The 1,064,465-nt window shown below is 39.0% G+C and overlaps 4 protein-coding genes across 14 annotated transcripts; 1 reads left to right on the forward strand and 3 right to left on the reverse strand.

The window, feature by feature from the left end:
* Window positions 1-195,601: 195,601 nt before the first annotated feature.
* Window positions 195,602-781,381, reverse strand: LOC136857937 (zinc finger protein ZFP2). 7 transcript variants are annotated; one of them, XM_067137039.2, is made up of 4 exons: window positions 781,177-781,381; window positions 726,488-726,667; window positions 710,492-710,871; window positions 195,602-196,755 (listed from the first exon to the last, which is right to left on the reverse strand). In XM_067137039.2, exons 1-4 carry the CDS (start codon window positions 781,306-781,308, stop codon window positions 195,603-195,605), a joined length of 1,845 nt encoding a protein of 614 aa, XP_066993140.2. In that variant the 5' UTR covers window positions 781,309-781,381; the 3' UTR covers window position 195,602. The 7 variants fall into 7 exon arrangements, with proteins under 7 accessions (XP_066993140.2, XP_066993142.2, XP_066993141.2 ...); XM_067137041.2 differs by lacking the exon at window positions 195,602-196,755 and adding an exon at window positions 220,219-221,644; XM_067137040.2 differs by lacking the exon at window positions 195,602-196,755 and adding an exon at window positions 266,666-268,413.
* On the reverse strand, window positions 464,305-465,346 carry LOC136858824 (zinc finger protein 300-like). Its single transcript, XM_067138635.2, has one exon. It carries the CDS (start codon window positions 465,344-465,346, stop codon window positions 464,351-464,353), a length of 996 nt encoding a protein of 331 aa, XP_066994736.2. The 3' UTR covers window positions 464,305-464,350.
* Window positions 598,375-668,833, reverse strand: LOC137497007 (endothelial zinc finger protein induced by tumor necrosis factor alpha-like). 3 transcript variants are annotated; one of them, XM_068225351.1, is made up of 3 exons: window positions 668,635-668,833; window positions 646,525-646,691; window positions 598,375-600,677 (listed from the first exon to the last, which is right to left on the reverse strand). In XM_068225351.1, exons 2-3 carry the CDS (start codon window positions 646,530-646,532, stop codon window positions 599,612-599,614), a joined length of 1,074 nt encoding a protein of 357 aa, XP_068081452.1. In that variant the 5' UTR covers window positions 646,533-646,691; window positions 668,635-668,833; the 3' UTR covers window positions 598,375-599,611. The 3 variants fall into 3 exon arrangements, with proteins under 3 accessions (XP_068081452.1, XP_068081454.1, XP_068081453.1); XM_068225353.1 differs by lacking the exons at window positions 646,525-646,691; window positions 668,635-668,833 and adding an exon at window positions 623,692-623,742; XM_068225352.1 differs by lacking the exons at window positions 646,525-646,691; window positions 668,635-668,833 and adding an exon at window positions 623,629-623,713.
* Window positions 781,382-863,851: 82,470 nt separating the features above from the next.
* On the forward strand, window positions 863,852-1,064,108 carry LOC136875934 (BRCA1-associated RING domain protein 1). Of its 3 annotated transcripts, none has more exons than XM_068225354.1 (9): window positions 863,852-864,146; window positions 889,983-890,177; window positions 890,282-890,729; window positions 905,832-905,912; window positions 934,780-934,976; window positions 955,863-956,054; window positions 988,263-988,369; window positions 1,040,427-1,040,548; window positions 1,063,678-1,064,108. In XM_068225354.1, exons 1-9 carry the CDS (start codon window positions 864,052-864,054, stop codon window positions 1,064,014-1,064,016), a joined length of 1,776 nt encoding a protein of 591 aa, XP_068081455.1. In that variant the 5' UTR covers window positions 863,852-864,051; the 3' UTR covers window positions 1,064,017-1,064,108. The 3 variants fall into 3 exon arrangements, with proteins under 3 accessions (XP_068081455.1, XP_067005657.2, XP_067005663.2); XM_067149556.2 differs by lacking the exon at window positions 863,852-864,146 and adding an exon at window positions 864,598-865,030; XM_067149562.2 differs by lacking the exon at window positions 863,852-864,146 and adding an exon at window positions 886,851-886,870.
* Window positions 1,064,109-1,064,465: the final 357 nt, after the last annotated feature.

A 1,064,465-nucleotide genomic window follows, 5' to 3' on the forward strand; every position in this document is an offset into this window, starting at 1 on the left:
AATCAATCAATCAATCAATCAATCAATCAATCAGTCAGTCAGTCAGTCAGTCAATCAATCAAACATCAATGATCTGCATTTAGGGCAGTTGCCCAGATGGCAGATTCTCTATACAATGTTTACTTCATATTTGCATTTACCTAGCTTTTCCTTAAATATTTTCAATGAACTTGGAAATTTATCGAACATTTCCCTTGATAATGTATTCCAATTCCCTTCTCCTCATCCTACAAATGAATATTTGCCCCAATTTGTCCTCTTGAATTCCAACTTTATCTTCACATTATGATCTTTCCTACTTTTAAAAGCTCCAGTTAAGCTTATTCACCTACTTTGTCATTCCAAGCCAACGCACCACTGACAGCTCAAAACATAGCACATAGCCGAGCATCTCATCTCTTTACTCCCAAGTCTTCCCAGCTGAAAGTTTGCAACATTTTAGTAACATTACTCCTTTGTCAGAAATCACCCAGAACAAATCGTGATTTCTTTTGAATTTTTTCATTTCTCATATCAAGTAGTCCTGGTGAGAGTTCCATACACTGGAGGCATACTCTAACTGCGGTCTTACCAGGGACTTATACGCCCTCTCCTTTACATCTGTATGAAAACCCCTAAATACTCTCATAACCATGTGAAGAGATCTGTAACCTTTTTTGACTACTGCATTAATATGATTACCCCAATGAAGATCAACACCTAGGTACTTACAGTGTTCCCCATGAGAAACACAATAATTAAAATCAGAACCAATGAGAGGGAAGAATATTCTAGACATGGCAATGATAAAACAAAATGAGCTCTATAAAGAAACTGAAGTGACAGATCGTATAATAGTGATCACGAAACTGTTTTTAGTCATGATAGAAAAGAAGGTTATCAAAGTAGGATTGTTAAGCAGTACCATATGGTTAATAAGAGAAGGAAGGACAAGGGAGTTTTTAAATCCCTGAATTCATTGTGTACAAAGACACAGTAGCAGTGAACGAGCAGTACATCACCAGCTATGAATTTCATTATGGTCCGTATTGACAACTGATCACTATCAAAGGGTAGAGAAGGGTCCACCTATTCAATACCATTAGCTTGTATAGTGCCCTATATAAGTGGGACTAGTTTCGACCCCATATACACTAGGTCATGGTACTGAATAGTATTGGTATAGTACTGAATAGTTGGACCCTTCTCTACCCTTTGATAGACATCCCCAGCAGCGGATCCATCAACAGCACAAGTCCGAGCAGAATGTCGGGTCATAGACAAATCAGCCACTTGCATAACGATGCAGCCATTTGCAGGAAGTGGGAAGGAAGCGGCTGTGGCCTTAATCAAGGTACATCACACCGACACAGCTTATGCTGACGATGGGATAGGACAAGGTGAGGAGAAGAAAGGAAGTGACCATAGCCTTAATTAAGGTACAGTCCCAGCATTTGCGTGGTGTGACAACTGGAAACCACAGAAAACCATCCTCAAGGCTGTCAACAGTGGGGTTCTTTCCTTCCCACTCCTTCCCTCCCACTCCTAGCCCTTTCCTATCCCATCATTGCCATAAAACCTATCTGTGCTGGTGTGGCGTGAAGTCACTTGTAAAAAAAAAAAAAAATTGACCTTGACAGTGTTGTGAAATGGGTAGCAGACAATGGTTGATGGTATGATGGTAAATGGGGTGAAAAGTCAGCTTGCAATTTTCACCAAGCAGAAAAGTTCTTATCAGTTTTAATTGGTGTGTTCATTGGCTGAAGGTACCTCAGGTGTTAATATAAATAAAGATCTTCATTGGGGCAGTAACATAAATGGGACTGTAAACAAGGGTTTCAAATCTCTTCATATATGGTTATGAGGGTATTCAGGAGTTGTAGTGAAAGGATGTAAAGGAGAGGGTCTAAAAGTCATTGGTAAGACCCCAATCAGAGAATGGTTCCAGTATATGAGACCCTCTCCAGGATTACTTGATTCGAGAACTGGAAAAGATCCAAAGGAAATCAGCATGATTTGTTCTGGGTGATTTCCAACAAAAGAGTAATATGTTGCTAACCTTGGGCTGGAAAGATTTGGGAGTAAGACGACGAGCTGCTCAATGAAGTATGTTCCAAGCTGTCAGTGCAGAGATGGCATGGAATCAGCTTGAGTGGAGCTTTCAAATGCAGGAAAGATCACAATGTGAAGATAATGTTGGAATTCAAGAGGACAAATTTAGGCAAATATTAATTTACAGGAAGAGGAATTAGGGATTGGAATAATTCACCAAGGGAGATGTTGAATAAATTTCCTTCTTTGAAACTATTTAAGAAAAAGCCAGAAATAATTGATAGGGAATCTGCCATCTGGGTGACAGCCCTAAATGCATATCAGTGGTAAATAAAATGCACCTCACACATATTTTTCAGGCTGAAGACTGGTTGGATCTCCAACAGCTCCTTGATCAGCTGCTACACATACCCTACGTGTACTAAGGATGTGAGAAGTGTTTTTTGTTGCTTTCCTCACACAGCCAAGAGAAACTATTACATATCAGTCTGCTAAGTCCACTGAAGTGTACACATCAAATGACCCTAAAAGGGACACTCTCAGATCATTCATCACAGGAACTGACTGTATAAGGAACGGCATTACTAGCATCGCTTATATCTCAGTCGCTTTCATATTGTCAAAGGCAAGGATGAGACTGAGACAACTCAATGAAAATAACAAATATATCTTTGCCTATCCCATAAAGCATATGAACTGCACATACTCTCTTATCAGGAACTGAAATATTGAAATATGGACAATAACTGATGCAAAAAAAAAAAAAAAGAAGCCTATGAAACATGATGTTACAGTATGATGCTGAAGGTACATTGAATCTTCATATAAGGATGGGAATAAGGTGACAATAACAAGATATGAACCGTTATCTTCTAGTACAGTCTGTGAAGTGCTATAAATGGAAAAATTGTTTTGAAGAAAAGAAATATGTCTAAATTGTACCATAAAGCAAAAGTTTACAGAAGGAAAGAATTTCTTAAAATGATCACTTATAAACTCTAAATTTCAAAGCACTTTCCTCAGAGAATAAGGAGGATCTAAGGTTGCTACTTTCAAAGTAAATAAACATTAGGATAATATATTCCAAAAATACAACTTCTTCTTCTTCAGTAAAATTATATTGTAAATTAATACATCTTAATTTTATAGCAGAGATATTGTTCCAGATTACATTCCTTTTAGATTAACTTCCATATCATATGATATAAATAATAATCAGAACGATGGCACATCAGTTACATTATCACAGTATAATATCCCAAATTAGGCTTTTTCAGTTCCTCATTAAATTCCACGGAAGTATCATTATTCATAATTTATAATTAATTTTGGGTAGTCTATTCATTTCTGAATGGCTTAAAATTAATGCAGAATAAACTTTGAATGGCTGGGCTGAGTGGCTCAGATGGTTAAGGTGCTGGCCTTCTAACCCCAACTTGGCAGGTTTGATTCTGGCTCAGTCCATGAAAATTCGAGCCCTTAAAATAAAATATAAAACCTATGAATAACTTGACATAAATTTAATTACAGCTGGTAGAAGTAATGCAGTATAGTGTCAAGTTATATGAACGAAAAGATTATTCATTATTGTAAGATAATATCTGCCTCCGTAGCGTAATGGTTAGCACTGTTAGCTGCCGTCCTCAGGGTCCAGGTTCGATTTCCAGTACTGCCAGAAATTTAAAATTGGCAGTAGGGCTGGTATGTGGTTAAAAAGGTACATGCAGCTCACCTCCAATGGGGATGTGCCTGAAAAGAGCTGCACCACCTCCCGAAGAGGACACTGTTGTAGTGTCCTCCGCCTTGCAGTTATGCAACCCGCTCTCGCTTCGAAACTCTGGAATGTGCGTGTGTGTCTAGCTAGCGCGCTCACTCATGACTTGTGACGTCAGCCAGCCGGTATAAACTGGAACCCTGATTCCGCTGCTGTAGACTAAACTCTGATCGAGAGGTCTCACCTGCAGACTAACTACTGCCTCAAGATTCCTGCCTTCCTTATAACTTAGCCTACACGATTATAACCTACACAATTATAACATTCTGCTAGGAAGAACTTTGCATTGCATTCAAGCCAGACTTCCAGACATTAGATAGCCATCAGCTATCAGAGAAAATCATATGTTAGTGACATTCTACATTGTCAGTATAAATCCAATTGTACATAATAGGACAAAATTGTATAAATGTAAATATGTTTTATTCAAACAGCAACCTTACTCACTGTTTTATTAGTGTGTGCTCCAAATAAGAAGCAAGCCTCAAGTTCATTTATTTTGTGTATTGTGCAAAAGATTTCAAGAAAATAAACGTTTGTGTTATGTATATTGTGCTTCTTGTATACAACAGGCACAAATTTATTTTATTATTATTGTAAGATAAAAAAATGATGTTTATGTGCTTTTATTTGACTGCCTCCGTGGTTTAATGGCTGAGATGTTGAACTGCCAACCATGAACTACTTAGATGTTCATACTTAACTTTAATTGGTTTCATTTTTCAGGTACTATAGAACTATACTCTATAACTAATACCAAAGTCTCCGTTATAATAATTTATTTCATTACAACACATAAAAAATATACAAACAAAATTAAATAAAAAACTGTTCAAGTAAAGTTTTAAAAATATCAAACCGTACAACTGATAAGACCATTATTAACTTCACGTAAAGAGAGCTCGTTCAAAACTGAGTTAAGTGGTTGCTATTACTATATAAACTGGTTACTGCTATTACTATATAAACTGCTTACTGGCGTTATATGCTGTTGTTGAATAAATGTGTGACAAAGCTAATTTACTTGCAAAATTTGTACAAAATACGATCCCAGGTGTACTGCACATCAAGAATGTATCATTTCTTAACTAAAATATGATATTTTGGTATCAATTTTTATTCCTGTAATTATTTTAAAATAATTTGGTTCAGGTCTGTTTGGAGGAGCATGTTGCGGTGTTGCTAGACACTGTTTACAGCTGTGCTCTGTTACTCTCATCAGAATGAATTGCTGCTAGATGCAATCAAGTGGTAATTTCTTTATGTACAAATTTAAAAAATTCTGATCCTACAAAACACCCATGCAGAGTGACATTACGCTAGATATACATACTTATTTTTAAGATGAATCTGTGGAGCCTCGTAAAGACCTGCATTTCAGGCTCCGCAGGCCTTATCATTACACCCTTTTGGCCACTGTATGCAGATACCAAGTATGTAGATTAGAAACTGGCTTCCCAACAAGCCTGGAGAAAGGTTATCAGTGTAGTGGAACTGTTTGCTTACAAGCAAGCTTATAGTTCATTGTAGTTGTTGATATTTAGATCATAGCCATAGGACCTCAACGTTTGCACCAAATCACATAAATGTTACTTTTTAGTTAAAAATTCCCTCGTACATATATCAACATTTTTTACATAATTTGAAATTACACTACTATTAGTATTACATTACTACTAATACAAGGTGATCCATTTGGGATATCATAAAAATAAAATATATGTATGTGGAACAGAAACCAATGTATTTATAACTTCGTAACTTGGTAATTTTATGTGACTGTTGAAGTTGTGATCAGACCCACAGGACTCAAGTTTTATGTCAAATCCAAACCATAGGGATGTAACTTTTCATTAAAAAATTCTCACATGCATTTGTTGGGATTCAAACTGCAGTCAACTTGGTAAGTGCCAGTGACAATGCAACTCTGCTATCAAAACTCTCTGACTAATAAGACAACCCTTTGAAATCTAATGATCTGAGAAGTAATTTCCATAGTGTTATGGCTATAATTGTCAAAGATCAGATCCAAACAAATGGTGTCAATTGAAATTCTTTTGAATCTGTAAAGTGCTTGGAAAGCCTTTGCTAGCAAGATGTAGTGTTTACAGTGCACTATGTCTTACGGTATGGGCTAAAATAAAATTGTTACTTTCATTGACATGTCTCAGTCGTATACTTGGCTTTGACAATATGAAAGTGGCTGAGGTATGAGTGACGCTAGTAATGCCATTCCTGATGCAGCCAGTCCCTGCTATGAATGCTGTGAAAATGTCACTCATAGGGTCGGTTGGTGTATGCATTTCAGTGGACTTGGCAGACTGATGTGCAATAGCAACATCTGGCTCAATGAGGAAAGCAACGGGAAACTACCTCACTCCTCATTTCCCTAGTATGCATCTTCAGTGACACTTAGGCCATCTATGACAGCTAATGGTGAACCTGTTGAGGATCCAACCAGCCTTCGGGCTGAATACCCAACATACATACAAGTGCTTGGAAAAAAACAGAACATAAGTTAGATAAAAGAAAAAATACACAAATGCAAAAAAAAAAAAAGCTAAACTACCAGTCCCATGACTAGAAATTAATTTAAAGTTTGTAATGATATATGTGATTAAGCTAAATCAATTTGGCAACAAATTCATATCAAATAAAAAAAATTGGAATTTTGTCTTTGACTTCACTTCTCAAGACTTTCACATTGGTCAGACCTGGGTGAAGGCTCCTCTGGTCTTCTTTACCCTATTTTTGACATCTTCAGTCACCTGGTTTCTAGTTACAAAGCTTCCTATGTAACAGAGGTGGTAAAATTGTTCTATCTCATTTTCTAATGAAAGTGAGTTCAAGTTTCTGGACTTTACCGTTAGCTCCCTGGTTCTAACAACATTCTTTTGAGTCTCACTTTTTGTGCTTCCATTTCAAAGTCTTCTCCAACATTTGTCTAAATGAATGGGATAACAGGCATATATCATCCACAAAGTTCAAATCTTCAGGTATTCTGTCAGCCCCACTGTATTTCCTTTGTCATCCTCATGACCTGATCTACTGGCAACAGGAATATCATTGTACACAGAAAGTTCACCATGATTCATCAGAAATAAGGAAGGCACTGGAGTGGAAAGGTTATTTTATGACTGATTCAGTACCATCACAAATTATTTCCTCTCCTTTAACCTGAAGCACAGTAATCATTCATGGGGAGGGCAAATCTATCTTGTCCTGAAGACTACAGACAGGAAATTGGTAAATTCTGGAAATAATCCTTCTAGTTATGAATTTCATTGGTTCCGTATTGAAGTGGGATTACAACAAAATTAAATTCTTTTCAAGGTCCACCTATTCAATACAATGACGTTTTATTGTGATTTAATCACATGTCAAATAGTCAAATGGTACCAGTTTCGGCATCTATGTGCCATCATCAGCCTTGGGTACAAATTAAAACAAGATATACATTCCTAAAACATCTAAAACACATTTTAACACATTATAAAATAACATACAATTAATGTGGTGATACATGAAATACGATAAAATTATGATACAATTGGTATGATATAAAATTCTTAAAATTCCGGCTGTTCGTTACATAATTCAGTCTGTGTGCATCCGCGTGAATTTTTACAGTTGTATGCTGTCTATGTGAATGACATTTGTTCCTTTAGATATTAGGTGGTTCCAGGGAAGTTTACTTTGATCATGTAAGATCGCGATGTATTTAGAGATGACTTCCCACTTCAATTTGAACCTGAAGAAGAAATTAGCTAAGTTAGATGTTGGAAGCAATGTATGGAAGTTACTGGAAACATTAGAATCGTTAAATGATGATTGACTCACCTTGAGCAGCATGTGAACGTGTTGTTACACAGACGGAGCCGGACGAAGTGTGTGAGCAACGGTAAAGGAGGCTAGGGGAAGGCGAGGGGAAGGAAGGAGGCGGAGCGCTTGCGGGGGAATGGAACTAAGGCGGGGCGGAAGGATGGGGTAGTGGGGGTAATTGACGGGAGTGTGTATTCCGGATTACTTGGAAAATCGAACTGTTTTTCGATAGTTTGGTATTTTTAAGCCAATCGATTAAAAGATCAAAAAGAATATTGGGTTTCTCGTAAATCTCATTTAAATTATAATTGGGGTTAAAATATTGGTCGCAGTTGATGTAACAACTTTCAATGATATTCATTGTGGGTCCCTTGTTTACTGTTTGAAGAACTTCCATATCTTGTTCAATGTCGGTAAATTTGTGATTAGTGTCGTGCATATGTACACCCATGGCGGAGAACTTATTGTGTCTCATCGCGTTGACGTGTTCCGAATATCTAATCATAAAATTGCGTCCTGTTTGACCTATGTAGGAGCTGCTGCATTCATTGCATTTTAGTCTATATATTCCAGATTTGGAGTAGATACTGGGGGTATTGATTGATGCAGAGTTGTGTAAAATTTCGGAAGTTCTATTGTTAGTTTTGAATAAAATTCTTACGTTATGTTTTCTGAAAAGGTTGGTGATTTTGTGGACGTCATTATTATAAGTGAAGGTGGTTGAAATATGAGTTTTTTCTTTTTCTTTTATGAGTTTAGTTTTAGGCCGGTACCTATATTTGTTTATTATTTGTTCTATAAACTGCCTGTTGTACCCATTGAACTTAGCAATTGCCCTTATGGTATTAAGTTCATTATTAAGATCTTTCTTTGCCATGGGTATGGCGAAAGCTCGATATACCATACATCCCATAATGCACAAACGTGCAGCATACAATAGCATGGTATATCGAGCGTTAATAGAGCAAACGCCGGACAAGCCATCCATCTAATTTTTGATCTGATTTTTGATATGCTCTATTGGTGGAAAAGAATCTAATTCCCTCCATGGGAACTTAGAATTTCCATTTGGAATTGCTAGGCGGGCATTAATTCCATTGTGGAGTTTTATCTCCCGTATGCAGTTATCAGACTGTGCTTCATAAATAAGCTTCTGATAAGTTCACCTGCATACTCTCAACACACTTCGTCGCGCCCAACTTTTTGCGGCTGGGTGGCTCTTTCCTCATCGTCGCCTCAGCCGGGCCAATCAATAATAATTAGGCAGACGCCTCGTTGGCAGTCGCCTCCCTCCTCAACATGTATGCCTATCTTGTTAAGGGCGTGGACACATCTATTCCAGACTCCTACATTTACGAGAGAATTGCTGGTGGCCCCAATGACCCTCTCAGCTCGTCGCTCTCCGAAGTTATCCGGCTTCAAGACCGTCTTTCGGGTCAACCTTCACCGGATGTTCTGCTTCTATACCGAGACTCGTATGAAGGATACTGCCTGACAACCAATCGTCTCTTTCTCAAGAATCGTCACCACGAAGTGGTCACCGCTCCCGAGCATCTCTTGCGAGATCTGAGTCATCTTCCAGACCCTCCTGTCACTATTCTATCCCGTTACCCGCATAAACCAGCGCAAACCTCTGCTCCCACTACCACAACTACTACTATTACTACTACCACTACTACCCCGTCCACCACCACTGCTTCCCCTTCCATCGTTCTTACTACCTCCAGTCATCATTCTCCCATCATGTCTGCCCCATTCACATCCCTCCCTCGTTCTAATTTGCCTCCAGATCCTTCCATTGCGGTTACAGTCGCCGACCATTCAACTGGTGCTCCCACTTCGCCACCCTTCCCTCTTTCGACTAGTACTGTCTGCGACACTGACCCACTCCTTCCCGCCTTGGATCCGTCTTTCAGCCGTTCTCCGGATACCGTCAACACGGCTCCAACACACCTCACTGGCAACGCAGATGTTTCCCGACCAGCGCGCCAACTGTCTTCCCCTCCAAGCTGTGTCATCCGGGGGATTGATCCTGCTATCACCGAACGGGACCTACTTCACGAACTGCAACGGACAGGCATCCCAGCTCGCCGGGCGATTCGGATTTTTAACGATGAAGGCCCGACCTTCATGATGCGTCTACAACTGTCATCTGCTGCTGACGTTGATCATCTCATTGCGACTGGAATCCGTTTTCGCCGTCGAGCGTATAGAGTGGAACCTTCCCGCTCCCCATCTCGTGCCGGCCCCCTGTTCTCTCCCACCCCTCCTCTTCGTTCTCCTCCCATCACGCCACCCTCCCCACCGTCGCCCACAGTCAACCTCCCTGTTACACAACCACCTTTTGTCCTACCCCCTCACCAGATTTTGGACCTCCTCCGTCTCTATGCCACTTCCGTCACGAATATGACCACTATCCTCTACTACCTCCTCTTACAATACTATCCCATTCCGTACTCCCACTTCCTTCCGCAACCCCCTCTCCCACCCACTAATTTGATGTAAATATATGTAACACTTTTCTTGTATACTGCTTTCTCATGCATTTTGTTCTTTTCTGCTATTGCGCGCCCGAGATATACCAACTCCTCCCTCAATAAACATGTCCCCAGTTGGGGTCCGCCCCGGTGTGTGTGGTGTGGGTCTGCCCTGTGGGCCCCTTTGCGGATCACGGCCCCCTGCGCCACAGCTATAACCTGCTCTTTTACGTATGTACGATACATACTCTCTTAGCTATGTCTTTCAGTACTATTTCCTTCCTTCTCATGGCCGAAGAGCTGCTTTGTTCAGCTGATGGCCCGCCTCCCCTTTGGGAGGAATGAAATGACCTCATGGACGACGACGTTCACCTGCATACACCCCAGCGTCAGTGGGTAGGGTCTGACACATCCCACTCTGAAGAGTCTAGTGTCAGACCTAAGACGAAACGCTGGTTAATAGAGCAAACGCCGGACAAGCCATCCATCTAATTTTTGATCTGATTTTTGATATGCTCTATTGGTGGAAAAGAATCTAATTCCCTCCATGGGAACTTAGAATTTCCATTTGGAATTGCTAGGCGGGCATTAATTCCATTGTGGAGTTTTATCTCCCGTATGCAGTTATCAGACTGTGCTTCATAAATAAGCTTCTGATAAGTTCACCTGCATACACCCCAGCGTCAGTGGGTAGGGTCTGACACATCCCACTCTGAAGAGTCTAGTGTCAGACCTAAGACGAAACGCTGGTTAATAGAGCAAACGCCGGACAAGCCATCCATCTAATTTTTGATCTGATTTTTGATATGCTCTATTGGTGGAAAAGAATCTAATTCCCTCCATGGGAACTTAGAATTTCCATTTGGAATTGCTAGGCGGGCATTAATTCCATTGTGGAGTTTTATCTCCCGTATGCAGTTATCAGACTGTGCTTCATAAATAAGCTTCTGATAAGTTCACCTGCATACACCCCAGCGTCAGTGGGTAGGGTCTGACACATCCCACTCTGAAGAGTCTAGTGTCAGACCTAAGACGAAACGCTGGTTAATAGAGCAAACGCCGGACAAGCCATCCATCTAATTTTTGATCTGATTTTTAATTGGTATGTTCCGAGCTGTCAGTGGAGAGGTGGCATGGAATGACATTAGGAGACAATAAGCTTGAGCCAAGCTTTTAAAAGTAGGAAAGATCATAATATGAAGATAAAGTTGGAATTCAAGGGGATTGATTAGGATAAATATTCATTTATAGGACAAGGACTAATGGACTGAAATAATTTATCAAGGAAAATGTTTGATACATTTCCAAGTTCTTTGAGCCAATGGCTGTAGCCGTGTTGAAACACCGGATCCCGTGAGATCTCCAAAGTTAAGCAACATTGGGCATGGTTAAGATTTGGATGGGTTGCTACACACTGTTGGTGGAGAGGGGGTAAGGGAATGGAGGAGCGGAAAGGAACTGGCCACCCTACCGTATGTAAACTCTGGCTAGGCACACCTCTGCGGAGGTTCGCACCTGCCTTCGGGCAGAATACACCCTGACCTTACAAGTTCTTCAAAAATGTTTAAGAAAAGGCTAAGTAAACAATTTATAGGGAATCTACCATTTGGGCAACAGCCTTAAATTCAGATGATTGATTGATTGATTGATTGATTGATTGATTGATTGATTGATTGATTGATTGATTGATTGATTGATTTGAGGTAGATGTTGCTATCTTGTGTAGATGAGGTTTGTTATCATTCACATTTTACATAAAAATCACAGTCTGATAGGTTACATTGCAAAACAGCACTGTTCTTCTTCAGTGAATATTCAAAAATAATATTTGACTAAATCATTATATTTCAGATCCCTCAGTGGCTTTACTGACAGGTTATTGTTATTGTAGTGAAGAGGACCAATAGAAGCACTCAGTAGCTATGATTTTTTTTTAGTAGTGTCAGTGATAATTATCACTGCGAGATATTCATTGGATCTTCCCATGTAGCAGGAAAATTGTTCATATTTAGTATCATAGTTCTTGAAAGGCACAATATTAGAACCTGATTTCATAACACGTGCCGCCCTTGAAGTTGTTCAAACAATCTCGTGTCGTGACCTACCTGTCCTGTGAGACGATCTCGTAGGTTGGTCACCAGGCCGTTGGATGTTGAAGTATTACCTGTCCTGCCGAGCGGAATGAAGGGAGGTAATTGTAGGTAGGACTCGTCCCGCAACTCCCGAAATAAGAGATGAAATTATTTACCTGTCCTTTATTACTGAGGACAACTACAACTACTATGTACAGTATATTTACAAGTCTGAATGTAATGATCTATTGAGAGAGCGAGCTTGTTTCACGCGCCTACTGTTCTACTACGCGTCTATCTGAATCTTGCCCTGCGGCACTTGGGCTACGCCCGAACAGACTATCGTTCTGACAAGTACGAACTACTAGCTGGAAGAAGGCCCCGCGCCATCTTGGCCAGGGGTTATATCTCCGCTCCTGAACTCAAAGTTCTATCCCTACCTCCTTGGGTCTTACGGGCATTGCTAAACTGATCATCCAGTCACTAGCGCCCTCAAGTGGCTATTCTCAATAGTTGTCACAGTAAGTGCTGCTACCTAGGCACTACTGTCTTCTGTCTTACTTTTTCCTCATCTTTCCTTGTTTTTCTAAAGCGCATCTGTAATGGCCTTGACTGGCCGTGTACTCAGTTTTGTCTCTTTGTCGGGCTCGGCGGCCCGCTGCCATACTAGCTCTGTTTGTCGATACACAGTAAATACCTTGTTGTGATCAACAAGTCTCCGCTCTTTGTCAACTCTTGTGTAAGCACACTTCGCAAGCTCTCTCTACTACATGTAACTTCTTGAAATGTTTCCCTTTTCTTACAGTAACTAAATCTTCCTATAATTATTATTCAATTACATTAATGCTACAAGGTGTCTCCTGTCTTTGATTATCATTCTAACACTAATTAATCTCCTCTGACACCTTGAGCTCAAGACTCGGCTGCTAACCCCGGCTGCCTTCCACCTGGCAGTCCGCCGGTTCGAGTCCGTGGGAGGTCGGTGCACGACATCTCCCCCCTTAGGGAAGAAATGGATGCAACCATACGTTGCGTCCATTTCTGTCCTACACTATTTATACTCTGATGTTACTTGTGCGTAACGATCGGCGACCCTGTGGTGAAGGGGAAGGTTGTTCTCTACTCTGATTATCACTTGCATCCATTTCTATTGCTTCTATAGATCTCACAGGCGTACTAGGGCGTCCCCCAGCAGGCCTGGAGTGTAATTCCATGATCTCCGCAGACATCTCCGGGCGTCCCCGGATCCGCCTGGGACGTTGGAATATAGTTAAATCCTCATCTGAAGTCTTAACCTTATCTCCCTTCGTGATTACCGTTTGTTTTATACATATATTAGGGCAATGAGCCCGTGCATCATCAAACCATCTCTTTGCTGGAAACCCTAGTTTCGGACAGCAACAATTACAACAATAACAAATTAAAATTAAACTTATGATACCAACAACTATCCACACAATATATCTGTACACATTAATATGCTGATAGACCATTTGTCTTTGCAGTTCTTCTTCTTTTTGTCTCACCATATCTTCCACTTCTTGTGTCTTATGGGTAGCCCATTGTAAATCGTTAATGTGATTTAGCAAATTATTTAAGGACAACTTATTCATTTCGGGTATCTGTTCTAACTTGATTTCACTACCTATTTGTTCACAACAGTCATAATCAAGTGTGACTTCTGGTACAAAGTCTTTACTTTGTGTAGTGTTCACTTCACCTACACCTTGTATTTTACTATGTGGCCCATATACTGTGCAACCTGCACTTAAAACAAGAATACCAGTGCCTGTTAACCTGATATCACTGGTGGTATCCTTACACATACATGTTACTTTAACTTCTTCTGGGGATACGTATATATATCTGTTAGCTCTGATAGGTATCCACATGAGCTGTTGAACGGGAAGCACTCTTTTATCACAATTATCTGGGATTTGACTAACTCCTAAGATAAGCTGGACTGCACAACTCTTTTGAGTGTACACTGTATTAATAGGGAATTTAACATGACATAGTCTCCAACTGGGTGTTACTACCTTACATTGATTTACCTGATCTTTGTCTAATTGAACATAAGTTTGTTTCTCCTTGTCCATAAGGATATAATCCTTGGTCTCTTGAATATAAACAAAATGGTGTGAATTACTCTTCATATACGTGGGGAATGGAATCATGTGAAACATTGTATAAGTTACCCTATCTGTAAGGGGTGTCTTGATGACGTACACTAGATAATTTTTGTTGGCGAACACTTCCACTGTGGCTACCTTGTAAATCAAGTAGCCGTAAGCTGATTTTAAATCAAATGGCAAGGACAATCCTTTAGGGAAATCTCCCTGAGCTTTCTTATAACCTTTAATAATATCATCTGGTGAAATTATTTGCACCTGAATGACTCCTACGTGAGCATTCATTATACCTGATAATACAACACTGTAATGCTCATACAGTTGTATGAGAAGGCCTTCAATCTCAATTAAATGCCTATTCACTGAGTTTTCTAGTTCTACTTCCTTAAGTGCTTCTGTGATCTGAAGCGTGCTATTGGCAAGATAAGATCTAATTTCTGCAATGTTTTGAGTTAATTTCTGCTCATTGGCTGTGACATCGTAAATGGTGCTGTTCATAGATTACAGTGTAGATTTTACTACTATCATCTGGTCTTTTGCAATTTTCATAATTGAAAGCTGTTCCTGCTCTAACTCACTAATTTTTGACTCATATTTATCGGCATCATCTTGACTCAATGTTCCAAATAATGCCTTTGCGATGGAACCTACTGCGTTAATTAGGCCTCGTTTTCGCCTAGTGTTATCCGTTTCCCCTATTGGTTTAGTAATCCTCGTAATTAATTCCTTCGATTCCTTAATTGTATCTAATTGTGCACTTAGCATTTTAACATCCTGCTGACATGTTAGGTTAGTACTTCTTTCTAACTGTGTACATATTAATTGAGTCCAGTGTATGTGTCTCTTGACATTTGAAAATACATCACTTAATTTATTTAGGTTTACATAGGTAACTAGTGTCCATTCCGTATGGTATAACTGTATCTCACCCTGATTGTCGAAGTATGCCCCTGGAGTACTCTCATATGGTGTCACCTTGACATCCAGTACTTCTCCGGCTATTCTGTAGCGGTGTGACGTCACGACTATCACTGCTACTACGATGGACAACAATTCTAGCATTCGCGCCATATCTGCTGTCTACCTGCAAGGTAAAGACAGGATGTGTGTTACCCTTCTATCTATGGATACATTCGCTTCCCAGTTCTCGTTTCTACAAGTACAATTTCAAACGGTTCTTATGTTCCTTAACCCTTTTCCCCTTCTTATTCATCTGTAGGGTGCAGTTCACCCCTGAAACATCTACTATTTCGTACGGACCTTCGAATGGTGGGCTTAGCTTTCTGGATTTTCCTCTTCGCAATGCGTCATTGCGCAAAAGAACTTTATCACCTACCTGAAAGGTGACCTCATTTTGCTTTTTGTCGTAGTGTTCTTTCTCTAATTCCTTTCGCTCTATTAAAGTCTTTCTGGCGGCCTCGTGATTTCGCCTAAGCTGTGCCGTCAGTTCCTCCACCACGTTCTGGTGTTCATTGTAATTCATTTCAGGTGGCTTTTGCAGCACACCTGGGATATTTGCCTTCCTTCCGAAAATTAATTCGTAGGGTGTGAACCCTGTACTTGTGCTCTTTGTGGTATTATACACAAAGCTAGCTGTAGGCAAATACTTGTCCCAGTCATTCTGCTCCCCTGAGCAGACATAATGCCTTAGGTACTCCGTGAGCACCTTATGGGATCTTTCTATGCTACCGTTCGATTGTGGCCTGAAAGCCGTAGTGTGTGTTTTACGAATGCGCAGCGTTTTACACAGCGTCTTAAACACATCACTCATGAAATTACTACCCTGGTCAGTGAGAATCTGCTCTGGTATCCCGTAGATACTTATTACGTTATTGATTAGCGTCCGTGCCACGGTTTCTGCCTCCTGATTAGGCATGGCACTCGCTACTAGGTACTTAGACAGCTGATCTTGGCATGTCAGTATGTACCTGTTTCCTGCCTCTGTCAACGGAAGAGGTCCCACTACGTCTAGGGATATCTTCTCAAAGACTGTGTTCGGGGTATCCGTGATTCTCATGGGAGCCCTGACGTCTGGTCTGGTCCCTTTATTCTTTTGGCAGGAGGGACATGTGCGTACATAGCGCTCAATGTCCCCTTTCATGCCCTTCCACTGAATTCATTCACGTACCCTGGCGTACGTGCGCGCTATTCCTTGGTGGCCTCCCACCAAAGAATCATGACATTCTTTCAAAATGGCTAGCTTTTCAGCTTCGCCTAATTCGTTCTCTTCCTCAGATAAGCTACCTTCGGGCGAAATCTCCTCTGCGTTAGCGTCCTCGGAAACCTCGCTACCGTCCGCTTCAACTCCCTCTGCCGTAGCGTCCTTGGGTTTTGAAGACAGTACCTCCTCTCTATTCTCGTCTGAGGCCTGAGTTTCTACCGTTGTCTCTGAGTGAGACCTGTGCTGAGCCGAGTTAACTACTCGCGCTTGGCACTTGGGTTCAGTGGGATTTCTACTCAGGGCATCTGCATTGCAGTTCTGTTTGCCCTGCTTATATACGACGTCGAAGTCGTATTCCGCTAGCTTCAGCCTGAACTTTAGCAGGCGTGAAGACGGATCTTGCACGTTGAAGACCCACTTCAACGGCTTATGGTCTGTCACAACAGTGAATTTTCTACCAAACAAATATGGTCTGAAATACTTTACTGCCCACACTATTGCCAACAATTCTTTCTCGGTTACGCTATAATTCATTTCTGCTTTATTAAGCGTTCTACTTGCATAGGCAATTGGAAGGTCTTTTCCGATAGGTCCTTGTGACAATACTGCCCCAACCGCTTCGTTGCTCGCATCAGTGGTAACAACGAATGGTTTTTCAAAATCCGGATACTGCAATATAGGTTCCTCAATTAGCTTTTGTTTTAGTATCTGGAACGCTTGTTCCTGATCGTCTCCCCATACAAAGGGAACGTCCTTCTTCACTAACTGATACAGCGGTTTCGCGATTTTGCTGTAGTTAGGTATGAACTTCCTATAGTACCCACTCAGTCCGCAGAACTGCTTGATCTGGCGGCTAGTGGTCGGCCTCGGAAAGTCCTTAACGGCCTGTACCTTACGTGGGTCTGGTAAGACACCTTCGTCAGTAATTACATGTCCTAGGAACGCTACTTCGGTTCTTAGGAATTCACACTTATCTGGCTGGAGTTTCAGCGTGTTCTCTCTCAGCCTTTGAAATACATCTCTTAGCTTCGCATTGTGCTCCTGGATTGAACTCCCGTACACAATGACGTCATCCAGGTAACACAGACATTTTATACCCGTTAACCCTGTGAGCACATTGTTCATCAGCCTCGTAAACGTGGCTGGCGCGTCTTTCAAACCCATGGGCATTTTCCTGAATTCGTACTTGCGTCCTAGCGCAGAGAATGCTGTCTTTGGCCTGTCTTCAGGCTTCAACAACACCTGGTGATAGCCACTCGCGAGATCTAAAGTTGAAAAGTATCTCGCCTTGCCAAGGGCGTCTAACAGTTCTGAAATTAATGGCAGGGGATAACTGGTTCCTATCGTTATCTCGTTCAATTTTCGAAAGTCGATCACGACCCTCCATTTTTGTTTCCCTGAGGCGTCTAACTTCTTGGGAATTAAAAGTAATGGCGCATTCCAGGCTGATGTGCTAGGTGTGATAATTTCATCATTCAGCATCTTATCTATTTGAGCTTGTATCTCCCCCTTCTGTGCTTCAGGAAGTCTATATGGTCGTACATTAATTGGAGGTTGATCTTGGGGTGTAGGGATCTCATGCTGTAGTACATCAGTGTGAGTTAATTTGTCTCCCTCAAGATGGAAGATATCATTGTACTCAGCACAGATGGCGTATATCCCTTCCTTATCTACCTGCGTGAGGTGATCAACTCGCAAACAGTCTATCACCCGCTGTGATCGGGGCTTCTGAGTGGCCGGTTCTCCGTTTGCCACTCTACTGTTCTGCTCTACCTTTCGCACTTGTGCTAGGCAGGTCTTATCTACCTCCTGTATGTGCACTCGTGGACTGTGTAAAGTCACTGCCTTTTCAGTGGTATTCATCATACTAACCACTGCTTCGTAGTGTGCTGATTTAGTCAGGCACCCTGCGAGGTACACCCCTGGTATCACCTCTTCCTTCTCAATAATTCCTAAGGGTAGATTCCGATCTACTTCTATAACAACGACCTTCTGGGTCCTTGGTTCGAGACGGATCACCTTCGTCTCTCGTGCCTCCATAGGGTATTGTCGCCCTCTTATGGTGACATGACCTTCCCTATAGTCAATCACACTATCTGTCAGGATGTCTCGTCCAATTATACCATCCTGTGTTAATTGGAAATCACTCCCTACCACATGAAATGTGTGACTTGTGTTTCCAATGGCAAAACGTACAGTACCCTGGGTGTAAATTATTCCATTACTTACACCCGCTAATTCAATTGATTTACTCCCGTCAATCAGGCATTCCTTGGGTACCGATTGCCTCTTAACTAGGCTGATATCGGACCCAGTATCTACTAAAAATCTCAACGGTCTTCCTTGGTTTGCAACCTGGATCAGCACCGTGCCTTCTATGTCAGAATTCTTGGGACCTTCTGGTGTGCGGGCCTCCGTAACTGTCCCCTTGCTACGGGCCCGTTCTAGTTTGCCGCCTGAGCCGCGGAGGCTTTCGTGGCTTGCGTACTGCCGCCCTTCTTTTTGAACCAACAGTCTTGGGTTCGATGTGACCACCTATCACAATGTTCGCATTGGGCTCGGTATCTTACGGCCTTGCCCCCTATGCGATCACCTTGAGTTTGGCCTTTCATGGCCCTGTTGCCCGTGGACTTGCCTTGGGCTTTTCGACAATTTCTCTGAACGTGGCCCTGTTGGCCACACGAATAGCACCTACGGCTATCCATTCGCATCACCGGAGTGTGTGCACCTTGTGTGCGTGAACCTTGGGTGTGTATACTTTGTCGGCAATTCACCTGTATATGTCCTTTCCGACCGCAACGATAACAAGTTCTGTTTTCCCTTGTCACTGTGTTTGGTTGTGTGCGTACTGTGCGCACTGTTTCTCGTACCTCTGTTTCCTTATCCCTTTGATTCTTTCTACAGTCACGTTCAATGTGTCCTGTTTTCCCACAATAGCGACATTTTAATTTACTGAATGTGCCCCCTGTAGCTGTATTGGAACTAGCGGTCTGTGTGGTGTGAGCCCCTTGCGTTCCTGTGTTCTTACAGTTCTTTGCTATGTGGCCTTCCTGGTTACAACTGTAACAGACCACCCTAACACTAGCATGTGTTGGCTTAGTATGCCACTGTGGTGCTGCACTGCGCTCCCTAGCATGTGTTGGCTTAGTATGCCACTTTGGTGCTGCACTGCGCTCCTGTTCTGGTCTGCGCTTGCTAAACCCTGAACTATGTTTGTGTTGTAGACCTTCTCGTGCCTTCTTTGACAATATTACGGTTTCTTCCTGTTGTGCAAGTGCAACTGCCCTCTCAAAAGTAATGCCCTTCTCTGACTGTACCCTAGCTTGTATTCGAGGGTTGGCTAACCCTTGTATGAAACTAGCAACACATATTTTTCTCGTTATTTTCAACTGCGCGTCACGATCCTCCTCTAATTCATCCTCAAGTATTGCCTCTCTAAAAGAAGCTGACAATGTTTCTATTTTATGTGCCCAAAGTGCAACTGATTCTCGCGGGTCCTGCGCTGTTTGGAACATTTGACAAATGTACAAATCTAACGTGCCTTGCTGGCCATAATATTCTATCAATGCCCGCTTGGCTTTCTCCCAGTTATGTATATCACGTCTGTACAACAACTTATCTCGGGCTCTGCCCGTAACCTTAGTTAAAATGTACTTGAAAAACAACTCTTGATCTTCATCCTTTATCATACGAACAGCAGCATCTACGTTAGCTATGAACTCATGCAATCTATCTGGTTGACTGCCATCAAACTCTCGTCCAATGAGACGATGTCCTTCTACTACTGTAACAAAAGGCCCACTCATACTTACTGATTCCACCTCGTCAAGCATCTCAGTGCCTTGGTCTGCTGGTACTGAACTATTTTGTCGTGCCATTTGAAATAAATATTCAGCTTACCTTAATCTGCAATGCTGCTTCACTGCTGGGCTGGATGAGTAGTCAGCTGTAGTGCTGCGTCTCCACCGGATTGCGTTGTCTGCTACTGGACTGCTACCCCTCTGCTGGGCTGGCTTAGTAGGCTGCGGTAGTGATGCTCCTCTTCTGCGATGCGCGGCACACGAACGAAATTACGCGGTAGCGCGGTTCGGACAATCTTCTGCGAAGTCGCGATTTTCTCACACGGAAATCTTCTGCGAAGTCGCGGTTCTCTTACGGACAATCTTCTACGAAGTCGCGGTTCTCTCACGTTATTTCGGTGAGTTGACACTGTTCGAGGATCGAACTCGGGACCCTGCACTACCTGACACCAAATTTTTATACGTGCCTGTCGTGACCTACCTGTCCTGTGAGACGATCTCGTAGGTTGGTCACCAGGCCGTTGGATGTTGAAGTATTACCTGTCCTGCCGAGCGGAATGAAGGGAGGTAATTGTAGGTAGGACTCGTCCCGCAACTCCCGAAATAAGAGATGAAATTATTTACCTGTCCTTTATTACTGAGGACAACTACAACTACTATGTACAGTATATTTACAAGTCTGAATGTAATGATCTATTGAGAGAGCGAGCTTGTTTCACGCGCCTACTGTTCTACTACGCGTCTATCTGAATCTTGCCCTGCGGCACTTGGGCTACGCCCGAACAGACTATCGTTCTGACAAGTACGAACTACTAGCTGGAAGAAGGCCCCGCGCCATCTTGGCCAGGGGTTATATCTCCGCTCCTGAACTCAAAGTTCTATCCCTACCTCCTTGGGTCTTACGGGCATTGCTAAACTGATCATCCAGTCACTAGCGCCCTCAAGTGGCTATTCTCAATAGTTGTCACAGTAAGTGCTGCTACCTAGGCACTACTGTCTTCTGTCTTACTTTTTCCTCATCTTTCCTTGTTTTTCTAAAGCGCATCTGTAATGGCCTTGACTGGCCGTGTACTCAGTTTTGTCTCTTTGTCGGGCTCGGCGGCCCGCTGCCATACTAGCTCTGTTTGTCGATACACAGTAAATACCTTGTTGTGATCAACAAGTCTCCGCTCTTTGTCAACTCTTGTGTAAGCACACTTCGCAAGCTCTCTCTACTACATGTAACTTCTTGAAATGTTTCCCTTTTCTTACAGTAACTAAATCTTCCTATAATTATTATTCAATTACATTAATGCTACAAGGTGTCTCCTGTCTTTGATTATCATTCTAACACTAATTAATCTCCTCTGACACCTTGAGCTCAAGACTCGGCTGCTAACCCCGGCTGCCTTCCACCTGGCAGTCCGCCGGTTCGAGTCCGTGGGAGGTCGGTGCACGACACTCGCATTCTGAGATAACATATCAACAAACAAAGTAAGCAGTTACTGGAGTAATCAAATGTGCTGAGAAGTAGAACTGGACTGTTTCTTACGAATTCGGTGATATTCACAGTACGATAGATATCAAACACTAATGTAACTGAAATCACATTTTTCTCCTTGTCATCAACTTGTTATATTTTAAAAATAAGTACCATTAAATCATTCAAACCTGAGTCCAGCCATGGCCACCTTAGTCATCTATTACTTTGCTTACCCTCCATGGTAATTATTCTCTTAGATATTCTATCATCCTCCATTCATCTCATATGACCGCATCACTAAAGCTGGTTTCGGTATATATACAGCTTCATCCACGAAGTTTATTCCTAACTTAACCTTTATCTAGTCATTTCCAGTACCCTTCTGCCATTGTTCTTACCTGTCTGTACCAACATCATTCTTGCTACTTCATGTCTATTAGGAACTTCTAACATATGAATCCTCAGTCCATCCAGTTTTCACTTCTGTACAGCACAGTTGGTCTGAAAACAGACCGATGTAAAGATAGTTTGATCCAAGAAAGCACTTCTTTCTTACAGAATACTGTTGATCACTAGGTTTGTTACACCTTGATTCAGTTTCACTTACTACACTACCATTATAGGAGAATTCTCACCCTAAATACTTGAAATGATCCTCATGTTCAAGTTTTATATTCCCTACCTAGCACTTAATCCTCTTAGGTTTCTTCCCAGCTAACATCATACTCACTGCACCTCTTTTTAAGCTCCAAGATATCCTGCAATCTATTATACGTCTGCTGCACAACAGACTACATTTAAACCATTCACTTAAGTAAACATCATCTCAAGTAACGTTACTTATTTTTGTATAAATAAGTATAGAGGCTTGACTTGGTTTTAGTTCTCAGTGGAATTTGTCAAGAAATAAGTTATTGTACTTGGCATTGGAGCAATGAGTAGTAGCTGCTAAGCTATCATTTGACAATCAAAGTCTTATTGGAGCTACGGAAATTTTATGAATGTATCTATTAGAATTGCTAAATACAAGACCTAATCAAGAAAGCCTCCGTGGCTCAGGCGGCAGCGCGCCAGCCTCACTCCAGTGGGTTCCGTGGTTCAAATACCGGTCACTCCATGTGAGATTTGTGCTGGACGAAGCGGAGGTGGGGCAGGTTTTTCTCCGGGTACTCCGGTTTTCCCTGTCATATTTCATTCCAGCAACACTCTCCAATATCATTTCATTTCACCTGTCATTCATTAATCATTGCCGCAGAGGAGTGCAACAGGCTTCAGCAGCTGGCAAAATCCCTATCCTCACCGCTAGATTTACTCCATTCCTGACCCGGTCGAATGACTGGAAAGGGGCTGTGGATTTTCATTTTCATTTTTCAAGACTTAATCAAAAGTATCCGGCACCTATCTGAAATTGCACTTAGATTTTACCCATGTCATGTTCCCCATTATTGGACAGTAATATGGGGTGGGGCTTTATGCCAGCTTTATCTCTACTGGGAACACTTGCAATGAGGTGGCTGAATGTCTGTGGAGGAATGGCAAACCATTCTTCTTCAAGAGCCGAAACCAGAGGAGGTGGTGATATTGGACTCTAGGGTCTGGAGCGAAGTCGACGTTTTAACTCATCCCAAAGGTGTTCCATTGAGTTCAGGTCAGAACTCTGGGCAGGCCAGTCCATTTCAGGAATGTTATTGCCCACAAACCATTGCCTCACAGGTGCAGCTTGATGACAGGGTCACTGCTTTCGTGATGTACAGGCCGTACTGTAGCTAGCGCAGGAAAGCAATCAGCTGATCGTTAGGGTACAAGTTTTAGCACGTGGGTTAGTTGAGTTGCATGTGAATTCTTCACCGTTTTATCAAAAATTTTATCGTTGGCCGCATGTTTTACTCAGATATATATGAGATGAGTCATCATCGACTGTATAATTAAGTGAAAAGTCCTTAGTTACTGAAGAAAACTTAGTGTGAGCATGTATTCATATGAAGCTATAGGTTAATAAGACCACTCTTCAGTGTTTTAATTTTGTAGTTTATTTGTGTAATATTCTACCCATAGTATAAAATTAACTGTGTTAGTTCATTCAGTGTTTTATTTTCAACCACAATGTGTATGTAATTTAAGGTTATCTTTCTTTCTTAATCTGCTTACCCTCCAGGGTTGGTTTATCCCTCAGATTCAGCGAGGGATCCCACCTCTACCACCTCAAGGGCAGTGTCCTGGAGCTTCAGACTCTGGATCGGGGGATACAACTGGGGAGAATGACCAGTAACTCGCCCAGGCAGCCTCACCTGCTATGCTGAACAGGGGCCTTGTGGGCGATGGGAAGATTGGAAGAGATAGACAAGGAAGAGGGAAGGAAGGGGCCGTGGCCTTAAGTTAGATACCATTCCGGCATTTGCCTGCCGGAGAAGTGGGAAACCATGGAAAACCACTTTCAGGATGGCTGAGGTGGGAATCAAACCTACCTCTACTCATTTAACCTCCTGAGACTGAGCGGAGCCCATTCCAGCCTGCGTACCACTTTTCAAATTTCGTGGCAGAGCCGGGAATCGAACCTGGGCCTCCGGGGATGGCAGCTAATCACACTAACCACTACACCACAGAGGCAAACATTAAAGGTTATCAGTGAGAGAAATCACCATGCCTGTGTGCCTGGCTAAAAAGCGAATTATAAATGAAGAGAGTATACTCCAGTACTTATTGCGCTTCTGATGAAGAAAGATTTAGGTTATGGAAGAAGGATATTCCTAGGGAGAATTTTATAGTTAATTACAACCCAGTTTTGTGTATCAACCACTTTCCTGAAGATCGAATCCTGAGAAAAATAAAAGTGTCTCATCCTGATATGGTGAGTTAAAATGTTTTATTATGTCAATTTTTTTTTTTTTTTCCTAGGGGCTTTACGTCGCACCGACACAGATAGGTCTTATGGCGACGATTTTATTATGTCATAAACACGGGTAACATTACATATAATTGTACGTAATAGACCTACAGTTCTTTTGAAATTGGTGTATTTGAAAATTCTTCAAGTCCAATTTATGCAATTTCGAAGTGTATTGTGGAATAAGACTTCTGAGATTTGTCCTAACAAACTTCATATCATAGGTAATGGTACAGGGTTATTCTATGAAAATTCAAGCGGAGCAGATACATGTCGCCTTTAAGTCCCACCCAAAGCTTGACGTCATCAGAGCTACAGTACAGCCTGTATTTCACAAAGGCAGTGATAGGGTGCATTGGCATGCTAATACAAACAATCATCATTTCCGAACTAGTCCACTACTTACACAGTATCCAATGGTTTAAAATGTGTTTATATCCAAATTTAGAATTTTCTTAAGTTCTGTACAATAAGAGGATCCCTCATCCCCAGCCATAAAATACACCCCCATACCATAACACCACCTTCTCCATACTTCACTGTTGGCACTACACATGGTTTCAGGTAACGTTCTCCAGGCATTCGCCAAACCCAAACCCTTCCATCGGATTGCCACAGGGTATAGCATGATTCACCAACCCAAATCACTGCCCCATGGTGTCACTCTTTACACTACCTCAAGCATCACTAAGCATTGACTACAGAAATGTTTGGCTTATGAGCACCAGCTCAGCCATTGTACCCCATTCTTTTTTAACTTCTGATGCACATTAATTGTGTTGGCTGGACTGCTGGTAGCACTTTTGGAACTCACGAGTGATTTCTTCCACTGATTTCTTGCGACATTTTACAACCACCCTCCGCAATGCCCAACGGTCCCTGTCCATTATCAAATGAAGCCTTTCTGGTCTTGGTTCAGCTGCAGTTGTTCCCTTACAATTCCACTTCACAATCACATCACCAACAGTCAACTTGGGCAGCTTTGAAAGGGTTGAAATGTCCCTGATGGATTAGTTACTCAGGTGGCATCCAATGACTAGTCCATGTTCGAAACGACTGAGCTCTCCTGCCCGACCCAATCTGCTGTTATTGCTTCTCTACTGACAACACAATACTCCCTACCTCCTTTTATATAGGCAGGTCCACCTCTCATAACATCTAAGGTTCAATTCCACATTACATAGGGGTGGATATTTCTGATCAGGTAGTGTATATTTCAACTTTGAAATGCCAAATACAGCAAACTCCTGACTATCCGGTTTGTGGATTATCCATACATAGTTTGGTGATTTAAAAAAACAAAAATTTAAGCAGTGGCTACTTGAAGCCGGTAGTAGTGATGGGCGAATGATACTCAAGTTCGAGCAGGCTCGAGTTGGCCAAATACGCTAGTAGGCTCGATACAGTATCGCACCTGTTCGAACTGTCACGCGACCCCACAGTTCACACATAGACTATGTGGAGCACTGACGGACCAGTCGTCGTATTAGACTCCAGTACTACATTAAGTATATCTAGGTATGTGTATGGGGTGGTGAACATAACGTTCTCTGTGAAGGGAAAGAGCATTTGTTTAATAGTCTTTCTGGTAGTACGAACAACAGATTGGTAAAAGCAATTTTAAGGAAGCTGTTTATTTCGTTAATATTTAACTTTGCGTTTTACATTTTGTCCGCTCTTCATAAATGCTTTTCTTTATAACTTTGTCGTGTTTTGCTGGCTTAATGTTATTAATCATTACTTTCAAGTACCGATAGTTAACATGTTTTTTGTATGCTACGAGTTATCATTTCCTCATTAATCATTATTAATAATATATTATAATATACGAACTTGTTATTACTTCAGACAGAGCAGACAATGACCGGTAGAAAAAGGTCATGGACTTGGGACTACTTTGAAGAGCTTCCAGACAAACGAGTAAAATGCACATGATGTGCTAAATTTTAAAAACTATAGTAAAAAAACATTGACGATGATAAGGCACTTAAAAATTCATAATGTTCGTCCTTCGTCCGAATGAAACCATTCCAAAGAAGGGGGAGACACCTCCACCTAAAACGACGTCGACATATGCAGGTAAAATATCCTTAATAGGCTCCTTTTTGTTTTTCATGAATAGCACAGTGGACGGCCGCTCGCATTAGAATGGTGCAGGGCTCAGAATGTCTGCCTGGACAGGGTCTACAAAGTTACTCCATTGTTGAGGTACACAGTTTATACCGATTTTATCTGCATATGAAACCATCAATGTATTCATTGATTGGCAACTAAAGTAAACGACTCCGAAAACCGAAAAAGTAGTTAGTGTGTCGTAAAGCCAATAACATTATAATTAAAGAAAAGAAAATGGAGTTCTTTATTTCTATGGTCATTGCCCCAAACAGGAAATAAACACCCCGCTTTAAAGCGCGGGGGATATCGGCTGGAAAACAGAGTAGGGCCGAGAAGGAATAATAATGTTATTGGCTTTACGTCTCACTAACAACTTTTACAGTTTTCGGAGACGCCAAGGTGCCGGAATTTAGTCCCGCAGGAGTTCTTTTGCGTGCCATTAAATCTACCGACATGAGACTGACGTATTTGAGCACCTTCAAATACCACCGGACTGAGCCAGGATAGAACCTGCGAAATTGGGGTCAAAAGGCCAGCACCTCAACCATCTGAGCCACTCAGCCTGGCACCAAGAAAGACATCAAGAAAGAGAAGGAATGAGCCTGTCCCCCAAAGCAGGGCAAGAACAGTGCAAATCCACTCGGGCCCAGGATATGTCACTCCCCTACGCAAATTTTACGGCAGGCAGACAATACCGTGAGTCCATTCTAACCCTTACTTACAGAGGTTGTATTTAACCACAACGCTATACTCAGCCTTTCAGCATCTAATGGCGAGCTACTGCCACTGGAATATCGTTGTGGATCATTTGAACTGCGACTGTAGTGTACCACAAAATACTTTAGTTAAGAAGTATCAAGGAAGTCGAATGAAAAGACGAAGCAAATTCTAGTGTACTACCCGGTACCTTTCTTAATAAAGTTCATTTTATTTCAGATACTTCTCCGAGGCAAAGGGAACTTGATAAAGCATTAGTTGTTATGATAACGAAATATCATCAGCCCTTCTCGATAGTTGACGATACCGGTTTTCGAGAGTTTGTGAAACGATTGGATCCGCGATCAATAGGTTTGTTCCAACAAGAACGGGAACAGTTTGCAAACTGGCTTACGCATGCGCAGTACGGAAAGAGCGTTCCAACAAACTTCAAACTCAAATGCGGACTCGGAGTCAGTTGTTCCAACAGACTATGGACCGTTCCTGAACCAGTTTGCGGACTGGCAAAGCAGTTCATGCTCCAGAACAAGTACTGTTCGTCAGAGACATGCGCAATACACCAAAATAAGTGTGAGCTGTGCATTGTGGTCCATAGCTTTCATTTGGTGAAGCGTGAACAGCTGATCGGTATCATCTGGCACGAGCAGACGACACATTACACGTACAATTAAATAGAAGTACGGCGTTGTTATACAATTATACAGTAAAAGTTAAAAACTCATATTTGACTAAACACTAATAAAGTAAGAGGCACGAGATAAAAACAAGAATGATGCATGACGATTTTGAAGGCGGTTCCTTGAGCCACTAGCTCACTGGGACATTCTATAACTAATAAATAAGTAAAATAAATAAATTCTGATGATAATCTTATGAACTCGGACTCCAGTGAAGATGATCTAGGGATATATTACAATATCCCAAAAGCGAAAAATGAAGATTATTTAGGCAATTATGTTTAAATGATATTTATTTTCATACATGTATGAGTAACTCATAATTTAGTAACCAAAATTCTCTTTCTCTCTCGCTCTCTGCCTATAGAAGAAACAGTACCTCGCTATGACAATGAAACGTTCACGGAGCATTTTCACGTCAGTAGGAAGACAATGGAAAATATTTACAAACATCAGTCTGGCCAATATGGAAAACTTTCTGCACTGAGTCAGGTTTGTCTGCAGCTGCTGCAATAATAATAATAATAATAATAATAATAATAATAATAATAATAATAATAATAATAATAATAATAATAATAATAATAATAATAATTGTTACGGAGCTTTCCGTGGTAGGTAGAGGTGAAAGAAGGTGCAGGTGTGAACGGGTCTCAAGCTACGAAAGTAAAATTAATTTAAAATTTAACAAGGTTATATTTTCTTTTCAAAATAAGGAAATAACAAGCATGGCAGGTACAAAGTAGCAATTCAAAAGGGTAGTTACAATATTTACAGGATTTGGGCTTCGCGCCCTGACTTCACAATGCTTGGGCAATCAGCTCAGTTTTACCCCAAACACAAGTTTCAACAGAGGGGCAGAAAACCTAGGAGCCTAGGAGCCCTTGCTCCAAATTACACTGAAAAGCCTCCACGAGGCATACAACACTCAATTTTCAAAAAGAGCCACTCGCTCTCAACTTTAAGCCTCTCAAAGGCCACACCAAACTCCACCTTCGAGTTGTCCTCACTGGACATAGACACAGGGGTAAAATACCCAACCTACTGAGGTCTATTAAATGAAAAGAAGGTTGATTACATGACCTCCAAAATAACAATTTGAGAGGAGGCGATCGGCACTCCTAATACACTTTGTTTTTAAAACCTAATTTGGCTCTTAGGCCACTGATGCAAGGGCTAATCCCATACTACGGAGGTGACTTTAGAAAAGAAACAAATTTACATAATGTTAAGGAAGAATAGGTTGAGAAAAAAAAGTTCACCTCAAAACAATATGAGTGGGAGATCGAGAGGGTTAAGCACTCTCTATCCCAATACGTAGTTTAAAAGGTAAAATAGATACCAGATTCTTTACATTTTTAAGGAAGGTTACATAACCGAAAAACTTCGGACCCGCCCCGAGAGTTAAACTGCTGAGCTAGCAAAGAAAGAAGTTATTAATTGGCCATTACCTTGTTGTTGACCACTGCCGAAGAAAGAGGCGCTTCCCGCCCCCCGCTATGTACTTAACACACTGAAAGATGGAACAGAAGTGGCGCAGAGACCCTAAAATCAGCAGTTTATATACTCTCGCGGAAGGTTCTAGGCGTTAGGGGAATGAGAACACCCGCCCACAAACACTTTATTGGAGAATAAAGAGAAACCCCTACATAAGATGAAGAAGAAACACATTATTGGTGGAAAATTAAGTTAAGAAATTCGGAATTGGTTGAATACAAAACAAGGAGAAAGAGAGGGGTATACAGCCAACTTAAACCATAACAGAAGGAAATTTAACAAGAAACAAACTTTTGAAATAAAAATTTCTCCAAAGAACAGTTCTTTTTCTTCGCACTAGGGTGCACTATTGTAGTTCTTCAGTAGTGTCCTCTAGAAGAGAAAGTTCACACTTCTTACTTCAAGCAAAACAAAAACACATCAAAAATGACACAGTTCTAAAACTCCGAAATTTACAGGTAGTGACATCTTCTGAGAAAGTAGAAAATTAATACCGTCAATAAAGTTCAGGTTTCCTCCAGCAGAGGAGTTTCAACTGGCGCACCTTTTGAATTAGCGGCGTGGAGGTGCACCGCCCGGTACAGACCTCCCCCCCCAAATGTTCCTCCAGGGGTGACACATGAAATTTGTTTGAAAACTAGGTCCAAGTTTTGATGTAGATGTGGAGATTAATTGCCGAAAAATTTATAAGATTTTCTTAATGTGGTTTGATTCAGTTTCAAAATTTTTGTTGTAACTGGAGAAGTAAAGTTTTTATGTTTGTAGAAGTTGAATTGAGAAGGAAAACTTTAGTTTTAAAATTGAGGAAAAAATTTTCTAAGTCCACCAGATTTTGTTGTTGAATTCATAAGTGTAGTCATCTCTTATAGTAACTGTCCATGTAGTTGATGTTGATTAAGTTGGATGGCCAGACCGGCCGTTGCAGCTTGCGTCCAGAGGAGGCCGCTCGGACCCCTCAAGTACCCTGAGATACCGCTCGCCCGCACTATGAGGGGAGCAGTGGTGTTGAAACACGCCGCGCCCGCGGTGAACATATACAGGCTGCGGGCAAGTAGCAGGTCGTGCGCCGCACATCAGCCTTGGCCGGGAGGAGAGCTCCGTCTCGCCGTGCACATGTCGTCCTCGCTGGGGTCGAGGGGGCCCTTCCTCAAGCCCAGTCACGGCACAGCGCCGCGCGGCTGCGGGGGCACTGAAACATTAAAGCTAGGCGGCAGAATATTGTTGGACCATCATCATTTTTTGAGGGCACAGGCTTGGTGGAGAGGTTGAGGGGCCAGCGGCGTGCAGATATCCATGGCATTTAATATAATCAAGCCACAGTGTGTATAGCAGGAGACGGGAGCGTGGTAATGGCCGTGGTAAGGACAGAATGGCAGTTTAACGGTGCGGGGAGGGTTTACAAAAATACTTACATATGAAACTAAATTTTATAGAAGGGGCAGAAAGCCTTAAAGGTGAAACTCAAAAAAAAAAATAACCTTCATATTCCTTTCACGATTATATGAAGCAAGTTGACACAAAATTTACACTGGTTTCACCTGTGACAGGTGAACCCTAAATATCCTCTCGGTGGCTGGATTACTTAATAACAACGTAACCGGCGTAAGAAAATCGAGAATGACACATGGCCCATGAAATCTGGGGGCAAGCTTGCCCGCGGGAACAAAATTCTTGACCATAACTTGGTCACCTACTTTCAAAGGGGTGGGTCTCCGTCCACGATCATACCTTTCCCTAACCTTTTCATGAGAGACTTTAAGATTGGCTTTAGCCTTCTTCCAAAGATCTTTAATGATGTCCGGATCTATTGTCTCGGGTAGAATGTCACTCAGAGACCAGAGGTTAGAGAGCGGCGTGTTGGGAACAAACTTGAACATCAAAGAGGCTGGAGTAAATTTATGTGATTCATGAACCGCCGAATTCAAAGCAAAAGCTAACCAATGCAGGGACGTATCCCACCTGGAATGATCTTCATGATGATAGGCAATAAGCGCGGACCTGAGATTACGGTTAACCCGTTCAGCCAGAGATGGTTGAGGGTAATAAGCAGAAGTAGTTACATGAGAGATGGATAAGTCAAAACAGAATTTACGAAAAAGATTAGATGTGAACGCCTTAGCATTATCAGACACAATATATTGGCACGGACCAAAAGAGGCAAAAATAGAATTTAAGCAAGTAATGGTAGACTGAGCGGTAGCCAGCTTAGTCGGAAATAACCAGGAAAATCTAGTAAAGCCGTCTACGCATACCAAGATAAACTTGTTAGCATTTCCCTTAGACTGGGGGAAGGGTCCTACATAATCAATATACAGGCGTTCCATGGGGCGCGACGCTTGATGAGAAGACAAAAGGCCTACCTTGGTGGACATGGTTGGTTTACTGAGCAAACAGGGTTTGCAAGCCTTCACTAGTTCACGGATTTCACCGTCCATACCTTTCCAGATGAACATTTCACGAATCTTCTCACGAGTTTTAAAGATTCCAAGATGCCCTCCTAATGGGGTCTCATGATAATACTTGAAGATCATAGGTACAAGAACAGCTGGAATGACAACTTTCATCATCTTATCATGCCTCGAGGGGCGACATAGAACACCATTCCTCAGAACATAAGGGACGACATGTTCCCCAGAAGAAAGGGTTTCCATTATCGGAGCCAGCGTCGGATCTTCACGTTGGTATTTCTCGATATTCCTAAAGAGCATGGGAACATCTGTTAAGATGGCATTAACATCAGATAGTATGGACTCGGAAGGTGATGAACTATCGACCGGTTCATGGGTCTCGACGTCGTTGGAAAACATACGGCTGAGTCCATCAGCAACAATATTTTCGGTACCTCTGATATGCCTGACATCGAATTGGAAGGCAGAAATACGGATGGCCCAACGGGCTATACGACCAGTACGACGCGGCCTACCTAAGACCCAGCTTAAGGCTTGATTATCTGTCTCCAGGTCAAATTTGACGTGTTCCAGATAGAGACGGAACTTCTCTAAGGCGAATAAGACTGCCAAACCTTCGAGCTCATAGATGGAATACTTGGCTTCTTGAGCCGATAGAGTCCTAGATGCATAGGCGATGGGTCGCCTCCCTAGTTCAGTCTCTTGAAGAAGGACTGCAGCTACTGCTGACGACGACGCGTCGGTTTGGACGATGAATTTCTTCGAGAAATCAGGCATAGCAAGTACAGGGGCATTACAGAGAGCTAATTTAAGATCTTCAAAAGCGGCTTGTTGAGAAGGTCCCCACTCGAATTTGATGCCTTTCCTACGAAGAAGGTTTAAGGGCGCCGCTCTATTAGCGAAGTTAGGAATAAACTTCCTGAAGAAATTCACCATACCAATGAACCTGGCGATACCTTTAATGTCCTTGGGAGGTTTAAAATCACGGATGGCCTGTGTTCTAGAATGATCGACTGCTACACCATCAGGTGATACAATATGCCCTAGGAATGACATAGAGGGCTTAGCAAAGGCAACCTTGGACAACTTAACAGTTAACCCAGCCTTACGAAGGCGATTGAGAACTTCTCGCAGATGATCTAGATGTTCTTCAAAAGTCTCTGAAAATACGACGACATCATCCAAGTAGTGATATAAGTACTCAAATTTGATGTCGGAGAAGACCCTATCTAGTAGCCTAGTGAGTACAGCTGCTCCCGTGGGGAGCCCGAAAGGCACGCGGTTGTATTCGTATAAGTTCCAGTCCGTGGCAAACGCTGTGAGGTGTTTAGACTCTTCGGCAAGAGGAATTTGATTATAGGCCTGATTCAGGTCCAAGATAGTAAAGAACTTGGCCTTACGGAACCATGAAAAACAAGAATGAAGGTCGGGAAGGGGCACAGATTGTAACACCACCTTCCGATTGAGAGCCCTATAATCAATGACAGGCCTGAAGCCTCCTTGGGGTTTCGGGACTAGAAAAATAGGCGAAGAATACGCCGACTTAGAGGGCCTAATAATACCATCCTTCAACATTTGATCGATGATTTCTTTCAATGCCTTCATTTTAGGTGGAGATAGCCTATATGGTGGAAAACGGACAGGAATCGAATCCGTGACCTCAATTTTGTATTCAATAAGGTCAGTAACACCAAGAGTATCAGAGAACACCTCTGGAAATGACTGACATAATTTACGAATACTATCAGCCTGCTCCTCAGGTAGATGTCTAAGGTCTAACAACATCTCATCCTGGGTAGGCGAAATAGATGAACATGACACAGAATTACACTTTAACAAGGGAATTTTACATTTGGACGCAAATTTGAATGTGCACGACTTACTCTGAAGATCGAGCACAAGACCAGTGTGAGAAATGAAGTCCGCTCCCAGTATGATGGGGCAAGACAAGTGCTTTAGCCACAAACAGTTTGGTTTTCCATGTAAATATAAAAATACGAATTTTGACCAGTAAGGAACCTAGAATTTCTAATGGGGATGAATTAGCCGAAACATATTGAACAGGAGAGGAGACATAGTCAGGTAGTTTACAAACAGACTTAAATTTTGAATACCATTGGTCCGAAATAATTGAACAAACACTACCTGAATCTAATAGAGCGGTTATAGGCTCGTTATTTAACTCAATCTTAAGAAAAGGAATAGGTGCGGGGGGATCCGCCGCAATCCTAAGACATTCTTTAGGGCATTCAAAAGATGAATTTGAAGACTGCTCGTTCCCTGAATTTACAACCTGTTTACCAGGGGCTGAGTCCCGGGAAGATGGATTAGTCGACTCAGCCGAAGCCACTAGTCACTTTTTATTATTGGCATAGGTGGAATTTGCACCAGAAGTTGAGCAGGAGGGGGTGCTATTTGAGTTTGGGCAATTCTTGGCGATATGTGAGAAAGCCCCACATTTAAAACAGCCTTGTGATGAACCAGCCCCATTCCTTGTCCCACTCGACTTGATCAGTGGACACTTATTGCACAGGTGGTCAGGCGACCCACAAGCATAACATTTACGAGGGGTGACTGATCGGCGAGGTGGAGGCCGAGTATTACTAAAGGAAGGCGGGGGTTCTTTCGCTACACGCAAAGAATCGGCGTATCTAACTCCTTCTGCTGAGACGGCCAATGCTTCAAGTTCAGAGAAAGTTTGCGGGCACGCCGCGAAACACAAATATGACCTATAGGGAGGTGAAATTCCCTCTACAATAGCCTGTACAATCTGATCCTCCGGAAAGTGAAGAGCAAACACCCTAGTATAGAATTTAATATCTTGGATGAAGTCAGCCAGGTTTTCATCCAAACGCTGTACACGATAATAGTACTTCTGAATCACAGATGACCTCGCGCGGGCGGGAATAAAATTTGCAAGCAGATGTGCATGAAAATCTTCAATAGATGACTGTTCGGCTATGGCTCTTACTATTTTGTCAGAGAGAATACCAATTGCATAAGGATAGATAATTTGCAAAATTTGACATGGAGAAAGAGAAAACACAAGGGCATGATCCTGAAATTCAACTAGAAATCTTAAAAATGAAATTACTTCACTGGTGGTATTAACTGAAAACTTAGAGATACCTCTGAGCAACATTGCCAATGGATGAGGCAAGCTGCTAAACCCGGGTGACATAGTCGGTAAAGGTTTAAGTGGCAAAGAAGTTTATTCAGAACGTACATTAGTCAATGAGTTACGACGTTCAGACTCGTTGTCTAATGGGGCAGAGATAGTTTGAGCAGCAACGGTTATCCTTTTGACTTCTCCCTTAGGGGGCTCTTCCTCACTCCCAGCATTCATCGTGGCGGGTTGATCAGTTTTGGGAGGAACTTCCCCAGTTAACAATTGAGTGACCTTGCTAGATAATTCAGACATATTTTCAAGCAGCGTACTAGCTTCCTTCTTCTGAACGTCATTCAACTTTAGAGACAACAGATCGTTAACTCTATTTGAAAAATGAAACAGCCTAGCTTGCACACGCTTAATTTGATTAGGAGAAGGATCATTTTCATCAAAAAAACTAACTACAGAAGCTAGCCCAGTAATATTCTCCGTGATCGTGGAAAGAGAGTCGTCAATTTCTTTCTCTCCCAAATTGGGGATGGAAATGGGCAAATCTAGGGACTCTCTAAGCTTGTTTGTGTCTACTGCAACCGTGCCTCCAGATTGTACATTTCTGATAGTTAACTCATAGATCAACTCCTCCTTGCGCAAATAGTTAAGATGGAGAACATCGCGAGGGCCGGGCATGGTGACAGATCAATTTTGAAAATCTCAAAAAATTCCAGCAACTGAGAAAATGGTTAGAGTTCGGAACAGAACAATATTTAGCCGTCAAAAGGGGCTAAAATGAGACCCATTCAACCACGCTCTGCTACCACTTGTTACGGAGCTTTCCGTGGTAGGTAGAGGTGAAAGAAGGTGCGGGTGTGAACGGGTCTCAAGCTACGAAAGTAAAATTAATTTAAAATTTAACAAGGTTATATTTTCTTTTCAAAATAAGGAAATAACAAGCATGGCAGGTACAAAGTAGCAATTCAAAAGGGTAGTTACAATATTTACAGGATTTGGGCTTCGCGCCCTGACTTCACAATGCTTGGGCAATCAGCTCAGTTTTACCCCAAACACAAGTTTCAACAGAGGGGCAGAAAACCTAGGAGCCTAGGAGCCCTTGCTCCAAATTACACTGAAAAGCCTCCACGAGGCATACAACACTCAATTTTCAAAAAGAGCCACTCGCTCTCAACTTTAAGCCTCTCAAAGGCCACACCAAACTCCACCTTCGAGTTGTCCTCACTGGACATAGACACAGGGGTAAAATACCCAACCTACTGAGGTCTATTAAATGAAAAGAAGGTTGATTACATGACCTCCAAAATAACAATTTGAGAGGAGGCGATCGGCACTCCTAATGCACTTTGTTTTTAAAACCTAATTTGGCTCTTAGGCCACTGATGCAAGGGCTAATCCCATACTACGGAGGTGACTTTAGAAAAGAAACAAATTTACATAATGTTAAGGAAGAATAGGTTGAGAAAAAAAAAGTTCACCTCAAAACAATATGAGTGGGAGATCGAGAGGGTTAAGCACTCTCTATCCCAATACGTAGTTTAAAAGGTAAAATAGATACCAGATTCTTTACATTTTTAAGGAAGGTTACATAACCGAAAAACTTCGGACCCGCCCCGAGAGTTAAACTGCTGAGCTAGCAAAGAAAGAAGTTATTAATTGGCCATTACCTTGTTGTTGACCACTGCCGAAGAAAGAGGCGCTTCCCGCCCCCCGCTATGTACTTAACACACTGAAAGATGGAACAGAAGTGGCGCAGAGACCCTAAAATCAGCAGTTTATATACTCTCGCGGAAGGTTCTAGGCGTTAGGGGAATGAGAACACCCGCCCACAAACACTTTATTGGAGAATAAAGAGAAACCCCTACGCAAGATGAAGAAGAAACACATTATTGGTGGAAAATTAAGTTAAGAAATTCGGGATTGGTTGAATACAAAACAAGGAGAAAGAGAGGGGTATACAGCCAACTTAAACCATAACAGAAAGAAATTTAACAAGAAACAAACTTTTGAAATAAAAATTTCTCCAAAGAACAGTTCTTTTTCTTCGCACTAGGGTGCACTATTGTAGTTCTTCAGTAGTGTCCTCTAGAAGAGAAAGTTCACACTTCTTACTTCAAGCAAAACAAAAACACATCAAAAATGACACAGTTCTAAAACTCCGAAATTTACAGGTAGTGACATCTTCTGAGAAAGTAGAAAATTAATACCGTCAATAAAGTTCAGGTTTCCTCCAGCAGAGGAGTTTCAACTGGCGCACCTTTTGAATTAGCGGCGTGGAGGTGTGCCGCCCGGTACAATAATAATACATACATACATACATACATACATACATTATCATTATACACTGTTATGCCTTTCAGCATTCAGTCTGCAAGCCTCTGAGAATTTACTAAACGTCGCCACAATCCTCGATTTGCAACTAGTGTTGTGGCCTCATTTAGTTCTATCCCTCTTATCTTTAAATCGTTAGAAACCGAGTCTAACCATCGTCGTCTTGGTCTCCCTCTACTTCTCTTACCCTCCATAACAGAGTCCATTATTCTCCTAGGTAACCTATCCTCCTCTATTCGCCTCACATGACCCCACCACCGAAGCCGGTTTATGTGTACAGCTTCATCCATCGAGTTCATTCCTAAATTAGCCTTTATCTCCTCATTCCGAGCACCCTCCTGCCATTGTTCCCACCTGTTTGTACCAACAATCATTCTTGCTACTTTCATGTCTGTTACTTCTAACTTATGAATGAGATATCTTGAGTCCACCCAGGTTTCGCTCCCGTAAAGCAACGTTGGTCTGAAAACAGACCGATGTAGTTTCGTCTGGGAGCTGACTTCCTTCTTACAGAATACTGCTGATCGCAACTGCGAGCTCACTGCATCAGCTTTACTACACCTTGATTCAATCTCACTTATTATATTACCATCCTGGGAGAACACACAACCTAAATACTTGAAATTATCGACCTGTTCTAGCTTTGTATCACCAATTTGACATTCAATTCTGTTGAATTTCTTACCTACTGACATCAATTTAGTCTTCGAGAGGCTAATTTTCATACCATATTCATTGCACCTATTTTCAAGTTCCAAGATATTAGACTGCAGGCTTTCGGCACAGTCTGCCATTAAAACCAAGTCGTCAGCATAGGCCAAACTGCTTACTACATTTCCACCTAACTGAATCCCTCCCTGCCATTTTATACCTTTCAGCAGATGATCCATGTAAGCTACGAACAGCAAAGGTGAAAGATTACAGCCTTGTCTAACTCCTGTAAGTACTCTGAACCAAGAACTCATTCTACCATCAATTCTCACTGAAGCTCAATTGTCAACATAAATGCCTTTGATTGATTTTAATAATCCACCTTTAATTCCATAGTCCCCCAGTATGGTGAACATCTTTTCCCTCGGTACCCTGTCATATACTTTCTCTAGATCTACGAAACATAAACACAACTGCCTATTCCTCTCGTAGCATTTTTCAATTACCTGGCGCATACTGAAAATCTGATCCTGACAGCCTCTCTGTGGTCTGAAACCACACTGGTTTTCATCCAATTTCCTCTCAACGACTGATCGCACCCTCCTTTCCAAGATGCCAGTGAATACTTTGCCTGGTATACTTTTTTTTTTTTTTTTTTTTTTTGCTAGGGGCTTTACGTCGCACCGACACAGATAGGTCTTATGGCGACGAGCCTGGTATACTAATCAATGAGATACCTCGATAGTTGTTGCAATCCTTCCTGTTCCCTTGCTTATAGATAGGTGCAATTACTGCTTTTGTCCAATCTGAAGGTACCTTACCAACACTCCACGCTAATTTTACTACTCTATGAAGCCATTTCATCCCTGCCTTCCCACTATACTTCACCATTTCAGGTCTAATTTCATCTATTCCTGCTGCCTTATGACAATGGAGTTTATTTACTATCCTTTCCACTTCCTCAAGCATAATTTCACCAACATCATTTTCCTCCTCCTCATGAGCTTGGCTGTTTGCAACACCACCATGATGATTTCCTTTTACATTGAGAAGATGTTCAAAATATTCCTCCACCTCTCCAGTGATTCCCTGGGATCTATTATGAGTTCACCTGAATTACTCAAAACCCTATTCATTTCCTTTTTCCCTCCCTTCCTAAGATTCTTTATTACTGTCCAGAAAGGTTTCCCTGCTGCTTGACCTAGCCTTTCCAGGTTATTACCAAAATCTTCCCATGACTTCTTTTTGGATTCAACAACTATTTGTTTCGCTCTGTTTCTTCCATCTATGTACAAATCCCTGTCTGCCTCGGCCCTTGTTTGGAGCCATTTCTGATAAGCCTTCTTTTTACGTTTACAGGCTGCTCTCGCTTCATCATTCCACCAAGATGTTCGCCTTTTCCCATCTTTACACACAGTTGTTCCTAGGCATTCCCTTGCTGTTTCTACTACAGCATCCCTGTATGCCACCCATTCACTTTCTATATCCTGAACCTGCTTACTGTCTACTGTTCGAAACTTCTCACTAATCATATCCATGTACTTCTGTCTAATTTCCTCGTCCTGGAGATTTTCTACCCTTATTCATTTGCAGACAGATTTCACTTTCTCTACCCTAGGCCTAGAGATACTTAGTTCACTACAGATCAGATAGTGGTCTGTATCATCGAAAAATCCGCGAAAAACTCGTACATTCCTAACAGATTTCCTGATTTCAAAGTCTGTTAAGATATAGTCTATTATGGATCTGGTACCCCTAGCCTCCCATGTGTAGCGGTGAATAGCCTTATGCTTGAAGATTGTATTCGTAACAGCTAAACCCATACTAGCACAGAAGTCCAGCAAACTTTTCCCATTCCCATTAGCTTCCATATCTTCCCCACATTTACCAATCACCCTTTCGTATCCTTCAGTTCTATTCCCAACTCTCGCATTGAAATCGCCCATTAGCACTATTCTATCCTTGCTGTTGACCCTGACCACGATGTCACTCAATGCTTCATAAAACTTGTCAACTTCATCCTCATCTGCACCCTCACATGGTGAATACACGGACACAATTCTTGTCCTAATTCCTCCCACTGACAAATCTACCCACATCATTCGCTCATTTATGTGCCTAACAGAAACTATGTTGCGTGCAATGGTATTCCTGATAAAGAGCCCTACCCCGGACTCTGCCCTTCCCTTTCTAACACCCGTCAAGTACACTTTATAATCTCCTATCTCTTCCTCATTATCTCCCCTTACCCGAATATCACTTACTCCTAGCACATCCAGATGCATCCTCTTTGCTGACTCAGCCAGTTCTACCTTCTTTCTTCCATAAGCCCCATTAATATTGATAGCTCCCCATCAAATTCCATTTCGTTCGCCAAGTTGTTTCCAAGGAGTCCCTCGCCTGTCAAATGGGAGTGGGACTCCATTACTCCCATAGGTCCGAGGCTTGCTTAAAGTGTTCTGAGCTCGGTGAATTCATGAAGCAGGAGGCTGCCCTACTTGCACATAGTCCAAGTGAGGATCTCTCCTCTAACGGGTTATGGACCACCGGTGAATTGTATAGTCCTAGCCGCCTGAGCACAAGGAGGGCCACGACTCAGAATATGTCCGAGATGCCCACTCCCATTCCATAGCAACTGGTATCCCGACTCTCAGGACCACTTACTAGGCCACTCAGCCGTTGCCCATGGTTCACGAACTAGGACGTGACTACAGTAACCCACAAACATGAACCATAATAATAATAATAAATTACTATTATTATAAATTATTATTATCATCATCATCATCATCTGTTTACCCTCCAGGTTCGGTTTTTCCCTCGGACTTAGCGAGGGATCCCACCTCTACCACCTCATGGGCAGTGTCCTGGAGCTTCAGACTCTTGGTCGGGGGATACAACTGGGGAGTATGACCAGTACCTCGCCCAGGCGGCCTCACCTGCTATGCTGAACAGGGGCCTTGTGGAGGGATGGGAAGATTGGAAGGGATAGACAAGGAAGAGGGAAGGAAGCGGCCGTGGCCTTAAGTTAGGTACCATCCCGGCATTCGCCTGGAGGAGAAGTGGGAAACCACGGAAAACCACTTCCAGGATGGCTGAGGTGGGAATCGAACCCACCTCTACTCAGTTGACCTCCCGAGGCTGAGTGGACCCCGTTCCAGCCCTCGTACCACTTTTCAAATTTCGTGGCAGAGCCGGGAATCGAACCCGGGCCTCCGGGGGTGGCAGCTAATCACGCTAACCACTACACCACAGAGGCGGACAAATTATTATTATTATCATTATTATTATTATTGTGAGAGTAATAATAATTTTCTTCTTTCTTTCTCAATCTGTTTAGCCTCCAGGGTCGGTTTTTCCCTCGGATTCAGCGAGGGATCCCACCTCTACCGCCTCAAGGACAGTGTCCTGGAGCTTCAGACTCTGGGTCGGGGGATACAACTGGGGAGAATGACAAGTAACTCGCCCAGGCGGCCTCACTTGCTAATCTGAACAGGGGCCTTGGTGGGGGATGGGAAGATTGGAAGGCCATTAGGTACCATCCCGGCATTTGCCTGGAGGAGAAGTGGAAAACCACTTCCAGGATGGCTAAGGTGGGAATCGAACCCACCTCTACTCAGTTGACCTCCCGAGGCTGTGTGGACCCCATTCCAGCCCTCGTACCACTTTTTCAAATTTCGTGGCAGAGCCGGGAATCGAACCCGGGCCTCCGGGAGTGGCAGCTAATCACACTAACCACTACACCACAGAGGCGGACAATAATAATTTTAATAATCGTTAAGTGTTGCTTTTCCAATAAAGGTTCAAATTTTCCTGTGGTTTATTGGGCATCAGACTGCAAGTTTCCGGGATGTTGCAGATCGGTTTGACATTTCTTTAAGCTCTCTACATAGAACTGTCAACGATTGACTGTCTTCATTAGCAACTTATCTCCGCAAGTGATCCCTTGGCCTACAGAAGATGAGAAAGTAAATATTGAGCAACATTTCAGGGAAAATGGATTTCCATGTGTCATTGGTGCCATAGGTGGCTGTCATATTGAAATTGAAAAGCCTGCAAATGATCCAGACTCTTACATAAATAGAAAAGGACACTATTCCATACAGGTATATTTTATTTATCAACGTATGTCTTCATAGTAAACCACTCTTATTATTAATGAATTGATGAATGCAAGCTGTTTGTGACCACAGGCGAAAAATTTTGGATGTGTTTCTGAGTATTTTTTAATGCTATTTGTTCGGGGCGTCGACCCATGTGATTTTTTTTTTTTTTTTTTGCTATTGGCTTTATGTCGCACCGACACAGTTAGGTCTTATGGCTACGATTGGACAGGAAAGGGCTAGGAGTTGGAAGGAAGCGGCCATAGCCTTAATTAAGGTACATCCCCAGCATTTGCCTAGTGTGAAAATGAGAAACCACGGAAAACCATCTTCAGGGCTGCCAACAGTGGGGTTCGAACCCACTATCTCCCGAATACTGGATACTGGCCGCACTTAAGCGATTGCAGCTATCGAGCTCGGTATGTGCATCTTTTGCCACTACTGGCACCATATTGTATGAACCTGCGTGTAATTGGAATGGCAGTAGTGTTGAATGTTGTGTGCGAGAAAAGGAAGATTAAGGACGCCATAAAGGACGTCGTTACAATTTAAAAACTCTGACTCGGCCGGGATTCGAACCCGGGGCCGCCGGATGACAGGCGGACGTGTTGCCTTCTCCACCGCGGGGGCGGACTAGCAGAGTATTTAGTAGTCCACCTCTTGGCAATAATTTAGAAGAAAAAAATGTGATCAATATTTTCTTTTAGGTGACATAGTTATCCCTGAAGAGAACCGTCTACATTACCGGTATCGGTTTTTACGCTGCCAGTTCTCGTGGTAGAATTATAAATTCACGTAATTCTGGAATAAAGTTATTATTTTAGAAACAGGTCCGTACGTCTATAATTTTATTAGTTGAGTCATTGTATTGCCAAGTACCTTCCATTGAGTAGGCCTAACAAGTTGTTTAGCAGAGATGAACGAGAACAGCCGTTTGTTTATCCTCAAACAGGAATCTCCCGCGCAATTGTGAACGCATGCGCATTGTAATTTTTCTTGACCGTTCACGAACCGTTCCAACAGACTGCTGTTTAGCAACGGTTCCCAACGAGTACATACCTCGCGCATGCGCTTACATCAGTTCATGAATCGATACCAAACCGTACGCAAACTGCTTGTTGGAACCAAATACAGTAGAGACTAGTGATGGGCTAGCGACGGAATCGAGTAGAATCGAGTAATGTGCTCTTAGAATCGGTATTACTCGACTCCAGACTCGAGTCCAAGCATACTGGTGTCGCTATCTGTGGACATGCCTTAGAACTAAAATCTACTGTACTGGAGTGCACGGCATTCAGGGTCACCCACAGAATATTTTTGTGGTGTGGAGTGCAATATGTTTGCTGCTGATGATTGATGTTGTTCAGTCATCGGTCGTCAATAATTCGATTGTTATGATTATTATTATCATCATCATAGGCACTTAAGGTTGTGACTTACTAACAAACTGTCAGCTGTTTAGCTAGAACAGAATGACGTTCTGTCCGCTGATTTGCTGCGTGAACGTACGTCACATTCTGGACGCCTCATCTTAACACCCGACATTATATCTGCCGAAAGTAAGATGTACATATAAACTGCTATAATTCACCTGTTCCCCCGGACGATTGTAGGCTTTGGCACGGTTAGCAATAGGCTATGGTTACAATAAATCTGCCATACTACCGATCATATTAGCACATCTACGCCCGTGTATATGCATAATGGCTACATGAGATATAATTTACCAGTAGCGAAGCAATACAATGTGTGCAGAAATACCGTCTATAGTCTACAAATAGCACATGTTACCGGGCGAGTTGGCCGTGCGCGTAGAGGCGCGCGGCTGTGAGCTTGCATCCGGGAGATAGTAGGTTCGAATCCCACTATCGGCAGCCCTGAAGATGGTTTTCCGTGGTTTCCCATTTTCACACCAGGCAAATGCTGGGGCTGTACCTTAATTAAGGCCACGGCCGCTTCCTTCCAACTCCTAGGCCTTTCCTATCCCATCGTCGCCATAAGACCTATCTGCGACGTAAACCCCTAGCAAAAAAAAAAAAAAAATAGCACATGTTTAAAATACACTAATTACAACATACATACCGTGACAGGGATTTGAAATAATAATAATAATAATAATGTTATAAAGTTTACGTCCAAGTACGTACATTTGTATGGTTTTCGGGGATGCCGAGGTACCGCATTTAGTCCCCCGGGAGATTTTTTACGTCCCAATAATTCTACCGACACTAGGTTGACGTATTTGAGCACCTTCAAATACTACCGGAATAAACCAGTATCGAACCGGCCAAGTTGGGCTATGAAGGCCAGATAAGCTATATTATCAATATTAGAATAGATGGCATATTCAGTGAAGTGTGTGCGAGACGCCGTAAACGGATATTTTCATATCTTATTATGCGTATTAAGTGGCATTATTATCGTTCTCAAGTAATTATCAAATTTAGGTTATTCCTTTTCCGCATTCTTTCAGTTTTTTCATATCGTACCGCGCTGTCGCAATCCCATAAACCCTCAGCGACCGCTTGTACGCATGCTTCATCCATCTACGAGCCGGCGAGTGAGCGAACGTGTGACGTCATGCTATCATCGAGCCTTCGCAAGCGAAGCGAGTCCGAGCCTGGACTCGAAAGAATCGAGTACCGCGATTCCAGGCATCACTCGCGCACATCACTAGTAGAGACTAGGGCTCTCTAAAGACTAGGTATGCTCGCCCGCCATTATGGTTCATTCCTGCACTACGTTGGTAAGGCAGCTCACCGCCCCAGCCTTGTATATTCCTCTTTTTAAACGTTCTCCACGCTAGAAAATAATGCTATACTAACATACTGTAAAAATACTCATTCTCAGCATTACTCGAACGATTAGTCAACAAAGATATTAGTATATTTCGTACAACATTGTGTAAGTTTCACTCGAGACAGTGAATACAAAAGCAAGGTCGTTGATAATTTGTCTTTTAACAAACAAACAAACAAACTAGGCATGTACTCTCACTGTAGAAATATTAGAAAAAATAGCTTACTAATAAATCGGTGTATTATTATAATTATTATATTATAGATAAGTACAATAAGTTGTTCGTAAGTTATGCGCCGCGGTACCGTCAAATGAAATGAGGGATACCGTGGTATTGATATAGGATACAATAATTCTTAAATCGTGGAATTTGACGTAGTAATCGGTCAGTGACGAAGATATATAAATTGTGATAGAAGATTTTGATACCATATGAACTCAGTCGGTATCTCATATTTGCGTGAAAATGATCAGCGCTATTTGCAATGTTGTCGAAAAATAAGAAAAAATATTCCTCGAACAAAAATAACGCTGAAATGTGATGTACGAAGACGAACACACCCAAATAACTGGGATTCTTTAAGTTTATTTCTTTCTTCTAAAATTTTGTCTCTTTTCTTATTTACTTGTATTTAAAAGAGTACATTCTATGTGCAAAATAAAACATAATTTTTTGTGAGTGTTACGATTCTCATCAGCTTATGAAGTTTTAATGAACAGAGGATTTTAGTTTATTCAACCGAATATTAATGAAACAAATGTTATGTTACTAAAAATTACATTCAGGAAGAAAATAGGAATATAGTAACTACTTATATACCGGTAGATGAATCTTCTCTCCCAATGTGAAGTATTGCACTGATAATCAGTTACCAATGACTAGTAAGGTGAGTGACCCACGAATATTGGAGAATATTGAAAAAATAAATTACTTTGGTAAAGTTAACACTACTTTTTTTCTTTACAGAGATTCCTATGGTTTGAGGAGAAGTAGTATGATTACTCAACACGACTCGCCTTATTAAACTTTAAAGGGTTGCAATATTGGTTAACATGCTAAGACATCACACTAAAAAAATTATATTTAAGTAATATTTTACAAATGTACTGTCTCCTTTTATTACAGCATTTACAAAACAATAACATTCCATTCCTTGTTTACATTTTTCTTTTTTCCGAAGCAGTCCCATACATTTTACCTTGTTTCCGTACATTGTTGTTAAAGTCCACAACACAATAAGTTCGAATTTTGAAGAAGTGTCTAACAATTTTTTTTATTTTAAATTACAAGACGTTGGATAACATGTAGGCTACTGGTACATTTATCATTCAAAATTTTCTCCGTTACAAGATTTGCACCATTTTTCATTATGTAATGCTGATAGTCCCTATAGAAGACCTCACATTTACAAATTAATTTCATAACTTCACAATTCGGTTTCTTTAGGCCACCCATTTAAAAAAAAAACAGTACGAGTGTTTCAGAGCTTGAGTCAGAAAGCTTATACTTTAAAACCTGTCTGCGTATAGGCCTACCACAGATCTTGGTTTTCAATAATGCATTTGTTGTACTACCACCAACATTAAACAAATTATTTCTGTCATATGAAGTTACCGTAGGTTTGACAAATATTGTAACTGTGGTATTTGGATGTTGAACTCCTGTTACCGGACATTGGGGGGAAAACTGAATATTTAATTATCAATGTGACTGAATTAAGCGGTGTAGTAATGTCAGTGGGAGCTGGATGCAGGTTTCAGTCAGCAGTTGAAGTAGGTGTAGCAGAGGCAATGGAGGCATAATGCAGATTAATCTAAGCAACCTGTATACCGCAGTAGATATATTACCAAAACTGGGTGCAGAACAACCCACCATTGTGTAATATCCACACATAGTACTATTCTGTCCATGCACGCGGTGATTAAAGCAATACTTTCAATGTGACGAAGTGAGCTCTCGTAGGAGAAACTAGAGTTTGATCACATGGCCCATGAACCAAAATGGCGGCTAAGCATACCCATCTTATAGAGCCTTAGTAGAGACAATACACGACACTGAGCGAGATACCGAGGGACAGCTATTGGAGCTCACTCTAGCGGATAGACCTGAACGGTACTGATTCTGTCATAAGAGCACGTGTATTTGTGTGTGAAGTTTTTGGTGTTATTTATGCGTTTTCAGTGAGTTGACATAATTAAATAGTAGCGTGTGTCATTCCTTGATATCTCCTCTTAACATGAGGGGAAAGGTATGTGCTGTGTTTGGCTGCAGTAATTACGAAGTAGAGAAAAATGCGCGCTCGTTCTTCAGGTTCCCTCGTGACAAGAACACGTACCTAAGTAATATTGTTTTTGCATATATATTCTTCCAGTGACAGAGATTTTTATAGTACTTCATAATCTTCTGACCTGCTCGACCCATGTTTTAACGGGCTTAAAATATAATACGCATATTTTATTGTATAGTGCAGCAGTTAACCTTCAATACCGATGTGTTGTTGTAGGTGTGATCTGTGGGTTTTGAAATGTCACAGAAACGATTTGGATAAAGTGTACAAGAAAGAAGGGACGTTACGCTTGTATAAGAATTATAAGATCTGTTCAGATCATTTCCAGGCCAGCGACTTTAAAAATCCTCGACTATACAGCCAAGGGTATGTTACATTTTTACTCTAATTGTACGTAAATATTCCTCAAAGCATCACTATCGACAACATTTTCAAACTTTTCTTTCTTTTATCCCTCTTCTCAGATTAAAGCCGGGATTTTATAGATTTTCTTTCTGTTAGTAGGCTTCATGTTAAGAGGAAAATTGTCCAGCTATTAAATGTTAATTCATTGCATCATATGTGTAAGGAATGTGCCGATATTTTTATTGACAAATGTCTTAATGTGATGATACATTGTTTTTAAATGAGGAAAAAAGACAAATCCAACCGTAAGATTTCAGGCAGGTATGCTAAAGCTAAAAAAGTAATGCCTAAATGAAAGATCAAGATATTTCACAGCAGTCCATTTCACACCTTGTTTATGTGTCTGATTTCAGTCTTTGAATAATAACCTTTGAAATAATTCTTCATTCATTTATCCAGAATTGCTTTAGCAACTTCGAAGTTAATATCTCAATACCACTGTCTTTCTAGACGTAATTTATTTATCCATTTCCGTATATACATTTCAATTGATATTTGAATTTAGCGCGATTTGTTCAGGTCAAGTCACTAGGAGCGCCACCGTCGAATTGTCTCCCATTTTAGCAAGGCGAAATCCGTAAGTATCGTGTATTGTCTCTACTGTATTTGTTGGAACAAACCTTATGTTTCGCGACTTTATGAGCAGAAACAATGTATTGCTGCGACCTTATCCTGTTTTGCACATGCACCGGAAGGTCTGAATCCAGAAGAATGAGAAATAGTGTCACGTGCTTTCATTCATTTGAATCTCTCACATGCGTTGAAAATGTGCTGTTCCATCGTGTTTCCACTTCCTGTATCAGTTTATGGCGTGGTTTATCCAGCTGCTGCTGAACAGCTTCAAGATTTTCTTTCGCCGAACAACTGGATTTGAAAAAGCCAACGATGTGGCGACACTTCTCTTTGATCTTCTCTATTTCGGGAACTGCAGACATTGCTTGCTTGCTTTACTACGAGATTCAGGGTGTGAGCGAAATGGGGCAAGTGTTGAACGTTCGTAATGCTTCTGACAACAGCCTTCAGGTTCGCAGCATTGTCCGTTACGATATTCGTGACCTTGCCATTTAACTGCCATTCATTCATTGTTTCAACAAATGAGGTTGAAGATATTCAATCAATTCACAGAAGCCTGCAAATAGAATGCTCAAAGGCAATAAGGAAGATGCGTGCGTGCGTGCGTGCGTGCGTGTGTGTGTGTGTGTGTGTGTGTGTGTGTGTGAAAGCGCGTAAAAGAGAGTTAAGAACAGCAGCAAGGAACGAAAATTATTTTTAAAATGTAAATTAGAAGACGAAGAGAACCCGCGTACCTTCTAATACGAAGCGAGCGACTTCACCAATCTACTACGAGAAAACTTTCCAAAACGCTGCCTTACATGGCGTAAGAAAATGTAACCTCTGTGGTGTAGTGGTTAGTGTGATTAGCTGCCACCCCCGGAGGCCCAGGTTCGATTCCCGGCTCTGCCGCGAAATTTGAAAAGTGGTAGGAGGGCTGGAACGGGGTCCACTCAGCCTCGGGAGGTCAACTGAGTAGAGGTGAGTTCGATTCCAACCTCAGCCATCCTGGAAGTAGTTTTCCGTGGTTTCCCACTTATCCTCCAGTCAAATGCCGGGATGATACCCAACTTAAGGCCACGGCCGCTTCCTTCCCACTTCCTTGTCTCACGAGGTCCCTGTTCAGCATAGCAGGTGAGGCCGCCTGGGCGAGGTACTGGTCATCCTCCCCAGTTGTATCCCCCTTTGTTGTACCGCCTTTGAGGCGTTAGAGATGGGATCCCTTGCTGTGTCCGAGGGAAAAACCGACTCTGGAGGGTAAACAGGGGGTAAGAAGAAGAAAATGTAATCTCGAGATTTTAATACCAATTAGGTATTGATTTTGAAGCCCATAGATTAAAATCACGAAAGCTTGTAAATCGTTGTCCACAGCTCTCATGACCCCCCTTATTAGGCTTTTTGGTGATAATCAGCAGATGCAAGCACAGGAAAATAGACAATGAAAATGAGCTTCACACATCTAACGATGGATAGCACCACACTCAAAATAGAAAAGTCGCTGAAAATCAGTCTAGCCAACCTCGTATATCGGTGTCTAACTCCGGGTAGTTGCCTAGCGCTTGCGCGGAGGTGGTTGCATGCAAGCCAAAGTACCAGCTGATTTACACCCCCAGGTAGTTTACCTCCCGCGCAGCTGCCAGCCAGTTTATCAGCAGATGGTCGAACCAGCCCTTAATATATATATACTTACCAGATATTGTAAGAGGAATTGAATCATGGCTGAGAACAGTGGCGGTGGGTCCTTAGGGGCACAGGGGCACGTGCCCTGTCAAGTTTTTGCACTCAGAATTTCAGGAAATGATTTATAATTTATTTGGGCTACAGCCGAACAACAGAATTATTTCTACAAATATTATCACGACAAAATGTTATATTCTTAACTGGATTACGGATTTTGGTAGGTATTTAAACCCAACATGTCTTTAAGCACGAAGAGAGGATACCTTTTGTATTCAAAGAGACAAGCTGTTGCTGGCAGCGCGATACCAAGAGGACGAGCTTGACTGTGGTAGCGGAAGGACTTACGTGCCTCTTGCTCTGCTCTCCCTCTCCGCGCCAGGCGGTCTGTACTTTCTAAGTACTAATCAGGCAGCTGTACTTGTTGGCACACCTCCGAAAGGGCATTGTCTACTGTGTGTACTTTTAAGTACGCAGTGAGCTTTGTTAGGAAGCACGTTTTAGTGCTATTTCTTTTTCAGGTCTTTATTTCAGGAAGCAACAGGAATGATGGAACTGCGAGACGACCTACCAGAGAACTTCAAGGAAGCAGTGGGGGAGATTATTCTGTGGGTCGACCACAGGAACGTCCAACTGAACCAGGCCCTCCCTGCTCTGGTGGTGCAGTACCGACCGGGGCACGACACCTGCAGGGAGGCTTACCTCATCATCGAGCTCCTCACTAGGCTGGAGGGGGTCACAGGAAAGGACCTCCTCACCGACGCAATCGAGAACATCGAGAACTGGGCGATAATCATACGACCCACGGCCCAGGCCAGATCTGCCGCTACGAGAGGAGTTTTTCTGCTTACTTTCAGGTCATCCGAATACCAGGACAGAGAAAATGCTCTACTGGCATCGGCAGCTAGGAGAGAGCCACCCAGACGGCACAGGGAACGTCTACAGCCGGGACGCAGACAGCCAGGAGACAAAGGCACAAGCAAATAGGAACGGACCCACGCTTCTTGGCTCCTCTGGGGCCGAGGAATGAGGACGACGGCGGCGCTCCCGAGCGCTGTGATGGCGCGACCCAGGTTGATTTGTTTTACGTCACGAAGTGCACACCGACCAGCAAGGCCGCCAACCAGGAATGTTCACCATCTGCCCGGGCCACCCAGGGAAGGCCCAACACCCGAGCGCAGACCAGGAAGGCGACCCGGACGGCGGAGTGCGGCACGGACACGGACGCCCTCGGGCGTTCAGAGGCTGCTACCCAGGCCCGGCTTGCTAGCACCTCGTTCACGATGCAGACATCCATATGCGCATTGCAGGACAGGGAATGCACAGAGATGCCAGCAACGAGCGACGCCGCGCCAGCCAGGAGAGAGAAGACGGCCCTGCGGTGGGGCCAGCCGCCACACCACGGTCACCAGGACAAGAGGAGGAACGCTTCCAGAACGCGGCCTCTTTCCCCGCCGAGAAGAGACCACCAACGCCAGGAAGCAGACGCCGCCCCCGAACCAGGAAGGAGAAGAAGAAGAAGACGACATCGGTCCACCAGGAGAGGGACAACCGGCCACAACCCAGAACTGCGACAGGGAAGGCAGCCGAACGAGGAGCCAATCAGGAGAGGACCTCAACGTGTAGCGGTAGGCAGGTGACAACAAAACGTCCCCCTCAGCAGCTCTTGCAGTGTTTCCGCTGTTTGAGGTGGGGCCACCGACAGGTTAGCTGTGGGCTCCATGTGAGGTGCAACCGCTGTGGTGATGATCATCATTACACGGCCTGCGCTACACTTAGGGAGGCGTCAGTGTGCGCCATTTGCGCGGGGGGCCACCCGGCCTACCCATCGCAGTTGCCCAGTATACCGGGCCATGGCGCGTGCAGAGAGGAAGGAGGCCCGGCGCTATGATCCGCATCTATCCACCAGGTCTCCGCATCGGCGGATTGGCCTCATTCTCCGGGATTGGAAACTGGGTACGAGGGACCCTAGGGATGTCGGGCGGTGCGACAGGCCCTAGTGGCTATTGGCGCATGGCTCGGCAACCGGCAAGGCCCGCGCTAGCCACAGCAGTGCTCAGAAGGACTGATGCCCTGAATAACTGGACTGACGAGGAATAGGCTTATGACTTGTGCATGATTCCTATTCCCAACTAACGCAATTACCTGGACCTCTCCAGAACCACATCCTTGCATGTGATATCTACAAAATGTCATGTTTTTCATGTAGGCATTTTTCTATTTCTGCCTATGTGGTTTTGTCCTAACCCTTACTACCCGATTACACCACTATTGATACCCATCACCACATCTGGCCTGGAAACATGCTGAGCATGGGGACAAGCAGATACTCCTGCAGTATCACACTCCCAATCCTCCCTGCTATCTTTCTCTTCTTAGAACTAATAGCATGTCGGAGGCAATGTAGAATAGAGTCGATTGCAACGCGGTGGGAGCTGCTATCGCCCCCCCCCCCTCCCAAAAAAAGCTGTCAGCGTGGCAATGACTGCAGGAGCCTTGCGAGGCGAGTGGCAGGCGAACTGTGCAGCTCTGGGCACCAGACCGTCTCGCACCCAAACAACGCGCCTGCGCATTAGAACACAGTATTTGAAGATGCTGAACGTCCATGACAGCTGTGGGCTTGTGTGGGTGAGCGGGCAACGGGGAGTGCTTCAGGTTGGGCACTCAGATCGTTGAGGACTTCTGCAGCGCATGCACATAGAGCAAATAACAGCCAATTCACCAATTCTGTAACTAAAGTAAGTATAATAATATTTTAGTATTGTTTATTTAAAAATGTGTTCATATCGCTCCTGCAGGGATTTAGTTGTTTTCAGATGTTTGGATTAGGACAATAAGTTATCTTAAATTAGGTTATCGTGTTTCTATAGCTGATAAAAGTTATATCAGATAACCAAGTGACCAGTACTTAGCAACAGTAACATTTTGTTCCGGCACTTACATGCGTTCTCTTTTGCTCGAGGTGCTACTGGTAGGGTTGATTACAATAGCATTGGGTGTGACGTGAATTCTCTTCAGTGTTATAATTTGTGTATTTGTGTGCTTGTTTATTTCAAAATGAATAAAGTCAGTGAGTTAATTGGAAAGCAATTACATTTTGAGACCAGAGTTCGTGCCAAGAGTTTAGGACCACCGCGACCTGATATGATTATTGTGCAGCAGACGGAAGGAAAAAAAGGAATTTCAACAGAAAATTTAATAGTGGTATGTATGCTAAAGCGAAATGGTTATGTGGATGCGAAGAGAGAAATTCATTTTTTTTCTTGCATTCTATTCGGTGGTGACGATGCGTAGAGCACAATAGGTGTCAAAGATTTATAGCATTTGAATGAAAAACTGAAAAAACACAGTGAATCGGAGAAACATTTAAACAACGAAATGGATCTCGCACTTCTAGGTGAGCTGGACAAAAGGATGCAACTTGATAGTGGGTACAGATTTTTCACTTCGTAAACAGCATGAAGAGGTCGACAAAAATAGATATATTTTTTCTCGTCTGATTGATTGTGTGAAATTCTGCGGTGCGTTTAAACTTGCGCTCCGCGGCCATGATGAATCAACCGATTCAAACAATCCTGTGCGTAATATTGACCCTGTCTTGGTATCTGAATTCCTGGCAAACTTTGTTCGTAACATCACAAGCATTCGCTCTGATTTAGAGGAGACTGATGACTACGAAGCTCCAGTTCCTCCTAAGCGGCAGCGAACTTTCCAGCAACGAAAACGAATCACTGCTTTGGAAACATGTGATACTATTTTACTACATGCAGAAGAAATATTTCGTTTCACAGGCCATTTATCAGCTGCCAACCTTTTTCGGGTATCAAGTTTTGGAGAATTTTGTACTCGCTTTCCGGAAAAAGATTTTGCGTCAACCGTAAACACGTACCCGAAAGTGAACAAAGCCAGGCTCAGGACCGAACTTGAAGTGTTATATTCCAGGCTAGACGTGCGTGCGGTAGATGGTGCTGCGGCGCTTTTGCAACGTTTCCTGCGAAACAATATGCAAGACAAGTTCAATGAATGCATTAGGTTACAGAGCATCACTGTTACAATCCTGATGTTGACAGTGGAATGTGAAAGGTGTTTCTCTACTCTAAATCGAATAAAGACCAGTGGCGTATACTGCGGGCTACCAAGGCTATCAGTGAAGCCAAAGCCTCAAATGAGAACGATGGAAGTCTAAATCTTACTATAATGTAAGCATCTGACATATTCTTCCACTTACAAAACTTGAAAGTACTGAGAAAGAACGTCGCTCGTATTTCTGAGAGCAAAGCATCGGAGACTAACATCGCAGCCCAGGCCTTCGGCCCAATCACCTCGACCCGCGGTGCGGGGAACGAGGGGATGCTAACCTTGAGCTGTGCTAGCCTTCGGTCCGTCAAATCGCCACCGCTAACGAGAGAGACAGCGGTGGAAAGAGAAGGGCCAAAGACTCGAAGTTCTCTGGAAGTGTCCGAATTGATGGGATTCACCCATGTGCTACAGTATCACGAGTTTGTTTTTGCATGTGCAGGGCATCTTATGGATTGCTTATAGTTGGAAATTATTGGTATATTTCAGTTGATCTCAGAACAATTTTAGTTTATCTGAAGTTATAGTGTTTAAAGTGACTGTCACCTTGTGATGTTACTTTTGTGAAATGGCTGAACCGTGTGTAAGTTGTTGGATAAACCATTCTCGCAATTGAAATATGAAGATAAATCGCTGATAATTAAAAATGGTAAGACTACCCGACCTCTTACTCAGTTACATTGTGAACAGGAGGAGAAAAACAAGAATCCATACAAAAGGTATTTCAACTTATGTAAGTATGAAAAGTATTTGTGGTTATGTGGCTCATGCGAACTTCACAAACTTTATTGTTGGCCATGCTTATTGTTTGCAACTGAGATGATAATAATAACAATAATAATAATAATAATAATAATAATAATAATAATAATAATAATAATAATAATAATAATAATAAAGCCCGCCTCTGTGGTGTAGTTGTTAGTGTGTTTAGCTGCCACCCCTGGAGACCCGAGTTCGAATCCCGACTCTGCAACGAAATTTGAAAAGTGGTACGAGGGCTGGAACGGGGTCCACTCAGCCTCGGGAGGTCAGCTAAGTAGAGGAGGGTTCGATTCCTACCTCAGCCATCCTCGAAGTGGTTTTCCGGGGTTTCCCACTTCTCCTCCAGGCAAATGCCGGGTTGGTAACTAACTGATGGCCACGGCCACTTCCTTCCCTCTTTCTTGTCTATCCCTTCTGATCTTCCCATCCCACACAAGGTCCCTGTTCAGCATAGCAGGTAAGGCCGCCTAGACGAGGTACTGGTCCTCCTTCCCAGTTGTATCCCCGACCCAAAGTCTCACGTCCTAGGACACTGGCCTTGAGTGTAGAGGTGGGATACCTCGCTGAGTCCGAGGGAAAAACCAACCTGGAGGACAAACGGATTAAGAAATAATAGTAATAATAATAATAATAATAATATGAATAATGCATAGCCTCTGGAAAAGCTTGATGGTGACCTGAAGAAATGAATGGTGAAGACGTCATAAGCACCCAGTCCCCGAGCTAGGGGAATTAAGAGTACTAGAAGGCTGATTCTTTAGCTACCATCTACACTGATCAGGTGTTGAGTATTGGCAGTAGCAGAGGCTAGGGCTTGTGAACCATCCTTAACACAGCAGGCTGCTCCGATGGCTATTAGCTGCAGCTCAAAACCCTTAAGGCTTGACGTTCACTAAACCAACTATCGAAAATGGGTAATCTAAGTCTAGTGATAGCCCATGTCTTGATTGCAGCATACGCCACTGATAAAGACCTTCTTGAGGAATACGATGAGCCAAGACAGACTAACGGCCCTGGCCATGCTTTCAATCGAAAGTAAAATCAGTTCTATTCCTGACTTCAACCAGCGAGTTATCGAAGTATTTGCTCAAGCAAATGATCGAAGCATGAGCATCTATAAATAAGAAGGTTAGTGTATTCATTATTACTTGACTTGTAGGGGAACAGGTTATAAATGAAATGTGGATCAGCTTATTCCTGGCCATTTAGCTCAGTGAAATAACACTTGACCGGAAAAGGAGACGTCACGGGCGTGTACCGGTGCCTTTGACCCCACCTATCATTGTCTTTTCCCTTGGTGTTAATATCTAACTGGAGCCAACTGTAGGCGGGATAAGCCGATCTACAATTCAGTTGTTAGTGTATTTATTCACATACGTATTAGTGTTTTATTTTGCAACCGGTACCTTAAGTTTCTACTTCACTGCCCATACTATTTTATAAGTTGTGCCCCGACAGGTAATTTGGCCACGGGCCGCCACTGCCTGAGAAATGATATAATGGACGCAGAATTGTTCTCACGGAACTGAAGTGTGTATCGTAGAGATAGGATAGGAATGGTAGGAGGGGGAGTATTCATTCTGGTGAAAGAAAAATTTGTAAGCTACGAAAAAGTTAAAGATGACAAACATGAAATTCTAGGTGTAAGGCTCATCTCTAAAAAGATAATAGGCAACTTGATGTCTTTGGAGTATACAGACCGGGAAAGGGTAGCACTGACGCTGATTCAGAATTTTTTGACAAGATAGTCAGCTATGTGATCTCAATGTACCAAATGTGAATTGGGAATGTAATGTGAACGACAGGAAGTATGACCAACAAATGGCAAATAAGTTTATATGGGAAGGGCATATGATTCAGAAAGTGATGGAACCAATTAGAGAGAAGAATATTCTGGATATGGTGCTGGTAAAACCAGATGAGCTACCGAAGTAAAAGATGGTATTAGTGATCACGAAACTGTTTTTGTGGTATTTAAAAATAAATGTGAAAGAAATAAATGTATTAAAATTAGGACTATTATGAAGTACTATATGGCTGATAAAACAGTCATGAGGGAGTTTTTAAAAAGTAACTATGATCGGTGGAAAACGGTAAATAAGAATGTAAACAGACTCTGGGATGGGTTTAAGCAATTGTTGAGGAATGTGAAAACAGATGTATACCTTTAAAGGTGGTAAGGAATGGAAAAACCCACCTTATTATAATAGAGGAATAAAGAGACTAAGGAGGTGCAGATTGGAAGGAAATAGATTTAGAAATTGCTGTGGAAGTAAGGAGAAATTGAAGGAACTTACTAGGAAATTTAATCTAGCGAAGAAGTCAGCTAAGGATGACATGATAGCAAGCAAAATTGGCGGTCATACAAATATTAATGAAAAATGGAAGAGTATGTATAGGTACTTTAAGGGAGAAACAGGTTGCAAGAAGGACATTCCAGGAATCATTAATGAACAAGGGGAGTTTGTATGCAAGGACCTACAAAAGGCAGAATTATTCAGTCAGCAGTATGAAAAGATTGTTGGTTACAAGGATAAAGTCCAGATAGAGGGGGTGACTAATACTAAAGAAGTACTAAAATTTACCTATGACAACAATGGCATTTACAGTAAGATACAAAAGTTGAAAACTAGAAAAGCAGCTGGAATTGATAGGGCCTATACTAAAGACAATGGGTTGGGATAAAGTACCATATCTAAAGTACTTATTTGGTTGAATGAGCTATACCAAATGGATGGAGGGTTGCTATAGTAGCCCCTGTGTATAAAGGAAAGGGTGATAGACATAAATCTGAAAATTACAGGCCAGTCAGTTTAATATGCATTGCATGTAAGCTTTGGAAAAGCATGTTTTCAAAATTAATAACAGTTTTGATAGAAGGCAGTTTGGGTTTAGGAAAGGTTATTCCACTGAAGCTCAACTTGTAGGATTCCAGAAAGTTATAGCAGATATCCTGGATTCAAGAAGTCAAATGGATTGTATCGCGATTGACCTGTCTGAGACATTTGATCGGGTAGATCATGGGAGACTACTTTCAAAAATGGGTACAATTGGACTTGACAAAAGCGTCAGTGAATGGGTGGCTATGTTTCTAGAAAATAGAACTCAGAGAATTAGAGTAGGGAAAGATTTATCTGTCCCTGTAATAATTAAGAGGTAAATTCCTCAAGGCAGTATTATTGGACCTTTTTGTATTTTCTTGTATGTTTAAATGATATGTGCAAAGAAGTGAAATCAGAGATAAGGCTTTTTGAAGAAGATGTCACTCTGTACAGAGTAATAAATAAGTTACAAGGTTGTGAGCAACTGCAAAATTACCTCGATAATGTCGTGAGATGGACAGTAGGCAATAGTATGATGATAAACGGGGTTAAAAGTCAGGTTGTGAGTTTTAATTACTGTGTTGATGGAGTGAAAGTTCCTTTTGAGGATCATTGTAAGTAGCTAGGTGTTAATAAAAGGAAAGATCTGCATTGGGGTAATCACATAAATATGATCTTACACAAGAGTATTGTTCCAGTGTATGGGACCCTCACCAGGATTACCAGATTCAAGAACTGGAAAAAATCCAAAGAAATGCAGCTCGATTTGTTCTGTGTGATTTCTGACAAAAGAGTAGATTTACAAAAATGTTTCATGTTTTGGGCTGGGAAGACTTGGGAGAAAGGAGACGAGCTGCTCGACTAAGTGGTATGTTACAAGTTATTATCCTCACGATTTTTTCCGTACTGAAAGTTATTCACATAAGAAATAACAAAGGTACTTTTACTATTCCACCTATTCAATACCGCCCACTGTTCTGTGGTTACATTTATAAACAGCTATATAGATTAGTGTACATGTTTCGCCCTATCTAGGGGGCATCTTCAGCCTTTAGTCATACTTAAAATGCTAAACTTAAATATTAAATAAAAATAAGAAACAAGAATGTAGACAATTAACTTTGTAAAGTTAAAACTAGAATACAAAGTCATATGGACAACACTAAATTAAAACATGTGATGATAAAATAGATTAAAAATCAACGTCAGTCTAAAGCTATGCTTCTAAAGCTAAAACTCGTACTTCATCTTTCTATGACGCGTGGTACGGTATATTTTCAAGTATGTTGCGCCGTTCCCGCGTCCAGGTCGGGCCGCAAAGGTATCCTGACTAGCTCATTTCATCATTAGTTATCAATAATCTATTTCGGGTCGTAGGTTCCGAAAGTAAAGGTGAGCTAAGCGGCTAAATTCGCATCATATCAGTTCGTTGGACGTCTCCATCTCGCAAATTAATCCATAACGCTTCATGAATATCAGTAGGGGAACTGTAACTGTCCCAAATCCGGAAATGACATCATCATTTTTTGCTGACGTCACCAACGTCATTGACCCCGGCCAAGGTCATTAACCCCGTGACGTCATCACCGCGTGCTCTTGTTTGCAAGAAAAAGCCACGTGCCTTTTAACAGCTGTCATCTTTAAACAACAACGCATCGCTAACCTCAGTGCCGCCATCTGAACGGGGCTAAACCTCACTGTTGCCACATTATGCACGTGGTGGCGGGCAATTTGAAAATATCCACGTGCTTTTTGACAGCTGTCATCCACCATCTTGGATCGCTAACCTCGGTGCTGCCATCTTAACGGTATATCAACAGAACACCGTGCTGCTATCTCTACGGCACTAAACCTCATCCTTAGGCATGTGGTGGCGGGCAATTTCAAAAATTCCGTTAGCTATCATCTTTAAACAAGATGGCAGCATTGAGGTTAGTGATGTAAGATGGCGGATGACAGCTGTCAAAAAGCACGTGGAAACTTTCAAATTGCCCGCCACAACGTGCATAATGTGGCAACAGTGAGGTTTAGCCCCGTTAAGATGGCGTCACTGAGGTTAGCGATGCGTTATTGTTTAAAGATGGCAGCTGTCAAAAAGCACATGGATTAGTTTACAAACAAGAACACGTGGTGATGACGTCACGAGACTAATGACCTTGGCCGGGGTCAATGATATTGATGACGTCAGCTGATGACGTCACTGTCACTTGACCGGGGACAATGACCTTGGGGGCCAATGACCTTGTTGACGTCATTAGAAATGATGACGTCATTTCCGGATTTGGGACTGTCACAGCTCACCTACTAATATGTATGATACTTAACCTACGGATGTTTATAAGTACTTATTTCACCTAAAATGTCATTAAAAGAATGAATAAATTTATCTAATATCACTGTATTAAATTAAATAATCTTGAAATAGAATAGTAGTTGAACAGTTTGTTGAAATCTGACTATTTCCTCACCTAACTAAGCTAATGACTATATAAAAATGTTCAAAGATCTTTGATAAAAAGATAATCTTGACTTGAAAAATAGAAAATAATCTAGAGAAGCTCATCATTATGACATTTTAAAATTAAAATCACGTTTAGGTTATTCATTTCTCTGCTTGAACACAAAGTGATTTCCTAAATTATCTTTCAGAAACGTATATATTATATTGCAGATCTATTCAGAAGTTATCAGTCTATTTGCCTGCATGTAGCTATCCATATTTTACAACCATGCTTTATATCACCATCACTAATCGTTAGTACAAGGAAAACATTAGTCTTTTTTGTTCATTTCTCGAGTATTTCAGATTTAGTGGTTTTTATCTTCAAAATTTCAAGGAAGAGAAGATAAAAGATAAGTCATTTAACATTGTTTCATTTTAAAATAACCAAAAATTAGCATTTCTAATCATTATATAGATCATTTACCTAAAATAAAAATAAATTCCAAAAATCAAGTTAAGTGCCAATTACTTATATCATGTGCGATCTGTTAGTGTGTCCTCAATAACTTATAACACTTTATTCAACATTATTTTTGGAAATTCTATGGTCTGTCATCTAAGAAGATTTTAATAACCAGTATTTTCATCGTCTAATTATGGAGAACCTTTTCAGTGATATCACTGAAATGAGTAATTAAGGGCCAGTTGTACGAACAAGGAATAAATCTCCGTATAGCTATTCCCGGTATAGGCAATTCCTGGTATATCCTCGAGAGGGCCAGTTGTACGAACAAGGAATAAATCTCCGTATAGCTATTCCCGGTATAGGCAATTCCTGGTATATCCTCGAGAGTCTGTTGTACCATTCCACATTATTCCGTGGTTAGCTATACCGGGTATAACGCCAGTGACGGTGAAGGTTGGCAATGCTGGCGTCATAAAATCGACCCGCACTGCGATCAATCATAACTTTAACCACAGTGTCGGTATAATATTCACAACCGAAGTAAATTTACCTCTTCCAGTGGCGGCTCGTGGATATGAGCAGTGGGGGGCGCGCCTTAGTTTCATAATTCCATAATATATCACAAGTTCTTCAAACCATGTCATCAAGATACACACTTCGAACACTATACGGTGCAATGCATATGCAATTATTATTATTATTATTATTATTATTATTATTATTATTATTATTATTATTATTATTATTATTATTATTATTATTATTATTATTATTATTATTATTATGCGTGAATGGTCCCTTTTGGAACACACGAAGCTTTATTTATGATATGCTTTTCATCTGTTGACTAAAGATCCTCTTCCTTTCTTACGTCCACTTGATACCTGCTCTTTTTGGTACTTCATTCTCTGGAGTAACTTCCCACGTGTCAATTTTCTTTCTATATATGTTTCGATTCAAAATGTCTTCGGGTTGAATTTGTGCGTTCTTCATGTCCGCTTTTGTTTGTATTATTATTATTATTATTATTATTATTATTATTATTATTATTATTATTATTATTATTATTATTATTATTATTATTATTAACATTTGCCTGTTCTTGTCCACGATCGAATTATGTGTACGAATAGTTTCGCTGTAGTGATCACTCAAACAAGACAGGACATTGACTTTACCAAGCATTTCAAAGTCCATGGTACTATTGATATCACCCCTGTGGTGATCCATTTATCTCCTTTCCTACAACGGGAGAATAGCAGGCAAGGAATGCAGTAAAAGGTTTCTGAGATATCACTTCCACATATCCGCGCGTTCTTGTTATATACGTCAGGAGAATTAATTTGTCGTTGGACAGCTCTAATTTCATTTTCCTTGGTCTCCGGTCTTTTCGACGAAAAGTCTGGTGTCGGCCTACCACACTCCTTCAGTTCGACTTTCTTCTTTAATATGTTCGATGATAATCATACTGTACGAAATGCAAACATAACACTACGCCTACATATAAATCACAAACTTTCTCCTAATTTCACCTCGTCACAGTCACCTCACGAGATCATTCATCAACACACAGCTAAACATCGCGCTCTCCAGTGAGTATGGCCAACATGAGTCAAGTGCGAGGAGACAGTAGTTACAGTCGTTACTCGTTTCGTTAGTTAATAATCCTAAAAACTACAAGACTATTTTAAATATATACCGGCACATTTAACTCAGGTAAGTGCCTCAGTAAAATAGTTCCTAGTTTTAGGAGAGAAATGGCACAAACTGACCCCTGTTAAATAGAAATCAAATCAGCAATGTTTCGGGTAGGTTGGCTGCAACCATGGACCGCGGCAGAAACGCGCCGAAATCTCCGTTAGAACAGCACATCTCTACTGTGCCTCTGATTGGCTCCCTCAAGGCCAGTCAAGCGAGACTCGGAGTATTTGGTCCGCTCTGAGAGAGCGCCCTCCTGCACCGGGCCAGCAGCGCATCGGGCCGTAGTACAGTACAACTCGCGCCCTTGATAATAATAGTAAAATAATTCGCTTGTTAACATTTAAGATTAAAATTCCCTAATTTAATGGAACCCCGTGGGGGGCGCGCGCCTTAGCGCCCCCCAAACGAGCCGCCACTGCCTCTTACTTAAAATAGACACCATTACGATCGCATAACTTGATTATCACTGATCAAATACTTCCTAACCAAAGGATTGTCATTTTAGTTAGATAACTACCTATTATCCTCCTATGTCGTTATATCAATGCTATTTCACACTGAATTCTCTCTTCTTGAATTAAATCATGACAGCACTGCACAATTGTATACCGGTACTACACGAAATCAGAAAATGGCACTTTTCAAAACAAGCTATTTAAGTTACTGTAATAATGTATCAATCGACTCATCTTTTCTTCCCTGTATTCCCTCGATGGTGTGCCCAGATGCTTCAGGACATCTATTCAGAAATTCTCCGGGAATATATGGCCAGGTCATCCCTTCTTCTCCGTCATTCGGGATATATATATATATATATAGATAGATAGATAGATAGATAGATAGATAGATAGATAGATAGATAGATAGATAGATAGATGATGCCTTTATTGGTGGCTAAGTTAGGGCTCAAGGCCCTCTCTTACACTTAAACACTAGAAGAGTATACATGTATATAACTTATACAGTACTTACAAATACAAATAAAACAAATAATATTAATAGCAAAAACAATAGTAATAATATTAAAAATGACAATAAAAGAATCCTTAATTTTAAAATACACAAAGTAAAATACACTTAAGTGATGTAACTGCAATAACCCGTTCATTCATCCCATTCATTCATTCACTCAACAATTATCCAGCAAGTCAGTAGGATCTACTCTACAAATACTCGCGGCACGCCACTTTAAACTTGCGATGAGAGGGATTGTGCCTATAATGTTCGCAGGTAGCAAATTCCATACCCTGAACGCAGAGATTATGAAGGAGCGGTTGTAAGCAGCAGTGCGGTTTAAAGGTATGGTAAGAGAGGAGCCAGATATCGTATTGTGGTCATGATATGAAGAGAGGTAAGAAAAAGGTGAAGAAAGATAGTTGGGAGTATTAATGGAAAGTATTTTGCGCAGAAGTGATAACATGTGAAATTCACGGCGCTGGTGCACTCGAAGCCACGACAATTCCTTATAATATGGTGATATATGAGCATCATATCGCAGATTAAATATATATCTTACGCAGCTATTGAGGCTCCGGTCCAGTTTCTTGTTACTGTCGCAGGTAATTTCAGTCAACACAGTGTCACAATAGTCAAGTATAGGTAGTATAAGAGAGTGAATTAGTTGTACTTTAAGTCGAACCGACAATGCATTACATAATCGCTTCAGAGGATATAAGCATTTGTGTACGTTATTACATGTGCTCACCTGTTGAGTCCAATTTAGGGTCTCAGTCATAATAAATCCTAAGTTAGTCACTGAAGTAGGGTAGGGTATGATTTTATTGTTTAAAATTATTGGAGAGATGTCCCGTTGCTTGAGGGAATATAGGTTTTTACAGGTACCGATAATAATAACTTGAGTTTTATTCGGGTTTATTAGTAAACTGTTTTCATTTGCATAGTCACTAAGATGTTTTAGGTCGGAATTTATTTTAGTAATTGCAGTATCAATATCACTCGGTTTTGAATGACAGTAAATTTGTATATCATCTGCGTACACTTGTACTTTGCAGAATTTAAGAGCTTTCGATATATCATTAATTTGGATGATAAATAACAGTGGTCCCAGGACCGACTCCTGAGGGACACCGAGGGTCTTACTTTGCCACTCTGAAGTCACATTTCCCACTGTCACACGTTGTCGGCGATTTTCAAGGTAAGAGGAAAAGAACCGAAGCGACACACTATTAAAATTTAGTCCTCGAAGTTTGTGCAGTAAAAACTGAGGGTTGACAGTGTCAAAGGCACTACTGAGATCTAACAATGTCAGTATAGTCACGTCGCATTGGTCAATTGCACGTCTAATATCATCTGTCACTCGTAGTAAAGCTGTCGCAGTGCTATGTCCTTTCCTGAAGCAGGATTGGAAGGGATTGAAGAGGGAATGCTTGGTAAGGTATTCAGTAACTTGTGTGTTAACTAGGCGTTCAAGTACCTTGGATAGGGGTGGTAGGATCGATACTGAACGATAATCTGAAGGAGAATCTAACTTGGAGCTCTTCGGGGTGGGTCTAATTAGTGCGTCTTTCCAAACATCTGGGAACACTCCGTTTGTCAGGCAGTAGTTAAATATATGTGTTAGTATTGGTAGAACAGCTCCCAAGATATCTTTAATCAGCGATATAGGAATGTCATTATTACCTGTGGCATTAGATGTAATAGAGTATATCACACCTTTAACTTCATTCGAAGTGATATTTCTGAAAGAGAATTGCTCATGCACAGAATACTGTTGAAAAATGGGTAGTGAACTTTTAGGGAAGGAGGTAGAGAATATTCTTGGCCGTGCGAAATAATCATTTAAAGCCTCTAATGATATGCTTGGTACATGTTGTTCTACGGTTTTACCTATACCTAACGTACGTAATTTACTCCATTTTTGTTTCGGGCTGTTAGTGTTCATCAGTTCCTGAAAGTATTTATATTTAGAATTCCTAATTAGCTGCTTGGTTCTGTTTCTCAGAATCCTGTACCGCTCAAAATCATCTGTGTCATGCGTCAGTTTGTATTGTCTGTACAGTTTGTCACGACTGGACATAGCAGATCTTATCTCGGCCGTTAGTCACGCGTATGAATGGCGAGTGATTCTTACCTGTTTCTTTGGTGCGTGCTTATCAAATATTTCCAGTGCCACTGACTTGAATTTGTTTACTTTAGAGTTTATGTTCTGAAAATTACGTATACTGTCCCAAGGCAAGTTATATGCATCGTGGCGCAGTTTATTCTGGTCCATATGTCGTAAGTCTCGTATTGTAATGTAACGTGGTTTGTACTTAGGTATTCGCGTAGAGTAACACATGTACAATAGGTCATGTGAAGAGATGTCAGGAGCAGGGATCTGTCCGTGCTTAATTACTTTCTGAGGTTGATTTTTCACAAGATCAATTAAGGTATGACTTGTGCGGTCAGAGTAATGAACGTGATTAGTAGCGTTGAGGGGTAGAACAGTCATGTTTGTGGCGAGAAATAAATTCAGTAGGTTATTCGCTTCACTAGTCTGCTTTAAAAGGTCAGTGATAAAATCACCCATGATTATAATGTCATCATATGCCAAGATAAGATTTGCTAATGCCTCTTCAAAATCATCAGTCTGTCTTGTTTTAGGTGGCTTGTATACAATCCCTATTAATATCTTTTTTTATGGCAGTCTAATTCTACAAACATACATTCTGGTCGCAGTGTAAGTGTTGGGTCAGAAATGGAAATTATCTTACATTTCAGGTCATTTCTGTACACCACCTATTTTGTCAGTGCGGTCATGGCGTAATATTGAGTATCTGTCAAGGTTAGCTGCCGATGACGGCATGTCTGTACGCATCCAGCTTTCACTGATTCCAATAATATGTAAATTGTTCACTTCAAAAATAGCCTGTACCTCCTCCATATGAGCTAATAATGACTGGCCATTCAGGTGGCAACAATGTAACAATCGCGGGTGGCTACTGAGCTGCTCTTGCAACACAAGTCCTGTCGAAGGTGGTAGGGACAAAAGAGAAGGGGTGGGTGAGGGCTGTGGAGGGGAATGCAGGTCAATGGTATTACCGTTGTACTGGTCAACAAACATTTGGAACTAAGCAGTAGGACATAAAAATAAGCAAGAAGTAAAATGAACTTACCCGAGCAGCCTGGCGAGTAGATCCACTGACTTTCACAAGCACACTTACACACACACACACACACACACACACACACACACACACACACACACACACACACACACACACACACACACACACACACACACACACACATACACACACACACCACCCACAAATAAAAACTAATTAGTAAACACATAATTTCTTTCACTAAGTTCACATGTTCAACCTATTCCCTGTAATGTTTTTTTTTTAATTGAGCCATCGTGTACATTTGAATTTTACTTCCATCTTACCGTGAAACACAAATGCGTCCATCTTGAGTCCAGCATTTCTGCATTCCCCATAAATACCTTGCCTTATTAAGGATGTTTTTCTCACACTTGTGAGAGACTCAGTAAGCATGAGTCCACTGCCCTTCAAAGCTCGCTTCGCGCGCCACACTCGATCACGATCATGGTATCGAAGGAACTTGATAATGATCGGTCGATTTCCATGTGAGACCACCTCAGCAGACGTTCGATTACCGTGGCCCAGCCTGTGGCAGCGATCCGCATCCAGAATTGAAAGTTCTATTGAGAGTTTATTTTTTAGTGTCTAGCATTTTGATGTACACGTCCTCGGACGGCTGTTCCGGCACACCATGCAATAAAAGGCAGTTCCGGCGACTGTACTGTTCGGCCTCATCCAAAACGTCGTCTTGTTTTTGAAGCCGATTTTCCAGAGCCTTCAACTCCCCTTTAAGCTTAGAGATGTCTTCGTTGACCTGTTTCTTGAATGCCTGGAACTCGCCGCCAAGCGCTTGGAGCACGTTCGGTGGGTTGGCGGCACTGACTGCTGAGTCTAGGCGATCTTGAAAGTCTTTCATTGAATCTTCAAAAGGCGATATCTTCTTAGCTACTTCCTTCAGAGACATGGTGTTTACTTTTTTAAGGAAGAAGGCACTTGAAAATATAACTTAGTTCACACGGATCAGTACTTTCTGCAACTTTCTTTTTACGCAGGGTGTAGCAAGAGCAACTTTACTCGAACTTCTCACTTGCCGCCATCGTCAGGTTACCATCTCCAGACAGTCAGCCTTGGTCTTCTTAGTGCATGATGATGACCATCTCTTGCGCAGTTGGGTCAAAAATACAGATAAACATGGTCCGTGTCGTCATTTTAGTATTCAAAGCCTTCTAACATTCATACACGTATTAAAAGGAATGCTTCTTTCAATTAAATTCAGCTAACGTCTTGCAGACTACTGATATGTCTACGAAATTCTCAATTATAATTCGATTTGGCTTTATATCTTGTTTTCAATTGCCGCAGTTTTTATTATTTTCTTGCAGCTAGCCTTAAAACTAGGGTCCTCTGAGGTTAAGTCACTCTAAGATGGTGTCGGGGAGGGGTATGTCGAGAAGGGCAGCTAGCCTTAAAACTAGGGTCCTCTGAGGTTAAGACTCTCTAAGATGGTGTCGGGAAGGGGTACGTCAAGAAGGGAAGCTAGCCTTAAAACTAGGGTCCTCTGAGGATAGTAACCCAAGATGGTGTCGGGAAAGGGGCATGTCGAGAAGGGCAGCTAACCTAAAACTGGGGTCCTCTGACCTTCTAAGATGGTGTCGGGAAGGGGTATGTTGTGAAGGGCAACTAGCCTTAAAACTAGGGTCCTCTGAGGCTAGGCTGTTCCAAGATGGTGTTGGGAAGGGCATCTAGCCTTAAAACTAGGACCCTTTGAGGTTTGACCACTCAAAGATGGTGTCGAGAAGGGCATCTAGTCTTAAAACTAGGACCCTGTGGGGTTATGCCCCTCCAAGGGATCTGACAAGATGGAGTCGGGAAGGGCATATAGCTATAAAACTAGGACTGTGTGAGGTTAGACCCCTCCAATATGATGTCGGGGATGGGGTATCCGGCAAGATTGTGTCGAGAAGAGCAGCTAGCCGTAAAACTAGGTTCTGTTTAGTTACGCTCCCAGTCGTTCCCTTTTCCAAAGATTCTGCACCTGCGCGGCGTGGCTAAGCCCCGTCAAAATAACAGCAGGGAGGTTAGGTTCGTTCTCATTTTCAAAATCCCGCGCCACACGCTTGTCAAAAAGCACGTGGTTAAGTCACATCAAAATGTGACAGCAGTGAGGTTAGGGTTCGTTCACCTTTTCAAAATTCCGCGCCTCATACCTGTCAAAAGCTCGTGGCTGAGTTCCGCCAAGATGACAGCAGTGAGGTTAGGATCGTTCAAAATTCCGCGTCTACGCGGCCATAAAGTCAGGTTAGGTTCTGTCAAGATGACGGCTGTGAGGTTAGCCATGCGCACTTATTCAAATTCCGCGCCAAATAAGGGCACGTGGTTAGGACCTGTCAAGATGACGGCTGTCAGGTTAGCCACGCTCTCGTATTCAAATTCCGCGCCAAACAAGTGCACGGGGTTAGGACCTGGCAAGATGGCAGCAGTGAGGTTATCCACGTTCACTTTTTCAAATTCCGTGCCCACGTGGCCAAAATGTAAGGTTAGGACCTGTCAAGATGGCAGCAGTGAGGTTAGCCGAGCCCATGCGTCAAAAGTGAGGTTGTCACATTGACAGCTGTCACGAGCACTTGGTCTTGATTGTAAACAACAGCACGTGGCTGTGACGCCATGGTCACGTGACCGTGAAGACATGGGGTCAATGACCTCATGGGAAATGCTGATTCAGCACCCATTGTTTTAGAATATACATTGCTCATACTACTGTTAATCATAAAACACTAACGATGTATGTGTATCAAATGTACCGGTAACGTTTCACTTATGAATACGTATAAAGCATAGAAAAGTAAAGTAATATGGGTTAGATTGAGTTAAAAACGTTGAATAGGGCGAAATTTGGGTAAGGTTTTGACACACTGCATTACTTTACGGATAGTTACGTGATAGCTAGAAACATAGAATTTGGCTCACATATGGCTATTTAGTGGGCCAATGCTCATGCCGAATTTCATGATTCTCTCTTTTATATAAGTGTGTCAAACTACGCATTAAACGAGTAAAAACTGCAAAATGTGCTTACAATCGGGAAATAAGCCAAATCTAACGCACAAGGAATAGAGATACGACAAAAAATCATAGGACCCAAATTGTAGGTCACTCCAAATTGAACTGAGATTGTGCCACCCGTTTTGGGATACGAGTTACCGTTTAGCCACGAAATACCTAGAAACGAATGTCTGCACCGCCATTAAAATTGCTTCCACATATCGATATTTTCCGAGGGAAAATGTGAAAAACTTAAAATCTTGTAATTTTTTCGTCGGTATCTCGTTAAAACCTATAATTATGCCTAATTTCAATTTTATAGCTCGCCTGGCAGATTGTGGTGCCATCTCAATCTTGATTTTGGGGGATGGGGTAAAAATTAGGACCTTCAGAAATCTTAAAGCTAAAAAACATGGGGATGGTCATTATTACACGTGAAACTGATAAATGTACAAAGATTTCGCCAAAATAATCACTGTACAGATATACGGTCGTTACGATTTTATTTATAGAGCTAAGTATCAAAATAAAATAGCCTCAACCCCCTTAAGTGGATTTTCCGAAAACAAAAAGTGCGTGTTTCGGCATTATTAAAGGAGATTTAAAATACCAGTTTTCATGTCTGTAACATCTTCAGTTTTTGAGATATAAAAGGAATTCAACCAATTCTTCAGTCCTGTTTACAACCCCCTTTAAGTGGATTTTCCGAAAACAATAAATACTTATTTCATTATATTTAATACCAATTTTTACGTCAGTGAAATCTTCAGTCTTTGAGATATCAGTATCCTAATAGAAAATAATTCAATCCAATTTACTCCCCTCCCCCCGAAAGCGATTTTTCCGGAAACAAAAAATATATATTTCTTTATTTGGAAAAGAGATTAATAATACCAATTTTCACGTCTGTAACATGTTAAGTTTTTGAGATATACTGTAGATATACTGGTACTCGTTTTAAAAATTCACCCCTTTTTCACTTCCTCTTAAGTGGAGATGGACAGACTGATAGTGTGGATGGATAAAAGCATCACTGCGCCGCCGATGGATTTTTTGTTTTTTTCTACAACGTTATAATAAATGTGTTGTTCCTCGCATATCTGACAATTAACTTGAATATAATTGCGTACCTAGCTTTTACTAAAACATAAATGTATATTAATATAGAAGTGTATCCATTGGCATGTAAGATATTATGAGGTGTGTAAAGTTTTATTATCGGAGTGAACTCCTTTAACTTACATGAAAATATCTGCATATGTTTATATTTATGTATTCTGACAAAGGCAATATATTGCACTTGTTGTTTAATGCCAAACAAATGACTCGATGATTGAACATGTGCTAAGAGATCCACTCTTCCGGGGTCACCATAGTCAACGCAGAGATGGCTTTGCTTTCCGTCCTTTTTGAATAGAGCACAAGATCACACGTGATAGCTACCACGAGTAAAAAGTTTATTTCAACGTGAGTGTTTAACGCTTTGTTTACTGAATTATTTTTTTCTTTCTGGACAAAAATGCTAATATGGTTTACTCATACGTACATTTACAAATATAAACATGTATGAAACCATAAATATGTGAAATATTAGTAATTTGGGTCTAAATGAAACTTGGGACTTCAAAGTCCCGACAGGATTGACGGCAACATTACCAAGGTACTATCATGGTAGCTAAAAAGGAATTGTAAGCCTAAAAATTAGTAAATTTCATCTGACAGGAGTGACCGTCTCCATGGCTAAATAAATGATTAGCATGCCAGCCGTTGGTCGAAGGGATTCCAGGTTCGATTCTCGGCCAAGACGGGGATTTTAACTTCCTCTTTCTTGGGGACTAGGTATTTGTGCCATCTTCATCATTAGAATTTATCTTAGGTAGGGTCCTCTCCTCACGGATACGCAGGTTGTCTATAGGGCGTCGATTCGAAAGACTTGCACCAGACCTCTGCTAAGGCGATGCGGGAATTCCGTGGAACGCAGAGGTGTAAGAAGGTGCGACCGTGAATGGGTGGACAGAGAAAAGAGCAAAGTGTAATTTAAAATTCTAAAATTTGAAATTTTATTTATTTCCTTTCTTTTAAAAAATTCTAATCTAGATGAACAACACCAAATAACAGTTGGATATACAAAGGCGAGCTCGTCAGCTCTAGTAACAATAATGATTCTAAAATAATCAGGTACACAATAATTTGGAGAAAAAGCTAGTAGTTCCAAATTTACGTAGTTCAAAAGAGCATCTTTGCTCCCCACAATTACCCTCTAGGAGAATGAACTCAAAAATTTACAACATTCAAGTCTCTCTATGGCGAAATTCTCTTATTCGGCCGTATACCAAAATGTTAGGAGGCTAACACTTGCACTCCATTGAAATTCATTTGAAAATTCTTAAGAACCGTATGTGGGCTTCTGGCCCGAAATTACAGAGGCTAAGCCTATACTACAGAGGTGACTTGATGGAGAAAGAATGTTAAGTTCTAAAAGAAGAGATAAATTTTATATTCTACAAAATCATAGTCACCCCAATACCAAGTTGAATGGGAATCAAAAGAGGGTTCACACTCTTTATTCCCTAAGTTAGACTAATATCTGATTGAAAATTTACATTGAAAGATAGAGATTTACATTAAGAAAGAATTTTTGAAACCTTCCCCTCAAGTTAGCTTTCTGAGACTATCACATGATTAAAAGGTGTCTGCCATTACCTTGAGCTGGTGGGTCTTCCGACGTCGGGCAAGGCTTTCCCCCTGCCTCATCTACGAACACACTCTAAACCTCTTCACTGGAGGGATGGAAAAGACAACATGGCCCAAATGGTCCCAGCTTTTATAGCGGAGGGGAAGGTCCCAGAACTCTCTGTGCCGAAGCCAAGTACACACCCTTAATTGCTATTGGCTAATTTAATAAACAACCAAAATATGTGATTGGTTAATCTTTTCGATGAAGAAGGAAGGGATAGCAGTGCTAGCAACCTAAGAACACAAAACAGAATCTATAAACATTACAGTTTTGTCAACTTAGGAACTAAAAATTTCCCTGAAGATTAATTGTCCATCTTCCCACCAGAGGGGGCACATAAGTCGACAGTAGAGACCTGGAGATAATGTTAGAAACTTCTCCTGCTATATGTTTCACCGTTCATATAACATATGGCCTTTTAAAAGGCACTCAGTTTGAATATACGGAGTGGATATACCTGCGGTACAGACCTCCAACCCCGAAAGTCCTTCCACGGTTGATACAGTTTTGAAATTTAGCATTTTAGAAAATTTTGAATTTGGGGATCACAGTCAGAAAATTTCGTGATAGAGGGTTCATTTACAATGTATTTTGAAGAAAATAATTCTTGATTTAATTTATGAAGTCGTAGAAGTCCGGTCAGTTATGCACAAGATTGACGGCAAGAGCGGCCGCCACTACCGATGCCAGGGTGGAGTTCCTCAGACGACAAGTATCCTCAGATACATCTCTCCCGCCAGCTTGAGAGGGGTAGCCATGGTGATGGTCGCTACGGGCCAAATATTGAAGTTCTGCCCAATGATGAAGTGGGCGGTAGTGGAAACGCATCGCTGTCATTGCCACTAATGATGGTGCCCTAGTTTGCCGTAGTGAAGGAGCCTGGGCCGGAACGAGGTGGGCCCTTACCCCGCCAGAGCTCAGACGACAACAGGGCACTGCAACAATAATTCCTGGGCAACAGTAACTGATTTTATGGACAGAGTTTTTGTTTTTGGTTGGTGGTGCAGTTAGGGCCTGTGGCATTGAGGACGAGTGCGTGGAATCCAGGCTCAGGTTTGGAGGCAGGGGCAAGGTAATGCCAGACGGGAAGAGAAAGGGAGATAAAAGTTACTGAAGGGAAGGTTTATACAAAATGTGGAGAAACATTTCATTAGAAATTATTTCACTGTTAAAAGGGGCAGAAGGCCTCCTCTTTCCAACTTATTTCTAATACTTAAGGTACTGAGCTGCAAAGAAAAGAAATAAAATTAGCCATGCAAAGACTGTCGGCCTATACTGAAAAACATTATTTATACGGGTTTCACTTGGGACAGATGAACCCTAACAATCCTCTTTGTGTCGGGGTTATTCACCAAGAGGGTGACTGGCGTTAAGAAATCCAGAATAATGCCCGGTCCATGCAATCTGGGGGCAGTCTTGCCTGCTGGAACGAAATTTTTCACCATGACTTGATCTCGAAACTTTAAATTGATGGGTCTCAGTCCGCAATAATATCTCTCTTTCACTTTCTCACGAGAAGCCTTAAAGTTACTTCTGGCCTTTCTCCACAGATCCCTGACATTATCGGAGTCTATTGTCTCTCGCAAAATCTCATTAAATTGGACAACGAGTATTAGGCAAAAACTTAAATTTAAGAGATGCGCGTGAAAACTTGTGTGACTCGTGAACCACAAAGTTGAATGCGAAAGATAACCAATGCAGAGAAGTATCCCACCTAGAATGGCCTTCATGATGAAAAGTACATCGAAGATTGCAGTTAACACGCGCAGCAATAGATGGTTGTGGATAATAGGCTAATGTTGTTACATGTGAGATAGATAGATCAAAACAGAATTTGCGGAATAAATTAGATGTGAATGCCTTGGCATTATCAGAGGACCAAAATAAGCAAAAATAGTATTAAGGCAAGAAATTGTGGACTGAGCGGTGGCCAGCTTAGTCGGAAATAGCCATGAAAACCTTGTGAAACAATCTACACACACAGGGATGAATTTGTTCCCGTTCCCCTTAGATTGAGGGAAGGATCCGACGTAATCGATGTATCAGCGCTCCATAGGGCGAGATGCTTCATGAGATGACAATAACCCTAGATTAGTGGATTATTTATTTATTTAGCGTATGACATTAAAAATAAAAACACACAATCACAAATTAAATATACAGTACACTATGTAAGTTACAATTTCACCATCAAACTCTGCAAATAGTCTATACAAGAAGGATTTGGGTGAAGAAAGACTTTTGGGCTACTCTGATAAGGACTCAAGGGGCATTGTTCCACTGCATGACGAACTGTTTGCTTACGGGCACCGCAGCTACATTCCGGGGAGGGAAGTTTGCCCCGTTTATAGAGGAAGTCAGTGCACTTTCCATGGCCTGTCCTGACACGATTGAGGGTCGTCCAGGTTTTGCGAGGTAGGTCAAATCCTTTTGGTATACTTGTTATACATGGGAAGTTCTGATACTCAGCTGGAGCCATAAGTCCATTCTTGAAACCCATCCTGCTGCAGGCTGAATTTGTCAACCTGGATTTTGGTAGTCCTTATTGGTGGATTTATGGACCGAAGTCTGTTGTTCAAGGCGTATGGTATACCTTCATGAATTGGCAGATTGGAATTCCTCGACAGCTTCTGGTACTCATGCAACAAGGCATTCTTTCTCCGTAGGTGAGGTGGAGGAATATGGCTCAGAACTGGTAGCCAAGAAGTGGGGGTAGATTTTATGGTGTCCGATATAATGCGCAAAGTATGATTTAGCTGTGTATCAACTAGTTTTTTGTAACAACTGTTCAGTCAGACTGGAGAGCAAGATTCTGCAGTTGAGAAGACAAGGGCAAGGGCTGAAGTTCGTAAGGTCGAAGCAGAAGAACCCCAGGTGGTGCCACACAGTTTGTGGATGATATTGTTCCGTGTCTGGAGTTTAGCTTTTGTCATCTTCAGATGTTTCTTGAAGGACAGTGTTCTGTCAAGGGTTACTCCGAGGTATTTTGGGTGTTTGTTGTGAGGAAGTCTAGCATTCTGGAATTTGACATTAAGTTCACAGTGGGCCAGTTTTTTGTTGAGATCGAAACATGAGACCTCAGTTTTACTCAAACTTGTCGTAAGTCTCCACCTACGAAAGTACTGATCTAAGGTGGCGAGATCAGCTGTCAGCTTATCTTCGGTGATCTCCATAGATTTGCCCTGCGTTGCAAATGCCCAGTCATCCGCATAACTAAATGCTTTAGAGGCTGTTTTCGGTAAGTCTGATATATATAAGTTAAACAGCAGAGATGCTAGTACCGATCCTTAAGGAAGACCGTTATTAAGGATCCTTTCCTTACTTGTCTTGTTTCCCAAAATTACACGAAACCTCCTGTCTATAAGCATGTTTTCGATGAGCTTGGCGATGTTCCTGCAAGGTATTACTCGAAGCAGTTTGTAGTCCTTGTCTCCATACTGTATCGTATGCTGCAGTAAGGTCCACGAACACAACTGAGGTTTTTAGTTGATTTTGAAAACCTGCTTCAATATGTGTAGTCAGAGAGAGAACCTGGTCTGTGCAACTTCGATTTGGGCGAAAGCCCGCTTGTTCAACGGGTAGATGGTCAAAAACTACTGAGCCAATTCTATTGTAAAGAAGTCTCTCCAGTAATTTGTAAACCACACTCAGAAGTGCAATTGGGCGGTAGCTTTGAGGATTTTTACAAGATTTACCTGGTTTGAGAATGGCGATAGTCTTTGTTTCAGAAGTCGAGGGATGAACCCTGTTTCTAAGATACTGGAGTAGAACTTGGCTAACCAGATCATTGCATATTTCCCAGCATAAGGTGGGCGTACTAAGCAAGCAAGATTTACAAGCTTTTCTATTTCCATAATTTCGCCGTTCATACTCTTCCAGATGAACATATCCCTATTATTTCTTAAGTTTTGAAGATGCCTAAATGTTCCCCAATGGGGTTTCATGATAATACTTGAAAATTATGGGCACAATAACAGTTGGGACTACAACTTTCATCTTTTGATCGTGCCTCAAAAGGCAATACAGAACCCTATTCTTTAGAACATAAGGGATAACATGTTCCCCAGAAGAAAAGGTTTCCATAATAGGAGCCAGCACTGGATCTTCCCGTTGACATGTTTTATTATTATTGCTAGTTGCTTTACGTCGCACCGACACAGATAGATTTATGGCGACGATGGGAGAGGGAAGGCCTGGGAATAGGAAGGAAGCGGCCGTAGCCTTAATTAAGGTACAGTCCCAGCATTTGCCTGGTGTGAAAATAGGAAACCACGAAAAACCATCTTAAGGACTGCCGACAGTGGGGTTCGAACCCACTATCTCCCGGATGCGGGTTCACAGCTGCGCGCTTCTAACCACGCGGCAAACTCGCCCGGTCGTTGACATTTTTCAACGTCACGGAACGACACAGGGGCATCAGTCAAAAAGGCACTAACACAAGGAGGTATGGAAATAGAAGGGAGGAGAAGAACTTTCCTCGGGCTCAATGGAATCAACCTCACCAGAAAACATGCGGCGTAACCTATCTGCGACCACATCCGCTGATCCCCGAATGTGTCGCACATCAAATTGAAACACCGAAATGCGAATAGCCCAACGGGCGATACGACCTGCACGATGGGGCCTAGTCAAAACCCAGCTCGGAGCCTAATTGTTGGTTCTAATTGGAATTTAACATGTTCCAGATACAGGCGGAAGTTTTCCAAGGCGAACAGAATAGCTTGTCCTTTTAACTCATAAATGGAGTACTTGGCTTCTTGAGCCGATAAGGTCCTCGACGCGCAGGAAATTGGCCGCCTTCCGAGTTCGGTTTCTTGAAGAAGGACAGCAGCAACTGCAGATGACGAGGCGTCTGTCAAAACGATGAACTTCTTAGAGAAATCTGGCGTAGCCAAGACTGGGGCGTAACAGAGACCTAACTTCAAGTTTTCCACAGCAGCTTGCTGAGATAGCCCCTATTCGAATTTGACACATTTCCTACGAAGTAAGTTTAAAGGCGCCGCCCTATTAGCAAAGTTATGAATAAATTTCCTGAAGAAATTCACCATACCGATCAATCTAGCAATTCCTTTAACATCTTTAGGAGGCTTAAACTCACGAATTGCCTGCGTTCTAGAATGATCGACTGAAATTCCATCGGGTGACACAATTCGCGCTAAGAAGGACATAGAAGACTTAGCAAAAGCTACCTTAGATAACTTTACTGTCATTCCGGTCTTACGAAGGCGATTTAAATCTTCCTTAAGATGAGCTAAGTGTTCTTCAAACGTTTCAGAAAAATCACGACATCATCTAGGTAATGGTACAGATATTCGAATTTGATGTCGGGGAAGGCCCTATCTAGCAGTTTAGTAAGAACCGCCGCGCCCGTGGGGAGCACGAATGGAACGCTGTTGTATTCGTACAAGTACCAGTCGGTAGCGAAAACCGTCAGATATTTCGATTCTTCCGCCAGAGGTATCTAGTTATACGCCTGGTTAAGATATAGGATGGTGAAGAACTTAGCCTTCCGAAACCAAGAGGAACATGAATGCAAGTCAAGAAGGGGTACTGACTGGAATACGACCTTACGGTTTAACGCCCTGTAATCAATAACAGGCCTGAAGCTACCTTGGGGTTTCGATACCAGAAAGATGGGCGATGAATACACCGAATATGAAGGTCGAAAAATGCCACCCCTTCAACATTTGATCAATAATCTCCGGAAGAGCTTTCATTTTAGGTGGAGATAGCCTATATGGAGGAAACCTTACAGGGATCGAATCCGCTACCTCAATCTTATATTCCGAAAATACATCGGGAAAAGACTGACATAACTTACGAATACTATCCGCTTTGGTTATCAGGTAGATGTCTAAGGTCTAACGACATCTCACTCTGGGTAGGAGAAATTGAAGAAGATGAAGCAGAATTACATTTTAAAAGGGGAATATGGAAATTAATTTCAAATTTGAATGTGCAAGACTTGCTCTGAAGATCGAGCACTAAACCAGCATGTGACATGAAAGCTGTCCCTAATATCACAGGGCATGACAACTGCTTGGCAACAAACAACTTCAATTTCCAAGTAAATTTTGAAATGCGAACTTTAGCATGAATAAATCCTAAAATTCCTATGGATGAAGAATTTGCCGAAACACATTTGACAGAAAAAACTATAATCAGGAAACTTACAACAAACTTTCAATTTAGAATACCAGTCCTAAGAAATAATACAGCTAACACTTCCTAAGTCTAACAGAGGCGTGACTGGTTCATTATTTATATCAATTTTGAGGAAGGGCACAAATCTTGGGGTCTCAGAAACGATTTCGAGACATTCCCTCGGACCTTAGAAAGGTATATTAGAGTGTCTTTCCTCCTCAGAGAGTTCGGTGCCTGAACTGACCTGGGCTGAGCCTCAAAAAGATGAAGTTGGTGACTCAGCCGGGCGCGCTAGTCACTTCTTATCACCTAAGTTAGTGGAGGCAGCACCAGAAGTAGAACAAGAAGGTGTGCCGTTAGGTTAAATACAGTTTTTGTCAAGATGCGAAAGTGATCCACACTTAAAACATCCTTGGGATGGCCCTGCTCCATTGCTAGTTCCATTAGATTTCACAAAGGGACACTTATTTCGAAGGTGGTACGATGATCCGCATGCATAACATTTGCGGGGAGAGAAGGTTCGGCGAGGTGGTGGCAGAGAACTATTTGATGACGGTGGAGGCTCCCTAGCGACTCGTAAGGTGTCTGCATACCTAACTCCCTCCACGGACACTGCCATAGCCTCGAGTTCCTAAAATGTTTGAGGTCGAGAAGAGAAACACAAATAAGACCTGTAGGATGGAGAAAACCCTTCGACAATGTTCTGTACAATCTGACCTTCTGAGTAATGAAGGGCGATCACCCTTGTATAAAACTTGATATCCTGAATAAAGTCTGCTAGGTTCTCGTGTAACCTTTGAACTCGGAAGTAGAACTTTCGTATTAGCGATGACACTGCTCTTGCAGGAATGAAATTGTCTAAAAGATGTGCATGGGACACTTCTATAGAGCTTCTATCTGCTATTGCCTTCACAATCTTGTCAGAGAGGACTCCAGCAGAGTATGGGTAAATAATTTGTAAACTTTGAGAATTTGATAGTGAAAACACTAAGGCATGATCCTGAAATTCCACGAGAAACATTAAAAAGCCAATTACATCATTAGTAGAGTTAACCGAAAATTTTGAAATGTCCTTAAGCAACATGGCTAAGGGGTGAGTCAAACAACTAAATCCAGGAGATATTACTGGAAACGGCGCTGGAGGTTGAGGGCGTTCGAAAGCTGCATTACTGATAATGAAGGGTGGAGTTGTAGTGGAGAATTAACTTGTTCAGGTGGGGCAGCAGTTTGTTATGGGTCAGCAGATTCCCTACTCTCAGAACCCTAATTAAGATCCTCTTCAGTATGCACATTCACTGATGGAAGGTAGTCTCCCTTAGCACTAGCGGTTCCGGACAATAATTGACCTTATTTGACAAATCCGAAATGTGTTCCACTAGAGTGTTAGCCATACTAGCATGATCCTCCTTAAGCTTCAGAGACAATAGGCCCCTAGCCCTATTATAGATATGGAATAATCCAGCTTTAACACGCTTTAGTTTAATTCCAGAGGGTTCATCTTCTTCATAAAAGCTTAGAATAGAGGCAAGATCAGTAAAAGTGGCAGTGATGGAGGACGAAGCATCATGAATTTCCTTCTCCCCATACACCGGAATACAGATGGGAAACTCTAAAGACTCTTTAAGTTTAGCTGCGTCTATCGTGACCGTGCCACCAAACTGAACCTTCTAATTAAAAGCTCACAAATTATTTCTTCCTTGCGCAAATACGACGGTGCAAGGACTTCTCTAGAAAAAGACATATTTAAAGAGAATTTGACAAAATTTGGAAAAATCAGGAAACAGAAAAAAATTGGAGTTCGATTTCAAGTTCTATGCAAAGCCGTCAAAAGGGGCTTTGTCCAGACTCATTAACCACGCTCTGCTACCACATGTAACGGAAATTGCGTGGAACACAGAGGTGTAGAAGGTGCGGCGTGAATGGGTGGACAGAGAAGAGAGCAGAGTTTAATTTAAAATTCTAAAATTGGAAATTTTATTTCTTTACTGTTTTCTGAATTCAAATCTAGATGAACAACCCCAAATAACAGTTGGATGGACAGAGGCGAGCTAGTCATCTCTAGTAACGATAATGATCCTAAAACAATCAGGTACACAATAATTTGGAGAAAAAGCTAGTAGTTCCAAATTTACATAGTTCAAAAGAGCATCTTTGCTCCCCACAATTACCCTCTAGGAGACTGAACTCCAAAATTTAAAACATTCAAGGCTCTCCATAGTACAATTATCTTGTTCGGCCGTAAACCAAAATTTTAGGAGGCCAACACTTGCACTCCGTTGAAATTCACTTGAAAATTCTTAAAAAACCCTATGTGGGCTTCTTGCCCGAAGTTACAGAGGCTAAGCATATACCGCAGAGGTGACTATATGGAGAAACAATGTTAAGTTTCAAAAGAAGAGATCAATTTTAAATTTTACAAAATCATAGTCACCCCAATACCACGTTGAATGGGAATCAAAAGAGGGTTCACGCTCTTTATGATTATTATTATTATTATTATTATTATTATTATTATTATTATTGACTCTGATAGTCAACAGTACTAGTAACCGTAGTAGTAATTATTTAGCCTTATTTCAGCAACTGATTGATTAGATATAGCTTGCCATTCTTACGAAGTCTATAGTAAAAATCCTTTCTTGCTTTTCATCATTACGGATCTCTACAGAATACGCCACCTCACTATCATTACTAAATTCACTAGGATTAGCTATGTCCCAAGGTATATTTTCCAGCTTATATGCTATATCAGTTACTTCGTTAGAGGGTAATAAATATATCTAAACATTAAACTGCTGCAATAAAGCTAAAGAGTAAATTGTATTTGGCACCAATTCTATTTACCATGAATAGAATGCCCAACAACCCAGGAATATTAATTTAGTTAGCAAATTTCAAGCCTAATCTCAACCACTAACTGTTGTCTCTGGTACCTGACGGAACTTTGAAGTCCCCAGTAATTCATAACACCAAAATAGCACAATGCTACATAAAGACAATGTTCATATAGAAGAATTTGTAAGTTTAGGTATTCGTTTAGTGGGGAAAAAGGATAGTTTGCCACTTGAGCAGTATAAATGCTATTAAAAATGAAATGTTCTTTTCACTCCAGCATTCACCAAAATGGCTTCACCACTACTGCATAGTGCCATATATTTCAACCGGATGCTGTATATCATGCGTGATCGATGCTGCCTTCTGTTACTACATTCCTAAACTATTTCTGATGAAGACGGAGAAGTCCCGTCGGGTTTCCAGGTAACATGCAGTTCGTCCAGTGAATTTTAAAAGATGGGACTTTAAAGTGCCATCAGTAAACAAAGGGTTAATAGTACTGTAGCATGACAATCGTTGGTTACACACATGCAAGTTTACACTATCCAACTTGAGGTACAAATCAATGGCATCAGTTTTGTATGAATATACCTTTATTATAAATTGACTTATACATGTTTGTTCATCGAAATTTCTGTTCATTACACCAAATTCAAACAACAGATATAGTCACAAAAAATGTACTTCTGAAGTAAAAACTTCAAGTTTCAAATTAAACGTTATTTAGTCTCTCTAAATTCTGAGAACTGAATAGATATTTCTTGTAAACTTTTGTACAAGAATACTTTGAACTCTTTGTCATTACAGCAGACTTTCTCATAATTGATCTCTGAATACATGACCGCCTACCCGCTGTGCTTGTCATAATACGAAAATGAGTTTATCGCCGCACAATGTTTTCCGATCACAACAAAATAGCACACCGGATGGTCGGAAACAACGTTAACCGGGCATATAAGCGTTAGAGGGTTTGTCATACTGCATCTTATCAGCTGCTGAAGTTAGCCAATCAGATCGCTTCGTGGGCAAATTCAAATGGGCTTTGTGCGTCAGTGTTGCTAAATCCGACCAACCAGAACACTTCAGCGTAATGAATTTTGAGCGTGTGCATGGTAAACTCTAATACGTCGAACAGCGTCCAGTGACCACACCTATGGACATGTTTTGGGTAAAGAAATGGAGGGACGTATCCGAAAAATCAAAAACGTCCTACTTGAAAGGGCAGAATCTTACAGGAATTTATAAGTGAATTAATCGTTATTAAGGAATTTGTGCACAGTATTGTAAGTTTTAATATTTTATCAATCAAAGCGTAATAACCAGTAGGCCAATAGAACTGTACTTTCGTACTCACTTAAGTTTTAAAAATGTAGGTTAAGTTATGCAACTATACTGTTATCACAGTTATAAAACTATTTTACATTCCGTTTTATAATAAAGGCTTTTATTTTTTCTTACATTACCCGACCTTTCTCGGCCCCATAAGTGACGGATATGAGAGAGTCTACTGTACAACTTTATTGGCAGTCTGGAAAAAGCTCAATAATGAAAAAATTGATAATAAATAATTATGTAATTTTTCCCTGACCCCATGTCAGGAAACAGGACTAAGGGGTACATAAGTATTTGTATTTTTATCATTTAAACAAAAATACAAAGTTACCATTATAAATAACTTAATTTCATTAATCTAGTAATTTCGTTAATGTGGATGATTATGGAGAAGATTTCCTACTTTACAATGCATAAAAGTAATGTCATATACAATCAAAATAATGCCATATGCGAGGGATAAAAATTAAAATTATAATACCACTTAGAGGAAGGCTCTCATTATACTTCTGAGCATAAAGTCTTCACTCAATGCAAAATATCAGGTAGGAGTGTTTCAGTCATTACTCATTAGTAAATTTATCATAGAAATACCATATTAATCTAAATATATGACAAGAATTGTGATACTTCCTTCTCAAGTTCAAATATCTACATAGCTTTATACATGTGATTCCTCTAATATTTTTCAATGACCATACAATAAAACAACTTGGATGGTTACATAATGTGGATGATTATGGAACTGCAGTGGAATAAATATAATAAATTATTTCAGAAATCGCCGAAGCTAGCTGGCTTGTAATTTTATGTAACTGTTGGTATTGTAATCATAGCTATGAAACCTCCAGAAAGCTCTCTTTAACTTCGTTTACGTCTCAAGATGGACACACACAACTTCTGTATAATAAATATATATGAGCAGCTTTCTTACATATATCACTTAAGTCATATTTTACACATTTTTGTCTTTGTGTTAAAAATTCTTGTTAGAATGACGTGTTCGTGCTCCAGTATAAAATCGTGCAAAAAGCATTTAAGCCATGCTCAATATACATTTGAAAACGGGCGAGAATGCCATTCTAACAAGAATTTTGAACACAAAAATGAAAAGTGTTAAAAATTACTTAAGTGGAATCTGCAGGAAAGCTCCTCATATATTAATGCAATTAATTCGGAAATGAATATTTACAGAAGAAAATACTGCTGCAAATGCTTACAAAAAATTTCCTTTACACTGAACAAAACACGTTTGAAACACATCTACAGCATACAAACAAGTTATTACACGTAACACATACAAATAGAGGAAAGTCTGCTTGCTGCACAGTACGGTACGATTGTGCGCACCAGTTAAACTCCGTCTGTAATTCTCGCGAAAACGTGTTTCCAAGTTCTAATACTTTTATTTGGAAGTTTTAGAACTCTCTCCATTATTGTGCAAGGCTTTTCAGCTTTCACATTCTTTATTTCTTGAATTTGTTCCTCTATATCGTTTCGGGTTACCCAGATATCCGAATTTAAGGGGCCCGTTTTAAAAAGGTTTACAGCTAGATAGGTCAAGTTTTCTTTTTTAAATGTTCTGAACGAGTTTTCTACTAGTACGAACAAAACCAGTAAAATTATTCTGGAGAAAAGTAGCATGGTTTCTTGGACCGCATTACATATATTTGTATTCTATATATATCAAATAAGAGTTTTGTCTATACATTGCTCAGAATCGAAAAGAAATATGTATAAAACAAGAGTTACGCCTGTAGATTGCTCAGAATTAAAAAAGAATGGTATTTCTGTATCGGTCATGTCCACAGTAACAAGGAAATGTACTTTTTATTTTTCCATAATTTCTCTCTGTCTGTCTGTCTGTCTGTCTGTCTGTCTGTCTGTCTGTCTGTCTGTCTGTCTGTCTGTCTGTCTGTATGTATGTATGTATGTATGTATGTATGTATGCATGTATGTATGTATGTACCCGCATCACGAGAAAAAGGCTAAAGAGAATTTAATGAAAATCGGTATGTAATGTCGAGGAATGAGCCACTACAATCTAGGCTATAAATCATTTTATTCCCGCTAAGTGAAATAGTAGTTTAGAGGAAGGCCTAACATTTAATTCTAAACTATTGATGTTATTAGTGGTCCTATCGTTAGGCTAAATACTATATAACTAAAGTTATATTGAATTACATTTCCGATCATTTATGTATTATACACCTTTACCGTACCGGTACCGGCTATGATAACAGAGATATTCATTCATTTCTATTTTTGTTGCTAAGTCCATATTAACGCCGAGCCACGAGAAAATGTGAAACATAATTTAATGAAAATCGGTATATAGAGTCGAGGAATAAAAAACTACAGTCTAGCCTATGAACAATTTTATTCACTCTAACAGAAATGGTAGTTTAGGGGAAGGCGCCTAAAATGTAATTTTTAAATACCTATGTTATTGATCCTATCGAAAAGTACTATATAACATAAGTTATAAAGGATGCCATTTTTTATCATTTATGTTTTATTCAGTTTTACCGTACCGACTATGATAAGAGGGTATTTCAGAGTCGGAAGAAAACTAAATCTGAAGGCCTACAGATGTTATTGATCAACAATAACATTATATTGACCATTGTTTGTTGTGATAGTCTGTCTCTTATACTGCCACTCATCTCCGATAGATGGAGTCACTACTGCGTACCGAGTATAACAGCCTGCCTGAATATTGGCGGGAAATAGCTGGAGAGTTAAATAACTTTCTTCTTTGGCATGCTATTCCTCTGTTTCATACATTTTCTGATACTGCTGGTACGTAACACACTGGTTTACCATGGTATTCCAGCTATTCGATTCCTACTCTGACGCGCAGATTTGAATGATCAGTGTGCATACTCAATTAAATAATGGTAGAGCACCTGGTCTAGAATTACAATTTCGGCCTCTTCCAAATTATAGCGCCATAATTCGGTAAATAATTCGAAATTCAACCCCGAAAAGAGCTGTTTCTTAAGAAAAGCTTCTTTCTCTTCACTTTTATTAAATTATACATTAATTTTATTCCAAAACAGCAGCGAAGAGAGGATTTCTCCTTAGGCTTGTAGGAAAAATTGCCTCCAACTTAGATAGTTTTTCTCTCCACCAGTGTAGTGAATTGAGAATTTCCGACTCATTGGGTACTCCTATTAACCAGATGAGTAAAAGGGCATAGTTTAGCCCTGGGAGACTCTACACTATCCCCCCCCCCCGAAATTAAAGAGTGTTCACAGCTGTTTGCGGCCTGGCCATTCCATTTCTGGAACTTTGGACAGTTAAATCGGCTGCGTAGCCCTCTTCGTTAAAAGTGAGAAAATGAGTGGTTTTTCATTTGATTGAGTACTGCATATGACAGCATTGCTTTTAATCGCGACATTCCTGTTGACGTCATTGTATTGATCAATGTTGATTTCACTTGGGAAAACCACTAAGACAGTCTTTCTGAGGATGTATAAATGAAGGTGGAGAGTGAGTGACTGCATTATTATGAAAACTCCCCCACTTGATTGTGACTGAGTGTAGACAAGAGGGCCTACCACTACAATGAAAATTCCCTAACCCAGTTTTCACACAAGAAAAGACGTTTGGTGACTTCCCCATCGTGTTTCTAGGGTAACATTAAAAGCCACGCAACTTAATACAATGTTACAACGTGTACTCTACCTAACCTAGAATTCTGTATACAATGTAGAATTCCGTATCGAAGCACGGGTACATCAGCTAGATTTAATACACGGTTGTCAGCATTTTTAATAGATTTTCCTTGGATCATTGTTGAATATAGCAATGGTTTCTCTTTAATTTCAATATATATATTCAAAAAGAGAATATGAAAGAGAAGTAAAGGGGAAAAGACCACTAGACAGACGTGAAGAAAACTGATTTAGCGAAGACAGATGTAGAGGATATAAGACAAGAGTGGAAGACAGTTGTGAAAGAAGATGGCTCATGGACAGACAGAGAAGGAAGGGGCTTGTACACGAATTCCGGACAGTTAGAGATAGTCACCCATACTGATGAATCATTCAACACTAATTGTTAAAACTAAAATAGGTAGTAATATTACAGGAAGAGGCCTGTTTTCTTGAAATAACTTGAAAATCATTAATTTTCTCTAATCACATATATGTGTACGGCTGTCAAATATTTTGATGAATATGGTATTTTAGGATACTAATACTCTATAGAACAACAGCATCATGGATTTTATGATGACTCTTCAAGCGAGTCTTGGACCTTTGTCCTGCATGAATCTGTTGGTGGACGACAAGTGACGTCCGCCGGAGGAACTTCTTGTTACAGACATTACAGTTGTAAGTCTTATCCCCGGTGTGGGTATGGTGATGAACGCTGAGGCTGCAGCTACTTGAGAACGACATCCCACATAGCTCACATAAGAAAGAAGACACTTTAGCATGTGTACGCATATGTCGAAGAAGAGAATCTTTAAATAAAAAGCGTTTGTTACACACCTTACACTTCTCGGCGTCCTCCTCAAGCAGAGTCCTTTTATGGTTCACGAGGTTTTTTCTAGAAGGAAACTGATTGCTGCTCTTATCACATGTGAAAGGCTTCTTGCCATTATGCTGGCTGTTGCAATGTTCCTCCAATTCTTGTCCAGTATGGAAACCATTATTACAGGTATCACATTCAAGATTATATTTTTTAAAATGTTTCTTCTGATGACTCATGAGGTGCGTTTTATAAGTACAAGAATAATTACATACATTACATTTGTAATTCTTCACAGCCGAATGGTGGAATCGCTTATGACTTGTAAGGGCAAAATATTGTTGAAAGCTCCTGTTACATTCATCACATTTAAAAGAACTGTGTGTTTTAACATGCGCTTGCAAACATTTCTTTGACGAAAATACTTCGGCGCAAGCACTGCATTTGTGCTGATCAATAGAGTTACCTGAGGGGGAGGAAATACCAGGATCTGGACCTTCTTTATCTTTCTTATGATTAACTTCTTGTCCTTCTGTGGGGTCTTTCCTATCTCCAAATAAAGGACCAAAGAAAAAAATATGTTTTATGTTCTCGGGGGTTTCCTGTTCCTCAGTTCCTTGGTTTCCACTGCCAACTATGCCGCCAGAGAATGAAGAAACACAAGTGACAGGCACATCAATGGTATTATTCAGTTCACTCCGTGTTTTTACTTTTAATAACTGGTTGCTATTGTTAAGTTTCATACTTGGAGACAAGGGAATTAAGGGAGTATAAGGATTATGAGATCTCTTCTTTACATTTCCACGAGCAATATGATTTTCAGTAGAACCTCTTGAAAGAATGGCTTCGTCATTCATAGTTGCAGAAATGGTAGTGAAAGGGGCTGTAAATTCCACATTTGTTAGATTCGCCTGGGGCGGAGATAACTGTTTACCATTAAAAACATTATGTTTCATAGATGATGACATAAATGGAGGACGTATGACTTGATAATTTGCTGATATACTGCCATGAGTTTTCTGGTGGGCTACCAATTCATCTGTTTTGACCACTTTACCACATATACTATTCTGCTTGTGAGTTGCTTGGCTTCCACTGCCAACTTCTCCGCCAGAGAATGAAGAATCACAAGTGACAGGCACATCAACGGTATTATTCAGTTCACTCAGTGTTTTTACTTTTAATAACTTGTTGCTGTTGCTAAGTTTCAGACTTGGAGACAAGGAAATTACGCAAGTAGGATTATGAGATCTCTTCTTTACATTTCCAGTAGCAATTTGATTATCAGAAGAACTTCTTCTTGAACGAATGGCTTCGTCATTTACAGTTGAAGAAATGGTAGTGAAAGGGGCGGTAAATTTCACATTTGCACGATTCACCTGAGGCGGAGATAACTGTTTACCATTACAAACATTATGTTTCATAGATGATGACATAAATGGAGGACGTATGACTTGATAATTTGCTGATATACTGCCATGAGTTTTCTGGTGGGCAACTAGTTCATCTTTTTTGACCACTTTACCACATATACTACACTTCCTTGCTGCCATCTTGGTTATTAAAATCACACGGCCATCACCAGCTGGTAGAAGGAATAAGTCTCCAATTTTTTTCTTCATACTTCGGTTATGTCCCTGAGTTATCATCCTGGAAGAAGAAAAAAACAAGTCACCATGTGATTTATCAAACGATTTCTGGGAAGTTGGAATATACAGTTTAGAGAAAAAATAACAACTGTACCATCATAAATATGTATTACGGTCTCTGGAATTCTACTATTTGCACCACTTTACAAACAATATTTTAGATGTGGTTTTCATTTTAAGAAAGTTGAACTTTTCCGTGTGAAACGTAATGCCTATCGGGAAGAGAGACCGTGCACTACTAGTGAAGTTGTGTTGTCAGAACAGCAGCAATAGCAAAGCTGCATCGAGGGAATATCGCCGACAGAAACAAATAGAAGATGTCCCATGACAAGTAATGGGCCGAAGAAAATGATTAAGATATTCGAGGAAACAGGAGAATTAGGTATTGCACCAGGGAGAGGACGGCGACCCATCCCCATGGATGTTGTTGATGAAGTTGCAGCAGACTGTAGCAGACCGTGCAGCACATTCTCCCAATTCTGTAACTAGTGCTCGAGCTGTGTCACGTGAATTGTCACCACCCCGGTCAACAGTTCACAAGATATTGCGGTACATTTTACACTGGTATACCTAGAAACTTGACACTGTTCACAAATTGAAACCCCAATATGTTGCACAACGCCGTTACCTTGCCCTTCGGTTTCTGGTGCGCGTGGAAGTTATTTTTACAAGTTTTATTTTGTCGCACCGACACAGATAGGTCTTATGAAGACGACGGAACATGAAATTCTTAGGAGTGGGAAGGATGCCTTAAGTATAGCCCCAGCATTTGCCTGGTGTGAAAATGGGACACCACGGAAAACCATCTTCAGGGCTGCCGAGTTCGAACCCATTATCTCCCGAATACTGGATACTGGCCACACTTAAGGGACTGTAGCTATCGAGCTCGGCGGCGCGCGTGGAAGTAGACAACATGTGGCCGGGGAATATTCTGTGAACTGACGAGGCGCATTTCACTCTGGAGGGGGGGGGGTGCAGTGAATGCACAGAACTGTCGCTTATGGAGTTCGACTCCTTTAAACGTTGTGCAGGAACAACCATTGCATTCAGCTTACGTATCAGTTTGGTGCGGTTTTACAAGTACCCTCATTCTCGGTCCGTTTTTCTTTGAGGAGATGAGCCTGTTAGATATACGGTAACAGATATACGTTATAGGGACCTCCTTGAGCAACACGTGATTCCAGCTTTGCAGGAACACAACCGTGACCACGCAGTTATTTTCATGCAAGATGGGGAAAACTGTGTATCGATTGCCAAGTGAAACAACTGCTTCGAGAAATCTTCAGTAACGACGGCATTATATTTAGCCATTTTCCGGATGCGTGGCCTTCGATGTCCCCAGACCCAAATCCATGTGACTTCTGGTTGTGGGGATATTTGAAAGATCGTATCTATCAGGGACATGTCCGGTCAGTGCCTGTTCTAAAGGATAGCATACGACGGCGTATATGCCGATATGCTGTAGGCAACTGTCGACCTCGTCGTGTTACGTATGCAGCATGTTGCTGATTTCTGAGGCCATATTGAACTGTGTTTGTAACCATAAATGCTAATACACATTCCAGAAACATTTTCTGTGACCCCTACCATTGCCTACAGCGCCATATTTTCTCCCGGTGGCAAAACTTGAAACTAACAATTTTTTGGTATAATTCGCGAGCGCGTTGTTTAGTTAGCATATCTACGAAATTTCAGACTCCCACGATCATTTCAGGCCGTGCTGCACCACACTGAACACCATAACTTTAATTGTGGACTCGCAGTACAAGGCTCCAAATTACTAGCAGTACTCTAGGGGTCTTACTAATAAAAAGTCCTTATACCGTTGTTTAACTCTTGTTTAGTTATACAGTGAATAAACCCTGTATAAGCGTTTTACATTTTTCTTACTAATAAACGAGGTATACGCATTGTGTTACTACACAGCACGTATACACTCGTTCCAAGGAGTAGGAATCTCTTCCTGCAGTTCACTGACTTATTTCGCACGTTCACCGCCTTTATGATCGCTGCTGCTGGTTATCTACGAGCAAAACTTTCCTGAAAGTCGCACAGTAGCACGGCATATCGAAAAGGCAGTGGCAACACTAAGTGAGACAGCTGGAAATTGGCTTATACTGATATCAACATTTCTTCAGCTTGCTTGTGTAATGAACGCCAAAAAAAGAAATGGAATGGCTTAAGAAAAGATCAATAGCTCCTAACTGGGATAGTACGGAAAACGTAAACAATTGTAATTGAATCGGCGGGTTGAAAAGGGTACACATTCCAAAATCCTTACTTTTCAGGAGAAAGGAAAACCTGTTTTGTGGCTAAACGAAAGGTTAGATCAAAAAAGTTTCTATTAGGCATTTATACATCACATTTCTACGTATTCCACTACAAAGTATGGAAATCATATTACGTACGGTTTTCAAGTTATACCATTTTTTATGTCAAGGAATATGTCCCTTTTTATACTCAAATTTGAGAAAGATCTAAGATCTTTGTAGAGGCAGATAATGTATAATAAACTCGCAATTTAAAGTCTATTAAGCAGTAACACCTTAATACACAAACATACGCCCAACCACAATTTCTTTTATAGTTATTCATTGTCATTCCGTGGGACAGCTGGAAATTGACTTATATTGATATCAACATTTCTTCAGCTTGCTTGTGTAATGGACGCTAAAAGAGAAATGGAAAAGCTTAAGAAAATATCAAAAGCTCCTAACTGGGGTAGTTCGGAAAACGTGAGTAATTGTAATTGAATCGGCGAGTTGAAAAGGGTACACATTCCAAAATCCTTACTTTTCAGGAGAAAGGAAAACCTGTTTTGTAGCTAAACGAAAGGTTAGATCAAAAACGTTTCTATTAGGCATTTATACATCACATTTCTATGTATTCAACTACAAAGTATGGAAATCATATTACGTATGGTTTTCAAGTTATGCCACTTTTTATCTCGAATATGTCCCATTGTATACGGTAGGTACCTACTCAATTAAGAAAGATCTTTGTAGGGGCAGTTAGTGTATAATAAACTCGCAATATCAAAGGTCTATTAAGCTGTAACACTTTTTTACACAAAAATACGCCCAACCATCATTTCTTTTATAGTTATTCATTGTCATTCCGTCTCTTTAAAGTGTTTTACTTGACGAAGATGTCTAGCTTCCATAACCTCTGAATGGTGTACGGTACCGTATGTCTTCTATGTTTAAAATATCGTGAAGATCATCAACGTTATCGTCATTCTTTCAACGTGTGTTCAATGTTAAATGGATAAGTCGAATATTTTACAACGATTATATTACTGTGGACAATAAATACCACGAAAATAAACTGCTCACTCGTTTCTTTTTTTCCGCTACACGCTGCTATACAACGCTTATACAAGGGTCCTGGACTGTATAAGCAATTCAGTGAATAACTATAACAGATGTATACATAGGAGGCTTATACACGGTTTATTAGTAACGAATTTCGCGTAAACGGTGTATAAACCTTGTATAAAAGTTATACACCGTTTATTAGTAAGACGGTAGGTTAGCCTGGAAGAGGAGCTAGTAGTAACATTCAGTACCGTAAAGTGGGGTGACTTTGAACATTTTAAAATTATTTTTGTAAATAAAACCAAAACTTCTCAAGATATTGACAATAGAATTTTTGGGAAGTTGCAAGAGGTGTTACTGAATGTGACAAAGCAAACTATATGTTTTTATCCCCCCCCCCCCACTTTTTTATTTTAAAATATTTTTGACTGTTCAATTTCACTCCATGGTTCGGGGTGACTTTGAACATAGAGACATTTGTTTACTCTGTGGAAGTCATACCATGTACTGGTCGAAGACACCCCTATCATATGAAAGAGCATAGTATTTTGTATATAAATGTAGTTTTGAAAGTAATTTATTTTAAAAATTTGAGTATTATTTACGAGTTTTCTTTAACGACCTCAAATCTTTTCATACAATTATGGATAAATTTTGTTAATAATGGAAATGAGTGTTAACCTACTTATGAAATAAGAAAATTATATAAAAACAGGCCTTTTGAAAACAAATTGAATGACTTTAATCATAACAAACCATCAGCCATCACTGAACAGCTGATTTGTCAGTGTCAAAGGACATCGGAACTGCTGTTCAAAGCTTGGTTCAAAGTCGCCCCTTAAAATACAAGTCTTCATATTTTATATTTTTACGTCGCCAAAGAATAAATATAAAATGTTTTGCTTTCTGTAAATGTCCATTCAAGATGTTTACCTTGCCCACAAAGACTCGTTTTGAATTCTGAAACTTAAAATACGTCTAATATTAGGCAAATGTATTTGAGGTTAGAAAAAAAGAACGACATTTCCAGAATGTATTTTATTTTCTGGAGTTGGTATACTACGTTATTTCATATCGACTGTTAAATCATCTGAAAGTATCGATTATTGGCGAATTTTAACGCTTGTAACTACAGTTACTTATCTACACAGTAGAGGGCAGCATTAAATTTAGAACAACGCTAAATTACTGTTCAAAGTCACCTCGCCGTTCAAAGTCACCCCACTTTACTGTAACGGATGTCATAGCCTCAATCCATTTCAATAAAAATATTTGTTTGATGCAAAAGTTGTCTGTGGCTTGTCAGGCATGTTGTGATGCGAGATCAGTGAGTGTAATCTCTTTGACCCTTATAACTCCTTTATTTTGTTTTCGAGGACTTTGGAAGAAAAACGCAATTCAGGATAGTAGATTGGGGTCTTTGTTAACAATTACAAATCACTGTACACTTCTAAATTGAAGGTAAATGAATACTGATGTTGTATAAGTAATAAGAAGTGTTTAGTAGCAATAGTACTCGTAGTTTTTTTGCACATTTGGCGACCGTGACAGGACAGGCTTAAATTAGCAATGGATAAGTTAACGAAAAGCTGCCTCTGTGGATCAGCGGTAGAGTGTCGGCCTCCGGATCCCAAGATAGCGGGTTCAAACCCGGCAGAGGTAGTCGGATTTTTGAAGGGCGGAAAAAAGTTCATTCGACACTCCATGTCGTACGATGTCGGCATGTAAAAGATCTCTGGTGACACATTTGATGTTTACCCGACAAAATTCATTAAATCTCAGCCACAGATGCCCAAGAGAGTTTCGGTTTACTCGGTCTGCCATCTAGTGGGGGCCTAGAGTAAAACGGAACGTCGAAATTGACGAGCAGACAGCCAGATAGCGTCAAATTGAAATGTCTGCACACAGTAGCTGAGGCCATACGATTATTATTATTTTATCGAGTGGAATGTCTACACGTGTATAAATTAATAAGTTAATCAATTTCCTGTTCGGCATCTTTGGCGTTTTTACAAACAATAGCGGCCATAAGGGGGTGGGGCTAGGAGGGGACATTACAGTACATTCTTATTCCACTTAAGCCAGATGGAACTAAGAATTATTTTTTAAAATGCTGCTTGTACAAGCCTTGTTGTCTTATCTGCTGATTCTTTCCTTTATTTTCTTTAATTATTAACATAAGTATTGGTGGAAATATGCACAAAATGTCGTTCTTCGCCGCTAACCGATTTGTATTGCGCTACGGCAAGTAGTGGAGACTTTGCATGTGCTGTGAGGAAGGGTAGTAGAGGTACATATTTTTTGGCAAGGTTGTGGACACTGTGTTATAATTCATCCGTTTGCCGCGCACATTCGTCAGTCTGGCAGTCTCTTTAGTGTCTGTTAGTTTCTTAGTGTGCATTCAAATACTAAATGATTTTTAATTGCATATTGATGCCGTACTTCTATTTAATTGTACCGGGCCAGCTGGCCGTAGGGTTAGGGGGGCGCAGCTGTGAGCTTGTACCCGGGAGATAGTGGTTTCGAATCCCAATGTGGGCAGCACTGAAGATGGTTTTCCGTGGCTTCCCATTTTCATACCAAGCAAATTCTGGGGCTGTAACTTAATTAAGTCCAGGATCGCTTCTTTCCCACGCCTCGCCCTTTCCTGTCCCATCGTCACCGTAAGTCTTAGTTATGTCGGCGCGACGTAATGCCAATTGTAAAGAATATATATTTAGTTGTAATTTCAACGGGACACAATATCAACTTTACTTTCTCTGGACTGAATTTTTTCGTTTGTGTTATGTTATTTATTATGTAAATGTAATTAACCTGCCCTGTGTTTTATTTTTAATAATAGATTCTTTGAGATTTTGATTCAATGCTGTATAATAAAATTTTCACCAAGTCTCACAAACAAACCATGGGGCAAAAGAAATAATTTAGCCCAGTGAAAGGAACGTTGGTATTATCTCCCGTTGAAATTACAATTACAATTGAATATTTGTTTACAATTGGCTTTACGTCGCACCGACACAGATAGGACTTACGGCGACGATGAGACAGGAAAGGACTACGCGTGGAAAGGAAGCGGTCGAGGACTTAATTAAGGTACAGCCCCAGCATTTTCCTGGTATGAAAATGGGAAACCATGGAAAACCATCTTCAGGGCTGCCGACACTGGGATTCGAAACCACCATCTCCCGGGTGCAAACTCACAGTAGCGCACCCCTAACCACACGGCCAGCTCGCCCGGTACAATTAAATTTATGCATTAAAAATCACTTAGTATTTGAATACACACTAAGGGTGGCGTGCACCAACCAAGAGTAAGTTCTACTTCTGTAGTAAAATACTCCTGAAGTCAGCATTCGGCGACTTCCATACGAGAGTAAATTACTTCCGAAGTATTGTAGTCCTTTCAGATACTCCTGGAGTAAATTACTACAAGAGTAAAATGTTGAAGAGCACCATCTTGTAGTATATTACTAAAGAAAAAAGTAACGCACGAATATAGGTTAGAATTTACTCTCACGTCGTGCGTGGAGTAAGCTAGGATCAGACTTGTTGACTAAGTATCGTATACGAGAGGAAGACGTTTCAAACTTGGTTATGGATTACTTGGATTATATTGACGTTCTCAACGAAGAAAACGACGGGAAAATAATAGTGCGTACAGTGCGTGAAAGGCGAGATCCGTATGATATGTACACGGAGAGAGAGTTTAAGGAACGTTTTGGCCTTAGGAAGGAATCCTTTGCCTTCCTTCTAAATCTACTTGTAGATAATTTACAACAAAATTCAGACAGAAATTCAGCTGTATCTCCCAAATTACAGTTGTTGTGTGCCCTGCGAGTGTTTCGTACTGGAACATTTCAGTTAGTTGCCGGTGATCTAACAAACGTTCACCGCACGACTGCTGGCCGTATATTTCATCGCGTGGTTAGAGCAATAGTGAGGTTAAGAGGGAGGTACATACATATGCCTGCAAATGACGATGAATGTTCTGAAAATAAAAGGAAATTCTTCACGTTGGCAGGTTTCCCACACATCGTGGGTGCAATTGATTGTACGCATGTTCCCATTTTGTGCCCTCCCGGTGACAACGGCGAACTTTTCAGAAATCGGAAGGGGTATTTTTCTATAAACACACAAGTTATTTGTGATGCAAGTATGAAGATCATGAATATTGTTTGCCGATGGCCTGGTTCTACGCACGATGCACGAATATGGGACAATAGTGCTGTTGCAGCGAACTTTGAGAATGGTTTATATAATGGAATGTTAGTGGGAGATAAGGGTTATGCCTGTACGAAATTCCTCATGACACCACTCCTACAACCAAATACACCCGCTGAACACCGGTACAACACTGCTCATGCAAAAACCCGCAATGTTGTGGAACGCACTTTTGGAGTGTGGAAAAAAAAGATTCCAAATCCTTGAAAAGGAAATGCGCCTCACGCCTACAGCATGCGGCAACGCAATAGTAGCTACGGCAGTCCTCCACAATTTCGCTCTGGATGTAGGCGAAATGTATGACGAAAGGGACTTCTTCAATAACAACGAAAACATTCAATTTGTGAATCACGAAGAAAATATAGCAGGAAATGCCATTCGGCGAGCTATTATAAATGATTACTTTTCATGAATGTGAAAACCAGTTAGGCCTAGTACATTTTTCCATGTTCCCTTGTAAATAAAGACAGTATTATGAGAACATTTTGCTCTAAATTAAACTAAATAAAATGTGAACTAAATAATATAATAATATTTAAACTGTAAATAAACATACTTTATATGAAATTACTCACAAAACTGGTAAACAATATGGGGTGAAAATATTTACACATTGCTTGAAATTTCAATTCGCCGTTTCAGATCAACTTTACACACTTCACTCGCGAGATCTAAGTAAGTCACAAAGTTGACTGAGTTTTCTGCGGGCATTGAGCATATTTTGTTCTTTAATACTTCTAAAACGTCTATTTTCATTTGCATTTCTCTCTCTCTCTCTCTCTGCATTATTGACATCTTCTCTTCGTGTTCTATGCGAAGGAAGTCCAGACGTATCTTATGCAGCTCTTCGTGCCGCTTATGTATCTCACTGTCCTGTCTGCTAGGGCGTCTTCTAATTCTTTCAGTAATACAACAAAATACGGTATTTGTCTTTACCACAGCATAGCCATAAAATGTCAGCACGTACACTTAAGAGGTTTATGAACAATTTCAACAATATTTTCTTATCGAATAAGAGTTAATTTTACACTTACCAACTTTCGGACTTCCAGCAGTATCAGTGATAGAAATTTCAACGTCATGATCCACCGGAATGTCTAGACTTGGGCCCACTTCTTTATCATTATACATATTATCAGCGTAAGTGTCATCAGCTCCGTGTATAGGCTTGTTATTATTATTGTTGTCGTCTTCCATGTGATTACCTGCTATCGCATCATCATCATCATCATCATGAACTGAATTAATACCACCGAAAACCTGTGGCATTATTTCAATAATTATTTTTGATATATCATCAACGTGCGTTGTTTGTGGACCACCACCAGTTTTAATTTTTCCCCGAGTGTCCGTGGCTTTCTGCTTCTTAGCCTTCGATTTTAGGTCCTTCCACAGAATTTTAATTTGTTCTTCAGTGCGTTTACCGTCACTCGAAGCATTGAATTCTTCTGTCACGGCTTTCCATGCATTTCTTTTTTTATCCAGCATCTTTACATCGTGTTTCTTACACTCTACATCCTTCGCATACATCCTCATTATCTCTACTAACAAGCATTTATCTTTTTCGCTTACGTTTTTCCCCCGTTTCCTATCGCACATAACCTTATCCATTTTGATTTCTTTAAAGAACACAACACTACTCCGCGAGTAACGAGCGCTACTTCTGTAGTAGTAACTAAAAGAGTAAATTGTACTTCAGCTCACCGACGTTACTTCCGGAGTAAATAACTACCGTAGTAGTTTACTTCTGTAGTATGGACTTCTTTAGTAGACGCTACTTCCGGAGTAATTTACTCTAAGATGGTGCACGCCACCCTAAGAAACTAACAGACACTAAAGAGACTGTCAGACTGACGAACGTGCGCGGCAAGCGGGTGAATTATAACTCAGTGTCCACAACCTTGGCAAAAAAATATGTACCCCTATTACCCTTCCTCAAAGCACATGCAAAGTCTCCACTACTCGCCGTGGCGCTATACAGATCGGTGAACCACGGCGAACAGCATTTTGTGCGTATTTTCGCCAATGATTATGTTAATAACTAAAGAAAATAAAGGAAAGAATTAGTAGATAAGGCAACAAGGCTTGTACAAACAGCTTCTTTAAATGATTCCTAGTTCCAGCTGGCTTAAGTGGAATAAAAATGTAAATGTTTACTCCACAAAGCGGGGAGTGGGGCGACTGTCCCTCCTCGTCCCACCCCCTAATCGCCACTACTGTTTGTAAACATGTCAAATATGCCGAACAGGAAATTTAATAACTTATTAATTTATACACGTGTAGACATTCCACTCGATAAAAGCGTGGCTTGTATGACACAAAAACTAATACTGTTGGGCGAAATACGTGTGTAGAAGGCAGACGTGTGTTTGGAGCTTCGGCTGCATTCCGACTAAGTTGTCCAGATTAAAATGATGTATGTGTATTCGTCGCTGTTGAACAGACTAGCCACTGCCGATATGCAGACAGCAAATATAGTGCGGCTGTACTATACACCAGCCTAGAACTATGCGGTGGAAAACGAGGTTTACTAATGCAAGGGGTGCATTAGACCGGTAGCGCTGAGTAACAATGCTGCGAGCGACAGTCCGGTTCATATCTCTCCACATTCCGACGTAACCTGCCCGCTGGCAGTAGTGCCCCTGTGAAAATCAGTTGGTAGACACCCCATTCATCATTCGTGCATGCGGGACATTTACAAGTAGAAAGTACGGCGTTCGGGAGCCACCTGGTATATTGGCTAGCACTGCTCCTGAACTGGGGTATGTTCCACGCTCTCAGGAATTAATTCAGCATTCACTTTTTGTAGGAACTACCATGGAAGGGGTGCAAGATAATGTTTTCACACTTTACGTTTCTAAATTGCTTGAACAACGGAAGATCTGGGGATGAATTGCCCCTGTTATTGATGGCCCTTGGATACAGGAACCTGCATCGCAAAACATAGAGTTAAGTGATGTTGGCTCTTCGGCAGATACTGATATTTTGATGATGATGATGATGCTTGTTGTTTTAAGGGGCCCAACATCGAAGGTCATTGGCCCAGATTGATATTTTAGTTGGAGCTGATTTTGCTGGCAAACTTTGTACTGGTAGACGGGTACAATGAGTTCAGGACTAGTAAGAATGGAGACAATTCTTGGCTGGACATTGACAGGGATTATTCCTGACATCACACCCAGTAATAAGAACTTAGCCAGGGTGGAATCAAGAATGTTAACCAAAGAAGCCACCATCACGGATTTGTGGACTCTAGATACTTTAGGGATTAGTGATCCATCGGAGAAACTGAGCAGGTCTGAGACTGAGTCTACTACACAGCAATATTTCCTTGATACAGTATCAATCAATAAAGAAGAGCGTTTTGAAGTTCACCTCCCATGGGTTGAGAACCACCCTCCAGCGCCTGACAACTATCAAGTATCACTCAAGAAACTGCAGTCTACTGTTAAGAAATTGAGGACTGAAGTTTGCTATGATGCTTATCAGGAAGTACTAGATGACTGGCTGAGGGAAGGGGTGATAGAAGAAGTGCCTCCTCAGGAAATTGATGCTCACTGCTACTATTTGCCTCACAGTCATGTTGTGAAACCTGGTTCAACAACAACAGTATGCTCCGTGTTCGATGCCTCGTCTAAAGAAAATAAACAGCCCAGCCTCAACCTATGTCCTGAGAAAGGTCCCAATTTTATTGAGGAGATACTTTCCGTGTTGGCATGTTTCCGACTGAAGAAGGTGGGAATTGTCGGAGATATAAGAAGTGCTATTTTCTAAATCAGCATCAGCGAGAGACAGGAATTTCTTGAGATTCTTATGCTTATGCAGAAATAGAAATCTAAAGACAAACAGACATTGCCGAGTTATTCTTGGAGTCTCTTCAAGTCCTTTTCTATTAGAATCATGGATCAAACTTCACCTTGAAAATACATTAGTACTGTGTGGGGAAGGGCGGTCACCATGGCCCAAGTAATATGTGGAGATTCTTACCCATAGCTGCTGTGATAATACCTGCTTTGCCAGTTTGGACGAAGAAGAACAAGCTAAACAGCTTATTGATATGGCTTCAGGTGTCACGAGGGAACGGCAATTTTGTTTTCGAGGGTGGGAGTTGACCGGAAGTAATGACGTCTCCGAACCTACCAATACGTTAGGACTATTATGGAACAAGTCCGACGATTCCATAACAATCAACATAGATAACCTTCTTTCGATCAGCTTTGAAAAAATAACAAAGGAAGCTATTTTGAGTCCTGCCCATTTTTTGATCCGGTGGGTGTCACAAGTAGTGTAGGATTGATACCGAAATTGTTGCAACAACAAACTTGCAGGAAGGGTTTGACATGGGATGAAGATGTCAATGAAGAGGTCAAAATGAAATTCTTGAGTTGGCTTCAAGATGTTCCTCTTTTAGTTCCACTTAGGATTCCTCGTTGGGTGTCTAACTGCAACAGCCCAGGCGACTCCTGGACACGTCAAATGTTTTCAGACATCATATGCAGCAGCTGTATTCCTGCGTGTTGAGGAAGAGGGTGAAGTGGGTGTTCACTTGGTGGCTGCCAAGTCAAGAGTTGCCCCAACTGAAAAATCAGACAAGGAGTTGACTACTCCAAGGTTAGAACTTTTAGCAGCATCAATTGCAACGAGATTGTATGCATCGATTGAAGAGGATTATTTAATTCCCGATATTAAGGCGTTTTTTGGACAGATGCTACAACTGTCCTCGCTTGGATTCAGCGAAGTGAATAATGGGATGCTTTTGCCATGAAGTGGATTAAAGAAGAGATTCGTGTCAGTTGGTCGTGAACGGCGGCATGCTCCTGATAAGGAAAACACATAAGATCTTCCAACACGTGGATGTTGTGTGAAGAAGTTGATATAATGCCGTTGGTGGGAAGTCTCTGGTTCGTTGAGAGAAAATCCGGATTGCTGGCCAAAAAATGACGTTCCTTATAATGAGGAAGCGGTAAATTCGGACAGAAGGACGACTGTCGTTGCAGTGATATCAAGTAATTCAGAAGACATCAGTAAAGACTGGCATTTCCGACATTTTTATCGGTACAAGAAAGGTGTAAGGATGGTATACTGGATGATTCGCTTTCTGACCAACTGTCGCATCAGCAAAGCTCAACGCATACATCGTGACCTGACAAGTGAGGAATTTGTCACAGCAGAAAGGAGCATTTTACAGTAGGTACAGGAGGAAGTGTTCATAGATATTTTCTATTTCAAATTCAAGAGCTTACTTCCATTTGTTCACGAACAGCGAATGATTCGTTTGATGACCAACAAGATATCAAGGACTTTTGTCGTCCCATTGTGCTCCCAAATGCTGATCAGACCGTCGTTCAGCGACCTATTATGGAAGCCCACCTTAGCAACTATCATGCTGGTAAGCAGGTGCTTTTGTCAATTCTGAAACAACAGTACTGGATTCTAGGAGGTAGACAGAAAATTGGAGTTATGACTAACTCCTGCACGATATGTAAACGTTACAACTCAAAGAGGTTGGCAGCTCATCCTTCACTATTACCTGAAAGTAGAGTGCGTGACGCAAGATTTTTTGGAGTTACTGGAGTTGATTTTGCTGGTTCTCTCTATATCAAGGCCGATTATGGAACCTCGAAGAAGGCATGGGTTTGCTTATTCACTTGCGGAGTTTACCGTGCGGTACGAATGGAATTGGTGTCTTCGTTATCCACAGAGAGTTTTCTATAAGCCTTCAGACGTTTCTGCAGAAAACAAGGAAGACCTTTCATTGTCTACTGTGACCAAGGGACAATTTTTTTTGGGTTTAACAACTCTTGTCACAAACTGGATTGGAATGTAGTCTCACAATACAGTTCACCGCAGAAAATTGGCGTTTTAATCCTCCAGCTTCGCCAAGGTGGAGAAGTTTGGTGGGAACGAGTAGTAGGAATGCTGTTAACTCTTCTCCGTCGAGTACTTGATCGACCGTCTGTCAGCTATGAAGAGTTGCAGACAATCCTCTGTGACTGCGAAACCATCGTACATTCTTGGCTATTAACTTACTATTAACCATCATTTAACCCATCAGATCTGGCTCCTCTAACTCCAAACATGTTTTTATACGACATAGAAGTAGGAGAACCTGAGTATTTAGGTCAGTTGAAGTTATTTGCCAGCAAGAATCTCAAACTGGGATAAATTGTTTTGGTTGGCAATGATGACACTAGAAGAATGGATTGGCCATTGGGACGAGTTGTTGAGCTTGTAAAGAGAAAGGATGGCAATGTTTGAGTATTTCGTGTCGGCACTGCTTATAAGGCCAGTTCAAAGAAACTACCCATTAGAACTCGAGTTTCAATCGCCTGAGGATATCCAGGAAATCCGAAACCACCTAAGGAAAGACTTTATTCCAGGTGAAGAAAATATAAAGGATAATCACGAGGCAGGAACATGTGACTCTTCTACTATACCTGAAGTTGGCCCGCAAGTTTCAGAATAAGCAGTGAAAATAATTCGTCTAGGACAACTGGTTCACAAGCCAAAAAAAGTTAAACTTGTGATGTGTGTTAACATATTTCTTTGTGTTTATGTTACCGGTATTGAATTTTATCATTTTGTAATTGTTTCAGGACTATAATTTATTAAAGTGAAAAAGTATGAAATGTAAGTCAATTCATGTCAACATTAATTTGACTCAGGTGGGAGGATATGGTGCGAGATCGGTGAGTGTAATCTCTTTGACTCTTACAACTCCTTAATTTTGTTTCGAGAACTTTGGAAGCAAAGAAAAGTACTTCAAGATAGTAGCTTGGGGTCTTTGTTAACAATTGCAAATCATTGTATACTTCTAAATTGAAAGTAAATGAATATTGATGTTTTATAAGTAATAAGAAGTTTTAATAGCAAGAGTATTTGTAGTTTACACACACTTTGGTTGTTAAGATTTTGTTTATTATTCATCCTTTGGTATGTTATGGTTGAACCTGTGGATATGGATACTGTAACCTTTGATAGCTATGAACATCTTTCAAGTTATGGGACCAAACATGGCAGAACGTTATTTGGCAGATTGTATTAACTAAAGAAAAGAAATTCGCAGGATTGTGAACAGAGTTAATATGATTGGGCCTTGACTGATTGGTTCTGGCAGCCTTGATAAATGGAATGCATGATTTCAATAAGTTACCACCATATATTTAGTAAAAGAACAGATTAGTTTACGAAGGCAACGGGAAATCACCCGATTATTTTCCCAAGAAAGCTATTATATAATTTTGACGAGAGGTAATGAACCCGTTACGTCCAGCGGCTCAGTTCACTACCTGCGCTCGATCGCGTCCAGGGCAGTTAGTTTGAAATTAACTACTGGGGCCGGAGGTGTAGATCTCTGGACATCTTGTGCGAAATCTCCTGCTAGAGACATAAGTTGTAAAATAGATATTTTCCAGGTTCGAATCAGCAAAAGCATCACCTATTGGAACATAATGGGTCTTGTACAAAATGAGCTCAATAGATATAATATTCCCATTGCAGGCCTCCCTGAACCCCATTAGAAGGGAAGCGGTCACTTCACGACAAGTGACGTAGTCGTTTACTTCTCCAGTACTGAGATTAGATGTTCTAAAGACATGACTATAATTGTACCAAGTACTCGTAGATTCGGTAAAGAAATCCTGGGGTACGAAGCTATCATCCCGATGTTGATGTGTCTGCGCATCATTGCCAAACCCTGCAACCTTAACACCTTATAGGTGAATGCTCCTACGGCAGATGTGACTGTAAACATTTATGCATTCCTTAAAGTCGCTGTTTCCCATGTCTCTGGCAGGGAACTTCTCATAGTAAATGATGATTTCAATGCCAAGATTGAAGGCTAGACTACGGATGACCACAGTCACCCTGTAGTAGGAAACTTTGGCTTAGGCGCACGTACCTGAGAGATGTGAATGTCTCATTCGGTTCTGTATTTACAATGGTTTAACAATAGGAAACATTCTATTCAAACAGCCATCCAAGACGGCTGTACACATGGACAGCTCCGAGCAGGATTTACAAAAGTCAAACAACTATATCCTAGTTCGGACACGTTTGCGCACCTCACTGAAAACAGTCAAGGCGCTACCAGGAACAGTTTGCGTCTCCGATCAACAATTATTAATGACCACGATTTTCATCAAGCTTAAGGCGATAACAAACCACTGCCCTCTGCGTACATTCCCCAGGCATTCTCTGATAACCTAGAATTGTCCATTCAAAGAGACCTTCAGCCCAGCAACTTCCAACAGAGACACAGAGAACCAAATTCAAGATCCTTCTAAAAGATGCGTCAGTACTTACACAACCGAAATTACTTCCAATGAGAGAGAGATGAATTTCCGACGACAAGCTTGCACTGGTTGAAAAACGACGCACGCTGACAGTAAAAGGACTGGATGACTCTGATGCCTTCAACAGATATACCGAACTCCCAAGAACTATGCAGAGGGTATGTCGCTGAGATAAGAATAAATACATTAATAAAATCTGTTCTCAAATCCAGACACATGCAACTACCGTAGAAACCGCTGACATGCTCACTAACATCAGAAAGATTACTCGAAATTTCTCATCTCGAACACGCACCATCCACAATGCTGATGAAGTTCTGATAACAGAAATTGAGGATGTGGTAGAAACTTTGAGGAAATAATGTGAAAATCTGCACATTGACCAAATCATTTCTCCAGAGAAAACCCCGGTACATAGTGATCAGATAGAACCCAACGTTCTGAAAGCTATATTGAAGCGGCAATAAAGAGTTTAAGCCCACAGAAGTCTCCAGGCGCTGACATGATCACTGATGATTATACAATTAATAAAACCAATAGGACCTCGTGGTATTGACATCAATCATCAAATATATTAGCTGACATGGACGTCTGGACTATGGGCGGAGGAGTGTTACACCTCCGTCACTATACATATCCATAAAAACGCTCTGCGAGAGAAGTTTTGCTCAATGTGATACAGAAGAGGCTGGAGTAGTTCCTCTCCTGGCAACTGGCTTTGTTAAAGGCAGTGGTACCCGAAAGCGGATGTTCAGTCTTAGACAGTTTATAGAAAAAGGCAAAATAGTACTATACAATCATATACACCAGCTTTGTTGATTTTGAAAATAATGTTTGGTAATCTCCGTTGGTAAAGCCTCCGGGAAATCTCGGGGAAGATGTGCACGCCACGCTACCTTATCCACTTGATAAAAAGTCTGTATAACTCTTGCCACTCAGTCGTGATGATTGATAACATCCTATCGAGGAAATGCCGTATCAGGAAGGAAGTGCGAGAACGCCGAGGATGTATATTGTCGCCACCGTTATTTAACCATTTAAGTGCTGAGTTACCACATGACCGTTTGGTACCTCAGTGCTGAGTTTTTTCATTCGCATGTAAATTTTTTTTGTAGAAACCTCAAATTTTAACTTATCTGTGGGAGGATTAGCTTAAAATGTTTATAAATATTGGCTGTTTATAAATCAAAATACAAATGGAAAATCCTACACTTATGTTCAATATTATTTTGAGAGAACACAAAATTACACTTATGTGCCCATGCGTGCATTACCCTTTGTACAAAGTAAAGAGCCAAAATAATATTATTTCCTAAAATCTGTATGCAAGTAATACCGTACATGTAACTCCTTAGAAGTATATAATTTGATATTTTAAAATACTTTTCAAACCTTGAATGTGGTGATACTTAAATGTTTTCTACTGGTTGTTTGTGATGCCGATTTGTTCAACGATCTGCACCAACTCCACTGGTATAAAAGTTTCTAAAAAATCAATGATTTTCGGGTTGTCATTAAACATTACTTGGCCCTCAGACCTGTCACAGTTTCCTGAAACTCTGGTGAAGAAAAGTAATCCATCCGCCACAAAATTAGCGATGAAATAGCTTTTGTACTCAATGTGTTTTTTTTTCTTTCGTTTAGAAGGAGGCTCTGTTTCTCTCTCACATACGATATTTTCGGCACTCTCTGTATCACTCTCACTTTCAAAATCGCTTAACAATTCCTTAAAATAATAATCTCCATCATCACTTTCCGCTGTGGTTAATAACTGAAAGATTCTGTGATCCAAAATAACATAACTGCAAGAGCAAGTAAATTGTTGTTGTTGTTGTTCTTCTTCTTCTTCTTGAAAGTTGTGGTTGGACGTAAATTGTTGTTCCGCCATGTTTGTTTACATCACAGATGAACTCCACAGACGTCTACAAAAAGCTCTGTAAGTTACTTCCCGAAGCAATAATCTCTGATCAGTCAGTTCTACATAATGCCCAACAGATGGCAGAACAGGTCAGAGTTCAAATTCGCACTCGAAAATGAATAGGGAAACTCAAAAAAATTAAAATTCCCGCGCACCGTCTGTAGACTGGTGGACCGGCCGCGTCAGCCCGTCTATAGGCGGGCGTAGCACTCATCGGGTTAATGTTTACAGAGAATACACCATGCAAGGCCTCTTAGACAAACGGGATGGAGTGGTGTCCATCGATAGAATTAAGATTTCGAGCCTCCGCTTTGCCGATGATACTGCTTTGATTGCATCAAGCCAAGAAGAACTAGAAGAATTGAAGTGCAAACTGAAAGATATTAGTGCTAAGTACGATTTACGTATCCAAGCCAGTAAAACCAAACTTATGATTTGCGGACCGCAAAAAATTGAATCGGCCTAATGTTAACAGAACTAGGTATAAGATGGCAAACCACCCGTATCTTTGGAAAGCACCGTGAGGAATGATGTAAGTCAGAGCCGGAGATATGTAGACGCATACAATCAATCTCCTCAACACCCTGGTGTTTCCTGTTATGTCATACAGTACGTACCAAAAGACATGGACTTAACGCACTGCTGTTCGCCAGCGCACTGAGACATTTTGAGATGTGGCGCCTGCGACGTATGCTTCGCATTTCGTGCACAGCACACAGAACTCGAAAAAGTCCATCGGCAACAAAGATTGCCAACATTGATACAGAAGGGAATTCTCATATTCATTGGGCATATCATTCGCACGCCCGCATGGAGAAACTCGTGGTTCAGGGGAAGTGCTATCAAATACAGTAGAGACAATACGCGACACTCAGCGAGATATCGAGGGACAGCTATTGGAGCTCACTCTAGCGGATAGACCCTGAACGGTACTGATTCTGTCATAAGAGCACGTATATTTGTGTGTGAAGTTTTTGGTGTTATTTATGCGTTTCCAGTGAGTTGACATAATTAAATAGTAGCGTGTGTCATTCCTTGATATCTCCTCTCAACATGAGGGGAAAGGTATGTGCTGTGTTTGGCTGCAGTAACTATGAAGTAGAGAAGAATGCGCGGTCTTTCTTTCGCTACCCACGTGACAAGAAAATGTAAGTAATATTGTGTTTGCATATATATTATTCCAGTGACAAAGAGATTGTTATAGTACTTCAGAATCTTCTGACCTGCTCGACCCATATTTTAACTGACTTAAAATATAATACACATATTTTATTGTTTAGTGCAGCAGTTAACCTTCAATACCGATGTGTTGTTGTAGGTGTGATCTGTGGGTTTTGAAATGTCACAGAAGTGATTTGGATAAGGTGTACAAGAAAGAAGGGACGTTACGCTTATATAAGATTTATAAGATATGTTCAGATCATTTCCAGGCCAGCGACTTTAAAAATCCTCGACTACACAGCCAAGGATATGTTACATTTTTACTCTAACTGTACGTAAATATTCCTCAAAGCGTCACTATGGACAATATTTTCATACTTTTCTTTCTTTATCCCTCTTCTCAGACTAAAGCGGGGATTTTATAGATTTTCTTTCTGTTAGTAGGCTTCATGTTAAGAGGATAATTGTACAGCTTTTAAATATTAATTCATTGCATCATGTGTGTAAGGAATGTGCCGATAAATTATTGACAAGTGTCTTATTGTGATGATACAATGTTTCTTAAATGAGAAAAAAGACAAATCTAACCGTAAAAGTTCAGGCAGGAAATCTAAAGCAAAAAAGTAATGCATAAATGAAAGATCAACCCATTTCGCAGCAGTCCATTTCACATCTTGTTTATATGTGTAATTTCAGTCTTTAACTAATAACATTTTCCATAATTCTTCATTCATTAATCCAGAATTGCTTTAGCAGCTTCGAAGTTAATATCTCAATAATACTTCCTTTCTAGACGTAATTTAGTTATCCATTTTCGTATATGCATTTCCATTGATATTTGAATTTAGCGCGACTTTTCAGGTCAAGTCACTAGGAGCGCCACTATCGAATTGTCTCCCATTTTAACAAGGCTAAATCCGTAAGTGTCGCGTATTGTCTCTACTGTATTTGGTGCTATGCCAAGCGACGTCGTGGACTGACCTCATAGACCAACACTAACCCGGGGCAAGCAACCCAGCTGTCTGAAAACAGTAGTCGATGGCGAGGAGCAGTGCGACACGCGCTATATGTGAACATAACAAAATTAAAACATTATAGGTACCACGCGTCTGTAAAGATGTTAGGTATGTGATGATAAAATACTGAGACTTACATTTTGCAACCTGTTAGATTCGCATGAATATCAATGAGAGGATGGACATCAATACTTTTATTATGGAAAACTACTTATGTGGAATGTTTGGGGTGAAGAAAGCTGATGACGCATTAAAAGGAGTCGAGACATTCCGTAAATTGGAATTACAGAAATGATTGTAGGATTAATAATAATAATAATAATAATAATAATAATAATAATAATAATAATAATAATAATAATAATAATAATAATGTTATCGGCTTTACGTCCCTCGGAGACGCGGAGGTGCCGGAATTTATTCCCGACGGTGTTCTTTAGCGTTCCAGTAAATCTACTGCCATGAAGCTGATGTATTTGAGCACTTTCAAATAGCCTACCACCAGACTGAGCCAGGATCGTGTCAAGTTGGGGTCAGAAGGCCAGTGCCTCAACTGTATGAGCCACTCAGTCCGGCTGATTGCTTGAACGATTTTGTTGTAGTGTCTTCCGCCTTGCAGCTATGCAACCCGCTCGCGCATCGAAGCTCCGAGAATGTGCATGGTGTATCAAGATAGCGCGCTGACTCATAGCGTGTGACGTCAGCCAGCCCGTATAAATAGGAGGCGGAACTTGGCAGGACGAGACCTCTTCTACTGCTGAGAGAAGACCCCCACCCCTGGGAAGAAGACGCCGAGCGCGGACCAGGAGAAAGAAGACGACGCCGCCCCTCCAGGAGAGGGCCGCCCAGCCGCAACCCAGGACTGCTCCCAGGATAGCAGCCGACCGAGGAGCCAATCAGGAAAGGACCTCAGCGAGAAGCGGCAATCGTGTGAGACCGAAACGTCCTCCTCGGCAGCTCTTGCAGTGTTTCCGCAGCCTGAGGTGGTGGCCACCTGCAGGAGAGGTGTGGGCTCTTAGTGTGGTGCAACCGTCGTGGAGGTGATCACCACAACGTGGCCTGTGCAACACTTAAAGAGGCGCCGGTGTGCGCCAACTGCACGGGGGGGCCACCCGGCCACTCATCGCAGTTGACCTGTGTTTCGGGCCATGGCGTGGGAAAAGAGGAAGGAGGCCCGGTGCCATTATCAATCCCCAACCATGAGGCTCCCGCCCCGGCGGGCTTGACCTCATTCTCCGGGATCGGAGACTGGGTACGAGGGACCCGAAGGAGGTAGCGCTGTGCGGCGGGTCCTAGTGGTACTTGACGCATGGCTCCGCCATCGCAAGGTCCGCGCTAGTCACGGCAGTGCCTAGACGGACTGATACCCAGATTACTGGAATGGCGAGATTATGGTTCATGGCTGGTGCATGATACCTTTTTCTCGACTAACACAAACACCTGGACCTATCCAGAAACCACATCCTTTTACATGTGCTATCAAAATTTGTCGGGTTTTACATGTAGGCTCTCTCTCTTTTCTGCCGACGTGGTTTTCCCTGGCCCTTAATACCACATCCTAGCACCACCTTACCAACACAAACATTGCCTGGTAACACGTCTAACGTGCAAAACAGGCAGGTACTCCTGTAGTACCTTTTCCATTCTTCCCTGCTCTCTCTTCTTCTTAGAAATGTATAGGATATCGGAGGCAATGTAGATTGTGCCGATGCCACGCGGGGGAGCGGCCTTCGGGGGATCCCCCGGAAATAAAGTCAGCAGTACCAGGAGCAGCTCGACTGTCGAAGTGAAAGGACGTCCGTGCCTCTCGCTCCGCTGTCTCTCTCCCTTCTCCGAGACTTTCTAGAAGCTACACTTCCTGTCCCATTCGGTTACCGCTTCTCGGTACCTAGGGTTAAAAAAGTTACTCCGTGGTTCAGCGCCCCGTTCGCGTCGGATTAGCCCGCGCCCACTGGTACGTTCCCACACAAAACACGCGGAACCAGGCTCGTTCCTAAAAGAGCAGTCAGAAAAAGCATTTTGTCGGCGACCTCCAAGAACAACAGAAATAAGAAGGCCCAGCCCCTACAACAAACAATAGCCAGCCCACGTAAACTGCCCCCAAGCTGCACCAGCGCCCACCCCAGGACAGCTCCACCCCTCGCAGGACACCTGCCGCTAGTGAACCGGCATCCTGGATACCGTCCCCAAAGCCCTCCCCTCGCACCATACCCATATTCGCATCACTAAACACAGCACAAACTCCAACAACAGCTGCACCCAACCAGGTAATTCCACAGCTGCAATCACCACCAGGGAGTAATGGGGGGGGGGGGAGCGTTCAGGGAAAAGGTAGACGAGTTCCAGAAAGCAATCTGCCCGACCCTGAACCTCAACACACTCCTAAGTACGGGAGCTATGTGGTTGAGGGCACTAGCCGTGACCCTATCCTTGCTTTGGCTGGGCGATGTGGCAAATCTCATCTCAGGTTACTGTAACCCTTAAATGCTGAACAACCAAATAATAACAATAATAACAGTACCAACACGCAGAGGTTTCGAGTACTAATATGGAACTGCCAGGGGATGAAGTTCACGATAAGAGGCTACAAAGTACGTAGAAGCGATAAGGCTAATCGAGTCGGAGGGGTGGCAGTACTGGTAAGGAAATATATCAAACATATGGAATTAGACTTACCAGAGCTTGTCGAAATGGAGGCATGCGGACTTGCCATGCCAGTGCGAGGAACACTCATCAATGTCATATCGGCATACGCCAGACCGAAAAGCCTAAATACACAAGACATAGAAGCAGTACTAAGGCTAAATCGAAACACAATACTAGGAGGAGACCTACATTCAAAACACGCTGCTTGAGACCTAATTCAGAAGGTACAAAGCTGTACAAAAACATGTTATCGCAGGACTACATGGTAACAGCCCCCAGCAAGCCCCCGTTCCTAGCACCAAAGGGACAGGTCTCCGACATATTAGGCATTGCCCTACTGCGACATATTCCTCAAGGGCATAGCATAACAGTAATAAAGGATCTTGGGTCGAGGCACCAACCAGTGCTATTTACCCTGAATGCGAGCCCAGAGAATATTAGAATAAGCCCTAGCGCCGGCTCAACTGTAAAGCAGCCAAATGGTGAAAATTCGAAAGAAAACTGGACTCACTTCTGCATGGGACTGAGGACATGGAAACAGAAAGTCCAGCCCAAATTGACGAAGCGGTCAAAACACTGGCAGACGCGATACAGGCAGCCATAACAGCGAGTATCCCGGTACACAAGCGTAAACATAACACCAACATCGAGATACCGGTCCACATTAAAGACCTATTCCGCAAGCGCAACCAACACAGGCGCAACTGAGCCCAATACCACCGCGATGAAAACCGGGCAGTTACAAACCACTTGAGAACAGAAACCGAAACCCAACTACTGAAACGTAGGTCGCGGATCTCGAACAACAAACTGAGTACGTTTGACACAAACACCAGACCGGTTTGGAACTTAGCGAGATATTTCACGCGAGAACCACACGCAATCTCAGCAATTAAGAGACCAAATGGACCAGTATACGAGGATAGATATAAAGCTGAGGTTATAGCGGACTCACTGGGAGCGGCTTTTACACCCAACGATGAAACGTCCGATCCCGCTTTCACTAGACGAACAGAGGCAAAAGTAGCGCAATTCGTTGCAAACGCACCTAAGCCCGAGGTTAAGAAGACTAATATACACGAAATTAAGTGGATAATAGATCACCTTAACCCGAAGAAAACACCCGGCTCAGGCGTGATACAAAACATAATACTTACGAAACTAACTCAGAGAGCCCTCACACTAGTCACCCAATATAACGCAATGTTCCAATTGCAATATTATCCAGAGCAGTGGAAAAAGGCGAGAAACCTTGTGTTTGGGAAACCAGGTAAGGACAAATATGACACAAATAACTACAGACCCATAAGCCTCCTGGACGCCCTCAGCAAAGTATTCGAGAAAATACTGCTGAAAAGTTTAGTAGCACATATCAAGGAAAAAGGAATCATTCGAAACGAATAATTGGGTTTTAGAAATGGCTACTCCGCCCCGCAAATGCTTACCCGGGTCATTGAACAAACGACCAACGGAGTAAACAAACGAAGGGACACAGGTGTGGTATTCCTTGATATCCAGAAGGCATTTGATAAAGTGTGGCACGAAGGCCTGTTAGCAAAATTAATAGACCACGAAATCCAACCAGTGTACATAAGATTTGATTAATCACACCTGGAAGGCCTAGAGTTCCAAGTAGATGTTCACAACACACTGTCAAGCACGCGAACGATTAGGGCAGGTGTAGCCAAATGGTCACTGATAGGCCCAATGCTATTCGTCCTATTTACAAACGACATGCCAACAGCGGAACTCACTACCCCCACCTCTACGCTGACGACACTGCCATCGCAGTACAACACCCTCAACTGGCATGCACCTGAAAGAGGCTACAAGTAGCACTGAGAACTCTCGAGCCCTGGCTAACTAAATGGCGTACCAAGATCAATGTTGACAAATTCCAAGCTGTGTTGCTCACTGGAAAGAGCAGACGCACACACAGGCCAGCCAATATCAAACCGCTCAAGTTATTTAATCAAGGAATAGCATGGCACGACAAAGCCAAATACCTAGCAGTAGTCCTAGATAGGAAGCTAACCATGGTACATCACATCAAAGCCATACAGCGAAAAACACACATACGACTATTACACGAGAGTAGCATCTAACATGTACAAGCCCTTAATTAGGCCAGTAATCACGAACACACCCCCGCCTGGGCCCACACTGCTATGAAGAACCTGGATAAGCTGGAATTAATACAAAACAAACGCATCCGAGCAGCGGCTAGACTCCCAACTGACACATCAATACGCCACCTACACGAAATTGCGAAAGTCAGCTCGATAGCGCATCACATACGTAAGCAAACACTCCGAGTGTACGACGTCGATCTGTACACTCAGCCACAGGGTTAAGAAGCCAGAGGTCCCAACCCCTCACTCCTAAGCTGCCACCCACTCACTACATCGCACCATTGCACGTTATAAATTTCATATTAGAGCCCGTATTGTCAAAGTATCAACTAGTGAAAATTTAGATTTTATAATTCCACCTTTACAATACTGTATTGTACGCTTGTTTTACAGGACACGAAAGCGGAAGAGCAGCCAGCATTCTACTGAGAAGTGTATAAATGTATATAGTTACAAAATGCAATGACAAGTGTGTGCCACCAACACCGCAAAGAAGGGACGGCATCAGGCGAAAAAAGAAAAACCGTCTTATTAAGAAAGGCATAGCTCTATTTTTCTTTTCTCCTTAAAGGAGTCTTGGCATCAGGGACCGCTGGCTGCTGGGCCAAGGGAATAACCTGTGGCCCAAAGCCCAGACGCTAGTGAACCCGAGCTGCACCAGGCAGACGGATAACAATAACTGACAAACGCAAGAAGAATGGTTATGACTTCATGACACATATTCCTAAGTAACACAACCTTTGGACTTTTCCAGCCCACATCCTTGCATGTGCTATCGAAAAATATCAGGTTTTACATGTAGGCTATATCTGTTTTCTGCCTATGTGATTTTCCCTGATCCGTAATACCACGTCTTAACATCACCTTACCTTGCCTGGTAACGCGTCTAACGTGCAAACAGACAGGCACTCCTGTAGTACCTTTCCCATTCTTCCCTGCTATCTCTTTTCTTCCTAGAAATGAATAAAATGTCGGAGACAATGTAGATTGAGCTGACTGCCACGCGGGGGGGGGGGGGGGGGAAGGAGGCTTCGGAGGCTCCGAAAAAAGAAAGAAAAAAGGCAGCAGTAGGATGAGGAGCAGCTTAACTGTCGAAGTGAAAGGACGTACGTGCCTCTCGCTCCGCTGTCTCTCTCCTCTCTCCGAGACCTTCGAGAATCTACACTTACTGTCTCAGCCGTTTACAGCCTCTCGGTACCTAGGGTTAGATAGGGTACTCTGTGGTCCAGGGCCGCGTTCGCATCGGATCAGCCCGCACCCACTAACTCGATTTTAGATGTCCCTACATCAACATACACAGACCAATCTCAATCTTTCCAAAGGATAAATCTCTCGAAAGAGCAATTTGTCAATGTGCCTGGTACCTCACAGACACTCGACGAACACCAAGAACTTCGAGAACTGACGGGGAGTGAGGAGCTGCCGTTATTACGGCACTCTGACCACTCAGAGCCCGTCAACCCATCAGCGAAGGGCACACCGCAGTTGTCACTGCGCTCCCCCCAGCCAGCCACTCCCAGGACGGTAAGGCTGACCAGCCCCATACCATCATACCGGGACATCTTTAGGGATACCTTCATCAAAATGCCCCAAGGGAACCCCACAAAACTGCACGAGCGCACAGCTTATCTCAAACGGCCCTCGCTTCGGTCAATGTCCTGGCCGAGCGGGGACCGTTGGTGACTCGCCGACACGTGTCCTCCGGGAGTAGCGTACGGAGTGTGCCAGTGGAGCAGGGAACAGATTATACACTTGATTCCCTGCAAGTAAACCTGACACATGACGTCTGCATAACGGGGCACGCTATACGGCACTTTGCGCTTACCAACACCACCAATACAACCACCACTGCCACAACAAGAACCTCTCATATAACCACCCCGTCAATAGCCACTGGGAAGCACATACCAGTGCAGCCGCTGCCCACTCGGCCAGCCCGCTCTAGGCCTGAGTCCCGAAACAGGAGTAAGCCGCACTGGGAAAGCGAAGCGGAGAGAAACCACCAACACAACCACCACTAGCAAAACAAGCACCACTCCTTTAACCACCCCGCCAATAGCCACTGGGAAGCACATACCAGTGCAGCCGCTGCCCACTCGGCCAGCCAGCTCTAGGCCTGAGTCCCGAAACAGGAGTAAGCCGCACTGGGAAAGCGAACCGGAGAGAAACCACCAACACAACCACCACTAGCAAAACAAGCACCACTCCTTTAACCACCCCGTCAATAGCCACTGGGAAGCACATACCAGTGCAGTCGCTGCCCACTCGGCCAGCCAGCTCTCGAGCTGAGCCCCGAAACAGGAGTAAGCCGCACTGGGAAAACGAACCGGAGAGAAACCACCAACACAACCACCACTACCAAAACAAGAACCACTCCTATAACCACCCCGTCAATAGCCACTGGGAAGCACATACCAGTGCAGCCGCTGCCCACTCGGCCAGCCAACTTTAGGGCTGAGTCCCGAAACAGGAGTAAGCCGCACTGGGAAAGCGAACCGGAGAGCTTGACGTTATGTGCGAACGATCGGAAACCGGAGCTAAGCCCCGAAGCGCCGGAACTCACACATGGAAAGGAGCAGTCACATGACTCTCCTGATCCAGTGACTGACAAGGAGGAAAAACACAAACAGGAGACTACCTCACCCCCAAATACAAATTACACCCTCTTACCCAACACAGTGGTCAGCCAGCTGAACGCCAGGAAAGCAAAACCTATTTCCACCTATCAGAGCGCAGAGGCGGCGCACCGGGGAAGCAGAGAGGGCAAAAAGAGACGGACTCGGCGGATGGCGCCCACAAAAGTTTAACCCCCCGAGCGAGCGGGCAACTCAGACGAAGCCCAACTGGTGATGGACCTGTCAGGTACATCCCGGGAGGCCGACCCTCAAAGCTCTGAGGGAAAGGACCAACGCACGCACGGGGTGACCGAACCCGTGGACCCGGCCACCGAGCCGGGAAACCTGGTTAACGGATTCAGAGGGCTAAGGGGGGAAGAGAAGGAAGGGAAAAAAGAAAGCATTCCAGTCCCTGAGCCGCAAGGCCCAGAAAGGCGGGGCGAATAAAACCACTACCCCAACCGATAGCTCTATGAACACAAGTATCGACTCAATTCAGCCACCAACAACAAAAACAGAGAACACACTAAACACGAGGCAGATGCAGCACACACTACCTCAACCACGACAACCAACAAAACCAACCATCCGTAAGGGGTCCATCCCCACAACTTACACTCTACACCAAAAACACAAAAACACTAGAATGGAACTCCTTGAAAAGTTGTCTCATGAACAGAGAAACTATTGCTTCTCGAGGCCGAAGATAGACGCACATGAAGCGTTCTTGCTGCAAATTACAAGCTTCGAAAGCTACGAAATTTCCATCGGCGTGCTGAGAGGGCTAAATATTAAATTTGTAAGAATATTGCCCAGCAGCACAATGGTGAGGACGACCGGAGGAAATCCAGCTTGCAATGCAATCACAGGGTATCCCCGCATTCTACGTGATGCGGATGCGAACAGGAAACAGGCCAGCCAAAGGCCACCTAATCCTAGTTGTCGTAGCGGATGCCCCAGCAGCGGACAATCTGTGGAAAATGTGGATGTTCTAAAAAATGCTGGTGTCAGTCGAGCCGTACCGCCCTCCAGCCACTGGCCCCCAATGTGGAGTGCGTCAGAGGCACGAGAATTCAGGGGCGGCCTGCCGACTGGATCCCAGATGCCGCAGAAGCGCCGCCTCCCACTTGTCTCGCGACTGCCCCCACGGCAGCAACACCGCGTACTCCAAGTGCGCTAACTGCGGGGGGGGGGGGGGGGGAAACACGCGGCAAACTATAAGGAATATCCCAGCCGCAGGGAATTCGAAGTCGCATTTCAAGGCAAAGGGCCAAAGGGTGACAAGCATGGCGACCCTAAAGCCCAAACAGGCCCCTCAGGCAAAAGGAACCAAAGCGTTTCAGGTAAAAAGGACCCTACATGTCTCGCAGGCCCCTCAGGCAAAAAGGGCCTAAAACAAGGCCCATCAGGCGGAGACAAACTAAATTTGCAACCCCAACCGGTTGGAGTGTGAACCCAACCCAGGGCCCTCAGCCCAACCATGCCCTACCACCATCCTCAATAAGACCTCAAAGAACAACAGAAATAAGCTCAGCCTAATACAACAAAGAACAGGCTGGTCAAGCCCACATAAACTGCCCCCGAGCTGCCCCAGTCCAGCTCCACCCTTCGCAGAACACCTGCCGCTAGTGAACTGGCAACCGCGACACCGCCCCGAAACGTCCTCCCATCTCACCATACCCATACCCGCATCACTAAATACAGCACAAACTTAAACAACAGCTACACCCAACCAGGTAATGCCACAGCTGCAACCACCACCAGGGAGTATGGGGGAAAGGGAAACGTTCAGGGAAAAGGTAGACGAGTTCCTGAAAACAATCTGCCCGATCCTGAACCTCAACACACTCCTAAGTACGGGAGCTATGTGTTTGAGGGCACTAGCCGTGACCCTATCCGTGCCTTGGCTGGGCGATGTGGCAAATCGCATCTCAGGCTTCTGTAACCCTTAAAGGTTGAACAACCAAATAATAACAATAATAACAGCACCAACCCGCAGGGGCTTCAAGTACTAATATGGAACTGCCAGGGCATCAGATCCAGAAAATATGAACTTGAAGCCTTCCTAGTCGCGAACACCATACATGTAGCACTCCTAACAGAAACCTTACTCCCACCGGGGAAGAAGTTCACCAGGAAAGGCTACAAAGTACATAGAAACGATAAGGCTAATCGAGGGGGATGGGTGGCAGTAATGGTAAGGAAATATATCAGACATATGGAATCAGACTTACCAGAGCTTGTCGAACTGGAGGCATGTGGAATTACCATGCCATTGCGAGGAACATTCATTAATGTCATATCGGCATACGCCAGACCGAAGAGCCTAAATACACAAGACATAGAAGCAGTACTAAGGCTTCTCTGAGGATAACCGGCTTCTCACCGTCTCCTCTGAGGATCATCTGCTTCTCACCGTCTTCTCTGAGGATAACCTGCTTTTACGGTCTCCTCTGAGGATAACCTGCTTTTACGGTCTCCTCTGAGGATAACCTGCTTCTCACCGTCTCCTCTGAGGATGAACTGCTTCTCACCATCTCCTATGAGGATAACCTGCTTCTCACCATCTCCTCTGAGGATAACCTGGTTTTTACCATCTCCTCTGAGGATAACCTGCTTCTCACCGTTTCCTCTGAGGATAACCTGCTTCTCACCGTCTCCTCTGAGGATAACTTGCTTCTCACCATCTCCTCTGAGGATAACCTGCTTTTTACCGTCTCCTCTGAGGATAACCTGCTTCTCACCATCTTCTCTGAGGATAACCTGCTTTTATGGTCTCCTCTGAGGTTAACTTGCTTCTCACCATCTCTTCTGAGGATAACCTGCTTCTCACCATCTCCTCTGTCCGCCTCCGTAGCGTAACGGTTAGTGTTATTAGCTGCCGTCCTCGGGGGCCCGGGTTCGATTCCCGGTACTGCCAGAAATTTAAGAATGGCAGGAGGACTGGTATGTGGTTGAAATGCTACATGCAGCTCACCTCCATTGGGGGTGTGCCTTAAAAAGAGCTGCACCACCTCGGTATGAGGACACGAGTTTACTTTACCATCTCCTCTGGATAACCTGCTTCTCACCATCTCCTCTGAGGATAACCTGCTTCTCACCATCTCTTCTGATGATAATGTGGTTCTAACTGTCTCTTCTGAGGATGACCAGCTTCTCACCATCTCTTCTGAGGATAACCTGCTTCTTACCATCTTCTCTGAGGATAACCTGCTTCTCACCATTCCTCTGACGATAACCTGCTTGTCACCATCTCGTCTGGATAACCTGCTTCTTACCATCTCCTCTGAGGATAACCTGCTTCTCACCATCTCCTCTGAGGATAACTTGCTTCTCACCATCTCTTCTGAGGATAACGTGCGTCTAACTGTCTCCTCTGAGGATAACCTGCTTCTCACCATCTCTTCCGAGGATAACCTGCTTCTCACCATCTCTTTTGAGGATATCGTGCTTCTAACCGTCTCCTCTGAGGATAACCTGCTTATCACCACCTCTTCTGAAGATAACCTGCTTCTCACCATCTCCTCTGTGGATAACCTGCTTCTCACCATCTCTTCTGAGGATAACCTGCTTCTTACCGTCTCCTCTGAGGATAACCTGCTTCTCACCATTCCTCTGACGATAAGCTGCTTCCCACCATCTCCTCTGAGGTTAACCTACTTTTCACTGTCTCTTCTGCTTTTTACCAAGCAGGTATGACGTCATCATCCCACATGCACTAAGTAAACATAGTCGTCATGTGCTCTCCTAGTCATGTTGTGTATGTCAGGTAATAGTAAAAAACCCAGCATTTTCGCACCTCTACTCCTTCCTTGTACCATAATGAATATATCTAATAGCATCTGATGCCGCCTATAAGTGAAATGGCGATGGTCAGCTTGTGTACCGTAATGCTTGAGCTACGAATGCAGAGACGCTACTTATTCTGTAGATGGTACGAAATCACAGTACTGCAATCAGGCTGTAAAACAATTCAACAAGGTAGGGTTTATTGTTCCTTGATTCATGATCATGGTTCCTAGTGTGAGTTATTCTAGTCACGTCCTGATTCGTGAACCATGGGCAACAGATGAGTGGCCTAGTAAATGGTCCTGAGAGTCAGGATAGCTGTTGTTATGGATGGGAGTGGGCATATCGGACATATTCTGAGTCATGGCACTCCTTGTGTTCAGGCGGCTAGGATTATACAGTCCAATGGGGGTCCCCAACCCGTTACAGGAGAGATTCTCATTCGAACTATGTGTAGGTAGGGTAGCATTCTGCTTTGCAGAAATTTTACCGAGCACGCTCAGAATTATTTAAGCAGTTGACAGGCGAGAAACTCAGTGGAAACAACTTGGCAAACGAAATGGAATTCGATGGAGAGCTATTAATATCAATGGGACTTATAAAAGAAAGAAAGTAGAACTGTCTCAGTCAGCAAAGATTATGCATCTGGATATGTTAGGAGTTAACGAGGAAGCGATAGATCATAAAGTATTCATAACAAGTATTAAAAAGGGATGGACAGAGTGTGGGAATGGACTGTCCATCAGGAATACTATTGCACGCAACATAGTTTCTGTTAGGCACGTAAATGAGGGAATTAAGTGGGTAGATTTGGATGTTGCAAGAATTAGGTTGAGAAGTACCGCAGTGTGTTCCCCATGTGAGGGTGCAGATGATGAAGTCGACAAGATTTATGAAGCATTCAAATCAAATCAAAATCTCTTTATTTGCAAATGTGGTGTCTATATCGGTGGCAAATGGTACACTAAAATACATCATTGTCAAACACTAAATTTTAAATTAACAAGTGAAGAAAAAAATTTTCCTCCAATACGATATTATACAATTTACACTAACATTTTTTTCTATTAAACACACAGCTCATCCTTAATAAATTTATATTGTTTACAAAATTCTACTTATAATATCTCCTGTACTTACAAACATAGTCAACTCATATACAGTATGTGAAATTATTCAAATAATACTACACAACTGGTATAAGATTAAAATTTACATTGCATTTACTTATTTTTATTTTACCTGTTTTGGAACCTAAGTAGCATAATGACCTGCAGCGTCTTAACCAGAGCCCCTTTTGTCACCACTTTTCAGAGTTCCTGAAGGACCTTCACAGCTACCGTAGCAGTCCCAGGGCCCTCAAAGTCCCCACTGTACTTCACCCCTACAGACAGTCCCCTACTTTGACTGTCCAAACTCCATAGACCAGGGGATGGAATTAATTTATTCACACACATTTTTTATTCACTGGTCGAATGCCCTCTAACATTTCATTTATTTTCTCTGTTGATGTTTATTCTCTTCTTGAATATCTGTACAGATTTTGGAAAAGGATCAAACACTACCCCTGGTAAACTGTTCCACTCGTTCACACTCTTCCAATGAATGAAAATTTACCCCAGTCGCTTCTGCTAAAATTCCTTCTAATTTTATACTTGTGGTCAGTCCTGCCGATATAATTATTTTCCAACTGAAGCCTCTCACGGATTTCTTCCCATGCTTCTTCTCCTGTATAGGCTCTATATAATCCTGTAAGTCTAGTTTTCTCCCTTCTCTTACTTAAAGTTTCCCACCCAAGTCCCTCTAACATTTCTGATACACTACTGTTTCTCCTGAAATCCCCTTTTACAAATCTTGCTGCTTTCCTCTGCACACCATCTAGTTCTTTTATTAGGTATTCTTGGTGAAGATCGCAAACACTGTTTGCATATTCCAATAATGGACGAACCATACTTAAGTAACTTTTCTCTTTTAATTCTTTGTTGCATCCTTTAAGTAGCCTCATTATGACATGTAATGATATGTATGCTTTCCCAACAATGTCATCAACATGACCCTTCCAGTGCAAATTACTTTCAAATCTCACACCTAAGCATTTGCACTTGCTATCTTTTGGGATAACTGCCTCATCCAAAGTATATTCAAATTCAGATTTAAAGCTCCTGTTTGTAAATGTTGTAACAGTTGATTTGCCTCCATTAACCTTCATGTTATTCTCTTCAACCCATTGTTGGATACTCTCAAGGTCCCTTTGTAATTCTGAACAATCCTCAATGTTATTTATTTCCTATAAACAATTATGTTATCTGCATACAATCTTATTTTTTATGTTATATTGTTCCCTAAATCATTTGCGTATATTAAGAAAAGTAACGGAGCGATTTTACTACCCTGTGCAATTCGCTGCCAAACTTTCTCTTCCTGTGAAACATTATTTCCTACTTTGACTTTCTGAACCCTTGAATTTAGAAATGTTCTTATCCAACGTGTAACCCTTACGTCCAATCCTATTCCCTCCAATTTCTTTAATAATATTCCATGTTCCACTCTATCAAAGGCTTTGGAAAGATCTATGGCTATGCAAACTAACTGGCCTCCTGAATCCAACTGATCTGATATGTCCTGCTGAAATTCCACCAGTTGTGCCTCACAAGAAAATTTCTTTCTAAATCCATACTGGCTCCTCATGAACCAATTTTTATCATCACATATCCCTCTGATGTACTTTGCTATTAAACTCTCCAGTATTTTACAAACTATACTGGTCAGGCTGATTGGTCTGTAGTTCTCCGGTTTCCTTTTATCACCCTTTCCTTTATAAATTGGTATTATTACAGATTCCTTCCATTCCTTTGGTATTACACTATTTTTTATGACATAGTTAAAGAGAAATTTTAAATATTATGTACCACCCCATCTTTAATACCTCCCCAGTAATTTGATCACTTTCTGATGCTTTTCCTTGCTGAAGCAGTTGGATTTCTCTGAAAATATCTTCATTTGTGAATGAGAAGCTTCTTGTTTCCCCAAGTGTCTCTCCCTCTCTATCTTCTGTTTTGGTGTCCAACTCCTGACAATCTTCTACTGAATCTCTGAATTCCCTACTAAATAGATTTGCTTTCTTAGTATCTGTTAAATAGTTTTCACCCCCTTCTCCCACCATTATAGGAATTTGGATTCCTTTTCCTTTTTGATTCCTATTATATAAATACAGCTTTTTCCATTTCCCTTTGTGCTCATTACCCTCTTGAAGTATGCCATTCATATAATTCTCTTTTGCTTCCTTTTTCACTCTATTCAGTTCCCTCATTAACTGTTTTCTAGTTTCTCTACTCTCCCTATCCCTACCATTGAGTGATATCATAGTTAGGGTCAACAGCAAGGATGAGAAAGTGCTAATGGGCGATTTCAATACGAGAGTTGGAAATAGAACTGTAGGATACGAAAAGATGACGGATAAATTGGGTAAGATATGGAAGCTAATAGGAATGGGAAGCTTTTACTTGACTTCTGTGCTAATATGGGATTAGTAGTTATGAATACAGTATCTATATATATATATAATAACATGGACTGACTGACTGACTGACTGACTGATAATTGCCGAGCCAAAACTACTGGGCATAAAGCAATTAAATTTTGGGAATTCATTTATATTAGAGTGTAGTTGCTCACTAAGGGAGAATTTTTGTATATTCTATCACTAAGGGGTGAAAAGGGAGGGGGTAAATTGTTTAAATGAGTATATCTATATCTCAGAAACTTAAAAGTTTACAACGTAAAAATTAGTATTCGGAATCTCCTTTAAAATAAAGAAACACGTATTTATTGTTCTCAGAAAATCCCATTAAGGGGTGAAAACAGTAAAAAAAAAAAAGCGGTTGAATACTTTTTATGAGGATACATATATCTTAAAAACTAAAGATGTTAGAGACATGAAAATTGGTATTTGAAACCTCCTTCAAAATAAAGAACACATATTTTTCTGTTTTTGGAAAATCCAATTAAGGGGGGGGGCTGAACAGGAGTAACAAAGGGGGTGAATTTTTAAAAAGATTATAACTACAGTATATCTCAGAAATGTAACATGTTACAGACATGAACATTGGTATTTGGAAACTCCTGTAAAAATAAAGATAATTTGTATTTGGAAAACTACTTAAGGGGAACTGAAAAAGGGGATAAATTTTTAAAATGAGCATATCTACAGTATATCTCAAAAACTTAGCATGTTACAGACGTGAAAATTGGTATATATAATCTCTTAAAAATTAAAAAACATGTTTTCTTTTTTGGAAAAATCGCTTGGGGGGGGGGGGGGGAGAGAAAGGACTGTAAAGGAGATTGAATCCTTTTCATGAGGTTACTGATATCTCAAAATCTGGAGATGTTACAGGCATGAAAACTGGTATTTGGAATCTCCTTTAAAAACAAACAAACATGTACTTTTTTGTTTTTGGAAAACTGCTTAAGGGGCTGAAAAGAATTGAAAAGGCGGGTGAATTTTTAAAATGAGTACCGTTATATCTACATGCCAAAAACATAACATTTTACAGACAAGAAACTTGATATTTGGAAAGTCCTTTAAAAATACAGGAATGTGTATTTTTTGTTTTTGGAAAAGGCACTTAACAGGGATGAAAATAAGTGAAAAAAGAGTTGATATATTTTTATGAGGATACTTACATTTCAGAAACTGAAGATGTTTCTGACGTGGAAATATATTTATTTGGAATCTCCTTTAAAAATAAAGAAACACATATTTTTGTTTGTTTTCGACTTGAGAGAAGACCTTCTCACATGTACAGTTCTATGCCACATGGTCATCTTAGCCCCAAAAGGCAATATCACACACAAACGAGGGTTATAAAGAGTTTCTGGGGTATATGAAACTCAATTTTTCGGTGAGTTTTTAAACTTTGGGGATTTTCAGGTAATGTATAGTACTGAGGAATGATTACTTTTATCAAAATCCATGCGAGTGAAGCCGCGTTTAACTTCACTTCTAGTTCAAGCATAAGGCTATTCACCGCTACACATGGGAGGGGAGGGGTACCAGATCGATTATTATTAGTTAGCGTATGGCATACAAATATGTTATTACAAATGAACAAAAATAACCAACGAACCAATCTACAAACAAATATCTAGATCTTGTATGTACTCAATACATTTTGGGGTTGCCATCAAGAAGTCTTCATATGGCCCTCCATAAGCTCTGATGCTGCATTCCTCCCTGATGTGTTTAATAGTTTGTCGCGGTGCACCACAGTCGCATAGCGGCGAGGAGAGCATTTGCCATTTAAAAAGTAAATCCCCACATCTTCCTTGTCCCGTCCTGAGTCGGTTGAGAATTGACCATACCTTGCGGGGTTGATCAAACCCTGGAACTGTCTTATCGATGCATGGCATCTTCAGGCATGTAGCTGGAGCATTTTGCATCCATTCTTCCCTCCAGGAATCAGTGATGTTGAATCCAATGTGATTGATCTCGGCTGCAAGAGGTGGATGTCTCGAACGAAGTCGTTTGATTTTGAGGTCTGAGATGTCAGAGTGTACCGGTAGTCCAGGTTTTGCTAGGATCTTGTTGTATTCTCTGATCAAAGCTACTTTCCTTCGCAGGTTAGGACGTGGTATGTTACTTAGGACAGGCAGCCAGATTGTGGGAGTAGACCTGATTGTTCCTGTAATAATGCGCATAGTACTATTAAGTTGGACATCAACTTTGTTAGTATGGGTGCTGTTCAACCATACTGGTGCGCAGTACTCCACCGCAGAATATACCAAGCTCAACGCAGACGTCCGCAGAGTTGTGGCGGATGATCCCCACGTGGTTCCACAAAGCTTTTGTATGATGTTGTTTCTTGTTCTCAGTTTCGCAGCAGTTTTTGTGAGATGTGATTTAAATGACAGGGTCCTGTCTAGCGTGACTCCCAGATATGTTGGTTCCTTATTGTAGGCAAGTTGTGTACCATCAAAGTAGACTTCCAGAGTCCTATTGGATTGTCTGTTGTTGAGATGGAAGCAAGTCACCTCTGTTTTTGATGCATTAGGTCGAAGCCTCCATTTAAGAAAATACTCTGCAAGCACAGACAAATCAGATGTTAGAGTTTCTTCCATGGGTTTGAAGTGAGTGTGCCTAGTTGCAATGGCCCAATCATCAGCATATCCAAATTTTTTGCTGACAGTTTCTGGCATATCAGCAATGTAAAGGCTAAAGAGCAGTAGGGCTAGAACAGAACCTTGGGGGAGACCATTTTGGAGAAATTTCTGGCCACTGGTTTTGTTTCCCATAATAACCTGAAATCCTCTGTTTCCAATCATGTTATCAATAAGCTTCGTAATTTGTTGGCATGGAATGATCTTCATCAGCTTGTAGAGTAGGCCTTGCCGCCAGACGGTATCATAGGCTGCTGATAAATCAATGAAAGCCACAGATGTTTTCATCATCTTCTGAAAGCCTGCTTCAATATGTGATGTGAGTGCCAAAACTTGATCTGCGCAACTTCGGTTGGGACGAAAGCCAGCTTGTTCTACAGGGATCGCCGAAAGTATTGTTTGGCCAATCCTATTAATCAGTACTCGTTCCAAGAGTTTATATATAACACTAAGTAATGCAATTGGACAGTAGCTTTGCACAAGATCTGCACGTTTTCCTGGTTTGAGGAGAGCAATTATCTTGGCACGTTTAAGCTCTTGAGGTACATTTCCTGTTTTTAGCATTGAGGTGAGGAATTTTGCTAGCCATGTCCTCATATATTTTCCAGATTTGATGAGAAACTCGGGGAGTATGCCATCAAAGCCAGGAGCTTTACCGGGTTTTACATCCTTTATTGCAGCTGCAACCTCTTCGGGGGTGATGTCATGTGAGTACTCTGTCGTAGTGCCAGCTCTAGCTTTTAGTTTTTTTAGTTCCTGTTTAATATTGGTTGTAGTCGCGCGATGATTTATTCCTTTAGAAGTTTTAACAATGTGTGAAGCAATGTTGTTGGGTGTTACGAGACTATCTTCTCGTATGATACGACTAGCTCCTCCTAATTTTCGTAGCAGAGACCATGCTTTTTGGCTAGATACTTTGAAATCGATTTTCAGAGTAGTGTCTATCCACTTCTGTCGGCGTGCAGCATCCAGGTTATGTATCAGATCATCTGCTATTTCTCTGTCACCGCTACTTTGAAAAACGTTATAGAGTTCTTCGCATTTCTCGTCCCAGCCTGGAATATATTCTTTACGATATCCTCTGGGTATGTGCTTTTTTGCTGTACAGGTAACGGCTCCAACAAACCTGTTATAGTTCTCAGCAGATGGTGGGATCCAGCCTAGACATTTATCAAGGTTTTCGGAGAAGGCGTTCCAATCAGCTTTTTGTAGATTCCATCTGGGTCGTGGAATTGAAGTTATCAATGGGATATTTGTACCAATTTCTATTATGGCTGGACGGTGTTGGCTATGAGGGAAATCTGGTAGAATGTTGTGGGTAGTGCTGACAAGGTGATGTTTATCATCAGCTGTGACAAAGCATAAGTCTGGGTCGTATTCCTGTTTCCAACGTCCTGACCGGAAGGAACTACGGTCTTTAGCATCAAAAATAAGATGGATATTATTTTCATCTGCCCAGTTTACTAAAGTCTCACCATTCGTATCAGATACTCTATATTGCCATTGCGTGTGGTGACTGTTAAAGTCTCCTACAAAGACTGCAGGATGTTGGTACGTCTGAAGAACGTGGATTGGCCAAGGGGAGCTTGGTGGTTTGTAGATATTACATATGATTAGTTCCCCAATTTTGATTGTCACTGAGTGAATATTGTCATTCGTGGAAGTTGATAGCAGATGGGCATTTTCTATATCATTCCGGACATAAGTGGCTACTCCATAGGCATGATGATACGTTGCGCCAATGATGTCATATCCTGGTATTTTCCCCCTAGAACAAAGTTGATCTTCATTATCTGCATGAGTTTCCTGTAAGGCAACCACATCGATATTATGCTTCACCAACATCTTTTGTAAGATTTGACATTTGGTTCTACTAATGCCCTCAATATTTAGTTGACATATTTTAATATTTGGTCCAAGTTTTCTAGATTTTTGGCCCTGCAAAAGGCTTTTGATATAGTGTTGGGTCATCTTCTTATTCAGTTTGGTACGTATTTGTTGTGTAGCCAGGAGATCTGGAAAGATTGTCTGGCAGCCAGTTGTGTTGCTTTCTTAACACCACCCGGGGGACACATGTAGGGCACTTTAAGTTAAAACCTACGGACGTGAAGCAATGTCGACCCCGCCCTAAAGATCGATAATAGACTATATCATAACCGACTTTGAATTCAGGAAATCTTTTAAGAATGTGCAGGTATTCGGGAGACTTTTTTGATGATACAGACCACGATCTGATCTATAGTGAACTAAGAGGAACAATTCCTAAATTCTTCGAAGAATTCCGCTCAAGATTAAAACTAGGTACCAGATTCATTGACGAAGAATGTGGTCGTCAAGGCCTTAAAACGTTCATTATCATTATCATTACATAGTCAGAAATGTACTTAGTATACTTTGTCCTCGTGGGCAACCTCCTTATGGGGGAAGTGTGTATTCTCTGAATAAATGTATATATATAAGCCTAGATAGAGGAAGATAAATCTGTCTGTTGACGAATAAGGGTAGAAAAATTCCAGGACGAGGAAATTAGACAAAAGTACATTTATATTATTACTGAAAAGTTCCAAACAATAAAGAGTAAGAAGGTTCAGAGTATAGAAAGAGAATGGGTGGCATACAGAGATGTTGTATTAGAAACAGCAAAGGAATTCCTGGGATCAACTATGTGTAAAGATGGGAAAAAGCGAGCAACTTGTTGGAATGATGAAGTGAAAAGAGCTTGCAAACGTAAAAGGAAGGCATATCAAAAATAACTCCAAACAAGGACTGATGCAGACAGGGAATATTTCATAGATTATAGCAACAGAGCGAAACAAATAATTTGTGAAATCCAAGAAGAAGTATGGAAAGATTTCTGTAATAAGTTGGAAAAGCTAAGTCAAGTGACAAAGAAACCTTTCTGGAACGTAATACAGAATATTAGAAGAGTGAAAAAAAAGGGAAATGAATAGGGTGTTTTGGCTGAATCAGGTGAACTCAGGATCCAAGGGAATCATTGAACAAGTGGAATGAATATTTTGGAAATCATCTAAATGTAAAAAAGGTAACCTTTCTGTTGATGTTGTGAACAATCAAGCTCATAGCGAGGAGGTCAATGATGCGAATGAAATTATGCTTGAGGAAGTGAAAAGATTGGTAAATAATATCCAATGTCATAAAGCAGCACGAATTGATGAAATCAGACCTGAAATGGTGAAATATAGTGGGAAGGCAGGGATAGAATGGCTTCATAGAGTATGCCATAGATTGGACAAAGGCAGTAATAATTGCACCTATGGTATCTATAAGCAAGAGAACATGAAAGATTGCAACAACTACTGAGGTATTTCACTGATCAGTATACGAAGCAAGGTGTTCACTAGCATTTTAGAAGGGAAGGTGTAATCAGTGGCTGAGAGTAAATTGGATGAAAACCAGTGTGGTTTCGGACCACAAAGAGGCTGTCACAATCAGATTTTCAATAACTTATGCGCCAGATAATTGTAAAATTCTATGAGAGTAATAGACAGTTATGTTTATCTTTTGTAGATCTATAGAAGGCATATGACAGAGTACAGAGGAAAAAAATGTTAGCCGTACAGGGGGACTATGGGATTAGGGGTGGGTTATTAATACCAATCAAAGGTATTTATGTTGACAATTGGGCTACAGTGAGAACTGATGATAAGAATGAGTTCTTGGCTCATGGTATTTACTGGGGTTAGACAAAGCGTTTGTTCATAGTTTAGACGGATCATATACTGAAAGGTATAAAGTGGGAGGGAAGATGGAAATGTAGTACCGGTAAGCAGTTTGGCCTATGTTGCTGAATTATAATCATTATAAAATATTAAAGCCATTTCCTGACAGTGCTGATGTAGTTATTTTATTATTATTATTATTATTATTATTGATTATATGCAGTCGTATCAGCACACACTTTATTAAAACATAACCGGTTTTCGGACACAAAGGTCCATCATCAGTGTTAAAATTTAAATTTAATTTCACATAAGTGTGTCGTCAAAATGAGTTAAAATGAGTTTAAATTGTAGCCCTGTTGACATCAACTGTAAAAATAAGAGAAAGAAAACAAGTGTAAAATTATAAAATTAATACATATAAACTTACAATGTTGTTGTAATAGGTATGGACATATCTTAGGAAAGGCTGGCTTTTCCTCATGCTCAGGCTGTTGGTCGAGTACTAACAAACGTTCAGCTTTAAGTACGGAACCGCGCTGCAAGCACATGATGTTACGTCACCTCAAGGTTTCGTTGGAAGCACCTGATGTTACGTCAACTCAAGATTGTAAACAAGATGTTGCTTGCGACTGTTTCACTTAAAATTTTATCTGGTTCCCTTGTCTGCGCCAAAAATATCTCAATGTTTACACGTGTATTTAATTCAAATCCATAATTACCCTTAAAAATTAACTTCATGTCCTTTTTGATCCCTAAAAAGCTGTGGTTATTGTTGTAAATGTGTTCCGCAAAAGCTGAATATTTGTTGTGCTTTATTGCCTTGAAATGTTGATATCTTTGATTTAAGGTTCGCCCAGTTATTCCTATAAAAAACATTTTACAGTCGTCACAAGTGAGCCTGTATACTCCCGAATTGGTATATATATCTTTTTTATTGACGCCATGTGCATTATATATATGTTTTGATATTTTATTTCTGGTTCGAAAAGCTGTTTTTAGTTGAAATTTCTTAAATATATTCACGATTTTAAAAACTTGACTTCCAAAATATGTAAATGTTACAAATTGAAAACGTTCATGATTTTCTTTCTTTTCTCATGGTTTTTCTTTTTTTCTCCGTTTTCTTTCTTACGTATAATATTGTCTATCATTTCTGGGTTGTAGCCATTTGCTTTATTATTCTAATTTCTTTCAGTTTGTTTTCATTAGTCAAGGGAAGTTTTAGTAATCTATTAATGTAGCTGTTGTAAGCTTTTAAAATCGCGAATATATTTAAGAAATTTCAACTAAAAACAGCTCTTCGAACCAGAAATAAAATATCAGAACATATATATAATGCACATTGTGTCAATAAAAAAGATATATGTACCAATTCGGGAGTATACAGGCTCACTTGTGATGACTGTAAAATGTTTTATATAGGAAGAACTGGGCGAACCTTAAATCAAAGATATCAAGAATATTTCAAGGCAATAAAGCACAACAAATATTCAGCTTTTGCGGAACACATTTACAACAATAACCACAGCTTTTTAGGGATCAAAAAGGACATGAAGTTAATTTTTAAGGGTAATTATGGATTTGAATTAAATACACGTGTAAACATTGAGATATTTTTGGCGCAGACAAGGGAAGCAGGTAAAATTTTAAATGAAACAGTCGCAAGCAACATCTTGTTTACAATCTTGAGTTGACGTAACATCAGGTGCTTCCAACGAAACCTTGAGGTGACGTAACATCATGTGCTTGCAGCGCGGTTCCGTACTTAAAGCTGAACGTTTGTTAGTACTCGATCAACAGCCTGAGCACGAGGAAAAGCCCAGCCTTTCCTATGGTATGTCCATACCTTTTACAACAACATTGTAAGTTTATATGTATTAATTTTATAATTTTACACTTGTTTTCTTTCTCTTATTTTTACAGTTGATGTCAACAGGGCTACAATTTAAACTCATTTAAACTCATTTTGACGACACACTTATGTGAAATTAAATTTAAATTTTAACACTGATGATGGACTTTTGTGTCCGAAAACCGGTTATGTTTTAATAAAGTGTGTGCTGATACGACTGTCTATGTTGCTGATATGGTCTTAATGGCTGACTGTGCGGAAAGCCTGCCATCTAATATCTTGGAAGTTGGAAATAGGTGCAATGAGTACGATATGAAAATGAGCTTTTCCAGGACTAAAGTTTGTCAGTAGGTAAGAAACCTAAGAGAATTGAATGTCAGGTTGGAAATTGAAAGCTGGAACAGGTAGATCATTTAAAATATTCAGGATAATATATGCATTATCCAAGGATGATAGTACAGTGAGATTGATCCAAGGTACAGCAAAGTTAATGCAGTGAGCTCGCAGTTATGATCAACAGTATTCTGTAAGGAAAAGTCAGCTCCCGGATGAAACTATTTTTACACCGGTCTGTTTTAAGACCAACTTTGCTGTATGGGAGTGAAGGCTGGGTTAACTCAGAATATCTTATTCATAAGTTAGGAGTAACAGACATGAAGGTAGCGAGGATGATCACTGGTATAAACCGATGGGAACAATGGGAGGAGGGTACTTGGAATGAGGAGATGAAGGCTAAATTAGGAATACACTCAATTGATGAAACTGTTTGCATAAACTGGTTTCGGTGGTGGGGTCATATTAGGTGAATGGAGGAGGATAGGTTACCTAGGAGAATAATGGACTCTGTCATGGAGGGTAAGAGAAGCAGAGGGAGATAAAGTGACGATTACTCAGTTTGTAATGATTTAAAGATAAGAGGTACATAACTGAATGAGGCTAATGAGGTAGAGATTGGGCCAGGTAGGAATGTCCAATAACGGACCATTTATATTGGTACCAGGTAGGAAGACGGCCAGTGAGGGGAAGTGTGCGAGTGAGAGAGCAGAAACGTGGGAGTGAGAACGCTGACTTCCCCTTCTCACTTAGTGATGTGGCAATGTACAGTCGACCCAAATTTTTTTTCCATAACTGACATGTAACACCCCACAGATTATCCTGACACAAAACATGTTCCGCTATTGGAAACCCCTTCCAGCTGTAAATTAGACATACGAACACTTTCTATACTGTCACAGGTAGATCTAATGTACACCATTCCCCATCGTTACAACACAAAGAGAAATTAGAAAGCAGCGCACACATTTAGACAACTGAGTATAAACTTATAGGCGGCCCCTGTCCTTGTAGCAGAAGCTCTGGTTGGAGAGGCTACGCTATGCTGAATTGTTCCAAGTGTGCATGCGTGACCAGTCATCTTCCTAGCTAGCCCGATCTCTAGTTATAATAGAGGATTGCGATGGAGTTCTGTAAAATCACAGAGCCTTGCAGACTGAACACTGAAAGTCATACCGATATATAATAAAGATGTATGTAATGTAATGTAATATATGTGTGTATAATCATTTATTTAGGATACTGACCCTCAATGGGTTTGCCATAAGACACAGTAGGGCCTATGGTACGATTTATGTTTTCGAATGTAAATGGTTTCTTAAAAGAAGCACAGAACCATGCACGGCCACCTCGGCAATCGTGGCTAGGTAGCTTACCTCGATGGCAAACTTCTTCAACAACTCAGCCATCATCCCCAGTACCGTACCTCTTGCATCCACTAACAATCCGTAAACAGTGACAGAGTTTACATGATATTTCTCCATGATGTAATTGGATACTGGAACATAGATGCCTGCTTCTCAGAGTGAACATCGTGCAGCTATAGCTCACCTGATTCTAGATGTACTGTTGGGTCCAATATTTTAGAACGATCTCTCTGTTTATCGATGGCTAGAATATCTACTCTTCTTGGGCTACTATTTTCAGCTAAGTAGTTTACTTCAGGGCAATTCAAAATGATGGACCCGATTTCATAAATTTTTCTGTGAAATCTAATAAACATATCGTAATGTGAGACATGTGCTAAGAACAGTAAACTGTCAAACTTTTTTTTCAGTCATAGTGTTCTTTGTGAGCATCTAGCATAACACGACATACATCAAGCCAATAGTCTATCTCCTGCCAAACCTTGTGTAGTGTGTCGCGGCCAATCTCTGCGATGGCTGCTGTAATGCGGGCACGAAGGTCGTCCAACGCTAGTGGAAGAGGTGGTATGTAAACGTGATCCTTTACGAAACCCCACAAGAAGAAATCACATGGGGTTAAGTCGGGGAACGCGGTGGCCAACGATGAGAGTTCGATCCTCCTGAGATGCACAACCTATCCAGCGTTGTGGCAATGTCTCGTTGAGATGGCTCCAAACTTTGCCACAGTAATGGGGAGGAGCACCATCTAGCTGAAGGAAGAAATCTGCACCATCCTCTTCGAGCTGTGGCAGAAGCCATTGTTGCAGCATATCAAGAAAAATATTTCCTGTCATAGTAGGTTCAATGAAGAAAAACGGTCCATAAACCTTCTCGTGGGAAATGGCACAAAACACATTCACCTTGGGAGAATCACGTTGGTGTTCCACAACTTGATGGGGATTAGAAGTTCCCCAGATCCTTACGTTGTGTCTATTCACAGTCCCGGAAAGGTGAAAAATCGTTTCATCACTGAAAATTACCCTTTCGGATAACCCATTCTCTTCCATTAATGCGAGGAAATCAGGACAGAAGGACGCTCGAGCAGCATAATCAGTGTCTTTTAAGGCCTGCACCAGTTGCAAACGGTAGGGTTTCATTCGTAAATGTTTCCGCAGAATGCGCCAAACAGTTGCCTGTGGAAGTTCAAGTTGCCTTGCTGACTGGTAGGTGGACTTCTGCGGACTCTGCACAAAACTGGCGTGAACACGTTCCACTGTCTCCTCCCCGGTCAAAGGAGGGCCAGTCGACTTTCGCTTACAGATGCAGCCTGTGTCTCTGAATTTTCCATACCATGCATGAATGTTTTTTTCCAGTAGGTGGGTCTCTTCATACCTGATACGGAAATGCTGTTAAACACTAATCACAGACTTGTTTACATGGTAATCAAGCACATAGAATGACTTCTGCTCTCCAGCCGCAGCCATTTTCTTTACTCGCTTCCTGCATGCTCGTAACGGCTGAAAATGAAACCACGTGGGATGAAATCTAAACTCAACTAAACTTTGAGAGTTTGCCTTTCTCTGCGCATATCTCATAGTATGATATGTTCATTAGATTTCATAGAATAAATTTACGAAATCGGATCCATCATTTTGAATTGCCCGTACTTCCCACCCTTTATCGTGGAAGGCTTTTGCAATAAGGCCGCAAACTGTGTGATGACAAGTATTCCTAAGCAATGAGCCGAATGGACAGTAGCCGAGAATATGTCCCAGAGTTTCAATCTCACTTCAGGCTTCTACCATTCAAGCTTCTTACTGGAGCCAACTCTGACAACCCCCCCTCCCCCATGGCACTACAGCCCTTGAAGGGCCTTCACCTACCAAGCAACCGCTGTTCAGCCCGAAGGCCTGCAGATTACGAGGTGTCGTGTGGTCAGTACGACAAATCCTCTCGGCCGTTATTCTTGGATTTCTAGACCGGGACCGCTATCTCACCGTCAGATAGCTCCTTAATTCTAATCACGTAGGCTGAGTGGACCTCGAACCAGCCCTCAGGTCCAGATAAAAATCCCTGACCGGGCCGGGAATCGAACCCGGGGCCTCCAGGTAAGAGGCAGGCATGCTACCCCTACACCACAGGGCCCAACTCTGCCACCATTTTGATGCTTTCAGTCCACTCTGATGTCGAAAGGCCTAGGTACCTTTTCTGCAAACCACTTATTTCCTTGAGATTTCTGTGCGAAAAGGGCAATTCCTTTACTTAAACAAAAATTTTTTTTTATGAAGGCAGCATCATTTCTTGAACTCCTCTTTCCTCATTTTTTAGCCTTTCCCATATAGCTTTGTTATTCGCTTTTTTTGTTCATTTTCCCGCAGCAATGTTCAAATTATGGAATCAGTCGACTTTTTCTTTCTCAGTATTTCTCCCACAGAGTGCATATGCATTGTTAGATTTTACCAGAATTTTTGTCATGTTAAGATGTTGAATTAATGCTTTTCACTGGGTCTTACCTAACGCTAAATCTTTATATTTTGTATGTGAATAAATCATGGTATCTGGAACATCAGTAGAAAGTGAAAGAATCCCTTTGAGCACGCTCTTCACTATCTGCGTCTCACGAGAAGTCACGGCAACTGTAGATATGGCACGAGTAACAGATAGCCTACATGGAATTTGTCTCAGATTACTATAGGCCCTACTAAGCTACAAACATTAGTCGCGATAAAAAGTGCAAGTTCTCTGAAAGAGATGCGTGTTCATTATTAAACTGTTCATTATGTAGAACTTACAGTAAAAGTGTAACTAAAGCGCAACTGCACTACCAATTTGAAACTTCACGGTAGCACCTTAGTTCATAAGAATCACAGCGGATGGAACCGATGTTTCTTGTCAACCCTTGAGACTTAACATCAGCATATGCGCAGCAGCCATGCCTGCCCTCCGCACGCTTTACCCCGCATGCGCGCGACTTCTCGTAAAAGAACAATAGTAACAATTTGGTCTACGTTTTTAAGGAATCCTTTTGGCAGTTGATCGAGCGGGGCATTCTGTAATGGATACACAAGCATTGGCCGTATATGGTTAAGATATCTTTAATTTTTGACCAGCTTTCAGAAGTGGACTTAAGATTAATTTCTCCAGTTTATCTTTTAGCTTATTGATAACTATATTTTGATTTAGGGTGTTTGTCTTAGAAAAGTCTACTCCAACATATTTAATTGTTTCACCATTGCCAATGCTTTGGATCATTATTTTCTCTGATATACAGTGATTTGTTTCTATAAGATTTCCTTTATCGATTATAATGCCAGAACACTTGGATTCATTGACTCCCAACCCAATAATTTCAAGCATTTTAATATCTTTGAGTCCCAGTTCCTCAACAGATCTCTCTGACTATCCATGTTTACATTACTGTGAAACAGAGTTCAACCAATCAAAGATGATTTCTAATAAAACAGTGAAGAAAGTAATTACAGTACGGTGAAGTGTCATTTTCCATAGGTACCGGTACTCTTTTGAGCATGGGCAGAAGGCAATTATGTCATAGGAGGGTATGAAATAAAATCTTTTTTGTGTTTTATGGAGACCCATTTCTTGACAAATGACATGTTATCTTAGTTCACATGTTAGACAGCGTGTATAGCTGTGCAGACGTTCATCACCAGCTGGTGGCAAGTGGCACTAGTTTGAGGACTAGTGCAGTACCACAAGCCCTTAACAGTTCTACGTGCAATCTTTATAACTGCATGCATCAGATTTTTTTCCTGGCTCCATTTACCCAACAGGAGAACTGAGGACAAGCTGGCAAAGGGCGAGCGGCATCAAGTGAAACTGGCGAAAAAACTTCAGTGCCACTCGTTGAAACTTCACTGAATTATAGACCCTTAATTTTTAATAATTTGGACATGAACGGGAACAGGTTTTTAATCACATATCCTTTTCTTTGGTTTAACAGACTGTATTACCAGTACAGCTATGCACGCATGCAATGTGTAATTCAAGGAGGATCCACACCTGCACTAGACCTATGTCTAGGTGCTTTGATCTTCCTATGGCTAACAGATTTATTGTGGTGTAGGGGTAACGTGCCTGCCTCTTACCTGGAGGTCCCGGGTTCGATTCCCAGCCAGGTCAGGGATTTTTACCTGGATCTGAGGGCTGGTTCGAGGTTTTCTCAGCCTATGTGATTACAACTGAGGAGCTATCTGATGGTGAGATGGTGGTACCAATCTAGGAAGCTAAGAAATAACGGCTGAGATAATTCGTTGTGCTGACCACAGGACACCTCATAATCTGCAGGCCTTCAGGCTGAGCAGCGGTTGCTTGGTAGACCATGGCCCTTCGGGGCTGTTGTGACATGGGGTCTGGTTTGGTTTGGTTTGGTTTGGTTTGGTTTGGTTTGGTTTGGTTATGTCTATTAAATTTGAGGCTCTTAGAGAAATTGGTCTCCCAAATGTAAGTGAAGTAAAATCGAGTATTACAACAGGCCCAATCCTGTCAAAAGAAGTAGAATGTGCCCAAGGTGAGGAAGAATTTAAAATCAAAGTTAGGATCATGGACTTCCAAACATTGCCTAAGGTCAGTGAATTGGTTAATATACAACCAGGAACTCTCTTGTTAAGAAATTAAGTAATACTGTTGAAATGTGTAAAGATTTCAACCATGATGTTATTGTAGTGATAATAAGTCATACAAATGATATTGCAAGTAATGAAGATGCTAGTTTGGTGTCATCCCTGATAAAAAAAAATAGCCAAGACTCAGTCACTCTGGAGTTATTGTGACAGATAATACCCCATAGGTATTGCCAAATGAGGGAATCTTGTGTGAGTAAATTAGGAGGTTGAGAAGATGTGCAGTCACTTTACAAATGTAAGGCTTAAGAAATGCAGTGCTCTAGAACATGATTGTTACACTAGTCATGGCTTGCACTTAAATCATCAGGGTAAACTACAGATAAGTCAGATCATTCTTAAAGAACTTCATCTTTTCAGATGTAAGCAGTCCCCAATGCCATTGTTCTTTACAGACATGGAACAGGGAAACTAGATATCGAGGCCATCTCATTTGGAAGTGAGCCTAAACAAACACATGGTAAAAATGAAGTGGATGTGCCTAGGATAGCAAAGGAAACTGAGTCTAGCTCAAAATCAGAGGTTGGTATTTTGGTTTGGAATTGCCAGTCTGATGAATAAATGTATCAGGTGTATGCATAAGTTTTTGCCAGTTTTTGTGGTAAAGAAAACACACAATTTCCAAGGGAAATTAAAATTTTGTTTATTAAAAATATTGGCCATCAGCTTCTACACACGTCACCCATCTTTCAGATAAGTTATGAATACCATACCAGAAAAACTGCTTTTCTTTTGCGGCAAACCATTCGTCAAGCCATTTTCCAACTTCCTCGAAATTGCTGAAGTGCTGCTCTGAGAGCACATGCCTCAATGATGCAAAGAGGTGATAGTCAGATAGTGCCAGGTCGGGGCAGTATGGCAGGTGCAGAAGGTGTCTTTCACAGGTTTTGCTGTGTGAGACGGCACATTATCATTTTTGTTTTTGGTGCTAATAAATTATGATACAACTTTCCTAATAAATGCTAATAATGTAGACAAAGTTAGACAGCTAACAAAGGATGCCTCATATTCAGCAAATGATGGGTTTGCAACAAACAAACTCTTACATTACAACAAAACTGAAACATTGATATTTAGCTAAATTACTCATTCAAGTATTGAAGATAATGACCCTGTCAACCTGTTAGGATTTTATTTGAATGCTAAGCAGACTTGGGTGTATTGCATTTATTAAATGCCCTTACTGATATTTTTCATGAAAAATTCCTGTTAAATGCATACTTTACATTGTTTCATAGCATTGTGCAATATAGCATTTCATTGAGGGGAAATTGTAGTAGAATATCAAGAGGTTCTTGTACCGGTAATCCAAAAGAAAGCTATATCATATCCAAGTTTCCACCAAGTACACACTGTAAACCCTTGTTTATTGATAATTCTATAATGACTGTAGTAAATCTGAGCAATTTTGATGTATTATGTAAAGTCAAACATATCACAGATATTAAATACTGAAATGACGTCCACAATCACAACACGAGGAGTAGAAATAAGGGGGATATACCCTATTGCAGATTACAGAAAACAAAGGGAGTTCATCTAATTTATTCATTGAAACTCTTCAATAGATTACTAACTGGGGTACAGGTTCTTAAAACTAGATTGAAACATTGGTTGTTCCAACATCCTTTTTATTCAACAAAGACATTTTCTGAAATGGATGTAATAGGTATTTACAGGGGCATATTTTCCTTGCATGCAAGGCATTCATTGCATGCGTTACGATAGTACGTCTGAAGTACGATTTTAGGTTGTTTCAAGTCAAGAATTATTAATTTTATCTCTCAGAAGTTTAAAAGTTCCGCACAACTGCACTAGTTCCGTTGCTTGACTACGTGTGGCGCTAGTGTAGTTTTGCCATCTAATCCACTGTAGAAAGAAAGAGAAAGCAAATGGAGGCATTACGGACGTAACGTATTCACTCTTAAATTTGCATTCTGTGGCAGACGTAGTTCTGCAACACTCTGCATGATGTCACTACACTTGAATGTCACCATTCGCATGCTATCCTCTGCCAACCGTTAACAGCTTTGGAAAAAGGCAGAATGTCCAAGGTAACATCAAGCGGGAAGCACAGATTACCTCTGGCGAGATGAGCTCTCTTTGGGACAGATCCCATACGGCTGCTCCATTTTCCAGGACTGACCTTAACGATGATAGCCAGCCCAAAGCTATGTGGAGGTTTTTTGGATTTAGATGCTGTTGCTATTAATCCATTCAAAGGTAGAAGGTCCTTTTAGTCAGTTGAACTTGGTGAAAATAGAGATGAGTAACAAGTGCAAAAAACGCTCTTAAAAGTGTTAGGAAGACATGTTATACATAATTATGAATTCTCTGAAAATAACTTGCATAAGACAGGATCCTCAGCTGCATATTCTTCTTTTTTTTTTTCTTTGCGTCACACCAACGATGGGACAGGGAAGGGCTAGGAGTGGGAAAGAAGTGGCCATGGCCTTAATTAAGGTACAGCCCCAGCATTTGCCTGGTGTGAAAAGTGGGAAACCACGGAAAACCATCTTCAGGGCTGCTGACAGTGGGGTTCGAACTCACTATCTCCCAGATGCAAGCTCACAGCTGCGCGCCCCTAACCGCACGGCCAACTCACCCGGTCACATTTTAATTAGGTATGTTGTAGTTATTCATCCATTTGATGCGTCAAATTCCCCCATGTAGACCTAGTTCATAAAATTTCATGTAGTGTGATTCTAACCCAATTAGTGACTTTATGATAGTTGGCAACACTAAATCTAGCAGCCGCCCAAGTTCAGTAAAGACTACCCAACATACACTATAGGTCTGTTTACAGTGATATTGGCTTTCTTGCATAAACAAATAAGAAAGTAGTACAAATATTAATATTTCTACTCTTTTTTAATGTGGAGAAAAAATATTCCATTTGACTGAACACAACTTATAGGTTAATCTAACAGAAAAGTTAGGGCATATGCGCTGGAATAAAAACATGTATAACGCACGATGTCATTTCATCAAATAAAAAAGGCATTTTTCATATTTCTTAAATTATACCAAATAAAAATCTATTTGAAAGTATATGCAAGTACCATGCGTCTGAAATATATTGCTGACAATGTTGTGGAAGAAGGACTGACACATGGCAGATATATCATTAAGAACAATAATTCTTTGATAGAAAATCGTACAATATTGAACCTTAGATAACTGAACTTTACAGGCCTGAGCTGTAGCCTGAAATATTTCACACAATTTTTTGGCCATCACACAATGACTGTAAGAAATTTTGGCGATTTTCCTAAAGAGCAATTCTATAAAATGATGGAAGTCTATGGAAAATATTTTGATATAGTACTACTTAAATCCAAATTGAGTGCAATGTTCACTTCTGAACACTTCAAAGATAAGACTGAGGCTTAAATCCGGAAGTTCCTATTGACCACTGGTCTCCATAGTGGTCTTCCTGAGCTTTATAAATTGTGCACATTGGTTACAACTATTCCCACTACATCATCTGTAGAACACTCTTTCTCTGCTCTAAAGCGAGTAAAATCCTTCGTCCACAATTCTCAAAATCAGAGTCATCTCTCTGCATTAGGAATGATGTCTATGTCTTGTTGAGTTGAAAGCACGTGAGTTCTACAGTGACGTCAACAAGGAATTCTGACAAAAAATTTGCAGAATCGAGTTTGCTTACATGTAATTAGGATGAGTAGAATTGGAATTTACTAAATACATTGTGCTACTACATGGTTACTAGCACAATGAATGCCACGGTCCTGGTCGTAAGACTTTCCCCGGGGCCAAATGTTATTTTTTTTAAAAGTGATTTGTATTATTTTGCACATATGGATTGATACCTTGAATTTTATTTTCATCTTCAACAGTTATACGGTCTTATTTACATGATTTTGACTGTCATGCACACATGAATGATGTGGCCCTTTGTTAATTTGGAGGCATTCTTTTACATATGGTGGCCACGTCATTCATATATGAATGACACTTTTTAATGTTCTTTTCTTTTTATCTTTTCAGAATTGATTAAAATTTGTTAAAAATGAGTACATTGAGGCGAGAAAACATGCAAAGATGGTTTTCACCTATTGCAAGACTTGACCTGGCATGCCTCAACTGTGTCTAGACTGTTTCAATTCTGTGCACAAGTGATTTCTGTACTGTAAACTTTTTATTCAGGTTGTTAACTAGACATTTTATTTTTCTGCAAGGCACAGGGCAAATTCAAATACTACAAACATGAAAATAAACCATTACCAGAGACAGTTCTAGCTCAGCCTGTGTGCCCCCAGTTTAAATAATTTTAAAATTGCAAAATTTGTAAATCTAGAGTGGCCACTCGTCATTACTGGTATCATTACATACTATAGGATATTTAGAATATGTTTAAAATATAATAATTCAGCTAATAATTCAGAACAAGTGTGTTTGATAAAGTATTTCGTTTGTTTTCAACTAGAATAAATTACATATTCGTGCATATTATGTTCACATTCAGCATGGTATAACCAATTCCATTACAGGTACGGCCAAACCAAGCACACCAAAAAGTAACCCGTGGGCCACACTTTAAGGCTACCATTTGATTTTACTGAAACGTCGTTCGTATGTGAATGACAAAGCCTGATACAGCTCATCTGCATGTCATTCATATATGGATGACGCTGCAGTAGTGGGAAGTTAAGTGTCATTCATATGTGAATGACGTGGCATTCAATGTGCTAGTTGCATGCCTTCATGGGGAATCCAGGATAAGCCACTCGGTATTTAATTGTAGGATACTGTAAATATTATGTACCAACATTGTAATATGTATATATATATATATATATATATATATATATATATATACATATATATATATGACAATGTCTATTGTATATTCTATGCTTAACCCTTCAGGACTTGCACGAAAAAATATAGTGCTAAGACTGACATATGGGTGTATTTGACCCGGATTTAAAAAAAAAATATTTTTAGCCATCATGCACTATGTATGAAATATATTTGTGCCTAGATTGTTTGAATAAACTACTCTAAATCATTTAATGTGATTTTTTTAAAATGCATTCAAAATAACATACAAAATAATTACAATAATTTCATCAATAGCACAATAGACTTTAATATTGGCAGGAAAGTATTTATCTTAAATTTCAGTCACTTACAGTAGGATCAACACATTAATATATAGCATAAGTCTCCTCATGAATTCATTGCTGTCCAAAATTTGCCCTTTTATTCACGTGGCTGGTAGCAATACCCACACACTGGAGACACAAGGGAGTGGTGTGATAACCACCGATCATTATTCCACAATTGCAGCACTCAGTATTTGTCTTCCTGTCAGCACTAGAAAGGCAATACCCACATCTTGTTTGATCTTTCTTAGGTGGAGGTCCTCTCATCGGAGTTTCAATGCTTACATATCCAGCTATCTTCGACCTTGGCAAACGAGGAAGGTTCTCCATTATGGCTTGGCTTTCCATGTGTTTGTGGACCCTTTCCTGAGACAGTTGCTTGAGGAAAGCTCGTCTAACTATCTTATCAGGTCTCATTAATTGGTATATAATGAGAGTATTTATGCCAGCTACATTCAGCATGGCATAAAATACCAGCGGCCAGTAGCCAGCGGTTATTCACACGTCCAACATTGCATGTTGCACAAAGCTCGTCAACAACATCAACACCAGACTTTGTTCAGTTGTAAAATGTGTTTATCTCCAGCTTCTGTTTGTCACCAGTTTCTCCTTCAATGGCTGCGTCATGGTGCATTGTTGATAGGAGCAGCATGGTCTTTCCTTTTCCCGGAATATGAGATACCAGAGTTATTTAATTATCAAATGCAAATTTACTGTGGTCTGTTTTCGTGCTGTACAAAACTAGGAGGAATTTCTTTTCTTTTTTCTTTACGTATCATTCTGACTAAAGTAAGCCGATAAATGTTCAGCAGATCTTTTGCTAAAGACACACTCGTGAACCACTTGTCGCACATTATATTGTGACCTGTGCCACTAATTGGAACAATTAACCTCTTCACTACAGCAATGGTGGAATTATCGACTTGATAAGAACCTTCTGGTTGCTTTCCAGCATAAATTTCAAGATTTGACATGTAAAAAGTTTTTGCATCAACAAGTGCAAAAATCTTTATTCTGTATTTGGCAAGTTTTGATGGTAAGAATTGCTTAAATTTGCACTTCCCATGGTATGGTTCAAGTTTCTCATCTATCGTTACATATTCACCAACACAATAATTCGTCTTACAGGTCACAACAAATTCTTCAAATAAATCTCAAATTGGTGCAAGGTTATCAATACGTTTCCTTTCACTCCTAGTTTCAGTGTCATCAAACCTGAGACATCTCAAGAGGAACTGGAATCTGTACATTGACATTGTTGCGGGAAATCGATCCACTCCTGTACCATCAGTATTCCACAGATCCCTATAGTTCAAGTGGGATGATCGCAATACTCTGGCAAGAAACAGTAATCAGAGCAAAGCCTTTATTTCCGAAGGGTTTGTGAGAGAGGCATTCTTTTGTCTTTCAAAATTAGGCTGAATTTTAGTTATAAATAAATTTACCGGGCGAGTTGGACGTGCGGTTAGGGGTGCGCAGCTGTGCGCTTGTATCCGGGAGATAGTGGGCTTGAACCCACTGTTGGCAGCCCTGAAGATGGTATTCTGTGGTTTCCCATTTTCACACCAGGCAAATACTGGGGCTGTACTTTAATTAAGGCCACGGTCGCTTCCTTCCCACTCCTAGGCCTTTCCTATCCCATCACCGCCATAAGATCTATCTGTGTCAGTGCGACGTAAAACAAATAGCAAAAATAAATAAATAAATTTATATAGTTCGTTACAGATCTAATCATGTCCTCAGTGAAGAAACAGTAAAATATATCAGATGGAGAATTCAAATCTTTTGCCTTACCTTACTCCAGGCAAGTGAGTCACAATATTCACTGCCCTTGTATGTACATTTGGTGGTCGACATGGTGTATCTTTCCAATTAGTAGTTTTATCCTTGCCTAAAATTACATTACCACTCAATTCATCAGTAATTTCACTCTCACTATCACATGACTTAGCACTTGCCTCACTATCAGTGTTATGCTCTCTTTCTGACACAGTCATCTTCACTTTCACTTGCCTGTCCACCAATTCCTTCCTCCTCTTCATCTTTCTGAAACACTCCATCAATTAATCATTTTAAACGTTCTTGTTCCTTATTTCAATCCATCGCCACAGCTATCAAGATAAGCACTGATTTGACCAAGCAAGAAGCGGCAGGAACGAGGAATGCTTGCTCAACAGTCATGTGAAGATTGGTGCCTTGGGTAAACCTCACCCGCCAGAGAGTAACACACTAATAACTCAGGTGATGACAAAGTTATAACATGTCAACTTTCTCAGGATTTACTTCAAGGTCAGGAAGAAAGGTACTGAAGGCAACAGGAAACGAGGGATGACCAAATCAGAATTATAGGCTAATATTTAAGTCTTGGGTCAAAAACAACCATGCACCAGTCTTCGTGGGTTAATGACAGAATACAGATTAAGGCTGAGATGTGATTATCTTTTTAATTTCAAGGAAACTTTGAACATGGCCTTATAAAATAAATTAATTAATAAAATGAAAATACAGTAATGGTGTGTCTCATTTTCTAAACAAGTTAATATAACATTACATCATTAAGGTATGGTCCTCAGTGCTAGAGGTTCCCCACATTCTCTCTGTACAGCAAGGCCAAGTCCAGCAGTTCTTGTCAGGTAGAATCTGTGTTAGAAGAATATTATGCTAAATGTACCCTTTTTTAAGACAGATTAAGATCTTTAGTTCCTCATATTTTGGTACATATGGTGAAGCTACACTTTGTTGCATGCATGGTAAACACAATTACCAGTATGTATTGAAAATTGATCTATCTATATAGAGAATGCTCCTCAATGTTGAGGTTTCTCTCCAACTATATAACACACAACAAAATACATAAAAATTAACATAACACAGAATAAAACCACAATGAAAAAGAAAGCAGAACATACAAGAAACCTCTGTTAAGTTTGAATGGAATTTTCCACTTTTCTTGAACTTTAGCATCATCTATTACCAAATCATACTTTTTTTATGGAGCTTAATTCATTGTGCGACCAACTGGATAATGGATGATCTCTTCTCCACCTTCCTCCAAGCTCCCATTATTCTATGATTTTTGGTATAAGAGCATCGTCCAATCTCTGCATGTATCCACATAACAGAACACTCAGTATAGTTGTCTCAGCATACATCCATCTTCGTATATCCTTGTCCCTTATCCTTTCCTGTCTTGACTTTCTGGCTAGTCTCCAAAAATTCATTTCAACTATAAACATGTCCACTTGTCTTGAAAATCTTCCTTCAGTTTATAAAATAGATCCTATGTAATAGAAGTTGATTGAACAATAAAACAACCAGATTCTTGGAGGTAAACAGTGTGTCAAGGTTCTTCACAGGAATAATCACACCCCCCCCCCCCCCCCCCAACACATATCCACCAAGCCACCTATCACATCTGGAAAATATTAGAATATTGTGTCGAACACTTACATTTCAAGGAACTGTTATAATTTTTCACCCCAACGGCAACAAATTTCCATCAATATTACCAAAATGTCAATAAAAATATCTTCATAAATATTCTAGGTCATCTGTTCCAAACATATTTGTAAGCAAATTTTACGGAACATTATGGTTAGTTATGTGAGACTTCATGAGACCTTTTGACACAAACCCTTTTCCACACAAGTGGCATTTATAAGGCCTCTGTCCAGTATGATAACGTTGATGAATGACAAAAGATGAACGCTGGGTAAATGACTTCCCGCAGCTTTTACAGTGATATGGCCTCTCTCCTGTGTGTGTGCGTGCATGAATTTTCATATAATTTGCTCTATTAAATCCTTTTCCACATGTCTCGCACACATATGACTTCTCATCGCTGTGAACAGTGCGGTGAGCTCTGAGAGACTCGCTGTTTGCAAAAGATTTTCCACAGTGTTCACATAACACGCGTGCTTCTCCTGTGTGAGAACGCATGTGCTTAACGAGATTGCTATTAAAAGTAAACATTTTACTGCATATTTCACACTGAATACATTTCTTTTCATGTGTTACTTTCATGTGGACCTTAACTTGAGAATTTGATGCAAAAGATTTTCCACACTTTATGCAAGAAAATAGTTTCTGAGCGGCATGCTGAACCATATGGGAAACTAATGCCTGTTTCGAATAAAAACCTTTACCACATGAATCACACATAACTTCATACTCTCCAAGGTGCCTCTTTTTGTGTCTCAAGAGGTCAGTTTTGTGATAACATGCATAGTCGCACATGTCACATTTATAATCTTTTTTACCAGAGTGAGTGAGATTATGGTTATGAAGAGTAGAAGACAGTTTAAACGTTGCGGGGCAAATATGACACTTGAAAGGACGCTCTTCAGTATGAATTTTCTTATGCTGATTTAGACGTTTCTTTGTGGGAAAGAACTTTTCACATATATCACATTTAAAATGTTTATTTGTGTTGTCTCCAACAGAAGGGATGGGTTTAGCCAAGCCTTTCAATTTCCGTTTTCCATGTGGCACATTATAAGAAGGTCTTTGGCCTTCTTTGGGAACACTGTCATTCTCAAATGACATTTTGAAAGATGAAGAACTCTGGGGCTCAAAATTCATACTTCCAAAGTTTGCAGTTGCTTTATTTAAACCTTCACGATTCCCAGAAAATGAATCAAGGGAATAGGAAGGCAGAGCACCATCACAAGAAGTTTTCTGAGGCCATGTCACTAAGCTCTTCAAGAAGACTTGATTGTTTATACTGTTAACAAGAGGAAATTGAGGAACACATGAACTCCCTGCTCCAATCCTAGGAGTTATTTGGGGATTAACGGAGTGAGGTTCATTTTTTAGCCAAATCATTCTTCTTATACCAGGAGGAAAAAGCACTAAACTTCCAACTGATGCAGTTCCATCTTGGTTGATGCTCCTCAATATCACCCTGCAAAAGAAAGAGGAGATATGTGATATTCTCAAGTAAACCATGTACGTTGAGTACTCAGCCCAAAGGCTGGTTGGATCCTCAACAACTCTGCCATCAGCTATCATAAATGGCCTAGGCGTCGCTGAAGAAGCTTACAAGGGAAATGAGAAGTGAGATAGATTCGTGCAATTTTGTCACCGAGTCAGAAGTTGCTATTCCATCTCACTCTGGCAAGCCCACTGAAATGCATGCTCCAATTGACCCTATGAGTGACATGTTCACACCATTTATAGCTGGGACTTGACTACACACAAAGTGGTGTTACTAAAAGTGCGCATAGCTCAAACACTTTCATATTGTCATAGTTAAGGATGAGACAGAGACAGGTCAGTGACAGTAAAAATGTATTCCAGGTCTTGTTAGCAAAGGCAGACTGAGCACCAGTGGCAATTATTCCATATAGGACGTGAGGAACATCCTACACTCCACAAATGAAATGAAATGGTGTATGGCTTTCAGTGCCAGGAATGTCTGAAGACATGTTCGGCTTGCCAGGTGCAAGTCTTCTGATTTGACACCCGTAGGTGATCTGCGCGTCATGTTGAGTATGAAATGATGATAAGGACAATACATATATCCAGCCCTCTTGCCAGCAAAATTAACCAATGATGGTTAAAATTCCCAACCCTGCCGGGAATCAAACTCAGAACCCCTGTGACCAAAGAGGCCAGCACGCTAACCATTTAGCCATGGAGCCAGACCTACACTCCACAACATATCTGTATAAACTGTTATTAACATTCATTGCCATAATTAAATACTAAATGATAAATCACAATTAATGTTATTGAAATGCATTATGGGAAAGGGTTTTATTCTGAGCAGGTTGGCATTGGGTGTGAGGATAACTCTGCTTCATCTGAAATTGTCCTTCAATCCACATGGATGTAGGTGACGTCAGCGCAGGGGGAGGGGCGAAGGGGGAGGGGGAGGGGGGAGGGGGGAGGGGGGCGAGGTTTAGAGAAGAACTGTGCTCAAGGCATCGGGCAGTCAGGACGTGATTGTTCGTCCAACAGCAGATTTTTCTAGATCCGGGGTGTGTACTGAATCAGTGCATCATAAATTGTCTTGTAATGAGAGTACATCAAAATATGAAATTCCCATAAGTGAATACTGTGATTGTGTAATCGAAGGACTAATGCAAAAAACATTCCATTCAATAATCTTTCAAAGAAAACAGGAACTTCATTTCTAAAGAGTGGCCTACACCATAATTACCCAACTCAATTCAGTTTCATAAAACAGGCAGCAAAACAGTGAAACTTAATTTCTATATTTCTAAGTATACAGAAATACCAAGGTTAAGTGGGTGTAGACATTTAAATAAACTGTTCTGTTGGCCACGTTTATTGTTTTTCAACCAGAAAAGTACTTGGAACAATTAAGGTGTGACTTATTTAAATAATTTAAGAAATGTTCTCCGTAAACACCAAACGAAGAAACACATTGGTGCTTCAGTTCCACTAAAGAAGTTTGAATAATCGGAGGCAAGAATAGAATTTTGCCTTAATATAAAGCTTATCAAGCTAATGCAGAAAAACACAATGCCAAAGTGAAAAGTAACCAAGAGTTTCTGAAAGCTTTAATTGATGCTAAGTGTTTTCTTTTTTAGCACTTCAAGAACTATCTTTCAGAGGTTACAATGTGTCAGAAGGCTCTTTAAATAAAGGAAATTTTAGGAATTTGTTGAATTTTAAGGTGGAGAGAGACCCCCACTCTCATTCAAGTTTAAACAAAATGCAATACCTGAAGGAAAATGATTGTAGTGTGATGTACATATCAACTAGTAATATTTGTCCATACACTCCCGAGCAATTTAGATTTTCTATTTTCCAACATTACCACATTATGACTCACCCTGGTATTAAGTTTTCAATCAGGTTAGTTATGGCAAGGTTTATTTGGGCAAACATAAAACAAGATGTTTGTCAGTGCACAAAATCATACAGAGCATGCCAAAAAAAATAAAGTCTCTAGACATACCAAAACTGTCACTGAGCAGTTTCCAAGCACCAATGAACACTGTAAACTGATACACATTGACTTGATAAGATCACTGCCTCCATTGGATATATTTTTATACTGTATTGAAAGATTAAGCGATTGGACAGAAGTTATTCCACTGCGTAACACTGGAACAAAAATTGTAGCATGAGAATTTTCAAAATTCCTGGATCACTTGATTTGGTGCACCTAGCCAAATAGTGATGGACAAAGGAGGTCAATTTCAATCAGAGCTGTTCCTAGTGTTAGCTTGATTAACTCAAACTATACCACGTATCACCTTCAATGTAATGGAGAAATTGAGAGATTTCATTGTACTTTAAAGGCAGCCATCAGGGCACATAGTAAAAAGAAATGGAGTGATATAATTCCAATGATCCTTCTTGGTCTTCACTGCCATGTAAGGGAAGAAAGATATTTAATAGTTGCGGAGATGCTTAACAGTACAACTCTCACAGTACCTGGTGATTTCTTTGGGCTTTCAGATACCAGAAAAGATGAAGATTTACCAGCATTTGTCAAAATATGGATGAATTAAAGCCTACTCAACCATCAGCAGCCTTGAAGATGGTTTTCTTTGGTTTCTCATTTTCACATTAGGCAAATTCTGGGGGTGTATCTCAAGCCACAGATGCTACCTTCCCAATCCTAACCCTTTCCCATCTTTCCATCAACAAGAACTTAAGATGTGTTAAGTGTGACATTAAAACACTAGGAAAAAAAATCACCTCCATAAAGAAAGAGAAACACCTCTTGTTAACAAGGTTCTTCCCCTCACAAACCATGTATTTGTAAGGAATGATAAAGTGAAAGCCTCTCTTGTATCTCCTTATGAAGACGTTTATGAAATGCTTGAGCAAAAACCAAAATAATTCATCCTACAAATTAAGGACAAGGCCAGTATTCCAAGCAGTGCTCATCATGAACAGCGATATTCACTGACAGGCCAACCAGCAATGTACAGACAAAACTCTTAGTTTATATATATTTCTATAGATTAAGAAAATGTATGTTAATCAATACAAGGAGCTACAATTACAGATACCTTAATAGAACACATTTTTTATCTGTTGTGTTTTGGTCAATTCACTTGTCGAAGAGTACAAATATCAAAGTAGAGACATCATGACCCCACATCATACCCTCCTCATTATGTAAGTTCATGAACCTTACAGGATATGACTGCGTCGGGTAACTGTCTTTTGTGAGCCCCTAATATTAATTTTATTCTGTGGTAGAAAGCTTTGTGGGGTGTCTTATACATTTTTACCGTACTGACTATGATAAATTTGTATTTTTGTTGCTAAATCCATATCAATTTTAAGTATTTAGGTTGTGTGTTCTCCCAGGATGGTAATATAGTATGTGAGACTGAATCAAGGTGTAGTAAAGCTAATGCAATGAGCTTGCAGTTGCGATCAACAGTATTCTGTAAGAAGGAAGTCAGCTCCTGGATGAAACTATCTTTACATTGGTTTGTCTTCACACAGACATGAAAGTAGCGAGAATGATTGCTGGCTTATGAAAGAAGTGTCTCTTGGAAGTCCACCTTTTCAATACATTATTTTTTGATTTATTAGAAATCGAAAACAAAATTACAAGTGATAGCACTTTCATTCCAAGAAAAAACAAGTTTTAAGATGATAAATACAAGTGAACCTGAATGTTCACAAATATTATCTACCATATATGATATATGTTATTTTATTCACTACGATATTTTATGACTCAACATATGTTATTTTCAGCCAAGTGTTCATTTTATCTTAATAAGTGTGATTATGTGATTTTTAAAATGTTATAAGCCTTTTTATGTAACATTGTTAAGCTTAGCCTTAAGTCATTTCTATGGTACTTCCTCAATTTTAACCTTAATGTTGAGGATAGCTTGGCTGATGATGCCTTCATTATAGGTAAAAAATGTCCCAATTTTAACATGTAATTTCGTTTTTGATTTCTAATAATTTAAAAAATAATGTATTGAAAAGGTGGACTTCCAAGAGACACTTCTTTCATAATCATATACAAAGTTCAATACGGACACCCCAGCATGAAGTTTATAACTTGCAAAGTTTGCTGGTAAAAACAGGTGGAACAATGGAAGGAGGGTACTAGGAATGAAGAGATAAAGGTCAAGATAGGAATGAACTCGATGGATAAAGCTGTACGCATAAACCGGCTTCGGTGGTGGGGTCATGTGAGATGAATAGAGGAGGATAGGTTACCTAGGAGAATAATAGACTCTGTCATGGAGGGTAAGAGAAGTAGAAGAAGACCAAGACGACGATTGTTAGATTCAGTTTCTAAAGATTTAAAGATAAGAGGTATAGAACTAAATGAGGCCACAGCACTAGTTGCAAATAGATGTTTGTGGCGACGTTTAGTAAATTCACAGAGGCTTGAAGACTGAACGCTGAAATGCATAACAGTCTATAATGATAATGTATGTATGTATATATGTATGGATGTATGTATGTAGGTATGTATATATGTTGCTTTACATCACACCGACACAGACAGGTCTTATGGCAACGATGGGACAGAAAGGGCTAGGAGAAGGAAGGAAGCGGCTGTGGCCTTAATTAAGGTACAACCCCAGCATTTGCCTGGTGTGAAAAAGGAAAACCATCTTCAGGGCTGCTGACAGTGGGGTTTGAACCCACTATATCCCAAATACTGGATACAGGCCCACTTAAGCTCAGTATGAATTTCTTTCACAGAGGCTGGCTGACTGGTGCAATCTCTAATGAAAATATATTTATATTAGATTTGAGTTATGTAACTGTAGCAACACTGTAAAGCATCTGGCCCGCGATGTAGGGGATAACGGGTCCACCTGTCACCCGGCGGCCCTGGGTTTGATTCCCGGCCAGGTCGGGGTTTTTAAATTGTAATGATTAATATCTCTGGCCTGGGGACTGGGTGTTTGTGACGTCTTTAATTTTTCTTTCCTCACACACAACATTCCACATTACCACCATTCCAAATACACACAGGTTCATACAATATGGTGCCAGTAGGGGCAAAAGATCCATATGGGTCGATGCCCCAAACAAATAGCATTCTTATAAAAAAACACTGTAAAGTACCTTAAACTTTAAAGAATGGAAAGAAACAAATAAGTGATACAAGGAAAGAGAGAAAAATAAATATAAGCACACAATACAATGAACACATTGACATGCCAGTATCAAAAGAGGGTGCAACAGAAAGCGAGACAATGACAGACAGGAAAAATAGAGAAGGACAAAAACTCTCACTTCATTTTTCATGCCCTGCTAGCTTCTAATACAGCGATGGCGACCCTTTTCCAACTAGTGTGCCATTTTAAGTCTGGTTTATTATTCTCATCTGTTGACTGTGCCACTTGTTGTTTTCCATTAAAGGATGTCTACCGAGCTCAATAGCTGCAGTCGCTTAAGTGCGGCCAGTATCCAATATTCGGGAGATAGTGGGTTCGAACCCCACTGTCGGCAGCCCTGAAGATGGTTTTCCGTGGTTTCCCATTTTCACACCAGGCAAATGCTGAGGCTGTACCTTAATTAAGGCCACGGCCGCTTCCTTCCCACTCCTAGACCTTTCCTGTCCCATCGTCACCATAAGACCTACTGTGTCGGTGCGACATAAAGCCAATAGCTAAAAAGGATGTCTACAACCCGCGACTTCCTTTCTAAATTCCCAATTATGTTTCATAATGTTATTTATTTATTTATATGTGCCTTTGCTGGTGGGACCTAGTGTTTACAGTGCACTATGTCTTCTGGTATGGGTTAGAGCAAATTTGTTACTTTCATTGATCTGTCTCAGCTTTATCCTTGGCTTTGACAAAATGAAAGTGACTGAGGTATGGGTGATGCTAGTAATGCCATTCCTTCTGCAGCCAGTCCCTGCTATGAATGGTGTGAAAATATCGCTCATAGGGTCAGTTGGTGCATGCATTTCAGTGGGCTTGGCAGGCTGAATAGTAACTTCTGGCTTGGTGAGGAAAGCAACGGGAAAATACCTCACTCCTCATTTCCCTAGTACGCCTCTTTAGTAATGCCTAGGCCATCTATGACAGCTGATGGCGGAACTGTTGAGGATCCAACCAGCCTTCGGGCTGAGGAATAAATAGCATTTATTTATTTATTTATTTATTTATTATTATACATATATCTTGTAAATACATTTGATTGCATCTTCCGTGGGGTGTACCTCATTTATGGCCACGGCATTTTCTTTCCCACTCGTAAGCCTTTCCCATCGTTGCCACAAGGCCTATCTGTGTCGGTGCGATGTAAAGCAAATTGTAAAAAAATAATTCTTAGATATAAAAATCAAAAGTATTAATATTGAAAAAGGACTTCACTTCCATGTTGTAGTTTGTACGCTCAACAATCAAACTAATTTCTCCCTCATCACATTTTCATAAGGAAATATTTAAAAAAAAAAAAAAACTAACCTTGTTTGTAAAGTCACATTCATGCTTTCATCAAAACATACTCTACCGGCCGAGTTGGCCGTGTGCGTAGAGGCGCGCGGCTGTGAGCTTGCATCCAGGAGATCGTGGGTTCGAGCCCCACTGTTGGCAGCCCTGAAGATGGTTTTCCGTGGTTTCCCATTTTCACACCAGGCAAATGCTGGGGCTGTACCTTAATTAAGGCCACGGCCGCTTCCTTCCCACTCCTTGGCCTTTCCTATCCCATCATCGCCATAAGACCTATCTGTGTCGGTGCGACGTTAAGCAACTAGCAAAAAAAAAAAAAAAAAAAAACATATACTGCATACATGTGGGAGTTATCCAAATTAGCTTTCAACTGCTCCGAAACTTCTTCAATCGTTTTTATTATTCTACCCTTGACAGCAGTTCAGCTGGCTGGCATTCCTGTAATTCTGTTAATTATTAGTTGTTTGTTAGGGAAGTTTTCAAATAATGTGTCGGACGTCAATACGAAACTTTCTATCAACAACTCACCGTCAGAAATTGGTTTCCCATGCATGCTACACTATGCAGTGAGACAGATAGAAAGAGCCGCACTGATATTCCTTGGGCGGAAAGATGATACTAAAGAACTAGTTTATTTTGTGTAATGTTAGATATTTTGTGAAATGAACTCTCCTCTTTCTTCATTTGAAATGGAACAAACATTTGAATGACCAGTCTCAAAATTGTGCTTTACATTAAATGTGGGGGATACAATTGTTTTCGAACACAGGCAACACATCTTTTTATCAGTCTGAATTCCCTGGCCAGAGTTCTTGAAAAATACGGTCACCACCTTTGTTAAGTTTCTGTTCTTTTCAGCACCGAAAACATGAATGCGATGTCCGTATACAAAACCACCAGAAAATGACACTATCTCACTTGACTTTCGGACCTATCAGTGTAGCAGTGTTGCCATATTGCATGTCCGAATGGAACTAGTATTTAGATTTTCAATATTTATGCCTTACACATGAAACACTAAAAGATTGTATGTAGTACAAGACGTATATATAAAATATTATTATGTTCATGTGGCGTGCCACCAAAATCGTGGCATAGGTTCGCCATCCCTGTTCTAACAGATGGACTGTTTCCTCATCAACTGATTCTTCTGCATCTATTTCTTCTCAGCCCCTGTAAACTGTTTTATGCTTTCCAGTTTCTTTCGGTGAACAGACTTCAACACTCACTGAGAAGCCATCTTGACAGGTCCTCAGTCAGTCCTGATAGAAAGTATTTTACCACCTGTATTCTTTATTTTTTTGTCTCTTCCTGTGTTCATCTAGCTTACTGGTGGGTTCCTTGAGCTCATGGATTTGAGCACTGTACGAGCAGAGAGCAGCTTATGCTGTAAAGACTAGATGGTGATATGTGGAGTCAAGGCTCAAGCATAGCCACAGCATTCCACCTGGCAGAGTATATTATGTTTACACAATACAATCGTGTAGTTTGTTTGTTACCGAGCGAGTTGGCCATGCGGTTAGGGGCACGCAGCTGTGAGCTTGCATTCGGGAGATAGTGGGTTGGCAGCCCTGAAGATGGTTTTCTGTTCCTTCCCATTTGCACACCAGGCAAATGCTGGGGCTGTACCTTAATTAAGGCCATGGACGCTTCCTTTCCACTCCTAGCCCTTTCCTATCCTATTGTCACCATAAGATCTATCTGTGGCGGTGCGACATAAAGCCAACTATTAAAAAAGAATGTTTATTGTTCACTGATTGCATTGAAGATTGTGTTACAAGTATTGTTAATACTTCATTCATTTTCATATTACCAAAGCCAAGGTTGAGATTGAGACAAGAACAGTAAAAGTAATAAGAAAACAAGTCACAGTGCAATCTGTACACAGTATCTCACAAGAGATGGATTTCATCAGGCCAGTCAAGGTACGGTGTGTGAAAAACCTGTGTACATAGCTGTATCCTCTGTCTGGAGAATACGATGATATCACTCGACTTGCTTCGAAAAGTGAAAGAGTGCGTTACTTTGGCACTGAGTAAATTAACATTCACCATACTGTACACTATTTCAGTACTGTACCATGAAAGAATGGAATAAATGTGTGAAGTTAATAGGTCCATTCAAAAACAAGCTTTTATGTTGGCCTACAGTATTCCAAGACTACAGGTAGCAGTGAAAAATGAAATGTCGTATGGCTTTTAGTGCCGGGATATCCCAGGACGGGTTCGGCTCGCCAGGTACAGGCCTTTCTATTTGACACCCGTAGGCGACCTGCGCGTCGTGATGAGGATGAAATGATGATGAAGACAACACATACACCCAGCCCCCGTGCCATTGGAAGTAACCAATTAAGGTTAAAATCCCTGACCCGGCCGGGAATCGAACCCAGGACCCTCTGAACCGAAGGCCAGTACGCTGACCGTTCAGCCAACGAGTCGGACACAGGTAGCAGTCAAAGGAGTATTTAGACATCACATGTCAAAATAATTATGTTTCCTATGCTTAACCTAATGAAATGAATATAATGAAACATTTACTTAACACATGGTGTTGTATACACAAAATAACTTATTTTGTTTCCTCACTATAATCTAATGCTCTGAATGTAATAAGACATTAGGCACAATAAAACTGTTAAAAGTTTACATCTGTTTAGATATGTGCCCCTTCACTAATTGTAACTACAAATTGTCCAAGCAGTTGCTACCCTCTGTCAGAACGCATTCTCTGCTTCTTTACCAGCCAGAGTTGGAGTGCTGCTCACTGAGTCAAATTGTGCCCGTCTTTGATCTAGCTTTTCTCTTTCCCACATCGAGATTGAAGATCTGTCAATGAGTGTTGAAACCTAATGTTACCACAAAGACGCACACACAAAATGCTGCCAAGCGTGTACACTGTTTTATTTACAAATTATATATGCATATTCTACACACACGCACTAATAAACTGCCATCTAGAACAAAACACTGCTACAAAGAAGAAGAAGAAGAAGAAGAAGAAGACTGTGCCATTAGTATGTCAACAGAATCACAACATGAGTTTAGGGCTTCACTAGCAACTCTCATTAACAACTCCACTCAACCCTCAAGACTGCCTCTTTATATACATTGCCTGGCCAGGCTTCTAGAAGAATATGACACATGTTTTCTTGTAATTTCAAGAGTCTCCAATAACTTATTTACAAGGAATGGAATTTTCTGTAACTCTCTAGTTCCAAAGATAAGTTGTTCTGGACTATTACCATGTGTTGCACAATATTGCAGTGGATTTGTACATCATATATATATGGTGGGCTATCCCTCATAAACGAGTATAATTGTCTTCCTGAAGAACTTAGTTTTTGTGAGATCTTAAGTGACTGTAGAGGCCAATCCTAGAACTGCAGATTTTCCCACATTTTTGACACACATTTGTTCTGTTAGGTACTGGTGGTGTAGTTTGGTTATTCTTCACGAGCTTACGTTGTTTTCTTGCATTGCGCTTGTCAAGTTCTGTTCTCCGCTTTTCTTGCTCGAAGCACTGAGTTCCTTCCCAGACATTGCGACGCCAGACTGTGCGGTTACGTGCCGTAGCTTCCCAGTTGTTAGTTTTCATTTGACACTTTTCCATGTTGGTTTTTACTGCATCTTTGTAACGCTTTTGTGGTCTTCCAAGTTTTTTATGACCATGCTTCAGCTGGGAGCACATAATTTGTTTTGGGAGACGGAATTCAGGCATGCGAACGATGTGGCCTGTCCAGCAAAGTTGGTGCTTGATAATCATGGCCTCAATGCTAGTGGAGTTAGCTTCTTCCAGAACACTGATGTTAGTGCGTCAATCTTGCCATTTCACCCTCAGGATCCTTCTCAGGCAATGTCGATGGTATTTTTCCAAGCATCGTATGTGCCTCCTGTAGGTAGACCACGTTTCGCAACAATATGTAAGAGATGGTATAACGGTAGCTTAGTACACATAAAACTTGGTCTGAGTGCTGATATTATGATTATCAAAGACCCTTACCCGAAGACGACCAAAAGCCATACTAGCACATCTGAGGCGGTGTTGAATCTCATAATCAAGATTTGCATTTGCTGAGAGATGGCTGCCAAGGTATAAATGTTCTATGTTCTTCAGAACTTTGCCTTGGACTGAGATTGTAGGATATACGGAGGTGGAGTTGGGTGCAGACTGGTAAAGGATCTGAGTCTTTTGGATGTTAAGGCTTAGGCCAATACTTGTATAAGCTTCATCAAATGCATTTAAGATTGCTTGTAAATTGTGTTCAGAGTTTGCAAGAACAACAGTGCCATCAGCGTACTGAAGTTCAATGATGGATGTAGTGGAAATTTTGGTCTTGGCTCGTAGTCTACTGAGATTGAATATACCTCCATCAGTCCAGTATTCAATTTCTATGCCTTTTGGTAGTTTCCCATCAACAAGATGAAGAATAGTCCCAACAAATATTGAGAACAGAGTGGGAGGTATTACACAACCTTGCTTCACACCTGCTGTGATTTAAAAATTTTCTCCAGGGCTATTGTTGACAAGAACCATGCCCTTCATATTATCATGCAGTAATCTAAGAATATTTATGTACTTCTGAAGACAGCCTATTTTTTCCAGGATTTTCCACAGGGCATCTCTTTTAACCGAATCAAAGGCTTTTGCAAGATCTATGAATGCCATGTACAAAGGGAGATGTTGTTCTTTGCATTTCTCCTGCATTTGTCTAGCACAGAAAATCATATCTGTTGTGTTGCGATTGGGTCGAAATCCACACTGAGTTTCAGGTAAGCAGTCTTCAGCAAGAGGTATCAGGCGGTTGGATAGAATTCGAGCGAGTATTTTCCCAGCAATAGATAGAAGAGTAATTCCACAGTAGTTAACACAGTCAGTTCTGTCTCCTTTTTTGAAGATCGTAACTATCAAAGCATCTCTGAGATCAGGAGGTATTGTTTCAGTGTTCCATATTTTGACTACGAGCATTAGTGTATGTTCAGCAAGAATTCGTCCACCTTCCTTGAATAATTTAGCAGCAATTCCATCTGATCCGGCAGCTTTATTATTTTTGAGTTGTTTAATAGCATTTTCAACTTCTTGTAAGGAAGGAACTTCACCAAGGTGAGATTTTGTAGGTTTTTGTGGAATTTTCTAGATTTCTACTATGCTGATCTCCGGATCCTTGTTCAGCAGTTCATGGAAATGTTCTTTCCATCGTGCATTAATGGAATTGCTGTCTTTTAGAAGAGTACAGTCATCCCTAGATTTAAGAGGGTTTAATCCTTGAGCTGTTGGGCCATATACGATTTTTATCATGCTCAGAAAAGCTCTAGTGTTGTTAGTTTCAGCTAGATGTTGTATTTCTTGAGACTTCATTGTCCACCAACTGTTTTTCAGAACACAGGTTTTCCTCTGAACATCTGCTTTTGCTTCTTGATATTCTCGTTTCTTAGATAGTGAACTAGGATTGATCCGCCAAGCTTGGTGTCCTGCTCTTTTTTTGTCTGTTAGAGTCTGAATTTCTTGGTCATTCTCATCAAACCAGTCTTGGTGTTTGACCCTAAGGTGTCCTACCGATTCTTCACCAGCTGATAGTACTGCAGTCTTCAGTGTTACTAAGTATTCTTCAGTGCTTTCAGAATATTCATCCGGCAATTTAATCACCTAGGAGTTGTTGAAAGTTTGCTTCGGTACTATGATCCTTGAGACGGTCTGTGTTCATTTTAGGTCTCGTAAGTTTTCTCTCTTTCCTTCGCTGCTTGTGGATGTGAAGGGTCATCGTGGACCCTATAAGTCGGTGGTCCATCCAGCAGTCATCAGCACTTGTTAGAGCCTTTGTGATTAACACATCGCGTTGGTCTCGGGCGCATACATTTATGTAATCAATTAGGTGCCAGTGTTTTGACCGTGGATGTTGCCATGATGTTTTAAATTTATCCTTTTGTCTGAAGAGGGTATTAGTGATAACTAGATTGTGCTCTGAGCACTTTGTAAGCAGAAGGGTTCCATTAGAGTTGCAATTCCCTACTCCCTCTTTTCCAATTACTGTACTTTGAGCCATAGCGTTGAGTCTCTACCAACTCGCGCAATGAAGTCTCCCAAGAGAATGATTTTGTCAGCTCAGTGTATTCTTGTTAGAAGGGTGTCAAGTTGGCAATAGAATCCTTCTTTTTCATCTTCTTCACAAGTGAGGTTTGGAGCATAGGCATTAATTACTGTAACTCATTGATTGTTGGTGAGCTTGAGGCGTAAGCTCATGAGTCTTTCATTTAATCCAGAAGGAAGTTCGTCAAGGTGAGGGACAAGTTCATTTGCAATGGCAAAACCAACACCATGAATGCAGGGCTCGTGAAGCTTTTACCTTTCCAGAAAAAAGTGTATCTGCCTACTTGTTCTTTAATTTGTTCCTCATCAGGCCTTCTAGTTTCACTCAGTGCTGCAATATCAATGTTAAATCTTTTTAGTTCACGAGCCACGATAGCTGTTCCCCTATCTGGTCGATTAGCTGTATCATCATCCATTAGAGTACGGATGTTCCAGGTTGCAAAATTCATCTTTATTTTCTTTTGACCGCTTGTAGAGTACCCTCTGGGCGCGGTTTCCCAGTCAAGACGTGATGAGGCTGACTATGTTTAGGGCACCTTTTATAGCCCCCTCCCCATTCAGGGGATGCAGAGTGGTTCCTGAATAGGCCTGCTCAGTCACGAATGCAGCACACGAGTTGTTTTACAGCCTCTCCTCAAGCAAAACGGCAATCACACATTCGTCGCCTACATGCCGGTTCATCACTAGGAGCTCCTAGACTACACAATCCTGCTCCCGTCACAACTCCCCGATCGCCGTAGGACTTGTAGTGTATGTGCTGAGTTCTTCAGAAGACGCCTGTGCGTGACATCTTTTAGTGTGGGAATGCTGCTGCACATCAACAATCACACATTTCTTGACAGACTCAGAACCTGTCCCCAGTGGCATAAGAGTTACGACGACTGGAGGCTCCAAGACTGCTGCAGCCTTCGTCCGCCTTCCCAGCCGCCAGGGAAGTTTTAGTTGTCCCTATGCCTGGTCCGCCGTTGAGGACTTTCTATGGCGTTGACCATATATGGTTCTTCCGCCTTTAGAGATGGTTTCCACCTCAAGGGCAAGAGAGTGCCCCAGCCCCTGCCAGCTCATCCACTTTCATAGGGAGCCGTTGGCATAGCACAGAGGGGGGACTCCTTATCCTGGGAGTCGCTCGGTCGCCAGAGCCTCGTCAGTCAAAAGCAGGGTGCACCACGTGCAGGTGAGATTGACATTTGAGTAGGACAACCTACCCCTTACACCCCCATATATATATAGGTAATAATAAATTATATACTAGTAATTATGTGTTCTTACATTAAATAAACTCGTATTAATATACATACAGAAGATGTTTCATGACATAACCTCATGAAAAAAATGAAATGGAGTATGGCTTTTAGTGCCGGGAGTGTCCGAGGACAAATTCAGCTCTCCAGATGCAGGTCTTTCAATTTAACTCCCATAGGCGACCTGCGCGTCGTGATGAGGATGGAATGATGACGACGACGACACACACACCCAGCTCCCGTGCCACAGGAATTAACTAATGACGGTTAAAATTCCCGACTCTGCCGGGAATCAAACCAGGGACCCCTGTGACCACAGGCCAGCATGCTAACTATTTAGCCATGGAGCTGGACATAACCTCACAAATAACACACAAGTATTTAGACCACAATTTATACCAAATAAAGTCTGGACATAACTACATAAATAATACTAATAGATGTAAACAACTTCATAGCTACACCTCACAAGTAATAATAATAATAATAATAATAATAATAATAATAATAATAATAATAATAATAATAATAATAATAATAATAATAATACCGGGAGGTACACCTCTATGCTGCGCATTCAAAATAAGCACTTAAAAGAACTCCTCTAATGGTGAAAGTGAACCTGAAACTATACCTGCTCAGAACTTTACTCAGAAGATGTCACCACTAAAATCTGATGTAATTTTGTTATTGTGAAGTTTCCTGACCTGTGTGAATTTCTACTTGTTTTGTTTTCCATTCATCAAGAAGTTTGGACATTCTCTCACAGATGACACTACCAAAAATATGATCATGCACCCTGGTGCGAGGTACAAGAACTTATAACTCAAAGAAGTTTTGGCAATATTTTCTTTTTATTTCCGCCAGTTTTGAATCTAACCAATCCCTAATTTCTGTAATTAATTTTCTACCAATCACAGTCTTCTTCTTCTTCTATTTTGAGTGTAACTTTTAATCTGAACTATAAAAGTGAGAGGGTGTGGCTAGTTTAATCTTGAATGGTCTCGAACTTTCCCCGAGGGTTTATAAACTGCGGATTTTCACGTCTCTTGGCCAAATGATCGTCATTTTACAGAGTGCGTGTCAAAGCAGGAGGCGGGCGGCCTCTTTCATCAGGCAGCAGTACATCGACAAGGTAATGGCCACACAACATCTTTATTTCTTGCCAGCTCCGCAGTTTAACCCGAGGGAACGGTTCGAATCTTTAATTATGTAACCAACTATTCTAAACTGTAAATCTTCTTTCGGCTAATGTAAAAACTTCACAAATCTTTACTGTAAATTGGGGATAGAGAGTGAAGTTCCCTCTCAAGCTCCCTTTCATCTTGGTTTGAGGTACCACGTTTTTGTAACCTTTTGTTTTGGCAATGTATGAAAGTGATTTCCATGCGTACTACCTCAGTAGGTTGGGAATAGCCCCTGTTTTATCGGCCAAGCGCCATATAGGTTTTTAAATTTATGGAGCTCAGACTTTGCCTCCATTCAAATTGTACTCGGGCTGTTTATTTAACCTGTTCTTTTTCACTAAGGCCCTGTAGGTTGGGTACTAGATACCTCTGTGTAATAAGATTTCTATGTATAAATAGTGCCTTGTAAGGCCAGAGATTATGAGATTTTCATGCAATGTCGCCTTGAGTAGGCTTGAGAAACTGAGAGCCTGTTAGCTCTTTTCAGCTTTTGATAATTGTAAAGTGCGCCTCCTGAAGGATAGATGTTGTGATTTAGGGAGCAAGTGCTCATGAATTAGGGGATTTCTGCCCCTCATTAAATAATACCTCTTCCTTTGTAAAATTGTAAAACTAGGGGTTTAAGGCCCAAAGTGTTAAGGTTCCGAATCTTGGACCTTTTTCCCAAGTTCAATGATTGCTACTTGTACCTGCAATATTGTCATAAAATCTTGTCATGTGTGAAGTTCTGAAAATATAACCTTCAGTTTAAGTTTTAAATTCAATTCTTGACATTGTAGTTAGACCCATTCACCCCAGCACCTTCTTTCACCTCTGCGATCCACAAAAAAAACCCCGGAACAATAATAATAATTGATATTTCCATTATTTAACCAATGGGTTAGAGAACTGTTTCCAAGTTATACTGGTCCATTATACTTGCATCAAGCCTGCCCTCCTGATGAAGCTAAAAGGCAGAAATCTTCAGACGCTGAGAAGGAAAGGTCGTAGAAGAACTGGAATGGATGGATGAGGAGAAAGCCTATCTATGTGAAGCTGGCAGTGTATAAAGATATGGAGATTGTCCTTTTGCGTTTTAATGTCTTATCCCTCTTTCAGCTGCTGTCCCTTTCTGATGCCGACCTGTTATTGTGTTCACTCTATTGTATGTTCCTTTTCTCTCTCTCTCTCTCTCTCTCTCTCTCTCTCTCTCTCTCTCTCTCTCCCTCCCTCTATATATATTTACAGAGGAGGTAGCAAACAACAAACGAAGGAAAAAAGGTCCTATAAACATTGGTTGCAAACCCAATATCTTCAGAGTTATGGTCCGCTATCACTACCGTCAATGATCACCATGTCTTTGATATATTCTTCACAACATGTGTTCAATGTGACCGCCATCCATTGCAATGCAGCCTTCCACCCTATGTCGCATGGAATCACGCATTTGATGGAATACCCCTGGTGGTAACCAGATTACATCACAGGCATTGAACAAGTGTTCTCATAGTGTATCCACATCATTTATGGAGACCACATACACCATGGTCTTGACATGTCCCCAAAGCCAAATATCTAAACAGCTAAGGTCTGGCAAACAGGCAGGCCAAGGTATTGGCCCTCCCTGACCAATCCATTGCTCATGGAAGACTCGTGTTAGGCATCACATAACCCTGCGATAGCTTCATTTTTTTTAAATGCGCCGGTGCGCCATTTGCAATCGTTCCTGTAGAGGAACATTCTCCAGCAACACAGGTAGGTTGCTCCCATTTTTCTTGCCCGTAAGAGAAGATCAAATCGGCCATTTCCCAGGTTGAATTATAGGCCTCCATTGCGTGCTCTAAGTCCAGAGAAGAAAGATAAGAAAATAAATTACAGTACTGCAGTGTCACAACAAAACATGCGCCATTTGAGTACTACCATATACTGACAAAACTAACCTACCTGACTGCGAGAGCAATGTGGTTTGTCGCACACAGTGGAATACTGTACGTTGGCTCATGCACACACACGATGTACTGCATCAAATATCTACATACAAACAATTTTGCATTTGTTTCATGACGAAGTGCTCGGAGTGCAAGATATGCCCCACCTATCTAAACAGACCATAACACATCTTGCTAGTAAATTTACAACGAATGTTTAGATAGGAACACATTTCTGCCCTTTGTTGCGTACAATGTTCCGTAAATTGTTGGAACATGGTGATCATTAGTAGTAGGGGTAGAGGACCATAACTCCAAAGATATTGGGTTTGCGATCAATATTTATAGGACCTTTTTTCCTTTGTTTGTTGCGTGCTGTTTTCTCTGTAAATATTGGAACCTTTTTTCAAGGACATCCTGTATATCTAACATTAACTTTAAAGAAAATAAAGGCTGTTTCAGCAGCTATAAATGGCTAATGGTACCTTTTCTTTCTATTTTACGGGCCACATTTTATATAATGCCATGTCTTGTAAGCAATCAAATATTGTACTCTGACATGAACTGAATTAAAGAAGAGAAAAGCAATTAGCATCATAACACAAAATCAATGCAATTACAATCCTTACAAGTTATCCCTTTTTACTTACATATACATACATACATACATACATACATACATACATACATACATACATACATACATTATCATTATAGACTGTTGTGCCTTTCAGCGTTCAGTCTGCAAGCCTCTGTGAATTTACTAAACGTCGCCATAATCCTCGATTTGCAACTAGTGTTGTGGCCTCATTTAGTTCTATACCTCTTATCTTTAAATCGTTAGAAACCGAGTCTAACCATTGTCGTCTTGGTCTACCTCTACTTCTCTTACCTTCCATACCAGAGTCCATTATTCTCCTATCCCCCTCCATTCGCCTCACATGACACCACCACCGAAGCTGGTTTATGCGTACAGCTTCATCTCCTCATTCTGAGTACCATCCTGCCATTGTTCCCACCTGTTTGTACCAGCAATCATTCTTGTTACTTTCATGTCTGTTACATCTAACTTATGAATAAGATATCCTGAGTCCACCCAGCTTTCGCTCCCGTAAAGCAAAGTTGGTCTGAAAACAGACCGATGTAAAGATAGTTAGTTTCGTCTGTGAGCTGACTTCCTTCTTACAGAATATTGTTGATCGCAACTGCGAGCTCACTGCATTAGCTTTACGACACCTTGATTCAATCTCACTTACTATATTACCATCCTGGGAGAACACACAACCTAAATACTTGAAATTATCAACCTGTTCTAGCTTTGTATCACCAATCTGACATTCAATTCTGTTGAATTTCTTACCTACTGACATCAATTTAGTCTTCGAGAGGCTAATTTTCATACCATACTCATTGCATATATTTTCAAGTTCCAAGATATTAGACTGCAGGCTTTCGGCTCTGTTTCTTTCAACTACGTACAAATCCCTGTCTGCCTCGGCCCTTGTTTGGAGCCATTTCTGATAAGCCTTCTTTTTACGTTTACAAGCTGCTCTCACTTCATCATTCCACCAAGATGTTCACCTTTACCCATCTTTACACACAGTTGTTCCTAGGCATTCCCTTGCTGTTTCTACTACAGCATCCCTGTATGCCACCCATTCACTTTCTATATCCTGAACCTGCTTACTGTCTACTGTTTGAAACTTCTCACTAATCATATCCATGTACTTCTGTCTAATTTCCTCGTCCTGGAGATTTTCTACCCTTATTCGTTTGCAGACAGATTTCACTTTCTCTACCCTAGGCCTAGAGATACTTAGTTCACTACAGATCAGATAGTGGTCTGTATCATCGAAACATCCCCGGAAAACTCGCACATTCCGGACAGATTTCCTGAATTCGAAGTCTGTTAAGATATAGTCTATTATGGATCTGGTACCCCTAGCCTCCCATGTGTAGCGGTGAATAGCCTTATGTTTGAAGAATGTATTCGTAACAGCTAAACCCATACTAGCACAGAAGTCTAGCAAATGCTTCCCATTCCCATTAGCTTCCATATCTTCCCCACATTTACCGATCATCCTTTGGTATCCTTCAGTTCTATTCCCAACTCTCGCATTGAAATCGCCCATTAGCACTATTCTATCCTTGCTGTTGACCCTGACCACGATGTCCCTCAATGTTTCATAAAACTTGTCAACTTCATCCACATCTGCACCCTCACATCATGAATACACGGACACAATTCTAGTCCTAATTCCTCCAACTGACAAATCTACGCACATCATTCGATCATTTATGTGCCTAACAGAAACTATGTTGCGTGCAGTGGTATTCCTGATAAAGAGCCCTACCCCAGACTCTGCCCTTCTCTTTCTTACACCCGTCAAGTACACTTTATAATCTCCTATCTCTTCCTCTTTATCTCCCCTTACCCAAATATCACTTACTCCTAGCACATCCAAATGCATCCTCTTTGCTGACTCAGCCAGTTCTACTTTCTTTCTTCCATAAGCCCCATTAATATTGATAGCTCCCCATCGAATTCCATTTCGTTCGCCAAGTTGTTTCCAAGGAGTCCCTCGCCTGTCAAATGGGAGTGGGACTCCGTTACTCCCATAGGTCCGAGGCTTGCTTAAAATGTTCTGAGCTCGGTAAATTCATGAAGTTTCAATACTTCAATAAAATAAATCTGTAGCCTGTCCTTTTCTGAATCTTTCTTCCACACTCAATAAGTCCCGTTGATAACCATCAAAATCATATCTTTCTCAACTTAGCTATGTGGTATCACTTATCATTCTTAGAAATGCTCCTGGCAAGAGAGATCGTGGATGAGTTCCCACTTGATGGTCAAATATTATCAATAGTATAACTGGGCTGAACATCTTTGATTCAGCACCTTGGCCGAGGACCACAAGAGATGGAGACAACTGACCAGTAGACTCCCTGGAGATCACAATCCTCAGAATTGAGGGAACGATAAGTGAGAGACAGAGAGAAATTTTCAGAGATGGAACCTCACTTTTAGCAGACCTGAAGATAGTTTTCTGTGGTTTCCTATTTTTATATCAGTGATGTACGTAAGTGGATCAAAAGGTCAGTTGCACTAACGCGCCGCAGCAGCACGTTGTGTGTTGCAAACGTGGGCACAGCAGAGAAAGGGACAGACACTGCCCACACGTCTGTTAGGCAGGTCGCTGTGGTGTCTCGTCTAGTAATGTGCGAATAGCGGCCAAATGCAATGGCGCGTCAATGGATGTTCACTCCAAATATGAGATGCGTGCGACAATCCGATTCCTATGGGCCAAAAGGAAGAATTGCACGGATATTCATCATGAAATTAGTGCTGTGTATGGGGAGTGGGCCATTTCCCGGCAAGGTATCGTAAAGTGGTGCCAGCAATTCGAAGCCGGACGCACGGATATCACGGACAACCATCGCGAAGGCAGGCCCGCGAAGTCCAGGAACCGTGCAAAGGTCAACAGTGTGAATGCGATCATTAGACAGAACCGGCGAATTAAACTAAGAGAAATCGCGATGCAGCTGAACATGTCGTATGGCAGTGTATTCGCCACTGTTCACGAGGACCTTGGATATTGTAAGCTGTGTCAAAGATGGGTCCCACGTCTTCTCTCCGATGAGAACAAGGGACAACGTTTCCAATCCTCCCTGGCATTTTTGCAACGCTATGCCGCAGACAGCCACGGGTTTCTGCAGCAAATCATCAGAGGCGACGAAACGTGGGTCCATCACTTCACCCCCGAAATGAAGGGAACATCAATGGAATGGGTTCACCCCTCATCACCAGAACGAAAGAAGGCCAAGGTTCAACCTTCAGCCGGTAAGGTTATGGCGACAGTGTTCTTTGACATGGAGGGTTTGCTACACGTGGAATTCATGCCGACAGGAACGACGATCAACGCAGCGTCGTATTATCAAACGTTGCACCGGTTGCATAAAGCGATTAAAAAGAAGCACTGGGGGAAATTGAGCATCGGTGTGATTTTGTTGCACGATAATGCAACATCACACAAGGCCCGCCAAACGAGAGAACTGCTGCAGCGTTTCAAGTGGGGGATCTGGCAACATCCACCCTACAGTCCCGACCTAGCGCCATGTAACTTTCATCTGTTCGGTAAGCTGAAAATAGAGCTCGGTGGTCAACGTTTCCAGACCGATGAGGAGGTGAAGGCCGCTGTCTCCGAGTGGTTGCAGAACGCTGGAGAAAATTTCTATGCATCTGGCATCGACAAGTTGGTTGTGCGTTCACAGAAATGTTTGGAGTCTCTTGGAAACTATGTGGAAAAGTGATGTTACAGTGTATGTCATTATAGTCATGTTGCTGTTGTATAGGTGGTGTAATAAATGGCCATAACTGGGAAGTGCAACTTATTTTCTGATCTGCCCTCGTACATTCTTGGCTGGACGGTAGCATAGTGGCCTTTGGTTCAGACAGCCCCATCTGGACCAGGGGTTTCAACAGTGCATTGTTAATTCCTCTGACTCAGGGAATGGTGTTTATATTCATTTAAATACACCTCTCTTCATCCACATACAACATGTCACCCTACCAACCATCACAGAAACAATCTTAGACAAATTCACATGAACTGCTAATCCTAATAAATTAGCAAAGAAGTCCAAGAAGAAATAAGAGCCTCCGTGGCTCAGGCGGCAGCCTCTCACTGCTGGGTTCCGTGGTTCAAATCCCAGTTACTCCATGTGAGATTTGTGCTGGACAAAGCAGAGGTGGGTCAGGTTTTTCTCCGGGTACTCCAGTTTTCCCTGTCATCTTTGATTACAGCAACACTCTCCAATATCGGCAGCTGGCACAATTCCTATCCTCGCCGCAAGATGGGGGCTTCATTCATTCCATCCCTGACCCAATCACTGACTGGAAAACAGGTTGTAGGTTTTAATTTTTTCCAAGAAGGAATAGAAAAGAAGATGTTGTCATTGTTGGCTGTAACTCGATCCGAGTATATATAACTTCTTCTTGCATAAGGTGAGCAGTTCAACTCAGTTTATGGATGTGTTTGCAATGAATAAACAGACCAATTATGGCATAAAACATCATACAAATCACACTGAATGAGTGCAGGAGAGTAGGGTTGTAACTGACAGAGCTTTCTAGCTTGTCGCTTGGCCTCTTGATATCTGTGGCATTCTCTTTTGAACAAGTTGTCAGAGGTGAATGTAGTGTTTTGCCACAGTGAATGGTCCACAGCACATTCTTCCCATGTCTGTATTTTTATACCAGTTGTCTTCATGATGTGTTTCAGCTGGTCCTTAAATTGCTTAAGAGGGGCTCAATGAGATCTATTGCAGGAGCAAAGTTCACCATAAAGAATTTGGCAGGGAAGCCTGGTATCACTTACGCGGTGAACATGGCCTAACCAACTCAGCTGATGAGCGATGATTGTTGCCTCAATGCTATTTAATTGTACTTTGTCGAGAAATGCCATGCTGGTTACATGGTCCTCCCACTTAACATTCAAGATGTCTCTTTTTTGTTAGTGGAATCACTCAAGTTTTTTTATATGAGGGCGGTAGAGTGTCCAAATGTCACAGCCATACACTAGCATGGAAACGACAGAGTTTGGTATGCAGTTTTAGGTCATTATTCATGAAGACTCTGTGCATTAACCATCTGAATGCTGCATGAGCAGCCCCGATTCTTTTGTCAACATCTTGTTCGCAGGTATGTTTAGACAAGATTCTACCAATATATGAAAAATGATCAACCTGCTCCAGTGTTGTGTCTAAGATGGAGATACTGAACTCAGGAAGAGTCAATCATGGGGAAGGTTGTGCAAGTACCTTCATTTTATTTGCATTAATGGCAAGACTAAAGTTATCACATGCAGTTTTAAAGCAACTGACTGACTGTTGTAGGTCTTCAGGTGTTAAGAGCAGGAGATGCAGCGCCATCGGTATACTGCAGTTTTGTCACCATGGTAACCAGAGTAAGTCTTTGTGAGCGAAGTCTTGCCAGATTGAAAAGGCCTCCATCAAAACTAAACTTAATCACCATGCCTAAGTTGTTTACAGATGATTCATACAGCATGGCAGCCATTTACAGTGCAAAAGAGTGTAGGAGCAAGCACACAGCCTTGTTTCAATCCATGAGTGATTGGGAACGAATCTGATACTGAGTTACTGTGAAGAACCTGTCCAGACATGCCATCATGAAGAGCTTGAACCAATTCCACATAACACTCAGAACATTCAAAATGTCTCAATACTTTCCACATAGCAGATCTTGGTACTGAATCAAAGGCTATTTCCAGATCATAGAAACCTGAATACAGAGGCTGCTGTTGCTCTCTGCATTTTTCCCAAGAGCTGTCTAGCACAGAAGATCACATCTGTTGTGTCTCTGGAGGTTTGGAAATCACATTGAGACTCAGGCAAAATCCTCTCTGAGATAACTTGGAGCTGGTTTAATAGAATTCTTGTGAGAATTTTACCTGCAATTGACAAAAGCGATATGCCACAGTAGTTCCCACATATGCTACGATCGCCTTTCTTGAAGATAGTGATGATGGTAGCATTCTTCAAGTTATCAGGTACTTCTCGAGTTTCCCAAATCAAGAGGACAAGTGTGAAAAGTCTAGTCTTCGAGGGTATACCTCCATGTTGTATCAGTTCCAGAGGGATGTTATCAATACCAGGAAGGAGGCTTTCTTGGTTTTAGCTGATTGAGTGCTTTGGTGAAGTCTCTGTATGTGGGTGGAACTGCCATCAATGGTTGTTGGGGCTGCTGAGGGACATTATGAAGAAAGTCCTCAGTGACACTGGAGGCACGGTTTAGAAGCAAGAGAAATGTTCCTTCCAACGCTCTGAAATTTCTGCAATATCAGTTAAAATGATGGAGTTGTCAGCAGTCTTCAATGTCCCTGATGAAGATCGAATTGGACCATACATCTCCTTTATGCTAGCATAGAAGTTTTTCATGGTCTTTGCAGTTCTTCAGATTTTTGTTGCCACTAGTTATTCTTGATTTCCCTAATTTGTGCCTGACATTTTCCTTTAAGTTCCAAGAAATGTGATTTCTTCACATTGGAAGACTGGTCTTGAAGGAAGGGTAGATGGGCTTTCTGTTTGGCATTAACCAGACACTTAATTTCTTCATTAATTTCATTAAACCAGTCTTGTCTTTTTTTTCCTTTACAAAACCACTTGTTTCCTGAACTGACTCAGCGATGACCTTCTGAAGTGTGGTCCACTCCTGATTTGTACTCTCACTGCTGACTGGATGACTAGCCAGTTTGTTTGAGATTGCATTTCTGTAATCTGTAGTAATGGATTCGATTTGAAGTTTAGAAGTATCAAATTTATTTCTGGGCAGGTTATGGATGGCTCTCTCTGATTTGCGACAGATTGAAGTTCTCAACCGGCAAAAAAGGAGCTTATGATCTGTCCAGCAGTCATCAACGTTTCTTGTGGTCCTTGTAACAAGGACATCTTTTTTATCATATTGCCTGGTGATGATAAAAGTCAAGGATGTGCCAGTGCTTTGAGCTAGGATGCATCCAAGTGGTCTTGTAGCAATTAGGCAGACGGAATTGAGTATTAGTAATAAAGAGTTCATATTCAGCACATAGACCAAGGAGCAATAGACCATTGGCATTACAGTTGCCAAGTCCATATTTTCCCATCACATTGCCCCATAATTGGTGATCGTTACCAACTCTGGCATCGAAATCTCGCTCTCTTCTGAATGGTGATCTCAATTTTTGGGCTCTTTATCACATGGCAGGCAAATGTCTTCTCTTCTTTTGCACTGGACAGTAGTATCTGACAATGAAGATCCAGAAATAGAAATTCACTTACTTTCCCAGCAGTAAACACAATGCTTACTCTAACATTTTCTCTGAGAGAAGTCCAGGGTTTTCATTTTATTTCATTAGCTCCCTATCAGGATCAACTGTAGAATGTTGGTCTCCAGATCCCAAGACTGTGGGTTCAAACCCTGCAGAGGAAGTTGGAGTTTCAAGAGTGGGAAAAGATCCACTTGACACTCAATGCTGTATGATGGCAGCACGCAAAAGATCTCTGGAGATGCAACTAGTGTTTATCTAACAAATTAAAACTCAGTCATAGAGTGCCCAGAAGAGATCTGTTTCTCTGTCACCTGGTAGAGTTAAACAGAATATCATAATTGACATGCAGGAAGCCTAGATGGTGTCAAACCAAAAATGTCAGCACAATGTACCTGAAACCACTTGATTATTATCACCTTTATTATTTATTTCACTGGACAAAGTAATGCAGGTACTCTTGAGATAATGAACACTCCTAGTAGAGAAAGGTTTTAGGAGATGGGAAATAAAACGGTATATAATGGGAAAGTCACTGTAAAAAAATAAAATAAAATTCTTTTGTAGAAAATTACAATCTAATGTTAATGAAGGATTTACAGTAAATTCAACATAAACAGCAACTTTAATAAATTCAAAGAGTATCTTCATCACAAAATATTAACCCTTTGCAGACATATGGATCTGGGAAATTTCTGCAGCCAGGACCTACATGTTTTGGGGTAAACATGCAGGTTCATAAAATGTTATGGCTATACATATTATTATTTCTGTCTAATACAAAATTCATATGAACTAAAAATACTTATTTCTGTACCTAAAAACCTACATACTTCCCAAAATAGGAACCTTTCCAGTTTATTTATTTTAATATTTTAGTCAACATAGGACTACTTAGTCAGGTTTATGGAGGTTTTTCTTCTTTTTGTCAGCCAAATATTGTTTCATCCTTTCTGAACATAATTTTCTTTCTGCTTCTGGAATCACTCTTCCTATTCTCTGCTTGTTGATTTTTGTCTGTAGTCAAGTGTGTTTATCTTTCCATATGTTGTGTGTATTTGTTTTCTATTTTAAATCTTCTATTGTAATATGCAACTCTCTCATGTCTTTTGTAAGTTCTGTGATCCATCTAACATTATTCATACTCTTCTATAATATTTCTATTATTTTTATACGGATTCTATTTTCTGGTGACCATATTAGATGGCCTAAGAATGATATTCATTTCTTTTTCATTGTGCTAGTGAAAGGTTCTATTTCTTTATAAACTGTCTCATTGGAAGCTAGCCTCCAGACTCTGTTTACTTGATCATTTTTATTTTAAACAGGTTCTCACTATTCTCCTTTCTAACTTGAGTACTCTATCTATTGCAACTGTGTTTGTTGTTTTGAATAATGTTTCACTTGCATATGTAATTTGTGGCTGGGTGACTGTTTTGTAGTGTTCTATTTGGTTGCTATTGAAAGACACATTCATTATATGTATTCTTGGTAACATGTTATGCTGTAACGTTGCCTACGAGATATTCAAGGCTGGGAAATACAGCACACTAGACTCAGCCTCGAGATACTTCCGACTACCGCCACTAGAGTTCTCTTTACTGAGCTGCCTCGCCCACTCATTGCAACATGTTCGAATATGAAAAACTATAAACATTCATTAAAACTAGTAAGTTCAGAAGGCAGCAAACAGATATGAGATAAAAGATAGACCAAGAGCAATTGTTTGACTTATTTTCTACAACGTATTTCTTACACTATGCTTAAACAAAATTAGTAATTCATGAAAGAAGCAGGGAAATCTGATAGCGAGTTTGTCACTTCTTACCGTTAATTGTGCCTCAGAGTATCCGATAAATGGATCAAGATTGCAGTCATAAATAACTTTGGGTTTAATCGCCCTTTTACCAATTATCAGCGATCCAATCTTTTCCTCTGCACATCTGATGTTTTGACATTCATAATGAAGCCACTGTTTGGTGAGGGATGTTATGCCCGTTTCGCCATTAGAAAATCCTGTGTAATTTTTTAGCGTCTTCTGATACGGTAGAGTTAGGCAGTGCGAGGATCACAGAAATCTTTAACTGGTAAGTACTTTCCTATCCAAAGGACGCAAATATTTAGCGTCGTTTCACCGTATTTCTCTTTTTACTTCCCGTAAAATTAAATTTGTGTCCGCCTCTGTGGTGTAGTGGTTAGTGTGATTACCTGTCATCCCCGGAGGTCCGGATTCAATTCCCGGCCTTGCCACAAAATTTGAAAAGTGGTATGAGGGATGGAACGGGATCCACTCAGTTTTGGGAGGTCAAATGAGTAGAGGTGGGTTCGATTTCCACCTCAGCCCTCCTCGAAGTGGTTTTCCACTTCTCCTCTAGGCAAATGCTGGGATGGTACCTAACTTAAGGCCACAGCTGTTTCCTTCCCTCTTCCCTGCCTATCCTTTCCAATCTTCCCACATCCCTCCACAAGCCCCCTGTTTAGCATAGCAGGTGAGGCTGCCTGGGCGAGGTACTGATCATCCTCCCCAGGTGTATCCCCTGACCCAATGTCTAGCGCTCCAGGACACTGCACTTGAGGCGGTAGACATGGGATCCCTCGCTGAGTCCAAGGGAGAAACCAACCCTGGAGGGTAAACAGATGAAGAAAGGAGAAGAAAATTAAATTTGTTCTAACAGGAATAAAGCTCCTAAATGACCAATTTTAACATTCTTTTCAATTTGGTTTGCTTTTTGGTCAAGTTCAGATACCTTAAAACTATTTTTCTGATTTCATTACCCGTATCCTACTTCACAATTTACAGATTGTTTTCTATAATCTGGTATTTAATTTTCTCATCCGTATATTTTTAGATTTAACTGAGATACTCGTAGCCTTTCCCTGATATAGAAACGAGACTTGTACTCCTTTTACGTTTGTGACTGACATATGAAGATATGGTAAGTTCATCGTTATCTGAATCGACTTTTACTAAATTTTGATAGCAATACATCATTTTTGGGAGCTGGATGCTTCCTGCGTTTGACATTTTCCTGTTTGTGAAAAGGATATACACTGAAAACAGAAGGAACTTTGATTGATGTGGTTACACTGAAATCTGTTTTATAAGAAGAATTGCTAGGTACCTAAAGAGATCCTACTATATCACCTTGCCTAGAAATAGCTTGCCTCCATTTCTCCCTTAAACCGCACTCAGAAGGGAAACTATGGAACGTAAATTTTCATGCTTTTTTACTGTCATCCGAAACACATAGAGGTACACAACAGTGTATTTTCTTCTCAACCTCACAGACACTCACCAACAGAAACAATATTCACAATAAATTGCACAAAATCATCACAGCCTCACAATTACTCCGCATATCACAATGTTAAAGTCAGCCAAGAATAGAACGGAAACCTGATATCAGCAACAAATTAATAGCTATGTTCAGACCTTGTATATCTCGTAGGCAACGGCTGTAACCAGTTTATCTACTCTATTTTGCCATGCTGGTTTCTCGTTTAGGTTATATGTGATTGTTTCACCTAAATATTTCAATTTTTACTTCTTGGTCTCCCAGCTTAATTATGCTTGCAAGCGGAAGTTCAGTTAGCATAATTTCTGTTTTTTTAAAATGAAATTTTCAAACCAATATTTTGAGCTATTTCCTGTTTGTTTTGTTTCCTGAATATCATTGGCCAGAAGAGCTAGATCATCAGCAAATTCTAGACAGTTCAAATGTTATCTTTCTGGGTTCCAATTTTTATATTTTTTGAGTTGTTTTTGTACCATTTTCTCATAATGTACTCTAGTGCACAGTTAAAAAGAAGAGGTGACAATCTGTCTCCCTGTCTTAAACCAGTTGTTACCAAGAATGGTTCAGAAAGTTCTCCTCTGAACTTAATTTTAGAAACTCTATTAGTTAGAGTAAGTTCAATCAATTTGACTAGCTTTGGGTGAAGTCCGAAATGTCTTAACATTTTTAATAATGATGGTCTGTGGAAGGAGTCATAAGCTTTCTTGAAATCTATAAACGTTATTGAAAGGGGCTTTTTTCGTTTTCTGTAATATGCCATGACTAGCTTCAAAGTTATTATTTGTTCAGAGCAGCTTCTCCAAGGTCTGAAGCCTCCCTGGTATTCACCTAACTCTTGATCAAGTTGTTCTTTAATCTGATTATATAATATCTTAGAGAAAATCATATACGTGCAGTCAAGGTTGGAAATACCTCTATAGTCTGGATTACTTCTTTCACCTTTCTTATGAATTGTATTAATTATAGCTGTTGTCCATTGTTCTGGGAATTTTTCTGATATCAAAATCTTCTGTAATATCATATGGAGGGATGTCTGAGTTGGAATGCCAGCATATTTCCACATCTCTGCAAAAACCTGGTCTTCTCCATATGCTCTCTAGTTCTTCATTTCTTTAAGCAATTTCTTTCACTGTAGGTGGGTTTATATTTTCTGGTTTAGTTTTTGTCAGGGTATGGTTTTGCTGTGTGAGACAGCGCATTGTCCGCATCAATTAATAACAACTTTTCAGGTTCATCACTGTTCAAGAGCTTGTTAAATGCTTCCGCCATGATTTCTGTGTTCTCCTTATTGTTATGTGCTATTTTTCCATCTTTATTTTTCAACAATAATGTGGGGGGGTCTATTTCTGCAATTGTTTACTAAAGGCTTTGTAATAATCTCTAGAATTGGTTTTGTAATAATTTTCCTCAATAGAGTTTATTAAATCATTTTGATATTTTCTCTTAATTCTTCTAATAGTTTGGGTAAATTCTTTCCTGAAATTCTTGAGGCTCATAGCATTTTCTTCTTTGTGGGCTTGAAATTTCAACCAAGCTTGATGTCTTTCTTCACAATAAGAGGTCCACCAGGCATGTCTTTTCCTTGGATTTAATGGAGCTAGATCTTCTGCATTCTGTTTAAGAATTGGTATTAGGTCAACTAAGTTGTCTGTTAGTCTTGTAATTCCTTTCACCTTTCCAATTAATATACAATGCATAACATTTATATGTAGCAGTTGCACTTAACTACTCATTGTCAAAAAATAGCAAAAAGCAAAAATAGGGTTTCTGTTAAGTGGCAGGTTCATCTTTATAGGTTTGGATTTATTACAAAATGAGTGTTCTTTAGGATTCCTGTCATCAGACTTTACTTCCTTTCACCCGTCAATATACAGTAAACTTCCCATGCTTTCATCACTACTGACACATTTTCACCACTTAATTGTTCCTATGTCCCTTGTATGTCATTTTCAAAGTTACTATCACCACTGCATGTTTCTTCTCCTAACACATCAGTTATCCGCTCATTTAAAATATTATACTGCCTTCTATTCAACCTGGAAGGGCCAGCTGCAATCTAGTCTGCTGCCATGTGATCAAGCACTGAACATGCTTCCTCTCATAGTTTATTTTCTTTGCAGATTTACTAGTAGTTGCAAACATCACATGAGGTGGCAGCAGAAGCTACTCCATGGCTCCTTGAACACATCCGTTGGGGCCACTGTGATATATAATCAACAAGTGACCACACACAACAGAAAAAGTGAGATGTTGACTCTTTGACAACTGACTGTGGGAGCATATTATATATTGATATACATCTGTAGAAGGTTAAACAATAGGTACATAAATATTCATTATAGACTGTTATGCTTTTCAGTGTTTAGTCTACAACCTCTATGAATTTACTAATCACCCCCACAATCCTCCATTTGTAACTAGTACTGTGGCCTCATTTAGTTCTGTATCCCTCATCTGTAATTCAATAGAAACTGAGTCCAACCATCGTCATATTGGTCTGCCTCTACTCCTCTCACCCTCCATATAAGAGGCATTATTCTCTTAGGTAACCTATCCTCCCCCATTCGCCTCACATGACCCAACAACCGAAGCTGGTTTATGCGTAGTTTCATCCATGGAGTTCATTCCTAACATAGCCTTTATCTCCTCATTCTAACATCCTGCGATTGTTCGCACCTGTTTGTAACAGCAAACATTCTCGCAACTTTCATGTCTGTTACTTCTAGGTTATGAATAAGGTACCGGTATCTAAAGTCCAAGTCCCTAGGGAGTGGTGATAAGGGAACAGGGAACTGGAAGTCAAGTACGGATGACATAAAAATGTTACTGCTCAACTCTAGAAGTATTGCAAAGAAAGCAATAGAATTAAGTAATTTATGAGATATATAATTACCACATATTGTAATAGGAGTTGAATCATGGCTGAGAAATGATATAATGGATGCAGAAATTTTCTCACTGAACTGGAGTGTGTATCATAGAGATAGCATAGGAATGGTGAGAGAAGGAGTGTTCATTCCGGTGAAAGAAGAATTTGTAAGCTACGAAGAAGTTAAAGATGACAAACATGAAATTCTAGGTGTAAGGTTCATTTCTAAAGATAATAGGCAACTTGATGTCTTTGGAGTGTACAGACTGGGAAAGGGTAGTGCTGATGCTGATAAAGAATTATTTAATAAGATAATCAGCTATGTGGGAAATGATATGGGAAGGAATGTGATTGTAGCAGGTGATCTCAATTTACTGAATGTCAATTGGGAAGGTAAAGCGAACAACAGGAAGCATGGCCAACAAATGGCAAATAAGTTAATATGGGAAGCGCATCTGATTCAGAAAGTGATGGAACCAACTAGAGGGAAGAATATTCTGGATGTGGTGCTGGTAAAACCAGATGAGCTCCCTAGAGAAACCAAAGTAATAGATGGTATTAGTGATCACGAATCTGTTTTTGTGGTAGTTGAAAGTAAATATGAAAGAAAGGAAGGTATTAAAATTAGGACTATTAGGACTATATGGCTGATAGAACAGGCATGAGGGAGGTTTTAACAAGTAATTATGATCGGTGGAAAACGGAAAATAAAAATATAAACAGACTCTGGGATGGGATTAAAGCAATAGTTGAGGAAGGTAAAAATAGGTTTGTACATTTAAAGATGGTACAGAATGGTAAAGATCCACTATATTATAACAGATAAGTAACGAGACTAAGAAGGACATGCAGGTTGGGAAGAAATAGAGTTAAAATGACTGTGGAAGTAAGGAGAAATTGAAGAAACTTACTAGAAAATTTAATCTAGAAAAGTAGTCAGCTAAGGATAACATGATGGTAAGCATAATTAGCAGTCATACAAATTTTAGTGAAAAATGGAAGAGTATGTGTAGGTACTTTAAAGCAGAAACAGGTTCCAAGAAGGACATTCCTGGAAATCATTAATGAACAAGGGGAGTGTGGATGTGAGGATCTTCAAAAGGCAGAAGTATTCAGTCAGCAGCATGTAAGGATAATGTCTAGATAGAGGAGGTGACTAATACTAAGGAAGTATTAAAATTTATCTATGATAAGAATGACATTTACAATAAGATTTCTGGGAATATACTAAAGAAAATGGGTTGAGATATAGTACCATATCTGGAGTACTTGTTTGATTATTGTTTGCATGAAGGAGCTATACCAAATGAATGGAGAGTTGCTATAGTAGCCCCTCTCTATAAAGGAAAGGGTGATAGACATAAAGCAGAAAATTACAGGCCAGTCGGTTTGACATGCATTATATGTAAGTTTTGGGAAAGCATTCTTTCTGATTATATTAGACATGTTTGCAAAATTAATAACTGGTTTGATAGAAGGCAGTTTGAGTTCAGGAAAGGTTATTCCACTGAAGCTCAACTTGTAGGATTCCAGCAAGATATAGCAGATATCCTGGATTCAGGAGGTCAAATGGACTGTATCGCAATTGACCTATCTAAAGCATTTGATAGGGTAGATCATGGGAGACTACTGGCAAAAATGAGTGCAATTGGACTTGACAAAAGAGTGACTGAATGGATGGCTATGTTTCTAGAACTCAGAGAATTAGAGTAAGCTTTATCTGTCCCTGTCATAATTACGAGGGGAATTCCCCAAAGGTAAGTATTATTGGACCTTTATGTTTTCTTATATATATATATATATATATATATATATATATATATATATATATATCAATGATATGTGTAAAGAATTGGAATCAGAGGTAAGGCTTTTTGCAGATGATGTTATTCTGTACAGAGTAATAAATAAGTTACAAGATTGTGAGCAACTGCAAAATGACCTCGATAACTTGTGAGATGGACAGTAGGCAATGGTATGATGATAAAGGAGTTAAAAGTCAGGTTGTGAGTTTCACAAATAGGAAAAGTCCTCTCAGTTTTAATTACTGCATTGATGGGGTGAAAGTTCCTTTTGGGGATCATTGTAAGTACCTAGGTATTAATATAAGGAAAGACACATAAATATGATTGTAAATAAAGGGTACAGATCTCTGTACATGGTTATAAGAGTATTTAGGGTTTGTAGTAAGGTTGTAAAGGAGAGGGCTTATAAGTTTCTGGTAAGACCCCAACTAGAGTATGGTTCCAGAGTATGGGACCCTCACCAGAATTACTTGATTCAAGAATTGAAAAAATCCAAAGAAATGCACATTGATTTGTTCTGGGTGATTTCCGACAAAAGAGTACCGTTACAAAAATGTTGCAAAGTTTGAACTGGGAAGACTTGGGAGAAAGGAGACGAGCAGCTCCACTTAGTGGTATGTTACATGTGATATAAATTATTTTTGGTTCCGTATTGATATTTGACTTTATATAATAACAATAAGTATTTTATTATTTTTGTACCGGGTGGTACACCTCCACGCCGCTATTTCAAATATTGCGCCAGTTGAAACTTCTCTACAGGAGAAAGCCTGAACTTTAACAAACTGTATTAACTCAACGGTTTCTCAGAAGATGTCACTACTGTAAATTTGGTCATTCTGAAGTGTTCTGAACTGTGTCTATTTTGATTTGTGTTTGTTTGCTCCGTATCAAGAAGTTTGAACATTCTCTAACAGATGTCGCTACCCAAAAATTTGGTAACACACTCTGGTGCAATGGAATGAACTTTCTTGAAGAAATATTGTATTCCTAAGTTTTATTTTTACTAAATTTTGTTCTGTGGTTTGTGGGTTGGCAATATAAATCCTTTATTCCGCCCGTTTTAAATGTAACCAATCATGAATTTACGTAATTAATTTTCCACCAATAAGGTATTTCTTCCTCATCTTGTGTATTAGTTTTTGCTGTTGGCCAATAAAAGTTTGTGGGCGGGTTGTTATCATTCATGAAACGTCTCAAATGTTCCACGAGGATATATAAACTGCTGATTTTCTTGTCTCGGTGCCACGTCAGTAACATCTTTCTTAGTGTGTGAATACGTAGCAGGGGGCGGGAAGCGCCTCTTTCTTCAAGCAGCAGTTCATCTACAAGGTAATGGCCTGTTAACATCTTCATTTCTTGCTAGCTCAGCAGTTTAACTCTCGGGGAGGGTTCGAAACCTTTAGTATGTAACCTACCTTTTAAAAATGTAATTTCTTTTCTGTCTATCTATAAATTACAAATCTGTAAAGCGGGGATAGAGAGTGCTTCTCCCTTTCGAACTCCCCTTCATTTTTGAAAAAGGAGGTGACTACGTTTCATAACCGTTCTTCTCTTCTTTAATGTAGTAAAGTTTTCTCATACGTGTCACCTCCCTAGCTTGGGATTAGCCCCTGTATGATTGGCCTAGCGCCACATAGGTTTTAGACAAAACTTGGTGTAGGAGTGCAAGTTATTGCCTCCATTCAATTTTGTATTTTGGGCCATTTACTTAACCCGTTCGTTTTCCTTCCTGCGAAGGCCCAGTAGATTGGGTACGATATACCCCTGTTTCTTTATTATGCCTTGATGGCAGGTTGTGTAAGAGTCTGTTATTGCCTTTATAGGCTTGAAAGATCGAGAGCAGGACAGCTCTTTATAGTGTTGTGGTGAAAGTGCCTTAGAGAGGCTTGAGATGTAAAGTTGGGAGCTAATGCTTCATGTAATTAAGGGTGTTCTGCCCTTTGGTATTTTGTTATTGTGAGCTGAGAGCTCAGAAATTATATTTGGGGCTCAAAGCCCAGATCTTGTAATAACCCCCTAAATCTTGTAATTTCTTTGTACCTGATTTAGGGTTGTTGTTGACTTGTTAAGTTTATAAATTCTATGTCATCATTGTTAAGTTTTGAAAATATAACCTTTGTTAAAGTTTTAAATTAACTTTAATTTTGTAGTTGAGACCTATTCCTGCCCGCACCTTCTTTCACCTCTAACTACCACGGATATCTCCATAACAAGTGGTAGCAGAGCGTGGTTAATGGGTCTCAATTTAGCCCCTTTTGACGGCTAAATATTGCTTTTGTTTGAACTCTAACAATTTTCTCAGTTGCTGGTTTTTTTTTTTTTGATTTTTTCTAAATTGGTTAAGTTCTGTCATCATGCCCGGCCCTCGTGATATCCTCCATCCCGGCTATTTGCGCAAGGAGGAGTTGATCTATGAATTAACCATTAGAAATGTTCAATCTGGAGGCACGGTTGCGGTCGATACCAATAAGCTTAAAGATTCCCTGAATTTGCCTATTTCCATCCCCACTTTGGGAGAGACAGAGATCGATGACGCTCTCTCCACGATCACTGAAAATATAACTGAGCTAGCGTCTGTAGCTTGTTTTTTTGAGGAGGGGAATCCATCCCCTAACCAACTTAAACGTGTGCAAGCTAGACTATTCCATTTTTATAATAGACTTAATGATTTATTGTCTCTTAAGTTGAGTGACGTTCAGGGAAAGGCGGCTAGTGCTCTTATTGAAAACATTTCTAAATTGTCCAGTAAAGTTAGCCAGTTGCTAACTGGGGTAACAACTCCCAAAACCGATCCGCCCCTAGGGGTAAACATGGTTAGCGAGGAAACTTCTTCCAAAGGGGAAGAAAATGGAACATCAGCGTTTACTCGAAAAACCACTGCCCCACTAGACACCGAGCCTGATCGTCGGCCCTCAATGCCGCCCTTCTTTTTTAATAACGCTCCGTCCGAACCTCCGTCACCCCCTAGGCAGTTACTTACTATGTCACCTGGGTTCAGTAGTTTGCCTCATCCATTAGCCATGTTACTTAGGGGTATTTCTAAGTTTTCGGTCAACTTTACCAGTGATGTAATTTCATTTTTGAGATTTTTGGTCGAGTTCCAGGATCATGCTCTAGCGTTTTCCCTCTCTGCTTCACAAATTCTTCAAATTATATATCCGTATGCCATAGGTGTCCTCTCGGACAAAATCGTTAGGGCAATTGCTGAACAGTCATCGATTGAAGATTTTCATGCACACCTTCTTGCAAATTTCATTCCTGCTCGTGCAAGGTCATCTCTGATTCAGAAGTACTATTATCGAGTACAGAGACTGGAAGAAAATCTTGCTGATTTCATACAAGACATTAAATTCTATACCAGGGTGTTTGCTCTTCATTTTCCAGAAGATCAAATTGTTCATGCTATTGTGGAAGGAATATCACCATCCTACAGGTCATATTTGTGTTTTGCGGCACGCCCGCAAATCTTTTCCGAGCTAGAAGCATTGGCTGTCTCAGCGGAAGGAGTTAGATACGCCGATACCTTGCGTGTCGCGAAAGAACCCCCTCCATCCTCTAGTAATTTTCGGCCCCCACCTCGCCGAACCTTCACTGCCCGTAAATGTTATGCTTGTGGGTCGCCTGACCATCTTCGGAACAAGTGTCCATTAATTAAATCTAGTGGGACCAGGAATGAAGCAGGGTCATCACAAGGCTGTTTAAAATGTGGCGCTTTCTCACATATCGCCAAGAACTGCCCTAATGCTAACAGCACCCCCTCCTGCTCAACTTCGGGTGCAACTTCCACCAACAATCATAAGTGACTAGTGGCTTCGGCTGAGTCGACTAACCCCTCTTCACAAGGCTCAGCCCTGGTTAAACCTGACGAAAATTCAGGAAAATGTCAGAACTATTCGACATTACCATCCGAATGTCCCAAAGAATGTCTTAGGATTGCGGCGGATACTCCCGCACCTGTCCCATTTCTTAAAATTGAATTGAATAATGAGCCTGTAACTGCTCTTTTAGACTCAGGCAGTGTTTGTTCTATTATTTCGGCCGAGTGGTACTCCAAATTGAAATCTGTTTGTAAACTTCCTCGACTTCGGTTCAATATGTTTCGGCCAACTCATCTCCATTAGAAATTTTAGGTTCCCTGTATGCCAAGATCCGCATTTTGAAATTCACTTGGAAAATAAAACTGTTTGTGGCTAAGCACTTGTCTTGCCCCATTATATTGGGAGCTGATTTCATGTCTCACACCGGTCTAGTGCTCGACCTTCAGAGCAAGTCGTGCACTTTCAAATTTGATAGTAATTCCAAAATCCCTTTGTTAAAATGTAGTTCTGTAACATGTTCATCTATTTCGCCTACCCAGGATGACATGTTGTTAGATCTTAGACATCTACCTGAGGAGCAGGCTGATAGTATTCGTAAGTTGTGTCAGTCATTTCCAGAGGTTTTCTCTAATACTCTTGGTGTCACTGACCTTATCGAATACAAGATCGAGGTTACAGATTCGATTCCTGTCCGTTTTCCACCTTATAGGCTATCTCCACCTAAAATGAAGGCATTGAAAGAAATCATAGATCAGATGCTAAAAGATGGTATTATTCGCCCCTCTAAGTCGGCGTATTCTTCGCCTATTTTGCTAGTCCCAAAACCCCAAGGTGGCTTCAGGCCTGTGATTGATTATAGGGCTCTCAATCGGAAGGTGGTGTTACAATCTGTGCCCCTTCCAGACCTTTTTCATGGTTTCGTAAGTTCTTTACCATCTTAGATCTTAACCAGGCTTATAAGCAGATACCGTTAGCAGAGGAATCTAAACACCTGACTGCTTTCGCCACTGATTGGAATTTGTATGAATACAACCGCATGCCTTTCGGGCTCCCCACGGGAGCAGCTGTGCTTACGAGACTGCTAGACAGGGTCTTCTCCGACATCAAATTTGAGTACTTGTATCATTACCTGGATGATGTCGTCGTATTTTCTGAGACCTTTGAAGAACACCTTGATCATCTGAAAGAGGTCCTAAGTCGCCTTCATAAGGCAGGGTTAATGGTGAAGTTGTCCAAGGTGACATTCGCTAAGCCCTCCATGTCGTTTCTGGGGCATATTGTGTCACCGAAGGGTGTCGCAGTCGATCATTCTAGAACACAGGCCATCCGTGATTTCAAACCTCCCAAAGACATCAAAGGTATTGCCAGGTTCATTGGTATGGTGAATTTCTTCAGGAAATTTATTCCAAATTTTGCCAATAGAGCGGCGCTCTTGAACTTACTTCGTAGGAAAGGCGTCAAATTTGAGTGGGGACCTTCTCAACAAGCCGCTTTTGAAGATCACAAATTAGCTCTGTGTAATGCCCCTGTTCTCGCCATGCCTGATTTCTCGAAGAAATTCATCGTCCAAACCGACGCGTCGTTGTCGGCAGTGGCCGCGGTCCTTCTTCAAGAGACCGAACTAGGGAGGCGACCCATCACCTATGCATCTAGGACTCTTTCGGCTCAAGAAGCCAAGTATTCCATCTATGAACTTGAGGGTTTGGCTGTCTTGTTTGCGCTAGAAAAGTTCCGCCTTTATCTGGAACATGTCAAGTTCGACTTGGAGACTGATAACCAAGCCTTAAGTTGGGTCTTAGGTAGGCCGTGTCGTACTGGTCGTATAGCCCGGTGGGCCATCCGAATTTCTGCCTTTCAATTTGACGTTAGGCATATAAGAGGCACTGAAAATGTTGTGGCAGACGGACTAAGCCGTATGTTTTCTAATGAGGTAGAGACCCCTGAACAGGTTGATCTTTCTTCACCTCCCAAGTCCATACTACCTGAGGTTAATGCCATTCTAACAGATGCTCCCATGCTATTTAGGGATATTGAAAAATATCAAAGTGTAGATCCGACGCTGGCTCCTATAATGGAAACCCTTTCTTCTGGGGAACACGTCGCCCCTTATGTATTGAGGAATGGTGTTTTATGTTGCCCGTCGAGGCATGATCAAAAGATGAAAGTCGTAGTTCCAGCTGTTCTTGTACCAATGATCTTCAAGTACTACCATGAGACCCCATTGGGGGGGCATTTAGGCATCTTCAAAACTCGAGAAAAGATCCATGAAATGTTCATCTGGAAGGGTATGGACGGAGAAATCCGTGAATTGGTAAAATCTTGTAAATCTTGTTGGCTTAGTAAACCTACCATGTCCACTAAGCAAGGGCTTTTGTCTTCTCATCAAGCGTAACGCCCCATGGAACATCTTTACATCGACTACGTAGGACCCTTCCCCCAGTCAAAGGGGAATGCCAACAAGTTCATCCTTGTGTGTGTAGATGGCTTCACAAGATTTTCTTGGTTATTTCTGACTAAGCTGGCTACCGCTCAGTCCACTATTTCTTGTTTAAATTCTATTTTTGCTTCTTTTGGTCCGTGTCAATATACTGTGTCCGATAATGCTAAAGCTTTCACATCCAATCTCTTTCGTAAATTTTGTTTTGATTTGTCCATCTCTCATGTGACTGCTTCTGCTTATTATCCTCAACCATCTTTAGCTGAACGGGTCAATCATAACCTGAGGTTGGCTCTTATTGCCTATCATCACGACGATCATTCTAGGTGGGACACGTCCCTGCATTGGTTAGCTTTTGCTTTGAATTCGGCGCTTCATGAATCTCATAAGTGTACTCCAGCTTCTTTATGTTTAAGTTTGTTCCCAACACGCCGCTCTCTAACCTTTGGTCTCTTAACGATATTCTACCTGAGACAATAGATCCAGATAATATTAGAGATCTTTGGAAGAAGGCCAAGGCCAATCTGAAAATTTCTCACGAAAAGGTTAGGGAAAGATATGACCGTGGACGGAGACCTACCAATCTGAAGGTTGGCGACCAGGTTATGGTCAAGAATTTTGTTCCCGCGGGCAAGCTTGCCCCCAGATTTCATGGTCCGTGCATCATTTTAGATTTCCTTACTCCGGTGACGTTGTTACTAAGCAATCCAGCCACCGAGAGGATATTTAGGGTTCACCTGTCGCAGGTGAAACCTGTATAATTTCCGTGCTAACCTTGTCATTATAACTTTGTAGAATCCTGAAGGTTATATTTTTAGTTTCATTTTAAGGCCTTCTGCCTCTTATTGTTTTACATTTGGTTGAATCTGCCTTGTATAAATTGTGTGAAACCTTCCCTGAAGTTACTCTGCTGGCCATTACCACGCTCCCGTCTCCTGCTAAACCACACCTGTGGCAAAATAATAAAAGTTTCCACGCCGCTGGCCCCTCAGCCTCAACCACAACGACTGTACCCTAAAAACATTTCTGTCCAACACAAATTCTGCCGCCGAGATCTTACTGTTTCAGTGCCCCTGCAGCCATGCGGCGCCGTACCGCCACTGAGGTGGGGTACGGGCCCACTCCACTCCAGCGAGGTCAACCTGGGTACGGCGCGCCGGAGCCCTCCTTCCGGCCAAGGCTGATGTGTGGCGCACCACCTGCAAGCTACTTGTGGACTGTAAACAAACGTCGCATCTGCGGCGTGCAGCACGACTACCCCTCTCATAGTGCGGGAGAGCGGTATCTCAGGGTACTTAAGGGGTCCGAGCGGCCTCCTCTGGACACAGGCAGCGGCGGCAGGTCTTGCCGTCAAAGTAATCGGCAACTAATGTACTTATTCAGCTACATGGACATTCCATATCCACAATTACTAAGTTTTTGGATTCAACATCAACATCTGGTGGACTTAGAAAATTTTTTCTTCTTCTTCCAAGACTTAAAGTTTTCCTTTGGAACTCAACTACTACAACCATAGAGACCTTTCATCAAAAGCTACTACAAAGAAATTCCAAAACTGGATTTTATTTAATCCCACTTATATCAAACAACTTCTGAGACCACCGACTACTGAAAAGTTATATTTTTCTCTTCTAAATTCTTCAACACCTCAGCAAAACTTGGACTTTTTTTAAAACAAATTTTTTTTGTTTTCTTCTGTGTCACCCCTTGGAAGGACTTTTGAGGGGGGGGGGGTTGTACCGGGTGGTACACCTCCACGCCGCTAATTCAAATATTGCGCCAGTTGAAACTTCTCTACAGGAGAAAGCCTGAACTTTAACAAACTGTATTAACTCAATGGTTTCTCAGAAGATGTCACTACTGTAAATTTGGTCATTCTGAAGTGTTCTGAACTGTGTCTATTTTGATTTGTGTTTGTTTGCTGCATATCAAGAAGTTTGACATTCTCTAACAGATGTCGCTACCCAAAACTATGGTAATACACTCTGGTGCAATGGAATGAACTTTCTTGAAGAAATATTGTATTCCTAAGTTTTATTTTTACTAAATTTTGTTCTGTGGTTTGTGGGTTGGCAATATAAATCCTTTCTTTCCGCCCGTTTTAAATGTAACCAATCATGAATTTACGTAATTAATTTTCCACCAATAAGGTGTTTCTTCCTCATCTTGTGTATTAGTTTTTGCTGTTGGCCAATAAAAGTTTGTGGGCGGGTTGTTATCATTCATGAAACGTCTCAAATGTTCCACGAGGGTATATAAACTGCTGATTTTCTTGTCTCGGTGCCACGTCAGTAACATATTTCTTAGTGTGTGAATATGTAGCAGGGGGCGGGAAGCGCCTCTTTCTTCAAGCAGCAGTTCTTCTACGAGGTAATGGCCTGTTAACATCTTCATTTCTTGCTAGCTCAGCAGTTTAACTCTCGGGGAGGGTTCGAAACCTTTAGTATGCAACCTACCTTTTTAAAATGTAAATTCTTTTCTGTCTATCTATAAATTACAAATCTGTAAAGCGGGGATAGAGAGTGCTTCTCCCTTTCGAACTCCCCTTCTTTTTTGAAAAAGGAGGTGACTACGTTTCATAACTGTTCTTCTCTTCTTTAATGTAGTAAAGTTTTCTCACACATGTCACCTCCCTAGCTTGGGATTAGCCCCTGTATGATCGGCCTAGCGCCACATAGGTTTTAGACAAAACTTGGTGTAGGAGTGCAAGTTATCGCCTCCATTCAATTTTGTATTTTGGGCCATTTACTTAACCCGTTTGTTTTCCTTCCTGCGAAGGCCCAGTAGATTGGGTACGATATACCCCTGTTTCTTTATTGTGCCTTGATGGCAGGTTGTGTAAGAGTCCGTTATTGCCTTTATAGGCTTGAAAGATCGAGAGCAGGACAGCTCTTTATAGTGTTGTGGTGAAAGTGCCTTAGAGAGGCTTGAGATGTAAAGTTGGGAGCTAATGCTCCATGTAATTAAGGGTGTTCTGCCCTTTGGTATTTTGTTATTGTGAGCTGAGAGCTCAGAAATTATATTTGGGGCTCAAAGCCCAGATCTTGTAATAACCCCCTAAATCTTGTGATTTCTTTGTACCTGATTTAGGGTTGTTGTTGACTTGTTAAGTTTACAAATTCTATGTCATCATTGTTAAGTTTTGAAAATATAACCTTTGTTAAAGTTTTAAATTAACTTTAATTTTGTAGTTGAGACCTATTCCTGCCCGCACCTTCTTTCACCTCTAACTACCACGGATATCTCCGTAACAATTTTATCCACCTAATTAATACATTAAACACATACAATTAGGACCTTGTCCTTATTAAATTGTTCATTGACATATTATTTAAAAATATGGTACATATTTTGCCTTAATTATGTAGGCATCATCAGCCATGATTTGACCTTAAAATAAAATCAGGCACCTGATTGACTTATGAACTAATGTTACAATGGGATTGTATAAAAAAGAATCTTAAAAGGTCATGTATAAAAAACATGGCAAAAAACCTGATAGCTTTATAAGGCTTGTAACTATGAATAAGGTGAATAATCCAACATTTGATTGTGAACTTGTGATTTAAGGAAGTTGATACATAATAATATTTAACTAGCAAGTGGTTGAAAACGGAAAAACATTCCGAATTATCAAATCAAATGTCGTCTTGTTAAAATGTAATGATAAAGATTGACATTTAAAATGTCATTAAAGGTGGTCTTAAAACTAATGAATAATCAGTTAAGTGCATAAGCTAAATGTCATTAGCATTAGCTGATGATGCCTACATAATTAAGGTGAAACATGTACCATATTTTAAAATAATATGTCAACGAACAATTTAATAATGACAAGATCCTAATTGTAGGTGTTTAATGTATTGATTAGGTAGATAAAATAATAAAATAAGTTATTGTTATTATATAAAGTTACGTGGTATGTTCCAAGCTGTCAGTGGAGAGATGGCGTGGAACGACATCATTAGACGAATACTTTTTCTCTTTTTTTTTTTTGCTAGTTGGTTTACGTCGCACCGACACAGACAGGTCTTATGGCGACAATAGGACAGGGAAGGGCTACGAGTGGGAAAGAAGCGGCCGTGGCCTTAATTAAGGTACAGCCCCAGCATTTGCCTGGTGTGAAAATGGGAAACCACGGAAAACCATTTTCAGGGCTGCCGACAGTGGGGTTAGAACCTACTATCTCCCGAATACTGGATACTGGCCGCACTTAAGCGACTGCAGCTATCGAGCTCGGTACGAATAAGTTTGAGTGGTGTCTTTAAAAGTAAGAAAGATCACAATATGAAGATCAAGCTGGAATTCAAGAGGACAAATTGGGGCAAATATTTGTTTATAGGAAGGGGAGTTAGGGATTGGAATAACTTACCAAGGTAGATGTTCAATACATTTCCAATTTCTTTGCAATCATTTAGGCAAAGGCTAGGAAAACAACAGATAGGGAATCTGCCACCTAGGCAACTGCCCTAAATGCAGATCATTAATGATTGATTGATTGTTAAATAGGGTTTGGGAGGCTCAAACGTCAAAAGTACCAGTGTTTCGCCCCAGTGCGCCATGGGCTCATCAGTTGGATACTGCACCTTTCACTCCTGCAATGCAAAGTTGGTCTGAAAACAGACCAATGTAAATATAGTTCCATCCAGAAACTGACTTTCTTCGTACAGAATAGTGTTGATCACAACTGCGAGCTCACTGCATTAGCTGTACTGCACCTCGATTCAATCTCACTTATATTACCACACTGGGAGAACACACGTCCTAAATACTTGAATTTATCTACCTGTTTTAGTTTTTTATCACCAATCTGACATTCAATTCTTTTGGATTTGTTACCTACTGAAATCAATTTAGTCTTGGAGAGGCTAATTGTCATACCATATTCATTGCACCGATTTTCAAGTTCCAAGATATTAGACTGTAGGCTTTTGGCACAATCTGCCATTAAGACCAAGTCGTCGGCGTAGACCAGACCACTTACTACATTTTCTCCTAACTGAATCCCTCCCTGCTACTAATACCTTTCAGTAGATGATCCATGTAGACTACAAACAACAAAGGTGAAAGATTACAGCCTTGTCTAAGCCCTGTAAGTACCTTGCACCAAGAACTCATTCTACCATCAATTCTCACTGCAGCCCAACCTAAAAGCCTTTGATTGATTTTAATAATGTACCCCTAATTCCACAGTACCCCAGTATGGCAAAAATATTTTCCCTTGGTACTCTGCCATATGCCTTCTCTAGATCTATGAAACATAAACATAACTGTCTATTCTTCTCATAGCATTATTAATGAACTGGTAACTACCAAAAACCTGATCCTGACAGTCCTTCTGTGGTCTGAAACCACACTGGTTTTCATCCAACTTTCTCTCAACCACTGATCGCACCCTCCCTTCCAAGATGCCAGTGAACACCTTGCCTGCTATACTGATCAATGAGATACCTCGATAGTTGTTGCAATCCTTCCTGTTCCCTTGCTTATAGATAGGTTCAATTACTGCTTTTATTCAATCAAAAGGTACCTAATTTCATTACTCTATGAAGTCATTTCACCCCTACCTTCCCTCTATACTTCACCATTTCAGGTCTAATTATTCCTGCTGCTTTATGACAATGGAGTTTATTTACCATCCTTTCAACTTCCTCAAGTGTAATTTCACCAACATCATCATTCTCCTCCCCACAAGCTTGGTTGTTCATTATGTCACCAGGAAGATTTCCTTTTATGTTGAGGAGATTTTCAAAATATTCCTTCCACCCCTCTAGTGATTCCCTGGGATTTATTATGAGTACACCTGATTTATTACTGTACAGAAAGGTTTCCCGGCTGTTTGACCTAACCTTTCCAGGTTATTACCAAAATCTTCCCATGACTTCTTGTTGGATTCAACAAATATTTATTTTGCTCTGTTTCCTTCCTCTATGTGCAATTCCCTGTCTGCACTAGTCCTTGTTTGGAGCCATTTCTGATATACACTATTTACGTTTATAAGCTGCTCTCACTCTATCATTCCACCAAGATGTTTGCTTTTCCCTCATCTTTGCACACAGTTGTTCTTAGGCATTCCCTTGCTATTCCTACCACAGCATCCCTGTATTCCAGCCATTCTCTTTCTATACCTGGAACCTGCTTACTGTCCACTGTTTGGAAATTTTAAATAATCATATCCATGTACTTCAGTCTAATTTCCTTGTCCTCCAGATTTTCTACCACTGTTTGTTTGCAGAGAGATTTTACTTTCTCTATTCTAGGCCTAGAGATACTTAGTTCACTACAGATTAGACAGTGTCTGTACTATCAGAAAATTTCCTGGAATACCCACACATTCCTAACAGATTTCCCGAATTCAAAGTTGGTTATAAGAATTTATGGCAGCCAAAAAGCCAACCAAAATAGTTACATCTTACTGTATTCAGTTAATGACATTATTCTTTTAGTGCTCTTTGATAGGTGGTATTTTTCACATTCTCGGTTGCACGGCTTACATACACAATTTTCGCTGGGATTGTGGTATGATTTGGTCGCGCATATTTTGTAATGAAAACCGTGATTGGCCTATCTAGTCACGACGTGTCATAGTTCTTGATTTTCTTTCATCCAGTTTCTCTCCATCACCGCGCTTGTAGCATAGAAATCTAGGTCTATCTCTTTACTCTTAGCCTCTCTTCTCTCTAGATCTTTTGTATATTGCTATATAGCTGGTAGTAACAGTTTGTTCCTCAGATCCTCTGCATAAATGTCTCCTTGGGTAGTATATAAATCATTCTTATTGGTGCTGATTTTTCCACTCTCAGTACATTTTTGATAAAGCGGGCCTTGACTTCTTTCATTTTTCCAAATTCTGAGGTTGAGACAATCCCAGATCACTTCTAATCCATGTTAGTACTGGAGATATTGTGGTGTTAAAAAGTCCCATTGTTGTATCTACGGACAGAGTTGAAAAATTCTTTATTGTTATAGTCTATTAAGGATCTGGTGCCTCTACCCTCCCGTAGTACCAATGAATAGTCTTATGCTTGAAGAATGTATTCATTACTGCTAATCCCATACTAGAACAGAAGTCCAGTAAATGCTTCACATTCCTATTAGCTTCCATATCTTCCCTACATTTACGAATCACCCTTTCATATCCTTTAACCCTCACATTCAAATCACCTGTTAGCACTATCCTATCCTTGCTGTTGGCCCTGATTTTGATGTCACTCAATGCATTATAAAACTTGTCAACTTCATCCTCATCTGCACCCTCACATGATGAGTACACTGGGACAATCCTGGTCCTAATTCCTCCAACTGCCAAATCTACCCACATCATTCGCTCATTTATGTGCCTAACAGAAACTATGTTGCGTGCAATAGTATTCCTGATGAACAGCCGTATCCCACAGTCTGCCCTTCCCTTTTTTACACCTGTGTAGTACACTTTATAATCTCCTCGTCATTATCTTCCCTTAACTGAATACCATTAACACCTAACACATCCAGATGCATTCATATTGCTGACCAGCACCTGATTCTACAACGAGAGAAAATGTGTTTGAACTAATCTTTAGGAAGTTTTATCACTAACAGATCTTGCAGAGAAAATTTATTCACTTTTTCTTTCTTTCTTTGTTTAATGGGATTTGAACCCACTATTTCCCAAATGCAAGCTCACAGCTATGTTACCCAAATCGCACGACGTTTTCGATTAGTGTTGTTATTATTATATGCTTACATTTTGTAACTTGAATAAGGACTTTAAGGGGCTGTAAGGACATTTCAAGTGGTCTGTACGGATACAGCAAGAAATGAGTTGGCAACAGTGGCCTGTACTTTACTCACCTGTTGAATGAATGGCAGTACTACAGCTGACTACTGGATGTACTGTGTTCTCTTCAATGTTTGGAGTACAAAACGTCAGAGCTGAACAGATGATGATGATGATGATGATGATGATTATTATCATGGGTTTTCTTCCCACTAACTGCTTTTGTGGTTTTTGGAAATGGTGAGGTGCCGGAATTCAGTCCCTCACAAGTTCTTTAATGTGCCAGTAAATCTACCGACATGAGGCTGATGTATTCCACCGGACTGGGCAGGATCGAGGCCAGTACCTCAACCGTTTGAGCCACTCAGTCCAGTTCAGATGCTGTGATTCTGGGTGCGGTCCGTCTGGCACTTAAATTTATATATGAACTTCAAAGCCTTTCAGTAAACCAAAATATAATAAAACGTCAGCACTGCTTAAAGTACCGTAACTAATTACAAGATAATTCATGACATTGATATTACATAAATAGCTCAAATAGCAGGTATAGAAAGTTGAAAAGGAACACACAATAGGATTTCTTTTCACCTTTTCTGTTTGTTACTAACCTCTTACAAATATTTTTATCTTTTTGTATCTTCATTTTTCTGTATTTATACTGCTTTTCTCTTGTCCCACACTTCCCACGTCAAGACTGAAGACCTGTCAACATGGCTCCTCAGTGAGTGTTGAAGCCTACCCTACTGATGAAATGAGGAAGCACAAATAAGTTCAACAAAGGCTAAGAAGTTGAATGTAAAAGAAAGATGTGAAGACAGTCATTGACCTTTTAGTATTTTATGTTTGTCTCTGTCTCCTTTTCTGTTATTCTCTCTTCCTATGCTGAGTGGTCATGGGACTTCTCATTGTTTATCCTATAATGTAATCCCATTAATGTTCCTATCTTTCTAGACATATATGACCTAATAACATCTTCCAATGTCGACTTGTTTATCCTATGTGTTCCGATTAATGTTCTCATCTTTCTATCTATAACTTGATTTGTCATTGGTTTGCTCTTTTCCATTACATACAATAGCAGGTAGTTTACTGAAAGAAAATATTAAGTTTCTAATTGTGAGGTTTGCTGAACAGGCTACACTTATACTTACTGGACGAAAGGAAAGTAAAAAGGTAAAATAATTTTAATACAAGCATGAGATACATGGTGGGGGTCTTGGGGTGGTTTATTATAATTATATCATGTACATCTACTTATCAGCAAGAGTAAAAGGTGGCATATAATACATTGTCTGTTCGTGGCTCTTGAGATGCAAGTTTAACAGTGACCTAGACACAAATCCCTTGTTACACACATGACAGCTGTATGGTCTATGCCCTGTATGTGAACGTCGGTGTACCACTAGAGTGGAACGCTGAGTGAAGGCCTTTCCACACAGGTCACAAACATGAGGCTTCTCACCAGTATGTATCAGTTTATGTACTTTGAGTGTGTACTGGGCACTAAATGCTTTGTGACAAACATTACAAACATTAGGTTTATCTCCCGTATGATTACGTCGATGAAGTTTGAGAGATTCTTTGGTGCTGAAGGCTTTACCACAAAAGTCACATAAGAGTTTTTCACTTGAGTGAGATTTGATGTGAACCAGCAATGATTTACGGTATTTAAAAGCCTTGTTACAAACTTTGCAAATGTGCTCACGTTTCGTTGGTTTCGCTGATGGTTCATGAGCTTTACGATGAGATTTCAAGCTGTTTGTTGACACAAATAGTTTACCGCATACATCGCACATGTAAGGGCGCTCCCCTGTGTGATAATTTTGATGTTCTCTGAATGCAAAACCAGAAAAAAAACCTTTTCCACAAACATCACATTTAAAAATATACTCCCCAACATGTCTCTTCTGGTGAGTCTCAAGACAGGCTTTATGTACAGTTGCATAGTCACAGACTTCACAAATATATTTCTTCTCTCCCTTGTGAATTTTTTTGTGTTTTGTTACTTCATATGAGCGCTTAAATTTTCTATGGCAAGCATCGCACTCAAATGGTCTTTCTTCACTGTGACTCTCAAGGTGTCTCTTTAACAGCTTTTTAGTTAAACACTCTTTTCCACATGTCCCACATTTGAACCCCTTTTTACCTGTATGGCTTTTCATGTGGATTCTAAGCCTAGTTTTAGTGTTGAATGAAATCTGACATTTTATACAGATGAATGGTTTGGAGCCTGTGTGGATTTGTTTATGTTTCACAATATCTTCAGCACTAAATAATTCCTCACAAACTTTGCATTTTTCCAAAAATTGTTTCTTTGGTTTATCATTTTCTTTTAATACAGTTTTCATCCACAATTTAAAACTCTTCAGTTCAGAACGGCCATCCAATTTCTTGGGTGTACATCTGAAAAATAGAAGTAATATGACTATTTATTACTTTATTTGATATTAAATATGACAAATTTATCAGTCCTTTGTTATATGCTGAAAATGCTATGTTAGAAGCCAAATAGTTCAATAGTGAAAAAGAAGTGAATCAGTTCCATTTTAGAAATTTAGGTAAACCATATTCATTATTCATGCAATTTCCAAAGGTGCTATTAATATACTACAAATGAGGTCGATTTGAGAAATAGAATGTCCAAGCTTCATGTTAGCACCTTGTATCAAATATAAAATGTTTTTAAAATGTGTGTTCTAATGCCCACACAATTGGATAAGAGTCCATTGCCTCAGAGGTGAAGGCCATTGCACAAGTGTACGTATCTACAGGGTGAAAGGAAAGTAACTAGGTACGCCATATTAATTAATGGCTGTATTTTAATATCAATTGAATCATAATGAAAATAGTGTGTACATATATATCATTATATAGGATTTGAATGGAAGGGATTTGAAATTTCAAAAAATGAAGGCAGCGATCAAAGAAAGATGAGGGCCACGAAGGATGTTAAAATAAAAAACTTCTTAGGCCTCAAGACCTAATACTGTTGGGATCAGAAAAGAACAAGGGTTGACAAAAGGAGGTCAGATAGGATAGATGCAAGTGAGGAGCCTGGCACAAGTGGAAGCAATGCCAGGACTCAGCTAAGGGCGCCAATCCACACTCCCAAGTTAAGATCCTTCTGGGGCAGTTTTAGTTACCTCCTGCGACAGGCAGGGGATAACCTGGCCTCAACTGTTCCAAAACATACTATGGAGTGACGAGGCAATATCCTATGTGGGAGGTTTCGTCAATCGACACAATTATCACTACTGGGCGGAACGCGATTCCAGTATGACAAGAGGAGAAAATGCAGAGTCGTCCAAAAGTCACCATGTGGTGCAGAATGATGGCCACATCGGACCATATCTCCTGTGTACAACATGAACGCTGTATGCAACCATGAATTGCTTGAAGATGACATATCGCCCATGGTGTCTGAATGGGAAAACATCAACACTATTTTCATGCAGGATGTCGCACCTTCTTATTTTTTGCAAATGACGTCCGTACGTGGTTGGACGAGAAGTTTTTGGGACGTTGGCTGGGGCGACACGGACCTCGCAAATGGCCTGCAAGTGGTCCAGACCTCACACTCTGTGACTTTCCTGTGAGTTGGGCAAAGAATTAGGTCTATCAAGGATAGGGTTGGAGAAAGAAAAGCTGCTTGGCCACAATGTTTCAACAGTTTTAATCCTAATGTGTATGTTGCCTACCATTACAACAAAAAAGCTTAGATGACTACAACTGAATTTATAAAATCGTTACGGGATTTCAATGAAGGCATGAAGAGGGGAAAAGAGGCATGTCTTGCTTATCCTTGATAACGCAACTTGTCAGAAGACAGAGCTACTCACCAATGTAACAATTGAATTCATACCACATAACTGCACAAGATTTTCAACCTCTAGATGATGGAGTCATAAAATGCTTTAAAGCACATAACTGCCGTCATCAGGTCAAACACATTAGAGAGTATCTTAATAATTATGTGCCAATCTATATGTCACTTAAGTATATGCTCTTCATGATACGCATTCATGGGATGAAATTACATCACTGATCGGAGTCATACAGGTTTAATTCCTCCTCAGAAGAGTTCCTTAGCATGATGACAATGCTGAAGAAGAACTCAGAATTATCTTAAAAGAAACATGAAACATGTGGCCCTGTTGAACACCCTCTAATAATAAATAATATTAATAATGATGATGATGATGATGATGATGATGATGATGATAATAACAATAACAACAACAATAATAATAATAATAATAATAATAATAATAATAATAATAATAATAATAATAATAATAATTTCGTGTGGCTATTTCTAGCCAGGTGCAGCCCTTGTAAGGCAGACCCTCCGATGAGGTGGGTGGCATCTGCCATGTGTAGGCAACTGCGTGTTATTGTGGTGGAGGATAGTGTTATGTATGGTGAGTGAGTTGCAGGGATGTTGGGGACAGCACCGACACCCAGCCCCCGGGCCACTGGAATTAACCAATGAAGGTTAAAATCCCCGATCCGGCCAGGAATCGAACCCGGGACCCTCTGAACCGAAGGCCAGTATGCTGACCATTCAGCCAACGAGTCGGACATCATGATGATGATGATGATAATGTTATTTGCTTTACATCCCATTAACTACTTTTTCAGTTTTTGGAGATGCCAAGGTGCCAGAATTTTTTCCTACAGGAGAGTTTTTATGTGCTAGTAGATCTACTGACACAAGGCTGATGTATTTGATCACCTTCAAATACCACTGGAATAAGCCAGGATCGGACCTGCGAAGTTGGAGTCAGAAGGCCAGCACCTTAACCGCCTGAGCCACTCAGTCCGGTTTGAACACCCTTTAACAATGGAAGAATTCTTATCTATAGACCTTCAAGGAAATGAGCAATGAAGACGTCCTGAAGACTGTACAGCAATTTAAGGATTCAGACTCAGAACATAAGGCTGATTGTAATAACTTGCCAGTTCCCGCGTGTATTTAGAGAAACATTCCAGTGATTGTGCTGTGATTCATCACCTGATTGCTGTGACTGATGCAGCTGAACAATTAATTTAAAAGGAGAAGAAGAAGCAAGCAAGCAGCGATCACAGGTTTTTTCCACAAGGACTAAAGTAAAAAGAAAACATTAAAAGCGCAACTTTATTTTCCATACAGTATCGGAGTGTGCTACAGTAATAAATGTTTTCTTCATACTTTTTAAGTGATCTTGGCTTTTAACTTATTTCTTCAAAAATGTTGTCATCTAAAGAAATCAATAATGGTTTTTCTTTTCTTTCTTTATTTTTTATGTAACTTTTTAATTTTTTTTACAATTTGCTTTACGTACCAACACAGATAGGTCTTTTGGCAATGATGGGATAGGAAAGGCCTAGGAGTGGAAAGGAAGTGGCCGTGGCCTTAATTAAGGTACAGCACCAGCATTTGCCTGGTATGAAAATGGGGAACCATGGAAAACCATCTTCAGGGCTGCCAACAGTGGGGTTCGAACCCACTATCTCCTGGATGCAAGCTCAGTGTGCTCCTAACCACACTTTTATTTTTATGTTTTTTTTTCTTTACGTCGCACCGACACAGATAGGTCTTACGGCGACGATGGGACAAGGAAGGGCTAGGAGTGGGAAGGAAGCGGCGGTGGCCTTAATTAAGGTACAGCCCCAGCATTTGCCTGGTGTGAAAATGGGAAACCACAGAAAACCATTTTCAGGGCTGCCGACAGTGGGGTTCGAACCTACTATCTCCTGAATACTGGATACTGGCCGCACTTAAGCGACTGCAGCTATCGAGCTCGGTTTTACTTTTTTCATACTGTATTTACCATTATCATCTATACAGAGTGAACCTCTCCTCTATAGCAAAACATACAGATGATGACAAGGAGGATAATAAGTCAAGAAGTATGGTCCAATACACTACAACTGTTGGTTAATTACAGTCTGTCAAAGTTGGAGGAAAATGTGCATCATGTTGCATTGCCTCTAGCAAGTGCTGGGAAATTTGTGTACATGCCAACAGAAGTCATTTCGAACAACTGCCGTGACGTTATTTCTCGCCCAATCCAATGCAGACCCTGTTATAAGAAGCGTACTCATCGATAATCTGCTGACAGACCACAGTATGAAAAGGTCTTGTACACACTCACTATTTACACTTACCTTTAAATTGCATATGTCATGTGTGTGTTATGGACTGACAGTTGCTGTAGCATCTTTAAAGAAAGACTTGGGTGTGCACTTGCTATTTTAGCAGCATACAGTTGTAGTACAAAAATGGTAGTGAACTGGACTATATTTTGGCATTGTTATCTTTCTTATCACCTTGTGAGTCACCTCTGATGTTTGTCACTGATGAGAGACTGACCTTCTATATTGACACAGAACAGCAATTTTTATAACACTGTGTCTGAAGGAGTGGCTTAATCAACCATAATCAGAAGGGTCTCAAATTAAGGCACTGTCTTTGAATATTTGCTGTGTATTCTCAAAAACAAATTGTAAGAAATATGTATTTTAAAATTATTAATGAAGAAACTACCATCTTTGTTCTCCTGCAATAGCATGGTGACAAAACCATTGAGTTTAACAGTGTCTCTATATTAAACTCACTGAGCAATTTGGAGAACTTGTCTCCATGATACACCCATTTCTTCCATAGGTGCAATCTTGCCTAAGTACAAAGTAGCAAAGCCAGTCTGACTTCACAGTTCTTAGAAGAAGAAAGGCATTAGAGGACATTTAATGCAAGCATAAGGCACTTACATGTTGTTGTTGTTGTTGTTGTTGTTGTTGTTGTTGTTAAAATCTTGTATAACAATTGCTACGATTAACTCCATTGATGATGATCATCATATCTGATTCTCCTCAAATGTTGAAGTCATTCCAGTATGAAGCAGCTACTATTGCCTTGTCACCTCCTGCATACAAATTTTCATGCTGAGTTTCCACAGGGTAATCTGGGCAATGGTACAGAAGATCCAGATCCAGGCATGAATATGTGCATAGCCCCATTTTTTTAGGGTGGATCTAGTTCTTGCCATACCAGTTTTTATCCTGCTCACCATGATTATGAGGCACGAGTTGGAGTCCCCTCTGTTAGCTTATTTCAATCTGGTAGTGTCAACTGTTGCTGCCAGTACTGGTTTTTGAGAACACTTGGTTTAGCTATTGCAGGCTTGATGCTGTTCATGAAACTCTTCTGCAATCAGAGATGTTGTCATGGGTGGTGTGCAGAGGATGGCAAATATCCATTTGTTTCACTTTCTCAGTTTCAACTGCTACTTGCCGACGAATAAGGGGTGGTGCTACACCGCAGGTTTCATTCAAGGCAGAATTCTTGGAATGCACAGAGTTGGCTCATACAAGACAAACAAATTCAGCTGCAGAGAAAGAGTGCCAAAGCTTTGCAGTTCACAAAATTTCTGGATGTGCTCCCTAAGTAGATTCTGTTAACATCACAAATAAGCTGTTCCATTCAGATAGATGGCCAAGATCTCAAATAAAGTAGAAGAGTTTAAATAACTTGGTCCTTTGGTCAACGCTGAGTGTGACACTATTCCAGACATCCGTGCATGAGTAAATGCGGCCTGGATGAAGTGGTGGCAAACCACTGGTGTTCTCTGTAATTTTCGGATACCAATTCACCTGAAGTCCAAGGTTTACAGGAATGTTGTTTGTCAAGTCGCTCTGTATGGTTCTGAATGCTGGCCGGCAAAAGTCAAGCATGAACAAGCACTTCGTGTCATGGAGATGTGCATGCTTCACTGGAAACTTGACCTGACCCAGCTAGATCATGTCACCAACATAGAAATACGGAAAATCCTGGGAGTTGCCTTGATTGTAGACAAGATGCGAGAGACCCGACTTTGGTGGTGTAGCCACATAATACTTAGAGAAGGTACATCTATTGTACAGACAGCACTTCGCATCACGCCACATGGTCGGCCTAAGAAATGCTGGCTTGGTCCCCTTCAAGGAGACATGCGCTATGTTCGTCTTGTTCCAAAGTATGTGCTTAAAAGAACCAAGTGGAGACTGGCTTGCAAAACAGCAGACCCTGCTCCATTGCAGGACAAATGTTAAGAAGATGATGATGTTCAATACAGAACAAAAATGACCAACCGGTCATGAATGGGATCTGAACTCACATTCTTTCAATTTCACATCTTTTCAAGCCCCGTATTTCAGATACAAGAGAAAATATATATGATCATTAATAGCAAAGCACCACCTTATTGTTCAATAGAAGATCTTCCAGTTGAAAGAGTCGCAAAATTTAAACATAATGTATTTTAATTAGCATCACTGTGATAATTTTAATTATGTCATCTTTAATATATTCATATTTTTACATCCAAAACATCCCACAAGGACTGAAAATTTTAATATGTACACCATAGCTAAATTTTATAAGTTATTTTAATCTAACTGATGTATACACAGAGTGTGTCTAAATTATACCAACAAAAATCAAGGGTGCTCATCATGTTATGTAAAGAATGACAGCGCAATTGGATTGGCAGAAAAAAAATTTTCTTTTCAAGAAAATGAGGTTACTCTGTTACTTCCAGGAGCATGATTCACATTGACGAACTCACCGTATCTGCTGTGCTTCAGGGAAAGTGAGTTGTATGATAGATAGATAGATACAGAGATAATACTCCACATGAATGCACAAGTTTCTTCGTTCGACTCGCACGTAATTATCCTTGTGTCTTACAGGCAATATCCACAGTTTGTTTATTAAGCAGTCATAATTGCACACATCTTCTCCTTCTTGATGGGCTTATATTTGTCACCCAGTCACAAATCAAAATAAGTATAGGGTCGTTTACTCATCCACAAGAAATCACCAATTACACACGAAACGACATATCACCAATCTCATAAGTAGCTGACAGCCTTTCGTCTTGAGATACATGCGATATTAGTGAATTTCACAAGGTACACTAGTCGAAGCAGGACCTCTGACCTCATAACCTTGTTTCTTGTTGATTCTGATTTCTTGTGGATGTGTAAACAACCCTATACTTATTTTGATTTGTAACTGGGTGACAAATATAAGCCCATCAACCTTTCAAGAAGAAGAAGATGTGTGCATAGGATGGAACAACCCTTAACTCACTTGACTAAAATTATTAGAGAGTACAAAAAGAAGGAATGCTATGATCTCCATTGGTGCCAGAAGTACTACCTTACAACTGTATTTTGCATTGTTCAAATATGTATTGATCGCATTGATGATATCCGGAGTAGGTTTATATAATAAACAAGACACATTCGTAGGTAGAGGATAGTGAAGACTAAGTAGGCACGAAAAGAAAGGACAAGGAACTGATACAAATACAGGGCATTGGAAGATTAAATGATTCGCATCTGCATCAGATACACCACAGATAAACAATGAATTTGAAATAAAACTGAATCTGTGTTTATACTGTGGGGTTAAGACGTGATTAAATTGAAGGCAGATTATATTGGTAATATGACAACGTGTATAAGTGGCTTGTACATACCGAGGTTTAGATGGAATAACCAGTTGTAGATTATAGTAGAAAGATCCTTTAGATGCTGCAGAGTCACGCCATTCATCTTGCCAGTTACGATACACCTTGTTTCTAAGCAGAGGATAGAAGTCAGTCGCGGGAACAGCAATCTGTATCAGAGGTGTGGAAGAGATAGCAGTACTCTTAGCCAAGTGATCCACTTGTTCTTTTCCTAATATACCTTTGTGAGCAGGAATCCAGACAAGAGTGAGAATAACTCCAAATTGATGTAAATTACATAAAAGATGTTCGACGTTGTATAGATACCAGTTAAGGGTATAATTGTGGGCTTGTAAAGACTAATACACTAAGGGAATCAGTATATATCAGGGCTGGCCACAACGAGGCTCGCGAGCCGCATGCGACTCTTGAGTCAGTCTTGTGCGGCTCTTGACACCAACCTTAGAGTTAAATTAAATGATATAATTAATGGAATCTAACGACATCTCGTGGCTGGCGTCAGTCAGTAGCAGTGATGTGCGGCTTAACGTTATTAGTGCTGTAGGTCAGTGGTAAGACATGGGAGGTGAAGATAGTTCCGGCGCCTTCCATTTGATAGTGCTTTGAGCGGGAGAGTGTGTCAGTGAGCCAGTGTTGTGAGGTGAAGCCAGTCGTGTTCACGTATAGGCAGTAGCGAGTATCGATACTTTTCTGTGTGCTGTCGTGTGCTGTGCTGAAGAAATCAATGGCAGATTTAATGATTTGAGATCATTCCTGGAAAATCCTTTTTCTGTGAGCGATGGCAGTCCTGTTTCATCACCAATAACAAAGGATTAAAAGGACTCAAACGAAGTGGCATTTCTATCATAGAATTTTGGAAGAATGTTCCAGAAAAAAAATACACACTAACAAAACAGTGTGCCAAAAGACTAATCTCAATCTTTGGGACTACTTATGTGTGTGAATCACTGTACTCAACGATTAAATTCATTAAAGCTACATATCGATCTGAATGAACTGATGAACATTTAAGTGAAATTGTGCGAACTGCGCTTACCAATTATCAGCCAGATTTCAAAAAATTAACAGCAAAAATGAACACTCAGAAAAAGCACTTCTCAAAAGTAAAATCTCATTCCTTGATGTGTACCTGAAAAATAATGTTCTGTGTAGTGTAGAAAATAAATGTTCCTTCATTTGTTATAAAATGAAAAACGTGTCATCATTTTATAAACCATTTTCTAAACATGCTCCCAATTTTTTGTCTCCTAAATTTGCGGCACCCAGAAGTAACTTTAGTGGCCACCCCTGGTATATATGGTAGCTTCTTTAATGAAATGGGTCTTTATATACAATAGGGCTTGGCGAATAGCAAAACGTTCTGCAGAAAGAACTGAAAAGTGGGATGGTAAATTATATGACTCGGCATCGTGAGTAGTATCAATATAAAAAGCTGCTCCAACACAACTGCACACATGATACAAGAACATACAGTAATTATGACACACTTATCAGTCAAGGAATTCACACGATCATTTCTCCTGTCACCTGTTGGTCTCAGTAACGTTCTTTATTATTTAACATCCATGAAGATGCATTGCTGTTGTTGGATACGCTAGCGAGTGGTTGGCTGTTCCAAGAGCTCTGTATTAACTTAGTGATAAAGTAGTTAATAGTTGTAGAAATTTAGCAAATTTTGTGTGTTCCACAAATATTGGTGTTTAGTGTTTGTTTGTAGTAACTGAGATTAGTGGTATTTATTCACAATTTTTACACTGAGTAGTTCTGTAGGCATTTGCTAGATTACAAGCTGTAATTTAGGACTGCGTGAAAGAAGAAATATTTTTAAAAAAATATTATTATTAAAATATCAGTAGGTTTGTTGATAAAATACTTACAAAGACGGGATATTAAAAACAGGTCGTAACTTTGGCAGCAGTTATATTAGTGCAGGTAATTGACAGGATATTTCAAGGTTACAAGGATAATGTCCAAACAGAGGAGGTGACTATTACTAAAGAAGTATTAAAATTTACCTATGACAGCAAAGACATTTACAGTAAGATACAAAAGTTGGAAACTAGAAAAGCAGCTGGAATTGGTAAGGTTTCGGAGGATATACTACAGACAATGGGTTGGGATATAGTACCATATCTGAAGTACTTATTTGATTATTCTTTGCATGAAGGAACTTCACCAAATGAATGGAGAGTTACTATAGTAGCCCCTGTATATAAAGGAAAGGGTGATAGACATAAAGCTGAAACTTACAGGCCAGTCAGTTTGACATGTATTGTATGTAAGCTTTGGGAAAGCATTCTTTCTGATCATATTAGACATGTTTGCAAAATTAATAACTGGTTTGATAGAAGGCAGTTTGGGTTTAGGAAAGGTTATTCCACTGAAGCCCAACTTGTAGGATTCCAGCAAGATATAGCAGATATCCTGGATTCAGGAGGTCAATTGGACCGTATCGCGATTGACCTGTCTAAGGCATTTGATAGGGTAGATCATGGGAAACTACTGGCAAAACTGAGTGCAATTGGACTTGACAAAAGAGTGACTGAACAGGTTGCTCTGTTTCTAGAAAATAGAACTCAGAGAATTAGAGTAGGTGAAGCTTTATCTGTCCCTGTAAAAATTAAGAGGGGAATTCCTCAAGGCAGTATTATTGGATCTTTATGATATGTGTAAAGAAGTTGAAGCAGAGATAAGGGTTTTTGCAGATGATGTTATTCTGTACAGAGTAATAAATAAGTTACAAGATTGTGAGCAACTGCAAAATGACCTCGATAATGTTGTGAGATGGACAGTACACAATGGTATGATGATAAACGGGGATAAAAGTCAGGTTGTAAGTTTCACAAATAGGAAAAGTCCTCTCAGTTTTAATTACTGCGTTGATGGGGTGAAAGTCCCTTTGAGGATCATTGTAAATACCTAGGTATTAATATAAGGAAAGATGAAATGTGAAATGTCGTATGGCTTTTAGTGCCGGGATATCCCAGGATGGGTTCGGCTCGCCAGGTGCAGGTCTTTCTATTTGACGCCTGTAGGCGACCTGCGCGTCGTGATGAGGATGAAATGATGATGATGAATACAACACATACACCCAGCCCCCGTGTCGTTGGAATTAACCAATTAAGGTTAAAATCCCCGACCCGGCCGGGAATCGAACCCGGGACCCTCTGAGCCGAAGGCCAGTACGCTGACCGTTCAGCCAACGAGTCGGACAGGAAAGATCTTCATTGGGGTAATCACATAAATGGAATTGTAAATAAAGGGTACAGATCTCTACACATGGTTATGAGAGTATTTAGGGGTTGTAGTAAGGATTTAAAGGAGAGAGCATATTTGTCTCTGGTGAGACCCCAACTAGAGTATAGTTCCAGTGTATGGGACAATTACCAGGATTACTGGGTTCAGGAACTGGAAAAAATCCAAAGAAAAGCAGCATGATTTGTTCTGGGCGATTTCCAACAAAAGAGTAGCATTACAAAAATGTTGCAAAGTTTGGGCTGGGAAGACTTGGGAGAAAGGAGACGAGATGCTTGACTAAGTAGTATGTTCTGAGCTGACAGTGGAGAGATGGCGTGGGAGGACATCAGTAGACGAATAGGTTTGAGCAGTGTCTTTAAAAGTAGGAAAGATCACAATATGAAGATAAAGTTGGAATTCAAGAGGACAAATTGGGGCAAATATTTGTTTATAGGAAGGGGAGTTAGGAATTGAAATAACTTACCTAGGGAGATGTTCAATAAATTTCCAATTTCTTTGCAATCATTTAAGAAAAGGCTAGGGAAACAACAGATAGGGAATCTGCCACCTGGGCGACTGCCCTAAATGGAGATCAGTTTTTTTTTTTTGCTAGGGGGCTTTACGTCGCACCGACACAGATAGGTCTTATGGCGACGATGGGACAGGAAAGGCCTAGGAGTTGGAAGGAAGCGGCCGTGGCCTTAATTAAGGTACAGCCCCAGCATTTGCCTGGTGTGAAAATGGGAAACCACGGAAAACCATTTTCAGGGCTGACGATAGTGGGATTCGAACCTACTATCTCCCGGATGCAAGCTCACAGCCGCGTGCCTCTACGCGCACGGCCAACTCGCCCGGTAGGAGATCAGTAGTGACTGAACATATCTTAATAGCAGTTCAACTGTTCCACTTATCACGAAGGTAATAACTTCTTTAAATAACAAAATACTGTTGTAAATTTTGTTTAAAGAAAGGATCTCAACAGAACATACAGTATTTAACTGGCAAAATAGTTAACAGTCATTGTATTGTTATCGATTATTGTTGCTCTTCATATTAAAATACCGTATTGTTGGCTAGTTGTGAAAAAGGGGTGTAATGTAGTCAAGAAAATATAAATAAAAATCAGCTGACTCTCGCATTCCGATCACTTGTAGTTCTGAGTAGGCAGCTAAAGTATCCTTAATTTATATTTTGCACCCTCGATCTTTCAGTATTTATGAGCGGTTCGCTAATAATAATCAAGTTCCTATATCCCTACAATTGCAATTCAAGTCCCTGGCATAGTTTTGACAGAAATATTTGAGAAATTATGGTAGACAACCTCGTATTTTTTAGCATTTAAGGACACTTTTATTCTTCGCCCCATGGAGTAAGGTAAATAATAGTAAACCACCAGCTGTAATAATCACATAAACATATCTTAGTTGAGAATTGTAGTGTAGATATGGTATATTAGATAGTATCTTGCCTGTTATATTCATTGTATCTTTGTGTACGGTAACCCTTTCGATACTTTAGCATTTAACTAAAACCAAGCTCAATAGCTGCAGTCGCTTAAGTGCGGCCAGTATCTAGTAATTGGGAGATAGTGGGTTCGAGCCCCACTGTCGGCAGCCCTGAAGATGGTTTTCCGTAGTTTCCCATTTTCACACCAGGCAAATGCCGGGGCTGTACCTTAATTAAGGCCATGGCCGCTTCCTTCCAATTCCTAGGCCTTTCCTACCCCATTGTCCCCGTAAGACATATCTGTGTCGGTGCGACGTAAAGCAAAATAGCATTTAACCAAATAGTAGGTTTCATTTCTATTAGAGCATAGTAGGATAAACTAGTACTAATAATAATCTGTCTACAAGTTTAACTTTATTGGTAACCCTTGAGTAGTACTTGCGAATTTCAAACTTTAGGCCTAATTGCCATTTTCATTTCTATTTCTGCTTAGTAATAACCTGTTGTAATTAGGATACGCCTGAACATAGTTTAAAATTACTGTAATGTACTACAGTATCTTATTAGAAATTAGTGTGTTTATTCTATTACTGTGAAACAGTTATGTAATATAGTATCTGTAGTAACTCTCTTACTAGAATTCTGTTGAAATAATTAGGGTAGACTTAACTGCAGTTTAGAATTTTGTATTCTTGTGTATTACTTTCAGTTTTCAGTAATTGACAGCAATTTTCATTCTGTTAGGGTGTTGCAGGAAAAAAAAAATATATACAACTAAGTAATACTGTAGTGTAGTAGCAGCCTATATTAATTACCTTATTGTAGTGTGATCTTTGTGAACTAAGACAACATTTCTTTCCTTTCATTTTTATTTTGCACAGAATTATTTTCGTTTTCTTTTCCTTTTCATTATTCCGTAAAGAATGTCTAAGGAGTGCAAGTGTAGGAACTGTGGGTGTGGCCAGTCATTAAGGAGTATGAGGGAGGAGTTGGAGAGTTTGAGGGAGATAATTTGGATTCTCTCAGAGGACTGAAAGGAAAGTAGGCCTCCCTCAAAAAAAGAAGGATACAGTAGGGGTAAAAGAGGGATGGGAAGGAAAAGGGGGAATTGTACAAGACAGGTGGTCTAATGTGTTAAGGGGAAGGAGATTACAGGCTAAGGGCTCTATTCAGGATCAGAATTCAGGGCAGATGTCTGTGAGAAATTGGTACAAGTCACTGCAGGTAGAACACAACTGAGGGAAAATGAGGAACAGGGAACTCTTGCCAAGAAGTGTGGAAGTAGGAGGAAGGGAAAGGGTAGGAAAGGGAAATGTGGAATAGTGGATAGGAAAGGACAGGTGGAACTGGGTCATGGGATGGAGAAAAGGGAGGAGGAAGTAGCTTCTGCAGCTGCCAGGAAGGATAAGGCTGATCAGGAGGGGAGGGGATCAAATGAGGTTGAGGCGTAGAGGCTCTGGCCTGGAGGATTCCAAGGTTAGACACGTGGGGAAAGTGTGTGTGTGTGTGTGTGTGGGGGGACCAAGAGCGTTAGCCAGGATTTAGGTTGAGGAAAGTAGAAGAGAAGGAGGAGGGAAAGGAGAAGGCGGTAGTATTTCACGTTGTTACTAACAATGTAAGACAAGCGGGTATAAGTACCAACATAGTTGGGGGAAATGTGGGATCTGGTAAATGCAGCAGGGTGAAGTTTAAGGAATAATAATAATAACTTAAATGTTTCCACCTTTTCAATACAATATATTCACAAATTTACAAAATTATACGGTACTAGTTTCGACCCATCTAGGGGTCATCATCAGCCGTATTGAAGCAAAGATCATTTGTGGCGAAATCCTAAGACAATATTATTTTAAAGAATAACAAGTGAAATGAGATGTTATGGTAATAGTTAATAATACAAGGAATATACATAATAAGAGGTTTTTAACAAAGAATAAAGTATAAATGGGGTGTTGTAAAAATTATAATCATGGAAATCAGTAAGTTCTTGTATTGAAATGAAATATGGCTTAGGAAGAGGGCTTAAGGTGGGGCTGAAGGGTGCGGGAGAAAGTGTAATTGTCTTGGAAAAGTACCTTTGATTAAATTTAGGATTGAGTTTAGGTTGGCTGCATTATTGTTTCGATCTATTTATCACTTTCCTCAGAAACAATAATGCAGCCAACCTAAACTCAATCCTAAATTTAATCAAAGGTACTTTTCCAAGACAATTACACTTTCTCCCGCACCCTTCAGCCCCACCTTAAGCCCTCTTCCTAAGCCATATTTCATTTCAATACAAGAACTTACTGATTTCCATGATTATAATTTTTACAACACCCCATTTATACTTTATTCTTTGTTAAAAACCTCTTATTATGTATATTCCTTGTATTATTAACTATTACCATAACATCTCATTTCACTTGTTATTCTTTAAAATAATATTGTCTTAGGATTTCGCCACAAATGATCTTTGCTTCAATACGGCTGATGATGACCCCTAGATGGGTCGAAACTAGTACCGTATAATTTTGTAAATTTGTGAATATATTGTATTGAAAAGGTGGAAACATTTAAGTTATTATTATTATTACTTATATATTGTTCAATACGGACCAAAAACATGAAATTCATAACCATCAATGAAGTTTAAGGAGGCGGAGTTTAAGGAAGGGGTACTGACTGGAAGGTGATTGGGGATTTAAATGAAACTATGGAGTGCATATTTGGGAAACTGGGAGTGAGATTTCTAGATCCTAATGGGTGGGTAGGAGATAGGGATCTGCGCACAGATGGCATTCACTTAAACCGCAGTGGTACATGTAAGTTAGGAAATTTGTTTAGAAGGGTTATAGGGAGGTACATTCAGGGAAACGGGGTGGCCTAGGGAGCGGTGATAAGGGTACAGGGAACTGGAAATCAAGTAGGGATGACATAAAAATGCTAGTGCTCAACTGTAGAAGTGTTGTAAAGAAAGGAATAGAATTAAGTAATTTAAGAGATATATAACTACCAGATATTGTAACAGGAGTTGATTCATGGGTTAGAAATGATATAATGGATGCAGAAATATTCTCACGGAACTGCAGTGTGTATCATAGAGATAGGATAGGAATGGTAAGAGGGGGAGTATTCATTCTGGTGAAAAAAGAATTTGTAAACTATGAAAAAGTTAAAGATGACAAACATGAAATTCTAGGTGTAAGGCTCATCTCTAAAGATAATAGGCAACTTGATGTCCTTGGAGTGTATAGACTGGGAAAGGGTAGCGGTGATGGTGATTCAGAATTATTTGATAAGATAATCAGCTATGTGGGAAACCATATGGAAAGGAACATGATAGTAGCAGGTGATCTCAATTTACCAACTGTCAATTGGGAAGGTAATGCAAACCATAGGAAGCATGACCAACAAATAGCAAATAAGTTAATATGGGAAGGGCATCTGATTGAGAAAGTGATGGAACCAACTGGAGGGAAGAATATTCTGGATTCTGGATTTGTTGGTCATGCTTCCTATGGTTTGCATTACCTTCCCAATTGACAGTTGGTAAATTGAGATCACCTGCTACTATCATGTTCCTTTCCACATGAGCTCTATAGAGAAACTGAAGTAATAGAATGTATTAGTGACCACAAGTTGTTTCTGTCGTAGTTAAACATAATGTGAAAGAATGGAAGGCATTAAAATTAGGACTATTAGGCAGTACCATATGGCTGATAAAACAGGCATGAGGGAGTTTTAAAAAGTAAATATGATCAGTAGAAAATGATAAATAAAAATGTAAACAGACTTTGGGATGGGTTTAAAGCAATTGTTGAGGAATGCAAAAATAGGTTTGTATCTTTAAAGGTGGTAACGAATGGTAAAGATCCACTATATTATAACAGAGAAGTAAAGAGACTAAGAAGGAGGTGCTCATTGGAAAGAAATAATTTTAGAAATGGCTGTGGAAGGAGAAATTGAAGGAACTTACTAGGAAATTGAATCTAGAAAAGAAATCAGCTGAGGATAATATGATGGCAAGCATAATGAGTGGTCATACAAATTTTAGTGAAAAACAGAAGAGTAAGTATAGGTACTTTAAGGCAGAAACAGGTTCCAAGAAGGACACTCCAGGAATCATTAATGAACAAGGTGAGTGTGTATGCGAGGATCTTCAAAAGGCAGAAGTATTCAGTCAGCAGTATGTAAAGAGTGTTGGTTACAAGGATAATGTCCAGATAGAGGAGGTGACTAAGACTAGAGAAGTATTAAAATTTACCTATGATAACAATGACATTTACAGTAAGATACAAAAATTGAAAACTAGAAAAGCAGCTGGATTTGATACAATTTCTGGGGATGTACTAAAGACAGTGGGTTGGGATATAGTACCATATCTGAAGTACTTAGTTCATTATTGTTTGCATGAAGGAGCTATACCAAATGAATGGAGAGTTGCTATAGTAGCCCCTGTGTATAAAGGAAAGGGTGACAGACATAAAGTTGAAAATTACACGCCAGTCAGTTTGACATGCATTGTATGTAAGCTGTGGGAAAGCATTCTTTCTGATTATATTAGACCTGTTTACAAAATTAAGAACTGGATTGATAGAAGGCAGTTTGGATTTAGGAAAGGTTATTCCACTGGAGCTCAACTTTTAGGATTCCAGCAAGATATAGCAGATATCCTGGATTCAGGAGCTCAAATGGACAGTATCGCCATATCGCGATTGACCTATCTAAGGCGTTTGATAGGCTAGATCATGGGAGACTACTGGCAAAAATGAGTGCAATTGGACTTGAAAAAAGAGTGACTGAATGGATGGCTATGTTTCTAGAACTCAGAGAATTGGAGTAGGCAAAGCTTTATCTGTCCCTGTCATAATTAAGATGGGAATTCCCCAACGCAGTATTATTGGACCTTTATGTTTTCTTATATATATCAATGATATGTGTAAAGAAGTGGAAGCAGAAATAAGGCTTTTTGCAGATGATGTTATTCTGTACAGAGTAATGAATAAGTTACAAGATTGTTAGCAACTGCAAAATGACCACAATAGTGTTGTGAGATGGACAGTAGGCAATGGTATGATGATAAACGGGGTTAAAAGTCAGGTTGTAAGTTTCACAAATAGGAAAAGTCCTCTCAGTTTTAATTACTGCGTTCGTGGGGTGAATATTCATTTTGCTAATCATTGTAAGTACCTAGTTATTAATATAAGGAAATATCTTCATTGGGATAATCACATAAGTATGAAGAGTCCAAAGGGAATAAAGACGAGAGTCCAGAAAACAGGGCTTGGAGAAAACAGCGGTTTTAAGTTTAAAACGAAATACCTAAATCCTAAACAAAAACAAGAGTTATTTTGTTGTTACACTGATGAATAACATATCCGGCACATGTTTATTAGGTAAATAGACTTTTTACATTTATGTAGTATTATAAAAATAACATTACAATTGATTCATGTGACAAAAATCTAGGCAAAAAAGATGAATGTCCACTGATTTGTAGTGAAATCTATGAATATGTTGTTTGTGTGGTAGTTTTGGAAAACTTAAAATGTCACTTGTTTATTAGCCTTCATCATTACCTGAAACTAATAATAGGCTTCTTAAATACACAGTATACTTCACAAATGAGGGAATGATGCATAAAATTTTTGGGCTTTGACAGAACAAATGTAAAAAGAAGGCTTGTCGGAAAGGGCTCCAAACAAGGACTAATGGGAATTGTTCATGGATTAAAGAAACAGAGCAAAACAAATAATTGTTGAATCCAAGAAGTTGTGGGAGGATTTTGGTAATAACCTGGAAAGGCTAGGTCAAGCAGCAAGCGAAACCTTTCTGGAGAGTAATAAAGAATCTTAGGAAGAGAACAGAACAAAAAATTTTCAGGTGCTGAAGGTCATCAATGCTTTTGGGACAGGTATAGGTCCATCATATGCTAGTTCAGGAAGGTCAAAGCAGCGTTCTGGTAGAGATAAGAGTTTCCTCTTCGGTTTGCTGACAACACCTTCATCACCTATGCCATTGTAAGTTTGCTGGTTTAAGATCATTCTAGGATGGTGACGGACGATCTTCAGTTTCCTCACTGGACATGTTTATGGTGTTATGTACAATGTAGTGTAGCATTCTAAACACAGAGTAGTCCTTGTTTTCACCACTACACGAGTCACAAAAAATTGGAAATTCTAAGTTCCCATGGAGGGAATTAGATTCTTTTCCACCAATAGAGCATATCAAAAATCAGATCAAAAATTAGATGGATAAATAAGCTTCTGATAAGTTCACCTGCATACACCCCAGCGTCAGTGGGTAGGGTCTGACACATCCCACTCTGAAGAGTCTAGTGTCAGACCTAAGACGAAACGCTGGTTAATAGAGCAAACGCCGGACAAGCCATCCATTTAATTTTTGATCTGATCACAAAAAATTGACAGTTCCTTTACTTCAGAGTCAAGATGTTTAAAAATGAAATCCCACAGCATGGAACAAACCTCATCTCCTCCTTTTTTGCCGGAGATCTGAGGATATGTGTAGAAAATAGCTTCAGAATCTGATAATTGGTGTATGTTGAACATGTAGAATGATAGTTGCCGTCGATAGCAAATATCATTGGTGGTGATATTTGGAAGAGGCAGGTTTTAATGGAAGTCCATGGTGATTGCTTCTTTAGTCTTGTCCTTTTGTGCTGCAAGCCTAGCATTTTTATTCAATTTTTAAAAATAATAAGCTCACTTTAAGTGTAATTCTTTTTGCTGTAGTAGGTTCTTTAGTTAAGAGTTAAGTTTTGAAGCTTCATTCTCAGTAGTAGTAGTAGTAGTAGTAGTAGTAGTAGTAGTAGTAGTAGTAGTAGTAGTAGTAGTAGTAGTAGTAGTAGTAGTAGTAGTAGTAGTAGTAGTAGTAGTAGTAGTAGTAGTAGTAGTAGTAGTAGTAGTAGTAGTAGTAGTAGTAGTAGTAGTAGTAGTAGTAGTAGTAGTAGTAGTAGTAGTAGTAGTAGTAGTAGTAGTAGTAGTAGTAGTAGTAGTAGTAGTAGTAGTAGTAGTAGTAGTAGTAGTAGTAGTAGTAGTAGTAGTAGTAGTAGTAGTAGTAGTAGTAGTAGTAGTAGTAGTAGTAGTAGTAGTAGTAGTAGTAGTAGTAGTAGTAGTAGTAGTAGTAGTAGTAGTAGTAGTAGTAGTAGTAGTAGTAGTAGTAGTAGTAGTAGTAGTAGTAGTAGTAGTAGTAGTAGTAGTAGTAGTAGTAGTAGTAGTAGTAGTAGTAGTAGTAGTAGTAGTAGTAGTAGTAGTAGTAGTAGTAGTAGTAGTAGCCAGGCTTAGTTTTGAATGAACAGATAGTATTTTCACAGTAAATTCGTCACAGGTGCTACAGGTGTCACACCTCGGATAGCCAAAGGTCAAATTAAATTTGTTGTTAAATATTTCTTTGTACTTTTCCAGTGATATTTTACTGTATGGGAAAGCCTTTTTATAGAGACAAAACATTTTACTCACATTAAGTTCCTCTGGTAAGTAGCGTTTTTGAGACTTAGCTAAACCAATAGTGCGACTTTCTGCTTTTAAAGGACTGAATGTGTTCAATTACAGAATGAATTTGTTAGGCCTGGAGCTGTGCTTTCCTTGCATATCAACTGGTGATAAACCTGTTGTTTTAAGACTCGTTTGTAAATTTTGCAGCCTTTTAGCTGTAATACCATGAAGTGATACAAATGATTTGTAACATACAGGTATTTCACAAACCTGTTCATTCCTTACTACTCTTACCTTATAAGAATATGAAGATGTGTGAAAATCAGCCTCAGATTCTGGTTTTCTAGGCCAATGGCGAGTGACAGGAGAGCACTGTATTAATCCACAAAGATTCATGTGATGCAATCTGATTAAACTTCGAAATAATATCGTCCCTGCTCTGGCAAACTAACGAATCTGAAAATTGTCAAAAGGTTAGGAGAGCTGAAAGAAGTTGTGATTACTCATGTCAAATCAATTTTTATATTTAATTATTGGTTTTATGTGTTAGGCATACAGAATGAGCTGCAGATGTGAGACTTTGTCAGAGGGTAGACAATATATAAATAACAAAATCTAGACCAGAACTTCAGAACTACAGATTCCTTAGTTTGTCAGTTTCGCTAGTTTGCCAGAGCAGGGACGATATCTGCACTTAGGTTTTTAAATCACTCTAGTCTTAAGCACTTACAGTCTGGTCCTGTTTCATGGCTACTTAATCTCAACTTCTTCATTACATCTTGCATGCGGCCACTGGATTTTCTTTTCTTTGAACTATTTTCAAAGGTTGTATCCTCATCGTTATCCGACATTTCATTAATATGTTATAGACCAATCAAGGCACAACAACCAATAAACTAACACTGCGGCAACACTCTTTAACAGTTAACACAACATTAAACCATCAACAGCTGGGGGACCCGAAAGCAGAGCACTCTGCACTCCCAACCAACTGGACCCTCACCCTTGTAGCTCACAAACAATGGCACCCTCATTTTTCTTGCCTAAATCACATATTTTTGTTGGCTGTGTATCTGCAGACATTAATATTTTTGGCCTTCTAGGAGTATGTAAGATATTCTGTTAGGGTTAAACTATACAAGTTCACTGCAAGCTCATTTTTCATAAAAAGTGGATCCTCATCTTTATTCCCCTGGATTCTTCATATGATTGTAAATAAAGGGTACAGATCTCTGCACATGGTTATGAGGGTATTTAGGGGTTGTAGTAAGGATGTAAAGGAGAGGGCATATAAGTCTCTGGTAAGACCCCAACTAGAGTATGGTTCCAGCTTATGGGACCCTCACCAGGATTACTTGATTCAAGAACTGGAAAAAATCCAAAGAAAAACAGTTCGATTTGTTCTGGGTGATTTCCGACAAAAGAGTAGCATTACAATAATATTGCAAAGTTTGGGCTGGGAAGACTTGGGAGAAAGGAGATGAACTGCTTGACTAAGTGGTATGTCATAGATGTTGATTCCCATAGTGAACCTGAAATATTTGACCCGAATGAGTAAATTTATAATACCAATGTAGTTGGTCCATTATTGGACATTATAAATTTTCCAGCTAACTCATTCCTCTTTGCGAGCGTTTTGCCCCAGTGTGCTAAATTGGGTTCATCAGTTGGTAAATGGCACACCCACCAAGACACATGGCTAGTGCATACCGTAGAGGCCAATGTGCAGGCTACCTGGAGCCACTGGCAGTGCTAATGCATTATGAGAGACTTCGTCTCATTTCCAAAAATTGATGCCTGCCTGGCCATCAGATGACAGAGATGTAGATTCCCATAGGGAACCTGAAATATTTGTCCCGAATGAGTAAATTTATAATGCCAATGTAGTTGGACCAACTAGCCATGTGTCTTGGTGGGTGTGCTATTTACCAACTGATGAGCCCAATTTAGCACACTGGGGTGAAACGCTGGCAACCAGGAATGAGTTAGCTGGAAAATTTATAATGTCCAATAATGGACCAACTACATTGGTAAGTGGTATGTTCCAAGCTGTCAGTGGAGAGATGGCGTGGAAGGACATCAGTAGACGAATAAGTTTGAGTGGTGTCTTTAAAAAGTAGGAAAGATCATAATACGAAGATAAAGCTAGAATTCAAGAGGACAAATTGGGGCAAATATTTGTTTATAGGAAGGGGAGTTAGGGATTGGAATAACTCACCAAGGGAGATGTTCAATAAATTTCCAATTTCTTTGCAATCATTTAAGAAAAGGCTAGGAAAACAACAGATAGGGAATCTGTCACTTGGGCGACTGGCCTAAATGCAGATCAATAGTGATTAACTGATTTGTTGATTGCTGTCACACGATCATGCATTCCTTTACTCACAACACTGTAAAAGGAATTAAATACTGAATGATAGAAACAATACACCCAATGGTTTGATTACAGTAAATCTTCAGTAATTACCCCCTTCTACTTCAATCTTCATGTAACAAGAAAGGTCCATGGAAGTTAAGTCAGCTGAGCCTGAAGGCCATTTAACTGGTCCACCACGGCCTACCTATCTCTCTGGATAATGGCCAATATAATGCTGCACGATGTGGCAAATGAAACATGGTGGAGAGCTACTATGACACAGCCAAATTCACTGCCGAATACCCAGGGGAACATCTTCCAGTATTCCAGGCAATTATTCTACCAAAAAACGGTAGTTCCCCAATCTTCCAGCTTCTCATTTATTGCATCAAAATTTTCCTGGACTCCTCTCGCATCCTTTCCTCGAAACAATTTCATCAACAAACAGAAGGGTGCCCATTCTTGTACCTTTCTTGTGGTGCCCCTCACGATATCACAATTATAAATAAACAGTGAAGATGATAGAACATTTAAGCGCTTCAAAATAATTAGACCATAGCACTCAACATTGTTGTAGAGTAATATAAATACCGTGATGTTTATATTTATATACGAGATTCAAATATTTTACTTTGTTAATTGTTTAATATTAATGTTTATGTTTATTTTAATGTCAATCCTTATTCTATCCTCCATCAGTGGGTATGCACCTTTTTGTCACTGTGTTAAGTAGCTGCACACAACTTATACTCTGGGACAATACATTGTTGAAGTGGTAACCAAGTTAGGCTATACAGTAAGCAATCAAAGGGAGGTCCATTAAAGTAGGATGGAGCATTTGTTCCTCTCAACAAGGAGCCATGCAGCATAGACTGCATCATCTGGGTTGAAATTATTGGCATTTTAAATATTTTGATGACCATTTATTGTGAGTGCATTCAAATGAACTTCACAAATTAGCACATGTTGTAGGGGTACAATGATGTCGGTTTGTTCCTCATTAACTGTATAGTTGAAGAGTGAGTAATACTACCTGCTGTATCCTATAGTTGAGAGTACCAAAGTTCTGGTCCAATGACTATTTCCTGACTTCATTTGCTGCAAACCAATTTTGATTGGGAATGTTGATCTGTTTGATTGATCCTTCGACGTCATTTTGATTGGGATTGGTAGATGGGAAATTATCAGGAAAGAGCTCCATAGTGAAGCTTCGCCAGTCACTTACTTCTAATTGATCAGCGTCAATTTGTTATTTATTTACAGTATAGTATTATCAGATCAAACATGTACAATGAAAATAAAAAAGACAAGGAAACATAACCAATAAATTAAATAAATCAATTATACGGTTCAAATTATACTGCATAATAAATAGGTGGATGGAAATGCAAATGCAAGGAAGGAGAGGCCGCGGAAGACCAAGATTGAGTTGGAAGGACACAATCCAACGCAGTATTAGAGAAAGAAACCAGGACTGGAACACAGTGTTGGAGGAGGAGTGGTGGAAAGACCGAAGAAAGTGGAGAGGAACCATATTTGCCCCTTCCTCGATACAGCTGGATAATGGGAAATGATGATGATGATGATGATGATTAAATAGCTAAACTAATAACAAACTGGCTTCAGCTGTCATGTTGCAAATATTTTCATTATAAGCGATAAGGGCTGCCGTGTTTCAGCTTCAAGGATGCTTTTAATCCAAGATGGCAAGTAGAAGAAAATTCTCCCTGGCAACCTATGACTGATTTTAAAATTTAAATGGCTGAACCATTGATGTATGAATTTCAAGCCCTATATGTCATTGTGAGAAATGAGTACTATGACTTAGTTAAGTATAAAACAAGAGTAAAAATATAAAATTAAGAAATATATATTCTAAATCAGAAGCAACTATTTACAAAATAATTTTACTGTACATTTACATATTAGTACTTATAATAATAACAACAGTAACACACCCCTGCTGTTATATAAAAAATTAATACATTTTAGATTTTTAAAATGTTGTTATAATTTGAAAATATTATGATTTAATTGCAAGATAAAAGTGCTGACCTACTTACAGATGTTATCTGATGAAAGAAGCTGCACACTCATAAAATATCAATTCTTCACTAGATCTTATTGAATTTATATATTTCAGTATGAAGAAAACACCATTTACGAATGCAAATATATAGATTCAGGAGCTGACAACAGCAGACTATAAAGGACAGTATCTTTCTTGATTGTGACTTTTCTGATGAGTGTTGAGAAGAGCTTTTGAGACAAAGTCTTTGATACAGATAGAACATTTATATGGCCTCTGTCCTGTGTGATAACGCAGATGTACTACAAGTGTAGAACGCTGTGTAAAGGCTTTCCCACAGAATTTACAAGAATGAGGTTTTTGACCAGTGTGCGTGAGCTGATGCATTTTCAGGGTAAAAGACTTAGCAAATGCTTTTCCACAGACACCACAAATACAAGGTTTCTCCCCTGTATGTAGGCGGCGATGTAGCTTAAGGGAACGGCTGTTTGTCAGCGACTTTCCGCACACATCGCATAAGAACTGAGTCTCACCTGTATGGGAGATAAGGTGCAAGGACAGGGATTTTCTATACCTGAAGCTTTTTCCACATGTCTCACACTGGAAGCAATTACTGCCTTCTTCCAAGTCTGAGTGGTTCACTCGCTGATGAGTCAGTAAATTTGCTTTATAGAGGAATGCTTTGCCACAGATATCACACTGGTGAGGTTTACACCCAGTGTGGACATTATTGTGAGCTTGTAACTCAAAATTTGTATAAAATCCTTTGTCACAAATTATACATTTGAATTTGAAGTCACTGAAGTGCCTTTTCTGGTGAATTTCTAAATATGTTTTATACATTGTAGCATATCCACATATACTACAGACATGATTCTTTAAACCAGAGTGGACCTTTTTATGTCCAGTAAGTTCATACTTTCTTTTATATGCTTTGTTGCATATTTCACATATATAAGGCCGTTCTTTTGTATGTGTCTTCATATGACTAGTCAACTGCTTCTTTGTAGGAAAGACCTTATCACATGATTCACAATTAAATACTTTTGGATTTGTGTGAGTGGCTACATGTTTGACTAACTTCTGCTTTGACTTGTACTCTTTTCCACAATAAGGACAGAAGTTTTGAGGGCTATGCTTCTCCTTATGAAAAGAGTTTTCATACTGGGTACAAACTTTCCTACAGTCCTTATTTTTCCAGTTCTTTATTTTGTTATTAACCTTAGAGTTAGAATGGAAATCTTGTTTTTTCTTCTGTTTAGATGAGGATCCTCCAATTTTACTTGTAGACCTAGAAAAAAAATAGCTGACTTACATGTCAAATTTCTGAGTAAATGTTCTGGAAATGACATTAAAACATTACTTAAATGACATTTCTGTGAATTTCCTCATACTACAAACATAAGAATTAGATCTTGAATGGTTTATGATGCCATCAGTATAAGATTTCATTATATTAATATTAGAGATAACATTGCATTATTAGTGTAGTTGATTAACTGTTGAGTTATTGTTATAAACCATATGATACCCTTATCAGCACAGCCTTGGCAGCACGTCACATAGATATAAACCAATTTGGCTTTGTAAGGGCTCATATTACACCTCAACAATGCCTATTACAGTACTATGTGTAATAAAAATCCATAAAATCACAAAATATGTAGGCTATTTGTTATACATGTCCAATGAAATAGCCTATGGTTTAGTTTCAGAAATTTTTGCATGAAGACGGTACATAAGAAAAGAGTTTATGTCCTCTGTGTTAATGTCCTCTATTTGATTTATTTATCAATGAGGTTGATGCAAACAAAGACATAGTTATCATTATCATTCGAAATATCTAGCAGAGAAATTAAGAGGCATAAGATTTCAGTTGATATTTTGGAACCAGAAGATATGGGAGAAGATAAATATATTTATAACATGGTCAAAGATGCAATAAAAGTTACCCACAAACTTATTAACCAAGTTTGAAATTATTTTTTTTTACCGACCAGAAGTCTACAAGTAAAGAATATTTAACTACCTTAAAAGATACACAGCTTATCAAAACTTGCTTATTATTTATTACTTGTATGGCATATTCTGTGCCTAAATAGAATCTTCAAATTTCTGTGAACATAACTAACTTTTTAAAGAAGTAAATACTTTGATTTTATGTCATACAAATGAAAGTGGAGGTTCCACACAAAAATTCAGTTCACAAACCTAGGAAAATAACAAAAACAAAAACATTTTTGCTTGTATGTTCCACTGACTACATTTACAGTTTACAGAGATGAAGAGGTGCTGAAATTTTGTCCTGCAAGAGTTTCTTTACATGCCAGTAAATCTATCAACATGAGGCTGGTGTATTTGAGCACCATTAAATACCAGTACTGAACTAAGATTGAACCAGCCAATTAGACCAGTCAAGTTAAACACAAAAAGGGGGTCGTGCTTGCAAAAGGTCCAGTCGTTCTGAATTTTTTATATGTTGTTAGGACCTAAACCAATATTAAAAAAACAGATTTGCAATTTCTAAAGTGCTGTGCGAGCGGTCGTGTACCCAAAACACCATGAAATTTTCGGACTTTTTTCTGGTTGTGCTCAATATCACAGTGAGCGAAGGGTCTGACAGGTATAGTCACTCTATATACTTTTAAACTAGACTAAATTTGCTACAATTTGAGAACAGGCCGAGCTCTATACAGCCATTGGTTCCCAAGATATAGTTCTTTGAAAATAGGCAACTTTTTCCAAAAAAGTTAAATTTTTTCAAAATGGTCACTTATTTTGTGAAATATCTTCTAAAATACGCTTCCCACGTCAAATATTGTATGAAATGAAGTTGTAGTAAATTTAATTAGCTTTCATTTGAGACCAGACTGGTACCTGTAGGCCCACCAGTTCTCTCAAAAATGGCAGATAACCAAAAACGGTCATAAGTGGGGTTTGGGAGGAAATGAAAATAAACTGTTCTCATGTCTTTTTATGGTTTTATTTATCAAACAGTTAAAATTTATTTTTGTTATTGTTGAAAAAGTTTATTTGTGACCTGACGGGTAGACTGTACAATTCATGTAACTAATAACATAATTTTACATGTTTTTTTTGTTACAGAAGCAATTGGGAACGGTTGCAAACAAATGAAGGATCCCGTGGCAATAACATTCTTTTTGGATCATGAAGATCTGCTAATCTTGCAAGGAAGGCTATTTTAGGATGTGTAGATCTAACAATTGAACAGAAGCTGACGCGATCCATGAAGACCTCCAGTGGGTTGACCCAAGTATGTGAATCTCCAACAGTGTGCTGGCAAGGAGGACAACAGGAATGGTGTTTATGGTGAATATACGTAAAGAACTTGAGAGTTTTTGCAGCATCACATGTCCTACTGGAGAGCAGCATGTAGACATGAGACCTTCTCGAATCGTCCGAGATAACAGCGATGTGAAAAAACTCAAAAACGGGTTTGCTCTCCACCCTCCATTTCCCAAAACTGACAGTTTGCTTTCTATCAGTAGTGGTTTACTGGCAGGTCCTGAGATTAATTGCCACATGGCCCAGAGAGTTGGAATGGAGAGAGTGATGAAAATTGTGGGGTAAAAATATGACAAGGTAGTAATAAAACGGATAAACAAAGTTACTACACTGGCATCGATCACCTCATCCGTTAAATTGCCGGGCAAAACCAGAAGAGTAGCTGTGGATCCGCTCACAATTTTCCAGTGAGTGTGTATTGCAAAGCAATCTGAACAGGATTTACAGAATGACTTCAAGTATGAGTTGGCCCCATTCCCGATGTCTCTGTTCAATGAACAGGGGATGCGCAAGGGCACAAAATCCACTCTGTACTCTGCCTTCACTCCTCTTTCCAGCCACACGCCGATAGATGCCAGCACTCACGTCATTTTGAATGGTGGCCACCTCTTGCACAAGGTCGTGTGGCAGCGGAAGAGCACAGTTCAAGCACTTTTGTCACGTTATACCACCTACGCCCGTAACCACTTTGGGAAGAACGTCTCTATCGTTTTAGACGGCTACCCCGAAGAAGCTACCAAAAAAACCCACCAAAACAGCGGGACAACCCCAGCACTATGCAGCTCATTCCAGTTACGAATTGATGTTCGATGAATCCACAGTAATTCAAATTGCTCAAGAGCATGTATTGGGCAATGAGAACAACAAGAGACACCTAATAACTCTTCTTTGTGATGCCTTTCAGAAGGGGGGAGTAAAAGTGGCTGTTGCCGAAGAAGATGCGGATCGAGAGATCATCATGCGGCACTTTCATAAAGAGCAGTAGCCAATCGAGTCAATCTTCTCAATCATTTACGCGCTGAAGAGATGAGTGTCTAACTTCAGAAGAGCATGAAGGGTGAAGTTGGTTGCTGTAACTACTCTACGACCTCCTACAACCACCAGGACTCCCAGCGATCACCAGGGAGGGTACTATTCACCCACGTGTTTAACCGGTTCAATACCACCTCAGCATCGTTTGGCCAAGGAAAGACCAAAATCACCACACTCCTGAGCAAGAGTGAACCACTTGCTGAGCAAGTGGAGGTCTTCCTTCGGCCAGACTCCATCCCACAAGCCGTGAGAGAATCAGACATCAAGTGCTTTGTGGCTCTATATGGGGGTGACATCGTGAGGGATACTTTAGATTTCCTGAGGTATAAGATGTTTGTCACTTCAACGAGTATAAACCTCGCCCGTTTGCCACGGACAGAACATGCCGCAGGACATCATGCAGCAAAGTGCTACCTCTAAGTGCAGAAGTGGCAGGGAGTCAACTTGAATCCCACTGATTAGGGGTGGAAGCAGTCTTCTCAGGGACTCACCCCATCTCCACCACCATGGATCCCGCACCTCTTGCCCTTCTGCGAAAAATTTCATGTAAATGCAAGAAAGGGTGTTCTTGGAGCTAATCGTGCACAAAGGTTGGGCTCCACTGCTCAAACCTCTGTGCGGTGGCAAATTGTAAATTAACGTCCAGGATGTGGACACCATCTTCGTGTGAGCCCAAGCCCGGGCCATCTGAGATAGAAAGAAAGGCATGATTTGGCAACCAAAACACAATACCTACATGATTTACATGTTTTCTTTATTGTGTAAATATAATTTGTACTTGTAGTAGGTTCCATGATGTTTGTATAAGCATTTTAGTATGTAGGTATATAAAACAATGTTTGATGATGACGTAATTCCCATTAGGTATAATATCCTTTTTTTTTCATCAAACAATTTTTTAACAATAACAAAAATAAATAAATGTTAACTGTTTGATAAATAAAATCATAAAAAGACGTGAGAACAGTTTATTTGCATTTCCCCCCAAAACCCACTTACGACTGTTTTTTGTTATCTGCCGTTTTTGAGGGAACCGCTGGGCCTACAGGTACCAGTCTGGTCTCACATGAAAGCTAATTATATTTACTACAATTTCATTTCATGTAATATTAGACGTGGGGTGCGTATTTTAGAAGATATTTCACAAAATAAGTGACCATTTCAAAAAATTTCACTTTTTGGAAAAAATGCCTATTTTTGAAGAACTGCTTCTTGGGAATCAATGGCTGTATAGACCTCGGCCTGGTATCAAATTGTAGCAAATTTAGTCTAGTTTAAAAGTATGGCGAGTGACTATACATGTCAGACCCTTCGTTCACTGAGGTATTGAGCAAAACCTGAAAAAAGTCCAAAATTTCATGGTTTTTTGGATACACCGCCGCTTGCACAGCACTTTGGAAATTGCTATATCTGGTTTTTTAATACTGGTTTAGGTCCTAACAACATATAAAAAATTCAGAACGACCGGACCCTTTGCAAGCATGGATGTACATCTTGACTGGACTAAATGTGAGTGAGTGAGTGAGTGAGTGAGTGAGTGAGTGAGTGAGTGAGTGAGTGAGTGAGTGAGTGAGTGAGTGAGTGAGTGAGTGAGTGAGTGAGTGAGTGAGTGAGTGAGTGAGTGAGTGAGTGAGTGAGTGAGTGAGTGAGTGAGTGAGTGAGTGAGTGAGTGAGTGAGTGAGTGAGTGAGTGAGTGAGTGAGTGAGTGAGTGAGTGAGTGAGTGAGTGAGTGAGTGAGTGAGTGAGTGAGTGAGTGAGTGAGTGAGTGAGTGAGTGAGTGAGTGAGTGAGTGAGTGAGTGAGTGAGTGAGTGAGTGAGTGAGTGAGTGAGTGAGTGAGTGAGTGAGTGAGTGAGTGAGTGAGTGAGTGAGTGAGTGAGTGAGTGAGTGAGTGAGTGAGTGAGTGAGTGAGTGAGTGAGTGAGTGAGTGAGTGAGTGAGTGAGTGAGTGAGTGAGTGAGTGAGTGAGTGAGTGAGTGAGTGAGTGAGTGAGTGAGTGAGTGAGTGAGTGAGTGAGTGAGTGAGTGAGTGAGTGAGTGAGTGAGTGAGTGAGTGAGTGAGTGAGTGAGTGAGTGAGTGAGTGAGTGAGTGAGTGAGTGAGTGAGTGAGTGAGTGAGTGAGTGAGTGAGTGAGTGAGTGAGTGAGTGAGTGAGTGAGTGAGTGAGTGAGTGAGTGAGTGAGTGAGTGAGTGAGTGAGTGAGTGAGTGAGTGAGTGAGTGAGTGAGTGAGTGAGTGAGTGAGTGAGTGAGTGAGTGAGTGAGTGAGTGAGTGAGTGAGTGAGTGAGTGAGTGAGTGAGTGAGTGAGTGAGTGAGTGAGTGAGTGAGTGAGTGAGTGAGTGAGTGAGTGAGTGAGTGAGTGAGTGAGTGAGTGAGTGAGTGAGTGAGTGAGTGAGTGAGTGAGTGAGTGAGTGAGTGAGTGAGTGAGTGAGTGAGTGAGTGAGTGAGTGAGTGAGTGAGTGAGTGAGTGAGTGAGTGAGTGAGTGAGTGAGTGAGTGAGTGAGTGAGTGAGTGAGTGAGTGAGTGAGTGAGTGAGTGAGTGAGTGAGTGAGTGAGTGAGTGAGTGAGTGAGTGAGTGAGTGAGTGAGTGAGTGAGTGAGTGAGTGAGTGAGTGAGTGAGTGAGTGAGTGAGTGAGTGAGTGAGTGAGTGAGTGAGTGAGTGAGTGAGTGAGTGAGTGAGTGAGTGAGTGAGTGAGTGAGTGAGTGAGTGAGTGAGTGAGTGAGTGAGTGAGTGAGTGAGTGAGTGAGTGAGTGAGTGAGTGAGTGAGTGAGTGAGTGAGTGAGTGAGTGAGTGAGTGAGTGAGTGAGTGAGTGGGTGGGTGGGTGGGTGGGTGGGTGGGTGAGTGAGTGAGTGAGTGGGTGGGTGGGTGAGTGAGTCCATTTTCATGATTGACTGCTATGACTGTAAGAGGGCCTCATTTAGTTCCACACCACTTATCCTGAAATTAGAAACTGAGTCCCTCTACTTTTCTTACCCTCTGTGACTGAGTCCATTATTCTCCTAGGTAACCTAACCTGCTCCATTTGCCTCACATGACCCCACCACCGAAGCCAGTTTATGCATACAGCTTCATCAATCGAGTTCATTCCTAACATAGCCTTTATCTCCTCATTCCAAGTACACTCCTACCATTGTGCCAACCTGTTTGTACCAGCAATTATTCTCACTACTTTCATGCCTGTTATTTTTACCTTATGAATAAAATATTCTGAGTTCATCCAGCTTTCAATCCCATACAGCAAAGTTGGTATGAAAACAGACTGATGTAATGATAGTTTCATCCACGAGCTGACTTCTTACTTACAGAATATTGTTGATCGCAACTGAAAGTTCACTGCATTAGTTTTGCTGCATCTTGAATCAGTCCCATTTACTATACTACTGTCCTGGGAGAATACACATCCTAAATAAATGAAATACCAGTTCCAGTACTGTATTCCTAACCTGACATACTATTCTCATAGATTTCTTCCCTACCAACATCATTTTAGTATTGGAAAGGCTAATTTTCATATCATACTCATTGCACCTATTTTCAAGTTTCAAGATATTAGTACTATCCTATGTTTCAGCACAACCGGCCATTAAGGCTAAGTCGTCAGCATAGGCCAAACTGCTTACTACATTTACAGCTAAGTGAATCACTCCCTGACACTTTATACATTTCAGTAGATAATCCATGTAAACTATGAAAAACAAAGGTTAAAGCTTACAGCCTTGTCTAACTCCTGTAAGTACTTTGAACCAAGAACTCACTCTACCAACATTCCTCACTGCAGCCTAATTGTCAACATAAATGCCTTTGATTGCTTTTAATAATCTACCCTTTATCCCATAATCCTCCAGTACGGTTAACATCATTACCCTCCGTACATTGTCATATGCCTTCTCCAGATCTATGGGACATAAAAATATCTGTCTATTCCTCTTGCAGCAATTTTCAATTACCTGATGATCCTCAAAGTTCCTCTGTGGTCTGAAACCACAATGTTTTTCATCCCCCTTACCCTCAACCACTGATCACACCCTCCCGTCCAAAATGCCAGTTTACAACTTGCCTCATATAATAATCAATGGAATATCTCAACAGTTGTAATCTTTCCTGTTCCCTTGCTTATAGATAGATGCAATTACTGCTTTCTTCCAATCAGAAGGTACCCTTACTAACATTCCACAATAATCTTATTAATCCGTGAAGTAATTTCATCCTTGCCCTCTCACTATCACCATTTCAGGTCTAATTTTATCTATTCTAGCTGCTTTATATCAATGACATTTATGTACCACTCTTTCCACTTCTTCAAGCGTAATTTTACTTACATCATTGTCCTCCACCTCATGAATTTTGTTGTTCGAGACATCAACAGAAAGATTTCCTTTTATACTGAGAAGATTTTCAAAATATTCCTTCCACCTGTTCAGTGCTTCCCTGGGATCTATAATGAGTTCACCTTATTTATCCAAAACATTATTCATCTCCTTTTTGCCTCCCTTCCTAAGATTCTATTATTCTCCAGAAAGGTTTTGCTTGGTGCTTGACCTAGCCTTTCCAGGTTATTACCAAAATCTTCCCACAACTTCTTCTTGGATTCAACAAGAATTTGTTTTTCTCTGTTTCTTTAAACCATGAACAATTCCCATTATTCCTTGTTTGGAACACTTTCCAACAAGCCTTCCTTTTACATTTGTAACCTGCCATCACTTCATCATTCCACCTTTGTATTTGCTTTTTCCCTAATTTACACACAGTTGTTCCTAGGCATTTCCTTGCTGTTTCTACTAAAGGATTCCGTGTATGCCATCCATTCTCTTTCTATATCCTGAATGTGCTTACTGCACATCGTTTGAAACTTTTCACTACTCATACCCATGTACTTCTGTCTAATTTCCTTGTCCTGGAGATTTTCTACCCTTATTTGTCTGCAGACAGATTTCACATACTTTATCCAAGGCCTAGAGATACTTAGTTCACTATAGATCAGATTTTGTATCATGAAAAAATCCTCAGAATACCTCTACATTCCTAACAGATTTCCTGAATTCAAAATCAGTTATGATACAGTATAGTCTATTATGGATCTCGTGCTCCCACCATCCCATGTGTAGGGGTTGAATAACCTTATGCTTGAAGAATGTATTCATAACTGCCAATCTTGTACTAGCACAGAAGTCCAGTAAATGCATCCCATTCTTATTAGCTTCCATATCATCTGCATATTTACCCATCACTGTCTCATATTCTTCAGTTCTATTTCCAATTCTTACATTGAAATCACCCATTTGTACTATCCTATGTTGCTGTTGACAGGGGCAAGGTGCCCCTGAAGGCTTTAAGGCCTAGCCTAAACTTAAATTCCCAAATTAGTTTTCTTCCACTCTTACTAGTGTATTTGGATTGATATTTCAAATGTCCTATATCTGAACTTGTAGTGCCTAGCTCATGTCTCTGCTAACAACCAACAGCAACTACTTGATGGACGGGGCAAAGAAAGGGTGTATCTTGTACACGTGCTTTTAGGCCTGCCCAAGGAGCTGCTGGTCGTAGTGGTTAGAGAAACCCACAACACTGGTTGTCCACTGAGCTGGCTGTTAGTAACTACTGCAATCTAACAAGTTGCTTTACATCACACCAACACAGATAAGTCTTATGGCGACAATGGGATAGAAAAGGGCTAAGACTGGAAAGGAAACAGCCATGGCCTTAATTAAGGTACAGCCTTAGCCTGGTGTGAAAATGAGATACCACCGAAAAACATCTTCAGGACTACCAACAATGGGGTCAAACCCACTACCTCCTGAATGCAAGCTCACAGCTGCGCACCTCTAACCACAAGGCTAACTGCAATCTATGGGTATTTGAGAGAACCAAAATAGGAGAGTATATTGAATAAAGGATACAGGGTTGTTAATGGCATGTTTAACACAAGATAGCATTGCTTTGTGACATGTAAGGTTACTGAACATGTGACATAAATCTGAACAGGAGAGAGAGAGAGAGAGAGAGAGAGAGATGCGCACACACACACACGCGCACGCACACGCGCGCGCACACACATACAACACACACACACACAGTCTCATTGTTTGTTTAAAATACACAACTTCATTTGTAGAATTTTTTTTTATGTGCTCCCTCATATGTTGGCAGTCCTTTTAGGAGGTCAGCATTTGTGTTGTTCATAACAGGACCAACTACAACGCAAATGTTACGAAAGTGTGTATTGTCTGTGTTGTATACAAAGAAGCAGATTTGTACAACACAAATAAAATGTTTATTGTTGAAGCTTTTTTACTCTGTACAAAATAAACGTTTCTCTAACTTGCTTCTTTTGCTGAATGTACATTAAATCCGTAATCTAAATAAGCTCGAGGGTGCCTTGGAAATCGATACATATATGGACAAATCAAACCTAATATGTAGAATAAGTTTCTCATTGTCAGAACACAATGCTAATCAATATCCCTATAACTGACTGTCTAAGTTAATCATGAGAAGATTTCTAGTAGAAGCCTATAAGTTTACAATCTAAATATGACTGATGTCAGTAAAGAAAATGTATCAAGTAATAGAGCCATTCAAGGCAGATAGAATGAGACTAGAGAGTTTATCCTGAAGTAAAACCTCCCAGCTAGCGTTAGCCCACCAGTTCGGTGCACATTTTCAAGAGGCATAACCTCCGTGCCTGACTTACGGTGTAGGCTAGTCAGTGGGCAGCTGCTAACAGCATGCTTACTCGCCTATACAGTATATACAGCAGGCGGGCTGACGTCACAGTCTCGTCAGCGTGCTCGTTGGGAAATACGTCGTGCTCCCAAACTCGCTGTGTAGCGCGCTGACTTCAAACAGGTGAGGTGGCACCTCAACAGTCAACATGGAATTTAAGTGCAGTCAAGTGTGTTTCTATTTGTTGAAAATCCAACAGTTCTTTCTCAATTCTCTTTGGATGAAAAACTCCAGGTAAAAAACAGAAGCCCACGCCAAGCTTGTCCATTCAAATTTCTTTTTTTTTTGAATAATTGGCTTTATATAACACTGATACAGATAGGTCTTATGGCGATGATGGGACAGAAGAGGGCTAGGAGTGGGAAGGATATGCCCATGGTCTTAATTAAGGAACAGCCCCAGCATTTGCCTGGTGTGAAAATGGGTAGCCCTGGAAAATCATCTTCAGGGCTGCCGGCAGTGGGGTTCCAACCTACTAACTTCCAAATGCAAGCTCATAGCTGAGTGCCGCATAACCACACGGCCAACTGACTCAGTGTGTCCATTCAGAAAACTGATGGGTATTTGTAAGACGTTTTCAGAAATGATACAAATCGGAACCATAGCTGTGGCAGCACTAACTGAAATAGACAATTTTGTTTTTACTGGGTGCTCTTTGCTGAAGGCAATTTAGAATAGGGTAAAGGAGGGGGTTGGTAAGGAAAGTCTTAAAATTTTTTTTTCAAAGACAAAACCATGGATGTTCCATTGTGTAAATCACAGCAGCTGTTAAAAATAATCATCTAGGTATAACTAGAACTGACCATGCTCTTTCTGAGGCAATTCCTCTGGCAGCTTTGAATCACAATGAGAAAGTCGAGCAAAATAGGAATGGCAAGAGTTAGCTCTCTGAGGCCACGATGAATCTAAGATGTCATTAAAATAAGGGCAATTATTTAGAATTATTGGATTTCTTGGCATTGGAAGAACAATATATGAAAGATCATTTATTAGCTGATAGGGTATGTAAAGGCACTTCCCCTGATAAATAAAACAAACTTCTTGCATGCATTATGGGAGTAGTTAAAGAACAGACTTTTATTAAACATTTATTTCCATACAAACTGATGAAACCACGGATGACTCAACTACAAGTCAAATAAGTGTTATTTTCCATTATGCCAATTATGAATCATCGGATTTTAGGACATTTCAAAAGGCTGAAGCGCTGAAGGTTTAGCCACTGTTTTGCTTGCCATCCTCAAAACATGGAAGATCTTGAGGGGGAAATCAATTTTCCAAATGTACGATGGCTACAGTGCAGTGACAGACAAAAATGCCGGTGTTCACTGTATTATAAAAGATCTCTTCACATACATCACCTAATACTCCAAGTTTAGTTTCTTAAAATTGTACAGACAAAATAAAAGCAATTTTCATTCCACTACCCTTTGATATTATCTTATTCAGTGAAAGATTGTTGAAAGTCAAACATCATGCAAAGAACCTGGAATTATCTGGCTACTGCCTTCTGAGGAATGGCAGGCTTGGCAATGGGGGGTGGTGGTGTCTGTACTCTTGTCTCTTTGTGCTTGAAACCACAAATTATCTGTCAGTCGCTTCAAGAGTATGAGCAAAAACCTGAGTACATGCTGATAGAGATACAGGTCTCTACTGTGCAATGCTTGGTAGACGTTGTATATACCCCCCCCAGCTCGCCGCCTGAATAACCTAGAGACTGACCTTATTAGACTGTTACCAATGTACGAACATTTTATAATGATGGGAGATTTCAATACAAACCTTTTAGACCCAGACCCTTCCGAAACCACTCATCTGCTGAATATGTTTCAGGCATGCAGCATGATGATCCTCCCACTTTCTCCCACTCGCTACACTAAAACTTCTTTTACACATGTGCACGCACACATGCACACACACACAAAACTGGACCTAATAGTAATGAACAACTCTGACAGAGTATTACATCACGGCAAGACATCTGCTCCCAGACTGTCAGCCCATGACATCATCGTTATGGCTTATGCTTAAGTTTTTCCAATGCCGTGGCATGCGGTAACTCATAAAGCTAAAATCAATGACATGGTCACCACTTTCAGAAACATGTTACTACTGTTCATGTTTGACAAAGACGCCCCTCTACAAATAGTATGTGTCTGTAAAAGACTCTCACTATGGTTAAATGATTAGAGCAATGATGGCTAAGTGGGACATAGCTCATAGGAAATATAAACATTACCCCACTACACACGACTACATAATAAAACGACTCAGACAGTAAGAAACGCTCGACTATGCTATGCCCATGACCTTATAAAACCTGGCGTATGCCCTGCTACTTTATGGAAGTTAATCTGCCAATTTAGACTAAATAAACCAGACAAGGTAGACAATTTGGAGATTTCTCTTGACGAACTGAATGATCACTTCACATCCTCCCATGTACAACAAAACGAACAAGCAAAATAAAATCTTTTGAGTGAAAATTATAACACACCACCCGTAGGTAGAGACAAATTTTATTTTAGTTATGTCTCACCCCTGCAAGTGAAAGCAGCTATCTTGCGAATTAAAACTAAATCCACACAGGTGGACAATATAGATATTATAATGCTAAAGAAAATTATCGACATTATTATTCCAGTATTGACATTCATATACAATTTCTCCCTCCAAAACAGTGTATATACAACTGTGTGGAAAGTGGCTGTGGTACATCCTTAACCGAAGAGGAAATCATCTAGACTAAATAGTGACTATAGACCCATTAATATACAGTCAATAGTAGCCAAGGGACTCAAACACACTGTACATAATCACATCACAAACTATCACCATGACCACGACATACTGCACCCAGATCAGTCAGGTTTCCAATGCAATTACAGTACAAGTACTGCTTTCCTAAGCGTGACTAACAATACAAGACAGGCTACTGATGAGCAAAAGGTGACAACAGTAGTATTATTGGACTTCAGCAAAGCATTTGACTCTGTAGATCATGAGTTGCTCCTACCCAAACTTTGTAGCCTAGGTTTCTCTAAGATAGATATGAGCCTATTTACACGAACGTCGACAAAGTGTTGTCAATCAAAGTACCTTTTCTTCGTGGTAACATGTGACAACAGGTGTCCTACAAGGGTCAACCCTGGCCTCTTTGCTATTTTCAGTCTTTATCAACGAACTAGTTGAACAACTGACACATTGTAAATGTCACATTTATGCTGATGATGTACAATTGTACATCCATGCAAAATCAACAGACATTTTGACCCAAGCTTTCCAGTAACTACAGCATGTCCATCTCTGACGTATGACTTCAAAACCAAGTTTTGCCCTTTTGCAAGAGTATATAAAACCTGGGAGTAATCAATGACCAGCACCTCTTGTGGTTGAATCAGACAATATCTGTGAGTAGATGAGTTTCTGTCAAGTTGTACACTTAAAAAAAAAATTCAAATTTATTTTTGCGTTCAGATTAAAGAAGAAACTAGCCAAAACCCTTGTTCTTTCAATATTCGACTATTGTGACGTAGTTTACAAAGATGCAAAAATCAAACTCCAAGATAAACTACAATGTGCACAGAATGCCCGTGCAAGATTTATATGTAATTTGACATTTTCAGATCATGTTACCCAGTTTTACATTGACCTTGGATGGCTACGCCTTGAAGGCAGATGCATGCTGCATACCTTGACTTATCGCACCAAATTCTTACCTTACAATCCCCAAACCTATGTGTACGAACTATTTCATAGCCTTTATGAACAACATGAAAAAATTATCAGAGTGCTGAACACAACATTGCTTGCTATTCCTAAACATAAATCCTCAACCTACAACAATTCCTTTACTGATGTGGCCAGCCATAAATGGAAATTCCTTCCGCAGAAGGTCAGGGGGATATCAAACTATGGGACATTTAAAAGACGGTGCTAAAATATATCCATGAGATGAGCTCATATTATGACAGTTCTTCTTCTTATATTATTATTATTATTATTATTATTATTATTATTATTATTATTATTATTATTATTATTATTATTATTATTATTATTATTATTATTATCATGTTAGAGCAGTAGTGGTGTTCAGCTGTGGTTCCCTGTATAGTAATCCTTATCCCGATTCTGACTTTGTAATATTTCTTGCCCACAGTCATAACATGAGAACTGAAACTGTGGTCAATGTGAGAAATTTCTGGTAGTGAACATTAAATTCTAAATAATAGTACAGCAATCTATATTATGATTATTATTATTATTATTATTATTATTATTATTATTATACACCGGGCGAGTTGGCCGTGCGCGTAGAGGCGCGCGGCTGTGAGCTTGCATCCGGGTGATAGTAGGTTCGAATCCCACTATCGGCAGCCCTGAAGATGGTTTTCCGTGGTTTCCCATTTTCACACCAGGCAAATGCTGGGGCTGTACCTTAATTAAGGCCACGGCCGCTTCCTTCCAACTCCTAGGTCTTTCCTATCCCATCGTCGCCATAAGACCTATCTGTGTCGGTGCGACGTAAAGCCGCTAGCAAAAAAAAAAAAAAACGAAATTATTATTATTGTAATTTATCCTATTTTAATTTATTTGTATTATTGTATTGATGAAGCAAAATGTTCATTTATTTTAATTATATTGTATAGTATAATATATAGTTAATGTACAGTAAGATAGCAGAGAGCATGGTCATTTGTTGCAGTCTATTTTTTAAATATTTTAATAATTTCATTTTATGTTACTTATGTATTCACTGCCAATGGCCGTAGCCGTGTTGAAACACCGGATCCCGTGAGATCTCTGAAGTTAAGCAACATTGGGCGTGGTCAGGAGTTAGATGGGTTGCCACACGCTGTTGGTGGGGGGGTAAGAGAATGGAGGAGCAGAAAGGAACTGGCTACCCTACCGCACGTAAACTCCGGCCGAGGAACACCTCTGCGGAGGTTCGGACGTGCCTTCGGGCAGAATAACCCTTACCTATGTATTCACTGGTTAAGTGTAAGACAGATACATGCGTCCCAAACTTTGCCAGTTAAAATAAACCATATATCTACATATAAAACAAGAATATCCTCATGCCCTATTTATCCAGTGTTACGTGCATCAGTTAAATTTGGTTCTGCAGTTTTTATCCTGGCAAAATAATTATGCAAGTTTTAAGATTTTTGCAGCAAACCTCACAGGATTTCATACTTTCTTCAGCCATTTTTGTAAAAATATTATCTTCTTAGAACAAGGAATTCAAAATTGCCAAGCGCATGTGAAACGAGATGGAACTTTCATTTGCATGCTGTGCCAACAATTATCCTTCACTATGCCTTATTTCATGATATTATAGACAATGATGGGTAAGATGATATTTCCTTTCATCAGGCAATTAGACTCGGCAATATATTGAATGATCTGACATTTCTTTCTCTGCAGTGGCTTTATAATAATGATTTTTCAGTATACGAGTGTATTGTTTGACGTCCTGCAAAACAAACCATAGATATAAGACACTGCAAGTTCAAAATTAAAAAAATCACCAAGGCCGTTGAAAAATTAAGATAAGAAGAAAGGCATTTCTTGCCTCCTTCTCTCCTAAATTATGCAGGTGAACCTAAAATGACTCTAAAGGAATCAGGAACACAGAAATTGAGGAAGCTTACATTTGAAATAGTTGACACTATAGTAGTCACAGAAAACTGATTCCAAGACTTTCAAAAGCTAGATTTTATGGAATTAGTAGATAAGGAAAAGAATTCATATTACAGGTGGTTAAATAATTTCCTGACATGTATTCTTGAAAAATTGTTTTAAGAGTATCCATTTTTCGATCAAAGAAAACTGATAGGAGAATTTATGGTCATGTATAGTTGTGAGGGCCTGTACGGAGGTGACTTTGCTTTGCTTTGCTATAGTTGTGAGGATAAACACATATCGGATACAGATCTATTCAAATACATTGTACATAATGGATTAAAATCTGTGCTCCCTGATTGGGTAAAACTACTTTCCTTGGTACTTTCAATTATGGTGACCACTGTTACAGGCAAAAGAAGCACGAGTACATTGAAAGGTGTTAAAATGTACCTCCACAATACTATGACAAATGACAGACTGTCAAATTTGGCAATTTTGGCTATAGAATAGAACTGTTAAATCTTCTTCCAAACGTGAAGAACACTTTTCTAGAGTTATCAACATCTACGCCAAGAAAAAGGACAGAAGGATCAAACTTATCTACAGAAAAGTTTAATGGTGAGCGATATTTGTATTAATTTGCCTATGTTCCTTGTTGAATTAATTTCATTTAACTATATTTAAATACATTAAATTTATAATACGCAAGTATTTCTTAATGATGATTTCTGGTAATTTAATAATATAATATTTGCAGGGGGGAGGGGTAAAGTCTTAAAGGCTGAATGTGATTGATATTACCCGTTATCATTAAGGCCACACAAGCTTGTGTCTCATCCTTCACAGCTAAGTTCAAATGGACTTCCTTTATTGATGTTGCCGATTTAGTTTTACTTGATTGAGCTTATGACTGCATTGTCTGCTGTGCTGGTATTTAAGACCATGTGTACCCCGCATGCTTGGAATAATATGGCTTTATTATTACAGTACATAACTCAATGTTGGGCCTATATTTAAAAAGGTTTCATCATGCTCACAACATCATCTGGGGAATCCTTCAATAATATGCATTGATTTACTAGTTTTAAAATAGCATTTTTTAACTTCATATTATTGCCGAACATAATAGGCCTAGTATAACATGTATACTTTTTAAGGACTCAATAATGTATTTACATACACATTTATGGAGCTGTGAAGGTTTCTTTTTATTTGAAATTACACTACTTTTCTTTTTAAATTTCCTTTACGTCGCACCAACACAAATAGGTCTTATAGTGATGATAGGATTGGAAAGGGCTAGGAGTGGGAAGGATATGCCTGTGGTCTTAATTAAGGTACAGCCCCAGTATTTGCCTGGTGTGAAAATGGAAAACCATGGAAAACCAACCGCCGACAGTGGGGTTCGAACCCACTATTTACTGGATGCAAGCTCATAGCTGCACACCCCTAACCACATAGCCAACTCGCCCGGTGAAATTATACTTCTGCTATCTTATTAATGTGTAAGTAAAAAATACAATTTAGTTAAAATAAGGGTAGATTATTGTTCGGTTTCCATAGGTATAACTTGAAATTACCCTACATGTGTTTCATACATGGTGCTAACTGAGCAGCAACATTGGCTGCCGGATAATCCTTTGGATCTCCTAACTTATATCATATCATACATGCATACATGATGGAAAGTGAATCAGAGTCTTTCTAGAGGATCTGCTGTCCAGAAAAATAGGTCACTGTCTGAAGATTTGTTAACTGAACATAAAAGGTGTTAGCAGATCCAAATGCCAAATATTGCACAACATCCAGGTCAATAAGAACATTGTCATAGCTTTAATCTATGAACGACTTGCAGAAGATGAAAAAAACCTCTATTCAAGAGGCTGCATACCAGGATTTGAATTACACTGATTGACAGAGCAAATGCAACACCAAGAAGGAGTGGTTCGAAAGGGATGAAAGTTGGGGGAAAAACAGAGACGGCACGGACGAATAATTGATGTTTATTTCAAACCGATATGCAGGTTACACAATGCGCACGGCATCGACTCAGTAGGATGTAGGACCACCGCGAGCGGCGATGCACGCAGAAACACGTCGAGGTACAGAGTCAATAAGAGTGCGGATGGTGTCCTGAGGGATGGTTCTCCATTCTCTGTCAACCATTTGCCACAGTTGGTCGTCCGTACGAGGCTGGGGCAGAGTTTGCAAACGGCGTCCAATGAGATCCCACACGTGTTCGATTGGTGAGAGATCCGGAGAGTATGCTGGCCACGGAAGCATCTGTACACCTCGTAGAGCCTGTTGGGAGATGCGAGCAGTGTGTGGGCGGGCATTATCCTGCTGAAACAGAGCATTGGGCAGCCCCTGAAGGTACGGGAGTGCCACCGGCCGCAGCACATGCTGCACGTAGCGGTGGGCATTTAACGTGCCTTGAATACGCACTAGAGGTGACGTGGAATCATACGCAATAGCGTTGTCTAGCGGTAGGGCGCTCCACAGTTACTGCCGGATTTGACCTTTCTCCACGCCGACGCCACACTCGTCTGCGGTGACTATCACTGACAGAACAGAAGCGTGACTCATCGGAGAACACGACGTTCCGCCATTCCCTCATCCAAGTCGCTCTAGCCCGGCACCATGCCAGGCGTGCACGTCTATGCTGTGGAGTCAATGGTAGTCTTCTGAGCGGACGCCGGGAGTGCAGGCCTCCTTCAACCAATCGACGGGAAATTGTTCTGGTCGATATAGGAACAGCCAGGGTGTCTTGCACATGCTGAAGAATGGCGGTTGACGTGGCGTGCGGGGCTGCCACCGCTTGGCGGCGGATGCACCGATCCTCGCGTGCTGACGTCACTCGGGCTGCACCTGGACCCCTCGCACGTGCCACATGTCCCTGCGCCAACCATCTTCGCCATAGGCGCTGCACCGTGGACACATCCCTATGGGTATCGGCTGCGATTTGACGAAGCGACTAACCTGACCTTCTCAGCCCGATCACCATACCCCTCGTAAAGTCGTCTGTCTGCTGGAAATGCCTCCGTTGATGGCGGCCTGGCATTCTTAGCTATACACGTGTCCTGTGGCACACGACAACACGTTCTACAATGACTGTCGGCTGAGAAATCACGGTACGAAGTGGGCCATTCGCCAACGCCGTGTCCCATTTATCGTTCGCTACGTGCGCAGCACAGCGGCGCATTTCACATCATGAGCATACCTCAGTGACATCAGTCTACCCTGCAATTGGCATAAAGTTCTGACCACTCCTTCTTGGTGTTGCATTTGCTCTGTCAGTCAGTGTATTAGGAGCTACCTATGACAAGGTCTACTGTATTGAATCATGGCTGAGAAATGATATAATGGATGCAGAAATTTTCTCATGGAACTGGAGTGTGTATCGTAGAGATAGGATATGAATGGTAGGAGGGGGAGTATCCATTCTGGTGAAAGAAGAATTTGTAAGCTACGAAAATGTTAACGATGACAAATATGAAATTCTAGGTGTAAGACTCATTTTTAAAGTTAATAGGCAACTTGATGTCTTTGGCGTGTACAGACTGGGAAAGGGTAGCGCTGACACCGATTCAGAATTATTTGATAAGATAATCAGCTATGTGGGAAATGACACGGAAAGGAATGTGCTTGTAGCGGGTGAATTCAATTTACCAAATGTCGATTGGGAAGGTAATGCGAAGTGATGGAACCAACTACAGGGAAGAATATACTGGAAGTGGTGCTGGTAAAACCAGATGAGCTCTATAGAGATACCGTAGGAATAGATGGTATTAGTGATCACAGAGCTGTTTCTTGTCGTTGTTACAAATAAATGTGATAGAAAGGAAAGTCTTAAAAGTAGGACTATTAGGCAAGTACAATATGGCTGATAAAGCAGGCAGTGTTTAAAAAGTAACTATGATCAGTGAAAAATGATAAATAAAAATGTAAACAGACTCTGAGATGGGTTTAGAGCAATTGTTGAGGAATGTGAAAACAGGTTTGTACCTTTAAAGGTGGTAAGGAATGGCTAAGACCCACTTTATTATAACAGAGAAATAAAGAAACTAAGGAAGAGGTGCAGTTTGGAAGAAATTGAGTTAGAAATGGCTGTGGAAGTAAGAAGAAATTGAAGAAACTTACTAGGAAATTGAATCTCGCAAAGAAGTCAGCTAAGGATAACATAATGGCAAGCATAATTGGCAGTCATACAAATTTCAGTGAAGAATGGAAGGGTATGTTTAGGTATTTTAAGCCAGAAACAGGTTCCAAGAAGGACATTTCAGGAATCATCAATGAACAAGGGGAGTGTGTATGTGAGGATCTTCAAAAGGCAGAAGTATTCAGTCAGCAGTATGTAAAGATCATTGGTTACAAGGATAATGTCTGGATAGAGGAGGTGACTAATACTAAAGAAGTAATAAAATTTATCTATGATAAGAATGACATTTACAATAAGATACAAAAGTTGAAAACTAGAAAAGCAGCTGGAATTTATAAGATTTCTGGGGATATACTAAAGAAAATGGGTTGGGATATAGTACCATATCTGGAGTACTTATTTGATTATTGTTTGCATGAAGGAGCTATACCAAATGAATGGAGAATTGCTAAAGTAGCCCCTGTGTACAAAGGAAAGGGTGATAGACATAAAGCTGAAAATTACAGGCCAGTCAGTTTGACATGCATTGCATGTAAGCTTTGGGAAAGCATTCTTTCTAATTACATTAGACATGTTTGCAAAATTAATAACTGGTTCGATAGAAGGCAGTTCAGGTTTAGGAAAGGTTATTCCACTGAAGCTTCAATTGCAGGATTCCAGCAAGATATAGCAGATACCTTGGATTCAGGAGGTCAAATGGACTGTATCGTGATTGAAGTGTCTAAGGCTTTTGATAGAGTGGATCATGGGAGACTACTGGCGAAAATGAGTGCAACTGGACTAGACAAAAGAGTGACTTAATAGGTTGCTATATTTCTAGAAAATAGATCTCAGAGAATTAGAGTAGGCAAAGTTTTATCTGACCCTGTAATAATTAAGAGGAGAATTCCTCAAGGTAATACTACTGGACCTTTATATTTTCTTATATATATATCAATGATATGAGTAAAGAAGTGCAATCAGAGATAAGGCTTTTTGCAGATGATGTTATTCTGTACAGAGTAATAAATAAGTTACAAGATTGTGAGCAACTGCAAAATGACCTCGATAATGTTGTAAGATGGACAGCAGGCAATGGTATGGTGATCAAACAAGATAATGGTCAGAGTCAACATTTGTCCCCTTGTAACTTCTTATGTCCATCAAGTTGGACAAGTGCCTTTATCTATATTAAAAGTATTTCCATCTGGAGATTTCTGTGTAATTTTATGTATGTCTTTTATTGCTACTATTATGGTAAAACTTGCTGTGAATGTTTCAATTTATTTCTATCACCTGCAAAAGCACTGTTCATCAACACAACAGACTACTGGAAGCATTCCAACAAAAGTAAGTTACTAGACTTTGCGTGTATTTTGTGCATGTTAAAAAAAGGTCCAATTGAAACTGGAGTTTTCATGCACTTTTGAACATAAATACTCCAACTTTCACTTCTTATCATAGACAATATACCACACACACTTTAAAATTCTTCACATTGTCTTACTTTTTACACTCATACTATGGACATAACTGCTATCCTTTGCAAGATGCTGATGATGATGATACTTGTTGTTTAAAGGGGCCTAACATTGAGGTCATCAGCACCTAATGGTATGAAATGAGACAAAATGAAATGGCAAATTAAAAGCCCAGAAAACATCCACTGATCACAATTCAATACGTGAGGACGAAAAACGAATGGATGGATGGATATGAATTTAAAACGATCAGTGGAACCGACCGACAGTGCCTCACATGCACAGCTGGCGTAGAACAATAGTATTACTGACCAAGGGACTGCTTCTATAGCACAATACTGAATCGATGATACTTGTTTTCAAAAGGGGTCCAAAATCCAAGTCAGCGACCCCTCACAATGGCACTTATTGCTAGAAAAGTAGAACCATGGTATTTGTCATGTTGCGGTACTAATCAAGAGTAGCGTAGACTCGCGGTATACCACACATTATGGTACTACTCACAGGTAATGAAATTTGCACATGTATTACAGCCCTTTTGTGTTTCGCACATTGCGGCACCATTTTTTTAAATTTTTTATTTTTTTGCTAGTGGCTTTCGTAGCACCGACACAGATAGGTCTTATGGTGATGATGGGATAGTAAAGGCCTAGGAGTTGGCAGGAAGCGGCCGTGGCCTTAATTAAGGTACAGCCTCAGCATTTGCCTGGTGTGAAAATGGGAAACCATGGAAAACCATCTTCAGGGCTGCCGATAGTGGGATTCGAACCTACTATCTCCCGAATGCAAGCTCACAGCCGCGCACCTCTATGCGCATGGCCAACTCGCCCAGTGCGGCACCATTTACAGGCAACACAAACCTATGGTTTTCATCACATAAGTGTACTAACCACAGGGACTCATACTATCCTGTGGTGTTCCTCATATAGTGGGTACTAATCATAGGCAAGCCACAACCATGGGTTCTGTCAACCCAAGGTGTCGCTCATAGAGGACTACTAATCACAAACCTATTTGGTACCGAACATAGTGGTACTACGCACAAGTAAAAGTATCCCATGGTGTTCCCCGCGTAGTGGCACTAATCACATGGTTCCAATTTGATCATCCCTTGGTAGTCCCTTTTAGTTGCCTCTTACGAGAGGCAGGGGATACCGTAGGTGAATTTTTCGTTTGCGCCCCCACCCACAGGGGGTTGCGTATTTGGTCCATGAGAGGTATTTTAATTTCTTCAAGTCTGCCGGTAAGCCGGTTAGGACCCCCCTATCCGCCACCTGGGACGCGCCACGTGGGAGTATCACCTCTTCCCCTGCTACACCAGCGCAGTAGGTTCGTGGTCCTTTGCAAGGAAAAGTACTGCATGGTCAGGGCAACTGAATCTGCAGCCATTAATCTTCATTCACTATTTTTACTGCACACTCCATCCGATTTTAAGATTTTAAACATTACTAAGACAATTTTTGTTGAAAATGAAATGCATCCAAGAGATGTCTTTGCCTCTGCTTTAAGGTTTCTTGAGAATACTGACAGGAAATATAATACTTCCAGTTAAAATATCAGAAATGTTCCCCATATGTTTTGTGTTTTAGGTTTCAAGAATTTCTGGAGATATAAGACTGAGAACAATTTATGGTTTATGTAAATTCGACAAGTAAAACTAAGGTGTACTTCACTCAAGTCTTCCCAATGGGAATCGATATCCAGTAGTACAGTTAAAAAAGCAAGTATATACACACAACTTTATCAACGATAGAGATGGGGATTTTTCATAAGGTCAATAGTAAATCATGTTCACAGAGATCAGTAACAACCCTCTATATAGTGTGGTAGTATATATAGGCCTACACTCTTGTTCATAAAAACCAGATCATCTTGAAAAACTAGAGATAGGAAGTTCATATTCACAGGACATGTGCATTAGTATATTCTGAAGAAATGATTAGCATTTGAACCATGTCGGCCCTCAGATTTAAGGTCCACATCGATATCTTGGTGCACCACCACCGACTGGTAGAATGTGCCTGCGGCTCTCATTGTTGCTAAAACCGAAGGTAATGGATCAGTGTGACTTGAGCAGATGTGCAGGATGCCTCGCAGACATATGTGAGAACCGTACTGTCAAATGAGTGAGTTTGAAAGAGGGCGCATTATTGCCATGAGAGAACGTGATGCATCCATCTGGAAAATTGCTGCTCGTGCGGGACAAAGTGTGTCGGCAGTGCAACGGCTGTGTACTGAATGGTTCACAGAAGGCCGTAGAATACGACTAGATGGGTCTGGTCGCACCACCTAGACCACCCTCCGAGAAGATCGACACCTCATGCGAATGGCATTGCAGGAGAGATCTGTGTCCTGTTCTGCTCTGGCGCAACAGTGGAATAGTGTCACACATTGTATACTATCGGGAGTCATAGTCCATCACCGTTTATTACAGTCTGGGTTACTGGCACATCATCCACTTCTCCGCCTACCTTTGACTAATGTGCACAAACATGCTAGACTGCAATGGTGTACGGAACAACGTTACTGGTGACAGGAACGGCAACAGATAGTGTTTTCGGACGAATGCAGGTTCAATTTGTTTGAAAATGATGGCCGCATTTTGGTTCGCCGCAGACAGGGAGAAAGGCATCACACTGACTGCATTCGCACAAGACATACAGAGCCAAATCAAGGCTTTATGGTGTGAGGTGCTATCGGCTACAACCACAAATCACAGTTGGTGCATGTCCAGGGTACTGTGACCAGTTTGACATACATGAATGACATCCTGCGACCCAAAGCCATACCCTTTCTGCACAACACCCCAAATGCCATATTTCAGCAGGACAATATGCAACAACATGTTGCTGCACGAACACGTGCCTTCTTGTTGTCACAGGATGTCAGACTGTTGCCATTGTCCGCCCGATCACCAGACTTGTGGCCAATCAAAAATGTGTAGGATATGGTGAAACAACGGGTGCGGCACTGTGACCCAATGCCAACCACCAAAGATGAATTGTGGAACCAAATGAATGTAGCATGGATGGCTATATCCCAGGACGCCATTCGCGCCTTATACGCATCGATGCCATCACGCATGGAACAACTTATCAGTGCCCATAGAGGATGCAGTGCCTACTAGGTAACAGGACACATGCTGAACCTAAGTGACTGAAATCCTAATCATTTCTTCAGAATATACTAATGAATATGTCCTGTGAATATGAACTTCCTATCTCTAGTCTTTCAAGGTGTTCTGTTTTATATCAACATGAGTGTATCTCACACTCCAGCATTGCATTAATTTGTGTACTAATTTATTTCATACATTCAATGTAGAAGCTGTAAGGCTTTCCTTAGTTGAATGTTGTTTGTTATTATAGTTTATACTGCTTTAGAAAATCAGAGCTATTAACAGAAGGCAAATAATAACACTGGAAATTTGGACAAGTCACTTCTGCAGCGAGGACTCATCTATGATGATTGTTTCAGTTCTAAGCTATGGACCCAATGTACAGTTTGAAGGTATGGCTTTGTGAGATGACTTCAATGGAGAGCAGCCATATGTAAGAGAGGGAGATATCTCTCTCCGGATTGAAAAGCCCTCACCCAAACTGTGTATATCATGACAAGTAGGAGGGGGAAGGTGGATGCTTATGTAAATTTGTGTTTGATGTGGTCAAGTGCCCATTGTCAAGTATTAGTCATCTATTGTCTACCTACAAACCTATCTGTCTGGGAATGGTAGTCAGTGAATATTGTTGTTTCCCTTTAGGTCTTAGCTTTTGATATCACGTAGCTTTGTGCTACCACGACTGTATTTCATTGTTGCTTGATACTGACTGTCCTGGTTGTCTATTAGAGTTTGATACTGTATCTTGTTTTCTGAGATATTGTGTGATATTGCAGAACTTCCTACAGCATGCTTATATAGGTAGACAGTATATTACCTATGGACAGAATGTACTTTGTATACAAGGATGTCTGTGGTTGAGAATTTAAGGCCCATTTGCAAGACATAGATGAACAGTGTGTGTTTGCTAAAGTGAAAGTCTAAACCAAGTGATAATATTAGTGAAAATTATTAGGTACAGTAATGAGTGAAATAATTAAAGTCAGAATATCATGCATCAATGGTTAAATAATGGAACTTGAGTTTTATACAAAAAATAAGTGAAAGGAATTCTCGATACATTGGTTTGCCACTGCCGAAGTTCTTGCTACAAAATACTGCTCATCTTTTTTCGTACTTCTTGACTACTTTTATCACAGACCCCACGTTTGAGGTGAGCAAATCTTTCTTTAGAAAAGCTGACATCAGTGGTACAGTTGGTTAAATTAAGTCCTTCTGTTACCAAGGATGAAGTCAGTAAAATTTTAGGGTGTTTAAAATGCAACAATTCTATGTCATTGGCTTCCAAGACATTAAAGAGCTTCAGTGGGGAAACATTCTGACATATTAGCGTCTTTTCAAATTTCTAGAAAATGAAGGGAAGCAAATTATTTTTATTATTATTACTTTAATTACAGTATAGCTTTTCTTGTTTGGTTAACTCAATTTTTTATCTTCTTGACATCTCTGGTTAATAAAATTGTGATATTCACTTACTTTCTCTCTTTCTTCATTTTTTAATCTAATATTTTCTGCATCACCTAACTTCACTTGACTACATTCTATGATCTTTGCTGTACATACAAATTATTTATTTTATTTATTTATTTATTTATTTATTTATTTATTTATTTATTTATTTATTTATTTATTTATTTATTTATTTATTTATTTATGCCTTGCACTCCTCCAAGACTTCGTCCATGTGATTCAATAATTTCCTCAGATCCTCAGCAATAAAATAAAATGACAGAATGGCAAATCACATGAGATTCTCTCATATTTTCACACCGTTAAATTGCAATTTCTCCTTCAAATTTCTCTTAAAATTCATGTACTGTCTGTTACATACTGATTTTAGTAATACCTAATAAGGGAGGACAATCTGCAACAGTGTCTGCCTCTTACAGGAGAATTGCTTTTCTTTCACATTCCTTCATTCTTACCACTGTGCCTTGAATTTTGAACAGATAATCCTTCTCTCTCTGTGCTTTTCATTCCACTTCAGAAGATCTGGGCTAGTCACCATTACCAAATGCCTAATCCAGATATACCACACAGGGTATGTGAGCTTAACACTCATTTATTTGGCTTTATTTGATAAGACATAAAAAGCTATTACAGTACTTCATAATATGTTTTTACACATATTCCTGATCTTCTCTCTCCCTGGCTTTGACTTATTCAATTCTTTAAAACAATGTTAAAATGGTGAGGTAGTTTTCCACTTGTCAATCCTTGCTTTGTACTGTAAATGAGTATTCATAACTCAGTTAAGAGGTATGTGTCAGGTGAGAAAGTGAATTAAATGTGAATCATATGGAATGACAACTTACAAGATTTTATGGTACTAAGGAGATTTAGGTCTAATTAAAGAGATGAGTGCTGGTTACATTACTGTCACTTGACTACATGATTAACAATAGAGGGATCGGCAAGACAAGTTACCTGGTATGCATTTTGTGACCATGATGTACTAATGATACTAACCAACTGGATCAAGTTATTATGCATAAACATCACAAATTGTGTACATTGTGCCGTCGGCACATCAAGGAGATTTCCAGCGGCAGTCTACGTCCATTAGGGCTCCACATTATTCCATTTCTCTTCGTTCTTCTGATGGACACAATCACACAAGACCTACGAAGGAACATTCCTTGGACTCTCTTATATGCAGATGATCTCTCACTTGTAGATACTAGCAGAAGAGGACTACAGTGCCAAGTTGAAAATTGAAACAAGCATCTTTCATTGTATGTATGGTCTTAGAGACTGAACAAAAAGAAGACCGAATACCTGGAAACTATTCCAAGCAACCATTTCATTCAAGTTGACAGTGTGACTTTATCAAAGACCAAAAATTTTCAATATCTCGGGTCTTGCCTACAGACCGACGGCGGGATCAGTGATGAAATGAAATGAAATGGCATATGGCTTTTAGTGCCGGGAGTGTCCGAGGACATGTTCGGTTGCCAGGTGCAAGTCTTTTGATTTGACGCCAGTAGGCAACCTGCGCGTCGTGATGAGGATGAAATGATGATGAAGACGACACATACACCCAGCCTCAGTGCCAGCAAAATTAACCAACTGTGGTTAAAATTCCTGACCCTGCCAGGAATCGAACCCGGGACCCCTGTGACCAAAGGCCAGCACGCTAACCATTTAGCCATGGAGCCGGACAGTGATGAATTGTGCAGTAGAATAAGGGTTGCATGGATGAGATGGAGGGAAGTCAGAAGCATTCTTTGCGATAGAAGAACCCGAAGATCAAAATATATCATATGATAGTATGTCCTGTTGCTTTATATGGTGTTGAATGTCGACCATCTGAAAAAATCCACAGAAAGCCAATTACATAGTATGAAAATGTGAATGTTTTGTTGGTCATATTGGGCATTACAATCTTGCATCATGTTAAGAAATGCATCATTTGCCAGCAAATGGGTATCGCACTCATCACTGAGAAAGCATGAGAAAAATGTCTCCAATGGTTTGGCTATGTGTTGCATGCTACACCTGGAACGGCCGCTAATCTTGTTCACTACTTTGAAACTGATGGACACAGTCCACGTGGATATCTGAAACAGCGTTGGCATGACACAGTAAAAGCTGACATGAAGAATGCCAAGTTAACACCAAATGTTTCCAACAAATGTGCAAAATGGCATGCTATGATTAAGACAGTGGCCCTACTCCAAAAGAAGAAGAAGAAGAAGAATGTAGTATGCAGTTTCTTTCCTCGGATACCATTTTAATTCATAGAATACATTATTTTGATAATGCTGATGATGCTTGTTTAAAGGGGCCTAACATCTAGGTCATCAGCCCATACATTATTTTATTCCTGTTGATATTTTCATAACATTTAATACTTCTGTTGAAGAAACATAAAGAATGGCTGAAGAATGCAGGTATAGGGACTGTGAATGTAAGTGGCCATTAAGGAGCATGAGGAAAGAAAAGAAAGTTTGAGGGAGATAATTAGATTTTTAACGGACAACAGGTACGAAGGTAGGTCTCACTCAAACAATGAACCGGGTATGATAGGTAGACAAGAGGAAGGGGAAAGAAGGAGAGAAGTTGTGAAAGACAGGTGGGCTAATATTTTAAGGGGAAGGAAATCGAGAGCTATGGGATACACTCAGGGGAAAGTAGAAGATAAGAAGAAGGAGGTAGTTTTTCCCGTTGGTACTTTTTTTTGTTGTTGCGACTTGCTTTACGCCGCACCGACACAGAGAGGTCTTATGCTGACGGTGGTATAGGAAAGGGCTAGGACTGGGAAGGAAGCAGCTGTAGCCTTAATTAAGGTACAGCCCCAGCATTTGCCTGGTGTGAAAATGGGAAACAACGGGAAACCATCTTCAGGGCTGCTGACAGTGGGGTTCGAACCCACTATCTCCCGGATGCAAGCTCACAGCTGCGCGCTCCTAACCGCACGGCCAACTCGCCTGTTGGTACCAACAACAACATAGGTGTGTGTGGTATCTGGTTATTAAAGCATGGGAGATTGTTAACAGTGGGATACTGTGTAGGAGGGATACTGCCTGCAGGGTGATCGGAGATTTAAACAAGACTATGGAGTGGGTATGTGGGAATCTGGGAGTGAGATTCGTAGATCCTAATGAGTGAGTAGGAGATGGGATCTGTGCTCAGATAGTCTTCACTCGAACCCCATAGGTACTTTTAAGTTAGAAGATTGTGTTATAAGGTTTTTAGGGAGGTACATGCAGAGAAATGGGGTGGACTAAGAAGCAATGATGAGAGTACAGGGAAATGGAAGTCAAGCAAGGATGACATAGAAAGCTGTTAGTGTTAAACTGTAGAAGTAATCTAAGAAAAGGAATAGAATTAAGCAATATAACAGATACATACTTATTCTAATAGGAGTTGAATAATGGTTGAAGTGATATTATGGATGTAGAATTTTTCTCCCAGAGCAAGAATTTTTTATTGTAAAGATAGGATAGAATTGATGGGAGGAGGAACATTCATACTGGTGAAATAAAAATTTACTGAGTGAGTTGGTCATGCGGTTAGAGTCGTACGGCTGTGACCTTGCATTTGGGAGATGGCAGATGTGAATCCCACTTTCAACAGCCTTGAAGATGGCTTTCTGTGGTTACCCATTTTCACACCAGACAAGTCCTGAGGTTGAACCTCAATTAAGGCCACACCTACTACCTTCACAATCCTAGCCATTTCCCATTTTTGTGTCGCAAAAAAACCGTTGATGTGTTAGTGTGACATTACACCACTAGGCAAGAAAAGAAAAAGAAAAAAAAAAAAAAAAAAAAAAGAGAGAATTTGTAAGCTATGAAAAAGTCAAGGATGCGAAACGTGAAGTTCGAGGTGTATGGATCATGTCTAAAGATAACAGGGTACTTGATGTTTTTGGGATGTTCAGATTTTGAAGCGGTGATGCTGACACAGAATTATTTGATAAGGCAGTCAGCTACATGGAGAACGACACAGAAAGGAATGTGATTGCACCAGGTGATATCAATTTATCCAGTGTTAACTAGGAAAGTAATGTGAATGATAGAAAGCATGATCAAGAAATTGTAAATACATGGGCACCTACAAAGGGAGTATCTGTCCCCCCTCCCCAATTCTAAACAACACTGATATTCGATTGTTTAATGTCATACCAGACCATTTCAGAAACTGAAATTACTGATAGTCAACTAACAACTGTTATAACCAGAAATTTCTGAAAACAATTTAACACTGTTTATGTATTATTTGTTTTATACATTCATGAATAAATGTCTGTAATTGTTGCATATACTAGGCCACCAATCGGAACATCACTCTAATTTGCAATATGATTACGGCTATCATGAGTGGCGACTACCTACATTTGCCACCGCTCCTACCGTAGTCTTTTTCCTTTGGCAGTGACCATAAGGGAAAGCATGTTCTGGAGATATTTTTGGACATTACAATACCTCTAGTAGACCCTAAAAACAAGCTGACTTGTAAGGCACTAATTTCGTAAGGTAATGCTTACAAAGAAGATTAAGGTAATGCTTACAAAGAAGATTATTTACTTTGCTCTCACCTAATTTTATGTGGTTTCACCTAACTGCAATTGTTATTCATGCTGTGAAATTCTGTATATTGTTACTGTTAAGGCATACAATAGTACAGTGACTAATTTCTTATGAACAAAGTGATTTCTGCTATAGTGAAACGGCAGCCTGCCACAGTTGTTGTAGGTTCTTAACCTATAATGTTACATCATCTACAATCATAGCAATGTATAATAGTTCAATGATCCTGCAATGTTTATGTTTACTATTATAGTAAGAAGTAAGTGATTTAGAACTATTTAACTTAGCAGTTAGTAATAATCTAAAGATTTAGCAAATTCTTTTGTTAGTTATGTAGGCTATATAATTTTTTTTAAAGATAGTAAGTAATATAAGTAAGGGGCTGTAAATTCCGAGGAAATGAGTGACAGTGTTGAACAGAACAAAGATTGCAGCATTCACAAAATGGAAACTGATATAGGTTCTTAACAGAGGAAAATATATGTGTGACACACTTAAAATGTGAATTATTGCTAAAACCATGTGTTCCACAACTAATGGAAGATTTTAAAGAAGATTTATGAGCCTGAGCCAGCTGCGCTTTCAGACACTATTGGTTGAAGGATCATTCTGCATGGCTATGCTATTCTCACTACTCTGGCAAAGATCATGTAAAATCAAACTGGCAAAGAGAATAAGCAGAAAAGCCGCAAAAACATTTTGGATATCTATGAAGGAAGGCAAGTCACAGTAGCTACAGCAGTATCCACCATCAGACTGAATGAAATTTAAAAATCTGGAACCGATTTTGTCAACTATTATTTTCTGTAGTACTCATGATATCTTACTTTGAAAAAAAAAAACATCAGACAGCAGAGTTTTCAATGATTTATTGGAATTCCACCTGGAAGCGGGAGATGTTGTATTTACAAGAACATCTGTTAAATTCTGCAAAAAGGCCAAGTAAACTTCTCATTAAATTCAAAATGAAATGACAGCATTTTGTGAACAAGAATGATGAGAGATACTGATTATGGAAGTAAATTTATGCAATCCCTTCTCTGTTACTGTTGACAAGACAGCTGACTACTGGAATTAGGTTCATAAAAACATATCTAATGACGATTTGAAAGTACGTGAAGAATTCCTTAGGTTTCAGCCTTTGGGAGAAATTAATGCCAAATCAGTTGCAACCATAATTTTGAATTCTTGAACAAGCTTTGGCCCCAATTTAATCAAACTATGGTTGTTATACAATAGCAGGACATGAAGTTGGAGTGCCAAAATTAATACAAGATAGTTACCAAAAGGCTATTTTCTGCCCCTGTGTTAGTCATATACTTAACCTGATAATAAACAACCTCACTGAACTCTCAGTTGTGAATAATTCATTTTCGTGAACGTCCACTTGGAAGGAATTAGATTTGTAACTTACCTCTTTTCTGTGAAGCTAGATGGTCCTCAAAGTACAAATCCATCAGGCTCTTTTCAGAAAACTTTTCCAGTATCAAGAAGACTCTCGAAAATATTTCTAAGTGCCGAAGTTTCAATTCCAAGACTCAACAACATGCACACAACCTTCACTGTACAGCACTGAATTCAGCCTTTACTGTTGCCATGCACCTGATGGAAAAATACAGTGGCATTTTAGAAACGGTAACAAACTCCCTTCAAGCAGAAGGACTGGAGGTCTTCAAAGTTAGAGAAATAGTGTTGCTACTGGACTTTAAAAAAACAATCAGCTACAATTACCCATTTTCAAAGTATAGGGAGCGTGCACGGTACTAGTAACAGAGCGCTCTGGCGGAGTTCTGAGCATTAATATGGTGAGAGTGCGCTCCGCTGAAGTGATAACTTGCGTCATAGTTACGGAAAAATTATCATTGCATCTTGTCGTCAAGATATGAAGTAGTGCTATGGAAGTTGTAATACAATATGGGTTTGAGTACATATGCTTCCAAAACAGTCGCGAGTCAACAGTGAATAAAGTGCAGAAACTAGTTGATAGTGGCCATGTGTTACAAGTTGAAGAAAGACGAACTGTTTCCAGTTGTACACTTACTGGCTTCATCATAAGGCAGACGAGTGTTAGCAAAAGCCCGTACAAGGTTACAATTGAGGTAATTACGTATCTCATTATTTTTAAACATACAGTATTATTTTTTACATTTTAATTTTATGTGATTCAGTGAAGTCTGTAATACTTTGAATTTCTATTACAGCTTGACAATCAACGAAACTGTGTTGAATCAAACTGTGACTGTGTGGCTGGTGCCGGAGGCCGCTGTAAACACGTATGTGCCATTATACAGTACTGCAATTCTGATTCAGGATTTAGTAAGACAAATTTGCAAGAATGGGGGAAACCAAATTTGAAAACAGCTGGTATGTAATATTATTGCTGTTAATTATGTAATAAATTTAAGTGCTCATAATATGATTAATACAGTGTAGATTTTTTATCTTCCAGGATCCGTAAAATATGCATATTAACTCTGTAACACTTCATCTTCTGTACATCTCCCACTGTGAATAAAAGGCGGCATAACAAGTAACGAATGAGGTGACTGTGTTTTAATGCCTGGGAATCCTTTGTCGGCTAATATAACGTCCCCTTCACTCAAAAGATTTAGGAAGCCTGAATTGTTAACAATAAAAGTATCACTAGTTCTTCCATCATAACAAGGGGAAACAAAAACAGTAGTTCCGTTTGGGGCCACAGCTAATAAAATTTTTTATATTGACTTGTACGAGGAATACATGTAACATCTCTCATCTATTCTTGCTGGTGTTTCTGATTTCATTTCTGTGCAATCTATTATAACTCGTGCACCAGGATAAAATGTTTTAAAAGCGCGAGGCAAAGTATTTTGCATGGATAGTTTGCTAGGCCGGAAAATAAAATTAGAAGTGCGTTTCTTGATTACTCCGAGAGCAGTAAAAAATATTTGCGCAGCAGTAGTCCGATGTACACCAAATATGACTGCCAAGGCAGCACAGGTTATACCCAATTTCATTTTCATTAAAAAGAGTAAACAAACATCGTTATTACCTATATTTATAGACACTTTAAAAACAAAGAAAGAAAGTAAAAAATTGAATGTTTTAAATTATACACTTGTTGAATCCTTGAACTGTGCCTCACTTTTTATGCTCTGGTATCCATGAAATCCTCTGCATATGTCCAGGGGGGTGTTGGGACCACAACTTTCATCCCCCTTCTCCGAAATACTTGGAGGTACTGTGCTTGAGTTGTACTGTGTGCCTACATGAAAAAAATGAAATGTCGTACAGCTTTTAGTGCCAGGATATCCCAGAAAGGGTTCGGCTGACCAGGTGCAGGTCTTTCTATTTGACACCCGTAGGTGACCTGCGCGTCGTGATGAGGATGAAATGATGATGAAGACAAGACAAACCCAAGCCCTCGTGCCATTAGAATTAACCAATTAAGGTTAAAATCCCCGACTCGGCCGGGAATCGATGTGCCTACATCATTCCCACTAAAAACACAAGTGAATTCGAAAGTCATTGCTTCAATCTGAAATGCTGCTTGCACCGACTTATGTAGTTTCTCACACTTTCTCCCAATAAATTCATGAGTTTCCTGATTAGAAGATGTATGTATATTTGAGCATTTCATTCATTTACTTGCTCTTTCAAACCGGGATACATCACATTCTCTTTTTGGTTTCTTCTTATAGCTCTCATGAAACACAGATGGATGATGGATGATTTTCAATATTACTTGGCTTTCCTCCAACAAAATGTTCACTGCAAATGACGGAGCATTTGGTGGGTTCCCATGGAGTTCCATCTACACTGAAATGCAGGAAAACATGTTTTATTATTATTATTATTATTATTATTATTATTATTATTATTATTATAAATATTTGGCGTAGTCAAGACAGGTGCACACGAAAGGACATGAGTGCAAACATACAAACCTGCTGCAATGCATACTTGAAATGAAATGTACTATTTCAAAGTGTACTTAAATCAACGTGTTCTTGACTAGGCATACCTGGTATGTTTGAAATGTGTGATATGAAATGTGTGATTTTAGCCACAAATGAAATAAGGTACGGTACTGTACTTACTTGATTCTTCCCACAGCCGAAATCCACTTCCTGCGTCTGTCCGATTCCCATGGACGACCAGGAAATGTGTGAAATATAATTCGTTTTCCATGCGTGTTTCTTTGTGTGTTGTGGCAGTTCACTGCACAACAGTTTCTATTTGATTTAGGGATTTTGATACACTACTACTACCACAATTTCACACTCACAGTTACACAGCCTGGACTGACCGCTCAAGACAAGATCACCGAAACGTTACCGATTTCTTCCGCATTCATGTTTTTCCTGGTTTTGTAAGGCTAAATTCTTCACCATCTTAGATCTCAACCAAGCCTATAATCAGATACCACTTGCAGAAGAACCAAACATCTAACTGCTTTCGCTACTGACTGGAATCTGTTCAAATACACCTGCATGGGGTAAGCGAGAATGTAAGAACATGAATGAAAAGTTGGGAAGAGGTACTGACTGGAGCACAATCTTATGGTTCAATGCCTTGTAATCAACTACTGGCCTGAAGCTGCCTTGTGGTTTTGGCACCAGAAAAATAGGTGAAGAATACGCCGACTTTCAAAGAACATCTAGCTCATCTAGAGGAAGCACAAAAATGCCTTTATAATGCAGGTTTGATGGTTAAGCTGTGAAAAGTATCTTTTGCTAAACCATCAATGTTGTTCTTGGGGCATATACTGTTGTTTCCCCCGATGGAGTTCCAGCAGACCAATTGAGGACTCAGGCTAACCATAATTTCAAGCCTCCCAAAGATGTTAAAAGGGTTGCTAGATTCATCGGTATGGTAAACTTCTTTAGAAAATTCATCCCAAACTTCGCTAACAAGGCAACACCCCTGAATCTTCTTTGCAGGAAAGGTGTCGAATTCAAATGGGGTCCTCCTCAACAAGCCGGTCCCGAGGATCTCAAATCAGCCCTCTGCGATGCCCCTGTCTTGGCTATAACGGATTTTTCCACGAAGTTCATTGTACAGACCAAAGCGTTTTCATCAGCTGTTGCTGTGCTTGATCGTGGGTCACGCACAAGGCTTACCCCATGCGGCTGTATTCGTACAGATTCCAGAAACAAGAAGTTCTATGGAACTTGCTCTATGGGGATGATGCCTACGCTTGTCAGTACCACCAAACATGATCTACAACACCACGTCCAAGCCTGGCATGACGGCCTCAGCAGATTTCGTCTTCACCTTAACATCAAGAAGACAGAATACCTTACAAACCAGAGTGACAGAGATATTAAAGTCAATGGTGAAAACCTACCAAAGACCAATACTTTTCATTACTTAGGATCTCATTTATGTAGTAACACCAATATTAAAGTTGAAGTGTGGGCAAGGATAAATGGTGGGTGGATGTGATGGAGGAAGGTAATGGCAGTTCTCTGTGACAAGAGAATGCCGATACACCTGAAGTCAAAAATATACCACACAGTTGTTCATCCAGTTGCTATCTATGGAGCTGAGTGCTGGGAATCTCTTGCCTTGACCACATTACAAATGACGCTGTTCAGAGGAAGATTGGCACGCCCCAATAAATGAGCAAATGCATCAGAGATGTCTCCAGTGGTATGGCCACATCATGCGCACGGCATCTCACACCATGGCCAATACAGCTTACCACCTTAAAGTCAGTGAAACTCAACCAATTGGAAGGACAAATCAACAATGGCAGGATGCCATAAACGCTGACGTACAAGCACTCCACCTTCAGCATAATGATGATTTCAATCATGGCAAATGGCATTCCTTTGTCCATCAAGTGGACCCTATACTTGTAGGATAAACGCTCAGCGGAAGAAGAAGAAGAAGAAGAAGAAGAAGAAGAAGAAGAAAGCTCCAGGAAAACATTCTTTCTGATTATATTAGGTAGGTTTGCAAAATTATAACTTGTTTGACAGACAGCAGTTTGGGTTTAAGAAAGATTATACCAGTGAGGCTCAACTCGTAGGATTCCAGCGAGATATATCAGATATTTTCGATTCAGGAGGCTAAATGGACCTTATCAGTACTGACCCATCCAAGGATTTTGATATGGTAGATCATGGGCGAGTACTGGAAAAATTGAGGGCTATTGAACTAGATGAAAAAATGATTAAATAATTGGCTAAATTTCTAGAAAATGAAACAAAACAGAATTGGAGGAAGTTAACCATTATCTGATCCTGTAATGATTAAAAGGGGTGGTTCCGTAAGGCAACATCATTGGACATTTATGTTTTTATATATAAAACTATATGCAAAAAATTATTTGAGTTAAGAATTGGAATCACAAACAATGCTTTATGTGGAAAAAGTACTACTGTATTAGGTAATAAATGTTAAAAGGATTATGAACACCTGCAAAAAAAGAACTCAACAAAGTTGTGAGATGGATAGCAGAAAATGGTATCATGATAAACAGGGTGAGAAGTCGGGTTGCAAATTTCACCAAGAGGAAAAGGCAACACAATTTTTTTCCAGGTGATTTCTAATTTTTTAAAAAGTAGTGTTATGAAAATGTTGCAACCTCTCGCTGGGGAAGACTTGGGAGAAAGGGTATGAGGTGCTCGAATAAGTGGTATGTGCTGAGTTGTTAAGTGGAGAGATGTCGTAGAATGATATTAGCAGATACATAAGCTTGAATGGAGTTTATAAAAGTAGGAAAGAAAATAATATGAAAGCAGAGTTCAATTTTTTTTTATGGCCTCCAGATATACTATTTTATATGTGTTCACCACCAGAGAAACATGCAATTGAGAATACATCCCACCGCATAGGTTTGGGATAAGGAAGGGCATCCGGGCATAAAATGAGACTTTATCTACATTAATACCAACCACAGATAACTGTGATATATGCCAGGAAAGAAGAAGGTTTTATCTCAATCCATTAAATAAGAGACGACGCCCTATAGGCAACCTGTACGTCTTTGAGGATAGAGCTCTACCTAAGATGAATTCTAATGCTGAAGATGGCACAAACACTTAGACAATGAACCAATGAAGTAAAGGAAACACGACAGAGTGAAAATAAGTCATGCGGCAATGGATTCAGTCACAAACTAATATACAATGACACCCGTGGAACAACTGGCAGTGTTGGTCTGGTTGTATCTGCAAAATTTAATGACAGTGTCTCTGAAGTTCAATGGTATAATGATTGCTAGATGAAAACTGTCTGTATCGCAGATGGAAGAAAATACACCTCTTCAATGCCTACACCCTGCAGAGGCCAAACAGCTTTGATCTAGGTGCCTTTTGGGTCACACTTGACAAAAAGACCAACGAAGTGCCCCCAAAAGATTAATTTATCATTGCTGGCAATCTGAACAAGCATGCAGGTCGCAGAAAAGAAGACCATACTACACAGAGTAGGCATGGGCATAAAGAAAAGAACGACGACAGTCAGTGAATCCTCAATTTTGCACAAGCTCATGACCTGGTCATCATAAACATTTTGTTTAAGAAGCGTGATTCACATCTAGTAACATACTACAATGGCACAAATACAACCCAGATTGATCACATTATCGGACGTTGAAAACTCAAAGACGTGTCTGATGCAAAAGTAGTGTCATATGAGACAATCACGATGAAGCACTGACCGCTGATCTGTAAGCTGTGCATCAAGCCACCAACAAACCAACACGCAGAGCGAACTGGACCAGTGAAAATAAAATGGTGGCAGTTCAAAGAGAATGAGGCTGACATTGTTTTATGCATTACATACGTAGGTGGTTTGAAAAGTTCTTGGAATGTACTAGAATTAAGTATCTTACCTCGGTGGAACTGCTTTTATTTTTCAACATAGTCTCCCTGTAGACTAATGCATTTGGTCCAGCGATGTTCCAATGCCTTGATCCCATCTCGAAAATAAGATTCCTCCAGGCCTACAAAATACCTCTCCAATTCGGCTGTCAGTTCTTTCCTTGTAGAAAATCTCCGTCCACCGAGGAAAATTTTCAGCTTGGGGAATAGATGAAAGTCTGATGGTGCCAAATCAGGTGAATAAGGTGAATGTGGCAACAATTCGTACCCCAGTTCATGAAGTTTTACCATGGCAATAACACTTGTCTGCGGCGGAGCGTTGTCCTGATGAAAGATGACCTTTTCCTTGCCAAAACAGGCCTTGTTTCGCGTATCTTTTCCTGTAGTTGGTCTACGAGGTTTGCATAGTATTGCCCCGTAATTGTTTGGCCAGTAAGAAGATAATCTATCAGCAGAATGCCTTCTGCATCCCAGAAAACTGAGGCCATGACCTTTCCGGCTGAACGCACTGCCTTTGCTTTCTTTGGTGGTGATGAATCAGCATGTTTCCACTGCTTTGACTGCTGTTTTGTCTTTGGAGTATAGTAGTGGACCCAAGTTTCATCTGTAGTCACAAACCGGCGCAAAAAATCTTGTTGGTTGCACTGAAAACGGGCCAGACTTTGTTCGGACATTTCCAATCTGGTGCGTTTATTGTCCAATCTCAAGAGCCGCGGCACCCATCTTGCGGATAATTTTTTCATACCCAATTCTTCGGTTAAAATATAATATACCCATTCAGAAGACATCCCTACAGCTTCAGCAATCTCCCGCACTTTCAGTCGATGATCCTCCATGACCATTGTATGCACTTTTGCGATAAATTCTGGGGTCGTAACACTTTTCGGCCGTCCACTATGCGGATCATCATCCAAGCTCTCCCGACCAAATTTAAACTCGTTGGTCCACTTGGCAACAGTTGAAAATGAAGGAGCAGAGTCCCCCAGTGTGTTCTGAAAGTCAGCATGAATTTCCTTTGCTTTCATACCTTTCTTTACAAAGTATTTAATCACTGCTCGAATCTCAGTTTTTTCCATTGTCACAAATCACTACGCAGAAACAACAACAAAAAGTCGTCACTACCAAACTCCTGCAGCTAGAGCACTGACACACCACGTGTTTACTCACAAAGGATGTGTGATTATTGCGCGAGAACCTTATTGCTCTAGCACTGACATCTAGCGGTGATTCCGAGAACTTTTCAAACTGCCCTCGTAACTGTTGATTACCACCATGGAAGGAAGTTGGATGAAGCTGAAAGGGGCCGCTAATGTCATTCTTGGAAAATCAAAACTAGAATGCAAGTGCACAGACAGAGATACATGGCTTTGGAATGATGATGTAAAAAGCCACTACATAAAGAAAGAAGAGTTGCATCATGAATTCCTTGCAGACAAAACACCAAATCATTGGAACAAATACAGAACAAGCCACAAAATCTGCATAGTTTGCTGATCTCTACGCAAAACTTGACTTGCGTGAAGGAGAACAAGACGTCTACCAACTTGCTAAATCAAGACATTGGTAAAACAGAAGATATCCATGAATTCTATCGTGCCATGATAAAAAATGGTAACTTGCTGGTTGACTAGAGAAAAGCGAGAACACTGGCAAAACTACTTCCAGAATATTTCAACTGAAGAATTTCCGCAGCCTTGAATCCCAACCATTTCTGTTTTCCATGGACTTGAGAAAGAAATTGAAGTTGAAAAGGTCAAGGCTACTCTGAAGGAAATTAAGAAACAGAAGGCCACCATTCCAGATGACTTTCCAGCACAGCTATAGTATTCGCATTGTTGGGATGCAGCAGGATGGTAGGCACAGCTCTTTAACAAGGTCATCAGAGAGGGGTGAAACCTGATCGACTGGCAACATAGCGTCACTGTACCATATTTAAAAAGCAAAGAAGTCCTGCTGAGTGTGCTCATTATCACCCAATTTGGCACTGATTCCACTTACTCAAATTTTCATCTTTCTTATCTGACCTCCCTTGTCAATTCTTATTCCTTTCTGACCCCAACAGTATTAGGTTTGCGAGGCCTAAGACATTTTTCATTTTCATGCCCGTCATGGCCCTTCCATTTTTTTTATGCTAATACCTTCTTCATTCTTTGAAAGATAGGACCCTTTCCTTTTTCTAGTAATACTTCCTCTTAAAACACTGTTCACCACCAATGAAAGAGAAAAGAGTTTTTTTTAATATCTTTACTTTTCATATCTTTAACAGTTCAGAGGTTATTCAAGATGAACATTTTATTGACTGTTGGTAATTTTACAATTCATGGCTGCAGGATCATCCAAATTCCAAAAAAAATACTGCAGGATCATCCATTATAGTTCGTGTTTAACAAGGTTCTGCCCTTTCAGCACTCTTGTTCAACTTAGCGATCGACACCATAACAGTTGACCTGCACCGGCCAGGTAACATGGACCCTTCTCTATGCTGATAATGTCATGTTGGCTGCAGAGAAGAACCAAGATATATAATGTCAAACTCAAGAATGGAGCAACAGACTGACACAATGCAGCCTGCACTTCAACAAGAAGACAACAGAGTACATGATGTCTGGTGCACAAGAAATGGGAACCACCCAAGTAGATGGTGATAACCTGCTACGAGTAAGCAAGTTTAAATATCTTGGTTCCATGATGGCTGACAATGGCAGACTCCTCAAAGAGATCAACACAAAAAGTAATGCAGTGTGAAGTGACAAACAACAACTGGAGTCACTTAATAATAATGGTGTATGGCCTCCGGAGAGGCCTGGTGCAGGTCTTTTTCTAGTAGACGGCCTATTAGGCGACCTTCATGTCTGTGAAGATGAGGGTCCTACCTAGGATGATTTCTAATGTTCATTACACCAAACACACCCAGCCCCCGAGCCATTGGAATTAACCAATTAAGGTTAAAATTCCCGACCCAGCCAGGAATCAAACGTAGGACCCTCTGAACCGAAGGCCAGTACGCTGACCATTCAGCCAACAAGTCGGACAACTTACGAAGGCCATCCGGAAAGTGGTACCCGTTTGCGCAATAAACAAACAGGAGTAAATATTAACAAATACACTCATTTTTATTGAAAAGAGCATACTTTACACTACTTCTCCACATAATCTCCAAGCAAATTTAGGCATTTGTCATAACGTGGGACGAGTTTTTGTATTCCAGCGTCATAGTCCTCCGCCACCAGCGTATTGAAAGACGTAGTCACGGCTCGTTTAAGTTCTTCATCGCTGTCAAATCTTTTTCCCACCAGAAAGTCTTTAAGCTTTGTAAAGAGATGAAAATCCGAAGGGGCCAAGTCCGGGCTATACGGGGGATGGTCGAACGTTTCCCACTTCAATTGCTGCAAAAGTTGTTTTGTTATCACAGCTGCATGAGGTCTGGCATTGTCATGAAGGAGAATGACGCCTGTAGACAATAGACCTCGCCATCGATTTTGTATTGCGTGCCGTAATTTCTTTAATGTTTTACAATACGCATTATCATTCATTGTGTCTTCATGGGCCATAAAATCAATGAGCAGTACACCTTGGCGATCCCAGAAAATGGTTGCCATGAGTTTCCTGTTGGACAGAACAGTCTTCAATTTTTTTGGTTTGGTTGGTGAATGAGCATAATGCCACTCCATTGACTGTCATTTACTCTCAGATGATGCATAACAAACCCATGTTTCGTCCCCAGTAATGATGCGAGTTAGGAAAGAGTCTCCTTCATTAAAATAACATCCCAGAAACGTCAGTGCTGCAGCCATACGCTTGGTTTTATGCTCCTCTGTAAGCATGCAAGGGACCCATCTTGCACAGATTTTTGAATAATGCAGATGGTCTTTGACAATTTCATGAACAATTATTGTTCGAGACACATTAAGAAAATGTTCACAGAGTTCATTAATTGTGACGCGCCGATTGTTCCTCACGCATTCGTCTACTGTGCTCAGCAGTTGGTCTGTAATGACAGATTGTCTCCCTGAACATTCCTCGTCGTGTGTATTCCCCCTCCCCAGGTTGAAGTTGCAACACCAGTGCCGAACAGACGACTCGTCCATCACATTGTCTCCATACACCTCCGTTAATAGGCGATGAATATCACAAGGTCAAACGTTTCGTGCATTACGAAATTTAATCACGGCCCTCACTTCACAAGTGGCGGGGTTCTCAATTTGTTTAAACATTTTAAACGATCACAGACACAACACAGGCAATGCTAGCGTCACGCAACCTCGCACAGAGCAGGCAGACAAGCCATTGACGCGGTCTGACCTTGCCCAGCGGCTACCCGAGTCGTCAGTGTTTCATGCGGCGCTAACGGGTACTACATTCCGGATGGCCCTCGTATGACCACAGGATGCAAGATCATCTAGAATCAAAAATCAACCATGCTGTCATTCATCCTGTCACACTATGGGCCGATTGCAGAAACGATGACTAGTTTTAAGCCTTAGACAACGTCTATCTAAACAACATCTAAATCGAGCACGATCTTCCATTGCATAAACAATGTTCAGCCGGTGTTTAATTAGACATTGTTTAAAGTTTCAATATTGGTTTGAAAATTGAGATAGAAGTATCTTTCATGTAACAATCTGCTTGTCGCAACAAATGAAATTTGTCGGTGCACGTGCCAAACGCCAGTCAGCTGTTTGTCTTCCTACACGTTACTCAAATATGGCTTAGCATGAGCATGACTTGCCCACAGATAAGAATATCGCTTTCGGTGGAAATTAAATCTCATAATATTATCGACACTAAAGTGACACGACAACGTACGGGGAAGTGTGGCTGTGATTATAGTGTTGTTATGGTGAGTGTAATCTAGTCATAAATAGCTTTGAAGAAGGGAAGATGAAACAATAGTAATGTGTAACCGAATGTGTTGTGCAGGCCATATAGATGGAGATCGTAGGTTTGAAATGCATCATCGGCAGCCCTGAAGATTGTTTCCTGTAGTTTCCCTATTTTTACACCAAGCAAATACTAGGGCTGTTATTATGGTTATTACTGTTTTTCCCCAGTCCTCTTTAAACAATAATCACCACCACTTGCCTTTTCTTATCTCATAGTTGTTGAAAACATCTGAATTAGTGCGATGATTATATATATATATATATATACTAGCAAATGTACCCGTGCTTCGCTACAGTATTTTACACTGTGCACGGATTTCTCCATAAATTACTGCAAAGACAGTGAGTAAGATTATATTAAATTGCATGTCTCTTAGCGCTATCCGAAAAACAAAACAGGGAGGACGCCATACGTTGTTTGCGATGTAAGGTAGGCATTGGCGAAGTTTTGACAATAATGGCAGGCCACATTCCCTATTGGCATCACAATCAAGTTTGGGAGTTTCTACTATAACGGCAGGCTCACTTCGCAACCGTCATTCACAGCAGAGATGGAGTTTTCTTTAAAAAGACAAGCCATTATGCTGGCCATTCAGCCAAGAATTATTATCTATATAAATAAAATTATAATTTTGTCTATACACCTCAAATTGCTGCCTCATACTTCATTATCTCAAATTAAGTATACAAAAGTCAAAAATAGGTTTCGTTACATTTTTGTCTATCAGTACGCTTGTTTCTTTGTGGCAACATTATGGGAAAACAGCTCAACAGACTTTCTTGAAACTTGGTATTTAAGTTCAGGAATAACCATGTTATGCACTAGGATATATATTATTTGATCAGTAGTCAGTGTCGTAGTGATATTAAGGGGATCAAAACAGGTAATGTCAAAATTCTCCAATAGTATCAGCTGTATCGAGGACCTGAACACACTAAAAGGTGTGGGAGCTACAGTTTCCAAGCTTTCATGTTTTGTGTGTGTTTCCAAATTAGGAATAATAACAAGAATATTCATTGATTATTTTACTTTTCACAACCTACCTAATATGTTCAAAAATATTAGTTTTATCTAAAAAAAATACATAATAAAAATGATGAAGACAATTTTCAATCTATTATATCTGATAAATCTTACCATACAAACTATAATAAAGGAGATAATCATGAATTTACATTTTGATTACTAGGTTCATCAACAGCAAGCCTCACTGATGTGGAAATATTGTTCAGTCATCCTGTAAACAAAGTGGCTGGTGATGGTTCTTGTCAAGATTGTTTTTATAAGCTGTAAAACCACATGGTCATTCACCTCTATTGATCAAGAAGATAATGAAGATGATTATCAGGACGACAGGAAAAATGTGCAGGAAGATTCTCTTGAAAAGGAATAACTGCTGAGATTGAAAGAATAGTCTAATTTCCTACTAACGATAAACAGCCAGAAGAAATGTGATTGACTACAATGTCCTAAGCCGTTAACACTTATCAACAATACACTGACTGATTATTGTTGTTAATCGAGGTGTACTTTGTCTCCTCAGCTGCCAATCATCTTCACTAGATGGCATTACTGCTGCAATTATACAAAACCAACCCATCAACAATAGGTATGACAGCTAGTTATTATCTGAAGCTAGGATTGAGACAGTTGCTCCAGGATTATGATTAAAATATTATACCAGTATCTTCCGGAAGAAAGAATAGTAAAACATACAGAAAAAAAATACATTTAGGATAGCTGTTCTCAGCATTGATAGCTGAATACTGGTGCAATTTCCATGACCTACTATACACTGATTGTGTCTATTTGCTATGAATGAGTTCTCAATTTAAACAATTAAACGTAGAAACTGTACATGGAAAGTAACAACTTACCAGGTAACAGAATGGTTGGATATTTTTAATGGGTTCTTAACTCTTCAGATTTCAGATTTTTCACCACAACTTTCAAGATGCAGGCAGCTTAGCCAACATTTACATTTCTTCAAGGTCTCCGAGTTATATTATAATCTTCAAGTTATCAGTTGAGTTATTAATTTACACCTGAATACAGATCTTCATACCATGTAAGGTTTGAAACTCTATCAATTTCGTCATCCATAAAAAAGGGTTCAATTCAATACGTACAAAAGTATGATGTAGAATTTTTATTGAAAATAGTAATAAAACATAAAATTATTCCTTTTTAAATTTCAACTCATTAAAAAACAATCATATTAAGCACAAAAGTTAAAATATGGTTTGATATACTGATCTAGCATCACCACATTGATGAGGAAAATCTCCATGAACAAGTTGTCAACAAATTTCACACATAAATTATTATCATACCTTGGCATTTATAATATGGTTTGGGATTGAAATTTTCCTTTAAAAAAAAAGTTGCATTCAGAATGACAGCTTGAACTTGAAACAAAGTCATACCAAAAAAGTATTAACTTCTCTATCACCATGTCTATTTTTATGCAAGGTATGAACAACAGAAACAACAGAACGGTTATTGGATATCTGTTTCCTGCTCCAATGTTATTTCTATCATAACCAATTTCACCTTGATTGAAAACAATGAGCCATACATTACCATATGCACAGTATTCATTCCTCTCTCTTATAAAGGTGTTCTGACATTCAATAATTTTGTGATAGAAATATACATCATGTACAAGACAAAGGTCCATATCTATAATAGTTCCAGAGCTAAACCTAAACAAAAATTACAAATGAAAAATTTGCTTTCTATATAAAAGATTAATTCAAAACATTAAGTTTTATTTCATGTGGACTTTCATGTGTAATTTCAGAAGAGATTTTGAAACAAAACAATTCTCACAAATGTCACATTTATAGGGTCTGTGTCCGGTGTGGTACCTCATGTGTATAACTAGAGTAGAACGTTGGGTGAATGTTTTGTTACAGCGATCACATGAATAGGGTCGTTCACCTGTATGTGTTCGCTTGTGAATGCGGAAAATGGATAATTTTGTGAAGGTTTTACCACACACATCGCAAACATAGGGTCTTTCACCCGTATGTAATCGGTTGTGCTGTTTGAGAGACTCTCGGGATGACAGGGCCTTACCACACGTGTCACAGACATATGAGCGCTCTCCAGAATGAACCTTTAGATGAATTTTCAATGCACCTGAATTCCGACATAGTTTTCCACAAGCTTCACATTGACAAGGCCTTCGAGGTTGTGGCTTGTATCCTGGATCATGGTACTTCATATGTCCACTCAAAGAATGGTTAGTGGCGTAGGCTTTTCCACATTTATCGCAAATAAAAGGACGATTTCCAGTGTGTATATTTTTATGTTCTTCCAGTTGACGAAGACTAATACAACCTCTATTACAAATTTCACATTTATATTTGAAATCATTAAAGTGCCTCTTTCGATGAACATCCATGGAAGTATTTGAATTAGTTGAATAGTTACAAATATCACAAAAATACTTGAGTTCACTTGAATGTCTTTTCTTATGGTTAGTCAACTCATATGTACGCTTGAAAGTCTTTTGACATATATCACAGATGTGTGGTCGTTCTGTACTATGAGTCAACATATGACGCCAGATACCATGTTTCTTTACAGTTTTAGAACAAATGTCACACTTTGCAGTTGTACTTTCTTCATGACACTTCATATGTATATTAAGATGATAGAGATCACGACATCCCATGCCACATTTGTAGCAATCCAGTGTCTTCATGTCCTTAGCGACAACAACTGGTTTCTTGGGGGGTTCTGCAACTAATGGTTTGCTATTATTTCCTGGGTTTGTGCCCAATAATGTGAGGAACAGACGAGGACTGGAAACGGATGTCTGATTATTATACAGAGGATTAATCTTGCTCTGGATGGGATCTCGCAGGATTATTAAGTAGTTACCATTTGCCCTAAAAAGAGGAAAAAAAATACATGTAGTAAGAAACTGAGAATAAAATATAACAACAATAGCAATACTTAAAAGAGTTAACTTAAGAGTATTTTTCATTGAATAATACGATATGTGCTCTCAGTTTGGCAGTGAATTCGTGATTATTCTTCCATGTAGCTATTGACCATATGACTCTGAACACCATGTTAATAATATCATTTGGCAGATTTGGCAGGTTCACTTATTATACATGGTGGCCCACTTAAACCTTTCACCGCAGATATATCTGGAACAACAAGAGATATTCAAAAATGACTTTCACGGGCATGAAAGCAGGGGAGGGGCTAATTAAAGTAAATACTATGAGCCAGTCTAAAACGTAGGAAAATAGTATCTTCAACATCAACTTACGTTTTTAAATGGACACCCTGTATTATTTTGTAAGCAATCGTTAATTTGAAAAATCACATAAGTAATGGCGTTTGTTTCATCGCAATAGGTCAATCACATCCCGAGATATTGCAACGTGAAGTTGATGCTTGTGGTAAGCGGAACGCGCAGCAGTTGAACATCCCGAGAGTCAAGCGCGAATCTCACGGTCCTCTTACTTGTGATATGATTGCCGTACTACAATGCGACAGGCGCTATACTTAATGCTATTTGCACTGCTATCAAGAGGGATGAAAATAAGGTAATTTCGTTACAGTAACTTTGTTGTACGAATTATGTACCGGTACATTCTGAAGTAGTACAGTACAGAGTACTGCAATGTAGTGTGTAGGTAAATAAAACACGCAAGACTGAAACCGTTATTTACATATCCTTTTACTGTGGCAGGAAACCCTTCTCTCATTTTCATCCCTCTTGATAACAGTGCAAATAGGAAGAGGACGGTGAGGTTCGCGCTCGACTCTCGGGATGTGCAACTGCTGCGCGTTTCGTTTATCTCAAGCGTCAACTTCACGTTGCAATATCTCAGGATGTAATTGACTATTGCGATGAAACAAACGCCATTACTTATGTGATTTTTCATATTAACGATTGCTTACGAAATAATACAGGGTGTCCATTTAAAGAAACGTAAGTTGATGTTGAAAATACTATTTTCCTACGTTTTTGACTGGCTCATAGTATTTACTTTAATTAGCCCATTTCCTGCCTTCATGCCCGTGAAAGTCATTTTTCAATATATCTTGTTGTTCTAGATATATCTGCGGTGAAAGGTTTAAGTGGGCCACCCTGTATGTAAAATCTCAGGACCGACGAAACGGGTAACAACATATAACATTCAATAGTAGCATAGTAATATTTTATTTTCACTGATCATTGATCACATACTATCTAGAATCTGACACATCCAAGTGTTCTGCATTATGACAGAGCAGCTCAATAGTAACTAGGAATGTGTGTTTTGAAAGAAGAAGTTTCATAAGACACTGCCATGTATTTCCATCTAGTGAAAGGCATATAATCACATATTTCATAGCCTTACCACAATACAAAAATGTTTAGTTATGAGATACCATTAACTCAACAGTAATCTCTTATATGCTTCACATTTTAAGTTAACTGAACAGCATTGCCAAAGAAATGAAAAAGGAAGAGAAATTCTGCTCTTTTCTGATCATCACAGCAACTAATAGAGAATAGAGCTTCCAAGTACGTCATCTACCTAAGTCCTCTGGGTACTGGAGTTTGAGAAATATGTGCACAATGTATATAATAGGAATTTCCCACCAAGTACCAATAAATGAGAGGGCGAAGAGGTTGCAAAATACGAACTCAATCCCAAAAATTTCTGCACGCAACCACATTGCAATTTTACCCCGAGGAGCAAAGATGGCAAATACTGTACACAATGAGAAAAGGGATAAAAACTTGTGATAATGTTCCATTCTCATTACCTTCACTAAACCTAATGTGGGAATATAGATACATGCTCCATATCTCAAGGACTCAAAAGACTTCAAATACCGAATATAACACAGAGCAAAAACTGGGCAAGAGTTATTAAAACTCATGCAAGGAAACAAATACCATATTTTACTGCTTATATTACAAGGGAAAATTGAGGGGCATTGTAGAATTGGACACAGAAGGAAGTTGTGACTAAAGGACATAGAAAAATGGGTAAACACCTATAATGCCCAACAACTTTATCACCAGTCACAAGACGGAAGAATGTACGCTGTACTGACAGCCAACATCTGATGGACTATACAAAGCACATGAAGAAAGGAGGAGAAGAACCAATATCCTTCTGCATGCAAGCACGGATATTGTATGACTGATTATCATTACGGTTGGAAATAAATGAGATCCATTATAAACTGTTTAGGACAGGAACACAGTGGGCAAAGTAAACAAAAAATCTTGCTATTTCACAATCACAGCATTCATAACATTGCAGAAATGCTGAATACTCTTATTGGTGGTGTATCTCCATTTCTGCCAAGTATAAAGGCTAATACACCAATGAGCAATTTAATTATCTACTAGAGTGTAGCACCCCGTTTCACCCTGATGGTAGTGACAAGGTACGGCATGAACTACACAAGATATCAAAGTCATAGGGGACCCATACTAATCCATGACCACCACACAACCTCCCATAATGCACGGAGATTGGTTGGAGTAAGGTCGTGAGCACATAGATTCCTCTCGATCGCACCTCAGATGTGCTCAATAGGATTGAGGTCAGACGACCCTTAGTAGTAGGGAAGAATCCTTACGTCCGTGAAGCATTCATTAAACCAATCAGCACTGGGTGAGTTGGCCATGCGGTTAGGAGCGCGCAGCTGTGAGCTTGCATCTGGGAGATAGTGGGTTCGAACCCCACTGTCGACAGCCCTGAATATGGTCTTCCGTGGTTTCAAATTTTCACACCAGGTAAAATGCTGAGGCTGTACCTGAATTAAGGCCATGGCCATTGCCATTTCCTTCCTCTCCTCGCCCTTTCCTATCCCATCGCTGCCATAAGACCTATCTGTATCAGTCCAATGTAAAGCAAATTGAAAAGAAAGAAAAAAGCCAATTGGCCACAATTCGCGAGCGACAATGTTGCTACAGGAAAAGGACTCCTGCAGTGTGTTGGAGGTGAACAAATGGGGAACGTGATCTGACAGAAGGTTCCCGTAACGTTCGCTACTGAAGGACATTGGCAGATATACCAGGAGTTCCATTTCACTCCAACTGAAGAGTCCTCATACAAGGATATCACCACCATTGGCTGAGGTGTTACCTACTGGAAGGAGGGAACCATTGTCTCACGTGCTAGGTGACGGACTCGTACCTAGCCATCGTCGTGTAGCAATTGGAACGTCAGCTCAACTAACCAGCCTTTTTCCATACTTTGTTATATACATACATACATACATACATACATAGATCATCATTAAAGACTGTTATGCCTTTCGGCATTCCGTCTGCAAGCCTCTGTGAATTTACTAAACGTCGCCACAATCTTCTATTTGCAACTAGTGCTGTGGCCTCATTTAGTTCTATACCTCTTATCTTTAAATCGTCAGAAACTGACCATCGTCATCTTGGTCTCCTCCACTTCTCTTACCCTCCATAACAGAGTCCATTATTCTCCTAGGTAACCTATCCTCCTCCATGCGCCTCACATGACCCCACCACCAAAGTCGCTTTATGCATACAGCTTCATCCATTGAGTTAATTCCTAAGTTAGCCCTTATCTCCTCGGTCCGAGTACCCTCCTTCCATTGTTCCCACCGGTTTTGTACCAGCAATCATTCTCGCTACATTCATGTTACTTCTAACTTATGAATAAGATATCCTGAGTCCACCCAGCTTTCAGTCCCGTAAAGCAAAGTTGGTCTGAAAACAGACCGATGTAAAGTTTCGCCTGAGAGCTGACTTCCTTCTTACAGAATACTGTTGATCGCAACTGTGAGCTCACTGCATTAGCTTTACTACATCTTGATTCAGTCTCACTTACTATGAGGATTGGGGCAAAAGTCATGGCAACTATTTTTTTTCTTGTAGATATGTGAACGGATCACAAACGTATATGTGTCGCGTGGCATTTCTGCAGGCATAGTGTGTATGCAGAACAACAGATGGCTCTGTGATAGCTGGTAATAGCGCAGCGAGGGCTGTGAAATCAGTCAGATGATGTGTGTCGTGCGAGATTGAAGTAACCCATGTTGAGCAGCGCGCTTACATCAAAATAGCTGTTCTCCGAGGGAGAAATGCGATGGAATGTCACAGTGTATTGGGAATAATGCCCTACCAAACCATACAGTAGCAAGGTGGGTAGGAAAGTTTCAGCAAGGACGTGTGTCAACCAGTGATGAGCAACGTCTGGGACAACCTGTCAGTGTGCGGACCGACGTGGCATGTGCCATCATCGAGCAGCTCCTGGATGAAGACAGATGATAGACGCTACTGGAGTCAGAGAGGGCAAGTGGCATTGAGAAACGTAACGTCCACAGGATATTGCGTAATGAGCTACAACTGCGCAAAATCGCATCACGGTGGGTACCGTATGCACTGACGGAAGTTCAAAGGTGGGTGCGCTATGCAATTTGCTCCAACCAACATGCATGCTGGCAATAGGACAGCAATCAACTCTTGTCACGAATAACCACCATCGATTAATTTTGGGCCAGGGCATACGAACCAGAACTGAAATGACAGTCCACAGCATGGCCACATCTGGATCACCAAGGAGGCAGAAGGTCCATCAGAATCCTTCCCCAGTCAAATTGATGGTGATCGTTGCGTATGACATCAGGGGTATTATTGTTTGCCACTTTGTTCCACATGGCAGAACAGTGACCACACAGTACTACAGGGACTTCTTGGTGCGACAGGTACGACATGGCATTCGGGAGAAATGTCCGGATCTTGTAGACAGTGCAATAATCCTGCACAACAATGCAAAACCACATAAAGCAGAGTGCGTAAGGCAGCTAATGCGACGTTGATTAGGGATGGAAAGAACTGGAGCACCCACCGTACTCACCTGACATTTCACCCTGTGACTTTGATCTCATTCGAAAGATTAAGGAACCACTACGTGGTAGGCAGTTTGCAACACGAGAGGACGTTGCTAATGCTGTGCGCCAACAGGTGACCCGATAAACACATGGTGCGGCAAATGCTTAGGCAAATGGCATTCAGCGCCTTCCACATCGTTGGCAGCGTGTGGTGTCAGTAGCAGGGGACTACTTTGAGGGTCTTTAGACCCAGGTTTGTCATGTCAACAGTATGTGTACTGTGTATTCTTTCGCACGGGAAGGCCATATTGTCCCGTACACTACCGTAATAAATTAGTGTGTTACGATATTTCAGTGCTATTCACTGTCCACACACATAGTTAACACCTTGTCCTTTCGTCTGTATATGTCTCATTTTCCAACCAGACTGGTATCTAGTTGCCATGACTTTTGCCCCAACCCTCGTATATTACCATCCTGGGAGAACACACAACCTAAATACTTGAAATTATCTACCTGTTCTAGCTTTGTATCACCAATCTGACATTCAATTCTGTTGAATTTCTTACCCACTGACATCAATTTAGTCTTCGAAAGGCTAATTTTCATACATATTCATTGCACCTATTTTCAAGTTCCAAGATATTAGACTGCAGGCTTTCGGCACAATCTGCCATTAAGACCAAGTCATCAGCATAGGCCAGACTGCTTATTAGATTTCCACCTAACTGAATCCCTCCCTGCCATTTTATACCTTTCAGCAGATGATCCATGTAAACTACGAACAGCAAAGGTGAAAGATTACAGCCTTGTCTAACCCCTGTAAGTACTCTGAACTAAGAACTCACTCTATCATCAATACTCACTGAAGCCCAATTGTCAACATAAATGCTTTTGATTGATTATAATAATCTTCCTTTAATTCCATAGTCCCCCAGTATGACGAACGTCTTTTCCTTCGGTATCCTGTCATATGCTTTCTCTAGATCTACGAAACATAAACACAACTGACTATTCCTCTCGTAGCATTTTTCAATTATCTGGCGCATACTGAAAATCTGATCCTGACAGCCTCTCTGTGGTCTGAAACCACACTGGTTTTCATCCAACTTCCTCCCAACAACTGATCGCACCCTCCCTTCCAAGATGCCAGTGAAAACTTTGCCTGGTATACTGATCAATGAGATACCCTGATAGTTGTAGCAATCCTTCCTGTTCCCTTGCTTATAGATAGGTGCAATTACTACTTTTGTCCATTCCGAAGGTGCCTTACCAACACTCCATGCTAATCTTACTACTCTATGAAGCCATTTCATCTCTGCCTTCCCACTATACTTCCCCAATTCAGGTCTAATTTCATCTATTCCTGCTGCTTTATGACAATGGAGTTTATTTGCCATACTTTTCACTTCCTCAAGCGTAATTTCACCAACATCATTTTCCTCCTCCCCATGAGCTTGGCTGTTTGCAATACCACCAGGAAGATTTCCTTTTACATTGAGAAGATGTTCAAAATATTCCCTCCAACCTCTCCAGTGATTTCCTGGGATCTATTATGAGTTCACCTGAATTACTCAAAACACTGTTCATTTCCTTTTTCCCCCCCTTCCTAAGATTCGTTATTACTGTCCAGAAGGTTTCCCTGCTGCTTGACCTAGCCTTTCCAGGTTATTACCAAAATCTTCCCACAACTTCTTTTTGGATTCAACAACTATTTGTTTCGCTCTGTTTCTTTCATCTGCGCACAAATCCCTGTTTGCCTCGGCCCTTGTTTGGAGCCATTTCTGACAAGTCTTCTTTTTACGTTTACAAGCTGTTCTCACTTCATCATTCCACCAAGATGTTCGCCTTTTCCCATCTTCACACATAGTTGTTCCTAGGCATTCCCTTGCTGTTTCTACTACAGCATCCCTGTATGCTACCCATTTTCTTTCCATATCCTGAACCAGCTTACTGTCTACTGTTCGAAACTTCTCACTAATCATATCCATGTACTTCTGTCTAATTTCTTCGTCCTGGAGATTTTCTACCCTTATTCATCTGCAGACAGATTTCACTTTCTCTACCCTAGGCCTAGAGATTCTTAGTTCACTACAGATCATATAGTGGTCTGTATCATCGAAAAATTACCCTTTTGTATCCTTCAGTTCTATTTCCAACTCTCGCATTGAAATCGCCCAGTAGCACTATTATATCCTCGCTGTTGACCCTGACCACGATGTCACTCGATGCTTCATAAAACTTCTCAACTTCATCCTTATCTGCACCCTCACATGGTGAATACACGGAGACAATTCTAGTCCTAATTCCTCCAACTGACAAATCTACCCACATCATTCGTTCATTTACGTGCCCAACAGAAACTATGTTGTGTGCAATAGTATTCCTGATTAACAGTCCTACCCCATTCTCTGCTCTTCCCTTTCTAACACCAGTCAAGTACACTTTATAATCTTCTATCTCTTCCTCGTTATCTCCCCTTACCCAAATATCACTTACTCCTAGCACATCCAGATGCGTCCTCTTTGCTGACTCAGCCAGTTCTACTTTCTTTTTTCCATAAGCCCCATTAGTATTGATAACTCCCCATCGAACTCTATTTCGTTCGACACGTTGTTTCCAAGGAGTCCCTCGCCTGTCAAATGGGAGTGGGACTCTGTTACTTCCACAGGTCCGAGGCTTGCTTAAAATGTTCTGAGCTCGATAAATTCACAAAGCAGGATGCTACCCTACTTACACATAGTCCAAGTTAGGATCTCTCCTCTGACGGGTTATGGACCACCGGTGGATTGTATAGTCCTAGCCGCCAGAGCACAAGGAGGACCATGACTCAGAATATGTCCGAGATGTCCACTCCCATTCCACTGCAACTGGTATCCCGACTCTCAGGACCACTTACTAGGCCACTCAGACATTGCCCACGGTTCACGAACTAGGACGTGACTACAGTAACCCACACCATAGTGTAAGCTATTTCTCTCTTCAGTTTTGAATTAGATAACATATAACCTAGAGGTTCTTCAGTTCGTCAAAAACTATCTCAGAATAAATTAAATTTAGAAAATACCTGAAAAAGAAAACACATTAAATAATAGATTATACTGAAAAACCAAACAAAAAACCTACCATTAATTTTTCCATACGTCAAAAGTTTCTTTGCTCATGTCAGTCATTTTACCTTCTGTCATGCAGTGAGCAGGAGTATATCTATGGGATGGTGACTCCTGTTCTCCACTGTGAGGAGATAGTCATGGATGGTACAGCTGCTTATACTTCATTGTTGTCCAGTGATCTACTGCATTTTTGGTCCATCTATCAACCTCATACCATATGAGCTGGGAGATGACCATTGCTCACGTCCGCAGGATTTTACCTATTGATTGCCCTGCACGTGTCCCCCGGGTGGTACTAAGAGAGCAGCAGCAACATAAGGTTATACAGTTGAATGACATAATGTCTCAAACTTTTGTTAATAACGGTTCTTTTCAGAATCACTCAACAATAGACATTGGACCTTCATTCCGTATTTTCCAACTAAATACTGAAGCTTAAGTCGTGTCAAGTGTGAATAGCTTAGAAAACAGCTGAACAACCTTGACATTGATATAGTCAACATTCAGGAGACACACACCACAGGTGAACAAGACTTGATAGAAGAGGACGAATGTTGGGCTATGCCCTAGTTGACACTATCGACCATCAGCAGTACGGGATTGCTACCTATGACAAATCCAGTCTTACAGGCATTCAAGTTGTCAAGTCAAGTGTCAAGGATTTCATTTTCTCTATAGTAATACTATACAGGTTAATAACCTAACAGTTGTTAACGTGTATAAAACTCCTAGCATCAGATGGTCTCCTAGCATTTTGCCAACCTTCAGCCATCCCTGCATTTACACTGGAGATTTTAACAGCCATCATACTAACTGGCGATATGACACAGTTGATGACAATGGTGAGGCATTAACTCAGTGGGCTGAAATATCTGATCTGCATCTAGTTTTTGATACGAAAGACAAGGGCACATTCCATTCTGCTCACTGGAGAAGAGACTAAAACCCCGACCTAACATTTATGTCCGATGATTCCTTTGATCAACCTATCAGTATTACATGTACAATATTGTCGAGTTTCCCAAACAGCCAGCATCGACCAGTCCTGTTGGAAGCAGGAAGAAGATACCCCTGGTGACCTCAGTGCCTTTACCCAGGTGGAATTTTAACCATGCAAACTGGATAAATTCTCTAAAAATCTTGATCAGAAGCTGTCTGATATAAATCTAGAACCAAGTGCCAGTAACTATGATGACTTCGTGAGCTTAGTCATTTCAGCTGCCAAATCAAACATTTTGAGAGATTTCAGAAAATATGTGCCTGGCTGGAATCCAGAAAGTGAGGATCAGTACAAACAATATCAAACAACAGGCAGCCATGAAGATAGGTTCACAGCTTCTATGGTCATTAGACAAGAATAGGAGAGAAAAGTGGGAAGCAACAGTGAAAGACATGGATCTTGCAAAATCGAGCAGAAAAGCTTGGAGAGTCTCAAATCGACTTCCCGGAAAACATTATTCTAAAAAGCAGTGCACTAACTTGAGCCCAGATGCCATTGCAAACAGAATGGTTGAAGTCATCCAAATCAAGAGAGATAAATGCCATACGAAAACTGTGAAGCATAAGCTCACCAAGCTCAAGCATGGAATACAGAAGAATGAGGAACTGTCTAGGTCATTCTCTATTCAGGAAGTTGAAGCTGCTATCAAAATACTGAAAACCAGTAAGGCTACTGGCCCAGTTAATATCTACAACAAATTCCTTCGAAATATGGGTCTACATAGCATAAAGTGATCACTTCTCTTTTTACTTACATCCTTCAGACTAACAACCAGCCAAAGCAGTTCAAATGGTCAAAGGTGATTGCCCTTCTTAAACCTGGAAAGTTGGAGCATAGACCTGAAAACTACCGTCCAATAGCACTTCTTAGTCGCAATTATAAACTCTTGGAATGAGTCCTCCTCACTAGGATAACACCACTCATTGAAGCTGTAATCCCTCCAGAACAAGCTGGTTTCAGAAGAAATTGTAGCTGTATCGATCAAGTTTTGGCTCTTGCCATTCACACTGAGGCAGGCTTCCAAAAGAAGTTAAATTCAACAGCTGTCTTTATTGACCTGACATGTGCATATGATACTGTCTGGCGACATGGACTAATTCTTAAAGTGCTGGAAGTAATTCCCTGCTTTGGAAATTGCAAACCTAATTTCCAACATGCTCTGTGTGAGAGTTTGTAGTATTTCTAGGTTTCTAAAAGTTGCAAAAAAATAAAAATAAATAATGGTCTACCACAGGGATCAGTATTGGCTCCAGTTCTCTTCAACCTCTACATCCATGATTTAACATCAACTACACCTTACACCTACTAAGTTCATCTATGCAGACAACATTGGACTGGTAGCTCAAAGCAGAAATTTTGAGGATGGGGAAGGCATTCTTTCAGCAGACTTGGACAAAATGGCAACATTGTTCGAGTCTTGGCGATTGATCCCAAGTGCTTCTAAGACCGAGGTTTTATGTTTCCATCTCAGCAATCAACTCGCAAACTACGAGCCATCTGTTTTATTTCTAAAGTACAACGCGTTCCCAAAATATCTAGGAGTCACCCTGGACAAAACTCTGAGCTACAATGAACATCTCACCAAGCTCTCTCACAAAATCGCTACAAGGAATAACATCCTGCACAAGCTTTGTGGCAATTCCTGGTGAGCCTCGGCTGACTGCTTACGATTAACGGGTATCAGTCTTGTCTACTCTGCAGCAGAATACTGTGCCCCGGTATGGCTGGAAAGTGCACTTGTACATAAAGTGGATACTAAGCTGAATTATAACATGCGCTTTATAACTGGTACTGTAATGTCAACACCTCGCTACTGGTTACCTGCACTTAGAGATATCCCACCACCCCACCTGAGGAGAAAGGAAGCTCTGCTGAGAGAAGTGAAGATCTGGTCATCTCCCTCACCAGGAATATTGTTACCCATCGCCACGATGACTTTGATCTAGGAGACCAGCAAGTGTACTGGCCGGCCGACTCTCGAGGGATAATTTTAATCTAAACCAGAGCTGGTGGGATGAGTGGTCAAATTCAACATCTGGAACTAATGCTCATGAGCTAAACCCAACTCAGAAAATGAAGGGATTCGACCTCACAAGAAAACTATGGTGTCGCCTCAACACACTGAGGACTGGGCATGGATGCTGTAATTTCTTACGCCATAAGTGGGGTTGGATGGATACTCCAATGTGTGAATGCAGTGAAGAGGAGCAGACCATGGACTATGCCATCCTGCACTGCCCTCTTCATGCCTACTCCAGAACCCCCAGCGACCTGTTTCATCTTTTGGCAAGTGCTGTAGAGAGGCTGAAAAGCTTGGGCCTGGACTTATGAATTTGTTGTTATAATCACCATACGATGAAATAAATGAAAACCATCTGAGCTAGCCAATGGTGACCTTCGTCATCAACATGTTGTTAACTCTATTAACTCTGGAGATGTCAGTGGTGATTTCACCCAAATCCATGTACTCGTAGAACTCTCTTGATGTGGTGGTCCATGGAAAGCCCAGTACCTGCATGATTTTAGAGATGGAAATACTCGTACATCTGGTATGCATAATCTGGGCACAGTCAGAGATTTTGTGTGGTCGACTCACACGGCCAGTACGAGGTCTAATGAAAATGCGGTCACATACTACACTGCACTATTACATTTACCGGGCAGACCTCAGCATTATTTTACCAAAATGGCAGCTATCTCTAAATGAATTTCTCATCAGTAGAATATACACATTAGACAAATGAAAAAGAAAACTGATGGTACACTATAGAATGCAACTTTAATATATGTAGGCAAGTCAATAACTATCTACAATTTTGCTCTAATTGTCTTCAGGTTGGCTCTATCGTGTTGTGTGCTCACCAGCCACTAGAAGGCACTGTTGTCTTTGTCTATGGTAGGTTTTAGCGTTATCAGATCAGTACAGTTTGCACTGTTCCGACATAAAGATGGCCGTGCTACGCTCGGTTTGCACCAAGGAAGAACAGTATTCCGTAATCCGTTTTTTGTGATCTAAGGGTGTACCAGGAGCTTAATTCATAGAAGACTTTCAGCAGAATATGGGGATAATGTTTTGCCACAGCAAAGTGTTTACTAGTGGATTGAACAGTTCAAAACGGGTTGCATGAGCGAGAAGGAAGAGGAAACATTCGGGCGTGAAGTCGTAACTGATGCCAATATTGAACAAGTGCATGATATGATCTTGAATAACAGATGAGTGACTGTTGATGACGTGGCCAACCATATGTGTATTAGCCATGGTTTTGCATATGAAATCAACAGATGAAGGAAGCGGTGCATACGTGGCTTGCTGCACAACCAAAAACTTTTTTTGCTGAGGGTATCAGAAAGCTTGCGAACTGGCGGACCATGTACATTGAAGAGCAGGGTGACTATGTTGAAACATGATATCAATAAAATGTGTGTGTGCTCTTTTTGTAACAAATTATAAAAACTGATTGCAGATACTTATTGGCTTGCCCTCATAAATACCAAGTCACATAATTTTGCTTCGTAGTCATTACTGAACATGCTGAGTCTATATTTCAGCCCAAAAAGTAAACCTTCAATGGTTGTATGTACTGCATTGAATTTGGTGGAATTATCATATCTTCTTAATAGCTCCACAATCTGTAGATCTGAAAAAAATATAACTGGCCATGTTCACCCATCTTTATGCATATTGTGAATGAGAACTAGTTTCATTCTAATCTTTACAGTTAACAAGATACATATACCAGCTCTAAAATAATATTAAATAGGACTGTTCTCACTGCTGTCTTAATCTCATGCTATATTCACTTTCCAGTTAATGAAATTTTTTTTTTTAAGATCTCCTTTATGTCACACCAAAACAGATAGATCTTATCGCGACAATGGGATAGGAAAGGCTTGGAGTGAAAAGGAAGTGACTGTGGCCTTAATTAAGGAACAGCCCCAGCATTTGCCTGGTGTAAAAATGAGAAACCATGGAAAACCATTTTCAGGGGTGCCAACAGAGGGATTCGAACCCACTATCCCCCCGAATGCAAGCTGATAGCTACATACCCAAACCACAACAAACAAAAAGGTATGAAACTCTAATCTAAAGAGAAATGAAGACTCTAAGAATAAGTTGTTAATAATGATGTAATTGTTTTTACATCCCACTACCTACTTTTGACAGTTTTCAGAGCCACTGAGGTACCGAAATTTTGTTCTGCAGGATTTCCTGTACAACCCAGTAAATCTACTGACACAAGGATGATGTATTTGAGCCCCTCCAAATACCACTGGTCTGAGCCAGGATAAAACCTGCCAAGTTAAGGTCAGAAGGCCAGCACCTCAACCATCTGAGCCACTCAGCCCAGCATATGTTGTTGCTGCTGCACAATGGATAAATGCTAGTGTAAATTTCTCACTTTGGTGAAATTGGCCAATGTTATAAACATAATCAGGACAGTAAAATGTTTGATTTATCACCTTATTCAAGCCACTTACAACAGCTTTATGAATTCTTCAATTATGTTGTAAATGTTTTATTCTTCAATTACTATACAAATCTTGTAATGCAATGGGTATCATTATAATACCTCTTCTTAAATTGTTAAATGCTATGAAATATCATCAGATCTTTCTCCAGACATTATTGCCTACATTGTTACATGATAATCATGAATTACCTAATAAAACTTAACCATGACGGGAAATTAATTAAAATTTAATCATCAACAAAATGCTAATATTCAAGGAATTATTAATGTATTTTAAGAATTTGTACACAGAAAAATATTCATATTCATATTCATACACCTAAGTCATTCTATGCACAAGTAGGCAGCTAACTTTTTGTTCTAAAAATTAATTGGAAATGTTTATATGTATTCTAAGGGTTAATTAACAAAACCAACATATTTTTGTTGAATTCAAATTTCATTATTTTGGAACTGATAGAACATGAAAATTATTGAAGAACATTACACACTACCATACTAATTTTTTCTTTTTTTACATGTTGCTTTACGTCACATCAACACAGATATACCATTTACAAGTGAGTATTTTCATTTTGACTATATTGAAATTCATATATTAAATGTTTAACAATTAATTTATTGAAAACCACCTATTCAATACTATTAAAGTCTTTAAGACTATAATACAATCATTACATTAAATTTTAAGCATATGGTACATGTTTTGCCTGTCATTGCAGGCACCATCAGCCATAAATTCTAAACTCCAAGTCAGAGCTCTGAGTGGATGCTATATTACAACTATTCCCATGAATTAATTTTTTATATAACAATTTTCACTGATGTACAAGAACATCATGGTCATATTTGTTGTGAACTTGCCGATCATGTCTTATAGTTCTAATGGGATGTCCAATTCATGTTCACATCCAATGGAGACAATACAAAGATACCAAATCTCATAATGCCGATAATGAGGCGGCATTTGAAGTCAAGTGGAAAACAAAACATCCAAACATTCTTTCAGCTATTTAGTAGGTTAATTGTATTAAAACTACTCTTAAAAAGTAATTTTTTTACAATAATTTACACTAATGTATAAGAACGTATGGTACATTTGGAAATGAACTGGCCGATCTTGTCTTAAAGTTCTAGTGGGACGTCCTACTTATGTTCACATTCAATGGAGATAATACAAATTTTATTTTACTAGTGGCTTTATGTCACACCGACACAGATAGTCTTATGGCGACGATGGGGTAGGAAAGGCCTAGGAGTTGGAAGGAAGCAGCCGTGGCCTTAATTAAGGTACAGCCCCAGCATTTGCTTGGTTTGAAAATGGGAAACCATGGAAAACCATCTTGAGGGCTGCCAACAGTGGGATTCGACCCCACTATCTCCCGTATGCAAGCTCACAACCGCGCGCCCCTAACTGCACAGCCAACTCGCCCGGTAATACAAATATCAACACTCATAATGCCGATACTGGGACGGCAGTTGAAGTCTATTGGACTCACAACATTTACACATTTCTTTTAGCATATATAAGAGATCAAACATGTTCAGCTCATATGGTTTTTGCGATAGCCAAAATCTTCTATAGATCAACATCACTTTCTTAAAGAAATGAGAATCTCTATAAAAAAAATTTGTAGAGAAGTGGCAGTTAGATGGCAAGATTGCTGGTAGAGAATGCTTGATTGAGTCTCATATAAATAACAGATTATTCCATCTCCATTTAAACATGCTGTATGTTGTCTAGGTTGTGAAGTTTTTGAAGTTATTCCAGTGTAAGTCTGAAGAGGAGTTCAACTGGATTCTGGGTGTAAGTGTAACGGCTTGTGAAGTGTGTTGAAATCTGTGAAATAAATGAAAAAGTGTGTGAGTGCTATATTGGGATAGTTCATTAGTGGAATTAATCTTCTTGACACTTACCCTTTAGACTTTAGGAGAGAAGTCCGGCTATGTTACTTGTGTGAGGTGGTCTGAGTCGCTTTACCTCTGCTTCTTCAAAATCAAATCAAAATCTCTTTATTTGCAAATGAGGTGTCTACCTCGGTGGCAAATGGTAAGGCAAAATATTAAATTAACAAGAAGAAAATTTTCCTATTATACAATATTATACAATTTACGCTAACATTTTTTCTATTAAACACAGCTCATCCTTAATAAATTTATATTGTTTACAAAATTCTACTTATAATATCTCCTGTACTACTTACAAATATAGTCAACTGTTATACAGTATGTGGAATTACTTCAAATTATACTATACAACTGGTATCAGATTAAAATTTACATTGCATTTATTTACTTATTATTATTATTTTTTTACCCATTCTGGAACCTAAGTAGCATAACGACCTGCTGTGCGGTCCCAGGGCCCTCAAAGTCCCCACTGTACTTCACCCCTACAGGCAGTCCCCTACTTTGGCTGTCCAAACTCCTTAGACCAGGGGATGGAATTAATATATTCACACACATTTTTTATTTACATTAACCTGCACTGGTCGAATGCCCTCTAACATTTCCTTTATTTTCTCTGTTCCTGTTTATTCTCTTCTTGAATATCTGTACAGATTTTGGAAAAGGATCAAACACTACCCCTGGTAAACTGTTCAACTCCTTCACACCCTTCCCAATGAATGAAAATTTACCCCAATCGCTTCTGCTAAAATTCCTTCTAATTTTATATTTGTGGTCAGTCCTGCTGATATAATTATTTTCCAACCGAAGCCTCTCACAGATATCTTCTCAGGCTTCTTCTCCTGTATAGGCTCTATATAATCCTGTAAGTCTAGTTTTCTCCCTTCTCTTACTTAAATTTCCTACCCAAGTTCCTTTAACATTTTTGATACACTACTCTTTCTCCTGAAATCCCTTGTTACAAATCTTGCTCCTTTCCTCTGCACACTATCTATTTCTTTTATTAGGTATTCTTGGTGAGGATCCCAAACACTCTTTGCATATTCCAATAATGGACGAACCATACTTAAGTAACTTTTCTCTTTTAATTCTTTGTTGCATCCTTTAAGTAGCCTCATTATGACATGTAACGATCTGTATGCTTTCCCAACAATGTCATCAATGTGACCCTTCCAGTGCAAATTACTTTCAAATCTCACACCTAAGTATTTGCACTTGCCATCTTTAGGGATAACTACCTCATCCAAAGTATATTCAAATTCAGTTTTAAAGCTCCTGTTTGTAAATGTCGTAACAGTTGATTTGCCTCCATTAACCTTCATATTATTTTCTTCAACCCATTGTTGGATACTCTCAAGGTCCCTTTGTAATTCTGAACAAACCTCAATGTTATTTATTTCCCTATAAACAATTATGTCATCTGCATACAATCTTATTTTTGAGGTTATACTATTCCCTAAATAATTAACTTATTTTAAGAAAAGTAACGGACCGATTATACTACCTTGTGTAATTCCCTTACAAACTTTCTCTTTCTGTGGTACATTATTTCCTACTTTGACTTTCTGAACCCTTGAATTTAGAAATGTTTTTACCCAACGTGTAACCTTTACGTCCAATCCTATTCTCTCCAATTTCTTTAATAATATTCCATGTTCCACTCTATCAAAGGCTTTGGAAAGATCTATGGCTATGCAATCTAACCTGGCCTCCTGAATCCAACTGATCTGATATGTCCTGCTGAAATCCCACCAGTTGTGCCTCACAAGAAAATTTCTTTCTAAATCCATACTGGCTCATCATGAACCAATTTTTATCATCACATATTCCTCTGATGTACTTTGCTATTAAACTTTCCAGTATTTTAAAAACTATACAGGTCAGGCTAATTGGTCTATAGTTCTCTGGTTTCCTTTTATCACCCTTTCCTTTAAAAATTGATATTATTATAGATTCCTCCCATTCCTTTGGTATTACACTATTATTTATGACATAGTTAAAGAAAAATGTTAAATAAGGCACTATGTACCACCCAATTGTCTTTAACACCTCCCCAGTAATTTGATCACTTCCTGCTGCTTTTCCTTGCTGAAGCAGTTGTATTTCTCTGAAAATATCTTCATTTGTGAATGAGGAGCTTCTTGTTTCCCTCTGTGTCTCTCCCTCTCCATCTTCTGTTTCAGTTTCCAACTCCTGACAATCATCTACTGAATCTCTGAATTCCCTACTAAATAGGTTTGCTTTCTCAGTATTTGTTAAATAGTGTTCACCCCCTTCTCCCACCATTGTAGGAATTTGGATTCCTTTTCCTTTTTGATTCCTGATATATGAATACAGCTTTTTCCATTTCCCTTTGTGGTCATTACCCTCTTGAAGTATGCCATTCATATATTTTTCTTTTGCTTCCTTTTTCACTCTATTCAGTTCCCTCATTAGCTGTTTTCTAGTTTCTCCACTCTCCCTACCCTCTTTGATTTTCCTGTTTACTATTCTACATTTTCTTTTTAATTTTCTTATTTCCCTTGTATAATAAACAGGGTCTTTCTCATTTTTTTTTGCTAGGGGCTTTACGTCGCGCCGACACAGATAGGTCTTATGGCGACGTAAAACTGAGTCTGAGGTCATTTTACCCTTCTTAACAGGTACAAATCTCTTCTCTCCTTCCCAAATGATTCCTTTAAATTTAGCCCAAAGTGTATCCACATTACCCTCTTCACTTATCCAACAACTGAATTGTGATTTAAGGAAAGTCCAAAATTCATCAACTTTAGTTTTTCTGTACAATTTCTTGTCTTGTGTGACCCTCTTATTAAGCCTTTTTGGTACCAGTCCTACATCCATTATTACAGCCTTATGGTCACCTATTCCTTCAATTACCTCAGTTTTATCAACAATTTCCCATGGTTTAACCAAGAATACATCTAGTAAGTTATTGAGACGAGTCGGTTTTTGTACTACCTGTGTAAATCCTCCCTCCCAAATTAACTTATTTGCCAGTTTCTGTTCATGGGCTTCACTTGCAGCTCCATTCCATTCAACTTCAGGCAAGTTTAGATCTCCCCCAATTATTACCATATCATTGTTATTGTTTTCATGAGTATAATCTATTATTTTTTCAAATATTTCCATGTCCATTTCCCTCTCTTCCAGGCCTGTATGTTCCTATAATTCCCACCTCCTTCATATTATCACAAACTAATTTTATCCCCAATATTTCATCCCTTTCATTTGTAAACCATTCATGTGAACAATAAGTTTCCTTCACCAGAATAAACACCCCCCCTCCCTCACTTTTTATCTCCTCGGTCTCTACGATAGACTGTGTACCCTTCTGGAAATACTTCTCTATTACCCACCCCTTCTCTCAACCATGATTCCAGTCCTATCACCACATCAGTCTCATAAGTTTCCATCAATGTATTCTTGTATTGTAGGGGTGTGTCATTGCTGGCGGGGAGTGTGTTGGCAGAAGTGGGGTAGGCGAGGCATTAAGAACGCTATTGGTACAAGTGGGGAAAGGGGTGTGGCCAGACAAAGGGACATTGGCTGCTGTTGATATAGGGGTATTAATGCTGGATTTATAGTTGAAGATTAAAAAAAAAATTATTACGGTTTATGATAAGAGATGACAATAAGTTAGGAATTTGTTCCATGACCAGGCTCTTTAATTCTACGATGTCATTTAGATTTTTATTCTTATTGAAGTGTTGGTCCAATAATATGTAGGTGTTTTCAAATTCAGTCATTAAACTACCTTTATTAATAATCTTTAAGATCTGAAGGTCCTGGTCTATAGTGGTGAAGCTATGCCCCGTTTCTTTCTTATGAATACTCATAGCAGAGTGTTTATTATGCTTAGATGCGTTGTAATGGTCTAAGTATCTCGTCTGAAAGCTGCGTCCAGTTTGTCCAACATAAGAAAACTCACATTGGGTGCATTTGAGTCTTTAAATCCATTAATTTGAGTATCGGTTGTGTGTTGAATTTACTGTATGGGAGTTAACAAATATATTTCTGTTTGTATTACAGGTTTTGAAAACAATATTGACGTCGTGTTTCTTGACTGGGTTGGTGGTCTGATATAGAGTTGGATTTGTGAAGGTAAAAGCAGCAAAACTGTTTTTTTTAGTTTTTTTAGGTCTTTCAGGGGTCAAAATTAGTAGCAGTTTTATTAACCGTGTTTGGTTTGTAAAAGTTAAGTTTAGCCAGTTCTTTAATATATTGTAGTTTTTTTTTCCGGCTGTCGTTGGAAAGAGGAGTTTTGAATGCTCTATGGATTAAGCTGTAGAAGGCTGCTAATTTGTGAGAATGCGAGTTGTAACGGTTCAAATCCCGTTACAAGACGATAGCTGTATTTTTATTATTTTATTATTTTATCTGTATTATTATTATTATTATTATTATTATTATTATTATTATTATGTCAGTATTATTATTATTATTTTATCAGTGATATTCTTACTATTATTGTAATTATCAGTTTTATTCAATTCGATTTTGCAATTGCCTGTTGCTTGTAAGATTGTACTTAGATGTATGCATATATACGTATGTGTAGAATAACACTCAATACCTGTACAGTGAGAATTGTTGTATATATCAGAGATTGGATGTGATGATGGTGCATTGTGCAATATTGTTGGCGATTCTGCCAAGTCATCGCCAAGCCATGGCTACGTCATCGTATTTATTTAGCAATGCGCGCACGGACTCAGTCGCCGCGGGGCTATTTCACCACTGGATGTAATATCTGTCGCGTAGGTGGGAGTATGTCAGTGTTATTTCTGGAGATTACGTCGTCGTGTCAACCAACGTCTATAAAAGGTGGGTGCATATTGTAGCGTTAGTCATTACTTATACGGATGCAGTACAGTGAAGTAGTCTACTAGATCAAGAGGCCTTAGTTGGCCAGACAACCAGTGTGAACGAGAGATGGAGAAGACTCAGTGAGCCATTATTGGTCATTGAGAGAGTGAGACCAAATGGTTGGTCCGTCACTTAGTGGAAGACGCGGACGCAAGGCTTACCAAGGAGTCAGAGAGGGCAACCCTGGACCTGCCAAGAGGTCATACCATATTGACTTACAAAGAAGTCAGATGATATGGAGAAGAAGCAGTCGAGAGGATGTATCACCACGTTAGGCGTGACACATCTACAGTAAACACCAGAGCAATGGATTACGTCGTAATTACACTCAAAGTGTTGAAGGTACAGTCAAGTGAATCAGTGAGGGAAATATTTCATATAAATTGTTAAATGTCCGGTCAAGTAGAATTCAAATTCATGCCTAGTTTCTTTCAGTTGCAATGTCATAATTTCATATTCTCATCTGTTTTATCGCAACAAGACTCACTATTTTTTTATTTTTTTATTATTTAAAGAATATATATTGTTCTATCAAACGAATTCATAGTTTTATTTCATTTACAGTAAAATATCTTAACCTCAAAATTAATGGGGAAACCGAACGCCAATCTCCTTTTCCCAGAACTTATATGGTATGTTGTCAAAAGTAAGCTTATTACCCCACACCCTAGAAATGGTCAAGAGTCTCATTCTATTATTGCTGTACTGAGTGACAGCTGGCGCCCTTCAAATAATGTATGTGTAAGTAAGCAGGTAACAAGTAAGTGTGAGTACAAGGTTCAACAAGTGTGTAATTTATTTAATGAATGTTAATTTTCAGATTTTTCAAGTTAAATGCAGATTTATAATATTTGTAATTTAATAAGACAGTTAGGAAAATCTCAATGTGTCGACACAACGTGGGACTCGAATAAATTCAGAATTTGTTCTGAATGACAGCATATCATAGGTTCATTTTGGGAAGAGTGTGCACATTTAAGCCAACGGAAATTATTACCGGTAAATATCAGCAGGGTAATTTTGTGAAATATATTTGTATTTTGGGGATATGTCAAGGGATTTGAAGAGGGAAATTAATTTGAGATCGCGTACTATTACTAGTGAACCAAAGATGGACAAGGAAGACAATAACAAGTCATGTGACGACGTGGTCATTGCTTCTGCGGACATCCAAGGTGAGATTGAAAATAGGGAGCAGGTGAGCACGATGGAAGGTTCTGAGATAATTCAGGAAAGTGCAGAAATTGAGAAGCACACTGAAACTCAAAAGGAAATCGCGGGGGGAATGAACCAAATTTTTTTAAATTTGTTCATGGCCGAAATGACCGGGCTCAAGAAACAAATGGAAGAAATGATTAGTAGTAGTAGTGAAAAAGGTCAGAAACGAATGGAGGAAAAGATTGATACTAATAGTGAAAATAATAAGAAAGAGATGAAAGAATTTTTTAGTAGTAGTAGTAGTGAAAATAATAAAGAGATAAAAGAATTAATTAGTACTAATAATGAAAATAATAAGAAAGAGATGAAAGAGATGAAAGAATTTTTTAGTACCAATAATGAAAATTGTAATAAACAGATTAACTCTCTAAGTAATAAAATGGAACAAATGATTGGTATTAGTAATGAAAATAATAAGAAACAAATGGAAGAATTAATTGGCAGTAATAAAGAAAATTTTAATGTGACCAATGAGAAAATAGATGCTTTAAGTGAATCACTAAATTATAAAATAGATACTAAGATAGTAGAGGTAACTAGTCAAATATGCAAGTTAGAAAATAAGTTAAACAAAGAATGTGTTGACCTTAGAGAAGAAATGGAGTCGAGTCGGAGCGATCTTCATACGCAAATTGAGCATGTCAAAGGAACATGTACGAACAAGATCGTCCTGTTAAGTAATAAAATTTCGAGTAATCGGGAAGAAATTCATGAGGTAGTCGAGAAAAGATTGGACAAAATTTACAATGCAGTTAGGGAAGATACGAGGGAACAGATTAGTAGAATTGAACAGATTAAAAGCAAACTTGTGGAAGTCAGTGAACTACGGAACGAACAGGAAACGCTATCACAGCAGGTGAGAGAGAGAGAGGAAGAATTGCAGGAAGAAGTGAGAATAGAGGAAGAGAATGCTGAGAGAGGAGCGGAAGAAGAAATTTTGAGTTGCCAGGGAGTGATACGGCAGAAAGGTAGAGGTGAGACGGCGAGAGAAGTGGTAATAGCGAGTGGTTTGTTCAGTAGGGATCGTGATTTAACCAAGTTTTCTGGAAAACAGTTTAATCCTATAGAGTTTGTGAAAGTAGTTGAGAAAAGATATGCAAGTAAGTTGAGGAATAATAATACTGAATGGGAATACATGCTGGAAATTTTGTCTAATGTTTTTATCGGTGAAAGTAAAATATGGTTTCAAGTGTACTGGGATAATATGTCTAATTTAGGAGAAATTAAAGGCAAGTTCATTGATACGCTTTGGAAGGAATGTGTGCAAGGGCGCGCGCGCGCGCGAGAGAGAGCGCATGATGTCTGGAGAAAGTAGTATAGTAGCGAGAAGGGGAAAAATGTTAGCCGTGTATCAGAGGAGAGGGGGTAATCATGATCCGCAGATGATTAATAGTTGTGTTGATGGTGATGGTGGTTGGAAGAGTAATCAGAGAGAATCGGGAGATGGGAGGCGTATGGATTTGAGTTATGAGAGAGAAGGTCAGAAGAGTAATCAGAGAGAATCGGAAGATGGGAGCCGTATGGATTTGAGTTATGAGAGAGGTCAGAAGAGTAATCAGAGAGAATCGGAAGATGGGAGGCGTATGGATTTGAGTTATGAGAGAGAAGGTCAGAAGAGTAATCAGAGAGAATCGGAAGATGGGAGGCGTACGGATTTGAGTTATCAGAGAGACTATGATAGTCTTAATATGAATGTTATCCAGGTGTCTTTATCGAGCCAGAGTATTTCAGATTCACAGGGAATCGGGTAAATTAAGTGAACAGTCCGAAGGTAGAAGTTGTACAGGTATGTAGTATAAGTAGTTATGTAGTGAAAGTAGATTTAAGAGTTGTGTGATTGTGACCTAAGTAATGTTAAGTGAGATATTTAAGTAGTGCCGTAGTCGTAGATCATGCAGTAATTAACGGTAGCAGTAAGTTAGACGTAAGAAGTGTTCTGGTAAGTGATGTAAGTACTTATAATACTGAGAATATGATGTAAGTAGTGAGATAGTAACTCCGATGATGGAAATTGTGAAGGTAAAAGAAGGTACTATTAGATGATATAACAGCCGTTGGGTAAGTCATAGTGAGTAAAGAAGATGATAGCGGTACCAATCATAATTGAAGATAATTGTAAGTTTCATCTATGCCTTGTACCAAAGCTTGTGTATTCAGTTATTTTAGGGGCTGACTTGGTTGCAAATCATGGGAGTAGAGTAGACTTTAATTTAGGTAGTGTGTGTTTGTTCTGGGAGGAAAACTAGCAAAGAAGTACGTGTTAATTATGATGGTCTGAGGTAAGTGTGTTGGTGACGTGTGTTCTTTGAAAGATATGAGAGGTAAGTGAAGTTGTTCCTAGTGAGAGGAAATGTTAATGTGTGTTACGTGCCTGTACGACCAGTATCCGAGGGATAGTCGGTACGAGGCAGTGACGTGAGGTAATTTGAGTGAATTACAGGAGAAGTAATTATGTTTGATGTTAGGTAAGCATCGAGATGTATTTAGTGGTGAGTGAGGAAGAACACGTATATGAACATAAATTTGTAGTACATGACCATTCATCATTTGTGGGAGGTAAGTACCCCATTCAACTTAAAAATGCTAGTGAAGTCTAAGAACAAATAAATATTATGCTGGATTACAGAATAATTGAACCATCTTGTAGCCATAGTGTTGAGCCTTTAATTATTGTTGCCAAGGAGGATGTGATCTATTGAGATATGTAAGTTTATAAGGGCAAAATTGATTCCGTTTGAGTGACAGAGTGCTACTCAGAGTTCCATTTCATCATCTGCAGAGGCGGGAAATATCTTGAAGTTATTTTTTGTATCAGGGGTATTTCACTATTGTGAACCGTATCGGGGAGTGTGCATATTCTTATAAATTCAGGAAGAGGATATTGTCGGTATTTGTAGTATTATATATGTAAAGGAGTACTTCACGTGAGATTTGTTGAGATAAGAATAAGATGATTAATTTGTGTGAGAAACTGGCAAAATAAAACTAACATATATGAATTTGCGTGTGAACCAAGTGTCGTATTGGTGCATTGGAAGAATAAGTGCTACATTGTCATGTTCTGTATGGCAAAAGGCGGAGAACAGGACATTGGACAGTTATCTACGATAACAATATGCGAGAAAAGTTCTCATATAAGTGATATTTCACAAAATGTTTTGATATGTTAAAAAAAAAAAAGAAGAATGTAGTGTAGTCATTTAAAATTATTTGTGTGTGTTAAATTAAGCGCTATGCTCTTGTGCATTGTATGAGAATGGGACACTGAACAGTTATCTACGATGACAATGTGCGAGAAAAATTCTCATATATGTGATGTATTATAAAATGTATGGATGTTGAAAAAGAAAATTATTGTTGTATACTCATTTAAAGTGTTTATATGTGTCAGTGTTATATTTCTATTATGTTGTTCATAAATCAATCGATTCTTTGTTCTTCGATTTATTTATGAGGGAGGCGAATTGTAACGGTTCAAATCCCGTTACAAGATGATTGCTGTATTTTTATTATTTTATCTGTATTATTATTATTATTATTATTATTATTATTATTATTATTATTTTATCTGTGATATTCTTACTATTATTGTAATTATCAGTTTTATTCAATTCGATTTTGCAATTGCCCGTTGCTTGCAAGATTGTACTTAGATGTATGCATATATACGTATGTGTAGAATAACACTCAATACCTGTACAGTGAGAATTGTTGTATATATCAGAGATTGGATGTGATGATGGTGCATTGTGCAATATTGTTGGCGATTCTGCCAAGTCATCGCCAAGCCATGGCTACGTCATCGTATTTATTTAGCAATGCGCGCACGGACTCAGTCGCCGCGGGGCTATTTCACCACTGGATGTAATATCTGTCGCGTAGGTGGGAGTATGTCAGTGTTATTTCTGGAGATTACGTCGTCGTGTCAACCAACGTCTATAAAAGGTGGGTGCATATTGTAGCGTTAGTCATTACTTATACGGATGCAGTACAGTGAAGTAGTCTACTAGATCAAGAGGCCTTAGTTGGCCAGACAACCAGTGTGAACGAGAGATGGAGAAGACTCAGTGAGCCATTATTGGTCATTGAGAGAGTGAGACCAAATGGTTGGTCCGTCACTTAGTGGAAGACGCGGACGCAAGGCTTACCAAGGAGTCAGAGAGGGCAACCCTGGACCTGCCAAGAGGTCATACCATATTGACTTACAAAGAAGTCAGATGATATGGAGAAGAAGCAGTCGCGAGGATGTATCACCACGTTAGGCGTGACACATCTACAGTAAACACCAGAGCAATGGATTACGTCGTAATTACACTCAAAGTGTTGAAGGTACAGTCAAGTGAATCAGTGAGGGAAATATTTCGTATAAATTGTTAAATGTCCGGTCAAGTAGAATTCAAATTCATGCCTAGTTTCTTTCAGTTGCAATGTCATAATTTCATATTCTCATCTGTTTTATTGCAACAAGACTCACTATTTTTTTATTTTTATATTATTTAAAGAATATATATTGTTCTATCAAACGAATTCATAGTTTTATTTCATTTACAGTAAAATATCTTAACCTAAAAATCAATGGGGAAACCGAACGCCAATCTCCTTTTCCCAGAACTTATATGGTATGTTGTCAAAAGTAAGCTTATTACCCCACACCCTAGAGATGGTCAAGAGTCTCATTCTATTATTGCTGTACTGAGTGACAGCTGGCGCCCTTCAAATAATGTATGTGTAAGTAAGCAGGTAACAAGTAAGTGTGAGTACAAGGTTCAACAAGTGTGTATTTTATTTAATGAATGTTAATTTTCAGATTTTCCATTTTAAATGCAGATATTCAGATTTATCAATATAAATTCAGATTAATATGTTTGTAAAGTTAGTCAGCAAGTTAGGAAATTCTCAGAGTGCAAGGATTCTTTTCTTATAGTCAGAGGGGCAAAGGTGGGTTTTGTATAGATTTGAAATTTGAATTTATTACTGGCTCTATTTATGGTAACATCTAGGAAACTTAAAGAGTTGTTGGTTTCATCTTCCTTTGTGAAGGTAATGTTATTATTGAGTCTATTAAGGAACTTTAAAATGTCATCGCTGTTGTTTTGCTGTTTATCAATGATGGCAAATGTGTCATCTACAAATCTTATCCATAGGTAGAGGCCGTTGATTTTTATGATGCTTGTTGTTTAAATGGGCCTAACATCTAGGTCATCGGCCCCTAATGGTACGACATGAGATGAAATGGAATGACAAAAAAAATTCCAAAATCCTCCACTGACCAGAATTCAAAACGTGAGGATGAAGAATGAATAGATGGATATGAATTTAAAACAATCAGTGGATCTGACCTGCAATGTCTCACATTCACAGAAACTGACATGAAATAATAGTATTGCGTCTATAGCACAATACTGAATCGATGATGCTTTTAGTCTAAAGGGGTCCAAAATACAAGTCATCGGCCCCTCATAATGGTACTTATCACTAGGAAAGTAGAACCATGGTATTTGTCATGGTACGGTACTAATCAAAATTAGTGTAGACTCGCGGTATTCCACACAGTATGGTACTACTCACACATAACGAAATTCGCACATGTAATACAGACCTATGGTGTTTTGCACACTGCAGCGCCATTAACAGGCAACGCAAATCTATGGTGTTCATCACATAAATGTACTAACCACAGGGACTCGTGCTATCCCATGGTGTTCCTCATATAGTGGATACTAATCATAGGCAAGCCAGAACCATGTTGTCGCTCATATAGTGGCACTAATCACAGGTACTGTAAAAGTCAGCACCGTACTTTTTTGCTACTAATCACAAACCTATTTGGCACCTAACATAGTGGTACTATGCGCAAGTAAAAGCGACCCATGGTGCTCCCCGTGTGGTGGTACTAATCACAAGTAGTTTCATGGTTCTAATTCAATCATCCCTTGGTTGCCCCTATTAGTCGCCCTTTACAACGGGCAGGGGATACTGTGGGTATATTCAACGTCTGTGTCCCCCACCCACAGGAGGTTGTGTGTTTGGTCTGTGAGAAGTATTTTATTTCCCTCAAGTCCTCCGGCAAGCCGGTTAGGACCGTGCTATCCGCCACCTGTGACACGCCACGTGGGAGTATCACCCCTCCACCTACTACGCCAGCGTAGTAGGTTCGTGGCATTGATTTTGTGCACTATTTTATTAGCCTCTAGATTGTCCAAAAAAATGTTAGCTAAAATGCCCGAAACGGGATATCCCATTGCCAGTCCTTTTTGGTGGTAGATTTTGTTGTTGAAGGTGAAATATTTATTGTTCAAAACAAACCTCAATAATTTAATGAAGTCAGTTATTTCAAATTTGCTTAAATTACTGTATTTGGAAAGGTTCGTTTTAATAATATTTATAGTGTCATTTATACTGATGCTTGAGTACATATTGGTGATGTCATACAAGACCATTGTATGGTTAGGTTGTAGTTTAAGTTGTGTTAATTTTTCACAGAAATCAATGGAATTTCTTACGTATGCTTCATTGTTGAATGAAGCCAGTGTTAACTTAGATGTTACCCTGGTTTTAAAAATCGACGACTTACGTGCTTGTGATTCCAATATTGCTAGCCGTTGAAACTGTCCACCCTTATAAATAAAAATTGCCTAATCAAGCCTGGCTCACACTGTATATGCTGCATGTCAGTAAACAAGAGCATAGTCACCATCACACTGTTTTTGTATAAAACCCATTAACTTCAATAAATGAATAATCAGATTGAGAAACAGATAGGAAAACAATAAAACTTACCCTATTAGATTAAGAGTTGACAATGTTCTTCCTCAGCCTGTAGACAAGTGACGCAGTGTGTGATTATATTCCAGTTCACTATCTGCAATTTAGCCTCATGAATCTTCAGTAGTTTGGTGCGAATTGCATTAAAAAATCTACAGTACATGATAATACACTGTTCAACACTTAATTCAGAAGCAATCACGCAGTACGCTGCATGGTAGCTTATCGCAAATCAGCTGAGATTATGATACTACTCGGCGAGTTATGTGGGTCAAGCACCTATTGCATCACCCACTCGCCCAGACACAGCACAGGGAATAACCAGCAAATAGGTTGAGGCTTGCACTGCAGATATGCACCACCTACCAGCTAACTCTCAACCAGAGCATCAGAAATGTTGAAGTATATTCTTAGGTTCAATATCTTTTAGCAATTATGCACCAAATTACATCAAATTAAAATTAATACATTCTGTCATAGGCTCACATGGAAAAAATTCAGATGAAAATTATTTGTTAATAACAACACTTAGTAGAACAGTTTGGTGAGAATACACTCTGTATGGCTGTTAGACGTCTTGATATTAAAATTAAATTAAGTGGGAAAAATACATACATTATGGAGATTTAACATGTGAATAATTTCAATAATATACATAATATACATAATAATAATATGTTTGTCTCCATATACCAAGATAGTGTCCAGTGAGTCCAGAACAACTATGATGCTGGTTAATGTCTGATGGGAATCCTTCATTCTAACAGTAAGCTGCCCAGCAGAAGGTACTGTAGTACCAAACAATAAGCAGAGTCCTTTCTGGTTTATAGCTGGCCTTAACAACCAGACACTCCCAGTTCCCTGCTACCCTAGTCTATAACTTTGGTTCAAGGATGAATTTTGAGTAATTATTAAACCAGGAACAAGATAATGTATCACCACATAATACACTATACTTGCATTTCACTGTTACTCAGTGAATAAGTCTGCTAAGGTGACAGATGAAATAGGGTGTGTTGATATTATTAAAACTATGGTGACAAATGATGAGACAACAGGCTGTGCTGATACTGTAAATGTATCAACATTTCAAGTACTCTTCAGTAACCCTCGTCACAAGAAAATGATACGAGCTGGATGAGCATCCATTTTCATGTAAGTACAAGAAAAATGAGAGTTATCACATTAGTATCCTTACATGCCCTAAATAAATTACAAACTAGATCCCTAATGGTTCAAGATATTCTGATGTTGATATTTCTTGTAGGATGGGAATATGCTTTATTAGATGAGAGACTTCATCATTTCCTAAATCACCTTTAATTATGCTTTTTGGATCCAAGAGTGATTCTGCACTAATTTCACAATTTTGCTTAGAGCCAAATGCTTAAAATTTTGCAAACAATTTGTGACTTTGCACTTTTCAAAAAAAACAAGACCTGTGCAGTGGGACCCAATGTGGCTATTCTTGCGTCATGTCATAATAATGTGGTTGCAAAGCTCTGCTGATTTAATTATTTTTAAAGTTATTTTGGTATACTTTATGCTATTATTATGCATTTTGTCAATAATTTTGCTAAATATTATTGTTACTTCTCAGCAATAGAAGTTAGTCCAAAAGATAGTTGATAGTGTATTTGCAGTAAAACAACATATTTTATTTTTACATATGTACAAGAAATATGAGAGTTATTCTTCTACTGAAAATGCATACTGTATATATGAAAGCATGGATGTTTGGAAAAGTTCCATCCTACAACTTTAACAAGTAGCGCCTAGCTTACGTACATAATTTACACATCAGTCTGTAAAAAACAGAGATACCATGAGTTCCATATTATTGGAAGTCAGAACTGGTCTCCTGTTAGACATTATATTACAACACGTTGAAAATGACGGCTCACTAACAATATTACAGATGAGGATCAATAAAGCCTTCAATGCAGCTTCCACAAAATGCCCATATTCTGATTTTAGCAAAAGAAGAATGGCAATCACATAAATACCCTTAAATGCTCTACATGAATTATAAACTAGATCCCTAAACACTATATATCAGGGCCATCCAAACAGCGCTCCCCGAGCGCCAGCGCTCTGGCCGTGCTCCAAGCCAGTGTTCCGAGCACTTTGGGGAAAAGTAGTTCTGGTAGTGGTGGGAGGAGCTTGACTGGCTGAGCGAGGAGCCGATCCATGAGTCGCTAGTCTAGTCCAATGCGCTTTGTTGACAGCGTGTAACTAAATCAGTTTCGCATCTGTCATAAAAATGAATTGAAATGGCGTGTCTTTTAGTGCCGGGAGTTTCCGAAGACAAGTTCGGCTCGCCAGATGCAAGTCTTTCGATTTGACGCCCATAGGCGACCTGCATGTCGTGATGAGGATAAAATGATGATAAAGAGGACACATACACCCAGTCCCCCTGCCAGCGAAATTAACCAATTATGGTTAAAACTCCCCACCCTACCGGGAATCGAACCCGGGGCCCCTGTGACCAAAGGCCAGCACGCTAACCATTTTACCCATGGAGCCGGACGCACCTGTCATGACTGAACATCATACAAAAAGCGAGTGGTGAAGCAGCAGCCTTTAAAGAAGAATGGGAAATTTCATTTTTCTGTAGGCCTACAGCTTATAAAGGGCATGCCAAATGTTTAGTGCACCACCAAGATATAGTGTGTTAAAAAAACACAATTTGGAACGGCACTACAGTGCCAACCACAGGGATGATTATGGTAATTTGACAGACGTCAGTCGAAGTTGCAAGAATTGAAAGAAAATTTCAAGCAGTACTATTCTGTAAGTATTAATTTTTTAATTTTAAAATGATTGTTTACACACAGGAATAAAGAAATGATTGAATTATCTGAAGAACACTAAAATTGTGTCTTGCCGTATTTTTTTCTTTTTGACAGGAGATTAGGGAGAGTGAGATTGGTGGACCAATTTTACGAGCAAGCTACAAATGATCGTTGCGAATTTCCAAAGCTGGGGAATCCTTCACGGAGGGGAATTTAATCAAGGAGTGTCTAATGGACGCGGCGGCATGTATTTGATAAAATATCTCTTTCTCCTCAAACTGTGGCTCGCAGAAAAGACGATATGGCCGTTGACATAGAACAGCAATTAATGGAGAAGGCAGCAAATTTTGTATCCTCTTCCATCCCCCTCGACGAATCAACGGACATTGAAGAAACGGATAAGCTCGTTATTTTCATTCGAAAGGTGGATGACTATCGTCTGGTCACCGAGGATTTCCTAAACTAGGTAGCTCTCAAAGACACCACTACCGGTTTCGAAATTTTCCAAGCTGTGGAGGGTGCTTTTGAGTCAATGGGATTAAAATGGGAGCGGTTGACGAGTGTAACGACGAATGGGGCTCCTGTTATTCGTGATCTACGCACGGGGTTCCTCAGCTATGTAAAATTAAAAATGGCTGAGAGCGGTAGTACCCTAATGGTGACGATCCATTGCTTGATACAGCAGGAGGCAGTCTGTGCAAAAGACGTAATGGGAACAGTTGTGCGAATGGTAAATTTTCTTCGCTCCCGTGGACTCACACACCGTCAATTAAAAGAGTTCTTGGATGACATAGAAGTGGAGTATCCGGATATCCCGCACCATGCAGAAGTAAGATGGCTGAGCAAGACGAAGGTGCTTCATCGTGTTTTTTGCTAATGGAATGCAATAGATACTTTTTATGACATAAAAGGGCGGCCCGAAGTTCTTTTGCGCGATCCTAAGTGGGTGGCAGACTTGGCATTTTTAAATGGGGTTACTAACCATCTGAATACTTTGAAACTTCGCTTCAGAGCGAAAAGCACAATATCTGCGATTTGGTGGAAAGAATTCAAGCGTTCAAAAGAAAATTGATTTTGTGGGAAAACCAGATGCGTGCAAGGAACACAGGACATTTTCTATAGCTTGAAACAGTGAAAGAAGGTGTCGACTTTGATAAGCACTTGCAGGTAATTCGCCAATTACAAGAAGAGTTTGAAAATAGATTTTCAGAATTATCAGAACTCCAAGTGGTGTTAGATGTATTTGTTCGACCATTTTCTCTGAGAGCAGACAGTGCTCCACAATTAAGAGTTGATTGAACTGCAATGCAGTTCGTCTTAAAGACCGCTTTCTGAAGTCACGAAGTTTAGAAGAATTTTAAACAGCGGCTTTCCGCAAGAAGAATACCCCCTTTTGTAACAACGTGCATGTAAAGTTCTGTCAATGTTCGGCTCAACGTACATTTGTGAGCGTTTCTTTTCAGTTCTTAAGCTTACCAAAAGTAACATCGTGCAACGATGAGCGATAGAAACTTTCGCAATTGTTTAAGAATAGTTGTATCCAGAAATATTGTACCCTATTTGCAGAAGATTATTTGCTCAAAAACTAAAAGCTCGTAAAAACGACTGAGCAAAAGTCACTCAAGGTCTGTAATATCTGTCCATAGTTGTAAAATTTTGTTGAGTTTTCCTTTCAGGGGATGTTCTAATTTCAGATTTGAATAAATCACATTATTCTATACTTAACACTTTCGATTTATATATGCGGTATATTTGTTATGGCAAAACAGCCCTATCAGTATGATGTCAACAAACCCACAAAAGCCGTCGGCCGCACGACTGTACGTCCGTATCTAGTCAGCGCGGTCCGAACATCGTCCGTCTGTCCCAGGTCTCCTCGCTGCCACACTGTAGTGGTGGTAGGGGAAGGAGCGCTAGTCTGACTGCCCAGTGCTCCCCGAGCGCGGGCGCACTCTCGGAGCGCAATGGCTGGATGGCCCTGCTATATATGATGCAAGGTATTCTGATATTGAAATTACTTGTAGGATGGGAATATGCTTTATTAGATGAGAGACTCCATCATTTCCTAAATCACCTTTCATTATGCGTTTTGGATCAAATAGTGATTCCACAATAGTTTCGCGATTTTGCTTAAGGGTAACAGTTTCACATTTACAGCCAAATTTTTAAAATTTCACACTAATTTGCAATTTTGCAATTTGCAAAAAAAAAAAAAAATAGAAACCCCTATCTATAGCCTTTCTCCTTTCTTACTGATACACTTGTCAGTAGCTTCGCAGAAGAGACGGGACTAGTATTCTAAACTTAGGCATGATAGCTACAACCATGTGTTTTCCTCAAATTGAATCCCCCTGTGGGTGGGGGCGGTAGAATAACATCCACAGTATTCCCTGCCTGTCATAAGAGGCAACTAAAAGGGGCCCCAGGGGCTCTGAACTTTGGAGCGTGGGTTGCCGACCACGGGGCCCTCAGCTGAGTCCTGGCATTGCTTCCACTTACTTGTGCCAGGCTCCTCACTTTCATCTATCCTTTCCGACCTCCTTTGGTCAACTCTTGTTTTTTCCAGACCCCGACGGTATTACGTATGGAGGCCTAGGGAGTCTTTCACTTTCATGCCCTTCGTGGCCCTTGTCTTCCTTTGACCGATAACTTCATTTTTCGAAGTGTCGGATCCCTTCCATTTTCCCCTCTGATTCATGTTATATAGAGGATGGTTGCCTAGTTGTACTTCCTCTTAAAACAATAATTACCACCACCACCTCAAATTGAATTTCAAAATCGAGCAAACAAAGGGTGTGCTTACTCATCAGTTTTGGTCTCCTTTCAGGATATTAGGCTGGGCAAAGGTCATTTCATAAATTATGACAAAGTTATAGCATCCTCCTGGGTATCCCTTCCTCTGTTATTCTCATCATGTTCCATACCATCTAAGTCGAGGTGCCTCTATCCTGTTCTGTAGGGACTATTCTTTAACTATATCTTTAACCTTCTCATTTCTCATCTTATCCATTCTTGTCACTCCTATCCTGCTTCTCAGAATTTTTATTTTACCTGCCTGTATCCTAGTCACAGCTCTCTGCTTCATTACCTAAATTTCTGCTGCATGGTACGCCCTGTATATCACTCTTTTGCTTCTCTGAGGGACATTCTTGCTCCAAACTAGGCTTCTGGCACTTTTCAGGAATGTTTCTGCTTGTCTTCCATGCTCAATTATTTCCTTATCATTTCTTCCACTTTCCTCTATGATATTTCCCAGGTACTTGAAACTCTCTACCTGCCTAAGTTGCTCCCCTCCAAGCATTATCCTTCTCGTAGGACTCTCCTTCTTTCTAGTTGTGATCACTATCTCGCTCTTTTTGGCATTAAATTTCATTCCATACTTTTCCACCTCATCTTCCCATGCTTCTAACTGTTCTTGGATATCCTCTTCCTTTTCTCCCCAGACTAACAGGTCATCTGCAAACATCATCACTTTCATTTTTCCTTCCCCAATTTTAGCTTGTCCATTACTACAATGAAGAGCAAAGGTGTCAGAGCACTTCCTTGTCTTAATCCAATATTTTGTTCAAACCAATCTGTTCTCTCTCCTCCTACTTTCATACAACCAACATCCCCATGGTACATCTCCCTTCACTCTTTCTATTGTCTGCTTCTCGACACATTTTTTCTGTAATGCTTCCCATACCTTGTTTCTGCACACATGATCGTATGCTTTCTCAAAATCCAAGAAGGCCAACAGCAGATCTTACCCCACTCTTAAAAATGCTCTTGTAACTGTCTTACTGCAAATATAACGTCTACTGTGGACCTTCCTGATCTGAAGCCATACTGCTCTTCTTTTAACTTTTCCTCCATCCTTTTTCTGATTCTGTTTCCCAGAATCTTTTCAAACACCTTTGCACAGTGACATATCAATGTGACTCCCCTACAGTTCTTAAAATATTTCCTATACTCCTTCTTAAAGATGGGTATGATTACCCCTTTCTTCCAGTCTTCAGGGCTCTTCCTCTCCTTACATACTACTTTCAACACATGATAAAGCCACTGTTTCCCTACCTCTTCTGCTGCCTTTGCTATCTCAATACTCACTTCATCTTAACCTGTGGCTTTACCTCCTTTCATCTTGTCCAGCGCTACCTCCACTTCTTCCCATGTTAAGTCTCTTTCTTTTTCCATGTTTCTTCCTTCCTCCATGCTTATATTTTTCTCCTCAACGCATCCTTCTGGGTTTAGTGTATTTTCAAAATACTCCTTCCACATTCCTTTCATCTTTTTCCTGCACTTCACACTTTTATCTATCATTATAACATCCTCCCTCATGCCATTAGTAAGTCCAGTGTATAGTTTGAAAACCTGTGTCACTTATACATGCCACTGACAAATGGCAACTGCCAGCATTGGTGAGTAGTTAAAAACATGCACGAAAGTTATTATGCTATTGGCCATGCACCTAGATGGATATAAGCAAAGTTGAACAGCGGTTATACATTAAAAACCACAGTTTCCTAAGGCAGAAAAACATGTCAGTGTCACGTGGAGATAAGAGAAGCATTGAGAAGTAATACTTTACCATATTGCACAGTGCTTAAGGAGAAGGCAGGCGTTGGACTATGCAGGAATCATCTACATATGTACATAGGTATTTCTATGTATGTCAGAGTTCTGAATTTAATGATAGGACTTGCAAATGTGGAAGTTTCGTGTAAGATCATCTAAAAGAGGTGCAGGTATAGACTGGGTATGAGACATCATATCTATCCACAGAATTGACGAAACCTGCCTGTAATATCAACTTCTTTTACAGTTAATTTTATGCATAATAAAACTCCTGTTTTTATTTACATATCTTTTAAGTGCCCCCTGTCATTAACTCCTGTACGTGGACCCAATTTAAATCTAGCATTCAGAAGCACATTTCAGGGACCTTCAAACATATCTATTAGAGTTCCGTTGCTGAATCTTTACTCAAAGATACAACACAGTTGCGACACACATACGCATGTGATGGATATAACTGAAGTTCAACAGCAGTTTTTCTCTGTGTGTGTTTTTTGTGTGTGTGTGTGTGTTTTATAGAGCAATATTTTACAATGTAAAATGTATTTTAAGCATGTACTTGTTTTTGCATTATTGCATATTAGTCCATGTTAAAACTATAAATGTATACTACATACAGTAAATACATTGTGGGTTTAAAAGCAGAACACATTAAATCAGGTTTTGAATTTTTGACATTTTCTCACAGTTCTATGTGATGCTTTCCTCTCTATTTACTGGTGATATCATTTATTTATTTATTTATTTATTTATTTATTTATTTATTTATTTATTTATTGAATATCCTAGTAGTCTGAACCCTATTGTACATCAGGGTAATAGCGTTACAGTTTTCATCAGTTAATTATTGGTTATTGACACAAAATGAGGCAACTATATTACTGAACATGTGGTGAATGAACTTAAGGAACTGTCTGTAATAGCAGGAGTTCCTAAACAGATGGTATACACTCAAGATCGAATCTTGCCCTTCCAAACATGGCACAGTCGAACAGTAAATGGCCCACTGTTTGAGAAGATCCACAGAAGCACAAATAATCACCTGCAGTATTAATTTTAAAGTGTTCAAAGTAACACTTAAACTTTCCATGGCTGGAGAGAAACGAGTGGCAATGATTTTGGGCACTAAGGTTTGTGCACTGGAGTCGGCTATATATGCTGAATGTAACAAAACCTTTTCACTCTGTCAAAACACACAGCAATTACAATATAAATTATAATACTATAAACATACCTATAAAAATACACACTATCATATAAAGAATGACATGTTTCGTTCTACAAGAACATCCTCAGAGAGTCTATCAAATCACTCAAAACATGTTTATATATGTACAGTATTGTTTACGTTGCATAAACTTGTCAATGATAGAGAGTTTAGTGATAACATGAACCAGTAATGACAAAAATAAATTTACAAGTATTAAGGGAACCAGGGACACATTTTCTAATTTTCCACAATTTTTGAGCAATCACAATGAAATTGATATGGAATATGTAGGACTATTATGAAAAGAATATATCTTAATTTCAACTTAATATCCTTATTAGTTCATGAGATATGATGTACTTTGTGTTTATGACACTCGCGAAACAGGCAACTTTCAAAAAGTTCCCTGCGGGATGGACTTTTACCTGAGAGTTTGAAAACTTGTGAAATGATTCTTCCTTATAATACAAAACAACTCTAGGATGGAATTTTTGATTCACCCTATGTTTCTCAATTAACTCCTGTTTCAATTTTTAAATTTTATTTCATGTAATTTTCCACTAATTTTCTGTACATTTTGCCTCATAAAATGAGTATGTTGAAGAAGAATGCAAAATCCATCCTACAATTTCTTTGTTAGGTCACATAGAAGCTACATACCGACTTTGGTAAATATAGGTTTAGATTTGACCCGCATGGAACACTGCAGGTTACAAAAAATGATGTTTTGAGTTAAATGAATTTTAGTTCTAAAACCATTAAAAATTTTCATAATGGCCTTTCCAAATCTCTTAAAATTCACCGACACTATAACTCCTACCCTCCTGTTTCTTCTTGGCTTCCTCCCTGTGTACCTTGAGGATTGTCAGTTCTTTCCTGGCTGTTTTCTTTTGTTGTGTGACTGACCGCTGACTGTAAAATTTTCTTCTTCCATCTCCTTGTGTGGCAAGTTTGTTGGATACTGGTGAAAGTTTATTATTCCTTATAACCATTTTCATTTCATGTGTTGCACTACATCACATGTATTCTGCAACTGCATTAGAAACAGCTATTCCAAGTCTTTTTGAGGACAAAGAGGTCTCTTTTGGGCACATTTTCCATTTACATGCATGAAGACTTTCATTGCATTTTGAGTAGCCCCTCTACAACATCTAGACAGAAGTTCTGTTGATGCCAGCCTTTGGTATACAGGCACAATTTTCAGCAGCATTGCAGTTGTGAACTTAACTGACATTTTTTTGTGGGTTTTGAGGGGTTTGTCCAGTTGCGATGCTCTTGTTGTAGAAGCACCATGATTCAGGTCCTAAAAGGCATTTCTTATGCTTAGGATCTTCATCTGTGGAGGAGTAATGGTATAGTGAGGCATATATTGCAGATTTCATATTATCTGTTGAGAGAATATTTAGACATATTGCCTGCCTATAATAATTTGTGAGCTTCACAATAGTTGCTTATTTCAAACTTCCAGGCCCCCTTCCACCAAGTGTAGTTCCTTTTACTTTCCACTCTTTCACCAAATTCCTCAAACCATTCCCCATCCTTTTTGCAACATGGTTAATGCACTCTTCTTTCTTCAATTGTACATCTGGTCAATATACTGCTTTATTTAAAAGATGGAGAAATGTTTTGGCATCCTTATCAGAAAGCACAGTTGTGCAGCGCATGCCACATTCTTCCACTGATCTTTTTCATAAAATATCAGCTGCAAATACTTCCATTGCTACAAATGATCCCTCATAATTCCTCGAGCATTCCCCACATGCTTTATGACCTTCCAGCCATATATTATATTCTGGAGAATCATCACCCAGTTCCTGAGCAGTTACAACACACATGTGACAATATTTAGATAACACATGGTAATCTGTAACTAATCCACTCAGAATGTGAATCACTATGCCAGTGCCATAGAGAGATGTATGGCCACGCTTGTGCCATGTTCCATCAACTGATACAGCAATGTCAAGCACTTGTTTACCTACATTGGATGGATCTACTTCCTCATGATTTGATATAATATTCACTAAAAATTTCCCACAACCTTGCTTGCAATTCACGAAACTGACCAAAACAAACCCAATAGTAAACAAGGAAGTGTATAGGCTGATGTCAGGCTGTCCACTAACTTATTAAATATATCATTTGATTACAACTCTCAAACATATTAAAATACTACTTCTAAAAACACATAGAATTTTTTCAAGTCAAACATGTCACTAGAATGGATAACATGATTTGAAATATAAAGTTTTATGTTGACTAAATTATAGGTTGAAGAAGTTCATAACATAACCAACAGACGGCAGTATATATTCCAATATTCAAAAATTGTTTCATCTCAATGCTACTGTAAATAGGGAATTAATGGTAACAGAAGGGACACGGATAGCCGAGCATACAGAGGAATGGGGGCGTGGTGGAGAATTAAATGACCGTGCAGAGCCATTTAAAACGGCCGTAAATACGCCAAAAATAGTCACAGCGACACAAAACCACTTTTGTTACGTAGAGGAAGGTTAATACAATTTATTTATGCCAGAATTCAAATTTCGACAATTTCATCCATTTACCGAAAAAAATGTGTCCCCGGTCCCCTTAATATAATGAAAAACTTACATACTTACTAGACTGGTGACGCTAAATCCGTTGTCACCGAACACTATTTCAGGACAGTCTATATCTATATATATAAAATAAGAGTTTTGTCTGTACATTGTTCAGAATTTGAAAAGAATGGTATTTCTGTATCGGTCATGTCCATAGTAACAAGGAAATGTACTTTTTACGTTTCCGTAATTTCTGTCTGTCTGTATGTATGTACATGCATCACGAGAAAACGGCTGAAGATAATTTAATGAAAATTGGTATGTAAAGTCAGGGGATGAGCCGCTACAATCTAGGCTATAAATAATTTTATTCACACCGAGTGAAATGGTAGTTTAGGGGAAGGCCTTAAATTTAATTCTCGAATATTTATATTATTAGCGGTCCTATCGATAAATACTATATAACTAAAGTTATATAGAATTAAATTTCAAATCAAGTATGTCTTATATATTTTTTCCGTACCAGCTCTGATAACACAGATATTAATGAATTTGTAATTTTGTTGCTAAGTCCATTTCAACGCCTAGCCACGAGAAAATGGGTTAACAGAATTAAATGAAAGCTGCTATATAGAGTCAGGAAATAAGAAACTACAATCTAGGCTGTAAATAATTTTATTCACCCGAGATGAAATGGTAGTTTAGAGGAAGGCGCCTAAAATTTAATTTTTAAATAGCGGTACCTATGTTGTTGGTGCTATCGAAAAGTACTAAAAACAAAAGTTATATACAATACAATTTCCGATCATTTATGTTTCATTCAGTTTTACTGTACCGACTATGATAAGAGTGGTATTTCAGAAGGCCTGCAATATCGAAAGCGCATAACACTGACCAACAATAACTTTACATTGATCATTGTTTGTTACTGATCAACAATAACTTTACATTAACCATTGTTTGTTGTGATGTTCTTCATTTCTTATGGTCCCGCTCAACTCCGATAGATGGGATTATTACTGCGTACCGAGTATAACAGCCCGATTGAACATTGGCGGGAAATAGCTGGGGAGTTGGAAAACTTTCTTCTTTAGCATGCCATTCCTCTGGTTCATGTAGCCTCCGTGGCTCAGACGGCAGCGCGGGTGGTCTCTCACCGCTGGTAACCGTGGTTCAAATCCCCGTCACTCCATGTGAGATTTGTGCTGGACAAAGCGGAGGCGGGACATGTTTTTCTCCGGGTACTCCGGTTTTCCCTGTCATCTTTCAGTCCAGCAACACTCTCCATTCTCATTTCATAAAGTCCAGCAACACTCTCCATTCTCATTTCATAACATATATCAGTCATTAATGTATCACTGGGAGTGGCGACCCCAACGCACTAACAGCCTATATATGCTTCATTGATTACATCCCTGACCCGGCCAATGACTGGAAAACAGGTTGTAGGTTTTCATTTTCATTTTCCTCTGGTTCATACATTTTCTGATACTGCAGGTACGTAACACACTGGTTCATCATAGTATTCCAGTTACTGGTCTAGAATTACTATTTAAGCCTATTTCAAATTATAGCACCACAATTCACTAAATAACCCAAAGTCAACCCTGAAAAGAGACATTTCTTAAGAAAAGCTTCTTGCTCTTCACTTTTATTAAATTCTAGATTCATTTAATTCCAAATTAGCAGTGAAGAGGGGGCTTCTCCTCTGGCTTGGAGGAAAAAAATTGCCTCCAAATCAGATAGCTTTTTCCGTTGCCATTGTCGTGAATTGTGATTTTCCGACTCATCGGGTACTCCTCGGAAACAGATTAGTAAAAAGGCACAGTTTTTGCCCTGGGACTCTCCACTATTCGCCTTTCGCCTTCTCCCCCACTCCCCCCCGCACCGCAGAAAAAAGACAAAGAGTGTTCACGGATCAGAACTGTCTGCGACTTGGTCATTCCAGCTCTGGAATTCCAGCATAGTACTGTTCGTTAAAAGTGAGAAAGTGTGTGGTCTTTCATTTGATGGAGTATTTCATATGAAAGTATTGCTTTTAATCGCGCCATTCCTACTGACGTCATTGCAATGACCTATGTTCATTTCAGTTGGAAAAACCACTAAGACAGTCTTTCTGAGGATGTAAAATGGCTGGTAGAGAGTGAGTGTCTACCATTATAATGAAAACATCCCAACATGGTGGTGACTGATGGTAGGCAAGCAGGCCTATCATTACAATGAGAATTCCCTAACACGGTCTTCATATGAGAAAAGACGTTTGGTGTCTTCCCCGTCGCGTTTCTAGGGTAACATTAAGAGCTATGCAATTTAATACAATCTTGCTCACAACGTGTACACTACCTAGCCTAGAATTCTGTATACAATGTAGAATTCAGTAGCGAAGCACGGGTACATCAGCTAGTTAGTACATAAGTTTTTCATTATATTAATACTTGTAAATTTATTTTTGTCATTACTGGTTCATGTTATCACTAAATTCTCTATCAGTGACAAGTTTACGCAACGTTCATGTTTTAAGTGATTTGATAGAATCTCAGGATGTTCTTGTAGAATGAAACATGTAATTCCTTATTTGATAGTGTGTATTTTTATAGGTATGTTTATAGTGTTATAATTTATATTGTAATTGCTGTGTGTTTGACAGACTGAAACGTTTTTGTTACATTTAACTAAGTTGACAATGAAAAATATGGCTTCATTCTTAACAAATTACAGTAGAAGTCCGTTATAGCAAGAATTCATAACGGCGAAAAATGTACTCGCTATAACGGATTGTCGTTATATCCGATTTTTGTATAAAAGTCGGAAAACCCTTCATGCACATTAAAATCGGTATGAAACGGCAATCAGTTTGTTCAAAACTTGCGTTTCCGCAGATGATATCCACACTACGGCTTACTTGTTTGTTATTTTTTGTAATCCGATACTATGTGAAAGTATGTTTCATTTCATTCTGAAAAAAAATATAGTACCGTATTTCTCCGAATCCTTCAAAAAATTTATATCAGGCTCAAAAAGAAGTTTGTAAAATCATATGAATGCCTTGTTTTACAATAGGCCTACGCATTTTTAGACGCCGAACATTGACTTCCGTCAAGCCGTATTTCTTTCTTTTTTTGCGGCTGCTCAATTATTCTTTATTTCCGCGGGTTTGAGAACCATTAACTTAACATTGGCATCATAATACCGAAAAGAACTCGTTCAAAATTTTCCGGTAATACCTATTCCATGGGTCTCTACAATACAACGATCCATCAGGAAATTATTCCTGCTGTCTATAAAACTGTTACTTTTATTACGCAGCGTCAGATATAACCGGCTACCGGTACACGCACGTCTCGCTTGTCGGGTTCGGCCAAATTCAGCGGCTAGCGATGTACAGGCCTAATCGCGAACGTTGAAAGTCAACGAACGAGTTTATTGCGCCACGGTATGGCCATTCAGCCCTTGCGTTTTTCGTGCACATACCTCACAATTTCATCTTCTACTTCTTTAAAGCGTCCTTGTTGCGGACCACTGAATGCATTTTTTGTACAGTACGCATTTTTTTTTAGCTCTTTGTCTTCACGCTAACGCCAAATATTGGCTTTAGTTAGGCCGATGCCGTATTTTCTTGCGGCTGCACAATTATTCTACATTTCCGAGTGTTTAATAAACATTAACTTAAAATTGGCACCATAATATCGACTAGAACCCGTTGAAAAATTGCCGGCAATACTTTTTCCACGTATCTCACAGTACGACTGTCTATCATGAAAATATTTCTGCTGTCTATAAACCTTAATTTTACTAAGCGTCATGTACAATAGACGCGTTATGACACTGTCCCTGAGTAGCTATGGCTTTCTAAGAATTCGAAGGATCGCATGTTTTGATGCCATTCTGCAGATTTGAGAAACACACAGGCACTGTACAACCGGTTGTCGCGGCTAGCGATGTGTAGTAAAGAGGCGGTCGTTTATTGTCAACGAGTTCTGTGCGCGTGTGAAAAGAAGCAGTGTGGTTACCGCGGTAGTTGCCAGTGGTATCCATTAACTTACTGTTAGGCCGCGAATGCAACAACTTTTGAGTTTTCGCATGAGGTTCTGAGAAAAGAAAAAAAGTCTTGGATTCGGAGAAATGCGGTATCACTCCAGAGATTTCTGTGGCAAACACCTCAGCTTTCTTCTTCAAACAGCGTCACCTAACCTAACCGTATATGTAACCTATCATGAAAACATATTTGAAACACATATAGAGAAATAACCTCCTCGCGAAAAATTTACATGTAAATAGCCGTAACTAGACGCCAGAAGATACGAAATATCCTCTGAAATCAGTGATGTACTCTGCGATAGCTTGAGGTGCAGCACATTCTTACTTAATTCCCGTATATAGCATTAAAATTAAGATATCGCTTATTTCAGTCTTTAATTTTACCGACTTAACAACTGCTATCGGCCACGTTATTTACGCATTTATTATGAAAACATGTTATCCTCTTTCATTTCGAATTTTCTTTAGAGAACAGCAGTCGATGGGTATTACTAATCAACTCCAACATCGCCTTTGAATGTCAATGAGAGAGCTCGCAAATGCACAAATTGAGAAAACTATACTGTACCGAAGATGATCGATCGCATTTTGTTGCAAACGTTTCAGTTTTCTTATTCATACAGCGTCACGTATCCTAACTTAACCGTACTATACGTATGATGAAAACACACTTAAAGCGCCAATAGAGAGAGTATAACTTTTTCGCTATAAATTTTCATAATAGCCTTTCCGTAATTTAACCAGACGCGACAAAATATAAACTAACCTCTGAAATCAATTAAGCACTCTGCCTTATCTCGAGGTGTATCCCATTCTTAATTGCAGTATGTAGCCTCAAAATTAAGCGGTCGTTTAGTCGGCCTTATTTTTTAACGAGTTAACAACCGTTATTGCTCACGTTATTTACGCATTTATTACGAAAATATGTTCTCCTTCATTTCGAATTTTCTTTACGGAATAGCTGTCGACGGGTATTACTAATCGACTCCGACATCGGCTTCGAATGTCGACGAGAGAAATCGCTAGTGCACATAGCGAGAAAACGATGCCGAAGGTAATCGATCGCATGCAATATCATCGGTGGGGTGCATAAATATTGGTAACGGAAAAAATCGCGCGCGCTTAATAGCTCGTAATAACGGATGCGCAGTGATAGGGTTCTCGCTGTAACCGAAGGACAATATACAGTTTAATATAGGAATTTCGAAGGAACAGAAAAAAGTTGTCGCTATAACGGAGTTCTCGTTATATGCCGTAATCGCTATATCGGACTTCTACTGTATATATATTGAGGAAAAAATAATTCTATTGTGACAGACCCTTTTGAACTTGATGTCCAGAGACTGTTCCACTGTCTTATTAGATATGTTTTAATTGGGGCTTTTGCAAGAATGTCTGCCTTTTTGTTTCTAGGAGAACCAGTGTGTCCTTGGATCCAGAAAAGACAGATGTGGAGGCACTGCTGTGCTGTAGATCTTATGGTAGCAGCTATTGGGTTAACATTGTGCTTGTCGTTGATTGTGTTCAATGCAGCCTGCGAGTCACTTAGTATCTGAGCACTACTGTTGTTGTTTTCACACCAATCCACAGCAAACTCAATGGACCAAAGCTCGGCTTGAAATACTAAGCAGCTGGATGACAATTTATACTAGGCTGAAAACACTTTGCTGTTGTTCTTGTAGACAATTAATGCGCCTTCGCACTTACGCCAGGTTCAATGTTATTAGGTGTATGAGAGCAGTCTGTGTAAATGTAGTAGTCATGATTGAGCGAGAAGCTATTGCAAACATGAGTCTTGAAGAAACTAGGGTGATCAGATTCCAGGAAGTGACAGTTCTTTTCCACTGTAGTTTCTAGAATTGGTGCAGGAGATGATATGTTTTTCTTTATTAACGTGAGTTTGGAATTCCGATGGCAGTTTAGAACAGGGCTTCTATTCCAGCGATGAAAAGGGCTCCTTGTATAGATATTGTGCAATAGGCAAGAGAAAGTAGCTTTAATTTTACATGAGGACACTTCCACCTAATCAACAATTAAAAATTTATGTAGAATTTTATTCTATCTCATTTTTACAATAGTACCAGTTTTGGTCTTTCACTAAGACTATCCTCAGCTACAATGAATAACCTTAAAAACTATACATCACTACAAATTATTCAAATGATCAAAGCTCTGTATTATAAATTTACAATCCTAACTTTTTAGGTTACATCTTCCTGAATTAGGAATACCACTTAAATGTACACTTTTTATGCCAGTAAAAACTTTTGTTTTTGTCCTACACTATTATGAAAAAAACATTAACACACATTAAAGCACATTAACATACAAATTTAAGTCTTACTCTTCACTCAAACTTACACCAACTTTAATAGTAGCTATTAAAAACTTATCCGCTATCTAATTTAGTCTTCTTGCGCATGTGACCTCTTGTTTCCAGTATAATGCTATCGATGAATAAAATACAAATCTATGACAAACACTTTCTAAAATATCAAGTATTTGAGAAGCAATAGAATACCTAAATGTCCTTGTTTCAATTTAGTTCCCTTAGTTTGAAACGTGGCTGTTAAATGTTTTCAAAGGTGGAATGTCATTGAGAAAATTCTTTGTTTTTACAATGCAACACATGCACCTGCTCGAAATTGGGAAATGAACAACATTTCACCATTGGTTTTGGAAGTAGGTTTGATTTGAAATGGGGTCTTCAACAAAACAAATGCCAAAACTATTGTGTAATGTGAAATGAAAAAACTATGGAAATCCTAAGCGTGATGCATGTTCTAAATACATACATACATTATCATTATAGACTGTTATGCCTTTCAGCATTCAGTCTGCAAGCCTCTGTGAATTTACTAAACGTCACCACAATCGTCTATTTTCAACAAGTGGTGTGGCCTCATTTAGTTCTATACCTCTTATCTTTAAAGTGTTAGAAACTGAGTCTAACCATAGTCGTCTTGGTCTCCCTCTACTTCTCTTACCCTCCATAACAGAAGTCCATTATTCTCCTAGGTAACCTATCCTCCTCCATTCGCCTCACATGACCCACCACCAAAGCCGATTTATGCATACAGCTTCATCCATCGAGTTAATTTCTAAATTAGCCTTTATCTCCTCATTCTGAGCACCCTCCTGCCATTGTTCCCACCTGTTTGTACCAGCAATCATTCTCGCTACTTTCATGTCTGTTCTAAATTATGTACATAATTTTTCTTTCCTGTGTTGACCTTCTTACTGGAAGACTATAAGATGACTGACCGCTTTCCGTTGTGTGAGGTTTGATTCTAACTTTATTGGGGTGGGCGGAGTCATGCTAGAAAGCGGTGAGAAAGGTAAAGAAGAGGGAGAAAGGAGGCTTCATCTCGAGTGACATGTTTTGCAACTCTGTTACTGTAATGGTTGAATATGAAAGGTTCAGTTAAATTAAATATTACATTAAGTTTATCTGTGGGTTAGGTTTGAATCTGGATTTAAATGACTATCTAAGAAAATGAAAAAATCTCCAGTGATGCTGAGTAAGGAACTCTTTTGCAGAATTTTTATGATTTGAAGATCTTTTTCAACAACCGTAAAATGATGTTTATTGTCGGCTATGTGTTGTCCTATGGCAGAATACCTATTATGTTTGACTGTGTTTACATGCTCTAAATATCGGACTTTGAAGTTTCTGCCCATTTGACTAACATAACTGGCGGAACAATCACTGCAATTTATTCTGTATATCCCTGCATTATTGAATTCATTGTTTTGACTGACGGTGTTAGAACTATGAACATTGAAAAAAATTACTATTATTTATCTTGAATGCAATATTAAGATCATATTTCTTAAAAGAATTAGTTATTTGATGGATATTTGAATTACTGAAAGTGAAAGTCATGAAATCTCTTTTCTATTTCGTTTCTCTGATTAGGAGTGATGTAGATTGATGTTTGACTTTACGAATTATTTTATTGATAAAAGTATTAATGAAACCATTCTGTTTGGCTATTAAACTAATAACTTTAAATTCATTATATAAATTTACTCATGATAAGGGAACATTAAAGGCCCTATGTACCATACTAAAGTATGATCCTTTTTGCTGGATGGTGGGATGAATTAAATTCTGTCTAATGGTGTTGCTTATTTGGGTGGGCTTTCTAAAAGTATTATATTATAAATGATCATTAACTGTAGTTACTGTCAAATCTAGGAAATTTAAAGAATTGTTTGATTCCTTTTCCATCATGAATTTGATTTGAGAATCTATTTTATTGAGTTTTCTAATATTGCTAGACTATTAGTGTGCCTCTCATCAATAATGGCAAGGATATCATCCACGAACCTGGCCCAAAAATAGATGTTTCCTAATCCTCTGATGTGAGTATTTCCTAGATGGTCTAGTTAAATATCTGCCATGATGCCAGAAGCTGGAGAACCCATCAGTAAACCTTTTTGTTGGTAGATAACGTTGTTGAAAAGAAAGTAATTAGAATCTCAGTAAAGTTATGAGGTCTTCTCTATCTCGAATTGCAAACACTTGTCTTGTTGTTCTAAATTATTTTCTATAATGTTAATGGTTTTTTCTACTGAAACATTGGGATACATATTTTTTACATCATAAGAAACTTCAAATCATACCAGATTCAAACTTAAATGAACCCACAGAGAAACTTAATGTATTATTTAATTAATTAAACCTTTCATACTCAATGATTACAGCAACAGAGTTGCAAAACATGTCGGTCGAGATGCATGCCTCCTTTCTCCCCCTTCTTCACCTCTCTCACCGCTTTCTAGCATGACTCCGCCTCATGACTCTGCCCACCCCACTAAAGTTAGAAACAAGCCTTACACAGCAGAAAGCGGTCAGTCATCTTATAGTCCTCTAGTAAGGTCAACACGGAAAAGAAAAAGTAAAAACATAATTTAGTACATGCATCGCGCTTAGGATTTCTATAGTTTTTCATTTCACATTACACAATAGTTTTGGCATATGTTTCACTGCAGACCCTATTTCAAATCAAACCTACTTCCAAAACCAATGATGAAATGTTGTTCATTTCCCAATTTCAAGCTAATGCATATGACACATGGTAAAAACAAAGAATTTTCTCAATGACATTTCGTCTTTGACAACATTCAGCAGCCACCTTTCAAACTAAGGGAACTAAATTGAAACATGGACATTTAGGGAGTCTGTTGCCTCTCAAATATTTGATATTTTAGAAAGTGTTTGTCATAGATTTATATTTTATTCACCAATAGCATTATGTTGAAAAAAGAGGCTACATGCATAAGGAGACTTCATTAGATAGCGGGTAAGTTTTTAATAGTTAGGCCTACTATTAGAGTTGGTGTAAGTTTGAGTGAAGAGTAATGGTCAAGTGCACCAACCTCGTTTAAGATTTGACTAACCAGTGTGAATGTAAACATGGTTTAAAATTAAGGACTGGTTAGAGGAAAGTGTAGAGCACCATTCTTAATCAATGTTTAGTTAAGCATGTTTAGGTAGCAGTAGAATTAAACACTACCCCGATGTTTAACTCGGTAATGAAGAATAGTGAACGCGCTTTGGTGATTTTGTGTTAGGTTTGTTAGAAGGAGGAATATTAATTTCTTCTTTGCTGGAAGTACTTTTTAGGAAAAATGGGTGAACAAAAGAGGAAACGGTTGTCCAATTTTTTGAATTTTGAAACCGATGTTTGGCTGAATTAGTGATCAGACACAAGGATGTCACAGAAAATAAAAAGACAGATGAAGTTAAAGTAAAGTAGAAAGATGAAACATGGAAGAAAATTGCAGAATAAGTCAATTCTATTGCAGGTAAACAATTATATTTCTCTGTACTATTGTGATTTAATACAGTTTTTCGTGTTAAGTTATGAATATCGGTCAGCAGAATATATAGTATGGCAAACTATTTCCTGTACAAAAGCAAAGCAAAGCAAAGCAAAGCAAAGCAAAGCAAAGCAAAGCAAAGTCACCTCCGTACAGGCCATGAAGGCCCTTGGAGGAGTGGAAGGTAAAGGCTTCCACCATTGTTAACCTCAGCACGTGATGGGGTAGAGTGGTTAGCTTTAAGCCCAGCCGCTTTTGCCCCCAGGAATTAACCTGGTACTCATTTTTGCGTAGGCTGAGTGAACCTCAGGGCCATATGCACCTCCGGAAGTGGAAATCTTGTTTCTTAAATTTTACGACTTCCTGATGGGGATTCGAACCCACGTCCTTCCGGGCGAACCGAGCACGCCTTTACCGCCTCGGCCAGGCAGCCCCTATTTCCTGTACAATACTACAAAACTACAACTAAAAGTACTTGGGTTTATTTATTCCCATAAAATTGTGTGACAAAAAATATTAATACACCAGTGTATTATTATTATATTTATCTGTGCTATTGCAGTCTGATGCAGTTTAAAGCCTTCTAAATACAGATTATTTTCAAAAACAATACTACAAAATTATAATTAAAAGTAGGTACTCTTTAATTTCATAAATAGTGAAAGCAAAATAGTGTTATCACACCAGCATGTTATTGTTCTATTCTTTTTCCAGGTGTCTCTTGCAGGAGTGCAAGAAATTTGAAGACCTGTTATGAGAACTCGAAAAGGAAAATAAGAAAAATATGTGCAGACAATAAAGTGATGATGAACACAACTGGTGGTGGTAACTTTGAGCCCACATTGTCTAAAACTACTGAAAAGTTTATGGCCCTAATACAACCGACTATCACACCACTTATGGACGCTCATGACTCAGATGCTTTATACCAAGGACATGTGAATGAAGGAAAGTAAAATATTGGCAAAATATGAACAAGAACGAAGATAGGCCAAACTAAGTGGGTTTTGTAAAGCAGCGAGTGTTATTATTAGCGTACTTTTATTTTTATTTTCTATAAAAGTTAAGTTCATGTGTGTTAGTAGGTTAGGACGATGTGGAGTGTGAACGGTCGATAGAATACTAATTTTGCTAAAGTGTATTGTTTTCCTAAAAGTTAATACATTTCACTCACCTGAAATGAACTTTAATTAAAGCCTGGCATACAGCTCTGCCAGCATTGTCATAATTTCTGTACATTTGGTGTACTGGAATTAATTGTTCGCCATCTTCGATATCAGGACGTCGGGTTTGCTGGACCTCTTCGATAGTGTGCTGAACCATTAAATCATCCGGAAGGTTTTCTTCTCTTGTTGAAATTGCAATATTGTTCAATACTGCTGTAGCAACAATTATATTTAGAGCTTTATGGATTACACACCTCAAGTCAACAGAAAGAGCAGGAAACCTCTCTTTCCACACATCATGCTGCCTTTCTACAGTATTTCTGGTCCTAATATGTGCTCTATTGTACATATGCTTTTCTCTGGTTTGCAGGTTCAGCAGAGGTGTTAAGAGAAATGGCTTGCACGGATACCCACTATCTCCGAATAAATAACCATCTTGTATTTCACCTCCCTCGAGTTGTGCCCTCTTACTGCAGTTGCGAAATATTGTACTGTCATGGACAGACCAGGCCACCTAGCTACAATATCTCTCATGACAAAATTACTGTCAGTTATTGTCTGACAGTTTATGGAAAAATAACCTTTCCTATTCAAAATATCTCGATATTTTCTTCACCTGGAGATCTGATGTGAACGTGGGTGCAGTCGATGGTTCCAATTACACCAATGGAATCTGGCAATATTAAAAAAGCTTTCCATTACCTCCCTCTTTTCTGCTTGCAATGTTGGGAAGTAAATATAGCGTTGACTGAAGGAAGCTATAATATTACTCACGTTGTGTATAATCCGAGCTGCTGTTGTTCTGGGCATATTAGTAGTATCACCTACAATTATGTTAAAGGAACCAGTGGCATAACATCTCAATGCAGTAAGCAGTCTGTTGATAGCAGAAACAGGATTATTTCTCTGCGTTGGAAACTATAGGTTTTTTTGCACTGTTTCCAGAAGAAATGAAACTGTTTAGACAAGTGAAACCTATCCACAAATTTCCTATCACTAAGTTCTTTAAAATCACCTCTCTCTACTATTATACCTTCGCGCTCATTTGCATTCTGCTCCACATATTCCAAATATAACAGTTTATCTTCATAATCATCTCCAAATCTGGCAGCCATTTCACCTTCACTGCTAATCACTGTTTATGTTTGACTGTTTAACTTTAACCGACAATAATCAGGGATCAAAATATTAATCAGGAATGATGCTCCGCAGTTTCATTTAAACAAGGTTTAAGAAGAATCTTAAACGCTGATTATGCTAAATAAGGTTCGTGCATTTGGCCATAAGGCTCTTAAAACTGTATTTTCAATGTCTTTTAATGTGTTTAATGTGTTTTTCATAAAAGTGTAAGACAAAAAACAAAAGTTTTTACAGTGTAAAAAATGGACATTTAAATGGTATTCCTAATTCAGGGAGATGTAACATAAAAAGTTAGGATTGCAAATTTATAATACAGAGCTTCTATTATTTATATAATTTGTAGTGATGTATAGTTTTTAAGGTTATTCATTGTAGCTGAGGATGATTGTAGGAAGAGACCTAAACTGGTACTACTGTAAAAATGAGATAGAATAAAATTCTATATAAATTTTTAAGTGTTGATTAAGTGAAAGTGTCCTAATTTAAGATTAAAGCTACCGACACTGGAAAATCAACACAGAAATTATGAAAATCATAACAGGCAAGAGAAATTCAAAGGATAATAATAATAATAATAATAATAATAATAATAATAATAATAATAATAATAATAATAATGTCATTGGCTTTAAGTCCCACTAACAACTTTTTCGGTTTTCAGAGAAGCCGAGGTGCCGGAATTTTGTCCAGCAGGAGTTCTTTTACATGCCAGTAAATCTACTGACACAAGACTGATGTATTTGAGCACCTTCAAATACTGCCAGACTGAGCCAGGATCGAACCTCCCAAGTTGGGGTCAGAAGGCCAGCGTCTCAACCATCTGGGCCACTTAGCCTAGCAAATTCGAAGGACTATTCCTCTCTGAATCTGCAGAAAATTTTTCCTTAGCCTACCGCTTTTTGAGTGTAGATTGAAATGATAAAGCACAATACACTATTAGTGGATATCCATTAAGTTATAAGAGAAGGTGATTTCAGTTATTACATTTAAAAAATGTCTGTTTCTTGCTGTCTCAACAGAAAAACTTCATTCAGGTCAAATACATTAATGCCATTTCAGCTACACAATATTCTGAAAGATACTCTTAACACACCCACTGCATATTCTGAGAGCAGACATTGGCAATAAAAGATTGAAAACTTTCAAACTTCTTTTTCCCAGAAGTAAAATCTGACTTAATGTGTTTTGATGTAAACACCACTATACTATAAATACGTACTGTATATTCTGTTGAGGATGAAAACTTGTCAATAATGCTCATGTTTTTTCAAACTGGTTTTAATGCTACATTTGGTGGATGCGATGGAAACTTCCTCACACGATCAGAGGGCGTGGTACATGCCACGAGTGGAGGTGGACAGAGGGTTCCCAGAGTCTTTAGTTGAATATAAATACTGGGTTTCTTTTCTTGTGGTTGAAAAAGTGATCCTGATGTCATGGCTCTTTTAAGCTTTGCCAATCCTTCAGTAATGGTTGAAATTTAACCATGATTAAATTCCTTTCACTCACGAATCCCTTTTACTTCTTGGAGTGCTTGAGATAATATCCCTCTTTGTTTAATATTTTTGCTGCATCCATTAGCTTGTAAAGACAAAAAGACAAGCTCTACTTATTTCTAGTTTATATAACCTTACCAAAATTGATTACATCAATCAAAGAGAGAGGATATCCTATAGCACAGCACCACCTTATCTCCCCATACTTAAAGAAAAGTATGGGTACTCATACTGATCGCGTTAGTTCACTTTGAAAAGAAATTGAGAACATCAGCATATTCACACTGTCAGCACAGTCCAATATCCTAAAATAAAACCATCATGTACCAGATGACAGATTGTGATAGCCTTCATCAGTGTATAATTTAACCATGATTTAATTACAAGCATTCAACATGCCATGAATACCAGTCTGTCAGTGTGTTATATATATGTTTTTCACATTTTTATGAAAGATATTCAGAAATTGTCAGCTCATCTCAAAACAACCACAGTCACAACTAAACTAGACTCTGGTAGAAAAAAAAAAATATATATATATACCGTATATATAGCTCACTTCTTCTGGTTATCGATGACCTGCTTGCTTTGTTATAACTTCAGCAGATACTGAAATCTATTCAGCCCAAACAACTGGGAAGATATAGCGAGTTCACTAAAATGCAATACTCATTTTTTACAAACATCATCTCTCTTCACATATATTAGCATGAACCAATATCTTAAAATGCTTTCAAGACAGAATGGCTCAACATATCTTGAGGCATCTTCCATTCGTTTGTGGTATCTATGTCGAGTGTTTGTGTGATAGGCAAAAAGTTGGAGGAGGAGAGGGGAAGCTCTGGAAGTGATGCTCATTACACACACACAGATCATCATAACATAAGGAAATCTTCAGAAAAAACAACAACAACAAAATCTCAAATGAATGTGTTATTTTTCACATCTACACATCCCCACCAATTACAAGAGCAAAGTAAGGGTAAAGATTTTCATGCAGCTTCAATAAAATAAACAATAAAAGTGAATTTCTGTTCTTTCCACAGAATAAAATGTTACTCTCATCCATGAACTTTTTTGTGAGAATTCAGAGCAGATTTTGATACAAATCCTTTGGAGCAAGCCACACATTTATACGGTCGCTGTCCTGTGTGTGTCCTTTTGTGAATAACTAGAGAACTGCGCTGTGTGAACAACTTGTCACAAACGTCACATGTATATGGCTTCTCTCCTGTGTGAGTTCGTAGGTGGACCCTAAACATATTTCTAGTATTTGATGTTTTACCACACAAATCACAAACATACGGCCTCTCACCTGTGTGGAGGCGACGATGAGCCGAAAGTGATTCCGTGCTTGTCACACCTTTACCACATATATCGCAAAGAAAATGCTTTCTCCTTTCATGATTTCTAAGGTGTGAGACAAGGGACCTCTTGGTTGAAAAAGTCTTCTCACAATGGTCACATTTAAAAGATTCTACCTTTTTATGAACAGAGTTAATATGAAAACTCAAGGTACTTGGTTGACGGAAGGCCTTGCCACAAATATTGCACTGATATGCTTGACCTACTATGTGGTTTAAAGCATGAGATCTAAGTTCATGATTGTAGTAAAATCCTCTCCCACACACTTCACATTTATACCGAAAATCTTTCACATGCCTTTTTCGATGAACGTGAAGACTGTCTTTGTAGACAGTAGCAAAGCCGCAGATATCACATACGTAATCTTTTTTCTCTGCATGAATCCATTTATGTTTGATCAACTGAGCGGATGATTTGAAAGCTTTCTCACAAATATCACAAATATGTTTCTTTTCAGTTACATGTGACCTCTTGTGCTCCCACAGCTTTCTACTGGTAGGAAACTCTCGTTCGCAAATTTGACATTTATATGTATCAGAAGGGAAACATGAATCGATGTAACGTTTTCTGCAATTATTCAAGATCTCTTCTATTATATTCGATTGTGAGGTAGGGACTGAATCAAGCTTTTCAGCACCAGAAATTGACTTTTTAATGTTATTTGAGGTAGATGAGGCAGAATTCTCAGGATTATTCTTCTGGTTTTCTTTTGTAGTAATTGACATTCTAATGTTATTTGAGGTAGATGAGGGAGAATTTTCAGGAATATTCTTCTGGTTTTCTTCTGTGGTAGATACTTTCTTCAAGTTGTGGTTCTGATGAACTTGGTTTACAAATGGTAGTGATGAAGAAACAGAACCTTCCTTATTATTGATATTTACCTTCTTCGGTTCAATGATGACAGGTTTATATAGTTCATTGACAGGAAACATAGTCTGCATAGCTGACTGTGTCTTACAAGGTTCATTGGCAGAAGATACTAGTTTAACAGCAGGTTGTAATATATAAGGTTCAAGCTTAGGGGCAAGACATCTAACTTTATCTTTCTTCTTGATATTCACTAGGTTTGGCTCAGAAACTACGAGAGAAGGTTGTTGGATCACATATGATGGAGGAAACCTTGACAAACTGAACTGGCTTTCGCAATTGATAGACAAATTATTTAGCATAGTAGGCTCCTTCACTTGAGACACTGGAAGCTGAAGAGTGCTACTGACAGTTAGTGCTGGAGTAGTTTGAGACTGAGGTAGAAGTGCTACCAGTCGTGCCTGGCCATGAGAGTTGCCAGTAAATAGCTCACTCTTAGTAACAGCAGTGTAGGGTTTTGCAACAGGCTGTGTTAGCTGGGATCTTGTTAGAGTTGGAACCTGACTCTGACTACCTACAGTAAATACAGAAATTGAATTATGACCCTGGTGATGTAGCAACCCGTGTTCAGATCTACTGTTTGCTATATCCATGCACAATCTATTACAATTTTCATTCTTGAGGTTGTTAAATTGAAATTTACTGACATCAGTTGGATATTTTGGAACAGCCTGTGGGACACTGGGTTCTGATGCTGTCAAAAACAATCCAAGCCTACATCTGTCATTGGTGGTTGTCATATATGGTTTACCAATTACGGGTTTTGAAACACATTCTTTTCCATTCACATTGATACCAAATTTCTGCAGCTGTCCAACATTCTGAGAATTTGTAAGCAAGCTACTTCTATTGGCATTTAATGGAGGCTGATGGAAAACCATGAAGTACCCACTTGAGGACCTAGAAAGAGCAGAAAATGTGGATTACCAATACTATTGATGTTGTAGTCACCCCTTAATTTATAATTTACAAATCAAACACACTCATTGACAAAGGAAGTTAAGCACCTAAAGGAATAAGTAAAAACATGCTGAAAAGTCATGTGATTATACCAAAATGATTCAAATAACAGATAAAACGAACAATGGAGTTGGCAGTATGAGAATATTTTTGATCCCATCTTAGTAGGATGTAGCTTCTCAATGGATCTGGACAGATGTGCTAATACGATTTGAAAGTGAGTCGAATAGCTGTTTTATCAGTCCACAGTTGGTGATAGATCAGGGTATCTTTCAGGTCATGAGAGGACCTCAATATGATGCAGGGCAGTCCACAAACAAATGTTCTGTGTGTGAGCAAGTGTTCTTGTTGATAGACTTTACCAGGGTGGTTTCTGATGAGGGGTATCAAGTAAGGGTATCAGATGTACTGTATTAATATACTGCTGTGCTGCCATGATCCCCCAAATCGCTACCAGAAGTGACCTGAAGTCATACTCTCTGGCTCTCAACACCATTATGCCAGGAGTGATGCTGTTGAGTCTTGCAACAACATTGCTACAATACTGTATGTCACCTCCTTCAGTGCTACCAACTCGTATACAATGGTCACATGTAGAAATGCGGAACTGAGATTCATTGCTGAACATGATGCATGATGCAATGCCACTTGTCATAATCCATGTCACCCAGATACAGTACCACTCCAAATAAAACTATCTCTGATCTGGTGTTAACAACAGCCTATGGTTTGGACAGTAAAACTGAAGCCTAGATGATACCAGTCATCAAAATACGATGCAGATGATACAGGGTGTTGTAGAGAATCCATGCCCGACTGACAAGGGCAGAAATCATGGAGTTATGTAATGCTCGTACAAAACATTGTGATCCTCCATAGATTTAGTCCATTTTGGTCAATTGAAACATTCATGATGTACATGGATCCCAAGAATTATCAACTGGTTCCAACATAAGTGCCATGGCATCTGAACCAGGATGGCATGCAGTGTCTTAATAATCTAACAAGTGCTGGTAATGCTGTCTAATAATAATCATTCCAACCCTAAGAAATCACACACCCTCTATGGTATGTACATGTACCAAATTCTGGAGAGAAACCTTAAATATTTACATTTTTGTCCTCCTCTCTGCATGCACCAAGACTAAGTTTTGGGAGAACTATAGGGCTAACAGCACTTAGTACAACAACCAGATATTAACAATTTACAAAGGACCAGTGTAACAGTATGTCCTGAGCATAGACACTGACTTAGGCAGAGGGACAGGTCTTGTAAAAACAAAAAATACTGTAGCATAAGAAATAGTGTAAATAAGTATATAAGATCAATATTTCTCTGCAGTAATACTGAGGGCTCCAGAATTTATCTAGAAAGACTCTGAAGCTCAAGTTGTACTTATTTTGACAATTTATCAAACAACTACAACATTAAATATATAAAGTAGGTCAACTCCAGAAATTCATAACCTATAGAGATAATAAAAATTTTAGCACAGAAATACTGTTTTGTTTTTGAACTTAAACTCTTCGTGTTGCAGTTTCCCAATATGATGGCTGTCAGCTTATCAGAATAACACAGTTATGACCTGTTGATTATGCAGTTTGTGGTCAAAGATGTTTCAGTGCACTATTCTGATGATTTTTTTTTTTAAACAAGCACACATAGGTGCAATCAAACAAAAGTGATAACACAAAAATGATAAAATTGTGCCAATAGACAGCTAGAGATTGATTGAAGTTGCTGATATTTTTATACCGGACAGGATTGGTCATTGATGATGATTGTTGTTTAAAGGGGTCTAACAGCTAGGTCATCAGCCCCTAATGGTAAGAGGTGAACAAAATTAAAATTAAAACTTCAAAATGTTTCCACTGACTAATCTAAAACGAATGACGATGAAAAAATGATTGTGAAACAAAAGTGATCAGTGGATCCTATTCACAATGCATCAAGTACTGGGATGATACTTATCTAAAGCGGTCCAAAATTCAGGTCACTTGCCCCTCATCACTGGTAAAGCAGAACCATGGTGTTCGTCCTATAGTGGTACTAATCACAGTTAACGTAGGCTCATAGTTTTTCTTCCGTGGTGGTACTAATCAGAGGTAATGTAGACCCATGGTATGTCACACACAAAGGCACCACTCACAGGTAACACAAACCTATGGTGTTTTGCACATAAGGGTACTACTCACAAGCAATGCAGAACCATGGTGTTCCTCACATAATGGTATTACTCTCTGGCAATGCAGACCCCTAGTTTTTATCACAGTGATACTTATCACGGGTACCAGTCAAACCCATAGTTTTTCTCACAAAGTGGTGCCAACCATCGGCAACGTAGACCCATGGTGTTCCTTACACAATGGGATTACTAATAGGTAATGCAGAGTTATTCTGAACACAGTGGAATCGACTGGTGGAATACACATGATGACACTTATCACAAACAATGCCCAGATTCGTAGTGTTTCTCGCATAATAGTACCACTTCTATGTAATGTAGACCCATGGTTTTCTGCATGTAATGGTACTAATCACAAGTAATCACATGATTCTAATATCATCATCCCTTGGTTGCTCCTTTTAGTCACCTCTTAGGAAAGGCAGGGGATACCGTGGGTGTGTTCTTCGTATGCATCCCCCACCCACAGGGGGTTGTGTGTTTGGTCTGTTAGAGCTATTTTATTTCGCTAAAAAACACTGGCAAGCCGGTTAGGACCCCCTATCACCCCCTGGGACACGTCACGTGGGAGTATCAGCTCTCCCTCTCCTACACCAGTGAAGTAGGTTTGTGGGATTGGTCATTGGAGCCATGAGCTAAATAGTCTCTTAAAACATTAATTTCAATACACCATACTGATAATGCAATGATACTGTATACTTCGAATTAACAACTGGATTCAGAGATGTGAAGCCTGCATCCATGCCCAAGGTGGGCACTTAAAACTGTTGCACTGAGATGTATGGTAAGTGCGGTCATGTGCGTGCAGCCAAGTGTATATTTCCCTGATGTGCTGATATTATGTCTCATATTTACACACACAATCTGTTTGTTACACCTCTCCCTTTCTTTCTAAGCATATCTCATTCTAACTGCTGAAATATTGTTCGGCTGGTTTATCTGTTTCTGGCTTAAAATTTCACTTCTTTTCTCCAAAACCATGTAACTTATACAATACTGTTTTGATGTCTTTCAATTGTTTCGACATAGGAAATCATATGTTATCGACTGCCTAACCATACTTCTCCTACCCTGTATTTTCTTGGAAGAGAGTGACAGTTTACTGACATAGCTTTACTGCTGGATCAAAGAACACGAAATGAGTGCAGTTTGATATAAAGAAGGAAATTCATAGTGGCAATGTTTCTCAAGCAACAAATTCAAGCTCTTTATTCTTTACTGTTATTTGGTGCCCTAAAGGCAATTAATACTGGAGAGAGAGAGAGAGAGAGAGAGAGAGAGAGACTTCATTGCCCACATAATTTTCCATTCAACCCCCACTTAGCTACCAGGACTGGCCAGGGCCACTGACTGCAGTCCAGATGCAGTTACAGAAGGTAACAGATGATTGATTAGATAAGTACAGAAACATTTCTATAAGCTAATAAGGTGACAGTTGAGGATTACTACAATCATTATTTGTTATTACTTGTTCATTATATAACCCACTATCAATCACTGACAAGTTTATGCAACGTAAACAATATTGTACAAATATACCCATGATTTAAAGCACTTTGATAGAATCTGAGGATGTTCTTGTAGAATTAAACATGTTATTCTTTGTTGAATAGCACATACAATACTTCGAATTAACAACTGGATTCAGAGATGTGAAGCCTACATCCATGTAAAAGAAAGAAAGAAAGCAAGAAAGAAAGAAAGAAAGAAAGAAAGAAAGAAAGAAAGAAAGAAAGAAAGAAAGAAAGAAATATTTTTAAGGTATGTTATAGTGTTATAGATGTTATAAATAGTGTTTTCAACATATTGGAAAGCTTTAAAGTTACATCATCACTCACCATCACGAAACCTTCTACTTTTGATGCCTCCTCATCAATTAAAAGTGTACTCACCTCTGCTATTACAGCTTCATCTTCTTTTTTTTTTTTTCTTTACGTCGCACCGACACAGATAAGTCTTATGGCGACAATGGGATAGGAAAGGCCTAGGAATAGGAAGGAAGCAGCCGTGGCCTTAATTAAGGTACAGCCCCAGCATTTGCCTGGTGTGAAAATGGGAAACCATGCAAAACCATCTTCAGGGCTGCTGACAGCGGGGTTCGAACCCACTATCTACCGGATGCAAGCTCACAGCAGCGCACCACTAACCGCATGGCCAACTCACCTAGTTTTCTTCTTCTGACAACTGTTTCTTTATTTGCTCAAGAATAACATGATCTTTGTCTGCAGGTGCATCTTCCAGAATACCAAAGTAATCCACCAACAGTTTCACAATAACCACCTGTCTCATTGTCGAAGACAAATATACTGTACAAACTTTTTCAATCTCTAAACATACTTCCACACCACACAGAGGACAACATAAACCTGTCTTGTGAGTTTTGACCACTGCACTGCTTGCAGGTAGAAAGGGGAAAGCTGCACCACCCCATCTGTTCCTTCCTCTCCTGTCCACACCGTTGCACTATAGCAACTAACTCAGTGGAAGGAGTTTGTGTTTCCGATCAATGCAATGACTTTCATTGTCATATATGGCTATAACAGTATGGACACTGCTGAGGTACAGGTAGTACTGAATGATGACATTCAGAACATGACTAGTGCATCTGGATGTTATGAAAGATGCTACTCATACAGTCAGAATGAAAAATATATTAGCTCATTTTATCCTATAAATATAGTGTGAAAATTTGAATATGGCATTATAATGTACATTGACGCTTTGATACTGTTACCATTATGCTTTCTCTAAATCTACGAAACATAAACACAGCTGTCTATTCCTCTTGTAGCATTTTTCAATTACCTGGCGCATACTAAAAATCTGATCCTGACATAGACCCTTTGTGGTCTGAAACCACACTCGTTTTAACCCAACTTCCTCTTAAGGACTGATGCACCCTCCCTTCCAAGATGCCCGTGAATACTTTGCCTGGTATATTAATCAATGAGATACCTTGATAATTGTTGCAGTCCTTCCTGTTCCTTTGCTTATAGATAGGTCCAATTACTGCTTTGTCCATTCTGAAGGTACCTTACCAACACTCCATGCTAATCTTCCTACTCTATAAAGCCATTCCATCCCTGCTTTCCCAGTGTACTTCACCACTTCAGGTCTAATTTCATCTGTTCCTGCTGCTTTGACAATGGAGTTTATTTACCATCCATTCCACTTCCTCAAGCGTAATTTCACCAACATAATTTTCCTCCTCCCCATGAGCTTGGTTGTTCGCAACATCATCAGGAAGATTTCCTTTTATGTTAAGAAGATCTTCAAAATATTCCCTCCACCTCTCCAGTGATTCCCTGGGATTTATGAGTTCACCTGAATCACCCAAAACACTGTTCATTTCCTTTTTTCCTCCCTTCCTAAGATTCTTCATTACTGTCCAGAAAGGTTTCCCCTGCTGCTTGACCTAGCCTTTCCAGGTTATTACCAATATCTTCCCACGACTTTTTTTTGGATTTAACAACTATTTGTTTCACTCTGTTTCTTTCATCTACCTGTCTGCATCAGCCCTTGTTTGGTGCCATTTCTGACAAGCCTTATTTTTACGTTTACCAGCTCCTCTCAGTTCATTATTTCACCAAGATGTTTGCTTTTTCCCCATCTTTACACACACCTGTTCCCAGGCATTCCCTTGCTATTTCAACTACAGCCTCCCTGTATGCCACCCATTCTCTTTCCTCATCCTGAACCTGCTCACTGTCTACTGTTTGAAACTTCTCATTAATCATATCCATGTACTTCTGTCTAATTTCCTCGTCCTGGAGATATTCTCCCCTTATTCATTTGCAGACAGATTTCACTTTCTCCATCCTAGGCCTAGCGATACTTAGTTCACTACAAATGAGATAGTTGTCTGTATCATCGAAAAATCCCTGAAAAACCCACACATTCCTAACAGACTTCCTAAATTAGAAGTCGGTTTAGATATAGTCGATTATGGATCTGGTACCCCAACATCCTATGTGTAGCGGTGAATAGCCTTATGCTTGAAGAATGTATTCGAAACTGCTAAAGCCATACTAGCACAGAAGTCTAGCAAACACTTTCCATCCCCATTAGCTTCCATATCTTCCTCACATTTGCCAATCACCTTTTCATATCCTTCAGTTCTATTTCAAACTATCGCATTGAAATCGCCCATTAGCACTATCCTATCCTTGCTCTTGACTCTGACTATGATATCACCCAATGCTTCATAAAACCTGTCAACTTCATCCTCATCTTCACCCTTACATGGTGCATACAGTGAGATCATTCTCGTCCTAATTCCTCCAACTGCCTAATTTACGCACATCATTAGCTCGTTTGTGAGTCTAACAGAAACTATGTTGTGTGCCATAGTATTCCTGATAAACAGTCCTACCCCATACTCTGCCCTTCTCTTTTAACACCCATCAAGTAAACTTTATAATCTCCTATCACTTCCTCGTTATCTCCCCTTACCCGAATATCACTTACTCCTAGTACATCCAGATGCATCCTCTTTGCTGACTCAGCCACTTCTACCATACTTTCTTTCTTCCATAAGCCCCATTAATATTGACAGCTTCCCATTGAATTCAATTTCTTTCGCCAAGTTGTTTCGAAGGAGTCCCTGGCCTGTCAAATGAGAGTGGGACTCTATTATTCCCATAGGTCTGAGGCTTGCATAAAGTGTTCTGAGCTCGGTAAATTCATGAAGCAGGATGCTACCCTACCTACACATAGTCCAAGTGAGGATCTCACCTCTAACGCGTTAAGGACTACCGGTGGATTGTATAGTCCTAGCCGCCTGAGCACAAGGAAGGCCATGACTCAGAATATGTCCGAGATGCCCACTCCTATTCCATAGCAACTGGTACCCCGTCTCTCTGGACCACTTACTAGGCCACTGAGCCGTTGCCCATGGTTCACGAACTAGGACGTGACTACAGTACCATGACAAAAGAGTAGCATTACAAAATGTTGCAAAGTTTGGGCTCGGAAGAATTGGGAGAAAGAAGACGAGCTGCTCGACTAAGTGGTATGTGATATAGATGTTGATTCCCATAGGGAATCTGAAATATTTGTCTCAAATGAGTAAATATGATGGCCAGGCAGGCATCGATTTTTGGTAATGAGATAAAGTCTCTCATAGTGCGTTGGCACTGCCGGTGGCTCGAAGTACCCTATGCAGTGGCCTCCACAGTATGCACTAGCCATGCAACTTGGTGGGTGTGCTATTTACCAACTGATGAGCCCAACTTAGCACAATAGGGCAAAACGCTGGCAACCAGGAATGAGTTAGCTGGAAATTTATAATGTCTAATAACGGACCATTTATATAAATGGTATGTTCCGAGCTGTTAGCGGAGAGATGGCGTGGAATGACGTTAGTAGACGAATAAGTTTGAGTGGTGTCCTTAAAAGTAGGAAAGATCACAATATGAAGATAAAGTTGGAATTCAAAAGGACAAACTGGGGCAAATATTCATTTATAGGGAGGGGAGTTAGGGATTGGAATAACTTACCAAGGGAGATGTTCAATAAATTTCCAATTTCTTTGAAATCATTTAAGAAAAGGCTAGGAAAACAACAGATAGGGAATCTTCCACCTGGGTGACTGCCCTAAATGCAGATCTGTATTGACTGATTGAGTGATTGATTGTCCATTATTAACCCTTCCTTTCGACTATAAATTTTGTTGTTGAATGCCTAACTGTGCTGGTTTAAGGTTGATTCTTAGGAGGTTAATTATTTTGTTCTTGTAGTGAATTGGTATGTTAGTGTACATGTTGGTAATATCAAAGGATATCTATCTTTCATGTGGTCTTTGCTATTGTTACGGAGTTATCCGTGGTAGTTAGAGGTGAAAGAAGGTACTGGGATGAATAGGTCTCAATCTACGAAATTAAAGTTAATTTAAAATTTAACAAGGTTATATTTTCTTTTCAAGATCAAGAAATAACAAATATAACAGGTACTCAGTAGCCTAACAACAAATCGAGAATGCACAATTACAGAGTTACAGGATTTGGGCTCCGAGAGCCAGACACACAATTCTTGAACAGTAAGCCCAACTATACCCGTATGCAAGATTCGACAAGGGGCAGAAAACCCCAATCATGCCCAGGAGCACTTGCTCCCAATTACCTAATAAAGCCTCCTCGAGGCACACCAAATCAACTTTTAAGAATGAGCAAACCCGCTCTCAAAATTGAAGCCTATCAAAGGCCACACCGAACTCCACCTTTAAGCTGTCCTCCAATTACAATAACACAGGGGTCAAAAATACCCAACCTACTGAGGCCTATTCAGTGAAGAAACAGGACAATTACATGGCCTCCAAAAATACCAACTTGAGAGGAGGCGTCCTTGCACTCCTAATACACTTTGTTTAAAACCTACTTGGCACTAGGCCGTTAATGCAAGGGCTAATCCCATCCTAAAGAGGTGACTTATATGAGAAAACGATTTACATTACATTAGAAGGGAAGAAACGGTTGTGAAAATAAGTTCACCTCAAAGCAATATAAGTGGGAGCTCAAGAGGGTTAAGCACTCTCTATCCCCATATGTAGTTACAGAGGCAGAATTTAAATCAAGAGTCTTTTACATTTTAGAGGACAGTTACATGGTAAAAGGTTTCGAACCCGCCCCGAGGGTTAAACTGCTGAGCTGGCAAGAAAATAAGTTATAAAACGGCCATTACCTGTTGGTTGAACTGCTGCCCGAAGAAAGAGGCGCTTCCCGCCCCCTGCTACGTAATTTACACTTTGAGAGATGTTACTGAAGTGGCGCAGAGACCCAAAAATCAGCAGTTTATATACCCTCGCGGAACATTCGAGACCTTTCATGAATGAGAACACCCGCCCACAAGCATTTTATTGGACGGCCAAAAGATTACATGTCAGAATTGAAGAAGAAAACCAGGATTGGTGGAAAATTAATTACAGAAATTTATGATTGGCCAATTTCAAAACTGGCAGAAAGAAAGGGTTAACGTTGCCAACTTAAACACAAGCTGAAAGAAATTTAACAAAGAACGAACTTATGAACACAATATTTCTCCAAAAACACAGTTCTTTCACTTCGCACTAGGGTGCATAATTGGAGTCCTTCAGTAGTGCCATCTAGAAGAGAATGTTCACACTTCTTACTACAGGCAAAACAAAATTACATCGAAAACGACACAGTTCAGAACACTTCAAAATTTACGAGTAGGGACATCTTCTGAGAAACTTGAGAATTAACACTGTAGCTAAAGTTCAGGCTTCCTCCAGTAGAGGAGTTTCAACTGGCGCAATGTTTGAATTAGCGGCGCGGAGGTGTACCGCCCGGTACAGTTATGTTCAGCTTATTTAGTTAACTCCTGTATTTTCTTAACCAACTTGCCAATGAAACTCTTTCTTTTAGCATTTCTTTTTACAATTAGATTTACATAGCACCAACACAGATCGGTCTTACGGCGACAATGGGATAGGAAAGGGCTAGGAGTTGGAAGAAAGCGACCGTAGCCTTAATTAAGGTATAGCCCCAATATTTGCCTGGTGTGAAAATAGGAAACCGCAGAAAACCATCTTCAGAATTGCTGACAATGGGGTTCAAACCGCTATCTCCCGAATGCAAACCCACAGCTACACGCCCCTAACCTCCCCCTGTGGGTAGGGACAATAGAGTAACACCCTGCCTGTCATAAGAGACAACTAAAAGGGGCATCAGGGGCTCTTAACTTGGGAGCATGGGTTGACAACCCTGGGGCCCTCAGCTGAGTAAAATTCCTGTTTCCATTCAGCAAAATGTAATGAAAACCTACAACGTGTTTTCCAGTCAGTGACCGGGTCAGGGATGGAATGAATGAAGCCCCCATCTTGCGGCGAGGATAGGAATTGTGCTGGCTGCCGAAGCCTGTTTCACTCATCTGGGGCAATGATTAATGACTGACAGATGATAAGAAATGATAGTGGAGAGTGTTGCTGGAATGAAAGATGACAGGGAAAACCAGAGTACCCGGAGAAAACCTGTCCCCCCTCAGCTTTGTCCAGCACAAATCTCACGTGGAGTGACCGAGATTTGAACCAAGGAACCTAGCGGTGAGAGGACGACGTGCTGCCACCTGAGCCATGGAGGACACCCGGATGATAAAGAACACTTTAAAATTCAAGTTAATCACAGATGTAAAATTTCCATTGTAAAAACACCAAAAAAATATGAAGAGTGGAGTGGAGTGGAGTGGAGTGGAGTGGAGTGGAGTGGAGTGGAGTGGAGTGGAGTGGAGTGGAGTGGAGTGGAGTGGGGTGGGGTGGAGTGGAGTGACTTTGTTTGTAAGGTATCTGACAATATGTTACAAATATTATACAAGTCAATTTGGTGTTATTCTATTGAGGTAAAATTATTATTATTATTATTATTATTATTATTATTATTATTATTATTATTATTATTATTATTATTATTATTATTATATCAGAAATATCATTTACACATAGATTAACCTTGCAAAGCTCAATAACATCAGTGTCCGCCACACTATAGATTCCCCCATTTTTTTAAAAAGTCATGTTGGTGATATTCACCAGATGCAAGTATAGGAAGACAATCAAAATTTGAGGTTCATACTTCTCATATTCATACTTCTGTGAGTAGCGAAGTATAAGAAAGTGATAGCTGACATGGGCTGTTGTACACCTCCATTGAGATGATTAAATGAATAAAAATTGACAGAAACTTGAGCGGAGATCAAGAGAGGAACCAAAGATCCAATGAAAACATCCTGCTCTACCTTTTCAAGCAAAAATTGAAAGCAAGAAATGCTGAAAATCAATCTAGCCAACCTTGCATATTAGTGTCTCCTGACAGCTATGTAGGTAATAGCATGCAAGGCAAAGTGCCTCAGGATTTGAAACTCCAGGTTGTTATCTCCAATGTAGCTACCAGCGAGTTTACCAGGAGATGGTAGAACTGACCCTAAGTCAATTCTGTCTGGCCAAATACAACACAACTTTCTCAAAATATTAATTAATTTATAACTTCTAAATTGACTGTCATAGGCCAAATGCATAGATGTTGTGTATAATATGTTTTCACAAAGTCATCAGTCTACAAAAGACAAAACAGCCACAAAAAAAAAAGACTTTGGTTTTGAAACAAAGAGGATGATACTATCAGCAATGCATTGTATGACTTCCCCATTATCTTAAGGCTGCCAATAACTATCGCTACGTATGTCCAACTGAGTGGTGTTACTCCAAACTCTGGCAGTGAATGGCGGCATCGCTGTCTGTTTGACATGGTGTGATGAGTCTGCCAAATACCTGCTGCGTAAAAAATTCAGCAGATTGCTCCAACACGCCACCACACCATCACATAATGAATGGGGAAATCGTACATGGAGTGGTTCCAAGCAACTGCACAAACCTGATAGGCATTGGAGAAACCGTGGTATAAGTAGCATTAGTCAAATGAAGAAACTGCAGGATACACTATGTATTTTGAATTGTGCTATGGTGCGACTTTGCTTTTGGAGGAGATTGAAAAATATGGAGTGTTACCATACCTATGGAGATTGCAAGTAGGAAATATCACAACAAAACAAGAAGAAATGCAACTTTAGAGCAATCAGTTACCTTCTTCAAGGTCAATGACCTGAAGTGAACAAGTACTTGGTGTTCAAAAACATTATTATTATTATTATTATTATTATTATTATTATTATTATTATTATTATTATTATTATTATTATTATTATTATTATGTAAAGATTTCCATTTGGAAGAACGCTTACAAGTATGACTAGCAATAAATGTGTTCAGCAGCCAAAGTTAAAACATGACCAAGTTTTGGAGAAAATAGCCAAAAGCCCACAACAGGCACTAAGGAAAGGGTGAAGTTGCCTCATGATGATTTTGGTGAACATGTAGTAGAGAAGTTGCAGTCAATTAACCCTACAATGGTTCCTATCTGTAAAAAATTGATTGGAGATGTGCATTTCCTTGCATTAACCGGCAACCTGAATGCAACTTCAAGGGTAGTAAATGACACTGCCAATGAGGTCTCTCATACTATCATGACGGCTTTCTTGGCTGCCACAAACTATCAATCACTGCATTCATTATGATTTTTGTATTTCTTCTTTTTTTGTACTTTGCATTTTTGTGATGAAATATATGGGTTGTTATAAAGCAAATCAAACATTTGAATAGTTCAGCTTAACTTCATATTTGGGTATATTCTTATAAGCAGAACAGAGCAGCTCTGCAGGTCTCAGGTATTAATACACCCGACCTCTGGAGTGAATTGCAACTGGTATTCAGTTCTTCATATGTATATATACATGAATCAGTGACAATGGTCTTCCAACCTGAGCAGTAAAGCACTGGTACTTAATCGAATACAATATTATCTGCACAAGTGATCAGCGCCATGTTCATATAACTAAATTTATGACTGGCTGATGATTGCTGGACAGACCATCGCTTAGTTCGATCTGCGATAGCTATACAGGTTCCTCCAAAATGATGGATTCAGGGGAAGGTGAGAAAATACAAACTTAATACTGAACAACTTAGGAACAACAGTACCAAATCTACCTATCAGGTACTATTGGCTGGTAAACTTCCAAATGAATACCCAGAAGATAATGAACAGCAATGGTCATTATTAAAATCGGCTATTATAGCGGCTGGCAAAGAAGCAGTTGGTTTTTATAAGAGGACACATCAGGACTGGTTTGACGAGAATTATGTGACCTAATTGATGAAAAGCGGAAAGCCTACAACGCTTGGCAAAATTATATAAATTCACTTCCCAATAAACAGAGATATCAACAAATCAAAACGGAAGTCCAGAAAAGATGCAGGATAATCAAGAAGAAATGGTGGATAGACAAATCAATGGATGCGGAGAATTTAATCGCCTCCAATAACACTAGTGCATTCTTCAGTGCTACCAAAGCTATTTATGGTCCCACCACCAAAGGTCTTAATTGTTTAAAATTCAAAGACGGTACTGAAGTTCTTAAAGACCCTGACTCGGTAGCTTCCCATTGGAAAGAACATTTTCAGGACCTCCTGAAAAGAAACTCACATGTCAAGGAAGATGTAGTTGCTGATATTCCACAACAGCCAACTCAAGATCACTTAAGTGAAGTCCCTTCTCTTCAAGAAATCGAGAAGGCCATTCAACAGTTGCAGAATAAAAAGGCACCCGGACAAGATGGAATTCCAGCCGAGCTTTTCAAGGAGGGTGGTCTTTTGCTAATTCAGTAAACACACATCCTGATAGTGAAAATATGGAACAAGGGAAAAATCCCTACTGATCTACGAGATGCTTCTATCATCACTATCTTCAAGAAAGGGGACAAGACTGGACTGGTTTGACGAGAATTATGTGACCTAATTGATGAAAAGCGGAAAGCCTACAACGCTTGGCAAAATATCATTGCTCTCTGTTGCAGGAAAAATTCTTGCTAGAGTATTGTCCAATTGTCTACTGCCATTGAATGAAATGTGTCTACCAGAAACACAGTGTGGTTTCAGGTCAAACAGAAGTACAATTGATATGATTTTCAGTGCAAGACAAATGCAGGAAAAGTCTAGAGAGCAAAACCAACACTTGTATTATGGCTTTTATGGATTTTGTCAAGGGTTTGATCCTGTTGATCAAGAAGCACTATGGAGAATTCTAGCTAAGATTGGATGTCCAAACAAATACGTATAGATACTTAAAACTACTGCACAACGGCACGTTTGCTACAGTTCATTCCAATACAAGACCAGGAGACCCTTTCCGTATTTCCACTGGAGTCAAGCAAGGTTGTCTAATTGCTCCAACATTGTTCTCAGTATTTGTTGGAGCTATACTACACCTTGTGGATGTTAAAATGCCATCAGGTATAGAACTTGAGTATGGAACCGATGGAAATCTGTTCAATATTAGCAGACCAAGGTGTCCTCAGTGTCAGTTATAGAGCTTCAGTACGCAGATAACAATGTTACCTTAGCCAACACAGAAGAAGATCTGCAATTAATCCTAAATACTTTTAATCAAGCACATGAAAGTATCGGACTGGAAATTAATATTAATAAGAATAAGACCCTTTACCAGCTAGCACCAAATTCCAATAAGAGAACTCTGGCTATTACAATCAATAGCCAAACTCTGCAGAACATAAATCATTTTCTTACCTTGGAAGCCACCTCTCAACATGTACACACATTGATGCAGAAATCCAATATCGTTTAAGACATGCTAGTGAGGCTTTCGGTCACCTACTAAAAAGAGTGTTTGACAATCATGCTATCAGTGCAAGAACCAAACTATGTTTACAATGCTGTTGTAATCCCTACTCTTATCTATGGTTGTTTTTGTTTGTTTTGTTTTTACAATTTGTTTTTTACGTCGCACCAACACAGGCAGGTCTTACGGCGATGATGGGAGAGGAAAGGCCTAGGAGTGGGAGAGCCTTAATTAAGGTACAGCCCCAGCATTTGCCTGGTGTGAAAATGGGAAACCACGGACAACCATCTTCAGGGCTTTCGACAGTAGGGTTCGAATCCACTATCTCCTGGATGCAAGCTCACAGCTGCATGCTCCTAACCGCACGGCCAACTCGCCTGGTATCTATGGTTGTGAGACCTAGGCAACTTACAGGAGAAACCTAAAATGCCTGGAAAAATACCATCAATTATGCTTGCAGAGAATCCTGAAAGTTAAATGGCAAGATCGAAGAACGAACATTAGTATCCTCGAAGAAGCCAATACTACAAGTATGGAGGCAAAGACAGTCAGGCATCAGCTATGCTGGACTGGCCATATCATCCGCATGCCAAATACACGCCTCCCAAAGAAAATAATGTACTTCCAACTACAGAATGGCCTGCGTAACTATGGAGGGCAGCTTAAACGATATAAGGATGTTCTAAAGTGTAATCTCAAAAGGTGTCAAATTGATACGGTCAACTGGGAAACTACAGCCAAGGATAGACCCAAATGGCATAGAATTGTATACGATGGAGTTGAACATCTAGAATAAGACAGGAGAAGATTAGAAGCTGAGAGAGGAGGAACCACAGGAAAGAACGAGTGAATGCGAGGGATGGTGTTCTTGCACAACCATCTGCTACAACAACTAATGTGTGCTGCCACTGCAATAAAATCTGTGCATCCAGAATTGGACTGTTCAGCCATATGAGGCGACACAATTAATACGTCCAAATGACATTGTATTTATTTACTGTATATACGTTGAGAAATAAATGCTTATGATGATATGAATGCCAAAAATTGGAGTAGCTGAAAACCTCTCATCAGGGCTTATCATCTATCTGAAATGAGTAACTGTTTTTGTTAAATAAACAGTGTTATGAAAGTATGTTGGCTCGTCCATTCTCATATAATTTTGCCAATCCTCTGGCTCCAATGACAGCTGATGCATCAAGTCTTCACATGAGAGTTATTAACTCAATTGAGCAACCCAACCATTGCTTTGCCCAAACCTCTCTTTTTTTTTTATTTTTATCTAAAGGCAATAAGCAGCAGCAATTATAAATCTTTCATCCATTCCTTCACATCAAACACAGAACCAACAATGTAAGGGAGGATCTGTCATCCATTTTTCTCTAAACGCTTTGGCTAATCACCAGTGGTAACTGCTTCATATCTATTATGTCCTGTGATGTAGTGCACTGAATTTACTAATTTGCAACAAAACACTACCAGTGAGGAGTGATGTACAGGTTGGGAATGAATGAATGAATGAATGAATGAATGAATGAATGAATGAATGAATGAATGAATGAATGAATCAATCAATCAATCTGTATGTCACTTCTCACTGGTAAAGTTTTATTGCAACAAAATGTTACCAGTGAGAAGTGTTAATATTAACATTTAAAATTCCCAAGGAAAATAAAACGAAGTATAATTGTAAGTTAAAATAATAATAATCCTCAGTAGTGAATGCACTGCATACATGATTGCTTGACTGAGGACTGCACGATATTGGATGTTAAAGTAAAGTAGACTCGTGACCTCATCCCGAGGTGGAGCAGCTCTTTTTAGACACACCCCCAATGGAGGTGAGCTCCATGTACCATTTCAACCACATACCAGGCTTCCTAACTAAACTAACCCCATGGCACTACAGCCCTGAAGAGCCTTGGCCTACCAAGCGAATGCTGCTCAGCCCAAGGCCTGCAGAACACGAGGTGTCGTGTGGTCAGCATGATGAATCCTCTCGGCCATTATTCTTGGCTTTCTAAACCGGGGCTGCTATATCGCCATCATATAGCTTCTCAATTGTAATCACGTAGGCTGAATGGACCTCGAACCAGCCCTCAGATCCAGGTAAAAATCCTTGACCTGCCCGGGAATTGAACTGGGGACTCCGGGTAAGAGGCAAGCACGCTAGCCCTACACAACGGGTACCAGCCCTCCTGCCAATCTTCAATTTCTGGCAAAACCGGGAATCAAACCCGGGTCCCCGAGGATGGCAGCTAATAACACTAACTGTTACGCTACGGAGGCGGACATATTGGCCGTTGACTTGTGCTCTGCAGTTGGCAAGCAATACAGAAGAGTGCAGTGCGTGACTCAACACACGTAGGGGAAGGAAGTGGACAAACAGGGCATCAGGGAAAAAAAAAAAGGTTATCGGTCATGACAGGAAATCTAAATAACATAAAGATGACGTCTGGCATAAATAGTGAGCACATTTCAGATAAACACCTATCAAAACACAATAACAACATACAGAACTAGTCAAACATCATCTTATTAGCCCATATCCTATGATACTCTGTACTAAACTTAGCTTTAAATACTTGTCAATATCAAAGGACGTGTTTGAAATGTTTACTTTTATTACATAATGTGCTTTATGTGAGTCTGTCATTTCAGTCATTATTTTGCAGATGTTTCTAAGTTGCAAAATTTGACAAGTACAAAATGAACCATATTTACTGATATAATTAGTAAAAAACTGTATTTTTCTCACTCAATATCGGAAAAACTTTTACTCCTAGGATGTACATTTTATACATCAGTCGACTCAAGATACCTTGGCACATAACAATCAGAATGAAGACACTACATTATCTGGATATGATGATCAGATGCCGCTCTATGATATGCTGCTATTTCTAGCAAGATTGCATGTGAGTGAGCAACATGTCAGTATGCTATGGTAGTGCACTATAGGAGGAAATAAAAAAAAAATGCTGGAGATTTTGATTCCAGCAAAATGCCATATTAGGGGATGAAGTTGTTGTATCAAAAGTATGGTAATGTTATAGCTGACAAGGCTGTTGTTCATCCCCACGGAGATGATAAACGAAGATGGAATGTAACTGGAGTGGAGATCAAGAGAAGAACCCAAGAACCCAATGAAAACATGATCTTCATCTACTTTATTAAGCCAAAATTGAATGTACTACCACTGATTTTACTTGGGATACAGCTATGGCAAGGAAGCCAGGAAAGTGTAATGGCCAGGTAAAATATAAATGAGCACAAATGAATATAATACTTCACCATATTTATTTATGCATTCCACTTAAATAAATTTTAATTTTTCCATTACAGATTAGAACTTCATCGACTGTTTCCACTAGATCACTTACAGTTTACTATGCATCTGTCGTCTACCTAACACAGCTTCTCAATTTTATATCGCGGCCCTTCCGACTCTTTATAATAAGGCAAGACACCAGCCAACATTGCGTCACCAAGCAAATCTCACAGAAGGAAGAAGTGAACTGCCTACTTGCCTTACATTCACAACAGCAAAGATCGAATTGCCAAGGTCCTCCGCAAACATAATATAAAAACCGTGTTTGGCACGCCACTAAAATTGTCACAGTCTAAGAAAAACCAAGGACAAATTGTCCCCTCTTTTACATCCTGGGGTATACGAAATTCCTTGCACATGCGGTAAAGTATACATCGGCCAAACATGCCGGTCCATTGGTACACATATCAAAGAACATGAACGTAATATTCGTCTCAACCAACCTGACAAATCGGCAATAGCTGAGCACGCTCTATCGTCGGGTCATGATGTCATGTTCTCAGATGCTCGAGCTCTTACCCACACTAGACACTACAGGTCCAGGATTATACGGGAAGCTGTGGAAATACGTAGAAATCCTTACAATTTCAACAGCTATCAATTAAGTAATACCTGGTTGCCAGCCATTAAGAATTTACGTAGGTAGTTCCCTTATCTGCCCCTTTACTATTGTTATTTCGTCTCGGTGTTTTCAAAATTCGTACGTTCCTCATCGCCAGTTGTTTCATTCCAGGCTTATGTCTATGCCTTACACCTGTCATACGTTACGCAAACACGTTGTGTGAATCGCTTAGTCTGATTGTGATGGTTCGGTCAGCTTCCGCTTCAAAGGCTAGCGTTGTGCCACGTCCTGGGGGCCATCTGGTGGTGAATGAACGTACCACTTCCACTTCTATTTCTATTATAATGTTCCAAATTCAAAAGTGTCATTGTTTAAGAAGCCTTTCTCATGAACAGTCGAGAATTCTTCTGAGGACGCAGAGCACAGTTTTCTGCAAAACATTAAGAATTTCACCTTATTTTCTTAACACGGCACAAGCCCAAAAGCCTATACAATATCATGTCTATAAGTACGGGGCGTGAAAGCATTAATGGAAATATTATTATTATTATTATTATTATTATTATTATTATTATTATTATTATTATTATTATTATTAACGCATGTTTAATGTCATTAATTGTCACTGATTTGAAGTCAGGGGGAAGGCTAGAACTCTGCCCTTAAACAGAGTTCTTTAATTCACTAGTACTGTATACTGTCAAGGGACTTTTGAATTTTAGCACTCTGAAATGCAATCAACTATAACCAGGACTCAGTCCTATGACTTAGGCTGCTTGTCCACTGGAAGAGACTACATGCAATTATGAGATGAGGCAACTACAGGCGACTCTGATTCATGCGACTACACGTGACTGGGGTCGTCCACAGCAGATGACTTTGGGTGGCTGTCAGTTGGCATCTGTACTCAGTACAGGTCTGCGTGTTTCCCGAGTAGACGTTGTCAAGTTATTAAACGTATTAAATATTCTGTGAGATGGATGATGAGGATTTAGTTTACATTCTGGAGAGTCCCTACCTGATGAGGCATCGGAGGAAAAATCACAAAAGAAACCAAATACTAGCTAAAAGGAAGCCAATGGGAGAATTCCTTCATCTGCACAATGATCTGGACAAAGACCCCCAGAAGTTATTTTATTATCGGGTGCATCCAGAAATGTTTCACTATCTTTTGAATGCAACAGAGCCAAAAATACACAAAACGTCAAGCTTCAGGGAGACAATAACACCTCTGGAACGTTCAACTGTGACTTGTAAGTTAAGTGATATGAACAGTTATTAAAAAGTGTTGATATTTATTAATTTATTAAAGAATCACAGATCAAATTAAGCATGCAATTTAATTTATCAGTGTTAACATACAAAAAAGAGAGAAAAGCACACAATCCATAAGAACAAAGTAAACAGGGTTAAACAGAAATATAAAACCTTTAAATCTAATTTGAAAAGTCTCTAAATGTTGTTGCCGAGGTACGGGAATTTTGTCCTGCACGAGTTCTTTTACATGCCAGTAAATCTACTAACACGAGGCTGACGTATTTTAGCGCCTTGAAATACCACAGGACTGAGCCAGGATCAGACCTCTCAAGTTGGGCTCAGAAGGCCAATGTTCTAACGTCTGAGCTACTCAGTCCGGCATATTATATAAATAAATAATAATTTAATAAGAGTACTTACCATTATCAACACCCACTTCCTCTGCAAACTTCGACCATAGTTTGCGTTGTATACCTTGAGAATGATAGCGTTTATCTTTCATATTTCATAGTGGTGTTCTTTCACAAACCGCACTTATCAACTTTTCACTATCTACATCCATGACAAATGTAGTAATGATAAAAATAATGTTGCATATGATGACGACATACAACCGGATGCTTGCAGGAACCGTGGCATACAGGCGACTACATGCAGCAAATCCCATTCAAGTGGGATCTGTCGCTTGTCGCCTGTTGTCGCCTATAATCGCTGCTCGAGGTCGCTTGCAGTGGATGCGGTTACGTTACAATCTTTGCTTTGGGATCAGTCGCACTAGTACGCAGGTAGTCGTCTGATCTCATAATCGCGCGTAGTCGCTTCCAGTGGACGAGCAGCCTTATGCACAGATGGTGCAGATACGCTCAATAAGCAATATTTTTTAAAGAGATATAAATTATATGAAAAGTAACTTTGTCTTGTGTCTGCAAAATATGAAATTTCATTTTCCAAACCATGCCTGCTAGTGCTACAGGAAGAAGGATTTTAAATACTTGCAATATGTAGGATTCATTTCACCCATATTTCATAATATTATGATAATAATTTTATATTTCATGAAAATAACCATATTTTGAAGGATTTGCTACGTTTTTTCTCTTAAAAAATAGAAATGTCATTTTTTTTCATATTTTGCAATGTGGCACTTTTTCCTCTTTCCATTAACATTATCATTAGCAATGAACAGACCTTTCTAGGTATCATATTATGACAGTTTTCCAGAAATATGCCACAAAAATCCAAGCCATTCTTTCCAACAGCAGTCTGACAATTACTGACTTCCTATTATTATCACCTCCAAATGCCCAGAACATCTGTACTATCTACTAATGTAGCCAGGGATATTTCGTCCCCAGCCAGGATCAAAGCAAGTGAAAGGCCTTTAAAGTGCAGTCTTGTCCACCTAGGGATGAGCACAAGGCAAGCTGAAGCCCAGGCTGCTGCCTATCCATCCACGTGTCAGCCTGAGTGCTGTGCTGTAATTTTATTACCTCTCTGCCACGAGCATGCAAGTGAGCCGAGAGCTCAATAAGATGAAGTTATACAGTACCAAGCTCACAATAACTGAGCAGCAGGACCAAGCAGCATGTTTGTAGTAAGTCCTTTACAGTAGAGTGAACATGGAGGCTGAAAGCCCAAACAGGAATGTACTGAAACACTACCGACAGATGTCTCACGAGCAGTAGATGGTATGCGCTTATCGATCATCATCTGTTCTTCTAAGTTTTTAAGGGAAGTTGCCAAGTAAATTGATGAATTTAAAGTTTTATTATATCGTAATGACAGCAAAGAAAATTGGGATGCCTGACTATTGCAGTATTATAATGTGCCAAAATCAAGGTAAATCATATTCATACCATCAATTTCCTAAGCGGTAGCCCTTACATAAAAAGTGGTGCATGCGCTTTCATCGGCAGGACCTAAGACATAAAAGTATGGCTCGTAATATCAAGATCTCCTTGAAGCATTTTGCAGTTGAAGATTTTGTCATTACTGAAACGGGTAAATAAGTTAATTAGTTCTAACTGAAAAAATTTCATAATAAATTAGTGATATTCTGAGTAGTTAATATGACCTACATACTTCAATAATTTTAGGTGAAAGACGAAGACTTAAGGAGAACGTTGAACTTTCGATATTTTCATGGAGTGGCACCGTTACCTTGGAAAAAACTCCTACAGCATGAAGATTTAGATGTAGGGAAGCAGCTATAACACTGTGTGTGGAGGTGTATCCTGAATCACAAAGTGGTCTATTATTTGACACTGGAGACTTTCTGAATACCAAATAATTCACCAATTTCAAATTTGAAATATTTATATCTGTCTTATGACTCGAAACAGGGTCTTGAAACTCATGCGCAGAAGGGAAATTCAATTCAGTCTTCCTTGTTGTAGCGACTGGTACGGCAGTCTTGCCAACATCACGCTTGATGTACGCATACCTGCCAACTTTTTACTAACAAAGTAAAACTCACGCGCTACAAAAATCTAACGATTCTCAACATACCCCGGCTTGATGATATAGATGTTGATTCCCATAGGGAACCTGAAATATTTGTCCCGAATGAGTAAATTTATAATACCAATGTAAATGGTCCGTTATTGTACATTACAAATTTTCCAGCTAACTCATTCCTGGTTGCCAGCATTTCGTCCTAGTGTGCTAAGTCAGGTTCATCAGTTGGTAAATAGCACACCCACCAAGACACATGGCTAGTGCATACCGTGGAGGCCACTGCATAGGCTATTTGGAGCCACCAGTAGTGTCAATGCACTATGAGACTTTGTCTCATTACCAAAAATTGATGCTTGCCTGTGCCATCATCTGATTACCTTGATGGTAGAATTGGGGACAACATCAAACTGTCATGGCGACCATTTGTTTACATCCTCTTGTCAGTGCATGCTCGGAAGTGCAGTGTTCATGTTTTCTTCAGTGTTTTACTCATAATATAAGTATTTGGGAAAATATTTTCATTTAATATGGAAGACACTGTTTCGGAGTGTCCACCCGAACATGCTAAGAAACGAAAATCAAATCCTGAAAAGTGGAAACGAACTAAAGAAAAACGATTGCTGTAAGTACATTGTGTTAAGTTGCCTTTATTAGAATCAATATTTAGTTATTTAGTAACTAAATAATAATTATCTTGAAATCTTAATCCCATTAAGAAATCACTGAATACCGATGCTGGAATTGTTACCTATAACTCCTACAATATCTTAAGATCACATCATTTTCATTTTTAACAGGTATTCTGCAAAAGTCTAAACTACATTGCAGACTGTTTAATCATGACTGACATAAAGGAATTTCATGCCGCATATTATGCAATTCCAGAAAAGGCCAAACAAGATGCCTTCATCCTGAAATATTGCAAGACACGTCAGCCAAAATGGCGCAGAAGCCAAAGGGGAGTAATTAAGCCTAAAGTTACAATATTCCAGTATAATGTTATGAATCAAGCAGGTGCTAATTTGCCAGTGTACCAAGAAACATTTCTAAATATTACTAAGCACAGAGTTATCGGAATATTCAAGACCTTTAAGCGGGAGGGTGCTTTAGTACCAGTAGAAACGAGGAGAGGACCAAGAAAAGAAAAGATCATGGAAAAGAAATTAGAGGCTGTGCTAAATTTCATTAAAAGCCTTCAGGCTGTAGTATCCCATTACAGTTGCAACATAAATGCATGTAAATATTTACCGTCTGAGCTAAGTATCAGCAAACTACGGTGTATGTACAAGGAAGAGGGAGAAGTGGAATTGCAAATGAAGGAAGTTTACATCCGGCACATTTTTAATACAGGTTCCATTTAGGGTGTTTTCTTCTCCAGGCAGAGATGAGTGCAGTACATGCTTGGAACAAGAGCAATGTATTGTTTGAAAAAATGAAGATGAAAAATTAACCTTAATTTTGAAGAAAACCATCTACAAAAACAAGCAGAGAATTTTTATCGACATGAAGGAAAAAGAGGATGACTTTATGTCCTACGATTGTCAAATATGTCCTATGATTGTCAAATAAACCCCATTTTGCCAAAATTATGAGATCAGTCAGCTTATAATTTCAGACAACTCTAGTGTTACAAGCTGTCCTTTTAAAAACTAACATAATGTACATAAAGCACAATGTAATGAACAGAAATACACATGTTATCAATTATAGTGCAACACTCTAAAAGTTAAAAAAACATATATATATATATATATATGCACAGAGTAGGACTCGAACCCTGGTTCTCATCTTGACAGGCAGGTACGCTTTCTCAGCTGGCACACACATGAACGCATTTAATGTTGTAAGGTTATTCCCTGCTGCGTATGGCATGTGGCACATTTACACCTATATAATAGTCCTTCGAAGGGCCAGTGATAATGAACTACGTGCTCACTGCAAACATGTGGAATGGAAATTCAATTACTGTTAGAATGGTTCAGTAACACAATACGGTAATAGAGTCCAGTATTTTAAAAAGAATAATAATACATTGCCAACACCAAAATTTGAGCCCTGGATCTCCTGGTTGATAACTGTGCTTGCTAGTGGTAATGACTGATGCTCACATTTAAACTTACCTGTACTATCTCAAAGTCAACCTCATATTCTGTATTCCTGCCAAATTAAAGAAATGATGTGCTCTTTATGAAAAAAATGAGCATAGTAACTATGTATTTTAAAATATTCTCAGATAGCTCTATGAAAGAGGTGCAATGAAACAGAAAACTGATAACAGGTGAATTTGTCTCAGGTTATGAATTAAAAAGTACAATATTCATTTGTTGCAGTAAGTATATTTACTGGATAAATATAACCATTTGTAACAGTAAACATGATACGTTAATACTAATTATGAGCCATCTTCTCTTTCATATAACACACACATGATACAAGATGTATATCATTTTACATGCTATTATCAGTTAATATATCTTCTTCATTGACCTTAATCTTGCCAGGTAAAATAAAACATTACTTACTAGTTTACTTCATTTATACTTAGATATAATTCTACTTTTTCTCCCAATAAAATATGATAAGGGACACATCTTACTGGTATCATCAACAAAATAAAGTACATAATGCAAAGCTTAAATACCTAACATTCAAATTCTCTCATAAAATCCATAATCTCTCTCATTTGTACTAATTCCATCAGTTTAATTGACAAATTACACCATTAACAGATCTTTACCAGACATAATGTACAAGAAACTTTTCAGGATCAAAATCCACAAAACTGAGAATAATATTTAGGGGAGGGAGTGACAAATTCTCTTTTATTCAATTGAACTGAAAGTCAAATTAGAGCCATACCAGTTAGAACCTATATGTAGGTAAGAGTAAACTATGTAGATGATATCATTATTTTCCTCTTTCCAGCCGCACACAATTTTAAAGCAATGCAATGATTGGTCAATTTTATGTAACACAGGACTTTAAGATGGCAAGTACAGTATGAGAAAAGTACTCCTCCTGAGAAAGATAAACAGCCCTGTTTCACATATCAGTATAAGTAGGTAAAAGAGTTCATTCAAAAGAGTTTTATATTCAAACTAACAAAGTTGTGAATTTTTCCAGCAATTTTGGCCATCCATTAATGACATCTAATATGAATAATATTTCTGATACTGCCCTTTATGAAAGGATACACCTGAAATATACCCATACTGACAAGACATATCTTATAATTCATTTTATAAACATACAGAGGTGTTCAAATCATTATACTCAATCTCTTTACTACATTATATTAGCCAAGTAAACAGGTTACACTGAATCCTTACAAAATGTGCACTTGTTATATATTATTGAGTGTTTGCTTGATTAACTTCATTCATAACATTCATTTGTTTTCTACAAATTTCTGACTTGTTTTGAACTAATATTGAATCCTATTGGTTTATACTTTCTCTTTCATACAAAAGAGATTTTCAGTGTCAGTTTTAAACTTACTTTGTGCAACATAATCTCAAAAGTTATCTAGCTACAAGATTCACAATCAAACACACAAGCACATTAATTATGTAAGTCCAAAAATCTGAAGAAATAAAGTACAAGTAGATCTAGAAAATTGCATTCAAAACAACAAACCATGTATAGCTCAAGATTTAATAGATTATTGCTGTCAAATCAAGTGAAAAGCTACATATCTTCAATGACACAGAATACTATGTAACAGTCATTAGAAGTTCCTCAGAAAATATGTACATGTATATAGGAAATTAAAATAAATGTAATAATCTTGAGTATAATCCACCCTTGTATTCTATCAAATTTGCATCCACAAGACACAGCACAAAGCATTAAAACAAAACACACTTTTTCCTTCTCTACTTTAACTGAAGAGATTGAACCACAGAGTTGAAGACTGCAGTCTTTTTATTACTGCTGGAATACCAAACAACCACACATACCCTGAGCACCAACTTCCATTCCTGATACAAATTCAGGCACATGATTCTGCCTGTTATTATATGAAAAATTCAACTTCAACTATATAGCTTCTAATACAATATCCACAGGCTGTAAGTTGTGCAATGTAACGTCAATTATTTAGGTAGCAGTAACAGATATTAGAAATGAATAGCAATTTATATCAGTTCAATTATACTAGTTAAAAACCAATATTTTCAGGTCAACCTTTTGCAATCATGGTAAGCTTCCTCAGGTATGTGCCAATGTGCAATATATATGAGGAGTTGCCGGCAAGAACCCCACTAGTCCAAAAAAAAAAAAATTATCGAAAAATGAGTCATAGGCGCCATCTTGTAGTGTTGAGCATTACGCATGTGACTACACAACCGATTCTGTCAAAAACACCTCAAGTCGTACTGTATTAGCCTCTAAACATACGGCAATTTGGCAAAAAAACCCACAAGTCTGGACTGTTGCTAGCAAAAACAACACTAGTTAGGGGTGCTTCAGGCAGGTGCTGCGAGAGCGCTGTGCTTAACTCCCGATAAACCACTGGAAAGCTACACTTTTGTTTACAACTGCCCACGTTCCTCTAGGTTGTACTCCTGTTCTCCAAGGTTTTACGTTAATATGGGCTAAATGGTCCGATGAAGTTATCTCAATGCTGCTACATTTCATAAATAGCATCCCACACTCCATCCCACAGCTGTCCTGGGCAAAACAAAAATAAAACAAGGGTTTACTTCCTCTTCTGTGTAGCGCACATTCTCAAACTTTTTAAAAGGGTTACATACCTTTTTCCCGTTCATGGTCATAGCTACCTACCAAATGACCAGGACGTTTCACTTATTTCTGCTCAACGCAGGAAGACTACCATCACTGAACTTCCTGAAGACTGGGATGAAAGGAATCTGAAGGCCCCAACGCGTCCAACTCCATTTGGTTTGGAGATATTCACCCACCATATTTCAAGTATTTTAAAAAAGCAACTGATGGTTTGTTTTGTAAAAACCCAAAGCCAGCATTCAGGCTTCAGGTTGTTCGATCTATGCAGTGTTAATTCAAACATAAAGCTATATATTAGCGACAAACGTACCGTGGAGCTGTCACATCATCACAGATCCGAAGTTCAAAACTCCTGAAAAACCTGAGAAGGCTAAGGACATATTAAAACTTGCCGAATACCTCGCAAATCCTGCAAGCAAAGAATACTACTCAAGCCTCTTTGGGACAGCTGCATCAGTGGATGTACCTACAACCAGTTGTGACTATGAAACAGACAATGATGACAATAGTGATGGATGTAAAGATTAATAGGTTCTTTCCAACACACAGTTTGCTGTCGGTACATGGACGCATCCATATACCGCTCTATACTGTCCCCTTCAAAAGTGGAAACAATTTATTAAGGGAGAATGATTTATTTCATCAGTGAGTTGAAACATTATTTCGATCGCCAGGAGGGTGAGATTTTACGCTCCCGTGCTAGCATGAACAAGCCGCCTGCGAACCGGTTTTCCCAACCTACCAAGAGAACGAGGAAGCAGGGTGAAATTCCTGTTAGGTGTCCTTCAGACACATGTGTGTGGGTGCCACGTGATCGGGTGGGCAGCGTGATTATAATCGATCAATAATTGCAAGGTCGTGTGACGTGAAACTAGGGCAGCCAATAAAAATGACAACCTTCACAGGAATGCAACAGATCCACCAATCAGATATAATCAAGAGGCACACCTCCGTCTTAAGACAGTGAATTTATGGTAATTCCAAAGGAAATTTTATAGAGGGTTTTTACTTCTGAACACTTGATTTGAGCGTTACTCTGAATGCAGCTACGGTTGAGACTGGACGTCGTTTGCTTCACTGGGAGACTTTGCATTAGAGAAGGCACTGAGGACTGAATAAACTGCAATTCAGGCATTTGAAAAACTTCTCTATGATTTATTTATGACTGTCATAAGATAAGTGTCCATCTCCAAATTATTAAACATCGCGTGTGTATCCTGGACTATTGCTAAGACTTTTATTAGTTTCAGCTTTTCTACGAGAACTCAGAAGAAGGAAGGTCGTTGGTTCGAGCTCGCTTCAAGATGGCTATCCCTTTCCGAGATGAATCCTACTGTTTCCTGTGCACCTTCATCTCCTCCATGAGTCACTAATTATGTAAGGCGTCGGACATGGGCAAGACTTTGTTCGATGGAAGGTGATGTGACCACGTACTAGGTCATCAGCCAGAATCCAGTTAACACCAGCCACATGAGTATTCTTTAAGAATTCATCTTTCTATCCTTCTGTAAAATGTCTGTAAAACGTAGCCTTACCTTATTCATTTAGATTTTCTATTAGTTTAGCAGTAGTTTGACTTTTCATTCTTCTTTCCACGGTGGGAGGTAGTTTGTGCTCTGGAATGAATGTGTATTCGGTTCTATTAGTTAGAGATAAGAGTGAATGTCATCGAGAGAGACCTTAACTGTCCTAAAAATTTAAGATGGCAGGAGAAATAAAAGTAAATGACCTCCGCGTTAATCTTGAATGATTTTGAAATAGTTTGAAAATTAATTGAGACAGATTAGGACAGTGTTCTAGTGTTTTTCTAAGTGTCAAATTTCATTCTACGATTATACGACATTTCTGTTGACTTTAGTTCGTTTAGAGTCATCTGAATAATTTCGTACGATAGCTTTGCAAGTGTGATTAGGCACGGTCAATAAATATAATAATAATAATGAGTAAAAATAATTAAAGCTAATTACGGGCTAAAATTCGAATAAGGTCATGGGTTTAATATTGGTTTGTTCTTGGAAAGAATTATCGTGTGCTCACTTTATGTAAAGTAGGCCTGGAACATGGCATCCTCCGGACGGAGTAATGATGAATTATATGTATATTTTACTGTGCTATTAATTTGATTATGACTTGCAGATGGACATTATATTTTGTGTGATAATTTATGCATCCATTAGAGTCATTTTTGGAAGAAATGTGTCACTGGACATGATTTCTTTGAGCTTGAGTGCAGATTAATCGAGAGCCACGATATAGTAGGAGGCAACGATACTGTGTTTCTGTGCATGTCACAGAAATGTACGGCTCAGTACATGCTTTAGACTGCAGACTAGTTCCGACCGCCAGGGATCGATGCGAAGATTTAGTTGGAACGCCTGACTGCAGTACACGAACGAATACATGAACGCAATTTTGACTGTGTTGGAAAGGATTTTTCGTACTGCGCATGAGCAAGGAGACCATGTACCTGTTTTCCCATAATTGTAATTTTCTGACTAGTGGGGTTCTTGCCGGCAACCCCTCATATATTTGTTAACCTTACACCATGAAAACACTAGTTTTTATAAGAGTGGGAAAATAGGACAGCACACACTCTTACCTTTTTTTCTCTCAAATTTCAGACCATTAGTTCTTTTTAATCCCTAGATTTTCTTATTTTCATAACATCCAATTCCGTTTTCCTAAAAGATGAAACTTAACTATTTGGGTATAAAAATATGTTTATAAATGTCATAATTCCAATAATAATAATAATAATAATAATAATAATAATAATAATAATAATAATAATAATAATAATAATAATAAAAATACACAAGAAAGGTGACAAAACCGATGTAAATAACTACAGAGTGATTTTTCTTGTTCAAGTCACCTACAAGATTCTCTCCGCGTGTCTTCTTCAAAGAGTACAAGAACAGTTTGAACACAAAATTGCAGAATATCAAGCCGGTTTCCGACCTGAGCGGTCCTGTGTTGAACAAATTTTTAACTTGAAGACGATATGGAAATATAGAGTAACCCGAAGTTCTCCGGTTATGTGTAGTTTCGTCTTCTTCAAGAAAGCGTACAATTCGGTCGATCGACAATCTCTTTTTAACATCTTAGAAGAATAAGGGCTTGTCCCAAAGACATTAAGACTCATCAAGGAAACACTCACGGACACTAAGTTAAAAGTGAAATTCATGGGTGAAGTATCGCCCTTTGCCATTAACACCAGCGGCGACAGGGTGACGGACTGTCACCACTGCTTTTCAACCTTGTTTTAGACAAAGTCATTCGAGAATAGGAGAGGGAATTGAAAGTTCAGAAGCACTGGAAACCCATTCAACTTGGCCGAAAGAATGATGACATAAAGGTCAGTTGTTTAGCTTTCGCAGATGACCTAGCGATACTAACAGACAGTTTAATTTTAATTTTGTGTGGCTATTTCTAGCCGAGTGCAGCCCTTGTAAGGCAGACCCTCCGATGAAGGTGGGCGGCATCTGCCATGTGTAGGGAACTGCGTGTTATTGTGGTGGAGGATAGTGCTGTGTGTGGTGTGTGAGTTGCAAGGATGTTGGGGGCAGCACAAACACCCAGCCCCCGGGCCACTGGAATTAACCAATGAAGGTTAAAATCCCCAACCCGGCCGGGAATCAAACCCGGGACCCTCTGAACTGAAGGCCAGTACGCTGACCATTCAGCCAACGAGTCGGACCTAACAGGCAGTAATATTTCACCGATCAAACAGATTGAAATCCTCAACGAATGTGCTGAGAAAACTGGACTACAAATCTCATTCAAGAAGACCAAGTTTATCTAAAATGAATTCAACATTCAGGAATTACAAACAAAATATGGGCAGATCAAATGAGTTCCATACTTCAAATATCTCGGTGAGATCCTAGAACCAACAGGGTTTGAAAAGGAACCACAGAAAGTTTGATTACAAAAACTCAAAAGAGCATATTGGAGAACCCGTGACATCTACAACAAGAAATGCATGTCCATACATACAAAAATCAAACATTATAATAAGGTGATTAAACCTGAATTGCTGTATGCATCATGCAAGTGAAATCTTGGTACTTAATAATAAAGGTGATCTGGGAAACATCTTGAAGGAGGAAAGGAAGATCTTGAGGAAAATTCAGGGCCCAGATAAAAAAGAAGAAGGGTATAGACTCAAATCACGCAAAGCTATGGAAAGACTGTCCAACCTTGCCGCAGACATCAGGAAACAAAGACTGAAATTCGATGGACACGTTCACAGACTATCGTCTTCAAGGCTAACCCACAAGATTTTGACATATACTGAAAAACTGAAGAACGTACCATGGATACAAGATTGGAAAAGGCCCAGATAGAACCATCAGAAATACTGGACAGAAACATTTACCGTCACAAGGTAAATAGTTCGGTAGTAAAGCCAGAGAATGAACTCCCTAAAAGATCGGGGACTAAGTGGTCAGAAGAAAGGAAACAGGCACACAGTGAAAGAATGAAAGGAAATATGGTCTGTTAGAAAGGCGAATCATAAATGTAATGTGTGATCCAACAGGGTCCATTTAATAATAATAATAATAATAATAATAATAATAATAATAATAATAATAATAATAATAATAATAATAATAATAATAATCTCATCATCATCTACTGAAAGGGAATAAGCTACACATACCAGTGAATTGAGTAACAAGGAAATGTAATACAAATTCTGTTTTTAACATTGACTCCTAGCTTAGTTAACAAATATTCATCATTTGTTGCTATGATAATTTAGTAAAATCTGAAATTGAGTCCCCTTGAGTTGTGTGCATTTCTTCGGGGAAAAAATAAAATATGTATTAAATTTAAAAGGTTGTACGGTCAATGTGGTTGAAAGTTGAAGTTGAATATGAAAGTACGGTCTTTATATGGTGGATAACGACTATTGAATGAAACCAGGACCATAGCTTATGAACCACAGCTTAAATGCCAATCAAATTAATAGCGTCATCACGGGTCACAATATGCACTAGCCAGCGTCTTGGTAGGTGTGCTAGGTACCAACTATATAGGTTCTAATAAAGTGCTTATTATGGGTATGGCATAAATAAAACAGATATTAATCACATAATAGGATACAGCATTTGTTTCCTTGATATCAAAGAAGTTCCACAACAGGTTTGAAATCAGTCCAGAATATTTATAAGATGCTAGCATGTGAGAAAATTTACAAATCTTCTGGGATCTCTAGTTAAATTCTGTTACAGTTCATACCATTGGTAACTATCATCAAGCAAAAGATAGGTACATGGGAGGACTTTAAAATCTATGATGGGATTACACGTAAGTAGTTGTGATCCATTTGAGTTAAACCAACATTCAGTTCAATAGATGATACATCAAGCGAGTGACTGTGTAGTTTGGGTCACATAGTTGTCAGCTCGTATTCAGGAGATAGTGGGTTCAAACCCCACTGTCAGCAGCCTTGAAGATGTTTTTCTGTGGCCCATTATTATTATTATTGACTTCAAAATGGCAAAGTAGCTGTAGCACAAAACATTTAAAGGTATAACACACTACAATGAAAATACATAGGTTGATTTTTTAATACTGGGAACTATGCTGTAACAATGCCATGAAACGTGGCCAGGCAATATTATGTATACCTGAGATAGCTTATATACCCACCCTCCCTCAACGTAAATGAACTTGCCCTCCAGACACCATACACGGCGGCAGCAACAACAAAAAGAATGCAGTTTTGAGTGCACGCTCGTGGAGTACACCTTTAATGATTTCGAAGCAAGATCAGAGGAGCTGGTTGAAAATTGAATGTGCTAGAGGTCGCAATGCAAGGCAGTGTTACAAAGGATTGCAAGAAGTTGGCAGTGAAAGTGCATTACATCATTGTACTGTAGCACGGTGGGTCAAGGCCTTCAAAGATGGATGACGAAATGTGACCAGACATGCCGCGGCCTGATCATCTTTCAGTAAGTGATGACGATGTGCAGAATGTGAACGTATTAGTGCTGGCGGATCGGAACACCACAATTCGTGAATTGGCCAATGATACAGGGCTGGCGCCTGAAGAAGCAGCTGGGAGTGCGGAAAATTGCCTTCAAATGGGCTCCACGTGAATTGACCAAACATCAAAAATGGCTGCAGTATGATGCAGCTCATACACATTTGGAGGGCTATGAATATGAAAGTACGGTCTTTATATGGTGGATAATGACTATTGAATGAAACCAGGACCATAGCTTATGAACCACAGCTTAAATGCCAATCAAATTAATAGCGTCATCACGGGTCACAATATGCACTAGCCAGCATCTTGGTAGGTGTGCTAGGTACCAACTGATGAGCCCAGCCTAGCACACGAGGGCGAAACGCTGGCAACCAGGAATGAGTTAGCTGGAAAATGTATAATGTCCAATAACGGACCATTTATATTGGTATTATCACGGGTCACCGCGAAAAGTAACGGTTTGGCCGACCAGAACCAATGTGAAAGCCATGTTGATCATTGCCTACGACTTGGATGGTGTTATCATAAAGCATACCGTTCCTAGAGGACATACTATTAATGCGGAGTATTAGTATGCATTTTTGCAAACGAACCTGGTGGCAGCTCTAAGAAAACGAGGACACTTCCTGAATAACCCACCCATCATTCAACATGATAATGCAACGGCGCATGCAGCAGGAGCTGTGACTGAGTTGTTCATTCGCTGGGGCTGGCAAGTGTTTTACCACTCCCCTTATTCTCCAGATCTCAGACCCTGCGACTACGATCTCATCCCTAAGATGAAAGCACCACTTCGAGGGGTCTGCATCCGCACAGTGGACGACATTCTCCAGGCCACCGACTGCTCCCTCCGTGACCCCCCGAGATTAGGCGCTCTCAAAGGCATCAAATGGCTTCCACATCACTAGGAACAAGAGCTACACAACAGTGGTGATTACTTCAAAGGCCTGTAAAATGCCTAACGTTGTAGGTATGCTATATATCTAAATAAAAAATAGTGGCCACAATTCAAATATCAACCCATGTAATTCAAAACAATCATCCTCTCACACAGGCTAAATTCCTTGTCTGTATTAATCCACAACTTCCCCGTTTTTCAATAAGTGAATTTTCCTTTGCCTTAAATATTAAAAAAAAAAAATTAAATACAATTTGTTTTTTTGCTATTTGCTTTATGTCGCACCGACACAGGTAGGTCTTATGGCAATGATGGGACAGGAAAAGCCTAGGAATGGGAAGGAAGCGGCCAGGGCCTTAATTAAGGTACAGCCCCAGCATTTGCCTGGTGTGAAAATGGGAAACCACGGAAAACCATCTTCAGGGCTGCCGACAGTGGGATTCGAACCCACTATCTCCCGGATGAGAGCTCACATCTGCACGCCCCTATAATTTGTTTTACGTCACACCGACACAGATAGGTCTTAAGGAGACAATGGGATGGAAAAGGCTTAGGAGTGGGAAGGAAGTGGCTGTGGCCTATTATAAAGGTGCCTGGTGTGAAAACGGGGAAACCATGGAAAACCATCTTCAGAGCTGCGAAAGTGGAGTTCAATCCCACAATCTCCTGAATGCAAGCTCACAGCAATACACCCCTAACTGCATGGCCAACTCACCTGGTTTGCCTTAAATAAAACTAATGTAGGCATTAATTGAAAGACTGATCGTAAGTCCAGAAATAACAACATGAAAAGTAATTTACCTTACCAGGTACAAATGAACATTGAATAATGCCTTTGGCAAGAGATCATGCAACCATTTTCTTCTGTGATGAAGGAGCCACAAATGTTAGGTTCAAATCTGACCGAGGTTTCGAATCTTGGATTTTATATTACTTATTTTGGGTTTCTTTTTGCCTTTTAAAATTAATGTGATAACATTTTATATAAAACTTTGGAAATCATGTTGAATAAATCTCATTTTTCTTGATTTAGTTTTAATATTTATTGTTGTGAACAGCAAACATACTGTTTACATTTTGCACAAGTGTCCGGCTCCATGACTAAAGGATTAACGTGCTTGCCTTTGGTCACAGAGGTCCCGGGTTCAATTCCCAGCAGGGTTGGGAATTTTAACCATAATTGGTTAATTTCGCTGGCTCGGGGGCTGGGTGCATGTATTGTCATCATCATCATTTCATCCTCATCATGACACGCAGGTCTACGGGCATCAAATAAGAAAAGACCTGCACCTGGCGAGTTGAACATGTCCTCAGACACTCCCGGCACTAACAGCCGTATGCAATTTCATTTAATTTTTCGCACAAGTGTCATAGTCTTATTATAACCATCAGAATAAAGATCAAGAATTAAATAACCTAACATTCTTTTTTCTTTTCCTGCTAGCTACTTAGAGACATGTTAAGAGGTAGGTCCTAATTATGATGGAAAAGGAAAGGGAATCCTAAGTGCAAGCATTAATGGCACATAGATGCAGTGTAAACCAGGCTTGCCAGTCATCCTGGATTTTATGGGACAGTACCATATTTGTGTTAAATGTCCCGCATCCCAGACAGTTCCTATCTGGGCAATTGTCCCGTATTTTGAACCCCGAGAGAAATACACCAGTGTTTCTATATCTGATAAGTACCAAGAGCTTTCTTCTTTCTTTGAAAGAGGATAGATTTCTTCACTCCTTGGTTTCTTTACCTGGTGTGAGTTTGTAGATTTTTAAAATTGTTTTTTATTTATTGTTTTCAGTTCTCAGGCTGTCCATCCTAGTGAATAAGACGGGTAATGGTGGACAGCTACCTGAGGTAGTCCGAGTCCCCCGCATTTTCATGTGAAATTGTCAGCTGTGAGAAATATTATGTTCTGTTGCTTGATTAGGTCTGAGCTGTACATTTCTGTAAATTTTTCTTCAATGTCATGCAGAGATTTTTAGGAAATTGCTAAGAATGACAAAAAACTGTTAACAGCACTTCCCCAAACCAAAAAACCAAACCCCACGGCACTTAATGCCCTTGAAAGGACCTTGGCCTGCCCAGCGACCGCTGCTCAGCCCGAAGGCCTGCAGATTACGAGGGGTCGTGTGGTCAGCACGATGCATCCTCTCGGCTGTTATTCTGGGCTTTCAAGACCGGACCCGCCATCTCACCATCAGATAGCTCCTCAATTCTAATCACGTAGGCTGAGTGGACCTCGAACCAGCCCTCAGGTTGAGAGAAAAATCCCTGACCTGGCCGGGATTCAAACCCGGGGCCTCCGGGCGAGAGGCAGGCACACTACCCCTACACCACGGGGTGGCATTAACCGCACTTCAGAGAAATGAAAATATATTGAAATTGAAAGAAATGGTATGAATAATTAAATAAACTAAGTTTTTTCTATTTGTTTTATGTCACACTGACAGAGGCAGGTCTTACGGTGATAATGGAATAGAAAAGGGCTAGGATTGGAATCATTCATGGCCTTAAAACAGGCCACAGCCCCAGCATTTGCCTGGTGTAAAATGGGAAATCACAGAAAACCTTCTTTAGGGCTGCCGACTGAGGTTTGAATACACCGTTTCCCGATTCAAGCTCATAGCTTCGTGACCCAAACCGCGCGACCAACTTGCTCAGTACCGTCAACATAATAAGTGTATCATTTTGAAATGAAGTTTATAACTTGTAGAATACGAACCCACTGATCTCCTCGATTGCACATATGTCCTGTGTTTTGATTTCAGGTAACTGACAAGCTTGGTGTAAATAATTCAAAATTAACATTAAGACAGTAAAATTATTAGTGTCCTTATGTGCTGGAGTCATGTCCACCTACCTAGATGGGCAACATCGCACTGCCCATACACTAGCATAGGCTGTTTCTAGCATGCCATTAATGCTTGCATCTAGCATAGGATTGAGAAGATAGTAACAATAGCATTACTTAATCTTCAGTCCTACAATATGCCGGGGATATAAAGAAAGACAATGGAAAACTATTTTCAGTGCTGCAGCAGTAGGATTCAGTGCCAAAGTCTCCTTAACGCAAGCTTACAGTTACATGAGCTGTACTGCATAGCTAACTTACTCAGTCAATTATTCTTTGGAAATGAAGGGTAAACAAACAAATTATCTACAGAAGATATACCTTATATGATTAACTTTGCAACAATTAAAACAATGATGTAACAGTAACATTCTTCTTTATTACCTTGATAATAAATTGATAAATAATGATAACGCCAGTAGTAGTAGTAGTAGTAGTAGTAGTAGTAGTAGTAGTAGTAGTAGTAGTAGTAGTAGTAGTAGTAGTAGTAGTAGTAGTAGTAGTAGTAGTAGTAGTAGTAGTAGTAGTAGTAGTAGTAGTAGTAGTAGTAGTAGTAGTAGTAGTAGTAGTAGTAGTAGTAGTAGTAGTAGTAGTAGTAGTAGTAGTAGTAGTAGTAGTAGTAGTAGTAGTAGTAGTAGTAGTAGTAGTAGTAGTAGTAGTAGTAGTAGTAGTAGTAGTAGTAGTAGTAGTAGTAGTAGTAGTAGTAGTAGTAGTAGTAGTAGTAGTAGTAGTAGTAGTAGTAGTAGTAGTAGTAGTAGTAGTAGTAGTAGTAGTAGTAGTAGTAGTAGTAGTAGTAGTAGTAGTAGTAGTAGTAGTAGTAGTAGTAGTAGTAGTAGTAGTAGTAGTAGTAGTAGTAGTAGTAGTAGTAGTAGTTCACAAGAAATTCACTTCATACCATGCACTTTCTGATGAGAATTCAATACAGACTTCGACACAAAGTCTTTGGAGCAAACAAAACACTTGTAGGGTCGCTCACCTGTGTGACACCTTTTATGTATAACAAGTGAGCAGCGCTGGGTGAAGGTCTTGTGACAGACCTCGCACTTGTATGGCCTGTCACCAGTATGGATCCTCAAATGGATTCGAAACAGGTTTTTCCTACGGAATGACTTGCCGCAAAGATCACAAATAAAAGGTTTCTCTCCTGTATGAATGCGATTATGAGCAACAAGGGAACATGAACTTGTAAGACCCTTCCCACAAATATCACAAAGGTAAACTTTTTCTTCCCCTTTATGGCTTCTGAGATGAAATTCAAGGGACTTTTTCACTGCAAATGTTTTCGGACAAAGCGTACAGGTAAGGCGCTGCTTCTCTTCGTTGTGAACATGGTGTCGATGGATAAGCAAGTTACTTTTCTGGCGGAAACTCTTCCCACAGTCTTGACACTCGTAGGGTTTTTCTCCTGTGTGCAATAAGATGTGGTCTTTAAGTTGATATTTGTTATAAAATCCTCTATTACATACTTCACATTTATACCTAACTTCTTTAGCATGAGTTGCTCTTTGGTGAAGCTTAAGATTGTGCTTTGCTTTTGTTGCAAAATCACAGATGTCACAAACATAATCCTTGCTTTTGACATGGACCTTTTTGTGGCTATTTAACTGAAAAGGAAATTTAAATTTCTTTTCACAAATATCACAAACATGGCATTTATCAGTAATATGTGACCGTTTGTGGTTCTTTAGTTTTGAACATGAAGGAAATAACATTTCACAAATGTGGCACTTATATTCTTTTGAGTCTGTTTTGCTGTGCAACACTGATGCCTGTGTAACAGACAATGATGTAGAGATCCCTGTATTTAGACTTCTAGAAACCTGTGATGTACTCTGACTCGCATGGGTTGGGACAGTGGATTCTGGTGTATATGGTGGAAACCTATACTGATTTACGTTCCTATCACCTACTACTGTTGATTCATAGGAATTCATTTTAGGGTTTAAAGGACATTTAGATAATGATGATAAAGGTATTGCCACAAGATTTTTCCTTGAGCTCAAATTCAATTTACTTGACTTCTTGACAGCCTGCAGTATTAGAGTAGCCTTCCTCTCAGTTGTGAGTGGTTCACTAATATTCAATTTAGTTTTTACAAGAGGTATCATTTCAAGAGATTCCAAATTAGTAACATTTCTATGAGGGTTATTTTCATCAGATCTCTCTGTACTCAAAGAGAATGCAGAGTGAACCTTATCTGGTCTCAGTACAGGAATGAAGAATCCAAGCTGATTATTATTATTATTATTATTATTATTATTATTATTATTATTATTATTATTATTATTATTATTATTATTATTATTATTATTATTATTATTATTATTATTGAATTTCCACATATTTGCTGCACTGATTAGAGGCTGAGGCTTTGCAACAGGCTGCATAACATCAGAACCTTGAAGAATAACAGAATAGCCAAGCTGGCATTTACTGCTGCTATTTATAACATTCTGCTTAACTGCAACATGATGAGAGGGTGCAGTATTGTTAACATTAATAAGGTTTCCACCATGGGAATAATTGACTCTGAATTCGGTATGTGCAGGATCTGACACAGGATTATTCTCATTCAGAAATGTCCCAGATATCCCCACTGAGTTTGTTGTTGCTGAAGGCACAGAGGCCATCAATATAGTAGGTTTAATGCATGATACTAAGCTATTGGAGAGATGAATGAGTTGAGTCTGATGAACAGGCATGAAGTTCCCACCTGACAACCTAGAAAGAGTAAAAAATAACGATTACTCTAAATACTGCAGCTGCCTGCATGAAAAATAAATTACTAATGATCTTTTTTCAAATGCTTGTATTCACAGAAAAACTTTATTCAAGTTATTTCCCAGGAATAACAGTACCAGATGATTTCTTTATATGATTATGTTCACTAGGTAAATTTTAGAAAATGTTAATGGGAGATAATATTTTGCTAAGGAGCCTCTGTGGCTCAGATGGCAGCGCATCGGCCTCTCACTCCTGGATACCATGGTTTAAATCCCGGTCACTCCTTGTGAGATTTGTGCTGGACAAAGCAGAGGCGAGACAGGTTTTTCTCCAGGTACTCCGGTTTTCCCTGTCATCTTTCATTAAGCAACACTCTCCATTCTCATTTCATAGCATCTATCAGTCATTACTTTGTGAGTGGCGACCCCATCATACTAACAGCCTATATGTGATTCATTCATTACATACCTGATCCAGTCAAAGACTGGAAAACAGGTTGTAGGTTTTTATTTTCAATATATCGCTAAAATGAATAATCTTATATATTATTTCAGTAGTATAGATCCCTTTTGCGGCACTCACAAGTAATCAATCATGACAAATGAGCATTCAAAAGAAAGAGAATAGACATTAGCAGTGACGAATTGCACTCTCATTTTATACATATTGATAATTTCTTTAAAAAATTGTAGGAAGCGTGCGATTTGCAAATACTGTTGCTGTAGGAAAATACGCGTCATCAATGCTGTCCACTTCACATTTTGGCTGCTAGGACACCATTTTATGTCATTATTAATATGCTGTAAGTATTAGTTAAGAGAAGAATGATAGTACATGAAAAAATTACTTTTGAAACATTCATCAGTACAATAATGCACTTGCATTTGCTTCTGTTCAAGTGGATACCATAAATGTTAAAAAATCAAAGATTACATTAAGTGGTAAGTAAGACTGTCTAATATTGTACTGATTTGTGTATTCCTTAGTTCACCAGGGGGCTACTTCACCACATACTTTATGAACGAACGAGATTTCTCGCACGGTCCCCTAGTATGTGAAAATATTTCAAGAATGTGCATTGAGGCGTAAATGATACATTCTTACTACTTTGACGAAAAATGTAAAGAAAGACATTCTTTCTCACTATGTATTCTTCGTCTTGCCATCCAAGAACATCATACTACATTAAATGCTTCATAGACTTAGTTAAGCCATGAAAGCATAATATTAATTAAAAAAGAAAGTGAAACAAACATATTCATCATGTGAAATATTACTAGTACAAAAATTAATCATTAGCAGTGATATTTTCCTTCCTGCTTATTGTAAATGAAAACTTCATTTGGCTGTATTCAAACAATGTTTGTACTTTACCTATCCAACAAGGTGTCTTATGCTTTTGCAAAGGATATAACATTAGCTTGCCTTTTTTAAATGCAACATGGAAAGTGAAGAAAGCTATTTATAATATTATTTCTTCCTACAGGTTGCAAAAAATCCCACCTCACACAAGTATATAATGTGAAATAATTTTTGAATAATAATGAACAATGTGTAATAAGAGAAAAACTTTACAAAAACTGATAAACACGTAGAATTATAATAAGTTGTCACAATATATTTTAATACCAGTGCTGCACTTATTTCTTCAACAAAAGAAGAAAGAAACACTCAATGATAATCAAATCATTCACTAACACCATAGTCCAAATACTCCAATTTAAAAAAAAATTCTTTCAGAGTAAAATGAAGGATTTTATACAATCACTTCCTTTGGCAAGCCACACTTTGGAGGGACACATTAGTCATATTCTCCCTTATTTTATAAATAAATTAACACTGTACTACATACAAAATGTAATGTATTATCAAACCAAATAGGCCTGTCCCACATAATATACAGGAAGACATAATTAAAATCTCAATACCAGTACTCCATCTGTAAGAAGGAAGTCAGCTCCCAGACAAAATGATCTTTACACTGGCCTGTTTTCAGACAAACTTTGCTTTAAGGGAGTGAAAGCTGGGTGGACTCAGGGCATCTTATTCATAATCCTAAAGTAACAAATATGAAAGCTGCAAAAATATCTGCTGGTACAAACAGGTGAGGACAGTATCAGGAGGCAACCCACAGTCAGAAAAAAAACAACAAGGTTTCGAATGAGCTTGATGGGAGAAGTTGTATGTATGAACCACCTCCGGTGGTAGGGCCACAGGAGGTAGAAAACTTCATTTTAATTAAAGTTATAGGTGAATGGGAAAGGATAGGTTATCCAGGGGAAGAATGGACTTGGCCATGGAGGGGAAGACAAATGAAAGGAGACCAGAGAGAGAGAGGATTGAGTTATATTTTAATAATTTCAAGGTAAGAGTTGTGAAACTAGAAAAGGTCTAGTGTAAATACATTACATTAGACTCTCACTAATCCAACCATTCTGTGCACAGGGTGTGAAAATGTAGCTCTTGAGTTTTTACATGAAGCGTCACTATGAAATACTTTTAGTTGCCACAAGGAAGATGTTTGGCGGCAGCAGCATGTGCTTTAACTCAACCGTAAAAGCATTATGTCAACACTACATGCATTTGTTTCTTGCACAAAAAATATACGTTTAAATTTAAGAAATTCATTTTTGAGCCTGTATTGAACCAAGAATAATAGATAAGTAAAATTAAAAATCCACCTTTTCAATACTAATATTAAACTAAATAAGTTATAACATTTACTTGGAACTAGTTTCAATGCTGGTGAGTGTCGTCTTCAGCCAAATATGAGAACAGGCAATCGTAAATATACATATCATCATTAAATCAATGCACATATAAACACTCCTAATATGGGACTTATGATGCCCCTAAAAGTATCTGTAGAATAAAACTTCAAATAATCACAATTTCACAATCTTAAAGTCACGATTACAATGACACTTAACACAATATCATTCTTTTCACTCAGGTTAGAACTTTGAAAGTATTGAGTTTCACTTAGAACTGTAAGATTGTCAAATAAATAAAAAAGTCTTGTCATAAATGAAATGTTATACAAAGATCGAACCACATATAGAGTTTCTCTGTAAATATGACAGTCACAATTAGAACGACACTTAATTATTTTACTCAAGATGGAATCTTGAAAGTCCTGAGTTCTACTTAGAGTAGAAATAAAAGTTTTTGTCACAAATGATCAGAAGCAGAAATAATGAAATGTATAAAGTTACTTTATAAACATTAAAATTTATTCTTGAAAAACAAACTGTGAACAGTCGTCTGTTTTAAATGTTGTAAATTGCTTCTATGGAAACTGTATTACAGCTGTGGATAGCTTCTTTTAACTTGAATATTGAAATCTATTTATAAAGGTGGAAGTTGTAACATTAATAACTTCAAGGGAATTTTTCTCAGTTCAATGCGGGGTCAAAGGAGTAAAAAGAAGAATAAAGAAAAGTAAATTATGCAGAAATAAACAAGGGAAAGTAAAAAATTGAAAATAGAATTAAGTAAATTGTCAGATTGAAAAGGAAAGGGAAGAAGGTATGGAGATATATATGTAGGTCAAATAGGTCATTGCTTCAAAATCATGTACGCAGAACTTGTTAATGCAATTCAATATAACAAGTTTTCTGCTGTAGGCCAACATATGAAGGATTCTAAACATACCTTTACTGAATTTGATCAAGATATTGAGATACTGAGGATCCTAAACAAAGGTCCCTTGCTTAATGCTACAGAAAATTGTTACATTCACTTGGACCAATATTTTAATAGGACCTAAATTTAAATGACATCTCCAAAAATCCAGAAATTTTGTTTGATTTTCTTATTTTACTTCTTACTAATAACAAAACTCCAAACTGCAGAGCTATCTTTCATATTATGCATAACACTTTCTTACATTATGCATATCCTTTGCTATACCCTCCTTAATTCCCTTCTCTTTCCTACTTGTCTCACCTACTTGTCCCCCTACCTTCTTCCCTTTCCTTTTCAACCGGACAATTTACTGAATTTTATTTTCAATTTTTACTTTCCCTTTTTTTTTCTGCATAATTTACTTTTCTTAATTCTTCTTTTTACTCCTTTGACCCTGCATTGAACTGAGAAAAATTCCCTTGCAGTTCTTATTAATGTTACAACTTCCACCTTTTAAAATAGATTTCAATATTGAAATTAAAGGAAACTATCCACAGCTGTAATAGTTTCCATAGACAACTGTTCACAGTTTGTTTTTCAAGAATAATTTTAATGTTTATAAAGAAACTTTATACATGTTTCATTATTTCTGCTTCTGATCAATTGTGACAAGAACTTTTATTTAAATTGAGAATCTTCCTACTCTAAGTAGAACTCAGGACTTTCAAGATTACATCTTGAGTAAAATAATTAAGTGTCGTTCTAACTGTGACTGTCATATTTACAGAGAAACTCTATATGTGGTTCAACCTTTGTATAACATTTCATTTATGACAAGACTTTTTATTTATTTGACAATCTTACAGTTCTAAGTGAAACTCAATACTTTCAAAGTTCTAACTTGAGTGAAAAGAATGATATTGTGTTAAGTGTCATTCTAATCGTGACTTCAAGACTGTGAAATTGTGATTATTTGAAGTTTTATTCTACAGATACTTTTAGGGGCATCATAAGTCCCACATTAGGAGTGTTTATACACTAACTGACAGAGCAAATGCAACACCAAGAAGGAGTGGTTCGAAAGGGATGAAAGTTGGGGAAAAAACAGAGACGGCATGGACGAATAATTGATGTTTATTTCAAACCGATATGCAGGTTACACAATGCGCACGGCATCGACTCAGTAGGATGTAGGACCACCGCGAGCGGCGATGCACGCAGAAACACGTCGAGGTACAGAGTCAATAAGAGTGCGGATGGTGTCCTGAGGGATGGTTCTCCATTCTCTGTCAACCATTTGCCACAGTTGGTCGTCCGTACGAGGCTGGGGCAGAGTTTGCAAACGGTGTCCAATGAGATCCCACACGTGTTCGATTGGTGAGAGATCCAGAGAGTACGCTGGCCACGGAAGCATCTGTACACCTCGTAGAGCCTGTTGGGAGATGCGAGCAGTGTGTGGGCGGGCATTATCCTGCTGAAACAGAGCATTGGGCAGCCCCTGAAGGTACGGGAGTGCCACCGGCCGCAGCACATGCTGCACGTAGCGGTGGGCATTTAATGTGCCTTGAATACGCACTAGAGGTGACGTGGAATCATACGCAATAGGGCCCCAAACCATGATGCCGCATTGTCTAGCGGTAGGGCGCTCCACAGTTACTGCCGGATTTGACCTTTCTCCACGCCGACGCCACACTCGTCTGCGGTGACTATCACTGACAGAACAGAAGCGTGACTCATCGGAGAACACGACGTTCCGCCATTCCCTCATCCAAGTCGCTCTAGCCCGGCACCATGCTAGGCGTGCACGTCTATGCTGTGGAGTCAATGGTAGTCTTCTGAGCAGACGCCGGGAGTACAGGCCTCCTTCAACCAATCGACGGGAAATTGTTCTGGTCGATATTGGAACAGCCAGGGTGTCTTGCACATGCTGAAGAATGGCGGTTGACGTGGCGTGCGGGGCTGCCACCGCTTGGCGGCGGATGCGCCGATCCTCGCGTGCTGACGTCACTCGGGCTGCGCCTGAACCCCTCGCACGTGCCACATGTCCCTGCGCCAACCATCTTCGCCACAGGCGCTGCACCGTGGACACATCCCTATGGGTATCGGCTGCGATTTGACGAAGCGACCAACCTGCCCTTCTCAGCCCGATCACCATACCCCTCGTAAAGTCGTCTGTCTGCTGGAAATGCCTCCGTTGACGGCGGCCTGGCATTCTTAGCTATACACGTGTCCTGTGGCACATGACAACACGTTCTACAATGACTGTCGGCTGAGAAATCACGGTACGAAGTGGGCCATTCGCCAACGCTGTGTCCCATTTATCGTTCGCTACGTGCGCAGCACAGCGGCGCATTTCACATCATGAGCATACCTCAGTGACGTCAGTCTACCCTGCAATTGGCATAAAGTTCTGACCACTCCTTCTTGGTGTTGCATTTGCTCTGTCAGTCAGTGTATGTGCATTGATTTAATGATGATGTGTATATTTATGATTGCCTGTTCTCATATTTGGCTGAAGATGACGCTCACCAGCATCGAAACTAGTTCCAAGTAAATGTTATAACTTATTTAGTGTAATATTAGTATTGAAAAGGTGGATTTTTAACTTTACTTATCAAAAAATATACTTCCGGGAGATATCTTTATGGGTTAAAATCTGGTGTACATCACTGTTTTCCTCGCTTAGCAACTTAGTAATGTTTTCTCACTAATCTTCTCCCCACCTGGAAGCTTGTGAAACATGTCAATTTACTGACATGTGAATACCAAGAATTGATGATTCCAAATTACCGTGACCGGCTCATCACTATTGCTTTGACGCTGTGTCTAAAATTTCCACTTTTGTTTCAGATCTTGACAGTGATTCATAACAGCATAGAAGCTCATCACTACAACAGGCCAGATTACTGAGACACTGCACTGTTCAGGGCCAGATTAACAAGAGTTTAGTGTAGTGAGGAGGTGCTAAGTTCATTACCAGAGCTAGCAGACTGAATGCTGAAAAGCAAAACAATACTGAAGAAGTATGTATGTAACACCTGTTTAGTATCAGTATGTTACAAACCTACTTAAAAACTCCTCCTCAAATGGAAAGTTGAACTTAAATATGCTTATCTAGTAGAATGAACAGCAGAATTTATTAGTAGTTGACAAAAGACAAGGACTATACTTGTACGCACTGCCTCTGATAGTGACTGCTACACACACAAAGAGAGCGATACATGAACATCCCTCTCAGCATAAGAACAAACTATTATTCTGAGGCAGAGAGCACTTTCTCTAAAACTCAATTGAACTTAAATCACAAGAGTCTACCTTCTTTCCTATATGCGTATCAAATTCCACAGATGATTATGACAAACAATGTACATAAATGAATTTGTCTCAGATTATGAATTTTAAAAACACACACAATTCTTTTGTTGCATTAAGAATATTTTACAAAAGAGTTCACAGAAGTCCACCTTACAATACAAATATTAGTTTATTTAAAATCAACTAGTACATGTTCCATCCTTATATTATGGACATCATCAGCTATAGCTTAAATACAATTTAAAACTAGAAGATAAAGGTATGGGTAAAATTATATACAGTAAAGACTAAAATACCAAGTAATTGTTGTTTAAAAGTCTTTCGGTGATTGTAAAATAAGGCACAAACTTGGGCTCATCTTAAAATAGATCATGTTGATTTAGACATTAAAATACCATTTTTTGAGTTTGGAGAAAATTTTTACTTATACTGTGTGGGACATTGTATGAAATCATGTTCAAACCAGGTTGTTAGAAGTTAAGGTACTGAAACAACATATATCCCCGCTGGCTCAAGTTGGTTTATTCAAGTCTTGCTGTAGAGCAGGGGTGCTCAGCTGGGCGACCGTTGAGGCTAGCCCAGTGCAGTCGGGCTGGCGTGACGAAAATGCGGGCAGTTTACGTAGCAAGCATATGTCACAGTGAAGCGAGAGAGCGAACACACCTTGCAGGGAAGGTAGCAGTGACTTCGATTGTGATTACGAAGCTCTCCTCTAATAATCAGCGAAATGTTGATTGGGGTGATTTCCGACAAAAGGGCAGTGTCGCCAAAATGTTACAAACTTTCGACTGAGAAGACTTGAGAGTAACATGACGAGCTGCCTGACTAATTAATGTGTTCCGAGTTGTCAGTAGAGAGATGGCATGGAATGATATTAGTAGATGAATAAGCTTGAATGGAGTTTTTAAAAATAGGAAACATAATATATATATATATAAAATAACATGTCGTGACTGACTGACTGATTCATCATTGCCGAGCCAAAACTACTCGACATAAAGAAATGATATTTTGAGGATACATTTATATTACAATGTAGGTGCTCATTAAGGGAGGATTATTGGATATTCCATTGCTAAGGGGGTGAAAAGGGGGATGAAATTTTAAAATGTGTGTATTTATGTTTTAAAAACTTAACACTCTTGGAATCTCCTTTAAAAATAAGGAAACATGTATTTTTTTTGTTTTTGGAAAATCCTCTAAGAGAGACGAAAAAAGGTGAAAAGGGGGTTGAATACCTTTTATGAGGATACTTATATCCCAAAAACTGAAGATGTTACAGTCGTGAAAATTGGTATTTGGAATCTCCTTACAGAAACATATATTCTTTTGTTTGGGGAAAATCTACTTAAGAGGAAGTAAACAGGAGTGACAAAACTTTTAAAATGAGTATATCTAAAATATATTTCAAAAACGTAACAAGTTACAGACATGAAAATTGGTGTTTGGAATCTCCTGTAAATCCATTTAAGGAGAAGTGTTAACGGAGGTGAATTTTTAAAATGAGCATATCTACAGTATATCTCAAAAACTTAACATATTACAGACGTGAAAATTGGTATTTTTAATCTCTTTTCAAATAAAGTAATGCACATTTTTATGGTTTTTGGAAAAAACACTTAAGGGGAGGGTAAAAATGACTAAAAAGGGGACTGAATTTTTTAAAATTAGGATACTGGTGTCTCCAAAACTCAAGATATTACAGGCATGAAAATTGGTATTTGGAATCTCTTTTACAAATAAGAAAAACATATTTTTTGTTTTCAGAAAATTCACTTAAGGGAGTTGTAAATAGGACTTGAAAAAGGGGTTGAATTCTTTTTATGAGGATACTTATATATCAAATACTGAAGTGTTACAGGTGTCAAAATTGGTATTTGGAATCTCCTGTAAAAGTAAAGAAATATGCATAATTTGTTTTCTGAAAATCCACTTAAGGGGAAGTGTTAAAGGGGGTGAATTTTTAAAATGAGCATATCTACAGTATATCTCAAAAGCTTAACATATTACAGATGTGAAAATTGGTATTTTTAATCTCTTTTAAAAATAAAGTAACACATATTTCTTTTGCTTCAGAAAAAAAAAAAACAAAACTCAAGGTTGGGGGTTGTAAAAAGGGCTAATAAAGGGGTTGAATTATTTTTATAAGGATACTTATATCTCGAAAAGCGAAGATGTTACAGACATGAAAATTTGTATTTGGAATCTCCTTTAAAAATAAAGGAACACGTATTCTTTTGTTTTTGGAAAATCCAATTAAGGGGAGGGGGATAAATGAATTGAAAAATGAGCTGAATTCTGTGTTTGAGGATACATATATCTTGAAAACAAAGGATGTTACAGATGAGAAAATTAGTATTTGGAATCTCCTTTAAAAATAAAGACACACATATTTTATGGTGGGGGAGGGGGGTGTGGAATCAACTTAAGGGGAGTGTAAAAGGAGCTGAATTCTTTTTATGAGGATACAAATAAGAAGTGGACTTAAAACAATACACCCCTAAGGGGTTTTGACTGAGAGGTGAGGAATGATGACAAAAATATGCATTTATATGAAACCGTTTGAATTATGAAGTTAATATTTTAAATTATATCCTAGATGTTAAATAACAGAAGATCTGAAACAAATTTAACCGCTCAGAGAGTTAAATGGGGGTTAAGATCCAAAAACAAATATATTAATTCCTTCCTCCAAAACGGTTCAACGTACAAAGACAAAATTTCAAATAGCAGTATATATTTTAAATCCTCGGTGTGAAATAGGAAATATTTTTTACCATTGTACCCTTAAAATGTTAAAGGAGATTAGCTCCGTAAACAAAATTATTCATCCCACCAAAACTGTTTGATGTACAAAGTTGTAATTTTACGAGACGGTCTTCTTTTATGTCCTAGGTGTAAAATATCGTATACTTCAAAATACTTCTCCCCTAAGGGGTTTAGATGGTGGCTGACTCTCAAAAACACAATATCCATTCTTGCAAAAATGTTTTAGGCACAAACTTAATTTTTTTAATGAAGGGGTGGTCTTCTATATTCTAGATATTAATAAATATTTTAAAACATTCACCCCTTAAAAAAGTATTCATTGCTCCATTACTCTCTGACGTACAGAATAAAAAAATTCATTGGTTAATCACTTTTATATCCTAGATGTTAAATAAAAGAGGGTTTAAAACATTCAAATTCTACCGTTGCGGGTTCAAACGAGTGTTGGATCAGAAAATAAATAATCATTCCCCAAAACTGTTTGACGAACTGAGAGTGTATTTCACAGGCTCAGCTGACAGTGGACTCTCTAAAATGTAAAACTTTGAAAACTTTCAAAACATTAAAACCGCAGCGAAGCACGGGTAGCTTGCTAGTGGGTTATATAATATTACACCTGATAATTAAATTATATCATGTCACTCATAGTCCAGTAAAACCGTCCTGAATATAGGGGTTAGCTCGGCAAAAGGTCCAGTAATTTTTTTTAAAAATATGCTGTTAGTGTTGAGCCTGTAACATCAAATCAAAGTTTTCGACCTTGGGGCATCACCATGCGCCCTTTAGCATTGAAAAAAAAAATTGAAATTTTTTACCTTCTCTGAGGTTTTTCATAATATCTCCTAAACGGCTGCTCAAACAAAGAAAATAACTCATTCTGAATTTAAATTAGAGTAAATTAGCTAAACTATGAACCCAAATGAATCTCTACAGCTTAGTGATTTAGATACAGGCTTTCAAACAATTGTGTTTTAAAAAAAGTTGCAAGAGTTGTGGTATGGATCAGTTTTAAAGGTGAGTAAATTTGCTGCGCACAGAGCACAATAGGGCATTTCTACAACTAATATTTGAAGATCTGCAGTTGATCATAGTCAATGTTGTGTAATAGGTATTTTCTGAATAAGGAGACAAACGCCAAACAAGCAGGTGGTGGGTTCCGCTCGGGACAATAATAGTGGGGAAGAACACTTGCACATAGACACACAGAAGCTATTATCTGTGTCTGATGAGAAGTTGCAACAATTTGTAGGTATGGCACAAGTAACAGATACATTTAACAATACATTTTTCAATTGCAGCCAATGGCCAAAAAAAGGAATTTACTTTAATATTTTAATCACACAGAAAGGAATTTACATTAATAATAAAATCACATTATTCATCTTTGCAAAAGGTTGTTAGAGATTCTTGCCGACAAGTACAATTCATAGCATGGTATCTTTCACAGTTCTTGTCACAATGTTCACAAACACAGTCTGTAACTGGTTGATGGAACTTCTTGATTTTACATAACCTATGATGAAAGCTATGTATGGCAAAGCATGTAATCAAGTGTCTGAGGTCATATCCTCTTCCTTGCCAGTCTTTGTAGATCATTACATCCGTTGAGTAAAATTCGCTCCATATGCCTCTCTTCTTTACCCTTAATTTCTCTACAGACTGCAGATAATTTGGCATAGTTGGTAGCAGCAGGTGATAACGAAGGCCCTCTATGCAGAAAGATTCGCACGTTAACTCGTACACAAGGTATATTTCAAGACATATAGTGGTTGTTGTTTTTTTTTTTAAGAAAAAATGTTTCCACTTTTTCTAGTTGCTCTAACTGCTTCATTTTCAGATGTGGCCATACAATTTCCAGACAATATGTGAGCATGGGTGAGATTTTGAGATCAAATAATTTCAGGGCTGTTTTGATAGACAACTTACTTAGATTCTTTGTGTCATTGATGGCTCTGATTGCTGTGTTTATCCTGTCATTGATGTGGGTAGAGAATACACTGACTTAGCAAATGTCATGGGATAGTCACCTAATAGCGTGTGGGCCCTCCTCTGGCCCTGCGAACTGCAGTGAGACGCCGTGGAAGTGAGTCGATAAGTCCCTGGTAGTCCTCTGGATGCAGCTGACACCAAATCGTTTGCAGAGCGGCTGCCAATGCTGGTATGTTCATGGGTGCAGGATCCATGGCACGGAGCCTGTGTTCCAGGACATCCCAGATATGCTCGATAAGGTTCATATCGGGGCTCCTGGGTGGCCATGGCAGTCGGATCTCCGCTGCATGTTCCTGGAACCATTCCCGCGTGACGTGGGAGTGATGTGGCATCGTGTTATCATCTTGAAACACCGCAGAACCGTCTGGGCGCTGGAAGGCCAAAAATGGGTGGAGATGGTCTCCAAGCAGCTCAACATACCGTGTACCATTCAAAGTCTCTTCCAGAACAACTAGGGGGCCCATTCCATACCAGGAAAATGCACCCCAAACCATAACAGAGACACCAGCGCACTGGACCACACTTTCGAGGCAGGCGGGATCCATCGCTTCATATGGTCTGCGCCATACACGGTGCCTCCCATCGGCATGGTGCAGTTGAAATCGTGATTCATCCGACCATATCACGTTACACCATTGTTCCAGTGTCCATCCCTGGTAACTGGCGACAAATGCGCGTCGCTGTGCCCGATGACGTTGGGTTAACAGTGGCACCCGTGTGTGGCGCCGGTTCCCATACCCCATAGAACCCATGGTCCTACGGATTGTCCACTGGGAGACGTGTCTAGAACGGCCTGTGTTGAACTGAGCCGTGATTCGTTGCATGGTTGCCCGTCTGTCACTATTGACAATCCGTCTCAGATGTCGCCGGTCACGGTCATCGAAGGTGGCTTGACAGCCGGTCGTTCGTCTGTTGTGGACGGTGACATCCGCATTCAACCATTCACGATACACCCTGGACACGGTTTATCGTGTGAAGCCGAATTCCTGCACTACTTCCGAAATCGCACTTCCCATCCGTCGGGCACCGACCACCATACCCCGTTCAAACGGTGTCAGCTCACAACGACGTTCCATGTTACACCTGTCACATGCACAGCCACTGCTTACAAGGTCTCCTATACAACTGCCGCTGACACAGGGGGCGTGTGGCACACAGACAACACACCTGCGCATCAGTGCTCCGCTATGCCATGACATTTGCTCAGTCAGTGTACACTATCCCTAGTTTGTAATGTGACGCCCAAATACTTCAAGCTCGATACATTCTTCAGAGGCTTCCCGTGTGTGTAAAACTCTGTTGCTTTTCCACCTATCCAAAATGTCATCACGACTGTTTTGTCCTCATTTAAGTGAAGTTTGTTCTCGTGTCCACTTCATCAGTGCATTAAGTGTCTCTTACAATTCCTCGCTGGACCTCAAGGTGAGCGCAATATCATCCGCATACATATGTATGCTTGTTCTTTCAGCGATTACTTTATGATATCAGCCGTAGCAATTATAAATAACAATGGGCTTAGTGGATCTCCTTGCAATATACCCATGGTTTGTTGAATTGGGTAGGACTTCATGAATCCAGCACTAATTTCTATACAGTTTGAGGCTAGTATGTTCTGAATTAGTCATTTGAGGCTTGTATTCCTTCTCTGTATTTAATTTGTATAGTTTCTCCATTATAATCTTTTGGCTGACAGGGTCAAAAGCTTTTGAGAGGTCAATGAAGATGGCATACAGCTTGCCCCCTGCTGTTGCTATAGCTTCTTCAATATCATCCTGTAGGCACTTGATGGTTTGTGATGTACTCCTACCTCTTCTGAAACCAAATTGTGCCTCTGGGAGATGGGGATCCACTTCACTGATCAGTCGTCAACATAGAAGGCTTGTTAGGATCTTAAACAGCATGCATTCAGGACAATGCCTCTATAGGCATTGGATCCTCAGTATTTCCTTTTCCTTTTCCTCTGTGTAACATTTTAACATAATTTCTTCATTTATTTAGAATTGTTCCTTGTTTAAGGCATTGATTTAAAACATATGTTATTGCTTCTTTTAATACAGGGAGAGCAAATCTGAGGTGGTCATTACAGATATTATCTGGGCCGCAAGCCTTATTATTTTTGGGGTAGTTTATAGCATATTATACTTCCTTGAATGTGAACAGTTCTAGGTCTTTCTTCTACTTCCAGTGTATTTACTGGTATGCTGTATGGGCATGTGTCTCTTGTACTTAATACGTGGCACAAATTATTCTCCCAGACCTCCATAGGGATATTTCGTGGGTATTTTGGGTGCCTTGGGTTAAGAACTGTATATGAACTTTGTTCTGCTTTTTCTGTCAATCTCTGTTCTTCCTGTTCCTGGAATAGTTTTTTTCTCCTCCTTTATAAGTGTCTTATAGATCCGCCTCTTGTTGATGTAATCTTCTAGTAGATTGGTACTTGGGACTTCAAGAGCTATGAGCATTGAGTCCAGTGTAGTTTTTCTTGCTATGTAGCAGTTACCCTTAAACCAAGGCTTTGCTTTCCTTTTGAGGGAGAGGGGGGGGGGGGGGGGGCTCTAAAAATTTGCACCTTGTAGTAGATCTTCTAGTGTGTTCCTCTAGGTTTCCTTCCACACCCACCTTCAGGATTGCCTGGTTTTCTGCCTTACATATATCGTGTCACAGAAATTTCCTCGAGGTCCTAGGGGTTTCAAGGTCCTCCCATTCATAATCAGATTATCACCTTTGATCATGAGCATGGTTTCTACCAGCTGATATTTTATGAATGGGTTTAGGATAATTTTCTGCCCCAATGGTTTTACTTTGCCCAGGTTTGTAAAGACCAGATGTATGATCCTGGTGCCATTATGTATGCATCTGCAAGCAGAAATAATATCTCGACAGGCAGGCACGCAGAGCAAACAGCGTCAACATTTAACATACATACATCCTACAATATATAGAAGCCTCCACGCTATCATCACAACAAAGTGCAACTCAAATCTCCATCTAGTTGCACGGCATTCAAATGGAAATCAAACTTATAACTGTCACCATTTAACCCAGTAACAACATACGCAGCTTCTGTCTACAATCAAGACAACTTTATTATGAGTAGCATTTATAAATTATAATGAATGAAAAACAACATAAGCTCTAACCTCAACATTATATATCATGTACTTCATTAGCGCAAGTGGTAAAATACAACAATACCAATAAGAATTTGGTCCCATCCCATTAGATCAATATTTTATATACTTTTAACAGCCTGTCATGTCAGATCATATTTTATACATATATCATAGATAATAGTAATTTTACAGTACTGGTGTCAACAAATGTAAACCTAACGCACAAAAATGGACACATAAGGTACCATATAATAAGTGTTTCTAGTCAAAAAGGTATCATTTTAACAAGCTTTTTCACGTTTGTTTCCAATTGGGCTTATTATATAAAAGTGAAATACCACAAAAATCAAAAAAGTGTAAACAACCCTACTGATATTTTACAAAAACAGATACAATGAAGTGAGATACCTCAAACAATAAAATATTTTAGGACTTCATAATAGACTCACAATTAATAGTGTGTACACAAAAAATTTTTATTCTATGTTCTGTAATATAGGTGTCATGTAACGTTAAGGCTCAAACCAATTAGTGCTAATCAAACCAAAGATAGACACATTCTTTTATAAGCAATTTTTAATGTTTTAATCAATATGAAACAACTATACTGAATGTAACATCCTAAACACTGATTGAGAACAAATGTAAGATCTCTACAATGTATATTAGCTTAGACATAGTGTGGTCACGTGCCACACACATACAAATACTTCCTCACTAACAACCTAACAACTTTTATATTTAATTTAATTTAATTGAACTAGTCTTACCAGATGCAATCTTTTACATGTGATGTTTTTATAAGTATTTCATCATGCGTCAACTGAGGATTAACCCATAGGGATCGAAACCGGTATTGAATGATTTTACCACTTTAGAGTAAATAAATTAATGTATTGATAAGGTGAAGACTTCTCGATTTTCCCTATATTATAGTACCAATCAATACGGAAATGAAGATAATAGATTATGATGTCAGGTCCTCACGGTCCGATGCAAGGTGAGCAGCTGTGACTGTGTCATTTCCCAAATAACGGGAATCACTTTCGGCAAAAGGAGGTCATTATTACTGTCTAAATTATCTGAAAATTCAAGGATATTGGCTTCATTTGGCCTTGAATATGGCCTAGCCATTACGATAAAAAGATGATGAAGTACGTGCAACAACGGAGTAATGAGAAGGAGTAAAATTATAGTTCGTGAAGTACAGCGAACACACGATATACCAAAGAAACGAAATAAACTCTAAACTAAACTGATAGCAAGATCAAACTGTTGTATTCATAAGCCAACCATAACAGATCCATGCAATAACAACTTTGAATAACCACAACATAAACATTCACAGTCAACAGATTTAATTTGTTAAAAATAAAAATATTTTGTAGGACTGGTGGATATATTTGTAGAGTAAAACACAAATTCAATGCTTTAAGTTACCGCCACAATCAATTGTTACCATTTAACAACCATGCAAATGACCAAAATCCCTAAATAGGACAGAGCCGATCCATCGGCGCCGTGAGCTTTCTCGGCATAACCTCTCACATGTTATGATTCTCATATTTTTGTCCGTATTGAAATGTACAATAAAGTCAAATAAATATGAAAGTTTATTTGTTCCACCTTTTCAATACATAAAAAGAATTTTAAAAAAGAATTAAAACTGTAGGGACATGTTTCGCTCTTTAATCAAGAGCATCATCAGCCTATATCTCAAACTGAAAGGTAAATAATCAGGTACCTGATTGTAATTAAATTTCTCTCACCATTTGTAACATCATCTTCACATTTATATTTAATTTAATTACAATCAGGTACCTGATTATTTACCTTTCAGTTTGAGATATAGGGTGATGATGCTCTTGATTGAAGAGCGAAACATGTCCCTACAGTTTTAATTCTTTTTTAAAATTATTTTTATGTATTGAAAAGGTGGAACAAATAAACTTTCATATTTATTTGACTTTATAACCTCTCACACCGACAGATTGACATGCTGAGTGCAAAAGGGTTAAGGGACATGAATTTCGCCTTGAGGAAGCACGTGATTCCTTCTTGGTCTTCCTGCCAGTCCTTGTTCTGCCAGTACATGTACTGTATAATGCTTCTTTGCAGCCCTCTCCGAGGTCAAGAAGGTTTCTACCATTATCACTATATCAGAGTGATAAAAAACATCCTCAGGTTCTGAGTGAGCAACACTTAACAGACCTTCAGCATTCCATAGCAACAGTTTCACTTCTGAATCTTCCACTTGTAGAGGAGTATTATTCTCTATTTGAGCTGAAATGAAAGGGCCGAAAAATTACGTCCATTGGCCAGAAGGCTGGTTTGTACACATTCATTTACATTCCATTTCTTTTGTGATACAAAATAGTGACTAGTGACCAATATGTGGACATGGCCCTTCTCACACTGCTTGAGACAATAAAGATGTTGAAAAGTTTGTGCAGTGGTTTTCTCAACACATATCCTTCCCCACAAATAATGTGCTGATATCAATAAGTAGTGGCATGTTAGGAACAGTGGATGTCAATTGCCACTTGCCATACGAACTTAGTCTGGAAGGGATTTCCAGAGTTGTTGGTGTTAACTTCAAAAACCTTCAATTCAAACAAAAAAGTAAAGGAATCACACTTGCTTCATTTACCAAGAGTGCTAATATTGGGAAAGAAAGAATTACTGTGGACCCACCAACATTTCTCTACAGAATTTGTGAAACCTGTCACAGGTGAACAATGTAGTGGAAGTGGAAAATGTTTATTGAAGACTTTATTTGTGAAGTGTGGTAGTATGTTTTATTTGTAATGACCTAATGTACTAGAAAATCTCTTCGTTCTAAAACTGGGGAAGCAAGTGCAGTTGTAACCTGTACTGTGTAATATTGTAACATATGGTATTCGTAAATAGTAGATTTCAGTTCTGTACTTAGTGGAAGTATCCAGAAATGTTACATGAATTTTCGAGCAGGGTGTGTTGTATTTTGTTGGTTATGTCTCCTAGAATATATTTTCTGACTGTTCTGGAAATGGAAGGTTCGCGAGCGTGTGTATTCGAGACTGTTATTTAAAGTTTGCGACGGGAGTCGGAATTGTGATTGGTGAACCTAGGAGGGGAGGGGCGGACTCATGCATTCTGATTGGCTACTCCAAGGCCAGGGTTTACCTATATATAGAGAGAGCGAGGTAGCATTCATGATAATTCGGTCTGACTTGTCTTGTCTTGGCCTGGTCTGAATTAGTCTGTGTTGGTCTGTCTGATGTTTTACGTCGTGTGCGACGCCTCGCTAACGGGATGGGCCACCTTCGGGTAAGCACTCTTGAATTCCGTTCCGGCTAAAATTTCCGTAATGTTCGGTTGCTATTTCGTATAGGAGTCTGCCCTAGCCTAACCTAGATTTGCCAAATTAATTATTTATGACGCCTTAGCTTTTCAGCTGGGCTTGCCTGTTTGTTTTCGAGGCATTCCCTTTTCTTGTTTCACTAAATATGTAGATTGTAATTTAATATATTTACCTTGTAGTTTGCCTCTGGTAGTTCAGTGTCACTTGATGTATGCTAGAGTTTTGGAGAGTACGTTTACTTCACTGTAAATTGCATTATACAACTGGATTTATAACTAGATGTATAGTTGGTTTGAAATATTGAACTTGTACCAAGGTATTATCAAAGATCCTCTAAGTTATGGTATCACAGAGAATATAGTTCATAAGTTGCAAGTTGGTGGATTTTGTTCGGAATGTATTTGTAAAATTTCACTTGTAAATCATATTTTTCAAATTTAAGGATCATCATCATCATCATCTAAAGGCTTCGCCTTGTCGCTGCAACCATTGATCTCTGCGATCCTTTTCATCTCTCCATAACCTTGGCATCCCATCATCTCAGCTACCTCTTCAATGATCTTCTTCCGTGGTTTCCCTCTGCCTTTCTTTCCCATCACCTTGCCTTCGAACAAGTTCTTTATGAAGTTATTATGCTGGAGAATGTGACCGAAAACTGATGCTTTTCTCCTTTTTATCGCTGTTATTAAATGCCTCTGGGTGTTTATTTCTCTAAGCACTGCTTCATTAGTTTTCTTCTCAATCCAGCTAGTTCTAGTCATCTTCCTCCATAGCCACATTTCCACTGCCTCTAGTCGTTTCACGTCCTCCTTCAAGAGAGTCCATCCTTCACAGCCGTATAGCAGCACACTCCAAATGAACGTTTTGATAAATAATTTCTTTTGTTCAGTATTTAAGGATTTATTAGTTAAGAGCTGCTTCTTCTCCTCAAAGGCTTTCTTACACAGGGAAATCCTTTTTTTTTATTTCCACAGTGCATCTGTTGTCATCGGTAATAACTGATCCTAAATAGCAGAACTTGTGCACCTGTTTTATTAAAATATTTCCAATTCTGAGCTGTGCCTCTGGCTTCATTTTAGATTTGCTTACAACCATAACATTAGTTTTATTTACATTAATGTTAAGTTGGAAATCTTTTAAGATGGATGTTAATTTGTTGAGCATGATCTGCATGTTCTTCTCATTGTCAGCCAGAAGTGTATATCACGTTTCTCTGAGTGTGTAGTGGTTTCTGATATTGTGTAGTTGCTCTTACCTTCCCCCCTTTACTGTGTTTAGTACTTTGTTTTGTGTAACCACTGTAGTAGCGGTTACAAAACCAAACAGTGAGATAAAGACCTGTAAAGGTTTTTCACATATGAACTGTCACCTTTTCATGTGTCACTGTTTAGGGACGGGAGCATGCAAAAGGGGGCATAAATCATTTTTTATTTTCAGTATTCACACTACCCACAGATGCTGTCGAAGGAAAAACTAATTTTGTAGTGCTAGATAGAGGTCATCAGAATCTTCCACCTTTCAGGTTCTCAATTTTAATTACCCTTCTGTTGCATATGAGAAACTTCTTGACAGCATACAATGGAATAGAAATATGGTAATATAATTGTCCACCTAATCAATATAAATACATTTATTAACAATTTTTAAATTGCAAAACCGTTGAAAAATTAGGACATAAATCAGCCTCCTCACCATAGATTCTGAAGTTCCTTAAACTACTTAGACCTCAATATCACTAAAAATATTAATTGCCTATCTTACAACATCAGACAATCAATGTAATTAAACAGGATTCTTTTCATCCAAATTTATATAAGAAGGCTTCATTCTCAGTTTGATTCACAGAGCTTTAAACATCCAACATTCCAAAGAAAACTATAAGAAAGAAATGAATACCACATATAAAATAGCTTTGAAGAATGTTTATAGCAAAAATTTTGTTAATAAAATAACTGATAAATTGAAGAACGAGCCGGTTGCTACTTTAAAGAAATAAACCAATGACAGTAAAAAGAAGTTTGTAACATTTACATATAATAGCAATAAAATCTTTTCAAATCACTAATAATTTTTCAAAAAACATAATCTCGGCATTTCCTTCAAAACCAATACATAGTGTCCACAGAAATGTTCTCTCATGTTTCCCTGACTTTCCCTGACGTACTAAGAAAAATATCCCTGACCCACGAAAACTGAGTGATAAGGTAATTCGCTGAACATCATGTTTTACAAGGAACAAAAAAGGAAATTCCAGTCTCCACCATTCCCATAGCTGGCCCAATTCTCTCTCCACTTCCTTTTTTAGAATTATTTATGGAAAAACTGTTACATTGATCATACTTTATACATAAACAAATTGTTTAGAGGTAACATGTAGTCTAAATATTTTACTACCGAGCTCGATAGCTGCAGTCGCTTAAGTGCGGCCAGTATCCAGTATTCGGGAGATAGTAGGTTCGAATCCCACTGTCAGCAGCCCTGAAGATGGTTTTCTGTGGTTTCCCATTTTCACACCAAGCATGGGGCTGTACCTTAATTAAGGCCACGGCCGTTTCCTTCCCAGTCCTAGCCCTTTCCTGCCCCATCACCGCCATAAGACATCTGTGTCAGTGTGACGTAAAGCCGAAAGCATAAAAAAAAATTTTTTAAATTACTTTTAGGAAGTACTTACTTCAGCTATCTTTTCAGACTTAACAAATCTCATCATTATGTTTTTTTTCATAAGTTCTTTAGGCAATGTAAAAAGGTAAAGCACCATAGGTTTCTGACTTTGAAATCTTCTGAGGAAAGATTTAACATCTGACAAAATACTTCTCAAAGCACTTAATTTTGCCTTATGTAGTGGATTCTTCACAGCTTCTCTAAGGTGTTGAAGGTTTTTATCTTTTTTTTTCTTTTTTTTCTGTGTACTCTTTCACAAATTTGTCAATGGGATCATATATTTTAAAAGCTTGATCAACACAGCATCCATTTTCCACCCATCTTATTGCAGTGAACTTGTAAGGAAATGCAGTGCTTGTTGTTATGTCTGTATATTTAGCACGATGAGCTGGGCTATCTTTGAAAAGATCATACAGAGACCTGAAAAAAGGAAAAAGGTCCCAGTCAATTTTGGAGATCCCAGTTTTCATGGCTCCATTCACTGTATGCAAACTGCATATGCCTATATCAAGAAGAGATTTGCCCTCAGGGTTTAGCACTTGCAAATTATTTTCAAGCTTTTTAATAAAACTGAGGTTAACATTCGGCCCATCCATTGAGACTTGTAAAATATTTCCTAAAGGTGAGGAGAGTCCATGTATAAACCCATCTAATACGTGATCTGCAGTTGCCCTGCGTAAAAAATACACTATTCCAAGACCATGTTGCAAATTTTTGAAGATTTACATCCCTAAACCTTACACAAAAGTCCATTTCTCCTCTTTGGACAAATTTGTTTAACAATTCATCAAACAATCAACATTGTCAAAGCACTGTTTTAAGTTATTTTGCAAACATAGGAAGCCTTAGTCTTGCCCATAGTGAGCAATTGAGCAATTTTACTGTCTGGGAATATTGTTTTGAATGCTGCGGAGGTTTCATCACAAGAGTTGAGAGACATCTTTCCAGTGACAACCTGGAGAGCCCATATGGCTTCAGCCGATGTAACATAAGAAATTGTTGGCTGGGAAGGCTTAGCTCTCATATATTTTATATGAGTAGGTCCTTTAGCATGAGAAGTGACTGCTTGTTTACCCACATTACTAAGTTTGAATGATTTACAACATACTTTAAAATAGGCTGAAGTTGCATCATTTACCAATATGTCCAACCAACCACTCAGTTGGGGAAATACTTTACTGTCTAGCCAAAGTTTATTAAATGTATACTGCATGTTAGCCATTGTCATGAGTTTCAAGAAAGCATCCTAGAACTGAAATATATAAAAAAGTAACATAAAAATGGTTGAAAGAAATGACACAAGGGCACGACAAAATTGTAGAACTGTTGTGCACTTCTTGTGAAAAAAATTCCTGAAAAGAAATGCTACAATAGCCTGGGTTACAGCAGACTAGAGCCTAAAAATATCCTCTCAAATTCATCATTGGGGAGGATTTCCCTGACTTTCTAGATATTTTGTCTATTTCCCTGACTTTCCAGAATGTGGCCACTATGCAATAATACTAATGCCAGGTTATTTTATAATACTCATGTTATTAATAATAATTATAATAATCAATTTTTGAATTCAGACACTTATAAATTGAAATGTATTCACTGACAGGCAAGCTACAGAGGCCAAACTGGCAAAAGCTTTATTTGTTATCAGGAACACATTAACGCAAAAGGATTTTCTGCTATGAGCGAGCACATGGACAACCATAATCATTCTTATACTTCAATAGAACAGGATATGGACATTTTAAACATATTACAGAAAAGTAGGTTGCTCAATATTTGGGAGGGTATTCATATTCATTTAGATCAGAGAACTAATCCAGCTTTAAATCTTAACAAAATTTCAGAAAAAGTCAGTAGGCCTATCTTATTTGACGAAATTATAAAATTTTATAACAAACACAATTTTTTGCCGATATTAGGTAACATGCCTGTCACATGCCCTCCCTTTCAGTAACACATATTCCTTGTTTACCTTCCCCGTCCCCTCCACTCTCCTTTCCTCTGATGATGCTATTAGTACTCCCGGAGAAAGGAAACATATTGCCAGCTTAGTGTCAGCTCAGACAGCAAGCAGTGAGCAACAGAACACAGCTGAAGGAGCTTGACTTAACAATTTTTATATTTCACCTTTGCCTCTTTCTCTTTCTTCTTTCTTATTCATTTTTAATACTTATTATCTATTTCTTTAATTGATATTTTCACACCTTTATAAAATCATGCTTCTGTCGCCAATAATTTCAAATTTCAGTGTTTATCCATTTTTTGGTAATGAGTAACAAGCTGATGTCCACAATATAGAACTTCACAAACTGGGTTTTAAGCAAGAGATTTGACAATATTTAATAAGCGAAGCATATGTAACTCCACATAGGGTGAACTTTTTAACATTCTAAGGACCAAGAATCCATTTATTCTTTCAGTTTCACAACATTTTTTTTCTCATGATGTTCTTTAAAAAAGAACATTCTAACACACGAACCTTCAATCACTGAAGAATGCAAGAATTATGATGTAACATTCTGATTGTTTAGATAATATGTAAGTTTTGTCCCTTTATATTATCTAATATAGCTGAAGATGGCTCAAGGTGGCCCAAACTTGTCCTAATTATGTGACGGTTTTGCAATTTAAGAACTGTAAATAAATGTATTTGTACTGACTAGGAGGACAATAATTCTTCTTCTTCTACCGCTTTTTCCCCACACGTGTGGGGTCGCGGGTGTGAACTGTATCGCATATGTGGATTTGGGCCTGTTTTATGGCTGGATGCCCCTCCTGATGCTAACCCTATGTGGAGGGATGTATTCGCTATAGCAAGTTCCTATGATGGTTAGTAGTGTGGTGTGTTGTGTGAATATGAAGAGGAGAGTGTTGGGACAAACACACAACACTCAGTCTCCAAGCCAGAAGAATTAATCAAACATGATTAAAATCCCGACCCGGCTGGAGATCAAACCTGGGACTCTCTAAACTGAAGGCCACAATGCTGACCATTTAGCCAAGGAGCCAGACTAGGTGGACAATTATCCTAACACTTTTCTATTCTACTCCTTCTGTGTCTTGGTTTATGTCAAACTTGTTTTCCTATTCTGATATCAAATATTCTTTAGTTCTACTGTTAGTAGTTGGTATATTTTTTCAGTCATCTCCTCATTTGCACATAGCACTGAAATTTTGATTCCAATATACCATCAAGAATGGATTCCTTGTTCATCAATTCTTTCACTTACTTATCTCACCACCTTACCAATCTTGTCACTTCAACTCTACTACTCACGAACATTTCACAAGCCCACACATTACTTTTGTCTCTAACAGTTTAATTACATATTTTCCGAGTACAAGTGCGAATTAATCAGTGGAATATAATATCACAAAGATTTTCTGGACTGTTACTATTTGGAGCTTTAACTATACTTATAACAGGGTACACATCAATGTTTTTAGAACAAGTTTAAAAAGTAACTAGGTTGAATCCGCTGAAATACAGTGGAATACTAAGTCCTTGGTTCGGTAAAGTATATTTTTCTGGCACTTTAAAAGTACTGGGTGACAGTATTTGCTAAGTGTAGTTAGCAGTGACTCCAGGAATAAACTTCTAGACTGAAGGGTGTAGTATCTATTACTTTGCCGAGAAACTTTGGTCCAAAGTCTCTGAAATGTAGCTGCGTTAGAACACTTCTTAAACACTAAATGTATTGACCTGTGGCACTATTTGTGCTTCTAAACTGTCAAATGAGCATAATCAAGACATTGCTACGTACAGCTGGCCATGGCTAAATAGAGGCTGAGATAAATAAACACTAACATAGTCTGAAGTCTATCCTTGAGCTTTGTCAATTGTAATACTGAATGCAAGGCGAATAGAAAACAGACCTCTTTTAAAATTATATGGAAGGGTAGTGTTAGATAGTGTTAAATCAATTCTAGGAATCAAAGCCCTCTGCTCAACACTTAATCCATAATGTTTTCGATGTACAAACAATTACCATGCACTATTCATTCAATTGATCTTGTTCTGTTTAGATTCTCTTGTGAGGCATTACAATTGCTTCAGGATTTAATATTATAATTATTATTATTATTATTATTATTATTATTATTTTTTTTTTTGTTAGTTGCTTCACGTCGCACCGACACAGATAGGTCTTATGGCGACGATGGGACAGAGAAGGGCTAGGAGTGGGAAGGAAGTGGGCATGGCCTTGATTAAGGTACAGCCCTAGCATTTGCCCGGTGTGAAAATGGGAAACCAGGGAAAACCATCTTCAGGGCTGCCGACAGTGAGGTTCAAACCTACTATCTCTCGAATACTGGATACTGGCCGCACTTAAGCGACTGCAGCTATCGAGCTCGGTGATTTAAAATAAGAAGCCAAGCCACTTAATTCTATGCTGCTGAGAAACTCTATCGGAAATTGGAGAATTTCATTTTCATCTTCAGTAATTAAGTTATTTAAAATGATGGACATTCTGTCATTCTGGGTATAAGATCTATAACTTCAGAATTGATATGATCACAGTGTTCGTTTTCAGGACAAGAATGGTAATTTTGGACTTTTATTTTTCAACTTGTTTTACGTCGCATCGACACAGATAGATCTCATGGCGACGGTGGGAGGAAAGGCCTAGGAGTGGAAAGGAAGTGGCCATGGCCTTAATTAAGGTACAGCCCCAGCATTTACCTGGTGTGAAAATGGGAAACCGCAGTAAACCAAGTTCAGGACTGCCAACGGTGGGGCTCGAACCCACTATCTCCAGGATGGAAGCTCATAGCTGCGCGTCCCTAACTGCACGGCCAACTCGCCTGCTTGGACAAATTTATAGCATTTTCTGGTTAATCCAACTGATTGCCATAAATATCAGACACAATGTCTTGCTTTGAGATTACAGAGGGTAGTAAATCAAAAACAGATTGTTCTGGTGATCCATGACTCACTGAAGGATAACCTCCATTGTAAATTTTCAGCAAAAATATCAGTGAAGTCAAATTCTTCTGGTCTTGCTTGCATATTTTTAAACAGATGAAATATTTTAAATTTCGACCAAAGAGGAGAAAATTTAATACCGTTCTGAATTACAGCTTGCTTAAAAACATGCAAGAACACAGCAAAACCTGTCTAAAATCTCTATCTAGAACAATTACTTTCCCTCCTAAAGAGATGGAATTACCCATGATATCTTTCAAAAGTCTGTTAATGCACATCAGTACTATAACCTTCCAATGTATGTCAGGATGAGATTGGTGAACACATTGGAAGTTTATGTTGAGAAATAACGTCAATGAAATCTTATGTTCGGTTATCACACCTCCAGGTGAATTTGAGTTTAGTTGACTTGTCTAATTATGTGAACGGCATCGCTGAATTGAAGATAGCGGCGGATTGATAACAAGCTCTAAACCCCGTGGTGCCTTGGAAATATTGGTAGACGATTAAACATCGTGGAAGATAGGGCAGGATTAAATGACCACATTCCTCAAGTATAGTTACTGAAATGCATGAACGGCAGAATATCAATGACAGAATGTTACTGAGGGCCATGAAATGTGTGAATAATAAGTTTATATGAGAGGGCCATACCTTGTATATCTAGTCTCGCACGATTCGACGATCGAGATGAATAAATGAAACTGTCGATTACTAACCTAAATACAAGGCGGCAATTATTAAATAAGTTCCTTTGCTAGTACAGCTGATTTATACGAGATCATTACGCATTATGTGTCAAATGTTTCCAATTGTCAAGAACATATGGGAGCTGGAAGCAGAGAAGAATTCTAAAAGCAAACCGTCTGCGATTATTATGTTGTTGTAGAATTTGTTTTTGTCTCTGAGGAAGTTGACTTTCAATCTGTATCTTAGAAGGATCGGAAGCAAAAATTCGTAGGGAAAAGATTGTGTTGAAAAGATATATTAGCGTGATATTGGCATACTATAAACACTTATTATATTGTAAAACAAGATATCTTGTTATTGAAAGTGCAAAGGCAAGTGTATCAATTGAACTGTAAAATTGTATCAAGGAGTATAACTCTGTCCTAATTGATATCTCTGAGTTTCAGGTAACATGGAACCGTCAGTTATTGGTTATACATATGAGATGACTGCACGTATTAACATGAACAACTAAAATAGAGGGACCTCGAAGGATCTGGCCAGGAATGTGATGGACATTAATGAATAATATTTATGGTTGAGAGCTGAACACGGAAGGTGACACTGTCGTGGAGCAACAACCCAGGATGAGTACTTGAATATCATCTAAATGTTCCGCCACGTAGTTGCTTATTTTAGATGTAGAGTAGTATTTATTTTAATGTCGATTTAAGACATGTTCAATTTTCAACTTGAAGGCGACCGTTATTTGTTAATCATTGCGTTGTATTAATTATGATCGTTGCGTCTAGTGCAGTGAGTCAATCTATGTTGTGATAATATGCGACGGGTCGTGTAAGTTTTCTTTTAATATCTGCTAGCAAGGTTTTACGGAATGGTTTTTCGGCATCGATGTTATTGGTACCGTAATGGTGTTATGGTGATGAGCATTAACCTAACTCATGGCTCAAAATACCCCAGAGGAGCTTAGTATTTGCGACGTGCGATTCTGTGGTCTTCAAATATTATGTGCTTGTGCAGAAATGCGGTGTTTGATAATGGAAGTGTGATATTCTTGTGATGATACGGTGTTAATGCGGCAACGTATTTAGTAGTTTGACGTAATTGCCTGAATAGATTATTCCTAAGTATTGTGAATTCACCGTGCATGACGATTTGTGCGATGTGATAAGGTGTTTGATACAGTAGGGTCTTTGAAAATATGTACGTGGATAGTGAGATGTGGATGGTTATAGACGTGTCATTAGGATTGCGTATTTTATGATGATGTAATGTGAAGGTCCTGATGATAGCATTGGCGTTAGGAATTGTGTTGGTCATGCGTGAATTTTGATGTTGTTGTGATGAATGATTTATTTAGGCACGAGGCCGTATTTTAGAATAATGTTATAGGATTTTGCACTCACGAACACTAATATATGATCGTCACATTTATCCTATTTAAATACAAGATTGACCAGAGCGCTCGGTATTAAAGGGATGTTTAGGATCTTCACAAAATAAACGATAACGTATAGATATTCGGTCATGTCGCAAAGGGAATATGATCTCCTACGGTAAGTAAATCATTTCTTTGCTAGTTGGATATTTTGTAGATCATTTGAGTTGATGCCTAGTGCTGATGTAGTTATTTCAGGCCAAACGTCGCAGTGGAATCCGGAGGCGCAGAATCAACGTAGTTAGAGAAGGTTATTGTAGATGTTGCAATGTCTATTGATGTCCTTTATCTAGGTGCAGTCTTCGATGAATGTTCGAGAGGATTGAGTCTGTCTTTTAAATGCATGATTTTGGTGGATGACATATTATGTTACGATTCTGTGTCTTTCAAACATTTCTCTTGCATTTATGATGATTTATGAAGTTAGAATAACGGTGTTTTCAAGTTGCTAGGTAGACAGTTTACCGATAAATAAGGCGATGATTTAAATTAGAATGACGGAATATTATGAGATATTTGAGTAGGAACAGCATTCTGAAATGGACGATTCAATAATTCCCAATCATTTATTTCGAAATACGTGATGGATAATAGATCTTTCACTGTAAGCCTTCAGCAGTGGGACACTTTGTCTCTTTTGTTTTTCGATTTTCTCTTGATTAACGATGTTATAATTTCTTTGTAACAAGAGCAAGAAGTTAGGTGTTTATTTCAATTTAAACGTAACATTTATTTTTTTTCTTTCTATATCCGTTTGTGTTGCTAATAATTTGCTCATAATGTAATTGACATTCGAAGTTATTTGAATCATTAAACGGAAAATCCTTCCATGAATGAAACATTTTACAGAGTTCTCATTTGATGTAGCGTAGGAATACTAGGATAGTTATCTAATTTAGGATGAAATGAAATGATGGTCAATGTATCTTGATGAATATGCCAATATCCTAGATCTCTTAGCATTCTGTTGCGGAATATTCACGTAATTTTAGGCAGGAAATGATGATTATTTTCTACGTTTAAACCACACTAATAACAGTCCACTATATAAACCTGTGACCCGACTCGTCGGACTTACACGTCCCTAGAGTAGAGGCTTCATGAATCTCCGACTGCTTTGCTTTGCCGCGGCGCTACCCAACACTGAGATACAGAATTGAAATGTGCAAAATGGTCACAGGGATTGCTGTCAGGGCTCAGTACATGCATATCAGCTATTGGTGCCTTGTCTCATATAAGCAAGTCTTGCTGACCTGATATCATCTGCTGCTTTACTGTTCATTTTTAAAGATGTAACAGAAGCTTCATGTAATTTCAGCACCAAATTAAAGCTACTGTGTACCATACGACCATTTGGTAACAGCATAGCAGCATTTCCAGTCCATGTCACTGGTGTCATTTTCAAACCCAAATCAGTACATTTTCATATGAGACACTGATACACAAATGTCATGCCAGACTGCCAGGATCATCTATCAAGTACACATTACTTTTATTCCTATTGTTCTCTAGCGTAGCGTGAATAATTTCATTAAAGATAAATCTTTGTTCATCATTTGCTTTCTGGATAATTGAGTCACAATCAGTATCTGGAAGCATGGAAGATTAATTCCTTCCAATACATGGTAAGTCACTGATAACTGGCAATCTGAAAGATAAAATTGAAAAACCATGTAATTTTGTCCTCTTTGTGATGACTCAGAGAGTCAGCTGATAAGTTGTTTGCTGGTTGTAAAGAAATAGGTAATTTTCACTAAGAAAATTAGGTCATTTTCACTAAGAGAATCCTTACAAGTATCCCATAATTAAACTGAATTGAAAGGTTGTTGAAATATACAAATGAAGGAAAATAATTGTCTCAAATGAAATGGCATTTGAAAAATTGACGGTTCTAGATGAGTCGATAGATTTTCTGTTCACCTTTTGGTTCTTGGTGCCATTTGCACTCAATAGACCACCAGGAATATTTCTTCCACTTACTCTGGACTCTCCAGTAATTTCCATTGCAGCTTTTTCCTTATATTCTCAATCATATATAGAGGCAATCACCTAAGATGCTACAGTGCAATAACTTCTAATCTATTACGGTATATATTTCCTTTAAAAAACATAAACCTCCTATCCCAGTTTTACTTCCTATGACATTAAAATGTTGCAAACCAAAGGGATACATCACACTGTATTTATGAGACATGTTTGCTAGTTGCTTTATGTCGCACCGACACAGATAAGTCTTATGGTGACGATGGGACAGGAGAGGGCTAGGAGTGGGAAGGAAGTGTCTGGTGTAAAAATGGAAAACCATGGAAAACCATCTTCAGGGCTGCCAACAGTGGGGTTCGAACCCACTATCTCCCGAATACTGGATACTGGCCGCACTTAAGCGACTGCAGCTATCGAGCTCGGTGAGACATGTTTGTAGGTACTGTAGAGTGCTAGTTATGTGTTTGCAATCACAAGGAAACAGCTTGTGCCAGAAAACCCCATCTGATACAGCAAAACCAGTCTTTCAAAAATTGTTTGAATTGTTTGAAAAAAAAGTCTGAATTAATTATGTTTCGAAGTTGTAACAGTACCAACTTTTCTGCTAGTGTCAGAAATTATTATAGAGTAGTTCCATTTAAAAGATGAAGTTGGTGTTAATATCTCTGTTATTAATAATCCCACAATTAAAAAAAAAATGCACATTGCATAAGCCCCTTAATACGATATAAGAATATGGAAACAAAATATCTAATATCTTATATGAATTAGAGGTTATTTTGATGTAATATCTTATATGAATTGCAGGTTATTTTGATGTAATATCTTAAGCGAATAATTCTGTGTTTATGAACAAATAAACCAGAATATTTACCCTAAAATTGTGATCAAATAACAAAAAGTTCTTTGAATCATGAATGCCATTTTGAAAGCAAGCAAATGTAACCAAAAAAGAAAAAAAAAAAGAGTTAAAAATTTTTTTTCAACAGAGCTATATTTGAATGAATTTGCACATTAGTCTCCTACATCCACTGTCAGAGACACGAGTTAACATGATTGCTTCCTACTCAGTGAATAATAGGATTCAGAGTTCATACATGAGAAGTATTCTCAAAACGCACCTACTTTCTTTATGTCTTCATTACTGAATGTTTGATGCTACCATATTATATACTACAGATTCAAAAGCAAAACACTGAAAGAACCCTGTACTCTCAGGTATCTCACATTAAAGAAGAATTACATTTTCTTTGCAACAATCTATTTCAAAAACGTATCATAAAACATATCATAAAACATTTGATGATTACATGAGCATTTGAGACCCAGTCTTTTCCTTAACAATAATGTTCAAGAGATTATAATAATGACCATAGTATGAACCATATCCCTTATCTTTAACTGCCATACAATATAAATCTTTGACACTTAACATCAATATGCTATCATGAATAGAATGAAACTATCTCACCAAAAAGATTAAAATAGAAATAACATATTAAAAGTACTGTCCAAATTGAAAGTACAGTGAATGTACACCCACAAATCTATTCAAACTTACAAAATTACTAACAGTAAGCTTGATAAGTTATTGCACTCCAGGTTTAACTCTTCCCAATACTTATTTGTTCCTAATTACTGATTTTTTCCCCCCAGTGAATGGTCATAACCAAGATAAGAAGGTTTGCATTTACCTTTATAACAAGCTGTACAAAACATGATTTAACATATTTTACATTGTATATTATGCTGTAAAAGAAGTTTACACAGAAGAAAACATGATACTTATCAGAACAAACAAAATTACTATTATAGGTCTCTACATAAGCCCGGCTAGAAAGGTAGCTGATGTAATTGAACATATAGTGAAAGCAATTACATTATCAAAAGAAGACCAAAACGTGGTCCTGAGCAGTGATATCAACTGTAGAATCGATAGACTTCATCACAAATCCAAACTTATCCTTGACCTTCTATGTGATGAAGGATACACACTGATTAATAGAACAGAAGAAGTTACCTACATTAGTCCCAATGGGAAAAGTACTATTGACCTAGCTTTTATAAAAGGCGAATGCTATAAAATACTTGCTTGAGAAGTTATGTACCAAGACCCAGTGACCACATTAAGAAAACACATTCCAATTTCAGTATCTATTGACTTTTGGAAAAAATAGGAGGAAATATTAACAGTTTTAAAATGCTTACCACAAGGAAAACAGATCTTAAAGCCCTTGAAAGGAAGAAGAGCAGCCAGGAGAAATTCTCAGATTTGAGTGAGGAGGGCCTCACCGACCTAGCGCTGGACATGACGCTGAATTCAAAAGATCTCCCAAAACTGCAAAGACATGGTTCGATAAGGAATGCTACGACCTTAGAAAAGAGACTTTAGAACTTCTGCAAAAAGCAAGACAATCGGATATTAATTACATACTGGCCAAATATGCGGAGAAGAGAAAAGAATATAAAATAACGATCAGGAAGAAAAAAGCTCTATTCTTTAAAAACAAGGCTCTTATGCAAGCTAGGGATGCCCAGAAGGACCCCTTCGTCGCTTTAAAGAAAAGAAAGGATTGTATCACCCCAGACTTCCCAATAGCATCATGGGAACAACATTTCTCTAAGACTCTAAATGCAAAAACTTTTCAAATAGCTCTCCCACTTCGCGAGAACCCGGAAGCAGTGTCCGAGCCAATAACAAAGGATGAAGTTAAAGCAGTAATACTCAGCTCAAAGGATAAGAAAGCTATTTTTTTGCTAGTTGCTTTACGTCACACCGACACAGATAGCTCTTATGGCGACGATGGGACAGGAAAGGCCTAGGAATGGGAAGGAAGTGGCCATGGCCTTAATTAAGGTCCAGCCCCAGCATTTGCCTGGTGTGAAAATGGGAAACCACAGAAAAACCATCTTCAGGCCAACAGTGGGGTTCGAACCCACTATCTCCCGGATGCGAGCTCACAGCTGCGCGCTTGTAACTGCATGGCCAACTTGCCCGGTGGATACGAAAACTGTAGGACCGGGTGGCATATTCAATGAAAATCTGAAAGACACTATCGATATACTACTGGATATATGGACCACTCTGTTCAATAAATGTTTCACTACAGGGAAAATTCTGGAAATCTGGAGACAATCAAACTTAAAGATGTTGTACAAAGGAAAGGGAGACAGAAATGATCCTGATTCGTATAGAGGAATTGCTCTAGAAAATAACATCTACAAAGTGTACTCAAAGATTTTAGAGAACAGGCTCATCGCAGAGACTGACACAATTATTCCAGTACAGCAGTTCGGCTTTATGAAAGGAAGAGCAACTCTACATGCAGTAGCGAATCTCATTGACAGCATACACGACACAATCAAACATCAAAATGGCAAATTCTTCGCAGTCTTTGTTGACTTCAAAACAGCATTTGATCTACTTGACAGAAAAATTCTAAATACAAAATTTTCCAATATGACTGGACAAGATAATCCACTACCCATACCAGTCAACCATATCCTAGCCTTCAATCAGATCACAGTGCCAGATGGGAAATCATCATCGAACACCATAACTCAGGGAAACAGAGTATTGCAGGGTGACCCTTTAAGCCCCGTCCTCTTCAACATAACCTTAGCAGATATCATGCAGCTCATTGACAATAGTTCAGTTATGCAGACGATATTATTATAGGTTCGAGTAACAGGGAAGAGCTACTAAGATCAATGGACAAACTTGAAGAGTATGCAGCCAACAACAGCCTTGTGATAAATAAAAATAAAACGGTTCAGATGGTTTTCCGGAAAAGGGGGAGAATCACAGCTAGTGACAGAATACAGTGTGGGGGGAGTAGAGCTAGACATAGTGAATTCGTTCTCATATCTGGGTGTCACTTCACAACCTACAGTCACCTCATTTAGAATTTACATAAGAGAAAGATCTTTAGCAGCCATCAGAAGCATATATGACATTATAAACCTGACTAGACTATTGCTAGGCATGTCCATGGCCTCATTTTACGCTAAGGTCCTCCCAGTTCTCACATAAGTATGGAACTTATTTGGGAAAGACTAACGGTGTCCAAACTTCAGACTATTGAAAATGTAAAGGCCAGATTTCTGAAACAAACGCTGGGCATGATGTCACCATCACGACTTGCATATGAATTATCCAAAGAAACTTTTTTACTGGAAGATTTGAAAATAAGAGTGCAGCTTCCACATACGCACCAAGAAGAAATAGTTCTCCAAAAGAGAAAGAGAAAACGAGCAGAAATCAGCCTGGATTTTTACTCAGCTATGATTGGCCGCAGCTGGACCGGTCCAAATAATGACATGAGAAGTGCTTTGAATAGGCTGGCGGTACATGGGTTTCACCATTGTCTATGCCAGCGATCAGGCTTTCAAGAACCATCCCTACATTGTGTGAGTATGTTGTGTGGTAAACATTGTGATCGCTATCATTTCAGCAAGTGCAACAAGAGAACAAAATCTTTACTAGAATATGTATTTTTCTTTTAATGCACATTTGTGCACTATTAAATAAATTAATTAAATTAAATTTATGTCAAAAAGCAAAAATCAAGATGGCTGCAAGATATAGGAAAGTTTGTCTATTATTATATTGATAAAATTCAAAGAATATGTGTCAGGAAAAAATAATTATATCAGTTACCCATGACATGCTTATAAAATTTGTAGTATGAACAGAAAATATGAATGTTAGTACAAAACCCCTTAACTCTATACTGGTGACATTTAACAGAAATTGCACACATATACAGTATAGGGTCTATACAGATTTCTAAGAATAAATCTCTCTGCCTTTCAGTTAACTGAAGATACAAGAGAAATTATTATACAATATACCAGATAGAGTCTGTCAAAGAGTATTAAAAAGCAAACTTTCAGCATCATATACATGAATTTGTGTATAGTAAACTTAAGGTGCATACTGCCAAATGAGATGACATTGCATTATGATTTCAACGAAAAGGATTTGTTTCAAGGTTCTGTATAAACAGTGACAATATAACAAACATACTGAAGTTAAAAGTTTTATTCCAACTTTAATACTGGTTTTTTATTTTTATTTTTATTTTATTATTATTATTATTATTATTATTATGCTATTGGTTGTTCAACACCATGCTTTTGGTAACCATCCTACTTCAATTGGCTTCCTGACTAGAAGAAATAACCATCCTGATGATATTCCCATCTCCTTCAGGTAAGTTATATACGAATGGTAAGAATTTTAAAATCACCTTTTAAGTTCATTGTTCAAGAGAAATGGCTTCAGTCTTAATACTGAAGTTAATATATTAGATCACATCACTTAAATTTTACTTTACTCACCGAGTTAAAGCTGCTTACAAAAATAAGAGACACACCTTTTCATTCTTTTTTAAATATATACATGGAAACTTGCATTTAAGAGAATCTGTGCTAACCAAAAACATGATTTTAACAGATGCTCTTCCTAATTCCACAAAACATCCATTCAAAACAATACAAACTGAACTACTTCACCTAGAATCTGCCTAACATAAACATGGAAAGATACAGTAACTCGTATTATGGAAATTTGTCTGTTTCTGTTACTATCTGCATATGTTCCTCGTAATATTATCAACATTTTAATTATTTTAGTGGTAGATTTCAGACAGAATGCAGACATGCTTCAGTCAATAATGTATTTCTAAGAAGCTGAAGGGATAATGTTCTTAATTTTGTTCCTTCTCTTGACAGTTATTCCAGGAAGGCTACGCTACCTTCCTTTCACAAAATATCTATATTGTGTTCCCTCAAATAATAAAATCTACTGTGTGTGGAGATTAAGACCGAAGGACAATATAGCGCCAGTCCATTAGAGAGAATGAGTAGCACAACCTGGATTAAGTGGAAACAAGAACACAACTGAAATTATATGTAGAACCCTGTGATTCCATTTTAGACAGTTTTCACTGTATCAGGTACATCAACACAACTAACAATTAATTAAATGAAATTGACATTTATTCTCTTCAAAATATGCATCCACTCTTTTATAGCCCACCATGACGCTTCATATGGTGACACAGGAGAGTCCTTGATACAAATGCCTTACTACATGCCATACATTTGTATGGCCGTTGTCCGGTATGGTTCCGCCTATGTATGGCAAGGGATGAGTGCTGGGTGAACGATTTACCACAGATATCACAAATATATGGCTTTTCCCCAGTATGAGTCCGAAGATGTAAGATCAAATTCTCCCGACGAGTAAATTCCCTCCCACAAAAATCACATGTGTAAGGCTTTACATTGTCATGAATTCTCTTATGTAATTTGAATGACTGTAAGGTTTTAGTATTTTTACCACATATTTCACAGTGAAATACTTTTCGATCAGTTGAATGGACTTGAATATGACGCTTCCATGCACTTTTATGAGTGAAAGCTTTACCACATGTGCCGCAGTGATGAGGTTTGATTTGTTTGTGAGACATGAGATGGTCATTCAGATGATAATTAGCATCAAACTGTTTGCCACAGATGTCACATAAATATGGCTTTTTGGAAGAGTGAGTAAGTTTATGGAAATAGAGTTTGCGTTCAGATACATATACACATCCACATACATCACAGATGAAAGAAGCATCTTTCCTATGTCTCTCCAGGTGCACTTTGTAATCATTTGCATGAGTCGTTACTAACCCACAAATATTACATACATATTTCTTCTCTGTTGGATGAACCATTCTATTATGATTATTCAATTCATATCTAAACCGAAAAGCTTTATTACAGACAGAACAAAGATGTTTCCATCCTGCTTCAGTTAATCTATGCAGTTTCATATGATCCTTAATCTGTGCTTCATCTGAAAAGACTAGCTCACACTTGTTACATTTCATTTCTAAAGGTGCATCTTTTTGTGGTTTGACCTGATCACCGTTCCTCATAATTTCAGGATTAATGATAACTTTACCATGTATGATAGCTATCTTCACTGCTGGTTGGTCAATATTATTTCCAGTGCCAAGAGGTTTGCTACACTTAACATCACCTCTTTTAAGGCTTTCCTGTTCTGAAGGACTATAATTAATTCTACAAGAAACTCCTTCAATATTAACTTTAGTTTGTGTATTAGAAGTACTGAAGGTAGGAAACAAGGTATTCTCAAAAGCATCAGAAAGACTCTCAACTGTCTTGCAAGTCTTCGAGACCAAGTTTCCAAGACTTACTGAAAACCTACAAAGAGGAAAAATGTTAATATTAAAAACTAACACAACTTTAGAAGAAAAATGTCCAAAACAATGATGTGCATTCATAAGAAACAAATTCAACTCATCCTAACCACACATTTATTAGCACTTACATTTACAAATCCCATATTGGCCCGAATATAAGACAATATCTTTTTTATGTTAATATGTACTAACAAAATGCACAGTAAACTTATACACACAGCATAACATCTAAAGCGTTACTTTTGTGAAGGTCTATTTGTGTGTTTTGACGATGAGAGAGAGAGAGAGAGAGAGAGAGAGAGAGAGAGAGAGAGAGAGTGTGTGTGTGTGCGCACAAGGCAAGATGTACTAATTATATACAGGCGACTGGTCTGTGGTGGTGTAAGTATATGATGTGGAGTTTGGGACTATATATATGAAGTCGCACTGTTATTGTACAATGCATATGCAAATTACGCTGATAAATTTGGTCGCCTATCGGCACTACATAACACAGCTGAGGAAAGCTCACTATATCTCACATTAAAATAAAATTAGGCTGTGTTGTCCATATGGCCATGGGTATTTTGGGCATAATGTCTGCTTGTGACAAAAGAAACGATACTTAATTTACAATAAAGCAATGTGTTCATTTCTTAGGTACTTACAATGAACTTATTTGTATTTTACATTATTTAAAATTTTAGCAGCATTCAGCTGTGTAACCGAAGGAGACAACTGAGTATGGGAATGATGATAAGAAAATAAGGTATAAAGACAGGCATTTTTGCAGCTATGTGATGACTGAACGTGAGATTGCAGCAAGTGCCTTCACGAATCATAAACGCTCCGTGATGCTACGAACTTCATCATGGCATATATTTTGATCGGATTTAGAAACCTACAAGAAAAATGTTGTTGCAAATTTACAATGTTCACAATCACTTATTCACAAACTGTACTTGTATCCACAATAATGTCACGTATATTTGTTAGCCTGTCTATTTGCACATAAAATGAGACTAGAATCTTTCAAATCAGTCGACAAACAAGCTCACTATGGTGCTCTGAAGTGTACCAAATGTGCACGAGGTACCCGAGAAGAGATGTTGCAGTATCGCGCTAAATGTATCATTGTGGCCTTGAGTTCCCTTAGTGACATCAAAATATCAAGTTTGTCACTTATAGCTTGCTAAATTTTCATAGCACCAAGTCAGGCCTGTGGAGTTAGAATTTTGTTCTTATATTTACTTCAGGGCATATTAAATGATCTTAGTCATAGGAAAGCTTGAATATGCCACAATAATATTCATTATTTAATTTCTCTTGTAAATACCTTTAAAAAATTCAGGGCCATCTTATGTGCGAGGCTGTCTTAATATTTGGGCCAATACAGTAGGCCTATATACTTTTCTGTAGCAATGTAACACTCAATAAATTTCTTAAAACTAACATTAAGGTACAATAGAACCTCAATTATCCATTCTTCAAATTACTGATCAATAGGTTATACAACACCACCTTTAAAAATTTTATTTTTCAACTCCCTGTTACGAATTTGTACAGAATTCCATTTGTAATAGAATATCAGCCTAGGAATATGAATTTAAAAGGGGTTAAAAGTTATAAAAGACATCAAAAGGAACACCATAAGCATTAAGAAGCCCGTGTCCCAAAAAAGTATCCAAAGAGTCTGTACAAACCTGCCTCAAGTTGGACATTTTAAAAATTTCAAAAATTCCACAGATGAACAAACACAACTCTCTTGAAAGTAAGTTGTATATAGCCAGTGGAACATCTGTTTCGTATTTACCATCTAATGTGATGACTAGGATTCCAAAGTTTATGACCTTAATGAAAATTACGCCTACCGAGCCATATTTCAAACATAAATATAACCTCAGCCAAACTCAAGTAACTGGACTGGTCATAGGTGCTGATGCAACCATTCCAGGTTTTTCATCTGTGTCTGCATAAAGATGTGCATCTTGTCCAGTTTCATCAAAGACATGGCTAGATCAGTGATAAAGGGCTCTGTCGCCATTCTACATCATTACTTATATAGTTCTCAAGATTTACATCTAATCTCTTGTCTCTTTGGTTTTCTCTTCTTATTCTTTAATTTATTTTTTATTTGAATATCCAGTATATCTAAAATGGTCAATGTCACTTCCATCTGAAAATTAAAATATTCGTTTTTTGATACACTTTGTCTGTCAGGCAGTCTTTAAATTAAGGAAGCAATTCAGAAAAAGAAAAATGTGGAAATATGACTGTAATGTAACCTTTAAAAAAAAAGGGGGGGGGGGGGAAAAAGAAAGAAAAGGAAGCAAATTTGGCTGATGTACTTTAAAAGGTTGTTGACAGGTTGCCCCTCATTTGAAATGAAATTTTATTGAACTTAAGGTCCTTATATTTAATCTGTAAATGAATCGTTTTACTTTATCATATTTAACACTCAATATAAGTGGCTCTGGTGAATGAAAGTGCTCCAGGATATGCGCATTTATCAAGTTTTTAGTTTATTAGTTTTTGGTTCCTCTTTTTGTGTAATATAGTTTCTTGTTCATAACAATATTTAGTGAGGTTAACTTTTCATATGTACCTTCTTGAGCGACTGTCATCTGTTGAACATACTTAATATTCTGTTACCTAACTGGTAATGATCGTTTGACAACATGTCAATAACAATCTTAAGATTTTTGGACAAATTCGTATACAATTAATGTAGATCAGCTAATAGGTTATTGTTGACAGAATAACATATCGAGAAGTATTGTCATTTTGTATCCTATTTAAAACAGTAGAAGGCAACGGGAAACCACAACAGTAATATTTTTCCTTGACAATCCCATTATGGATTTGCTCACTTTAATGTTATGGAGTTTCACTCTGCCGTGTAATTCTTCAATGGAGACAGGGCTGAGAAAAGTTCCTGTATCAATTAGCAAGTTATCTTTTCGCCTCATTCGAAAAATTGCAACAAGGAATGTTCATGGTCTTATGCAACGAGGTAGCTCGCAATTGTCAAAAGAGAAATGAGCATATACAAATTGGATCTTCTTGGATTCAGAGAAACATTCTCGAGGGAATGTGGCCATTTTATGACCCACGAGAAGAACAATGTGTACAGTACTTCTCAGGAAGCCAGAATCAGAGCAGGAATGGTGTTGCTATAGTTGACCCCAAGGGTTTGAACAATGCTGTCCTGGGATATTCAAGTAAGTCTCTAGCATCACTCAGAAGTTTAAACCCCGCACTTGGGCAGTAGATGATGAAAATGGCATCCTCATTGGAGACAAGAAAGCAGCCATTGAAAGGTGGAAACAAAATTATGAAAAGTTAATATTCAGACTGTAATAACAATGCCTCAGGTGGGAAAGTAATATAGTAGCTAGAAATTGAACTTGCATTTCTGGTCAGTGAAATTGAAAATGCCATTAAACATCTAATGAACAACAAAGCCCCAGGTATTGATAATATCACAGGAGAGATGATTAAAGAGATGGGGGATGGTGGCACAGAGGTGTTTCATTCACTGTGTAATAGAATGTGGGGTAATGGAGAATGGCTGAAGGATTGGACAACATCTGTTTTCATTCCACGCACAATAAAGGCTCAGTCAGAAACTGGTCTATCGGACTATTGCACTGATACCACATGCCTCTAAAATCCTCTTATATATCTTACATCAGCACCTAAAACCTCACATACAACCTCAGATATCCAAGGAAAAAGCTGGCTTTGTTTCAAGTAAAGGATGGCATTAGCACATTCTCAACCTGAGGCATATAATACAAAAGGCTCAAGAGTTTCATGTCCCTGCCTTCATCTGCTTCCTTGACAACAAGAAGGCCTTCGACTTTATTGATTGAGAAAAACTGTGGCTTGTGCTAGATGAATTTGGTGTTTCGTCTCATCTTGTCCCCTCGACCTTACAATGTCTACGGTGAGGATAACATACGGAAAGCACTTGATGATTGGGTTGGAGGCATTTCAAATGGTGGAAGAAACATTAACAGCTTGCTGATGACACTACCTTGCTTGCTAGCAGTGAGGAAGAGCTTTCAGATATGCTAACAGGAGTGAAGAAAGTGAGTCTTAACTATGGACTGGAGCTCAACCTCAGTAAGTCCAAACTCATGGTGATTGAGAGAGCAGCAGAGATCGTCTGAAAGAGTTGGATGTAGTGCATGACTTCGTATACCTTGGGTCAACTATCAGTAATATGGGAAGTTTCGATAAAGAGATAAGGAGAAGGATTTTGGTAGTATGACTGACTATGATGAAATTAATTAAGATCTGGAAGAACAGGAGAATTACAAGTAATACAAAAATCTGTCTCGTTGAAACCCTTGTATTCTGTTTTCTTGTAAGGCTGCAAGACCTGGACCTACAGGTTTTGGACATAAAATGTATCGTTGCCTTTGAAATGTGGTGCTGGCATAGAACCATTCTTCACGAGCTGAAGATTTTGATATGCCTTTCTTCTCGTATCAATGAAAGAAAACTGCTGTTCTTCGGACACATGCTGGGACGACCTGAAGAAAATCTAAAGAAGTGAATCATAGAAGGGAAGGTTGAGGGAAGTAGACCATGGGGAAAGACTGCAACCAGATGGATAGGACAAGTGAAGACTATCACCAGTTTATCTTTCCAATGTGCCTTGAGGAAAACCAAAGATCGTCCAGGATGGTGAAGCTTCAGCAGAGATGTAACCAGCAAAGCCAGTGGGGTCACAACACTCGGAAATGAGTAAACTGGTTTGTGATGATGATATAAGATAAATAAAATTTCACTGCATAGATGAGAGAAATGTCACAGAGAATTGCAATGGCAAATTACAACATATTTTTAAATTTTTAAATAAATCTTCTATTCACACTCCGTATTGCTTTTTAACCTGAAAAGCTTTGCTCAACATTACAGGATGTTACTGGGGCATATTTGAAAAAAAAAAAAAAAAAAAAAGTCAAACCACTGCTGTTGAGTTCAGCTCATTTCCTTTCAATACAGTGAGCCACAGAAACCTACATTCATTAATTAGGTGAAGCATTATCAGAATCTGTAATAATTAAGAGGGAGATCAAGGCAGTATTACTGGACCTTTATGTTTTCTTATGTATATGTGTGACATGAGTAAATAACTGGAATCACAAATAACATTTTTTGCAAATGATGTTTTACTGTGTAGAGTAGTTAAATAAGTTACAGAACTGTGAGAGACCGCAAAAAGACCTTGACAATGTTGCAAGATGGACAGCAGACAATGGCATGGTTGTAAACGAGATGAAAAGTCAGGTTGTAAGTTTCATAAAGAGGTGAAGTTCCCTCAGGTTTAATTACTGTGTTGATAGGGTGAAAGTATCTCACACTGATCACCATAAGTACCTTGGGATTAATCTAAGGTAAGATCTTCATCGGGATAATCACATTAACAACTGGCTTTACGTCATACCGACACAGGTAGGTCTTATGGCGATGATGGGACAGAAAAGGGCTAGAAGTGGGAAAGAAACGGCCGTAGCCTTAATTAAGGAACAGCCCCAGCATTTGCCTGGTGCCAAAATTGAAACCATGCAAAACCAACTTCAGGGCTGCTGACAGTGGGGTTCGAACCCACTATCTCCCGGATGCAAGCTCACAGCTGCGCCACCCTAACCACACGGCCAACTCACCTGGTAATCATATTAACAAGGTTATAAATAAAGGTTACGAGGATATTTAGCTGTTGTAGTAAAGATGTAAAGGAGAGGGCATATGTCACTGGTAAAACCCCAATTAGAGTAAGGTTCCAGTGTACAGGACTCACACCAAGACTACTTGATATGGGACTTGAAAAAGATCCAAAGGAAAGCAGTGCTATATCTACTGTCAAAAGAGTAGTGTTTCAAAAATACTGCAAATAATATAGCAAAGTTCGGGCTAGGACAACTACTCTGAAATCATCTAAGAAAGGATTAGGTATACAATTGATAGGGAATCTGCCACCTGGGTGGCAGCCCTAAATGCAGATCAGTGACGACTTTCATCGAATTTTGTTGGCTTTCCACTCAGAATGTCATCAATCTTCTAGAGTGTAGAGAACCCTTCATTCTTGACCAACACATGCTGTAATTTTGCATAAACACACTGTCAAATTTGACCCTGTACAGCATCTAATTAACTTTCTCACACTTTTTACAAGTTGAAGGCTAACACAGAGTTTTACATCCGTTTCCTCTAACTTTTGACTTTAGCTGATATTATGCTAAAATGTGACTTTATATACGTGAGGTCCTCAGCCACTGCAGCACTCAAAACCAGCGCCTTGGCAGTTCTGACGGAGGAAGATTCACCATCACTGAAACTATTAGCAACTTCTTCAATTACACTACAGTTGGTGCAATGTAACTTTGCACCTTTAAGCGAAGTTCCTTAGCATGTGAGGATGGGATGAGGAAGGGGAGGTATCATAAGGGCAATTTCTAAAGTACTCATAATGGAACTATGATGAAGAGCACCTGTTGTAATTAATTTGTCCATGGAAGATAGGAAACTTAAAAGGGTCCACCTTTTCAATACAAATAAATGTTATAGTTTATTTACAACATATATTTACACTTGGAACTAGTTTCGACGCTGTTTGGCGTCATCTTCAGCCAAAATGTGGGAAATAGGCTAGCATGTAGACATTTATATTACAAGGTGTTACATTAGTGTGATTAAATGAGAGAACATGAAGACGCGAAGTACAATGTCAGTTTCAAAGTGGTCATTTGGGTGAGACAAAATTGTATAAACATGAGATAACATAATCACTTAAACAATAAAAACATATAAACTGTAACAAAACCATGCAGAAATACGAGATGATTGGCATTGGAGATTCAAATTATTTCAGACACTCTTCCATTGAATGTTGATGTACATAACATTATAAAGATTATAAAGATTATAAAGATTGTGTTTATTGAAATATAACCTATGTTTTGTACTACACTCGCGGCAGGCAACATTCAGCGTCGAAACTAGTTCCAAGTGTAAATATATGTTGTAAATAAACTATAACATTTATTTGTATTGAAAAGGTGGACCCTTCCATTCTCAGTTCAATACGGACAAAAATGAAATTCTTAGATTTAAATAATTTGTCCATGTCAGGATAATTTCCTTGAATTTCTTTGGCAACTCTACGTAATGCATGTGCAAAGCATGTTAAATGTACTATTTTAGAGTACAGAAGCTACAGAGCAGTATCTCCTTTCACCAGGTAGGGAGCTGCATCGAGAAGAAGAAGAAGAAGAAGAAGAAGAAGAAGAAGAAGAAGAAGATGAAGAGGAAGGATGAGAAGAAGAAGAAGAATACGGTTTTCTCTCTTCAATCCCACTGGCTAAAATAGGTGAACATTGTCAAATAAAAGAGTAACAGTAATTAACTTGGCCAGGAAAGGTTCATGTTTTACAGTTTGATAACCTGATCATTTTCAGCTGTTTTTGAGTTCATCTACCATTCAGATTACTGCCTAATGATGTCATGTACCACCAACCAGTCAGTTTAATTACATCATTTTCTAGGACAATCAATCAGCCCACTAAGTTACATATAGCTGTGAGATTGAACCTTAAAGTGTCAATCTTCATTAGGACTTTCAGAGGAAGATTCACCATCACTGAAACTATTAACAACTTTGGAGGGCAGATGAGGAGGTTGGGCCGGCTTCGGCATGAAAGATGGCGGCATAAGGTAAAGTGGACCTATCACCTAACTATGTGAAATTTATCTCAGAGTGGCAAAGGGAAGATTCCAGCATTCCTCTGAAACATGTTTTTTTTTTTTTTTTTTTTTAGCAGAGTAAGGTTCCACAGGGTGGCGCACGAAATGAGTCAACATTTGTTATTTCCATAATTAATCAGTCACACTAGATATCCTGTCGAGTATCTCAACAGCAGTAGCAGCAGAGCATGGAGAAACAAAAACAAATGAGTTATGAAATAGCATGTAATTCATGATGCCGTCACTATGAGACTAGTGTTTACAATATGTACGACAAGGGAAGACGGACGATGTAGCAGCAACCAGCAGTTGCTTTACTCTTTCTCATGAAATAAAAAGCCTTGTTGTGACTCAGAAGCATTTTCAACAACAGTTTAATACACAATAGGCCCCTTGCAAGAGAACCATTTACAGGCTGTATGAGAAATTTGTACGGGCAGGAATACTGGAACTAAAACGACCTTGACTGAAGCCTGTCTGTTCACTGGACAACACTGAAGCATTACGAGTTGCCATACAGAAAAGCAGTACAACTGGGAATACGAGATGACCTCTGCCAGAAGCTCACTGATAAACACAACGGTCAGAGACAACTGTTTGCTCACTGAGCAGAGGATACGCAACAATCTCTTAACAATATTTGGCTTTCTGACGAGGGGCATTTTCATTTAGACAGTGAGGTTAACAAACAAAATGTATGCTTTTGGGCTACTGACAATACACAAGTGCTTCATAAATGACAAAATCATGCTCCCAGGATTAGTGTGGACCGCAATTTCCAATCACAAACTTATCGGACCCTTTTTTCTTTGAAGAAAATGTGAGAGCGTTATTTGAGCATGCTCTGCAATAATTTCATTCCACAGCTTCTTGCTACTGCGTTGCCCTTCAACACTCAGTGGTCCATTCAAAATGGAGCAAAGCCATACATTGCAAACACTGTGTTGGATTTCTTACACAGGCTTTTCAACATGTGGGTCATTTCACTCACGTTTCCAGGTCGTTTCAATTATGGACAATTTTGGCCCCCCAATAGTCCAGATCTCAATCCATGTGACTTTTTCTTTGGGGATACAGGTAGAAAAGGATTTTTCCCAAATGTCCACAACATATAATGGAGCTCAGAAGACTTATTCTTCAAGCTTGCAGTGAAATCACGGAAAACACGTGCCGTAGGGTAACTGCTAACATCAGTGTTCATTTGGAGGAAGTTATAAATTGAAATGGTGGCCATATAGAGCATGTGCAGAGTTAGAACAATTCTCCATAGCATGTTTTTCATTATAGTACTGTATATGTTTCTTTGAGTTTCTACTGACAATAACATTATTCAACATCAAAATGGTGACTCAATTCATGCGCCACCCTGTATATTCCCTCTGCTGGGGGATTTCATTTGTAAAGGCTAGTGCCTCACTATATATGCCAAATATTTGTAAATTTATATGATCTGTTGGTCTAGTTTTGACTCTAAGTCTTGTATTCCCTGGGTTGTGAATTTACTAAGCTTCTAAGCTTATCTGTTATTTCCTGTTGTATAATCACGTCCCTATTTTTGTTGTTGCTTTCTGATTTTCAAAGAAAAGAAATATTTCAGTAAATATTGTTTTCAGAATTTGATCTTTTGGTTCATGCTCTGTCCAACCATTTATCCCTGATGCTTCTTTCCCTCTCTGGACCATGGAAATTTATGGAACAGTTTCAATTGATTGTTCTTTAGCATTGTTTGTCAGATGATGATGGCTTGAAACAAGCTGAAACATGTACTGACCAATTGTAACTCATCACGAGTAATACCAAGTATCAATTAGGTGGACTTTATTTAACATTTTATATTGTAACAGATTGCTACAAATCGATTTCCATTTATGTACATAGATAGATACATATATTGCACTCTGAGAATAACAAATCATTGTATTATGCAAATGTTTCCCTTGTGTGACTCATTTTCACTATGGTGAATCCAGCCAGAACATCAAATCAATGAAAGAGACATTGAAACTCCATACGAGGCAAACATCTATCCAAAACTCTAAATATATCAGAAGAGATGCTAAGACCTTGCGAGCGGATAATAAAATCAAAGTGTAAAATAAACGATGTGCCTGTAAAGTAAAAAGTTGTTTTATAGGACTGTTCTACAAATATCGCCATAGCAACAGACTGAGCAATAAGCAATATAATCGCTGGTGTAACTTCCGTAGCATGTGATGCAACAGTTTCCAAATGACTGATGAGTTTGCTGTGTGGTTAAGGGCATGCAGCTGTGAGCTTGCATTCGGCAGGTAGCGGGTTCGAATCCCACTATCGGTAGCCCAGAACATGGTTTTCTGTAGTTTCCCATTTTCACACCAGGACAATGGGACAGGCTTTGAGTGGGAAGGAAGCGGGCATGGCCTTAATGAAGGCACAGCCCCAGCATTTGCCTGGTGTGAAAATGGGGAAACCACAGAACACCCTTCAGGTTTGCCGACAGTGGGGCTTGAACCCACTATCTCCCGAATACTGGATACTGGCCGCACTTAAGCGACTGCAGCTATCGAGGTCGGTCAAAGAAGTCAATGTTGTTGGCAAAACAAGCAGCAGAATAAGAGAGAGAGAGAGAGAGAGAGAGAGAGAGAGAGAGAAACTCCATGGTGGAATGAAACTGCCCAGACAGCAATAAAGGAATGAAATGAAATGAGGAAACTATGAGAGAGACAATGTCAGAAAGGTGTGGCAAGAAATGAAGAAAAGTTGGAAGAACTCAGTCAGCTGTACAGAGAATCATTTCTAATGAGAAAACGAAAACCTGGACTAAATTCACACAGAAACTAGAAGAACAGCATGAACAACAAGAAAGTGTTATATCAAATGGTGAGAAGTCAGAAATATAACTCTGAAGGAATAAAGGTCCTGAAGAAAGAAGATGGAAACATCACCTGGAACGACAAAGAGATAAGAGATGGGACAGTATTTTGAAAAATGATATAATGGTAAAAATGTAAATATCAAACAACAGGAGACCAAGGCAAAATAAAAATGGATGTGGATCACCTATAACATAGACAGAAGTGAAAAATACCCTGAAGGACATGAGCAAAGCCAAAGCAACAGGCATAGATGAGATAAGCACTTGAGAGCAAGGATTTCAATGGTTGTTTAGAGTCCTAAACACATTTGAAGAGAAGAAAAACTACCCGAAGACTGAATTAAAGGAGTCATCGTCCCTCTATTTCAGAGAGCGACAGAAACCAAGCAACTACAGGGGCATCATTTTTCTATCTCATGGACTCAAAAATGGAATAAATCATGGAATAGAAATTAAGAACCATTCAACAGCTTGAAGAGGAGCAGTATGGTTTAAGACAGAATAGGGCAACAAGAGATCTAATATTTTCTGTAAGGATGATCATGGAGAAGCACTGGAAAAAAAAAGAAAGATATTTCATCTTCATTCTCCTACATATTGAGAAGGCTTACAGCAGTATACAGAGACATAAAATCTGAGAATGCCTTGAGAATACATCTAACCATGTGTTTTAATTAAAGGCCTAGGCAACTTAGTATAGAGTTTTATTTTTCTTAACTCAATCAATGCAAGATTAAATTTTAATCAAAGTGCTGAAAACTCTATTGCAATATTTTATCTTGTTCAGGAGATATAAGCGGAAAACGGCACCTGAGCGAGTGACGTCGCTGTTGGCGAGCTGCTTCCGGCGTACTATTACTAGGTGTAGCAAAATCTGACAGTGTAACTGTTGGTTTGGCATATTTAACTACTGTAAACGATACCTAAGTGAAAAGATTGTTTACTGTGTTCTGTATGGTTGCAACCATGCAAGCACTTTTAAAATATTGAAGGAAGAAGGTGCAAGTTTTCACAGATTCCCCAGTCGAGATAAATCTCAAGAGATATATTGAGCTTAATTCTAAAAAAGTAGTAGCGCTAATTTTTCACCAACTCAACATAGTTTCATATGTTCTACACATTTCAGAGAGCAGTACTGTGAGTTATTGATCAAATAAAAAGCTGAACTCTTAGGACAATTTAGAAAACGTGTTAAAAAAAGGTTCTGTGCATGCGCTAAATATGAAGGAAATTAAATCTGTTCCTGTTGCAAAACATACATCTACATATATTATGGAGTAATTTGAAATATTCTAAATATACTTTTAAATCTGTTATTAATCAAAATATTTAGTTCTTGTCCCTCAGCAGCCTGGAATCCTCCTACTTGGGGATATTGTTCTCAGATTTCCTTCACTTCAAAGATGGTATAACTTTTATCTTCTCTCTTTCTAAAGGAGTCCATGAATTGCCCCAGTATACAAATTGGCAAAAGGCTATGGACCACCTGTTAGCATTAGTTTTCATAGACAGTCTTTCCCTCACATACGGGATATTTGTTTTATCCATATGAAGACAACGTGCGGTATTTAACACACTGTAATTTAATACAACATTAGAAAAGCCCTCGTGCCAAACAACACACACCACACTTCTGTGCATTTCATTTATTGTTTCACTCCCTTTACAGCAGAAACTTTTCAGCGGCAGTGGCATCACTTCACAATGTTCACACTTACACCAGAATGTGTTTTCCTGACTTTCTGAAATAACAGATGCCGATAGTTCGTTTTCTAGTCAAGAAATTGTGCACTTTGGTTCAAATTGATACGGGTTCACTTTTCTGGACATCATTATTCATTCCAAACAATGTGCTGACGTTGAGAAACACTTGTAGGCAGAAGGAAGTGGCGCACAATATCCTGTCGTAAGACAACAGTGACGTAACGCTGTCCCCTATCTAAAACTCAGGATCATATCTCGCAATCTAATGGACATTTGAAAGTTCAGATTTTGTCATTCCACTCTTCTACATGAAATGTAACTGAATTAATTAGACTAAAAGCAATCAATTTTCATGAGTTTACTGGTCCTTTAATAAAGTCAAAATACTTTATGAACATAGCGAGAGTTGTGTCCATGTAGGCGATGGATATTCAGAATGGTTTCGTACTAGACAGGGTGTATAATGAGGCAGTTCTATTGTCATTTTTATTCATCACGGTAATGGATGAAGTAACTAAAAGAGTTACGAGACTCAATAATTAAAAGGGTTAAGAGACTCAACAATAACTCTGAGTTTAAAGCTCTTCTCTTTGCAGATGATGTGTGTGGTGATAATGATAATGAGGCTGAATAATAAAAGAAGCTGAAGGACTGGAATGGTACATTAAAGCAATTTTGTCTCAAGATAAGCAAATCCAAAATGGTAGTGTTGCCTGTACTAACATCACTCTAGAATGATCAAAGTTGGAACAAGTACATTAGTGTTTTGCAATTTTAGCAGTGCAGTTACAACATATAGCTGATCATCTTCAGAAGTCACTAGCAGAGTACAGAATGGAACAAAGTTTTAACATCTTGTGAGGAAACTTCTTTGAGATAAGCAAGTTCCATTAAGATCAAAATTAATACTCTACAGAAGCTACTTTGTACCAGTTTCCACATACAGTCTAGAAACCTGCATCTCAAAGGCAACAGATCAAGAGGTCTGCCAAGGAAGAGATGGATCAATCAGATTGGAAATGATCTAGCTTGGCAAGGTCTGAATTTGCAGGTGATGATGATGATGATGATGATGATGATGATATGGGAATTGCACAAAGACATACAAGAGAACAGTTTGGTTTTACCACATGACAACAAACACGTGCCCTGTGCGCAACTTGTGAAACCTTTTGGATAGATTTTGCTTTGCAGATCTCTTCCTTTTCCCCTACAGTAAAGTGTGTCTTGAAGGAGGAGAATTTCAGTGATATTCAAGACAATAAACATTCTGTGACCAAGAGACTGAAAGATGTACCCATATAGGATTTATCTACAATATGTTTACAATATGAAAAAATGAAGAAAAAATCAACACACATATATATGAAATGTATAGATGTGTGAAGCTGACGAGAAACTATACTGCATCTCTGTGATTGAAAAATCTAGATACAGCTTGTTGCTCTGGTATAATAATTGTTATATTTATCTATCCAGCACACTGTGTATGTATTATGGCACTCTACTTTAGAATAATTTTCTCTGTAAATGAACTCTTCATAAAACTGAAACAATGTAAATAAGTGTTATTCTGTCTGCTCACTTTTTAAATTAACTATGTCAGTACTCTGATTCAATGGATAATCAAGGATCTACTAATCACATTGTTTTTCAATTTCCCTTTCATTTGCACTCAGTACAACAGATGAATGCACAAATAAGTTGTTTTAAAACTGCTCAAAGGTCCAGCAAGAAAAAGATTAGGAAGTAGTCTCACACAAAGTTAATATGCAAGAAGTTGAAACTTCCTTTTTTCTAAAAAAAAAAAATATCTCTGAATTCATTTAGGCAATCTGAGATGAAACTGTTCTGAGAAACTTTTATTTGTACTAACATAAACACAACACTGCATTATATTTAATACTAATGCACAAGCATACTTCACATTTCTTATACAGTGCATATAACTTATCTCACATCTGAATCTACTGGTGCAATTTTCTGCGGAAAATGAATCACAGCAGTATTCACCAGGTTATGCATCAAAATGCTTCAATTCCTTTGAAAGCAGACAGCATGACTTAGGCATTAGTGTCTTTTACAAGCAATTACTAGGATTTACTCTCTCCCTCCTTAACACAAATGACATCACACACGACACCGATACTTAACAACACCCATCTACTGACATCACACACGACATCAAGTGTAACACAGCATTTAAGTTACTGGGCACTGCACTGAATACCATGAGTACGAATGAGGCACATTGCGCAGCAGGTACTTTGAGAAAATTACTTATTGTTTCCAAAAAGATGCTAAACTGAACTAATTCCATGTTCACAACTTGGTCCGAATTCCATGGATTCCATAATTTAAAAAAAAAGTTGGTTATTAAATATTATTAACCCAAAATAATTGTATACAACAAAATTAATTATAATATACGGCAAATTAAAATGTATGGATATAAACTCCCTATATGGTGTAGAGGGATGGATGCTATTGAGGCATTTGAAGTGTGGTCTTAATGCAGGATGCTTAAAATACAAAGGACAGCAGAAATTGCAAACAAAGTAGTCCTGAAGCATAAGAAGAGAGATTGAGAACGACTAGTTACTGTTAAAAGGAGAAAGACTGCAAAGCTGGGAAATATTTTGCAGGATTCTGAATATTACCTTCTCTAGTTAATTATAGAAGAGAAGGTCGAAGGCAAAAGAGGCGAAAGGCATAATATTGTAACACAACATGAAGCAATGGACAGGGCTACTTACTGACAACAGTTCGCAACATACAACAACCAATCAAACAGAAATGCAACATGTGGTCACCAACATCCATTAGTGGATATGGATAAGATGAAGAAATACTCTAACATTTTTTTCAAATAGCCACCATTAACTTTTGTCTACTTAACTGAATTTGTAGTTCCAGATATGCTTTACTTCAGAAAAACGACTTGCTATCAGTGAAATCAGTCCATCAGTTTGTCCTCTCTTTATTCCCATTATTTCACATAACTACCAGAATCGATGCCTTTCAGACAAACAAGCAAGTAAGTGTTTTACACAACATATGCATTGTAGACACACAGTGTTGCTGAATGTTCATGTTTATATTTCCAGCTATATTGTAAAATTATGCAATGGTATGTCACAAAATAATCTCACACAATAGAGAGTTCAACTTTCTTCGATGACTCGTAATACAAACATGTGTAATCCTTAAGTTTCTTCTTCTGATATTTAAATAAGAGTGACCTAGTTAGTTCCATAATATGATAAATATCACAGTTCTGATAGACAGTATTCACCTTACTTATTTTTCTCATATGAACTGTTGTCATGGGAATGTTATAGTAGAATATTATTTCATCACTTGGCACAATACAATTTAATCTTATAAAACATGCAGTCTTTTAGAGGATCTTCTTTATCATTCTCTTTCTTAAGTAAATTTTAAAAACTAAATCTTTTAATATCAGATCTTAAAATATGTTCATTATTTACGTGTTTCCTCAAAAACTAATGGTAATTATTCAAAACAAGAAAAGTATGAATTTTTGCTTTTCTGATAATTTCCTTTCTAATGTGTAGGGTGTGAATAGTTCATAACAATTTAATCTGAAAAGGGTAAACATTGAGACGCTTAATTTTGTATTATCACTGTTCACTGAACTCTTCCACCTGCACAGCAACCAGCTACGAATTAAAAATTTGGCATGCCCATTCGGTCTGAAAATGTTGAATTTACTTGAATGTTTAGCAACAAAGTTGAATCATATCAAAATACAACAATCTGCTGTGTGAAGCAATGGATGATCAATTAGGACATATCTGTGCTATACCAAGTATTGTAGTGAAGGGTGGGAGACAGGTGAGACATGTTCCACCCAATTTCTGATCTATGTCTCATGAATAAAGTATTGTGGTGAATTTATAATACTGAATTCACCGACAGTGTGAAAACATCAAAGAAATGCAGATATCCGTGCCTGTTACAGAAGTCAAAATATCAACCAAGTCATCAAAAGAAGAGAAAGGTACAGTGATTGGACATGTCGAGCACACATCAGAATATTGAGTGGTTAAAAGGAACTGGGAGGGAAGCCTGGTGAAGAAATGGCCTCTGGAGAGACCTACAGTAGAAGGCTTTGGAGATATCAACTGACGGAAGACCTGACAGCTAGCAAAGTGTCGTTATAATGACCAAGTCACCTTGACTGACAGCGCCGGGATAAATAAGTATGTCTCATGTCAATGTTTTATTTCTTATACAATACTAAGAGAACTTTGGATGAATTACAATTTATCAAAATGTGTAGTGAAACAGACCTACCAGCACTGATATCACTTGTGCTGATATCATGTCTATATCGAACAAGGAGATAAGGCACTTTTTTCTAGATTCTGATATTTTTTCTAGTACTTAGGGAATATTAGATGCCAGTGCTGAGTGGCAAATTGAAACAATGTTAGTGGTCTTCACCTACACTGTGTCAAAGACCACTGTATTAGAAATTGGTTACTAACCAGGGAAAACTGTGACAATTAAGTTATATCTGCAGATTGACACTGTAAGCTATGATTTTCATAATGATGTGTATTGAAAGACAATTACAAAAATAAAGAATGACACATCATTACATTTAGAGTTGAAATTGTTGCTCAAAAGGTGTACTGAAGTGGGAATTCATCTTTATTTATATCACGATCTTACATGATCAAAGTAAACTTCTCTGAAACCACCCAATATCAAGTGAATAAGTGCCACTCACATAGACAACATACAACAGCACAAATTTACTTATCCTCGATGTACACAGACTGAACTATATAATGAACAGCCAGAATTTTAAGAATTTTATATTACAGCAATCAATTGTAACATAATTTTAACTTATCTCATGTATCATTAATATAATGTATTTTATTATATGTTAAAAATGTGTTTTAGATGTTTTAGGAATATATATAATTGTTTAATTTGTACTTAAGGCTGATAATGGCACATAGATGCCGAAACTAGTACCATTTGACATGTGATTGAATCACAATAAAACGTCACTGTATTGAATAGGTGGGCCTTGAAAGAATTTTTAATTAATTTACTGCTACAGACAGTTCCTTGCACAGCATCTCTTCTGGTGAACATCTTCCTGGTGGACATCATTTACCGCATAAGATTTGGACCACTCTGAATCGGGTGAGAACAAATCATGGACGATGCAGGGATGCCCTTTAAAAGTGGAAATTTATTTCATCAGCAGAGTGCGACTGTGGTGCATCTCGGCAGATGATCCTCCATATTGTAAGTGAATGTACACGACGTTCCTACACAGGTAGCCCGAGTGACTTTTTGGAACCAACAGAGGAAGCCATACAGAGGATCACCCAACTAGACATTCTGCTATAAAACATGTTTCTTGTCTGTGCATTTTTGTAAATATTATATACTTGTATATATGTATCTAACTTGTTGCCATATGCTAATAATAATAATAATAATAATAATAATAATAATAATCATAATAATAATACCAGGCAGTATGGCCTCGTTTAGTGATTATGCTTAACTTTTGGACACTAGTGTACTACTGAACATGTCCTGCGAATATGAACTTCCTATCTCTCGTCTTTGAAGGTGTTCTGTTTTTTATGAACCTGAGTGTACTTTAAGAAAAGGAAGTGTGTTCCTACTCATTTCCCAAGGTTTTTTTTTCTTTCTCTCCCAGCTCTTGAAATACAGTTAAGTAGTAATTTTCTAACAGAAGAGCCACTATATTGAGTGTGTTGTATTGTACTTGTTGCAAGAATTTTTTAAACTAAAATGAGTAATTCACACAATATACTGCATCCGGTATGGGGAGGATTTAAAAAAATCCCACTTCAAGTGGAAAGAGAATTAAAGCTATTTGCAAATCATGCAGTTTAGAAATTCAGGGATTAGTTGCTAGAATGAAGTTACATATTCAGAAATGTAACAGTACAAAAGATAATCGAGAAAAAATTTGATACTGCAACATCTGGCAATGAAAATCAAAATTCAGAGACAGATCCAGTAGTTTCACCTTCAGCATCAAAACAAGAGAGATCATTAGTTATGAATCAGCTATCCACTCTAATAATTAAGCAAAGTCACATTGGTCACTTTGTTGTCCGAACTAGCAAAAAACATAAAGAGGACTTAGATAAACAGGTTGTAAAATTCTGTTATGCTACGAACGGTTCCTTCCGTTCCATTAATCATTCAGAAGACTCGAAAAATATGTTGGGACCTGGCTATACTCCTCCATCATATGCTGAAGTGGCTGACACCTTCTAGAAGAAATTTATCAAAATGAGAGGGATAAGTGCTCCAAGGATTTATTTGAGAATACAGTTTGTATGTGCTTAGATGGATGGTCAAATGTGCATGATGAGCACATAGTGTGTTGCTGTGACCAATGAAAATGGGAATGTACATCAGTTCAACACATTTGATACATCTGGGATCAGGCAAGTGCGCGGGCGTGCGCGCGCGCGCGCACACACACACACTCTCTCTCTCTCTCTCTCTCACACACACACACTCACTCTCTAATTAAACTTGCAGCAATGAATTCAGTGAAAAGTTGAGAGAGCGAATTAAAGTATAATGTGAGAAACTCCATTACAGACAATGTAAGCATTATAGCAAAAATGAGAAGCACTCTGAAAGAAAGGGAACATACAGCTGCTCTGCTCATGTTTTGAATCTTCTCTCTCAGGCTGTTAACCAAGGATACTTCAAACATAAAGGAATATGTAGTAGAAATTGTGAAATACTTCTGCAATAATCATTTTGCCAATGCAAAATTTAGGAGTGAAAGAGGACAATCATAAATCCTGCTTCAAGTTCGATGAAATCCATTGCCTGACTGCCTTCAATCTTCATTGAAAACTGGCCACTATTTGTGAAGATTTGTTAAGAAAATAGAGACAAGATTCAAGATCCCATTAAGAAAAAGACTGGCGACCTTCAAGCAAAGCGAAATGCTGAAGATATTTTAAATGTAACCCAAAGAAGTGACTGATGCATTGGACAAGCAAAGTGTGGAAAAAATCTAAATTATGACTTGGCGGAATTACAAGTGTTAAGGAAATCTGGAATTAATGACACAAAAACTAAGATGTTTGAAAAATGTTATTATCAAGCATTGACTGCACCACATTTTCTGGCTTTCATTATCCTTTCAATTTTAAACAACTCAGAATATGTTTTACATCCATGTGAGCATGAATGTGCATTTCAATTTGCCCAGGAAATATATACGGGAACGTCATTTCTATCAATACTTGTGGAATATCAAGCACAATCTCAACCCTTCATTCCAACGATGTTCACCGATGAAGTAGTGCGAGGTGTGTCTGCTTTTCCGTGGTGGAAATCTCAAGAAAATGTCATTGGTAAGTTGGTAATAGATAAAATTATGCAACTCTTGACAGTTAGAGCATTATCTGAAGGTGTAAAATGTGTATTTTCTACGCTTGGTGTTATTTACTCAAAGTTAAGAAACAGACTTGGTATACATAAAGCTCCCAAGCCTCTGTTTTTGTATAAGCACTTAAATAAGGAAGCTAGAAATGTGACTGAAGATGAACTAGTTTAAAAACAGGCTTGGTGTAAAGAATAGTTTCTATTTTGTGTTTTATTTAAAAGAATAAGTCACAAGACAGAAGAACTGATTTAAAAATACATTTTAATATATCATACCCAAACTCAAAGAACTTAGATTGATCCTTCATTATTCATTTTAGGTACTTAAACAATGGTACATACACAAATCTGACAGTAATATCAAATGATAAGTAATAATTAGTAAACATCTAAATGAAATAAACCTGATTTAAATTAAAAAGTCATAGATTTTGATTTTTTAAAACTAAAATCATGATTTTTTTTACACCCTGACTAAGTAAAAACAATTTAAGGTGTGGCAATGTTAATGCAGCGAGCTCAATTTCTATCACCAGTATTCAGTAAGAAACATCGTCATAGGTACGACATCGTAACTGATGTAAAAACCTTCAATTATTATGTTTAATGTATTTTTATTTTATTTTATAAACTGCTAAATTATCTTTTATTAAATGTTGTATATGACTAATACATGGTTTCCCTGTAAATATGTATTATAGATTGACAGAAATAAATATCACACGAGAACACGTTCACTTCCTTACGTAAATTACTTTATTGTCACTGTGTTCTTGTGTGATATTTATTTCCGTCAATTAAAATTGCTTTTGAGAATGATAACATGTCAACAAATGGACGAAACTATTTTTTACATCCGTCTGTTTTCAGACCGACTTTTCTGTACAGGAGTGAAAGCTGGTTGGACTCAGAATACCTCGTCCATAAGATACAAGTAACAAATATGAAAGTAGCAAGAATAACTGCTGATACTAACAGGTAGGAAAAATGACAGGAGAATATTTAGAATGAGGGGATAAAAGCTATGAGAATAAGGAATGAACTCAATGGACGATGCTGTACGCATAAACTGCTTCAGTGATAAATGCATGTACAGCAAATAGAGGAGCGGATAGTTTATCAGGAGAAAAACAGACTTGGCCATGGAGGGTAAGAGAAGTAGAGGGAGTTTTAAATGATTTAATTATAACAGATGTGCCAATAAACAAGACTTCAGAGCTATTTGCAAATAGAGGACTGTGGAAGCATTCACACAAGCTTGCAGATTTAACCTTGAAAGGCATAACAGTCTATACGTAGATCATGTCATAAAAGAAGCCAATGTCTTACTTAATGATGGTGATATAATCAACATGGTGATATGTTTTTTACGAGATTCGTGTACAGATCTATAAATACATGGATTGGAACTTTAATAACGGCAACATTAGTTCAGGCGCAGAATGAAATGTAATTATCAGTGTCACTTCTAAGGACCCGAATTTACTTACTTCAATTACATGTTAGTCTATGTCTAACCTACCTCACAATAAAAGGTCTCCCTTTCAGTGCAATGTGCATGCACTGTGGCAAGAAGAAGGAAGTCTTGTGTGAGCTGGACTCCAAATTGTGGTGTGTTATGAAGTCACCAAGTTCACAAAACTGGAACAGTGAAGCTGACTCAAAATTCAATATACCCATGCCCGCACAACAAGGCAAGGTCATGAAGGGCTTTGCGAGGCATATGGGAAAATGGCATTACCACACAGATTAGTGGTGAGGTGGGTTCAATAATTTAATGATGGAGGTGAAAGTGCAGAAAACTGCATTACAGTGGGTTCTCTGCGAGTTGAAAGAAGCGCAGCAATGTTTACAGCAAGCCGATGCTCAAAGTCACTTGGAGCGCTACGTTCACAAAGGAGACACTTTCTTAAGGTATATTTTTGTACTTTATGAGATATGGGCCAGATCATAGAAATCTGAACTTAAGCACCAATCCAGTGAGTGGCATCATTACAGGTCACCACGCAAAGCAAAAGTTCATCCAACCCATGCTGATGTGAAAGTTACGGTGATTCTTCTCTACAATTGCGATGGTGTCATCCTAACACATGCCATACCACATGGACGAACTGCTAATGCACAGTATTTCTTTAACGTTTCAGGAGCATAACCTGAGACCAGACTTGCAAATTGCTTACGGAAATGAAATGAAGTTATTGTCACAGAGAAAGAAGGGAATGAAGAAAACAGTGGCTGGAATAAACACTATTACAAATAATCATAACAACACTTACTGCACAACACTCCCTTCATGCCACTTGCCTTTCCATGCACCATATTCACCGGACTTACCCTACGATTATGATTTGATCCCAAAGATGAAGGAACCACTTTGTGGCATTAACTTCCAGACTATTCCTGAGATGCTGCAGGTTATAGATCAGTCCATCAGAGATATCAACAGAACAGGTGCTGTTACAGGGATTGTACGACTTCATCGCTTGCAATGAGTTGTAGACAATGCTGCTGACTACATTGAAGAACCATAAATCTTTCACACAGGTATCACTTTTGTTCTAGTAGTAAATAAATACACTGAACTCTTGCTAATCCAGCCTCTCGATAATCCAGCTTATTGTAGAGATGAGCTTCCATGCTGTTAAGATCGCTATCAACAGCTGTGCTACAGCTATTACCTGGCCGTCAACAATGTATCAACCAATTTTGAAATTGTGGCCTTAGATATACTTAGTTACAGTACAATATCATGTCTCCAAAATGGAAGCATGTTACCTTAGTTATGAAGCAGACAGTGGAAATTTCAGACAAGTCGAAGTCAAGTGACAGTGATGAACCAGTTAGTGTAATTCAGAATGATCAATTCTTGACACTTCCTAGTCAGAAAATTGTGACATGTTTCACAAGCTTCTAGGAAGAGAGAAAATTGATGAGAAGACATTACTTAGTGGCTGAGTAAGGAAAACTGCAAAGTACACCAGTTTCTAACTCATGAATAAATAACGAGAAATGTGCAGGAAAGTAAACACGAAAGTGATGAAGAAGAGGACATAACAGAAGTAGAAGGCATTCCACACTTTCCTGGTGCCAAAGCTACAGATATCTTCATGGAGTATATTATAGAGCAAAAACTGTACAGTACTGATATAATGCATGTATAGCAGTTGCAAGACACAGCATGCTGTTGGCAGGCATCCTCGCTGAAGCAACAAAAAATTTCATGAGTGATACTTCGTGTAGAAAACTCAAGGAAAAACTTATTCTGTTACAGTTTACTATGTATGAATACCATACTGCAATACTGGATTAAAGTTATCCAATGAAATTATCCAGACACACTTAGTAATACAACACACTGTCTATTTTGGCATCCCTCTGTGCACGATTTGGTTGGAATACCTAATAGTTGCCACTATTAAAGTTCCAATTCTAGTACATTCTAATTATGGACTGTTATGCATTTCTGTGTTCAGTCTATAACCCCTCTAGCATATTAATTCTTCCCTTCTTCTTCCTCCTCCTCCTCCTCCTCCTCCTCCTCCTACCTTCAACTCCATAATTACCAACACTGTTTTGTAGGTCTCTCTCTACTTCCCTTACCATCTACAGCCCTGTCTATTAATGATCTGGATGACTTATTCCCTGTAATCGGCTTCATAAGACACCCCCACCTCCAATGTTGGATCATATGTTCAGTTTAATTTAAAGAGTCAAACTTAACTTAGAATCTTCACTACAAATAGCCTTCTACCTTAATTTCTATATAATGTACCAGTCATCATTTTTACGGTTTTCAAGCCCTTTACATCCAGGTCAAACCAATTTGTGGTCTAAGACCACAAGATGATCTTGTAACTTATTTATCATTTCCTCTATTTCATGAAACATAACTCTATTTCTATTCTCATTATTCAAACTCTGTAATCTAAAATATTACCTAAAAGGTTTTCATTTACATTGAATACATTCTATGACACCTCAATCTGCAGGCCTTCAGACTGAACAGTGGTCGTTTGGTAGGATATTGGCCCTTCGGGGCTGTTGCACCATGGGTTTTCTTTAAATTTTTATTGAATACATTCTCAAATATTCCTTCCATGTCAGATGTGAGGGGAGAAAAACCTTTCAAGAATATTACAGAGAATCTGAGAATCCTGGTAATAATTGTTATTAATTTTGCCTCATGGTTGAGGCATCATAATTATCATAATTCAGCCAGCTAGCTGATGAACTATACTCTGCAATTTTTCTCTATCCACAGCCTTCAGTGTGAATAATTGGAGGGATCTCTGCAACAGGCCATTCACCATGTCAATACAGAGTGTTGGTACTTGTCTTCTTGGTCTGATTCCTTGGACTTTGAACTCAACAACCAACATTTAAATGCTACCTTCTATGCACATTATATATCCAAAATAGAGTATGATTCACTGAGAGACTTGCACGACAGACAAACGTTTATCTGAAGTTGGTTCAGAATCGACATGCTCATGTGATGAGTTGTCCAAGGAATCCTCAGCATTTTCCTCAATTAGATATTTACAGTCCGTCCACACACACGGAAAGTTATTGCATAGCTGCTCAAAAAGAAAAGAGAGAGAGAGAGAGAGCAGATGGTACTGAACATTCCTCCCATTTAATATTTTATCAGACTTAATTTTAAATGTTATTAGAATATAATTTATCTCCCAAATAGATACAAACCCTATCAATACCCACACAAACATTATATCTGTAGGTACAACTGCTACCAAGAATTGAGAGGAACTTATACGATATCATACATTATCCCATTTTTGCATGCCTATACAGTACATGCAATCACTTAAAAATACGTATATGTGATGCGGTCCACGCCACAGTTCGCCAAAAGCATTCTTCTGCAGTTTTGTTCCTTCCTAAGGGAACTCAACACTGAGCATTAAAAAATAAAAGTTTACCTCTCTAGTTGTATGATTAGATGTTTGATAGTATGTCAACTTTTACATACAATTTTACTCATTTCTGGAAAATGGCAATGAAAATTCAAAGAAAGGAAAAGATCTGAACAACGAAATCTTTTAATTTTAATTTAGTGAAAGTTGTGAATAGGCTCTTTTTATTAACTAATGGATAGTGCTAAAAGCCATAAATAATATTCTGACCCAACTCGCATTTTTTCACTGTACTCAACATTTTCTCAAAGCAATATGTGACATGGTTCAATGGGCTGCAATGCATATACTAGTAGCAGTTTTAAATTATACAATTGCTACAGATATACCTCACAGACTTGTTCAAATTAAGTGACCCATTGAAGAGTATAATAATGTCACTAACTACTTTTATGGTTTTAGGAGACACTCCCTTGAATAGCAATGTTATAAATCAATGATATAGACATTGGTATTTCATCAAGACAAGAGGGGATAATAATCACAGTACCTCCTCTTGGAAAAAATTATCACTATCACAGGGATTACAGTTCTCATATTGTTCTCAATACATATGTTACAGGATATTTTAAGGGGATGTTTTAAGTCATGTCCCTGAGAGTAAGGTTCAGCTGAGTTCTTGAGGCTATGATCTTTATATCAACAGTCACATTAAGGCCTTCCGCACATGGAGCTTCACGCAAGCAGAATGCTGGCGATACTTTGTAGCTCAGTCGACACTTCCTCTGTTAGAGAATGGGGCGTCATGCACACAGAAGAGGATGAGGAGGCGAAGCGGAGGATGCGCGTCATGATTGTCATGTTCTAAGTTGAGCAACAAGCTAGAATAACATACAGAGGTGGATGCGCTGCCTGACTGAAGCTAACTGAACGAACGTCTGCCATATTTTCAGTGGTCACATAAACAAGGGTCCTAGCTCTCGAATGACAAAAAATGTTGAAAATACAATCTCCATGCCACCTGGTCATATAATGTTATTCTAGCTCATTGGTGTTAAGCATTACGTTAGGCACTATGGAAGCCTGGTTCGTTGAGGAATTTGAAAAGAGTCGTACAGAAGTGAAACATGAAATTTTGTTTCTTAATAATATGCATAATGCTTGGACATTCTGTGAAACATATCATGCTTACTAATGGCAGTTGTTTTTATGCTCTGAATAGCCTACGATATACATTCAATTCTAAGTAGGGGTGAGCCCAGAATTTTCTTGATTTTCTTTGCCTTCACCATAGTACAGTGTAATAATAATAATAATAGAAAACCATATCCTCTTCATCACTTGATGTACTGGACATGATCAAGAATCCAGAACAACGCTGTAGAAAGTACACAAATCACAACACGGAAATACACAAAGTCCTGATCTCTTCCCAGGTTGTGTCGCTCCATTGCGGATGCACGCTGTAAAAGTAGCTTGCCTGTAGCCTACCTTCGTGCAGCTAGCAATTTGCTCCAATGTTGTGCAGCTTGCGTGAAGCTCTGTGTGCGGAAGCCCTAAATCTGCAAGCTAGCTTCTTACCTTGTCCTTTAGATTACTTTTATAAATTTTAAGTACTACCTTATTTCATATCCTAGTTACAGGATTACCTATATATGCTGATTCAATTGTACTGTATAATTTCATAAACTTTTAGACTTTCATAGATCATTAAATAATTAGTGAATTAAAGTCTATCAAAATGACTTCATATTGATTTTTATTTAGTTAAAGAAAAACCTTCAATAATCAAATGGCTGGACAGCATACCATTAGTAACAGTTACCAACCCATTTGGCTTATTATGATATAAATAGCTTCAAACTCAGCTCTAGTTTTCAAATAACTGATATGAGGGAATTTCAAATTTTTTGCAACTATGAAGTTCATAATACAGTTAAAGCTAACCTAGAGTTTAAGATTCTGAACACACACATACTTATGTAGCAATAATATGATTTCACTATAATTCAGAATTAATACATTAAAAAATCACATAAATAACCTTTAAAATACTGAAGTAAAATGTTGAGCAATCTATCAAATACAACTTGTTTCATGATCTCTGAATATATATACACACCAATAATAAAGTAGAGAGAAACCTACTGAAACCAAGCTGAAGGGAAGACTGTGTTGCTTACCAGTAACTGGGGAAAACCAAGGCTACTGGAACTCCATCATTTCAAGAAATCATTTTATACATTAAATTACTGATGGCTTGGATCAGCTATGTATACATATTTTCATACTCGTGTGGATAGCATTAAATAATGTAATATCCTAAGAGAATTTGCACCAGATATGAAAATGATTTTAGGATAATTCATTACACAGCAATCTAATAAATTATAATGGACAGTTAGTAAGCATTATTAATCCACAGGATCAAATGTTAAATTCCATGGCTCTTCTGATGCGTTTTGAGAAGAGTTTTTGATACAAACTCCTTACTACATATAAGACATTTATAAGGTCTGAGACCAGAATGATAGCGCTGGTGTATAACAAGAGTGGACCGTTGAGTGAATGTTTTATTGCACTGGTCACAAGAGTACGGCTTCTCACCCGTATGTGTTCGCTGGTGTGTCCGTAGGTTGGTTTGTTTATTGAATGACTTTCCACAAAAATCACAGACAAATGGCTTTTCTCCAGTATGTGTACGGCGGTGAATCTGTAATGAAGCGTTACTTGTCATAGCCTTTCCACATAAATCACACAGATAGAGCTGGTTCCCACCGAGGTGAGCACTCATGTGCATATTAAGGGACTTTTTGTAAGCAAAAACCTTACCACATGTAGGGCACATATAAGGAGTAATATCTTTACAGAGTTCAGGATGATGTGAGCGCTGGTGGGCAAGAAGGTAATGTTTGTGTATATATGCCTTACCACATACATCACACTGATAAGGTTTAGCGCCTGTGTGTATATTCTTATGTGTCTGTAGCTCACAGTTTGTGTAGTAACCTTTACTGCACACATCACATTTGAACCTGTACTCACGGACATGTCTCTTCTGATGCGTTTTCAGATAAGCTTTGTAGATTGTAGCATAACCACATATGTCGCATTTGTGATCTTTTTCTCCTGCATGGATCTTCTGATGACTCTTGAGCTCATATGAGCTCCTGTATGTTTTTTTGCAGATATCACAACTGTAAGGTCGATTCTTTATGTGAGTCCTCATATGATTGCGTAAATTTTTTCCTGTAGCAAAGACTTTGTCACAGATCAAGCATCTACATTCATTAGCAACCTTGTGTGATCTCATATGAAATTTTAGCCTGTTTTGACTGTTGAATGCCCTACCACATGTATCACAAACGTGCTCATAAAAGTCTGTGTTAATACCCTTCCCCTTTCTTGCCTTTGATTTAATCTTTGAAGACCACTTTTGATTAGGAACATCTTCTGAATTGGAAATTCTTTCACACGACCTAGAAAGAAGAAAAATTTCATATCATCTCTCCCAGTGGTACAATGCAATCTTCAAAGCTTTCCTATACAGTGAAGAAATCTTAACGACAGACATTCACATTTCCTGCTAAGTTCCAATGGAATATAATGTACTGAGATGATGATGATGATAATAATAATAATAATAATAATAATAATAATAATAATAATAATAATAATAATAATAATTGTTGTCTTCATTGTCTAATCAAAAGGCATCTTAATAAAAAATATTCACTTCTATATTAAAGACAAAACAGCAACTGCTACACATAATAACATATCTATTATCACTGGTGAGGCCTTAAAATGTTAGACAAAAATAGACCACCAAAATTCAAAATGGTTAGTTGGATGAGAGGTTATTTGAAAGGAATATTTAGTCAGACATGGCCCAATCATTCAAGTTTGTAGGAATGTCTACTTTAATTTTGCTCTAGAAAATGATAAGCTACATTAAGTAGCAGTCTGTTATGTACTTTAAAGTAAAATCCAGCCCCTTTATATTTCGTTGTGTTGCATCAAACAAATAGCATATCCACGAAAATAAAATAATTGTAGGTTCAATCGTCCTTCTCTCTTCAATCAGCACAATAGATTGTACCAAAATTACTATTATCTTCTGTGCAATATCTGTTGAGTGCATTCTTACCACAATCTGATTCATTCATTTAACCAAAGGTTCCTTAAAATTCCCACATTTAAAAATAAAAATGGATGTAAAACATAGCATCCTTTAACAGGAATGAAGCATCTCAATTCATCCACATAAGCTGTTCCATTTTTCTTCTTACACCACCACTAATGAGACAGTACGGCAAAGCCTCTCAAGCACCCAAAAGCTCACACATGCAAATTGAGGAACAGAGTTCCTGTGCACAGTGCATCGGTCCCATTCGGCTCGGTTCAGACCAACGCTTCGTCTCTGGCTACTCGGCTCGGATTTGGAGCGCTACGGAGCAAGTGAGGAAGAGGGAGGCAGGCGGAGCAAGCAAGACAGGCATGGGGAAAGAGAGAGACAGCAGTATTGCTCCAAATCGAAGAGTGGGGGTCTGTACTCTGGTCAACCAAGCAAAGTCGTCTTTTGCACCGTGTACAGTGCATGCACCAGACGCATGCACTCTGAGAGGCCCTGCAGTAGGGCTTACAACGCACATGAAGTTGGAGATGGAAGGTAAGGGTGATATAAGACCAGTAAAATACACAATCTCAACATGAATATTGGATGAGTCTGGCAAACTGATTGTTTTGAAACAAAACTTATACAATTGCATGGATATAACAGTTAAGATCCTAAATAGGCAGGTTCAGTGATATAGCAGTACTGAATTTGTAACATCAACAGGAATCTTGGTTGTGATGGCTGTACATTTCTGTCTGCTGGTAGGATACATTCCAAGCCAACCAACATGTAATGGGGTATCAACAAACAGTGAAACAATTAAAACTTGCAACAAAAACGTAAAATTCCTCAACCCTATTCTATCTATTAGTGAAAATGTAGTTTTGTGTTTAGATATAAAATATTTGAGCATCTTTCTCCCATGGAAAGGGACCATTATACACTCAATTAAATTAACTATAACATCAATACCTTTAGCCCCCTCGTGTGTGCTTCTACAATTGTAGGGGGTTAACCTTGGTTACCCTCTTCAATTGAAGATCCTCTGCGTGGTGAGGGGGACTAGTAGCTCCTTTCTTGCGATGCCGAATGGAGCCCTACTGGGTAACCATTCGGTATACAAGGAGGAGGAAGCTAAAGCACCACCCAACCCTAAGGTGTAACGCGACCCGTGCCTATGGGATGCATGGCACATGGGAGATGCGTCCTGAACGGAGCCTTCGAGATACTTGGCACCCTCTCGAAGTAAGTAGCTTTACTCGGGTATGCGGGGCTCTGCCTGGGCGGACATATATTTCCCTAGCTACTCGTGGGACCTAAATGAGTACCGTAGCTACCCATAAACCGGAGAGCTCTTCTGGGGCCTCCGAGAGGAACACCAGTTCAGCAACAACCGATGGGGACTCTTCGGAGATACCCTCGGACAGCACGACTTCGACAGTAAGAGAGCTCACTCTAGAGGTGGGCAATCTACTAGTCCAGAAGAAAAAGAAGAAACAGTGCTCCGGCGCTGAGAACAGGAGGTATAAGACGGCTTTAAAGGCCCGGGAGCAGGCCAAAGAGGGCCTAACTCCTGGAGCTGAGAGGACTTCTACTGCCACGACAGCGACGACTGTGGGCACAAGAGGCGGGACCCTGACAAGGGCTCTGCTTCTAGGGCACAGAGGACTCCACCCACCAAGATGCCAGTGGGGAAACGACTTCTGTCGAGGGCAACCCCAGAAGAAGATCGGCAAACCCACAAAAAACCCAAGGTGGAGTATGCTAGGATAGCTAAAGCTGGGATCAGGATGGCCATACTACCTGTAGGATATCCTGACCAGCAGCTAACCGAGAAACAGGTGGAATCTGTGGAGGAGGCTATCACCAATCTGATAGACGAGCTTCCGGAGCAGGGACCATTAAGCCTCAGTTCCTGGACTGCTATCTGTCGAGAGGTGCGGTCGTCATTATCGCAGAGAATGATGAGACCGTAGCATGGCTTTCTAGTCTTGTTGCAGGTATATAACCATGGGAAGGAGCCAGGCTCACAATTGTCGGCATGGATAAACTCCTTTCCTGTAAGAGAGTCATGGTCTGGATACCAGGACAACCAAAGGACAATAATGTCCTTTTGGGAAGAATGGCACGCCAGAACCATGGCTTGAATCCCAACAGCTGGAGGGTCTACGACCGCAAGGAGAAGAGAGGTGTCCGACTTGTGATCAGCATGGACTCCACAGATGTGGAGAAAGTGGTGGGGAAGAAGATCTTCTGCGGGGTGCATGTTGCTACCTTCACCTTGGTGGAGGGCAAGCGCGACAAGCAGAGGACCAACCCCACCACAGACAACACTGAGACCAGCAGGGGCAAAGGGCGGGAGCCCGGACAGGAACCAGGGCCAGCCAGGCCACAAGATTCATCGCGGGAGACGGAGCTGCACAATCCCGAGACCGCATAAGGTAAAGTATTGCATGAAAGTAAGGAATGATTACTTTCATACAGGCAAACATACAACCGTATAGCGGCCTCTAGGGTACTTATCAAAAGTATCCAGAAAGGCAGGTTTTCGGTCGCCCTGATACAAGAACCCTGGCTTAGACAAAGGCATATCGTGGGACTAAAATGTGCAGGCTTCACTCTATTCAGTGGAGTAGCAGAGGAAAAGGCTAGAGCATGTACACTAGTTAAGGATCATAACGCTTGGGCTATACTAGGTTTCATTACTAGAGACCTTGTAGCAGTTCTAGTGAGATATGAAGAGGGTGGACAGCCAAGAGACCTGGTTGTCTGTTCTGCATATTTCCCAGGAGACTCAGAATCTCCACCCCTGCCGGAGGAGTTCAAGAGACTGGTGATATACTGTAGGAAACAACGACTAAACCTCATAGTAGGATGTAACGCCAATGCTCATCACAGCATTTGGGAAAGTTAAACACACAAACCGAAGGGGAGAGCATTTCATAGAATTTCTATGTACAACTGATCTTGAAATCATGAACATAGGTGATACCCCTACCTTCATCAATAACAAGAGTGAGGGGATCATAGATCTTACCCTGGGTTCCATGGGAATCATACAGGAATTTAAAGACTGGAAAGTTTCTTTGGAGCCTTCCTTGTCAGACCATAGACACATTGTGTTTCATATAGAGGGCTCCTTCGAGATCCCACCTTATAGAAACCCTAGACGAACCAATTGGACGTCTTTCAGGAAGGACGTGAGGAGGGGACTGGAAGGAGGACCCTCAAATATAATTAAGAACAAAGAGGAGCTGGAGCTCAGTGTGAGCTTTCTCACACAACCACTGGTTACCTCTTATGAATTAAACTGCCCAGTCGTTAAGGCAAAAAGAGTAACAGGAAGCTTCACATCTTGAACACCTGAGGAGAAACACACGAAGGCTCTGCAATAAATACAGGGAACTTCAGGATCAAGAAAGCCTAAATTCTTATAAAGAATCACAAAGAAGGTACAAGTCAGAAGTCAAAAAGACTTCTAGGAAATCTTGGAGACAGTTTTGTGACTCCATTGAAAGTCAACATGAAGCGGCAAGGCTTCATAAAATTCTAACCTTGGATGGAAGGGCAAGGCTGGGCTCACTGGAGTCACCTTCGGGTGGATATACATCCACAGAGAGGGAGACCCTGAACTTACTGCTTGATGCCCACTTCCCAGGTTCAGCAGTCATGAATAGTGAAGTAGAATCGAGCGGATTCCTCAGACCCAATAGAAGTGGCTGGAAGGAAGCCGCAGAGATTGTTACCCCAAGAAGGGTGAAGTTGGCATTAGAATCTTTTGCCCCCTACAAAAGCCCAGGAATGGATGGGATCTTCCCGGTGCTTCTTCCGGAAGCGGGTGGGGTCCTTATACCATACCTGGTCAGAATTTTTAGAGCCTGTCTCACTATGGGGTACGTGTACTCTTTGTGGCATCAGGCGAAGGTAGTGTATATACCCAAACCCAGAAGGTCTTCATATACTAGACCTAAGGATTATAGACCCATCAGTCTAACGTCTTTTCTTCTTAAGACCTTGGAAAGACTGGTGGATAGACATACCAGGGAGAAAGTATTAAGAGACTGTCCCCTACATCCTCATCAACATGCATATCAACCAGGGAAGTTGGTTGAGACGGTGCTACACCAGCTAGTTGACAAGGAGCACAAAAACAGGTCATTAGCTGCATGAATAAACCAGATACTCATATTTCATAATGTCTCCATTTAAAAGCTTTCTTTCAAACAGCACATTTTTCTGAAATCACTAACTGTCTGGATGCATCTACATAGAACAACAGAAATTGTCCTGTTCTGTTTTACTCAACTTTTAGCATAGTAATCTCTAGTAACATTATTCATAAGCCAAAAATAAGGGTAAACATTTGATTTAAAAATATCTTATTTTGGTACTAGATTGTCTTCACAATTTTCAGTCATCTATGTCAATAAAATTCAATATATGGCGTGATCGAGGTAGAAAAGTAGTAAACAAAATGATGTATACAAAAAGGTGGCCTCCAAAATACCTGTAGACAGAACACAAGGAGGAAATACAGAGTGGAACAGATTCAAAGAATGTCTTGTTGGAACTGCTGTAGAAATAAGTGGCAAAACTAGTAGTGAAGTAAAGGAAAGAAAAACAGCCTGGTGGAATGATGAAGTAAAGAGAGCAGTTCAGAAGAAAAATTAAGCAAGAAAGGCTCAAGATAAATAAATTCAGAAAGGAGATGAAAGAGATGAATTAAAAATGAGTAAATTACAACAGACATACAGAGATTGTAGACTGCGAGTGAAACGAATAGTAGCAGAAGAAAAACAAAAGTCTTGCACTGATTTTACAAATAAATTGGAAGAAGATCGTAAAGCAAATTCCAAATTGCTGTACAGTGTTATTAGAAAAACCAGGAGTAATTATGAGCAAGTAACAGCTTTACAGAACCCAGATAGGAATATCACTACAGAAGACACAGAAATAAGAGAAATTATGAAGTTGTACTTTGGGAATTTATACAATAGTATAAAGAAGGACTCCAGTCCTAACACACAGATTCAGTCAAGCTGCAGTGATAATATATATTTGAAGAAACGAAACCAACTTGGAGTGAAGTAGAATCAGCCTTTAAAATTATGCGCAATGAACAAGCTACTGGCTTTAATGAACTAAGTGCAGACATGATTAAAGCTGCTGACCGACATGGAATTCAATGGCTATACAGGGTGATAAGGGCAATATGGGAAGGATAAAATAATACCAGTTGACTGGAAAAAGGGAGCCATAGTTACCCTGTTCAAGAAAGGAAGTCAAAAAAAAAAGTGCAGTAACCATAGAAGGATTACCTTACTGTCCCGCGGTTTTAAAATATTTGAGAAAATTCTTGAGAAAAGAATAAGGAAAATTATTGAACCCGAACTGCAAGAAGAAGAAGAATATGGATTTAAGAAAGATAGATCAACTATAGACTTCATATTCACACTGAAGATGATATTAGAAAAGCACTGGGAGAAAGATCGTAACTTGACATTTGTGTTTCTAGACATCGATAAAGCATTCGTTAGTGTCCCTAGAACAACTATACGGGAGTGTCTTAAAAATAAAAAAGTATATTTGGAACTCATTCAGAGAATAAAAATGCTTTATGATGACTGCAACAGCTGTATTCAAGTAGGAAATAGATATTCAGAATGGCTCCAGAGATCTGGAGGAGTGCAACAAGGCAGTGCCCTTTCACCATTACTATTCATCACCATCATGGATTAAATCGTAAAAGAAGTGAAGCAGAACACCAACATGGATCTTAAAGCATTTGCTTTTGCAGATGATATAATTATCTGGCGATATAGCGAGATAGAAGTTCAGGAAAGGCTGAACGTCTGGAATGATCCTCTGAAAAAATATGGACTAAAAGCAAGTGCTACAAAAACTGCTGCAATGTCTGTTAATTGACAGAAAAGTAAAGATAATATAATGTTGGAGGGTAAATAATTCGAACAGTAAACCAGGATCAGTACCTTGGATGCATAATATCAAGTGACAACAGAATGCAGCTTTAATTAAATAACCGTATTCAGAAATCCAGTCAATTCCATCAGCAAGTTCGATATCTGCTCTGGAATAAACAAGTGGCACTAAGATCAAAACAAACTCTGTTTCGAACATACTTTGTCCCTATATTGACTTATGGGCTGGAAACATGCACAACTACCAAAAAAGATGACAGCAGACTTCAGGCTTCAGAAATGAAGTTTCTAAGAAGCATGCTTCAAAAGACTAGGAAAGACAAAGTAAGAAATGAGATGATTAGATAACAAGGTGGAATAAATCAGTCCCTGAAGGACACCATAACTAGGGCACGTTTGTGACTGTTTGGTCACGTCAAACATCTGACAGAAAGAGGAATAGCAAAACAATGGTTGCATACTGAGATTACTGGAAAGAGACCTGTTGGAAGACCTAGGAGGAGATGGCTGGACCAAGTGAAGGAAGATATCACATCCAAAGAAATTAATTGGGATGTAGTCTTGAAGGAGCAGTGGTACATGAATAGACTAAAATGGAGCGCGCTCGTAAACCACACCCGGGAAACTGGAGTGGAAACTTGATGATGATGATGATCCTTTTGTGTTGAGAAGGGCTGAATCAGTTTTTATATCATGGGCTTGCATACAGTGTTCAGTTCCTTCATCTTGTATTTATTATTGATTGGATGTAAGTGTTTTGAGAGCACTTGAGTTGTTAACTGTTGAAGGGCAGCTTCCCATCTTGTTCTGAATGCCAAGCACTTGAACTTCTGATGTGTGTATATCACAGAATCTGTCATGTCTGACAGAATCTGTAATATTTCTTTTAGCACACCTTTAATCACTTTACCGGCATCCAACTAAAAACTGAGAGGTTTCTTCTTCAGAGGCATCGTTTGAAATTGATAAATTGCCAATGCATAGATGGAAGAGTTCATTATACTGAATTTCTGGTCAGAGTGCAGAAGTGGTAGTAATGTTAGCAGGTCCAGTTTTGTCTTCAACTCATCCAACGTTGTACAGATTTTATAAAGTATATTTTATTTCACTATTCTAAACATAGAGAAGTACTGAGTCTATTGGGGTCTTCTTCCTGAAACTAATATCACATTTAATTGACTATGGTGCGCCTTAATTATTCTTTCAGCTGATGACTGCCAGTAACTGTCAAAGAACATGAAAAGTATAAATTCTGTTCCTACTTTGTCTTCATTTATGAACATTATTTCAAAAGTTCAAAGTTTAGAGTTTCTGCAATTTTTTGTTTATGAACTTCATTCCAAAGCTCATGGCTCTTGTATTGTGTTCTGTTTATAAATTTTATTTCAAAACTTATGGATTCTATATTCATAATTAAAGACATTCACAATTTAAGCTCACCATTATTTGTTCCCACCCTGTGATGTTTCAAATTATTTACAACATGCAATTTTAATTATTACCAGTAAGTTCAACTACAGTTTCATAGTCTAGGAATTCCTTAAGATTCTGACTCTCCATGGATGTGGGTCTGTCAAGCTCACATGTCGCTTTGGAGAGGTTAAAAGTATGTGCTGCATTGTGGGTTAAATTCAGGATCAGTTTTCATTTTCAGAGGAAGTACATTGAAAACTAGACTGTTTCAGTGCTTCTGTTGCTCTGCAACGTACGTAAAAGGCCAGATACTGTCTGGTGATTTGTCGTACCACATGCACATCAGTGGTGATAATGGCGTTCCGTGTGCCACCTGACTGTATGCAACACTGCATTAGTTACTATAGCAGTAGCTTACTGCTGTCATACTACTGGAGTGCAACCATGTGCTATACAGACCAGTTGGAGGCTTGCCTTATTCTTTTACTAAAACCAAACCAAACCCAAACCCCATGGCACTACAGCCCGTGAAGGGCCTTGGCCTACCAAGCGACCGCTGCTCAGCCCGAAGGCCTGCAGATTACTAGGTGCCGTGTGGTCAGCACAACAAATCCTCTCGGCCGTTATTCTTGGCTTTCTAGACTGGGGTTGCGATCTCACAGTCAGATAGCTCCTCAATTCTAATCACGTAGGCTGAGTGGACCTCGAACCAGCCCTCAGGTCCAGGTAAAAATCCCTGACCTGGCCGGGAATCGAACCCGGGGCCTCCGGGTAAGAGGCAGGCACGCTACCCCTACACCACGGGGCCGGCTTCTTTTACTAACTATGACTTAATATTTTGATGTATCTTGCAAGTGTGCATACTAAGGGTGCCACCTCCACCAGCTCAGGACACAGCTGTTCAGTCACAAAATAAAATGGCGTATGGCTTTTAGTGCCGGGAGTGTCCGAGGACAAGTTCGGCTCGCCAGGTGCAGGTCTTTTGATTTGAATTCCCGTAGGCGACCAGCGCATCGTGATGAGGATGAAATGATGATGAAGACGACACATACACCCAGCACCCGTGCCAGCGAAATTAACCAATTAAGGTTAAAATTCCCGACCCTGCCGGGAATTGAACCCGGGACCCCTGTGACCAAAGGCCAGCACGCTAACCATTTAGCCATGGAGCCGGACGTTCAGTCACAATTCACATAACATTGATAGTTCAATTTCAAATATAAATTATTTTTAAAGGTTTTTATGCATCTTTCAGATTCTAACACCAAATGCTTGTGCTAATGAAACCTGATTCCATTTTGCTTTCTCCCAGACAAAAAGCAACTTATTCCATCACTGTTATAGAATGTTTTCACACAGATTACAGTGTCTTCACTCATGGTTTGCCCAGGTCTGGGATTAGGAGTTGCTAAAATCCTAATTGATCATTTTGCACTTAATAGCTTGAAGATCCAAATTCCTATCCAATCAGTCTTATCGTTCCAACTTTTTGTCAGAACTGTCAATATTTCACACCATAGATAGCTGTTTGTTTTTTTTTTTTTTGCTACTTGCTTTACGTCGCACCGACACAGATAGGTCTTATGGCGACGATGGGACAGGAAAGGCCTAGGAGTTGGGAGGAAGCAGCCGTGGCCTTAATTAAAGTACAGCCGCAGCATTTGCCTGGTGTGAAAATGGGAAGCCACAGAAAATCATCTTCAGGGCTACCGACAGTGGGGTTCGAACCCACCATCTCCCGGATGCAACCTCACAGCTGTGCGCCCCTAACCGCTTGGCCAACTTGCCCCGTCTCTCCCTTTGTACTACATATTCATTCATTTCATCTCATTAACTCCTGTAATGAGGTTCACGTACTTCACACCAGATCCCATAGAAAAAGGGAACAAGGGTTGGACACACAATTGCTTCCTTGCAATCTCTTTTATAACGGGTGATTCATTAAAAGCCACAAGACTCTCATTTAATGCATGCAAAGCTAGCTACTAATGTTTTGAGACTCAACTCGGAAGTCTGTGAACTAGAGGACTGTACAGTTCTTCGCTCGCTACATCTTTTGATAAACAGTCACATCTGTTATTGGCCCTTGAATTTCTGGTTGTCTTTCCCTACACTTACTCCAAAATTTTTGTCCTCTATCTATACCACCAATCTTCTCAAACATCCACTTTTGCACTTTACACAGATCATTCTTACATCTTTTGTGTCCATCTTCCTTAATCCTTAAAAGGACTACAGTAATAAAAGCACATTCATGAAATCTATCTCTTTGAGGTGGTCATTATTTGCTAATGAATAACGATGAAATAAGAATTTCTATGAGTTGCCTAATCATTTACTGTGTAAATATACATTTATATCAAACTCCATTATTGTTAACAATATCTCATGAAATGTCTTGTGTACCAATCTGATGTTCTGGGGGTTAATAAAGAACATTTAAGACTAACGAGAAATAATTTGTCTGAATTTTTTGAGAAACTGTTTCTCGAGTAATTCAAGGTCAAATATTAAGTCACATGACCTTGAAAGCTAAAAATGTGCAAATATAGTTGTTGTATGTAATCTGAAAAGCACTTTTTACCATTGTTTGATTGATATGACTCTTAACTCAAAGAAACAAATACCACAACTACTGTACATTCATAACAGAAATGGGCTTTCAGGATTTATTTTATTTTGCTTTTCCCCAGAATTTGAACCACAGTAACTCATAAATTAGGTGACAAAGAACTACAATTTTGTACAATTATATGTCTCTATAGGCACCATGCTAGTACTATTAGTGGTAATTCGCTATGGAAGCTTTTATTACCCATTCAAGACAGACATACAGGAAGAGCTACAGTTAGTTGCAAGATTTGCAATATTGTCATTTAGCATGGCTTTCAGCCGATAAATACCAGTAATGTTTAATAGTAATAAGAGACAAATCATTGTGTCAGTGGACAAGTCAACCATGTAATAGAAGTTAAAAGAGAAAACACGATTTCAACTTCAGCAGAAGTTACTAGACAAATGTCTGTCATTGTTTCTCCCTACAATGTATTAACAGAGGTAAGGGAAAGTTACCTCAATTACCATTAGTAGGAAAGATACAATTAGGGTTGTTACTGTAATGCTAGTAGATTTACTAATCGATGGATTCTGTAGCATCATACTTATAAGCATAATTAATTTAGGTTCTAAAGCATGTTTTCATACTTCTGTACCATTTAGATTAAACAGACCAAATATGGTCTGCATTGAATGGCCTTGTCCTGTAGGCACTAGAGGAGCTTGTAAACATATTACAACCATCATGAAAAATCTGACCAACTTCAATCATGGGGTTAGCTTGGGGCATCAAAAAGCTGAAGGAAAAACTATGACAGGGTATGCAGATTGAAAGTCATTCCTCTGTTTCAAATGAATTATCATTCAATTAAAAACATTCCTTGCAGCCATACTGCAATAATGTTACTAGAAAAAGAATAGAGATTTATCACGATTGCCAAAAAGTGGTAACCGATTTATTCCTGAATGTTGAAAATACAGTCCTAAAAGTATGTCCAATTCTTGTTACGAATACACTTCAACATCAGATTTCCAATATTGTTGCTACAGAAGAATAAACAAACAGGTTTTTTAATGCACAAAAAGGAATCTTCACTTTTTATGACAAAACTCTAGTCACTAATAAAGGTAGAAACTACAGAAATACGTTGTGTCAACAGAGAGGCACGAGTGGTTTCCAGCAGATGCTTGAGAATATCTGTAAGCAACTCTCTTGAATTGACCCGATGATTGTTGGGGTAAAAAAGTTATATTTCTGTAGGCCTACCTCTCTGGGAAAAGGACAGGGTGAGCGCTGTATATTCTGGAGTTTCTTGCGGGCTTCCTAGGTATCCATCAAAAGAGAAACAATTCAAGTAATATAATTAATCAAACCGAATAATCTGTTTCAAAGCCTCTTTGGTGACCATGATTGTTAAGGCGAACCAGTTTCAAGAATTTTAAACACCTGACAAATTAATTTGTATATTGCACTTAACTGTGTTGATCTGGCATGGAATGACTCTCCCTAGTAGTACTCGCTATGGGTGGCGTAAGCAGAATAACATCCACAGCATCCCTGCTGGTTGTAAGAGGTGACTAAAAGGGATCAAAGGGTCTCTCAAGTTGGGAACTTGGATTGGCAACCATGGGGCCATTAGCTGAATCCTGACATTGCTTCCACTTACTTGTGCCAGGCTCTACATTTTCATCTATTCTATCCAACCTCCCTTTGTCAATTCTTGTTCTTTTCTGACCACGACTGTATTAGATTGCGAGGCCTGGGGAATCTTTCATTTTCACAGCATTCATGAACATTGTTTTTCTTTAGCCGACACCTTTTTTTTAAGTGTCAGACCCCTCAATTCTTTCTCTCCGATTAGTGTTAATAGAGGATGATTGCCAAGGTGTACTTCCTCTAAAACAATAATCATCTCCCCACTGCCACTCCCCCCATTAGCAGGAATCAATTAATAAACAAAACACACATTTAGTTGTTAAGACTTTTATTTCTGTTTTATATACATCTATATACATTACACAAGAACCATTTTTGTTCCTGATTGGTTATTTTCCAATACAGGCTACTTCTGAAGATTCTACATATATTTGCTGGAACGTAATATTGTGAGCACATAATTTTCCATGAAAAAATACAAAAAAATTCCACTAAAGATGCACATAAAATTCATGTTTAAAAGTGAAGAAAGAATCTACAGATTCATATTCCTCCATTATTTACAAATAAAGAAATTTTGCTGCTCTTACATGCAATTTCCTTTGAAATGAAGTAAAGAACTTTTTTACTTCAGCAGCAATCAAGAAATTTGCTTCAAGTACCGATATATAAAATTTAGTGGATAGATGTACAAATGTAAAGAAGGCACTTGTTCACAGCTTTTGGAATTGGTATTACCATAACCATGCTCGATTAAGTGGTATGTTCTGAGCTGTTAGTGGAGAGATGGCGTGGGAGGACATCAATAGATGAATAAGTTTGAGTGGTGTCTTTAAAAGCAGGAAAGATCACAATATGAAGATAAAGTTGGAATTCAAAAGGACAAATTGGGGTAAATATTCGTTTATAGGAAGGGGAGTTAGGGATTGGAATAACTTACCAAGGGAAATGTTCAATAATTTTCCAATTTCTTTGCGATCATTTAAGGGAAGGCTAGGAAAACAACAGATAGGGAATCTGCCACCTGGGCGACTGCCCTAAATGCAGATCAGCAGTGATTGATGACTGACTGATGATTGACTGATGATTGACATATTTGTTCATTTTATATCTTAATATAATATGCAAATTAAAAAACTAGGTCAGTAAGAATAAATGGGTACAATATAACCCTCCAGAGTTAAATGCATTTTCTGAATATAATTTGTAGATATTATTTAGAAGTGATTTGGTATTTTGAGAACAGTTCCAACAATATAAATTTCATTGTTCCTGAAGGCGTAACTTCATTACTGAATTGTTCTAGACGGCACCAAAAAAAGAAGGTCCAAAATCAATACCATAGACTTGGTACCTGCACAGTGCCATTTACAAACAATATAGCTGCTCATTACCTAATAAGGAAAAGTTATTGTTTAATTCCTTAATCACCATCAAAACAAAGAAATATCAACAAAAGCATTACCAGTACACAATGAAAACATATTTCAACAAATATCTCATAAAATACAAATTTTGGGAAATATTATCCTCAGATAAAATACAATCCACTGCACCATTAAAGATTCTTGGATAATAATAATAATAATAATAATAATAATAATAATAATAATAATAATAATAATAATAATAATAATAAAAGCTGACTAGAAACTCCCAAGCAAACTATACTGATAAAGAAGTTATTTGAAGTTCATGTGCATCTCTAGAAGATCAACAATTCAACAGTTCAACAATGAAGGTAATTTAAAACTGATCTCATTTACAGATTATATATATAGTATGTACATACATGACTGTTCAAAATTATGTTAACACAAAGTCTTCTTCTCTTATAGATAGAGGTATGTGCTATGGGGCCAGACTAACATTAGAGCAAAAGAAGAGTCTTTTGCAGGCTTGTTGAAAGTGTATGGTTTGCCTGCCGTGGTCCTTCAAAGGTTTGTACAATGACTTGTACGTGATCCACCAAGCGTTTAACAGTTTATCTATGACAAGTATGTGAGACTGGATCGGAAGAGGACAGCTATCGAGGAAGTGTGGGAGGCGAGAATTGGTTGAAGAGACTTCGACATTGCTGTTGTTCAACAAGCCCGATCGCACAGTCAATCAAAATCAATCACACAGTGCAGTTTAGAAACCGATAAATCCACAACCAACACTGTGGCAAATCTTTAGAAAGGACCTTGGGATGCGAAAATACCACACCCAATCTCCCCAAGCTGTAACAGCGGAGTATAAGCACATTTGCATGGAATGCTGCCACATTTTTGTTGCAATGACAAAAACTAGTCAAGACATTCTGAATGTAATGGCATGTTAACCTACAGAACACTATCTTCTGAGATACAGAAAATCCATGTCATTCAGCAACACGAACAAAACTCCTCAAAGGTCAATGTGCTATGATCGTCTCTGCCGTGATTGAACCCTACATTATTTTGGCGCCACAACAGTGAAGTCAGATGTCTACCTAACGATGTTGCAGGAGTACGCACTGATGAACTTCCACTACGTATGTCTGATTGACTGGGTATTTCCAACAAGATGGTGCACTGACACCATATGTATATACCGTTTGTACTTATCTAGACCGCACATTTTCAGGTAGATGGATAGGTCACAGCACTGGGCATCTCTAGTTGACCTATGATGTTTGGTTATGTGTTAAGGTGAAGGAACCGTGTGTAAACTTAGCAGACCCATTCATGGCATCAGCTACCTCAAGGAGAGAATACAGGCAGTGGTATGGAAATTCCCCCTCCTCGATATCTCCCCACCATCCTTATGTGTGTTTGGGCTTTGAATGGCGCTGTTGATCACTGAATTCTATGTATAGTACATGATGGCAAACAGGTTGCAATCATCTAACACATATGATGCATTAAGTGTGTTTAAGAATAAGTTGTTCCTATTGTTCTTACCATAAAGTGTTAATATAATCTTGAATAACCCAGAAAAACAATATATTATCCAGTTTGAAATATCCCAGACAGTGATTACGATTAATATCATAAAACGTATTATTAATCCAAAGTAACAGAAGCAAATTAATGCTTAATGCAGCTTGCAGTTCCATGGAGGATAGTTTGATACAAAACTGCACCATACCTAAATTGAATTTTCTTTCATTATGCATGATCGAAAACTATCCTCGGCTTTAAACCAGTCTACAGCTTGCAATGAAATGCTACGAGTGAAGACAAAGCAGAAATTAGTGAAAGAAGGCATCAGAAGAGTTAACAAATATCTCTATTTCAATTTTCAAATACCAAGAATAAAATCTACAACTGCAAATGAAATTAGTACAGAAACTGCCTAAGTGTCAGCTGGCAGGTAGAATTAGAAAATAGGCATTGACAAGAGTTAGAGTGATATGCAATGGAAGTGAACCAAATGGTAACTTTCAGGTCACAGAAAAAGTAATCAAATTTCAAATATTGTCATCACCATCACCATCTCTATCCATCATCTCTCATCTCTCGGAGAAGGTAATTAGCTATAGTACTCTACTAATTCTCTCCAACTCCACAACACCCGTGTTACAACTGTGAGACATTCAATCTGAGATGCTCACGAGGTGGTTTGCAGGAAGCTAAAAGGGACTGCTCACTTTTTTCTAAATTCAGAGAAATTGAAGGGGGGGTGTTTATTCTGGTGAAGAAACTTATTGTTCACATGAATGGTTTACCGATGAAAGGGATGAAATATTAGGGATAAAATTAGTTTGTCATAATATGAAGGAGGTGGGAATTATAGGAACATACAGGCCTGGAAGAGAGGAAAGAGACATGGAAATATTTGAGAAAATAATAGATTATACTCATAAAAACAATAATAATGATATGGTAATAATTGGGGGAGATTTAAACTTGCATGAAGTTGAATGGAATGGAGCTGCAAGTGAAGCCCATGAACAGAAACTGGCAAATAAGTTAATTTGGGAGGGAGGATTTACACAAGTAGTACAAGAACCGACTCGTCTCAATAACTTACTAGATGTATTCTTGGTTAAACCATGGGAAATTGTTGATAAAACTGAGGTAATTGAAGGAATAGGTGACCATAAGGCTGTAATAATGGATGTAGGACTGGTACCAAAAAGGCTTAATAAGAGGGTCACACAAGACAAGAAATTATACAGAAAAACTAAAGTTGATGAATTTGGGACTTACCTTAAATCACAATTCAGTTGTTGGATAAGTGAAGGGAGTAATGTGGATACACTTTGGGCTAAATTTAAAGGAATCATTTGGGAAGGAGAGAAGAGATTTGTACCTGTTAAGAAGGGTAAAATGACCTCAGACCCTGTTTATTATACAAGGGAAATAAGAAAATTGAAAAGAAAATGTAGAATAGTAAACAGGAAAATCAAAGAGGGTGGGGAGAATAGAGAAACTAGAAAACAGCTAATGAGGGAACTGAATAGAGTGAAAAAGGAAGCAAAAGAGAATTATATGAATGGCATTCTGCAAGAGGGTAATGACCACAAAGGGAAAAGGAATCAAAAAGGAAAAGGAATCCAAATTCCTACAATGGTGGGAGAAGGGGGTGAACACTATTTAACAGATACTGAGAAAGCAAACCTCTTCAGTACGGAATTCAGAGATTCAGTAGAAGATTGTCAGGACTTGGAAACCATAACAGAAGATAGAGAGGGAGAGACACATAGGGAAACAAGAAGCTTCTCATTCACAAATGAAGATATTTTCAGAGAAATCCAACTGCTTCAGCAAGGAAAAGCAGCAGGAAGTGATCAAATTACTGGGGAGGTATTAAAGACGATGGGGTGGTATATAGTGCCTTATTTAAAATTTCTCTTTGACTATGTCATAAATAATAGTGTAATACCAAAGGAATGGAAGGAATCTATAATAATACCAATTTATAAAGGAAAGGGTGATAAAAGGAAACCAGAGAACTACAGACCAATCAGCCTGACCAGTATAGTTTGTAAAATACTGGAGAGTTTAATAGCAAAATACATCAGAGGGATATGTGATGATAAAAATTCGTTCATGAGGAGCCAGTATGGATTTAGAAAGAAATTTTCTTGCGAGGCACAACTGGTGGGATTTCAGCAGGACATATCAGATCAGTTGGATTCAGGAGGCCAGTTAGATTGCATAGCCATAGATCTTTCCAAAGCCTTTGATAGAGTGGAACATGGAATATTATTAAAGAAATTGGAGGGAATAGGACTGGACGTAAGGGTTATACGTTGGATAAGAACATTTCTAAATTCAAGGGTTCAGAAAGTCAAAGTAGGAAATTATATATCACAGGAAGAGAAAGTTTGGAAGGGAATTGCACAGGGTAGTATAATCGGTCCGTTACTTTTCTTAATATACGCAAATGATTTAGGGAACAATATAACATCGAAAATAAGATTGTATGCAGATGACATAATTGTTTATAGGGAAATAAATAACATTGAGGATTGCTCAGAATTACAAAGGGACCTTGAGAGTATCCAAGAATCGGTTGAAGAAAATAATATGAAGATTAATGGAGACAAATCAACTGTTACAACATTTACAAACAGGAGCTTTAAAACTGAATTTGAATATACTTTGGATGAGGTAGTTATCCCTAAAGATGGCAAGTGCAAATACTTAGGTGTGAGATTTGAAAGTAATTTGCACTGGAAGGGTCATATTGATGACATTGTTGGGAAAGCATACAGATCGTTACATGTCATAATGAGGCTACTTGAAAGATGCAACAAAGAACTAAAAGAAAAAAGTTACTTAAGTATCGTTCGTCCATTATTGGAATATGCAAACAGTGTTTGGGATCCTCACCAAGAATACCTAATAAAAGAACTAGATGGTGTGCAGAGGAAAGCAGCAAGGTTTGTAACAGGGGATTTCAGGAGAAAGAGTAGTGTATCAGAAATGCTAAAGGAACTTGGTTGGGAACCTTTAAGTAAGAGAAGGGAGAAAACTAGACTTATAGGATTATGTAGAGCCTATACAGGAGAAGAAGCATGGAGAGATATCCGTGAGAGGCTTCGGTTGGAAAATAATTATATTGGTAGAACTGACTACAAGTACAAAATTAGAAGGAATTGTAGCAGAAGCGATTGGGGTAAATTTTCATTCATTGGGAAGGGCGTGAAGGAGTGGAACAGTTTACCAGGGGTAGTGTTTGATCCTTTTCCAAAATCTGTACAGATATTCAAGAAAAGAATAAACAACAACAGAGAAAAAAATGAAATGTTAGAGGGCATTCGACCAGTGCAGGATATTGTAAATAAAAAATATGTGTGAATAAATTAATTCCATCCCCTGGTCTATGGAGTTTGGACAGCCCAAGTAGAGGACTGCCTGTAGGGGTGAAGTACAGTGGGGACTTCGAGGGCCCTGGGACCGCTACGGTAGCTGTGAAGGCCCTTCAGGAACTCTGAAAAGTGGTGGCAAAAGGGGCTCTGGTTAAGACGCAGCAGGTCGTTATGCTACTTATGTTCCAAAATGGGTAAAATATAAATATGTAAATAAATTCAATGTTCATTTTAATCTTATACCAGTTGTATATTATTATCAGAAATAATTTCACATACTGTATATGAGTTGACTATGTTTGTAAGATATTATAAGTGAATTTTGTAAACAATATAAATTTATTAAGGATGATGTATGTGTTTAATAGAACAAATTATTAGCGTAAATTGTATAATATTGTATTCTAGGAAAATTTTCTTCGTCTCTTGTTAATTTAAAATTTAGTGCTTGACAATAATGTATTTTAGTGTACCATTTGCCACCGAGGTAGACACCTCATTTGCAAATAAAGAGAGTTTGATTTGATTGATTTGAAGAAAAATGAACTACTAAAATACTGATGATCAGGAAGTAAACGTACCTGCACATTTGGTACTGGTTTGAGTAGCTGTAAGCTTGCAAGCAAGATGGTGGGTTCGAATCCCACATTTGGCAGCCCTGAAAATGTCTTTCATGTTTCCTCTTTTCATATACCTTAATTAAGGTCCTGGGCACTACCTTTCTAGTATTAGTCTTTCTCCATCCTAGTGCTGTCAAAAACCTCTAATGTCAGTATGATGATAAACAGTTAAAAAAAAAAAAAATTGATGAATCAGTAAGTGGAACTAATGACTGTACCCTCAACTAATACAGTACAAATAATTCTGTGGATAAAATCAAGATGGTAATGACATTTAAATATAACTACTGCTGCCATTCCATGAACCTAATTTTGAATAAGTTATTTTTGATGCTGCATGGTCATTAATAAGAGTATCTATCCCTGACAAGCAACACTGGATAAAAGGCACATTTGAAAAGAAAGGACATTGAGATATCTGAAATGGCTAAGTCTTGACATGACTGCAAGGAAGATACTTGAACATGCTGTAGAATTAACATGAAGTATAGATTATTTTCTAGATTGTACAGGGCTTAAGCCATCAATACAAGCAAGAGAATTTATAGTGTGATACCATTGCATGATCTAAATAGACCAAATACCGGTACATTAGTTAACAGTATGTGCAGATAAAACTCTTTCAGAAACTGTTTTACAAAGTCTAAGGTTACACAGTTAAAGACAGCTCATTAAATGGATGTCTTTGTATTTTACTTACACAGAAACGCAGCAATTTCAATTAAACAAATATAGTTGTGAAGTCAATCAATAACTTCTAGCTTGAATTTCAACTACAATAAAGACTTCCCAATCACAGTACTTGATTCACTCTAACACTAGTCATGCCAAATCAACAATTATCTTGTAACATTATTAGAAATCACTTTATTAAAAAAAGAAATTTAAATACTAAATATAACAAACCATGTTACAACACCAGAAACAAAACAAAAAAGGGCTAAAATAAAAATAAAAGCCTACTAGAAATTACCCAAATCTTCAAATCCTGCTGACATGAGCATATCAACAAATCCTGATAACAGCAAAAAATTACAGACACATTTCTCAACTATCAGACACATCCCAAAGCTAAAAGTAGTAGCTAAAAACATGGTGATATACATTGCTATCAACTCAGGTACCACAAAAGAACTGAAACACACCATGCAAGTGGCTATCCCATCGTCACCATAAGACCTACCTGTGTCAATGTGATGTAAAACAAATTGAAAAAAAAAATTCAAACAAACTCATTTGAGGTTCAAAATCAGGCCTCAACTACATTTAATGGTCATTTTGTGTGCGTTATCCTCTCATGTTATCACATTTAATCGAAGGATTGCTAGAATGGCTCACCACCTCAATGTTGATTGGACCAAGCTATTTGAGATTCAGGAGGTGATGAGGATCAGATACCAGGAAAGGAGAATTATCTACAGTCTCTACAAAAATCAGTCTGCAGTGATAAGAATCGAGAGTTTTGAAAAAGAGGCAGCAATCCAGAAAGGAGTGAAGCAAGGCTAAAGTTTGTCCCCTCTTATTTTCAATGTTTACATAGAACAGGCTATAAAGGAAATGAAAGAGAAATTTGGAAAGGGAATCAAAGTCCAAGTAGAGGAAATCAAAACCTTGAGATTTGCTAATGATACTGTTATTTTATCTGACTCTGCAAAAGATCTGGAGAAACTGCTGAATGGTATGAACAGAGTCTTGGAGAAGGAATACAAGACCAAAATAAATAAGTACAAAACAATAACAATAAATAATGTTATTTGCTTTACATCCCACTAACTACATTTACAGTTTTTGGAGACGCCGAGGTGCCGGAATTTAGTCCCGCAGGAGTTCTTTTATGTGCCAGTAAATCTACCGACATGAGGCTGACGTATTTGAGCACCTTCAAATACCACCGGAGTGAGCCAGGTTCGAACCTGCCAAGTTGGGGTCAGAAGGCCAACGCCTCAACCATCTGAGCCACTCAGCCCGGCAAGTCAAAAAACAAAAGTAATGGAATGCGGTCAAACAAAGTCAGGCGATGCAGGAAATATCATGTTTTCTTATATATATAAATGATATGAGTAAAGGAGTGGAATCGGAGGTAAGGCTTTTTGCGGATGATGTTATTCTCTATAGAGTGATAAATAAGTTACAAGATTGTGAGCAACTGCAACGTGACCTCGAAAATGTTGTGAGATGGACAGCAGGCAATGGTATGTTGATAAACGAGCCTAAAAGTCAGGTTGTGAGTTTCACAAATAGGAAAAGTCCTCTCAGTTTTAATTACTGCGTTGATGGGGTAAAGTTCCTTTTGGGGATCATTGTAAGTATCTAGGTGTTAATATAAGGAAAGATCTTCACTGGGGTAATCACATAAATGGGATTGTAAATAAAGGGTACCGATCTCTGCACATGGTTATGAGGGTGTTTAGGGGTTGTAGTAAGGATGTAAAGGAGAGTGCATATAAGTCTCTGGTAAGACCCCAACTAGAGTATGGTTCCAGTGTATGGGACCCTCACCAGGATTACCTGATTCAAGAACTGGAAAAAATCCAAAGAAAAGCAGTTCGATTTGTTCTGAGTGATTTCCGACAAAAGAGTAGCGTTACAAAAATGTTGCAATGTTTGGGTTGGGAAGAATTGAGAGAAGAGAGAAGAAGAAGAGCTAAGTGGTATGTTCCGAACTGTCAGCGGAGAGATGGAGTGGAATGACATTAGTAGACGAATAAGTTTGAATGGCGTTTATAAAAGTAGGAAAGATCACAATGTGAAGATAAAGTTGGAATTCAAGAGGACAAACTGGGGCAAATATTCATTTATAGGAAGGGGAGTTAGGGATTGGAATAACTTACCAAGGGAGATGTTCAATAAATTTCCAATTTCTTTGAAATCTTTTCGGAAAAGGCTAGGAAAGCAACAGATAGGGAATCTGCCACCTGGGCGACTGCCCTAAATGCAGATCAGTATTGATTGATTGATTGATTGAAAATAAGTCTTAAAGGAAGTAGATGAGTATTGTTACTTGGGTAGTAAAATAACTGATGATGGTAGAAGTAAGGAGGACAAAACAATGCAGACTAGCACAAGCAAGGAAGCCCTCTCTTAAAAAAAAAAAAATTTCTCACCTGAAACACTGGTATAGGAATTGGAAAGATGTTTTTGGGAACATTCATCCGGAGCGTGGCACTGCATGGAAGTGAAACATGGACAATAACTGGCTTAGGAAAAAAAGAGAATAGAAACTTTTGAAATGTGGTGTTACAGAAAAATGTTGAAGGCGAGATGAGTAGATAGAATCACGAATGAAGAGATCCTGAATCGAATTGGTGAGAGGAGATCGATTTGACTACATTTGACCGGAACAAGAGAGAGAATGATAGGACACATCTTAAGACACCCAGGACTTGTACAACTGGTTTTGGAAGGAAGTGTAGGTGGTAAGAATGGTAAGGTTAGACCAAGGTACAAATGCGACAAGCAGATTAGAGAGGATGTACGATGTAGTAATTATGTAGAAATGAAAAGGTCAGTGCAAGTTAGGGTGCTACGGAAGGCTGCATCAAACCAGTCTCTGGACTTATGACTCGAACACAACAGTCAATATGGACCATCTGGACAAAAAAGTCAAATTTGTAGATTTTCTGTTTTTTTTTTAAATGTCGTACTGACAGAGATAGGTCTTATTGCGACAATGGGGTAGGAAGGGGTAGGAGTTGAAGGAAGCGGTCCTGGCCTAAAAGGCACAGCACAGAAAAACATTGCAAAATCAACATATTGTTCATTTTCATGACAGTTTATTCCTGGCAAATGTTTTTTTATGACTACAAATTCACTTCATGTTGTCGGATGGGGTTTAAACCCACTATCTCACGGATGCAAGTTGATACCTATGTGACCCAAAACGTGCAGCCACACAGTTATGAATGACTCATCCTCCCACAGATAAAATTAAGCAAAACCACATTAGTCAGCAGGGTAGTTTCTGGAAGGTGAGAGTAGCTACTCCCCTTAAAAATTAAGATGCCTTCAACCCAAACAATCACCCACCACCACTACCACTACAGGCTCACCACTTGGGTGTGTAGCGTAATGACCAAGTGACTCTAGCTTTCAAATTTCCCTGCATTAACTCTTGTTCTTTACTCTCATGATATTAGATTTGAGAATCCTAGGGAGTCCATTATTTTCACACTCTTTGTGGCCCTTCCTTTCTTTTGCCGATGCTTTTTTTTCTTCAAAGGATAGAACCTCATCTTCTTTCACCCTTTAATCCTTTGCTGATCGGAGAAATTTCTGGAGCCAGGAGGAACATGTTTAGGTGTAAACAAGAACATTCATAACACATTATTTCTACACGTAAAGTAAATGCTGAATCTTGTTATTTCCACCTTCTCAATACATATCATTCATGCAATGTTTACAATAACATTACAATATTATAAGGTACTAGTTTTGGTCCTATAAGGACCATCATCAGCCTAGCCAAGACAAATGTAAACTACATTTCTAAAACAAAGTGATTCGATGAGATGAAAGATGAAAAGACCTCAGATGATATACATAAAATGGTAATATATGAGCAGTTGAATGTGACAAAATTATATAAACAGTGACAATGATGTCTTTAAAATTACATTAGTAGTCAACTATTATCTCGAAACAGAATAAAACAGCTCTAGTTAATGAAGTTACACATTTAAAATTGGTTAAGTCAGATTATAAACAAAGTCCAGTTTCTATTAGATTCTAGAAGATGTGAATCAACATTAGCGTAGAGGGAATTGTTGTTCAAAAAGTCCATAAACAGTGACAATGGTATCTTTAAAAATTACATTAGTAGTCAACTATTATCTCGAAACAGAATAAAACAGCTCAAGTTGACAAAGTTGCACGTTTAAAATTGGTTAAGTCAGATTATAAACGAAGTCCAGTTCTATTAGATTCTAGAAGATGTGAATCAACATTAGCGCAGAGGGAATTGTTGTTCAAAAAGTCCACAGCGAAGGTTAAGTATTATTAGAGTTGTAGGGTATATCTTGAGGTGAATTGAATCTTGCTGTGATGCAAAGGAGCAATCGCAATTCAATAGGAACCAAAATGAACCTTGCGCAATGTGAAACGAGCTTGCCAGTTTGAGTGCAACTGTCAGAGTGACAGGTTCATTTTGGTTCCTACTGAATTGGGATTGCTCCTTTGCATCACAGCAAGATTCAATTCACCTCAAGATATACCCTACAACTCTAATAATACTTAACCTTCGCTGTGGACTTTTTGAACAACAATTCCCTCTGCGCTAATGTTGATTCACATCTTCTAGAATCTAATAGAACTGGACTTTGTTTATAATCTGACTTAACCAATTTTAAATGTGCAACTTCGTCAAATTGAGCTGTTTTATTCTGTTTCGAGATAATAGTTGACTACTAATGTAATTTTTAAAGATATCACTGTCACTGCTTATGGACTTTTTGAACAATAATTCCCTCTATGCTAATGTTGATTCACATCTTCTAGAATCTAATAGAAACTGGACTTTGTTTATAATCTGACTTAACTAATTTTAAATGTGTAACTTCGTTAACTAGAGCTGTTTTATTCTGTTTCAAGATAATAGTTGACTACTAATGTAATTTTAAAGATAACATTGTCACTGTTTATATAATTTTGTCACATTCAACTGCTCATATATTACCATTTTATGTATATCATCTCAGGTCATTCATCTTTCATCTCATCAAATCACTTTGTTTTAGAAATGTAGTTTACATTTGTCTTGGCTAAGCTGATGATGGTCCTTATAGGACCAAAACTAGTACCTTATAATACTGTAATGTTATTGTAAACATTGCATGAATGATATGTATTGAGAAGGTGGAGATAACAAGATTTAGCATTTACTTTACGTGTAATCTTAACTCAATATGAAACCAACTATGAAGTTTATAACCTTAAACATTATTTCTATCCAATAAAAAATGATATACACTAAAAATAATTCTGTACCTAAAAACCTACATACTTTCCAAAATGCATATTTTTCCTATTATTATACAGGGTGATTCAGCTAAATTGTCCACCTCAAATATCTTCTGATCCGTTAAAGATATAGACATTTTGTTTTCAAATTCTTATATTGTATTAAGGGGCTCATAAAATACTGTTCTATTGCTCTCAATCACATACATAATTACCGAGAAACCGTTCGCAAATTTCTTTTTATAATGGGACTATACTAATTTCACCCAGTAGATCAACGAAGAATCGAGTGACAAATTCAGTGATGTGATTTTTATCCAAATCCGACAAGTACTTTTGGAGATATTAAAGGGTTTCAAATGTGTAGGCATTAAAAAGAGATGTGCCAGTTGCCATGATGTCGGGTACGTAGTTTTCGTACTTAACTCACGCCTTGTTGATAAACACACATACCTCGCCATTATCTCGTCCAGCTCCATGGCTAAAGGGTTAGAGTGCTGGCCTTTGGTCACAGGGGTCTTGGGTTTGATTCCCGGTAGGGTCGGGAAATTTAACCATAATTGGTTGATTTCGCTTGCATGGGGGCTGGCTGTATGTGTCATCATAATTTCATCCTCATCACGACGCGCACATCGCCTACGGGCGTCAAATCAAAAGACCTGCACCTGGCGAGCCACACATGTCCTCGGACACTCCCGGCACTAAAAGCCATACACCATTTAATTTCTTTTTTGCCATTATCTCGAGTATGGTGTAGGCCTACAGCATTTCGGACTTACTTTTTGTTTCATTGCCGCTGAATCAGAAAAAGACCAGGTAACACAGTGAAGTCGTAATAATATAAATGCTTTATTGTCCTTCTCGTGAGTACATAGTACATGGGATGAAATCAATAACTTCAAAATCCAATGAATGTTATTGTCATTGGAAAGAATGGATGCAAATTCACGGACAAGATTACTGTTGGGCTCTTTGGTCCTCCTTAAAGTCAGTATGTAAGATCAATGTATGTTAGCAACAGGCAGAGGTCGAGTTAGGAATAAATTACTGCTAGTATGCTAGCATACACCGCTGTTCAGACAAAAAGTACAGGCATTTTTAATTTTAGGAGCATTGTTTCATTCTGCCTTGTTTCAACCACTTGCATCATGCAGGGAAATGTGCAGCTGCTCAAAAAGTTGTTGAGTGTATGGTATTATTTAAGTCTCTTCTATGTACATCCACATTTCCCTCCACTTCAGCAGTTGTCTCCTCAGAACGTAATCGTACAATAGTGGCACGTGTGGAATGCCGCCTCTTATGTCCGTAAGCATTTTCCCCAATCCACTTCATCCTGTATCCCAGCCGAAATATCTGAAACCACCTTACTGCATAGGATAAATAGTAAGTACTGTACTCTTTCAATACTGGCAAACCTGAGAAAACTGAATTAATTTACACATTAAAAATTAAAATGAAACAAAACTTGGCCATTTAGTTTAGCGTGAACGTCTCTTCCATGTTTATTCTTATGAGTGTGGCTGACCATTAAACACTTTGACAATGCACAATATACTATGTATGGAATACGTTAGACATGTGCATTTATCAAACGAAGCACAAGTCATGCAGGAGAACAATACACTGGACATCACAGTGAGTGGCGCATTGCTTTCTGTCTAATATCCACAAAAACGAAACCCTTTAATATCTTCAAAGGTACTTGTCTGATTTGCAAAACAAGCACATCACTGAAGTTGTCGCTCAGTTCTTCATTGTTCTATTTGATGAAATTAGTATAATCGCGTTTAAAAAAGCAATGTTTCTACCTGTTTCTTGGTACTTACGTATGTGATCAAGAGGAATAGGACAGTATTTTATGAGCCCCTTGATGCAAATGAAACAATTTAAAAACAGAATTTCTACATCTTAAACGGATCAGAAGATAGTCGAGGTGGACCACTTAGCTCAATCACCCTGTATAATGCACAAGCAGAGATGCCAACTTTCAAGAAAGGCAATTAGTAATGCAGGCGGTAGGGCACGGGGGGAACAAGGGCGCACGGTAAAATATTTTTCCAAGATCTCACTGATGTACACATCATTGAAAAATCAACGAACAACATACCATTCAACCAGGTGTAACATATTCAGTCTGGCATATAAAGAGTGCATGCTTGTTACCTGGTAGAGTAACAGGTGATCTGCAGTAAATATCTGAGTGGAGGTTGAAGGATCATTTTTTTTTTGTCTTTGGGTACTGTACTTGGCCCCTCAGCACCTTGTAGTTCCTGTTTTGTAAAGGTACACTGGTGACATGGTTTATCTTTTGATATCATGTGCATCCTCTTCATTAACAGAGCACTTAGCAGTTCGGTATTCATATTAGCGTGAAATTCAGTCTTGTTCTTCCTCACCAAACTAAAAATTCTTTACACTGGAGCATTGCTATGAGGTACTAGAAGAACAGTCATCATTAGCCTACTCCAAGGGTACTTCCATACTCCTGAAGCATCATTGAATTTCAATATTTCAAACCAAAGTGTGTCAGCTCTTTCATCCTTATCAAAAGGCAATCCATCAATTTGGAAATGACTAAACTCTGTTTCCAAAGAATCAATTTCATCTGATGACAGAATTTTATGAAACCGGTCAATCAAAAATTCTATTTTTAAAAAGACCTTTGATTTCCTCTGGAAAACATCAGCAACTTCAGCATGCTCGAGAAACTATCCCCAATTGGCCATTTGTTGACAATGTACTCACCTGTTTTTTTATAGAACAGTATTACATCAGAATAAAACTTTTAAAATGTAGTTTCATCTAGAGAAACTGATCTTAAGTAAGCCCTAGTGTTTGCCCCAAGGACCAACTCACTGTCACTTTTCTGTAATTATTTTTAGCAGAACTAAATTTCACATCAAGCAAATTACTATCTGACTCTGGGACACAGGATGCGCTCATAAAGCGAATGATAAGGTCTCTGTAAAATCCATTTAACTTTGAATGAAGTTTATGAATAAGTGGTGTACTTTGTTGGAGGAATACATTTAAGAAGGTGAAAAGTGGAAGAACAGAGCTGAGAAACAAAAGGTAAAGCTTAGTAGATGGATTTTCAAACCGTTCTTTAACTTTCAGAAATTCTGAGTTGGCCTTGTCAGAATCTGATTCACTGAAGAGCATTTTTAAAGGATTCCACTGTAAGATCCTTGATACACACTGTAGAAGATATAACCACCTGATAGAAACATACTCCACACAGCCCTGCAGTGTAGGGGGCAACGCGTCTGCCTGTCACCCGACGGCCCTGGGTTCAATTCCCGGCCGGGTCAAGGGTTTTTAATTGTAATGATTAATTGTAATGATTAATAATAATAATAATAATAATAATAATAATAATAATAATAATAATAATAATAATAATAATAATAATAATAATGTTATTTGTTTTACGTACCACTAACTACTTCTTAAGGTATTCGGAGACGGCGAGGTGCCGGAATTTAGTCCCGCAGGAGTTCTTTTACGTGCCAGTAAATCTACCGACATGGGGCTGTCGTATTTGAGCACCTTCAAATACCACCGGACTGAGCCAGGATCGAATCTGCCAAGTTGGGGTAATGATTAATATCCCTGGCCTGGGGACTGGGTATTTGTGACGTCCTTAATCTTCCTTTCCTCACACACAACATTCCACACTACCACCATTCCAACTACACGCAGATTCATACAATATGGTGCCAGTAGGGAGCAAAAGATTCACAATTGTCAACGCCCCGAACAAACAGCATTAAAAAAAAAAAAAAAAAAAAAAGAAACATACTCCAAAATTTTGTGAGGCTCTTCAAAAAAGACTTCATGGCATACTTTTAAAGCATTTTGCTTCTTTGAACTCTTCAGCAAATAGTAATATACATCAATTAAAAATGGTACAATATTAACATTTATTACTAGAGCACTGCACCCCTTTTGAGCAGCTAAGTGCACGAAGACAAGTACAGCCTTCCATGCGAATACTAGGATTTTCTTTACAAATAAAGGAACTCTCACATTTGGAAACTTCAGTCATAGTACTTGCATTATCACATGCAAAACATACGCAGTTATCCCACGGAATCCCCCTCTTCTTCAATTCGTCATCCAAAACAATGAATATTCCTTTGCCTATATTGTCATTGGATTCCTGAATTGTAAGAATTATCGTTGAAATTTGCGTAGATTCCCCATCGAAAAGCATCACAACTAATGAGTAGAGCTTTTATGTCATCCATATCGTTACTGCCGTCTGTTGCCAGGGCAAAGGGCTGGGACTTCATTAATTCAGTTACCTTTCCCTTAACTGTAGAAGTCAAAGTTTTAACTAGTACGCCCATTTTTGTTCTTGCACAACCGTACTTTGAAGCTATTTTCGAATAGGGAAACATTTTCTTGAACAAACATCCCACATAGTCACTGCAGGCTAAAGGCAAGTTGTATTCAACAAGAAAAGTCGTAAATAACAACTCTACGTTTGTTACTGTGCTTTCATCTTCCGAGGATATTGCCAAAATGGTTAAATTCTTGTTTGTGTCCCTCAGCTCGACTGTATCCGTATGCATTTTGCTAACCACGTGTTTACAAAAGTCCTCTCGTCCACCATGCGCAACTGAAAAATCGCGGCTACACACACCGCAAAACACGTGTGAAGGAAATTTTGAGGAACGCCGTAAACAAGGCCATCCTTTCGAGTATTCCTCCCTAAATTTTAAACTATTTTTGATTTCTTACTAGCGTCACTGGTCACGGTAACGTCATCACACAAATTTTTCTGCACAAGAAATCACTTCATTGTTTATTTTAAACTTTTCACATTTCCTAACACATGCTTAGCATATCCTAGAAGAGCAATATATGTAAATTTGGCAACCAAAACGTAATATATACTTCTTCAACAGTCATGCAAACAGTTTCACAATGAAACTAAGCTTGCGACTATTTTGCCACCAAAACAAAGACAAACAAACTCAAATATGAACAAAGACAAAACTCCGCAAGTTATACCACTTCACATGTGGCTATTTTTCCACTGTGTTCGGTGCATAAAAATTCAAAATATTCTTAAACGAGGGACAGGAAACTGAAAGGGCAGGGGTATAAATGATTACTGAGAATTCCAAAAAGAAATATTTTGAAAATTCAAGCTGTAATGGCATTCCTTGTGTATCCTTTTGAACACTTCATACACTTACATTTGGAAATCAACAAAAAATTGTAATTTGTGGTGTGTCATTCATAAAAGCATAATTATGAGGTGCAATTCGTAATTATTATGATTGAATCGTAATAGTTGGCATCTCTGCATAAGGTTTCCATGTAGCAACTGTACCAAACTAGTCATTGCAAGAGATGTATTTGATTTTCAAATCTTTAGAAATTAAATTAAATGAAATAAGTTTCACGATAAATCTGTATTGGACTGTGATTACAATATAGTAAATTAATGTATTATTTGGGTCCACCTTTTCAATACAAAATGTAAAGAGTTTAAATTACATTAATGATTAGGGACTAGTTTCAACATAGTACTAGGTCATCGTCAGTCTAAACCACAATTAAAACACAAATACCAAAGAAAGTAAACAATGTAAAGACACGAAAGGTCTCGTAAAATTACATACCATGCGAGATATTGTGCAGCATCCATGTGTTTTTACATCTATGAATATCTTAAAAAACGACGTAACTTCATCTCAGTTGTTCTTCGAATATACAGAAGCAAATTTAAGAAGCCAGCATATGTTGAATTCCTCAACCCACAACTGAAAAATTTCCATCCCTATCAACTTTTTAATGCTATACAGCGCACTGGTCTTTAATCGTAAATAAACGACGTGACTTCGGCTTAGTGATTCTTCAATTGGATATCAGTATCTTAAAGGAGCCAGCATATTCTAATCTCCTTATCCAGCAACTCAAGGATTCCTATCTGTAACATCTTTTTAATGTGCACTGGACTTATTATGAATCTCGTTCAGAGAGTAATTTTTTAACATAGTGCCCCACAATATCTCGCATGGTATATACTTTTACAAGACCTTACGTGTCTTTACATTGTTTAATTTCTTTGGTATTTGTGTTTTAATTTTGCTTTAGGCTGACGATGACCTAGTACTAGGTCGAAACTAGTCCCTAGTCATTTATGTAATTTAAACTCTTTACATTTTTTATTGAAAAGGTGGACCCAAATAATACATTAATTTACTCTATTGAAATCTTTAGAAAACCTACACACTCTCCCACTACAATTAAGAATACCTCCCTACTACACCCTAAGGCCCAAAAACAAGCCTCATTCTATAACTTGATTTATAGAGCTCTGAAAATCCCCCTTTCTTCTAATAACTTAAAGGCCAAATTGAATTATATAAGAAATCTTGCCAAAATTAACGCTTTCAAAATTGACATGGTCAAACGTCTAATCAACAAAGTAAAAACTAAACTGTCCACGACCCTAATCCCAGACAAGCCTAAAAAACCAAATTCGCTACGTTTACATTTAATAACCTCACCATCCCCCAGGTTACTATTACCCTAAGGAAGCAAAAATATTAATATAGCTTTCAAGGCGGCCAACACCAATCTAAACATATTTCTTAACCACAACAAGGTCAATTATAACAACATTTACTCAAGATCAGGTGTATACAGATTAACATGTTCACAGTGTGGATTTTCTTATGTTGGACAGACTGGGAGGAGCTTTTATGCGAGATATTTGGAACTCTACAACGCCTTTAAACACAACAAGTACTCGGCATTGAGCCAGCACATAACTGAGACAGGACACCATTTCGCAACTATAGAGAAGGATCTTACTATTATTAAATGTATCAGTAAAGAAAAGTTAATGAATGAAATTGAAAATTTACACATCTTTTTGGACCAAACCTATAACAACAATCATAATTTAAATGAGGTCACAGAAAATAAAAATCCTTTATACGAATTAATGCCCAAATTAATACACATCATGAATTCACACGAGAATAAAATCCTGTATCTTTTTAAATCCGCTCACCCAAATGTTTCATCCACCAAACCAAATACCAGGTCTACCCACACTATCCCTGTTAACGCTCCTCTAGTAACGACACAGGCACTTAAAGATCAACGTAACCTGTCCCCCCTCCACACCCCACCCCTCCTTTACCGCACAAGTATAATACCAGGAGTAAAAATGTTAGTCAGGCAGGAGATGCCGGAACAGTCAGTTCTACTTAGCACTACCTTGCCAAGTAAGTTATCTCTCAATTGACATATCAACTACTGAAGTTCCTTATCATTATGCGTGCTTCAAAATACTAATTTTAACTTCTCTAAATTACAGACAATATATCTCCCAAAAGCTAGTAATCAATTCTACAAGTAAGAATATTCACGCACGACTGTTCATGACGTCAGGACATAGTTCAACAATTATGCACCAGCCTGAACTTGGATATACGACACTGCTGTACGCGACAAAAAACATACGATCAATTTTCAAATGTTAACACTCAACTTACCCAAATTATTCTTAATCTCTAGCTGTTGTTTATAACTATTGGACATTGTTCTCGTATCAAGTTCAGATACAGAATTCTTGGGATTATTATAGCCAAAGACGATTACAATCTACTGTTACTAGCCCAAGACCTGCAAAGTCATCATCTACGTTAAAAACATTTTCTTTTAGTTTTCATTTACATTCTTTTAAATTTATTTCCCATGAGTTCAGACACTGTTTATTCTCAATACTCTTAGTCTGTAATAGACATATTTCTATATTATAACTGTAGCATGTTAACTTAAGATGTTTTAAAGTGTAACTTATTATTTTCAGTGTAGTCCTTGTATGATTGGTTAATGATTCTGACTTTTGACCTTAAGGTTACCTACAGGCTGATGATGCCCTTAACAAGGGGCAAAACATGTTCCTAAGAAGTGTACATAGTATTATGTAAATTTCACCCATGTAACACGTGGTATGTATTGAATAGGTGGTAAGATAGAACAAATTATTTTGTGATTGATTAAACTAGTCACTGTCAAAAAAATAACAATAATACCTGCATAAAGTGGTAGGTTCATCCTTATAGGTTCAGAATTATTACAGAACATGTGTTTTTTAGGTTTCATGTGAGAGACTTTACTCCTTTCCACCCATCAGCATATGATAAACTTCCCAAGCTTTTATCACTGCTGACACTTTCATTACTCAAATGTTCTGTTTTCCCCTTGGATTTCATTCCCAAAATTGCTACCATCACTGCTGGTTTTTTCTCCTAACACTTCATTTATTTGTTCCTCATCTAATTATACCACTTGCTCCCAGAAGGGCCAGCTGCAACCTGGTCTGATGCCATGTGGCCAAACACTGAACTCTATTTGCAAGTTTCCTAGTAGTTGAAAATACTGTGTGGAGATGGCAGCAAGAGCTACTCCATGGCTCCTTGAACGCATCTGCTGGGGTCGCTGCGACATATAATCGACAAGCAACCGCACTGAATAGAAAAATCAACAATCGACTGTGGAAGCATATTATGCTTGGTGATAATATATCAACATAAGTACATAGAAGGTGAATAGTGTTGAGATGACTATCTTCTTCTACTATTCCTTAAAACAATCACCATCCCAAATCATCCTTAAGCCATATATCAATCTTCCTGATTTGCCTACAAACACAACATTCACATTTTTCTTGGCTAAAATACAACACATGTGAACCTCTTGCCTTGTTATTATAATCTCTTCATGTAACAATTTCTATCAAAGAATTTCTAAATCCAATACTTCGCAATCAACAAGCAAGAATCCAGAAGTGGATTACATTTACTTGTCCCAACTGATATAAATACAGTAGTAAACTGGGTTCCTAATTTCAGAATATAACTCCCACCATGGACTATTTAGAAGCTAGTGTAACCTACTTTTATTCAACTGGTCCTAGGTTAAATTCTGAATCTACCCAGATTGGGAATTGATTGACTTGATTTAATCTCAGATCATCTCATCTACACTACAGGGTATTAGAGCTCAAAAAATAACAACAACAGAAACAACTGCACACTGAATTTACACACTCTTAGTTCCATCACATAAATCAGCTGCCTCATTGAAGAGACAGCAAACTGCTTCATTGTTCCTGAGCTCTTCAAGCACTATAGACACAGTCTGTTGGGAGGATACAGTTCAAAGAATGAACATCTCAACCACCAACTTGATTCTTCCATGTTTTGGCTGCTCCCATGAATGTTATAATTCAACAATGAGCCAACAACTTCAAAGAACAGTTGATGATGATGATGATTGTTGTTTAAAAGGGCCTAACATCTAGGTCATCGGCCTCTAATGGCACGAAATGAGACAAGATGTAAGAACAATAAAGAATCCATAATCCTCCACTGACCAGAATTCAAAATAAGAGGACGAAGACTGAATGGATGGATATGAATTTAAAACAATCAGTGGATCTGACCTGCAACGCCCCACATTCCCAGAAACTAGCGTTAAACAATAGTATTACCAACCAAGGGAGTGCTTCTAAAGCACAATAATGAAACGATGATGCTTGTAGTCTAAACGGGTCCAAAATCCAGGTCATCGGCGCCTCATAATGGTACTTATCGTTAGGAAAGCAGAACCATGGTATTTGTCATGTTGCGGTATTAATCAAAAGTAGGGCAGACTCGCGGTATTCCACACATTATGGTACTACTCACAGGTAATGTAATACGCACATGTAACACAGACCTATGGTGTTTCGCACATTGTGTCGCTATTTACAGACAACGCAAACCTATGGTGTTCTTCCCATAAGTGGACTAACCACAGGGACTTGCATTATCCTGTGGTGTTCCTCACACAGTGGGTACTAATCATAGGCAAGGCAGAACCATGGTGTTGCTCATATAGTGGTACGAATCACATGTCATGTAAAATGCATCCTGAGCACACACTGTCACTACTAATCACAAATCTATTGTGTACCTAATATAGTGGTACCACACGCAAGTAAAATGACCCATGGTGTCCCCTGCATGGTGGTACTAATTACAAGTAGTATCATGGTTCTAATTTGATCATCCCTTGGTTGCCCCTTTTAGTTGCCTCCTATGACAGGCAGGGGATACTATGGGTGTATTCGTCTGCGTCCCCCACCCACAGAGGGTTCAAAGAACAGTACCCAGCTTAAACAGTGAACAGCAAGTTTTCAATATTTAAATCTAGTGAAACACATCCTAAAAGTATTCTGATGAGGGATTAAATGCTATATGTGTATGGGCCTTTTGATGTGCACTGAGGAGGGCTTTGCACACAAAGCCCTTGGTACAAAGGTGACAAATATAAGGTCGCTGCCCAGTGTGATATCTCTTGTGAATGACAAGTGTCGAGCGTTGTGTGAAAGACTTGCCGCAAGTCTCGCAGACATATGGCCGCTCTCCTGTATGCGTTCGCTGATGCAGCTTCAGGTTACAACGTTTGCTAAAGGCCTTCCCACATATGTCACAAATATTAGGCTTTTCCCCTGTGTGAATCCTCCTATGAAACTTAAGATGTTCTTTGTTTGTTAAGGCTTTGCCGCAAATATCACAGAGGCAAACATTTTCCCCAGTGTGCGATTTAACATGCAATGAGAGAGATTTCTTATGAGCAAAAACTTTCCCACATGTTTCACACTGATTTACTTTTGTAGGTTGTTCAGCATCAGGATGATTGGCCTTCTTGTGAGCCACCAGGTATCGAGTGTATGGAAATGCTTTCCCACAAATGTCACATTTAAAAGGTTTCTCCCCTGTATGGTAGTTTCGATGCTCTTGTAACCATGTGCTCACAAAGAAGCCCTTGTGGCACACCTCACAGCGATACTTGTAATCTTGAAAATGACGCTTGCGATGAGTTGCCAGAGCTGACCTGTATATAGTGGAGTACCCACAAATGTCACATGAATGCTTACTCTCACCTGTATGTTTCTTCTTATGAATAGTGATATCGTATGGCCGTTTGAAGGTCTTGTGGCAGATGTCACACGAATATGGACGGTCAATACTGTGAACCACCAAGTGACGCTTTAAAATCTTTTTGGTAGCAAATACTTTACCGCATATACTACATACATAATCATCAAGATTACTATGAGATTTCACATGAATTTCCAGATCAATAACTGAAATGAAGTTAACATGACACAAATTACAAGCAAAAAGCTCTTTTCCAACTTCCAATTCTTGTTTCATTGTTAATCCCTTCTTCACGATACAGCCTCTCTTTTGAGATCCCTTAATGGTTTTTGAAGAACTCTTATTCTGAAAACGACTGTCTATCTTGACGATTGTCGAGTTGTCTTCAGCTATCTTTAGACTTTTAAGACATGTTTCTGTTCCAAACCTAGAAAGAAGAGAAATCTACTATGATTTCTTTTGACAAAATCAGCCGACTTTGAAACGAGCAGAAAAGGAATAAAGAATTATATCGCTAACAGCAGTTCATACCAAGTGATCTTCCTGAAAGACCTGCTAATAAAATATTCACCTTTTAAAATAATAAACATCTATGAGATGGTAGAATCTGGTATCAGAAAAAATGATATATTTCTCAAAACAAGGATGTATTAAAGGTGAATATTTTAAACATTTTCCTTCATTTATAGTATGTAAAAAATGAATATCCACCTTTATTCCATAATGAAATAAAGATAGAATTTATTTTCATGTCTTAAGTTTGTTTCAACTGGTACTGGTGTGAATAAACGGCAAAAGGAAATAATACACCTCATGTTTACAATTAACACGTGAAAAGGCACATTTCCAGGACAAAAATCTTCAAAATATCAATTTCAGCTTAGTTATTCATTAACTTCCAAAATTTTAACATCAGTACGCCACTAAGCTAGGTTATTAAAAAATATGTGTTGGGTGTTATTACACCAAGAGTCTGCCTTGAAGAAGCCAAACTATACTTGGCCTACAACTTCCTATGTGCATTCTTGTAAAGATTACTTGCAAAAAGAAGAATACTATTCCTATCAATAGAGAGATAACTTAAAGAAGGAAAGTTGTTTGCAATTATGAATAGCTTGGTGTGCATGCTATAAGCATGAAATGAAAGATATATATTTTATCGAAGGAGAATATCATATCAGTAGATGAACTAAAAAATCAAGAATTTGCTAACAAAAACAGCTGAGAGCAAGGAGTTTAAATAATGCAAGATGTGCTTAACTCATTGTTTAATGACTATTGTGTTTTAATATTCATTCCAAGTGCTCTTAAAAAGGTACCGAGTTACTGATTCTTGACCCTGTTGCACGTGTAATCTTTTGTAAATCATTATACAATAATTTCCTTTATTGCAAGGAATCCTGCAGCCATCTCTTGAAATTAACCTGGCCATACTGCATTTATGTCTATTACAAAAGTAGATCACATCCTGTCAGGAATGGGAATTTTAGTTGAACAGTTCCCAATACAGGTTCATGTAATGTAATTGTGTTCATAATTTGTCAACCAGAAATAGCAGCTTATCCAAATATTCTTTTTTTAAAACAATCTGTTTCAGGTTGCACCGACACAGACAGGTCTTATAACGATAATGGGATAGGAAAGGGCTAGGAGTGTGAAGAAAACAATTGTGGCCTTAATTAAGGTACAGACCCAGCACTTGCCTGGTGTGAAAATGGGGACACCACAGGAAACCCTCTTCAGAGCTGCCAACAGTGGGGTTTAAACCCACCATCTCCCAAATTCAAGCTGATAACTACATGACCCAAAACACACACCCACGTATTCAGTCAAATAAAATGTATTGTCAGGCACGGTACCAGTAAGTGCAGAAAGGAAGTGGGGAAACAATCTGTCCCATGAACTTCTTCAAGCACCGATAGTTTCCCGGTACACACTATAATTCCATAACCATTAAGAATGAAATTATACATTGGTGTAAGGCTAGAACCCGATTTTATAAACTCCTTCTCCTGTTGTTCTAAAAAATAGTGAGCAACCTCAGCTCTACGAGTGTAACAATTAAGAATGAATTCATTAACCTCCCGAATGAGCGAGACTAATGATGTTTTTAGTTTTTAGTATATTGTGCCCAGAGGCTCTCTATAGCCAACAAGTGTCAGATTGTCTGAATTAATTCATCATGCCATGCAAAACACTGAGCAGGAACACAGTCAACAGTTAGCATGCTCGCTTTGACTAGCCTCAAGTGACACTTAAGCCATAATCTGAACTGTGTATGTCTATATGACCAGCATGCTAACATGTGCTGTAATAAACACTCAGTTTCAGCAGAAGAATTGTGCAGATGTTGATATGGAGAAAAGATTTATTTCTTGAATATTTGATAAATGTGTGTATTTTTGAGAATTCACTTAAGGATGTGCTCCAAGTACACCATAATGCAGCAAATGTTATGTTTAGGTTGGTATGTATTGACATTACAGTAAAGAAAAATATGTAATTAGTCTGCCTTGGTCGATACAATAATAATGTGTCAAGGAGAATTTTAAGTAGAATCACATTAAAGATACATGTTTTTGTTCTACTGCGCCTTCTTCAGCCTTGAGAAAGAAATATAAAGATTACAGAACATATTAACCCATTAGCGTCGTGCGTTGCCATATAGCAACGACTTTCACGCCTTTTTCTTTTAGTACTGTTGTCAACAAGAAAGAATCTGGAAGACTGTGGTGTCATCTGACACTTAGAGAAGAGTTTGAAGCATCAAGTAATCACGTTTATTTAATTAAAATCTATTGTTGTGACACAAGGAGTGGTAGACTGTTGGTTATTTTCAGATTCCCTCGAAAATGGCGTCGGCGTTGCATAAGAAGGATATAAAATTTATAAATAATCGAGTTGATTAGATTATGTTTACAACTGTGTTGTACATTATATATGCTGCATGTTGTAAGCATTTGAAATAGAATAGACGCACAATGCCATAGCAGTGCTTGTTTAATCATTATGGCAACGCTAGTAAAATTGCTGCAGCTGCCGAATCCTGTTATTTTGTCCCAACTCATACATCTTTGTTGCAGGAAGGGGTTTTCCCTTTCAGAAGCACTGCATATGCTACTGACTGAAGATCCCGATGGTGATATTTTTGTGGAATTGCCTGATGTAAGTGTACTTACAGATGAGGGCTCCTGGTGATGAAGATAATGGCGGGCTTATTGATAATCTCAGCTCTTGACAGTTACATGCCAGTGCTGAAATGAAGATTGTAAATAATGAAAAAATTGGGAGTAGTTATGATGGTGAAGGTGTGTTACCAGAGGATGGCCTTTCTTGTCTACTGATGCAAGATCTGTTTCAATTTCTGAAACTGCAAAAGAGCAGATAACTGATAGATAAAATAATAAATCAAGTTACAAATCAAGATGGACCGGAGGGGCTGATTGCGATATAGGGTACTGCTGACATTTGCGGAGCCTAACTATAGCAACTGCAAATCCACAACTGCTGTTGATATTTTTGATTGTTTGTAGATAACCAGCTGATTGAACATATAGTTCAAGAGAATAAAAAGTATGCATTGATTTTAAATTGCACGGACCCACAAATCCGTGCTTCATCGCCATACTTTTCATTTCTGGATACAGTAAGTTGCGCTATACACAACACCAAAACAGTCAACAATAACAATAAATATAACCAATCAGGTGTCTACCGTATCAAATGTAACAACTGTGACACAAGTTATATTGGACGTACAGGCAGAAACTTCACCATCCGCTACAATGAACATACAAATGCAGTAAAACACAACCATTTCTCATCAATAGGCCAACACATAGAAGAATCTAAGCATAGTTTCACAGACATCAATAACGATATGACGATATTAAACATAAACTCTAAGGGGCCCCTGCTCAACATAACCGAAGATTTCTATATTTCTCTAGACCAATACGCTAATCCCAATCATAACATTAACGACATTACAGAGAAAACCAGCATCATCTTTGATAAAGCCATTCCTGCATTAAAAAATGACTATCTCAAAATAGTAAACACACACCTAATAAACTGACAAATCACAAGCCTAACCCCACCCCTACCTCCACAATAGCCATTCCTCCTACCGCTCCACCTATATCCCTCTTCACAGCTAACATAAGCCCCAGACGCACTCGCAGTAGAACACAGCAAGTCTCCAAACATATCGGTACACGACCTCCACAACAATAGTAAGTACTCTTTTCATTTCCATACATACACCGGGCATTCATTCATATGCACATTATACTTATATTAGCTTATCTTTACAGATAACAACCACAACACGAACGCAGACGAGAGAGTTGTCGCCACCAACGGCTCCTAATCAAAATTTAAACTCAAGTCTTGCAGTTTATCACAAAAAACTAACTGAAGTACATCAACAGTTGGATTACATAGTACTCTAAAAAAATTTTCATGACAAGGGTTCTTACCACGTATCAATATGACATATATCAGCCATAGAACAATCTCGAAGATCACCTCATACAACTCATACAACTAATAGGCAACTTGATATATTTGGAGTGTACTGACCGGGAAAGGGTAGCACTGACACGGAATCAGAATTATTTGATAAGATAATCAGCTATGTAGGAAACGGCACGGAAAGAAATGTGATTTTAGAGGGAGATCTGAATTTACCAGGGATCAATTGGGAAGGAAATGCGAACGACAGGAAGCATGACCAACAAATGGCAAATAAGTTAATATGGGAAGGACAGCTGATTCAGAAAGTGATGGAACCAACCAGAGGGAATAATATCCTGGATGTGGTGCTCATAAAACCAGATGAGCTCTATAGAGAAACTGAATAGATGGTATTAGTGATCATGAAGCTGTTTTTGCCGTAGTTAAAAATAAATGTGATAGAAAGGAAGGTCTTAAAAGTAGGACTATTAGGCAGTACTATATGGCTGATAAGGCAGGCATGAGGCAGTTTCTAAAAAGTAACTATGATCGGTGGAAAACGGTAAATAAAAATATAAACAGACTCTGGGATGGGTTTAAAGAAATTGTTGAGGAATGCGAAAACAGGTTTTGTACCTTTAAAGGTGGTAAGGAATGGTAAAGACCCACCTTATTATAACAGAGAAATAAAGAGACTAAGAAGGAGGTGCAGAATGGAAAGAAAGAGAGTTAGAAATGGCTGTGGAAATAAGGAGAAATTGAAGGAACTTACTAGAAAATTAAATCTAGCAAAGACGGCAGCTAAGGATAACATGATGGCAAGCGTAATTGGCAGTCATACAAATTTTAGTGAAAAATGGAAGGGTATGTATAGGTATTTTAAGGCAGAAACAGGTTCTACGAAGGACATTCCGGGAATAATTAATGAACAAGGGGAGTGTGTATGTGAGGATCTTCAAAAGGCAGAAGTATTCAGTCAGCAGTATGCAAAGATTGTTGGTTACAAGGATAATGTCCAGATAGAGGAGGAGACTAAGGCTAAAGAAGTATTAAAATTTACATATGATAACAATGACATTTACAATAAGATTCAAAAAGGTGAAAACTAGAAAAGCGGCTGGAATTGATAAGATTTCTGGGTATATACTAAAGACAATGGGTTGGGATATAGTATCATATCTGAAGTACTTATTTGATTATTGTTTAGTCGGAGGAGCTATACCAGATGAATGGAGAGTTGCTATCGTAGCCCCTGTGTATAAAGGAAAGGGTGATAGACATAAAGCTGAAAATTACAGGCCAATAAGTTTGACATGCATTGTATGTAAGCTTTGGGAAGGCATACTTTCTGATTATATCAGACATGTTTATGAAATTAATAAATGGTTCGATACAAGGCAGTTCGGTTTTAGGAAAGGTTATTCCACTGAAGCTCAACTTGTAGGATTCTAGCAAGATATAGCAGATATCTTGGATTCAAGAGGTCAAATGGACTGTATTGCAATTGACCTGTCTAAAGCATTTGATAGGGTGAATCATGGGAGACAACTGGCAAAAATGAGTGCAAATGGTCTAGACAAAAGAACGACAGAATGGGTTGCTATATTTCTAGAAAATAGATCTCGGAGAATTAGAGTAGGTGAAGCTTTATCTGACCCTGTAATAAATAAGAGCGGAATTCCTCAAGGCAGTATTATCGGACCTTTATGTTTTCTTATATATATAAATGATATGAGCAAAGAAGTGGAATCAGAGGTAAGGCTTTTTGCGGATGATGTTATTCTCTATAGAGTAATAAATAAGTTACAAGATTGTGAACAACTGCAACGTGACCTCGATAATGTTGTGAGATGGACAGCAGGCAATGGTATGTTGATAAACGGGGTTAAGTGTCAGGTTGTGAGTTTCACAAATAGGAAAAGTCCTCTCAGTTTTAATTACTGCGTTGATGGGGATCATTGTAAGTATCTAGGTGTTAATATAAGGAAAGATCTTCATTGGGGTAATCACATAAATGGGATTGTAAATAAAGGGTACAGATCTCTGCACATGGTTATGAGGGTGTTTAGGGGTTGTAGTAAGGAAGTAAAGGAAGGGGCATATAAGTCTCTGGTAAGACCCCAACTGGAGTATGGCTCCAGTGTATGGGACCCTCACCAGGATTACCTGATTCAAGAACTGGAAAAAATCCAAAGAAAAGCAGCTCGATTTGTTCTGGGTGATTTCCGACAAAAGAGTAGCGTTACAAAAATGTTGCAAAGTTTGGGCTGGGAAGAATTGGGAGAAAGAAGAAGAGCTGCTCGACTAAGTGGGATGTTCCGAGCTGTCAGCGGAGAGATGGCGAATAAGTTTGAGTGGCATTTACAAAAGTAGGAAAGATCACAATATGAAGATAAAGTTGGAATTCAAGAGGACAAACTGGAGCAAATATTCATTTATAGAAAGGAGAGTTGGGGATTGGAATAACTTACCAAGGGAGATGTTCAATAAATTTCCAATTTCTTTGAAATCATTTAGGAAAAGGCTAGGAAAACAACAGATAGGGAATCTGTCACCTGGGTGACTGCCCTAAATGCAGATCAGTATTGATTGATCGATTGATTGATTGACTGAAATCAACATGATACAGAAGCACAAGAACCACAAAGAAGATTAAGAATGAAATCCACGCAACACGAACTCAAATTTTAATAAGTGTTTTAACATACAGTACATATACCATTTTTTTAGTGTGCTTAATTTTTTAAGTGTTTTATACTGTGGCGTATGTATTTTAATATGTTTAATGTACTCATGTCCAATGTACACTCAATAGGTTTCAGTTTATTGTAACCTTCACCACAACCTTTGATCATAGATATTTTAACCTCACACTACTGCAATATATCTTATTTCCATCCCCATTAGACATCTGGATGATCTAACGTTAACAACATCTTAGTGATTTTGTCTAATGGCTGTAATATAATTATGTACTAGCTGATGATGGCCATGGAAGGCCGAAACCGGTACTACTTTAAATCAATTTACAATAAATAAGTATTGATCGGTGGAACACATTTCTTGTCTATACATTGAAATGAACATAGGTCATTACAATGACATCAGTCAGAACGGCAAAAGTAAAAGCAATGTTTCACATGAAATACTCTAACAAATGAAAAACCACACATTTTCCCACTTTTAACGAACAGTACTACACTGCCGATCTAACAGTCCAAAGTTCCAGAGCTGGAATAAACAGGCTGCAGACAACAGTGATCTGTGAACACTCTTAGTCTTTTTTCGAAGGGGGTAGAGGTCGAATAGTGGAGAGTCCCAGGGCATAAACTATGCCCTTTTACTAATCTCTTTCCTAGGAGTAACCGATGAGTCGGAAAATCTCAATTCACTGCGCTGTCATCGGCAAAACCTATCTGACTTGGAGGCAATTTTTTCCCCCAAGCCAGAAGAGAAACCCCCTCTTCACTGCTAATTTTGAATAAAATGAATGTAGAATTTAATAAAATTGTGGAGCAAGAAGCTCTTTTTAAGAAACGGCTCTTTTCAGGGTTGAATGAGTTATTTAGTGAACTGTGGTGCAATAATTTGGAATATGCCTCCATTATAAATCTAGACCAGGTCGTCATACTACTACTACTAAGTGAGCCTCTGCCTTAAGAGTGCACATTGCTTATTCAAAATAGGGCATCAGAGCAGGGATCGAATAGCTGAAATACTATGATGAACCAATGAGTTACGTACCAGCAGTATGGTTAAAATTGAAATAATAAATAAAGATGTTCAACCTATTCAATACAAAAGAATAAGAAATGCAGTGATTACGTTCTTATTTAATAATAAGCAGAAGTGGTACCGGTATCGACCCTAGTCCAGGTCATCATCAGCCGATTAAAACATGAAAAATAATGCATAGGAAAAAGAAAATAAAAGATCAAGTTCACTGCGGATCAGTAGAAAAGGCGATATAAAAATGACGGGGGTCGACACTGTAAAATTCAGAAGTAAAATGTAAGTCACTTAAAAGAAACAGTGCGTAATTTTCTGAACAGCAGTATGGGACACGCAGTGTTAGGCAAAGTCTTATAATGTTTATGAAAAGCGGAGAACGGTTAAATGAGCTAGCTTGTATACACTGTCAGGCACAAAGTCATAACACAATCAAACACATATGAAAATGTATGAACAAGAGGAATGATATGCTAAAGATGAAAGTTTTCTAACCCCAGCTATTTCCCGCCAATATTCAGTCAGGCTGTTATACTCGGTACACAGCAGTAATCCCATCCATCGGAGTTGAGCGGCAGCATAAGAAACAAAAAACATCACCACAAACAAAGATCAATGTAATGTTATTGTTGATGTTATGCACTTTCAATATTGTAGGCCTTCACATTTAATTTTCTTCCAAAATACCACTCTTATCATAGTCGGTATGGTAAAATTCAATAAAACATAAATGGTCCAAAATTGTATTCTCTATATCTTTTGTTATGTAGTAGTTTACGATAGGATCAATAACATAGGTATTTAAAAATTAAATTTTAGGAGCCTTCCCCATAACTACAATTTCATAGAGGGTGAATAAAATTGTTTATAACTTAAACTGTAGTTTCTTATTGCCCGACTCTATATACCGATTTCCATTAAATTCTGTTAACCCATTTTCTCATGGCTCGGCATTGATATGAAATTGGCAACAAAAATACAAATTTATGAATATCTCTGTTATCAAAGCCAGTACGCTAACAATGATCAGATATAACTATAGTTATGTAGTATTTATTGAGAGGACCACTAATAATATAAATATCTGAGAATTCAATTTAGGCCTTCCCCTAAACTACCATTTCACTTTAGCATGAGTAAAATGATTTTGCAGCCTAGATTGTAGCCGCTCATCCCCCAACTTCACATACCGATTTTCATTAAATTCACTTCAGCCGTTTTGTCGTGATGCGTATACAAACACACACACACACACACAGACAGAAAGAAATTACGGAAAAGTAAAAAGTGCATTTCCTTGTTACTATGGACATGACCAATACAGAAAAACCATTCTTTTCAAATTCTGAGCAATGTACAGACAAAACTCTTATTTTATGTATACAGATAAGATATTTTTGCTGTTTGTGTACATTTATTTACATGAGTCGGTAGTGATAATGTTTAGTCTATATATATAAAATAAGAGTTTTGTCTGTACATTGCTCAGAATTTAAAAAGGATGGTATTTCTGTATTATCAGACGTGCCCACAGTAACAAGGAAAAGTCCTTTATACTTTTCCGTACTTTCTCTCTCTCTGTCTGTCTGTCTGTCTGTATGTATGTATGTATGTACGTACACGCATCATGAGTAAACGGCTGAAGAGAATTTAATGAAAATCGGTATACAAAGTCTGGTAATAAGTCGCTACAATCTAGGCCAGGGATGGCGAACCTATGCCACGCGTGTCACTAGGTGACACGTGAACACGATTTCGGTGACACGCCACATGAACATAATAATGTTTAAATATATGTCTTGTACCACAGACAATACATATCTTACAGTGTTTCACATGTAAAAAATACATATCGAAAATGTAAAAACTACTTCCATCCGGACGTGCAATATGGCAGCACTGCTACACTGATAGGTCCGAAAGTCAAGGGAGATAACAGTGTCGTTTTCTGGTGGGTTTGTATACGAACTTCGCAAACATGTTTCCGGTGCTGATAAGAACAGAAAAATTACAAAGGTAGTGACGCGATTTTTCAAGAAAAGTGGACAAGGAAATTCGGACTGATAGGAAGATGTGTTGCCTGTGTTCGAAAACAATTGTATCCCTCACATTTAATGTAAAGCGCAATTTCGAGACTAATCATTCAAATGTTTGTTCCATGCCAAATGAAGATAGAAGAGAGTTCGTGTCACAAAATATTGAACATTACACAAAACAACCTAGTTCTTTTGTACCATCTTTCCGGCTAAGGAAATATTTCAATCTGTATCCCAAAGAACATCAGTGCAGCTGTTTCCATCTGTCTCACTGCATGCATGGTAAACCACTTTCTGACAGTGAGTTCTTGAAATAAACTTCCTTATTGATATTAGATACATTATTTGAAAACTTCCCTAACAAACAACAAATAATTAACAGAATGAAAGGAATGCCAGCGAGCTGAACTGCTGTCAAGGATAGAATAATAAGAATGAGTGAAGAAGTTTTGGAGCAATTGAAAGCTAATTTGGATAACTCCCAGTTGTATACAGTATATTTCGATGAAACCAGGGATGTGACCTTACAACCAAGGGTAGCTGTTTTTTCTGATTTCCTTGTGGAAATGTGATGACGTACGAATTATTTAAATTGTTGAGCATATGAACTATGACAACATGGAAAGCTAATGAAGCTAATGGAGGAAGTAAAGTCCTTTGTCAATATTAGTATTTTTGATGTTTATATGTAATAATATTTTTTACTTTTTAGAATTTGTTTTACGTCGCACCGACACAGGTATAGGTCTTATGGCGACGATGGGATAGGAAAGGCTTATGAGTGGGAAGGAAACCGCCGTGGCCTTAATTGAGATACAGCCCCAGCATTTGCCTGGTCTGAAAATAGGAAACTACGGAAAACCACCTTTGGGCTGCCGACAGTGGGGCTCGAACCCATTATCTCTCGGATGCAAGCTCACAGCTGCGCACCCCAAACTGCTCAGCTAATTCGCCCTGTAATAATATTTAATGACGAAGTGTGTTACAATGGGAGCTTATTATTAATTTATATGCAGTATTTGCAAAATATGACCATGGAACATGGAATCAAATGTATTTAAGGATATATATCTAATAAATAAATGAATAAACCAGTAAATTAATTAAATAAACATCATGTTATGAAACATAGTTGGGAATATGGGAAGGAAGTCGGGGGGGGGGATGTTGTAGGTTGTAGCCATTTCTTAAAGGAAAATAACAAGTGGCACAGTCAACAGTTGAGAATAATGAACCAGACTTAAAATGACACACTTGTTGGAAAGGGTTCGCCATCTCTGATCTAGGCCATAAATAATTTTATTCACGCTAACTGAAATGATAGTTTAAGGAAGGCCTAAAACTTTATTCTCAAATATTTACGTTATTATTGGTCATATCTTAGTGAAAATTGGTATACAGAGCTGGGGAATAAGTCGCTATAATCTAGGCCATAAATAATTTTACTCACGCTGAGTGAAATGGCAGAATAGGGAAAGGCCCAAAATTTAATTCTCAAATATTTGTTATTAATGGTTGCATCTTAACGAAAATTGGTAGGGAAAGCCGAGGAATAAGTCGCTACAATCTAGACCAAAAATAATTGTATTCATGCTGAGAAAAATCGTAGTTTAGGGAAAGGACTACAATGGAATTCTCAAATATTTATGTTATTAGTGGTCCTATCTTAATGAAAATTGGTATGCAAAGTCGGGGAATAAGTCGCTATAATCTAGGCCATAAATAATTTTATTCACGCTGAATGAAATGGTAGTTTAGGGGTAGGCTTAAAATTTAATTCTCAAATAATTATGTTATTAGTGGTTGTATCGATAAATACTACATAAATAAAGTTATATAGTATTATATTTCCAATCATTTATATCTTATACATTGTTACCATACTGGCTATGATCAGAGATATTCATGAATTTGGATTTTTGTTACTAATTCCTTATCAGCGTCGTGTCACGAGAAAATGGGTAGACGAGTGTGAAGGAAGCGGCCTTGGCTTCAATTAAGGTATAGCCCCAGCATTGGCCTGGTGTGAAAATGGGAATCCACAGAATAACATCTTCCAAGGCTGCCGACAGTGGGATTCTAATCCACTATCTCCCGGATGCAAGCCTACAGCTGCGCGCCCCTAACCACACAGCCAACTCGCCCAGTCGAACGAGTGTGACAGTCTGCCTAAATATTGGCACGAAGTAGCTGGGGATTTGATATTTAAAGTTAGGTAACTTTCTTCTTTAGCATGCCATTCCTCTGTTTCATAAATTTTCCGATACTACTGGTACATAACACACTGGTTCATCATAGCATTCGAGCTATTCAATCCCTACTCTGAGGCACTGATTGGAATGAAAAGTGTGCATATTTAATGGAATAATGTCAGAGAAGTGTTCACACCTGTCTGCGGCCTGATCATTCCAGCTCTGGGACTTTGGACTGTTTGATCGACACCATAGTAATGGGCATAGAATCTCAAGGATAATTTAATAAAAACCACCTATTCAACACTTTCCACGTTTAATGTGGTTTGAATCTACATGAATTTATGTAGACTTATCAGGTCAGGTACATGTTTCACCAATTATTTTGGGCATCTTCAGCCTGTAGACAACCTTTAGGTCAAGGTTTGGGACCTTTTTAATCAATATATAGTATAATATACAAACATTAATGATATCTTAAGACTAAAATGCCAGGATAATAATTTTGAAAATGTGAACTGAACATAACTGTGGGTAACATAAGTCAATGGTCTTTTAACACATTAAAATTTGTCGGTCCTATTCTATCTAACTTGAAAATATGTCTAAAACTAAAGTGGGTCTTCTTCCTCTTTCACAAGTCTTGGGTAAAGAGGATATATCACCCATATTGCTTCTAGAAACTCCCCTCCAGCAATAGCACATACGTCCATAGACCAGCCTACCCCCACTCTCCCTCCATGCCCAGCCCCTCCATTACCACACCAATACAACATCAGGAGTAGAAATGTTAATAATACAGGCATTGCCAGAACAGACAGGTCCACCTAGCATGAACTGAACAAGTAAGTCATTTTACAGTTATGAGGTGTTAGTTTAATACATTTTGTCACAACGTGTGCTCTAAATTATTAATTAAAATTTCTTTTTTACTTCATTACAGATAATCTTAGGATCCCTCCCAAGGACCAAGCAACACATCAACAAGAATGATATTCATACAAGACTGTATCAAGTGTCTAGGATGTTCCTTCGCAATTAAGCAGCAGCTTAAAACTAAGAAACACCTTAATATTGTACTCTTTACAATTCTTTGATGTTACATGAGACCAGAAGTAAAGACGTTTACAGTTTCACTCACAACAATGTTCTTGACCAGTCTAATTATAACAATCGGTTTTAAATTTCCACTAGTGTTTGACAACACATTTCAATGTTAGTTACGTCAAGAACACGAAAATGAAATATGTGGGTCAAATAAGCCCCAGTATCAATATCCTCCTTTCTCACGACTTATGATAGAGAAGAAGATCCATTTTAGTTTTGAACATATTTTTTAGTTAAATAGAATGGAACCGCCAAGTTTTAACTGTGTAAAAACACCGTTAATTTAAATTTATATTTTCAGTCTTGACCAGCCTACAATTAACAATCAGTTCAAAATCTTCACTTGTTGTTGACAACACATTCTGACATTAGTTACAGTACGTCAAGAACATGAAATGATATAGGGGTCAAATGAACCCCGGTATGTAATATCCTCTTTACCCAAGACTTATGATAGAGGAAGAAGATCCGTTACAGTTTTGGACATACTTTCAAGTTAGATAGAATAGGACCGACAAGTTTTAATGTGTTAAAACACCATTAAGTTATGTTACCCACAGTTATGTTCAGTTCACATTTTTTAAATTATTATCCTGGCATGTTAGTTTTAAGAGATCATTAATGTTTGTATATCATACTATATATTAGTTAAAAAGGTCCCAAACCTTGACCTAAAGGTTGTCTACAGGCTGAAGATGCCCAAAATAATTGGTGAAACATGTACCTGACCTGATAAGTCTAAATAAATTCATGTAGATTCAAACCACATCAAACGTGGAAAGTATTGAGTAGGTGGTTTTTATTAAATTATCCTTGAGATTCTATGCCTAACGTCATCTTCAATACGGAACAACAATGAGAGTTGTTACTTGTAACCGTAGTACTGTTCGTTAAAAGTGAGAAAATGTGCAGTTTTTCATTTGATCGAGTATTTAATACGATAACATTGCTTTTAATCACTACATTCCTACTGACGTTTTTGTAATGACCTACAGTATATTGACTTCAGTTAGGAAAACCACAAAGTCAGTCTTTCTGAGAATCCCGTAGCGAAGCACGGGTACATCAGCTAGTATTGTAATATGTAGAGGAGCGCTGTCAAATTATTTAGGGATATTTTGTTGTTGTTCTCTACGCATGAAGATTATTATTATTATTAGTATGTTTTCAATTCAGGTTACCAACGTATATTTCAACAATCATGAAAGATTTAATTTTGGTTTCATGTAGGTGCCGTAAGCACATATTTTATAAATTAATAGAGTGGAGAACTGTTGAATTAATGTTCATGATTAATTTTGATATTTTTAAGTAACCGGCAAACCGAGCCTGGATTGAGAAGTATAAATTTTTATATGAATCAATTAGGAATTTTACTGATCTAGGGTCATGATGGCAGAAATGTTATCTAAAACTTATTTTTTTATTATGTACACTTCAAAGAAACAATCCAAAATAAACAATGGAGATATTATAAAAGTTGTATAATGGGAATTATTTTATTGTTGTAAAATACGATGTTGAGTGACGTTATGGGGTGAAGTATTTTAATGAAGTCTAGATTAAGGAATATATAGTATTAGGTGAAAGTCTTCTTATTGAAACAAAGACAAATTCATGTATCAGCCTGGAAGCTGATGTAAAATAAGGCCAGCGGTGAAGCTGTCATTGAGTTAAAGGTTGTTGAACAAGATGACATTGCTTTAATGAACCAGCTGATTGAGCTGAGGAGCACATATGGCAAACAGTGCTCACCAATAAATGCTAAGGACCAAATGAAGAAACAAAAGACCAAGAGTGACGCAACATCGTTAATAGATAAATACAGGATTAAACCATTTAAGATTGCCACAATAATGTGTATCAAAGTTAGGAAACACCCAATTGATTTATTAGGATTGTTAAGGACAGGATCTTTTTTTAACATGCCACTTTTTTTATTATTACTACTGTTAATAATTTCATAGGTATGGTTTACCTACATGTTTGACAGGATGAGGATAGCGATGAGAGTGATCTACTTATAGTCATGGTGAACGGTGATTTTCATGATTTATACTATATTGGTCACCGAAATCTGCCAACCTTGTCACAATTAATTTTTTATAACCTGATATTGAATCTTCTTTGTACAGCTCCGTGGCTGGATATTCACTTGGCTGTGACTCCGTTTGTAGATATTAGTCATTTTCTTGATAAGTTTTGTTAAGTAGGAGAGTTATCATCCCTCGTTTAGTTCATGTAAAATTAGAAAAGGACTCGTAAAATACAGGAAGAAAGGTCTTAAGATTCATTGATGTAATTGTAGCAACAACAACGGCAAAATTATCTGAGTTACTCAACTATAAGTTTGTGCATTCAATTTATTTAAATTGTGGAAACTTTATGTTAATTAACCAGTAGTTCAGTAATCTCTGGATATAAAATAATGTAAATTACGAGGATTGGGACAAAAGTCATGGCAACTATCTTTTTTCTTGTAGGTATGTGAACGGATCACAAACGTATATGTGTCATGTGCAAGTTCTTCAGGCATAGTGTGTATGCAGAACAACAGATGGCTCTGTGATAGCTGGTAATAGCACATCGAGGGCTGTGAAATCAGTCAGTTGGTGAGTGTCGTGCGAGATGGAAGTAACCCGTGTTGAGCAGCGCGCTTACATCAAAATAGCCGTTCTCCAAGGGAGAAATGCGATGGAATGTCGCAGTGAATTAGTGGAAACCCTTGGGAATAATGCCCTACCAAACTGTACAGCAGCACGGTGGGTAGGAAAGTTTCAGCAAGGACGTGTGTCAATCAGTGATGAGCAACGTTTGGGACGACCTGTCAGTGTGCGGACCGACGTGGCACGTGCAGTCATTGAGCAGCTCCTGGATGAAGACAGACGATGGATGCTACTGGAGTTAGAGAGGGCAAGTGGCATCAAGAAACGCACCGTCCACAGTATATTGTGTAATGAGCTGCAACTGCGCAAAATCGCATCATGGTGGGTACCGCATGCACTGACGGAAGTTCAAAGGTGGGTGCGCTATGCAATATGCTCCGACCACCTTTCACGCTGGTAACAGGATGGCGATCAATTCTTGACATGAATAATCACCATAGATAAATTTTGGGCCACGGCATACGAGCCAGAAGTGAAACGTCAGTTCGCGGTGTGGTGACATGCTGGATCACCAAAGAGGCAGAAGGTCCGTCAGAATCTTTCTCCAGTCAAATTGATGGTGATCGTCGCGCATGATATCAGGGGTGTCATTGTTTGCAACTTTGTTCCACATGGCAGAACAGTGACCGCACAGCACTACAGGGACTTCCTGGTGCGACAGGTACAACATGGCATTTGGGAGAAACGTCCGGATCTTGTGGACAGTGCCAATAATCCTGCACGACAATGCAAAACCACATAAAGCAAAGTGTGTAGGGCAGCTACTGCGACGTTGGGGACGGAAAGAATTGGAGCACCCACCGTACCCTCCCGGCATTTCGCCCTGTGACTTTGATCTCATTCGAAAGATTAAGGAACTACTACGTGGTAGGCGGTTTGCAACACGAGAGGACATTGCTAATACTGTGTGCCAACAGGTAACCCGATTCACACATGGTGCGGCAAATGCTGAGGCAGATGGTATTCAGCACCTCCCACATCACTGGCAGCGTGTGGTGTCAGTAGCAGGGGACTACTTTGAGGGTCTTTAGACCCATGTTTGTCATGTCAACTTTATGTGTACTCTGTTGTCCTCCTTTTGCACCAGGAAGGCCATATTGCCATGTATACTACCGTAATAAATTAATGTGTTACGATATTTCAGTGCTATTCATTGTCCACACATGTATTTAAAACCTTGTCCCTTCGTCTGTATATGTCACATTTTCCAACCGACTGGTATCTTCAAGAAAAAAAATAGTTGCAATGACTTTTGCCCCAACCCTCGTATAACTTTTATAGAATGGATTTCTTTTATATTATACACAGTGACGTAAAGGTGATTTAAAAAAAAAAGAATCTGAATAATCTAAGTGATAATCAAAGGCAACCATCAAGGGAGAAATGATACTTTTATCCTTGAATGTTCTGAGTAATTAAATTTATTATACACACTGGTAAGAATGAAGGTTGACTTCAGTGGCTATTTTATTATTATTATTATTATTATTATTATTATTATTATTATTATTATTATTATTATCTTAAAGACAAAAAAATGTTTTATAGTTAGTATTGCATCACCATTGAATCTGTTCCGCATAAATGTCTGACAAGTGGTATATTGTCTTGTTTTAACGTTATCAGTGTGATATTAGACTTTTCTTCTTTTTATAGTAACATCGACAGAAAGGAATAATATTAACCACAATATGTTTGTTCTGATGATATTATGAACAAGTATCTGTCCAACGTAGTTCCTGGGCGATAGGCAGCCATGTGACTGGTGGGAATATTACAGACCGCAGACAGACCTATGCAAAATATCACAACCTCAGATAAGGTTAGTTCCTAGGGTAAAGGAACAAAATCATTGAGAATTTACAATCAAATACTAGAATCACACAATTAGCCAGCAGAGTTAGTGCACAGCGTTGCTAGGTGAATCAAGAGGATCTTGCGTGGTAAGTACATAAATTAACGGGAAAAGGGGTAACATCAGAAACTTAACTGTGGAAAGGAGTTAATTTGAAAAAAATTATATTTCACAATAAACCTCAAATAAGAAGAGATGATTACCTTAACCAAGTTTAAACATGAATATTCGCACAAATTTTGAAAGAGTAACACCAAATGTTAACAAATGAAATCATGTAGATTGTGACTAATTTGGTAGAGACACAAAAGGAGTTTCATCAAGCTTATAATGAAAGATCCATATATGATAACAATATTTGACATGAAAAATAGAAACCTTAAGAAAAAAGAGGTAACAATTTTATGAACAAAGATGCGTAAAGGCCAATTACAATTATAAAAACCAGCAAGGTTAGAAATTTAATTTAATAACACACAAATAGAAAATAGAAATTAGGTCCATAAAGTAGAAGATAAAGGAAAAAATATAGAAAGATAGGGGAGGGAGGGAGAATCAGGTTGCTTAGATTATACTACATAGACACTGAGCGTGTAACATGTGTTCCCGAACAGATAGTTTTTCACCCAAGTGCAATTCAAACATTTGTCCATTGAAAGTCCACTGCGTAAAGTTGAAAATGGACTGGAGATATTAAGTGCTCAAATTTTACATACTGAATGAAGTTCAGGTAACAATCAATGCCTGATGGGCATATTGTAGTAAGTCTTTAAGTGAAAACACCATATAAGTTCATGATAAATTTTTGCTCACCCAGCTATGCGATGGATTTTAAAAGATGGCATTCCAAGTAGTTAATTAAAAATCGCAACAGACCAGCTGCTTGCGAAAATAACCGGGCCTCCAATACATACGGTCACACAATGCCTGATTGCCGATATGAAGGTGGAGCACTCTTATATAGTAGCACGAGGCCAAGTCCAGAACATGCTAGAAAAGAGACGACGTATGCGTGACGTAGCGGCAAGGAAAGAAAGAGCAGAGGGGAGCACCACAGTCTGTAATGAGCTGGGCGAGCAGGCGGAGCAGACGATGCAGATGTAGCAGCAGTAGACCGGCAAAGTTGGCAGATGGTATGAGAAAAATATAGAAGTATTAGATGTTGTAGAGTGTACATGACATCAGGAAGCAGCGAATCATTCATTTGGAACTTAATTAATAACGTCAATTAATTATGTCAATATAAATTTTTATGTAATCTTTCGGAAGTTTAATTAATGATGTGATTCAGTCTTATGTAATGATTGGAAAGTCATGGACACATTATTATTTTATAGCCATAGCATTTGATTTGGTTAAAATTTAATTTCTTTTTTTAGGGAGATTACATATTCACTTTCCTCTTATTTTAGTAGTACATTTTTAAGAATAAGTCTATGTCAAAGTCTTTTATTTAGTAGCTAGTTACCCTTGGTTAGATAATCCCATATGCACCCAAAAATTGACGACAGGGACTGATCACCAATGAGGAGAGTCTCCAAATCGCTGTGAGTATATTTTTTCTTTAGGGAGCAGCTGAGGCAAGAATGGACGTGAATTGATAACAGCAGCTCTACAAGGGTGCAGTATTGAGGGCAAGACCAGAAAGAATAGAATTAGAAATGAAGAGAAAAGGAAAAGGACAGGAATCTTGAAACTTCAAGACAGGATAGAAACAACAAGGCTAACGTGGTATGGGCATATGATGAGAATGGGCGAAGAGAGTGTGCCAAAAAAAAATTTCAGAAAAGTTAACAAGAAACAGACCACAAGGAAGACCCTGAAAGAGGTGGGCAGATTCAGTGTGGGAGTGCATAGAGAAGAGGTGAGGAAAACCAGAAGATGTACTTAAGAAAGGAGAAGAGTGGTGGAGAGACAGGCAGCGATGGAGGCCCTTGATTCACAATCCAACCCGGGAAGCTGGAAATGGGAAATGAAGATAATGATGATGATGATGATGGAAATGCCCCATGTCCTTGTTTGCGGACAAAAGTACTCAACAGTAGCATAACATGCAATGTCTTCACCTAGAAGCAGGACGAAAGATTGTACAGATCAGAATATTAAAAGTTTGGTTCTTCATTAAGCATGACCTACACATTTCACAGTGTGAAAAGTGTTGAAGCAGTTCCTTTCCTTGGTCAGGCTAAGAAAAACTTCACATTTTCAACAGCACCATAGTGATTTCCATGGAAAGATCTCAAATTTGCAGAATCCACTATGTCTTCCCTCATTGTGGATGGGCAAGTGATCCATTCCATCAGAGCGAACCTCTGATATAGACCTAGTTTTTACATCTGTACATTGCCAAGCTGGAGACTCGTCACAAGAGGGCTTCTTGTTGATGGACATACTCTTTTGTTGTTACTTGCATTCTTTCCTATTTAACAAGTGACTTACCAATTCTGGCGTGAATATGTAGAATATCTTTTCTCTCTTGGCATGGTCAAAATAGTGGGGGGGAAAACAGACAAATCCACTGATGCTACAGCCCTGATAGGTCTTGTCCTATCAGGAGAGTGCTTGTCAATTATGAAGTAGTGCATGGTCAGTGCAACAAAGCACTTCAGCATTTATTCTTGTATTTCTAAATGGGGACCGCTATCTCACCATCAGATAAATCCTGAATTGTTCTCACACAGTATAAGTGGATCAAAGCAAAACTTGATGTTGCCAGGAGTCGAACCTGGGGCCTCCGGGTGAGATGCAGGCTCATTACCCCTATATTGTGGGGCAGCTCCATTTTCTATCATACTTGGTACATTATAAGCATTGAGGCAAAAAAACAACAACAACAACATACATACATACATACATACATACATACATACATACATACATACATACATACATACATACATACATACATACATGCATACATACATGCATACATACATACATACATACATACATACATATTGCATGAATTAAATGGATAACAATATACCTCTTGGTTCAATGGCTGCAAGTTATTTCTTAAAGAAGATATGCCATGCGAACCACTTTACTTCTACAAAAGAAAATACTGGAACACAGTTGGCTTCATTTGCATCTGAAAGAACTGTAAGGTGCAAACTTTCACAGATGAACTTCAAGGCTCACAGGCCTGCAACTGTAAGCTACAACGTAAAGGTTGAATTCTCCTTCAGTTTCCCCACTCACTATGGAGTAAATTTTTTCCACTTCATCCAAAAATTTGTCAGAATTAACAAGAAAATTACCTTGAAAGAGATCAGCCTTAGCAGTTCAGAAAGCACAAGAAAGGCTTTACAGTACTACTGTGATAATCCAGTAGACCCGTCATACATCAGAAATCAAAGTTATGAATCTCTACATTATACAAAATAATTCTTGTCTAAAAAAGAAAGAAGAAGAACTCAATCCAAGAAACAATTAAACATCCATACAATGTCTCAATGTCCCAGAGTGGAGAGAAATAAATTCAAGCTATCCCATCAGTGGTAGATACAAGTCCGACATGTTCCACACCCTTGACATCACCCGACACCTATGCTAGGTCTATAGACAGTGAATCAAATTGAACTGTAACAAATTCTTGGAATTTAATAATTTTAATTTGATTGAAATGAACTTGGTCTTTGTTTTACCAAAAGCTGTGGTGCTTTTTTTATTTCATAATAGGCCTGCAAAAAATTATTCATATTGAACTTTGCTAACACTTTGAACCTTAAACTGATTTAACTGTGCAGTGCAGTACAGTATTTGGTTTTTAATTCAATTTTGTTTTCTCAGTACAGAACGAAATACCTTTAATTTTTTTCACTGTAATATCTTCTGGTGTGCTTCATAAATAACAATTATTTGTTTTTGTATGTTAAATTTAAATACCTGTCTTTACACCAGGTTTTAAAGAATGACTTTGATAATCTGGCATTGGAAAATCCTTGAGCATACCACATTATTCCAGTCTTTCTGTATACAGGAGGTGCCCAGGGACCAGACAAAACAATGTGCATTTCACAGGATAGCATTATAAACATTCTAAACTTATCGGGGTTTACCTGGATGTATTTCTCCAGACAATAATTTAGCTCATTATCAAAACTTTCACATTCCACTAGATTGTAATGCAAGCATATCATTGCAATCTGTTTTAATGTATTGCCTAACATTCTACTATGAAATTCAAAGTTATTTATTCAATCTGGATCATGAGAAAAACAACTGGAAGAGAGACTTACCTGGAAGAGGGGAGCAATACACACAAAACGAAAAAAAAAAAGAACCTGCAATCAAAAGCGATGAAAACAGACTAGCTCAGTATAAAGTGATGCTGTGTAAGTCAAATGTTCCCTCTCCGGTAGCCAAGCTGTGAGAGAAACGGGCGTGCTTCACACCAGGACACTCATTTTCCTGCCATAACACTTTTATCAAGACTTCAGAAGTGAAGTGCTTATCAATATTACTTTCCTACTGTTAATTCACTGTGCTACATACATCTACCAATACAAACTAATCTCCCACAAAATACTGCCCGTCTGAAATTTGATACAATCTCAGACTGCAGATCAATAGTCTCCTTTGAAAGTGTTTCCCTACCACCCTTGCTCTTCTCTACCCAAGAACCTCTTACTGTACTGGCTTACACAGTAAAAGAATGTTCTTAAAAATCCCAAAGAAATGTTGATTCATAACAAATTTCATCCCACCTTGAATAATTTACATCAACCAAGTTTGCAACTGGCAACATCCTGAACTGGTGACAATGTCATTTCATATTAAGAAGAACATTCTATATTGTGCTATGCCAAATGTATTCTACCACTACTTTAGGACTCTCTTTCATACTTCTAGCTACTTACTGCATGTTTGATTACCAAGGACACAAGAAATATGTCAACCTCTTATATTTTCCCCTCCACAATGTCTTATTTAACCTGTAAAGACCTGCACGAAAATGTCTAACGTGAGGACTGGCACCAGGTCTTTTGTACCCATGTTTTAATTATGATTTTTTCCTAAATTTTGAAGATTATTTGAAAAACCAAAGTTGCATTTAATTCAGGAATCTATATACAGTAGACTATTTATTAACTCCTTCATGACCTTAAAAAAATCAAACTTTTCTGGGTACAAAATTGGACCTACAAGTATTAACTACAAAATTAAGAGTTTGTTCAGACAATAAATACCCATATTTCATGGAAACATCACTATATTTATAAAGAATAAGAAGGGAAGAAACACTTCAGTAATTTAAAACTCACGGTACTGATCCAGGAAGCTGGTACGGTTGTCTGAAGTTCACTGTGTCACTCGTTTTCAATAGCTTGCTCTGTACATTGACAGCATATAGGAGCTGTGTGTTGCGTACAGTTTTACATAGTTCTACATATGTAACACTTGTTTTCCTCTCCGCACAAGAAAGGCAATACTAACAACTTGTTTTGAGATTTTTCAGAGAAGGTCTGGGCAAGGAAATGTCATTTTCAACTGAACAAGGAAGGCTGCTCATAACTGCTCAGTGTTTCACGCAATCAAAAAGCATTTCCCCAGGCAATGGTTTCAGAGTTTGTATGATTAATTTCTGAGGGTTTTTCAATTGATAAACACAAGGGAGATTATACAAGCAACATTTAGCAAGCATAACATAATGTAAGCAGCCAACGTCTGTTCAAGCATCCAATCACCACCACTATCTTCTTTAGATTGCCCTCCAGAAAACAATCATCAATTAGACTTTTAATGTGTGCCTGTCTCTTTTCCCAATCCAACTTGGCTACCACTTGAAGCAACACTAAGTAACTACCAGTGATAAAGGCTGGAGATAAGAACACCTGTCATCACAAAAAACGTTACACGAGCACTGACGCCATGGGTATTTTTGACCCAAGAGGAAATAGAACAAAATAATTTCACCTTGGAGAGCAGAATCGATTTGCTGAGTGCAGTGTGTAAGTTAAGGCCAAGAAGAAAGGTACTGAAACTTACAGGAAATAAAGAGTTGTTAAATAATTTTTAATGGCCGGGGTAAAAATAACACGTAAGAACTGGCATTTGGGTTAATAGGTTTCACTAGATTAGATTACTTTCCTGTGCATTATTTTTGCATACTAAAAATGTGTGCAGTCTGAAATCCACAGCAAACCTAGACCTAAAAATTATCCATTTCTAATTAAATTCAGAACCCTAGTGATTGTTAAGGCCAACGCTTTAACACCTTCACTCCGCTGGACTGCTGTAGCATTCAGGAGAGGGCCTTGTTGGATAGCTCATGGACTGATCCAGCAGTAACGAATAAGTAATGCCATACAGCCGATGTACTGCTGTAGCAGTTGTGTGTTGTTTGGCTTTTCTATGGTAGGCTGCTACAGGAGTTCAATCTTCATTTTTAGTAGTTGTGAGTCTGTAGTTACAAGTAGAGTCATCAGATGTCTGTGCAATCAGTTTAAAAGTAAGGGTTCAAGTGGCCTTAGCGCCTGTCACTTGCTGCCTAGTTGCTGTTCGCTGTATTAACATTTCTAATGGAAGCTTCAAAGAGTTCTGGCTCTGTCTTCCATAATACAGGAAAAACTGTAAGCTGCACAGGAAGCTCTTACCCTTGAACAGAGTTGTGAAGACAGGAAGGATTTAACTCCACCAGTTCAGAGTCCAAAGTCACAGATCTAAGAGACTGATAGCATGTTTCACATGAATGAAAATTACTATACTATATATCTGTGGTACTAAGGCAAAACCTGATATGTCAAAAAAAGTTGAATTTTTTGTTTTAATGCCATATACGGTAGATTTTGCGATAAAGATGGTATGATTTTGGTGCCCGTACAATATGCTGTTCCCAAAATAAAAGATTCTGTATATAGATATTGAGGCACGAGTGATTTGTTCCCTGAACTTGCTAAATAAAGAAGAATAAAACGTGTTCCTTCTTTTCATTACATTCACAAATGTATGCCACATCAATTTAGAGGTTATTGAAATACAATACTAGCTGACGTACCTGTGCTTCACTACGGAATTCTACAATGTATACAATATTCTAAACGAAGCAGTGTACATGTGTGAATTAAATTTTATTAAAATGACATAGCTCTTAGCGTTTCTAGAGAAACGCGACGGGAATGCCAAGACCATTTTAGGAAGTTTCCTTGTACGCCAGTACAAGGAAACTTCCTAAAATGTCCAACTCATTTGTGACTGGCAGTAGGCAAGAGCGCCTACTGCCAGTCACAAATGAGTTGGACATTTTTCATTATAATGGCATAGAGATAATAATTAGAGAGTCAACACAATCGAAGAGGAGAACAAAGGAAGACAATACACCAAGGCTCATTACAACTAAAATAAGACAATGTCAGAATTCTTGTCAGACCGACTAAAATTTCGCAGTTGAAAGCAATGCTCTCATACAAATTGCTCGTTCAAATTAAAAACGACACAGTTTGTCACTTTTTGCGAACATACTGTGTTACGCTGCCATTCAAACCTTTCCAGAGCTGGAATAACCCAGCTACAAACAGTGCTGAACACGGCTCTGCTGCTGCCCTTAAGAGAGCAACCTCCCCATCCCTATATCATGTAACATAGCAGGGATAGAATAGCTAGAATACTGTGTTGAACCAGTGTGTCACATACCAGTAATTACCAGGCCATATATGAAACAGAGGAATGGCATGCTAAACAAAAGGAAATTATCTTAACTCCCCAGTTATTTCCTACCAATATTTAGGGAGGCTGTTCTACTCTGGTAGGTAACTCCCTCAGATCACGCGGCATGCAGCAATAATACCATCTATTGGACAGGAACGGCAGCGGAAGAGAATAAGCACATCACAACACACAATAGCAAATGTAATGTTATTGTTGATCAATTTGATGGGCTTTCTGTATATTAGGTTTCTTCTGACCCTCTGAAATCAGAGCATGCAATATAAAGGGAGTCCTTCTTCCTCTTTTCACAGCTTTCTCTCGTCTTATTCTTCAAGCGATCATTCCTTCAAGACTTTTTCGTCATTTTGATAGTCATCTTCCCAGCTGTTCTTGTTGATATGAGCTGATGATCACGGGGTTTCTAACCTTAGATGATCATGACAGAAACCACCACCATTGCCAATTAGCACGATTGAACAACGTTTCCATGTTATCAGTGTTTTGTGTTGATATGGACTAAGCAACAAAAATCTAACTTTATATGAGAATTAAACCCTTTTATAGCCTAGACTGTAGTGTGTTATTCCCGACTTAACATACCGATTTTCATTACATTCTGTCAAGCCATTTTCTCGTAGCTCGGTGTTGATATGGACTACGCAACAAAAGTCTAAATCATTAATATCTCAGTTATCATAGCCGGTACTGCAAAACTGTATAAGACATAAATGATCAAAAAATGTATTTTCTATAACATGTAATATTTATCGATAGAACCATTAATAACATAGATATTTGAGAACTACATGTTAGGTTTCCCCTAAACTACCATTTCATCCAAAGTGATTAGAATTATTTATATCCTACATTGTACTGATTTATTATCCGACTTTACATACCGATTTTCATTAAATTCCGTTCAGCTATTTTCTCGTGATGCACGTATGTACAGACAGACAGAGAGACAGAGATGACTGAAAGTTGAAAATTGCATGTCCTTCTTACTGTAGACATGACCAATACAGAAATAACATTCCTTTTAAATTCTGAGGAATATACAGACAAAACTCTTCTCTATATATATAAAATAAGAGTTTTGTCTGTACATTGCTTGGAAATTAAAAAGGATGGTATTTCTGTATCGGTTGTGTCCACAGTAACAAGGAAATGTCCTTTTAAATTTTCCGTAATTTCTGTCTGTCTGTCTGTCTGTCTGTCTGTCTGTCTGTCTGTCTGTCTGTATGTATGTATGTATGTACATGCATCACAAGGAAACAGCCGAAGACAATTGAACCAAAATTGGTATGTATTGAACCAAAATCGGTATGTTAAGTCCGGGAATAATTCGCTACAATTTAGGACATAAATAATTGTATTCAGTTGAGAGAAATGGTAGTTTAGAGGAAGGCCTTAAATTCAATTCTCAAATATTTGTGTTATTAGTAATACCTAGTTTAACGAAAATTGGTATGTAAAGTCCACGAATAAGTCGCTACAATTTAGGATATAAATAAACATATTCACGCTGAGAGAAATGGTAGTTTAGGGGAAGGGCTAACATTTAATTCTCAAATATTTGTTATTACATAACTAAAGTTATGTAGCATTAAATTTCAGATCATTTATGTCTTATACACTTTTACCGTACCGGCTATGATAATAGAGATATTCATGAATTTGGATTTTTGTTGCTAAGTCCAAACCAGAGCCAAGTCATGAGGAAATGGGTAAACAGAATTTAATGAAAATCGGTATATAATACAAGACAGAACAACTTTCATAAGATTGATCCAAAATTTCAATGCTTTCCAGGAGAAGGAAAAGGGGAAAGGTAATAACATCTGAATATAAGAGAAGAGGAAACAGCAAAGTGAAAGGATCAAGAACAGTCAGGAAAAGAAGGATTAAGATTAATGCATAGGGTTACTTTCCGTGGTCCTTAGATGGCCAAAATCGAAGAAAGAAGAAAATCGGTATATAAAGTCGGGGAATAAGGAACTACAGTCTACACTATAAATAATTTTGTAAGACGTCCTAATATCAGAGAGTCGAAAGAAAACTAAATGTTAAGGCCTACAATACAAAAAGCTCATAACATTGATCGACAATAACGTTACATTGACCATTGTTTGTTGTGATGTGCTTTGTGTCTCTATTGCCAGTCATCTCCGATAGATACGATTACTGCTGTATAGAGTATTTTTTTCTTAATTTGCTTTCCGTCGCACCGACACAAATAGGTCTTATGGCGATGATGGGATAGGAAAGGGCTAGGAGTGAAAACAAAGCAGCTCTGGAGTTAATTACGGTATAGTCTGGTACCTGGTGTGAAAATGCGAGACCACGGAAAACCATCTTCAGAGCTGTTGACAGTGAGGTTCGAACACACTACCTCCAGGATACAAGCTCACAGCTGCACGCCCCTAATCGCATGGCCAAATCGACCAGTCCACCGAGTATAACAGCCTGACTGAATATTGACGGGAAGTAGCTGGGGAGTTAGTTAACTTTCTTCTTTAGCATGCCATTCCTTGGTTCATAAATTTTCTGATACTACTGGTACGTAACAAACTGGTTCTTCACAGCATGCAAACTATTCAATCCCTACTCTGAGACACTGTTTGGAATGAGCAGTGTGCATATCTAACGGAATAATGGCAGAGGAGTGCTTACGGCTGTCTGCGGCCTGGTCATTCCAGTACTGGAAATTTGAGCTCTTAGATTGGCACCATAGTACTGTTCGTTAAAAGTGAGAAAATGTGCGGTTTTTCATTTGATCAAGTATTTTATATGATAGCATTGCTTTTAATCCCTACATACCTACTGCCGTTTTTGTAACGGCCTAAGTTGACTTCAGTAGGGAAAACCACAAAGACAGTCTATACAGTCTATATACAGTCTTCCTGGGAATCCTGTAGTGAAGACTGTATATATATATAACTAGCTGATGTACAGTATACAAATGAGTTTCAGCAAGTTTGCCAACTTTTAACCCCTCAGCGCCGACCTCTATACGTGGTATAGACCCTCTTTTCTTCCGTAGCCGCCGACCTCTATACGTCGTATAGAACCATGCATGGCTTCGCATTTACGGCTATAGCGCGAAGAGTTTTGGAGTTACTGATATGCAAATTGTTTTGTTTCCAAGAAGACATTTTCGGGTTCATCAGTGTTGTAAATAAGAATTGAAAAATCGTTATAATGTAGTTGTTTTTGCAAGGATATTTATTTGTCAAATAAGTCTGAGCACTAATCTCTTGCTTTTTTAAAGTCTGTTTGCTTCATTCTTTCCCACAGAATAAAATAAGGAAATGATGATCTGAGAAGTTTGTCTTTTCATGTGATGTTCTTTACTCTATTTGTACATTGGGAGTACGGTTTATTTATTATATTTGTCTTTATTTCTCAGCTTGTAATATTTTCGTAACTCTCCATGAGCGCTCTGTGTAGGCATCAGTTAGTGCTGCTTTGTGTCATACGATACAAGAACCAGTTGTTCATGGTATATATCTCGTTTGAAAGACGTTGTCTTGACCTTTTATCTGAAATATGTATCGAGTTGGTTTGTTTCGTCATAAATGTTATTCCCCTCATTCAGTTTCGTACTGCTGCCTTCGGTCTCGCTGCAGCTTCATCAGTCCGTGTGACGCGCCGCGCTCAGCCGTGGTTTGACTGACAGTAATGTGCTTGAAATATTGTATAATTTAGATGAAAGTTTAGTCGGAAGTAGTAGTGACAGTATAAGCATCAGTGATAATGAAATAGATGATGTAGCAGTGGTAAATGATGAGAGTGACGATGAGGAGGAAACAGTACTTGGAAATTTCGTGTAAGAGACTATAGATAATTATACAGGTCAAAGAGAAGTTTTCAACGGTGAATTCTGATTGCTAAATTCTCTAATAATACTCACACAGGTCACAGAGACAAATATTGAGCAATTACCTTATCGGGTTCAGCTGGTGAAAGGTTTGTTTACAAAATACGCTCGGGAGGCGAACGAAATAATCAAGGCCGGCGCGCATCAGATAATACAGTTCCAAGGTTGCAGGAAAGACATTTTATCAGGAAATTAGCACCCAAGAGTTGGAAATCCAAACCTCAGAGACATTGTATCCTGTGTTCAAAACACGGCGAAAAGAAGACGTCCGTGTACTGCTGCCAGGAGTGTGACTTGAGTCCCTGTCTCAAAGAGTGCTTCGAACTCTATCACACGGAACTAAATTACTAAGGAAATGTGAAACAATTACGCAATTATCTGCATGTACATAGTTCTGTCATAACGAATTCCAAATTTCGTGAAAATCGAGCTACTCTTATACTTGTAGTAACGCTTTAAGTGAATCGATGTATTTCAGTCGCGCGTAGTTGAAATCTCATCCGGCCGCGGGGTAGGAAGCTATTTAAATGGCTGCGACGCTGAGGGGTTAAACAAGCCTTCTAAAAAATAAAGTTCTTAAACATATTCTTTTTCACAAATAATGTTTATTTAATTTGCACAATCTGCAAAGAATTATTAAACTAGTAATCTAATATATCCTGAATATCCATAAAATACAAAGTCATGCATTAAAAAAGAAAACGTCATCCAGCTCTTTACCAAGTGGTAGTGTCCCGAGAATGGATGTGACATTACCATACATTAGACCTATGCTGATGCGCTGAATAAGATAAGCAATTGATCGCTTATCACCGGAAATCCAAGCAATCTGTTGGCCAAATTCTTTGATGAAACTGAGGCCCTCATTACTGCAGGTACCACTCAATTCAATGGCTACTGGCATGAAGAATTTATCCAACAAATCGCTGTATTTTCTTCTTTTAGCATTTTCCCTATTCGCGGCTGCACCTCCAGCACTCAATGATGAAAGGGAAAGATTGGACAGGGTGAACGTGTCGGCACAGGTAAAATCCCGCAAGTGTCATTCCCTCTGGCATTTTACGGTCTGAACGGCAGCAGCCAGCGGGCTCTCATATGGAACGAACTTCTGCTGAAATCAGAGCCCTCAAGATAACATCATTTATAGTGTGTCTGCCTTTACTTTTCAAACAGAAAAGGTCACGGAAGCCACATTGATCAACACAGGCACCACAAGCTGAACATCGGGGAGGTTCACAGATGGCTACTTCCAAACGTGAAGCCACAGCGATACGGAAACTCTCATTAAAGACCACGAGAAGGCAAAGGTAACTGCCTGGAGCCATGCACCAGATTCAGGAGAAGCAGCGAAGAGACAGGCTTTGCCTTGAAGACTACTAGCAGCCTGCTGCAAAAGTGAATGGAGATGACTGATAAGAGGAGCATCCCAAGCAGCTTGTATACTTCTTTTCCTAATATGAGGGGGAACTACGCCGACTAAGCTTGACCACCGATATGTGCTCTTTTGTACGGCAGCACCAGAGTCCAGGCATCCGGCCATCCACCAGGTAGAAGGACAGCCTCGACAAGATGAAAAGAATACCAATATAAATGGTCCGTTACTAGACATTATAAATTTTCCATCTAACTCATTCCTGGTTGCCACCTTTTCACGCCAGTGTGCCAAGTTGGACTCATCAGTTGATAAATAACACACCCACCAAGGTGCGTGGCTAGTGCATACCATGGAGGCCACTGAGTAGGCTACTTGGGAGTCACCGGCAGTGCTAATGCACTATGAGAGACTTTGTCTCATTACCATTAGCCACGAGTCTTGGTGGGTGTGCTATTTACCAACTGATGAGCCCAACTTAACAATTGGTATTATAAATTTACTCATTCGGGACAAATATTTCAGGTTCCCTATGGGAATCAACATCTATATAAAGATGAAGAGAACCGTCGAAAGACGCTAAAATGACTGAGTCACCAAATCCACAGCACGACGAATGCTGAGGCCACCTGAACCAACAGAAAGAGAAGCCTGTAACCAGGCATTGCCACTCAGGGAGCAATTGAGGATGGTTTCGAGGCCAGTTTTTAACACAAAATCGAATTCCTCCAATAGTAGGGTTTCATGCCAAGACTGAAAACAACGCAGGAAGTACATCAATCACAGAATTGAAAATGAAGCGCAGAGCAAGAAGGAGGCTGAATGTGCCAAAACCATGGAAAGACATGAAACAAACAACTTAAGTTCTAAGTTCTGTCTTAGTACCACAGATATAGTTGACCCAACTATGAAAATCCACAGTCTGCTTCCAGTCGTTCAACCAGGTCAGGGATGGAATAAAGACCACATCTCACAGCAAGGATAGGAATTGTGCCGGCTGACAAAGCCCGTTCACTCCTCCGGGGCAATGATTAATGACTGATAGGTGAAATGATATTGGAGAGTGTCAGTGGAATGAATGATGACAGGAAAAACTGAAGTACCCGGAGAAAAACCTGCCCCATCTCTGTTTTGTCCAGCACAAACCTCAAATGGAGTGACCAGGATTTGAACCACAGATCCCAGCGATGAGAGGCCGGCGTGCTGCCGCCTGAGATACGGAGGGTCACCTGACCTAACTATATATTTAAAAAATAATCAACCTGTCATATCATAACAATGCACACAAATCAGAGCAAAAAAGCAAAGAGCAGAATGTATACCATACAGCAAGCAGGGACAGCTGCCCAAGTCCCTCGTCCTCACGATTACGCTTCCACACTTGCTTCACTGGAGTGAAAGGGTTAAAGGGCAGAACAAGATTCTCAACCCTCTTCAATTCCCCACCTTCCCCTGAGAAGCAAGCAAGTCCATAGTGTTAGCTCTCATCCACTCCTTTATCTAGCTGATGAATACATAATTTCTGATATTACCATCAACTTAACAGTAAACAGCTTAGCCAGGAGAGCAGAATTTTGTGCCCCCATAGACCAACGGGCAAGGCAATTTTTCTGGAAAGGATTATGTTCCTAGCTTGATTCCACACATTCTGTTTTTGTGCAGTACTAAAAGTTAATCATCATCATCATCATCATCATCATCATCATCATCATTAATGCCCCACTTAAGTCACCCAGCTGTGGTTCTAAAAGTTATTACAGTATATAAATAATGTACATTCAATGAGCAAAACAGATGAAAATAATATTTATTAAGTTAATATGGTCATGGAAGTATTCAATATTTTAAGAGCATCATTTTCACTTTTCCTAAGTAAGTCACTTTTTCTTTCCTCTGTTAAGCTTCATTTACTGCCTGTATTCTGATTTAGTCTCAGGAACAAAAGAACTTTCTCAAGTTGAAAAATTAATGTCCTTAAAATCATTTGTGTAATATTAAGAAAAATATGGCAAAGAATCTTAGATTATCTAATTATGTGAACTGTTAATTTCTACAGAGTAAATTATTAATTATTTATACAAATATCAAGAAATACTGCTCTAGAAACACTAGGACATATAACAAACAGGAGGAAAAGTAGGATATTAGAGCCAGATGTACCGTACTATAGGCAAGAAAAACATTCTCATTCAAACACATCATTTTCTGTTTCCCTTTACGAAATTGTTCCCCCATTGCGACTCTTACACCATTTCCTCCACAAATTTCCACAGCAGATGTAGACACAAAATATTTTTTTAGCCTGGACCTGATGTACAAGAAGTACAGTAAAACCTCGGTTATTCATCGCCCTTTTACTGCAGTTTTCTGTTGACCATAACATTGTTAAGCCATAGACATAATAATAAGCTTTTGTCGTGTCAAGAAAACATGGTGAAATTCTTCAAGTTTCACAGAGAACATTGCTACACGCATTTAATAGAAAATCTTGACTGTTCATAAGGAAGATTTTTCCAATAATGAAGGTTTATATTTAAAAGTGCTTTGATACTGTTGGTCTATGGTAAGCTGTACTTCCATTCATCACCAGATGGCTCACTGTTAGCATTCCACGTAGGAGTTGATGATACCATCTAAGCTCCAATTAAGACTGTGATTCATCTGATGACCTTATGGTTACTTCGCAACGCACATGCGGTGAAACAAGAACTTAAATGGAGCTTGGATGGTGTTGTCATCTCATGCTAAAAGTGAGCCATCTGGTAATGAATGAGAGTACAATTTACTATAAATAAACAGTAAATCATTCTTAAATTCAAACCTTTAATATCGGAGAAGTATTCCTCGTGAAGTCAAGATTTTCTTCTCAGCAAAACGTAAAAAATTTCACCTTGTTTTCTTGACATAGCAAAAGTCCAAAAGCTTATTACCATATCTACAGTTTACGGTCTGTGAAAGCATCAATCTAAATATTGTTAAACCAAGTCGCTCCCTTCCCACACCCAGAGATATAGAAGTTAGAGACAGCCTAGTCTCGGACTTCACTCTCTGTTTATGACTAACATGGCAAGTCTGATTGTTAGCTTGTCTTTTTCCTCCACCACGTTACTGCATAAATGTTATTTTTTGCACTGTGTTGTCCCCAGTCTCACTGGAAATTTTAAGATATTTACAAGTAGGCTCGAGATTATCTCAGAAAATTAATATTATTGAACATCTACAGAAAGAACAAAGCATCAGGCCAATTTATAATATCAAATGACAATATCAGATGTAATGCACAAAAAATTGAACATCCATCTTTCAAAGCAAGCATAGGTTGGATAGATGAATTTAAATGTTGTTATGGTATTAGACAGTTGGGCATACAGGTGTAAAACTTAAAGCAGCTAGTACAGTAATTGATTTCTCATTTTATTCTATTCTCCATCTATTTTTATATCCGTCATGGCCTCAGTTCTGACTCGTAAAAGATAATCTGAGTCTCCATTGTACCTCCTTTCTTTTAAGTAATTCTCAAATCCTAGATTTAGACCACCTCTCCTTTCAATATATTTTTCCACTTACAAATTGACAATATCCATAACTAGAGTAAATGGCACATCTGCAGGTGCATTTAACAAAGATTCAAAATACTTTATATAAAATTATACAGTATATGGATCAGAATCAGAAAAGCAAATAAAAATTGTCACTAAGAATGATTCTTATAATGGACATTCAAGAGTGCTCTACATACAAATCCTTTTCCACACACACTACATTCATAAGGTCTTTGTCCAGTGTGATATCTCATGTGAATCACAAGAGTTGACCGCTGAGCAAAGGATTTACTACAGAGCTGACAAGCATATGGTCGTTCTCCTGTGTGTGTTCGAATATGCAGGATTAGGTTACACCGTTTACTGAAGCCTTTTCCACACACATCACATATATTTGGCTTTTCTCCTGTGTGTATGCGCCGATGGAACATGAGATGTTCCTTGTTGCTCAAGGACTTGCCACAAATATCACAAATAAACACTTGAGCTCCAGTATGGGAATTTATGTGTAGCAATAGAGATTTTTTGTAACCAAACAACTTGCCACAGGTTTCACACTGGTAAACTTCCCTTTCCTTCTTAGATTCAGAATGGAAGATTCTTTTGTGTGTAATGAGATTTTGTTTATATGGATATGCTTTCCCACACAAATCACATTCATATGGCTTTCTACCAGCATGAAAATTCTCATGCTCCAAATAGTCATTCCGAGTATAAAAGCCTTTCCCACAAATTTCACACTTTATCCTGAAGTCTTGTGCATGTCTTCTTTTATGTATAACTAACGAGGAGCTGTGCGCTGTTTTGTAATCACATATGTCACAGCAATAAATATCTTCTCCGGTGTGGATTCTTTTGTGCATTTTTAATGCATATCCTCTATTGAATGTTTTGGGACATAAATCACAAGTAAATGTGTGATCATTCTTGTGCTTATTAGAATGACGCAGAAGCCAGTTACGGGAAGAGAACACCTTTCCACAGATCTTACATTTGGTATCATCACAAAAGCTGCACAGTCCATCTACAAGAGATTGTCCACACACATAACATTCTTTCTCAATCTCATTTGATGATAATAATGTTGAACCCTCGCTATTTACAGTACTCTCCTTTTCATTTTCTGATAGTGCGGGAGTGCTTTCTAACATACGTTCCTTCTCATTGCCAGATAATTGGGGAGAATTCTGATTCTCCTTACACTTGGACAGGGTACTATGATCTGTCTCAACTTCACATTTCACACGACCAGTTTGTGCGTGCCTCTGGGTGTGCTTAACCATAGCAAATTTATAAACAGTTTTATAATTACAGATTTCACAATTGTAAATATCTTCTCCAGTATGTACTTTTGAATGCAGCTTTAATCTAAATGCCTGTTTAAAAGTTTTATTGCACACATCACACACAAACTCACAAACATTACCAGGTGTGCTAGAGTGATGCAGCAACTTTAAAGGGGGGGATGCAAACTCCTTATCATAGCTCTTGCATTTGGTGCTACTGCATCCACTGCACAATCCATCAGTCAGAAGTTCTCCACACATATTACAATCCTCCTTTATCTCGTCAGTGGTCAATATGTCCAAACCCTGATTATCGTCACCTCTGCTACATTCCATTTCATTTGGAGACCTAGAAAAAAAGAAAAACTGAAGTAATGGTCACAGATAATTCATGCAAAATAAGTGTTAATTATTCAAATGTACTGCTACATTCATGAGAAAAAAGTGTTCACAGCACTTCATACAACCATCACATAATCTGGGAATAAGATAGAAACATGCACAATTCACGTGATAAGACGTAAAATCTCATTAATATATCATTTTGGAAATATAATGAACTACCCAAGTTACAGGTACATACTATTCACAAGGTATGTGATTCTACCAACTGCTGAAGCTTTGATTATTTATGACCACAAACTTTCATACTTTACAAGTCCTTACTTTGCAATGTAAAATATATAGTAAAATGTTAATAAAAGCATGTTTCATAGATTCAAACCAAGGGATGGAGTTGGAAAAGGAAAATATTGTACAGTTTATTTAGAACACACTTCAGTCTTTCTATCTGCTTCTGGGAATGTTGGTTGAGTTCTCATTGTTTGTAGTAGAGTTGTTCAGTTCCTGCTTTTAAATTTTCATCCAAATTTAGAGAATTAAACAGAAAAAAAGTTATTTCTTATACTAAATTAAAGTCATCAGGAGACAAGATAAGATTTGCCTAAAAAGTGATTGCATGGGAAAGCCCAAATTGATAATGGAACTTTTAACAGTGTACTTTGGAAGTTTGTGGCTAAAAATTATTCTTATGGGATAAAAACCCTTGAAGCTGGGAGTCCATGATGCTATAACAACATTTAATATGGGAAATACAGAAAAAATTACACTACTACAACATCTAGGGATCCAACCAGGGCACAACTGATCAGTGCTCGACACATTAAAGAAAACAGAAAGTAGTTTGTTATAAAAGATAATGCAAGAAGGAGAAGCAGGGCATCCAATGATAAATCTAGAAGGAGCATTAGTAAAGGCACCTGTTTTTTGTGAAGTGCAAAATCGTGAAATTCTTGCAAAATTTTACAAATTTCCCCCAAAATGAGAAATTATTTAACTAAGCAAAATCATGAAATAATTGATTAAATTATGTGGATTTGCTTTTTCGACCCAAGAACCATAATGAAAAGTGATTTTAAAATGATGAAGTCTCTCTTCTAACAAAACAAATTCTACCCTATGAGAACTTACATCAGAATATATTGAGCCATGCACAGTATTTAAGGATATATTGATGTGACTGCCATTCTTCCTTCACTGAAAGCCGAATATGGGCTTCTTGTTGAAGCTACAGTGAGGGTTTTATGGGTCCCAGACAGTAATGTTGATAGCGAGAGGTCATTTTCAACATACATAATAACTGACAAGAGAACAGTTCTGACTCCCAGTAATATTGTACTCTAGAGGGGTCTCTTCCCGCATCGCGCTCACTTGTTTCTCTCCCTGGCCGCCTTCTGCGTGACGTCATGTGATATGAGAGAGTGCTCACCCTTCCGGCTGACACGTATTACAACTACAGCCTAAAATGGTCATAACTTCTGAACCATTCATGCAAATAATGTCCTGACAAGGTTATTCGAATCCTTATAAAATACTGGAGGAGGTCAAACAATTTATTTTGATGAGGAACTCGAGGATAATATCGAAACAATTATTTAATTTTAAGGAGTTATATTTCTTTACTGCGGACTCTTGCATAAAATCGCTTCTAGTGGGCAGCTGGTTGGAAATAGGTATGTGCCATCGCGGACTTTTTTTGTAGAGGTTTCTATGCTCTACATTTCGTAAGCTTACACTTGGGGTCTATCGTTGATGGTTCACGCAACGTAAGCCAAGAAAGCAAGTGACCGACCGATCAACATTTTTATCTCTTTCTACGTATTTACTGTATATCGGATCATGGATACATAAAACTTTTATAGTGGTTCACTACGTGAACAGTGTTCGTGTTGTCAGTATCTAAAGTAGAACCACTGTACTGATTAAAACGCAGTCAACATATTATGGAAACGTGTGTGGCGCTATAAATTGTCGGCACATAAAAGAACTCCCGTGGGACAAAATTACGGCACCTCGACTCTCAGAAAAGTGTAAATGTTGTTAGTGAGACGTAACACAAATAACATTATTATTATTTTGCATATTATAAAGACAATAACAACAACAACCATCATAGCCAGTTAGTTTGCTACTGTGATGGCATAACAATGCTTCCTCGTCAGCAATGCTTGGTTGTTGAAACACTTTGTAATAAACTCTTGAATATCTCCATTATTACGGCTCGTACGGTAAAAAGGTGTCAGATATAAATGACTGAAGAAAAATCATATTTTCTATAATTATTGTTATGTGCTAATAGCCGGGCTGAGTAGCAACTCAAATGATAAGAGCGCTGGCCTTCTTAGCCCAACTTAGCAGGTTCGATCCTGCCTCAGTCCGGTGGTGAAGGTGCTCAAATACATAGTTAGTGGGGCGTAAAATTCAATAACATTAACATTATTATGTGCTAATAACTTATATTTCTGAATATATTTTGAAGCTCATGAAATAATACAGTATCCGTGATCCGATATATAGTAAATATGAAGAAAGAGACAAATATGTCGTGTGAAAAGAGACCTGTTACTGGATCTCGGTTATTTCAAAAGGGGGCCTCACACATCCCAGTCATGAGTAGTTAAATAATATAGCCCAGTTCGAAATTTCATATGGTGTGTTTCACGGTAAGACTGTATCCAGATGCAAAAACGTAATGAAAACTCTTATTTCTATTATTTAGTCAAAATTTCTAGTATTCCATGACAAAATAATTTGTCTCTACGTAAGGACCAGGACATTTATTAGGATATGGCATTTTAATGCAAAGAGTAAGGAGCTAGCACTGAGAAAATATGCCAATAAGAAGGCTAAGCTTTGGGCTGGTTCATCAAGTAATTAAGTCTCCTGATATGTACGTTTTAATAATTTAATATAATTCCATAAAGATGTCCATATGATGTATATTTTCCTATGCCATTTGATATAAACATTTACTTCATCAGGATATAAATTATTTTGAATTGCATGGCAATATTTTATTTCTTATTGTATTATATGTCATGTATTTGATAGTTGATGTTCTACCTGCTCAGCATGTGACGAAATTTAACGCATTTTCACGTTTTTAAATCTATTGGAAGTGCAGTTACTTATCGAATCGGACTAAACCAGACTATTATTTGATGAAAGATTGAGAAGATGTTTCACAGGCTTGCTGTACTGCGACTGTGTACCTTACTCGCTATCGTTCATATCCCATGACGTCATAGCGCTCCAGCCAATGGAAGCTTCAACTGCCGGAGTAGCCTACCTTTTATTCTAGTTACCTTGATTGTACTCATAGTATCTCTGTATTTTTCAGACTGATGCACAAATTATGTACGCAGGCTAGGTCCTACTTGTTAAAGTGTCAAGATAATTTGTTTCCAAACATCCTTGTTTTTATATGTATACTAGAAAAACCCAACAGACGTTGTCCTGCCTGTGTACATTTATTTACCTCAGCATATACGACACTAATATCGGTCTTTTCGATTACTTTTACATTTCATCCTCTCCCCTTGGGTCAGGAGGGGTGTCCTGCTCCCACACTATTTGATAAAAGCAGAAATAAGTTTTAAGGAACACATCATAATCTTCACATACTGTTGGGTACGCAACCCGCTGATCGGACTTGTCCTGCGGTTTGCTTATCCTCCCCTATTTTATTTTTCACCCCTTAGTGCCCAACTACCAATCAGATTTCATTCAAACCACTTCATAATCCCTCTCAGATGTAATAAGAACAAACTGTGAAAATTTCAGCGAAATCGGTCCAGTAGTTTTTGAGTCTATTAGCTTCAAACATACCAACATCCAACTTTATATATATATATATATACATAGATAATGTGTTTTCATCAGAAGCTTAACTCGCATGTTTCTTGTACATGTGTAAAAATAAAATATGTTGTTTTACTGCAAATAGGTCATCAGCTATCTTTTGGTTTAAATTTTATTGCTGAAAATTGAAAATTTAGCAAAGTTATTGATGAAATAAAGTAAAAATAGCAAAAATACACCAAAATTACTTTTTCTTAAATGATGAAAGCAAGCAAATATTTTCTCAAAAAGAGAAATCCAGAAGATCCTAAAGCGGAAAAATTGTAACAAGCGCGCATGCGTCGTAAAGTCTTGAGACATACTGAAAAAGGGCGGCATGGGGGGAGATTACAAACAATACTAACACAAGTCAAATACATGTTATGATCACCTCTGAAATTAAATACTTACACGAAGTTACATCTTGATGATTGCTCATCTGTTTTCACTTAACACTGGGAACAGTTCCCATACTACACAACTGTTTTTCTGCACTTTAAACTTGCAGGTCACAATATGAATGTCTCCATCAAAATTAAACTAAACATGTACACCTGTTTACAAAATTCTGTCAAGTTCACAGTATGCAGGCCATTAACCATGACAGGTTGGAGAGCACAGATGGAGATGAGTTGCTTTCTTTGCTTTCTTCAGAAATTCTGGAGAAAAACTACTCGAGTAACATGGACCAGTACTTCTGGTTTTCAAAACAGAAAAAGAATCCAGAATTTCATTTGACACTGAGGACCTAAACTGATTCTGGTTCTTTTCACTAAGCTGAACACATATTCACACTCAGCATTGCTGTGCGGTAGAGTCCGAACAGAAAACATTAGCCTGAATATCGTATATTTTCTTCTTCTTCTTCTTTTTTTTTTTTTGTAAGTTGCTTTACATCGCAACGACACATATAGATCTTATGGAGACGATGGGACAGGAAGGGACTAGGAGTAGGAAGGAAGCAGCCGTGGCCTTAATTAAGGTACAGCTCCAGCATTTACCTGGCGTGAAAATGAGAAACCACGGAAAACCATCTTCAGGGCTTCCGACAGTGGGGTTCGAACCCACTATCTCCCGAATACTGGATTCTGGCCGCACTTAAGTGACTGCAGCTATTGAGCTCGGTCCTATCATACTTAGGAACACCATTAGCTCCATGAATGTTTATCAAGCGAGCCAATTTGGTATCATTTGTCAGATTTTCACTCTCAACAGTAGCACAGTCATCAATCTGAAGAGCTACAAATTGGTTCTGAAGCACATTCATTGCATCCTCAACCGACTCACTGTCCTTCCTCGGCTGCAATGACGGAAATCTTTCTATAAAGAATTATTGTACGGAAGAAAACTGGGCACCTTCAATATGAAGATAATGGAGGCAAATCAATTGTCACAACATTTACAAACAGGAGCTTAAAAACTGAATTTAAGTATACTTTGGATGAGGTAATTGTCCCAAAAGATGGCAAGTGCAAATACTTAGGTGTGAGATTTGAAAGTAATTTGCACTGGAAGGATCATATTGATGACATTGTTGGGAAAGCATACAGGATCGTTACATGTCATAATGAGGCTACTTAAGGGATGCAACAAAGAATTATAAGAGAAAAGTTACTTAAGTATGTATCATCCATTAATGGAATATGCAAACAGTGTTTGGGATCCTCACCAGGAATACCTAATAAAAGAAATATGTAGATGGTGTGCAAAGGAAAGCAGCAAGATTTGTAACAGGGGATGTCAGGAGAAAAAGTAGTGGATCAGAAATGTTCGAGAAACATGGGTGGGAAGCTTTAAGTATGAGAAGGGAGAAAACTAGACTTACAGGACTATATAGAGCCGATACAGGACAGGAAGCATGGGGGGAAATCCACGAGAGGCTTCAGTTGGAAAATTATTATATCCGCACGGCTGACTGCAAGTATAAAATTAGACGGGATTTTAGCAGAAATGACTGGGGTAAATTTTCAATCATTGGAAAGGGCATGAAGGAGTGGAACAGTTTATCTGGGGAAGTGTTTGACCCTTTTGCAAAATCTGTACAGATGTTCAGAAAAAGAATAAACAGCAACAGAGAAAAGAAATATTAGAGGGCATTCGATCTGTGTAGGTTATTGGAAATAAAGAATTTTTGTAAATAAATTAATTCCATCCCCTTGTCTATGGAGATTGGACAGCTGAAGTAGGAGACTGCCTGAAGGGGTGAAGTACAGTGGGGACTTTAAGGGCCCTGGGACTGCTACGGTAGCTGTAAAGGCCCTTCAGGAACTCTGAAAAGCAGTGGCAAAAGGGGCTCTGGTTAAGACGCACCAGGTCATTATGCACTTTAGTTACCAAAATGGGTTTTAAAAAAAGGAATGTAAATTTAAATCTTATTATATTTAAATCTTTATACGAGCTGATTATGTGTGCAAGTACAGGAGATATTATGATTAGAATTTTGTAAATATTTTAAATTTATTAAGGTTGAGCTGTGTGTTTAATAGAAAAATTGTTAATGTAAATTGTATAATACTGTATTTTAGCAAAACGTCTTCTTTTCTTTTTAATTTAAAATTTAGTTGTTGAGAACAATATATTTTTGTGCATCATTTGCCACCAAGGTAGACACCTCATTTGCAAATAAGTATTTTGATTTGATTTGACACGTTGAAAGAAAAGAGCGTGAGGGATTTTTAGAAGGATCTTGCTGCACAAGGACTAAATTAAAAGGCTGAAGGAAACAATAGAGGAAGAATGGACAGTCGTGAAGAATGACGTCTCTAGAGCTGCTGAAGAAATGTTAGAAAGAAAAGAAAGATCAACTAAGAGCAATTTGCTATTTGTTTCATGTCGCACCGACACAGATAGGTTCTTATGGCGACGATGGGATAGGAAAAGCCTAGGAATGGGAAGGAAGTGGCCATGGCCTTAATTAAGGTACAACCCCAGCATTTAACTAAGATACAATGGATAACTCAGGAGATGTTTGTCCAACCTTTGTCCAACCCTTGTCCCGTTTCCCTACGGGGTCGGGTATGAGGTGAGATGAATTTGTCGTGGCGGTTTTTATGACCGGATGCCCTTCCTGACGTCAACCTCATCAGAGGAGTTAATGAGAGATGAAATGAATGACGTGATATATGATAGTAGGGAGAGGGTGAAACCCGGTGCCGGCACATAGCCTACTCCTGTCGAATAGCACCAAGGGGTCTGCTCAAGGCTTAACGTCCCCATCCGACGGACGAATCACCATCAACAGCGTCATATGCCCTCACTCCATATGAGCACTGCGGAGAGGTTTGGAATTTAATCCAGGCTTTTGGCACGCAATCTAGTGATTAGAAATTGTATACCACCACCTCCCCTACCCTGCCGGCCAACATTCTGATGGTGAAAATGTTTTCGACCAACGGGACTCGAACCGGCTAACCTCGGTGTTAGACCGTTTTTAGACTTCAGCGCCTTAACAATCATGGCCACCAGGAGATACTAGACCTAATTGATTGATGAACGACGAAGTACAAGAATTACATATAATCAGCTTCATGGTCCGTATCACACTTTAACATATTCACAACTAAGTATTTTTTATTTTCCACCTTGTCGATACATTATTTGCTTAAGGCAACTTACTGGTTAAAAGCGGTACGTTTCGTATATTATTAACATCTTCAGCCAAATAACACTGTTTAGATGAAAAATTCATATATTGACAAAGTATCAATGCTTTGAGAGAATGCAAAAAAAGAAGAGGGCAGAAAATGATACAGTTGATAAAAGAATGAAGTGGATAGAAAGTGCAGGACAGCTAAGAAAGAATGGCTGAAGGAGAAGTGCAAGGATGTTGAGGGTTGTATGGTTCTAGTAAAGGTAGATGCTGCATACAGGAAAATCAAGGAAACCTTTGGAGAAAGGAAAACTAGGTGTATAAATATTAAGAGCTCAGAGGGAAAACCACTTCTAGGGAAAGAAGGCAAGCCAGGAACATATCCAACAGTTGCATCAAGGTAAAGACGTAGATGATATGGTTCTGAAACAAGAAGAGGCTGTTGATGCTGATGAAACGAGAAACCAAATTTGGGGTGGAAATTTCACCTTTGAGAGAACTAAATAGGAACATGGCACCTAGAATTGACAAGATTCCCTCTGAGTTACTGACTGCCTTAGGAGAAACCATTATGGAGAGGTTATTCAATTTTGATGCAAGATGTATGAGACAGAAGTGTCATCCGATTGTCAGCAGAATGTTGTTATACACATTCCCAAGGAAGCCAGTGCTGACAAGTTTGAAAACTATCACATCATTAGTTTAGTTTTTTTTTTTTTTGCTTTACGTCACACCGACACAGATATGCCTTATGGCGACGATGGGATGGGAAAGGCCTAGGAAGTGGAAGGAAGCGGCCGTGGCCTTAAGGTACAGCCCTGGCATTTGCCTGGTGTGAAAATGGGAAACCATGGAAAACCATTTTCAGGGCTGCCGACAGTGGGGCTTGAATCCACTATCTCCCGATTACTGGATACTGGCCGCACTTAAGAGACTGCATCTATCGAGCTCGGTCATTAGTTTAGTATCTCATGCCTGAAAAAGTTTTAACACACATTATTTACAGAAGAATGGAAAGACAAGTTGAAACTGAGTTAGGAGAATATCAATCTGGCTTCAGAAGAAAAGTAGGAATATGTAAAGCAATCCTAACCTTGTGTGTGATCTTAGAGGATAGAATTAAGAAGGACAAGCCCGCATACATGGCATTTGTAAATCTTGGAAAAGGCATGATAATGTTGATTTGGCCAAGCTATTTGAGATTCTGAAGGTGAACGGGATCAGATAGAGAGAACAAAGAATTATCTACAATCTGTATAAAAATCAGCCTGCAGTGATAAGAATTGAGAGCTCTGAAAAAGAAGTAGCAATCCAGAAAGGAGTGAGGCAAGGTTGCAGTTTGTTTCCCCTCCTTTACAATGTCTATACAGAACAGGCAGTAAAGGAAATCAAAGAATAATTTGGGAAGGGAATCACAATCCAATGGGATATATTTCTAGAAAATGGAACTCAGAGAATTAGAGTAGGCAAAGCTTTATCTGTTCCTGTAATAATTAAGGCAGTATTATTTGACCTTTATGTTTTCTTCTATATCTATAAAGTAGCTTGTCCTGACTGACTGACTGACTGACTGACTGATTCATCATCACCGAGCCAAAACTACTGGACATAAAGAAATGAAATTTTGGGGATATATTCATATTATAATGTAGGTGCTCGCTAAGAGAGGATTTTTGCATATTCTGTCGCTAAGGGGGTGAAAAGGGGGGTGAATTTTTAAAATGAGTGCATCTATATCTCAAAAGTTTTAAAGTTTAGAGATGTAAAAATTGGTATTTAGAATCTTCATTAAAAATAAAGGAACACGTAGTTTTTGTTTTCGGAAAATCCCAATAGGAGGGGTGAAAAGGGGTGAAAAATGGGTTGAATGCCTTTAAAGAGAATACTTATATCTCACAAACTGAAGATATTACAAACCTCAAAATTGGTACTTTTGATCGCTTTCAAAAATAAAGTAACACATATTTTTTTTGTTTTTGGAAAATCCAATTAATGCGAGGGTGAAAAGGGGGCTGAATTTTTAAAATGAGTGCATCTATATCTCAAAAGTTTTAAAGTTTAGAGATGTAAAAATTGGTATTTAGAATCTTCATTAAAAATAAAGGAACACGTAGTTTTTTGTTTTCGGAAAATCCCAATAGGAGGGGTGAAAAGGGGTGAAAAATGGGTTGAATGCCTTTAAAGAGAATACTTATATCTTAGAAACTGAATATATTACAGACCTGAAAATTGGTATTTGGGATGTACTTTAAAAATAAAGAAACAGGTATTTTTTCGTTTTGGGAAAATCCAAATAATGGGGGGTGAAAAGGGGGATGAAATTTTTAAAATGAGTGTATCTATATCTCAAAACTTTTAAAGTTTATAGATGTAAAATTTGGTATTTAGAATCTCCTTTAAAAATAAAGAAACACGTATTTTTTGTTTTCGGAAAATCCTAATAGGAAGGGTGGAAAAGGGTGAAAAAGAGGTTGAATGCCTTTAATGAGGCTACTTATATTTCAGAACCAGAAGATATTACAGACCTGAAAATTAGTATTATGGATCTACTTTAAAAATAAAGAAACAGGCATTTTTTCGTTTTTGGAAAATCCAAATAATGGGGGGTGAAAATGGGGAGTGAATTTTTAAAATGAGTGAGTCTACATTTTAAAACTTTAAACGTTTACAGATGTAAAAATTTGTGTTTAGAATCTCCCTTAAAAATAAAGGAACACGTATTTCTTTGTTTTCTCTAAATCCCAATAGGAGGGGTGTAAAAGGGTGAATAATGGGTTGAATGCCTTTAATGAGGACACATATCTCAGAAACTGAAGATATTACAGAACTAAAAATTTGTAAATGGGATCTCCTTTAAAAATAAAGAAACACGTATATTTTTGCTTTTGGAAAATTCAATTAATGGCGGTTAAACAGAAATGGCAAATTGGGGTGAATTTTTTGAAAGACTATATCTACAGAATATCTGAGAAGCGTAAAATGTTACAGACGTAAAAAGTGGGTATTTGGAATCTCCTGTAAGTGTAAAGAAACATAGGTGATTTGTCTTTGGAAACTCCACTTAAGGGGAACTATAAAAAGGGGTGAAATTTTAAAATGAGAATTTCTACAGTATATCTCAAAAAACTTAACATGTTACAGAAGTGAAAAAATGGTAATTTTTTAATTCTATTAAAAATAAAGAAACGTGTATTTTTAGTTTTCGGAAATACCACTTGGTTAGTGGGGGGGGGGGGGTAAAAGTGACTGAAAATGGTGTTGAATTCTTTTAATTAGGCTACTGATATCTCAAAAATGAAGATGTTACACACGTGAAATATGATTTTTGGAATCTGCTTTAAAAGTAAACAAACACGTATTCTCGGAAAATCCAATGAAGGGGGATTAGGGGGGTTAAAGGATTGAAAAAATTAATTGACTTAATTGTATGAGAATACATACATCTAATAAAAACTAAAGTTGTTACAGACGTGAAAATTGGTATTTTGATCTCTTTTAAAAACAAAGAAAAGCGCGTTTTGTGGGGGGAACAATCTTGGGGGGGGGGGGGCGGAGTGAAAAGGAGCTGAATTCCTTTCATGAGGACACATAAATCAAAAACTAAAGAGGTTAGAGTGGTGATAATTGGTATTTAGAAGATCCTTTACTATTAAATGAACATGTATTTTTTGCCTTAATATCACTTTGTGAGGGGGGGGGGGAGTGTGAAAGGAAGTTAAAAAAGTGAATTATTTTTAAGGGGATACTTATCTCAAAACTGAAGGTAATAAACGTGAACATTGGTATTTGGAATCTCCTTTAAACATAAAGAAACACACCTTCTTTTAAATTTTTGCGGGGTGGGGATAAATAAACCTAACGGCGGTGGGGTGTAAAAGGCGGTGAGACCAATTGATTTTACTGTTCATAATGTACTTATAAGGAGCCTCCGTTGCTCAGGCGGCAGCGCGCCGGCCTCTCACAGCTGGGTTCCGTGGTTCAAATCCCGGTCACTCCATGTGACTTTTGTGCTGGACAAAATGGAGGCGGGACAGGTTTTTCTCCGGATACTCCGGCTTTCCCTGTCATCATTCATTCCAGCAACACTGTCCAATATTTCATTTCATTTGTCACTCATCGATCATTGCCCCAGAGGGAAGCTTCGGCAGCCGGCACAATTCATATTGTCGCCGCTAGATGGGGTTTTATTCATTCCATCCCTGATCCTGTCGAGTGATAGGAAACAGGCTGTAGACTTTCGATGTACTATTCTGATCATAAACCGATCATTTTTAATCTTTCCTGGGTTCTTTTTCAACAGCCATCTTTTCCTTCGGAGAACGTTCTTAGATTACAGTAGATTCTCCTGGCATATAAATAAAAATTTAACACATTTGAAATAAACGATAGGAATGATATTGACCGTCAAATTGTTCACCTCTATAATAAGGTCAATAATACACGGAGGTATGTCATTCGTATCGCCAGAAATCCCGCACACTTGCCTACGCGCGACAATGGTGCTGATCACATTGTCAACAATGACAATGGCAGCAGATGTAATTTACCGCCAAGTAGCGATCTTGCATATTGCTCTGGGGTCCAGAACATGTAATAATAATAATAATAATAATAATAATAATAATAATAATAATAATAATAATATAATGTTCTGGACCGTCGTCACATGTGCGGACCACGCTGGAAATGGGTCCTGGACGGCTAATGACTAAGAATGCAGTCCAGGCGCGGGTTCAGTAGGCTACCGCCAAGGCACCCAAGACGACACCACGACAGATCCCCTGAAGGATTTGATCCATATTAAAAATGCTTATAGGAAAAGATGGCAAAGATTTAGGGACCCAACTAACTGGGTGGAATACCTGGACCTAGCCCGGGAAGTACGAAATCGATTGCTGGAAAGAAAGATTGAAAAATGGGAGGAAACTTGCCATAATCTATTAGAAAACGAGTCAGATCGCGAATTTTGGCGGATTCTCGCAGAAAACGAGTCAGATCGCGAATTTTGGTGGATTATATATCTAAAACAATAAGCATTCAATTATAAATTTCAGTATAATACCATATCGAAGCACGGGTATCTTGCTAGTATATGATATAAGTAAAGAAGTGGAATCACAGATAAAGCTTTTTTGCGGATTATGTTATTCTGTATAGAATAAGAAATAAGTTACAAAATTGTGAGCAACTGCAAACTGATCTCGTAATGCTGTGAGACGGACAGCAAGCAATGGTATGATGATACACAGAGTTAAAAGTCAGGTTGCCAGTTTCACAAATAAAGTCCCCTCCATTTTAATTACTGCATTGTTAGGGTGAAAGTTCCTTATGGGCATCAATGTAAGTACCTAGGTGTTAATATAAGGGAAGATCTTCATTGGGGTAATCACATAAATGGCATTGTAAATAAAGGGTACACATCTCTGCACATGGTTATGAGGGTGTTTAGGGGTTGTAGTAAGGATGTAGTAAGGGCATATAAGTCTCTGGTAAGAATCCAACTAGAGTGTGGGACCCTAACCAGTATTACTTGATTCAAGAACTGGAAACAATCCACAGAAAAGCAGCTCGATTTGTTCTGGGTGATTTCCGACAGAAGAGTAGCATTACAAAAATGTTGCAAAGTTTGGGCTGGAAGACTTGGGAGAAAGAAAATGAGCTACTCGACTAAGTGGTATGTACCAATATAAATGGTCCATTATTGGACATTATAAATTTTCCAGCTAACTCATTCCTGGTTGCCAGCTCCTCACCCCAGTGTGCCAAGTTGGGCTCATCGGTTGGTAAATAGCACACCCACAAAGACGCATAGCTAGTGCATACTGTGGAGGCCATGGGAATCAACATATCATAAGTGGTGTGTTCTGAGCTGTCAGTGGAGATGGCCTGGAATGACATTAGTAGATGAATAAGTTTGAGTGGTGTCATTAAAAGTAGGAAAGATCACAATATGAAGATAAAGTTGAAATTCAAGAGGACAAATTGCAACAAATATTCGTTTATAGGAAAGGGAGTTAGGGATTGGAATAATAGCGTACCAATGGAAATGCTCGGTAAATTTCCAATTTCTCTGAAATCATTTAAGAAAAGGCTAGGAAAACAATAGATAGGGAATCTGCCGTCTGGGTGACTGCCCTAAATGCAGATCAGTAGTGATTGATTGAGGAAATCAAAACCTTCAGATTTGCTAATGATATTGTCATTTTATTCAGGACTGCAGAAGATCTAGAGAAATTGCTGACTGGTATGGACGGAGTCCTGGGTAAGGTGTATAAGATGAAAATAAATATAAGTCCAAAACAAAAGTAATGGAGCAGAATCGAACAGTCAGATGATGCAGGAAATATCAGATTAGGAAATTAAGTCTTAAAGGAAGTAAATGAATATTGCTATTTGGGTAGTAGAATAACTAGTGATGGTAGAAGAAGCAAGAAGGACATAAAATGCAGACTAGTATAAGCAAGGAAGGCCTTTCTCAAGAAAAGAAATTTGCTCACTTCAAACATCGATATAAGAATTAGAAAGATGTTTTTGAAAACTTTCCTCTGGAACGTGGCATTGTATGGAAGTGAAATGTGGACAATAACTAGCTCAGGAAGACTGAGAATAGAAGCTTTTGAAATGTGGCATTACAGGGGAATGTTGAAGTTGAGATAGATCGAATCACAAATGAAAAGATACAGAATCAAAGTGGTGAAACCCAGAACTTGTGCAGTTGGTTTTTGAGGGAAGTGTAGGCTGTAAGAATGGTAGGGGTAGACCAAGTTATGAATGCGAAATGCAGATTAGAGCAGATGTAGGGGGCAGTAGTTATATAAAAATGAAAAGTTTAGCACAGGATAGGGGTGGCATGGAGTGCTGCATCAAACCAGCCTATGGACTGATGACTCAAACAACAACTACTACTATTAGGTTTATCAAGAGCTTGGTGTGTGTCGTTACACATCCACAAGTCAAAATATATTTTTAACTCTGCCACTTAACTTTTACTTTAGCCCCTATCATCTCAATCGCATTATATTAACAATGATATGGGAGCAAGCAGTTAAGCTGGTAGCATAACCTAATCTAATTCACATTTTCAACTCTTTATATGGCATGCCATGGGGTAGGAACTGCACCTTTGTGTCTGTTGGATGGTATGAATTAATGTGTTCTTGCAGCCACTGTTGTATATCTGATTTATGAGAGCTAGTTATGGGCAGTTTTTCTATTACCTTATAATCCAGTATTATGATCAATCTGTCTTTGAAGTAATTCAGAAAGTGATAGACAAGCCAGTCTAATAAATGAGTCAGCATTCTCAGAACAATAATCTGAAATACCCACCTACTGTTGCGTATGAAGCCTGGTTTTTGCCAACCCCACATGACATGATCAGCCTTTTCTGCTGAGTACTCACAGGCCCCCTCTTCTGGACAATAATATGTCCTTCCTGGAGTGGTTCTGATTAATCTAGGTTTCATCCAAATAGAAGTAAGGTCTGTTAACTACCAGAGATCTGCAACAATGTTGCTTCTTTCTAAATGGATTTTGCTACTGCAATTGACTTCCAAGTATTTGAAACCGAAGGATTTCAGGAGTGCATGAAAGATACAGAATATGAATGGTTAATTTTCTCCTTCATGAAGGGCAGTACACCAATTTCTTAGCCGTTTGAAATTCTATATTATCACAGATTGTTTGGCATAAAACACCCTTTTCAAAATCGTTCAAATGTGTAGCACATTTCTGAACCGTGTGATATTTCCCTGGTGTTCTAAATGCAGGCTTTTTCCCTAAAATACTGAAAACTGTGTGTACACTCACACTGCAAACATGAGTTGTCAGCTTCTAGATTTGAGAAAAATTTGTGTTTTCACTTCTGTACTTGAAAGCTTGTTTAAAGAGTCATACACACTGTATATTATATTTCTCAACCGAATGTGTAAAACTTTATGAGTAATTACCACTATCAAGTATTCAACTGCTACTTGGCTTGCTGACACATTCCAAGTACAAAACTTCAGCTCACAGCAAGTCTTAAACTACCACCACACTAACCTCATACAACAATACTGTCACTGTAGCTTGCATTTCATCATGAGAGTTTCTCCAAATACACTTCCCCAATTAACCTAAATATTTCGGCGCTTTCTTACGTTTCTCACTCATGTGGGAGGCGCAGATGTTGAATCAGATCAAGGTAGGATGGTATATGTCAAACGCCTTGTTGTAGAATCACGCAGTTTGGATGGACAGCTTCAAAATTGTTAATCCTGTCGTAAAGAATCATCAAAACAATCGAATCTGTAATGATTTTCGTGCGCAGAAATAAATATAGATACCGAACACAGCTCGCTAGCGTGTTCATTTATTTATCTGGGCAACGCTGTGCTATTCCATTGGCTGACATGGATGGGTGACCAAATTTGGCTCCTCCTTCATGTTCGTAGTTGTTCTATGTTTAGTACAGACACATTAACATATTATGAACAGTATTGAATAGGTTGACCTTCTCATCCCTTCATCAAGGATTAGCTGAAGGCACACCCATCTCGAAGAATCCGGCCCGAACAGAACTCCTATATAGGAATTCTCAATACCGGAAACTTACTAGAGTTGGCAAAGGGACTGAGCTCACAAAAGCTCTGAACAAATGCATGTCAAAATTTTTACAATTCAAGAGACAAGTATGCTATCGGAGGTTATCTCAACAATATATGCATAACAGCTGTTCAAATCCAAGGGTAAGATCACATATGCTAATTTAGTTAGTCTAAGCACAGCCTTTTTTCAGTTATTCATTGATAGTTCTGAAAAATTCTTCCTATAAGTGCACTAACAAGGCTTACAACCCTGCCTATCAAAACAACCCCAGCATTCCCAAGAAAGTTGAGACTTCTTGACTCAATCTCATAATGCCCTCTTTGGATTTAAGATTCAAATAATTATTTTAGGCAATTTCAATGCCCAGTTGGGTAAGAAGCAAAAGTTTAGATACATCAAAGGTAATAATAATAATAATAATAATAATAATAATAATAATAATAATAATAATAATAATAATCGTATGGCCTCAGCTACCGTGTGCAGACATTTCAATGAGTCGCCATCTAGCTGTCTGCTCGTCAATTTCGATGTTCCGTTTTACTCTAGGCCCACTAGATGGCAGACCGAGTAAACCGAAACTCTCTTGGGCGTCTACGGCTGAGATTTAATGAATTTTGTCGGGTAAACACCAAATGTGTCACCAGAGAACTTTTGCATGCCGACATCGTACGACATGCGGAGTGTCTAATGGACTTTTTTCCGCCCTTCAAAAAATCTGAATACCTCTGCCGGGTTTGAACCCGCTATCTTGGGATCCAGAGGCCGACACTCTACCAACTGATCCACAGAGGCACCTACATCAAACGTGAACATCCAAATCAACCACAATGGGGAACACTTCATCAACACATGGTAAGCAGAAAAAATGTCCAAAAGAATCATCATAAGAGTATGACCTGCACATCAAACAGACTGTGCTGCCGTCTCCCAACATATTTTTGCATGAGGTAAAGAAGGTGATAGTGCGTAAAGGGGCTAATATTGATTCAGACCATTATCTAGCTAATAACGTTAGAGTGAGATTTGTACCAAAGTCCAATCCCACATCCCAAATGCAGATGATCGATCCCCAAAAATGTTCAGGATACTGCTCCTCTAACAATCAATTTAACAGGGAAAAACAAACGCACAATGTTGATTGAACAGTGTGATGATACAAGTATGAAGGATGAGTTCTCCGCCTAATCAATACTTTATTTTACATAGTGTCAATATTATTTACATAAAAAGACAGTACCGGTTTCGACCTATAAATAGGTCATCTTCAGCTGATAGAAAACCTACTTGATAGTGACTGTACAGAATAAATACTACTAAAATTAAAATTACACAAGGATGCCATTAAATATACATGAATGCCACTACTCTAAAATTACTTAATGTTAAGATATATACATATGGTACAGTTTTGGAGTTAAGGGGCTATTTTCAAAAAATTACATTTACTGAGGTTGTGGATACAGTTCTTAGAGTTTATGAAGAATAATTGACATTCTGGTGTCAGGCTCAGATATCTAATGTTAAATGCCAGTACTATGTCCAACGGATATTCAAAGTGCATTGTTGGGCCGTAAATAAGCAGGGACGTCGTGTTCACTAAAATAAGAGGTGTAGCAACTTGTTTACAGATACATAGCTCTTTCTTAGTCTAATAGATAACAGTGCGATGATGCCGTGAGAAAACTGTCCCAAGCCTAGAATCACTGGAATGAGACAGGAAAAAATTGAAGAATTCCACTTTCAACTTAAACTGATTGATAAAGTGGTTAGTAAGGCAAAACATGCTTCCATAGATGCAAACTTTCTGCAAATGGCCGGTCCAAGTTTTATTCATTCATTTATTTATTTATTTATTTATTTGGGAAACCAAAACAGCGAGAAGCCGAGTAACAGAGTTCCGCAATGAAAAACATATTTATATTTACTTTTTATTTATTTATAATCACTATTTTACGTTAAAACTTATAATTATTAAAAACATTTCAAAATTTTATTCTTCTGGTGATTATGTGGCTTATTACACTATGTCCTTCTGTTGGTAGTATGTGTATCTTGAAGTGATCTGGACACTGTCTATGAAGAAATAGATCGTAGTTTAATGTTCGGTTCGATGCATTGTCTATGTACTATATTCATAGTATATACTAAATGCTGAGTTAATAGTAATGCACATTGTAAGTATAAAAATTTTGTTTAGTTTGTGACGTGCACCTTAATATGACGTTATATGCTATGTCAAGTGTCAAATGGTTTATATTTTTAATGTCTTAAATGATAGCGTGTAGGCTTCTTCCTATATGTTGTAGGCTGTGGTATACTGGGTGTTGACACTATGTGCGTTGCACGGCAGCACGTCGAGTTCTCGAGAACTCTATGAACATCAGTGCATACACAATGGTACAAATCTTAGTTTACGCTTATCAAATCAACAGGAACATTGTAGTGACATGCCTCTCACATTACGTAATCTTTTTATAACTGAAGAAGAGAGGATCTATTTTACCATTTTAACATACAACTTATTTTAAACGGCCTGTCAAATTGGGTCAATTTTCATGTATGTACACCACCTTCCAATGTGATGTTTTAATAACTATATTTGTATTGACAGCTGAGAATGACCCTCGAGGGGTCAAAACCGGTACTGTGATTACTCTGATTAATAGTATATAAATAAATGTATTGATAAGGTGGAGGCTTCAGTATCATTCTTATGTTGTAGCTACAATCAATACGGAAATGAAGCTTATAGATTATGATATGACTGGGATACCTCAGTTACTCCCCTGCCAGATCTTGGTGTCTGAGAACCATGATCAGTAGTATCTAGTTACAATTCACCGAGCTCGATAGCTGAAGTTGCTTAAGTGCGGCCAGTATCCAGTATTCGGGAGATAGTAGGTTCAAACCCCGCTGTCGGCAGCCCTGAAAATGGTTTTCCGTGGTTTCCCATTTTCACACCATGCAAATCCTGGGGCTGTACCTTAATTAAGCCCACGGCCACTTCCTTCCCACTCCTAGCCCTTTCCTGTCCCATCGTCACCGTAAGACCTAGCTGTGTCGGTGCGACATAAAGCAACTAACCAAAAAAAAAAAAGAGTTACAATTCATACTATCCACGGTTGCTATACTAGAAAAAAATAATGTGGTGGTTTCCTGTTGCCTTCCACATCGCAGTTTTACTGCCATTCAAGTCTTAATGACCATGCCAGTAAATTCTCAGTAACAGTCCAGTAGACATCTTTTAGTCCTGCACTGTACTGATACTGATAGCGCTGCTTCCACTACCAGGAAGAGAAACTCCTCCGCCTTTCCAGCTGTTGGGATATATCTTCATCCACCCTTCAAGCCGCTGGTCATCTTCACTTGTAACCCTAGGTAGGGGCCCTATAACAGGATGCTACCATCCGGAGCCAGGTGGACCCTGTTTTTTTTACCTAGGTTTATACTCCTCCTTCCTCATCACTTGAGAGATGAGGCCCCGGGCTTGCAACTGACATAGCGGAGTTCATTTCTTTGTGTAACGTATTTTATTATACGTAACAATGTCGAATTAGTGGTAGAATTTATGTCCAAATGTCTGGCATATCTCAAGTGTCATGTGTTTTATTACACGGAACAACACTAACAGGGATTGTATTTTACTCTTTTCTTCCACGGATATTTGAGATCTTTGATGGAGTGAATATGAACGTTTTATTGTGTGGTAAAATTTGACAAAATGTGAGCGATTATTTCTTGTAATGTTTTGTTGATGTGTGATTATGTTGTATGTGGTTTAAATCCATGGCAGATTTATATGTTTGTTTACTCCAACAGAAGTTGTTTATATTTGTGCTTGCCACCCCACTTGGGCTGTTGTGTATAGTTAGTTGTAGGACTTTTCCCGAAGTGATTAGGTAAGGTTTAAGGTTAGCATTTCCACTGCAATGTCATGCACAGATATGGAACTCGAGTACTCATTCTAATAAGAAGATGTACAATATTAGAAGGATCCACCTTTCAATACTCCATTGTAAGATGAACTAAAAAGAAGTCACAACTTGTTTATTGGGACCGGTTTCGACACATTACAAGTGTCATCATCAGCCAAATAGTAAAATAGGGCAAGATATAAAGATCTTAAAACAACTAATACATTGAACACAGGCAAAAAAATTAACATTGATTCATATCGTAGCAATTCAGTTAATGTCCAAAATACAATGATCGCAGTCAAGAGAGTAAATAGAACACATATTCTAATATTGTACATCTTCTTATTTCTCTATTCAATACGGAACGATCATGAAGATTTTTAACTTTAAATACTCATTCTAATGTTAAAAGTAACATAAACAAAGCACCAGTTGTAAAAGTGATAATTCAAGCCCAGTTAATTTAATGTTAAATGCGTGTGTCGGTGCATAGACAGCTTATTTTCAAGATTATTTCAAGAATAAATTAATTTGTCAATTTTATTGTTTTGGTTCCCTTTCATAAGCAGTCTTAGTCAATAAATTTTGTGGTCTGACTATCATTATCTATATATGTAAAATAAAGAGTTTTGTCTGTACATTGCTCAGAATTTGAAAAGAATGGTTTTTCTGTATCGATCATGTCCACAGTAACAAGAAAACGCAGTTTTTACTTTTCCGTAATTTCTGTCTGTCTATCTGTCTGTATGTACACGCATCACGAGAAAACGACTGAAGAGAATAATAAAAATCGGTATGTAAAGTCGGAGGGGGGGGGGGGGTGAGCTACTACAGTTTAGGCTATAAATAATTTTATTCACGCTGAGTGAAATGGTAGTTTAGAGGAAGACCTAAAATTATTTCTCAAATATTTATATTATTAGTGGTCATATCAATAAATACTACATAACTAAAGTTATATAGTATTAAATTTCCGATCATTTACGTCTTATGCATTTTTACCGTACCGGCTATGATTCATAACACAGATATTCAATGAATTTTGGATTTTTGTTGCTACATCCATATAAACGCTGAGCCCCGAAAAAATGGGTAAACAGAATTTAATGAAAATCGGTATATAGAGTCGGGGAATAAGAAACTAGAGTTTAAGTTATAAACAATGTTATTCACCCTGGGTAAAATGGTAGTTTAGGGGAAGGCACCGAAAATTTTTAAATACCTATGTTCTTGGTCCTATGGAAAAGTACTACATAACAAAAGTTATAGAGAATACAATTTCCGATTATTTATGTTTTATTCAGTTTTACCGTACCGACTATGGTAAGAGTGGTATTTCAGAACCGGAAGACAATTAATAATATGAAGGCCTACAATATCAAAAGCGCGTAACATTGATCAACAATAACATTACACTGACCTTTGTTTGTTGGAATGTTCTTTATCTCTTATGCTGACATTCAAATTCGATAGATGGGATTACTGCTGCGTACTGAGTATAACAGCCTAACTGAATATTGGCGGGAAATAGCTGCGAGTTAGATAACTTTCTTCTTTAGCATGCCATTCCTCTGGTTCATACATTTTCTGATGCTGCTGGTATGTAACGCACTGGTTTATCATAGTATTCTAGCTAATCGATACCTACTCTGACGCGCTGTTTTGAATGAGCAGTGTGCGCACTTAAGTCAGAGGCTCAGTTAGTAGTAGTATGAATTGGTCTAGAATTACAATTTAGGCCTATTCCAAATTATAGTACCACATTTCACTAAATAACTCAAAATTCAACCCTGAAAAGAGCCATTTCTTAAGAAAAGCTTCTTCCTCTTGACTTTATTAAATCTACATTCATTTTATTCCAAATTAACAGCAAAGATGTGGTTTCTTCTCTGGCTTGGAGGAAAAATTGCCTCCACGTCAGATAATTCTTTCCCCCGACAGTGTAGTGAATTGAGATTTCCTGACTCATCGGGTACTCCCAGGAAACAGATAAGTAAACTGGCATAGAATTTGCCCTGGGACTATCCACTATTCGAACCCCCCCCTCCCACCCGCCCAAAAAAAAAAAAAAAAAAAAAAAAAAGGACGAAGATTGTTCATGGATCACAGATGTCTGCATCTTGGTCATTCCAGCTCTGTAGCTTTGGACTGTTAGTTCAGCAGTGTGGTACAGTTCATTAAAAGCGAGAAAATGTGTGCTTTTTCATTTGAATGAGTATTTCATATGAAAGCATTGCTTTTAATAGCACCATTCCTACTGACGTCAATGTAATGACCCATGTTCATTTCAGTTGGGAAAACCACTAAGAGAGTCATTCTGAGAATCTATAAAGGCAGGCAGAGAGTGAGTGTCTGCCATTATAATGAAAATTCCCCAACCTGATTGTGACTGACGGTAGGCAAGCTGGCCTACCATTACAATGAAAATTCCCTTTTTTTTTTTTTTTTGCTAGGGGCTTTACGTCGCACCGACACAGATAGGTCTTACGGCGACGATGGGATAGGAAAGGCCTAGGAGTTGGAAGGAAGCGGCCGTGGCCTTAATTAAGGTACAGCCCCAGCATTTGCCTGGTGTGAAAATGGGAAACCACGGAAAACCATCTTCAGGGCTGCCGATAGTGGGATTCGAACCTACTATCTCCCGGATGCAAGCTCACAGCCGCGCGCCTCTACGCGCACGGCCAACTCGCCCGGTGAAAATTCCCTAACCCAGTCTTTGTATGAGAAAAGACGTTGGTAACTTGCGTGTCGTGTTTCCAGGGCAACGTTAAGAGCTATGCAACTTATTACAATCGTGCTCACAATGTTTACACCACCTAACCTAGAATTCTGCATGCAATTTAGAATTCCGTAGCGAAGCACGGGTACATCAGCTAGTTTATAATATAGATGTCATTGTCTTGTCCATACTATTAAGAATATATGTTCCAAGGTGTAATTTTAAGTTAGGAATAATTTATTCACCATAGACTGAGTAAGCTGACTGAGCAGCTTGGGGCATTACCGATGTGGTACTTATACACGGACAATATAAAATCTACCACACTTTCTGTCCAGTTATCAGAGAGATTTTAATGATTTCCCGACCTAGCAAGTTGTTCCCACTAATTCTATCTGACTTCTACGCAAGCATTCTTCTGTCAAGCACGCTTCGTAGCCATGATTTTTACAGCATCATCTGTTAATCGTGTGACACTGGTTAGCTATGTAGATGTTGATTCCCATAGGGAACCTAAAATATTTGTCCTGAATGAGTAAATTTATAATACCAATATAATGGTCCGTTATTGGACATTATAAATTTTTCTTTTTCTGAATATGTAAAATTCACCTTTAATAACCCGCAGATTTACGAAATCACCAACTTATTCAAGAAACACAATACCAAGGTAGCCTTCTCTACAAACAACAACACGAAACATAGATTCTTTAGTCATAATAAAGCTAATAAACTTAAAGATGACGAATTCCAGGAATCGGGTATTTATAAGCTGACTTGTGCTCAATGTAAAAAAACTTACGTGGGACAATCTGGAAGGAACTTCTCAATTAGATATCAAGAACACGTCAATGCTGAAAGATACAAAAGATTCTCTGCCATGGGATCCCATATGAAAGAGTCCAACCACAAATTCACCAATATAAAACAGGACCTTCAAATTATCTGTATGATTAATAAAGGTAATCTTATGAACAACCTGGAAAACATCCACATCGTTCTTGATAAATTGGAAAACGGTGAAGAGAATCTCAACGAAAACAACGAGCATAAAAACATCTTATATGAGAATACTTACTTACTTAGAATGGGTAGACATGAAACAGACTAGACGAACAAGAGATATAATCAAACACAACATCGCAGAAGCACAGCCCAATCTCCCTCCTCCCTCACATGTTATTTTAGATGGCGATAAAACTCTACTTCCCTTCTCTCCAGAGCTTTCCATGAATTGTCAAACTGTATCACATCGTTACTTCACCAGGTCGCGCTCAAAGACAGACCCTCTAGAGAGCGCAGAATAAACATCTTTTCCAAACAAGAACGAGAGGCAAGATGACCTATTCTGATGACCTCCATTTTTATCAAAGGAGTCTCCAAAGAACGTTTATTTGTGCTTATTGTCAATGTTTTTCTTTTCAGTTCTTTATTTATACAGCTGAAGAGGACCACTAAGTGGTCGAAACATGTCCTGTAAGTTTTAATTTTATTCAATTTTGCCTGAGGCATTAATGAAGTATCGATTAGGTGGATATTTATACTTACTTCTTGATTAAACATCGATACGGTCATGAAATGGACAATTTGTAATGTCCCATCATATCGGGACATTGTTAAATGGTACATGTTTTTGGAAAATGGATTGCAGATGCCTCACAGAGGTGGAAGTCTGCGTGATAGCAACAAGGAGGAAGATATACGACAAGCCAATTAAACAATTAAACCTCATATTCAACAATTGCTGGTGCAGCCGTGGTGGACCTATCCCATGGCCACCTAATAACCCTGACCTAACCCCTCCAGATTTTTTTTTTTGGTATGGGGCCAAGTCGACAGTGTACGCATGAAGACCACAGAATCTGGCTAACCTACGGAGGGAGATTACAGTGGCCTTTCAGCAAATCACTCCATAGATGCTGTGTGCCAAGTGGCGCAACATGGATTCGAGGTATCGTTTGTGCTGCACGCGCGATGATGGACAGGTTGAGTGCTAATGTGCAGTGACACAAACTCCAGACTCTACTTAACATGTATGTACCGTTAACAAGCAATAAATGTGCAGAATTTCTTATGTATAGTGTTTTACTTTTCCGACATCCCAAGCGGATGACCCTGTGTATACTGCCATTTATATGATTTTAATTTTTGTGTGGTTGCGATCCACATTGTTTGTTATGCTCATAAATTACTCATGACTCAAGTTGTATATATTTTGTGCATAGGATGTTTTACCACTCAACGTGTTATATATTGTACAATTAGGTTACTTCCCCCCCCCCCCTTTTTTTGCGCATTAAATCACGTCTTTTCTTACCGTTAGGGACCCCAATGCAATGTCAAATGTACAGAAATGGGGAACATACTCATCTACAGTTAAAAGTGTTAACAGAAAGTAAAGCCAGGAGTGTGGTGCGAGCACGCAAGCCCATGTGTTTAAAGTAATGAAACTTCAGATTTGATTTGATTTGATATGTTTGTGTGTGTCGGCATACACTGTAAATTTGTAATATATTCTAATTCTCAAAATGGACTGTATCAAGCTGGGGAAAAAAAGCAATCTGAATCATGTAAAATGTGGGTCATTTGATACTTTTGCTATTTTTTAAATATTTAACTTGTTTATTTTAATAAACAGATTTTCCTCCAAAACTGACTTCATGCTTCGCCTTGCTTTATTTGTAGTTTTAACTGACCTCGCCGTGTCCACATTTAGTTACATGTTCCCCATCAAGATCCAGGGTGTATGTATGTTATCATAGTTTGGACTGAGCACGCCTGGGATCGGCTCTTAAGAAGTCACAGGTGGTGGAAATGACTGCACGAAAATTTGCAGAAACTTGCAAGCTGTCAAAAGCACCGCAAACATGACATACTTGCTTCTATGACTTGCTACGATACACTGTCAGCTATTCACCCACATGAGAACCATCCACATCCCTACCAACATATGATAAAGGGTGATCATCATTTGCCACCCATATTGCAAGTGATGCAAACTTAACAGCAGTTTTTTCCTAGCTATGAGACTTCTACCTGGTTAAAAAGAAAATGGCCCTTTAAATTTAACAGTTGGTATATATGTTGGCAATTTGCATGCAAGTACCTGTAGTCCTTAAGGTCTAGTGGTCAGATATCAAAACAGAATCCTATGATATGAGTAACATACATAATATCTTATACACTGATCATAAAAATTTGACTAGTACTGTAGTTACTTCTCTAAATAGCATAAAATAATAATCAAATCCAATTCATTCTCAATAGACTGGCGCCACATAAACTACAGCCCAAAGGCCATATCAGAGCTGTAAAGGCTTTCTCTGCGGCCCGGCTGAATTGATCTTACTATAATTAGGGGTGTGATATCTTGGTATTAATGATAAATGCGAAACGTTTGAAAATTTTATTTTTTGTGCGGAAAACACGAATCTCACAAAGAAAGCCAGGAAATCATGCATTTTTTTAGTCGTAATTTATTACGAAATTAACGATTTCACAAAATCATGCCAATGGCAAGAATTTAGCATGAAAAATCATATTCACCATGAAATACTTGCTAAAACAAGATTCATGTAGACTAGAAAACAACGCCACCATTTGCCCACGTATGTGATGAGGCCTCAAAAGAAATAATCACAACGTGACACCTACAGTACAAGCAAAATAAGGAGACTGAAGAACATGTATGTTCTGGGATTAAAGATGCATGGGATCGCATTCCTGAGGGTCTCCTCACGACAACCTTCCAAGAAAAACAGCATTTCAAATGCAATGGACAGGACAGGAAATGACGCAGTTTGGAGCCCGATGATGAGGCTTCAAGGTCTCCAGGCAAATACAGCAGTGCTGACAAAGATTACAGTAGGCCTGTCTTTAAACATCCAGTAAAAAGCTTTGTAATATTTCTTACGATACTTGTTATACTGTAATTAATTATTTCTTCACTTTTATCAACATATAATATTCAACTTTTGTTCAGTTTTAGATCAAAATCCTATTTCCCGTGGACTTTTTGTATAAATTATTGCATGTCTGAAGTTGATGATGTGCAGTATATCCAGTCGCATGTTTCTGCGTTTGTCTTGTATTGTCATCTGTTCTGGAATATTTCAAGCCATGGGAAAGCCGTCCACAGTTATGGTGCAATCTCGTGTATTAGAACATGACGAGAAAGTTTTTGTGTATTTGATTCCAAAGCGAAAGTCTTGATGTGTAAATTATGTAACATGTGATTCACATGGGAAAGCAAGGATTTGTGCGACAAACACCTGAATAGTGATGTCCATAAGAAAAACAAGCAGTCTGAAGTACACAAAAGAAAGCAGTTATTAATCACAGATAGGCTCAAGAATGCCAAAATGGTTAAAATGGATAAAGGAGACTTCATCAATAGTACAGTGTCAGCCTTCCTGGGAGCAAATATTCCTCTCAATAAACTTGACCATCCTAGCATGCGAGCTTGGATGAGCAAATATATTGAGAGTAAGGAAATAATATTAAAACATTTATTGCAGCAAAATAGCCATACATTAGTGAAAGGTGTTATAACAATTTAACACTTGCACCATTTTTCGCATAGTCTCTGATTGATCTAGTCCTCTTGTTGCCGAGTTCTAAGTGATATCGTTCACATAACTGTCCACATAATGTACACTTGCATGAGTTTGACGGTTCGTGGTATGTTGAGTTTTCGCAGATGACATGGTGGAATCCATGTACTGCAAGTCTTGTAAACACGTGCCTCGTCTCAAAATTTGCTGCTGTCCATGTACTATCGATCATGGCCCCAGTTCCATAGAATTCCGTGGGTACTTCTCTTTTCCTTATTAGTGTCCTTAGTAGGTTCTCTGATGCCGTTGTGTTAGGTAGGGGGTACATTGTCCTTAAATCCTCCACGAGGAAAGTTTCCCGCGCGAGAAGGTAGACTAATCTGGATCTTGTTGATTTTGCCACTCCGATTGCTCTTTTGATGTATGTTGCTTTAACTCTTTCCAGTGTTGCTAAGTTCTTTTCATTCAGGTGTGTCCATATAATTTCAATCCCATACGTAAGTATTGGAACGATTTTCGATTTGAAGAGCGCCATTGCTGTGTCAAGGCTTAGTGTTCTGATGAAGTTTATTTCGTTTATCGCTCTAATTGCTTGTGTCGCTTTCTCTATTGTGTGTGTAGTGAAGCATTTTGCAGACGGATGGAGTGTTATCCCTAGATATTTGTTTTCTTTTGTGATCAATATTATTTTCCCTTCTAAGGTGATTCTTGTCGATTTTGGTATTTGCCCTCCTGATCTGAACACCATCATTTCCGTCTTCTCAGTGTTAATTACGAACTTGTGTTCAATGCACCATTTTCCCACTTCGTTTATAGTGTTCTGCAGTTTCTTTAAGCTTTTTGAGCCAATCAAAATATCATCCGCATAGGCGTATGCTGCTACATCTTCATTTTGCGCAATTTCCATAATGTCCTTCGCTGCCAGGATGAACAGCAGAGGGCTTAGTGGGTCCCCTTGGAGTACACCATTTGTTTGAATTATTGGTTCTGAAAGGTCTAGGCTGTCCGAGATTCTTATCTTGTTCCATTCATTTATGGAGTTTATGATTCTTGTCCAGATGCTGTCTCTTCCTAGAGTTTCCTCGAGCTTCCTTTGTACTAATGCTCGGTCCAGGAGATCAAAGGCTTTTGTGAAGTCTATAAAGATTGTATAGTATTTTTCCTTCTTTTCGATGGCTTCCCATATGTTATTTAGCAGTAGTTCCACCGCTGCGAGAGTGGATCTTCCTCTCCTAAACCCGAATTGAGATTCTGGGAGGTGCTCTTCTACTGTGTCCCTTTTTCTTTCTGTGATTAGTTTTGTGAATACCTTTAAAGGATTGTTTTCCAGGGCTATTCCTCTGTATTTATTTGTGTCCTTCGGGTCTCCTTTCCCTTTGAAAATTACCTTTACTAGTGATTGTCTCCACTGATCTAGAATTTTGGCTGTTTTGTATGCATTTATTGTAAAGTTTCCTCCAAATTGGAGCTAGCAGATGAGCCGTGTCTTTCAGGTATTCATTGTATATCATATCCGGTCCTGCAGCCATTTTCTTTTTTGTGGATTCAATAATGTTTTGAACCTCAGTTGTAATAAGTGGAGACCATGCTGCCATCTCATGCGTTGTATGCACTTGGTTGGTTTCTGGTGTTCCTTCTCTTCCTTCTTTGCTGAGGGTGTCTTTGAAATGTCTCGTCCATTCCTCCATGTTGATATAGTGGGTCCGTGCCTGCTTTCGAGGGCGGATTGCTATGAATGGGTCTCTCCTGGCTTCCTCAACTATTCTTCTTCCTTCTTCTTCCCTGTATGCCATTTTCTTCTCCCGTGTTAGTGTTTTGTAGCATCTTCCTTTCTCGGCGTATGTCTGGAGGAGTGTATGATTCTCGATGTCCAATTTTAGTCGGTGTAGAGCTTGAAGCACCTCTTTCCTTAATAGGAAGCACTCTTGATCGAACCATGCTTTTGCTGTTCGCACTTTCCTGGGGCTGGCTGCTTGTGCTAAGAGTTTCTCCAGTTCATGCACAGCTTCCTCTACATTTGAGTTGTCGATTAGTGTTTTAATTTGTTCCATCTGTTCTTTGCATTCTTCCACTTCTCTAACATCCAATCTCCTTGAGAGTGGTCTCGTTTCTTTGCCTTCCATTCACTTTGTATGTCGATGCTCATTGGAATGTGTTTTCTTAATGGTGTGTGGTTCGCGCACCAAAGTGGATTGATATCCCCTTTTATTTCTCCTCTTACGAGGGCGATGTCTATAGTGCTTTTGCTGTTGTAGCAAATATATGTAGGGACATTGGTGTCGTTGAGCAGGTTGAAATCTTCTTCTTGCAGTGAATCTATTACTAATTTTGTTTTGTGATTTGGTATGTCCAACTGACAATTTAAATCCCCTGCAATAACTAGAGGGATGTCTTTCTTGCTCTGTGTTATTTGTTGGCCCAATTCGTCTATTATATCTATAGCCGTTGCATTTGGCTGAAAGTAGGTTGCTAATATTGTGATGTATTTTGTCTCTATTAGAATGGAGTGGTTCTGCTCTGATGTTGATACAATTGGTGTTATCCACTGTTTAAGAAGGATTGTTATTCCTCCTTGGGGGTCTTCCTCTTTCTCCTTGTTTCGCTAGCAGGTGTATGCTATAGAATTCCGGGTGCTGCCAATGGTCTGGGAGAAAGGTTTCTGTGAATATAGCTGCGTCATATCCTTCAAGAAAGTCTGGTGGAGATATGCTTGCTGCGCTCTTTAATCCTTCTACGTTCCATAACATTATTTTCATCCTTCTTCTCCCGTCGATTTCTCCAAGTCTTGTAATTTCCGAGAGCTTCTGAGTTGTTTTATTCAAGTGATGCCCCTGTTTCTCTTCGAAAAGACCGAATAAAATGGTAGCGTCTAACTGTTACTCCTGTTGGCCAGAATTCCCTCTTGTTTGCACTTTCAAGGAAGCTGAAAGGTATTGCTACCTTGAAAGCTTTGGTGCTGTATCTTGTTTCTATCTCTTCGCAAGTAACATTCTCTGTGATTCCCTTTTTGGCTAGGAATCTTTTTACCGCGTCTTTCGTTGTCTCCTGTTTTAGTCTTCCCACATACAGCCAGGCCCTCTTTTCTTCTGCTTGTAAGTCATCGTCCTTCGCTCCTGTACCGTTCCTGGTTTGTTGCTGTCTCTCCGGGCGTCTGTGCCTTTTGTGGGTTTGTCTTGTCCATTTTTCCTCTTCATCATCATCCGTTGTCTAATTTTGTTCTTGGTGTTGATGCGGTACATCTGCATACGGCTGTTGTTCTTGCTCCCGGGTGGAGTGGTTTCCCCTTCCACTACTCTCCTCCGTGAGGCGGTCGATTCTCTCCCGTATGAAGTAGTTCTTATTTATTCTTACAAATTCCTGTGGTACAGGGTTCTGCTGCTTTGTAGCTGCCATTTCCTCTTTAATCATATTTTTGATATTGTGTGTGATGTCTGCTATCATTGCTCTCATTTGATTGTTGACTTTTTCGGTAATTTTGTATTCTAGGGATTGATGTAGCTCGGGGTCCAAACCATCTGCCGTTTCTCCCGTAGGTGGCAGCGTGTGCTGAGTGCCTCTTGTTAACTCTTGTTCTTGGTCGCTAGATGGCGCCACTTGTCCTGCTATGCAGCTGTCGTTCTTCTCTTGTAAGCTTTCTGTTTGTGTTCCCTTAACCTCCACTGATGGCATGTTTTCATCATCATTTTTTGATTTTTGAGCCTTTTTATGCACAGTGAAGTAATTTCTCAGTACACTCAACGCTTTTAGGATTTCCTCCTCCTTTTCTTTCTTCATATAACCTCCTGTTGCGCGATATCTGTTAGGTATAGTAGAGCATCTTCTACACGAACATATAGGTTATATCCACTCTCCAATCTCAACCCAACTGATCATTTGTATTATTTTTTTAATTCCAGGAGCTGGAGATCTACCACTCCCAAACACACTATGCAAGAATTATGTTCCCAAAGTTAGAAACGATTATGAAAATGGTGTAAGAGAAGCAGTAAACATGATGAAAATAACTGAGCTCTGTGACAAGACAACGAATAGTAAGGGCAAGGCAGTGATCAGTATCCTCTACCGAGTTTCTCAGGACACTTGACACTTCTTACTGCAGGAGTCAAGATTCTCGAAAATGCGAATGCGATTGCATGCTGTCAGGCATTAGTAGAAGTTTTCACAACATTCTCGGTGGAGTCCAGGAACATTACGGCTATGTACAAGACAAGTTTTGTTCATACTCTCGAGGGTCTTCTAACAGAAACTCTCATCCATGTCCAATGTGCTGGCGACATAAATTAGATGGACTAGCAAAAATACATGCCAGTGGACTTAAAAACATAAATGAATGTGTCTTTGAAACAAAAAATGCTTTCCTGAACACACAGAAACATAAGCATGATTATGTTAGATATTGAGGGATAAGTATCCCAATGGTGAAAAATCAACCAAGTTTTTTCCACCCCCCGGCTATAACTTGCTGAGGTTCCTGCATGATGCCTGTCCTCTACTGGCTATTTCAAAGAGTTGGAACGCAATTCAGATTCAGTTGCACCTTCATATTTTAATGACCTTAATCCTGAAAAAATTAAGGCTATAAAGTGTAAAGCTACATTTGTGAAAGAACACTGCAGTTCTGTCGTAAAACTGATCACTACTTTGGAGGGAGCAACCTATCCATTCACTCACAAATTATATCCCACGCTTCACAAGCTATTAAGCGAGTGGCAACTCACTGGGAAGTCCATATTAATCGATAAAATTACTAACGTCCTTGCTACACTAAGTTTATTTATTTATTTATTCGTATCAGAAGCATACATTTTACATTGCATAATGGTACTTAATGACATACATATCAAATAGTGTCTGCCCAAAATTTTGCCAAATCACGGGCATTAGGTGTTGCAGCCATCAAGTCCTCTATTGTGCATCTTAAAGGACACTTACTACAGTTCATGAAATGGGCTGTGGTTTGGTCTTCACCACATTCGCATTGCCTGGATGTGCCAGGAAAGCCCCACTTTACCATATTGGTTCTTGATCTACCAACCCCAGTGCGAAGCCTGTTCAGCGATTTCCACGTAGACCAATGTTCCTCGTGTCCTGGGGGGAGATGTTCAATTGGTAGCATCCAATCAGCAAGTTGAGGATTTCTAGTTCTCCATAATCTCAACCGTGTGGATTGGGCAGATTCGTTTAAATCTTCGGTTGTATTCAGGAAACTCCTCCTAGACCTCAATCTTCGGTGGGCAGGTTCATATCCATTTAATGGGTGTGCACATGAGGCAAGTGCTTTAGTTCTCTCATTCATGGATGCAACTTCTCTTCTTATATCTGGTGGGGCGATTCCAGCCAAACAGTAGATTCTATCTCGTGGAGTTGGTCTCAAGCAGCCAGTAATGAGTCGACATGTTTCATTTAGAGAAATGTCAACTTGTTTAGCATGACTTGATCTGTACCAAACAGGGCAAGCGTACTCTGCAGCGGAGTAACACAGAGCCAGGGCTGTAGTTCTCAACGTCTTTGGATGTGTACCCCAATTGGTTCCAGACAACTTGCGAAGGATGTTGTTTCTAGCCGACACTTTCTGCTTGATGTTCATGCAGTGTTGTTTGTAGGTGAGAGCACGATCCAATGTTACACCTAGATATTTAGGTGTTGGGCAGTGATCTAGTTGAGTATCTTCCCATACTACCTGCAATTTCCTTGACGCCTGTCTGTTCTTTAAATGGAAGGCACATACCTGAGTTTTAGATGGGTTAGGCTTCAATTGATTTCCTGTGTAGTAGTAGGATAGTTCAGAAAGAGCCTCTGATAACTTTTCTTCTACAACCTCAAAGCAGTGAACAGAGGAAAGAAACAGCTAGCAGTAGCATGAAGCAAGTGGCAAAGACAACTGTTGCCAAGTTGCAAGAACAATTGAAAAATGATCCTGCAGCAAAACTTTTCAAATTTTATCTTCCTTCTCTTCTCAGCAACAAAACCCTTCTAGATGAAATGAAAAACATTACGGCACCAGACGGTGTTTCAAAATCAGATTCCTGGTGGGGTTACCAGGTTCTCCAAAGCCTAGCTAAAGAATATGCAGAAGGAAAGAGTGAATGCGATTCAGTAAACAGCATTTTAACACACGTGCTTGAGGATCACAACAGTTTTGTCTCTAAATGTCTACGTTCACTGGGGTTTTCTGTGTCAAATATTGACAGTGAGAGAGGGCTTTCAGTGTATAAAGATGTTTTGTCCGATAGACAAGTTAGCTTGTCATGAGCAAATATGCAAACTGTTAAGTTTTTTTCATCAGTGTCACGAAGATCAGGCAATGTTCAAAAGTACTCCATGGTTTCCTTCTGTCTGTGCCTATAAATGTGATTTTAAGATGCAATAATAAAGGTGATTTGTTATTGTTATTTCTTATTGTAATACTTTTTTCTTTACATAATATTTGTTTTGTCGTAACTGGTATTTTCACAAAATAAGCACCAAGATCGTTCAGCAAGCACCGAAATAAACATTGAAACAGTTGTAAAATAAGCACTGAAATTCAGGTAAAATAAACACCACAAAATCACACCCCTAACTATAATGTATATTTGAGTTTTGTTTCTAGTAGTATCCCCCAGATGGCCTGTTAGCGTTATTAGCTGCTGTCATCTAAAGGATAGGTTTGATTCCTGGTACTGCCCAATGGCAGAAGGGCTAGTATGTAGCTGAAATGGTATATGCACCTCACCTTCATTGAGGGAATGCTTTGAAAGACCACCACCACCACAAGACGATGACATGAGTTTACTTATAGCAAAAACTTCTTCAAGTAAATTAGTTTAACTGCACTGCATGGATCAATAATAAGGTCATCTATGCCTTCTAATACCAGGTTCAAATCATTCAAATGTTGGTCAAAGTCAATTATAAATTCTAGTCGTCGTCTACTAATTATTCACACATACAGCCTTTTTCCTCTAGAAACTTGCATAATTACTCTTGCAGGGCAAAAAACTTTGCCAACTTTAGAACATGACTTAATCACTTTATTTCTGCACGGTGAATTAGGTCACCAGACATCAAAAATTTCAAAACATTTGTTCCACACTTCTCAGCAAGTGAGTAATTTTGCATGTGCTTCTTTTTTTTTTTTTTTACATCTATAGTATCCAATCTTTGCAAAACTGATTAATACACAATATTAATTTGTTTAAAAGCATTAGCCAAAATCTCCTTGGTAATTTGACCTTCCATAAAATATATTGAAAATAATTTTCTTAAAACGCACACATGACCAGCGACCAAGTGCTCAAGTTCATTAATGGCGCAACATGTAAAAAGTTTGGGCGGCCCTGCAATAGATATTCTCACCTGAAAGTGGTAAAACTATCATGGAATAATTCCTCCTAAATATCATTCAATTCATGCAAATATAGGGGTATTAGATCTAGTGGTCATGAAGGTCTGTGTTTTAAGAACAACCTATAGTCCATCTCAAAGGGGAAGCCGATTCCACTGCAGTCGTTGCAAGTTATATTTAATGCAGTAAACATTTCTATAGAGCGTAATGCATTGGGCTGTGGAGATACTGCAACAACAGCCATTAGTTTGGACAATTGAGAGTGGACAGTTGTGGCCAAAATGCTTCCCATTTGACAGAGACTATGAATGAAATTGGGGTAGAATAATAAAAAAGTATAGATAAAGTGTACATAACTAACTCTTTTGAAGTTACATACATACATACATACATACATACCATACATTACATACATATGATTACTTTGATTCTCAATTCCTTATTCTAACATTAATACCAGTAGTATACTTAATTTTTTCGATAGTTATCTCAATCTTTAAAATAATAATGTGAGCCAGCATAATGATACTTTCTCCCCAGTACCGGGTCACTTCCGTTATAGGAAAGAGAGGATTTTGATTTCATTCTACCGAGGTGTTACAAATGATAAATGTACTCTTTATCCAGACAATTTCTCTTTTATTTTTAAATCATCAAGGAAGAGCAGTCCAGCAATAATTACTCACAAAACAAACACAAGGCAAGTCCCTGTGAGGAATATTATTCAGAGCAGTTTCATGAATGTGTTACTATAAATGTACAGAAAACCACCTAACCCTGCACATATTCGCTCACAATCCATAACAGATTACATCTTACCTACAGCAACAAGTAACACTGAATGCATCTTAACATTCTATTCTACATGGCAATTGACAAGAAGAAACTGCAACAATATTTAAGAATTGTCAATTTAATTATTTCCAATTTGATGTCAACAATGTGTCGACTCTCAGGTAACATTGTAAGAACTCCAAAGTTGGGTGACCAGATGCAAGTAGATTTTAAAAAACAACTATATAACAAGGAGGACAATGCTGGAAGAAAAAAAAAAAAAAAAAAAAAAAAAGAGGACACAAAAATCCCCTACTGAGAGTCTGAACTTAGACGTATATTCTAATTTTTACATTCATAAACGAAATATATTCATTTCCACATTATACAGTAAATTCTTACAAAATTTACAAAATGTAACTAATTTTCATGCCTGCTGGTACTTTTCTTAACATTCAGTTGCCTTCACGAGTTTTGGCATGTCTAACATATACTTATAAAAGATACGCACATAAATTTCTTTAGATTATATAGAACCATTAAGATGATTTTCACTAAAAATTATTATTTTCACTGAAACGGTTCCTATTACCAGTGCATTGTGCTGAGATCAATGAAAATAGTCTTTCTAGATGTGCATTGTGCCCTGGTATAGAAACAAAAGTACTCTGCAAGTTTTAATAACTGTCAACCACAGCCAAACGTGAATTGAAATACTTTGCCCATTTCTGAACACAAGGTAACTTGCTAAATTCAGGATCATTTCATTACTACTCTCATTCAGAAATTGTTTGAAACTGCAGAACGGATCAAAAGATATCACGTCACCAGTTTGAAAGGATTTACACTGACCTTGCAAATACGGAATATATTTATCAACATCACAATAGTCAGCGTCGCTAAACTGCAAAGAACCCAGAGAAAAATGGACGAGAATAACCCCAGAGCAAAGAAACGACGATTCACCTCCTCCTACTCCTGATGAACAAAGCCACTGGGGAAGACTCGATCACACCAGAAATGTTGAAAAGTGGTGGAAAAATTACCAATAATGCCCTCAGTTAAGAGATGGAAAAGATCTGGGAAACTGGAATAATATCTAGAGAATGGACAACAGCACAAATTCATCCTCTATACAAAAGGGGTGACAGAACTGACGTCAGTAATTATCGTGGCATGTCTATCATACCTCATACTTACAAGGTACTCTCCAAAGCACTGCAGGCTAAGCTAGTAGAGCAAGTAAATCATCAACTTGGCGAACATCAAGGTGGATTCAAGAAAGAGAGATACTGCACTGAGCAAATTTGGGGCTCGGAAAGGGTATTGTAAAATTACGTCTCTAAGAACGTAGTTGACTTTACAAAAGCCTATGACTCAGTAGAATGGGAAGTATTGCTTTGACATGTGATAGAATTCGGAGTGGACTATAAAACAGTGGAAATTATCAAGCAAATTCTAACACAGACACAATCAAAAGTAAAATTCATGGGAGAGCTATCCGAAGAGCTTTTAATTAAAACTGGCGTCAGGCAAGATGATGGACTCTCTCCAGTTCTCTCCAATTGCGTGTTAGAAGAGGTCATCCGAGAACAGGAAAAGGAATTAGCCAGGAAGGGGTTACTACACAAAGTTCACATTGGAGGCTCAAGAAACAGCATTAGAGTCAACTGCACCGGGCGAGTTGGCCGTGCGCGTAGAGGCGCGCGGCTGTGAGCTTGCATCCGGGAGAAAGTAGGTTCGAATCCCACTATCGCCAGCCCTGAAAATGGTTTTCCGTGGTTTCCCATTTTCACACCAGGCAAATGCTGGGGCTGTACCTTAATTAAGGCCACGGCCGCTTCCTTCCAATTCCTAGGCCTTTCCTATCCCATCGTCGCCATAAGACCTATCTGTGTCGGTGCGACGTAAAGCCCCTAGCAAAAAGAAAAGAAAAAAAAAAAAAAAGAGTCAACTGCCTTATCTTCGGCAATGACCTGGCAATCTTGTCAAGAAATATAGACACAGCTGTGGAACAAATAAACATGCTGAAAAGGCAGGCAGAGAAAGCCAGCCTCCAAATTTCTTTTGAAAAAACAAAATACTGTGACAGTATGTTTTGTTTTTCTTGGGACTACTTTTAGACATGTTAGGGGGATTGTGGAACTCATATCGGTGATATCAACGACAAAAACCCAACATACAGAACAGCTATATTCTGCTTATACAGTAGAGGAAACGTGTATTTTAAATTATGAGAACACTGGAAGTGATATTTCAATGCCACGTATATTGAACTAATTGTGTGAAATTCATAATTAATAAACACCATGCGAATTATGCAAGAGGACATTTTGATAATAGGCTACCTATTGGAAATCTGTGGTGTATTTTATAGACAGTATTCAAAGGAATTTGTAACTATTATGTGGAAATAATTAAGTATTAACCTGCGAGGACTCGCATGCGTACTTGTAATGTGAGGATGTGCGCGTGGTGAAGACAACAATTACGCTTAAATGAAATATCACTTTAAAATGGAGTGAATATTAATGTTACTTTTCTGTAATGTTCTTATTTTGTTTTAGGCATCTATTGACGCTTTTATAATATTTTACCGAATCATATTATTTTCATTTGCCATAATAGTAATAAAAAATTTGTGTGGCTATTTATAGCCGAGTGCAGCCCTTGTAAGGCAGACCCTCCAATGAGGGTGGGCAGCATCTGCCATTTGTAGGTAACTGCATGTTATTGTGGTGGACGACAGAGTTATGTATGGTATGTGAATTGCAGGGATGTTGGGGACAGCACAAACACCCAGCCCCCGGGCCACTGGAATTAACCAATTAAGGTGAAAATCCCCGACCCAGCCAGGAATCAAACCCGGGACCCTCTGAACCGAAGGCCAGTATGCTGACCAGTCAGCCAATGAGTTGAACTTTATTTGCCATTACAACACACAACATAAATAATACAGTAACATAAGCAACATAATAAAACAACCCAAATGTGATTAATCAGTGTTGTTGTTTGAGTCATCAGTCCATACTAGTTTGATGCAGCCCTCCATGCCACCCTATCCTGTGCTAACCTTTTCATTTCTACGTAACTACCGCATCCTACATCCGCTCTAATCTGCTTGTCATATTCATACCTCGGTCCACCCCTACCGTTCTTACCACCTACACTTCCTTCAAAAACCAAATGAACAAGTCCTGGGTGTCTTAAGATGTGTCCTATCATTCTATCTCTTCTTCTCATCAAATTTAGCCAAATCGATCTCCTCTCACCAATTCGATTCAGTATCTCTTCATTCGTGATAAGATCTATCCATCTCACCTTCAGCATTCTTCTGTAACACCACATTTCAAAAGCTTCTATTCTCTTTCTTTCTGAGCTAGTTATCGTCCATGTTTCACTTCCATACAATGCCACGCTCCACACGAAAGTCTTCAAAAACATCTTTCTAATTCCGATATCAATTTTTGAAGTGAGCAAATTTCTTTTCTTAAGAAAGCTCTTCCTTGCTTGTGCTAATCTGCATTTTATGTCCTCCTTACTTCTGCCATCGTTAGTTATTTTACTACCCAAGTAACAAATAAGATTGTATGCAGATGACATAATTGTTTATAGGGAAATAAATAACATTGAGGATTGCTCAGAATTACAAAGGGACCTTGAGAGTATCCAACAATGGGTTGAAGAAAATAATATGAAGATTAATGGAGGCAAATCAACTGTTACAACATTTACAAACAGGAGCTTTAAAACTGAATTTGAATATACTTTGGATGAGGTAGTTATCCCTAAAGATGGCAAGTGCAAATACTTAGGTGTGAGATTTGAAAGTAATTTGCACTGGAAGGGTCATGTTGATGACATTGTTGGGAAAGCATACAGATCGTTACATGTCATAATGAGGCTACTTAAAGGATGCAACAAAGAATTAAAAGAAAAAAGTTACTTAAGTATGGTTCGTCCATTAATGGAATATGCAAACAGTGTTTGGGATCCTCACCAAGAATACCTAATAAAAGAACTAGATGGTGTGCAGAGGAAAGCAGCAAGGTTTGTAACAGGGGATTTCAGGAGAAAGAGTAGTGTATCAGAAATGCTAAAGGAACTTGGTTGGGAACCTTTAAGTAAGAGAAGGGAGAAAACTAGACTTATAGGATTATATAGAGCCTATACAGGAGAAGAAGCATGGAGAGATATCCGTGAAAGGCTTCAGTTGGAAAAGAATTATATTGGTAGAACTGACTACAAGTACAAAATTAGAAGGAATTTTAGCAGAAGCGATTGGGGTAAATTTACATTCATTGGGAAGGGCGTGAAGGAGCGGAACAGTTTACCAGGGGTAGTGTTTGATCCTTTTCCAAAATCTGTACAGATATTCAAGAAGAGAATAAACAGAGAAAATAAATGAAATGTTAGAGGGCATTCGACCAGTGCAGGATATTGTAAATAAAAAATGTGTGTGATTAAATTAATTTCATCCCCTGGTCTATAGAGTTTGGACAGCCCAAGTAGGGGTGAAGTACAGTGGGGACTTCGAGGGCCCTGGGACCGCTACGGTAGCTGTGAAGGCCCTTCAGGAACTCTGAAAAGTGGTGGCAAAAGGGGCTCTGGTTAAGACGCAGCAGGTCGTTATGCTACTTAGGTTCCAAAATGGGTAAAATATAAATATGTAAATAAATTCAATGTTAATTTTAATCTTATACCAGTTGTATATTATTATTAGAAGTAATTTCACATACTGCATATGAGTTGACTACGTTTGTAAGATATTATAAGTAGAATTTTGTAAACAATATAAATTTATTAAGGATGATGTGTGTGTTTAATAGAACAAATTATTAGCGTAAATTGTATAATATTGTATTCTAGGAAAATTTTCTTCGTCTCTTGTTAATTTAAAATTTAGTGCTTGACAATGTATTTTAGTGTACCATTTGCCACCGAGGTAGACACCTCATTTGCAAATAAAGAGATTTTGATTTGATTTGATTTGATTTGATTTGATATTCATCTACTTCCTTTAAGACTTCATTTCCTAATCTAATATTTCCTACATCACCTGCCTTCGTTCGGACTGCACCCCATTACTTTTGTTTTGGACTTATTTATTTTCATCTTGTACTCCTTACCCAAGACTTCATCCATACCATTCAGCAACTTCTAGACATCTTCTGCGGTCTCAGATAAAATAACAGTATCATCGGCAAATCTCAAGGTTTTGATTTCCTCTCCTTGGACTGTGATTCCCTTTTCAAATTTCTCTTTGATTTCCTTTACTGCCTGTTCTATGTAAACATTAATCAGTATACAAACCAAATTAACAATGCTACATAAATTAAACAATTCTGAAATTAAAACGAACATAAGAAATGAAGTATATTGAAAAAAAAACTGCAACATAAAACTAATTTCTGAAATTTATTTATTTATTTATTTGTATCAGAAGCAATACATCATATAAATTATTAGTTAAGAATGAGAAATAATTAGATAGGCCTAACTGGTAAAAAAACCATACTAGGGGTACATTCAAAGTAACAATTATCATATTGGACCAGAATTTGGCAAGATCTCGACCATTTGGTGTTGCCTTCACTAAATCATGCATGGTGCAAACAAGAGGACAGGAGTTTCAATTAAGGAGGTGCGCCATGGTTTTTTGTTCTCTGCAGGCACAGAGGGTTGACTCATCAGATAGACCCCCACTTCTTCATATTGTTCTTAGATCGACCGACCCCAGACTGCAGCCTGTTCAGACTCTTCTATGTAGACCACGGCTCTTCATAACCTACTGGAAGAGTTTCAGATGGATGCATCCATCCACTGAGATGAAGGTTTCTGGATCTCCAGGAAGTTAGTCTTGCTGAATGAGGAGACTCCAAAAGGCACTCGGTAAAATGAAGAAAACTTGTCCTCGATTTCAATCGTTGTTGAGCAGGTTGATAATCATGTAATGTGTTTAGAAAATGTCTACTTTAGATTTTTCATGTTTGGAAGTCACTTCACGACAAATATCTGGGAGAGCAATGCCAGCCAAACAAAATACCTTATCACAAGGTATAGATCTTAGGAAACCAGTTATAAGCCAGCAAGTTTCATTTAAAGTTATATCTACCTATTTGGCATGACATGATCTATACCAAACAGGGCATGCATATTCTGCTGCAGAGTAGCTCAGTACTAAAGCAGTAGTTCTCATTGTTTGAGCTTGCATTCCCTAGATGGTACCGCATAACTTGCGAAGAATGGAATTTCACGTAGATACGTTGTGTTTCGTGTTAACACAATGTTGTTCATACATAAGTGCACGATCCAGAGTTACCCCTAGATATTTTGGTGTTGAGTAATGATCCCAGAGAACACCTTCCCAGAAAATTTTCACTTTTCTTCTTGCCTGCATACTCTAAGTGAAAAGCGCAAACTTGCATCTTTGAGGTGTTAGACTTTACATAGTTTTCTCTGTAGTATGGACTCAGTTCATCTAAGGCTTAGTCTACAGAAGCATGTCTGAAATTAAAATGGAGATAAGAAATGAAGTACGTATATTGGAAAAGGAAAAAGAACTGCTACATAATACTAAAATTTTCCAGACCAGATAAGGAAATATCTTTACATAGTACAACGTAACATGTTGTCAAGGTGCGGTAACATTAACAGAGGAATAACCGAAAACTCCTCTTAGACCTCTTCTTCGAGGTTTCCAGGAGCAAAGTCCAGACAAGAGAATACTAATGTTCCCTGCATGTAATCTGAACAGTGCACACATGTTGGTTTGGTCTTTCTGTTCTTTTTCCTTCCTCAGTAAGCGCACATTCCTCAATACTGCAGTTCTCTTTCAGCCAGTCTCGGTTCATTGCTGATACCTAGAAATTCCCAGAGCCACATTTTTTTTATTCCCCGCGAATGCATGTCAGTGATGCACGATAATCCATGTAGTCTCTGCAGAATCCTGTAGAAAGAGTCTTCATAAATTGCCTTCAATTCATCCTGTCGACTTTGTAGATTCACGTAACAGTTTATGGCAGCAATATTTAGAGGGGAGTAGAAAAGAGTTAATGACCAACGTTTGCTCACTCTTAAAATAGAATAACTGCCCTTTAACTCATCAACGACATCTACTCCACCTTCATAAGGTTATAAAATATCAACATGTCTGGTTTATTGACATCACCTGATGAGGGGTCAATTGCATCATCTACATGCATGGACGAGTACAATAACAATATCTTGTTCTTTTGGGGGATATATGATTAATAAAACTTCTCCTTGGCCAAAACCAAACAGAATGCTTTTGCGTGGTCTGTTGTTCGTTTTGACAAAAACTGGTTGAATTTCCCGTTTATTTTTCCAGACAGTACCGACCAATGTAAGTCGGCAATTCGTCAGCAGGCTCTGAGCAAGAGGAATGGATGCTTACCAGATGCCTGTGGTAACATTTTTCCTGCTTTGTGAAATTGGTTTCATCAGCCTCTCAACTTATTTGATTATTGTTTGGTCGGAGGAGCTATACCAGATGAATGGAAAGTTGCTATAGTAGCCCCTGTGTATAAAGGAAAGGGTGATAGACATAAAGCTGAAAATTACAGGCCAGTAAGTTTGACATGCATTGTATGTAAGCTTTGGGAAGGCATACTTTCTGATTACAGTATATTAGACATGTTTGTGAAATTAATAACTGGTTCGATAGAAGGCAATTCGGTTTTAGGAAATGTTATTCCACTGAAGCTCAACTTGTAGGATTCCAGCAAGATATAGCAGATATCTTGGATTCTGGAGGTCAAATGGACTGTATCGCGATTGACCTGTCTAAAGCATTTGATAGGGTGGATCATGGGAGACTACTGGCAAAAATGAGTGCAACTGGACTTGACAAAAGAGTGACTGAATGGGTTGCTATATTTCTAGAAAATAGATCTCAGAGAATTAGAGTAGGTGAAGCTTTATCTGACCCTGTAATAATTAAGAGGGGAATTCCTCAAGGCAGTAATATCGGACCTTTATGTTTCCTTATATATATAAATGATGAGTAAAGGAGTGGAATCGGAGGTAAGGCTTTTTGCGAATGATGTTATTCTCTATAGAGTGATAAATAAGTTACAAGATTGTGAGCAACTGCAACGTGACCTCGAAAATGTTGTGAGATGGACAGCAGGCAATGGTATGTTGATAAACGGGGTTAAAAGTCACGTTGTGAGTTTCACACACAGGAAAAGTCCTCCAGTTTTAATTACTGTGTTGATGGGGTGAAAGTTCCTTTTGGGGATCATTGTAAGTATCTAGGTGTTAATATAAGGAAAGATCTTCATTGGGGTATTCACATAAATGGGATTGTAAATAAAGGGTACAGATCTCTGCACACGGTTATGAGGGTGTTTAGGGGTTGTAGTAAGGAGGTAAAGGAGAGTGCATGTAAGTCTCTGGTAAGACCCCAACTAGAGTATGGTTCCAGTGTATGGGACCCTCACCAGGATTACCTGATTCAAGAACTGGAAAGAATCCAAAGAAAAGCAGCTCGATTTGTTCTGGGTGATTTCCGACAAAAGAGTAGCGTTACAAAAATGTTGCAATGTTTGGGTTGGGAAGAATTGAGAGAAAGAAGAAGAGCTGCTCGACTAAGTGGGATGTTCCGAGCTGTCAGCGGAGAGATGGCGAATAAGTTTGAGTGGCATTTACAAAAGTAGGAAAGATCACAATATGAAGATAAAGTTGGAATTCAAGAGGACAAACTGGGGCAAATATTCATTTATAGGAAGGGGAGTTAGGGATTGGAATAACTTACCAAGGGAGATGTTCAATAAATTTCCAATTTCTTTGAAATCATTTAGGAAAAGGCTAGGAAAGCAACAGATAGGGAATCCACCTGGGCGACTGCCCTAAATGCAGATCAGTATTGAATGATTGATTGATTGACTTTGAGCACTGTTATTCAATGAAAACTGTCCATCAGGCTGCTTGCCTGCGTATATTTCCATGTTGCAAGTATGTGTTCTTGCGTCTGCAAGGGCGTAGACCTTGATGCCATTCTTTGTGGGCTTGTTAGCAATTTACTGTCGAAATTGACTCTGTCCCCGAAACCCCTCAAGCATCTCATCTATGGTGACGTATTCTACAGGCGAATCTTCTTTCCTCCTTTCGTTCCTGGTATGGATGTTGTTAAACCGAGCAGCTTGCAGAAGGAATTGGAATTTTTTCTAACTCATAGTAGTACGGAATTGTTCTACACCAGTTCTGTCCATTGCCCATACATCTCTTACATTAGTGTGGGAAGATTTTGGTACCCCAACTAAGTACAACAGTCCGATGACGGCTTTCATCTCAGCTCTATTAGTATCGACGGCATCCCCTGCCCGTTTCATAATTTTCTCTTGCCTGTGCAATCCAAATATTGGTGTACGAACAATCTGGTCCAGTACACCATCCGGAAAGAAAAAAAAAAAAAAAGCATCCAGGATTCCAAAGGTGAGGCAAAATTTCTGATGATGATGATGATGATACTTGTTGTTTAAAGGGGCCTAACATCCAGGTCATCAGCCCCTAATGGTATGAAATGAGATGAAATGGAATGACAAATTAATAGTTCAAAATCCTCCACTGACCAGAATTCAAAACATGAGGACGAAGAATGAATGGATGGATATGAATTTAAAACAATCAGTGGATCCGACCTGGAAAGTCTTGCATTCACAGAAAATGACGTGAAACAACAGTATTACTGACCAAGGGACTGCGTCTATAGCACAATACTGAATCAATGATGCTTTTAGTCTAAAGGGGTCCAAAATCCAAGTCATCAGCCCCTCATAATGGTACTTAACGCTAGGAAAGTAGAACCATGGTATTTTTCATGTTGCAGTACTAATCAAAAGTAATGTAGACTCTTGGCATTCCACACAGCATGGTAATACTCACAGGTAATGAAATTCGCACATGGAATACAGACCTATGGTGTTTCGCACATTGTGGCGCCATTTACAGGCAACGCAAACCTATGGTGTTCATCACATAGGTGTACTAACCACAGGGACCTGCACTATCCTGTGGTGTTCCTCATATAGTGGGTACTAATCATAGGCAAGACAGAACCAAGGTGTCGCTCCTAAAGTGGTACTAATCACCGGTACTGTAGAAGCCGGCAACACACTCTGTTGCAACTCATTACAAACCTATTTTGGTACCTAACATAGTGGTACTACATGCAAGTAAAAGCAAACCATTGTGTTCCCTGCATGGTGGTACTAATCACAAGGAGTTTCGTGGTTCTAATACAATCATCCCTTGGTGGCCCCTTTTAGTTGCCTCTTATGACAGGCAGAGGATATCGTGGGTGTATTCTTCGTTTGTATCCCCCACCCACAGGGAGTGCAACATTTCTGACTTAGTTCGTTGGCCCTCCAGGCAGGTGGGTAACAATATTACACTGTCTGGTAAGCCTGTGGCCACTGTCTGCTCTGCAGTGCACATCCCATACTGTAATCACATCTCTTCAGGTATACTGAGGAATATTGAAGTGATGCACATTCATTTCTTCATCTCCAGAGTCAGCAGATTCCTCAGTGTCGGTGTTGTGGTCGCTATTCTCAACAAAATCTTCTACATCATCCGTCTCTTCCTACGAATACAAGTCTTCGTCACTTTCATTTTCCTCATCACCGAAGAGATTTCTTTTAACTGCACCTAGTTCCTTTTCTAATTTATTGTTCATTACGTAATTCCTTTTCTCAACACTTTCGAGCAACCTGAGAATGTTTTCTTGTTCAGTTGAATTCATCTTGGTAACACAAATTATAGCACACAAGCACTCACGCATGATCCAAAAGATGACAACATTTGTTGCGCAAGAGCGTGCGTGTGGTCTAAAGCACCACAGTCCAGTTTTCACTCCAGACCTCCTTGCGACTGTGCGACTGCTGTAATAGCAGATTTTCTTAGTAATACCCCTACCATGGATATCGTGGAGGGGAAACCAGTCTGCCAACCGCATGACCAAGGTCAGAGTAAAAGAGCCAGCAGGTGGTCTTTTCCTCGCTGCGCAAGTTGAAATTGGTTAATTAAGCAGGTCAACTGAACAATTACTTCCAATGGTATGAACAGTACCTTGACATGTCTGCGCAATGTTATGATCTCATTCTCATTCCAGCCTTCACTTGTTTACTTGCTCTGGAAATATTCACTGGGAGACTTGTCTTGACTTCAGACCGGAGTGTTATACAGTGGGGACATTCTCAACTTTTTCAGACGGCAGGGTCATCTTGTGGACAATTATATCAGGTATGTTAATGGTCATACATTACTTTATAACCAACAGACGTCAAAACCGCTATGATTATTGAAAATAACGTATTAGCCTGCAATACTGAAGAAGAGTTACAGTTGACTTTAAAAAAAATTGTTTTGTACAAACTTCAGCAACACATTTTGAGGAAAGGACATTACACAAGACTACAAAAGAGAACTTGTGATTTTACTAATATGAGGACACACCCGTCATCGAGTTCAACTTACATTTCATCATATGGGCTTCCATCCAGGAACCACAGTCAATGGCATTGGGACGGGAGGATACCGACCTGGATCAGACTAGATGAGGGCGACAGCTCGCTGTCCAGTATGAAGGCGTCGATATGAGATAAGTCGACGAAGTCTTATATTAATTATCTGTTCAGTAGTTTGGTACTTTGATTTCCTTGTATCACTGGAGTGCTCTTGTAGTGTAGTGGGTCTCATATTCTTATATACAGTAGTCGATATGACAGAAGAAATCTGACATGCCTTCTTCTGTGTGCATTCCGAACACCACATTTCAGGTAGGGAATATTTTTAAGATGGCTGATCTGATATCCATATCTTATTTCAGTCATCTATAAACCTTTATGGAATTTTAATTCATCAATGAGTGGAGAATAATTTAAGGGAACTTCAGTGATAATATTTTCCATGTACGATTTTTACTTCGGCAATATTTAGGAACTTTGATATTTTCGAGAGATAGTGTTAATTTTCATCTCAGTGAATTATGATAATTTCTCATTTATTAGAGTGATATTTCACGACAAGTTGAATCTCCAGTCCCAAAGTCAGTCAAATTGGGTATGTGCGTGAATTATACTACGAGAATTTTCTAACCATGTGTTTCATGCCATCCTGGTAGGACTTGTAATCAAGTTTTGCTGACATGGAATTCTCGGAGTCATAGCCAGCGTGATATTTGAATAATGTCTTTGCAATGTGAAATGACTTATCTTCGGGTTTAGGATTAGTGAAGACACATTTGACGATAGAGACGTAATATGGTATTAGAAGAAGATAGTTGCGTCTTCTAAATGTGAATTTATGTGGTAATATCACAATGTCTAAGATTTATTAAGCCCATGTGTTGAAACATAGGTCATGAATACGATATTACGTGTGCAATATCACTTGTTTGAGATTTATTAATATCAGATGACACACTAGTATTTCTTAACTGAATACTAACTTATAATTTATAAAGGGTCTAAGTGCCAAAATCTAGAATCAGAGAAAATCAGAAAAGCAAGTTTTATTACATGGTAACCTTTCAAAATAAATATTACATGGTAACCTTTCATAATAAATCGACATAAAAGTATTACAAAAATGCAGATACATTGAGACAAAGTAAGGATATTTGCAAAGAAAGAAATGCTTCAGTACAAAACGCGTGAGGGGAATCTGTGTACCATGATCTTTCAAGTAATCAATGTCTCATCTTTCGTTATCAGAATTATTATACTTGTAATTTTGTCAGCCACAATTTTAGTACACATAAAACTGCAAACCTTCATCGTGAGATTGTTTAATTACACTGAGTTCTTCTGGCAAGTAAGGCATCTTTTTTTCCTCAAGTCCCTTTTCTTATCACTTCTGATGCACCAAAGTTTCTCCTTCCCCGTACTTGTTTGATCTTGCCGTCGTCTCCTAGTTTTTGTAATGTTGCAGATGATCGACTTAGAAACATCAGTAAATAACTTCTTTACAAGCAACTCAACAATTTCGGATTATGATTTTAATCCAGAATCTTGAGAAATATTTAACTTTACAGTATTCACACAGTTATCTGCAGCTTTACAATAGCCCGCCTGGTGGCCATGATCGTTAAGGCGCTGAAGTCTAAAACGGTCTAACACCGAGGTTAGCCGGTTCGAGTCCCGTTGGTCGAAAAAATTTTCACCATCAGAATGTTGGCCGGCAGGGTAGGGGAGGTGGTGGTATACAATTTCTAATCACTGGATTGCGTGCCAAAAGCCTGGATTAAATTCCAAACCTCTCCGCAGTGCTCATATGGAGTGAGGGCATATGACGCTGTTGATGGTGATTCGTCCGTCGGATGGGGACGTTAAGCCTTGAGCAGACCCCTTGGTGCTATTCGACAGGAGTAGGCTATGTGCCGGCACCGGGTTTCACCCTCTCCCTACTATCATATATCACGTCATTCATTTCATCTCTCATTAACTCCTCTGATGAGGTTGACGTCAGGAAGGGCATCCGGTCATAAAAAACCGCCACGACAAATTCATCTCACCTCATACCCGACCCCGTAGGGAAACGGGACAAGGGTTGGAAAAACAATCTGCAGCTTTACAATAACCCTTGAAATCAGTTAACACCATATTTACGACGACATAAGGACATTTTTATCAGCTTAGTATGATTAAACATTCTGGGTCTTTCAGCACAAATACTTTTTTAATTCCAGTAATGGCCAACTGAAATATTACAAAGTTATCTGATCACAGTGAATGAGGAAAAGTGGAACATATACAGTGGAACCTTGGACTGCGAGCGTAATTCGTTCCGGCAACATGCTTGTAATCCAAAGTGCTCGTATATCAAAGCAAGTTTTCCCATAACAAACAACTGAAACGCAGAGGAGTCGTCCACAACACAAAAATATTTATTCGCATACCATTTCTAAACAAAATATCACGTTAAAAAAAATTAAGTGCACTTTTCCTTACAATAGAATCATTGTTGGTGTGAGGAAGACGAGAGATGACATGATAAGAGTTACTGTGTAGCACGAATTTCACTAACGGAATCACTGCTATCTGTTGGCTCACTGGAATCGGTTTTATTTTCGTGCAACTTTAACGAGGAACCTGTCCAATGACTGTTGCTTTTGTCTCTTTTTGAGGATTTCACGAAAATGTGACATTGCATTGTCATTAAACTGATTCATCGCTCGCACTGCTACAGCCTTATTTGGGTGGGTTTTTTTTGTTTTTTATTTTTATTTTTATTTTTTTTTACAAAATTTTGCACCGTTTCCCACATTTTGCACTTCTCCCGAATCTCAGTTGAAGTGAGAGATTCCAGTGACTTTTCTTCCTCCTCTTCCCCAGACGAGATCTCCATAACCTCCTCCTGATGTTCGCGATGCAGGTCCATCAGTTCGTTGGTGGTCAGTTCCTGGCTGTTCTTCAACCAGCTCTTGAATGTCCACGTCATTCACCTCCAAACACGTAATTTTCCCTAAGGACACAATTTCATCGACAATTGGTGGCTCATTGTCACCAACGATCCCCTCAAAGTCACGTCCAAGAACACAGTCAGGCCACAGCTTTCCCCAAGCGGAAGTTAGAGTTCCCTTGGTGACTCCATCCCAGTCTTTATCGATGATCTTCAGGCAGTTCACGATGGGGAAATGATTTCTCCCAAGCTCTCAGAGGGTGAGGTTTGTTCCTTCAGTCACTTCAAAGCATCACTGAAATAGTGCTTTGGTGTATAGCTTCTTGAAGTTCAAAACGACTTGCTGATCCATAGGCTGGAGTAGTGGAGTAGTGTTAGGAGGAAGGAACTTAACATTAACGAACTTGAATTCTTCCAGTAAGTCGTCCTCAAGGCCTGGAGGATGAGCAGAAGCATTGTCCATAACCAGCAAGACTTTGAGCGGCAGATTATGTTCTGAAAGGTATTTCTTCACTACAGGACCACAGACCTCGTTCATCCATTCAACAAACGAACAGGGGAGGCGAAAACGTAGGCATACGTGACGCTCGTATTGCGGAACCTCACTCGCTTATCAAGTTGCGATTTATTTAAAATGTTTGCTCGTCTTGCAAGCACTAGTAGACCAAGTTACTCGCAATCCGAGGTTTCACTGTACACTTCTTTATATCACACATCTTGCTGTTGATACAACTAGCTCCATCTTTAAGGTGTTAAAAAATACTTCCTCCAACTTTCTGGCTACAAGCTATTGACACATGTATTGCAATGCTACATAGAACCTTTTTTAATTGAAAAACCTGAAATTTGCAATTTTGACACTTAAACCCATTTTAATTTATAGTATTCAATTATAGTTTATTAAGTTCATCTAGATTGTTCTCAAATCTTTGTAAGGTGATTTCACGAGTTAAAATCTCCAGAAAAGCAATTCTTACCATCACTGTACGATCACATTTGAAACCATGTATTAAGCTGATATTCTCCTTTAAGTTACCCAGCGCTGAATTATATTTTAGGTGAGCATCAGATTTACGTGTTACCATGACTATGTAAATATTTACAATTTCTTTTGTAGATAGTTATTGTAGAATTGGTATTTATGGTTATGGACATAGAGAATGAATTCTGTCAGAGTGGCAGCTGCGGAGTTGTCAACATTGTTCTCATATTCCAGCATTGTGGACTTATTTCATTTATGTGTACGAGAGTTAAGGATATTTGTGTTTTGTTGATATACCACTTAATTTATGCTTCACAGTTAAAAATTTCAGTTAGCGAGCGACTAGAGGTCAGTAAAAGTCATGAACACATACCTAGTTCACGAGTCGATTCATTTCAACTATTTAATATCGGCACAAATCATTTCCTAATGTTCGAAAAAATATATAAATGTTCAGAATTTTCAGTATAGTGTTCATCTTTTGACATGATTTTAAGTCTATTTTATGGCAGAAATTTAATGCCCATGCTGCCATGTTCGATTTAAATCGAATGGCGTTCACACTTCATCTGCTGCCATATTAGACTTTAGTCCACGGCTTCAGAATGTTATACCAAGTGATACCACATTCGACTTGAGCCAAAAACGAGATAACGTAACTTTTCACTGATACATTTGTTCCAATTGCCCAGAGAATCTGCCCTTGTGTATTGTGCCATGTTTTGAGAAGTATCATATTTTGAAGCATTACATAGAGTACTACACATGTCACTAAATTACTTATTTTCAGTGTTGACGGGTATGTCTTTGATGAAATAAATCACTACCATCGATTTATCACAAAAATAACATTTTTCAAGTTTTGTTCTTGCAGTGTATTTCTGTAATGTGCAAATATTTATCTTGATCAATCAAAAGCCCATATTGAGGTCAGACTGACTAATTCAGGAGATGGAAGAAAGCAGAACTCAAGGGTTTCAATAATATAATTTGTACTGCTTTTTTGCGTGTATACACAGTTCTGTTTCATTGTGTCACATACGAGGCATTTTTTAAGTAAGTACCGTTTTTGCTCTACTTTTCAACATAATTCCCACCAATATTGAGGCACATGTCATATTGTACAACAAGCTTTTGCATACGATCCTCATAGAAGTTGTCTGCCTGATTTGTCAGCCACTGCAACACGGTCATCTTGACACCATCATCGTCGTCGTAAAGCGTCTGTTTTCTCTCACTGCTCGGTCAACTGCCTGCACCAAATCGTCACTAATAACTGAAGGTCGCCCACTCCGTTCTTCATCATGCATATCTTTGCGGCCACCTTTAAATGCTCGAACCCATTTCCTAACCATTCCATCGCTCATAATGTTTGGTCCGTAAACTGCACGGATCTCAGATGAATATCGATAGCTTTCAAACATTATGCACTCAGAAAACAAATAAAAGACCGGACTTCACAGTCGGCGGGACTCTCGATCGGTGAGGCCATTTCAAATGCTTGCCAACAAACAAGGGGGCGACTATTGCTGTAATGGCATCTCAGCCTTGCCAATAGATGCAGGTACACAGCGGGCATGCACGGAATGCCGACTGCAGCGCTGCATCGACGGAATATCAAAACAGTACTTACTTAAAAAACATGCCTCGTATCTTCCTATATTCATTCTTAGTTTTGTATGGTATTTCTGTGAACAGGAACATCAGTTAAAATAAATTTATGGCAAAATAATTTTTCTCCCATATTGTTGTTTTTCACAGTATCCTGGATAGTCAATATTATTTTCTACGTATTACATTTCAGTGTTTTTTAATATTTATTTCAGAACAAAATCACGTTATTTAAGTTTTAAATGTTCATTATTCATTGCTTAATTTCATATTTTCAGAGTAAATTGTATAATTTTTGCATAATTAACACTGCATTTTCTGCATGTTACATCATTACTTTTCAGTATTGGAGAGTATTTCTGTGAACAAAAAAGGTTAGTTACCATTTTACCACAAAAAATGTTGTTATTTTTCCACCTTTTGTTTATTTCTATGGAGTATTCCCACAGAATATCAATATTATTCTCAAAATAGTACTTTTTAGCAGTTTTCAAAAAGTATCTGCGAAGAAAATTGTGTTATTAGAGGTAAAATTAAAAATCAATTTTTCACTGCTTATTTAAACCTTATCACAGTCAAGCACCAAATTTCATTCAGCAGATTAGGGGATTAATTCTTATTAATATTCTTCCATACTGGAATTTTATATGATATTTTATCATTGAATTTTCAATATTTTTCAGATTTCTCGAGATATAGCCCAGATCTTTACTCACAGTAAAATGCAAAATTAAAATGTTAAATTCAAAACCACAAGAAAGAAAATTTAATGTATTCACAATTTCATTAGAGTGGATAGGGCAGAATTTTATAATGTACCACCCCATATTGTTTGTTCATTTTTATGTAAACTCAAGATCAAGATCATTTAAGCAGTACAGTAATGATCGTATTCCGCAATCACAGCTAGCCAGGATTACAAAAAAATCATTTTATAATCGTATAGCATATAAAGAAATAGAACCCTTGACTAGCACAATGAAACAAAAACTAATATCATTCTTAGGGCATCTAATAAAGTCACCAGAAAATAGAATCAGTAAAAAAATAATAGAAAAATTATGGAAGAACAAGAGTAAGAATAATATTAGATGGATCACAGAACTTAAAGAACACATGAGAGAGTTACGTATTACAATAGAAGATTTAAAATACAAAACAAATATACTCAACATATTGAAAGATAAACACACTAGACTATAGACAAAAATCAACAAGCTGAGAATAGGAAGAGTGATTCCAGAAGCAGAAAGAAAATTATGTTCAGAAAGGATGAAGCAGTACTGGGCTGACAAAAAGAAAAACCTCCATAAACCTGACTAACTAGTCCTATGTTGGCTAAATAAATAAATAAATAAATAAATAAATAAATAAATAAATAAATAAATAAATAAATAAATAAATAAATAATCATGCTGTGTTAAAATTTGAATTGCCAGTTTTTGTTGCCAAAACCTACGTCTTTATCCCCGAGATATTTTACCCAATGTATTGCTTGATTGATATTGCAGCCAACTGAGCACACCTGAGGAGTTTCTTGCTCTTCAACTGACCCTATTACAGGCACAGTCAGTACATAACCAATATCCGAACAGCACCTCAATACCTAACAACAGAGTAAGGTAAAATAGAAAAAGTGGACAGTTTAAGATATCTTGGTGATATAGTGCAGATGAAAACTAGTGAGAAAGAAGCTAACAAGAACAGGCAAGAGAAGATGACCGCAGCTTTTTATAGGACACATGTCCTATACAAGAAAAGCTGAACTCAGGCACTATAACACCGTGATCAAACCCCAGTGCCTGTATGCAAGTGAATGCCTCTGAAACTACCAGAAAAGGCTAAACTGACAGAAGCAGAGAAGTATGAGCATAAGATCCTTTGCAAAATAATGGGTCCCAACATAACAGATGGACAATATAGACTCCGATGAAGAGAAGGGCTATACAGGGATATTGAACAACTCATGGAGTCAATAAGGAAACGGCGACTGAAGTTCTACGGATGTCTACAACACGACTAATGAAGCATATTTTTAATGGTTCGGACAGCAGACCTTAAGTCTCGGATAAATGGTTCAAGCAAACAAGGAAGGATCTCAAAATCATGGGATTGAATCAGGAGGACATCTCTAACTGATCAAAATACAGATCAGTGATCAACAAGAACTGCAGCTGGACAGAAGAGGACAGGAGGCCAGAGAAAGAATGCAACGTTTTTGGGCTGCACAAAATGTTTCCAGAAATGCCTGATAATTACTTGACATGGTTTTTAACGGCCCTAAATGAAAAAGAAAAAAAAAAAAAGAAAAATCAGTATCACTTTTCTGGACTATCCATTTGAAACAGACTTCCTTCAAATCCCGGTTATCTGCTGTTGCTTATCGCACTATCAGATGTTACACATTAACACAGCACATCACATTTCTATATATCGATACGATATCGTTATGAAGAACGCTTGTAAAACAAAGTAGTAAAACAGATAACACCAAAATAAGCAGATTCACTAAAAAATGGACATTTCTATTTTTTAATAAATCCACCCGGACCCCAGACAATGGTGTGAAAAAGGAGGACACGTCCGTATAAAAGCGGATGTCTGATCACCCTATCCAAAGTAGACACTATGTCAACGTTTTTAAGAGCCTTCCCCTCCAACCTTCCATATTTTTTTCAGAACTCTCAGCATACAGATGGGTTTATAGATGTGTTGTCTTTAGTTTTCCAGCAAAACCTTTCCGCCTTTAAGTCCAAATTTTTGCTCATTTTGTTACCAAAGGAAAGTGCTTCTGTTTACAGCACCTTACTATAGATTGCCTCATGCAGTACTGTTTATCGCACTATGGGGTTTGATCCTCACATGTGATAGACTTACTTTGTTTTTTCTCATCCAAATATGAGTAAAAGCTTTGTGAATCAGATATAGCTAATTTATTACAGAATACAGATTCACTCTGATGGAAAATTCCGTCTAGTTCTCAATGAGAATTTTGGTGAATCACAAAATGAAGATGACCAAGCGCTGGAATCTGAACTTGAAGAGATATATCATTTGGATAGTGTACCTTCCATGTCTAGAAACAACAGACGCCAAACTGTAAATCCAAACCCATTGACTTCTTCTGCCGAGAACTGAGACACTTGGCGACAATGAGTGTGACGTTTGTCTGCAAAATGCCTGTGAGAATTCACCTAAAGGACCTACGCCGCCTAATATTTGTAATGGTGTTGCTGGCAATAATGATGAATATGACAGCAATCATGACTATATGGGTAGTATTGGTGATAATTCTCTGAGTCTTCCTGTGCCAGCTGGATGGAGAAATGAGACTGTGAATAATACCACTAGATGTGGATAAACAGAGTCTTACCATAAAGTTACAACTTTTGATGCTAACTATACATCCATTCATAGAGGGTAGCCCACTCCCCAGGCATAAAATGAGAATTGAGCCATGGCAATGCAGATTCAGGAAGTTGTTTGTAACTATCTTTCGTAATGGACTGTGGTGATTAAAAAAATAATCAGTTACTGTGCTGCATACGGTAGGCAGGTCACTGGGTGATACAAAGTATATTCAAAATGCTCCAAATGATCGAAATCTCCAGCACTTTTTAAGAGACTGGAACTGTCAAAGACTGCCCCAGGAAAAGAAGAACTGGACAATATGGACTCCACATATAGGGAAAGCAGTGGCGAATTGCATGAGCCAAAACCCAGTACGAAGACTGAGAGTGCTTGTGCATTTCAAAAATCCAGGATGTCTAGTGACCTAGGACTATGTACTTACAAATGCAAATGACACCCCACAAATAAACTGAAGGGCCAGAGACTCATAAAAGCATAGGATCCTATTCATAAACATTCACTAGTCCTGCCTTAATCCGGACTAAATTTATTACCAACTTAGGAGGGATTAACTACAGACCAGAAAAAATGTTATTCACAGACCTGGATTATCCGCGTACTAAGGGAGTCTGAAGATCATCCTTGCACATTGCTGCCAAGCATTGCGTTTCACTTCTGAGCATGCGCAAAGCTCAGAAAATGGAGCACGGCCGACTTTATATCTTGCTCTAGTAAATGCAGTGTAGATCTAGTTGAATGAGTTTCGAAACATCAATTAGAACTCATATTAGTTTCCTATTCACACGTTATTCGCAAGGACTGATAATAGATGGCAAAAAGAATATTTGAGAGACCAAATGGAGCCAAGAAGAAAAATTATTCTTTTCATGTGGGGAGAAGAGATAACCATAGGTGGAAAATAAATATACTTCACACAAATTCAAACTAAAGGAAGAGACAATCATGTTTTTCATTTCTTGTCAACATAATTAGGCTAATATTATCTTCCCAGTGATAGCCGATGTCAGGGTCCTGATATGGTACTATGAAGAAGAAGAAGAAGAAGAATCGTAATAATAGCAGTACTTAACTTATTCTGAAAAACACTTGATACCTTAGTTATTTCTTTTAGATAAGGGAAAAGTGCATTCCTAAATACCCATCTGCTTCTTTGAAACATAATTACCCTGTTTTTAATCAGCTAGCTTTGACAACTCATATGACTGTGGTCCATGAAATAGTCTTAATTTCCTGCATGTCACATTAATACAACTAGTACGTTTGAATTATCAGTGCGTTATGTTACATAGACACACAGTAAGGTTATTATCCAGTGATATTGCCGTTTCATTTTATAAAATTATAAGCAACATAAAATCAACAATATACCATTTTATACAGTGTATGAGTGCCATCTTTTAGCCTGATCCTTGAACTAAGTGATGAAAGGAGTGAGTGACATGACCAGGCAGAAAAGGCTTCAAAATAACCTTGGAAAAAAGCTGTGCAGTCTAACAAAACCATACCTTAAGTCCCAATGGGAATTTAATATTGGCGACTTAAGGTAGGGTTTCTTGAATGAAGTTCCTGCGTTGTTTTCTTGTAGCAAAATATGAAATAACCAGTTTGTGTATCAAAATAATGTATAGTAACAAGTATAGACATTTACCTGGCTGCATATTTTACAACTGGAGCCCGATCATTGTGCTGCGATTTGTTTCTTCATGCTGACAAGTATGTCACACAAAATAAAAATAATATCATGTTTACATGAAGATATAATTTATATTCTGCCAGTGCATCATATGAATATTTTTTGAGACTAAACTTTTTATCTCATGAAAAGGGAATACTGTGCGATAGATATTGTCTCCGTCATTTAAGACAACACCACTGAGTCAATACTAAACAAAGCCATCATCATTAGAAAAGAAACTGGCGAGCTGTTATACATATGTATGACTGACAACATGGTTGGAAAAGAGTTCCTTAGATCACACCTTTCAGTCATTTTACTGTGAAAAAGAATATACCCGGCATCATTATGTGTCAACAAAAACTGGACTGTCCAACTATAATTGTGAAGATTTGCAGATAATCTTCCTCAGAAACTATCCAAGAAGTTGCTAGTAAAAGGAACGAATAAAGAAAGGTTGAAATATAAGTTTGAACCATCCAAGAGTACTGCGCAGCAGAAATGGAAAATTTGTTGTGCCAACGGCCAGGCAACATTACAGCCGCTGTGTTTGCGAAAGGAAAACCCATATATAATTAAGAAAATTCCAGAAAAAGAGCAACAATTCAGTTTTGTTATTAAAGGAAACAAGATAGATTAGTAATGTAAATCATTAATCATTTAACATTCGCATCATTATTATAATAATTATAATAATTATTCGTACATCTTAAGACAGAACTTATGTGTAAATGAGTGCCGCATGACAAACTTCCTTTTCCACATTTTTTTCACAATAAAACTCATCTGTATTTATGACAATTATTTTAATACGCAAAGCAGATATTCTTTTATCCAGTGAAATTCAATAACTTCTGTCTTACAACTTCAAAGTTACATAAAGTAATCAGTTTTTAAGCTAAAGATTTCTGGTTTTCACAAAAATGATTGCAAATTCATCCACTATCAAAATTAGAAAATAAACCAAAACTGCAATTTTCCGACTTAAGGTATGGTTTCCTGGAGAGTGCCACATTATAGTATTATAATGAAATATTTTTGAATTGTTAATTTGATTGTATTTGCACGACATATTGTCAATTTTAGGCCATGGGTGAAGATGACCCATAATGGGGTCGAAACCAGTCCCACTGTATAAGTGATTTGACATATTAAATGGTATTGAATAGGTTTTGATGAAGTTTATATTGTATAAAGTCTGTATAAAACAGATTCCACTTGGGGAAAAAAGAAAAAAGAGGTTCAGCTCACGTAGCACTCTAATACCAGAGCTCACATACATGCTAAGCGAGTGGGTACTAAATGACCAAACAGATCTACATCAGGACAGGACAAGTTTAGAGCTAAGCTATGCCATGCCATAATAGCAGCATACATACCGTGGAATAAACAGCACAACCCTTATTTCCATGGCTTTGTATAAAAATAGTGGAAAACTATTCTGTACAAATCTACACTTAGGACACTTGGACAAGTGCTTTATTTCAGTGGTCGGTCAAATAAATCCAAAAAGGGTTGCATGATGATCTATTTTTGGGGCCTGTAGACAAGACTACGGAAGCATGCAGCAGAAACATAGAAAATATGTTACTTGGGAAATTGTGTGGAAATGAATCGGGAACTCCATACCTCATTTCATGTAAAGTGTTCGGTACGACGCATTATGCCACGCCTGCTCATTTAGTGAACGATTCGTTACAAATGCTGAGGCCTTCAGGTGGTCATACAGACCAGTTTTGGATGCAGATGCTGCTAGATTCATGATGAAAGCTGCAAGATTGCTACAGGTAATTTTCCGCCAATTTGATGAACAATTGTTGCGTACAGCCTTAATAGGTTGGTGGAAGAAATACAAACACAGATTCCTGCTGGCAACAAACTAATATCCACTAGAAAGAAAGTGTTTCTGACATTGTCTCTTAGGATAGAGGCTTACAAGGAGCACTTATCAGAGACATACCTCCTCCTCCTGAGGGGATGGGAAAGTCAGATTGAAGCCGCACACTTTTACTGTCAACATTTCGAGAGAGTAAAAGGAACAGTGTTACTGCTATCCAACAGGCCAAATACGCATTCAATAATGAATCTGGCAGTCATCTCCACACATCACAATCATACCAGAATCGATTCAGAAGCTAGAAACTCACGACTTGCAGCTTGGCGATTCTAGAAGATACGGGGGAGAGTGAAATGTGAAGTTGAGTGCATCGTTTGCAAGCAGAACTGTGCAAAGTTGAAAAAGAAATCTGGAACTCCTAAATTAGCTCCTGAATAAAAATACTGCTGTCACATCTGTAAATGTAGAGGGGTCATTTTCTGTGTTTAAGTTCATTTCAACAAACGTCATATATACACCATAAAACCTAGAAAGGACCCTCACAGATTAACATAAGGTGAATTACGGATAGGAAGCGTAAGAGTAGCAGCATAGTCATATGATGAGAGTGAAAACAGTGCAAGTTTAAGTCCCTTTCTACTAATTATGGAGACAGCCTGTGAAAATAATCACCTATGCATATTTCTGAACAAACTACATTGTGACTCTCAGTAAAGGAAATTGGAAAGTAAAAATATTTTGTAAAACATGCATTAGGTACTTTCTGCTAAGAGAATAGCTACAACTGTAAGTCAAATGTGAGTACTGCTTTTTTTCCCCTTTGGTTTTATTTTGTCATGATTTGTTTATGAATACGTGGGTGTGAATGTTACCTGTTGAATGTTTTGAGTGTTTTTCACTGTAAAACTGTTGAGGAATGTGCCAGAGACCAACTGTTATGCATGGCAGAAAATAAGCAAGCTTTTACCCTACATGCTTTAGTTGATGCCCCTGAATAGGATGTGTGGACACACAATATCCTGGTGTTGTAAACATCAGACTAATGCCATTATCTTATCTACAGGACTACTAGTCAAGCTAATTTATCTTCAGGATATTATTTTTTCAATGACATCTTAAAAAAAGAAAAACAAAGTCTGGATGTTGCAGCTAGAAAAGCACACCCCTGAATGTGACAATAATTTGAAAAGTAGGGCTCAGAAAGTAAGAAATTTTGTAGCTTATTTGGGACTTGCAGAACAGAAAACACTATGTTTCAGGAATGAATATAGCACTATAGCACCAGATAAAGCTGTGGTTTCCTTCAGGAGCACAATTTTGTTCATGACATACCATATAATCCTAAGAAACCCAATACATGGGGGAGTAGGATTTATGTTCTAGCTGATTCTATGAGGGGCTACGTACGCCAATTTCATTTTAACTAAACTTTAGCACAATAATGATGAGGGCCTTGTGAATCTAGCCCTGTGGCTTACTTCATGAATTGTGCTGCATTTAATCGATAAGATGTCACAATGTTCCAGATGCAGTGAACTATCATTCACAGAAAGATTTTACTCCAGTCCAAAGCATGCAATTGTATTACTGAATGTGAAATGTTTCATCATCAGGAAGAACAAACCAAGCCACAATGGAATGCCTTCAAGTCTTAGGACCTAACCTAAAAAAACAGGAAACCTTAGCGCTTAGTTAATGCTTGTAATGGCATGGAGAGAAGCACACTGTTACAATGCTGTAAATACACAAAAGATATGTATCTGTACCAATAAACAGGAAAGCACAAGGTGGAGGTCAGGAGCAAGAAGAAAAACACAAGACAGTAGCTGACAAGGAAAATCGCCAATGTGTTATACTCCAATCCCACTCAAAGTTTCCCGCAGATTTCGAAAGTGAAAACCACACGTGCCCAGGCGGAGATACACTGTGCAGTAGCTCATGATTGAAGTAAAGATGAGAAGAATATAGTTTACTGCCACTTCACTACAATGGACTGATAATTTAGAAATAGCATAGAAGACACAACATAAACAAAAACATCCACTGGTACATATGATAACTGAGAAGATGAATAATAACAACAGCGTCATTATGACAACACAGCGCATGTGGTAATGTTTACAAACACCCTGCTTTGACAATTAACTAGGGCATCTACCTGTACTTTACGCATATTATTTTCAATTTTCATTGGGTTAAAACGTCATATATAACGTTGCCCTATTATTCGTAACACTCAACAGTCTGCATGCTCATCACCGACTAGAAAAATAATTTTAGGTACTGTATGAATCCACTATTCTCCTATGCAACCAATCTCTCTCCATTTGCCTTGCGTGATCTCAACACTGAGGCCAGTTTGTGTGTACAATTTTATCCATCAAGTATATTCCTTAGCCTTTATCTCCCCATTCTGAGAAGTCTCCTACTATTGTTTCCACTTGTTTGTACCAGCAATTACCCTTGCTACTTTCACGTATGATACTTGTAACTTATTAACAAGATATCCTTGGTCTACTACCTATCTTTTACTCCTAACAATGATGAAAAATTAATTTTGTCTGAGAGTTGGCTTCACTCTTACAGAATATTGTTTATGGCAACTGAGAGCTCATTGAATTAATTTAGCTGCACCGTGATTGCACTTAGTATACATACATACATACATACATACATACATACATACATATTATAGACTGTTATGCCTTTCAGCGTTCAGTCTGCATGCCTCTGTGAATTTACTAAACGTCGCCACAATCCTCGATTTGCAACTAGAGTTGTGGCCACATTTAGTTCTATACCTCTTATCTTTAAATCGTTAGAGACAGAGTCTAACCATCGTCGTCTTGGTCTACCTCTACTTCTCTTATGGGACTGTCACACAGGATCGATCGAACGACTGCGATCAACCGACTAAGGAAACAAACCTACAGGAGGGCAGTGGCACCAGTCACACAGCATCGATCGTCAGCGATCAACTACAAGCGACGAAGATCAACTGGTTTGTGAAAACAAACGTGTCCGTTTTTCAGTCGCAGTCATTCGATAATGGCGGACGTAAAATTGTGGTCTGTTAATGAAATCGAAACATTAATTTGCTTAGTGTATGGAAACAAAGTGTTGTATAATTCTAGACTACCAGAATATAGTAATAGGGAGATTGTGAATTTTGTACGGCATTCTATAGTGTCGAGAATTGGGATGAAAACTGGTAAGTAATTATTAATTTATTATGATTATGTTATGAGTAGTGTTATCTTAATTATTTATAAAATATATTATACGGAATAGATTGGTAAAGAAAGTTACCCTAGGAGAAGCAGTAATTATCATTCTTATGACTTAATTGAAGAAATGTTTGGAAAACATGAACAGTGCTTTCCTAACCTCCATCTCGTACCTAATGAAATGAACAACACTGTTTGCTTTAATGACAAATAAGTATATGCCATAAGAACTACATGTATATTTTCTTTGTCACAATATTCTAATTCACTGTTTCAGGAAATGTTGTGCCAAAATATGGCAAATTCTGAGGGCTGGGTATCGAACTTGGAAAGATAACATCCTCCCTCTTATCCCAGGTTCTGCTATACAGGAAACAAAAAGTGGGTCTACTTCAATGCCCTCAACTTTCTGGAACCCTTCATTGCTGGAAGAAGGTACAATTTTCTAATATTTATTTTTTAAAGTAGGCCTACACTACCGGTACAGATCAGTGTTCTAGTTGTGAAAGAGTGAGGGGAAGATTCAGTCTGTAGGCCATAAGTTCTACCCTCTACCCATCTGTTCATTAATGTATCAGATATAACTGAAAGTAATATAATATAATCTAACCAAACAATCATCTTAATAAAATAATTATTGAAACTAATAATTTCTTAAACAGAAGGCTTGTGTGCAGACTAAAATGTAGCTCCAATTTAAAAGAATTGCATTAATATGTTGCTCATTTTTTTCAGTTCTATAACAAACATATCTATGGATGTGGCACCTGGTGTAGGAGAGCTTTCTCAACAAGCTGAAATAGAGGAGGAAGAGGAAGAGGAAGAGGAAGAGGAAGAGGAAGAGGAAGAGGAAGAGGCGGGAGGGGTCTAACTCCTGCAGTTCAGAAATTATTGAAGGGACTTCAACTTCCGATCCAGTGACTTTGCTTCTACAAACAGCTCTGCCAGCAGTTAAAAATAAAATACACAGAAATGTGAAAGTGACAGTGACGTGTTAAGTAAATATTTAGTATTTATAAAAGATACTGAAAACTGAAAAGAAAACAATGTTATTTTTAGTCTCTTCATGATGACATGGAAAGAATGAGTGAACTAGGTCAAAGGGTCTTCAGTTAAAATTCAGGAACTGTTGTATACAATGTTAGACCAAGAAAGAATCTAATACAATTTATGTCCTTGAGAAATGTTCTACTTTTTAAATTAAATCAGTTTTCCTTATACCGGTACTTATCTATCAATATTTATTGGAATCCTCAGTGAGTTATGTGTATTAGCACCTGATGGGAAAGTAACCTTAACTCCAATTTTTACTCATTAGTATTATTACAACATCTTAATTTATATATTTTATGTGGTAGAACATGTATGGTTTACAAAAAAAACAGGAGTATTTTGAAATACTGGTAGTAGGTCCTTTCTGTATGTATGTAGTAAGCAGTGGCACAGCACAGGTGGTCTGAAACCAGACCAGTGTATTGATAGTTCTGTCCAAGAGCTGACTTCCTTCTTACGGTATACTGTTGATCACAACAGCAAGCTCATTGCACTAGGTTTGTACAGCACAGGTGGTCTGAAACCAGACTGGTGTATAGATACTAGTAGGTTTGTCCAGGAGCTGACTGCCTTCTTACAGAGTAGCCTACTGCTGATTGCATGTGCAAGCTCATTGCATTAGGTTTACGGCACCTATATTCAATGTTGCTTACTATACTGCCATCTTGGGAGAATACACATCCTAAATACCTATTTGAAATTATCTATCTGTTCCAGTTTTGTACTCCCAACCTGACATTCAGTTCTCTTTTAGGTGTCTTCCCTACTGCCATCACTTTAGTCTTGAAACGACTAATTTTCATGTCATATTAATTGCATCTTCTTTTAAAGTTGCAAGATATTAGATTGCACGGTTTCAGTAGACCAAGTCGTTCGCATAGGACAAACTTCTTACTACAGTTATACCGGTACCTGACAGAATTCCTCCCTGCCACCTTATACCTTTGCAATTTAGGTAGCCTTTATCTCCTAATTCCAAGTACTTTCCTGCCATTGATACATGTTTGTACCAGCAATCATTCTCACTACTTTCATGCCTGTTACTTATAATTTATTAATAACATACAGGCCTACCGAGGGCATCAAGGTAGACCCATTCTTCTATTTCATGTGCTGTAGATCCATGTAAACAATGAAAAACAAAGGTGAAAAATTCATATGTAACTATTTGACAGGTGTTTCTACCAAAGTTTTGTAGATTTTAATCTACAAAATAAAAAACTGCATTTTGTGTGAGGTGATATTACCCTGTAAGTTAATGCAAGATCTTACAAGAGCCATGCACCCTACACTGTCAAACATTTCATATAATCAGTATTTACAAACAGTTTTGACAGGCAATGTAAGATATAGCAAAATGAAATCAATTACCACCTGAGCAACAGCCCTAAATAACATTCTCCTGTAGACTGCAATAGTATTTAGTTGTTAGAAATGCATACACTTCACTTCTAAAAGTAGAAAACAAGGTGCTTGTTATTAGCACCTATTATTGTTTGCAGTGTTTGGTTCTCATTTTTGCTGAAATTGAAGGCAAAGTTTTCATTTTCATTCAACTGATTCATATGGAAAGTATTTCAGGATGGATAGATAGGGTAGTGTTCACATCAGTAAAGCAGTTACATATGAACAATATACTGGTACAGAAAGGCAAAATCAACACTGAGGTAAGAAAGAAAGTCCTATCAGGACTTGGGCATTCCCCTGATGTTTCTACTACAGCATCCCTGTATGCCACCCATCCACTTTCTATATCCTGAACCTGCTCACTGTCCACTGTTCGAAATTTCTCACTAATCATATCCATGTACTTTCTTTGTCCTGGTGATTTTCTAGCCTTATTCGTTTGCAGACAGATTTCACTTTCTCTACCCTAGGTCTAGAGATACTTAGTTCACTACAGATCAGATAGTGGTCTGTATCATTGAAAAATCCCCGGAAAACTCGTACAACATATTTCCTGAATTTGAAGTCGGTTAAGATATAGTCTATTATGGATCTGGTACCCCTAGCCTCCCATGTGTAGCGGTGAATAGCCTTATGCTTGAAAAATGTATTCGTAACTGCTAAACCCATACTAGCACTGCAGTCCAGCAAATGCTTCCCATTCCCATTAGCTTCCATATCTTCCCCTCATTTACCAATCACCCTTTCGTATCCTTCAGTACTATTCCCAACTCTCGCATTGAAATCGCCTATTAGCACTATTCTATCCTTGCTGTTGACCTTGACCACGATGTCACTCAATGCTTCATAAAATTTGTCAACTTCATTCTCATCTGTACCCTCACGTGGTGAATACACAGAAACAATTCTAGTCCTAATTCCTCCAACTGAAAAATCTACCCACATCATTCGCTCATTTACGTGCCTAACAGAAACTATGTTGCGTGCAATGGTATCCTGATAAAGAGCCCTACCTCAGACTCTGCCCTTCCCTATGTAACACCCGTCAAGTATACTTTATAATCTTATAATCTCCTATCTCTTTCTCGTTATCTCCTCTTACCCGAATATCACTTACTCCTAGCCCATCCAGATGCATCCTCTTTGCTGACTCAGCTAGTTCTACTTTCTTTCTTCCATAAGCCCCATCAAATTCCATTTTGTTCGCCAAGTTGTTTCCAAGGAGTCCCTCACCTGTCAATAGGGAGTGGGACTCCATTACTCCCATAGGTCCGAGGTTTGCTTAAAGCTTAGTATACTACTTAGGTTTATTCTCTACTGGCATAACTTTAATAATAATTTGTTTTACGTCCCACTAACTACTTTTTAAGGTCTTCGGAGACCCCGAGGTGCCGGAATTTAGTTACGCAGGAGTTCTTTTTACGTGTCAGTAAATCTACCGACACGGGGCTGTTGTATTTGAGCACCTTCAAATACCACCGGACTGAGCCAGGATGAAACCTGCCAAGTTGGGGTTAGAAGGCCAGTGCCTTAACCGCCTGAGCCACTCAGCCCGGCTGGCATAACTTTAGTGTTGGAAAAGCTAATTTTCATATCACACACGATACACCTCTTTTTACACTCGAAGGGTTTCAGCACTGTCTGCCATTAAGACCAAGTTGTCAGCATAGGATAAATTGCTCACTACAGTTGTTCTACCCTAAATAATAATAATAATAATAATAATAATAATAATAACAATAACAATAATAATACACAATTAAGATACTCCTGGCAATTCATTACAATGAACTCTTAGAAGTAGGTTACATTACAATATCCTTACATCTTGTACAGATGATGATGCTGAAATGATGTTGCACATCCTGTAACCTGTACTCCCAGTACAACTGCACTTCCTTGATCTAAATACTCCATAAAACAAACATAGCAGCAAGTCCAAACTAGTTTTCCAGGTAACTTTATTGCAATTACTTTCAAGATAAAACTGAATTTTAAACAGCATGGCTCTTTTGGTGAGTCTTTAACAATGTATTTGATACAAAAGTTTTATTACAAAGGTCACATTGATATGGCCTCTGCCCACTGTGATACCTCTTGTGGACCGTCAGTGTAGACAACTGAGTAAAAGACTTTCCACATTTGTCACAAGAGTGAGGTCGTTCACCGGTATGTGTACGTTTATGTACCTTGAGATAATCTGGTTTGCCAAACCCCCTCCCACAAATATCACATACAAATGGCTTTTCACCAGTATGGATCCTTCGATGAGCCTTTAAAGACTCGCCACCACATAAAGTCTTGCCACACACATCACACATTAACTGATTTTCACCTAAGTGGTTCTTCCTATGTATTCTAAGAGAATTATTGTGCAAGAAGGTCTTTCCACAGAATTCACACTGATAATGGAGTTTCATCCTGTAGTCTGGTTCATGTTTCTTCTTATGCAGAGCAAGATTACTCTTGTAGGGATAAGCTTTCCCACATATGTCGCACTGAAATGGCCGCTCTCCACTATGAACCGTTTTGTGCCGCTGCAACTCAGTGTTTGTGTAATACCCTTTGTTACATATATCACATTTAAATTTATAATCATTCAGGTGTCTCTTTTTATGTACTAACAGATTTGACTTTTGGAAAGTAGCATAACCACAAATATCACAAACATGCTCCATTTCTCCTGTATGTGTTTCTTTATGTTTTTTAAGTTCAAAATTGCGTTTATATTTCCTACCACAAACATCGCAATGATAAGGACGTTCGTCAGTGTGGGAGACCATATGACTTCTCAGGTGACTTTTTGACACGCAAGCCTTATTACAAACTTCACACTTATGACCTGCTTGGAATGCATGGCGATTAAGATGAGATTTAAAATGGGATTTAAGACCTTGTCTGCTGTAATGTACTTCCTGGCAGATGGTACACACAAAACGGTTCTCTCTTCTTTGAATCACACTTTCCAGCTGCCCGAGATCTCCAGTTTGAGAAGTCCTTATAAATTTAGTCTGCCGAGGTGCTTCTGAAGTCAAATGACGACCATGTTCAGAAAATAACACATCCTCTGATTTCCCGCAATAACTACTAATCAAAATTCCAGTCCTGCAAACAAGAGAAATTGAGTTTATGCAGGGCAAGGACTTCAATGAGACAGTGAAAACATATCTCAAGAGAGCATGCACATGCATTATTGCAGCAGACAAGTCTGTAGGTAAGCATGTGGAAATAATTCTCAATTTTACAATGTACGTAAAGTTCTAGAACATATGTACATGGCTATATATATTGCTAAGGAGACTAGCCAACTAACTTGTAAAATCCTTTTCCAGAACCAAATTCAAAATACAACACAAAATAAAATACATTAATTTCATTATAAAGAATCAAAGGAGCATCTTCCAACACAAATGCATCATTCTGTGTCCATTTATTCATAGATGAAATTATAACCCTAGTTAAAATCATAGGAATCACCTACAGTAATGAAGTGCAATTAATTTTATACCATAACTCGTCCAATACTCCGACGCTTATAAACTGAGGTTAGCAACGTGGCAACTATGTCTAATCTAAGTGAAGCACTGTGGACATAGACTGGCTCCAGGTTCGTTTCACCTTTGACTTCTCTTGTAATATTAGTTCTCTTCCAACAATGTCAGTAGAAGCATGAGATTAACACAGATTTGCAAGGTGCACGGCATAGGCCTTCCATTGGTCTACTTTTTTTTTCCCCTCTTCAACATTCTCCTCGAATTGATGCTATGCAGGGTTGATTGCCTAGTAATATTGTCCATTCAATCAATAAGTTAATCCTCAAAAACTACTTCAGAACTGATCTTTTCCATATAATCAATAATCCTCAACAACTACTGCTTAACTTTTCTTACTGAAGTAGTACTTTCTTTCTCAAACCAATCTCCTAGACATACATATTGAAATTATTAAATATTTTGGGTCAAAATGCAGTTAGCTATAACACAGCTGGGTGATTTGGAAAAGACACTGCAAAGCAAGGTCGTTATAGTCAGTCTTGTATGAGCTGTGTTGAGTGTAATGCCAGGTGCATTTGTTAGCACGTAACATTTAATTTTTGAGGGTAGCAAAATGAATATGCATACTGATAATCTTGCTGACCATGAAGCTGTATTATTAATTTGGTTTTTGAATGCTGAAAACATTGGACATACCAACATTTATGCAGAACTTGTTGCAGTCTATGGAGAAAGTGTCATGAATGAGGTGAATGTTAAGAAGTGCTGCATACAGTATCACCCTACACACAACAAAATAGGGAGAGGTTATTTGCAGTCAGCATTCTGGTGTTAGTGCCGGCCCTGTGGTGTAGTGGTAGCCTGCCTGCCTGCCTCTTACCCAGAGGCCCCGGGTTCGTTCCCGGCCAGGTCAGGGAATTTTACCTGGACCTGAGGGCTGGTTCGAGGTCCACTCAGCCTACGTAATTAGAATTGAGGAGCTATTTGACGGTGAGATAATGGCCCCGGTCTAGAAAGCCACGAATAACTGCCAAGAAGATTTGTCGTGCTGTCCACACAACACCTTGTAATCTGAAGGCCTTCGGGATGAGCAGCGGTCGCTTGGTAGGCCAAGGCCCTTCAAAGGCTGTAGTGCCATGGGGTATTCTGGTGTTATTAAGTGCAATACACAAACAAATAACAAAAAACAACCATTATATCAAGAATTTTTTTCTTTATTACAGTACTTATGGATATATTTCACCAAAGATTGCAGATATTGACCAATTATACAAGTGCAGTGGCAAATAATATGCACATCACTTTTGCTTTTATAATTTTCTACATCAGATCAAAGACAAAATTGTTTTAAATATTATTTAAATTAAATTTAAATTACCATACTTCTCTTTTGCTTAGGTGTTGCAATATGCACACCACTTTTAAGTTCCAACAACTACGATGCATTCTCCAACATTATGCAGCCAAACAGAATTTCAAACTTGAAGGATGACCGGAAAGAAACACTGTGTTTCTTTCTTCTCTGCTCTCTCATATTATTACATGTAGCTCACTCCGCGGTCTAAAGGTAGTAATCCTGCCTCTTACCCAGAGGATCTGAAGTTTCATTCCTAACCCAGTCGGGGAATTGTACCCAAATCTGAGGGCTCGTTCGAACTTTGCAAGTCTTCGTGAGAAAAACTGAGGAACTATCCAATTGTAAGATAGCAGCCCCAATCTACAAAACTAAGAATAATGGCAGAACAACTTTATGTTGCACCAACACACATAGGTCTTGTGATGACAATACAATAGGAAAGGGTTAGGAGTGGGAAGGAAACGAGCATGGCCTTAATTAAGATACACACTGGGAGAGTAGGCCGTGCGGTTAGGGTTGCACAGCTGTGAACTTGCATCCACGAGATAATGGGTTCGAACCCCACTGCCTGCAGCCCTGAAGATTGATTTCCGTGATTTTCCATTTTCACACCGGGCAAATGCTGGAGCTGTACCTTCCCACTCCTAGGCCTTTACTGTTCCATTGTCGCCATAAGACCTATCTGTGTTGGTGCGACGTAAAGCAAAAAAAAAATTATGTGAAATGTGGGATCTGAACCCACTGTCTCCCGAATGCAAGCTGACAGCTACGTGCCCCAAACCACACAGCCACTCGCTCAGTAATGGCAGAGAGGATTTGTCGCTGACCATCAGTTACCTTGAAACCTTGTAGGCCTTCAGGCTTAGCATCCGTCACCTGACAGCCAAGGCCCATCAGGGCTGTAGCACTATGGGGCTGGGTTCTTCTTTGGTGGGAGAAAAATTACAATCAGGGTCTACAACTAATCATCACTGCTGGCATTCTTATCTGGGGTTCCATCTTCCCAGTAGTAACTGGAATGGTGACTGATATAGGCAAAGTTGGTGGGTAAACAGTCATCAGCATTGGAGTCCTCTCCTATATCTGAATCAAACTGAACTTTAACTTGCATTAAACATCACAGACTCCAGAACTGGGGCCTGTTCATCAACATTTAGGCTTTTCTTTGCCATGAGTAAAAAAAAAAAAAAAAAAAAAAAAAAAGTGTTATTCACATGTACATAAAATAGTATTGCAAATAACTTTAATACTCTGTCTTTATTTATGCTTGGCAAGGACTTTCTTGCTCGACCTTGGCCACTGATGACAGGCAACTACCGGCCGCTGGCGCGCGCGGTTTCCGGCACTTCCTGCGGTTGCTGAGAGCCGAGTTCCGAGATAGTAGGGTGTTCAATGAAGCTACCGCGCACTGTATGTCGTATTGTATAGTGTTTTATTGTGATTGTGTATAGTACTATAATGTATGTGAAATATTCATTACGTGAATGTGTATATCTGCACAATACTTACATTAAGTGCAGAAAATCGTGTGCTACAGTAGGACAAGACAAAAGTTTTGAGCGAAATTTCCAGGGAGACCCATTCCTATCAATCGGACAATAAAACAACTGGCCAAGAGATTCAAACCTACAGGTTCAGTAAACAATAAAAATAGACGTAAAGGTCGTTATCTTCTTACTGAAGCGCGTTTGGTACAAGGACCATAAGTAAAAATCTGTGGCCGCCTCGTAGCCCCGATTTAATGGCATGTGATTTTTATTTGTGGGGAATGTTAAATGTAATTTATGGGAACAACCCTCACACACTAAACTTAAAGAAAATATAAGTGCTGCAATTGCATCCATCAGTGCTTAAGAACTTGGAAGAGTAACCGAAAACTTCATTAGTGTTTGGCAGTGCATGGGGAACATTTTCAGCATGAACTGTAAAAATTGTGAATAAAATACATGATAAATGCATGATAATGATTTTGAGCATAAACTGTAAACATGGCGAGTAAAACGCATGATAATGATTTTGAGCACCGTATTCCATCATACATAAGCACGCGCGGTAGTCGGCAACTAAACCGTCACTGGCGGCCAAGGTCGAGCAAGAAAGTCCTTGCCAAATATAAATAAAGACTCTGTATAATTCTAGTGGTAAGATAGTTTTAATAATATGTGATCATATTGTCAGGATTTAAAATAAAATTTATAATATCTCTCAAAAGTATCACATCCAGATGTTAACAAATGACTTAACCAAAGTGACGTTAAGGGGAACACATTCAACCATTATCAATAGAGAGAGAACAAAATGTTTGCACAGACTCCTAATAGACATTTACTGTATTAAAGGCATTGCTCAGACCCTTGGAACAGTATTCCTACACTCACCAAGTGATATTATATCACCACCCTGAAAAGTAACTAAACTTGGACTTGCATATTGTACTTTATTTATTTATTTATTTATTTATTTATTTTATGCCTTTGTATGTGGCGAAGTTAGGGCTCACGGCCCTCTCTTACACTTAACCACTACGTACAGTACATAATCACATAATTTGGTAAAATAACATTAGCAGACCCTAGGAGCTAACTAAATTCATGGAGTAATATTGTAACAGATTATAATTGTTATTTTTAATGATTAACATTATCTAGCCTATCTACATCTACATCACCTAACAATAGTTCTAAATCATGCTTGCAATCATACACACTAACATTCATACAAGCTGGTCACGTATTTAAGAGGAAATCTCGACAAGACCGTTTAAATGAGACTGTTGAAGTGCTATTACGTATACTGACAGGGAGTGTGTTCCATAGCCTTGCCCCAGACACTTGGAAAGAGTGACTGTATACAGATGAATGATTAACCGGTATCATAAGGGTAGAAGTCGATCTGGTATTATGTCCATGGAAAGATGAGAGGAAGTTAAAATGTGAGGATAGGTATTCAGGTGTAGATTCATTCAGAAGTCGAAAAATTAGTGTCGCAGTATGTAAATTCCTTAGTTGATCAATTTTCAGCCAGGATAGCTTCTCATAATAAGGGGAAATATGTGTCCTAAAGTTCAAAGAAAATATAAATCGTATGCAAGAGTTCATTGCCCTTTGAAGTTTCAGAGTTTGTTCTGCAGTTGCATCGGTTAATACGACATCACAGTAATAAATTATTGGGAAAATGAGGGTTTGAATAAGTTCTATTTTCATGCTGTGTGGAAGAATGGATTGTTTCATTTTTAGGGGGTGAAGAGATGCATATACTTTTCTGCAGACACTTGTTATATGGTCATTCCAGTTTAATGTGTCATTCATGACAACGCCTACGTTTTTCACAGACTTCTGAAAAGGTATAGCTTCTCCACAGAGCACGAGGTTAGGCTGTTGTATGATGTTTAGCGTATTTAAAAGTCTAGATTGTCCTATAATGATTGCTTGCGTTTTCTTTGGGTTAATTAATAGGCAGTTCTCTTTAGCATACGAGCTAATTGAATTTAAAGTCGAGTTCATATGGTGGATTAAGATCGTCGGCATAAAGATGATAGTTGCAGTCGTTCAGATGAGAAGAAATGTCATTAATCTAGATTAAGAACAACAGAGGTCCAAGAATAGACCCTTGAGGAACGCCAGATAGCTTAGTCCTCCATTCTGTAGTCTTCATGTTTGATACAACTTGCTGTCGTCTGTTTTTGAGGTATGAGCCCAAGAGCTGAATAGCAGAATGAGCCATGTGAAGTTTTTGTAACTTAGCTAACAATATGTCTATATTTACTGTGTCAAACGCACTGCTAAAGTCTAGAAGGATAAGTATAGTCAGTTTTCGTTCGTCCATAGCCCGTCTAATGTCATCCGTGATTTTGATTAGTGTAGTTGCAGTACTGTGTCCTTTCTTAAAACCAGACTGTAAGGGATCAAGTACAGAATGTTTTTCCAAGTATTTAACAATTTGTTTATGCATTATCTTCTCCTGAACCTTAGAAAGTGCTGTGAGGATGCAGACAGGTCGGTAGTCAGATGTATTGCTTGCAGGACAGGGACAGGGACAATGAGTGCATCTTTCCATTTAATTGGGATTTTGCCTGAAGTAAGACAGGTATTAAGTAAATGCGTAAAAATGGGCAGTATTATGTCGATTATGTAAGTCACAAATGAAATGGGAATTTCATCAGCTCCTGTTGTGTGAGATTTTATTGAATTAACTTCCCTTCTTACTTCATGTTCTGTAACGGTATCAAATTCAAATACAGGACGGACTGGGGATTGTTGCCTTAATATATTGTCAATGGTGTTTTGTACTGTCGTTGTGTCAGGAATGAGACGTTCCGTGGAGAAATATGTATTTAACTCATCAAGGAACACCTCGGGATCAGTATGCTTCGCAAGTGGTTTGCCAATACACAGTGACCGAAAGTTGTCGCCATGTGGAACCAGTGTTAATGTTTTTGTTTAAATGCTGGAAATAATTAAATTTCTTATTACGAATTACAAGCTTAATTCGGTTTCGAAGAACACGGTACTGCTCATGTACGTCAGCTAGTTGAGTCTGCTTATAGCGTCGGTGTAGTGCGTCTCGTTCTTTCATCATAGTCTTAACATCAGCAGTCAGCCAAGGGCAGGGGGGACGTGTTACTCTCACAGAACGCTTTGGTGCATGTTTGTTGTACAATTCATGTAAAAGGGAATTAAATATTTCCACTTCCTCGTCAATGTCACTCTTCATCATTATGTCATACCAGGGGCAGAGTTGTGCATCTTGTCCCAGTTGTATTAAATTCATCCTTTTAAAGTCTCTAAACGTTACATATTTCGGTCGGTACTTCGGCACGCGAAGAGAGTATGCTAAGTATATGAGGTCGTGTTTAGATATGTCAGGAACAGATACTTGACCGTGGTGAAGGATTTTTTGAGGGTTATTTGTTATTACTAGGTCTATGAATGTATCAGCGGAAATGGTGGAAGTATGGACATGGTGGGTGGGTTTAAGGGGTAATATAGTCATGTCACAGGATTTTAAAATATTTTGTAGTCGTGAGGCATATACTGCATATACACTATATTTGAATCATTTCTTCCTGAAATGATTCATTATACGAGTGCCATCGCATTATTATTCAGTATTAATCGTATAATGTAGAAAACACATTGACAAATTCTATTCTTACCTGTAATGATTATGAACTACTTTCTCTGTGATGTAACAACGCTCATTCATGAAAGTCAACGGCTATGATGAGCAGTGGCAAATATAGCGCTTGCTTCTCAAACAAAACACACACTGAATATCATATAAAGCTCAGAACTCGAAAGTGGCAAATATACAGCCCACACACCACCTGAGTACTCAATGGATGAGCTTGGAGACTTAAAAGACAAGTAACATACATAAATGCTTCTAAACCTTTTGAAAGTTTAAATACGGAGAACAGACTTTCATAACACAGAGATACCAGTCAACAAGAATGAACTGGAACAAAAGGTCAATCGCATCATCTGAGAGAATTTGCATTGAATGTTCTGCGAGATGCATGCACAATGTCTGGAAGTGTCTCGTCCAGTTATGAACATTTACAGTACTGGAAACTCTGTTCAAAGTAGATAGAACAGATGCTCACAGATGGGCGCAAAGCTGAATGAATGGGTTCTGCGTTGGCTTTCTTGGAGAATTATTAACATTAGGACAATGAGCTCATTGACCAAATTATAAAATAAATAAAAAGAAAGAAAGAAAACTACATGGCGCAGTGTGTCTATATGGAGCTGAATGTTGTTTGCGCCGAGTACGCAAATAGTCAAACATAGACTAGGCTGTTTATTTCTACAGAAGTCTATTATTGACGTTGTACCGTATAACAATTATAAAGGGTACGCATTCTGGCATTGTATGAGCGGTAAGTGTACGAATGAGTAAGTACAGAAACTGATGGCTACTGTACGTACATCATTATCACCCATAATTTATTAAGACCCTACAATAAAAATACATTTGACCAGAGCTTGCGTTTACCAACATTATGGTGATCAAGAAAATAATTTCTTACAATATATTCACATCATAATTAGGTACTGTGGTATATGATGGTGCAATGTGTAATTGGATCTAATTGTACGCGGCAACTTTAAGACGAGTCCGAAGCGCAACATAAGCCGTCGACGTGGGATTATTTTGAAGAGATGCCACATAGCACAGTCTGCTGTGTTGTTTGTTCTAAAGAAGTAAAATATATCAGCAGATATACTTCTGAGATGATCCAGGACTTAACAAATAATATCACTGAAGGGGAATCATCACAGTGAACACCTCCGGCCCGGTCTGCATCATAATAAACTACCCTGTTGACAACTATTGTGAGGTGTTTGGGCAGGTGTATATCCTACCTACAGTTATTAATAAATTATACAGCATTATTCAGCTAAAACGTCCACCTCAAACAACTTATGAACCGTTTAAGACACTGACATTCCATTTTACTTTCGTTAATGGTATTTAGTTGAAGATGCAGTGCCTTTCCAGGCTTTTGAATAAAATGTATCGGAACACACGTTTATATATGAGAACATTATTTCACGCAATAACTGTTGATACTTTAAGGTTAAGTTAATATTCCACCTTTACAATACCATAAGATTTATTTATTTAAACAACATTATTAAATAATACGGAACATGTTTCGTCTAACTTGTAGACATCATCAGCCTCACACCGGCTCCCATCACACACGTCCTCCATAATTCATCCTCAGTAAAAAAAAAATTAAAAAAAACACACCACTAATTACTCTTTGAGAAGCGAAAACGCAAGTAATCAGATGCGCCACAATCTTCTTTTTTAAACCAGCTTACTTAATTTCACTGTAACGATCTGATATTCCACCTAATTTTAATAAGAAATGTCAACTTTGCACCAATGTGACGTTTTTTACATCTTCTCTCTGGACTCCCTACACATGCTCGTTGATCGTCTTTTTTCTGCTATAAATAACATTATACACTTCATTATCAGCTTTTGCCGACGCACCTGATTGCTCCATATCAATGGCACAGGAGAATTTTAACAACAAGCTTTACTATATCGTTCTCATGTGTGTGAATTTAAGTTTTTTTCGTCAACAAGATTTGAATGTTTGTACTTGGAACAATCTGGACATCCTCGCTATTTTGATTGACGTGTTCGACAACAGATTTATTTTATTGTGTTTGTTCTGTCCTTGTCCTTTTTAAAGCTTTTTCTTGATCTTACGGCTGATGATGTCTACAAGTTAGACGAAACATGTCCCGTATTATTTAATAATGTTGTTTAAATAAATAAACAATAAACTTATGGTATTGTAAAGGTGGAATATTAACTTAACCTTAAAGTATACGTGCGACAATACGGACTTTACGATGAAATTTATTTTATGTAATAACCATTGATGATATACAATCAAGCTTATGCTCTTAGTTATTGGAACGTCGCACAGATCGCAGCACAGGAGAATTGGGGGCATAGCTGACCTTCAGACGGATTCCTTGTGCAAAACTTTTAGAGGTCGGTCGTTTAGACCACTACGCGCCCGATTAAGGGTTAAGACATTTTATTACCATGTAGCCATTTTGGTGCATGACCAGGGATCACTTTGCTTATGACATGTTGTTCAATGGCACCGTGTACTGAGTGTTCAAAGAATGCTTGTCATTTTAATTCATTGTAGCAAAAAATAAGGTTGTATGCATTGTGTTTTCATTTCAATAAGTTATGTATATATATATCATGGAGATATGAATATATGAACAAATTTCCTTTTTGAGAAGTCTAGGTAAATAATTGATAATAGGAAATCTGCCATCTGAGTGAAAGCCCTAAATGCATATCAGTGATAATTGATGACGATGTCAATAATTTCATGGAAACAGTGCATGGAATAGAATGACGTACAGACAACTTCCATTCAGAATAATAATAATAATAATAATAATAATAATAATAATAATAATAATAATAATAATAATAAATAAAAAAATTTAAAAAAAGGTTAGTCAAAGTGCAAGAAGCGATTGTAACATGCATAATAGTTATCACATTACACTAACGTAGTGGTTCCCAACTTTTTAACTGGCAGGGACCCCTTTAATTACCTTTCTATTTAGGCAGATCCCCATAAAATATTTGCATAATTTAGGCTATTAATCACTACTACTGATCTGCATTTAGGGTTTTGTCTGACACAAAATGATTCCAAAGTAAGTTAATGTTTTATGATACACTCCTACAAACAATATAGTTAACATGACAAAGCCCTACTCATGAAGAACATGACTATACACTTAACTTGCTTGAAACAGTTAATGTGAAGGTTGTTCTTGTGTTGAATCTGTCAGTTTCTTGAAATTTGGATTAGTAGTAAACACTATAATCGTTTAGGGGCTGCCTGGCCGAGGCGTTAAAGGGGTGCTCGGTTCGCCCGGAAAGACGTGGGTTCGAATCCCCGTCAGGAAGTCGTAAAATTTAAGAAACAAGATTTCCACTTCCGGAGGTGCATATGGCCCTGAGGTTCACTCAGCCTACACGAAAAATGAGTACCAGGTTAATTCCTGGGGGCAAAGGCGGCCGGGTGTAGAGTTAACCACTCTATCCCACCACGTGCCGCGGTTAACAATGGTGGAAGCCTTTACCTTCCACTCCTCCAAGGGCCTTCATGGCCAGTACGGAGGTGACTTTGTCCTTTTGACTATATGCCTTTAGACTGACGTTATCGCAGCCCGTAATACCAGGCATGAGAATATGCTTTTGGGCGTTTGCCGTGTCAAGAAAACAAGGTGAAATTCTTCAAGTTCCGCTAAGAACTTTACTCTGTGTCTTCAGAATAAATCTTGTCTGTTCATGTGGAAGACTTCACTAATAACGAAGGTTTGAAATTAAGGATGCTTTACTGTTGGTCTAATATGAGTAGTACTGTCGTTCGTCAACAAATGGTTCACTGTATGCAAGCCTTCTGAGTGGGAGATGACAATACCATCTTAGATCCGAATAAGATGTTTCTTGTTCCATAGAATGTGTGTTGCTAAGTAAAAAAGCTAAGTTATCACAAGAATCAGGAACTAATGTGATAGAAGAAATAAATAAAAATGAAGTGCTATAAAAGACTGATAGGATAGAAGAACAGAATAAAGCTAAAATGAAAAAGAAAAGTGTATAGAAAAAAAAAAAATGAGGAAAATAAGTGAGCCAGGCATGGGGAGGGGGAATAAATCATCTTCAATCTCGTAGTACATCCCCCCAGTCCACAAATCAACACCTGACCCCCATTCATTTTCATAGGTTTTTCTTCTTCCTCCCCCCCCCTCCTGCTACACAATTTTCTTTATCTTCAGCTCTATTCTATTCTTCTATCCTGTCAGACATTTTGTTGTTGTTACAATCTGCTTTAGGTAGCAACAATATAGGTAGGTCTTATGGCAACAATGGGATAGGAAAGGGATAGGACTGGGAAGGAAGAGACCGTGGCTCCAATTAAGTTACAACTCCCAGCATTTGGCTGGTGTGAAAATGGGAAACCACGGAAAACCATCTTCGGTCTTCGGGACTGCCGACAGTGGGGTTAAAACCCTCTATCTCTATGTGACCCAATCTGCACACCCACTTGCTCAGTATATCCTGTCAATCTTTTGTTATACTTTTTCTCTGCCACATTAGTCCTCGTTTCATGTGATGACCTTGCCGTTTACTTTGCAACGCACATACGATGGAAGAAGACACTTCTTAATTGGAGCAAAGATGGTGTTATCACCTCCCACATGGACGGATAGTGCACAGTGAACGATCTGGTGACGAACGAGAGTACCACTTACAATAGACCAACGCTAAAGTATTCTTAAATTCAAACTTTCATTCTCAGAGATGTCTTTTTCATAAACAATTTTCTCTCCAAAACAAAGAATTTCACCTTTAAGACATAGGAAAAGCCCAAAAGCTAATCATGTCTACTCTATACACCGTTAATGTGATTTAACAACAGATCTGTTTCTGTATTTGTTATTCATGAACATGAGAATTGAAAATGCTGACTGACATAATTATGCAGATGCAAATGGCATTAGCTCTAGCACTGCCTTATGGGAAATGTCAGGATACAAGCTCTGCAGATTACCAAAACTGCAATAGAGCCACTGGAGCTAAAACTATATTCAAGCCATAATCACAAGTCCTAACAATTGTTTTTCATGTTTGAAGGACAATTCTTTTGGTTATCAAAATAGGATCTTTACAATATAGGAGGGAAAAAATCCCTTGAGTTTGAGGCCAGTGAAATGAGATACTATTTCATATTTCTAAGGAAATCAGACAGCAGATCATTATTATTCATTTTAAGGAAATCACTGAGGGTAGGAAATAAATCATATTCTCAATATGTAACTCAGCATGACCACACATTTAATTTATTTATGGTTGCCGGAAATTTGTCTTTAGCAGTGATTGCTCGCACATTCAGGCCCTGAAGACTAGAATTTAGTGAAATTAAATAGCTGAATATGTCCAGCAGATATGCAAAATTGGAAAGCCAGGAAGTGTATGTCAAGAGGTTTCTTAATTCTAACTTGAATTATAGTAGAAACAGAAATAGCCTCTCTTCATCAATTCTAAATTGAAAACATCTACCACAAGGCAACCAACGCACTCTGCCATGATGTAACGAATGTTCATGATTATTTCTCGTTTTCTAACACAGCAAGGTGAAGGAACATGCAAGAGTTGAGGGGACGCAATTTTATGAACATTATTTTTACAGCTTTATCAAGAATACATCTCGTTGTAGGTGGCACACCACATACACAAAGGGCTTTGCATGGAAAACTACAAACAGTAGATTTTGTGCAGGGTGCTACCAACTAAACAGGAACAACTAACCCTTTGCAATTTTTCTTTCCATCATAGCTTTTGCCCCATCAGTACATATCTCAATATATATATATATTTTTGTAATATCTGAAGCCATCTCTTTTCAGTTTCGACTCAGTTAATTTATAACTGTTAGGTTCTTCAGTCTGCCAAAACTAATTTTGAGTAATAAATTGATAACCTACCTGAAAAAGAAAACATACTGTAACAGTAGTGTGCTTGAAAAAGAAAAACTTACCGTATTTCTCCGAATCCAAAACGATCCTGAATGCAAGCGACCCCCCACTTATTCCTTCAAAAAGATTGAATATGGCTTAAAGAGAGCATTGTGAAATTATTCTATTTATAACAAATTTCAAATTTAATTTGAAAAAAAATATGAACACGTACTAGTATCGTGTAAATCCTACCTACTGTCTTAATCATTTTCGTTAGAGGTATCTGATACTGTCTTTGAATGTTCAGAGAATTCCTCCTTAAGAGCCCGCATTCGTATTGCATCTTGTGTTATGGCCATTCCGACCGTTAATGATAGACCACTGAAATTTGGCACACAGTTTTAGTGTGCTATTGTCTGAAAAGTAGACTACAATCATGAACGTAGCTCTTTATTTATGAAAAATAGACAAAATATTCAACAAAATTTATGAAAATTTTAATAACAATTTTTGAACTTTTCCCACAAAAGAACCATTTTACTGCATATCATGATTGTAGTCTACTTTGTAGCTACATGCTGTGGGTAGCATCTGTAAAAATATCATTCATATCACACAAGTAGTTTCCGCGTGCACCCTTCTGACAGCTTGGAGTAATTTTGCAGTCTTAGAAAACATCACAAGAAATACATTCTCATAAAAAATTAACAATGAACTTTAACCAACAATTAATGATATAACAACAATCTGCAATGTTCATTCATTGCACATAATAATATTTGTACACCTAGAACAAGTGTATCTGTTCAAATTATGATGGCAAATATAGTGATTTTGCACTATTTTACTATGGTCTTCACAGACACGTGCCCTTTAGTTTTGCCACATTCATGCTCACAAACAAGTGTGAAGCTTGAGTGTCAAGGATAGTGATTAAAGGCTCATCACCAATTGTCAAGTTAATAGCTGGGTGGGGTGGACTAGGTTCATCATCACTACAGATCTGACCGATATGTTTACCTTCCAGCCAGATGTCATGTATCTGGTGCTTCTTCATTCTTCCGGAACCCTCCCTACCCCAAATCGAACGGTCCCAAGCTAGTTTTCCGGGCACTGAACTTTAAAATGCCCGGTCTGCCCACATCGGTAACAATTCTGGGGTTCCTCCGCTGTTGAGGTTTTTGTTTTTGATGTGTGGTTTCTTGTTTCTTCATCCAATTTTGCTATGTGACGGAGCTCTTCAAAGGTTTTTGGTTGTGCCACCTTAACAAGCGATCGAAACTTATTATGTAGCAATTCAATTATATAAGGGGCGCTCGTAACAATAGTTTCCCTTTCGTGGACTCGCTTAAATAGCTGGAGTTTTTTAATTATGAAAGCTCCGGCTATCGTTCCACTGCGTTGCGTTTCAGTTAGGATTTTTTTTGTACCAAAGTTTGGACAGACTCCGAGTGAAATCTGTGGACGAATTCCTTCTTAAATTCCTCCCAGGCGAGCCTGAGCCCTTTAATGTTCTGCCACCAAGTTCCTGCTGACACTTTTAGTTGGCTGACAATTTGTAAGTACACTGACTTAGCAAATGTCATGGGATAGTCACCTAATAGCGTGTGGGGCCTCCTCTGGCGCTGTGAACTGCAGTGAGACACCGTGGAAGTGAGTCGACAAGTCCCTGATAGTCCCCTGGACGCAGCTGACACCAAATCGTTTGTAGAGCGGCCACCAATGCTGGTCTGTTCGTGGGTGCAGGATCCATGGCACGGAGCCTGCGTTCCAGGACATCCCAGATGTGCTCGATAGGGTTCATATCGGGGCTCCTGGGTGGCCATGGCAGTCGTTGGACCTCCGCTGCATGTTCCTGGAACCATTCCCGGGCGACGTGGGAGCGATGGGGCGGCGCGTTATCATTTTGAAACACCGCAGAACCGTCTGTCCGCTGGAAGGCCAAAAATCGGTGGAGATGGTCTCCGAGCACCTCAACATACTGCGTACCATTCAAAGTCTCTTCCAAAACAACTAGGGGGCCCATTTCATACCAAGAAAATGCACCCCAGACAATAACAGAGACACCAGCACCCTGGATCACACCTTCGAGGCAGGCGGGATCCATCGCTTCATGTGGTCTGCGCCATACACGGTGCCTCCCATCGGCATGGTGCAGTTGAAATCGTGATTCGTCCGACCATATCACATTACGCCATTTTTCCAGTGTCCATCCCTGGTGACTGGCGACAAATGCGCGTCGTCGTGCCCAATGACGTTGGGTTAACAGTGGCACCCGTGTGTGGCGCCGGCTTCCATACCCCATAGAACCCATATTCCTAAGGATTGTCCACTGGGAGACGTGTCTAGCATGGCCTGTGTTGAACTGAACCATGATTTGTTGCACGGTTGCCGTCTGTCACTATTGACAATCCGTCTCAGATGTTGCCGGTCACGGTCATCGAGGGTGGCTGGACGGCCAGTCGTTCGTCTGTTATGGACGGTGACACCCGCATTCAACCATTCACAATACATCCTGGACAAGGTTGATCCTGTGAAGCCGAATTCCCGCACCACTTCCAAAATCGCACTTCCCATCTGTCGGGCACCGACCACCATACGCTGTTCAAACGGTGTCACCTCACAACGACGTTCCATCTTACACCTGTCACATGCACAGCCACTGCTCACAAGGTCTCCTATACAACTGCCGCTGGCACAGGGAGCGTGTGGTGCTCAGACAACACACCTGCGTATCAGTGCTCCGCTCTCCCATGAAATTTACTCAGTCAGTGTATATCTCCGTAGGTATATTTGTCCTACCCTGGAGAGACTCCCATGTCTTTAGAAATGCTTTAGGGCACTCCTCGAGTCTCCCGTGATTTTTTATTTTAATTTTTTTTTTGCTATCGGCTGTCGCACCGACACAAATACGTCTTATGGCGACGATGGGATAGGAAAGGCCTAGGAATTGGAAGGAAGCGGCCGTGGCCTTAATTAAGGTACAGCCCTAACATTTGCCTGGTGTGAAAATGGGAAACCATGGAAAACCATCTTCAGGGCTGCCGACAGTGGGATTCGAACCCGCTACCTTCCGGATGCAAGCTCACAGCCGTGCGCCTCTAATCGCACGGCCAACTTGCCCGGTAAATCCATGAAATTCTGGTAGGCTGCCTTTGATGACTCTGGAATCAACCGATATCCCTAGGGGCACGTCCAAAGATCTGCCAGGTTGACCACTGCCTACAAAAATGTTTTCCTCCAGGGTTAAAATTTTACTATTAACCTTGGATTCAAACTTCGCAAATTTCTGGCCTACTTCGGCTTTAAAATGGTTAGATTCCAGCTCGATTTCTCCAATCTTCTCCTCGACTTTGTTTTCCAAGGTATGCATATCACTTACGACTTTATCTACACCTAATTCTACACTGTTGATTTTATCATTAATTATTTAAATATCTTCTTTCAGATCTTTGACCCAGAAATTGATTCAGCCTTTAATTTCTTCAGACTGGGTCTCAATTTTCCCTTCGAGTTTTTCAGATTGTGTCTCGATCAAAGTAGTTAGATGTGCAAGCATAATGCCTACCCAGTCGTTTGTTTCCTTCTCCGAGATGACTTCCAAGTAGAAACTGCCTGGGCCCTCCTTGCTTTCTATCAAATCCTGGCGCAGCTTCTCTTGTAACTCTGCCTTGCTTCTAGCCGTCGATAAACCTTGGGACGCCAGCGCTTTCCGTAAAATCACCACGGTCATTTGATCAATCTTCATCGCTGAGTTTCGAAAATCCTGTCGCGATCACCAATTTATTGTTCTCTAAATGCGATTTTTTATTTTACGAAATAAAAATATCACACGAGAAGACGTTTACTTATTTCAGAACAACTTTATTGTCACTACCAAACTTATCCTCGTCTCGTCAATCGCTCTTTTTATACACAGCTCTCTTAACTTTTTTTATATATCTGCCAGACAAACAATCACTCCTCTGAAACAATCTATAGAGAATATATACATGTTTCACACCAGAGACCTAATGGTGATGTTTGCTGGTGCCATATTGCGAGTCTGTGTGTCCATTGCTATGTTACAGATGTGCTGAAAGCAAGAAGGAAGGTTGAGAGAAAGAGAGAGAGAGAGAGAGAGAGAGAGAGAGAGAGAGAGAGAGAGAGTGAGAGAGAGGGGGGGGGGGTACATCCATGTATGAGTGCCTGGCAGATACGGAGGCAAGTATCACAACTGTCTCCCAAGCGATGTTGATGAAATCACGAAAAGAAAGAAAATAATGACCCCGGTGGCAAATGTTAAGATTCGATGGATGATTCCCGATCAAACAGCTCTAAGCAATATACAGACATTCCCAGACTTGAATACTGGAAATTCTACTTTTCCGCATCCACGTGTCATAATGACCAAGATTAACTAGATCATTTTGGATGTTCAATTTATCATAACAATAACATCATTATTGATCTCAGCCATAATCGAGTCGAATTTATAAATGCTGAAGGGGCTGAATTTACGTAACTGAATCTCATTTGATGGATGATAATATTTACAACACCTGCAAAGAAGAATTTTGTTGGTTAAAAAGTCACGATGCCAATCTTCATTCTTCATGGGGCTTAGAAGAGATCTGTAATGACAAACAAGATGCGCAGATGTATGCAGTCATGGGCACTGATTCAAGTGTTGATTTTGATGACAAGTTCAGAGATAAGGTAGCTGCATTTACTGGCACCAAAGAGCAGGAGGAGGAGACGTTAAGAAAATTACTGCAGCGACTCAGGTCAACTTTCAATTCCAAACCTGGGAAAATCCCAAATTTAGTTTACACATTAGCTGTCAGCGACTGCACACCATATACAAGGTGTGTACTTGAAGTAATGAGACAATTTTTTCACTTGTTTTATTCCTATAACATTACAATTCAACACTGTCCCCTTCAAACTAATTACCTTCGGAAGCCACATAGCTCTGGAGACTCTTCTTCTACTCCTCATAATGGTGCTGTAACTCTGATACTGGAATAGCCTTCAGCTGGCTGGTTACAGCCATTTAAATGTTGTCCATGCCATGACGTGACATCCCTTGAGGTGTTTTGTCAAACTCGGGAAGAGGAAAAGGTCACACAAGGACTGAAGTTGGATGAATAGGGGGGGGGGGGCTGAGGAGCCCATAGAAAAACGTTTACTAAAACTGCTGTGTGACAAGGTGCTTTGTCATAATGCAACACCCAGTTCTTCTTGATATTTGGTCTAACACACGTGACCCTCATGTTTTAAGTCATTCAAGAACCTCTTGGTAAAAGTGTTGATTAACCGCTTGGCCTAGAGGCACAAACTCTTTGTGAACAATTCCTTGGCTATCAGAAAAGCAAATCAGCATGACTTTGATCTTTCACTTGCTCATTCTTGCTTTCATTTGGCCTCAGCGAGCTTGGAGTATTCAATTCCATGCTCTGGTGCTAGATTTCCAGGTCATACTCAAACAACAAGTCCCGCCACCAGTAATGAAGGCCTTCTGCTGCGAGGTTCATCTTCAATAGACTCCCTTCCTTCACAAATGCTTTAAACCACCTGTTAGTGAAAGACTGATTTCTGAGAACAATCGCACACCATTTATAAAGGAAGCTATTTGCCATTTTCATAACAAGAATTGAAGGCCAAGTCTCAATTACTTACTGGTTTTATTTTTGAACAAACCACCTATTACCGTTTGGTCTCAAGAAAGATGGAGCGGCACTCATTAAAGCATCAGAACATAACCTGATCGAGGAATTAAAGGCAGTGACTACACACTATGCAGATGACAATGTATTATCATCAGAGACATTTTCGGAACTCCTTTAGAACTTGAGAGAAATTGTTGGGAAATTTGGAAAACACAGGATTCAAAATTAAGCTTCGATTTTGTCAAAAGGAAATGGTATTTCAAGGATATGTTATTCATCGTGAAAGCGTATGCCCAAACCCAGTAAAAAATTTAGGCAATTTTCCCAGGCCGATTAAGATCATGTACATTCACCAGTTCCTTGGAATGGGCCAAATGGAATCTAACGTGTGAAAGAGCGTTCCAAACAATGAAAGAACTTCTACCCAAAAGTATTAACTTGGGATATCTGGAGCTTGGTTATGAATTTATTCTTCAGATATGTCAGCTGTAGGAAAAGGCACTCTCTTACATTAAGAATATCTTGGTCAGTTACAGGAAAGATAGTACTTTGCCTATTAAGAAGGAAGCTCTATAGCCATGAACTTAAGTAGAGCTTCACTGAGTTAGAAATACTAGTGATAGCAAAAATCCTGCAACACTGGAAGAAAATGATTTATGGATTTCTAGTAGTTATTAGAACAGATCATAAGGCTCTAAAGGTTATCTTAAAAACAGCTGTTGCAGTGAGAGAGTTACAAGATGGGTGTTATATTGTACCAGAAAAACCGCTACGTGAAAACAAGTTCAAAGTGTGAAATTTAAACTTAGCACGAGGTGAAGGATCAGCAAGCCCGCCAAACTCCGGTGACGTACACAGCAATGATGTGGCCGTCTCGGACCGGCTTCACACAGCGAGCATGACCACATATGGTGACGTTCCAATCCATCTGAAAAGCCTATTTGGAGTTAAGACAGAATTATTTTCGCACCGCCAATGTTGAGGCCATAGTAACAGCTACGAACTATCAAATTCTCCAGAAAATCTATCATGCACTTTAGGAGTTATAGAGGTGGATGATATCCACATTTTGAGATGCCTCATCATCTCCAGGTATAAAAGCAAAGGCGATCTAGGCTACAGACAGGCAGTAATACTCCACCGTCTCTGCAATACGGGTGATGGGTGGAGCTCTACAAGTGTGGCAAGACTGAACCTATGTCCAGTTGGGACTCTGCATTTCCGTGGGACGATACTCTGACTCTCTAGTGCTTGGTTCCAGTGGAAGTGGAACATACAGGGTAGCACACGAAATGTCATACACTGGAAATACTTTATAGAAACTGTAATATACAACATATTGAATACAAAATGGCGTTACAGCATTCACTGACATGTGCATGGTTAGTCCGTGTGCAGGACATGATCAATATGTCCACCTTCTTGGTGTACAACAGCTTTGAGGCAAACCCGCATGTTCGTGATCACTCTACGACACAAGTCCTCACTCAACCCTCGGAGAAAGTCACAATGGCCGCTTGCAATTGCTGTAAATTATCTGGTTTATGGCAGTAGATTGTCTCCTTCAAATATCCCCACAGGAAGAAGTCGCAGAGATTGAGATCAGGGCTATGCGGTGGTCAGATTTAGCCCTCTGAAAATGCTTGGGATATCGATGGGACATCACACGGGCCCGAAATGTTCATTCAGAAGGTCCAGAACAACATTTGCTGTGTGTGGACGAGCTCCATCTTGCATGAACCATTGTGTCTTCATTGGTAGTAGTGATGCAAAGAGTTCTGGAAGGAAACTGTTTGTCAACATGTCCAAGTAACGTGCACTATTGACTGTGTCATTGAAAAAGATTGGCCCAATAATTCCATGACTGGAAATTGCAAAAAAAAACACACACACACACACTCACTCTCTCTCTCTCTCTCTCTCTTTCACACCATGACTTTCAACCTCGTGCACAATAGCAGGCCGTTCTTTCCCCCAAAACCGGACATACTGTTTGTTCACTGCACCATTGAGATAGGCGTGTGCCTCATCACTGAACGATGTGTTGTGCAATACGGGATCACCTTCTGCAATACCCCACGCAGCAAACTGTACTCGCCGTTGCTTGTCAAGCGCCGGTAGTTGTCATTTTGTATGGAAACACGTCAAGGTCAGACTGCAGTATTCTCTGAATTGACCGACAAGAGATGCCCAGTTGAACACATGCAGTTCTGGTGGATTGGGAGGGGTTTTGAGCCACAGCCACTCTCACAGCAGCAACATTCTCCGGTGAGCGGACCGGCTGGAGACGGGGCCGTTTTCTCTCCAGTATGTTGCCTTCCGTTTCAAATTGCCTGGCCAGTCTGTATACCGTCTGCCGGCAAGGAGCCCACCGAGTACGGAAATGAACACAAAACCTTTCCTGGGTCCGAGCTACGCTCTTTGGTTCCGCATAAAACAACACTATCTTCACCTGTTCACGCGTCAATCTCCCTTTCTCCGCCATGCTGTATAACTGGCAGCCGGTACGCATGCGCAACATGTGGTGCTGCCTGTCGGATCATGCATGAAATAAGGTTTCTGTTCACGAAAGGGTATGGTTGTGAGCCCAGGTTTACACATTTTATAAAACATTTGCGATGTATGACATTTCGTGCGCCACCCTGTAGTATTACCCTTCGTGTGCCATATTAGGACTTATGCTTTCTTAACAAACAGTGGCATTCCAAAGGAACATAGAATTTTTTCAAAGTTGTTACAATCTCCACGTGTTGAAATTTTTTCCAAGTGTCATATTGAACTTGTTATCATAACAGACTGTGGGAACATAGAATATTTCCAAGTACCACATATGACTTGTGTTTTTGAAACAAACTGTGGGAACAGAATATTAATGCCATATTTGAACTTGTTTTTTCTTCTAGTGAAGTTCTGAGAGAACATAGAATTTTTCAGTGCCTGGTTTAAACTTATAGTTTCTACTTCGTAATAATTATTCACAGACAGTGTTAAACAATCTTCAAGTGCAGCTAAACTTTAATCATTATTTATAGACAGGTTAAATAATCTTTTAGTGCATGTAATTTCAATAATTATTTACAGACAGTGTAGAACATTCTCCGAGTGCCATTAAATTTGCTTAATTTATAACAAACATGCTAATATGTCCTAAACTTGCACGAACTGTAAATATTACATTCAGAGTTGTGTTGTGTTCCAATCATAAAAATGATGAAGCCAGTCAGTTAGGAACAGTGATAATACAAGTTAGTGACCTAACAGAATATTTCAGATTGTCATGCTCATATCAGCGGACTTCATCGCGAACTTGACATTGTAAATTTGTACATAATTGTCTCAAGTATCAATTCGGCTGATATGCAACGTGTGATCAGTTACTCAGTTCAATTCTTTTCTTTTCAAGTGTTAATTTAATGAACCTTTGTGATTCAACGAGGTGTTTGAGTCAAAGATTCAAGTGTCAATTTTGTTAACATTTGACGTATTCCACTTATAATGAATCAATGCAGTATTTAAAGCAAAAATGAATTTATTCAAGAGTGATACAAGTGAGTTAATACCATACGGGACATCTGTGTGGTTGTCACGCCTTGCCTCTCAGTATTCTCGCGTGAGATCGAGCTCCGCAACATGTGCACCTAGAAATTCAAGAACTTCCAGATCCTCCAGAAATTCGATAAATTCGAAAACGTCAAGAACATCATCAAGGACGGGCGTGGTCCCTGTCCAGATTGAGCCTAATAATCGTCCCAGAGGTTCCAGCCTGCTACAACGAATCAACTCATCTTGTGTAAAAGGTTATATGAATTTGTTTCAAATGAACAACAAAACCAGATTTTCAAAAGAATATAAATTCAATGAACTAATACCCCTCTCTGTACTAACCCCACTGCTTATGTACCAGCCCCTTAGAAACACCCCATGCTCTTCAAGTTAGTATCTGCAGCTAAAGACTTCCTTTTTCCTGGTAGAATATGAACAGCAGTTCAATTTGAAGACTGAACACTGCACAAGAAAAAAAGTACACAGTGATATTCTCAGCAGGAACATTTTTTTTATAGGTTGTTTCACTGACACAAAGGTCTTGTGGCAAAGATTGGTTAGGAATGAGTTAGGAGTGGGAAGGAAGAGGCCACGGCCTTGGGGTACAGCTCCAGCATTTGCCTGGTGTGAAAATGAGAAAGCACAGAATACCATCTTCAGGGCTGCCGACAGTGGGATCCCAACCCAATATCTCCTGAATGGAAGCTCACAGCTTCGCACCACTTACCGAATGGCCAATTCGCTTGGTAGCAGGAACCCAAACGATGAGGTAAAACTAGTAAACTACAGTATGTTGAATTTGTATCAGATCATGGCATTTTGGTTGCTTCAACATGCCCAGCAGGTGGATCAGTTTATTCAAAGGATCATGGACTACATCCAAGGGAGAGTCCAACCAGGAGAACCTTATTACGACGAGATTCAAAAGTTATTAGAAGACTACGTACTGTTGAACAGAACGCTTATCTTTTGGACCAAGATTATATGAAATTAAGAGTTGTAGTACTAAGCAAACTGCAGAAGGACCTTCTGTGGCACATAGATCATATCACCAGTTCTAGTGATATAGATAAGGTGGTGGCTACCATAGGATACAGCTACGCGAAATGGTTGTTCGAGGCGTAGTTGAAATATGCAACAACTGTCAATGTAAAGACAAAGAATGTTACAATTGTTTTAATTTCCACCTATTTCAATACGGACCAAACATGAGAATTATAACGTGTAATTGTCAATGAGTCAAATTCAACTCATTCCTGCTAAGGCAAGTTTTTATAAGACTTCTTCCGTATAAGCACAATGAACTATTCACGGCTGATATTTATGGTCCTTTATCAAAATAAAAGGGAAAAACACATTTGTTCTGGTCACCAAGACGTATTTCCAAAATTTACAAGTCTTTCCCATGCAGCAAATACGGAATAAATTTTTCGCTGTATAAATTGTTAGATCATTCTGACACTGGGGAAACTAGAATTCCTTCTAATCAACAACTGATCTCAGTCCACTTCAGCTGAATTCAGTGTAGCAATTCAACACCTGAACTTCAAACCGCAAAGGAAATCCAGCCGAGAGAGTGGTGCAGACTATATCCAAGTTCTGCCAGATATACTGCCATCAGGTCCATTGGAAGTGGGTTGATGTATTTCCAATAATCACAGATTGTGCTAACAATACAATTCATGGGTCCACTTTCAGTTGTGCATCTGAATGAAACCATATACAACTGACTCCAATTTGAAGACCGTATGCTAGTGCTATGTGCGAGTTTATCTTATTTTAAATGCCTCTGATCGGCAAGAAATATGAATGGGTTAAACAAAAGACATAATTAAATGAGAGACAAACTCAAGTCAACTATAATGGCATGGAAGTTCACTGTAAGATACTGCACTAAATAATAGAGAGTGCTTTACATCTCGCTCAGTCAAAGCCTTCCTGATTCTTAATATGCTCCAAGTTATGACAACTTTTGTGATATGCTATATCTTGGAAACATACTGTTCATTAGGAAACTATTACACGCTACCTATGCGCAGGTCAACTCTCAAGATATTCCAATAACAAAACATTAACCGAGTAGAGTGGTCACACTCTTCATTTCGGAGATGCGTGGGTTCGAGCCCCACGATCAGCTGTCTTGTGAATGGTTTTCTGTGGTTTCCCATTTTTTACTTCCAAGTAAATGCCAGGAAAATTCCCATTCATAGGCTACAACCAATAACTTCTACCTCCTTACCCAATTTTATTCATCATTATCTTCAGTTCTGCACCTGAGGCTTGCATCAGGAAGGGAACCCAGCCATAGAAATATGCCATATAAATTCATCTCACTTCATTCCCGACCCCGTACCAAGAAATGGCACTAACGGGTAGGCATACATTCCGATAATAAAACATTAATTATTTAATCGAATAGCACTCTTAAAGAGCACATTAAATCAATACTTCAATCTTGCTATGTTCCTTCTTCCTCTCCTCCCACATCTGTTACATTCATTCTGATCCCTGTATCTGGAGCTGCTCTATGTTATGTGGTTGCTTTGTTATTCTTTCTTGTCCACCCCTGAAGATTAGTTTTCGAATTTTATCCCTTTGAATTTGTACTTGCGCAGAGTAGTAGTAGTTTTATTTTTTATCTTTAATGCTTCATGGCATTATTATTGCTGTTAAGACTTCAGGAAAACTACAAAGACAGTCTTTCTGAGGATATAAAAAGGCAAGCCATTATAATGAAAACTGCCTAACACAATTGTGACCAGCAGTAAGTAAAGGGGCCTGCCATTACAAGTAAAATACCCAACCCAGTCTTCGCATGACAAACAATGTATGGCGACCTCCGTCATGTTTTTTTTTTTTTTTTTTGCTAGGGGCTTTACGTCGCACCGACACAGATAGGTCTTATGGCGACGATGGGATAGGAAAGGCCTAGGAGTTGGAAGGAAGCGGCCGTGGCCTTAATTAAGGTACAGCCCCAGCATTTGCCTGGTGTGAAAATGGGAAACCACGGAAAACCATCTTCAGGGCTGCCGATAGTGGGATTCGAACCTACTATCTCCCGGATGCAAGCTCACAGCCGCGCGCCTCTACGCGCACGGCCAACTCGCCCGGTCGTCATGTTTCTCAGGTAAAGTTAGGAACAATGCAATTTAAATCAATCTTACTCGCAATGTGTACTTTATTTCACCTAGAGTTCTGTATACTTTGTAGAATTCCGTAGCGAAGCACAGATACATCAACTAGTCTTGAAATATCAATGCAGTTCGATTTCAAACAAGTTTCAGTCGAGCATAAACTCTCCTTGAATGCAACCAACCGTAAGTATACACCTATTCATTGCGGCTTTGGAAGGAGCATCATCCTGTTAGCTAAAGACAAGCAGAAAATTCTTGTATACTACATTCTCATTAGAATCACCATAAGCCTTAATAGCTCCACATGAACATAAGGCAGAAAATAAAATGTCGAGTTGGAATTTACCTCCAATACAGATATCTGGACAGTGAAATTAAAATCTGAAGGTTATGGGGAACAAAATTTAGTAATTAAAAATTTATCAACAGGTTAATTGGAACGGCATTAGCTTCACCACAGTGGTCTTACTGGCGTAACATACTCTCTACCTTGGTTCTCCCTGGCTTTTTCTAGTATCATCTTTTTTGATAATTGAATTGATATTTTCTTTTCAGTATTAAACTAAGTATCAGGTTAATATTAGAAAAATAGATACAGATGTACAAAACCTGTGATGATATCCACAGCAACTCGCTATACAGCTAATTATCGGTTCTTGGACTTAAATTTTCACAGGACCACCATTGATTTTGCCCTTGTTTTTCAATGTATGAGAAGATGGTATAGAATAAAAACTGCAATATGATTCCAAACAAATTTTGTCATAACTAATTTTCCTGTAAAACCAGCTGTAAGACATTGACTTATGTTTTTAGACACCCCCACTCAACCAAAATAGTTAAATTTAGTCATCAATCTTCTGTAAACGCAACATAAAAGAGAGATGAATAGAGTTTCATGTTTAATAAAATAATAATGTTATTTGTTTTACGTCCCACTAACTTCTTTGACGGTTTTCGGAGACGCCGAGGTGCCGGAATTTAGTCCCGCAGGAGTTCTTTTACGTGCCAGTAAATCTACCGACATGAGGCTGATGTATTTGAGCACCTTCAAATACCACCGGACTGAGCCAGGATCGAACCTGCCAAGTTGGGGTCAGAAGGCCAGCGCCTCAACCGTCCGAGCCACTCAGCCCGGCAGTTTCATGTTTAAGGCTGTCTCTGAAGCCCCTATCCTGCCAATTATTTTCAACAGCCTGTAGCTAACGTCTTACCCCCCTTATCCTAAACTTAAATACCAAGATTCATGAAAATCCGCCTATCTGTGTTACTGTGATGCTGTAACAGACGGACAGCCCGGACAGACAGACATAAATTAAACTGAACCCCACAGAGTCCTGTTCGGTAAAAATACGAAGTATCAGATTAATGTTCAAAAAGTACTGACAAAAAGACAATTTTAGAGAGAGAAGGAAAAAAATCTCCATCAATAACTTACCAGAAACAGACAGACAGTAGCCCTGAATGAATCAACTCTATGGAACAATCTGAAAATCTGTCTTTTCTTAACCTCTTAACATGAAAGCCCGAGTATACTCGGGGTTTTACATATTTGTATAAAATAAAATCCTGAGTATACTCGGGAATGTCGTTCATTGATCGGTACCTAATTTAAAAGCCCGAATATACTCGTTTCTTGTTGTTTCTCAATATTTCCGCCAGATGTTTATGAAATTATTACCTTAGGGTCTTATTTTTGCCAACGGATGTCTCTGACTCAACCGTAGTGGATGTCGGTGACTCAGGCAGTTCGTTTTTGCGGCTTTCCCGTATTTGTTGCTATTTAAGTGTACTTTGTCTGTTAGGTGAAAATGGAGAGTGAAGAAGAGTTTGACTTTGAGTTTAGTGAGTCTGATAGTTCTGAAGAAATTTCTGAAGACAGTTCAGAAGAAGAAATTGGTAGTTCTAGTTCATCTGATTGTGATATTGCAAGTGCCAGACAGTGGTGTGAAATTGATACTTCCGGAACACTACCACCTGCCCCACCACGTTTTCCTTTCAAGGCTAATCCTGAAATACATTTCCAGCCGTGTTGTGAGGATGTTTAGTGCTGTGTTATTTATTTTAGAATCCGTAAAATGTATCACGAGTATACTCGGGATTTTAAAACAGGAACTTTTCGGTGGCTTACATTTCATTGTTAAGTTCAAAAAATGCATTTTCATTGTTACCACTGTCATTAGCTTTCAATAAATAGCCCATTTTAACAATAAAAAATTAGGTAAAAAAAAAAGATCACAATTTTGTAAATAATTGGTATGTTAAGAGGTTAAACTGCATTCTCTCTTCCCATGAAGTCACGTTTAAATCATATGCAATATACAACTTCAAAATACACAACTGTTTTTCTAACTGTAATGTTTGTAACAAACCCATAATACCAAATGTTGCTCTTATAGAAGTAAACTGCGAAGGACAGTAAATGAGCAAGTGGTTGAAAACATTCCAATGAGGCAATTCCTTTACCCATGCAACATTACTGAAATTGGTGCAATTATTTATAACAAAATCATAACCCTTAATCGTAATCATCAGCGATTCTTCTGCGCAAAGCGCAATGAACTTCCACCAATGAGCCCTGATCGAAGTGGCATTCTCGATATCATCCTACCTGATGTTATCTGTCTGTGGGTCCTCTGAACATTTGGCACCATGTTTTGTGGGTCTGCTTGGCTTCAGTCTCCCTGTTGGTGGCTCCCACTGAATAGTGTTTGAATATTCATTGCCTGGTTAAGTGAAGAACATAGCTGGCTGGATACATTTAACACTCCGCCATAATTTTTTGTAATTTTCTGGAGTGACTTTGAACATTCTCATTCGCAAATCGGTCACGCCAAGCGACACAATATTTTTTATAAATGTGGGTGGAATACGGTGAGCTTCAGTGCTCTTTGTACTGTAATTTTCTATGTTTCATTGGCATAGATTGCTACTGACATGATGAATGTTTTGGGCTGCTGTCCAACAGTGATCAGTGTGATAATAGCATGATTACCAAGACTACACTAATTACATCATAGTTCATTATTAACAATGTGTGTAATAAACATATTAAAACTTTATTTCTACAGTTAAACTGGCAACAAAATCTTCCTAAGCCATCCATGATACGTAATATTAACATGCTCCCATCCTCCATTCTTGTGAACAAAATATATTTGTGTTATTGGCCAGTGGCCACTGACTGTTATGCCCGAAGATGTGTCAGAACCTTCGCATTGAACACTACCCACAAAACTGTTTATTAGAGAGGTGCACAAGACATCAGGATTTGACCAAGAAACAGAAGGGCTATTTTTGTTTCTGCATGTTGAGGATCAATCTCAACAGAGATTTTCAGCCCATTTTACACCTGGTGAAAACAGAGGCGTAGGTATAGTTTCACTAATGAAGTGACAGCAGCAGCTTTGCTTTGAGGAATATTGATGTGTATTTACTTAACCATGCATAACATTGTGCACGAGGTATTCTGAGAGGTCATCCTCCAAGAATATGACAGGGTTTTCTGAAGTAATAAGACAATTATGCCCACCCCATTGAGCTGCAGTAGTGGATGACTATGAGGAACTAATAACACATCTAAACATTCACCAGCCTTTTCCCCAGTGACAATCTAATTGAGCAAGTGCACATGCACGCGTGCACGCACGCACGCACACAGACGCCCACTTTCTTTTCCAAGTCCCAGCTGGTGTGACACTTCACATACTGTTAATGTTGGTACCCATAACCCTGTTGTTAACATGCTGCACATTGTCAGGTGTTGGTGCAGTGCAGTCTGCAACTGTGAAGAGGATCTTGAATCTTGGTACACCTACTGTTGATCACCCAACAACCTCTATGCCCAGCAACTTACTGTGCCATGATTGACACAGACATCTCCTTACACTTGTTTCCAACTTCTTGTAAATATGCAAGAGCTCTACAACAGCATGTTTTATTCATGGATATCAAGCACAACGGCCATTTAGAACTAGTACTACAAATGTTCCATATGTGGGAACTGGCTGAACTAAATTCAAACTGAGGAAGTACAGTAGTCTAGAAGCAGCAAACATGAAATACATTTTTTTAAATTGCTTTTTTTAATGTGGTGCATCAGTTTTGGAGGGATCCTGTCACATTTACAGAAGGAATATTTCTTAATAGAGTGGAATCCCAGTAATCTAAGTGAATTAGGTATCTGCAAGGAACTGCATTCTTCATAAACTATATGGTATTAGCTGGGGGATGCAGGCTCATACTATATGAACTACTGCATTAGCACCAAGCTACTCGGCAGCAAAATTGTTTGGTATAGGTCAAGTCACACCAAGCAGGTAGACACTGCTTTTAAACAAAACATGTAGACTCATAACTGGTTGTCAGAGACCAACAACAGGCGAGGAGGTTTACTGTCTTGCAGACAATGCAGCTCCAGATATCAGACGTGAAGTGGCAGGCAGACATGAAAAATCTAAAGCAGCGGTGTCACAACTGCACCCATTGCTCAAATCAACTTGCCTATCAGTGGTTGAAGTCTAGGAGAAATTTCGTGCATACAACCGGGATTTATCTCAATCATAAAAGATAACATCATGGAGGACCAGAAGCCCTCTTCTTTCCTTGTAGATGGATCTGTCTGAAAACCTCCCAGTAGGCCATGATGAGACTTTGGCCATGGGGAATATCTGAACAGGTTGCACTCTACAGACAGTAGATCCAAGACCAACAATAATAAGCACGGCTTTCCTTGTGAATTGACCCTCTGTGAATGTGGACACGAACCAACAATGGATCACCACCTAAATTGTAGCTCATGATCTCTCCAGTACACTATGCAAGACCTAATGAAGGCTACACCCTATGGTTGAGAGCTTGCTGAATACAGATCCATTGTGACCTACAGAATGTTAGTCATTTGCTTAAGAATCTCTACTATTTTTGTAAATATCAATTGTTTTATTATTTATGATATAAGTTATCTGTTATATAAAATTTGTACAAACTACTATGTTGCATTTGTTATGAGTAAAAAAAATAAATCTCTTTAATAAAGAAGGTACCTATTTCAATATTCTTAATTAAAACGTTATCTTACAATGGCAACATTAACTATCATAATACAATGTACCAATGCCTTCCACATAAATTGTTTCCAATTTGTTGAAGCGACATTACCAGCATTAAAATACTGAGTCATATTTTCATGCTCTGATCCTTATTTAAGACATTAACATTTCATTTTGTCACAGAAAAAGAAACATTTAAACAATACTGATAGCAAAAGTAAACTTCTAAAGGTAAAAGTATAAAAGGGTCAATACTTGTTTTCTGCATATTCACATAAACCCAATATTATGGGTCCTCTGATGGTCTAGCAAATGAGCTTGAGAAGTGAAGATCTTATTGCAGTGACATGCAAACTGAATTTGATTATTATGAGAACGTCTGTGTACAATGAGAGAAGACTGCTGTGTAAAGGCTTTGCCACAAGTTTCACAGGAAAATGGCTTTTCTCCTGTGTGAGTCCTCTGATGGATTTTGAGGTATTTCTTTGAGATGAATGCTTTACCACACACATCACAAACATTAGGTTTCTCTCCAGTATGAGTTCGAATATGAATCTTGAGGTAGTCTTTGCTAGAAACAGCCTTTCCACATATTGTACAAATGCACTGATTTTCACCAGTATGCGATTTCATGTGAGACAGTAATACTTGTCTCCGAGAATAAGCCTTGTTACAAATCTCACAGTGATGAGTCTTGGGAGGTGGTCTGTAATCAGGATCATGTTTCCTCTTGTGAACAGTCAGCCTGAATCTATATCGATAAGCTAACCCACAAACATCACACTGGAAAGGTTTTGCCCCTGTGTGTCCATTTTTATGTTCCTGAAGCTCTGTATTGGTGTAAAATCCCTTCCCACAAACATCACACTTCAATTTGTATTCATTTAAGTGTCTCTTGCGGTGATTGACAAGATTAGTCCTCTGTATACAAGAGTAGCCACAAATATCACAAACATGATTTTTCTCTCCAGTATGAATTTTCTTATGATCCTTCAACTCAAAAGCCCGCTTGAACCGCCTGTTGCATACATCACAGGGAAAAGGTCGTTGATCACTGTGAATCACCAGATGTACAGTCAGTGCTCCCTTTGATACGAAAGCCTCTCCACACACTGGACAACTAAAAGGTCTTTCCCCAGTGTGGATTCTTCGGTGAATTAGCATCTTACATCGAGTGAAGGTCTTTCCGCAGAAATCACACACATTGGTCGATTTCTCTCCTTTACTTTCTGAATGACTCCCTTTCTCACACTTCTCCATTACTGAGGTTTTACTTTTGTCGTTTGATGATCTACGTTTTGATTTCCCAACATCAGTTTTGGATTTTTCTGCCAAGCTGTAAAGAGAGATATTAGCATAAAACTATATTTAATCGAATAATGAATGCAATTTCTTTATAATGCTCAAACATTGGTAGCACATGTATGATTCCCAATTAGGCATATATTGCAATTCAGGTCAGCATTCAGAGCTCTGAGTACAAAATCACATGTAAAAGGTTTCGATAAAATAGACAGATAAATTTAAAAAATCAAAATCAAAATGGGGTAAGTTTAGTGAATTAAAATATTTGCTCTAAGATGACTCCAGCTTTATCCTTGCAGTAATAAGCTAATTTAAGATCTGCTGAAGTTAAAACAGCAGTCTTCCAATAAGTATTTATTTCATGCCTTGGGTATCAATATAAAATAATCAACTAGACTTACATCATCAGTTTTCTACAGTGTAGATGAGCCAGACCCTACCAGAGACAGTACTTTAATTACCAAACACTCTAACCCCTCCAACTATTTTGTTCAAAGGAACTTGCAAACATGCACAATGAATAAAACTATTCATGAGAGAAAAGACAAATCATCTCTCTCTCTACAACAATTTATCTGGACTAAGAACTCAAATGATAATAAAGGATTACTCTGAGAATCACAAAATATACCCATGGGCAGAACTTTGGAACACACATCATGACCAAATGAGTTTTATACACATGAAATATCAATTGAACATTATTAGTTATGCTAACGGCCAATGTTGCAGGCTTCTCAGTAAAAAGTGTCAACCTATTAAAATTAATTAACATTTGGATGTCATTAAAATGTAGTTGAGAAAGTTGGGTTTTTTTTTTTTTTTCCTTTCTGCTAGTGGCTTTACGTCACACCGGCACAGATAGGTCTTATGGCGACGATGGGATAGGAAAGGGCTAGGAGTTGGAAGGAAGCGGCCGTGGCATTTACCTGGTGTGAAAATGGGAACCCACGGAAAACCATCTTCAGGGCTGCCGACAGTGTGATTCGAACCCACTATCTCCCGGATGCAACCTCACAGCTGCGGCCCCTAACCGCATGGCCAACTCGCCCGGTGAGAAAGATCATTCAGCACTGCTACTATGACAATCATAATTTTTTATCCCATTTAAAAATTACAGATATGAAACAAAACAACTTTATTAAAAAAGGAGAATTTGGTCAAGGTGAAAACTAAAAGCCAGTCCAATTTTATGCTCTAAAAAATATACTCATTTGTGTAAAATAAGATTTGTAAAATATATAAGCACCAATAATAAGCAATATGCAGAAAAGGTACAAAGCATGTATTCCCATTCCTAGCAGTGAATTGCAAAACAACTCTAGTAAGGAAGCACATACTCTCACTGCCATTGGCTGCTAAGAACATTATCCTAGTAACAAGTGTTCTCATAATGCTAAGAGCATCAAAGCTCTGTAATCACTGATCAACTCCTTTCCTTTGTTGAGAACAACACATGCCAATGGCAAGAAATCATGTATTGTTGAATGCAAACCCATCATTAAAACAAAAGAAAAACCCATAGGGCATTAATTTCATGCTCTCTATCCACTGTCACATGTATTTATTTATTTAATTTATTTATTTATTTATTTACTCGAGTCAGAAGTTATACAAATTTTTAACATGACAAAATTGTGTAAAATAATGGAATATGGATTATAAGAAAACAATTGAGTAATTCCATCACAACGGGAAGAAAATTAAATAATTTTTGCCCCGAATTGGGCGACAGCAACTGCATTTTCTTCAGCCTTCAAGAACTTTCCATCACTGCATGACTCAGGACAGAGTGGGCATTGGCATAGATGACTAATTGTCTGTTCTTCTCCAGTCACATAGTTCTTTGAAATAGCCCCATTTGACAAGGTTGTCCCTGGATCATAACCTGTTCAATTATCTCCAGGTTAACCAGCCCAGAGCACATCCATGAGGTAAACAGTCAACAGGTTTCATCCACATTTGAAGATGGGCACATCTAGCAGCCCACAGTAGTTCTCCGGCTCTTTGCGGAGATATAGTTAGCGCTGAATTTGAACAAAGGAAACTTTTCCTAGATTTCAACCTAGATGTTGGTGGTGGATGACCATGGAGGTGGAGAACCAATTTGTTTCAGCCTTCTTTCTCTCGGCATCTGCAGCTACTTTCTGCCGTCTATCAGATGGTGCAATACCTGCCAAGCAATAAACCAATAAACCTTGTCTATAGGTATTTGTTTCAGACACCCAATAATCAGTCTGACAGTATCATTTAGCGCAACATCAACATGCTTTGCACGAGTAAAGCTATGCCACACAGGACATGCATACTCCTCTGCAGAGAAACTGAGTCCCATGATGTAAGGTCTTATGACTTGAGGGTAGGCTCCCCAATTATTGCCAGGGAGTATACGAATGATGTTATTTCAGACTGAAACTTTTTGTTTTGTACCAAGACAGAGTTTGCGATATGTTAGGGGAGACATGTCTAAAGTGACGCCAAGGTATTTTGGCATAAAGCAGTGTTCCAACTCTGCGCCCTCCCAGCTAACTTTCAGGTTTCTATTTGCCTGTTTGTTTCAGAGGTGGAAAGCACATACCTGAGGTTTCTGGGGATTTGGTTTCAGGTGATCCTTACTATGATATTCAGTGTAAGTTCTAGTGCTGTTGTGAGAAATTGTTCAACTTCCTCAAACTCCTTTGCTTCAGTTGCTAAAGCAAGATCATCGGCATTAATTAAGCTCTTGCACATATCAGGTCTTAGCTGGTCGTTAGCGTATATATTAAACAGCACAGAGGACAGGATACTTTCTTGAGGCAGGCCATTCTTTTGGTTTCTCCAACACCTTCATCTTCCTTGAAATTCAACTAAGAACCTATGGTTGTATAATAAAGTACCAATTATTTCCATGAAGCCATACTTGTGTGTCAGGCTGTAGATCTTCTGGAATATTATACAATGTTGAACAGTATCATAGGCTGAAGATCAATCAGTAAAAGCAACACCAGGAAAAACACATCTTTAAAATCAGTCGTCTATGTACTGAGTTAAACGGGCAACATTTTAATGTGCAATTCCTTTGAGGCCTGAAGCCTACTTGTTCAGGTATTGATAATCCATCAATCAGGGGCCAAACAGTTCAACAGAAGCCTTATGAATATCTTATAAAGGTGACATAGGAGTGAAATACAACCTCTGACAATAAAGTTTGGTGAATAGTCCTGTACTATCAACATAGATGAACAATGCACGAGTGACCTTACCGTCCTTCAAAATAGTCCCCTCCCATAACTATGTCCTGCTGAGATTGGCAATACATGTCCTGGAAACTTTGCTAGAAGGCTTCCTTTGAGATGGTGTTCAAAAGCCTCGTCACATTTTGTTGGATGTCAGGAATATCGTCAAATGTCTTTCCTTTCAAAGTGAGTTTGAGTCGTGGGAATCGGAAGAAGTCTGGAGGATTGAGATGTGACGAGTATGGGGGATGACCAAGTTACATCACCTCCTTTTTTTTTTTTTTTTTTGGGGTCATGAACTGTTTGACGAGAACATGTTTCCCCTTCCCTAACTTCTGGGTAACAATTTGTCGCACTTATTCACGGTTAATCTGCAGTTCATCCGCTATCATGCACACAGTTAATCGCTGATCGTTCGTGACTAATGTCCTCACCATCTCAATGTTTTCGTCACTGACGGCGGTCGCTGGTCTTCCGCTACGGGGGTTGTCAGAAACACTTTCCCAGCCGCCTCGAAAACGGGCAAACGACTTGTACACACTTAAAAAAACAGTGCTTGATCTTCATAAACGCGTACCAGCATTGCATGCTTTTCTTTCGGTGTCTTGCCAAGCTTAAAACAAAACTGTACATTGATCTTTTGGTCGTTCATGTTCCTGTTCGCAGTTCAGAACCAACACACTAAATACACGCCGTGTCAAACAGGTCTTACACGGCGCACACACGATGCTCAACTGAACACCGTTGGGAGCAGGTGGTCAAAACCTGCTGTTACGCAGGTGCAGCGTTGCTTATTGCCAGTGTTGCCGGATCGATCATTCTGACTTCATTCAGCAAATTTTATTGTCACAGGTTGTAGGTCGATAACTTCTGCGGTTAAATGGCTCCTTCCAGGGTTATAGCATGGCAACTACTTTGGTTTTCCTCCATGTTTTTGGAATCTGCTTCTGTCGCAAACAGTCATTAAAGAATTCAACAAGCCATTTCATGGTCAACTGTCCCAATTGTTTTATTTCTTCCATCCACATATAAAGCAGTCCAGCTGTTTTATTATTCTTGCACTGTCGTATGGCTTCCCACAATTCTTCCTCAGTAAATTCGCAAGAGAGCCTGTTAGTTTCTAGCTCAATTTCTCCCCGTATTTTAGATCCAGCAATGGATTTATCCATTTTTCCATTTAGCAGAAGCTGATGAGCAATTTGATTTGGAGATATGTTTTGCATGAGTTACTTTCCGAGTAGGATCATTGTTCACTTGGCGTAACAGTCTCCATGCCAGCTGACTACATTTTTGTCATGTGCAAGTTTTCTAACATTCATCTCCAATGTGTTTTCTTAATTTCTGCCAGAGAGTTTGTAAGTTTCAAGCTAGCATCCAATGTTTGCTCAGTGAATGGATTTTCATCTGTTTCATATATTCCTCCAACGTTTGATATTATTTCCATTAAGGCCAGGAATATAATGGGTTCAGCGTCCACATGGAATTGATTTTGCGGGAAGATTCTTTCACAGCAGCCACATCATCAAAAGATTCAGGTAACGGATTTATCTTGGACACGAGACTATCTGGTGACTCAGTAAATTTTCCCCCATTTGCTTTCTTGAAGTTATGTCTTCTGAAGGGTACAATTTTAGGTCTAAAATGGAAGAAATCTGACATACAATAGGCCTATGTTGAGTATTTGGGATTGGGCAGCCAATACTTTTGAGGCATTGAGATGATACTGCATCACTGACAAATATCAAATCTGGATTATAGCCCCATTTCCAACGTACAAAGTTAAATGATGATGGTAAATTGCCATTGTGTATTAATCGTAAATTACTTGAGTCAGCCAGCCCATTCTATCACAGCTTCACCATTTTCCTAGTCATCTTCATAACCCCAAATACTGTTATGGCTATAGAAGTACTCTACGACAAATTCAGTGCTTTGATTATGCACATTGTTGGTTCCTGATAAGATTAAACCTGTACCAGGTGACTTATATACTGTCAAAACTACACAGTTGTTCAACTCAATAGACAGAATCTCAACATCGTTCACCTCTGTGAGCACTGTTGAGAGCACTGACAAGCCAGATTTGACAAATATTGCACTACCATACTGTCAGTGAGGTCTTTCGATAGCAAGGTTCATTCCAGGCACCTTAGGTCCTCTTTGGTCGTTACCTCTACGAGTCTCCTGAACACAAAGGACATCACACTGATATTCATGACAGAGATTTTGGAAGAGTTCCTCTTTTGTTCCAGACATTCCCGCTATACTGATATACATAATCATCAAAATTGGTCTTCAAAAGGACCGTACAGGGTAATTGCTTCTGGAATAGAAAGGAACAGGTACCAGGAAATGTTCATTCATTTTCTGATGTTGCTTTTTTGAACAACTGTTTGCTGAAATGGCAATCTTCACGGGATTTTTCAGGAATTTATCACAACAACTTACAGAGTTATCAATTTAATTTGTAATGGGTTTCTCTATTCTGTACTTAAAGCTGTGGTTAATGTTGTTGTGAGCATAGCAATTACTGTCTTCATAAGGAATATTTATATAAAATCTACAAGTATCCATTGATTTTATACAGATTATTATATGAGCAGGAAATTTACCGGGTGCCAACAGCTATGTAACGGCTGTGTTAAGAGCGCAGTGTTGCCGCATTGTCACACTGGGTTTTTTTTTTGCTTTACGTCGCACCAACACAGATAGGTCTTATGGCGACGATGGGACAAGGAAAGGCTAGGAGTGGGAAGGAAGCGGCCGCGGCCCTAATTGAGGTACAGCCCCAGCATTTGCCTGGTGTGAAAACGGGAAACCACAGAAAACCATTTTCAGGGCTGCCAATAGTGGGGTTCGAACCTACTATCTCCCGAATACTGGATACTGGCCGCACTTAAGTGACTGCAGCTATCGAGCTCGGTGGGTTTATTTTCACAAGGTATTCCACTCAGGGCTGAATCGTCTGGAGTTCACCAAAACCATGCAAAACATAGACATTATCAGTGATATTTGTTGTTTCCATGGCAAAAATGCTTTTGAGATCTGTTTTCAGAAGGAGAGATTGCAATTATTTTAAGTACAATTTGCAATGAATTTTTTTACCTGGTGCTGAGCTCAAGTTTTGATGGTGTAAAAAATGAAATGAACTCTACCCATTTAGAGGAATGATTCAGGAAATTCTTAAAATATTTTGCCAGCCAAATCAGCTGTTGTTGACCAGAAATCTCATCACACAATGATACATCCATCTACGAGAAGGTGGTGACTTGACAAGTCTCACTGATAGTTTGAGGCTTAAGATTTCATGAATGTTTTTATGATTATGATTATTTCATATGATTAATGAGTGGTTTTGAAGTTTGTTTTAAGCAAGTCTTTTACTGCAGCTGTGATATGGTTGAGTTCTTGAGGGTTCTGTGGCAATTTTGATATATTTGTGGTCCAACACTTCTGTTCAGCTGTTCCTCAGATGATATGCTGAACGGTGTACCAGCTGCTCCCTGTACGTCAAAAGACGTGAACTTAGGCACATTACAGATTAGCAAAAGTGGAGAAAGCAATTCCAGGATAATATCAATAATTCCACTTCAAACTTGGTAAATGACTTCTGTGAATATCTTGCAAAAGCAATTGGAGCCAGAAAGTTGTTGGTGGCATTTTTTTCTTCCAGTCGCATTGACAAAGGTAAGTCTTATGGCGACAATGGGATAGGAAACACTTGGAAGTGGGGAGGAAGCGAACATGCCTTAATTAAGGTACAGCCCCAGCATCTACCTGGTGTGAAAATGGGAAACCACGGAAAATAATCTTCAGGGATGCAAACAATAAGAGGGATAGGGCAAAAACGACAAGAATTGCAAACTTATTAAAACAATCTCAATACTACAATCAGAGAAAAAAAAGGCAGTCCGCAGAGTACTAGGTAACAATGAAAAACTATGCAAAATTCTTATTTGTGACATTGAAAAACACTTCTCTCCATTAAACCAGTAATGATTGCATAGGAAATGAGTAAGCAAGTTCATTGTCTGCATCAGAACGAATCACTTTAAATAACACCTATCAGTTCAATGTCTCTCGAGAATTATGTGTATTATTATTGCTATAATAGCAACGAGGACCCTGATAACATTTCATGTCCCTGTTTCCTTTCAACAAGCAAGAACCATCTTTATTTAGAAATCAGGAGAAAGTATCACCAAATTGGCAGCCCATTTCCATCTGTTCAATTTTACATAGAGTTATCGAGAGAGAGTCCTAGAACGCAGACTGAGAGAATACAGGACTCTACTTTAACAGAGAGGTTTGTTTCATTGCCTCGCCTGCCACAGTCAGTTCCGACCAAGGCAAACAACAAGGAAACTGATGCAATCACAGTATTCCTTCACATCCAAAAGGCATTTGATTACATTGGCCATGATCATCTGAGAAGAACTTTAGAAAATTCTGCTGTTCCATCTAAACTTGTCGAGCTAAACCTCTCTCTTTAAGAGGGAAATACTACCCTAATTGAAGCCAACTACCCAAGAATTAAGAGCATAAAACTAAGGAGAGATGTTTTGCAAGGTTCACCATTATCACTTACACTTAATAATATCACAATACACCTTATCCTGAATGAACTCTCAGAGAAAGCGATAGCTAGGGAATATGGATTTCTGCCTGTAGAAGGTTTGAAGCCTGTCGTAGTACTAGCATTTGCTAATGACAATATTATTGCTGTCAAAGACAAAGCTTTCACACTAGATCTGACAAACAACAATGTTTTTAACAATGAGAAGATTAGAAAGATAGGCTTTAAGATCAATAAGCCTAAAGCAATCTCTATCAATATACGAGGCGTGTTTTTTAAGTAAGGACCGTTTGAAAATAAGTAAAGCTACACAAAGAAAGGTTATTTCAAAAAAGTAAATTTATTTTCATAAAGAACATACTTCACTCTATTTTTCGACATAGTTGCCAAGTTTGTTCAAACACTTATCATACCTCGTAACCAATTTTAAAATACCCTCTTCATAGAAACTTGCCGCCTGCTCCGATAAGAGTTCACTACTGTTTTCACGTCGTCGTCATCATCATCATTGTAATGGTTGCCACTGAGGTGATGTTTGAGGAGGAGGAATAGATGGTAATCGCTCGGCACAAGATCAGGACTGTAGGGTGGGTGGTCTAAATCTTCCCAGCCAAAACTGCCCAATAAATCGCAGGTTGACCTGCAGTGTGAGGTCTTGCATTGTCATGGAGAGGGACAATTCCCTTTGTCAACATGCCGCGTCTTTTGTTTTGAATCGCTCTGCGTAGCTTTCTCAGGGTTTGGCAGTATGCTTCTGCATTGATAGTGGTTCCTCGTTGCATGAAGTCGACCAACAAAACACGATGCCTATCCCAAAACACCTACGCCATGATTTTGCGCTGGGACAGAGTCTGTTTGGCCTTCACCTTAACAGGCGAGTGTGTGTCTCTCCATTCCATGCTCTGTTGCTTCAATTCTGGCGAGATATGCGAAACCCATGTTTCATCTCCAGTTACGATTTGACTCAAGAAACAGTCACCTTCTTCGTCATAACGAGTCGAGAACTTCATCGCTCACTCAAATCTTTGGTTTTTGTGGTCCTCTGTTAGGAGTTTCGGGACCCAACAGGTGCACAGTTTCCTAAACTTTAGGTGTTCACAAACAATGTTGTAAAGCACTGATCTCAACACATCAGGAAATTCGTTTGAGAGACCTGTTATTGTGAAGCACCTGTTCTCACGAAACTTCACTTCAACTGAAGCCACCAAATTGTCTGTAATCAAAGAAGGGTGACCGGAGTGGTCTTCATCATGGATGTTGTCACGGCCATTTTTGAATTGTCGTACCCACTTACGCACTTTGCTTTCACTCATAACAGTATCAAGGCACACTTCGCAAATCTGTTGATGAATTTCTGCAGCAGACAGGTTCCTTGCTGACAAAAACCGTATCACTGACTGAACCTCACACGTGGCAGGCGAGTTGATAGTCTTAAACATTTTGAAACCACAGAACCGTACAGGTTAGCTACAGAGCTGAAACTGAGCATAACTGTTCCCGACGCATGCCGGTACACGACGCACACGCTCGTTGTGATATGTGCGCGAACTACTAGTGTCTATAACAAAACGGACCTTACTTAAAAAACACGCTTCGTATCTTAAGGTCAGCTTACTGATAACCTTATTTCTGTCTTCGGTGGAGATGTAAAAGCAGTATCACAGGACGAGTCTATCAGATATCTTGGAGTGAACTTTCAAAACAGAATTACCTTTGATGCACACAGCAGGATAGATGTGTCTAACAGCAGTCACTGTCATCATTTCCTCTCAGGCAGACCAAAAGTTCAAATTCTTCCGTGTGCCCAACATTGAATTATCCATTTCCGATAGTTGCGCTTAACTGTATTCCAGACATATCTCATAGACAGTGACAAAATGATAAAATGTACACTGAAAGAAATCTTCCAGCTTCCAGCCAACATACCCCACGGTATGATGTACACCCACCATGAATTCAAAGATTTATGATATTTCCAATCAAAATGGGAAGGTATTCTTCAACAGATCAGTGCCCTTGGTACCTTAAAAATGAAAAGAAACCCTTACACTTTGAAGCAGCCACCTCTCTCAGGTGAGGTACAACTGCTTACAAAAACTGCACGTGACCTTGCGACAGCTTATTAAGTTCAAGAATGGTGTTTTAGATTCAAGGAATATAAACACACTTACTGAGATCAGGAATTCTAAAAATGGTATCAACTTCCTCAAAAGGGAAAAGTTGTTATCTTATTTAAAGAACAACATTTAACAAACAGTTGGACATCCATGATGGTCTATTATGCAATGACTTGCGTAATGCTCTAAAGATGACTATTAATATCGCAGCCATTTGAACAGTGTTTTCGGCATTGCCACAACAAAAAAGAATACATTCACATGTCTTTGGTTACTGTTCCTATGGTAAAACCCTGGAACTTACTCGATACCACGACATACGAAGCTGCATCGCTCCGTCGTTAAGAGCTACTGGTTACACACTGCGTGAAAGAGGTCCATGGGGTGTTGGAGAAAGGCAGTATCCATAGGATTTAAGTCATCTCTATACAGGCCATAAAGGCCCTCGCAGGGGTGGAAGGTAAAGCTTTCCACCATCCGTAACCTCGGTATTAAGTGAGGCAGAGTAGTTAGCTCTACACTCAGCCGCCCTTTGCCCGCAGAAATTAACCGCGTACTCATTTGTTGCATAGGTTGCGTGAACCTCTGGGCCATGTGCACCACCGGAAGTGGGAATATGGAAATCTCCTTTGTTAAATTTTTTGACTTCCTGTTGGGGAATCGAATCCATGTCCTTCCGAGTGAACGAAGCATTCCTTTACTACTGCCTTGCCCAGGTAGCCCCTAGCACCGATATGATAGCCCTAAAAAATAACATCAATGGATATATTATTAATCCTACGGTTTGGTTTGAATCACATGCTAACTGGCCCAGAAAAGTACACAAGGAATAGAATTTGTGAGCGAACTATCCCCTCCTACCAGCATGAATATGGACTCGACATATGAAGTCAGTGTTCTCCCCAAAAATATTCATAAGCTGGGTGGCAGGAATGAGTAGCCGGGAGGGGAATACTACATAAAAAATTATTACAAAATTTCAATTTATTCCCCTCGGGGCATTAACTGTAATATCATACAGATAAACACAAACTTCAAAATTGAATTATTTTAGTGTTATCACGAATAAGATATAACAGAGTATTTCAAACTCTTAGAATTCTACTGCTCAGTCATAATCGTGAAACACTGGGGCTTATGACTTGGTTGCTGCGGAGTGCCATATGGGTTTGTAACGTTAAGCAGAATCGAGTGCTCACATGCGATTCCACAGTAATTGAGACACCGCTTTCGTACAACACTACATGATAGTCAAGTTAAACATTTAAACTCTGATGATACAGATGCAATTATGCTGACAATAATTACAATTTACCAGTTAAATAAATAACTTTACAGTATTTACATTTTAATCTGGAACATACAATGATGTATTAATATCATGTAACTAGCACATATCTAGGTTAGCCCAAAAAAAAAAAAGGTCCTGGAGGAGATAAGCCTCATGATCGGTGCAAGAGGAATAATACGTAACCTAAGTTGTTTGAAGAATTCTGCTTCAGATTCAACCTACCACAATCGCGGACAAAGAATGTGGTTTTCAAAGCCTTGATTCACTAACGTAATCAGTACAACTTTTGTCCTCAGGGGTAACTTCCTTCTGGGGGAAATTTTTATTCTCTGAATAAATGTATGTACAGTGAATGGAGGAAGAAAACAGATTACATATTGCCTTACAGAAATGAAATATTTCACCACTGCTCTAGGTTGAGAAGTATGACTAGTTTACGAAATCAGAGCTACATGACCATGCTAGACCACAAGAAACGCCCTAAAGAAAGCTCGACTAACAAAACAACTCTTTTCTGATTTCGAATTACTTCAGCTACACGTTGCTCACTGAGAATTAAATGGAATCACGTACATTTAGGCTTATGTTACGGGAAAGTGACAAAAGTAAGCATCACCAATACCACCCAAAGAGCGAGAAGTTTAGAAATAATGAAACTTTGCTCTCAGGAACTCCTGAAGTATGCAAAATTCAAAACTAGTATTGGGATAGTAATGAACTTTCTGACAACATCCCTTCGATGAATCCCATTATAATTAACAGGGTTTAGAGCTCTAACTCTGATTCGGCAGGAACTGACATCTCCAATGAGGAAGTTTTGTAACTATGAATTGTTTACTTTTTGATGATTAAATATGTGTGAATATTATGCACATAACAAAGACAATGACAATGCTTTTAAGCAATAGGCAGTTCACCATTTTAAATCTGCCGTTGGAAGTATAAAGCCCTCGTGCAAAAGATGTGGGGAATGGTCAATGTTTAATTTTGTTAAATAACATTGTTATTTTAAAGACTACTTAATGTACAGTCTACCACAAGCGTGGCAACACAGCACTCCACGGGAAGCTGTAGTGAACCTGTATTGCTTATACAATTTCACCTCTCAAAAAAATTTTGGTATAAAATCTATGGATATGTATGGGTTTTCTATAAATACAGATCATAAAAACAGTTAACTGTAGTGCTCGAAACTATGTTAACTACAGCTTAGTCCAACATTGCAGAACTGAGAATACCCATAATAGGGCCTATAGTGATAAACTTGAAACTTTAAAATCTTGTTTGATACACAAAATGCATTTAAATTTCATCATGTTCAGATGACGTATTTTGATGTTACACAGATTTAAAATCGAGGCTAGTCCAAAGAATGCCAAAAAGCACATTCTTTCATTCCGATTACAACAGCTGCCGAAATCTATACGGTAAAAACAGTTGTATACTGCTATTGAACGCAGAACGAATGGTGCAATTAGGTTTGAGGTAGGTGCACCACTTTAATTTCTTTTTAATAAAAGTTTAAAACTCTAGTACTACACATTTAGAATGTGGCAGCGTCTTCTGCCTTGAGAACCTATAGTTACCCAATTCCTCACATTTAACATACTGTACAGTACATTTAATTTACAAACTTGTAGAACAGTACAGTTACATAAATCCAACACAACACAGCCACTACCATAAGAGTTCCCACACAAAAGCGAACGGGAAAAATTGTATAGTAGTTAAATAAAGAACCAGCACATGGCATTGTGTGCTCCTCCCATTTAATATTTTACAGACTTAATTTTTATTATTATAAAAATAGGTAATTCACTTCTTAACATAGAGACAAACCCTGTGGATACCCATAACAAACATTTTACCCATATGTTAAATGGTTTATGAGAAATAGGTACCTGCAAGGAACTCTGGTTTTTAAGCTACTACTGCAAGATCCTAGAAATAAGAATGATAAAACTTGAACACTATAATAACACTTCTGGTAAATTTATTGAATTTAATATTGGAAAGAAAAAAGAAAATTCAATAAGAACACTACTTCAATTTCCATACAGCTGTGTGTCTATTTTTGAGAAAAGTGATTTCTTCCTTCAAAGCTGCTCACTTTCTGTAGAGGGCATCAATAAAAATATAAAATCCATCATTCTATTAATCAATGTGGAATACATTGTATTTCAAGAATCATGGTCAAAAAAAGTTCAATTTTACTGCTAAGAGGCAACAGCTCGTAAGTCAATCTTTTATGATGAATTACTTTTTTCTTATGTAAACACAAGTGTTCTTTCAGATGGTGAACACCTCGTAACTCGAAAGAATTTATTTTGTTTGAAAACAGTGTAGCTTTACCTCATATGTATTCACGAGCAGAAATACCTCAGCAGTAAATTTCAATAACTTATATGTAGTGTGTGAATGAAGATACAGAAGAGTGCCACGTTAGCAAGTTTTGATGGTGCATTCTGTGGGATTATATTCGAGAATTATTGTTGAGCTCTTATCGTACACATTGCCGTCTCACTGAGATTGAAGTAAAACTGTTTTGAACTGTTGTTCCAGGTAGTTTTACAAATATATCTTTACTTGTGAATGTGTGCAATGGCATTGGTATAGTATACACTTAACCTGATCTGTAAAAATTAATTACACAAATTAATTAGACATATTATTCTTTAACATGGCTAATGTCCGCCTCCGTAGCGTAACAGTTACTCGGGGGCCCGGGTTCGATTCCCGGTACTGCCAGAAATTTAAGAATGGCAAGAGGGCTGGTATGTGGTTGAAATGGTACATGCAGCTCACCTCCAATAGGGGTGTGCCTGAAGCGAGCTGCACAACCTCGGGATGAGGACACGAGTTCACTTCACTTCCCATGGCTAATATATTTATTGTTTGCTTTTAAGATTGAATGGGATCCATCTTTGTCGGACCTGTCAGATGATGACAAAATTAATTCATTTATAAATTCCCTTAAAGCCAGTGGCCTCAATACAGTATTAAAGAAGAGTGGAGATTGGGACGTCGTGTTTCTAAACTGGAGGTACTTGCAAGTGAAAGAGAAACACCATGAAAGATATCATTAACCTCTGGGACAGGCCTATTGCAAGACCAGTCATATCCTCTCACCAGTGAAAAAAAATCTACCTCTACTTAGTGGTAAAGTAGACGTTGTAATTGAACTGTTAGGGTTCGGGAATGATATAGCAAATTAAATTTCAATTTCAACTTGGCAGAATTTATTACAAATGCTATGATGAGTGAAAGATGACAATTTCAACATGCAGTACGTCAGTGATACTAACGAGCAAGTTAATACGAAGGCCAAACTCATTCATATTTTGGAAACCCCCTCACTGCTACCAAATACAGACGATTCCTCTATCGATAATGACATTCAGTGAGCAAATATTACTTCTTACTCCACCTATTATGCAGTGATATAAGGGATGTCCACAACATGGAGATACTCTAATGTAATTCCTGAAGATGCCAGGAGAGAGTTGCATTCCAACAATTTCTGGAAAGAATCGAGCCTCAGTGAAAAATTGTGCATCAAGTTGTGTGTGTGTGTGTGTGTGTGTGTGTGTGAGAGAGAGAGAGTGGGAGGGAGGGGGAGTGAGGTTGCAGGCGGTGGCAGAAGACAAGGTACTCTCTAAAATGATTAAATTGGGGAGAACGACACTGTATGCATAAGGAAATGTTTCTACAAACATTCTCTCTGAAAGAATGGTGTGTTCATAATTGGTCAACGAATTCTAAGGATGGAATTCAAACTGACACACACTACCTAGTCTACAGGGAAGAAATCTGATACGGTGAATGTGATTTTTTTCTTGAAGGATCTCCCAAAAGTTCTGGCTCAATCTTGCAGGAAGAAAACAACAAAGTTGTATCTAAAAATGGTTATTAATAGTAAGAAAGAGCCATCTGACATTTACAAAGAGAAATGCATATTTAAAGGAAGGAAAACATTAAACCTTCACACGTTTTATATTTTAGAAGACAGAGATAACATTCTTTTCCATCAACCGAAAAAGGATCAGTGTGACATATGCTGTTCCTACCAAGGAGGCAATATACAGGAAGAAGAATAGAAAAAGCACATTTTCTACAAGAGAAGAGAAGAGAAGAAAAGAAAAGAAAAGAAAAGAAAAAGAAAAGAAAAGAAAAGAGAAGGAACTGTATCAAAATGAAGACAAAAATATAAAAGTGCTTGCAATGGACCTACAGCCAGTCAAATTGTATCTTAACCTAAATGCTAGAGCACCGTATTAAGACAAGGTTGTGTGTACAAAGTTACACAATTTATGATTTATCTTCCAGCCATTGTACTTGTTACTTCTGGTGTCAAATATTGCTTCTTGCTTGCTTGACTACTTGAATAAAATTTGTATGAATGCCATAATGCCTCTTGTGTCAATTGAGCAGCATCTGTGGATATCAAAACAAAAATACTGTGCCTTACTCGAGTTTACAGTGAAACATAATGAGATATAGCACAAGTATTCGATGAAAGGACACAATCAAATGGAAGTAGACCCTGTCCATTCTATGACAGAACTAAAGCTAAAGAATAGACACATTCGCCTCAGTTGTGCCAAAGAGGCCCAAAGGAAACCTTTTCCACTTCAAGCAAAACTTCTTTCGTACAAGCTATTTTTGAACCATGCAGATACAGAGCTTCAGAGATACCCTTCTATTCCATACGGACTTTGTGTATCAGATTTCAATGTCGAAGGACTTGAAGGTTCTAAATTTCAGTCTCTCAGGAATCATACCCCACAAACCTGCTTATCCTTTATGTTTTGGAACTTTTCACTAGTCATGACTAGACCTCAGATTGTAGGCAAAAACCTATTTTGTTCCTTAAGAGATAACTTAAAGTGAAGTTGTATTTACATGTTTCAGGTATTTATAAGGTTAGAAACGGTGGTCCTATAGTGCCTAAAAATGCCTAAATTGGGGGTAGAACCTATTTTTGCCTCTATTCTTACATTTGCTGTATTTTATCCCTAAATCGATTAAAAACGCTTTTAAATTAGTCAGAGAAACTTAAATATTTGCCAACTCGTTTTCAGTATCTTGAATAGTATTTTCTAGAAATTATTTTTAGACAAAATGTGAAGCTGTAAACCAATTACCACTCCCCGGAAATCCTTAAGAACCTCCTGCTGTGAATTCTCCCTTTGTCCCTTAGTCTGTGTGTCACGAGGAGGGGGACAGTGTCCACTGACCTGCCTACATTTACTGTATGCTTATCAAAAAAAATCATTGCTGTATTAATTAAACAGTGGTTGCAGGAATTTCCCCATTTCACGTTGGATGGAAAAATGATATATTCTGCGACGTTTGCAGCAAAGAGGTAGGTGAAATTTGTTTTATATTTCACTCTGAAGTACGTACTTTTGTGTGAAAGTCATACTTAACACATTGCGGACCAGGTGCCCTTCACCCCATGCACAGCCCTGTTCCCGGCCACTTTCTAACTACCTCCAAACTGGAGTGCATGCATTCAAATAAACTGCCAGAACTTCACTAGCCTTTGAAGGACTACTGTGTTTTATTCTGGAGGCATTCCTGATTAGTAGTTGAAATGCAGTTAGGTAAGTATTTGCTGAAATCTATTTCGGCTCATAGTTTTCCGAAATATATGGTTTTCTATTAGGGGATTGGTTGGCCAGTAATCTTTCAGATACGGTTTCTTAACCTGCCCTATCAATATACACAAAACATCCACTTTAGGTTTTACGGGATTCGTTATGAGAATGTGAATTCTGTTCATAGTATAAGTTTGTCTGCTCAGCTACATAATGAAAAAGTCCTCACAAACATAAGTACTAATACTTGTCCTACATTTCCAGGTTCATTAGGCCATACTTTTATATCAGGAGCACGTTCAACATCCTCTAGTCTAGGTTTACTGTTGTCCATAACCTAGTTGTCAGAAAACACTATATTATTTACAATATTTAGAATATTTACACCCGTAACACAATTATGAGACTCGTCCTGCGCCACGTGAGTTCCACACCTTGAAGACAAGGATATCTACTCGTCATCACTTGAAACATTTCCGTTAGAATGTATTTCATCAGCGAACTCTAAATATTCAGCATCACTTCGACATTCTGAGCCTGTATCAGCACATAATACGCGAATCATTTCATCCCTGTCTAAACACGTGCGATCTGTGTGCGCTGCCATCTTGCATGGCTCTTCAAACTTTGTAAGCTTGTTGTCAGGAAATGCAAAGAAAAGCTATGATATGAAGAATAATCGGAAAGAAATGCGACTATCGATTGTGTAGAACCATGCATAAGAGTTCTAGCACCCTTGACCTCCAAATAGTTCCAGTATATATCAAAAGATAGCACTAAACTTCAGTCTGCTGCTAACACGAGATAATCCGGGACCGGTCCGCAACGTTCGGCCAGGCATGCACGAGTTTTCTCGGGACCGGTCCGCAATGTGTTAAAACGTAGGTGCCCTATCTCTCTGTTGTATTATTAGGTTTTATACATCAATTCAGCACACATACACTAAACGAAGTATAACATTAAATATGAATTGGGGATTGTAGCGCATCCGGACCCATCGAATTTTTGTTTATAGAATCGTTAAAAACTGGCCATGTTTGTGTGGTACTGTAGCAGAATTCGGATTGGGACAAAGGAATGAAAGAGGAAGTCGGCTGGTTGAATTCTGGACTGATCATAATTTAGTCCTTGCCAATACTTGGTTCAAACACCACAAACGATGGCTTTATACGTGGACGAGACCTGGAGACACTGGAAGGTATCAAATAGACTTCATTATGATTAGTCAGAGATTCAGAAACCAGGTGTTGCATTGCAAAACTTTCCCAGGAGCAGAAGTGGACTCTGACCACAACTTGTTGGTCATGAAATGCCATCTGAAGCTGAAGAAACTGAAGAAAGAAAAGAACGCAAAAATATGGGATCTAGACAAGTTGAAAGAAAAGAGTGTGAGGGATTGTTTCAAGGAACATGTTGCACAAGGACTACATGAAAAAGCTGAAGGAAATACAATAGAGGAAGAGTGGATGGTCACGAAAAATGAAGTCAGTACGGCAGCTGAAGAAATGTTAGGAAGGAAGAAAAGATCGATTAAGAATCAGTGAATAACTAAGGAGATACTAGACCTGATTGATGAACAACGAAAATACAACAATGCTAGAAAGGAAGAGAGCAGAAAAGAGTACAGGCGATTAAAGAATGAAGTGAATAGAAAGTGCAAGGTAGCTAAGGGAGACTGGCTGAAGGAGAAGTGTAAGGATGTCGAAGGTTGTATGGTCCTAGGAAAGGCTGAATAGTGGAAGTTAAATGGAAAGTTTTGATACTTACCCCTTTGACCGCTGAGATGTTAACTTATGTTGAGGGCTTTACAGCAACTGGCAGTCGCCAAGCTCTTACTTCACGTGTTGTATTTGTGAAGTCTTGGTGGAGGGGGTTGAGCTTCAGAAGGCGTGGCTAAGGGCCCATTCGCTGCGCGTGAGGAGTTGCCGGCAGCGGGAGAAGGAGCGGGGGGTGTTGGATTGGTGGGAGTGTTTTCTGATTTGGTGCTATATATTTTTTAGAAATTACTATTCAGAAGGAATGGTTTTTTAACAGATTTGGAATCTGTTTGTAAAGAGGACTTTTCTTATCTATTACATCATTTAGGTTCTTGTCTTTGTTAAATTGTTGATCTAGGAAGATGTATAAGTTTTCATATTCTGTCATGAGCTTACCTTTTTCAATTCTTTTTAAGATTTGTAATTCCTGATCTATTGTATTAAATTTGTGACCTGTTTCCTTCATGGGGTTACTCATCGCAGAGAAATTATGTTTTTGGGCGTTATGATGTTCTGCATATCTAGTTGAGAAACATCAGCCAGTTTAGCCAACATAAGAAAAATTACATACTGAGTATCTGAGTCTATATATACCTGAGCTTGAATATTTATTATTAGTTAAAATGACTGAATTATGATTCAGATTTAAAAAATACATTTCAATTCGTATTCTGCATTGTGTAAGCGGTTTTTACCTTGTGGTTTTTTTTTAAGGATTGGTAATTTGATGGATTTTTGGGTTGGTAAATGTGAACCAAGTTTTATTGGAGAAAGGTTTGTGGTTAATTTTAGTCTAACTTTAATAATGATTTTGTTGACCATATCTGGATTGAACCCATTGAATCTGGCTATTTCTTTTATGAAATCTAATTCATTTTTTAGAATATTCGGTGAAAGAGGGATTTTTAATGCCCAGTATACTAAACTGTAATAAGTGGCTTTTTTATGGGAATTCGGGTGCAACGATTCGTTTTTTATAGTTATTGGAGTTAGTGAAGGCTTGGGGTAAATTTGGAAATCAAATTTGTCTACAACTCGTGTGATTTTGATGTCTAGAAAATTTATTGAATTGTTGTTTTCGTTTTCCTTTGTATGCACTAGCCAGCGTCTTGGTAGGTGTGCCAGGTACCAATTGATGAACCCAACCTTGCACACGAGGGCGAAACGCTGGAAACCAGGAATGAGTTAGCTAGAAAATTTATGATGTCCAATAACGGACCATTTATATTGGTATTATAAATTTACTCATTCAGAACAAATATTTCACATTCCCTATGGGAATCAACATCTGTAAACCATCTGATACCCAAGCAGGCATCAATTTTTGGTAGAGACAAATTGTCTCATAGTGCATTGGCACTGCCGGTGGCTCCAAGTAGCCTACGCAGTGGCCTTCGCGGTATGCACTAGCCAGCGTCTTGGTAAGTGTGTTAGGTACCAACTGATGAGTCCAACCTAGCACACGAGGGCGAAACGCTGGCAACCAGGAATGAGTAAGCTGGAAAATTTATAATGTCCAATAATGGACCATTTATATTGGTATTATAAATTTACTCATTCGGGACAAATATTTCAGATTCCCTATGGGAATCAACATCTGTATCAATTGCTAATGTTTTGTCGACATAACGGAGCCATAAACCAAGTCTGTTAATGTTTTTTACCATTTTGTTGTATTCTAGATTGCCATTGTAATGTCTGCTAAAATGCCGGAGATTGGGTCTCCCATAGCTAAGCCTTCTTGTTTATATATTTTGTTGTTGAAAGTAAAGTCATTATTGTGTAAAACAAAACTTAGTAACTTTACGAATTTGTCTATTTCAATTTTGCTTAATGTGCTGTGTTTGGAGAGGTTGTTTTTTTATTATGGTAATAGTTTCGTAGATGGGTATGTTTGAGTACATATTCGTGATGTCAAACGAACATAAAACATGATTTGGTTGTAAATTGAATTTGTTTGAAGTTTTGCAAAGTTCAGTAGAATTTTTGATGGGATTTGCATTGTGAAATTTAAAATGCATTTTTAAGAACTTGGGGAGGAACTGAGAAGTTTTATAAGTGGGACTGTTTCTGCTATTGATTATTGGTCTGATGGGGGTGTCTTTCTTGTGTATTTTAGGTAATGATCTTGCTGTAGGTAATTTCGGATTCATAGTGATCATTTTTTGACAGTCTTGTTAATTTAGTACGAATATCGAATTTTTAAGGAATGTTTTTAGATTGTGTTGTGTTTTTACTATGGGATCTGTACTGAATATTGTGTAGGTTTTATTGGAGAAAAGAATCTTCTGTATTTTGATGTAGTCTTGTTTATTCATTAAAACTGTTGTATTGACCTTATCAACCTTTGTTACTGTGGCATTATTATTGTTAATTTTAGTTTTTAGTTTTAGGTTTTGTTTTGAAAAGTTAGAATTATTGTTAGTTATTATATCATTCACGAGTGTAGGTATTTTCTTTTTTATTTCATATTTTACATTTTGTTTCTCTAAGGGAATCTGTCTGTTAATATTAGATTCAGTCACGGTGATTCCCAATCTATTAAAAAAAAAAATTCCTTCTGAATAGAATGTTACTTTCTCAAAAAATTACAATTATTGCCTCATCTTGTGGTAATAACAGCCTCATGAGGAATGATAAATAAGGTTCACTTTATTGCCAGTATTTTAAGAATAATTCAGTTTTGTATGTTTATTTTTAGGTATTCAAGAGCCTCTGAAACCAACTAATTGATAAATCTGTAGAACTTTGAAAAGAGTGTCTGCTGCACATGTCACATATGTATATACAGGTCAATCACTGCGTCATATGCCCTCACTCTATATGAGCACTGCGGAGAGGTTTAATCAGGCTTTTGGCACGCAATCTAGTGATTAGAAATTGTATACCACCACCTCTCCTACCCTGCCGGCCAACATTCTGATGGTGAAAATGTTTTCGACCAACAGGACTCGAACCAGCTAACTTTGGTGCCAGACCGTTTTAGACTTCAGCACCTTAACGATCATGGCCACCAGGCGGGCTTTGGTCATAATTTCATGATATAATCAAGTATTCAATTACACAAAACATGATGAAAAAAAAAAAAATCACATTTCCAACCAAGTTGCACTTTATAGCAAATGCAATACATAAACCCAAATAAAACAAATGTAGGACTTATCAATGAGTAACCTAAACTGGATTATAAAAAATAAAATAAAAATCATCTACCAAAGTCAATTCTAGGTCAATGCTATCTCAGATAATAAAGTTTGAACTGATGTCAGGTTATAGAAATTTTCCAGCTGATAAGGCCATTGATACAAGTTTAAGACATAAACCAAATGTTCAAGGATTGTTACTGGAAAGAAATTAATAAGGAAAACAAAAATTCTCAGACTAAGTCTTTTGTACTAAACTTCAGACACAGCATTTTTTTAACTCCCTCTAGTACATCAAGTAAAACTTTTAAGTTAAAAATACTATGCAAACTGTCAGTAGCAACAAATTTATATCCTCGGAGTATTTCACAAACATTATCTGAAAAATGATTCAACACACTTGGAAATGATAAGATTTCACAATGTCTGAACATGAGTTTTCCGATGAGTTTTCAGCACATTCTTCGACACGAAACTCCTGATGCACATATCACAACTGTAAGGTTTCTGTCCGGTGTGAGCCCTCTTATGTACAACCAGAGTGGAACGTTGAGTAAAGGCTTTGCCACACACATCACAAACATGGGGCCGTTCACCTGTGTGAGATCGCTGATGTGTCTTGAGATATTCACGAGAAACAAATGCTTTCTTGCACACATCACAAATTTCAGGTTTCTCTCCTGTGTGTGTGCGACAATGAATGACAAGAGATGTTTTGCTAGCCAAAGCCTTACCACACACTTCGCACACAAAACTACTCTGACCTGAATGAGAACGCATATGCAGAGTCAAAGAACCACGCTGGACAAATACTTTACCACACACTTCACACTGGAACCTGCTGGTTGCAGGACGATAATCAGGGTCATGCTTACGCCTGTGCAAAGCCAGATTGTGTTTGTAAGGATATGCTCGTCCACAAAGATCACACTGAAATGGTTTCTTCCCACTGTGAATATTCTTATGCTCCTGTAATTCTGTATTTGTGTAAAAGCCTTTTTGACAAACGTCACAAATGAACTTGTATTCGGACAGATGTCTTTTGCGATGGTTTTTTAAGTTTGATTTTTGTATAAATGCTGAGCCGCATATGTCGCACACGTGATTCTTCTCACCTGAATGAATTTTACAATGATCCCTCAGTTCACTGGGTCTCTTAAATTGGCGCCCACATGTTTCACATTTGTATGGTCTATGTTCACTGTGTATTAACATGTGAGATGTCAATTTCCCATTACAATTGAAAGCCTCACCACAAACAGAACACATAAAAGGTCGCTCACCCGTATGAATTCGCCTATGGATCAACAGCTTGCTTTTAATCAATACCTTCCCACAGAACTCACATGTGTTTGTCGAACTGCCTTTAGTTACTCTACAAGATTTGTCCCCAGATCTGGAAAAAAGAGAAATGCCTCATGTAATACTACAATTCAAATATTATAAAAAGGAACTCAATCAGGATTAGGATTTCAAGAAAATCAAGACATTAAACGGTCGATTATAAATGATTCATACGTTAAATCTGGAATACCCTACAATACAATGCTTTGCAAAACTTAAGGACGAAAGTAACATTTGCATGCTGAGTCAATGCGAAGTAACAGAGCTCGGTCAAACTTGGAACAATATATAGGAAGATCTGCCACAGTATGATATAATGGGCAACTGAATGAAATACGTGATGAGACGTTTAAACAAACACAAGAAGTTACACGGAAGCCACTGCGACTCGTCCGGTTCCCTGGACTTTACAATAGGAGGGACAGAGTTCTTAACCCTTTGAGGGTCGTATTATCGAAGCACTCACAAACCCTACAATTTAGGTTTCTGCAAGCTCAAATTACTCTAGAGGCAACATAGTCATGCACGAAAAAGGGAAAAATCACAAAATCATGCAATCTTCGTGATTAATCATGTTTTCTGTGTGGTATTTGACAAAATATGGAGGTGGACACAGCATACTGCTACAGTCTTTGCACTAATATATGATCCTTTAGTTCTCATTTTGAGGTAGGGAACTGTTACCATTGAAATGAAGGAACTGTAGAATTGCATTATGAATACAGAGCACAAACCAATAAAATATAGGAGTATTTTTATACTTCTATGATATGTTTGTGTACATGAACCTCAGCATCATTTCTAAAAATTTACACAGCTCATTCACAATTATCAGTCCATATTTGTACTCAGGCTGACAGATGAGTTCCCAGATCATTATTTTCCACGAACTGTGAATGATACAAGTTTTGTGCCTCTTTCCAGATGGTGGTTGTAATTCTTCTAAGCCACTACCACTTATTCATTCACTATCAATAATGGTATTTTCATGAAAAAGCAGTCAATTTCTTCATTCATATGGGAAAAATCAAAATCCTTACATCATTCATCAAAATTTCAAACACTTTCTCACTATCCAGCACTACTTCAGCACGAATGTGAGCAGCCACATTCATCAGCTAGCAGTTGATTCCCAAAACAACAGACATTCACCTACAAAAGCTAGGCTCCTTCCCGTGAGGATATGAAAAAGAGCAAGCTTCAGAAACATAGCCAATAGATGGCAGATAGCGTATTTTTAGAGTCATTACTAAAACACAAAGAGAAGCCAAGATATGACACTCCGAAGTTCGATTCACAATACACTGCACCATAACTGCTGTGCCACATCCCACGAGACACAATATATTGTGCCGTGCCCCCCCATTGGCTTAAAAGGGTGTGTGAACACCACGGACAGTGATGCATGCATGCTCTGCAACATGCTCCCATGCTGGCCAGAAGGTTCGCAAGGAGTTCATGTGATAGAGCGTTCCATTCCTCCACCAGCATGGTTGACTACCTGCAGGATGGTCATTGGTGCATGTGGACGTGCTGCAATTTGTCTCTCCAATGCATCACACACATGCTCAACGGGATTTAAGTTGGGGGAAGGGCAGGCCAGTCCATTCACCAAATATTATCTTATTCCAAGAGCTCCTCTACCTGCGCTGTTCAATGCAACTGCACATTGTCATCCATAAAAATGAAGTCAGGGCCAAATCCAAACTAGAAAATATGTACATGGGGAAGGAGTACTCTGTCACAATAATACTGACTGATGAGTGAACCACGTTCAAAGATTTGGCGCATTATGCCTCCACACACTGCAACACTTTGACCCCAAAACAACCATGTTTGACTATGCTCTTGGGTCATTACATGTTCCCACCTCTCGCCAGATGAGGGCACATCTAGAATCACTCCTCAAACTGAATCTATTCTCATCTGAGAAGAGCCTGTGACCCAACTCTTCATCGGTCCAGTCTTTATGCTCCCGACACCTTCACAAACTGCGCCGCCAGTGTGTGCATGTCAACCAGTGTGTGCATGTCAACGGAACGCAATGTAATGGTCGTCAGGGCAAACAGACCACCCCCACACAGTCACAATGCCATAATGGAGAGTGAGATTGCGTGCCTTACATCCTGTTAAATGTGGTTGCAATTGCCCATGCGGTCTGACATGAGTCCCTTCTTGCCTGTTGCACAATGTAGTGGTCATCTGCTGCTCTAGTTGACTGTGGTCGACCACCTCCTCTCCTTGGGGCAGCAGTGCCTGTGGTTGAGCCATTTTTGATCCTTGTGTCAGTTCGGTTTCATCCCGAACTGGGTGTATTTGGCAAAATGGCTCGTTACTGTACTGCTTCACATGGGACGATCCCGTAACTTTCGTGATTGTACCAAAGACGGCAGTCATTGCGTTTTCTGTCACGGATGGTCTAACTTTCCACCGGAATGTATTCTTCTTATCTCTTTGACTTGTGGAACAGTGTTGGGTTTTAATAAGATATAAGATGAACTCCATGCATCTAGATGCAGCGTTTTTAATGTACCGAAATGTTTTTTAAAAGTTTCAAATGGATTTTTTTACTACCAATCGCCCCCTTTCATTGCACGTTGTTTTACTTCAGGTAACAATATCGTTAATCCCTTTTTTCTTTATGTTACCATGGTTGTTGATATCCCTTGTTAACCCCATGATATGAATGAAACTTGATTCTTTGTGCTTGGTGTGGTTATGTTTATTCTCAATGTTGTGGTCCTCAAATTACTACGTGCGTGTATTCTTTTGCATCTACCTCCCATCCGTACTGTATGGGAGATTTGTGTCACCGCGAGGCTTCACTCGGTCTGTACGAATTGCAATCTGGATGGGTTTTGATGTGAATAAGGGACCAAATGATCCCATTGCCAAATTTATATTTGTGTATACACATGACCCTAAATATTGGGAACCACCTTCTACCGACCTTGGTGTCGTGTTACTGAAGAATTTGAATCCTTGATGGACACTCTGGACCGCTCTTCACTCTTACTGTTTGGTTGCCTGACTGTATGGGAGTACAGACGTGAGTGTAAATGGGTGGGGTATCAAGAAGGAATATCTTTGTTAGAATTTTATTTTGTTCTTGTATTTAATTTCATTTCTCTACCTAATTGTTGGTGCATTTTCCTTTCAGCCTTTGCACCTATTTTAGTCTCTTGTATCGTTTCTGGCCGACGTGTTTTATCTTTCATTCATGTATGCACTGTGCATGCTTTTGGCCCCTTCGATTATTTTTTTTGTAGTTTGTATTTGTGCTCCTTTTAAATCTACTCCGGGGGTTCTACGAATAATTATTTTCTTTAGTCTGCTCTTTGATGCGTAGGATTAGAGTTTTTCTTTTGGAGTGAGGGATTGTTGTATTAAACAGTTGAGTCGGTATTAGACCACCTTTTAATGAACTGTGTGGATTGCGTTGTGTTTGTGTGGGGATGATCTGAATGTAATCGCATGCTTATAAGCGGTCCAACTTATTGTAATATAATTAGATTCTGAATGATGGTATACCGTCACAGCAACACTGTTGCTACATCTCTGTAAAAGGGGAATAACGTATGTATAATTTTGATATTGATTATATTTCCTTGTTTTCAAATTCATTTACTTTCTCCAATTTTTAAAATTTCATTAATTCAATAAATGTTTCCTTGTTATTTGTTGAATTTCTTGGTACTTTGTTTTGAAAATTAGTCTCTTGGTATTTTTCTGCCGAGAGGCTCATCTCCAGCTTGCGGCCTTACCTAGTCACGATCCGGGCCTCAGATTTTAGCTACTGATGTTATATTATGCACGGTGAATAAAATTATATGCATGTAGTACATAAAATAGTGTGATGATAATGCCACATTAAAATATCTTCCTTGACCAGATGAAGAAGGTGGAGTTATGCTGATGACGCAAGTTGAACTTGATTGTGTGTTGACAATATGGGACTAAAAAAGGAAAATATGAATGAACTAAAGAAAAATCAATTGTAATATAAACTCCTTGTAAGCTCCTTGCCTGTCCTACGTCGACCGTTCCACCTCAAGTGCTAAAGCTGAGTGACGTCCTCGAAGGTCGTTGAGGACAGACTAGGATGAGAGGTTGAGGGGAGTCTGATGAAAGGGGAGAGGTGTAAGGTAAAGCATTAGTCACACGCCTTCGTGTAAAGAATTTATTATCTCCTCAAAAAGTATATTGATTTCCTCCAATATTTCATTCAGGTTGCATTTCTGATCAATATTTATACAAATGTTTTCCAAAATATTCAATAGATTTCCTTTCTTACTTAAATGGAGAATTTGAAGGTCTTGTTTTATGTTCTGAATGTATGATTGGTATCGACCATATGACAACCGAATGCCGAGAATCTGCCGTATTTTGACGCATTAATATATTCATTATACCTTATGTTAAAATTGCGGCCTGCCTGTCCAATATAACTGGCGGAACACTGCTGGTACTTCGTAAACTCCTGATTTATAAAATTTGCTATTGCAGTTATTGATAGTGTGTTGATTATCGAAAAGATGAGCGTTATTGTTGGTTGTCTTGAAAGAAACTTTAATATTAAGTTTCTTGAAAACATCCGGTCTAGAAAGCCAAGAATAATGGCCGAGAGGATTCGTCACGCTGACCACATAACACCTCGTAACCTGCAAGCCTTCGGGTTGTGCAGCGGTCGCTTGGTAGGCCAAGGCCCTTCAAGGGCTGTAGTGCCATGAGGTTTGGTTGGGTTTTTTTTTTCTTGAAAACATTCGTGATTTTGTATATTTTACTGTGACTATAGGTGAAAAGGGTGTAATTATCTTCTTTCTTTTTAGTATCCTTGGTTAATATGGAAAATGATTTCTTCTCGATTTTGCTAAAAAATTTGCCATTGCTTTTAGCTATAAAATAAATATATCCTATTAATTTTTACGATCTACTTCTGACATTGGTATATTATAAGCTCTGTAAATCTATATATATAAAATAAGAGTTTTGTCTGTACATTGCTCAGAATTTAAAAAGGATGATATTTCTGTATCGGTCGTGTCCACAGTAGCAAGGAAATGCACTTTTTAATTCTCCGTAATTTCTGTCTGTCTGTATGTATGTATGTACACGCATCAAGAGAAAACGGCTGAAGAGAATTTAATGAAAATGAGTATGTAGTGTCCGGGAACAAACCGCTACAATCTAGGCCATAAATAATCTTATTCAAGCTGAGAGAAATGGTAGTTCAGGGGAAGGCCTAAAATTTAATTCTCAAATATTTACGTTATTATTGGTCCTATCTTAATGAAAATCGGTATGAAAAGTCGAAAAATAAGTCACTACAATCTAGGCCATAAATAGTCTTATTCACGCTGAAAGAAATGGTAGTTTAGGGGAAGGTCTAAAATGAAATTCTCAAATATTTGTGTTATTACTGGCCCTATCGACAAATACTAAATTACTAATGTTACACAGTATTAAATTTCCGATCATTTATGTCTTATACATTTTTATCGTACCGGCTATGATAACAGAGATATTCATGAATGTGTATTTTTGTGGCTAAGTCCATATCAGCGCCAAGTCACGAGAAAATGGGTAAACAGAATTTAACGAAAATCGTTATGTAAAGTCAGGGAATAAGGAACTACAGTCTACCCTATAAATAATTTCGTAAGACGCCCTAATATCACATAGTCAAAAGAAAACTAAATGTGAAGGCCTACAATACAGAAAGCTCATAACATTGAACAACAATAACATTACATTGATCACTGTTTGTTGTGATGTGATATAACGAGTATTTTTTAAAATTTGCTTTACGTCGCACCGACAGAGATAGGTATTATGGCGACGATGGGATAGGAAAGGGCTAGGAGTGGAAACGATGCGACCCTGCCAATTAATTATGGTGCGAAAATGGGAGACCACGGAAAACCATCTCTAGGGCTGTCGACAGTGGTTTTCAAACCACTACTTCCCGAATGCAAACTCACAGCTGCGCGCCCCTAACCGCACAGCCAACTCGCCCAGTCGTACCGAGTAGGCCTATAACAGCCTGCCTGAATATTGGCAGGAAGTAGCTGGGGAGTTAGATAACTTTCTTCTTAAGCATGCCATTCCTCTGGTTCATATATTTTCTGATACTACTGGTACGTAACAAACTGGTTCATCATTGCATTCGAGCTATTCAATCCTCACTCTGAGGCACTGATTGGAATGAGTAGTGTGTATATTAAACGGAACAATGGCAGCGGAGTGTTCACGGCTGTCTGCGGCCTGATCATTCCAGCACTGGAACTTTGGACTGTTAGATCGGCATCGTAGTACAGAATGGAATAATATCAATAAGTCAATTTATTGAATTTCCCACCTAATCAATACAAAATGTCTTATTTTAGTTGGTTTACTTTGGCATGTTAACAAAAATGGTACATGTTTTGCCTTGAATTCAGGCATCATCAGCCATTATCTTAACTTTAAAATAGAAACAGACACTTGATTTATATATACATGAAATAAAACATTTTTTTTAAACTTGGAGAGGCTAGAACTACAATTAACATACGGTAAAAGATTATAGTTAAGTTGGTTATAAAGATATTACAATGAGTAAGTAAAATTACAATTGGTGAAAGTGATGGTGATATGACATTAGAAGGCTTCTATTATAATTAAATTGAACAAAGCAACAATCTGTCATAAATGAGTGATAGGATTGCTAAAAATTATGTTGGCCGACCAGTGGTTACAACGAAAATGACAATGATAATCGTATTTAATAAAAATGTAGAATAAAATAATAGTGAAATGTGGTCATGTGACCATTAATATTTGTTTACAAGAGATAAATCGAAAATCAATGGCATATGGTGATGTGGTTCAGTTTGATAAAAAAATACGAAGTTGAAGAACGATGTTTAAATAGGGCCTTTATGGACCATCTCAATTTGTTGCAATGCTGCAATGTTGTTAAGAATGTGTGGTAGATTGTCATTCAAGTCGAAATAGAAGTGTTACAGTTGAATCTGTAAAAGGAAACAAAAAGCGTGGTGTTAATAAAAAATCGTAGTACGGTTCGTTAAAAGTGAGAAAATGTACGGTTTTTTATTTGAGTGAGTATTTTATATGATAACATTGCTTTTAATCCCTACATTCCTACTGATGTTTTTGTAATGGCTTTAACTGTAGTTAGGAAAACCAAAAAAAACAGTCTTTCTGAGAATCCCGTAGCGAAGCATGGGTACATCAGCTAGTCATACTATAAAAAGAGGCCCTGTTATGTGCTGCAAGGTGTACGGAATTTTGTCTAATCACTCTCACCGTTTCAGTGCGTTTCCTGAATATTTTATACCCAAGTTTCTTAGTCATTAATGATTGTAATGTCAAGAAAATTTAATGCTTTATTATTTTAACTTTCGAAAGAAAATTTAATATGTGAATCCATATTGTTTGTTGTTCTAAAACCTCTTCTCCATTAGTAATACTGTTATCGATTATTGTAAACGTATCATCTATGTACATATCTCGACCAGCATGTTATTCATTTAATGTTGTTGTTTTTATTATTTTCAAGAAAATCCATATAAATTTCGAGCATGCGAAGACTTTCCTGATTATATATCTGGCCATTAAAAGTAAAGTAATTGTTTAGAGTGACGAACTCCGAGATATCAATAAAATTGGCTACCTTTGCCTGCTTAAATTACTGTATTTGAGTAGATTGTTCTTTACAAGGTTGATCGTTTTTGATACTGGAATATTCAGGAACATGTTTTTGACGTCAAATGAATACATCTTCTGGTTCAATTGCATGTTTAACTCTTTAGTACGATCACAAAATTCTTCGGAATTCTTAATAGACTTGTTACCCTCAAATCTATAATGTTTTTTAAAACATTGTGTATAAATCTAGATGCTTTGTATATAGCGCTATTTCTCAAATTAATGATGGGTCTTATAGGTATGTTCTCTTTATGCACCTTCGGTAGTACCCTAGCCACTGGAATATCCGGGTTCATATTAATAAGTTTTTGACACTCCCTTTCATTGAGGATGAATGAAGATCGTTTAAGAAGTTGCTTTTTCTATGGATAATATTGGTTGAGTCTTTTTTAATAATTTTGAACGAATTCTCTTTGAAAAAGGTTTCAGTTTTCTGCATGCATGATTCCTTATTATACTGTTTTATAATTGAATAATTCTATGGATATAACAACATTTTAATCTGTGTTTTAACTGGACTTCATGCTTCATATTATGTTCATGCTGCACCATATTAACATTCAAGATTGTGTGACTGAAGATATCCCATAGGAGGACTAAACATGTATCATGAATATAATCTAATGTAGTCTTTTCAATGAAGAGAATTACAGTATTGTAAAAGTGGAATAATCAATTTTAAATTTTCACAAGTTGATACTTTGACAATACGGGCTCAAATATGAAATTTATAACGTGTAACAGCACAAGTGATGTTTACATTCACTCTCGATATCGGATTACAACTGATACACGTCTAGGCACTACCAAGCCATCACAGAATGGCGGCGCCACTGCCTTTTGACTTAACATACGGCTTTCGCATGACTTTTGGCCCTGCAATGTAATTTGCCATTATTTCTCCCTATAGAGGTTTCTGGACTCAATATGTAGACTTTCACAATCAGAGCTGGTGTTATTGTCTGTGGCGATTCTTCTCGCTGCAACACATCCTGTTTTGGTGAGTGGCCAATGTGTCACCATCCTTCCAGTATGGTTTGTCGAAGCTGAATAATAATAATAATAATAATAATAATAATAATAATAATAATAATAATAATAATAATAATAATAATCCCGTGTGGGGATTTACCGGTTACCTCCACCGGGCGCGTCCCATTGGAGTCAGAGGGTAGCAGGGAAATAAAATACCACCGTGAAAAAAAAAAAAAACTGGTCCCTTGCCAGGGTTACGGCAAAGACTGGTAAATGACCAGAAGCCAGAAAACATCTTGAGGCAACCTCTAGGGCTAACAACCCTAGCTGTAAAAGGATGGGTACCCGTCCAAAGCAAAGTCAAGTCAAAGAGCATGATGGCACAACATTTCAAGAAACATACCCCAGGGGGTAAATCTTCGGATAAATCCCTCGTCGTGAACGCCACGGCGCACGACTCTCGTTCGGATTCTGGGGGAGACTCGACATCATGCAAGAGACGAGTCGGAGCGTCTCGGTGTACCCCGAAGAGTCAAAAACTCAGGCCAAAAATCTAAAACCTTTCTAGCAACTTTCAACATAAATTCACTTACACAAACTGGCAAGCTGAAAACCCTCACCAAAGCTCTTCACGAAAATCAGATATCCATAATGGCCCTACAGGAAACAAGGTACCCAGATGAAGAGATTTTTGAATCTGAAGGCTACCGATTTTTCAAGAGCAAAGCGAAAAGAGGAATCCTCAATGGAGCTGTGATGCTTGGAACCGCGTTTGCTGTTAGAACCAAGATCCTTAAATCGGTTGCAAATTTCGAACCTGTGAATGACAGATTGTCTATACTCATAATTAAATGCGCAAACAAAACCTACGCCCTAGTTAACGCACATGCTCATACAAACGATAAGAATAAGTCTGATCCAGACAAAGTTGATAATTTCTGGGACCTACTGGATGAAAAATTAAACGAAATCCCCAAACACCGTGTCAAGCTTCTTTTGGGTGACTTCAATGCCCACCTAGGTTGTGAACAGAAGTACAAGAAAGTTACAGGAAATTACCCTGCTCACAAAAGAACCAATCCCAACGGCAAAAGACTGGTGTCCATTTGCGAAAATCACAACCTGCAGGTCATGTCGACCCACTTTCGCCATCTACCCAGAAAGCAAATGACTTGGCGTTCTCCTGTCCAAGCTCACGGAGAGTTCCAAATTGATCATGTTGCAATCTCCAGGAGAAACAGCCCTGAGATTATGAATGTCAAGGTAAAGAAAGGCGTCAATGTGGCCTCAGATCATTATATGTCTCTTATCAAATTCAAACCAATTCCCGCAAACACAAGGAAGACAACCAAACAGATCACACCCTTCGACAATGATAAACTTCGGCAAAGGGTCGAGGAGTTCCAGGAGAAGGCTAGACCAAATGACTGTGACTTTAACAACGCCGAAAGTCTCCTTGTTGAGGCCGCCAAAGACCTTGCAGAAATCAAAAGAAGCAAAAAGCATGCCTGGTGGAATGGTACCTGCGAATCAGTCCTCCAAGAAAGACTCAATGCGTGGAAACAGTACTACTCTACGAAATCAGAAAATGATTGGGAAACCTACAAAACCCAACGTGCCCAAGCAGCTAGGGTGTTCAGAACTGAGAAACGTAAATACGAAAAATCTCTCATTGAAAAGATAGAACAAAACTTTAGCAAGAATGAAAGCAGAGAGTACTACAGAGCCTTCAAACGCAAACTCACTGGCTATAAACCACCATCTCTATGCTTTGAGCAAAAGGACGGCACACTGGCGACGTCAAATGAAGAAAATTGCAGCATTCTGGCAGATTACTTCAAGAATTTACTTAATTGCTCTAAACCACAAAGCGCCATTGAGACCAAGGAACCCTTACTCAGGTACCCAGATTCCAGACCACCCGACAGAGATGAAATCAAGCGCCACAATGCCCGTCTCAAAAATAACAAAGCGCCGGGGGAAGACTCAGTAGTAGCAGAACTATGGAAATATGCCCCAGAGGAATCACTTGATATCTTGCAAAAGCAAATAGAAGAAATTTGGAACAAGGAGACCCTACCCGAAGATTGGAAAATAGCTTTGATCCATCCATTACACAAAAAAGGCAGCATGAAGAACATCAACAACTACAGAGGAATATCTTTGCTACCCGTGACTTACAAAATTCTATCACTTGCCATCCTGGAGCGTTTGGAAGCACAAGTCGAACATCAAATAGGTGAAAACCAAGGAGGGTTCAGAAAAGGTCACTCAACAGCTGAACAGATCCAAAATCTCACAACGATCTTCAGATATTGTACACTAAGGTCCAAGCAGTATGTGTCTGTCTTTGTGGACTTTAAGAAAGCGTACGACTCCATTGACCGGGAAGTCCTGCTAAACATCTTAAATGAATTTGGAGTTGATCTGAAACTGATGGCATTAATTAGAGCCACCCTGACCAATACAAAATCCAAGGTGAAGTTCCAAGGATGTCTCTCGCATTCCTTTGACATCAAAACAGGAGTCCGACAAGGTGATGGGCTATCCCCGATACTCTTCAACTGTATTCTTGAAAAGATCATCAGAACCTGGCGGGTGAGATTAGAGGAAACCAACTACAGTCCATTGAGAATAGGAACCAAATCCAAGGGGATCGCAACAGACTGCTTAACATTTGCCGATGATATTGCTGTTCTCTCAAACGACATAGAAACCGCTAGAGGTCAAATTGAAATTTTAAAGGAAATTGCCGAACAAACTGGTTTGAAGATAACGTTTGAGAAAACAGAAGTAATGACTAACATCAAAGAGGCTCCACCAAAACTCCATACAAAATACGGGGACATCACCCGAGTAGACAAATTCAAATACCTGGGTGGGATCATCATGAAAAATGGACTGGACAAAGAAGCACTTCAGGAGCGAGTATGCAAACTGGAAATAGCATACCAAACATCCCGCACAATCTACAGCAAAAAATGCCTTTCCCAAAACACCAAGATACGTCACTATGAAACAGTTCTGAAGCCAGTAGTTCTATATGCAGCCGAAACCCTGTCTCTAAATGCCAACAAAGGACTCCTTGAAGAACTGGAGAAAAGAGAACGCAAAATTGTGAGAGGAATCTTGGGATCAAAGTACAGAAATGGAATCCATCAAAAGAGATCCAACAAGGAAGTCTACAGCAACATAGAGAAAATTATCGACACAATCAGAAAAAGACGGGCACAATTTTACGGTCATCTGAAAAGAATGGACGGAAGAAACTTAACTAAAGAAATCTTTCACTTTTTGATTCAAACCCCAAAACCACAATTCCCTGGTTTAGAAATACGGAAGAAGACCTGCAATTGCTACAAATCTCAGCTGAAGACGCCCTTAACAGAGATCTCTTCCGCAAGAAAATATTGACGAACGGGCTAAACCGAGACGAGCAACCGAAGAGAAGACACGGTGCCCCTTGGACAGAGGAGGGTAAGCAAGCCCACTCACAAAGAATGAGGGAAATTTGGGCTCTAAAGAAGGCCAAGTTCAGTGTCAAATGCAACAGGACTTAACGTGGTCCTTGATGGCCCCAGCGAATTATATATATAATAATAATAATAATAATAATAATAATAATAATAATAATAATAACGAAAGTAAAAACAGTTGTCTGCTCGAAGTTGGAAAAGCAAATAGGTATCAGAGAAGGCATTGTATTAGATCTAAGTTCAGAAAATTAGTCGACGATCACGGCTTTACACACCATCCAAACACGACCAACAACAAAATCTGATCAGAAGATCACAAGAAAAGCAACAGCGAGAAGATGAAAACAATTTGGGAGAAGAAAAAGGCAACGACATCATCTACAAAGTTCAATCCTGCTCCTTGCTCTGGCATAACGAACAAAGAAGAAGAAGAGTGCTAACATTTTCACTTAATTCCATTCCAGCTGCCTGCATGTAATTTTCGACATTCCACATTCCAATAACAAACCCTACATGAAATACAAGATGGGCAAAGCAAAACAAGTCGGAAAAATATATATATAAGACTGACGTAGAATTGGACTGTGTTATACATCAGTTGACCAAGCGACAATTCTCAATTTTCCAGATATCTACACCACCTGGTAGCTGAGGCTTCAAACTACATGGAAAAAAAATATTCGTACTCTCGAACATCCTTTATATAAAAAATAAATCGATTAGGACCAAGCGCCATTCTAAATATTGCCTGAAGATATTTCTACACCAACTGACCAAAGAAACTCTCATGCAGTTGAATTTTGCATCACCTGACTAAACAACATTTGGCGGTCGCTTGGTCATGTTATGTGTATTGCTCTTTCCCGCCTTTTTATTCCTGTGACAACAGTGAAGTTTCTCCATGATTGTCTACCATCTTCATATCAAGAAAATTATTTAGTGAGTGCTTATTAACACTATTCACTTCTGTTTTGGCATGGATCACTTTAGGTCTTCCTCAAGAGCCCAACGAATCGTCGAGTTAGCAAGGAAGGAAATCTACTTGCAAACATTATTACAGGTTAGTTGTTCAGCCTATATTACAGTACCACTAGCATACACGACGAACACATGTTACTTTTTTTTTTTTTTTTTTTTTTTTTCGCTAGTTGCTTTACGCCGCACCGACACAGATAGGTCTTTTGGCGACGATGGGACAGGAAAGGGCTAGGAGTGGGAAGGAAGCGGCCGTGGCCTTAATTAAGGTACAGCCCCAGCATTTGCCTGGTGTGAAAATGGGAAACCACGGAAAACCATTTTCAGGGCTGCCGACAGTGGGATTCGAACCTACTATCTCCCGAATACTGGATACTGGCCGCACTTAAGCGACTGCAGCTATCGAGCCCGGTCATGTTACTTATGGATTGTTTTTAAAATAGTTTCACCATTCTATATTCTCTTCTTATTACGCAGGAAGATGAGCCGGAATTACATCCACAGACACCTGTTCTCGAATCCCCAAAATATGTAATTTTCTCCAGCAGTCTGACAGAGCTGAGTCCAATGAAATGCTGTCATGCTACCCAAAGTACTGTTCTGAGGTGTAATACAGCCACGACTGGCAATCTTCAGAATGATTATTCAGATTTAGAACCGAGATGCTCTAGTCATTCAAACTTTGTTGAGGACAGAATGGACGCAACAACACTGTTGAAGGTAAGTACGATTTAGTTAATGGAAAAGTAACACCATCATATCCTATAGCATTGCCGGACAGATTCTGTAGATCAGTCAGGTAAGGTTTTTCTAGGAAGAAATACATTCTTGCTCCACAATAAAATATTTCTGTTTTACAGGAAAATACACAGTCTGACAATCAGCAACAGTCCGTTCCTGTATTACTGAATGAATATCACTTCTCTCATTCATATACAGATGTTAATTCTGATGATAGTAATGCTACTAATGAACACGTTGTTTTAGGCTCCAGTATCTCTAATTATGTGGCTAGCCAGACCCATTGTTCAACTCCTCAGCCAATGAATGAAGCATCTCAGATATTGGAAGCAAAAAACAATTCTTCTCTGGGAGAAGGGAGACCAAGAAAAGGTCGGAAAAGAAAATATCCATTTCTGAATCGAAGAATTAGGAAGATGAAATGTGTTCAAAATGAAACCTATATCACACAGCGGGGATAACTTAAAGAACCCAAAGAATTTAGAGAATACATCTGTTCATGTAAATGTCTGAAATAGGAACTGAAGCATTGAAAGAAGAGTTTAAAAACTTCTATAGTACTACATCACACGATGCACAAACAGCTCTTATTAATTGTGCCATGGTAACAACAAAAGATGTCAAACGGAAGAGAGTGAAGGACTCCAACAAAAGAACAGCCCCAAGAACTTACACCATCCGCTGTGTCAAAGTATGCAAAAGTTTCTTCTTGCAAACATTTAGGATCTCCAGTGGAAAGGTTCATCTGGCAATTAAGAAGATCAATCACCAAGGGGGCATTGTGGATCGTCGTGGATTGGCTGGTGGAAGGAATAAACTTCTTGAAAATAAACTTAAAGAAGTCATAGACACATAAAGAAGTTTCCACATTACAAATCTCACTATGGGAGAAGTGAGACACAAGCAGAATATCTTGCCCCTGAAATAACGGTCAATGTCATGTATGATATGTACAAGGACGAGGTTTCAAATCCTGTATCAAAAGCAAGTTATAAGAAAATATTCTTCATGAAGTTCAACATCAAAGGAAACCGCTGAAAAAGGACACATGTAATGTTTGTGACACCTTGGAAGTTCAGATCCAAAACACAACTGGATGCGAGTCTGAGAATTTAGAAACAAAAAAAGAAAATCATCTTGAACAAGTCAAAATTGTGCAGGATATGAGATAATCGGACATGTCGAAGGCAAAACAAGATGGCACCCTGGAAGTTCTTTGTTTTGACCTAAAGAAAACCTTGCCATTGCCTAGAATTCCTACAGATACAGTCATTTATAAAAGGCAGTTATGGCTTCATAACTTTGGAAAACGCAGCGGTAAGGATGAAAGAGGACACTGCTATGTCTGGTTAGAGGGTGAGGCAGGCCGAGGGTCACAGAGGGTATCCTCATGCCTGATGAAATATTAAATGGAACAGCTACCAGCTGTTGAAGTAATCTTGTGGTCAGATTCCTGTGGAGGACAGAACCGAAACATAAAAATGGTTTTGATGTTAAAAGTTATCTTAGAACAGCATCCCATAGTGAAAAAAAATCACTCAACGTTTCCTTGCTCCAGGACACAGCTTTCTCCCCAATGACAGTGATTTCGGGGACATAGAGTGTGCACTGAAACATCAGCAAATGTTGTATACAGCAGAGGACTACATCAATGTGATGAAATTTTGTAGGAAGAGGAATCCCTTAGTTATTCACAGAATGAAGTCTGAGGTTTTTAAAAGTACAGATTTACTTGAGAAACAAATCATGAATCGAAAGACAAATAATTTGAGAGAGAAGATAAACTGGCTGAAAGTAAAAGAGATAGAGCTACATAAAGACACACCATTTAGCATCTTCTTCAAGCAGGAATATGAAGGACAGCCAGTTGAAATAAACATTCAGAAGAAGAAAGCTGTTGGTCGTCCTCACAAAATGGCGTGACCCACTATTTTAGCAATCTGTGGCCGAATGGAAAACCCATTTCAGAAGTGAAGCTCAGCGACATACGCTCTTTGATGTCACTTATTCCGAAAGATACCATTGATTTTTATCGTAAACTCTGCAGTCATCCGGGTATTGAAGACTATATTGATGGATTCGATTGCCAGCAACTTGATTTCATTGTTGAAGATGAAACTTAGATGAAGCTGATGATACTTCCCATTCCTGTGTCAGATTGAACATTCTGAAGTTTATTTCAATTTCCGTTATTAGTGATATCAAGTAGATACACCGGCATAAGTGAAACTCATCTGTAAAATGTCAGAATGTAATAGTATGGATAATATGTTTCTTTGTTTGTATGGTAATGGTATTGTAGAATAATAAACAGAAGTTTTGTTCAACATTACTCATAAAACTGTTTATACGTCTGTTTACCTAGATTATTACCCTTTCGTAGTAACAATCCCCAATGTAAAATGTAAGTAAAAGCGTAACATTAATATGCATCACATGACCAAGGGACAAAATTGTCACTTGGTCAGGTGATGAGAAATAGAATGAATTACTTCAGAAAATTAAAATTGACTAAGCAACATTTTATGGATAATCAGACACTTAATGACTTGCTATGCAGTTGGCGATTGGTCTATAAATAGAACTGACCTCAGTCCTTCTTATGGTGAAAGAAATCTGCTAATTCATTCAAGACTCAAATTTATATGCTAACAAACGCGTTCACGTCAATATCTCGAAATGACAATTTGGCGCTTGGTCAAGCCATGCATAACACTGTCCAACTGACCCTTGCTAATGGACAGGAGAACTGCCCATCACTGGAAATGCTGGAAACATGCCATCGCAGGTCTGCACGTGCACATGACTTGAGACAATTTGTTCAGTACCAGTACTACATAGATAGTGAGTTTTCTTTCAATGAGTGTTCGACAAGATATTGCAAACGGTGTGTCTTGATTAGTTAAATGCATAGGGTCTGTGTGGAATAGAACGGTTTCTTCCCTTTTAATAAAACATAATACGTCGATTAATAGGAATGTATCCATTTCTTCATAAATGTTATATTTGTGATTTTGAAGGTGCTAGATCACTCACGTTCACATTTCTTCAAAATATAAATACTCCTGAGTGAGGCAAGCCATTGACATGATTACAATTAGGTGGTCAGCACTGACATTATTTAGTGTTGTTATCTTAAGAAATTCTTGTTTGTGGGCTGATGTTAAAATAATTACATCTTCTATTCTCTTGTCATACGAGAATTGTGATGTGTGGTATCAAGGTGTAATATGTGTCACCAGTGAGGGAACGCGTTAATTTTGTCCGACGTTGTTATTGTTATTATTATTATTATTATTGATATTATTATTATTATTATTATTATTATTATTATTATTATTATTATAGAAATATTTCCTGGGCTAGTGTTAAGGAGACCTGTTACGTGTTTCTGTGAGTGGTAATGTAATCCTCATCATAGTTCATTTATGGTTTTCATTTCAAAGTAATATGCTTATGGATAGTGTAGTTGAGTTGATTATAAATTAGATCTCCTCATGCCTAGTAGTAGCGTTATAGAAATAGGATCCTTTCGGCCAAGCAAAAGAGCTCTGCTTGTTATGGATTTAGATTTTTTTTTCTTCTCTCTTTTCAAATGAACAATGTGTGACTAAATTGAAATAGACAATCATAAATGATTACGATTTAAAATTGGATATTCAAATCCTTAAATGTGTGTAGAGTTCAGAGATTCTTTGAGAGTCCTTGAATTAAAAATGATTATAAATGAAAAATCAATATTTTAATCCTAAAAAAAAAAAGTGTAAAACTTTGAGACCAACATGGACATCATTACATGGTCTAAACTTTGCTTCAACTGAAGTGAGTGTATTAACATTTAACTAGTAATTCAAATAATGAGAAACATGTTGTGTGAAACTTTGATAGTTTTGAGTTTGAATGGTAAATTTAATATTTAATAATGATCATTTCCACTATCGTTCCATTTTTCTGGACAGGGTTGTCTACGAAGAATAGTCATTTTTTAATTTTATTTTATTTTTTCTCGATTTCATTATATCCTCTATATTATTCTGATCCTCTGAGATTAAAAGTGTAATTATGGGTACAATACAATATAAATAATGTGTAAATGTGATAAAAGATTTTTTTACACTGGAACACATGCACAGGTATAATCAAATTTACAGATGTAGAAAAAGGTATGAGGGTCTTACATATAGTTCAAAAAGGTATAATTATGGATATTATGGAAAAATTGTGGATTTATTTAGACCAGAAGGGTGATAATGAATTAAATTTAAATAAACTGTTGAATGATGACAATATATTGTTTAAATTGGCAAGATTGTACATAAGGAGGAAAAGAAGAAAGGAAATTTAATATAATCTATAAGGTCATAATCCACGAACCAGTCTCACATCCTTTCCCCAGTTTGTTTCCCCTCCCATTTAAATCAACAGCATCCAGTAGTACTCAAGTTCACCTCTGCCTGCCTTCCTTCCCCTTACCCGCCGTTACAAGGAAGTAAGTTAATATTTGTTTTGAATTACAGAGTGAGCTGACAGAAGTTGACAAGCAGCAGGACAGAAGTTCGTATATCAGTTGGCACAGCCATACTGCGAGTCAGATATGTGTAGGTTTCTGTTTTTCCGGTCTAGGTGACATGTACATATTAATATGACTCGACTGGTTCCAACAGACAAATGGAGTTGAATGTTCTGATGTAACTTGCATGTTTCTGCAAGTAATCAATCAGAGTTCAACATCAACCTTATTTTCGTATATACAAACAGTATATTCAGTAAGTCTTTAATAAGTTTTCAGGTTAAATTTGAGTACTTTTTTGGCTTCTGGATCATAAGACCAGCTTTTCTTTTTATCTTATAGTTTAGTGAAAACAAAGACTAACATACCAATAAGAGATTGTCCACGGGAATGTATTGTTCAACGGAAGGAGCCGCAACAATTTATTACAGACAAAAACTCTGATTTGAAGGATTTTATGATAATTTGATTTATATGTAGTTTTAAAAGTTTTATTTACTGGATAAGTCTTTTTATTTTACAAGAATTTTATGTAGCAGATTGTTTGTTTAGAGTTTGATTGACATACCAAATATTTTAATTTTGAATTGTTTAGTACAAAAGTTTTAATGTTATACAGAGGATGTGTCTTATAATAACTTGATTGTTGTTAAATATGAGGCGATAGGTCAAGTTCAAGAAGTGTTTGGTGGTTTTTGGGCTACTGAAGAAGAAAACTTGTCAACTTCTCAAAACATGAATGCCAGTTAGTGATTGAAATAAACAAACAATTAAAATTGTTAATAGTATTGACAAGGCTGATTTAGATATATAACAGTACTTTTCAGTGGTGAATATTCACGTAGGGCTGTCGGAATGCACTCTGTCTCCTGCCAACGCCGCGGCCACTCTGCATTAAGACATCCATGGTCTCCCTAAACAATACCAGGTGAATGCAATGCGAAGATGATCCTTTACGCAAATTCATCGCCGATCGCTTTTCCGGTACTTATCGCAGTGAGGGAACATTAACACGAACATCCATAAGCATTAAGTAACTGTCCTTTCATTCTTGTTATTTGATCACTGGCATGTCTCCCTGATCTTCCCCGACAATATGGGATGATCAAGGAGAAGGGTGTGCACGACTAGCCGTCAAACTGCCGTAAACGGGCACTGTGAGCATCTGCACTCAGGCTCGTCGACAGAGGTTAATCTTTCATTAATGTTGGAAATGAAATGCAATGCAATTAAAAGAACGGAAGTAAACAAAGTGACCGAAAGTATAAAGCATGGAGTTGTTGTAAACCATAAGTTTACAAGAAGTATACTGTTTTAATAAATGTACACAGAGAGGACATAATATGAACAACACGAAATAAGGCAAACAAAATACTCACTCACAAAGGATTACATCATGAGAGGCGGAATTAACATATTGTACCTCTTATTCTCGTATTTCATCTACCATCTTACCATGTTCTTCCCAACTGCTGCTATCATCTTCAGATTCAGATTCACAGCACTATATACATAAAAACATTTACCAATAAAGTATATGTTAGGTAAGAAGGGATTCTAGAAATACAACTAAAGAAAGAAAATGTATATAAAATACAGAAGTGGCAATGGAACTCTTTTGTCAACAGTCTTCACAGAGATCATAATACGGTGGCCAAGCAGCATGTGACCTTCTCCACCACTCCTCTATGTTGTCACCCATCCACTCAGAGAGAATGCACGGGTAAGTGGCTTTGCACAGGTTCTTTTCTTCTTTGCAGGTTTATACTATTAGCCCTACTCGTCTTTTAAAGGATATGATATGCTAGAGAATATGGTTTTGAGTACAAGTATCGATTCTCAAAAAAGTTCTCAAATTTATTACATTTTATTCTATTCATCTTGAAAAACGCTTGATCAAAGATTTACCGTTGATGGGACCAACATTTCTGGACAGATTATGCGGGAAAGCTTTTCTCTGAAGAATGGATAATGCAGGATTTTAAAACATGATTCAACTAGGATGTTTGCAGGGCCAACAATTTGAACTAATAATCCAAAAAAATGTTTTAAAAACTGACTTTCCATCGCACTGAAACAGATAGGTCTTATGGCGACGATGGGATAGGAAAGGGATAGGAGAGAAAAGAAAGCAGCCGTGACCTTAATTAAGATTTGCTTGGTGTGAAAAAGGGAAACCATGGATATCCATCATCAGGGCTGCCGACAGTGACGTTTAAACCAACTATCTCCCAGATGCTAGCTCACATCTTCGTATGTTTCACATGGTCATTACTGAAAAATATAGAATAATACTTCTTAAAATATATCCTCTGTTTTGAAATATTATTTTTCCATACAGGGTATACTGACAATTCAAGATAAGCTTATTTACATAACCGACTATGAAAGGCAATACAGGTATAACATGTACATTTTTGAAGAATTGGCAGAAAACTGAAATTCCAGAGTCTAATCAGTAAAGCAAGACTTTTACGCAAATGTATGTTTTTTTACAGGATTGTCACATTGTTCAAACTCAGTATGTACACATTTCATGTCTTTCTGGTTCTGAATAAACATGTTTTTTATAGCATGTTTGCACATTTGAGCTATTTTCAGGCAATTCAACTCATAAATGCATGTTGTATGTTTATTAAATGTGAACAGAGCATCTAATGTACTGTGTTATATTTTCCTGTTGTTCAGCCAGTCACCACATTCTGCCAGACTTGAAGACTTTTGTCGTTCTCAATCTTTTGTTTTCTTGGGACTGTTTATGCCATTTGGAGAGACTAATATATTTTTGACAACATGCGACATTCCTCTACAGCAAGCATGTAAAAAACTATGCACAGCTTGAATTTAATGTTCTGTGGTTAAGGGGATTATAGGGTTTTTTCAAACCTCCAAGTCAGCTTATTAAGTGCCCAGTCTAAACAACCCAATCAGCTTATTACTTGTCCAGAGTACTCAATTCAGGAAAACAGCCATAGTATCCTGAATTGAGTACTCTAATGGGATCAGGCAACTGGAGGTCATTTTGCAGTGAAAGGTTTATTTTCAGACTCACAACAGCAGCAATTCTGCTACCTAACAAACAGGAGTATGAAATCAAGAGTGGGAAATTTCATCAAATATTTTTTTCAGTGAAGTGAAATTACCATCCATCACCCAAACTTTCAATTGTCCTAAATAGAATATACTATTCCCTTTCTCCTTTCATGCACAATTAAATTCTTGAGCTGAGAACGACAGAGCAAGTACAGCAGAGATTGTGGAAAAAGGCTGCCTGCTCCTATAAATCCTGATTCCTCATTCATAATTTTGATGGCCGAGAGCATTTGTAGGCTGATTTCCATCGAGTTATGATGTGGTTGTATGGTCGGACAGAGACAGGCTGCTGGAGGAGGGTGTACTGATTTTGGTGATGTGTTCATGGGACACACTGGGGCCCATTATTTAAGTACACCAATCCCTAACAGCTATCCAATATCTGGACAGTTATTGGGAACCATGTTCATCTGTCCATGTCAATAGTGGTCCAAGACTTTTAGGCAGTAATAGGTTAGAATGCAAACTTACTATAGTGGGTAGCCTAATAAATACAGTCGAACTTGCTCCTTCGAGCGGACCCCTGCAGATAGGCTGATTGCAAGAGGATTGAGCTCTGATAGAGCAGAAAAAGTCTTTACTCATTGGCTGAAGGTTTCACAAAAGGCTGTAGTTTAAAACGTAAGCCAAGCTTGGGACTCGCAGCACTAGCTTAAAATGTTTCCTGGCTATCTTCTCCAGTGAACTCTTCGCATTTTCGACTAACAATTAAGATGCCTCAGCTTCATGTAATAAGTGAAGTAACTTACTTCAACCTCTAATTCATGACTTGTTGCTAAAATCATAATTTAGTAGATACCTTTTTTCAGTAACTTACTACAGCCTCTTATTCATGACTTGCTGCTTTAATCACTATTTAGTAAATAAATTTTTAAACATCCTTTCTGGGTGAAAAGACCAGAACTGAATTTACATATAAAAAACTGTAACATATCGCAACTCCTACTGATTAACATTAGAGCTGATATCCTAATGGAAGAAAGAGGAAATAAACAGTTAATGTATGAATGATCCTTCAAGCAGGGCTAAAAATACTGTTTAAAAATATCATTCATCAAGAAAGCATCAGCTGGATGCTAAGTTGTAAGTTGTAAATGTGACAGTAAATTCATAAACCAACTAAATATAATATTAAATTGTTCCAGATTCACAAGAAAATGACCTATCTCTTTTAAATCACAAAAATAAACAGCAATACAAGTGCAGTCCAGCATTCAATAATGGTCAGAAAATTAAACTCAAGTGTTGTACTTTCCTTCAACAAAATGTAAATATGGATTGAATATAGTTGAAATGCTATTCACAGCAGTCAATGTAATGAAAAACTACCAATTTTGTAAGAAAATTTAGCTCACCTCCCCATGATGGTCTTTTCCAATGTTCATATGAACTTAAAATTCAAAGAATTTTAAAAATCATCACTCCTTGTGTTCAATAGGCCATCAATATTCATTTTCTTCAACAAAGGACCTTTAAACAATATTCCTATGGGTCATTTGGAAGCTGTGCAGTATCACTTAAACTGCAAAACCAAAAAAGAAAACCCAAATAAGATATCTGTATTGCCAACAGGCAAAACATGTAATAACAACAATAACAGAAATACCTTAGGAATATATATACAAGGTGCCCCACAAAACTCCATAAATGAGAGATATCAACATTATTCAAGAAAGATATTAACTACGCCTGGTGTACGTCACTGATGGCAACTGCTACCAGTCCATAATCTTCACAAGAGAGCAAATAAAAATAGCACTATTCACATGCGAGCTAGCCTTCTACCTTCTATCAGAGCAGTAGACAGCATTTAAAATAGGTGGTCAACTTCCTCATGTCTGGCCAGTTAAATCTGCTATGGTAATGGAGTAAACCATACAGCCAGTGTCTCCATGCCAAGTGTTGGGCGGTGGTAAATAGCCTGACCCATTATAAGGACCAACGGCTATGGGCGGAGGAGTCCTTATGTAAGGGAAATGGGCTCTCAGTCGAGGAAATACCACCGAAACCCGTTATCAACTGTAGCGTCTGTACTCCAGAGGAGCAGACACAAAAGGCGTCTGTTCTCCATGTTAGGAGCGGCCTACAAGTTTCGGCTAGCAGTAGCTCTAAAATGCCTTTAGGAGTGGCGAACCCATCATAAAATAAGCCTATAGGATGACAAGTGTACTGAAGCCTCAAAAAATGCTAGGGTGTTCCCCCACAAGCGACGTGCAAAATCCTAGGGCGTTCCCCACACAAGATGTGCAGTTCTTCTGAGATGTTGGGAGAAATGTGAGAAATGGGCGACCAGCAACCAAATACATCAAAGATAGTGACCATCAATGTAGTGACATTAACAGGGAAAGTGGAAGAAATTGTAGATTTTATGGTTGACAAAGATCTAGCATTGCTGGAAATCAGTGAGACCAAATAGAAAGGAAAAGGTGAGAGGAAACTAAAGGAAAGATACACCTTATACTATAGAGGGGGAAGAGAAGCCAAAAATGGTGTATGTCTCATAATTAGACCTAAAGGAATACCTAGAATTGGTGGAAAACATAAATGACAGGTTGATTAAGGTCAGATTGAGACTTGAAACTGGTGTTACAGATATAATTAAAGGGTATCCTCCACAAACAGGAAATACAGATACGGATCTAGAGGAATACCTTGAATATCTGGAATGCAAGGTACAGGACAAACAAGTTGTGATCATAGGAGACATGAATGCCCTAGTAGGTCAGGAAAGAAAAGGAGATGAAGAGATTATAGGACCATTTGCATATGGGAAGAGAAACAAGACTGAAGATATTTTGGTAGACTTTTGTAGAAGAAATAAGCTGATCATTGGTAACACATGGTTTCAAAAGAAGAAAAGTCAGCTGGGATAACAAAATCAAAACTCTGATAGATTAAATTTTGGTTGAGAAAGGTAACAGGAAAATGTTGGTAGATGTTACAGACCTCTCAAGTGAATCTTTTGAAGGAGAACACAGAGTTGTGACGGCTAAATTAAAGATGGGAAAGATACAAAAGATGACAGATTAGGCAGAGAAGGCTAAAGGTGTGGAAACTGCGGAAGGAAATAAAGAGTTCCAGACACACATTAAAACAAGCATACCTAAGGAAGGCATCGGACGGCTCGAAGAAGAATGGGCGTACTTTAAAACAGTCATGGTGGAATCTGCAGAAAAGACCTGTGGAAGACTATCGGGAAGGAAGAAAGATCAAAAAACGCCCTGGTGGAATGACAGGGTAAAAGATATAGTTAAACGGAAGAAACAAGCTTGGAAAAAATGGCTGAGAAACAGAACAACAGAATGCAAAACAGAAAACAGGCACTGCAAGAAGGAGTGCTCCAAGAGAAAAAGAAATGCTGGCAAAAAATTCACTGAATCTCTGCAAGAAGATACAACCGGTATCAAAAAGATCTTATTCCAGTGGGTAAAACAGAAAGAAAAAAAATTTTTAAAAAAACAGGTGAAGGTGCTAATTTCATTAAAAAGGAACAGGAGGAAGTGATGATACAGAAGCGGATATATTGCAGAAGTGGGGAAAATACTTTGAACAGCTTTATAACATGCAAAATACCTCAGTACAAGGAGAAATTGAAGAACCAAATTTGCTGCAGATGGACGATAAGGAAAACGAGGTGTCCATGGCAAAGATTGAGTGTGCCACTAAAAGGATGTAACGAGACAAGGCAGCTGGAATTGACAAGGTCACCACAGAAAAGATAATAGCAGCAGGAGCAATTGGTCTACCTTGGTTGTATAAACTCTTCAGAGTGATATGGAGAGAAAAGAGTGGACAAAAGGGGGTCACCTATTTTCAAGAAAGGAGACAGGAAGCAATGTGAAAATTACAGAGGAGTGACAACAGCATACAGCTAAGATCCTTGAAAGAATCTTGGATAAACAAATAAGGACAGAATAGAGGGAAAATCGGCAGAACACCAGTATGGATTCAGAAGCGGCAGGTCCACATTTGACCCAATATTTACATTGCATCAGATGATGGATAGGTCATGGTAGTAATGTTTCTAGATATTGAAAAGGCTTCTTGGAAAATGTTGAAGGACTTTTCTTGTGTGATCTAGGCAGAGTTTTCTTTCATCTGTGGGAACAATAACCAGATCAGGGTTGGTGTCAGATTGCCATCTAGGAGAACGGAATGTTTTCTCTGCTTTAGCATCCAAACTGAAATATAGGTCTTGGATATCACACCACATAGCCAGTTTTTCTCCATTTCCATCATTGTTTAGGTATCCCCAGGATGTGTGACGGCTGTTGAAGTCTCCTATGTATATACAAGGGGTGGGCAGTGGAGGCAGTGGTGGACTTGGCCAGTTGGAGTGAGGTGGTTTGTAAACTGATGCGACAGTCAAATGATTTAGTTTGGCAGTGATTATTTCTATGTCTTTAACTCTTTGGGAGTTCACTTCTGAAATGTTGCAAATATTACTTCTGGCATACATGACTGATCCATGGACAGGTGAGATATGACTTATCAGTATAGGTCTTGAAATACCAATTGAAAGATCCATACATAGACCAAGATGTAACGTCAAGAATGCAAACTGGGACCAGTACAGATCGGAAGTAGATAGTAATCTGAGATGGATTTCCCTGCAGGTAGAAAACTACAAGAGGTTTAAAAGCGCTGTCATCAGTGCAGCTAAGCGAAACATCCCCCGGGGATTCAGGAAGCAGTATATTCCATGCTGGAATGATACTATCCAAAAAATGTATGAAAGTTATCAGAAAACTGGTGATTCTGAAATGGGAAAAAGGATATTAGAAGAGTGACTAAAGGAAGAAAAGAGAAATGGAGAGGTATAACTTCTCAACTGAGCTTTACTCACTCCAGCAGAAAAGCATGGGCACTCCTTAGGAAACTTGGCGCTGCTTCTAACATACGTAAAGAAGTGTCAGGAATAACACCAAATAAAATGGCACTACATATCAAATCAAGAGATGACAAAATTCCAATAGACCCCACTACGAAGAAACACATTCAGAGAGAGATGAAGAAATAGGACAACAGCCTCCAAAATTATTTTACTCTTGCTAATTCATTCAGCCAAGAAGAAATTGAGAAAGCCATGAACATGCCAAAAATGAGGAAGGCTGCAGGTTCAGATGCTATTTTTCCTGAATTCAAAAGATATCTTAGGGAGCATGGGAAAATATGGTTCAAGAACTTCAGTGACGTATTAGAGACTGGAATCATTCCCCCAGAGTTCAAGATGGCTCACACCATGGTAATCCTCAAACCAGGAAGACCAGCAGATGATCCCTCAAACTACCGTCCTATTGCACTACTGAGTGTTTGCTACAAATTGTTGGAACGCCTCATTCTCAACCAAATTCAGGAAATAACATAACACCAACATACAGAGTGGTTTTCAGAATCAAACAAGGCTGCTGTGAACAAGTATTAGCATTAACATCATATATTGAGGCAGGATTTCAGAAGAAGCTAAAGACATCCGTCACTGTTTTTGACCTGACAGCAGCATATGATGCAGTTTGACTGGATGGACTACTATTAAAAATTGAAAAGCATACATGCTGCCGAAAACTTGCCCTTCTGAAGAACATGCTGACAAATCGGTACTTCAAGGTCACCATAGGGCAAAAGACAAGCAAGTCTTCTACAATAAAAAATTGACTACCTCAAGGACCTCTATTACCCCCACTACTTTTCAACTTGTACACCAGTGACATGCCTGACACCATCAGCAAGAAATTCTGCTATGACGACGACTTACCCATCGCTGTCCAAACTGTCACATTAGGGGGGGGAAGCATTCTCTCCAATGACTTGGAAACCTTCAATGCATACTACACGAAGTGGAAACTTTGCCCAAATCTGGCCAAGACAGAAGTATGCTCATTCCGTCTGTGTAAGCAAATAGCTCACCAAAAGCTCAATGTTGTGTTCTGCCAACAATGAGTTAAACATACTTTCAACCCCATATACACAAGTCAGAAACTTAAGTCACGAAACATCATGAAGAAACTAGCTGTAACTACATGGGGAGCTGATGCATCCTCACTACGCACTATTGCCCTCACCATGGTTTATCCAGTGGCTGAATATTGTGCATCTGAATGAATGTATGAGAACCATAACAGGCACGCTAAAATCCACCCTAATCCCGTGGCTACATACCATCAGCAACATACCCCGTCCGGAACTGAGACTATAGGAAGCCACTATACATGAGTGGAAAAAGTTACACCATCCTGATCACCCACAGAACCACCCAATCCATGAAGTCCTTACTGACCTACCCCTTCTCGTCTTATATCCAGGAACCCAATACGGCATGACATAAATGCCTTCAATATCCAGGAAAAATGGCATCAAAGCTGGAGCTCTACATATGTGATACACCAAGGCATCCATGACCCCACGACTGGACTCCCAGGATTTCACCTGAAGAGACAAATGGTCTAAAATAAACCATTTAAGAACAGGCCACATTAGATGTAATGCAATGTTACATAAGTAGGGACTTTGAGAACCCCCTCCCTGTGACAGAACATTATTGAGGGTGTCTTCTGAGGAAGTATGATAGACCAGCCCGAAATGTCATCAGTGCTACACCTCCCTTCTTAGAATAGCTACAGCAACTAGACATTGATTTGTAAATATGAATGCTACGAACATTCTTGTCCTTGTATATATTGTACATGTTCCTTTCCTTCTGTATACTTGCTATATGATAAATATTCAAAAGGCATATGACAGTGTCCCAAGGAATTTGGTATGGAAAACATTGACAGAGACACAGATTGGGAATGAAACAATGCAGATGGTAATAGCATTGTATCAAAATCGTGAAAACTGTGTTAACCGTAATGGGTCAAACTGAATGGTTCAGAACTGAGACAGGCTTAAGACAGGGAAGTGTATTGTCTCCCTTACTCTTCATTAACATCATGGATAGAATTCTACATAATGTCAAAGAGAAGCTGATGGGCGAACAAGTAAAGTCTATTCTCTTTGCTGATGACATTGTAGTTTGGGAAGATAATGAAGAGTGGTCAAATGGACTGTATCGCGATTGACCTCTCTAAAGCATTTGATAGGGTGGATCATGGGAGACTACTGGCAAAAATGAGTGCAATTGGACTAACAAAAGAGTGACTGAATGGGTTCCTATATTTCTAGAAAATAGATCTCAGAGAGTTAGAGTAGGTGAAGCTTTGTCTGATCCTGTAATAGTTGAGAGGGGAGTTCCTCAGGGCAGTAATATCGGACCTTTATGTTTTCTTATATATATAAATGATATGAGTAAAGGAGTGGAATCGGAGGTAAGGCTTTTTGCGGATGATGTTATTCTCTATAGAGTGATAAATAAGTTACAAGATTGTGAGCAACTGCAACGTGACCTTGAAAATGTTGTGAGATGGACGGCAGGCAATGGTATGTTGATAAACGGGGCTAAAAGTCAGGTTGTGAGTTTCACAAATAGGAAATGTCCTCTCAGTTTTAATTACTGTGTTGATGGGGTGAAAGTTCCTTTTGGGGATCATTGTAAGTATCTAGGTGTTAATATAAGGAAAGATCTTCACTGGGGTAATCACATAAATGGGATTGTAAATAAAGGGTACTGATCTCTGCAGGTTATGAGGGTGTTTAGGGGTTGTAGTAAGGATGTAAAGGAGAGTGCATATAAGTCTCTGGTAAGACCCCAACTAGAGTATAGTTCCAGTGTATGGGACCCTCACCAGGATTACCTGATTCAAGAACTGGAAAAAATCCAAAGAAAAGCAGCTCGATTTGTTCTGGGTGATTTCCGACAAAAGAGTAGCGTTACAAAAATGTTGCAAAGTTTGGGCTGGGAAGAATTGGGAGAAAGAAGACGAGCTGCTCGACTAAGTGGTATGTGGAAATTCTAAGTTCCCATGGAGGGAATTAGATTCTTTTCCACCAATAGAGCATATCAAAAAGATCAAAAATTAGATGGATGGCTTGTCTGGCGTTTGCTCTATTAACCAGCGTTTCGTCTTAGGTCTGACACTAGACTCCCACTCTGAAGAGTCTAGTGTCAGACCTAAGACGAAACGCTGGTTAATAGAGCAAACACCGGACAAGCCATCCATCTAATTTTTGATCTGATTTTTGATATGCTCTATTGGTGGAAAAGAATCTAATTCCCTCCATGGGAACTTAGAATTTCCATTTGGAATTGCTAGGCGGGCATTAATTCCATTGTGGAGTTTTATCTCCCGTATGCAGTTATCAGACTGTGCTTCATAAATAAGCTTCTGATAAGTTCACCTGCATACACCCCAGCGTCAGTGGGTAGGGTCTGACACATCCCACTCTGAAGAGTCTAGTGTCAGACCTAAGACGAAACGCTGGTTAATAGAGCAAACGCCGGACAAGCCATCCATCTAAGTGGTATGTTCCGAGCTGTCAGCGGAGAGATGGCGTGGAATGACATTAGTAGACGAATAAGTTTGAATGGCGTTTTTAAAAGTAGGAAAGATCACAATATGAAGATAAAGTTGGAATTCAAGAGGACAAACTGGGGCAAATATTCATTTATAGGAAGGGGAGTTAGGGATTGGAATAACTTACCAAGGGAGATGTTCAATAAATTTCCAATTTCTTTGAAATCATTTCTGAAAAAGCTAGGAAAACAACAGATAGGGAATCTGCCACCTGGGCGACTGCCGTAAATGCAGATCAGTATTGATTGATTGTACAGACACAAGTTGATTTATGGAATGAGGAGATACGAAATTTTGGAATGAAGATTAGTACTGCAGAAAGCATGACTTTGATCATGACGAGAGATAACAGAAAATCCATGGGAGTGATAAGAATAGGAAATAAACCTGTTGAAGTAGTGAACACTTTTAAATATTTGAGCAGCATGCCGTCATAAGATTGAAATTTAGATGGCAAAATTGATTTATGAATATAGAAGTCTGCAAGTTTCTACCCGTGAGTGAGAGACATTGTATGGAACAAAAATGTGCCAATGAAGTGCAAGAAGGTTTTATACTCACCCTATTATAAACCTATACTGACCTATGCTTCAGCAGCCTAGACGTTGACTAAGTGGAACAAAAGTAAGATACAAGGAGCTGAAATGAGGTTCTTGAGTAGCATATAGGGAAAAACAGGACGAGATAGAATACGAACTCAGGAAATAAGGAGAAGCGTCGGAGTGTGTTAACTTGATTGATATAGCAAAGCTAAAATGGTTTGGACACATTATGAGAATGCCAGGAGAGAGAATATCAAAGAGAACATGCATGGATACAGAGGCTGCAAAGAGGCCTAAGGGACGGCCTGGATGAAATAACAGAGCTCTGTTGTGGACTGTATTGCAAACAGAGGAGTCGATAGCAATAAAGTAATAGAAGAGGAGTGGGAGAATCATTGCTAGCTTCCCATCTCTCTGCAAATATAACAGTTCCTCTCCCACTCACCAATGTAAAAGGTGTTATGCAAGTTGCCACATTTCTATTTTTCAGTCATATGGTGTATATGAATAGGTGTGTGAATTCAGCATGTAAGCAACTCATTTAAGATCCTTTGCACCATTCACTGAGCTTACAGTTTTGTATTCTAACTGCACTAGTGTCCAAAAGTTAAGCAAAAATTACGAGTAAGCAGAGCAACAGGAAACAGACCACAAATCGCACGCCATATGCACCTACCAACCTTACGTGTTTGCTCTGTACAGGAAAGCAGTGTTCCCTGCTTTGACTACCGGCGTAACCGCAAGGTAAACACAGCCAGTGCCTGCGCCCCATATTCCCTCAGTCGTATTTGCCCTGTTATAGTATGTGGAGTGTAGCCTCGAGGTGAACGTGACAACATAATTGCACGCCGCCGCCATTTGGACCCCGTTTTGCAGGGTAGAATACTCGGCCGCCTGGAAGCCGGCCAGACACAGACCGAGGTCGCCGTATCCTTGAATGTGCCACAAAGTGTCATTTCCAGACTTTGGAGACGATTTCGAGACACAGGAGATGTTAGTCGTAGGCCACTAGCAGGTCAACTAAGGGTAACCACTCCACAGTAGGACCGATATCTGGCCTTAACCGCCCCACGAAATCCGAGTGCATCTGCAAGACAATTATCGGCGGAGCTTACAGCCATCTCAGGGGTTGCCATTTCCCTGCAAACTGTGTACCGGAGGCTCAGAACAGCAGGGCTGTTTGCCCGACGTCCAGCGGTGTGCGCCCCCCCTCACTCCAGCACAGGGATGGGCCCGTTTACTGTGGAGCCGTCAACATTAAAACTGGACCATGAATGAATGGAAGCATGTGTTCTTCGCAGATGAATCCCACTTCCGTTTGCAGAATGATTCCTGTCGCACATTAATCTGGAGAGAACCGGGTAGCCGATACAGCCACAGGAACATCGTGGAACGGAACCAGTATGGTGGTGGTGGTGGTGGTGGTGGCGTCATGGTGTAGAGCGGCATCATGTTAAATGGCCGTACGGACCTGCAAATCTTTATGGGTAGTGTGAGGAACACTTAACGCTCAGCGATACAGGGATGAGGTACTGACACCACATGTTCACCTCTTCACAGGTGCGGTTGGTCCAGACTTCCTCTTAATGGACGATAATGCCCGACCACACCGCGCTGCTCTGGTGGATGAATTTCTGGCTGGGGAAGACATTCATCCCACGGACTGGCCAGCGAGGTCTGCGGATCTGAATCCTATAGAGCATGCCTGGGATGCATTGGGTAGGCAAACTGCACCCCGTCATCCTCCACCAAGGACTCTCCAAGACCTTTCTGAGGAATGGGATCGACTGCCACAAGAGCTCTTGGACCATCTGATAGAGAGCATGCCACGTCGCTGCGAAGCATATGTGGCCGTTAGGGGTAACCATACACCCTATTAACAGCAGATTTTGTTGTGGAAGACATTGCCATGTTTTGTTAGTAGTTATCAAAGGTGTACCTTAGCTATCAGAACCTTTCTGACACTGTTTTTTTGGACAAGTTGTGTGACATATGGTGTGTGATTCAGCTTCCATTTGTTCAGCAATCCGTCTGACAATACTATCAGGCGGTATGGCCTCGTTTAGTGATTATGCTTAACTTTTGGACACAAGTGTATGACATTCAATGCAGATGTTGTTACCTTCTGCATTTGCATCATTCATGCACATTCAGAATTTGTCCCAAGATTTAAAAATCTGATAATGTACATAATATAAATATGAGAATTCATCAAAAACTTTTAGGGATTGGAATAACTTACCAAGGGAGATATTCAATAAATTTCCAATTTCTTTGCAATCGTTTAAGAAAAGGCTAGGAAAAAAAAACAGATAGGGAATCTGCCACCTGGACGACTGCCCTAATTGAAGATCAGTAGTGACTGATTGATTCGTAATGCTGGTAGTGATACGCTCTCGGATGTCAGTAGGCTCTTCTTATAGAAAGCTCCTTTTGCTTGAGCTATTCAAGATAGAACATCCTTCTCACTTCTTCCATCAAATGAGATGATGCTTCCCCAGTAGTTCAACTGATTTACTTGGGCAAATCCTTCTCCTTCCCAATTCCCACCTTATAAACATTTCATTATCTTGGTTTTTATTTTATTCATTTCTATCCTGCACATTTCTCTTAAAAGATCAATCATTTTATTTAACGAGGTCGTCAAAGGCCATATCTATATCAATGAAAGCAAGTATAGCTCATTCCACGTGAAGAAAACAGTATTGCTCTTATGGACCTACAAGGAGTGAACATACCCCCTCTGAGACACCCAAAATTCCTCGTGATTAAGGAATATATTACTGTACTTTGTAATGTATTATGAAAGACAGATAAAAAGGGTGAGGATTTTTGCCCTTGAGTTATTTTAATAACTACATAACATTTTATTTTTCATCAATATATTCGTAGGTAGGATGCACGATGGCAGCAAAAGCCATCGCTTCGTTCCCTAACTTCATTTTCCTTCTTCTGTGTTGCTCGTGTACAAGCATCGTATGAACTCTGTGAACCGCCAGCAACTCACTTCTGTAGTGACGTCATCTACAGTATTTATTTATTGCGTGTGTGTTTTTAGGCTTTAAATCAGTGCGTACTTGTCTTGTGTGGTAGTGAGAGTTCATTGTATATTGCATAATATTTAAGTGTGTTCTATTATTTTTGTACTGTACAGAAGCTGTTACTGAATATTTTGGTGTTGTGGTGTGCAGTGATGTCATGGCATAACTTGTACTGGTAAAAAAATTGCTGTGTGTTTTATTTGTGCTAGGTTTTGTTATTTAGCTGTTCTTTCTTAAGCGCATTTTAATTTTACCACTTTAATTCACGGCCACCTTTAATTTTTACTATTGTTTTTGTGACCGATACGATAGCACAATAGTACCCCATGGTGCCTGAGGAAATTTATTAAATGCAATTAAAAGCAGCCCTCACCCCTTGAGCCCATAAAAATGTTATTCTATTTTCTTCCCCTATTTGCCTTACACTCCAATGCTGAGGATTTTTTCCCCTCGTAGTTTACCTCCGATTCTTTACAAAGCAAAAATAGCCCCTGTAAACTCCCCGTCCCCTTTAGTTCATAGAAGTAACTTGCAGCTTAATTTCTTCCGCTTTTTATCCTGAACTTAAATGCTGAATTTCACAAATGTATGTGCTGCCATTTACCCATGATGGTGTTGAGCAGAGCCATTGCCATAAAAGCAATACTGTTTTCTTAACATGGAATGAACTATAGAATGTCTTTGTTCACTCTTAGGGCTCTTAACTGATTTCAGGCTCAGGACTGCTTCCCTATTTGTTTTTTCTAAACCTGAATTGGTCTTCTGAGAGATTTTTCTTTACTTTTCTCTACATGTGATGGTACACTATTCTTATAATTTTGGAGGCATGAGATGTCCGGCTTAAGGTTCAGTAATCCTCGTATTTCTATATAACATTTCTCTTATACAGTCTCCTCAAAAACTTTTGGAATTTCTCCACTAATGTAAGGGTGGTTTACCACCTGGACTGGAGATGTTTCTGCTGTGTCCCCCAGCACCTGTAGGATTTTGCCAGTAATTGAATCTACTACAGGAGATTTCCTTTGTTTTAGCTCAGTCAAAGTTCATCTTGTTGAATCTCGTTTTCTATTTCTAGTCAGCTATCATCTAGTTGTCATTCATACAGATGATCTATATAATCTTTCCATCTTTCAGCTACCCAATTCTCTTCTATTATTACATTTTCACTGTTGTCCTTTATTATACACGAGGGCTTTATCTTCCTTTGGAACTGCCCACGAACCACTGAGAAAGCACTTTCGGTATTACCCTTGGTTATATTCTCATAGCATTCTGTGTTCAGCTTCAATCCATTCTTTCCATTCTTTTGCTATTTTTGTTTCTTAGTTTCTTGTACTCTTTATGGTTTCTCCTTTGTTTGGCCATCTGGTATATGGTCAATAGTTTCAAAATATTTCATTTAATCCAAAATTTGTAACTTGTCCTTTTTACTTTCTCAAAACACTTGTCTGCTGCATGTTATTTGCTTCTTGATACCTTCCCATTTTTCTTCAGAGTTATTTCCATTCAGTCCGTCAAGATCAACTGTGTCATTAGTCTCTTTCTTACACTTCTTGATGGCTTGGCTGACCGTCTTAATTTTAAGTTCAATTTATTGTTCTTTTCGTTAAGTTTTAGGTTTTCATCAGCACACTGTCATGATCCGAGTTGACATCAATTACAGGTAGCTCTTACTTGAGTTTAATTTATTGTGGTAGCGTTCTCTGACCATTATACAGTATAATCTTATCTATATCTCTGGCCATTTACTGGCAGTGTCCATGTGTATCTCTTCCTTTTCAGCTGCTTGAAAAGAGCACTTGTAATTACAAGCCAGTGACTGCCACCAAACTCAATGAATCTGTCTCCTTGCTCATTTCTCATTTCTTGAGCGAAAATTCTCTCTCTTCGCCTACAACTGCATTCCTGTCCCCCATGATGATGAGATTTTCTTAGTTTGTGTCTTCTAGCAAAACTTCTAGTTTTCGTACACTTCTTCCACTTTGCGCACGCGCAGACGTGGGCATGTAAACTTTGATTGGTAAAGCATCTCTAGGTTCTGTCTTTAACATGATGAGCAATATTCTTCCACTGTATCACCAAACACCTGACACTCACTGTCGCAGTTGCTTAGTCAATATGATCCCAATGCCTCCAGTTCTGTTTGCAGAGCCAGAGTACTGAACTCTTGATTTTTTTTCCATTCCACAGATCTTCACTGACTGTCCATCTCATTTCATTTAATCCAATAACATCTATTTCTAGTCACTTCATTTTGTTCTTGACACTCTCCAGCTTACTATATTTCTTAAAGGACCTACATTCCATGCCCCTACTCTGCAGGGTTTATTCCTTCTTTTCTCCTGTATCCCCATCTGGAGATCCGATTAGAGGACTATTCCAAAATATTCTACATTACACCGACACAAAAATCTTATGGCAACAAAGGTATAGGAAATGGCTAGGCCTGGGAAGGAAATGGTCATGGCCATAATTTGGTACACTCCCAGCATTTGCCATGTGTGAAAATGGGAAACCACAGAAAACCACATTTAGGACTGCTGACAGTGGGATTTGAACCCACTATCTCTTGGGATATCACATGGATCTAAAATGTGGTGGTTTTCCCTGGCCTTCCACATCCTATGCTGTTTACCTAAGGCTGACGACACACGGAGCGCTTGTTGCCGAGTCGGCAGCCACGTCGGCCGCCGCCTGTGATTGATACACAGAGCGGTTTCTGCCGACTGTGACGAAACCACTGCCTGCTCGAACTGCATCTAAAATGACTGTATCGAGCAGGCAGTGGACAAAACACATTAGTGAGCGTGACGTTAGGTGAGGAAGCTAGCTAAAATTACCGAAAAATAAAGGATTGTTCTTATTCTTATTCCAAAAGTCTACTTACTCTATATGTCCTTTTACGTTTATATTATTGAATTTCAAAGATACTTCATGATATCTAATACAAGAATACCTACCAATGATGCAATCGCCGCGTAAATTCAGCCACGCCCGACTAGAGCGAAGCATCAAGTCGGCTGTGATTCAGCAGAATGTATTAAATCTATGGCGCTAGAGCGTGCACAAAGTCTTCAAAACGCTCGCTGCACCGCCAGCTACACGACAGGCCGAGTCGGCAAATCTGCCGCCTGTCGGCGAGCACCGCTCTGTCTGTTTCATCCCATCTGATACAATAGAAACATGCGCTGACTCGGCGAAAACCGCTCCGTGTGTCATCAAACTTATACTGTATCTGCTTTAAGGGAAGACTGCTTCTTCGAAGGTCAATACGGTGGCCTGACCCTCAACCTGTTCATCCACCCCACAAAGATATCGTTTGCTAGATACAGAACTAATATCTGCACCTACACCAGGACAGATACCTTTCAGTGCCATCAACCTGAGCACCAGGCTACCTCTTCCACCGCGTATGCTGTACCAAAATCCATCTTCTCCACCATAGTTGCCACCGAGGTCTTCACTCATTACCCCCAGCTTGGACTCGCCATACTTATAACACTGGCAAGAGGGTGTGGTGGCATAATCAAGCCGCTCAGAATTGGTCTACCTGTTGATTCGCACATCCACGTCTGGAGTATGTGAACTAGTCTACATAGCTATAGGTCCTCTATCCGCTACGTAGGAACGCATCCTCTAGAGGTTACAGGCTCCTCTGATCAAACACACGGACAAATTCTCTTGGTAGATCCCATTTACTGAATAAGACTGTATTCCTTGCCTATATTAAATTGATGTGCGTGTTGAACCTTTGTCCCGTTCTTTTTAAAGGGGCGGGTATGAAACGAGATGAATTTTTGTAGTGAGTTTTAACAACCGAATGCCCTTTCTAATATCAAGCTCGTCAGAGGAGTTAATAAAATTAAATAAATGACATTATATATGACAGAAGGAAAGAAGAGGGTAGAACCTGCTGCTAATAAACAGCATAAGCTACAAATAACAATTCTCATTCTTGTTCCGTATTGAAAATGACGTTATGCATAAATCTGTGGCTTGGTTCTAAAAGGACCAATGTCATTTTTTATCGAAATTGAGATATTAACTGATACAAACGCGTTTTATCCTGGCTTGCAACATGTTAAAAGGGTCAATGTCTCTGTTAAGTACTAAACGAACAGTTAACATTTAATTAAATAAGCCCTTGCCAATAATGTTAGATTTCCAATAAAGATTAGAGACCTGGCAATTTTTAAAGAACATGATAGAAAAACGAGTGTTTAATCAGGTGACTTCCACAAAGAAAGTATAAAGTTATTTAAAGTTGGCTGTTGAAAAAAATAGTTGGAAAATTATAAGCAAAACTTCAAATGCTCATAGCTCAAAAACAGGTTTTTTCACATTGGCCCTTTTAGAACCAAGCCACTGAAATATCTCCAGGATAATTTAATGAAACCTCCTGTTCAATACATACCAGTGGTATGCCCCTACACTGCAGGGTTTATTCCTTCTTTCCTCCTGTATCCCCCTCTGGAGATCCGATTACAGGGCTATTCCAAAATATTTAATTGTCTTACCTGTAAATTAATATATACTCACTGTACGATCTGTTCTCCAGTGGGTTCAGAAATCTTCTCTTCAGAATTTGCTTCTAAAAGCATAACTGACTGAAGTACATATAATGTCAACGTTTGCTATTTGTTTTACGTCGCACCGACACAGATATGTCTTATGGCGACGATGGGATGGGAAAGGCCTAGGAAGTGGAAGGAAGCGGCCGTGGCCTTAATTAAGGTACAGCCCCGGCATTTGCCTGGTGTGAAAATGGGAAACCACGGAAAACCACCCTCAGGGCTGCCGACAGTGGGGCTCGAACCCACGATCTCCCGATTACTGGATACTGACCGCACTTAAGCGACTGCAGCTATCGAGCTCGGTGTCAACGTTTGAATAATATTACGTAATATTTTATGCACCTATATTATGCTATACTAATGACGTCAGTACACTTCCGCTTAAAATCACTCACTAAAAATCCCATGTCATTTCTCTTTGCATCCTCATACCAGTGGTATGTATTAAACAGGTGGTTTACCGGGCGAGTTGGCCGTGCGCGTAAGGCGCGCGGCTGTGAGCTTGCATCCGGGAGATAGTAGGTTCGAATCCCACTATCGGCAGCCCTGAAAATGGTTTTCCTTGGTTTCCCATTTTCACACCAGGCAAATGCTGGGGCTGTACCTTAATTAAGGCCACGGCCGCTTCCTTCCAACTCCTAGACCTTTCCTATCCTATCATCGCCAGGTGGTTTCATTAAACTGTCCTGGAGATATTTATGCATAATTTCATTTTCAGTACGGAACAAGAATGAGAATTGTTACTTGTAACTTGATAGCCAACCAGGCAAAATACCGTTTAAATAGGTACTTCAATCTCAAGGTCAAAATATGCAAATTAACAAATGACATAGCTTTAAAAGAAAAGAAGAAAAAAATGGGATATATTGAACAGGTGGTTTCATTAAATTACACTGGAGATATTTATGCATAACACCAAGCTCTCGAAAAGCAACAAGGGCTTGAAGTCCCCATCCATTGGACGAATTAAGTTTGGGATTGAATTCTGGCTTTTGACACACTATCTAGTGATTAGAAATTGGGTATCACTACTTTCCCTACCCTGCCAGCGACATTCTGATAGGCTTTTTTTTTTTTTTTTTTTTTTTTTTTTTTTTTTTTTTTTTTTTTTTTTTTTTTTTTTTACACCAACTTGGCTAACCATAATGTCGGACTATATAGCTAGATGCCTTAATGACCGTGGCCACCAAGCAGGATACAGTATTAAACGGGTCATTTTTAATCATTTTTCTGTCAAGTCTAGACATGTTAGGGTATTTTATGGGCCATTAGCTGAAAATATTTAGGCCATGAAAATCCAGGGCCTAGTCAGACATCAAATTAACCAGCCTCCTTGACATGATTAATACCAGTATTATTCCTTATGTATGAAGACTAATGGGACACCCAGCATATTACTTAAGGGGGGACCTACACCTACTGTATAAGGATAAAAATTTGTCAATTTTCAATTTTTTTCCCTACATTTATTGATCTTTCCTCTTCAAATCACGACGACGATTTCTTTGATATGCACCATACTTTTGAGGTTATGACCAAAAACGTGCAAGACTGTCACCGACGTTTTCCTACACATTGGTAACTTTGTTGCTCGTTTACTGAAACTTTGGATTTTCAAATCCGTTTCCTTAGTAACTGCCAGAGTTTTCAAGATAATGAAGTGAAATTTAGTATACATGTGTATCTTATAGGGAAGAACAATATGACCTAGAACTGTGCTGTACATGTCACAGTTTCGGTTTTTTAAAAATTATTCTGTGAAAAACTTGCAAAAAGTTACACTTTAATATAAGTTTTTAAAAAATATTTTTTCTTTATAGATTCTAATGATTCTAGGTCAATCTCTAGCTACTGCCTTAGTAAATACAATGAAAAAAGAATTTTTGAAAAACAATGATATTTGTGTAAAATATTAGGGAAACGGTGGAACAGTGCACAATATGCAGCTGCCATTTTAAATGCCTAATTTCATGAAATGAATTTGCCATATGACTTATAAATACACGAACATACTGGCAAAGCACAGTGTGAATGGCAGACCAAATTACAATTCTTTAGTACTTTCTGTTGCTGAGGAATTAAAAAGTGAAATATACATTTTTGTTTGGGTTGTTATCGGTGTAGGTCCCCCCTTACGTGGAAACTTCAACAAATAACAAATCCAAGCACTCCAACTTATCAACTCAAAAATCATAACTTTCTTTTAACTTCTCCTCAATCTATAAACTATACTTATTTGGAATTTCACATTTAATTGTCTTACCTGTAAACTAAAACATACTCACTGTACGATCTGTTCTGCAGTGGATTCAAAAATCTTCTCTTCAGAATTTGCTTCTAAAAGCGTAACTGACTGAAGTACATATGATGTCAACGTTTGAATAATATTATGTAATATTTTATGCACCTGTATTATGGTATACTAATGACGTCACTACACTTCCACTTAAAAATTTCTTACTACAAATCCTATATCATTTCTCCTCACATCCTCAGCTGCAATATCTTATGGAATAAATTATATTTTTCATTTCACATGGAGACTACACTATTAACAAGAAAACTGGCTGCTGTGGTATGGACATGTTATGAGAAGGGAGCTTCGTTATAAAAAGAACAATCGTGAAGACATGGTGTTCCTCAACTATGTTGAAGACTATTGAAGAAGCTCGTAAATCAAATAATCTAAACCCTTACATTACTCTGGACAGAACATCCTTAAGAAATTAAATAACAGAATTATTAATAATGTTATACATCACAACTACTAATACTATTACTACTGTTGGTTGAAAAGCACAACATGCTGGAATTTTGTCCCACAAGAATTCACTTATATGCCAGTACATCTATCAATATGAAGTTGTTATATTTAAACACCTTCAAATATCACTGGACTGACCCAGGATCGAACCTATCGCCTGAGCTACTCAGCCTGGCGAGAAATAAAACAACGAGCTCCGACTCTGCATAGCAATGAACAGAGCAAAAATAGAGATGTGCAGACTATTAACACACTTTGCTAGCACCTAGGTTTACCTGTACCTTTCATTTCATAAGCTATATGTCATGTCATGGAGATCTAAACCTGAGTAACCTTGTTGAGGGAAAAATGATCTTATCAATTATCGAGTCCATCTTATCACCGCAGGAAACAGAGATGTGCAGACTATTAACACACTTGGCTAGCACCTAGGTTCATCTGTACCTTTCATTTCATAAGCTATATGTCATATCATGGAGCTCTAAAACCTGACTGACTTTGTTACGGGAAAAATGATCTTATCAGATCTCGAGTCCATCTTATCACCTTGTATCCAAATACAATATAAGGATGAATTTAAAAAAATTAGTGGTTGTGAGAAACTCATGTCCAGAATAAGGAAATGCCATTTTTCAAAAATTTCCATCAAAATCTATATATATATATATATATATATATATAAAATAAGAGTTTTGTCTGTATATTGCTCAGAGTTTAAAAAGAATGGTATTTCTGTATCGGTCATGTCCACAGTAACAAGAAAATGCACTTTTTACGTTTCCGTAATTTCTGTTTGTCTGTCTGTATGTACACGCATCACAAGAAAACGGCTGAAGATAATGAAAATCGGTATGTGAAGTCGGGGGATGAACCACTACAATCTAGGCTATAAATAATTTTATTCACGCTGAGTGATATGGCAGTTTAGGGAAAGGCATAAAATGTAATTCTCAAATATTTATATTATTGGTGTTCCTATCGATAAATACTACATGACTAAAGTTATATAGAATTAAATTTCTGATCATTTACGTCTAATAAATTTTTACTGTACCGGCTATGATAACACAGATATTGATGATGATGATGCTTGTTGTTTAAAGGGGCCTAACATCGAGGTCATCGGCCCCTAATGGTACGAAATGAAATAACAAAAAATTCAAATTCGTCCACTGACTAAAATAAAATAAAAAATGTCATGAAGAATGAATGGATGGACATGAACCCTACAAAAATAACAAAAACAAACAAACAAACAAACAAACAAACAAACAAACAAAAACAGTGGATCAGACTCAAAAAGAAGGTAGGTAATTAGAGTATTCTACATGTGTGTCCCACACCCGCAGGGGGTAACACAGATATTCATGAATTAGTATTTGTGTTGCAAAGTCCATACCAATGCCGAGCCACAAGAAAATAGGTAAACAGAATTTAAAGAGATCAGTATATAGAGCCGAGGAATAAGAAACTACAGTCTAAGCTATAAACAATTTGATTCACCCGGGATGATATGGTAGTTTAGGGGAAGGCGCCTAAATTAGGATTTTTAAAAACCTCTGTTATTGGTCCTATCGAAAAGTAGTACATAACAAAAGTACAGAGAATGCAAATTCCTATCATTTACGTTTTGTTTAGTTTTACTGTACCGACTATGATAAGTGTGATATTTCAGAGTCGGAAGGAAACTAAATGTGAAGGCCAACAATATCGAAAGTGCATAACACTGATCAACAATAACATTGCATTGACCATTGTCTGTTGTGATGTTCTGTCCCTTATTCTGCCACTCAACTCCTATAGATGGGAATACTGCTACACAGCAGCATAGTACTGTTCCTTACAAGAGAGAAAATGTGTGGTTTTTCATTTGATCGAGTATTTCATATGATAGCATTGCTTTTAATCGCACGATTCCTACTGACGTCATTGTAATGACCTATGTTGATTTCAGTTGGGAAAACCACTAGGATAGTCTTTCTGAGGATGTAAAAAGGCAGGTGTAGAGCGAGTGTCCGCCATTATAATGAAAACTCCCCAAACTGATTGTGACTGATGGTAGGCAAGCGGGCCTGCCATTACAATGAAAATCCCCTGACCCAGTCTTCATATGAGAAAAGACGTTTGGTGACTTCCCTGTCGTGTTTTTAGGGTAACGTTAAGAGCTGTGCAATTTAATACAATCTTACTCCAACATGTACACAACCTAACCTAGACTTCTGTATACAATGTAGATTCCGTAGCGAAGCACGGGTACATCAGCTAGTTGTCTGTATATATATATATATATATATATATATATGTACTGTATGTGCATCATGAGAAAGCAGTCGGACAGAATTTAGTGAAGACCGGGATGTAACATCAAGGAAAAAGGCACAACAATCAAGGCTATAAATGATTTCACTCACACTGGATGAAATTAGTTGAGGGCAAATAGTAAATTCTGGTCTTCCATGTCTCGCATACCTTTATAGTAGTAGAACAGGTTGGGGAATCCCTTGTAACAAAGAAAGAAGGAATTGTAAATTCCAATATTCCATATCTCGCACATATGTATCATTTTAGAAAAGGTTACAGGTTCCAATGCCTGAATGTATTGCCTCTTCCAAAATGGGCAGTGAGCGGATCTCTGCACAACACGCAACCTAAGGTAGTTGCCTTAAGCAGGAAACCCATTATGAACGCCCAGCAAAGTACGGTACGGCCCTAAAGCTTTTGTAGGAAAGCAATGGAGAATAATCCATTATGAGTGTCTGACACAGTTCGACACAGCCCCGCATAGAACAGAAATGACAATCCTTCCCCAACAATTAAAACTGGTCGGTCACTTCAGCTCAATCGGCAAAAGACTGTAAAACCCGACAACGTTCAGTGAAGTTGTTTTGATTCTGGCAAGTATTGTGCAAAATCTTGCATCATGCACTGATGAGATATTTTGGAACTGACGGAGTAGCCTTTACTATATATGTGCATGCATAAGAAAAAGGACCACTTCTCGGTCAACAGTTCACGAAATAATTGTAAAAAACCACTCAAGAGAGAAAAATGTCAAATTTTTTTTGGATACCTATGTATTGCTTAGACTGTCATTTATTCACTGCGTGAATTTAAAAGCCCTCTGACAATAATCACTGCTAAAACATGAGGTTTACTTAATACTAAGAAAAGGGACAACACTTTTCGCATAGTAAGCAAGGCTCCACACGCTCGCGCTCATAGCTGCGCGAGCATAAGATAAGATGGCTCAGATGTCTTATGATAAACAAACCCTAGCTGGGCACTTTTAATAAAGGTGATAGGTTTCATAAACATGGATGCAGTCTTTCAGTGTATTTCATACTGTGGAGAAGTGTGCGATGAATGCGTTAGTATGAAACCAGCCAATGACAGCAGCTACTGAGAGAAAAAATTATGACAGGAAAGAAACACATTTATCACTTCAGACGGCAGTCATTCTTTCAATTTGTATTCGCTTGTGGCTCTAAGAGGCTAAAAAAAATTAAAGAAACAATATAAAAAAGGGGTGCAGCCTAAAAATTTACCAAAACTATTTAAAGACTTCTCAGATAAAATCTATTCCTTTCGATGATCGTAAACATGCGATCTATTTTATGAATAATTTCAGTGAACAAAATGCACTTGTCATGCCAGGCCGGATCCCTACAAAAGGAAGAAATGATCTCATGCTTCTCTCAACCAGCATGTCTAAGGAGTATGTTCATACATTATACTCTGACAGTTTTAAATCATTAGAGAGAATTCCTGTATCACTCTCGTCCTGGTATCGCATCTGGTGTACATTTTGCAGTAACATAGTAGCTCAGAAACCCATGACTGATCGTTGTATGATTTGTAGAAGCAATTAAACTGTAATAGGGAAATTGTCGATTATGGATGAGGAGGAAAAAATAAATCTGATGGAGAAGGTTACATCCAAGCAGAGCGGATTGCTTATAAAAACAACACAGACAATTGTAGACAAGGGATTAGACAACTGGAAACTCCATTGTCTTTTGGGCCACATAGCTGTAACACATACAAAGGCACAATGCATTCTAGTTTTGATTTTGCCGATCAGGGGAACTTACCATACGATCCACAAGTTGGACCCTTTTTCTTTCTTACAGGCTACAAAGTGTCTCTCTTTGGTGTAGCGTGTAAACCACTTAACAAATTTGGTTTGCGCATTATTCCAGAAACTTGTATTGCAGGTAAAGGAGTAAATACTGTCTTATCTGTTGTGCATCACTTCTTGGAAAATTTTTCAGTAGTTGAGGACCGTTTAGAATTCCATGCTGATAACTGTATTGGGTAAAATAAAAACATCTTAATGAGATACCTCATGGGCAGAATAATTACAGGAAAGAAGTGAAAAATTTCATTTTTACCAGTGGGACACACAAAATTTCAACCTGATTTGTATTTTGGTTGTTTCAAGAGAGCATTCCAGAAAAATGAAAGAAGTTATTGAGGATGTAATTAATGTCGCCCATAAACGTTTTCAGGATTCTAGCTCTATTATTCCGGTCGCAGTTGGCACAGAATCCAGAAATGTAAGAATTCCTACTTATGACTGGCAAAACAAGTTCTGTGCTGGAAACATTCCACAAATAACCCAGATACATTACTTTGTGTATATGAGAGAGCCCCCTGGTGTGGTGTTGACAAAGAAATCCATAGTTTCTGATGAAGTACCCTACACCATCTTTCCAGAAGATCCACCGCCTGGCTTCAGTGACCTTCCGCAAGTCATCAAACCTCACGGAATTAGCATCGATAGACATATGTATCTCCATGAAGAAAAAATAGTCCCTTCGTATCAGAAGATAAGAAAGATATACTATGTCCTGCTGTAGCATATTTCCCTGCTCCAACAACACCGCCACCAACCACCAAGTGAAAATCTTACTGAGCCGGCTTCTGTTTCTCCTCCTCTGCCAATAATTACACCATTATCATCTTCTTCAAGTGTAACACCTAAAATATACAAGTAAGGCTCAGAAGAGAAAACTACAAACTCTGAGAAAATTCTCCTAAAAAAAAAGAGGTCTTGACCCCACCTGCAGGTACTGTGGAGAGGCAGGATAACGGGACCAGACGGTGAAAGGGCATATAATATGACCAAAAAATAATATGCCCAAAAATGCAGGCTTCAGCATGAATAACTGATATTCCTGTCTTATGCAGGCTGTGATTAACGATCATTAAGGTATGCGATGATTTTTGTAAAGTGCAGTAGTGTTGCCATTAGTTGTCTTCAGTGACCTTCTGCAAGTCATAAAACCTCAGAGACTTAGAATCGATAAGACAGATCTCCACAAAAAAATCAGACCGTAAATAATATCTGCTGGTAATTTTCGTTAAAAAATTCTATGTCAGAATACCGGTGAACATGAAAATGTAAATGCTAGCGTAACTTCCAAATAGTTTAGAAGTTACTTGAGTCACAAAGTAACCAAATTTTTAAACAGCTCTACTGAAAAGTTATGAAATCTTATGTTGTAACATTACATGCTAATTTAAGGCGTTAATTTCTTTTGGAGGCATTCAATTCAATTACATGATATTAGTTACATATTATGGAACAAGACAGTACCTTTATCTCAATACCCCACTTGTGGTCCCTTTCACACAGCACACGCACACGCAAACGCAAACGCACGCGCGCGCGCGCGCGCGCGCGCGATACATCTGATACAGGATACAAATCATAGGATATAAACTTCATGGTTTTGACCTGTATTGAATTGAGATCACAATAATATTAAATTAATGTAGTATGGTCCACCTTTCTCAATACTATATTATGCAATATGATTGAATTACATTACTATACTAGGGATGGTATAAATTCGCAATTCACTGCGGTGTCCATGAAGTTAACCTCTCATTGCAGCATGAGGTGCGTCTGCATGATGTATTATTTAATTTAATTTCCGGGTTGAACCGTGTTGTACTTGTACACATATCACGTATAGTTTGCCGACGTTTCGAATACATTGCAGTATTCTTTGTCAAGGCGACTGAAATACCCCTACTCGATCCGAGGTAATCAGTCTCCCAGGCAGAAATTACACTACTAGAGTAGCCTTGATCTTGGCCTTTTATATCCTAGCCTTTCTGGCTGACGTAAGCCCTGGCTGTCTCACGAGGCTTCTGGAAAGTATATGTCACAGCCAGGTAGTGCAGGCTTGCCCGCGCTGTTATGTAATGGGGTTACGGCCCGTGTGTTTATGTTGTGGTCTGTATGTCTTAAACTATGAATGATCGGCATCCAAGAATTACTGATTTTGTATCCTTCTTCTAAATTTATGTTGTTCGGATGTTTCTTGATTTCGATAGCCTCGCGGATTTTCCTTTCCAGATTCCAAGGGATAGCTGCTAGGATCTTGGTCTTGTCAAATGATATTCCGTGCCTAGTTTCGTAGGAATGCTTGGTTACTGCTGAAATATCTGTGTTTTGGTTCTTGGGGTGACGGATATGTTCTTTTAGGCGGGTGGAGATCAGACGTTTTGTCTCACCTACATAACAAGCTCCGCAGCTACATTCGTATTGACGAGTCCTTAAAAATCAGAAGAGAACAAAGAAAAGGCCGCCGCAGGAGAAAACAACGGGAAAGAAGAACTGACCCGCCAGAAAATAGCGATACTGCCATACATTAAAAACACTACAGACAGGATCGGCAAGATACTGGACAAATACAACATAAAAACTATCTATAAACCTCACCGTAAGCTAGCCCGTTATCTACCACCAGTAAAAGACACAATAGAATTACAGGCCCCTGGAGTGTATCACATTGAATGTAGCTGCAGAGCTTGTTATGTAGGTGAGACAAAACGTCTGATCTCCACCCGCCTAAAAGAACATATCCGTCATACCAAGAACCAAAACACATATTTCAGCAGTAGCCAAGCATTCCTACGAAACTAGGCACGGAATATCATTTGACAAGACCAAGATCCTAGCAGCTATCCCTTGGAATCTGGAAAGGAAAATCTGCGAGGCTATCGAAATCAAGAGACATCCGAACAACATAAATTTAGAAGAAGGATACAAAATCAATAATTCTTGGATGCCGATCAGTAGCCAGACCACAACATAAACACACGGGCCGCAACCCCATTACATAACAGCGCGGGCAAGCCCCCACTACCTGGCTGTGACATATACTTTCCAGAAGCCTCGCGAGACAGCCAGGGCTTACGTCAGCCAGAAAGGCTAGGATATAAAAGGCCAAGATCAAGGCTACTCTAGTAGTGTAATTTCTGCATGGGAGACTGATTACCTCGGATCGAGTAGGGGTATTTCAGTCGCCTTGACAAAGAATACTGCAATGTATTCGAAACGTCGGCAAACTGTACGTGATATGCGTACAAGTACAACACGGTTCAACCCAGAAATTAAATTAAATAATTCTTCACACCGTGGAAGGTTCACTTCTAAGATGCGTGATGTATTGTTGTGTGCCTCATACTGACAGTGGCATCCAGTGGCTTGCATACTGCTAACACAACTCAAGTAGATTTGGTGATTGATGATCTGACTACAGAATCAACATTTACAAGTTCCTATTTTGCAATTGAAATTGTAATGATTAGCAGTGATGGAACTAACAATTCTATGAATATCAATACAAGAAAGAGTTTGGATGATGAGCATACTCCAGATGTTACGAATTTAGAGCCTAATTTATTTTTCAGATTTTACACTTACTTCATCCCAGATTTTAATGTTAATAGTGGGTTTGTACATTAGTTTTCATGTCAATTGTGTATTTTTACATTTGTTTAGTTATTAGATGTATTACACTAAGGCTGAAGATTGCCAGCCAAGGCCGAAACTAGTACCTAGTTTAGTAACGTAATTCAATAATATTGCATAATATAGTATTGAAAAAAGTGGACTATAAGACATTAATTTAATAATTATTACTGTCATGGAAACAAATTTTGTAAAAATTTCATGAGTAGACATGTAATCTATCTATCTATCGATCTATATATATAATAAGAGTTTTGTCTGTAGATTGCTCAGAATTTGAAAAGAATGGTATTTCTGTATCTGTCATGTCTACAGTAACAAGGAAATGCACTTTTTACTTTTCCGTAATTTCTGTCTGTATGTATGTACACGCATCATGAGAAAACGGCTAAAGATAAATTAATGAAAATCGGTATGTGAAGTCGGGGGATGAGCTACTACAATCTGGGCTATAAATCATTTTACTCACCCTGAGTGAAATGGCAGTTTAGGGGAAGGCCTAAAATTTAATTCTCAAATATTTGTATTATTAGTGGTCCTATCGATAAATGCTACATACCTGAAGTTATATATAATTAAATTTCCAATCATTTATGTCTTATAAACTTTTACCATACCGGCTATGATAACACAGATCTTCATGAATTTGTACTTTTGTTGCTAAGTCCATATCATCGTCGAGCCACGATAAAATGGGTTAACAGAATTTAATGAAAAATTGGTATATAGAGTCGGGGAATGAGAAACTATAGTCTAATCTATAAACAATTTTATTCACCCTGGATTAAATTGTAGTTCAGGGGAAGGCGCGGAATATTTAATTTTTAAGTACCTATGTTATTGGTCCTATACAAAAGTACTACATAACAAAAGTTATAGAGAATACAATTTACGATCATTTACGTTTTATTCAGTTTTACCGTACAGACTATAATAAGAGAGGCATTTCAGAGTCAGAAGAAAACTAAATGTGAAGCCTACAATATCGAAAGCGCATAACATTGATCAACAATAACAATATATTGACCATTGTTTGTTGGGATGTTATTTATTTATTATGCTGCCCCTCAACTCCAATAAATGGGGTTACTGCTGCATACCGACTACAACAGCCTGACTGAATATTGGCGCGAAATATCTGGGAAGTTAGAAAACTTTCTTACTTAGCGTGCCATTCCTCTGGTTCATACATTTTCTGATACTGCTGGTACGTAACACACTGGTACATCATAGTATTCCAGCTATTCGATCCCTACTCTGACGCACTGTTTTGAATGAGCAGTGTGCACATGTAAGGCAGAGGCTCACTTAGTAGTAGCTAGAATTATTCCAAATAATAGCACCACAATTCACTGAATAACTCAAAATTCAACTCTGAAAAAAAAGCCGTTTCTTAAGAAAAGCTTCTTCCTCTTAACTTTTATTAAACTTTACATGCATTTTATTCCAAATTAGCAGTGAAGAGGGGGTTTCTCCTCTGACTTGGAGAAAAAATTGCCTCCAAGTCAGATAGTTCTTTCCCTCGCCTGTGTAGTGAATTGAGATTTTCTGACTCATTGGGTACTCCTAGGAAACAGATTAGTAAAAGGGCATAGTTTTTGCCCTGGGACTCTCCACTATTCGACACCCCCCCGCCAAATAAAGACGAAGAGTGTTCACGGATCACGCCTGTCTGTGGCTTGGTCAGTACAGCTCTGGAACTTTGGACTGTTAGATCGACAGTGTAGTACTGTTCATTAAAAGCGAGAAAATGTGTGGTTTTTTTATTTGATCGAGTATTTAATATGAAAGCATTGCTTTTAATTGTGCCATTACTACTGACGTCCTTGTAATGGCCTACGTTCGTTTCACTTGGGAAAACCACGAAGACAGCTTTTCTGGGGATGTAAAAAGGCAGGTAGAGAGTGAGTGCCTGTCATTATAATGAAAACTCCCCAACCTGATTGCAACTGATGGTAGGCAAGCGGGCCTACCATTACAATGAATATTCCCTAACCCAGTCTTCATATGAGAAAAGATGTTTGTTAACTTCCAGTCGCTTTTCTAGGGTAACGTTAAGAGCTATGCAATTTAAATACAATCTTGCTCACAACGTGTACACAACCTAATCTAGAATTCCGTAGCGAAGCACGGGTAAATCAGCTAGTATTAATATAAGATGATCTAGGTACTTCTCCCTCTAATTATGGGTTATTATTCCTTAGACATATGCGTCGGGGTGTATATCCACCCTGGAATACTTAAATTTCTGTTCACAAAAGCGCAAATATTTCATTGTTGGTCTTAGCATGTGAATGATCTTTTCCTTTTCACCTCCGTCACATGCCTACGAAATATCAAAAAGTACCCCTTCCCACTGTTGAAGAAGATATTGGAAGAGTTTGATGGAGGGGGGACGGGGGTGGATTGCACCCCGATAGTGTGTTCATGCGACAGAATCCAATCTGTTGATTTTTTTGGACTGGTATCCTTTTTTAATCTATGGTTTAAACAAATACAATTTCTCTCTTGCAAGTTATTTATGAATTTTAAAATTTTCAGCTTAGTGGTAAATAATTCATCAAGTTTTGAATTATTTTATAATGCAGTTTCTCTTAAAATTTTCTATAATTAATATACTGTTATACTCTGAATGCTGTAATTTACTTTATTCATTCATCCTCATATAATCAACGAGCTTTGAAAACCATTTCTAATGATATAAAGACATCCAAATCAGTTTTCACTAGCTCACGCACGCAAAGCGAGTAAATTTACTCATTCGGGACGAATATTTCAGGTTCCCTATGGGAATCAACAACTAAATCAAGAGCAATGACTTTGACTCCACTTATAGGTAACCTTCTAGGAAGAGCAGAAAGAAAATCTTTCACATCATAATCAGTTGCAAGTTCCAGTAGTGACAATTTACCATACACAATGTCAGTTGTACAGAAGAGATTTCCTTGGAACACAGCATTTAAAATAAAAGTTGTGGAAAACACAAATTACATGGCAATAGGGCAGCAGAAAGACAATTCCGATCTCCACCAAATGAGAAAATGATAAGCTAATGGTGAAAACAAGAAAATCGCTTGTTAAACTTGGGGAAAAATAAACACTCTTTTAGGATGCATGCTGAGAAATGGTAAAAAAAATGACCTCTTCTAGAGCCAGGAATGAATGGGTAACAAACCACAGAAATAATGGCACTTCTGTGTCCATCAAAATGATTATTCGTGAAGAGAGGAGGTGGGCAGCCACACACAACTCAGGGGATTTTGCAAGAACACCTGCTTGGTGTTGCAAATTTATGAAGAGACATGGATTATTGATGCGCACTCGCACTAGGATTTCGTACAATAGACGCCAGTAGAATACGAATCCAAAATAGCGGAATTTAACGAAGTTGTGATTAATGCAAGAAAACAAACTCAGTCGAGTTGGTAATACAGATGAAGTACCTCTAACCTTCAATGTTCCATCAAACAGAACTGTTAGCAGTAAAGGAGCTAAGACCGTCACAATAAAAACAACCGGCCATGAAAAGTCACATTATACTGTCGCATTGTCTTACTGTGCTGAAGGTATAAAACTTACTCTAATGGTAATTTAAGAGAAAAACTGTACCCAAAGATAAAATTCCACAAGGCATTGTCCTTCATATGCAAGAGAAGGGACGGATGGAAAAAATGGAATGAAGGTTAGGTTGGAAAAAATGTGGGTTAAATGTCCCGGTGGTCTCCTGAAAAAATAATCCCTTCTTGTGTTGGACCCGTTCAAAACCCACACAACGGATACAACAAAGTGGAGAATGAAGATGTTGAACGTTCAATTTGCAATAATTCCAGGAGGCCTCACAAGCTAGCTGCAACCAATGGATGTATCAATAAACAAACCATCAAGATTTTTATGAGTTTAGAGTGGACAAACTAAATGGATGTCTGCACCTCATCACGATCTAATGCAAGCAGGGCGAATTAAGAGACCATCAGTGGGATTATCTGTGAATGGGCGAAGACGTCACAGTTTAAACATAAGAGTTTCATTTTTGGTCCGTATTGAACTGAGAATGGAAGATAGGAAAAACTAGAAAGGGTCCACCTTTTCAATACAAAAATGTTATAGTTTATTTATAACATGTATTTGCACTTGGGACTAGTTTCGACGCTGTGTTGGCGTCATCATCAGCCAAAAAATGGGAAAATAGGCCAGTGTGTAGGCATTCATATTACACAAGGTGTTACATTAAACAATAAAAATCTTGCAAGGAGATAAAAACATGGATGAATATAGAAACAAATGAATCGTTGAGAAAGCAAAAGTTATACATGTTAAAAAATAACCACACATCTTGCAGTGCGAAAATATTCTTCTTGAATGATTCCTGAGTATAAAACACACGCGCACACATTTCTGAAGAGCCAGCAGGCAGGACAAAGTAAAGTGAAACCTTAAGAGTTCTTCTGAGAGGAGTTCATCATTTTTCTGTGTTCCGATTAAATAATGAAGTCTCACTTGAGTTCCTGATAAACATACACCACAGGAAATTCTCCTTCACTCTCACAATAGCTATAAAGACCAACGGTAAATTTCATTTTTCAAAGACGTGAAAGCACGATCTTGAACGTGATGTAACTCCTTTCATTTAACCCATTTTTTACACAAGGTGTTACATTAAATAATATATCTCACGAGGAGATAAAAACAGGGACGAATGTAGAAACACATGCATCGTTGAGAGAGCAAAAGTTGTAAATATTAAAAATAAGCTGAACCACACAACTTGCAGTGCGAAAATATTTGAATTTGAAAGATTCTTGAATAAAAGACGCACGCGCACACACTTCTAAAGAGCCAGCAGGCAGGAAAAAGTAAGGTGAAACCTTAAGAGTCCTTCTGAGAAGAGTTCATCATACTTTCAATGTTCCGACTAACTAATGAAGTCTCGTTTGAGTTCCTGATAAACATACACAACAGGAAATTAAACAATACACATCTTGCAAGGAGATAAAAACAGGGAAAGTTATACATATTAAAAATAGTCTTAACCACACATCCTGCAGTGTGAAAATATTCGTTTTGAATGATTCCTGAATACAAAACACACGCGCATACAATTCCGAAGAGCCAGCAGGCAGGAAAAAGTAAAGTGAAACCTTAAGAGTTCTTCTGAGAAGAGGTCATCAATTTTTTTTTTTTTTTTTTTTCTATGTTCCGACTAGCTAATGAAGTCTCCCTTGAGTTCCTGATAAACATATACAACAGGAAATTCTCCTTCACTTTCAACAATAGCTATAAAGACCAACGGTAAATTTCATTTTAAATATTGTGCAGAGACGTGAAAGCATGATTATGAACATGATATAACTCCTTCATTTAACCCAATTTTTACACAAGGTGTTACATTAAACAATACACATCTTACGAGGAGATGAAAACAGGGCCGAATGTAGAAACAAATGCATCGTTATGCATATTAAAAATGAGCTTAATCACACAACTTGCAGTGCGATAATATTTGCATTGAATGATACCTGAATACAAAAACGCACGCGCACACATTTCTAAAGAGCCAGCAGGCAGGAAAGAGTAAGGTGAAACCTTAAGAGTTCTTCTGAGAAGAGTTGTATTTTAAATACTGTGTAGAGATGTGAAAGCATGATCTTGAACATGATATAACTTCTTCATTTAACCACCTATGAAAGTCTCTCACTATATATTACATAGCTTCATTAACACACCATTCTGTAGATGCACAAAATAATCTTGTAATCTTCACAGGTCCGGTATTCAGCTCGACAAGAATATAAAATTGGTATTCAGGAATACGTTTTTGAGAGTTTGGAGCTTGACTGTGCCAGTATTTGTGGTGTATTGTTGCAGCGTTACGTGTAGGGGGGGGGGGGGCAGGTTTCTGTGATGTTTATTGCGGACATGAGGCGGAAAAGCTATGTCGCGAGATGAAGAAGAAACAGAGCGTGTTGTATAGTTTAGGTCTGGGGAGCGGCCATTGTTGGATTAGGAGGGGGGAGGGGAGGAGTGGTAGGGGAGGAGGAGTGGAAGGAAGGGAAGTATGGAGGGTGATGTGGTGAAAGTGTGTGGCGTGACAAAGTATTATGCATAATCTGAAAGACCGATCTGTTTTTCGGGATATTCATGTTTTTGAAAAATTCAATGAGAAAGTCGAATAGGATCTTTGGTTTCTCTGAGATATCATTTAAGTTTAGGTTGGGATTGAAATATTGGTCTAAATGAATATAGAGGTTTTCAGTGACGTCTAGGAGAGAACCTTTGTTTAGAATATCTAGTACCTCAAGATCTTGATTTATTTCAGTAAAGTTGTGCTTAAATTCTTTTATATGTAGGCCGACCGCGGAAAAACGGTTGTGTTTTATGGCATTGACATGTTCTGCATATCTGATTTTAAAGCTGCGTCCTGTTTGCCCTAGGTAAGAACTTTTGCAGTCTTGGCAAGAAAACCTATATACACCTGATTTAGAAAAAGGACTACTTTTATTTATTGATGAAGAGTTGTGTAGGATCTCTGTGCTTCTATTGTTAGTACGAAAGGCTATTTTAACGTTGTGTTTTTTAAGGACGTTAGTGACGTTGTAAATTTCTTTATTGAAGGTAAATGTGGAAAACGTGACAGTGCTAGTATTGTCTTTTATTAGGGTGGTTTTTGGGCGGTGTCTGAATTTATTGATTATTCTTTCAATAAAGGATTCATTATATCCATTGAATTTTGCTATAGAGCGGATGGTGTTCAATTCTTTATTTAAGTTTTTTCTTGACATCGGAATTTTGAATGCTCGGTCTACTAAGCTATTATATGTAGCCGCTTTGTGTGTTTGGGGGTGTAGTGAGTCATTTCTTATAGTAGTGGCCGTTTGAGTGGGCTTTCTATAGATACTATATGTGAACGAAGAGGGGTGCCTATTGATTGTTAGGTCTAGGAAGTTGATGGAGTTGTTTGTCTCTGATTCTAAGGTAAATTTAATGTTATGATCAATGTTATTAAGGTTTTTGAGGGTGGATGGTGCGTCTATGGAGCGTTCATCTAGGATTATAAATGTGTCATCTACGTACCTCGCCTAGAATTGGATATTAGCAAATTTGATGTTATTGTCGATGGCGGTGTGCTCTAGGAAATCAAGGTAGATCTCTGCTAAAATTCCTGAGGCTGGTGAACCCATAGCCAAACCATCTTGTTTGTGAAGTAGTTATTGTTAATTAGTAATCTTAGTATGGTCATAAAGTCTTGAACTTCAAGTTTACTTAGTTGATTGTTAGCAAGTAAGTTCTTTTCGATGATCGGGAATAATGAGTTGGTTTTTATACTGGGATACATGTTGACTATATCAAAGGAGTGCATTGAATGATATGGTTGAAGCTTGAAACTGTTTAGTTTGTTCACTAATTCTATAGTGTTCCTGATAGATTTATTTGATGAGAATTTATAATGCTTATTAAGAAATTGTTGGATAAACTGAGATAATTTATATAAGGGGCTTGGTCTGTAGTTTATTATGGGTCGAATAGGGACACCGGTTTTGTGGATTTTGGGTAGTGCTTTAGCTGTTGGTAGGCCTGGGTTCATGGTAATTAACTTTTGTTTTTCTTGCTCAGTGAGGAGAAAAGATGTGCTTTTTAGAATTTGTTTCAGTTGCCTTTGAATTGATTGTGTTGGGTCCTTCTTAACTATCGAAAAGGAGTCATTATCTAAGAAAGTTTTGGTTTTTTGAATGTAATCTGTTTTATCCATAATGACTGTTGTGTTGCCTTTGTCGGCCTTTGTAATGATGAGGTGGTTGTCTTTGACTTTCTTTTTAAGATTGAGAATTTGTTTTCTTTCAGTAAGGGAATCTTTGTTGATTTTGGTGATAGGGGTCGCAGTGCGATTTTTTGAGAAAAAACTTTTGTTTAATTGTTTTTTTACATCCATTCTGAGTTCGTCTTGTAGTTCATGTGGCATTTTGCTGATAGCAACTTCTGATTCAACTACGAGTTTGGAGGCTGTAAGGGCCGAGTTGAAACAAGGCCAGTTGTGCTTTGGACCTTTCGAAAGAATTCTTATATCGTCCTCATCTAAGTTGGTGGTGGAAAGATTAATTACTGGTGGGTGGAATTGTTGTAGAGTGTCATTAGCGAGGTTAGGCTTGCTGTTCGGTTTTGGAGGGGAGTTGCTGTGTTTTATCTTATTTTTAAGTGCTTCAAGTTTTTTCTCTAGTGTTGTCTGTTTTTTGGACAAAATATTGAACAACTTGAGTTGGACTTCGTCTTGAAAAAGATTCCATTGAGCATTTGAGAGTAAGGTGGCTGCCTCTAAGTGAGTTTCATATAAACGATGATTTAAAAACGACTTTTTCTTATAGAGAAATTTTAGTTCATTTTCTAACCAAAGTTTGTTTGTCCTAACCTGAACATCCTGTTGATGGGGAGGGACGAAACGTTGTTTCGTGACGCTTTTCAAAAAATTAGGGGTTAAATTCTGTGTAATGCATTGTTTGATGAATACTATATCCTTGCCTATTTTCCCAATTTTGATTTTTAAGCCCAAGTATTGATAGGCTACCGACTTTGCCTGGTTGGCTGCTTCATTTAAACATAAGAGTTTCATTTTTGGTCCGTATTGAACTGAGAATGGAAGATAGGAAAAACTAGAAAGGGTCCACCTTTTCAATACAAAAATGTTATAGTTTATTTATAACATGTATTTGCACTTGGGACTAGTTTCGACGCTGTGTTGGCGTCATCATCAGCCAAAAAATGGGAAAATAGGCCAGTGTGTAGGCATTCATATTACACAAGGTGTTACATTAAACAATAAAAATCTTGCAAGGAGATAAAAACATGGATGAATATAGAAACAAATGAATCGTTGAGAAAGCAAAAGTTATACATGTTAAAAAATAACCACACATCTTGCAGTGCGAAAATATTCTTCTTGAATGATTCCTGAGTATAAAACACACGCGCACACATTTCTGAAGAGCCAGCAGGCAGGACAAAGTAAAGTGAAACCTTAAGAGTTCTTCTGAGAGGAGTTCATCATTTTTCTGTGTTCCGATTAAATAATGAAGTCTCACTTGAGTTCCTGATAAACATACACCACAGGAAATTCTCCTTCACTCTCACAATAGCTATAAAGACCAACGGTAAATTTCATTTTTCAAAGACGTGAAAGCACAATCTTGAACGTGATGTAACTCCTTTCATTTAACCCATTTTTTACACAAGGTGTTACATTAAATAATATATCTCACGAGGAGATAAAAACAGGGACGAATGTAGAAACACATGCATCGTTGAGAGAGCAAAAGTTGTAAATATTAAAAATAAGCTGAACCACACAACTTGCAGTGCGAAAATATTTGAATTTGAAAGATTCTTGAATAAAAGACGCACGCGCACACACTTCTAAAGAGCCAGCAGGCAGGAAAAAGTAAGGTGAAACCTTAAGAGTCCTTCTGAGAAGAGTTCATCATACTTTCAATGTTCCGACTAACTAATGAAGTCTCGTTTGAGTTCCTGATAAACATACACAACAGGAAATTAAACAATACACATCTTGCAAGGAGATAAAAACAGGGAAAGTTATACATATTAAAAATAGTCTTAACCACACATCCTGCAGTGTGAAAATATTCGTTTTGAATGATTCCTGAATACAAAACACACGCGCATACAATTCCGAAGAGCCAGCAGGCAGGAAAAAGTAAAGTGAAACCTTAAGAGTTCTTCTGAGAAGAGGTCATCATTTTTTTTTTTTTTTTTTTTCTATGTTCCGACTAGCTAATGAAGTCTCCCTTGAGTTCCTGATAAACATATACAACAGGAAATTCTCCTTCACTTTCAACAATAGCTATAAAGACCAACGGTAAATTTCATTTTAAATATTGTGCAGAGACGTGAAAGCATGATTATGAACATGATATAACTCCTTCATTTAACCCAATTTTTACACAAGGTGTTACATTAAACAATACACATCTTACGAGGAGATGAAAACAGGGCCGAATGTAGAAACAAATGCATCGTTATGCATATTAAAAATGAGCTTAATCACACAACTTGCAGTGCGATAATATTTGCATTGAATGATACCTGAATACAAAAACGCACGCGCACACATTTCTAAAGAGCCAGCAGGCAGGAAAGAGTAAGGTGAAACCTTAAGAGTTCTTCTGAGAAGAGTTGTATTTTAAATACTGTGTAGAGATGTGAAAGCATGATCTTGAACATGATATAACTTCTTCATTTAACCACCTATGAAAGTCTCTCACTATATATTACATAGCTTCATTAACACACCATTCTGTAGATGCACAAAATAATCTTGTAATCTTCACAGGTCCGGTATTCAGCTCGACAAGAATATAAAATTGGTATTCAGGAATACGTTTTTGAGAGTTTGGAGCTTGACTGTGCCAGTATTTGTGGTGTATTGTTGCAGCGTTACGTGTAGGGGGGGGGGGGCAGACACCGCCCAAAAACCACCCTAATAAAAGACAATACTAGCACTGCCACGTTTTCCACATTTACCTTCAATAAAGAAATTTACAACGTCACTAACGTCCTTAAAAAACACAACGTTAAAATAGCCTTTCGTACTAACAATAGAAGCACAGAGATCCTACACAACTCTTCATCAATAAATAAAAGTAGTCCTTTTTCTAAATCAGGTGTATATAGGTTTTCTTGCCAAGACTGCAAAAGTTCTTACCTAGGGCAAACAGGACGCAGCTTTAAAATCAGATATGCAGAACATGTCAATGCCATAAAACACAACCGTTTTTCCGCGGTCGGCCTACATATAAAAGAATTTAAGCACAACTTTACTGAAATAAATCAAGATCTTGAGGTACTAGATATTCTAAACAAAGGTTCTCTCCTAGACGTCACTGAAAACCTCTATATTCATTTAGACCAATATTTCAATCCCAACCTAAACTTAAATGATATCTCAGAGAAACCAAAGATCCTATTCGACTTTCTCATTGAATTTTTCAAAAACATGAATATCCCGAAAAACAGATCGGTCTTTCAGATTATGCATAATACTTTGTCACGCCACACACTTTCACCACATCACCCTCCATACTTCCCTTCCTTCCACTCCTCCTCCCCTACCACTCCTCCCCTCCCCCCTCCTAATCCAACAATGGCCGCTCCCCAGACCTAAACTATACAACACGCTCTGTTTCTTCTTCATCTCGCGACATAGCTTTTCCGCCTCATGTCCGCAATAAACATCACAGAAACCTGCCCTCCCCCCCCCTACACGTAACGCTGCAACAATACACCACAAATACTGGCACAGTCAAGCTCCAAACTCTCAAAAACGTATTCCTGAATACCAATTTTATATTCTTGTCGAGCTGAATACCGGACCTGTGAAGATTACAAGATTATTTTGTGCATCTACAGAATGGTGTGTTAATGAAGCTATGTAATATATAGTGAGAGACTTTCATAGGTGGTTAAATGAAGAAGTTATATCATGTTCAAGATCATGCTTTCACATCTCTACACAGTATTTAAAATACAACTCTTCTCAGAAGAACTCTTAAGGTTTCACCTTACTCTTTCCTGCCTGCTGGCTCTTTGGAAATGTGTGCGCGTGCGTTTTTGTATTCAGGTATCATTCAATGCAAATATTATCGCACTGCAAGTTGTGTGATTAAGCTCATTTTTAATATGCATAACGATGCATTTGTTTCTACATTCGGCCCTGTTTTCATCTCCTCGTAAGATGTGTATTGTTTAATGTAACACCTTGTGTAAAAATTGGGTTAAATGAAGGAGTTATATCATGTTCATAATCATGCTTTCACGTCTCTGCACAATATTTAAAATGAAATTTACCGTTGGTCTTTATAGCTATTGTTGAAAGTGAAGGAGAATTTCCTGTTGTATATGTTTATCAGGAACTCAAGGGAGACTTCATTAGCTAGTCGGAACATAGAAAAAAAAAAAAAAAAAAAATTGATGACCTCTTCTCAGAAGAACTCTTAAGGTTTCACTTTACTTTTTCCTGCCTGCTGGCTCTTCGGAATTGTATGCGCGTGTGTTTTGTATTCAGGAATCATTCAAAACGAATATTTTCACACTGCAGGATGTGTGGTTAAGACTATTTTTAATATGTATAACTTTCCCTGTTTTTATCTCCTTGCAAGATGTGTATTGTTTAATTTCCTGTTGTGTATGTTTATCAGGAACTCAAACGAGACTTCATTAGTTAGTCGGAACATTGAAAGTATGATGAACTCTTCTCAGAAGGACTCTTTAAGGTTTCACCTTACTTTTTCCTGCCTGCTGGCTCTTTAGAAGTGTGTGCGTGTGCGTCTTTTATTCAAGAATCTTTCAAATTCAAATATTTTCGCACTGCAAGTTGTGTGGTTCAGCTTATTTTTAATATTTACAACTTTTGCTCTCTCAACGATGCATGTGTTTCTACATTCGTCCCTGTTTTTATCTCCTCGTGAGATATATTATTTAATGTAACACCTTGTGTAAAAAATGGGTTAAATGAAAGGAGTTACATCACGTTCAAGATCGTGCTTTCACGTCTTTGAAAAATGAAATTTACCGTTGGTCTTTATAGCTATTGTGAGAGTGAAGGAGAATTTCCTGTGGTGTATGTTTATCAGGAACTCAAGTGAGACTTCATTATTTAATCGGAACACAGAAAAATGATGAACTCCTCTCAGAAGAACTCTTAAGGTTTCACTTTACTTTGTCCTGCCTGCTGGCTCTTCAGAAATGTGTGCGCGTGTGTTTTATACTCAGGAATCATTCAAGAAGAATATTTTCGCACTGCAAGATGTGTGGTTATTTTTTAACATGTATAACTTTTGCTTTCTCAACGATTCATTTGTTTCTATATTCATCCATGTTTTTATCTCCTTGCAAGATTTTTATTGTTTAATGTAACACCTTGTGTAATATGAATGCCTACACACTGGCCTATTTTCCCATTTTTTGGCTGATGATGACGCCAACACAGCGTCGAAACTAGTCCCAAGTGCAAATACATGTTATAAATAAACTATAACATTTTTGTATTGAAAAGGTGGACGTCACAGTTGGTGAAGGAGGATATTGTCATGAAGTCATTTAAGAAATGCATACTGATGGTACTGAAGATGATATACCGTCTGAAGCATCAGAAAAAGAAAGTGAAAGCAAAATTTTTTAAAAGAGTGATGTATCTGACGAATGAGAGTGAGAAATGCAAATACCTACCTTGTGATTTTAACAGTGAGAGTATTGCACTACCTACCAGTAATCTATACATTAAATTTTTTAAATGAAAACTAAAGTAAATCAGTCCGGTAATTCTATCCAGTCGATTTCCTGCATTTTTTTTTTTTTTTTAACTGAAAGGTATTCATGCACAGATTTGTCATCAGGTACTAAAATTCACTTAACTTCCGCCTTCCTCAAATTATTTGATTTTTTCAATTTTTTGTCTCTCTTTGGTTCTAATTGAGGTACGGAGTTCATTTTGGCCTAAGAACACTCAGTGGATCAAGCTCTTTCATTTCAGCTCTTAAATATTCAAATTGGTTGATTCTGAGTAAAGTAATGAGCGCACATTCAATTTGAAGTCTCATTTCTTCAACTTTTTTTCTCATTGAAGCAATCATATCTTTAGTTCTAATTGAGGTACGCAGTTTGTTTTGGTCTAAAAACACACAGTGGATCAAGCGCTTTCTTTTGAGGTAATAACTACTTAAATTGGTAGATTCTGAGAAAAGTAGCGAGTACATTTGTTTCCATGACGAAGATCTTTGAAGGACTTTTTAACAGTTCAGCTTGTAGTGTTGTTCCAAGGAACATTTAATTCAATTTCTTTGTGTGATGTATTTTCAAGTGTTTTGTTGACATAATATTACATTCTATTACCACAGCAGATCATATGCTTTATTTCATTAACTCGAAACTTTGCAAATACATCCGTGAGGATAGTAATGAACAACACCATACTTTGTACATTGTGGGCGGAGCCAGCGGGAAACTGCTAGTAAATAAATAACTAAAATTATTACTGCAAAATTTTGTTTGAAAATACACTGATATATTTTTCCTTAAACTTTCATCCAAATATCAGGGTGCATCTTGTGGTCCGAAAAATTCAGTACTTATTAAAAGAATTTATTTTCAGGAATAAGATTATAAGCAGGTTATTTCAGAGATATGAGTTAACAACGTAATTAGTACTCGTGATTCTTTTAATATATTAGGTTTGCAACATTACTGAGTACACTGACAGAGAAACATTGTAGTAACTGCTAAATTTTAGTATTAATCGGAACTTAAACCTTTAACATTTTTTTTTCACTTGAACAAGAAAACTCAATTTTTTCTCGTACAGCAATGAATTATTTCTTCTGAGGAAAGACAGTTTTTAGTACTGTATATGGCAAATGCCAACCGTCAGCATATTTCAATGCATGTAGTTTTCATATCTCTTAAACAGTTAAAACGGAATTATGTCGTATGTCCCAAACATGTATCTCATAATCTTTCCACTTTGGCTTTATGCCATGCGGTCACTAACCATGACCTGTTACACCACCACCCAGCACCATTCTGATATTTGCAGCTGAAGTTCCTCCACCAATAATGCCGACTAATGTATTGCATTTCTAACCCAGCTATTAATATGTTGCTGACATTATTTTAAATTTGTTACATACAAATAAACTGCATTCAACATCCAGCTTCATGGCTCAATGGTTAGCGTGCTGGCCTTTGGTCCAGAGGATCCCGGGTTCGATTCCCGGCCGGGTCAGGGATTTTAACCTTAAATGGTTAAATCCCTTGGCTCAGGGACTGGGTGTTTGTGGTGTCCCCAACATCCCTGCAACCCGCACCACACATAACACTATCCTCCACCACAATAACATGCAGTTACCTACGCATGGCAAATGCCACCCGAAATTATTATTATAGTTATAAAAACTGCATTTAACCAAAATTAATGTGTATAACACTCAATTACATATAAATAGATTACGTACAAATGAGGTTTAACTAACTTATTTGCTAGGGCTTAAAACTAGTCTCAACTGTATTTTAGATCAGGGCCTCTCATACGCCCAAAATCTCGCACGTGCAAACTGAGGTGCAGAGTTCCTGTGCACAGTGCATCGGTCCCACTCGGCTCGGACCAACGCTTCATCTCTGGGCTACTCGGTTAAGCTCGGCTCGGATTTGGAGCACTATGGAGCAAGTGAGGAAGAGGGAGACAGGTGGAGCGAGTGAGACAGGCGTGGGGAAAGTGAGAGACAGCGCTATTGCTCCAAATCGAGGAGTGGGGGTCTGCACTCTGGGCAACCAAGCAAAGTTGCCTTGTGCACGATCCACAGTGCAATGTACTGGTGCATGCACCATGAGAGGCCCTGTTTTAGATTCAGGTCAAATGGACTGTCCCGATACTGACTTATCAGAGGCTTTCGACAAGGTAGATCATGGGAGATTACTTGCAAACATGAGGGCTATTGGACTGGACAAAAGAGTAGTCGAATGGGTGGCAACATGTCTACAGATAATAGAACTCTGAAAATTAAGAGTAGGTGAAGCATTTTTTTTCTAGTTGCTTTACGTCGCATCGACACAGATAGGTCTTATGGCAACGATGGGACAGGAAAGGGCTACGAGTGGGAAGGAAATGGCCATGGCCTTAATTAAGGTACAGCCCCAGCATTTGCCTGGTGTGAAAATGGGAAACCACGGAAAACCATTTTCAGGGCTGCCGACAGTGGGGTTCGAACCTACTATCTCCCGAATACTGGATACCGAATGGAAATTCTAAGTTCCCATGGAGGGAATTAGATTCTTTTCCACCAATAGAGCATATCAAAAATCAGATCAAAAATTAGATGGATGGCTTTTCCGGCGTTTGCTCTATTAACCAGCGTCTCGTCTTAGGTCTGACACCAGACTCTTCAGAGTGGGATGTGTCAGACCCTACCCACTGACGCTGGGGTGTATGCAGGTGAACTTATCAGAAGCTTATTTATGAAGCACAGTCTGATAACTGCATACGGGAGATAAAACTCCACACGCACTTATGCGAATGCAGCTATCGAACTCGGTGAAGCATTACCTGATCCTAGAAATATTAAGAGGGGTATCCTGCAGGGCAGTATTATTGTACCTTTATGTTTTCTTATTTTTATATAAATAATATGAGTAAAGTACTTGAATCACAGATAATCCTTTTTTTCACATGATTTTATACTGTTACAGAACTATGACAACACCAAACAGACCTCAACAATATTGAGAGATAGACAGCAGACAAGGGAATGATAAACAGGGTGAAAAGTCAGATTGTAATTTTCACCAAGCGGGAAGTCGTCGTCGTCGTCATCATCATCATCAACATCCTAAACCATCTCCAGTTTCCCGGGTGTGGTATATGAGCCTCCTCCATCTCATCCTGTCCTTGTACCATTCTTCCTCCACCAACTTGTCCCAATCAAGACCTCTCAGCAGTACATCGTTCTTAACTAAATCTATCCATTTCCTTCGTGGCCTTCCCACGGGTCGTCTTCCTTCCACCTTTCTGTCAAATTCCTTCCTTGCAGTTCTGTTTACTGGCATCCTCTTCATGTGACCAAACCACTTCAGTCTTGATATCTGAATCTTATTGAGGAGAGAATCATCTATTCCTACTACTTCTCTAATTTTCTCATTCCTAATCTTGTCTTTCCTGGTTTTTTGGATCATAGTGCGTAGGAATTTCATTTCAGCTGCCTGAAGTTTGGAATTATCTCTATTGGTCAGTGTTGTGGTTTCGAGACTGTATGTAAGAATTGGTGTATAATAGGACTTGTACAATGTCATTTTTGTTTTCATGGGTATTTGCTCATCCCACAGGAGGTGTCTTACCTGGTGGTAAAATTGTGTTGCCTTATTGATTCGATTGTTCACCTCATGTTTTGCTAGGTTGTCATTTGATATAACGCTACCCAAGTATTTGAAAACAGGAACGCTGTCCAGTTGAGCTTCATTTAACATGACTATTGGTTCTGCTCCTTCCCCATACACTTTCATTACCACCGTCTTGGTCTTGCTGATGTTTAAACCATATTTCTTAAACTCCTCATTCCAGCTTTGTATTCTCTCTCCCAATTCCTCTTCTGAGTCATTCCAGATCGCAACATCATCTGCAAATGTGAAGGCTTTGACATCTCCATGTTCTTTCCTTTTAACAGATTTCATTACTACATCCATTACAATAATAAATAGAAGTGGTGACAATGAGCTGCCCTGCTGCACTCCTCTCTTTGTTTCAAACCAGTCCGACAAACCACATCCTACTTGAATACAGCTTCTGTTCCCACTATACAACATTTTCACTTTGTCTATGAGGCTGTCTCGCACTTGAAGTTCTTTCATGCATTGCCAAATTCTTTCCCTTGGTACACTATCGTATGCTTTCTCAATGTCCAAAAATATTAGAAATAAAGGCTTGTTCTTCTCTCAGGTTTAATTACCGAGTTGATGGGGTGAAAGTATCTCATGGGGATCACTGTAAGTACTAAGGTGTTAATATATGGAAAGATCTTCACTGGGGTAATCACTTTAACGAGGTTGTGAATTAAGGTTACAGATCTCTTGATGTGGTTATGATGGAATTTACGGGTTGTAGTAAGGATGTAAAGGAGAGGTATGACCCCTATAAGAGTATGGGACCTTCGCCATATGGACATTCACAAGGTTAAATAGGAAATCGCTTCATTAAATGAAGATGTGTATACAAATTGGCTAACATGGTACGGTCCTGTGAGATGAATGGAGGGGAATAGGTGACGTAGGAGAATAATACAGACAATAAATGCAAGAAAAATAATACCTAGGAAATGTTGGTTATACTCAAATTTTTTAAAAAGTGAAGGAAAGAGGTATGGAAGCAGATGATATCACAGTTCTAGATAAAATTAAAATATTGTAGAAGTTCTTCCTTCATTCTAATGCCGATGGGGCTGGAAGAAAACAAGAGTTGACCAAGAGTTGCATCCTATATTTACCGTTTGTCATATTCATGTCTTCATGCCTCCCCTCCCCAACCATTATTCTCTGAGCAAGCCCTCAGGGTCTCAAAATGTGTCCTATTGAACTAATTCTCCTGATTACACTTCAACAAATCTTTCTCCTCTCAGAAAACTGATTCAGTATTTTTTTCATTTGAGATACAATTTACTCATCTCACCTTGAACATTCTTATGTATCATCATATTTCACTTCCGCTCACTCCCTTTTTACACCAGTTGTTATCGACATTCCACTTCTATACAATGTCACATTCTACACAAGTCTTCAGAAACATCCCTCTAATGGATTTAAGCTTCAGGCAAGCCAACTTCCTTTCCTCAGAAATTATTCCTATCTAAAGTAAGTCTTTATGTTATGTCGCCTTGCTTCTGCTATCATTTGTTACTCAGCTGCTTAACTTTAAGGACTTCATATTCTAATTTATATTTCCTGAATGAACAGACTAATTCAACAGCATTCCATCATGTTTGTTTCAGGTTTAGTTTTCATCCTGTATTCTTTACCAAAACTGTGTCCCTACCATTCAGTAACCTCTCCAGATCATCAGTACTCAAATAAATGAATAATCTCCAAATCCCTTAATTCTCATTAACGTAGATATGTTTTCAGTGATTCTAGTATAGGAAAGGTTAAGAATGGGAAGATACTGGCAGCAGCCTTATATAAGATACAATCTCAGAATTAGCCTGCAGTGAAAATAGGAAACCACATCTCTTACAACTTTCTTACTTGTATTCAAAATTCTTGGCAGCCACAATGAGAGACTTTGCATAAACCCAATTCCCTCTAAATGATTACCTACTCCCTTCCATAACTTATACCTCTTGCTGAACTAATTTCATGAAAAATTATTCATGTATTGTTTTGAAGAACAACTTGATCTCTCAAAGTTCTGTGGTATAATGCTGGTTCTGGAATGTGCAAGAGTGAGATTAGAAACCAAGGTCCATCCTTCTTAAAAGGAGGATATATGCCATGTGCATACTTGAGGCTTCGAAAGTAAGTATCCACTACTGAACTGTGGACAATATCCCAGCAAAATTTCTGCAGGTTTAACTTGGAAATTAACAGACACATGCACTTTCTTGTTCTCTCTTTGTAATAACAACAATAAAAGAAAGAAGTGAGCAGAGTACAAGTCTAGAGCCCTCCCACCAATTGCTCACGGTTGCTGTATTAACAAACCTCTGAAGTATATCACACAAGTTTCATATGTCTCATTCATACCTGATACACCTTTGTAGAACAATCAAATAAAATACTCGTCAGTAACTTAAAATCCACATGAGAGTGTACATATATTGTCTGTATTTAAAAATGACTTGCTATACTAGAGGATGTGCAATAGAGCAAACAAAAGCAGTGGTAGTGATGGTTCTAAGAGGAAGTACAACTGGGCAACCATCCTCTACAAAAGCAATGACTATGGTTCATGATCATGATCAGGCACTATATGATTTTTCTAGGGATCCATCTGTGATCTCAAATGCATTTGGTTCTCCAAATTATTCAATAATTGAACAGTAATTACCAATAGTGACAGCAGACACTGACCCATATCTGGATGAATTTTTTTTTTTTTTTCAATATATAAATGAGACATGTATTAGTTTGGTCAGTTATCACCTTTCTTTTAATACCCATTGAGTGAATATAACAGGTCGAGTTGACAATATACACTGGCCGGCAAAAAAAGTGGATCACTTTGAAAATGTTGATTTTCTGTTCGCTAAAACAAATTTTTAAGGACATATTTCATTTTGTGATGTTCCTCTTTATAAATAAATGTTTTCAGCACTCTCTGGTAAGTGTGTGAAATTTTTAAGGACATATTTCATTTTGTGATGTTCCTCTTTATAAATAAATGTTTTCAGCTCTCTCTGGTAAGTGTGTGGTGCATATGGTCTGAACTGATCGACTATTAGAGATAATTTTCCATGCCATTAGCTTTTATGACGATCCCTTTTAACTTTTATGGTTTTATGATGGTCCCTTTTAAGGTGGTTCCTCACCCCCTAATCAAGCGTTAAAGTTACTGTAAACATTTGCAGTGATAAGATGTTCTTTGTAAAAACTCTGGGGAGTTCCAAATCAGTTTTTGTTCGATCCTTGATGAGTCAAGATGCCTCTAAGTAGAGAAAATGTTGCACGCGTAATCGCCTTGGTTGAAGACGGTCGCAGCCTTCGGTATGCGGCCCATGCTGTAGGAGCATCTTATGGAAGTGTACAACGGGCCGTGCAACGTTATCGTGAGCGTGGAACATGCAAAAGGAGACCGGGATCTGGACGTCGACGAATTACGAACGCCAGGGATAAACAATTTCTTGTCCTCCAAGTCTTAAGAGTCCGAAGAACAACAGCGGTTTAGGCGAGAAATCGTCTAGAGGCTACAAGAAATGTCCGTGTGAGTGAGAGAACCGTAAGACGAAGGCTCCAGGAGGCTAACCTTACTTCAAAAAGGCCCGCTACAGGGCCACTATTAACGGGGCAGCATCGGAGAAGACGACTCGAGTTCGCGATGCAGCATCGAAACTGGACCATTCAGGACTGGAGCATGGTGCTTTTTACAGATGAGAGCCGCTTCTGTCAGATCTCCAGATGGGCGAGAAAGAGTGTGGAGGAGGCCTGGAGAGCGATTCTCAATCGTAACTCTCTCCCAAAGGACACCATTTGGGGGAGGCTCTGTGATGGTGTGGGGTGGCATAAACTTTGAATCCAGTACCGAGCTTGTGATTCTTGATGGCGGTTCTCTCACTGCTCACCGCTATGTGGAAGAAGTTATGCAGGATCATGTTGTCCCATTTGCACAATTTACGGGCGACAATTTCCATTTTAATGCACGACAATGCTCGCCCGCACGACGCCCGTATCGTCACCCATTACCTAGAAGAAGTTGGAATTCAAACTCTAGACTGGCCAGCAAGGAGTCCTGACCTAAATCCCATAGAGCACGTATGGGATATGATTGGGAGAAGACTTCGGTCACAGAATATCGAGACTCTGGCTGAACTGAGGGCACAATTGGTGACAGAATGGAACAGTATTCTTCAGGAAACAATTAGGAATCTAGTGCGCAGTGTACCACAACGCCTCCAGGAGGTCATCACTGACAGAGGCGGAAACACCAGATTTTAATGTCTCTAGTGGTTTGCTAAAACATTTTCTGACAGTGTAAATCAGTGAAAGTGTTAAAATTGGAGTTAACTTAAATACAGTGAAAGACATGCAAATGAGTAAAAATTACAGGAATTACAGAAACGATAAAATGTCATAATAAAGTGAATGTCAGATAAATTTTGAAAGTGAATTTAGTGTTAAACGTGAAGGTAACATAATGTTTGATTAGTATTATCAGTATTATTATTTATTTAGGACACTGGACTAACACTATATCCATTGAAACAATTGTTTTTCAAAGTGATCCACTTTTTTTGCCGGCCAGTTTATCTTAACTGGCTTGAAGAACCTCACAAGCAGAGTGCTAATATAAATTAAGCAGCTGTCAGAAGATCAATAGAATAAACCAATAAACTACCATCCAACATAAGTCTTCATGTACAGACCAACTCAATACGTAAACTATTGCGCTTCAAAGAGATATAGAAATTATATGAACCAAAATAATGTGCATCAGAACGGAAGAAACGCAATTGGAATCTCGAAAATAACCACATTTTTAAATGCAGTAGATTCTATTTTTCATCCCTCATACATGTATGGTATTTAGGAAGTAACTTTATCCAAATTCATCGTAAACCTTGATCTGTGGCATGAATCTGGAACATGGAGTGAAGTTGACTGAGCTATGGAGAAACACTTCATGCTATTATTATTCTACTCTGAGACAAATTATGTTATCTCCATAACAAAATTTAAGAATATGTGAAGGTGCAGACAGTGTTGTCCTTCAGATTCAGATATTTGAGACCAAAAAAGGGAAGCATGCTGCTGAGGAGTAATTATAACATTGAAGATATTGTTTGAATTCTTTCATTTGAATCTTTAAAATATTAAATATTACGTATAATATTAAAGCATATTCCTAATTGAGGAGCATCATTTCAAATCTATTAAGTGCACAGATTATAATTTTGCAGGAAGTTAAAAAAAGTTTTACTTCCTAACCAAATAAGACATTTCAAAATTCTAAACGGCAAAATCTAGGTATTGAGGTTATGTTCCCAAATCAGTCATGATTCAAATCATTTCCCAATACATGAAGGCGTCATTCTAATTATAAAATTTCACTTAATACGTTTTGAACCAATTCGCTGAACAAAATATGTTTTGATACAACCTTTTATTCACATGATACGATTTGAAACGTTCATTTGATTCCAAAGATTGTTATTGACTTTACTGTTAGCTACAGCGCATCATGTACAGTAAGTTAAGTAATTATTAACACATTGTTAATGCTATATGGATGTTTACAGTCTTGAAAGTAATCCTTCTTCCTCATGCAAACAGCCACAGTCGTCACTATGAGTCGGCCTAAAAGTATCTGACGTTGAACCTATGTTTAGTGCCGAAACATAAAATTGTAAACTGTCAAACTCCTTCCAGTTGTCTCCAAATCTGGTTGTCAACAGGTTCTCGTCATCCAGTTTTTAGCGTCAGGTAATGCTCTTGGTTTATCGATTACGGGAGGTTCATGTACCTGGCCCAGCCTTATGCCTTGTTTCAGAAGGGTTACGAATCGCTTTGAGGGGTCATCAAACCTGTACGTCGGTTCCATCTTTACTGTAATGTGGCACTGACCACTTTTCTCGCTTTTCTTCATAATCACCCTCTTCATTTATTTAATCCCGTCCAATTTCCTAAACTGCCTGGCGAGGATCTTGTAGTCCCTTATAACCCATTCTTTTCCTAGATGATTTACAGTCCCCACAGACTGATGGATCTCTGGGTATTCCTCGAGAGTAACGATGTCAGAGCACTTACGAAGAAACTTTTCTACAACACGAAAAACCTTGTCTGCGTGTAAAAAGGAATGTTCTATGACAGGAAAGATAACAACAATCATGGTTTGTAGCCAGTAAACTAGAGCTTGGATAACATGCATGTTTTTGTTTTGGCCTCCACATCCGTCTGCGAACAGCCTGATACAGGTGATCAATTTATCGAAATGTACCTCGTCTAAAAACGAAGTAACAGCTGATGACACTTCGTTTGGCCCTCTTTCAGCCTCAGTCTCATTCCATACATAAAATTTTGGATTCTGAAGACACCTCTAACACACAGTGCGTAAAATTATATTTGGAGCAAGTAGAACGCTTCGCCAATTGATAATTTAGGAAACGGTTGTACCTGCTGAAAATCAAAGCAGAAGAACATTGTGTTAGCTGGTCGTTCCCTCATAAGTTTGTGAAAACCCTGTGAGCGAATTTTATCTGCTCCCATATCAGCTAGTAAGCGGTTCTTTTTATCACTATCTTTTTCATATTTAATCTGAAAGAGCATTCGAGCGCAGTAACTACGAGCATCCGTGGATGGTGTCCTAAACCCAATGTTGAACTGTGTACGGAAAATATTCTGGAAGAATCACTTTTTCACTTTCAGGTCCGCGGAAACTCTCTCCTACGGGTAAGTAGCCCTCCATGGTGATCGAAAGTGGACGGGCATGCAAGCAATACCACAATGTCAAGTACGATATAAAAATAGCGGGAACAGTCAACAAAAGAGCGGGATAAATACAGGCTGGGAAACATTATCGTGAACATAATACCTTTTGAATCGTTCGCTGTGGTGCACATAATACGATTAGTTCCGAATCATGTTTTTCAGCACTGAATTCCTATGGGAAAGAATACGAAATGATCCGATCTAACTCAATAACGTTAAAGAGCATATCCTAATTGGCGGGAAACCGCATCAAAACATATTCTGATCTCGACTGCATTTAATACGTTTTGAAACGATGTTCCACAATTATCAACCACAATTCAGACCACATGTTCACTGAAGATCTGCAACCAGAAACACAATTATACACACAATAGTATAAATTAACAGAGATTATATTTACCTCAGGAAAATACAAATATATTCCCCTGCTTAGCATCAGCATGAAATAATATGGCTGGTGACACACATGCATTCAAAGGCAAGGCAATGGACGGAAGTAACGGATCTAATTAAAAATATGTCTTCAATTTCCCAATATTGCCTAAGGAGAGAGAGAGAGAGAGAGGAAAAAACACATATTTATCAAACAATGACCATTTCCTAAATTACAAAGTCATCTAGTAATGAATACAGTAAATGCTACGTATATGAAATTAATAGGTCAAAATAAATTACCATCTATTAAAATCAAAACTAATTCATACTTATTCATACTCATTTGAAAATTTTGCGTAATAGCAAGCTGTACAAAGCACATCCAGGTCTTGAAGTCTTGTAAAAACGTAGCAACAAGAATTTTCAATATTCTTCAGTCTCAGCTTCAGCACTTTCTTGCGAGTAACAATTTGAAATGTCCTGCATAATATAACAGGACTATACTCCAGATGGAGATCTCCATTAAGAGTGTACACACTAACTCAACACAACGAAGAACCAGCAAGTCCACAACATCATTACAGCAGGGAAATTTCCGATCATAACTAAAGAGCCTTGCACAGGAACATAAAAAGGAACACAAACATATAAACATTTCATTGTCTGATTTGATACCAGGTACACAGGCAAAATGATGGGTGTTTTTTTTTAATACACGAACAGGGGTCTGCTCTAAGAATAGTAATGGCTTGCACTTTATTAAACCACTTCAAACGTAATTATAATAAATATTTATTGCAGCTAATAGCCAAAAAGAGAGAATGATACAGGAAAGGTAAAAAGACAGAAAGACGTCAAGGATTCAAGTCTATGTGTACAGTGCGTCACATGATACCTTTCACAATATTTGCCGCAGCGTTCGCACACACATTCTGCGTCTGGTTGGTGAAACTTCTTCAACCTGCACAGCTTATGATGGAAGCCATGTACGGCGAAGCATGTGACCGTGTGTCTTAGTTCATAATTTCCCCGTTTCCAATCATTGCAGGTCATTGCGTCAGTGATGTAAAAATCCCACCAGATGTCTCTCTTCTTTGCTTGCAGGTTCTGCATGAGTTGCACGTATGCTGGTTTCGACTGTAGCGGCAGGTGGATAATATAATTCACGTGTTAGTTCGCAAACTAGTCTTGATGGCGTGTATTTTGAGACACACAGAACCTTCTTCAAGAAAGTCGCTTTTGGATTTTCTAGCTTTTCCAGGTGTTTCAGCTTGAGGTGTGTCCAGACATTCTCTAATCCGTATGTTACGACACGTGTAACCTTGAGATGAAAGAGGTCCACCTCAAACGTAATTGTCAATGTCACCTGCTGTCAGTTTTAGGTACTGTTCAGGATTAATTTGACTCTGATTTGATTCCAAACCTAAAGTATGCTCTTCTCGAGATACTAAAAAGTACACATGTTCTTTGAACCATACTGAAAATTAAGGAAAATCTGTAGAATCTTTCATTATTTTGCACTCTTTTCTTTTTTCTTTTTTTCTCCAGCTTGTCAAGGTGTCCTTTATAGGCATTTGGAGATAGGTTTTTCATTGCATACTGAACTACTGGCTTCTGAACTGTTTTGTACTGACTTACCTCAGTGTTTGAAAAAAGGCATTTTTTGTTATAGCTCATGCACAGTGTTAGGTAGGCTATTTGAAGATTGCGTATTTGTTTCCTACGTGCTTCCTTGTATAGTCCACTTTTCATGATGATCTCACCCAGGTACTTAAAAGTTTGCTTTATCAATCGAGTTCATTCCTAAATTAGCCTTCATCCCATTACAAGCACCCTCCTGTCATTGTTCCCACCTGTTTATACCAGCAATCATTTTTCCTAATTTCATGTCTGTTACTTCTATGTCCGACTCGTTAGCTGAATGGTCAGCGTACTGGCCTTCGGTTCAGAGGGTCCCAGGTTCGATTCCCGGCTGGGTCGGGAATTTTAACCTCCACTGGTTAATTCCAATGGGCCGGGGGCTGGGTGTTTGTGCTGTCCCCAACATCCCTGCAACTCTCACACCACACATAACACTATCCTCCACCACAGTAACACGCAGTTACCTACACATGGCAGATGGCGCCCACCCTCATCGGAGGGTCTGCCTAACACGGGCTGCACTCGGCTAGAAATAGCCACACGAAATTAATTAAAACTTCTAACTATTTAATAAGATTTCCTCAGACTAACCAATTTCACTCCCATGATGTAAAGTTGGCCTGTAAACAGACCAGTGTAAAGTCAGTTTCATCTGAGAGCAGACTTCTTTCTAACAGGATGCTGCTGATCGCAAGTGAAAGCTCACTGCATTCGCTTTGCAGCACCTTGATACAATCTCACTATATTACCATCCTGGGAGAGCGAAAAGAAAATCCACAGCCTTTTTCCAGTCAATACGACCGGGTCAGGAATGGAATTAATGAAGCCCCCTTCTAGCGGCGAGGATGGGAACTGTACCGGCTGCCGAAACCTGTCACACTCCCCTGGGGCAATGATTAATGAAATGAAATTGGAGAGTGTTGCTGAAAAGAAAGATGACAGGAAAAACCGGGAGTACCTGGAGAAATCCTGTCCCGCCTCAGTTTTGTGCAGCACAAATCTCACATGGAGTGACCGGGATCTGAACCACGGAACCCAGCGGAGAGAGGTCGGCGCACTGCCGCCTGAGCCACGAAGGATTTCCATCCTAGGAGAGTACACACCCTGAATACTTGAAATTATCTACCTGCTCCAGTTTCGTATTCCCAATCTGACATTAAATTCCTTTAGGTTTCTTCCTTACTGACATCACTTTAGACTTGGAAATGCTAATTTTCAAACCATACTTATTGCACTTGGTTTCAAGTTCCAAGATAATAGATTTCAGGCTTTCAGCATGGTCTGCCATTAAGAGCAACTCCTTGGCATATGCCAAACTACTTACTATATTTCTGCCTACATGAATCCCTCCCTGTCACTGTGAACAACAAAGGTGAAAGATTACAATCTTGTCTAACACTTGTACGTACCTTGAACCAAGAACTCATTCTACCTTAAATTCTCACTGTAGTCCAATTGTCAATACAAATGCCTTCGATTGATTTTAATAATCCACCCTTAATCCTATAATCCCTCCAGTATGGCTAACATCCTTTCCCTTGGTACTCTGCCATATGCCTTCTCTAGATCTATGTCTAGCTCCATGGCTAAATGGTTAGTGTGCTGACCTTTGGTCAAAAGGGCCCCAGGTTCGATTCCCTGCAGGGTTGGGAATTTTAACGATCATTGGTTAATTCCGCAGGCGCGGGGGCTGGGTGTATGTCGTCTTCATCATCATTTCATCATGACGACACGGAGGTCACCTACGGGTGTCAAATCAAAAGACCTACACACCCGGCAAGCTGAACATGTCCTCGGACAGTCCCGGCACTAAAAGCTAAATGCCATTTCATTTCTAGATCTATGAAACACACATAACTGTATATTCCTCTCGTAGCATTTTTCAATTACCTGATTCATACTAAACTCTGATCCTGAGAGCCCCTCTGTGGACTGAAACAATACTGGTTTTCATACAACTTGCTCTCAACCATTGACTGCACGCTCTTCTACAAAATGCCAGTGACCACCTTACCTGGTGTACATGAAATACCTTGAGAGTTGTTGCAATCCATCATGATCCCTTGCTTACAGATAGGTGCAATTACTAATTTCGTCCAATCAGAAAATACCTTACCAACATTCTATGCTATGAAACCATTTCATCCCTGCCTTCCCACTATGTTTCACCATTTCAGGTCTCTTTTCATCTATTCCTGCTGCTTTATGACTATGGAGTTTATTTACCATCCTTTCTGCCACCTCATGCGTAGCAGAAGTGCCGTACAGGCAGTGCCAATGCACTAGGTCTCTTTTACAAAAAATTCTGCCTGTGAGGCCATCAAACGATACAGATTTCAATTCCCATAGGGAACTTGAAATATCTGTCCTGAATGCGCAAATGCATAATTCCAATGTAACCAGTCCATTATTGGAAATTATAAATTTTCCAGCTAACTCATTCTTGGTTTCCAGCACTTCACCCTAGTGTGCCAATTTGGGCTAGCTGGCTAAGGACAAGGTGGGCCACGACTCAGAATATATCTGAGATACCCACTCCTATTCTATAGCAACAGGTATTTTAACTCTCAGGACCACTTACTAGACCACTCAGCCATTGCCCGTGGTTCAAGATCTAGGATGTGACTACAGTAATCCACACCAAGAGTCATGGGGGACTTTTTAATAGCCTGTGTTGATTTCTGTAGCTCAGGGGCTAGGTGTATGCATTCGTCTTAATACACTTCTTCAAATACATACTGTACAACAAACAACCACAGAAACATCCAACAGTGAGTACATCTCTCCAAATAGGGTTGGCGTCAAGAAAGGCATTCGGCTGTAAAACTATGCTCGAAGTGGCTATGACAGGAAACTGATGGGGGTCAGAAAGAAGAAGAGAGAGAAGTTGTTTAGTATTCCTCCTGAAGGTTGGGTGGATCCTCAATTTCTGCTTTTAATTTTTAAGACATAGCAAAAGGCACGGCTAGTATAATGCTAGTTTGGTAGTTTATGAAGGAGGTATTGCATATTTTAAAATATCATTCTTAATTATTTTGACTGTTCAATTATTTTAACAGAAATGGGTGGACACATTTTTCTCAACTGTAGCAGAGACATGTATGCAGTTTCTTGGCTTGCCACACCATACCACCAGATGCCACCACTGGCTGTGTTCACACTCAACTCAATGTGCTCAACATACCGCAGTCAGATAAGGTCGTCGTAAATTATTTGCTCCTACTACTTGAAGTACAGAAGAACATGTAACATCAAGAAGGAAACAAGATGGGTAAAGAGAATACATAACAATCGGTTCCTTTGGATTACTTCAACTGGAAAGATAGAAAAGTTATAGTTCACTAAAGCTCATGAATACCTGAGAACATTCAGTGGTAAATGACTGAACTACAAGGTCGCAGTGATTGGTTTAAGATGAAGTACAGCTAGGTAACCATCCTCTCTTAACAACACTGACTGTTCACGTACTTTTAAGTCTTTTATGGCCCGCTACTCCGCAGGCACTCGCGTAGAAGTACATAGTTGTGCAGGTGTTATGTTTTTCATCATCTTACACTTGCCAAAACATTTCAATAACATGTAAAAAAAAGAAAAAAGCATGGCAACTAATCCAAGTACTAATATTTCGAGCTGCAATATGCTAATAACTGCCAACATATTCACAGTAAATACAACAAAAGTGATAAAATATTTGGTGATATTTCAAGCATCAATTCTGGGCATTTGGATGAATATGATTCTCAGAATGACGCATTTATAAGGCAGCATGTGCAGTCAGGGCAACAAGATTCTTTTCACAGTGAAAATTATGCAGACGTGAGCATACCTGACAATAGCCCAAGCATTTCTCTCAGTAGATGGCGTGAGGAGGGTATTACCCCAGTTTTGGAATATTTTGAGGGGATATCTGGAGTGAAAATTTTGCCAAGCGAACCTAAAATTATAGTTTATGTAGACAGGTCTTTCATTAGTTATGATTTACAGCAGCATATGTAATCCAACAGGTAGCATTACCAGAATACCACTAAAGGCGTTAGTGCATCTGTGTGCTTAGTTCCCATGAATTATATTAAGATTGGAAGTTATAATTGAATGAAACTGTAAAATGATCATGCCACTGTGAGAAACGGTCGGCCACTGCAGGTAGCTGTGTGTCAAATATAGATCGGATGGCCATATGTTAACAAGCTGAACATGAATAAAAATAAAAAGTAAATATGGAATATAATCAATTATGAATTTGGGAAAAAAAAAAAAAAACGCAAAATATACTGTATATACTCATAGTTTAAATGGTAAAAATTAGGTAAAAATGGAATTTATACCAACGCTTCGGAGGAACAGTTGAAATTTAAATGTTCTTAATTAGTCCACTTAAACACTTTCAGTATTGCACGCAGTTTGTTGGGAATTTGGACAGCACATCCATGTTCATCCAAGGTCCACAGAGTAGATAAAGCCACAGAGGTATTTCGCCAGGGGTCCATACAAGACAATTTGCATTTAGCCAGCTCATGATATAGGCTATCGATAATTAAGAGATATAAATTTCACTGTGAATAATCCGCAATGAACTTTGATTACAATTAAAATTAAAAATACAGTAATTCCACCTTTTCAATACAAATTCAAGTAAGGGGGGTTACTTTACAGAAGAAACATTTATTAAGTACTAATTTCGACCCATTATCAGTGTCATCATCAGCCAAAAGAACAAGTTGCACAATGTATCAAATAGTTATAGCATTATTTCAAGCCAAGGCAAAGTGCCAGTATGGTAAACAGCAACAAAGTACTGCTCCTGAATATTTGCTTAACTCAATGCCATCTCCAACACAGCATTAACACCAACATGCCTTACTCTCAAGTGCCTCGCCGCATGTCACCTTCAGCAAATGTTGGATGTATTTTTAATGTAATCCCTCACTATACATGCTGCAGAAGAAGCCTCATAAGTGGCTTCAAGATAAATACCAGCAGTTCTAAATCCCGAAAATTATTTTTGGTTCTATTTCCACAATAAAATAACACTTTCAAATAAAAAACAGTTACATGAAATTAATTCAGAAGTGCATATGTCACAGTCAGCCGCTGCCTTATTGAAATTTTCCAATAATGCATGGTCATTATGGCTGACGATTTGCAAAAAATAAAAAAATAAAAAAAAAAAACACCACACACACACACACACATCTACAAGCAAAAAATACAAAGGTTCATTTAATTCCTCATCATCTTTACAAGATGCATAGTAACAGAATTTTGCCCTGAAAAATCTCCCCCTCTGAAATACTCAGTATTAACAAATTGTGCAAGAATTTGATCCCACAGAGCATATGATACACAGAATGTGCATTCAAAGGAATTTCATGCTCTGTTCATGTCAAAAAGTCATTCATATTTCTTAACTCAAAAAATATATTTTTAGCTTTCTTAAGATAAGTCAAGTTTTATTTGCCTGTTGAAAGAATACTACTACACACATAATTACATACTTCAAATTTTCCTTTCATATTTCAAAGAGGATAATCATCTCTCCCTGCGAATAATAGAGTTATATATTTATACTTAGATCTACCAATTTCTATTTAAATATGCCATTTAAATTTAAAAACCTTAAAATATACAGATAGATACCTTATAGAACAATAAGAATGTTGAAAATCTCTGAGCAAACAATGCATTGCATATGCCTTACTAAATTATTTTCAGTTGAAACGACAGAAGGAAGAGACTACATACAGAACTGTGTGTAAAACATTCATTCAAGCATTTCCAAAAATTAATTTTATTTGGAAGTTATTCCCACCAAGGGCATTAAATAAATTTCCTTTTGAGATAATTTTTCAAACAGAATAACTTTCTCTGGTTAGATTAGTTACAGTATATGTCAAAAGTTTCAGCCATACAAATGCATGCACTTCTGTAAGTAATGTAATGCATTCAGAGATTAAATACGTGCATGCAGACATGTTATGAATTACAACTAGAAGAGACAATAAATATATAACAAAAAATAGGTGTTCACAGCGATAAGGTTTTCAATAATACAATCTTTCTTCAATTCCTTCAAGTACACTGTGAGGTTTCCAAGAGTAAAGAAAACTGCAATTGCATAAGCAAAAATATCTTACGTGAAAAAGTGCTTGATACTGAACATTCCTATACAGTGTATATTACTGTAGGCTACATCAGCTGTCCTGTAATCTTTCCTCCTTAAATGACTTAAATTATTACTTTTAACATGATTCATGAAGAATCATTTGGGAATCCTACAACAAAAAAACACTGTCAAAATTCTATTCTTTAAGCCCAATGGACAACGAAATTAATGAAATCTTAGACCAGAAACAATTCAAAATTACTAATATCTCATGAGTTGTGCATCAAAATTACAAAGAAAAAATATTACTTACCTGTATGAACACTCACCTGTTCAAAATAACTTGCAAAAACAATCTAACTGCTTGACAACATACAAAATTCACTTTGCTTCATGAAAAAAAAAAAAAGTCACACCTAACACAGAGAAATGCGTATGGAATATGTACAAACTCATCAGTACACACAAAGAGGGTAACTTCTTTACAAGTGGTGTTACAGTTTCACATAATTGCATCTATTTTCTGTAGCGCTACAAACAATCTCAGTAATATAGATAGAGGCCACCTTAAAATGTATTCTTATATCGTTTAAGTAATATTCTGAAATCATTCAAGTAATAGAGATTGAGACCTAATTAATATGCATATAATTTCAAAAAATCATACATCTACAAGTTAGTCCTAAGTTGCTCTCTTTCAGTTTCCTAAACATGCTGCTGGTGGACTAACTTGAATTCAAGTTTGTTCTGAACTTCACTATGATGGAACGAACACCAAATCAGTTTAATTTTTCAACATGAGCAAACAACAGAACAAGTAAATATAAAGCAAAAATGAAAAAAAAAAAAAATCAGTTGCTAAGGACAACAAAGTGAAATACTGTTCAATGCCCAAAACAGCTGTCAATTAGCATCAAGGTACAAAATAATTTATTTCTGCTGAACATTCATGTGCAAAAACCACAGTTATCACACCTAAAGATCTGTGTCGAAACAGGTAACTATGCTGCTCTGTTTAAATATGGATAATAATATAAGATACTGCACAGTATAACCTTGAGCTCAAAAACTTACTAAAATAACGGAATCTTACAATTAGACCCACATTTTGGCACAATTTAATGTGCAGTATACCTACATGACCTCGTAATAAGACAGAAAATTGTGTGCAAGTAGATAGTTTTATGCCCTAACATTTAAAAAAATACAATATTTCATATTTCCAAAACAGGGAAAATTTTCCAACAACAAATTTTTTTAAAAATAAAGCAGGAGGAAAAAAAGATGAATGAATGATGAAAATTATTTGGAGGGGTTAGGCCATAAACTACAGAAGGTTGTACTGTACTTGCTGTGCAATGTCACCAACCTGGGCCCCAGCCATGTGGAACATGTTTGAGCTGTTTGGAAACTACATTGTCCTCAAGTTCATAAAGGTACATATACACGACACCAAATCTACAAAACACAAATATGAAATCAAACCAATTGTACTCAAAACACAAGTTTTGTTTGTTGTGTAGTACAAACACACTAACATACATTCAGTCCTTTTAAATAATAATTCTGTAATTAATGCTCACCCATTACCAGAAAGCTTACTAAATACTTCTGACACAGTGCGTTTTGAATACAACTGATCTGTCTTCCAGTGCGTGGATTCATATGCATACTCTATGCCTGTTCCATATTTAAACATGCAAATCTGCAGAAGATTCAAAAAATAACAAGCTTCACAGCATTAAAGGCAATGCAACTCAAATGATTGGAATGTAGAAAATATTGCATTAACAAAAAATAACACTAAGATAATGGTATATGCAAGAAAATACATATGTAAGCATTAAAGAAATAACAACAAAGAAAATTCCATCAAAGTTATCTTGCACCAACCAAGGATGAGAATATTATATTAGTATGTTACTATGTTCATTTCAAATTAATTTATTTCTTATGTTAAATGTAGAATCTGGAAGGTTTCCTGTATTGGATATAGTACTTGTATATTTGTATAAAGTACTTGGAAATTCTAATCTAATTGCAGACGTAACAACACCAATATTGACAGGCTCCAGGAAGTTAGATATGTCATCTGTGCATGAAGAAACAAGTCTATATAACTGGATCTGTCAGTGTGAGCTCGAGGGGGAGCTGGATGCCTATACAAGGCTGTGTTTAATGCATGAAGCTCTCTACTGCCCACTGTCTATAGCTGATAGACAGTGTACAACATCATTACACTATATGTACTAACTATTACCTGTTGCAAATTATCTGATATCTGAATTGTGCTGTTGAGCTACTATACTTTACATGTTGCCTGGAACTTAGCTTATGCAGGTGAGCTTTGTCTCCTTCGGCAGAGGTATTCTTATCAGCAATTGTTAGGTCTACAGACTACTTTTATGGCCTAGATGAGTTCTAAGTAGAAGATTTGTGTTTTGCAAACAGTATCTTTAATACAGTGTGACGGAAAGGTACAAAATTGGAGATACTATATGGATCAGCAGTATGATCTCTGACATTTGTGTATGTTTATATAAACTCATCAAACTTGTTCGCCATTGCCAGCCAAATTCTACAAATGATAGTAAATCGGTATCATCTTGAGTCGCTAAAGAAAAGGAGCCATGTTTTACCATGTACTTTTATTTCAGATTTAGCTCTGTTATATATTGTGAAAGTACATCTATTACACCTCCTTGAAACCTTTATCACAACTTCTTAGGATTTATATGTAACGGTTACTCAGTATTAATTATTTCTTAAGTTAGATCATGCCGAATAGAAGAGAAAGTGTGCTGACTCAGGTGGTTTTGTGTTCCTGTCATTACACAGCAGTAGTATAACCACTGGGCAATAACTCTGTGATAGCCGATTGCAAATATGAATAATAAGCGAGATGTGAAGTTGTCAGTTACAGCGTCTTAACCATCAATAAAGGCACTGAAATGTTCTTGCTTTTTTGTCAAGTGTCAGTATCACAATTTGTCCAATTAACTGACAGTCAGGAATAAATATATACACCAACTAATTCTAATGAACCGAAGCTATCAGTGATATTTATTGTCATAACCTGAATAAAATGTTGCTGCAATGAATGCCAATATATAGAATGAAATGTTCAGAATTGCAAAATTATTTTTAGGCTCCTTCCCTTTTCCCTAGTTAACGTGTGTTACAACATTTCACTTCAACATATTTCAAACTTTCAGAATCACAAATTAAAATTCAGTTTTGCTGGTGCTTAACTTTACAATTTTAAAATATAATCAAAATTTATCCTGTTTTATAATACAAATGTTTCTTATCACATTATTTTACTATTCAGATGATATGGCAACCATTTCCCATAAAGAAGGATGTCAATTTGAAAATAACCAATAAGATTTGGATATCTTCCAATGCAGGAAGTTGCTCATGCTATTGGCGTGGCTTCTTTGAGAGGTTCTAAGAAGTAAATTCACTTAATTGATTGTTTCCAGTTTATTTCTCACTTTTTCCTACTTCCCTCCCCCCCCACTTTTTTTTTGCCTGCAGCTGCAGCCGATAGAGCTCAATTATTTGACCATACGGGTTATGTATAGATTTTAGCGTGATCAGCTTAGTATACCATCTTGTTTCTACATTCTGATACAGAATACACTTGACATGACTAACTAAACCACAACTTCCTGTTTCCTAAATTATGTATTTTACATCCTGTGCTTGACAAGAAAATCATCTTGGAATGTGTGCCGCAAAACTATTTAAACAATGCCCCAAACAAGGTATTCGCGTAAATCCTCCATGAACTGTTGAGACCTTCCAAATATTCACACCTTGATCTCTTTGTAAATCTGGCAGCTGAATTCCTAATGCACCACACTGGTAAATTCTTTCATGATGTTTTCACCAGACTTTATAGTACTGGGGAAGAGCCAGGTTAAAAGAACTCTGCTTTTTATTGCCCACTCAATGTAATGAACCATAAGGGAAATAAAACTATTACTTTTGTAATCATGCGTCTACATCTCTGAAGTTGCAGCACAAAAACAACACTGCATTGCATCACAAACAACCGGTATTATACATAGCACCGAATAACATTGGGCACTTCATGACTTTGCTGGGAAACAACAGTCACTCGGTGTGGTAGCACCCCCAACACATTTACTTTACCAAAGTGATTTTCCACATTAATTAATTAATTAATTAATTAATTAATTAATTAATTAATGTGTAACCATTTGAAACATAGCAACTGACAACACTGGTAGGCGTAGGTCTAAAGCACACATTTTTACACAAGCCTCTGTTATTTTATGTTTTATAGAGCTAGAAAAAATTTGACTGCATGAAACATTTATCTGAGTCAAAGAACGAGTGCAAATATACCTTGCTAAAGTGCTGGTGCTTGAGCTTCGTAAGAGGTGCTGTCCTATTTCAGATTGCACAATTTCTCCTGCCATCAGTAACAACATAAAATCATTCCTATACTTCACTCTTCCCAGCACTATTTTCCTTTAATGCATTAGATTCATTTTTTTTATTTTACTCTCGACGTCATTTAGAATATCATGTTCAATGAGCATCTAACAGCACTGAACTGAACACAGGTGTTCTGGATTCGTCACTAGCGTGAACACTAGGAAGCTTGCGCCAGCTAGCTGGTAACATCATCACATCGTGTTTAGGCTGGCACCTGGAGATAAAGGCAATTTTCTCAGCTTGAATTGGGGTGCTTTCTTCTCTACTGAAAACTGTGGAAGAAAAGAAGCTGAGGAGTAAAAAGCAGAAGGAACAGAGGATATTTCATATTCCTCTCCTGTATGTATTCTGTCTTCACCAAGTTGCTCTAATAAGTGTTGTAATTAAAATGATAAAAGAATGAGTTTGTTTTTATATGGTTTAATAACACTCTATACAGTATCAACTCTTAAGATTTATATTTGCCAGGCTGAGTAGTTCAGACGGTTGAGGCACTGACCCCAACTTGACAGGTTCGATCCTGGCTCAATTCGGTGGTATATGGAGGTGCTCAAATACACCAGCCTCATGCCGGTAGATTTACTGGCACATAAAACAACTCCTGCGAGACAAAAAAACCCGCACCTCGGCTCTCCGAAAACCGAAAAAGTAGTCAGTATGACATAAACCCAATAACATTAACATTATTAAGATTTATATTACTCATTAATGTGCTATATATGCTAAAAAACAGGATATCTCCTTATTTTGAGAAGCACTAAATAAAATTTAGCTTACGAGCTGAGTAGAGATATCAAGGTTCGATCTTATTTACATTTAAGCCTGACAATGAAGGGCAATGTTGAAGTACATACAACATAATATACAGTATAGAATTTCACAAAAGAGAATGTTGGGGGGTTTGCTTACAGCAATTTCCTAAGATCAATTGTAGGCAGAGAGAGTAAGGACTTTTTCTGGAAGCCAATTCTACTTACGAATGTTCTTAAAATACTTTGATTTTTAGAAAATCCTAATCCAAACAGGTTTATAATGACATTATATACAGACAGGGTAAACGAATTATGTACTTCATGTTAGCACAAGCCTGAAAAACAATTTCCTTACGAGGAGTATGTTGAAACCGAATATCTGACACTAAAGGAAAGATGTCGCTAAAACCAATGTCGCTATAACAAAATTTTTCCGAATAACTAAGCACTGTGTCTCTTACATCCTGACAGCGATAAGTTTCAACGTATTTAAAAAGAATTAAGGCTCAAAATTTATTACAAATGCATGTAAATCACTTGTGTATTATTCTGTGTCACATTAAATTATTATTATTATTATTATTATTATTATTATTATTATTATTATTATGGCGATTATATTTCTGAAACTAGGCGACAATAATATCGCAAGGAACCAACAACAAACATCAGATAGTGCTAGCAACCACCATGCTGAGTTTAAAGCCAAAAGAAGTTGATTACTAGCAACAATTGGTCACTGCTCCTTGTCTGAAGATGTGGTTACAAAGCCATGAAACTAGTCACAAGCTAAAACTTACCACAAAGGTACAATTTTTGTTACTAAATTTTATTATGCTGTGGTATACCAATAGGTTTAGTACCACAAAATTCTCAGAAGTTCGTGCAAAATGTTTTTAAGGAATCAATGGCTTCTAAGCAAGAGAAGTAGGTTAAAAAAATGTACTCTAGTAAATAAAACACTAATTAATGATGCAATATTGGAAAACATTTAACAGATTCAAATATATCTCCAATGAATTCTATAGGACTACATCGCACACAGTGTAAATGAACAGGGTCATATAAACTGGGACCAAAAAAAATCTGCCATAGATGAATGAACAGGCAAACATACATGCATATAAATCCACTCTGGTGACAGGAAGGGTACTCACCCACTGGCTGCTGGCGCTGCTACTACTTTACTGGTGGAGGGAACCTCTGCTGGTGCTGCCTGCGCTTGTACTTGCTGAGCCTGTTGTTGCTGTAAACCTGAAGGACCAGCCTCATCACATAGTGATACATTCACAAATGTTGTAGGTTCAAGTTCACCATCAGGTTCATCTTCAGATTCTCCCTCTTCTTTCCCACGCCCATCCCCTAAATCATCACCACTTTCTTCACTATTAGAACCATCATCACTTTCAGTCTCTTCTTCGTCTTCCTCCTCTTCACTCTTCTTATCTTCAACTTGAAGAACTACCTCTGTTTTATCAACAGTTTTTGAAACTTCTGAAGACTGCTCATTTTCTACTGCCTCTTCTTTCAGCATTAACTACAAATAATATAACACATTTCATGAAAAAACTATGAACAGGTGCATTAACATAACTTCATGTTAACAGCCTTTACTGTTATCAGAAGACAGATGAAGTATCTTAAAAATTAAGAAAATTATATGATACATAATTCCAAGAGTATGCACTCCAACGAAACATCACTTTCCTCTTGGGCTATGCTATTTGAAAGACATCCAAAATATGAGTACTAACCACACTGTTAACTGAGACTATTAATCCCAAACAGTAGTCCATTCCAAGCAGGCAGCCAGGGCTGAGAGAAGGCCTCAAAGGGGAGAGAAAGCAAATGAGTGGAAAAGAGACTAAATAGTGATTGCTAAGTGCAAAGCATTCATGGTAAAGGGTATTGAGGTGTATGGACAGCACATTTTTGAGATAGAAAAAATTCAATTACTACAAAAATTAGCCTTTAAAAGATAATATAACAAAGAAACATGTTCTTCCCCCCTTCCCCCACATTTCAACGACTTAGTTATGTATTGGAAAAATGGTTTGAGCAGAATGAATGCACAATCCTGCTTCCAACCCAACATCAAACATGACTTTTCACTCTTATTCAGGTTCATGAATGAGAATGTGTGTTCGGCAAAGGTATGTAGAGCTAAACATAGCAACTCATTTTTCACGGCTATACATGGAAACTAGAATAACGGCCGAGAGGATTCATTGTGTTGACCACACAACACCTCGTAATCTGCAGGTCTTCGGGCTGAGCAGCAGTCGCTTGCCATGGGGTTTGGTTTGGTTTGGATACATGGAAACTCTCTCCATTCCAAGTGTCTATAAAATATTGTAATACTGTTACACTCAATTTTCAAAATTGTGTTATATTGAAGCCGTATCAGCCTCTCTGAACTCTGGCAATATTTACAACGTATAGAAAAGGGTGCCATAAAAATGTTTAATTATGATGGCATATAATTAAATCATTATCTAATTGTTTAGGGGTTTCACAGTAACTATCAGCATTACAATCAGATAAGTCATATGGTTTTGAAGATGTGAATTCTTCAGAATCTTTCCGCTGTAACTGTTTCTGGAACAATGAATGTTCCATGAAAATATGAATTCTGTCCTGTATAGCACCAGTTAACACAATTCTGCCTTGCAAAAATTGCTCGAATGGTTTGTAAAGTGAGTTAAAAAGACAGTGTGTGCTTTTTTTACATCACTACAGCCACAGTGACTGCTAGCAGTGAAGTTCACCCTGGGTAGACAAGGAGCAGCATCAGGGCACCATAGCCTTCAAACGCTAAGTTGGAATGGCGAGTCATACAAGACATGGAGAATGTCTGGACATTTTCCTCCTAGTGATAACTGAATATCTGACTTCTAGTTTTGATGATGATGATGATGATGATGCTTGTTGTTTAAAGGAGCCTAACATCTAGGTCATCGGCCCCTTATGGTACGAAATGTAATGACAAATTAAAAATCATCCACTGACCAAATTAAAAAATGTCATGAAGAATGAAAGGATAGATATGAATTTAAAACAATCAGTGGATCCGACCAAAAAACTATCATAAAATAGTATTACTGACCAAGGGACCACTTCTAAAGCACAATCCTGAATCGAGGATGCTTGTTGTCCAGAGGGGTCCAAAAGCCAGGTCAACGGCCCCTCATAATGGTACTTATCGCTAGTAAAGTACAACCATGGTATTTGTCATGTTGGGGTACTTATTAAAAGTAGCGTAGAGTCACTGTGTTCCACACATTATGGTACTACTCACAAGTATTGTACATCGCACAGGTAATGCAGACCTATGGTGTTTCTCACATAATGGCACCACTCATAGGCAACGCAAACCGATGGTGCTCCTCACCTGCATGTACTAATCATGGACGCCGGTATTCCCGTGGTGTTCCCCATATGGTGGGGCGCTAATCACAGACAACGCAGACCTACGGTGTCGCTCATATAGTGATACTAATCACAGGCAATATCCAGACCCGTGGTGTTTCTCACAATGATACTAATCACGGGTACTGCAAACCCACAGTAAACCCCTCTCTGTTGCTACGAATCACAAACCTCTGGTGTATCTACACGCTACTCGCAAGTAAAGGTGACCCATTGTGTTCCCCGCGAGACGGTACTAATCAAAAGTAGTTTCATGGTTCTAATGCAATCATCCCTTGGTCGCTCCTTTTAGTCGCCTCTCACGACAGGCAGGGGATACCGTGGGTGTGTTTTTCATTTGCATCCCCCACCCACACAGGGTAGACAGAGAGAAAAAAGAAGAAAAGGGGAGGGGTCCGTCGCTTCGAAAAATGAAGTAACGGACGAAGAAAGGCAAGGGCCACAAACGGCGTGAAAATGAAAGACTCCCTAGGCCTCGAATGCACTAATACCGTTGGGGTTAAAACACAAACTAAATACTGAACAACTTAGGAACAACAGTATCAAATCTGCCTATCAAGAACTATTGGCTGATAAACTTCCAAATGAATACCCAGAAGATATTGAGCAGCACTGGTCGTTATTAAAATCAGCTATTATAGCAGCTGGCAAAGAAGCAGTTGGTGTTAATAAGAAGAAACATCAGGATTGGTTTGACGAGAACGAAAAAGCAATATGTGACCTAATTGATGAAAAGCGGAAAGCCTACAACGTGGGGCAAAATGATCCAAATTCATTTCCCAAGAAACATAGATATCAACAACTCAAAACGGAAGTGCAGAAGAGATGCAGAATGATCAAGAATGAATGGTGGATAGGTAAATCAAAGGAAATGGAGAATTTAATCGCCTCCAATAACACTAGTGCCTTCTTCAGTGCTACCAAAGCAATTTATGGTCCCTCTACCAAAGGTCTTAATTGTCTAAAATCCAAAGACGGTACTGAAGTTCTTAAAGACCCTGACTCGATAGCTTCCCGTTGGAAAGAACATTTTCAAGACCTCCTGAACAGAAACTCACACGTCGAGGAAGATGTGTTTGCTGATATTCCACAACAGCCAATTCAAGATCACTTAGGTGAAGTCCCTTCTATTCAAGAAATTGAGAAGGCCAAGAAGGCTGAAGAATAAAAAGGCACCCGGACAAGATGGAATTCCAGCCGAGCTCTTCAAGGAGGGTGGTCCTTTGCTAATTCACCATACACACGTCGATTGTGAAAATATGGAACATGGGAACAATCCCTGCTGATTTACGGGATGCTTCCATCATCACTATCTTCAAGAAAGGGGATAAGACTCTGTGTAACAATTATAGAGGAATATCATTACTCTCTGTTGCAGGAAAAATTCTTGCTAGAGTATCGTCTAATTGTCTACTGCCATTGACTGAAATGTGCCTACCAGAAACTCAGTGTGGTTTCAGGCCAAACAGAAGTACAATTCATATGATTTTCAGTGCAAGGCAAGTGCAGGGAAAGTCTAGAGAGCAAAACCAACGCTTGTACATGGCTTTTATCGATCTTGTCAAGGCGTTTGATTCTGTTAATCGAGAAGCTCTATGGAGAATTCTAGCTTTGATCGGATGTCCAAACAAATACATACAGATACTCAGACTGCTACACGACGGCATGTTTGCTACTGTTCTTTGTAATACAAAACCAGGAGACCCTTTCCGTATTTCTACTGGAGTCAAGCAAGGTTGTGTAATTGCTCCAACATTGTTCTCACTATTTGTTGGAACTATACTACACCTTGTGGATGATAAACTGCCGTCAGGAGTAGAACTTCTGTATAGAACTGATGGAAATCTGTTTAATATTAACAGACTGCGAGCTAAGACCAAGGTGTCCTCAGTGTCAGTTATAGAGCTTCAGTACGCAGATGACAATGTTATCTTAGCCAACACAGAGGAAGATCTGCAATCAATCCTCAATGCTTTCAATCAAGCATATGAAAGTATCGGACTGGAAATTAATATTAATAAGACTAAGATCCTTTACCAGCCAGCACCTAATTCCAATAAGAGAACTCCAACTATTACAATCAATGGCAATTCTCTGCAAAACATAAATCATTTTCCTTACCTTGGAAGCCATCTCTCGACATGTGCAAACATTGATGCAGAAATCCAATATTGTTTAAGATGCGCTAGTGGGGCTTCCGGTCGTCTCCTAAGAAGAGTGTTTGACAATCATGATATCAGTGTGAGAACCAAACTGTATGTTTACAGTGCTGTTGTAATTCCTACTCTTATCTATGGTTGCAAGACCTGGACAACCTACAAGAGAAACCTAAAATGCCTGGAAAAATATCATCAACGATGCCTACGGAGAATACTGAAAGTTAAATGGCAAGATCGTCGAACCAACATTAGCATCCTCGAGGAAGCCAACGCTACAAGCATAGAGGCAATGATAGTCAGGCATCAGCTACGCTGGGCTGGTCATATCGTCCGCATGCCAGATATACGCCTCCCAAAGAAAATCTTGTACTCCCAACTAAAGAATGGCCAGCGTAACCATGGAGGGCAGCTTAAACGATATAAGGATGTTCTAAAGTATAATCTTAAAAGATGTCATATTGATACGATCAACTGGGAAACTACAGCCGAGGATAGGCGCAAATGGCGTAACATTGTATACAATGGAGTTGAACATCTAGAAAAAGATAGGAGTAGATTAGAAGCTGAGAGGAGGAACCGCAGGAAAGAACAAGCGAATGCAAGGGATGGCATTCATGCACAACCATCTGCTACAACTCCTAGTGAGTGCTGTCACTGCAATAAAATCTGTGCATCCAGAATCGGTCTGTTCAGCCATCTGAGACGACACAATTAATGTGTCCAAATGACATTGTATTTATATACTACATATTCGTTGACGAATAAATGCCTATGATGATGACCGTCGGGGTTGGAAAAGAACAAGAGTTGACCAAGGGATGTCGGACAGAATAGACAAAAGTGACGAGCCTGGCACAAGTAAGTGGAAGCAATGCCAGGACTCAGCTAAGGGCCCCGTGGTTGCCAACCCACACTCCCAAGTTGAGAGCCCCTTAGGCCCTTTTTAGTCTCCTCTTACGACAGGCAGTGAATACCGTGGGTGAATTCTTCATCTGCGTCCCCCACCCACAGGGGGTACTTCTAGTTTTAAGGAATGCTACATGAAAAAGAATGAATGCAGTGAAATTCTACAACAAATTATGTACACGACATGGTGAATGACATTTCCTCAGCTTATCAGTAGAATTAAAGGGAAAACCTAAAAACCATTTGTAATAACATTTCTCTGTAATTGGTGTAAGTTTTATTTCAAGCATCCTAACCTCTCAATAATAAGATCTGTAAAACTGATTGTAATTCATCTTCTGCAACTTCATTTCCCATTATCTAAATTTTTATTTTGATGATCTCAACAATACATTCCTTCAATAGTAGTCTGATTTCCAGGTTTTCCAACAAGTAAAAATCACACACACCATCGTCTAGTGAATGATTAATAGGAGTCCCATGATAATTACTGCATTTCACATTCTCATCAACCTACATGGAACTTAATGAAAAATGAATTGTAGCAGTAAATAATAATAATAATAATAATAATAATAATAATAATAATAATAATAATAATAATAATAATTTTTTTATGTCCCAGTAACTATTTTATGGGGTTTTTTTTAGACATTGGGTGCTGGAATTAAGTTTCGTAGGAGTTCTTTAACGTTCTACTAAGTCTACCGACACAAGGCTGACGTATTTGAGCACCTTCAAATACCACCGGACTCAGCCAGGAGCGCCTCAACCGTCTGAGTCACTCATCCCAGCTTGTAGCATAGATCTGCTCAGGATAAACCACCTTACTCTCTTTTCTCAAAATATCATGTCAATGAAATAAGATACCAAAAATTAGAAGCAGTCTAACTACTTCACCCTTACTACGGCACACAACACGTGTAATTCAGTGGTGTAGTGGAGCCCAGGCGTGCCCAGGTACTTTTGTTTCGTGCAAGACACCACCTGGTTAGTATTTTCTGCATATTTTTTTTTTAAACCTCAATACTCCGTGTCATTTCTCTAATGAAGTAATACAATTGAGTTCTATAGGACTCTTAATAGTGGCATGCTAAGTAATTCTGTATGTGTAAGTAATATTATTGGGATTGCAAATAACAATTACAAACCTTTGACCATGACAATCGACAGATCATTGGCTAACTGAATGCACATGGCAGGCTACTTTGTCTCAGAAAAGTCTTGATTAACAGCTGATAACACTGCCTGAGGCTGAACTGGTCAGCCGGCTAACAAGGGTGCCAAGTGTTTTACAAGTGGCTGCATCAGGCATCAGTTTGAAATGAGAATGGAGAGGGCGTGTGAAAAGCCTAGAAAGCAACCTGGCCATACTGTCAGAATTCTCCCCCTAACACGAGTAAAGAGCATTCCATTTGTCATTCGTCCAGTAATTCATTTCTGGCAGGCTATCGTGGGCGACAGTCACACCTTATGTTTTCTTTCTTCAATATGAAGCAAGTTAAATAGCATCAAACATGTACCTCCAACTTTTTAAAAACATTGTATGCAATATAAAGGCAAAAACGAGACCACACCAGAAAGCGAATGATAAAAACCACAAATCCGACGATCTAATTAGCAGTTGCGATTACAGTGTAAGTGATTCACGTGCTAAAAATGAGACCACATCGGTAAATGAAAGTGATAAATTCAACGATAAAATAAGAGGTTGCAATAAAAGTAAAAGTGAATGAGGTACTGAAATATCAAATTGTACAGCTACAATTGATTATAAACATCTGTGGACGGAGCAACAGTGGACTGACAGGAAAAATAGGCATCTGTGATTGGGGTGCAAAAGTGGTTTTCTGGGTTGTAAACTGTGCAAAAAAAGTGACAACTCTTGGTGCTCATGTAAGCCAGGGCTTCAGTAGAAGTTCTGAATGAAGTAATTTCAGTGTGACTTATTCTTCACACTCAGATAAGGCTGTGAAACTGAAATTGTTGAGAAATAAAATGAGTTTTATCAGTAAAGCGGAACTCATCCGGCCCTGCGGTGTAGGGGGCAACGAGTCCGCCTGTACCCGGAAGCTCCGGGTTCTATTCCCGGACGGGTCAGGGGTATTTAATTGTAAATTATTAATATCCCTGGCCTGAGGACTGGGTGTTTGCGTCGTCCTTAACGTTCCTTTCGTCACATTCAACACTCTACACTTCCGCAATTACACTTACACGCAGGTTCCTATCATATGGTGCAAGTAGTGGCAAAAGATTTGCAGAGGTCGACACCACGAACAAATACCAATTTAAAAAAATATTTTTAAAAATATTTATAAAAAGTACATAAAGCGGAACTCATAAAAGAGTGGAAAAAAATCTTGCAAGGGGCAAAGAAGAATTTTAGAAAAAATTGTCCAAACCAGTATTCAGAAATACAATGCAACTGCATTTAAAGTATTTACTACTGCTTATTATCTAGCTCAGAACAACCGCCCATTTACTGATCATGAAGATTTGATCATTTATAACAAGTAAATATCTTGGATATGGGTACTACTCCACACACTAGATTCAGGGCCACCAGAATTATCACCCAAATTGCTAGTGAATTTCAGAAGTAATTAGCACAAACAATTGTTCGAGAAAATTGCAAAGTTCCTATCTTAATTCATGAATCAACAAGTGATAGTAAAAAAAAATCATGTTTATCCAGGTAATGGAAAAATCCTATGAGAGGAATAGTTTTGTAGATCTAGAGAAGGAAAATGACAGGGTACCGAGGGAAAAGATGTTCGCCATACTAAGAGACTATGGGATTAAGGGTAGATTATTAAAATAAATCAAAGGCATTTATGTTCACAATTGGGCTGCAGTGAGAATTGATGGTAGAATGAGTTGTTGGTTAAGGGTACTTACAGAGGTTAGACAAGGCTGTAATCTTTCAGCTTTGTTGTTCGTAGTTTACATGGATCATCTGCTGAAAGGTATAAAGTGGCAGGGAGGGATTCAGTTAGACGGAAATGTAGTGATTAGTCTGGCCTCTGCTGACGATTTGATCTTAATGACAGACTGTGCCGAAAGCCTGCAGTCTAATATCTTGGAACTTGAAAATAGGTGCAATGAGTATAGTATGAAAATTAGCCTTTCGAAGACAAAATTAATGTCAGTAGGTAAGAAATCCAAGAGAAATGAATGTCAGATTGGTGAAACAAAGCTGGAACAGGTAGATAATTTCAAGTATTTAGGATGTATGTTCTCCCAGGTTGGTAATATAGTAAGCGAGATTGAATCAAGGTGCAGTAAAGCTAATGCAGTGAGCTCACAGTTGCGATCAACAGTAGTCTGTAAGAAGGAAGTCACCTCCCGAATGAAATTATCCTTACATCGGTCTATTTTAAGGCCAACTTTGCTTTACGGGATCAAAAGCTGGGTCAACTCAGGATATCTTATAAGTTAGAAGTAACAGACATGAAAATAGTGAGAATGATTGCTGGTACAAACAGGTGGGAGCAATGGCAGGATACTCGGAATGATGAGATAAAGGCTACGTTAGGAATGAACTCGATGGATGAAGCTGTACGCATAAACCGGCTTCGGTGGTGGGATCATGTGAGGCGAATGGAGGAGGATAGGTTGCCTAGGAGAATAATTGACTCTGTTATGGAGGGTAAGAGAAGTTGAGGGAGACAAAGACGATGATGGTTCGACTCAGTTTCTAACAATTTCAAGATAAGAGGTATAGAACTAAATGAGGGTACAGCACTAGTTGCAAACAGAGGACTGTGGTGACGTTTAGTAAATTCACCGGGGCTTGCACACAGAAAGGCATGAAAAACCTACTATCTGTTTCCCAGTCAGTGACTGGGTCAGGGATGGAATGAATGAAGCCCCATCCTGCGGCAAGGATAGGAATTGTGCCGGCTGCCGAGGCCTATCGCACTCCTCTGGGGCCATGATTAATGACTGACAGATGAAATGAAGTGGAGAGTGTTGCTGGAATGACAGGGAAAACCTGAGTAACCAGAGAAAAACCTGTCCCGCCTCCGCTTTGCCCAGCACAAATCTAACAGGGTGTGACCGTTATTTGAACCACGGAGCCCAGCGGTGAGAGGCCGATGCGCTGCTGCCTGAGCCACATATCTATGTATACATTTATCTCTTTTGAACTGTTTAAATAATCACAGTTTTCACGAAAAATTTTTGAGAAACAATTTAGTGTGTTTTGCCAGTGACTGGGAAAGTGTGATATTGGTGTAGCTGTGCTCTTAAAAGAGAGATTTCCTCGAATAGTAATCTGGCATTGTTTGAACCACTGAATTGAACTTGCAGTTAGAGATGCAATCAACACTCAATCTGCAATAAACCACATGGAATTTTTCACTGGTAAAATGTATTCACTTTACCACCTGTCGGCTAAAAACTGCAGAGAATTTGAAAATATAGCTGCAGATCCCAATATGCAGATTAAGAAAATTGGGAAAATATATGGAGTGCATTAGGTTGCTACCAACTTCGGGACTGTCAAGTCTATTTGCAAAATTACGAAGTTTTGAATGAGTATTTCTTTCAGGCATCCAATGATAGCAGCGGATCAGCAACTGAGCCAACCCAATACAAGGGACTACTAAAAAGATTACAGTCATCTGAATTTTTGAGAGATCTAGCTTGTGTGTATGACGTACTAGAAGAGCTGTCATGTTTGTCCTCAAGCCTTCAGGAACGAAGCTGTAACATGGCAAAAGCAGGTAAGTTAACCCAATTTGCAATTGCAGAAATGTAAAGACAGTCGAAAAAAAGGGATAACTGTTAGGAAGCTATGAAGTTGGGTTCTTTCAAAGGAGTTAACATAACTTAAAAAATACTGACCCAGTTAAATAGAGCTCAGTTCATTTCCGTATAGTTGATAGTCTGAAGTCAGGGTGTTTTTCATTTCAAGCATCAAATGTAAAAAGTGTCTCAAGCCCCGGGCCATCAAATATTTACACAACCTTCATACAGGACATAAACATCTTCGACGCAAGTACATGGCCTTTCAATGTTTCTCAATTGTATGGAAAAGAATCCATCGCAAACCAAACCAAACATATAGAAAGGAACATAACCCGGGCCAAGAACTTGCTGTATACATGTAAAAGAGCCGTTGGGAAGACACGGAGCCTAAAACCATCAATGGTAATGTTGATATACACAATGATCATTAGACCTTTGATGGCCTATGCTGCAATCATCTGGTGGCAGAAAGTAAGTCAAAGAAAAGTCGGCAGATGATTGGATAGCCTACAGATAATGGCATGCATAGCCATAACTGGGGCTACGAGAACTACGCCGACAGAAGCCTTGAATACTTTACTAGACCTCCCATCACTATGCAATTTCCTAAAAGGACAGGTTAGAATGAGTTCATATAGACTGGCACAATCACAGTGCTGGAATGGACGAAGACCCAACCTAGGACACTGTAAAATTAACAGAGTAATAACAGAGGAAGTTCTACACATGCCTTCTGATCATATGATACCAAAGTACAACTTTGAAAAACCGTCCGAGACCCAGATAATAAAAAAAGAAGACTGGGATATCAACAAATGGAATAGTGAAAAAGAAGATATAATGTGGTGGACTGATGGCTCAAAGACTGTGGATGGCACAGGAGGAGAGATCAACGGGGGAAGACCTGAGAGATCAATCCAGATGAACCTGGGCAGACACACTACAGTCTTTCAAGCTGCAATGATAACTATCACAATGTCTTAAAGAAAATCTGAAAATGAACTATGACGACAAGGATGATGCTTGTTGTTTAAAGGGACCTAACATCGAAGTCATCGGTCCCTAATGGTACGAAATGAAGTGGCAAATTAAAAGCCCAAAAAACATCCACTGACCATACAATTCAAACCGTGAGGACGAAGAATGAATGGATGCATATGAATTAAAAACAATCAGTGGAAGCGACTCACAGTGCCACACATGTACAGAAGCAGGCGTAGAACAATAGTATTACTGACCAAGGGACTGCTTCTATAGCACAATACTGAATCGATATTTGTAGTTGAAAGGGGTAAAAAATCCAAGTCAGCGGCCCCTCACAATGGTACTCATCGCTAGAAAAGTAGAACCATGGTATTTGACATGTTGCGGTACTAATCAAGAGTAGCGTAGACTCGCGGTATTCCACACATTATGATACTACTCACAGGTAATGAAATTCGCGTATGTATTACAAACCTTTGGTGTTTCGCACACTGCGATGCCATTTACAGGCAACACAAACCTATGCTGTTTATCACCTAAGTGTACTAACCACAGGGACTCGTACTATCCTGTGGTGTTCCTCATATAGTGAGTACTAATCATAGGCAAGCCAGAACCATGGGTTCCATCATCCCTTGGTGTCACTCATAGAGTGCTACTAATCACAGGTACTGTAAAAGCCGTCATGCTCTCGGTTGCTACTAATCACAAGTAGTTTCATGGTTCTAATTTGATCATCCCTTGGTCACCCCTTATTGTCGCCTCTTACGACAGGCAGGAAATACCCCGGTGAATTCTTCGCCTGGAAAATGAACTATAGGAATAAGAACATTTTCATTTTTACGAGCCAAGTGGCCATTAAGGCACTAGAGGCAGTCCGGATAATATCCAGAATTGTCTGATATTGCCACTCTTCTGATGAAGCTCTCCAAGTAAAACATTGTCAAAATAATAATGGGTACCAGGGCATGCAGGTATGGAAGGAAATGAAAAGGCAGATAAACTGGCTAGGAAAGGGGCAGAAACACATTTTGTAGGCCCAGAACCTGTATGCAGGATTTCCTAAGGACGAGCCCGACACGACATAGGAAAATGGGTACAAAGGAAACAAATGGAAAATTGGAAAAAGTACTTCAGGATGCAGGCTTGCAAAGGAACTGATAAAAGGACCAAACAAGCATACTAAAGAACTGTTGAATCTCAGCAGAGAAAATATAAGATGGGTAGTACGATTCTTGACAGGACACTGCCATCTGAAAAACACCTACATAGAATTGGAATTATAAGAGACAGCATATGTAGGAAATGCAATGAAGCAGAGGAATCAGCTGAACATATACTTTTTGAATGTGAGGCGCTGGGTAGAATCAGACTCTCCACTCTAGAACTACCAGGTGAAGAGAGAGAAAAAAAATCAGAGAAGACCCAATAAGAAAAACCTGCAGCTTTGTGAAGGTAGTAAGTATATCTAGGTGGGAATGAAGGAAAAACATGGTAGCAAAAGATCTTAGAGGTCGACGCTAATTAGAAACTAATATTAGAAGCCCCGTGAAGAAGAGAAGAGGAAGAAGAGGAAACCAAACCAAATCCCATGGAGCAACAGCCCCACTTAATAAATGAACGTACCATTTCCACTTTTATTGTAACGTCTAAATTAAAAAGCTCATTGTTTTAGAAGCTTTTCTAGTGGTCAGTCGAGATTTTCTTCTGATGACGCAGAGCACTGTTCTCTGCGAAACGCAAAGAATTTCACCTTATTTTCTTGATATGGCATAAGCCCAAAAGATTATATCATGTCCAAAAGTACAGGCCGTGAAAGCATCAATGGCTACATGAATTACATCAATTACAGCAAGTCATCAGTCAATCTCTCTTCAAACTAATGTCTGTGTTCATCAGGGACCTTATTCTTGAAATTGGCATGAGTGAACGCGCCAGTTTCTGAACAGAAGCGCATGGGTTAGTGTTCTGAAATTCAGGAATAAGAACCTAAGTCCAGTAGCAAGTGGAAGTGTTGTTCGAATACATATGCTGGTCAACTAGTGCACATAGAAAGAAGCACCATTGACATATTCCTTCCTATGCAGAATTTTTCTGTGATAATTTCGCTTATCTGTAATTATTTTTCCTTAATAGCGAGGCAAAATCCATAATAATTATGGGAAATCCACAATAAATAGCACCTCTACATTATGTAAATCACATTGTACGTTTTAAAAATAAAATTAAAAAGTTAAGGGTATTTTAATGATATATCCATATCATATTGTACCATGACGCTATCCCTAAAGTAGAAATATTAGTCAGATCGGATTAAATACAATGGCCAGCGGTGGGATCAAACAGAGTAAATAAGCATGCAAGGGCATAGAAATCCAGATTAGCAGGATAGCACAATACATAGAATCATTGGTGATTGTTAAGACGAGACAACAGTAAAAAAAAAAAAAAGAACTACTACCTTTTTCGGCAATCCAAGTGTTTACACATAACTCAGCCCAGATAATACAAACATCTTACAATACTGCAGAAAGAAGAGGAAATACAGATCTGAAAACGTATTGAGAAGCGGAGTTAGTCAAACTACCGATATCCAGTAGCAAAGAAGAAGTAAGAACACGCTTTCCGACGAAAAATACAACTGGGAGAAGAGTAGAGCAGAGCATTTTAAGCCTACGCAATCGCCGCACAGAGAAGCGAAAGAGCAAAATTATAGATCAACTATAAAATAGCCCGTAGAAAGGAAATAAACCTACACCGATGTTGGTCAATTACGAGATATAAAAGAAATTAGAGGCCAGATTGATTTTTAAAGGGCTAAGATTTATTATCAATTGAAAGATTGCCATTGAGAAGATTTCTTTAAGATATATTGTCTGATCCAAATCATCTATTGTATTTTCATGAACGAGCCAAGAGTCACGGAGAAGTTCTAACTGCACGGGGGGAACTGATTACTCGGAGCCGCCCGACTTAACCTAGAATGAGCTGAGGGCCCAGATGACAACAGCCGAGCCGCTGCCAGGTCGCGAGATTCGCTGGCAGTAATGATGCAGTCTAGTCCATCCCAACACTGCTGTGGAATTGAGATAAGTTTCGTGTTATTTTAAGATATTTATCTAGTTTAGTAGAGTTAGTGTGTTTCTTTTGTAAATGTGAAATAATCTATGTGCCTGTTGTGATCAACAAAATCAACTCCTTTGACATGCCTAGCTCTCGCGATTAAAATATGTGGTAGTCCTTGTATAATGAAGTAAGAAGTGACCGTAGTATAAATAAAAGATTTGATACCGAAGGAGAGCATTACGAGAAAGTGTGTAGATCCCAAGTCATAGCCTACGTTAATATTGATGTCAGTAGAGAGCATCATAGAAGTTATGTGTTGTATTAAATAAGGCTGTTTATGTAAGAGTGACATCAGACAGGGTAAAGGTTATAAGCTATTGAGAAGAGATGGATCCCTGGGATCCCATCTCATTCCAACATACTCAAGCTGAAATATGAATTAATATATTGGAGTTTAGTCACCTGGTAACCTCAATACTGTAAATAAACAATGTTATACTAGGTTATGATAATGGTTAATCACCTTGTACGGAGCTGCAATCTTCATGATGAACCAAATCAGGGTCGAGAGCTATGAAATGAAGGCTAGTGGCATACAAGAAAGAATATGAGATGTTGTAATATATCTTAGGTTATTGAAACTTTTAATGCATCTTAACAGCACACAGGCAGTAAATGAGTTAGATATGACACATTTGAGTTTGTTAATGTTATGCATATAATGAAAATATGAAATGTAGATATAATATTGAAATTAAATATAGCAGATTTTTAGCAGCGTAATTTGGGCTGCATGTTACAAGAAACTTATCCCATTTTCCAAAGCTTAAATAATAAAGTCCATGATGAGATTCCGATTCAGATCAGATTGACAGTTAAGAATGAATGTTAGTTAAAACCCAGCTTAAGAAGATTATATACTTAAAGTTTAGATCATTTATAAGGCACTTATGTTGGAACACGTATAACTCAAAGTCACTGTAAATATCATAGGAAATATTTCTATTTTCAAGGAAGAGATGTGTTTAAAAGGGTAGGTTATGCTGAGACATTACTTATGAGATGTAAGAAAAGTAAAGAATTTTATTTGAATAACCATACGCTGAAGATGATAGTAAGAAGGCTTTCCGTTGTTGTATTAATACAGGATCAGCAGTACGTACTTGTAGGATATGCATTTGGAAATATCATCATTATTTTTCTCTTCTGCTTTTAATGTTTACTCATTTCTATAGATATATATTTGTGAATAAATAATATTAGTTTAAGAAAATATCACTTGATTATTTATAAGTATCATAGTACAATAAGGTATTGTAGCCAAGATTTTCAATGACTGAATGCCATCACGGATGAGTCTGATGGAGATATCCATCGAGGAGGTAAAAAGAAAGGTAATGAACAAAGCGCTAGGTTAAAAATGAGTGTAACCGTGTCAACGCATCGAAAAAATTATACTACATCGCTACTGCAAGAACCCCTGAAAAGCTGGTTGAGAAATTCTTATACATAGACCTACCTGGACGCAGAAAGTGCGTAATATCAGTTTCCCTCATCATTTGGTTTGGGTCCCGTTTTAGACAGAAAGCTTAATTTCAATGTGACAATTGATTTCCCTGTGTATTTTCTGCATTTTTATTTCCCTGTGCTTTTGCGGTTTTCCCTGTTTTTCCAGAAAATCGGTACTCTGACAAAAGGTTACTATGCTGACCATTCAACCAAGAAGTAAGACAACATTAAATGAGGATTTATTTTTAAATTTAAATAATACTTCAAAAAGACAAATCAGAAGAAAAGCTAACACATCAATCACCAAATTAAGATATTTAAATACAATGATAAATCTAGAACACACACCTGCTCTGTTTCAATAGTGGCATTATTACTAGATATCCGATCATCAGTCTTAAGTTCACTCAGCCATTGGAGTAACTGCTTCTCAGCGTTCGCGGTAATATTCCAGAATTGGTAAACGCTTTCCACCTTAAGTAAACATGAGTCACATATCTTCTTCGGAAGTTCATCATCCTTCTCGACCTGAAAATGACACCACCATGAAAACATTAACAATTACAACACAATCACAAAGCACACATGAGCCATTCACACATAAAAATATGTTAAAAGTTCACTATTCTGTCAGTGAAGAACAAAAACCATCACACTAGGACAACGGTGGGCCATCTTGCATATTCACCACCAAAGTTGATGAATAGCATCTCTGACCAAAGCCTAATTACACAAAAACATTAATATAGAACCAATCGTACTTTCTTTTCACGTCCTGGAATAATATTTTTATTCAGAAGTTTCACATAGAAGTTTCGTATGAAGCATGTGTACTGTAGATGATTTGCTTTATCAGCATAATAGCTTACACAGTGGTCTTACAAATATATTATTTAAGTGAGTTTCCTTTAGATCAAAGGCAGGCACAAATTGGCTCAATGAGCAGCGCTACAGCCCAGGCAGGTAAAGGAGCAGAGTATGCATTCTGAAGGAAGGTACAGCCTAGCAGCTGCTTGCATGGCTCGCAGTTACAACTATGGAAGGGAAAGGTATTAAAACAGATTTAAAACTTTTAACAGTTTTTTATTGTGCCTTATGCCCTGCTCTACTCAGCACATTAGATTATGGCGAGGAAACAAAATGAGATATTTTGTGTAAACAACCATTCCTAATTAAATACATTTAATTCTATTCATTTCATTAGGCTATGCGTAGGAAACAAAATTAATTTTGATATGTGACAACTAAACAATTCTTGGACTACTACCTGTATTCGTGGAAATAAAGAATGCCTACATAAAAGCTAGTTTAAGAACACAGCATAAATAATGAACAACAAATGAACTGTACAATATTATTGCATAAACATAATATACTCAGCCAGTCTTTACAGCACAAGCTATTAGACGTCAGGTACTTTCGACCCTTTCCACACTCATGCTGTTAGCTCAAGGAGTGGGCTCTCTAACTGCCCACCTAAGCTTTAAATATACAGTGAAACCTCTCTGAATGGTACTCCACACAAGTGGACACACTTCCTCAACAGATGATTTCCTAGATCAGAGATAAAATCCTATATTGTTTATTTGTAATTAGCCCTCTAATGCAGAATTCCTCTATTATGGACACACAAAAACCACAGGAAATACCACTTGAAACTTTCCTAATACACATTTGTTTTGTTTTTTTTAATCTGTGTATGCACTGGTTTTGTATTCACTTAATTTATACACAAACAGCAGTCCACGAAGTGCCATTAACTTACAGTGTAGATTGTGTTTCTTGGAAGGTAGCAGTGAACTATACTCTCGTCCCCTGCAGTATTCAAAATACTGACAATAACAATACCTACCACCTTTCTCTTAACCTGAAATGGTCAGAAATGTTGGAATTCACACTTTCACCCCCTTCTTTTTAAAGTGAGTAGGCTTTTGAGATGATGTTTTATTGTAAAGTACATTTGAACACATGTCTGATAAGGCTCTGAAGAAGTGTTCCACTCTAAAAGAAAGGTCGGACACAAGAGATTATCATAAATAATGTAAGAAGTATAGTATGCATAAACTGTCTGAAGTGTTAAGGTTAGAGAGAAGAGGCAGGGGAAATTGAGGCAGTGAGTGAGAGAGTGAGCTATGCTGTGATTTTGTCAAATTTGAGTTATTGGTACCCTCGTATATGACATGCATTCATCTTTCAGTGTACATAATATCAAGATATCCCTAGGCTCATCTTCTGTTTTTAAACAATTTATAGAAGCATTCACGATGTGCACTGCCTATTCTCAAAATTATAGTTGTGTACAACATGGCAGATGGTGAAACAGACGTGAGTAGTTGTGAATAAAGGAAAAGTTAGAAATGATAGGTGGAAAAGAAACAGGGCTGAAATGTGTAGAAACTTAGGATTAGATTATATTATTATTACTGATTATAAAGCACAACATGCATAAATATTTGAGCATGTAAGGCCGATATTAGCCGAGGGCACCTAGTGGCGCAACAAGTTGCTCCGGCAAGTCGCGAACCATTGGATCAAATGGGTCTCATTAGCCACGGGAGAATAGTGGTACAACCGAGCAATTAGTCGCCAGTCGTCATTTGAGCCGGCAAGTGCTTTGGCGACTCGAAGTTGCTCAAATGCATGATAGGGCATTGCAATAAATGCAACCTATTAGCTGTGGGCGTCTAGTGGCACAACTAGTTGCTCGATGTAACTGCACGCACATACAGAACATCACTCAAGCTTGTGCTCTGCACCCACATATTTCATTAGTTGTTGGTGCCATGCTGTGGTAGAGTGAATATTTTACTCGTTCACGTGCATTACCACACTGTGATAGTTTCTTTAATGCATATGGAAACATCAAATAAACTAGAACAACAAATGAAGGAGATGACAAAACTGTTTGAAAGTTGTATACTGACCAAGCAAGCGGCTGAGCGGTTTGGGTCACGTATCTATCCACTTGCATTCAAGAGGTAGTAGGTTCAAACCCCACTGTCGGCAGCCATGAAGATGGTTTTCCGTGATTTCCAATTTTCGCACCATGCAAATGCTGGGGCTGTACCTTAAATAAAGACAAGGTTGCTTCCTTCCCACTGTAACATGCTCTCTACTGTCCGGCTCCATGTCTAAATGGTTAGCATGCTGGCCTTTAGTCACAGGGGTCCTGGGTTCGATTCCTGGCAGGGCCGGGAATTTTAACCATAATTGGTTCATTTCGCTGGTACGGGGACTGCGTGTCTGTGTCATCTTCATCATCATTTCATCCTCATCACGATGCGCAGGTCGCTTACGGGTGTCAAATCAAAAAAGACCTGCATCTGACAAGACGAACTTGTCCTCTGACACTCCCGGCACTAAAAGCCATACGCCATTTCATTTTTGTGCTCTCTACTAAATGCAACTTTCTCAAATTCCTACCTTCTGCCGCCGCTATTCCCTTCGACCGCTGTGATGCGGCCTTCACTACCTACTGCCATGCTTGCCTGCTGCTACGTACTCCTATGAACATGTCACCGAGACGTTATCACTCTGGAAAATGCTGTAGCCTTTACTATGTATTGCCATGCTTGCCTGCTGCTACATACACCTATGGACATGTGATCGTGGCGTCTTCATTTCTGGAAAACGCTGGCTCTCTCTTAACTAAACCTCTAGACTTTTCCATTGTGCTATATAAACCGAGCCTTGCATCTTTACGGGGTAGTGGAGCACCGAAGACCTGTGTGCTGTCTTGTTACTGGCCATTACCATCTTTGGCCTAATTACATCTGTCAGCTTGGTGAGCAAGAACAATTATGTGTTTGGACTTTAGATTTTCCCTTGGCCAGTCTGGCCTCTTTCATACTCTTTCCTTCTGCCAGCTTGTGTCAGTGTTAAAAGTTTTAAAAATGCTAATTTCTTTCCTTTTAAACTTAACTTTCTTTGCAAACGATACTCTGGACAAGAGAACATTTTCACCTATATTGCCTACTTGTGACGTCTACTGCTAGTTCAGCACTTGTATTTTTCAAGAATATTAGCTACCTGGTGAAGAATTTCTTCCCGCTAGTCTCCGTCTTTATTCCCTTTCCCTCGCATTACTCTTGTATCTGTACGCTTCTTTCTTTTTTTTGGGGGGGGGGAGTTCTTTCACAATTGCTGTACACTTTTGTAACTGTATCCGTTTCACCCCTAAATTAATAACACTAGCCAACATGATTTTGCGGTAAAATAGAAAATATGTAATTCTTATGGAAATCGCTGCCCTGATTCCGAAAATGATGCTATTTTTTTCCTATCACATCTAGTTTTGACGCAATTCAGTGTTTTATTATCTGCATGAATTCGTAAGATGTTATGTTAAGAGATGTTCTCGCGCAACATTTTTTAGAGTACAATTATGTGGTTTGATTTGCTATTGTTTGCATTTTATTGTAGGTTTATTGCTGTCTAAATGTTTATTTTATAGCTAGGGGTTTCCTGGTAAATTCATAACAAACTCCCCCAGATACGCAGTAGACCACAAGGTATGTAGGATTGAAGATAGGACAGTTGAGCGTTTGTCTTTCATCTTAGACCACTTCGTGTTGAAAGCCCCAGCCCTTATGCAATGCTTACGATGGACTGATAAAGCAGTTTCCTTGCACACTCCAAAAAATGTCTGAAACATACGAGACCTTACAGTTGGTGCTTGAAAAAATTAAATATCATGAGCATGGGTGGCAAATTTGCGGTGATTTGAAGATCAGTGGATTGTTGCTGGGACAACAAAAAGTCTATACAAAATGACCCTGTTTCCTATGCGAATGGGATAGCAGGGCATGGAATAAACATTGAAATACAGTGAATTGGCAGAAAAGGAAACAACTACAATCAGGATCCAAAAATGTTTTGAATGTAAGTCTTATTGATCGTGAAAAAATTCTACTTCCACCCTTGCACATCAAATTAGGATTGATGAAACAGTATGTCAAGGCATTAGATAAAAGTAGCCTATGCTTCCAATATTTATCCACTAAATTTCCTTCATTATCAAATGAAAAAATCAAAGAAGGCGTATTTGATGTACCACACATTCGTAAACTGATGAAGGATAAAATTTTCACAGACACGAGGACCAAAATTGAGAAAGAGGCATGGAACGCGTTTAAAGACGTAGTGACTAAATTTCTTGGCAACATTAAGGACCCTCAATACAAAGAAATTGTAAGGAAAATGTTGGTAAAGTTTAAGGAACTCTGTTGTAATATGAGCCTTAAGCTTCATTTCTTAGCTTCGCATCTGGATTATTTCCCTCCAAATTTAGGAGCTGTCAGTGAAGAACAAGGTGAAAGGTTTCACCAGGATCTCAAAGATGCAGAACGACGCTATCAGGGACGTTGGGATGTGAATATGATGGCCGATTACTCTTGGTCGATTGCACGAGACGGCCCTTCCAGAGATCATTCAAGAACTTCAAAAACCCGGAAATTCCACGGAAAACGGAAAAAGACGGAGGTGTGAATCTAACCTGCACATGATGTAAGTAACAAAACTATGTATGTTTAACCATGTCATTTTTATTCAAGGTACAGTTATATCAATTTAAAAGGAACTGTACAGCCGAAACTAAATAGGCGTTTTATGCTTCCATTTCACGAATTTCAATATACATTAAAAATATAATACAAACCATCTACTTGCTTACAAAGCAGAATTTATATGTATTTATATGCAAAGTATGATTACGTTTTGCAAGCTGAAATTTACATTAATATATCAACAATTTTTCGTAAGAACAAAATAACATTTTGTAAAATTGCCACTAAACCAGACGTGATACGCCAAAAAAAAAATTTTTTCTCGAATTCTGGGTTAAGAAATTCATAAAACCCACCTATTTTTCTTTTTACCGCACAAAAAAAGTTGTTTTTTTGCAGGCTAGTGTAATCAATTATCGATGTACTTCAATTATCTGACACTGTAAACGTGACATATTTTTTGCTTGCTTTCAGAGCTTTTTCCAATATTTTTATTGTTGGTCTATTCTTATTGGTGTTTCTAATCTTGTAAAAAGATGCATATATATTCTCATATTGATTATTAAAAATATTTATTGTGTTAATATTTTGATTCTCTTACCTTTTTTATTACACTGGGGCCCATTACCTTCTCTCTGCACATTTGTTTACCACCCCACCAATTCACTACATATGCTGCTGTTCTATTACTAGTTTAAAAAGCATAGCATCTACCACTCCTCTTCCTTTCCACTGTTCTTACAAGACCTATCTGTTTCGGTGCGACGTAAAGCAGACTGTTTAAATAAAGAAAGAAAGTTGACAAAATACTGAATAATTCGTTTTTGAGATTCCAGCATTGAAACTTACGCTGACTAAGTACAAAAACTGAATTCTTGGAAGAGCATTTTAAAGAACTTCATTCAAGAATTCAGAAGAAAAACCCCATGGTAATTTTTATACTACTTTTACTACTCAATGTAGAAATATGTAATATTTGTAAAAATTTCATTTAATTTAAATTTATACCATTCTTAGTAGAATCCAGGCAGCAGAAATAAGATTTGTCCGTAGCATGATTGGTAAAACACGGAGGGACAGAGTGAGTAATGAGGAAATCCTCAAGCAGGCTCAAGTTGTAAGACTGCAGGACAGAATAATAGCGCAGCGACTGAGATTGTATGGACATTTGCGACGCATAGGAGATAACAGATTACCAAAACAAATGTATGATCTAAAACTTGAAAACAAAAGACCAAAAGGGCGACCAAGACTCAGGTACAAGGACATGGTGAAGATTGACATTGAACAGCGAGGACATACTTTGAAAAGCACCGAAGAAGAAGAGAAGTTCAGAGACCGCAACTGGTGGAGAAGCCTCGTTCGCCGACCCATCACTTAAGATGGAACAACGTGGGATATGTATGTATGTACCATTGTTTCTTTGTCTTGCTATATTAGTGAATTATAACTCAGATAGACCTGAAATTTTATTTCAAAAAGTATTAAATATTACTGACACACATTTTTTTCAGTTTTTATAAGAGTAAATACTTACTATTAGTTACTATTATTACCAGTTACTAAAATTATTTTCAAAGCAAATATGTTTGCAGAAGTTTTTTTTATACTGACTAACATGTATGTTTTCCAACTAAAAATCTTTTAAATATATTTTATTCGGAAGAATTAGTTGGCCTGCAACAACTATGAAACTGTCAATATCTAATGTATGCATGTATGTATGTATGTACGTATGTCAACCCCATGTCCCTTTTCTCTATGGGTCGGGTATGAAGCGAGATAAATCTTTGCAGCTAGTTTTTACGACCGGATGCCCTTCCTGACCTCAACCTCATCAGACGAGTTAATGAGTCAGTTACTAATGTAACTAAAACAATTTTATCATGGATTCAAATAATAAGACCTTAAAATTGATGGATAACTGTAAAAGATTTATTATGAGAAACAAAGTAACGACTATGGCATGACTTACCCCAGTGTGGGGACCAATTTTTCTTCTGCCAGGAAACACTTGTTTAGTCCTGTGTCATTCCCCGTTATATCTCATTTTATTTACCCAAGCCATTAGTAAAATTACTATTTTGACATGCGACGACAGTTGAAATATTTACTGTAGCCCACATTTAGATTGTTGACCAATGTATAATATAATCCTCTACTCAGTCGAGAAACAGACATAGGATGTTTTTTGCATTTTCCTAACCCTTCAGCTTTTCATTTTTAATAGAAGAGCAAGGAGAAGTTCATGATAGAACACCATTCTCTTTCCAGTACCCATTCCCCGATGTGAATTGAGCAATTATTTACAGGCTGCACCACCGATCGCCCCGTACTTAAATCCTCTGGCAACTAGTGGTGCAGCTAGTCGCGCCACATGTCGCGTTCGGCTAATAGCGTCCTAGGTGCACAAACGAAATGTTTTCACCAGTCTATGGCAAATGTATTGAGTGGCTGTGTTATGTTTACACAGTTCAATAGATGATAACATGAACAGGACATACTACAGAGTCAGCAGTGAGCCAGTCTGCTTGATTCAACTGAGTTGGTGTTTTGAGTTCTCTGGTCACAAACTGAAAGCTACTTTGTTAGTTTCAATAGTACGTAACTTTCTTAGGCTGCATAACTATGTTCCTTCCTTTCTGTATGTCACATCTCCCCCACTAGACGGCAGTAATTTTCAATCTCATGGATAGTACTGTTTTATTCCTTTCTCATTGCTGTTTTAGTCATTCTCTGGGGATTCAGTCTACAGTTTTGAAACAAGGAAAAATGGAATTTATGAGGTAGCATTTTTAAGCTATTGTCTGATTTTCTCACAATCTAAGCCATTTCCATGTTGCAGTCCGTACATAATTGCTTGTTGGCTTCCTATTTTAAGCTTCATGGTGCTGTAAGTAAAGTTAGAATTTGATTTTAATCTAAGCCATTTCCATGTTGCTGTCTGTACATAATTGCTTGTTGGCTGGATATTTTATGCTTCATGGTATTGTAAGTAAAGTTGGAATTTGATTTTAATGATTTTTTAAATATCTTGAATGATCCTTGGCCTTTGGGCAGTTCTTTTTATGATCGAGCTGATTATTTTTATTAACATATGGTTTTATATTTGCATTAAGCTAGATATGTGATCATTTCTATATTTAAACTGTTCTTGGCTTATGCAATTATGTTTTTGATCTAGCTCAGAATTTTCGGCCATAGTGTGCGACCTGTTATCTATGTGAATGGTGGATGTGAACCCACGTGAAAGTCGACACTTGTTTTTTATCTTATTTTGTTCTCTAAGTCTGGGATTTTTATAATGTGCGGTTTATGGCTCTGGTGACATGAATCTTGTTATGTGGCTAGAGTGAGTCCTTACTTCTCAAAGCTATTAGCAAGATATTATTTTGAAGATGAGTTGTGTACATGATGATTTTATGGTGCTATGTTTAGTGATAGCAATGTCTTTGGGTAAGACATTGGTTATGAATAATGAGTCTTTGCCCACCACAATGACCTACTGTGGTATCTGTGAAAATAATGAATTTTTGCCACTAAATCTATTTATCCATCAATCGCCCCGTACTTAAATCCTCGGCAACTAGTGGTGCAGCTAGTCGCTAGAGCCCTCGGTGCACAAACGAAATGTTTTCACCAGTCTATGGCAAATGTATTGAGTGGTTGTGTTCTGTTTACACGGCTCAATAGATGATACCGTGAACAGCACATACCACAGAGCCAGAAGTGAGCCAGTCTGATTCAACTGAGTTGGTGTTTTTAGTTCTCTGGTCATGAATGTATCCTTTCTTTTATGTTTGGCAGCCCCTGGTTGTGAGTGGATTTTTTTTGAAGGGTGAAGCATATAACTTTTCGTACTCAACTGAGAATTGTTTGCTTTATTTCAGGTCTGTTTCATATTTTCCTTATATTAAGTATATTTTTTAAGTTTTCCTTTGGCTCTGTATTTCATAATTTTCCCAACTGCTTTATGCTGGGCACCATGGAACTTTGTTTATTTAACTTCCTTTGTTATTTACCTGTGACCTCCATTTTAAAATTTGATCTGAGCAGGCCACGTTTTTTCTCTCCGCAACTGGCAGATTTTTTATGTCACGCTTCCTTTTCCATTATTCTAGAAATGTTATTAATTATGTAAAAGTCCACCTTGTCAATATATTTCAAAATCTAATATATATATACACATACTAAACCAACAAAAGTACATGTTTTGAGAAATAAACTTCTTTTCTTCAGCTTATATATTAAAATCATATGCATATAAAAGAACTTATTTAAAACTATTTTATGTCCTAACAAAATACTGGATAAAACAACAATACAATAATAAAATTAAAAGTTCAAACATGAAACATGAATAGCATTCATGTTATGTCCAAAGTCCTGCAAAAATTTTGTATAGGGTACTAAAATTAAAGAGCCTCCGTGGCTTAGGCGGTAGTGCGCAGGCCCCTCAGCGCTGGGTTCTGTGATTCAAATCCCGGTCACTCCATGTGAGATTTGTGCTGGACAAAGCGGAGGCGGGATACGTTTTTCTCCGAGTACTCCAGTTTTCCCTGTCATTCCAGCAATGCTCTCCAATATCATTTCATTTGTCAGTCATTAATCATTGCTCCAGAGGAGTGCGACAGGCTTCCGCAGCCGACGCAATTCCTATCCCAGCCGCTAGATGGGGGCTTCATTCAGTCCATTCCTGACCCTGTCGAATGACTAGAAACAGGCTGTAGATTTTCATTTTCACTAAAATTGAGCTGGTTGACAATTTTTTTTTTTTCTAGTTACTTTACGTCGCACCGACACAGATAGGTCTTATGGCGACGATGGGATCGGAAAGGCCTAGGAGTTGGAAGGAAGCGGCCGTTGCCTTAATTAAGGTACAGCCCCAGCATTTGCCTGGTGTGAAAGTGGGAAACCACGGAAAACCATTTCACTGCTGCCGACAGTAGGATTCGAACCCACTATCTCCCGGATGCAAGCTCACAGCCATGCGCCTCTAACCGCACAGCCAACTCGCCCGGTGGTTGACAATTAAGACAAGACAATTAATGAAGAAATTTTTGACTATTACTTATATCAACAGGCAATCATATAGTCTGGCCAAACTGTTCACAAAACAACATTAATGTGTCTTTCAGGACTAGTAGTAATAATAATAATAATAATAATAATAATAATAATAATAATAATAATAATAATAATAATAATAATAATAATAATAATAAAATCCTGTTCAATTCTAACAGCATAAATACAAGCAATACTTATAGTAAATCGGGAGTGTACAGGTTGACGGGTCAAGAGAGTGAAAAAAAAAAAAAAAAAAAAAAGTATGTGGGACAGTCAGATAGAAATGTAGCAGTATGCTACAAAGAGCATATCAATGCAAGAAAATATGCTACATACTCTGCCATGTGTGAACATATGCATGATAACAATCACCAGTTCACGAATATCGAAAGTGATATTGTTCTGCTATGCCCTATAAAAAAAGGCAAACAAATTAATAATCTCGAGAAATTAGAAATGTATATATTACAGGAACTTGACAAGGAAAGTAGTCTAAACAAACACATGGCAGAGGATTTTCAATTATTTAAACTAGCAATCCAATTTTCTAGAAAGAGAAAGAAAAGGAAAGGGCAACAGGAGGGGGACAATGAAGAAGAGCGCAAGTGGGCAGTAATAGGTCAACTCCACTCCTGTGCTGCAGACTCCTCCCACTCAACCCCTCCAGATGTTCAAACCGCCATCTAGACAGTCTGCCGATTGAGCTTTTAGTGCCCACACACCTATAAGGCCTTATCTTAAGTAAGTCGCTTTTAATTTCAGCGTTGGCTTTTCATTTTGCCAGGTTGCCTTAGAATCATTACATTTTACTTTTTTCATTTTCTTACATACTAGGAGTCCAATTTAACCTGCCGGGCTTGATCTCCTAAAAAGAATAAAATTATTTCTGTTAGATGCGTCAAGATATTGTTTTGGATAAGCAGATCCATACTGTTTTAACTTCGCTAAGTATAACAACTTGAGACCTATGAAGGGTGGTGGGACTGTGAAGGACATAAATGATGCCACACCACAATAACATTAAATAATTGTCAACCACCTCAATTTTAGTACCATATACAAACCTTTTACAGGACTTTGGACATAACTGAACTTGAAATGTTGTTATTGTATTGTTGTAAAAATATTTTGTTAGAACATAAAACAGTTTTAAATAAGGTCTTTTACATGCAGGTGATTTTAATCTATAAGCTGAAGAGAATTTTAATTCTCGAAACGTGTACTTATATATATTTATATATTTGATGGTTTAGTATACATAATAGATTTTGAATTGAATTGCCAAGGCAGACCTTGGCATAATTAACACAGTAATTAAGTCAATACAGACCACTGATGGCCATCATGGTCAAGGTAATAGATACTTGATCTAAAATGTCTGTGGGAGATGAATTGTTGCCAGGGGCGTTACTCCCATTTTCTTGGGGGGCTTAACACAGAATGATGTGAAATTTGTACAGCTGATCCAAATTTCTATACATTTTTTGATCCTCTCTGAATTTATCAACTACACAATAAGCCTCTATTTTTCTTTACAAACCTATCCATTTTATTTAATTAACTCTTGATTTATCATGCTCCCCTTTTGTTTTTACTGAACGTCACGTTTTAAATTACCTTCTTTCACATAGCACTGTACCATTACGCTATAGTTACAGTGAAAATATGAAGGAGATCGGCACAGACAAAAGGGCCGGCGGCGAATTCAAAGTAAATGAATGTAAAATGTCACCGAAACCCAGACTGACATCATAGCAGAAAGCATGGAATCGTGAGAGCCATATAAAAAAAATCTTGACACGGAATCTGGATTGTTTTAAAAAATAAATGAATTCTGAATCATTTTTAGAGTGAGAAAAAAATAACGCGCAAGAAAGCTGAGAGAAAAACATATCACATCAAATCATCGTGGTAAATCAAGAAGACACATTTAAAAGAAGATTGAAGAGGAATTCTATTCCGAATAGCATATAAACGGTGAGAAATACGGGAAGAAACTCCAATATTTCAAAAAGAAATAACAATTAAAAAAACTAACTGAACCGTGACATCGGGAAGAAACAAGAGGGCTATTTGCACCTTCAGGCAATCCGCTATAAGAAGAGAAAGAACTGAACCAACTACTTAATATTTATATAAACAAGAGAAATTAGAATCAATAATCAGAAACTATATATTATATATATATATATATATATATATAATAGCTGGAGAAATAAGTACATTAGAAGCTAAATGAACAACATAAAGATGTATTCTGTCATTCGAATTGTATCTTATGATTTCATGAACGACCTTGACACCATGGAGTCTTTCTAAGACGTGGGAGTGGATTGCCCGAGATTAAATCATTTAGCTCAAGATGACTCATCGTGACCAGAAATGACGTACGGAGGACCAGTTACCGGCCACAAGGATCGCATGTAGCACCTGAGAAGAAGGGGCCAACTCGGAGGGGCGAAGGAAGCGAGAGAAGTTTCTTGTTTTCAAAATTCTATGTATCATTAGGTACAGAATGATTAGTATAGCTCAAATGCAAGTCACATATAACCCATGTGCCAAACATGACCAACAGAACTAACCTATTTCACGTAAACTGACATATTTGTGCTAGTCAATATGTATATTGGTGTAGGAAGTGACATCGTGAATTCTAACCTTAGCTATAGTTTAAAGTAATATACTTCATGGTTGGGTTCCGTATTGAGTTAAGACTTAACTTAAAATGAATACAAGATTTATTGTTCCACGTTCTCAATACTTAAAATCATTTAACTTTAATCAAAACATTACAATATGATAGTGTCAGGTACTAGTTTCGGTTTGTTTTTGGACCATCATCAGCCTAGCCAAAATTACAAGCAAGAGACATAATCTAAAAATAAAATGATATGGATGAACAAGAGGATGAACGGTGATGGAATGGCATACAAGTAAAACCTTATACATAAGTTACAATGAATATAACCAAAAGTATGTTAAAATTAACAGATGAATAAAATCATTGTGATGTCACTTAAAATTTCTTGATGCCAAAGTCTTAGGTTGACGGTTGAACTCGTGTTGCACACTTAAAGTCGAGAGAAATCATAAGTTCCTGGAAAGTTCTGAGAGCGAGTTCCACTATGGCGCAGAGGGAATTGTCCAATATGACCAACTATAGACTTGACGAATTGAGAAAGCTGGACTTGTTCTATGTAGTATGAACAATTGCTGTATTTAAAGGAAGTCTCAATTCAGTCGGAACCCAAAGAACTTGAAGAACAAAATTAGAATTAACTCGAGAAATCTAATAGAGAAAGTACAAAGGGAGGGAGGGGGAATCCTTAACCTACAAGATATACAGAAAACCCACCCAATCGGCCGTCACAATCCGACAAGATTCATTTCATCCTTTTCCCCACAAAAAAGCAACTTATAATAGTCTTATACATAGAGCATTTAACGTACCCATGAACAAAAAAGATTCTCACACTGAACTGAATACTATCCGTTACATCGCTAGATTCATTGGCTATAACAATCAATTCATAGAAAATATCATTAGTAAACACAAATTCCGACCTAAGACCACGCTTAAAAAAGAACCATCTAAACATGACTCTTTCTCCACTTTTACCTATGTCAATGGAATTCACATAATTACCAATGTTCTAAAGAAAAAAAAGGCATGAAAATAGCCTTCAAAACCAGCAACAACAACATACAAATCTTACATAACATTTCACATATTAATAAAATAAATATACCCAAAATCAGGTCTCTACAGAATTAGATGCAACACATGTTCAAATATTTCTTACATAGGGTAGACCAGTAGGAGTTTTAATATTAGATACTCTGAGCCTTTTAACGCAGCTAAATACAACAAATTTTCAGCCATCGGCCAACATATGGTCAATTATAACCATAGTTTCACGAACATTGAAACAGACATGGACATACTCGAAATAGTTAAACATAATTGAGAGCTTTTACATAAATTTGGATCAATATTTTAATGCCAACTACAATCTTAACGAAATTACTGAGAAACCCAACATTTTATTCGTTCGATCTTCTTATTTCCTATTATAAGAAAAACAAATCAGCTGTTCGTAATCCTTTCTTTAAATCAATTAAAGGTCCTCTTCCACCACAAATACCATTAACTTCCCTCTCTCCTAACACGCCCTGAACCATTTCCCCTTCCCTTCCTCCCGTTTCCCTCTACACTTACGTCATCCTTCCCCTCCGCATCACTTTCTCCTCTCTGCTGATCTACGCTGCGTGACGCTCACTCTGTCTGTTGCATTTCTTCCAGCAGCTCGTTCCAAAAAAAGCGCAAGGTGAGTACTTGTTATTTCAACTCCCTCCCCCCTTTGTACTTTCTCTATTAGATTTCTCGAGTTAATTCTAATTTTGTTCTTCAAGTTCTTTGGGTTCCGACTGAATTGAGACTTCCTTTAAATACAGCAATTGTTCACACTACATAGAACAAGTCCAGCTTTCTCAATTCGTCAAGTCTATAGTTGGTCATATTGGACAATTCCCTCTGCGCCATAGTGGAACTTGCTCTCAGAACTTTCCAGAAACTTAAGATTTCACTCGAATTTAAGTGTGCAACACGAGTTCAACCGTCAACCTAAGACTTTGGCATCAAGAAATTTTAAGCAACATCACAATGAATTCATCTGTTAATTTTAACATATTTTGGTTATATTCATTGTAACTTATGTATAAGGTTTTACTAGTGTGTCATTCCATCACCATCCATCCTCTTGTACATCCATATCATTTTATTTTTAGATTATGTCTCTTGCTTGTAATTTTGGCTAGGCTGATGATGGTCCAAAAACGGACCGAAACTAGTACCTGACACTATCATATTGTAATGTTTTGATTAACGTTAAATGATTTTAAGTATTGAGAAGGTGGAACAATAACTCTTGTATTCATTTTAAGTCTTAACTCAATACGGAACCCAACCATGAAGTTTATTAATTTAAACTATAGCTAAGGTTAGAATTTACTTAAACGATGTCACTTCCTACACCAATATACATAATGACTAGCACAAATATTTGTCAGTTTACATGAAATAGGTTAGTTCTGTTGGTCATGTTTGGCACATGGGTTATATGTGACTTGCATTTGAGCTATACTAATCATTCTGTACCTAATGATACATAGAATTTTGAAAACAAGAAACTTCTCTCGCTTCCTTCGCCCTTCGCAGCAAATTAAGGCTTGTGGAAAAAATATGGAATCAATGAAACAAAATCATGATTTTTGAACCCACGGACGTCAGATAAAGGGTATTTTGAAACTAATTAGGAACTGGTTTCTCAACATCAGCTTCCAATTATCTGATGATGAAGTTGTCTCAAAAGAACTTGTGGAAGCTCTGGTTAAGAATGACAGCCACGAAATTAAAGCATGCCATAAAATCTATTTCAGTCATCTATGATACTGTTCCAACATTTGCTGGTGAAACTTTCAATGAAATGGAGGTCGAAGGTTTGAATTACATTATAGGTTAGACAGCTAAAAAACACTAAAAGCACTCATCCACACTTAAGTTTCCAAACAGACACAGGAGAAATACATGACAGTATGTATTATTCGGAGTCCTGGGTTCATAGTCTGTCATACGGTGGTCTTACAGAGCCGACAGCTCAGTGGTCACAAACTGCACAAGATATGGAGAAACATTTCTGGTATCATCATGCCCTTACAGTTTGATGAGGGTTGGGAGTTATACAGAACCTAGTTTCTTTAACATTTGCAAATGATCCAAATTTAAGCAGTGATCTGGTAGCCACAACTGTGAAAATGAGGACATATGATCCTATAAAAAAAATTTAAACAAATGTGAGGAAAAAGTGGAAGCAAACATGTCAATGCTATGGAAGTGAAAGTCAAGAAGGTACAGAAACTTACCAGTTAAGGTAAAATTTACTTTGTCACAATAGAATAGTTTGTTGATTCTTTAATTCAAGACATTCGTCTGGAGCGTGGCTTTGTATGGAAGTGAACATGGACAATAACTAGCTCAGAAAAGAGAACAGAAGTTTTTGAAATGTGGTGTGACAGAAGAATGCTGAAGGTGAGATGGATAGATCGAATCACGAATAAAGAGATACTGAATCGAATTAGTAAGAGGAGATTGATTTGGCACTATAACAAATGAATGGAGAGTTGCTATAGTAGCCCCTGTTTATAAAGGTAAGGGTGATAGACATACAGCTGAAAATTACAGGCCAGTCAGTTTGACATGCATTTGCATGCAAGCTTTGGGAAAGCAATCTTTCTGATTAGGCTATATTAGATATGTTTGCAAAATTAATAACTGGTTCGACAGAACACAGTTCAGGTTTAGGAAAGGTTATTCCACGGAAGCTCAACTTGTAGGATTCCAGCAAGATATAGCAGATATTCTGGATTCAGGTCAAATGGACTGTATCGCGATTGACCTATCTAAGGCATTTGCGAGACTATTGGCAAAAATGAGTGCAATTAGACTTGACAAAAGAACGACTGAAAGGTGGCTATATTTCCAGATAATAGACATCAGAGAATTAAAGTAGGCAAATCTTTATCTGACCCTGTAATAATTAAGAGGGGAATTCCTGAAGGCAGTATTATTGGACCTTTAGGTTTTCTTGTATATATAAATGATATGAGTAACTGCAAAATGACCTCAATAATGTTGTGAGGTGTATAGCAGGCAATGGTATGATAATAAACTGGGTTAAAGGTCAGGTTTTCAGTTTCACAAGTAGCAAGGGTCCTCTTGGTTTTAATTACTGCGTTGATGCGGATGAAGGTATCTTTTTTGCTAGGGGCTTTACATCGCACCGACACAGATAGGTCTTATGGCGACGGAAGGTTTCTTTTGGGGATCATTGTAAGTACCCAGGTGTTAATATAAGGAAATATCTTCATTGGGGTAATCACATAAATATGATTGAAATAAAGGTACAGATCTCTGCACATGGTTATGAAGGTATTTAGAGGTTGTTGTAAGGATGTAAAGGAGAGGGCATTTAAGTCTCTGGTAAGACCCAAACTAGAGTATGGTTCCAGTGTATGGAACCCTCACCAGGATTACGTGATTCAAGGAGTGGAAAAAATCGAAAGAAAAACAGCTCGATTTGTTCTGGATGATTTCCAACAAAAGAGTAGCGTTATATAAATGTTACAAAGTTTCGGCTGGGAAGACTTTGGAGAAAGGAGATGAGCTGCTTGATTAAGTGGTTTATTCTGAGCTGTCAGGGGAGAAATGGCGTGGAATGACATCAGTAGACAAATAAGTTTGAATGGTGTCTTTAAAAGTAGGAAAGATCACAATATGAAGATAAAACCTGGAATTTAAGAGGACAAATTGGGTCATATATTTGTTTTTAGGAAGGGGAATTAGGGATTGGTATAACTTACCAAGGGAGATATTCAATAAATGTCCAATTTCTTTACAATCATTCAAGAAAAAGCTAGGAAAACAACAGAGAGGGAATTGCCACCTGGCCCTAAATGCAGATCAGTAGTGAGTGACTGACTGAATATTCAGAAGAGATAGAATGATTGGACACATCTTAAAACACCCAGGACTTGTGTAGTTGGTTTTTGAGGGAAGTGTAGGTGGTAAGAACGGTAGGGGTAGACCAAGGTAAGCATATGACAAGCAGATAAGAGCAGATGTAGGATGCAGCAGTTATGTAGGAATGAAAAGTTTGGCACACAGGATAGGGTGGTATGGAATGCTGCATCAAACCAGTCTATGGACCGATGACCTAAACAACAACGTCCGCTATTTACAATGTCCGTTTGAGCTGGTATCGGATACACGAGCTAATAAAACATTGTAAGGTTAAAACATATTGCAGTCACTAAACTCCTTTGGGAAGCGCTCCAGCGATCAGAAAGCAGGTATCAGTGTAACGCCACACTCGAACAGCCAATGACCACAAAATTAGCCATTGCGGATAACCTGTTATATACTAACCTGGGGTCTTATGGTGGTAACAGAATAGGAAAGGGCTGGGAACAGGAAGGAAGCGACCATGGCCTTAATTAAGGTACAGCCACAGTATTTGCCAGGTGTGAAAATCGGAAGACAAAGAAAATCATCATCAGGGCTACCAACAGTGGGTTCGAACCCACCATCTCCCGAATGCAAGTCGACAGCTACATGACGTGGGTCTGATTCCCCACCACAAAGTCAAAAATTTAAGAAACAATATTTCCACTTCCAGAGATGCACGTAACCCTGAGGTTCACTCAGTCTATACCAAAAATGAGTACCATGTAAATTCCTGGGTTCAAAAACGGCCAGGCATAGAGCTAACCACTCTACCCCACCAAGTGCCAAGGTTACGGATAGTGGAAACCTTTCTCCACCCCTCCAAGGGCCTTCACAGCCTGTACGAAGATGACTGCTTTTTAAATACCACTACTCATGTTTCAGTGTTCTCCCCAGAACCATTTTAATGGGCGCACCGCCCTGCCGTTTCTACAGGCCACCCGACTAACATAATGCAGACATGTATTTTTGCTAGTTGCACAATATTAATACATAGGCCTGTTTGAATCATTAGGTGTTCCAAATAAAAATGTAAATACTGTAAATGATGAAATTTCATTATTGTCAGCATAATTGCATCAATTACATCGGAGTTTCAATGTTTACCTTGATTATCACATAGTGTCATGCGCGAGTGGTGTCTTTATTAGCTTGGATCGCATGCAAGCACTCGATTCCGCTCAACACTACAAACCCGTATGGCACTCCACTGCAACCGAGTGGTAAGTTTCAGTGTTAAATGACTGAACGAGCAGTAGAACACTAGAAGTTGAAAATACTCCGTTATGTCTTGTTCATAATAACAACACTGAAATAGTTCAATTTTGGCATTAAATTGAAATTTTATTATATTCATTTTTTATGTAGTATTCCCCGCCCGGCTACTTAATCCTGGCACCCAGCTGACAAAAATTTCTGGGGAGAACACTGTGTTTATTATGTTTGTTTTTTCATACCCTCACTTTTTAATTCAGTGACAAAGGAATGGTTCTTAATGTTGTAAATTATAATTATTTCTTTACGAGTATTGCATACTTTTGTTGCCATTATTATTGTCACATGTTGGCGGGGTAAATAAATAAATAAATGAGGACAGAACCTGGTAGCGTCCTATTTCTAAGATACTAAACACTACAGTTACACATTTACACACACACACGATTGCCGAGCTTACAACTTATACAAGTACATGGATACACACTTACACGGTTCGCGCTCTCTCTCTTAGTTTCTCATGTTCCATCTACAATGACACACCCAGAGAGTCTTCGATTATTTACACTACACTCACTCAGCCACACTCGTTAGCGCTGTCACGGTCCACATTCTACACGTCAGTCTCGCAGCTCGGGATAGTATCCGCTGTTCACTCAATCCATCGAACACCATTCGCAGTCTGCACACGTCGGCACCCAGTGTTCCCTTCGCGCTGCTCCAGAACACCCAAGGTTCTTCTCCAGCAGCCAGCCTCAAGAGACTCACAAACACGACGTCAGGGAAACAGGAATGAGTCCTCAGCTCCTACAGGCAGATACTCCATCAGGCTGACAACTCCCCCCCAGGCTATCACTGACTGCACTCAAGGTTAATAGAGAACAGTAAGGTTAGTCATTCCACATTACAGGCTGCCATTGGCTATCGCTGGGACGTCACCATGAAACATCGCTGGTAGCCGCTGACGGCAAATTGTATTAGCGCGCGGGTAATGTTTCGCATTTCAATAATATACCGAAGTGATATTTTAGAATTTTTGAGTCATCCAATGTATTCTATAGAAACATTCTGTACAAGATAAAGTATGTATAACATCGTAGCGCTACAAAATAAGAGGTACTTAGAAGTGCGCGATATGTTACGCCTAAATCAACAGATTCGGGACAAATAAGACTATTTATAGTAACTGTTATTCACTCTTACCTCAGTGAAGATGAAGTTGATGAAATACATGGAATCTGCACCTCACTGTGACTGACAGATGGGGTTTGTTTTATATCACAAACACTGTTAATTTGTTGTTCGGCTCCATGGCTAAATGGTTAGCGTGCTGGCCTTTGGTCACAAGGGTCCCAGGTTCGATTCCCGGCAGGGCCGGGAATTTTAACCTTAATTGGTTCATTTCGCTGGCACGGGGGCTTGTGGATGCATATCAGCTAAACAGCTTTTCAGCTTCACAAACATATTGTTCACAACTTCTGGTTCTCTCTTCAAATCTGTTTATCCGTGAACTTCAACAAATATCAGTTTGAATTTAGTGATCATCATCATTTCATCCTCATCAAGACGAGCAGGTCGCCTATGGGTGTCAATTCAAAAGACCTGCATCTGGCAACCCGAACTTGTCTCGGACACTCCTGGCACTAAAAGCCATACGCCATTTCATTTGTTAATTTGTTCAACACTTCACGGTGAAGACTTACACGACTTCCAAGTCTTGGAACACTAGCATCAAATACATGGTTTGTCTTTCTTTCCGTTCACATAAGTCAGGAAGAGTATCACAATCTAGTATATTCAGTACCTACTCAATTTTCATCAAAAGGGCTACAGTTCGAATCGTAGTCGATGAAAGCAAGACAGGGTATGAAATAAGTTCTTTTCTGTGTTCTGCGCAAAAGGCAAAGGTCCCGTGGCTTTGCACTTGAAGTTTAAAACAACAAATACAACGGTCACAAACATTTCTTGACCTTGAAAACATTTACTTTGTTGATAAATGCCACATTCTCGCTTTTCGCTTACGGGCAGCCTCTATTTTTTTTTTGGATATCTGTTTTGCAGCCAACCAGCGCAAAAGGAGTAAAGTTCGGATCTTAGCATATGATTTTAAGACTTGTGGATGGACATCAGGAAAACGGCTTTTCAGCTTCACAAACATATTGTTCACAACTTCTGGTTCCCTGTTCAAATCTGTTCGTCCGTGAACTTCAGCAAATATCAGTTCGAATTTAGTGATCATTTCCATGAAATGATCGGAAGGGACAAGCAAACTTCCCTGAGACAGCACGTGTACCCACCCCAGACGTGGTCATCAGGCGGTGTCAACAACTCTCCTGTAGGTGTGCCCAAGGACCAGTTAAATTTTCGGCAGCGATATGCGATGAACCCCGCAACGTATTTGAATCCTCCACACTACAGTCAGTATCTTCCTGAGGATAGATCATTGTTATCAACAGCCAGCAATTCAAATATCATTAATATCCTTGTCACCCTCAGTCATCGCCAGAGCTTCAGTCATCTCCGGGAGAATGTTGACAAACATAGCCAACGTAAGAAATTCTCCTCTTTCGGCAGGAGCTATATGTGACACATTGGAAAGAGGAATATTGCTGGAACTGGCTTCTAACAACAGCAGTCTGATCCTATTTTTAACATCAGGAGGAGATGAATGATCGTAAAAATGTCCAAGACCTCTTAGGTGCAAAAATAAATTTTCCAGGCAGTCTTGATTCCAACGTGCTGTGAGAATGTATATAACGCCGAAAGACTCCACGTCTGTGAAAAGGCCAAGCAGGGAACGGATACTTTTCAAAAATCCTTTTTGAAAGGGAAGCATATGTTTCGCAGAGCCAACACGCATATTCTCACAACATTCATAAAATTACGCAAGGCATTTCTCCTGTTTATCGCAATGAATGCCAAACCCACATGCAAGTGGCTAGTCACTCTCAGGTATTCGAGAATTAAAAATGTCTAGTGTCTCATCGGCAAGCTGTATGAACGAACTAACATGTTCTTCGTCTGTCATCAAGTACCGGATGGCCTGTGCTTTTTTGTTAGAAAACAACTTAGCTACTAATCGTACACGCTATCGCTCCCTGCCTATCACATTAATATGATGTTGAGAAAGCTTAGGACACATTTTAAATTCACCACTATCCAGAACCAATAATTTTTCAATCACATTTTTCGTTGCTGGTTTTTTGCAAGGTAGTACAATACCTTTGTCCAAGAAGTGATTTCTCAATAACTTAAATAAATGAGGTACGTCAGCAAACACCCACACATTTACTGCTCGTGTTGTGAGGATTAGGAAAATGAGTGTTTAGGTATGTTACCTCAAGTTCTTTCCACACAGTTGCATTCTTGGATCCCATGTCTGCCACAGTAGCTACAACACTGAACGAGATGCACTCTAAGGACAATATTTTTCTTTTCAGAAGCGTAACTGTCATTTGTACGACAAAATTTCGTACCGTAACAACGAGAACATTGCTGTGGGCCTACTATTCTGTCTTCTTCTTGGCCATAACAAATTCTGCTATCGATGTTCATTTCATCGAATGATACAACGAAGATTCGTTCTTTGTTGCTCAGTCTTTCAGCTTGCATTTTCATCAGAAGTAGAACGTCTTGCAATATGCCTGGCCAACAGTGAAAGGAGCAGTTTATCCATGTTCTTAGCGTTGAAACTGCAGGCAGTGGGTATCCCAGTTTTTCTCGCAAGTAAATGTAGCATTTTTTGCGAAACAGCATGTAGAGTAATCGCTTTACAAATGTCCTCCTTATTCCAGTGAACTCGTTTAGATCCATTTAACAGATGTCTTACTTGGCTGGGTGAAAATATTTTCCTTAATATTCGTTTAACTTCGTCAGACACTAAAGTACTCATGTTCTTCTTTAGTTTGTGAACATTTCTTTGTGAAAGTGACAGCTTATTCGCAAGTCCTTTGATTCGTAATTTTAATTTCATATTCACATCAGACAACCACGCGTTTCTTGCTTCAAGAGCTGCAATAGTTTTTAATAAGTTGTCCTTTTCTGAAGTGGCAGTAGGATTATCTTGTGTGTCAGTACATTTGTCAGCTGTTCTGTTAATGGGTGATAGTGTTTAAAAGTAGCAAGAGCTTGTTTCTGCACTAGTCTTTTGTCGTACCACTCCCTCCTTTCTTCTGCAGTAGGCGAGATCATGCAGGCACTACCTACAGGCATGTTATCATTCCTATTCACTAAAATAGCATTTGTGATAATGCATGGCAACAAAAGTGAGGGAAAACCCCCAGGTTCGAGCACCCACTTCTGAGGCAAATTCAACAATTCAGACCTCAAGTCTCTTATGTAGTCTGACTGCTGAAAATGAAGAGAGCATATTCGAGCATTTTAAATATTTACCAAGTCTTTTCTGCAGCACTTCGATACCCAAACTTTTTGTAGTTTAATATCACGCGGGAAAGCATGCAAAACTACTTCAACCGGGCGAGTTGGCCATGTGGTTAGAGGCGCGCGGCTGTGAGCTTGCATCCGGGAGATAGTGGGTTCGAATCCCACTGTCGGCAGCCCTGAAGATGGTTTTTCGTGGTTTCCCATTTTCACACCAGGCAAATGCTGGGGCTGTACCTTAATTAAGGCCACGGCCGCTCCCTTCCAACTCCTAGGCCTTTCCTATCCCATCGTCGCCATAAGACCTATCTGTGTCGGTGCGACATAAAACCACTAGAAAAAAAAATACTACTTCACTTTCTTTCTTTGTTTCGGTTGTGGGATTTACAGTTTACTACAGCGCAGCCCGGCACTGTTTGTCACAATTCTAGAGCACTGTGAAGAATAGAACCATCATCACCGTATCATGACCACCTGTTAAGCAATGTCTCTGTGAATACACAATTATCTCATACCTTGAACCGCGTAAGTTACAGCCGAACAGCACAAACGAAAAAAAGAAACTAGGTCCTCTGACACTCTTTTAAACACCCACACACTGTAAACGTAAACAAATGCATCCGATATATGTGATAACTGAAGGATTTGCCACTATCTACCCTGCTCCCGCGTGGGTAGCTGTTCCACCGTGACGTCATGCGCTAAGCGAGGAAAATGCAACACCTTCTGTGCATGGCTGAGTGCACCCCCCAGACTGCACTCTTCGCTAACTCACACCAGCAAACTCGATCTCGCTCTCACTGACACCAGGCTAGTTTTTATTCACCTCGTTGCAAGTGCCTGCTCTAAATTCGCGAGTAAAAAGTGCTTATAATACCAAAATAATGGTCCGTTATTGGACATTATAAATTTTCCAGCTAACTCATTCTTGGTTGCCTGCGTTTCGCCCTAATGTGCTAAGTTGGGCTCGTCAGTTGGGACTTAGCACACCACCCAAGAGGCAAGGCTAGTACATACCGTGGAGGCCACTGCATAGGCTACTTGAAGCCACCAGCAGTGCCAATGCATTGTGAGAGCTATGTCTCATTTCCAAAAATTGATGCCTGCCTGGACATCAAATGATGTAGATGTTGATTCCCATAGGGATGGTGGTGGTGATATTTGTTTTAAGAGGAAGTACAACGAGGTAATCATCCTCTCTGAACAAATAAGTGGAAAAGAAATTTAAAATATAAAACAAAATTATTTATTCAACAAAGGAATTTGGAAACGCAGTACAAAATAAAACAAAAAAAATTATAGAACTAGGCCGAAAGGATTACTAATGTATCAAAAGGGAACGTACGTTCCCTTAGTAACAGTGCACTTGTAATTTATATACCCTTGATAAGTCTACTGTCACACACAAAGCAGATGACGAGATCAGCAGTAGTCGCGTCATCGGCTAGTATGCGTTCGAGTGTTTCCTGCAGGCCGAAGCTCCGTCTTAGGCCAGAGAGATCGGTGCACTCTGTGAGGATGTGGGCCATGGTGAAGTCGGCACCACAAGAACACACTGGGGGGGGGGTCTTCCCTCTTTAGAAGATAAGAGTGCGTGGATCGTAAATGACCTATCCTCAGCCTGCATAGTACTATGGACTCTCTCCGTGAAGGTCGGAAAGAGGACTGCCACACGGTAGTTGTCTTCTTAATTGTTCTCAGCTTGTTGGGAGTTCGGATATCTAGCCACTCCGATTCCCAGGACGCCAAGATTGTTCGACGTAGCTGAGAACAAATATCCTTAGCAGGTACATTGACTGGTCTTGGAGGTAAAAGTACAGCTTCCTTTGCAGCTTCATCCACAAGTTTGTTTCCCGCAATCCCAACGTGGCTTGGAAGCCACGCGAAAGTGATTCTGGTGCCAGCATCCCACAACCTGGCTAGAAGGTCATGCATCTGCTGTACCAGTGGGTGTTGCGAGAAACAGGTTTCAATAGACTGCAGAGAGCTTAACGAATCGGTACACATAAGAAAGTGGCTTCTTTCGTCACACAGTGCAAACTGCAGAGCCTCTAAGATGGCGTAAAGCTCTGCAGTATACACGCTACATGCTTTACTTTAGGGAGCGAGATCTCCGTGCTCATATCATCAATGAAGAAAGAGCAACAAACATTATCTCCGATTTTTGAACCATCCGTGAAGATAAGTCTCGCAGAAGGATATTGGTGAACGAAGTCCTGGAAAATTCTCCGATAAACGGAGGAATCCGTGTTCACCTTGGGTCCACGGAGCAGATCTAGACGTATATCCGGTCACGGAACCAACCATAGAGGTACCTCGCTAAGCGTTTGTTCAAGACAACCACCGATATTGATATTCAAATCACTGATGGTTATGAATTTCATGTTTTTGGTCCGTATTGAACTGAGAATAATATATAAGTAATAATAATAACAACGTAAACGTTTCCACCTTTTCAATACTAAAATATATTCACAAAATTATAAATTACACAGTACTAGTTTCGACCCATCTAGGGGTCATCATCAGCGGCTGATGATGACCCCTAGATGGGTCGAAACTAGTACTGTGTAATTTATAATTTTGTGAATATATTTTAGTATTGAAAAGGTGGAAACGTTTACGTTGTTATTATTATTACTTATATATTATTCAAATCATGACACAAGCTATCAATCCGAAACCCAACCGGCCGTGTGGCATTTGGCCGGTCTTGGCACCTCTGGTGGTATTGGGTACGAAGGATGCATTGACAGCTTGGATGTAGCAGCATTTCACTAATTTTGACAACGTACGTGAGAAGTAGCTGCTGCCTCCTTATCCGTTAAGGTGGAACTCCCGCTTCAGCGAGTAAGCTGGGAAGGGGGCTAGTACGGAAAGCTCCCGTTGCCAGCCTTACTCCACTATGGTGAATACTGTCCAAAAGACTCAGCGTAGATTTTGATGCCGAGCCATAAGCCGCGCTTCCATAGTCTATTCGGGAGAGTACCGTCGCCGTGTAAAATCGTAGCAGTACCGCACGGTCAGCCCCCCACGAGGTGCCGCTGAGAAACTTAAGATGTTCAGTCTCTTCATGCAGGCAACCTTCAACTGATGGATGTGCGGCTGCCACGTTAGTCTCTTATCAAAATGGAGACCCAGGAATCTGCAGGTGTCAACCACTGGTAAGATACTGTTTCGCAAGTGGAGCTCTGGTTCGGGATGCACAGGCCGACGTCGACAGAAGTGTACAACTGAGGTTTTCGCTGCTGAAAATCGAAAACCACGTTGGAGGGCCTAACTGCTGGTGGCTTCAAGTAGCCTATGCAGTGGCCTCTACGGAATGCACTAGCCTTGCGTCTTCGGTGGTGTGCTAAGTCCCAACTGACGAGCCCAACTTAGCACACGAGGGCGAAATGCAGGCAACAAAGAATGCGTTAGCTGGAAAATAATAAATTAATAATGTCCAATAACGGACCATTATATTGGTATTATAAATTTACTTATTCAGGACAAATATTTTAGGTTCTATATCATAAGAAGTGCTAGCTCATTTTTATTCACACCACCCAATGTCACCAAGGCTTGTAGTGCACAACAAAGAACAACAGCTCCACACATCGTTCTGAAGTACAATGCAAGGGTGTAAGCGACAGGAGCAGTATCTGATTAGCTCAATCTATGGGGCTGGGAAGTGCTCTACTACACCCTGAACTCTCCACATTTAAGACCCTATTACTTTGACCTATAGCTGGGCCCACGAGAGTTGAAGTATGACATTTGAGCGGCGAAAACAGTAACTACGAAGTATGCTGCGTTGTCATAGTTACTTTAATCTGCGACATATCACCCTTTCATACAGGCTGAATAATTAATCAACTATGTTGGCTTAATGCAATTCAATAAACTTTAACCCGTTCCTAACCTCATGCTAATAATTCCGGCATTTGAGACAGAACACGTCACTACCGATAAATGAGGTGATATATTCACTAAATTGACAATAATGTCAACAAATGCACATGTTAAATAGAGAATAAAACTGTACTACTAGACACCGATTAACTTACAAAAAAATGAATAATGAAAATAATATTCAGGAAACAAACACTTAAATTAGTACATAAACCGGCAACAACTAACACAGCTAATACAGTACCACTCCGAATAAAATCACAAAAGCGACTGAGAGCAAGCCAACCCGCGTGGCGATAGCATCCTTAAATATGGCATCTCTGTTATCATTGTAATAGCAACAGACTATTTTCGAGCAGCGTTAGTCAACTTTTACAGAGCTCGAATATTTGGGAGATAGTGGGTTCAAACCCCACTGTCAGCAGCCCTGAAGATGGTTTTCTGTGGTTTCCCACTTTCACACCAGGCAAATGCTGGGGCTGTACCTTAATTAAGGCCATGGCCGCTTCCTTCCCACTCCTAAGCCCCTCCCTGTCCCATCGTCACCACGACCTACCCGTGTCGGTGTGACATAAAGCAACTTGCAAAAAATAAGTCAACTTTTTCTCGCCGGTAGAGCTGAACATCAGACTTCAACTCTCGTGGGGTCAACTCCAAGATGAAGGAACCACTGTGCACGATTCACTTCTGAACAATTTAAGACATTCTGCAGGCAATCGATAGCTCTCTTTACACCGTCAAGAGATTAGGCATTGCTGGCAGTATCATAAGGCTTCCTTGTTGCTGGGACCACTTTGTACGCAATGCTGGTGGTTACACCGAAAGCCTGTAAAACCCAGGACCATATAGTAAGGGCTGGCCCACTGCGGCTTGGAACGTGTCTCCTCGTTGAAGCAACGAGCGACGGCATAAGCCAGACAGCAACGGGCAGCGCTACTGTAAGCCAGGTACAACGCTTTCTGGTCTGGCTTAATTTCTGCTATTGCCACATCATTCTATTATAGTGATAGATTATGATGCCAAAGCCTACATTTAAAAAGCTGTTCACAAACATACAGTATATACTTTGGCTTGTATATGCTTACAAGTGCAGTAAGCGCAAGATGACTGACTTCATTCACCATCTTCCAACATAATACCTTCACCCAAAAAGAGGATCCTTAAAAATTTGATATAGTGAGGCATGTCAGCAAATACCCATACCTTTATTTCAGAGTCTGCAGAATTAATAAAATCTGTTCTGTGTTGATATTCAGAGCTCCTTCCACAATGCCCCACAGCCTCCGGAACCAGAAACAATTGCTAACACTTCAATTCCTAAAATTCTACAGCAGCGAGGATGTAATGATGAATTCATAGTCTTATCATTATCAAAATATGACGGTTTCCATTGAGCGCACAGTCCTCTGATTAGTGCTACCTGAAATTTTGAATTAGACCCATTCCAACATCATAAACAATCTTGATGTTTATGTGCATTTCATCAAAGCTCAGAAAACAAATTGATCTGCCGTGGGTAAATTTTCACTACATTTTGACACCAACTTCAGTACGTTATAAAGAATACCAAAACAAGTAAACTTCGCGCACCACCTGCTTAAAATTGTTAAGGACAAATGGAATCTAAGCTTGTCATTCCATAAGTTCTTAATTTTTTGTTTAATAATTTGCTTTACATTGCATCAAAACAGATAGGCTTTATGGCGACGATGGATAGGAAAGGGCTAGGAGTAGGGAAGAACTGACTGTGGCCTTAATTAAGATACAGCCTCAGCATTGACCTGGTGTGAAAATGGGAAACCAAGCAAAACCATCTTCAGGGCTGCTGACAATGGGGTTCAAACCCACTATCTCCCAAATGCAAGCTGACAGTTACATGACCCAAACCACTCGATTGGTCTTCCAGAAGTGGTAGACTTTAGGAGATAAGGCCCTTATCATTACTGAACAGGAAACTTATTCGCTTGCCCATTGAGTAATTTTTCCTCCACATGCCAACCTCATCTGCATAGGTGTGAACAGTTGGGCAAGTCAGTTCATCAAAGGAGAGTTTTGTTTATGTATTCACAATGCATAGTTCTCGTTTAATTTAAATATTGTGCCTTACCAACAAACTTCCGAATAAGTCTGCAATAATTCTGGTTTGTATTAGAAATTACTTTATAATGTTTCCATTGTTTGTTCATAACATTCAAGTCTGTTTTCAAACCGTGAACTGCTTTCTTTAAAGATTCATTTCCTTGGAGTGATTGACCAAAATGAATACAGTGAACACAGCACTCATTCACAGAGTGGAGATTGGAGACAGGTAAAGTTTCTTTTATTTCTGGGCGTGGTTTTTGGGTTTAGATTTTCCAGTCTTTCCAAGGCAGGTAAAGAGTTTTTCTTACTTTTAAGTTACAACGCCAAATTAGAATTACTTGTTCCATATGATCTGATAGTTGGAGATATGTAACTAGCTGATGCACCCGTGCTCCTCTACGGTACATTGTATACAGAATTCAAGGTTAGGTAATGTACACGGTGTGAGCAAGATTGTATTAAATTGCATACCTCTTACATTATCCGAGAAACGTAGCGGGGAAGTCACCAAACGTATTTCCTCATATGAAGACCTGGTTAAGGAATTATCATTGTAATGGTAGGCCCGCTTGCCTACCATCAGTCACGATCAGGTTGAAGAGTTTTCATTATAATGGCAGACACTCACTCCCCACCTGCCTCTTTACATCCTCAGAAAGATTGCCTTAGTGGTTTTCCCAACTGAAATTAACATAGGTCATTATGATGATATCAGTAGGAATCGCATGATTAAAAAGCAATGTTTTCATATGAAATACTCGATCAAATGAAAAACCACGCATTTTCTCGCTTTTAACAAACAGCACTACTCTGCCAATCTAACAGTCCCAAGTTCCAGAGCTGGAATGACCAAGCTGCAGACAGCCGTGATCCGTAAACACTCTTTGTCTTTTTTCGGTGGTGGGGGAGGGCAGAACAGATAGTCGAATAGTGGAAAGTCCCAGGACAAAAACTATGCCGTTTCACTAATCTGTTTCCCAAGAGCACCCGATGAGTCGAAAAATCTCAATTTACTATACTGGTGGAGGAAAAAATTCTATCTGACTTGGAGGCAAATTTTTCCTCCAAGCCAGAGGATAAAACTACTCTTCAATGCTAATTTGGAATAAAATGAATGTAGAATTTAATAAAAGTGAAGAGGAAGAAGCTTTTCTTAAGAAACAGCTCTTCTCAGGGTTGAATTTTGAATTATTTAGTGAGTTGTGGTGCTATAATTTGGAATAGGCCTAAATTGTTATTCTAGCCAGGACATACTACTACTACTACTACTACTACTACTACTACTACTACTACTAAGTGAGCATATGCCAAATGTGCACACTGCTCATTCAAAACAGCGCGTCAGAGTAGGGATCGAATAGTTGGAATACTATGATGAACCAGTGTGTTACGTACCAGCAGTATCAGAAAATGTATGAACCAGAGGAATGGCATGCTAAAGAAGAAAGTTTTCTAACTCCCCAGCTATTTTCCGCCAATATTCAGTCAGGCTATTATACTCGGTACGCAGGAGTAATCCCATCTCTATCGGAGTTGAGTGACAGCATAAGAGACAAAGAACATCACAACAAACAATGGTCAATGTAATGTTATTGTTGACCAATGTTATGCGCCTATGATAGTGTAGGACTTCACATTTAGTTTTCATTCGACTCTGAAATATCACTCTTACCATAGTCAGTACAGTAAAACTGAATAAAACGTAAATGATCGGAAATTGTATTCTCTATAAATTTTGTTATGTAGTACTTTTGGATAGGACGAATAACATAGGTATTTAAAAATTAAATTATAGGCGCCTACACCTAAACTACAATTTTATACAGGGTCAGTAACACTGTTTATAGCTTAGACTGTAATTTCTTATTTCTTGACTCTATATACCGATTTTCATTAAATTCTGTTCACCCATTTTCTCGTGGCTCGGCGTTGATATAGACTTACAGACAAAAATCGAAATTCATTAATATCTGTGTTATCATAGCCAGTACGGTAAAAATGTGCAAGACATAAATGATCGGAAATTTAATTCTATATAACTTTAGTTGTGTATTATTTATCGATAGGACCACTAATAATATAAATATTTGAGAATTAAATTTTAGGCCTTCTCCTGAACTACCATTTCACTCAGCGAAAATAAAATAATTTATAGCCTAGATTGTGGCAGCTCATTCCCTGACTTTACATACAGATTTTAATTAAATTCTCTTCTGGCGTTTTCTTGTAACGCATGTACATACATACATACATACATGCATACATAAATTACGGAAAAGTAAAAAGTGCTTTCCTTGTTACCGTAGACATGACCGATACAGAAATACCATTCTTTTCAAATTCTGAGCAATGTACAGACAAAACTCATATATATATAGATAGGTGGCACTTGACCTAAGTATTTTCTTTAGAGGTAATCCTAACAAACTATTTTTCAAGTCATCTTCATAGTCAGAAGTAGAAAAATTTTCACTCCAAGGCCGACGAAAAAAATCCAGGAACTGCTTAGGTCTGCCAAAGACAAGCGCCATCCTCTTTCCACAGCAGGTGTCTACAAGATCCCGTGCAGCTGCGGCCAGGTATACATAGGGACTACCAAACGCAGCATCGTAACACGACTGAAGGAGCATAACAGACATAGCCGGCTGGGACAGACAGATAGATCATCAGTCGCTGAACACTCGCTGCTGGCAGGCCATGACATACAGTACAGCAACACCGAAGTACTGTCAACTACTGCGTTTTATCACGCCCGGCTACAGAGGGAAGCCATTGAAATCCTAAAGCACACCAACAGCTTCAACCATAAGGAGGAATCTGAACGGGTAAACAAAGCCTGGTTTCCAGTCTTGAAAGCTCTAACCCTGAAGGACACGATAGCTGCGGCAGACCAGAAGAAAGCAACGGGTGATCAACTGCCTGTCTCCGCCAAGGCAGATCAGTGTACATCGGGCTCCCTAAAGCTTCAACCATTGGCCGAAGAGCAGCCAATCAGTACCGCCCCCCACCATAGCGGCCAATAGGCGAGCAGCGTATCATATCTTGCACTATATAAGTAGGTGGTACAACAGCACTTCATTCCACTGAGAGCTTCGCTGCTATCGAAGTCAGTCGGAACCCTTGACAATGCCGAACGCAGTCTTCGGTGAAACGTCGGGACATTCACTCGTTCCTGGACCACGGCCTACAAGCCCGGAAAACGCTGACATGAATTATAGGTACTTACGATTACGTGAACATACAACGATTAAGGGTAGGCCTAAGTAATTTCATACGAATTAAAAGTACCGTAATTCATTCTGCTTTTCAGTCATGCTACTTATAAGGTGACTTTTTCTGATGTCCGATTTGAAATTTCACAAAATAAAATATAAAAATTACACTATAAAGTACTCATTTATAGTTTCACTTTTAAACTGGACTGTTGCTGATATTGGAAGCTGGAGAACCTATTGTTTAGGAATAGACTACTGGTGTTGGGGAGCAATGAGAGATTGTGGAGGGAGATATGTAGGATTACTAAGACTGTAGGATTGTTGCATGTGATTTGATACTGGTAGTTATTGTGAGGTGGATTGAACAGGGAAGGGATCGTTCTGTGCAGCATATGGGTGCAACATATTTGGTAAGGATTGCGGAACAAATTGACAAATATTTGAATGTGCTTCAGGGGGCTGATTTTGGCAAAACGACAAGTCGTACAGGCATTTTTGTACTCGCATTCTGAATATCATCTTTTTCTATGAATCAAATTTCTTGACAAATGGCATAATAGAGTTGAAAAATCCAATGTCATCGTCATTGGGGTCCACAGGGCTGCCTTTTTCTCAATTCCAGTCTCTCTCTCTCGTTCGATTGATTACAGAGATTGTCCCAACGCAATCTGCAGGCTGATTCTTCTCCCGTAGCCAGTTTTGGTACAGGTACTTGTGGTTAATTCTTCGGAAATATTCGGATTGGGTATCGAGGATTTTGAACGGTGGTCACTTTTGCTGCTCGCAGGGTCTGCAACAGCCTCACAGAATTGTGATTGTAAGTTCACTTCCTCGTTGAAAGGATCCTCTTCCCTATATGTAGAATCGTCAACATCAATATTCTGACTTGCTGTTTCACCTGCATGATCAGCTTCTTGTGTCAGGGAGGTTATTAGATTGCTTTCACTGTCTCGTGGAGTAAACTGATCTCTTAGGAAAAGCAAACTATCAAAATAGGGCCAAGAATATGGTGCTTCTTCTGGACCAGGGTCACCACTCGTTGGTTTCCTCAGCTTCCTACTAAACTCCTGCCTCAGTAGTTCCCATTGTTTGCTTGCTAAGTCACCTGTTAAGGAAAATAAATGTATGTCATTTCAAAGTTACTGACTACCTACAAATGTTAAAAAAGAAAGAAATAAAAGCCGTGTCATGTAATCGGTTTTATTTGTCTTTTAAAAACTAAGTATAATTTTGAAACTATTTCTCCTAAAGAAAGGCATACATTTATACTTGTACTGACATTGTGTAAAACACTTAATAGGTATTTCATTTGCAGGTTTCTGACAATGGGGACAAGTTTTAAGCCTGGCATTTAGTTTTTGAATGGGAAGTTCTACAGTATCCCAGATTGTAAGAGAGGTTTGCCAGTGCCTGTGGATTGTCTTGCACCCAGAGCACACGAAAACTCCAACTATGGAAGACTTCAAGCGGATTGCAGAGAGGTTCGAGACTGTGTGGGGTTTTCCAAATTGCACTGGGTCTTTGGACGGTAAACATGTCCGCATTAAATGTCCAGCACAATCCAGCTCAACGTATTTTAATTACAAACATTATTTTCCAATCGTTCTGCAAGCATTAGCAGACAATCATTACAGATTTACTGCAGTTGATATAGGTGGCTATGGGCAACAGAGTGATGGAGGAACCTTCAAGGTGTCTGTTTTTGGGCCAACTGTTGGAGAACAATAAACTAAATATTCTGCCTAATTCAGTATTACCCAACAGTAATGTATTATGTCCCATTTGTAATAATTGCTGATGAAGCCTATCCCTTAAAAGAAAACTTTTTGAAACCGTTTTCCGGAAAAACTTTAAGTGAAAAGGAGGATAACTTTAACAAGGTTCTATCAAGAGCTCGGAAGATGGTTGAATGTGCTTTTGGTATTATATATTCTAAATTGAGAGTTCTTAGTACTACTATTGAAACCTGTGAATCATTTACTGATGATATATTAAAAGCCATTTGCATTCTACATAACACTATAATTGGTAAGGAAGGGTATAGTATGTCTATCTCTGATCTTCCTCCTATTGAGGACAGGACATCTCTGCCTGCCCGCGGTAGATCATTACATGCATCAACGAAAAAAGCCAGGGAAGTCAAAGAAAAATTTAAGGAGTATTTTAGCTTAGTAAAGCAGTAACTGGTGAACATTTGTTCCTTTATGATGAATTTTGTACTTAGCACACTGTAGTCAAATTATTAATTGTAATTGCTATTGGGAAATTAGAAGGCTATTTTAAAAATATTTTTGTGACCTGTTTCTCTTTCATTGTATACTATTTAACCTCCTCCTATTTAGGATTTACGCACCACTGCTCGGAGGGGAGGAAGAATTCTTCTGTTATCACACTAGACATGGGCAGTGGAGGGATTTATCCTAGTGAAGGATCAGCCAAACGCAAAGCTCATCTTCTAAAGACACCGCAAACATACAGATAACGCACAGAAAGTTTAAGGTACATGGAAAACAGATTATAATTGAGCCATTCGACTTTGCACGAAACAAAAAACTTACTCAGATTGATGGGCCTCAGGACATTCAAAATGCGAGTCTGTGACGTTCCCACCTCCGGTGTATTTGGTCTTATTATTGCATTAAATCAATTAAATTTGTTCAATAAGAAATTAAATATCAACTTACCCCATATACCCATCTCCTTTCCAATATTAATCCATAAATGATTTTTATGTCTTTTGTACCATACTGGAGTACTGTCCCTAACCAATTCAATAAGTTTCTCCTTTAAATCACTCATATTTTACGGAACCATACAAAGATACAAACGGAGTAGGTATCAGGCTTCCGGGCGATAATATTATGAGTAGGCAGCCTTGGCCTTGAACCAACCAATCACAGAACAACACTCAATAAGCACATCGCTCCAAAATCAAACTGATTTGATTCTTGAGGGAGGAGCGGAGAGAAGAGGGATGAGTGAAGTGCCGGCATGAACGCTACCAATTTTTTTTTTTTGCTAGTTGTTTTAAGTCGCACCGACACAGATAGGTCTTAAGGCGACGATGGGACAGGAAAGGGCTAGAAGTAGGAAGGAAGCGGCCGTGGCCTTAATTAAGGTACAGCCTCAGCATTTGCCTGGTGTGAAAATGGAAAACCACGGAAAAACATTTTCAGGGCTGCCAACACTGGGGTTCGAACCTATTATCTCCCGAATACTGGATACGGCCGCACTTAAGCGACTGCAGCTATCGAGCTCGGTAGCACTACTATTGAAATGTATGGATTTGTTTTGCATCTCTCAGCTTCCTGTGTGAAGAGAAAGGAGTGATGAGCACTGAGTGAGGAGTAATCCACTCGGCATGTTAGTACCCTTAGATAACAAAGAATCTTCTTCACTCATGAAACATCTTTGGCGAATGAATTCTATAATGACCATGAAACCACTCCTACTGCATAAGAAATATCAGGTCTTTTGCCCACCATCATATATATTAAGGCTCCAACTGCCTGTCTATAGGGGAAGTTAGTTTTTTTTCTCCCTGTTTGTTTCTCTGGTGACTCAACAGTTAGCATCGGCATAGTCACTGGTTTGGAACTCTCCATATTAACCTTCCGTCAGTCGCAATATATAAAGTTTCAAGGCAGGTCGCAATGAGCCTGAGAGATCCCCTCACGTATAAGTTTCGGGAAGTTCAAGTGGGCAGCTATGATGTACTCCTTCTGTTATATAGGTGTGTTTGAGTCAGTTAAAAATGGTTTAGCAAAATTCTGATCCCAAAATAAACCGCAATTTATAACCATATATTTTCTTTAAAATTTTAGGTATCTTTGCAGTATTTACAATTTTAATCGCAGAGATAATCTTATGTTGGCGGAAACTATGTTCATATGTCTCAGCTATAACAACAAACAAGAGAAGTATCATAAACGGGGCTAAACAGGTCATATATTCTTCAGTAAGGATTCAATAGCTGAGACGGGCAAAGCGTACCCAGCGGCATTCAAAGAATTCGGCAAACGTTTGATCTCCCTGGCCACTCACTTGCCTAGCAGGGGGTGATTTATGACGGCAGTGGGCTTTAAAACGGAAGTTCGCATTCCCCTTCAGAAATCCTCACAACTCTGTTGCCAATGCACCTCTTGTTAAATAGACGTCAGTCTCTTATTTCACCTCAGACAATTCACACTTGCTTTGTTCGCTGTTTGAAAGTTTTGGATTATTTCTTTGCTTCGTTAATTAATATTTGTTAAGTGTGTTGCTTTTCATTTCACTTCATGCAGTGATGTGGAGACCATGGGAATCACACCTGGAAATTATACAACCGGGGAGAATGACCAGTACCTCGCCCAGGTGGCCTCACCTGCTATGCTGAACAGGGGCCTTGGTGGGGGATTGGAAGATTGGAAGGGATAGGCAGGGAAGAGGAAAGGAAGCGGCCGTGGCCCTAAGTTAGGTACCATCCCGGGGAAAACACGGAAAACCACTTCCAGGATGGCTGAGGTGGGAATCGAACTCACCTCTACTCAGTTGACCTCCCGAGGTTGAGTGGACCCCGTTCCAGCCCTCGTACCACTTTTCAAATTTCGTGGCAGAGCCGGGAATCGAATGCGGGCCTCCGGGGGTGGCAGCTAATCACACTAACCACTACACTACAGAGGCGGACAATTAATATTATTATTATTATCATCCCAGTCCCTAGTTCGTGATTTTACTTTTCCTTTGCTGGGCGAGTTGGCCGTGTGGTTAGGGGCGCGCCGCTGTGAGCTTGCATCGGGGAGATAATGGGTTCAAGCCCCACTGTCGGCAGCTCTGAAGATGGTTCTCCGTGGTTTCCCATTTTCACACCAGGAAAATGCCGGGGAAGTACCTTAATTAAGGCTACGGGCACTTACTTCCCACTCCTAGGCCTTTCCTAGCCCATCATCGCCATAACACCTATCTGTGATGGTGCGACATAAAACAAATTGTAAATAATTGTTGTACTTTTCCTTTCTTTACTGAAAGCGAGACACTGATATTAGCAGCATGAAATTACGTATAATATTTTAATAGGCCTACTTTGGTATCAATTTAAGTTTAGTCTTTGTCGAGTTTATTTGCCAATTCCTTCTTCCTGTTTTTTCTTTCTTTCTTTCTTTCAACATCTGCGACCACCGCACGTGTTAACCACAAAACAAATTATTCTGCGATATCGGTGTGTGCTGTGGTTCATGATCAAGTTTTTATATTTATATTTTGACTTTAGAATAAATTAAATGTTAACATGTTTAAATAATCGACGCAAAATATGACAACCTTGCTTTTGACAGAGCTCACTTGCCTTTTAAACGACACGCGCCTCTTGTGTCCAGAGGAAAGAAACCGACTGACAACCCTCATTATCACTAGGGCGGGCAGAATGACAACCCTCATTATTACCAGGGTGGGCCAAGTTTTGAGATCAGAGGATACTGCGTGGGTATGCTTTGAGCGTCAGGACTATACAAGAACACTAATATTTTGCACAGGCACAAGTCGATCATGTTCCTTTATTTCTTCATGGGTTTGGCGGTCGTCAAATCTTAAACGAATCAAAAAAATTAAATCTCCTGAAGCTCATTACCAGTGCAAACATTTCTATACCATCTCCATCAGTGCCCCAGAGATCTTCAAGGCTCTGCCTATTCCCTCCTTAAGATCCTACCAAATACAATAGGCCAAAGAATGCTTTAATCTCTATCTGGTCTGTAAGCTCAGCATACCTTTCACGAGTAAAATTTTGTTTCACGTAGTCCACGTATTGATTTGTGTAAGTTATAATAGTGTCTATTATTTCCCCCGTAAATAAACACTACCAGGAGTCAAGCGGTGATTTAGCTTGCCTTGCTTGTCCAGGTAGATGTCGTACGAGATTGTGCTTCCTGGCGCAGACCCGTTGCGGTGGCGGCACCGTACACCATTTTGTCTTGTCTTTCCCTTCATAATAATTAGCACTGGCCTCTAATGCTCCTTGTCCATCAGCATCACCGCTGTCATCTTGTTCTGTTTCCGAGTCACCATCTCTTGATTCCAGAAGATCGTCACTGTTTGTGTCACTTTCGTCTTCAAAATTCTCATGTAACGCATCATCATCTTCATCCAGCAACAGTCGTTGGACATCCTCCACATCTTTTGCTCTGTCTGAGTTAAAATGTTCCTTCCCGCTGGCCATAATGTATGGTAAATCTAAAAATAAATATTAATTGGGACATAAGTAGTCGCAATGTGCCCGTGAGGCACCAGGCTTATACTGCACTATCTACATGCTTACGTGGGAAATTACACCAAATTTAGGGTAAACAAATAATTTAACTTCTTGCAGAACAGCAATTGTTTGCATCTCTTTGAAACACCAGTCGCAATGATCTACCAGATCAGATGGAACACTTCCGGCTTATGGAGCGAGCGAACACAGGCTGCCTGTCACTTGACTAACGAACGTGGCAAGGAGCGAGGCTAGTCAGAGGATGAGAATTGTAGGTCCGTGCATTGGAGCGGAAGCGACCGATGACTAGACTGTGCCTGTCAGATCAGTTGCGACCGACGGAAGGTTAAATCTCTTCAAAACTCTGAGGACATAATTCTTCTGGTCAATATGACTACATGAATCGGGCCATCTTCCTTCTGGGATATTTCTAGACCTACAAAATATGACAATGGCTTTATATGTACTTTAAAAGTAGATTTTAAATCTTGTAGAAAAACTTCAAACTGTTCTTTGTTAGACAACAAAACTATCCCGTCATCAATATAAAGTGCAATAATTATTTTACATTCTCCTTTTTTTTCTTACAAAAAGACATGATTCTGCTTCACTAGAAATACAGCCAAGTTTCTTAAGAAAATTCACAAAGCATTCATACCAACAGCAAGTGGCCTGTTTTAAACCATACAAAATCTTTCTCAGTCTGTATACTTGACCACTTCCATTATCGTAGCCCTTGGGTTTTTGCATAAAAATCTCATCTGTTTCACCGAGCTCTCTAGTCACGAAAGTGATATGTCAAGTTGTGCCAGTTATATTTTCTCACTTCCTTCAATACTGAATAAAGTACAAATGGTTTCCATCTAAGCAACAGAGCTGAAAGTTTCATCATAATGAACATCTTTTTCTTGAGTAACACCTTTCACTACAAGACGTGCTTTGTAATGTTCGATCAAACCATCGGGATTTTGCTCTCTTGTATACCCACTTACAAGGCAACATGTTCATTCCTCTAGGTACAGTTAATTATGTCTAGGTCTGCCTTGTCAATATAATTAAACAAATCTATTATATATCTAAACCACACACATATATATGTTTCGAGAAATTTATAATTCTCTTCTTCAGCTTATAGATAAAATCACATGCATATGAAACCTTATTTAACATTATGTTATGTCCTAACAGATTGCAGATAAAATGACAATACAACATCATTTATTAAAAGTTCAAACATGAAAATATTTCATGTTTTGTCCAAATTCTATAAAACATGTGTATGTGGTATGTTAAAAATGAGCTGGTTGACTGTTGACTTAATGTATTTTGGTGTGGCATTATTTATGGTCTTTCATAGTCCTACCGCCCTTCTTGGGTCTCAAGTTGTTATGCTCAGTGTTGACACTGTCTGCTTATCCAATACAATATCTTAACAGAAAATAATTCTATTATTTGTAGATCAAGCCTGCCAGATTATGTTGGACTTTTTCATTTGTCTGTAAGAAAAGGAAAAACTAAATATAATGGTTCTAAAGGCAACATGACGAAATGAGAAGCCAACGTTGAAATTAAAAGTGACTTACTGAAAAGGAAAGACTAAATGTAATGGTTCTAAAAGCAACATGACGAAATGAGAAGGCAACGCTGAAATTAAAAGTGACATACTTTAGATGCCTTGCAAGAGTGTGGGCACTATGAGCTTGATCGGTAGACTGTCTAGCTGGTGGACTGAACATCTGGAGGGGTGGAGTGGAAGGAGTCTGCTGCATAGGAGGGGAATATTGACCTTTACTGCCCACTTGTGATTTTCTTAACTGTCCCCCTTCTTGTTATCTTTTCCCTATCTTTCTCTTTCTAGATTATTGGGTTGTTAGTTTAAATAACTGATTATCATCTGTCATGTGTTCATTTACACTATTTTCCCTGCAAGTTCCTGCAATTTATAAATTTCCAACTTTGACAACACTTATCTGTTTACCCTTATGTAAAGGGTGTAGCAGAACCATATCACTTTCGATGTTCATGAACTGGTGATCGTTATCATACATATGTTCACGCATGGCAGAGTATCAAGCATGTTTTCTTGCATTTACATGCTCTTTGTAACATACTGCTACACTTATACCTGACTGCCCCACATTCTTTTCTTCGCACTCTTGGCATGTAACCTATACGCTCCCGATTTACTATAAGTACTGCTTGTGTCCACGCTGTTAGAATTGAACAGCATTTTGAGATTGTTGTAATTAGTAGTAAAAGACACCTTAATATTACGTTTTGCAAACAATTTGGCCAGACTATATGACTGCCTATTGATATAAGTAAGAGTCACAAATTTCTTCTCTTCTTTCTTGTTTATGAGGAAAGTTTTAGGTTTATTCACGATCTTACTCTTGATCCTATTTGCGTAATTTTTGGAACAACCATTTCTTTTGGCAATGCCGTATATGATATTCATCTCCTTATTGAATTCACTTTTCTCTAATGGTATGTTAATAATAATAATAATAATAATAATAATAATAATAATAATAATAATAATAATAATAATAATAATGTTATTTTGCTTCATGTCCCACTAACTACTTTTACGGTTTTCGGAGATGCCGAGGTGCCGGAATTTAGTCCCGCAGTTCTTTTACGTGCCCGTAAATCTACCGGCATGAGGTTGACGTATTTGAGCACCTTCAAATACCGCCGAACTGAGCCAGGATCGAACCTGCCAAGTTGGGTCAGAAGGCCAGCGCCTCAACTGTCTGAGTCACTCAGCCTGGCATAATGGTATGTTAATGGCTCTATTAATCATGCTATAGAACACCACCTTCTTGTGTTGTCCCAGGTGGTTAGAACTGTTGTTAATTATGATATCTGTTTGTGCAGGTTTCCAATATACTTGGTATACCAGATTTTCATTATTTCTAGTTATCGTTACACCTAAGTAGTTCAAACTTTTGCTCTCCTCCTTTTCAATTGTAAACTTGATGTATTTATCTACATTATTTAACTGGTATAACAAACTATCCAGGTTAAGTTCCTGTTCATTGATAATAACAAACACATCATCCACGTACCTTAACAAAAGATGTAATCCATTTAGTCTATTTACTATTTTGGTAGATTCTAGATAGTCTATACAGATGTCTGCCAGGATACCAGATCCAGGTGATCCCATAGCCAAACCTCTTACTTGCTTATAGATATTAATATTAAATGTAAAACATTTATTCTCAAGTGTGAACGTTAATAAATTAATTAATTTCCACTTTGCTTAAAGGACTGTGTGTGGCTAATTTTTCTTTGACTATGTTAAATGTTTCACTGATCAGAATGTTTGAATACATATCCCTGACATCGAAACTATGGCTAGTACTGCCTTTAGATAATGTTATGTCTTAAGTTCTATTACAGAAATCTATTGTAATGTCACAGCGAATAGAAAGAGGAAGTGAGAGCACTTCAACTCGCTTCCCATTAAAGGAATGGAGAATCTAGTGGCTACAGTGCGGAGATTTGCCACTGCAGCGCAACGATCGCTTTGGGTGAACAGATGACATTGTTTATACAGGGTGCGCACGGTTTTACTTGTAGTGGGAGTGACTTTTTTAGTGTAATAACTATATTTTGGAATACAGTGAGTGTGAAAATGCCATTGTGCTTTGTGCCGGGGCATCGATCTGCTTAAAGGCCAGGTGAAGGTAAACATTTCTTCTCTCCACCTGAAAATAAGTCGAAGATTTGTGAGTGTCATTTTCTGGAAGATCTTATTCTAAAGATTATTAATGGGGAAAAGTTGAAATTCCAAAAATAAGATGGAGCTGAGCTGTCCCTCACATTTTTCCTAACTTACCATCCTATTTAAGCAAGTCCCTGAAAATTTGAAAACCCCCTTTGAAACGAGAGTTACTCAAAGAACATCTTGGCAATGACAATATTTAACAGTAGTAGCTTAGAATGTAACGAACTAAATTTTCCCTCGACATATAAAATACTTACTAGTGACGATAATGTAAAAATAAAATAACCTGGTCTCAGTTTGCCCTGTAAAGTAGCCGATAATGACGTTGATGCTTCTAGAACTATTCTAAATTTGAGGAGACAAGTTAAAAACCTTGGTAGGAATTTAATTAGAACCAAAAAGAAATTAGTTGCATGCAGAGCTAAATTAAAGCAGATTGCAAATAAAGTCAATATGTCAAGGGAAGCTTAAGACAGTCATAAGTTCCTTAGCAAGAAACAACAAATAATTGTGGACACAATGCTCAAAAAATGTAGCACCAGCCCGAAAGGTATGAGCTATTCTAATGAATTAAGATAGTTTGCTTTTGAAAATTTAATGACATTGTTTGAAGCATGAGTTACTTCCTCTCCCTACTGAAGCTCATTTGAGACGACTATGCAAAGGGACTAGAGACTGCAAGAAAAATATCAACATCTTAACAGTATAGCCACTTGCACATCATCTTGCTAATAAAAGTAGAGCCAGTAAATGAAACCAATTGTAATATAGAAGAATATATTTCAGTCTTGGGCTTCAGCACGTATACAGTTTTATTAGAGCAATTAATTGATGGCACGTGTAGAGTATGTGTTCCGAAGCCGCAAAAAAATATCTGGTTGCCTAGCATGAACACAGAGTTAAGTGTGAATGGTTGTCTGTGATGGTGGTATATAGTGAATTTTTGTAGTGTTCCTCTTGGATTATAGGTGAAGGTTTCGCGAGTTCTGTGGCATTCTTCATGAATACCTATAACATGTGTTACACGTCGTGACAAATATTTTCCCTTGTTTGTCACTGATGCACGTAGTCTGTATGCGAGTGAAACTATAAAACTTCAACGACGGTAAAATACCAGTTAAATTTTGCTGATTAGTTTAGATTAGGCTTTTTAAGTAAAAAAAAATAGTCCCAGCGTATTTTTGTGAAAACCATGACTGTACTATTACGAAGCATCACTGGATGAAACTGTAAGTACATTGTTTAAAATCTGATATAGATTAAGTTATGGTGTCATCATTGCCATGAATATCAATTTGGAAGTATGTGCGAGCGTGTGGTTGAAAATATTCTTGAAAGATCTTTCTCAGGTTGACCTTTCTACGAAAAAAGCAGCCTTATAAAATGGTAATGTTGACTTTAGAGAGTGTAGTGGGGCTACGATTGTTTATATTTAAAAAACTTTTTTGCAGCTGGAGTAAATATGTTCACCGCACCCCACTGGTACGAATTTTGCAGTTTCATACGTGAGACTGTTCCTAAAATTGACTACGGGTCTAACTGGTATTCCTCGTTTGTGTACTTCAGGCATTGCCTTCAACGTGGGCAGTCCTGGGCTCATATTTACTAAATGATTTGCTTCTTTCGACTACATCAAAAAGTTGGTATTTACCAAAACTTGTTTAAATTTCTTTTGTATGGTATTAGTAGGATTCCTTTTTACTTGACTAAACTTATCCCCTGTTAAAAAATAATTCGTTTTATTAATGTAATCATCTTTATTAACCAAAACTATGGTATGGCCCTTATCTGCTTTCGTGATAATAATGTTATCTTTTATATTCTTATTGATCAATTGCATATTACGGTATAATCCTGAATACCAGCCGCCACCGAATAACACTCGCACCCTAAATTTGAGACGGCAAAATAAGGAAAATAAATAACTTGCATAGCTTTTTAATTTTCTTCAAATATACCACAAATATAAATTCTAAGCTTACAATTAATAAAATCATCACAAAAATCGTAAATAAAATCGGTCCAATACTCGGATCATTCACAATTCACCGTCTTTATCTGAAATTTCACCATAGGAACTTTCGTCGCTGGCATCTTTCCACAAATAGTCATCCTCACTAACGTCCACTGAATTTGAAATTCCACATTTCTTAAAGCTTTTGGACACTAAATCGTTGGGAATGCGTGCCCATGCAGTCTTGATCCAGCTGCATATTAGTCCCACTTCAGGCCTCTTCACTCCTCCGGTTGGTATTAACGCGTGATCACCATCAGACATCCATTCGATTTACAACTGTTTCATTGCAGTTTTGAAAGGCCGGTTCACGCAAACATCCAACGGCTGTAAAATAGAAGAGAGTCCTCCGGGAATCATCGCAAGATCGGTTTTTCCTTTCCTCATCACATCTTTTACGGCGTCAGTTGCATGTGCTCGGTAACTGTCCAACATAAGCATGTTTCGTTTTTGTAACAAAGCTCCCGGGCGACGTTGCTAAACGCACTTCACCCAATCCTCAACCAACGCACTATCCATCCAGCTGGAATCATGTGTTCTAACAATAACACCGGGCGGCAAGTTTCCTTTCGGAAGTGTTTTCCTTTTCAGAACCACATATGGAGGGAGTTTGGTTCCATCCGCTAATGCGCACAGCATTACACGGCATTTCAAAATAGACAGATGTCTGGTCAGCATTCCTAATTTGCAACAGGAAATACCTAAGAATTTTGCTTCCTCAAATGAATAATGTGACGTTGAAAGGCCGTTAATTTTTCTTCATACACCCCAGGGAGACGTTGTGAAATGGACGTACGTCTCCAAATGCACAAACCCTTTCTCCGATAAAAGTTTTGGATCCATCCGCGGCTTGCAGTAAAACCCTGTGTTTTGAGATCTCTAGTGCTTTCAATTGACACATTCCACTAGAAACACTATATCCTAACTCATGTTTTTCTATCACAAATTTGTGGAGTTGTTCTTCAATTTCCGGAAACACAGCACTCTGCCCGCGGAATGCTCTACGATCGCCGTTACCTTTTAGAAGTTCTTCCTTCTTCTTCTGCCAATCATGAATACACAATTCATCAATATCGTACTTTCTGTCAACGACGCGGTTTCCGTATATTTCAGCTTCGCTTACAACTTTAAGTTTCTCAAGCACAGTATATGACCGCAGGCGCCGTTTTGAATCCATCGCTTACTATTGAGACAGCACTTTCTCGGGACAGATACGGAACACGAATGTGAGCGAGGCAGACTTCCGTAACCAACAGTCTCGACTCTCGCAAGTACGATATCCCGCGAGATCAGCTATTCGCGCATCCAGCATGCCAGCAACACTTGTGAAACAAATGACAATCGAGCATCCGCAGCACCGGTTTTCATATTTACCGCATATTTGCCCATATTCCTTGATTTACCGTATTTCATTACCTTACATTTCACGTTTACATGCCACTGTAACCGTATTGAGAAAAAAGTCAATCTTGTTTTCTAGAATGTAACTAAAACACAATAAGACCTGAATGCCCGTTTAAATGTGGTATATTAAAGTATGGTAACCATATTCAAATCTATTTCAATACTCCATGTAAACTTAGTAAATATTTACAAGAATGAACAGCTTGAATACGACCCGCACCCAAGATTTAGAACCAATATTTTGGGGGAAAAGTGCGGGTGGTATTCAGGATTATACGGTATTATTTATACTAACATCTGTGGTAGTTTTTTTGTTCCATTATTTTGCAAATTTTCTTTCTGGCCTCGAACCTGATTACCTCCTGTTGATCTATTGGACATTGAACGCACCCGTGGCAACCTCTTCGTCGTTGCGCTTAACCCTTTATAGGATAGTGGTTAATTAATTAACCACCTTGAATTAGGTTGAACATATATTGTATTTAGCTACAAAACTCAACCTTCTCATCATCAGTGTTCAGCTAGAACGCTTTGTGGTTCCAACATTAATCACAACATTAGTTTTTAGTACGGCCATCAGAGAAAAGCGCCCGCGTTTTTTTGTGGTCAAAATTTTAACCACAGTGCATTTCCGATAGCTAATAGCAGCACACGAAGTTTATTCAGCTGGTAAGTTAATATTTCTGTTATTTATTTTCATAATACTATGTTATATCAGTGAGTTATTAGTAAGGCCCGGATTCGTATGCACTAAAAACTCCGAAAATATGCATGCTCATATGCACTAAAAATGTTTTAAATATGCACGAAAATATGCACTAAAAATAAAATAAAATACAATTACCAGACGCATTATTTAATTTTAACTCTGTGTTAAATTGATAAACATGTTTAATTCCTTGGAAAATGATGCATGTCAGTAAGTTCCAACAGTTTTTCAATGTTTTCAGGAGTCAATAACTTTCTGTTGTCGGCCAGAATTAATTTACGCTGAAAATTATCGATCTACGTCGACGGACGTAGATGGGTAATACTTGAATATTGACAATGACTGCTCAGAACATTCTTCTGGTAAAAATCTAGGCATTTTTACAGTTTGATCAGGTGAAATACTGCAGCAGACGAAGAGCAAGTTAACAGATGAACGCACTTGTTTAAGCAAATCTCGGGAGGCTACTGTAAGGAGGAGGAAAGAGTAATGTCAGAAAGAAGGAAATAGCTATTGCGAAAAGCGTCATTATCCGTCTACCAGCTTGTATTGCGACACTGAAAGCGTTTTCCTTGATCAGGGAAGGCTTCTCATGTTGTCAAAGGATGTACAACATACAAAGGTTATTCAATTTTTCATTTTGTTCAGAAATCTTAGGTAATCGAGCACACATAAGAGAAAAATATGTCCGTATATGCACTAACGCTCAAAATATGCAGTAACGTTCGAAATATGCATTTGCATATGCGCATATGCATTTTTTAAAAATCCGGGCCCTAGTTATTAGTAAAAGCAATAGTTTTTACTGTGACTGTAATCGATTGCGAAAGTTTTAGCCAAATATGTGATTATACTTTAGGCTTTGTAACCAGCTGTCCAATCTAACCTCACTTTTTCATTTTGCAGGTCTTACTTTTCTTGCTAAATTATTGGTTATTCTCCAGTTTCCTGTGGTTTTACTGTGATATTAGGCGAGTACAAAGTGTGTTTTGTAGACTAAAGTTGAAATATTGATAAGAATGTATTGTGCTTAGATGATATGGAGATAATAATATGAAAGCAGTAACTTGAAAACTCTCGTAAACGCATTACAGCTTGTTTAGATGCTCTTTGAAACAGTATACAAAGTCCATAGTGCAAAATGAAGTCTTGGATGAAGAGAGACTTAATGGTGGTGCATGATTATTGTGTCTTTTATTTTAATAAATCAGTTTTTCTTATATTTTTCTTATATTTACTGTCGCAGAAGCATGCCACGTCTACGAACATCTGAAATTGAGGAACTGTGGGATACACTAGGAAAAGATTCAGAAGCCGGTGGTGATTCGGATGCTGAGGATGCCTTAGTCATACCAGTAGCAGTTACTAGTACGAGCAGTGGCGAAGCATTGACAGGTACCATCAGTGCACAGTTGATGGAAGAGGATTCGGATGGGAGCGTGTATGATCCAGCTGACCCGGACCAAGCAGATAACAGCCAGCAATCTTTAGTTTCAACATCCGATTCATATTCTGATACTGAACCAGATTCAGACTCCTCGAGTCTAACTCGGCAGCCTCCACAGTATAATTTTACTAATAGAGCAAAAGAGCCCAATAGTTTTCAAAGCTTTGTATTCTCTCGCCCATTTGGACCCAATGTACTGTGAATTTAGCTTCTCCACTTGAGATATTTTTGATTTTCTTCTCTGAATGTATATTCAAAACCATAGTCCAATAAACAAATTCAATAAATGAATAAAATTTATGGATGTGGTTAATTTATTGACCACAAAATATGCATGTCCCTAATAGGATTGTGGTTAAAATTTTGCCAAACAATTTTAGTGGTGATTATCATAAAAGGATTTAGCTGCTATTGATTAAAGGTTTGTTGGTTCCAATATTTACTTCAGAAGGTAAGTATGTTACTTTTTGGCCATTATGAACAAAAAAAAGTTTTGCCCTATAAAGGGTTAATACGCCACACGTGGCTCGCCACAGTGCTTCACGTCTTCCATCAACTCATCACCAATGTTCAAGATGAGATCGCAGTGGAAGATAACTGCACGAACCAGATTCAAGGTGTTGTCTTCTCCACTTTGACGGGAATATTGCCAAAGTGGTCGCACTTAAACAACCGATCAGCTTGCATGGCAGTGCACGTCTTTAGCAACAACTACCGTTGTGTAATTTTTTCAGATCTTCCAGTTTGCCGCAGACACTTTCTATGTGCCTACTAAACAAAATAGACTTTACCAGCTTGAAGTCACTCCCATCAGTTCTGGTCGCAACCAGGAACCTGGGGAAGCTGGATCCCATTCCTTCACACTGCGCTTGTTCCCAAGGTGGCTCAAGGAAACAAATGTTAAAGCTTCAGTGGGGCACCTTGGGCAGGCTGAAGATATTTCGAAGCCATGCTCGAAATCATAGTCCCCAAATGCCACCCACTCCAATTAGGTGCCTCCATGGCCGAACCTAGCAGCCAACGCAACCACCTGGCCATAGCAGGTATTGCCCGGGGTCCGATGTTAGAATGACTGAGGCAACCAACACTAAGACTCCCTTCCACCAATCACCAGCAATAGCATGTACCCCATAGCGTGTACAGAGTAATAAGTATAGATTTTTAAAAGTATGTTATTTCGGCTGTGCGGTGACCTGTGTTGTCAGGCAGATACTACTGCGCGGGTACCCAAATGGCTTCCCGAGGTCACCATACGGCTTTCGAGTGTAGTCGCGCACGTAAGAGGCCCATCTCCTAACAGCACGCACATCAAGAATTTTGATTCGGTCTACAACTAACCCTCAAAAAAATTAATAAGGAGGGTACCGATGGCCCACAGGACCCTTTTAGTCGCCCTCTACAACAGGCAGGGATTACCTGTGAATGTATTCAGCCCCTCCCATCCACAGGGGTTCCAACACACGATACCAAACCACAATTCACGTCCACGCCTAGGTTGCCCCTTTTAGTCACCGCTTACGACAGGCAGGGGATACCGGCGGTGTATTCTACATCTGCGCCCCCCACCTGCAGGTGGTGTTACCCTTTTAGTCACCTCTTACGACAGGCAGGGGATACCGTGGGTGTATTCTTCGTCTGCGTCCGCCAGCCACAGGGGGAAAGAAAAAGTTGATATGACAACAATATGGAGCACGCCCGCATTTGGAAACTCTGATGAATGGATTGGCATACAGGGTACTATTGAATGGCCTGCATGATTTCCAGACATCAAACCCATGGATTTTTCAGTCCGGGATACACCAAAAAATGAGGTTTATTCCGTCAAGGTTCATGATGTTAAGCATTTGAAGGAACAAATCCAATCAGAATTTGAAAACCTACAATCCTGGAAGATTTGCAACAAAATCTGTAAATCAGTGTTGAAAAGATGCAATGTTTGCTAGGAACAGCATGGAAGCCACTATGAGCATCTTTTGTAGCTTCATTAAACTCTACATATATTTCTGTGTTGATAATAAATTTGTATTTTGCAGTTTTGTTTTAGAATTGCTGCATCAAACACATTTTTGACAACTGACTTAGGATGCTAGAGGCTTATATGTTGCATCGCAGCCTAATCTGCGGGTCTTAAGCCCCCAGACTCCTTTACCTTGCGCTCCAACATTGGCAAGCCTGCCGAACATCTTGCGACGGCACGCAAACCACAACCCACTGGGTACCAGATGATACCGGATGAATAAGAGGAAGAGAGCTCGACTGAGCTGGACTCCATAGTCAGAGAACACAGTGATACAAACGGGCCACGTAACACTAAAAATCAGACTGTTCAACTTCAATAATGCTTATGTAGGCCCATCAGCCCATGTCGGAACATAACAACCAAGCCAACTGTTTACAGATACTAGTTGAACCACACCAAGAGACAACAACAACATTGAAACAAAAAAGACCTCCTCCAGCTCAAGACTGTTTTAACGATCACTATCTCACAGTTTTTAACTTTGATCATGCTTTTTAAGAAAAAAACCTTTTAACTAACATTTCATTTTGTGTGTCCGATATTTTTAATTCATTATATATGTCTGACCGAGGATGACCCAATGCTGGGTCGAAACGTCTGTGAAGTTTTGTCTTAATTGGATGTAAAATATTACAGTAGCCTATGGTATTGACTATGAGGATATCAAAATAATTAAATAATTCTGTACAATTTTGTAAGAAGTTCAACTGTCAATACAGATCTAACATGAGATTCATAGTCTGTAATGACCCACCTTCCCAAAAACTATCTTAAAGCAATATTCTGACCAAGGGGCTGCTTCCAAAGCACAATCCCAAATCGATGATGCTTGTTGTCTAAAGAGGTCCAAAATCCAGGTCAGCGGTCCCTCATAATTATACTTATCGCTAGGAAAGTAACAACCATGGTTCATGTAGCGGTACGAATCATGAGTAACATAGACTTACGGTGTTCCACACATTGTGGTACTATTCACACGTAACGCGGACCTATGGTGTTTCTTACATTACGGCGCCACTCATAGGCAACGCAAACCCATGGTGTTCCTCACATAGCGGGTAAACACAGACCGATAGTCTCACTCATATAATGGTACTGATCACAGGCAACGCCCAGAACCGTGGTGCTTCTCATAATGGTACTAATCACAGACAACCTAAGACCATGGTGTTCGACATACAGTGGTACTAATCACGGGCACTGCAAAACCCATACTGATTCACCCGCTGTTGCTACTATTCACATAGGCTACCGAATGTGTACCTAATATAGCAGTACTACTCACAAATAAAGGCGACCCATGGTGTTCCTCATGTGATGGTACTAATTACAAGTACCCTCATGGTTTTATTTCAATCATCCCTTGGTCACCTCTTGCGACAGACGGGGGTACTAATTACAAGTACCCTCATGGTTCTATTTCAATCATCCCTTTTTTGCTAGCTGCTTTACGTCGCACCGACACAGATAGGTCTTATGGCGACGATGGGACAGGGAAGGGCTAGGAGTCGGAAGGAAGCGGCCGTGGCCTTAATTAAGGTACAGCCCCAGCATTTGCCTGGTGTGAAAATGGGAAACCACGGAAAACCATCTTCAGGGCTGCCAATAGTGGGATTCGAACCTACTATCTCCCGGATGCAAGCTCACAGCAGCGCGCCTCTACGCGCACGGCCAACTCGCCCGGTCAATCATCCCTTGGTTGCCTCTTGCGACAGACTGGGAATACTGTGGGTGTATTCTTCGTCTGCGTTCCCTACCCACAGGGGATACATAAATGTGAAACCAACTACTTTTTCAAATATATTTCTTTATTCTTCTAGAAACTTGAACTGAAGAGCATGTGCCCCCTTTTGGACCACTTGCAAATGCTAACAGATGTTAAGCTCAACTATCCGGTTTGCCCAAGCAACCCTGTAATGTATTTGAGGTCCTACCTAAGTTATATTGAAAATGTCTAAAGCAATTTCAGTTAATATAATTTAATCATAAGCAACAGAAGAACATGAATGACACAATAAAACGTTCGTGCATGTTTTACGATTTCCATCAACAGTGTCAATGATTTGCAAACATGACTTCAGTTAACATTTTACTTCATGCATTTTACAAAACAGATTAATGAAAATGAAATTTTACTTTCACACTCATATTACAAAGCAATATTAACTATTGAAATGACATATGGCTTTTAGTGCCGCGAGTGTCCGAGGACAAGTTCGGCTCACCATGATGAGGAAGAAATGATGATGAAGAAGACACATACACCCAGCCCCCGTGTCAGCAAAATTAACCAATTATGGTTAAACTTTATGACCCTGCCAGGACCCCTGTGACCAAAGGCCAGCACGCTAACCATTTAGCCATGGAGCCGGACATTAACTATGTTTGTGTCAAATGAAGTGTTTTGGCCTCGAGAGGCTCTTCACAATTGTCTAACCCGGCTATGTTGTCATGTAATCCCACCCACTCAATGCACTGTGCTCCACAGAAAATTTCACTCTTAAATATTACTTGCACCAGGCCAAAATATGTTTAGGCCTACTTCATAAAAACGACTGCAAAGGAAATAGCTACCAAATTAATGGAGGCTATGGATGTATTTACAGAATTAACTCAAATTCTATACTTTTCATTAAAATGCTAAGTTTCAATATACCGGTAAGTGATAATAATAATAATAATAATGGCATGTGGCCTCCAGAAAGGCCTGGTGCAGGTCTCTCAATTTGATACCGTATAGGCGACCTGCCCATCTATGAGGATGGGCCCTACCTACTGTAGGATGATTTTAAGTCAACCCACACACACTCAGCCCCCAAGCCATCGGAATTAACCAATTCAGGTTAAAATCCCTGACCCTGCCAGGAATCAAACCCGGGTCCATTGGACCAAAGGGCAGCATACTAACCATTTAACCACAGAGCCGGACAATGCTAAAAATGGTCACCCCTAAATGCACTTCTGGGATTAATTACAAACAATGCTGATGTATTCTACAAAAGCTTTTACAGCTGCAGATATGAATTAAATATCTTGCTCCTGCTCACCTATGTCAATGAAATCCATGTCAACATATTATAGAATCAACTTGCTCTGTATGAAGACATAAAAAGTGTGGAGAATAGTGCCACATATCCTATTTTATTTGGAATGCCTTTTTAATCTCTAAAACATCCATTTGCACAAATACTCATTTTTTTTTATCTAATACCTCTGTGTTCCAATCTTGTTTGTAGAGGAAACTACATAAAATCACATTTTAATTCAAGGCGTACAAACAAACCTCAAAACTACCCATGTAATATCAGTGACAGATTTTCGGAGAAACCAGAGACAAGGTGAAGTTACAATTGTTGAACGTGTCTTACCCATTGAAAGATGTTCAGAAATCAAATTGAAAAAAAGTCGTCTTACAGCACTCCTAGTCTTCTCCTGACATGACAGAACCTAGGAGGGTGGATGATAGATCAACAGGCTTTAGGATTTAAATACAAAAATTACCCACGAGCATCTGAACTCTTCGTGTGATTAGTGTATCAGAGTAAGATGAAACCCTTACTAGATCACAAGCGAACAAATAATCCCCAAGAACTAATAATAATAATTTCACGTGGTTAGGCCTATTTCTAGCCAAGTGCAGCCCTTGTAAGGCAGACCCTCCGATGAAGGTGGGCGACATCCGCCATGTGTGGGCAACTGTGCATTATTGTGGTGGAGGATAGTGTAGTGTGTGGTGTGTGAGTTACAGGGATGCTGGGGACAGCACAAACACCCAGCCCCTAGGCCATTGGATTTAACTTAAAATCCCCGACCCGACCGGGAATCGAACCCGGGACCTTCTGAACCGAAGGCAAGTACACTGACCATTCAGCCAACGAGTCGGAGAACTGAAAAAGAAGTCTGGAAAAGAATTCCGTTTGAGACCCCGCAGTCACAATCCTCACATCGCTGGGAGCAAGACAACGGATTAATGATAAAAGACTTCACGGACAATGTGAAACAAGTGGATGGTGCTAAATTTCAACAACCGTCAGACGAGTACCAAAAAGCACTGATTTCTTAGGCATCATTAAAACACCAGATAATTAACCCCCACTCGCGGGAAGGTGGGCCTTGAGTAGAAATTGAAAAAGTGTAACCATCAGCTGTCACTTTAGGCGAGGCAACAACAAAATACCTAACTTAAAATCGGTAACGTATGGAAGGAAGCTAAATACGTGCCAGTAGAATACTTGTTCGCTATAGTATATTTTAGTTTCTGGCATAGAAAAAGAACAGAATCTGTAAACAATACCTGCAAGAAAACAATAAAACATTAAATTCCTCCCGACTAAAATTGAGAATAAAGTGGTTATGGACCTAAATCATTGCAAGTGTTTAACAGAACATGAGATAATTATTAAACAACAATAATAATCCATGGATTAAACCAAACATAGTTGTGAATCTACTTCATCGGCTTCTTCATTAAAAAAACAAAAAACAAAAACAAAACAAAGTCCGAAAAATGGCGTCACGCTCCGGGAATTTACTTGGCGTAGATAACCAATATCACCTTACCTTCACAGGGAGGCAAACATCAATTTTTTTAACTAACTGATGAGCGTCTCCTTCTCCTTCAAAAATTGGAACTGAAACTCCTTCTTTAACTAAACACAGTCGACACAACTCCAAAAAGTCAACAGTAAACATATCGACTGCTTCCAACCCCTCCTACTACTTCATCCCAACACCCAACCTCCCAACTTCATCCGCTAGACGCCAAATGCCAACGAACGGGCGAAACGAAGGGAAGCGTTGCAACTTGCGACCAATACAGATCCCTACTCTGAGCGTTAATTTCGTTCCACGACTGTTTCACATTACGTAAGAGAGTTTCATACATGAGTTCCATATAGGCCTGAGTAACCTGAAATGAACTATAAAGAAGAGTAATTGATAGCGATTCATTCTCACAAAACTTGAAGAGAAATATCATAATAAGGTCGAAAAGGAAATTAACCACCGTACGGTAAAATGGTTTTTGGGTCTGGTTTTCCGGAATTTCTGATATGTTTTAGCATACCGGTAAAAATGAAATGAAATGGCGTATGGCTTTAGTGCCGGGTGCAGGTCTTTTCAGTTGACGCTCGTAGGCGACCTGCACGTCGTGATGACGATGAAAGACGACACATACACCCAGTCCCCGTGCCAGCGAAATTAACCAATGATGATTAAAATTCCCGCCCCTGCCGGGAATCGACCCCGGGACCCCTGCGGCCAAAGGCCAGCACGCTAACCATTTAGGCATGGAGCCGGACTAGCATACCGGTATTAAACAGATAAAAAGTAGTTATGTCGATAGATTTAACCCCACCAAAGTTTTGACGTAATTTTAGCACCTAGCTTGGGGTACGATTGCGAAAAATGTTTTCCAGGCTAAAACCAACGGAAAAACGATTTGTCCTGATGTTTGATTAGTTAATAACAATTAAAAATACATATGAAGAATTTAAATGTTCTATCAAAATAGAAGATGGGGTAGTAGTGGGAGAGATATTTTCAAAACTTGTTTCAAACAGGATTGCAAATTATCACAAATATTATTTTATTATTTATTAATAGAATTTTCCAGTCGGAAGGCTTTGAGAAAGGATATTCTCCATGTCTCGAGACTCGATATATTCCGGGTCTGATCTTCACAGACGATGTCCTTCTGCTCACATTAACACCTGTCAAAATGCAAAATAGTATCAGTGGGATAATATATTACTATAACGAGTTGAAACTAAAAATCAAAAGGGGTAACACACTTTCAAAACGTGAACATTGGGGGATGGGTAAGAAAAAATTAGAATTTATTAAAAAACTGAATACTTAGGGACGATTGTAAGCAGCAATGGCAGATGAACAGAACAGATAAAAAGAGCAAAAATGAAGGGAGTAAGTGCTCTGGCTGGTATAAAGATATTGGACAGAAAGATACCGAAAATCGAATATAATGTTCAGAAAAATGTATTTAATTCTGTAGTTAAGGCGAAGTTATTGTATGGAGCAGATATTTGGGGAGTATATGATGGAATTGTAGCATTAGATATAAATATCATTAAATTTACCAAAATAATATTGGGCCTGTCAAGCTCTACTGCAAAGAGTGGAGTGAGAAAGATGCATGAAGTGATGAGTATACGAACGGATATTGTTTAACGATTAATGAAATATTTGTTGAAGCTAAAGATGAGAGGGTAGGGAGTGAAATTCTAAGGATAGTATACTAGCACCAAATGAAACATCAAAATGAGGGTTACTGCGTGGATTGGTTGAAGAAACTACTGGATGGCATTAGTGAAATTGGGAAATAAATGTATCTAGGGATTATAGGGGAGCGTGTAACACGGGGGTCCAAAGATTGGAAGTCATTGAAAGACAAATAATAGGACACTTGTTGAATTCTGTTAAATGGGCAAAAATATGAAAGCAAAGACTGCAATGTTAAGAAAAGGGAAATGAGGGGGATAATTTGGCGGCTGATGGGAGTATAAAAGAACAAAGATATAAGACAAAATGAGGAAAATCGATGCATTTAATGCAAAAAAAATATGTATGGAAGTGGCTCACCTACTAAACAAGAAAGGAAACAAGAAAGATCACAGAAAAAGATATAGATTCGAAAGAGACAGATAAAATTTTGGAACTAGGTAGTGGGATCTGTTCGTTGTCTTCGTCCATCCATATGCAGTAGGTTTATGTATGGTATATTATATTAATCATCAACAATAGTTACGTGTGATTGTAACCATTGCGAGGGGCGGATGTTCTCTCCCCGATAAGTGGTCATCCGTGACTGAGGGGGGGGGGGGGGCTTTCTGTTCGATGTCTTCGGTCATTCATATGTGGTATGAATAGGTTTGGTGTGTTTTAACTAATGACGCCAGTGGCATGTGTTTGTGATGTACGTGATGTGTGGGCGCTCTCACCGACTGTTGGTGGTCATCCGTGACTGAGGGGGAAGGGAATTATATTCATTGATTTCGCCATTCATATGTAGCGTAACAAGGTTGCAAATTATTTTTGTTGTTGTATATGATCAAAACGAACTAACTGCATGTATTATATTATAATAAAAGTAAATTAATACTCTCTCTCCAGTCGATGGTTTTCTACTTTATTCATACATTCATTCATTAAAAGCCCTCACAACAGCGATGTAACGGCACGCTAAGGAGGTCATGGCAATCCAAAGAAACGCGGTGCATGGTCAAACAAAGACAAAATTTCAATATATTTTGCCAAAGGAATAAGTTATTTACTAAATACTTTTCCATTTTAAAGGATATTGAATTATACTGTCGATATAACCGTATTTTAGCAACTCTGTCAAGACAAACAACACACATTTTTTAATTCACGACAGCATTTTACAGTGTTGACTTATTTGAGGTCGAATTGCTGATAAATACAACGGAAATTCACAAATATATTCCATTACAAATAGGCACTGTATAAGCATTAAATGACCTTAAAAGAAAACTAGCACATATCATATTAGCTTAGTCTTATCATCTAGACTGATTAGTATCACCGGTAGTGTTGAGAATATAAATTGCTTTGAATATTCTTTTTGGTTGTGTATCATGATTATTCTTGGATCAGTGAAGATAATTGTTGTCGACCAAGTCTGTAATCCATCATGATTATGTGCTGTTATTGAGTTTACACAGTAAAAATATTGAATGTATGGAGTTAGATCGAGTGTATTACGACATTTTGGTGACCCCAGACGTGATAGATGCTGTGAGTTTATTCCTGCCCTAGAAGAGACGGAATTTGAAGTACACTAGCATTTGGTACCGAGACACTATTTATTTCAAGTCGAGAAGAAATAAATATGGAGAACATGAATAAAGATAGGATACCTGTGAAAAAATGCTTCACAAAGAAAATAAACGACATAAAAGGAATTCTTACAAGAGTTAGGTTTCCCGATTATAATAATGCAAAAGCAAGCAAAGCAAAGTCACCTCCGTACAGGCGATGAAGGCCCTTGGAGGGGTGGAAGGTAAAGGCTTCCACCATTGTTAATCTCGGCACGTGATGGGGTAGAGTGGTTAGCTCTACGCCCCGCCGCCTTTGCCCCCAGGAATTAACCTGGTACTCATTTTTGGTGTAGGCTGAGTGAACCTCAGGGCCATATGAAGTGGAAATCTTGTTTCTTAAATTTTACGACTTCCTGATGTGGATTCGAACCCACGTCCTTCCGGGCGAACCGAGCACGCCTTTACCGCCTCGGCCAGGAAGCCCCTTTATAATAATGCACTTACTTCAAATGTTAGTAGTTTAGAGGCATTCATGTAGGAGCTTGGTGAATTAGACAGCAAAATAATGGATGCACTTTTAGATAGCAGTGATGAAATGACTGTAATTGTATCCGAAAAAGAAACTTCCGAGAACCATAGCAACGAATTTGACGTTATACGGGTACAGGTCAATAACGTTTTGACGCCACGTAGATCAGACAGTTCTTTAATTGGTGCGTGCCATAGTCAGGATAGGAGGAGAACGGAACTTATAAACTTCCTAAGATTGAAATTGCGGAATTTATTGGTGACTTACGGGATTGGTTAATTTTTGGTTGGAATTTCGGAAGATTCACGAAGATGATAGTTTGCATGGTAGTACAAATTTCAGTATTTATTGCAAGTTATGGAAGCAGGAACTGAACATCATGAATTGTGCTTAGTTATTCATAGACGTCAGAAAATTACCCGAAGGCAATTCAAACTCTACAAGAACGGTTTGGAAGAGCGGATATTCTATTACAAGTGTACGTAAGGGAATTACTGAAGATAGTGATTTCAAATGCGACACAACAGGACAAGCTTCCGTTACCCACCTTGTTAATTAAGCTACAGTCACACCTTAGATCCCTCAGTAGTTTGAATCTAGCATCTGCAGACCCAAGTACATGGCTCTTTCCATTAGTCGAATTTAGCCTCTCAGAAGAGGCATAGCGAGCCTGGCAAAGAAGTTCAAATCAAATCAAAATCTCTTTATTTGCAAATGAGGTGTCTACCTCGGTGGCAAATGGTACACTAAAATACATTATTGTCAAGCACTAAATTTTAAATTAACAGGAGATGACGAAAATTTTCCTAGAATACAATATTATACAATTTACACTAATATTTTTTTCTATTAAACACACACATCATCCTTAATAAATTTATATTGTTTACAAAATTCTACGTATAATATCTTACAAACATAGTCAACTCATATACAGTACGGTATGTGAAATTACGTCTAATAATACTATACAACTGGTATAAGATTAAAATTAACATTGAATTTATTTACATATTTATATTTTACCCATTTTGGAACCTAAGTAGCATAACGACCTGCTGCGTCTTAACCAGAGCCCCTTTTGCCATCACTTTTCAGAGTTCCTGAAGGGCCTTCACAGCTACCGTAGCGGTCCCAGGGCCCTCGAAGTCCCCACTGTACTTCACCCCTACAGGCAGTCCCCTACTTGGGCTGTCCAAACTCCTTAGACCAGGGGATGGAATTAATTTAATCACACACATTTATTATTTACAATATCCTGCTCTGGTCGAATGCCCTCTAACATTTAATTTATTATCTCTGTTGTTGTTTATTCTCTTCTTGAATATCTGTACAGATTTTGGAAAAGGATCAAACACTACCCCTGGTAAACTGTTCCACTCCTTCACGCCCTTCCCAATGAAAGAAAATTTACCCCAATCGCTTCTGCTAAAATTCCTTCTAATTTTGTACTTGTGGTCAGTTCTACCAATATAATTATTTTCCAACCGAAGCCTCTCACGGATATTTCCCCAAGTTGTTTCTCGTAACAAGAAGGAGGTACAAATGGAGAAATTGGGTCTCGACTTGAGTGCCTCATGGAATTTCTACGTACTGAAGTCCAAAATGAGCAACGGATACCTTTGGCACAAGCAGGATTTAGTAATTTGCCTTTGAAAATTAAGAATAAGAAGAGGTGACTTTTTACCAAGACGGAGAAGAATCACAATGAAAACATATAGATAGTTCCTTTCCTACCGTTGCTGCACTTAACAACAACAGTCCCTCAGTGTCATGCATTTTTTGTAGTAAATCTGAGGAAAGTGATAAATGGTCTTTTACTAGGAAAATGAGCATAGGAGATCGGAGATGAAAAATGAAAGAAAATGGTCGTTGCTATCTGTATACAAAACCTAACCACTTAGCTAAGACCTGCAAGTTTTCCGTTCACTACTTACTTTGTGGAAATAAGCACATTGCATTACGAGCTGAGAAGAGTGAATCTAAGATCGAGAAGGAAACGCAGCAAACTCGAGTTACATCCGACCTAGTTAACTGTACTTGTACCAATCAAGTTGCCCTTTAAACACAGATAATCAAATTACAAGAGAATGGTAAACAGAGCACATTACGAGCATTCTTAGACAGTGGCTCACTACGAAGTTACCTCCTTCAGAATAAAGATAAAGAGCCGAGGCTAAAACATTGTGCAGAAAAAAATAGTAACACATGTTTTGTTTGGTGGAGATCAAACTTCTAGCATTAAATACAAGAGATATAAAATTAACATAGGAAGTATTGATGGACAATCCAATTGAGAAATAGAGTTGCGGGGTCATCTTAGATTTTGTCAATCTGTTCTACGAATGTCAAGATGTTCAGACTTGCTGCAAGAGTTGAAAATGAAGAGGATATGGATCAGTGACCTGGGTGATGATTTCCCCGAGATTGAGCTCCTCATTTGAATGCATATATACGCAAAGAATCTTACAGAAAATGTAGTTCAGTTGAAGAATAGACTCCTAGCAATGGAAACGAAATTCGCATGGACTTCGGCTGGTGAGAGGCAAGACCAATCTGTTGATGTTAGTCTAAGTAACCTCACAATTTCAATGGCTTTTGACGATATGAGAACAACCCGGAACCCGAGGACTATAGGTATCTATGATCAGGTAGAAGAGAAAAAGAATGAGAAGGTCAAAGAGAATCTCCTTAGCACTTTGAAAAGAGATGGCAATGGTAGCTATATAATAAACCTCACGTGGAGAAAAGGTCACCCCGAGAACAATTGCAATAAGCATATTGCTGAGAAGAGACTTGAGTCTACAACTGATAAGCTGATGAAGTTAAAGTTATTCACCAGTTACTATCAGATTTTCACCGATTGAAAGAAAAGGATTCATAGAAGAGGTACAGAATGAAGAATTAGAAATACACTGCCATTATCTTCCAAATCTGTCAGTAATTAAATTAACAAGCTTGACAAATCCTGTTCGTTCAGTCTTCGACGCATCTTGTAGGACAGAAGGTGTTTCACTGAATGACTGTCTAGAGAAGGAGCCCAATCATGTTCAGTTAATTCCAGATATACTACTCAGATTTCGAGAGAACATAATTTGGGTTTGTTCAGATATCCTAAAAGCCTTCCGAATGATTGAAGTTGCGACGCAAGATCGTGATCTCCTGAGTTTAGTATGGTGGGAGAATTGTGATCTGAAGAAAATTAAAGTTTACAGACACTCACAAGTGTTTTCTTGGAACTATCTGCAGTCCGTTTATCCTAGTTGCTCTAATAGAACACAATATTACGAACGTCCGTAAGTCAACAGCACACAAAATGATGGAGTCGATATATGTCGACAACAGCTTCGAAGGAAGAATTTGTTACATTCCGAACTGAGAGTGTTAAAATGCTGAATGATGCAAAAATGGAACATAGGAACTAGGAATGTTCAACAGAAGGAATCACACCGATGGAGAACAATGGAATTGAGAAGAGATACGTCACAATTGTTCTCGGTCTACAGTGGAACGGAAGATCGGACAAACTGAGTGTTGAATTTCTAGAATTTTTAACTCTCCCAGAAGTATTGACGAAGAGAATCTTACTTTCCTTAATACAAATTTTTTTTGATATCTTTGGGTTTATCACTCCAGCAATTCTACCATTCAAGCTGTTGTTGCAGTAGGCATGCTACGTAGGAGATGAAACCAAGGAAGTCAAACAAAAGTGGACACGCCGTTACCCGAGAGTATCGCTGATGAGTTTCGGAAGCGTTATCAGGAAATAAACTGCTTAAGAGAATTGGAAGTTCCTGTACTAATCACGGGGAGTGTGAAGGAAGGAATCGATGGAGGCTTCATAACTTCGTAGATGCTAGCCAATACGCTTGTTGTGATGTGATCGTTTTACGAACTGAAAGTGACCAGGGAGTTTCAGTTCAGCTGCTGTTAGCTATGCCATGTTGGCTCCTCTCAAAACCATCACTATTCCCAGGCTGGAATTATTAGGCTGCCTAATAAGAAGTAGGCTCTCATCAACAGTTTAGCCGGCTCTACATCCACAAAATGTGAGAGAATATTTCTGGGGCAATTTATCAAACCCCATTAGCTTGGATAAGAAGAGACTAACCACGGGCTACATTATTTGTTGGCAACAGAGTGAAAGAGATCAGGAGTTAACATGCCTAGAGGACTGGAAACATATTCCAGGAATACACAATCCGGCTAATACCATATCAAGAGGATTTTTCCTACCCATCTCGAGGTTTCGTTATGGTGGAAAGGTTCGGAATGGTTAAAACGACCAGAATAAGAGTGGTCATTTTATCACCTGCAAGACAATGAGAATGAAACCACAATTCTAGAAGAAAGGAAGGAGAAATTGGAATACTCTATGATAATATTAACTCTAGAATTGACAAGAAATTTGAGCTTTTTCTCAACGAGTTACGCTTGTAGCATGGAATCTCAGATTCTGTAGTAATGAAAGGAACATTAACTCCCATGCAAGTCCCCTAAAATTTGAGAAAAAAGTCAGCATTGCTGATTGTCATCAAAGGTATTCAATCAGATTCATTTCTTGCTGAAGGCGATGATGTCAATGGGATAAATGTTGTCACGGACGAGGAAGGTCTCATCTAAGTGAAGAAAAAGATTGTGTGAGAAAGTACATAATGAACTTCAGATACGTATTGTTGCTACATAAGAAATATTCATTAGTTGAAGCAATGATTATGCAGCAACATCAACTTTACTGTCAATCCAATTTGCAATTTTAATGGCTTGTTTGAGGAAAATGTATTGGATAATACAAACTAGGAGGACTGCAAAGGAAGCGATAGCAAGTCGGCTCCAGTGTAAGAGTCATAAACCAAAGAATGCTGAAAGAGATTCTGCCCCTCTACAGATATCCTCTGATATATAAGTCAGTGGGCGTCCATTAATAACGGCCTCTACGTCACAAAGTGAAATCGGTAATTCTTCATAAGTGAGTACAGACCTTCCGAGCATTCGTCTCAACAATTCTTTAATGGAACGGACCAGATGTTCCCACGATCCACCCTACCAACTCGCAGACCTTCCCTGGTCTGTACTCACTTATGAAGAAGGATCGAGTAAAGGTTACCAATGTCTTTGAAGTGGCTGACATTGACATGGCAGGACCATTGATTCTGAGAGGTAATTCTAAGATATGGATTGTTCTCTACACCTATGCCGTCTTCAGAGCAATCCGTTTGGAAATTCTACATTCAATTAATTCATGCATTAATTCATTTAATCATTGAGATGAAATATAGCTAGAAGAGGTCGTCCATCCATTATCTTTTCTGACAACAGTGCTAATTTTACTGGGGCGTCCAGTGCATTAAAAAGTCTAGATCTCCAAGAACTTCAACAAAAATCTACGTTTTAAGAAATAGAGTGGAAGTCCAATCCTCCTTCTGCGAGTTGTTAGGGTGGATCGTGGGAACATCTGGTCCGTTCCATTGAAGAATTGTTGAGACGAATGCTCGGAAGGTCTGTACTCACTTATGAAGAATTACTGATTTCACTTTGTGACGTAGAGGCCGTTGTTAATGGACGCCCACTAACTTATATATCAGAGGATCCTGAAGATTTAAATCCTTTGACTCCATCAATGGTTCCTAAAGATGTTGGAGAGGGTTCTGTGCAAGATATTGATCATCTCGGGAAGGAGAACTTCCAGGCAAGCCTGCGCTACAGACAACACCTGATGCAATAACTGAGACAACACTTCAGGAAGGAACATCTGTCCCATCTGATCCAGCACCACAAAGAAAAAGAAACATTGAATTAAAAGGCAGGTGATGTGTTTCTGGTTTGTTGCGAGCAAAAAAAAAAAAGAGAGCGGAGTGGCCACTAGCAAGAATAGTGCCACTCTTTCCTGGCAAGGACGCTGTATCTCGGGTAGCCAATTTAAAGATCGAACACTTATAAGACCTATTGAACGACTGTGCCCTCTGGAGATAGACACCCATAAAGAACCCTGAGTTTCTAAAGCCTCTTCACCTGAAAACATTCCCCATGCATACAGAACCCGTAGCGGTCGCAGAGTGGTCCCAAATCCAAAATACTACGCTTATGTTATATACTATAGAACTTTGCTGAAAAGAGGGTCCTGTGATATTTGCAGGCATAATTTATGTGTGATATTAAAGTGACTTAATTTATTCTCACAATTCCAGGCTGGGAGAACTGTTGAGAATTTAAATTGTTTTGAATTTTGTAGTACTTTTAATCTTTTTTTTTTTTTTTTTTGGTTGTGTATCATGGCTATTCTATCAGTGAAGTTATTTGTTGTCTGTCTGTAATCTATCACGAGTATGTGTTGTGATTGAGTTTACACAGTAAATACAGCGTGATTTAATGTAATTTTCAAATGTAGTTTTAAGCAACCCGAAATATTCATTCCGTCCTTAAAACATCTGCCCTCCCGGTATGCTCAGACAACACAACCGAATATCTTAGTATTTACCGCCTCACCATGTTAGGACGCCGTAATATTATACTCGTATTAAACACACGAAGGCATTTGAGTGCCTTCTAGGTAATACGAACCTGACGCGCCGGCGAAACACTAAATTGATAGTGACAGCAGTAAACCTAATACTTGCTATAAGCTGCCCAGTGGGCCGTACGGAACCGTAGTAAAGTTGGTAAATAGCACGAAAAAGATAACACACTTACACACACGCATACTTACACACAAAATGAATCCATTTCAGTAAGTTTTATCTACTTTAATACTTCGATACACTTAAGTGTGCTTTTCTAAATTACTAGTGTTGAACCTTAGTTCTAAAATGATAAATTCATATATATCACCTTAAAACTGTCGGCGTATCTTTGCCTCACTAGAAAACGGATTGAATGATCCAAGCAAGCAGGAACAGAAAGTCCGTACTACATGACCGTGAAATAGAAAAATGTTACATTAAGCGAAGCGCCGAAAACAAGATGAATGGAGGCTAAATACAAAGCACTCCAGAAGATTTTACACAAAGACCCAAACTGGGCGTAAGGTCTCCGAAGTAGTGGCTATTCCATTCTTCTAAGTGACTAAGTTATTTAAAAAATCTTAGTCTGAAAGCAAGAATTTAAAATGTTTACAGAAACGTAATCACCACATTCACATTTGAGAGGAAGCTAATGTGGATACTTCTCTCGTGCTTCCTTGTGGTTTACAAGACCGATCAAGGCAAAATTCGGAGATCTAAGACGGAGAAAAGAAGCCTACATAAAGTTAAAGTTACGAGAAAGATCATATATCAATTCATTTGAGTGAAAACAGTAAATTACATTCTAAAATGGGTCTTAGAAATCTTCTCTAACTACACTTCAAAGATGATTATATAGTAGGTATTCTCCCCTACCTTATCAGTCCATTTCCAGGCTAACCGTAATTTCCCACAGTCTCCCACTCCGTAGCAAGTTATAATGCCGCACGTCAAGACAAGGATAAGAGCAGAATCCACCCTTTAATTGTAACCGGAAGGAACATTCAAGAGAGAAAAGAACGCCAAGACGATGTTTGGTCAACAGGATACCAGGAGAGAGGCAACATGATATGATGTCACTTTACGAGCAGGTGTTGGAATACACTCACAAAATCATTTCCTTTAACAAGATTAAACCTGGGCACGGCAAATTTTTTCAAGAAATTATGTTTCTGCACACTAGGCAGCGCAAGTAAAAAACCAGAGGTGATCTCTGTTTGCTTAAGTCCCAACTTCTTCCAGCAGATGGTTGATGAATATGAAGTAAAGTGCACAACATTAGAGCAGGCGGATAATTTGAATACCGAGAGAGGCCTAGCTCACACTTCAGAACTACTCCTGCAAAAGTTCATAGTTCGATAAGAACTTTTATACAAAACCAGAAATCTCGAAAAGTTCAGAGATTTTTTGAAATGTAGAATGCATTAAAAAGAGGTCCATATTTGCAGTATTAAATCCTATGTAAGGGAGTGCAGATATTTCGGCAACAGCACAGATGAAGTCTAAGTCGGTGCAGTAGTATTCGCTGTTGGTGTCCAGAGCGGCGGAAGACGCCGAGGTCCGGGGTCGAATGACGGAACCCCAAGTAGCCTGAGATACCAGGCCCCGATATGTTGAGATGAAGAGAGTCAGGAGGCTCGTTTCGAACGGCGACTAAGACTTCTGACAGCAACTGAGTGGTTGTTCTCATAATTATAAGTGTCTAGCCGGCTCCCCGAGCCCGGGAAACGGATGGGCATCAAGTTGAGTTTTGAAGCAGAAATTGATGGCCCCAAGACATCGGCTACAAATTTCGCGAAGAATTTTCGCACGATTTCAGAAGTAGACGTAGAAACTGAAACACAGAAAATCTTGCGACAGTATATGTATTGCAAAATTTTCGAAGTCAGATGCGTCGCATTTTAAGGAGTAATAGTGGCATCACAGATCATACTGAGAGTATAAAAATGTGTTAGGAGGAGGGGTGGCATAGGGAGAGTACCGAATCAAATAAAAAGGGGATGAATTTTTTCCAGGAGAAATGCTATGAGAGTTCTCGGTCATCGAACTAGAAGTATGACATTAAGGTTTCCAGACCGGGTTCAATGACCTCTCGGTTAGGTTAAGACGTGGAATAACGTCTTAACTTTACGTGCGAGAGCAATCCTAACCACACAGGCTCCACTGGAGGAGCTCAATCGGACAGGATTTGACCTAAATTTTTGACCCGTAATTGAGGTTATGACATCATACCCTTATGTTCGAGGGCAATGCTAAACTCACGGTCCCTTTTTGAGGAGCCGAATCGGACAAGAGCCCCTTGGAAGAGCCGAATCAAACAAGTCACGAGCCCCTTTGGAGGAGCCGAATCTGTCGGCCCCCTATGAAGTGACAAATCGTTTAGATAACCTGCAGATGAGATTTAGACTTCTTTATGACGTATTAACCTAACTTTACCAACGAACGCTAGCCTAACCTCACACACGTTCCTTTCTGACTCCCTCCTGGGGAGTCCAATCAGTTAGGTGACTTGTAGTTGAGGTTATGACGCCATGATGTAGATTTAACCGAACCTCTTTACGAAGAAGGTTTAACCTAACCTCACACAGACACTTACCGGTCTCCCGTAGGTGGACCGGGAATGGTGAGATAACTTGAAACTGTGGTTAACTCGTCTGTTAAATTAACCTTGCCAGCGAACGGTAATCTAACCGCACAAAACCTCTTTACAGTCTCCCGTTGGAGTAGCCCAATATATTGTGCACGAATGGTAACCTGACCGCACACAGGCTCTTCACCATCTCCCCTTTGAGGAATGACGGAGATGTGACGTCATAGCGCGATTCACATAACGGCATAAACTAACGCGCAGGCCTCCTCTCGACAGAGCTGTAACGTCTTGGCGCGGGGGATTTTAAATGCGGACTGCTGGCTAATAGTGCATGCTTAACTCAGCAGTGGATGCTGAGTGACACTAGCGGAGGGGCATTTTTTTCACAAATTTACGTTTTTATAAATCTCACACAAGTAAACAAATGCATACCTGGATACAGATCATACAATGTTAAATACTTGACCATTACTCACCTACTTCACTGTCATCTTCTTGATTTTAAGATAAACTGTCGAATGAAATGTTGGTGTCTCTTAGAAGAAGCCGGCGATCCAGACTCTTACCACACCCTAGTATCGTGAACTATTTAAATGTACCTACTGTCACTGGAGTCTATCTGAAATACGTTCACAACGCTTTTTACATGACAGAACTCCCGTTGGATGGCCGCTTAATCCTTAAGTCCATTCAAATTACTGTAAAGACTGATAGGCCTACTACTGAATCTGCAGGACGAATGAAGTAATGTCTACTCACCCTGGCCATAACAATGAAGAATACGTAAGGTCTGTGCATTGTTCGTAGATGGCAGTGTTATTCCTTTATTTAAACATGAATTCCATTTTTCTATGCAGTAAATCGATGAACTTAGAAATGATTTTATTGTCAAAGTCAGGTATATCGTAAATGAGGTCTTTCGCAATATAAATCATTGCTAGAGTAGACAGTCGTTCTTCGGTCATTGTATTGCGTAGAAATGTCTTAACACGACCCAGTGTTGAGAAACGGCGCACTGCTTCAGCTGTGGACATGGGTGTTGTCACAATTATCCTGAGAAGCTTTAGCGATTCATCGAACGTTGATTTGAGATTATTTTCTAAAGTAAAAGCGAGGAATGGTAGAGCTCTTTTGACTTGCTTGAAATCTGTCCATTTATAAATCACTTCTAATTCCGTCTTTAGCCTTTCTTTGTGCAACATTGGATAATATAACACAGTAGAATTAAATGTATTTTGTGGAAATTTTGTAAAGAATTTGTCACATGAATCGGAGTATAGTTGTAATGCAGTTTCAGCATTCCCAGTAAATGCAAACCTATTATGCCCCTGGTTCATTACAAAGTCACAGACTTGTTTCGCTGCAAAAGGTCCTTGTGTCAATTACTCTACGTCTCTTATCGGAATTATTGTTGTCCGCGAGATCACATGCAATTGCATATATTTCTTCACATTGTTATGTTACACACTTTGCGAAGTCAGAAAGTCTGTTTCACGTCTTTGAAGCTGATTGTACAGTACGTCAATATGCGCCATTAATTTGTGAAAAACAGACAAACAGAACATGAATATGGTATCCTCAATAGCCCGGCACACCCCTCTGGCTCCATTTAAGCTAATAGACGTTTTATTTTCTATTCTACGAAAGCAGAAAAATGCCGGAGCTTGCGCAGAGGAAAATGGGCAAGATGGCGGCTATTCACGGGCTCTTCTGGGTCTAATGCCCGAGTGCACCAACAACGGTAAAGAGAATACCGCGGTAAACTTCACAATTTTACCAGGGTAAAGTCGTATTTCTGTTGCACCAAGCTCGGTTTCGAGTTTACCGACATTTTACCGCGGTATAATGTTTACCGCGCGTGAGCGAGCGGTTAACTAAGAAAACCACGGTAAAGTTTATTTGTGCTCTGTGGTTAAAGATTCCAAGATGGAGCTTAACAACTATAGGTTATATCTCCAGTATCTTAATCAGTTTGAAAGAAATGAAGGGAGAATTATAGAAGAGATACGCGATTTATTTGAAGAATTAAGCGATGTTTCGTTCCAGAGAAGATTTAAATGGTGAACAATTGGAATGCCCGACTGGGAGAAACTGTCCTATGTCGCCTAGAAATCGTCTTTTAATAGCGCTGCGGTTCTATGCAACTGGAACATTTCAAGGAGTGATCGGTGACGTCTGTGATGTTGACAGAACAACTGTATGCCGCATAATACACAAGGTTTCTGATCTACTTGCGTCGTTATCGCCACAGTTCATTCAACTTTCACTTACGCAGCGAGAACAAAGAGAGGTTATGGAAGGGTTTCATACAATAGCTGGGTTCCTTGGTGTATTGCGTGCGCTGGACTGCACTCATGTGCGAATACAGTCTCCCGGAGGTGAAAATGGGGAGGTATTTAGAAATAGGAAAGGTTATTTCTCGCTAAACATGCAAACTGTGAGCGATTCGAACCTCACGATACGAGATATTGTAGCAAGATGGCCAGGGTCGACTCATGTTAGCACAATATTTCACAATTCTCGGCTGAGAGCGCGTCTCGAGACGAGAGAAATAGCTAATGGCTATATTTTGGGTGATGGAGGTTACCCATGTAAATCCTTCCTCCTTACACCTGTTCAGAATCCCACCTCCCCAGCAGAACAACGATATAACAGAGCCCATATTGCCACAAGGAATGTTGTCGAGAGACAATATTGTGTGTGGAAAAGGAGGTCCCCTTCCATGTCTTTAGGACTTCGATGTAACATTCAAAACATGTCGAACATTACTTTCCATTTTAAGGAGTCGATAACTTGCTTGCGCTGTCACAAAATTTAAACACGAGGGACAAGTGACTGTCGAAACGATCACTGCCGGCTGGATAAACTAAAGACAAGTGACTATCGAAATGATCACCGCTTCCTGAATACTACTTCGAATTTCTTCCGAGGGGAATAATAGCGAGAAAATCAAGCGTCTAGAAACCGCGGTAACGAAACCGGGCGATAGTAATGGTGCACTGCTTTTACGACAATACCACGGTAAAAGTTTTACCACGGTTTCGTAAAGGCTGATAATTACCGAGCTTGGTGCACTCGGGAGCTGGTGCAGGGGCGAGTGGGCAATATGGCCGCCACGCGCAAACCACCTCTGGCACACCTGGTTCAGCTCTCGCTTCTGTGATGATGTGCTAGGGAACAGTGGCAAATTGGCATACACAGGCTCTTGTGGGACTAACTCGGGGAGAGCTGTGCTAGGGCTCATGAGGCAAGATAGAGGGCGACGTGCTACGACCTCTGACACTCTGAGACAATAGGATGTCGTCATCTTACGGACTACTGTCGTATGAGGCTACTAAAAGGGACACCTGACTTAAGAGAGCTTTTATTAGCGAACTCGGAGTCGTTAGCTGAGTCCAGGCATTACGTGTTCTAAGCTGTTGTCTATCTAACCTCCGTTGGACAACTCTTGTAGGACACTTCATTTCGAGGTGATGGGGGTCGAGTAGAGTAAAGCTCCTCCAGGGACAACCTTGCCCTAGGTAGAGGCCTAGCAGAGTAAAGCCCATCTAGGGACACCCTTGGCCTAGGTAGAGGTCTAGCAGAGTAAAGCTCCTCCAGGGACACCCTTGCCTTAGGTAGGGGCCGAACAAACTGTGCATTATTTGTGCTAAGCTGTCGTCTATCTAACTGCCTAAAGAGCTTAAGTGCAATTAAAAGATCCTCACCCTAATTGAAATGTGTGTACGATGAAGGTTTACTGACTACAGTAAATGTGAAGGCATGTACATCTCAGCAGAAAAAAAAATGACTTTGCGAGCTAAGGTGAGTAAAGCTGTAAGTGTTTTCCGATCTGATGTAGTAAAGGAATGCGGACAATGTGTTATGACGCAAGACACCTGACTTGAGAGTGCGTGGGTTGGTGAACTCTGGGTCTTTAGCTACAGGCCAATGCTTGTTAGCGGTGACATTACTAGCTACATTCACTTATTCAACACTATATCATACCCCTTTGTAATATTACACGATCGTTTGACACAAAGTAGTCTCGTACCTCAAGGCTTACAACTTATAACCTATTAGTTTTTATCAGTCTAACTTTCGAAACGGCGGAAAGAGTTGCATATAAAGAATGAAAGTGGTTCTAGTAGGCTCTGAACTTGTGAGCGTAGGTTAACGGTTTTAGGACTTCGATTTGTCTGCTATAAAATAAATTTTCTCTATGCGAACTCTTGTTACTTGTTCATTTGTGGCATACAGGAATACTGATCAAGAAACAGCTACCCAGTGCTTGCGTACAACAGTAAGTAAAGATGGTGGAAATATAGCGGACGATGCTGTTAAAGCAGTACTGTATATAATAATTAAAGGACAGAATCACAATGGTTTCGAACACGGAATGTAGAATACTGGACACGTTATTTCTTCTTCTCCTTCTTGTCTTTTTCTCAATATATTTGGATCAACATTTGATGTAGGTTAGGTCTTGTTTTACGGTCGAATGTGTTTCTGACGCATTCCCTCTTTGGAGGGATGTATTTACTGTCGAACTCAAGGACTTGTTTATGTTGATGAAAAGAAGTTTATTAAGACGAAAATACTTAGTTCCCAAGCCAGAGTTAAAATCACGACCTAGCCAAAAATCGATCCCAAGGCCTTGTTTATGTAGGTGCAGGGAAGTTAATTTAGACGAAAACACACAGTTCTCGAGCCATAAAACTAAATCGAACGCAGTTAAAATCATGACCCGCCCGGAATCGAACTCAAGGCCATGTAAACCTAAGGTCAGTATGCTAATCATACAGCCAATGAGCCTTGTACAGGACATATTACATATAAAATAATAATAATAATAATAATAATAATAATAATAATAATAATAATAATAATAATAATAATAATAATAATAATAAAAAGATTGGTTCAGAGGGACTTCGAGATCAATCGACCGATCGATCAATAAATCATTGATGTGTATTTAGGACTACCGCCCAGGTAACAGATCTCATATAAATTATCTTACCTAGTCTCTTCTTAAGTGATTTCAAAGAAATTTGTCGAAGATTTCATTAGATGAATTATTTCATTCCCTAATTCCCTTTCCTATAAATAAATAGGCCTATTGATTCTGATTTGTCCTCTCGAATTCCAACTTTATCTCTATATTATCATCTTTCTTACGTTTAAAGTTTCATACACGCTTATTCATCTACTGCTTATAACATTCCACGCCATTTTTTCACTGACAGCTCGGAAAATCCTACATTGTTGAGAAGATCGTCTCCTTTCTCTCAAATTTTTCAATATTTTCGTAAGGTTATTTATTTGTCGGATATCACCCATTTCTTTGGATCTCTTTCTCCAGTTCTCGTATCTAGTAGGCCTAATCCTTGTGAAGGTCCTATACACTGGAATATACTCTAAATAAGGATCTTCTCAGATATTTATACGTGGTACAGCGGGTTCGAACCCACTGTCCGCAGCCATGGAGATGGTATTTTGCGGTTTCCCATTTTTACACTAAGAAATGTTGGAGGCTTACAGACACCGCAATGACACAGTTTATCAGACATAATTCTACATAGCCAAAGTAAGTACGCGAGGCTACTGAATTAAGAACATCGACTTTAATGTGCAAGCCTTTTGAGTCTTAAAAACTGTATCAGCCTAACAGAGAAAAGCCTGTACTTGTTCAGGTCAAAATTTGTTAGTAGTGAAGGAATGAAATGAATAACTTAACTCGCAGAAAGCTGATTCCAGTTATCACGGTCCGGAAGTCGTTTTCTTCTGAAGGTCACGTCACTACTACAAAAGTAGAAGCGTGCCGTTAACTTACGTTGCAACATGTTACTGGAGATTTGATAACATAAGCGAACCAGAGCGAGCTCTGTGTGTGTGTTAAACACTCTCGTTGAGAATGCTTGTAATAATAATAATAATAATAATAATAATAATAATAATAATAATAATAATAATAATAATAATAATAATAATAATAATAATAATAATATTAATAATAATAATAATAATAATAATAATAATAATAATAATAATAATAATATTAATAATAATAATACAAAGAATTGACGATGATGATGAACAAACACAACATAACCATCTTAGCCATCCGAAAAACAAGATACATATGAAGACATAATGGACATTGAGGGGTATGGGATTTATAAAGGCAAAATGACTATGAAAATATGTAAGAACATGCCTTTACTTGGTACAGCTTTTGTTGTTCATAAGATGGTTGTCAGTTCAATCGTAGACTTCTTCAGCCCCTCTGAGAGACTTTCCATTCTAACTCTCAGCTGCGTTAACAAAGGATACACACTGATCAATGTGCATGCACCGATCAATGAGGACAACAGATGTAATCCTGAGAAAGTCGAACAGTTTTGGGACCTTCTTGAAGAACAGTTGGAGAAAATACCATCTAAGAACATCAAGATCTTATTAGGTGACTTTGTCGCTCAGCTGGGAATAGAACCACAAGATCAACTATTGGAAACTATCCTGCTCAAAAAATGACTAATAGAAATGGTATAAGACTCGTCAAACTTTGTCGTACCTTCAGTCTTTGGATAATGTCAACATTCTACAAACACAAGCCAAATAAACAAAAAACTTGGCGATCACCTGGCAATGTGTGTGGAAAGAAACAGATCGATCATGTAGCAATATCCAGGAGGGCGATTAAAGGGAATAATGAACGTTCAAATGCAGAGAGGTGCCCAGTTTGATTTAGATCGTTACCTCTCCAAGATCAAAATAAATATCATTCCTCTCAATAAGGGCCTGAAACCAGCAAACAGAATTAATAAATTCGACCTTGGAAAGTTAAAATTCAATCAGAATATCTTAGAACAATACAACCAGCAACTGACATTTGAATCTCATGAATGGACGGACATCGCCTCCAAGATCCAAAAAGCAGCTTATACTGCAATACTGACGGCTAAGAAGAGAAAGCATCGATGGTGGAATGAGGTCTGTGTTGAAGTGCTGACCCAAAGAACAAATGCCTGGAAAAGGTGAAACTCGACCCGAAGATCTGAAGATTTCGATGTGTTTCGTGAAGCTCGAAAACAAGCAGCCAGAATTTTCCGTAGGGAGAACGACTATATGAGAAACAGAAGTTAGAATAGATCGATCAGGATTTCCGGATAAAACAATTCCAGAGAATTCTATCAAACATTCAAGACAAATTTGAGAGGGTACCAAGCCCCCAGCCTTTGCATAGAGATGAAAATGGAAAGCTGGGCTTGACAAACAAAGAAAACTGTACAAGCATGTCTCGGTACTTTGAAAACCTTCTCAATTGTAATGAACTAAAAGAAAGATTCCCTGTGTACGACCTGATCCACAAACTACCCAACTCACCCCTCCTTGTAAAGAGTAGATCAAAGAGATTATAAACAGCTTAAAGAATAATAAGGCAGCCAGTGAAGATTCGATAGTAGCATAACCACTGAAGTTGGCAAATGATGAAACTCTAGATGTAGTAGTCAAGCTTTTTGAAGATATCTGGAGAACTGGGATGATACCAAATGAATGGTTGTCAGCACTAATCCACCCTTTGCACAAGAAAGGTGATAAAAGTAATGCCAAAAACTATAGGGGCATCTCATTAGTATAAGTTCCCTATCAGATTCTCTCCAGAGCAGTTCAGAACAGAATAGAAGCTCACTTTGACCAACAGATTGGGGAATACCAGGCTGGCTTCAGAAAAACCGTTCGTGCCCAGAAAAGATCTTTTACCTGAAGAGCATCATCAGGTACAAGAAGACAGGAGGACACAGCTACGTGGTTGTGTTTGTTGACTTTCAGAAAGCATATGAAACCATTGACCGCGAGTCATTAATGAATATTTTGCAATAGTTTCGAGTGGACGATACGTCAAGAAATTTGATCAAACAAACCCTGACCAACACAGTGTGGGAAGTAAAATTAATGGGTGCGATCTCAAAACAGTTTACAGTCAGACTGGGTGTCAGACTGGGAGATTGGCTACTCCCACTCCTCTTCAACTATGTTTCGAAAAAAGTCATTTGAGAGTGAGGAAGTTGTTAGACCAAGAAGAAACCGAGGAAGATCAGTTCAGATTTGGTCCTAAGCAAAAAGGGGTGTACGTTGACTGTCTGGCTTTGCGAATGATCTGGCTATTTTTGCTAACAACATAGATTCAGCAGTCAACAAGATCAATAGGCTGTAAGAAGTTGCTGTAAAGGTAGGACTCCAGATTTCTATTCCGCAGACAAAATATATGACAAACATCTGTGATGGACCTGAATGAATGATCACTAATCTTAGAAAAATCGGTCGAGTCAAGAATTTCAGATATCTTAGTGAAGCCATCCAGCAGAATGGATTAGAAGAGGAAGCAATCAATGTCAGGATGAGGAAGTTAGACCAGGCATACCAAATGAAAAATAATAACTATAATAAAAAGTCTATGAGTATAGGGGCCAAGCTCCGACAGTATAACACAGTTGTAAAACCTGAGGGATTATATGCGTCTGAAACTTTGACCTTAAGTAGTAAATGTCAAGCTGACCGGCTGGAAAAAAGAGAGCACCGGATATTAAGAAAAATCCTAGATATTAGATGGGTTGATGGACAATGGCGCATGAGGCCAAATGAGGATTTGTACAGCAAAACAGAACCTCTCACAGCGTCAGTTAAGAAGAGACGGCTATTATTTTAAGTCATCTCTTGAGGATGAATGATGATCGACTAACAAAAAGAATATGGAATTTTATTCAGTCTAAGGCAACAAGGCCGAGATGGTTCCAGGAATGCGAAAAAGATCTGAGGTTGATTGGTATTTCAGACAAGAAATTCCTGACGGGAACGCATTCAGAAGGTTGGTGAAAAACTATCAAGGTTTCAAAATGTCATCAACTTCCAGAAGACGGAAAGGACCTTTGTCTGAAGAGCATAAACAGGCACTCGTCGCTGGGCTCAGAAGATACTCGCTGGAAGTCAAAATCGAAACAAGAACAAGCCCTAGACACTAAAATGAAGTTGGTTGTTACCACGCAGTCCATACAGGCTAACACGATGTATATTAATAATAATAATAATAATAATAATAATAATAATAATAATAATAATAATAATAATAATAATGTAAACAAAACCCTCCTCCATAGCAGGACAGCTTGTAAAGTATATGCCATGCTCTGATCGTTAGCTAGACTCGGCTGAAGCAGAATACATTATTTTAATCATATCTTGGTAATACTACACTGACTGACAGAGCAAATGCAACACCAAGAAGGAGTGGTCAGAACTTTATGCCAATTGCAGGGTAGACTGACGTCACTGAGGTATGCTCATGATGTGAAATGCGCCGCTGTGCTGCGCACGTAGCGAACGATAAACGGGACACGGCGTTGGCGAATGGCCCACTTCGTACCGTGATTTCTCAGCCGACAGTCATTGTAGAACGTGTTGTCGTGTGCCACAGAACACGTGTATAGCTAAGAATGCCAGGCCGCCGTCAACGGAGGCATTTCCAGCAGACAGACGACTTTACGAGGTGGTGGTGATTATTGTTTTAAGAGGAAGTACAACTAGGCAACCATCCTCTATGTAACACTAATCAGAGAGAAAAAATGGAACGGGTCCGACACTTCGAAAAATGAAGGTATCGGCCAAAGGAAGACAAGGGCCGCGAAGGGCATGAAAATGAAAGACTCCCTAGCCCTCGAAAACCTAATAGCGTCGGGGTCGGAAAAGAACAAGTGTTGACCAAGGGAGGTCGGATAGGATAGATGATGTTGAGGAGCCTGTCACAAGTAAGTGGAAGCAATGCCAGGACTCAGCTGAGGGCCCCGTGGTCGCCAACCCACGCTCCAAAGTTCAGAGCTCCTAAGGCCCCTTTTAGTCGCCTCTTACGACAGGCAGGGGATACCGTGGGTGTTATTCTACCGCCCCCACCCACAGGGGGAAAGACTTTACGAGGGGTATGGTGATCGGGCTGAAAAGGGCAGGTTGGTCGCTTCGTCAAATCGCAGCCGATACCCATAGGGATGTGTCAACGGTGCAGCGCCTGTGGCGAAGATGGTTGGCGCAGGGACATGTGGCACGTGTGAGGGGTCCAGGCGCAGCCCGAGTGACGTCAGCACGCGAGGATCGGTGCATCCGCCGCCAAGCGGTGGCAGCCCCGCACGCCACGTCAACCGCCATTCTTCAGCATGTGCAAGACACCCTGGCTGTTCCAATATCGACCAGAACAATTTCCCGTCGATTGGTTGAAGGAGGCCTGCACGCGCGGCGTACGCTCAGAAGACTACCATTGACTCCACAGCATAGACGTGCACGCCTGGCATGGTGCCGGGCTAGAGCGACTTGGATGAGGGAATGGCGGAACGTCGTGTTCTCCGATGAGTCACGCTTCTGTTCTGTCAGTGATAGTCACCGCAGACGAGTGTGGCGTCGGCGTGGAGAAAGGTCAAATCCGGCAGTAACTGTGGAGCGCCCTACCGCTAGACAACGCGGCATCATGGTTTGGGGCGCTATTGCGTATGATTCCACGTCACCTCTAGTGCGTATTCAAGGCACGTTAAATGCCCACCGCTACGTGTAGCATGTGCTGCGGCCGGTGGCACTCCCGTACATTCAGGGGTTGCCCAATGCTCTGTTTCAGCAGGAAAATGCCCGCCCACACACTGCTCGCATCTCCCAACAGGCTCTACGAGGTGTACAGATGCTTCCGTGGCCAGCGTACTCTCCGGATCTATCACCAATCGAACACGTGTGGGATCTCATTGGACGCCGTTTGCAAACTCTGCCCCAGCCTCGTACGGACGACCAACTGTGGCAAATGGTTGACAGAGAGTGGAGAACCATCCCTCAGGACACCATCCGCACTCTTATTGACTCTGTACCTCGACGTGTTTCTGCGTGCATCGCCGCTCGCGGTGGTCCTACATCCTACTGAGTCGATGCCGTGCGCATTGTGTAACCTGCATATCGGTTTGAAATAAACATCAATTATTCGTCCGTGCCGTCTCTGTTTTTCCCCCAACTTTCTCCCTTTCGAACCACTCCTTCTTGGTGTTGCATTTGCTCTGTCAGTCAGTGTATTATGCAGAACGGTGTTTACATCCCAGACAACGAAAAACCTCATTATAACATAGTACTACTGTTTTATCACCAGACTTAACTTTGCCTCTGTGGTTCCACTCTAATTTATCAAGCCCTCACCAGAGGTCAGATTTGGACAGTGCTACATTGTATTACCACTATGAGGGGGTAGACTAACTGCTACTTCCTGCCACGACACTCTGAGTGAGTGTCTGCGATGAAGCGGTGACAGTCGGTCGCGTGAAGTAAGGACCATGACATAGTCATTACCACTAGCACATTCGGAGTTATATGTGTAGCGAGTGTTCTAACTGTTTTCATAGCATTTTCTTAAATGATTTTAGTGAAATCGGAAATTTATTGAATATCACCCTTGGTAAGTTATCCCCTAAATCCCCCTCCTATAAATGAATATTTGTCTCAATTTGTCCTCTTGAATTCCAACATTACCTTCATATTGTGATCTATCCTACTTTTAAATACACCACACAAATGTATTCGTCTACTAATGTCATTCCAAGCCATTCCTCCGCTGACAGCTCGGAACATACCACTTAGTCGAGCAACTCGTCTCCTTTCTCCCAAGTCTTCTCAGCCCAAACTTTGCAATATTTTTGTTACGCTACTTTTTTGTCGGAAATCACCCAGAACAAATCGAGCTCCTTTTATTTGAATTGTTTCCAGTTCATGAATCAAGTAATCCTGGTGAGGGTCCTATGCACTGGAACCATACTCTAGTTGGGGTCTTACCAGAGAATTATATACTCTCTCCTTTACATCCTTACTACAACAACTAAATACCCTTATATGACATGTAAATATTCGCTTTTTAGTTTTTCTGCATTTGATGATGTTGCTTTTTCCTAGTTCCTCTATTTCTTAGTAGAAACTATGCTCTTGGCATCTCCATTCGGCAGAGTTACAATAATTCTCGATAGCTGTTCTCGCTGGAAATATTGTGTTTCGGGATTCATTTTCTTGTTTGTGTTCGGAACGACGTATGATTGTACCTGGTAAATTTTTATGTTAAATTTTCCTCTTTCTTGATTACTTTTATGTGATTCAATTTGCTATATACTTGCAATACGTCTTCTCGTTGCGATAGTTAGCCATTTTGATATCCTCTACAGTGTTGGGCCTTTTTATTTACAAACCAACTCCCACGTCTTTTTCTTTTGCGCTGCCAACTCAACTGAGAAATGCACAGCCTCTTCCCCAAGTCCGTCCGCAAAACCACTTCCGATTAATTGTAGCCAATAATAAAATAGATCTTAGAATTTATCCATTGATTATTTATAAGTACTCCATCTAATATCTCTTCCGATAATGAAATGAATAAATAGCAAGAATTCCAGTTAAAATCCTTATCTCCTATTTTATTTGAAGTCCATTGTATTTGGAATGAAGTATGATTACATTTACATGTTCAGTTACATTCTTAGGAATTCCAATTCCAAATTGAAATACAATTGATGTTTTCTTAAAATATTATAAAAAATATCGTCGAAAATAACATTTAAATATCGTTTCAATATTTTTGAAATATCATTAATTCGTTGAAATATTATTGAAATCTTGTTAAAATATCCCCTAAACATTGTCGAGATGTCGTTGAAATGGTTGACATATCTTTGAATATCATTGTAATAACGTTGAATTATTCCTTAAAATTCATTGAAACGTCATTGTAATGACTAAAATACCTTGGAATATCCTTGAAATAGTGATGAAATATTCTTTAAAATTCATTGAAACGTCATTGTAATGACTAAAATACCTTGGAATATCCTTGAAATAGTGATGAAATATTCTTTAAAATTCATTGAAACGTCATTGTAATGACTAAAATACCTTGGAATATCCTTGAAATAGTGATGAAATATTCTTTAAAATTCATTGAAACGTCATTGTAATGACTAAAATACCTTGGAATATCCTTGAAATAGTGATGAAATATTCTTAAATATTCTTTAAAATTCATTGAAACGTCATTGTAATGACTAAAATACCTTGGAATATCCTTGAAATAGTGATGAAATATTCTTAAATATTCTTTAAAATTCATTGAAACGTCATTGTAATGACTAAAATACCTTGGAATATCCTTGAAATAGTGATGAAATATTCTTAAATATTCTTTAAAATTCATTGAAACGTCATTGTAATGACTAAAATACCTTGGGATATCCTTGAAATAGTGATGAAACATTCTTTAAAATTCATTGAAACGTCATTGTAATGACTAAAATACCTTGGGATATCCTTGAAATAGTGATGAAATATTCTTTAAAATTCATTGAAACGTCATTGTAATGACTAAAATACCTTGGAATATCCTTGAAATAGTGATGAAATATCAAGAACATTATTTAAGTATCACTCAAATATCAATTAAACATTATTGAAGTATCATGTAAATTTCATTGAATATCCCTACGAAATTCATATTTATTATCTTTGCTTTCTTTGTTTTCTCAAGTCTTCATCGTGTAATAACGATAACAATATAAGTAAGTTCCATAAATATGGTTCAAAAATTACCATTCAGCTATATACCGACTCAAATAAAACCGAAAATAAAATATTATTTATACTAGGTAAACTAATTTAGTCATATAGCTTCCTAAAAAATATATATATAAGTAGGAATAGCCTACCATAACACACATGTGCAAACAACCCAGTCAAACATCTAGGAATGCCATACCTCCCTTCATAAACAATCATCTTTTCGCGAAATAAAGACAGAAAATGGTATCGGAAATTTATCTGTTTACGGGCAGTGGTCATTTAAGTCATGAAGACGTTTCCTCCCTCCAAACATGCGCTTGACAGGAAATCAACTTGGGCAATGCTTATTATGTGAGATTCTTAAAAAAAAATGTTAATTTTCAATCGTTAATGCCTTGTTTTAGGATATAATTTTCGATTACCGTACACCACAAGTAACCTGTAAGTTCATTAATCTCTTACAATTGTATGCATGTGCCACATAACCCGATCTCGTATACCGCTACTTAATTCACACGACGAAAACACCAACTATAACCTAACATTAGCGTTCTGTTTCTAAAATATTACCGACTGCTCAAATGTAGTCGTATTTCACCAAATACGCATTCTATCTATAACAATTCCTCATTACTTATACACTTCCGTATATCCATTATTATAGCCTATAAACTCTTAAAATCATCGATCATAACAACGATTCCCTATAACAAAATCATTCGTTGCTTTACATATGGCGCAGTATACGTGTATTCCATTCACATAATCTCATCACACATCATGGGTTTGCAGTATTCCGTAACACAAGCAATCACATATCCCAGCAAAAGAACGCATGTGTTAATATTTCAGGTTCTACTTACTTACTTTTGGTGTCAAGTTATAGTAAAATTAAGTTATATTAATCTAGAAGACGGTCTTATACCATTCTGCATTGCACTGGAGTTGAATTACACAATGAAAGGCACAAATCTTCAGAATCAAATTGATAACGTCGGTTTTCAAAGCTTCACATAAAATAAACAAGCATTCCTACTCACTGAGTGTAGATTAGAGATGTCAAAGACTACCTAACTCCATATTCTAAAGAAGTTATACGGATTCCTTTTTAATGACACTATTCATGGAACTTTTATCTTGAAGAATTAAGCATTAACCATACTACAATCATATATTAAAGTAATCATTTACTATCGTTCATCCAAATATAAGTAATTTAACTACGAAAAATAAATGTATGGAACCTGACTTATCTTGCTTTCGCTATTCGACTGGAATGGTCTTCATTCTGGATCTCCATTGGCTCCCGACTCGAGTTGCTGTTCACGTCATCGTTGGTTACTGGTGACTGACCTCGGGTGTGGATGATGACGGCTGGCAAGGGCTCCCACCGGATTGTGACCCCATTTTTCTGGTTTACTCAGCCATAATATTTCCGTCGATTACATGCGATGGAAACATAATGAAGGATAGCATTAGATGCATTCTCCAGACAGGAAATAAATAATTTTGAATATATTTTATCTCTCTAGTAAAATACTCGTCCAGATGCAGTATTTAGTGCAGTACTTTACGTATTTCTTGCTTGTCGCTAGCGTGAACAATAACCTGCCGATCTCTAATTTTTTTTTAAGATTTCAGCTATGAGTTCGTATTGGCAACTATTACGGGGCGATGTCTTCCTCTTTCCTTTCACTTCTTTCACTCCCGATGCTTTTAATTCGTATTTATGGTTTATATACCGCCGTAATTATACTACTAGCAGTTCTCTTCTCCGATTTCAACCTCTTCTTTTCTTTAATACCAATTCTAGCTTACAGTTTCGTTCCGATGATCAATACGATTTTTTAAAGGTGACGTCTTTTATTTTACTCGCGACAACAACCTGATTCTTTTACTCACGGCCATTTGGATTCCTTAGGTCCGATCGTCGCAATATTAACTCATGGCCTACTTGACTGGTTATATCTGCATTTTCTCTCTAGAATATACTCTTTCATTATATAACCTCCGTCATTTTTATCGCGATGCATGGCAAGTATTAGGGATGTGACTCCCGCTCATGACGCAAATCGGGCAATGAAATGGTACAGTATATGATCCCAGATAAGAGTTAAGATTAAATATCATCATTTAGTCACTTTGGATTTAGTGTAAAATGTGCTAATTAATTTCAAATTATGTTTTTCCTTTTTTAAATTAAAAATTAGTAATATTTTTGTGCACAATATTCCACGAAATTTTCTTTTTTGGAATGCAAGTCATTTGTTTATATTCCTTGGAGTATATCAAGACCATATACCAAATTTTACCTCCATATCTTTTAAAATGAGACGGAATTTAATTGTTAATACATTGATGCAAAATTCATTGAAACATGATTGGCATTTTATGCATATGATGACATTGTATGGCTCGGCATACAAAGGGTTAAATTACAAACATAAGTTTCAAAAAGTGATCTCGGCTCTCATTCAGAAATACTTACTTAATATACGATATCCTTGTTTTCATTGCCCTCATTAGTGCAACCGCACGGTAAGCACACGGCTGACATTCTTGAAAGCGAGAATATAAATTTTCACGTCTTAAAACGCACAAAAAGTTACGAAATTAAATTGCAATGCAGAATCTCCCTGTCACTCCAACATATGTTCTTGCGCCATCTCGCTTTGTTTTCACAACCGATAACATGACTTTCCTTTATCAACCTGCTTCAACAGGGAGCAATGATGTCAGGCATACAGCCCTACTATGTTATTCTAGGTCGTTGAGCCTACTGTATATCCACAGTCACATTTCTAATTATTGATACGATATAGATGATGAAGTCGCTTAATGAAGAATTCTTGTACAAACAAAGTAGTAAAACAGATTACTCCAAAATAAGCAGATTCACTAAAAAGGAGAACATTTTGGGTTTCTTAAATAATCCACCCAGCCCTCGCATAAAGATCTAAAATGGAGGACAGGTGCGGTTAAAATAGGACGTCTGGTCACCGTACGACTATATCGCATATAAGATAACAATATCTTATACTTAATACTTTTCAATTAAATAAATACTAGATCCTTGGCCAATTCTCAACCTATTACCAGAAAAGAAAGGAGAATGTTTGTTCACACGCATACGCCCATTGACGCTGTAATACAACAAAACACGTGGTGCTTTGCCTTCGTTGTGATAGCAGTGGAGATCATCATGCCCTACAAGTTTTCATATGAGTACAGGAGTTGTGACAGTTCTAAAACAATGGGATCTGCACAAGCATTTTCCCACGAGTATCAGGTTACATCCGGGGCAATGACCAATGACCCCATGACGTCATGACCACGTGACCGTGACGTCACATTCTTTTTAAACAAACCGATGTGCTTGGCCACGTGCATTTTGACAGCTGTCGAGATGAAAGCTGTAATCTTGACGGACACTGACCATACTTTTCGGACAAGTGAACATCGCTAACCTCAGTGCTGCCATTTTAACAGACCCTAACATCATTGTTGCCATTTATGGAGGTGTTGACGGACAATTGAAAATCCACGTGCTTTTGACAACTGTCAAGATGACAAGTCCTAACCACGTGGGTGCGGAATTTAATCAAGTGAACGTCGCTAACTTCAGTGCTACTATCTTAACAGGGCGAGACCTCACAGATGCCACCTTATGCACGTAGGGCGCGGAATTTAAAATCCATATGCTTTTGACAGCTGTCAGGTCCTAACCACGTGGACACGGGTTTAAAAAAGGAAATGTAGCTAACCTCAGTGCTGCCATCTTGACAGAACCTAACATTACGGCTACAGTCTTAACGACATAGTGGTGCGGATTTTAAAATCCATGTGCTTTTGGCAGCTGATAGGTCCTAACCACGTGCACTTATTTGATCGTGGCTAACTTCACTGCTGCCATCTTGATAGGACCTATTCTTTCTGCTGCTACATAGGAGCGCGAATTTATCTTGACGGAACTTAGCCAAGCCGCGGACATTTTTGAACGAGGACATAGCCAGATGGCCTAACTACAGTGGATATAGGCAAGCTGCGCTTCTCGACATTTTCCTTCGAGACATAGTTTTAATGCGAGCTGCCCTTCTTGACATGACCATTCCCGACATAGGTTTCATACAAGCTGCCGCCCTTCTCGAAAAGGCCTTCCCGTTATAGTTTTTATGCAAACTGCCCTTCCCGTTTTAGTCTTAAAGCAAGTTTCCCTTCTCGAAAAGAACTTTCCCGACATAGTTTTAATGCAAGCTGCCCTTCTCGACATGATCCTTCCCGACGCAGTTTTAAAGCAAGCTGTCCTTCTCGACATGGTTCCTTCCAACACCATTTTGGAGTGAGGATTAAGCAAGCTGCCCTTCTTGACATGATCCCTTCCCGGCACTATTTTTGGAGAGAGGATTATATTTTTAAAGCAAGCTGCCTTCCTCGACATACTTCCTTCCAAAGACTACTTTGGAGAGAGGATCAAGCAAGCGGCCCTTCTCGACATGATCCCTTCCCAACACTATTTTTGAAGAGAGTATTATAATTTTAAAGCAAGCTGACCTTCTCGACATAGTTCCTTCCCGACACAATTTTGAGAGAGGATTAAGCAAGCTGCCCTTCTCGACATTATACTTTCCCGACACTATTTTTGGAAAGAGGATTATAGTTTTAAAGCAACCTGCCCCTCTCGGCATTAAAAGAGCTAACACATGACGATCCCCTACTCTAGTTTGCAAAGAGAGCATTAGTCAAATATTACCTTTTACCTTATATACTTACCTTATTAAATTGGAAAGAATGGTGTAATGTTGTCCTCTGGTTTTTTGTCATCGTCGCATAAGTTTCCACTTTTTTCGATTGAGGAGGGACTGGTAGGAGAACGGGGATGCGGTGAGGAGAAGGTACAATACTTTTTTACTCTCTTCAATTTTTCTTTTTAGATTGCAAACAGCACACACACAAATATAGAAATTAATGTAGGATAAACAAATGCTGTATGCCTCTATCCGAAAAGACAAAATCATGTTGACAGGTTCAATCCTGTTACAGAGGACAGTTGGTATCTTACAGTAAAGAATAGTATTCGATCTCTGTTCCCTTTCTATTAGAAAAAATCTGTAATACATGCATTATGGAATTCGAATACTAATCTCATTTTTAAAAACAGGCTATACATCATAATAACCGCACTTTTATGCAATCAGCACGCACGCAAAAATATAGAATTGAATGTTGGATAAGCAAATGCTGTATGTGTCCATCCGACAAGACGAAACATGTCGACAGGTTCAATCCTGTTACAGAATGTAATTAGCACACATGCAAGAAATCCATTTGATTGTAGAACAAGCAAATGCTGTAGGTCTCCATCCGAAGAGACAAAACATGTTGACAGGTTCAATCCTCTTACAGAGGACAGTTCTTATCTTACAGCAATGATTTAAATAGAGAGCATACATTTACTATCGTGTTCTAAACAGGATAACTTACCTTGATTATATGATAGGAGGAGGAGGACGCACGGTATCTTTTTGATTAATGGGATTTTAAAGTGTACAGTTGTACTTCCTGTTAAATCAATAATCACTACCACTACGTCCGGCTCCATGGCTAAATGGTTAGCGTGCTGGCCTTTGACCACAGGAGTCCCGGGTTCGATTCCCGGCAGGGTCAGGAATTTTAACCTTAATTGGTTAATTTCGCTGGCACGTGGGCTGGGTGTATGTGTCGTCTTCATCATCAATTCATCCTCATCACGACGTGCAGGTCGCCTACGGGAGTCAAATCAAAAGACCTGCATCTGGCCAGCCGAACTTGTCCTCGGACATTCCCGGCACTAAAAGCCATACACCATTTCATTTTACAACCACTATGTGGATAAAATGATTTTACTACTTAGTAGGGCTACCATAAAAAATCGTTGTGCTACCTATATTGTGTTAAAGAGATGGATTTGCGGGGGATTCGAACACTAACACATGAAAATAGATCATGGATAAAATCAGTATAACAGATATAGATTTCGAACTCTGATTTATTTACCGTAACAGAATAAAAAATAAAGTATTCAAACACTGTTCTCTTATCGCAAACACATTAGTTACCGTAACATAACAAAATATCATAGGGTTCGAACTTTGTTCCCTTTCTGAACACTAATCTCTGTGTTGAAAACAGATTATACAAGTTAACAAATGCAGTTCTTTAATGCTATATCGTATTGTGTTAAGGAGATGGAATGCGAGATTCTAGTTTCATATAATTAGAATAAAAATGGAGATGAATAGAAGTGTGATTGGTGAACAGTTTTACTTCCTCTTAAATCAATAATCACTACCACCATGCAGATAAAATGATTTTATGTCAGCTGGTGAGGGATCGGAAATGAGTTCATATATTGTTAAATTACCTTGTTTATAAAATAGTTCATTCACCACTTACATCAGCCAAGGTGATATCATAATCTAATGTAAGGTAGCTATAAATCGAACATAGTCACACAAAGAATAATCTGTTATGCTAAATAGCTCGGAAGGCTACTTAGGCGACACCGCTTTAGTCGACACTTACAATAGGTGTGTTGTGTTTAGGACACTGAATTTTTGATTGTAACATTTTATAATAATAATAATAATAATAATAATAATAATAATAATAATAATAATAATAATAATAATAATAATAATAATAATAATAATAATAATAATAATAATAATAATAATAATAATAATAATAATAATAATAATAATGTCATTTGCTTTACGTCCCACTAACTAATTTAAGGTCTTCGGAAACGCCGAGGTGCCGGAATTTAGTCCCGCAGGAGTTCTTTTTACGTGCCAGTAAATCTACCGACACGAGGCTGTCGTATTTGAGCACCTTCAAATATCACCGGTCTGAGCCAGGATCGAACCTGCCAAGTTGGGGTTAGAAGGCCAATGCCTTAACCGTCTGAGCTACTCAGCCCGGCAATTGTAACATTTTAATCTTATAGAATTGAACACCAGAGACATTTAATAGTCTACTGTAATGTTGTTATTACTAGGCAAAAAGTAGGAAACCACATAAACCTATTATGACGTTTGACGAACCAAATAAATCTGTTACGGTTGACGACATAGGTTCTTCCCCCTCTCTTACTTTCAACAAAACAGCTTTAGCGAGCCCTAACCGCGTAACAAATTCGCTCGGTGTTAGAATGGCATTAACACATAATGCTACTTTACAGTATAAATATATGATTATTTTTACTCTACAGCTTCGGTTATGAACAGCCCCCAGCATATGCGTTTTGTGAAAATGAGAAACCACGGAAAAACCCAATTCAGGGCTTCTGACAACGGTGTTCGAACCCACTATTTCTCGAAGGCATGCTGATAGCTACGTCACCCAAACCGCGCCGTGGAAGCAACCGTGATCTTAATTAAGGTACTGCCCCAACATTTGCCTAGTGTAAAAATGGCAGTCCACGGAAACACATCTTTATAGTTGCCGACAAAGGGGCCCGACACCACTATCCCAGAACTACGTCATCTAAACCGCACAGCAAGCGACTGCATTATCACACGCACAGGTGTTTAGAACACTCAATCTTTAATTGTGAAATTTGCAACACACGTACAATCGCTTTCTGCGTTTTACATTAGGTACAACTCAAGCATTTGCCTGATGTTAAATGAGAAACCACGGAAACCCATCTTTATGGCTGCCGACAGTGAGGTTCGACCCCGCTATCCCCGAGCTACGTGACCCAAACCGCGCAGCCAGCGACCGCATTATCACACGCACAGGTGTTGAGAACACTGAATATTTGATTGACGTTATAGAAATAAGCTGTATGTTAATTGGCTTGGTTAGAGGGCTGTGTGGCTAGGAATCGAATAGTCTGCTGAAAGAGCAAAAATCCCTTTTTCTGCAGCAGGAACTTGGTTGTTGACTCAGCGTCCTTGAATGTTACATGTGTCTCACAGCATGCGTCTTGTTAAAGTGTGTCCCACTGCATTGTTTACCGTAGAGCACATTTATTTAATAGAAACAGGAATAATATTCTAATAGTGTTGAGATTATCTAGAGAGCCTGCAGGAAAAAAACCTCAACGTTATCTGTCTTCAACTCGATCCTGGCTTATTCAAAATGTATTTTTCTACTTTGACGACCTACGGAGTAATGCATAATATGGCAGCCGATCGGAATAGGCAAATGCTGGGGCTGTACCGCACGGCGACTTCCTTCCTAGCTCTTTCCTGTCCTATCGTTGCTATAAGACCTATCTGTGACCGTGCGAACACCGTTCTTGTTATGTTAAGAACCGTGAATTAAACCGATGAGAGTAGACTGCCCCGTTTACCTTGGTAAATGAACAGCGTTGCAGTTCACAGTTCAGCAGGTATCTATAGCGGGATGATAGTTACAAATCGAACACGGAACAGGAAAATGCTGGGGCTGTATTCTAATCAAGGGCATAACCGCTTCCTTCCTAGCCCTTTCCTGTCCTTTCGTTGCCATACGACCAAGAACCGTGAATTAAACCGATAAGGGTAGAGTGCCCCGATTACCTTGTTAAATGAATAGCGTTGCAGTTTTCAGTTCAGCAGGTCTCTATAGCGGGATGATAGTTACAAATCGAACTCGGAACAGGCAAATGATGGGGCTGTAGTAGTATACGGCTAGGTTCGATTTCCCCCTAGCTCTGCTACGAGTGGTGACGCGGACTTTGCCTACCAAGCGACTGCTGCTCAGCCACCTCTATAACCCTGCAGATTACGCGGTAATGTGCCTGGTAAGCATAATAAATCCTCATCTTAGAGATAGTAGGTTCGAATTCCTATTATTACACTAGGCAAATGCAGGGATGTGTCTTAGTAGTATAATGGGAGAGTTCGGGCGCCTCCTCCTCCTCCCGCCGCCTCCTCCGCCTCCTCCGCCGCCGCCGCCCGCGGGAAATTTGAATTTTGGCGGGAAATTTGAATTTTGGCGCGAGATTTGAATTTGTAAACAAAGCCACGTGCTTTTTGACAGCTGTCATCGACAACAACGCAACGCTAACCTCACTGCTGCCATCTTGACGGACCTAAACCTCACTAGTACCAACCTAACCTAACTAGCGTGAGGTAAACAAACCCACGTGTTTTTTGACAGCCACGTGCTTTTTGACAGACAACAACGCAACGCTAACCTCACTGCTGCCATCTTGACGGACCTAAACCTCAGTAGTGCCAACTTAACCTCACTAGCATGAGGTAAACAAAGCCATGTGCTTTTTGACAGCCACGTGCTTTTTGACAGATTTGTAAACAAAGCCACGTGCTTTTTGACAGACAACAACACATCGCTAACCTCAGTACTGCCATCTTGACGGGCCTAAACCTTAGTGGTACCAACTTAACCTAACTAGCATGAGGTAAACAAAGCCACGTGCTTTTTGACAGCCACGTGCTTTTTGACAGCTACCATCCGCCATCTTTAAACTACAGAGCGCTGTGCTGCCCTCTTGCGTCACCTGTCATCGGCAGTGCTGCCATCTTGGCGGGCCTAAACCTTAGTGCTACCAACTTAACCTCACTAGCTCGAGATAAACAAATCCACGTGCTCTTTGACAGCCACGTGCTTTTTTTTTGACAGCTGTCATCAGCCATCTTTGAGCACCGTGCTGCCCTCATGCGGGGCAATTTCGTCAGCTGTCATCCGCCATCTTTAATCCAGAGAGAACAGTGCTGCACTCTATGTGGTGGCGGCAATTTGAAAAATTCTATGTGCTCTTGTTGGGAAACAAAGCCACGTGCAGCTGTCATTCGCCATCTTTGAGCGCTGTGCTGCGGGCAATTTCGTCGGCTGTTATCCGCCATCTTTGAGAACAGTGCTGCACTCTATGTGGTGGCGGTAAATTCCACGTGCTTTACAAACCTATGCGCTTTTCCATCCTTGCATCGCTGAAAATTTTAAGGCTAGTGTCTAAGCCACGCTAGGTGCTTTAACGTATTTGTAATTCTCTTAGCTCGGGGACTGGTTGTTTTTATCTAATCCTGAAGATAGTTTTCGTAGTTTCCCAGCAAATGCTGGGTTGAATCTTAACTATGGCCACAGCCACTTCCTTCCTAGTCCAAGCCCTTCCCATCCTTGCATCGCTGAAATTTTAAAGTTAGCGTCTTAGCCACGCTGGGGTCTATACCTTACTTCATATTTTTTATACATACCGTATACTTACATATCCATGTTTCACTCAAATACGTAAGTGATGGTCTGCATTCATTAAAAGAACGAAATATTTTTGCTACACTGCATAGTAAGTCCTTCGTACGCTAGCGACGTGCACGCAGTGTAGTAAAAATGTCTACAGATATTGAACTTTCAACGATACGTCATCACATCCGGACGGGTAGGCTGAATCTTGCAGTGTAGTAAGAAAATGCTGACAGATATTGATCTTTCATCGAGACGTAGGTTATATCCGGTTATGGTAACGACAAGCAGGCAGAATGTTAACCTTCTTTTACTGAATGCAGTCTATGACTCACGTATTAGAGTAAGACATGGATATCTAAGTGCACAGTATGTACAAAAATACGGTTGAAGGGTATAATTAATATTGTCGGGGTACTGTAACATATCCAAGACCCCCGGTGTGGCTAAGCAGTGGTCACTGACTGCGCGGTTTGGGTCACGTAGCTATCAGCATGCATTCGGAGGTAGCGGGTAGAACCCCACTGTCAGCAGCAATTAAAATATTTTTCCATGGTTACTCATTTTACACCAGGAAAATGCTGGGGCCGTACCTTATGTAAAACCGCAGGGAGCCATTTTATGTGTATTGCAGATATTACAATTAAACATTGCGAGTTGTAAACAACTTTGCGTGTGAAGATGTGGTCGCTAGCTGCGCAGTTTAGGTGACGTTGCTCGGGAAGAGCGGGGTCAAACCACACTGTCGGCAGCTATAAGGATGGGTTTCGGTGGTTTCTCATTTTTACAACAGGCAAATGTTGGATGTACCTTAATTAAGCCCACGGTTGCTTCTTCTGCGCGGTTTGGATCAGGTAGCTATCAGCTTGCAGTCGGAGATAGCGGGGTTGCACCCCACTGTCGGTAGCCATAAATATGGGTTTCCATGGTTTCTCATTTTATACCAGGCTAGTGCTGTGGCTGTACCTTAATTAAGATCAGAAAAACACCTCTTGTGTCGACTAAACCGGTGTCGCCTAAGAAGCCGTCCGAGCAGTTTAGTGTAACAGATTACTTGTGTGTGACTATGTTCGATTTATAGCTAGATTAGATTGTGGTATCACCTTGCCTGATGAAAGTAATGTATAAATCATTTTATAAACAAGGTAAGTTAACGATATATGAACTCATTTCCGATCCCTCTCACAGCTGATGTCAAATCACTTTATCTGAATTGTAGTAGTGATTATTGATTTAAGAGGAAGAACAACTGTCCACCAATCACACTTCTATTCGTCTCCCTCTTTATTCTAATATAAAACTAGACTCTCATAAATCCATCTCCTTAACACAATACGATGTAGAATTTAAGAAGTGCGTTTTTTAACATGTATAATCTGTTTTCAACACAGAGATTAGTGTTTGGAAAGGGAACAAAGTTCAAATACTATGATTTTTATTCTGTTACGGTAACTAATGTGTTTGCGATAAGAGAACAAGGTTTGAATCCATGATTTTTTATTCTTTTACGGTAACTAAGTCAGAGTTCGAAATCTATATCTGTAATACAGATTTTTTCTGTTGCATGCGTCAGCGTTTCTAATAGAAAGGGATCAAAGTTCGAATCCCATGATTTTTTGCATGTGTTAGTGTTCGAATCCCCCGCAAATACATTTCCTTAACACAGTATAGGTAGTACAATGATTTTTCATGGTAGCCCTGCTAAGTAGTAAAATTATATTTTCCACATAGTGGTAGTGATTATTGATTTAGGAGGAAGTACAACTGTACACGTTAAAAACCCATTAATCAAAAAGACACCGCGCGTCCTCCTCCTCCTATCATATAATCAAGGTAAGTTATTCTGTTTAGAACACGATAGTGAATCTATGCTCTCTATTTAAATCTTTGCTGTAAGATAACAACTGTCCTCTGAAACAGGATTGAACCTGTCTACATGTTTTTGTCTTGTCGAATGGAGACATACAGCATTTGCTTGTTCTACAATCAAATGGATTTCTTGCGTGTGTGCTAATTGCATTCTGTAACATGATTAAAACTGTCAACATGTTTTGTCTTGTCAGATGGAGACACACAGCATTTGCTTGTTCTACAATCAATTCTATATTTTTGTGTGTGTGCTAATTACATTCTGTAACAGGATTGAACCTGTCAACATGTTTCGTCTTGTCGGATGGAGACATACAGCATTTGCTTATCCTACATTCAATTCTATATTTTTGCGTACGTGCTGATTGCATAGAAGTGAGGTTGTTATCATGCATAGCCTGTTTTAAACAGAGAGAATAATGTTCGAATCCCATAATGCTTGTATTACAATTTTTTTCTAATAGAAAGGGAATGGAAATCGAATCCTATTCTTTACTGTAATATACCAACTGTACTCTGTAACAGGATTGATCTTGTCAACATGTTTTTTTTCTTGTCGGATGGAGATATACAGCATTTATTTACCCTACGTTAAATTCTATGTTTGTGTGTGTGTGTGTGTGTGTTGTTTGCAATCTAAAAGGAAAACTGAAGAGGGTAAAAAAGTATTACCTTCTTCTTACCGCATCCTCGTCCTCCTACCAAACCCTCCTCAATTGAAAAGAATAATAACTTATGCGACGAGGTGAAAAGAACAAGAGGACAACACTACATCCGCTTTTCAGTTTAATAAGGTAAGTATATCTGGTAAAAGGTCATATTTGACCAATCCTCGCTTTGCAAACTAGAGTAGGAGATCGTCATTAGTTAGCTCTTTTAATGTCGAGAAGAGCAGCTTGTTTAGAACTATAATACTCTCTCCAAAAATAGTATCGGGAAGGGATCATGTCCAGAAGGGCAGCTTGCTCAATCCTTTCTCAGTAGTATAAGTGGGGAGTTCGAGCGCCACCTCCTCCACACGCTCTCGGGAGAGACTTCCACCTCATTGACTACGCTGGCTAAGACTGCATGTTTAACCTCACATCCGCCATCTTGGATGTGCTTAACCTAACTTTGACGCGTAAGAGAGCAAGTCTAACCTCATGGAGGGGGCCTAACCTTAGTTTTACGGCTGGATGCCCTTCCTCTCGCCTCAGAGAGCGAGCTTAACCACACATCCACCATTTTGGAAGGGCTTAACCTAACTTTCTACACGCAAGACAGCAAGCCTAACCCCTTGGAAGGGCATAACCTCAGTTTTACGGCCGGATGCCCTTCCCTAAACCAATTGCACATGATGGCGGCTATACACAGCTTCTTATGAGACTCCTTAAGGGCGCTTCAGCAAGCTGGTTGCCGCAAGATGGCTGCTACACATAGACTCTTATGAGACGCCCTAGGGACGATTGGGCAAGATGGCGGCTATCTAATTCTACAAGATGGAGATATACACAACTCCTTATGAGACGGTTTAAGGGCGCTTGCGCAAGATGGCTGCTGCTCTTATGGGGCGCCCTGGGGACGCTTGGGCAAGATGGCGGGTATCTAAGTCTACAAGATGGCGACTATACGTAACTTCTTATGAGACGGCCTAGGGGTGTTCGCACAAGACGGCTGCTGCTCTTATGAGACTCCCTAGGGACGCTTGCGCAAGATGGCGGCTATTAATTCTACAACATTGCGACTATACATTGCTTCTTATGAGACGGCGTAGGGGTGCTCGCACATGATGGCTGCTATACATGGGCCCTTATGAGACACCCTAGGGACGCTTGCGCAAGATGGCGGCTATTCATGGGCTCTTATGAATAAAGTTAGCTTGGAGGCTACTGCACGAGATGCGGCTGCTCTTATGAAGATCCTTATGCATGTGGTGGAGGGCAACTTGAAATTCCACGTGCTCTTGTTTGCAAACAAAACCACATGCTTTTTGACAGCTGTCAGCAGCCATCTTGCATCGCTACTTCAGTGCTGCCCTCTTTACGGCACTAATCTACATGCCTTTGAAGTGTGGTGGCGGCAATTTCCACGTGCTTTATTGACAGCTACCATCTTTAATCAAACAATGCATCGTGCTACCATATTTACGGCAATACTTTTGAAATGTGGTGGCGGCAATATGTACGTGATTTTAGACAGTCTCCATCCTTAAACAGGACAACATCGTGCTGCTATCTATACGGCACTGAATCTTATCCTTATGCATGCGGTGGAGGGTAATTCGAAATTTCACGTGCTTTTTGACAGCTATCAGCGGCCATCTTTAATAAACAGAGCATCGTGCTGCTATCTTTAGCTACTACCTTTAAAATGTGGTGGCGGCAATTTACACGTGCTTTTTGATAACCGCTATCTTTAACTACATGCACATGGCTTACTGCTACGGGACAAGAAAGCAAGCTTCTACACACCGCCAGCAAGGTACCCTTCTCATTATACTATTATTTTTAAACCAAGCTGATGTTTTCAACATTCTAAGACATACTTACGAAGCTACATCAAATGTTCAGAACATGTGCAAGAGAGATTCGAAGAGACTAGAATCGAACAATAGGTGTTTAGAACTTATGCAAGAGATATTTCTCCTAGATAAGATAGTTTTTAAACCAGGCTCTAAGACTTTGTTCACATAATTACAAAGCTGCTGTTGTGAACACTTGTTTTTGAAAGCTAACTACTAATGTGATTATTGTTAAGATTGCAAGGTTAACACACGCATTTGTCGCCAAAGGGCGTTCAAGTTTGAGGCTCAACCTAACTAGACATGATCCAGGGACTTTGGTGCTGAGAGCTGACGGGGATATTGAGTCTGAACTACTGCGGGGCTAAATTGCACAGAGATTACATCGGGTCTCGTTAGGGGGCACTTGTCAAGTTGTAACAGGAAAAGTGTGGAGACAGGAAATAGCGAGTTCGTTTTTTTTTTTCTGTGCACATATCAGCAAGACTGCACAGGGGAGTTGGAAGTATTTGCTGACACAGGGAATACAAAGTTTATTGTTTGTGCAAGTTTGCGACACACAAGAACTTATCTTCATACTGAATTCCTAATGTAGTGCCGGAATTTAGCTCTTTACGTTCGATACCCCTGAAGGACTAACGTTTCGCTGACCACGCATTAACCCCCAGGACTTGCTCTGCAGGATTTCGCGTATTATTATTTGAATTACCCGAATACAGAAATAAATCCCTACCTACACTTCACTACACAGGCCTAACGTTGCTCTGACCGCGCATTAAGCCCCCAGGACTTGCTATGCAGGATTTCGCGCGTTATTATTAGAATTCCCCGAATACAGACATATATTCCTACCTAATCTTCATTACACAGGCCTTACGTTGGGCTGACCACGCATTAACCCCCAGGGCTTGACATGGTACTAAAGAGATGGTGTAAAAGGCGACCTTAGGCCTTAGGGGGATAAGTGATCACGCGAGGTATTAGCTAAAGAAAGACAAGGACTACGAATGGCGTGAAAAATCTTTTAGCCTCTAGTAAACCTAATAGCGTTGGGGCCGGAGAAGAACAAGGAAGGTCGGTTAGGATAGATAGAAGCAATGTCAGGACTTATCTAAGGGCTGCTGTAGACGCCAAACCCACGCTCTAAAGTACAGAGCCGCTGAATACGAAAAGTTAACCGTGCCATTAGAACTATTAAATAACTCAGGCCCGTCTTCTTCGTCTTCTTCTTCTTCTACTTCTTCTGTGGATAGCAAAAAGGGAAAAAGTGCTGTTCCAATCAATACAGCACATGTCTTACAGTACTCTTACTAATTCTTCTACAGGTACCGTCACTGTACGTGATGCTTCCCAAATATACGATCGGGTTTACTACCTCATATCTGCTAATCTCCGTAACACTTAGCTGATCAAAATGATCTAATAAACATCCCGAACCAAGCAGGGAATTACAAAATCTTGAATAAAGACGTGTTTATTACTTACGTGTTGGAGAGCAAAGCAGTTAATGTGTGTTAGGCTCGCAAATTATTCTGAGAACAGACAGGAAGTGTCATGTTTCAGATGCAGGTGTTTGTACATGCTATTGTCCGGCCTGAATGAGGAAAGAAAATATGCGTACGTTTGTACTTTGGATTACTATTTAAAGTCCGGGTTATTAACAGCGTGTGTTATTCCTCTCAGGAACGGCGGCGACAACTTCATCGAGCGTTATCTGCAAGAGTGCTTCTACTTTGTTAGGTATGGAACATTAATCTCTCTGTTTGTTTATTCTAACTTTAAACTTGCGATATTATCTAACCTCTATGGGTTAAAACTTGGTTTTTCTAAACTTTACAACTATTTGTGTCACCGTTACTCTTACATTTAATCTTTATTAGTAATCTTGTAACTTCAAATTCGCGACAATATCTGACCTCTATAGATTAAATCTTGGTTTATTCTGAACATTTCAACTATACGTAACCCTTTACTCTTACGTCTAATCTCTATTGATAAATGGTTGTTCTCTTCAAACCTCAAGCTGGTTACCGTATCTGACCTTCATTAATCGAATTTTCGTTTTTTAAGTTTTAACTTTGCGACTCGACGGAAGAACATTGAGTTGACATATTTTTGACAACAGCAGCAACTCCCTCATCGATCGTTATCTCCAGGAGTGCTTCTACTTTGTTAGGTATGGAACATTAACCTCTCTGTTTGCTTCTTCTAACTCTAAACTCACGATAATATCTGTCTTCTATGGGTTAAAACTTGTTTTTTTTTAAATTTACAACTATATGTGTCTCAGTTATTCTTACATTTAATATTTATTAGTAATCTTGTAACTTCAAACTTGCGACGATGTTTGACCGCTATAGATTAAAACTTCATTTCTTTTGAACATTGCAACTATACGTAACTACTTACTCTTTCGTCTAATCTCTATTGATTATTGGTTGTCATCTTCAAACCTCATGCTGGTTACCGTATTTGACCGTTATTAATGGAATTTTCGTTTCTTCTTGTTGTTTAGCCTTGCGGCTCGACAGAACGACATTCAACTAAAGAGCGTGAGTTGACAAATTTTTGACAACAGCGGCAACACCTTGATGGACCGTTATCTGCAAGAGTGCTTCTACTTTGTTGGGTATGTAACATTAATCTCTCTGTTTATTTCTTCTAACTTTAAGCTCACGATAATATCTAACATCTATCGGTAAAAACTTAGTTTCTTCCGAACTTTGCAACTATGTGTGTCCCCGTTACTCTTACATTTAATCTTTATTAGTAATCTTGTAACTTCAAACCCGAGGCAATATCTGACCTCCATAGATTAAAACTTGGTTTCTTCCGAACATTGCAACTATACGTAACCCTTTGCTCTTTCGTCTAATCTCTATTGATAAATGGTTGTTCTCTTTCATAAAGTAGCTTGCAAATAATTAATTTAATGCATTTTTTCTAAGAGATTTAACAAACTGCAGCAGTTAACAGCAGCACTTCTATCAGCATCTACTATGTTTAAGTGTGATTTATGATATTAAGGGCTTTGCAAGGCATGACGCTCTTGTCAGACATAAAGATGCTAAACACAGTAACACTATGTTCCCCTGCGGACAGTGTGAGGCTACGTTTATAAGATGGGATAACCTTGCACGTCATATTAAAACAAAACATCATAGCATAACATCTGCTTTATGTGAGGTTCGTGGGGAATATTTTGCTAATGTAGAGCAGTACCAAACTCACTTAGTAAAAGTACATCAGGTATCTACTTGCGACTATAACCCTCAGGCTACGCGAAGAAAGCGTGTAAATACTGATGTAAATGAAGAAAGCTGTAGTAAGAAAATACCTAGGAAAAAGGAAGTCACAGAAGAACTTCAAACTATACACTGCGAACACTGTAACACTACTCTACCATCTTCAAATTTTCTGGCCACTTAAGAAGTAACGCACATAAAACAATGCTTGTAGAAGTGCTAGTGATACAAACATCGAAGAAATTAATATGCATTTCGAAGCAGGATTTTCAGTTGCAGAATTCGTACTAGTCAGAAGTAGCAAAGCAGTGAAAACTTTTCAAATTGCGTTAAACCGGATGAGCAACAGCTTCCTAACAAAACTTTGACTGATCATAATTTATTTAAAGTTAATTTTGAACTTTTTGCGTTGTATATTAAGAGCTCAGATGAAAGTGAAATAACAGATATTAAATCCTTTAATACTAAGCATATAGTTGTAAATGAGTCAACTGATTTTAGCAATGTTTTTGGAGATATCTCAAACGTTATTTCAACTAAGAGTGAAGAGTTTCAAGAGAAAGAATCAGAGTGGGCTTTAGTTGAAATTTTGGATCTAGAGGTTAATATCAATAAGTACAATCCCTTGCGAGGATCTTCGTACATCGAGCTGCCACATGGATTAAGCGAAAAGAAGCTGTTGTAAACATCCAAAACAATGACGAGGCGTGTTTTTCATGGGCTATTGTATCGGCTTTGAATCCTGCAAAATCGTATGTAGCGAATAGAACGTCATTGTATCCTTACAATTCAACACAAATAAATTAATATGGTATAGAATTTCCTTTGCAGTTAAAGGACATTAAGCGATTTGAACAACTAAATAATGTTAGCATTAATGTGTATGGTGTAGACAAAAAGTCCGTAGTAGGTCCTCTGTATTACACAAGTAATAAGAAGTGTACTCATGTAACTTACTCTATATAGAAAAAAGTGAGAATAGTCATTTTTGTTGGATTAAAAATTTGAGTAGACTTGTTGGTAGTCAGTTGTCAAACAGATGTATCAAAAGTGGCTATGCGACGGATGCTTTCAGTATTTTAGAACTGAAGATCAGTAAACAAACTATTCTAAAAATGACTGCAATCATGTACGTAAAGAGATACCTACTACCGGCAAAATTGTTTTGAAATTTACGAATTATAACAAGCAGCTGTGGGTGCCTTTTCTTATCTACGCAGACTTTGAAGTCATCCTCAAACCATTTAGCACATGCGCACCTAATCCGGACAACTCTCTTAGTAATACTACACACATGCATGTCCCGTATAGCTTCGCGTATTGTATCAAGTGTAGTTATGATAGTACGCTTAACAAATTAGAGCTCTATCGAGGACCAGATGCTGCTAAAATATTTTTATAAAGACTTGAAACTGATGCAGTGCGTCTTAGCCATATACTAAATACTAACATTCCTATGTAACCACTTACCGAAATTGAGTTAAAAGAACATCAACGTGCTACAAAATGTAGTATATGTGTTGGTGAATTTTCAGGAAATGATCGTAAAGTTTTCGATCATGACTATTTAACTGGCTTGTACATATGCCCTGCCCATAATAGCTGTAATCTTAAGTAAAGATTTCCAAATTTTATTCCTGTAATTTTTCATAACTTATCTGGTTACGACTCACATTTGATTATTTCACCATTTGAGGCTTCAGATGAAAAAATAGATATAATCCCTCAGAACAAAGAGCGGTATACTGCATTTACAAAGTGCGTAAAAGTAGATGAGGAGCATACTATAAAATTGAGATTTCTTGACTAATTTCGCTTTATGGCAAGTAGCCTCGATAAACTTTCGAATGATTTTCTACCAGAACAATTCACAGAAATTCGACGTGTATTTCCTGAAGAAAAGTAATTTAATTCGGCGTAAGGGTGTATCCCATTATGAATATATTGACTGATGATATAAATGTTGATTCCCATAGGGAATCTGAAATATTTGTCCCGAATGTGTAAATTTATAATACCAATATAAATGGTCGGTTATTGGACATTATACATTTTCCAGCTAACTTATTCCTGGCTGCCAGCGTTTCTCCCTCGTGTGCTAGGTTGGGCTCATCACTTGGTACCTAGCACACCTACCAAGACGCTAGCTAGTGCATACCGTGGAGGCAACTGCGTAGGCTACTTGGAGCCACCGGCAGTGCCAATGCACTGTGAGAGACTTTCTCTCTTTACCAAAAATTGATGCGTGCTTGGCTATCAGATGATATAAATGTTCATTCCTATAGGGAATCTGAAATATTTGTCCCGAATGAGTAAATTTATAATAGCAATATAAATGGTCGGTTATTGGACATCATAAATTTAACAGCTAACACATTCCTGGCTGCCAGCGTTTCACCCTCGTGTGCTAGGTTGGGCTCACGAATTGGTACCTAGCACACCTACCAAGACTCTGGCTAGTGCATACCGTGGAGGCAACTGCGTAGGCTACTAGGAGCCATGGGCAGTCCCCCTGTGGGTGGAGGCGGTAGAATAACACGCACGGTATACCCTGCCTGTCGTAAGAGGCGACTAAAAGGGGCCCCAGGTGCTCTGAACTTTGGAGCGTGCGTTGGTGACCACGGGGCCCTCAGCTGAGTCCCAGCATTGCTTCCATTAACTTGTGCCAAGGTCCTCACGTTCATCTATCCTATCAGACCTCCCTTGGTCAACTCTTGTTCTTTTCTGACCCCGACACTATTAGGTTTGAGAGAGCTAGGTATTCTTTCATTTTCACGCCTTTCTTGGCCCTTGTCTTCCTATGGCCGATATCTTCTTTTTTCGAAATGTCGGTCCCTTCCATTTTTCCTCTGATTAGTGTTATATAGAGGATGGTTGCCTAGTTGTACTTCCTCTTCAAACAATAATCACCACCACCGGCAGTACCAATGCACTATGAGAGACTGTGTCTCTTTACCAAAAATTGGTGCCTGCTTGGCTATCAGATGATATAAATGTTGATTCCCATAGGGAATCTGAAATATTTGTCGCGAATGAGTAAATTTATAATACCAATATAAATGGTCCGTTATTGGACATTATAAATTTTCCAGCTAACTCATTCCTGGCTGCCAGCGTTTCGCCCTCGTGTGCCAGGTTGGGCTCATCGGTTGGTACCTAGCACACCTACCAAGACGCTGGTTAGTGCATACTGTGGAGGCCACTGCGTAGACTACTTGGAGTCACCAGCAGTGCCAATGCACTGTGAGAGACTTTGTCTCTAACAAAAATTGATGCCTGCTTGGCTATCATATGATATAAATGTTGATTCCCATAGGGAATCTGAAATATTTCATTAGTCATTTAGTCATTATACAGATGAATCGTCTTAAGGTTAAGTACGACAAACCTACCTACGTTGGCTTTGCTGTACTTGAATTAGTAAAAATACTGATGTATGAATTCCATTACGATTATATGATGAAGATGTACGCTCATAATGTGCAATTACTCTACACAGATTCTTATTCGTTTATATACCAAATCAAAACTGATGACGATTACAATGATATATAGCCAGATTTAGGTATGTTTGATACTAGTAAATATCCTAAAAATAATGATGATAATCAACCAGTAATAAACAAAACAATGCTAGGTAAAATGAAAGACGAATGTGCTGGAAATATTATCGAAACATTTGTAGGCACTAAATCCAAATCCTATTGCATAATGCTCTTAAACTTCAAATAAAGAGATTGAAAGGAATTAAAAAGAATGTAGTTCAGAATGAGCTAAGTTTAGAAAATTATGAAAATTGTACTAATAATAATCCATCTATTTTACATAAGCAAATGGCTGTTATTGGAAGCAAAAGGCATCAGTTGTACACTCATTTAATTAATAAGGTAGTACTTAAGAATGAAGACTGTAAACCGTTTGTCATTCCAAATTCTACCAATACTCTAGCCTGGGGGGCACAGTGGTATTGATAGGTACTACGTCACCTAAAGCAGTTGCGTGTGTGTTTGTGTGTTTTTGTGTGTGTGTGTGTGTGTGTGTGTGTGTGTGAATATTATGCTAGAGCTATGTACTTTGTAATATATACGCTAAGCTGTCTTACTTCACATATAACTGTACATATTGTATAAAAGATCTATAAAGATATTGAGAAGGGAGAGGTACACAAAGAATGTAGTACAGCGAATGATACAAGTTTAAACTTGTACATACAAGAATTAGCATCATTAACTTGAGAGAATTGCATTATTATTTCAGAAGGGTGAGGTACACGGACATTGTAAGGTGTACATATATGAAGCGGAAATGACTACAGCAAATGATTTAAGATGAAACTTGAACATGCAAACTGCAATAAATGATGTAGAATTAGCATATTCTTTTATTTTAGATTACGTATTCCTTGGTCCGTATGCGTATTACCTTCTCCCGCTCCCCTCCTCTTCTTTGCAAAACAAACTTTCAATCGTTTGCTTAAATACTCAAGGAAGTAGAGGCTGTATGTTAAAAAAGGACGTGTTGTCTCTTAGAGAAGTATCTCTTGCTACGTAAAACTTCCTGTCTGCTTCTCAGCATATGCACACGCACAGCTATGCGGAAATTATTTTTTTACTATGCTACAGGTATTATTATTCCATGCAGAAGTTTTAAAAAGATTAGCCTGGCATCAAATCCTAGGAATATAGCGACTACAGGACTAGGAAGAGTAGATTTATTAATTAGAATATTATATAATATTTGCATTAATAAAGAAGAGGGAATGTAAAAAACGAACGTAGCTATACCTCTTCCTTATAAAATACCATTTTATGCCTTACACCATCTCCCTATCACCATGTCAAGTCCTAGGAGGTTAATTCATGGTCAGCGCAATTTTAGGCCTTCAGGGGCTTCGAACGTTGTACGAACATTGTACGAACAATGAACTTTGTATTCATTGTGTCAGCAAATACTTCCAATTGGCCTCTGCAGTCTTCTCATGCTAGGTAACAAAACTATAAACTCGCTATTTTATGTCTCCACAAAAACTTCTGACACACACACTTTTTCCTGTTACAACTTGACAAGTGCCCCCTAACGAGACCCGATGTAATCTCTGTGTACGTCCTAAATTTAGCTCAGCAGTAGTTCAGAATCAATCTCCCCGTCAGCTCTAAGCACCAAAGTCCCTGGATCATGTCTAGTTAGGTTGAGCCTCAAACTTGAGACTGAAACGCCCAGTGGCGACAAATGCGCGGGTTAACCATAATCACGTTGGTAGTCAGCTTTCTAATTTTCAAAGAGTGTTCACAAAAGTAGCTTCGTAAGTGTGAAAACAAAGTCTTAGAGTGTTGAAAACAGAAGCTTTGTTTAAAAATTAAGTTATCTACGAGAAATATCTCTTACTAAGTAGTAAACAAGTTCTGAACACCTGTTGTTTAATTCTAGTCTGTTCGGATCTATCTACAAAACTATCTCTCGCACATGTTCTGAACACTTGATGTAGGCAACAGGCACTTCGTTGGTATGCCCAAAAATGTCTTAGGGTGTTGAAAACACTATATTAGTTTTAAATTCCGTACCAAAATAGCAATAAGCCATGTGCATGTAGTTAAAGATGGCGCCTGACAGCTGACTGAAAGCAAGTGGAATTTTTAAAGTGCCCGCCACCACATTTCAAAGGTAGTAGCTAAAGATGGTAGCACGTGCTCTGTTGAGTAAATATGGCCGTTGTCAAGAAAGCACGTGTAATTTTTCAAATTGCCCGCCACGACATTTCAAAGGTAGTAGCTAAAGATGGCAGCAAGATGCTCTGTTAATTAAAGATAGCCGCTGTCAAGAAAACACGTGGACTTTTTCAAATTTCAAAGGTAGTAGATAAGGATGGCAGCACGATGCTCTGTTGATTAAAGATGGCCACTGACAGCTGTCAAATGCATGCTTTGTTTAAAAACAAGAGCACGTGGAATTTCAAATTGCCCTCCTTCGCATGCATAAAGATCTTCATAACAGCAGCCGCCATCTAGTGCAGTAGCCTCTAAGCTAGCTTTCTTTATAATAGCCCATGTATAGCCGCCATTTTGCGCAAGCGTCGCTAGGGAGTCCCATAAGAGCCTATGTATAGCAGCCATCTTATCCGAGCACCCCTATGATGTCTCATAAGAAGCTATGTATTGCGCCCTGGTGAGGGTGCTAGAGGCTTCATTCAATTGTAATTAATTATTGAGGAATATATATTTCATTTTCAGAAGCAAGAATGTCTTACTTTATATACTGTAAGTATGGGCCAGTTCGAATGGTATGCTGAAACCTACCACAGACGGATGTCTCCTCTATGATTAAAAAGTACAAATATTATTGCCTGCAGCCAATCAACGAATAGCGTCCATGAATTCTCAGAATTACGCCAGTCAATCTCCCTACATTAATAACTTTTCATAATTTTAGTTATATGGTTAGGCTTCTAAATTTCACCATTTCTCGAATTTACAATCCATTTTCTTCCATAACTTTAATCCGTGGAGATCCCTTTTTTAGCGTTTCTTACAATACGAAGTTGTCGTTACTGTGTTTCCCGGCGAATTTTACGATTGGTCCAAGCTTACGCGGGACTGAGAAGTTCCATATCTTTTTCTTTAAGTACCGTCTGTGCGCCCAGCCCTTGGCTGGTACACTGGAGTATCCTGACGCCATTCCTTCGGTCCGTACGTTGTTCCAACTTGGAACTTTCCACTGACTCGGAAATAACTCTGCATTTCTCTTCTCCCCATCATCACAATTTCTGAGAAAACTAATTCTGCTGGCCACCATATTTCTTAAATTCCCGATTAGAACTCTTTAGTTCACGACTGGTGTTCGTGCTCTGGTCTCTAGTGGACTTTGTTCTCGGGCTTGTCCCCATTTCTGTATTATTGATCTGCGGCTCTGAAGATCTTTGGTGCCTACCATTCCCATGATGGGTCGTCTGGTCAAGTTGTCTTAACAGACCTTCCGTCTGCACTGCCGTGAGTACATTAGAAGCAATCGGCATTTGCTGAATTTCGAACGGCAACTGCTTCGCAATGGCACTAATGAGCTCGGTCTCACAGAACGGATTATCCAATTCGCGCATCTTATGAAATTCTGCGGTGAAGTAAACGGAATACTTTGTTGGCGCAGAAGTAGAGTATCGTCTCGAGTACAACTCTAACCTGAGGTTCTGCTGCGATTCCATACTCCAATACTTTTGTAAAAATGCTTGGAGGAACCCTATGAAGCCATCAAAGGTGTAAAGAAACGCCCTGAACCAAATCGCTGGCGTTCCGTCCAAGAATTCTTCCACTGTCCGTAGTTGTCTTTCGGCAGATATCCTATGTTCTTGTATGCAATTCGTTATCTCCCTAATGAACCTTTTGGGCGTTATTTGACCTCGAGCATCGAACTTGGGAGGTTTGTCATCTGGCATCCTAACAAAATGAACTACAGGAGACGTAGCATGGTTTAAAGAAGCCGCCGATGATTCGTCTCCCATATGGAGTTTCGAAGCTGTCGTATCGGCTGCTAAGTTTTCCCCATCATCCTGTTCAACCCTCTGTTCTCTGGGTTCTCGAACTCCCTATACTCGAAGTTAAAATATCGAGTACCGGACCTGTCCTCGTGCGCCTTTAAGAATTCAACTTCTTTTCTCAGTTCATCTATCTTGTCCGCGTTGACATCCGCAATGAAGTCTTAAGCTGTCTCTCCACGCACCCTTCCAGTTTACTGCCTAGTTTTCTTTCCGACTCTTCGCTCTCCTGCTCCCGTATTTTAAGCGCTTCGGTTGTCTTGATTAGCTTATCAGTTATTTCTTCACTGGCCACCAACTTGTGATCTAAACTTTCGATTTGACTATCGCATCCTCTAACTTTGTTGAAACCTATCGATTACTTATGAGGCATTCAACTTCTGACTCCAGAACCGAAACCTTCGCTTCTGTACGTTTGTGGTCTGTACCGGTACGTAGAGTTTCCTCGTTTTCCACAACTTCGTCGGTCATTCGTGCAGGTTGGATGATATAGCCTTGGATCTGAGACGTAATCTCCTCGCGTCCTTGCCGACATTCCTCTCGGTTCTTTTCATTCTGCGCTTTTGATTCCTCACGATCAGCTGACATCTGGGTCGTAATTTCATTGAATCCTGCCACTAGTCTTTCCTTGATCTCGTTACGCTCCTCCAAAGCTTCGGACGTAACTCGTTCAATCCTCTCGGTCACTCGGATAAGACTTGAATCGAAATGTTCTTTCATTTCCTCTTACGTCTTATAACAACATTTATTACACTTACGACACTTATAACACATTATTAATACATAATACTGAGAACTAATGGGCTGATGCCCTCGATAACAGTCAGTCACATGTTCTCATGTCCTCTCGCACGAGACACCCAAGCATAACAGTCTCTCATCCCCTTCCATCCACACCACTTCCGGCTGGGTGCTGAAGGGTGCTGCTATCTGTCCTAAAGTGGTAGCGAGTAACTAGATGGTCTAGCCATAGCTAGGCCGCAACAAGGTTTGTATATAAATATATACAGTTTTTGTTTTGTTTTTTGGTAGTCTGCAAGTGTAAGTAGAGTTGCAGAGAAATTGTCAATATGCAAGCGCATCTCTTGAAGGATACCACCAACTTGACCTGAGCCATCCTGGCAATTAATTGATGGAGCTTATAGATATTCTTCCTATTCAACGACGACGCCATGGGACCTATAGTGAAGGTGCAGAGAGTAGAAGACAGTCAAACATCATCTACACACTTCCAGATGGGACGGGAGACCTCACAAGAGTATGCAAAGCTACATTATTAATACTTTGGGAATTTCTCATAAAAAATTCAAACAATTGTTACAAAGAAAAGAATCAGGTGCTGTAGATTTAAAGACAACCGCGGAGGTCCTTAAAAATTCGAATTTAGTGAACGAGACAGAATACAAGTGAAAAATCACATTAGCTGATTCACCATAAATGTTTCTCACTATAGTCGTTAGAAATCTGAATGAATACCTTAATGGTGACTTAAACTTAAGCTGAATGTCTGCTGCCTTTAAGGAAAAGTATCCTGATAGTGGTGTATCGTACAAGTTATACCGCAAAGTATTCCTAAAATACTTTCCTAAGCTACCGTTTAGAAGACCAAAAGGTGCGATTATCAATATACAATCAGCCAAAGCCAAAAAGGCGCACGAGCTAGACCATATCTTCGTCGCCATGAGAACTATCTTTGTCGGTGCTACGTAAAGCCACTAGCAAAAAAGTTACACCATAGAAAATCTGAGAGTGCCCTTTCTATATTGAAAAATGACACAAAATCCAGCGCATTATCATGCAGGCAACATTGGACCATTGTTGCAGATTTAGAAAAAGTTTTCCCTTTGCCTAAATTGACGCACAGTAATATGTATTATTTGCGCCAACTCTCTTGCCATAACTTTAACATTCACATTACCGATACGAATGATGTCATAATGTGTTTATGGCACGAGGGGCACGGAGGTAGAAGAGGGAATGAGGTGGCCTCTTGTATTTTGGAGGCTCTAAATTCTTGGTTATTACCAAACAGAAAACTAATCTTGTTGTATCGAGTGACAGTTGCTCAGGCCAAATAAATAATCGAATGTTATCATTTTTTAGCAGAACGGGGTATTTTTAAGTCAGTAGAATATAAATTTATATTGTCTAGGCACAGTTTTTCAGTTGCCGATCGTGATTTAGCTCTTATGGGGAAACGGTGCAATTCAGCCAAAATGAAAGTGATGGAAAACCATGAAAATGTGATCAAGCCAGCTAGGTCAAAAAAGCACGTGGCTTTGTTTCCAAACAAGAGACATAGAATTTTTTCAAATTGCCGCCACCACATTTCAAAGGTATCTAGCTAAAGATGGCAGCACGGTGCTCTCTTGATTAAAGATGGCGGATGACAGCTAAGAGAACTTTTCAAATTGCCCGCTACTACAGAGGGCAGCACCGTGATCTGTGGATTAAAGATGGCGGATGACAGCTGACGAAATTGCCGCATGATAGCAGCACAGTGCTCTATTGATTAAAGATGGCGGATGACAGCTGTCAAGAAAGCACGTGGCTTTGTTTCCAAACAAGAGCACGTAGAATTTTTCAAATTGCCACCACCACATTTCAAAGGTATCTGGCTAAAGAGTGCAGCACTGAGGTTTGTGATGCAAGATGGCGGGTGACAGCTGTCAGAAAAAAGCACGAGAGTTTGTAAAGCACGTGGAATATGCCACCGCCACAAAGAGGGCAGCACGGTGCTCTCTTTATTAAAGATGGCTGCTGTCACGTGGAATTGCCTGCCACCACAGGTATCTAGCTGAAGATGGCAGCACGGCGCTCTCTGGATTAAAGATGTCTGCTGTCAAAAAGCATTTTTTCAAATTATCCGCCAACACATTTCAAAGGTAAGTATCTAAAAAGTGCAGCACTGTGTTCTATAGATTAAAGATGGCGGATGACAGCTGTCAAAAAAGCACGTGGATTTGTTTAGCGATTCAAACCTCGCGCTAGTGAGGTTAAGTTGGCAGCACTAAGGTTTAGGCCCTCCAAGGTAGCAGCACTGCCGATGACAGGTGACGAATTTGCATCTACTACTATAAAGAGGGCAGCACGGTGCTCTCTGGATTAAAGATGGCGGATGACAGCTGCACGTGGCTTTGTTTACCGATTCAAATCTCGCGCTAGTCAGGTTAAGTTGGTAGCACAAGTTGGTACTACTGAGGTTTAGGCCCGTCAAGATGGCAGTACTGAGGTTAGCGATGCGTTGTTGTCGATGATAGCTGTCTAAAAGGACGTGGCTTTGTTTACCAATTCAAATTTCTCGCGGGTGGTGGAGCGGGCCTCTGGGAAGGCCTCTGGCTGTGGTGGTGGTGGAGGAGGCCTCTGGGAGGCCTCTGGCTGTGGTGGTGGTGTAGGAGGCCTCTGGGAGGCCTCTGGCTGTGGTGGTGGTGGAGGAGGCCTCTGGGAGCCTGTGGTGGTGGTGGCCGCCGAACTGTCCTATTATACTACTATCATTGAAAAAAACGAACACTAACAAGCGCATTCTAATGGAAAAATATAACGTAAAATAAAAACAGATTTGTTTATTTGAAAAAATGCCCAGGATCGTTCGGAGAATAGGCCTATAGTGTATACGGATGCAACCTATATGCATTCGTCCCATGTATCCAGCAAAGGATGGTCTGATAATTCATTATCCGGTATATCAGCGCCCATGTCAAAAGGAAAAAGACTTATAGTTGTACATGCTGGCGGTGAAATGGATTTCATCGAGAACTGTCTGCTAATCTTGTGGTCTGGCAGCAAAGGTGGCGATTACCACGATGACATGAATAGTGACATTTTTTAAGTGGGTGAAGGATATGCTTATTTCTAATCTTCCACCTCGCAGTGTTCTCGTGATAGACTACGCGTCATATCACATTAAGGAAGTAGAGTGTGCTCCAACCTCCAGCTCATGTAAAGTGACGTTGGTCTCCTGGCCAGTGAATAGGAACATTCCACACCGTGAGACCACGAGCTTTGTGAGGTTTATCAAATTGCACAAGCCGGCACACAAAACCTACGCCCTAGATGAACTCATGGAACAGTACGGACACCCGGTCCTTCGACTGCTCCCATATCATCCTGAATTAAGCAATACTGAAATAATGTGGGCAAAATTGAAGAACTGGGTAGCTTCTCACAACGTCACCTTCAATACTGATGACGTAGAGAAATTCGCTAGACAGAAATTCGCGTCAATATCCGCCGAAGACTGGAAGCGTAAATGTGAACACACAAAGAAGAAAGAATTCATGAGGGATGAGGACCATCTTGAAGACGTTACGGAGTCCTTTGCTATCCTGCTGGGAGCCGACGACACGTCATCCGGTGAGGATGACAGAAGTGATGACGGAGGACTCAGTGGAATTGAAGAGCTGTAGTGAACATTTTATAAAACAAGTATGTGCTCATTTTGTAAATATAGTGTCATTATTTTATTATTTAATATTTCAAGTGCAATTTAAGTTATCTTTGTATACATAATTTGCTGCTTTTACTCAGCATATGTAGACCCTTTACGGTGTTTCTTACTATGAATTATATTTTTTTCTGTACCTGAAAACAATTATATAAATATATGTTATATCATTAAGTTAGATATCTTAATTTATAAGAGAGCAACAAAATATTGTCATTATGGAGCTAGGGACAAACGATCATACAACCTAACACTGCTTTCTCGCCTTATAGCAAAAGTTATTATTATTATTATTATTATTATTATTATTATTATTATTATTATTATTATTATTATTATTATTATTATTATACATAAGTTAGAAGTAACTGACATGAAAGTAGCAAGAATGATTGCTGGTACAAACAGGTGGGAAAAATGGCAGGAGGGTACTCGGAATGAGGAGATAAAGGCTAACTTAGGTATGAACTCGATGGACGAAGCTGTACGCATAAACCGGCTTCGGTGGTGGGGTCATGCGAGGCGAATGGAGGAGGATAGGTTACCTAGGAGAATAATGGACTCTGCTATGGAGGGTAAGAGAAGTAGAGGGAGACCAAGACGACGATGGTTAGACTCGGTTTCTAACGATTTAAAGATAAGAGGTATAGAACTAAATGAGGCCACAACACTAGTTGCAAATCGAGGATGGTGGCGACGTTTAGTAAATTCTCAGAGGCTTGCAGACTGAACGCTGAAAGGTATAACAGTCTATAATGATAATGTATGTTTATTATTATAATTATTATTATTATTATTATTATTATTATCATTATTATTATTATTATTATTATTATTATTATTATTATTATTATTATTGTTGTTGTTGTTGTTGTTGTTGTTGTACCGGCCGGTACACCTCCACGCCGTTAGTTCAAATATTGCGCCAATTGAAACTCCTCTACAGGAGAAAGTCTGAACTAAAAAAAACTGTATTAACTCAACAGTTTCTCAGAAGATGGCTCTGTGTGAATTAAGATGTGTTTTTGTTTGTCATTGAGCAAGAAGTGTGGACGTTCTCTACCAGATGTTTTTACAAAAAACTATGATCACGCAGTCTGGTGCAAAGGAACGAACCTTCTTGAAGAAATGTTGTATTCAAAAGTTGTTGTCTTTACTAAATTTTGTTCTTTTATTTTTGGGTTGGCAATATTAATCCTTTCTTCCGCCAGGTTTGAACTTAGCCAATCCCGAATTACTTTAATTAATTCTCAGCCAATCATGTATGTCTTCTTGGATATGGATATGTAGCTCTAAGCTATCCAATAAAGTTAAGAGGGCAGGTCTTAATTACCCCTGAAAGGTCTCGAATTTTCCGCGAGGGTATAAAAACTGCTGATTTTCTTGTCTCCGGGCCACTTCAGTAACATCTAGCTTAGTGTGTGAATATGTAGCAGGGGGCGGGAAGCGCCTCGTTCTTCAGGCAGCAGTTCTTCAACAAGGTAATGGCCTTTTAACATCTGTATTTCTTGCTAGCTCAGCAGTTTAACTCTTGGGGAGGGTTCGAAACCTTTGATATGTAACCCATTTCTTTAAAACGTAAATCCCTTTTAATTGTATGTAAAAACAACAAATCTCTTTTACTGTAAAGCGGGGATAGAGAGTGATTTTCCCTCTCGAGCTCCCCTTCATTTTGAAATTGAGGTGACTACGTTTTCATAACCGTTTCTTCTCTTCCTTAATGTATTAAAGTTTTCTCATACGTGTCACCTCTCTAGCTTGGGATTAGCCCCTGTGTATCGGCCTAGAGCCACTTAGGTTTTAAAATGTGTATCTAGGAGTGCAAATTCACGCCTCCAGACCTCTCTGTATTTTGGGCCAGTAACTTCATCTGTTGTTTTTTTCTTTTCCTTCACGCGAAGGCCCTGTAGGTTGGGTACATGATACCCCTGTTTCTTTGTAAGTGTGCCTTGAGGGCAGTTAGAAGTAAAGTTTGTTGTGGCCTTTGATAGGCTTGTAATATTGGGAGCAGGTCAGCTCTTTCTGGTATTTTGGAAGGTGCCTGTAGGAGGCTTGATATTACTAAGCGGGAGCAAGAGCTCCATGTAATGAAGGGTTTTTTTGCCCTTTGGTGATTTGTGGTTGTGAGCTGTGAGCTCTGACTTTGGGGCACGTAGCCCAGAATTTGTAAAGTTGCCTTGTACCTGATTTAACTGGTTGTTATTTGTTGTACGCTCTAAATTCTATATCACCATTGTTAAGTTTTGAAAATATAACCTTTGTTGTAATTTTAATTCATCTTTGGAACTTGTAGTTAGACCCGTTCCAGCCCGCACCTTCTTTCACTTCTGACTTCCACGGATAACTCCGTAACAATTATTATTGTTATTATTATTATTATTATTATTATTATTATTATTATTATTATTATTATTATTATTATTATTATTATTATTATTATTATTATTATTATTATTATTATTATTATTATTATTATTATTATTATTATTATTATTATTATTATTATTATTATTATTATTATATAATTCGCTGGGGCCATCAAGGACCACGTTAAGTCTTGTTGCATTTGACACTGAACTTGGCCTTCTTTAGAGCCCAAATTTCCCTCATTCTTTGTTGTTGGGCCTGCTTACGTTACTCTGTCCAAGGGGCACCGTGTCTTCTATTCGGTTGCTCGTCTCGGTTTAGCTCGTTCGTCAATATTTCTTGCGGAAGAGATCTCTGTTAAAGGCGTCTTCAGCTGACATATGTAGCATTTGCAGGTCTTCTTTGGTATTTCTAAACCAGGGAATTGTGGTTTTGGGGTTTGTATCAATAAAGTGAAAGATTTCTTTAGTTAACTTCCTTCCGTCCATTCTTTTCAGATGACCGTAAAATCGTGACCGTCCTTTTCTGATTGTGTCTGTAATTTTCTCTATTTTACTGTAGACTTCCTTGTTGGATCTCTTTTGATGGATTCCATTTCTGTACTTTGATCCCAAGATTCCTCTCACAATTTTGCGTTCTCTTTTCTCCAGTTCTTCAAGGAGTCCTTTGTTGGCATTTAGAGACAGGGTTTCGGCTGCATATAGAACTACTGGCTTCAGAACTGTTTCATAGTGACGTATCTTGTGTTTTTGAAAGGCATTTTTTGTTGTAGATTGTACGGGATGTTTGGTAGACTATTTCTAGTTTGCGCACTCGCTCCTGAAACGCTTCTTTGTCCAGTCCATTTTTTATGATGATCTCACCCAGGTATTTGAATTTGTCTACTCGGGTGATGTCCCCGTATTTTGTATGGAGTTTAGGTGGAGCCTCTTTGATGTTAGTCATTACTTCTGTTTTCTCAAACGATATCTGCAAACCAGTTTGTTCGGCAATTTCCTTTAAAATTTCAACTTGAGCTCTAGCGGTTTCTATGTCGTTTGAGAGAACAGCAATATCATCGGCAAATGCTAATCAGTCTGTTGCGATCCCCTTGGATTTGGTTCCTATTCTCAATGGACTGTAGTTGGTTTCCTGTAATCTCACCCGCCAGGTTCTGATGATCTTTTCAAGAACACAGTTGAAGAGTATCGGGGATAGCCCATCACATTGTCGGACTTCTGTTTTGATGTCAAAGGAATGCGAGAGACATCCGTGGAACTTCACCTTGGATTTTGTATCGGTCAGGGTGGCTCTAATTAATGCCATCAGTTTCAAATCAACTCCAGATTCATTTAAGATGTTTAGCAGGACTTCCCGGTCAATGGAGTCGTACGCTTTCTTAAAGTCCACAAAGACAGACACATACTGCTTGGCCCTTAGTGTACAATATCTGATGATCGTTTTGAGATTTTGAATCTGTTCAGCTGTTGAGCGACCTTTTCTGAACCCTCCTTGGTATTCACCTATTTGATGTTCGACTTGTGCTTCCAAACGCTCCAGGATGGCAAGTGATAGAATTTTGTAAGTCACGGGTAGCAAAGACATTCCTCTGTAGTTGTTGATGTTCTTCATGCTGCCTTTTTTGTGTAATGGATGGATCAAAGCTATTTTCCAATCTTCGGGTAGGGTCTCCTTGTTCCAAATTTCTTCTATTTGCTTTTGTAAGATATCAAGTGATTCCTCTGGGGCATATTTCCATAGTTCTGCTACTACTGAGTCTTCCCCCAGCGCTTTGTTATTTTTGAGACGGGCAATGTGGCGCTTGATTTCACCTCTGTCGGGTGGTCTGTAAGGGTGCCTTGGTCTCAATGGCGCTTTGCGGTTAAGAGCAATTAAGTAAATTCTTGAAGTAATCTGCCAGAATGCTGCAATTTTCTTCATTTGACGTCGCCAGTGTGCCGTCGTTTTGCTCAAAGCATAGAGATGCTGGTTTATAGCCAGTGAGTTTGCGTTTGAAGGCTCTGTAGTACTCTCTGCTTTCATTCTTGCTAAAGTTTTGTTCTATCTTTTCAATGAGAGATTTTTCGTATTTACGTTTCTCAGTTCTGAACACCCTAGCTGCTTGGGCACGTTGGGTTTTGTAGGTTTCCCAATCATTTTCTGATTTCGTAGAGTAGTACTGTTTACACGCATTGTGTCTTCCTTGGAGGACTGATTCGCAGGTACTATTCCACCAGGCATGCTTTTTGCTTCTCGTGATTTCTGCAACGTCCTTGGCGGCCTCAACAAGGAGAGATTTGGCGTTGTTAAAGTGGCAGTCATTTGGTATAGCCTTCTCCTGGAACTCCTCGACCCTTTGCCGAAGTTTATCATTGTCGAAGCGTGTGATCTGTTTGGTTGTCTTCCTTGTGTTTGAGGGAATTTTTTGAATTTGATAAGAGACGTATAATGATCTGAGGCCACATTGATGCCTTTCTTTACCTTGGCATTCATAATCTCAGGGCTGTTTCTCCTGGAGATTGCAACATGATCAATTTGGAACTCTCCGAGAGCTTGGACGGGAGAACGCCAAGTCATTTGCTTTCTGAGTAGATGGCGAAAGTGGGTCGACATGACCTGCAGGTTGTGATTTTCGCAAATGGAAACCGGTCTTTTGCCGTTGGGATTGGTTCTTTTGTGAGCAGGGTAATTTCCTATAACTTTCTTGTACTTCTGTTCACGACCTAGTTGGGCATTGAAGTCACCCAAAAGAAGCTTGACGTGGTGTTTGGGGATTTCGTTTAATTTTTCATCCAGTAGGTCCCAGAAATTATCAACTTCGTCTGGATCAGACTTGTACTTATCGTTTGTAGGAGCATGTGCGTTAACTAGGGCGTAGGTTTTGTTCGCGCATTTAATTGTGAGTATAGAAAATCTGTCATTCACAGGCTCGAAATTTGCAACCGATTTAAGGATCTTGGTTCTAACAGCAAACGCGGTTCCAAGCATCACAGCTCCATTGAGGATTCCTCTTTGCGCTTTGCTCTTGAAAAATCGGTAGCCTTCGGATTCAAAAATCTCTTCATCTGGGTACCTTGTTTCTGTAGGGCCATTATGGATATCTGATTTTCGTGAAGAGCTTTGGTGAGAGTTTTCAGCTTGCCAGTTTGTGTATGTGAAATTATGTTGAAAGTTGCTATAAAGGTTTTAGATTTTGGCCTAATTTTTTGACTCTTCGGGGTACACCGAGACGCTCCGACTCGTCTCTTGCATGATGTCGAGTCTCCCCCAGAATCCGAACGAGACTCGTGCGCCGTGGCGTTCACGACGAGGGATTTATCCGAAGATTTACCCCCTGGGGTATGTTTCTTGAAATGTTGTGCCATCATGCTTTATGACTTGACTTTGCTTTTGACGGGTTACCCATCCTTTTACAACTAGGGTTGTTAGCCCTAGAGGTTGCCTCAAGATGTTTTCTGGCTTCTGGTCATTTACCAGTCTTCGCCGTAACCCTGGCATGGGACCGGTTTTTTCACGGTTGTGTTTTATTTCCCTACTACCCTCTGACTCTACTGGTGGCAGAGCCAGCGAGCTTCAACAATTCCAATGGGACGCGCCCGATGGAGGTAACCGGTAAATCCCACACGGGTATTATTATTATTATTTTTATTATTATTATTATTATTATTATTATTATTATTATTATTATTATTATTATTATTATTATTATTATTATTATTACGGAGTTTCGTGGACTTGCAGAGGTGAAAGAAGGTGCGGGGGTGAACGGGCCTCAAAATACGAAATTAAAGTTAAGATAAAATTTAACAAGGTTATATTTTCTTTTCAAAATTAAGAAATAACAAGCATGGCAGGTACAGAGTAGGAAGGCAACAGAAGTGCAATTACAGTATTTACAGGATTTGGGCTTCGAGCCCCGAACTCACAATTCTTGGGCAATTAGCCCAACTTTACTCCAAAATAAGTTTTCACAGAGGGGCAGAAAACCCCATTCATGCCCAGGAGCACTTGCTCCAAAATTACACCGTAAAGCCTCCTCGAGGCATACAACCCTCAATTTTCAAGAAAGAGCCACTCGCTCTCAAACCTTAAGCCTATCAAAGGCCACACCAAACTCCACTTTCAAGTTGTCCTCCACGGACACGAAAACAGGGGTAAAATACCCAACCTACTGAGGCCTATTAAGGTTAATTACATCGCCTCTAAAATACCAATTTGAGAGGAGGCCATCAGCACTCCTAATACATTTGTTTAAAACCTAAACTGGCTCTAGGCCGCTAATGCAAGGGCTAATCCCATACTAAAGAGGTGACTTTAGAAAGAAACAATTTACATTACGTTAAGGAAGAATCGGTTGTGAAAAATAAGTTCACCTCAAAACAATACGCGTGGGAGTTCTAGAGGGTTAAGCACTCTCTATCCCAAATTTTTAGTTTAAAAAGATAGAATTGAAACTATGTGTCTTTACATTTTAGAGGAAAGTTACATGGTGAAAGGTTTCGGACCCGCCCCGAGAGTTAAACTGCTGAGCTAGCAAGAAAAGAAGTTCTTAAACGGCCATTACCTTGTTGCTGAACTGCTGCCCGAAGAAAGAGGCGCTTCCCGCCCCCTGCTATGTACTTTACACACTGAAAGATAGTACTGAAGTGGCCCGGAGACCCTAAAATCAGCAGTTTATATACTCTCGCGGAAAGTTCGAGGCGTTTGAGGAATGAGAACACCCTCCCACAAAAACTTTATTGGCTAGGGTTAAGCAATATATCCCCTCTGGGGAAGATACACCTGATTGGTTATAAATTAATTAAAGAAATTCGGGATTGGCTAAATTCAAAACAAGGGGAAAGAAAGGGTTATACAGCCAACTTAAACAATAACAGAAAGAAATTTAACAAGAAACAAACTTTTGAAATAAAAATTTCTCCAAAAAACAGTTCTTTCACTTCGCACTAGGGTGCACTATTGTAGTTCTTCAGTAGTGTCCTCTAGAAGAGAAAGTTCACACTTCTTACTACAGGTAAAACAAAAATACGTCGAAAACGACCCAGTTCAGAAACTTCAAAATTTCCAAGTAGTGACATCTTCTGAGACACTTGAAAATTAATACATTAGATAAAGTTCAGACTTCCTCCAGTAGGGGAGTTCCAACTGGCGCAAGGTTTGAATTAGCGGCGTGGAGGTGTACCGCCCGGTACAATTATTATTATTATTATTATTATTATTATTATTACGCTTCAGCCTCTTCGGGGTATGTTGAATCAATTATTTCTACGTGTATTGTTCTTTTGTTAGTGCGCAGTATTTCTTCATTCTTTCTGATATTCGTTTCCTCTCGTCTTCCGAGATAATTCATTTGGCTTTTAATGTAGATTTGTTCTGTAACCTTATATTTTCTTTATTAGTTATTACTTTAGCTGTTTGACCGAATGGTGAATTTTCTGTAATTTTTAATTCTACCAGACCTTTCTCATTTTCTTTAAACCAGTTTGGTTTTGTTTTGGGTTACGGAAGATGTCAAGGATTTGTTCGATTAATCTATTAGCGTTCATTCTAAGGAGAATATTATTCTTCTTCTTCTATGGCTCTACAGTTCACTGTGAACCTTGGGCTCTTCAACAATCTTCCGCCATTTATCTCGATCCGACGCTAGAACTTTCCTATTCCTATAGCTCATTTCCCGAAGATCTTCAGTAACTCCGTCCATCCATCTGGTTCTCGGTCGACCTCGTCCTCTCTGTCCCCCCTGGATTTCCATTTAATCTCTTTATAGGTACTTCCGTATCACTCATCCGTGCTACATGCTCGGCCCACCTCAATCTGGCTGATTTCACTCTTCTTCTAATAGGTGCGTCTTTATAAATGTTGTACAATTCATGATTGTACCTCCTCCATGTTCCCTTTTGCAGATTGGGCCGATGATTCTTCGAAGTATGTTTCTTTCGATGGCATCCAGCATTTCAGTATCTTTTGCTGTTAATGGCCAAGTTTTCGAGGCATATGTAAGCACAGGTCTTATAAGTGTTTTATAGATGGTTAATTTAGTGGTACGGGTCAAGAGCCTTGAGGAGAGAAGCCTTGTTAGAGCAAAATAGGTTCTGTTGGCTGCTATTAATCTCTGTTTAATTTCATGAGAGGTATCATTTGAGTAGGTGACGGTCGATCCCAGATATGTAAACTGCTCAACTCTCAGAGGTGTAACTGCCCAAGGTTATGGAGGGTGGCACGTTCTCCTTACGTGCTTACGCAGAAGCCATATATTTAGTTTTCTGCTGGTTGATTTTCAGTCCCATTTTCCTAGTGGCCTTTTCAAGGGCCATGAATGTCTCTTCCATTGCCTTTCGAGTTCTTGCCGCTATATCTATATCATCGGCATAAGCAAGTATCTGCATTGATCTATAGAAAATTGTTCCCCTATTCAGGAGGTTTGCATTTCTCATCACCTTCTCCAAGGCAACATTAAAAAGGAGACATGCCAGCGCGTCACCCTGCCGTACCTCATTTTGAATATTTAATGTCTCAGACATCATTCCTTCCGTTCTTATACTACTTTGTATCACACTCATTCTCATTCTCATTCTCATCAGCCTTACCAATTTTGCAGGTACAATTGCTCTCCGTCTCTACTGTCATACGCTCCTTTGTAGTCAATGAAGAGGTGATGCGTGCCAATTCCAAATTCGATTGTCTTCTCTAAAATTTGCTTTAAGGTGAAAATCTGACCTATTGTGGAATATTCTGGGATAAATACACACTGATAAATCTCAGACTCTCCCTGAACAATTGGGAGAAGACGGTCAAATAGAATGTTGGAGAATACTTTATATCCCAAGTTAATTAGCGTAATTCCTCTATAACTATCAGACTCAACCTGATACCCTTTCTTATATATAGGACATAAAATTCCTTCTTCCCATTGCTGAGGCATTTTCTCCTCATCCCATACTGAAGTAGCTATTTTTAGGAAAGTTCGTTTCATTGCCACCTTGATTGAGCAGTTCCGTTGGAATATTATCTGTTCCTGTTGGCTTGTTATTCTTCAATTTCTTCATGGCAGTTGTTACCTCTTCTAAAATTGGTGGACCTATATTTTCGTCAGGGTCATTTTCTCCTTGCGCATCAAATGAGTGTCTTGTTATCATTTTGAAATTCAGGAGTCTATCAAAATGTCGCCATCATCTTTCACATATCTCTTTCCCCTCCCTAACATTTTTTTCTGGTTCATCCTTTATCAGGCTTGTTTTGTCACAGAAGGGATTCCGTGCAGCATTTACCTCTCTGTAAATTTACTTCGCCTCATTTTGATTTCTCAGAAGCACCATATCTTCGAAATTTGCCTTCATCCACTCTCTCTTTTTCCTCTGATGGATCTTCTTTTCAATCCTCTTTTTTCCTTATAGACTTCCTTCATTCTTCTTGTACAATTTGATTGTAATGTCCTTCTATATGCCACCTTCCTATCTTCTGTCGCTATTTCACACTCAGTATCAAACCAAGGAGATCTTTTATATCTTGTTTCATTTCCCAGTGTTTCAGTTGCTGACGTCTCCACTGCATTTTTAATCATTTCGCGCTGATACTCTATGCCGTTGCATTCTTCAGTATTTTCAAGGATCTGTATTATATTCTCCGCTTTTTAACTTCAGACGATTCTAGAGCTGTTATATTGTATTTTGGTATGTTGGTTCGGGTTCCTTTGAATGCACAGGATATCCTAGCCCTAATTCGCGCACGTACCCAGGAAGTGGTCTGTGTCTATATTCGGATATCTGAGACTCCTCACATTCAAGAGATGTGACTTGTGCCTTGATCTATCAACACATGATCAATGTGGTTAACTATGTTTCCGTCCGGCGATGTCCACGTTCCTTTATGTATATCTTTGTGTGGGAACAATGAAGAGCCCACAACAATATTTCTAGATGCTGCAAATAATATAAGTCTTGTTCCAGTATCATTACTTACAGTATGTTTGCTGTGGGGACCAATTGTTGGCTTATATCTGTTCCCTTCCCACCTGAGCATTTAGATCACTAGCAAATATTTTAATGTCATGGCCTGGGCAACCATCATATGTTTTTTCCTAATTTTCATAGAACAATTCTTTCTCTTCTTCCTCAGATTCTTCTGCTGGTGCATGGGCGTTAATTATAGAGTAAATAAAGAATTTACCCTTTGTCCTGAGTACTGACATTCTTGGACTAATAGGTGTAAACCCAATTAAAACGTGCTTTAGCTGGTGGTGTACCACAAATCCTGTGCCGAACTCGTGCTCCTCCTCGCTACAGCTATAGAATATACTAGCCACTCGCTTTTCTAGAATTCCTCTTCCGGTCCACCTTACTTCTTTTAGAGCTATGATACTCTGCTTCAGCTTCATTGTTTGGTTCAGCAGCACCTTCAGGGCTCCTGGGCGATACAAGGATCTCACATTCCAGGTTCCAATACATAAATCTGACTTACGCTCTATATTTCTTTTCTTTCATTCATGCACTGATGGTCGATTATAATTGTCCTTTTCCACGCCAAATTTTTCTCCATCGATCAGTCCGGTTTTCTATCGTTGAAGTTTCGCAACTTGACCTTTTTTACAGAGCGGTGTGTCAGCCCTGCATCCAACGTCTTCCGGAGGACGGGTAATAATTAATCAGGGTTTTCTTCCCTTAGCCTTTGGAGAACGAACCCCACATACTACAAGACAGCAGCATCTTCACCATAGCCCCGTAGCCGCCACTTTTCAAGGTTCCAGCTGGGCCTTCACAGCTACCGAAGCGGTCACGGGGCACACGCAGTTCTCACTGTACATCACCCCACGAGGTAATCCCTTACTTTATGACGTTACCCGTCTCCAACGACGTGGACGAGGGGTTGGACTTATGGGAGACGAGGAGAAAATTACCGTAAAAAAATATCCTCCTTCTTCGCATTGTATCTGAGAGTTTTCAATTTTCTTGTAGTGTGTTTCACACTTGATGTATATTATATAATAATAAAAATAAATTATTATTATTATTATTATTATTATTATTATTATTATTATTATTATTATTATTATTATTATTATTATTATTATTATTATTGTGTTGTTGTTTGAGTCATAAGTCCATAGACTGGTTTGATGCAGCTCTCCATGCCATCCTATCCTGTGTTAACCTTTTAATTTCTACGTAACTATTGCATCCTACATCTGCACTAATCTGCTTGTCATATTCATACCTTGGTCTACCCCTACCGTTCATACCACCTACACTTCCTTCAAAAACCAACTGAACAAGTCCTGGGTGTCTTAAGATGTGTCCTATCATTCTATCTCTTCTTCTCGTCAAATTTAGCCAAATCGATCTCCTCTCACCAATTCGATTCAGTATCTCTTCATTCGTGATTCGATCTATCCATCTCACCTTCAGCATTCTTCTGTAACACCACATTTCAAAAGCTTCTATTCTCTTTCTTTCTGAGCTAGTTATCGTCCATGTTTCACTTCCATACAATGCCACGCTCCACACGAAACTCTTCAAAACATCTTTCTAATTCCGATATCAATGTCTGATGTGAGCAAATTTCTTTTCTTAAGAAAGCTCTTCCTTGCTTGTGCTAGTCTGCATTTTATGTCCTCCTTACTTCTGCCATCGTTAGTTATTTTACTACCCAAATAACAATATTCATCTACTTCCTTTAAGACTTCATTTCCTAATCTAATATTTCCTGCATCACCTGCCTTCGTTCGACTGCACCCCATTAATTTTGTTTTGGACTTATTTATTTTCATCTTGTACTCCTTACCCAAGACTTCATCCATACCATTCAGCAACTTCTCGAGATCTTCTGCTGTCTCACATAAAATAACAATATCATCGGCAAATCTCAAGGTTTTGATTTCCTCTCCTTGGACTGTGATTCCCTTTCCAAATTTTTCTTTGATTTCCTTTACTGCCTGTTCTATGTAAACATTGAAAAGGAGAGGGAACAAAGTGCAGCCTTGCCTCACTCCTTTCTGGATTGCTGCTTCTTTTTCAAAGCCCTCGATTCTTATCACTGCAGACTGATTTTTATACAGATTGTAGATAATTCTTCGTTCTCGGTATCTGATCCCTATCATCTTCAGAATCATAAGTAGCTTGGTCCAATCAACATTATCGAATCTACGAATGCCATATACGTGGGCCCTTCTTGATTCGATCCTCTAAGATCAGACGTAAAGTCAGGATTGCTTCACGTGTTCCTACATTTCTTCTGAAGCCAAATTCGTCTTCTCCCAACTCAGCTCCAACTTGTTTTTCCATTCTTCTGTAAATGATACGTGTTAAAATTTTGCAGGCATGGGATACAAAACTAATGGTGCAGTAGTTTTCACACCTGTCAGCACCGGGTTTCTTGGGAATAGGTATAATAACATTCTGCCGAAAATCGAATGGGACTTCTCCTGTCTCATACATCTTGCACACTAAATTAAATAACCTTGCCATGCTGGTTTCTCCTAAGGCAGTCAGTAATTCAGAGGGAATGTCATCAATTCCAGGTGCCTTGTTCCTATTTAGGTCACTCACAGCTCTGTCAAACTCTGACCTTAAAATTGGGTCTCCCATTTCATCAGCATCAACAGCCTCTTCATGTTCCAGAACCAAATTATCTACATCTTTACCTTGATACAACAGTTGGATATGCTCCTGCCATCTTCTGCTTTGTCTTCTTTCCCTAGAAGTGGCTTTCCATCTGAGCTCTTAATATTCATACACCTAGATTTCCTTTCTCCAAAGGTTTCCTTGATTTTCCTGTACGCAGCATCTACCTTTCCCAGGACCATACAGCCTTCGACATCCTTGCACTTCTCCTTCAGCCATTCTTCCTTAGCTACCTTGCACTTGTGTCTCTCCTCGGCAGGGGAAGAACCTTCTTCCTGGTGACTCAGGGGTTGCTTGTGAACCCGCTGTGGAGACGGCGTCTTCCTCCTCCTTTCTGACGGCGGTGGCGCCGGTCGGTGTTGTCACCCGACTGCGTTTCCTGTCTTGTTGGGCGCACGTCGATATCTGCAGCTCGACAGACACGCTGGCGGGCCGGGCCTGGGTAGCAGCCTTCGAACGCCTGGGGGCCTCTCTCTCCACGGCTGCACTGCCGTCCGCCGTTCTGAGCGCCTTCCTGGTTTGGGCCCGTGGGGTTGGCCCTTCGTGGCAGGCCTTGGTCTGCGTACACTTAGACCATATCACCCCTGGCGGACTCGGGACCTCGGTCTGCGTCCACCTGGCGGAGCCGAGCGGCCTGGGTCGCACAGTTATGGCTCCGCGGGGCGGCGCGCACCACCTGGATGGTGGCATCGTTCGTCTCCGGTTGGGTGGCTTGGACTAGGTCGGTATTAACCGCCCTATGTCTTAATCTCCTCGGCGTCTCGGTGATTGCCTCCCTGGTCTCCATCTCGACCCTCCTCCTGAGGGCGCCGGCGTTCATCCCTGGCATGCTCTCCCTCTCTGGTAGGCGGATGACGTGGAACAGAGTAGAGAGCTCCTTCTCCGCGTCGCACATCCGCTCCTGGTCGAGGTGCCTGATGATGAGGCCTCCTGGTAGGAAGCTCTCGACGGATATGGTCGTCGAGATGATCCTGCCTCCGTAGCGAGGGAGCTGCTTTCTGTCCAGGACCAGGCTCCTTTCAGAAGATACAGGGTGCCCCGGCCTGTAGTACACGAGCAGCGCCTCGTACTCCGGGTCCGTGAATCCCTCGGAGAAGAAGCCGTTAGGGTGGTCGCACCCGTCCCTGTACGGCTTCGTCTCCACCTCGATCTCCGGCACCTCCTGATCCAGCTCTGGCTCAGGTGCCGGGGTCTCCGGCTCGGTTGTCGGCGTCTCCGGGTCCGTGTTGTTCCTAATCCAGCTCTAGCTCAGGTGCCGGGGTCTCCGGCTCGGTTGTCGGCGTCTCCGGCTCCGTGTTGCTCCTCTGCGCCGGAGGCACACAGCTGAAGAGATCTCGGAGCAGGAGCCCGAACTCCCTCGCAAGTTCTTCGGTCGTCTTCGGTTTCATCTGGTTGCCCGTCGCAGTCCACCTGAAATAAATATCCTGAAAAAGAAAGAGTAAGCGAGCACTGAAAAGTGCTCAGATCTGACAAAAGCCCTTTCGAAGATGTACCAACAGGTACAGTTGCCTGACTAGTACTGGGAAAGTACAGATTGCCTGGCGAGGAGAGAGAGAGCGAGTGAGAGGAACACGCCCTTCCACTACGGCAGTCAAGCTCGTCCTCTGGTATCTAAGAGAGATGGAGAGACAGATAAGCTTTCTAATTTAGTAAAACTTCTCCCCCAGTTCAGAAGTGTGAGAGATGTGTTATCACGTGACCATTAACACGGCACGCCATTGGCCATCCGCGTGCCAGCTTAATGTATCGTTCAAATGTACAAGGTAGTCCATTTGTGCTGTCTTCATGGAAACAGCACTCGCTGCACTTCTTTCAAATGAACGAGGTCGTTTGTTATGAGTTATCTGTGTGCTATCTTATACACAGCACTAGCAGCGCGGGTTAGTATATACATTTTACAACAGATGGTGCTTGCTTAGGTCTTCGTCTAACATGCTGTATGCTCGCTTGAACGACCAGTTCAAAATATTTGAACGAACTCGTACGCGTTCAAATAAACGAGTCGTTCAAATTAACGAGTTAGTTCATTAACGACCCAGCTCTATTCCGAGAGAAAGTTAATTTGTGAAAGCAGTTGCTGCTTGGCAGCGGACCTGAACGGTTGCCTTGTATAGTGTGCGCGGTTGCGAGTAACGTACGGTCGAGTGTAGTGTAGTGCGGTGTGTGCTTCATAGTGTAGTGTGTGTGATATGGCATAGCATAGTGGGGGGGGACGAATCGCCTGATCCGTCACAGCTAAAGGCTGAACGGGAAATAGAACTCCGTATGGAAGATGATAACTCACTACTTGATTCCGATCAATTACCCAATTCTTCTTCTCAAAATATGGAAGGATCTAATGATCCACCCCACTCTGATTCTACTCCGCCTGTTGTAACTGAAACGTATCCTAGTACTCACTATGGACCATATATTGTATATGTGGAATCTACCAATCCACAAAATATGAGTCATTTGCACCCGATGACTTTGGGGAGCAAATTTCACGAAAACAATTTAAGTGCGAAATCCATTACTCGCAAAGGACGTGATCGCTTTCAGATTGAATTTTCATATGCAGTGCAACCAATGCTTTCTTAACTAATCTTCTTCTCACTACTCTTCGAGTTAAAGCGTTCATACCCAGTTCCAATATTATGCGTGTGGGTATAATCCGCGATATTGAAAAATCACTTAATCTGAGATTCTTAAAAATTTAAAATCCACGATCCCAGTTAAATCTGTTAAACGCCTTAACCGTCGAGTCACGCATGAGTTCTATTAAAGTAGTATTTCGGGGTCAGGCGTTACCTCAACCTATTTCCCTATACAGTGTTTATATGGAAGTTGAACCGTTTATTTTTGTTCCTATTCTTTGCCGCAAGTGCCAAAGGTATGGCCATAGAGACAAGAAATATAGGGCAAATACTACCAGATGTGGTCACTGTTCCCTTTCCCATTCTACTGAAGACGGTCTAGATACATTCTTTAAATGTGTTCATTGTCAAGGACACCATTTGCCTGGTTCTGCCTCCTGTCTCGAACAACAACACCAGCTCCAAATTAAGAAAATCATGAGCACTGAAAATATCTCCTTTAATGACGACTTGTCTAAGCTTCATCCCCTAAGTTATTCTCCTGATCGGCATCAGCAACAATTTCCCCCTCTACCTCAGGCTACATCTCCTATGCCTGCCGAACAACCAAGAAAACGCAAATTCACCCAAATTATTACTCATCAACCTCGGCCTGTACCTATACCAAGATATGACCGAGATGGTTATCTCAATCTCACCCGTGCTCCTTCGGCACCAGATTCTCAACCCCTTTCATTGCCATCCACTTCCCATCCAACCGCCCCACATGTACCCTCGCTTTCGGAGCTCGTCCTGTGTCCGGAAGTGTGTCACAACCACCGTAGGTAGACAATATCCAACGCCAACGTTTACATCTACGACATGATATTACCAACAAACTTTCACAATAATCCAACTTCTGGGTGATAATCATCAAGTAGCTCATGCTCTTCACATGTTAAAAGACAGCGTATACTCACGCAATTGAACGCCAGGAGCATCCTAACTAAACAACATGAACTAAAATTACTTATCCAACAAACACACCCTCAGATTGTAGTTTTACAAGAAACATGGTTTTTGTCGAGTTATTTTTTCTGTTCCAGGTTATAAAATTGAACGATACGATGGGCGAGGATTTGGTGGCGTGGCACTCCTCGTTCAAAATAATATGTCACATCAATCATTACACATTACTACTCAACTTCCTTCCACCTTCAGTATCAGTATACTTGATCGTGATATATACATTATCAATATCTATTGCTCCCCGGATATTTATCTTTCAGAAGAACAAGGGTCGAACTATTTCACTCAATTTGATCATGCCTCAAAGATCCTCATTTTCGGAGATATGAATTGTCACCATAGAAATAGAGTATGGGGTAGTGACTCTGACTCGTCAAAAGGTACCCATCTCTTAGATGCGTCATATCAACATAATCTCATAATACTTAACGATGGAACTCCTACAAGATTGACTCCCCCAGTCTCCCCACCCAGCGCGGTGTCGTAGTTCTATGGCACCACTCACAACCTGGCATAATTTGGTGGATACTTTTACAACGATCACTTTCCGATCATCATTACGTACGACCTCAGTAGACCGAACCCGTCTCTGTTTGATAAAAGACATATTCCTATCGTACGATCGCTTAAGAACTTTGACGCGAACACCTTCCGCCACTTTATCCAACTCAACTTTCTCTTATGCCTTTTCATATGCTATCAAATGACTCACTCCTGCAGATCGTCTTCCGCTACATCAATATCTATCACCCTTTTAAAGTCGTTCAAACTCCTCAATCACGGCTATCTTGTCATTTGCGTTGGTGGGATGATGAGAGCTACATTATACAAAAACGTAAAAGATTATTTCGCCTTTGTCGAATAAACTTATCGCCTCATAAATATATTTCGCTTTAAAACATCATATTGCTTATTTCCGCCGAGTTTTTAATGGCAAGCGCCGGGAAGCGTGGAGGAGCTTTGTTTCGTCACTTTCAACATCCACACCGGTTACGCAACTCTGGATTGCTGTTCGAACACTGACTCGTGTTTCTCAACATCCCGCAAGTGCGGTAATCCCAAATGATGTGCTTGAGCAGTTTCTTCATTCCCTCACTCCGGACTATGTCGTCCCTGCCAGTACCTTTTCAAAAGCCGATTCCAGTCGTCATTCTTCCGTTTTATTACAACCTATTACACTATATGAATTCGAAGCAGATTTCCCTACATCCTCTCAGTCAGCACCTGGCCCTGATTACATTACCTACAGTATGCTACACTTGTTGCCTCCCACAGTTAAGCAAGTCATTCTTAAATACTATAATACCATATTATCTACACTTAAAGTGCCCTGTCAATGGAATGACTTCTTTCTTGTGCCAATCCTTAAACCGAATAAGATAGCTTCTGATTTTCACAGTTACAGATGGATTGTTCTCAGTTCGTGTATGAGGATAACATTTCGTAAAATGCAACTCCAGAGATTTCTTTGGGTGCTCGAATATTATAACCTGGTCCCAAAGATCAATATGCGTTTCTTAAGAGCCGAAGCACTCAAGATGCTATAAACACCTTTCTACTCGACCTAATATAGGCCAAGGCACGTCGCCACAGTACCATAGCTACGTTTCTTGATATTCAAGGCGCATATGACTCTATTCCGTTACATATGTTATGGGATTGTCTTTGTGCTAAGAATATTCCACCTGGTTTTATTTCCCTTTTACAGCAATTATTTACATACCGTAATCTTATAATAATCGTCTCAACATATTATTTCTAGTCGGCAGATGTCAAATCGCTTACCACAGGGAGATATTTTCAGCGGGATATTTTTGTTCTTTATATGAGCGATTTTGACCGGTTAGTAACGGGCTCCGCCCGCATAATTGCGTCCGCTGACGATATCGTTATTTACCAGTCTCACATCAACTTAGATACATGCCGCGAGCGAATGCCGCAACTTACGAGTGAGGCTACCTCGTTGTTGGATTTCCATGGCCTTCAGCTTGCAATATCCAAATGATCAACGATGATCTTGACCCATCGCCGTAAATATGATCGGAACCCGCTTCTATTCGATACGTATTCTGTCCCTATCAGTACCCATTACAAATACCTTGGACTACATTTAGACAATAAAACAACCTGGACTCACCATATTAAACATTTACGTAATAAAGCTACTTATTTAAATGTCCTACGAACTGTTACACGCACAAATTGGGGAGCGGACTCGGCCACCGCTCTTTCTTTATATAAGGCCACCGCTCCGTTCCTATATGGACTATGGTGCCCATGTCTTAGATATGGCTTCTAATACTACTTTAGCACATATAAATACGATACAATTCAGCGCTCTCCGCATTTGTCTGGGTGCTCTTCACACAACGCCTACTAACGCATTACTTGTGGAAGCTGGCGATAACCCCTCTAAAAATACGACTGCTTATGTTAACAACAATATACCTCTTCAAGAAAATTGCCATCATCGCTACTCCCCTTATACCAAAACTACAACTATTGTTCGAACTTTCCGCTCCTCCCCGTCACCGTCTTAAAAAAATTGCCGGCACTATATCACGCATATAATTATTTATATGGATATCGCGATGCCGTTTTGCGCATGAATAGTCGGCCGTATTACTCTTTTTCTTATGAATGTTTCATTCATCGCCCTTATATTATTCTCCCTACTGCTTCTAACTATTGCGGCGATGCCAATCAGCACTATACACAGGCACAGCTTCACAAAAAATTACGAGTCTCCCCCTTTACAAGTACTGTCGATATATACACCAATGGCTCTAAGTCATCGACTGGAGTTGGGGCGGCCTCTTCTGCTGTTCAACCTCAGTTTGCCCAACAATTTAGATTACCTAATCGCTTCTCCATTTATCCTGCTGAACTTTTTGCCGTACCCCAAGCTCTCCTTTATGTTACACAACATAATTATGCAAAAGCAACCATTTACACTGATTCCATGAGCATCATACAATCAACCTCCTCCGCCTCCTTCTCATACAATTGGTACCTATATAACGTAAAACATCTTATTTATATCCTCGAACACTCAAAAGTCTACCTCATTTTCGTCTGGGGGCCAGCGCATATTGGAATTTATGAAAATGAACGAGCCGACACGTATGCAAAGCAAGCAGTACGTCTTCCGCTTCCCGCCTCTACTATAGCCATTTCCCCACTGATTATTTTATACATGTCATAAACAAGGCTTACTCTGAATGACAATCATAATGGCATGATACTGCAAAGTACAAAGGTAGATCGTACTACCAACTACAACCTCTTATTCCCCTACAACCGTGGTTCATAACGGGCCGGTACTCTAGACAACATATTACTACTAAAATACGTCAAGAATTTAATCATGTCCTTACTCCGCTCTATAAATGTCGATTTAATCTGACAACTCACCCCTTTTGTGAATGTGGTTACCCCGACGGAGATGCTAATCATATCTTTTCCAATGTCCTATATCGTTCAGCCCACCGACGTTTTTTACATCGCCTTGTCCAGCACAAATTTTCATTGCCTACCAGTATTTCTTGTTTAATCTATAATCTGACACCCACTGTAATTCCACTAATTACCACTTTCCTTGATGACTACAACCTCACTTTATAACTTGAGACCATATTACACTTTCATTTGTATTTTGTTGGTATGCCCCTGGCTTCCTTTCTGTATATAACCTGGGGCTTATTCCACAAAAGTATGGTCCTGTACATTACAAGTAAATTTTCTAGTAACTAGTACAAATACCAGATTTTCTGTTCCACAAAAGAATTTTCTATAGTTGTACTTTACTACTCCATACTTACAAATTACCAGTGAATTTTTATGGGTGTGTTCCACGAAAGTACTTGTAACTCACTAATGAATTGGGAAGTATTCTCTACCAGTGAAAGGACATTAATATATAAATGTACTTATGCTATTTAAATAGGCTTATTTCAGATACATTTTGATAAATATTTGGTCTAGCGGTAGTGATAGTGATGAAAATGAAAACTACAGTCTGCACAGGGAAAGAATAAACTTCCAGTTTAACACTGTATGTCAATACAGTGAACGTTTTAGGTTAAGCACGATACAAGTGGAAGGACTTCTGATAGATATTGGGCATAGGTTAAACATCCTACGAACAGAAATAAGCCTCTCTGCTGAACAGCAGTTACTAACAAAACTACATTAGCTAGGAAATGGTGGTCAGTACCACGGTATTTCAGATATGCATGGGCTGGCAAAATCTTCGGTTTCTAGGGCAATACATTCTGTGGTAGCTGCAATAAGTGATATAAAATTTCCTCAAATTGCTCGTTGGCCTGCAAATACTGAACAAACATATTCCAAGAAGGACATTCCTGGAATCATTAATGAGTAGAATATCTCTTATATACGTCCAACTTTTCCTCTCAAAAGCTGCATGAGCTTTTCCCAAGTCAAATATTTCCATCCAACAATTTATTTCGTCTTCTTTTTTCAGACTCTTGCAGAATGCACCAAAATACAGTAGAGACAATACGCGACACTCTGCGAGATATCGAGGGACAGCGATTAGAGCTCTTTCTAGCGGAGTGACCTGAGAGTTACTGATTCTGTCATAAGAGCACGTGTATTTGTTTGTGAAGTTTTTTGGATGGGTTATTTACGTGTTTGCATTAAGTTGACATAAGTGTAGCGTGAGTCATTCCTTTATATCTCCTGTCAATATGAGTGGAAAGATATGTGCTGCGTTTGTCTGCAGTAACTATGAAGTCCAGAAGGATTCGCGTAGGATTGTTGTAGGTGTGATCTGTGGGTTTTGATTTTATTAAGGAAAATGCATATGTGTGGCTGGTTGTGTTTCAAGTTACCGCATTTGAAATGCCGTAATGCGTTGTCAAGCACTGAAGAAAATATGGGTGATTTAAGAAATGTACACATTTTGTTGAAACAATATGATGGTGCAAATTTGCTTTACCCTAATATAATGGCATTATGGCAAGCATTGGTTATAGGGAAAGTTTTAATGTGTTTGCGGCCAAATTTATAGATTTTCTTTCTGTTAGTACGCTTCAAGTTAAAAGGAAAATTGTCCAGCTCTTAAATGTAAATTCGTTGAATCAAGTGTGTAAGGAACGCGCCGATATTTTTATTGACAAGTGTGCTAATGTGATGTACAATGCTTTTAAATGTGAAGAAAAACCAAATATAGCCGTGAAAGTTCAGGCAGGTATGCTAAAGCAAAAAAAGTAATGCATAAATGAAAGATCAAGCCCTTTCACAGCAGTCCATTTCACATCTTGATTGTATGTCTAATTTCGGTCTTTAAATAATAACATGTTAAATAATTCTTCATCCATGTATCCAGAATTGCTTTAACAATTTTGAAGTTAATATTTTGGCAACTCTTTCTTTCTAGACGTAATCTATTTATCTATTTCCGTATATACATTTCCATTGATATTTGAATTTAGCGCGAATTTTCACGTCACGCCACTAAGAGCGCCACTTGCGAAATATCTTCCATTTTAACAAGGCTAAATCTGAAAGTGTCGCATATTATCTCTACTGTATTTGATGCACCAAAACGAATATCTTTCCTTCTTTCTATTTCCTTCAAAATGAATAACTACGTTTCTCTTGATATCATTTTAACAATTCAGGCAGATTTTCCAATTTCGTAACAATTAAGTTTGGCAGCCGAATATCATTACTAGCGGCATCTGATTCCTAATGACAGACCAAGGTATGTCAGACTATCGTGGAACATATGCGAGGATCACGGAAGAACAGAATGGGTGATAATAACGGAGTACCGGTTATTTCCTATCATCAAAGAAATAAACTGAAAATAACATCGTAGCATTAAGAAATTCACAGGTTTATTAGTTCTTTGAATCTTTGCTGCATAAATTAACCTTAAAATACGATATTGCAATAAATGAGGCAAGCATAACCTAATTCAACAAATGGAATACCAAGATAAACAGCTGATTCATGCTATGACATAGTATGTTTATTGATATGTCGTCACTTGTAACTTGTACAAATACAGTAGAGACAATACGCGACACTCAGCGAGATATCGAGGGACAGCTATTAGAGCTCTCTCTAGCGGATTGTCTTGAGAACTACTGATCCTGCCATAAGAGCACGTGTATTAGTGTGTGAAATTTTTGGTGTTATTTATGCGTTTTCAGTGAGTTGATATAATTAAATAGTAGCGTGCGTCATTCCTTGATATCTCCTCTCAACATGAGGGGAAAGTTATGTGCTGTGTTTGGCTGCAGTAACTATGAAGTAGAGAAGAATGCGCGGTATTTCTTCCGTTTCCCTCGTGACAAGAAGATGTAAGTAATATTGTGTTTGCATATATATTCTTCCAGTGACAAAGAGATTTTTATAGTACTTCATAGTCTTCTGACCTGTTAGACCCATATTGTAACTGGCTTAAAATATAATACTCATATATTATTGTATAGCGCAGCAGTTAAACTTCATTACCGATGTGTTGTTGTAGGTGTGATCTGTAGGTTTGTTTTAATTAAGGAAAATACATATGCATATGATTGTGGGTGGTTGTGTTCCAAGTTACCCCATTTGGAATGCCGTAATGCTTTGTCAAGCACTGAAGAAAATATGGGTGATTTAAGAAATGTACACATTTTGTTGAAACAATATGATGGTGCAAATTTGCTTTACCCTAATGTAATGGCATTATGGCAAGTATTGCTTATAGGGAAAGTTTTAATGTTATTGAGGCTAAATTTATAGATTTTCTTTCTGTTAGTAGGCTTGAAGTTAAAGGGAAAATTGTCCAGCTCTTAAATGTAAATTCATTGAATCAAGTGTGTAAGGAATGTGCCGATATTTTTGTTGACAAGTGTTTTAATATGATGATACAATGTTTTTAAATGAGAAAAAAGGAAATATAGCGGTGAATGTTCATGCAGGATTCTAAAGTTAAAAAACTAATGCATAAATGAAAGATCAAGCCCTTTGTCAGCAGTCCTGTTCACATCTTGATTATATGTCTAATTTCAGTCTTTAAATCATAACGTGGTAAATATTTCTTCATTCATTTATCCAGAATTGCTTTAGCAACTTAGAAGTTAATATCTGAGTAACACTTTCTTTCTAGACGTAATTTATTTATCCATTTCCGTATATACAGTTCCATTTATATTTCAATTTAGCGCGAATTTTCAGGTCAAGCCACTAGGAGCGCCGCTTGCGACTTGTCTCCCATTTTAATAAGGCTAAATCCGGAAGTGTCGCGTATTGTCCCTACTGTATTTGATTATACACACGGCAGAAAACACTGGGGTTTGGACAAAGAGGTGCGCATTATAGACTTGATTAACTCATAGAGCGGTATCGGTATCGTATGCAAGGGATAACCTTCATAGAGAAGGTAGTAAGCAGCTTCAGTAACAAAATAGATGAAAAACTGAGAATGAAGATATAGTCACCAAAAATAAGAACAACGATCAGGGGCCTATTCCACAAAAGTTTGGTCTTGTACATTACAAGTTACTATGGCTCATTCCACGTTAAAAAACAGTATTGCTCTTATGGACCTACTACGAGTGAACATACCCACTCTGAGACACCCATAATTCCTCGCGATTAAGGGATATTATACTGTACGTTGTAATGTATTATGAAAGATAGATAAAAAGGATGAGCCATTTTTACCCGTGAGATATTAAAAGAACTATATAACATCTTATTTTTCATAAATACATTCGTAGGGAGGATGTACAACGGCGGGAACAGCCATCGCTTCGTTGCCTTGCTTCATTTGCCTTCTATGTTGCTCTGGTACAAGCTTCTGTGAACCGCTGGCAGCTCACTTCTGTAGTGAAATCACGTACAATGTTTCTTTATTGCATGTGTGTTTTCAGGCTGTAAATCAGTGCGTACTTGTCTTCTGTTATAATAATCTTCTGTTGAGTGAGACCATAAAGTTGTCCAATGGCAGATATTTTACTTTGGTTGTATACTGCATAGTATGTGTGTGTGTGTGTTGTATTGTTTTCGTACTGTTCAGAAGTTGTTACTGAAGATTTTGATGCTGTGGTGTATAATAATAATAATAATAATAATAATAATAATAATAATAATAATAATAATAATAATAATAATAATAATAATAATAATAATAATAATAATAATAGTTTTACGTCCCGTTAACTACTTTTACGGATTTCAGAGATGCCGAGGTGCCAGAATTTTGTCCCACAGGAGTTTTTGCGTGCCACGAAATCTACCGACACGAGGCTGAAATATTTGAGCGCCTTCATATAGCACCGGACTGAGCCAGGATCGAACCTGCCAAGTTGGGGCCAGAAAGCCAGCGCCTCAACCGTCTGATCCACTCAGCCTGTCTGGGGAAATTTATTATATGCATCCTTCACCCTTCGAGCTCATAAAAATATTATTTGCCTATTTTCTCAGCCGATTTGCAGCTTAGTTTATTCCGCTTGTTATCTTGAAGTTAAATATTGCATTTCATAGGTTTATGTGCCGCCGTTTCCCCGTGATTGTGTTGCGCAGAGCCGTTCGATATGGCAACCCTGTTGTCATAAGAGCTATACTGTTTTCTTAACGTGGAATGAACCGTAGTGTGGATTCTTGTAATGTATGGAATTGTACATTTCTGTTCCACAAAAGATTGAAAGTCTCTTGTATATTACCAGTGAATTGTTACAAGTCAAATACAGTAGAGACAATACGCGACACTTCCGGATTTAGCCTTATTAAAATGGGAGACAAGTCAAAAGTAGCGCTCCAAGTGGCTTGACTTGAAAATTCGCGCTTAATTCAAATATCAATGGAAATATATATACGAAAATGGATTAATAAATTACGTGCTCTTTGACAGAATCAGTAGTTCTCAGGTCAATCCGCTAGTGAGACATCTATAGCTGTCCCTCGAGTGTCGCTCATTGTCTCTACTGTATTTGGTATAATGCAGTGCTCCCGTTTATTTATTTATTTATTTACTTTTTTATTTATTTATTTATTTATTTTATTTTATTTTATTTTATTTTATTTTATTTCTATTTATACACATATGTATACGGTGTTTTATAACTCTCATAAGAATATTGAATATTGACTGGGCGAATCAAGAATCAGAAGAAGATGATTTTGTGAAAGAGCTAGTGGCTTTACTTCGCACCGACGCAGATAGGTCTTATGGCGCGATGGGATAGGAAAGGCCTAGGAGTTGGAAGGAAGCGGCCGTGGCCTTAATTAAGGTACAGCCCCAGCATTTTCCTGGTGTAAAAATGGTAAACCACGGAAAACCATCTTCAGGGCTGCCGACAGTGGGATTCGAACCCACTATCTCCCGGATGTACGCTCACAGCCGCGCGCTGCTAACCGCATGGGTAACTCGCCCGGTAAATTTGTGAAAGACTGATAGAGATCTTAGCCTGAACTAAGCAGGTGTGGATGTATATATGTCATTGTATTCTTTTTGTTTTTATGGCCATTGGTTGCATTAAAACATTATTATTTAATGTGATTCATGAAGAGTCGTCACGCCATTTCCACTAAGCGTGAAATTCAGAACAAAGAGGGTATGTATGATTCTGATATTGGTCACCCTGCCTGTAATATCATCTAGCAGATTCGCGCGCGATTCGTTACAGACATATAAAGTTCCATAACTACACCAGATTACCACCTATTTACCGATGGGTCAAAATCTAATACTGGAGTCGGAGCGGCATTTTACGATCCTCAACTACTCATTAGCTTTAAATATCCGTTACCTAATAATTTAACTATTTTTACAGCAGAATTATATGCCATATATCAGGCCCTTGTATATGCTCAACGGTTGCAATCCAAAAAAATAAATATATTCAGCGATTCCCAAAGTGTTTTACAAGCTCTGCATTCACTCGCCCCTCATACAAATACATATGTCTACGAAGTCAAATCTCTTCTATTTCAACTTGAAACATCCGGTTTTGTTATAACGTTAATATGGATCAAAGGGCATAATCGACACGTAGACAACGACATGGCCGATATAGCAGCGAAAGATGCTAGTGCAGATACCGCGAATATATTACAAATCAAAATTCCGATTCTCGACTTCTTTCCAAATATCAAAGCTGCAGCTCAACACACATGGTGCACACAATGGCGATTATCTGCTCGTACAAAAGGACAATATTACTACCAACTTCAACCGAGTATTCCCACACTACCGTGGTTTGCAAATGGTACGTATACACGACGTCACATTACTAATATCATCCGACTACGATTTAATCATGCCTTAACCCCAGTATATTTAACTCGCTTTCACATTACGAACGACCCAACTTGTTCCTGTGGAGAATCTGAGTGCGATAGTGACCACCTGTTCTTTCATTGCCCCCAATATGCACATCACCAGACCATTTTGATGCAGAAATTACTTAAAGTTCCAATATCTTTCCCTACACGACTTTCAGTTTTATTGCACCAACCTTCGCCTACGATCATTACCATTTTAAATGAGTACCTTGATAACACTCGTATAAAATTGTAATCACGATTTAGTTTTGCAGTTGGTTTTGTTCCGACATGTTTATGAGGTGGCACTTCTCAATGCCCCTGGTGAGTAGATACTGTTTCAAGGTTCTTATTATTTTCTGATCTCGTACAGCGTCACTTCTAAGTTCTTTGTGTCTTTGCTCAGTCCCGAATGTACTACCTCCATAACCCTTCCTCATACCCGATATAATCTTACTTCCTAAAGTGCATCTATCTTCATGTGATCACGCTAAAATCGGACATTTGTGTTGTAAACGTGTGTTTTTGTGATATAAGTGTAACATATTAATGATCTTGTGACTGGGAAATAGTCTTTTCAATCCCAAATAAATATCCGCAAGACAAGACAAGACAAGGTTACAGACATATGCATGGTGAACACATCCTCTTTCGTTAGCATGCTATTTTCATTAATCAGTTTCAGTGTTCATTTATAGTATCCTTGACATTCTCTTTGATCCTTGAATCTGTCGATAGTTGTCAGAATGACATTACCGGAGCTATTCGTATGGAAGCACAGTAAAGAATCACTGACGAAACTGGAGGAACTTTTGAAATGCCAGCTATGGTGAGAAAACTTATTTATATTTTGGTACTGATTAAATATTGGTTATTAGAGTATTTATTTTACCCGTCGCTGACGTGACTACCACTTAGCTTATGCATGATTACATTTTTGGCGATATCTCATGTTGTTCCTGAAATTCTGAGGCACTGCCAGGTGCTTGTGACCTCTTTTCCTTGTTCTTCCAGCCCTTTGTTGGTTCATATATTGTGCACTACTGCTGTTCTAGATTTTATCTCTTCCAGTTTTAAAGGCAAACATGATAATACAGTGGAACTTCGTTTGTACGTTTTTGAAGGTGAATACTTCGATCCTTTACTAGCTCGTTCGCATTTTTAGGAAGGTGAAAATCATTAAAAATGATGTAAAACAATACTAAAAGTAGATGACAGTAGAGATCCTTCCTTTATGCTTGCCAGGTACCCACCAACTTGCCCTCCCTGTTTGGAGGTGGGGTGGTGGTGGTGGTAGTAGAATAACACCCACGGTACCCTTTGCCTGTCGTAAGAGGCTACTAAAAGGGGCTCCAGTGGTTCATAACTTGGGACCGTGGGTTGGCGGCCACGTTGCCCTTAGCTGAGTCCTGGCATTACTTCCACTTACTTGTGCCAGGCTCCCCACTTTTATCTATCCTATCCGACCTCCCTCGGTCAGCTCTTGTTCTTTTCCGACCCCGAAGGTATTAGAGCACTCGAGGTCTAGGGAGTCTTTAATTTTCACGCCCTTCGTGGCGCTTTTGTTTCTTTGGCTGATACCTTCATTTTTCGAAGTGTCGGATCTCTTCCAATTTTTTTTCTCTGGTTAGTGTTAAATAGAGGATGGATGGTTACCTAGTTGTACTTCCTCTTAAAACAATAATCATCACCACCAACTTGCAACTAGAAGTATTTTTACTCATATAGAAAAATTAAAATCAAGATTGTCACACTCTGAAATGTAGCAATTTCCTGTCTTCTTATTGGTTGCAGGATAGTTCATATTGTGTCTGATAGGGCTCGCATCATGTGTAGCCCACTGCTACTTCATTCCGTGAAAATAGTGAAACCGTGGAGTTTGAAAGTGATGTGTCGTGGCATGTGCCAATTGTAGCAGTATCCGCAATGAAACTATCCAATGTTCTTGTCACTAACCAGTCGTCTCGTTACTAGCCAATACTGTCACGGGACACCAGAAGCCTGTGGACTGCTTTGTCGCTTTTTCCCCTAGTCCAGTGGTTATATCACTAGCCGGACCTAACCAGTCCAGCCCAAGGGTATTCAGTCACTACTGCTCTGCATGTAGGGCAGTCGCCCAGGTGGCAGATTCCCTATCTGATGTTTCCGTAGCCTTTTCTTAAATGATTTCAAAGAAATTGGAGATTTATTGAATCTTTATTGTCAATAACTGGACCTTACCAGTCCAGACCAATGGTCTTTTCACCAGCCAGACCAAACCAGTCTACACCAAGGGTCTTGTCACTAACAGGACCTATTTCATATTCTCTCATGTACCTGTCACTTGCCAATTGTTTTGTCATAAGCCTGATTTAAGTTCCTAGTTGGCGGCCTTGTATAGCACACTGTAATGTGTCAGCAGCGCCATGTTGGATTCTTAACCTCTCTTTTGCGGACTTGTTGGTAAACTTTTACCTTCGAGGAGTTATATACATACCGGTACTACTGTGCTTAATTGCCAATTTTGGTTTGCTTTTGGAAGTAACACTGCACTCATAGATTAAGTTGGTAAAATTTTACCTTCAAGGAGTAATACAAATACCGGTACTACTGTGCTTAATTGCCAATTTTGGTTTGTTTTTGGAAGTAACACTGCACTCATAGATTGTGTTCATATGTAGTCATTGTACATGTCGGATCATCACTAACACTTTTAGATCCAATATAATATTGGGTAATCACCAGCGGATTAATTGCTTCTGCCAGAATGGCAGAAGCAATTAACCATCTGATATTTCATATTAATTTGAACCAATGATTTCATCTGGCGGAACAGCTTCCATAACGATTTCATAGTCGTATAGGATAGAACAGATGCATCATCTCATCACAGTTAACAAAACCAGTAAAATCTACTCCATTTGAAATGATTGCCCAATTGTAGTTGTCTGGTTCCTTGAACAATTCACGACTGTCTTGGATAGTTTCGTCATCAGTGTCTTCTTTCCTGATTTCAGCTTTGCAGAAGCACTTTCATGCTTTCTCTGGCTGCAGCTGATCCCAGGCAGTGTATATAAATTGCATAGCCAAGAGAGTGGATGGAAAATATTGGTTACAGAACTTCACAGGACAATAAAAAATTGTTGTTAATAAACTTTTGTACAGTATATTATTGTAGAAGGCTCTCTTTACATTTTAATAAGGGGTTAACTGTAAAAGTCTGGATTTTGTATATTACCTGTAAGACCTCCAGTTTATAATCCTGTTTCCCAGCTTCTGTTTGAGCAACGGTACAATGAACACGCATCTTCCAACACTTCGCTTTAGCGGCAGTAATGATGCCAAGTCCAGAGGATGAAGATTTGTACAGTTTGCAGGGAAGAAAACTTAACTCTTATGTTGCTGAGGTGCAAGGCTGGAGGATGTGCTGAGCAATTGGGTTATGTAGATCAAAGGTATCGACGAAATTTCACTGAAATATTTGTCCCAAATGGAACATAATTGCTTTTACACCAATGAAATGAGAAGTTCGCGGTGAATTAAGAAATACCGTCGTTACTAGAGAAATATTGAGATAAATATCTATACTTACTTATGGGCCTTAGACAAGGACTCTTTAATGTTGTATTCCGCTGCTCGTGCCGCCTTGTTTCTTTCTCGAGGTCCAGGGCTTGCACCGACGAATGGGATTGCTATGTCTGTGAACTGTCATTATCTTTGTCCATATGACTAGCGCGGGCAGTTCAAACAGCAAAATAGTATGATTCCTGGACTAATAAATATATTACTTCTTAGTAGAAAGGAAAGTCCTTGGACCAATAAATATATCAGAATGAGTTAGGGCACAAACGAATGAGCAACAAGAATAAAGCGACACTTAATTAATTCAAACAACTTCAGTGACCAAAGACAACGTACACGAAAGTGTCAGACAAACAAAACATGTAGGCCTGAGGAAGTGCTGCAACGTAGCAGAAAAAATAGTTGTAAGGTAGTAAAGTATGTATCCATATTATTCCCTGCAAGTAAAATATTTCATACTATTTCTTAATTTACCACAGATTTTACACTTTATTTGAGTAAATGAATTATTATATTCCATTTGGGACAAATATTACAGTGACATTTCGTCGATACCTTTTCTCTACTTAACCAAGCAATTGTGTAGTCACAATAGAATTGTTCTCTTTTCATGGCACACACAGGCATTAAGTTTTTCCAGTTGTTTTGTGAATACGTTACCAGTCATCCATGTTTTCTAATTGGCTTCATAATCTGTAGGAAAGGACTTTGACTCTTTTGAAACACCAGGGGTTTTGTGACTTCCCGATTACCAGAAGTCATACTTTATTCGATCTGTCTGCGTTTGTTGCTAACTCTGCTAACTGCCAGCTGATATCCTTATTGTCAGTGTTTTGTAGAAGGTTGTAAAACAGCCCTGTTTCATCTGTGTGTAGATGTCCACAAACTCTACAATCACTAATTCCGCATCTATTCTTCAGTTGATATTACCATCTAGAAGTACATTGAAAATTTTCAACATTTAATTTCTTTGGCCTTTTAAAAAAAATACTCGTTCCTGAAATAGGCTTATTAGTAGCATGTTCTTACTGAAACAAAGTTGATATTAATTTCTCAAGGTCCATGACTTTACTACACTTTGTATGTATGCTTGTATGAGTTGCTATATTTCTAGAAAATAGATCTCACAGAATTAGAGTAGGTGAAGCTTTATCTGACCCTGTAATAATTAAGAGGGGAATTCCTTAAGGCAGTATTATTGGACCTTTATGTTTTCTTTTATATATAAACGATATGAGTAAAGGAGTGGAATCAGAGGTAAGGCTTTTTGCGGATGATGTTATTCTGTATAGAGTAATAAATAAGTTACAAGATTGTGAGCCACTGCAACATGACCTCGATAATGTTGTGGGATGGACAGCAGTCAATGGTATGATGATAAATGGGGTTAAAAGTCAGGTTGTGAGTTTCACAAATAGGAAAAGTCCTCTCAGTTTTAATTACTGCGTTGATGGGGTGAAAGTTCCTTTTGGGGATCATTATAAGTATCTGGGTGTTAATATAAGGAAAGATCTTCATTGGGGTAATCACATAAATGGGTTTGTAAATAAAGGATCCTGCACATTGTTATGAGAGTGTTTAGGGGTTGTAGTAAGGATGTAAAGGAGAGGGCATATAAGTCTCTGGTAAGACCCCCACTAGAGTATGGTTCCAGTGTATGGGACCCTCACCAGGATTACCTGATTCAAGAACTGGAAAAAATCCAAAGAAAATCAGCCCGATTTGTTCTGGGTGATTTCCGACAAAAGAGTAGCGTTACAAAAATGTTGCAAAGTTTGGGCTGGGAAGAACTGGGAGAAAGAAGACGACCTGCTCGACTAAGTGGTATGTTACATGTGATAAAATTCATTTTTGGGTCTGTATCGAAAGTTTTTGTATTAAATAACACTAGTATGTTTTTATTGTTCACCCACCTATTCAATATAATACAATCTTAAAAAAAATTAAAAATTAGCCCTAAAGACTACAACCATCCCGGCCATACAAAGGACAGCCAAATCCTGGTTTGATACAGAATGCTGTCTGCTGCGAAACAAAGTTCTTGCAAGCCCTACATGAGGCCAAACTGCATAAAGAAAAGACTGTTCTGGAAACATACGCAGTCAAACGTAAAGAGTACAAAACCATGCTGAAAGCGAAAAAAGCCCTATATGTAGAAAATCAAGCCCTTAGGGAGGCAGAAGAAGCGCTCAAAAATCCTTTTGTAGCCACCAGGAGAAAGTCCAATAGAAAACAAGCGGAAATCCAAATGGACGTATGGGAAAAGCACTTCTCACAGATTCTGAACCTAGCACATCTCAAACTGCATACAACACTACCCACCACACAGGAACTAGCCCAGTCTCACAATTCACAACAGAGGAAGTGAGAGCAGCAATAAAGGAGACAAAAGACAGGAAGGCGACCGGCCCAGATGGGATCTACAACGAGATGCTAAAAGACTCAGCAGAAACACTAAGTGAACCATGGACAGACCTGTTCAGTAGATGCCTGTCATCAGGGGAAATACCAGACGAATGGAGGAAATCCACGATAAAAGTCATCTACAAAGGTAAAGGCGAAAGCAACAACCCACACTCATATCGTGGTATTGCCCTGGAGAATACCATTTTCAACGTCTTTACAAGCCTAATCCTCAAGAGAATCACTCCGGTACTAGATCCAGTGATCCCTGAACAGCAATTCGGGTTCAGGAAAGGAAGGTCCACCTTGCATGCCATAAGGAATCTATTAAACGACATAGAGGAAGCTCTTAGACATCCCAAAGAAATATTTCACACAGTATTCGTAGACTTCACAAAAGCTTTCGACTTATTGACCAGATCAAAGCTTGTTCAGAAACTAGAGCATATGCTAACGGAGGACCACGGATCCTCACGGGTAATAAGGAACATTTTGGCCTGCAATACAGTGGAAGTATATGATGGAATATCGACCTCAAAAGAAATAATCCAGACAAATGGAGTTCTGCAAGGGGACCCACTGAGTCCCATCCTATTTAATGTGGTGACAGCAGACATCACAATGATTCTAGAGGAAACAACTTCAGTTTCTCTGTATGTTTACGCAGACGAATGGTCCTGGGTTCCCCAAACCGGCAAGAGCTACAGAAAGTCCTAAACAACCTTCACAATTGGGCAGTTGATAACGATTTCAACATAAACCAGAGAAAGACAGTGTACGTGGCTTTCCGAAAAGGGGGAAAACTAGTAGTGGAAAACAAAATGACTCTCGGTGAAGAACTCGTCGGAGAATAAGTTGCTACAATCTAAGATATAAATAATTGCATTCACGCTGAGAAAAATGCTAGTTTAGGGGAAGGTCTAAAATTTAATTCTCTAATATTTATGTTGTTAGAGGTTGTATCGATAAATACTACATAATTAAAGTTATATAGTATTAATTTTCTGATCGCCTACAAATACCTCGGCGTCACCCTGCAAACAACGTGCCACTCTTTCAGACACCACATAAAGGAACGAGCAACAGCTGCCATCAGAGGAATATACGATCTGAAGAACATAACCAAACTCTCTCTACGAACAGTAATGACACTCTTTCACGCCAAAATAACACCCACTATCTCATATGGCCTAGAGATTATATGGGAAAGGCTAACCACGATAGAAAAAGTGAAAGCACAATTCCTTAAGAGAGCACTGGGCGTGGTAAGATCGTCACCTTCCAGACTAATCTATGAATTAGCAAGGGAACATTTCTATATAGAAGACCTCCGATTCAAACTACACTTGCCATCTACCCTGCAAATGGAGAAGGTACTTGAGCAGAAGCATCTGAAGCAACAGGACATACCACTGGATTTTTACTCAACAGAAGCAATGACCGATAGACGATGGACTCGGGAAAATCAGGAACTAAGAAACGTAATCACTAGACTCGCGGTACATGGCTTCCATCACAAAATTTGTCGTGACACGGGCTTTGCCACGACGAATGACAATGAATAATCAGATTGCTTTCCCCCGAACGGTAGAGAGAAATTGTTCAATGGGCCTGGGTGATTTGCTACGTGTGAAGAGACGAAGTCGTCTGTTTCCCAAAACCTTCCTTTAATAGTAGACTGATGAGTATGTATAGTTATATACAGTATTTACAATCTCCCTTCCAACTTCAAATATCGCTAACATAGAAGACTTGGCGTGGTCGAAGTACTGAAGTGAATACTCTAAGTCCACACTTGGACCTTATTATTATTATTATCGGAGACCTGACTGACAAGGCTTCCGCCCGCACTCCTAGTAGACTTGTTCCAAAAAGTCTCGACCAGGGAGTGTACCCCTGCTTTATACCTTCACTAACTTTCGCCTCCTTTCGAGAAGGCCATCGAAGTTCTCATCCTATGGAGACTGTCCACAGACTCACAAAAACGGAATTGCCTCCTTCCGTTCACTTTCCACCCACCTTTTCTAAAGACATACTACGCACCTTTAGCAGGGTGCAGCATGTGATTCACCCTACTTCGACCAAGCCTTACTTCTAATTGCACAACCTGTTGCTTACAGCTTTTGTGTGCCTTCAAACTCTTAAATCTTATATGATTCTTAATTTACTCATATCCTTCTCCCAGCATCATAATTATGATACCTTGGCCTTACTGCCATTACATAGTCATTAATATTAGCTCTTAATTTCCCCCATAATATTAATGTATGACTCAGCGACATCATTCCTCCTACGTTCCCGGTCAAGGGTTCGATCCTCGGAAGAATGAGTCGTGAGCTCAAACTGGGGGCGGACACGACACCTCCCCCCCCTTGGGGAAAAATGAATGCAATACTTCAGCATTCATTTTACTCTTACATCCTGTCGGAGTCTCTATGCTCCTGTTCGTGGGTGCGCTGCGCCAAGTTATCTCTGATAATTGCTCTGCCCGTAGTAGGGTGTTCATGTAACTCTAAACCCGGTAGCGATCCTGAGTGGCTGAGGGCCCTTTCAGCCAGTCGAGGATGCTGAAAATGGACAGTAATGTCCTCATCAGAGACCTTAGCTCTGTGGTCATTAGCGATCACATTTTGGAAAATACATAAGTTGGGACAGCGCTCCCTATTGTCTTCTATGCATTTACTTAAGGATCTACACCTTCTACAGCAACCACAACAGTAACAACAACAGCAACAGCCTATTATAAGTACTGCAAACAAAATAATACCAGTTACAATTTGATATACACTTGTATACTGTTGGGTCATTTGCATTTTAAATTCTTTTTCTTTCTGTATTACCAGTGCTTCGACGTCCTCAGTCTTATGACTGGCTAACCTTAGGTCACTTATATGATTCAGTAAGCTTTCTACTGTAACCCTATTTAATTCTGGTACATCCTCTAATTTGATCTCACTGTCTAGTTGTTCACAACAATCATATATTAACATTACTTCTGGCACTAAGTCCTTCTTCGTGGTAGTATTCACTGAACCTGTACTCTGAATCTTACTAGTGGGACTGTAAACTGTACACAAGTCTGTGAATTGTATTATTCCCACACCATTTAGATTTATATCACTGGTAATATCCTGACAAACACTGGTGACCTTTGTTTCATGAGGCGATACAAAAATATACATATTATCATCAATAGGTATCCATATGAGTTCATAAATCGACATCACACTTTTCTTGCAGTCTTCTGGAATAAAACTAACACCAGTTAACAACTTGACAATACAACTACCTTTTGACATTACATTATTAATAGGAAAATTTGCCTTGCATAATCTCTGTCCATTGTCAGTCCACTTGCATTGTTTCACTTGTTAATCACTTAATTCTACATATGTCTGTCTTTCTTGATCAATTAATACATACCGTTTTTCATTAGATATATACACAAAATGGTTTGGACTACTCTTCATGGGAGAGGGGAAAGGTACACAATGGTACAAATTGTACTTTATTTTGTTAGTAAGAGGGGTGCGTAAAATATACACCAAAGTATCTCGAGTTATATATACACTCACTGATGATATTTTCAGAATCAAGTACCCATAAGTGACTTGCAAATCATATGGCAGATCATAACTCTTAGGAAAATCTCTTTGGGCTTTCTTATATGCCCTTACTAGATCATCGGGGCTTAACACTTGGACACTCACCGTGCCTGTCTGAGAACTTACAATACTATCTAATAAGATCTGATAATGTTCATGCAATTGCATCAGAAACCCTTGCAACTCAGTTAAGTGTTTATTTAATGAAATTTGCATTTCTGATTGTCTAAACGCTTCATTTATACCCGTTGTTTCATTCTGAATGAAACTCTTAAATTGTTCAAAATTTTCACTTAGTTTGAGTTCGTTTGCTGTGATGTCATACAGAGTATTATTGACAGATTGCAAAGTTGACTTTACAACTAACATTTGACTTTTTGCTACTTGTATCATGGACAATTGTTCCTGTTCTAGTTCCTTAATTTTGCCTTCATAATACATTGCATCACTGTCATCGAGCGTACCAAATAACGTCTTTGCGATGGTACCAATTGCATTTATTAACCCGCGCTTGCTTCGTTTCCCGTTGCCTTCCCGTGTTTCGATCCTAGTAATTTTCCTAATTAAGTCCTTAATTAATCCCTTGAATCCTTTGAAATTGTTGTTCTACTAACATTATCTCATGTTCGCACTTAATATGTACTTCCTTTTCTATTTGAATACAGAGGGTTTTAGTCTTCTGTAAATTTCTACGGGCTACCACAAATAGATCTGCCAAACGTGTAAGGTTAATATAAGTAACCAATTTCCATTCTACAGTGTATAATTGTACTTCTCCTTGATAATCAAAATAGATTCCAGCCGTGTTTTCATAACGATTCATCTTGAAATCCAATTGACTAGTGGGTATGGACACCCCTAGTAACATAACTGTGACGACCAGCATTCTCGAGGTTGTGCGGCCTGTCATCCCTTCCATCTGCCTGGTTCGTTCACCTCCCTGCAAGATAAACACGACTTTCACTTTCTTTGTCACTCTACCTTACACACTATACTGTTAGGTGTTGGGGAACCTACCCTCAACTGTTTATCTGTACCTGAATACACACTTAATGTGACTGACTGTCTTACTGTAACGTTTGTCTTCTCGTAATTGTGCTCTGTACTAGTCTACTAGTACACTCGTGAGTAATTTTAATAAAATTTACGAATTCCTTTTCGTAACTGATATCTCTGTGAAACTTCATCCTTGGGAAGCTCTAACAAAATTTTAGAGCCATCATTAGCCCATTCAAAAATTCTCTCCTTGTTTGACGTACCTGCGTCACTTCTCCTTATCCTTACGGACAGATGATAGACATCATTGGCAGTTAAGAAATTTGAATAGCGTCTGCTAAAAACTGCAGAGGATTTGCCTCGAGGAATGGTTACAGAAGTTAACGTTAAATACAGGTATGAATCTACCGAAGTGATCTTTATGGGATTGTACTCCGTACCCTTGGAGTCACATCTCACGGGATGGTTCTCAACGTGGTGAGAAAATTCCCTTCAGTGGATTCTGTTCCCACGAGAATCGCACTGTTGTGGAAAATCACCGGCCTAATGGTGATATTTCCCAGGCAGAACCCGCCTCACTGAGTTCATGCCTCACTCAGGGCGCCCGTATTCTTGCATAAAGGACTAAATACAAGGCCATTCCCTAAGTGGAACCTTTAGTCGCCTCCTACGACAGGTTCGAATCGTGGTGTTATTCTGGCTGTGTAACTGTATGGGAAGAAGAGTACCAAAGTGTAGAGTGTTGTTTGCGTAAATTCCCGACACCACACGGGGTTATCCTCATGATAGCGACCTTTATTCGACTATCTCCTGGATTACATGTAACTAATCTCATTATTAGACCCGTATTGAACTATGCTATGATATACTAACAATTTGTTGGTTATTTTGATCCACCTTTTCAATACAAATTACAGTTTGTGTTGCTAAGTTGTAATGTTACAATGTTAATTTACCGGGACATGTTTCGCTTTTATTCATAAGCATCATCAGCCTATACTATTGCCTCAAGGTTTGTCATTTTTGGGTTGTTGTTACAAATTTCATTACATTGAATGTAAATCTGATTTCAGTGATAAACAATATTTAAAACAAGAATAATATACACATTAAAAATTATGACAATATGATTTGAAATGTTGAAATGGATTAACTCTTAATTCTAAAACACATTGACGTCCAAAACACAGTTTTTAATTTGGCTAAAAATTGTTTGCAATGTTAAAATAAAATTGATTCAACTATAATTTGGCATTAAAATTTGAGTCATAAATATAAATATTGGATGTTAATATATAGGAGGCATAGTTTCTGAAGTGCATTGGTTTCTAGATTACAGTAACATTTCAGTATTGAGAATTATAGTTAAGAATTGTGCTCTCTAAATAATGTTATTTAAAAAGACTGTAATTTTGCATTATGCGTGATTAGTCATGATGATAATCTAGAATTGAAGTCATCATGACTAATCATGATGATAATCTAGAATTGAAGTCATCATGACTAATCACGCATAATGCAAAATTACAGTCTTTTTAAATAACATTATTTAGAGAGCACAATTCTTAACTATAATTCTCAATACTGAAATGTTACTGTAATCTAGAAACCAACGCACTTCAGAAACTATGCCTCCTATATATTAACATCCAATATTTATATTTATATTTATGACTCAAATTTTAATGCCAAATTATAGTTGAATCAATTTTATTTTAACATTGCAAACAATTTTTAGCCAAATTAAAAACTGTGTTTTGAACGTCAGTGTGTTTTAGAAGTAAGAGTTAATCCATTTCAACATTTCAAATCATATTGTCATAATTTTTAATGTGTATATTATTCTTGTTTTAAATATTGTTTATCACTGAAATCAGATTTACATTCAATGTAATGAAATTTGTAACAACAACCCAAAAATGACAAACCTTGAGGCAATAGTATAGGCTGATGATGCTTATGAATAAAAGCGAAACATGTCCCGGTAAATTAGTGCTGTAACATTACAACTTAGCAACACAAACTGTAATTTGTATTGAAAAGGTGGATCAAAATAACCAACAAATTGTTAGTATATCTCCTGGATTACGTAAAACGTCTATCTGTGAAATTTTTTTGTACCATGAATGAATTTCGTTTCAGTGGAACTAGGTTTGGCATCACGCCCCTTCTGATTTTAATAATTACAAGCAGACTTCATTTACTTTTACATACAATGCTGCCTAATTTACTCATTTAATTTCTAGTGACAGTAAGTGAAGGCTTCTTCAGAACGTGCACATAGCCAGTGTAGATAATTTTAATCCTCATTATGAACTCGAATTCTCTCCATACTCAGTTCGAACCCTGCGGTTCCCTGTTGACGAGTTGATATCTGGACATACAGTCTCGTCACCTGTAGTCCTTCTGACGGGTACTTAGGACGTACTCACAATGGTACTCCCGTACCAAAATTCCTAGGTTCCTCTCTTACTTAGGTTAAAATTTCTAGTACTTTCCTGATTTCGACGCGACCTGACAGAGTATTTCAACTAACTCTATCAGCGGTACACGATAATCCACAATGCCGTTGGAGTGAGGGAAGTGTAAATCACTGCGACCTAAATAGGAACCATTACCTTACATTCTTCTCTAATGTACATTTTTAGTCTATTCTGGTGAACTATAATTTGTTTACCACGCTTGTTTACCTGTAACGTGCAATTCACTCCCGATACCTTAGCAATCTTATAAGGACCTTGATATGGTGGAGAAAGTTTCCTTGAACGTCCCCTTCGTAGGGCATCGTTACGTAACAACACAAGATCTCCTACTTTGAATGAAACTTCATTTTTAGCCTTATCATAGTATTCCTTATCTCGTTCTTTGGTTTTAATTAACGTCTTTCTAGCTATCTCATGGTTCTCTTGCAGTTGTGTGGTTAACTGCTCCAAGACATTCTGGCATTCATTATAATTTGGTTCTGGTTTCCTTTGGAGAACACCAGGAATATTTGCCTTTCGCCCAAATATTAACTCAAATGGTGTATAACCTGTGCTAGTATTCTTGGTCGTGTTATAAACAAACATTGCCATAGGAAGATAACTATCCCAGTCATCTTGTGAACTGCATACATAATGTCTTAAATATTCTGCCAGCACCGTATGAGAGCGTTCCAAACTACCGTTAGATTGCGGTCGAAATGCCGCTGTATGGACCTTCTTGATTTGCAATATTCTGCATAATTTCTTAAAAACATCTGACATAAAATTTGCACCCTGATCTGTCAGTATGATATTTGGTATACCGAATATACTAATTACTCTATTAATCATTCGTGCTATGGTTTCTGCACTTTGGTTCAGTATAGCACTCGCAATTAAATACTTAGACAGCTGGTCTTGACAGGTGAGTATGTACCTGCTCCCTGCTTCCGTTACATTTAAAGGTCCTACCACATCTAGTGCTATTTTCTCAAAGACTGCTTTCGGAGTATCCGTGATTTCCATTTTTGCCCTTACTTCAGGCCCGGTAATCTTATTCTTTTGACACGATGGGCATGAGCGTATATACCTTTCTACATCCTTTTGCATCCCTTCCCATTGATAGTGGTCTTTTATCCGGGCATACGTTCTGGATATGCCCTGATGGCCTGATACTAATGACTCATGACATTCCTTAATAATCTCTAATTTCTCTTGTTCTGTTAGCTCCGGGCTAATGTTTCTAGCCTCTCCGGATACGTCCTCCCTATCACTACCTTTCTCGCTTCCACTTTCACTCTCGGGCTCTGTCACCTCTGCCGTGGCGTCCTCGGATTCAGAGCTGAGTCTCCGTGGTTGTGCATTATTATCTGAGCTAACAGGTGCTTCTAAGTTGTCATTAGCCTCACACTCCTCATTACTAGTCTCTTGGTTATTATCACTAGATTTAACTACTCGCACTTTTTGATCCGGCTCTTCATTCCTAACTGGAATTCTACTTAAGGCATCTGCGTTGCAGTTACGCTTGCCTTCCTTGTATACTATCTCAAAGTCGTACTCTGCTAATTTCAATCGGAATTTAATTAATCTAGAGGATGGGTCTTGGACATTAAATACCCATTTCAAAGGCTTATGATCTGTTACTACCGTAAAATGCCTGCCGAATAAATACGGCCTAAAATACTTCACACTCCAAACAATTGCTAGTAATTCTTTCTCTGTCACAGAATAATTCTTTTCGGCCCTATTTAAAGTTCTGCTAGCGTAAGCTATCGGTAAATCCTTACCTATCTGTCCTTGTGACAGCACTGCTCCTAAGGCCTCATTACTAGCGTCTGTGGTCAATATGAAGGGTTTCTCAAAGTCTGGGTACTGCAATATTGGTTTCTCTGTTAGCTTTTTCTTTAAGATCTGAAATGCCTGCTCTTGCCTATCCGTCCACTCGTATGGTACTTCCTTCTTAAGCAGCTCGTACAGTGGTTTCGCTATCTTACTATAGTTCAGAATGAACCTACGATAATAGCCCGACAAGCCTAGAAATCCTTTCAGCTGTTTCGTAGTGGTGGGCTGCGGATATTCTCTTACTGCTTGAACCTTCCGATCATCAGGTTGAACACCGTCCTTAGTAATCACGTGTCCTAAGAAAGCTACCTCCGTTCTTAGAAATTCGCACTTATCTGGACCTAATTTGAGATTCACCTCTCTTAATCTCTGAAAAACATCACGTAATCTCTGATTGTGGTCCTCTACAGAGCTAGCATACACAATCAGATCATCCATATAAGCCAGACATTTAATGCCTTCTAAGCCTGCTAGTGTCGTTTTCATCAAACGCGTAAAAGTTGCTAGCGCGTCTCGAAGTCCCATGGCTAATCTCTTGTATTCATAATGCCTTCCTAAGGCAGAAAATGCTGTCTTTTCTCTGTCCTCAGGCTTCAGCAGTACCTGGTGGTATCCACTGGCCAGATCCATAGTGGAAAAATACTTCGCTTTTCCTAAGGCATCTAATATCTCAGAAATTAATGGAATAGGATACGTAGTTCCTATGGTGACGTCATTCAAAAGTCTGAAGTCTACAACGACCCTCCACTTTTGCTTACCAGAAGTGTCCATTTTCTTTGGAACCAAAAGGATGGGATTAGACCATGGAGAAGTTGAAAGAGTTATAATATCATCCTGTAACATCTGATTTATCTGGCGACCTATCTCTTCTTTCTGAGCCTCAGGTAACCTATACTGCCTCACATGAATTGGAGGTTGATCTACACGTGTGGGGATAGCATGTTGAAGTATATTCGTATGTGTTAATTTATCCCCTTCTAGGTGAAAAATATCCTGATAAGCCGTACAGATAGCGTAAATTTTCTCCCTGTCTTGGGGAGCTAAGTGATCTACTCTAAGCAGCTCCCGTATTTGCTGCGTTCGAGATTTGCCTTCCTGATTATGATTATTATTATTATCCCTCTGCACGATCGGCCTCTTGGCCTGACTCGCCTTTTACAGCTATGGCTTCTTCAACCTTGTGTACCTCTGCTGTAATTTCGCCTTCTACATCCAATAACTTAACAACTGGGCTTTTTAATCGCCACTCCTTGTCAGTAGTATTCAACATACTAACGAGTGCGACATAATCTTTGGCTTTCGTTAAACACTCAGCTAGGTATACACCTGGCTTTACTTCCTGCCGCTCTATCAAGCCTTCGGCTACTTGTTTATCTACCTCTATGGCCACGATCTTTTCCACTCTTGGTTCGAGCACCACCCACATATCCTCTTTCGCCCCTAGTGGGTATCTTTTTCCTGCTATCACAGCATAGCCTTCCTTATAATTTAAGACGCTGTCTCTTAACACGTCCTTTCCAATTATACCGTCTTGTTTCAAATTAAAGTCGTTGTCCACTACATGGAAGTCTGGGCATCTACCACCGACGGGAATTCGAACTTTCCCTTTGGTTTGCTTCGAACCTTTCGTTATGCCTCTTAATTTCAGAATTTCCTTGCGGTTAACCCAAGCACCGTTAGGAACACTACCTTCCTTAATAAGAGAGACAACACTTCCTGTATCGATTAAAAATCTTAAGGCATCCTTACGCCCGGTTACCGTTATTAATACGGTACCTTCCTCATGCTGTCCGAACCTACTGGGACTGATGGTCTTATGGGAGATCTCAAGCGTCCCTGACTTGTCTCCCTTATCTAGTTTAAAGCCTCTCTCTCGGTTTTAAACCAACACTCTTTAGCTGAATGCGACCATCTCTTACAAATTCTAAACCGTGCCCTTTCGCGTGATTTTTCACAGGATTTATTATTATTATTATTACTGTTACCACTCTGAACATTCCTAGTTCGACTTCTAGGCAAGAACTCTGTTCTACCTTTGGGCTCCCTATCGCCACTGTAGGTGGCCAACTTTGCTACAAGCGTAACAACGCCTGGACTCTGACTTTGAATCTCTACGTGGGCACTCTGCTTTCTTATGCCCTCTTTCATTTCACTTAAAGCATTTCGGTCCCACCTTATTCGCGCTCTGTTGGTAACCAGAGGTGCGCACTATGTTCACCTCGTTACTGGTCTCTTTATTTCTGTTTTGGTTAGCTAATTTCTTTCTACACTGCCGTGCTCAATGGCCTGGCTTTCCGCAATAATTACATTTTATCTCTCCCGTGGAGTTTCTTCGAGGAGTAAGGGATTCCTTTGCCTGTGAACTCTGATTTTTCTGCTTACAATCTTTAGCCATATGTCCCTCCTTATTAAAAATTAAAGCATACTAACAGCACCTTGTTATAATGGGGATATTTACTAGGTTTTTGCGCCCCTTGCGTGACCTTGCCTTGCCACCGACCCTTCGTGCAGCTTACCGGCTGGGTGTGTGCGCCTTCTCTTCTAGAAGCCGTACTATCCCTGAGGAGTGCCTCTCTCTCCTTCTGGGAATTAATTAAGGCATCTTCCTGTCTAGCAATAGCTACAACCGCCTCAAACGTTTGAGGGCTACGATCCTGTAGCTTACCTTGTATATACGCTGTATGGATCCCCTGAGTGAAAGCCGCTATCGCGATTTTCACTAGCATTCTGCGCTGTCCTGTACGATATTCTATCGGTTCATTTTCTAGGATAGCGTTTCAAAACATCAACGCTATTTCTTCAACCCTATGGGGCCCACTCGGCCACCGTTCCCTTCGGTCTTTGGCTTTTTTGGAACAATTGACACAAATACAAGTCAAAAGTGCCCTGTTTTCCATAATATTCCCAAAGAGCTTCCTTAGCTCTTTCCCAGTTGATTATGACACATCCAGATAACAACTTTTCGCGAGCAGAACCCGTAATCTTTGTCAAAATATATTTAAAGAATAACAGTTGGTCCCTATCCTTAATCATACTCTGTGCGGCATCTACATTAGCAATAAACTCACGCAATTGCTCTGGTTTAGCACCACTAAATTCATGACCTATTAGCCGGTATCCTTCAGTAACACACGTATAAATGTCCATCCTGTGCATCCCCCGCACTATCATAGTCAGAAACATTATCTGGCACATCATTGGGTACATTGGAATCTGCCATATTTACAACACTTGTGGGTACTTACCACTGCCCGAATATCTGCTGTCTTCTCCTGGCGTCTCGGCGTTGGGCTCCTCCAGGTGCCTCCTGCTGCTCTCCTGTCCTGATGTCCGCTTCCTCCTGCGTAGGCTGGAACGGTAGACCTCTCGTCTGCTGCTCTGGACCGGATCTGTGTATCTTCTTGCTTGAGCTAGCCTCTTCTGCGGGGCTCTAAAAAATCTGTCTCTTCACTGAGGCGGAATCGAACCCAGTACCCCACATCTGACACCAGTTTAGTTTTTCTGTCGTGACACGGGCTTTGCCACGACGAATGACGATGAATAATCAGATTGCTTTCCCCCGAACGGTAGAGAGAAATTGTTCAATGGGCCTGGGTGATTTGCTAAGTGTGAAGAGACGAAGTCCTCTGTTTCCCAAAACCTTCCTTTAATAGTAGACTGATGAGTATGTATAGTTATATACAATATTTACAATCTCCCTTCCAACTTCAAATATCGCTAACATAGAAGACTTGGCGTGGTCGAAGTACTGAAGTGAATACTCTAAGTCCACACTTGGACCTTATTATTATCGGAGACCTGACTGACAAGGCTTCCGCCCGCACTCCTAGTAGACTTGTTCCAAAAAGCCTCGACCAGGGTGTGTACCCCTGTTTTATACCTTCACTAACTTTCGCCTCCTTTCGAGAAGGCCATCGAAGTTCTCATCCTATGGAGACTGTCCACAGACTCACAAAAACGGAATTGCCTCCTTCCTTTCACTTTCCACCCACCTTTTCTAAAGACATACTATGCACCTTTAGCAGGGTGCAGCATGTGATTCACCCTACTTCGACCAAGCATTACTTCTAATTGCACAACCTGTTGCTTACAGCTTTTTGTGTGCCTTCAAACTCTTAAATCTTATATGGTTCTTAATTTACTCATATCCTTCTCCCAGCATCATAATTATGATACCTTGGCCTTACTGCCATTACATAGTCATTAATATTAGCCCTTAATTTCCCCCATAATATTAATGTATGACTCAGCGACACCATTCCTCCTACGTTCCCGGTCAAGGGTTCGATCCTCGGAAGAATGAGTCGTGAGCTCAAACTGGGGGCGGACACGACAAATTTGCAAAAACATAAAATATCATGAACCGAACATAGAATGTATATGTTCTCTGTGTGAGAATCCATGCGACAAATACCACATAACACTGTGTAGTAAAAGGAAAAAGAGCATAGTTTACTACAGCAAAGACTAAACTGCCTCGAGCATCTGTAAATCGCAGTATGTTGTGTGACAATATTTCATGCTTGCTTTGTAACCTTGAAACCTATTGTTGTATCCCATTATATGACCATCTGGCTGCAATAAATTCTTATTAAAAATTAGGACTTTGTCCTTATCAAAATTGTTAACATAAAATTAATACATTGGATGGTACATGTTTCGCCTATCAATAGTAGGCATCATCAACCATATTTTTTACCTTAGGAATAGATAGAAATGACTTATGAATACTGTTACATACTTGTAAAATGGATTAAATATTGTTAAACAACTATTACAATATAAAATGTAGTATACTATTACTTAATTATTTTAGGATTATGACCATAGTTGGAATTAAGGGGCTGAATAGTGGAAGTTAAATGAAAAGTGTTGACACCCCTTCGACCGCTCAGATGTTAACTTATGTTGAGAGCTTTAGGGCAACTGGCAGTTGCCGAGCTCTTCATTTAACTTCCATTATTCAGCCCCTGGTCCTTCATTAAATTCAAAATAACTCTTTAATTACAGAATTTCATCACACACTTGGCTACCCACCGATTGACAACAACTTTTACTACATCATCATTCCCTTTCGACTAGGACGCTCACCTCAACACGTCCAACAATAAAGAGCCACACTTATCACAAACTCTTCCCACAAATACTGCATCAAAGAAGATGGCCTAATGACGTCTACATAAACTTCAATATAGCCTATGGCACCAGCATTTCAACTAATACTATCTCAAAAAGAACCACGCCACATGAAAATTCTTCAAAATTTATAAGCATATAAATGAAATTCAATACTTATCAACTTCAAGAACCAACGACCATTACCAATGCTCAACTTATCTCAAGTTTTTAACAACACACTATTTGACAATTAAATGGAATGTGCTTTCTGATTTTTATCTTTATTGTAATATCTTTTAATATCAAGTAAGACTACATTTTATATTGTAATAGTTGTTTAACGATCTTTAATCTATTTTACAAGAAATAGTTAGTTTTTAACAGTATTCATAAGTAATTTCCAATCAGGTACCTGATCTATTCTTAAGGTAAAAAATATGGCTGATGATGCCTACTATTGATAGGCAAAACATGTACCATCCAATGTATTAATATTATGTGTACGTTATGTTTGATAAGGACAAAGTCCTAATTTTTAAGATTGTATTGTATTGAATAGGTGGGTGAACAATAAAAACGTACTAGTGTTATTTAATAAGTGGTATGTTCCGAGCTGTCAGCAGAGAGATGGCATGGAATGACATTAGTAGACAAATAAGTTCGAGTGGTGTCTTTAAAAGTAGGAAAGGTAAAGTTGGAATTCAAGAGGACAAATTAGGGCAAATATTCATTTATAGGAAGGGGAGTTAGGGATTGGAATAACTTACCAAGGGAGATGTTCAATTAATTTTCAATCTCATTGAAAAGGCTAGGAAAACAACAGATAGGGAATTTGCCACCTGGGCAACTGCCCTAAATGCAGACCAGTAGTGAGTGAGATAGCGAGTTTGAGGGAGATAATCTCATAACAGAATAGGAATGAAGGGTTCATGGTTGGGGTCATGTAGCACATCAGCATGTATTTGGGAGATAGTGGGTTCAAACCCCACTTTCGGCAGTCCTGAAGATTGTTTTCCATGGTTTCCCATTTTCTCACCAGGCAGTTGCTGAGGCTGCATGTTCAGTAATGCTACGGTTGCTTCCTTCCCACTCCTAGCTCTTTCCTAATTCAGCATCACCATAAGACCTATCTGTGTTGTTGCGACGTAAAGCAAATTGTTAGAAGTATACACACACATCTCCTCAGGGAGTGAGCCCAGGGGAGGTACTGGTGAGGAATTAGTTTGTCACTACGGGTAGAACAACAGAGGTAATATGGAGATCAGGGTAGTGTTATGGAGGAGGGGTGGGATAAGCAGAAAGGGAAACGTAGAGTGGATGATAGGAAGAGAGAGGTGGAACAGGGTAGTGAGAGGGGGAGGAGGAGGAGGAGGAAGTATGTTCAACAGGCATCAGGAATGTTAAGAGACATCAGAAGAGGGCAGGATCTAATTGGGAGGGTAGAGTTGAGGCTCTGGTCGTTGGTGACTCAATTGTTCAGCGTGTGGGGAAAGTGAGTGGTTGAAAGAGAACCAGGGTAGAGTGTTATCCAGGAATTAGGTTAAGGCAGGTGTTGAGAAAAGTAGAAGGGAAGGGAGTGAGATTTGTAGGTCCTAATGGGAACCCTTCGATATTCTGGGGTGATACGTAGGCTGTGTTACCCGGTATGGAATTAACTTTCAATTGGTGAAAGAAATATTAAAATCGGTGCACCCAGTTTCCCTGGATGTGCCTCTCTATAACCCCTCTAAACAAACCCCCTACTGATATGTACCTACATGGTTCAAGTAAAGGCCATTCAAGCACAGGTCCCTATCTTCTATCTATGCATTAGGGTCTACGAATCTCTCACTCTTTCTCACATACAGTTATCCCTCTTAAAAAAAACCATGATTTGTTCAGAGCATTTGTTGGTGCAATTAAGAGGGTGGCATAAATCAAGGTTCGTATTTATTCTAAAACAGTAAGTTTTAGTGATATTACTATATAGGAATTTTCTCGAATAGCAGTAATCAACATTTAATTTTAAAATGTCTGGTTTTTTTTTTTTTTTTTTTTTTTTTTCATTAGAACAATCCTGTGACAGATGCTACATCCTCCAATACTTCCTCTGCTTATGGTTTTCCCTCCACAAGAATGAAAATTGATTTGCATTGTTCTGCTGATCAAGAGATGGATACTGTTTCTTATAAGGATACACTTCTTGCTTTTCTTTCACACATAAAATAGGTTGTTTATTCATCGTAGATGCCTTTGCTGGCAGGACCTAGTGTTTACAGTGCACTATGTCTTCTGGTATAGGCTAGAGCAATTTTGTTACTTTTATAGATCTGTCTCTGTCTTATCCTTGGCTTTGACAATATGAAAGTGACTGAGGTATGAGCGATGCTAGTAACGCCATTCCTTATGCAGCCAGTCCCTGGTATGAATGGTGTGAAAATGTTGCTCATAGGGTCGATTGGTGTATGCATTTCAGTGGGCTTGGCAGACTGATATGTAATAGCAACTCTGGCTTGGTGAGGAAAGCAACGGGAAACTACCTTACTCCTCATTTCCCTAGTACGCCTCTTCAGTGATGCCTAGGCCATCTATGACATCTGACGGCAGAGCTGTTGAGGATCCCACCAGCGGCATCGCTGACAGACTGAACATACATACATTCGTCGTAGAAACTTGTGTGCACAAAATTGAAGTTTAAAACAGGTCAGTTGTGCCACCATCAAGTTCTTTATCCTCAAATTGCTTCGTCCAAGCTCTCAAAGCTTTTCTTGGAAACAGTCCATTATGCTAATCCTTGTAGAAATTCCTATCTATGGAAATAAGATTCAATCCCAGGCACCATGCCACTCGAGAAAATGAGGAACAGGTAATGAGGGTTGGTATCACACTCAACCTGCTCACATTCCTAAAGGATCAGATAAGAGCCATGTTTCCATTCAAAGACAAAGTTTCTGGTTCTGCTGATAATTTTAAACCAGCAGTTGGTAATATATTGAGCACATTTATAACATTGTGAGCCACTTCTGTAAGTGTGTCACCAATGGCGCATGGTGGTAGGTGGGGGTGGCATTATATCGAGGTAGTTACAATACTGCTTCCATAAGGAATATCATTTTGTTGCTTGTCATGGAAAATAACTGAGGGGTGGCTATGTGTAGGGGGTTGATTGTATCTACTCCATAATCTCATTTAAATCCCAGATCACTCGAGTCAGTATCCCTCCTACATACTATCCCACGCATAACAAGCTCCCCTCCCTTAAACTTCTCTTGCACTGTCATAAGCAGATCCCACACATCCCTAGCTATAATGGTAGTTTCCTGCTTGCCTTATGTTGTTAGTACCAACATGAAATACCACACCTCCTTCCCTTCTACATTCCTCAACATCTGCCTTAACCTAATTCCTAGAGAACTTTACCACCGAGCTCGATACTTGCAGTCGCTTAAGAGCGGCCAGTATCCAGTAATCGGGAAATAGTAGGTTCGAACCCCACTGTCAGCAGCCCTGAAGGTGGTTTTCCATGCTTTCCCATTTTCACACCAGGCAAATGCTGGGGCTGTACCTTAATTAAGGCCACGGCCGCTTCCTTCCCACTCCTAGCCCTTTCCTGTCCCATCGTTGCCATAAGACCTATCTGTGTCGGTGCAACGTAAAGCGACTTGCAAAAAAAAAAAAAAAAAAATATATATATATATATATATATACAGGGTTATTCACCTAACATGTTACACAGAAATAACTTCTAAACCATTAAAGATATCGGCATTCTGTTTTCATATTCGTAAATGGCACCCAGGCCCTTGTAAAATAACATGCTACTTAGTCTCGTGGGGTGATTAATAACCGAGATATTGATACTAACTCCATATTTTTAAATGGAATGGCACAAATTCATACAGCTGGCCTAAAAGATCAACTGCGTACAAGTTCAAATATGTAAGTATTTTCAAAATCGGACAATTACTTTTTGAGATATAAATAAGAACACAATGCGCGGTTTTGCTGCCGCATTAGACGGCGTGAGTCAGGCATGGACATATTAAGGCGCAAGCTGCTTCCTGGCCTTGATTCCAGCCACAAAACGGATACCAAGCATGTACTGTATACATAATGTGAAGTACTGTAACATACCCTGGGTGTGCAACGTTATTGTATGACTGGCGAACACACAACGGGGAAGGGAGATTAAAGTTGTTTTGTTTTGTTTTGACATGTAATAAGTTGCACTGAGTTTAGCGTTTTTTCTCACGGATGGGAATGGGAAGGATTTGGAAAGGAAGTCAGCCGTGGCCTATCACAAAGGTACCTATCCGGTTTTAGCCTGGTGTTGAACATGGGACACCATGAAAATCACTGTCAGGTTGGGCGAGGCAAGACTCGAACCTACGCTCTCCTGAATACACGCTACTACAGTCGTGCTGGAGCTCTGCGGAGATTAATGCGTGTAAAATAAAACATAAATAATAGTGTTGCTGCCATCTCACCACGATCAGCCCTGACCATTTGCTTTTCTAGAAGGAGGTCTTCCGGTGTTTTGTGTTATGTTTATTTCTCAACTCATAGAGTAGTATGAACTGTACACTAAAACCAGTGACAATTATAGCTTTCGTTATGTTCCTTTCAAGGCAAAGTACTTATTATATTCCTTTTAAACACATCAACCCTCTCTGTCCTGTCATGTGTTCATCTGTCATACACACTTTGCAAACCCATCACATGTGTACGAGGCGCTTACATGATTGGTATCCATTCTGTGGCTGAACTCACTCCCAGGAAACTGCTTGCGCCTCAATATGTCCTTGCCTGACTTCACGCCGTCTAATGGGTCATGCAAAACAGCACTTGCTGTTCTTATATCTCAAAAACTAATTGTCCGATTTTGAAAATACTTACATATTTGAACTTGTACTCTGATTTAAAAGTTCATCAGCTGTATGAATTTGTGCCGTTCCATTTAAAAATATGGATTTAGTATCAATATCTCAGTTATTAATCATCCCATGAGACTAAGTAGCACGTTATTTTACAAGGCCCTGGGTACCATTTTTTAATATAAAAACAGAATGCTGATATCTTTAATGGTTTAGAAGTTATTTCCGTGTAACATGTTAGGTGAATAACCCTGTATATATAACTTTACCCTACTTCTTTCCTCCGCATGCATGCACACACACATTCTCTCTCTCTCTCTCTCTCTCTCTCTCTCCACTAGCCTCACATGCCTAACAGTGGAGTCTCCCATGACAAGAGCCTCAACCCTATGTACCTCATTAGATCCCCTCTCCTCTATCTTTCTGTTGACTGCAGTACCTACTTTCTCCTTCAGTTTCCCCCTTTCTCCTTCAGTTTCCCCCTTTTAACCTCCCTCTTCCCATCCTGTACTCTGCTTCCTTTTCCAATCTTTCCCTTTACTGTTATCTTCTTCTTCCATTGTAAAACTTTCCTGTTCCACAGCTTCCTTCTGCTTTTCATCAGTTTGCAATATTTTTGTGACATTGTTTAACATACAATAGTTTGCTTAATGATAAAGATATATTTCTGACTGAAGTTTGTCGTTGATTACTTTTCACTTGAGCTCAGTGATAATAAATTTATAAAACTCATCTTTTTTAGCTGAAAATTGTGTAGTTTGAATTTCACTTTGACATACTTGTTAAGAGCTCTATGAGAACATCTTACATCTCACTTGTTTCAATTTTTATTTAATTACACTATAGTATTGTTTATTGAACAGTGCTGTAAAATAAGATGATGTTACTAATTGATGTGTAGTTGTTTTGGAATATTTTACCTAAGTTTTATTTCTTTTCAGTAAGATGATATTTAAAAATCCATTGAGATTTAGTGTTTGTGGGCATCTTGTATGCAAAGAGTGTACAGAAGATGCTTCTAATATATGCCCCGTTTGTGATGTTCCTTCGTGTAAATCAGATATTACATCTGACCACATATTTCAGAGTATAATCACTGGATATGAGCTCATCAGCAAACTTCTCTCTCCTGGTAGGTAAGTAATCCATGTGCATTTTGCATAAAATTTCTACTAAAGTAGTTTGAGCAATATTTTCATACTTCATGGAGTTGTAGCTGAAGAAAAGTGTTGTCTTTCAGGAGCAGTAAGGAGGTGACTGATCACAAAGAGACCACGAATGATGTCAGTTGTGGGCTTGGCAAAGGACATGAAGTGAATTCCAATAAGCAGCAACCTAAATGTGCTCTACCAATTAGCAGAAACTCAAAACGTGATGACTCTGAAAGTCGGAGAACTAGGTCATCTGACAGAAAATTGTCAAAAACCTTAGCTAAGACAAAAGTAATAGACGTATGTGGTGATGATGACTCTAAACAGAATAAGAAGAAGAGCAATAGACGAAGTGGAAATGCCAAAGATTCGCCACAAGAACAGACAGAGAGTAAACCTGATCATCATATTTCTGATCCGCCCATGCTTAACTCGCCAGGTCACCAAAAGTCTAATCCAACAAGGCATAGCCTGAACAAAGAGATTATGAAAAGAAACAAGAAGGGTGAAACTCCTCTGCACGTTGCTTGCATAAAGGTAAATTAAGGTTTGTACTATTTTCATAATGTAAATAATGGAATGGTACGAACAAGTGACAAATCAAGTCATATACAGAATGACAGGAACTTGAAAGGGAACACATAGTAGGATGAACACAGTGACAGGTCAGTGTTGGAAGAGGAAGAAGCTTAGAAGGAAGAGAAAAGGACAAATATTAAAACACAAAAGGGTAACCATATACTGCTGTCCTCAAGAGATAGGCTCGCTCCTCATCATTTCCTGTGGGGATTTGTTCTTGTCTTCGTTTTCTGCTGTTTCTTCTTACTATGACCTGTCATTCTTTTCATCCTAATACACACCTGATTACATGTAATGATGATAGTAATAATATAGATTTTTATTGTAACATTGATGTTCCCACCTTGAGTGAAACCAGATTGTCTGGTGATGGAAAAATTGTGGAGTTCGAACCAGGCTATATCATCTTTTGGGAAGGGAAGAGAGAGAAGGTGAGGCTCGCATGCATGTTGGGGTTGCTGTGAAGGCAAAACTTATAAATGCCCTCTAGCTCTCTCCCACTGCAATCAATGAATGGCTTATGACTCTCCGTATACCACTCGCAGACCAACAGAAGATATTTTCATCACTCTCGTCTCCTCATATGCCTCCACTCTAGATACTGATGAAGATGTTAATAGCAAGTTTTATCACCAGCTGAGCACACTTGCCTACAAAGTACCACCTAACGACAAACTGTTATTGCTTAGTGATTTCAATGCCAGAATTGTGATAATCGGGAAAAATGTAATGGGCAAACATAGTATTGGGATATGCTACACCAATGGGTTATTGCTTCTCTTTCTATGTACTAAACATGAACTGTTTGTCACCAATACTCAGTTCCAGGTACCTAAGAGTTTTAATAATAATGTTATTTGCTTTATGTCCCACTAACTACTTTTATGGTTTTCGGAGATGCTGAGGTGATGGAATTTAGTCCCGCAGGAGTTCTTTTACGTGCCAGTAAATCTATCAACATGAGGCTGACGTACTAAGCACCTTCAAATACCACTAGACTGAGCCAGGATTGAACCTGCCAATTTGGGGTCAGAAGGCCAGCTCCTCAACCGTCTGAGCTACTCAGCCCGGCCCTAACAGTTTTAAGACCACGTGGATGCACCCAAGCTCTTAGCACTGGCATATTCTTGAATATGTCGCCACCCAGCAGTGTGATAAGAAAGACTCTCTTATCACTAAGACCGCAAGAATTATTGATGACTGCTAGACATATCACAAACTTCTGATCTGCTGATTCAGAATCTCTTTCCACCGTAAATTCCCTCTGCATCACTCAAGTCTGTCCAGAAGGAAGTATGACATCCATAAACTTCCAGACTGATTCATTGCTACACAGTTCCAGAATGCTACATCTGAGCTGCTGGCATCCAATCCAACTATCACAAATGACGTGGAGCAAGAATGGTCAACAATTCAAACTGTTCTCCTCGAGTTAGCTAAGGAATTTATTGGTTTTGAAGAAAAAATGTCAAAACTGGTTTGAGGACAACAGTGCAGAAATCATGAGTCTCACTGATGTGAAACAGCAAGCTCTTTTATCCCTTCAACAAGATCATTCTTCCAGCTTGAAGAAGCCCATTTTCAGGATCTTAAACAGAAATACCAAAATCAAATCATTGAAATGAAGAACTGGTGGCATCAGAAAGATCAAGAACTTCAAAGGTTATCTGATGCCAGAGATCTGCAAAACTTTTATGCAGGGATTAAAGAACTGTATGGACCAATTCGTTCTTCAGTAGGACCTGTGAAATCAGCCAACTATGCTACCACCTTTACTGATAGCAGGAACATCCTGGAGCACTGGAAACAACACTTCTCCCCTCTTTTAAATCGCAACTCTACCACGGCAGAGGAATTCCTCTGAGATATGCCACAGTAGCCCCTGCAGACATGGATGGTAATGCCACCTTCATACTAGGAATTCTGTGAAGCTCTTAAAAAATTGAAACCTATAAAGGCACGTATGTGGACATGACAACATTCAATTAGAACTGATTTAATGGGGAGACTTGTCCTTACAGACAAGACTCTTCACACTAATCATTTTAATTTAGGAAACTCAGCAAGTACCTGGTGACCTGAGGAATGCTATCATCATCAGCATATTCAAGAAAGTGATTGCAGTGTATGTGGCAACTAATGCGGTATAGCCCGGCTGTCCATAGCTGGCAAACTTCCTGCTAGGATTCTACTTAGCTGTCTCCAGGTTGTCTGTGAGAAGAATCTTAGAGTCTCTGTGGTTTCTGACATTGTCATGATCTTCTGTGCAAGACTTTAGAATTTTTATTCTTTTAATTTTTTTTTTTTACAAGTTGGTTTATGTCACACCAACACAGATAAGTCTTATGGTGACGGTGGGACAGGAAAGGCCTAGGAGTGGGAAGGAAGCGGCCCTGGCCTTAATTAAGGTACAGCCCCTCCATTTGTCTGGTGAAAATGGGAAACCATGTTTAGGGCTGCCAACAGTGGGGTTTGAACCCACTATCTCCCTAATACTGGATACTGCCCGCACTTACGTGACTGCAGCTATCGAGCTCTGTTCTGTGCAAGGCAACTCCAAGAAAAATACATAGAACAGCAGCTTCTCTACTTAGTGTTTTATGGTCTGAAATAGGCCTTTGATTCTGTCCTGAGGCCTGCTACATGGGCAGTGGTGAGGTGCTGTGGTTGCCCTGAACGATTTGCTGACCTGGTTCGAGCACTCCATGATGGTATGTTTGGTCAGATTCTCCAGCAGAAAAAAACATCTCTGATGATTTTCCTGTCATGCATGGACTGTAGCTGGGTGTATACTTTCCTCAATGCTCTTTGTTGTGTACATGGCTGGCTGTGCTTAGTGATTCCTCATATACCAACACCTCTGGCATTGATGAAACTAAATCATCTGCTCTTAGCCCTTAGGTCCAGCAGCAGTCAGTCAATAGCTTCAAGAGCGCATATGATCGTTTTGGCCTTACCATCCAGGCACAAAAAACCAAGATACTTGCCTCACCTGCCGCAGGGACTAGCCTTGCTGAGTTCAATCTGTCTGTTTGACATCATTTTGGAACAGGTAGATCACTTCTCATACCCTGGGAGCATCTTGTCTAAATGATGCACATCAGAACAGGATGTGGAAAGCGGGCTGTTCTTTTTTTCATATGGTTGGCTATCCAAGTGGGTCTTTAAGAATAAAAACCTAACAGTTCATACCAAACTCATGGTGTATAAAGCAGTCATCACATCGTTGCTGTATGAATTTGAAATCTAGACCCTGTACCACCATGCATCAAGAAAATTGTGAACATTTTCATCAGCAGAAACTTTGTTCAGTCTTGAATATCAAATGGGAGAACCAAGTCTCCAATCTTGCGGTTCTTGAGAAAGTGTGCAGAACAATGTTGAAGCCTCTGTCATTGACCATCAACTGCAGTGGGCTGGGCATGTGAGCTGTATGAGCAACATCAGGTTTCCTCACCAATTCCTCTATCGTAAACTTCCCTCAGGCACAAGACTCCATGGTGCTCCTTGGAAGTGTTATAAAAACCATATTAAACAAACCATAAATGTCACAAACATCAACCCTCAAAGCTGGAACACACCTGCCAAGGGTCACTTGCTTTGATGCCAAACCATCCTTACAGCTTTTGAACTGTTTCAGCAAGAGTCAGACATGAAGAGCTTAAAGGACAATTACGCGTACTCCGTCAGATGCAGCCTTGTACTTCCCTATTCGTTGAGTGCAATCTGTGTGGATGCATGTTTCATACTAGAATTGGCTTGTTCAGTCATTAAAAGTACAATCACAATCAGCACTGAGTGCTAGTGGATTGTAATCAGGAGAAATTGTATACTCAGAAGTAAGTAGCAGCCGAGGACGATGTAGATGTATGCTCTTCCAGTGGTTAATCATAAGAGAGGGCCTTGAACCATCACTTCGCCTATCTATAACTGTGCGAGTGGTTGTCATCTTGCTTTTGGAAGAGGATAGGTTCAAGACCCACTGTCAGCAGCTCTTATTGCGACGATGGAACAGGAAAGGCCTAGGAGTGGGAAGGAAGCGGCCATGGCCTTAATTAAGGTAGAACCCCAGCATTTGTCTTGTGAAAATGGGAAACCATCATCATGTCTGCCGACAGTGGGGTTCGAAACCACTATCTACTGGATACTGGCCACAGTTAAGCAACTGCAGCTATTGAGCTCGGTTCTATGCAAGGCAACTCCAAGAAAAATGCATAGAACAGCAACCTCTCTGCTTAGTTTCCCATTATCACACCAGGCCAATGCTGGGGCTGTACCTTAATCAAGGCCACAGTTGCTTTTTTTCCCACTCATAGGCCTTTCCTATCCGATCGTCGCCATGAGATCTGTGTCTGTGTGACGTAACCTGAATTGTAAAAAATTGTCTGCCTAAAATTCAGATTTGAGATTTTGATTATTGTTTTAGCGTCATAGAAATCTACTTTTAGAATCAGAATCATTAAAAAATACATCCCATTACTTTTTGAGCTTCAAAAGTCAACGTTCTGAGCAAAATAGAAAATCTCCTTGGAAATACTCCAAGCAGAAAAACTTCCCTTACAGTCAGTGATGAGTTAGGAATAGGTTTTGTGATTCCTAGAATGCAACAGGTGGCTTTGGTTTTCCTGCGTCATTTTGTTATTCTGTTGTAACAGTAAGTTAGAGGTTAAATTGATGTTATTAGTGCATATTTTATTTTAGTGGAAAATGGATGAAGATGGCTTAATGGATGTAGAAGTGTTGGATCAACAAAGAAGACTAAAAACAATGGAGGAAGAGGAAAGAAATAAAAGAAATATAGTGCTCCTTTGAGATGCAATTCATTCACCTCTTGTCATCACAACAACCAACACTTGAAATGCTGCAAAAGTAAGAAAAACCATCAATGAATTCCTAGAACCAAGTGAGCGAGTTGACCGTATGGTTAGGGGCGCGCAACTGTGAGCGTGCATTCGGGAGATAGAGTTTGAATCACACTGCCAGCAGCCCTGAAGATGGTTTTCCATGGTTTCCCATTTTCACAGCAGCAAATGCTCCCTGCAGTCATAAAAGAACTGCTCATCATAACTTCATTTATCACACATTTAACTTGCCCCTTTCAGTAGAATTGAATAAGGAAATGCAATTTATATGTGAGTTGGCTAAGTCAAATGGATTTAGGGGTTTAGCATCGATACCATTAATAGAATGATTGAAAAAATTGGTAAAATAGCAGTGCTCTTATTTCGAGTCACTTAACAAACCTATTTTTAACCTTCACTAACAATAATCCTGGTATTTCTTAAGTAACGTATTTATTCAAGAAGCATGATTTTCAAGCAGCTTTTTCGACCTATAATACTAAGAATAATACTAATCACTATTTGTTTTTCAATTACAATGTTGTTAATTCTAACAGTGATCATTTTTCTGGCTCAGACATATAGAGGCTTGCCTGTGTCCAGTGTAAAGCTTCTTACGTTGGACAGACAGGTCATAGTTTTACAACCCGATACCTGGAACAGGTTGATGCTAAAACACATCGTAAGTTTTCCTCCATGAGTATTCATATGAGCGAAATGATGATGCATTTTCAATCCATTTACAGGACATACATAGGATTATACCTTTGGCCTAAAATGACAGTCGCAGAAGTGATTGAATGTATCGTGAATATCCTTGAGTATGTAGACCCTGCAACACCGACCATAATGGCAGGCGATTGTAACTGTTGATTACATAAGCTAAATTAAAAGTGCCGAACCCTTCTCAACAAAACAGATCACTCCACTTATATTACACATAGCAGGAGCAGCATCATTGATCTGTTTTTCTACAGTGGTGACACAATGACTGTGCAGACACATTCTGTCCCAATCACAAATTCATAGGCGATAATCAGTAAGCATCTCCCAGTAAGAGTAGTTTTCCAAGTACAGAAGATCACCCAGCAGGAACCAAATGCAGTACAAAAATGGACCCCAAGAGCATTGAACATTGTGACTTTCAACCAGACATTCGATCATGAACAGGTAATAAGTCATATAAGGGCTGGTCATATCATTAATGCATTATGCATACTGCAAGTCTCTTCTAACTAATGCAGTTAAGCTGCCCTCTAAATGGACAAGAAAACCTTGGTTTGATAGAGAAAGATATACAGAAAGAAATAAGGTTCTCCAAGTGCTACATATGTTCAGGAACTCACCAAACTCAGAAAACTGGAGAACATATACTCAGGAGAGAATGACATGTGCTATACTATTCCATACTAAGAAAAATGAATTTGCACAAAGGATGGAATAGCGACTAATTGAAGAAGCAGAAAATAAACCTTACAGAATACTTTACATTAGGAACACCACAATGGCAGCTTACATCCCTATGGAAACTTGGGAGGCTCACTATTCTGAAGTGCTAAGAGAAACAAAACTTGCCCAATATGACTCGACAAGAAATCGACCTGAAACTGTGGCATACTTGGATATAACATAAGTAGAAGTGTGGTCAGTTGTATAGAAAAGCAAATCCCACAAAACTGCTGGTGCAGATATCACAAATCAACTAATCAGGTAGGCCCTCCTGTACACAGTCAGCATATGGACAGCACTATGTAACAAATGTATAGAACTCCGAGTGATCCCTAATGCCAGGAGATGATCAATGGTAAAGGTGTTATATAAAGGTAAAGGACCTCAGAGCTCTCCTGACTCGTTCAGAGGGATTGTGCTAGAATGTTCCGCTTTTAAGATGCTATTCAATATACTGTAATTAGGAACAGGATCTATGACCAGTTGTTGGAAACCATGCCAATGGAACAATATGGATTCATACCAGGGAGATCTACAGTACAAGCAGTGCACTGTGTACTTGTATATTGGAGATTCAGTAAGGAAATCAAAAGGGCACACTTTTGCTGTATTCATTGACTATACAAAGGCATTTGATGGGGTAAACCAAAACAACCTCATACAGAAGCTCGAAGCTGCTTTAGGACCTGAAAATCAGTTCCTCCAATTAATAATCAGAATCATGGAAGTGAATGTAAAAAACATCAGTGATGGTCTTCTTCAGTCAAGAGACATCATACAAATGGACGGTGTATTACAAGGTGAGCCCCATGATGTTTAATATGATCACACATGACATAGTACAAAAGGTAGTAACAGGAGATATAATTATGTATATGCAGATGATATGGTTTAATTGAGCAACAGCAAGAACACATTATAGGAAACATTTAATAGACTAGTGGAATGGTCTCAAGAGAATGGCATGCATATAATCCAGAGTAAGATGGTCATGAAGTTCCACGAGGGAAACTCTCGTCAACAGGTACATTTACCTGCAGAAACCAAACAATTGAAATATTCAAATCTTTCAAATATTTAGGAGTGACTCTACAAATCACTGGATTCATTTTCACAAGGCACATTGAAGATAGAACAACAGCTGCGATAAAGGCCGCAATGGAGATTTGTGATCACAAATCCCTTTCACTAAGAGCAGCAATGTCATTATTAAAGTTGAGATAACATGGCCGTATCTTTCATACAGAATCTGAAAATTTTAGACAGAACCAAAGTCAGATGCATAAAGAGAGCACTCTGCATCTCAAAGTTTTCACCAAATAGACTTGTATACCAGCTAGCAGGAACATCTTCTTTCATAGAAGACCTGATGACAACTTATAATCTGACACCAACCCCAACTACCAAAAGGTTCCTGGATGAACGGCTCCAGAAAACTGCAGAAATAGACACAGAATTCTTTAATACTCCCTCCATGAACAATGATGAATGGAAAGCAACCAATTTTATGCTAATATTAAGAGTAAGTAGATCCAGTCATCTGTACCCTCACCCATACCTCTGTATACACCCTTCCCAGCTCATATTCATTCATAACCACTGCACACACATACACATTCACCCACATTCAACTAAACTTTCACACATCATTCTTGAAATACTAATTTTTTTACAAATTATATACATCACATGGGTTTAAAATAAATTTCTCTTTGCTGTGTGGAGGAAGTGAGGAAGAGAAAGTAGTTTTACTTTTGGTGGTAGAAGGTTCCATAGCCAAGCACTAGTGTATGGCTAGGATCTAAATATGAGGTGGTTCTGGTGAGAGAAGAACTAGAGTAACTCCTTAGCCTGTCTTAACAGAGCGGTAATTAAGCTTCAGGCAGTGGAAAGTTGAAAGGCTACATCTATTTGTTTATGTAACTATTTCACTGGTGACAGTCACGTGGCTATGTTTAAAGGAATGTGTTTATTATCCACTCTGCTTGGCTCATATTTTCCATTGTCATTGCATGCCAGGAAGAAAGACCACAGAGTAGTATGGGCTGCACTAGGGAAATGTTTGTATGCTGTTCATAGGGCTTTACTTTTTCCTTCAGTGAGACATCTATGGACAAAACCTAGTTCTCTGTATGCCTTATACTTCATTTCCTCCACGTGCTTATTCCAATTTAGATTGTTATGTGAATGCCGAGCAGTTTGATGAAGTTGGAAGGCAGTAATTGGTTTCCACATAGAGTAGGTTGATTCTATAGTGGTTATCTAGTTCTTCTTAGTCTTATGTATTTACACTTCTGAATATTTATACAAAATTTATTTACATCGTACCACAAAACTATATTATCTAGATCCAATTGGAATTGTACCCATAATCATTATTTTTGTCATTATCACAGTATTATGTTTTCTCCAATAACCTCAAGTTTATGTACAAGATTTTCTACCATAGAAATGTGTTGGCTATAGTCACCTTTCCATCCTGTACTGATGAAATCTTTGACTCAAATTTAATTTCATACATAGTCGAGTTTCTCAAAGATTTGCTTTGACGACTTTCCAACAAATATACAGTAATCTGTTTTGGTCCATTGGTGATATGAATATGAACATTGCTGTTGCATTATTTTTATTCCACATATCTTGAACTATGCTTTCTATCTCAGGTTTTATTTAGTTACATTTGATGATTTCATGGTGATGTCACGCATGTAACGCTCATGCCAACTGATATTTTTACTGATTATATAATTATTACCATCAAATTTAATACTTTTAGAATATAAAATTTTTCTGCGATAATGAAGACTCCCTCCTCTGCGAACCATGTGACCTTGCCGTGGTGGGGAGGCTTGCGTGTCCCAATGATGCAGATGGCCAAGCCGCAGGTGCAGCCATATCGGATGGGTATCTGTTGAGAGACCAGACTAACGAATGGTTCATCGAAAGGGGGGTAGCAGCCTTTCGGTAGTTGCAAGGGCGGCAGTCTAGATGATTGACTGATACGGCCTTGTAATAATACTCAACATGGCTTAGCTGTGTTGATACTGCTACACGGCTGAAAGCAACGGGAAACTACAGCCGTAACTACCTCCCGAGGACATGCAGCTCTCTCTGTATGAATGATGTACTGATGATGGCTTCCTCCCGGGTAAAATATTCCGGAGGTAAAATAGTCCCCCATTCGGATCTCCGGGTGGGGACTACTCGAGAGGGAGCGATCATCAGGAAGATGGATACTGACATTCTGCGAGTCGGAGCGTGGAATGTTAGAAGTTTGAATCGTTGTAGTAGGTTAGAGAATCTGAAAAGGGAGATGGATAGGCTAAAGTTTAGATGTAGTTGGTATAAGTGAAGTACGTTGGCAGGAAGAACAGGATTTTTGGTCAGGTGACTACCGAATTATCAACACGAAATCAAACAGGGGAAATGCAGGAGTTGGTATAATAATGAATAAGAAAATAGGGCAGCGGATAAGCTACTACGACCAGCATAGTGAAAGAATTATTGTCGTCAAGATAGACACCAAACCAATGCCCACCACAATAGTGCAGGTCTATATGCCTACTAGTTCAGCGGATGATGAAGAAATTGAAAGAATATATGAAGAGATAGAAGATTTAATACAATATGTAAAAGGTGACGAGAATCTAATTGTGATGGGAGACTGGAATGCAGTGGTAGGCCAAGGAAGAGAAGGTAGTACAGTAGGAGAATTTGGATTGGGACAAAGGAATGAAAGAGGAAGTCGGCTGGTTGAATTCTGCACTGATCATAATTTAGTCATTGCAAACACCACAAACAACGGCTGAGACCTGGAGACACTGGAAGGTATCAAATAGACTTCATTATGATTAGGCAGAGATTCAGAAACCAGGTGTTGGATTGCAAAACTTTCCAAGGAGCAGATGTGGACTCTGACCACAACTTATTGGTCATGAAATGCCATCTGAAGTTGAAGAAATTGAAGAAAGGAAAGAATGCAAAAAGATGGGATCTAGACAAGTTGAAAGAAAAGAGTGTGAGGGATTGTTTCAAGGAACATGTTGCACAAGGACTAAATGAAAAGGCTGAAGGAAACACAATAGAGGAAGAGTGGAGAGTCATGAAAAATGAAGTCAGTAGGGCTGCTGAAGAAATGTTAGGAAGGAAGAAAAGATCAACTAAGAATCAGTGGATAACTCAGGAGATACTAGACCTGATTGATGAACGACGTAAATACAAGAATGCTAGAAATGAAGAGGGCAGAAAAGAATACAGGCGAGTAAAGAATCAAGTGGATAGAAAGTGCAAGGTAGCTAAGGAAGAATAGCTGAAGGAGAAGTGCAAGGATGTCGAAGGCTGTATGGTCCTGGGAAAGGTGGATGCTGCGTACAGGAAAATCAAGGAAACCTTTGGAGACAGGAAATCTAGGTGCATGAATATTAAGAGCTCAGATGGAAAGTCACTTCTAGGGAAAGAAGACAAAGCAGAAAGATGGCAGGAGCATATCCAACAGTTGTATCAAGGTAATGATGTAGATAATTTGGTTCTGGAACATGAAGAGGCTGTTGATGCTGATGAAATGGGAGACCCAATTTTGAGGTCAGAGTTTGACAGAGCTGTGAGTGACCTAAATAGGAACAAGGCACCTGGAATTGATGATATTCCCTCTGAATTACTGACTGCCTTAGGAGAAACCAGCATAGTAAGGTTATTTCATTTAGTGTGCAGGATGTATGAGACAGGAGAAGTCCCATCCGATTTTCGGCAGAATGTTGTTATACCTATTCCCAAGAAAGCCGGTGCTGACAGGTGTGAAAACTACCGCACCATTAGTTTAGTATCTCATGCCTGCAAAATTTTAACACGTATTATTTACAGAAGAATGGAAAAACAAGTTGAAGCTGAGTTGGGAGAAGATCAATTTGGCTTCAGAAGAAATGTAGGAACACGTGAAGCAATCCTGACTTTACGTCTGATCTTAGAGGATCGAATCAAGAAGGACAAGCCCACGTACATGGCATTCGTAGATCTAGAAAAGGCATTCGATAATGTTGATTGGAACAAGCTATTTATGATTCTGAACATGATAGGGATCAAATACCGAGAACGAAGAATTATCTACAACCTGTATAAAAATCAGTCTGCAGTGATAAGAATCGAGGGCTTTGAAAAAGAAGCAGCAATCCAGAAAGGAGTGAGGCAAGGCTGCAGTTTGTCTTTGTCCCCTGTCCTTTTCAATGTTTACATAGAACAGGCAGTAAAGGAAATCAAAGAGAAATTTGGAAAGGGAATCACAGTCCAAGGAGAGGAAATCAAAACCTTGAGATTTGCCGATGATATTGTTATTTTATCTGAGACTGCAGATGATCTCGAGAAGTTGCTGAATGGTATGGATGAAGTCTTGGGTAAGGAGTACAAGATGAAAATAAATAAGTCCAAAACAAAAGTAATGGAGTGCAGTCGAACGAAGACAGGTGATGTAGGAAATATTAGATTAGGAAATGAAGTCTTAAAGGAAATAGATGAATATTGTTACTTGGGTAGTAAAATAACTAACGATGGCAGAAGTAAGGAGGACATAAAATGCAGACTAGCACAAGCAAGGAAGAGCTTTCTTAAGAAAAGAAATTTGCTCACTTCAAACATTGATATCGGAATTAGAAATATGTTTTTGAAGACTTTCGTGTGGAGCGTGGCATTGTATGGAAGTGAAACATGGACGATAACTAGCTCAGAAAAAAAGAGAATAGAAGCTTTTGAAATGTGGTGTTACAGAAGAATGCTGAAGGTGAGATGGATAGATCAAATCACGAATGAAGAGATACTGAATCGAATTGGTGAGAGGAGATCGATTTGGCTAAATTTGACGAGGAGAAGAGAGAGAATGATAGGACACATCTTAAGACACCCAGGACTTATTCAGTTGGTTTTTGAAGGAAGTGTAGGTGGTAAGAACGGTAGGGGTAGACCAAGGTATGAATATGACAAACAGATTAGAACAGTTGTAGGATGCAATAGTTACGTAGAAATGAAAAGGTTAGCACAGGATAGGGTGGCTTGGAGGGCTGCATCAAACCAGTCTATGGACTGATGACTCAAACAACAACAATGAAGACTCTTGACCAGAATAGCAGAGGTGAATTAATCAGTTATCTCCAAAACATTTGCATTTTAAAAAACCTTTACGATTTTCATATACACAGTATTGTATTGCCTGGCCAATAACCTTTTTAAAATGCACAATAATCTTAAATCTAAATAAGTTTTATTTGTGCTTATACCTTCTTTACAAAATATGACTGCTTACACCTCTGCCTATTCTTTTCATGACTATCTTTCTTAATATAGTACAGTCGTACATCTATATATATAAAATAAGAGTTTTGTCTGTACATTGCTCAGAATTTGAAAGAATGGTATTTCTGTATCAGTGATGTCCACAGTAACAAGGAAATGTACTTTTTACTTTTCCGTAATGTCTGTCTGTATGTATGTATGTATGTATGTATGTATGTATGTATGTACACGCATCACTAGAAAACGGCCAGAGAGAATTTGATGAAAATCGGTATGCAAAGTCGGGGAATAAGTTGCTACAATCTAGGCCGTAAATAATTTTATTCACGCTGATAGAAATGTAGTTTAGTGGAAGGCCTAAAATTTAATTTTCAAATATTTGTTTTTTGTAGTCCTTAATAAAAATTGGTATGCAAAGTCGAGGAATACATCGCTACAATTTAAGCTAGAAATGATTTTATTTACGCTGAGTGAAATGGTAGTTTAGGGGAAGGCCTAAAATTTAATTATCAAATATTTATATTATTAGTTGTTGTATCGATAAATACTATATAACCAAAGTTATATAGAATTAATTTTCCGACCATTTATCTTATACATTTTTATCGTACCGGCTATGATAACACAGATATTCGTGAATTTGTATTTTTGTTGCTAAGTCCATATCAACGCCGAGCCACGAGAAATTGGGTTAACAGAATTTATTGAAAATCGGTATATAGAGTCGGGGAATAACTAGAGTCTAATCTATAAACAATTTTATTCATCCTGGATGAAATTGTAGTTTAGGGAAAGGCGCCTAAAATAGAATTTTTAAATACCAATGTTAATAGATCTATCGAAAAGTACTATATAACAAGTTATAGAGAATACAATTTCCGATCATTTATCTTTTATTCAGTTTTACCGTACCGACTATGATAAGAGTGGTATTTCAGAGTCGGAATAAAATGAAATGTGAAGGCCTACAATATCGAAAGCGCATAACATTGATCAACAATAACATTACATTGACCATTGTTCGTTGTGATGTTCTTTGTCTCTTATGCAGCCTCTCAACTCCGACAGATGGGATTACTGCTGCATACCGAGTATAACAGCCTGACTGAATACTGGCGGGAAATAGCCAGGGAGTTAGAAAACTTTCTTCTTTAGCATGCCTTTCCTCTGGTTCATTCACTTTCTGATACAGCTGGTACGTAACACACAGGTTCATCATAATATTTCAGCTATTCGATCCCTACTCTGACGTGCTGTTTAGATTGAGCAGTGTGCATACTTAAGGCAGAGCCTCACTTGGTGGTGGTGGTAGTAGTAGTAGTAGTAGTAGTATGGCCTGTCTAGAATAACAATTTAGGCCTATTCCAAATTATAGCATCACAATATTCACTAAATAACTCAAAATTCAACCCTGAAAAGAACTGTTTCTTAAGAAAAGCTTCTCTTTCTTCACTTTTATTAAATTCTACATTCAATTTATTCCAAATTAGCAGTGAAGAGGGGGTTTCTCCCCTGGCTTGAAGGAAAACTTTGCCTTCAAGTCAGATAGGTTTTTCCGCCGCCAGTGTAGTGAATTGATATTTTCCGACTCATCGGGTACTCCTTGGAAACAGGTTAGTAAAAGGGCATAGTTTTTGCTCTAGGACTCTCCCTGTTCGACCAACCCTACCCCGCCGAAGAAAGACGAAGAGTGTTCACGGATCACGGCTGTCTGCGGCTTGGTCATTCCAGCTCTGGAACTTTGGACTGTTAGATTGGCAGCGTAGTCCTGTTCGTTAATAGTGAGAAAATGTGTGGTGTTTCATTTGAAAGAGTATTTCATAATATGAAAGCATTGCTTTTAATCGCGCCATTCCTACTGACATTGAAATGTATGTTCTTTTCAGTTGGGAAAACCACTAAGACAGTCTTTCTGAGGATGTAAAAAGGCATTATAATGAAAACATCCCAACCTGATTGTGACTGATGGTATGCAATTGGGTCAACCATAACAGTGAAAATTCCCTAACTCAGTCTTCATATGAGAAAAGATATTTGGTGACTTCCCGTCGTGTTTCTAGGGTAACGTTAAGAGCTTTGCAATTTAATACAATCTTGCTCACAATGTGTACACTACCTAACCTAGAATTCTGTATACAATGTAGAATTCTGTAGCAAAGCACGGGTACATCAGCTACTCTAACAATAAAAGGAACTTTAAATCAATATCAGATAAGGCATGAGATTAATGTGAAAGTGATTATCTTCAACACATATCTCCTAATATTTTTAGCTTCTAATTTAGCATTGCTGTAAGAAATATATTTACAGAAAACACACAATTTTTTTGTTCATGCCAAATCTGTAAGATTCATCCCAATGTTAGTGCAGGCCTACTTTGTAAAAAGGTACATGACCATACACAAGAAGGCCATGTGAACTACTTTTCATTTTTGTTGTATATTGTTACATCTACTTCAGTTGCTTACTCCCAGCCTATTTGTTTTTTCAGGGTGATATAAAAAGAATCGAGGAGTTACTAGAAGCAGGTGCAAGTCCTTGTACGAAAGACAATGCTGGATGGACACCTTTGGTAAGTAATTCTTCCTTAAGAATTGGACTCTAGAGAGACATTGCCTGCAGAACTTGTGCAAAACACTACAGTATACAGTAGAAGTCCGTTATAACGAGAATTCATAACGTCCAAAAATTTACTCGCTATAGCGGATTGTCGTTATATTCGATTTTATACAAAAGTCGGAAAACCCCCCATGCATATAAAAATCGGTATGAAACGGCAATCATGTTGTTCAAAACTTGCGCTTCCGCAGATGATATCCACACTACGGCTTACTTGTTTGTTATTTTTCGAAATTTGATACTACATGAAAGTGTATGTTTAATGATATTCTGAAAAAAATATAGTACCGTATTTCCCCGAATCCAAGATGAACCCCTCTTTTTCCTTCAAAAAATTTAAATCAGGCTCAAAGAGTATTTTGTAAAGTCATATGAATGCCTTTGTTGTACAGTAGGACTTCACATTTTTAGACACCGAACATTGACTTTCGTCATGCCGTATATATATATATATATATTTTTTTTTTTTGCGACTGCACAATTATTCTTTATTTCCTCGGGTTTAAGAACCATTAACGTAAAATTGGCATCATAATACTGAAGATAACCCGTTGAAAATTTGCCAGCTTTACCTATTTCATGCGTCCCTACATTACGACGATCCATCAGGAAATTATTCTTGCTGACTATAAAACTGTTACTTTTACTCAGCGTCAGATATAACCGGCTACCGCTACACGCATGTCTCGCTTGCCGGGTTCGGCCAAATTCATCGGCTAGCGATGTATAAGCCTAATCGCGGACGTTGAAAGCCATTCCGCCCTTGCGTTTTTTGTGCATATACCTCACTATTTCATCTTCGACTTCTTTAAAGCGTCCTTGTTGCGGACCACTGAATGCATTTTTTGTACAGTAGGCTACGCATTTTTTAGCACTTTAAAAGTCTTCACGCTAACGCCAAATATTGGCTTTAGTTAGGCCTATGCCGTATTTTCTTGCGGCTGCACAATTATTCTACATTTCCGAGTGTTTAATAACCATTAACTTAAAATTGGCATCATAACATCAACTAGAACCCGTTGAAAATTTGCCGGCAATACCTTTTCCACGTATCTTTACAATACGACTATCCATCACGAAAATATTCCAGCTGTCTATAAGACTTAATTGTACTAAGCGTCAAGTACAATAGACGCGTTATAACTCTGCCACTGGGTAGCCATGGACTTTCTAAGAATTCGAAGGCTCGCATGTTTTGATGTCATTTTGCAGATTTGAGAAACATTTTTGTAGAGGCTAATAGAACGCCATACTCTCTTCACTATTTCCTGAGATCCAGTGACGTTACACACAGCCACTGTACAACGGGTTGTCGCGGCTAGCGATGCAGGCTATAGTAAAGAGGCGTTCGTTTATTGTCAACGAGTTTTGTGTGCTTGTGAAAAGAAGTAGCGTGGTTACCGCGGTAGTTGCCAATGGTATCCTTTAACTTACTGTTAGGCCACGAATGCAAGGCAACCCTTGAGTTTTCGCATGAGATTTTAAGAAAAAGAAAAGTCTTGGATACGGAGAAATATGGTATCAGTCCAGAGATTTCTGTGTCAAACACTTCAGTAGTTCTTCAAACGGCGTCACCTAATCTAACCGTATATGTATCATGAAAACATATTTCAAACGCATGTAGAAAAATGATAACCTCCTCGCGAAAAATGTACATTTAAATAGCCTTTCAGAAATTTAACTAGACACGAGAAGATGTGAAATATCCTCCGAAATCAGTGATGTACTCTGCCATATCTTGATGTGTATCACATTCTTACTTAATTTCCGTATATGCCGGTAACATTAAAATTAAGATATCGTTTAATTCAGTATTTTTAACGAGTTAACAACTGCTATCGGCCACGTTATTTATGCATTTATTACGAAACATGTTATCCTCTTTCATTTCGAATTTTCTGTAGAGAACAGCACTCGATGGGTATTACTAATCAACTCCAACATCGCCTTTGAATATCGACGAGTGAGCTCGCAAACGCACAAAGTGAGAAAACTATACCGTACGGTACCGAAGAAGGTTGATCGCATTTTGTTGCAAACGTTTCAGTTTTCTTATTCAAACTGCGTCACCTATCCTGACTTAACCATACTATACGTATGATGAAAACCACACCTTTAACCACACGCGAGAAAATATAAACTAACCTCCGAAATAAAAATTAAGCACTCTGCCATATCTCGAGGTGTATCCCATTCTTAATTGCAGTATCTAGCCTCAAAATTAAGAGCGGTCGTTTAGTCCGCCTTAATTTTTAACGAGTTAACAGCCGTTTATTTACGCATTTATTACGAATATATGTTTCTCTTTCATTTTAAATTTTCTTTACGAACAGCAGTCGACGGGTATTACTAATCGACTCCGACATCACCTACGAATGTCGACGAGAGAACTCGCAGTGCACATAGCGAGGAAACGATGCCGAAGGTAATCAACCGCATGTAATATCAACGCTGGGATGCATAAATATGGGTAACGGGAAAAATCGCGCGCACTTAATCGCTCGTAATTACGGACGCATCAGTGATAGGGCTCTCGCTGTAACTGAAGGACGATACATAGTTTAATATAGGAATTTTGAAGGGACGAAAAATAATCGTCGCTATATCGGAGTTCTCGTTATATACCGTACTCGCTGTAGCGGACTTCTACTGTATTTACATTTCCATGGACAAGACAAGGAAGACTATTGTAGCTATAAATGATAGTAGGCAGACCACGAGGTTTGATTGAAGAAATATTTATTACACAAAAATAAACAAAATGTTAAAAAGATCAAACACTTCAGCAAATGACATGAATAAAAGTATTATTTCCCAAGTTTCTGAATAGACTACGTCGTGAGGTCAAGTAAAAGAATAGCAATTATGCACCGACACACGCATTTAATATTAATCGCCTTTTTAACTGGGATTGTGCCATTACACTACACTCTTGGCTCACTTTATTTATTCAACTTTAACCCTTTCGCTTTCAAGTTCTCAGCTGTTGGATGTGTAAAAACTGTGAGCTATATTTACCCCACTATGCACACATTTCTTTTAAAATTAAATGGAAGGCACACCAGTAAAGATATCAACATGAAAGTTTGTAAACTTATAGAGTATACACTGATCAGCCAGAACATTATGACCACCTACCTAATGGCTGTTATGTCCACCTTTGGCACTAATTACTGAGGTGGTGCCTCTTGGCATGGAAGCAGTGAGGCCTTGGTAGGTTGCTGGAGGGAGTTGGCACCACATCTGCACACACAAGTCACCTAATTCCCTTAAATTCTGGGGTGGGGGGCAATCTCTGGCGCTACGTGCAATTGCATCCCAGATGTGTGCAGTTGGATTAAGATCTGGCGAGTTGGGGGGCTAGCACATCAATTAAAACTCGCCACTGTGTTCTTCAAATCACTCCATCACACTTCTGGCCTTGTGACATGGCACATTATCTTGTTAGGAAACATGATCATCATGAAGAAGTGTACGTGGTCTGCAACCAGTGTACAATACTTCTCGGCTGCCATGGTGCCTTGCACGAGCTCCATTGGACCCATGGATGCCCGCATGAATGTCCCCTAGAACATAATTGAGCCTCCACCAGCTTGTCTCTGTCCCGCAGTACAGGTGTCAAGGAGCTGTTCTCCTGGAAGATGACTGATTCGCACTCTCTCATTGGCATGATGAAGAAGGTATCAGGATTTGTCAGACCATACAATGCTCTGTCTCTGCGCCAATGTCCAGCGAGGATGGTTATGTGCCCATTTCAGTCGTAGTTGCCGATGTCGTTGTGTTAACATTGGCACATGCATGGGTCGTTGGCTGCGGAGGTTCGTCCTTCGGAGTGTTTGGTGCACTGTGTGTTCAGACACACTAGTACTCTGCCCAGCATTAAAGTCTGATGTTAGTTCCGCCACAGTTTGCCACCTGTCCTGTTTTATCAGTCTGCCCAGCCTACAACGTCCGACATCTGTAATGAGGGGTGGCTGCCCAACCCCTCGACGTTTGGATGTGATTTCACCTTGGTTTCAGCACTTGTTGAAGACACTCACCACAGCACTCCTCGAACACCCAACAAGTCGTGCAGTTTTCGAAATGCTTGTGCAGAGTCTCCAGGCCATCACAATCTGCCCTCAGTCAAGCTCGGGTAGATAGCACGCTTTCCCCCATTCTATACATGGACAGCATGCTCACTGATACTACATGCACCGTACGTGTGTCTTGACTAGCAGTCATTCCTTGTCAGGTGACGCTGCTATCGCCTGGATGGGTTTGTATGTTTATATCGATGGTAGGTAGTCATAATGTTCTGGCAGATCAGTGTATATCACTTATCACTGCAAGTTAGTCATGTCTCTAAACCAAAGGGTTTAATTAAAAAAAAGAAAAAATGTGGAAACAAAGTTATGAGTTTCAGATTTTGAAAGTTTTCAAGTAATTCAGGGAAATTGTGTTCACTGCACAAATATATGATTGATGTTAGTAGAAAGGTTATATTATTGTTTACTAGCATGGTAAATATCAAGATTCTACATGCATTATATCCTAGGATAGATTAAATTGTGTAAGGTGATGTACCGCTGAAAAATGTCAACTATTTTTGCATAAAATACACTTTTCTTACTGGAAGTGCTGGATTATTATCATCGTCATCTACACTTCGATTCGGACCAAGAAACATCATCAATTGAACAATTATTTTTGCTAGTTGCTTTACGTCGCACCGACACAGATAGGTCTTACGGTGACGATGGGACAGGGAAGGGCTAGGAGTGGGAAGGAAGCGGCCGTGGCCTTAATTAATGTACAGCCCCAGCATTTGCCTGGTGTGAAAATGGGAAACCATGGAAAACCATCTTCAGGGCTGCCGACAGTGGGGTTTGAACCTACTATCTCCCGAATACTGGATACTGGCCGCACTTAAGCGACTGCAGCTATCGAGCTCGGTGAACAATTATCAAGATATTCTGTGATATTAGCTAAATGAACTCTTCGCATTGTTGCACGCGGTAAATAACTAGGCCTAATGTAACTGAACTGTATTTGCCTATATCTAACACTTCACTAACAATATGCTCCTAATTACCTAAAAAAAATATTTAAATAATGAACTACCAAGTAAACCTATGATGCTGCTTGATTTCACTGTATAATCAGCATCATAAAAAAAAACAGAGAGAAATGCTGCATGTTTGCCGCCAACCACGACGTAACAAGACAGTGAACACATGTTTCAAACTCTAAGAATATCTATAAATAGTTGGCAGTTCCTGCAGAGTATAACATAGTTAAAACTGTGCTCTTCTTGTTCTGTGCAAAATGCTGCTATCTGGCATGTAAATAACGAAATAATAACAATAAAGCCCAGTAACGATGGACTGCTACCATGACAGTTTTCGCAGAAACCGTAGGTAACTATAGATTGGTACCTTCAAAGCATAAGGGTTAAGAATGAGTACATATCTTGTTCCTGCGCAGTTTTACATCGCTATGTGGATTCTAGCCTGACAAGTTATCTGATTGCTTCGGGAAAATTCCTACTCTTAACTATACACAAGTGCCTGAGTGGGGAGGTGTATTCTACTGTACACAACTCTCACCAAAGTAACAAAGAAGGATGAACAAAAATGTGGATTGAAACCACACACTACAAATCACATGAAATAAAATATACAAACAGATCAAAGAACATTCACATGTCATATTTTCCACTCAGAAATAGGTATGCAACATACACTCAAATCCAATAGAAGGAAATCAAATAACACTCAGTGAAATTAACGCACATTACACAAGAATCATCAAACATGAAACAACTCGACCCCTATATAACGTGGACATCCTAAAATAAGACACATGACACAAATAAATAACACAGTGGACCTTAAATCAATCATTAATTCAACGTTGGATTCCTGGAAATAATCACACGACACAAATATAAATCACTCCTGATTCCACACCGAAAGGAACGATTCAAACATAACTTGCAGTACTAAATCTTGAAAGAAACAATACCTAATAATGTGTACAATAATACACAATCTGATGCTTCACAAAACTCTCCTTGGTAGACACAAAATAAATTATCCTCGCCAACATTGACGGAATAACAAAATGGAGATCCACACTCCTAACGCAGCTAAATCATCTGATTTCCCAATACCCAAAGAAACATGATACACTGGTCTCTTGGGTTCATAACACATGCTGCACACTTCTACCTAAGGTAAGTCACATAAATAAATCTAATAATGCTGGCCTCTACTAAGGAACACACTTCCCATAAATCACGACATCGTAAGCTTATCTAAGTCGACATTTAATAGATGATGCTGACTATCGTCCCCTACTCTCTTCAAATCGGTGGAAGCTTCTTAAAGATCGTTCTCATGTATATTCGATTATTTAAATTTAATCAAATAATTGGCATTTTGTTAATTAAGGTTGAAGACTGAAAATTTAACCACAAATTACTCATATTGACACATTGATCATGAAAGTTACTGATTTGTCTTATGACATTTCCAATTAGTAATAATAATAATTTTCCAAAGATGTCTGAATTCCAAATGTACTCTGATTAATCCACTAACTTGAACTTGCACTTCTGCTGGTTAACAAACAATTATTCCTTCTAGAAATCTGACAATGTGATCATGTTGACATCACAAATAAATTATATTTACACCTGGAAAGTAAGGCGATGACACCGTCAAAGATGTGGATCAAAGCCCGACGAACATTCATGCACACTCATACAGGCATGCACCTGCAAAGGAAAATTTGATCACATGTTTTTTGTCTTTCAAGTCCATTTATGTAACTGACATTCACATTAATGATTTAATGAATCTTACTTCCCTTAAACTTGTCATTTATTCTGAGATGTACAAAGCATCTCAATACAATCGAAGATTAAAATATAACAGGAAAAAATAATTACAAATCACACCCACCCACTCAGCTTGGAGTAAAAGAAAAATGCTATGAGTTCATCACAAGTCATCATTTACTGTACAATATTTACAAGTTACTCTGAAAAATCTACCCCACATTCAAAGAAAATTAAATTAGGTCATCGCCCCAGAAAATATTATCCCATTCAAATTATTTTATCACAATTAACCTATACCATTGGCAATTAGATAACGTTTTACATCTTATAAATTAATTCATAGCTGGTACTCATCTTGGTTGATTCACTGCTCCACATCAGCCAGGCTACCCTATGATTTAGTGACTGGACATTGTCACTGTGGGATCAGCAAACCAGAAGATGAAGTTCCTCCATTTCAGCAGTCCAGCTTTAAATCGACGTCTTCCGTCTTGCGCCTCAACACTGGTACAACACAAATTTCATCAACTTTGAGATCTACCACTGGTATTCACAATCTGCGTGACATAAACATTGGCGTACTGTCACTCTTGACCTACTAACAAGTTTACGCTTGTCTTCCTCCCACAGCTACTGCTTACGTAACATAAGTCCAGCTACGTTCCTTACCTTGAAGTTCATGTCTACCTGCTTTAACTATCTGTTTGTTACCGTTCTGTGCTACACAATGCGGGCTTTGCTGTTTAAACCAAATTTTCTTCTCTCTCTATCTTAACTTTAGAATTTTATCAGTTCCGTTGTTCCCAGACACCTAGACCCCTCTCTCTCTCTCTCTCTCTCTCTCTCTCTCTCTCTAAGACATTTTGCACGCAGTAGTTCCATTTCTTGCTACATTCAAATTTCCTATAGGACTCAAAGTCCAATTTCAATTAATAGACAACTCACGAGTGACAAACGACTTCTCATGAAAGACTCCAGATGATTGACCGCACACGAATGACGCTCTTCTCTGCTTCCTTGTATATTTTATTATTTGGTCCTTCTTTCATTATACTCGGACGGGGCCTCAATTTTCTCTTCAACCAATCACTTCGAAATATTTAGCTGACACTAATTTCTTATTGAGCTAGGCACACGCATCTCTTTCATCTTGTTCAAATTTTCAACATCCGATATTTACACCAGTCATCTTAAATCAAGCTAACTCTAGCCTCACACCAGGCCTCTGAAATAGTAACCGCTGCTCTCTTGTCATTGTTTCAATGGGTTTCTCTTCATCCCAAAATACAGCTCTGCCAAGGTCACCTAAACTTCATCCACTTCTTTGTCTGTTACTTCATCCTCCCAGACAACTGGCGCCGTAATCGGGAGATAGTGGGTTCAAGCCCCACTGTCGGCAGCCCTGAAGATGGTTTTCCGTGGTTTCCCATTTCCACACCAGGCAAATGCTGGGGCTGTACCTTAATTAAGGCCATGGCCGCTTCCTTCCAGTTCCTAGGCCTTTCCTATCCCACCGTCGCCATAAGACATATCTGTGTCGGTGCGACGTAAAGCAAAAAAAACCCACAACTGGCGCCATGAGTTTCTGCTCATGTTTCAAGGTATTCTACAGAAAGGAATGAAATTATGAAGACTCCCAATAAATATATTTGTTACTAGCAGTTACCTGCAGCTTCGCTCGCATGGATTTCGTAATTTGTTAAAAGAAATCATTCCTTGGTAATGTACTAAGACATTATCTGAAAATCCCTACAGAATATAGCCTAAACTCACTGAAAAATTAAGTTTCATACACACCAGAAACTCATTGTAAATCATCATCATCATCATCTTCCTTCCAAGTATTGGGCCATGTGACCCGTTACAGTCTTGCATTTTACTTTTTGCAAGACTTGAAAGCAATCAAATGTCCTTCCGACGGGTTGCTAGCCTGAAGGAAGTAAGACCATTGGTGGGGCTGCCACCTCTCAGCTAATGGACTAGCTGAAATCGCAGCATTTCCTCCATAATGGATGTAATGGTTATACCGCCGTGACTCTGTCAACAGGGCTGGGAACAGGTTTTTTCATCTCGGGAAGGTGAGGTTGGCCTTTGGGCAGGAGAGGTTATGTCATAATCATCATCAACATCCTTCCAAGTACTGGGCCATGTGGCCTGTTACGGTCTTGCATTTTCTTTCCATCGCTTCATTGGACGTCCTATAGATCTCTGTCCTCTTGGTTGATAGCGTAGGATCTCCTTTGGTAGTCTTCCAGATTCCATCCTTTGAACATGACGTTTCCAGTTTTCTTGGTAATCATAGATGTAATTGATTACTGATTTCACATTCAGTCCCTTAAGCACATCTTCATTTCTTATACGATCCCATTTCGTATAGCCTGCTGTTCTGCGCATGAATGTCATTTCACGTGCTGTAATTCTGGAAATGTCTTGAGTTCTTATTGTCCATGCCTCACTGCCGTAGCAAAGCGTTGGTCTGGCTAAAGTGTTATAAAGACGTAAGCAAGTGTGTTTTTGGACAAGAGATGGCTTCATGATATGATTTATGATTCCTGTTGTTCTGGTAAATTTGGTTATTTTTGCAGAGATATCAATTTCCCCTTGGTAAGATAAATTGTATCCCAGATAATTCAATTCGTTGACTCTTTCCAAAATTTTATTATCTAAACAGATTTTACTTGGGATAGGGTCCTTCCCCTTAAAGGCCATTATTTTGCTCTTTTGTGGTGAAATGATCATGTCGAATTTTGAAGAGACTTTCTGGAGATTAAATACTGACCACTGAAGATCATCTTCTGATGATGCTACCAATGCAACATCATCAGCAAAGAGTATGGCGTCTAGATGTGTGAGATATCTGCTGACTGGGATTGATCCATGCCTTTCATGCCTCCATTCCTGTATTATGTTGTTCATATAGATTATGAACAACAAAGGAGAAAGTCCACAACTTTTTCTCACACCTCTGCTGATCGGTTTCCATTCAGTCTGATGATTACCTAACTTTATTGCAATAAGGTTGTCACTGTACATGTTGTATATGTTATCTATTAACTGTTGTGGGACATTATCTTTTGCTAAGATATTAAGAAGTCTGTTCCTATTAACTAGGTCAAAGGCTTTCTTAAAATCAACAAATGCTATGTGAGTTTCCAAGTTAAATTCCCTGCGTTTTTCGACTAAGATTTTCAAGGTAAAGTAAGCATCAGCACATGAGCGTCCCTTTCGAAATCCATGTTGTTCATTTCCAATCACATTTTCATAATACCTGAATAATTTTTCTCTGACAATATTTGAGTAAATTTTGTAACCTGAGTTGAGTATACTTATCCCTCCTGTAATTTCCACAATCTTTCATACTGCCCTTCTTATGAAGAGGAATAACTATAGCTTTTTGCCAATTCTCTGGTGGTCTGTTGCCATTCCAAATTAAATTGATGAATTTGAGAAATCTTTGCTTGAAGATGTCACTGGAATACTTGAATAATTCTGCATTTATTGAATCTTCTCCATTTCTAAGTTTTTTGAGTATTAGCTCCAGTTCTTCGAGTGTAATGGTTTCCGAAGACTTGTTAAGAGATGTTGGCAGAAGAAATGGCTCAATATTTGAACCTCTCCAAAGGTTCCAAAAATAAATGAGCCACTCCGTTAGAGGTATTGCATTAATGCGTATGTCTTCTTTTACATCATTATTTAGTTTCTTGAGTATTTTATAGGTCTGTGGTTGTGGTCTTGTTATATCAGTCTCCAGTTGTGAAACAAAGTTTTCCCAACTCTTTTTGTGCTTTTTCTGCACTTCCCTTTTTGCTATTGCTCTCTTGTGGTGATACTCTGTTTTATCTTCTAATTTGGAAGGATGTTGATGATGATTATGACATAACCTCTCCTGCCCAAAGGCCAACCTCACCTTCCCGAGATGAAAAAACCTGTTCCCAGCCCTGTTGACAGAGTCACGGCGGTATAACCATTACATCCATTATGGAGGAAATGCTGCGATTTCAGCTAGTCCATTAGCTGAGAGGTGGCAGCCCCACCAATGGTCTTACTTCCTTCAGGCTAGCAACCCGTCAGAAGGACATTTGATTGCTTTCAAGTCTTGCAAAAAGTAAAATGCAAGACTGTAACGGGTCACATGGCCCAATACTTGGAAGGAAGATGATGATGATGATGATTTACAATGAGTTTCTGGTGTGTATGAAACTTAATTTTTCTGATTTCGTGCAGACCACTTATACTTGTGGGTGTCCTTGTGTGGGAACATTGTGTTCATAATCTTTAACTGATTGAAGACAGTGAAATCTATTAATTTCGTTCCATTGTTATTACAGGTTGTTTCTCCGTGGATTCCGATGTGATTCTGAATTTTCTCATTACCAACTCTGGCAATGAAGTCTCCCAGTAATAGTAGCATATCTTGTTTGTTAATTTTATTGACTATCTTTTGCAGGTCATTATAGAAATCATCACTTTCGTTTGAATTGCCCTCCACTGGAGCGTATATCCCTATAACTGTAAGATAACCCCTGAATAGTTTTAGTCTTCATTGGATAATCCTTTCATTCCAAAAAGTGTAGTTATCAATTGTTGATCTTAATCTTTTGTGTACCATGAGCAGTACACCCGCCTGTGCTCTAGTATCTCTGTCAACCCCACTGTAAAACTGTAAATAATTTACTGTCCCTTTTGATCCCTGAAGCTTTCTTTTTGTTTCTGAAATTGCCGCAATTAAAATGTCTTCTTTTGCGAGAATGTCGTCCAGCTGGTCATCTTTGTGTGAGATACCTTGTACATTCCAGGTAGCACATCTAAACGTATTTTTCTTCTTCCAATCTTTGTCCATTTCACTGTCCTTTTCAATGCCAGGAGAGGTTATGTATTCCACATAAAGTTAATTTTAGATAATATACAGAACAATAACAAATAGGTAATATGCCAAGTTCTTCATGATATAGATAAAATACATATAAAGTGTATAAAATATCATAATTTTAAAATATTCACCGTATAAGGAAACTTCAATCTTCAAAGAATATAAAAGACTTGTTTATAATAACCATAGCAACTGTCACTAATCCTTCACAGCACCATAATTTTCATATTTTCCACAAAAAAAAAACTACTATAAAATTTAGGACACCAGTAAGTGTATATTACAAAGATGACTTTTAAGTTTCATAACAACAGCATCAAATCTATATCAATTCAGAAAAAACAGAATTATACAAGTACTAATACAGAGCTTCTCATATATGTAATGATATAGTCATGGCCACCTGAAGATGAATCCTCATTGTAAATCACGTTTGTAATTCCTATATAACGCTGTTAACGGTTTATTTCGTTCTCCCGAACCTGCATCCATCTTTTCCTTACATGTTCCAACTCGCAAGACCAGGATTAATCCCCCCCTTCATATTCCGTATTCCCGCCTCTCTCTCGTTCAAGGAAGTTTATTTATCTGCATACCAACCCTCCTCAACTCTTTATCTTCTGACAGGAACTTGGACGTTTTTTCTTCGTATGCCTCCTTCAATGGATTCTTCCTTAACTTAACCTCGTTCATTTTCTTCATATTCCTTTTTTTCCTCTTCTCATTGCTGTCCTCTCTTTTGTACATAATGTAATATTTATTAATTAATTTTTTACTGTACTACAGCATTACTCATGTGTTATATCTGTATTTATCTTACAGTGCCTAGCTATAAGTTCTTCTTTTCGTTTTACGTTCAGTCTTCAATTTTCTTCGTTGTTTCTTTTGCCTTTATGTTTTGTTGTTAATTGTTGTGTCTCTACAGTTATTCTGTTATTTTGTTAGTTTTTAATTTTTTCCTCTATTTTTATCAGATGTTTTTCCTCATTGTTCTTCCACTTTTATTTTTAATGTTTGCCTTGTGCTACTCCACTGTTAATATATTTTTTCTTTGCGGAACTCTGTAATTCGGCTTCTCGCTGTTTTGGTTTCCCAAATAAATAAATAAATAAATAAATTAATTAATTAATATTGCCTTTTGGGGCTAAGATGACTCTTTGACCAAGATGAAACTACTGTATGTTCACGATCTAACCTTACCTCTGGTGGTCGCATGTAATAACCACATAATAAAGTACACTTTCGGAGGACCACTTAAATGTTATTAAGAAAACAACGTTTTGTAAAAAATAAAGAGCACACAAGTCACTAATTTATTTTGTTATACGTGAACTAAAACACACCATTACTGTATGTACTGCCTGTACATATACATTCACACACATGAGGTAAGCACTGAAACTAAAAACACTAGAAATATGATTTACGCTTGAAAAGACGTAAGTAAAGTTGTGCCAATGGTTTGGCTGAACTTAAAAATGTTAGCACTGGTGTGCAGTTACATAATTTCAGAGACTGTTGTCTCCACATGTTATTCGCGGCATGTCTCTTCCGTCCCGCCAGCAAGGTGCTGCACTCTATACACAACTTCATCAACAAATACATTATATAAATAAAATACTACAATACTACAATATTGTAAATTTAAAAACAGAAATAAATGATATAATTACTTGCTTGTAATTGTTAATACAATATGTGCAATAACAATGACCATGCGACATAGAACTGTACATCTGAGAAACAGTCTTCTCTCAAGTTGAAAACAAACAAAAAAAACATGTTTCTTTATTTTTAAAAGAGATTTGAAATACCAATTTTCACATCTGCAACATCTTCAGTCTTCTTTTAGATGAAAGTATCCTCACACAAATAATTCAAATAATTTTTCAATTCTTTCACCCTCTTAAGTGATTTTCTGAAAATTAAAGAATACGTGTTTCTTTATTTTTAAAGGAGATTCCAAATACCAATTTTCACGTCTGCAAACATCTTCAGTTTTTTAGATATAAGTATCCTCATAAAAGGTATTCAACCCCCTTTCTCCCTTGTTTCACTACCCTTAAGGGTATTTTCGAAAAACAAAAAAAATACGTGTTTCTTTATTTTTAAAGGAAATTCTAAATACCAATTTTTAAGTCTGTATTTAAGTTTTTGACATATATATATATGCTTATTGAAACAATTCACCCTCCCACACCCACCTTTTCACCCCCTTAGCAATGGAATATCCAAAAATGCTCCCTTAGTGAGAACCTACACTCTAATATAAATATATCCCCAAAATTTCATTTCGTTCTCTCCAGTAGTTTTGGCTCTGTGATGATGAATCAGTCAGTCAGCCAGAACATGTTATTATATATATATATATATATATATATATATATATATATATATATATATATAAAAGGGTAGGCGAAACATGTACCATCTAATACCATCTAATGTATCAATAGGGAACATGCATAATTTTCAAAAATATTTTTTTCGAAAAGTACACCAATGAAATAGTACTTAAACGTATTACATTGTGGTAAGTTGCCTTGTTTTCGACCATTAAAAAAATATTTAACAGTGCCTTTCCGCAAGGCGAGTGAAACGGCCTCTGACGTAAGCGGCGCACTGTGACGTCACAATTCAGTACCGCATGCAGCTCTACCAGCCGTTGTGCATCAGCCGTTGCTAAAAGCCGATTGTTTATTATTTATGATTGCGAATAACTTTGAAATGACAGAAGAAAGGTTCAAAACAGCACAGTCAGACAATCTACCATGTGTAGATGTCATCATTCTTGAAAAATAGTGACTTTTGTGGTCGCAGAAATTCACGGATAAAAAGCAAGTTTGTAAGTGGCGTCTTTTATATACGTGCAATGTACTGTAACCCATAGTATTAGGATAACAACAAACCTGGATAGATATCGCATCACTTTCAACATTTCCTTCTAGACTGATTCCCATATTAAAGAATAACATTACATTTTCGGGCTTTCAGCATTAGTAAAGTAAGAAATCGGATTTCAGCACTAACATAAACATATAGGTAGCATTGTAGTACTAGTCCGCCTCTGTGGTGTAGTGGTTAATGTGATTAGCTGCCACTCCCGGAGGCCCGGTTTTGATTCCCGGCTCTGCCATGAAAGTTGAAAACAAATAGTACGAGGGCTGGAACGGGGTCTACTCAGTCTCGGGAGGTCAACTGAGTAGAGAGGTTTCGAATCCCACCTCAGCCATCCTCAAAGTGGTTTTTCGTATTTTCCCACATCTCCTCCAGGCACCTAAGGCCACGGCCGTTTCCTTCCCTCTTCCTTGTATATCCCTTCCGATCCTCCCATCCTCCAACAAGGCCCCTGTTGAGCATAGCAGGTGAGGCCGCCTGGGCGAGGTAATGGCCCTCCTCACCAGTTTCATCACCATACCAAAAGTCTCATGTTCCAGGACACTGCCCTTGAAGCGGTAGAGGTGAAATCCCTCGCTCAGTCCGAGAGAAAACCAACCCTGAAGGATAAACTGATTAAGAAAGAAAGAAGGAAAGAAAGATCATAGTACTATAGGGCTACAATCTATCATTCCCAAAAAAATATATATTTATGGTTGGGACAACTGGCCTACCCACTTCTGGGGCCCATGAAAGAGAAACATTAAATATCTTTGTGGAGGGAAAAAGTTAAACATGATAAAGATAAATATGACTTCATCTAGTTTTCACAAGTCGGGCTGACGGCTTCAGACGGTTGAGGTGCTGGCCTTCTGACCTCAACTTGGCAGGTTCGATCCAGGTTCAGGCGGTGGTAGTTGAAGGTGCTCAAATACGTCAGCCTCGTGTCGTTAGATTTACTGGCACGTAAAAGAACTCCTGCAGGACTAAATTCCTGCACATCGGCGTCTCTGAAAACCGTAGAAGTAGTTAGCGGGGAGTAAAGCCAATCACATTAATTACATTTGCCTTTTAACAAGCTGAGCATATCAGGCATAAAAGTGTCCTGGTGACATTTTAGTCGTTCAATACAGGAATGTCTTTGGGTGCTGTGACTTTTACTTTTTTTTTTGCTTTATGTCACACTGTCACATATAGGTCTTATGGGGATGATGAGACAGGAAAGGCCTAGGAATGGGAACGAAGCGGCCGTGGCGTTAGGTACAGCCTCAGCATTTGCCTGGTGTGAAAATGGGAAACCACGGAAAACCATCTTCAGGGCTGCCGGCAGTGGGGTTCGAAACCCACTATCTCCTGGATGCGAGCTCACAGCTGCGCGCTCCTAACCACACAGCCAACTCACCTGGTATTTTTACCCTTCGGTTTATTGACTTGGCTTGTATAACCTAAAACTTAGGCTAAGTTGGATAATATTTTAAACACCAACATCACTATTTTCACCTGTGTGCAATTATGTTATTTATTTCATTAATATTAATATAATTGAGCATTGTTAACTTATAAGACCCCAACAGACCAGCATTGTTTTTGTGTAGAGTTATACATTTGTTAAATTCACGTTATATTCTTGTTATATTATAGAGTATTTAGATATAGCCTAAATTTTTTTACAAATTAAGTCTTCAGTAAAGACATATATAACTGTCGCATGCCAAGATAAATTGGTAGAATCAGAGCTGTCAACATGGTTCATAACCCCTTTGATTTATTATCTTGACATGGATCACCCAAAACATAGGTTACGTTTGGAGAATACTTTAATAATCAGCATTAATTAATGCACTGTTTATTACTTTCATATTCCAAGATGTAATTGAAGCACTTAAATAAAGCATCATACATTAAAATTTAAAGTTTTACCACTAGAACAGCTGACATGGAAAAGTGATTGAAAATTCAAACAAATTCATCTTACGTTAAAATCTTCAAAAAAATAAACTGTAGACTTTTCCGATATATCACCAGCATTTTTCCGGCTCGCCAAAATCCATTTCTCCCTAGTTTTAGGGTATTTGGAACATTTATAAACAATTTGTTTGGGATGGTATGCGATGTGCTATTGCACATCGGAACTCTACACCATTTATAAGTTTTCTGCCTCACTGTCTGCACAGGATTCATTTTAAGTCTAAAATATACCACTCAGATTATTATCCAATGTATAGACCTTGAATTTAACTATGCCAGACACTAACATAAAGTAGAAATACGCAAAGTGTATCCTGCTTCTCACAGCACACTATGTGTTATTTCGCCTGCTAATTCAGTCAACCTGTACGCTGATGTCAGACCAATGAGATCGCGTACTTGCATCACATGACAGTTTCGTACATTGATTTAGATTTTTATCATGTTTGGAGTTATTATTTGTACATTCTGATCACATTTTTGAATTCTGCATGAAATTTTGAATCAGATTAGCATATTTTTAATTAAAACCCTGGATCATGCATGTTCCCTATTTTATGCTAATATTTTGATGAGGACAAAGTCCTAACTTTTAAGATTGTACTGTATTGAATAGATGGGAGAACAATATAAACATTCTAGTGTTATTTAATACAAATACTTTCAATACGGACCCAAATTTTATCACGTGTAATATCAAAGCCAACCAGGCAAACGTTAAAATGAATAAGTATTTGAACCTTAAGATCGGTAAAATCTTAAAAGACATAACATTTCTCAAGGACTGCCTGAAACTAGGACAAATACCTAAGTTCCTTAAACCACTACAAAGGAAAAATATTCCATACCAAAAGTCAAACAGCACTCAAAATAAAGTAAACAACATATGGCTGAGAAATGAAATTAAACAAATGTACAAGAAAAAAATCATTCCTAAATTTACAATTATACCGGATGCATTTGACCATCTCACACCATTCATCTCCACTTGAATGGAGTTCTTTTCTTAGGTACACCGACTATAAACTGACCACTATATTAGATAGAAAACAAAAGACGATAAACCACAAGCTAACTTGTTTACAAAAACCCGAATCCAAAGCCCTCAACCAGAACAGGAACACTAGGCTTTCTATGCCTTCGTTGACGAACATTCCCACTTCAATGAAATCTGACAGTTTTCTCAGGTAGTGAAATGGATCTCCTCAATAAAGGCATAAAATACAGTATAACTGGCCTAATCCACAAAAGATCGAAGATATAATCAGCACCATCGCTGAGACCGAATCTAATATTAACAAACCGATTCCTTTAGAGAAACAAAATTATGTAAAATACGAAATAAAAAAGAAAATGCCTACACTCGTCAATGATATATTAGCTAACAATAATTCTAACATTTCAAAACAAAACCTAAAACTAAAAACTAAAATTAACAACAATAATGTCATAGTAACTAAGGCTGATAAGGGCAATACAACAGTTTTAATGAATAAACAAGACTACATCAAAAAAGCAAAAGATTTTTTCTCCGATAAAACCTACACAATAATCAAGAAAGGTCCCATAGTAAAAATACAACGCAATCTAAACACACTCCTTCAAAATTCAATATTCCTACTAACCGCTTTTTCACGAGAGTTTAATCCTGATGTAAACAAATAGGCAGAGCACCTGGCCTTTGCACATGCACATGGACATAGACGTAGTTGATTGGAGAAGCAACCGTCGCACTCACTCGACTGTATGCAAGCTTGAAGAAAAGTAGTATGTCGCATTAATTTTATTTTTATTTTAGTTTATTACATTTAGAGAGTTTAGAAGAGTACATAATCAAATTAAAATATGGTTGTCATATATACCGGTATATGCATATGCTTTTTAAAATAAAATAGTGATTAAATAACGAGAAATGAAGGAACAAGGTGTGGTGTAATACTGGAAGTCTTCTCGTAGTGGGGGAAAGTCCCAAGCTGTACAGCGTGGAGATAAGGTGTTGCATCCTGCAGCAGCAGTAAGTGAGTCGGTATTCATAGTGAGAGAAATGGAGCAAGAGGTAGGACCATCGCGTGTAATGAAGCACAAAAGGGGAAAACCGCTCAGAAGTGACCATAGGCAGTGCATTGTGACCGAGCTTGATAGCTGCAGTCACTTAAGTGCGGCCAGTATCCAGTATTCGGGAGATAGTAGGTTCGAACCCCACTGTCAGCAGCTCTGAAAATGGTTTTCCATGGTTTCCCATTTTCACACCAGGCAAATGCTGGGGCTGTACCTTAATTTAGGCCACAGCCGCTTCCTTCCCACTCCTAGCCCTTCCCTGTCCAATCGTCGCCATAATACCTATCTGTGTCGGTGCGACGTAAAGCAAAAAAAAAAAAAAAAAAAACGGCAGTGCATTATGAATGTGTTCAATAAACTAAGTGAACAGAATCCAGGTTTACTCATTTATTCAGAAGTTCAGATCTTCGCACTGTCTACGTAGGCGGTGCGAAGCCCTGTACGTCTAAACACATGACGTTGACGGGGTGGAGGTCGATACTACACGCTAAGCGAATCACAACTCTTTCTTTGGCAGAGGCGTTGACATACCATGTTTACATCAGGATTAAACTCTCGTGAAAAAATATATAAATGAACTAGACTATCAAAAAATGATCACTCTGAATCCGAAACTACCTACAGCAAGATCATTACCTAAAATACACAAGAAGGATAACCCCATTAGACCAATAATCAATAGCAGAAACAGTCCCACTTATAAAACTTCTCAATTCCTCCACAAGTTCTTAAAAATACATTTTAAATTTCACAATGAAAAGCCCATCAAAAATTCTATCGAACTTTGCGAAACTTTAAACAAATTCAATTTACAACCAAATCACGTTTTATATTCGTTTGACATCATGAATATGTACTGAAATATACCCGTCAATGAAACTATTACCATAATAAAAAACAACCTTTCCAATCATAGCACATTAAGTAAAATTGAAGTAGATGAATTCATAAAGCTATTAAGTTTTGTTTTACACAATAATTACTTTACTTTCAACAAAAAATATATAAACAAGAAGGCTTAGCTATGGGAGACCCAATCTCCAGCGTTTTAGCGGACATGTACACGGACAATCTAGAATACAACAAAATAGTAAAAAACATCAACGGACTCAGTTTATGACTCCGTTTTGTCAACGATACATTAGCAATTATCGATAAACAACTTAACGATAGTGATAACATCCTAACGTTCCTAAACAATTTAGACAATAATATAAAGTTCACAAAGGAAAACGAAAACAACTCAATCAATTTTCTAGACATCAAAATCACGCGAGTTGTAGACAAATTTGATTTCCAAATTTACCGCAAGCCTTCATTTACTCCAGTAACTACAAAAAACGAATCTTTGCACCCGAATTCCCATAAAAAAGCCACTTATTACAATTTAGTATACAGGGCATTAAAAATCCCTCTTTCACCGAATAATCTAAAAAATTAATTAGATTTCATAAAAGAAACGGCCAGATTCAACAGGTTCAATCCAGATATGATCAACAAAATCATTAATAAAGACTAAAATCAACCACAAACCTTTCTCCAATTAAACCCAACAAACCAAAATTCGCAAAGTTCACATTCACCAACCCAAAAATCCATCAAATTACCAATCCCTTAAAAAAAAAAACACGACGTAAAAATCGCTTACACAACGCAGAATACAAATCGAAATTTATTTTTTAATCATAACTCAGTCAATTCAACTAATAACAAATACTCAAACTCAGGTATATATAGACTCAGATGCTCAGTATGTAATTGTTCTTATGTTGGTCAAACTGGCCGCTGTTTCTCAACTAGATATTTGCAGAACTTTATAACGCCCAAAAACATAAGTTCTCTGCGATGAGTAACCACATGAAGGAAACAGGTCACAAATTTACGACAATAGATCAGGACCTACAAATCTTAAAAAGAATTGAAAAAGGTAAACTCATGATGGAATATGAAAACTGTATACATCTTCCTAGATCAACAATTCAACAAAGACAAAAACTTAAATGACGTTATAGATAATAAAAGTCCTCTTTATGAACAGATTCCAATTCTATTAAAAAAAAATTCCTTCTGAATTGTAATTTTTATAAAATATTTAACACCAAATCAGTAAACACTCCCACCAATCCAATACACACACACACCACCCCACCGCCCCTTCTCACGCTGCCGACGCCTCCTCCTCGCGCAGCGAATAGGCCCTTAGCCACACCTTCTCAACCTCAACCCCCTCCACCAAGACTTCACAAACTCTGCACCCTTTCAATTTTGCAAGAGTGCAACATTTTGGACAATAGGATTGTCAGCTTAGGGTAGAATTCTGTGAAGTCACATCATAGGACTGTATTTACTACCTGACAGACTAAATTCACACACATACCTTACTTTCTTGCGGGATGCTCTTCTGAAACTAAAAGAGATATACCACATCAGTTAGGTCAAAGAATGTGATTTCATCAAGACAGAGCACTGGTACGTCGAGGAAGGACCTTGCAGCAACCTATGAACCCTATGTACAAGGGGACTCTCAGATGTTCGGATCACCAATTTTATGAACACGTGTTAATAGCAGATACAAAGGTAATCACAAAAATAAGGTCTCCTATATTTTTATAAATACATAGACCTGTTTATTTCTACAATGGTTTACATCATTTTACAGCTTGAACATTTTGCTATTTTTCTACATAATCACCATTTCGGTCGATGCATTTTTGTAGACGCTGTGACAGTTTTTGTATGCCCATGTCATACCAACTCGCCGCCATGCTGTTCAGAAAGTTGTGAACCTCATCTTTCACCTCGTCATCTGTGCTGAATCGCTTTCTGGCCAAATGTTCTTTCCACTTAGGGAACAAGTGATAGTCCCCGGGGGCCAAGTCGGGACTATAGGGTGGGTGGGTGGGTGTGTGATGTTCCATTGAAACTGTTGCAGGAGAGCAACGGTTTGCCGGACAACGTGCAGGCAAGTGTTGTCATGGAGAATGTTAACGCCCTTGCTTAACATTCCTCTTTTCTGGTTCTGAATTGCCCGTCTGAGTTTTTTTGCAGGGTCTCACAGTACCCGTCAGCGTTAATTGTGGTCCCAGCGGGCATAAAGCCGACCAACAATACCCCTTTTCGATCCCAAAACACAGTTGTCATGACTTTACCGGCAGACTGTGTTTGCTTGAATTTCCACGGCTTTGGCGAAGAAGGATGCCGTCACTGGCGTGATTGTTGCTTGGTCTCAGGTGTAAAGTGGAACGCCCAGTTTTCATCACCTGTGACAGTTGAGTCCAAAAAGTTGTCCTGTTCGGCTGCAAAGCGTTGAAGAAATGTGCGGGAAGAATCAACTCGTTGCCGCATGTAGCCTTCAGTCAGCATGCGTGGTACCCATCTTGCACACACCTCGCGGTATTTCAACTTTTCCGTTAAAATTCTGTGAGCGGCACTTCGAGAAACCTCAGGAACTAAAGTGCAGAGATCATCCAGTGTGATCCGCTGATCTTCACGCATGATTTGTTCAACCTTCACGACTGTCTCGATGGAAATTGATGGTCTCCTGCTCCTTTTTGTCGTGAATTTGTCTGACCGGCTGCAAACTCTCTACACCACTTACGAACATTTTTGACATCCATGCACGACTCACCATACACTTCCGTCAATTTGTTGATGGATTTCAGTCAGTTCAGTACATTTTGCTTTCAAAAACCGAACAACTGCGTGCACTTCGCACTTGGCGGTAACATCCAACGGGAGCTCCATTCTCAACGGCTGCCAAGCCAAGACTGAGGGCCTCAGTGCAGCGTGCACATGCTTATATGCAAGCACGGGAAACACTCTTCACAATATTGTGACTAACAGCTACACGAACAGAGTTCTGTATTTATAAAAAAAATAGGAGACCTTATTTTTGGGTTTACCCTCATATTAGGTCTTAACAAATGAAGTAATGAAGCATCTATACCATATGCAAGAAAATAACTATTAACATTGGGAAAGTAAGTGGTATGAGGTAGTTATACCAGCGCATCTACAGTAAAACCCCATCACATATAAGACCCTCCCCCATTTTTTTGGCCAGGAGAAATAATAATAATTTTTGCCTCGCATATTAGACCCGACATACAGGTAACTAATGATGCATGTTTACTATAGAGCTCCTTTTAATAGGCATTGTATAATGGGAAATGGTCAGGTTATTACTATTTTCGGTACGGTATTCCGGGGACATTATTGCATTAAATATCGGGATTGTACGGTATGAATTGCTGTTACTGTAGGTTACTTTGTGGGTGACAGTACAAAAAACTGCATTCTACATTTACTCGCATATGACTCATTTTTAATCCTATTTTTAATGCTGGAAGATCGAGCAGGCTCTTATAAGCGCAATTCTTAAAAATTATGAGTGTATCAAAATATTCATTCAACAACTATATATACGAACATCCTCGAAAATATATTTCAAAAGAAAAAATTATTCAGGTTTCAAAAAATACAATTATGGATCATTATACAATATTAGCTTGATATAAATCTACCACAATTGTGGCATTCTGGTGCAACCAGATCGTCAAACGATTGTGCAAGGGCACATCCTCCAGCAGCAGTGGGAGTTCTCGATGCAGAAAGTGCAGGTAGCATGGGCCCGTCCAATGGCCCTCAAAGAAATAAGGTCTAATCAGGCGATCCCCCAAGATTCCACACCAAACATTCACTCCCCATCGTACTTGATGGGCTGCCTGTCACACCCAGTTAGGATTGTCTAGATTCCAATAGTGCATGTTGTGGCGATTGACGTTCCCATTATTGTGGAAACACGATTCATCCAAGAACAAGGTATGCGATACGAGTGCTGCATCATTGTCGAGCCTGCCTAGTAGCCACCAACAGAACTCCATTCAACTTCAAAATTCCGCCCATGGGCTCTTGGTGTAGCTCAAGATGGTATGGGTGAAATTTATGTTCATGCAGTATTCGCCAGACGGACAGCTGGCTGCTGTTCACCTGTCGTGCAGTCGCCTTTGTACTGATGTGTGGATTATTACAAGCTGCCCCCAAAACGGCCTCTTCTGTTTCACCCGATGTAACGGGCCTATCATGGACTGGTGGCTGGTTGGAAATCATGCCTGTTGTGCTTAGGCGTCTTTCAGCATGGTGGAATGTCGTAGCAGCCAGGTGTCGCCAGTTGGGATAACGTTCCTGGTACAGACATAGTGCCTCGCACACATTTTGTCTTGCTTCCCCATAAATGAGGAGCATGTCAACGTGGAAAACATGCCGAATGGCAGCAGAGATTACAGTACATTCAGACCCTAACCAGCAGAGTATGCGCAGGGCACAAGATGAATAACAGTGTCATTCTACTGTTCGAATGTGGCAAACGTGGGCCTGTGTTTATGTATTCAAACTTTATACCGATGCAAAAATATTCAAACGATGCAGGATTTGAACCGCCGCTGGCACATTCTGCCAATTGCTAGGTGAACGCCTAATCACATCCGCTATGCTACACTGCTGGAAACATGCTGGTAGTACGAGAGCAGAGTACATGTGCCATCTGGTTCGTTGTTTAAGAAATTAATTACCACACTGTTACCTAGTTTTATGCATTGATTCCCCTCTTCATTACACCCAGTCACGAGACACGACACATTAACGTATTTACATGGTAAAAGAACGTTGCTAGATGATTTCAAGGCGTCATGTTTCACAAACGGATGATATAGCATTTCGCTAGGGTTCAGAATCGTGTGCAAAATATGCTCACTGAACATTAGTACCATTCAGTACGCCTACAGGGGAATAGCACCCCTATAACCATGTGCACGTTAGTTGGGCTGCAGCAAACGATATTGGAAGGGACTGCTGAATCACACTGCATATTCATAATCTGTCACTTTGAACATTTTCATTTTCACCCCTTCCTACCCTCATGGCGATGGGGACTGAATTTGGATTTGAACGACATTTGGAATATTACTATGAATCTCACCGACCTTGAAAACGATGGATTCTATTATTTTTATAATTCACTACATTTCCACCCCTCACCTCTAAGGCTGCTAGTGGTGTCTTACCCCCACAGTGTTTCTTTCCAGATAGTAGTAAGTCATGTGTATAACAACTCTGGTTGAGAGATAAGGTGGAACATCCACACATACATCCATATTATCCGCCATCTTGGACATTCTTTTTCGTCTCTTTCTTTTACCCCCAAGGCGATGGGAACTGAACTCGGACGAAAACAGCATCCAGACTTTCAGAAAACTATGGATTCGACTCCCTCCCCACAATGATGTGCCCAAATAAGGAGTGCAATTGAATTGTTCTTCCTTCTGTGCAGTGGTTGTCCTTATCTTGGGTTTTTCAGCAAAATGATGTTTTTCCACTTGTTATGGTAATTTCTTGATAGTATTGTAAGCCGTAGTGTTAAGCACTGAAAATACTTCAGTTGTGCTGAAGTATACTATACTTAGCTATGGGAGACCCAATCTCGGCGTTTTAGCGGACATCTACATGGACAATCTAGAATACAACAAAATAGTAAAAAACATCAACGGACTCAGTTTATGACTCCGTTTTGTCGACGATACATTAGCAATTATCGATGAACAACTTTTTACGTTTATAAGCTGCTCTCACTTCTTCGTTCTACCAAGATGTTTGGTTTTACCCATTTTTACACCCAGCTGTTCCTAGGCATTCCCTTGCTGTTTTTACTGTATGCCACCCATTCTCTTTCCATATCTTGCCAACAAACACCTTGCCTGGCATACTGATCAATGAAATACCTCGATAGTTGTTGTGATCCTTCCTGTTCCCTTGCTTACAGATACAGTAGATACAATTACTGTTGTTGTCCAATCATGCTAATCTTATTACTCTATTACTCTATGAAGTCATTTTATCCCTGCCTTCTCTCTACATTTCACCATTTCAGGTCTAATTTCATCTATTCCTGCTGCTCTATGACAATGGAGTTTATTTACCATCCTTTCCATTTCCTCATGCGCAATTTCACGAACATCATTGTCCGCCTCCCTATGAGCTTGGTTGTTTGTGATGTCACCAGGAAGATTTCCTTATATGTTGAGAAGATTTTTCAAAATATTCCTTCCACCTGATCACGGATTCCCTAGGATCTATTGAGAGTTCACCTGATTTTCCCTCCCTTAATAAGAATATTACTGTCCAGAAGGATTTCCCCTGCTGCTTGACTTAGCCTTTACAGAATATTACCAAAATCTTCCCACACTTTTTCTTGGATTCAATAACTATTTGTTTCACTATGTTTCTTTCATCTACGTACAATTCCCTGTCTGCACCAGTCCTTGTTTGGAGCCATTTCTGATATGATTTCTTTTTACGTTTATAAGCTGCTCTCACTTCTTCATTCTACTAAGATGTTTCGTTTTACCCATCTTTACACACAGCTGTTCCTAGGCATTCCCTTGCTGTTTTTACTGTATGCCACCCATTCTCTCTCCATATCCTGAACTTGCTTGATGCCCATTGTTTGGAACTTTTCACTAATCATATCCATCTACTTCTAATTTCCTCGTCCTGGAGATTTTCTACTCTTATTCATCTGCAAACAGATATCACATTCTCTACCCAAGGCTTAGAGATACATAGTACACTACAGATCAGTTAGTGATCCGTATCTTCAAAAAATCCCCGGAAGACCAACACACTTCTAACAAATTTCCTGAATTCAAATTCAGTTAATATACAGTCTATTATGGATTTGGTGCCCCTACCCTTCCATTTTGAGCAGCGAATAGCCTTATGCATGAAGAATGTATTCATAACTGTTAATCCCATACTAGAACAGAAGTCCAGTAAATACTTTATGTTGGCAATTGGGCTGCAGTGTGAATTGATGGTAGAATTTCTTGGTTCAAGGTACTTACAGTGCTTAGACAAGGCTGTAATCTTTCACCTGTATTATTTGTAGTTAGACAAGGCTGTAATCTTTCGCCTGTATTATTTGTAGTTTACATGGATCATCTACTAGAAGGTATACAATGTCAGGGAGGGATTCAGTTAGGTGAAAATGTAGTAAGCAGTTTGGCCTATGGCGATGACTTTGTCTTAATGGCAGATTGTGCTGAAAACCTGCAGTCTAATCTTAAAACTTGAAATAGATGCAATGAGCATGAAATGAAAATTAGTCTTTCCAAGACTAAATTAATGTCAGTAGGTAAGAAATCTAAGCAAACTGAATGTCAGGTTAGGAACACAAAACTGGAACAGGTAGATAATTTGAAAGTATTTAGGATGTGTGTTCTCAGAGGATGGTAGTATAGTAAGTGAGAGGGAATTAAGGTGTAGCAAAAAAAAAAAAAAAAAAAAAAAGGCTAATGCAGTGAGTTCACAGTTGCAATCAACAGTATTCTGAAATAAGGAAGTCAGCTCCCCGTCGAAACTACCCTTACATTGGTCTGTTTCCAGTCATGTTATTGCTTGGGCTTACCTTTCCTGGTATGATGTTGGCACTATATTTTAAAGTGATGATGGTATCATGAATGTTTTGCCTACGGAAATTTATATATAGTGACCCAAAGATAGTAAAAGGGCTTATCGAGGGAATAAGATACCTTTTTATTTTGGAGGGGCAGCTTGCAGCACCTGTGTTTCAATTATATAAAACTCTGACCGCAGTGAACAATCCGGTAAGTCACATTACCTAAAATGAGATATCTACACCAGTTTATTCTCTTATGCATCCTCCACATTTGTGCATACACAGGTAAGTACTGATCCTTCTCCTTTCTGCATACAGAGAATGTGTATAAGCACATATCTACATTTTGAGATATCTGATCACCGGGCGAGTTGGCCGTGCGGTTAGGTGTGCGCAGCTCTGAGCTTGCATCCGGGAGATAGCGGGTTCGAGCCCCACTGTCGGCAGCCCTGAAGATGATTTTCCGTGGTTTCCCATTTTCATGCCAGGCAAATGCTGGGGCTGTACCTTTGTGCGACGTAAAGCAACTAGCAAAAAAAAAAAAAAAAAGATATCTCATTATGTATTCGACCATATAAGTTCCTTTTATGACTTATCAGCTCATTCACTGGGGGGCAGAGAACAAACCTATGAAATGGAGGTGATATAAGAATGATCATTCAAAAGCCAAAATCTTGAACACGAGAAGGAAATATAAAATTCTTAATATGTAACCTCCGAAGAGGAGTACCAAAATTTAATAGGCTAAGTCAAGACGTTTTGAACCGGGCGAGTTGGCGATGCGCGTAGAGGCGCGCGGCTGTGAGCTTGCATCCGGGAGATAGTAGGTTCGAATCCCACTATCGGCAGCCCTGAAAATGGTTTTCCGCGGTTTCCCATTTTCACACCAGGCAAATGCTGGGGCTGTACATTAATTAAGGCCACGGCCGCTTCCTTCCAACTCGTAAGCCTTTCCTATCCCATCGTCGCCATAAGATCTATCTGTGTCGGTGCGACGTAAAGCCCCTAGCAAAAAAAAAAAAAAAAAAGACGTTTTGAAACCTAAGAGTTCCCTTCATCAGTGCTGATAAGCATAATAAATCTATCACAAGATTCTTTGGATAATGTACGATTGTATATTTTAGATTCTAAAAAATATGTTTTAACATGAAACATCGCTATATTCTGACTGGCATTTTTTGGCCAACTCTGTGTAGGCCTATTGCATTCAGTGAATTTGCGCTGTTTTGGAATTTATCACTATAATTGTGCAATTTTGTACCTATATTCAAAGCTGTGAAAGTATTATCATTGAGGAAGTCAATGAGTAATTCAAAATTAGCTGAACAGAATGACTTGGTGAGTGAAGATAAGGAGTTGGAAGAAAAAAAAAAAATTAAGCTGCAGTGTAACTGTACTGTCAAAGACTATTTTGGGTTGAGATGCAATGTGAGGTAAAGGTCATGATAACAGTTGTCATTAGAGAGTTGGGAAGTATTTAAAGAAAAGAAGCCTGTTTAAAAATGAAATATATCCTAAGCTTAAGACGCAAAGGATAGAAAATTGAGTATGTTATACTTGTAGACCCAACAATGTGCACATAAGTGCTTTCAGGTTTTCTTTCACATTACTGCCTAAAATTTATATAGTAGTTAATTGTTTATTTTCTTACCTATCATGACCTTGGTCCCCAAATCCTGACACGTTATCAAGCTCCTACTGTACATATTATTAATAAAGCTGGAATTTATGAAAACAATATAAATGCATGATGGTCTATGATGTTTCAGCATGAAGCAGTGTCTAAGGGTTATAAAGATATAGTTCAATTGCTGCTAGAAAATGGAGCCTTTGTGAATGCTCCTGGTCTGTACAACAACACACCCCTGCATGATGCTGTCATTCATCAGCGTTTGGATATCCTACCTTTACTACTTGCATATGGGGCAGATCCTGATGTTTGTAACATTGAAGGGAACTCAGCTAGGTAAGACTTGTGAATTTTTTTTTTTTTTTTTTTGAAAATCTGATTAAAATGATAGTATTCCCTATTTAGAACAGTTCTCAGCTGGTGTTGGTGTGTGTGTGTGGAAGTGAGAAAATGTTAAAAATGATCTTCAAACAATCAGCATTAAAAAAGTTAAAATATATATATATATAAATAAAATAAGAGTTTTGTTTGTACATTGTTCAGAATTTTAAAAGGATGGTATTTCTGTATCGGCCGTATCCATAGTAACAAGGAAATGCACTTTTTAAAATTTCCGTAATTTCTGTATGTATGTACACGCATCACGAGAAAACGGCTCAAGAGAATTTAATGAAAATCTGTATGTAAAGTCTGGAAATAAGTCGCTACAATCTAGGCCTTAATCTTATTCACGCCGAGAGAAATGGTAGTTTAGGGAAGGCCTAAAATTTCATTCTCAGATATTTGTTATTAGTGGTCCTGTCCTAATGAAAATCAATATGGAAAGTTGGAGAATAAGTCGATACAATCCAGGCCATAAATAATTTTATTCGCGCGGATGGTTCATGTTTGTGGGTTACTGTAGTCACGTCCTAGTTCGTGAACCATGGGCAGCGGCTGAGTGGCCTAGTAAGTGGTCCTGAGAGTCGGGATACCAGTTGCTATGGAATGGGAGTGGGCATCTCGGACATATTCTGAGTCATGGCCCTCTTTGTGCTCAGGCGGCTAGGACTATACAATTCACCAGTGGTCCATAACCCGTTAGAGGAGAGATCCTCACTTGGACTATGTGCAAGTAGGGTAGCATCCTGCTTCATGAATTTACCAAGCTCAGAACATTTTAAGCAAGCCTCGGACCTATGGGAGTAATGGAGTCCCACTCCCATTTGACTGGCGAGGGACTCCTTGGAAACAACTTGGCGAACGAAATGGAATTTGATGGGGAGCTATCAATATTAATGGGGCTTATGGAAGAAAGAAGGTAAAACTGGCGTAGTCAGCAAAGAGGATGCATCTGGATTGCTAGGAGTAAGTGGTATTTGGGTAAGGGGAGATAACGAGGAAGAGATAGGAGATTATAAAGTGTACTTGACGGGTGTTAGAAAAGCAAGGGCAGAGTTTGGGTTAGGGCTCTTTATCAGGAATACCATTGCACGCAACATAGTTTCTGTTAGGCACGTAAATGAGCCAATAATGTGGGTAGATTTGTCAGTTGGAGGAATTAGGACAAGAATTGTGTCTGTGTATTCACCATGTGAGTGTGCAGATGAGGATGAAGTTGACAAGTTTTATGCAGCATTGAGTGACATCGTGGTCAGGGTCTACAGCAGGGGTAGAATAGTGCTAATGGGCGATTTCAATGCAAGAGTTGGGAATAGAACTGAAGAATATGAAAGGGTGATTGGTAAATGTGGGGAAGATATGGAAGCTAATGGGAATGGGAAGCGTTTGCTGGACTTCTGTGCTAGTATGGGTTTAGCTGTTACAAATACAATCTTCAAGCATAAGGCTATTCACCGCTACCCATGGGAGGCTAGGGGTACCAGATCAATAATAGACTATATCTTAACAGACTTTGAATTCAGGAAATGTTAGGAACGTACGAGTTTTTCGCAGATTTTTCGATGATACAGACCACTATCTGATCTGTAGTGAACTAAGTATCTCTAGGCCTAGGGTAGAGAAAGTGAAATCTGTCTGCAAACGAATAAGAGTAGAAAATCTCCAGGACGAGGAAATTAGACAGAAGTACATGGATATGATTAGTGAGAAGTTTCGAACAGTAGACAGTAAGCAGGTTCAGGATATAGAAAGTGAAGGGGTGGTATACCGGGATGCTGTAGTAGAAACAGCAAGGGAATGCCTAGGAACAACTGTGTGTAAAGATGGGAAAAGGTGAACATCTTGGTGGAATGATGAAGTGAGAGCAGCCTGTAAACGTAAAAAGAAGGCTTATCAGAAATGGCTCCAAACAAGGGCCGAGGCAGACAGGGATTTGTACGTAGATGAAAGAAACAGAGCGAAACAAATAGTTGTTGAATCCAAAAAGAAGTCGTGGGAAGATTTTGGTAATAACCTGGAAAGGCTAGGTCAAGCAGCAGGGAAACCTTTCTGGACAGTAATAAAGAATCTTAGGAAGGGAGGGGAAAAGGAAATGAACAGTGTTTTGAGTAATTCAGGTGAACTCATATTAGATCCCAGGGAATCACTGAAGAGGTGGAGGGAATATTTTGAACATCTTCTCAATGTAAAACGAAATCATCCTGGTGGTGTTGTAAACAGCCAAGCTCATGGGGAGGAAGAAAATGATGTTGGTGAAATTATGCTTGAGGAAGTGGAAAGGATGGTAAATAAACTCCATTGTCATAAGGCAGCAGGAATAGGTGAAATTAGACCTGAAATGGTGAAGTATAGTGGGAAGGCAGGGATGAAATGGCTTCATAGAGTAGTGAAATTAGCGTGCAGTGTTGGTAAGGTACCTTCAGATTGGACAAAAGCAGTAATTGCACCTATCTATAAACAAGGGAACAGGAAGGATTGCAACAACTATCGAGGTATCTAATTGATTAGTATACCAGGCAAAGTATCCACTGGCATCTTGGAAGGGACAGTGCAATCAGTCGTTGAGAGGAAGTTGGATGAAAACCAGTGTGGTTTCAGACCACAGAGAGACTGTCAGGATCAGATTTTCAGTATGCGCCAGGTAATTGAAAAATGCTACGAGAGGAATAGGCAGTTGTGTTTATGTTTCATAGATCTAGAGAAAGCATATGACAGGGTACCGAGGGAAAAGATGTTCACTATACTGGGGGACTATGGAATTAAAGGTAGATTATTAAAATAAATCAAAGGCATTTATGTTGACAATTGGGCTTCAGTGAGAATTAATGGTAGAATGAGTTCTTGGTTCAGGGTACTTACAGGGGTTAGACAATGCTGTAATCTTTCACCTTTACTGTTCGTAGTTTACATGGATCATCTGCTGAAAGGTATAAAATGGTAGGGAAGGATTCAGTTAGGTGGAAATGGAGTAAGCAGTTTGGCCTATGCTGACGACTTGGTCTTAGTGGCAGACTGTGCCGAAAGCCTGCAGTCTAATATCTTGGAACTTGAAAATAGGTGCAATGAGTATGGTATGAAAATTAGCCGCTCGAAGACTAAATTGATGTCAGTAGGTAAGAAATTCAACAGAATTGAATTTCAGATTGGTGATACAAAGCTAGAACAGGTCGATAATTTCAAGTATTTAGGTTGTGTGTTCTCCCAGGATGGTAATATAGTAAGTGAGATTGAATCAAGGCGTAGTAAAGCTAATGCAGTGAGCTCACAGTTGCGATCAGCAGTATTCTGTAAGAAGGAAGTCAGCTCCCAGATGAAACTATCTTTACATCGGTCTGTTTTCAGACCAACTTTGCTTTAGGGGAGCGAAAGCTGGGTGGACTCAGGATATCTTATTCATAAGTTAGAAGTAACAGACATGAAAGTAGCAAGAATGATTGCTGGTACAAACAGGTGGGAACAATGGCAGGAGGGTACTCAGAATGAGGAGATAAAGGCTAATTTAGGAATGAACTTGATGGATGACTCTGTATGCATAAACCGGCTTCGGTGGTGGGGTCACGTGAGGTGAATGGAGGAGGGTAGGTTACCTAGGAGAATAATGGACTCTTTTATGGAGGGTAAGAGAAGTAGAGGTAGACCAAGACGACGATGGTTAGACTCGGATTCTAACGATTTAAAGATAAGAGGTATAGAACTAAATGAGGCCACAAGACTAGTTGCAAATCGAGGATTGTGGCGACATTTAGAGAGGCTTGCAGACTGAACGCTGAAAGGCATAACAGTCTATAATGATAATGAATGTATGTATGTATGTATGTATGTATGTATGTATGAGTAAAATGGTAGTTTAGGGGAGGGCCTAAAGTGTAATTCTCAAATATTTGTGTTGTTAGTTGTCCTATCGACAATTACTACATAACAAAAGTTATATAGTACTAAATTTCCGATAATTTGTCTTATACATTTTTACCGTACCAGTTATGATAGAGTTAAACTAATGTATTATTAAGGTCCATCTTTTTAATACAAAATATACATAAATTACATAAATGATTAGGGACTAGTTTCGACCTAATATTAGGTCGTCAGCCTAAAGTGAAATAAAAACATAAATACTGAAGAAATCAAACAATGTAAAGACACATAAGGTCTCGTAAATGTACATACCGTGTGAGATGTTGAGAAAAGAATTATAGAGACGTGCAGCATGACAGATATTCATGAAAAGTCCAGTGCGCATTAAAAAGATGTTAAAGAGAGGAATCCTTGAGTTGCTGGATAAGGAGATTAGTATATGCTGGCTCCTTTAAGATGCTGTTATCCAACTGAAGAACAACTGAGCCAAAGTCACGTTGTCCAGTGATTAGATGTAAGGCTTTTCAGATGTTTGCTCTATTAACCAGCGTTTCATCTTAGGTCTGACACTAGAATCATCAGAGTGGGATGTGTCAGACCCTACCCACTGACGCTGTACAGCATTAAAAAGTTGTAAGGGATGGAAATCGTTCAGTTGTAGGTCAAGGAATTCAATATATGCTTGCTCCTTAAGTGTGCTGTTGTACATTCAAGGAACAACTGGGACCAAGTTACGTCGTTTTTCAAGATATTCATAGACGTAAAAAGTCCAGTGCGCATTAAAAAAATGTTAAAGATAGGAATCCTAGAGTTGCTGGATAAGGAGATTAGTATATGCTGGTTATAGTAACTGAGATATTTATGAATTTTGATTTTTTTGTTGCTAAGTCTATATCAGTGCCGAGTCACGAGAAAATGGATGAACAGAATTTAATGAAAATCGGTATGTAAGTCAGTGAATAAGGAACTACAGTCTATGCTATAAATAATTTTGTAAGACACCCTAATATCACAGAGTCGAAAGAAAACTAAATGTGAAAGACTACAATATAGAAAGCTCATAACATTGATCAACAATAACATTACATTGACCATTGTTTATTGTGATGTGCTTTGTGTTTGATGTTGCCACTCATCTGCGATAGATGGGATTACTGCTGTATACCGAGGTTTTTTTTTTTTTGCACCAACACAGATAGGTTTTATGGCGACGATGAGATAGGAAAGGGCTAGGAGTGGGAAGGAAGCAGCCCTGGCCTTAATTACGGTACAGCCCCAGCGTTTGCCTGGTGTGAAAATAAGAACCACCGAAAGTCATCTTCATGGCTGTCGACACAGGTTCGAACCCAGTACCTCCCGGATGGAAGATCACAGCTGTGCACCCCTAACCGTATGGCCAACTGCTTGGTCATACAGAGTATAACAGCCTGCCTGAATATTGGCGCGAAGTAGCTGGGGAGTTAGATAACTTTTTTCTTTAGCATGTCATTCCTTTGGTTCATAAATTTTGCTGATACTACTTGTACGTAACAAACTGATTCATCATAACATTCGAGCTATTCACTCCCTACTCTGAGGCACTGATTGGAATGAGCAGTGTGCATATTTAATGGCATAATGGCAGAGGAGTATTCATGGCTGTCTGCGGCCTGGGAATTCCAGCACTGGAAGTTTGGACTGTTAGTTCGGCACCGTAGTACTGTTTGTTAAAATTGAGAAAATGTGCAGTTTTTCATTTGATCAAGTATTTTATATGATAACATTGCTTTTAATTGCTATATTCCTGCAGACGTTTTTGTAATGGCCTAAGTTGACTTCAGTTAGGAAAACTACAAAGACAGTCTTTCCGGGAATCCCGTAGCAAAGCACGGGTACAACAGCTAGTTTCCAATATTACCAGAATATCCTCGGTGTGGTGTTGTTAGTAGTTCACTCTTGACGCTCGCCCAAGAGTTGCTTTATTAGGGAACCCTTAAAGGTCCTCTAGCTGCGGCAACTATGAAATGCCGTTGAGATGGTAATAGGTTGTTAAAATAGAATATAGGGCACTCTTCTGTAGGGTAATGACTAGTTGACTAAGCGACTTCCAGAATAATAGCAGATTCGTATAAACATTTGAATATTGAGCAGAGTCCACACTAGGAAGTGGAAGCAAATGACAGCTCATCAGTCTACTGGACAAGGAGAGATTTGCTGGGGAGAGTACAAGGATAAGTATTCGTGAAGAGATCATAAAGCTGTAGGAAGGTGCAACAAAAGACCTTGCACACCTAATTAGAACATATTTTAAACCAATTCAGACTTTCATAAATAACAGATATGATTTTCTAGTAGGAAATACCTGAACACAAATATATTTTAGCAAAAACGAGAATAACATAATTTGCCCCAGCATCAGGCATCCTAGCTGAAATTTATATATATCACATGGAAAAAACTAAAATTATCGACAAACTTGATGGGTCTAGATTTGTAGATGACACCTTTGTAATACTAGATGAATGAATTACTAATGGCCAGACTTTTTTAAACCAACTTAACTCCCTTGATCCATATATCAAATTCACACTTGACTCTGAAGTAAATAACACTTTAAATTATTTAGACTTGAAAATTACTAGAAATAATCAAAACCTTTCCTTTAACATCTTCAGAAAACCAACGCAGAGTGTCAACATGATCAAAAATGATCCTTTACACCTGGGAGCTCATAAAAGAGCCGGCTTCTTAAGTATGATTTACAGAGCTTTTAATATTCCGTTTTCAACCCAGGATTGATTTTTTTTTTTTGCTTTACGTCGCACCGACACAGATAGGTCTTTTGCCGACGATGGGACAAGGAAGGGCTAGGAGTGGGAAGGAAGCGGCCGTGGCCTTGATTAAGGTACAGCCCCAGCATTTGCCTGGTGTGAGAATGGGAAACCATGGAAAACCATTTTCAGGGCTGCCGACAGTGGGGTTCGAACCTACTATCTCCCGAATACTGGATACTGGCCACACTTAAGCGACTGCAGCTATCGAGCTCGGTCAACCCAGGATTTAAAAAAAGAAATTAATACTATATATCATTTAGGATACAAGGATGGCTATAACAAAGAGTTTGTAAACAGGATTATAAATAAAGTAAAAAGTAAGCCTAAGACAACGTTAATACAAGAACAAAAAGAAAAAGAGAATAAGAAATTTGCTGTATTTACATATAATAGCAGTAAAATATATAGTATTACGAATCTATTCAAAAAACGTAATTTAAGAATCGCTTTTAGGACTAACAACACAAATTCAAAATTATTTTATAACACTCATATCGTTAATAATAATAATAATAATAATAATAATAATAATAATAATAATAATAATAATAATAATAATAATAAATTCCAAAATTCGGGTGTTTATAAACTGAAATGTGCTAGTTGTTTAAAAGGTTACATAGGACAAACGGGTAGGAACTTCATTATAAGATATCAGGAACACACCAGAGCTAAGAAATACAACAGATACTCGGCCATGAGCGAACACATGAGCGACTCCAATCACATGTTTACAAACATAGATAATGACCTCAAAATACTGAAAACCGTAAATAAAGGCCATTTATTAAACATATACATATACATCTACATTTATCTGGACCAGAGAAACAATCCAACAAATAATATCAGTGAGCTTTCTGAGAAGTATAACATTTTATATGAACTATTAAAAGTGAAAGTTAGGAAGAAACGTCAGACTCTAACACGTCACACGCTCGGTGACACTCAGGTTGTTCAACTTAGGACACACTCTCCTACTTCCCCTCCAACTCCCCGCTCACCGTAGCAACTACCAGTACTTGTTTTAAAGCAGATGCACACTTACCTCGGTAGAAGTGAGTCCTCCGCACATCGGGGCCAATAATAAGGAGTAAGTAATACGATTTTATTACATTACGTTATATTTATTTCATCTTCCATTTCACGTTACTTACACTTATATTATTTTTTATTTTTTCATTTTATTTCAGATAAAATTATATCCATTACCACACAGAACTTTACCATCACGGCCCCGATCTGACTTTAAATTCTGAAGCATTTAAATTTTATTATACCATCTAAGGAATGCTTATTAAGTTTCAACAAATCTTTCACCAAGAGATACAAATCAAGTGTGCTATTTACAACAAATGATATTTTAAGATTTTATAAGCAAAACTGGTATTTTCCAAGAACATCAACAAGAGAAATATGGATAATTTAACTGTTTTATTTGTCTTATGACTTACAATTTTAACAAAATTTCTAAGATCTTATTTTAAATTGTCAAAAATTTTAATGTGTCTTTCCAAATTTAATATTTATTTCTGATATATTAATGTTAATTTATTATTAGCTGATGATGTCCCTTAGGGGACGAAACATGTACTAAATATTATATATTGCATTGAATAGGCGGACCGCTTAATTATAATATTTAAGTTTATCTCGAATATTCATTGATTGATTATAGTCAATACGGGATTAGTATTACTTGAAATGAAGCTGTTAAAGCTTATCACTTGTAATTTGCTGTAGGCAAGATTCCATGTATATTAATATCATGCGGCTCAGTAATATTTCATTGTAATTTATAAACAACTAGCTGATGTACCCGTGCTTCGCTACGGAATTCTACATTGTATACAGAATTCTAGGTTAGGTAGTGTGCACATTGTGAGCAAGATTGTATGAAATTGCATAGCTCTTAACGTTACCCTAGAAACGCGTCGGGGAAGTCACTAAACATATTTTCTCATATGAAGACTGAGTTAGGGAATTCTCACTGTAATGGTAGACCTGCTTTCATACCATCAGTCACAATCAGGTTGGTGAGTTTTCATTATAATGGTAGAAACTCACTCTCCACCTGCCTTTTTATATCATCAGAAAGACTGTCTTACTGGTTTTCCCAACTGAAATGAACATACATTACAATAACGTCAGTAGGAATTTCGCGTTTAAAAGCAATGCTTTCATATGAAATACTCGATCAAATGTAAAACCAGACATTTTCTCACTTTTAACGAACAGGACTAACCTGCTGATCTAACAGTCCAAAGTTCCAGAGCTGGAATGACCAAGGCGCAGACTACCGTGATTCATGAACATTTCTTCATCCCTCTTCAGCGGGGAGGGGGTCGAATAGTGGCGACTCCCAGGGCAAAAGCTATGCCTTTTACTAATCTGTTTCCTAGGAGTACCCGATGAGTCGGAAAGTATCAATTCACTACACTGGCGGCGGATAATCTATCTGACTTGGAGGCAAATTTTTACTGCAAGCCAGAAGAGAAACCCCCTCTTCACTGCTAATTTGGAATAAAATGAATGTAAAATTTAATAAAACTGAAGAGAAGGAAACGGCTCTTTTCAGGGTTGAGTTATTTACTGAATTGTGGTGCTATAATTTGGAATAGCCCTAATTGTTATTCAAGACCAGTGCATACTACTACTGTACTAAGTGAGCCTCTGCCTTAAGTAGCTATGTCCACTGCTCATTCAAAACAGCGCGTCAGAGTAGGGATCGAACACCTGGAATACTATGATGAACCAGTGTGCTACGTACCAGCTGTATCAGAAAATGAATGAACCAAAGGAATGTCATGTTAAGGAAGAAAGTTTTCAAACTCCCCGGCTATTTCCCGCCAATATTCAGTCAGACTGTTATACTCGGTACGCAGCAGTAATCCCATCTATCGGAGTTGAGAGGCAGCATAAGAGACAAAGAACATCACAACAAACAATGGTCAATGTAATGTTATTGTTGATCAATGTTATGCCATTTCGATATTGTAAGCCTTCACATTTAGTTTTCTTCCGATTCTGAAATACCACTCTTATAGTCGGTACGTTAAAACTGAATAAAACATAAATGATCGGAAATTGTATTCTCTATAACTTTTGTTATGTAGTACTTTTCGGTAGGACCAATAACATAGGTATTTAAAAATTACATTTTAGGCACCTTCCCCTAAACTACAGTTTCATCCAGGGTGAATAAAATTGTTTATAGCTTAGACTGTAGTTTCTTATTCTCCCACTCTATATACCGATTTTCATTAAATTCTGTTAATCCATTTTCCCGTGACTCGGCATTGATATGGACTTAGCAACAAAAATACAAATTCATGAATATCTGTGTTACCATAGCAGGTACGGTAAAAATGTATAAGACATAAATGGTCGGAAATTTAATTCTATATAACTTTGGTTGTGTAGTATTTATCGATACGACCACTAATTACATAAATATTTGAGAATTAAATTTTAGGCCTTCCACTAAACTAGCATTTCACTCAGGGTGAATTAAATTATTTATAGTCTAGATTGTAGTGGCTCATTCTCAGACTTTGCATACTAATTTCCAATGAGATAGGACCACCAATAATGTAAATATTTAAGAATTAAGTTTAGTTATTCCCCTAAACTACCATTTCACTCCGCGTGAATAAAATTATTTATAGCCTAGATTGTAGCGACTTATTCTCCGACTTTGTATACCAATTGTTATTAAGATAGGACCACTAATAACATAAATAATTGAAAATTAACTTTTCGGCCTTCCCCTAAACTGCCATTTCCATCAGCATGAATAAAATTACTTATGTTTTTTTCAAAAAAGGCTTTCACAGCCGCAGATCTTAAAATCACAGGAATAGAACCAGCTTTTGGGTGGTTAGGCCGTGTGCATTATGCAGAGTTTCGTCCAGACGTGCCAGATTGTAGCGACGTACTCGCCGACTTTGCATACCAATTTTCATTAAGCTCTCTTTAGCCGTTTGCTAGTGATGCTTGTACATACAGACAGACAGACAGACAGAAATTACGGAAAAGTAAACAGTGCATTTCCTTGTTACTATGGACATGACCGATACAGCAATACCATTCTTGTCAAATTCTGAGCAATGTACAGACAAAACTCTTATTTTATATATATAGATTTCAAAGAATTCAGTCAAATATTTGACAAGCAGGCGAGTCATTCCTAGCAAATTAACTTCATTGAAATCATTACGATTATGTTCATTGCAAGATTTCTCAACCAAAAGGGCGTTCTAATAAGTTAAGGTACAGTGACGTTGTTTAAATGACCTGACAAGAGGTTTGAGTAAAACATTGAAAGGGAAATTTAACCATTAACAGTATCCTTTACAACAAGTTGTAAGTGAATATTACAATAAAATGACATCTTAACCTGTATCAGACGGGCATGTGTGCGCGTCTCTTGGCAGACGGAGTATTAGTAAGGTCCGATGCCGGCCGAAGTTTTCTTTCCTAGCGACAGTATGAACTACACCTCTTACTTATACTCTCATAGAAATGATAGACCGGGTGAGTTGGCTGTGCGGTCAGGGGCGTGCGGCTGTGAGCTTGCACCTGGGAGATAGTGGGTTCGAATCCCACTGTTGGCAGCCCTGAAGTTGGTTTTCTGTGGTTTCCCATTTTCACACCAGGAAAATGCTGTACCTTAATTAAGGCCACGGCTGCTTCCTACCAACTCCTAAGCCTATCCTATCCCATCGTCCTCATAAGACCTATCTGTGTCGGTGTGACGTATAGCCACTAGCAAAAAAAAAAAAAATTAAAAAAAATAGAGATTTTGAAAGAACAACTTCAAATAAGGATTGGATTATTCCATACAAATGATTTATAGTACAATAGTTGCAGTATATTAAGAAGTCCAATTAATCTCTTTTTACACTACGTTACCTTTGAATTTGCACACACTTTACACAATATTGCATGTAAGAAAGCCTTCAAAATGACATGAAAACCTCCCTGAGTCATTTGTTAGATATGGAGCAATAGTATTGCTTGACATTGCAATTTATGTTCTAAAGTCAGACGTGATCAGTAACAGGAAACTAATACGCTGACGCAATGACATAAAACAGGCCACTCTGAGGTGAAAAATTTGCAGGGAAGTAGAGTTATTTTGTTCTTATCGCTTTATATCACATTGCAGTTCTCAAGGCACACAAACAACATTCAAACAAATGAAGGATTTTGTAAAGAAGGTGAAAACATGGACCTTGAAAGGTACTTTTGGTGTAGTACATTTTGAAGCAAGGATACGCGCAAAGTGCTACACCACATTCCTCACAATGGAAATTCAATCTTGATACCTATCCCTTCTTTTCGGAGCACACTTTGCACCTGCAAGATGATTAATTCCAATGTTTAGAACTTTTCACTTCAAAGCGAGAGAGATGTGCAACGCTGGTAACTGGTCTGCCAAGATTAGTGGATGGTAGTTCTAGGTTCATGTCTTGAGCAGTATGTCTCAAATCCTTAGGTCCAAAATTTTTTTGCGTGTCCTTCCGATATAGTAATTTAAATAGGCAAGAGGTAGCCGATTTTATTAATATCTTGGAATTCGTCACTGCTAATAATTATTTCACCTTTAATGGTCAGATTTATAAACAGGAAGGTCTTCTCATGGGTGCTCTAGCTCCAGGAATTATGGCAGAAATTTACGTGTATTTTCTTGAAAATAATAAAATCAACAACATTAAAGGAATATTATGCTGGTTGAGATATGTAGACGACACGTTTACAATAATTGATCACAGCGTTACTAATGGAGAGGAGGTATTGGAAGAATTAAATAATATGGATTCACAGGTTAAATTTTCTTTCGAAAGTGAAAATAATGAAGCGTTAAATTTTCTTGATATTACAATCATTAATGACTATGATAAACTTAGAAAATATTTAGAAAACCCACTCCGTGAACGTAATTGGACAAAATTCCATATACCCGACAGCACATAAGAGGGCCTCCTTTTATGGTATGATTTACAGAGCTTATAGTATAACCATGTCAGAAGTTGATCGTAAAGATGAATTAGATACTATTTATTTTATAGCTCAAAATAACTGGTTCAATAGGCAATTTGTGGACAAAATTATTAGCAAAATCGAGAAGAAATAATTTTTAACATTAACCAAGGAGATGGAAGGATACATCCAATGCAGTATTATAGAAAGAAACCTGGACTGGGACACAGTGTTGGAAGAGGAGTGGTGGAAAGACTGAAGAAAGTGGAGAGGAACCATATTTGCCCCTACCCAGTTACAGCTGGATAAAGGGAAATGATGATGATGATGATGATGATGATGATGATGATGGTGGTGGCTAAAAAGAAAGAAGACAGTTTTGCCCTTTTCACCTACAGTCATAGTAAAATCTATGAAATTATGAATGTTTTCAAGAAACTTAATATGAAAGTTTCTTTCAAGACAGACAACAACAACGCTAATCTTTTCTATAATCAGCACACTATCAATAACAGCAATAGCAAATTTCAGAAATCAGGAGTTTACAAATTAAAATGCCAGCTATGTTCCGCCAGTTATATCGGACAGACAGGCCGCAATTTTAACATGAGGTATAAGGAACATGTTAATGCGTCAAAATGCGGCAGATTCTCGGCATTCGGTTCTCATATGGTCAATACCAGTCATACATTCACAGACATAAAACAAGACCTTCACATTCTTATTTTATTCTTTTAATTTCCACTCCTTTATTCTGAGTATTTTCATTGTACTTGACGTTCCTGCACAATTCCACAAGAAAATGGACATGCACATGAATATTTAAAATGCTTGCAATCTCTGTGCCAAATATGCCATACTTTACGTAAATGTAGACTGTAGTTTCATGTTCACAATTGGACAGAACAATTATTTATCAGATTTTAATATCTTTTGAGTTTTCATCCATGTTGTTTGTTTCTTCATTGTAAATAGATGCGTACTTTATCATAATCATCATCATCATCATCATCATCATTATTTCAGTTCCAGTTTCCTGGATACTGTTGGTGAGCCTCTACCACTCTATCTTATTGAGATACATTCTGTTTTTAATGAGGTCCTCTAGTATCCTTCCCCAGTTTCAAAGGTCCATTTTTAAAATGTCCATCCAGTGGGTTCTTGGTCTTCCCAACATCCATTTTCTGGCTACATGCCTCTCCAAGTTAACATACGCTTTCCGTGTTGGCTCGATCCTCATTACATGCCCGAACCACCTAAATCTGAATATGTTGACCTGAACTAACCATGACGTCTCAACCCAGTTTTCCTTTCTCGTCATATCATTCCTAACTTGTCCAGTTTTGTCTTTTTGAACTGTGGACTTCAGAACTTCATCTGAGATGTCTCTAACCGTGATGAATCATTATTAGTGAGGGTACATCACCAGCTTTGATTTTGTTTGTACTTCGGGTTGCCAAAGGTGTATTCTTACTTGCTGTTAAAAGAGAGAGAGAGCTCTTCTGCACTCTATTTGCCATATCGTTTGTGTCTCTACTGCACTTGTCCCTCAGTTTCTCCTCAGATCATGGAATCGTCAGCAAAGGGCATTGCATTCTCGATGTTTTTCATTATGTCATCCATGATGGTGATATCAGTAATGGGGACTTGGGAGAGCATACTGCCTTGCAGGACTCCAGTTTTGGTCAGTAACCACGATAAATGTCAATCACCAAATCGCACATAACTTGTACAATTCTTGTATAGCATCTGAACTTTCCTCACCAGTCTCTCCAGCACATTTCTCTTTCTCAGGAATTATCATATCTTAACTTTTGCAATGCTGTAATAAGCCTCGCAATATCCAGGAGGAACATAATCATATCTTTGTCATTCTCTCAGTATTTCTCCATTATTTCTTTTATTGCAGAATATATATTGTTACATACCCGTTCTCTCTCTGTAGCCCCCGTCGGTATTTTCTGGAAGGAACTAATGTGTTGGGAGCTCCCAGCTGTAGGGCTCAGTGATGGGCTGTCTCCTCTAGTGTTCTCTTCGACTTATTTCTTGTGGATCTTCTGGAAGTCACAACCAGAATGTTCTCATTCCAGTTGCACCCCAAAAAGTCTGGATCTTCATCACCAAGGATATAAAACAGGCTCATGCAGTCAGTCAGTCAGTCAGTCAGTGTAGTGTGTTGGACAGCAGTAGTCCTGGCTGTTGTTGGAGTTGGTGTGATGGGTGTCCCACCAGAATCAGTGTCAAAAGTATCATCGTGTTGAAGTAGAGAGAGTGTGTGTGACAGTTTTAATTGCCGTTGTGAGCAGTATTAGAATGATAGCACTGTTGAGTTTTTGCTGTTATGTGACCGCTGTTTAGTTTTCAGTGCTGAGTGGTCCACTATGTGGACTGGCCACATGAAATGACTGCAAGATACTGGACTCGAGCCAAGGAACAGCTGTGCATTATGATTGCTAACAGACTGTGTGTTTGAGTCTTTATGTATGCAGCTGCTCTGTGAAGTAACTGATTGTCAAGAGCCAAGTGAAAGTGAAGCCTGACAGTCAGGATTATCGCCCATTCCAGCTAATGCTAACAAGCCGGACTACTTGTTGTGTGAACACTAGAGACTTGTAAATAGAGAGCAATTAAGAAACTGTTGTAATTCATTAGAGAGAAAGTGTGTGTTTGAATGAGTCCTTAGTTGACAGTAGTTACAGGGTTTGGCTAGGCTGTAATCATACACCTTTCTTGTTTATAGTATACATGGATCATTTGCTGAAAGTTATCAAATGGCAGGGAGGAATGCAATTGGGTGGGAACGTAACAAGCAGTTTGCCCTACACCAATGACTTGGTGTTCATGGCAGACTGTGCTGAAAGCCTGTAATGTAATATCCTCGAGCTTGAAAGGAAGTGCAGCAAATATTATATGAAAGCATTTCCAAGGCGAAGGTGATGTCTTTAGGGAAGAAACCTAAGAGAATTGAATGTCAGTCAGAAATACAAAACTGGAACAGATGGATCATTGCAAGTATTTAGTATGTGTATTCTCCCAGGATTGTATTATATGAAGTGAAATTTAATTCAGGTATAGCAAAAATAATGCAGTGATCTTGCAGTTGTGATCAACAATGTTCTCTAAGAAAGAAGTGAGCGCTTGAATTGAAACTCTTTAAATCGGTTTGTTTTCAAAACCAACTTTGCTGTAGTGGAGTGAAAGCTGGGTGAACTCAGGATATCTTATTCTTAAGTTACAAGTAATGGACATGAAACTAGCAAGAATGAATTATGGTACAAATGGTGGGAACAATGGCAGAACAGCACTTGGAATGATATAAAGGGTGAGTTAGGAATAAACTTAATGGATGAAGCTTTACGCATAAAATGTCTTCAGTTGTAGGATTGTGCGAGGCAGATAGGTTACTTCGCCCCAGGTGCTATGTTGGGCTCACTGGGGCAAAACGCTGGCAACCAGGGATGAGTTAGCTGCAAAATTTATAATGTTCAATAACTGACCAACTACATTGGTGTTATAAATTTACTCGTTCGGGACAAATATTTCAAGTTCCTTATGGGAATCAACATCTGTATCATCTGATGGCCAGGCAGGCATCAATTTTTGGAAATGATATAAAGTCTCTCAGTCTTTCATAGTACATTGGCACTGCTGGTGGCTCCAAGTGGCCTATGCAGTGGCCTCCATGGTATGCACTAGCCATGCTTTTTGGTGGGTGTGCTATTTACCAACTGAGAGCCCAACTTAACACGCTGGGGCGAAAAGCTGGCAACAAGGAATGAGTTAGCTGGAAAATTTATAACGTTCAGTAACGAACCATCTACATTGGTATTATAAATTTACTAATTTGGGAGAAATATTTCAGGTTCCCTATGGGAATCAACATCTATATCACATATCTGATCTGGCGTTAAGTTATTGGAGCAAATAATGTCCTGAAATTCCTTTATGAAACTGTCAGCAGTGACTTTATCCCCTGAAAAACTTTCACCAGTCACTGAAAGCTGACATATGCTATGATGAGCTTTCCACCTTTCCAACCAACCTTGACTAGCTTTGAAGTTAGGATCTTCATTTGCTAGCTTGCTGTTTAAACTAAGCACTTTTTCTTGTAAAATTGGCCCTGAAATCGGAATACCAAGCTCTCTTTTCTCACCAAACCATATGAATAATGTATCATCTAGAGATTTATTTCTAGTTTTCTTTACTGTGGCATGATTCTCCAAACTATTTTTCATCATTTTAAAGCAGATGTCTTCAATTTCTTTTCAGTTTTTCTTCCAATCCGACACAGTTGAATCCCTATGCCATAGTCTACAGCAATATTTTTCAAAAGTTCTCCTTTGTCCAACCTGTTTAATGCTTCTAATGTTTTGTCCATAGAAACAACCACTTCCGTTTTGAAGCCATTTCACGCTCACACAAACAATAAAATACTGCACAGGAAAATACTGTAAGTGTACAGCGTGGTGTTAACCTTCAGCTGCTAATGTTGTCTCTCACAGACTACTGGATATGATGACTCATTCCCTTCCTCCTTCATTATCTTAAGCAATCACACAAGGGGTCATTATTGAGCAGCGACGTGAACCCGAGATAATGTCTGCAGTAGCGGATTAGTGTCATAGACTCCATGTCAGCAGGACCGTCAGTAAAAAAAATTATTGATGAAGTGACTAAACAATGTTTACCGAACGGCGTAGCTCTGCGTGCTGAAACACGTTAGTATTGCGTTGCATGCAGAAGAGCGTGGGTTCGAATCCCACCTTGGCCATCCTGGGAATGGTTTTCCGCGGTTTCCCATTCTCAATTCCAAGCGCATGCCGGGGCGGTACCTCTGATAGACTGTGGCCGAATTACTTCCAATTCCTGACCTTAAATATCCTTGGCGGAAAAAAATATTCAAGAAGAGTCGACCACGTAAAAGGAATGCTGTACAACTAAAATTAAATTTTTATTATATTTGATCCGGATAAACCAGAGATCCAGATTATTAAGGCAGGATAAACAAGATTCTTTTTTACTCTCAGGTAGTACAGTCTTCCAATCCACACGTCTTCAGTCCAGCCACTCTCTGGACATTCCGATATCAACAATAGCTCCTCGAGATCTTGGTGGGACACTAGAGATAACCAACACCTCTGTCGCCCTCAGCCCAGCCACCGAACCCCAACATTGACTCCACCACGGAGCCCAACACTGACTGACTGTCCGTGGCTAGCCTCCCTTTTTATGGCTCGGGTGATGGGAACCAGAACATTCGCGAGGTGGCTAGAGGTGGAACATTCCCGTTGAATCTCCAAGAAACTTACAGGTAAGCCAGCGACGAGAACAATATATGGAAATACCAGCCCTGCCCTCCAGGCTGGCTAGGATCTCCCCGGTCGGCTGGCTCACTAGTCCCTTCCAAGGAGTACCGCAAGGGGTTGCTACAAGGCTGGCATGTAACAAAAAGTGTATATGTATATATCTCTCACCCAGAGGCCCCGGGTTTGATTCCCGGCCAGGTCAGGGATTTTTACCTGAACCTGAGGGCTGGTTCGAGGTCCACTCAGCCTACGTGATTAGAATTAAGGAGCTATCTGATGGTGAGATAGTGGCCCTGGTCTAGAAAGCCAAGAATAACGGCCGAGAGTACTCGTCGTGCTGACCACACGACACCTCGTAATCTGCAGGTCTTCGGGTTGAGCAGCGGTTGCTTGGTAGGCCAAGGCCCTTCAAGGGCTGTAGTGCCATATATATATATTTGATTACCCCAATGAAGATCATTCCTTATATTAACACTAAATACTTACAGTAAAGTAAACTTGTGTCCTCATCTCGAGGTGATGCAGCTCTTTTCAGGCGCACCCCCAATGCATGTACCATTTTAAGTACATACCAGCCCTCTTGCCATTCTTAAATTTCTGACAGTACCGGGAATCGAACCCAGGCCTCCGAGGACGGCAGCTAATAGTGCTAAATGCTACACTACGGAGGCGGGCAGTACTTAGTGTTCCCCATGTGGTACTATCACCCCATCAACTTAGTAATATATATATATATATATAAGAAAGTATAAAGATCCAATTATATCACCCTGTGGGACCCCCTCCTTTATTACAGGATCAGATAATGCAGAGGCTTGTAGACTAAATGCTAAAAGGGATAATAACAATCTGTAATGAGATGCATGTATTATATTTGTTTTATGTGATCTCTGAAAATATGGTTAATGCTTTTCTTGTATTTATTTTTGTGAAAGGGATTTATTTCAAGTACAGATAAAAATCAATATCTCAGGGGGCTTTTGAAGATAGAAAATGCTTGTGTTTAGAAAACGTGGTTTATAGAAAAATGTGCAGTACTGCTTACCTTGCAGAACTAATCAGTTGTATTTATTTCCTAATTATTTTTAACCAGTTCCACTGTTCTAAATATACAGCTTTTTTAATAAAATAATTGAAGTCGCACATTAGTTTTAAAACCTATTTTATTTTATTTTAAATATTTTTATTTTACGGTACCTTACAATTCATTTCTTTGAAAGGAAGTGTTAAGTCATTGTCAAGATGTTGACTGCTCCCAATATCAAAGTGCTTATTTGGATGAACAACAACCAGTTTATTTAATATCATCAATATTGTAAAAAAAAAAAAAATGCAATATTTTCATTACTAAGTGAGTAGGCTACACAGTTCGAAGTGTGCTATTGTTAGCTTGCATTTGGGAGATAGTAGATGCCCCACTGTCGAAAGCTCTGAAGATGGTTTTCCTTTGTAATAAATTAATAAAAAATACTCTCACTGGAAAGTGTTAACAAGAAGTCATAATTTATGGGGTATTTCATGTATAGTTACAGTTTGTGTTTGTTGACCGGTTTATCACTTGCATGTTTTCAAATGGCTATTCTGATGAATGCAACAATGCCGTACAGTAGTGAAGTAAGTAAAATATTTAGTCAGAGATAGAGTGAGGAGGGGGTGAGGGATCTTATCCAAATGAAGACTGAAGATTTTCAAGATGGCCCCTCAGTGAGTGTTAATGCCTGCCCTCCTATTGAAGCTGAGAAGCAGGAACGAGCTCGTCAGGGGCTGAGAAGATATAGAACTGGGATTGAGGAGGACATGGGCTATTTGTTTGAAGACGGCAGTGTATTAAAATGTGGAGACTGTCCTTATTCATTTGTTTCCATGTTAGTCCTAGTCTCCTATTTCTGTTGCTCCCTCTTCCCATGCTGACCTGTCATTGTGTTCATCCTATTGTGTGTGTTCTTTTCCTCCTCTTCTTTTTTCTCTCTCTCTGACCCTTTGTATTCTTTTACCACCTTTATTTATCTTTGCCTTATGTTTCTTCCTTTTTCCTGTACTTATCTGGCTTTCTTGCTTTTCCTACACTTATCCCAAATGAAGCCTGAAAATCTATGAAGTTGGCCACACCAAGAGTGTTGATGCCTGCCCTCCTGATGAAGCTGAGAAGCAGAAATTATTTTGTCAAGGGCTAAGAACTGATAGATGTAGAAGAACTGGGATTGATGAGGAGATGGGGTATCTATTTGAAGACGGCGGTGTATGAAGATGTGGAGATTGTGTTTGTCCTTTTGTTTCCATGTTTGTTCTCATGTCCTATTTCTGTTGCTCTCCCTTCCCACACTGACCTGCATTATGTTCATTTTATGGTGTGTGTTCCTTTCTTATCCCCCCCCAATCTCTTTCACTCTCTCTCTCTCTCTCTGATTTGATTTGACACCTTTTGTTCCTTTCCTACACTTATAAGTATTAAATTACTTTACAAAACACAACAGATTGTTATGCTAAACTAAACTATATAAAACTACATAAAAATGAACACGATAAATATAAATAAACAGATTGAAAGAAACAGCTATTTCTTCATCCAAGGACTGTCTGAGCTTTCATAGATTTACTGCATTACTGTACGTAGCAACAGAGCTGGCTGACAGAGCACCGGAGATAAATTGCTAGTAGTTCCTAGCATAGCCGAGTGCAATAGTCATTTAAACGCACAATCTGTTGTGTGATTTTAGAACATATTTTAATTTTGTACTTTCTTATAATCCCCCCCCCAATATCCAAGTACAGCTAAAATTCATTCACTAGATTGATAAATCTTACTCTACTGTTTCTTGTCATAAATCGAGAAATGTATGTTTTTTAATTATCCTCTAGTTTTCTTTACTGTTTTCCTGCAGGAATTTGGCTGAAACAGATGCAGTGTTGGAAATTCTTGAGAAAAGGCCAGCTGAAAGGAAATCCACTATGCTTTTAAAAGCCATCTCATTCGAAGAACCAGTAATATTAGGATGTAATCTAGATCCTGAAAATCAAAAGATGCTTACAAAGTTTGTTCAGATTTTCAAGTTGAAACTAATTAATATTTTCAAGTAAGTATGAAGAGAATTTCATTTTATTACTGTCTTGGATCATATATTCTGCAGTGGAACCGTAATCTGTCAATTGCAGAAGTACCAATTCCTGAGATTTATTGTTTAAATTTTGATGTATCATGAACTTAAGACATTTCCAGACTTCAGGATAAATCCATCACTGCAGATTTCCTTAATGCAATGTCTGACGCCTGGCAAAAATCCATTTAAAAATGACAAATGCAGGTATAGTGAATGCGTTGGGAAAAGATAACTGTAATTTTGAACTGAAGTACATAGAAAAACATCTGAACACTCAAACGTAATACTGAATCTGCATTTGCCAACCATTTACTACACTCAGGACATGAAAGAAAGAAAGAAAGAAAGAAAGAAAGAAAGAAAGTGTCTCTCTCTCTCTCTCTCTCTCTCTCTCTCTCATCTCAAATTGGCGATATTATCAATGAACAGAATGTTATATATGAACATATCATACAAAATGTCTAATGGTAATGTTGGTAACAGACTCTAGACAACATATGTATGAGTATCAGGAGTGCCGGGTGGCTCAGGCGATTGAGACACTAGCCTTCTGACCCCAACTTGGCAGTTTCAATTCTGGCTCAGTCCGGTGGTATTTGAAGGTGCTCAAATACATCAGCCTCATGTCAGTATGTTTACTGACATGTAAAAACCTCCTGCGGGACTAAATTCCGACACCTCGGCATCTCCGAAAACCATCAAAGTAGCTAGTGGGATGTAAAAGCAATAATGTTGTTGTTATTATTATTATTATTATTATTATTATTATTATTATTATTATTATTATTATTATTATTGTTCCGAGGTATCTGTGGAACAGCAGAGGTGAAGGAAGGTGCGGGGGTGAACAGGTCTCAGAATACGAAATTAAAGTTAAGATAAAATTTAACAAGGTTATATTTTCTTAGCAAAATCAAGAAATAACAAGAATGGCAGGTACAGAGTAGCAAGGTAACAAATGTACAATTACAGTATTCACAGGATTTGGGCTTCGAGCCCCGGACTCACAATTCTTGAGCAATTAGCCCAACTTTACCCAAAAACCAAGATTCGACAAAGGGGCAGAAGACCCCCATCATGTTCAGAAGCACTTGCTCCCAATTACAAGGTAAAGCCTCCTCGAGGCACCCAAAATCAATTTCAAAAGAGCGATCCGCTCTCAAAGTTTAAGCCTAACAAAGGCCACACCAAACTCAACTTTCAAGCTGTCCTCCAAGGACATAGACACAGGGGTAAAAGATACCCAACCTACTGAGGCCTATTAAGTGAAGAAACAGAAATATTACATGGCCTCGACAATACCAATTTGAGAGGCGAAGCTGCACTCCTAATACATTTTGTTTAAAACCTACTTGGCACTAGGCCGTTAATGCAAGGGCTAATCCCATACTAAGGAGGTGACTTATATTAGAAAACAATTTACATTACGCTAGACAGGAAGAAACGGTTGAGAAAATAAGTTCACCTCGAAGCAAAATGAGTGGGAGCTCGAGAGGGTTAAGCACTCTCTATCCCAATTTGTAGTTAAAACAGAAAGAATAGATACGGAGTGTCTTTACATTTTAAAGGAAAGTTACATGGAAAAGGCTTCGGACCTGCCCCGAGAGTTAAACTGCTGAGCTAGCAAGAAAAGAAGTTATTAAAAGGCCATTACCTTGTGGTTGAACTGCTGCCCGAAGAAAGAGGCGCTTCCCGCCCCCTGCTACGTACTTTACACACTGAAAGATGTTACTGAAGTGGCGCGGAGACCCGAAAATCAGCAGTTTATATACTCTCGCGGAAAGTTCGAGGCGTTTCAGGAATGAGAACACCCTCCCACAAGAATTTTATTGGTTAGGGTTAAGCAACATATCCAAGTTGAAGATGATACACCTGATTGGTCATAAATTAAAGAAATTCGGGATTGGCTAAATTCAAACCTGGCGGAAGGAAGGGGTTAATATTGCCAACATAAACAATAACTGAAGGAAATTTAACAAAGAACAAACTTATAAACCCAAAATTTCTTCAAAAACATAGTTCTTTCACTTCACACTAGGGTGCATAATTGTATTTCTTCAGTAGTGCCATCTGGAAGAGAATGTCCACACTTCTTACTACAGGCAAAACAAAAATACATCGAAAACGACTCAGTTCAGAAACTTCAAAATTTACAAGTAGTGACATCTTCTGAGAAACTTGAAAATTTACGCAGTAGATAAAGTTCAGACTTCCTCCAGTAGGGGAGTTTCAACTGGCGCAAGGTTTGAATTAGCGGCATGGAGGTGTACCACCCGGTACAATTATTATTATTATTATTATTATTATTATTATTATTATTATTATTATTATTATTATTATTATTATTATTATTATTCTTTCGAATGGGCCACCAGAGGACCACGTGCCAATTTCAATTCCTTCTTCTTTGTTCTTTCCTTTTCTTCCAGTACGCTTTCATCTGTTCACTGTGTTTCTTCTTTCTGTCTTCAGACCACTTTGAACCAGTGTTTTTTACTTTCCTACCTTGGAATCCTTCTATTTTCAATACGTTTTCCCAAAAGCCTTCTCTGTTATTTATTTCTTCTGTTGTTATATTGTTTTTTTTCCTAAATCCTTTCTTACTTCATTGACCCAGCTTGTCGTTGATTTCTTACCCCACAAATATCTGAAAATCTTACTGGTTAATCTACTATCTTGCATTCGATATAAATGTCCAAAAAACATAAGTCTCCTTTTCCTCATTACATCTGATATATTTTCTATTTTTTTATATATTTCAGCATTACTTCGTAATTTCCAACCTTCTGCTGTGTTTTGTGGGCCTAATATTTTCCTCATGATTCGGCTTTCTAGTATTTCTAGTTTATCTAAATTATAGTTTAATGCCAGACATTCGCTTGCATATAGGCATTCTGGCTTCACTACTGTGTTGTAATGCCTTATTTGCATTTTTGGATAGGCATCTTTTATTGTAGATATCTTTGGTGACACCATAAGCTCTCTCTCCATTTTATGTACCCTCTCCTCTATTATTATTATTATTATTATTATTATTATTATTATTATTATTATTATTATCATCATCATCAGGAGTCTGTTACTGAGGATGTCTTTTAAGAAAGCAAGAATTGTCGGTAGAATGAATTCTTGCTTCAAGGTAGTTACAGAGGTTAGACAAGGCTGAACTGTTTCACTTTTGTTGTTTGTAGTTCACAAGGATCATCTACTGAAAGGTATAAAGTAGAAGGGGGGGATACAGTTACGTTGAAATGTAGTAAGCAGTTTGACCTGTGCCGGTAGCTTGGTTTTAACGGAAGACTGTGCTGAAAGCCTGCAATCTAATATCCTGAAACTTGAAAATAGGTGCAGTAATAAATGAAAATTAGCATTTTCTAGACTAAAATGCTATCAGTAGGGCAGATTACTAAGAGAATTAAATGTCTGGTTGGGAATACGAAGCTGAAAACGTAGATCGTTTCATGTATTCAGGATATGTGTTTTTCCAGAATGGTAGTGTAGTAAGCGAAATTGAATCGTTACATCAAAATTAATGCATTGAGCTCACAGCTGCAATCAGAAGTATTCTGTAAGAAAGAAGTTGCTCCCAGACAAAATTATCATTACATCAGTCTGTTTTCAGACCAACTTGGGAATGAAGGCTAGGTGAACTCAGGATACCCTTATTCATAAGTTACAAGTAACAGACATTAAGGTAGAAAAATGATTGTTGGTACCAACAGGTGGGAACAATGGCAGGAGGGTACTCAAAATAAGGAGATAAAGGCTGAGTTGGGAATGGACTTGATAGATGCAGCAATATTGCAGTGTTCAGTCATGGAGGCGAATGGAGGAGATAGGTTACTATAGAGAATAATGTACTCGGTCGTGGAAGGTAGGAGAAGTAGAGGGAGACCAAGACGATGATGGATGTATGAAGTCAGTATCATTCTTTGTTAATTTTTATCACTATATAATCATCAACTTTGGAAGTAATTCTAAGATTTTGTTCCTAAATTCTTTTCAGTTACGTGCATTTTTTGCTCCATGACCTTAATCATAACTTTTATAACTTTCAATATGCTTTTAAAATTTTGTGAACACACATTCAGGATGGGAAAGTGTCGTTTGGCAGCCCAGAACGTATGGGTCTCTAGATTGGAACAAGGCAAAAGACTTGAAAGAAGCTTTTTGGAAGTTGCATGCTTAGTGAGAAAGAAGTGTTTAAGGTAAGATCTTCGACCATGTCTAGCTTGTTAGGCAACAACTAGCCAGAAGAAGCTTTAAACTCACCTTTCATATTAAGCTGTTTAGTGAAATCCATTGCCTATTCCTGTAGCATCTTTCCATTAATGGAGACTTTTTTTTTTTTTTTTTTTTTTTTCACACTGTTGATTGAACCAGACTATAACACTCTAAATCAGCAAAGCATCCTGTTTGTACTATTTTGACAGTTTCATGGGTAGAACCACACCTTGATGGATTTTTCTGTATTTCCTCTTTTTTTTTTTTTTTTTTCCATGTTGAATTTGGAAATCCTAGCTGCTTAGTGGTGTTCTTTTTTCTGTTTCACTAGGGTTGTTCTTAAACTCATATATTATTTTTATTAACTTTTCCCCAAGACCTAAGGCTTTTTTGGGTTTCTTCTTTACCTGCCGATGGGCACACGATTTTTCTTCGACTCTCAACGTTCATTGAACTGCAAACACAGAAAGAGACCTTGACTGACCATATTGTTGACACGTGCATAGCGATAATATGTTCCATAAATACACAATAGTGTTAGCATCTATTGTCACCTCACTTTACGAATTGCTGGCGGCAACCCTGTTATTCACAGGTCTTGTCGGAAAGGTTATCTCTGAAGAGTCTGCTTATTGAATTCGATGGGGTTAGATGTTGTCAATTCTCTCTCTCTCTCTCTCTCTCTCTCTCTCTCTCTCTCTCTCTCTGACTCTCGTATCATCAGTACTGTATATGGTATAAATGAGTGTGTTTAGTTTCTAGGGGCCAAACAAATGTGACGTGTTAATGAGAAAACATATAACCAAAAAATGTATAATTGGGTTAAATATTATTGGACAAAATTCAATGCCTAAAATAATTAGAGTTTAACTGTGAAAAACTTAGAAATGAATAACTTATAAATTTCAACTGAAAATGTATAACCTTCGATAGTGCTATGCCAGGATCCAACCAACCTTTGGGCTGGTGACTTTTGACTGACATATGCTCTATATAGCAGAAAATAACAAAACAAAAAAAAGTCTGTTTCTGCATACAGCGAGTGGATCACACAAAATTCCATGTTATTGAAACTACTTTTCAGCCGCTCTCATAACTGACACTGTTGAACAACAGCATGCTTCAGTTGCCACGTATATGTCTGCAAGTGAGGGGATTGATTGATTGATTGATTGATTGATTGATTGATTGATTGATTGATTGATTGATTGATTGATTGATTGATTGATTGATTGATTGATTGATTGATTGAGATACCTTTTTACAAACATTGCATTGCTTTGAGTCAGTGGGCATACTCCACTCCCTTTCCCTCAATACAGACGTTAAAACTACAATATCTCCAGATATACAGAATGAAAGGTGATACTTAATGTGACTTTCAGGAACATTTTTCACGCAGCAGGCAATATTTGGAATAACCCACGTATCTTGGGTGGTGTTTGTCACAACTGGATTTCGAGATGTGAGCCTGCAAAAATGCTGAAGGTGGGCGCTTTGTGCAGTTGCTCTGAGATTCTGTATGTTAAGTTCGACCATGCATGTGCGTTCTTGTGTATGCTTCTCTGATGTGTTGATGTTGATGTCCCTTGTTTATGTGAAATGAGGTAAATACATAATATTAATGACAAATATAACTCTATTTGTAAAAATCGGTTATATTCTTATTATGTCAATTATTGTTACTACTTTCAACCATAAAGACCTCAAGTGGGTTGAGCTGTAATGGGATAGCCAAATTGGCAACACTATGTGCATTTTACAGTGGAATCTGTTTCTTGTTGCAGTTGTGATAAAGATAATGTCAGGCTGAATGGTTCAGACGGTTGAGGCTCTGGCTTTCTGACCCCAACTTGGCAGGTTCGATCCTGGCTCAATCTGGTGGTATTTTGAAAGTGCTCAAATACGTCAGCCTTGTGTCAGTAGATTTACTGGCACGCAAAAGAACTCCTGCGGGACTAAATTCCGGCACCTCGGCGCCTCCGAAAACCTTAAAAGTAGTAAGTGGGACCTGAAGCAAATAACATTATTATTAAGATATAAAGTAAAAGCTTGCTTGTAGCTCAATCCTTTGTGGGCAGGGATTGCAAACCAGTTTTGAGGGTTAGTAGCTCTTTCTTTTCGAGGTGAAACAAGTTCACACCACCTGTTTAACAGAGTGCATCCCCTTGGTTGTGGCATCATACACAACCATTATCCCGGCTCAAGGGAGATAGGGTCACCTCCCCTATCCTTCACTTTTTCATCAGAAATAATCTGATAATAAGGAACACAGGGTTTATGAAGAGGAATAGCCATAAGATCATCCGATATAATTGGGATGGACAGTGTGGAACACTCGTCAAGAATGGGGAAGATACGTCATGAATACGAAGATAATTCGCAGTGAAATTATGGAAGGTGATCATAGATTATTAATTGTGGAATTAAAGCAAGTAAAAATCCTTAAAATTATACTGAACAAGAAACCAAAGATCAGGATTTGGGAATTGGAGAAGGATGATAAAAGAATGACATTCCAAGATTGGAAATACGAAGTGGAGGTAGAAGAGTGGGACAATTTAAGACAGACATTTGTGGAAGCAGCCACTAAGATATGCGGGAAAATAAAAGCAAAGGTTAAGGGACTGGTGGACAGAAAAAATAAAAATTAAAAAAGAAATAAAAGAAAGGAACAAGGTGAAGAAAGAAATGGATAAGGAAAAGCAAAAAATGTATCAGAGGGATGAGAATAAGACAGAAAGGTTGCATGTGGAATACAAAAGATTGAAACTACAAGTAAAGAGGAGTATCAAGGAAGAAAATTAGAAATGTTGGGGAGAGTTTACGAACCAAATTGAGCAAGATAGTTGAGGAAATCAGAAACTCGTATACAGAGTAATAAAATCGAAAATAAATCAAGAAAAAATCAAGGCATTAGAGAGAGAAGATGGATCTATAGTACATGACTAAAAGCTTCTTCAGAAGGTGATGGCAAAGTATTTTGTAAAATCTTTATAATGAGAATGACTGCTCGGAGGAAGAAGGAGATAAGAAAATGGAAATAACAGATGGAGAAAAAAAAGAGAACCCGATAACATGCTTGGAACTTGAAAGGGCAGTGAAAGCAATGCCCATAGGTAAAGCAAGTGGAGAAGATGAATTAAATGCTGATATGATTAAGGCAGCAGGAAGCATTGGACTGTGGCTATACCGAGCCCTCAGTGCCATATGGAAGGATGACAGGATACCTGAAGATTGGCAACAAGGAAGCATTGTACCATTGTTCAAAAAGGGAAATAGGAAGAAATATGAAAATTATAGAGGTATAACCCTATTATCACATGGGCTAAAAATAATGAAGAAAGCCATAGACAAAAGACTGAGTGATATAATAGAAACACAGAGGAAGAACAATATGGCCTTAGACCGAATAGATGAACAATACACTTGATATTTATAGTGCGAATGATAATGGAAAAACATCTGGAAAGGAACAAGGAAATCATCTTTGTATTTTTGGATTTGGAAAAAGGTTGATTCAGTTAAGAGAAAACATGTATGGAAATGCCTACTGAAAAGGAATGTACCAAAATCATTAACAAGATAAAAATGTTGTATCATGAGAGTAAAAGCAGTGTACAAGTGGGGAGTGGTGACTCTGAAACGTTTTATACAAAAAAAAGTCTCAAGCAAGGAAGTGCACTGTCACCATTATTGTTTATTATATTGACGGATGAAATCATAAAACATGTAAAACAGCGTATCAGTAGTGATGAAGTAAATGCTTTGGTGTTTGCAGATGATGAGGTGATTTGGGGAAGGGGAGAAAAGGAAGTACAAAGGAGTCTGGGCATTTGGAATGAAAATCTGAAGGAGTTTGGAATGGTAATTAGTAAAAAGAAAACTGCAGTCATGTATTGTGGAAAAGAGAAAAAGAGAAGCCAAGTGAACATAGATGGAGAACGGTTAGAGAATGTAGAACAGTTTACATATCTGGGTAGCATTATTAATGGAAGTAATGAAATCAACCCTGAAATTAATAACAGACTAAGTAAAGGTACAACATTTTATCATCAAATCAGGGAGCTTTTATGGGATGACAAAGTACCCAAGAGAACAAAATTAACATTATATAAACAGTATTTCCTACCAATTGTAACATATGGACTAGATACACTGGTAACTAATAAGAGACAAGATGGTAAGATCCAAGCAGTAGAAATGAAATATTTAAGAACATCGGTTAAAAGGACAAGAAGAAATCGAATTCAAAATATTAAAATCAGAGAAGAGCTAAATATAGAACTGGTAGTACAGAACATACAGAAAGCAAGACTGAGATGCTTTGGACATTTAAAAAGTATGGGAAAGGAATGGGTGGCAAGAAGGGAATTGTAAAGAGAAGTTAAGGGAAAGAGGCCAATTGGAAGACCGAGAAGAATGTGGATGGATCAGATTTTGGAAGGACATTAGAGAAGCTGGATTGGATGTGGTGGAATTAATGGAGCAGGAAAAGTGGAAGGGCAGAAAGGAGTGGAGGAGGCTTGTTAACCACACCCGGGTGATTGGAGTGGCACATTGATGATGATGATTCTGTTTTCACGTCAGTACAATAGTGAATGGTGACAATATCAAAAGTAGCGAGTTCCAAAGTAAGCCGTATAAGGCAGTGGCTTCAGGAATGTTGGAACTTAACAACAGTACAATTTTCTTTTCACTGTATTATTAGGTGAATGAAATAGTCCTAATATTGAAGTAAACAAATATCAAGCAGATACTATTTATTTCAGATTATCTGAACCCTACGGCCCTTAACACCCTTGAAATGGACTTGGCTTGCCCAGCGACCGCTGCTCATCCGGAAGGCCTGCAGATTACGAGGGGTGGTGTGGTCAGCACGACGCATCCTCTCGGCTGTTATTCTGAGCATTTGAGACCAGGGCCGCCATGTCACCGTCAGATAGCTCCTCAATTCTAATCACATAGGCTGAGTGGACCTTGAACCAGCCCTTAGGTCGAGAAAAATCCCTTACCTGGCCAGGAATTGAACCCGGGGCCTCCGGACGAGAGGCAGGGGCACGCTACCCCTACACCATGGGGCCTTGTAAAATAATTCACTATCTGCACACGATATAGGATATCGTTTTTTCTAGGTTTCGAGTGATTAAAAGTCCCATTTTAACTCAACATACTGAAGGAGCGTTACCTTAGGCAAATGATGAACACAAGCAAACTTAAGCAACTTAAGCAAACTGTTTTAATACAATTTTCTAAAGATTCAGCAAAAACAGAATTGGTTTTACAGTGTTTTATGTCATCCTGTTGTGGCAGCTAACATTCTATTTCAGAAACTAGAAGAACCGACATTCAAAGACTTTTGTGAAAAATACTGAGTCAGTGGTGTGCAAAAATGATTTGGATTCTACCTACATCCTACAGTGACTCAAATAACATAATCCAACGAGACATTGGAGTTTCACATATCTGGATATTAGTTGATAAACAACTGACTATCTTGGTCGATACATTGTGAATTTGGTTGTTAGGTTTTGAGCCCAGATGTGCTATCCCAAACTTACCTGATGTACACAAATTAACTACCTAAGATAAACCAGCAAACAAACAACCGCACGCTTTGTCAACAATGGACTGAAGCCTCTACAACCAAATAATGTTGACAAAAACAAAGTGCTGCTCGCCTACACAGATGCAGGTGCATACATTGTTGAAGTGCTGTTGTTTTTTGTGTTCTGTCTTTTGTGTTATATGTGACTTGTCTTTTCCATGGTATGAACCACATAGCCAGAACAAGTAAGAGCAGAATTTCCTAGGATCAATAAATCACCAGATGTATGCATAAGTCTTTTCCAGTTTCACTAAGAGATTGTGCCGGCGAACAGTCGGCAGCGTATGAATTTGTCACATACGCCAGTTTGTTCTTCTGAAGGCTGGTCTCCACTGATTAACATTTAACACCAACATGTTAAATATAACATGTTTACCATTGACATATATATTATGATTGTCTCTTCCAATTGACTTTGCATGTTAACTCAGAGTGTTGAGGTTAACACTTTTAACATGTTGGCGTGTTTTCCGCTTCATGTGGAAAACATGTCAAGTCAATTCGTTGTTCGTGAGATGTCGGCTCAGCTTCATCAACTTCCATGCTGTTTCCATGCCAACAGATAGCCTAAACGATGTGCTTCTCGTGATGTAGGATTATAGTTACAACACTCCGCAACACTCATTCTCTTTGTTATAAGCTACAAATAGAGTACACGCACGTGTGTCGTTCTCTCTATGCTATACTAAAATTTATAGTCAGCAACGAGATTACTCTGGACTTAATTAATGATATAACGGAAAGGCCTTGTTTGTGGGATGTCTCATCAAAGGAATACGGAGATAAAGCAAAGAAAGCCGACAGTTTCCCAGAACTCAAAATTATCTATAATTGCTCCCGCGAGTGCAGCGAATAATCCTAGCGTCCCTCTGCTCCCAGTACAGTCGAGAATTGCAAAAAGTTCAGAAAAGTCAGAAGTCAGGGGTGGGAGCGGATGAAGTTTATACTTCAAATTGGTTTGCTTTTGAAGCAAGAAGTAAGATGAGGGGAGGAAATGTGCCTAATAAAACTGCATTTCTAAATCATAACAAGAAGCAACAGTGACAGTAACAAAGGCCAAATCATCTTCATCTGAGTCCATTGTTCTTGTTTGAAAATACTAGACATCACCTAAATGTATTGCCACAAATTGATATGATGAACCACCTGTATATAAATAAAGGAAGTCAAGTTTAACATGTTTATTATGTGTGCACACAATATTAAATGAAACAGTATTTAACACTTACGTGTCGATGGTGTCACCAGCTGACATTTAACACTTTTAACATTTAACATGTTGTTAAATGTTAATCAGTGTAGACCAGCCATGACATTAACGTACGGACACACGAAAGTTGAGTCCGCCAAACTCTAGTGTCTGTGTATCATTCAGTGATCATATCGACATTTGTGCCTGAAAACGAACATTTGCGACATGCATTGCTTTTCTTATTTAATCCAAAGGAAAAGGCTGTGGGAAGGCATAGTTTGCTGGTAGAAACATATGGTGAACACGCTCCATTGATTAGAATATGTGAGATATGTTTTCGACAGTTTAAACGTGGTAATTGCAATGTGAAAGACAGTGCGCTCTGGTAGCTCACAAAAGTGTGAAGACAAGCAATTGCAGGGGTTACTGGATGATGACCCAACTCAAACTCAGCGCTGTCACCAACTAATGATTAATTTAAATCACTCATTGATCAAAAGATGACCAGAATGGGTCAGAAGACATAGCAAAGTTATGAAGTTATTTTGTTACACGACAATGCACCGTCTCACACAGCAATACCACTGAAAGACACCTTGAAATCACTTGGATGGGACATCCTTCCGCACCCACCACATTCCCTGACCTGGCGCCATCTATCACCTCTTTGCATCAGTGGGGCACGCACTCGCAGAGCAGAACTTCAGCAATTTCGAGGAAGTTGGAAAGTGGTTCAATAAATGGTTTGCCGCAAAAGACAAGCAGTTTTCTGGCATGGTATTCATAACTTGCCTGAAAGATGGCTGAAGTGTGTAGAAGCCGATGGCAAATATTTTGAATAAACAAAAAATTAATTTCCCTTGAAAATAGTGCTTTCTTTACTACAAAAACCAGCAAAAACTCATGCATACACCGGATAAAGAAAGTTTTCATTAAGGCACCATCATGCATGCGGGCCTTAAGAGAAGAGCTTAAAGCCTTCCTACCATTTTCACCTCTACCAGTTCTTACCTAATGGGTTACATGGCTAACTCCAGCAGAGTATTACAGTAAACATAGGAGTTACCTGAGGATGTGGCTTGTGCCAGTTCAACAACACAGTTACTCGAAGATACCTTGTCCTCCTTGATGTGGTTTTCATTAGGTTTCACTATACGTTTCTTGTGGCAGTAATTTCAGAATTGGAATATTCAGGAAAACTATCAATGAAAGCATGACTGCTAAAATATTTCAAATCAAGAATGCACTGGGAGATGTGCAAAAAACATGCATACAAAAATGGAAAACCTTTTTACAAAAGAACAATGGGCTGAATGAATTGTACGCAGTAGCAGATATCGTGTGGGGAAATCTGGTGTAGCTGAGTGCAAGATTCCAGTTCAACATGCACTGAAAGCAAAGTATGCCCACATCGTGCCTGTTGATGTACAGTGCTCATTTTTAGCTTAAATGATTTTGATAGACAAACATCATACCTCTTCTGTAGAAAACTTAACAAAAGTTTTAGTCATTTAACTTGTGAAGTCAAGTATGGTGGGAAACGATTGTTATTTGTTACTTCAATTTTTGTGGAGTTTAGTTTTTAAGTACAGATGTATATACGCTATGTGATCAAAAGTATCCGGACACCCCCAAAAACATACTTTTGCATCTTAGGTGCATTGTGCTGCCACTTACTGTCAGGTACTCAATATCAGCGACCTCAGTAGACATTAGACATCGTGAGAGAGCAGAATGGGGCGCTCCGCGGAACTCACGGACTTTGAACATGGTCAGGTGATTGGGAGTCACTTGTGTCGGAAGTCTGTACGCGAGATTTCCACACTCCTAAACATCCCTAGGTCCAGTGTTTCTGATGTGATATTGAAGTGGAAACATGAAGAGACACGTACAGCACGAAAGCGTACAGGCCGACCTCATCAGTTGACTGACAGACCGCAGACGTTGAAGAGGGTCGTCAGGTGTAATAGGCAGGCATCTATCCAGACCATCACACAGGAATTCTAAACTGCATCAGGATCCACTCCAAGTACTATGACATTTCGGCAGGAGGTGAGAAAACTTGGATTTCATGGTCGAGCCGCTGCCCATAAGCCCCACATCACGCAGGTCAATGCCAAACGACGCCTCGCTTGGTGTAAGGAGCGTAAACATTGGACGATTGAACAGTGGTAAAACGTTGTGTGGAGTGACGAATCACGGTACACAATGTGGCGATCCGATGGCAGGGTGTAGGTATGGCAAATGTCCGGTGAATGTCATCTGCCAGCGTGTGTAGTGCCAAAGTAAAATTCGGAGGCGGTGTTGTTATGGTGTGGTCGTGCTTTTCCTGGAGGGGGCTTGCACCCCTTGTTGTTTTGCGTGGCACTATCACAGCACAGGTCTACATTGATGTTTTAGCACCTTCTTGCTTGCCACGGGGGTGGCGAGTGCATCTTTCAACACGATCGAGCATCTGTTCCTAATGCACGGCCTGTGGCGGAGTGGTTACACAACAATAACATCCCTGTAATGGACTGGCCTGCACAGAGTCCCGAATCATATAGAACACCTGTGGGATGTTTTGGAACGCCGAATTCGTGCCAGGCCTCACCGACCGACGTCGCTACCTGTCCTCAGTGCAGCACTCCGTGAAGAATGGGCTGCCATTCCCCAAGCAACCTTCCAGCACCTGATTGAACATATGCCTGTGAGAATGGAAGCTGTCATCAAGGCTAAGGGTGGGCCAACACCATATAGAATTCCAGCATTACCGATGGAGGGCGCCACGAACTTGTACGTCATGTTCAGCCAGGTGTCCGGATATTTTTGATCACATAGTGTATGTGTTTGCTCAGTAAAAAGGGATCTGAAGGGAATCCCATATTTTTCCTTCAGGTTTCCTTTTTGCATGACCACTCACATATACTGCATATATAATTTAATTTTAATTGATGGTAGGTTTGATATTATCAATACCCAGGGCTTTGTTGTTCGTTAGATGTTTAAGGACATTCTCAATTTCACTGTGCAGAATTGCAGGTTCCATTTCAAGGTACTGTATTACTCTTCCACCTGTACTTAACATCTCTTCTGTATGTGTTATATGTACTAAACACAACCTAATCTGTTGAAAGTTTATTTCAAATACAATGTGATCATGAAAATTTGATAGTCGCTGAAGAATAGGCCTGAAGCCTTGTCTGTTACCCTCAATCTGCTCTTCTTAAATTTTAAGCCCATCAGAAAGGAGCGTTATTCCCTTGTAGTTGGACAATTTTCAACGATTTGTTTTCTTAATCGGGATGGGATAATGCTACCATTGCTCCAATGAGTCATGTCATATTTCCTAGCTGCATTGAACACCCTATGTAACGCTGTAATCATGTCCATATTGATTACATTGATTCCTGGGTGTTTCCTTTGTGGCATCTTAAGTGCTGCATCTCTTTCTCTGTGTAGGATTCAATAGTTTGTTCTTTTTTTTTTTTTTCTGATGTGCTTCTGACCTGTTCAGTAGGTGATCAGAATGATTCCTCAGAACCTCTGATGTCCTCTTCTTTTCTGGCCAGGTTTTCTTTGGGATCCTAAATTGCCTTGATGGTTTTGACTGCATTACTTTTGTTTTTGATCACTCTAAACAATAGTTTCATATTGCCTCTGCTGTCTTCCTCTAGTTTTTGAGTAAAGTTCTCCAAACACTTTACCTGCTTCTCTTCTACTACTCTTGAAACTCTTAGTCTCTTGTCCCAGTTAACTTGCTCATGGTCTCAGATCTAACTGATGATGATGATGATGATGATGATGATGATGATGATGATGATGATGATGATGATTGTTGCTTAAAGGGGCCTAACACTGAGGTTCGGCCCCTCTGATCTAACGCTAGGATTTATATCTGTATTCATTTGGGCTCTGTTCCTTTCCATTATTGAGGATTGCACTCTTTTGTTTCACCAGGGTCTCTCTTTTTCCCATACTCATCTTTCAATTAACCTCACTATCTTCCTTTAACAAGGTGTTTTTAAATTTATTCAACTCTTCCTCACCACTCTCCTTTTTTTCTGTAGGCAATTGTCCTCTTATATTGTCCTGATAGTTGGTCCTCTTCCAATCTGTTGTTCCCACACTTTAATCTTAGGTAGTTTCTTAGTTGTTCTCTTTGGTACATTGTCTTTTATGCCTATTGCTATTGAGGTCCTCACTTGGAATCAATCATCTTAACATCAGTCACAAGTCTGCTTGTTTTATTATCTGTATGGCATAGTCAATGACCGTCTTGCTGTTTCCGTCCTAGTTGTATCAAGTAATCTTGTGACTGACTCTTTTGTTGAACATACTGTTTTTTACATCAAACTGTTATGCAGAAGTCTAAGATAGTTCCCTTCCTCAATTCCTTCTCCCGGCTGAGTATTCCCATCACCTTCTCATAGCCATACCTGTCTGTCCAGAGCTGTGCATTGTGGTCCCTGATGATGATTGCCCTGTCTTCACTGGTGGTCTCTTCTAGGCCTTCCAGAAACCTTTTTTTCCCCTCCTCCATCTTTACTACCACCCATCTGGGGTCATACACCTGCACCAGTGTCAGCTTCCCTTTTCCTAGGTGAACCGTTACCCTTATAATCCTCTCATTGATCTCTGTAATACCATCTAAGTCTTTTGCTAATATCAATCCTACTCCTTTTATTTAGCTATGCACGAAAAACACCTTTTTTGGCTCCCATTTGCTGAGAGTTGGGTTGACTTCCTACGAGTCGTAGCATCAGAACTATCAGTTGTTTCAGGAAAGTGATATGTAATGGGAGCTTCCTTTTTTTGGGAGGAACATTTTTGTTCCCATTCATTTTTCACGTAATAAATCATACAAAAGAGGCAAAGTGCAAAAGTTTTGCATGAGCTTTCTGATTGTAACTTGTTCAGATAAAACATTAGTTGAAAATAATTGCTGTATTTACAGTAAACTTATTGAGTTCTATACTTAACAGTGTGTCAGTTTCAACATTATAATTCAGCAAATACATGGAGATGCATGGGATATAACTAGGAAAAAAAACCTGAAAAGAAACTGTAATTTGAAAAGGTCAGATTGGTGTCCACCCTGTACACAGTACTCTATCAGCTTTCATCTTTTAAATGAAGCAACACCGTTGTATATTTCCTCTGATTTTGGTTACCATGTTCACTATGTCAATCATATATCAATGTTCAACATTCATTCCTTGTGTCTGGTGTTAGACCATGGAATTCTCTGATCAAGAGTTCTAATTGCAGAAGAGAAGAGTTCTGATGTATTTGTTTGATTGAATGTTGCCAATTTGGAAAAGAGTGGTATTGAAGACAGGAAGATGCAAGTAAAATTGCATTGAGAACAGAACATCAGTTGATTTGCAGTGGTTGTAATGAATAGACACAAGCAATGAGTTGGAAAAAGTTAGTGGGAGCAGTACTGAAATTCAGTTAGAGCCGCCGCTGGCTCTTCCTCTTCTTCCTCCTCAAATGAACCACCATCTTGAATTCAATCGACTGCCACATTCGCATGTCAACCAACTACAGAACACTTGACAAGATCACACAACCTAACCACTTCTACGGCAAAACCACAACTTGAGTTCACATACTTAACTAACGATTCTCACTAACAACTCGACTGAACAATCCAAGACCGTCCGTTATATACCTTGCCTGACCAGGCTTCCGGAAAAGTATGACACAACATGCTTTCTCGTATCTTCTTGAGTCTCGAGTAACTTATATACAAATGAATAGAACATTCTGTAAAACTCAAGTGACAAAGGTGTGTTGTTCTAGACTCTTACCCTGTGTTGCACAACATGACATCGGATTTATACATCATAGTTACAGGTAATAATAAATTATATACTATTAATTACATCTTCTTACATTAAATAAAGTTGTATTAATATACAGCAGAAGTATCGTGACATAACTTCACATGTTCTGTTACACAAAACAGATCATACAACACACAAATAATAAATGATATGACCACAATTTGTACCAAATAAAGTCCGTACTGACAACCTGTCATACATAACTATGTAGGTGATGATGATGATAATAAAAATAAACAACATAAATCTAAATACCAGCAAATATAGTCACATCCCAGAAGTTATAATAATAATAATAATAATAATAATAATAATAATAATAATAATAATAATAATAACACCTACTAATCAAGCTTGATATTTTCACTATTTACCCATGGATGTAGAGAATTGTTTCCAAGTTATACTAGTATTACACATTTGTATCAAGGTGAATACTAAACATGGTTGTCCAACAACATTTTGTGCTTCAAATGGAAGGATAACAAATATTTTCATTTTCTTTCTTCAAAACACACAACAGAAAATATTACATCAACCAGAAAACTCAGGAGAAAGCACGGATACATGCCACAGGAAGAAGTGAAAAAACCAAAACTGGCCCTTGAGATTTACAAGACCAGGTCACTGTCCTTTTTCCCATCATGAGACGAACAGTCAAAGGGTATATTCTTCTATCTTCTAGACATTTGTTTTTTCAGTTCCTTTGTACTGTACTGTACTGTACTGTACTTTCTCACAGTCGGAGTGCAGGAAACCCTATTACACAGACTCCCGTGTGGCCGTAGCGACACATGTGGCTGCATGATTACAAGGTCAGGGGACGACTTTCAGCTAGTGCACCACCTCTTAGGCTACAAGCTAGAAACTGGACTCATTTTCCCATGCATATCCCTAGTACTGAAAAGAACAACAATCCCTCTAAGCGATGTTTCATGTGCTCAAAGCGGAAGAAAAGAAGTGAGACAAAATGGCAGTGCAAGGAGTGCAAAATTCCATTACGTCTCCCTGATTGCTTTGAAATTTATCACCCAAAAACATTTTAGGTGAGTACATGTATTCACTCACCGAATGACAAAATTTCAGGTTAATATCTTGTATGGTTCTCTTTTTACAATATATTTTCCATTGTGCTGCACAAACAGCTTCTCCACTGGGATTTAAATCTAAGTCAGTGTGACATGCAGGGGTATTTAAATGAGAGCCCATTGGGTTAAGGAACGCATCGATAAGTTACAAGCTGCTCATCGATGTTTCTTGTGTCTCAAGCGAGGCACAATACAAAAGATTGCAGCAAAAGAAGCAAAGTAGCTTGCTCCAAATGCAAGAAATTTCACCATCTGTCAATCTGCAACGAAGAACAGGAAGTTTCAGTAAGGAAAATTTATGTAGAATTGCCTCACTTCATGCATCTCCAGACTGCCAGTATTCGGATCACAGGCCCGACTGGATTGAGGAAACGTACACGTTGCCTATTCAACGCAGGAAGCCAACCATTACATGTTTTGAATCACCTCACTCTGCGTCCAGAAATCGTCGTCTCATCCAGTTCAGTATCACCGGAGTTTGGACAAATGCTGTAGTAAACCTCTCACCGTTTGAAAACGAGAACACGTACTCACCACATCCAGCTGTCCCTTCACAATGTCCAATCCTTACCACGAATTAGGAAGCTGCAGCTCGCGGATCCCAAGCATGACGGATATGACCATCCCATTAAAATCCTAATAGGTGGAGATAAGTATTGGAAGGTGACGAAAGATGAACTGATTTGCCTTGTTCCATATTGCTACTTCCATCGATATTTGATTGGGTTTTAAGTGGCAGAAAATCAGGTATCACTGTAAACCATGTTGCTGTGAATCACGTGCACTTCAACGACGAACCGTCAGCATTTGACCGCGAAATACACCGCCTCTGGGACCTGGAGACCTTGGGAATTAAGGAACAGCGGGAGCGATCACTAACGACAAAAGACGCTGCCATTCTACAAGACTTTCACAACACGTACCGAATAGAAGACGGGCAGAAAGTGGTTTCTTTGATTAGGAAGGAAGGCACATGCCTGTCTTCAGACCACTGCAATGCAGAAAAGGGTTTCCTAACCCTTCAAAGAAAACTTAATGGCAGTTCAGAGTTACACGAAATGTACCACACTCTAATGATAGCCTTCATAGAGAAAGGGCACGTCGAGATGATCGACGCTCAGGACCCTGCAGACAACATCTTCTACCTTCCTCATCACCCAGTGAAGGAAGAGACACAGAACAACCAAATGGAGGGATTGTCTTCTGTGCTTCACCCCACAAGAAGGTTTCACCATCCCTCAATGATTGTCTGGAGACAGGGCCTAATCTCTTGCCAGAAATACTGTCGACACCGATATGTTTCCGGATGTTTCAGCGAATGATCATCGGGGATGAAACTCAACCATTTTTGGAACTGTCCTTGGACAAGAGTGACAGGAACTTAACCAGGTTTTTCTGGTTTCACGCCAAGGATGAAAAGGGAACTTCATCACGTACAGATTCTCTTGTTTACCGCTTGGTCTCACGTGTAGCTCCTTCCTCCTCTCTTCTACCCTATGTGAACTGGCTACCATGTTCAGTGATGAATTCCCCATGGCCGCAGAACTACTTGACAAGAGTACATTTATGGACGACTTCGCTGCGAGTTCTGAAGACTATGAGACTTGTACTATGAGATGACAAGCACTGTTGCGGCAGGTATGCCTACCGATGGCAAAGTGGGCTACAAACTCTGTGCAACTCAAAGATATATGGAAAACAGAAGGGCAGAAAATCAAACGGGAAACCACAGTTCTGGGCGTCAGTTGAGACACCGAATCTGACTTGCTGCTCTTCGACCATCGCGACATCACTGACAGACTACAAGACGAACCCGCTACCGAAAGATAGGTGCCTTACACTATATTGAGATTTTACGATCCTCTTGGCATCCTGTCTCCAATATCCACTGTGGGGGAAAATCCTTTTCTAGGACACGTGATGTAAGGGCATAAAATGGGACAAAATTCTTCCCTCAGATTTCGCAGTAAGATGGCAAATTTGGATTTCAAGCCTATCTTACTTGCCAGTCCTAACAGTCCCTCATTGGGTAGGGATGTCTAGTCAAACGAGGAGACTTCCCTGGTTCATGTTTTCTGCGATGCATCCGAGAGCGCTTACGGAGCTGTGTTATACGTGAGAACTCGACGACTATATTACAGTTCATCTGGCATGCTGCAAAAGCAGTGTGTCATCAGTAAAGAAAGTGATGCTGCCAAGACTGCAGCCACTGACCACTTTGATGGGTTCGCACGTATTAAAGTATTTCTGCAAGTCAACTGGATATGACATCACAAATGCGACGATGTGGAGCGACTCTGTGGTAGCACTGGGTTGGATACGCAGTAACCCCAACCGCTGGAAGACATGTCTGCAACCGTGTCACAGAAATTCAAGAATATCTGACTCCAGCTCAGTGGCGACATTGTCCCACAGATAGTAATCCAACAGAACTTGTGTTACGGAATGTCACCACAAGAAATACAGTCTTCCGTGACGTGGTGGCAGGGACCTTCATGGCTCACCGAACACCCAGATACTTGGCCTCCCAACATATTCCCAGAGGATTCACTTCCAGAGATGCTAAAGATGAGTACCTGGGAACCTCCTATCGATGCCTCAAAATACAGTTCTTACTGGTAGGTGTTACACATGATGGCATGAGTTCTACGTTTCACCCATAATGCAAGACACTCGGAGAAACTCACTGGACATCCGACCGCACGTGAATTGGAAGCTGCAAGACTGCATTGGATCCGAATATCCCACCAAGAGAGCTCTACCGCTGAGTACAACGCTCTGAGTGAGAAAACAGAACTCCCTGGAAGATCCAAAATGGACACCTCAACCTCTTCCTACAGGATGGCCTCATATGACTAGGATGATTCCTTCAGTATGGAGAATTGACTAAACAGTAATATCACCCTCTCCTTCTCGACGGTTCCCAATTATTTGTGAAACTTCTGATAAAACAAACCCATATACGCCTACATCATTTGGGAGTTAGGATTGTGTTATCGGAGCTACGTACGGAACTTTGCGTTCTCAAGGTGAGACAGTCAGTCAAGAAGGTCATTCACTGATGTTTACCATGCAAAATTGCCAAGGACGACCGAGGACGTGAAATAGAAGCTCCTTTGCCAGCTGCTCATGTGCACGCAAACATTCACCGTTGTAAGGTTGTTACCTAAAGTTTAATCTCCTTGAAACTCGTCCTCCTTTTGATGTCAGCAGAGGTATACATACCATTGTATGTGTACTTCTGTATTGTTTCCCCCTCCCCCTCACTCCCTATTACTAGCAAGAACGCTGGGGCCTTGACCGTTGTTGGGGAAGCCATCTTCTTATATCTGTTAACGTAAATTGTGCTTGTACCATTATTATTGTTCTGGATTCTCTTCCCGACCTGGCATTATCGCTAGTAACAGGAACTTATTTGATCTTTCGTCCATAACTGACCCCTTTCTTAAAACACATTTTCTGCTGGTTCTTGTATTTATTTTTCGAATGGTCAGTTATGTTAATTTAGACCTGCCCTTCTGGAGGCCATCAAACTTGTGTTTTGAAAGAATGTAATTCTGCATCTGGGTTAATGCCCATTTTAAAACTTGCGAAAAACCAAACATACCTAACGGTCCTGTAAGGTTAATCTCCATCACCAACCACCCTGCGTGGTAAATTGTTATTGTTTTAAAAGGAGCTGAGAAAAATGAATACCAATCCGTTCAACGGTGTTTTGTCACTCGTTGACTGTCTGTTTCTAATTTTAATTTGCGGTCGTCTTGGTGACTATTCTTGTTAATGATATTGATTGAGATTGTTGATTTTATGCGATAACTGATGAGTTGGTTGGTGACTGGCACGGATTATGGTTGGAATTGGTTGATCTGAGCTTGACTTGGAATTTTGGGGAATTATTATTATTATTGGTTTACTTTAATTCCTTCCCCGGTATCTGATTGTTTGTTGGGGGAATCTGTGTTATCCCTCCTGTGATTTATGTGTGTGAAATATTGAATTCGGCAGAAACTTCTGCGTATTCTGGAAATCTCTTACTGAGTTGGTGTGGACCCTTACGGTAACTACTTCTCAGTGCTTGTGATGCCATTCTGGATTTTTGGCCTATGATTTTAAGTATGAAATATTGTATTTAGCAGAAATATCTGCTTGCTCCGTTACGCTTCTGAAAGTGTTGTCATTGTATTGCCGAATTACCCTTGTTCTGCACTCCACTGCCTTGGTGGTGTGATTGTGGGAATTTCCTGCGATTTATTTCCTAATTCTGAATTTAGCTGTTTCTTCGTGCCAACCTATTTGGTATTGTACCAGGCCGGTACCGTGTATTAGTGTATTTCCATTGATTTGCGCTTTTGGGGTTTGCTGGTTTTCCGAGTCCTGTTAATTAATGCAGGTTGATCTATAATAACACCGTGCTAAAGATTGGTTTCATTTCTCTCCTTGGTGGTTGCGATTTAAAGAAATTAATTATCTATTTGCTCCATCCTTGATCTTGATTTCAGAACCCTTGACTTATTCTTCCTTATTTATTGTTGTGTAATGTTCATTTGGTGCTTTTAATTAAATTTCGGTATTTCAAAAAACCTCGGCTTATCCTTTCATGTCAAAAGGTCGTGTGCTAATATCCTAGGTTTACTATGATTATTTAAACAAGGTCTCGGTTGTAACGATCCTAAGGCACCTTCCACATTCTCACCTTTGAGGTAAGTTGTCTTGCCTTTTACTTGTATTTACTTATTGCATTAACTGCTTCTGCGTGGTGCCTCTACGTGGTAATTTATTTGGATTTACTGGGTGCACAACCTTGGATAATTGGTGTGCACTGGGTTTCTTATTGCTATTAAGCTGTCAGCTGGTTGTTGCCTACTACGTTACTTTGGTACAGTGTTTTAAATGAGTGTGTATTGATTGTTTTGCTTGGGCACCTCTCTACGCTAAAAGGATTATTAACTAGGGAGTTCCTCTGAGTTTCATGGGGTATGTTTTCTAACCTGGCACCTTACAATGTTTAAAAATGTTTTTATGTTCCCGTGCCCAACATGTTAATGTTTGATCATTAACCTAACTAGTGCTGGTGGAATCCTAACCGTCACTGTGTATTTATATAAACCCAACCGTGGCAGAGTATCTCTGTATATCGTAACTATCTATAACTGAATCTAACTGTATCAAAATATAACCGACGGTCACTGTGTATCCTTATCCGTATCCTAACCTGTACCAGATCGGCCATCACACCGTCACGGGTGTCTATTTCACCGGTCCACTTTACATAAAGGTGGAGAGCCGACCACAAAAATCTTACATCATCCTCTTCACGTGTGCTACTACAAGAGTTCTGCGCTTTAAACTAGCATCGGACATGTTTCTGATGGCATTTAGACGGTTCTATGGTAGAAGAGGAGTACCATATACTATCTACTCTGACAACGCGAAGATGTTCCAGGCAGCGAATAAGAAACTGGCTGTTCTCACCCAATGTTCACTAGTCCACTCACGAGCCAGCACTTCTCTCACCTTCAGGTCTCCTGGAAGTTCATTGCTCCACGGGCGGCTTGGTGCGGAGGGTTGTGGAAAAGGATGGTTGGAACTACCAAATGGTGCCTGAGAAAAGTGTTGGGACGGTCGCAGGTTGACAAAGAGATGCTTACAACCTTACAGGTGGAAATAGAAGCCATCCTTAACACTTGACCTATTAAAGATGGCGCCGAGAAACTGGCACGAAGCCATTTTAAATGGTGAACAACTGACAGCGTTGCCCATTGGTCCAGAGCCAAGTATCCTCAAAGACCTCAGAAGGGAAGTGAGACTCGGACAAAAGCTACATGAGGACTTCCTGAAGAGATGGAAGGAGGAGTATCTTCTCAAACTCGGGAACTACCGTAAAGTCCAGAGCTCGAAAGGAAGATTGACGGAGTGTAGAGTAGAAGGGGTTGTCCTCCTTCAAGATCACACGAGACCAAGGCATATGTGGCGGAGGGCTTGCATCGCCAAGAGAAGACCTGGGAAATATGCGAAAGTGCGGACTCTCATACATTATTATGGTCTGTTACATACATTTTCCTTGTGTTTTCAGAGTGCTCTTACTCTACAAGAAGCTCTTCAACTGCTCAAAGATGACGATTTTGAGGCGATAACTTGTTTGGGAAGCAATTGTGGGCAAAAGCTGAAGTTTTATTGTCTGGAGGGTCAGCAATTGGGTAGAGATGAAGCCGCAGATAGTGTGGATGGAGAGTGAGAGAGAGAGAGACCTAAGCCAAATCTCGAAAAGCGAACCAGCTGGTAGCAACGTGGAAGCCTGAAGATCTGGACAAAGAGATTTCCATTTTCCTTCAATCATATTACTCATAATACCAATATAAATGGTCCATTATTGGAGATGGTGGGTGTGCTATTTACCATCTGATGAGCCCAACTTAGCACACTGGGGCGAAACACTGGCAACCAGGAATGAGTTAGTTGGAAAATTTATAATGTCCAATAACGGTCTGTTTATATTGCTATTATAAATTTACTGATTCAGGACAAATATTTCAGGTTCCCTATGGGAATCAACATCTATATCATCATATTACTCAATCGATTGATCACTGTCATAATTCATTTGCATATAGGGTTATCGCCCAGATCAGTTATTTACCTAGTATTTTCTAAACTGATTTCAAAGAACTTGATAATTTATCTAATTACTAGGTGACCTGGTGCATAATTCACGAAGGCTGAAGTATGCGTATGAAGAATGAAACTCCCAGGCATGCACCGAGTGTGTGAAGTGTTAAGTAGGACTATGTTTGCAATGTTCTGTCATGTTCCATGTTCACAAGCAGTAATACTCACTGCCTGACTGTGGGTATTTCAGATTGCTGTCTCCATTCCTTGTAATATATTAGTATGTTAGAATAGAACTGGTAAGTTTCTGCATAAGATTGATTTTGTGTGTGTGTTTTGAAATATAATTATCAGTTTGCAGTAAATTTATTCAATTTTTATAGCTAATAATAATAATAATAATAATAATAATAATAACAATAATACCCTCTCTACTTATAAATATAACACACTGAGTAAATGCCAGCCAAGTTCCTCCAACACTGCAACAGCTAAGGGAGCATTGCATCTGTTGACTACTGCATTGCCTAGCGGTGCCATATGGTACCTGCCTGCTTCTCGCAAACGGGTACCAAGTGATGCAAAATCGAACATTCACACTTACAATTAATTGTTAGGTACAAACATAAACTCAAAACAGGATTCCACAGCAGAAAATATACAGGTATTCAAGGGTTAACACAAGCATCAGAGACTTGGACATTCTGCAAGAGATGAGGATAAAATTCAGGCCAGTGAGATGTAGTTCCTGAGGAGTATGGTAGGGAAGACAAGGAGAGACAAGAGTAATCATAAATCACTACTGATCTGAATTTAGGGCAGTCGCCCAGGTGGCAGATTCCATATCTGTTGTTTTCCTAGCCTTTTATTAAATGATTGCAAAGAAAATGGAAATTTATTGAACATCTCCCTTGGGAAGTTATTCTAATTCTTAACTCCCCTTCATATAAATGAATAAATGCCCCAATTTGTTGCCTTGAATTCCAACTTTATCTTCATATTGTGATCTTTCCTACTTTTAAAGATACCACTCAAGGTTATTCGTCTATTAATGTCATTCCGCGCTATCTCTCCACTGACAGCTTCGAACATACCACTTAGTCGAGCAGCTCCTCTCCCTTCTTGCAAGTCTTCCCAGCCCAAACTTTGCAACATTTTCGTAACGCTACTCTTTTGTCAGAAATCACCCAGAACTAATCGAGCTGCTTTTCTTTGGATTTTTTCCAGTTCTTGAATCAAGTAATCCTGGTGAGGGTCTCATACACTGGAACCATACTCGGTCTTACCAGAGACTTATGTCCTCTCCTTTACATCCGTACTACAACCCCTAAATACCCTCATAACAATGTGTAGAGAGATCTATACCCTTTATTTTACAATTTAATTTATGTGTTTATTCCAATGAAGATCTTTCCTTATATTAACACCTAGGTACTTTCAATGATCCCAAAAGGATATTTTACCCCTGTAATTAAAACTGAGAGGACTTTTACTATTTTTGAAACTCACAACCTGACTTTTAACCCTGTGCGTCTCACAAAATTATCAAGGTCATTTTGCAGTTTCTCACATTCTTGTAACTTATTTATTATTGTATATAGAATAACATCATCTACAAAAAGCACATAAATTCCCCTCTGAATTATTACAGGGCCAGGCAAACCTTCCTCTACTCTAATTCTCTGAGATCTATTTTCTAGAAATATAGCCACCCATTCAGTCACTCTCTTGTGTATCCAGTTGCACTCATTTTTGCCAGTAGTCTCCCATGATCTACCTTATCAAATGTCTTAGATAGGTCAATTGAGGCAGTAAGTGAGAGAGTGGGCTATGCCGAGATTTTGTCAAAATTGAGTTATTGGTACCCTTGTGTAGGGCTTACATTCATCTTTCATTGTGCAAAATATCAAAGACTTCCGCAGGCTCTTTCCTTTCTTTTTTAAAGAACATATTTTCTGTGAATTGCTCATCTCACGTTTATACTGCGAGAGAGTGAGCTATGCCAAGCAGCTAGAAGCATTCAATGTGTGCGCTGTCTGTCAGCTACGCGAGCTGGCCAATCGCTGCGCTTAATCTCAAACACGTGTTAGTTGTGTACAAACTGGCGGACGGTGAAGGAGAAGTAATAGTGAGTAGCTGTGAGAAACCTAAAAACGACTTAGAAATGATGATAAGTGCAAAAGGGCTAAAGTGTGTAGAAACTTTGGATTAGAGTACACGTTAATGTGCCGGAAGGAGGCCAATCTGAACGCGAAGGATCATCATCATGTACCAGCTCGATAGTATCACCTTATGTGGATCTCAGAGATAAGCACAGTAATTAGAAGCATAAGTTAAGTGATGAAGATGAGAAATCAGTAATATACCATATTAAGAAAAAAATCCCTTGTAAGTCACTAAGTAAGAAGGTTAAAAAAAATTCATTCGAGTTGTGAAATCAGTTGAAGAGATGTACGGTATACAAAGAAGAGATGATACTGGCATGAAGAATGTTAGTTGTGGCACATACAGGACTATATTTAATACGAAAGTTAATATCGGCTTCAAAATGCCTCACACAGATACATGCAAAGTGTGTTACGAATGGCAAGCTAAAGAAGAAGATCATACCTCTAGGGATACGGCTACATCAAGTAAAGGCAACTGCAGCATACAATCTTCTCTCTGCATTTCGATCTGAATGCTTCGAAGGAAACTGTGACTACTGCTTGATGAAATGAAATGGCGTATGGCTTTTAGTGCCGGGAGTGTCCGAGGACATGTTCGGCTCACCAGGTGCAGGTCTTTATTTGACACCCGTGGGCGACCTGCGCGTCGTGATGAAGATGAAATGATGAAAACGACACATACATCCAGCCTTCGTGGCAGCAAATTTAACCAATGATGGTTAAAATTGCCGACCCCACCGAGAATCGAACCCGGGACCCTGTGGTCAAAGGCCAGCACTCTAACCGTTTAGCCATGGAACCGGACTGTTATAAAGGACTAAATGTTTCATAGCAACCAGGTAATGAAGGCAATTTTTGGGTAGGTACTGTTAGCGAACCTATAGGTAGTAATGCAAGGTTATTTGCAGGTGGAAAGGGCCTAAGGGGCCGGTTAAATGATGGAATTACACCCTGTAAATAATTTTCCTAAAGAGTTTGAAATGTATGCTTTGAAATGGTAAACAATAAATTATATGTTAATAGGAATGTTTTTTCCATTATTAGAGCAAACACAAAACTCTAAATATCTCAGTTCCACCCAACTCTGGCATAGCCCACTCTCTCACTCACTGCCTCAATTGCAATACAGTCCATTTGATCTCCTGAATCCAAGATATCTGCTATATCTTGCTGGAATCCTGAACTGCCCAATGACTAATATTATCAGAAAGAATGCTTTCCCAAATCTTGCAATGCATGTCAAACAGGCCTGTAATTTTCTGCTTTATGTCTATCACCTTTTCCTTTATACACAGGGGCTACTATAGCAACTCTCCATTCATTCGGTATAGCTCCTTCATGCAAACTATACTTCAGATATGGTACCAACCCATTGTCTTTAGTATATCCCCCGAAATTTTATCAATTTCAGCTGCTTTCTAGTTTTCAACCTTTGTATTGTATTGTGAATTATGTTATAGGTAAATGTTAATTCTTCTTTAATATTAGTCACCTCCTCTATCAGGACATTATCCTTAGTAAGAAATGTTGAGGTCAGATAAGAAATAGGGGTCAAGAAAACTGAGTTATAGGATGGAGAAGAATAAATTGAGATGGTTTGGACATGTTATGAGGATAGAAGAGGGAAGGATACCAAAACTAGTGTTGGAGGCTAAGATAGAGGGAAAGAGGGCAAGAGCAAGATGGATAAACTCGGTCAAGAATAGTTTAAGAAAAAGAAAACTGGACTGGGATAGAATTACTGAAGAGGAGTGGTGGAAGAAGAGAGAATGGTGGAGAAGTACCATCAACACCCTGACCGGACGGGAGTTGGACAAGGAGAAATGATCATGAAAATGTTGAGTATGCTTCTTGGCAATCAGAAGCAACTTCTAAAATGCCAAAATTCTAATTATTATTATTATTATTATTATTATTATTATTATTATTATTATTATTATTATTATTACAGGTTTTATAAAATTTTCAAAATTTCCTGCCTTTTTAACCATGCATCACTGTTGCCCTTACGTATCCCAAGTTTATAAGGATTTTTATACTTTTTTTAGAAGTATGTATTAAATCTCCACCTACGAAATGAACCTCAATCACTAACACTAAATTAAGTATATTTGTATTGTATTTTTATTTTGAGCAGCTGAAAATATTTATTTTTAAAAGAATAAATACAGTATGTAAAAAAAAGTAATGTACCATCCTACTGAGCTTCTGGTTCCAGTCCCATTTGATTAAAATCTTCACTCTTCTATTCATTTGAGCCTTGAGATTTCTAAGAAGAGTCCCCATGCATTTTTGGACATGGCCTTATTTACCTTTACTTGAGGTATTTTGAGCAGCTGAAAATATTTTTAAAAGAATAAATACCGTGAGAGGAAACCCTGGAAGAAATCAACCATGACATAGTAAAAAACTTTTGATGGAAGCTGTATTTAATTTTTTTCAGGAAGGCAGCAACAAAAATGTTTGCATAAAAATACCATTTTTGAACCCCTGATAAATCACTACATTATCTTCTTTCTTTCCTTCTTCCTGTAATTTGAGCCTCTTTCTGCATCTCCTAGCTTCCTTCATGGAGTTGCGTGATCTCTTCTCAGCTGATTGAATTCTTTTCATATCCTTCTATCCTTCTGATTCAGCCCTTGATTGCAGCAAGCTTCTGGTTCCAGTCCCATTTGATTAAAATCTTCACTCTTCCGTTCATTTTTATTGTTATTAAACATCGTTCATTCTCTTGGAATATATCTAGTACTAAATATTTTATTATACCAACATGTAGTATATATATATATTTATTTATACCGTACATATATTTGCAAATCTTTGCTGATTTATATGGAAGTACAATCATTTTTCTATAAGTTCCTGTATACTGTGAATGCCCTTTGCCATCAGCCAGCTTTTTAGTCACTTTTGAAAGAAGTATGGTTATTTCTAATTGCATTGCCATAGTACACTGATATGTTAATAACAGCATCAGTGAGCCTATTTTTACCTGACACTGATTTGCCATCTTTCTAATTTTTTTCCTTTATAGTTAGCCTTGAGATTTCTAAGAAGAGTCCCCGTGCATTTTTGGACATGGCTTTATTTATTTTGAGCAGCTGAAAATATTTATTTTTAAAAGAATAAATACAGTATATAAAAAAAAAGTAATGTACCATCCAACTGACCTGAATGAGGTACGGGTTGTAGTACAATACCGTTTTCATTGATTGCACTGTAGGTTTTTGTATCAGCATTCCCCGTGTAATCGACATATTTCATTCCCAACTTCTCTTCTGCCAACTAAATATTTGTTTCATTTCCTCCACCTCCATGCTGCCAGCTGTACCTGTGCAATTTCTTTCAAATACTTTTGAGTGCATTTCCATGAATTCAGCGTATTCTACAGTGTTTTCCTTGCCATTCCAACCGTACTTATGACATTACTTTAAAGTCCACAACTTCATCAGTTTTAAATCCAATAGCAGCAGTTTCACCATTGTATGAAGTGTGGTCCCTAGTTGTCAACCTAGTTCCACCACAAGACACTGATCATACATTCTTCTGAAACTTTACCAGTGGCATCAAGAATATGATCAACAATAAGGGCATAGGTACTTTTTATACACAGATGGTGGCATGTTCATAATAGTGCAAAATACACTTCAGCCTTGTTTACAGGTAACACATTATTTGTTTTCTTTAACATTGCATTGTTATTATTATATACAGTATACCTACTTGTAAACAAGATATACAGATAACTGTCACTCTTCAGCCCAAACAACCTAAATTGGTTAGAATAAGTTCCACCAGTTCACCACATACACAGCTAAGACATTTTCATAACTCATGAAAGATAACTTTTATATCAAAAATACCGAGCTCGATAGCTGCAGTTGCTTAAGAGCGGCCAGTATCCAGTATTCGGGAGATAGTAGGTTCGAACCCCCACTGTCAGCAGCTCTGAAGATGGTTTTCCGTGGTTTCCCATTTTCACACCAGGCAAATGCTGGGGCTGTACCTTAATTAAGCCCACGGCCGCTTCCTTCCCACTCCTAACCCTTTCCTGTCCCATCGTCGCCATAAGACCTATCTCTGTCGGTGCGACGTTAAGCAACTAGCAAAAAAAAAAAAATTATATCAAAAATATAGCAGTCCAGACCACTATCACCTCCAACTCCGACTTTTGGAGTAAACGTTTTGCCGTCTGTACTGAGGTTACGTGTCTGAGTATCATTAGTGTCATTCGCTGCTTTTTTCTTCCAGATTTTGTGTGCTCATTTCTTTTGAAACATCATTTCCTAGATTTATATGATTACCTTTCAAGCACCCATACTGCAGTACGGTATACATGAGGTTTCACACTGAATCACACAACTGATAATCCACACCATGTTACAGTTTGCAAAATATTATTCAACACGTGGGACTTGGTTCCATGGAGATTCTACATCACACATGTAAAGGACTCCTTGAGAACAAAACACTAACGTGTCTCGTATCTGTACATATCAATTCTGCCTATGGCGTGTGGTTTAGAGGCTTATAAATTTACAAAGGAAAACAGAATGAAAGTGTACAAAGAAGGGGGCGTGGCAACACGTCAGTCAGTCACAATTTTATGCGTATCTCTAGGACCAGGGCAGACATTTCATTAATTCTTCCTGTAGCGTAAACATAAAATTTAGCTTAAAATAAATATATCTTTTTAAATGCTAATTTTTGGCTTGGTAAGCTGAATCTAATGCAATTTTTTTTTTTCTAGCAAATCAGAATAACACTGAAATGCGTTACATATTGAATGGAATTCAGACCGTGATTTCATGAAAGGGAAGCAGTGAGCCTAGAAAGCTATAGACTTGTTTAGTGAGAATGAGGGAACTGATTAGAGTATACGTCTAAGAAAACTGTTGAGAGAAACTGAAGTATCCCATGACAAACAAATCTGTTCCAACCAAATGTTTTCTATTCTAGTTCACACCATATTGACTAGGAACTTGATACTAACTTCAGTGGTATGGTCAGTTTGTGATCCTTCTTCTAAGATGGCTGGCTCAGTCCTGGCTGAGATTGGTGGCATTTAAGGGTGTTTAAAATACAATATTTCAGCTTGTTTGGCTTTGCCTTGTTAAAGAACTGAAATTCTGCATCCTCATCGTCTCTTAAATTCTACAGAATGAGTAGTACACTTGCCCATTGTCTCCCCTCTAAAATTTGTGTTGTCCATTATAATTCCTTTGTGTTATCTTCTGCACAAGACAAATTTATTTATTTATTTATTTATTTATTTATTTATTTATTTATTTATTTATTTATTTATTTATTTATTTATTTATTTATTTATTTATTTATTTATTTATTTATTTATTTATTTCAGTACTAGCTCAACATGCATCCTCTTGTAAAAATTGTTAATTATCCTAATATTTAAATATACTTCCTATGTATGCGCATACATTTTAAAAATGTTTTTTCTTTATAGCTCTGATGTGAATCATGTAGTAGTGGAAGTGAATGACAACCAGTGTTCTCCATCAGTTCCAATCCTCCATGCAATTCTTACAGGGAAATGGCTTATTAATACTAGTTGTAAGTATCAATTATAACTGAAGTATCATTATAGTAAGATTTGATATGCATATGAGCTGATTAACTATGGCATTTAACATAATTTAATGTAAATTGTGTACACTCAACCCTACAAAATTTGGCCACTAGCATAAATTGAAGAATCTGCCACATTAGAGACCCACCAATCAGGATAAACTTGTACAGTACTGACCATGAAGAGAAGCGTATATAGTACAGGGTTATTACAAATGATTGAAGCGATTTCATAAATTCACTGTAGCTCTATCAATTAACATACTGTGTGATCATGAAATTCAACAGTCGTGTAGAATAACTCAAAGTTTTGGTCTGCTGAAGTCATACTTCAGCTTTCTGCCATGAGAGTGCAGCAGCAGTGCGCAGTGAGACAAGATGGCGACAGGAGCCGAGAAAGCGTTTGTTGTGCTTAAAATGCACTTGCATCAGTCTGTCATAACAGTGCAACGACACTTCAGGACGAAGTACCCCAAAGATCCACAAACTGCTAACTCCATTCGGAGATGGTATGTGCAGTTTAAGGCTTCAGGATGCCTCTGTAAGGGGAAATCAACGGATCGGCCTGCAGCATATCCTACCTGCCGACCCTTCCAATTTACCCGGAAACTTCCCATTTTTTAACTCATCTTCCGTTTTTCCTATTTTTGACCAATATAATCTCCAGTACGTCCAGTACTTTTCCCCTAGGATAAGGGATAAATTCTTACATGCTTGTGTAATTTATGAAACCTCATTTTCAAGCATATTTATTTGATGCTTTATTTCGCGAGTGTTTCGTCCGCCGCCTTTGTAGCGTGTTTACCGCTCACCACACCAGCGTGTGCCCTTTATACAGCTGAGAATTCGGGATGGCAATCGTCCTGCAAGCTAGAGAGGCTAGTGTGCGCTAGCGACTCAGTTAACCGGGACGAAAGAATGAGTTTGTTATTGTGTTGTTCGCGCGCTGTTGACATCGTTTTTGTATGTACTTTCGTCGAAGTTGTAGGCCACGTGTGATTTCTTGCGTTTCTGTGCTTTCCCCGTCTGTCAAAGTTGTATGTTAATAATGTATGAGACATATTGAATTGTTTGGCATGTGGTAGTTCTGCGTATTCAAGTGCGTAAGTCTTCTAGTTATGGCCATAAAATATAACAAACGTTATCTCCAAGTGTTCAGAGATATCTATAAATTTCTGTTCATTTTACCATCTGATAAAGGAAACTGCCATATTTTCTCGCATAATTAACACCCTTGCATAATTTACGCATCTCAATATTTTTGGGTCCAAAGTGGAGAAAAGGAAATGTTAACGTATTTGACACACCCACAAATTCCAACATTCATCACGCAGCTCCGGAAGCGTTTCGAAATAAAGATCTCAACTACTCAAGTAGCAGCCTTCCTATTGCGAAAGCGGGCATTCCAAATACAGGACAATGTGCTGTTATTAGCCGGCAGGAAATCCCACCGCACTAGTTCAGTGAGAGAATCAGCCCAGAAGTGACTAGTGACACTCTATTCCAGCCTGATATGAACATATTTTAAGAGTGTTTTGGGTACGGGACATTCTGTGATCTCAAAATTGTTTGTTAGTCCACAGTATTCGAGTAATACTGCATCATACAAACTCGCGGTGATCAGTTATGCTGAAATATCCGATAATAGGGCAGCGGGCGGGCAGCAAGTATTGTGTCCAAATGCAACGTGCGCTACTGCGGTAACAGAGAAGCACACTTCAAGCAACCAACAAATCTCGCAAAGCATTTCGCGGACCAAAAAGCGGCAAGTATCCGCAAGTAGAGGAGGATCTGCTTGAATATGATTTTGTTATGCAATGGGAAATAGCCGCTGCACATGGAATCAGTGTCTTGGATTTGAAGGTTAGCCGAGGCTTGATTAATTACATGAAGAAAAATGGTCTTTCTCTTCAATGAAGTACAACATTATGCTAAAAAATGACGAATGATTTCAACCATTTTTATCGCTTTGTGATTGAGAAGCGTAAAGTGAAGGGATATTTGATCTCCCAAATAGGAACCACAGGTCAGGTGCCAATCACTTTCCATATGCCACAGAGTCGAACAATCGATAAGAAACTAACATCGAGTGTTATTATACGCGCTACCGGAAGCGAAAAACAACGATGTACTGCAGTACTTGCTGTAACAGCTGATGGCAGAAAGGTCGCACCTTACATTGTTCTAAAACAAAAAAACAATGTTGAAAGTAAAATTTCCGAGAGTGATCCACATTCTTATTCAAGAAAAAAGGGTGGACGGACACGTCACTCGTACAAGATTGGATACGAACGATTTGGAGTAATCTAGCAGGGTCCTTCCTTTGATGCCCAGCCCTTCTCGTGTTGGACAGGTCTTTTTTTGCCGGTATGTCATTGTTATCACATTACATGAATTGTACTTTTATTAGTTCATGTTTATTTCACTTCAGGTCGTCAGCTTGTAACAGGAAGAATATTTTCCAGTGTCGGTACTTCAAACCCATGTGTCTAACTTGCCTGATATGCCCTATTTGACTTTTCAGACAAAAATCTCACGCCAGGATTTTACGCCAAATGACTATGACCGCAAATGAGTTGAACCAGTTGTGTTTATAAATTATATTTGACTAGCTGATGTACCCGTGCTTCGCTACGGGATTCTCAGACTGTCTTTGTGATTTTCCTAACTACAGTTAGACCATTACAAAAAGGTCAGTAGGAATGTAGGGATTAAAAGCAATGTTATCATATAAAATACTCGCTCAAATGAACAACCGCACATTTTCTCACTTTTAACGAACTGTTCTACGATGTCGATCTAACAGTCCAAAGTTCCAGTGCCGGAATGACCAGGCCGCAGACAGCCGCGAACACTTCTCTGCCATTGTTCCATTAAATATACACACTGCGCATTCCAATCAGTGCCTCAGGGTAGGGATTGAATAGCTCGAATGCTATGATGAACCAGTTCGTTACATACCAGTAGTATCAGAAAATTTAAGAACCAGAGGAATGGCATGCTTAAGAAGAAAGTTATCTTAACTCCCCACCTACTTCCCGCCAATATTCAGGCAGGGGCTGTTATACTCGGTACGACCGGGCGAGTTGGCCCTGCGGTTAGGGGCGCATAGATATGAGTTTTCAGCCGGGAGGTAGTGGGTTCGAAAACCACTGTCGACAGCCCTGAAGATGGTTTTCCGAAGGCTCCCTTTTTCACACCAGGCAAATGCTGGGGCTGTACCGTAGTTAACGCCAGTCCCGCTTCCTTTCCACTCCTAGCCCTTTCCTATCCCATCGTCGCCATAATATCTATCTGTGTCTGTGCGACGTAAAGCAAATTAAAAAATACTCGGTATACAGCAGTAATCCCATCTATCGTACATGACTGGCAACAGAAGACACCAAGCACATCACAACAGACAATGGTCAATGTAATGTTATTGTTGTTCAATGTTGTGAGCTTTCTGTATTGTAGGCCTTCACATCTAGTTTTGTTTCAACTGTGATATTAGGGCGTCTTACGAAATTATTTATAATGTATAGTGTAGTTTCTTATTCCCCGACTTTACATAACGATTTTCATTAAATTCAGTTTGTCCATTTTCTCGTGACTTGGCGCTGATATGAACTTAGCAACAAAAATCCAAATTCATAAATATCTCTGTAATTCTCTTCAGCCGTTTTCTCGTGATGCGTGTACAGACAGACAGAAATTATTTCCTTGCTACTTTGGCCACGACCGATACAGAAATAGCATCCTTTTTTAATTCTGAGCAATGTACAGGCAAAACTCTTATTTTATATATATATACTAGCTGACGTACCCGTGCTTCGCTACGGGATTCTCAGAAAGACTGACTTGGTGGTTTTCCTAACTGAATTCAACATAGGTCATTACCAAAAAGGTCAGTAGCAATGTAGCGATTGAAAGCAATGTTATCATATAAAATACTCGATCAAATGAATAAGCGCACACTTTCTCACTTTCAACGAACAGTACTACGGTGTCGATCTAAGAGTCCAAAGTTCCAGAGCTGGAATAACCAGGTCGCAGCCGTGAACACTCCTCTGTCATTATTCCGTTAAATATGCACACTACTCATTCCAATCAGTGCCTCAGAGTAGGGATTGTATAGCTCGAATACTATGATGAACCAGTGTGTTACGTACCAGATATATCAAAAAATGTACGAACCAGAGGAATGGTATGCTAAAAAAGAAAGTTATCTTACACCCCAGCTACTTCCCGCCAATATACAGGCAGGCTGTTACAGTTGGTACGACCAGGCGAGTTGGCCATGTGGTTACGGGCGCGCAGCTGTGAGCTTGCATCCGGGAGATAGTGGATTCGAACCCCACTGCCGGCAACCCTGAAGATCGTATTCGGGAGATAGTGGGTTCGAGCCCCACTGTCGGCAGCCCTGACGGTTTTCCGTGGTTTCCCACTTTCACACCAGGCAAATGCCGGGACTGTACCTTAATTAAAGCCACGGCCGCTTCCTTCCACTTCCTAGACCTTTCCTATCCCATCGTCGCCATAAGACATATCTGTGTCGGTGCGACGTTAAGCAAAAAAAAAAAAAATTGTCATTCCGTGGTTTTCCATTTTCACACCAGTCTCACCAGGCTGTACCTTAAAGCCAAGGCCACTTCCTTCACACCACTAATCATTTCCTATCCCATTGTTGCCATAAGACCTACCTGTGTCGGTGCGACGTCAAGCAAATTAAAAAAACCTTGGTACGCTGCAGTAATCGTATCTATCGGGGATGAGAGGAAACAGAAGACAAAAAGCACATCGCAACAAACAATGGTCAATGTAATGTTATTGTTGATAAAGTTTGAGCTTTCTATATTGCAGGCCTTCACATTAGTTTTCTTTCGACTCTGTGATATTAGGGTGTCTTACAAAGTAATTTATATCGTAGACTGTAGTTCCTTATTCTCAGACTTTACATACCGATTTTCACTAAATTCTGTTTACCCATTTTCTCGTGACTCGGCGCTGATATGGACTTAGTAACAAATATCCAAATTCATGAATATCTCCGATTATATGCGCTACGATAACAATGTATAAGACATAAGTGATCGGAAATTTAATAACTTCTTACATAACTACTACTAACTTACGACATAACTTAAGTTATGTTAGTTATGTAGTATGTATCGATACGACCACTAATAACATAAATAACTTATTTGAGAATTACATTTCAGATCTTCCCCTAAACTACCATTTCACTCAGCGTGAATAAAATAATTTGCAGCCTAGATTGCAGTGGTTCGTCACCTGACATTACATACCGATTTTCTTTAAATTATCTTCAGCCGTTTTATCATGATGCATGTACATACATACATACAGACAGACAGACAGACAGACAGACAGACAGACAGACAGACAGACAGACAGACAGACAGAAATTAAGGAAAAGTAAAAAATGCATTTCATTGTTATTGTTGACATGACCGATACAGAAATACCATTCTTTTCAAATTCTAAGTAATGTACACACAAAACTCTTATTTTATATATATATAGATTTATCGATACGACCACTAATAACATAAATAACTATTTGAGAATTATATTTCAGAACTTCCCCTAAACTACCATTTCACTCAGCGTGAATAAAATAATTTATAGCCGAGCATGCCAATTTTCATTAAATTCTCTTCAGCCATTTTCTATTGATGCGTGTACAATCATACAGACAGACAGAAATTATGGAAAAGTAAAAAATGCATTTCCTTGTTACTGTGGACATGACAGATACAGAAATACCATTCATTTCAAATTCTGAGCAATGTACAGGCAAAACACTTATTTATATATAGATTACATTTCAGGCCTTCCTCTAAACTACCATTTCACTCAGTGTGAATAACATTATTGATAGCCTAGATTATAGCGACCTATTCCCCGACTTTGCATACCAATTTTCGTGAAGATACGACCACTAATAAAATAAATATTTGACAGTTAAATTTTAGGCCTTCCCCTAAACTACCATTTTTCTCAGCGTGCATAGCCTGTATTGTAGCGACTTATTTCTAGCGATTTTCATTAGGGCACGACCACTAATAACATAAATATTTGTGAATTGAATTTCAGGCCTTCCCTTAAACTACCATTTCACTCAGCGTGATTAAAATAATTGATAGCCTAGATTGTAGCGGTTCATCACCCGACTTTACATTCCGATTTTCATTAAATTCTCTTCAGCCGTTTTCTCATGATGCGTGTACATACAGACAGACAGACAGACAGACAGACAGAAATTACGGAAAAGTTAAAAATGCATTTTCTTGTTACTGAGCGCATGACTGATACAGAAATACCATTCTTTTCAAATTCTGAGCAATGTACAGACAAAACTCTTTATTTTATATATATATGTATGTATATGTATCATTTAATTGTAAATGAATTGTAAATAATATTTAAATACCTGAATTCCTTGAATAATTTATGCATCTGAAGTTTTCGCCTGTATTTTTCGTCAAAAAAGTGTGTTAATTACACGGAAAAGTACGGTTTTATGCATTTTTTGCGTGTGTCGGTGCGACATGAAACGAAAATCCACAGCCTGTTTCCAGTCATCTGACCAGGTCAGGAATGGAATGAATGAAGCCCCCATCTTGTGGTGAGGATAGGAATTGTGCCAGCTGCTGAAGCCTGCTGCACTCTGAGGCAGTGATTAATGAATGACAAATGAAATGATATTGGAGAGTGTTGCTGGAATGAATTATGACAGGAAAAATCGGGGTACCCAGAGAAAAACCTGTCCCACCACTTTGTCCACCACAAATCTCACATGGAGTCAACGGGATTTGAACCACGGAACCAGCAGTGAGAGCCCGGCGCTGGCACCTAAACCACGGAGGCTTCTCGGTGTGACATAATATTATTTTTATTATTATTTTTATTATTATTATTATTATTATTATTATTATTATTATTATTATTATTATTATTATTATTATTATGTAAGTGTTACAGATTAGAATGATTAGGTACATTTTCTTGTAACCATTTTCATGTTTTCTTAGTTGACATTTTTTCACCTAGAGCGTGGTGGAATATATGTGATGAAATCCAAGAACTAAAATTTCTTCCTATTGTTGGTTTCTAAAAGTTGGCAGGTATGCTGTAGTGATTGAAGAAACAGTTGCTCGCGTGTGGGCAAGTTTCACGCGTAGCCCACAGAAGTCGACGCAGAGAGCAAGCAGAAAACTGAACATACCACACCCGACCGTTTGGAAAATCTTACGGAAATGACTAAAGCAGAAGCCTTACCGCTTATTGCTACAAGCCCTGACTCCCGATGACAAAGTCAAATGCCTTGAATTTTCGGCGTGGTTGCAACAGTGTATGGAAGAGGATGAGTTTAGTACAAAACTTGTCTTCAGTGATGAATCAGCATTTTTTGTTAATGGTGCAGTGAACAGACACATTGTGCGAATCTGAGGGGTAGAGAATCCTCACGCTATCGTGCAGCACATTCAAAATTCACCGAAAGTTAATGTGTTTTGTGCAGTCTCACGATTTAAAGTGTACGGCTCATTTTTCTTCTGCGAAATATTTGTTACAGGACACATGTATCTGGACATGCTGTAAAATTGGCTCACGCCGCAACTGGAGGACAGCACGGACTTCATCTTCCAACAGGATGGTGTCAATTGTGTGTTTGTTTAGTTATTGGATGTATTACATTAAGGCTGAAGATGGCCAGCCAAGGCCGAAATTTGTCCCTAGTTTAGTAACATAATTCAATAATATTGCATATTAGAGAATTGAAAAATGTGGACCATTACGACATTAATTTAATTATTATTTTCCACCCCACTTCTATGGTGATGTTCGTCAATTCATAAACAGGAGACTGCCAAACCGATGGATCGGTCATGGTGGAGCAGATGATCAGCAATTCATGTCATGGCCTCCATGCTCTCTTGACCTAACCCCATGCGATTTCTTTGTGTGGGGTTATGTTAAAGACTCTGTATTTACACCTCCTCTCCCAAAAAAAAACCTCCCAGAACTGCGAGCTCGCATCAAATGTGCTTTTGAATCCATTGATAGGGACATGCTGCGCTGAGTGTGGAACGAACTTGATTGTAGGCTTGATGTCTACAGAATCACTAAAGAGGCATATATCGAACATTTGTAAATGAAAAAAACTTTTTGAGTTTTTCTATGGGTGTGTAAAGCCTTGTAACAATATTGCAAATAATAAAGTTATTGTAGAGCTTTGAAATCGCTCAAATCATTTGTAATAACTCTTGCAGACATCACTGAGATCCGATTTCTAGATCGACGATGCATAACACCCAAACAACAAATAGCACAGGAAATTGTTTTTAGAAGATAGAGGAGCGGCTATCTTTCTGGTAAACCCGTTAATAACATACCTTATCGCTAAGTGGAGGTTGTGCGACCTGTTCAGTCAGTGGGATGTAGTTGATTAGCTGGTATTAGCACTGTATATAGATGATAAGGTATAAATGAGTGTTTTGAATTTACCCAGTGCTCACTACCCTTCTTTTTTTATCACTAACTACAACAACTTGTAAGCAGTCGCTTTTTGGAACACACCAAATTGCTTCATTTCTCTGTATAGCAGTATGTAAATTTAGTATTTGTCCGTTAATAGCTTAGGTTAGAAGGTAAGCATAGAGAGAAGGTGCATTATATCTTTTAATTTTTGTTATTATCTACTTGTGCTTAATGAAACACATTATTTTATGGTTTAATGCACAAAACATGTTAGTTCCTTGTTACATTAGGTGGTGGTGGTGGTGGTGGTGGTGATGGTGATGATAGCAAACACTCGTAATCGAGTAGGTTTGTCTTCCAGGCAGGATGCCTAGTCATCTATGCGTTCGGAGGTGACTATACAGTCCAATGCGAGAGTTACACAATTTGCCACAGTGATGACAGGTAGTCCAGGTGGAGCAGTCATGTTATTTCTATGTCTCCTCAGCACTTCTTTTTCTTTCCTACATTGCCTTGTCATTCACTGTACGTCGGCGGTTTTCTTCAAAAGACAGTGTGCCGTAATGGAGTAGTGATCTCCAGGATGAACAGTCAAGGACTAAGTTCTCCCAGTTATCAACATCAATGTTAATTACATCTCTTTAAGTTAGCCTTGATTACATCTTTAACCCCTCAGCGTCGCAGCCGTTTAAAGAGCTTCCTATCCCGCTGCCGGATGAGATTTCAACTACGCGCGACTGAAATACATTGATTCACTTAAAGCGTTACTACTAGTATAAGAGTGGCCCGATATTCACGAAATTTGGAATTCCTTATGGTAGAACTATGTACATGAAGATAATTACATAATTGTTTCACATTTCCTTAGTAATTTAGTTCCGTGTGATAGAGTTCGAAGCACTCTTCGAGACAGAGACCCAAGGCACACTCCTGGCAGCAGTACACCGATGTCTTCTTTTCACCGTGTTTTGAACACGCGATACAACGTCTCTGAGGTTTGGATTTCTCACTCTTGGGTGCTAATTTCCTGATAAAACGTATTTCCTGCAACCTTGGAACTGTATTATCTGATGCGCGCCGGCCTTGAATATTTCGTTTCCCGCCCGAGAAGCGTATTTTGTACTACGTAAACAAACCTTCCATCAGCTGAAACTGATAAGATAACTGCTCAATGTTTGTCCCTGTGACTTGTCTAAATATTATTGGAGAATCTAGGAATCATAATTCACTGTTGAAAGCTTCCCTTTGACCTGTATGCGTATCTATAGCCTCCTACACGAAATTTCCAAGTACTGGTTCCTCCTCATCATCACTCTCATCATTTACCACTGCTACATCATCTATTTCATTATCACTACTGCTAATACTGCCACTACTACTTCCGACTAAACTTTCATTTGAATTATACAATATTTCAAGCACGCTACACTCAGCAGGAGCTAGCCATTGAGCGCGGTGCGTCACACAAGCTGATGAAGCTGCAGCGGGACCGAAAGCGGCAGGACGAAACTAAATTAGGGGAATAACATTTATGACGAATCAAAACAACTCGATACATATTTCAGATTAAAAGGTCGATACATCTTCTTTCAAACGAAATATATACCATGCACAACTGCTTCTCGTGTCGTATGACAGAAAGCAGCACTAACTGATGCCTATACAGAGTACTCGTAGAGAGTTACGAAAAGACTACAAGCTGAGAAATAAAGACAAATATAATAAATAAACCGCACTCTTAATACAAAATTAGAGCAAAGAACATCACACGAAACGACAAACTTCTCAGATCATCATTTCTTTATTTTATTCTGTGGGAAAGAATGAAGCAAACGGACTATTAAAAAAGCAGGGATTGGTGCTCAGACATAATTGACATATACTTATCCTTGCAAAAGCAGCTACACTTTAACGATTTTCAATACTTATTTAGAACACTGATAAACCCGAAAATGTCTTCTTGGAAACAAAACAATTTGCATATCCATAACACCAAAACTCTTCGCGCTATAGCCGTAAATGCGAAACCATGTATGGGTCTATACCACGTATAGAGGTCGGCGGCTACGGAAGAAAAGGGGGTCTATACCACATATAGAGGTCGGCACTGAGGGGTTAAATCGTTTCCTCTGACCGCCTACACAACGTTTACCTACTGATAGCTCGGAGTAAAACACTTGTTTGGGAATGTGATTATTGGGCATGCGAACTAGTGCCCTGTCCATCATAGCTGGAGTCTTAAAACCATCAATCCTATACTGGTGGTGTGTGCCTCTTTAAGAACGCTGATATTTGTATGCCTGTCTTGCCAAGTTATTTGCAGTATTCTCCAGCAACATTGATGATACTGTTCCAGCTTCTTAAGGTGTCGACTGTAGCATGTCCAGGATTCAGATCCGTAGAGTCAGGTTGGAACTACAACAGAATTGTACACAAGAATCTTTGTTGTGATATTGACATCATGATTGTCAAAACCTTGAGATCTTAACTTAGCAAAGGATGCTCCTGCACAGTTAATTCTGTCTTGGATTTCTGAATCTATATTTGCGCTTGATGAGAGGGTGCTGCCAAGGTATGGGGAGGTGTTTACAACTTTAAGGCACACTCCATCAATTGTGACATTGATATCTCTTTGACCTTCCCCAGGGGCTAGTTGGTATAGGATCTGTGTTTTGCTGGTTTTCAGTTTGAGTCCGATCTTGTTGTACGCAGCAGAAAAACCATTCAGGATTATCACAAGCTCTTCTTGTGTCTGAGCTACGACAGCATTATCATCAACGTACTGTAACTCAACTAATGCTGCAGACAATGTCCGAGTTCCTGCCTTTAAACGGCTCAAATTAAAAGTTTACCATCCATCCTGTAAGTTATATGAATTCCTGGAGGGAGATCATCTCTGACAAGTTCCATGACAGTGGCAACATACAAGAAAAACAAAGTGGGGGCTATCACACAGCCTTGCTTAACACCAGTATTGATATGGAATGGCTCTCCAATAGAGCCGTTGCCAATGACAGCTGCCATCGTATCAATGTGGAGCAATTTCAAGATGGCAATAAATTTCTGTGGAAAGCCATGTAGAGCTAAAATTTTCCACAAAGCTTCTCGGTTCACAGAGTCAAATGCCTTAGTAAGCTCAATAAAGGCAATATAAAGAGGTCTATTTTGTTCTCTACATTTTTCCTGAAGTTGACGAGCTGTGAATATTGTATCTGTGGTTCCTCTAGAAGGCCTGAATCCACACTGACTCTGGAAGTATTTTCTCCACCAGGGATACAATACGTTTTGCCAAGATTCGAGCAATAAGCTTTCACAGGCACGACAGTAAGGATATTCCCCGATAGTTATTGCAGTTTGTTCGATCCCCTTTCTTAAATATGGGAACTACAAGACTGTCTCTGAAATCAGGAGGCATTTCTTCTGTGCTCCAAATTTTGACAATCGGGTCATGTACACTGACTGACAGAGCAAATGCAACACCAAGAAGGAGTGGTCAGAACTTTATGCCAGTTGCAGGGTAGACTGACGTCACTGAGGTATGCTCATGATGTGAAATGCGCCGCTGTGCTGCACACGTAGCGAACGATAAATGGGACACGGCGTTGGCGAATGGCCCACTTCGTACCGTGATTTCTCAGCCGACAGTCATTGTAGAACGTGTTGTCGTGTGCCACAGGACACGTGTATAGCTAAGAATGCCAGGCCGCCGTCAACGGAGGCATTTCCAGCAGACAGACGACTTTACGAGGAGTATGGTGATCGGGCTAAGAAGGGCAGGTTGGTCGCTTCGTCAAATCGCAGCCGATACCCATAGGGATGTGTCCACGGTGCAGTGCCTGTGGCGAAGATGGTTGGCGCAGGGACATGTGGCACGTGCGAGGGGTCCAGGCGCAGCCCGAGTGACGTCAGCACGCGAGGATCGGCGCATCCGCCGCCAAGCGGTGGCAGCCCCGCACGCCACGTCAACCGCCATTCTTCAGCATGTGCAAGACACCCTGGCTGTTCCAATATCGACCAGAACAATTTCCCGTCGATTGGTTGAAGGAGGCCTGCACTCCCGGCGTCCGCTCAGAAGACTACCATTGACTCCACAGCATAGACGTGCACGCCTGGCATGGTGCCGGGCTAAAGCGACTTGGATGAGGGAATGGCGGAACGTCGTGTTCTCCGATGAGTCACGCTTCTGTTCTGTCAGTGATAGTCACCGCAGACGAGTGTGGCGTCGGCGTGGAGAAAGGTCAAATCCGGCAGTAACTGTGGAGCAGTAACTGGTTTGGGGCGCTATTGCGTATGATTCCACGTCACCTCTGGTGGCACTCCCGTACCTTCAGGGGCTGCCCAATGCTCTGTTTCAGCAGGATAATGCCCGCCCACACACTGCTCGCATCTCCCAACAGGCTCTACGAGGTGTACAGATGCTTCCGTGGCCAGCGTACTCTCCGGATCTCTCACCAATCGAACACGTGTGGGATCTCATTGGACGCCGTTTGCAAACTCTGCCCCAGCCTCGTACGGATGACCAACTGTGGCAAATGGTTGACAGAGAATGGAGAACCATCCCTCAGGACACCATCCGCACTTATTGACTCTGTACCTCGACGTGTTTCTGCGTGCATCGCCGCTCGCGGTGGTCCTACATCCTACTGAGTCGATGCCGTGCGCATTGTGTAACCTGCATATCGGTTTGAAATAAACATCAATTATTTGTCCGTGCCGTCTGTTTTTTTCCCCAACTTTCATCCCTTTCGAACCACTCCTTCTTGGTGTTGCATTTGCTCTGTCAGTCAGTGTATGTGTCTTATTAGTTCCTCGCCTCCTTCTTTGAGAGCTTCCACTGGTATACCATCAGGACTAGAGGCTTTGTGACGCTTTGCTTGATTTACAGCATGCTTACACCTAGTGTTGGTGGGGAGCCAAGTTCTTCATTGATGGGAGCTTGTTTTAATATATCATAGACCTGTTCAATAATTGGATCCTGGTTCAAGAGGTCTTCAAAATGCTCTTTCCACCTATTCATGATGGAGTACTGATCTTTTAAAAGTGTACTCTTATCGCTGGACCAAAGAGGATTCCTCCCAAAGGTGGTGGGACCATAAACTGCTTTTGTCGCTTGGAAGAACTGTCGTGAATCTTTATATCTAGATATTCCAACTCTTTTGCCCTTGCTGTCCACCATGCATTCTTGAGCTCACAGGTTTTTCTTTGGACATTTGCTTTAGCAATACTTACGGCTTGTTTCTTAGAGTGGGAGTTCATGTCCCTTCGCCATGCTTGCAAGGCTTTTCTCTTCTCTGAGATCAATGCTTCAATTTCTTGAATTTCATCAGACTGGTCCTGATGTTTTCTGGTCTTATATCCTACTGTTTCTTTGCAAACATCTTGAATAGTAGTATAACACAAATGGCCTCGTCTTTAATTTGTATGATTGAGGGTGTTACAAAGATCAACAGCATCGTGTATAGATGTAACCAGGTGCATCAGTAAACTTTATTCTCCTTTTTTAGAAAAAGATCTTGGAAGTTATATTTACAAAAGACAACATCAACGGTACTATTATTCTTTGCAATGCCGTATGCCATAAATGGTATTCTCTATTCCTTGGAGTGATGTATGCTACTGCCACATACTCCCTCCCCGGTGGCAACGGAGAGGTACTTGGATGGAAAGTGGACAACTCTTCCAGATCTTGTGTGGGTTATCTTGGTTGTTGGGGGAGGTGATGACTAGTTATCTGCACTATGTGATTTACTGGGTTGTTAAGATGTACACTGATTGACATCATAAAGAAGAAAACGGTTTTGAGTTGAACGACTGATACAGTTTGTTGTTCATGAGGCATTTCCGTTTTGAAACGTTTCCTGTCATGCTAGCATTTTGAAGGGCGACGAGGATGGATGAACGGGCATTTCGCAGATTGATGATTGGGTTGGGTAGGTCGCAGGGATTGGACATGCTACTTGAGCTTAAGGATGTATGTGGGTAGATCTGTAGTGTTTATGGTATTTTCAAAGAGATCAGCGGGTAGCCTCATAGGCTTGCCATAGACCTGATCCAATTCAAAAAAAAAAAATCCACGTGTTCAATACACTTTTATTATTTATGTAATTATATGAACATCAAGACCTTGTGGTACCTAACAATAAGGTCATCTTCAGCCACTTAACTGAGCTCGATAGCTGCAGTCGCTTAAGTGCGGCCAGCATCCAGTATTAATATTGTAATAATACTTGAGACATACAGCATCCAGTATTCGGGAGATAGTATGTTCAAACCCCACTGTCGGCAAACCTGAAGATGGTTTTCCGTGGTTTCCCATTTTCACACCAGGCAAATGTACCTTAATTAAGACTATGGCCGCTTCCTTCCTAGTCCTAGCCCTTTCCTGTCCCATCGTCGCCATAAGACATATCTGTGTTGGTGCGACGTAAAACCAATAGCAAAAAAAAAATCAGCCATTTAACCTTAAAATTGACAAACGCATGACAAATTATGTACAATAAAACAAGTATTGAAACCTAGTCATAAAAATTAACGAAACATACAGTGTTAAAACGTTGTCTCTTCTTGTGAAGGACAATAGTTAATTGCAGTTCATCCAGTTAAGATTACGTCCAGGTGATGTGTCTTGAGGTGCTTAATTTCTGTAGTTAAAGATTTAAACAATGTGCTTTATTTTCAGCTAGGACATATTAATGTTTGTACAATAAGTAACATGGTCCAAAAAGGTTGGTTGTGTTTTCAACATGGATCTGAATAGACAAATAAGATGTCTGAAAGAAAGAAAAAGAACGATAAAGCTATGGTTCAGAGAAGAAAAGAATTGAAGGTGCGATAATGTTTGAGACTCACCTCCTTGAAGTACATTCTGATTTCTATTTTCACTTTCAGTAACGAAGACATATATCAGATCTCCAATATTTTCAAAAAGCATGGCCAAACAATTGCTTACATTACTAATAATAGCAGAGCTTTTAATTTTTAGAACACTCATTCTGTAAATCAGTATGATAGGTTCTCAGAAGCGTGTATACAAATTGAAATGCAATGTTGTAAAGCCACATACATACGTATCTAGGTCAAACGGGCAAGGGCTTTTTAACACGTTATCTGGAGCATGTTAATGCAAAAAAAAAAAATATAATAGATTCTCTGCCAGACTGGGCCAACATGAATTGGAAGCTAAACATAAATTTATGTGTGTTGAGCAGGATATAACGATTCTCAAGGTAGTTGACAAGGGTGCCCTACTGAACATTCCTGAAAACTGTTTCATTCATTTGGAGCAATATTTTTATCCTAATTTTAATCTTAACAAAATTCCCAAGAAATCTAACATACTATTTTACATTATTATTCCAATATACGATAAACCTAGACCAGATAAAAACCTCAATCCTCATTTTCTTAACACTTTCCATTTACCACTGCAGAAACCTCCCACCCCTTTACACCCATCAGCTGTACCCTAAATGTAACCATGCCCCCTCCCTCCCCTCCTCGTTTTCCATTTCTTCCACCTGTCACAGTTTTTACTCAGGCTTTTGTGATTTCTATTACAACATCGATAACATACATTAGAATGTACTTCAAGGGGATGAGTCTCATAAACATTGTCGTGTCTTCAACTCTTTTCTTCTCTTAACCATAGGTTTATTCTTCTTTTTCCTTCTTTCATAGCCGGGCTGAGTGGCTCAGGCGGTTAAGGCGCTGGCCTTCTAACCCCAACTTGGCAGGTTCGATCCTGGCTCAGTTCGGTGGTATTTGAAGGTGCTCAAATATGACAGCCCCGTGTCGGTAGATTTACTGGCACGTAAAAGAACTCCTGCTGGACTAAATTCCGGCACCTCGGCGTCTCCGAAGATCTTAAAAAGTAGTTAGTGGGACGTAAAGCAAATGACATTATTAACTTTCTTTCTTATATCTTATTTGCCTATTCAGATCTGTGTTGAAAACAAAAACAACTTTCTTTGACATATTATTTATCGTATAACGTATGACTGGTGTAAAGGGGTGGGAGATTTCTGCAGTGGTAAATGGAAAGTGTTAAGAGAATGAGGATTGAGGTTTTTATCTGGTCTATGTTTATCGTATATTGAAGATAAATCACATTGTTTACATCTTCAACTACTACAGTTACATCTTTAACTACTACAATTAAGCACCTCAAGACACATCACCTGGATGAACTGCAAAAAACTATTGTCCTTCACAAGAAGAGACCACAATGTTTTAACACCGCATGTTCCATTCATTTTTAAGACTAGGTTTCAGTACTTGTTTTATTGTATATAACTTGTCGTGTGTTTCACTATTAATAATCTGGACCATAGTGGCCGGTATTTGATCCGTATTGACTTGATCACAAATATGTAGGTGGATGGTCAATACTAAATATTAATTATTTATATTTATTTACATAAGTCTAGTACATGTTTCGGGAATCTATATACATTCCCTTCATCAGCTAGTCAAATTAAAATTAAAATTCCTGTACACAAAAAGGCCTAATAAAAAGGGGGGCCCCATTAAGAAATCCATAAACTATTGCCTATACAATTTAACATTTTTAAAATCAAAGTGTGGATGCATGGAATTAAATTCCATTTAGTCGAATAGAATAGAGTCTGTATGCATTAAAATATTGAGCACTATGTTCTTGTTGTGGAATTCAATTGGAGTTGAGAATAAAAGAATAGTGCAAAAACTTATTATCATGCTGAAACCATCCGATAATGGGCGTGTTATGCAGCCAGGTGATGTGAGCTTGAAATGATCTGTAAGAGGGAGAAGTAAAATAGAAACTGTAATCGGAAGACTATAACATACTATACCTCTTAGACCGGTCATAAACTTCAGAAACAGTCCCACATATAAAACGGCCAAATTTACACACACGTTTTTAAAGAAATATTATAGATTTAATGTAGACACCAGCCTTCGCAATACCACAGATTTTTGTGATAGGACAAAAACCGTCATTTTATCGCAACATAATACCATCCATAGCTTTGATGTTAAAGATATGTACTCGAACATCCCAATTATGGAGACTATTGACATTGTTAAAGATAACTTTAATACACACAGCCCTTTGAGTAAAGTAGAGATAGACGAATTCATCAACTTATTAACGTTCACACTAGAAGACAACTTTTTACTTTTAATAACAACATGTATAAACAAGTTAATGGGTTGGCCATGGGATCACCAGCGTCTGGCATCCTTGCGGATATATATATGGACCACATGGAATCTAATAAAATAGTCGGTAAAATAAGAGGATTAGATTTATGGTTGAGGTTTTTCGATGACACATTTATCATTAATGAGCAGGACCTCAAACCAAATGAGTTGTTAGACCAGTTAAACAACTTAGATAAACACATAACATTTACAAGTGAATCAGAAGAGAATAAAAGTTTAAACTACCTAGACGTAACAGTAACTAGAGAAAATAAAAAACCTTGTTTATCATGTATTCAGAAAACCTTCACATACAGATATTGTTATCAGGAAAGACTCAAACCACCCGGGACAACACAAGAAAGCGGCATTTTATAGCCTGATTAATAGAGCAGTAAGAACACCACTAGATAGAAGTGAATTTAATAAAGAGATAAACATTATCCAAGATATTGCCAGAAGAAATGGTTACCCTACAAGCTATGTCAACAGGATAAAGAGTAAGGTCATGAATAGACCTACTTGTTAATAGGAAAGAAAAGAAGAAATTTGCAACATTCACGTATATTAACAATCATATGGCTTGGTTAAACTCTTTAGGAAACACAACATCCACATATCCTTTAGGACCGATAATAATATAATTTTGTTCAACTCGAATAGCGTAAACACCAGTAGCATTTTCAGTAAGTCGGTAGTATATAAATTGTCTTGCCAAGACTGCAAAAAAAAAAAAGTATATAGGACAGTCGGGGAGGAGTGTCGGTATGGTATAAAGAGCCTGTGAATGCACGAAGATATTCTAGATACTCTGCTATGTGTGAACACATGCACGACAATAATCATCACTTCACTAATATTGAACGGGACATGGTTCTATTACACCCGCTAAACAAAGGTAAAAGAATAAATACCCTTGAAAAGTTAGAAATTTACATGTTACAAAAATTTGATAATGAAAATAGCCTTAACAAGCACATGGCAGAGGATAACCAGTTGTTTAAATTGGTGACGCAATATGTGAGAGCAAAAGAGAAGGAAGGAAGAAAAGCGCGTAAGACGGGAAGTATGAAGTTAGCACACAGGGGCAGTACTCTCCCCTCCTCCGTCCATTCACCGCGCCTCCCACTGCAACTCCGCAATCAGTCTCCGAACAACCTCAGCCACTTTTATATATCCTTAATAGTTATATGACAGCCTCACGTACTTCTTGTATTGGTAAGTTTTAATAACTTCACGCGTTGTATTCTCATTTTGTTCGTTATAGTCTTCCGATTACAGTTTCTATTTTACTTCTCCCTCTTACAGATCATTTTAAGCTCACATCACCTGGCTGCATAGCACGCCCATTATCGGATGGTTTCGGCATGATAATAAGTTTTTGCACTATTCTTTTATTCTCAACTCCAATTGAATTTTACAAGAAATTATCGGATCTTCAAGTACACAGTGATCTAACGCCACAACAAGAACATAGTGCTCAATATTTTAATGCATACAGACTCTATTCTATTGTTTTATCCTATTCGACTAGATGGAATTTAATTCCATGCATCCACACTTTGATTTTAAAAATGTTAAATTGTATAGGCAATAGTTTTTGGATTTCTTAATGGGGCCCCCCCTTTTTATTAGGCCTTTTTGTGTACAGGAATTTTAATTTGACTAGCTGATGAAGGGAATGTATATAGATTCCCGAAACGTACTAGATTTATGTAAATATAAATAATTAATATTTAGTATTGACTAGGCGGACCATCCACCTACATATTTGTTGTTGTCGTGTGTTCGTCAATTTTAAAATTAAGTGGCTGAATATGACCTTATTGTTAAATTGAAACTAGTACCACAAGATCTTGATGTTCATAAAATTACATCAATAACACTAGCCAACATGATTTTGTGGTAAAATAGAACATATGTAATTCTTATAGAAATCGCTGCCCTGATTCCGAAAATGATGCTATATTTTTCCTATCACGTCTAGTTTTGACGCAATTCAGTGTTTTAGTATCTGCATGAATTCGTAAGATGCAATGTTGAGAGATGTTCTCGCGCAACTTTTTTTTTAGAATACAATTATTTGATTTGTTATTGTTTGCATTTTATTATAGGCTTATTGCTGTTTAAATTTTCATTTTGTAGTTGGGGGTTTCCTGGTAAATTCATAACAAACTGCCCCAGATACGCAATAGACCGCGAGGTATGTAGGATTGAAGATAAGACAGTTGAGCGTTTGTCTTTCATCTTAGACCACTTGAATGAACAGACGTGTTAAAAGCCCCAGCTCTTATGCAGTGTTTATGATGGACTGATAAAGCAGTTTCCTTGCAAAGATAACAGTCCAAAAGTATTATACTCAACAAGACGAACTTATATTTTGTACGGATGTTTCAAATCTTCTACATCAACTGGGAGTGAAAGAGTATGATCCTAGTAACTGGCGTGGTTTTATTGACTCTTCCAAAAGAAGTTTAAAGGCTGTTTTGCTTCATAAAACAAATGTTCTGGCATCCATACCACTTGCACACTCCACAAAAATGTCTGAAACATACGAGACCTTAAAGTTGGTGCTTGAAAAAATTAAATATCACGAGCATGGTTGGCAAATTTGCGGTGATTTGAAGATCATTGGATTGTTGCTGGGATAACAAAAAGGCTATACAAAATTTCCCTGTTTTCTATGCGAATGGGATAGCAAGGCATGGGATAAACATTGGGATACAGTGAATTGGCCAGAAAGGAAACAACTACAACCAGGATCCAAAAATGTCTTAAATGTAAGTCTTATTGACCGTAAAAAAATTCTACTTCCACCCTTGCACATCAAATTAGGATTGATGGAACAGTATGTCAAGGCATTAGATAAAAGTAGCCTATGCTTCCAATATTTATCCACTAAATTACCCTCATTATCAGATTCAAAAATCAAAGAAAGCGTATTTGATGAACCACAGATTCGTAAACTGATGAAGGAAAAAAATTTCACGGACACGATGACCCAAATCAAGAAAGAGGCATTGGAACGCATTCAAAGATGTAGTGACTAAATTCCTTGGCAACATTAAGGAACCTCAATACAAAGAAATTGTAAGGAAAATGTTGGTAATGTTTAAGGAACTCAGTTGTAATATGAGCCTTAAGCTTCATTTCTTAGCTTTGCATTTGGATTATTTCGCTCCAAATTCAGGAGCTGTCAGTGAAGATCAAGGTGAAAGGTTTCACCAGGACCTCAAAGATGCAGAACGATGCTATCAGGGGGACGTTGAGATGTGAATATGATGGCCGATTACTGTTGGTCGATTGCACGAGACGACCCTTCTAGAGATCATTCAGGAACTTCAAAAACTCGGAAATTCCACGGAAAACGGGAAAAGACGGAGGTGTGAATCTAACCTGCACATAATGTAAGTAAAAAACTATATATGTTGAACCATGTAATTTTTATTCAAGGCACGGTTATATTATTTTAAAAGAAACTACAGCCGAAACTAAAAAGGCGCTTTATGCTTCAGTTTCACGAATTTCAATATACATTAAAAATACAATACAAACCATCTACTTACTTACAAAGCCGCATTTATGTGTATTTAATGCATGCAAAATATGATTTCGTTTTGCAAGCTGAAATTTACATTAATACATCAAATTTAATCAATACTAAGTATCAACTATTTTACGTAAGAACAAAATAACATTTTGTAAAATTGCCATTAAACCAGACGTGATATGCCAAAACTAATTTTTTTTTCTCGAATTCTGCATTAAGAAATTCATAAAACTCACCTTTTTTCGTTTTTACCGCACAAAAAAAGTTTTTTTTTTTTTTTTTGCAGGCTAGTGTAATAAAAGTTATTGAATAGGTGGATCCCCTTTTTATTTTATTTTGAATCACCATGGAAATTATTTCTTGCGATAGACCAGTGCGGCTGGGGATGCGTCCATATGTGGTATGATGAGTGATCAGTGATCTTAGGCCAAGTAAAACTATGGGAAGCCATGATACCCAGCTCGTTGATAGTGGAGCTCGAAGTGCAGCTTTAAGCTGACGATGCTGGTGGTCAGCCTTTCCTTTGGTGGTAGGATGGTAGCCAGTTGTCTTGATATGATGAATTCCAAGGAGTTTCATCAGCTTGCTGAAGAGTGATCAGTCGAACTGTTTACCTCTGTTTGTAGTAATGATGGATGAAGCACCATGCCAGGCTATCCACAAGTGGAAGAGAGCTCTTGCCGCTAATTTTGCTGTAATATTCTGAAGCGGTGTAGCTTTTGTCCAACTAGAGAAACGGTTGATGATGATAAGTAGGTAAATGCTTCTGGTGGGGAAAGTGGTCCAACAATATCAACATTGTGGGGAAAAAACTATCAACACCCTCATAACTACCAATGGCACTGGTGGTATGTATTGTATATACCTGCCAACTTTTACAGTTTATCAGTAAAATTTTCAGAAATTGCCTCATTTTATGGAAGGACGTTGCCTTTTTATGACTTTGCGGACAAAAATTTGAAACTTCAACATTCGATAATCACCTCACTTCTGTACAATCGAATGTTTGTGTGAGTCGAAGGCAAGTGCATGATAGTCGATAACTCATTCTTTAATTGATTAGTACTTTTAACCGTGTGATGTTTGTGTCGTCGTTGTAATTGAATTTAAAGCCGAGAAAACCGTTCTTCCATGTCAGGTGTCGACATGATCTGCTCCGCAAATTCTTTGTTCCTCTCCATTCGCTTGTGATTTAACCTATATGCTTTGACCACGTGAGTGGTGTTCTTTGTTCACGAAGTTGGTGCTCCTGGAAAGAATGTTTTGGCCATTTAAGGTTATGACATATTTTAACCCTCTTAGTGCCGGCTCCCTTACTGCCGTGGTTGCTAAGAATGCCAGAGAGAAAATGCCTATTACGTAGCACCGAAGATAAAAGCATATCCTATCCACACTTTTCAAGATATCTCATTGTAGTTTATATTTTCTTGTAGCTAAGTTATCCCTCTCTTCACGCATTATATTAACATCACGAAAATAATTCATACTTACGAGCAAAAAATTAAATGTGTTCATGCAATTTTTGAAAAATTTTAAAATTCAAATTTGGATGTCAGTATATCCTAGTATTTTGATCATACTCACCTAAATTTGGTATTCCTGTGCACACTGATGCATTGTTTACTAGTTTGTAAAATATCAGTGTTTTAAGAATAATAGTTCTTGTAAAAATGGATTAAAATACTAGTGTGGTCTAGCATCAGGAGGAGGTGCATGTTTAGGGCCGGGCGTCTCGAGGAATACAGGAGAGGGCTAAAATTGCACGTCGTGATCGGACTGAATTTTACGGAATTCGGGAATCTGGTCATCATCGTAATTACTGTCTCTGTCAATTCCATCATTATTCCCGTCACTATCATTACCGTCTTTATCGGAAATTTCATGCATCACTGTCACACGAGTAAGTCGGCAAACATAACCACTATCGTCACTTTTTGAAACGTTACCAGCGTTATTATTAATCTCAGTATCATCTGAATCGTTGCCTGACTCGATATAATCAGAATCATCACTCAATCAATATATTGTACCAAATCGTCATCAATTTCAAGCGTCATACGAGAACTAGTCGCCATTATTACGAACACATGGTCTACAGGTACGCGCCAAACAGCTGAAATAGAAAAAAATCATAACATCAACACAACATGTCACACAGAGATTCTGGTGGTAGATTTGGAAACTATGTAGTATCTACTACAGAGTGATGCCGACTGAAGCTGCCATCTGTCAGATATGTGCAAACTATTATGACTTACATAGACAGCTGCAACACGGATCGCGCTCGTGGCACTTTTCGCTAGGCTACAGAGGAGCGCAATCGCGCTCTCCGGCACTCTAAGAGTTAATGAAGTGTTCGCGAGTTTTTGTGTTATAACTTCCTGCTTCGCAATTTCCTGTATTCCTTAAACTAATTACATTCGTTCCGTGCGTGTGCGTGTGTGTGTGTGTGTGGTGTTTTTTTTTACCAAGAACCAGTACTTCCAGACATTTGAAGAATTTATTTTCCGTGTATACTACAATCAAGAAAGGGAGAAAAATTTGCCTTTTGCATGGTATGTGGGTGTGATATTAATATTGCACATGCTGGAAGAAATGGTTTAAGTAATAATGTGAAGTGTGGTAAACACGTAAGTTATGTTAAATCAAAGGAAGATAACAAGAAAATCAACCCCTTTCTTGCCAAGTCTGGAAACGTTGACAGCGACAGAGCCGAGTGTCTGTTTACTTCCCTTTCGGTGGAACACAATGTGCATTTAAGTGTAGCTTATCATGCTGGTGCTCTATTTAAGAACAGAAGTTGCAAAGAAATATAGCTGTGCTCATATGTAAACGACGTGCATTGTAAATAAAATGGCAAAAAATGCATCATCTGAAGTTAAGGGCCTTCAGAACTGACCATTTTCTTTGGCAACGGATGGAAGCAATGATATGATGCAGATAACCTGATGTATCACAGCTGAATTCTCATAACCTACCAATTGAAAACTGTGTGGCTTTCTGCTGCAACAATGCTTCTGTTATGATAGGACACAAAAATGGGGTTTTAGCTGTTCTAAAGGAACCAGGTATTGCCATCATAGGTTGCATTTGCCCCCTGATTAATCTAGCAGCTGAAAAAGGTGCTGGAAGATCACTTTAAGTGGATGAGATCTTTGTTGATATATTTTATTTCTTAGAAAAGAGTGTCAAAGGAAAAGAACGCCTTCAGAAATTTCAGAACTTGCACAGTAAAGAGGCAAAGAAAATTCTGAAGCATGTACATACTAGATGGTTATCTTTAGGCAGATGTTTGGAAAGACTACTGGGCTAGTGGGATCCGCTTCTTTCTTTCTTCAAGAAGGAAGTAATATTTTGTACCCAAAACATTTCCACAAGCTTGACATCTTTCAGAATACCTAGAGTTGAGCAAAGTGGTTCCAAAGGGTATTAGAAGAAGAGAATTCTTGATTCTGCTACTCCACATGCCCCTGAAAGAATAGCATATTCTTCCAAATTTGTCAAACCCACCCTCTTCTGCTACAAAACGTGAGGAAAAAGTGTTTTATGTTCTTGTCCTCGAACTTGAATAAGGCCTTTTGCACTTTCCTTAATGTTATCGATTGGGTGGACCAAAACCTAACATTGTTTCTTAGTTTTAACTGTATCAATACGGATCTTCACGATGAAGTTCATAAATTGTACCACTAGTGTATAACCGCATTTAGAGCTCTGTAATCACCATATGGCCCCAAGAACCTTCTTTTTTTGGGATTAAATGGAGGGGACTTGACCATGGCCTTTTGGAGGATTTGCAAATGCCCAGATCTATCACCTTTTGAAACACACTTTTCACTTGAGAGAGCTTGTCAGGTGGTAGCTGTCTGGGTTTTACTGTAATTGGAGGTCCTACAGTAGAAGTTGTGTGGTAAAACTGAATATCTATTAAATTTTAACTTTAAATTTTAGATAATCTTGCAATAGAAATGAATACTTTTTCTGGGGGTCAAGCAAATAAACACACTGTAAAGTGGAGCACTTCATAGCTACTGCAAATGGTGGAAAGGCTGGTGGTACTATCGATGAGTTATTTGTCTTGGTATCTACCACCAATCTGAAATTCAGGAAACCGGCTCCAAGAATAGATTGTTGGATATTTTTCTATGGTGGAAGACCAGAAAAATGGACGTCTAAGGCCTAACTCAATTTTTTGCAAGGCGTTCACCAAAATAGTGCATCAGTGTACCATCTGCCAGCATACAGAACACGTTTTGTGAGTTGTCTTCTGTCCACTGCAGTGGGGGGATAACTTAAATGTCCACTCCTGCCTCTACCAGAAATCTTATACTGGAGGAGTTATCCATAACTAATAAATGGCTTTAATTTACTTGGCCCTCTGCACTATGCACTGCCATTAGCGAGGGGCCTGTGCACTTCCTGAATCAGAATAATCGTTCCTCAACATCTGGCCCTAGGGATCCGATTATATAACTAAATTTAGTAATTCTGCCATTGTAACAGCTGTGGAGAACTGTGCTTCAATTTGAGTGAGCCAGATTTGAACTTTCTTATGCCAGATTGGAAGAATTTTGATGGACACGCAAGAGATTTGCTGTTTAGTGTTTGAACATATAATACCTTACGCTCACGTCACTGAGTCACCAATGTTACAAATATTAACAACATTTGAAGGTCACTGGAAAAAAAATGTCAGTGTTTTGAGGCAACACAATTATGTAATCCTAACAGGCTTAAAGTTCTCCATTCAACAGATGGAGATATGCCAGTGAAATGAAACAGACATTTTATTAGATTTTAAGACTGAAATATATGACACTAACTCGAAGAAAATGGTTGCTAATGATAGTGTATGTACTCTTTTAATTGTCAGTGCAACAAATTAAACAAACTGGTTACTAAACAGTTCAGAAAAATTAGGGGAACATGTTTTGTAACGTCTAGTACGTGAACGTTAATTTGGTAGATGGAGTTCCAATGAAATGAAATGGCATATGGCTTTTAGTGCCGGGTGTGTCCGAAGACATGTTCGGCTTGCCAGGTGCACGTCTTTTGATTTGACCCCCGTAGGTGACCTGCACGTCATGATGAGTATGAAATGATGATGAAGACACATATACCCAGCCCCCGTGCCAGCAAAATTAGCCAACGACGGTTAAAATTCCCAACCCTGCCGGGAATCGAACCTGGGGCCAAAGGCCAGCACGCTAACCATTTAGCCATGGAGCCGGACGGGGTTCCAGTGATCGTACAGCATACCTTGAGACCTTAGCTACTCAGTTTATGGTAAATCGAAGTTATACTCCATCTGTAGGCTAGCCATGCATTAAACTGTCAGGTGACCCCTCAAAATAAAGTGAATAGTGGTGTGTCGTCGTGAGGGACAGACTACTGCGGTCATTTGAGCACGTTGTACTCAACCAGCACATCCCATGAGACATCTTAACGAGGTTCAAGTCGCAAGGGCCATCACTTTGATCCAGGAAGGATGAACTTTTTGTCGTGTTGCTGTGGATCTCATGTCTCTCCGTCAGTTATTCACCACTTGTGGAATCGCTACAATGAGACAGGCCAGTTCACAAGGTCATGGACGCATGACAGCCCCACAGGATGACCGATATCTGACCATCTGTGCGTTGCAACGTCGTTCAGCAACTGCCAGAGAACTGCAACAAGACCTCAGGAGGGTCACTGGAGTCAGTGTCTGACCAGACAGTAAGGAACAGGCTAAGTGTCCTTATGACACAGACGTTCTGTTTGAGTGTGCCGTTCAACGCAGCAACATCGCGCAGCTTGCCTTCTGTTTGCCCGTACCCACGTCAACTGGCAACTTCGCCATTGGAGACCTGTGTTGTTCACAGACGAGTCCAGATTTCCCCTGACACAGAGTGATGACTTCATCGTGTATGGAGAGGCCGTGGTGAGCAGTTCATGCCAAATGTTGTCCAGGAGGGCGACCGATTCAGACAAGGTTCTGTGATGTTGTGGGGTGGCATCAGCATTGATGGCCGTATGGATGTTGTCGCCGTCCGTGGTAATCTTACCGCTGCGGGGTACATTGAGCAGATATTGCTACAGCATGTGTTGGTTGCTGCATACGATGTTGGTCCTGAATTCATACTCATGCACCACAAGGCGCATGTAGTGCGCATCACCAGAGCTGTCTTGAGAGAACTGGAATGGCAAGCTGTGAGTCCCGACCTTAACCTAGCGAGCATGTGTGGGATAGGCTTGACAGAAGTATTCATGGGCGCCCTATTCCACCACAGACTCTCCAAGACCTCGAAGAGGCTCTCATTGAAGAATGGGACCTGATACCATAATGTGACCTCCGTCGACTTATATGGAGCATGTCACGTAGGTGCCAAGCTGTGATAAATGCTCATGGAGGACATACACCATACTGAAGCTCTCCAACTGTATAAAAATCCACCCTGGAGGACTGTTATTACTTTGTTTTCACCCCTATTTGAACATTTCCATTTGTGTTCTGAAAATGAAAATGAATCCATCGATGTTCTTTTGTATACTTCAACAGTAAAGAATAAAGCTTTAGTTGGTAATATAGGTGGGTGTGAGGTATTGTTTTGTGGAGCGTGGCATTCGTTCAAAAACTGTTCCCCTAATTTCTTTGAACTGTGTAGATTTTAACACAGTGAATTTATAAAAGTTTGAGAAGAGTGTTTTAATTCAACAGAAAGCGATGTGGTAGTGAAATGAAACGTGGACGTTTATTAGATTTTAATACTGTAACATATGACAAATTCAAAGACAAGTGGTTTCTAATGTTTATGAATGTACTATTTTAATTGTTATTGTAAGCAACTGAGGATGATCCATGGATCGAAGCTAGTACGGAGGGTTGCCCCAGTTAATACAGGATGCAACCTTGAGCGAACGTGTCGCTCCTGGAAGCAGCTGCGTGTCTTCTTTTTTTTGTGTGGTCAGTGTGACTTAAGAGAAGTGCCACATACTTAATACCATGTTGCCTTATGGCCTGCCGAATTGTAGATGTATGGCAAGGCTACATCATTAGTACCGTATTTACCTGAATAATCCCTGCCGTCGAATAATGCCAGCACCCTCATTTTAAGAAGGCTCATTTTGAAAAAAATTAAATGGACTAAAAGAGTAACGTAGGCATAAACAAATATTTCGTATCACTCCGCGAGGTCCACGTGGTCTTTACGCAAATATCACTACTATGAAATATATTTTCCATGAAAATGAGCAAGTAGGCCTACCTGCGCGACAGGTATTTCATTAATCTGAACTTGCAATAGGCTCGATTCCCTGTAGATGGGAAGATTCGTTGTCTCTTGCATCACTAGAATCCTCTCCTAAATTACTTACAAGTTTGTGGAGTTGGCTTTTATGTTAGTTTAATGCTACGTAATCCAAGATAACAGTTAAGTTTGTATTCACCAACAGCATTATCTCGGATAACGAGTATTATCTCGGTTTAAAATTTTACCGGAGATTGGCTGGCCGGTAAAATTGGAAAATATAAGATGGCTACTCGTAGACGGCTGGAATGTCTAATTGCTAGAGAAAAACACAGCGACAAGTGTTATGATCAAGATTATGCAATTAACAAATGTCTTAGATGGATGAAAGTACATGCGGCATATTTTGCGGACTACTACGACCAGACACATTTTAGGTTATCTAAAGCTTCGACACTGTTAGTATGATCGAACATAAGCTGGAATTCCCAACACAGATAAGCCTAAAATAAGTCTTGATTATATCTTGTACGGTATGCGACTGGGTGACTTTTAAATAAAGAATGAAGAAATACTGCCTTATTATTTGAGTGAAATATACAATGGGTAGGCCATAATTTATTATTATTTTTGTTAATGCTTTCTGCCACCAGATTGAATAACAATCACTCTCTCAGAAAGTCATGTTAGGCTTCTTTCTTTGTTTCTGCTCAATAGCCGGCATAGTTTATGCAAATTATTTGCAAACCCCAAATGGAATCATAAACTTGGTTTACATTTCGATAGCGGCGGCAGCACGTAGTCATTTGTTTTCCATGCGGGCGTGCTTTAGTATGAAAAATTTGCGGTTCAAACTCAGATTGAAACAAAAACTTAGTTTTGGTAAACCAAGATAATAAATTCCGTGGTGAATACGGAAGTGAGCGTTATCCGAGATAATGACATTATCCGAGTTTTGAAAATCTAAGATAACAGCAAAAGAACTGACGTTGGTGAATATGGGCCTAAAACACTTCTCACACGTGGTCTCTTTTTACTGGACAGTAACATGACCGGTGGTGGATAATTCTTTTTGTGCAATGTAAACACTTAAAATAGACACACCGGCAAAATCTGATGTTAGTTTTGCGATAGAGTAAAACCTCATTAATTCGAAGTCTTTGTAATACAGAAATCGGACTTCCAATTACGTGATTTCGAATTAACAGCCATCTTGTAATTCAGAAATGCCAGTTTTCGCGGATTCTGCTTTTGCGTTTACTGCCTGCTGCGTGATATTGTGGCATTCCTTAAAACACTGAATACAAAAGAATTACGATTTCACTCTATTTTCAACTATGAAACACACTATAGAAACACCGAAGTGAGTGAAAGTGCGGAAAGCTACCCCTGCACATTCCGGAAGACGCGTTCTATTGTGACACGGAGAAATTTTAAATTTAAATTACTCTGTAAAATAGGTACTATTTTAAAAAAATGTGAACTCAATTTAGAATTAAAATTCTGAATTGTTTCTGTTTAAATATGACATATGGAGACAGTTTTCATCCATCTACGGTTGCACAAAGCATAACTGTACACAAAGCATAACTGTACGCTCAGCATCAAAAACTAGGTGAGCCAGGAGCGTGTTGGCAACCTTGACGCAAATAAAACCCACACCCCAATTTCGTGCCTCAAAATTTTTTTTTAAATGTGCGGGGATTACTCGTGTAGATACGGTATTTCCTATGCTATTTTCTCATTACTGGGGATTGTACAATAGTGTAAAATGAAAGGTCTCAATACTAGTAAGTCATCTGTAGGCATTGTGTTAAAATTACATCAGAAAGGCTTCCCACCAGAAACAACAACTTCGAAAAAACTGCTGCGGAATAGTGTTTGACCCTCCAGAACTCTGGACATCATTAAGAAAGTAAAGGCTGTTGTCCTAAAGGAAAATCCACCAACTCAGACACCTTGCCAGCCACACAAGCACATCTAAAGGTACAGTTTACCGTATAATTAAAGATGATATGAACCTGGTAAAATGGCATAAGGCACATGGACATGCTTTGAAAGCAAGACCCATTAAAGAATGGTTCACTAATGCCAGAAAATTATACTAAACTACCTAGCAGGAATAAATAGCAGTCTGTAATTACCCTGGATGAAGCTTTGGTTTATTTGCATGATATCAACAAGCCCCAAGCAATTTGCTGTCACCTAAAAGGCTGCAAGGGGCATTCAAACTTCGTCAAAGAAAACAAAGAAAACTTTGTTAGGGGGTTCATGGTAGTGGCAGGATATTGTGCCTGGGGTAAACTCAGAATCCTCAGAGTGCCAAAAAATGTGAATATCAATGCTACCTACTTCCAGGAGAATGTCATAGACTCCTATTTCGACGAAGATATCGCCCCGGGTGTACGGTGAGGATGCTTCAAATGTCTGGATCCACATGGATAAAGCATACAGTCATACTGCCAGATCACCAGTCACCTACTACGAGAGAAAAGAAGCAGAGGAGAGTGTCCTTGTCATACCATTTAGTGACATCCCTGTCAGATCTCCTGATCCCTCGCCGATGGATTTCTATGCCTTTGGTCTCCTGAAAAGAGGGCTTTCTTTTAGACATCCCACACTATTGAAGGTCTTTGGAAAGTGTGCAAGGAGGTGTGGGACAATATTTCTCTTCCTGTACTCCGTCGAAATCTTCTGCAGTGGAAATTGAGATGCAGGGAAATAGTCTGTGCCCGTGGCTACCATATGAAGCATAATCGGGTCTGGAGAAAAGGAATCGCCTAGGACAAAAGGTACATCAAAATCATCCAAACTTAACTGGGGCAACCCTCCGCATTGCAATTTAGATGTAAATAAATACATTTTACAACATATATAGTATTGATTAGTTGGGAACATCAGAAAAATCTGCAGTTGCGAGTAAGCAGTTGTCTGCCATGCTACTATGAGAATATGAAAAGCCAAGGTCTCTTTGTATTCTTATTCTTCTCCTTCTTCCAAAGTCCCTGTTACAGAGAGGTTTGCTCATTGTCTTGAATGCAGTCCTTAACTATTCAAACTGGGACCTACTTTCAACTTTCAACAGCATTGTTCCAACTGTGATCAGGTACACATACAAGATTCCTAAAACATTGTACTTGCTCCAGCAACGTGCCAGCTACTCTCAACTTAACAGGTTGAATGATATATGTTTGTTTATGACTAGCGTCTGGATAGTTATTTATATACATGTTTCTTCCTATTAACACACAAATATACTTGTGATATCAACACATTTTATGCTGCTGCTTCTTCTTGTGCCATATCCATCATCAGACATTGGCAATCATTTTGGCTACCTAATATTTTTTGCTGCACATAATAACGAAAGGTTGTTCATCCGATCCACTGTTGCAGATTCTCCAGGCAAGATGTGCAGGGTCTCCTTCTTCCCTTCAATCTTCCCTTGTATAATTTTTGGTAGGAAAGCGGAAGTTCCGGCTGCCTCATGATTAGACGTTCCATTAAATGTTGTATAAATCACTAATATAAGCATGCAACTATGCTGAGAAAAGTGGTGAAATATACATTTATGCATGCACTTATTTTCATGCTGTTAAACACTTGTATGAAATGAAAACATAAAATTCCTTTACTAGACTCAAGTGATTCACCCACATCAATCTACTGTATAAAATCATGATCATGAATAAACAACTGAATGAAAAACAAGAAATCACACTACTTACAGCTGCAGCTGTTTCACTGATATAAACAATCCTTGCATAGTTTTTGAGACGTATCAATCTTATTAGTGTTCACTGTTAAAACAATATGCACATGTCTCCTAGATAACACACAGTGTATTGTAAGAAAACCATGTTAAAAAAAACAAATGTGAAGAAACATACTTAAATACACGTTCCTCCTTCATTTCACACTGCACACCCTACTTTTCCTGTCCATGATTTGCTTTGCAGTATACTACAACAATCTTCTCCAAGTTTTCTGGTATAAATCTGGGTGTTTTTGTGTTAAAACTAACTTCAATGCAGAGAATGATCTCTACTTCTATGGATGTCAGGACAGTACTTGAATTTGGGAGCGAGTGTGTTAAACATTCTGGTAGATCCACATTATCAGTATCAGCCAAATACTGTATTTGTCTATAACTTCCATGATGTTGAAGCCCGGATTTTGTTTAAGGACATCACAAAGTTTTGTTTATGGATGGAATCCAAGGTTTCCTGGGATACCTTCCAGTTCACGCTTCACGTTCTCCATAATGTCCAGCAAATTACCAAGACGCTACCCATGTGTTTCTAGCTTCTTGACTGATTCTAGCTGGTATGATATGGAAGTGTGTAAACTTAATATCTGTTCAGTTTCACCTTCAAACACACTTCCTTGTCAGTTTTGGAAATCTACTGTACATATCGGCAAACAAAATTGCATACAAATCCGATGTCTACTCATGATATGACCAAAGTAGGAGAGGTTCTTGATCTTACAGCCCTACACAGCTCTTTTTGTTCAATACCTCCTCTTTCCTTATTCTGTCTGTCCAGCTGATACAAAGCATGCAACTATAGACTCACATTTGAAATGCTTCTAATCTTCTCATGGTCATCGTCCAGGACACGACTCCGTACAACACATACCATCGTGTTATCCTAACCCAAAGCTGCAATGACAGTGCTCTGCTACAGATCACTTGACGAAGGCTTGTAAATGCTGCCCTGGCCTTCTCAATGCGTCACTTTATTTCTTGGGAATGGTCCCAGTGTTCATTGGCGACACTGCCTAAGTACACGATTTTCTCAACCCTCTGTATCGGAACTCCGTTGACCCACAGACTGGGATCTACAACAGAGCCCTTGCTCACAGTCATGTTGGTCTTTTTAAGTTCAAGTTTAGACCAACGTTTTCGCATGTCTCCACCACTTTTGGCAAGATCTGCTGCAGGTTCTCCATGCTGTTGCCCATACGGATAGTGTCGTCGGCATATCTGATGTTATTCGTCACTCCATTTGCTTTGACGTCATTACCTATATTGTGTAGAGCCTCCCTGAAGCAGGTCTCTTGAGTATTATAGGTTGAACAGGGGTGGGGAGAGAATACAGCCTTGTCTCACACTTCATTTCATTGTGACTTCATTTGTGAATCTGTGTCTCACTTGAACTCAGGCTTTCTGTTTTCAGTATATGTTTTTAATTACACAGCCATTTTTGTCATCTATACCTGTCTCTTTCAGTATGGTTATCATTTTCTCATGCCAAAGTCTAATATCTTCTCAAAGTCAATGAAGCATGTGAATACTAGGAAACTGACCTCTCTGCATCTTTGAACAAAAACCTGAATGCTAAACAGGGCTTCTCGAGTTCCAACTTCCGTATGAAATCCGAACTTGGTATCACCAGTTTGCTCTTCAATTTTCCTGTAAATTATCTGTAGGAAGTTTTTCAGCATGGTGCTCATCAGTCTGATTATACAGTGGTCTCTTGTGCTAGGTTCTTTGGCAAGCTCATGACCTTTGACTGCAACCAGTCATCGGGGAGTTTTTCGGTCTCGTAAATCTTGTTGAAAAGTGTTAGCATTAGTTTTCTCCCCTGCATACCCAGAATTTTAAGCAATTCTGATGGAAGTTTATCTGGGCCTGGAGCTTTTGCACTTTTCATCCTCTTTAGGGCCTGTTCTACCTCAGCCACTGTAATCAATGGGACCATTGCAGCTTCTTCTCTAGGTATTCCGTATAATCTAATAGTTCTTGTATATACTCCATCCATCGCTGCATATTTGTGTCTTCATTGAGGATCAGGTTGCTGTTTCTCTCTGTCAGGCAGCTCATTAGTCTAGTCTGTCTACACCTAACCACCTCATGAATTTTCTTGTGCAGATGGAACATATTATCATGGTGCCTTTGTAGGTCCTCAGTTCTGGCACATCAGTTCTCAGACCCTGTGGCTTTAACCTTCCTGATGTCTTGTCTAATCCTTACATGGTGTTCTCTGTAGCTACTCGAATCTCAGTTTTTATATTGACGTGAGGGCCAGAATGTCGTTCGGCACCCAGATTTATGCGTTCTGTGTGTACATGTGTCCACAATGCAGTTTCTGAGCGCAGTATCTGTCTCTCCCTGGATTTTAAATTATTGTTACACATTTTTAATGACTTCTTGCTTCTTCTCGTCATCGAAGAGTGCTTAGATTTCTAGTCCCCAATGCTCCCGGCATGCTTTTAACAGCTTACACGGCATTCCAGAACCTTTTCCCAATCATGACATAATCTACTGCATTTGATTCCTAACCACTCTTGGTGAGTAGTCTGCTGGAGACTTCCTAGTATAAAAGCATCTGTTTAACATTATGGAGAAGGTGTCACAATCACCAGATCGTGCTCGACACAAAATTCTACAAGCTTGTCCCCCTATTCATTCCTTTTTCCTTGGAGTTTTGCATTATCAGGTGTAGGACTGACCAACTTTTTCATTATCTTTAATTTCAGCTTATTTTATGCGACCAGTGGATTATGATCCAATGAACATCACGACCTTAATGCAGTCTCTGAATGTCTTTTAAATCAAAATGTAAGAAATGTAATTCTCACAATCCTTGGCTTGATTTCAGCATTTAATTTCCAAGTGTACAATCTCCTACTTCTAGAAGGTATTTGTCACAACAAAGTTCTCCTCTTGACAAAATTGAACAAATCTGTCCCTGTGATAGTTTCCCTCACCCAAGCCACAATTGCCAATTATGTTCTCACACACATCTTTTCCACTTTTGCATTGAAATCTCCCATTAGTTTGGTTATTTCCAATATTTTAAATCTTTTTAGGGCTTCATTAATGTGTCCGTAAAACTTTTCGATATCATCACCAGTTCTGTCACATGTGGGAGCATATACTTGTGCAGTATTTATATCAAAAAGTTTTCAGTCAAACTTGATCAGTAAAACTCTGTCTGATAACGGAATGACAGCCTTAACTACATCATTTTCTTCCTTACCCAGTATGATGCCAACTCATTTAGACAATTCGGTTTGTTGTTTCCTCAGCAATAGACAAAACGATCTTTGATTCTGGAACCACCTGATCCTGGCCATCGCATTTCGCTTATTCCCAAGGTGTTTATTTGGAGTCTTTACATTTCTCTGATGGTATTATAGATCTTCCCTTCTTCATACATGCTTCTCACATTCCAAGTGCATGTTTTCATTACGGCCAACCCGGAGATTCTTAGCACCCCATGACCACTGAAGACCTGCCGGGGACTTGGAGCCAAAGTATTTAATTGTTCAGTCATACTGATGATATCCTGCGGAAAAGTGAGGTAGTTTCCTGTTGCCTTCCTCAATGCTATTTTTTTCCGTTCAACAGTTGCCCTTAACATAGGGAACAGTCGCTGTTGTAGCCGCCTCTCTGAGGTACAGATGCTACGGTTGATATCTGCTTCCAATTTGGATACAGATACCTTTTACTCAGTCAACCCGACCACCGGGTTATCTCTTCCGTCATGTACACCATGCTGAAGCCCTTCTTCTCCGCTGTAGATACTGTGAAATCTTATTTTAAGATTTATTAGTAATGGGAACTAAGCCTCCATGGCTCAGGCGGCAGCATGCCGGCCTTTCACCGCTGGTTCCATGGTTCAAATCCTGGTCACTCCATGTGAAATTTGTGCTGGACAAAGCGGAGGCGGGACAGGTTTTTCTCTGGGCACTCCGGTTTTCTCTGTCATAATTCATTCCAGCAACACTCTCCAATTGTTCATCTATCATTCATTAATCATTGCCCCAGAGGAGTGTGACAGGCTTTGGCAGTCGGCACAATTCCTATCCTCACTGCCAGATGGGGGCTTCATTCATTCCATTCCTGACCCAGTCGAAACAGACTGTCATGCTTTTTCTATTATCTAAAGCATTGGTTCTCAAACTGGGTAAGTGTAACCCTAGGGGTACGCCTGAGTTTTAGTGGGGGTACGCAAGCAGCCTTCAGGGGGAAAATGAAAAATTTAAATATGGAAATAAATAAGAAGAAAGTTATATATGTGTATATGGAGCCACACTTTGCTTGAAAGTTTCACGTGGACTATGACATCAGAAAACTGTTGATATAGATGTTTATTCCCATAAGGAACATGAAATATTTGTCCTGAATGAGTAAATTTATAATACCAATATAATGGTCCGTTATTGGACATTATAAATTTTCCAGCTAACTCATTCTTGGTTGCCTGCGTTTCACCCTTGTGTGCTAAATTGGGCTTATCAGTTGGTACTTAGCACACCTACCAAGACGCAAGGCTAGTGCATACCGTGGAGGCCACTGCATAGGTTACTGGAAGCCACCAGCAGTGCCAATGCACTATAAGAGACTATGTCTCACTTCCAAAATTTGATGCCTGCCTGGCGATCAGATGATATAGATGTTGATTTCTTGTGATGTGTTTAATTTCACAATTTCCTCTTATTTACAATGTGTGTGTAAAAGAAAGGTTTATAATCAATTAAAATGCTGTAATAATTAGCCAGGTACTCATATTTTTTTAACCTATCATTTAGGGATATATTTTTTGTGGGGGTACATTGAACTTTTACCCATTTGTGAGGGGTTCAATCTCATAATAGTTTGAGGACCTTTGAACTAGAAACATTTTATGATCCTCTGTGCATTATAAAGTCAAATAATACATGTATATTTCATCATTAAACATTAATGACTTGGAAAACCACTAAACGAAGAAGTATTACTAGGCCTGTAAATAGAAATAGCATTTTTTTTTTAAACTTTAACATTCCTTTTGCTGTTACTTGTTTCAAGAATCTCTTGTTCTTTTCTCACCATAATTATTGAGCAACACATTGCTGATTGTTTTCATTGCATTCTTTACAAACTTGAGCAATCACCACCACAGCAACACAACAAGTTTCTTGGATTAAAATTATTATTATTGTTGTTGTTGTTATTATTATTATTATTATTATTATTATTATTATTATTATTATTATTATTATTATTATTATTATTATTATTATTATTATTGACACCCATTTCACGTGAATTGCAAAGAATTTGTCTGGTTACTTACAGCCAAAAGCATACTTTCATACTTTTCTGAAGTGCAAAGCACATCTTCCCTGTCTCAGGTTCGAATGATTGTGAGGCATCCAGGTAGGATTACATCCTAATAATAATTATTAACAAATTATAGGGGTTATGTCCACCTGACATAACTCGTGAACAGTATAAGATACTGGCATTCTGTATTCACTTTCGTTAATGGTAAGGAGCTCATAATTCAACATGCAGTGCTTTCATAGGATTTTGACAAAATTTATCGTCACACACGTTTCCATGTGAGAACTGCTGATAACTAGGGAGCGGATTTTTATGTAATTACATCTTTTTTTTGCGTAAGTTTTAATGCAAGTTACGAAGTTCATTATTCCTATTGCGCATCCCCAAGTGTAAAAACTGAATCTTATTTCACATAAAAACACATATTTTCACATATTTTTTAAATGTAAATACATATTTTAAGAAAGTCTAAAATAAGCACATAAATCGCCAATATTTGTTGACCAATAAAATTTAAAATGCTTCTGTGTTATAAAACAATGCTCATATTTTCATTTTACGATTACGGTATTGTTTTTAACAGTGTATTTAACATAATGTATCTGAATGTTTCGGCTATTTATGGACTTCCCTCTATAAGACCTAAAACTTACTGGTCACTGGCTACGTTGTTATATTTAGACAGCGATTTGATTTGCTGCACAACATGTTTCCTTGCACGATGTCATTCCAACTCTTTATGAGTCAGCCCTCTCGGATTTTGTTTATAGAATATCAGCAAAAGGCAATCGCGGAGAGATAAGGTGACGTAATTCCGTTACGACATGGGAGACTCGGAAGAATATTGCCCCACCATTAGGTAGTGGAATTTCATCACTCCTAAGAGTAAGGTTAGCTGTTCGGGTCCACATATCATTCCCGTGGTCGTGTGATTTTGTATGGATTTATAAGAAATATTTCCTTCAGTGTCCGCTGCTATTCTTTTTATTGAAAAGTGCTTCACCGTAAATGCGTGTGTCGTAACCTGCAAAATAATGCCAAAAGAGAAGTCGAGTACAAGGTCGTGTCTTCAACAATATGTAGTGGAATTTAAAAGCATTTTCGCTACCGATGGAAAAGTATTATTTTGCCAACCGTGTGGTAAAACAGTACGTGTAGATCAACGTTCTCAAGTAATCCAGCATTTGTCTGAAAATAAGCATACTGCGGCTGCTTCGCGTGTGCGTTCGCGACAATTACTAATAGCTGAACCAGCTACTTCAAATGCAGGCCCATCTAAATATTCCCAGTATTATTTAGATGTGTGGAGAGCATTTGTTTGCGCTGACATTCCTCTTGGTAAATTAAATAATCTGGGACTGAGAAATTTCCTAACAAAGTACATTAATTTTGAGCCTTCAGACGAATTCACATTAAGGAAAAACTATCTCCCAAAATGTTACGAAGAAACTTTACAGATAATTAGGGCAGTATGTGATAGCGAAAAACTGTGGGTGAGCATTGACGAAACCACTGATTCAAGTGGCAGAAAAGTAGGAAATGTTGTAATTGGTGTGTTGAAGAATGACAAAACTGCTTGCGAACATTCTTATTTGCTAGCGTGTAAAAAAATGCTTGCTGCAAACCACGTCACTGTAGCTAGGTTATTCAATGAAGCCATGCACTTACTTTGGCCAAAAGGTATAAAATACGACCATGTATTGCTTTTCCTTACTGACATTGGAGCTTACATGGAAAAGGCAGCCGAAGGCCTTTCTGTGAGGTTTCCGAAAATGATACACGTAACTTGCGTTGTTCATGCTCTACACAGGTTATGTGAAACTGTGCGCGCTCAGTATCCTCAAGTGTATAAATTAGTGTCTAATGGCAAAAAAGTCTTCGTAAAAGCACCCTCAAGAATCGATCTCTTTAAAGAGAAAAACCCGGATCTTGCGCTTCCTCCTCTGCCTATTGTTACGCGGTGGGATACCTGGCTTAGCGCTGTGGTATACTACGCAGACAATTTCGAAAGTTTTGCATCCGTTCTGAACGTGCTAGATAAAAACGGCGCGTCGTCAATTGAGATTCTTCAAGAGATACTAAAAGACAGCTCTTTGAAAAATGATTCGGCGTTTATATCTGCCAATCTAAGCTTCTTGTGTAAAACTATAGACTTGCTTGAAAAATTCACTAACCTGTTGTCCGAAACAGTGCAGGAAGTGCGCGCTGTTGAAAATAAATTGGATTCGCTCCCGGCTTCGCAGATACAGGGACTGTTAAAGATCAAATATCAAAATTTGTTCAGGAAAAACAGAGGATTTCAAACAATATGGCAAATTTCTAATGTATTAGATGGTGCTCATGTTGGCGAAATTGATGGCGTTATTGTTGGTGACATTCCTCTGTTTAACTATGCTCGTCTGACTTCCAGTATAAGGCATTCTTAAGAGATAATCGGCATGCATTTGTGATGGACAATTTGGAGATGACCTTTGTTGTTCACTGCAATTCTAAGACTACTTCTAGCAACTAATATTCCAGCGTGTGATGGGTGAGTACGAACTGGTACTATTTTTTCAAAGATGATAGGTTGCTTTTGCCATATTTAAGCAAATCATTACCTTTAAAAAATAACCATTCATAATATCTACTCTGGAATATCAAAAATTAATATACCATACAGCACGTTTCCATACACAGACATCATTTTGCCTTAAGGAGCACGTTTGGTAGCACCATATTCTAATACAAAACATTATACTTATTTACTTCTTGAGCGCGAGTAGTTATGTGATATTTAAAGGAAAATAATTTCAATTTTTTATCACATATTTAAAAGTTTTTCAGCACATAAAAAATAAATACTTTTCACATTTTTAGCACATAAAAATCCGCTCCCTAATGATAACTATCGAGCATACACTTGTAGTTACTGGGACGTCGCACAGCTGGCATCACACGAGAATCGGTCTCGAAAGCGTTGCCCATCACCCCTGTTACACGTTCCACTCATGTAATGGGGGTTGCATAAGTAACAAAGCACATCTTCCCTGTCTCAGGTTCTAATAATGCATGCCTCTAGTATCCAAGTAGGTGTACATCCTATCTACAGTTATTCACAAAGTATGCATTGTTATTTACCTAAGATGTCCACCCCAAATAAGTCGTGAACAGTTTAAGATACTGACATTCTGTTTCCACTTTAGTTAATGGTATTAAGAGGTTCATAGTTGAACATGCAGTACTTTTCCAGGCGTTTGACAAAATGTATTGGCTCACACGTTTTCATAAGAGAACGTTATTTCACGCAATAACTGCCAATGATATACTGTCAAGTTTACAGTTTACAGGTACGTCGCACGGCTTGCGCTACAGGAGGATCGGTCTCGGGATTCTCGCGAGAGTCTCGAGATCTGCGACGTCAGTCTCGAGCGAGAGCGTTGCCCATCACTACAAAATATCACATGGCACCAAAAGTTATCCCTAGTTCAGTCTCTGAAAAGATTCATTTTGACAGCCCTCAGGTTAAATTAACTAATCCCAAAAGTGGGAAATCAGAAGGGAAACAGAAACCTCAACAACCATTAGGTAAGAATTTAAAACCTCACAGTACTGAATGAGAGAATGAGTGATTGCACAGTTTGGTCATGTACTTGTCAGCTTGCATTCGGGACATAGTGGGTTCAAACCCCACTGTCAGCAACCGTGAAAATGGTTTTCCGCGGTTTCCCATTTTCACACCAGGCATATATACCATTAAGACCACGATTGTTTCCTTCTCACTCCTAACCTTTTCCTATCATATTGTAATCATAAGACCTATCTGTGTCTATGCAACATAAAGCAAATTATTACTAGTTATGATTCTCATTGTAAAAAATACTTAACAGTAACCCAATAGTATAGATATATAAAAATATAAAATTTTAGGATCCAGCAAAAGTAAAAATTACTCATAACACCAAAATGACACTTAAATCCTTTGAAATGGCACTTATTTCAATTCACAACATATGGAATTACTGACTGGTTGGATGGAAGAAAAGTTATTCCTGTGAGTCTCAGCTTACAAGATTGTAGCAAAAATAACAAATATTTTAGGTTCAGAAGGTCAAATGGACTCTTATCGCTATTCACCTATCCAAGGCTTTTGATAAGGCAGATCATGGGAGACTGTTAATGAAAATGAAAGCTATTAGACTAGACAAGAATGATTGAATGGGTGGCTATATTGGTAGAAAACGGAAATCTGAGATTTAGAGTAGGTGAAGCATTATCTGATCCTATAGTGATTAAGGGGGGGAGGGTCCCCACAGGACAGTATTATTGGACTTTTATGTTTTCTCATGTATATAAATGATGAGTTAAGAACCGAAGTTGCAGAGAAAACTTTTTGCAGTTGTTGTTGTTGTTGTTGTTATACTCTATAGAGAAATAAATAAGTTCAAAATTGCAATCAACTGCAAAAAGACCTCTGCAATGTTGGGAGAAGATAAAAGACTAGGATATGGTGGTAAACGTGATGAAGAGTTTTAATTTTCACCACAAGGAAAAGTCCTCTATTTTAATGACTGTGTTAATGGTGTAATAGTAACCCTCAGAGATCACTGTAAGTACCTAGGTTTTTTAATATAAGAAAGAGCTCTTTTGGGGTTATCACAATAATGAGGTTGTAAATAAAGGTTTCAGATTTATTCCTGTGGTTATGAGGGTATTGAGGAATTGTAAGGATGTAAAGGAGAGGGCATATATGTCTCTGGTATGACCCCAATTAGAATACGGTTTCTGTTTATGGGACCTGCACCAGGATTACTTGATATGAGAACTGGAAAATATACCAAGGAAAGTAGCACAGTTTGTTCCTGCTGATTTCTGACGAGAGTAGTGTTACGAAAGTACTGCAAACTTTGAGCTGGGAAGATTTCGGAGTAAGACAAGCTACTCATCTAAGCGGTATGTTCCGAGCTTTCATTGGAGAGATAGCGTGGAATTGCATTAGTAGACTAATAACCTTGAATGAAACTTAATGTAGGAATGATAACAGTGGCGGCTCGTGACAAAATTTTTAGGGGGTTCACAACAGCATTTTTGTTCATGTCTCAAATCAGCAAAAAAAGTAACATAGGTACGGTACATAATTCATTTCACCAAAATTTCCTTGCATGGTTCCTTCTTCACAACTAGTATGGTATAACCCCTGTGACCAAGAACAAATTTTATACATGACTAATCTGTTAGTGTAGAACAAAAGTAAAATTCATAACTTTACTGCACTGCGAACATCGAAGGATGCAAGCACCATTCTTGGTTTTTAAACAGCACAAAGTTCACCTGGGTATGACAAGAAGCATAGAAATAATGTGTTATCGTTTTTACCGGTTGATTGTTAAAATTAATGTTTCCGAATTGACCCCCAATAGTCTCTATATTATCTTGGTTAATCAGGGTTGTACTGTATCGCATGTTAATTATTCTCGTTTTGGAAATTATACAGGGTGGCGCACGAATAGTTGTCACATTTGAAAAGCAAATATAAAATGCAACTTAAGTGCTATGTTGTTAAAATTTCGCGCACACCTTCCCTGTTTCATGGAAATATCTGTAGAGGTGACACTGCTGCTTTGTCTCCAAATTCCTGCATTCCAGTGACCTTTCTGCCATGGCCGACCACGGCTGACTCTCCGTTCAGCAGCGCGCCAAAACAGTTATCTTTTAATGCGAATCAAGAAGTGTTACGGCGACACAAAAAATAATATTCGAGCTGTATTTCAGACTAGGTGGGTACCAGCAAGGAACACCACCCTTCGCTTATACAGAAACTTTGAAGGAAAAGGCAGTGTGCTGGAAGAAAAGCGACCATGTGCACTAGGAGTTCGGTCTCCCGAAAACATCGCTGCGCTGAGGGTCGCCATGCAGCGCAGCCCATACAAGTCAACACGGGGGGCTTCATGAGAAAGTGGAATATTGCACCATTCAGTTCAAAGAATGTTACACGGCGACCTTCAATATTGTACCCGTACAAAATGTCTGTGCTACACAAGCTAACCGACCTTCACAGGCAGAAGAGTTTGCAGTACGCCTTATGGACTCAAGATAAAGATGAAGTACTGTTCAACACTTGGCTCTCTGACGAAGCCTATTTCATCTCAAAGGGGCAGTTAATAAACGAAATGTGCGGTTTTGGGCTACAGAAAACCAGACTTTATTCACAGAAAAACACGTATGGGGAAAAAGTGAGTCTGTGGGTAGCTCTGTCAAGTCACGGGTTAATTGCACCATTTTTCTTCAGTCAGACAGTTAATGCATAGCGATACAAGGACATGCTGGAGAATGAATTCATGCCTCAAATTCTCACTGTACCTATTCATACGCAGTGGTTTATGCAAGATGGTGCAACACCTCACACAGCTAACAATGTTCTTGAGTTTTTGAGGGGAGCATGTGTTGATCGTGTAATGTCTCATCGTTACCCACAGTACAACAATTATGGCGGATTCTTCTAGCCTCCTTAAAGCCCAGATTTAAATCCTTGTGATTTCTTTTTATGGAGCTATTTGATAGAAAAACTCTTCCCTTTAAGACCTCAAAGCCGCATGGAAATGCGTGCTCGGTTTGTGCTGCTCTCCAGTGAAATTCATGAAGACCTGTACCGCAAAGTAGTCAGAAACATGGGTACTCGTCTCAAAGAGGTTATCCGCCAAAGTGGAGGCCACATTGATCATGTAATATCGTGAAATGTATTTCCAGGGTCCAAGCTGCCTGTGTCTAAAATTTCATTAGTGTTCTGTGAAAAATGAAGTTGTTATTCTAAAATTAAATGTGTCAACTATTCATGCGCCACCCTGTAGATAACACTACTCTAAACATTTAGCATGCAATACAACCAACAACATTAGATCATGCTTAATTAAATGATAGCGTTTAGATTAGCAACTCGCGTAAATTCTGATTATTTGTACAGGAAATCTGTCCTTCAATCGTGCAAATTTCTCAATCACTTTACGATTGAAGTCACTGATGTTGTTGACAAATCTCTTCTCTGTAGCAAGGATAGCCAGTGCTAACAGTCATTCTCCAACCATGGTGTTCCTCAGAAACATCTTAATTCATTTCAGAGTAGAAAAATACCTCTCAGACTCCGCTGTCGTCATTGGGGTTGTGACAACCATTCGAAGTAATTCACATAGTTTGGAAATCTGTCCCTATCTAGTTCATTGTCAAGCAGAATCTGCAACATGGTAACGGCCCCATCAGCTTCCTAAAAGTAGTTTCTCATATACAATACTTCTACTAGTTCAGTGTTCAGTTGTGTCTTATTTAAGCAGGGATACATATGTGCCACTGTATTTAGTTCTCTTTCTGGGAAAGAGTCTGATTAGATACCAATCACATGCAAATCAATTGGACTAGAAGCCAGTAAGTGAGAAAGGAATGAAAATCATTTTTCCATGTGAACAGTTATTACGTAATAACTTACTTCTTTAGCAGCTACTGAACGATCTGAGGTTTTTTGCCTCTTTTGAGCGAGTTGATCAGTGGAGAATATATCAGCATCCAAGTCTGTGGTGCAGTCCCTGACTTTCTCAACATGCCTTCGGAATTCTGAAATATGTTCTTTCACTTTAACTGCATCGATATTTCTGTGCTGCAGTAATGTGAAAAGAATGTCTGCATGTGGCATCAAATGGTGAAAGATTTGTAGCCAAAACATAAATTCCGTATCTTTCAAACTGTACAGAAGCCCAGAGCTCACCCGCCTCATGACATAGTCAGTATGAGATGAATTTCGAAATTCTTCAAGACCTTCTATTAAATTGCCCATGTTCTCATATACGGTTTGGACTAAGTGAGCTGAGAAATGCCATCTGGTGGTTATAGTCTTCGGAAGCCTCTTCTCTACCATCGAATCCAAAACTTTCGTTCTTTGCGCTGATCGATAAAAGAATGTCGGAAAGGCTGTTAAGTAGGAAGAAAGATCGTACACAAACTCTATAGATGCCGCTTTCCATAAAATTAAATTGAACTGATGGGCATAACAATGAATGTAATATGCTTGAGGGTAAATCTCCCTTATTCTGGTCTGCACCCCTTTTCTACCCTCACTTAATATTGCCACTTAGTCCAATAACCTTCTGTCTGTGGCTGCCCACTTGCCATTCTAATTCTGCATGAACAAATCCAAAAATAGCCTCCGCGCCTTGAGCTTTTGGGTTGACAAAACCCCAGAACCTTTCTACCGCAACTCCTCCAACTTCATATCTATAAATAATTACCATTTGTTGCAATGTAGAAACACCTGTTGTTTCATCAGCCATAACTGGCAAATAATGAGCGGCATGAATCTCATTATATAGTTTATCTCTGCACACGCTCAACATGCAATCAAGAAGTTCATCTTTAATAGTGTGGGAAGTACCTGTTAAAACGGTAGCACTTTCCAAATGCTCTTTCATTGCATTGTCAATAGAGCTTACAAAGTTTACCAGTCCCCTGAAAATCCCAGGACTATCAGAAGTATCAGTTTCATCGTGGCCACGCAGTGACAGTTCGAAAGCTCCACAAAACTGAACACAGTCGATTAATCTGGACAGTTATACGTATTTGCATCAACTTGTTCATTATATTTCTTAATCGATTCACGGTAAGCAGAATCCAGCTGCGTGGTGATATTGACACGGCCTCTCATAGAGTATTCAATACTCACGTTTTTGTGTGCATGAGAATTTTCATGTTTATTTTTTCACTCAAATGAGCAAGGTCTGTGCACCCTGCTGAATTCCACACACTTCTTTCTTTGTTGAACAATAAACAGGGCAAACAAAAAAGAGCACATTCCTAGATGTACATCCACAGCACTTGCATGTTCCGTACACTTCTCTCTTAAACTTACGCCTATACTCGTGTTTGTCAGTTTTTGTAATTCTTTCGATAATCAAATCTGGTCTGTCCAGTCCAAGCCTTTTAATTTCTAACTTATCCTGATAAGTTAATACAGTATTTTGCTAGTACCTGTACACAAAGAATACCACGGTCACAAACCATACAAACACAGAAGCAAAACACAACACTCAAATTAATTTCACTTGAAAAGATTTTCCGATCACAAGGTAAAGCAAACTTCTTCTTGTGATTACAAACACCTGCTCACAACGAGCTAGAAAATGCATATTCAGAATTAATAGCGAAATCTACCGGTAGTGTAATGCAATAGTAGCTACTGGGATGCTATGGCTAACCGTAATAGGGGAGGTGGCGGACCCTTGTAGTCAACTGTAATACTGCCACTGGTTTGAGGGTGACTGTAGACGGCAAGGCACGTACCTAACAGTGCTCCTCACTAATGGGAATATCAGTACATAAACCATGACATCATCTGATTTGTGCATGCGTGTAGTCTTCAGCACAATAGCGCATTATCCAGTGTGCTCACTGCACTGTCAGTCAAAACTAACAACTGACAGTGTAACGGAGCTTTGATACAAGTCAAATGCTTTCGATCGATCGTCCAAATCAGGTCGAAAGAAAGGGAAAGTTTTAAATTATCCATAAATATGTAAATATGTATTAACTGGGTGTTCATGTGCTCACGTGCTCCTGAGAGCCCACCACCACTGAATGATGATGATAATATGAAAATAAATTTGGAATTCAAGAGGACAAATTGGGACAAATGTTCATCTATAGGAAAGTGATTCACACGGCCGCTTCCTTTCCAATCCTAGCTTTTTCCCATCCTTGCATCGCTGAAAACATTCGTGTTAGTGCAACATTAAACCACTAGCAAAAAAGAAAAATAAAGCATTGAAAAGAAAGGGAATTAAGGATTGGAATAATTTATCAAGAGAAATGTTTGATAAATGTCTAACTTTTTTGAAATCATATAAGAAAGGTCTAAGTAAATAAGTACAATACAATTGCTATACGTTGCAGCATCACAGGCGTGTCTTATGGCAGATATGGGGTGGAAAAAGCTAGGAACAAGAAGGAAACAACAGTGGTCTTAATTAAGGTACAGTCCCATCATTTGCTTAGTGTTAAAATGGGGAAACCATAGAAAACTATCTTCGGGACTGCTGATAGTGGGGTTCGAACTTACTATCTCTCGAATGAAAGCTGACAGCTATATGACCCCCAAATCATTCAGCCACTTGCTTGAGGTAGACAATTTATAGGGAATCTGCTTCTTGGATGACAGTCCTAAATGCAGATCAATGATGATTGTGACTGTGCACAGTTTGATTAATGATATACTGTACATTGTTCAGTAAGAAAAAATAATTGAAATGCACATTTGTTCCAATTTGTCCCTTTGAATTCCAACTTTATTTTCATATTATCATCATTCAGTGGCAGTGGGCTCTCAGGAGCACGTGAACACCCAGTTTTAATACATATTTACGCATTTATGGATAATTTAAAACTTTCCTTTCTTTTGACCTGATTTTGACAATCGATCGAAAGCATTCGACTTATATCGAAGTTCTGTTACACCGACAGCCCTCAAGAAGTCATTATTTGCAACTGTTTTAATTAAAATCTGATTAGAAGACAAAGGAGGAGGATACAGGCAAAAGCGTTCATTGAACGGCTCTCCTTCTTCTGTACCCAGTTATCCAGATGTGTCCAGTATGGTTAATACACTGACATGCGCAGAATTTTTGACGCACTTCAAACTGGTTTGTATTTAAAAAGTAGTCAGCTGTTCTTCTTCTTCTTAGTCTGTGGTGTCTGTTGTTTCTTAAGCGGAGGATGGAGAAGGTTCTCTCTTTGCCTCCTGGAGCTCCTTTTGTTAATTTTAGCAAATGAAGATTGATGAGAGTGTTTTTCTTCTCTAAACAAAGTTTTTGCAGAAAAATCAATTATTTTAGAATGCAATATACATACTTTTTTTATTACTATAAGCATATTTTTAGTTTGTATTACAGTAATATGTGTGTGAATCTGGATCAGGCATTTAGATTCACTTTAGCCAAATGTTCATTATAACAGAGTTCACTACATCCATAGTTGAACTGTATATCTCTCTTCTTATTTTATGTAAATGTATCAATTGTAATTATAGTTGAAAATTTTGTCCAGATGTTTTCACACAGTGGTTTGTATAATGTTAAAAAGAACGTTAAAGGGATGCACACTAATCCCAGAATTATTATTCACTCTGGTTTGTTTTTCAGAAAATTATTTTTAATATATTTGACTCTATTCTGAGAGAGAGAGAGAGTGTCAAATTTTCGAGATCATACAAGTGTATATCCAAACTTAGAGGTAATTTTATTATCGTTCATCTCAATATAAAATCATTACCAGCATTGAATAACAGAGGTGATAAGAGTGAACCCTGAGCTACTCCTCTACGAATTTGAATATCCTTGGTAAGTATGGCCAAAACTTCCTCTCAAGTGTCCTCTCTAAGATACTTAGTACTGAAAATATTGTAATGGGATGCCAGTTCACTAATACGCTGGGGTCTTCTGATTTGAAAATCAAAATATTTGTGGTACATATCCCCAGGCTAACATTGTATTAGCAATAAGACAAATGACTTGGACACATTTTAGTTTCTAACCACTTTCAAAAAAATCTCTTGTCAGGCCCAGGAGTGCTGTCAATATTCATTCCTTTCATAACCTAGTAAACTTCTGCCTCATTAACAAGATATTCTTCGCCAATATCACCCTTGTATCTAAAGATGAAGACTCCGCAGTAATTATGATAGATATGATATTGATAACCAATATCTTGTGAAAAATAGCCTCAACTTGAATCCACAAAAATTGAACCCAATAGTAATTTTTTTTTACAATTTGCTTTACGGCGCATTGACACAGATAGGTCTTATGGCGACGATGGCATAGGAAAGGCCTAGGAGTGGGAAGGAAGCATCTGTGGCATTGATTAAGGTACAACCCCACCATTTGCCTGATGTGAAAATGGGAAACTACGGAAGACCATTTTTAGGGCTGCCGACAGTGGGGTTGGAAACACAAGAAGTAACCTGTACGTCAACTGAAGGTTCCATTAAATGAGTCGACATTGTAGCCATTGACAGAAAATCCAACAAAGGCATCATCATCAATCCAACAGTTATATTTAAGCGAGATGGAAAGCAGTCCACGAGGTTGATACAGAATAGAAAAGGCACTATGAGCCTTGCTTTTGTGGCTTGGGACATAAGTATAAAATTATTAACTGGGAAGTTGGTGCATGTGCAACAATTACAAATTTCTCTGTAAATATTTTCAATAGGTTTCAACTCCCAGCTACTGTTCTGCAAGGGAAGTAAACTGTTGTTTTGATAGATTCACTCCAAATAGTACAAAATCATCTGTATAACTTAAAAGTAATTTGAATAAATAGAATCCATCAGGGGGTAGCTGCCCTAAAATTAATAAACATTACGATACTTTAAAAAATTCCAATGAAAATTAATTAAATGTATTTTCTTTTTGCCCTTAAAGATTAATCAGAAGGCTATCGTAAGCTATCGTAAGTGGATTCTCTCTTGTTTTTCCCATGGCCAGTTATATGTAGCCTGTTCACATGTAAGCTCCTGACAGAATTGTGATTTTGCAGCCATAGGGACAAACAAAAAATGTAATTAACGAGGAAGTTTTATAAAACAACCTGATTTCAGCAACAACCTAGAAAAAACATAATTTGAACGGCGGTAGGCAAGAGGGTCTGCCTTTATCATTACAACTACTTAATTCAGTTGACAAGCTGTAGGCAAGGGATAGTGTCATTATAATGAGAACTTCTAAAGTCGAGTGTAATTGACAGTAGGCAAGTGGTCTGCCATTATAATGAAAATTCCCCAATTTGAATGTGACTAGAAGCAGCAAAGGGCCTTGGTAATGAAAGCTCCCAAAATCAGTTGTGACTGGCTGTAGACAAGGGGGCTTGCCATATAATCTAAACTCTGAAACTCGACTGTCTGATAGTAGGAAATGGAGCTGCCATTGTAATGAAAACTCCCCATCCCAGACTACATGAGAAACAATGTGTAGCGACCTCCCTGTGGTGTTTCTTGAGTACTGCTAAAAGCACTGCAATATAACAAGATCTTACAATGCAGATGCTCTTATATCTAGAATTCTGTTTACAATTCCTTAGTGAAGCATGGGTACATAACCTAGTGTATTATATACAGTACATTTTAAAAAGATTGTCTGGTTTCTTACCTATGCAATTCTCTTCAGATTCACAATAATCAGCATAAAAATTTCTTACTGTATATTTGTAAATTATATATTAAAGTAAAATGTAGTATTCTGATTCGCCAAAACGCTCGCCAGTACTTCAAGGCCACCTGGACTGTGCAAACGCTGAGCCATACAGTGCGAGAGGGGAGGCAGAAGGGTGCAAGCACACATGCATATTTGGACATCTTCCGGTCAGCTATTCCAGTCTATGTTATGTTGCAGAGTCTTTTAGTCAAGAAGGTGTTCAGCGCAGTGTTAACTGTCTCTTTGTAGTTCTCCCTGTATTTGCTAGCTTGAAATGAGTTGGAGAAATTTATTTATTTATTTATTTATTTATTTATTTATTTATTTATTTATTTATTTATTTATTTATTTATTTATTTATTTATTTATTATGGCTTCTTTCATGTGGCAAAGTTAGAGCACATGGCCCTCTCTTACACTTAACCTTTTCTCCATGTGTTAATTTTAACAGTAAGGCTGTGAATTTCTTCCACTCTGGTAATTAGGAAAGTGAGTTGATCCTCTGTGTCATAATTTACTGCCAACGAAGCCCGAAGGTTCGTACATTTACTATGAACAAACAGCTAACGTGCCAATTTTCAGTTCTGGTTAAGCTAACATTGTGGTCATATAGTAAACCAGGACCAACTTTCAATTATATTAATTAAATCCTTGACGTGCCCCAACGACATTTTTCATCGGTGATCTCGTGCACACTGGAAAAACATACAGTGTATGCCAATGCTTAATACAAAAGTGCATCAATTTAGGGCTTTGTGTTATATTAGTAGCGTAGCTTCCCAACTGTCAAATCAGTGCACTGTACATTTAAAATAGAGAGAGAGAGAGAGAGAGCTATAATCCCTTGAGATGATTTAACTCCATCAGATAAAACACTTCATTTTCCTTTACGTGGCACCAATTTCCAATTCGCTTGGCATGTTGTATCATGGTCAATAAAGCTCAAGGGGAAATGCTGGAACGTGCAGGTTTCAATTTACCTCAGCCAGTTTTCAGCCATGGCAAATGTTGCAATATCAAGAATACGAACTTATGACGCCCTTAAAGTTGCAATAATGCAAAAAGTAATTGTACAGAGAATGCCTTACATATGGAAATCCTTCACTAAATATTACCCCATTGACAGTCATGTTTTTACAGGTTTCAGCTAGCCTTCATTTAATTTTCTGAGGTTTTGGTGCAGTACCAGATTCTAGTAATGTATTTCTACCACAATCTGAGACCTATTTCCTTTAAATGTTTCCTAGTGGACACTTGATCATTGTATATAACATTGATGGTTAATATATGTTACAAAAATGTGTGGACAATAAAATATTGTAAATATTATTATTTATAGGGATTTATCAGTGTCTGCATCAAAACGCACTAGTTGATCCTGGAGATTTTGAAGTCAAAGGAACTGTCAACTACCCTAACAGCGAGGGTCCAAGGAAAGGGAGAATCAATGCTGAGCAGTTGGTAATTATTTTTTTAGTCTAAACATTATAATATTATGAAGCATTTCATAACAAGCAGTTTTCTTTATATATTAATGTATTGAAGCCTCATTATAATTAACCCCTTTAGGCCAAACAATATTTTACTGTCAGAAGATCAAAATGCTTCAAATTTCACGTAATGGATATTGCACTTGGAAAGAATATTGCCATATTGTTAATTTTTGATCATAACCATTCAGTTAAAACATGTTCTTGTAACACCTTGTGCAGTTTTCAGTAATGGCAACAAAGGAACTACTGCAGCCTTCCTCCAAATAGTCTGAAGAATATCTGTTGCGATATCTTGTTTATAGTCAGGAATGATGCTACTGCCTTCAGCATTTCGAAAACAGTTAATACTTTCTTTGGCTTAACTCATTAGTACCCATTGATGGAAATCATATATAATTGATACGACCAGCATAGTGAAAGGATTGTTGTTGTCAAGACAGACACCAAGTCATTGCCCACCACAGTAGTGCAGGTCTCTATGCCTACAATTTCAGCAGATGATGAAGAAATCTAAAGAATATGTGAAGAGCTGCAAGATTTAATACAATATGAAAAAGGTCATGGGAATCTTATTGTGATAGGAGACTGGAATGCAGTGACATGCCAAGAAAGAGAAAGTAATACAATAGGAGAATTTGGATTTGGGGCAAGGGAATGAAAGAGGGAGCCAGCTGGTTGAATTCTGCATCGGTCATAATTTAGTCCTTTCTAACATTGGTTCATGCCTTTGCTGGCAGAACCCAGTGTTTACAGTGCACTATGTCTTCTGGTATGGGCTAGAGCAATTTTGTTACTTCCATTGATCTATCTTTTCCTTGGCTTTGACAATAATGAAAGTGACTGAGGTGATGCTAGTAATGTCATTCCTTCTGCAGCCAGTCCCTGCTATGAATGGTGTGAAAATGTTGCTCATAGGGTCGGTTAGTGCATGCATTTCAGTGGGCATTGTAATTGTTGTAATAGCAACTTCTGGCTTGGTGAGGGAAGAAACGGGAAACTACTTCACTCCTCATTTCCCTAGTATGCCTCTTCAGTAATGCCTGGGCCATCTATGACAGCTGATGGCGGAGCTGTTGAGGATCCATCCAGCCTTAGGGCTGAAGACTGAACATACAACACTTGGTTCAAACACTACAGATGACGGCTGTATACATGGATGAGACCTGGAGACACTGGAAGGTATCAAATAGACTCCATTATGATTAGGCAGAGATTCAGAAACCAGGTGTTGGATTGAAAGTCTTTCCCAGGAGCAGATGTGGACTCTGACCATAACCTGTTGGTCATGAAATGCCATCTGAAGTTGAAATTGAAAAAAGGGAGGAATGCAAGAAGATGGGATCTAGACAAGTTGAAAGAAAAGAGTGTGAGGGATTGTTTCAAGGAATGTAACACAAGGACTGAATGAAAAGGCTGAAAGAAACACAGTAGAGGAAGAATGGACAGCCATGAAGAATGAGATCAGTAAGGCTGCTGAAGAAAAGTTAGGAAACAAGGAAAGATCAACTCTAAGAATCAACGGATAAGACAGGAGATACTAGACCTGATTGACAAACGACAAAAGTACAAGAATGCAAAAAATGAGGAGGGCAGAAAAGAATACAGGCAAATACTGAAGTAGATAGAAAGTGCAGGACAGCTAAGAAAGAATGGCTTTAAGAGAAGTGCAAGGATGTTGAAGGTTGTATGGTTGTAGGAAAGGTAGATGCTGCATACAGGAAAATCAAGGAAACCTTTGTAGAAAAGAAAAGTAGGCGTATGAATATTAAGAGCTCAGATGGAAAAACCACTTCTAGGGAAAGAAAACAAGTCAGAAAGATGGCAGGAACATATCCAACAGTTGTATCAGGGTGAAGAAGTAGATATTATGGTTCTGAAACAAGAAGAACCTGTTGATGCTGATGACATGGGAGACTCAATTTTGAGGTCAGAAGTCGACAGAGCTTTGAGAGACCTAAGTAGGAACAAGGCACCGGGAATTGATGACATACCCTCAGAATTACTGACTGCCTGAGGAGAAACCAGCATGGTGAGGTTATTCCATTTAGTGTGTAAGATGTATGATACGGGAGAAGAGCCATCCGAATTTCAGCAGACTGAGCTCAATAGCTACAGTCGCTTAAGTGCGGCCAGTGTCCAGTAAATACAAAGTATGTTACAAGTGTTATTTTTAATATTCGGGAGATAGTGGGTTCGAACCCCACCGTCGGCAGCCGTGAAGATGGTTTTCCATGGTTTCCCATTTTCACACCAGCCAAATGCTGGAGCTGTACCTTAATTAAGGCTAAGGCCGCTTCCTTCCCGCTCCTAGCACCTTCCTCTCCCATCGTCGCCATAAGACCTATCTGTGTCGGTGCGACGTAAAGCAACTTGCGATTTTCAGCAGAATGTTGTTATACCTATTCCCGAGAAAGCCGGTGCTGACAAGTGTGGAAACTGCCTCACCATTAGTTTAGTATGTCATGCGTGCAGAATTTTAACACACATTATTTACAGAAGAAGGGAAAAACAAGTTGAAACTGAGTTGGGAGAAAATCAATTTGTATCAGTAACCATCTACACACTACAAACCAGTACAGAAACACACAATAGTGATAGATCTCCACGTAGGGTTGGCGTCAGGAAAGGCATCTAACCGTAAAATTGGGCTGAATCCATACAAAAATGCAAAACCCGGCTAACTGGAAAAAGGCCAGGAACAATTATTATTTCATGCTCCATAGCTAACTGGTTTGCATGCTGGCCTTTAGCCCAGGTTCGATTCCCGCTCGGCCAGGGATTTTAACCTCAATTTGTTCATTTCTCTGGCTTGGGGACTAGGTATTTGTGCCAACAACAGGGTTACCCTAAGTAGGTCCTCTCCTCATAGATGTGTTCGATCTTTATCTAGCTGCCATGCGATATGGAACATCTATATAACACCAAGGGGTAAAGGTCAGATATTGCTTTAATGGGGGACCGTTCAATCTGACTAGTCTTCGCTCTCAAAAGTTTACGAAGATTTCCTCCATTACGGATCTGCAGTATGCAGATGACACTGCTGCACCTAATTATCTAGGTGTATGGATCGTGCTCTCAACTACAAACAACACTGCATGAATATCAAGCAGAAAGTGTCAGCTAGAAACAACATCCTCTGCAAATTGTCTGGAAACAATTGGGGTACACATCCAAGCTGCGGAGTACGCTTACCCTGTTTGGAACAGATCCAGTCATGCTGAACAAGTTTCCATTTCTCTAAATGAAACATGTCGACTTATCACTGGCTGTTTGAGACCAACACTACGAAAGAGAATCTGCTGTTTTGCTGGAATTGCTCCCCAGTTATTAGAAGAAAAGTTGCATCCATGAATGAGAGAACTAAAGCATTTGCCTCATGTGCACAACCATTGTAAAGATATGAACCTGACCACTGACAATTGAGGTGTAGGAGGAGTTTCCTGAATACAGCCAAAGATCCACGAGGTTGAGATTATGGACAACTAGAAATCCTCATATTATCATTTAGACTTTCACAGCCCGTGTAAGTATTCATGAAGTATATTTTGGGCCGTGTAAATAATTATAAACACACTCTACGCATTTCAAAAGGAACCTTGCCTTTCTTCATCAGGAGACAACAGAGTAATGAAACGACGCATTAAAGGTTGTAAGGAGAAAGCAACAAGGAACTTAAAATGGTGCCCTAAGATGTAAAAGGGATGCCATTTTAGTCCCATGATGGAGACAACTAGGCAATTGGTTGTGGCACCATACACAACCATTAACTCGACTCAAGGGAGATAGGGTCACCTTCCCTATTCCTCCACTTGAGTAATTCCTGTCTGGCGCGTCCACGTCACAGGGGTGGGCACCCTACACTTCAGTAGGCTGGAGTGATAGGATGGCTGAGTTCAGGCAGGGACGCTGTCCTGTGGGGTATAACACGGAACCCATGCTCAGGGATACGGGTGAAGGCGGAAGTGAAAAGCACTGGTACGGTGGGTCTGGCAGAAGAGGCAATATCTGATCCCTGAGATCTGACTGAGGGCCTGCTGCCTTGCTGGTTGATAGGGGACTATTAAAGGCTAAGAGAGATAACCCTGACAGAAAAATCTTCGAAAGTGATAGGCTTAGCAAGTCAGCTTCTGAATAATTTGGAATTGCTTTCAAAACTAAACGAGGCCTTGGATGGAAATATTGTAATCACCAGAATAATGACTCTAGTTCCCTCCTTGGTAATGATATTAATGACGTTTCAATACCTGATGCTCCATCACAACCTAAGAGGAGAACACACAAAACTCGATATTAGACTGTAATCAAAATTGCCACGCTAAACATTCTGACACTAACTGGCAAAATAGAGGAATGTGTAGACTTAATGAAAACAAAGAACATAAACATACTGGGTCTCAGTGAAACCAAGTGGAAGGGAAAAGAATCAAAGGAACTCAGAGAGGGATATCATCTATTCCAGTCAGGTGGAGATCAAACAAAAAATGGAGTTAGTGTTGTTATGGATCATCAAATGAATGATCATGTAGTAGAAGTAAAATGTGTTTCTGATGAGATTCTTCACATAATGCTGAAATTGGATTCCTCCCAGATCATCATCATCATCATCATCATCATCATTCAGTGCTATGCACCACAGACTGATTGTGAAGATGAAGAAAAAGAACATTTTGAAGAAGACATAGAAGAAAGAATAAGAGGAGATCGAATGATTTATCATAGGGGATGTGAATGCTCAAGTAGGAACTATGAGAGATGGATATGAAAGTATTCTAGGAGCACATGGATGGGGTCCACGAAACCTAGAAGGAACTAGACTACTTGATCTCTGTGTGAGGAACAACCTTGTAATAGGGAACTCATGGTATCAAAAACAAAAAGCCATAAGGTCACAAGATATGGAAGGGATGGAAAAAGTGAATATCTTATAGATTACTTTTTGATCCAGAAACAACTACAAAATAGACGTAAAAGTGATTCCTAGTGTCTTCCTGGAAAGTGATCATAGACTCCCCATTGGATACTTCAAGTTTAACAAGTTAAGAAGAAAGAACAACACAGGTAATGAAACTCAAGACTTGGAAGCTGAAGGACAATGATAGAATAATAGAGTTCCAAGAAAACATCAAAACAGTAATACCAAAAGACAGATGAAAGAACAGTTGAGGAGGAATGGAAGGGTCTGAAAGAAAATCTAGTAATGATAACTGAGAAGGTATGTGGATGAACCAGTGGCACAAGAAGATGGAAGGAAACGCCATGGTGGAATGACAGAACAAGAACTGGTGTCCTGAACAAGAACAACATGTTCGGAAAATATTTCAAGGACCGGACTGACCATAATAAGGAACTATACTGGGTTGCTAAAACACAAGCAAACAAAGTTGTTACAGAAGAACGAAAGAAGTGGTTGAACAAGTGGAGTGATGAATTGAAAGAGGATGTTAATGGTAATAAGAAAATGTTATATGGGATGATGAACAATAGAAAAAGAGATAAAGAACACTCCAAATACCTAAGATATGATAATGAAAATCTGATCACTGAAGATGAGAAGATCAAAGAGACTTGGAGGACTTACTTTGATGAATTGCTAAATGTGAATTGCGTGCAGCCTACACAAAATGACAGTACCGGTACTATCTCATGCAAGTCTGCCTCTGACAGCGGGTTAGACTTAACATGGAGTGATGTAGAATATGCCTGGAAAAACATCAAAACTGGAAAATCAGCTAGTGCTGACGAAATTAATGGAGAAATGATCAAGGCTACGGGCATTTCTGGAAAACGTTGGATCTACAGACCCTTTCGTAAGATCTGGAAAGAAGGGGACATACCAGTCGATTGGAAAACAGGCATCATAATTCCAAATTTCAAGAAAGGAGATAGAAAGGAATGTTTTAACTATAGAGGCATCACTTTAACGTCTCAAGTTGGTAAACTTTATGAAAGAATTATAGAGCATAAAATCAGACCCCTTATTGAAGAGAACCTCTTCAAAGAACAATATGGATTCAGGAAGGGGACATCAACACCTGATTTAACCCATAGAGAGCCAGACAACGATATATCGTTGTTTCGTATATACGCGTAAAGTGCCAACCACGATATATCATTGTTTGGATAGCGCGCAATTCTATACGAGTTTGTACAACTTGGGCTGTCAGATTGCAACCTTTTATGTGTCCAGTCCATAGAGAATTGTCATTAGATTTTAACTACATCGCTAGATAGTGCGTAAATTCATTCTTTATCATGCATTGAATTTCTAAAGTCCGTGTTCATCTACGACGTATGATCTCCATGCCGCGTGAGTAAAATGGCGACTAGCGGGAGAAGTTATTTTGTTAACGATGACGAACTGGCTGTATATCTTAATATTTTTTAGTACAGAAGGGGATGATGAAGACTCAGATAAGGAATTCACTCCTCCAACAAGTGAGGAAGGGGAACGTGAAAGTGTTATTTGGAGTGATAACAGAGTGTTTTCTGTAAACACTCAACCACGTGCTCATTGTCAGAGTGTAAACATTGAAAGTGGTAATGACCGTCTGAGTGACAGTACTGACGATTAAGGCTGTAACAATACCCAACAGCAAAAACTTCATGTTTTCCGTGAAATTCTATTAGATCAAGATGCAAAATACCAACCCTCACGTGATTATTATGATACTCCTGGCCCGAGGCGCAAACCTATAGCGTATTTTTATTTTATTTTTCACGGCTCAGTTATGGAACCTCATAACTACAGAGACAAACAGATATGACAAATTATGTTTTGTCACCACATGCCAGAGCACAGCAGTGGTGCCCGGTTACATTGATTGAAATGAAGGGTTTCGTTGCTGTTTTGTTGGAAATGGGTATAGCTAGATGGCCGAGCATATTTTCTTATTGGATTAAAAAAAAACCGTTATATTCCATTTTTTGGAAATATGTTCTCAAGAAACAGATTCCAATTGATCTTGGGATTCTTTCATCTTGTGAACAATGATAATCTATTACCATCTGGTCACCCTGACTACAACCCATGTGCCAGGTTCGATCCTATTGTTGGCCATGCCAATTGCATATTACGATACCACTGTACATAACTCTTAAAATACTCAAGATAAAAATGTGAAACTTTACATGTTTATTCATCTGAAATAGGACATTGCAAAAAAGTCATCAATATATATCGTTGAGTTAAATTTTCTGTTGTTTTTTGTTTTGTTTCTGATTTTTAAATTCTGGTGTTTGAAAATTGTTTGGAAAATATTTTTTTCAAAATACCCAAGGGCATTTCAGTGTTTTGATTTAGTTCAGCAGTAATAGTGTATTCCTGTTAACATTCAATAACAATTTCAAATCATAGTTATAACATTTGTGAACTATTTAGTCCAGAGAGTGAGAACCTGCAAAATTCTCTAAATCTGTCTGGCACTCTTGGCATACTCTGAGCACCCGGGCCTGGCACTAAGAGGGTTAATCTTTACAGTCCGACAGTTAATGGAAAAAATACTACGAATACAACCGAGATTTGTGGTTAGCCTTTCTGGATATCAAGAAAGCATTTGATGCTGTGAACAGAAAGAAGGTGTGGAAAACACTGAAGAAAATTGGAATACAGGATGACATGATACACAGGATCAAGAATTTGTATGAAGATACCCGAAGTAAAGTCAAAACACCTGCAAGAATGACTGAAACCTTTGATATAAAATCCGGGTTAAGACAGGGTGGTGTTTTGTCTCTTCTTTTCATCACTGCGATGAACGAGATTCAGAGAAAACTTCACCAAACCATTGGAGGTAAGAAAATGAAAGTTATCTTGTTCGCGGACGAAATATGCTTGTGGGGAGACTCTAAAGAAGACCTTCAAGGACAAATAAACTCCTGGACAGATTCTGCTAAAGAATATGGACTCATCTTCAGCCAAGAGAAAAGTAAGGTTATGGTCATGAAGAGATACGGACAACCAATGGGACACATTGAAATGGAGGGGAAACAGCTACAGATGAACCATCAATTCAAATATCTTGGAAGTGTTATCTCTGATACTGGTTCTATAGACAAGGAAATTTCCCACAGAATTCAGGCAGGTACCAACTTTTACAAAATAGTTAGACATAATATGGAACAAGAAAATACCAACAAAATGTAAGAGATTCATATATGAAACCTATTACGTACTAATCCTGACCTATGATTGCAAAACATGGACCATGAGAAATAATGATATTAGTAGAATTCAGGCAGTAGAAATGAGATTTGTCCATAGCATGATTGGTAAAACACGGAGGGACAGAGTCCGTAATGAAATCCGCAAGCAGGCTCAAGTTGTAAGACTGCAGGACAGAATAACGGCGCAACGACTGAGATGCTATGGACATATGCAACGCATGGGAGATAACAGATTATCGAATAAAATGTATGATCTAAAACTTGAAGACAAAAGACCAAGAGGGCGACCAAGATTCGGGTACAAGGACATGGTGAAGATTGACATTTAACAGCGAGGACATACTTTGGAAGGCATCGAAGAAGGAGAGAAGCACAATTAGAATTAAAGAAGGTTCAACCTATTCAATACAAAATGTGTTGTACAAGGTGTTCACAACCTATGAATGTACACAGTTCAAAAAAATTAGGGGAACATGTTTTGTAACATCTGGTATGTGAACATATTATTTATTGTGAACACCTTGTACAACACATTTTGTATTGAATAGGTTGAACCTTCTTTAATTCTAATTGTGAATCTCAGTTCAACACAATTTTACATCGATAGAAAGGGACTTAACCATTCTACGAACGCTAAACAAAGGTAAATTAATGAATATCCTTGAAAATATCTATATTGAAATTGATCAGAAGCGAAATCCCAACCAGAATGTTAACGAAATTACGGAAAATATAAATATATTATTAGAAGAGGCTACCAATTTAGATTCATCTAGAAAAACCATCAAAAAGAATCCCAACAAACAACCAACACACCTCCTTCCGATTAGCTCCACCCTACATAATTGTCCCCCTACCTTTCCTTCCGTTTCCCCTAGCCTATCACAACGCCACTCCTCAGTTAGCTCCACCCTACACAACATTTCACCAGCTCTCCTCGCGTCACTTACCTCTCCTTCCAATACTCCCCGCCCACCGCAAGTACCTTACACACGTACACAGGACTCAGTCAGTTAACAATACGGCATAAGGGAGGACGTTAAATACGACAAGACTGACTATAAGGTAATCAACTCCATTATCCTTCATTCTCGCGAACATACATTTTTAACAAGGTTTTCTCCTTAAAATATTTTCTATTTTACTCATTCTTTTCTCGTTTCAGACTCATTTCAATAATCCTACCAAAACACAACTTCAACTACGGTTATTTTATCAAGAGTTCCCCCGATAAATACATATAAGAAAATCTTGTATTTCTTCAATTTATCTTCAAGATCAACAAAATGTACACGTCTCCAACATGAAGAAGAACCTTATCGCCGTTTTTAATTCGTCATTTGAACACTGACTTGTTGAATTTTTAACCAACATGAATGAACTTTATCTCATCATCATTATCATATGTTTTAATCTTCGAGCCATTTTATCATATCTTTTAGCTTTTGTATCATCATAACATCAATGTATTTTAATTGTCTTGCCATTTTATCAAATTTTAGCTGAAGATGTTCCATAATCGGAACGAAACATGTACTAGAGATTATATGGTTTATATTATGTAATTAATAAGCCTATTATATAGAAATTGATAAGTATTGGAAGGTGGGAACCTACTCATAACTTAACCTTAGTTAATCTCAGTTCAATACGGGAAAATGAAGTTCTTAACTTATAATGAAGGAGAGAAGTTCAGAGACCGCAACTGGTAGAGAAGCCTCATTTGCCGACCCATCACTTAAGATGGAACGACGTGGGATATGTATGTATGTATGTATGATAGAGATAACTAGGGCCGGATTGGTGGGGGGGGGGGGCTAAAGGGACTGCAGCCCCACATTGTCTCTATCATGGACCTAAAACGGCGTCCCTTTTACATCTTAGGGCACCATTTTAAGTTCCTTGTTACTTTCTCCTTGCAACTTATAATGCGTCATTTCATTTCTCTGTTGTCTCCTGATGAAGAAAGGCAAGGTTCCTTTTGAAAAGTGTAGAGTGTGTTTTTTAATTAATTACACGGCCAAAATATACGTCATGAATAGAAATCCTCAACTTGCTGGTTGGATGCTACTAATTGAACATCTCCCTCCAGGTCATGAACGTTGGTCTACTTGGAAATCGTTGAACAGGCTTCCCACTGGGATTGTTAGATCAAGAATCAATATGGTAAATTGGGACTTTCCTGGCACATCCAGGCTATGTGAATGTGGTGAAGTCCAAACCACAGCCCATTTCATGAACTGTAGTACCGTATTTACTTGCGTATTAGACCCCCCCCCCCCACTTTTACAGCCAAAAAAGTATAGGGGCCTCCAATATGTAATAACCTCAAATTTTGTACAGTGAACACATGACTTCTAGGCTATAAAGAGCTATAAATTGTACATGTAAACATTTTACACTGTTCTTTAACAAACCTATGAATGTACACAGTTCAAAAAAATTAGGGGAACATGTTTTGTAACGTCTGGTATGTGAACGTTAATTTGGTAGATGGGGTTCCAATGGTCGTACAGCATACCTTGAGACCTTAGCTACTCAGAGTGTGTCAAATCAAAGTTATACTCCATCTGTAGGCATAGCCATGCATTAAACTGTCAGGTGACCCCTCAAAACAAAGTGAATAGTGGTGTCTCTGTGTGTCGTGAGGTACACAGACTACTGCGGTCATCTGAGCATGTTGTACGTAAACCAGCACATCCCATGAGACATCTTAACGAGATTCAAGTCGCAAGGGCCGTCACTTTGATCCAGGAAGGATGGACTTTTCGTCGTGTTGCTGTGGATCTCAGTGTCACTCAGCTATTCAACGCTTGTGGAATCACTGCAGTGGGACAGGCCAGTTCACAAGGAGGGTTGGACAAGGTCATGGATGCACGACAACCCCACAGGATGACTGATATCTGACCATCTGTGCGTTGCGGCGGCGTTCAGCAACTGCCAGAGAACTGCAACAAGCCCTCAGGAGGGTCACTGGAGTTGTGTCTGACCAGACAGTAAGGAACAGGTTAAGAGAAGTGTCCTTATGACCCAGACGTCCTGTTCGAGTGCCCCATTTAATGCAGCAACATCATGCCGCTTGCCCTCTGTTTGCCTGTACCCACGTTAACTGGCCACTTCGCCGGTGGAGACCTGTGTTGTTCATATTTCCCCTGACACAACGTGATGGACGTCAACGTATATGGAGACACCGTGGTGAGCAGTACATACCTAATGTTGTCCAAGAAGGCGACCGATTCGGACATGGTTCTGTGATGGTTTGGGATGGCATCAGTATTGATGGCCGTACAGATCTTGTCGTCTGTGGTAATCTTACCGCTGCAGGATACCTTGAGCAGATACTGCTGTGGCATGTGTTGGTTGCTGCATACGGTGTTGGCCCTGAATTCGTACTCATGCACGACAATGCCAGGGCTCATGAAGCGCACATCAGCAGAGCTGTCTTGCGGGAACTGGACATTCAAGAGATGGAATGGCCAGCAGTGAGTCCCAAACTTAATCCCATTGAGCATGTGTGGGATAGGCTTGACAGAAGTGTTCATGGGTATCCTGTTCCACCACAAACTCTCCAAGACCTCGAACAGGCTCTCGTTAAATAATGGGACCTGATACTGCAACGTGACCTCTGTCGACTTATATGAAGCATGCCACGTAGGTGACAAGCTGTGATAAATGCTCGTGGAGGACATACACCATACTGAGGCTCTCCAACTGTGATAAAAATCCACCCTGGAGGACTGTATACTTCAACGGTAAAGAATATGGTAAAAAATATGCACAGTTGTTGCTAGGCCTATTAGTATAGGCAGGCGAGATCATTAACAAAGTGATCGTTTAATATCTCGTAACTCGGGTCAATGTAGGGTCTTTTGGGAGAGAAGTAGGTTTAAAATATGATAAAAAAAACAGTTCGCACAAATATAAATTTTTAAATAATATATTGTGAATTTATGATTTTTTAAATTATTATTTTTTGGTTAATATACCTTGGTGTGAGGTATTGGCATACTTTCAAAAACATGTTGTTATTGTGTGTGTGTGTGTGTTTTTTTTTCTAGTTGTTTTACGTCGCACCGACACAGATAGGTCTTACAGCGACGATGGGACAGGAAAGGGCTAGGAGTGGGAAGGAAGTGGACGTGGCCCTAATTAAGGTACAGCCCCAGCATTTGCCTGGTGCGAAAATGGGAAACCACGGAAAACCATTTTCAGGGCTGCCGACAGTGGGGTTCGAACCTACTATCTCCCGAATACTGGATACTGGCCGCACTTAAGCAACTGCAGCTATCGAGCTCGGTCAAAAACACGTTCCCCTCATTTTTTTGAGCTGTGTACTTCAGTTATAATGGCTATTTTCGTTGGAAGGCAGTATTTCTAAATGTAAAAATGTCAATAAATGGTGAACACGACTTTTATGCGTACACATAAAGTAAATACTGTATAATGTTTTAGTTACTCATATCATGTAATTCGTTTCATCTCATCAATTCCTCTGAGGTCGACATCAGGAAGGGCATATGGTCGTAAATACTCGCTACGAAGATTCGTCTCACGTCATACTCGACCCCTTGGAGAAAAGGGATAAGGGTATCGTATTATCATATTATGCAAAATTGATACAAAATAACTCTATGGCCAGTCATTTGTCTCTGTTAGTTGAGCAGTAGGTCTACCACACAGTAAACCTGATCATTGCTTTCATTTTAATTGTTTTGCGTTGCTAACTTTCCTACTGCCGGCTTGTCGTCATTCCAAGTGAAGTCGTCTTCACTGCCCTCTCGTCAGCCATTCACTGCAATCAAGACCGAAAGCATTTGAGGTCCCGTCTTTTTTAACCTTTTAAATTAGGTTTGTTCCCAACTGTGTGTTTTCTGGAGATGGTCTCTGATATTGCAAGCTGGTGTATGTGTAGCAGAGGCCACTCCTGAATAAAGCCATGTTGTTGAAAGCGTGCCAAACTACCAGCTGTAACTAGCGTTACGAGTTGTATTTCTGAGTGTAATACATAGTGAATGGAAGCATTCTTTTGAAAACTGCGGCTGTTGAAAGCCAGACCCTTATTTATAAGTATATTTTATGCTTGTTCTCTACATTTATCATATCAGGATTTACCTAAACAGCTGTAAGTGAGATAAGAGAGACCACGTTGTTTAGATTAGGTATGGTATCGCCCGGTTAGTGCCAAACGTTCCAAGACGGAAAGAATAAAAATAAATAACAGGGAAGTTTGCCACATTTATGGCTATCTACAGGTGTGACGGTAATGTTTATTATCATAATGTTTAATTTCGTACAGTATGTTTTGTTTGGCGTCTCTGAAAATCATTGAAAGTAAGTGGGGACATAAAAAATCAATATTATTATTATTATTATTATTATTATTATTATTATTACCGTAGAACCTCGATAATTCGAAATCGGTTAATTCAAAATCCCGCCTAATTCGAAGAAGCTCTCGTTCCCGGAAACATGAGATACAGTTTTGCATGTTATTTAAATTGTTTAATTCGAAATACGGATAATTCGTAATTCGAAGTACAATGTCGGCCCCATTACCGAAATTCAGACTTTTAATTCGAAACAGTAGTATGTTACAGAGTAATTTCAACTCTAAGTTTATCCGCGTCATAATATAACGCGTGTTCCAGAACGTGAAGGGGTAACTTTACACACACTCACTTCGGTGCGTCTGCATTGCGCTTCATGATTGCTAAGTTGAATGAAATCAGAATTATTTTGTATTCAACCTTTTAAGGAACGCCGTAATATCGCGCAACAGGCAGTGTGCGCAAAAACAGAATCTGCGAACACTGGCGATGCCCACATTTGCTCATATAATAAATTCGTAGGCATCGAACAACTTTGTCATTGCCGATGAAACTGCATTGCTTTCTTTTAATGCGAGCCCAAACGGTCTTATGGTTTTAAAGGAGAAAGTGGCAGCCGGGGAATCGTACAAGGGTAGGGGGATGGGGGTCATTGTAGTGCGTTGCAATGCACATTAGAGATGGGGAATCTGATTCTTTTAGAAGAACCGATTCATTTGAACCGATTCACTAAAATGATTCGTTCATTTGATTCGTTCATTTGATTCGTTCATTTAATTCGTTCATTCCAATCCCACGTGACGGAGAGCCGAAAGCGAAACCATGGACTCAGATGAACCATTCCGTTATGTTCTTTATTACTGCTACTGCTTTACATGTTTGCAGGTTACAAGAAGTGAAATGTTCAAGTTATAATAATAATAATAATTGATAGCATATTAACAAGAGTACTATCCTTTTTTAGAGGTTACAGTCGAAAAATGCTACACAACTGTCTGACTAATCCTTTCCAAACTTAAGTAGCTACCATTCGAAACTATAGGAGAATCGAATTTGAAATTTATAGTAGATATGAACATTTTGTCGCCTTGTTTCACACGTTAGTTCAGAGAACAAGAACGTGAACGGGAACCTTGAGATAAACTTAACCTAACATTTCGCAACGAGCTGGAAGTTGAGTGTATATTAAAGTTCCGAGAAGTGTGTGACTTGAAACTACGTGATAATTTCTTATTAAAAAAAATATTTTTTCCTGTAAGGTTAGGTTAGGAGTATTTGACTTGTGGACCGGACTTTTAGTTCAGGTTAAATAAAAAATAACAGAGTCGTTCTTCACAAGTAGTCATTGATTCAAAAATGGAGGATACCCGATTTGGCGATATGAATCAGAACGAACGAGGAACCAAGGAACGAGTTGCGGCTGCCATCTCTCGATTCAGATTTCGATTCACAAACGAGTCGATTCATTTCGTTCACTGAATCATGATTCAATCGTTCAGTGCAATGATTCGTTCATTTTGAATCACTCGTTCAGAATCTCCCCATCTCTAATGCACATGGAAGCGAGAAACTTTATCCTCTCGTCATAGGAAAGTTTGATAATCCACAATGTTTTAAGGTGTCGGGCACTTTCCATGCCAGTACAAAGCATCTAAAAATGCAAACAGTACAGAAATCCAAAAAATAATGCATTTGCACAGGGGAACCAGCATCATTTATCCTCGTCTTTGAATTGTGTGATTTTTTTTCTTTCGTTGCGCGAGGTTATGTTTTCAGAGATTTATCCAACTGCATTATTTGAACATTGTAAATGCTCCTTGTTGGACACATTTCGGAAATAATTTTTTCCATGGCATTTGAAAAGTTTAAACTGTGAATCGAGGTGATTGCATGTATTAATGGGTCTTAGTGACGCGGCAAGTGTTTACATTTCTGAAGAACGAGAGAAGTGCCATGGCGGGAAATCGTACAAGGATAGAGTCGTAGGAAAGTTCGATTTTAAGGGCATTGGGTACTTTCTGTATAAATACAAGGCATCTAAAATGCATACAGTATAGTAATGCAATAAGTAAAGCACTTGCACATGGGAGCCAGCATAGATTTCTGCTGTCTTTGAATCGTGCTAATTCTTTCTTTCTGTCGTTGGGTGAGGTTATGTTTGCCAGTGAGATATCCAAGTGCATTATTTGAATACTGTAAATGCACCTTCTTGGATACATTTTGGAAATAGTTCTTTTATCATAGCATTGGGAAGGTATATACTGTGAATCAAGGTTAACTGCATGCAGTTACGGGCCTTAGAACATTTTGTAACGCGGCGAGGTTTGGTACTTCTGAATTGCGAATTGGCGGGTAATTCAAAATCACGTAATTCGAAGTTCGATTTTTTAGCCCCAACGGCTTCGAATTAACGAGGTTTTACTGTATTTGTTAGGTACGTTGGCGAGTAAAACAATTGTGATTGGACTGTTTTTATCACGTTTAAACCTACTTCTCTCCCAAAAGACCCTACATTGGCCTGAGTTACGAGATATTAAACGATCACTTTGTTAATGATCTCACCTGCCTATATTAATAGATCTAGTAGCAACAACTGTGCATATTTTTTAACTAAAGTAAACTCGTTTCCTCATTCCGAGGTGGTGCAGCCCCCAGTGCAAGGGAGTTGCATGTACCGTTTTTACCGCAAATCGAACTCAGGCTCCCGAGAACGGCAGATAATTATGCTGACGGACATTCTTAACTACAAAACACAGACGTATATACTTGACTGACGTGTGCTTGCAATGCGAGGGTTGGACACAAAACTATTCACCTCCACAAAACACAGATGTACCGCATTATTTCAACACTTGTCTTCATTGCATGGGTCATACGGACGAAACCGCTTTGAAGCGGAATCGTTGTTCTTCTCTGACGAATTACATTGGGGGGTCTTGTATGCGAGATTTATTTTTTCATTTTCTTTGTCTCGAAAAGCCAAGGGCGGTCTAATACACGAGTAAATATGGTAAGCCTCCTTTAAGTTGCAGAATGGAGGACTTGATGGCTGAAACACCTAATGCCCATGATTTGGCAAAATTCTGGGCAGACACTACGGAATTTGATATGTATGTCATTAAGTACCATGTTATGTAAAATGTATGCTTCTGATAGGAATAAATAAATTTTTAAATAATATATTGTGGATTGATTATTTTTTAATTAATGAATTTGGCCAATTATAGACTACTTGGAACTTAAGACTATGGTACACGTTTTTTTTTTGCCAGAACTTCTTCATACGTTAGCCTGCTTCTGTTCATCTGACAACACTCTGTGAGGATGACATTGAATTTGCAAAAGCAAAAAATCTGCAGAAGTGATTTGTCACTGGAAGACTACCCCTGTTAATTAGTTATGCCATCTGTGATTTTCAGTCTTTGTAAATCCCATAATATCTACTCAACCATTTGGTGGGGTTTTTAATTTGGAGATGTAAAGATGTAATCAAGATTAGATTAGCCAGAAGTTAGCCTGTTGTTCATTCTGGAAGGAGACCCTGGAATTGTAATCTTCATCTTTTGTGTCTGTAATTGTCTTTGTGTCTTAATTTTTTGTCATCATCCAAATATCTTTTTTGGGGGGTGGGTATTCTAAAATTTTCCTTTCATTCTTTTCCAGCCCTTGCTCATTTCTTTTGGTCTTTGTTAAACATTCTGATCCTTATAATACCTCTGGTTTAATTGCAGTTGTGTAGTGCCTTGCCTGGAACAATATTGATCGTTTGTTGTAACATTGAGTGGGTTTGTAAGCCATGTCCATCTCCTTCAATCTCTCTTTGCAGGCTGTGTTACTGAGTCCATTTGACTGGATCCATTCTCCCAGATATTTAAATTTATCAACTCTTTGAATATGTCCATGTTGTGTTAGGTACTTTTCTCTGTTTTGTCTATGTTTGATATATGTAGTTTTTTCATATGAAATTTTGAAGACCTGTTTTAATGGCTGTGTCATGTAGAGTTCTGCAGGCCTTCAGACTGAGCAGCGGTCGCTTTGTAGACCATGGACCTTCGTGGTTGTTGCGCCATGGGGTTTGGTTTTGGTCGTGTAGAGTTTCCATCATTATTTGTTCTTGTAATTTGTTTCCTGAAATTACTTCTTTCGAAAGAATTTTGTAAGTTATTGGCTGTAAGGAAATTGTCTTTCGAAAAAAGGAACGAAGGAACATCATTTCAGTGGCTTGTAGGTGACTTTTTTTTTTTCAGGTCTAGTCGTTGCTGCTTCCCATCCATATGTTAAGAATTTGTACAAGAAATGTTTTGTACAGTGTGAGCTTGTACCCAAAGTAGTTGATGAATGGTGTGGAAGAATTTTGATGCAGCTTGTATTCTATTGCTTATTTCTTGGTTTATGGTATTGTCAGAGGAGATGAAGCTCCCTAAGTATTTGAAGTTATTAATAATATCTACCATTTCATTTTGCACTTGCAGTTGGCCTGCTTCAGGTTTTTTAAAATGAAAAAAAATGAAAACCTACAACCTGTTTTCCAGTCATTGACCGGGTCAGGGATGTAATGAATGAACCAGATATAGGCTATTAGTACGATGGGGTCGCCATTCCCAAAGTGATTTATTAATGACTGATAGATGCTATGAAATGAAAATGGAGAGTGTTGCTGGAATGAAAGATGACAGGGAAAACCGGAGTACCCGGAGAGAAACCTGTCCTGCCTCTGCTTTGTCCAGCACAAATCTCACATGGAGTGACCGGAATTTGAACCACGGTATCCAGCAGTGAGAGGCCGACGCACTGCCATATGAGCCACGGAGGCTGTTCAGGATTTTGACTCATCACTAAATTAACGGTTTGCATTTGACTGATGATCATTCCCATTCTTTCATATTCTTCTTGCAAAAGATTTAGTTTAGTTTAGTTTAGTTTAGTTTAGTTTAGTTTGAACTTCTGCTTCTGTCTCACCTCATAGCATAACAATATCAGCAAATACAAGTACAGGGTATAGTGCGCATTCGTATCCCTGAAATATCACTATAAAATTTGTCACAAATGGAACATAATAATTGCTTTTACACATATCAAGTGAAAAATCTGCGGCAAATTAAGAAATATTTGATTTTTGGAGAATATTATGTATACGTACTTTACCACTTTACAAGTACATTTGGTGTTGCGCTCACAGTGACACGTATGTCTTTTGTCTTACACTTTCAACAATTGTGTGTGTGATGTCTGTGTTCACTGAAGTTCTTTGCTTTCGTTTCATTGCTTCAGTTGTCAATGACATCATTTCCTGAATTGTATCGTGATATGCAATATTTAATAGGCAACAAAATGGTATGGCCAATGTACATAAGAATAATTCTGTGGACTAGTGAATTATTGGTATATCCACAGACATAGCACTCCTATTCCACGGTGCTAGCCCTGGACCTGAAGAAAGTAACAAAAGACAGCACCAGCAGCGAATGGACAAAGATAATGAGAATCCACAGACATAGCACTCCCATTCCATGGTCCCATTCCTGGACCTGAAGAAAGTAACAAAAGACGGCACCAGCAGCGGAGTACGACATAAACCAGTCCTGTCTACAAGCCCTAAGTATGTTTTCATATTTCTCAAATAACGACGGTATTTCTTAATTTGCTGCAGATTTTTCACTTGATATGTGCAAAAGCAATTATTATGTTCCACTTGTGACAAATTTTATAGTGATATTTCAGGGATACGAATGTGCATCGTACCCCAAGTGCATTTGTTGTCTGATCCTTCATTCACTGCTTTTATAACCTCATCCATTATGGTAATGAACAAAAATGGCGATACAAAACATCCTTACTGGACTCTGCTCTTGGTTTCAAAACAAGTTGACTTACCGCCTTGAATATGCACACAGCTCTTTGCCTTAAGTTATAGTCTTTTTACTTAAAGCTATAATCTCATCTGGCATTTCTTGACATCTGACCTTCCCATGAGTGTTAACATGGAATGTGATCATATACCTTCTCGATATCCAAGAATACACCTATAACCATTCTATTCTTCTCTAAATGATCATTCCTTGCCTCCAGTCACTGGCAATTTTATTTTCTTATCAAATTTTATTTAGTGTACTTTACTAAAAGCTTTATTTAAAATATGGTTCACCTTTTGTGGGTTTTTTTGTACGGTTTGTGCATTTGTATAACACACACACACAGCACAATTTATGCAATTAATTTATTCGATCTGATCTATTAAAAGTAACCCACTTTAAGCGGATGAAGCTATATGGAGGGTACTTTAACTATGGTGTTGCTATTTCGCCTTGGCACCACCCAGAGCACTGTGGCAGACATGCTATAGATCTACCAGATTGAAGAGGAAAAAAAAAAAGTTACGGCAAACGCTCATCAGCACTGGCTGTAAGCCTCCTTCCCCCTCCATGGGCCCTCAAGCTGCCTCCCCGACTTGCTACCATTGTCGAGGGTTGTTGCTGTCTGTGTAATCTCTGGATGTAACTATTTCATCACTCCCATTTACTCTGATGATAATTCTGTCAATCTCAGAGTCAATAACAGTCATGATTTGAGTATTCCTTCTTCCTACCTTGCACATGCTACATCATCTCCATTTATCGCCTGTGTATTCCTGGAGAAGTTTTCAAAATGCTCCTCTTTTTTCTTTTAAAAGACCACCAATTGACAGCTGTGTGGCTTGGCCTTTAATATCGTCCCAAACTAGCTCAATTGGATTGAGATGCGGATGGTAAGATGATAGGCACAAAGGAATGTGGCCATTTCAGTGAATAATATCAACTGAGAAGACTTTTTCGTGACGAGTGCTTTGGACTAATTAAATGAGTTCATTGGTATGGTGCGTTAGTGGTGGTGGTGTCCATGACAGTAACGCTCGTACACTGCAAAGCTGGGAGTACTGTATTTATGCATGTATAGGTCGCACTTTTATTACTAAAATAGATAGGTAAACATGGGGTGCAGCTTGTACTCAGAGTTTGTAAATTAAATACAATAAGCACCCTTTAGTTTAGAACACTTTACTAATATAAAACATTAGTATCTTCATACCTGACACCCAATTGCATCCAAACATGATTGAAATAGTTTGAAATACCTATTCATCATCACTTGGCCCTTTATCACTGTCACCGTCCCTGACGCTGTCAGATGATGCGGCCCACACCAAGCCGTCTTCGGTCCCGTCCATTGCTTTGGAAATTGATGTGATTTTGAAGCTCTTGTCTACCATCTCTGCTGGGATTAATTTTCACGCATCCAGGACCCGTTCACACATTTGAGAAATTTAAGGCTTCTTGAATCATCCTCTGGGTGTCGTTTCTTTAAAACTGCACCTCCCTTCGTGGTAGAAATGCCGCAAACCTGCCTCCTCAAAAGGCTGGCTGTTGCAGACATCCAGGGCTTGCAGCATGCCTGTCGTTCCACCAGGAATCGCAACCATGTCCCATCGCTATTTTCTCATAAACTTTTTCACTTTCTCTGTCAAGTGGCCACGGAAGCTGTCAGTCACCAACCTGAATGGCCGACATAATAGAGCACGAGGACAATGAAACCACACTGGTTTTAATCAGTCCCTGTACAAATCATCGTTCATCCACCCCTATTCCTGCACTCTAGCTTGCATCCCTGGGGGCAGCTTTGCCTTTGGCATTGCTTTTTGCTTAAAAATTTCAAAAGGCAGGAGTTTGTCCCCATTAGCATTGATGCACAACATTATGGTACAATGCTGTTTTTTAGCCTGCTTTGTTGACTGTAGTTCCCCAGACATTTCATAAAATACAGGAGTTTTGTTAGCATTTTCTATTGCTCCCACTGTGTAATCTTGTGTTTTCTTTAAATTCAAGACATGTTGCTGAAATGCGAGCAGTTTCTCCTGGTACGTTTTGGGTAGCCGCTGAACTATAGACGCTCTGCGAATAATCAACTCATGTCGTGCCATAAAATGCCTTGCCCAACCGTAACCTGCTTTAAATTGACTTTCAGGAATTTTCATTCTTTCAGCAATTTTTTCTTCAAACTGTAGCATTTCAACTGATATAGAAAATCTGTCTGCTCATGTTTTACGTATGTTCTCTAGAAGATCATTTTCCGCTTCTGGATATTGCGCTCTGTTCCCTGCAGAATGCATGCCAATTCCATGACTTTTAAATGCATCTTTAATTAAAATCCAATGCCGCACGTTCTTTTCTTCAACATCAAACTTCCTTTCCACTTCTGTGTTACCATTTCCTTTCGCATAACACACCACCTGTGATGTAAATTTTGAAGTGTACCTTGCAAACAATGAATGCTACTTGATACTGTACTTTCCTCACCCTCAACTAAGGCTGTACCTGATACTGTCAGGTGAACATTGAACTCTAAGGAATGTACAACATTGCCACATTTCGCAGAATGAAGCTACATACTTCGAGTCTACAAGGGAATTCAGAAAACAAAAATTCCCCACAAATTTCGTTTCAAAACTCGGGTGCGGCCTTTACACGTGTAAATACAGTAGTACCTGTGTTTCGAACCATTTTTAAAACGTTCATTGACGTGATAGTCACCTGATTTTTGTCCTGATTTAAAACTAGCAAGACCCCATCCACAAAACCTTCTTCACCACCTCCACAAACAATTATATTAGTCTTTGCCCAGCCCCAATATTTGCTGTAGCCCCTATTTCTTCTTCCGATCACCAACACTTTAGTACAATGTGCGACTGCTGAGTGTACGTACCATCAACTTAAACACTGTTGTAACCTTCATGCCTGCACTGTCTGATTTGTTGTAGGTACCTTGTCCTTGTTAAGCAAATTCCTCTTAGACTGACATTCCTCCACCTGAAACCCAGTTTTTTATCCTTCGCCTTCTGCGATCAATCAGACCATCACCTTTAATGAAACTAAGATGTTTACCTATTGTGGGGTTTCCTTTTTCATAAGAAGTGGTGGTGAATGTTTCAAGAGAAAGGAGTACTAGGTAACCATCTTCTATTAACACTAAACAGAGAGGAAAAATTGGAGGGTTTTTGACATTTTAAAAAATGAAGGTATCGGCCCTAAGTTTGTTCCTCGCAAGAATTCTCTTGCCTTCTTTCACTATTATACTTACAGAACTCGCCGAAACACTGGTACCTTCACTTGTCATTTGTAGTGCATTGGCTATTGTGCCTCTTTCACTGTCTTGAAATATTGGTAAACGTACAAGATTTCCCACATTTGACCCCCAAGAGCTCTTCCAGACACACTTGAGGATTTTGATGTCGAACTCATCACACAAAGATTTCTGCAACATAATATACGTAAATAAACATCTGCAGTCTGCACGTGGGTTACACTAGCCACATCCCCACAAAGAGTGAGCGAGCATTGTACCATAGAAGGGGCAACAACTTGGAGTAGAGTAGGGAAGTACTCTCCCTCCATGGTCATTGTTATTTATCATTAATGTACATTTTTTGTTACGAATAAATCCATAGCAATTAAATTTGATCATTATCATGATGGATCATGTTTATTTTAAACAACGTAGTATTTATGTTTTCTGTGTGTATAACTTGTTTGTTTAGTAAGGATTTTAATTACTTTAATTACACTTTCTTTTTCAGCTACCCAGCATTTTTAATGGTTGTTTCTTCTACTTGGCAAGTGGAAAGTACTCATTTGGTGAATCAGTTTTCACTAAAAATGATTTAACAGCATTAATCCGAAGTGGTGGCGGTGTTCTCTTGACACGTGAGCCTAATCCAGAAGCTATTCCACCTATGGAATGCACCGTCCCCTATCATGCTCGTGGTTCAGGTCCCTTTGCCAGCTGCTCACATTATATCATCTATCAGCCTGGGAGAGGTGAACCACAGCTCAAATATAGTATGGCTCATGTGAAGTCTTTGCCTGTCTCATGGTTACTTCAGTGTATGGAGACATTCAGTTTGGTTCCTCCATAGAGACCTCTGTACATTTGTAAATACATTTATACTGAAATATTGTTGATCATTGATGTACAGTTTTTTCTTACAAATAAATGTATAGCAACTAACTTGAATCATTACACTTTATTAATTTCTGTATTTTATGCAAGTTTCCATAGTTTTTTAAATTCATGATATGTACAAAAGTTTCAATTGACTCTCTTAGAAATTAATATTTAATGGTATTTATGACACTTGCTTCATCTACAGTGTTTGATTAGCAATGGCAATTAAACTTTAGGCATCTGTATCAGATAAACCGTGATTTTATACAAGGTGAATACAAAATGCGGTCTTTGAAGACGAGGGTGTATTAGACCCCATCAAAACAAACTGAAATAATATATGAACTAATACCCTGTCTCGCAATTTACGCACATGCCAAATGAGGCAAGTAGTATTATGCCTCTGTTATGCATGGGGTG

Source organism: Anabrus simplex, chromosome 1 (assembly GCF_040414725.1).
Source record: "Anabrus simplex isolate iqAnaSimp1 chromosome 1, ASM4041472v1, whole genome shotgun sequence".
Classification (NCBI taxonomy): domain Eukaryota; kingdom Metazoa; phylum Arthropoda; class Insecta; order Orthoptera; family Tettigoniidae; genus Anabrus; species Anabrus simplex.

Excerpts from the sequence above, each read along its gene's own strand:
- LOC136875934 (XM_068225354.1), top strand. The coding sequence starts at position 864,052 with ATGGTGCACACAATGGCGATTATCTGCTCGTACAAAAGGACAATATTA. Across the intron at positions 890,730-905,831 it reads TGCACGTTGCTTGCATAAAG|GGTGATATAAAAAGAATCGA; the intron begins GTAAATTAAGGT and ends TTGTTTTTTCAG. Across the intron at positions 934,977-955,862 it reads ATTGAAGGGAACTCAGCTAG|GAATTTGGCTGAAACAGATG; the intron begins GTAAGACTTGTG and ends GTTTTCCTGCAG.
- LOC136857937 (XM_067137037.2), bottom strand. The coding sequence starts at position 781,308 with ATGTTTACTGTTGACTTTTTGGAGTTGTGTCGACTGTGTTTAGTTAAA. Across the intron at positions 726,668-781,176 it reads ATGTTTGCCTCCCTGTGAAG|GTCGAGAAGGATGATGAACT; the intron begins GTAAGGTGATAT and ends TGTCATTTTCAG. Across the intron at positions 324,610-710,491 it reads GCAGCGCCAGCAGCCAGTGG|GTCCTCAAGTGGGTACTTCA; the intron begins GTGAGTACCCTT and ends TGCTCTTTCTAG.
- LOC136858824 (XM_067138635.2), bottom strand. The coding sequence starts at position 465,346 with ATGAAACAAGAATTGGAAGTTGGAAAAGAGCTTTTTGCTTGTAATTTG.